At 36.0% G+C, this 979,591-nt stretch overlaps 6 protein-coding genes, 1 long non-coding RNA gene and 3 pseudogenes across 7 annotated transcripts in view; 6 read left to right on the plus strand and 4 right to left on the minus strand.

The window, feature by feature from the left end:
- LOC141508664 (uncharacterized) overlaps positions 1–38,925 on the plus strand; it is a 39,845-nt gene extending 920 nt beyond the window's left edge. The window contains exons 1-5 of the mRNA XM_074217484.1: positions 1–565; positions 4,241–4,324; positions 16,170–16,296; positions 16,951–17,046; positions 34,153–38,925. The exon at positions 1–565 is cut by the window's left edge and continues 920 nt beyond it. Of these exons, the coding sequence (XP_074073585.1) occupies positions 4,292–4,324; positions 16,170–16,296; positions 16,951–17,046; positions 34,153–36,404 (2,508 nt within the window). The 5' untranslated portion in view covers positions 1–565; positions 4,241–4,291 and the 3' untranslated portion in view covers positions 36,405–38,925. The remainder of the gene's footprint in view (positions 566–4,240; positions 4,325–16,169; positions 16,297–16,950; positions 17,047–34,152) is intronic.
- Positions 38,926–100,850: 61,925 nt separating this feature from the next.
- Positions 100,851–102,320, plus strand: LOC141490738 (vomeronasal type-1 receptor 1-like). The gene is given in 2 exon segments (XM_074190951.1): positions 100,851–101,679; positions 101,682–102,320. Coding segments are annotated over 2 exon segments (948 nt in total). The 5' UTR covers positions 100,851–101,198; the 3' UTR covers positions 102,149–102,320.
- A 12,088-nt stretch (positions 102,321–114,408) lies between these two features.
- On the minus strand, positions 114,409–116,852 carry LOC141508053 (UPF0488 protein C8orf33 homolog; annotated as a pseudogene).
- A 19,376-nt stretch (positions 116,853–136,228) lies between these two features.
- LOC141508058 (vomeronasal type-1 receptor 4-like) lies at positions 136,229–137,320 on the plus strand. Its single transcript, XM_074216321.1, has 2 exons — positions 136,229–137,130; positions 137,260–137,320. Exons 1-2 carry the CDS (start codon positions 136,229–136,231, stop codon positions 137,318–137,320), a joined length of 963 nt encoding a protein of 320 aa, XP_074072422.1.
- A 29,293-nt stretch (positions 137,321–166,613) lies between these two features.
- Positions 166,614–167,422, minus strand: LOC141508060 (vomeronasal type-1 receptor 3-like; annotated as a pseudogene).
- A 53,681-nt stretch (positions 167,423–221,103) lies between these two features.
- On the minus strand, positions 221,104–234,203 carry LOC141508665 (NACHT, LRR and PYD domains-containing protein 10-like). The gene is made up of 4 exons (XM_074217485.1): positions 234,088–234,203; positions 231,609–231,912; positions 229,554–229,673; positions 221,104–225,535 (listed from the first exon to the last, which is right to left on the minus strand). Exons 2-4 carry the CDS (start codon positions 231,880–231,882, stop codon positions 224,115–224,117), a joined length of 1,815 nt encoding a protein of 604 aa, XP_074073586.1. The 5' UTR covers positions 231,883–231,912; positions 234,088–234,203; the 3' UTR covers positions 221,104–224,114.
- A 43,194-nt stretch (positions 234,204–277,397) lies between these two features.
- On the minus strand, positions 277,398–897,030 carry LOC141508065 (CUB and sushi domain-containing protein 2). Its single transcript, XM_074216347.1, has 69 exons — positions 896,976–897,030; positions 896,182–896,376; positions 871,915–872,122; positions 712,308–712,420; positions 702,917–702,994; positions 696,179–696,266; positions 695,273–695,397; positions 671,540–671,661; positions 661,705–661,808; positions 655,247–655,359; positions 640,540–640,722; positions 588,425–588,751; positions 585,462–585,656; positions 581,785–581,923; positions 581,115–581,302; positions 579,664–579,852; positions 579,375–579,491; positions 574,375–574,590; positions 572,499–572,687; positions 567,768–567,937; positions 555,811–555,967; positions 552,123–552,314; positions 547,016–547,142; positions 506,613–506,815; positions 501,184–501,375; positions 495,191–495,329; positions 484,357–484,544; positions 470,141–470,335; positions 464,547–464,663; positions 461,466–461,579; positions 459,650–459,745; positions 457,554–457,757; positions 453,327–453,451; positions 439,980–440,076; positions 439,258–439,362; positions 426,597–426,715; positions 425,893–425,962; positions 410,525–410,641; positions 383,597–383,806; positions 378,110–378,298; positions 373,353–373,530; positions 371,865–372,010; positions 362,619–362,699; positions 356,840–356,953; positions 354,870–355,058; positions 353,380–353,526; positions 350,933–351,121; positions 338,915–339,106; positions 338,353–338,547; positions 336,897–337,070; positions 333,005–333,178; positions 332,012–332,185; positions 321,544–321,732; positions 320,829–321,002; positions 318,280–318,462; positions 315,980–316,156; positions 314,437–314,616; positions 313,875–314,048; positions 308,924–309,097; positions 308,527–308,600; positions 307,237–307,348; positions 306,643–306,822; positions 302,903–302,968; positions 298,172–298,333; positions 297,175–297,287; positions 295,704–295,794; positions 290,815–290,953; positions 290,433–290,643; positions 277,398–279,853 (listed from the first exon to the last, which is right to left on the minus strand). Exons 1-68 carry the CDS (start codon positions 897,028–897,030, stop codon positions 290,484–290,486), a joined length of 10,371 nt encoding a protein of 3,456 aa, XP_074072448.1. The 3' UTR covers positions 277,398–279,853; positions 290,433–290,483.
- HMGB4 (high mobility group box 4) lies at positions 770,658–771,454 on the plus strand. The gene has a single exon (XM_074217486.1). It carries the CDS (start codon positions 770,782–770,784, stop codon positions 771,403–771,405), a length of 624 nt encoding a protein of 207 aa, XP_074073587.1. The 5' UTR covers positions 770,658–770,781; the 3' UTR covers positions 771,406–771,454.
- LOC141508669 (uncharacterized) lies at positions 773,973–775,424 on the plus strand. Its single transcript, XR_012474474.1, has 3 exons — positions 773,973–774,018; positions 774,851–774,961; positions 775,250–775,424. It is a non-coding gene; the product is annotated as an uncharacterized LOC141508669 (long non-coding RNA).
- A 68,313-nt stretch (positions 897,031–965,343) lies between the features above and the next one.
- LOC141508069 (ubiquitin-ribosomal protein eS31 fusion protein-like) lies at positions 965,344–965,809 on the plus strand (annotated as a pseudogene).
- The last annotated feature ends 13,782 nt before the right edge of the window (positions 965,810–979,591 follow it).

The raw sequence follows: 979,591 nt of genomic DNA on the forward strand, positions 1-979,591 counted from the left end.
TGATCTCTCTTTCCACCTGGTCGTTTTTCTTTCTTCTTCCATGTCTTTACTACAGAATGTTAAGAATACAATAAGTTTGGATAAAGCTTAGGAGGGAGGCTCACCTGAATTTTGTAGTGAGTGCTAACCCAATGAAATCAAAAATCCTTCAAGTTAATTATATTGAGAGGTTTTGGAATTTTCATTCATTAATATTAGCTGAAGATCTGCAAGCCTTTCAAGAACTATGCGAGATTTGTTTTTTTGCTGGGAACACTGATTTGAGCTATAGGATAAAGGCTCCAGTTAAAATAATCTGATTTTTTGATCCCAGATGATTGATTTGTTGAAACATGATGTTGGTACAGCACAACCCTGGAGAGCAAAAATCTATCTTAGTAGAAATATGTGACCTGAGACCTTTGACCAGAACTTCAGGGCAGAGACTGAGATGAAGGAACAGATCCTGGACTACTTGTGATAGAGTAATTACTACTTATCCTGCTTGGAGAGGCCGAACTTTGCTAAAGCCTGAACAGCAAGGAGGGAATGACAGAGGACTTCTCTGTAGTGCTTGAATTGAAAGGTAAGACATACAGAAGTGTTTGAAGGGAGTTGTGTTAGGGGGAGGGGGAACAATATCTCTCTACTGTATGACAAAGACCTGTGATGGAGTGTGGTCTGTGTGTATTAACCCTGACTCTGTTATTCATATTCTATTTCCTTTTCCTTCCACTTCTCCATCCCCTTCCAAACAAACTGCAAATGTTTGTCTTTCTCAAATCTGCTGATGCTATCTAGGTTCTGAGATGGTCCAGTTTCCTTTCTACTATCTCACTGGTCTTCCAGTGCTGCCCAAGTTGTGAAAGCATTCTTTTTTTTTTTTTCCTTAAGCTCAGATGAGTTTATGGTTTTTCTTTCTTTTAAAAGAAGGAAGTCTATGGGGCAGCTAGATGGCACTATGGATAGAGCATTGACCCTGGAGTCAGGAGTACCTGAGTTCAAATGTGGCCTCAGACACTTAATAATTGGCTGGCTGTGCGGCCTTGGGCAAGCCACTTAACCCATTTATTTGCTTTGCAAAAATCTTTAAAAAAAAAAAAGGAACTCTAAAACCCAAAGCAAAAGCGAAAGATAAAAAAGAAAACAAAAGCTTGTTATCCCAAAAGAGAAAGGAAGGGCATTAAATGCCAAGTGGAAGTAGTGAAAAAACCTGCCTGTGTCTACTGTTAAATTTACAGTCTACTGAAATCCCTGTCTTTTCTCCATGAAATGTGATCTATAGTCACAACTTTTCAGAATAACTTTGTTATTAAAGCAAAATCCACCTTGAGAAAATCTATCAGTTAAAATGAGGAAATTATTTCAGTGAAGATCAACATAATCAGAAGCAAAAGTGACATTGTAGGGGCGGCTAGGTGACGCAGTGGATAAAGCACCGGCCCTGGAGTCAGGAGTACCTGGGTTCAAATCCCGTCTCAAACACTTAAAAATTACCTAGCCGTGTGGCCTTGGGCAAGCCACTTAACCCCATTGCCTTGCAAAAACTTAAAAAAAAAAGAAAGAAAGAAAAAGGTGATACTGTAATTGGAATCTATTACATGACCCTTGAATAGAAAAAGGAGATAGAGAAATTCAGGAAGCAGATAAAACTTAAATCTCATAAGAGACTGATGGAATGGTGATATAGCAGTGATTTGGCTGGATTTATTGGACCTTGCTCTCTACTAATACAGAGCAGCTGATTAATTAGTTGTTTTGAAGATCTTGAAGAAACAAAAAGGGTCATATCTAACCTGATGTGATGGCTACTTTTATGGTTTTTACAATGTATAAAATCCCCTTTGATGCCTGTGCTAGAAGTAGGTATATTAATTCCTTAGAGAACTGAATTGCTTTGATTTTGTTGGTTAATATCCAACCGGAGGCCTTTGAATAGCATCAGAAATAGTTCCCCTCATGCCCAATCTTCTACTGAAGGGGTTTGCTAATTTAGAGTGCTGTATCTATAATACAAAACAAGTGTCTTCACAATAGATGGATGGCCATGTATCCTCCAGTCAGATCATCTCTCCAAACAACTCACCATGACAAACTTATATTAGTTCATACAGAGTTGCCACAGTATAATCAGTGAATATATATCCTTAAACTCCATATATATATCGAATTATGTTTTCTTGTCCTATGTTGTAGGTTTTAGGTTGGTAGGAAAAATTCATCTTATTAATTTACCTAATTAATTTACTCCCAGCAGGGGTGAGCCTTGAAATGGTATAGATGGCAGTGGATTCCTTAATGCTGTCTGTTCCTGCCACACAGTCTTCAGGCCCCAAGGAAAACTTCCCATGGACTTAAAGAATATGAATTTTTCCTTTTGTCTTCTATCTCTAGGTCTCTAAATAGGCTATTCATTCTGCTTTAGTGTTATAATAGGAATCCTGGTAGATAGAGAGTAGTCTTTAGAGCTAGAAAGACTTCTGTTTGAATCTTGTGTCCACTGACTGGAACCTTGGGTCACCCAGGGAAATTCTCCAGGACAGTAAGTTACAGAGCAGATACTTACCTGTACAAATAAAGGGGTTCCTCCCCTGAGAGATCCCACAGAAATCATAGGTCTGGTCCTGTCCTAGGGACAAAAGAAAGGAAAGTCTTTCTGGTATGTAGTTTAGGGAGCTCAGGAATTTAAAATGTTCCTAGCCACAGTAGGGGCTAGATTGCATCCTCCAGCCCAATTTTCAGCTTCTAGTTTTGTTTGTAAAGCCATATGCAGAAGCCAGGGTGAAGAAAACATCACTTTTTAAATGTTTGTACCTTGAGAAATAGCATAGACACTCCTTTGTAAATCCATGTAAATTTGCTATTCCCCCCTTAAATAAGTATTATTTTCACTGATGCTTTCATATATATTTTGACTTGGTTTTCATAAGAGCTTATGAAGCAAAGCAAATATCATCTTTTTTTTTGTGCAGATGTGAAAATTGAGGTTCAGATAAATCAAATAACTTTGTTTAGTGTCTTATGACAAAGCTGTATATTCTTGTTAGCGGTGAGACACTTAATACATTAACACAGTGCAAATTTTCCAACTTCTTGCCTCGATTTTACTCCTTTCCCTGATCCAGAACAATCAAACTTTTTTCTTGACCTATTCCTTAAAGACTAGAGCATGCTCTTCCAAAGTAGCTAAGGCAGATTTTTATATTGTCATTCAGATACACTGGAGGTCCTAGAGTTATCATTTGTTCTCAGTTGTAATATCATTTGCTTTCTTTTTCACAATATCTTGAACCTCCTCCAGCAACTATTATTCACCAGTGGATCTGGAAGTGTCAACATCACATTTGGTTGTCCAGCAGGACTACCTGTTTCATGATGCTATTTTCTTTCATCTTCACCTCTAGTTTGAGTGGCAAACAATTTCATAGAACCCATAGGGACGCAGGTGTATGTTACAGAAATCACTACTCAAAAATCAAAACAGATATCTTGAAAGCAGAAAGGAAATTATTGCATTCTCATGAGAAGGTGGTGCCCTCTTCATCACACTAGTTGAACCAGCCAGGGAGTACGAGAGGGGGTACAGGAAGTTAGGTTTATTTATGTTCTAACACAAACTCCTCCTTCTTAGCCCCCTTCCCCTTAACCTGTAGACTGGCTTCAGCATGCACAATCTATTCACAGAAATCTTCCCCAGCAACAAGAACAAAAAAGAAAATAACAAAAGGTAATTTCATGTGCTTACAAACAAGATCTAGGCAGGGGAGGGTGGAGCGCATAACAATACAAAATATGTTTTTTGTAAGCTTAGCTAGCTGCTGGTGTTTTGTAGAAGAGTTCATTCCAATGGGATAACAATAATGATAAAAACAACAACAACAACAACAACAACAACAATAATAATAATAATAATAATAATAACAGTAATAATACTATCAACCCCTTTGAGGAGGCTTCATCTCATACACAGGTGTTTATTTATTCTCTAAATCCTAATTCTAGATCTGGACTCTGTCCTTTGATGTCCATTAGGAACATTGGAACATCTTTAGTTTCTCTAATATGAATGTTTCTGATCCTCTTGTCATTGATCATAAGAAAGATGGAGGTTCCTGGCTAATATTTGGCCACTTGCTCTAGAGACCATTTAGATTATTTCTCTCTGAGTTTAGAAAATATCATTCTAATGAGTTTGGGAGTTAAAAGGCAAATTTGGATTCTTTCATAATGTTTTTGTTCTCTCCTATCTCTGCTGTCTCAGAACTCTTCCTTTCCCTAAGATAAATCAGAGGAGGAAAAGAAAGAGCTAGAAATGACTTCCGTTCTACTTTCAACTAGATCCCAGGTGAGTCTGTTTTCCTCCCAATACCATCTTATTTATCAGAATATTGACACTTTTCATTATTTTTATATTTTATTTTCCCCCCAATTATATATAATAACAATATTTGGCATCCATTTTCTCTCTGTCCCTTTACCTCTCCTTGAGAAGGCAGTTTGATGTAGATTATACATGTGCAGCAGACTGACACACCTTTTCTTTTGGAGTGTCCAAAAGGCACTGATCATAAGATCTTGGATCTAGAGCTTGAAAAGACCATTTAGATGTGACCATCTAGTCCAACCTCCTCATGTTAGAGTTCCCAAGTTGTTTAGGTGACTTGCCTGGTTTAACATAGGAAGGAACTTTTTGAAATGAGTTGTCAACCCAGATTCTCTGCTCTTTTTCACTGTACTAGAATGCCCAGAGCAACAATTTTTTACTCTACTGCATTCTCCTTTTTAAAAAACCTTTACAAAGAAATCATATATTATTCTATAGGTTCCTTGAAGACTCTAACTCTGGACCTTGGCCCAGATGAAAACCTGGTCTCTACTTATTTCACTTGAAATGGTTTCATTTTACCTTACCTCAGGGCTTTTACTTATTATGACCATTTTTTAATCCTTAAATTATTCCAAGTCATAGATTCAAGGTACTATGTTTTCTGACCTTCTTTGTTCTCTGAACTCAGAGAGCTTAATTAACTGTTCCCTATCTACCTTTTTTCTTCTGTCTCACCAAAGACTAAACTAAACTCTTAAATTTCCCAAGCTGTTCTCTAGCTCCAGCTCCTTGGGCCCAACTCAACCCACTATGATTCTTTTGTCACTTAGTACCCATGTGATCTAGTATAGTACAGTGTCCAGAGTGCTGGATCTGGAGTCAGGAAGACTTGGTTCAAACTTTACTTAATGATATTTATTAACCGTGTGACCCAGCAACTTGCTTCACCTCTGATCTTTGAAAAACATGACAACCTATATCAGATTATTCACTTCCTTGGGGAGGGGGGATGGAGGGGAGGTTGGCAGAAAAAATGTGAAGCCCAAAAGATTGCAAAAGGATGAATGATGAAAACTATCCTTGCATGTTATTGTAAAAAAAAAATAAAAGTTTTGTTAAACAAAGTAAAAGAAAGAAGTAAAGAAGTAAAATTCTTCTCAGCTTTGAAGAATGATAGCCCCCTCCCAGCCCCCTCAATTTTCAGTAAAGGAGAAATGTAGTCTATGAGCTTGACTTCTTTTTCCTGGCAAGTTTCCAGTATTGTGTTAAAAGATGATCAGTGAAAGGGAAATGATGACCAGAATGATTTCACTAAGAAAAATTATACATGCTAACCTTATTTGCTTTTTAACAGTTTCTTGACTGGCAAATGAGGGAAATGGTATATGTAGTTTAACTCTATGAACAGGGCAAGAGTATTGAAATGAGTTCCTCTTGTTATTTTTGGGAAAAGAAGGTGTAGAAATTTGCCTTAATGATAACCTTGTTAGGTGGACTAGAAAGAAATTGAAGAGTTGGACACCAGAAGATCATCATTAAGGCTTCCATGGCAGCCAGGAAGGTTTCCAGTGGGGATTGTTTGTTAAGATCATTTGGCCCCCTGCTGTTAACTTTGTATAATTGTCTTGGACAGAGGTATAGAAGGAATGATTGGCAGATTTGTAGATGACTATTTACATTTGTTTTTAAATCATGATAGGCTATGATGATGTCCTGGGAGGCAGGGGGTGGTGGTGCAGTAGATGGAGTGCTAGACCTGAAATCAGGAACTTACTGCAATGAATTCAAATCTGGAAAATTTGGCCTGAGGGACTTGGCTCTATTAGTTGTGTGAGTGGGCAAGTCACTAGACCCTGTTTACCTCCTTGTAAAATGATCTGGAGAAGGAAATGGGAAGCCACTCCTGTGTCTTTGTCAAAAAACCCCAAATGGAGTCACATAGAGTCAGACACAACTGAAACAACTTAGCAACAACAACAAAGTAATGTTTTCTTTGCAATAAGATAAGCCATAAATGTTAATTCTCCAAAAACCAGCTTCAGAAATAAAAGGAGAGGGAGGTGTGGTTGAACAACTATTTGAAAAGGGCCTGGGGTTTGTAAGAGGATTGAAAACTCCAGGTGATACCATAGTATTATTTTACAACCAAGAAAGCTTGTGTGATCTTAAATTACATGAAGGGTGGTCTACAGACCTTCATTCTAATAGACTAATGGAGTTCTCAGATCTATCTCAGCTTTTAAATTCCTTTAAGTTTAAGTCTCTGAGAGTTTCTTTTTACTCAGTGCTGGAGATTCGCCTGCCTGATATTTGGTTTTTTCCTTTTCTTTTTTCTTCTTAAACATCTCAAGGGAAGGTAAAAGTTTAGCCACTAGCTTTTGCTATTAAGGCCAAAGAATGGAGGTAGGTCTGTTACTATTTGTCACTGGCTGGTGCTTTTGACACCTAGAATATATCAGGAAGCTGTTAGTTTCAAAAACTTGTACATTGGTAGGGATTTCTTCTTGAATCTTGAACTATATCCTGAATCATAAGGATCCTTTATTGTTAGCTGAGTTGACAACCCATGAGGGTTGTACCACATTTAAGACCTGGTGCAAATACTTCTCCCTGGAAGATCAGGTTGTGAAAAAAAGCTAAAGTGGTTACTGGGAAATTGTGTACATGGTGCTTAGGTCAGTTTATTTCACCCTAACTTCTCTCTAGAAGTATTGTCTTATACTTCAAATTGCCTCTGGGACAATTGGACAGCCTACAGAAGTCCTGAACTCCACAAACTGAACTCCTTCTCTTCCCCCTCACACCTACCTTTCTTCCTAGCTTCTATAATAATAGAAATAGTTAGCATTTATATAGCCAAGCAATGTGGGTAAGCACATTACAGTTAATCTCTTTTGGTCTTCTCTCTATCCCTGGGTGGTGGATGCTTTTATTATCTCCAAGGATAAGGAAACTGATACCAACAGAGGTTAAGTGATTTCCCCAGTGTCACCCCACTAGTGAGTATCTGAGGCCATGTTTTAATTTAGGTTCTTTACTGTTGAGGTCATTCAGACTTGCATTCTTGTTTTTGTCTTTATAACTTAGATGTCAGCCTGGAATTCTCACTCACTTTCACATCACTAGATCCAGTCTGTTCTTAAGTCCTGTCACTGATACCTGTTACTTCTGTCATATATGACCCCTTCTCCATACACAGACATCATCCTGGGTAGGCTCTCATCACTTCATACCTGGACTTTTGTAATAGTTTGCTATTGGTTTCTTTGTCTCAATTCTCTCCCCATTCCAGCCTTCCTTCAGCCAGCTATCAAAAGTTCTTCATAAAGCAAAAAGCTGACCATATCACCCTCCTGTTGTGTAAACTCCATTGGTACTTCCTACCTTTCCAGTCTTCTTATACTTCACTCCCCTCCACATACTCTGTAATCCAGTGACACCAGCTTTCTTATTGTTCCTTACTTTCCAACTTCTGATTGTGTTTTCACTAGCTTTTCTCCATGCTGTCCCTCTTCATCTGGCCTTCTCTCTTCTTTATCTTACTTCATCTCAGCTAAACTCCTCCTTCTGCAAGAAACCTTTCCCCCTTTATCTCTGCTGCCTTTCCTTTGAGATTACCACCAAGTTATTCAGTAATATATCATGTTTATGCATAGTTTCTGTAGCTGTAGATTTTGAGCTTCTTCAGAGTAGGAATTTGGTAGCTAGGTGGCATAGAGCACTAGGCTTGGAATCAGGAATTTCAAATCATGAGTTCAAATCTAGACTCAGAAACTTCTAGGTTTGTGAGCCTTGGCATGTCACTTAACTCTGCCTCAGTTCCTTAGATATAAGAGCTGGAGAAGGCTATGGAAATCCACTCCATTATCTTTGTCAAGAAAACCCCAAAATGAGATTATGAAGAATTGGACCAATCTGAACAAAAGCAGCAATGACGTAGTAGGGATTGCCTTTTTTTTAATCCTCAGTACTTAATTTAGTAGCTGGCATATATAGACTTGCTGCTTTGAGACTCTAGATAAGTGAGAAGCTAGTAAGAGCACCCAACTTTCAGAGAGTTTTCATATGAACCATATGAACTACTACTTATTGCTCTGACTGCATTAGCAGATGTGATTTCTGAGCATTCATTAATGATCTTTAAAAAGTTCTGAAAACTGGGGGTAGAGCCAAGATGGCATCAGGAGAAGAGCCTCTCTTAGGTACTCTCTCTTTATAATATTTCAAAACTCATAAAATAACGATTAACTAAATTTTCGAGAGACAAAACCCACAGAGGGATCCAGTGAGGCAATTCTCCAGCCCAAGGTAACCTGGAAAATAATGGAAAGGCTCCACTCCATGGGGTTAGAGGGCTACCCACCAGAGTGAAGGAACTTCAGCCTCCTGGAGGCAGCCTCAGGGAGCCTGGGAGCTGCAACTCAAGTGGCTCATGCCAGCGGGGGCAGTTTCCTGACCTACACCCTGGGGGCACCGGGTACAACTTGGAAGATCAACTGGGGGACCTCTGGCCAGAGCAAGCATGTGAAATCCATCCCTCAGGACACTCAGCAAGCAACCCAAATCTAGAAATGGAGGCAGACAGAGCCGTAAGCAGGATCCCCCAGGCAACTAAGCCTTGAGTGCTCAGCTTACCAAAGGGAAGGGAGTGGAGAGAGACTTCTGAGATTTGTCCTCTGTACCTGGAGCAGGACTCTGGGACTCTGACCACATTCAGATCTAGTTTAGGCCCCCTATAGATCCCCCCCCCCCACCTCAGCCTCTTGGCAGAGGGGTGCACTTGTGGTCATTCACAGACCAGCAGGGAAGACAAGAGCTTCACCCACTGAGATCCTTGTTGGGGGTTGTGTCCCAATAATACTCAAAAGCTTAGGAAGTACCCCAAGACCAGGCTCAGGCTGGGGAAATGAGTAAACAAAAAAGAGGAACACCATTGAGAAATACATTATCTATGATCCCAAGAAGGATCAAAATGCTCAATCTGAAGACGAAGTATTACAAGCTCCTGCATCTAAAGACTGCAAGAAAAACAGAAACTGGGCTCGGGCTATGACAGAACTCAAAAAAGATTTTGAAAAGCAAGTGAGGAAGTGGGAAAAGAAATGAGATACAGGAGAAACATGAAAAAGAAGTCAGCAGCTTAGTCAAGGAGATCCAAAAAACTGCTGAAGAAAATAACATGTTAAAAACCAGCGTAGTTCAAATGAATAAAACTGTTCAAAAAGTTTTGAGGAGAAGAATGCTTTAAAAAGCAGAATTGGCCAGATGGAAAAAGAGATAAGGAAGCTCTCTGAGGAAAACAAATCCTTCAGAAGTAGAATGGAACTAAAGGAAGCTGCTGACTTTATGAGAAGTCAAGGCACAATACTTCAAAACCAAAAGAAGGAACAATTAGAAGATGTGAAACATCTCATTGAAAAAACAACTGATCTGGAAAACAGATTCAGGAAAAAATGATTTAAAAATTATTGGGATACCTGAAAGTCATGATCATGAAAAGAGCCTTGACATCTTTTTTAAAGAACTACAGGAAAATTGTCCAGATATCCTAGAAGCAAAGGGCAAAATAGAAATTGAGAGAATCCACCGATCTTCCCCGGAAAGAGATCCAAAAAACCAACCCCCAGGAATATTATAGCCAAGTTCCAGAACTCCGAAGTCAAAAAGAAAATATTAGAAGCAGCCAGAAGGACACAACTCAAATATCGTGGAGCTGCAGTCAGGATCACACAGGACTTAGCAGCAACTACATTAAGGGTTCATAGGGTTTGGAATATAATATTCCCGAAGGCAAAAGAGCTCAGAATGCAACTGAGAATCAACTCCCCAGCAAAACTGAACATCCTCTTCTAGGGGAAAAGATGGACTTTCAATGAACTAGGGGAATTTCAAATGTTTCTGTTAAAATGGCCAGAGCTGAACAGAAAGTTTGATCTTCAAATACAGGACTCAGGTGAAGCATAGAGAGTGGAGAAGGGTAAAAATATGAGGGACTTAATGTTGACAAACTATATGTATTCTTGCATAGAAAAATGATACTGATAATACTCATAAGAAACTTCTCATTTGATAGATTAGGTAGAAGGAGATTTTATGGATGAAGCACAGGAAGAGAGCTGAATTTGAAGATATTTTGTAAAAATGGAGTTAATGGCTAAAAGGGAAATATAATGGGAGTAAGAGAAAGGAGAGGTGGAATAGGCTAAGATATTTCAGATAATAAGATTTTTTTATTACAATGAACTACTGCAATGATATAGAAGCGGGGAAGGTGAGGGGGAATGAGGGAATATTTGCTTTCATCAGAGGTGGCTCGGAGAGGAAACAGCATATATACTCAATGGAGTAGAGACATCTAGAGTAAAAAGGAGAAACGGGGGATGGGAAGAAGGGGGGGATATGAGTAACGTAGGAGAAGGTAGACCACGGTGGAGAGTGGTCAGATATAACACATTTTTTTTACTTCTTGCAAGGGGATGGGATTGGATGGCCTGTCTGGGACCACAGGCTCAGGTGGTTGCTGGGCCTTAGGGGTGGTATGTGGACTGGGGGGCCTCTTGGCTCCAGGGCTGGTGATCAGGCTTCTGTAGAGCTACCCTACAGCACTCTTAAGAAGAGGGACAGAGTGAAAGGAGAGAGAAAATGTAGTATATGGTAGTGGGGAGGTATGAATGGAGGGAATTGTGATCACCAATGGCAACAGTGGAAAAATATTGAAGTATCTTTTGTGATGGACTTATCATAAAGAATGTGATCCACTCGCGACAGAACTGTTGGTATTGGAACACAGACTAAAGCACATTTATTATTACTATTTTTTTGGGGGGTGTTTACAGGGCAAATGGGGTTAAGTGGCTTGTCCAGGGCTGCACAGCTGGGTGATTATTGGGTGTTTGAGGCCAGATTTGAGCCTGGGTGCTTTGGGCCCCAGGGCTGGTGCTCTGTCCACTGCACCACCTAGCTGCCCCTATAGTTATTATCATTATTATTTGTGTTTTTTTGTGGTTTTTGTAGGGCAGTGGGGTTGGGGTGGCTTGCCCAGGGTCATGCATTTGGGTGATTGTTGGGTGTCTGGGGCCGGATTTGGGCTTGGGCTTGACTCTGGGGCCGGTGCTCTGACCACTGCACTGTTTAGCTTCCCCTGTTATTATTATTGTTATTTTTTTAATTTTAATTTTTTTCTTTATTGCTCATGAGGGTCTATATTTTTTTGGGGGGAAGGGATAATTATGTTTACTCTTAGGAATATTTTAGTAATGTATAAAAACCCATCATTTGTACAAAAATAAAAATTAACATATTTAAAAATAAATAAGCAAAATTAATAAAAGAATAATGAAAATGATGTTGCAACATTAAAATAAGTTATGAAAATTAACAGAAGTACTGTATCACTAGAGAATGTATATCGCAATTTTCAAAAGTAGGAGGATAGGGTTGCCAAGCCATAGGCAAATATCTTTACTTTGATTCCTTGTAAAATAATAGGTTGTATTATTAAGGAAATGAGTATTTAGAAAGAACAAGCATTATTTCATGACCAATAGATAATCCAAAACTCATTTTCTTCCTTCTTCACCTGAAGGTGATAATTATGAGTGCTATGAACAGGGCTTACCTAGGTTTTAGCCACAGAGTTGAGGAAGTCTCTAGGACTAACCTTGTGAATAATGTGGAGAGACGTTACCATACCGGTATGTGAATTCAATGAGACTGATCTCAAAAAGTAGTAATTAATGGATTAATGTGAACTTGAAAGAATCTAGTGTAGTGTGTATCTCTTTATGCCCCCCCCAAGATTATCTATTGATCTTTTGTCTCAAATAGCCTACATTTAACATCCTTATCCATCCCTTGGAGATGAGATTTTTGTTTTTTTCTGTCTTGTCAGATCAGAAGTACACAAAATAGTTTAGATGTGGCTTGCTTATCAGATTTGTGGATGACATCTGTCTTGGGATGGATAGCTAAAATAATGGATAAGTTAGGATCCAAAAGGATCTCTATAATCTATTTTTTTTATTAACTTTATTTAAGGCAAGGGGTTAAGTGACTTGTCCACAGTCACACAGCTAGGTAATTATTAAGTGTCTGAGGTCAGATTTGAACTTAGATCCTCCTGACTCCAGGGCTGGTGCTCCACCCATTGAGCCACCTAGCTTCCTTTATTTTTATTTTTTTTCTTAATTTTATTTTTATTTAAGGCAATGAGGTTAAGTGACTTACCTAAAGCCACACAGCTAGGCAATTAAGTGTCTGAGGCTGGATTTGAACTATAGTCTAGAACATTGGACTTAATCTAGTTGTATAGTCTTGTATTGAAGCATTACAAATGAAGTCACAAGTAAAAGGCGAGGGATACACATTTAGACAGGAATTTTGTGGAAAAAAATCTTGAGGTTGTAGTTACAAGCTTACTATGAATCAGCAATGTGACTAACTAGACCAGCTTTAGGGTAGAATAGCTATGGAGATATTGGATGGCTTCTAGGAAGAAGGAGGTGAAAGTCCTACCAGAGTGCTCTTGTCAGACATTATCTGAGTGCTGTGTTCACTTCTAGGTGTTGTGGCAGCTATTGAGGACATAGAGTAAGGGAATTCAGATAAGGTAGAGGAGGGTCCAGTACAGCCTTGACTTATAGCCACAGCAGGGAGCATCATTTGCATTAAGAACCCAGGAAGCTCATAATCTTTCTGCCCCTGAATCTCTCATCAGTCCTCTTCACTTCTGCTTCTTGATGTGCTAGCCTTAATTTGAGGTTACCATCAATAGAAATCTCCTTTGATAGCTTTTTCACAATTCCCCCGTTTGTTCTAGTTTTCTCACCCTGCTCCCCCCCCCCACACACTTCACTGACACTGCTTTCCCCCAGTCCACATGTATTTGTTTTATGGGTACCTGTGTACCTTGGTTCTAATTATATAAATTTCTAATATGTTCCACTGATGGAATACAGACTGTTCTTGGGTGCAGGAACTCTATTACAACTTTTGTATTTGTGCCTAGAATAAAGAAGACACTTAATGCTTGACAATTGATTGAAGGTGTTGATTTCCTCTACTATTATTATATTTTTCTTATTCTTTCTTATTGTATAACTTTTCTTTCATGAACTTTAACTTAATAAAAACATTTAAAATTTTTTCATTTAAATAATTTTAAAATGTTATTTTTCCTTTCACCATTATGTAATTCTCTTTCATTCTTTTGTAGATTGAAACCCACTTTATATATCCATTATTGTCATTCCTGCTTTTTTGTATTATCCTTGTATTATTTTATACCAATGTTTTAATTTTAATCTTTTTATATTTTTGTAAAAAACAAATTTACTTAGTGTAACCAAAATATTGATTGGTTTTATATCTACCTCTCCCACTGTTCTTTATTGTCCTCTACTTATTTTTTACCCATCTTTCATTACATAAAGATAGTGTCCCCAAAAGCAGTTTTAGAATTTGTTCTCTTTTCTCCCTATACTGTCTCGGATCCCTTTTTATGTGATGATTCACAAATGTATGTCATCAACCTCAGTCATGCTTCTTAAATTCAGTCCCACTTCTCCAACTGTTGTGTAACAATTCCTCCTGGATATCTTGTTGATATTTCTTTTTCTTTTCTTTTCTTTTCTTTTCTTTTCTTTTCTTTTCTTTTCTTTTCTTTTCTTTTCTTTTCTTTTCTTTTCTTTTCTTTTCTTTTCTTTTCTTTTAGGTTTTTGCAAGGCAAACGGGGTTAAGTGGCTTGCCCAAGGCCACACAGCTAGATAATTATTAAGTGTCTGAGACCAGATTTGAACCCAGGTACTCCTGACTCCAGGCCGGTGCTTTATCCACTATGCCACCAAGCTTACCCTATCTTGTTGATATTTCAAACTTAATATATTCAAAATGGAACACATCAATCTACTCCCAAACTTCTTGTCTCTGTACACCAGCATCCTTTCATGCAGGTTTGAACCATCAGTTATTTTGATATTACCTCTCTCAATCTGCTCTCAAGTCTACCACTATAGCTCCCTAATATTTTAATTTCTCTGATCCTATTGCCATGATAAAAGTTTGACCCTCATTATGTCCTGCCTGGAAAGTTATGATAGACTTTCCCCTCTAGAGTATATGTTTCACATAGCTGCCAAAATATTCTTAAGGATTGCTTTCACCTCATGATATAGTACAAATTCTTAGCCTGGCATTTGGGGCCAACCACAATCTGCCTTCACTAGAGCTCCAATCAGGAATCTTTACACCCAAGGCAAGCTGTACAAAGCATGACCTCGGGTGTGGGTGAGGAGCATAGATGGGGGACAAGGCAAAGATTTTGGGACATCGATTTCAGGTTGATGTTGGAGTTCAAGAAACTTATTATCCCTGGCCTGTCAGATTGTAGCTTTCCATTGTAACTTAGTTTCCTTCCCAACTAGAACCCAAACTTTGTTGTTTCTGTTCTGATAAATGACTATGAAAATTGTTGGTATCCTTTAAATTTGACATTCTTATAAAAAACCATTGTCATTCTAACCTAGAGATAGCTCTGAATTCCAGTATAACATAGCTAGCCTAGTTTCATAGTATTCTCCTTTTCTCACTCTACATTTCAGTAAGATTAGACTCCTCTGTCTTCCTTGACTTCTCATGCTCTATTGTTCCATTTGCTTTAGCTGTTCCATATTTCTGGGATATACTTCCTTATCATTTCTGCTTTTCAGGGTTTATTTTAGATGCTATGTCCTTTGTTTAACCTTGCTTGTTTCTTCTAGGTGATGACCATCCTCTCCCTCAAATATTTCTTGAACATTTCCTTTATTTGTCTCTTGTATTTATTATTATGCATACTCTTTCCCCTTTAGTAGAATTGAGCTTGTAAGAGTACAAGACTATTTCTTTGTATATAAATTATAAATCATCATTGAATATGAATCAAATTTGATTTTGGAAGTTTAGAATTAAAGTATGTGACTTCCTTGAACTTTGTGTTGAGAGCTGATTTGTCAGGGAACACTTTATTTTTTTATTTTTTTCCCAATTGATATTTTATTTGTCCAATTACTTGTTATGAAAGTTTTTCAACATTTATCCACATGCATATGCATATCTACAAGTTAAAAAATTTCCTTCTACCCTCTCTTCCCACTCCCCCTCCCCTCAGTGGGACAGTGTGGTGAATATTGCAAATATAATTTGTGTTTAACATGTTTATAGATTGGTCATTTTTTGTGTGAGGCATTAGGACTAAGGGAAAAGAAAGAAAACAATGAGGTAGGAAAGAAAAACAAGAGAAATTTTTAAAAAGTGAATGTAGGGGGAAAAAAAGTGAATGTAGAGTTCATTCAGATTTTTTAGGTTTTTTTATTCTGTTTTGAATTTTCTTCTTCTGGATATGGATAGCGTTGTCTGTAACAGGTTTCCCAGGGTTGTCCTAGCTCTTTAAACTGCTAAGAGGAATTGCATCCATCAAGGTTGATCAACTCACAATGTTGTTAATGTATACAATTTTCTTTTGGTTATGCTCATCAAGGAATACTTTAAAAATTAAAAATAAAAGTACTGGGGCAACTAGGGTGCATAGTAGATAGAGTTCAAATCCGGCCTCAGACACTTAATAGTTACCTAGCTGTGTAATCTTGGGCCAGTCACTTAACTCCATTGCCTTAAATAAATAAAATTAAAAAAAAAAACAATTCCTTACTACAGTGCATAATACAAAGTGATATATACAATGCTGTTTTCTCTAATAAATACTTGATATGGAATATTAAAAACCCTTCAAAGCTGTCAGAACTATGCTCTAGGTATCCTTTCAATTCTGTGTTTCCATATGAATGAGGCATAGTTCTTAGCTGAATCAGTGTGTTTGTTGTTTCAGGAATTAGTGACATTCAAGGATGTGGCTGTGAACTTCACTCGGGAGGAATGGAGGCAACTGGATCCTTCTCAAAGGGACTTGTATAGGGATGTGATGCTGGAGAACTATGGGAACCTTGTGTCCATTGGTAAGGATAGCTTTCCTCTGAGGGAGAGCCTGGCAGTTGGAGCATTTTTACATTCTTACTTCCTCAAAGTCTTTTGGGTAGCTAAAGTGCTTACTTATATTAAAATACTTAGTAATTTTCAAGAATATGTATAGATTGTGGGACATCTAAATCCATTATGGTTGAGAGAGTAATTTCTTCCTCCTATTCTTTAGGTGAAATAGCTTTACTCCACACAACTAAAAATAACTTCACTGTACTTACTTGGAGGTTACACCTTAGCTGCTTTCTGTTTACCAGGCCAACTGGTAGTATTTTTCCAGAATGGATCCTAGTTTCTTGGCACAGAGAAGATGAAATTTCTTTCTGAATCCCAGGCAACTCTGTCTCCTCATACTCTCTGAGAAATAAATAGAGAAGTCTTCAGAAGTTTTTTTTTTGTGTTTTTAGGTTTTTGCAAAACAAATGAGGTTAAGTGGCTTGCCCAAGGCCACACAGCTAGGTAATTATTAAGTGTCTGAGGCCGATTTGAACTCAGGTACCCCTGACTCCTGGTGCTCTGTCCACTGTGCCACCTAGCCTCCTCAAGAAATTTTTAATACTATCCTCATATATACTCTTTTCTCTCTGAGATGGCTGTCTCACAACATTTTCCCACTTCTATCCCATGAGCAGGGCTTCCAGTTTCTAAACCAGATGTGATCTCCCAGTTGGAGAGAGGAAATGCACCATGGATGCCAGAGGAAGAATTCTCAAGAAGCACTCATCGAGGTGAGTGATTGATGATCATGGAGAAGGGAGTAAGCAACTACTCAGTTTGTCTTTCTTGGACGACCACTTTGGAATTTTGGACAGACTTCTTCAAAGGGCCTTAGGCTTATGGGTAAGATCTAGAGCTATATAACATGAATTCCCTTATGTTTTCACTTTGCAGATGCCTATATCCCCCTGTCACATTTCCTTGTCTTAGAAAAAATATTTCTGTTTTTTTTTTGTTTTATTAATTTAAAATCAATGTCTACAAAAACACACTTTTGGAAATATACAGATTAAGAATTATACTTGGCAAATTTCATTATATCATATTTTAAAACTTTTCACCTTTAAAAATATAGGAATAAAAGCTGCCATTTACTTTTGTGTCTACTTCAGAACTGTGTTCTATGTGTTTTTTGGTTGTTGCTTTTATTGAGAATGTATAGAACATATTCCTCTTTGTTTTTTTTGCATTCAGGACTACCCTTATTTTTATACATGGGCAACCTTTTTTCCATTTACACACTTATAGTATGATATACTTAAGCCACTTCTTCCACCATGCATCTTTTCATTGCCTTCTGGATCACTTTGGTTCTTAAGATACTATGGTATTCTAAGACTCACAATATGCCAGAAAAGTCCCCTAGTCCCCTCCCCACCAAATTGATAGAAAAAGATTTTTTTCCCCTTATATAAGGAAGCAACTTGGGAGTCATGAAAGCATGACAGTCCACTTTCATTTGCTTTTTGACCCCATTCATTGTCCTTATTTGCTATATACATATCTGTATATATCTATATCTATATGAAACTGTATGTATAATATACATATATATGTGGATATTAAGATATTTAATACTTCTATGGACTAACCATTCAACTGCTGTACATTATGGTCAATAGGCATTTTTCTACCTCTGGTCTAGTTCCTTATTGATTATTAGGCTATTATCTTTTGAGTAGTCATGGATATCACTGAAGAGACTTTGTAATGTTTTTGAACTTATAATTGAAATACCATCCTATCAACTACAAATAAAAGCATTAGGAGACCTCATTATCTGTAGAGAATCATTTCTCCATTTGGCGCCTGTATGGGACATCCTACATGACAAAGTCATACACTGTAGAACTTGTAGTGTTTGTTATCTACATATCATTGAAGACTGAATTTTCTCTTGGGCTATAGGTTTCTATGTATTCTTCTGCCCTTTCTACTTTACTTTTCCTAAATGTTCCTTTGTCTTAATTGTGGTGTCTTGTACTTCCATTCTTATTGTTATCTCATTCCCTAACTCCTACTCTTGAATTCATTTGACTTAACTTCATTTGTGACCCCATCTTGAACAGTTCAACTATACATTGCCATTTATATTTGAGTCCCTTCCCCCTTGTTTTGTCATCAGTCATATTATCTCAAGTTTGATCCTCAGTTTGTCCTCATCTTTTACCTTCTTCTTCTGTGGAATGCTGGTGGAAAAGGTCACAACAATATCAACTTGATGCTTATACTAAATTTATGCATAATTTCATCAATTATTGCTCTTCAATTGTTTTCCAGTCACAACTCTTTATGACCTCATTTGGGATGTTTTTGGCAAAGATGCTGGAGAGGTTTGCCATTTCCTTCTCTAGTAGGCCCTTAATACTGCTTAAGGAAGTTTTTTAACTTTTCCTTTGTGGGTTATCTATCTCACTTCATTCAGTGACTGTTCATTTACTTTTCTCTCTCAATGCTGTTCCTGAATCCCTTTGCCTCAGCAGATTTGCTTAGAGAATGGAGGACTTCTGTTCCAAGTTCCTTTATCTATATTATTTCATAACTCAAACTTCTAAATCTTCACCTAGTCTCTCATCCTTTGTTGAAATATTTGACAAGGCCTATCCTTCTACTTGTACCTTTGATTCCTGTCCCTTTCTTTAGGGGAACTCTTTATCCTTCATTCTAGCTCTTTTATTTTCAGTCTTCCTCTATACTTCTCTTTTGCCTAGGCATCTTATAAAATCTTTCCCATTCTTGATATAATTTTAATTCTCTCAGTTGTCAAAACTTATTTTTCTGTTCTAACCATAATCACTTTGAACTTTCTGAAACTTTTTGACACTTTTCACCACTTGTGAAATTTTTCTCAATTTTGTGGTCTTTGAAACTGGTTCTTTCCTTTTTCACTGCTTCCAGTCTTACTGTTCCTCACTATCTTTTGCTGAGAATCCCACAGGGCTTTACTTTACTTTTACTTGTCTTTCTGTATTCCCTTCCTCAGTGATCCCATGGATTCAAGTAACATCTCTCAACAGTTGAATCCCAAATCTCCATATCTTGATTTATTTCTTAACCTCTACTCCTATATTTTCATTTATCTTGTGGATAGTCTAGAAGTGAAGATAATTCTCCAGATGTAGTCCAAGTAAGATAGAGTATAATGGGATTGTCAAATCCTTAGGGCTGATTTTTCTTTTTAACTAGCGTAAATGGATATTTTGACCTATTTAATTGAATCTTACTTAGATTTGCTTCAGTGTCATAGCCTGTCGATAACTTTTTGATCCTGACCATATTCCATCATCCCTTCTGGTTTTATTTATTAAGCATATTGTCCATACTGCTATCTAAAACATGTTAAGATTGTTAGACTATGAGTCTATTAAAAAAGAGAAATCAATTGCTTTGCTAAAAATCTAGCTAAACTACATCTCTAACATTCTACTGAAGTATCAATTTACTAATGCTCTTCAAAGAAGTAAAATTAATCTTACATGATGTATTCTTCTTTTATTCATCATATAATTCCTCATCACTGTCAAAACTCCCATTCATTAGCTCATCCTCATCTGTGTTTGATGATGAATCCTGTCTTAGGAGAGGCTCTGAATGCTCTCCTGCCTGTGCTCTGATTTGTGGTTGACTGCGAGGACACATGCTTGCCCATTCTGTTTCATGAACCTGAAGCAGTCACTTTTTCATCAGCAATTCTTCTTGCCTCCTGTTGAACCATATGTGATGTATTCTTGATGACATGATAAACATGCTTCATGTTTGTGAACAGTTCTTCTCTTTTTTGATATTCAGTAACCATCCCTTTAATAATAAATTCCAGAATTTTGCCAAAAATATAATTAAACTTAGTCTCCTGTAGTATTCAATGTAGGATTTTTCAGTTCTTTATTTGGGGGCAAATTGAGACAAAAATTATTCTTCTGCAAATCTTTTACTCTTCTACAGATGTATAGATTCTTTACTCTTCTCTATGAACTTTTCTGTAGTTGTATCTTCAAATTCTTTTAGCACCCTGAGATATTAGAAAACAATCCTTGCCTTCCAAATTATTAGAATGGAGTCCTCATTCTTATGTCAGTCGAGCTGATAATTCTTTAAAAAGCATTTGTTGGAAATTGCCTGCTCAATGCACTTAACTGGGGTCTACTGAACATCATTTATAAACAGAGCTCCTGTCTTTCCTTGTGTGAAAAAGCCAACTTGTTTAGCCACCTCTGTGTAGTGTTAATCCATCACCTCCTAAAAACCCCAGTGCACAGCCAAGCATAGCAGAAGTTTGTGAATGATATTTGTACTTTACCCCCTCCCTGTGACAGTTTTTAAAAACAAGTCTTCCAGTGCTACTCTTTTCCTGTAGACATCTACCAGTAAGAATTATATTAAATCTTCTTTCCATCCAAGATAAGCATAGCTTGGCCAATTAAATTTTGAGACTTATCATCATCCTTCTTGATGGAGGAGATAGAATCTAGGACCTGCTGTAAAGGAAGTTCTTTTCCTTCACCTCAGAGGGCAGGTAATACTCACACTTTTTCATTCTTTCAGATTCCTTTAGTCAAGAGAATAGGTATGAAATCAAGAAGTCAACTTCAAAGATGGCATTTCTAAAGAAATATCATCCAAGGAAAGATGTTCCCTGGGATTCCTTAGTGTAAGAAGCATGGGTGTGTGGGATGCTAGGTTAGAAAAGGAGAAGTACAACCAGGAGCAACAATTCAAACAAGTAACAGTCACTCACAGGAAAACCTTAAATGAACTGAGAATGCACAAATATAATACATTCCAGAAAAGTTTCAGTCCCAAATTCCTCTTTGTTACAAAGCAGACAGATAGGGGCAAAATCCCCCAAATAACAATAATAATAATAATAATGATAATAATAACAACAACAACAACAAAGTAGAGAGATTCTACAGGCAGAAGCCCATGTAAATTTAGTATATTTCAACAGAGATTCAGTTTTTAGACCTAACTACACATAAGTGTTCTTCATAGAAAAGCCTTTGTAAACCTACTAAATATAGAAAGTCTTTAAACTGCTGTATAGATTTTATTCAACTTCATGTAACAAATCATAGAGAAAGTAAATCATATTAATGTAAATAATGTGGAATAGCCTTCAGTTGGAAGGGAACTTTGACTCATCATTGGAGAATTTATACTGAAGAGAAATCTTTTCAGTGTCATGAATGTAGAAGAGCTTTTAGCTGGAGAGGAAACCTTACTGCACATTGGAGAATTCATACTGGAGAGAAACCTTTTCAGTGTCATGAATGTAGGAAAATCTTCAGCTGGAGTGGAAATCTTACTGCACAAAAGAGAAGTCACAGCAGAGAAAAGCCTATTCCGTATAATAAAAGTGAGAAACCCTTCAGCAGTGAGGGAAATCTTACTGAACATCAGAGAATTTATATGGACAAGAAGCCCTTTGAATGTAATGATTGCAGGAAAACTTTCAGCATTAACTCATACCTTTATCAACATTAGAGAATTCACACTGGAGAAAAATCCTTTGAATGTAATGATTATGGGATAAATTTTAGCCATAAGGAAAACCTTACTCAATATCAGAGAATTCCTGTAAAATATATAAACCCTTTGAATGTAAAGAATGTGGGAAGATAAATAGTCACAAATACCCCCCCTTTTTTTAATCATCAGAGAGTTCATGTTGGACAGAAGTCTTTTGTGTATGCATTGAATGTGGAAAAACTTTCAACTGACAAGGGCATCTTATAGGATGTCAAGGTATTCATAAACAAAAAAATTCCTTTAAATGTAATGAATGTGGGAAAGACCTTTAGACAGACAGGAAGCCTTACTGAACATCAGAGAATGCTTGCTGGAGAGAAATCATAGAATGTAATCAGTGTGGGGAAAAAACTTCAATTATAAGGTGTAACCTTATGGAGCACCAGAGGATTCATGCTGGAGAGCAGCCCTTTGAATGTAACCAATGGAAAAAAGCCTTCTGCTAAAGGGCAGATTTAAACATCAGAGACTTAATAGTGAAGAAAAATCTTTTGAGTGCATTGAATGTCAGAAAACTTTTAGGAAAAACATCTTATTTAACATTAGAAAATTCATACTGGAGAGAAACCCTTTGAGTGTATTGAATGTGGGAGAGCATTCACCCAGAAGAAAAGCCTTACTTGACATCAATTCATTTGGGATAATAGCTTTGTAGTTACCAGAGAAACTATAGAGAATTTACACAGAAATCATATAAATTGCAATGCTTTGGGAAAAGCTTTCAGTTACTACTTTATATAAAGTTAATGATGGAGAAAAAAATCATAAAAAGATGTGGTGTTCAATACCATATGCATCCTTTTGAAGCCTCAAAAAATTGAGATTGAAGAAAAATGGTTTTTATGAAATGTTGACAGGGAACCTGTGTTGTGTATGTTATCTCTCATCAAATATCACACTTCATGCAACACATTAACATTGGGAACTTTATAATGCAGAGTAGGTTTAATTTACATTTGTCATTTACAAAATATTGAAAAGTCAAGTTGGCATACTTTTGTCAACAGCTTTGATTTACTTTGTGAGAGAAAAGATGTTTTATACTAAGTGCCCCTCCTTTTGTTAGTACACCTTAGTTGTCCTCAGGTCAAAGTAGGACTCTTGGTAGAAAAGTGCTTTTGATACAGCTGTCATGCTGGTACAAGGTTGAAATCAGGTCTAAACTACCAAATTAAAAAATTCTGTTAAAGACTGAAATATTATATAATTATTTAGCTAGATTAAGGAATTTCTTTCTTTTTAGTTTTCATTCTGGAGAAACTCAACAAAACAATACAAAATGATCTTTCATGAAAATAGAAGCTTTGTTATATTCTATCTGCCAAATTAAAAAAAAAACAATAATTTTAGTAAGTTAGTAACCATGTCCTGCTTCCTTTTATTTCTCTCTCTAAACTCTGTACTTTATGGTTTTTGTTACTGTTTTTGTTTTTGTTGTAGGAAAAGGGCTTTTGAACTATGTTCATATATAAGAACAAACATAACTACTTATTCTGTACTAAAACTGAAACTTAAGACATTATTGCCCTTTGTGAATTGGCACACTCTCTATTGTACTTTGTAACAATGTCACTGTAAAATTTTCCTAATTATTCTTATTTTTACAGCTTCCAAGTCTATTTTTACCCTCTGATAACACAATAGAGATTTAAAACTACTCAATCAACAGATTTAATATAGTATAAACCAGAATATTCAAAACATCTGCATTCTACCACATTCCCAAGTGCTTGCTTGAAGTAGATTAAAATATAGTTGGGAAATATTTAGCAAGATAAATAAAAATGTAATAAAACATAAATAATGTTAATTTGTAGTAGTTTTTTAAAGTAGAAATGCCTGGCAAAAAAGTATCCATTTCTATTTGAATTTGATACTACTGGTATAAGCAACTGTATCCCAATCTAGCTTACAGAATACCTTAGGTGCATTTGTATCACTATAACCACAAACTTTTTGCTACTTAAAACAGGGACTGTTTTTTAACCTTTTCTTTGCATAAGGCATTTAGCACATTGCCTTGCTCACAGCTAGCATATTATAGCTATTAATTATTTCATATCATCAGTTTTTACTTAAATTCATGTACCATATTGTACTTTACATTTTTAAGAAGTATTCTCACAATATTGAGCTTTCTGGCTTTGGCTTCAAAACATTCTCCAGTATAAGGTGGTTCAAGTTTACTTGTAAGTAGTTGACTAGTGTCTTATTATAGTCAGATGTGAAGGTACTTTTTTTAAAGATCCAACCGCATTGTGGGCAAACAGTAGCAATGCCAGCCGTACCTCAATAAACGTTTAAGTACTAATGATATCACATATACTGAACACCTTATAATCCTTTCATTTGATTCTTAACACAATCCTGTATGATAATTATAACTCTAATTTAAATTAAGAAAACTGAGGCAGACAAGTTAAGTAACTTGCTTGGGGTTTCACACAAAGCTAGTAAGTGCCTGAGGCTAACTGGCTGTTTTTAAGTAAATATGCTCCAGATCCATTAATTGCAAAGAAAGATTCCAGATAAATGATACGAAATTTTTAACCTATGGATGATATTCCTTGCATTCAGCAAAAATCCCCCACTTTTGTTTAATCCTATATGGCACAGTGATTCTGTATTCTTGAAGGCCTTAAATATTTCAAGTGTAATACTATTGTCATTGTCATTGTCTGGGGATCAGCATAGTTAAGTCTACAAGAGGTCACCCTTAGGTTCATAAAAGCTTCTAATAGCAATATTGATTTATAGTGCTTTTAAGTGCTTTTTATACATTTTGATTTGCATATATAACTCTGTTGGACAGTGTATTACTGTTCTTTTTTACAGATTTCCCTGCATCATACAACTATTAAATCTCTGAAGCAGGATTGAAACTCAATCTTCGTGATTCTCTGCCTCTACCCAATATAGCCCTATTGTCCTTAGGCTATAGGTAATATAGTCTTTGGCAATACTAACCATAAACCTCAAGGAAAAAAAATAATAAAACACATGTAACAAACAGCTTTCACTTTTGTGAGATCTACTTCTATAGGGATGGTAGTAAAGAGGTTTTAAAGAGAGAAGAAGGTACCAAGAAGCAGTTTTTTATACTATAAATATTTACATATATATATTTTATATAAATATAAATTTTTAATTGATGCTTTGAGTATGAGATAATTATTCTGTGGTTCAAACTTCATTTCATCTTAAATATTTTCTTATAATCTTGATTCCAGTTTAGTTCATATTTTCTTTTGAAAAGAGTATGTTGGGGCAGAGCCCAGATGGCATCAGGAGAAGAGACTCTTAGGTACTCTTGCCATAATATTTCAAAATTCATAAAATTATGACTAACTAAATTTTTGAGAGACAGAACCCACAGAGGATTCCAGTGAGGCAGTTCTCCAGAACAAGGTAACCTGGAAAATAGTGGAAAGGCTCTGCTCCACAGGGTTAGAGGGGCGGCCCACCAGAGTGAAGGAACTTCAGCCTCCCGGAGGCAGACCTGAGGTGCCTGGGAGCTGTGGCTCATGGCAGTGGGGGCAGTTTCCTGACCTACACCCCAGGGAGCACTGGACACAACTTGGAAGATCAGTGGCAATGTGAGAACATGAAGCCCAGCCCTCAGGGCACTCAGCGAGCAGTGGTGGTGGTGGTGGCAGCCCAGATCCAGGAAAAAGAAGCAGGTGGAGCCAGTAAGCAGGAGAACCCCAGGTAACTGAGACTTGAATGCTCAACCTACCAAAAATAGGGGAGTGGAGAGAGACTTGTGAGGTCTGTTCTCTGACCCTGGAACAGGACTCTGGGCCTCTGATCACAATCTAGGCCCCCCCCCCATAGAACAGCAGGCCCCTCGCCCACCTCATCCCCATGGTAGAGGGGTGCGCTTGTGGTCATTCACAGACCAGGAGGGAAGATGAGCTTCACACATTGAGATCTATGTGTGGGAGTGTCCCAATAATACTCAGAAGCTCAGGAAGCACCCCAAAACCAGGCACAGGCTGGGGAAGTAAGTAAATAGAAAATAAAAGAGGAATACCATTGAGAAATACATTGTCTATGATCCCAAGAAAGATCACAATACTCAATCTGAAGATGAGGAAGTACAAGCTCCTGCAACTAAAGACTGCAAGAAAAATGGAAATTGGGCTCAGGCTATGACAGAGTTTTAAAAAGATTTTGAAAATTAAGTAAGGGAGGTAGAAGAAAAATTGGAAAAGAAATGAGAAAGATACAGGAAAAGCATGAAAAAGAAGTCAACAGCTTAGTTAAGGAGTTCCAAAAAAATGCTGAAGAAAATAACATGTTAAAAATCAGCAGAAGTCGGGGCGGCTAGGTGGCGTAGTGGATAAAGCACTGGCCTTGGAGTCAGGAGTTCCTGGGTTCAAATCCGGTCTCAGACACTTAATAATTACCTAGCTGTGTGACCTTGGGCAAACCACTTGACCCCATTTGCCTTGCAAAAACCTAAAAAAACAAACAAACAAAAAAATCAACAGAAGTCAAATGGATAAAACAGTTCACAAAATTATTGAGGAGAATGCTTTAAAAAAACAGAATTGGCCAGATGAAAAAAGAGATAAGAAAGCTCTCTGAGGAAAACAAATCCTTCAGATGTAGAATGGAGCTAAAGGAAGCTGTTGAGTTTACAAGAAGTCAAGACACAATACTTTAACACCAAAAAAATGAAAATTTAGAAGAAAATGTGAAACATCTCATTGAAAAAACAACTTGATATGGAAAACAGATTCAGGAAAAATAATTTAAAAATTATTGGGATACCTGAAAGTCATGATCATGAAAAGAGCCTTGATATCTTTTTTAAAGAATTCCTACAGGAAAATTGTCCAGATATCCTTGAAGTAGAGGGCAAAATAGAAATTGAGAGAATCCACTGCTCTCCCCCTGCAAAAGATCCAAAAACAACCCTCAGAAATAATGTAGCCAAGTTCCAGAACTCCCAAGTCAAAGAGAAAATATTTCAAGCAGCCAGAATGACACAATTCAAATGTGGAGTTGCAGTCAGGATCACACAGGACTTAGTAGCAACTACATTAAGGGCTCGTAGGGTTTGGAATATAATATTCCTGAAGACTGAAGAGCTCAGAATGCAACCGAGAATCAACTCCCCAACAAAACAGAACATCCTCTTCCAGGGGAAAAGATGGACTTTCAATGAACTAGGGGAATTTCAAATGTTTCTGTTAAAATGGCCAAAGCGGAACAGAAAGTTTGATGTTCAAATACAGGACTCAGGTGAAGCAAAGAGAGTGGAGAAGGATAAAATATTAGTGACTTAATCAGAAGGATAAAATATGAGGGACTTAATACTTATGCATGTATTCCTGCATAGAAAAAAATGATACTGATAACACTCATATGAAACTTCTCACTTAATAGAGCAGGTAGAAGGAGCTTTTATAGATGAAGCACAGGAGAGCTGAATTTCAAGATATGTTGTAAAAATCGAGTTAATGGCTAAAAGGGAAATATTGGGAGTAAGAGAAAGGAGAGGTAGAATAGGCTAAGATATTTCATATAACAAGATTTTTAAAAAAGTTACTGCAGTGAGCTATTGCTCATGGAAGGGGGGAAGGTGAGGGGGAACAAGGAAACCTTCGCTCTCATCAGAGGTGGCTCGGAGAGGAAACAGCATATATACTCAATGGGCTATAGACATCTAGCGTAAAAAGGAGAAAAGGTGTTGGGATGTGAGTGATGGAGGAGAGGGTAGACCATAGGTGGTCAGATTGCAAGGGGCTGGGACTAGATGGCCTGTCCAGGGACCACAGGGCGGGGTGGCTGCTGGGCCTAAGGTGTGGTGTGTTGGCTGGGGGCCTCTTGGCCCCAGGGCTGGTGATCAGTCTGCTGCACCACTCAGCTACCCTACGGCACATTTAAGAGGAAGGACAGAGTGAAAGGAGAGAGAAAATATAGTATATGGTAGTGGGGAGGTATGAATGGAGGGAGCAGTGCCAATGGTGGAAAAATATGGAAGTAGCTTTTGTGCTACTTAAGAATGTGACAGACCTGGTGGTACTAGAACACAGACTGAGGCACATTTTTTTTATTTTTTTCTCTTTATTGCTAATGAGGGTCTATATTTTTGGGGGGGAGGGTGTATTATTTTTATTCTTAAGAATATTCAATAATATATAAAAATCATTTGTACAGAAATAAAAAATATAAAATTTGCTTAAATTAACAAAAAAGATAATAGCACATCTATCACACTAATATTCTCAACCACTTTTTGACTCTGACTCAGTGTCAGTAGGAAATCAGTATATTCTTCATTCTTCTCTCATTAGCATTCAGGAATTTCCTTTGAGTTCTACAGCATTCAATTGAATCCTTTATCCCATTCATCCTACCAGTGTTTTCAACACTTCATCAATAATTTTAGTACCTGGCTTATCTTCCTTTCTAAAAAATCCATCTACTGGCATCAGATTCATTAAATTAAATATATTGCTGGACTCATTTTATTTGACCTCCTATATCATAAGTTTGCAGACTAGAATGAAACCATCTTAATCCTTCTAGAGACATCTTCACAGGTGCTTTATCTTACCATCACTTGAGGTTCCTTTAACTCCCAAGATTGTGAATTCCAAAATTTACCTCCAGGACTACAGGATTCAGTCCTTCTGTTTTTTCCTTCACATTGTTATTTTTTGATATACTTTTTGTTCCTTAATCCTCAGTGATCTTCTAGTTCATCTTCTTGAATTTGACTTTTCTTTCCTCCCTTTACAATAGTGCATTGGCATCTACCTTTTGTGACTCTTATTCTTTTATTCATCTATTCCCATAAGTCCCCTGGTTTGCTTCCTATTTTGCCTTATATATTTTTTCTTTACAGGTCCTAAGTCCAAGTGTCAAAAAAAAGCATACAAGCTAACTAGATCTAAAATTTCATGGTTTTGTAACCTTATGTGAATCCTGACTGCTGTAATTTCAGTAATATTAAGTGATTACCAGGTACCAAAACTGAAAGACTCTTAAGGAATTTACATTTTGTGGTTGTTTTACAGGCATTATTTCATATTCATTCTTAAAAAATATATTCTAATTTTTTGTTTTTGCAAAGCAATGGGGTTAAGTGACTTGCCCAAGGTCACACAGCTAGGTAATTATTAAGTAGTTGAGTCTGAATTTGAACTGAGGTTCTCCTGACTCCATCCACTGTGTCACCCAGCTGCTCCCAAATAATCTAAATTGAACTTACATTTAATAAGGTTATTTCCTTATATTTAGAATAGAAAAAGGATTACACATGAAACTGCAGGTCTTTGTTATGTATAACTTGCTTTTCAAATATATAATAAATTTAATGAATTCAAAGCTGTCTTGATTGTGCTTCTTTCTGACCTTTTTTCTTTGCATTTAAAAAAGATGCTTCAAAGGGCCTCTTTTCAGATAATATTCTTTATTCCACATCCAAAGCTTTTCTTCCCTCAAACCTTCAATCTCTTCTCTAATTTCACTTCATCTGCACTTGATTTTGGCCTCCATTTTATTTCTTCACACTTTTACACTATAGAATCTGATCTCTAAGCCTACAGAGGAGCTCACATTCCAACCAAGGATCACACTTGCTTAGAATTGGAGAATTTAATTTAAAAATCTTGAGGATAATGATAGATGATAATAGTTAATCTAATTGGGGCGGCTAGGTGGCACAATGGATAAAGCACCGGCCCTGGAGTCAGGAGTACCTGGGTTCAAATCTGGTCTCAGACACTTAATGATTACCTAGCTGTGTGGCCCTGAGCAAGCCACTTAACCCCATTTGCCTTGCAAAAACCTAAAAAAACAATAGTCAATCAGTCTATAAAAAGAGAAGCAGTAGAGGAAAAGAGTTTAAAGTTTAGAGACCTACTTAATTAAAATCCTCCTAAGCATTGTGAAACTGAAAGGAGTATAACAAATAGACTGATTTAAGAATAGATTTCTCTAAGGAGGATTAAGGATTATTTAATAACTATTAATTTAATAGTTATTAATAATAGTTATTAATAATAATTAATAATTTAATAACTATTATTTGGCAAATCCCTCTTTTGCTCAGTGAATCCAGCATTGCTCCATGACACTAAAGCAAATTTTAAAAGAAATAAGAGCAGCTTGTACTAGAGCAAGTATATTTTAGGCAAGCCAGTTTTGAGAGTACTGATGGATTGATTTTCAAGATACCTAAAAGAGGGGAAGGAAAATCAGACTTTTTGATTACATCAAAATGAAAACAAAATATCAATCCTGATCTGTAAGTCTACTTTTTCATTTAAAATACAGTAATTTTATGAGTTAGCACCATATGAATATAGAGCATCCTTGTTAAATGTTTGAGAAGGAAACAGTCAGGCATTGTAAAAACATTCTGTGTCTTTACCATACAAAATTGACTAAAAGCTATTGAGAATATAAAATTCCATAGTGCTTATAAAACAAGCAAAAGCCCCTTTTTACTGGTTACATTGAAGTACTGCCCTAGAAGCCTTTTCTTTTTCTTTTCCTTTAATCCTTATATAAAAATTATGCTAAATTCTTTCATAGGTATGAGAACAGAGACAAATTTATTCAAAATTCTGATCATTAGTATTAAGTAAAGCATAAAACAAGTAGTAGCTTGTATACCAAAAATGACACTATCTTACACAGACTCCAAGGGCAAGAAGAGTTCCTTATAGATGTCAAGCTTCTCTGGATCCTCTTTTTGCATGTGGTTTTGTGATGATGCCATAAAGTCCATTAATATTTATGTGTCTCCTAAGACAACTGTACAACTCATGTATAAAATGCCCCCTTTTTGGAAAATTTGGGGTTTAAAAACTGGGAGCATCTTATACAGTGGTTGTAGATTTTTTACTTGCAGTTCCCACTTTTTCATGCTTCTTGTCTGTGCTCATTGTTTCACATTTGTTACTGGTATATTAGGTTACATTTTGCCATGTTCTGCCCAGAAATGGCTCAGAAAAGACTTTTGTACAGTGCTGAATTCAAGTTCAAAGTGATACAGTTTGCAAAAGTGAACGGAAATCATGCTGCTGAATGTAAGTTTGGTCCTTCTACAACTGAGAAAACAATCTGAGACTGGCTCAGGGAAGAAGAAACTGTATTGAAAACACCACTGCAGAAGAAGGCCATGAGAGGCAAATCAGCCAAATGTCTTGATTTAGAGAGAAAATTGAAGAGATGTATTGAAAAGCAAAGGACAAGTGGAATTCCTGTGTCCACCAAGATGGTTCAGCAGGAGGCAAGAAGAATTGCTAATGAAAAAGAAATTGATTTCAAAGAAGGACACAATGAGGGCTTCAGCTTCATGAAATGGAATGGACAAGGCATGCATCCATGTACCAGACTTATCCAGAGTGTGCTAGTTGTCAACCACAGACTTTTATCACAGGCAGGATTAGAGCTTCTCCTTGGACAGTGATTTGTCATCAAATACAGATGAGGATGAGCTAATGAATGGGAGTTTTGACAGTGATGAGGAGTTGTGTGAAATTTATGATGAATAAAATGAGTGCAATAACTTATATAATACATTTTTTTTTCAAATTTTGGGCCCCCAAATTAAGGTGTCTCTTATACATGGAAGCATCTTAAACACAGGGAAATATAGTATATTGCACATTTTAAAAAAACAGCACAAATGGATAAAGATGGTCATTTATGATATATACTTTAATAGACACCTCAGTGGTGTTAGTCCATCAATACACATATCTTGGACAGACTTAATTGATGAGAAGAAGAGCAGTCTGGATTGCCTTTGGGAATTTGTAGAAGTATTGTTCGTGATCTCAGACTTCAGCATGGAATAAAGGTACATATTTTTATGGTAGTAGTCTTTTGGTAATACTGTATGACTTCATATAAGTGTCATCCCATGACAATTGATAGGTTCATGGTGGTATAATAAGTAGGATTCAATACATTACCAATAAAGAATTGTATATGAAAAACATTTAATAACTTATTATTTCCTACCAGATACTATGCTAAATAAATAATTTTACAAATACAAAATTAAAGGGAGTCCCTACTGCTAATCAAATTTTTAGTTGGTACGAAATATAACTAACAAACTGATAGCATATAAAGAAACCTTGATTACAATGAGTAGACTCTTAATAAGCTAAAATTCAATAGCTTCACAAATAACTGCCTATTGAACATTTGAAAATGGATATCCCATTTAAACTGAGTATGTTCAAAACAATTCATTATATTTCTTCTCAAACTCTGTCCCTCTTCCAAAATTCAAAACTTAATATTTATATCTAAGGCATCCTCATCTCATTTGTCCAAGTTTATAATCTTAAAGTCATCTTTTTTGCTTCTTTGTCTTATTTATTTTTCATATCCAGGCATTTGCCACATTTTGTTCTACTTCTGTTACATCTAACATCCATTCTTCTTTCTCTACTTAATATGACCACTACCCTCATCACCTATTACCTCACATATTACATTAGTTTTTTAACTTACCTTTGTCTCATTTTCCCTCTCTACTATTTATTCTACATAGAACTGCAAAGCAGATTTTATTTTTCTTATTTTGAACTTAATGGACTCCCAAAGAAAACATTTCCATGTTAAGTGAAGCTGTAAAAGAGGCTCTTTGATGTCTTGAAATTTAGATGTGCAATTTCCCTCTAAAAACAATATATAATAAATTCGTCATATTACTTTCAAAGTTGTTTGTGTTTTTCTTTGCTTTTGTTTTTTTTACTTTTTTTTTGTGGGGCCATGGGGCTAAGTAACTTGCCCTAGGTCATACAGCTAGTAAGTATCAAGTGTCTGAGGCAGAATTTGACTCCAGGGTGGGTGATCTATCTACTGTACCACCCAGCGGCAGCCTATATAGGTGCTTCTGAACTAAGTGCATTCTAAGAATTTTTTCATTGACCTCTTTTTATTTCTTGGCAGCACTGTGCTAGCTTCTCCTTTCCCCTTTACTCCGTCCCTCAAATGAAAATGAAAAAGAAAGAAAAACAGTTCTTATAGTAAATAAGCATAATTAAGCAAAATAACTCTATAAACATTTGCCAAGTACAAAATTGAATATTTCATTCTCCAGAATTGTATACTTCATCCTTGAGTTGATCACTGCTCTGTCAAAGGCTGAGATGTTTAGTCACTGGGCCACTAGAGTTGTTAGACATTTTATTGATAAGAGTTCTTAAGTTTTTCAAAGTTGTTTTTCTTTACAATTGTGTAAACTGTCTAAATTTTTCTGTGTTCACTTTACTTTATCAGTTAATGGAAGTTTACTCAGAAGTCAATGAAACTCCATCATTTCTTGTGGCACTCACTATATTTTATTATATTGAAATATAGTGAGATTTTTTTGTCATTCCTTAATTGATGTGTAAAAGTAGTTTGCAAAGTGCTTTCCTTCAAAAGAAATAACTTCTAAAAATATTTTTATGCATAAGATTATTTTTCTCCCTTTTCTGCTCTCTTTGGGGTATAGGCCTACCTATGGTATCATTTTAAAGATATGTGCACTTTAGAGATTTTGGGAGCATAGCTTCAAATTGTTTTCTAAAATTTCTCAATTAGTTTTCCACCAACAGTGAAGATACTAAGGTATCAGTTTTTCCATAGTCTCTCCAATAATTATTTGTTTTTCTTTTTGGATAATTTTGACCAATCTGAGAAGTAAAACAATTAGAATTGCTTTCATTTTAACTTTTTTTTAAATTTTAGTGATTTGTAATATTTTCTTTCATATAGTTGTTGATAACTTGGGTTTCTTCCTTGGGAACTGATTTCTGTATTCTTTAACCACTTCTAAGAAAATGTTGTAATTATTATATATTTGAATCAGTTCCTTGCATATTTTATTATGTGATATTACTATTAGATATCTAGAATATTAGAAATTAGACCTCTATAGAAATTTCCTATAAAAATTCCCTCCCAGGTGGTATTAAGGTGATGTAGTGGATAGAGTATCAACCCTGGAGTCAGGAGGACCTGAGTTCAAATTTGCAGTCAGACACTTAATAATTGCCTAGCCATGTGATCTTAGGCAAATCACTTAACCCTTGGAAAAGCCTTGCTAAAAAAAAAATCATTTAACTCATTGAACTTTTAATTCTATAACAGTCATGCATGTGTTTAGAATTTATTTTGCTATATGATGAGAGCTTTTTTGGTGATATGAAGTTCTCTTGACTACCTAACTTCCTTTTCTAGGATAATCATCTTTTGTGATGGAAGAAGCAGAATCTAGATTTTTTTTATAAAATAGTTTCTTTCCAGAAGAAATGTTGAAACTGTTTCTTTATCTCTTTCAGATTATCTTACCCTGGAACCTAAGCATGAAACTGAATATTCATTTCCAAAGCATACTAATTATACAAGAATAGCCAAGGAAGGATGCAGAAAAGAAGTCACCTGGAATCCCAAGAGGAGAGAAATTCGGGAATGTGATATCAAATTAGAGAGGCAAGAGAGCAACCAGGAGAACCACTCCAGACAATTAACAAACACTCCTAGAAAAATATCTAGTGACTATAATGCTTTAGTAGGATGTTTCAACCCAGGGTCAGTCCTTATTCAACAGAAAGTTTCTACAGGAAAAAGTCTCCTTAAATATAATAGAATCTCCTTAGGGAAGAAACTTACTAAGTATAATAAATACAGGAAACCCTTTAGTTACCACTCAGATCTTATTCAATTTCGAATTACAAACTCTGTAGACAAATCATATATATGTCATGAATGTGGGAAAGCCTTTGGCCAGAGGAGATATCTTATTGAACATCAGCGAATTCATACAGGTCAGAAGCCTCATAAATGTAATGAATGTGGAAAAGCCTTTATCCAGAGAGGAAATCTTACATCTCATCAAAGAATTCATACAAGAGAAAGGCCCTTTGAATGTAAGGAATGTGGGAAGGCTTTTAGTCAAAGGGGTCACCTTACTGAACATCAGAGAATTCATACTGGAGAGAAACCCTTTGAATGTAAAGAATGTGGAAAAGCCTTCAGCCATAGGGGTCATCTTGCTGAACACCAGAGAATTCATACTGGAGAGAAACCATTTGCATGTAATGAATGTGGGAAAGCTTTTAGCCATAGGACATCCCTTATATATCATCACAGAATTCATACTGGGGAGAAACCCTTTAAATGTAATGAATGTGGGAAAGCTTTCAGTCAGAGGGGAAACCTTACTGAACATCAGAGAATTCATACTAGAGAGAAACCCTTTGAATGTCATGAATGTGGGAAAGCTTTTAGCCACAGGGGTCATCTTACTACACATCAGAGCATTCATACTTCAGAGAAACCTTATCTTTGTAACGAATGTGGGAAAACCTTTAGCCAGCGAGGAAATCTTATTGAACATCAGCGAATTCATACTGGTGAGAAGCCTTTTGAGTGCAATGAATGTGGAAAGACCTTTAGCAGAAGGGGATACCTTCCTGAACATCAAAGAATTCATACTGGAGAGAAACCTTTTCAGTGTAAAGAATGTGGCAAAGCTTTCAGTCACAAAGGAAGTCTTACTGAGCATCAGAGAATCCATACTGGTGAGAAACCATTTCAGTGTAATGAATGTGGAAAAACCTTCATCAAAAATTCACGTCTAGCCCAACATCAGAAAATTCATACTGGAGAGAAACCATTTGAATGTACTGAATGTGGGGCAATGTTCAGCCAAGAAGAGAAACTTATTGAACACCAGAGAAGGCATGCTGGAGAGAAACCTTTTGAATGTAAAGAATGTGGGAAATTCTTTAGTCGGAAAGGATACCTTACTGAACATCAGAGGATTCATGCTGGAGAAAAATCATTTGAATGCAAAGAATGTGGGAAATTCTTTAGTCGGAAGGGTTACCTTACTGAACATCAGCGAATTCATGCTGGAGATAAATCATTTGAATGTAGTGAATGTGGAAAAGCTTTCAGCCAAAGGAAATACCTTACACAGCACCAGAAAATCCATACTGGGGAGAAACCCTTTGAATGTAATGAATGTGGGAAAACCTTTAGACAAAGGGGACACCTCACAGCACATCAGAGCATTCATACTGCAGAGAAGCCCTTTGAATGTAATGTGTGTGGAAAAGCATTCCGGCAGAGAGGAAGCCTTACTGAGCATCAAAGAATGCATGCTGGAGAGAAACCATTTGAATGTAATGAATGTGGGAAAGCATTTAGTCACAGAAGCAGTCTTACTGAACATCAAAGAATCCATGCTGGAGAGAAACCCTTTGAATGTAATAAGTGTGGGAGAGCCTTCACCCACAGGAAATCCTTCATTTACCATCAGAGACTTCATAGTGGAGAAAAACCATTTGAATGTAATGAATGTGGGAAAGCCTTCAGTGACAACTCTTATCTTACCTTACATAAGAGAATTCATACTGGAAAGAAACCCTATAAGTGTAATCATTGTGAGAAAGCTTTTAGCCAGAGAGGAAACCTTACTGAACATCAAAGAATACATACTGGAGAGAAACCCTTTGAATGTAGTGAATGTGGGAAAGCCTTTACCCACAGGAAATCCCTTATTTATCATCAGAGAATCCATGCTTGACTGAAACCCATTGAGTATAGTAACTGTGGGGAAACTTTTAGCCACACCAATATCTTAATTCCTATCTGTGAGAAGCTGTTTGAAAGTAATGATTGTGAAAATCCCATATTTACAAAGGTCAACTTCATGAACATCAGAGGGCTTGTACTATAATCATGGTGATCCCTGAGATATTATTAGAAACTTTATAATATTGAAGAATTCTATATAAGCAATGCATGTAGGAAAACTTCAGTAATAACTGAAGCCTTAGCGCCAGATAACTAATTAAAGGAAAACCATATGAATGTATTTACCTTGAAAAACTTTAGAATAGTTTATCCTTCATCAGATATTATAGAAACTCTATTCAAGATTATCAGTGAAATTGTGGTGTACTGCTTAAATTCTAGATTTGAAGATAGGGAAAACTGAGTTCCAATCATGCCACAGATAGTTACTATGTCTTTGGGCAAGTCAGTTACCTTCTCTCAGCCTCAGTTTCCTCATCTGTAAAACAAAGATAAATGATAGTACATACCTCACAAGATTGTTGTGAGGATGAAATATTTGTAATAAAATAGGGATGCATTATGCATACATGCGTAATGATGCCCTGTCATGTTTTTCTTGGTGGGAGAGTTGGGGGAATACAGACAGTTGCTTTCCATAGGTAAGCATTATGCAACTTTGACTTTCTGTGGGTAGACAGCAGGTTCCCAACCCTAACCATTCATCTCCTCCAGCCACTAAAGTCCCTTTGGCTCTGGGGCTACTAGGGTATAGTTCAAGAAAGAGGGAGAGGTCTGTAGAAAGGTCCACTTATGATAAGCAAGAACTGTCTGTATTAGAGAGTAAAGTTGTCAGAGTTTATCATCATCTCCTATGGACTTAAATATTTTGAGGGAGAAAGATTAAATCTTACTACTTTCCTAGAATACATATTGATGGCTAATGGCTGATTTATATGATTTAGTGCAGCCAATATTTGGGATCCTGAAACACTATATATTTTTTAAATTGTTCCATAAATTCCCTTAAAAGTCATATAATTATCTATATCTTTTATATTCTTTTAAAAATATTCTAGTAATAGTAAAGACATAATCTTAAAGCATATTACATTAGAAAGGAGCATTGATGTTAGACTTAGGGGACCTGGATTCAAATCCCTCTGACTCCTGTGACCTTGGATAAATCAGAACCTCTCTGTGTGGTAGTTTTGGTTTGTTTGTTTCCATCTGTAACTTGAGGTTATTGGACTAGATAGTCTATAAGATCACTTCCTACTCTACATTTGTTATAAACTGTAATATAGAGTTTTCTCAATAAAACTTAAGTTAATGCTATCGAACTAGTACCAAAATGTTCTCTTTACTTTCATTTGCCCCTCAGAATTCTTTCTTTGCATGATTTACCATTCTTGCTGCTTCTGTTGTTTTAATATTAAGGGGAAAAACACTAGATTAGGAGTCAGGAAAAAAAAAAGAATTCAGTTCCAGTCCCATTTCTAACACATCTAAGTGTATGAGCCCACTTTCGCCTCTTTGAGCATTAATAGCCTCATCTTTAAAATGAGAATGATAACTCTCCACATAGTTTTTCTCTGGTACAACATGCTATGGAGATTATCCTAACTTTTCAGTTGGGCAGTGTAATGCAAACCAGTTTCTGACAAGTAATACAAAATTGGAAATCCCTCTTGGCACACTTTATCTTCTCTCTGAGAAATTATATGGCTAAGTATGTGGAGCATCATCTTTGGTAAATTGATGATTAATTTCGTGGTCATAGTTATTTACAAAACACACACACACAAATATAATATAGACTCCAATTCTGCTGTATCCCATTTGGTTCTAAAGTTATGGTGGCAATCATTAAAAAATGTGGCAGAAAATGCTGGCTTGTTTTGCGTCATGCATGCATAAACTTTAACTTTTATTTCTATTAATGTGGAATTATAATTTATTAGGAAATCCCCTTTCATCTCTTCCCCTTCATTTTTTTTTGCATTCCTACTTCCTTTCACTGATGAGACTTTTTCTTGAAAATATCACATCCCTCATCATCTACCAGAATATTCCCTTTTTTCACAGTCTAATTTAGTCTGTCTTACACTTACAGTAGGGTAAATATAATTAATAAGTTTTGCATTCTCTACAATTATTTCCAGGCCATTACTTTCCCATCACTTAGAAATTATTCCTTTGAAGTTCATGGAAATTGTATGACCCTGTCTCAGACATTCGAGCAAACTCGTTTTTATTCAGATAGACCCATACTTAGCAATAATTTCACCATCAGACATGTCTTCATTCCATTTTTAGTACTATTATCATAAACTTCAGTACTCATGTTTCTGAACTTTCACTTTCCTTGGCCATCCTCAGCTCCTATGACCTCTATTTCCATTCTGTTATAGTCACTCATAGAGACTAGTCACATTTTTTTTTGCCTCTTCCTGAAAACTTTTCCATATACAAATGCCTGAACTCTAATTTTCCTTGTTTACAATCTAAAAATCTCAGAGTTGAAAATTTCTTGAAAAGTATTGTCCAATTTATATTTGAGTAACAACTCTTCAGGGATTTTTAATTGATAGGTTTTTTACCTTTTAATATTTTAGATAGCTTTTTCAATTAGTTTCAGTATGTTTTGTGTTGTTATTTGAAACATTAAGTTGAGATGGATTCCCTAGACTTCTTCAGATCACCAAAGAAATCTTATTTCCCTCATTCTCAAATACTTGCAAGTTATCTTCAGCTTGAAGAACTACAGTGCACACAAATCCACTACCTTCTGAAATAGTCTATTCAACACTAATCATTAGAAAGTTTTTCCTTATCATATCTTTAAATATTGTGACTTTCATCCATTGGTCCTAGTTCTGCTTTGTAGAGCCAACTAGTTCTGATATAATACCTCTGCTATTTGAGAAATCTTCAAGTATTTAACCACTAACACATTTCCCCTATATTTCTTCCCAAGTTAGACATTTCCTCATATGGCAAGAACTGAAGACTTTTAATTAAACTCTCTTCTTTAGTTTCAATTTTTAAACTTTATTACATTTTCTTTTTAGGTTTTTGCAAGGCAAATGGGGTTAAGTGGCTTGCCCAAGGCCACACAGCTAGGTAATCATTAAGATTCTGAGGTCGGTTTTGAACTTAGGTACTCCTGACTCCAGGGCCTGTGCTCTATCCACTGCGCCACCTAGTCGCCCCTAAACTTTATTTTAATAAATTTATTTTTTCCAAATATTTGTGAAGATAGTTTTCAGCCTTACTTTTAAAAAAAATTTTTTTTAAGAATTTTTGCAAGGCAAATGGGCTTAAGTGGCTTGCCCAAGGCCACACAGCTAGGTAATCATTAAGATTCTGAGGTCGGTTTTGAACTTAGGTACTCCTGACTCCAGGGCCTGTGCTCTATCCACTGCGCCACCTAGTCGCCCCACAGCATTCCTTTTTCTTCCTCTTCCTTTTCCCTTCCCCTACCCTCTGATGTAGGTTATACATTTACAATCATATTACAAATATTTCCATATTGGTTATTCTTTGAAAGAAAAATCAGAACCAAAGGGAAGAAACATGAGAAGGAAAAAGAACACATTTTTAAAAAATGCATTGGTTCTTCATTCAGATTCCACAGCTCTTTCTTGAATATGAATGGCATTTTTCTTCACAGGCATTTAGAATTGTCTTTGATCATTTGTATTGCTGAGAAGAGCTAAGTCTATCAAAGCTGATCATCACACAATGTTGCTGTTGAAGTACATAATGTTCTCTTAGTTTTGCTCACTTCACACATCAATTCATTTAAGTCCAGATTTTTCTGAAATCTGTCTGCTCATCATGTCCTACAGAACAATAATTTTCAAATATATTTATATACTACAACTTACTCAGGTGGCTTCTGTCAATTCTTATCAATACATTAACTCTGAAGGTGAGTTATTTACTTTTCCTCATCTAAAAAATAGGAATAAAACAGTTACTTTGTTGGGTAGCTGTGAGGGACAAATAAAATATATTTTTGGTAAAACTTAAAGTGCTTTAGTAGTAGGAATCTTTTTTAAAATTACTGACTTCAAGGTATTTTTCTAGTAGTGGGATCCCTGGGTCAAACTACATGGATATTTTAGTCATCTTAATATAATTACAAATTGCTTTTTAGGATGATCAGACACATTGTAAAGATAGTAATATGAAATATTATAGCTGAACCAGTACCCTTAAGAAATTTCTTAGCAAAACACTAAAAAGGCAACAAACTAATGTATAAAATAATAGCCTCTATTGGTCCAAAAACACAGTTTTTCTGAGTAGAAGAGTGCAAAAATGCTGTGTATGGTTTCACTATTTTTGTGCCATTTGGTTTAATTTTTTTTTAATACAACAGTTCTGTATGTGGAGAAGGCATATATGGAGATAAGTGTTATTTTTACAAAACTGAAAAATATCAAACCCACTTGTAATAATTAAAAAGAAAAATTCCCAGCAAAGATATAAATGTAGTATAATAGAAACAGTATAAAAGCAGATGACACAGTGATCAATAAAAGCAAAGGGAAATTCCAATAAGCTTATCCATCCAGGCTAATACTAAAATACAAAATGGAAACCTGTGGGTATTCTGAACAGAAGAGTGGGAGAGGGCAGAAACTAGCTCAATCTCCAATAAACAGGGCCTCCTGAAGCTAATAGTTTTGTACTTTGATCCATAAAACCAACATATCCTTGAAGGCAAGAGTCATGTTTTTGTCTATATCCGGAGGGCTCAGTACAATTGTATCTAACTATTCATAATACCCCAGACTCTTCTATTCACTATTTCCTGTTTGTTCAAGTTCATGTTCATGGTTTCCATGGTACTCTAGCCATCTCATCCTTTCTATCCTCTTTTGCCTTCAATCTTTTCTGAGATTAGGGTCTTTTTAAGAAAGTCCTGTCTTGTTATTAACTTGCTAAAGTATTTAAACTTCATCATTGATATTTGTCCTTCCAGTGTCTGAAATAATTTCTTTTAAGACTTGACCTGGGTAGCTAGGTAGCCTGGTGGATAGGGTTCTGGGCCCAGAGTTAGGAAGACTAATGTTCAAATGAATCCTTAGACATTTATTAACTGTATGATCCTGGGCAAATCACCCTCTTTGCCTTAGTTTCCTTATCTATAAAGTGAGCTGGAAAAGGGAATGGCAAATCATTCTAGCATGCTTGAACAAGAAAATTTGATCTTACTGTCCAAGTGACTCTCCAAGTCTTTTCTAATCCTGCAATTATTAATTCTATGGTGGTCAGTTTTTCTTATAGTCCATTTCTCACAGCCATGCATAACTTCGATTTATATAGACCTTTATTGGTAAGAAGATGTCTTTACTATTTAGCATGCTATCCAGATTAGCCATAGCTTTCCTTCCAAGAAATAAGCATCTTTTTATTTCATGGCTGTAATTGCTGTGTGAAGTGTTCTTTGAACCCAAGAAAAAAAAATCTGACATTACTTCCATTTCTCCCTCTTTTTCCCAGAAAGTAATGAGACCAGTTGCTACAGTCAGTTTGATGCTTTTCCCTATTTTTTTCAATTTAAATCTGAATTTTGCAATAAGAAGTTCACGATCTGAGCCACAGTCAGTTCCAGCTCTTATTTTAACTGATTTATAGAACTTTTCCACCTTTGGTTGCAAAAGATATAATAATTATGATTTTGACTTTAAGCACCTGCTGATGTTCATGTGTAGAGTCATCTTTTAGAATGTTGAAAATGTGTTTCTATGACCAACAAGATATCTTAACAAAACTTCATCTATTCTTCGTCATTTTGTCCACAAAGGCCAAACATGCCCATTATTCCAATTATATTTTGATTCTGTACTTTAGTATTCCAATCCCCTAGGATGAATGTGACATCATTTTTTGGTATTATTTTTGAGATTGGACCCAGAGCTGCTTTTCTCATCTTTTTATTGACTTTTGAGAGCTACACCATTTCTACCAAGGGACTCTTGCCCGCAGTACTATATGAATTGATCACCTGAATTAAACCTACCCATTCTTCTCCATTTAGCGAACTGACAAGATGTGGATATTTAATCTTTCTGTCTCCTATTTGATTATATTCAGCATACTTTTGTTTGTAGACCTTACATTCCAGGTTCCTATATGCAAGATTGATCTTTTAGTATTGGACCTTTCTTTCAAGCACCAAATACACTCACAGCTGAGTGTGAGCTCCTTTTTGCTTTGGTCCATTGACCTCATTCTTTTCCAGAGCTACTTGGAGTGTCTTCTGCTGTTCCCAGTAACCTGTTGAACACCTTACTTGAAGGGTCCATCTTCTGCTGTTGTATCTATTATCATTTTAATACTGTTTCTGGGGTTTTCTAGGCAAAGATACTGGAGTGGTTTGCCATTTCCTTCTCCAATGGATTACCCTTTTTTCAGAACTCTTCACTATTACTTATAACCATGAATAGCTTAACTCAATTTCAATAATCTATACCCCTTCCACCTTGATCCAGGAGAGGAGCTAGCATATAGCAAGTGTTTAATAAATCCTTGTTGACTAAGATTATCAACCTGGGATTTATATTCTTTTTGATTCATCAATAAAGTTTTTTTCCTTTTAATTAAATTTTACTTGAGTACCTTTTATGTGTAGATAGCCCTGTTAGGAATTGCCTCTATCTACACTCAGTCTTCATTATCAGTCCAGGTCATTATGTTGGTGTCACAGAGAAAGCCTATAATTTAATCCTGATACCTTTCATGAGGGGCTGTGCCCTTAAAGCAGACTACAAAAGGTGTTCAAGACACAAAAATGTTAAGAAGCAACGTTCTAAATCTAATTCCCACTAAATCACTTTCCAATTTTCCTAGCAGCTCTTATCAAAAAAGAGAGTTCTTTCCCATGTAATTTATTCTGAGATGATCAAACACTAGGTTACTGTTTTTGTTTATTTCCTTGTTTATCCTGTTTCACTAATTTACTTTTTTATTCTTGACCAGTACCAAATAGTTTTGATAATTTCTAAATATTCTTGTTTAAGAGTAAACAAAATACCCCCTCCCTAAAAAAATATAGACTCGCTTGAGCGATAAAGAGAAAAAAAAGATTAAAAAAAATAGTAATAATAATTGTGGGTATGGCCAGGTGGCGCAATGGACAGAGCATCAGCCCTGGAGCCAGGAGCACCCGAGCCCATATCCAGCCCCATACACCCAATAATCACTCAGCTGTGTGACATGCAAGCCACCCCAACCCCACTGCCCTGCAAAAACCAAAAAAAGAAAAAAAACCCAAAATAAAATAAAATAGTAATAATAGTAGGGGTGGCTGGGTGGCAGACAGAGCATTGGCCCTTGAGCCAGGAACACCTGGGTCCCAATCTGGTCTCAGACACCTAACGATCACCCTGCTATGCAGCCCCAGGCAAGCCACCCAGCTCCATTTGCCCTGCACCCCCACCCAAAAATAATAATAACAAAAAATGTGCTTCAGTCTTTGTTCCAACACCAACAACTTTGTCGTGGGTGGATCATATTCTTTATGATAAGTCCATCACAAAAGTTGCTTCCATATTTTTCCACCGTTGCCATTGCTGATCGCAATTCCTTCCTTTCGTATTTCTCCACTATCATGCACTATATTTTCTCTCTCCTTTCACTCTTGACTCTGCTGTAGGGTAGCTGAGTGGCACAGCAGACATATCCCTGGTCCTGGACCAAGAGGCCCTGAGCTCCCCTACCACCCCTTAGGCCCAGCATCCACGTGGCCCTATGGTCCTGGCCAGGCCTTCCAATCCCAGCCCCTTGCAAGAAGTAAAAGAGAAAATGTGTTATATCTGACCACTCTCCCACCATGGTCCATCCTCTCCTCCATCACTCACATCCCTCCCCTTCCCCCTGTCCCCCCTTCTTACTCCAGATGCCTATACCCCATTGAGTATATATGCTGTTTCCTCTCCTAGCCACCTCTAATGTTTCTGCTTTATAATAAAATGACATTTGATCAATCTTTTCTCCTTTAATTTCTGCTCCCCTCCCCCCCTACTATTTGACATGTTACACTATTTGTTATCCAAAGGGATAAAAAGTTCTAAAAAATAATCACTTCAGTAATTTAATTGGTATGGTACTATCTCTGTAAATTAATTTAAATAATATCATTTTAAAGTATGATATAGCTCAATGATGAGCAATAACTACTCCATATATTTAAGCTTCCCTTTACCTCTGTAAAGTATTATGTACTTATATTGATAAAAATTCTATGGGTGACTTGTTATATCAGCTCAGATATGTATGCATTTTATAAGTTACTTGCAATGTAACAACTTATTTACTTCCTGGTTTTATTGTGATACAGCAATTTTTAAAATTCTTCATGATTTGTTTCATGTCCTATTATCTTGCTGTAGCTAGTAATCATCCCCTTAGTTTCTTATTTTCTAAGTATGCCATCATGGCTTCTGCAAATAGGGATTGTTTTCTATCCTGTTTTACAGTGTTCATACTTCTACTTTTGCTTTATTATATTATTGTTGTAATTAGTATTTCTACTAAATTCACTTGTTGTTATGGTTTATTTTATTTTATCTTCTGAGGTTGACCCATCTAAGATCTCTTATTTCTTATTTTATTATTCATAATTTTTTATATTTTTGTAGGTATTTGTCAATTTCCTTTAAATTCTCAGTTTTGCTGACATACATCTTATTAGTTTATGATTATTATTGATATGACTAGTATCATTAATTGATATTTTTCATTTGTTGCATGAATAATCATAATTTTTAAAATGTATGTGAGAAAAGAAGGTAAGGGTATGATTCTCTAAAGCCAGAATTCAGACTTCTGTTTTTGAAGGTGTAAGCAGTAGATGTTACTATTTGTAGAGGACAGAGTTTGATGACAAAGGACTGTGTTCCAATGGTGATGGAACTAGTTTTCCATTTAGATGGAACTAACTTCTGGCTTGGTTTCTTGGATTGGGCTCAGCATGTGACCTTATCTGATGTCCCTAGTTGTAGTTCTCACTCTCTTGAGTCAGAGGACAGGATCTTGCCTGAGTCATCTATTCTTTTTTTAAAAAAATGTTTTTCATCTTTATGCAAATGTATATTTTTTAAGTTACAAAATTTCCTTCCCCTTCTTCCCACCCCCCCTCCCCTCAGCAGGGAACAGTCAGATTAGCATTGTATATACATATTTTTGATAAACATGTTTATAGATTAGTAGTTTTCAGTAGGGGGAATTAGTATTAAGGGCAAGAGATACATAAGAAATAATTTTTATAAAGTGTTCATCAGGTTCTGAAGGGTTTTTTTGGTTTGTTTTTGTTTTTTTGTTTTGTTTTGTTTTTCCTCTGGAAGGAAGTAACATTGTCTATGACTGATCTAATACAGTTGTCCTATCTTTCTGAAATGCTGAGAGGAGCTGTTTCCATCAAGGTTGTTCACCTCATAATGTTGATTCTCTTGGTTCTGCTTCCTTCTCTCATCATCAGATCCTGTAACTCATTCAGTGCTTCTCTAGAATCTGACTATTTATGGTTTATTATAGAACAATAGTATTCATGTACCATAACTTGTTTAGCCATTCCTTAATTCCCCAATTTCCAATTCTTTGCCACTACCAAAAAGAATTGCTATGAATATCTTGGAACAGGTGGAACTATTCCCATTTTTTTTTATTATCTCTTCCCAGTATAGGCCTAGAATTGGAATTGCTAGGTCAAAGGGAATGAACATTTTTATTGATCTTTGAACATAGTTCCATATTGCTTTGGACCTTTTCACAACTCCACCAGCAATACATCAATGTCCCAATCCTCCCACAACCTCTCCAACATTGATCATTTTCCCTTTTTCTCATCTTTGCCAATCTGATAGGTGTGAGGTGATACCTCATAGTTGTTTTAATTTGCATTTTTTCTAATCAATAATGTTTTGGAGCATTTTTTCATATGATTATATATAGCTTTAATTTCTTCATTTGAAAAGTGCCTGTTCATATCCTTTGACCATTTATCAATTGGTGAATGACTTGTAACCTTATAAATTTGTTGCAATTCTCTATATATTTTAGAAATGAGACATTTATCAGAACTCCTAGTTGTGATGATTATTTTCCAACTTTCTGCTTTCCTTCTAATTTTGGCAGCATTGATTTTATTAGTGCAAAAAATTTTTGATTTAATATAGTCTAAATCATTCATTTTGCAGTTTATAATGTATTCTAATTTTTCTTTGGTCATAAATTTATCCCCTTTCCATAGATCTCATAAATAATTTCTTGGTCTATTAATTTATCTATGGTATCACCTTTTATGTCTAAATACTGTACCCATTTTGACCTTATTTTGGTATGGAGTGTGAGATAAGAGTCTATGCCTAGTTTTTGCCACACTCTGTATGCAATGAAAACTAACATTTAACAGCAATAAAAACCAGTGTATTCTTTAATGAAAACATCACTATTAAAGCAGCTAATGTACAGTTTTAAATAAACAGAAAAAATATGATGTCTGCTTCTATTCTTTTGGACAGAAAATGAAGGGGAAGGGAATGGAGGAGAGTGACTTCATCTGCTGTCCTAGATTCAAGCCAGGGGAAAATTTACTAATGATGGAACAGTTTTCACATCCTGATATCACTATCTTACCTACCTTAGTTGAATGGAGTTGTTGCATATACTGGTGGATCCATGCATAGTGAAGACCTTCTTTGCCTTTGTTGCCTGCTTATTTGTACATCTGTTTTCTCTGCATGCATGAATGAAAAATGTTTTTTAAGTGCTTACTATGTATACAATACTGTCCTAGGCATTGAGAATATAAATAGAAAGGCAAGGCAGTTTCTACTTTTAAGAAACTGATAGACTAATTGGGGAAAAAATATATGTTGGGGGGGTTTCATTTGCAAATCATATAGAAAGAGCTTTTCACCTTTAGGATGCAGGGGCAAAGCAGAGGTGGGTAATGCATCTTTTAAAATATTTTTCCATTAATAAAACCATATTGGTTTCTGAAACTGAACCTTTTGCTAGAGTTCATGCTGCATTCCTATTGTCTTCCAAGATAGTGAAGATTGTAAATACTAGGATACTCAGATAACTTGTGAACACTTCCCTTTCTTCCAGTGGAAATCTAGAGCATTTTATTTCTCCACAAGTTTGGATCCTTGCAAAATCATCTCTTGTACAGTTGATATCTGAAGCTATATCACCTTCGATAGCTCTGGCATGGGTCTGGACATTGATGAGAGTCAGGTATTATAGAAATATTATATGTAAGACTGTGAAACAAACTCTATTCCTTTATTCTTGGATATTCAGACTTTTATAACAAAACTTATCTCAGACATGATAAGTTAGATGAAACCCTACTGCATAACTTCCTGGGTTAAATTTACAGACTTTATACTTTGAAGTCTGTAAACTTCCTTATCAGAAAGCTTCCCAAACACCTTCTGGCACCACAGATGCCTTAGGTCAGAGTTCACTAGTGAGCCAATAAATCCATTTAATGAGCAAGAATACATGCATATCTCTGGTGGCAAAGGTCACCAAAAATATGTGTGAATTACTCTTAAGAGCTGCCCTCAAAAGATTCCCCCTTCTCCGGCATGCTGAAGCTTTAGATGGTATGTTAAGACATTTATATTTTGTCGAGAAAAAAAGACATTTGAAACAAATGGGAATAATATACAATATCAAAGATACCAGGAAGCATGTTCACTAAGAGGTTCAAAAAATGAAAAGGATGAAACCTATTAACAAAGTTAAACAAATTATCAGTATCTGAGTCCATTTCCATTCTAGGTGCCAATGCAATATCATTAACAATTTTATGCAATTGATTCATATCCATAGTTATAGAATCGTTATACTATGTTCCATTCAAATAATTTTTTTATATTATCCCATGGAATAAATGAAGCATTATATTTTAAAGGAATAACACAAATAGCAGAAAATCTCTAATCACATTGCAATTATCCCTTATGTTCATTACAGTAGTTTGTAATGGATTAATTAAATGATAAGGATCTTCATTAATTCTTTCCTGAACCCTTAATGCTCTAGTAACATTTTCTGCTAATTCTTGAATATATTTAGCTTCTATTTTTTCCTTATTCACTACTTGTACAGATGCAGCTATAAAAGTGACTGCTGCAATTGGGCTATAATACTTAATATTCTAAACACAATGCAACCAACACATTTCTTTTGCCTAATTTTCTTTAATATTTTTTCTAAGAACTCATAAGCAGGATATATATATATATATATATATATATATATATATTATATATATAATATATATATATAATATATATATATTATATATATATATATATATATATATAATATATATATATATATACCAGCCTTCTAACTTGGTGGGTATTATAGCAAGTTTTGGTTGTCTTATCATGAAAATAACATCATCATTATCCATCACTCCTTTGCTTACACATCCTCGAGTAGTGCAGTTGTAACAGTTAACATTGTACCCCCTCTTTTTCTCTAGTAATATAGACATTTTTGAAAGATCCTGTCATGAAAGCAATATCTGGTTCTGTGCATGTGTGCGGTCACAGACAATTTCTTTTCTACATAAGATATTTTTTCCAACATCTTATTCCATTGTATATACCTTATCTCATCTATTGCTGCCATAGTCTTCCATATCTCTGAATTAGCTAACCCTATTTCTGGGTATATAATTGGTTTAATATATCCTGGAATACCCCATGAAATAACTCTACCAGGAAAATTATACACTTGTAGCATAATAGAATGATCATAAATTCTTCTATTTGGGGTGTGATAGGCAACCCAGGATGGAAAACATTCATGTTTAAAATCCCAAGCATGTAAATTTAAACAAGGAGGTTCTGTAAGAAATATTTTTTCTACTTTCACTACTTTCTATAAATGGAATTCTTGATATTTCTAAGGACCTAAATGTTTCCATGCTATAAATATTTGTATAAGTTGAATGATTAATTTTAGTTAATTTAACACATGGTTCAACTGTACATGTTTTACAATACCATATAGGTGTCATAGTATTTAGAGTAGAAAAATTATGCCTAACTTCTCTTCTCAGCATTCTCTTCTCAGCATCTCAGCTTCCCCTATTGACAATACAGTTTCAGCAATACTCTGTCACCATTGTATAGTAGTTACCCATGGAGGGTGTTGAACATAAGTCCAATATTCAATTCCTTTTACAGTCCCCAAATTGTTCATAAGTAATGTAAACATCATAAATTGTCCTACAAATCCATGTCATGCTCTCCTTTTGTGTGGTCTGTCTTCTCTTTTCTCTTTCAATTTCTTAAGTGTAAGTTATTCATTTTCTGTATTACCTGATTCACTGGTCTGCATGGTCTGATGTTCCTTTCTGGTATCCAGACAGTTTCTCCATCTGTGGACAAAACAGAAGCATAACCTTGACCCCAGGTTAATAATTGATCAAGTCCTTTTCATTACCCATCCTTAGGGTACTTCCACATGATTATGCCCTTCTTTTTATGTTACATATCCTGATTAAAATATCTTTCTGCAGGTGTTAATTGTTTATCATTCAATGTTAAAAAAATTCATGGTACATAAGGCATGATTTATTCTCCTTTGTTTCTCTTTTGTCCCTATATATTCCTCCTTCTTTTGCACTTCCAGAAATCTTTTAAGCTCTTTATGTTTCTTTTTTACTAAGGCTTGACCAGTGGGGTTATAGGGAATGCCTGTAATATGTTTTATATTGTAATACAGGCAGAATTGTTTAAATGCCATAGAAGCATATCCAGGGCCATTATCTGTTTTTATGGATTTTGGTATCCCTGAAATAGCAAAACAATGGAATGAATGATCAATCTCACCTTGTGTAGCCTCTGAACTTTGTGCTGTTGCTATTGTAAATGACCTAAATGTATCTACAGTAACATGAATAAATTTCATTTTTTCAAAAGGTGCATAATGAGTCACATCCATCTGCCATGATTCATTAGGAACCTGGCCTCTAGGATTCTTAGACTAATCTGAAGAGTTAGGTAAATATGGAATGCATTGTTGACAGGATTTTATTATATTCCTTTCTTGTTCTTTGGTGATTTAAATTCTTTCCTTAGTTAAAAGGCATTCTGATGAAATTTTTTGTGAGACTGCCTAGCTTGCTCTTCTACTAAGCTTATAAGAAGTGGAAGGGTTAATTGATCAGTCCTATGATTACCTTCATATATAGGCCCAGGCAATCCAGTGTGGGAATTTATATGTTCAATAAAAAAGAGATTGTATCTGTTTCTTATAACTTCTTGTAATTCTTTCAAGAGTTGATATAAATATTCATTAGTGCTATGTTTCATAAAAGCCGTTTCTATTTTTTCTGACCTCAAGATAACTATACTTACTGTCTAAAAATATTAAGGGTTTGTGGCTGTTTTGATATAAAAGCAGTTTGTAATTTGTTTTCTATTATTGAATTTATGCTAGGACCTACAGGTCTAGAATAAGGTCAGTCACATTATTTAAAAAATTTGAAAGCTCATAACTTTGGATATTTTCCCTCATTGCTTCTACAAAGCAATCAGTTATTAATTCCAGGCTTTGACATTTTTGCAGCTTATATTGACAAAACTAGATCACGTAACTTTTCAACATCTTGCTCATCAGTATGTTACCCAACTATGGGTCGAATAATTTTCAATTTCTCAATGATTTTTTTCAAAGGGCCTCACATTTATTCAATATTATTAGAAATAATTGCAGTTAAGATATACTTCCCAATCACTTATACATCCTTCTTCTGATTTTACCATTTTGCTTTTTAAAAATTGGACGTTAAATTCTTAACCTACATGAAACATAATGTTTCCATGCTGACATCTCATTTTCTTAAAGTTAACCTTATAACTGAATATCTGTTACACACGAATTTCTTTCACATCTGTTTTATAAACTTACTTTTCTCTTTTTAAAACACTCCAATTTCCTAAAGGAAATAAGATTCTCTATGAATTTAGTTTCATATATATATATGTATATGATTTCAAAAATCCAATGTAAAATTTTTACCATTGCTAGTGTTACAGGATACATATATAATTTCTTCTTCATAAATAACAGATATTAAGTAAGCTACTTTGATTTTCCATATAAATATTCCCTTTAAGAAACACTAGGTGGAAGAGCACAGCTTTTCACAATCTCTCTGGGCCAAAAGACCTTGAGCGATATAATCTGTTAGCAAGGTATTCTTTAATTTTTTTATAACAAATCTTTACAAAGGTGATGGATGACACTTCAATTCATTGTTTGTTATTGTAACACAATTTTAAATTTTTAAAAAAATTGTCAAAATCTGTTCTTATACAAAGTTTACTAATAATGCATTTTAATTTAATATATATTTACTCCCTAAAACTCTGTAATACATAAAAAATTCTTGAGATCAGATGTTTCTAAAAATCCCTTTTTTATGATTGCAATATTTTCTTTATAGTTCTCTTAATATTATAAATTCCAACCTCATATTCAAACTTGCCTCGAATTATTTTCCTTTTCAAAATATAAAAGTTTGCAAATTATTCTTATCTGTAGCAGTGCTATTCTAACTTCTCAGTACTCTAATTTACAAGAGCTTTCTATTCTCACTGACAAAAATGATGTTCTGGGAATTAGAGATTCTGCACATTTTGTGATATCAAGGTATTATGCACTAATTATTTACCTTTACTGCTTATCATTCCTCATACAGCCCCCCAATTTTTTATTTGTTTATTTATTTTTTATATATGAACTAAAGCATATAAGCTATTTTGCATCTGTATAAAAATTATTTCCACCCTTTTTAGAAATTTTAAAGCCTGATTAAGAGCACATAACTCAGAAGTTTGTGCTGACAATAGTTTTGGCATACTCCCAGCCAAGACCACTATGCCCCTATCTATTTTAGTGTATCATTGGTTCTTTTTTGCCTCTGGAGGAGCCATAAAATATTATAATAAAAAACCCAACTTTTTTAGCATGCTAATTAAGACCAATCAAAAATTTATATAATTTTAGAGACAATTTCAATTTCTTTTAAGTCCTTTATAAGTATAATTTGCCAAATCAGTATAGTAATTAAAACTCTGTTAGTCAATCAGATCAGAAAAACAATAGAAAATAAAATAAAAATAATAGAAACCCTTCTCCAAAAACAACAATTTTAAGGAAAATCTTTTTGGTGCCAAATCACGAGTTTTTTTGGGGGAAAAGATCTAATTTTGAAAAGAGAGAATGGAAAGAAGATTGGCCAATCAGAGCACAGAGAACAGCTGGCCTGACCATGCAGAGACAGCTGAGAGCTTCCCTCTGCTTGCATTTTAAAACAAACATGTATAGACACATAAATGGAGTCAGAACATTTAGAACCAGAGAGGCCCCCCCCAAATCCAGGGAAACCTCACCTTGCTCTCACACTAGAGGATTCTCTAAACATTACACAAAGACAAAAGACAACAGGATACCAGATAAACATGCACACTCCAGCCGGAAAACAAAACAAACACCACCAAAGGTGAGAAATCTCCAAGAAACCAGAGGAAAAATGCAGAGAGCATTTCATTTTTCACAATGCATTTTTCCATTCAAAGGTTTTAATATTTAACACTTCATTTTTAACTATAAATAACTATAACTTGAGAAGTCAAACAGTTACTTAAAAATCCCTCAGCCCAATTGGAGTATAGCCAGTCCCCCTTCAGCTTAGAGTAAACCAAATAACTTCTTTTTAAGGGAACAGACCTAAACCTTTTCTGGGAGGGGAGTCTTTTGTTTTTAAATCCTCAATTGTCCCATTATTTTCTGTAATAATCAAATTATGTACTTTAAAATGAACCTGATAATCTTATCTTGCTGAAATTTACTTCTTCTAAACTTTCTTTTTTTAAATTTTTTTAAAGATTTTGAGTTTTCCAATTTTTCCCCTGATCTTACTTCCCTCCCCCCACCCCAAGAGAAGGCAATTTGCCAGTCTTTATATTGTTTCCATGGTATACATTGATCCAAATTGAATGTGATGAGAGAGAAATAATATCCTTAAGGAAGAAACATAAAGTAAAAGAGATAACAAGATCAGGCAATAAGATATCAGTTTTTTTTAAAATTAAAGGTAATAATCCTTTATCCTTGTTCAAACTCCACTATTCTTTCTTTGGATACAGATGGTATTCTCCATTGCAGACAACCCCAAATTGTCCCTGATTGTTGCACTGATGGAATGAGCAAGTCCATCAAGGTTGATCATCATCCCCTTGTTGCTGCTAAGAGTGTACAAGGTTTTTCTAGTTCTGCTCATCTCACTCAGCATCAGTTCATGCAAATCCTTCCAAGCTTCCCTGAATGCCCATCCCTCTTGGTTTCTAATAGAACAATAGTGTTCCATGACATGCATATACCACAGTTTGCTAAGTCATTTCCCAAATGATGGGCATGTACTTGATTTTCACTTCTTTGCCACTACAAACAGGACTGCTATGAATGTTTTAGTACAAGTGATGTTTTTACCCTTTTTCATCATCTCTTCAGGGTATAGACCCAGTAGTGGTATTGCTGGATCAAAGGATATGCACATTTTTGTTGCTCTTTGAGCATAATACCAAATTGCTCTCCAGAAAGGTTAAATGAGTTCATAGCCCCACCAATAATGAAATAGGGTCCCAGATTTCCCAAAACCATTCCAACAAGGATCATTATCCTATCTGGTCATATTGGCTAGTCTGAGAGGTATGAAGTGATACCTCAGAGCTGCTTTAATTTGCATTTCTCTAATAAGTAATGCTTTAGAGCAATTTTTCATATGACTATGAATCACTTTGATTTCCTCATCTGTAAATTGCCTTTGTATATCCTTTGAACATTTGTCAATTGAGGAATGGCTTGTCTTTTTTTTTTTAATAAATTTGACTCAGTTCTCTGTATATTTTAGAGATGAGTCCTTTGTCAGAAACACTAGTCATAAAAATTGTTTCCCAGTTTGCTACATTTCTTTTGATCTTGCTTACAGGGGTTTTGTCTGTGCAAAAGCTTTTTAATGTAATCAAAATCATTTAGTTTGTTTTTAGTGATGTTCTCCATCTCTTCCTTAGTCATAAACTGCTTCCCTTTCCATAGATCTGACAGGTAAACCGGTCCTTGATTCAAAGCTTTCTTAATGTCAAATAGCGTTTCTTTTGTTATTGTTTATTTAAGACATACCTTTATTATCTGCAAATACTCACTGTCACTTTTCTGTTTCTATAACTTCAAATAAATTCACTTTTCAACAATTTTTATCATTTTATCTTATTTCATCAAGTCTTCATGAAACAATTCTATCTCTTAGCTAGTCCTTTTTCTTAATTCCTATTTCAGCTAACTTTCAGGAGCTAGATAAACAAGCTATGAGCAAACAAGCTGTCTGATCTCTCACACCCCTTTGAACTGCCTATTGCAGCCTAGCAAGAAATTGTGCAAAATCATCATTAGCTTCTTGTTTTATTTCTGTGAATGAAGTATTGCATTCTTCCTTTTCAAGCAGTATCAGCCATGCCTATTTTGTGGGAATAGATATTTGCTGATATATTTGTAAGCTATACCTATTTTGTTTATTTACTCCTGCCCATGAACCAGTGATAGCATTTCAAATATTATTCTTAACCCTGCTTTTAGCTTGACTGGTACAATTCTCAAAAAAATCAGTTTTCCATATTAAGTAATCTGGTGTAAGAGCAGTTTTTGCTATTGTAGTCCAGTCTTCTGGGGCTAATATTTGTCTGGCTAATATTTCTATCATAACAACATTCATATGTCCCTTATCTTTGTTAGCGTTTTCTTCTTTAGACCATAAAGGAGCAGAAGGTGGGTTATTAAGGAGGTTATAAAGGAGGAGGTGACATTGGAGGTAAAAGTCACCATTCTTTTTAACTCTTACCTTCCTGCTGAATAGTTTGAACATCTACATCAATTTTTAATATACTCTGAGCCAAAGAAACATCTCTAGGTGGAGTCATACAGATTTTTAAAATATTGCACAATGAAAAGAATCCTAAAGGAAATGCCTTCCAAAATTCCTGTTTAAAGTGTTCACTCATCTGCTTCCCCAGTTTCCCATTTTTCAATACTTAGTACTCCTTCTTCTGGAAACCAAGGATAACGTTTTTGTACATATTCAACAAATTCTTGCAATTATTTTGTTATTATTTACAAGCCTCTTTCTCTAACTATCTGCTTTAGCACTTTCAAATAATGTCCTCTATCCTTAGACTGTCCTTGTCCCATATTAATGCTCTCTGTTTTAGGCTTGATGAAAAATTTAAAAAAAAGTATCTATCCCCAATACCTGCTGTCCTGTAGCACACTCTGTGACCTGCAGAATGTCCAGACAGTATCTTTCCTTTCAAGACTGATTCCCTTCCTGGTGCCTCCTGTTTTGGGTACCAGTTATCATCCATGATAACTCTGGTGTGGGACTATATATTAACAAGAGTCAGGTTGAATAGAGATATTACACGTAAGGCTGTGAAACCAACTCTATTGCTTTATTCTTGGATACTCAGACTTTTATAACAAAACTTATCTCAGACTTGACAGGTTAGATGAAACCCCATGGCATTGCTTCCTGGGTTAAATTTACAGTATTTATCCTTTGAAGTCTGTAAACTTCCTTATCAGAAGACTTTCCAAATACTTTCTGGTGCCACAGATACCTTAGGTCAGAGTTCAATGGTGAACCAACAAATCCATTTAATGATCAAGAATGCATGCCTATCTCTGGTGGCAAAGGTCACCAAAATATATGTAAATCACTCTTAGGAGCTGGCCTTTGACAAAATTATACAATACAACATCACCATTAAACATAATGATGATTAACCCAGATTCACAATAAATGTACATCAACAATAGCCATATGCAGTAACCAAAGCATAATACAAAACATATTTCAACAGACTACTTCAATACCTATAGGTCTAAATTACATGAAAGATGATAAAAAATGCTATCCATCTCCAGACAAAGAATTGATTAAGACTGAATGTAGAATTTTTCAAAATAGAATTTTCTTTTTCTTTCTTTTTTCTTTTCCCCAACATGACTAATTTTGAAACAGTGTTGCATGACTGTATATATAAAATCTATAACAAATTTATTGCCTTCTGAATGAAGGGAGGGAAAATATATCATAATTTAAAAAACTGTTAAAATGTTAACATTTAAGTGTAATTAAAACAATAAAATATTAAGAAATATAAATTGCATGAAGAACATAATAGTTGCATGATACAAAAGTACATATTCACATAACTCAAGCAAATATACCTAACAGTTAGTAAAATATAATAAAAATTCAGGTCTCAGCAAAATGACCATCATATAGCAAATTCTTTTCTTTTTTTCTTTTCTTTTTTTAGGTTTTTGCAAGGCAATGGGGTTAAGTGGCTTGCCCAAGGCCACACAGCTAGGAAATTATTAAGTGTCTGAGGCCGGATTTGAACTTAGGTACTCCTGACCCCAGGGCTGGTGCTCTATCCACTGCACCACCTGGCTGCCCCTCATATAGCAAATTCTTAATAAATGTTTATTTACTGTTTCATTTTAGCAAACCTACAAAATAACTTCATATTCAAACTGTAAAATCAGTTGGATATAACTAGCAGTAAAACTAAGCCTAGCTAACAGACCAATGTTATGTGAAGAATATGTAATCTGATATATATGAAGAATAGCAGCAAAAAGCACCTAATACTAGAATGGATGCATACTTAAAATGTGAAAATTAGCATGTACACCAACAAACATGAAATTGCCTGGAAGGGACATAATGCATATTTAAGCATTAGATTATTGTCTGACTGCACGTGCAAGAATTCATCAATCATTTGGGACTTATAAATTAGACAAGTCACTAGTCTGATAGTTCTAGCAATCCTATGACATTACCTGTCTCCCCTATCTGCCTTTGCTAGTCATTGCTAGGAGATTATTTACTGTAGGGAGTACCTATATACAGATTAGGTGCTACTCAGAAAATGTGTTTTCGTCCTCTTTCATGATTTGGCCTGATTTTTATAGAGTATAAAGAATCTTCTTTATTTCAAATATCTGTTTCTGCACTATTTTCTAATTTAGACAGTCTTTGCATTACTGGTGGGTGTTCCCTTTCACATAGAATATACCAAGCTGAGTGTCTATCAGTTTCAACTTAAATACTATAGAGTCCAACTAACTCACTTATTATCAATAAGTTATTGTAATGCCTTATCTTGACAGAGCTCCCTCCTTTTCCTCCTTCCCTACTCCTATTCTATTCCCTAGTGTCTGAGGCTATATTATAAATAGGCACATTGCTCAGTTTCTCCACTTGATATGGAATAACTTTCTATTGAATTGCCACCTTGCATGTCCTATGAATGCTAATATTTTTTCAACAAAGATGCCACCTTGTTGAAGATAATGAAAATGAACTCTAACATCATGTCATTTTTATCTTTCAGTCTTCTTCTGAACTAGTTACATTTAATTGGCAAACTTCCTTTACCTACTTTCTCAGTGGAGAGATATATTGCTTGTGAGTATCTAATCTCTCCATCATAGAGATTCTAAATCAGAGTTTAGTAGCCCAAACATTTGCAGGTAGTATAAAATCTAGTGACATAATAACTGGTGGAATTGTTTGAATGTACCACGAAGATCAAGTATCACTGATACTTTTGCTCTGATTTCAGTATCCCTAATATGATCATTGGTGTTGGAAAAATCAGTTTGTTTGTAGACTTCTGGCCAAAGTGGTAGAGAAAATACAGGCACAGTTCTAAAGTCTCCTGATCTTCTCTCATAAACAATATGAAACAAACCTCTTAACAGAAATCCAATCGACAAAACCCAGAAAGAAAAGCCATGAGAAGAACATTTACCTCAAGATTTGTCTGCCGATATTGTGGATGAGTCCAGGTGCAGAGGGTGGGCTCTGCTGGGAGCACAGGACTGGGTAAGAGCCTGGGAGCCTCAATGAGCCCAGATTAGCCTGATTAGTGGTAGGGCTGGAGCTTGGGAGCCTGAGGGCCTGAGAACCAGACCCGCTTGATCAGTGGTGGGGCTAGAGCCTGGTTGACCAGGGGCTTGGGTCAACTATGGAGTAGAGGCATTGGTGGTGGCACTGGCCATCTGGAACTTGCTAGCATGGCTGGAGGGAGAGTTCCTATGTAGGAGAGATGCAGACTATGATCCCTGAGCCCCTCTGGTCAGAAAGAACACAGAGTCCACATCTCTATTTCTGCTGAAGCCTCTTCCCAGAACAAACACAATTACAGACTACTTCTGCCCCAGGCACAGGTGTATGAGCAGAAGAACCAGCCCAACTAACAACAGGGAGAGGGATGACCTTACCCCAGTATAAAGCCCATCATTGATTGAAGTCAAAAGTATTTAACAGCTTCAATCACTCCTTTCCAGCTAAGGGAGTAGGGCTCAATCAAGGTCACACACACTCCAGAGAAAGCAACCAGCACCTCCTGCTGGCTGACTGGAGGTATTGCACTCAGTGAGTAAAGCCTCTAAGGATCCCAACACCAAACCTCTGTGAACCAGCCCCTCCCCAACTCAAGGTCTTACCAAAATGAAGAAAGGTCAGCAGAAAGGTGGATTCATAGAAAAATACTTGGAAGGAAAAGATCCTAACTCAGAGAGACCTAGAACTACTGAGGAGAATATGATCTAGTCTCCAGCACAGAAAGACTTCCTTGAAGAAATAAGGAAGGAGTTTAAAAATCAATTGGAAAATCTGGGAGAGACAATGCCTTGTAACAAGAAAACGAGTCATTGGAAAATACAATTGGACAAATGCAAAAAGAAAGTAATTCTCTCAAAACTTCAGTTGGTCAAATGGAAAACTCTTTCAAAAATAGAATCGACCAATTGGAAAAGGAGTTGCAAAAAGTAAATGAAGAAAATTCTTCTCTTAAAAAAAGGAGTCTGTGGAAATTAATGACTTCATGAGACAGCAAGAGCCTATTTAAAAAAAAACAGAAAAAATAGAAGAAAATGTAAAATGCTTCATCAGCAAAACCACTGACCTTGGGAATAGATCGAGAAGGCACAACCTGAGAATTATAGGTCTTCCTGAAAACATTGAAGAAAAAAAAAAGCCCAGATTTAATATTACAGGATTTAGAGATGGAAAATTGCCCTGAAATCATGGAACCAGAGGGCAAAATAGTTTTTGAAAGAATACATTGATCCCCTCCAGAAACAGATCCTAAAATGAAAACACCAAGGAATGTTGTGGCCAAATTACAAAACTATCAGATAAAAGAGAAAATCCTGCAAGCAGCCAGAAAGAAATACTTTAGATACCAAGGAGCCACAGTAATGATTACACAGGACCTGGCTGCATCAACATTAAGGGATCAAAGGGCCTGGAACAAGATATTTTGAAGAGCAAGGGGGCTTGGAATGCAGCCAAGAATCCACTATCCAGCAAAGCTGAGCCTTCTCTTTCAGGGGAAAAGATGGACATTTAACAAAATGGAAGACTTCCAACAATTCCTGATGAAAGAACCAGAGTTAAATAGAAAATTTGGACATCAAACAGGAGGTTCAAGAGACACATAGAAAGGTTAAAAAATGGGAGGGGTGCTAAAGAAAAAAAATCGCTATCCAATAAGATGAAACTGGCTATATTCCAGCATGGGAAAGAGATTCTCATAACTCTTGAGAATTGTAACTCTATCAAAGACAATATACTTAGCCAGAAGTGATGGACACTCATGACTTGGCTATGAGACTGCTACCCAATGGGATAAAACTGGCTACATCCCTACTTGGGAGAAAGACTCTAATAACTCTCAAGAATTATAACTCTATTAGAGAGAATATACTTGGCCAGAAGTGATGAATACTCAGCATTTTCAATGACTTCGAATGACTTAAAAACACTTCCTTCTTAAAAAGGGGGACAGGAAGGAGACAGTAGGAGGGAGGGGATTGAATGGGGTAAATCTCACTACATTAAGAGGTTCAAAATACCTATTGTAATAGAGGGGAAGAAGGGAGAAGAGCAACACCTGAATCTCCAACTCATCAGTCTTGGGTTAAAGTTAACTTATGCACACACTCAGTTAACTTAAAGAACACCTTACCTTTCAAGTATTAAAAGTGGAAAAGGGGAGGAGGGAGAGAGACAGGGAGGGCAAGAAAGGGGGGTAGTAACAGAAGGAAGGCAGGGAGAAAGGGAAAGGGGAAAGAAAGGGGAGGGGGTGGATATAGGAGGATAAAAACACACTGAAAGGGAGGTATTAAGAAACAAAATACTGAGGAATACGGATAAAGGGGAAAAGGGGGGAAATATGAACAGAGGGAAGATAGCATGGAGGGCAAAAAAGAGTAATTATAACTTCAAATGTGAATGGGATAAACTCTCACTTAAAACAAGTGAATAGCAGACTGGATTAAAAATCAGAATCCTATAATATGCTGCTTACAAGCAGTGAGATGCATATAGATTAAAGATAAAAGGTTAGAGCAAAATATATTTTGTTTCAGCCAAAGTGAAAAAAGCAGGTGTAGCAATCCTTATCTCAGATAAAGCAGCTGCAAAAATTGATAGCATTAAAAGAGATAAGGAAGGAAACTATATCCTCCTAAAAGGTACCATAGACAACAAAGTGATTTCAATAACTGAATATGTATGCACCCAATGGGAGAGCATCCAAATTCTTAGAGGAGAAGCTGAAAGAACTACAGGAAGACATAGACAGTAAAACTCTACTAGTTTGAGACCTCAACCTCTCACTCTTAGACTTAGATAAGTCAAATCATAAAATAAGAAAGAAGTCAAGGAGGTAAATAGATTAGGAAAACCTAGATATGATAGACTTATGGAGGAAAATGAATGGGGATAGGAAGGAAAATATCTTTTTTCCTGAAGTAATGGCTCTTACACAAAAATTGCCCATGTATTAGGCCATAAAAACCTAATAATCAATTGCAGAAAGGCAGAAATAGTGAATACATCTTTATCAGATCATAATGCAATAAAAATCATATGCAATATTGGGCCAGGGAGATATAGAACCAAAACTAATTGCAAACTGAATAACCCCATTTTAAAGAATGAGTGGATCAAATAACAAATTATGGAAAGAATTAATCATTTTATCCTAGATAATGATAATAATGAAACAACATACCAAAAACCCATGGGAATCACTCAAAGTGACTGTCTTACATTAATAAATTAGAGAAAAAAAGTCAGTGAACTAAATATGCAACTAAAAATTAATGAAAGAACAAATTACAAACCCCAAATTAAATACCAAATTAGAAATTCTAAAAATTAAAGAAGAAATTAATAAAATCAAAAGCAAGAAAACTATTGAACTAAAAAATAAAACCAAGAGTTGGTTTTATGAAAAAAAACAATAAAATTGATAAACCTATGGTCAATTTCCCCCCCCCCAAAAAGAAAGTAGAAAACCCAATTGCTAATATCATAAATGAAAAAGGGAACTCACCACCAATAAGGAGGAAATTAAAGTAATTTGGGAATTATTTTGCCCAACTCTATGCCAATAAATTTGACAATCTAAGTGAAATGGACAAATAATTACAAAAATATAAGTTGCCTGGGTTAAATGGAAAGGAGATTAAATACTTAAACAACCCTATCTCAGAAAAAGAAATTCAATAAACTATCGTTGAACTCCCTAAGAAAAAATCTCCAGGGCCTGATGGATTCACAAGTGAATTCTACCAAACATTTAATGAACAATTGGTTCCAATTCTATATAAACCCTTTGGAAAAATAGGTGAAGATGGTACTCTACCTATCTCTTTCTATGACACAATATGGTGCTGATACCTAAACCAGGAAGAGTTAAAACAGAGAAAGAAAATTATAGACCTATCTCCCTGATGAATATAGGTACAAAAATCTTAAATAAAATCTTAGCAAAATGATTACAACAAATTGTCACTAGGATAATACATTATGATCAAGCTGGATTTATCCCAGGAATGCAGGGTTGATGCAATATTATGAAAACTGTTAGTATAATTAATTATATCAACAAAAAACCTATCAGAAATCATATGCTTATATCAATAGATGCTGAAAAAGCTTTTGATAATATACAGTACCCATTCCTACTAAAAACACTAGAAAATGTGGGAATAACTTAGAATAATTTAGAATAATTAATAGTATCTATCTGATTATTAATAGTATCTATCTATCTGAAGCCATCAACAAACATTATATTCAACGAAAAGAGGCTAGAGTCATTCCCAATAAGATCAGAGGTGAAACAGGGATGCCCATTATCACCACTATTATTCAATATTGTAGTAGAACTGTTAGCTTCAGCAACAAGAGAAGAAAAAAATTGAAGAAATTAGAATTAGGAAGGAAGAGACAAAGCTTTCACTCTTTGCAGATGACATGATGGTATACCTAGAGAATCCCAAGAAATCATCCAAAAAGCTACTGGAAACAACAACTTTAGCAAAGTTGCAGGATATAAAATACACCCTCATAAATCCTTACCTTTTCTATATATATCTAGCAAGATACAGAAGGAAGAGCTAGAAAGAGAAATCCCATTCAAAGTAAACTCAGACAATATATAATACCTGGGAGTCTATTTGCCAAGGCTTACTCAAAAACTTTTTGAAAACAATTATAAAACACTTCTCACATAAATAAAATCAGATTTAAATAACTGGGTAAACATCAACTGCTCATGGACAGGTCAAGCTTATATAATAACAATTACAATTCTACCAAAACTAAGTTTCCTGTTTAGTGCCCTACCAATCAAAATTCCAAAAGAATTAATGTAGAGTTAGAAAAATTGCTAAGTAAATTCATATGGAGAAATAAAAAGTCAAGAACTTCCAGGGATTCAATGAAAAAAGGTGTGAAAGAAGGTGGCTTAGCCCAACCAGATCTAAAATTATATTAGAAAACATTAATCATCAAAATTGTCTCATATTGGCTAAGAAATAGAGTGGTGGACCAGTGGAATAGACGAGGTGCAATAGCAGGAAATGATTATAGTAATCTGCTGTTTGATAAACCCAAAAGAGTTCAGCTATTGGGATAAAAACTCTCCTTGATACAGACTGCTGGGAAAATTGGAAGTTAGTATGGAAGAAACTTAGATTAGACCAACACCTTACACCCTATACCATTATAAGATCCAAATGGATGCAGGATTTAGACATAAAAATCATTATGAGCAAATTAAAAGATCAAGTAGTTTACCTGTCAGATCTATGGAAATGGAAGCAGTTTATGACTAAGGAAGAGATGGAGAACACCACTAAAAACAAACCAGATGATTTTGATTACATTAAAAAGCTTTTGCACAGACAAAATCCCTGTAACCAAGATCAAAAGAAATGTAGTAAACTGGGAAACAATTTTTACAACTAGTGTTTCTGACAAAGGACTCATCTCTAAAATATACAGAGATCTGAGTCAAATTTATAAAAAAAAAGACAAGCTATTCCTCAATTGACAAATGTTCAAAGGATATGCATAGGCAATTTAGAGATGAGGAGATCAAAGTGATGCATAGTCATATGAAAAATTGGTCTAAATCATTACTTATTAGAGAAATGCAGATGAAAGCAGCTCTGCAGTACCACCTCATGCCTCTCAGACTGACCAATATGACCAGAAGGGACAATGATCATTGCTGGATGGGTTGTGGGAAATCTGGGACACATACGTTGTTGGTGAAGTTGTGAACTCATCCAACCTTTCTGGAGAGCAGTTTGGTATTATGCCCAAAGGGCAACAAAAATGTGCATATCCTTTGATCCAGCAATACCACTCCTGGGTTTTATACCCTGAAGAGATGATGAAAAAGGGTAAAAACATCATTTGTACCAAAATATTCATAGCAGTCCTGTTTGTGGTGGCAAAGAATTGGAAATCAAGTAAATGCCCATCATTTGGGAAATGACTTAGCAAACTTTGGTATATGTATGTCATGGAACATTATTGTTTTATTAGAAACCAGGAGGGATGGACATTCAGGGAAGCCTGGAAGGATTTGCATGAACTGTTGCTGAGTTTGATGAGCAGTACCAGAAACACCTTATACACTCTAACAGCAACATGGAGGTGATGATCAGCCTTGATGGATGTGCTCATTCCATCAGTGCAACAATCAGGGACAATTTGGAGCTGTCTGCGATGGAAAATACCATCTGTATCCAGAGAAAGAACTGTGGAGTTTGAAAAAAGACGAAGGACGATTACCTTTGGGGGAAAAAACTGATATCTTATTGTCTCATCCTGCTATCTCTATTACTTTATGTTTCTTCCTTAAGGATATGATTTCTCATTCATCACATTAAATTTGGATCAATGTATGCCATGGGAAACAACGTAAAGAATGGCAAATTGCCTTCTGTTGGGGGGTGGGAGGAGAGAAGTAAGATTAGGGGTAAAATTGTAAAACTCAAATTAAATAAAGTCTTTTTAAAAAAACCAACTTGTCTTCTAGAGGGTGGAGAAGTATTGTCTTAACCTTTTTAGCAAAGATTGCATCCTTTTTGAGCAGTGTTCTTGCATCATACCTTCCTTTGTGTGATTAGATCCCTTAGGAATTTCTTGCACTGAAAAATATTTTCACAGTATATTATTATTCTCATTTTTATAGCTGAAAGTGAAATGGATTTGTTTCTGAAAATTTTCATGTATTTTCTGTAAGCCTAGGGAAAATTGAATCCATGATGGCGATGAAGAGATATGGAATGTATGTATAATGCTGAACAATGAGAGAAAAATTAACTCAAGAGAAAAAAAGTTATCTCTAAGAACATATGAATTTGATAATAGTTGAGATTTATACAAAGCTTTAATGTTTATTGAATTTTTTACACATGTTACTAATTCTATATTATTTGAAATATCTGACCTTTGAAAACAGGCTACATAGAGAAAACTTAAGGCTCATTAGACTCTAAAATACATAAATCAAAAAACCTGAGTAGTGCAAAGTAGGAGATAATTAGAAAAACTAATTCAGAACTTCTAGATATAGAAATGAAAACATCAATTAAAAGAACCCACATATAATTTATGGGGGGAAAAACTCACTTTAAACTCTAAGGTATGTGGTGGTTGTTTCTATAATTTCAATAACAAATACAAATTTTGTAAGCAACCAAGAGAAGATCTGGTGATTTCAATAATACAATATTATGATAAATTGGACGAATAAAGTAATATGTTCCCAAAGTTTGTGAGCTCCAGTTGCGATCCAAACCTGAACCAAATTATCACTAAAGAATGTTGAACATTCAGTACCACAGAAACATTTGAGTCATTCTTGAAAAAATTTAAAAAGTACATAAAATGTTACTTTTTAAATTTGACTTGTAAACACTCGCAAACAAGCAAAAGAGAAATAAAGGAGTAAAATATTCAAGAAGGAACTAAGTAATAGAAGTAATTTTCTCATGTATAGGGCAACTATCAATCCTCATCATGATATCAATTTTAAAACAAATCCAATCAAATCAAGTCAGTGGTGCCGAATTGAAGTCCAGGAGGATTTTACCCTCAGATAAATCCTGCCAGTTACATCAATCGTGAAGCAGGAGCTCTGGAAGTTTTTCTCCCTTTATCACCTGATGTCTGCTTTGCAGGTCCTTTATTCAGAGACCAAAGACATGTTCAGGAGACATGGAGAGATTTATGCCTTTTTAATGTACAGTCTTAGTGGCAGGAGGCTGCTAGTTCAAGTCTACATATAAATACAACTGCATAACAGGCATTTGCTTATCAGTTTCCCAAGTTCCTAGTCCACTTCTCCTACTGTCCACTCACTGTCCACTATTGCCCTGCAAACAAGCAAGTTCTAACTACAAACTCCTGTCCAAGAAGCAATGCAAGGTCTGACTGCCTCAGCACCTGCTCCTGTCTCCTAGTCTCAACAGTTATGGGGGGCAGAGAACAAAGCCAATTCTGAGACTTACATAATTATCATCACTATAAACAAGGTTGGTTCCATGCCCAATAAGGACTGCACATCCAATCTATATAACCATGTCTCAAGTTGAGACTAAGGGAAATTCATATTCTTCAAATTCACATCAAGGCCAAATAGTTTGTCTTACATCATGTTTATAGGTTTTTGTTTTTATTTTGAAAATAAATATTGAATTAGGAATAAAATAAAGAGCATAGAAAAATCATTAAGAGGTTTAAAAGGACATGGTGGATAAATATTGCTGAAATAATTGAAACATAGCACCCTGGAATCAGCCCCCTTCCCTTCATCCCTTTAAAGGGTAGACAAGAAGATTGAGATGTGTATGTATATTTGATAAAACATGACTAGTGATTAGATAGGAAGAAATGAAGAACAGTGAATAATTGAAAATGTTCTTACCCTGCATATCCAATCAATTGCCCTCATTGCTTGGGCGTCATTGTTTTCTAATGCTATGACACATCCATGTCCCAAGGAGCAGAGTAAAATTTCTCACCTGACTGATTCCTTTTGCTTGTTTGGGTATTCTCATCATTTGGTTCCTAATTACTGAAAGGAGTAATAATTTGCAACTGGGATAAAAGTCCACTTTTGCCTCCCCAGCAGATGGCTAATACTTACTCCTCCTCTGTTTGACATGATAATCACAGCTCCAGGGGAGATGAGCTCAGAAATTGTGTTTTATAACTAGAGGCCGGGCTGCATTTGCATAGACTATGCACACTCACACTCAAACAAGTGTATGCATAAATACAGTTATACATTAGTGGTATAGTGCTCTTCTCTAACCCAGCAGCAGAGACTAGAATGGTGAGTGGGAGATTTTTTATGTTCAAGATTCATAAACTTAATCTTCAAAGGAAAGTGTTTTCTTCAGGAGCTGTAGACTGATCCAAGTTCTCTCCTGGAGCAAGGGAAAATAATCCAGAAAGGGTTCTGAACAGAGATCTCCTTCCAAGATACCATCGATGGCATCCTGATGTCTCTTCTTTCTCCTCTTATTTAGGTAAAGTGTCCTAATTTCCTCCTCCCTCCTGTGAATTACTCTATGCAGGGGTTCTTAACTTGGGGTCATAAACTTGTTTTAAAATATAATTTTCTTTATAAATATAGCTGCATGTATATTATTCATTTTAAGAAGGGGTATCATGAAAAAGTGTTATCCACATTCAGAGAAAAAAAACTATAGAGTCTGAATGCAGGACAAAGCATATTATGTTTGCTTTTTAAAACTTCTTTTGTTTTTTCTTCCTTATTCATGGTTTTTCCCCTTAATTCTAATTCCTCTTTCACAGCAGGTCTAATATGGAAATATGTTAAACACAATTATATATGTACTTTTTCTAGATTGTTCACCACCAAGAGGGTGGGGCAGAAAGGGAGATGGGAGAAAGGATTACAAAAGGATGAATGTTGAAAATTACCATTGCATGTAATTGGAAAAATAAAATAAAATAAAAAAGAAAGGGTACAATGAGTCTTATTAGATTGTCAGATCAGTCCATGACACAAGAAAAGTTAAGTATTACTTCCACAGAGAATTCCTACTCTTTGGTCTCTGCCTTTTTTGTTGTTTGTTTTACTAAAATGCATTGATTTTCACCAAGGTCTCTGTCTTTTTTCTCCCTGCTATGAGATCCTGTGAAATATCCTAATTTTTCTCTCCTCTCTCTGTTCTTCTCTCCTTTGATGACTTTAACTCTCTCCTCTGCATGATTGTATTTCTCTGAGGTCTCTTCTTTCATTTGAGGCAGTGAATAGAGTACAAGACCAGAAGTCAAGAAGACTTGGGGACAAATTTAACATCAGACACTTACTATGTAACCCAGAGCAAGTCACTTCACTTCTATTTGCCTCAGTTTCCTCAATTGTAAAATGAGGAGAAAATAACATTTACCTCATTGTTATGTGTGTATGTATGTGTGGATCAAATGAAATATTTGTAAAATACTTAATTTAGTGTTTGCCATATAATAGACATTTAATAAATGCTTATCTCTTTTACCTTCCCCTTCTCTTATGATACTATGTTCACCTGAGCTTTCCTCTTTCTTCTCCATGTTCCAGATGTTGTATGGTCTGTGCCTCATGGAGCATTTGGGGTAGGGCAGAACAACTTGCTAGGTCAGGCAGTGAATATCTATAGGAAGTGTTTTCTTTGGGCTGAGCTAGTCCTGTACCCACAACAGGCTCAAAAAAAGTATGCGTCCTTATCCTGTGTCATCTACCTCAGGCTACTGGATCCTTGATCAGGAGCCAGAAGGTCATCTAACCCACTCCCTTCATTTTACAGTTGAGGAAACAGGACTAAAAGGATTTCAAAAACCAACTTGCTTAAGTTTATACATGTAGAATTGGGAAAGTCTGGATTTGAATCCAGGTACTCTAACTCTCATTCCAGGATTCTCTTCACTGAATGATGCCAACTCTTTGGTCTGTGATCATTGGTCAATTTGGAAATGGTTTTTCTCAGTTTGATTCCCATTCACAAAGTGAAGGATCTATTATGTTATCCAACCCTTACAAAAGGGAAAACAAAGAGATTATTGTGGAATGACCACATTAGATTGAGCTCAGGATTGAGAAGATGGTCTAAGGCTGAGTTGTGAGTAGGAATATGGAAACCTGGATTCTTATCTTAGTCCCTCACCAAACTCATTGTGACCTTCTACTCACTTCTCTTTATTCTCATGGCAGCCTAATAATATACTAGGCCCAGAAGGAGAAAGATGAATTCAAAAATGACCTTGTACTAGTTGTGTGACCTTAGGAGAATCATTTATTTACACTCTATTTGTCTTAGTTTCTTCAATTATAAAAATGAAGACAATGATAGCATTTGTCTCCTTGGGTGAGGATCAAATGAGATAATATTTATAAGGTGCTTTCCAGAGTTCCTGGCATATTGTAGGCACTTAATAAAGGTTCCCTTCCTCTCTTTCTTCCTATCTTCCTTTTCTTCCCTATTTCCTTCCTTCCTTCCTTCCTTCCTTCCTTCCTTCCTTCCTTCCTTCCTTCCTTCCTTCCTTCCTTCCCTCCCTCCCTGCCTCCCTCCCTCCCTTCCCTCCTTCCCTTCTTTCCTCCCTTCCCTCCCTCCCTTCTTTCCTCCCTTCACTCCCTCTCTCCCTCCCTCCCTTCCTTCCTCCCTCCCTCCCTCCTTCCCTTCATAACTTTACAAAAAAACCTCAAAAAACCCCCATACCCCAAAATGTGCTTTAGCATCTCATTCCAACATCTTTGTCTCATTCCTTTTTTCCTATGTCTTTTCTGCTTTTGCATGTCACAGCTTACCTTTTCTTTTTCCTTCAGAATGAAATTCTATGAATCAAAGAATTAAAGTTTAGAAATTACAGAAATGAAAGAGTATTAATGAAGATAATGAGGTAAAAATTCTTAGAAAAAGAAAAATCCAACAAAATAAAATGAAGGGGAAGAATTGGGAGACTTTGGATTAATCATTTAAATGAGGGGAAAAAATAAGGGGAAAAAGAGGAGAAGAATTAAGTAACTGAATCCAAGAAAAAAATTAAACCAATATATTAGTACAACTCTTAAAAAATAAGGGAAGGGGTTAACAAATGGGTAAGAGATAGAAGTTGAGGTGGAGGAATGTTCTTTTTCCCTTTTATTCCCTTTTTGGGAATAAATCTATATGCACCAGGGGACTCCACAAAAGCAGGAATGGTAATAATACTATGAGATATTAAAAATATATATAATATTCACAGAGACAAGGACATTACTTGATACTTAAAAGAACTATTGACAATGAACCAATTTCATTTTCATACCTTAAAGGATTTAAATTTCATAGTGTACAAATACAGAAAAAGAAAAAAACTACTTAACTTTTGACTCAAACTGGTTGAACTTGGGGCAGGGGGAGGAACGTTGTAGCTAGAGGTTATAAAGGGGAAGTAGGTAGTGTTGCCCACTCCAATCTGTGTAAGTTTGTTGTTGCTGTCCTCTATGGACACATACTGTTTATGTCTTTGTCTTAGGATCATGGAATGATTAATTTAGAGCTGAAAGTGAACTCAGCTCCCTAGGCTCTTCCTTTCCCTTATTTTTCCTAGTCAATTGCTGTCTCAACAGTGTTACTTGAATCATTGATTCACTGATCCAAAATGCCATTTGAACAGGAAGAAGAAAACTTTTATTAATACTTCTCATTTTTCCCTCCCATATCTATGATTTCAATAGTTTAACTGCTCTACTCAGTTACACAGGTCTTGAATAAAATCTTTCTAACTTCAGGGCAAACCCCTTAACTTGCATATTGCTCTCCAAAGTCCCAATAATCCAAGATATAAATTCTCTTTTCTTATTGTTAATAATCATGGTAATAATTACTTCCCTCTTTAGAAACATGTGCATGGGTTCTCTATCTTCATTCCAGCTTTAAATCTGAGTTTTCTCTGTGATCAACTTTCTGTCACCATTGACTTTCCCCTCCAAGGTTTGGGTAGGAAGAGTTGTATGAAGAGACTGATCTTTGGGAGTTCCCCTTTGTTTAGTATCCAGTCTTCAGGCTGCTTATTTTTGGGCTACATTTAGTTTTGCCGATGATTCATTTTTATATACAAATCTTTTGCCCTTACTTTTTCTTATACCTTGAAGTGTGGGATAGTTGGTAAAGATCTGATTGTAGAACAAAAATAATAGTTGACATTTTTGTATCATCTACTATGTATCAGTAACTGTTATAAGAGTTTAACAAATATTATCTCAGTTGAGCCTTACATTTTACAGATGGGGAACTTGAGGCAAACATAAGTTAAGTGACTTATCCAGGATCATAGAGTGTCTGAGGGTCACATTTGAACTCAGGTTTTCCTGGCTCCAGATCTGGTTCTCTCCTCTGTGCTACCTTGCTTCAAATCCTGTCTCTTACATATACTAACTATGTGACCTTGGCAAGGTACTTCATCTCTCAGTTCTCTAGAAAATTCTTCAAGACTATATATCTCAAAGAAAGGGCCAACCTGCATTTGTAGAGAAAGTTTCCTTATAAGGTGGTTAGTTCTCTTTGCTAAAGAAAACAGAGGTCTAACCTCTATATCCCTTTTGGGTTATCATAATTCAATTATTTCTTACCTTTTCAATTTTTTGTTTCTGATGAATAGCCCTGGAAATCCTTTAGATGTGAATCATCTTTTCCTGACCGCTTGCAATATTTTTTCTTTGACATGGGAGACATGGAGCTTTAAAAATCATATCTCTGAGTGAATTAAACTTGTATTTCCTAACTTGGACATTTCCTTAGTGTGGATTCAATTTATCTATATTTTATCCTCTAATCCAAGTACTTTTGGAAAATATTATTGTATGATTTTCTAAAATATGACCTTCAGGGTTTTTTTGGTTTTAAAATGTATTTAAGGGAAACATTTCATTCTTTTTTTTCCTAAAATTTCTTTTTTTCTCTTATTTTTTGGTTGCTGTTGATGTTAGTGACATATTTCTATCTATTTTAAAGTGATGGACAAGGTTGAGATGGGCTTAGATACATTCTCATACTGAACCATCTTGCCAGAAATCATTAATATTATAAAATGTCCTTTTGCTCATGGTGTTTCTCTCTTTTCTCAAATGGTGCCATTTTGCCCATGTAAGCATTTAGCAGATGGCTTGCTCAGCTGTGTTAATATTTTCCAAAAGCAGCATGCTGGGAACAAAGCTAATAAAAATAAAAGGGAAATATATACTGTTGAACATGGATATCAAGAGTTGTATATGTATTCACCCCTTGTCTCCCATGGATTAGGGGATGACCTTGCATATTTCCCAAGTTTGGAAGATCTGAAGTCCCTATATTCATTGGGAGCAGTGTTTATTGACTCCCATAGCAGTGCTTCCAGGACAGAAGCTGTGACAGCTGTAGTTTTCATAAAGGCTTCAGAAAAGGATTGCCACTAGCAAGGATATATGAGCTTGCCCATTAGCCACGTGAATTTTCTATATTTGAACCCATGTTTTCCAGAGACCTTGTATTGACAAGGGGAGAATGTGTCCTTATTTGGGGGACTTATTTATGTAACAACTCTCCTTGCTTGACCTATTTTTATAAATATTTATAAATATTCTATAATTTTAGTTGATAATTAGTGGAAGTTATATTGGTTATAGTTCTAGAAACTCCAACCCTTAAGGTCACCTTTAGAACCCTGAGAGAAATTACAGTTAGACATATTCCGAGAACCCAGCTCTTCAATTCTAGGGAAGGTTGGGATTTTATTGAGGAGGTTTTATAACTTTTTGTCTCTAAAAGCAATCTCACAGCTAAAGTTCCTTGTGATTGTTACTGAATTAAACAAGTAAGGAGTAAGGATTTATCTTTTGCCCCTGAGAAGCTTACTTTCACACATAAAACATATATATACATACATACATATATATATATATATACAAAAATCTATTTATAATAACAAAAGCAAAATAAATGTAGGATAATTGGGAGTGGAGGGGAGGAACTAGCATCTAGGGATTCAAAAAATCTTCAAGTGATCTTGGTCTGATTTGGCTGGAAATTAGGAATTCTATGGAGTATAAGTGATATATAATATACACACATACATCTAAGTGGTTATGCATATATTCATGTAGACATGTGTTTATGTGTGCATGCATAGATACATATAATTGCATATACATGTTGTAGTACATAATGTATGTAATATGGTGCAGTGCATAGAATGCAGGTCTTGGATTCAGTAAGACTTGATTTGAAATTCAATCTCAGTTATTTACTAGTCTGTGTGAGCCTAGGCAAGATCCTTAAATTCTTTCAGTCTCAGTTTCCTTTTTTTATGAAATTAGCAACATAATAATTCCCCCTTCTTTATTGTATCATTGTGAGGATCAAAGGAGATAACTCTGTAAAGTGCTTTCTTTACAAACCGAAAAGCGCTTTATAAATGTTAACAACATATGTCTATATGTGTGTGTGTGTGTGTGTGCGTGTGTGTAAAAATAAATATCTTATTCATATATGTGTATGTGTGTGTGGGGGGGTGTTCAGAGACTAACTGATGGGAAGGCTTGCGGAGCTTTTTTTAGGGTTGGTCACCCACCAGTGGTGTACACCTGTCACCCATCTCTCACCTGTAACTCCAAGTAGCTTTGGTATGTGTAGTGGCCACACCCTAGCAAATTGCCTTAAACCAAGGTGAGGATAACTGACAGGCTACAAATATGAGAGTGAATTATGGGGATGCCTCCCTGAAACATGTGAAGACTTCTCTCAGTAGAGTGAGTGGGGAAGAACAATTAATTCCAAAGGCCATGAAAGCTGCTAAAATAAATTTTGTTCAGATCTTAGAGCTTGGCAAGATATTGAAGATATCACATCCTCGGCTATCACCAGTCATCCTTACTTTTGTTTCACCACCTGACTTTGATGATTCTGAAAGTGAGAACAATGCTAGCAACTTTGTGCACTTAAATATAACCTTTGTAAAGTCCAGGCACCATTCATCATGATGACTTTGGTCTTCTTCAAAAAGAAGGACAAATAACAACAAAATATACTGGAACAATATATAACAGAAGATCTTTCTCTGTGTGTACATGATATAGACATGTATCTATATCATGCCTAAGCAACATACACACATTATGTACTCATATATATGTATATGTGTGTATTTGTGTATATATATATATATGTGTGTGTGTGTGTGTGTGTTTGTGCATGTGTGTGTATTCTTGTGTGTGTATATGTGTGTGTATGTATGGATGCATATATGTATCCCTAATGAGGAAGCAACTTATCCTGCTTCAGGAATCACTTATCTTTGACATTGTTTGAAAAGACCAAACAAAAGTCAATAGATCAAGCATGTTCTTTAGCAAGGGATCACTGCAAAGGCAATCCCTATGCAGGCTTAATGAAATTAATCCTTCCCCTACTAAATCTATTTCATATATACTTATGTTGTGTTGTTGTCCCCTAAAGCTTGTTTATAGCCAACAATAGTAGAGAATCAGGGACAAAAAGCCACCAGGGTAGAGTAATATTACAATTTCTAATTATTTTACAAAAGCAATGGTCCCTGATGTATCTTGAATGTTGATGATTCTGACTTTATGCTTTTTTTGTTAGTATAAAGTCTATTCTCCCTCAGAGTCTTATTATCTATGTCATTTTTTAACTGCAACCCCACACCATGTCTATTCTAGTTTGCTTTTCTCTTCCTTGACTTGAAATACTGCTGCCTCTCTTTTGACATTTTCTATTTTTTTTCCCTCAGGACCATATATGATCATAGATAGAGTTAAAAGGAACTTGGAAAAGAACACAGCTATTTTATTTTGCAGATGAAGAAAATGAGATTCAAGGAGATTGCATGAATTATTTCAGATAACACAGACTGTCAGTTGAAAGATAAGTGACCCAAATCTGATCCAAATCCAATGCTCAAGGGATCTATCTGATTCTCACATTGACAAGGATTAATGCCAATATATGTTAGATTTCATAACCTGGATCATATTCTCTTTTCATATAACTTGCTTCTTTTTGGATCTTGTTTTCTTGGTGCCTTTTAAAAATATTCCATGGTTATTATTTGATAGTCTCACAAGAGGACCTTTTTATTTTAAAAACGTTTGAGGTAAGCAGAATTAAATAGCATAGGGATTTATCTTTCAGCATTTGCAACACTGTGCACCAAAATACTCCCACCTCTGCAACAAGGAAGGGGAAATGTTTCTCAGTATGTTTCCCTTGACTCTGTCTAGACAGGAGATAATGAATATAGAAAATTCATGATTAAAACAGCTACAGCAACAGCAGCAGCAGTAGCAAGCATGAGCGGGACTAAAGTTCCTTTCCTTTATCTTTTCATTTATTCTTCTATCTCTCCTCAGTTCCATAACTATCTTCCATCTCACTACCACTAGTAATGTTTATTCTTCACTCTGGATATCAATAGAGACAAGAAAATCAAATTAAACCATTGATAGTAAAATTGAACACCAGAAATTTTGATCATTTGGGACTGTGTTTATCTTTGGGCAGCCTACTTAAAAGTATGTTAGGTTCAAATTAGGAGTCACATCCTGTTAAAATTATTAGCTTGCTTTAAATCTAGTGGCAAAATAGAAGTTCCTACTTAACTTTGGGAACTTTAACTTAAGTGAAAGTAATATTAGGAATCTCATTACATGCTTATTGTGCCACCATTCTCCCAGTCATCCAGGATCACAACATAGGTATATTATCTTTACCTCTTCAATACCTCTCATCCCTATATTCAATCATTTATCTAGTAATACTGCTTCCACCTTTCCAACATCTCTCGTATAAGAGATCTTCTGTATTCTGACAGAACCACCACCCTGGTGCAGGTTCTCATCACCTCATTACTGGATTTTGGCCATACCCTGTTGATGGGTCTTTTCTTGTCTCTCCCTACTCTAATGCATCTCTCTCTCAATTGATTTTCCAAAGCATAGATTTGATTGTGTTATCATCCCCCATCCAGCATAATCAAGAAGATTCTTATTGCCTTCAAGATCAAATATAATATCCTCTATTCAGTTTTTAAAGCCCTCTATAACCTGACTCCTTCCTACCTTTCCAATCTTTCTATACTTTATTCCCCTCAACATGTTCTGTGATCTAGTGACACTGACCTCATTTTGGTCCCTAGCATATTATATTTCATCCTTTGACTCTGGGCATTTCACAGGAATTCTCTCTGTCATCTACATCTCCATCTCCTGATTTCAAGTCTCCTTTCCACAGGAAGCTTTTCTTAATCTTACTTAATTCCAGTCCCTTTCCTCTGTTGGTTTCTAATTTATCCCATATCCTTTGTTCAGTCTTTCTCTTTTTATCTTTTCCTTTAGACTCTGAGTTCCTTGAAAAGGGGTTTTTGTTTCTGTCTTTGTATTTACTAGTACTTTACACAGAATCTGGTTTTTATTAGGTGCTTAATTAGAACTTTTTGACTTAAATTGAGTTGTCTTGATATGCCTTAAGATTTCAGGGCAGATTTTCTTCCTTGATCTTTCCTTCTTTTGCCACACTTTTTATTTAAAGCACTACTTTTTATTTTTTCCTTTAGTTGGTTCTTTACACTGTTCTAATCCTTTCCAGATCAACTCTTCTTAGGTTGACTCCTTTCAGTTGTTAAATCTTCAAAATCTTTTCCCAGTTCAGAACTAATTCTTGCTTTTACAGATATTTTTCAGATTCTTTATGGCATCTGAACAGATTTTTCTATTGCACCTAATTGAATATCATGAAATGATTTGAGGAGCATTCCAGGTCTTATTCATTCCTATGTCTGATTGATTGAATCAGTTAAGAAGTATTCTTACTTGACAAAGGTAATTCTTTTTAAAATTTATTGTTTTGTATTTTTGGTAGTGTCCAACTCTTTATGAACCCTTTTGTTTTGTTTGTTTTTGGCTTAGATACTGGACTGGTTTGCCATTTCCTTCTCCAGATCATTTTATAGATAAGGAAACTGAATCAAACAGGGTGAAGTGCTTAGCCAATGTAACACAACTAATACCAATTAGACTAGGCACTGTATAAACTCTGCTTCCTTTTTAAAGAATGTACCAATCAATGGACCCACATCCTTACATCATGAAAAAGTTTTCAGTGTTATCAGTGCTATGTGTATTGATGACAGAATGATATCATCTCTTATAATCCTCTGCCAACAAGTTCCTTCATTACTAGTACATTATGTTGCGTCAAAGACCAAATGATGGGCATTATAATTTATTATCTTGCCATAGCAGAATTTAATAATTTATAAAATAGTCCAAAGAAGAGTTTCTAGGCTTTTAGGACAAAAAAGGATTTAAAAAATTTTCATGTCTCCAGTAATTTCCCAATATTAATTTGACAGTTGTAAAGGAGGCATTTTCAGTAGATATTCTGAGTGGGGATGAATGGTGGATGGTGATTGATAATTATATAAGATAACTGTCTTTAACTCCTTCTAAGGAAGATTATCAGTAATACCTTTTATTTCCCCCTATGTCCCACTGACTCTTATTGCTTGCTAACTCTCTAAACATCCAAAAAATGATTACTAGTTACACAGAATTAAGACTTTTTTCCATCTCTCAGACTGGATTTGGGATCCTGGGAAACCCTTCCCTCTTATGCCTTTATACCTTCACCATCCTCACTGGCCCCAAGCTTAGGCCTATAAACTCAATTCTTACATATCTGGATATTGTCAATGACTTAGCGCTTCTCTCCAAGGGGATCCCTCAAATTCTAGCCACTTTGGGGCTAGAAAACTTTCTAGATGGTGTTGAGCACAAACTCCTTTACCTTCACCTAGTTGCCTAAGATGTTTCTTTTTGCAACACCTGCCTACTAAGCGACTTTTAGATTTCCTTCAGTTTTAGGAACTCCATATGGACAGAGTTCAAAACTAGAATTCTGAAGTACATTATCCCCTTCTGTCTCCTCTACTGGATTCTCCATTTTCTGATGCATTATCTTATATTTGTATATATGAAAAACCCAGGGGTCAGAAGAAACACTACTGGAACAAAGGATTTTATATATTATTCTATCCTGTCTCATACCTCAGTTAATGCTTCATTTTAAGTAATCATGGTTTTCCTGCTTGACCTTGTGTGTATTAGAATCATGGACTGAAGAGTGGATCCATGGTTTTTGACTTGTATAGTTATCATTACCAACTTCAGTATATTTACAACACCAGCCTCTCCCCTAAAATCTCCCCTAAAACCAGAGTCACCCAAACCATCTTATTGTTGGTTAGTTTGTCTCTTTTTACTCACTAAGTTCTAACTTTTCATTGTATATGGATTTTTCAAATCCTTTCCTTGGCTTGGGTCTACTTCTGCCTTTTTGATTATATGTTTCCAGGTTGTAGCCCCTTTTTTTGCTGATTGTCATTGTTACCCAAGTCCTTAGGTACTGTTCTACTCTGGAGGAGGATAAAGCTTTCACCTTGACATTGTTCCTAGGTATATGAGATTAATTTTTCTCTTTTTAAAATCTATTTATGATGGATCAGAAGGAAAGAATTTCTAGGAGATCCTTAATTCTGAATATAAAATGGAGATACAGTTATTTAGTCATCCATACCTTTTCTAGAAAAATATTAAGTCTTTTGGAATATATTTCAAGGAATATATGAATGGAGCTTAAGTCATTTAAGAGGCATCTCCTATTACTTTCAACAATGAAATTCTGTGATTCTCAGGTCAACTCTTAGCCAGATTGCTCACTTCTTCAAAATTATGCAAGATAATTCACCCAACTCAGCTCCTTTGAGAGATCTTAAATCTGTTTTTTTTTCAGCTAGGGGATGCAATGAATGAAGCACTGGACCTGGAATCAGTAAAACCTGAGTTCAAATCTGGCCTCAGACACCTACAAATTGTGTGACTCTTAACTGTGTTTGCTTCAGTTTCATCATTTGTAAAATCAGCTGGAGAAAGAAATGGCAAACCACTCCAGTATCTTTACAAAATATACTAGACCCCAAATGGAGTCAGGAAGAGTTGGATATAGCTGAAATATCTGCTAATGACCTGCATATACTTTTTTATGACTTGATTTTATTCTCGTTGACATATCCAGGGATTTTGAAGTTCCTAATTTATAACCATTTCACTCATATTCTCTATTTTGTGTTCTTCATATTGAATAATTGCATGTACCCTTCCCAAATTGGATAAACTAAATATTCTCTCTCTCTCTCTCTCTCTCTCTCTCTCTCTCTCTCTCTCTCTCTCTCTCTCTCTCTCTCCCCCTACTTTCCAGCTTATTCATGCATTTTCTTAATTGTGATCCACAGAAATAAACACAATGCTCATATGACTTCTAAGGCAGTATTTGGAGGAATACCATTTCCCCCAAATGAATCCCCACATGAATCAGCTCAACTGTGCTTGCCTAAGAAGGCTTCCTGGTCTTGCAAGGAGTCATTCACTCGAGCTAAAAGCACTCTCTTCATCCACCTTCCTTTCATTCTCTTCTTCCTTTACTCTTTTCAGTGCTATGTGATTCCCTGGCACTGCTCTATTTTTAGACTGAACTTCTCTTGTCAATGATAAGCTACCTGCACATATTTTTCATTGATTAACATATGTGTATTCTCTCATTTCTTCCTCATTCCAATGATGTTGTTTACATTATTGATCTTTCTTATTCTTACTCTCTTCAATTCAATCCAACCAATATCCAACTTTAAAACTGTGCTCTGTGGAATGTCTTCTTCATAGGTAACAAACAGACATTTATTTAAAGGTTTTTTAATTTCTTGGTCCTTATGTCTTTTAGCTCTTGCCTACTGAGACCTAGGTCCCTCCTGATGACATATCCTCCCTGGACAACTTTTCTAACTCAGCACTGTTTACACTTTTTTGTTTAAAACTCAATTTATTGGTTATGATGGAGGGATTGCTACCTTCTACCTTCTACCACTGTCATGAAGTAACTTCTCTTTCTCTAACTTTCATTCAATCCATAGTTATCACCCAATAAAAATTCTGATGGATATTATTTATCAAACTCCACTCTGCTTTCCTTTTTCTAATGAATTCATTTGTCTGGCTTATGTTTTTACTCTTCTCTCCTATTCTTGCCCTCATCTTAGAAGACTTCAACATATATATTTATATTTCCTTAAACACTCTAACAGTTCTTTAGCTTACTCATTTCATATAAACTAGTCCTTTACCCCATCTTACACACACATAGATAATCACATTCTTGATCTTGCCATCACTCATAAAGGCAAGATTTTCATATCCATGAGTTCTGAACTTCTTTGATTATAAACTGTTTTCTTCACATTATAACTCCAAACCCTATTCTTCATTTTCTCTGTGGCTTCCAATCTCTTGATTCCTAAGTTCTTTCACCAGTCACCATCCTTGCATTTTCATGCCTTCCCCATTTTGACCCCTTCATGCACAACTCATCTTTATGGTGTCTTCTTCTCTTGAGTCTCTTGTTCTCTATTGATAGGAATAAATAATTTTGCCCTACCAAGCTTCAGCAATGCCTTCTGCTGACTTCACTGCTGAGCAAATCTGAAGGAAATAAGAAAACCATGATGTTTGGATCTACTACAAAATTTGTTTGTAAATATTGTCAAATATTTACAAATTTATAGACTGTAACTTTTTAACATAAACTAAGAAACAAAAAAATTCAAAATAAAGCACAGAAAATTATTCATTCACCTTTTTCTTTTCTTTGGAGATGATCTGTCTGTTGAGAACTGATGGAAAATCAATCCATAATAGTAGATTAACCTAACAGAAAGCCCACCCCTTATGGAGAAAATTTTCCACATGGGTTCAGTGACCCATGAGGGGATGGGACTTGAGTACTACCTCCCTCCCCATTACTTCATTTTTAAAGGTGGGGGAAATCAATAATCTTTGGTTATCTGGACAAGAAAAACTACTCTATTATGGCTTGATTTCTCCTTTGTGAGAGAGATTGCCCCAAACTTAAAAGCTAAGAAATAGGCACATAAGTAACTCTTTCTTGGCCAGCTCAGTTTAGCTTCTGTTGACAGTATAAACAGACTCAGTCTCTTTTTGAGGAGAGACAAGAATGTAATTATATTCCTAAACTAGAATGGGATGAGTAGATTTTAAACTAATATAAGGATTATTTTTTAACAGAGAAGGTAATATCACAAATTAATGTTAATGATCAATTATAGATTAAAATTAATTTTCCTTAGAATCTCATCTCATTGGAATTAGCTCAAAGAGGGAATAATTTACATGTTCAGTTTTATATAGAAATCTATCTTATCCTGCTAGGTAGTAGGTGAAGAGAGGGATAAAAGGAGTAGTTTAATAGAAGGGAGAATGGATTGAGGAAGGTAGTAGAAGCAAAAAAACTTTAAGGATGGACAGGGTTTGTGTGTGTGTGTGTGTGTGTGTGTGTGTGTGTGTGTGTGTGTGAGAGAGAGAGGAGAGAGAGAGAGAGAGAGAGAGAGAGAGAGAGAGAGAGAGAGAGATGAATGGGGATAAATAGGATTGAGGAAAATATATATAATCATAACTGAAAAAATGTTTACAGCAAATTCTCTGATAAAGACCTCATTTCTCAAATATATAGAAAATTGAGTCAAATTTATAAGAATACAAGTCATTTTCAAAATGATAAATAGTCAAATGATATAAACAGGCAGTTTTCAGACCAATAAAAGTTATCTATAGTCAAGAAAAAATATTCTACATCATAATTGATTAGTGAAATCTGAGGTACCACCCCATACCTATATGATTGGCTAATATGAGAGAAAAAATGACCAATGTTGAGTCATATGGGATATATTGTGGGTGGAGTTGTGAAATAATTCAACCATTCTGAAGAGCAATTTATTACTGTATCCAAAGGGCTATGAAACCATGTATTCCCCTTTGACACCACTACTAGGGCTATATCCCAAATATATAAAAGAAACACACAAATAAACCCCCCAAAAGAAAAGGAGCTATGTGTACAAAGATATTTATAACAAAGATATCTATAACCACAATATATTAGTGTACCTATCATTTTGAGGTCAGTCCACCAACAACATATTAGTGTGCTTATCATTCCATAACCTTTCCAATATGGACTATTGCCATTTTTACTTTATTGGGGCCAATGTGTAAAGGCAATTTTGATTGGTATTTCTCTTGTTAGCTCTTTTTAGTGATTTGGAGCATTCTTTTGTGTTATGAGTACTTTGCAATCCTCTTTTGAGAACTTTTGTATCACCTGACTTTATCTATTGGAGAATAACTATTACATATACATACAAATGAATATTTCTAAATACACATACAAATTTATATATAAATAAATATGTAAGTACATATATTTATACATGTATATGTTAAATTTTTTTAGTTTGGGAAATTTGATATAAAAGTTCTTTCCCTTCAGCTGATTTCCTTCTTATCCTGAATTGATATTGTCTTTGGAGAAGCTTTTCATTTTTATGTATTAAGCTGTTTGTTTTTTTTAAATTTACCTTTAACTTTTGTTTGTTTTGTTTTTTTGGCAAAATAATTGGGGTTAAGTAATGTGCCCAAAGTCACACAACTAGAAGTGTTAAGTGTCTGAGTTTAGATTTGAACCAGGTTCTTCTGACTCCAGGATCAATGCTCTATCTACTACTCCAACTCACTGCATCCTTTATCTTTGTTTGGCAAAGACTGTATCTTCCATCAGTAGCACATGATTTGCTTATCTTTTCTTTATTTTCCTTCTCCTCCTTCTTCTAGTCTTTTTTTCTTCTTATATAAAATCATTATTATTAAGACTGTGTATCAATTTAGAATGTATTACAGAACATAGTATATTGATCTAAATCTAATGTTTGCCAGAGTACTTTTTGGTTATCACACTAGTTTAATCAAATAGGGAGTTTTCCCCTTGATTAATTTATGATTCCTTCTTCATCAAACACCAATTATTGAATTCCTTTGTTTCTATTTCTTCCTTATCTACTCTTCTATTGTTCTCCATCTCTCTGAATTTGTCTCTGTCTAGTCTCATTGTTTATGACATAGTTTGACATCTATAAACACTATTCTCATTTCATCTTTTTTACATCATTCATCATTACTTCTTTTTTCAAACATTTTTCTTTATAATTTAGATCTTTCGTAGTTTCAAATGAATTTTGCTATTATTTTATCAAAGTCTATAAAGAATTCTCTTAGTAATTTGATATAGCATTTAAAAGTGTAAAGGGTATGCCCAGTTTTTTTTACTGTTTTGGTGTAGTTCCAAATTGTTTTCTAGAATGATTGGATCAGTTCATAACTCCACCAACAGAACATTAGTGTTCCAGTTTTCCCATATTCTATCCAACATTGATCATTTTCCGTTTTTGGTTATTTTAGCCAATCTGATAGATGTGAGGTGATACCTCATAATTGTTTTAATTTGCATTTCTCTAATCAGTAATGATTTGGAGCATTTTTGGTAGATTATAGATACTTTAATTTCTTTATCTGAAAATTACCTATTCAAATTCTTTGACCAATTATCAATTGGAAAATGACTTATCTTCTTATAAATTTGACTCAATTCTCTTTATACCTTAAAAATTAGTACTTTATGGCTGTGGATTGTTTTCCATCTTTCTGCATTCTTTCTAATCTTGGTTGCATTGGTTTAATTTGTGCAAAATATTTTTAATTTAATATGGTTGAAATTATCCATTTTTGTTTCTTCTTTGATCATAAACTTCCCCCCATTCCATAGATCTGACAGACTATTCCTTGTTATTCTTATTGGCTAATGGTATCCCACCCTTTATGTTTAAATCATACACCCATTTCAACTTTATCTTGGTTTAGAGTGTGAGATTTTGATCTCTGCCTAATTCTTTTTCAGTTTTCCCAACAGTATTGTTAAATAGTGAATTCTAATCCCAGAAACTGGAGTCTTTGGGTTTGTCAAATAGTAATTTACTGTAGTTAAGTATTATTGTTTCTTTTGTAACTAATCTATTCCACTGATTCACTTTATTTCTTAGCTAGTACCAGTTTTATGATTACCACTTCATAGTTTTAGATCTACTGCAGCTGTCACTTTCCTCTGTATTTTTAAAGTAATTCCTTTGATTCTTTATCTTTCGTTCCTTCGCCTGAATTTTATTACTATTTTCCTAGTAAATTAGGTTTTTAAGTAGTATGATTGGTATGACACTGAATAATTAATTTAATTTAGATGGAATTGTCATTTTTATTATATTATCTTAGCCTACACATTAGCAATTGCCATTTTTCTAATTGTTTAGATTTTATTTTGTGTGAAAAATATTTTGTAATTATGCTCATATAATTTTTGGGTTTGTCTTGGCAGGTATTTTCCCAAGTATTTTATGTTGTCTATAGTTCCTTTAATTGATATTTCTCATTTTATTTCTTGCTTTTGATTTTTTTCATCATATATAGAAATGATGATGACTTATGTGGGTTTATTTTATATTCTACTTCTTTGCTAAAATTGTTTGTTGTTTCAAGTAATTCTTTATTTGATTTTCTAGGATTTTGGAAGTATACCATCATATACTCTGCAAACAGTACTACTACTAAAGCTCACATATCTAATACAATATTGAATAATAGTATTGATAATGGGCATTCTTGTTTTTGTAATTGAATCTTTACAAGTCTTTGGTGTGCTTCAGTAGGTTGGTCTTTAGATATTTGGAATGATATTGTAATTTATATTTTGTTCATAGCTTTTGTTATTATTGTGTAGAAATGCTATTGATTTTTGAGTTTGTTTTGTCAGCCTTCAAGTTTGCTGAAGCTATTAACTGTCTTAATTCATATCTTTGCTGATTCCCTTGGATTTTCCAAGTATATGATCATATCAACAGCAAATAGGGATAGTTTTATCTTTTTTATTTATTTTTATGCTTTTAGTTTCTCTCTCATTTTGTTCTCTTACCTCCCTTAGTTTCCATTTGATTTTCACTACAAAAAGAACTGCTATATATAACTTCATCAATATAGGGCCTTTTATTCTTTCTTTCATTTCTTTTTTTTTAAGGTTTTTGCAAGGCAAATGGGGTTAAGTGGCTTGCCCAAGGCCACACAGCTAGGTAATTATTAAGTGTCTGAGACCAGATTTGAACTCAGGTACTCCTGACTCCAAGGCTGGCGCTTTATCCACTATGCCACCTAGCTGCCCCTCTTTCATTTCTTTGAGGTAAAAACCTGGTAGTATCTTTAGGGTAAAGAGCAAATGATTTTTATAGCAGAGTTTCTAAGTTTTTCAGAATGACTGTTCTAATTCACAACTCTACCAACAATGAAAATAATGTACCTGTTTCCATCCAGCATTGTCATTTATTATTTTGCTATTATTTAATCAACTTTACCAATCAGATGATTTTGTTACTTTAATTTGAGTTTCTCTAAATATTACCAATTTGGAACATTTGCATCTATCCATTTATAACTTGTGTCTCCTCCTTTGAAAAACTGTCTTTTCATATACTTTCAACATTTATCATTTGGGGAATCAACTTTATTTTTCTATGAATGATTCAATTCCTTATTTATTTTAGATATGAGACCTTAATCAGAATCAGAACAAAGTCATACTACTCCCCCAATTGCCTTCTTTCATTCTGTTTTTAGCAGTTTGCTTAGATTGTTTTAAAAATTTTCAATTTTGTGAAAACAATATTGTGCATTTTATCTTCTATGTTCATTTAAATCTCTTATCTAGTCATTAACTTCATTAATTTCAAACTGCGTTAGTTTATTTTCTGTAAAAAATGATTGTTTTCTTCTTTGTTTATGCTCATTCCCTCAATTATTTTTCCTTGTATTACTGCTAAAAGGTTCATAATATATTTATGATGAAAGCATTTAATATCATGAAATGTGTCACTTTAAAACTAAAAATCACCATCATGTTCTTTTATTTTTATTGAATTTTACATTTTTTTTGCCGAATCTCACTTCCCTCCCCCTAACCTCCACAGAAGGCAATTGTTTCCATGCTATACATTGGACAAAATTGAATGTTTTGAGAGAGAAATCATATCTTAAAGGAAAAAATAAAACATAAGAGAAAGCAAAATTATATAATAAGATAATTTTTTTTTAAATTAGAGGTAATAGTCTTTGGTCTTTGTTTAAATTCCATAATTCTTTCTTTGGATACAGATGGTATTCTCCATTGTACATACCCTAAAATTGTTTCTGATTATTGCACTGATGAAATGAGCAAGTCCATTAAAATTGATCATCAACCCCATGTTGCTTTTATGGTGAACAATGTTCTTCTGCTCTGCTCATCTTAGTCAGCATCAGTTCATGTAAATCATTTCAGGCTTCTCTGAATTCCCATCCCTTCTGGTTTCAGAACAATAGTGTCCCATAATGTACATATGCCAAAATTTGTTCAGCCATTCCCAAATTTATGGATATTCACTCAATTTCTAATTCTTTGCTATCACAAATAGAGCTGTTATGACTATTTTTGTACAAGTGATGTTTTTACTCTTTTCCATGATCTCTTCAAAGGATAAACCCAGTAGAGGTATTGCTGGATCAAAGGGTATGCCTTTGGGCATAATTCCAGATTACTCTCCAGAAAGGCTGTAGATGAGTTCACAGCTCGACCAACAATGTATTAGTGTCCGAGATTTCCCACATCCCTTCCAACATTGATCATTGCCCTTTCAGGTCCTATTGGCCAGTCTGAGAAACAAGGGATGCTTTAATCTGCATTTCTCTAATAATAATAATAATAATAATAATTTAGAGGATTTTTTCATATGACCATGGATCACTTTGATTTCCTCATCTGTAAATTGCCTTTGCATATCCTTTGACAATTTGTCAATTGGGGGAAAGGCTTGTTTTTTTTTTTAAATAAATTTGACTCAGTTCTCTATATATTTTAGAAATGAGTCCTTTGTCAGAAATACTAGTTGTAAAAATTGTTTCCTATTTTATTACATTTTATCTTGGTTACAGTGTTTTTTTGTCTGTGCAAAAACTTTTAAATTTAATGTAATCAAAATTATCTAGTTTGTTTTTAATGATGTTCCCCTTGGTCATAAACTACTTCCCTTTCCATAGATCTGACAGGTAAACTATTCCTTGATCTCCTAGTTTGCTTATAATATTGTCTTTTATTTTTAAATCCTGTACCCATTTTGATCTTATCTTGGTGTAGGGTGTGGGATATTGGTCTAATCCAAGTTTCTGCCATACAAATTTCCAATTTTCCCAACAATTTTTATCCCAGAAACAGGACTCTTTGGCTTTATGAAGCAGCAGAATGTTGTAATCTTTTCCTGCTATCTCTTTTGCACCTAGTCTATTCCACTGATCCACCATTCTGTTTCTTAGCCAATACCAGACAGTTTTGATGACTGATGCTTTATAATGTAATTTTAGATCTGGTAGGGCTAAGGCACTTTCTTTTGCACTTTTTTCATTAAATCCCTGGAAATTCTTGACTTATTTCTCCATATGAATTTACTCTAAGTTTTTATAGCTCATTAAAAGTAATTATTTGGAATTTTGATTCATAGGGCACTAAATAAGTGGTTTAATTTAGGTAGAATTGTCATTTTTATTATATTAGCTTGGCCTATCTGAGAGCACTTGATATTTGCCCAGGTATTTAAATTTGAATTCATTTGTGTGACAAGTGTTTTGTAGTTGTTTTCATAGACTTTCTGAGACTACCATGGCAGGTAGACTCCCAAGTATTTTATATTGTCTGAAATTACTTTGAATGGGATTTCTCTTTCTAGCTCTTTCTGCTGCATCTTGATAGTAATATATAAGAACGCTGATGATTTATGAGGGTTTATTTTACATCCTGTGACTTTGCTAAAGTTGCCGATTGTTTCTAGTAGTTTTTTACATTATTTTTTAGGATTCTCTAGGTATAACATCATGTCATCTGCAAAAAAAATGAGAGTTTTGTTTCTTCCTTCCCAATTCTAATTCCTTTGATTTCTTATTCTTCTCTTATTGCTGAAGCTAACATTTCTAACCTGATATTGAATAGTAGTGATAACAGGCATCACCCTGATCTTACTGGGAATGCCTCTAGGTTATCCCCATTGCATATAATACTTTTTGATGGTTTCAGATAGATACTGCTAATCATTCTAAGTAACAATCCATTTATTCCTAAGTTCTCTAGTGTTTTTAGCAGGAAAGGGTGCTGTATTTTGTCAAAGGATTTGTCAGCATCTTTTGAGATAATCATATGATTTCTCATAAGTTTGTTTTTGATATAGTTACTTATACTAACACTTTTCCTACTATTGAACCAGCCCTGCATTCCTGGGATAAATCCTGCTTGGTCATAGTCTATTATCCTAGTGATAATTTACTTTGCTAAGATTTTAGTTAAGATTTTTGCACCTATATTCAGTAGGAAGATAGCTCAGATATCAGCACCATATTGGTGTCATAGGTTAGGCAGAGTTCTATCTTCACCTATTTTTCAAAGAAGTTTATACAGAATTGGAACCAATTGTTCCTTAAATGTTTGATAATATTTACTTGTGAATCCATCTGGTCCTGGAGATTTTTTCCTATAGAGTTCAATAATGGCTTGTTGAATTTCTTTTTCTCAGATAGGGTTATTTAGATATTTAACTTCCTCTTCATTTAATCTGGGCAACTTATGTTTTTGTAAATATTCATCTATTTTATGTAGATTATGAAATTTATTGGCATAGAGTTGAGCAAAATAATTCTGAATTATTACTTTAATTTCCACCTCATTGGTGGTAAGCTCACCTTTTTTCATTTATGACACTAGCAATTTGATTTTCTTCTTTCTTTTTTTAAATCATATTAACCAGAGGTTTATCAATTTTATTGTTTTTTTTTTCACAAAACCAACACTTGGTTTTATTTGTTAGTTCAATACTTTTCTTGCCTTCAATTTTATTAATTTCTCCTTTAATTTTTTGAATTTCTAATGTGGTATTTAATTGGGGGTATTTAATTTGTTCTTTCTCTAATTTTTTTAGTTGCATGTTTAGTTCATTGATTTCCTCTTTCCTCCAATTTATTCATGCAAAAATTTAAAGATATAATATATCCCCTGTATCCCATAAATTTTGCTATGTTGTTTCATTGTTGTCATTATCTAGGATGAAATAATTAATTCTCTCTATAATTTCTTGTTTGATCACCTCATTCTTTAAAATGAAGTTATTTAGTTTCCAATTAATTTTAGGTATATCTCTCCATGGCCAATTATTGCATATAATTTTTATTGCATTATGTTCTGAGAAGGATGTATTCACTATTTCTGCTTTTCTGCATTTGATTATAAGGTTTTTATGCCCTAGAACATGGTCAATATTTGTATTAGTGCGATGTACTGCAGAAAAAAACAGTATATTCCTTTCTATCCCCATTCAGTTTCCTCCAAAGGTCTATCATGTCTAGGTTTTCTAACAATCTTTTTACCTCAGTCTAAATCTGAGAGTAGGTGGTTGAGGTCTACCATCAGTAGAGTTTTGCTGTCTTATATATTCCTGTAACTCATCTTATTGAATAGCAGTTTTTATTTCTTTTCCATTTTTTTACCTTTTACTGTGTCTCTTGAGTCTGTTTTTTGAAGTCCAAATTTTCTAATAAGTTCTCATCTTTTCATCAGGAAAGGTTGGAAGTCTCCTATTTAGTTGAATGTCCATCTTTTCCTCTGGAAGATAAGGCTCAGTTTTGCTGGATAGTGAGTTCTTGGCTACATTCCAAACTCCCTTGCTCTTCAGAAAGTCACATTCCAGGTCCTTTAATCCCTTAATATTCATACAGCTAGATCCTGTGGCTTTTTGGTATCTAAATTGTTTCTTTCTCGCTACTTGCAGGATTTCCTCTTTTATCTGATAATTCTGGATTTTGCTCACAATATTACTTGGTGTTTTCATTTTGGGATTCATTTCAGGAGGGGATCAATATTTTGCCCTCTTGTTCCATGATATCAGGGCAATTTTCCATCACTAAATCCTGTAAAATTGAGTCCAAGCTTTTTTTCCCTCTTCAATGTTTTTCTCTTCAATTATTCTTAAGTGGTCTCTCCTGGATCTATTATCTAGGTCAGTGGTTTTGCTGGTGAGGTATTTTACATTTTCTTCAATTTTTTCAATTTTTTATTTTTGTTTAAAAGATTCTTGTTGTCTCATGAAGTTATTAGTTTCCATAGATTCAATTCTCTTTTTTAGAGAAGAATTTTTTTCATTTACCTTTTGCAACTCCTTTTCCAATTGGTCAATTCTATTTTTGTAGGAGGTTTCTGCTTGCCTAATTGTGGTTTTGAGAGAATTAGTTTCTTTTTTTGCATTTGTCCATTTGTACTTTCTAACTATTTGTTTTTTTATTGCAAGGTGTTAATTTTCTCTTGAGTTTCTTTTCCTGATTTTTTCAATTGATTTTTAAACTCTTTCCTGATCTCTTCTAAGAAGTCTTTCTGGGCTGGAGACCAATTCATATTCTCCTCAGAAGTTCTAGCTCTCTCTGAGTTAGGATCTTTGATTACAAGGTAGCTTTCAATGGACCCCTACCCACCCCATTCCACTGGCCTTTTTTCATTTTCTTAGGATCTTGTGTTGGGCCAGGGGTTGGTGGGCTGGTTCACAGACCTTTGTTTTTGAAAACCCTAGAGGCTTTGCTCACTGAGCTTAGTAACTCCAAATGGGCTGGCCAGTAGGGGGTGCTGGATGCTTTCTCTGGAGTGTCTGTGAACTTGATTGATTGCCCACTCCCTAGGCCTAGGTGGCTGGGGGGAGCAGCAGGATTTGAATTATCCTTGGACAATGTGGGCTTGGCCCTTGGCCTATTTACTTAATCTTATTATTCACTCAGTACTGAGAGAGATCTGCTTCCCACACTTAAGCCTGGTTGGAGTAGGGATGGGAGGTTATTACTATGTTTGCTCTGGGAAGAGTCCCTTTATCTCACAAGGATGATAAAAAACTGCTAAGAAAGCTGGAAATTAGGGCAGCAGAAATTAAAATTAAGTCATCACTTTGTACTATATTTTATAATGTACTCTAAATGGATACTTGATCTTAATGTTAAGATCATGGCATTAAAATTGATCATAACTTTCCATAGTTATGGATAGATAGATTCTTAATAAAACAAGGGATGGGATAGAAGCAATTAAAAAGATAAAATGGTAACTTTGATTACAAGAAACTGAAAAGCTTTAGCAATAATTAATAATATTATAATTAATAATATGAGAAATGATTGTAAGAATATTGTTATCAAATTTCTCCCGTTAAGAATTGACATCCAATATTTATAAACAACTGACAGTTTATATATATATATGCAAATATATGCTTAGATTATATATTATATAAACATTTCTACATTCTATCTATCTATCTATCTATCTATCTATCTATCTATCTATCTGTCTTGCACCAAACTCATTCCCTAGGGAATAAGTAGACAAATGATATGAACAAACTATTCTCAAAAGGAGAATTGCAAATTATTTGCCTCTATATGAAAAAAGATTTCAAAATCACTAGCAATATTTGAAATACAAATTGAAACAATTTTGAAATTTCACTTTACAAGAAATGAAAAAAGTCTGTATTAGAAGCTATGGTGCAATAATTAGATTGGCACTTTGTTGGTGGAGCTCTGTATCAGAATATCTATTTGGAAAACTAAAAGTTACTTAAATGTTTATACTTATATTCATAGATTTCGTTACTAGGTTTTTAACCTAATGGAAAGGAAGTCATGAATTTACACTGAAAAAAAATTATTGATGGAAGCATTTTTTATATTAACAAAGAATTGATTGTCTTATGTAATGAGTGCTTCATGTGTTCAACTTTTCTAGTACAAAATAGCATTGATGATTCCTATATTGTGCTATAGTCTGAGATCTAGCACTTCCAGCTCCCCTTCATTCTCAATGTCCCCTCCAAAATTTCTTTTGAGAGTGTTGACTTTTTGTTTTTTTGGATGAAATGATTTTTAAACCTAATTTTATAAAATAACCTTTTGATTTTTGATTTGTCTAGCATCAAATATGTAATCCATTAACTTAGTATTGTCATTTTTGAGATTTCAAGGTTATCTCAAGAAACAATTATATTCTTTTATTTCTCTTAAGAGAATATTTAAGTAGTTTGTATATAATTCCTCTCTGTGTGTATGAGTGTGTGTGTGCATGTATATATATGGTGAAGGTATGGCATGTGTTTGTCCATCTGTGATAGTAAATACTCAAGTAATTTTTACACTCAGTAGTTATTCTGCATAGAATGTTTTTATATTTTTCTGGTATTTTTCTTTTTCTTAACATAGAAAATGTTTGAATGTGTTGTGGATTTATTTGATAACCTTTTCACTGGTAATCCTTTCAATTTTAATTGCATCTCCTGCAATTTTAAAATAACAATTTTCTGTAAAAAATTAGTATTTTTTCCTATTGACTGCTTATTTTCTTTTTTGATTTTTGCAAGGCAATGGGATCAAGTGACCTGCCCAAGATTACACAAATGGGTAATCATTAAGTGTCTGAGATTGGATTTCAACTCAGGTCTTCCTGACTCCAGGGCTAGTGCTCTATCCATTGCACCACACAACTATCCCCTGACTGCTTGGTTTCTTAATTACTTTGCTTTGTCTTATTGCCATAGGTAGGATTATTAGAACTATACCAGTGGTAGTGATGACAATGACTCTTCTTTGTCAAAAATTTTTTTACTAACAATAATTGATATTAATGATTTCTGGCAATTCCACAAGATAATTTGCATTCTTTGTTTTAAAGTTTTAACTTATCATAACAAGAAAAAATTATTTATACTTATTGTTTTAGTGACTTTCATGTAAGTAGGTGTTGTAGCATAGGATTCCTGTAAGAATCAAAAATAACATATAGTTTTACAGACTATAAATGCTAACTGTATGATGATGCTCATTTTTATTATCTTATAATTGTCTTATTTTAAAATTAATTTTGCAATAAACAAAATCTATTTTCCCTCTCTTCTGCATCTTCCCTACAACTGAGAAAACTATGTTATAATTGTAACAAATACATATACTTCATCAAAACAATTTTCTACATTTATCAAGTCCAAATAATTTTTTGTCTAATTTTGACAATTGTCTTCTCTCTGAAGGTGGATAAAAAAAATTTTCCATTGGGCCTCTGGAATAAAGCTTGTTAATTTCATTGATCTAAGTTCTTAAGTTCATTTTCATAGAATTTTTATTGCAGCATTTCTTAACCCTTTTTTCTTTATTTTTCTCTCTCTGTATCATTTCATACAAATCTTTCTAGATTTCCAATGAAATAATGTCTTTCAATATTTTTAATCCTAAACTATTTTAGTACAACTATAGGTCAGAATTTGCCCATTTATTCCTAAAATGTTTGAAATTTCCTTCCTTATTATCTAATTCTCACTACAATATAATTATGTAACTTAGTACATTTTCCTTCTTTTTGATCTCTTGATTGATACTGGTAAGACTTTCATCTCATTGGGTGTAGGCTTGCTAATGATATTGTAGGTTAAATGGTATGCCCAGTAAAATAGTTTTTTGAAGAATAATTTCAAATTGTTTTTTCTGAATGTCTGTACCAATTCATAACTCCAAGAGTATTTTAAAATATCTATTTTCCCTGTTCTTTCAGCATTAATATTTTTTGGCCGCTGATAGCAATATGATGGCTATATGATGAAATCTGCATTACTTTAATTAAATTTTTTCTAAATATTATTTATTCAAAATAATTTACCACTTGTAGCTTGTATTCTTCTGAAAACTGTCTTTTCATATCCTTTGATGAGTCATCTCTTGGGAAACCAGTGTTATTCTTATATATTTGAATCCACAATTAGTTTGTGCAGTGGATAGAACACCAGCCCTGGAATCAGGAGGACTGAGTTCAAATCCTGCCTCAGATACTTGATACTTACTAGATGTGTGACTTTTGGCAAGTTAATTAACCCTGATTGTCACATCCAGAGCCATCTCCAGTCATCGTGATTCATATCTGGCCACTGGATCCAGATGACTCTGGAGGAGAAAATGAGATTGTTTAACTTAGCACAGCAACTCCCCACTGAAATCTAATTCACATGGTTGTCATGGCATCATCTCCTTGATGCTGTAGTTTTCTTCAAGAATAAAGTACAAATATCATCATATTTGAATCAATTCTATATATATCTTAAAAATAGGGTCTTTCTTAAAAAGTCTTGCTACAAAGATTTCCCATTCCCCAATTCCCTAAGTTTCCTGCTTGCATTTTAATTTTAACTACATTGATTTTTATTATATGTAAATATCATTGTCTGTTTTAACATTTGTCATCTTCTCAATCCTTCGTTTGGTCGTTGATTTCATGAACTCTACCCAGAACCACTTACAGAAAGGTAATTTCTTCCCTGCTTCTCTAATTTTCCTATGATGAGATATTTTTTGTCTAATTCATGTGATCAGTTGGTGCTTCTCTTAATATATTGTAGAGATGTTGACATTTATTAAGCTGTCACTAGATTGCTTTCCAGTTTATCCAGTTTGTGTTGTTGAATAGTAAGTTTTTACCTCTATGGCTAAGTTTTTTCCTTTTTTTTTCATGTGCACTAAGTTACCATGCTCATTTACTTCTTTAAAATAAATTTTGTACATTTCCTTAAATATTTCCTAATTTTGTGTGGATGTATATGCATGTATATGTATGTTTATGTATATATATATATATATATATATATATATATATATATGTATGTTTAAAAACAATAATTTAAAAACTTTTTTATTTCCAGATTCTTTCCCTCACTCTTGATCTTATTGGAGGATTCAAGTTTACCCTTGTTATAGATCATACTTATTCTCATATTTAGATAGATACTACTTATCATTTTAAAAAAATTGTCTTGCAAAAAAACCAAAAAAAAACCCAACCAACTCCACTGATTCCTATACTTTCTTTGGGTTTTTTTTATTGTATGTTGTATTTTGTCAAAGGCTTTTTCTTTATCTGTTAAAAAAAAACATACTTTTTAATTGTCTTTTATTATCAATTTGGTTAGTATACTGATAGTTTCTCTAATTTGAAACAGTCCTACATATTCTGTGATCTTTGTAACATTATTTTATAATTGAAATATAATTGAAATTTATATTTACAATATTCATTTAGGGAGATTGGTCTATAATTTTCTTTCTCTGTTTTTAATCTTCATAGTTTAAGTATAAAAACCATATTTACCCCATAAAAAGCATTTGGTAACACTCTTTCTTTACTTATTTTTTCAAATAATTTATATAGTGTTAAGGTAAATTATTATTTAAATGTTTAGTAGAATTCATTGTAAATCCATCTAGTCCTAGGGAGCTTTTGGGGGGGGGATTCACTGATGATTTCTTCAATTTCCTTTTCTTTGATAAAGTTATTTATCTCTTTTGTTATTCTGGGCAGTTCATATTTTTTTCTAAATATTCATCCATTTTATTTAGATTGTTAGTTTAACCCATGTATAATTGGGCAAAATAATTCCTGATCATTGATTTAATTTCATCTTTATTGATAGTACATTCACACTTTTATTTTAATATTAATTATTTGATTTTCTTTTTTCTATTTTTTAAAAATCAAATTGACCAATGACTTACCTAGTTGACTATTTTTTTTCATAAAATCAGACCTTAATTTTATTTATTAGTTCAATAGTTTTTATTCAACTTTTGATTGTTAGTTTCTTCTTAGATTTTCAGAATTCTTATTTTGGTGTTTGAGGATTTTAAATTTATTCTTTCTCTACTTTTTTAGTTACATGTGTAATTCATTCATCTGTTCTTTTTCTCTTATAATGATATATATGTATGTATATATATATGTATATATATACATATATATATATATATGGATAAAAGTTTTCTTCTAAGTACTGCTTTGCCTGAATTCTACAAGCTTTGGAATGTTGTTTAATTGTTATAATTCTCTTTTGTGAAATTATTGATTATTTTTAAAATTTGTTCTTGGAGTCATTAATTTATGTGTGATAATTTTCTCATTCTTCCTCCCCTTCCCCCTTTTCCCAAGGTGTGCCTCTTACTCATCTTTCTTTTTTTTTATACATAATCCTGAAATATTTGACACACTCTCATGCTCTTTTTCTATGTATAATCCTTTTAAATGCCCTAATATTGACAATGTTCCTAGAAAATACATGCTTTATCTTCTCATATAGGAAGGTAAACAGTTTAACCTTGAGTCCCTTATGATTTCTTCTTTCATATTTAATTTTTATTCTTCTTAAGTCTTCTAAGTCAAATTTTATTATTCAGCTCTGTTTTTTTCCATTGAGAATATATGAAAGTCCTCTATTTCATTAACTATCCATTTTTTCCCTTGAAGAAATAAATTGTTTTGCTGGGTTAATTATTATTTTTTTGAAAATTATCTTTATTGGATTTTATATTCAGGTTGATTATATTTACTAAAAGTACATTGCATTTTCTTCTATTTTTTCCAATCTTATGGTCTTAATGTATAGCTGCTTGATGTCTAATAATGTCATTAGTTTACACATGTCCATTTGTATTTTTTAAGAATTCATTTTCTTCAGCGAACTTTTGAATTGTCTTTTCTAGTTGATCAATTTCACATTTAGATGAGTTGCCTTCCTTTTGATCATTTATGCTTCTAAAAGTGTTGGTTTCTTTCCCATTTGGCCAATTTTACTTTTCTTATTAATATTTTATTTTTTCCAAAAAGATGTTATGAAAGCTTTTCAATATTCAGCCAAGTACATATGTGTATTTTTAAGTTACAAAATGTACTGCCCCCCCTCCCTTCTCACCCCCCTCCCCTCACTGGCAGACCATCAGGTTAATATTGTGTTAAACATGTTTACAGAGAGTAGCCATTTTGAGTATGAGGAATTAGGATTAAGGAAAGAAATACAAAAGAGATATTTTTAAAAATTGAGTGCAGTGTTCATCAGATTCTGAAGGGGTTTTGTTTTGTTTTTCTTCCTTTGGATGGGGATAACATTGTCCATAGTCAATCTAATAGGATTGTCCTAGCTCTCTGACCTGCTGCAAATATCATGGTCGATCATCTCACTCAGCATCAGATCCTATAATTCATTCCATGCTTCTCTAGAGTCTGACCATTTATGGTTTCTTATAGAACAATAGTATTCCATAATAGTCATGTATATATATATAATATATATATAATATATATATATTATATATATATATACATATCATAACCCATTCAATTATTCCCCAATTGATGGACATCCCCTCAATTTCCAATTCTTTGCCACTACAAAAAGAGCTCTTATGAATATTTTGAAACATATGGAACGTTCCTCATTTTTTATAATTTATTCTGGATATCGTCTAGTATTGTAATTTCTGGGTCAAAGGGAATAATCAGTTTTATTGTTCTTTGGGCATAATTCCATATTGCTCTCCAAAATGGTTAGATCAGTTCACAACTCCACCAGAAATGCATTAATATCCCAGTCCTCCTACACTCCTTCCTGTATAGATTATTTTTTATTGTAACCCAGTTCTTTTGCCTTCTGGAATATCATATTCCAAGCCTTCTTGTTTATAATATGTGGTATGATCTTGTGATTCCATGCTATTAGAATAGTTTCTTTTTGGCAACTTGAAGAATTTTCTGTTTGACCTGGGAGTTCTGGAATTTGACTTTAATATTCCTGAAAGTTTTCATGTTGGGATCTCCTTCAGGTGGTGACCAATAGATTTTTTCAATTTCTATTTTACACTTTGATTATAGCACATTGGGGCAGTTTTCTTTGAACATTTCTTGAAAGATGATGTCTAAGCTTTTTCTTTGGTCATGACTTTCAGGTAGTCCAATAATTTTTAAATGATCTCTTCTAGATCTCTTTCCTGTGTAAGTTTTTTCAATATCTTTCATTTTTCCTTTCGTTTTTTCATTCTTTTGATTTATTTGATTGCTTCTTGATATCTTATAGAATAATTACCTTTCCCTTGATCAATTCTAATTTTTCAAAGAATTTTCTTCAGTGAGTTTTTTGTGTTTTTTTACTCTTTCTTATGACCCCTTCTCCCTTAGGAATAGAAATCAAACTTTTATTGAGGATCCCTATTGCCTTGTGGCCAGAAGTCATAGTGCCCATAAGAGATGCACTCCCTCTTGACTGAAAATATTCTTCTTTACTCTTAAATTATGATATGTGAAGTGAATATAGGCAATGAAGTTGCCAAACAGTTTCTGATCTTGCATCCAGTATAAGGTTAGTCTGTAATCTCTTTCTGAACAGTTACCAAGTGCCCTTATTATCAGTGACTTGAGAGCTCCCAAAACTGCTGTTAAACTTTTGTCACCACCACCTAGTTCCACCATTGGTATTTTATTCATGTGGAGTCCAAACAAGTTTCCTCCCCTTTGTCATAGATTTCTCTTTCTAAACTCCTATGTTGTGTTCAACTGCAAAAATGTCTTACTCTTACTTTTTGTTGACTTTGTAAATCCAGAATTTTATTTAGACATTATATTAAAGTCACTTGGAGGGGAATGGAGGAAGAATTCAGCTGAACTTTCTTTATTTCACCATCTTGGCTCTGCTCAAGTACTTCTTTATGATGTCTTCCCAATTTGTTCCCCTGACAAACTTTTTTATTTCTTGATCATCATCTAAGTTGTTTTGTAGTATACTATAAGATTTCCTATTTCATACCATCTTTCTCAAAATATTCATGATTTTTTAAGGGGAGGTAGGTGGCACAGTAGATAGAGCACTGACCCTGGAGTCAGGAGTACTGAGTTCAAATTTGGCCTCAGACACTTAACAATTACCCAGCTGTGTGGCCTTGAGCAAGCCACTTAACCCCATTTGCCTTGCCAAAAAACCCCACCTTAACAAATATTCATGATTTTTTTTAAACTAGAACTTTTTTCTTCCAGTTGAAATTTCTATTTACTTATCAAAGAACATGAATAAATTCTTTCTTAAATTGATTGGCATGCATGACACTGAATAGCTATTAATTAGTGTTGTCATTTGTATTATTTAACTCAAGCTAACTATATTCAATGAATATTTCTCCACTTATTTGGACCTAATTTATTTAAGGAGAGTATTCTAATTATATTTATATGATACCTGGGTACATCATGATGTATAGGTTGCCATATATTTTATATATTACCTAGCTACTTTGTATTTCTATTTCTTCCTCCTGGGCATTTTGGTAATAGATAGAAATACTGATAATTCATGTGGGTATAGTTCTACAACCTACAAATTTACTCATTTCTAATTATTTCAGTTAAGTTTATAGTTGATTCTCTAGTGTTTTCTAATTATGCCATCTTATTAACTATAAAATGTGATTCTTTTTCTTATTTTCTTATACTATTGCCTCAATTTCTTTTTTTATGGCCTTACTTTTATTTCTGGAAATTCATTTAATAATCATGGTGCCTAGGGCAGCTAGGTGACACAGTGAATAGAGCACTAATCCTGGAGTCTGTAGTACCTGAGTTCAAATCCAGCCTCAGACACTAAATAATTACTTAACTGTGTGACCTTGGGCAAGCCACTTAACCCCATTGCCTTGCAAAAAGTAAAAATAATAATAATAATAATAATAATGGTGCCAGTGAATATCCATGTGTTATTCTTATTTTTTTTGGAAGGTCTTTATTCTTCTCATGCCATAAAATGGTGGCTCTCATTTTCAGATTCATGATACTTAGCATTTAAAGGAAAGAACTATTGATTTTATTTTCATAAAATTCACAATTTTTAAAAAATTTTGACTTTTTACATTTAGAGTATTCTTATAATTGAAGCAATATACCTTTCAAGTATAAACATCTTTCCTTTTATGCTTCAGGTTCCTCTCAACCTCCTCAGTATTGGCCATCCCACTGCACTGTAGCAAACACCCCAACCACCTTAACCACTCTACCAATTAATATGATAGAAAAAGAAAGTCATTCCTTTGTAGCAAATTGAAGTGCTGTTTGTTGGATGATTTGGATTGTGGAGCTTTTCACAAGAAGAAATCCCAATTATTATGCAGTTATAGAATGAAAAATTTTTTTTTCGGTTTTTGCAAGGCAAATGGGGTAAAGTGGCTTGTCCAAGGCCACACAGCTAAGTAATTATTAAGTGTCTGAGGTTGGATTTGAACTCAGGTACTCCTGACTCCAGGGTAGGTGCTCCATCCACTGTGCCACCTAGCTGCCCCTAGAATGAAAATTCTTAGCAGTAGATTGGAATGAGTTAGATGTAGGAAAGTTAGAGTCCTTGGAGTATTCATAGTGTGTGTGATGCAGATGTAGAAACTCACAAACAAACAAACAAACAAACAAATAAATAAATAAATAAACGTATGCATGCATATAGACATAGAGTAACTTGGGTAAAGTACATTCATGGTAGGACAGATAGCTCTTGACAATCCCTTCATTCACTTTCCTAATCTCTTTTTCTGGGCACAGACAAGAGTTAGAATTCACTTGAATGATTTGATAAATCTTCAGTACTCATCTCTTAATGGTTATTGAATTGGTAATGGTAGTAATGATAGTAATGGTGCATATCCTGACTGAAACATCATTTTGTTTATAAGCAGATTGTGGTGAAGAGAACATAGAGCTGGGCCAGGAGTCAGTAAACCCTAAGTTCAATTCAAAATGCTCTCAGACACTTACTAGCTATGTGAGCCTGTGGAAGTCAATCAATCTCTGCCTGTTTCCTCATGTACAATTGGAATAACAATGGCACAAAGCTTGCAGAATTGTGAGGATAAAATGAGATAATATTTATTAAAAAGTACTTAGAACAATTCTTGGAACATAGAACTAAATAAATGAACATTCCTTTCTTTAACCCTGCCCTTTCCTTGATTGAATTTCACCCCTTCTAACACAATCCTTCTTTTTCCTGGGTAAGGAACTGAATTATGAGTGTAGTAACATGCCTGGTTTTGCAATGGAAGATGCACCATATAAAAGTTTCTCATAATAGCCCTTTATGAATGAAGAGCAAGGTTGGATCTAGTAATTTTATAGTTCATAAAATTTTCTCAATAGTACATCTGACATCCTTAAAGTAAGCATTCTCAATATGTTCCTAAGGTATGGAATAAATAGGAATAGAGACTGTGTGTGACATTGAGATTAAATTTCTCATCTTAATGAAGATGATCTACTTTTTGTGTTTTTGTCCAGGTTCTATTGGTTTGCTTGTTTATCTCCTCTAAAGATTCAAGCAATGACTCCTAATGGCATGATACTAAGAATTATCTTCCTCTCTCAGATTGGAATCGGACTCTTAGGGAATTCCTTCCTTCTGTGCTGTTACATCATCACCTTCTTCACTGGTGCCAGACTGAGGCCCATAGACTGGCTTCTTACTCATTTGTCTTTTGTCAATGACTTGGTGCTTCTCTCAAAAGGGATCCCTCAGATAATGATTACTTTGGGGCTCAACAATTTCCTGGATGATGTGGTATGTAAACTTGTGTTTTATTTTCACCGAGTAGGGTGGGGCCTTTGTCTCTGTACCACCTGCCTCTTGAGTGGCTTCCAGGCCATCATCATCTCTACTGGACCATCCAGATGTATACAACTCAAAGCTAGAATTACAAAGTATATAATCTTCTTCTGTCTCTTCAGTTGGACCCTCCATCTACTTATAAATTATAGAGCTTTTGTCTATATAAAAGGATCACAAAGACACAAAAACATCACTGAAATACAGAATTTGGATTTTGCTCAGTAGCTTCTAATTCTACATTTATTGTCCCATCATATTTATATCTATTCATGATTTCCCTTCTTGATGCTATATGTATAGGAATCATGGTCTGCTCCAGTGGCTCCATGATCTCTGTGCTGTGTAGACACCACCAGAGAGTCCACCACATTTATAGTACCAGAATCTCTCCTAGAGCTTCTCCTGAGACCAGAGCCACCCAGACCATCCTGCTACTGGTAATTATATTTTTTTCTTTTTATACTTTCAATTGTATCTTGGTAATGTATATGCATTTTGTAAAGATATCCTCTTGGATGAAAAATTTCAATGTCATCCTGGTTGCCTACTTTCCAGCTTGGAGTCCCTTTGTGCTGATAATCAGTGACTCCCAGATATCTAAGTACTACTTAACTCTTTGGGGTAGATTATGTTCTCCATTCATCCATTCCTCCTTGAGGTATTAGATTTACCCTTTTATTTCCAATCTCCAGTTTTGTGAAAGGACTACCAGGAATCTCTTCATGTTTAACCCTACTCCAATCACTCAACTCAGCCTTCCCTCACCCAACCAACACACATGCATTAATTTTCCAATGAAAGATTTAAAAAATTCTCTAGGAGTTTGGGTGGAATTTGGGGTTCCCTTGATTTAGCTTCTTGATTTCCTCTGGCCACATTGATATCTTCCTCATGACACTATTTGTGTGATCCCGGGTTAGTCTATTAATCTATGTTTACTTCCATAGAGTCCTCAAAGGCAAAAAGAGGATAGTAATATTAGACAGGATTAATTGAGATAACTGAGTTCTTTGTAAAGCACTTAGAGCTATATAAATGCTACTCTTTTTTTGACATGACTTCCTTCTTTTGTGAAAATATCCCCATAACCAGGTCCTCTTGAAGTGGAATCAGGAGTCTTAAAATTTGGTAGATATCCCAAGATCATATAAAACAGCATATCCTGTCATATTTTGACTTAAACTTTATCCCTATGGAGTCATGGGAATGCCATCTACTCAAAATGACTGCCTAGTATCTTTGTTGAATATCTATTTTAAACCATGCCTAAGACAAACTCATTTTACTATATGCTGAATGACCTATGATTGTTTGATTTTTTTTCCTAACACTGAAACAAAATTAACAGGGCACCAGACTGAAACCCATTGAAATAAGCAGTTTGAGACTGAGGTATCTTTTTTCTTTTTTTAAGGACCTCAGGGAGAAGTAATCTGCCCATCTTGCAAGCAATAGCTGTCTGGAATGTCTGTAGAGAATTTTTTAAAAGTATAAATCAACTTAAAGGCACTTTGCTTCTTTATTCATTGTATGCTGGCATTTTTAAATGTTGTCAAGTATTAAATCACCACTCTAGTCATTTTTCTCCATCCCAAATCCTTCTCCTATTTTGTCACTACAAAAAGAGCTCATATGATTATTTCCTTACCTCAGATTCAGTTTCTAGGCTTCTGTTCTCTAGATCAGTAATTCCCCATTGAAACATCATGTCTCAAATTCTTATTTCTAATGAATCTTCAGGGCTTCTCTACAGTTTTCAATGCAATTCCTTCTCTTTATTCATGTCTTCAAATTCAGCAATACTTCTATTGAAAAATCATATTTTCTGTTCTTCTAATCAGTATTCAGGTTTGGTATGTTTTTGGTCTCTGTCTAGCATTTTCCTTATTTGTGTCTATTCCTTTTTCTGTTCCTATTCCATTCAGCCAAGAAGTTTTAAAATCCTTTGTTGTTCCTGGATCTTTGATTTTACTGGAGCTTGTCTGACTTTCCTTCAGTCTAACTAATGGTAAATTATATGGCCTCTCAGAGCTCCTGTGGAAACATAAGATGTTTGGTGATTGTTGAGAATGTGAGATGTAAGGTCTCCAATAGACCTCTCCTAAAAAGTCTTTTTTTTCATTCTTGGGTCTCAGCATGGTTTAGAGGACCAACAAATCCATTTCTACTGTATTTTCCAGATAATTTTAGCACTACAGAAATAGAGTGATTGCTTAAGAATTCCTAGTTAGTAAATGACAGTGTTGGAATTCAAATATTGGCACTGAGGCATCAGATTTATCACTCTGGTAACTGCTGTGTTAACCTAGATTCACAACCCAAGTTGAATCTCCTTTCCACTTGTTCCTGTGATGCCCTGCATTTAGGACCATCTCCCATTGTCCTGATTCATGTCTGGCCACTGGACCTAGATGGTTCTACAGGAGAAAGTGAGGCTGGTGACTTAGCACAGTCCCCCTCATTGAAATTCAATTCATGTGCTTGTCATGGCATCACCTCCCTGATGTTGTGGTTTGTAAATGAAGGACAAAACATTATTATTGGTTTCTTGAAATGACAATGGGATTAAGGAATAAATTATTATTTGAGGAGAACTTGGAAAACAGGTGTTTTTGTATTCCTTTAATTTGAAAGAAATATTTTTTATCATTGATTTAAATATGAAGAAACATAAACATTTCAAAACATTAGCCGGGTAGCAGAGTAGATATAGTACTAGACTTAGAGTCAGAAAAACCTGAATTCAAATCTGGTCTCATCCTCTTTCTTGCTGTATGATCCTAGGCAAATCAGTTCATTTGGTCTCAGTTTCCTCTGCTGCAAATGGGAATAATAATAATAATGATATCTGCTATCTTCCAAGATGGTTGTTAGTATCAGATGAGTTACTATTTGTTAAAGTGCTTAGCACTTTGACACTAGCACCATTTTCTTTGTCTATCTACATATTTATTTATTTTTGGAGATAATTTGGGTTAAGTGATTTGTCCAGGATCACACATCTAGTAAGTCTGGATTTGAACTCAGGGCTTCCAGCCTGGTGCTCTATCGACTGTGCCACGTAGCTGACCTGGTAGGTGCTCTACAAATAGCTAGCATGTAAATGCTAGTAGGTATACAAAAGCTAGTTACTATTACTTTTGCTAGAAAATGGTGTTTCTATTTCATAATTTTGTTGTTTAAAAATATGTTAACTTAAATGTCTTCCATAGAACTTTCCTGCTTGTGTTCCCTTCTGAATTTTGTTATTGTTCACATTTATGTATTTTAATTAATTTACTGATGCTCATCAAAATATGAACTGCATCAGTTCTTAAAAATCTCTGAGTTAGTGAATCGAGGTTTTTATTTAAGGCACAAAATGTATTTCAAATATTCCATCACATTTGTATGACATCATTTTCAGTCATTCAGCATTTGATGGACACACCCAGTTCTCTCCTAAAACAAAAGTGTTATGATTTGTTTTTCTGAATAGAATTACTTATTGTTTTACAGAATAGTTAATTCAATTCAAAACTCAACCAGCAGGGAATTAGTGGACTTCTATTCATACAACTATAGCAATTGACATTTTCCATTTTAGCACATCTTTTCCAAGCTGATAGGTAAAAGGGAGAATCCCAGAATTATATGAATTTCCATTTCTGTATGATTTAATGCATTAAAAATTTCTTAACAGGTTGTCTTTCTTCTTTTGAAAATTCTTTGCCCATACCTTTTAAAATTTCAATCTATTGGTAAAAGACTTTTTTTTATACATTTCTCTGAATTTCCTATATTTGTAATAGAACTTTTATTTCTAATAAAAATAGATTCTTGTACAAAATTATGAATTTTGTATAATCAAAAAACCTTTAATAGCACAGGACCAAGCATTGTGCTAGGTGATCAATGTAACCTTTTGTATTTTAGTCATGGAATTTCTTGTGTAAATAAAGTAAGATTTTGGTTTATAACTAATTTTTCAGAGACTTTTCAGTCATCTTATCAGTTTTTGCAAAACACAGAGTCTTTACCCCATTGGTGTGTGTCTAAGAGTTTGGACATAATGTTAGCCTGTATAATAGCTCTTGTGTACCTCATTATGTTAAATTTTCAGTGCAAGACAGTTTAATAGGATTTCTGTTTTGTGCTCTAGTCTGAGATCTAACACTGCCAGACCCTCTTCATGCTTCAATTTTCCTTACATCATTTCATTTGAGAGAGTTGACTTTTTGTTTTTCTGGGTGACATGCTTTTTTAAATATAAATTTTATAAAGTAACCCTTTGAATTTGTTATTTATCTAACATCAATTATGTAATTCATTAACATAGGTGGTATTTTAATTTTTGAGATAGCCCATTTATCTCAAGAAATGATGTTATTCCTTTATTTCTCTTAAGAGAATATTTAAGTTGTATTATATAATTCCTCTGTGTGTGTATGTATGTGTATATGTGCATGTGCACATGGTGTGCATGTTTGGGGATGAGTATGATATGTGTTCATCTGTCCATCTATCTATATTGAACTCTCTCTCATATAGTGTATACATTCAGTGATTATTCTGAATAGAATGTCTTTTCATATTTTTTCAGGTAATTTTTTCTTTTTGTTAATATAGAAAATTATTGAATGCTTTTATTGATTTCTTTGATAACATCTTCATTGGTTATTGTTTCAATTGATTTTAATTATATCTCTTGCAATTTCTATATAAACAATCATATCTTCTGTAAAAAGTGATTTTTTCTTTGACTACTTAGTTTAATTGCTTTACTTTATCTTATTCTAAAGATAAGATTATTAAAACAGCAACCAAATATAAATTTTTATATGTTTCTCTTTCTCTAATAAGAACTATAAATCCCTCCACTGAATCAACAGCCATGGGACGATGCCAACACCATGGAGAGGAGATTCCCATGTTTAACCTATAACATAGCTAATAAAGCATAATTATCCTGAGTCAGGAGGAGACACTTCTCCTCCTCCTAATGGGTTCCCTGACAATTGTGACATAAAGAAGAAATTCTGAATCAGGGAAGGACTCTGGGACATATGCTGGGACATTTAATAAAAATATTTGTTTAAGACAATGGGGTTGAGTGACTTGCTTAAGGTCATACAACTAAGGCAATTATTAAGTGTCTGATTCAGATTTGAACTCAGGCCTTCCTGACTCTAGGGCCGGTGCTCTATCCCCTTGCCACCTAGCTGTCGCCATGCTGGGACATTTTTTATAAAAGAATGTAGAATTTCATTGGCTCTCATCAATAATTTTATAGTCCTTCATTTAATTCCTATAAATATGGGTCTGAAAATCTCACTTTGGAGTCTGGTTAGCTTGGACCTCTATGCATATGAATAAACTGCAGACCTTTAGGGAATGAAAAGCATGTATGTTTACTTAATTCTGTTCATTCTTCTTTAATACTAAACCCTTGAGGTAAATGCATGTTGGTTTAATTCTGTTTATTCCTCATTAGGGCAAATTCTGAAGGTTAGCACTTGGAGTTTACTTCTTTATTAGAGGCAAACTCATGAAGTTTGTCAATATTGTGCCATGACTTGGACTAACCTAAAGAAATGGAGAATCAGACTTCTCTGTGTCTTACCCTGAGTCACTATGTTGAAAGAAGGAAGTCTATTTTACATTTTTTGCTCTAACTTGGACAATGTTTAGTGGACCATACTTTGGAGTGAAGGTCACGCATTCTTCGCCATGGACAGTGTCTTCTCTAGAGGTACCTATAATTAATTTGTCATGGATCAATAGAAATACTAGCATAATTATATTATGGTATAATTAAAAAAATGAAATGACCCTATATTATCTTTGAAAAATAGCTTGTTGTCTTAGAAAAAAATAATTGCTTATTGTGAACTCACTTTTTCACATGGGAAATTTTGTGCCTTCTATAAATTTAAGAGTTTTTGTAATATGCAGACCTCTAAGTATTTGTTATATTTGATGTATAAATTAGTAATTTAAATAATTTGGTGAACTTTACAAAATTTCAGAGCTCAACATCAGACAGATGATATTCATGTTAATTTCAAAAGCCTTACAGTATCATTTCTTATGAATAGTGATATATTTAAAGACAAGGAAAAATATATTGAGCAAATTTTAAAGGCCTGATAAACAGAAATAAAGGCTGAAATAAGGCTATTTTAATCAGATATGTTCTCTCTGGCTCAGAAAAACAGACTCCTCCCTATCCTAAACACCTTTTGAGAAATGAAAGGTGGTTCTTAGAAACTTTGCTGTAATTAATAATTTATTGCATTTTTAAAACTTTTGGGATTTATTAATGATACTTAAAGATAATTTGCATCAAGTTAGGATTAATAAATTCAAATTTTAGAGATTTATCTTTGCTTTAAGGCTAAATAATTCATAAAGGTTGAATGATCAGTCCTTTAACATTAAGATAAATTTTAAGTTCTTTTTAAGACAGGGAAATACTTTTAGAAAGAAATGTTTGAATTTAACAAAACAAACTTTAACAAAAGTCTTTTGTGTGCTTCATAAAAGGGCTGGAAATTTTTATCTGTAAGCTAACTTATTGCAATATTAAATTGTTATTGATAACATTTATGTCAACCTATAGTGATTAATGAGACTCTGGGTCCCTGAATATTCTTTCTGGAGTTTCATTTTTAGGTTTTCTATGCCCTTGGACCATTCTTACATGGATGCTTTCAGAGAAACAGAATTTTCTTTTGAACAACTCATTTCAGTACCTAAGCAGAAGTTAAATTCATGGCTGACTTTATCACATGTACAAGATTCATTTTCTAAACAATCTCACTTTTTTCAGAGTGGTATGAGTATAATTAGAGCATCTTTGACTCCTAAGTAGTTTACATATATTTCTATACATGTTCAAAATGCACATTAAACACCCAAACTGAAGAAAAATCTGATTCGATTTGGGTGACCTAGATAGATACCTCATAAATTCCTTCTTTTTGCTAACATAACATTTCTATACCCTATTCCTTAGAACAAAAACAATAGGTTATTAACTTTAATCTCATAACTTAATAGATTTACATCTTTGTTTCATGAGATGTTCTCATTGTTTAAAGGAATTCTCAAAGCAATAGTTTAAGTTTATAGCTATTTGAATATGGTTAATAACTGAATATGTTTTACTATAGATAGTATTTTATAAAATCAGTTTTCAATATGCAATTTGGAATTATTTTATTTATAATTTTCAAGGTTTTTTGTTTTTTATTAAACATCTTAAAGCAAAATCATTTTGCAATAGGGACAAAATAAGCTGTGATTTTTCTGTGATAATCTCTTGCTGTTACCATGTGAGATTTAGTCTATACTTATTATCCAGGATATTTGATTCTTGTAAACTGAACTCACCTGAAATTCTGATTATTGGAACTTGCTTTTGATATTATTAACAACTGTTATTCTGAATTTGACTCCAGGTGTGATCATCAAGGAATGCTACTGAGCCAATGATCTATGATGTTAGCAACTCTATGGGAGGGATTTTCTTGGGAAAGGCTGGGAAAACAATGATTAACATGAGCTGAGGTAGGATTCCCCTGACTTAATTTTCCTAATATAGCATTTACAATATCCCAACTGACTGTCTTCTAACCTAGATCAATGCAAATGACCATCTATATTACCTTTACCTAGAATTACCATCAAAATTACCATCAAAATTACCATACTTTCCCTTATGTCCCTATTCTCTTATGACAAATTTCTATTATAATGTCAGATGATCAGTATGAAAATAATATTAAATATGATCTTATAGGGCAATTCTGAAGCACTATATATTCTGAATTACTATAGTAAGATGCAGGTATAAGATTTGTGCCAGTTGGTCTAGAATTCCCTATATTTTAAACAACTAGCTAATTAAGTGTTTAACTTTGACATCTGTTACTAGCTAGCTACATTCCAGTGTAAATTAATATCCTTTAATTTTTCACAATGCTCAGTGATAATTAGGCAAATGATATGAAGACCAGAATATAATTCTACTATTTAGTTAATTATCAAAACTGACTTGATTAACAATGAAATATAAGGTTTGAGGTAGTTTCATTAGCTGACCTGGTTATCAGCAATGTAAATTTAAATTTGCATTAAGAAAAAATTTGTAGAAGTCTTTTAGCAGAAAAGAAAATCTCTACAAGTGACCTGAGTAGGAAAAGACCTGCTCTGATACCACACCCAAACCACAAGACTCCATCAGATATTGCCTGAGGAATGGATCTGAATTTTATTTAGTTGTTTACTTTTTCCATTTTGTACCTTTTAACTGTATGATCTTTGATTTTGTCAAAGTATCATTAGTTTTTTTCCTTTTCCCTTTCACATTGTCTTCCCATAAATGACCTAAGGCTCCAGTCCATGTCTGTTGACTACTCTTGGTTTGGTTTTAGTTTGCTTCAAGCTGTACTATTTCTTCCTCATCAGGCCCCTCACATCCCTATACCTTTTTTCATTGGTCTTCATGGTGCTATTTTGATGAAGAGGAGGGAATGATGAAAAATAATATTTTCCTTCTCTTCCTCTAATAAGAACAAATCTCTGCCACTCCATTGTATCAATGGTCACAGGATGGTATCAACATCATGGAGAGGAAATTCCCATGTTTTATGGAACTCTGTAATATAACTGATGAGGCATAATTATTCTGAGACAAAAAGTCGTGACCTGAAGCAGACATAGTAAAGGAGACTCTGATATATGCTGTGATATCTTTGTGAAAAATGTGGACTTCCATAATTTTATGTTCTTTTGTCTAAATTCTATAAATATGTGTCCCAGAGTCTCACCTTAGGGTCCATTTAGCCAGAACCCCATGCATATGAATAAACCACAAAATTTAGAGAACCAAAAACATATACATGAACCTAATTCCATTTGTTCCACCTTAAGACTAAATTCAAGGCAAATACATGTTGGGTTTAATTCTGTTTGTTCCTTATTAGGGCAAACTCTGGAGGTTAACACATATAGTTTAATTCATTATTGGGGATTCATGGATGTCATCAGTAGTGATGATGATGATGACTATTCTTTGACAAAAAACTTTATTATTTTTATTAGTCAATATTAATGATTTCTAGCAATTTCCCAGACCAGATAATTTGAGCTCTGTTTTAAATACTCTCAGCTTGTCACAAAAAGAAAACTTTCTCTTCGATTAGACCCCTCTTTTTACTTATAGATTATGGAATTTTTCTTTTTATGAAAGCCTTGCAAGGCCATAAGAACATCACTTATAGAGAATTATGTTTTTTGCTCCAGACCACTTAATTCCTCATTTACTTATTTTCTATATATGTTTGTGATTTCCCTTCTTGCTTCTAAATGTATAGGAATTGTGATTTGGGCCAGTGGCTCCATGGTTTTTGTTCTGAACACACTACCAGAAGGTGCAACACATTCATATAGCACCAGACTCTCTCTTAGAATCTCTCTTGAGACCAAAGCCACCCAGACCATCCTTCTGTTGGTCATATTTGTCTCTTTTACTCTCTCAATTCTATCTTGGTATTTTATATGAATTTTGTAAAGGTACACTCTTGGCTGGTGAACTCCTCTACCTTCTTGGTTGCTTGCTTTTCAACTTGTAGTCTCTTTGTGTTGATAATCAGTGACTCCTGAGTCTTGAAGTACATTTTTTAAGAAAGATTTTATTTATTTTGAATTTTACAATTTTTCCCCCATTCTTGCTTCCCTCTCCTCCCACCACAGAAGGCATTCTGTTAGTGTTTACATTGGTTTCATGTTATACATTGATCTCGGTTGAATGTGATGACAGAGAAATCATATCCTTAAGGAAGAAAAATAAAGTTTGTGATAGTAAAATTGCATAATAATATAAAGTTTTTTTTTTCTAACTTGACGGTAATAGTATTTGGTCTTTGTTCAAAGTCCACAATTCTTTCTCTGGATACAGGTGGTATTCTCCATTGCAGATAGCTCAAAATTGTCCCTGGTAGTTGCACTGAAGGGATGAGCAATCCATCAGGGTTGATCATCACCCCCATGTTGCTGTTAGGGTGTACAATGTTTTGCTGGTTCTGCTCATTTCGCTCAGCATCAGTTCATGCAAATCTTTCCAGGCTTCCTTGAATTCCTATCCCTCCTGGTTTCTAACAGAACAATAGTGTTCCGTGATATACATATACGACAGTTTGTTGAGCCATTCCCCAATTGAAGGACATTCACCTAATTTCTAATTTTTTGCCACCACAAACATGGCTGCTATAAATATTTTTGTACAAGTAATGTTTTTACTCTTTTTCATAATCTCTTCAGGGTATAGACCCAGTAGTAGTATTGCTGGGTCAAAGAGTATGCACATTTTTGTTGCCCATTGGTCATAATCCCAAATTGCTCTCCAGAAAGGTTGGATGAGTTCACAGCTCCACCAACAATGTATTAGTGTCCCAGATCACCCTCTATTCATTCTCCCTTGAGATACCAAGTTTGTCCTTTCACCCCAAACTTAGTTTTGTGATAAGATTACTATCTACCAAGGTCCCCCCCACCTTACCACTCATTTTAGCCCTTTACCCATCAACCAGCACATATACATTAGACTAGAATCTTTTTTACTCAGTGAAAGACTGAAAAGTTCTCTCTAGGACATAATGGCTTCTTGAGAGTTAGGGTTCAATATGAGATTCCTTTGATTTAGCTCCCTGATCTCTTCTGACTATATTAATATAAAATGCTTGGTAGTTGTATGATCCTATATTGTAGTACAGGCTAGATGGCATAGTGGATAGGTCACAGTTCTCAGAGTCAGACCTCAGATACTTCCTAGCAAAATGAAAGTGATTTAACCCTGCTTGCATCACAGCGTTATCTGCGGTCATCCTGATTCATATCTGTCTGCTGGATCCAGATGGCTCTGGAGAAGAGAGTGTGGTGACTTAGCACTATATCCCCCTCACTCAAATCCAATTATCATGGCATCAACTCTCTGATGCCATGGACTTCTTCTAGAATGAAGGACAAGCATCAATCTCATAAAGCTATGTTAGCCTCCATTACATTCTTTAAGTTGTCAAAGAAGATAATATTATGATTGCTTTCAGCACTAAATGAGATAATATACATGAAGATTTTTTTAACAAATATTTAATGATATAAAAATGCTAGCTACTATTTTTATTGACAGAAAATCCTTTTTTGGTAAGAACATCCCCATTATTTGTTCACCTACCCCACCCTGAAATGGAGTCACCCTTTCCCATCATTTTTACACAAACCATAGTTTACCCAAATAGTTTAATGGAGGCAAGAGAAGGCTATATGCCCAAAATGACTGCTCAATATCCTTGTTGAACACCTGTTCAAGATATTTTACCATTGTCAAGATAGTAGAAGATACCCTCTTTTGTAGAGCTAAGGTCTAGTAAACAAACTATGTCTTGAGCTTGGCATACCAACAATCCTTTATACTCACTCTTTTTATGATCTTACCCTTGGGCAAAATTATATTATTGTTCTTTTTACTCTGACCAGGTGTTCTCTTAGCTCATACAATCACAAGACAAGCTTGGACAATTTCAAGTCATGAAACTCATTGTGTAGTCATTGGTATATGTATCAAGGTTTAGCTACACTAAATTTGTGTCTAATTTCTCCTTTCTTGCAAACCTTTTCCCCCACTTTGAAATTAAACTTCAGTTTGATTCTCTACTTTGCTGTTCCTTTTGATGACAGCCATCTGCAGGTTAGAAGTAATTTTAGCACAGGTGATACTACATGTAGAATGATTTACAAATGTTTCATTTTTTTCCCCATCACTAAAAGGACATCATCTTGAAACAAGACCACCCATTCTATTTTCCAAGGTAATTGTGACAGGGTGTCATCATGACTCATATATTGATAGAAGTAGAGAAAGGGCAACACAAATCCAGTGGCTAGGGTGGTCAGTGGTCAGATAAATCACAATGAAACCATGTAACCAGAACTTTTCTCATTAAATATGAAACAATAAACAATGAGCAATGGAATGACGTAGTTTTCAATTGCCACAGAACTATTAGTTTAGTGTTTTCTAGACAATTTTGCCAAAGAGTGTAAAAGTGTCAGTTTCATTATTTTTGAAATATTTTTGACCATTCTACTGAAGTCAGGCTATCAGCATAATAAAACAATAAAAACTGAGCTAGTTTAGTTTGCAACTAGAAACAAATTTATAAAGAACCCTGTTTGTAACAAGTGTGGTAGGTAATAAGAGGATGAAATATCTTTCGAAATTTACAAACAATAAAGTTGATTAAAAGATACCATGCTTTTTATTGTCCATGTGTGCTCTCTCTAATTTTTTATTACAAGTTCCAAATACCTTATCACTGTTCAACTTTGATTACAACATATGAAAATTTCATATTAGCAAATTTTTATCATCTATATTTTTATTAAATATTGTATTCCAAATGGATATTAATTAGGAAAACTTCCAATTATATAACTGTCCCTGACTTTTATTAATAGTCTACAATTATTTGAATTTGTTATGGTACAGTTTCTGTCTCCAACCCTTGTGGTACTACTTTTTTTTTTTTTGAAAGTAGAAAGGAGTTCACTGAATGAAGACCTCTCTCCTACTAAAAAGTAGAGGCACCAAGGTAACAAAGAGGTAAAAGTCAAATCAGTCTTTTTCAAGCAGCTTCAGCTGCCTCCGTCTTCACCCTTCAGCCATGGCTCAGGACAGATGGAATTCATGAGTCTTCAAGGAATTCAAGATATGGTAACTACATATCTATTCCACAAGGAGCCTGATGACCCCCACATGTCGAACAAGGGCTTCAGTGACAATGACCACACACCTGAAAAGCAGGTGGTCTGAGTCATCTTGGTCACAGATCTACCTACCAGGTGACTTTCAAAAACCTTTTACTTCCCTCCAGCCCCCTAGAATGGATCGGGGGAATGGCAAAGGCAACTTTTCTGGCAGAAATTAGGGGGATTCCTGGTGGGTAGGGACTAAAAAGTTAAACCTAAATTCTTCCTCTGGAGAAGACACTCATCCGTCCAGGTGGACGATGCCTGCAGATTCGGCTGCTCTTCCTTCGACAGGCAGCACCCGGGCCGATCTAGCCCGGCCTCCATGGTCCTCAGCGCCGCTCCTCCTCCATGCGGGCCCGGTAGTCTCCGAACAGGGAGGGCACCAGCTGGCGCTTCTTGGGCAGCTCGGTGCCATGGCTTCGCAGCGTCCTGACGGCTCGGGCCGCGTGTTCAGCCTGCTTCGGGGTGGCCTTCTGCGTGCACAGGCCCAGCTCCAGCTGCTCCACGGACCAGTCCAGCTCCCTCTGCAGTGGCAGCTGCTCCTCTGGGTCCCCGGGCGCCCCCTCGGCGTCCCGGCTCGGGGCCGGGCGAGCCGGCGGCGGCTTCTTCTTCTTGCCCTTCTTGGCCGCCCTGCAGCCTCGGCCGACTGGCTCCGACTTCTGCTCCGCGCAGGCCGGCCGCGTCCGGCGGAACGCAACTCCCGTGGTACTACTTTTTTAAAAAAAGAATTATTTTTTGTGGTACTACTTTTTTAATGCATTTAAAGAGTAGACTCAAAATAAATAATTATACTGCATTCATTGTAAAGATGAAGACACAAAATATATTTCAATTCTGTCTAGATGACCTTTCAAAGGTTTTTTGGTATTTACAATTGAAAAAATGAAATTAGATAAAAACTTATAAAGTATTATATTTTAAGTGCAACTTTTAGTTTACACATGAAATATTTTCTTGAATTTGAAAGTCTTTAACACTGAATTTTTATTTTAAAAATTAGTTGCTTAAAACAAATCAGAAAAATTTAATATTCATCTATGCTACAACTTAGTAGTTAATCTAACATTTTAAAAAGTTTCGGCTTTATTAAAATTTGCTTGTAAAATGGCATTTTATAAGTCTCTGCCTCTTCCTATGCTTTTTTGTTTTGATTTTCGCTATATTTGTATCTTTTGTTTCATGTGAACGACAGCTTTGTAAAATTAATAAAATATTTATTGAATAACTAAGAGTGAATATAAATTGATTTATCTAAATATACTTTTTCTTGAACATGGAAATGCAATGAATATCATTTTTGACAAAGTCACCGCCTTTTTATATACTAAGTTTTAGATCAATGAGAAAAATTGTAATGATATACTGTGACATATGTAAGTATAAATTTTTTCCCTTAAAGAATACATTAATGTGATTGACAAGTTGGACCCAGGATTCTATTCAAAGTGCCATATACTTGCATCTAAGAATATCATTACACTGTTAGAAATGATGAATATGTATACATACAGAGAAGACCAGATTTAGAATAACAATAACTAACATTTGTATAATACCTTACATTTTGCAAAGAGTTTAACAATTATTTATTCTTTTTATTATCATTATAATTCAAAGTAGTATGTGTTAACATAATCTTTACTTTACAGATGAGAATGCTGAGGAGCATGAAAATGACATACTCAGAGTCACATTGCTAGGAAATGTCTGAGATCAGATTTGAATACTGGACTTTTTAACTTTAAGTCTAGCTTCAGAGTCATCTAGCTGCTTTTTGACATCTAAAAAATTATCTACAAGAATTCATTCAGAATAAGGAAAGTATAGCTAAGAAAACAGCATGGAATAGTCTGAGGCACACCTTTATTTCCAGTCAGGACAAATACCCAAATAATGGCCTCAGGAGTTTTGGGTTGTTTTGTTTTTACTTTTTAGTTTTAGGTGCAGGAGGTGAAGCTCTCAATCTTAGAACTCAAGCCATGGGATATTAGAACTCATGTTTTCCAATTGGTTGTTGTAGGAAGTCCCAGTAAGAGAACTCTGAGAAGCTAGAATTCTGGCATATGCATCTAGGAAAAGAGTTTTGTAGAGCTAATGCTAGTAACTGAGCTAAAAACTGAGCTTAAATTCTCCATGTTCAAGAATTGGAATAGAGTCAGCAGTAGGTGCTTTGTCACATGAAAGGAGGCCAATGTATTTAAAACCTCTTCTTCAGTTGGAACTTCAGTTGGGAATGGATTGACTTCAACTTGAAGCAGTCAATGATTCCTGCACTGATTCATGGTGCTTTGTTAAGAACACCATGGAGGGCAGAGCCAAGATGGTGGCAGGAGAAAAGCCTCTCCTAGGTACTCTTTCCGAAATATTTCAAAAATCTTAAAATTAAGACTCTAATTAAATATTTGAGAAACATAGCCCACAGAAAGATCCAGTGAGGCAATTCTCCAGCCCAAGGTAACATGGAAAGTAGTGGTAACATGGAAAAGCTCTATTCCATGAGGTTAGAGGGGCAGCCCTGCCAGAGTAAAGAAACTTCAGCTTCTCGGGAAAAGCTGCATGGTTCCTGGGAGCCATGGCTTCCAGCAACAGAAGCAGTTTCCTGACCTGCACTCCAGGGAGCAGCAAGCATAACTAGAAAGATCAACAGGGAGACCTCTGGAGTGAGGGCAAAGCTCAAGCCCCCAGCATGGCCACAGCACTCAGCATAGCCCCAGCACTCAGCATAGCCATGGCAGCCCAGATACAGGAAATTGAAGCAGGCCGGTGGAGCTGGCCAGCAGGAACCTCCAGGCAGCTGTGCCCTGAGTGCTCAGCCCACCAAAAGTAAGGTTGTGGAGGGAGACTTCTGAGGTCTGTCCTCTGTCCCTGGAACAGGACTCTAGGGCTCTGACCACATTCAGATCCTGATCACAGTCTAGGCCCCCCATAGAACAGACCCTCCCCCCAGCCCCATGGAAAAAGTCAGAGCCTCACAAACTGAGGTCCTTGTAGGGGTGTCCTGCACCCCCAAACCAGACATAGGCTGGGGAAATGAGTAAATAGAGAAAAAAAGGAACAGGACCATTGACAAATACTTTGTCTATGATCCCATGGAGGATCAAAATACTCGACCTGAAGATTCTACATCTAAAGACTCCAAGAAATATAGAAATTGGGCTCAGGCTATGACAGAGCTCAAAAAAGGTTTTGAAAATCAAGTAATGGGGATAGAAGAAAAATTGAGAAAAGAAGAGAGATGCAGGAAAAACATGAAAATGAGGTCAGCAGCTTAGTTAAGGAGATCCAAAAAATGCTGAAGAAAATAATATGTTAAAAACCAGCTTAGGTAAAATGGATAAAAGAGTTCAAAAAATTATTGAGGAGAAGAATTCTTGACAAAGCAGAACTGGCCAGATGGAAAAGGATATAAGAAAGCTCTCTGAGGAAAATAAATCCTTCAGATGTAGAATGGAGCTAAAGGAAGCTGATTACTTTACAAGAAATCAAGACACAATACTTCAACACTAAAAGAATGAAAAATTAGAAGAAAATGTGAAACATCTCATTAAAGAAACAACTGATCTAGAAAACAGATTTAGGAAAGATAATTTAGAAATTACTGAGACACCCGAAAGTCATGATCAGGTAAAGAGCCTTGACCTCATTTTTAAAGAATTCCTATAGGAAAATTGCCCTGATATCCTAGAAGCAGAGGGCAAAATAGAAATTGAGGGAATCCACCAATCTCCCCCAGAAAGAGATTCAAAGAAATCAACCCCCAGGAATATGATAACCAAGTTCCAGAACTCCCAAGTCAAAGAGAAAGTATTACAATCAGCCAGAAGGACACAATTCAAATATCGTGGAGCTGCAGTCAGGATCACACAGGACTAAGCAACAACTACATTAAGGGCTCATAGGGTTTGGAATATAATATTCCAGAAGGCAAAATATCTTGGAATGCAACATAGAATCAACTCTCCAGCAAAACTGAACATTCTCTTCCAGGGGAAAAGATGGACTTTCAATGAAACAGGGGAATTTCGAATGTTCCTGTTGAAATGACCAGAGCTGAACAGAAAGTGAAGCATAGAGAGTTGAGGAGAAGGGTAAATTATGAAAGACTTAAGGATGATGAACTGTATTTATGCCTGTATGGAAACATGATAGTTAGTATTCATATGAACCTTCTCATTGAATACAGCAGGTAAAAGGAGCTTTTATAGGTGAGGCAAAGAAGGGAGCTGAATTTGAAGATATAATGTATTGTAAAAATGAAAGTGAAATGTACTGGGAGTAAGAGAAATGAAAGTTAGAATATGCTAAGATATTCATATAAAAGATATATGTGTTTTTTACAATGATATGGAAAGGGGAAAGGTAAGGGGGGAATGAGGGAACCTTCACTCTCATCAGAAATGACTGAGAGGAAACAGTATACATACTCAATAGGGTATAGACATCTAGAGTAAAAAGGAGAGAAGGGGGACAGGGGGAAGGAGGTGATGTGGGTGATAGAGGAGAGGGTAGCTCATAGGAGAGAATAGTACAATATAACAAATTTTCTTTTTTACGTTTTGCAAGGGACTAGGATTGGGTGGCCTGCCTGAGACCATGGGGCCAGGTGTTTGCTGGGAATTTGGGGTGGTATGTGGGCTTGGGGTCTCTTGGCCCCAGAGCCAGTGCTTTGTCTGATGTGCCACTCAGCTACCCTATAGCACATTTTAGAAGAGGGACAAAGTTAAAGGAGAGTGAAAATATAATATATGGTAGTGGGGAGGAATGGATGGAGGGAATTACTATCAGCAACAGCAACTGTGAAAAAATAAGGAAGTAACTTCTGTGATGGACTTATGATAAAGAATATGATCCACCCGAGACAGAGCCTATGGTATCAGAACACAGACTGAAATACATTTTTTCTCTTTCTTTTACTTTATTTCTCATGAGGTTCTATATTTTTGTGGGGGAGGGGCTATCATTTTTACTCCTTAACAAGAATATTTTAGTAATTTATAAATAAAATCATATTAACCAAAAAAAAAAGAAAAGAAACCAGGAAGGATGGGAATTCAGGGAAGCATGGAGGGATTTGCATGAAGAGGTGCTGAGCGAGATGAGCAGAATCAGGAGAACGTTGTGCACCCTAACAGCAACATGGGGGTGATCATCATCCTTGATGGACTTGCTCATGCCATCAGTGCAACAATCAGGGACAATTTCAGTCTATCTGCAATGGAGAATACCATCTGTATCCAGAAGAGGGAGTTGTGGAGTTTGAACAAAGACCTTCAATTTAAAAAAAAACATCTCATTATGTTATTTTGCTACCTCTTATACTTTAGTTTTCCTTCCTTAAAGGAAATGATTTCTCTCGCATCACATTCAATGCATACCATGGAAACAATGTAAAGACTAGCAAATTGCCTTCTGTGGTGGGGGGAGGCAAGAGTAGGGCTAAATTTGTAAAACTCAAAATAAAATCTTTCATTTAAAAAACCACCATGGAAGTGTTCAGTCCATCTCTCTAAGATCAAGTCCCTATCACTAATCAAGGTGGCTCCTTTAGGACTAAGCAGTTGAGATGCACCATATGTCTACGGCTCATAAATAACATTCAAAGCATCATAAAACACTTTAGATTGTTATATCTGTTTAAAATTTAATTTCATCTGCCTTATTGAAACAAGAATTCTGAATCTTTCTAAGCTTTGTTTGTACTTTACCTTTTATGGAATTAAATTCTGCCTTCTTTGAAATGGATTAACTATCTTGTTGATAAATCCTTTGTTCTTGTTTTTTCATTTTGCAGCTTCTCAATTTTCTCATCATTTTCATCAAACCAATCTTGATATTTGTTAGTATTCTGACCCAGAATACAGTGCTTTGTACCAAATGCAATTCTGTATACCAAATCTCTGAAAGCCATATGTTCCACTCTTCTTAATTGTGCATTGGTTCGACTTTCCCTCCAACTTTGCAACAAAGTATTCCCACTTAGACCATGAAGAATGAGGGCAATGGACAATAATACACATTTATGAACACAAGTAAGGAAACTTGAGAATGAATTCTAAAAAGTGGAGTTTTTAATTTCTTGTCATCTCATTAATACATGAAGGCCTGAACAGCATATCCAATGGGGTTTTTTTTCCCTGTGATACTAACATCAAAGCAAAGTTTTGCTTATGTAACTTTAGAGAAAGATATGATCCTGGGAAGAAAGAAGCCATGCTGAGAATTCATAGAACATTATAGTTTGAAGGAGAAGCGTCCCAGAATAAATTTAAAGCAATAGTTACTTCAACACTGTCTTTAAGAAATAAATACTTATGAAATACTTTGAAAAATCGTATTTGACAAATAATCAATTAAAAATCTTATTTTGTCAAATATTTCCCAATTTCCAATGCAAATATTTTTAACAATCATTTTTAATGTATTTTTCAGAGGCAGCTAGGTGGTATAGTGGATACAGTACTGGCCCTGGAGTCCAGAGGACCTGGGTTAAAATGTGGACTCAGACACTTAATAATTATCTAGCTGTGTGACCTTGGGCAAGTTACTTAATCTCACTGCATTGCAAAAAACAAAAAGTATTTTTTCACATTACTACAATAGTCTTGTAAAAGTAAACATAACCACTTCAGTTTGTATCCAGAGCTGTCTTTGAGATGGATAGCATTCTTTATTATAAGTTCATCAGAGAAATTGCTTTAATATTTTTCCCACAGTTGTTATTGCTAGCTGTATTTCCCTTTCCCCTACTCCCATTTATTCTATTTTCTCTCCTTTTATCTTGTCCCTCCTCAAAAGTGTGTTGTATATGACTATATCTGACCAATCTCTCCCATGATCTTCCCTCTCTTTTATCACCTACACCCCACTCCCCTCCCCCCTGTCCCTTTTCTCCCATCTCTCTTCTCACCTTTTGTTTTTACTCTAGGGTAAGATAGATTTCTATACCCAGTAGAGTGTGAATCTTATTTCCTATCTAAGCCACTTCTGATGAGAGTGAAGACTTAATTATTCCCCTTTACCTCCCCGCTTCCATTCCCTTGCAAAAGCTCGTTCTTGCCTTTTTTATGTGAAATACCTGAGCCCATTGTGCCTCTTTTCCCCCAGAACATTCCTTTCTCACCCATCAACTCCATTTTTATTACATATTTTACCTTCATATTCAGCTCTCTCTCTCTCTCTCTTGTGCCTTGTCTATATATGTTCCTTCTAACTGTCCTAATAAATAAGATGGTTATTGGTCTGCCTGAAAACCCAGATTACACAAAAGAACCTTGGCATCATTTTCAAGAAATTATCAAAGAAAACTGCTCTGTGGCTAAGTAGAAATTGGAAAAATCCACCAATCACCTCCTAGAAAGAGATCCCCAAATAAAAACTTGCAGGAATGTTATAATCAAATTTCAGAAGTCCTAAGTCAAGGAGAAAATGTTGCAAACTATGAGAAAGAAGCAGTTTAATTAGCATGGAATCTCACTTATCCTGAATGGGAAGATGATACTGATAAATATTTATTAGGACAGTTGGAAGAGTGAGTTATTTCACATAAAAAGGTAAGCAAAAACTTTTTCAGTGGAGTGGAAGAGGGGAAGTTGAGGGAGGGGTTAAGTGAACCTTACTGTCATCATAATTGCCTTTGAGAAGGAATAGCATATACGTTCATTTGGGTGTAGAAATCTATCTTATCATTCAGGAAAGTAGGAGGGGAAATGGAAGGTAGAAAGGGGAGGCCAGTAATAGAAGGGAAGGAAAAATATGGGAGCAGGTAGGCAGAAGCAAAACACTTGAAGAAGGACATGTTGAAAGGAGAGAGAGAAAAATAGAATAAGCAGGAGTGGAGAAGAATATAATTGAGGGAAATACAGTTATCAATAGCAACTATGGGGGGGGGGGATATGTTGAAACAAGTTTCCTTGATAGAGACCTTATTTCTCAAACATAGAAAACTTAGTTAAATTTATGAAAAATAAGAACTATTTTGTAATTGATTAATGATCAAAAGATATGGACATTTTTCTGATGAGGTAATCAATGCTCCCTCTGGCCATATTTAAACATGAAATCTTCTAAGTTTATACTGATTGGAGAGATGCAAATTAGAATAATTCTGAGTTAGTGCCGTATACCTATTAGATTGGCTAATAGGTTAGAAAAGAAAAATGAGAAGTATTGAAGGAAATATAAGGAAAAATATACTGTTGGAGGATTTGTGAAATGATTAAATCATTATGTAGAGCAATTTGGAACTATGACCCAAGAACTATAAAACCATGCATGCCCTTTGACCTAGCACTGCCACTACTATGTTTGTATTTCCAAAGAGATGAAAAGTTGATGGAAAAGGGCCTACATGACCAAGGAAATGTGTGCCAGCTTTTTTCTGTTGACAAGAAATTGGAAATTGAGTGGATAACCATCAGTTGGGAAATGACTAAGTTGTAGTAAATAATTGTGATGGAATGCTATTCTACTATATAGTCTACTATATATTCTATTATAAAAAATGTTGAGCAGGATGCTCTCAGTAAAATCTGGAAAGACTTGCATAAGCAAATACAATGAGAAATGTACTGTATACAAAGTAATAGTAATTTTGTAGGATGATCAGCTGTAAATGACTTCACTTTTCTCAGCAGTACTGTGACACAAGACAATTCTGATTCATAATAAAGAATGCCATTTCAAGCCTCAGAGAATGAGAAATTAGTGTTGGAATACAGATTGAAACATAAGTTTTTTTTACTTAAAAACTCACCAGTAATACTGGACAATGATCAAGTATGATGGACCTAGCTCTTCTTAGCAGTTCAGTGATCAAGGACAATTTTATAAGACTTTTGATGGAAAATATCATCCATATCCACAAAAAAGCAAAACTATGAAGTCTGTATGCAGACAAAAGCATACTATTTTCACTTTTTTAAATCTGTCTTATGTTTTTTCTCTCTCTCATTTTCCCCTTTAGTTCTGATTCTACTTTCACAACTTGATTAATATGGGAAATATTAAGCATGATTGTACATGTATAATCTATATCAGATTAGTCACTGTCATGTGGAGGAAGTAGGAAAGAATGGAGGGAGGTTAAAAAGAATTGGATCTCAACAGATAAATGTTGAAAACTACCTTTACATATAAATGGAAAAAAAAATAAAAATGATATTTACTTAAAAAATAAAACAACTCTAGACAACATAACATTTGGAAGTCTTTCTGTCAAGACAAACCAAGGTACTGTATGAATATAAATAGAAAACACTTTTCACACAAATAAAGTCAGATATAAACAACTGAAAAAATATCAGCTCATGGGTAGGCTGAGCTAATATAATAAAAATGATTATTTTCCCTTAATCTATTTCTTTAGTGTTATGTCAATCAAATTCGTAAAGCATTATTTTAAAGAGTAGGAAAAATAACAAAATTTATCTGAAGAAAATATCAAGAATATTTTTGTAATTAGTTCAAAAAATACAAAGGAAGATGACCTAGCCTTGCCAGAGCTAAAACTATATTATAAAGCAGCATTATCAAATTTAATTGGTTACTGGCTAAGAAATAGAGTGATGAATCAGTGAGATAGGTTAGATTTCCAAGATGCAGTAATAAATACTACACTATTTACTAAAATGCTATATTAATCTTCTGCTTGATAAACCCAAAGAATTCAACTTCAAGGATAGCTACTCACTCTTAGGGAAAAAACCTGCTGGGGAAACCTGGAAAATAGTATGATAGAAATTTAGGCATAGACCAATAACTCACATGTTATACAAAATGTGAAAAAATACTTGCACCCCTCAGTTTTGGATAAGGGAAGTATTCTCCCAGTTTAATAGAGTCCTTATTCACTTTTCATTCCTACCTAGAAGAGTTTTTCTGTAAATGTCTTTTTTATTACTATTAGATAAAATTTGATGAGGCTAGTATTTGCATATATATATATATATATATATATATGTATCATGTCTTCCATTTTTTCATTTCAATATTTCTTTATCTAAACCATGCACTGTGACTTGGGCAAGTATTTAATTATTATGAGAGTCTTTAATTATTAAGGTGTATATGAGAACAATAGGACTAGGACTATCCCTGGTTGTGATCCAAGTCGTATGCTTGGTTAGTAAATTAATTCGTATAATATTGCCATCTGCCATGGCTCCTGCTCACTATCCTTCTCAGTGGTTGAGCAAAATAGCAATCATACTACACAGTGATCATGTATCCCACAAATTAGAGCCAAATCTAAATCTATGCAGTAGGATATTGCACACTCAATGATTGGATGTACTGTAGACTCAAATTACATGAACTCCAATGCTCAAAATTCCAAATAATGCCAAGTCCCTTCTCATGACCTGAAATCTGGACTATTCCAATAGCCTATTACTGGTTTGTCTCCCAGCAACTAGTATTTCCCCGATTTTAATTCATCCTTCACTTCGCTGTGAAAGTGATCTTCCCAAATCTCAGGTCTGACCATGTTACCCCCACCCCAGAAAGTAAAGTTCAGAAGTTTTCTATTACTTCTAGGATTAAATTTAAATTTCATCGTGAGATTCAAGAGTTATTACAATATGCTTCTGCACTTAAAAGTCACTTTAAATTCACCTTACATCATTATCAATTTCTTATTCTCTTTTTTGTCTTTTTTAAAAAAATATTTTATTTTTCAATTCACAGAACAAAACAATTTTTTCCATAACAATGCATTAATAAAGTGGTTGTACATGAAACTGAAAATCTATCATATACAGCTTGCTATTGCCTCAAAATATACAACAAAGTTATGATGTAAATTTATTCCCCACCCTTGTCCTAGGTATGAGCTACCATTAGACACAAATTGTTGCATATGTGTATTTATTCTATACACACTTCTATTTATCACAGGGTCAGGGAACCTCTAACCTGACAGTGACAGAACAAGGAAACTGCAATAAATATAGTATTTTTAGGGGTGAATTAATTAAATTTTTGACCAAATAGAGCCTGGGAATGATGTTATAATTATTCAAATGGCCCTTGACAGAAAAAAGGTTCCTCACCTCTGATTTATCAGTTCTTTTTCTAGATGCAGATAACATCTTTCTTCATATGTACTTTATTTTTAATTTGCTTATTTAAGTCATGACTTAGTCACTCAAATTCTTTCTTAAAAATATTGCTGTTATATGATGTATTGTTATCTTGGGGTTTTGCTTCCTTCACACTTCATCATTTTGCACAAATCTTTCCCTACCTTCCTAAGATCATTAAGCTCATCCTTTCTTATAGCACAACAATGTTCCATCACAACCATACACCACAACTTGTTAAGTTATTCCCCAGGTAATGGGGATTCCTGAAATTTCCTATTCTTTGTCACTAAAAAGAGTTCCTATAAGCATTTCATTTATATTCAAAGTTATGATCATTTTTCCACAGTAACTGAGGTGGGGAGAGCAGAAAGACATCTGTGCTTCTTTTAAGTGAAGTAATTACCAGACTCCCTGACTCATGAGAATAAGAAAAGGCATGGATTTCAATTCACAGGTTACTTCAAAAGTTCACGAGTTTTTACATAAAGTTCACATGTTATAAAAAGTTCACAAGTTACTACAAAAATCTCACAGGCAAAGTTCTTAAACAAGGTAAATAAAGTTTTTAAAGGTAGTGAAATTTAAGCAAAAAGAGACAGCTACAAGCTGAACTGATGGGAACATCAAGAACAGTCAAGGAGGAAACAGAAATATCCACAAGATGGAGAGTGGGCTTAGAGAGAATGGAAGAGTTTGGGGGATCATACTCCTCAAAGCAGACTGCCCTCCAAAAGATGGTGCTCTATTAGGGTATAAACAGTAAAAAAGGGTAATAGAGGCAGGAAAGTTTGCTGTGATTAACAGAAGCTAAAGGAAAGAAAGACTAAAGTGAAGGTAGGAAACCACTGATCCCTAAGCAGAGATGGAAGCTAAAGGAAATAACAAGCTAAGCATAAGATGTCATGAAAGGTTGAACAGTAAAGAAAAAAATATAGGCAAGAATGGCCACAAGGAGAATTATACTTCCCAAGATTAGCATCCCCCAAAGGGGAAACAGTCAGTGAGGAGTAAAAGTGGTTAAAGAAGGGCAAGAGATGTGAAACCTTATTTGGGAGATGATGATCCCACAGAGTTGGGCCCTCCAATGGAAGAGGGGTAACTCATCCAAGGAATGAGTGAGATTTTAAGGAGGAAACTGGGAGTGTAGGGAAATGCAGGGAGATATAGGTGGGGACTCAGGGAACAGAGGATAAGTCATTGAGAGATGTGTTGATGAGGGGCAGTTAGTTCAAAGACTTATTGGGCTAAGACAGGGATCTATTGTTTTGTTGATAGTGATTTTTTTGTCTGGGGCAGGGATTTATTCAGAGTCCTTGAGAGGGAGAGGCAAGATACTTTAATAAAAGTTTATCGATCTCATCTTATGGCACAGTGGATAGAGCACTGGCCTTGGAATCAGGACTGGAGTTAGAATCCAGCCTCTGACACTATTTGTGTAACCTTGGGCAAGTTGCTTAGCTCTGATTGCCTTGCATCCAGAGCCATCTCCAATTGTCCTGATTCATATCTGGCCACTGGACCTAGATAACTCTGGAGGAGAAAGTGAGGCTTGTGACTTAGCCCAGCAACCCTCTCACTCAAATTCAATTCATGTGCTTGACATGGCAACACTGTAATCTTCTTGGAGAATGAAAGACAAACATTAGAACAAAAAGATTAATTATAGAACATATTTCTCTTAGCATTTTACCTACTTCAATCACTATTTGTGAATTTCCTTCTATCTTATTTTTACTCAAACTTTTTTCTTGGTCTTTCTTTTAATCCTATCTATTACTTTATCTTCTCCCCTCACCCTGCCAATCTCCTCTTTACCTACACCTCCAAGAATTTCCTCATCTCTTCTCTCCACACTCTTCAATCCCAATTCACACCTCATCTCCCATTTTCTCTACACACTTTCTCAAATTCCAATACATTCAATCATCTACAAAGTTCCTTGCCCAGACCCTCAGTTTTCTCATCTCTCTACATATTCAGAACTTCTACAGTCTTCCAGATTGTCTCTCCTATTTACTCTTCAGCACAGTTAGGTAGGGTTCCATTTCCTCTACTCCTATCTCCTTCTTCTGTATTAGTTCTTCTTTTCAAGCTCCATTTTCATAATATAATTGTTCCCTTTTACTTTTTTCTACCTTTTTTTTTGTTTTTTAAGAATTACTTTGTGAATTACCAAGTGGTAATTTTAGAATTACCATATCATCCTAATGTGCCTTTCAAACTACCTTAGTAATGAAAATAGTTTTAAAAATATTGGTAACAAAAAAAATGCTGATAACATTTTAAAAGATATAATATGCAATTAATATATGTCTTATAGTTAATTTTTAATATTTTCCTAACTTTTCTTCTGTATCTTTATATTAAATTTTCTGTTGATTTCTGATTGTCAAAATTTTTTTAGTTTGTCAAATATCCATTTCTTTTTTCATTCAGGATTATACTCATCTTTGCTGGGGGTATGTTATTCTTAAACAAAACATCAGCTCTTTTATCTTTCAAAATATATATTACCAGACTTATGGTCTTTTACAGTAGAAGCTACTAGATCTTGTGAAGTTCTGATTCTATTTCTAAAGTATTTAAATTGGGTTTTTCCCTTGTGGCTGACAACATTTTCTCTTTAACATGGGAGTTTTGAAACTTCGCTATGGCATTCCTATGTTTTCCTCCTGGGATCTCTTTCAAGTAGTAAATTGTAGATTTTTTTTTTGTATTTCAGCATTAACCTATTGCTCTGGAACTTCAGGACAGTTTTATTTAATAATTTCTTGTAATATTGTCTCCAGGTTCTTATTTTATCATAACTTTCATGTAGACCAATAATTTTTTTATTTTTTTATTAGTTTTTAAAGATTTTATTTATTTTGAGCTTTACAGTTTTTCCCCTTAATCTTACTTCCCTCCATTCCACCCCCCACCAGATGCAATTTGCCAGTCTTTACATTGTTTCCAGGGTATACATTGATCTAAATTGAATGTGATGAGAGAGAAATCATATCCTTAAGGAAGAAGCATAAAGTATAAGAAAGATAGAAAGGTCAGACAGTAAGATATCAGTTTTTTCCTTAATTTAAGTCAATAGTCCTTGAAGACCAATAATTCTTAGATTGTCTCTCCTTGATCTGTTCTCTAGATCAATTATTTTTTCAAATGTTTGAAATTATCTTCTAGGTTTTTCTAGTTTTACTATATCTTGGTGTCTTAAAATGTCATTCAATTCCACTTGCCCAATTCTGTTTTTCAAGGAATTATTTTTTTCCCTAAAGATTCTAGATGTCTTTTTCCAATTAGTTATATTGCTTTTCATAATTTTCTTGGATTACTTTTATTTTTTTCTTAATTTATCCTAAATCTCTCTTATATGATTTTTGTTTCTTTTTTAAGTTCTTCCAAGAACACTTTTTTTGGGATTTTTAAACATTTGAGAATGCCTTTTTTCCTAAATCTCATTGTCTCCTTAATTTTTATAAATTTTTTATTTAAGGCAACGGGTTTAAGAGTAACTTGTCCAAGGTCATACTATATTAAGTGTCTGAGACTGGATTTGAACTCAGGTCCTCCTGACTCTAAGGCCAGTGCTCTATTTACTGCACCATCTAGCTGCCCCCTCACTGTCTGCTTCCTAATATGAATCCAGATCTGCTTTTACATCAAAATAGCTATCTATGGTCAAATTTTTTCCTTGAATTGCTCATTTTAAATTTTGTTTTATTTTATTTTTAGTACCTTATTATTATTATCAGGTTTTAATCTTGAATTATGGATAATATTGCCCTAAGTTTCAGATCTTCCTTACTGCTATTGATGCAGGGATTATGGGCATAGAGCAATATTGTTATTGGAAATAAATTTTGTAATCTTTTTCTGCACTTGACCTTTACTTTGACCCTGGTCATTCACTCACCCATGGATCAAGTTAGATGCTAGATTATACACCCATAATAATAGTATGTCACATTATACCAAGTAGGGACTCATTTGATAGTTACACTCCAATACAAGATCCAGGTCACTCCAAAATGCCACCCCCTCCCATGGCTCCTGAGTGGGTATTTAAGGAGAAACTGGAGCTTTTCTAACTCTCTCTTTGTATCCTTACTTATTTCACTTATTTATAGCAATCATGGATTCTCTTTGACTTTTTTCATGAATAAAGTTTTTTTTTAATTTTTTATTATTATTTTAACTTTATTTTTTTTAGGTTTTTTTGCAAGGCAATGGGATCAAGTGGCTTGCCCAAGGCCACACAACTAGGTTATTATTAAGTGTCTGAGACCGGATTTGAACCCAGGTACTCCTGACTCCAGGGCCGGTGCTTTATCCACTATGCCACCTAGTCGCCCCTTAACTTTATTTTTTAAAAGGTGTGTTTTGGTCTGTATTCAGATACCAACTGCTCTGTCTTTGGGATGGATAACATTCTTTATCGTAAGTTCATCAGAGATTACTTAAATTTTTTTCAATATTGCTGGCTGTATTTCCTTTCATCCTCTTCTCTAACCTCCACATATTCTATTCTCACTCTCCTTTCATCCTGTCCTTCCTCAAAAGTGTATTATATCTGACCACCCTTTTCCATGAGTTTTTCCTCTCTTCTATCATCTATACCCTTCCCCTCCTCCTCCTGTCCCCTTTCTACTATCCCTTTCTACTCCTATTTTCCTCTAGGGTAAGATAGATTTTTATACCCAATTGAGTGAGTATATTATTTCCTCTCTGAGTCACTTTCTTTTTGTTTCTTTTCTTTCTTTTTTTTTTGCAAGACTATGGAATTAAGTGACTTGTCCAAGGTCACACAGCGAGGTACTTATTAAGTGTCTGAAGTTGGATTTAATTTCTGATCCTCTTGACTCCAAGATCAGCACTAGCTGCCCTCTGAACCACTTTTGAAGAAAGTGAAGGCTGTCATTCCCCATCACCTACCCCCTTTTCTGCTCCATTACCAAAGACAACTTGGAAAGTCAATGGGAAAACTTTGCCACATCAGAATGAGCATGGAGCTTAGCACAGGCCCAGCCCTAGGAGCCAGGAGCAGGCTTCCAGAGCCACCTGTCAGGGGGCCACCCAGTAGTTGCTTCCAAAGCATTCAACCCACAGATAGTAAGGGGTTCAGGGGAGACTGCAGAGGTCTCTGCTATCTCTGAGACAAGACTATGTTGCTTTTGTCATAGTCTGAACCCCAAACTCAGGAAAAAGAGATTTACTGCCATAGTGGAGCAGAGACCTCCCCCCACTTCCTCACATTTCCAGGGCAGAGGAGTATGCTTGTGATCATTCACAGACGGGAGCACAAGCAAAGAGATCAGCAGAACTTCTCATAAAGACCTTAGAGGGATTTAGTATCCTGGGGGTATCCCTGCAAACAGCTGAAAAAAATCCTTAAAAGCTTGGGACAGTGTGTCCTCTACCCTAGAAGCAGAGCCCCACCTTAACAAAGATTTAAAATCAAGTCATAGACTGTGGAAATGAGCAAACAACAGAAGGAAAAAAGAAACCATTAGATAATTACTTTGGTACTATGGAGGATCAAAACACACATTCAGAAGACAACAAAGTCACAGTTTCAGTATTTAATTGCTCCAAGAGAATATGAATTGGACTCAAGCTATAGAAAAGTTCAAAAAAGATTTTGAAAATCAAGTAAGGGAGGTAGAGGACAATTTGAGAAAAGAAATGAGAGTGCTGTGGGAAGATCATGAAAACCAAGTCAACAGCTTGGTGAAAATATACTGAAGAAAATAACATCTTAAAAACCAGTATAGTTTAACTGAAAAAGGCATCAGTATAGGTCAAATGGAAATTCAATGAAAAGGGAACTTTCAAATTTTCCTGATGAAATGACCAGAGCTGAACAGAAGTATAGAAAGGGTAAATGGAGAGGGAAAATTATAAGGGATTTAATGATGTTGAACTGCTTGTATTCCTGCATGGGAAGATGATACTGATAATTCCTATGAATCTTCTTCTTCTTATTATTATTATTATTATTATTAATCAGAAGAAACATATATAGTCCAGGCACAGGAGGGAGCTGAATTTGAAGGTATAAAATATTATAAAGATGCAGTTCATGGGCAGAAAGGAATGTACTGGGAGAAAGGAAAAGGAGAGATAGAATGGGCTAGGTTATTTCACTATTTTAGGAATTCTCTCCTCTTCCCCAAAGTCATGATAAGAATCCCAGTCATACTGTCCCAAAATGTTCTTGTTACACATAGTACTACATTCGACAGGCACGTTCTTGTTCCTTTTTGCCTATAGCCACAATCTGGAATCACTTTTGCTCAACTTGCTTGCACCTGGTTTCTGGAAACATCGGAAGTTTGAAGCTTGCTTCAGTTTCCCCCCTCCAGCCATCTTAGTTGTTCATGAGGTGAAAGTTCCTGAGGCGATGAAGTGATAGTTTATTAAATGAAATTCCTTGAAGCTATAAGTGAAGTGAAAAATTGAAGGGAAATTCTCTGAGGCCTAGTTGGCTACCCAGTGAAGCTGCCCCCAGATCCTACTCCTTGTTGACTCAGTGGAGTCAGTCTGCATTTCACTCCGATCAAACTTCAGCCCTTGGAGGCCCTGTCTTTTCTGAAGTCCTCTCAAGTTATCATAGGAGAACAACTGCTTTACCTTTTCATTTTTGGTGTGCTACATGGTGATTTTCCATCAATTTGTGGAAGAAATTTGGAGAGCCTGGACATTTCTGACTAATTTTCTTCAAACCAATGATACTGTCCTCCAGTGATACTGTCCTCTTTGCTATTCCCCGTTAAGATGCTTCATCTCTCAATTCTTGGTATTTTTATTGTCCCCAAAACATGAAATGCTCTTCCTTTCTGTCTCTGTCTCCTCACTTCTCTAGCTTACTTCAAATTTCAGATAAAATCAAATCTCCTATAGGAAGTTTCTACTTTTTTCCTTTAATTCTAGTCTCCTCTTTCTGTTATTTTAAATTTGATTTATATAAAATTTGCTTATCCCTTATTATTTTCAGATCAAGTTTTATTCTACAAGCTCCTTGAGAAGGAACTGATCTTTGTCTTTATCTCATCAACACTTATTAAGATACAATAGTTCATAGTAAGTACTTAATCATAACTAATAACTAAGTGATCATTATATCCATTCTCTATTTGCTTCTTTTTTCTTTAATTTTCTCATCACTATTTTGTCTCACCTTTTGCCATAAAAACAAGATATTCAATCATACACTATACCCATGAATTCCTTGACCTATTGTCAAGCGCACATAGGCATACTTCAATGCAGGGTGACTCTCTTACTCTTCCTTCGATATTCTTGCATCCATATTTCTGAACACCTCTGGAAAATGACTAGGTTTACCGACAATTTTTATTATCTAATCTCAATTGGTCATTCTAGTTATGCATTAGTTGACTATTTTTCCAAGATTGACTCTTTGTTATGCATCCTACCCAAGGGTATTCTAATTTTTTTCAACTTTTTTCCAAAATTCACCCTCCCTATTAGTAGAAGTATCTATTTCAATGAGAAACCTGAAACCAACTGGAACAAATTTCCTTTTCTCTATCACATCCCATCACTCCAATTTTATATCTCAGTCTAGCATTCTTTATATCATTTCCCTCTTCCCTTTCCCCCTTGAATCCTTTCCCAGTCATTCATATCTTTAACATTGCTATCTTTATCCAATTTATCTAAATTCTCCTTTGTTATTAACATCTATCTTCTAACCACTAAACATGGCTGCTGTTAAAACAAGAGAGAATTTAGATGTGCTTATTCATTTGAAATATGAATATAATTTCTTCTGTTTCAACCTGTTCTCAAATACTTTCCAAGGAACTATTGTTATCTGGTTTGTGTAATTCCATAAGGTTTGCCATACATATGGTACTGTCTATAGATTTAATTTTGGAAAGTATTAAAATCTTTACTATAGGGGCAGCTAGGTGGTGCAGTGGATAAAGCACTGGCCCTGGAGTCATGAGTACCTGGGTTCAAATCTAGCCTCAGACACTTAATAATTACCTAGCTGTGTGGCCTTGGGCAAGCCACTTAACCCCATTGCCTTACCAAAAAAACAAAACCTAAAAAAATCTTTACTATGTTAACTTGTCCTAATCTTGAAAAAAAAGTATACTTCCAATTATTTAGCTTTTTTTTTTGCTTTACTTGTAATATCATCAACCCAACTATTATCCGATTAGGAAATTCCTTCTACCAAAGAAAAGTAATTAATTTTTCTCTACTTTATCATGATCGAGAGCTGACTGAAATGTTAATAATTTTCCTATGCTTACACAGGCAATATGTATCAAAGGAATGACTTGATCTTAGGTCATTTTGACTCCCAAACTAGCCTCCTATCAACTGTACCATATTGTCTTTGTTTTAGTTTGTTAAAAATATTTTTCAGTGAATTTATATACATTCTCTATGTGTCTTAATGTATTAATTCCCAAACATTTAATGCATCCTGATATTATATTTGTATATATTTTCTATATTTTTGTAATTTTTATTGGAGATATAGAGAATTATAGATTGTACAGAATTTCAGAGTTAGAATATGATCCTGGGACAGAGAGAAGACTTCAAAATCCCTGAAGAAACTCCAGTTGAAAATTCATATATTTAAAATGTGCTTGAAGAAGTGCAGTCTTTTTTTCTTAATAGCCTCATGATATAACTCTTACATAGAGCATTTTCCAAAATTTATAAGAAGGAAATTGAGAAGTCAAGTAAATTTTCCCATGCATTGTTCATCCCTAGTAACTTGAAGAGTATATATTCAAACCTATGTTCATCCTATCCACCTTAGTGTCTCTTCTATAAGTAGATTTCAGGAGAAGGGGAGAAGTTTTAAGCATCCTTTTAGGGGATGTGAGACCTGATATTTTTGATAGTTTAGAATCTCCTCTCCACATAAGAACAACTTAGAACATTAAAAAATTTCAAAGTTAATTCTCCACCTGGGAAGAGAGCAAAATCAGAGTCAGCAGTGCAAATATGAGGAATGGTATGAATGAGAAAGAAATTTTTTTGTACCTCGCTTAGACCTCACTTAGATTGCTCAATTAACAAGATAAAGCTAAGGCCACAAACTCAGAGGCCTTGAGTCCTTGGACTCCAGTTTTCTCTGTCTCTTCCTGTCTTGTCTCTTTTTTAAATTTTTTAAAAAAATTTATCATTTTTTTAATTTTAGAAAGGTTTTATTTATTTTGGGTTTTGCAATTTTCCCCCAATCTTGCTTCCCTCCCCACCCCCCCCACAGAAGGCAGTTTGCTAGTCTTTACATCATTCCCATAGTATTCATTGATCTAAGTTGAATGTGATGAGAGAGAAATCATATCCCTAAGAAAGAAACATATATTATGAGACAAGCATATTAAAAAAAGTTGTCTACATAAGACATTTTTTAATATGCTTCTCTCTTAAAACTATAGCAATTCCAAATAACACTGACTGATTGCTTTGTTTTTCTCATTATTTGCAGTCAATTATGAGGATAATTTTCATTAATCAACAGCAATTCTTGGTGATGATTTTCTCATGGGACAAAAGTTAACTTTCATTTGAAACATCTGATTCCTATGTCAAACTGTCAAACTCCTACAGATGACAAAATAATCACAACTCTGGGGAAATTGAGATCATAGAGTCTAGTACCTACATAAAGATCCTTGTTAAACTATCCTCCTAATCACATAATCTGCAAAAACAACATGTACATGCCTGCAGACACACAGATATTTCTGTTAGTTTATTTACTTTGTTTCATAGAACATGTCCTGGCAACTGAGATCAACAAGGTGAGTATCCAAACCTCAGAGACAGGGACTTCAATAAAATTATATTCCTTTAGATTGCTAACCTGATTCTATATTCTTTAGTTGAGAAAAAGGACTCTGGAAGAGTCTCTGAAGAGAATTTATTTCTGGGAATTCAGGGGGATATGGATACATCATCTTTCTTGTAGCATAAATGAAATCGACATCTTTATTTTCCAAGTGTTTTTCATGGGTTTCTATGTGAGTTTGTTTCTGTCTTTCTTATATCTTTTGTCTGGCTCACTCTATCTTCTATCTCATCATACTCCAGAGATGCCCTGAAAAATATCTGTATTCACTTTTCTTTTTGAGAGGTTAAATCCTCTGGTATATCCTTAGTCCCTTTTCTATGATCTCTTAACAGTGTTATTAACCCAGTACTTAACTAAAAATAACTGAAATTGGTTAAGCAATATGCTTGAATTTAAGACAGAAAAAAAGTATTCTTTAAGGGTTAAATACTTAACAAGTCTATTCATGACCTTGGACTGATGACAAATTATGGAACTGTGAAGTCCTCAAGTTGTAGCATCAACTTATTATTCTTCAAATAAATGATTGGTAGATCTTTGGATTGGTCTAACTATTCTTGAAATTCCTGAAGGTGCCCCCCAAATTATTCACTTTTATTTATACCCATTGACCCACCAAACTGAAAACTAAGTGAGTTGCTAAATTGAAGAAAGGTTAAAAAAAAAAAACAAAATCAACTCCTAGATTTATATTTGTGACACAGAACCAAGGTTTTTGTCTCAAGTACCTTCTAATGTATTACTGGGATTATACAATTTAACTATTTCACCAAAGAAGAACCCTCTAAAAATAAAAGACTAAAGTAGACATCAGAAATTTTCCCATCATTGCTAGTCTCTAAATGTTCATCAGGCAGCACTAAAAGATATATTTTCAAAAGATTCTTCTGAATGGGATTATAATTAATGGTGACTGTTGGACATGGGGTATATTTTCCTAATCTCAAAAAATATATTTTGCCTTTTTTATTTCTGAACAGGTTCCATTGATTCTGATTCATTGGTTTTGGCCCTCAAACTATAAGATAATGATTTCTAATGACATAGCCCTGGGGCTCCTTTTTCTTTCTCAGACTGGATTTGGAGCACTGGGAAACTCCTTTCTCCTGGGCCTTTACACTACTACCTTCCTCTTTGGTTTTAGGCTCAGAACCATAGACTTGGCTCTTACTCACCTGGCTTTTGTCAATGACTTGGTACTTCTCTCCAAAGGGATCCCTCAGATAATGATTGCTTTGGGGCTCAACCTTTTCCTAGATGATGTGGGATGTAAGTTTGTGTTTTACCTTCACCGAGTGGCCCGGGGACTTTCTCTTTCTACCACCTGCCTTCTTAGTACTTACCAGGCAATCATCATTAGTCCTAGGAGCTTCAGATGGACAGAACTCAAAGCCAGAGTTCCAAAGTACATTGTCCACTTATGCTTCTTGTGTTGGATTTTTCATCTGCTGATAAATTGTCTTGTTCTTATATATATTAAAGGATCAAAAAGAAGCAAGAACATCACTGAAATACAGAATTTCATTTATTGTTCTGTTATATCTTATGGTTCAGCTAATATTGCACTATATGTATTCACAATTTCTCTTCCTGATATTGCATGTATGGGAATCATGGTCTGGACTAGTGGATATATGCTGTTTATCCTTTACAGACACCACCAGAGAGTCCAGTACATTCATGGCAACAATTTCACAACAAGAGATAGCCCTGAAAATAGAGCCACCCAAACTATCTTGTTACTGGTCATCATGTTTGTCTCCTTTTACTCACTGAATTCTATCTTGGCATTGCTTTCTCATTTTAAGAGGTCATCTCCCTGGCTGGTTCATATATCTGTTTTCCTGACTTCCTGCTTTCCATCTTGCAGCCCTTTTGTTCTAATTTTTTGTGACTCTCAAATCCCCAAGTACTACTTTGCACTCTGGAGAAAGAAAAAACTCCTATTCTGATACAATCCTGATATTCTACAGTTAGATGATAGAATAGATAGACTCACTGGGTAAAAAAAAAAAGTAGATTTCAAATTACAATTTCAAATTCGATTATATAGCACAACTCGTTTAGTCAATCTGCAATTGATGGACATTCCTTTAATTTCTGATTCTTTGTCACAATAAAAAGAACTGCTATAAATATTTGTGTGCCTATATGCCCTTTGCCTTTTGGTTTTTTATCTTCTTTGAATACACACTAGCAGTGGCATTGCTGTATCAAAGAGTATGAATGTTTTTTTAGGCCATTGGGCATAGTTCCAAATTGCTCTCTAGAATAGTTTAATTAATAGTTTAATTCAATTTAACTTCACCAAAATTGAATTAGTCTCAAGTTTCCCACATCCCTTCCAACAATTATTATTTTCCTTTTCATCATGGTAATCAGTTTGGATGGTTGTGAGGTGGTATCTCAGTTATTTTCATTTGCATTTCTCTAATTGATAATGATTTAGAGCATTTTTTTTCATATTTCTATGGATACCTTTGATTACTTCTTTCTGTGTTAAGTTCTTCTGTCTACCAGGGGTTAGAGAGAAAAAAGAAACACACATACACTCAGGTGGGGGGTACTAGCAGGACACTAGCAGAGCCATTTAATAAAAGTATCAAACAGTTCTTATAGAAGAAAACCACAAAATTGGCATACTGGATAAAAACAATGTTGTAACTCTAACTTGCACAGGATGTAGTCTAGCAGGATGTAACTCAGGTCAAGAAGTTCAGGAACAGGACTATCAACAAGTGAAGCCACAAATGATGCAGTTGTGTTATCAAATCAGAGTTCCATGGAAAGTCTTCAGCTTGAGGGTCAGCAGAGCTTAGGTCATTTAGTCATAACTGACTTTCTAATCCAAACTCATTGGAGTAGCTCTCAGCACTTTCCCCTTTTCTGTTTACACAACAAGCTCACAATTGCCCAAAGTGAGTTATACGATTCTGAATTCTGTTGATAGCATATATCGTAGCTTTGGTTACAGAAAAAAAAATATTTTGATTAAATTTGGAAAACAGCAAAGTAGAAACATCAAGAGACTCAATATAAGATGCAACTGTATAATACTCTGGGTTCAATGCCCAAAGAGAGTGGGATGTTGAAACCAATTAATTATCTTATCGGCTGTCTTTTCAGAAATAAAGTCTCACTGGGAGGCTTCTTGACTGTCTTTAGCCAACTTACACAAATTATCAGTACCAAAAGACAGTTTTTAAAATGTGAAACAAAGAGCAAATGATCAATATCATAATTACAACAAAAGCTGAAAACAGAAATAATACCATGTAACCATGTACTAATTACAGATGGAGAAGACAACAAATAATACAATATCTTGCTCAAATCTATATATTTTCCCCCTAACACAAATTATTCATTACAAATGTTTGTAATGCATTAACCAAACGATAAAGATTTTCATAATCTTCTTCTGAGCCTTAAATGCTCTAGTAACATTTTATGACAATTCTTGAGTATATTTTGCTTCCATCTTTTTCTTATTCATCACTTCTTTACATAAACATGCTCAAATAATGCAATTGTAACCGTTAATATTATTTCCCCCACTTTTTCTCAGCAATGATCACAAATTCCTTTATATGGGGGTGTTATACTATTTAAGCCAGAAAAATTATACCTAGTATCTCTTCTTTGATATTTCCAATAGTAAAATAATTTTCAGCTTCCCCATTAAAACAACTTCAGTCATACTTTTCTCTCCATAGTATAGTTTTGATTATAAGTCAAATATTCAGTTCCTTTTGCAGTCCCCAAATTGTTCATGATTAATATAAGCATCACAAGTTGTTCTATAAATCAATTTTGTGCTTTCCTTTTGCATGGTCTGTCCTTTTCCTCTTATGCTTTTTTTTATTGATTTTTTAAATGTGGGTTATTCGTTTTCTGTATTACTTGATCATCTCGTTTGCACTGTCTGATGTTTTTTTTCTGGCATCCAGAGAGATTTTCCATCTGTGGACAAAACAAAAACATACCCTCGACCCCAGGTTAGTAATTAGTCAAGTCCTTTCCAATGTCCATCTTTTCTATCCTTCCACATTACTCTATGAGTACTATTAAGGGTATTTATTATGTTATCTACGGTAATTTTGTAAACAAAGTGTTTTTCAGCCATGGGTTTTATTTTTATCATCCAAAGTCAAATAATTAATGAATACAAAGCTTTATTTGGTTGTCATCTGGTATCTGCTCTCCCATATTCCCCCTTTTCTGTTTATGTGGGAATATTTTTAACAACCTATTATTCCTCTCAATTATAGCTTGATCCATGAGATTATAAGGAATACCTGTAATATGTTTTATACTGTAATATAGACAGAATTGTTTAAATGCCATAGAAGTATATCCTGGGTCATTATCTGTTTTATGGATTATGGTATTTCTGCAAAGCAATAGAATAAATGATCAATCACACCTTGAGTAGCCTCTGAACTTGTTACTGTTGCCATTGTATATGAATTAATGTATCTGCAGTAACATGAATTGATTTCATTTTTCCAAAAGGTGTATGATGAGTCACATCAATCTGCCATAGCTCATTAGAAGTGAGGCCTCTGGGATTCTTAAAATAATTTGGAAGGGTGGGTAAATACCCCTTTATGTACAGGATTTTACTATATATTCCTTACTTGCTTTCTGGTATCAGTAAATCATTTAAAATAAAAAAATATGAGCAGTAGCAAAATTAAAAGGGAAACACAGAAGCAGGAAAGTTCTATGAAAGTCATATTTAAATTAATATACTTTTAGTACAACAAAGTATGTGAAATCAAAGTTCACCATTTCATAGACAATCCTCTTTTCTAGTAATAGGAAGTAAGAATTAGCATTTACATAATACCTACTAGTTTTTATATAACACTTATTTATACAGTACTTACCAGGGCAACCAGATGGCATAGTGGATAGAGCATGAGTCCAAGAGTCAGATGACATGAGTTCAAATTCAATCTCAAAAACCTCAAAAATGGTGTTCTATCCACTGTGCCACCTTGCTCCCTCGATAGATCCAGGATTAACAAAGAATCCTTAAATTTATGACTAAATGGAACAGCGGCAGAGATAGACACAGATGAGGAAAATGATAAATGAAGGTTAAAAAATGTACCTTGACTATTGATTAGAAACAAGAAACTGAGACATGATTTTTCAATGAAGTACAGCTGAATTAGAGAAAGACATGAATAAGAAGGAATTGCATTGGAAGACTATAAAGAAGCCCAGAGACTGAATCTGAGGAAAGGAAGTAAAATAACAGCTGATTAAAAAAGTAATAGCAAAAAAAATAAATAACAAAAAATGAGGAATCCTATAGAAATAGAAGGATTTTATTTGAAGGTGAAATTTAAAAATTCAGTGGAGTAAATTCCACCCCCCCTCCATACATACACACACACACACACACACACACACACACACACACACACACATACCAAAACAAACAGAATAAACCAAGACAATCAATAAGAAGGTAAAAGAACATGAGAAGCAACAAAGTAAAAGAAGGGATTATGAGAAGAAAAGAGACTAGAGTAGGAAAATGAAAAATCTAAAGATAAAAAGAGAAGTTCAAAGTTCAACTGGCAACATAGAACCTCTTCTGATGTCCCCAGAATCTGATGCCTTCCTGGACAGCCTCCCACCAATGAACAACATTTTATATGTTGCATGTAATTTGAATATTCTTGGGTGGAAACATAGTTTTGCTCGGTGTAATATAAGCTTGTTGATGGCACAGATTGTTTCCTCTTGGTTCTTCTATTCCCTCTAATTAACAAAGCATCTGATCCATATGAAACATTTAATGAAGTTTTGTGAAATGAATAATTAAATGTAAATAGAGGGGTTGGGAGGGGAGAATGAGAAGCAGAGTAACAGAGAGGGAGAAGGACAGGAAAGATAAAGGATGACTGAACTCCTTAGGGGGTTCTTACACATAAAGAAAAGAGATTAAAGCAAAAGTCCTACAGGCTAACAGAAAAAGCTGATAAGAAATAAAAATCTTAATGAGCCCAGAGTAGATATATCAGAACTTAAAAGACAAAGAGGAACTAGAGCAAGGAGAGTAACATTTGTGCTGGTACAGGAGGAATAACTAACATCAGAAATCCAGAAAGCTCCTCCACTGTTCCAGTGTATCTTGGATACAGGCTAGGGTGTGTGTGTTTGTGTATGTGTGTGTGTGTGTGTGTGTGTGTGTGTGTCTGTGTCTGTGTCTGTGTGTGTGAATATGTGTGTGCTTGTGTATATCTATGTGCTTGTGCCTGTCTGTGTGTATATAGAGGGAAAAACCTAGATGATCTTCTAAAGGCTTAAATATGATCCTTTCTATTTCCTAGTACTTGTGTCTACACAAGATTGATTTGCTGGAAGAAAACATATTACTCCAAAACTCTATTTTTAGGCTTAGACATAAAGCATCATCATCAGTATGATTTTTACTGATGGCAGAAATAGAAGTTCTATGATCCCTTATTTTTGTATTTGTGAGTACAGTGTATGCCCATTCATGTGAGAGACCAGCATATATTTATTCATAGGATATTTACTGAAACAAGAACTCATCACCCCCAGAAATATGATTATCATGTCTTGTGTAGAAAATATGACAGTCTACCAGGGGAGTCAGAGTTGTCTCATAGAAAATAAACTTTTGGACCAGGTGCAAATTGCTATCAAGAGTGAGAATTCCCCTCAGTAATTACTAAAAGATAATGAGGAAACATAGTCAAGTTGCCAATGTCAACTGGGAGAGAAACTTTCCTGAGTTTTTTGGCATAGGAGAGTCAAATAGTAACACAAACACAGGAAAAATAGAGACAATTGAAACCCAAACAGGGAGAGCCTCAGATTTTGTCTCTATGGCTAAGACTGATCTCAGATTTCCTAAACCCACAAGGTTCCTTTACGGTCTTTCCAGACCCAAGGTTGCTACTCTTACCTTTCATCTAAATATGTTCCTTGGATAAAAATTAACAAATGCCTTCTGCATGTGCTTTTATAAAGAAAAGAGATTCATGACATTCTGCCTTAGTTACTACAAGCCTTCCTAGGTTTCTCTGAAGTTGTCCCTTTTGTCATTTCTGATATTTTATTTTTTATTCTGTCTTTATTTTTAATTTTATTTTTAAATTCTCCCCACCAGCAACATGCAAAAGTAAATTTCAACATATACTTCCAAAAACCTTGAATTCCAAATTCTCTCCCTTCCTCCCAACCCACTCCCTCCATTGAGAAAGTAAGTTGCTTGGTGTAGGTTAAAAATGTGTAGCCATGAAAAATATTACTATGATAGTCAAACACCCACAAAGTAAGAGAAACCTCAAGAAAAAAATGAAGTGAGGGGGTGGAAGTATGCTTCAGTCTGTATTCAGATACCATCAATTCTGCCTTTGGGATGGATAGTACTTTGTATCATAAGTACATCAGAGGGCGGCTAGGTGGTGCAGTGAATAGAGCGCTGGCCTTGGAGTCAGGAGTACCTGGGTTCAAATCCGACCTCAGACACTTAATAATTACCTAGTTGTGTGCCCTTGGGCAAGCCACTTAACCCCATTGCCTTGAAAAATCTAAAAAAAAAGTACATCAAAGAAATTGCTTCAATATTTTTCCATCAGTTATAATTGCTACCTGAATTTGCTTCCATCCTATTTTCTCCCACCCTCATTCTTTTTTCTCTCTTCTTTCACTCTGTTCCCCCTCAAAAGTGCATTGCATCTGACTATTCTCTCCGACAATCTTCCCTCTCTTCTATCACCTATACTCCCTCCCCTTCCCCTATTCCCTTTCTCACATTCCTTTCCTCTTTTATAATCCTCTAAGATAAGATAGATTTCTATACTCAATTGAGTGTGTATGCTATTTCCTCTCTGAGCAACTTCTGATGAGAGTGAAGTCTCATTCATTACCACTTACCTTCCCCCTCTTCCAATATACTGCAAAAGCTTTTCTTGCCTCTTTTCTGTGAAACAGCTATACCTCTCCTTTCCCTTTGTTCTAGTAAATTCCATTCTCTTCTATTACCCCATCTTTATAATGTATTATACCTGCAAATTCAACTCCCCTCCTGTACTTGGTCCCTAAATCCTCCTTCTAACTGCCCTAATAGATGAGAAGGTTCATTTGAGTTATCAGGATCATCCTCCCAAGCAGGAATACAAGCACTTCAATATCATTAAGTTCCTCATGATTTGCCCTTCCCATCCACCTGCTCTATTCTTCACCTGAGTCCTATACTTGAAGATCAAACTTTCCATTTACTTCTGGTCATTTCATCTGGAAAGTTTGAAAGTCTTTCATTGAATGTCCATTTTTTCTCCTGAAAGAGTATGTTCAATTTTGCTGGGTTGTTGATTCTCAGTTCTAATCCAAGCTCTTTCGCCTTCTGGAATTTCATATTCCAAGCTCTATAAGCCCTTAATGTAGAAGCTGCTAAATCTTTAGTTATTCTGACTGAATTCCATAATATTTGAATTGTTTCTTTCTGACTACTTATAATATTTTCTCCCCAACTGGGAATTCTCAAATTTGGCTATAATATTCCTGGTTATAATTGGCTATAATATCATTTTAGGATCTCTTTAAGGAAGTTATCAGTGAATTCTTTCAATTTCTGTTTTTCTCTCTGCTTCTAGGAAATCAGGGCAGTTTTTCTGGAGAATTTCTTGAAAAATGACATACGAATTTATTAACAATGTGATTCTTGTTAAAAATCACTAAATTTCATTAGTCTCAGTTTCACCATCTATAAAATGGTGATACTATTAATGCTTACCTCTCTGGATTGTTTTGAGGATGAAATGGGATAACATTTCAAAATAGCCCATTAATTTTTAAATTATCTCTTCTGGATCTGTTATCTAGAGCAGTCTTTTTGTCATTTCTATACACAAATATCAATTATGTTAACATGCCATTAATGTGTTTAGCAAAAAAAAAGAAAAAGGTATTTTAAATTAAACTTTATCCTGCATGAAATATATCAAAGAAAAATGATTTTCAATAGTTCTCCCTCCCCCCAAGAATTGTCCCATGTTCATAGGGTAGTGGAAAGAACACTGATTTGAGAGCTGGGATTCCTGTATTGGATGCTCTGGCATTTTTACTTTTGGAGTCCTAGGAAAATTAGCTGACCTCTTGAGTCTCAATCCCTTCATCAGGAATTATGAATAAAAATGTGAATTGTTGTGAGTACTCTTCTTCTTGAATCTAAAATTGAAAAGTAGAACTAAATATCTTAAAACTTTCATGGTCATTTCTTGGACACGTCCTCTGAGGGAATGGAAAGGTTGGTTTTATACCCTTCCCAACTTATTGCTAGGATTCATTCTGTGAGGGAATGAGTCCTTAATCCCTAGATGCCCCACTGAAAAGAGAGACTAAGAATGTCCTACACAGATCAATTATCTGGGTTTTTTTGGTTCAAGGCAATGGGGTTAAGTGACTTGTCCAAGGTCACACAACTAGTTAATTATTAAGTGTCTGAGGCCAGATTTGAACTCAAGTATTCTATCAAGTACTCTAGCCACTGCACCACCTAGCTGCCCCCAGATAAATTATCTTTTAACAAATTTTTATGGATGTAATTTGGTGGGTTATTTTGCATCATCATAGTTTTCTCCAGTATCTCTCCCTCCACACCCATACAGCTATCCTACGTAACAAATATTTTAAAAGAAAAAATAGAAAGGAAAGATTCAGCATATCACCTCAATATATTTTAGAAGTATGAAAATATACAAAATGTTTCATTCTCATTGACCTCTCACTTCTGTAGAGGAGGAAAGTTCAACTTTTTTTTTTCATATCGCTTTGGAGTCATATTAGTTTATTGTAATTTAGCACTTATTATTGTTGGGGTTGTTCTCTGCATGTATATTCATGCAATTATTATGTATATTGTTTTTCTTGTCTCTACTTTCTTTACTCTATCAGTTCATAGAGATATTAACTATTTTTAGCAGCAAGGTGGAACAGTGATTAGACTTTGATATCAAGACCTGTGTTCAAATTTGGTCAGAGATATTTATTAACAATGTGATTCTTGTTAAAAAGCACTAAATTTCATTAGTCTCAGTTTCACCATCTATAAAATGGTGATACTATTAATGCTTACCTCTCTGGATTGTTTTGAGGATGAAATGGGATAACATTTCAAAAGCACTTTGCAAAACATGAAGATTATATAAATAAGTATCAGTTATTGTTCTTCTGAACTCATTCTTCTCTGTATTCATCATGGTCATCATTTCTTAAAGTATAATAATGTAGCTAAGTAGCACAATAAATTAAGTCTTGGATGCAGAATCAGTAAAATCTGAGCTCAAAGCCATCTCAGACACTTAATAGTTGTGTAATGCTGCAAAGTTACATAATATCTCTTTGTCTCAGTTTCTTTATCTATAAAATGGTATAATAAAAGCAGATATCTCAAGGAATCGTTAGAAAGATAATTTGAGTTTATTATTTTTGTCCATTGCTTAGCACAGTGCCTGGCAGTTAGCAGGGCCTAATATAAATGTTTAGGGACTCTACTTTTACCTTATTTCTATGATATGTTTAGTCATTCACTTAACAATCAATATTTACTTTGTTTCCAATTCTTTGTTAAATCAGTTAAGTAAAGAGTACTTATATCAAAATTTTGGTGTAAATAAGAACCTTTTTCTTTTCAATGACTTCCTTATGATATTAGCATGGTAGTGAAATCTGAGTCGAAGTGTAAACATTTATGTAACTTTTAGGCAAAATTAGATTGTCTTGCAAAATAGATATACCAATTCTCTTCTCCACTAGCAATGCACCAGTATGCAAGCTTACCATAAACACTCTAATATTAACAATTGCCAATTTTTGTTATCTTTGAGGATTTGTAAGATTTGAAATGAAAACTCAGGGTTGTTTTGATTAGCATATCTCTTTTTGCTAGTGATTTTATTTTATTTAATTGCTAATAGTTTTTTAATTCTACTTTGGAGAACTTTACTCACTCATTTTCTTTGGAATGACTTTTGGAAAGAGAGAGATGGACAGGAAAATAGAATGATGTGCCTCTTTTGTCATCAGTCCATTTTTGCCAGGACATTTGGGAAACTAGCAGATTGAAAATAGAAAAGTCCACAGCAATGATCACACAAATGTTGACACTTCTGATGGCAGCAAGAACAAACTTTCCAGCAGCACCAAACAAACAAATTCCCAAACATCATGAAAATAATGTCTACAGAAATGGCATTCTCCAAGAAAGAGAAACCTACCCTCATTGCTGCCACCTTTAAAACATGCAAGCTAATTTTCAGCTCAGTCATAACAAAGCTACAGTGAGAAGTGGAAAAGTTGTAGAAGGGAAGCAGAAGGTTGGAATTTACAAATTGTGAAGCAAGATGACAATGGAATGATCCAATAGCATTATTTTCAGGTTCCATTTTTCTGGGGAACTGTTCCCTAGTCTTTTTTACCAGTGTGCAGTGGAACTAAAGTGTGATCTGATGAAGGCTTCCCTGCACTTCCTTTTTCATGGGTTGGCAGGACTGTTGGAAGACTTGGAAGAAGTCCTTATGTGTCCCAAGCTCCCATTTGCTTATCTAATAAGGAAGAAGAGGGAACCAGACCAGACTGGGTGGGTGAAGTCAGACATGTGTTCCAGGTGTAGTTCCTTTCCTGTCCATTGTCTTTGTGGGTCCTGCAGGGGAACACTTGGTGCCACTTCTAGGAAAATCCAGGCAGCCATTGTGTATTCTGCTTCTAGAGCCTGCCAGTGACCAGCGGAGATCTATGGAGGGCTTTCTACAGATTCACTCCCTCTTTCACTGCACATTTTCATTTTTTACTTAATTGTGAGCTGGGTGGAAGCCAAGACCATGACTTCCTGCCTGACCAATGCCTTCTTGAGACAGTTCTTGATGTCATGAAAATGTCACTACCAAAAACTCAGTCACCCCTGAACAAAAACACAAAAATTTGAATGTGTCCAAATTATCCACAAAAGCACATTCCCCATGGAAGACATACTTTCAGAAAAGGAAACTCATTGGCATTGGTATTTTGTTGCTATGTTGATCAGTTTTGCTGATTTTGTGTTCCCCTTTCATGAGTCTGATTAAAATGATCGATTATCTGAGCTAACTTTCTGGGAGAAAAACAGGGTAGGGGAAGACAGTGAAATTCTGATGATAAAGAAAACTACACTTCAATAAAATTTATTTTAAAAACACTAAAAAAAGAGACAATACTAAAAGATTAGTGATGGGAAATGCCATTCACTTCCAGAGAAAAAAGGATGTAATCTAAAAGCAGAACAAAGCACAAAATTTTCACTTTTGGAAAATTGTTTTGGTTTTTTTTTTTTTAGGTTTTTGCAAGGCAAACAGGGTTAAATGGCTTGCCCAAGGCCACACAGCTAGGTAATTATTAAGTGTCTGAGGCTAGATTTGAACCCAGGTACTCCTGACTCCAGGGCCAGTGCTCTATCCACTACTCCACCTAGCCTCCCCAATTGGTTTTTTTTTAACTTTTTTTCTTGATTGTTTTCCACTCTTCTTCTGAGTCTTCTTTCACAGCATGATTAATATGGCAACCTTTGTGATATGATTGTATAGATATATACCACATCACATTACTTGCCATATTTGGGGGGGAGGGCATGGAGTTTAACAGTTTGGGGGAAAGGGAAGTTGGTGGTACAGGGTGGGAAGGGTGAAGGGGAGAAAACTTTCCAAAAAGTAATGCTGAAAGCTATGTTTACACAAAACTGGAAACATATATAAATAATAATCCAAAAATAAACAAAATCAAAAGGTTTGGGGCGGCTAGGTGGCGCAATGGATAAAGCACAGGCCCTGGAGTCAGGAGTACCTGAGTTCAAATCTAGCCTCAGACACTTAATAATTACCTAGCTGTGTGGCCTTGGGCAAGCCACTTAACCCCATTTGCCTGGCAAAAACTTAAAAAAAAATCAAAAGGTTTTAAACATCACTTGTTCACCACATAACTACTTTTATTTTTTGGACTTTTCAGTTCTAAGGCAAACAGGGATATCTCCCTCAGCTCCATCAGTTCTCACCACTCCCCCACTCCAAATCCACTTGGATAACGTCCTCTTTTCAGTTTTGGGGGATCTGGCTCAACAGTGAGTAGGGGGGATAGATCTCAAGTGTTTTCCAGACTGACTGGTCTCATTGATTCCCAACTCTACTATAGACACCCTGAACTGTTCTTTTCTTACATCCCCAATCCATTTTGCCAACCTACCACCTATTCTTTAACTTTAAATTTAGCCTTTTCTCCCATGACATAGACATCTCACTACCTTTTTAAAATTTTTTTTTATTTTTGTACAAATGATTTTTTATACATTACTAAAATATTCTTGTTTAAGAGTAAATATAATACCCTGCCAAAAAAATATAGACTCTCATGAGCAAAAAAGTAAAGGAAAGAGAAAAAAATAAAAATAAAAAATAAATTAAAAATATGCTTCCGTCTGTGTTCCAGCACCACCAACTCTGTCATGGGTGGATCACATTTTTTAGGATAAGTCCATCACAAAAGCTACTTCCATATTTTTCCACCATTGCCATTGCTGATCGCAACTCCCTCCATTCATACTTCCCAACTACCATATACTATATTTTCTTTCTCCTTTCACTCTGTCCCACTTCTTGAATGCACTGCAGACTGATCATCATCCCTGCAGTCAAGAGGCCTAGAGCCCACATACTACCCCTAAGGCACAGCAACCACCCATCCAATCCCAGCCCCTTGCAAGAAATAAAAAAGATGTGTTATATCTGGCCACACTCCCCCACAGTCCACCCTTTCCTCCATCATTCATATCCTCCTCTTCCCCCATCCCCCTTCTGTCCTTCTTACTCTAGATGACTATACACCATTGAGTATATGCTGTTTCTTCTCCGAGGCACCTCTGATGAGAGTGAAGGTTCCCTCATTCCCCCTCACCTTCCTCCTTCCATATCATTGTAATAGCTCATTGCAATAAAAAACTTATTATATGAAATATCTTAGCCTATTCCACCTCTTATTTCTCTTACTCCCATTATATTTCCCTTTTAGCCATTGACTCCATTTTTACAATATATTATATCTTCAAATTCAGCTCTCTCCTATGCTTCATCTATAAAAGCTCCTTCTACCTGCTCTATTAAAAGAGAAGTTTCATATGAGTATTATCAGTATCATTTGTTCTATGCAGGAATACATGCAGTTCATCATCATCAAGTCCCTCATCTTTTACCCTTCTCCTCCATTCTCTATGCTTCACCTGAGTCCTGTATTTGAAGATCAAACTTGCTGTTCAGCTCTGGTTGTTTCAACAAAAACAATAGAAATTCCCCTGATTCATTGAAAGTCCATCTTTTCCCCTGGAAGAGGATGTTCAGTTTTTCTAAGTAGTTTATTCTCAGTTGTATTCTCTTTTGTCTTCTGGAATATTATTTTCCTATCAGCCCTTAATGTAGTTGCTGCTAAGTCCTGTGTGATCCTGACTGCAGCTCCACATTTGAATTGTGTCCTTCTGGTTGCTTGTAATATTTTCTCTTTGACTTGGGAGTTCTGGAACTTGGCTATAATATTCCTGGGGTTGTTTTTTTGGATCTCTTTCCGGGTGAGATTGGTGGATTCTCTCAATTTCTATTTTTACCCTCTGCTTCTAGGATATCTGGGCAGTTTTCCTGTAGGAATTATTTAAAAATGAGGTCAAGGCTCTTTTCCTGATCATGAATTTCAGATAGCCCAATAATTTTTAAATCATCTTTCCTGAATCTGTTTTCCAGATCAGTTGTTTTTTCAATGAGATGTTTCACATTTTCTTCTAATTTTTTCCTTCTTTTGGTGTTTAAGTATTATGTCTTTACTTCTCATAAAATCAACAGCTTCCTTTAGCTCCATTCTACATCTGAAGGATTTGTTTTCCTCAGAGAGTTTTCTTATCTCTTTTTTCCATCTGGCTAATTCTGCTTTTTAAAGTATTCTTCTCCTCAATCACTTTTTGAACTGTTTTATCCATTTGACCTATGCTGGTTTTTAACATGTTATTTTCTTCAGCATTTTTTTGGATCTCCTTAACTAAACTGCTGACTTCTTTTTCATGTTTTTCCTGAATCTCTCTCATTTCTTTTCCCAATTTTTTCTATCTCCATTACTTAATTTTCAAAATCTTTTTTGAGCTCTGTCATAGTCTGAGCCCAATTTCCATTTTTCTTGTAGTCTTTAGATGTAGAAGCTTGTACTTCCTCATCTTCAGATTGAGTATTTTGCTCCTTCTTGAGATCATAGACAATGTATTGCTCAGTGGTGTTCCTCTTTTTTCTCTGTTTACTCACATCCCCAGCCTATGCCTGGTTAGGGGTGCTTCCTGAGCTTTTGAGTATTATTGGGACACCCTCCCCACATAAGGACCTCAATGTCTGAAGCTCTGTCTTCCCTCCTGGTCTGTGAATGACCACAAGTTCACCCCTGTTCGATGGGTCTGAGGTGGGGGGGGAGGACCTTGCTGTTCTCTGGGGGCTTAGACTGTGATCAGGCTCTGAATGTGGTCAGAGCCCTGTTCCAAGTACAGAGTACAGATCTCAGAAGCCTCTCCATTCCCCTGCCTTTGGTAGGCTAAGCACTCAAGGCTCAGTTGCCTGAGAGCTCCTGCTTAACTGTTCCACCTGCTTCTGGTTCCTGGATCTGGGCTGCTGTGGCCACCACTGCTTGATGAGTGCCCTGAGGGCTGGGCTTCACTCATTTGCTCTGGCAGAGGTCCTCCTGCTGATCCTCCAGTTTGTGCTTGGTAATCCCCCAGGGTATAGGTCAGGAAACTGCCCCCACTGCCTTGAGCCATGGTTCCCAGACACCCTGAGACTGCATCCAGGAGGCTGAAATTCCTTCACTGTAGCAGGCCACCCCTCTAACCCCGTGGAGCAGAGCCTTTCCATTATTTTCCAAGTTACCTTGGTCTGCAGAACTGCCTCACTGGATCTTTCTGTGTGTTCTGTCTCTTGAAAATTTAGTTAAAGTCATAATTTTATGATTTTTGAAATATTATAGAGAGAGCACCTAAGAGAGGGCTCTTCTCCTGTCACCATCTTGACTCTACCCCCCCATATCACTGACTTTTATGTTGAAATACAAAAGAATTCCAACATTCTGAGTCTCCCTGCATCAAAGATTTATATAGCTTTGTCCATATTATATAAAATGGACTATGAAAATATCAGGAAGGCTTTTGTAGGATTACAAGAAAACAACTGGCAATATGGTTGTTTTCTCCAAACACAACATGCATGAATTTGCAAGGAATTGTGTTTTTTAAAGAGAAAGGATTAGAATAAAGAATAGAAATTTGAAATTGCAGGATTATGGAAATCTAAATCTAAAGAATACTTTCAGCTAAAAATGAAAAGAATATTAAATTAAACAGGTAACCCTGCTCCTTTTCTTATTACTAAAGTACAGATTTACAACCTGATAAATGAGTTACTAAAAGCAGAGAATGCAAGCATACATACACATACATACATATCTACAAATATATAACATATATATATATATATATACATATTTCTATCAACTTTTCTACATATAATGTTCCATTAGATGTTTCAAGTATCTTGTTCACATTTTCAATTGGATATAGCAACAGAAGTATGAATTTTCTTTATAATTCCTAGCAGAATATAGAGGTCCATTGATTATCTCTGCTTAGTTTTCCTGTATAATCTGAATTGAAATACTTTTCTTCCTGCTGTTCAAATCATCATATAGAATAAAGAATAGGAGTATCCTAACCTATAATTTGAATACCTTTGAACTCCTGGATTTTTAGTTATATCAGTGAAAAAGATCTATCTTATTTGTGAAATTAATGTTGTACTTAGATCATGCGAGAAAGGTTTGAAAAAATTCAAGGAACAGATTTGCCAAATGTAGGTTATTTTTTTTAAAGAAGAGATTATGGGGAAAGGGGTGACTAGGTGGCACAGTGGATAGAGCACTGGCCTTGGAGTCAGGACTACCTAGGTTCAAATCTGACTTCAGACACTTAATAATTACCTAGCTATGTGGCCTTGGGCAAGCCACTTAACCCCATTGCCTTGAAAAAATCTAAAAAAAAGAGAGAGATTATGGGGCAGCTAGGTCATGCAGTGGATAGAGCACTGGCTCTGGAGCCAGGAGTACCTGAGTTCAAATTTGACCTCAGACACTTAATAATTACCTAGCTGTGTGTGACCTTGGGCAAGCCACTTAACCCCATCGTCTTGCAAAATCCTAAAAATAAATAGATAGATAGATAGATAGATAGATAGATAAAATAAAGAAGAGATTATTCTTGAGTATATGAAAGTTTTCTTAGAAAGCTATTCTGAGAACAAAGTGCTTGTCTTAGGACTGAGGAAACAATAATTTCATATTTAGGCAAAGTTAATATATCTAATGGTTACAGAAAAATGAGATGGAGTGATCTCATGCCTCATCAAATTAATTTTAAGTTTAGAGAAAATGTGCACTGCCACATCCTGTGTAAAGGGAAAAAGAACAGGGCATTCAGAAGAGTCATGAGTAACAGAGAAAAGTATCTACCATCAGCTTTCTTTTTACTGAACTCCAATAATGTAAATATGAGAACTTGTCTTAAAAGAGATCTACCTATATGATTTGTTTTGGAATTGTTAATGCAGTTTTGGAATCTATTGCAATAGAAATTCCATTGGGTAGATATTTTTTCAGATGTTATAAATTGAAAATGCCCTATAAATTGGAAGAAACCTGGATGATGCAGTCAATGATATATAGAAGAATTAAGGTGCTACCTTATTCACATTCTTGCTAACATTTTCTAGATTATTTCCCCAAATATTCCTCCTTCATATAATAGTCTGTGATTCTGGATAAAAGTTGTACATAGATTATAATAATAAATGTATTAAGTTTCCTTCACTTTTCCTTTTTGACTAGAATTTGAGAGTACTCAATTAGGAAAGGACCTTAGGAATTGCTTCATCTGTTAACCAATTGTATATCTCTATTAATTACCAGGTTCTATCCTATTCTGGGGTTACAAAGACAAAAATAGCTTTAGTTCTTCCTCAGTATAGAGAGAACCAGAGGAGGTGAATTGGAATAGATCTCAGTAGTTATTTAGATTTATAAAGTAATGGCAACTCTTTCTACTATGCCTCTCTTTCTGACTCTTCTTCCTTTTCCCTAGAGATCCCTCAGCACCTAGGACATTCTAACTCTGGAACAGCATCTTCACTCCACCCCAGTTCTTCCATGGTGAGGTCCTCCCAAGAGAGTATTCTGCAAAGGGACCCCAGCTAGCCATCCTTCATTTCTCTCTATTGTTCAATCCAAGATATTCTCCTATTGTTCTATCTTTAAGCACATACCTTCTTTGTCTTTTTAACTTCCTTTTGTGTGGTTTCTCTTATTTGAATGCAAATTTCTTGATGTAGGGACTGAGTTTCCATTTTTACTTGTATTTGTATTTAGTTTAATATGTAGCACATAATAAATATAGTAAGTGCTTAACAATCATATGTTGCCTGCCTACCCAAAAGTGGTTGTTCGGTCTAGGCTTCAACACCTCAGTGGAGAACATCTTCCATTTCCTTTAGGTACCTCTAATTGTGAGAACTATTTTGTTAACTGCAAATATAAAATGATCTCTGAATTGTCTACCAATTTTACTATCTTTTCAGGCTGAACAGATCAAATCTAATCTTTCTATGCATGAGAGCTCTTCCAATACTTTAGCTTGCTATCATGTTTTCCCCTGAATCTTCCTTTTCTTGAGACTAAACATGTCCAAATCCTTCATCTGTTTCTCATATGCCATGAAATCAAAGGCCTTCCCTATCCTCGTTGCTCTCCACAGAACACTTTACAACTGATTAAAATCCTTCTTAAACTGTGGGGTCTTTTCTGAACACCTCCAAATGTGCCAGGACCAGGACAGAGGTCAGTAAAGCTTTCACATTGTGCTTTGGGAATACTGGACATCTGTAATTCAGCTAAAGATAGCATTACCTTTTTCTGTCTTACATATTATACTACTCTTCCATGTAGAATTTGTGGATACATTTACTCTCTTCCTAGGACTCTCCCATTTTATATTGGGATAGTTCATATTTTAGAATCAAGTATGAGACTGGCCATTTATTTATTTGAATCTATTTGATTCAGTCCTGAGTTCTAGCCTCTCAAGATGCTTTTTTTAACTTGTCTCCCAGCTTTATGTGTCATGTAAATTTGATGTCCATTTTAACTATTCCTTTAAGCACACATCCTGATAAAAAGGTGAGACTTCACCAGGTCAGGAACAGCTAGGTGATGCAGTGGATAAGAGTGGACCAGGAGGCTGAAAGACTAGAATTAAAATCTGATATCAGATTATTAGCTCTATGTAACCCTAGACAAGTTCCTTAAACCATGCCTGAAAAAACTGGAGAAGGAAATGGCAAACCCCTCCAGCCCACATCCTAGCCCATGGGGTCATGACGAGTTGGGCATGATTAAATGACTGAGCAACAAAAGAAAAGAGTCAAGCATAGATTCCTGAAGTCCTCCTCTGGACACTTCTTATCCCACTAACATTGGAATTTTGAAAGTTAATCTGTCTCAGACACTTAATAATTACCTAGCTGTGTGGCTTTGGGCAAGCCACTTAATCCCATTTGCCTTGCAAAATCTCTCCCCCCCCCCCCAAAAAAAAGTTAATTTGTGCATCTGGGCAACAACCAATTCTGGTTCCAAGAGATCCTTTTATCCTCTTTCATCTTTTTCCATATTCTCCTCAAAAATAGGTTGAAATCCCTCTGTGGGTTCTGTCTCTCAAAATTTAGTTAGAGTCCTTATTTTATAAGTTTTGAGAGAGAGAACCTAAGAGAGGTTCTTCTCCTGTCACCATCTTGGCTGTGCCCCTTAAGTATTCGTAATGGTTGAGAAAATGTACTACCTCCACCTTATGTTGGATCCACCTCTCCAAAATTTGAGGCATTATTTTAAAATTGATTGGAAGGGAACATTGAGAGAATTCAACTGGGTGGTTTCCCCAATTTACAATATTGCCTTTAATTTCTGTACACAGTTGTTAATGTGTTTTCTTCCACTGTGTATCCCTCATTTTCATGAATGACTTCCTTTAGAACACGTTAGTTTTGTCTTCTTTATATTTCTACTTCTTAGAACAGTGAATGACACATAATAAGTGCTTAATAGGTATTCATTGACTGACGGAATAACCAAATCTTTTTCCTTTGCCCTTGACCTTCTCCTTTTACTTCATTTTGGGTCCTACTTTATCTTATTTTTTTCTTTACTTCATCCTAGGACATTTCTGATTCATTTTCTATTAAAATTTTTATGATCTCTTCCAATGACTTATACTCAAGATGTATTAAATTCCTCATTCCCAAATTCAATCTTTTGTCTTCACAAATCCCAGGTCCCAATAATTTTCTTCCCAATTATTCTTGCCTCTCCAATTCAATTTTTCCTTCTCCTATCCAATTTCTTCAGACTAAGAACAAAATATGACCATCATCATCCCAGGTAATAATGAATTCATTGCTATTTCCCTAGGATTCTTTGCTTATGACCCTAAACCTATGAGATATAAAGTAATTCAAAATTCTTTTATCTATTATATTATGACTATTTTTCTGAATGGATCAATGTCTCATTTTCCCCTCAAGCTAAGCAGTGTAGCTAGCTTGTCCTCCGAGAGACCATATGAAATTATGAATTGTGCATCAATATCCCAGATTCTGGAAGAAAAAATGCTGTGAGTATTGAGTGTCTGTTTCTCTTTCCCTACCTCACCCCTCTCCCCACCAGCTCCAATTGTTTTAGAGAGCTTCTGTATCTTCAGATTGAGAAAAATGGTTGAGTTTTCCTCCTCTTTCATTAAAGGCAGAAATGACTAATGGAAGAGAATACACATATACAATATTCAGGAAAATCAACAAAAAAATTAATGATTCATTTATTTGTATGGTGATTGCTATGATATGCCGCTTTTAACTCCAATACTCCTTCATAGACTTCAATTATTTTCCCTTACCTATTCCATCCTTTCATTCTTTTTCTCCTCTGCCCTGCCCTTCTATTGTCACTTTTTGCCCTTTTAAACAATCTTCCTGTTCCCTTGTTGCTTAATTCCCACACTCTCTTGTTCTTCTTTATTATTACATCCACTCTTTGTTTTTATTCTTCCATGAATTCACATAGGTTTAGTGATTTTTCATAGTAGCTCTCTTGTGTAAAGATGGTGTCCAAAAAAGTGCTAAACAGTGCTGGGAATTTGGAACACATTATTCTATATTCCTACATGATGCTTTTGTGGCCAGCAAATGGCTAGCAAATTAAGGTTGTGAAGCATTTGTTAAACTTGTGTTATGTGTCAGATGCTCTTCTAAGTCCTAAGGAGAGAATAACAACAATAAGAAATTCTAGTTTTAAGGAATTAAAATTCAAATAAGCAAATGCAAAATGAATAAATTGTCCTCCCATTCTGTTTTTATTATATATAAATTTTTCCAATTACATAAATAGTAGTTTCTACCAAGCATTTTTGCAAGGTTTTGAGTTTTACAATTTTTTTCTCCCTCCTTCCCTTTCCTTCCCCCCCCCCAAAAAGAAGGCAATCTGATATAGTCTTTATATTTGTTTTGATACATGAATAGGTCAAAATTGAATGTTTTGAAAGAAGAAACAGATCCATTAGAAAGAAAGAAAACATTAGAGATAGCAAAATTACATAATACATAAGACAATTTTTAAAAATTGAAGATTATAATCTTTGGTCTTCATTTAAACTCCATGGTTCCTTCTCTGGATACAGATGGTATTCTCCATCACACATCTTCTAAAATTGTTGCTGATTATTGCATGATGGAGTAAGCAAGTCCATGTGTTTTTTTATCTTGGTATGTGAGATGCTGGTCTATGCCTAATTTCTACCATACTGCCTTCCAGTTTTCCCAGCATTTTTTTTAACAAGGAGTGAGTTTTTATCCAGAAGCTAGAATATTTGGGTTTATCAAACAGTACTCTACTATAGTCATTACTATTATCTCTTTTGCTCCTACTCTACTCCACTAATCCACAACTCTTTTTCTTATCCAATAATAAACAGTTTTGATGAATGATGACTTATAATATAATTTTAGATCTAGTATGGTTAGGTCACCTTCCATTGCATTTTTCTTCATTATTATTTCCCATGATATTCTTGATTTTTTGTTCCTCCATGTGAATTTAGTTACTACTTTTCCTAGTTCACTAAAGTCATTTTTAGAAGTTTGATTGATGTTGCACCGAATAGGTAATTTAATTTAGAAATGTAATTTTTATTATTTTAGTTCAGTCTGCCCATGAGCAATGGAAATTTGCCCAGTTATTTAGATCTGATTTTGAGTGAAGTGTTTTATAGTTGTTTTCATAAAGTTTCTGAATCTGCCTTGACAGGTAGACTCTCAACTATTTTATGATATCTGAAGTAATTTTAAATGGAATTTCTTTTTCTATCTCTTGCTGCTGTATCTTGTTAATAATTAGAGAAATAGTAAGGATTTATGTGGATTTATTTTATAACCTATAACTTTGCTAAAAGTTGTTAATCATTTTCAGTGGGTTTTAGAAGATTTTTTAGGATTCTCTAAGTATACCATCCTGTCATCTACAAAGAGTGAGAGTTTTGTTTTTTTCCATTAATGATTGTTATTCCTTCCATTTTTCCTCTTATTGCTAAAACTAACATTTCTGTTACAATATTGAATAATTATGGTGATAAAGGTCATCCTTGTTTCATCCCTAATCTGATTGGGAATACTTCTAGATTATTCCCATTGAATATAATGATTATAGATGGTTTCAGATAGAAAATGCTTATCATTTTAAGGAACATTCTATTTATTCCTATGTCCTCTAATGTTTTTAGTAGGAATAGGTGCCATATTATATCAAAAGTATTTTCAACATCTAATGAGATAATCATAAGATAATTCTGTTAGATTTGTTATTGATATGTTCAATTATGCTGATCACTTTCTTAATATTGAAACCCTACATTCCTGGTATGAATCTTGCTTGATCATGGTGTATTATCTTTAGTGACAACTTGCTGGAATAATTTTGATAATATTGTATTTAAAATTTTTGCATCAATATTCATTAAGGAAATTGGTCTATAATTTTCTTTCTCTATTTTGACTTTTCCTGGTTTAGATATAAGCACCATATTTGTGTCATAGAACAAATTTGGCAGACCTCTGTCTTCACCTGTTTTTTCAAATAGTTTACATAGAATTGTAACCAATTATTCATTGAATATTTGGTAGAATTCAACTGTGAATCCATCTTGCCCTGGAGACTTTTACTTAGGGAGTTCATTAATGGCTTATTGAATTTTTTTCTGAGATAGCATTATTTAAGTATTTAATTTCTTCTTTTTAATTGGTAATTTATAATTTTGTAACTATTCATTCATTTCACTTACATTATCAAGTTCATTGCCATTCAGTTTGGCAAAATAATTCCAAATTATTACTTTAATTTTTTCCTCATTAATGGTAAATTCAGCTTCTTCATTTTTGATACTAGTAATTTGGTTTTCTTCTTTCTTTTTTAATCAAACTAACCAAAGGTTTATCTATTTTGTTGTTTTTTTTCATAAAACTAACTCTTACTTTTATTTATTAGTTCAACAGTTTTCTTGTTTCAATTTTATTATTTTCAACTTTAATTTTCAGAATTTCTAACTTGATATTTAATTAGGGATTTTAAATTTGTTCTTTATTTTTTTAGTTGTATGTAAGTTCATTGATCTCTTTATTTTATTCAGGCAAGCATTTAGAGCTATAATATGTCCCCTAACAATTCCTTTGCTGTAACTCCTAAGTTATGAATGTTGCCTCATTATTGTCATTGTCTTGAATGAAATCATTAATTCTTTCATTATTTGTTGTTTGATCTACTCATTTTTAAAAATTAGGTTGTTTAGTTTTTAATTAGTTTTAGGTCTATCTCTCCATGGCCCTTTATTGCATAAAAATGCATTGCATCATTCAATGCATTCAATATTTCTGCCTTTCTGCATTTGATTTTAATGTCATAATATATGGTCAAAGAAAAAAAATGTATATTCCCCTCTATCCCCATTCAATTTCTCTCAGAGTCTATCATCTTGAAGTTTTCTAACATTCTATGCATTTCCTTAACTTCCTTCTTCTTTATTTTTTTTTAGGTTTTTGCAAGGCAATGGGGTTAAGTGGCTTGCCGAAGGCCACACAGCTAGGTAATTATTAAGTGTTTGAGGCCGGATTTGAACCCAGGTACTCCTGACTCCAGGGCTGGTGCTTTATCCACTGCACCACCTAGCTGCCCCCACTACTTCTTTATTTTATGGTTAGATTTATCTAATTCTGAGAAAGGGAGGTTGAGGTCTTCTATGGTAGAGTTTTGCTATCTCTGTTTTCCTATAATTCATTCTCTTCTAAGCATTTGGATGCTATACCATCTGATGTATGCACATTTATTTAATTTTTTTTTTGCAAGGCAATAGGGCTAAGTGACTTGCCCAAGGTCATACAACTAGGTTATTATTAAGTTTCTGAGTAAGGATTTGAACTCAGGTCCTCCTGACTCCAGGACTAGTGTTTTATGCACTGTGCTACCTAGCTGCCCCTGATCACATTTAGTATTTTTTTTTAGGTTTTTGTAAGGCAAACGGGGTTAAGTGGCTTGCCCAAGGCCACACAGCTAGGTAATTATTAAGTGTCTGAGACCGTATTTGAACCCAGGTACTCCTGACTCCAGGGCCGGTGCTTTATCCACTGCACCACCTAGCCGCCCCCTCACATTTAGTATTGAAATTACTTCATTTTCTATGTTACCTTTAAGGAGGATATAGTTTCCTTCCTTATCTCTTTTGATGAGCAGAGCCTGTTTTTGAAACCACTTTGTCTTACATAGGTATTGGGGCTCCTATATTTTTTCTTCAGCTGAAACAAATAACAGAAATTTTAGATAATTTTCCTTAAGTCATCATGTCTAACAGTATCTAAGGCCTTGATCAGATATACAAAAATTGTATACAGACTTCTCCTGACATTTCTCCTAGAGTGTTGGGAATCAAAAACCATACTGACCATTCCTCAATCCTTTCTGAAACCACATTGGCTCTCAGGTAATTGACCAGGTGAAGAATCTGCCTTTTAAGGAGGCCTCTGGCAAGAATCTTGCCAGTTGTATTTAACAGTGTCAGCTTCTTTCATTGCCAGAGCACTATCTTTTCCCTTTCCCTTTTCAGGGATGGAAAATGAAGGTACCCTTAAACTCCTAAGGGATAACCTCCTCTAGAGACTACTTTCAAAAAATCACATTTTGTTCTTTGTTTCTTAAGTTCAAAGGATTTTATAAAAATTGAACTAATTAGAAGATTACAAAAACACAAATTAACAGCTTTGAGGTACTATCTCAACCTCTATTAGATTAACTAACATAACAAAAAAGAAAAATGACAAATGAACGAAAGGATGCAGAATATTGTTATACTGATGGTATACTGATACATTATTTGGTGAAGTTGTGAAATAGTTCACCTATTTTGTGGAACAATTTGGAACTGTTCCAAATAGTAATAAAGCTGAAGATACCCAAAAAACCATTACTAGATTCATATCATGAAGAGATCAAAGAAAAGGAGAAGGAATTATTTTTTAATTTTTATTTATTTAGCTATACAATACTAAAATAATATTTTTGTAAGAATAAACATAATCCCCCCCCCAACAAAAATAGAAAAACCTCAAAAAAATAAAGTGAGTGAAAAAGAAAAAGAAAATTGTACTTCAGTTTGTGATCAGTTGCCATTATTTCTATCTCTTGGATATTTCCCATTCTTTATCATAAGTCTATCAGAGAAGTTGCTTCAATATTTTTTCCCACAGTTGCTATTGCTAATTGTATTTTCCTCCATCCATTCCTCCCCACCCTCATTTATTCTATTTTCTTTCTCTTTTCATTTCCTCCCTCCTAAAAGTGTGTTGTGGGAGAGTTGAGTTCAGCAGACAGACCATTGGCCCTGGAGCCAGGAGGATGGAAGCCCACAGATGCCCAGCAACCACCCAGGCATGTGGACTCAGGCAGGTCACCCAATACCACCACCTTGCAAAAAACAAAAAAGTATGCTGTATCTGATTTCTCTCTTCATCTCCTCTATCACCTACACCACCCCTCCCATCCCCCAACACCTTTCTCCCATCCCAAGAAGGAACTATTTGTAGGAAAATGCTAATTAGTAGCTCTTTTTGCAATGGCAAAAAAAAAAAAATTAGAAATCAAAGTGATGCCCATCAATCGGGAAATGATTGAAAAATTGTAAATAATTGTGATAGAATACTATTGTGCCATAAAAAAATTTAAAAAAGGATGGTTTCAGACAACCTGGGATGATTTACATGAATTGTTACAGAGTGGAATGAACAGGAACAGGAGACATCAATAATTGAAGGCCATAATAATGAGTATTTTTTCTGGGATAAAAAGAGGGTCAAGCAATTTTATGAGGATTTTTGAGCTAACAGGAGTTCTCCACTCCCAATGCCTTTATGTGGAAGGGGTAACTGTACAATTGACATCACATTGCCTGTTTTCTCATGTGGTGGGGTAGGGAAGGTAAAGGAGAATATCTGGAATTCAAATGTTTCAAAAACAATGTTAAAAATATTCATCTGTAATTTTAAAATATTTAATGGAATAAGTAAATATATACACCATATAAAAAGAACCAGAATAGATATAAAGCAGGTAGACAATTAATTACCTTGATTTCAAAAGAGAAAAGATGATGTTTATTTAAAAAAATTGAATATAAGATTTCCACAATAAGAGTTCAAAAATTTTGAAAATAAGAGGAAATAAAGGAGATTACACTAAATTATTTTGCTTACCTTAAAAATATCCTTGATACAATTGGATGAATAGTAATAAAGATAGAAAATATTAAGATTAATAAAAGATAAAATAATTTAAATTATTCAATTGCTAAAAAAACCTTGAGCAAAAAATAAAAATGAGATCTCAACTAGCACAAAAATTTAAGAACCAGATAAAATTAAATTATAATTCTAAGAAAAATTCAGACATAAATTCCAATATTACACAAGCTACTTGAAATAATAAGAAATTATGCCCTTCCAATCTTTTTTATGATCAAAATATTTTCTTGGTAGCCAAATAAGAGCAACAAAGCAAAGAAAATATAGGACAATATTCCTAATACACCTTCGCACACTCAAAGAAGCCTAATAAAATATAGACATGTAGGATTCAAAAAGATGCAGGGTCATTTCATAATAATTAAGACTATAAGAAATCCTATTAATATCATAAATATTATATTTTATAAAGATTATAGAAATTTAGACAAAATATGACAGTAATATCTATTAAATGGTTTAGAATGTATTATGGAAATGGATTTTTCTTTAATATAATAAATGTTATCTGCCAAGATCAAGCATTATATGTAACGGAGAAAACTTGGAGACCTTTTCAATAAAAACAGAGGAAAATAAAAAGTAATGACAATTGCCACTACCATTTAACAAAACACCACAAATCATATTTATATCAATAAAATCAGAAAAATAAATTAAGAAAATAAAGATAGGGGCAGCTAGGTGGCACCATGAATAGAGCACAGGCCCTGGAGTTCAAATCCAACCTCAGACACTTACTAATAACCTAGCTGTGTGGCCTTGGGCAAACCACTTAATCCCATTTGCCTTGCAAAAACCTAAAAGAAAGAAAGAAAGAAAGAAAGAAAGAAAGAAAGAAAGAAAGAAAGAGAAAATATAGACCAAAAGGATAGGAATGTATCACCTTTTTTGATTATAGAGAGGATATTTATGAAAGGATTAGAAGCACTTAGTTCTCAGGGGTAGTAGGAGGTCAGAATCAATGTTTAGAGAATGTCTGTGTGTGTGTGTGTGTGTGTGTGTGTGTGTGTGTGTGTGTGTGTGTATTTATAATTTGAAAACATTGAAAAAATAGTAACATAACAGAAGATTTAGGATTCCAATATAAATCTTCTATCTCCAAATTCAGTATTATGTTGTTCCTGCCTGATACTTATTGATCAATTTCTTTTCTAATAAAAATGAATAATATTGTTAGAGCAGAAATAGCTGAAGCAATCTTCTCTTTCTTCATATTCTCTTCTCTTCCTTTCCTCTTCAATTACCCTTCACCTTCCCTTTACTTTCATCTTTTCTTCTTCTACTCAATATATCTATCCCACTATTCCAACTATCAATGATATAAAAATCCTACCTATGATAAGTGATAAGAATCCAAACCTCCTATGATAGTGAAAAAAGGATCAATAAATTAAGTCATATGTATGTATGTATGTATGTATAGTTAATGGATAGGTTTAAAGAAAACGCTTCCTTTCAAAAGTTGGAATAAAATTATCAGTAGCAACATGTGGGAAGGGAAGAGAAGCTATTGTTCATCCCTTCCTTTTGAAAAGGACACATGATATCATGTATGATGTCTTTACTTGCACAGGAATTGGTTTTAAGTGAGGCAGAGTTGCACAAGGAATCACCCTCACTCTTTTTTCCAGAATCAATGAAGGCCAAGTGCCATGACAGAAGTCAAGAGGTTGGTGATGGACTAGGATACTGTGGATGAGCTTGGTATTTTTGATAACTGCAAGTTCTAAGTTCTCTGCAGTTTCTGTTTCAATTGCCTTCATGCACCTAGAATGTATTTTTCTCATCCATCCATTTTGCCATGAGAATTCTTTATATGCTTGGGATAGGCATTCCCCTAAGTCATCAATGACTGTAAGGTCTGTTGGTTACTCTTAATATTTAGTCTACATGCTAAGATTATTTTACCAAAGTGCCATATTTTCTTGGAGTTGCAAGTGAGAGTTGAGTGACAGGCAGACACCAAAAGTGAAGAAATAAACCTGAAAAAGTCTCAGCAATTCCTTACAACAAAGCTGAACATCTCATATACTTCTCTCTAAAGGGATCCTTCAGACAATGGCTGTTTTTGAGTTCAATTGTATTATTTTTCCCATTTTACACTTAAGGTAATTGAGGTAAACAGAGGTTAAATGATTTACACAGGTCCACACATCTAGAATTGATGCTGCAACTTAGAATTCTTTCTATAATCATTTATTTTTAAGACACTGATCTGAAGATTGAAAAAGTGGGGAAGTAGAAAGGTAGGACACCAGGGAAGGTACCTCTTTATGGCCAAAATAAAATGTTGAAATCTACTGACTAATGAGTTTCTTACCCTCCTCTTTTTAAAAAAGATTTCATTATTACTGATTAAGATTATTTCTAGGACAGTGAGTATGTTCAAGACAGATGATGTTTCTTGCGACAAAATTCTAAATTTCAATGCTTGCTGTTGAAACAAATTTATTTCCAAAATTGATTTACTTAAAAGAATATTTGGAAGTGGATTAAATGACTGGCAAGATATCTCATCAAGGATGTTTCTTGATGGCCAAATTAAAATATTGAAGTCCAATGGGGAGTGAGTTATTTCCACCAGGACTTTTCAAAGAAATTCTGCAGAAACTTCCTCCCCCATAACCCTTATCAATTTTAGACCTAAATTTGAACTTGGCATTAATCAAGACTCCAATGATCATTCATGGTCCTGAATAAAGCCTAACTGAGTTGCTCTCAAACTTCTGGGGCTTTAGCCTGGACCCTGGTGGAAAAAAACAACAGCTGTCTCCCAAGGGTCCTCAGTCACCACTTAGATATCATAGATGCCATCCTCCAATTCACACTCACTCTCATCCCCCATATCCATATTGTCAAGTCTAGTCAATTTTTACTTAGTAACATCTGTCATATGTACCACTCACACCTTTCTGTCCTCTCATACTGCCAGCCAACCTGGTATAGACCACATGCCAGCCATGTATGTTTACATGTATGCATATACATAGACATACATGTGCCTATCAATATATCCATATATTTAAATATGCATGCATGTATGTATGTGTATGAGCATATGTAGTCCTGGTCTGGATTTTGTTTGTATATGCATGTGTGTTGTGAGGGTGTGTATATTTATACATATGGAGAAACAGAGAAAGGAGAGGAGAGGAGAGAGAGAGAGAGAGAGAAAGAGAGAGAGAGAGAGAGAGAGAGAGAGAGAGAGAGAGAGAGAGAAGTACAGAGGAATTTTTTTTTCTATGCCTGAATTACCTCCTTTTCTTCCCCTTTGGTGCTATTAGGAATTGCCTTCCATCATAAGAGTAGAATTGCTTGCTTTTTGCATTACCTCTGAATAAAATTAAAAATAATTCAATAGTTGCTCCTTAATTCACCATAATAAGTTTGATTTGGGATTCTTATCTGACTGACACATTCCCAGTGGAGGTTGTATAGAGAGAGTGACGGAAAGTTTAAGAGTGAAGGAAGAGAGGATGAAGAGAGAGACAACACCAGTCCTACTTGTTCTGCTGGAGTAATATTACCTTTATTTCCCCTTCTTGTTCCTAGTGACAGAATTAGTAGAAAGGAGATTGTTCACTATGTAATTAAAAGGCAAAGTCTACAGATCATTAAAATTTGAGAATATTTTACATGTATATGTAATAATATGTTTTATGGTTACCTATCCCATTGAGAATAAAAAATCACAAATGTGCATAATTTACAAAAATAATTCTGTCTTTTAGCATACTTGAGTCTATGACTGCATTTTAAGTTCATTGTTTTTGTGGACAGAGTTGAATAGTTTATCTCTTCTTCAGTTCTCTGGATTCATGATCAATTATTGCATTGATAAAAGTTTTAAAATCTTTCAAAGTTGCTTTATCTACAATCTCATTTCTTTTTTATTTCTTTTTATTTTGTGCAGAATTGGTTCATAGAAGGTTTTCCAGTTTCCTAGAATACCATTATATTATTTATTGTTTCAAAATGATAATCTATTCTAGTAAAATAATATAATTTTTAGATATTAATGATAGAAACTCCTCCAGTTTCCAATTTGAGACCACTAAGGATGGAGCTTCAGTATATGTTTATTATATAGATATGATCTTTTTCCATCTCTTTGATATATGGATCTAGTATTGGTATAGAGGGGTCAAAGGGTAAGCACATTCAAATCAATTGTGTTGTGGGGAGCAAAGTTGAAAATTTCTATCTAAAATAGCCAGACCAATGTAAGACTGGAAGAGTGCATTATTGTTCCTATTTTTCTGCACCTCATGCAACTTTTCCCCTTTCATTATATTATTCATGGTGAATAGTTGCAGGTGAAACTAATGAATTGTATCAGAACTGTATCATCATCTTTTCTCAGAGTATTAAGCAGTATTTGTGAACTTGGAAGTCATTAACTTATTAGGACAAAGGAGCTAAAGGTTGGAAAGCAGGCAGCTAGGAAGACAGAGATATGAACCAGCCAGGAAGAATATTTCTCATAGTGAATATATACTATTAGGGTAGAATTCAGTGAGTAAAAGGAGACAAATAGGATGAGAAGAAGTGGATTAGTTTGGGTAACTCTGGTCTCAGGGGAAGCTCTAGGTGTGTGGCCATGAATGTATTGAACTTTCTGATGATGTCTGTTCAAGACAAAACCATATATCCACTAGTCACCATCATGTTTCCTATACACCAAATATCAGGAAAGGAGATTATGAAGATATATAGTGCAACATTAAAGGAAACATAATGGAGCAGAGCAGTAAATGTAACCCTTTCTTTTAGTGATATTATTACTTCCTTTTGGGCCTTTCATAAACAAACGAATCACACAATTTGCCAATAGATGGAAGGTCCAGCACAAGAGACAGAATAGAACAATGCATTTGAGGACTCTGGCTTTAAGTTTTACCCAACGGGAGCTTCCAGCACTTAAAGTGATGACTTGGAAATCACTCAAAAAAGACAAGTTTACATCCCATATCATCCAAGAAATTGTTGAGTCCAAATGCAGCCATTGTCTGAGGGATCCCTCCAGAGAGAAGTAACAAGTTATCTACAAAGACCAGGTGGATGAGAAGCAAGTCAACAGCCTTCATTCTGGGTACAATGAAGAAGGTGATGGTTTACAGATCCAGGAGGAAGCAGTTCCCCAGGACCCCAGATCCAATCTGAAACAGAAAAAAAGAGTCCCAAGGTTATGTCATTAGAAATCATTCCCTTTTTGTTAACAGGAGGTATATATAGGTAGAATATATTCCTTGAAATGAAGGTGACACTTCCCATGTCCAATACAATTGTTATCCATTCCCATCCAGAAAATCCTACCAATAATGTCTCTTTTATTACTGGCAGAAGCATTTTTGAGTTGATAGCATGGAAAAGAGAATGTCTAATATATTCTGCACTTCTTTTGCAGAGGGTTCTTCTTTGAAACATTGATTGGATAAGCTCTTTTTTGTGAAAGAGAGAAATTATGAGAATCCTAATAATGCAGGAGATAACAGTTGAAGATAATGATGACAGAAAAAACACTTGGTTGATAATTCAATGTCAGGAACTCTTAAATTCCTGAATCTATCATCATACAAATTTGTACCTTTGAACAGGATTTCTGTCACAGGAACCAAACACTCAGGTCATTATATTTTGTCATCTCCATCTACACAGGACAGAGGAAAAAAAATAATATTTACTTTGTCAGTTTGCTTCTGATGCTATTGTTGTAAAGATATTTCTATCCCTTAGTGTGCACATTATATTTATATTACATAAATGATTAATATTTATATACCATCTAAATATGTATATTTAGATTACACGTGAATTTCTATAAGCTTCTTTCATAGTAGCCAAAATTTTGAAAATATAAAAAAAATTTTCCTTTCGGTGAATGGCTAAACAACTTTGTTATATGATTTTCATAGGATATTATTCCATCATGAGAAATGATATAGAAGTTTCATCAGAAATTTTTGAGTCATATATAATAATGTAGAATAAAATTAGCAGAATTAGGAGAAGAAATTGTACTACTCAATAATAGAGAAAACAACTATGACATACTTTGGAACAGATCAATAAGTAATAAAGTATAAACCTAGAAAACAGAAGGAATAGTTACCTATTATAAAATTGTGAATAATTGTATGTATATGTATATTTATATATATATACATATATACTGTAATTCTTTTCTATTTTATTTCTTCAAAGTATGAATCTAGTAGTTGTATAGCTGATTCAAAGGGCATGCATTTTAAATAATTTTGATGGATAATTCTAAATTAATTTCTAAAATAAACCAATTCACAACTCCACCATTTCTTCATTTTTCCCCCTCTTTTTCCTACAGGATTTGCACACTTGGCATTTTCTTGTTTCATAGTAATAGTCACTCTGATGGGTATGAGGGTGAATCTAAATTACAGTAATTTGTAATTTTCTAACTATTAGTGTATTTTAGATAATTTTGGCATGTGATTGCACATCTTCTGTAGTTTGACCTTTGAAAAACCACTTATCATTTAAATTATCTAATTATTGAGAAATTGATTTGCCTATATATTTGAACTAGTTTTCATGTCATTGATATGAGACTTTTATCAGAGAAACTTGCTGTAAATGTGTCTTTCTTCATTTACTTATTTTGTTTCTAATTTTAAATTTATTAGGTTGGTTTCCCTAAAGTATTTCAATTTTGTACAATACATATGAAACATTTTATCTTGTCATAACCTCTGAAAATTGTTTTTTCATGAACTCTTCAAAAATAGATTGAAAAGATAATTTTCCTTACTCCTCTAATTTGTTTATAATGTAGTTTTTTATATTTAGATTATACATTCACATGGACCCTCTGTGACATATATGCATACCCACATATACAAACATACAAACACATACATGTAAATTTGTGTCTACATATGCATTTTTATAATACTTTAAATACACATCCCACTTTGCATCTAGTCCTCCAACCTCATTTCAACTGCATGGAACAAGTTGCCCCTCCCAAGTTATGTTCATTACCTCTAATCTCATCACCATCCTGCTTATTCTAATGTTTGGATCCCTTCATTCTGCATGTGCTGCTCGTCTGGTTTCAATGTCACATAAGAAGAAACCCACTGGTGTCCTATTCTCCTTTCCTGCCCCCAACAATCTGCTTTGCTATCTCCCATATCTTATGCTGTCTTCCTACCTAAATTAGATTGTAAATATCTTGAGGACAAAAACCTTCTCTTTTGATTAATTGCATTCCCAGTACTTAAATATTGCTTAAAACATAGTAGATGTTTAAAAAAAGTTGATTGGATTAGATTGAATTGGATTGAAATTATTTTGATGCTTTCTTTGATCTAGACCTGATATTTGCCAGATAGATGTCTGATTGTATGAAGGGTTATTATAAAATTGATTCTTTCAAGTACCTTACCTTTGATTTTATTGAACACTTGAATTGTATTATGGTTGTTTGCTTATCTGTTCCATTGATAACTCATCCTCTTTCTAACTCTATCTCTAATCCTCTGTGTCTTTCTACCTCTGTATATCTCTCTCTCTCTCTCTCTCTCTCTCTCTCTCTCTCTCTCTCTCTCTCTCTCTCACCAACACTGTCTCCATCTCTTTGTCTTTCTGTTTCTGTCTTTCTTTGTCTCTGTCTCTGACTATGACTCTGTCTCTTTCTCTTTCTGTCTCTTTGGCTCATTCTATTGTCTCTGTCTCTGACTCTGTCTCTCTTTTTCTTTCTGTCTCTTTGGCTCATTCTATGTCTCCCACTCTTTCTGCTCCTTTCCCTTTCTCTCTTGAATCACTACTGGTTACTGACATATAGAACAATGTGAGATATTGCAATGATCCACTCATTTCTTTTTCTACGCTTTAAAAGTTTTGCCTTTGAGAATATGCAAAAACAATTCTTGGATGAGGAAATCAAAGCTCTCTATAGTCTTATGAAAAGTTGCTCAAAATCATTATTGATTAGAGAAATGCAAATTAAATCATCTCTGAGGTACAACCTCACACCTCTCTGATTGGTCAATATGATAGAAAGAATAATGATCAATGTTGGAGGGGATGTGGGTAATTCTGGGACACTAATGCATTGTTGGTAGAGTTGTGAATTGATCTAACCTTTCTGGATAGCAATTTGGAATTATGCCCAATAAGCAATAAAAATGTGCATACCCTTTGATCCAGCAATACCACTACTGGGTCTGTATCCTAAAGAGATCATGAAAAAGGGTAAAAATCCTACATAGAAAAAAATGTTCATAGAAGCTCTGTTTGTAGTGGCAAAGAATTGAAAATTGAGGGGAGGCCCATCAATTGGGAAATGACTGAACAAATTGTGCTACATGCATATGATGGAACACTATTGTTCTATAAGAAATCATGAGGTACGAGATTTCAGAAAAAAACAGAAAAACTTGCATGAATTGATTCTGGGTGAGATGAGCAGAATCTGAAGATTATTCACTTTAACAACAACATGGGGTGAAGATCAAGCTTGATGGACTTGTTCACTCCATCAGTGCAATAATCAGGGACAATTTTAGGGGATTTATGATGGAGAATACCATCTGCATCCAGAGAAGGAATTGTGGAGTTTTAACGAAGGCCAAAGCTTCTCATCTTTAATTTTTAAAAATTGTCTTATGTAATATGCAATTTTGCTATCTCTAGTGTTTTCTTCCATTCTTTTGGATTTGATTCTTCTCTCACAACACATTGAATTAGATCTATGCTTATCACAGATGCAAATGTAAAGCCTATATCAGATTGCCTTCTGTTGGAGGGGAGGGGGAAAGGGAGAGGGAAGGGAGGAAAGGAGAAAAAATTGTAAAATTCAAAATCTTGAAAAAAATGATTGGTAGTAACTACCAATGTATGTAACTGGAAAACAAATAAAATATTTATATAATAAAAAAAATTACCTTTGAGATTTTTTGGCCTTTTTGCTTTCCCTCTCAGCAGAATGGCTCAGAAAGGTTAACTAATTTAAAAGCAAAGTGAATCATTTTACTTAACAATCATTCAGTGTTTGCATGAACAATTAAAATTTTCCTACTATTAAGATTAATTTCAATTCCAGCAAAGTATTTATAGATGGATATAAAAATTCATATATATATATATTTCATTTTTTGCTTCTTTAGTTATTTTGAATGCAATTTTCTTTTATAGTTATTTTTCATTTCCCCCTTTCTCTGTATTTTTGCCTTTGCAACCAAGATTTAGCTGGTGTCTCAATTTGAAGCTTTCTGCCATCATTCCATCTTCTTCATGCAATGATGACTTCTTCTGATATTGTGAGACTGTATATTCTTAATCCCCTTCTTCATTATAGCTCTTATTCTCATAATTTGCCATCAAAAGACTCACATGAATACTTTGCAAAATTGTGAATATAAATATAGGGTTTTTATATATCATATGTAATTATAATTATATTGAATTTTAATAAGTATATTTTAAATTGAATAAATTATATATAATATGTTAATATATAATAAATAGTATACATTTACATATGACATATGTTTTTCTGTGATTACTGTAAAAATTGGAGGATAATGAAAGAGGATGAGTGAAGGAAGGAGAAAGAAAGGAGTATGTTATTTTTATATATCAAATCAAAGTTTAGAAATGAGGACAAGTTGAGTCCTTTGTTTCAGGATGAGAAGAGACTGAAGAGGAGTGAATGGAGAGGTAAGAGGAAGTATTGAGAAGAGCAAGACAAAAGAGGGAAGCCTTTCTTTAGTAGTGGGGAAGTGTTTCACCAATGAAGGTTCTTATTGGTAGAAAGAGATAGTCTAGGACAGGAGATGGAGAATATGGGGGATTTGTGATTTAAAAGGATCATTTGTCTTTTTCAAACACATTAGATTCTAGTAAAAGTGGTCTACTCGTTGTTTCTTATAGTTTCCCATCTTCTTGTCCTTGCCCAGGCTGATCCACTTGCTCAGAATTCACTCACTTGTAGCTTATAGAATTCTTAAATGTGTGAAAGCCTTAGTTCAAATTCCACCTCCTGTAAAAAACCCTGGCTGATGATGGTATAAGATAAGTCTTTTTCAAGATTCATAATATACTATATAGACATATTTATGTGTGCAAATTTATATATCTATATCAAACATATTGAACCTATATTCAATATATATTTCATATTTACTTAGACTTATATGAGCTGTTTCTTGTAACTATAATGGAAGTTTTCTTAGGTCAGGGGCTGTTTCCTTTGTATTTTTTTATGCCCATTACATTCTATATTAGGCACTAGGAGGTGCACTGCAAGTGCTAACCCTGTAGTCAGAAGGACCTTAGCCCAAATTTGGCCTCAGAAAGTCAAAAGCTGGGTGACCCTGGGCAGGTAATTAAATTGAATGTTTTCTCAGATTGCTCACTTGTAACCTGAACTGGACAAGGAAATTGCAAAACATTCTAGTATTTTTTCCCAAGAAAAACCCAAATGGAGAGATAAAGATAAAGGGTCAGACATGAATAACAAATAACTAACAATAATGATAACATACTATATTTTGGATCAGTTTGGGGCATCTTAGAGGTACTTTTGATTTGAAGGATGAAAGACATTGGAAGAATTTAAGCATATGGAAGAGAGAAAGAGGGACCACGAAAAGGTCCCCCCATTCAGGAAGGAAAAAAAGCCATGTATAGCATTCTAGAGCAGGGTAATAAGCATAAGGATAGAGAATTCACAGAGAATTCACAAGAATTATTTTTGAAGAAAAAAAGAAGTAGAACAATAAAAATAAAGATAGGTATCATAGTTATACACAGAGAAAGAGGAAGAGAAAACTGGGTCAATCTGAGATCTCAGGAGAAAATCCCAAATCCCTTTTCTCTTTTCTTAATTAGAGGTATCCTGAATTAGGTTGAAGACCTGAAGAAACCCATGGACATCCAAATTCCTTCCTCTGAAGACTGAAGGTAAAGATACACTTACCTCACTTACAGGTTACATGTATGTTAGTCTCTGCTTCTGGGAGAGAGAAAAGTTCAGTGAACACAGTAAGCCACATGCTTCCTTTGTACTTGTGTGTTTAGGAGGATAGCCAAAGAAGGATCATTTATAGGAACCAAAGTCTCTGAGCTCAGCTTCCTCAATGCTCTAATTATCATGTCACCTTGTAGGAGACAAGACAGACTGACAGGTTGGTTAGGGCTGTCTCAGATAAAATTAGCTTTTGTCTCAAGTGCAAGTAATTAAAAGGAATTACTAGTGATTAATGAGAATTCCTCTTAGCATTGACTAACAAATGAAATGACAGACCAACATCCTATTGAGTGTCAATTGTAAGAGAAATTTTCTTGAGCTACTGAAGATGTTAGAGTAAGAGTCAGAGGACATGGAAGCACAAAGATCTGAATTTGAGTCCATGACTTTGTCTTGCCCCACAAGCAATTCAGGTGGAGTCCTAGAAAAAGAAAGGTCTTTACTCTACATTCCTGTTTCTGATCTAGTTTTCTTTTCAGATTTAAAATTACTCATGGATTTTGGAATGCCCTTAGATTTTTCTTAGATGAGAAGAGATTCTAGATTTTATCCCCAATTCTTGGGTTCTGACAGCCCTTAAAGACCTTTTCAGAACCCTATTTCAGACCTTTTCCCCTGAAAAAGACATCATTTCCAGAAGTCAGAAAATAGTATCATGGAAAGAACACTCGTCAAAATACCTGAGATGGAATCTTATGTTCTAAAAGTTAGTAGTCAGGTACAAGTACAGACCAGTAACCTGACCTCTCATTTCCACCATTTCTTCACTGATTATGAATTATATCATAAGACTGACAAAAAAGATTTAATAATTCTAAAAGTATAATATAGAAGAGCCATTATTCAAGGTTTTTCAAGTATTTTGAAGTCTTCTAGCCTTAATTTCTCCCTTTTACCATTTGAAATTTCATAAAATTCTTATTTCTTTATAACACCAAATTTGAAGTCTTGAAATTACCTAATGATGCACAAAGATCACTTCTATAAATTTAAGTATTCTCTCAATTTCCATTTCTTTGCCAACCCCAAAAAAAGAGCTGCTATAAATATTTTTGTATTTATGGGGTTTTTTTCCCTTTTTAATAATATCTCCATGATAAAAACCTAGAAGTAGTACTGCTGGATCAAAGAATATGGTCATTTTTAGAACTCTTTGGGTATAGTTCTAAATTACTCTCCAGAATGGTTGGATAAGTTTATAACTGAAGTGCATTAATGTCCCAGTTTTCCAATATTCCCTTCAACATTTTTCATTTTCATTTTCTGTAATATAAGCTAATCCAATAGGTATGAAGTGGTTCCTCAGAGCTGTTTTAATTAGCATTTCACTAATCAGTAATGATTTAGAGCATTTTATATAACAATTGATGACTTTAATTTCTTCATTTGAAAATTGTCTGTTCATATCCTTTGACCAATTTATCAGATGGAGAATGGCATATATTCTTTTTTATGACATTTAGTCTTATAAATTTGACTCATTTCTGTATATATATTTTAGAAATGAGGCCTTTATCAGAAACCCTGGTAATACAAATTGCTTCCTAACTTTCTGCTTTCCTTCTAATCTTGGGTGATTGATTTTTTTGTGTAAAAGCTTTTAAATTTAATGTATTCAAAATTACCAGTTTTTCATTTTATAATGTTCTCTCTATCATGTTTGGTCATAAATTCTTATCATCACCATTGATCTGACAAATAAGTATTTCCTACTCTCCTAATTTGCTTATGGTATCACCATTTATGTATAAATCAAACACCCCTTTTGACTACATTTTTCAGTTTCCCAGCAGTTTCTGACAATTAGTATGTTCTTATACTAGAAGATGAAAGCTTTGGGTTTATCAAATAGCAAATTACTTTAGTTATTTACCATCATGTCTTGTGTACCTAACCTATTCCACTGATCCACCACTCTATTTCTTAGCCAGTAGCAAATAGTTTTGATTACTGCTGCTTTATAATATAGTTTTAGATCTGACAGGAATAGACCACTTTTCTTTGTATTTTTTTATTAGTTCCATTGATATTCTTGACCCATTGTTCCTAAAAGATAAATTTTGTTACTATTTTTTCTAGCTCTGTAAAATAATTTTTTTGGTTTGATTGCTTGTGACACAGAATTGGAAATTTAATTTAGGTAGAATTATTATTGTTATGATTTATTGTTTGATTGACACAGAATTAGAAATGTAATTTAAGTATAATTATTATTTTTATTATATTATCTTGGTATATCCATGAGCAATTGACATTTTTCTAATTGTTGAGATTTGACTTTACTTGTGTGAAAAATGTTTTGCAATTGTACTCATATAGTTTTTGTCTTGAAAGATAGAATATCAAGTATTTTTTTGTTGTCTGAGTTGCTTTTAATGGAATTTATCTATGTATCTCATAGTACTGGACTGTGTTGGTAATATATAGAAATATTGATGATTAATGTGGGTTTATTTATATCCTGCAACTTTGCCAAAGTTTTTCATTTTTTCAAGCAATTTTAGTTGATTTCCTAGGTTTATCTAAGTATGCCCTCATATCATCTGCAAAGAGTAGGAGTTTTGTTTCCTTGTTGCCTATTCTAATTCCTTCAATTTCTTTTTCTTCTAGTATTGCTAAAACTAATAGTTATAATACATCATTGATTGATAATGGTGATAAAAATCATCCCATCCTTCTTTCATTATTGATCTTATTGGGAATGCTTCTAGCTAATCCCCATTAAATATAATGCTTACTGTTGGTTTTAAATAGATGCTGATTAGGATTTTAAGGTAAACTCCATTTAATCCTATACTCTTTAGTGTTTTAACCCGAATGGGTGCTACATTGTGTCTAAAACTTTTTCTTCATTTATGGAGATAATCAAAAGCATAGATATAGTCATTTATGCTGATTGTTTTCCTAATATTGATGCAACCTTGCATTCCTAATATGAATTCCACCTGATCCTAGGGTATTGCCCTATTGACACTTTGCAGTAATCTTTTTGCTAATATTTTATTTAAAATTTTTGAATCAATATTATTTAGGAAGATTGATCTATAATTTTCTTTCTCTGTTTTGACTCTTCCTGATTTAGGTATGAGCACCATATTTGTGTCATAAAAGGAATTTGACTGAACTCTCCCTATTTTTTTTCAAATAGCTTATATAGAATTGGAAGTAATTGTTCCTTAAATGTTTGGTAGAATTCACTTGAGATTTCATCTGACCCTGTAGATTTTTTTCTTAAGAAATTTATGGGTGGGGGGAGGTAGTAAGGCAGGGACTAACCCAAGCTCTCCCCCAAACCACTTCAAAACCCTTTAAACAATGATTCTAAACAAATTCTAAAGTGGCAGAATGGCGGAGCCAAGATAGCAACAAGAGAGGAATGTCTCTTAGAAGCTCTCTCATAAAACTTTGAAACTAAGGACTCTAACTAAACTTTTGAGAGACAGAACCCACAGAGGGACCTAATGAAGCAGTTCTCCTACTCAAGATAACCTGGAAAAGAGCAGAAAGGCTCTGCTCCCCAGGGTCGGAGGGGCTGCTGCCAGAGGGGTGGCCTGTCAGAGCGAAAAAACTTCAGCCCCCTGGAGGCAGCCCCAGGGCACTGGGAGCTGCCAGCTCACAGCAGCCGGGGAGTTTACTGACTTGCGCCCCGGGGAGCAACCAGGAACAAAGTGGGGGAACAGTGGGAGACCTCTGCCAGAGAGAGCACATGAAGCCCAGCCCTCAGGGAACACAGCAACGTGGTCTTTCTTGGTCTTGTGGCAGCCCAGATCCAGGAACAGAAGCAGGTGGAGCCAGTAAGCAGGAGCCCCCAGGGCATGAGCCCATTGAACCTAGGGAGGGGAGTAAAGAGATACCACTGCTGAGCCCTGCCCTTGGAACAGGACTCTGGGGTTCTGACCAAATTCAGATCCTGATCACAGTCTAGGCCCCCCCCATAGAACAGCAGGGGCCCTCCCCACCTCAGCCCTGTAGCAGAGGGAGGCGCATATGGTCATTCACAGAGCAGGAGGGAGGACAGAGCCTCGCATACTGAGACCCTTGTAGGAGTTTCCCAAAAGCTCAGGAAGCACCCCAAAACCAGGCTCAGGCTGGGAAAATGGGCAAGCAGAGAAATAAGAGGAACACCATTGAGAAATATTTTGCATATAAGCCCAAGAAGGATCAAAACACTCAGTCTGAAGATGAGGAAGCACAAGCTCCTGCATCTAAAGACTCCAAGAAAAACATAAATTGGGCTCAGGCTATGACAGAGCTCAAAAAAGACTTTGAAAATCAAATGAGGGAGTTAGGAAAAAACCGGGAAAAGAAAAGAGAGAGATGCAGGAAAAACATGAAAATGAAGTCAGCAGCCTAGTCAAGGAAATCCAAAAAAATGCTGAAGAAAAAGCATGCTAAAAACCAGCTTAGGTCAAATGGATAAAACAGTTCAAAAAGTTATTGAGAAGAATACTTTAAAAAGCAGAATTGGCCAGATGGAAAAAGAGATAAGAAAGCTCTCTGAGGAGAACAAATCCTTCAGACAAAGAATAGAACTCAGGGAGATTGATGAATTTATGAGAAACCAGGACTCATTACTTCCCAAAAAATGAAAAATTAGAAGAAAATGTGAAACATCTCATTGAAAAGAACAACTGATATGGAAAACAGATTTAGGAAAGATAATTTAAAAATTATTAGAATACCTGAAAATCATGATCAGGAAAAGAGCCTTGACATCATTTTCAAAGAATTGCTATAGGAAAATTGCTCTGATATTCTAGAAGCAGAGGGCAAAATAGAAATGGAGAGAATCCACCAATCCCCCCTGAGAAAGAGATCCCAAATCACCAACCCCTGGGAATATTATAGCCAAATTCCAGAACTCCCAAGTCAAAGAGAAAAATATTACAAGCAGTCAGGACACAGTTAAAATATCATGGAGCTACAGTCAGGATCTCACAGGACTTAGCAGCAACTACATTGGAAGCTCGTAGGGCTTGGAATATTATATACTGGAAGGCAAAAGAGCTTAGAATACAACCAAGAATCAACTACCCAACAAGGCTGAATGTCCTCTTCCAGGGAAAAAGATGGACTTTCAATCAACCAGGGGAATTTCAAATGTTCCTGTTAGAATGGCCAGAGCTGAACAGAAGGTTTGATCTTCAGATACAGGACTCAGGTGAAGCATGGAAATTGAAGGGGGGGGGGGGGAATATGAGGGACTTAATGATGATGAACTGCATGTGTTCCTGCATAGAAAAATGACACTGATAATACTCATATGAACCTTCTCAGTTAATAGAGCAGGTAGAGGGAGCTTTTATAGTTGAAGCACAGGAGAAAGCTGAATTTGAAGATAAAATATGGTGTAAAAATGGAGTCAATAGAGAAAAGGGAAATATAATGGGAGAAAGAAAAAGGAGAGGGGTAATAGGCCAAGATATCTCATATAATAAGTTTTTTCTTTATTACAATGAGCTATTGCAATGATATGGAAGTGGGGAAGGCAAGGGGGAATGAGGGAATCTTCGCTCTCATCAGAGGTGGTTAAGAGAGGAAACAGCATATATACTCAATGGGGTATAGACATCTGGAGTAAGAAGAAAAGGGGGGGACAGGGGGAGGGGGGGTGTGAGTGATGGAGGAGAGGATGGACCATGGCAGAAGAGTGGTCAGACATAACACATTTTCCTTTTTATTTCTTGCAAGGGGCTGGTATTGGATGGCCTGTCCAGGACCTTAGGGCCAGGTGGATGCTGGGCCTAAGGGGTGGTAGGAGGGGGTCTGGGCCTCTTAGCCCCAGGACCAGGGATCTGTCTGCTGCACCACTCAGATACCCTACAGCAGAGTCAGAGTGAAAGGAGAAAGAAAATATAGTACATGGTAGTGGAGAAATACGAGAAAGGAAGGAGTTGCGATCAGCAATAGCAATGGTGGAAAAATATGGAAGTAACTTTTGCCATGGACTTACCATAAATAATGTGATCCACCTGCGACAGAGTTGGTGGTGCTGGAACACATTATTATTATTATTATTATTATTATTATTATTATTATTATTATTATTATTATCATTATCATTATCATTATTATTATTATTATTATTTGGGGGGGTGCAGGGCAAATAGGGCTGGGTGGCCTGCCTGGAGCTGCATAGCAGGGTGATCTTTGGGTGTCTGAGGCCAGATTTGGACCCAGGTGCTCCTGGCTCAAAGGCCAATGCTCTGTCCACCACCTAGCCACCCCTACTATTATTACTATTTTATTTTATTTGGGGTCTTTTTTTTTCTTTTTTTTTTGGTTTTTGCAGGGCAGTGGGGTTGGGGTGGCTTGCATGTCACACGGCTGGGTGATTGTTGGGTGTATGGGGCCAGATGTGGGTTTGGATGCTCCTGGCTCCAGGGCTGGGACTCTGTCTATTGTGCCACCTGGTCATACCTACAATTATTACTATTATTTTTTTAATTTTAAATTTTTTCTCTCCCCTTTACTTTATCACTCAAGTGAGTCTATATTTTGTGAGGGGAGGGGGTATTCTGTTTACGCTTAAACAAGAATGTTTTATTAATGTATAAAAAAATTATTTGTACAAAAAAATAAATAAATATTAAAAAACGAAAGTGTCAGAACCCACAAAAAGACTGAGTGAAACAATTTTCCAGCCCAAGACAACTTGGAAGATCTGAGGGAAATGTATGTTGCATCAGGGTAAAAGAGGAGAGCAGAGCATCAGGGGCCATGCTAGATGAAACTAGTCTCAGTAATCTAGGAACAGACCACAAGAAGATTGTATCAATGGCAGTGTGGTTGGTTTCCAGACCTTTCAGTTCAGAATTTACCAAAGGAAAAATTAGAAGGTAAGTAGGAAAAATCTGCTGTACCAGGATATATGTAAAGCATAGTCCAGTACAGACCTCATCGGTGTAGACCAAATCCCAGTAGACCAGAAAGAGTTCTCAGAAGTCATTGAATCAGCAGCAACGGCTGCTTCTGGAGCTCTCAGCACACTGATGTAAAGGAGGTTAGAAGTAGATTATGGGGTTCTCTTTGTTATCTCTGAAGCAGAACTCTTTTTCCTTGCCCATACTCAGACCTGAGTCACAATCTGGGGTGCCAGCTGAAGGAAAAGGAACAAAAGCAAAAAGGAGTTTACTACAAAAGCAGAGTGGGGGGTGGGGGCAGCTAGGTAGTGCAGTGGATACCAGCCCTGGAGTCAGGAGTACCTGAGTTCAAATCTGACCTCAGACACTTAATAATTACCTAGCTGTGTGGCCTTGGGCAAGCCACTAAACCCCATTGCCTTGCAAAAACCTAAAAAAAAAAAGCACAACAAGGACCCTCTCCACAATTCCAGGATAGGAAAAAGTGCTGTTCTTCCACAGTCCAGAGTACAGGTCAGGAGTGTGGTAAAAACCTCTCCTTAGATCATAAGACCTTGGAAGAAGTGAAAACTTGAAGATCCCGAAAAGTATGGCTGAAAACAGTTGCAGCAAAAACCCAAAGCTTGTGATACCTTAGCAACCTTAAACAAGTGATAAAAATCAAATCAGAGGCTAGAGAAATGAACAAAGAACAGGGGGAAAAAAATCTAATCATAGACAGTTACTATGGTCATATGATCAAAATACACACTCAGAAGGAGATAACAGAGTCAAAGCTTATACATCCAAAGCCTCTAAGAAAATATGAATTGATCACAGGCCATGTAAGAGCTCAGAAAGAATTTTGAAAATCAAGTAAGGCCTTCCAAGACAAACCTAGAATCTATATGAAACACAATATAAAGCACTTCTCACTCAAATAATGTCAGATCTAAATAATTAGAAAAATATCAAATGCTCATGATTAGGTTGAGCTAATATAATAAAAATGACAATTCCACCCAAATTAAATTACTTATTCAATGCCATATCAATCAAACTACCAAATAACTATTTTACTGAGTTAGAAAAAATAGAAACAAAATTCATCTGGAGCAGCAAAAGGTCAAGAATAGGGAGCGAACAGATGAAAGAAATGTAAAGGAAGTTGGCCTAGGTCTAAAACTATGTATAAAGATCTAAAATCTATAAAGTGGCAGTCATCAAAACTGTACGGTACTGGTTAATAAATAGAGTAATGGGGGTAGCTAGGTGGCACAGTGGATAGAGCACCAGCCCTGGAGTCAGGAGTACCTGAGTTCAAATCTGGCCTCAGACACTTAATAATTACCTAGCTGTGTGGTCTTGGGCAAGCCACTTAACCTCATTGCCTTGCAAAATCCCTTAAAAATATAGAGTAATGGATCAGTGGATGTGGATAAGTTCAAAAGAAACCAGAGTAAATGACTACAGTAATCTATTATTTGACAAACCCAAAGACATCACCTTCTGATATAACAACTCACTATTTGACAAAAATGGTTGGGAAAACTGGAAAATAGTATGGCAAAAACTAGGCATAGATTCACATTTCATACCCTATACCAAAATAAGGTCAAAATGGGTACAGGATTTAGATATATGGGGTGACACCATAGATAAAATTATAGAACAAGAAATTATCTATGGAAAGGGGATAAATTTATGACAAAGCAAGAAATGGAATACGTTATAAAGTGCAAAATGAATGATTTTGACTATATTAATTTAAAGAGTTTTTGCATTTATGAAATCAATGCTGCCAAAATTAGAAGTAAACCAGAAAACTTGGAAACAATCTTTACAACTAATAGTTCTGTTAAAGGTCCCATTTCTAAAATATATAGAGCACTGTATCAAATTTATAAGGTTACAAGTCATTCCCCAATTGATTAGTGGTCAAAGTATATGAACAGACAGTTTTCAAATGAAGAAATTAAAGCTATATATATAAAATCATATGAAAAAATGGTCCAAATCATTATAGATTAGAGAAATGCAAATTAAAACAAAAATAGGGTATCACCTCACACCTTTGAGATTGACCAAGATGAGGAAAATGGGAAATGATCAATGCTGGAGAGGTTGTGGGAGGATTGGGACATTGATACATGGCTGGTGGAGTTGTGAATCAATCCAACCTTTCTGGAGCATAATATAGAACTATATCTGAAGAGCAATTTCAATTCTGGGTCTATATCCAGAAGAAGTTATAAAAAAGGGGAAAAGTCTTACATGTTCCAAAATATTCATAGCAACTCTTTTTATAGTGGCAAAGAACTGGAAACTGAAGGGATGTCCATTATTTGGAGAAGGCTAAACAAGTTGTTTAAAAGTTGGAATATTATTGTTCTATAAGAAACCATAAATGGTCAGACTCTAGACAAGCATGGGATGACTGATGGGATCTGATGCTGAGCAAAAGGTATAAAACCAGATGAACAATGTACACATTAACAACATTGTGAGATGAACAACTTTGATGGAAGCAGTTCCTCTCAGCAGTTCAGAGAACTAGGACATCTGTATTAGACCTGCTATGGACAATGTTATCACCACCCAGAGGAAGAAAAGCAAAACAAAAGAACACACACACACACACATGCAAACCCGACCAACACTTCAGAATTTGATGAACACTTCATAAAAATTATCTCTTATGTATCTCATTCCCTTAATCCTAATTCCTCATACTAAAAATAACTAATCTGTAAACATGTTTACCAAAAATCTATATGTATAATGCTAACCTGACTGTTTACCACTGAGGGACAATGTGTGGGAAGGGAGGGCAAAAGGAAATTTTGTAACTTAAAAATATATGTGTGCATATCGATGAAAATAAATAAGAAGCAAAAGGAAATCAAGTAAGGGAGATAAAAATAGGGACAAGAAATGAGAGTGATGTGGGAAAATCATGAAAACTGAGTCAGCAGCTTACACAAAAAACACTGAAGAAGATAATATCTCAAAAACCATACTGGGGCATATGGAAAAAGAGACCCAAAAAGTCAATGAGGAGACAACTATTTTAAAATGCATAATTGACCAAATGGAAAAGGAGATACAAAAATGCAATGAACAGAATAATTCCTTAAAATATAGAATAGACCAAAGGGAAGTTGATGACTTTGTGAGAAATCAAGAAACAATAAAACAAAATCAAAAGAATGAAAAACTAGAGGACAGTGTGAAATATCTCATTGGAAAAAATAACTGACATGGAAATAGATTCAGGAGAGATAATTTAAAAATTATTGGACTACTTGAAAGCCACGATAAAAAAAAAAGGAGCTTAGACATTATCTTTCAAGTAATTATTAAGGATAATATAGAAACAGAGGGTAAAATAGAAATTGCTAGAATCCACCAATCATCTCCTGAAAGAGATCCCAAAATGAAAACTGCCAGGAATGTAATAACCAAACTTCAGAACTCCCAGGTCAAGGAGAAAATATTGCAAACATCCAGAAAGAAGCAATTCAAGTATGATGGAACCACAGTCAGGATAACACAAGGTTTAGCAGCTTCTATATTAAGGGATCAAAGGACTTGGGATATGATAATTTGGAAGACAAAAGAGCTTGGATTACAATTAAGAATCAAAACCCAGCAAAACTCTTTCAAGAGAAAAGATGGATATTCAATGAAACAGAAGACTTTCAAACTTTACTGTTAAAAAGAGTAAAGCTAAACAGAAAATCTGATCTTCAAAAATAAGACTCAAGTAAAGCATAAAAAGGTAAATAGGAAAGGTAAATCATAAAGGACTTAATGGGTTGGACTGCTTTTATTCCTACATGGGAAGATGATACTGATAGCTTAAGTTATTTCACATAAAAGAGATAAGAAAAAAGTTTTTGCGGTGGAATGGGAGAAGGGGAAATTGAGAGGGAGTGAATGAATCTTACTCTTATTTTTTTGACTCAGAGAGGGAATAGTATAACATACTCATTAGGTTTAAAAATTTATCTTGCCCTAGAGGAAAGTAGGGGGAAGGGGTGAGGAAAAGTGGAAAATAGGGCCAATTTTATGAGAGGGTACTCAGAAGCAAAATACTTTTGAGGATGGACAGGATGAAAGGAGAGAGAGGAAAAATAAATGGAGTGGGGAGAACAGGATGGAGGGAAATATAGATAGCAATAGTAACTAGGGGAAAAATACTGAAACAAGTTTTTTCTCAAATGAAGAATATTGAGTCAAATTTATAAAAAAAATCAGAGCTATTCCCAAATTGATAAATTATCAAAAGATGGGAACAGTTTTCATATGAGATTATAAATGGTATCTATGGCCATATCTTTTTAAAAAAATGTCCTAACTCACTATTTATTGGAGAAATACAAATTAGAACAATTCTAAGGTACTACCTTGTACCTTTTAGATTGGCTAATAGAACATAAAGAGAAAATTACAAATGTTGGAGGGAATGTAGGGAAAATGAGGATTCAATGAATTGTTGTGAAATGATTGGTGAAATGATTCAACAGTTCTGGAGAGCAAATTGGAACTATTCCCAAAGGACTATAAAAGGACTATAAAAATCATGCCTACCCTTTAACCTAGCAATGCTACTACCAGGTCTATATCCAGAAGAGTTGAAAGAGAGGAAGGATATATATACTTATAACTATATTTATTGCAGCTCTTTTCTGGTGGAATGTAACTGGAAATTGGAAATTAAGGGGATGCCAATCAGTTGGGGTATGGTTGAACAAAATGTGGATTGTGGTTGTGCTGGAATGCTATTCTGTTACAAGGAATTCCTTTTCAGGAAAACCTGAAAAGACTTACATACATGAGCAGATGCAATGAAAAATGAGCAATACATGAAGTAATATTGCAGGATGATCAGCTATGAATGACTGCTTTTCTCAGCAATGTTGTGACCCAGGACAAGTCTGATAAAGAATATTATCCATTCCTAAAGACACAGCCAATGGTGTCTGATTATTGATCAAAGTGTTTCTTTTTACTTTATTTTCTTTGAAATTTCTTTGTGTGTGTGTGTGGGGGGGCTATGTTTGCTTTCACAACATGATTATTATGGTAATTTTTTACATGACTATACATTTTTAACCTATATCAATTAACTTGTTTTCTCATTGAGGGAGTGGTATGGGAAGAAGGAAGAGAATTCAGAACTCAAAGTTTAAAAAATGAATATTAAAACATGTTTTTACATGTAACTGAGGAAAATAAAATAAAATAAAATAAATTGAAAACAGAAACTCATTGATGACTGGTTCAATTTCTTTTTTCTGAAATGATATTATTTAAGGATTTTATATCCTCTTCTGTTAATCTGGACAATTTTTTTAATTCATCATTTCACCCATATTGTCAGTTTCATTGTCATAGAATTGGGCAAAATAATGTCTTTATTTTTTAAATTACATTAACCAAAGGTTTATCTAATTTGTTAGTTTTCTAATAAAACCAATTCTTGATTTTAGTTATTACTTCAAAAAAGTTCCTTACTTTCAATTTTATTAATCTCTCCTTTGATTTTCAGGATTTTTGATGTAGTATTTAATTGCAGATTTTTAATCCATTCTTTTTAGATTTTTTAAATTCATGCCTAATTCATTGATCTCCTCTTTCTCTAGACTTTCCATGTAAGCTTTGAGATATAAATTTTTTTCCTGAGAAATACTTTGACTGCATCCCGTGGTTTTAAGATGTCTCATTTTTGTCATTCTCCTTGATGAATTTATTGTTTCTATGATTTCTTTTGACATTCATTCTTTAAAACTAGGTTATTTACTTTTCAAACGATTTTTAGTCTATCTATGATGCTTTATTACATGTAAATTTTATTGCATCATCTAAAAAGAATGGATTTAAAATGTCTACTTTTCTACATTTGATTGTGAAGATTTTAAGCTCTAATACATGGTCAATTTTTGTTTAACTGCCATGCATCACTGAGGAAAAAGGTATATTCCTTTCTGTCCCTACTCAATATTTTCCAGAGGACTATCATACCCAACTTTTATTTTCTAGTTAGATTTTTCTAATTTTGAATTTCCCTGCTCTCTATTTCTTTTGGTAACTCACTTCACTTCTCCTCTAAGAATTTATATTGCTATACAACTTGGTGTAAATACAGTTAGTTTTGATATTACTTCATTGTCTTTGATATCTTTTAGCAAAATGTAGTTTCTTTCCTTACCTTGTTTAATTATATTTATTTTTTACTTTTTCTGAGATAGGGATTGCTATGCCAGCTTTTTTTTTTTACTTCAGTTGAAGCATAATATATTCTGCTTCTGTCTTTTATCTTTAATCCTTTTGATTCTCTCTGTGAGTTTCTTTTAAACAATAAATTGTAGCATTCTGGTTTTTAATTCAATCTGATATCTGCTTCAGTTTTATGAGAGAGTTCATCCCATTCCCATTTCCATTCACTCTTTACATCCCTCAATCTAATTTTTTCCCAATTTAAACTTTTCTCTTTCCTTTCTCTCCTCACTTGTGTTTTACTTTTGACCACCACCTCCCCCAATTTCCCCTCTCTACTATCAGACCCTTTACTTTTTTTCTCCTTTTCCCCTCCTTCTTCACCCCTTTCTTTTGCCCTCCTTTCTGTCAAACCCTCCTTATTTCTTTCCCATTTCCCTTTCAAGCTCTCTGTAGGATAAGATAAATTTCTTTTTTTATTTAAGTTTTTTTATTTTTAATTTATTTTTATTAAAGATATTATTTGAGTTTTTACAATTTTCCCCCAATCTTACTTCCTCTCCCCCCCCCCCACGGAAAGCAATCTGTCAGTCTTTACTTTGTTTCCATGTTGTACCTTGATCCAAATTGGGTGTGATGAGAAAGAAATCATATCCTTAAAGAAGAGACAAGAAGTCTAAGAAGTGACAAGATCAGACAATAAGATATCTGTTTTTTCCTAAATTAAAGTGAATAGTCCTTGAATTTTGTTCAAACTCCGCAGATGCAGATGGTACTCTCCTTTGCAGACAGCCCAAAATTGTTCCTGATTGTTGCACTGAGTGAATGAGCGAGTTCTTCATGGTTGAACACCACTCCCATGTTGCTGTTAGGGTGTACAGTGTTTTTCTGGTTCTGCTCATCTCACTCAGCATCAGTTGATGCAAATCCCTCCAGGCTTCCCTGAAATCCCGTCCCTCCTGGTTTCTAATAGAACAATAGTGTTCCATGACATACACATACCACAGTTTGCTAAGCCATTCCCCAATTGAAGGACATTTACTTGATTTCCAATTCTTTGCCACCACAAACAGGGCTGCTATAAATATTTTTGTACAAGTAATGTTTTTACCCTTTTTCATCACCTCTTCAGGATATATGCCCAGTAGTGGTATTGCTAGGTCAAAGGGTTTGCACATTTTTGTTGCCCTTTGGGTGTAGTTCCAAATAGCTCTCCAGAGGGTTGGATGAGTTCACAGCTCCACCAACAGTGTAATAGTGTCCCAGATTTGCATTTCTCTAATAATTAATGATTTAAAGCATTTTTTCATATGGCTATGGATTGCTTTCATCTCCTCATTTATAAATTGCCTTTGCATATCCTTTGACCATTAGTCAATTGGGGAATGGCTTTTTGTTTTAAAAATATGACTCAGTTCTCTATATATTTCAGAAATGACTCCTTTGTCAGAATCATGAGTTGTAAAGATTGTTTCCCAATTTACTAAATTTCTTTTGATCTTGGTTACAGTGGTTTTATCTGTGCAAAAGCCTTTTAATTTAATGTAATCAAAATCATCTAATTGGTTTTTGGTGATGTTCTCCAACTCTTTCCTTAGTCATAAATTGCTCCCCTTTCCATAGATCCTACAGGTAAACTAGTCCTTGATCTTCTAATTTGCTTATAGTATTGTTTTTTATGTCTAAATCCTGTAACCATTTGTTTCTTATCTTAGTAAAGGGTGTTAGGTGTTGGTCTAATCTAAGTATCTTCCATACTAGCTTCCAAATATCCAAGCAGTTTTTATCAAAGAGGGAGTTTTTATCCCAATGGCTGGACTCTTTGGGGTTATCAACCAGTAGATTACTATACTCATCTCCTGCTTTTACACCTAGTCTATTCCACTGATCCACCACTCTATTTCTTAGCCAATACCAAACAGTTTTGATGACTGATGCTTTATAATATAATTTTAGATCAGGTAGGGCTAAGTCACCTTCTTTTTGTTTGGTAGAAGTCATTATTGAATCCATCAGGCCCTGGAGATTTTTTCTTAGGGAGTTCAATGATAGCTTGTTGAATTTCTTTTTCTGAGATAGGGTTGTTTAGGTATTTAATCTCTTCTTCATTTAACCTGGGCAACTGAAATTTTTGCAAATATTCATCCATTTCACTTAGATTATCAAATTTATTGGCATAGAGTTGGGAAAAATAATTTTGAATTATTACTTTAATTTCCTCCTCATTGGTGGTAAGTTCACCTTTTGCAATTATGATACTAGCAATTTTGTTTTCTTCTTTTTTTTAATCAAATTGACCAAAGGTTTATCAATTTTATTGGGTTTTTTTCATAATATCAACTTTTAGTTTTATTTATTAATTCAATAGTTTTTTTGCTTTTGATTTTATTAATTTCTCCTTTAATTTTTAGAATTTCTAATTTGGTATTCAATTAGAGATTTTTGATGTGTTCTTTCTCTAATTTTTTTAGTTGCATGTTTAGTTCATTGATTTCCTCTTTCTCCAATTTATTCATGTAAGCATTTAGAGCTATAATATATCCCCTGAGAGTTGCTTTGAATGAATCCCATAGGTTTTGGTATGTTGTTTCATTATTATCATTATCTAGGATAAAATGGTTAATTCTTTCTATAATTTGTTTTTTGGTCCACTCATTTTTTAAAATGAGGTTATTGAGTTTCCAATTTGTTCTGGGTCTGTATCTCCTTGGCCCAGTATTGCATATGACTTTTATTGCATTGTGATCTGGGAAAGATGTATTCACTATTTCTACCTTTCTGCAGTTGATCATTAGGTTTTTATGTCCTAGTACATGGTCAATTTTTGTATAAGTTCCGTGTACTACAGAGAAAAAGGTATATTTCTTTCTATCCCCATTCAGTTTCCTCCATAACTCTACTATATCTAATTTTTCTAACTTTTTTTAACTTCTTTCTTGTTTATTTTATGATTCGATTTCTCTAGATCTGATAGCAGGAGGTTGAGGTCTCCCACTAGTAAAGTTTTGCTGTCTAAGTCTTCCTGTAGTTCTTTCAGTTTCTCCTCTAAGAATTTGGGTGCTGTCCCACTTGGTGCATATATATTCAATATTGAAATGACTTTATTGTCTATGGTACCTTTTAGGAGGATAAAGTTTCCTTCCTTATCTCTTTTAAGGCTATCTATTTTTGCTGCTGCTTTGTCTGAGATAAGGATTGCTACCCCTGCTTTTTTTACTTCAGCTGAAGCAAAATATATTTTGCTCCAAGCTTTTACCTTTACTCTATATGTATCTCTCTGCTTCAAATGAGTTTCTTGTAAGCAGCATATTGTAGGATTCTGATTTTTAATCCACTCTGCTATTTGCTTAAATTTTAAGGGAGAGTTCATCCCATTCACATTCAAGGTAATAATTATTAATTCTTTATTGCCCTCCATACTATCTTCCCTCTGTTTGTATTTTCCCCCTTTTCTCCCCCTTTATCCATATTCCCCAGTATTTTGTTTCTGAATACCACCCCCTTCAGTGTGTTTGCCCTCCTATATCACCCCCTTCCCTTTCTTTCCCCTTTCCCTTTTCCCCCTTTTCCCTTCCCTTCCTTTTGTTATTTCTCCCTTTTTTCCCCCAACCCCCTTCTCTTTCTGCATCCCCCCTCCCCTTTTCCCCCCTTTTAATACTTGAAAGGTTAGATGCTTTATAAGTTAGTGGAGTATGTGTAGGTTGACTTTAAGCCAAGTCTGATGAGAAGAAGATTCAGGTGTTTCTCATCTGCTCCCTTCTTCCCCCTATTACCATAGGTTTTTTGCAGCTCTTTGTGTAATGAGATTTACCTCATTCAATCCCCTCCCTCCTCCCGTCTCTTTCCTGTCCCCCTTTCTAAGGAGGTAGTGTTCTTTAGATCATTCTATCTAAGTCATGGAAAATTCTGAGTGTCTGTCATTTCTAGTTTAGTATATTCGATCAAATAGAGTTAAAATTCTTGAGAGTTATTAGAATCTTTCTCCCAAATGGGGTTAAATCCAGTTACATCTCTTTAGATAACAGTCTCATGGATAGATCATGAATGTCCATCATTTCTGACTAGGTATATTCTCTCTGTTAGATTTACAATTCTCAAGATTTATGAGAGTCTTTTTCCCCATGCTGGAGTATAGTCAGTTTCAACTTACTGGATAGCAGTTTTTTTTTCCTTTTACTGCCCCCCCCTTTTTATTTACTTTTTCATTTGTCTCTTGAACCTCCTGTTTGATATCCAAATTTTCTATTTAGCTCTGGTCTTTTCATCAGGAAATTTTGGAATTCTTCCATTTCTTTAAATGTCCATCTTTTTACCTGGAAGAGAAGGCTCAACTTTGTAGGAAAGTAGATTCTTGACTGCATTCCAAGCTCCCTTGCTCTTTGAAATATCTCATTCCAGGCCCTTTGATCCCTTAATGTTGATGCTGCCAGGTTCTGCATGATCCTTACTGTGGCTCCTTGATATTTAAATTCTTTCTTTCTGGCTGCTTGCAGGATTTTCTCTTTTATCTGATAGTTCTGGAATTTGGCCACAACATTCCTTGGTGTTTTTATTTTAGGATCTTTTTCTGGTGGGTATCGATGTACTCTTTCAATAACTACTTTGCCCTCCGATTCCATCATATCAGGGCAGTTTTCCATCACTAGATCCTGTAATATTAAGTCCAGGCTTTTTTTCTCTTCGATGTTTACAGGAAGTCCTATAATTTTCAGGTTGCCCCTCCTGGATCTATTCTTGAGGTCAGTGGTTTTGTTGTTGAGGTATTTTACATTTTCTTCTATTTTTTTTATTTTTTTATTTTGTTTAACTGACTCTTGTTGTCTCATGGAGTCATTAGTTTCTGTAGACTCCATTCTTTTTTGGGGGGAAGAAGTTTTCTTTATTAACCTTTTGCAACTCCTTTTCCAATTGGTCAATTCTACTTTTGAAAGAACTTTCTATTTGACCAATTGAGGTTTTGAGAGAATTAATTTCTTTTTGTATTTGCCCAATTGAGGATCTGAGAGAATTATTCTCATTTTATATTTGTCCAATTGATGATGTGAGAGATTTATTCAAATTTTGTAATTGTCCAATTGATGATCTGAGAGATTTATTCTCCATTTGTATTTGCCCAATTGTACTTTCTAAGGTTTTGTTTTATTGTTGCAAGGTATTAATTGTCCCCCCCAAATTTTCCAGTTGATTTTTAAACCCTTCCTTATTTCTTCAAGGAAGTCTTTCTGTGCTAATGACCAGATTTTATTTTCCTCAGAGGTTCCAGGTCTTTCTGAGTCAGGGTCTTTCCCTTCTAAGAATTTTTCTATGGATCCACCTTTCCACTGACCCTTCTTCATTTTGCTAAGACCTTGAGTTGGGGGGCTGGTTCACCAGGGCTTGGGATGCTAAAGGCTTTACTCACTGAGTGCAATTTCTCTGTCTGGCCAGTAAGAGGTGTTGGTTGCTTTCTCTGGAGTGTCTGTGAACTTGATTGAGGTCTTCTCCCTTTGCTTGAAGGGAGGGGTTGGAGCTATTGAATTCTTTTGCCTTCAATCAATGGTGGGCTTTACTCTAGCCTGAGGTCATTCCTCTCTCCATTGTCAGCTGGGCTGGTTATTCTGCTCACACCACCTGTGCCTGAGGCAGAAGTAGTCTGCAATTATTTGTTCTGGGAAGAGATCTGAGCTGTAATGGAGGCATGGACTCAGAGTTCCTCTGACCAGAGTAGCCAAGGGATGGTGTCTGCAGCTCTCCTGCGCCAGAACTCTCCCCCCAGCCCTGTCCACAAGCTCCCAGGGGACAGCACCAACACCAGTGCCTCTACTCTCTAGTTGACTCACGCCCCCATGGTCCAGCCCCACCACTGATCCAGTAGGTCCAGCTCTCAGGCCCTCAGACTCCCGGCTCCAATTCAGCTGCTAATCTGGCTGATCGAGGCTGATCCTCCCTCTGAGCCCAGACTCACTGGCCAGAATCTGCTGGGGGAGACAAATCCTGAGGTAGATGTTCTTTCCTGGCTTTTCTTTCTGGGTTTTGTGGGTCAGATTTCTGTTAAGAGGTTTGTTTCATGTTATAGATGGAGAAAGATCAGGAGAACTTTAGAACTGTGCCTGTCTTCTCTCCACCATCTTGGCCAGAAGTCTCTAAGATAAATTTCTAATCTCAACTGAAAAATGTATGTTATTCCCCCTTTGAACCAAATTCGATGAGAGTAAGAATGAATCAATGCTAACCCCTTCCCTTCTTTCCCTCTTCTATAATACTCCTTTGTGACTCTTCATTTGATGTAATTTGTACTAATTTCCTCCCCTTTATTCTTCTCCCAATATAATTTTTCATATTTTTATTGTTCTTTGTAATGTCATCACATTAAAATCAACATATACACACTCTCTAAAGTATCTTCTTACTAACTCTCCTAATATAATCTTCAACTGCTAAAAGTATCATTGTTTTGTGAAGTGATATAAATAGATAAATATTACTGAATAATATTTTTTTCTTTCCTGTTTTCTTTTTTATGCATCTCTTGAGTGCTATATGTAAAGATGTTATTTTCCATTCCCCTCTAGTCTTTTCATCTGGAAAGTTTTAAAGGCTCCTATTTTGTTGAATCTTTTCCCCTGAAAGTATATGCTCAATTTCCTGGATGGTTTTTCTTGGTTGCAGTCCAATGACTTCCTCAATATCATATCCCAGGCCTTTCCACCCTTTAGTGTTGATGCAGTGAAGGCCTATATAATCTTGCCTGTGACTTCTTGGTATTTGAATTGTTTTTTTGGTTTGCTTATTTGCTTTTATAGCTGTTTGCAATATTTTCTCCTTGAGTTGATAATGCTGGAATTTGGCTATAATTATCCTTGTAGTTTTCATTTTGGAATCTCTTCCATGAGGGAATTGGCATATTCTTTCAATGCTTTTTTTCCCATTTTTTCATTCTTTTGATTTTATTTAACAGATTGTTTTCTCCTAGAGTCATTAGCTCCCACTTGCCCAATTTTAATTTTAGGAAATTATTTTCTTCATTTAGCTTTTGTATCTACTTTCCCATGTGTCCAATTTTACTTTTAAGAGTGGGTTTTCTTCAATGGATTTTTTTTATCATTTGGCCAATTCTAATTTTTTAAGTAGTATTTTTCTCCAATCAATTTTGTGTTTCCTTTTCCAAACTGTTGACTTCTTTTCCTAATTATCCTTTCATAACTGTCTTTTATTTTCCCAATTTTATTTCTACTTATTTCTTACCTTATAATTGATTTATAAAATCCTTTTTGAGTTCTTCCAAGATGATTTTTTGAACATGAGACCAATTCATTTTCTACATTGAGGTTTCATATGTAAATATTATGCCATTTTTTTTACTGGGTTCACATTTTGGTCTTTCATGTAGTTTTCTATGGTTATGGATCTTTTGGGAAGTTTTTTTGCTCATTTTTTTTTAATGTAGAAGTCTACTCTTGGGGCACAGGAGGCACAGTACCAAGTTTCTTGTGCTAGGGGCTAGTAGTCTATTTTTCTTGCTAGGGCTTCAGATGCTGATGGCTTACACTGTGAGCTGGGATGTTGGGATTCCCTAGCCTAGTTCTTCCTATTGTGCCAGAATTCTAAGGCATGCAATATGCATTAACAGATGATAAAGTAGGTCTCAGAGACTTTGGTTACCAATCTGTGTCGAGGTTAGAACTTCCTGATGACTTACTTTTCCCACTGTCTGAACTGAACTGTTTATTTCTTTTACCCAAGTGAAATAGACCTTTCTTGAGATTTATCTTAAATTGAAAAATGGTTTTACTTTGTCTTTTGGTGGGTTGTTGTTGCTCCAGAATACTTTTAGAGATTTAATTTATTGTTGTTTCTGAGGGAAAATGGGAAGAATTCAGGCAAGTTTGGATGAATTCAAAGCCCCAACAACAATGTATTAGTGTCCCACATTTCCCATATCCCTTCCAACATTTAACATTGTCCTTTCTGGTAATATTGGCCAATCCGATAGGTATGAGATGGTTAGGTGTCTTTTTTAAACAAAATATTTCGAGTTTAATTGCAATCATCCTGAGCCCACAGTTGCTAAAATTTCTATTATTTAGTCAATGGCTAGGTTTTCTGCTTAATTTAACTTAACATTTATATCTATCTCAAGCTAATTTCAATCTCTAATGTTTGAAGTTAGATTTATTTTATTGTAAATTTTGGGGAATGTGAATTAGAAGGTTATTTTATTGTTTTATTATGGAGAGGAATTGGCAGGGAAAATTGGGGGAAAATGATCATTTTTCTGGACTGTCACTCAGCCTAGATATTCTGCTTTAAGATGCCTATAAGGTTAACGTGTCTCCTAATATAGATTCTCCTTTATATTTTCCTTCTCCTCTATGTCTCCAGTTCTACTTTTGTCCTTTACAAGTTTCTTGAATGTTTTTCTTGCTCCAATATTTCTAGTTATAGACTCTCAGTCTATAGTTATATACTCTCAGTTTCTCCATTTAATTCCTCTTACAAAAATTCCTTGCAGAATGACCAGGTCTCTCACGAAATGGCTTTGATTGAATCAAGGAGATATTATAGCATACTGAGTTTTGGTTGATTAAGTCAATTAAAAAGAAAATTTATATATGTTAAAACTTTCATAAATAAAAAAGAGAAAGCTCATGTCAAATGAAATGGAATATAACTTTTAATAAACCTAGAATATCAACTTTATATTCTTCCCCAACCAAACTAGAAGTCCTGAAAATTTGAAAGATTTACTCTGAAAAAAACATGTAAAATAAATAAATTACTAGCTTATTTGTGTTTTTTGATGGAAAAAACAAAATCCATAGCATCAAAATTAACTGTAAATGAAATTATTAGGAACTGTTGCCTAAGAATCTCATGATTCAAAGAAAAAATTTTCAATAAATATTGCTTCAAAAGTATTTCTGGAATAATAAAATGTTCAGGTTTACAGAACAAAAATAAAGGACTTAAATAATGATTTAGTAAATGAAGTTAAAATTATAAATCAATGCCCTCAGGAAAAAAGAGGACCAGATGGATTTATAAATCAATTCTATCAAACATTTAAAGAGCAATTAGTTCTAATATAAACATGACTTAAAATAGTAAATAAGGGGACTTACAAAAATTTTTTTTCTGATACAAATTAGGTCTTGGTCCTAAATGAAGAAATCAAAAGAGAAAGAAAGCTAAAGATCAATAATTTAGTCATTATTGTTACAAAAATAATCTTAAATAAAATATCAGCAGAGAAGAATAGTAACAAATCACAAAGATTTTATATTATGACCAAGTTATTTTTATACCAGGTTGCTTCAACACTTTAAACTTATTTGACCATAGTAACAAGAACAAAATTATGTTATTCTATCTCTAAATGAAGAAAAATATTTTAAGAAGTTATAATACCCTTTCCTTAAAAAGAAGCACTAGAAAACCTCAGAATAAATGAATCTTTCCATAACAAGGCAAAAAAAAAGGATCTATCTAAAAACTAAGTTTCAGAATTAACTATTAAGGAGATAGAGTTTTTTTAATGAGATCAAGTTTAATGCAAAGTATCATCATAATTATTATTGAGCATAATTATAGAAATGCTAATTCTAGCAATAAGACAAACTATAAATTAATGACATAAATAAAAGGAAAGAAGAAATGAAATTATCAGCTTTTACAGAAGATGATGATTGCTGTCCTTTGTAATTAAAGAAGACCATGAGATCATATGAATGATAGAATAATTTACACATTATATTGGTTTTAATGAAGGGGGTGTTGTGCAAAGCTAACTTTCTCACTGACTCTTCCAGAACAGTCTTCATTTCATCCACTGATCCAGTAGAAAATGGATCTTCTGGTGACTGTCTGCATGCAATGAGACTTGGCCTTTTGGATGGGGTCTTTCCCATGTAATTAAGGAATTACAGCACTACCATAATTCCAGGCAGAGCATCACTATGATAATTTTGTGCTGAAATACTTGCAACAGTGCACTACAGTTGATATGTCTCTTGATGGTCTAATCATCAATATGTTGACTTTTTTTTATAATAGTCTTTTGCCTGTAAGATAAAACTTACCTGTCTCTTGATGTCTAATCATTAGTATGATTGGAGCCCTTGGGAAAGTTCTCTTTTCTTGTCAAAAGCAGAAACACCCTGGAATGGGTTCACCTTGAAAATGGAGTCTGTGCTTTGGAAAGCTTCCCAGTTCTGGTTCTATCTGGTGAGTTCCAGTCTGGAGGAGGTAGTTGTAGAGCTGAGCAGCACAGACCTTTGAGTGTTAAGTTAGTTCTATTCAGCTATTGAAAACTTGTCACCAAATTGTACCATATTGATAAGGAGACCATAATGAGACAGGTTAGTTTTACCTTACTGTTGAAAGACACCCCCCCCAAAAAAAAAACCCCACAGATGATGCAATGGTTTACTCTAGAGAATCACTTAAAAAAAACTAGCTGAAACAACTAACAAATTTTTTAAATTGCAAGATATGAAACCCACATAAATTATCAATATTTCTGAAAATGACTATAAAACCTAGTAGGAAGAGATAGAAAAAGAAATTTTATTTAAAATTGTAAGCTACTTTGGAATCTAGCACCCAAGGAAAACCAAATGTTTTCACATTTGTCTCCTTCCCTCCCTTTCCTCTCCCATCCCCATGTCAAAAAACAATCTAACATAGATTATACTTGTACAACTATGTTCAACATATATCAATATTAATCATGTGAAGGAAGAATCAAATCAAAATGGGAAAAAATGAGAGATACATAATACAAATTTTAAAAATTGAAAATACTAAACTTTGGTTTGCATTCAGACTCCATTGTTCCTTCTCTGGGTGGGGGTGATATTTTCCATCACAAGTCCTTTAGAATTATCCTTGTTTATTATACTGCTGAGATGAGCAAGTCTGTCATAGTTGATCATCACACAATGGTGATGTGTACAATGTTTTTCTGTTTCTGCTCCCTTCACTCAGCATCAGTTCATGCAAGTCTTTCTAGACTTTTCTGAAGTCCCACTCCTCATGATTTCTTACAGAACAATAGTATTCCATCACATTCCTATATCTCAATTTTTAGCCATTCCCCGAATCTAGGCTTGCTCAATCAGCTTCATCAAAAATATGTAAAGTTGAACTGACATATGTGGATGGGATCTTGATGTCCTTATATCTTGCTCCTGCAATACTACAAATGAGTTGTTCTCACATTCTTGTCATTCTTAGGCTGTTTCTCTTAGTCACATGGTGTTTGTCACCATCCAAGAATTAGATGTCTAGGGTTAGAAGATAATTTGGAATTCTGGGTTCTGATGAAAATAATTTGAATTTTACACACCAATGTTATCCGCTATTTATTCTGTATACTTCTATGGCACTCAGATTATGCAGATCTGAGCTCTTTTAGGAAGATGTCTTTTGGAGGGGGCATGGCCCTAATCCTAGGAATATTTTCTAAGAGTGCCTTTCATCTCTCTTATTCCCAAGTGTCAGATTAAGTTTTAATGGGAAATATTCATGACATCACAGTTCCTGTACCAAATAATCTGCATCTGTATAACTTCTTTCTGCCTTCCTATCTCAATAATTCTTTCTTTTTTTTTTTAGGTTTTTTTTTTTTGCAAGGCAATGGGGTTAAGTGACTTGCCTAAGACCACACAGCTAGGTAATTATTAAGTGTCTGAGTTAGGATTTGAACTCAGGTACTCCTGACTCTAGAGCTGGCGCTCTATCCACTGCACCACCTAGCTGCCCCTTCAATAATTCTTTTTCCTTTATACTTATTATCATTTTGCAGTTGAGTCATTTTTTTAGACATGTCTAACTCTTTGTGACCTAATTTGATGGTTTCTTTGTAAAAATACCAGTGGTTTGCTATTTCCTTTCAAGATAAGTAAAATAGATTGATAAGGAAAAAGATATCCTTATGGAAAAGGGGAAAAATCTTCATAAAGAAACTGAGACAAACATGGTTAAGTGACTTGCCCAGGGTCTCAAACAGTTGGTAAATATCTGAGACTAGATTTGAACACAAAGAGATAAGTCTTCCTGACTCTAGGCTTGGGATTCTATCCACTAAGACAACTAGCTGCCCCACTTACTCTCATAGAATCTTCTAATTTGAAGAAAATTCAAAAGTTGTCTGATCCAATCCAAATCTGAGCAAAAATCTTCTTGAAAAAAATATTTTGGGCACTGTGATCTGGTAATTGTATCTCATATGCTTCTACTCAAGACTCTTACTTGAAATGGGGAGCCTCTAATGTCTCTCTGGATTAAGATATTTATTTGTCCTGGGAACAGAATTTTAGCCAGAAAAAAAGCAGAGAATCACTAAGAATTTTCTCTGGGGAAAAAAGTGGGAATTAAAAAATAAAATTGAAATAAAATTGTTCCCCAATTGAGTTAATGGCAAAGTTTTGCTGAACCAGATTTATTCAATCAATGACAATCATATGTAGCTTAAGTGATCACATCTCAGCCTGTTACTTGATTCATTTTTCAAATTCATTTTCCCCAGCCTGAGTTTTAAAATAATGCAGAGGTATGTATTTCTACATAATAAAATTTCAACCTCGTTCATTTATTAATCAAATGGCTATGGAAGCCTGTTTAAGTTTTCCAAATAACCTTTAATTAATGTTTATTAAATAAACTAGCAGAATTTCTTTTATAATAAATAATTAGCTATTCTTTCTCTTACTATAATCAAAGCCAGAAGTCTAATACTTAAAATACACATCAGTGCTAAAACTATACAACTCATTAACAATGTAAGCAATGTTAACAAATAAACTTTATAATATTTCATCTGAGGAAAAAATTGCAGCTAGAGATCCTCCTAAACACTTCTTTCTTTTACCCATTCCCAATATCCAATTCACACAATTGCAACCAGCTTGGATGATTCTCAAAAATCATTTTATTCATCTACCATATAAAAGTTAAACTCAATACTCCCAAAGTTCTTTTCTTCATCCTCATTCTCGTTCATCTCAGATTCCCTCCTACTATTTAACAGTCTATTCTGAATGATAGTTAATCTCATACTCTTTTGAAAGTCAAGAGTTAAAACTCTATTAAATAATTATAAGTAAAATATTATACTAAAATAAATAGTTAAATCTGTTTACCTTAACATAGATTCCTTATAGATTGAATTTATAACTCACATTATTACCACTGAGTCTTGGAGTCATGAGAGATAATCTATAAGACTCTAAAAATATTTTTCTTGATATCTTTTGCTTTTATATCACCAATATCTCCTTTCAAATTCCATCCTAGAAAGCAAGCCTTTATAAGACTTTCTTTAGGGGAGAAAAAATGGAGAGTTCAGCAAAACTAACTGACATATTGCAAAGGTATAATGTATGTAGAACTTCAAATTCTTAGTCTTCAACTTCTGCAAGAGTGCAGATGAGAGGAGGAGGTGGTGGCAAGGTGACAACATGCCTTCTCTATCACATTTTTATGACAAATCTTTGTTAAATGGCACAATTTAATTTTGAAGAATTTATTTTTGGTTATTTTCTTCTTGTCAAAGTCTCTTAAAGATACAGTAATTGTGTTTATAACCCCTCAAATAGAAAATAATGAACCTGTGTAATAAGTAGACTTTATACTTAGGACCTATAATCCCTGTCACTTAAGATGCTGAGACAGGCAGATCTCTTGAGCTATTTAGGTAGGTTTGGGAATCATCTGCCTAGAGATGAGCCATGGAAGACAATGAGCTCGCTAGAAGAGAGAGAAGAGAGAGAATAGAGGGCCACAAAATGAATGGTGTTGAAATATGCACAACGATTTTTCTAAGATCCCTAAAGAACTATTGATCATATAAATGAGAAATTGAAGAAATGAGCCTGCCAGCCTATCCAAATAGGATTTCTCTCTGTCTCTGTGCCTCTGCCTGTCTCTGTCCTCTGTGGCTCTCTGTATTTGTCACTTTGTCTTTTTCTCTTTTTCTTTCTCTCACTCTCTCTGCTTGTTCTTCTTTTCTTTTGCCCTTCCCTTCTGATCCTTTTGTTTTCTGCTTACAATTCTTGTAGTTTCCTAGTAATGTTTCATGTCAACCAAAAGAGAGAAAGCAATAATTCCAAACTATTGCAAAGGTATAGTTTCAAAATGTCTCATGATACTAATGGTCTCTGATATTCATTCCAATATGCCTGAAATTAAGTCTGATTTGTCTCACCTGAATCCCTTCTCGTCTCCTCTCAGCATCTTCAGTTCCTGTCTTTTAGAACTTCAAACCATGTCTTTCCAAAACAGTTTTGAACCTGGGGGTTTTGCCACCACATTCTCTCATTTTTCTCCTCTCTGGAGATTGGTGATAAAACTAGAGAGGACCTTAGAGGTTATCTAAATCAACCTTATTCTTTTACAGGTCTAAGGGCATCAGTCTGAAAAGTATCTGCTCCTTAACTAGTTTGGGCAGGGCCCCTTGTTTCTGTTGACCTCATAAATAGAAGTCATTTTCAGCTAAATCCCTTCCCAGAGGATGACTTTTGTGACTTTGCTTTTTCTTTACCAATGTTTGGGATGATTAGACTATGAAGGAGAGACTAAGCCAGTAAATACTTGATAAACCTCAGTCTTTGGATGTAGATGTCTCTCAGGGAGCAGCCAACATTCCTTGAGTGTCAGAGATGGACCTGAAGACCAACCCATCTACCAATCAGGATTGCATTACAATTGTCAGGGGTGGCCCCAATGATGTACTATTAGGTCAATCAGAAGGAAGACCTAGATTTAAAGGGCTCTGTGATCCTCAATGGGATCTCTGGTAGCTGAGAGAGAACAATGACCTCAATTTCTCAGTTATTGCTAGCCTAAGTAATAAATTGATTACCCATGCTCAGAACTTTGTCTCTTGAAATTTCAAATGACATACTCCTTCCCCTCCTGATGATGTTTGTCCTTCATTCTCAAAGAAAACCATGATATCAAGGAGGTGATGCTATGACAAATACATGAATTGAATTTAAATGAGGGGGTGCTGTGAATAGAGCACTGTCCTTGAAGTAAGGAGGTTGGGAGTTCAAATTCAGACACTTGACACAATCTAGATGTGTGACCTTGGGCAAGTCACTTAACCCTGATTGCCTCACACCCAGGGTCATCTCCAATCATCCTGATTCATATTTGGTCACTGAATTCAGATGTTTATGGAGGAGAAAATGAGACTTGTGACTTAGTGCAGCATTTCTCTCACTCAAATCCTGTTCATGTTCTTTGTCATGGCATCAGCTCCCTGATGGCACAGTCTTCTTCAAGAATGAAAGACAATCACCATTCTTTTATAGGAGAGAAAACTGAGGTAGAGAGATAAAAAGAAATTCTCCAGATTGCACAAGCAATAAGTGGCATCATTGGTTTCTATTCTAGATCTATTCTAGATCTCTGACTCTAAATTTCTGAAGATTCCACCTTTCTAATTTCACTAAGCCCCCTTTTTTTTACTTCCTTGTCTCTTAACCAAAAAAAAAGTGCCTGGGAAGCATCTCATTGCCAACGTAGCAACAATGAGCCAGATGTTCTCTTTCCTTCCTTCTTTATTCTTCAGTTTGTTCCTCTTCCTTCCTCAACACCATCCATCTCACTCTAGCATGAAACTAAACTCAGAACAATGGCAATTGGTGTAGCCTGTAGGCACTAGTGTAACTCATAATAGGAGTGAGGGGATAGTGAGAAATAAGAAATTCTTATTTACAGCACAAGCTTGAAAGAAGGGTAAATCAGGAATGGAAAAGTCATTTACTCTTGGGCTCTCTACACATTCTAACACAAATATTCATGCATATGAACTTCACAGAGACACAAACAAGTTAGAGAAATTAGGGAGTAGACAATCTCAGACTCTGCTTGTCTTTCCTCCTATAGATAGAGACATCAGGACATGATTCTGAGTGGCCTGACCCAGCATCCAACAACATCCTACTTAAAGGGATTTTGCATCTTGTTGAAAGAAGGAACTTGAGACCTTCTATTATATATACTTATGGTATGAAATTAGTCCCTACAGTTCCAACCAGGCAAGCTCTTTGTCCCCAGCATGTTTGTGCTAGGTTCTGGGATTGTTATAAGGCTTTTATAACTTATCTACTATGCTAGAGCAGAATTAAATCAATCAATTAATCAATAGACATAAATCAAACATCTGTAAAATGTGCCAGGCAAAGATTCAGAAAAGAATGTAAAATGAAACAGATTTTTAGTAACTTTCAGACAATATTAGCCTCCCAAAAGTTCATCTTGGTGGAATCAAAAGATAAATTCTCATCAGTTTTCCTGGATGATAACAAAAGCAAATGGTCACTGGAGTGGTCATAGGAAGAATCTCCCTCATTTCAAGAAATGTTATCAACTTCTTGTGTTTTTCTCTTTTATCTGCTGGTTCTAAGTGCTATCTCTAACTGCTCCCCTAAACAAAAGAATAATTGATAGTGGTATGACAATGACATTTTTCTTCCTCTCTCACACTGGAGCTAAATAATGGGAAACTCCTTCCTACTTAAACCTTTATACAAGGATCTTTCTTCCTGAGCCCAGACTGAGGTCTATAAGTTTGCTTCTCATCCAGGTGACCTTTCTTAGTGAGTTGGCATGTCTCGCCAAATGGATTTCTCAAACAAGAGGAAACTCTATAAATCAACATTTTTCTGAATGCTCTGAGATATTTGCTAGTCTTTTGCCTTCACTGAGTAAATAAAGTCCTTTTCTTTGTATTACCTACCTCCTCAATCTCCTCTAGGTCATAACCTAGAAGTTCAGGTTGACCATCCTCAAAAACAGCATCCTAAATTCCCTTTCCTTGTCTTCTTTTGGGCCTTTCATCTACTCAAAAGTTCCATTTTTCTTATATCTATGAAGGGTTCATGAAATAGAAATTACAACATTGAGATAAAAATGTTGCTTCTGGATCCATTTCATTGTATACCTTAGTTTATAACTTAATTCATAACCACCCATTTTGACATTGTGTATGACAGTCATGATCTGGACTGGTGGATATTAGGTGTCAGAACTATATAGAAATCACTGCAAAATTCTTTATATTCATAGCTGGACTTGCACACTTTCCAATCCCAGACCAGTACCACCCAAATGATCAAGCTGCTGTGACAGTTTGTTTATCTTCCTTTGTTTGTTAATTTCCATCTTGGCAATGAATATCTTTTAAAAAGTCATTTTCATAGCTTTGCACACCTTTGACATCTAGTTTATAGCTTTTTTTGTCCTAATTTTCAGAGACTCCCAAATATATAAAAGTTGAGAAATCATTAATCTGAAATAAAATGATCCAGACTAAATACACCAATTTAATTTTTGCAATGTGATAGCTAGGCATATCTTGGAAATTATAGTCTTGTTTCATCTATTACATAATATCCCTTTAATAGTTAGATTGGTATTATATTAAAGTTGTAAATTAACTTTTATAATACTGTCATTATATAGCATAATCCATCAATGATCTGTCAAGTTTTCATTCTTGGTTCCTTTAATTGATTAAACCATGACAAGCCCTCAAGGTCCTAGTTGCCTTTTCCTACATGTACTTAAACTTATCAATATCCTTTCTAATTTGTAGTACCCTAATCTGAAAACCATAAACTTGATATAGCTGGGCAATTATAGAATAAAGTAGGAACATATGTATTTCACAATATGTTTCATGATCACATTAATTTATGTCAGTCATATGACATAAAGTCAGCAGGCACAGGGAAAAAAACATGTTATCTTCAAACCTTTCTCCTTTTGCCCATGAAAGTTTTGGTTTTGATGGGCAGGATTGTGAGGTAGAAGGAATGGTAGAACTGGAATCTAGGGAAACCTGGTTTTGAAACCATCTCTTACCCTCATTAAACGTATATGCTATTTTTAGAATCCAAGTTGGTTGTTCTTATGTATCTCTCTTTCTCTCTATGCAATTCCCTCTTTTTCTTCCTTATTGGGATTGCTCCTCTTTCCAACTGTTAAAATTTCTGAAACTATTCTTGAAATTTCTTCACATCAGATGATCTTCCCCTTAGAAATTTTGACAATGAACTTTTACCAATCATTTTACCAAAACTTTTGAAATAGGTTTTATTAGAATCATGTATTATCCCCACAAATCTCAGTCACACCTTTGTAATCAAAATTGATTTCTAGGGAATTGAGTTTCCCATCTATTACTCCACCTTACTTTGATCCTGTGTTGATTGATTAGATCATGAGTTTTATATTCTAACTTTGCCTAGCTTTTTTTCTTCTTTAAATGTTTGCATTTCTATACTGCCATTCATCTCCCTATTTTCTGTAGTGTATAGATTAGGGAAATAGGTAGTTGAAAGCTACCCTTTTTCCTTTTCATTTTAATGCCCTTTTCATCAGATACAAGACTCCAGGTAAAATCTTTTTTTTAACCAGTTCTTATTAGTTGAGCTAAAACCCAATATTTCAGTCCATCCTTGCATTTGATATCTTCTCAATTTTTTATTCACTTTTAAATTTTGTTTTCTTTTCTGAGATAAACACACATACACAAACACACATGCACACACATATACATACACCCCATGTAGTTTTATGATCTTTAGTTTTTGCCTAAGACTTCATAACAAAGAGCAATGTTTTCAAGATTTATTTGTCAGAATCATTTACATTCCCATGACTCACTAAAGATAGGTAGTAATCATCCACTTTAAAGATCTGAATATCTGTCATATTGCTTAAAAAGGTGCAAGTTGGGTGGCTAGGTTGTGCAGTGGATAGAGCACCAGCCCTGTAGTCAGGAGTACCTGAGTTCAAATCCAGCCTCAGACACTTAATAATTACCTAGATGTGTGGCCTTGGGCAAGCCACTTAACCCCACTGCCTTGCAAAAACCTTTAAAAAAAAGAAAGAAAAGAAAAGAAACAGAAAGATGCAAGTCTTTTCTATTCCTGTCTATCACTTTAACAAATAACCATTATGTGAGTTTTTACCAAGGAGAACTAATCATCTCTTATTCCTCTGACCTTTTTTATATGATCCTTCCAAAACAATCCTTAGAGGACATTCTGATCTTCAAATAGACAATAAAAATGATTATCCTAAAAGCCAGGTCAGAGTAGATTTGACATCTATTCATTAAACTCAGATATGAACTCCTCTATTTGGAACAGATTTTAGAACTTATCTTCATAACTTGACTTCCATCTACCTTTCCAAAGTTCTACCTCTTTCCTGTCCTCCATGTTTTTTTTGATCAAGTCATAATTGCCTTATGTAGTCTTCCTTATAGACAACATTCTATCTCTATCTCCTACCTTCAGGTCTTTGTTCTATATAATTGGTATGATTTCATTGCTAATTTCTGTTGATTATATTAATTAATTTCTTTAAGAATTAACTTTTTTATCCTTAACATTCAGCACAGTTTAGAGTATATAGTAGGCACTTCCAAAATGGTATCTTGCTTGATTAATTGAAACTTTTTCAAGGAGTATAAACTCTCATCTTCTGGAAGAGTCTTATAATTATAAATTAGCTCCCAAGTGTTTAAATATACTTCACATATTCCTCTGGATCACATTTTTCTAGTGTCCAAACTCAGTACAGGCAAGGATTTCCCTCTATATCTTCAGAACATTTTTCTTTTATATTTCTTATTTGGAAACCATCCCCCCCCCCAAAAAAAAGTTTTCTCTCTAGGTAATTGACAGGAGTTCTTCAAAGATCTTTTGCCTTTTTTTCTAAAATGTAAACAAATCTTTTATAAATCATTGAAAACAATTTAATGTAATGACAAATAACATTTGTTTTTATGTTCAGAATATTTATGTTCTTGATAGGAAAACGTGACCAATTCTCCAGAAAAAATTTTCTCCATCTAGTTAACCCTTTCTCATTTTAATAGAAACTTCTCAATTAACAGGTGTATAAAAAAATCTTAAAATTATATGACAAGAGAATCGAAGAAAACCATAAATGTTATCCTACTGAGACCCTCAATTTAAAATACATGAACATAGTCATGACATAAGGAGAATAAGGAACCAAGCCATGATTAGAACTCAAATACTCTAGCACCAAATAGTGCAATTGTTCTAAGCTGTCCACTTCCTTTCCCTTGTCTCTATCACTTCTGTTTCTCTTCAACTTATCTTATTTAAGTAAGGGATAGAGTTTAACATGCCTGGACTCTTATAACCCACTACCACCACTAACCATGTTGCTTTATATATTGGATCAGGAGTCAACAATTTATTCATAGAACACCAAGAACAAATATACACAAAGACATAGACTCATACAGAAAGATAGCTATTAAAAGAGAAAGCAGTTCCTTCAAATAGCATATTAGCTATCAGATTATGTTTATCAAGATTGATATATTTCTAGCATCTTCAACATTAAGAAAACACTCAATGTAATTGAACACATCAATAATAAAACTAACAGAAATCACAGGATTATCTCAAAAGAAGCTGAAAAAGCCTAACAAAATACAATATCCACTCCTATTAAAAAACACTAATGTATAGGAATAAATGGAGTTTTTCTTAAAATAATAAGCAGTACTTACCTAAAACTATCATCATGACTCATTTTAAGACATATTAAATATCCTTTCTCTAAAATCAATTTCTGTTCTTAATCAAAACTTCCAAAATCTTAATTTCTTTCCATTATTTCCTTCAATTTCTGCTCCTTTTACCTTATTTTTGCCCCAAAGGATCACATTACAACAAATCCTGAAACAATGTTTAATTCAATGTAATCATTTCTAAAAAGTTACTTTTTCACTTTTGTTTAATCATGCCACTCTCTGCTCTTTTGAATCAAAAAAAATTAGAAAGATGGTGTCTAAATATATTTATTTGGGAGTTATCCACATAGAGATGGTAGTTGAACCCATGGGAATCACCAAGAAATAAAGAATAGAGAGGAAAGAAAAGAGTCTTTAGCAAAACTCACAGAATTGCAAAATGAATTACTATCCTTCAAAGAAGATTTTTCAGCTAGATAGAAGGTTCTCAGGAATCAATCAAGTTGGTTCTCTTTTCCTGCATCCAACCACGACTTCCAAAGAAAGTATGTCTTACTCTCTTACTGCATAAATTCTCTCCCTCTTTGGTATATCAAGTATTTCTGAAGGGGAAAGACACAAGACAAAAATATCAAGTGGGAGGGAAGTTATTCTTCACAACAGCAAGATGATACAGAGCTGGGATGGTCTTAACAATTGGATATTTGATATTTGTCCTGAATAAACATTACCATGCAGTAAAGTATGTTCATAGAAGTAGCATCAATCAATGGGATGAGAGCTACTCAAATGATTCTACTCCTGGTCAGCATGTATGTCACCTTTTATTCATTAAACTCCATTTTGGCAGCATATTTACACTATAGAAAGTCATATCACAGGATGGTTCACCTATCTCCTTTTCTGGCCTCCTGCTTTTCAGCTTGTAGTCCTTTTGTGCTGATCATCAGTGTTTCCCAAGTCCCTAAGCACTGTTCAGCTCTGGAGGAGGATAAGACCCCCAACTTACACTGTCCTGGAGATATCAGGAAGAATTTCTCTTTGTAGAATCTACCTGTATCAGGGCCTGGGTTAAAATATGTTCTGGTCTTCCCTGGCCAATCCCTTTCCTTTAGTCAATATAGTAAGTTTTAGCTGTTAATAAGATGTCAAAGGAAACCTGAAAGTCATGAACAATTGTCCCAAAGATAAAATGAAGATAATTTATGAGTTGTATCATATATGAACTAAAAAATTAACATCCTAGTAATATATTCCATATAAGTGGAAACTATCTGACACTATCTGTCATAGCTTCTTTTCCAATGATATGTAAATTCCCGATAAAATCTAGACTTCCACCAATTCCTCTGGACCTGCAGAACATGAAAAAGGTGTTGATACTTTGAAATGATTTGAATATGCTCATGATCTAATTCCAAAGTTTCACAGTTGGTCTGTTGCTTTAAAAAGTCCCATAAAACTGAGACCTCAAACTCTTGTTCCCCAAATACTCTTCTATCTCTTTCAGGTCAATCTTGTTGAGTGTGCCCAACTCTGATCAATGGTTATATGAGTGATACTCTCTACCTTTCTACCTCACCATCCTCTTTCCCAACTATGACTACCTTCCTACAGCATCCCATTCACTCTTTCCTGAAACACCATCTGCCTCTGTACCACTTTTTGCATCTTGCTTTTGCCTTTCTGAGTTTTTTGCCCCAGTACACTCTGTGTACAATTATAATTATATGTGATTTTCCTCCCATATCTCTCTGCCAAACATAGCTTTTTTTAATGGTCTTGACTGCCCCTATCTCATAATTTCATAAATTATCAATTCAGATTCTCTCAGAGGGATAAAACTTCTGGTTCATTAATCTGAAATTGAAAACTGAACTTCAATAATTAGTTCAACCTAAAATTTGTGAAATAAGTGGTCTGTATTGTGCTGAAAAATCTGAAATTCCTTCTAATCCCGAGATTTTATGATTTTCCAGGAAGGCTCTCAAACCCTCTGTGCCTGGAATTATTTATCTCTCTAAGCTCTCAACACATTTTTTTTGTTTTTGCAAGGCAATGGGGTTAAGTGACTTATACAAAATCACACAGCTAGGTAATCATTAAGTGTCTGAGGTCACATTTGAATGCAGGTTCTCCTGACTCCAGGGCTGGTGCTCTATTCACTGCTCCACCTAGCTGCCCCACAACACAGAATTTTTGAGAGATTTAAGTCTCTATGTTCTTTAGTGTAAAATATTGATCTCTCACTCACTTAGATTTAGATCTCCCTTCCCCTCACTCCTCAACCCTTCTTTCCCTTCCCCCTCTTTCTCTTTACTCCTCCTCCCCCAAATCCTTCTCCTCCTTCTCTTCCTCCCCCTCCTCCTCTCCTCCTCTCCTTGTCTCCTCCCTTCACTCTTCCTTCCTCCTCCTCCTCCTTCTCCTTCCTTCTTCCTTCCTTCCTTCCTTCCTTCCTTCCTTCCTTCCTTCCTTCCTTCCTTCCTTCCTTCCTTCCTTCCTTCCTTCCTTCTTTCCTTCCTTCCTTCCATTATTATTAAAGTGATCTCTCTCTTCTTAAAGAATAACATTCCATTTTCAATCTTTATTCCAGATGGTTTCTTCTGTCCTCTGCCTCACTGACTTCCTAGTGCCCTTCAAAGCATAACTTAAGTGCCACCCCCGCTGAAAAATATATCTGATATTCTGTGCCCATTTTAGCAGTATTCTCTTTCATTTGAAATTATTTTACATTATTTTAATAGACATTGTACTAATCTGGATACATCTTGTATTCCTCATCCTTAACCCCAGTAAAATGAAAGCTCCACAAACACAGGAATTGAACCTTTCTTTTTCTTTATATTCCCAAGGGCTCACACGGTATTTTGTTAATAGTAGGCATTTATTAAATATTTGTGGAATTAAATTGAATTCAGTTTTGTCATGAACCCTTCTTAACATATACCATAGTTACTAAATTATAGGATGTTAAAGTTTTAAAGGACTTCAGTTGCAATTTTGTCCAACTCATTGGGAAGCAGTTTGATACAATGGAAAGAATACATTAGAATCTCAAGTTCTGGATTCAAATACTACTTTCATGAGGAGAACTAGGGAAACATTGTACATATTAATAGCAACATTGTGTTATGATAAACTATTATGAATTTGCTCTTTTTTTTAGGTTTTTGCAAGGCAAATGGGGTTAAGTGGCTTGCCCAAGGTCACACAGCTAGGTAATTATTTAGTGTCTGAGGTCAGATTTGAACTCAGGTACTCCTGACTCCAGGACTGGTGCTCTATCCACTGCACCACCTAGCCATCCTCTGAATTTGCTCTTCTCAGCAGTACAATAATCATAGACAATTCTAAAGGATTTGTGATGAAAATACCATCCATATCCAGAAAAAAACCTATAAAGTCTGAATGCAGAGCAGATCTCACAATTTTCCATTTTAAAATTATGCTTTATGCTTTATCTTTTATCTTCTCATGTTTTTGCTCCCTTTTCTCCTGATTCATCTTTCATAGCATGACTAATATGGAAATATGTTTAGCAGAATTATTTATGTATAACCTATATCAGATTTCTTGCTGGCAAGGGGAGCAGGGAGGGAAAGGAGGGAGAAAAATGTGGAACTTTAAATTTTTCAAAAAGGTGAATTTTGAAAATTATCTTTGCAAGGAGTTGGAATAATACATAAATAAATCTAAATTTAGAATAAAAAACCAAATATTACCTTCTTCATTTACAATCTCTCTAGGGCTCTGTATTAGTCACTTAACTTTCTCAATGTAAGTGGTTGTGTGTGTTGTGTGAAGGTAGGCAATTGTATATAGATGGATAGATGGACAGATAGCTAGCTAGCAATCTAGACAGATAGATAGATAGATAGATAGATAGATAGATAGATAGACAGACATAATGTAAATGGAAGATAATTCCATAAGAATATGATGAACATGAGAGTGACAAAGAAAAATTTCCTTTATAAGGTGAATTTTGATTCGAATCTTCATGGGGGCCAGAGAAGATAAAAAAACAGAGGTGAAAAAGGAGACTATTCCAGTATGGGGTGGAGAGAGCCAGTAAAAAGACAAGAAACAGAAATTGAGTATCTTGTTGGGGTGGGAGATCAAGGAGAGTGGAATATCTATCTATCTATCTATCTATCTATCTATCTACATATGTATATAAAGTGTGTAAGAAGACTAAAAAGTAGGATGGACTCAAATTGTCAAGGTATTTAAAAACCAAATGGGCCATTTTATATGGAGATTATTGAGTGGAACAGGAAAAGGTCATGATTAGAACTGAGTTTTAGGAAAATCACTTTAGCAGTTGAGTAGAGAATTATATGTCAAAAATTTAATAGGTTAAGTGAAGTGAAAGAGTATTTACAAAAACATAAACTGCCTAGATTAGCAGAAAAGGAAATAGAATATCTAAATAGATATATTTCAGTAAAAGAAATTGAAGAGGCAATAAATGAACTTCTTCAGAGAAAAGCACCAAATGGATTTACAAGTGGACTCTATCAAACATTTACATATCAACTAATCCCAAAATTAAGTAAAAGCATTGGGAAAAACAGGTAAAAGGGGGATACTACCAAATTCCTTTTATGAAACAAATATGATACTGATACCTAAAAAACAGAAACAAAATTATAAAACAATTTCATCTATGAATATGGATGCAAAAATCTTAAATAAAATAATACCTAAAATATGATAATAATATATTGCAAATATTATATACTAATTTTATCAGGAATGTTTTAGCATAAGAGAAACTATCAATATAATAAATTATATAAATGTTTTTAATCATAATTATGTCAATAAATGCAGAAAAACTTGATAAAGTTCAACACCATCAAAAAATATTTGAAAATATTGGTATAAATAAATTTTTCTTAAATTGATAAAAAAGCATTTATCTAAAAGGATCAGAAAGCATTATTTATAATGGGAATAAACTAAAAATCTTCCCAATAAAATCAGATATGAATCAAGCATGTTCACTATCATCATATTATTCAATATTATTTTGGAAATACCAGAAATAGCAATAAATAATGAAAAAAATAGGAGTCAAAATAAGGAATGAGATAATGGAACTATCTTCTTTTGTAAATGATATAATGATATAATTGGAAAATTCCAAAGGCTCTTCTGAAAAGGTAGTTGAAATAATAATCTTAGGAAAGTAACAAGATACAAAATAAATCCACACAAATCATCACATTCCTTTATAGCAAAAATAAAACTTTGTAAGAAGACATAATAAAATATACCACATTTTAAAAAACTCTAGGCAGTATAAAATATATGTGTGTACACCTGCCAAAACTAACCCAGGAACTATCAAAACAAAATTATGAACTAATTTTATACAAATAAAATCAGATGTAAATAATTGGAGAAATGTTAATTGTTCATGTGGAGGTAGGGTCAACAGAATATAAATGACAATTTTATACAAACTAATTTATATGCTCAACACTACTCCAATTAAATTATCATATATATACATATATATATTGCCTAGTCAAATAAAATAATATCAATAAGTAATAGCAAAATTCTTTTTCAAGAATAAAATGTCGAGAATATGAAAGGAAATAGTTTTAAAAAGTAAAGGAAAGAAGCACTGGTACTTTATCAGTATCACATCTTAAACTATGTTATAAGCAATAACTGGCAAAACTATTTGGTACTTGCTAAGAAATAGAAAGATAGTTCAATGGAATAGAGTAGGCATATAATTTACAGCAACAAATAAACAGCCATATTTGACAAGTATAAAGACTTAAAAATTTCATATAAACATTCTTTATTTGGTAAAAAGTATTTAGAAAAGTGGAAAGAAGTATGGTAAAAACTGTGAATAGACAAATATCTTATACTATTTATCAAGATAAGTTTAAATTGGTTACATGGTCCTGATATGAAGAGAGAAATTACAAAGCAAATTTGATGAACATGGAACATATTAGCTATCGGATTTATGGATAGATGAACAATTAATGAAAAAAATAGAGAGTAAAGTTAAGATAATTTCAATTACATTAAATTAAAAAGGTTTTGTACACATAAAGCAATTGTAGTTAAGATCAGAAGAAAAGCAAAAATAGACAGTTTCTCAGATAAAGGTCTCATAATTAAATTATGAAAAAAATAAAAACAATTTATAGTTATAAAAATATTTTAAATCATTGTTGAGCAATGTAAATTAAAACAATCTTGAAACATCATTTTATGCCTACCATATTGTCTAAAATGATAGAAAGAAAAAGTGAAAAATATTGGGAGGGATGTGAAAAAATTTTAGACACATTCACTATTAGGTGGAATTGTGAAGAGTCATCTGCAATTATACCCAAGGAGTTATTAAACTACACAGACCCTTTGACCCAGCAATACCACAAAGATGTTGTTTCCCAAAGATAATTAAAGAAAAGGAAAAGAACCAATAGGTTGTAAAATATTTACAACTGCTTGCTTTGTGGTGACAAAGAATTGGAAATTTCAGGGATACCCATCAATGGGGGAATGACTGAATAAGTTGTGGTATATAATTTGATGAAGTACTACTGAGCTATAAGAAATGATAAATTCAATAAATGAGGAAAAAATGAAAATAGTTTCACATAATAATGAGGCAAAATGAGCAGAACCAAGAGAGCATTGTGTACAGTAATAGTGATATTGTTTTAAGAATGATTTTGAGATAATTCTAAGAGACCTGTGATAAAAAATGGCCATCACAAACAGAGAAAGAACTATGGAGATCAAAGCATATTACTTTCACTTTTAAAAATTTGTTTATCCCTTCTCATATTTGTTTTACCTCTTGTTCTTATTCTTCTTTCCCAATATGATTAATATGGAAATATATTTAACATGATTGTACATGTGTAATCTGTATCAGAATGCTTACTCTTTTCATGGTGGGAGAGGGAAGGGAGGACAAGGAGGGAACATTATTTTTCGGAAATGAATATTTAAGACTACCTCTACAAGTAATTGAAAAATGAAATGTTATTAAGATGAAAAAGAATGGCTTTGAGTAAATAAATTAGTTAGAATATTATAAATACCCAAAAAAACTATAAAGAAGACATGAAGAAAGATATAGTGTGCATCCAGAGAATGAAATAACTAGAATACATATAGAATAATTATTTCACACATATATCTATCTATATGTATATAGACATGTGTGCCTAGATATACATATGCATATATATATATATATGTATGTATGTGTGTATGTATATAATGGTGGGCATATCTTCATTGGGAAGGAAGAGAAAAAGAAAAATAAGGAAAAAAAGAAAATGACATGATAAATTTGCTGGAAATTTGAAAGAAACAGCTAGTTTTATACAATAGATTTTCAGTTTCATATGTAATCAACTTTTTATATGTTATGAAAATACTTGTTTTATTTTATAAAAATGAAAATAAAATGTTTATCTTATTTTATTTTGAGAGGTAGTTATTCTTTTTTATTGAGCAAATTTCTACATTTTATTTATATTTACACATTTACATAAATTTTTATGTTTATTGATATCTTTAAGCAAATTCTAAGAGTTGCTTTAACTGGCATTACTTCTCTCTTACCAGACTGGAATATCATGTAGCAAAGAAAGCTATGGAATTAATTTACCTTTTAAACAACTTCTAAAAAACTGTTAATAGTAATCTTTAACTTGCTTTATAGATGCAAGGCTTTTCCAATAGAAAGGAAAAAGAAATCAAAGATTCATTTGCAGTTTTAAATAATGACAAATCATTAATATGCAAGGACTTCAAAATAAAAGTTTCTATTCAAATGCAAATATTATTAGAGGCTTGTTTAAATATAATAATTCTATAAGATTTAAAAATGTTCTAATAAGTTGTCAAAAAAGTAACTAGTGACTCAAAGTAATGATCTATTTATTTTTACTTTAGAATTAAGGTCCCAGTTCTATCTTTTAAAATTTTTTTTTTATTTAAGGCCATGGGATTAAGTGACTTGCCCAAGATCACACAGCTGGGCAATTATTAAGTGACTGAAGCTGGATTTGAACTCAAGTCCTCCTTATTCCAGGGCTGGTGCTCTATCCACTGCACCACCTAGCTGCTCCCTCAATTCTATCTTAAAAAATGTTTGCAAATTTACAACTTTGATATTATTCTTTTTTAATTTATTTATTTTCACGCTACTACAATAGTCTTGTAAAAGTAAACATAATCCTTCTTCCTTGCTCAAACCTAGAGGAACCTCAAGAAAAATAAAGTGAGAGAAAAAGGAAAAAAGTGTACTGCAGTCTGTCTTTATTTCAGTATTATCAGCTCTTTCTCTCTCTCTCTCTCTGGGATGGATCGTATTCTTTATCAAAAGTTCATCACAGAAGTTGCTTCAATATTTTTTCCTGCAGTTGCTATTGCTAACTATTTCTTCCCACTCCCATTTATTTTATTGTCTCTCTCCTTTCAACCTTCCCCTGCTCAAAAGTATGTTGTATTTGACTAAAGTCTCCCACGATCTTCCTTCCTTATACCTTCATATTTTGTTCCCTCCTTTTCATTGTATATATGTATATATATATATATATATATATATATATATATATATATATAGTCCTTCTAACTGACCTAATAAATGGCAAGGTTCATATGAGTTATCAGTATCTTCTTCCCATGCAGGAACAAATGGAGTTTAACATCATTAAATTCCACATACCTCTACCTCTCTTTGTTTCACCTGAGTCCTATACTTGAAGGTCAAACTTTCTGTTCAGCTTTGGTCACTTCATCAGAAAAGTTTGAAATTCCTCTATTTCATTGAATATCCATCTTTTCACCTTATAAAATATGTTCGGTTTTGTTGGTAGTTGATTCTTGGTAATTGAAGTTAGTTCTTTTGCCTTCCAGAATATCTTATATCAGATCCTAGAAGCTCTTAACATAGACACTGCTAAATCCTGTGTAAACCTTAATGTAGCTTCACAATATTTGAATTGGTTCTTTCTGACTGATTATAATATTTTCTCCTTGATTTGGAAGTTCTATAACTTGGCAAAACTATTCCTGTGAGTTTTTATTTTGGGATCTCTCTCTCTCTCTCAGGAAGTGATTAGAGGATTCCCTCACTTTCTATTTTGCCTTCTCTTCTAGGATATCAGGTCAAGTTTCCTGAAGAATTTCTTGAAAAATGAAGTCTAGGCTCTTTTCCTGGTCATGACTTTCAGGATGCCCAATAATTTTTAAATTATCACTCCAGGATTGGTTTTCCAGATCAATTATTTTCACAATGAGATATTTCACATTTTCTTCTAGTTTTTCATTCTTTTTGTTTTGTGTTATTGCTTCTAGATTTCTCACAAAGCCACCAGCTTCCCTTAGCTCCATTCTATATTTGAAGGAGTTATTTTCTTCATAGAACTTTTTAAATTTTTTCATCTGGTTAATTCTGTTTTTCAGGCATTCTTCTACAAATTGACCTTTTGGATTGCTTTTTCCTTTTGATCTAAACTAGTTTTTAATACACTTTCCTCAGTATTTTTTTTATCTCCTTAACCAAGCAGCTGAATTGGTTTTCATGATTTTCCTGCATCATTCTCATTTCTTTTCCCATTTTTTCCTTTACCTCCTTCACTTGTTTTTCAAAATATTATTTGAGCTCTTCCATAGCCTGATATCGATTCTTATTTTGGGGAGGTTTTGGATATAGAAGTTTTGATTTTTTCACCTTCTGGATGTAAATTTTGATCTTTCATGGGACCAAAGTAATTATCCATAATGAGATTCTTTTTCTTCTGTTGTTTACTCATTTCCCTATCCTATGTCCTGATTTTAACCTACTTCCCTATGGGGAGAACCCAGTTAGTGGACATGCCCTAGATGATGGTCCAGCAAATGAAACTGACTTCTCTGTGACTGTTATGCTTGTTCCCTAATCTCTACATCCTTGTTTCCCCGTCCTACCATCCCCAGCATCAATTCCAAAACCTATCTCTCCTCAAGTTTTCCATGGCACTCCTTTACCTCATATTCTCAGCTAATTAAATAGACTCATATTTCATAAAAATAATTGTCTATTTGTAGAAAATTCCCCTTTCTTCCTTGCTCTTTGAATCACATTGCTCACTTGAGACAGGAGTGAAGGAGAAAGATATCTGAACATAATACACATATACATAGATGCAAAAAGGGTTTGGTAAAGAAATACATTCAACTCAAGAGAAAAAAGACTATTACAAAGAGGGAAGGAATAAGAGGACAGGTAAATTCAGGCAAGGATTAGTCATAAATAAAACAATCTATAAACTTTTAAGTGTGATTGTAAAGATTGATTTAAAAAAAGAATGCAGTATAAAATGAACTTGGAGAGAATGAAAAGGGTTGAGGAAGATAATTTCATCAAACACAGAGTATTGGTGCTAAGAATCCTCTTCTCTCACCATATTCTTCTGCTTTATGAAGAGTAGAAAAGGAACAAGGAGAAGAAAATGCTGAAAATAAAAGAAATACATCAATTTCATAAATGTGAATATGAATTTGATGAACTCATGCATAAAGTGGATTAGGAATCAAAAATCAATATGCTGCTTATAAGAAACACACAAAATTTAAAAAAAATCACAGAGTTTAAATATGGGACTAGAAATGGTAGCAAAAATTTATACTTCAACTGAACTCAGAAAAGAAAGAGTTGTAATTATGATCTCAAGTCAATATCAAAAATTGGCTTGATTAAATGAAATAAACTAAGAAACTATATAGATATAGACACTGAAAGGTACCAAAGAAAATGAATTAAATTAGATATTTAATGGCATATCATCTATATACCGAAAGAAAACTAAATGAGTTTTAGGTAGAAACTCAAAGGTCCAATTTAAGACAAACTTATCTAAAGACAAAATAAATGAGAAAAAAGTTATATATAAATAGAATGTTCGATAATTTAAATATCACTATCCCTTGTGATTATTAAATAGGAATTGGATAAAAATTGAGAATATATATTTTTCTCAGATGTTGCACAGGACTTTCAAAAAAGAAATAATCACTTATCAGGGCATAAAAATTTCACAAACACATATAGAAAAATATAGGAACACTAAACACATTCTTCACTGATCCTAATATAATAAATATTAATTACATAAATGGATTTTGGAAAAGATATAAAAATGAATTGCAGGGGCGGTTAGGTGGCACAGTGGATAGAGCACCGGCCCTGGAGTCAGGCATACCTGAGTTCAAATTCGACCTCAGACACTTAATAATTACCTAGCTGTGTGGCCTTGGGCAAGCCACTTAAGCCCATTTGCCTTGCGAAAACCAAAAAAAAAATGAATTACAAACCAACTAATTTATGCCTAAAGAATACATGAGTCAAAGAACAAATCATAAAGATAACAGATAGTTTCACTGAAAAATAGTGACATTGAAAAAGATGTTAAAATTATTGTAATTCAATGAAACTCTTCATAGGGAGAAATCAAAATCTCTAAACCTTTCTATGGGGAAAAAAGAGAGAAAAAGAGAAAGAATATACCAAGTAGCTTATATGGAACAAAGAAAAATCCTAGGAGAAAAAAATGGACATTTTGATTACAGATTATTAAAAATCATTGGCAAAAACAAAACCAATGCATTGAAAATAAAAAAGTGACTATTAATTTTGGGGACAACTATTTTCTCATATAGGTATGGTTCAAATATATAACCAGAGAATTCTTTAATATATTCATGACCAAATGAAAGGTTAGAATATTAATAAACTTTTAAATGCACAGAACAGATTTAGTGGGGGAAGTGAGAACAGGTTTTGCAACTAAAGTAGCATATGCATATGTTGTGTATGTGTATATATGAACATGTTTATACATATATACACTAATATAGTCATGTAGTAATTGAACTAATGCAGTATATATATGTAGCATATATAAATATATATAACAGCATTCACAGGCTTATACATCCAAATACAGAAATTTTTTAAAGAAAAATGCAGAAAATAATGATATTCATTGTTTCTTATACAATATTCTTTTTTAGACCTTTTTTAATATTGAAATTTTCAGATTTACTAATTCCAATTCCTCTCAGGTATTTTTCTCTGCAGGACAAATATATGACACATCATATAAGAGGAAAAATGGATTCTGATTGGAGAAGAGATTTTCAGAGAATAAAGCAGATCAAGAAAGGGGAAAGGTTACAAGGTGTTAAATGGTGGCTAGGAGGTATCTTTACAATTCCAGTTATATGGGGAAGTCAGCCCTCCATCACATGAATTGACTTCTCAGGTGAGATCAGTATCTTTTTGGTTAAACTGAGATTTTTTCCCTATTCCTTTTTTAAAGATCCCCTTTCCTCTTCCGTCTTCTATCAGCTAAACTAATTTAAATGATTTCCCTGATTACTATTTTATAGCTTGCTTTAAAAAATGCTTGCTCCCTAATGATGATGATTTTTGTGTGCAATAATCATTTAGAGCGGAGAAAGCTAAGCTGACTGAGTCTAGATTAAGAAATTCCCTTTCTTTCAGAGCCATCAAGGAAAGAGACTTCCAAAGTGAACTCCTCTATCCAAAAGAACATTGTATCCTTAGACTGCAAATATCTTATATGCTGTAGAGAGATTCTTCCAAGAAGAAGAGGGAAAGAGTGAGCATCCAGTCATCAGCCTTCTTCTTGCTCCTTCTCAGAGTCTTAGTGGGTTAGCATTATCTAAATAAAAACCCCTTATTCCACATGGGTCACTCTGAATCTCTGTAGCCGAGTCTCAACCTCAGAAATGGTCTCCATATACTTTTACTATTTGTCAGTGCTCTTTTACCTGGTCTGTTTGTGAAATTGGTCTTGCAACCAGAACTGGTTCTGAGTAAACTCTATATCAATGTTAGTGACTATTACTTTAGCAATAATATGCCAAACAACAGCCAAATGAATGCTTATGATGCATGTCTAAACAATTTTTGTTAGAGACAGATCCATGTTCACATCAAATAAAACAAATGTGCCACTTGAACTGTCCATCTTGTTATCTCTCATTTTACTGACATGAATTAGAGGATGTGGATTCAAATCCTGTGTTTACTACCTATGTGACATTGGGTATATTGCTCCACTCTATTTTGCCTCAGTTTCTTTGCTTGTTTTAGGAATTATGTAGCTTCTAATTTATCTACCAGTTCCAAATCTATAATCCTATGTTCTTATAAATGCTGCATAGCTTTTCCCACATCCTTCTTCAAGATATCAATGATTTCAGGGTTTTATTAATATGAGCAATCTGTCCTTAATACAATCACCACTTAATCCTTTATGATTCTTGTCTATGCATTTCCATAAACATTCCATAGGGAAGAGACCCAACATTTTAGAGTTCTTGCTCTTTTAATATTTCATGGTAACAATGCACCACTTAAACTATCTATTATCATTTGCTCAAACTTTAAATGATTGCTAAGAAAGATCCTTGTCCTCCTCCATGAGTCAGGGGGCAGAAACTTCCTGCTTTCAAGAGTTTTGTTTTTCCTTCTGTGTCCCATTAAACTCATTTTAACCTGTGGCATGGCTGATCTATGGGGTATTTCTTAACTGTTGCATCTACCAACAGACTCTGTTAAAGAACTAGTTTGTGGGTCTCTAACAGATCTCTCAACTTTTTGAAGCTTATAAAGTAGATATCTGGTCTATTATATTTCTAATATTCATTCTCCTAAGATCAGCAAAGAATAAACATAGCACAGGTAAAAGAAATGGGCATTGTGTTCAAAGATGCATAATGAGTGGATGGGAAAGAAGTTTCCTCCATCAGTTTTCAACAGTTTTTCCTCCTCAAAGTTTTTCCCTCTTGTTTGCTCACTCTGCCCTGACCTTTGCTCTTTTGTTGTTGACCCACAGGTACAGCAGCCTATAGTGTTATGATTCAACTTTAACTCTCTTGCTTTGCTATTGTGAAAGGAACAAGAAGCTGGGATGTCAGCTCCCACTTTTTTCTTATTTAGCAACTAAGAAAGACCTGCTTACAGTTCCCTTCTCTATGTGGGCCAGGAATCTGGTGACCCAGCTCTTTCTTTTCTTCTTCTCCCTCCTGGGGGACCCTATAGAACTGAGCCTTCCTCCTGTCTATGTTTGCTCCCCTAGAGATGTTCTGACTGCAGCTAAGCCTAATAAAATATTGATGATGATGATAATAATAATAAATAATATCTAGCATTTATACTGTACTTTAAGATCTGTAAAGTGCTTTATGTAAATAACCCACATTAAAAAAATCCACACCAGCATGGTTACTTTTTTTTTATTAATTTGGTGCATTGTATTTTAATGGAGTTTACATTTCACAACAGTTATTCAAGCAACCCTTCTTACAATGCATTTTCCTGAACAGTAGTTAGTCAATTGTTAAGCAAAAGGAGAGATGTGTCCTTCAAATTTATTTTTTATTATTTTTTATTATTATTATTACATCCAAAGATAGTTTCAAGATTCATCCTTTTGTAAGCCTTTGAGTTTCACATTTTTCTTCTACCCTCCCTTCTTTCCCCACTCCCCATGGAAGCCATCAATATGATTTAGAGTGTACATGTATAATCATGTTTAATATATTTTCATATTAGTCATGTTGTGAAAGAATTACATAACTGGGGGGAAAATAGCAAGCCATGATCATTTCTAACCCAGCTCAACTCATATTCTTCAGGACTTTTCCCTATTCCCTTCTCCTCATCCTCCTCCACTTTGATGAGCTGTCTCCATTAGAATGTAAGCTCCTCGAGGGCAAGGCTATCTTTCTTTTTGCTTGTAGCAAATGGACTAGCAATGGACTTGTCTTATGGTAGCCATATAATAGATGACTGGGACAAAAGTAAAATAAATGATAAAAACTCAAAATCAAAATTGCAATATGAGAATTCCTCATTCTGTGGCAACAGTTTGGAGGAGATATAAGGCCCACATAAAAAAGATAAATCTTGCAAGAGGCTCTTATTTGACAGTTTTAATTTATACATTCAAAGACTTTATAGTTAAGAAGACACTCTGGGATGACAGAACAGAATAAATAAACTGAGGCAACAAGGAAAACTTTTAAGCAAAGACCATGACTCAGTTGTGATCACTTGAGTCACAGAAAGAGAAAGAAATAGGTTCAGTGATAGCCACTTAATTTCCTCCTCAACCTTGATGCTTCCAGCTTTGACTCTCCTGTGACTTTTTAAATTTTTATTTTATTTTTATTTTTATTTTATTTTATTTTTTATTTTTTCACTTCCAAAACTTTGCATTCCAAATTCTCTCCCTTCCTCCCATCTCATTCCCTATCATTGAGATAGCAAGTTACTTGATATAGGCTAAAAAATGTGTAATCATGAAAAACATTACTACAATAGCCAAGTTGTAAAAGTAAATAAACCAGGGGTGGCTAGGATGGAGCACCGGCCCTGGAGTCAGGAGTACCTGAGTTCAAATCCAACCTCAGACACTTAATAATTACCTAGCTGTGTGGCCTTGGGCAAGCCACTTAACCCCATTGTCTTGCAAAAAAAAAAGTAAATAAACCCCCTCCCCAACAAAAAAAAAGAGAAACTTCAAGAAAAAATAAATTTTATGACACTTCTTAAGAAATGTGGGAGCCAGTTAGGAGCCTGACTCCTGAACCAAAGCAACACACTATACTTCTCACCAGATTTGGGCTATCTACTGAGACAAAGTAGGATAGCCAATCTTATAGGAGTTTCCTCCCAAGAGTTCAGGACTTTGGGATTCTCAGAAAAAGTAGTCTCATTTTGGTGATAAGGGGAAGTTCTCAAAAAGTTGATGTGTGCTCAAGTGTCTAGGTTCATCAGTGTCAACGTTTATGTCTATACCTATGTCTATGTGTCTGCATATTTGTGTTATATGTGTTCTTCTGTGAAAATATTTGTGAATGTTTTATATACATGTGTGTCTGTGTTCATCACACAGAAACATAAGATTTCAGAGGTGAAAGAGATTTCATTGGACACCTAATACAACTCAAATTTGAACAAGCATCACCTCTTCAATGCACATCATAATTCACCAGCTAGTCTTTCCTTAAAACCTTGAAGTGACCCTTTATTCTTTGGGAAAGCTATAACCATGAGGAAGATCTTCCTTACATTAATCCTAAATTTTCCTCCCTACTGCTTTGACCCATAGTTCCTTGTTCTGCCCTTTGGAGCCCATATGACAAATTTAATCCCTATTCCACATAATAGCATTTCAAGGACCTGAAGACTGCTATGATCTTTCCCTATGCTTCTGTTCTATAGGTCAAATAGCTCTGGCTCCTTTAACCAATTCTCATACAGCATGGATGAAAGTCCTTTATCTTGATTGCCCTTCTCTGAATACTCTCCACTTTATTAAATATCTTACTAAAATAACAGACTCAGCACTGGGTCCAAAGATCCAGATGGGGTCTGCCTAGGGAAGAGTACAATGGAATTGTCACCCCTTTGTTCCTAACATTTATTTAATGGAGTTCAGACTTAAATCAGATTTTTTCATTGCTATAATACACTGGTTGATTCATACTGAGCTTAAAGTCTGATTAAAAAGAAAAACCTTGAATTCTTCCAAATTCTTATCTAACCATGCCTTCTCCATTTTATACTTCTACAGCTTAGGCCCAAGTTCCCCCATCACATATTGTTTTATTGAATTTAGCCCAGTGATATTCTTTTGAATCCCAGCTCTGTCACCCAATGCATTTACTATTCCTCCTACCTTTGTGAAATATACTATGTTTATTATTTGATATGTTTGCATAATTATATCTATCATATGTGTTTCTATCATCTGTCTATCATCTATCTATCTGTCTATACATCCATCTATATATCTATCTAGCTATCATTTATCTGTCATTTACTATTTTTCTATCATCTATCAACCAACTATCTATATATAATTATATATGTATATGTCTTTTTTGTAATAAATCTCTATATAAATAGCTATGCTTATGTATGTCTGTATGTGTGACTGGGTTCTCTGTATGACTATGTTTTCATACATGTGTGTTTATATTTGTGTGCTAATGGAATAGAATACCTACCAGTCGGACTCAGAAGTTGATGAAACATAGGATGGAGTAGCTGTGAGCAAGAATCAGGGTCCTGGATATAGAAAAAGCATATGGCTCTGCTATGGGTGATGAGGGAGCAGATGAGGCCAGACACATTACAATAAAGGGGAACTAAAGGTGCCAAGTCCAAGACTTTTGGTTGTATGTTTAGAACTGAGAAATATAGCTCCAAGTGGTCTACAATAACTTTCAAGAAGTCATTTCAATAGAGGCAGAAATTGGCTTTTGGGGCAATCTTTCTTCCAAGTTTCTACGTATCTGGTGTAAAGCATTTCCCAGTTCATTCACTTTCCTTCTTAACATCTCCACCTCCTTCCTTAGTGGCAGTGAGACTCGGATGTTGAACTTTAATTCCAAATTCTTTTCATTCTCTTTCTTTAGGAGCCCATCGAGAAATTGCACAGTCCCTAATGCCTCTTCTTTCTCTATGAGTTCCTTCAGATTTTGGCTTTTGCTGTCAGAAATATTCTCCTCCAGGAGGTAGAACATGGCATTGAAGAACTCCTGAAAGCTCAGATGTCTGAACCTATATAACATTATGCCACCGAGCCCTTCTTGGGAACTACTGCCATTCAAGACTGAGGAGGTGTCCATGCCATCCAAGCTGTGTCTCCTCAGGTCTCCCTCAGTAAACAGGATCTTCTGCCTCTGAATACCTTCTGTGGCCAAGGAGCACAGCCCTCGCAGGGCCTTGTGCTGAGTGGGCTTGGATAAACTTTTCTTAATTGGCAGAAAAGTGGAAATATAAGCGATATAGATGTCTGTCCTGTTCTTGAGGGCCTTGGAGATAGATTTGCCTTGTTCTAGCCGACGCTTCATCCAGCTGCAAATGATCCAACAAACTAGAGGGGCACAACACTCATCGGAGATAACCTTGTTTGCTTGCACAAAATCAAAGGTCTTCTTTGCCAGGTCCCCATCCTTGAAATATAAGTAAAAATACTCCTTCTTCTGTTTCTGGGAGAAGCCTAATAGCTTGATATGGTGTGGATACCTCAGCCAAGGGCCTAATTTCTCCAGAGCCAGGGATCTGATTGTGATAAGCAGGGTTGACTGGGGGAGCAGCTTCTTTTGGATTAAATCACCCAGGACCACTTGCTCAGATTCTTTTTCCTTGGCTCTACAGTGGAGATCAGAACTTTGTTCAGCAGAAAGGAACTGTAGCTCATCGAGGCCATCCAGAACAAATAGGAGCTTCTCCTGTTGCCTGAGGATGTCAGTAATGGGAGCTTTGTTATTCCCACACAGCACAGTGATGAGATGGTCCACACTGTTTTCCCTCAGAAGGCTTGCCTCTTGACAACCGATGTAGAAGACATAATCAAACCTGCCAGAGTACATGGTGCCAGCTGCCCAACCCTGAAGGACCTTTCTAGCAAGGGTTGACTTCCCAATGCCTGCAGGTCCCTGCAGCACTACAGTCTGAGGAGTGCTGGATGTATTAGTATCAGAATCAAATAGAGTTTCAAGGCTGATGCTACTTGAATTACATCCACTCAGAGGTTCCAGGTGAAGCTGCAGGTACTCTTGACTGGGCCGAAAGGGAGCATCTTCTTCGTCCATGGCCTGTAGCTTTTCTCTCATGTGAGCTATGTAGATATCTCTATAATCTAATCAAGAGACAGAAGTCACCACCTCAGAGTCACTGGAGTAGACTCCCACAAAGCAGAGTTGCTTATCTTGGAGCCATGGAGCCCATGCCCTGAAATGGCCAGAACGCTAGCCCCAGGTCTAGTCCTAACCCCAACTCCATCCCCAATCCCAAACCTTCTTCCTTCCATGTCCTGAAAATGAAACTTAGCTCTACTAATCCTGAGATCCCCTCTGATCAAAATGCAACAGAGCAGATTATATTTATCAGCTAGAGAAGCTAGGCCTCCCTTAACATAGGACATGAACCAGATTGGCCAAAGCCATTCCTTTAATCCACTCTAATCAGAATCTAAGCATGATGTGGATGCTTCACTAAGTTTCAACGAGCTTATTCTTTGTCCAACCCAGTTTAGGGTTTCCCCTTCCATGATTATTAGAGGAGCCCATCACATCTCCAGAAAAAGCCTCAGGCTCAACCATCCACAGTCTTCCTAAGCCTTGACCAATGAGGTTCTGGGAAGAATGCATATATTTTCCTGCTGGCATAGGGAAGTTCTGAGAGAAAGAGAGACAGAGAGACAAAGACAGAGAGAAGCATAATAAGATTATTGCCTTGCTCATAAGATAGTATCATAGATGAGGTCAGCTATTTCAAACCTCTCATTTATAAAATGAGGAATCTGAAGCCCAAGGAGACCAAAGGACTTACCAAATTAATGTGATCAAAAAGCATAGCATGGGGTAAGGAAGTTCTAATTCAGATTCCCTTGACTCCACTGCTATGGCTCTCCACTAAATAATGCTGCTTCATCATCTCCTAGGTTATAACAAAGTAAGTTGCACTAGCTCTACTCATGCTGGAGAAGGCAACAGAGTGGAGTCTAATGCAGAAAAGTCAAAAGTGATCAGTGGAGCAGCTAGGTGGCTCAGTGCATAAAACACCGGCCCTGGAGTCAGGAGTTACCTGAGTTCAAATCCAACCTTAGACACTTAATAATTACCTAGCTGTGTGGACTTGGGCAAGCCACTTAACCCCATTGCCTTGCCAAAAAAATCCAAAGTGATCAGTGGTGGATTGTGAAAGAATTGGTTAAGTTTCAGTTTAAAAAAAGAAAGGCAATTCCAAAATATTCATAGCAGCTCTTTTTGTAGTGGCAAAAGAATTAGAAATTGAGGGGACGTCCATCAATAGGGGAATGACTGAACAAGTTATGTTATATGAATGTTATAGAATACTATTGTTCTATAAGACACCATGATAGGTCAAATTCTAGGGAAGCATGGAACAAATTGCAGGAACAGATGCTGAGCAAAGGGAATTAGAACCAAGATAACATTGTGACTAGAACAACCTTGATGCATTGTAGCTGCTCTCAGCAGTTCAGAGAGCTAGGACAACCCTATTAGACTGGCTATGGACAATGCTATCCTCATCCAGAGGAAGAAAAACAAAACAAAACAAAAAAATCCTTCAGAATCTAAATGAATATATTCACTTTTTAAAAATTTCTCTAATACATTTCCTTTTTTTTATCTTATGGCTTCTTTCTTTTCCCTTAATCCTAATTCCTCATACCAAAAATAACTAATCTGTAAAAATGTTAAACATAAATGTGTGTGTACAGTATTCACCTGACTATTTGCCACTGAGGGGGGGAGGGAGGTAGAAGGAAAATATGTAACTTTAAAGTATGAATATGCACATGAATGAATGTTGAAAAACTTTTGTAACATGTAACTGGAAAAATAAAATATCAATTGGAAAAAAGAAAAAAAGAGAGAGCCAAGACCTGACTTGTTAGGCAGACAAAGAAGGTGATGTAAGAATGGAAGTACAGGATTCTTACAAAATAGTTCAGCCTTTCTTCTTTTGCCAGAAGAAATACTTTCCCAGACAGGGCCTTATCCATATAAAATAGATGTTGGGCTTAGTTTGGCAAGGAAGATGCAAAGTGAGAAATATTATTTCCAGGGAGGAAAGCAGAGGGGGAAAAAAAGCCTTTGACCTATTCCTGGGATTTGCTAGGGCCAGCTTGAACAACTTATCACTACAGATGATTAAATTTTTCAGTATAAATAATTACACTTGAAAAAAATGGTAAATATAACAAATCAGAGATTGATTTATGGTTTTTCTGATTGTTTGGACTTACAAAAGTGATCAAGGAAATATTAATGTAGCAGATTAATCGTAAAAGTATTCTGTGCCCCATCTCAGGGAGGAAAAGGGGAGGGAAGGAGAATTAGAATTTTTGAATTTAACACTCTTCTTTTAAAGTGTTTTAAAAAGGGGCCAGCTAGGTGGTGCAGTAGATAGAGCACCAGCCCTGGAGTCAGGAGTACCTGAGTTCAAATCCAGCCTCAGACACTTAATAATTACCTAGCTCTGTGGTCTTCGGCAAGCCCCTTAACTCCATTGCCTTGCAAAAACTAAAAAACTAAAAAAATAATGTTTAAAAATGTTCTAACATGTATATGGGGAAAAATAATTTTAAAAAAAAAAATGCCCACCAAACAGGGTTGATTTCTCCTGGCAGGGGCATTCCCTTTTAAAAAATTAATATTTTGGGGTGGCTAGGTGGCACAGTGGATAAAGCACCGGCCTTGGAGTCAGGAGTACCTGGGTTCAAATCCGTTCTCAGACACTTAATAATTACCTAGCTGTGTGGCCTTGGGCAAGCCACTTAACCCCATTTGCCTTGCAAAAAAAAAACCCTAAAAAAAATTAATATTTAAAGCATTCAGTTCCTCTGTTACTGATAGAAACTACCGGCCATCAGTTTATTGATTGTTAGTTAACCTAAATAATAAATTGGCTATTAATTTCCCTCTGCAAAGTTTGATGTGCATACTTTGGGGGGGTGAGGGAGAGATTTGGATATTAAATATTTACAAGCCAACTGGTGCAGTGGATAGAGCATCAGTCCTGGAATCAGGAGGACCTGAGTTCAAATTTGGCCTCAGACACTTGCTACTTACTAGCTGTGTGACCTTGGATAAGTCACTTCACTCTGGTTGACTCACATCCAGGGTCATCTCCAGTCACCCTGATTCATATCTGAACACTGGACCTAGATGTCTCCAGAGGAGAAAGTGAGGGTGGTGACTTAGCATAGCACCCCCTCACTCAAATTCAGTTCATGTACATGTCATGGTCTCACTTTCCTGAAGTCATGACCTTCTTCAAGAATGAAGGACAAATATCAAACGTTTACCAGCACTGCCACCCATCACTCTTCTCTCCTAGCATAATTTCTGTAGCTCATTAGAGTATTCCCCTCATCTTCTATCCCTATTGAAACTGAGATTCCCAGTCATCTCCAGTTCTTACTGGTAAATTCTCACGGCTAACTTGCCTGAGTAAGACATTTTTCCACTGAGGAAGCGTTCTGATCTTATGGGTTCTAAATGAGATGTTTCATTTAAGAATAGATTTTCTACCTTTTCCTCCACCTTTTTTCTTGAGTTTGTTTGCCTGGTGCTTCTGAGTTAATTAAATCTAACAGATCCTTGCAAATATCCTAATGCAAAGAGTAAGCCATTTTTTGTCTCTGAAAAGGTTTTCTGAAAAAAAAGCAATATATTGGCCCTTTTTGTCTCTGGTTTATGTATCTATGCTATCAACATTATCTGCGTATCTCCTACCTTTTCATTGTTCCACTTCTCTTGGCTTTGATGACCAGCCAGACACCTACCTCTACTTGCTCATCCTCTTCCACATCTTTCTGAGCTCCTTATCCCTATATATTTCTGCCCCCACCCCATATTAACTTTTTCCTTAGTCCTATTGTCTCCTAATTTAACCCCCCCACACACACTTTGGCCCTTTTCTTATACTTAACTGACTGTGCTGGCACCTTTGAAGTATGATTACCTCTATGGAAACATTCCTATCTGGTCTCAGATTACAAGCTCAGTTGAAAGAAATAATGAATGGTCAGGGTCCAGTCCCAATGAGTGTGGTGATGATTAGAGTATTTCCATTCTGTTGTCCTGGAAAAAGGACTACAACCTAATTTAGGAAATTTAGTTTACCATTGATTGTTGCTTTTCCAAGAGTCTGTGAAACTGGTTTTACTTTTTGTGGTTTTCTGCTTCCATCATTTGGTCCCTGATTATCCTGTACAGTATTTTCTGGTTTGGGGGATTTTATAGCTGCAAAGGAAATATAAAGGTAAGTTATAGACACTTCCAGGTCCCTCCTCAATCCATTTAATCATGGGCATCAAGGGGGAACTATTGATCTGTTTACTGAGGAAATAAATATTCCCAAATATAGGATTTGCTCTTCAACTGACTGTTATGATTTATTTCCTGGGGAGAACTTAGTTGATCACTCTCTAAGAACAGGATCCACTAGCTGAAAAGGGATAGGAAGTAGGTCTCTACTACTTTGATTTAGCAGGGAACCATCAAAGTCAAAATTCCAGGACTAAGGAATGTTGAAAAATTAGGTAGGATGCTGAGAATGAAATGGAATATTTGGGGCAAAACATTAATGTTGAACCAGGGCCTGCATATACATTCATCATCCCTCTCTAACTCCAAAGAATACACAGACACACATGCACACAAACACACACACAAACACACATGTGCACACAAACATTTAATCCTACACAAACCCTCATATACATTAAGATTTATCCTAAGCTTTCCTTGTCTTAAACTCTGATGGGACATAGGGAAAGAAAAGGCAGATATCACATAGCCCAACATGACCCAGGGAGTAGATTAGGAGATTTCTATATATCTTGGAGTTTAAGACACAACAGGAAAAACTCTAGCTTTGTGCTAGAGAGTCAGTAAACTAGGAATTATTAAATACCTATTACGTACTATGTCTTAAGCTGTTGAGTCTATATACTCTGGGAATGGGAGTCAAATTGGGTTAATTATAGCGACAGATTTATATTTGGCATAAAGGTTGATTCTCTAATTGTCCTATCCTATTCTTATGAGGTTGCTAGGTATATAGAAGGGGCAGCTACATGGCTCAATGAGTAGAGACCTAGGCCTGAAGTCAGGAAGATTCATCTTCCTGAATTAAAAGCTGGAAACTTATTGAATGTGTGACATTTAACCCTGTTTGCTTCAATTTCCTCATCTGTAAAATGAGTTGGAGAAGGAAATGACAAACCAGACTTATATTTTTGACAAGAAAACCCTAAATGAAGTCAAGAAGAGTCAGATGTGCCTGAAAAATGATTAAAATAAAGGCTGAAACTTGGCTAAAGGAGACTGAGATTCATATGTATTCTTGTACTCATGTTCATTCCATCCAGGGACTGTTCTGTTTTGTATCCCAAGGACTGCACAAGGTAGGTATTTTACAATGTTTATTGAATTGGACTGCCTCTAGATTTGAAATGTCAATTTTTATTCTTTTCAACTGAGTAATTTTTGGTTAATCACTTAATTTCTCTGAGCCTCAGTTTACTTATCTGTAAGATGTGGAAACTAATTTTGGGCTCAGATATCTTATGTGATTGTGAGGAAAGTGCTTGGGAAACCTGAGGGAAAAAATACACACACATACACACACACACATATATCAAATATGAAGTTTTACTATTTCAGGTTGTGGATAGGTCTCAGGAAAGATAAGTCAAGAAGAATCAGAAAGCTTAACTGGGATAGGATAAGCTCTGCAAAAATAAGAGCAAAAATAGTTGACATGCAAATGGCATTTTTTTTTAAAGTTTGTAGAGTGTTTCATATACTTTTAATCCATCTCATTTTCCTGATGAAGAAACTGAGACTCAGAATGATAATTCATGGTTCCACATCTATTAAATGGAAAAAGCAAAATTTGAATTCAGATATCTTGAGAATGAGTCCTTTGATTTTTCCTTTACACGATTCCCCATTGAACTTTGATTGCCTTTTCAGATGAATTCAAATCAAACCAAGATCTTTGTTTTATAAAGGAGTTAACCAAAGGACAATTAGAATCTCCAATTGAGATATAAGAGTATTTTTGTTGTAGTTGTTTTGTTATTGTTGTTGCTTTTTGCATCTCTAAAGAGAGAAGAATGGAATGGGAACCTTTATTTGAGGGATGAGGCTTCAAGTCAAACCTTGCCTTACCTTTCTCAATGGCTTGCTCCAGCTTCTCAGCTAGGTCTCGATGGTTTATGATTTTAAGAACTTCTTTGGTCACTTCGGCTGCATGGTTTATCCCATAGTGGCCTATCAATAATTCTGCTAAATCAACAGTCTGGGCAGGATGCAGCTGGCCCCGGGGTATGGGACCAAAAGTCTTCAAGGGAGGGTCTTCCAATTGAAATTTGAACTTTTTGAGTTCCTCTTCTATAAGGTCCTCAAGGATTTGCATCAAAACATTTCTCAGTGTGATATCCATGGTTTCTGGTCAGAAATTGACCTGATTGTCCTGGAATTGCCAGAAGGTGGGGGAGAAAGACATAAACCTCTTATAAGAAAAGCAGGATAGATATAGTAAATATATTATTTGTACCTATATAACAGCTACTAGCCCCTAAATTGCATTTTATTTACTTTGTGTATGTTTTGCGTTTACTTCTCTGTGTAAATGTTATTACACATGCACTGCTATTTCATTTTTGGTTTACTTCCTCAGTACCTAATAGAGAGTGCCTGGATTATTGTCTTTAATAAATACTTGTTGAAAGCTATGATATGATGAAATATTATTATATTATAAAAAATGTTAAGCATAATGATTTCAGAAAAACGAAAGACATAAACTGATGCAAAGTGAAGTAAGTAGAATCAGGAAACCATTGTAAATAGTAACTGCTATATTGTCTGATAAAGAATTATGAATGCCTTAGCTATTCTCAACAATACAATGATGCAAGACAATCCCAAAGGATGCATGATGAAGAATAATATCCACCTCCAGAGGAAAAACTAATATTGTCAGAATTCAGACTGAAATATTATTTTCTTTCTTTCTTTCTTTCTTTCTTTCTTTCTTTCTTTCTTTCTTTCTTTCTTTCTTTTTCTTTCTTTCTTTTTTGTTTGTTTGTTTGTTTGTTTGTTTCTTTCTTTCTTTCTTTCTTTCTATCAGAGATGTAGATGTGGTCTGAATGTGACCAGAATGCAGTTGGGATGAGCACCTCCCTCCTTCTGGATTCTATACATTCTATATATCTCTTCCTTGAACTCAGATTCCATTGTCACTTTTATCTGCCCTCACTTGAATTCATTTGAAGCTCAGCTGTTAAAACAGTCAGATCTTTTTAAAATGATCTTCTGTCTTCCTCTGAAATGCTATCCAAATTCAGACTATTCATTCCAAATGGCATTGCCTAGTCAAGCTCATCATCACCCTCTTATAATAATCACAAAAACAAAAACAAAAAAGAATCTCAAAATTGATCTAGGTAATTACAAGAATAATAATAATATCCTAGTTCTGTCATCCTGTGTAAGTAATTTAATCTCTCATTTGTCCTGAGTAAATCTATAAATCATAGACTAGGTATTAGTCTGCATTTATAGAATTATCCTGTCATTTACCAATGAAATTAGAGATCTATTAAAAGGCAAAGGAATGGGAGAGAAAGAGAGAAAAGAAAAGATACTCAAAGAAAAAGAAAAAAGGAAGTCAAAGAAATGGATAGGTTTTGAGGGGGAGATGAGTTGAGTGTTGACATAATAAGTTTGATGATGTTTGTCCTATGTTTTCCCAGAAGGCCACGACATCAGGGGTGATGCCAAGACAAGCACATGAATTGAATTTGAGTGGGGGTGGAGGGCTGTACTTTGTTACCATCCTCATTTTCTCCTCTGGAGTCATCTAGGTCTAGTGGTCAACTATGAATCAGGACAAATGGAAGCAATCAGGGTTAAGTGACTTGCCCACGATCACACAGTTAATAAGTGTCTGTATTCTAAGGCTGGATTCAAACTTCCATCATCCTGACTCCAAGGTCAGTGCTCTATCCACTCCACCACCTAGTTGCCTTACAATAAGTTTATATATCTGTGAGATGACAAAAGTTATCCAGGAGACCATTTGAAATACAGAATCACAACTCAGAGAAAAAATCAAATTGAATAGATTAAGGATTTGTTCATGAAAGGTTGTTCAGTGTAACAAGATCTCTATGATTCTATTAGGAAAATATACTATAAAGTAATTACTGAAAACTTGGTGGCAATATCCCTAAGGTACAGAGTCTTGTCAAAGAAAATGATGAGGCACAAAGTCTTGTGATTGTATTCTGAACAAAGATGAAAAGAAAATGAATGCCTTGATGTTACCTTGTAGTTAAGGGAGAAATAGCAAAGTTTAACAGAGGTGAGGACTCCTAGGCTGTGGGATTGGGCAAATGTCTTTTCTTTCTCCCCAACCCTCCTCTTGTTTTCTGAAAATCCCTAACAATTTCTTCTGTACAGATAGAAGGAATACTCATTCTCAAACAGAAGAATACATGGAATAAAAATCATTATAACTGAAGTCACCCAGCCTCTTTACCATTACCATCCCCATTAGAGATCACCTTCATGAGCAAAGCTAGAGTAGAAAGGCTTAGTTTGTTGGAGAAATAAAGAATGAATGCAGAATAAAGGCACTGACCTCTTTCCTTTAGGTTGTGGCCTGGATGATGAGACCAGAGCCAATTCATCAATCACAGCACCAGTGAATGGGTCTGAGGCAGCAGAGCACATCTTATTTAAGGAGTGGAGGCTGTAAAATTAGCCTATCACCAAATGCTCTTGCTCTGACTTCATCCAATCTGATTGAGCAACTTCTATCCCAAGCATGCAGCAGACTAAGAAGGAAATGACAGAAATATAGAGTAAAAGTGAAAGAAATTCATAGAATAAAGTTAGATTAAAATGTTTAAAATTAAAATATTAAAAATGAATCATACCTCATATCATCTTCTATTTGTATATTGTTTAATGTTTGCAAAATATTTTAGTTACACACATACACATACACCACACACAGACACACACACACACAAACACACACACATCCCTAATGCTGAAAATTCCCTACTTTAATTTCACTAAATTTGTTGAGATGGCATTTCTTTTTTGATAGTCAAGGTTCTAGAAATCTATAATTCATTCTTATTGCTCATGATCAGATTCAGAATAATAGTATCCTTCTTTACTCCATCTTCTTAAAGACAAAATTGTCATTAAGACAAGTTGAAAAAAATTAGTTTTTCTGATTTGAATGAAGACTTCTAGTAGATTTCTGGATAACTGAAATTCCCCATCATAACTATATTTTGTCTCTGTGCTAGCTTTGTGAAGTGGGTCAGAAACTTACCCCAAATGATTTGTTGGTCTGACACACACACACATACAGAACAAGCATATGTTACAGTCTTTTTCAATCATGATATATTACTAAATAGGAGTGCTCTGGTTTGATCAGCACCATTTGGATACAAGTAGGCAAGTCAAAAAACTTGTCTCTGAAATTTGAACCTCATAGATGTAAGTCATCTGCCATTCTGGGTATTTTAACAAAGACAGTATATGGTTAGAAATCCATGAGTCAGGGCTCCTAGGTTGTACAGTGGGTGGAGCACTGGCCCAGGAGTAAGACCAAAGTTCGAATTCAGCCTCAGACACTTAATAATTGCCTAGTTGTGTGACCTTGGGAAAATCACTTAGCCCCATTGCCTTCAATAAAAAAAAAATTAAAAAAAGAAGTCTATGAGTTAGATAAGGAAGCTGACAATATGGTCAGTAACAATATAGCTAACACATAGCATATTGAGGTTGATGAAGTGCCTTACATACATGATCTCACTTAATATTCACAATAACCTTGTGAAGTAGAGGCGAATGTTATGCCTATTTTACTGGTGAATTATGACAGACAGACTAAGGAACTTACCTAGGTTCATACAATTAATAAAAGTCTCAAGTAGAATTTGAACTCAGCTCAACAGTCTACCAACAAGGAAGAAGAGAAGCTGGCAAAGTTTCACAGTATGAATCTCAAATAGAGTGCTCTGATTTGATTCAGTCTGATGATGGTAATAGAACAATAGCCTGGGAACAGCAAAGGGGAGTCAGGATCATGCCAAAAGACTCCCCGATCAATTATTCCCAGAGTCAGGGAAAGTGAGAGTGAAGCAGTAGGCTGCACTGGAAAGAGTTAGAGGAATATCTTCAGGCTTCATGTCAGAAGGTAGAAGAAGCTCTCAAGGAAAAGGTCAAGAGTGTAGGGGAAATGTTTATAATTAAATGGGTAGAGTGGAGTAAAAGGAATTGGTGGTCCTAGAGAATGAGAGGATAAAACTAGATTGAGATTAAAATGTGAGAAGAGGTATTGCAAATAAGGGCTAAAGGGATCTGGGGTCTATTTTCTCAATACCATAGGAAAGAGTCATAACTAGCAATATCTGGTCCTGAGGCAAATGTTTGCAACAGGAGAGGAGAAAGGCAATAAAGAAAGGTTGGGACTTAGGGGGGCAAGGGGATTGAAAGGGGTGGGAAGCATGCCCCTAAAGATTCTTGGGTTTCCAAAATGGTAAAGGAGGAAAATGTACTCTCAGGAAAAAGCTACCACCACTGTCATTGAAGGATTTAGGCAGGCAAGAAAGGAAACACCAATTTGAGGTGAATGATGCTATTTGTATTTTTAAATGATCTACTCTAAAACAGACTCAGTTACTCCCAACCCCAGTTATAGTGATATGTTTGTGTGTACATATGTATATGTTAATGTAGTTTACATAAATTACCTGATTTGAAATGTCAGTGCAGAACTGTCAAAATTTAGATAATGGGGAAGTCTATTGAAATAGGTAAACCTGAAGTACCAGTTAAAATTTTTTTGTTGCTATTATCTTTGAAATTATCATAGATACACCTAAAAACGATGAATCATTCTGGAACAGAGAAAAGAGTGTAGGAACTTAAGAGTCTGGAAGACTTGGGTTTCTCTTCTCAGTCCTCAGTAGCTGAATTCTGGACATTTTTTTTATGCATTTAATTTTCCTCATCTATGAAATGGAACTATTAAGAAATAATGATAATAGTAACAATAACTAACATTTATTTAGTGCTTACTATGTGCAAGCAACATTTTTAAGGGTTTTTTTGGCAAGGCAATGGGGTTAAGTGACTTGTCCAAGGTCACACAGATAGGTAATTTTTAAGTGTCTGAGGCTGGATTTGAACTCAAGTCCTCCTGACTCCAGGACCAGTGCTCCACCTAGCTGCCAGCATGGTAACTTTTAATCTTACTGAGTTGACTTGGACACTGAGAGGTTCAGTGAGAGTCCAGCCCAGGATCACAGAGTTAGAATGTGTCAGAAGTGAGCTTTGAGTTTTCTTGATTCTAAAGAGAGTTCTCTCTAATCAGTATAACCTGTTGCCTCTTAGAAAAATAATTGTATTAAGATGGTGACAGGACCAATTCTGTTAGTTTCTTAAGAATCTGAGGTATTAAGTAATTTTCTACTAACTAAATCAGATTAAAAAAAACTGTCATCCAGGGCCTAAAAGGAAAATTGACCTTATGTCCTTGCCTTCTTTCTCCCCACATTTAATGTTATAAAGAATGGTGTTGGCTATGCCCAAAGGACAATAAAACTGAACATACCATTTATTCAGTCATACCACTGATAGGTCTGCCAAAGAGATCATAATAATGGGGAAAAGATCTACAAGACCAAAAATATTTATATCAGCTCTTTTTGTGGTGGCAAAGATTTGATTATTGGAGAGAAGTCCATCAATTGGGAATGGCTGAACAAACTGTGGTATATGAATGGAATGGAATACTATTATGCTACAAGAAATGATGAGCATATGGATTTCAGAAAAACTTAGAAAGACTTAAATGAAGTGATGCAAAGTGAAATGAGCAGGACCAGAACACTATACACAATAACAGTAACGTTGTGAAATGATCAGATATGATTTAGATCATCTCAGAAATACAACAATCCAAGACAATTCCAATTTTCCATGATAGAATATGCTATCCACATACAGAAAAAGAATATATGGACTCAGTGCTGATCAAAACATGCTATTTTCAATTTCTTTATTTTTTGTTTTTCTTTTGTTCTATTTCTTCTTTCACAGTATAACTAAAATTTAAATATGATTTACATGATTACACATATCAAATCCATATCAAATTACTTCCCATTTAAGAAAGAAGGGAGGGAAGGAAGAAAGAAAGGGAAGAGGGGGGAGAAATATTTGAAACTCAATATTTTGTAAAAATGAATATTAAAAATTGTCTTTACATAAGTTGGAAAATAAAATACTGTTTTAAAAAACTGTTTTAAAAAACTGTTTTCTGGATGTCTATATATTTGAGATAGAAGTTAGAAATGGAGGGCAGGAGTAACATGTAGTTTTGTCTTCTAAATAGAATCCCAAAATGTGGAAGATAAGGTTTTCTATTATACACTGAGCCCCATATAGATCCAATTTGGAAATAATAATGAGTAAAGTTGAGAAAAGAAAATGAATATATTGCATAAGAAATAGGATAGGAAAATACAAATGTTAACATATAAACTCTGAGGATCCTTATCCCAAACTTCCATTCTTATTGATGAGTAGAGTACTGAGAACTTGACTGACTATATCTATCCTAAATCTTTTTAGGAGTTGCCCTAAATAGTTGTCATTAATTTATGACTCTACTGATGTGTTTGTCTTCCTCTAAACCCTCTGAAGTTTCACCATTCAAAATGGGGGAAGTGGGGAGAGGATAGATAGAGAATAAGATCTGACCAAGGCTTCTACTTCCCTCTCCCCACTTCTAAACAAAGGGACTGAACTAGAATTCCATGTTCACACCAATTTCTGGAATTCCTGTCTTTTCATCTTGACTAAGAATTCCTAGATATCTCCAGGGTGTGATTATCAAGATTCTTATACTTTTTCAGAAATTTTTCTGCACTTACTCTGAGGGTTTTTGATGATTGAGATAGTGTTCTCTCCTAGTTAATGTATCAGAATTAATCAGGATTGGTTTAAATTTCCTACTCACATATTTTTTGGTAAAGTTTGAGTATTTTAATATGATTATATATGAACAATGAAATTAAATATATATATATATATATATATATATATATATATATATATATATTATAAATTAAAAGGAAACAAGTGAATGTAAAGGGAATCTCATTTGGAAAGTTATGAGAAGACATGACATGTTCATGAGATTAGCCGTATAGGAACCATGCCTATTGATTTCGTTCAAAGCCTATACTCTCTTTTTCATTCTGTATGATTCTTATCTATGTTCCCCATGCCTAAATCCTCCACAGAGTGCCTAGCCAATATGCTAAGGGCCTTTGCTCTTATCCCTTTACTGTTATGTGGAGCCTAGTAAAGTATTCCAGGTGACTCTCTGCTCTCCCCCATTCTTACTTCATGACCAATGATTTCCTTTTCTCATTCAGCCTATCTATTATGATGCTTTTTATATTGTTTCTCATGAAGAAGTCACCTTTGGTCATAGATCACTAACTAACTATAGTTGCAATCATCTTTATTTTTTATTTTCCTTGGGCTACCTGCAATTTTGACCACTATAGTGTCATCATGTTCCATGATTAGCAACAGTCAGTCACATCGGCATGACCAAGAGGATACTGTTGCAATAGAGGCTTGAGATATGAGGCAGTTCTTGCTTCCAGGGTGCTCATAGGCTTTTGGAGGACACAATATACACATATATAAAATAAACAAAAAGTGATATTTGCAGAGGGGAGAGTATTAGCCACTACAGAATTCAAGGAGACCTCCATGTTGGATCTGAAAGGAAATTAGGAACTCTAAACAGCTGAAATAAGAAATAATTTCAAATACTGATACAGTCAATATAAAAGCACAAAGATAAGAGATTGTCCTCTATCAGGAACACAGTAAGGGTGCCATTTTGACTAGACCCTAGAGTGCTTGAAGAAGAGGGGTAGGTAAGAAGACAGAATATAGACTGGAGTCAGGTTAGAACTAACAACTTGACATCAATAAGTACTGGTCAATATTACCAAAACCCTCATCTAACCAATTCTATTCATATTCAAATCTGAGAGTAGACCAATGTCCATATGCAATGCATGTCCAAATTTTTATTATGATGGATTACAACTACATACTGCCATCTAGTCAATGTGCTTTGGGGTTTTTTACCCAACGTGAATAACTAAGCAAATCTTTTTTGAATGGCTATGGAATTCATTGAAAGATTCCCATAATACATGCAAGGCTAACAGTACCAACAAGGATATATATAATAAGGATATAGCCTCTCTAGATTAAGACCCCACCTTATCTCTATGGGTATAGTAATTTGTGTGGTCTTCTGATAGAGCCACCAAGTTGGAGTGGACTTTCTTTCATGTGGGACTTTTTAATTCTCTTAGGTGCAGGAAGATACATCAAGGGTAGCAAGGACTAATCATGATCCAGAATCAGCTTTGTTGCCTTTTAGAAAAAATGATTCCTTAAATCAGGGAAACATAAGAACCTTGGTTCTGTCATGATGGTGCCAGTAATCAAGAAAATCCCCAGGCCTCAGCAGAAAGGGAGGAGGATAATTGCTAGGAGTGTCAGAAAGAAGAGAAGCCAACTCCCTTCTTGGGAAGAGGAGTGGGGTGTGAATCAGGCTGCAAGCAAATAAAAACCAAAGACTTTTATGGTATACATGCATATATTCCTCTGAAGCCTCCAAAATTCAGAGGGTTAAGATGGTCATATAGATACTATACAATTGCCAAGTGTCTAATCTGAGAAGCTAGATAATTGTCAGGGAGTATCAGTATACTAACTGCCTGAGCCAGTCTGCAGAAATATCATATGTGTGTGTGTGTGTGTGTGTGTGTGTGTGTGTGTACATATATGTGTGTATGATATATAATTATAAATACATGTTTCTGTACACCTGTATGCATATGCACATGTGTGTGCACACACAAACTATGAGATATTATATATAGGTATAATTATTCCATCTGTTTCTTGGTGTTCAATCATTTCAGTCATATTCAACTCATCATGACACCTTTGGATTTTTCTTGGTGAATGCTCTGGAGGTTCACCACTTGCTTCTCCTCTTCATTTAACAGATGAGGAAACTGAGGCAAACAGGGTAAAGTGACTTGCCCAGGGTCACACAGCTACTAAGTGTCTGAGACTGAATTTGAACCTTGGAGGAAGAGATGTCCTGACTCCAAATCTGGGTGTTCCATGTACTGTGCTGCCTGGCTTTATGCGTGTGTGTGTGATGTGTGTGTACATATGTGTGAACATGTGTGTGAACATTTTGTGTGCGCAGATATGCACATAAACATTTATTTGCACACGTGCACATATCCAAACCTGTGTTCGGATATATGCATGCATTTTATAGACATATGTGCACATGCACATTCAACATATGCATAGAGGTATGTGTCTATATGTGCATGTATGTTGTGAGCATTGTATGCATTTACACAGACATATATACAGACAAGTGTATTTATACATGTAAGCTATATCCACATATGCACATATACATACTCATGTGTGTATACACACATCTATTCTGATGCTGTTGCAAGGCCAGGAGACAAGCTAATAATCTCATATACATATATATACATATATATATATATATATATATATATATATATATATGTATGTATGTATGTATGTATATATCTCAAAATTCTTGGTTGTTCCCCCTGCCCTCAATTTCTTGACTCCATCCTTCATTTGGTTATCAAACTGATTTTCCTAAAGTATAGGTAAGACCATATCTCCCCTACCTCCAATCAGTAAACTCAACTGTCTCTCTACTATTTATAGGATCAAATATAAAATTATCCGCTTGACATTTAGGATGCCTATAATCCAGTCCCTTCCCACCTCTCCAATCTCACACATTATTCCATCCCTCATACACTGTGATCAGGCAACACTGATCTGTTCGACTTCCTTTACGTGACACTCTACCTTCCAACTCTAGGAATTTTCTCTCCCTCGTTTTCTCTGCCTCCTGATTTCCCTGGCAGCCTTCAAGGCTCAAGATCAAATTCTGCCTTCTTCAAGAAAGAAGCTTCTCCTCTATCCTTTACCCCCACCCTGACTCCCAGGACCTTCATTCTGAGACTACCTTCCAATTACATTGAATAGATCTTGCATATTCAAAGCTATTTACATGTTACCCCTATTAGAATGAAGGTTTTTTTAGGGCAAAAATTCTTTTGTTTTCTCTGTATCCTCAGTACCTAACATAGTATGTGGTCCATAGTAAACATTTATTGAATTTTATTTTATTTTTTCAATTACATGCAAAGATAGTTTTTAAGTCATCTTTTTGTAAGCATTTGAGTTCCATATTTTTCTACTGTGCCCCTTCCCCATGACAGTGAATAATCTTATTTCAGTTATTCAGGTACATAGTAAACTATTAAGAAATACTTATTGTCTGAAAGACTATCAGACTGCCTTCTGTGGGGGATGGGGGAGGGAAGCAGGATTAGGGGAAAATTTGTAAAATTCAATAAAAATAATAAAAAAAAAAAGAGAAATAAAGAAAAGAAATACTTATTGTCTCCTAACTGGACCTGGGTCCCCTGGAGATCTTAAATAATTCAATGGAAAGTCTTACATATTTCAATCTGCCAAGGTTGAACTCTCTCAGCAGATACTTGGCAGTGAAATTGAGAAACAGTGCCTTCCTCCTACAGAGAGGAAGTGGGTGGGTTGATGGAAGAGCTATGAAAGCATCCCATTGTTCTCTTCAGCCTTTGACTTTTACTTGGTGATTTCCAACTAGTTCTGAATTGGTATGAAGTTTGTCCTGGCAAAGGAGTTTGAGGGAGTGTGAAGGTGGAAGGGACTTGCCCTAATTTTGAAATCTGGTAGTTGGATTCCTGTGAAAAGGTATCAGCCCAGAGGATCTTTCATTGTAAATAGAATGAAGTTTAAAGTCAGAGCCTCTAAGGATTAAGAACCATTTCACTTTTTTCTGGATCGTTGTTTGTACAATTAGCCTCTGTATCTCCCCTGAGCTCCAATTTCATATCATCAGCTGTTTAGTGGGTACTTTAAATTTGTTGTTCCATCCAGATGGATGGACAACTCAATGTCTAAAAGAGAATGGATTGGCTTCACCCAAACGTATCTGTCTTCTGAACTTCCTCCTTTCTTTCACAGACAGCCTCCTTTCTTTACCAGATTCATAACTTCAGCATTATTTTATTAGTTTTAGCTTTGATATCCAATCACAATTGCCAAATCTTGCCATTTTTATCCCAATAAACATCTCTTCCTTCTGGCCCTTCTGTTCATTCACACAATCATCACCTTATTTTGGGTCTTATCATCTCTCAGTTAGATCATTACAATAGATTTTGAACTCATCTCTGGGTCAGAAGCCTATCCCTATTATAATCCATTCTTTTCAGAGCTGCCAATGTCATTTCTTCAAGTGCAGGTCCAACCATATTGCTCCTCTACTCAATAAACAGTGGCTCCAGGCTCAAATCTTAGCACCTCCGTTTAGCTTTTTTTAAATATTTTTTTTAGGTTTTTGCAAGGCAATGAGGTTAAGTGGTTTGCCCAAGGCCACACAGCTAGGCAATTGTTAAGTGTCTGAGGCAGGATTTGAACTCAGGTACTCCTGACTCCAGGGCTGGTGCTCTATCTACAGTGCCACCTAGCCACCCTGTTTTTTAAAATGCTTGAAAAAGAAAAAGAAGAAACAGTTCAGCAAATAATCCATACCTACAAACATATTATATGCATCAATTATTTTGACAAAATTCTGATAAGAATGATTATTAGAGAATTAATATGAGGTTTTTTTTTAAAGTTTGGGTTTTTTTTAATTTGCCTTTCCTCTAGTAATTTCATTGTCATCCATTTTTTTTATGTTTTTGCAACTCAAAGGGGGTTAAGTGGCTTGCCCAAGGCCACACAGCTAGGTAATTAAGTGTCTGAGACCGGATTTGAACCCAGGTACTCCTGACTCCAAAGCTGGTGCTTTATCCACTGCACCACCTAGCAGCCCCTTTAATATGAGTTTAAGTTTGTTTTTGAAACAAATATTTGATTATTTAGGTCTTCATTGATTATACAGGGTATAGGTCTGCTCAAAATTCAGAGATACAGTGATTGAAGTTACATCTGATTGAGAAATCTAAGAAAGCAGTTCCTCATTTTAAATGTGATAAGATATAGAATACTGGAGCAAATAGAGAACATACTATGTCTTTGTGATTTGCATAAGAAAAAGTGGAGAAAGTTTCGGTTAATAACTGTGGAAAATTGTACAGTAGAACTGTCCTATGCTTGTGGGATGAATACAGCTTATTTAGTCATGAGAATTTGGTTATTAATCATTAGTTAAAATAATTTACAGTCTCTACAATCTGAATCTAGAAAGGAAAGTGATAAAATAACAGATTTCAGAAATGAAAAGACCATTACACGCATGCTCTCTCCTCTCTCTTGCTCTCCCTTTCTCTCTTCTGAAGCAGAAGGTATTTATTATTTAATAAATGAGGTTTACTCCCAAGCACATGGGTTTTCCTCACTCACATGACTTCTTGTCAAATGTCAGTGTATGCCTCCACTCTTCTATTGCAAATATTAATATCAGAGTGTGACTTAGGTTTATATAAGAACTGAATTGTACTTTTTATCCCAGTTATGACTTTAAATTGAATAGTTCTGATTCACTGATTATTATTGCTTTTATTTTATTGTTAGATAAATTACAATTAAGTTCTGAATGTGATCATTAGTGGTAATGAGAATAATTACAATAATAGCTAACATTTATATAGCATTTAGTATTTGTCAGGTTCTGTGGTACATGCTTTACAATTTTTATCTCATTTGACATGCTGATTTTTTTTTGTTTTTGTTTTTGCAAGGCAATGGGGTTAAGTGACTTGCCCAAGGTCACACAGCTAGGTAATTAAATGTCTGAGACCAGATCTAAACTTAAGTTCTCCTAACTACAGGGTCAGTGCTCTATCTACTGTGTCCCCTAGATGCCTCTTTTTATCTGATTTGATCCTCACAATAATCTTGGAAATAAAGTGCTATTATTATGCTCATTTTATAAATGAGGAAACTGAGGAAAAGATAGGTTAAGCCCAAAGTCATACAGTTAGTAAATGTCTGAAGCCAGATATGAACTCAGGTCTTCCTTACTCAGACAAGGTGTTTTATCAACTGCATCATCTAACTGCCTGAGAAGTAGCTTATAAGATTACCCTGTGTAACACGAGAGAGTATGAATATAGACACATAGTGGTAATCTTTCTCTGAGAAATCAGATTTTCTCATATGAGAATAGATTGGAGTGATATTAACCTAGAGAGAGGAAGTATGGAGTTCATATCAGAGGCATACCACAGCTTAATACCAATAGCTTTATTCCATTAAATAAGTAGTCAAAGGACCTAAACAAATAGAATTTTTAAAGAAATGCCCATTGTCAACTGGCAATTATCCTTAAATTACTTGTTTTTTTGAGGATTAGGAAGGGGACATAGAAGTTTTCTGGTTTAATCTCCTCACTTTACAGATGAGGAAACTGAGGCTCATAGAAGTAAGTGAATTGCTTGCAAGGGTCATAGTGGTTGTTGTTGTTGTCCAGTCTATGTCCTATCATAGACTTTTACTGTGGGTTATTCTTGGCAAAGATATTGGAGTGATTTGATACTGGGTTGAAATGAATTCCCTTGTCCAGATTAATAGAAGCAAATGTCTCATGATCAAGTCAAGTTCTCATCAAGAGACACTTAAGAAATCTAGCCCAACTCTTCATGTACAGTTATAACTATGTTATGAAAAAGAGTTCCAAATCATTAATAAGAGAAATTCCAATTAAAACAACATTAAAATATCTTGTCCTACCCAGAAAATTTGCAAAGATGTTAAAAGATAAAAATAGCAAATGATTAGAGAAAGTATAAGAAGAAAGACATACACACACATAGTATACATATTTACATAAGTATTATATATATATGTATTTGCACACACAGACACAGACACAGGCACAGACACAAACACACACACACACACACACACACACACACACACACACACACACAAGTTTAGGGTAATCCAGCTCATAAAGCAGGAAACTAGCCAAAGAGTTCTGAATGAAAATGGCTTTCCCTGCCCAGATGCCTTGAGTAAGGCTCATAGCTAATTCAAGTTCTCAAGAGGATAACCTGAAGACTTTTAGCCCACCTCCTCATTAAATGTTCACCAATTGGGGTAGAATTTCACCTTTCAGAGAGTTCCCTTTCAGAAAGTATACATCTGATTTAAGGCATTTTAGAATCTGCTTTGGCATCTTTGGTGATCAAGAGAAACCACTGACCCTCAATACATTAATTATAGGCTACACTAAATAATAAATTGATTATTAATTACCCAGATAAATTGCTTCTCAGGGATTAAATTTGTCCTTACTGGAGCTCTGAGAGGGGTTGTTTATGTTCCAGTTAACACATTACAAACTGAGGAAGTGAGAGCAAGATGCAAAATTATCCTTATTAATTCTACTGAGATACAAGGCCCTCCTGGATCAGTTGTCATTGGGAATAGTTCTCCAGACCTCAATGTGCTGGATTTACATTCATAGATGACCAGGAGGCTGCATCATAGACTTGAGCCTTAGCCTCCTGTATCAGTCATCAGTTCTAATCAAGTAACTTCTCTGATCCTGTTTTTTTCAGATTAATATAAAAACAAAAACAAAAATTGTAGTACATGCCTCACAAATTCTCTGTAAGAATAAAATGAATCAATATGTTTTAAATTCTTTGGAAAGCTTAAATATAAGCTCAAATTGAGGGCAGAAGATTTTTTTTCTTTATCTTTATAACCAGCAGCTAGTATAAATACTAAACATAAACTAGGTACTTTTTTATAGTAACAAAACTGGTATTAAATGGAAGGTAATGAGTCAGAATTCAAAAAAATTTGTCATTTCAAACTATATAGCTATCAGTAACATGATGAAGAAGATAGCTCTTTTCAAATATTTTAAGGGATATCACTTGGAAGAGGGATTCATCTTGTCCTGTATGGTGCCAAACTAGGAGTCATGGGGAGAAGTTATAAAAGAGTACATTTCATTTGATATAAGGGGAAGATATTCTACTAATTGCAGCTATTCCAAAGTGGTATAGAGTGCCAAAGGATAGAATCAGATTTCCATTCCTAGAGGTCGTCAATCAGAGCATATTTTAGTAATTCCTGGAGATATTACAGAGGTTTTTGCTCAAAAAGTGGTTGAACAATACAATCTCTCAAGTGTATTCCAATTCTCAGTATCTTTGTTAGGTTAGGGATGCTCTAAGGATCTTACAAGACTCAGCAATCTTAGGGAGGATAGGAAAGCTTAGAGGCCTAAGAAAGCTCAAGGCACAGGGTTCTGATGGACCTGACCCATCTTCATTCCATCCTCTCATAAAGCCTCACACTTCTTAAAAATATTTTAAAATTATTTAAAGTTTTGAGTTACAAATTCTATCTACCTCCTCTCCCTACCTTCCCCTTTGTTAAGATAGTAAGCAATCAGGTATAGGTTATACATGTGCAATTATGCAAAACATTTCCTTATTAGCCATTTTGTATGAGAAGACCCAAATAAAAAGAAAAAAAATGAAATAAAGGAAGTGAAAAATAGCATGGTTCAGTTTGTATTCAACCAACATCAGTTTTTCCTATGGAGGTAGATAGTATGTTTCATTGTTAGTCATTTGGAATTGTCTTGGATCATTGTATTCCTGAGAATAACTAAGTCATTCACAAGTCCTCACTTAACAATATTGCTATTATTGTATGAAAAATGTCCCCCAGTTTATTGTTTTCATTATAATTTTCCAATGCTCTACCACTCTGCTTCTGAGCCAGTACCTTATTGTTTTCATAATTACTGTTCTATAATACAATTTGAAATATGTTATGGCTAGAACATCTCTTTTATATTTTTAATTGATTCCCTTGATAGAAATGAACTTTTATTTTTCCAGATGAATTTTATTCTCAATAAAATAATTGCTGATAGTTTTATGGGAGTGACCTTGAATTCATTGATTAATTTAGATAGAATGGACATTTTTATCATATTAGCTCAGTCTCCCCATTGGAAATTGATATTTTTCTAATTGTTTATTTGAGTTCATATAGTTTAAAAAATTTTTCTTGACAGGCGGAATTTCAAGTGTTTTATATGGTCTACAGTTATTTTAAATAGAATTTCTCTTTCCATCTCTTGCTGCTGGGTTTTGTTGGTAATAATTAGAAATACTGCTGATTTATATGAGTTTATTTTACATCCTGCAACTTTGCTAAAGTTATTGTTTCAAATAGTTTTTTAGTTGATTCTCTGCAATTCTCTAAGTATAACATCATATCTACAAAGAGTGATAGTTTTCTTTTCTCATTACCTATTCTAATTTCTTCAATTTCTTTTTCTTCTCTTATTGCTAAAGTTAATTCTAGTAAAACTTTGAATAACAGTAGTGATAACATGCATTTTTGTTTCATCCCTTGAACTTATGGGGAAAGCTTCTAGTTTATTTCTATTTCAGATAATTCTTGCTGATGGTTTCTAGATAGATACTGCTTTTCATTTTAAGGAAAGCTCCATTTGTTCCCATGTTTTCTAGTGTTTTTAATAGGAATGATTGTTGTATTTTACAAAAAAGCTTCATCTGTTGAGATAATCAACAGTTTTTTTAACTGATATGATCAATTATGCTGATAGTTTTCTTAATATCGAACCAACTGTACATTCATGGTATAAATTCCACCTGGTCATAGTATATGATCCCTGTGATATATTACTATAATCTCTTTGCTATTATTTAACATTTTACCACCCATATTCCTTAGAGAAACTGGTTTATAATTTTTTTACCTGTTTTGCTCTTCCTGATTTGCGTATCAGCACCATATTTGTGGCATAAAAGGAACTTGATAGGGCTCCTTCTTTGTCTATTTTTTCCAAATAGTTTATATAATATTGGGATTAATTGTTCTTTAAAACATTCACTAGGGGCAGCTAGGTGGCGTAGTGGATAAAGCACCTGCCTTGGAGTCGGGAGTACCTGGGTTCAAACCCAGCCTCAGATACTTAATAATTACCTAGCTGTGTGGCCTTGGGCAAGCCACTTAACCCCATTTGCCTTGCAAAAAAAACTAAAAAAAAAAAACATTCACTGGTGGAAAGGCAGAAGTGTCTTGTCCTTGTTTCCTGATTAGTGTTATCCTAAAACTCTATAGCTGAAAGGGTTTTGAACTACTCAGATTTTTAATTTGGTCAGCTTGGATTTGTCCCCACAATGACACACTCCCTCTATCTTAACTCTTTAAAAGAGAATGTAATGAACTATACTTATAATGCAAGATTAAAACCCAAGATTACTACCCTTATAACCTGAAATATACAGTTACATACATGTATATATGTGAAGGAAAACATCAGCATAGAAAAAAGAAGGGAAAGTTAAGAGATAAAGAGGAGCAAAGTTACTCAACTGAGGAGGCTCCAACACCTGGAAATTTAACTGTCTGGGGAAGTTGAGTCACAATACAGTCTCCAGGGTCTTGATTGGTAAAGTCCCTTTGGCAAAATTTCCTCTCCAAAGGGGGTGTGACTTTCCAAAGCTCACTTTCTCAGACTTCATAGTGCTCACACAGGTGGCACAAATCCAAGAGTTTACAAGATGATTCACGATCTGTGAGTTTCCACCAAAACACCCTCAGATCCTGAGTACAATCCCTTTTGTCTTATGGTCAACACCTAGGATGTGCCAAGTCCCCAGGTGTGGATTCCAAAACAGATTTACTAGGAATATCCCCCAACACTCCCTGCCCCGGAACATGGAACATATTTTGGTCAACATGCTTTGGGTTCAGTGCGCTGGGGAATTTTCTTCTCCTTGGACCATGAAGGTCGATAGGGAAGATCCCAGCTTAACCTTTCACCCTTCAGACTCGAATGTGATCATGGATGTAAAGCATTTTGCAAACACTAATATTTGTAAATGCTAGTTATTGTTTTTTGAGACAAATGAAAAACCTGAGAGTTAGTTTCTGGGTAATTCACAATTTGCTAATTAGGCAGCAAATAATCAATAAATTGATAGTGGGTTCTCTTGGCAACCAAAGATAAAACCAAGGTAAAAAACATCTCTGATTGGTGAGAAAATGGATGAGGGAATGGATATGTTGATGAGTTGGTTGCCTAAAAGTCTTTAGCTTTTCTTTTTGAGAATGTGACTTGAACATAAGACTCAGCAATGAATCTGATCCTTCTCTACCCAGACCACTCTGGTTGCTTTTCTACTTTATAATTTGACTTCTAGATACTAATGGAGGGGTACAATGGCATTCACTTATTTCCTAGGGGCAAAAATTCACCTAGATAAGATTTTGTTTACCAGGTCTTTTATTTGAATGAGGTCGATTGGCCCAAGATTACAGAACATTGTATTTAGAGAATTTGGACAATCTCATCTATCAGCCCTTTCCTTCGGAGACTGATTGATTGATTGATTTATAGGAAATTGTCCCTAAATGAAGGAATAGAAAGGAAAAAATCTCAATTTTAATTGGTTATTGATATAAGATAAAAGTTTTCTTAACATTGTTAATATTGTTGTTGCTGCTGTTTTGTTATTATAATCTATTATTGCTAACTTATAATTATCAGGGTACTAGGTGGTATAATGGAGAGAGGGCCAGGTTTGTTATTAAGAAGACATATCTTCCTGAGTTCAAAATCAGACCAGTCATTTATTAACTGTGTGGTCCTAGTGTCACTTAACCCTCTTTGCCTGAATCTCCTTATCATTAAAATGAGGTGGAGAAGGAAATGGCAACTCACACCACACGCCAGTATTTTTGCCAAGAAAATTCCAAAGAATCAGAGGTGACTGAAAAACAATTATTAGGCCTCTAATCTGGGAATGACTTCATCCCTTGAACTTTCCACAATACTTTATCTAATCTCAAACAAAGTTTGTAAAGCAACACAGGAGTGTGCCAACCCAAGAAGCCCAGGAGGGGAGGAGCATCCTCACACACTTTTAAATTTAATCTATATTATTATGACTTCCTAAAGTCTAAACAATCAACAAAACAATAAGTCAAACCTTGAGTTGTAGTGATTTCCAATTTCTGAAATGTAAGTACTCAACTTGAAAATATAAGTCAGCCCTCAGGAGTCAGCTGCCCCCAGAAAATATGTGGGAGTAGCCCCAACCAGCTGATCACCCTCTGGCCAGGGACAAATGGAGAGTGGCCAGCTTTTTTCTGATTTGACCTTCTAGTTCTCTAATATAGGTCAGCATGAGTGTGAGGGAGGAAGGGAAAAGTGGGAGGGAGGGGTAGAAGAGAGCAAATGAATAAAACCCATACTATGATATATATCATACTTTTTTCCCTCTAGCTCCTCAATTCTGTCCCTCTTGGAATTAAAAACAAAAACAACAACAAAATATTTTTCACTCATTCAATCTTTTATTGCACTAAGGTTTTATATAATCAGAAAACAGCAAACTGGAGAGCTCAGAGGCTTGGGTGACTAATATAGGACCTCCAGAATAAACAATCGATAGATTTGATTACCATATTCTACTTGATTGTTATAATTTTTTACTACTATATCTATTCCTAGAATAGTTATTATTATGCTGAAAATAAATATCACCCTCTCATGGACAAATTCCAAATTGCAACCTTTGTTGCTACATTTTATTTTGCAAAATTAAAAAAAAAAACCATTGTCATGTGCACAGCAAAACAAGTGAAGATCCAAAATATAAAACAATAAATTTTAGTTTTAAGAAAACTTAGATAATAAATAGTAAACATTGTGTTCAAAATTGTCTGTCTTTTCTTTGTTTCCTTGTAGTTCTTTTCTGTTCTTGCTACACTGTTCTTTTTTTCTTCCCACCTCCCCCCCCCAAGAATGGTTATAATTCAGCATGGTTATATACATATATATATTAATATATTTATATTTAGACATAGACATATAGACATATAAACTTATATGCATACTCACATAGACATATACACCCATATATAGACATATATTTATATATAAAATATATATAATACATACACACATATACATATATATATACATATATATGTATATATATATATATGTATATGACATAGAATCAGTGAGATTTTATGCAGCTCCCTGGGGGCTTACTAAATGCTTTAATAAATGAAGCCAAGCTACTGCAGAGCTCTCACTAAAATGGAAAATTTTTTATTGTTTCAATAAAAACTTTTAAAAATCAAGTTGGACAGCCCTGGCATAGAAACATATTTGGTTTACTTTCTCTCCTCTTTTGTAAAAATATCATTAACTGATTATGCATCTCAACTACTCAATGTGGATGGACTACAATAATTAGTCATAGGGACATGATCCTAAAGAAATGGACTGAACACTTCCATAATATTCCAACATCAATCAGTGACAAAGCCTTTGACCAGAAGAAGAGGTTTTGAATGCCATTACAGTCTTTTCATGTGGCAAAGAACCTGGTGCTGATTCTATTCCAGCTGAGATTTATAAGATGAAGGTCCATTGTTTAATCAAAAGTTTACTGAAATTTTCCAGGTTATATGGCATAAAGATATTATCCCCCAGGAAGTCAAGGATGCCTCCATCATCCATCTCTATAAAGGTAAAGGGAATAGATTGTCCTGTGACAATCACAGGGATGTTTCTCTTTTAGTCATTGCTGGCAAGATTCTTGCCAGAATCCTCAATAAGCTGATCCTTCAACCTGGAAGACAGTCACCTCCCTGAGAGCCAGTGTGACTTCAGAATAGGTTGAGGAACGGTGGATATGATGTTTGCTGCCTGACAATTCCAGGACAAATGTAGGAGAACAGAGGTCTGGTAGGTGGTACAGTGGCACAAGCCTTATAGTCAGGAGGACAGGAGTTTGAATCTGGTCACAGACACTTGAAACAGGCTAGTTGTGTGACCTTGGGCAAGTCATTTAACCCTGATGGCCTCACATCCAGGACCATCTCCAATCATCCTGATTATTATCTGACCACTGGACCCAGAAGACTGTAGAGGAGAAAGTGAGGCTGGTGACAACACAGCACCTCCTCACTAAAATACAATTCATGTTCTTGTCATGGCATCACCTCCCTGATATCATGGTCTTCTTTGAGGAAAAAAGGACGAATATCATCATTATCATCATCAAGGCCTTTGATACTGTTAGTTATGAGGGTTTATGGAAAATCATCTCAAAATCAGAAAATCAATACAAGGACATTTTCAATGTCTCTCTTCAGGACATTGGATTTGATTGTGCAGCATGGGAGACACTGGCACAGGACTACCCAACCTGTCATACTCTCCTCAAAGAGGGTGATATGCTCTATGATCAAGGCAGAATTGAAGTGGGTCAAAGGAACTGAGAGATGTGCAAGTTTAGAGAATCCACTTGAGGTGTTCACAGGGACTATTTGTGCCTGACCTTTGGTAGAGCATTCTGACTTCATGTTGGTCTGATCAGTCACAGTCAGAGACACCTTGCAACTTGACTCTAAGATGGTGATGTCATTTTTGGTGGTCTTCAAGAACAACGAAGGACAAGAACCACCTCTAGGACAGAGACTATGTTCAAGCAGATGCCACCCTCTTGTGGAGAAATTCCAAATTGTAACCCTTGTTGAAGCTTAGATTTGTTTCCAAAGGTTTTGAAGTGGATTGAGGAACAGGTGAGGGATCTCAATAACAGTGCTTTCTGGTGGCCAGAATAAAATATTGGAGTCCATTGGTGAGTGAGCTATTTCTCCAAACACCAAAAAAAAACCCCCAAAAAACAAAAAAACCCTACCCCCAAAAACCCAACCTTCTTCAAGCAAACTCCACTAACAACAGTCTGTTCAATTTTAGATCTGAATTTGAATTGGCTTAATCTTGGCTCCAGTGATAATTACTGAGCCTGAATGAAGCCTAGCTGTGCTTCCTTCAAGTTTCTAGGGTTTTACCCTGGATCCTGATGGAAAAGAGCAGCAGCTGTCTCTCAAGGGTCCTCAGTCAAAAGGTTCATGTGGTTTATAAATGGCTTCAGATTTCAGATGTCATCCTCCAATTCTCACTTATTCTCATCACCCATAATTAATCTGTTGCCAAGCTGGTCAATTATAACTTCCTGACATTGGTCATATGTAACACTTACACCTTTTCTTTCCTTTGACACTGCCACCAACTTGGTGTAGGCTCACACCAGGTTTGTGTATGTGTGTATGTGTGTATGTGTGTATGTGTGTATGTATTACATATGGGTGTATATGAATGCATGGCTGTGTGTATAAATGAATATAAGTGTGTATGTGAATATTTGTTGCATGTGTGTGTTTATGAATGTGTAAATGTATGCACATTCATTGTGCATGTTTAAATGTGTGCCTTGTTTATATGTGGTTATACATGTATAAGCATGTATAATCCTGACCTGGCTTGAGAAAAAGAGAGAGACAGCCAGAGAAAGAGAGACAGAGAGAGAGATAGAGTGTGTGCTTTCAGGGGTCTGGACCATAACAATAGCTAACCCACTTGGTTGGTCTCCCTGTCTCAAGTCTTTCCTACTCCAGTCCATCTTCTGTTTGTTCCCTAAAGTACAAGTCTGATTCTCTTATCCACCTTTATTCCTTATTCAATACCTCCTACCTCCCATTCAATAAACTCTCATTGTTTTCTATTACCTCAGGATTAAATATAAAATTTTCTATTTGACATTCAAAGCCTTCACATCCTGACCCCTTTCCTAGTTTTCCAATCTGTACTATACTGGTCAGACCATGTTTTTGGATGGATTTTGAACAGAAGACATCATATATAGAGGACCACAATGATGAAGGGACACATCAAGGATTTGGATAAACAATAGCAATAATCATAATTGTTCATGTTTCTAGGGTGTTTTATAATTGACAATTTGCTTTTCTCACATCTCAATGAGGTATTGGGAATAAATACCTTTATCCTTATTTTATAGATTCAGAAATGAATTTAAAATTTGCATAGAAGATTAAGTTTGAAAAATAGTCCAAATCTAACAACATGATCCTGTTATGGATTTAATTATAGTGTTTGAAAATGTGAGTAGCTAACTTAGACTCGTGTGTGTGTGTGTGTGTGTGTGTGTATAAAATGCATATGTTCATGTTGCTGTTAAATTGAAGTTGTGTTTTATTTTATATATATATTTATGTAGTTTGACAGTGTTTATGATTATTTTTCCTCAGTTTTTATATCCTTCAATTTTATTTCAATTTAAGGTTTATTATGCAATCCAGAACCAGTGTTTAATGAGTTGATTTGTGAGTCTGTTAGAAAATATAAAAGTAAACAAATAAAGCTAATTTTGAAATAAGTACAGCTCATAAATACTGCAATAATGTTTTAAAATATTTCTCAAAATTTGTTTGTCAAACTAACAAGGTATTTTAAAGGATAATATATAAATGTAATTGTATTGTAATTATAAAAACCTTAATATATTGCCCTTTGTTGTATTTATATTCCTGAAAATCATGCACCCTTACATTTACACACTATAATATAAATGTATATACATATATATATGGCCTTATGTGTAAATATTATGTTATAGATAGATAGATTAATAGACTGATTATTTAGATTGAGATGGAGAGAGAGAGAAGTCTTTTTTATCTTTGAGATTTTATGAGCTAAGGATTATGGAGTCTTGGAAAATGATTTCTAAATGAGCTCATCATCATATTCTTGTACCTTGCCCTTTGGGTTGTGACTTCTAGTATCCAGTTTTTTCCTTTGCGCTTTTGTTTATTCCTGTTCCTGGCCTCAGTTCCTCACTTGTAAAATGGGAGGACTTTTCTGACTCTAAATCTATAAATTAGTGATCCTACCACACCATATAATGTACTTTCATTGAGAAAATGACTCATTAACCTGAGTCCTTTCTCCTGTGAGAGTTTAAATTGTAAGAGTTGCAGTTCATCTCTCCTTATTCAGTGTAGAAGGTACTCCTCCACCTAAAGAAAGAACAATTATCAAGATGCTTCTCATCTCAAGGATATAGAGATAAAACAGAAGGAACAGAGAAAGATAATTTTCATTAAGCTCCATGACTTTTGATAAACCCTTTTCTCCTTAGTCACTTCAAGTTCCCTTTGATCCAAACAATGAGATTAAGGATCCAGCTTATGTGTAAATGGTACGAATGAGGAAGAAGTTTATGTCCACCCAAATCAAACTTCTCTTCCTTATCTTCTCCCCTTCCTGCTTCCTTTTTACTTCAGTACTAGGGACAAAATTCTTGTCTTTCCTCCATCCCTGCCTCTGTCTCTGTCTCTCTGTCTCTGTCTCTCTGTCTCTGTCTGTCTGTCTGTCTGTCTATCTGTCTCTCTCTCTCTCTCTCTCTCTCTCTCTCTCTCTCTCTCTACTTTACCTCTAGCTTGAGGAAATAGAACCATTCAAAGAAAGAAAAAGCAGAGTTGGGGGCATCTGCTCCAAAGTCTTCCACAAAATCAATTGAGAAGTTTCTAGCAAAAGTGATGAATCCCATCTTCTTTAGTTTCGTGAAAAAGTTCACAAATACTGATAGTGGTCTTTTCTACTCTCATGGTTGCAAAGCTGTTCATTTCTATAAAGGATAGAATAATGGGGAACCATGATAAATGAAAAACACTGAGAATCAGAGCTTCTGGATAATTAGTAATCAATTTATTAAATAGGTTATCTACTAATTAATACATTGATGATCATTGGAAAATCAAGACAAAAAATTGGAAAATCTAAAAGGCTTAAATATTATTCTAAGTGGAATGCCCCTGAAAAGTTCATCCTGACTGATGGACATTTAATGAGGATGTGGGCTAGAAGTTTCAGCTTCTTCTGCTGAGAACGTGATTTGATCATGAGATTCAGCTGTCTTCAGTTTTATGGAAGGGGGAAGCCATCTCCATTCAGATCACACTTCAAATCACATCCAGATTTCTCCTTTCATGATCTGGGTCATCTTAAATTCCAGTGGAGGGGCAAAAAGACAGGGGATGTCCTACTTTTGACAAGAACTCATCCAGACTGGATTCTGTTTACACTCTAAACAGAAGTTAGGAATCCTGGTTGAGTGAGTTCCTGCCCAGAATTAAAGAGCATATTCCCCAAAGGTTAGAGCAATCTTATCAATCAGTTATATTTTTCAACTTGCTTTTTTTTTAAAACAGGGGATTAAAATGAGGAAATAGGAAAAAAAGCCATAACTCCAATTTAATAATTAGCTATTAATATAGAAAAATAATAACTTCTCTCATCACTTTCTCTGTGGGAGGTAGTAGATAGAAGGCTACTGTTCTGGTGGTTTTTAGAGTAAAAAGCAATCAGTTTCCATACTTTTTCCATTTTTTTCGTCTCTCCCTGATAGGAGCTGGGAAGTTCATATAGCCTTGTACATAAATTGGGCCATCAGGTTCCAAGGTAGCTAATCCATTAATATCCTCTTTTCAAAAATTATCATGTACTTTCTTTTTAAATATATATTATTATTATTATTATTATTATTATTATTATTATTATTATTATTTAGAATTCTATGCCTATGTACACATATACACACACATACATATCATTTTGAGAATAAATTTGCAAATTTGTAGAGATATGCCTACAGATGATTTATGTGCTTAATAACTCTCAACTTATTCTCTTTTCATTTGACATGATTTAATTTATCATTATTAATTTCCTCTTTTTATCTGCATACTTTGATGTTTCTCATTAGATATTTCTCTATTAAGAAAAACTATTTAATTATTAGAATTCAACTTTTAGGCACTTTATTAACTAATGCCAAAAAGTTTGAGTATTAATAATCATAGTTGGAAGAATAGTAGGGAGAATAATAATGTACAAAGTAGGTTTTTCACTCCTCTGTCTCTCAGTCTTTTATATGAGTTTTTCAAATTCATAACCCTCAACACCTTCTTTCTTTTTCCTGGCTAAATATGTCCAAGTCAATGCTTTGTCCTTTGATTAAATTTGAGCCTTTACTTTCTCAATCTTGTTTTATTTCTATCACTAACATTTCTACAACTATGTTAAGTAAAAGTAGGGAAAAGAAACATCTTTGCTTTCTGTACTCCTATATTTTTTGGGGAAAGTTTCAAGTTTGCCCATTGTAAAAAATACTTTCTATGGATTAAAAATTCATATGTTTTATTCTACTAAAAATAACTAACCATTCTTTACCTAAACTTTTTAAGTTTTTGTTTTGTTTTCTTTTGTTTTAGCATCAAAGAGTATGGCTTGCTTAACTATGCCATATCTAATACTATATTATAAAGCAGCAGTCATCAAAATTATGTGGTACTGGTTATGAAATAGAATGTTGGATCAATGGAATAGATTAGGCACATAAGACAGAACAGTAAATGACTACAGTAATCTACTGCTGGATAAACCCAAAGAGTACAGTTTCTGTGTTAAGAATTCAGTCTTTAACAAAAACTTCTCAAAAAACTGGAAAATCATATAGCAGAAACTAGGCATAGATCAACATCTTACACTCTATATGAAGATTAGGTCAAAATGGACAAGAATTAAATAAGTGTTGCCATAAGAAATCAAGCAAATCAATAAGCTGATCCTTCAACCTGGAAGACAGTCACCTCCCTGAGAGCCAGTGTGACTTCAGAATAGGTTGAGGAACGGTGGATATGATGTTTGCTGCCTGACAATTCCAGACAAATGTAGGAGAACAGAGGTCTGGTAGGTGTACAGTGGCACAAGCCTTATAGTCAGGAGGACAGGAGTTTGAATCTGGTCACAGACACTTGAAACAGGCTAGTTGTGTGACCTTGGGCAAGTCATTTAACCCTGATGGGCCTCACATCCAGGACCATCTCCAATCATCCTGATTATTATCTTGCCATAAGAAATCAAGCAAACCTCCCTGATATCATGGTCTTCTTTGAGGAAAAAGGACGAATATCATCATTATCATCATCAAGGCCTTTGATACTGTTAGTTATGAGGGTTTATGGAAAATCATCTCAAAATCAGAAAATCAATACAAGGACATTTTCAATGTCTCTCTTCAGGACATTGGATTTGATTGTGCAGCATGGGAGACACTGGCACAGGACTACCCAACCTGTCATACTCTCCTCAAAGAGGGTGATATGCTCTATGATCAAGGCAGAATTGAAGTGGGTCAAAGGAACTGAGAGATGTGCAAGTTTAGAGAATCCACTTGAGGTGTTCACAGGGACTATTTGTGCCTGACCTTTGGTAGAGCATTCTGACTTCATGTTGGTCTGATCAGTCACAGTCAGAGACACCTTGCAACTTGACTCTAAGATGGTGATGTCATTTTTGGTGGTCTTCAAGAACAACGAAGGACAAGAACCACCTCTAGGACAGAGACTATGTTCAAGCAGATGCCACCCTCTTGTGGAGAAATTCCAATTGTAACCCTTGTTGAAGCTTAGATTTGTTTCCAAAGGTTTTGAAGTGGATTGAGGAACAGGTGAGGGATCTCAATAACAGTGCTTTCTGGTGGCCAGAATAAAATATTGGAGTCCATTGGTGAGTGAGCTATTTCTCCAAACACCAAAAAAAAAACCCCCAAAAAACAAAAAAAAACCCTACCCCAAAAAACCCAACCTTCTTCAAGCAAACTCCACTAACAACAGTCTGTTCAATTTAGATCTGAATTTGAATTGGCTTAATCTTGGCTCCAGTGATAATTACTGAGCCTGAATGAAGCCTAGCTGTGCTTCCTTCAAGTTTCTAGGGTTTTACCCTGGATCCTGATGGAAAAGAGCAGCAGCTGTCTCTCAAGGGTCCTCAGTCAAAAGGTTCATGTGGTTTATAAATGGCTTCAGATTTCAGATGTCATCCTCCAATTCTCACTTATTCTCATCACCCATAATTAATCTGTTGCCAAGCTGGTCAATTATAACTTCCTGACATTGGTCATATGTAACACTTACACCTTTTCTTTCCTTTGACACTGCCACCAACTTAATGTAGGCTCACACCAGGTGTGTGTATGTGTGTATGTGTGTATGTATTACATATGGGTGTATATGAATGCATGGCTGTGTGTATAAATGAATATAAGTGTGTATGTGAATATTTGTTGCATGTGTGTGTTTATGAATGTGTAAATGTATGCACATTCATTGTGCATGTTTAAATGTGTGCCTTGTTTATATGTGGTTATACATGTATGAGCATGTATAATCCTGACCTGGCTTGAGAAAAAGAGAGAGACAGTCAGAGAAAGAGAGACAGAGAGAGAGATAGAGGTGTGTGCTTTCAGGGGTCTGGACCATTACAATAGCTAACCCGCTGGGTTGGTCTCCCTGTCTCAAGTGTTTCCTACTCCAGTCCATCTTCCGTTTGTTCCCTAAAGTACAAGTCTGATTCTCTTATCCACTTTTATTCCTTATTCAATACCTCCTACCTCCCATTCAATAAACTCTCATTGTTTTCTATTACCTCAGGATTAAATATAAAATTTTCTATTTGACATTCAAAGCCTTCACATCCTGACCCCTTTCCTAGTTTTCCAATCTGTACTATACTGGTCAGACCATGTTTTTGGATGGATTTTGAACAGAAGACATCATATATAGAGGACCACAATGATGAAGGGACACATCAAGGATTTGGATAAACAATAGCAATAATCATAATTGTTCATGTTTCTAGGTGTTTTATAATTGACAATTTGCTTTTCTCACATCTCAATGAGGTATTGGGGAATAAATACCTTTATCCTTATTTTATAGATTCAGAAATGAATTTAAAATTTGCATAGAAGATTAAGTTTGAAAAAATAGTCCAAATCTAACAACATGATCCTGTTATGGATTTAATTATAGTGTTTGAAAATGTGAGTAGCTAACTTAGACTCGTGTGTGTGTGTGTGTGTGTGTGTGTGTGTGTGTGTGTGTGTGTATAAAATGCATATGTTCATGTTGCTGTTAAATTGAAGTTGTGTTTTATTTTATATATATATTTATGTAGTTTGACAGTGTTTATGATTATTTTTCCTCAGTTTTTATATCCTTCAATTTTATTTCAATTTAAGGTTTATTATGCAATCCAGAACCAGTGTTTAATGAGTTGATTTGTGAGTCTGTTAGAAAATATAAAAGTAAACAAATAAAGCTGATTTGAAATAAGTACAGCTCATAAATACTGCAATAATGTTTTAAAATATTTCTCAAAAATTTGTTTGTCAAACTAACAAGGTATTTTAAAGGATAATATATAAATGTAATTGTATTGTAATTATAAAAACCTTAATATATTGCCCTTTGTTGTATTTATATTCCTGAAAATCATGCACCCTTACATTTACACACTATAATATAAATGTATATACATATATATATGGCCTTATGTGTAAATATTATGTATAGATAGATAGATTAATAGACTGATTATATTAGATTGAGATGGAGAGAGAGAGAAGTCTTTTTTATCTTTGAGATTTTATGAGCTAAGGATTATGGAGTCTTGGAAAATGATTTCTAAATGAGCTCATCATCATATTCTTGTACCTTGCCCTTTGGGTTGTGACTTCTAGTATCCAGTTTTTTCCTTTGCGCTTTTGTTTATTCCTGTTCCTGGCCTCAGTTCCTCACTTGTAAAATGGGAGGACTTTTCTGACTCTAAATCTATAAATTAGTGATCCTACCACACCATATAATGTACTTTCATTGAGAAAATGACTCATTAACCTGAGTCCTTTCTCCTGTGAGAGTTTAAATTGTTAAGAGTTGCAGTTCATCTCTCCTTATTCAGTGTAGAAGGTACTCCTCCACCTAAAGAAAAGAACAATTATCAAGATGCTTCTATCTCAAGGATATAGAGATAAAACAGAAGGAACAGAGAAAGATAATTTTCATTAAGCTCCATGACTTTTGAAGCAATGAATCTGATCCATCTCTACCCAGACCACTCTGGTTGCTTTTCTACTTTATAATTTGACTTCTAGATACTAATGGAGGGGTACAATGGCATTCACTTATTTCCTAGGGGCAAAAATTCACCTAGATAAGATTTTGTTTACCAGGTCTTTTATTTGAATGAGGTCGATTGGCCCAAGATTACAGAACATTGTATTTAGAGAATTTGGACAATCTCATCTATCAGCCCTTTCCTTCGGAGACTGATTGATTGATTGATTTATAGGAAATTGTCCCTAAATGAAGGAATAGAAAGGAAAAAAAATCTCAATTTTAATTGGTTATTGATATAAGATAAAAAGTTTTCTTAACATTGTTATTATTGTTGTTGCTGCTGTTTTGTTATTATAATCTATTATTGCTAACTTATAATTATCAGGGTACTAGGTGGTATAATGGAGAGAGGGCCAGGTTTGTTATTAAGAAGACATATCTTCCTGAGTTCAAAATCAGACCAGTCATTTATTAACTGTGTGGTCCTAGTGTCACTTAACCCTCTTTGCCTGAATCTCCTTATCATTAAAATGAGGTGGAGAAGGAAATGGCAAACTCACACCACACGCCAGTATTTTTGCCAAGAAAATTCCAAAGAATCAGAGGTGACTGAAAAACAATTATTAGGCCTCTAATCTGGGAATGACTTCATCCCTTGAACTTTCCACAATACTTTATCTAATCTCAAACAAAGTTTGTAAAGCAACACAGGAGTGTGCCAACCCAAGAAGCCCAGGAGGGGAGGAGCATCCTCACACACTTTTAAATTTAATCTATATTATTATGACTTCCTAAAGTCTAAACAATCAACAAAACAATAAGTCAAACCTTGAGTTGTAGTGATTTCCAATTTCTGAAATGTAAGTACTCAACTTGAAAATATAAGTCAGCCCTCAGGAGTCAGCTGCCCCCAGAAAATATGTGGGAGTAGCCCCAACCAGTTGATCACCCTCTGGCCAGGGGCAAATGGAGAGTAGCCAGCTTTTTTCTGATTTGACCTTCTAGTTCTCTAATATAGGTCAGCATGAGTGTGAGGGAGGAAGGGAAAAGTGGGAGGGAGGGGTAGAAGAGAGCAAATGAATAAAACCCATACTATGATATATATCATACTTTTTTCCCTCTAGCTCCTCAATTCTGTCCCTCTTGGAATTAAAAACAAAAACAACAACAAAATATTTTTCACTCATTCAGTCTTTTATTGCACTAAGGTTTTATATAATCAGAAAACAGCAAACTGGAGAGCTCAGAGGCTTGGGTGACTAATATAGGACCTCCAGAATAAACAATCGATAGATTTGATTACCATATTCTACTTGATTGTTATAATTTTTTACTACTATATCTATTCCTAGAATAGTTATTATTATGCTGAAAATAAATATCACCCTCTCATGGACAAATTCCAAATTGCAACCTTTGTTGCTACATTTTATTTTGCAAAATTAAAAAAAAAAACCATTGTCATGTGCACAGCAAAACAAGTGAAGATCCAAATATAAAACAATAAATTTTAGTTTTAAGAAAACTTAGATAATAAATAGTAAACATTGTGTTCAAAATTGTCTGTCTTTTCTTTGTTTCCTTGTAGTTCTTTTCTGTTCTTGCTACACTGTTCTTTTTTTCTTCCCACCTCCCCCCCCCAAGAATGGTTATAATTCAGCATGGTTATATACATATATATATTAATATATTTATATTTAGACATAGACATATAGACATATAAACTTATATGCATACTCACATAGACATATACACCCATATATAGACATATATTTATATATAAAATATATATAATACATACACACATATACATATATATACATATATACATATATATATATATATATATGTATATGACATAGAATCAGTGAGATTTTATGCAGCTCCCTGGGGGCTTACTAAATGCTTTAATAAATGAAGCCAAGCTACTGCAGAGCTCTCACTAAAATGGAAAATTTTTTATTGTTTCAATAAAAACTTTTAAAAATCAAGTTGGACAGCCCTGGCATAGAAACATATTTGGTTTACTTTCTCTCCTCTTTTGTAAAAATATCATTAACTGATTATGCATCTCAACTACTCAGTGTGGATGGACTACAATAATTAGTCATAGGGACATGATCCTAAAGAAATGGACTGAACACTTCCATAATATTCCAACATCAATCAGTGACAAAGCCTTTGACCAGAAGAAGAGGTTTTGAATGCCATTACAGTCTTTTCATGTGGCAAAGAACCTGGTGCTGATTCTATTCCAGCTGAGATTTATAAGATGAAGGTCCATTGTTTAATCAAAAGTTTACTGAAATTTTCCAGGTTATATGGCATAAAGATATTATCCCCCAGGAAGTCAAGGATGCCTCCATCATCCATCTCTATAAAGGTAAAGGGAATAGATTGTCCTGTGACAATCACAGGGATGTTTCTCTTTTAGTCATTGCTGGCAAGATTCTTGCCAGAATCCTCAATAAGCTGATCCTTCAACCTGGAAGACAGTCACCTCCCTGAGAGCCAGTGTGACTTCAGAATAGGTTGAGGAACGGTGGATATGATGTTTGCTGCCTGACAATTCCAGGACAAATGTAGGAGAACAGAGGTCTGGTAGGTGGTACAGTGGCACAAGCCTTATAGTCAGGAGGACAGGAGTTTGAATCTGGTCACAGACACTTGAAACAGGCTAGTTGTGTGACCTTGGGCAAGTCATTTAACCCTGATGGCCTCACATCCAGGACCATCTCCAATCATCCTGATTATTATCTGACCACTGGACCCAGAAGACTCTAGAGGAGAAAGTGAGGCTGGTGACAACACAGCACCTCCTCACTAAAATACAATTCATGTTCTTGTCATGGCATCACCTCCCTGATATCATGGTCTTCTTTGAGGAAAAAAAGGACGAATATCATCATTATCATCATCAAGGCCTTTGATACTGTTAGTTATGAGGGTTTATGGAAAATCATCTCAAAATCAGAAAATCAATACAAGGACATTTTCAATGTCTCTCTTCAGGACATTGGATTTGATTGTGCAGCATGGGAGACACTGGCACAGGACTACCCAACCTGTCATACTCTCCTCAAAGAGGGTGATATGCTCTATGATCAAGGCAGAATTGAAGTGGGTCAAAGGAACTGAGAGATGTGCAAGTTTAGAGAATCCACTTGAGGTGTTCACAGGGACTATTTGTGCCTGACCTTTGGTAGAGCATTCTGACTTCATGTTGGTCTGATCAGTCACAGTCAGAGACACCTTGCAACTTGACTCTAAGATGGTGATGTCATTTTTGGTGGTCTTCAAGAACAACGAAGGACAAGAACCACCTCTAGGACAGAGACTATGTTCAAGCAGATGCCACCCTCTTGTGGAGAAATTCCAAATTGTAACCCTTGTTGAAGCTTAGATTTGTTTCCAAAGGTTTTGAAGTGGATTGAGGAACAGGTGAGGGATCTCAATAACAGTGCTTTCTGGTGGCCAGAATAAAATATTGGAGTCCATTGGTGAGTGAGCTATTTCTCCAAACACCAAAAAAAAACCCCCAAAAAACAAAAAAAAACCCTACCCCAAAAAACCCAACCTTCTTCAAGCAAACTCCACTAACAACAGTCTGTTCAATTTTAGATCTGAATTTGAATTGGCTTAATCTTGGCTCCAGTGATAATTACTGAGCCTGAATGAAGCCTAGCTGTGCTTCCTTCAAGTTTCTAGGGTTTTACCCTGGATCCTGATGGAAAAGAGCAGCAGCTGTCTCTCAAGGGTCCTCAGTCAAAAGGTTCATGTGGTTTATAAATGGCTTCAGATTTCAGATGTCATCCTCCAATTCTCACTTATTCTCATCACCCATAATTAATCTGTTGCCAAGCTGGTCAATTATAACTTCCTGACATTGGTCATATGTAACACTTACACCTTTTCTTTCCTTTGACACTGCCACCAACTTAATGTAGGCTCACACCAGGTGTGTGTATGTGTGTATGTGTGTATGTATTACATATGGGTGTATATGAATGCATGGCTGTGTGTATAAATGAATATAAGTGTGTATGTGAATATTTGTTGCATGTGTGTGTTTATGAATGTGTAAATGTATGCACATTCATTGTGCATGTTTAAATGTGTGCCTTGTTTATATGTGGTTATACATGTATGAGCATGTATAATCCTGACCTGGCTTGAGAAAAAGAGAGAGACAGTCAGAGAAAGAGAGACAGAGAGAGAGATAGAGTGTGTGCTTTCAGGGGTCTGGACCATTACAATAGCTAACCCGCTGGGTTGGTCTCCCTGTCTCAAGTGTTTCCTACTCCAGTCCATCTTCCGTTTGTTCCCTAAAGTACAAGTCTGATTCTCTTATCCACTTTTATTCCTTATTCAATACCTCCTACCTCCCATTCAATAAACTCTCATTGTTTTCTATTACCTCAGGATTAAATATAAAATTTTCTATTTGACATTCAAAGCCTTCACATCCTGACCCCTTTCCTAGTTTTCCAATCTGTACTATACTGGTCAGACCATGTTTTTGGATGGATTTTGAACAGAAGACATCATATATAGAGGACCACAATGATGAAGGGACACATCAAGGATTTGGATAAACAATAGCAATAATCATAATTGTTCATGTTTCTAGGGTGTTTTATAATTGACAATTTGCTTTTCTCACATCTCAATGAGGTATTGGGAATAAATACCTTTATCCTTATTTTATAGATTCAGAAATGAATTTAAAATTTGCATAGAAGATTAAGTTTGAAAAATAGTCCAAATCTAACAACATGATCCTGTTATGGATTTAATTATAGTGTTTGAAAATGTGAGTAGCTAACTTAGACTCGTGTGTGTGTGTGTGTGTGTGTGTGTGTGTGTGTGTGTGTGTGTATAAAATGCATATGTTCATGTTGCTGTTAAATTGAAGTTGTGTTTTATTTTATATATATATTTATGTAGTTTGACAGTGTTTATGATTATTTTTCCTCAGTTTTTATATCCTTCAATTTTATTTCAATTTAAGGTTTATTATGCAATCCAGAACCAGTGTTTAATGAGTTGATTTGTGAGTCTGTTAGAAAATATAAAAGTAAACAAATAAAGCTGATTTTGAAATAAGTACAGCTCATAAATACTGCAATAATGTTTTAAAATATTTCTCAAAATTTGTTTGTCAAACTAACAAGGTATTTTAAAGGATAATATATAAATGTAATTGTATTGTAATTATAAAAACCTTAATATATTGCCCTTTGTTGTATTTATATTCCTGAAAATCATGCACCCTTACATTTACACACTATAATATAAATGTATATACATATATATATGGCCTTATGTGTAAATATTATGTTATAGATAGATAGATTAATAGACTGATTATTTAGATTGAGATGGAGAGAGAGAGAAGTCTTTTTTATCTTTGAGATTTTATGAGCTAAGGATTATGGAGTCTTGGAAAATGATTTCTAAATGAGCTCATCATCATATTCTTGTACCTTGCCCTTTGGGTTGTGACTTCTAGTATCCAGTTTTTTCCTTTGCGCTTTTGTTTATTCCTGTTCCTGGCCTCAGTTCCTCACTTGTAAAATGGGAGGACTTTTCTGACTCTAAATCTATAAATTAGTGATCCTACCACACCATATAATGTACTTTCATTGAGAAAATGACTCATTAACCTGAGTCCTTTCTCCTGTGAGAGTTTAAATTGTAAGAGTTGCAGTTCATCTCTCCTTATTCAGTGTAGAAGGTACTCCTCCACCTAAAGAAAGAACAATTATCAAGATGCTTCTCATCTCAAGGATATAGAGATAAAACAGAAGGAACAGAGAAAGATAATTTTCATTAAGCTCCATGACTTTTGATAAACCCTTTTCTCCTTAGTCACTTCAAGTTCCCTTTGATCCAAACAATGAGATTAAGGATCCAGCTTATGTGTAAATGGTACGAATGAGGAAGAAGTTTATGTCCACCCAAATCAAACTTCTCTTCCTTATCTTCTCCCCTTCCTGCTTCCTTTTTACTTCAGTACTAGGGACAAAATTCTTGTCTTTCCTCCATCCCTGCCTCTGTCTCTGTCTCTCTGTCTCTGTCTCTCTGTCTCTGTCTGTCTGTCTGTCTGTCTGTCTGTCTGTCTATCTGTCTCTCTCTCTCTCTCTCTCTCTCTCTCTCTCTCTCTCTCTCTCTCTCCTTTACCTCTAGCTTGAGGAAATAGAACCATTCAAAGAAAGAAAAAGCAGAGTTGGGGGCATCTGCTCCAAAGTCTTCCACAAAATCAATTGAGAAGTTTCTAGCAAAAGTGATGAATCCCATCTTCTTTAGTTTCATGAAAAAGTTCACAAATACTGATAGTGGTCTTTTCTACTCTCATGGTTGCAAAGCTGTTCATTTCTATAAAGGATAGAATAATGGGGAACCATGATAAATGAAAAACACTGAGAATCAGAGCTTCTGGATAATTAGTAATCAATTTATTAAATAGGTTATCTACTAATTAATACATTGATGATCATTGGAAAATCAAGACAAAAAATTGGAAAATCTAAAAGGCTTAAATATTATTCTAAGTGGAATGACCCTGAAAAGTTCATCCTGACTGATGGACATTTAATGAGGATGTGGGCTAGAAGTTTCAGCTTCTTCTGCTGAGAACGTGATTTGATCATGAGATTCAGCTGTCTTCAGTTTTATGGAAGGGGGAAGCCATCTCCATTCAGATCACACTTCAAATCACATCCAGATTTCTCCTTTCATGATCTGGGTCATCTTAAATTCCAGTGGAGGGGCAAAAAGACAGGGGATGTCCTACTTTTGACAAGAACTCATCCAGACTGGATTCTGTTTACACTCTAAACAGAAGTTAGGAATCCTGGTTGAGTGAGTTCCTGCCCAGAATTAAAGAGCATATTCCCCAAAGGTTAGAGCAATCTTATCAATCAGTTATATTTTTCAACTTGCTTTTTTTTAAAACAGGGGATTAAAATGAGGAAATAGGAAAAAAAGCCATAACTCCAATTTAATAATTAGCTATTAATATAGAAAAATAATAACTTCTCTCATCACTTTCTCTGTGGGAGGTAGTAGATAGAAGGCTACTGTTTTGGTGGTTTTTAGAGTAAAAAGCAATCAGTTTCCATACTTTTTCCATTTTTTTCGTCTCTCCCTGATAGGAGCTGGGAAGTTCATATAGCCTTGTACATAAATTGGGCCATCAGGTTCCAAGGTAGCTAATCCATTAATATCCTCTTTTCAAAAATTATCATGTACTTTCTTTTTAAAATATATTATTATTATTATTATTTAGAATTCTATGTCTATGTACACATATACACACACATACATATCATTTTGAGAATAAATTTGTAGAGATATGCCTACAGATGATTTATGTGCTTAATAACTCTCAACTTATTCTCTTTTCATTTGACATGATTTAATTTATCATTATTAATTTCCTCTTTTTATCTGCATACTTTGATGTTTCTCATTAGATATTTCTCTATTAAGAAAAACTATTTAATTATTAGAATTCAACTTTTAGGCACTTTATTAACTAATGCCAAAAAGTTTGAGTATTAATAATCATAGTTGGAAGAATAGTAGGGAGAATAATAATGTACAAAGTAGGTTTTTCACTCCTCCGTCTCTCAGTCTTTTATATGAGTTTTTCAAATTCATAACCCTCAACACCTTCTTTCTTTTTCCTGGCTAAATATGTCCAAGTCAATGCTTTGTCCTTTGATTAAATTTGAGCCTTTACTTTCTCAATCTTGTTTTATTTCTATCACTAACATTTCTACAACTATGTTAAGTAAAAGTAGGGAAAAGAAACATCTTTGCTTTCTGTACTCCTATATTTTTGGGGAAAGTTTCAAGTTTGCCCATTGTAAAAAATACTTTCTATGGATTAAAAATTCATATGTTTTATTCTACTAAAAATAACTAACCATTCTTTACCTAAACTTTTTAAGTTTTTGTTTTGTTTTCTTTTGTTTTAGCATCAAAGAGTATGGCTTGCTTAACTATGCCATATCTAATACTATATTATAAAGCAGCAGTCATCAAAATTATGTGGTACTGGTTATGAAATAGAATGTTGGATCAATGTAATAGATTAGGCACATAAGACAGAACAGTAAATGACTACAGTAATCTACTGCTGGATAAACCCAAAGAGTACAGTTTCTGTGTTAAGAATTCAGTCTTTAACAAAAACTTCTCAAAAAACTGGAAAATCATATAGCAGAAACTAGGCATAGATCAACATCTTACACTCTATATGAAGATTAGGTCAAAATGGACAAGAATTAAATAAGTGTTGCCATAAGAAATCAAGCAAACAAAGAATAGCTTTCCTGAGAGATCTATGAAGAAGGGAAGAATTTATGACCAAAGAAGAGATAGAGAACATTATGAAATGCAAAAATGTATAATTTTGATTATAGTAAATTAAAAAACAAAAAACCCAATGGAACCAAAATTAGAAAAAAAAGAAGGAAGCTGGGAAATAATTTTCAAAGCCATTGTCTCTGAAAAGTCTCATTTCTCAGATTTATAGAGAACTGAGTCAAATTTATTTATTTTTTCTGAGTCAAATTTATAAGAATTCAAGTCATTTTCCAATTGATGAATGTAAAAACAGAATACAGATTGGATGAGTTCTTGACAAAAGTAGGACTTCCCCTGTCCTTCTACCCCTCCTTTGGAATTTAACATGACCCAGATCATGAAGGAGAAATTTGAATGTGATTTGGAGTGTACTCTGAATGGAGATGGCTTCCCCATCCAGAAAAATGGAGAGAGCTGAATCTCATGATTAAGTCACATTCTCGGAAGAAGTTGAAACTTCTAGCCCATATACTCAATAAATGTCCAACAATAGGGATGAATTTCCACTTCACAGAGGGCATTCCACTTAGAGGAATATTTAAAGTTTTTCAGACTTTCCAGTTCTTTGTCTTTGATTTTCCACTAATCATCAATTTATTAATTACTAACTAAACTAATTAACAAATTGATTACTAATCATCCAGAAGTTCTGCTTCTCAGTGCTTTTCATTTATCATGGTTCCCATTATTCTATCATGAAGAATGAAATCAATAGAACTGTGAAAAATCTATATGAGGTATGTATACATGCATGCATGCATGTATGTATCAAAGGTGGCTTAGTGAATAAATTACTGGATCTGAAGACTGAAGTCAGGAAGATTCAGACTTTTATCAGACACTTATTACATATTCTAGAAGGCAAAAGATATAGGCTGCCAGCTAAGAATTACTTGCTCAGCAAAACTGTTTTTTCCCCCATTGCAGGGGGGGGTAGGGAGGAGTGGAATTTTAATGAAATAGAGAACTTTCAGCCTTTCCATATTATTTATGATCTCCTTTCAGGAAAAAAAACCCTCATATTATGTGTGAATGTAACTAAAAAGCATGTGTTCCATGCCTCTTAGCAAAATAACTCCTTTTTTAATATAAAGAAGCATATAAGTTTCATAATCACATCCAACATAAAAGTTTCAGAATCATATTCAGTGCTTACACCCTTCAGGGCAGAAGTTTCATGTAGATAAACTTAGGTAGTCTCAAAGTATTGCTTGGTCTCACACTATGTGTGCCCCCCAGACAAAGCTCCACTCCCTCCCTGAACACATAACTATATCCTTTGAAAAATTATATAAATGTTTAAAAGAACACTATAAAAAATAAATAACTTTGAAAACTTTAAGTGCTTTGATAAATTCAATGACCATTCATAATTCCAGAAGACCAATTTATTCTTTACAGAGAGGTGATGATTTAGGGAGTAAAAATATATGTCATTTTGAGTGTAGATAATGGGAAAATATGGTTTGTTTAACTATCCATATTTTTCACAAGAATTTTTTTCAGTGGAGTTGGAAGTAGGTGATAGAAAATAGATTTCTGTTCATTTTAAAAAGAGAGGTAGAGGGGGGTGATATAGATGTGAAATGCTGCATATGCTTTCAGATGAAGTCTTTGCATTATTAGTTTAACTTAACTATGTTGCTTTGTTACAAGAAACATCTCATAAAGTAGGAATAATTTGTAACATGTAAAAACAAAACACATTAATAAACTACAAAGGAGCAAAGGAGAGGGAGAGGGAGGGAGAGAGAGAGAAAGAGAATAGGTGGAATAGGATCACAAAACTTCCTGCTCTCTTGGTTTCCCAAGAGGAGAGAAGGAGAAAAAAATCCAAATCTCACCTCTCTTCATCTCTTCTTTTTGTTAACCACTGCGAAAAAGAACAAGTTCAATAGAAATACTAAAGACAATCTATGTCTTGAAACTTCATAGATTTTTTCAAATTCCACGTTCTTAGTAATGATTCTTCTTGCTATGATCGTAATATTTTCTTCTGCTATTCAATGAAGGTGAGAGATTTTCTTTAATGTTTTATTGATGCATTTGTTTTCAGTATTACTATAGTTTCTTCCCATTTTCCTTTTCAGAGAGTCATACATGCAACCTCTATATAACAATATTTTTAAAAGACAAAAGAGGAAAAAAAACCTGAAAAATTTTGAAAACATTGGTGAACACATCCTCATTGATAAAGAATGTTATCTTCTCACATTTCTTCTTTTGAATCATGCTTGTTGCTTATAATTTGCTGATATTCACTTCATTTTTTAATGTTTTATTCTTTTGATTCACATTGTTGAAGTCATTGTGTGGCCAGAAAATGTGATTGGCTGAAGGTTTCAGGGTTTTATACAAACATAAAAGAATTTACTTAAAAGATTAATTCTAACTAGAAGAATTTAGGGACAAAAAAGTTTACACATTGTTGTGATTAGCAAAAGCTAAGGGAGAGAAAGAAGAGGGAGTTGACAGTGGTAGCAGCAGCAGGAACCATGAGGGGATAAACAATAAGGAGAAATAAAGGGACATGAGAGGGTATCTGGGTGTTCACACTCCCAAGAGAGGGCTAGCCTTCCAAAGGAAGATGAGCAACTCAACTGAGTAGAGTTGAGCTTTTAAAAGGGCAGGGAAATGAGATTATTAGGAAAATGTAGATGGAGGGCAGTTAATCAGAGAGCAGAGATGAGGTAATGAAGGATATGTAGACAGGTGTGGCTCAAAGAACAAAGATGATGAGGGGCAGTAGATTAAAGACAATTCTTTCAGTCTATGGTAGGGATCCATTGTTTTGTTGATAGGGCTTGTTTTGTGCCTGGGAGCAGGGATTTACTGCATCCATGCCAAGGTGGGCAAGGTATTTTACTAAAAGTTCATTGATCTCATCTCAAAAGATAGGACAATGGGACCAGGTAAGGTCCCATTGTATAGGTCAATGCTGTTGAACAATGTTATAGAGGTCATTGTTAACAAAAGGACCTTATTCAGTGCAGAGGGAACTGATTAATTATAGAACATGATTTGTTCAAATTCTTGAGATGAAGTCACTGAACTTTACTAAAGTATCTTAGACCTGTCTGGCAAGAACTCTCAATAAATTCCTGTCCCAAGTACAAAATAAAGCCCTATCAACAAAACAATGGCTCCTCACCCAAGCCTGAAAGAATTAAGTCTTTGAATGAACATCCCTCATCTACATTTCCCTAATTATCTCATCTCTGCTCTCTGATTTACTGTCACCATCAGCATATACCTAATTACTTCATCTCATTGCCCCTTTTAAAAGCTCACTCTTCAGATGAGTTGCTTTTTTTCCTTTGGTACTGCAGCCCATTCTAGAGGAGTATGATCCCCCTGTTATAAATGGCTCATAATTATAAAAAAAAACTTAGTCTGGAGTGATTAAATGACTTTTAGTAATGAACTTTTCTATAGAAAAAAGCCATCTCCCCTAGTGGGAGAAAGCCTTACATTGTGATAATATCCTGTCTTATATACAGATTGAAAGGCTTTCTCCTCCCTGAAACATCAGGGTTACAATCTAATTGATATGATAAGCTCCAATTGTCACAGGGGGAGTGTATAGTAATATGTATGGACCTCCTTGGGAAGTGCTTTTGCAGAGGTCCAGGACCCTAGGTCAACTCTCCTAGTTCTGTGATTGATTGGATCTAATTCCTTTGTCTCCCCTTTTATCTTACTCTTATGTACCTGCACAACAGTCACAGACTTTGTCAGGTATATCTTAGACAGTTTCCTCCCTGTTGAAACCAAATACCCTACATTCCTTATACCCTCAATAACCTCTCATGCCCCTCTGTCCTTCTTTATTATTCATCTCCTTATTACTCAAATTGTGGTGAAGCTAGCCTGCTCTTGGGAATTGTGATTCTCCCAGGTATACTCTCATATGCTTATACCTTTCCTTACTGCTCATCCTCTCATAGTAACTTATGTGGTTGTTGATGTGATTGATGGAGTGGCTTCCTGCCTTTAGTTTTCTTTACCTTAGCTTCTGCTAAATTACATATACTACAGCAATACTTAGATAAACCTTTTTTTCATCCCTAACATTTCTTCTAGGTCAGAGTTGATCTTTTAAGTGAATTTTTTCAAGTTTGCTTAAACCCCTGAAACCTTTAACCAGACAGATTTTCCAGCAACATTATTAGACCAAACATAATTTCTGCTAGTCTGCTTTCCAGTTTTCCCAGTATTTTTTTTAACATCAAATAAGTACTTTTTTTTTTTGGCCTAGGTAATTTATTTAATTTTGTCAAACTATGTTATTAAGTTCCATTGCTAATGATTTCAAGATAATAGCTTTGAAACTGCCAGATATGAAGTATATTGTATGCATTCTCCATACTTTGCTATAATTAATATAAGCATAATAATATAAGAAGGGATTCTTAGTCTATGATCAGCTGAGAGACCATTCTTTGAAAGACTTCAAGTAAATATGAAGGAATTCACATAAAAGACCTACTCTTGACCCAGAAGAATTTAGAGACAAAAAAAACTTTAAGTATTACTGAGGACATTAAAGTAACTGGGAAATTGAACAGTAATATAGGCTATATTTCTTGGGAAAATCATTAGAGTTCCATAAGAAAGTCACAAAGGTAAGAGAAAAATTAAGGACAGATGCAAGGGCATTGCAACTGGCTATAAAATAGGAGGAACCAGCAGGGCAACTGGGTTGAATCAGTAAAGCAAGTTCAATATTTTTCAATGATAAGGCCAATGAACTTTAGTAATGTACCTGCCCCCCTGCCAAAGACTAGACAAATCCCTGCCCCCAGGCACTAAACAAATTCCCATTAGCAAAACAATAAATTCCTGCCCTAACCTGAAAGAATTTCTCTTTTAGCTACTACACCTTTACCCATCCCATTGTCTTGCAGAAACCAGTCAAAGACACTAAGTTGACCTCTAAAGATATGTGGCAGTCTGTGTGGCTTACGGTCTATGTGTTACCTGTTCCTTAAACCTTCCTTAGTACTGCCCTTTTCATGTATTTATATATATATTTAGAAATACAATTATTCATCTGAGGGCTGATTTAGTTACATTCAATACATTTTGGAATTTTGCCTCAATACTATTCTCTTTCATATAATTAACTATTATAATAGAAGGCAGTGTTCAAAAGAAAAGCAAACTTTAGAGAAGGAACAGGATAGAGAGAGAGAATAAATAGAAGAGGGGATGGAAATTCACAATTGGTAGTCATGATTGTGAATGTGAATGTGAATGGAATGAACATCATCAAATGGAAACAGATAACAAAATGGATTAGAAACCAGAATGTAATAAGATATTGTTTATCAGAAACATATTTGAAAGAGAGAAGCACACACAGAGTTAAAAAAGGGGGCTAAGTGGAAGCTACAATGCTTATGATTTTAAAAAAGGCAGATTTAGGAATCATGACAAAGCAAAAGTAAAACCAGACAATTAAAAGATAAGTCAGAAAAATTACATCTTGCTAAAAGAAACCATAAACAATGAAATGATGTCACTAAACATACATGCACCGAGTGGCATAGCATCTAAATTTTTTTTAAGTTAAATAGTCACAGAGGGAAATACACAGTAAAACTATCCTTTTTGGAAACCTCAACTTTCACTACTTAGAAGTAAATAAATCTGAGTACAAAATAAAGAATTTAATGAGATGTTTAGAATCTTAGAGAAGTTAAATATGATAGACCTCTGGAGAAAACTGAATGGAAATAGGAAGAAGTATACTCTTTTCTCAGCTGTATATAGCTTCAAAGAATTTATTTGTAGGACATAAATACCTCACAACTAAATGCAGAAAACAGAAATAATAAATGCACCCTTTTCAAACCATAATGCAATAAAAATTACATTCAATGTGGAAACATAGATTAAAAACTAGCTAGAAACTATATAATCCTATCTGAAAGAAGGAATGAGAACAATAATAATTTTTGGGGGAGATAACTTCCTTTGAATGATATAGTAAGAAACTAGAGGACAAGTGGTTAAGCCATGCATGAGTGGAAGGATAGAAAATGGTTGCAAAGAATATAGATGGCTCTTTCAGGGTTGTACTGGAACTTCAAATGCCTTTTGCTGATTGTTAATTGCTAAATACACTTATGCCTTGGAAATAGAAAAACTCTACAATTCAAGACTTGATTTATTGTTTTATTGATTATCTAGACTTAAGAGATAGAGAAAATATTAATGATGGAGATTAAACCTAAAAGTATGTTCTGTACATTTTGTTATTGTTTTCAAAGTGAGCTGCTAAAAATTAGCCAGTGTACCACTTATATTATTAAATTTGACTATAAAAGATAGAGGAAATGGCATGACAGTTTGAAAGGAGATCTTCCTGACACTTAGAGCAGTTTTCTATCCACTACTCCATACTGCTTCACTTTTATTGGTCCTTTTTTTTAAAACAACTTGTTCATTTCAGAATATATCTCTCTTCCTTTTCTTACCCACCAAGTCATAAAGTTATCTCAAAGGGAAAAAAAGTAAAACTATATCAATAAAATTTATCAATTTGACTACAATTGACAGTATTGGGAATATTCCATACCCATAACCACTCATCTAGGTAATTTGGACATTACTTTTAATGCAATTTTAATTAAATTCTTTTTCTTAAACATTATCATTTATCCCCAGTTATCTGCTCATCAATCCATATTATGTTCCTTGGAAAATTTTACATACTTTATTTTTTTATTTTCCATCACTGAATTAATTTCAGCTTATTGAAATCTTGAGAACATAACATTCTTCTTGTGGAAAATTCCAATGCAGAAGTCTTTGTAATTTGCTTTCCCACATCAAGGATAAGCATGAGTATGCCTGACTTTGCCTTTGTTCTTTATCTAAGACATGATCACTTAATCCAAAAGCTACTGTAAATTCTGATTCAGAACTATTTCTTTCCTATTGGTCAAAATCAAATCCAAAGCATTTGTAGATGTTGTTTCTTCCACCTTTGAGGGATTGCATTATCTGGGAAAGGAAAGAATTTGATATCTGCTCTGCTTTTTGCAGAAAGAGAAAAATATAGTGGGTATTCAGATAGTTGGAAGTCTTAACAAAGTATTGTGGTTCATGACAGCTTTCTGCCTACGCTATTTTTATTGATTTTGGATAAATGATGAACTATTTATTAATTTCTTCTAGACCAGTAAGCATCCAACTTCTTCAAGTCCAAAAATCAAGCTTTGCCATTAGCCACAATGAGGTAAAGATGGAGAAAAGGAAATGAGAAAGTGTCACATCTTTAGTATATAATGTGTTTACTTGTTGAGACCTGTTATCCACAGATTATCCACAGATTAGGAATGACTGAGAGATAAAGTGGCATCAGAATTAAATGAGACTCATTCTCACTTCTCTATTAATCTGACCACCATCACCTCCTAATATCCCACCCTAACAGAAAAAGACACAGAATGCAAAAATTTATATTTTATTTGAATTCAAAAAATTTAAAATAGCTTTCAAATTCAGGGAAATACCATATGCCAGGACACCAGGAAGGGGAAAGCCTCATATACAGAGACAGATAAATTAACACATATATACTTCAGACAAGCCAAGAGGGTGTATAGATTACATATTTACAATGCCGGTTATTTTCTGTAAACCATATTTATACATTTTATTACATTTACAAAAAAGAGTTCCACTACTTTTACCTACAATAATGAAAAAAATTTACATTGTTTCTTATTTTTCAACTGTACAAACTTTGTTTCATAAAAATATATCTCTGTACAAAAGAGTTTCTTTTTTTTTTCTTTTTCCTTTTTTAAATTTTTTTTCCATGGGCTGGAGGTGTGCAAGTAGTGAGCTTGGGTGGTGATGAGACAGTCACAAAAAAATCCCCTAAGTTTTTCTTGTCACCTAGGGAGACTCTGGCTGTCTATTTGCAAATGAATGATTTCTCCCCTCTACCCTTCCCCCAGTTTTGAAAGAAAATTCCAAAAATAGGAAAGGGGAGAGGGGAGGACATGAGATTATTTGGAAAGAAGCATGTAGTGGGAGAAGGGGTTGGGGATTAGGAAACAGTACAGCAGTCAAATAACTTTCTGCATTTTCTTCAAAATGAAGAAAAGCAGAAGTATACGTGTGACTGAACTGTTCTTGTCTAATTCCTAGAGCTGCTGTGATGACCCAGTTACTGTGCATTGTCATTAATGGATGTTGTACCTACTGCCAATGTAGAGTTTCCCTTGGCTTTGGTTAATCTCTACATTAGCCTGATGTTAGAGATTTCCAAGAGACTCTCATTGACAAGGCCTGGAGAGGTATCAATGGCATTTCCCAACCCTTATTCACACTACAAGAATTGAACAATGGCTAATCTTCAAACACACAGAATTTAGAAATGACAAAAGCTGCATATTTCTACTTGCTATTTCAAGCTTTAACATGACCCATTCTGGTTGCTGATAAGGATAGTGTTCAATCTCAACTTTAGCCAGAAAGTAAACTTTAGGGTAATACTATGTGCATGTAGGCATACACACACATGCAAACACACATATTCACACTTATGTCTCTGAGCAAAAATTGACCTATCAGAAAATTAGCAATAGGGACCTGTTCAGCTAAGGACTTTTAAAGTAATGAACTTAGCATTAAAAAAAAATCTTTTAATGTCATAAAACAGTGAGCTCAAGACAATTTACAGTTAATTTTACTTTCACTGTTAAATAGATAAAACAGTGAGAATTTTTTCCAAAACCTCTATTAATTAGTTTTAAAAACTGAGAAGCTCTTTATGTAATCCTTTTATGTTAAAAAAAAAAAGTCCCATTAGGCTGAGTTACCCATGCTATTCATGATCCAAATACACACGTGCTTAAACTTTGCCCAACAACATAGGTATTACAATTGTTCCTAACATTGTTTTGTTTCTCAGTTTGTTCTTCTGCTGGGTTTAAACAGATCAAATTTGGAGTCTCCTGGTATACCAGAATTATCTGTTCCTTTGTTCTCTTAGTCCCCTGACTCCTCTTTACTTTCTGGGCCCAGGAGTCTTCCTATTGTTCTTGCCTTCGTGAGCAAAATGCTTCTCTCTCTGAATCTTCTCATTATACTAATCAATTCCATGGTTAAAATCACGATGTCTCCTTAAATTCAATGAATCAGTGATCTCACCGATGTGGGTTTTCTATTTATCAGTGCAGATTGAAACCAATCCTCTTTTTACAGTTATTGTACAATTATCCACATTTTTCCCATAAACATTCCTTAGTAAGCCTTTACTAAATTCCTCCTTCTTAACTCGATTTCTGGCTTTAGTATTTCTTGGCTCACTTTATCTGTTCTTAATCATAGCTCAATATAACATTGTGAATTCATTGGCTTGGTGCAAACAAAACAAGACAATTATTTTTCAATCTCCCTCAGAGTTATCTTCACACTTGATTGACTCCTGACTTCCATTTTATAGATTAGTCAACCCATTTGCACATAGATGACTTTTGCTCATAAATTTTGACAGATAGATATCCATATCTGGGTGTTTGGTTAGGCTGGGGAAGAGTTAAATACTGTTACCTGTGGTAGGATATTTCTAACTTTTGGTACTTGTTTTTCTGGCTGTATCTCTGTGAGATAAAACTGATATAACCCTTCCCTTTACTATATAAGACAATTTCTAAGCACCTTTGGTCAATTCTGCAAGACCCTGAAATTTGGAGGGGTGAGTGTGTATGTGTGTTTGTGTGTGCATATTTGTGTAAGCACCTAATGCTTTGTTCTTTTTTTCCATAAGGGTTCATGACTTTTGCTCTCTCTTTCTTTTCCAAGAAATGGGTCCAAATGCAGGGTTTGATGGGTTGGATCTCCAAGGTGGTGGGGTGGAGGGCTTGCAATTCCAGCTACAGCAGTGGCAGATAAAGACAAGACAGATGATGGTGATGTTGCACACATTGTTAGCTCAAGTCCTGCCCTGTGAAGAACTATAGGTAAGGGTGAGGGAGAAAGAAAAGAAGCAAAAAATAAATTTTGGTAAATAGAGACTTTCCTTTTATACATACAATGTTCAATCATGGTTACCTTGCCCTCACCCTCACTGCAATCTTAACCCCTGCACATTTAGGAGAAAAACACAAATCCACAAGATATTTAAGAAAAAGAGTAAAGGGAATTCAAAATTTTTGCCTAAAGAAATTAAATTTCATTCACAATGTTTAGGTCATTTTCTTAAGCTAGATGCAAGGAAAACTGTGAGATTCCCCCCCCCCCAAAACTCTGTATGTGTATTTATGTGTATATGTGATGTTTAAATATCAGTAAGAGACAGATAAAAAAATCTGATCAATTGGATTTTCCTGGGAGAACCATGGATTTAGAGTGCCAATCATCCAGGTTATTGATCCTTGAAGGAGAAAGTGAGTGTGGTGGTATTCTTGGGGGGCTGGTGGGGAAAAAGCAAGACAGAAGTAAGTGGTGGAAGAAAAATTGTAAGCTGGATTTCAAAAGAATAGGATAATGTATTTTAAGATGGAAGAGGATTTAGTAATCATAGAAGCCAACCCCTTATATGAATAAACTGAGGACTAAAAAGGGGAAGAGAATTGCTCGTGGTGTAATAAGATTAGGATATTAAGATTTTAATCCAGGTATTCTGACTCCAGAGAGAATTGGGGGCAAAAATGAGACATGCAGACCTTCACTGAGGCAGAGTGTAAAGTTTATTAGAAATTCCTTTTTGGGGTAGGAGGGAGTCAAGATACTGTAGAAAAGTCAAGAAGTTGCCTAAATTTCCCCCATTGTCCTCTCTAAATGGATTCTGGAGAGAAAGAACCTACAAAAAGAGGAAGTAAAACAACTTTCCAGCTTGAGATAACATGGAAGGATTTCAAGAAAACAATTCATTAAAAAGCACAATGACTAAATGGAGAAAATAAATAAATAAAGTCACTGAAAAAATGTCTCATTTGAGTAAATGAGAGATGGTGTCAGGCAAGTCAGCTGGAGACGCTTAGCCAAAGAACATATCAGCAGCTGAGGCCATATGGTCTTGGTTCAGCAAGCAATGACTCAGCAGGCCAGCTTTGAGGCCACCAGTACTCGTGCATGAGGCAAATGGTCAATCCCAGAATCCTAGCTCAACAAGTTTGCCTAGGTCCCAGTTCCTGAGGTCCAAGCCCAGAATGCCAATGACTGGCTCCTTACTTCTTGATAGAGTGCCTCCTTTAACCCAAGTACAGAACTCAACTTTAAAAGTGACAAAATAGAATTTTAAAATGACCAAAAGATCCCTGACCATAGAAAGTCACTACGATGACAGGAAAGATTGTAATATAAATTCAGAAAAGAACAACAATGTCATAATTCCTATATGCGAAGCCTAAAAGGGGAATATGAATTTGTTTCAAGTCCAAAAATCTTTTTTGGAAGAACTCAAAGGGATTTTAAAATTCAAGTAAGAAAGGAAGAAGAAAAATTGGGAAAAGAAATGAGATTTATGCAAGAGAGAGTCAACAGTTTGGTAAAGGATAGACAAAAATTGATTGAAGAAAACAATTCCTTAAAAAGCACAATGGCTAAATGGAAAAATAAATAAATAAAGCCTCTGGGGGAAAAAAACAACTTCTTAAAAAAAGCAGAATTGGAAAAATTGTAAAGGAGGTAAAAAAAGTTGACTGAAAAAATAATTTCTTAAAAAAATTAGAACTGGGCAAGAAGAAGTCGATGACACTATGAAACATGACACAGAAGCAATCAAAATCAAAAGAATGGAAAAAAACAGAAAATAAAATGTAAAATACTTTGTTGGAAAGACACCTGACCTTGGAAATATATTTAAGAGAGATAAGTTAAGAATGATTGGACTACCTGAAAGTCATGAGCAAAACAAAACAAAACAAAAAGCCTGAACAGTATCTTTCAAGAAATTATCAAGGAAAAATGACCTGATATCCTAGAATCAGAAGGTAAAATACTCATTGAAAGGAATTCATTGATCACTTTCTAAAAGAGACCTCCCAAAATGAGAATACTGTAGCCAAGTTCTAAAATTATCAGGTTTAAAGAGAAAATACAAGTAGCCAAAAAGAGACAATTCAAATATTATGGAGCCACAATCAGGAATATATGGGATTTAGTAACTTCTACATTAAAGGATCAGATGGCATGGAATATAATATTCTGGAAGAAAGTAAAACTGGCAGCAGCTAGGTGGCATAGTGGATAGAGCACTGGCCCTGGAGTCAGGAGTACCTGAGTTCAAATCTGGCCTCAGACACTTAATAATTACCTAGCTGTGTGGCCTAGCAAATTCTATCATCAAATATAAGACTCAAAAGAAGCATAGAAAAAGTAAAGAAAAAATATATTCCATAAAACTAAATTGTTTACATCCCTATGGGAAGATATTTTTAATTCTTATTATTTCTATTTGGGCAGTTAGAAGGAATATCCAAAGACAGAGGGTATGGTATGAATTGACTTGGATATAATGATAAAAAAAAAATTAAGGGATGGGAAAAAAAGGATTGTATGGGAAAAGAGTAAAGGGAAAGGCAGAATAGGATAAAATATATCACATTAAGAGGTATAATAGATCTATTACAATAAAGTGAAAGATTCCCAGTAGAGGAAGGGGTTGAGCAATGATTGAACCTTAGTCTCATCAAATTCGGCTCAAAGAGGAAATAACATACACATTCAGTTAGCTGTAAACATTTATCTTACCTTTAAGGAAGTAGGAGAAGAAAAGGAGAAAGAAAAAGGAAGAAGGGACTGGTAAAAGAGACTATAGGAGAGGGGTGGAAAGCGGGGGAAAAAGGGAGGTGGACTAATAGAAGGGAGGGAAGATTGAGGAATGTAGTGGTTAGAAGCAAAACACTAGTGAACAGGGACAGGGTGAGAGAAGACAAGGAGAGAGAAAAGTATAAACAAGGGGGAAAATAGGATAGAGAGAAATACACAATAATCATAGCTATAAATGTGAAAAGAATGAACTCTCCCTTAAAAACAAAGTGAATTAAAAACTAGAATCCTACAGTAGGCTGTTTACAAAAAAAAAACACATCTGAAGCACAATAATGGTAAAAGGCTGGAGCAGCATATATTATGATTCAGCTGATATAAAAAAAAAGCAGGGGTAGCAATCCTGATCTCAATAAAAACAAAATCTGAAGTAGATCTAATGAAAAGAGATAAGGAAGCTCAACATCTGGCTAAAAGGTATCATATACAATGAAATAATAACAGTACTAAACATATATGCACCAAGTTGTATATATAGCATGCAAATTCTTGAAGAGAAGTCAAGTTACAGGAAGAAATAGAGAGCAAAGTATACTAATGGGGGACTTCAAGTTCTCTCTTTGGGAACTATGGAGTGCTAACTACAAAAAACAAAAAAGAAGTTAAAATGGTGAATAGATTTTTAGAAAATTTAGACCTCTGGAGAAAACTGAACGGAGATAGAAAGGAATATACCTTTTTCTCAGTGACACATGGCACATACACAAAACTGATCATGTATTAGGACACAAAAACATCAGTCAAATACAGAAAGGCAGAAATGTTAAATCCAACTTTTTTTCAGATCATGATCCAATAAAAATTGTAAGTAATAAAATCCATTGTTAGATGGATTAAAAATTAATTGGAAATTAAATAATCTAATCCTAAAGAAAGAGTGGGTCAAAAAACAAATCAGAGAAAGAATCAGTAATTTTATCCAAGACAACGATAGTAATTAGACAACAAATCAAAACTTATAGCAGGCAGCCAAAGCAGTTTTTATGGGATATTTCATATTACCAAATGCTTACATGAATAAAATAAAGAAAGATGAGATCAATGAATTGGCTATGCAATTTAAAAAGCTAGAAAAAGAACACTTTAAAAAAACTCAATTAAAAACTAAATTAGAAATTATGAAAATCAAAGGAGCTATTAATAAATTTTAAGTAAGAAAACTATTGAACTAATAAATAAAATTAATATCTGGTTTTATAAAAACCCAATAAAATAGATAAAATGTTGGTTAATTCGATTAAAAAAAGGAAACCAAATTATCAATATCAAAAATGAAAAGGATGAATTCATCACCAATGAAGAAAGTAAAGCTGTAATTTGAAGCTATTTTGCCCAATTATATGTCAATAAATCTGACATCTAAGTAAAATGGTTGAATATTTGCAAAAAATATAAATTGACCAGATTAACCGAAAAGGAAATAAAGTATTTAAATAATTCCATTTTGAAAAAAGAAATTAAAGAAGCCATCAATGAACTCCCTCAGAAAAAACATCTCTAGGACCAGATGCACTCTGGATATAAAATGGTAATGGGTTTTAGCTTATATGGGACAAATCTGGGATCCTAGTTCAAGCTGCTTCTTTGACTACAAGATGGAGGAGGAAAATTTGCAACATATAATTTAAAGTTTTGGGTTTTTTTTTTTCAATTAGTCTCTTTCCTCAGGCTTCCTTTTTCTCTCCACCTTGTCTTAAGTCCAGGTCTTGGTCTCTAATCTCATCATGCTTGAAAACAAATAGTCATTACTTCATCCACAAGGTCATAAGGATATTCATTTTATCTAAACTCATTTTATGTGCTTTGTATTTACAATTTAGGAAAGTTAGACAGCACAGTTCCAGAAGTGAGAAAGGCTCCTCTTCCTGGGTTCAAATTCTGCCTCAGATACTTACTTATGGTATGATCAACAATAAATCACTTAACTCTGTTTGCCTCAGTATCCTCAACCATGAAATGAGCTGGGAAAGGAAATGGCAAACACTTCAGTATCTTTGTCAGTAAAGTCTCAATAAGGATCATGAAGAATCAGACACAACTGAAAAATATGACCAAACAACAACAATTTATAACTTGCTTATTGTATCTTACAGTCTAAATGCAAAACGTTTCTGTATTGCTTTGTTTACCAAATTCTATCCTCACAAGATCCATGTAAAATGTATACTTAAAAGCATACATTTATCACTGTAGACTTCTTGTCATTATGCTACTATTAATAAACTTCATGAAATTTTATGTTCATTTATAATGAGGATTTTCCATATATAATTGATTGTAGATGTTCTGCCCATTGCTGTGTTTCCATGTGATAAAATTCATTGATGGTAGTTAAAGGGATTCTATGATGGCAAGGAGTGATAATGCCATTACATGATAAATGGAAACCAATAAATAATGGATGAAAGGTATGTTTGAACCATAAAGATCAAAGGAAGAAAGATAATGATAAAAATTGCCTACTATTTAAAAGAGTAGGGTGTCTGAGGAACCTGATAAGACTCCAAAAGGAGTTCTTTGAGGAAGTCTGTATAAGAAACAAGAACAGGTAAGTGATGATGAACCAAGATAATGGTATAGTCCTTCAAGAACAGCATCAGAAAAACTAAAGCCTAAATTTATTTTGCAAAAATTACTAAAGGTAAAAGGAGTTTAAATATAGATTTTGGTAACCCCCCCCCCCCAAATGGCAGAGATAAATTCACTGGTTTAATAGGATGACAACTGGAGACATAAAGAAATTGGAAATGCATAATTTTTTTTTGCTTTTTTCTCTAGCTGATCAGGAATTTTGAAATTCCCATATCTGATGATAATCTTTTAATCATTCTATCTCTCTCTATGCCTTACTACCCCATTCTTATTTTTAATTCTCAATGTGACTTCTAATCACAACACCACTCAGAATATTCCCAGGCCATCAATCCTGCTGCCTTAGCTCCATTTTCTTCTTTTTCATATCTTCACCGCCCCCCCCCCCCCAGGGAAATAGTTCAATTCTATACTATACTCTTAAGTCTGTCTTTGTCCATGACCAATCACACTTTGCCAAATACATAGCCCTGGATTATTTTCACCACTTGGCTCCTTCACTCTGATTGAATCACTCAGGAAGAAACAGCAGCATGTGTCCACTAGAAATTTATCTTGTCTCATCTTAACCGTGACTTATAGCAACAAGGCAATCTTACACCCCACTAATTGATTCTTTATCCTCTTCACCACCATGGCTATTCTAAATCTCTTTAATCCTCAAACCACCCATGGCTCACCTTTTCATCATTCTCTTTGCTGAAGACATACCTTCACACTTCATTGAAAAAAAATGAGGTCATTTACTAGGAGTTCCCTTTTTATGTCTTTTCTTCCTCTCAAATGCTTCTGACATTCTAATGATTATACTAAACATTTAAATAGTGCTTTTTGGTCAAATGCATCCACTTTTATAGGTTCCTTTACTCCAGTCTCTGATGAAGAAGTGGTCCTTCTTACCAAGACCAACCCTTCCACATGTACCTTAGATCTTATACCCTCCTGTCTTCTCCAGAAGCTTTCCCTCACTGTAAGATTTCTCATCTTCAGTCCCTATCACTTCCCTCCTTGTTACCTACAAATAGATCTCACTCATTCTTAAAAAATTCAAACTTGGTTCTATCATCCTTGCTAACTAACATATTATATCTATCTTTCTTACCATACTCAGTTAAACTCTAAAAAAGTCATCTTCTAAACACTCTGCAATCTGATTTATGAATCATTCAGCTGAAACTACTCTCCTCTCCAAATTTATCTATGATCTCAATTGCCAAATCTAATGCTCAATTTTGATTTTTGCTGATGCTCTACAGCCTTGACATTTTCTTTCTTCTGGGTTTTTGTAATATTATTTTCTCTTGGTTCTCCTTCTATGCATCTAATTGTTCCTTTTCACTTTCCTTAGCTAGATCTTTATCCATGTCCCCCAAAGATCTGCTGGAGGTCCCTTTTCTCTCTATACTCTCTCATGGGTGATCTCATAGGCCCTCATGAGCTCAATTATCATCTCTTTGCATCATCTCTTTCCACATCCCTTTCCAGTCCTAATCATCTACTGCCTAATGAACATTTATTATTGATGATTTGTAGGCATATCAAACTCAGCATGTCCAAAACAGAACTAATTTAGTTTCTCCCAAGTCCCACTCTCTTCCAAGCCCCCCCACCCCAATCATTGAGGGCTCCATTATCCTTGACATCATTCAGGTTTGCAACCTTAGATTCCTTCTGTAGTTTTGTTTTTTTTTTTACTTCTCAGTCCATCTATACAGGCTAAATATACCATTTCTTTTTCTACATTAGTTTTCACTTATACAGTTCACATGCTATTTCTGGCCCTGATCAGCTCTGTCCTAAATTGCTGCATCAGATCTACTCATTGGTTTCCTGGTCTCATTTCACTGGGCTTCCTATACATTCTTTCCTAAAATGTAGGTTGAACCATGTCACCTCCCTACTCAATAAATTATAGGGGCTTCATGTTACCTCTAGGATCAAATAAAAACTCCTATTTAGCATATAAAGTTCTTTACAACAGGTTTCCTTTTTTCTTTCCAATCTTCTTACACATGCAGGTACAGTGGAGTGCTGGGGTTAAAGTTCAAATCCTGCTTCAGATACTTTCCAGTTCTATGACTGAGCAAGTCTCTTTGATCCTCACTCAGACTCAGTTTCTTCAACTGTGAAATAGGGATAATATCAACATCTAACTCATAGACCTGTTACAAGGATCACATGAAATAATGTATGTAAAATGTTTTGCAGAACTTAAAGTATTATACAAATACTTGTGACTATTGCATGTCTAGCCTTCTGTGTACACTATTGTTCAGCTTCTCTCTATCTCCCTTCTACCTGTGTACTTTCAGAATGGCTAATCCTCAGGCCTAGAATTCTCTCCTTTCTTATTCCCATCAGTTCTCCTAAGGAGTCAATTCCTTACCAGAAGAGAGGATGATGATAAGGATAGTGCTATTTTTGCATTTTCTTCATGTCTCTAGCATTTAGCATAGTAAACAACTAATAAATACTTGCTGAGGGGCAGGGATCTTAAGACTGATCTGAATAAAACAAAATGATTCAATGGTAATTGCAACCCAAGAAAAGTGAAGAGTTAGTAAAAGACCGCCTAGCTGCCCGTGATGAGTTCAAGCTCCCTAACTTGGAGGGAATCTATTATAAGGTACTAACAAGCACACAATAACAGTTGTTATTAATTTTTAAGGAATTAAGAAGATTGGAAAGATGTTTCTCATAGAGCATCTGTCTTTCACCTGGTTTTCAGTATTTTTATTCATTACTTAAAGAAAGTCATAGACTAACAGAACTAGGATTCAAAAGAATTGTGATAGTCTAGGATGTTCTAATCAAAAACTGTTATAACAAAGTAAAATTTAATAGGAGTAAATACAAGTCCTATACTTTGAGTAAAAAAATATCAACTGAGAGTTATAAGGTGGTATAAATATAGATAGTAGATCACAAGGAAAAAATCTGAGGGTCATAGTAGACTGCAAGCTCAACATCTGTCAGCAATATAACATGGCAGTCAAATGACAGGTTTTTGCAGCATATCTAAACTCTCAATATAAAACCCTAAAGTTTTTTCTAGACTTAACTAAAGGAAAGAAACTCTAACAATACTTAATTAATTTACATAATGATCTCAAAAATAGTTTTTCTAATCCTTCAGTCATTTTTTCATTTCTATCTGACTCTTTGTGATCCCATTTGGGATTTTCTTGTCCTTTCCCTTCCTAAACTCACTTTACAGATGAACTGAGGCAAGCAGGATTAAGTGACTTGCCCAGGGTAACACAACTACTCTCTGAGGTCCTATTTGAACTCATGAAGATATATCCTCTTGACTTGAAGTCTGATATTCCAAGCACTATGCCATATAACAACAACCAAATTTAGAATGAGAATTATCTCAAGTGTAGTTAAGATCACCAGGATTAGAGTTAAGATTCTATGATCTAGTATCCTTCCTTTCCCTTATTTCCTATGGGATTAAGATATTTGATCAAAACAGAGGAAGTCTCTTTGATTAGTTTGAGATACCAGTAGTCAGTCAAGGGAAACTCTTTGAGAGGAAAGGTCAGAGAAATTGAGTGGTTTTAAGAAAATGATTCTGCAAGGTTGTTTCCCCCAAAACATTCAATAATTATTGTTCTATTAAAATAAATAAAACATTAACCCTAACCTGTGTAACTATGTTACTATAACATTTTCTTTGTTTGAAATGCTTATAAATTTTATTTAAAGTTATTTTGTCTGAGAGCATGAAGGAACACTGTTGATTTGGACATTTCATTCTATAAATCAGAAACATTTGGATTTTGAATAATAAATTAATTAATTTTTAACAATAATTAATTTTTAAATGTTTCTGCAGACTTGTATATACAATGCAGCATATCACACCAAATATTTTTGCCTTTGGAAAATCACATTAAAAGAGGCAGAGCATGTATAACAAGTGACAGAACAGTCTGCTCCTGCTCTTTTCTGCAACATTCAGACTGTAATATTTTAACATTTTAGCTACAACACAGAAGATAAGTTTGATGATGAGGAAGTTGAAAACTATGCTTGATGAGGGCAAGTAAAGGAAATGAGATATCTAAATCAGAAAAGAAAAAAACATAGGAACCAACGAGATTGTCGGTTTCAAATAGTTTTAGTATCATCATAATAAGGAATAATGATAGTCTAGGTTGTCTAAGAAGGCAGAACATCAATAGTGTATTCCCCCCATCTTTGATTATGATCAGGATTACTTGGAACTAAAAAAGCAAACAAAGAGAGGCATATAGGTTTGGGAGACAGGGAGAAATATTCCACATTTTGAAAATGCTATAGGGTTTTTGCCGACAAAAAGATAGGTCACAGAAAATTGAAAAGAAAAATCCTGAGAGGATCTGTTTGCCTTGAGCATGGTGAATTTAACGAGTCCCAGGTTTTCCCTTATAATTTGTGGATAAATCCAAGATGAAAAAATAAAAAACAAAAAAACAAACAAAAAAACAACGAGAAAACAAGTTTTTAAGAAAGTTAAAAGAGAAAGGATATGAGGCACAACAGACTTGACCCTAGCAAAAAGAACTGATTATTAATTTTCTAATTAAGTATTTAATTTGTTCTACAATTAAAACAATGTGCTTGCAATTATGGGCCAGATATAGAAAGGGTCTGTGTCCTACTCAAGGCTGAAGTTGATGTCTGACTTTAGGAGAAAAGAAATGAGAAAACATCAACATTTCCTGAATCTCTTATCATATCCTTGTGAACAAGATGAAGGAACAAACATAAAAAATAAATAGTGGTTAGATGTCTAGAACCATAGAGTAGTCATTAGTAAATGTCAGCCTCATGTTGGGGGTTTCCACTAGACAACCTCAAGTATCTGTTCTGAAATATTTTTTTTATCAACAGTGTGGATTAAGACATAGGTGTTATGTTTACAGTATTTGTAGATTTCATAAAGTTGGGAAGGACAGCTAACAAAGTGTACAAGATCTAGAAGTAGTGTATAGAAATAATTAAAAAGTGCTATATTTAGAATAAAAATAAATTGTATACATCTGTACATATGTTCTGTACCTCTGGATGGGAGGTATTGTCCACATAAAATTATTTATAAGTATGTATATGTGTGTGAGAAGGAACTTAAATCTTCTGAGGTGGGTTCAGAATTCTCCTCCTTCCCCAATGCCCCCTCACCAGCTGCCGCAGACGGCGCTCTCCTTGGCTCAAGCAGCAGCACAGTGCCTGCTATACAGCTGTGCACACTGTGCTGACCGTGAACTCTGCCTCAGGAGCCATGATGTCTGTGGGCTGGAGGTTGCGGTCGTACATAGGGTTTTCAAAGGTGGCCCGGACATTGGTGTTCTCATGGCCAGCATAGCCATTAAATGGGACTTTGGGTCGCCGCCTGTAGGGAAAATAAGACAGGTGGAGGACAGGGACAGAGAAGCAAAAGGACAGAGTCAGATCACCTGCCTAAAGAACCATACCACTGTTCAGACTAATGTGTCTGAGATCTGGCTGGCAGGTGTAGGACTAGTCCCAGATCACCAGCTTTATCTTTCCCCAACCCTCATACCTGTGTTTATAGAGATAGAGCACGAAGCCTGCGATGATGAGACCTATGAAAGGCACGAGGATAGCAGCGGCCACTGAACTGCTGTTGGAAGCCAAGTGACGGCCGATGGACTCGGGGTCTGTTTCAAGCCGGCTGAGGTCTGAAATGGTCAAACCCAAAGTCACAGTCACACTGTCAGTGTGTTTAATTATTTAACCTGGGATAGAGTTGCTAGAAAAATTATTCAGGTACCTGGTATCAGGAAAGAACTGGTTTGTGTTCTGAGAAAGTTCAAGTCCTTGGATAATTACCTACTTTCCTGATCATGGCAACAGAAAAACTCTGAAGAGGTATCCTTCAGAGTTAGGGGACCTCACAAATCTAAGCTAAGGGAGCATACTACAATCAACAAAATTATTGGTCCCTAGCTCTCTTTTGAAAAAGGGCTTTATTTTTCCAGTCCTGAACAAAATAATGAAAGAGAAAATTTGATTTTCTCCTTTATTAGGGTGTCCCTCCCTAGGTCTAGGGACTTACTAGGTTATTCTGATGACACAAGATATATACCCAACCACATTCCCTCTTTCCTCTCCCTTCCCCCCATTCCAGAACATATAAGCAGATTTAAATTCATTCCCTTAGTTGGGAATTGTCCTCACAATTCTATCCTGGATAGCCTTCATCTGAATAGTCAGATCCAGTCTGGGAATGGTGAGGGACAATGGCAATTCACTTCAATAAACATGGAAAACCTACCATGCACACAGCATTGTAGTAGGTACTGGGGGAATATAAAGGCAAAAATAAGAAAGCTGCTATCCTTGGACAGCTTATGTTCTATGGGAAGATACAGATACATAAGGAAGAGTGCTCCACAGCAGAGTGGAGCACTGAGAGCCCTAGAAGAGATGAGCATGGCCTACCAGCAGAAGTCTCAAACAGAGATACTACAGCTCAGGGTTGTACCCATTGTCTTCAGGTTTCAGGTTAAGGTTTGCCTAAAAGCCCTTTCAGTTCTCTTCTAAATCAAGCTTTTTGGCTTTAGGCTTTACTTCTCCAGTAAACAGCTTGGGGTAGATATATATGTAATCAGACCGAAGTCACACTTGAATGAAGACTCCTACAATCACACACACACACACACACACACCCTTCCTGGGAGAGAATAAGGCCCAGAAGTTATAGACTATGCATCTATAGCAGACCTTGTGACACAGTCAAAATTTCCCAGCCTTTGGTGAATTTTTTTGCTTAAGACCTCAGGTACCTTCATAATACAAGCCCAAGGTATGAGTGAGACCTCTCCCAGGGAGACACAAAGTAGGGAGCTGGAGCCAATTCAAACTAGATTGTGAGAGCATACTGTTGTCAGTGTGAACATTGAAATCATGGAAATCAGAATTTGATTTACTGTCTGGCTGATTATTTAGACTTAAGAAAGCCCTGGAGAAAATGAAGACTAAATTTAAAAGAATATTGTGTACACAGTTTTCCCCCTGAAGAACTGATTGCTAATCATTTACCAGAACACTAATGAATTCAACATAGGAAGACATAAAAATTGATATAGGAGGAAAGTTTCACTGTTCTGCAGCTAAGAAGCCCTCTCACTTTCTTCTCTGACAATAAATCTGGCACTATACTTATATAATAAGGACCAATTTAGGAACCAATCAGACCAGATAATTGGTACATCTTTGTTTTTATAAGTTAATAGTATAGGAAATGCTGATGGCTATATTTGTACTATCTTTCATCACCTCCTCTCCTTGATTGTGGTAATAGCTAGAAGGGATATTAGAAATCATCTAGTCCAATTTCCTCATTTTAGCTTAATATTCAACTCAAAACTGCTCTCTAAAAGGTCACCAATGACCTACTAATTACCAAATAAATTGGATTTATTTCAATCATCAGCCTTCTTGATTTTTTTAAAACATGTGCCATTGTCGAGAGTCCCTCTTTCTGGACTTTCTCCTCCATAGACTTCCCAGATCCCTCTCTCCTGGTTCTCTTCTTGCATTTTACACTATGGGATATCCTTTGCTGACTCATCAAGCTGGTTTTCCCATGAGGTTCTGACATCAGCTTTCTCTCCAATCTATACTTTTTCCAGTATGATTCACTTAGTCAACTGTCATTTTAATACAGAAGATTATGAAAACATACTATCTTCTAGGTCCCTTCTAGCTCAGAAATCATAGAAGCCATGGTCAACAGTTTGAATATCCAAAGGAAAGGAACAGTATATGAAAAAAAAATCCCCATCACAACAAATTTGGTTACTGGTCATTTAATCTTTTTTTTATGCCTTCCAGATATTTAGAATTAAATATCCCATAGGAATCTCAAATATTGTCTAAACATATATCCAAAGAAGAACTCTTAATATTTTCCCTTAAACCTATCTCTCCCTCTTCCTTACTACCACATTTCTGTTGACCATCAACCTTTGAGTGACTTAGGTTTCCTGCCTATGACATATGTTCTATTCCTCAGTCTTCCTTGTCCCATATAATCAAATCACTTACTAAGTATAGTTAATTTTAACTCCTCAACATCTCACACATATGTCTACTCACCACTTACGTTACACACTTATGCACTTAAGGTGCTATTATATATTTTATGGTAAAGAAAGTGAGGTTTAGGGAGGTTAAGTAACACAGTGAGTATCGCAGCTAAGATGTAAGCAAATACAAATATTCTGGTTTCATGTCCAATACTCTATCTATTATGTCATGCTGTCTGTCATTGCTACTCCCTAAACGTAGACTTTCATTTCCACTCAGCTGAATGACTGCAATTGCCTCCTAACACTTCTTTCTATCTCCATTCTTCACACTATTTCTGGGTTAATCCAACTCATTCATAGTTCTGATCATAGCATTCTTTTGCAAAACACACACACACACACACACACACACACACACACACACCCAAAACATACAATGAGTCCTTACTGCCTGTTGAATATCCACTGATTAATCAACTAGCATATCTTATATGATAGCACTGAGGACAAAAGGAAACAAAATTAATCCTTGTTCTTGAAGAGCTTACATTTTAGTTGGAGACACTGTATATGTGTCTTTGAGTGACAGGAGAAACTTCTTTGTCGTGGCCTATACACACACACACACACACACACACACACACACACATGCATTGTATTTATATACATAGAGGTGGGTGTGAGAAATGGAAGGAAGCTTATTCAAAATGGGTACAGGGTAGTTCTGGGGTCAAGGAAGTAGAAACTAAAAAGATCAAGAAAGACTTTATAAAGAAATATATTTTGCATGATTATATCTTTATAACCTATGTCAAATTGTATGACTTCTCAATGGGAAGGGAAGGAGGGAGACTTTAGAACTCAAAATTTGAACAAAAAAGAATGTTAAAATTATTTTTACATATAACTGGAAAAAATATTAAATTTTTAAAAGAGGCTTTATATAAAAATCTATAACAATTGAGCTTTTAAAGAACCCAGGGATTTTACAAGTCTGAGGTGAAGAAGGAGGAGGAGGAGGAGGAGGGACCAACCGGAGCACAGGCATGAATTTGGGAGATGCAGTGCTGTGGATGAAGAACAATAATCAGTTCAGTTTAGCTGAATAATAAGAGCAGCTCAGATTTATAGAGTTTTAAAGTCTGTCAAATGCTTGACATGAATGATCATATTTGCTTGTCACAACAACCCTGTGATATATAGATGAAGCTAAGGTGTTCCTCTCTCCTAGCTCAGCAATCTAGTCATTGCTCCACCTGGAGTGAAGGGGAATTCTGTGTCACAAGTACAGAAAGGACATGGGGACCAAGGGATAAAGGTTTTTTTTTTTCCAAACAGAGAACTATAGACTGGATCCTAGAGATGATGGGGAGACAGTAAAATGTAATATGTGAAGTACTGAGCTGAAGTACATCCTATACTATAGGAAAAATAAAGAAAGAATCAAGTTCCAGTTTCCTGGCTTTGCATTCAACACTTTCCATAACCCTACAAATCCCCCTCCCTTCCACTCAATCTTTCCAGTCTTAACTCAGATCACTCCCTTCCATAGATTCCATGTTCCAGTTAACCTGTGCTGAGCATCTTCCTGTCTAATGCTCCTTATTTGTTCCATATGACACAGCTTCACTTCCTTTATTCCTACCCATCCAATAAATCCTGCTTTCTGGTCAATGAGCTTTCCATGAAGCTTTCCCTCAGCTTCAAGTCAGTAAGGTCCACACTCTGCTGGACTTCACATATCACTTGATTATTCTGATATGAGTCAACTGCTGTCCCAATGAACAGTGCTGAACTTGGAGTCAAGAAACCCTAAGTTTGAATGCTACGTGACTATCACAACCTTTCTCAGTCTTAGTATTCTTATCTGTAAAACAGGGAAAATAACAGTTCTTATCTCCCAGGTTGGGCTGTGAGGCTCAAATGAAATAACTTAAAAATCTTAAAGTGCCATATAAGCAATTATTATAATTATAATTATTGTTATTGTTATTATTATTATTTATAATATTCACGTGTGATATCCTCTAGTAAGGCTATGGTTTCCACAAGGACAAGTACCAAAATTTTGTAAATCCTCAAGGAATAAGTATAGTGTTCTTTGTATAGTATGTATTTAATAAATAGTTATTAAACTGAATTAACCGCAGGGTTTCTTCTTCCTGGTTCAGTTCTCTTTCTACAAGTACTTCCATGAATATTTTATCAGGCCATAACAGAGTTAAATGACAAAGAAGTTCCTCCTGTCACTCACAGCATGCATTGCAAGCCTAATTAGTGAGATTTGGAGATAAATGTTGTTCTTGTGAGAGAATCATCGACACAGGAACATACAATTTACTCCTTCACTGATCTATGCTCAAGTGTGGTCACATATTCCTTAAACAAACTTTACCAATTCTCTGAAGGCCAAAATGTCCAAAGTCCTGGCCTCGGACAAAGCCTTGGTACACAAAGGTGCCACCTCCTGAAGACTCTGAAGAGACCTACAACATTGAAGAGGCAAAGGGAAGAGGGGGTGGGGGAAGGGGAGGAAGAGGAGGAGATAAAAAAGAAAAGACAAATGGTCAGAAATGCTTGCTTATTTACTTACACACAAATCCATACAATCTCACTCATTCTTAAAATTTAAATAACTATACAAACATACACAAATGCACAGACACTGGCGTCCATAGTCCATATGAGTTTCCATAAATATGAGAAGAGAGACAGAGAAAGATATAGACACGCCTATGGGCACAGATAGAAGTGGAGATCTAAATGTAGTCACATGGATTTGGTAAACACATTAGAAAAAAGACACTAATTTTTATTGTTCAGTTGTTTCAATCATATCTGATTCTTCATGACCTCATTTTGAATTTTCATGGCAAAGATACTGGGGTGGTATGCCATTTCTTTTTCTAGCTCCTTATATAGATGAGGAAACTGAGATAAAAAAAAGGGTAAAATGACTTGCCCAGAGTCACCATTTAGTGGCTGAGGCCAGGATTGAATCTTCCCGACTGCAGGTCAGTTAGCTTAACCACCTTCTTGTTGTCTGTCCTTTGTTCTCAAAGAAGAGCATGACATCAGGTTACATAGACACTAACATAATCAGGACCAGCTAGGTGGCACAGATAGAGTCAGGAAGACTTAAGAAGGCTAAGGTTAAGAAGGCCCCCATGGTATCTGATGCCTTCCTTTTGTCCCAGCTTGAGCTATTGGCATATGGAACAGAACATTGTGCCTCAAGACTTGGTCAGAAGCCTCAAAAGGGAGGGTTAAGTGATTGAACAGGAACTGTCTTTTAGAGATCTCGTATAATGTGATTTTGTCTACAGATACACTGTTCCACTGCCATATCTTTTTAGCCACACAGATCATCCTACCTTTTAAAATATCTTTATATGAAATAATATATAAACCATGCTATATATTTTCTGTTCTGAGTCCAGGAAAGATTTACTAACTCTTAGCAGGGTTAGCAGGGCAATTAATGAAATGACTTACTGAGGACTCTACAGTAGGACTTTGGTTTCTAGAGATTGGGAGTCAGTGGGTTTTCAATGATTCAGATGAAAGGGACCTTATGGGACCTTATGTCCAATTTTCTCACTTTACAGATGGGGAAATGGAAGGCCCCAGAGAGAAGTGACTTGCCTAGGGTCAGATAAGACTCTAGGTTTGTCAGATTCAAAGCCAGATCTTCCTGTATCCTGGTCCAGAGATCCAATAATGCTATCATGCTGCCTCTTGCAGTTCTTTTCCTCTTTCTCCCAGGAGAAAGTCAAGGGAATCACAAACATGAATGAAGAAGGGATAAATAGGCGAAGGAAAAAAGTTGAGTGAAGGGAAAGTAGGAGCAATGGTACTGGACTTACATGGCCATCTAAAGCCCAAGTGTCATCCTTGAACTGACTCACAGACACATCCTTAGGGCTCAGGATGTGGTAAACCTGGAGGAGCAGATGGAAATCTTCTTTCTTGTAAATACCTGAAAAAAAAATACAGATTGGTCCATCTAAGTAGATGAAAGATTTTGAAATCTGTGCAAATGTATGATTATAATCTTGAGTATGATGGTACAAGGATGTTTATGTGCAAATATAGGTGTGCAAGATGTATGATTGTGTTTATATGGATGGAAATGAATCTGAATAGAATATGAACATTTGCTTGCAAGTATAGATACATGATGTGACTATACATGTTTTAGACAAATCATAGACTGTCTCCTGTTACATCCTTTTGCCTTCTCTGTCCTGTACCCTCTCCTCAGAGAATCCTTCACTTCCTTCAAGAAAGGACTCTAAAATTACCCTCTGCATGAAACCTTTGTTGATCCTGTATTGCTGGAACTCCCCCTTACCAGTATACTTTATAGTGACATGCTGATATATATACATATAAATATACAGACACACATACACACAAACACTACACACACACACCCACACACACACACACACACACACACCCCTTACCCTACTGACAAATACTCATCCCCATAAGAAGCATGTTCACCATATTCAGAAAAATAAACATTAGGACTGAAGTTGATGGGGCATCTAGGTGGTGGGGTAGATAGAGCCCTGGAGTTAGGAGGACCTGCCTCAGACACTTAATAGCCTAGCTATGTGACCTTGGACTAGTCACTTAACCCCATTGTCTTAAATAAATAAAATAAAAAGGTAAAAAAAAGGACTGGAGTTGAGCTTTTCCTCATTGGAATATCTGTATTTCAGTCTAATGTGAATTACTACTGAGACCAAGGCAGGCATTTTCTGGTTCCTGATTCTAAAACTCCAATTAGACATTCATTTCTCACCTCCATTCTCCCACCCCCATCAACTCCATCAAAGGCCACCTCCTCCTTACCTGACATGTGTAGCTCAACCCTATCTTGGTCTATGAGAGTGGCATTGACCTTGCCCGTGGCTGGCTGGAAGCCCATCACCCTCAGTATGGCTGGATGCCTTTTCCCCCTGTACTCATAGGACCCTTTCCACAGGGAGTTCTTGGCAAAAACATCTCCAGGAACTAAAGGTGTCAGTAAAGAGAAGAGATAAGAGGTTTGTATAGTGTAGAGAAGAAATGTAGGTTCAGGTCTACCCTCCCGCCCTCCATATAGTCAGCACACACTAGTTTGGGACTTTCTTTATTGTGGGGAAAACAACTGTCTTCCGGGTCTGGGTACATCAAAGGGGCAACAGAAAGAGGTTCCTCATTCCTTTGACATTTGGAGCTTGGTGGGGAGAGATAAAAAGATGGCATTAATCTTGTCATTTTAACATAATTGATGTGAATGGTCTTTGAAAAAGAAAAAAGAAGTGCTGTTGTGGATGTTGCTGGTTTTATATTCCAGGCAAATTATGTCCCTCATAATGGGGCAGCCTTCCTGGAAAAATGCTGTGGCAGGGATCTCGTAACCATAACATTATTCATATCTACTCAGCACTTCGTGCATTTGTTGTCATAGCTTAGTGATTTAAAAGCATCTGAGTGATTTAAAAAGCACTCGGAATTGCCAATTTCTCAGTGGCAGCCCCAAATAGGATAGATTCCTAGCAGTATATGGAGTAAGTGGCAGGGAACAGATGTGAGGAAGAGGATTATGGGAGCACAGAAAATAGATTTGAAAGAGGAAAAAGACCCAAAGAGTGACCTGCTCAAAGTAATACAGGGAATAAAAATGGTGCAGGCAAGATTTGAACCCAGATCTAAATTCAGTGTGCTTGGATGTGAGCAGAAAGGCCACACAATATGAACTAATTCATATTCTCTTAAGCTTCAAATTCCATTAGGAGAGAAAGTATCTTTTAATAAAATTCTGACTCCTCTAGTATTTAGTCCTATGTTCTTCGATGTTTGTTGAAGGGGGAAAAGAAAACATTTTTTTTTCTCAATTTGCTTCTTTTTTTCTTCCTTTGTAAAGTCTTTAGGAACTGCTAAAGCTCACATTGCTCTCAGGGATCCTAGTCATGGAGGAAACTTCAGAGCCTATCTCATTCACCATCCCTAAACAAGAATTTCCTTAGTAATACTCATGAGAAGTGGTGACCCAGACCCTTAAATTCCAAGAAAATCCATTTCATTTTTGGACAACTGTTTTTTTTTTTTGGAAAAGTACCCCCCCCCCCAAAAAAAAATCAGGTTTAAATTTGCCTTTCTTTAATTTTAACTGATTGTTTTTAGCTCTTCTCTTTTGATAGAACCAGAATAAATCTAACTTCTTTTACATATGCCAGTCCTTCAAATACAGGGATATGGCAATTATTATGCACTCCCTTAATCTTCTCTTCCCTGACTTAAATATCTCTAGTTACTGCAATCAAGATAAAAACTCAAGGTCTTTAATCATCCTAGATGCCTTCATCTGTATATTCTCTAGCTTATCAATAATTTCCCTAAAATATAGTACCCAGAATTGAACATGAAGACAAAGCAGTTAAACTATCCCCCTAAACTTGCATTCTATGCCTCATTGTAGCTAAGATTAGATATATTTCCTTAATTAGGCTAGTGTATCCTATTACTGGCTAATACTGAAGTTCCAAAATTTCCTGTCCCCAAAGAACTTTTTTTACACTAATTGTTGTCCAACAAGACTATTCCAGCTTGACTTTTTAACTTAAATATAGAATTTTATCTTCTTAGATTTGGTCCAATATTCTAGTATTTCAAGAACTCTTTGGATCCTATGACCCTGTGTGTTTGCTTTCCCTCCCAGTTTCATGTCATTTACAAATTTTAAGGGTATCATTATCTCTTTATCTAAATTACTCATTTAAAAAAATTTAAAAAACAGATATCTTGAGAAATTCCATTGGAGACTTCCTGTCATGCTGACAATGAATTTTTAAATTCCTGCATCTGGAATTAGGGATTTTGTCAAATGTTTTGCTAAAAACCAGGTAAATGATTTCTATAACATTCCCTTCATCTACAAATCTAAAAATCACAACACTAAAAGAAATTAAAATCGTCTGACATGACCCATTTTTGATGGAACAAATTCTCTAGTCAAGCTCATTGACCTTTAATTTATAGATTCTATTTCCTTTATTTTCTGAAAATCTGAATAATTTTTATATTTATTCACTCCTGTTCTAGTTCCCCTAAGTTTGCCATACTGTTTCAAATGTTCCACTGATAAGGCACTAAAATCAGATCTGTGAAGTTTTTTTTTTCAGCTCTCTAACATGTACTCCATTGGACCTATGGACAAGATCTTCTCAAATCATTATTCTTTCTATGTACTCCCAGTCTTTCCTTACTTATCTTAGAAACTTCTCATTAGCCTAGTTTGTTTTTTTTTAGTCCAAGGATTACAGCAGAAACAATAGAAATAAGCATTAAGAAGTAGCCCTTGATTTTTGTCAGTTATCCTTTTCTTCTCTTAGCTTAAAAAACTCCAACTTTCTTGTCATTCTTGTCCTCAGATTAATTTGAACTCTCTCACCCTTACTGAACACATTTCTGTTCATCCATAATAATCTGTTTTGGCTTTCATGTACTGTTACATGCATTTTAAAAATGTGAATTAGCTAATAGTTTCTCTAGCATCTTCTTGGTCTCTAAATAATACCCCCTTTTCTTCCTCAGTGAAATGCTGGGGTTTTTGTTTTAGATTTTTTCCCCCCTAAGATTATTCTTGAATGCATCCTATATTTCCTGGGCTGATTTCTATTTTTTGAAGTTAGATCATGTGACCCTATTTAGCCTTTTTATGAACCCTTTGAAATCTATTCTCCTACAATCTAGTATACATGCCAGTTTATGCCTGACTTTCCTCTCCTTGTCATGAATTCAAAGATGGAGTGATTTTATGGCTGCCATTATTTCTACTCCAGCAACTCATCTTGCTTGTTGGCTTCTTCACCTTTTGAAGGATTAATAATCATTAAGGCAAGTTAGGAAATTATTTGCTGCTCTACTCTAGAAGCCTCCATCACTGCATTATTCCATCATGATCATCTTTAATGTCCTCCTCTTCCCAAATTCATCTTCTGCCTCTTTTTTGTGAAGGTTTCTACAGCCTTTTCTGGAGAGTATGTTGTTTCTATCTCTGTACATCTCTTCAAATGCTATTCAACACATTTCTATGCTGTACCATGGATAAATAAACCTTCTCAACAAAAATTTCTACTTGGTTTTTAGGTAACTCATGTCTCTGAATGAAGTATATATTTTTTCAGATTGAATTCCAAGCATGAGTCCTCATCCCATTAATTTTCAATGATGTCTATTTTGACAAATTTGCCTCCCTAGGTTGGGATCTCTAGTTCTCTTTGCTTGTTTTCCATATTCTGGGACTGTATGTATAGACACCAGAAACCATAATCTGTACTGCAGATTCTTTTTTTGCACTGTCTATTAAGCCTAACTTGTCTGACTGACAGCAGCAGTTTTCTCCTTCCTCCCCTCATTTCCTATAGCACTGTTATTATGTACTGTCTATGTAATCTTCTTTGTGTATCATTCAGATTACATCACTCCTCTGATCATTACCTTGAATGGCTCCCCACTGCCTTCAGAATAAACTCCATACATTTCTAAAGTCTGGCTCCAACATAACTTTCCAGTCGGATTTCATTCAGCTTTGCTCCATGTACTTTATGTTTCACCTCAATTAGATCTCTCTGTTCCTCATTCTTATCCTGTCCTCTCCAGTCTGCATCCCATCATATATGCTCCTTATTCCTAGCCAATTGCAACTAAGCCCAATCCTTCTTCTTTTACCTCAAGATCCAGTGTGAATGTCACCTCTTTCACGAAGGATTCCATGAAAATTACAGATGCAAGTGAGCTTTCCTGCCTTATATTTCTCACAGTAGAGCCTTTCCTTTACCCTTATCATAATCTGCTTTATATTTATGTCCATGTCTTGTGTTATATGTATAAATATTTTATAAGTCATATCAGGTCATAAACTTTTTGAGGACAGAGACGATGACCTATTTAGTACTGACACAGGCCTGAGTATACCCACAGGCTCAATAATATTGTTAAACTGAATCTTAAAACAGTAGCCCTGGGTTTGCCAGCTCACTAGGCATATGTTCAAACACCTTCATTAGCTTATAGGATCCATCTGTCAGTTTTAGATTAAGAAATTGCAAGATTGAGTATGGGAAAACAGAAGCAGGAAATAATGTGCTGCATGGACATACAAATGTCCACAGACACTTTTGAGCTACTCAAATACATGTCCAACTATAATGTTATTTTTCCCAGGATAAGCATAATCTGAACAGAGAAGAAGATGCCAGTTGGACTCAAAAGGGATGGAAAGGAATATTTTAAGGTAAGGTTTCTCAAAGGAGAATTGAAGGCAAGGCCTTGATGTCTGAGAAAGATAAATGTCCCATCCAAATTCCATCTATATTTAGGAGACTTCATGGATATTGAATTTGAAGGAAACCAATTTAGAATTCTGCACTCTCCAGTTCTTCTTTGGTTAGCTAGTTAGCTTAATTTGAATAAATTTTAGTTTCCTACTAAAAATTCTATATAAAACTTCTCCACTTAGTAAAATTATTTTCAACTAATGGTCATTAAAATTTTTGAATTGTATTTGATATTGCTATGGTTATAGGTAATACATACCTGAAGCTTTAGTAATGGGTGGCTCCCGGGGAGTGCTAATGGGCCTTCCGCTGGGCCGAACTTCCGCTGAACAAGAAAATCAGGAGAGCATCATGACTTGGTTTTAGTCATTGTGTGTTCTCTTCAGACATAAAACATTATCATCATATATAGGAATATTCCACAATTACCCTCAGTTATTAATTAACATGCTAGAGTCCCATTATCTAAGAATTTCTCCCCAAATCCTTTTTTGACTTATTTACTATTTCTAGCCTATGCTTCTTCTCAGGGTATGTGATCTCTAATTTGCAGTTTAAAATAAGAAAATTTGTTAAATGACCACTTTCTAGCTATAAAGATGAAGGTGGGCATCTTTTTTCAAGTCTATACAAGTAAGAATTATTCCTGTTTTCAAAATCAGGAAACAGAAGATAATTAAATAATTTGCAACTTATGATAATATAAGCCAATGTGTGCTTTATCAATACGTTAAACCCAGTTCTGACAAATGTAAATCCAACTTTTTTCTATTTTACCATTCCTTTCTATGAGTGTATAAAGGTTTATATACTCTTCTCTATCAGCCTTCTTTGACCCAGACTGGGAAGGTCTCATTTTGAACGTACGAAGAATTAGGGAAAATGCTCCACTGATAGGAAAGTCAGATGTCTCTTTATGTGCCTCTTAAGAGGAGATATTACAGCAACAAGAATGGATCTAACTCCTCTCAAACATATGCCCAGAAGTCTTTTCATTTTGTCCTGTCTCTAGAAGTGATCAAATTTCCATCACTTGCTCAGACAAATACTGTTTTTTAATAGGAAAATTTTAGAGATCTTCCAAATCTGTGCCAGTAAAAGCAAAAATGTCTCCCTGAAAATCTTTTGGGAGAAGGGAAATGGCCATTGGGCTCAGATAGTTCCAGGGTTCTTTTATACAGAGATGACAGTCTCAAAGTCACAAAGCAAACTTTGTCTAGGATCAGAGGATTTGGAACTAGAAGAAACTTTATAGATCATTTAGTCCTTTCTCTCTTTTGACAGATGATGGAACTGAGGCTCAAAGAGGGAATCAACATCAAATATCAAATCAATATCAGCATTAAAACTTGTTTTCATTCCAAGTTCTCTGATTCTAAATTCTATCTTCTTTCTACTGGTAGTGGCATATATATAATATTATATAATTATATATATTTACATATGTTATATAATTATATATTTATATATATTATATAATTATATCATAATATAATATTATAATAAATTATATATACATATACACATATATATATACATATACCTATTCACATATATATATATGAAGATATTTCTCACCAGTCAACATAGATTATAAAGAAAAATGTGAAGAATTAGGATTCAGGTTGGCAGCAAAAAAGTCAGTTCTCACTTTTTTTTAGGTTGTTTTTTTTTTTTTTGCAAGGCAAACGGGGTTAAGAACGGATTTGAACCCAGGTATTCCTGACTCCAGGGCCAGTGCTTTATCCACTATGCCACCTAGCTGCCCCCAGTTCTCACTTTTTGTGAGTGCCTAAGAGTCCTGATCAATCAATCGTGCAAGCATTTATTGAGTATTTTTTTAACCACATGCTAGATATCATGTAAGGTGTTAGAATTACAAGTGAAAAAAAATGAAACTTTCCTTCTCATAAGAAATTTACATTCTAATGGCAGAGACACCCTGAACATATGTAAATATGGATAAACTAAAAATAAAGTGAATAAATCAAATATAGTCCAACAAAGTATTTTTTGGAGGGAGAAAACTACAAATGGGATAAATCAACAAAGTCTTCATACAAAAAATATATGTGAACTTCAACTTAAAGAAAGAAATTCTATAAATTGGGGCTGGGGGAATAAGAAGCACTAGAGAAGGCCAGTGCAAAGGAACAGACCCAGGAAATAGAGTGTAGAGTGTTGGAGAAGGAGAGAACGTCTGTTTTGTTGGATCCCAGAATAGAGAGGCATAATATTCAGTGAGACCAGAAAGATATACCGGATTCAAGTTTTATAGGACTTTAAAAGCTAAAAGAGTTTGTCTCTTATCCTATGGTTGAGAGTGAGCCTTTAAATATGTCCAGTAGAAAACTTATACAGACATATATCTGCACTTAAGGAAAAACATTTTGGCTATAATATGTGGGATAGACTAGAGTCAGGGAGAGACTTTAGCCAGAGGGATTAATTAGGAGTCTTCTGTGATAATCCAGGCATGAGATTATGAGGGTCTAAACTACTTCAGTAGCTGTGTGAGTAAAGAGGAGTCAGATGGAAGAGAGAATGTAGAGGCAGAAATAAGATTTGTCAAGAAAGTGAATAAATGGAATGAGTTCAAGAGATTGAGGAGTTGTAACCAAGGTTACAAACCTGGGAGTTTGGAAGGACAGCAGTACCTTTGTTAGAAATTCGGGAGACTGGAAAAGGCAGGGTTTTGGGGTAAAGATAATGAATTCAGTTTTAGGTAGGTTGTGTTTGAGATGTTTCTAGGACATCCATCTTGCAGTCAAATAGATAACTGGTGATGAACTGAAGCTCAGGGGATATACTAGGGTTAAATACATACATGTTTTCATTTGTAAATTTTATTTACATAGAGATAACAGTTAAATCTATCAAAGCTGATGAATCTACCAAGTCAGTCAAGATAAAAACGTCCTCAATTAGCAGAATGGAGTCAAACAAATAGGAATAGAATAGGAGAATAGTGCTATGAAAACCTAAAGAGGAGAATATATCAGGAAGAAGACAGTGGGTGACAGTGTTAAATGCAGCATATAGACCTGAGAAAAGACTTTTAAATTTGACAATTAAGAGATCATTAATAACTCTGGATAGAACAGTTTGAGTTGAGTTGTAATTTTGGAAGCAAGACTTCAAGAGAATGAGAAAAGAGGAAATGGAGGTGTGAACACAAATAGGTTTTTAAAGAGTTTGACAGAAAAAGGGGGAAGAGATTGGGAATCATATCATAAGAAGTTGGTGGGGTCTAGTGAAGGTTTTATAAGAATAGAAGATATCTGGGAAATCCTTCCATTCAGCTTGGAAGTTTCCTTGATGTTGAAGATGTTTTTCTCAGGTCCAGGACTCTGAAACCTCACAATGCAAACCTATCTGGGAATTACTCGGAATATAGTTCCATTGTAACCCACAAAACTAACACACTTCCCAATTTGTCTACATTTCCTTGAAGCATTCCCTTGGTCTCCAAGGCAGATTTGGTAAAAGTATCCTTATGTTACTTCTCTTGAAGCTTCAGGACTGATGAATTTAAAGCTACCATGATCTGGACTGTTGGGTGAACAAAAGTAATGAAAACCCTCAGAGAATTTAAAAATGTGTCTTTTTGACAATAAACTTCAGCTGTCCCCCACCTCAAATCCCCCACCCCAACTCCTCCTACATGCCAGGCCCTGCAGTCCTTGAAGTGATTCTTATGATGGTTAAAGTAATAAAGACTATATTGTTTTCCTGCTACTTGTCCTGACTGCTGCTCCCTGATTCAAAGCTAAAGGAACTGGGGAGGGGGCTCAAAAATGTACCATCTAGAATGCATCTTAGATTCTTATTTCTTAGTCTTATGTCTTACTTCTAAATTTCTGATGCCCAAAGGGTAGAAACATTCTGGAAATGAAAGAATTTTCTCTATCCTTCACATCTACAATTGTTTTCATAATGTGTCCCCCCCAAACATATTCCTTCTGGCAACAGTAGACCATTGGGCATATGTAGGCTCACCCAGGCAGATGGGTGGTTTCCCTGTCCAGCTGCCATCAGCTTTGCAGGTACGGTGTTCAGAGCCACCTTTCAGAGAGAAACCCGACTGGCAGGAATAGATCAGTGTGTAGCCCATGGAGGGCAAATCCAGGGCTCCCACATTGGCATGAGTAGGTGTCTCTGGCTGTTTACAGTGATGTGCTAGAAGAGAGGAAAGACAGTAAAAGGATATGCATTTGATAAAGTCCATGGAGATTACTTTTTCCATGTCCTTGCTTTAAGGTTTTCCTTTCCCAGAAAGGTGAGAATTTCTCTGTATACTAAATTTCTTCAGGAAGGTAATGCCACCTCTTCCCTTGGACATCTGTCCTGATGACAGATGGACTTTACTTGCTACAAGGCAAGGTGGAGCTAATATAGGTATTTGTAAGGAGGTCTAAGACTCTTATACCATGAATATTTTTACTATGGAGTAATGAAGCAGTTGCGATCTCAGGTCCTAAATCATTTGTTAAAAGATTTGAACTTTTGTTAGCTATTATTTTACCATGTCATAGATATATTCTCCCTGGTGTGTAATCAAAGTTTCTTGTGTTATAGTTTAAGGCTACTTACGAACACAGTCTGGTGGGGAGCCACTCCAAGTGAGGTTGGGAAGGCAGGTTCTGGTGGTAGAGCCTTGCAACAAATAACCTTTTTGACAACGGTAAAGCACTAGACTTCCAACCTGGGATAAGAACCAAACCCCTCATTAGCAATCTCCTAAAGGTCTTCTCCTCTCAGGTTCACTACACCCATCATCATTCTTCTATTTGAATCCTCCACTGTCCTTTAAGTAACTGCTCATTATCATCCATCTACCTGTTCCGTCATCCCTCTCCATCTATACTGTGCCCTCATCACTAACCCTCTCTATATATACCACCTATCATCCTCCATTTGTACCCATTATCATCACTTTTATCTATCTCCCATCATCATATTCCATCTGTTCTTTCATTATCAACTTCCTAACCAGGACCCATTATCAATCTTCTCTCTATCCCCTCATCATCATCATCATTATTATCATCTTTTATCTATTGAATCATCATTCTGTCTTTTCAAGATAAACTCTCCCAACTATTATTTATAATCCTCACTATAACTCCTATCATTTATCCTTCATCTGCCCTCCCCTTATCAAATTTTCATATATTACCCATCTTCAACCCTCCATCTGGCATCCCTTCCCTATCACTATACTTTACCTCTTCTCCACTATCCATTCAATTTCTTGACCTTATTATCCAATGTCTATTCAAATTGGTCTAAAAATTGGTCTCCCCCAATTCTATCACAAAAGACTTCTGATAGAAACTACCATCCAAATTCAGAAAAGAAAATATGGAGTTTAAATGCCAATTATCAGTTAAAAGAACAAAGCTTACTATCTTCAATTTTTAAAAGTTGCCTTATGTATTATGTCTTTTTCTTTCTGTTTTCTTCTGTTTGGATTTGATTCTTTCACAATGATTAATATGGATCTATGTTTAGCATGGTTATACATGTGAAGCCCATATTATACTGCTTTCTGTCAGGGGGAGGGGGGAGGGAAGAGAGGGAGGGAGAAAAATGTAAAACTCAAAACCTTTCAAAAATGATTGTTGAAAACTACTGTTGCATGTAGTTGGAAAATAAATAAATTAAATATTTAAATTTTAAAAAAATTGCTCTCCCAAAACAAAACCCCCTTCTCTAGCAGTTTCCAAGCAGATGAAAACTAATTACCTCTAAATCCTAGAGTTCCATCTTTACTTTATGCTGGTTTTGTCCCTGAACAACATCTTTGGTCTTTCACCTTAGTAGTAGCAGATGGAATATGAGAAAGGAATTAATCAATTTAGTATTGATTTTTAGAGTTACCTGGTAGCCTTGGGAGTTGTTCTGCATCCCAAACTGAGGTACACCAGGGTCTGAACACATGGTAAGAGTTGGATCTGGGTTATAAAAATATAGAAACAATTCACCTGGAGAATTTGGAAGAGTTCCTCTTCCCCTTGGCATATTTCAAAGAAATATGTGGAATTATTAACTTCCTCACCTCTTTGACTTCCCTTCTCCCGGTTGATTCTACATTCCTAGTATCACTTTAGCTATGCCTATTTCCTTCTGACTCCAGTCTTCTGGACTAAGGTCCAGAAATGGTCAAAGAAACCCTTGCTTAGGGTTTCATTCCACATCTGTGAGATAATTTTGTCTAAAACTTAAGACTTGTCATTTACCAGAACAGTATGGTTGCCTGTCCTAAACATCCTCTTACCTATGCAGCTGGGCTGGGTACCACTCCATGTCCCATCTGATTGACAGAACCTTCTTGATGAACCCACAAGCACTAGAGGGGGTGGGCAAGAGTATGAAACAGAAGACCGGTAAGAGAATCCCCGGTCCTCTCTCCTCCCATAGGGTGGGACACCAGGATCTCCACAGAATACAGCTAAAGACCAAAGAGAGACAAGAATACTAAAGTTACTCTCTAGAAATTAATAATGATTTTTTTATCCTTCATTTTTAAAGAAGATCACAACATCAGGGAGGTGATAGCATGATAAGCACATGATTTGGATTTTAGTGAGGGGGTGCTGTGCTAAGTCACCAGTCTCACTTTCTCCTCCAGAGCCATCTGGGTCCAGTGGTCAGATATGAATCAGGACAACTGGAGATGGCCCTGGATGTGAGGTAGTCAGGGTTAAATGACTTACCCAAGGTCACATAGCTAGTAAGTGGCAAGTGTCTGAGGCTGGATTTGAACTCCCATCCTCCTGACTCCAAAGTCAGTGCTCTATCCACTGTACCACCCATCTGTCTAGAAGTTAGGTAGCTTAACTGGACTTGAATCTGGAAGACTTGAGTTAAAATCTGACCTTGGACACTTAATAGCTGTGTGACCCTAGGCAAGTCACTTAACCTCTGTTTGCCTTAATCCACTGGAGAAGAAAATGGCAAACCATTCCAGTATCTTTGTCAAGAAAATCTTATGGACAGTGTTGTCATGTTATGGTGTATCCGGGTCACAAAGAGTTGAACATGACTGAATGACTTAAGAACAACAATTCTCTAGAAACCAGATAGCTATTCTAATAGTCTCATGGTAATTTTCTTATAGATTAGCTCTAGACCTCATCCCTGTGATTAGTCTGGGAAGCATCATTAGGCATATGGTCACCTCTAATAGTGCTCATTCTTTCTGCCAATTACTATTCTATTAATTTCCTGTTAATGTCCTGGTTTAGAAGTCCAATATACAGTTTAGTTTTCCATGTTTATCTTTTCCCAGTATTTAATTTTTACAATGTATTTTTAACTAACAAAATCATAGGATATTATCTTAAATAAGAAAGAACTTCACTATGTTAGGAAGATGTCAATTTCCCTACATATATGAATGTAGATACTGGGCTGCTCCATGAACCAAAAAACAAAAGGAAATAAAGAGAATAGTTTTTTTGTTGAATAAAAGTGACCTATCTTTACAATGTCTTTCACTTCTAATACCATGTTCCAAGGTCCCTTCCAGTTCCAGCATTCTATAATTAATCAAAGAGAGTAAATCCCAAGGCTAAGGTAGGAGTTTGATAATAAAAAAATGAATTCTTTGGGAAAATTCAGATATGCTTCTCAGACTGCTCTGGTCAAATGTCATAATTAGTGATCAGTTAGTGATTTCTAGACCTGATCCAAGTTAAATTTAACATTCAACTATATTGGGCAGTCATTTTAAGCATTTTCATTAATTATGTCATAATTGTTTCATTCTTGATGGAGGTAACCTTTTCCCTCTTTCCCCCACAGCAATAAAAATACAAGTACTTCTCATAGAAATGCTATCTAGTGGGGTGGCTAGGTGGCGCAGTGAATAGAGCACCGGCCTTGGAGTCAGGAGTACCTGGGTTCAAATCCGGTCTCAGACACTTAATAATTACCTAGTCTTGTGGCCTTGGGCAAGCCACTTAACCCCATTGCCTTGAAAAATCTAAAAAACAAAAAGTGCTATCTAGACATGATAAATAGCCAGTGACAAACTATATGTATTCATGATTCAAATTATTGCTCATTTAAAGAAAACCATGGTTTCATGCTACTTGTATATTTCATAACTGTAGGACTCTGGGGAAATGGTTTACCTAGAATAGTGAAAAGATCTGGGAAATGGGGCCTACTATCTTAAATATATCCTTATTTTCAGGCTTCCTTCTTTCCCAACACCAAGTTTAGCAGAGGTTTGGGGCTTAATCCCAGATAAAACTTTACTCAAGGCAAAGATGACAAAGGCAAAGAATAGAAAGGACAAAAGGGAAACATTCAAAGTTTTAACAGTACAACCTATTTGTTTAGACAATAACAGAAATTATAGGCCAAAGGGCTCTAGGGAGATCTTCAGGTCCTGCCCTTAAGGAAATTCACAGAATCAAATATGGCCATATGATTTCTTCAAACACCCAACAGTATGAGTATGTAACAGTTCTTAAAAAAGAACCACATTCTTTGTATCTGTTCTAATTCCTTCTATAGTTCTAGACTATAGAAGGGGTAAAATATCTCTGGTTCTCTTTCTCTACATAAACATCTTTAAATGTTTTGCTTTCACAAAGATATTTTTATCCCAATACAGGTAAGATGCTGACTAAGAAGATCATCATACTGAAGCTGGGAGGTAGGAAAGGAGCAAACAACTCTGTTTACCTACTAGATTTTAGGGGTGAGTAAACTATGATCTGTGGACTGATTAATTGTGGTACATACCACCTATTTTATGTATAGTCATTAACTAAGAATAGTTTTTACCTTTTTTTGAATTGAAAAGTTATTTTATTAAAAAGTTAAAAAAATTCTTAGCTTACAAGGTATATAAATAGAGGCAGTGGAACAGATTTGGTCCAAGGGTCATAGTATGCCAACTTCTTTTCAAATATAGGACTCTGTGAATATAGTATTAAATGATAGATCCCAGCAGAGAAAGATTTCTAAAAACTGAATTGAAGGGAACTTTAAAAGCCAACTCACATCTCAACAAAAATTCCTTTTAGGAAGAGAGATAGTCAGTCATCAAGTCTCTGACTGGAGAGCTCCATTCATTACTGAAACAGTTCAATCCACTTTGGAATAGTTCTCATTGTGAAGAAGTTTTCCCCAATATCAAGCTTAAATTTGCCCTTTTGTAAATTAATCTACCCAAATAAGAGTAATACAAATTAAAGCAACTCTGCCTTATAGTCATTAGAGTATAAAAGATGATGTAAACAGATTAAAAAGGAAATATGACATAATATTTGAGAGGATTTTAGAAAACAGGATCATTAGTACACTGCTGTTGAATCTATGAATTTATTATTACAAACTCTTAAGTGTACCAGGCACTGTCCTAGGTGGTTTTCCTCATTGTCTCATTTCATAGTCACAACCACCCTAGGAGGCAAGTGCTATCATTGCCATTTTACAGTTGAGGAAACTGAGGCAAGCAAAGGTTAAGTGACTTGTTCAAGTTATCCTGATTCCAGACCTAATTCTCTATATGCTGTCCCACTTAATTGCCATCAAACCCTAGAAACCAAGAGAATGCCCATCAAGTGGAGAATGGCTGCACAAATTGAGGTTTATGAATGAAATGGAATGCTATGCTACTGTAAGAAAAATACATAGGAGATGGTTTCAGAGAAAGCTGAGAAGACGTTTATGAATTAATGCAGAATGAAATAAACATAACTAGGAAATCAATTTATACAAAAACATCATAAAGAAAAACAACCCCAAAAGATTTCAGCATTCTGGTCAACGTAATGACTCACCAAAATTCCACATGACCAACAATGAAGCTATCTACCTACCTCCTGACAGAAGTGATGGAGTCATGATGCAGAATAAGACATGCATTTTCCAACATGGCCAATATGGGAATTTATTCTCTTTGATTATGTTACAAATGCCCCTATCACCACCCCTGATTGATGGAGGAAGGTGGAAGGAAGAGAAAATAAATGCTAGTTAAAAAGTGAGTGAAATGATTGTATTTCTCTCATATTAATATCTAATTAATATTGGAGATTCAGGGTTTTTTTCTCCTTCCTATTTCTTTATTATCTACTAGGTCAAAGCAGTTTATTAAGGACAGGGCTGATAATGGCTTTGGGTTAATCATTTCCTCAATCTTGGATGAGACCCTACCCAACAGGGACTTAAGTGCTATAGGTGGAGGTATATCCCTTTATCTAGATTGCCTGAGGCTGAGTGGTCTGGGTAGAGGTAAGAGTGACATAATCAAAGTCATAATCCCAGCCCCTCATTATTAGAATTAATCCACTTTTCATTTATAATATTCATTCTTACATTAATTATTAACTGATTCTGCTTGTCAGAAATATTCACTCTTCCAAGGCTATTTAAAACCTCAGGTAGATGACCCAGTGGACAGAGCACTGACCTAGGAGACAGGGGACAAGAGTTCATATCCTGACTCAGACAATGGACATTTACTAGTTGTGTGACTTTGGACAAGTAACTTAAACCTGATTGCCTCACATGCTGGGTCATCTCCAGTCATCCTGGTTCAAATCTGGCCACTGGACCCAGATGACTCTGTAGGAGAAAGTGAGGATGGTGACTTAGCTCAGCCCCGCCCTCACTCAAATCCAATTCATGTGCTTGTCATGGCATCACCTTCCTGATGTCATAGTTTTCTTCAAGAAAAAAAAGGACAAACATCATCATCATTTAAATTCTCAATGGTTCCCCAAATTCATCTTTGATTTATAAGAGAAAGTTAATAACTATCATTGTATAAATTATTTGCTAGCTATAACTAATAAATTATTAATCACCAAGAAATGTCTCTAAGTTTTCATTCACCACAAAATAAAAATAAAATGTAAATTTTAAAAGTTGTTGCATTAATTATTCCTAATCTTGTCTTCTGGGGATAACCATCCCTCTTCTAGTTCTTCAAATAGTTGGAGATAACTATCATATCTCTCCTATGTTTTCTCTAGGCTAAAAATCTTCAGCTCCTTAAGCAGTACTCATCTGACATGATCTCAAAAGCCCTTTACAACCTCATCTTGCCTTGGACACTCTCCAACTCATGATTATCCTTCCAAATTTGTGCCTGGAACAGAATACAGTGGTCTGACCAGGACAGGATTCAATAGGACCATTCCACCCCAAAGGTGGTTGCTTGGATTCTTTTATAGAAGCACAATCCCACTCTGATACCAACTTACGGAAACACTGGGGCAGCTCTCCACTCCAGGAGCCATTGCCTTCACAGGTGAGCACAGCAGGTAGGGAGAGCTGATAGCCTTCTAAGCACGCATATGTCACACTTGAGCCCCACATGAAGTCAGACCCTACAATTTTACCATTAGGAACAGGAGGTGGTGCCTTGCACAAGATAGCTGCAAAGGAAACCAAAGATGTTACATCTTGCTGATTTCCCAAGGGAACTATACTCCATCAAAGCCCATTTACAACATATTGTAACTCTAGTTCTGCCTCCGGAGACTCATGACCTTCGACTTTTAGGGAATCTCTGGTGTTACAGAGAACACAGTTTCCATCTTCAAAGGTCTCCCAGTATAGTGAGATACACAGAGTCCTTAGTCTCAGAGATATAATCAGGTTGGGATGCCCTCCAGCTCAAACCCAGGAAAAAGGCTTCACATTTGCATTCTCCTGCTCCTCCTTTGCTCTCTTCACAGGGGAACAAGCCTCAAGTTAGTATCCTGTCTATCTCTCTCCTCCGCCCCCTCCCTAGCCCACTGTATTTGAGGGCTCAGTTCTCACCTTTGCACACTGGCTTGGTACCATTCCATACTCGGTCTTTTGTGCATCTCAACACAGATGCTCTGTCAGACTCCATCATGTGTCCTGGGACACACTGATAAGTTACTGTCTTGTTGTATGTGAAATCACTGCCTAGTCTGATTCCATTGGCTGGAATTCCAGGATCACCACAGTTTATAACTGAATGGGAGAGATGAAAAAGTGATCATTCCCAGCATCACCTGTCCACTCTTTTTCAGAGTTTGATTTCCATATATACAACCACATGCATTCAAAGAAATATCTACACAGTTCAGACATGTATACAAATGTGTCCAGATATACATGAGAAGGTAAAAGTCCAAATGGCCAGGTGTACACATATGAGACCGCCCAAACTTACACCCAGCTGTACATATAAATTCCTCTAGACACACACGTACTAACAAACCTCATTTGTGTACATCCAACGATGTGTCCAGACATGAAGGACACATATCTGGATGGACACCAAGTTGAGTAAATGTGCACAAGTCCAAAGTACACAGACCCATCTCTAGATGCACACAGACATGGTTTAGATGCACATCCACATAAGGACATTGACTAAAGATACCCACACCCATATTCAGATGGACTTGTGAGCTGGGTGCATACACAGCTCAGCACATATTCACATATCCATATGTATGAATGCACAATGCATACATATATGAATACACACATACAAATATGCATTAGAGGGGGTGGCTAGGTGGCACAGTAGATAGAGTACTGGCCCTGGAGTCAGGAGGACCTGAGTTCAAATTCCCTCTCAAACACTTAATAATTGCCTAGCTATGTGACCTTGGACAAGTCACTTATCCCCATTGCCTTAAATAAATAAAATTTAAAAAACCAAATATGCACTGGATATCTGTATACATGTCTCAATATGTATGTATATAGGGATTGTGAATACATGTGCATGTAGTCCTGTGTAGTTATAGACACATACACACATACATCCATATATACAGCAAACATCCAGAATGCACATACATGTTCAGACACACATATAGGCATATGCATATATATCTCCAGGTATTTGTATATACTGCCTAGACCTACATGGCTACAGGGACAGTTGTCTTCTACAGACATATACTTGCAGATATACATATTCTTGCACACACAGAGAAACACCAAACAGTAAGCACTTGCACTTATGGACACATGCACAAATGCACACATGAACAAGAACATATACATATACACACATATATATCACATACACATGTATAGGTGCACATTTTATAATAAGATATGAACACATACATCTTTTCACATAATATACAAATACTCATGCACACACCCATGTATATCTGCATTACCACATTCTCATGTACATGTCCACATATGGACCTCCACATATATGCATATACCTAAACACCTACCCACATATGGACATGTACTCATACACATGTAGAAATGTGTGTACTCTTGTAAACACAAAGTTATAGACATGGATATAGATAGACCCTGCTGTTTGGTTACAGTCCACTTGTAGTGGTGTAGGGCTCACCTGTGCACTCAGGAGAACTCCCTGTCCAGGTGCCATTGACAGAGCAATGTCGGCTAAGCAGACCAGTCGCATAAAAGCCTTCTCGACAATCATAAATGATTGAACTGGAGAAAACCAGGCCATCATTAAACACAACTCGGGCATTGCTTGGTGTTCCTGGGTTCCCACAAGATAGCACTAGAGTCAAAAGAGCAAAGTGATTCAATAAGTTTCATTCTCCACAGAGTTTAGAACTCTCCAGAGCAATCCAGAAAGAGAGATGAATGGCAGGAACCTCTCTAGCATCACCATTTTAAATCTCAGCATGGACTGATCTGACTAGGAGTGAGATGAGGAGAGATGTCTAACCAGCCTAGACGTGGTTAGTAGAAGAGTGGGAAGGAAAGCTAAGTTCTGTGATGATGCCACTGGTCTGAAATGCTTTGTATAGCAGTGATCATTTACATACATATAGGGTTGCCTGTTAAGTCAGGAATTGCTTGTCTGTGAAAGGTATGGATACACTCCACAAATGTTTCTCAGGTTTCTACTATATGCAAAAAAATGTGCTAGGAGAAGCATAAAGATGAATAAGATATATAACGATGTCAGGGTACATACAACTTAATAAAAATAGATGTAAGTTATGTAGCCATATAACATAGTATCAATCATTGCCCTTTTCACCTATTTTGTTTGTGTTACTTTTCCAAATGGATTGGAAGCTCTCTCTTGGCAATCAATCAGTGAAACAATATTTATTAAGCACTTACTACAGGTTGTTCATATATCAAATATAGTTCTAAGGCTTAATATTTATTAAATAGTTGATTATCTAATTGATTAGAAATGTCAAACTAGATCAAATATATAGTTCCTCCAGTGCAAGAATCTGCTTCTCTGAAAACTGGTTGTTCTCTATGCAGGATATTGTGAGATTTGGATATGGAAAGGACCTCAAATATCACCTACTTCATATATATATATATATATGAAGTAGGTCCTAGAGAGGTGAAGGGCTTGTTCACACAGTAAGTAAGCAGTAAAGCCTAGACTCAAAGTTTAGGTCCTTAGCCTCTCAATCTCGAGCCCTTCCATTATACCATGCTACCTCAAAAGATAGAGGAGGCTACAAATTATTTCTTAAAAGGCCTGACATGCTAATATGAAAATGTTTTGCAAGATTGCACATGTATAACTATATATAATTGTTTGCTTTCTCAGTGAGGGCTGTGGGAAGGAGAGAATTTGGAACTCAAAATCTTAAATACAAATGTGAAAATTATTTTTACCTGTAATTGGGAAAGAATAAAATAGCAAATATTACTTTTTAAAAGCTTATAGTGAAAAAAATTAAAAAGTCTATAGTGTATTCATCAGTCTCAAATTTCTTTCTTCATTTCATTTCTATTATCATTTCTTAGAATTGACAGAATGCTCAAATCTAATGTAAAATATGATGTGTTTTGTGTATATATGGCTGTGCATATATATGTATGTGTATATAATTGTATATATAAACATATATATTTACATACTTCACACAACAGAGTAATTCATACTTTGCTTTTCTACTTTGAAACATCAATCTGACATAGACAAAGTAGTGATATTTGACAGCTTTAATACAATCAATATTCAATTAGCATTTTTTTGTCAATGCTTCTATTACCAAAATGTGCTCTTTCACTATAGGTTTTATTTAGATTCAAAAACAATGCTACCACTAGTCTTCAGATAGTGACCACTTCTTGGTGATGATTTGGTGGGTGCAGTATTTATAGTGCCTGTTTTGAAGTCCTGAGGATCTGAGTTCATCTTCAGTCTTAGATATTTTCTAGTCATGTGAATCTAAGGAAGTCACTTAATTCCTAATTTCCTTGGTTTCTTAATCTGTAAAATGAGAATAATGATACCTCCTTTGTTGTGAGGATCAGATGAGATAAAAATGCTCCTGGGACAAAGGAAGCATAATATCAGTGTTACCAACTGTTAATATTACTACTTCCAATTTTGCCCAAGTGAATAAGGTTGATTGAGTCCAAACATGACAAAGATTCTTAGATGAGGGCATATCATCTCAGACCTCAATAAAGAGCTTGATTCTAGAAAACTTATTTCCCCCCATACAAGGAAAGTTGGTTGAGAGAAAGGAAGAAAAGAGAGGTAAGAGATTTTTCTCTCAGAAACTTTGCCCTATATTCATCTTGCTTTCTTATTTATTGAGCAAAGTTCTGCATTAATTTATCTGGTCAGTTCAGAGAAAGGAAATGAGGGAAGTGGGGCAAAACAGATAATGGGAAGAAAATTTCATGTGCTACCTTCACACTCAGGCTGGGTACCACTCCATGAACCATTGACGTGGCAAGTTCTCTCTGATGACCCTCGGAGCATGTAGCCAGGTTCACAACTGAATCGCATCAGACTTCCAATAACAAACTCATCTCCCAGACGGATACCATGGGGTGGAATGCCTGGATCCCCACAAATGCCCACGCTGCTACCTGTTGGTCAGAATAAAACAAATCCACTGTTTTAATATGGTTTTAGGAATAGAAAATGGTGGGAATGTGAAGTAGGAAAGTTAATTGCTGGGATTATGACTAAAGATATGAAACCAAGCAATTTGGTGGTCCAGAGCATGGCCCTGGAGTCAAGAGGACCTGAGTTCAAATCCAGCCTCAGTCACTTAAAAATTACCTGTGTGACCTTGGACAAGTCACTTTAAAAAAAGCAAACAAACAAAAAAGAAGCCATGTGAACTAGTGAAATATGGAACATTTATAGGATCACTCTGAAGGCAATGGTATTAATTTTCTTAAAAAATTTGGTTCTGTTTAGATGACCTCATATTATTCCAAAAGAATTTCTTCAATGTCTCATGGTTATCTACAGCCTATATCTTCCACAGAAGTCAGGTAAAAATCAGAAAGAAATTCACATGGCTATTTGGTAACTACCTAGCTATTTGTTACACTATAGAAAAAAACTATTAAAAAAAAAGGGCAAGTAAGGAAGAGAACTTCATGAGCATCAAATTGGACTAATCTTTCAAAGGCAAAATGTTGCTTTAGGGACTTCAAAAAATAAAGGTTTTTACATCATTTAGGTAAAGGTTTTAAGATTTTAGGGGTCTTCCTCTAGGACACACTCTGACCAAAAAAATAGTACCTAAAGTCTAACCAAAAGAAGATCTCTTGTTAGAATCTTTCACTAATTCTTAGATAAAGTCAGAGAGTTATCAACCCCTTTTTCTCTTTTCACTTCTAACTCTCAAGTATATTTAACAGCAATTCAGTCGACAGATATTTAGGGTCCTATATAGGTATACTGTCAAGGATAAAGTCCATCCAAAGGTTTAAATTCATGACTGAGGGCAGAAGATGAGAAAAAGACACCATGGAACTTGGGAGTGGGAAGGGTTTGCAGAGGGTACAAATAACTGGTATTTATAATATTTAAAAGTTTGCAAAGTATCTTAAATCCCTTGCCTTCTTTGAGCCTCACAACCACCCTGTGATTTATAGGGTTATTAAAGGTATCCTTATGCTTATTTTGTAGATAAGGAAATGGAGACTTTGAGAAGCTTAGTGACTTGCCCAGGCTTATATAGCTGTTACTCAATATTACAGGCACATCTTGCCAACTAAATCTGGGATTTGATTTATTAAGCTATCTTGTCTTCCTAAAAGTCAAAACAAGAGGTAATTAAGACCTAAAATTTGGGGATAGCAATAGAAATGGAAAGGGATAGCCATGAGATATCTTAGAGATAAAAATGAATAAGATAGACTCATTCTAAATAATGAGAAAACAGTCAGTTTCTCTGAGGTTGTGATCACTGTCAGTGGAAGGAACTTTTGAGAATTGCTATGGCCAAAGAATTTATCCTCCTATAAAATGGGTTGGACAAGATGACTTCTAAGTTACCTTCTAATTCTATATATGTGATCCTGTAAGTATCTGAATTCATGAAGAAGAGTGATTAGACTTATTCTGTTTGCATACAGAAAACAAAAAGGGTTTGAAGGTGCTTAATGGACCAATGGGTGGAAATGAAGGCAGGCAGATTTTAGCAATAATATATTGAAGACTGTTTCTTGTCCCACTTATGACAGAGTGTGAATGAATTTATCAAACTGTTTTCTGGAAGTGGAGTTACAGAGAAGTCAAAGGCACAGCAATAGAAATGAGAATATCTTCCCCAAATTAAAAATAACAAATGGAAAATCCATTGGCATGGCTCTGCCTGAGCTAAAAATGTGTAAAGACAGTGGTATAAACTTACACAGAGCAGGGATTGCTAAACTATACAGAAGCAAATATAAATGAAATATGTGAGCAAAGTCCTTCAAGGAGCTTCATTTCTCACCTCAATGAACTGTAGAATGGCATTAATCTAAGAATGACCTTTAAAATATACTGTATTTCTTCTAGTCAGTTTTTCAAAATTTCTGTTCTATAAAATAAACACTAGGCTTGGCATTCCTGCTAAGCATCCTACCTCCTCCCTTATCCTCCAGTATTTCATATCAAATATCCCACAAAAGACAGGTTAGTTTTGAGGAAGGAAGGAAAGGAAACCATATGGAAAGGAAGGCAAAAATATAATAAGGGGATAAAGGGGTGGGAAGCAGAAACTCTCTGTCTATGGATTGGATACGGACATCTGAGGGAATGAAGTACAACTCTGAACTTTCAAATTCTATAGAAGACCAGAAAATGCTACAAGAAGCAGTACAATCTGGGTGAACCAGGTCTTCTAAATTATTTTATTGGACTTTGGGGGTCCTCCTTCCCTCTGCTTCACCCAAGCTTTATATGAGGTCAATAAAAAGCAACCAATCTTTCACTCTTCCCAGGCTCACACCTGAGCAATGTGGTAGAGAGCCACTCCAGTGTCCATCCAGCTGGCACATGCGGGTGGCATTGCCAATCAAAGTTCTCTTTCCCATGCAGCTGTAACGCACAACTGATCCCACAGTGTAGCTGTCCCCTGAGATCTGGGAATGAGGTGGAGAGCCAGGATGACCACAGGAGACCACTAGAAGAGGTAAAAAAATAAAGAATATAACAACCCTAAAAAACCATGACATTCATAAAGCTTATAGGGACAAATCTAGATTACCCTAAGTAAGGAATATAAAACTCCAGCACATATATGGGGGAAATGTCATTTCAACATATATAACACATATTAGTATATTTTCCTTTTTCCTTGATTGAATGGCCTGAAGTTTTTCATCTATTGATTGTATAACATTTTCCTAGATAATGTACAACCCATGTGAAACTACCATTGGCTCTTATTTTCAACAAGAAAGGGAAGATTATATCCTTCAAATAGGGAAGAGAGACATTACAAAATCTCCGAGATAAAAGGGACCTCAGAAATCATTGAGTCTAACTCAGTCCTGGCCAGGAATCACCTTGACAACATCTCTAATAAATAGTCTCATAGATTTCCTCCAGGGAGAAGGAATTCAGTACCTCCCAAAGGAGCTCATTCCACTTGAAGGTAGTTCTAATTGTTAGAAGGCTTTTTCTTATATTAAGACTAAAACTGAGCTACCTTGTCAACTTACAGAGACACTGGGGGAGAGATCGGTCCCATGTACCATCCCCCTGGCAAGTCAACACATGTGTCCCAAGTAAGTAGTAACCATGGTTGCACTGAAAAGACACTGTAGTTCCAAAGCTGAAACGGTGGGGGCCACTTGACTGGATATGCCGGATGCTATTTTCTTGATGTCCAGGGTCTGTACAGTTGATGACTGCAAACAAATTACAGAGAAGTCAAAGGTATAACAATGGAAATAAGACTATCCTCCCCAAATTAAATATAACAAACGTAAAATCCACTGGCATGGTTCTCCTGAGCTAAAAATGTGTAAAGACAGTGGTATAAAAGTTACACAAAACAGGGATTGCTAAACTGTACAGAAGAATACTAGCAGCTAAAATTTGACTTGGAAAATCACATATTAATATTACCTCTATTCTACTGAATTTTTATTTATTTTGTTAAATATTTCCCAATCGTTTTTAACATGATTCTAAACACATTCAAGAGAGCTGAATGAAAGCTGAAAGCTTGGCTTCCTTCTCACCAATCAGCCTAAGTTTAGACTCCTCTGAGGAAGGAGGTGCCATGCCCCTTGGTGATGGACAACAGGTTGGGGGAGGAGGAGTGTAGGATTAAGGTATTTCTGGAATGAGGTGCTTTGGAAAAGCAGCATACAATAATTTCTTTGATTACTCAGGAAGAGAGATTATGTCTTCAGCTGTTGTACAACTAAATCAGTGAAAGGAAAAGTCTCAAGAGTTGTACTCTCAGGCAATGGGCAAATCAGTCTAATCTGGGGCTAATTTCTTTTCCAATCAGTAATTAAGCTATGTTCCCTAGTTTACCTCTGCTATCCAAGGAGAAAGACAGATGGGGGTCTGGTTTATTATTGTCTTTATATTACCAGGGGGCCCAGTACAATGCTTTATATGTAAGACTTTTTTTTTATTTAAAATTCCTGTTTTTAAGGGGAAAGGAAGAGAAGAAAGATGAGGAAGAAAAAGACAGCGATAAAGAAAGAGAGAGAGAGATAGGATATAGTTCTTTTGATCAAGATATGAACACATGACAATATAGAAGAAGGCCCTCAATACTGTAAGTGCTCAATTTCCTGTTTTGCAAGAACCTTCAAGTATTTCTTGAGACCCCCACCACCCATTTCAATGCTAAACTTGCCTTATAGAAATGAAGACAAGTAACTGTATCACATTATTAATGCCTTAGTTAGGACTACTTTGTATCCTTTTTTTTAACAAAGCTTTTATTTTATTTTTATTTTTCCAATTACATCCAAAGATAATTTTCAACATTCACTCTTTTGAAAGCTTTTGAGTTCAACATTTCCCCTCTACCCTCTTTTACTCCCCACCCCAGTCCCCCAGGGCAGCAAACAATCTGATATGTGTGGTAAATATACAATTATGTTTAACATATTCCTATATTGATCATGCTGTGAGAGAAGAATTAGATCTAAGGGTGAAAAATGAGAAAGAAACAACATAAAAGATGTCTTAAAAAAAGTGAAATAGTATGCTATTGGTATGTATTTACTATAGAAGAGGTAATATGGAGCTCATGACACTTTTTTTCTAAACCTATATATTTCCTACTACTTCTTTCCCCTCCCAGTTGTTCCAGTGTATTTTCCCATACCTTTGAAATGTGGAGAGGTGACTTCTACCATATATATATTGGTTTTTAGTCATCTAGGACAGGGCTGTCCAATCTTAGGCTATCTTAGGGACACATTAAAATAAACTAATTATTCAAGGCCTGCTTCCAGAATAAAAAATACAGTACCCCTAATTTAATAGTTAATTTGTATTCTCACCTTAGTTAAGGAAGAGCTACAAAAAGTCATAGTACTTTTAACTTCTTAGAGAGTGGGTGAACGTGGGTCATCAAAATGACAGGCAAAGGCACAGTAAACACAAAACAACAAAGCAACAATACATCAGTAAAGGTCGGTGCATACTCAGTAGTCTACATTGTAATGGAAATGCACCCACAGATCCACTTGAAAATTCTGAGCAATATGTTCCATCCCATAATACAACTTAAAAATATCAAAGAAAATTAACATCAAGGAGATTATTTATTAGTGATGGAATTAAAAAATCTAATACACATTCCATGCACATTATTATTTTATTTTTTCACTCATGAATAAAAACCCACAGGCGTGTATTTTGGACAAACTTGATCTAGGAACTGGAATGGGTAAAGGAAGAAATTTCTAAGATACTTCATTAGTACAAGGACCATTTAGTGTCCTAAAAAAATAAAATAAAAGGTCTGAAAGAATTAATTTGTTAGGGATGAAAAGCAGCAGCAACAATAATAATAAGAGAACTCTTGTGCGTTTATGCAGGACTTAATTAATTTTATAGGAATTTGATAGTAATTATAGGATTTAAGTTCCCTATTGTTTCCAAAGTGCTTTCTATGTAGGGTGTGATCCAATAACAAGGAAAATAGACAGTTTCTGAACAATGGCAGAAAAAAAGAAGTCAGAAGTGATCAGGGAGTTTGGAATGTTGCAAAAGATCAACTAATGGGGGTGGGGGGGCAGGGGTAAGGGAGAAGGCCCCAATCTTTGCGCCAACCTTAGAGCAGGTGATAAGATGCTACTTCCTGTCACCAAGGAGGGTGAAAAAACTCACCCTGGCAGTAGCACAAAATATGATAAATGAGGACTGCTTTACATCTGTGTTTCTTCTACAAGCAATTGGGAAAATAATTAAGTTCTAGGGAGGGACTCTTGTACTCCTTTCTCACAAAGTTTTTAAATGCATAAAATAAAATTTTATGAATTTTGCATTATAAAGTAAAGGAGTTATACTGAAATACAATAATCAAATTATTAATGAGTGAGAAAGGAAAGAAAATATGAGTTCATGAACTCTAGATTAAAAATCCCTTCTCTAGAGAAACAAATTCCTCTTTAATCTTCAATGTACCTAGAAAAATAAAGCAAGGAAAGAAAAGATTAAAGAGATGTTCAAGGGGTGGCTAGGTGGCGCAGTTGATAGAGCACTGGCCCTGGAGTCAGGAGTACCTGAGTTCAAATCCGGCCTCAGACACTTAATAATTACCTAGCTGTGCGGCCTTGGGCAAGCCACTTAACCCCATTGCCTTGCAAAAACTAAAAAAAACTAAAAATAAAAAAAAAATTTCAAAAGAGATGATCAAGAGAAAAGCAAAAAATAATCAAACAAAAATTCTTTGATTAGGCACAGGATCTGAAACAGTGTTAAGAGGTTGGAAAGTGAAAGAATATGACAAAGAATTCAGAAACAACTCATTTATTGCTTGTTCGGGTTCATATAGTTTAATAATTGTATATCTTGTATATCTCAAATTAGAATCCAGAACTTCTGACCCCTCTTTCCATTACAACATGATAAAGAATTTCTCAGGAGAGAACAGGGTTTTCTACGTAGTAGTGGTCACAGGTTAGAAGTCCTTTGATAAAAAAAAAAGAAAGTCAGACTCTAAGAAGTATTACTTACTGAAATAGATGGAGTGATCAGTGATCAGGGAAGTACTTGGACTCATCCCTTTAGATTTCAAACATTCTTAATTTGTTGCTAGAATATTTGAAAGACAACGCAGCAGCCAAATCACAGTTTCATTTAAGTGCAGCTGACAATGAAAAAACTAATGATATCCATAGAGACTAGTTCCTAAGAAGCATCAAACCTCTGGGATAGAACTAACTTTCCACATAAGATACATTTCCATTTATCTTCTGTAATGCCCCTTTAAAAGACAAATTCTGTATAATGATAACTATACATCCTGTAATAAATACTTCAATGTTTCCTAAGAGCTTTTGCCCTGGAGGCAGCTAACTGGACAAAATGTTTGCTGGTCCTGGAGTCAGGATCATACCAACCAAGGTAATGGTGGCATGATTTGTGGATTATGGTTATTATTATAAGAGGTGCGTTATGCAAAGACATCTTTCTCACTTGCTTTTTCTAGAACTATTATATCCCATGACCTGATTTGGTAGGAAACAGGATTTTGGGTGATAGTCTAGATCCTGTGGGAGTCTCTTGGGCTTTGAATATGGTTTCCTCTCCCATATTAGAGGGACACCTTGGCTTTCTTACAGACCTGGGCAAAGCTCCAGTATGTGGTTTTGGGAAACAGAATGTGATACTACGGCATTTCTAAGCCTGTTCCCCAATGGTCTGATCATCAGTATAATCTTTTTCTCACATATCAGTGAGGCACCATATATATTTCAGCAATACGGTACATCCAAGCCTGACTCATCAGGTTAATCACCAGTATGGCCTTTCCTCTCATACCTTCAGTCATATTCCCCCCAGAACCCAAAGACTTTGGCTTCTCACAAACTGCCCAGTGGTCATGGGAATAATGCAACCAGATTACTAGTTGGCATCATTTATAGTCAGAACTATGGCAGCATCTGATCTTTGATTCTCAAACTTTCACTCTTGATTTTTTTTTTTTAGGTTTTTGCAAGGCAAATGGGGTTAAGGGCTTGCCTAAGGCCACACAGCTAGGTAATTATTAAGTGTCTGAGACTGGATTTGAACCCAGGTACTCCTAACTCCATGGCCGGTGCTTTATCCACTGCGCCACCTAGCCGCCCCCACTCCTGAATGTTCTTCGCAAATGCTTTTACTCTGGTCCAGCTTGTCCTTGGTCCTAGAATTTAACCTTTAGCAGAAGGCTCCTGCCCTCTTAATCATGGTTCCACTTCTACAAATTAACAAAATAGAACCAGGAAGTTAACCGCATTAAAAACCTGGTCTTTGCAGTGTATAGAACACTGGCCCTGGAGTCAGGAGTACCGGAGTTCAAATCTGACCTCAGACACTAAATTACCTAGCTGTGTGGCCTTGGGCAAGCCACTTAACCCCATTTACCTTGCAAAATCCAAAACAAAACAAAACAAAACAAAACAAAAAACTGGTCTCAGATACTTATTAGGGGACCCTGAGTAAGTTACTTAACCAGCTTGCCTTAATCTATTGGTAAAGGAAATGGTAAATCATTCCAATATCCATGTCTAGTATTGATAGCCAATATTCAGGACCAAGAGTCAGACAACAACAAAAACATGCTTCCCTCACAATTATCATATGAAATAGGTAGTGAAAGGATTATCTTTAGCCGCCAGAGGGCAGCTGGTGGAGAGAGTACTGGAAAAGGAGTTCGAATCTGTCCTCAGACACTGCTTAGGTGACCACTCAGGTTCTAAAATGAGGACAGGTATTAACGTTACTTTTATATCTGCTACACGGAAGGTCTGAGAGGTTGAGTGATTTGTTCATTATGACACACTAACAAGTAGGATTTGAAACTAGGTCCTGAAGCCCAAAGTGCAGCAGTGTAGCCATGGAACCATATTCTGCAAAGTGAGTCAGAGAAGGAAATGGTAAATGGCAACTTTCTAAAAGGCCACAAGATGGCGATGCTTCTCCATCGAAATTCTCAGCATCTTCTACCCACACCCAAATCATCCCCACACCCACACTCACACTATCCCCCCCTCCCAACACACACACACCTACCTCTCCGCCTCTACCTCTCACTCTCCTGGTGTCTTTTTGTTGTTACCTAAGCCTTTACCTCTACCACTAGCTCCCCTTTAGTCTCCTCAATATGTATTTTTCTTCCTAAATTGATCAAAATCAGAAAACTGCTACAAATATTTTTAAGACCCTTTCATATGATAGATCCAAGTGAACTGGACCATTGTACCATGACTTTCCCTATTTTAAAAAGACAAAAGCTTATTTTCCTTCTCTATTAGATCCATGGACCTTAGTGTAAAATAGGCAAATCTTTCCTATCTCCAGTCTTCTTCATTCATTTTGTCAACTATTTATTAAGGACTCATATAACAATATGTCTAAGCTGGGCACTGCAGATTCAGAGTTCATCTACAAAAGAGCTAACAAGGGACTATTCAATGCACACAAGAATACCTTCACTGAAGAGGAAGCTTACTACTCCAGGGCATAATCATCATTCTACTTTAGGACAGCTGTAATTATTAGAAAATTGCAATCTGACCCCTCCCCTGAATTCTGACCATTGCACTTAAGTTTCACATTGGTCTCTTCATGGTTAAGCAAAACAAGTCTAATTTCCTTCTCATATAATAGTCCTTTGCATACAGTTATTAAGTCTCATTTATTCATTAAGCATGTATTAGAGAGGAGGGGCTTTCAGTTCAAACAATTACTAACCAATAATGAAAGTGTACTGGTAATAAGACACAACCTCCTGATTCTTTAGGGGGGTTTTTTTTTTAGGTTGTTTTTTTTTTGCAAGGCAAATGGGGTTAAGTGGCTTGCCCGAGGCCACACAGCTAGGTCATTATTAAGTGTCTGAGACTGGATTTGAACCCAGGTACTCCTGACTCCAAGGCCGGTACTTTATCCACTATTATACCTAGGCGCCCCTAAAGGTTTGTTTCTTTTTAGGTTTGTTTTTTTTTTGCAAGCTGATTTTTTAACCAGTATGAGAATTCATCTTAATACATCATCCAATTAATCAGTCATAGACTTCCAAGTAAAAGCCATTGGATCAATTGATATGACTTAGAAAGTAATTTGATGAAACAGGTCCTATAGGGGGCTGTATGAAGTAGATCTTAAAAAGTTTTCTGATTGGCTGAAAGAATGAAAAAAACTAGAGATGGGATCAGCTAGGTGGCATAGTAGATAAAGCACAGGCCTTGGAGTCAGGAGTACCTGGGTTCAAATTCAGTCTCAGATACTTAATAATTACCTGTGGCCTCGGGCAAGCCACTTAACCCCATTTGCCTTGCAAAAAAAAAAAAAAGACTAGAGATGAAAAAGAGTTGCCTGTTTTCACACTGAGGGCCAGGAATCTGCAGCTGAAAGAAAACTAACTTGTATCTTTTTTTTTTTAATATTTATTCTCATTTTGTACAAATAATTTTTTTACATTAATAAAATATTCTTGTTTAAGAGTAAACAAAATAGAAAACTATTAAGGTATAAAGGTTCCATTTATCTGGAATAAATTTTAAAAAATGTCTAGTTTGGGTTGGGCTTGGTCACACCCTGTCGGGCATGTTCAAAATCAAGAGCTATGCTTTGAAGTTTCCAGCCAGGAATAACCTCAGCTTACTTGCCCACCCTCTATTCAGGGAAAATATTTTGAATTGCACAGGACTGGAGGACTTTGGAGGATTTGGGTCTTTCATCAACACCACAGAATACTTCAAATAGCTGTAGCTACAGTATCTGCACTGAGACCAAGGATAGACTGAGCACAATGAGGAAAGGCACATTTAAGACTCTACAGGAACTCCAGAAAAGCTATGTCATGACCTAGAGAAACATCTTGAAAGACCAAGAAGAGGTCTTCCAGGAGCTGTGCCACAAACATGTACTTTTAAGTTCACTTTCCCCTGGACCTTGAATGAAGTGGTAAGAGAGTGGGACTTTGGAGATGCATTATCTCCCCAATATACCACTGGAATGATTCCTTATTTCTAAACTAATATCTTTAAGGTTACCAGTGTAGCCTGAGGTGTCATCTATTATTCATTGTACTTGCTTCATGACCAAATTAACCTCCTTTTCAGTCAAATAACTTGGGCACGAATCATCAGCAATATACTAAATGCTATTTACATTCATTATATGTCCCTTCATTGCCATTTGGGTAGTTCATAATTTGGTTTCCTTGGTGATTGTGGTATTAAATGATTCACAGTTACCACAGCATTACCAGCAGAATATGGTTAATAAAAAGATGGGTTTGTTTTATTCTAGAAAGAAGTTTGTTTAGAAAAGAAGTTAGAAAATGAGGCACAATTTTCTAAATTCACTCTCTTCTTTCCTTTCTCCAGATCTAGTTCACTGCTCATCTTCATAGTTTGTCCAAGATATATATGACTTGAATAAGTTACTCTATAGGCTATATATCAAATATCACAATCTACTTAATAGACATTTTTCATCTAATTTTTTGAGTGAATTATTAGTCCACCTCTATTAAATAAATTTATATCTCTTTTAGAATATTCTGCAGTGTTCTAGGGCTTGAATACATTCAACGCAATGCCAACTGAAATGATTTTGTACAATGATCATTAATATCAAGAAAGATATAAAACAGGAAGACATAAGCTTGTGAAAGGGATTTATCATTGTTATGGAAGCTGTACAGTACAGAGTTCAGAGAGATTAACTATATACAGTGTGATACCCTGAGATCTTCCCATTTATAGTGACAAAGAGAATTGAACATAATTAAAATAACCTTGATATTAGTTCTCAGGGAATTTACTATCCAGTAGGGAAATAAATTAAACAGAAATAATTGTCACATACATTAGAATATGTTAGATAGACTATCACTCTGGAAGGGTCAATTCTAGTAGGTTGATCAGAAGGGATCTCATAGAAATGGTAATATTTCCTAAGCTTTGAAAAATCAGTAAGAAGTCATGATGTGGAGATGGTATTTCAGGTTAACAACCAGCTATAAGGAAGAAAGTAAACAAAAATATAGGGTCGGGGCGGCTAGGTAAAGCAGTGGATAAAGCACAGGCCTTGGAGTCAGGAGTACCTGGGTTCAAATCCAGTCTCAGACACTTAATAATTACCTAGCTGTGTGGCCTTGGGCAAGCCACTTAACCCCATTTGCCTTGCAAAAAAAAAAAACCTAAAAAAAATATAGGGTCAGGAAAACATGGAATGTATTTGATGGACAGAAAGTAGTACAATCCAGTTCAATACCTGTAGCCATTACTGTAGGGGAAAAAAATCATTGAGAAACCATTCCTCACTGTGATAAGCAATTGTGGATCAGCTGCCATCATTAGGCAGATTAATAAAAAGATATTAGTAGTAGCATCACCACCTAGAACACCAGTCCTGCTTCCAGGTAAGCCCTTATAGCCATCATCAAAGGAGGCAGGCCTATAGAAAAGGAGCCAACCAGTCCCAACTGCCAGTCAATGGTCACCTTCCGTATATGCAAGATAGCTTGGTTGAAACATTAAGACACACTGAGGGCAAAACAGGAATCTAGCACATGCCAGGCAAATCACCAGCACCATCTTCACCACCATCTCTCCTCAGACCCCAGTCTCCCCAGTGGGGAGAGAGCATCACTCTGCGCCCAGGATCCTTGGGGATAACTGTTGCCAGCACAGTGTCCTCAGTCATTATCTTGGGGAGCAACACTGAAGGAGACAATGCCTATCAGCTTCTCCTATGGGTGCTAAAAATATGTCTACTAAAAACCCAGAAAATAAAGTTCTTGTCACCAAAGTCCAAGATCCCATCCAATGGTTCAGCATTAGAAAATGATATGATTTTATCAGGAGAAATGACATTTAAGTATGAGGCAATTACTACCTCCTTTGCTGCAATCTTCCATGTTTATTGCCTTTTTTTACCAGAATGTGAGCTCTTTGAGGGCAAGGACTTGTGTTACTTTTTTCTATTTGGACCCTCAGCACCTAGTACAATGTTTTGCCTATGGTAAGTCTTATTTAATAAATGCCTTATTAAAATTAATAAATAAAAGTCATTTATTCATTTTGACTGGAATGTGGAACAAATGAAGAAGGGTGTTATGTGATTTATGACTGGAAAAAAACTAGAGTTTGCACTATCTTTTATAATTTCCTACTGTAGAATCTGTTTTTTATTTGAGCAAGGAAGTTATAACATTATAACACTGCAATAGGAAAATCAATTTAGAAGTAAGTATGTGGGAGAGATGGGTTAAGAGGTTAATAACAGCAAAAAGACCTAGGATGTTAACAGGGGAAAGAAATTATGAGGAAATAGTTGAGAAATATATATTACAGGGACCATATCAGCAAGACAGAGTAATGTACCACAATCTTCTCAAAAGAGTATTAGCAGCAGTTTAGTGTGAAACCAAAACTGTTGAGAATTAAGAAAGAGGGTGATCTCATCCACGGAGGTGTTCAACAAGGCTGTTCTTCACAATCAGAGGATGTAGCTTGGAGAAGAGCCAGGCTCAAATTTCACTTCTGGATTAAGACCATGTCCCTGACAGAAGGATCTCCATCAAATGTACTATCCAGCTTTTTATTAGCCCCAGTAAATTACAAAGAAGGTACTCACTGACAGTGGAAGAGGATGGGCCTCACTGGGTGATCCCTACAAAGTAGAATTCTCAAACCCATAAGAATGGATACATTCATAAGAATGGCTCCCATTTATGCATAACTTTGCAATTTCACAATTTGGACCAATTTTAGAAGATTTTTGAGGGGTGGAGTCACAAGATCAAAGATGTATATCAAGATCCTATGATTGGCAATGATATGAAACATGGTTTGGAGAGTATAGAATCTAAAGGTATAACAACCTTTTTAGAAGGCTAAAATTATGCTGTCATGGAAGACCTTCTTGTTCTTGGGTCTCAGAAATCCAAGAGGAGTCAGAGATGAAGGATGTGTATAGCAAGGTAGGAAGACTTACTTCTGCAGACAGGTAGTGTGTTGCTCCATTGACCGTTGGCTAGGCACTGGGCTCCTGAAGGTCCCTCTGATACATATCCCTCATTGCAAACAAACTTCACCATGTCATTGAGGTTAAATTGACTACCCTGAGTGATACCATTAGCTGGATTGCCTGGATGTCCACAAGTGATAGCTGCAACCAAAATAAAAGAACAGTGACCAGTCTAAGGCTGAAAGCCTAATTTGCACACCCTGATTCCTGAGATATAGTGGAACATTGGAACAGGAAATTAAAATGGGGGCTATGCATATACATATGTGAGGGAGGAACATGGCTAATGATTAGAACCTTTATATACTCTGGGGAAAAGTAAAAAAAATGAGGGCTCATATCCAAGGACAAGGGAAAAATCAACCAATCTTAAGTTGGAAAGTATCTTTGTCAGTCATTATGCCTACAAGCAAAATCAGTCATTGGACAAAAACTGTCTTTTGAGTGCTTCCAGTTTTCTTTTCAAAATCCTCTTTCTTCCCTACCCAGGATGTGTCCCATCTTGGCTAATGTATGATATTGTATTACATGTTAACCAATTACTCAAAGCATGACCTTCTAGGCAGATTTGTACTTTTAAGGTAGATCCTTGTATATCGTAAAGATTTTAATAGCCATAAGAATGAAGCTATAATGGTAGAAACAGGCAATGAAAAGAAAGGTATAAAATGTTTTAAATGTCATGTCTTGTTTTCATATATCTCATTAAAAAGTTAATTGGCTCCAATCTCTGTAGAGTTGTTTCACTTTTCTACTCTTTACCAAAGGGTTGAGTCTAATGAACTGGGTTGGATTTGAACCAAAGACTCTTCTTCAGTGTTCTCAAGAGAAAGACATGTAAGATATATGTCTGACTCCACTCTATTTTCCAGACTGCTTTAAAACTCATTGCCTTTTAAATGCCAACACAGCTTGTCCTTATCTTCCATCACTGCTAGGGAAAGCTATTATCATACTTACGCACACAGAAAGGGGTCTTCCCTGACCAGCGATGGTCCTGTTGGCAGATGCGTACTGACATCCCAATTAGACGAAAACCAGGGTTGCATTGGTATACCACACTGCCTCGATAGCTGTAGTTCTCACCATTGATTTGTCCATTAACGATTAATTCAGGGGTCCCACAGTGTCCAGCTTTGAATGAAACAGAGGGAAGGAAATAACAAAGAACAATTAAACCACATGGGATGAGAGTGCCTAGAAATTCTTAGGAAAATTTTGGATATTCTCTTCCTCTCTGTGTTAGGAGCAGAAAGGGAGGGAAGCTAGAAGAATAAGGAGGGATTTCAATAAACAATAGCTATGTGGTTACCATTAAAACTGAGCGATTAGTCAGTTAGATCCCACATGCTATTCAATCAATTCTGGTCAATAGCTACTTCAGGAGACAATGGAGAAAGATCCTGAAATTCCTAGAATTCCAAAGTGTTATTCCAAATTGCTAGATGACTGAACAAATAACTCGCCCTCTCTTGGCACAATGGGGAAAAGCATTCCTGATCCTCCTTGTTTCACAGAGATCTTCTTCCTTATCACAAACACATCTATATGAGTTCCACTATATTTTTCTAACTCAGTAAGATAATCTAATTGAGATGATGTTACATAAATATATTAGAATAAGGTAAAATTGTCATTTTAAAATTTATGTATGCTTTACCCACCCATTTTTTTTTGCATAAAAGTATTTTATGTTCCTGTTCATACAGTTCCTGTGTCTATTTTGGCAGGTATTCACTCAGGTATTTTATACTATCTAGTTATTTTAAATGATATAAAACAGTATTGAAGAGTATGGCTGACATATAGTATAGTTGTCCTTTTTGATTGAATCTATTTTATTTTTAAGTTTTCTGAGATCATGATCCCTACCTCTGCTTTTTTTATATATAACAAATGCTACTCCTGACTTTTTTTATATTTATATGTCTCTGTTTCTCTCTCTCTCTGTCTCTCTCTCAGCATTTCCAGAAAGATATTGTTGAATTCAAAACTTTAATCTGTTGTCATTTTGCACCCTATGAATAAATTTATCCCCTTCACAATCTAAACTACAATTACTAGTTATGTATTTTCCTCCTTTCAATTTTTCTTCATTATCTTTTTCAACTTATTCTTATCCCTCTTTCCTCTGCTTTACTTCTATCTTGATCTCCTATTCCTTACCTTCCCAGCCCTCCAAAATTCCCTCCCTTATCTTTTCCCTATCCTATCCTTTTACTCTTGTTTCTGAATTTAGAAGACTATTATACCCTTTTAGAGTCATATATTGTTCCCACTTTAACCCATTAGCAATGAGAGTAGGATTTCAGCACTATCAATCTCCCCCTACCACATTCTTTAGTATTTTTCCCTTTTTGTCTTATTTATATAATTGCTCCTTTATATCTCTTCCTACACCATTTTATTTTTTTAGACTCACCCTATCATACTAAAGTCAGCCCATGTCTTAAACAAGATTCTTAAACAAGATTCTTGTTTTAATTATCATTTTCAAGCAATTCACTTATTTTTGTATTATTCTTCCTCCAGATCAGTTGTTTTACTGATTTTTCATGTTTCACATTTTCTTGTTTTTCATTCTTTTGATTTTACTTTATTATTTCTTTGTCATTAGCTTTCTTTTGCCAATTCTAGTTTTCAAAGATTTTCATGTTTTTGATTCCCTATTTCAAGTCAGTTGACTTTCTTTTCATAATTTTCATAATTTTCTTGAATTGCTCTTAAATTTTTTCTAATTTTTTTTGTCTCCTGTATTTGATTTTAAGTCCTTTTTTAAAGTTCTTCAAGGAAATCTTTTTTGTGCTTGGGACCATCTGACATTTCTCTTTGAAAAGGAGTAGCTTTTTTTTTAGCATTATCTTCTCCTGAATATGTACCCCAGATGCTCTCTATCCGCATAGTTGCTATCTATGGTTGAGTTATTTCTTCTTTGTTTACCCACTTCATTTATTTATTTATTCATTCATTCATTCATTCATTTATTAGGTTCCACTTTATTCATTTATTCATTCATTTATCATCATCACCATCATCATTTAGCAGCTATTAGTATGATTAAGTTCTAGTGTCTTGCTGTTATTTCTATTCAGGGGCTCAAACTTGGGAATCTCCTCTTCTCTCCTAAGCAGCAGTCAATCATACAGTCCTACACATGATCTTACTACCTGGAGTTCCTCCTGTGGCTGGAAGCTACAGCTGTCCTCTCTGCTCTGGAGTTGAAACCAGTCTCTATCAAGTGCCCCAGTCAGTAGAATCCCTTACCCCTCTCCCACTGCACTCCTCAGGTGTGTACTATATTCTTTCCAACAGTGGCAGCCCACCTGGAAGCCTCTGGTCAGCACAGCTAAGCATGGCATACCTCAACAATGGAAAATCCTTTAATCTCCTCCTGATCAGTTATCAGACCCCTACACAGTCCATGGGATGAAAGTTTCTAAGGTTGAGACTGCCTCCCAACCTCAGCTGCCCCTAGGTCTTATGATTGTTGCTTCTGCAGAGTTGGCCCATAGGTGTTTGTATTTCACTCAGGTCTAACCTCTGCCCCTGTTGGGGTGGATCTTTCCTGGGGTCTTCTAAAGTTGTCTTAAGAGAAAAACTGCTTTACCCCATATTTATTTCTGCTACTCTGAGGTGATGTTCTGTCTCTTTTTGTGGAGGAAATTTGGAGAGCTCAAAGTTTTCTGACCTACTCCCTCATCTTCCCAGAATTCTCTTCCCTTTCTTTCGCTATGACGCCCAAGGTAGAATTTGGGATTCAGGCCTATATTACCCATGACTATGACACAGAAGGTAAAAATAGAATATTATGGAATTCAATAATCTAGATGCAAGATAAGTTTAATTATGCAGCAGAGATCCATTTTCATTTACCTCCTTGTCCAGTCAAAATGCTGATGCAAATATGGCTAATAAGAAGATCCATCTGTATTACCCCTGATTGTGCAGCTATCATATTTCTGATTCCTTTTTAGTTCATTTTAGGTGATTCTTCTGTCCTTTTCACAACATTATGGAGTTCAGCTTTCCATATGTCTTTAATGGGGAAGGCTAATACCAGCCAAATCCCATTAAACACATCATATGTGTTCTCACCCTGCTGCTGCTAATGATCTCACATCCATCCATCTCTCTCTCTCTCTCTCTCTCTCTGCCCCCCCCTCTCTCCCTCTCCCTCTCCCTCTCCCTCTCCCTCCCTCCCAAACCAGGGAAATAGTCACACAAAGCTCTTCAAAAGAACATTCAAAAAGACTCCTCATATAAATAAAAGATATAAAAAAGGCATGTACAATTGCCATCAATAATTCAAAGACTCATTTCACTTTAGTGAAATACATACAATATAGTGTATATTGAGTTTCCTTAACCTGGAGCTATTTGGCAAAGAAGTACTCTATACAAGTAGGGTTAGATACAAATAGAAACATGCAAGATTAGAAAAACAGAAATTAACATTATCTATGTCATTATTATATTCCTTCACTGAATAGTTTTGTGGGCTTTTTATGAACTGCTGGCCACTGGTACTACAACTCTGCTCTTCATACTTGACATTTATATAGCATTTGGAGACTTACAAAACATTATACATATATTATTTCATTTGATTTTTACAATAATCAGGTGAGATATTGCCTGTAAGTCTTATTATCTCCATTCTCTGAATGAGACTGAAGTTCAAAGGGTTAAGTGATTTGCCTATCATTACACACTGACCAGTAGGAAAATAGGAATATGGATCCAGGTCTTCCTGACCCCAACATAGTCCTCAATTGAACCTGCTTTGCTGCCCTCAGAAAGAAGGAGGAAGGAAGGACAGTCCCTTTGCCTTCAAACTGGGAAGATTACTCACCAAGACACCGGACTTCAGAGCTACTCCAAAGACCATTGGCCATGCACTCCCGCACCCGGGAGCCCACCAGTGTATAGCCTGAATTGCAGGAGAAAATGGCCGTTGCACCATAGACAGAAAGTGTCCCAATCCGATGTCCATTTGGAGGTGTTGGGAGGTCTCCACAGGAGATGACTGAAAAAAAATGCCAAAGGAGCTTTAAAAAGATGGAATTGTTGAGGATGAGGCATAGAAAATTTTCACTTTTTCAGTGAGCTTCAAAGTCATGACCATAAAACAAAACAAACTAACAAACCAATCCAACTTATATTACTTTATATCCAAAAAGACTAGATTCATTTGGGTCTACCCAATCAGGAAGACATCAAATCATCTTCTCTCACACAGCCTAAAATCATTCAATTTTCTACCATCCAAATTATTGTCCCTTTTCAACTCATGTTGTTCAAGTGAAAAAGAAAGATTAAGGGAGGTAATAAGTCAGGAGACATCTCTGTTGGACTTTCCTGCCTCACTGCTTTCTTAGAATGGAGACTGGGAGATCAAGATGGGACCCTAATGCTTGGGGATTTAGCTTTTATCACTTTTATCATTCCCCACAAGGTGTGGGAGACCTTTATTTATTCTTTAACTAGTCTCTTGGCCACTAATATTGTTGTTAAAATTTCTCCAACTTCCTGTTTGTCTTCACTTTTATATTTAAATTTGCTCTTAACTGTCTACTTTGACTTTTTCTTTTCCATTTTGAGAGTTAAGGCTCCAGATATCCTGTCAGTTCTGTGACTGGTAAATTATAATCATTTGCTTTTTTCTTTTTTTTTCCTATTCTACTTTGTTACAGAAATGCTTTACTTCTTAAATTCAGAATAAAATATTTTTTTAAAGGAGGGAAGTCATTCCATTATTGTGGGATTTCATACTTTATACTTTATTCTTTGTCTATCATAAAACAACAGAGGCATCTATGTACTCATCCACTACTATCCCCAAGGGGTCATATTACCTTCTTTCCTTATTCTAGTTGTATATGGAATGGATGATGAAATATAATAAAAGATAGCATTAACTAAAACCAGGAGGGATGGTATTCAATAAATAAGAGATTTCATTAGGAGCCTATGGTTTATTTTCCAATCCTGAGGTCATAAACATAGCAGCAATAATCAGTAGTGACCTCCCTAATCTCTCCCAAGGTCGATTCTTAGTTAGTTGTCAGTGGGAGTACGGTATGTATTACCTATCTGTTCTGTATATAACGTGTTTATACATATTTATTTGCTTGTTTGTCTCCCCAGTTAGAATTTTGAGCTACTTAAGGCCAGGGACTATCTTTTACCTTTTTTTTTTTCATATGCACAGTGATTAGCACTGGTACATAGAAGTTTTTAATGTTCTTGATTAACATCGTTTAACCTTATTTTATCCTCTTCCTTACCCCTCCACTTTTCAGACTTACTCTGACATGTAGGTATCGAATCACCAAGGCTCCACTTGCCATCAGCCTGACAGCGGATGACCCTCTGGCCTGTATAGTAGTAGCCAGGGTCACAGATCAACATCAGCTCTGCATTGAACTGGTACTGGGTCTCATAGGTCAGTCGCCACCGTCCATGTTCCACGCTGATGCTGCTGACATCTGGGCAGCTCACAGCTGTGCAGCCCCAAGTAAAAGAGAAAACACCAGGCATCTGTGTGGTGAAAGATCCTGCCTGGGGCTTAGAAAGCTAGGTTTCTCTACCCTTTCTACCTTTCTACTCACTGTGCAAATTCTCTTTAAAGAACACTTTGGGATCACTCTGGGTCACCAAGCCTAGTCATCTGGAAGGTGCATTCTACTTCTCCCTACTACCTTGTCTATGTTTCTTCCTTCATTAATGATGAGACTTAAAACTTACTGCCTCCAAGGAGACCTTTCCACATCATCTCTATGTGCCCCTGCCCCAAACACACCCAGCCACCACTTTCTTCCTGTGTATCTCCCTTGAGTTCTTAGACACTTAAGAGACTTACTCACTCACCCACACACTGCGGGGGGATGTTGTCATTGCTCCATACTCCAGTCTCCAGACACTCGGCAGTTGCCTCCGTGTTAGGCGACAGGTGCAGGCGAAAACCTTCATTGCAGCTGTACACAGCCTTGGTCCCTACTGTATATTCCTTGCCAAACACAATTCCATTCTTGGGGGCCTTAGGAATTCCACAGGAGAGGGCTGTCCAGGAGAGGGAAAAAATAAACTGCTATGTTGCTGCCAGGCTTAGTCCCTTCCCAGATCTTATCCAGAGGTCAGGGATATATCCCCTAGACCTAAGCTGACCAAAGAAATGAAGCCAAGCTTTGTCTGATGTCTCACTAAAATGGTAAATCAAAATATATTGTCTACTGTTTCAATAAAAATTCTAGACCAGAGGTGTCAAACATGCAGCCTATAGATCATCTGTGGCCTGCAACACTCCTCATTGTGACCAGATCCATCAGATGTAATTGTGAAATATTAACAAAATAAAGAAAAAAATATAATAATGTACAGATAATATTATTATGTGGTTTTCTAAATCAATATGCTGCTCCCAGGAATCCTAATCTACCAGTGAATGACCCCCCATTTATATTTGAATTTGACACCACAGCTCTAGACTGAAAGGGAGGCAGGATTGCCCTGCTGCCTTTGGGTAGAAAGATAGGTAGCATATGTTACTGTGGAACTCTGCTGGAATTTAAGAGGTAATAAAGACTTTGGAGTTCAAAAATAACATTAGGACAAATAAGGCAAAGATCTACTCAAAATAATCCATTCATTCACTTCAGCATTCAACAAATATTGAATATTTATAATAGGCAGGAAAAACACTATATTAGGTCCTAGGGGAGACATAAATATTAAATATAACACATTTTCCTGTCCTTAGACAACTAGTTCAGGGAAAAATTCAAAACAAGACACAAGAAGTACATAAAAATAGCCATGTCTGAGAAAGAAAAGATCTTTTTTAACTAAAGAAGTGGAGATTCGGTTACATGGAAAGAAGTGGTATCAAAGTTGATCTTGATAAATAAACAAAATTTCAATAGAAGGTAATGAAAAATGCGGTCAAGACATAAAGATCAATGTGAGCAAGATATGGAGGTGGGAAAGTTTAAGGAAGGGTCCACCTTCTGTCTTGGTCCTTCCTAACAACCTCAATCTCTTCCCTCCTTTGAAACCATAGATTTCTGTATCAAAAATGTGACACTTATTTCAACAGTCTTGTACAGAAAGTCACCTCATATTGTCCTTCGATATTTCTAACTACCTTCATTGCTATGTGCTATATAATTAAGTACCAAATCTCCATGATCCTCTTTATGAGATGCTTTAGAACAAAGTCAGTTCTCTAAACAATGTCATTTAGAAGGTCCTTTTTAAAGGCCCCTACTTCATGTTTTTCATTTTTTAAAAGTAATTCTCCCCCATTATATTTTAAATGCTCTAAAAGCAGGTCAACAAAGTATCAATTACTAGAATAGATATTATGAGAGCTATTTTTCTGGCCCTAAACATTTCTAGATATTGTTCTATGAAATGTAGTCACTTTAAAATAGATAATTCTATTGTAATCAAACTCTGCCCTGCTTATTTGTGTAAGAGAGGAAACAAAGCAAGAGAGAGGAAAGTAGTGGATGTGGTTCTTGGTTTAGATATTTGGAAGTGTCATAGATTATTTGAATTTTCTATAAATTTTCTATGAGATGCAAGTCTTCCCAGACCTTACTGAGGCAGCCACGGTGAGAAAACGAGATAAGAACCAGGTCACTAAAGATTGTGAAAAATAATGATTTAATAATACTCATATGTTATTTGCATTCTTGCAGTTTGACAATGAGCAACTCTGAATAAACTGGTCTACTTTCTCATTTGATCATAACCTATTTGTATCTAATCTTTGAGGTCTTTATCCATTATCTCCTTACAGGTATCATTTTGCTGGTCACAAATATGCCCACATCTTCCATATTTTAAACACAAACACACACAAACTCTTTCTTAATTCTATCATTTTCTCAAGTTTGCATTCCATCTCTGCTCCCTTTCAAAGTCAATCTTCTATACATCTATACCGTTCTATACTTGTTGTCTCCTTTCTTTCTTACTCCTTGTTCCTCTTAATTGAAACTGCACTATTCAAGGCTATCAAAGAGCTTTCTCTTTTTTAAGAATTCTGAAAATATATCTTCCAAAAAAAAGAATTTTTAACAACAAAGCAATTTACTTAAAAATATAAATTATAAATTTTACATGCTATCTTCAAAACTGCCCTACTGTCCTGCTTCTGTGATTCTTTTCTTTCTCTTGTAAATTTTTAAAAAAATTTTTTTAATTTTTAATTTTTTTAGGTTTTTGCAAAGCAGTGGGGTTAAAGTGGCTTGCCCAAGGCCACATAGCTAGGTAATTATTAAATGTCTGAGGTCAGATTTGAACGCAGTTACTCCTGACTCCAGGGCCGGTGTTCTATCCACTGCACCACCTAGCTACCCCCTCTTCTGTAAAATTTTAAAAAGATGATACAATGGTCTTGTTTAATGGGAGATAACCACTATTGCCCCCTCATCCCACTCACTACCCACTACTCTGCCATTGTCCCTAGAAAAAGGAAAGAAAAATAGTCCTCATAATAAACATAGTCAAGCAAAATAAATTCAATTCAAATGTCCAAAAGTTCAGGTCCCTGTATCTTGTTTCTATTATATATTTATTAGAAAGTAAGTAAAATGCTTTATCATAAGTGTTCTGGAAAAATGGATAGTCACTGCTTTAATCATAGTGGATAAGTTTTTCAGATTTTTCTTCTTTATAATATTTCCTTGTATAAACTGTCCTGGTCCTGGTTCTGTTCACTTCTCTTCATGACAAGTCAAACTACCAGAATTCTCTTACATCATCATTTGAGTCACTTCTTATGGCCAGTACTATAATACTCTATTATATTATATTATATTATATTATATTATATTATATTATATTATATTATATTATATACAACCATTTGTTCAGCCAATTCTCCAGTTGTCTAGGAGACAATTTAAGTTACTCCTTAGATTCTAATTCATATTCTCTTCAGAGTCAAGAAGTTTGTTTTGTGACTATTTCTCTTCCAAAATATCCTGTCTCTTCACCCTTATTTCCATGCTGAATTCCCTATTACCTGTTGTATTTGATTTATTTATACATCCAAATATTATTCTCCCCATCCCTTCTTTGATTGTCTATTTATTCTACACATTCCCAATTATGAAAATAGTAAGTTCCACATCTTCTTTCCTCTTTTAGTGTTTTCCTCCATAACTCTTCTTTCTCCTTCTCAGAGCCTTATAACCTTTGAAAATGGTTAAAAATTAAAAATTCTACAAGGTTTCTTTCTTCTCCATTAAAATGTTAGCATCATATCATTAATACAGTTCGTTTCAATTGCACAAAGATGTTTAGCTTTTTAGATTTCTCTGAACTCTTGTATTTGTATTTCAGATCCCTATATTTAGTTCTGGTTGTTTCATCAGAAATGTTTGCAAGTTCTTTATTCCATTAAAGCTCAACATTTTCCACTGTAGGATTATACTGTGAGAAAAGTTATTCTTGGCTTAAGCCTATTTTGTTTTGCCTTCTAGAACACTGTATTCCAATACCCTTTCCCATTTTGAGTAGATGTTACTATTTGATATGTGATCTTTACTGTAGACCTTTTCCATCTGAACTATTCTTCCTCAATACCTACAGTGCTTTTTAAAAAATTTGATGTGGTAGCTCTTAAGTTAAACTAGAACATTTAGGGGATTTTCTTCTTGTTAATAGTATAAAGTTTCGGGTCTTTTGTGATCCTGACTATAGTTCTTTGGCACTATAACTGCTTGGCTATGAAAATTATGCTTTTGGGATTTCTTTCAGGCAATGATTTTATTTTATTTTATTTATTGCTTTCTAGATCTAACAATTTTCAATTCTGATTACTTTAATTAAACTATTTCTCATAGGGCCCAGGTTTTTTTTTTTAATTCATGACTTTCGGGCAGCTAGGTGGCAAAGTGGATAGAGCACCGGCCCTGGAGTTAGGAGTAACTTGAGTTCAAATCCGACCTCAGACACTTAATAATTACCTAGCTGTGTGGCCTTGGGCAAGCCACTTAACCCCATTTGCCTTACAAAAACCTAAAAAAAAAATTCATGACTTTCAGGGAGTTCCTGATTTCTAAATTTTCTCACTCTCCCCTGTAGTCTAGGTCAGTTGTTTTTAACATCTGATAGCTTAAATTTCCTCTATTTTTCAATCCTTTAATTTTGTTCTGATATTTTTTACTATCTTACAAATCATTGATTTCTGTTTGATCTATTCTAGTTTTCATGGATTAAATTCCTTGGGTAAGGTTTAACCAATTTCTCTCCTAAGCTACTTATTCTCTTTCAAACTTTTTCTTCCTGAACTTTTAGTTCATATTTTATCTCTCGGTTTGATAGTTGATGTATGTAGTCCTTATAAAAATGATTGTTTCCCCTTTGAATCTCATAGTTGTCATAAGATTAGATTTGCAGTAATTTTTGATACTGAATGCTGTTTTTTTCTTATCTAAACTTCCAGATTTAATTTTTGAATTGGGGCTTTCTCTCAGGGCCAGGTTCCACCCCTAGCAGATTTTTGGATGGGTTAGTTGGTCTAATTTGTTTTTACTTTTTGTATCCTGAGTCCTTGTATTGACCTCTTCTTCTTGGTATTTGGCTCTCCTGGATTTTGGGTGTTCATAACCTGAGTTTTTAAGGTATATCAAGGCAAAGTTTTAGGGACCTCAGAACTTCTCTCCTTGAGTTGCCTTGTTCTGAGTATAAGGACATCATTTCTTGTGTTTGTACACAGAACTTTGCACAACACATGTGTCTTTTTTATGGTTCCACTGAAGGTCTAGGGGCTGGGAGATACTAAGAATACACTTTACAATTTATTGCCTATGGGTTTCTGGATCCTTGGTTTTTGGTGTTCTAGGGCAGAAGTCACTTTACTTTCTTACTGAATTTAAAATAAACCTTTTTTGGTTTAGTGTGAAATTTAGGGTTTTACTATATAGTAGATATGGGGAACTGTATGGTCTCTCTTTGGTTCAGACAGAGGAAAATTTATTTTCCTTCACCTATGAACTCTTACTTTCTAATTCTAATGACTTTTTCTAATCCTTCATTTTTCTTTCCCTTTCTGTAGTTTTCTTTTTTTTTTTTTAAGGTTTTTTGCAAGGCAAATGGGGTTAAGTGGCTTGCCCAAGGCTACACAGCTAGGTAATTATTAAGTGTCTGAGGCCAGATTTGAACCCAGGTCCTCCTGACTCCAGGGCCGGGGCTTTACCCACTGTACCACCTAGCCGCCCCTGGCCACCTAGCCACCCCTGCGCCACCTAGCCACCCCTGCTCCACCTAGCTGCCCCTGTAGTTTTCAATACTGCTGAATGCTCCCTTTTTTTCTAGATATCCTTTTCTCCCTGATTCCAAACACAATGGTCTATCCTACTCTACCTTTTGCCTGTGACTTCTCTGACTCAGGCTTCTCTTCTGAATCATCATTTCTATCCCCTATCCTATCTATGATATTTAAAATCCATCATGATTTAACTCCAATTCATCTCTCTGTCTTGACTGTACCTTATTTCTCTTCGCTCACTCGATGTTCTAGACAAATTGCCTATTTGTTGTTCTGTGTTTATGACATTCTATCTCCTACATCCATATCTTTTACAAAGAACCTTCCTCATGCCTGGAGCATTTTCTCTCTTCACATCCACATCATCTTGGAATCCGTTTAATTTCTTTCAAGACTTAAGTTCAACTACAAGCTGCTACTCTAATTTTTTAGTTGGTAGTGTTTTTCCTTGGCACCACCAAGAAATTACATTCCCATTTTATATATTTTTTATTCATTTATCTATGTCCTATATTGCTTCCTCCAACAAAATGGTAGTGGTTGTCCTTCATTCCTGAAGAGGACCAAATGATATCACTTTGTTAGAGTCAAATTACAATGTATCTGACTGAAGCTGATTAGACTTTATATTCTACTACAGGTCAGGCACAAATAGTCCATGTGAAGATTTGTATCAGATTCTCCAAATTTGTGCATCTTGCATTTCTTTTGAGCTACTTCATTTCTGCCTTGCTCATAGAGGCACATCACCTTCTCTAATGACAGTACCATGCTGAGTGGCCTTGTGCTGGTGTTTCCAATGTCATACAATAAATTCCAAAGTTCTTGAGAGAAACTTAACAAAATATGTTCCTTGAAGGTGAGCAAGACATTCTTTTTGTCTGAATCCTAAGGGACCAATATAGAGGCTAGTACACAAAAAGTGCTTAAAAAATGCTTATTTTCTTGAAACGGAACTAAGTTCAATTGCAGAATAGAGCCACAAGGAATCTACAACTTGGTGTACAGCAAAGTTAAATGGTTCATAAAAAGATTAAACTCTTTAGACTGGTTTAACTGGCAATATGGTAGTACAGACACATTAGTGGGCATTGAGAATACACAGACCAAAAAAATGAAATCATCTTAGCTCTGAAGAAATTTACATTTACTGAGACAAATAATATGTGCAGATAAGTAGACACCAAATAATTCCTGTAAGATGATAACTTGGAGACATCAGAAAAGGTATTCTGTAGGAAGCAAAATTTGGATTGAGCCAGGAAGGAAACTAGGGCTTCTATGAGGCAGTGCATTACAGATATGGGAGACCTATGTAAAGAATGGCCCTAAAGAATGGACAACTGCTAATTCCCCTTTCCTCCTTGTATTGATACTTGAAGTCCATTGAACTTAAGATTTCTGAGTATACCATTTTTATCCATGACTTGTCCCCCTGTTTGTTTCATTTTGGGCCTTTAAATTTCCTTGTGATTTTTAAAATACATTGGAATAAATAAATGCTTTATCTAATTCTGTCTTTTGCTAAATTAAGATCCACACCTATTGGTACTTCCCCTAAATTGATTTTTGAATCCCTAATTTCTCCAGTGAAATGAAGTCCTATATCCTCAATTGTCTACTAGAGGACACTATCAAAATAAGTTATCAACATTTCCTGTATGAAACATTAATACTTCTAACTTGACATATTCAAAGCAGAACTTCCCATTTCCATTTCTGTTGATGCAAAATTCCAGTAATTCATATTTATAACTTCAGACATCACTGACTCTTTCATCCTCTATAATCAGTTAGTTACCAAGGCCTACCTATTCTTCCACTTTAGTAGCTCTTATATTCATTCCCTTTACTATACTTATACCACCACTCTAGGGTTCAGGTCTTCCTGGTCTTATCTGGACTAGTATACAAGCCTTCTACTTTATTTTCCTGTTTTCAGTGCCTTTCTTCTCCAATTCATTCTACAAACAGCTTCCAAAAAGATCTCCAGTACCTCCCTGGTTGTTGCCTTTAGAATAATATGAAAACTCCTCTAGCTAATATATGAAGTTTTTCCATGAGCTAATTCCAACCAGATTTCTGTATTTCTATAGTTCATATATATAGATATAGATATAGATATAGATATAGATATAGATATTTAAGGCAACAAGAGTTAAGTGACTTGCCCAAGGTCACATAGCTAGGCAATTATTAAGTGTCTGAAGCCAGATTTGAAATCAGGTACTCTTGATTCCAGGCCTGGTGCTCTATCCACTGTGCTACCTAGCTGCCCCTATATTATTTTTAAAAATAAGTTTTTATTGATATTTTCTGTTTCCTATATCACCATACTACCCCATGTATCCTTCTCCCCAACACTCCCTTCCAGAGAATCATTCAATAGGACAAATGATAAGTTTTTGGAGAGGAAAAAGAATCAGCACAATTTATAGATACATTGAAAAAGTCTGAAAATATGAGCAATGTGTAACAGCTGGAGACTACCTACCTCCACAAAAGAGCAGGTTTGGGGGGGTATCTCTTCATCTTTTCATTTGAGTCCCATTTACTTTTTATAATTTTGTTACATTTATTTTTGTCTTTTTTGGTGCTATTTTCCTTTCTATTTACATGATTATAGTTACCATGTATATTCTTTTTTTCTTTTGCCTAGTTCATTTTGCATTAGTTCATAATGATCTTTTCATGCTTCTCTTACATTTATCTCATTTAATTTCTTACAGTATAATAATAATATATTACATTCACATAACACACTTTGTAGCATCTCCTTTGTTACTAATTCTTGTTATTACAAAAATGTTGTTACAAGTATTTTTTAATTGTTTTGTGTGTGTGTGTGTGTGTGTGTATGTGTCTGTATGTGTATACTTTTTTTTTTATTAATGGCTTCAAAGAGGTTCAAAGAGCATGGACATTCTATTCACATTATTTGTATAATTCTCAATTACTTTTCGAAATGACTGTACTATTTTATAATTCTACCGGTATGCCTATCATCCCACAATCTCTCTATTGTCATTTTCCTCAATTTACAGGTTGTGAAGTGAAACCACAGATTATTGTATTTGTATTTCTCTTATTATTAGTGATTTCAGTGATTATTTCAAGATGTGGATACTTTGCAGTTCTTTTAAGAACTATTTATTCATATCCTTCAACCATATATCAATTATGGAATGGTTATTAATCTTAAATAGTTTTATTAACTATTTGCATATCTAGGATACCAAACCCTTATCAGAGAAATATGATGCAAATTTCCCCTTTGACTACTTCCCTTATCCTAGATGTATTGATGCTGTCTGTGCAGAAGTTTTACAGTTTCAAGCTCCCTCTGCTGCAAACATATTATCATGTTCTTTCATGTATTTAATTTTAGTCTTTTTAAAAGTGGCCCTGTTCTCATTGGCTCTCTTCCCCTCATTCATGATTGCCTCTTCTCATTTAATATCCCTTTCTCTTTAGGGTTTTTTATTGGTTTCTTTTTTTTCTCCTGTTTTTTTTTTCCTGGTTATATATTTCTTCCCTCTCTCATTTCCTCTCAGTCAAGTAGATTCCTCCTTTCTCTCCTCCCCTTTAACTGGTCCTGTTCCTTAGTTTTTAAATTTCAATTGTTATACCCTTTCCAAAAAGGATTTCTCTCACCATAATAATTATCTATCTTCTCATTCTATTTACTTGATCCTCATTTTCTGATTCTATAATTATTTGGTCTCTTTTTTCTCTGTATTCTGCATGCAATTAAACCTTCCAAGGTACACATTTAGGGCTCTCTCCATCTCTGCCTTGGAAAGCTTGACCCATGGATTCCTCTTTTCCATTTTATCTCTCAAAACAATGTAAATTATTTCAGGTATCAGAGAGGATATGGCCATGTAATAGGTTTGTTCCCCTAGCATACAGACCGCCACTGATCTATGCTCTTGTTGACCTTCTTTGCTTTTCTACATAAACCTGGAAATCCCCATCCTGTGTTCATGCTTTCCTCCAAAGGCAATCTTCCTCTAAAGTAATCACCAATGAAAACAGTAGACTTTTAAAGCATCAAAGTATCACCTAGAGAAAAATCATCATTTCTCTTTATCAACCATTTCTACTCCCTCTTCCAAAGTAAGATCTCCTTCAATTATCTCCCCTTTTCAATTCTAGCCCCCCACTCTTCACTCCTCTTTAAGCTTTTTTTTTTTTTTTTTTTTTTTTAAGAATTTTCAAGGCAATGGGGTTAAGTGGCTTGCCCAAGGCCACACAGCTAGGTAATTATTAAGTGTCTGAGGTCAAATTTGAACTCAGGTATTCATGACTCCAAGGCAGTGCTCTATGCACTGCGCCACCTAGCCGTCCATTTAAGCTATTTTCTTTCTGAAACCACAGAAATCATTCTCCCCTTTGCTAGTGCTTGATTTGACCTTGATACACAATTCACTCTATCTCTCTACTCCCCTTTCTCTTTCTAGGTATCCTCCTATATTGTAATTTAGTCTCCCAAAAGAAACACTGACCTTTAGGGCAGACAGTTTCTGTTTATAATACCTCCTTCTTTACTGTTACCTCTGCTGTACTTTTACCTCACCCCTAACTTCCTGTGTACATTTAGAAAGAAATCACTTACTGTTCTCTCTGCTATCACTCTGCTGCTATTATTGTCCTTGTCTGTTCCATTTATTCATTCCTTCTACATTCCTGCTGTTTGGGGTGTTTAGAAGGCAAATAATTTCTTCAGTTCTGATTTTCTTTCTTAAAATGTTTCAAACTTTTCTTTACTATTTTAGGGCTATGGGATTAAGCTTGGCTATGTAGATAGGTCACCTAGGGTTGTACCCTGGGCTCCACTGTTGTTTGGAGTACATTATTCCATTCCTTCATCCTTTTCATAGTGAATGTAGAAGTGACTAGTGTTATCTTGAATGTTCTTTTTTTCTTTTGTTTTGGTTTGTTGAGAATTTGAAATTATTTCTCCTAATGCCTTGTAGAATTTGTCATTTTTAGTTGAATTGTTACATTTAATCACTATAGGTCTTGGCTTTAAAATAATAATTTAATTTTTTTCTGGAGATTATTTGTGAGTGTGTTTAATTGGAATTTTGTTTTCTATATTTAGAAGTTCTGGGCAGCTCTCTTCTATTATTTTCTTCATTATGACATTAAGGTTTTATCCTGTCATTTACTCTGGGAGACTTATGATCCATATTGTCTCTGTGCAAACTGTCTTCAAGTTCAGTATATTTTGCTAGCAGAATGAACATAATTTCTTTTAATGTCTTTTCTTTTCGCTTCTCTTCTTCTAGGTTGTCCACTTCTATATATTTGCTTTTCTAATCTAGTATTCTCTCCTTTGTTTCTTTGGTGAGGTTTTCTATTGAAGACTCAAGTTTTTCCTACTCTGTCCATAATTTTTGCTATGAATGACATAATTCTGGTCTTATAATTTTCATTTCTCAATTACATCACAGGAATAGCATGCTGTGATTGCAGATGTTTCTCAAATTCCACAAGGTTCTCTATCTTAACAATTGTTGAATCATTTCATTTCCCCTTTACATGATATTATAAGAAGCAAAGAATATCAATAAAAACTTATTTAAAAATAAATTCCCAGGACCTGTTCACTTATATGTAGTTATTAAGTTACTTGACTTCTTGGATTATCTGTTTTCTCATTTGTAAAATAAGAAGATTAAACCAAAGATTTTCATGCTTCTATAGTTTCTAACTTCTTTATTCAGTTCAAATCCTATTGTGCTATTATCTTGAGATGTGTTTTTGTGAACTGTCAAAATATCCCTAAGTTTTTAAGACTGATTTTGCTGTGTCTGAGAAATATCCCTGTTAATTATTCTAAGGAAATAGCATAAAGGTATGACTGAGACTGTGGTCTTTGATAGCCCTTGGGCAATCTTCCTGGAATTGGATACAAGGAGTACAAAAGAATGATGATTGGCCCCAGTGACAAGGAGACAGACAGCTAGAGCCCCCGCTTAGGATACTACAAACCATGAACCTTGTATGTGATGGGAATTAGGAATCTAGAGAACTGTTATCTGGCATCTGGTTTGTGTGTGGTCTATAATCTACTTATAAACTTCCCCACTAATAGTGGGGAAGGGGAATGATAGGGAACCTCTCTGCTCCCCAAATGATCAGTTGTTCACTATGCCAATTTACTGAACATTTTACACTGATACATATATGTATGTTGACACATAGAAACATATACATGCTGAAACATACATGCACAGAAATATACCATCTAGCCTCTCCCATCTCCTTCAAAACTCTAAAACGGAGCATTCTCACATTACCTGAGCCCTTTGACACATGAGTTCATTTTTTAGATGCTGATTAGAAGTGTTATCACAAGTCTTGTCAGGATTGTTTTTGAACATATAAGTTAGCACTGATAGGTCCTCTCTGGTGTGTGTATTAATTTTGTCTTCCTAACTAGATAAAGTTACAACTATGTCTTCCATTTCCCTACATTTCCCATAGTATGTGACATAGGATTAAGAATATTCCGGCATTCAGCAAATATTGAACAAAGTTTAAAAAAAACAAATAAGCAATAGAATATTCTGTCTTCCCAAGACCCTTGTTCTCACCTTGACAGAGAGGAATGGCCTCATTCCACATGTAATAGCCCTGGGGGTGCCAGGAACATATTGCCTTGCTGTGTCCAACCAGGCGGTAGCCAGCATTACAACCAAAATGAATTGACCCCCCAGGATGGGTACTAGGCTGGCCTAAAATAGAGCCATGGAGTGGAGGGCTTGGGACACTGCAGTAGGGAGCTGAAGGAGGAGACAAAAAGAGAAAGAAGGGATCTTTGGGACTTAGATAAACTTCAAAAGCTGCTTAGCATTACAGAAGAAAAGAATGCCTCTCATCATCAGGTACAAAGAATTGGTCAGTTTAGTTAAATGAACTAATGGGTCAATTCAATTCAGACAATGAATCTAGTTATGCTGACACAGACAGAGTTACACCCCGTAACACAAATTAATTCATTTCCCAAACAGCCCAGGGCAAACAGCAATTTAAATAGGTTAGTTGCAAAGTTGATTTTTTGGTGAACTCTGGATTCTTATTTGTAATGGGTCTAAGGAAGGAAATAAGGAGAACTAGAATGTGTGAAATTCACAGAAAATTAATAATCTCCCTTGAGTCAATAGCTTTTGTTTTTTTCCCCATCAAAACTTTTCCAAGTTATACTCATGATGCATTTGTGACTCCTACTCAGGGGACATGACCAAAGGGTATGTCCTTCCCCTTCTCCTTCCCTCCTGTCTTGGCCCTTGCCAAGAGAGTCTGAATCAGGGATTAGAAGAGATATAAGGATCATTTCTGATGAGTTGATATGTGGAAGAGGAAAGACACTTGTTCTGGATGGTCCCAAAGGGAAATTATAGAAAAGCAGAACTATGACCAATGAAAGAAAAATCAGAGCTATTCAAAATTTTTGGAATGAACTGCCTTTGAAGGCATTGAATACTCCATATCCCAGGAGGTTTGCAGGGCACAGACTAAATGGCTTGACTATACAGTGAATTCATGATTCAGGTAGGGATTGCATTAAATAGTCCCTACAACCTCTTCCACTTCTGTGATTGAATGATTCCTGGTGGTAATATCTACTGCTCTCCCCAATTTTTTGACTTTGCCTGAGGGTAGCTCTGTTTCCTGTTTAACTTATGAATAGGAATTGTAACATTTACAAACTGAAAGAGACTGTAGAGGTTGATTGGTCCAACTATGACCTGGAAAGAATCTCCTCTACAATATGTCATATTTAAGAGATGACCCTCAGATTTAAAAATACAACTATTAATAGTAAAATCTACATGAACATGCTCATCAACTATTTGTGTTGCTTTTATTAGTTAAAAACTAATTAGCTCAGTCCCTTCTAAATAGGTTCACTGAGACACTGAAGTTTTCTGCTTAATGCAGATACTAGGAATTAAAAAATAAAATAATTTAAAATTATTCTTTGGGAAAATCAATGAAAGCATATGCCTTTTTTGTTTTGTTTTGCTTTTTTGGCCCCTGGATCAGGAATTCACTGCTACAAAGCTATCTTGCTGTCTCTTTTTGGTGGAAGATCTCTCAAGGCTGGAAAGGGATAAAGTGGAACAGAAAAATGAGTCAGCAAAGTGTAGTAGAAAGTTTGATAGATAAGGAAGCAATGAGCTTGGGTACAAATTCAACTTTTTAAAAAAATTATTTCTGTAAGGTTATGGGGTTAAGTGACTTGTCAAGGTCAAATGCAATTTTTTAAGAGTTAGTCACTTTGTGGCCCAAGCATTGACATCTTTGTGCTTCAGTTTTTAAACAAACAAATTGGGGCTAATAACATCACCTATTTTACAATGCTGTGACACTTATGTACAGTAATTATATATTATGTATATATGAAGTGCTATATATATATATATATATATATGTTGGTTCTTTTTTCCCCTTAGGCCTGCTTAAAAGCCTCCCCTTCCCAGATTTGCCTAGGCTATTTTTACCTCACACTTACAAGGGCTTCTGAAAGGCAGACTGGTCTTTAAAATATTAACACTGGGGAGAACTAGGAAGATTCCCTTACCCCATCTTGCAGCCCTAAAATATTTCTCCCATATATAGTTTTCTAAGCTTGAAGTGAAAGCAACAGACAGTGATTTCATTTGTGTTTTTGTTTTTAAGGATTCTATCAAAATTCAAATACATTGTGGACAAAAATATCTTTAGCTATTATCAGATAATTCCTAAAACTATCAATTTATTTTTCTAAACAAAGTCTTGTGAATAAGAGACAGCAAAAAAATTAGGATGGGAAATATCTTTGAATAGGAGATGTGAGGCATCAGAACAGGAGAGACTAGTATCATAATTTCAGGGCTGGAGTCCCATTTCACAAGGTTGAATGGATGAAAGTGAGAATTATTAATTATCCTAGAGGAACTCCTTCAACATTCTAGATATATAACAAAAGGAAGGAGAGTTCAAGGGGAAAAACCAAAGGGTTAATTTCTTGCTCTGGACTCTTTCCTCCTATACTCACCAGCATAGCGAATCTTAAAGCCCTTCCGATTGTAGGCATGGTCTGAGGACCAACGCAGGTACACACTGCTTCCTGAGCTGGTGACAGTTAGGGGTGCTGAATAATTTCCACTTAAGGCTATCAATAATGGACTCTGACCTGATGGACCTGAGGGTAAGAGGGAGACATGTACATAGTAAGTCTGACAGGAGGCATAATGGAGCATCTTGACTAAGGGATTGAATTATCAGAAAGGAGTTGACCACTTCATCTTCCCATCTTTTGAGTTAGGGGCCCTTGTTTTTGTTTTACATCAAATTGTTGGTGGGTCTTCATCTCTGTCATGGTGGGGAAAACCCAACTGCTCTTCTTACCTTGCAAGTCTATTGCAAGGATCAGTTAAAATCAACAATACAAAGTGGTTAGAAAAGTGCAAAACTCAACAAAGCTTATTGTATAGATTGTTATTTAAATGTGAAGCAACATAATCATTGTCACTATATAACTTCTGGTCCATATCATTGTTCAGTATTGCTAGTCATCTTTATGTCTCTTCCTCAACTTATCAGCCTTCTCAGAGTGAGAGAAAGAAGTTCATGTCTCCTGGAAAGACACTTTTTATATACTGTAGAAATGTGAGCTATTTTAGTTATGAATAGTAATAATGGATTGTTTCATAGATTGTCATAGTCAAAAAATTCATCACCTAGTGACCATCCCACTGGTGATGAACCTCTCCATACCTGGCAAGTTGGTCATCAGTTCAGAGATCAGTCTGTCACTGTGATTTTAAAGGGCAATAAAAATAAGTATGATGGGTTTATGTCGGCTTCAACATATTCCATAACATGATATATGTGCTATAATTGGCATAAGAGACATCTTCAAGGTAATATATGATTGAAAAAAGGGACAGGTCAGTGATATAGTGAGATCTGAGAAAAGAAGGAATGTCTTTCAAAGTACTGGTCCACACGAATATTAAAAGGGATGTTTCTAGAACATTGAATAGAACCTTTCTGGACCGTGTATAAATGAAAATGGCTAAGCACAGTTCAGGATAAGAGGCTATATGAATAGGTTATTATTTTCATTATGTAAGAATGAAATTAGAGATATACTGGATTATAATAAGGGGAAGATAGAAGATTCTTATCATGTAGAAATCTTTTAGGACACCTGGTCCAATAATGAGGCACTAATTCACTTGGATAAGATACATGGTTTTAGTGGGACAAACACCTCAGGGAAACATTTATTTTCACAGGGAAATTAGAGAGATAAAGTTGCCTGGAAGAATGTCCTCCCCTACCCCAAATGTCCCTGGAAATGTTCTGAACACTTCTCACTTGTCAAGAATATGGGAACATCTCGAGAGGATGAGATGACAACCTCTTCTGCTCCTATTAATCAGGAACAAGATATTGTCTGAAATCTGGTCCTCCCTCCAAGCTTTGGAAACCTATCACCTTCCTTCATCCCTAGCCCTTAGATATCTTACAGTCACTTACCATCAAAAATCTCAAACTCATCATATTGTTTTTCACTGAGGAAGTACTCCACTGTGAGGGAGACATTATAGCCAGGCTCTACTCTCACCACCCAGGAGCAAGTCTGGAACTGAGGGTAGCTTCCTGGGTAGCTCTGACTGAGAATCACTCCAGTAGAGTCTGTCAAGAGTTCATCCATTGGGCATCGCACTTGGAGAAAGAAAAACAAAATCATTAATAGCTACATATTAATGAATTGTGAACCTTTTGTAAAGTTCCCAAGGAATTAAGGCAAGTATAGGAGCTGGAGGGAGGAGATGGATGTGAGAAGCTCCCAAAAGACTTCCAGTCTCATATTAGACCACAATACTCACTTTAGTAGGGGGACTTAGATTACCCAAACTCTTATTATACCACATACAGTAATCTTTGTATTGATGAACTTCATAACAGCTTTAAAATGGACTTTTCCTATGACCACAGAGTGTACTCTTAGGCCTGTGAAATCATCTGGTCAAAGATAAAGTGGGTCTTATTGCCTGACCTGTGATGTTTGTGATCCTTCTTAAGTGGAGGAAGTTCCCGCACCAATAAAATTATGTATGAAAATAATTTTAGAATTGGAAGGGTTCTCAAGAGTGCATCTGATCCATATCTAGTCTATATGATAAAAGAACCCTTTATACCTGACAAGTGGTCATTGAACTTTTGCTTAAAATCTTCAAGCAAGTGAGGATGTACTTCTCCCAGGGGCAATCCTGTCACAGTAGTGAAATGTGAAGTAAGTACCCATGGAAAAGATTATTACATGGCTTAGGTTTATACTTATTGAATAGTTCTTGCATCACAAAATTTTATCAACAGCCCTGATTATCTGTGTCTTTGGAATGCACTGCATAATTGCTGTTAGCAGATTTTTCTTTCCTAGTGACAACCTTGAAGAAGGCTCATGGGAAATCTCCTAGAAGATGCAAGTCAGCCTAGGGAAACCAGCCTAGGTTAAAAATTGATTTCCTCATAATCCACTAACAGCAGAAGCAAATACTTAAAAGTTTAATAATTTTCAGGTACTCCTGTTCATTGACAATCTCCTACTTCTCCATGTATAAAATCCATGGAACAATATGGAGCCTACCTCTCTTTGAGCCCCTCACTCAGGATGCCAAGACTATAGAGACAACACACTTGGACTTATGCTTGATCCACTATGGGCACTGTTTTTAGGAGGAAATATAGTACTCTGCTTTGAGGAAGGACAAGCAGCAAATATGAATAAAGTAAAAGAAAGCTTAGTAAGTCATGTATGCTTGATTTACAATGAGTTATAAGAAGTTAGGGGTTGGGGACAATTCTTCCTGCAACAGGTTCCTGTGATGACACAGTTATTGTCCTGGCAGTCACTGTTCTAGCTGACAGGCAACATAATCAGCTGCTTTCTACCAGACTCAGTCCTCAAGAAAAGAGAATTACATTTAAAACTATGCCAAAATTAGCTAGCATTCAGAAACTGGGAACTAATAGTCAACTGGCAGCATGTTCTATGATTCTCAGGAAGGAAAGGATGAGACTGCTATGGTCCACACCCCTTTAAATTTAAGGGAACATTATGATCACACCTCTCCATTCACCCACATGGACTAGGAATTTGAGCTAAACAGTCAATTATGATTTTCTGGTTCCTCTTACTCCCATGGAATCTAAAGAAAAGGCAGAATAATCATTGTCTCCATAGGTTTTTAGTTCAAAGTCAGGGTTACTTGATGAAATGTATTTAACTCTCATATAGAAGTAACTATGTAGTCAAAAGGGTGATTGGCAACATGGCTAACATGGCAACATGACTACTGAATAGACAGGGGTTTGGGTTCTAAAGTCTATACTGAGAAACTCTAAACAAAAGCTTGTCATTCAGATTAAACCCTCAAGGCTATCTCAGCACTTCCTCCTACCAAATTCTGAATCTGAGGAATGGAATAATTCTTGGTAGTTACCTTCACAGGTTGGAGGTGGTCCTTCAAACTGAAGATGAGTCCCAAGTTTGCATGTCAGGATTTCACTTCCCACCAGGGAAAAGCCAGGAAGGCATCTGTATCTCACAATGTCCCCTGAGAAAAAGAGAACAAGGCTTCTCTAGAGACAAAGCCAGTGAATTTCCTCATTTCAGTTAATATCTCAAAGAATCTCAAAACTGAAAGTAACTTGAAATCAACCCATACCTGAACAAGATTCCCGATTACAATATCCTTGCCAATTCTCTGCTTCAAGACCCCAAAAGGAAGGGGAATCCACTACTTCCTTAGTTAGCCCATTTCATTTTGCCTCTTTGCACTTTTGTTCCATTGCCTCTGGTGCCAACAGAACATGCATTATTTGTCTTTTACATACCAGCACTTCAAATACTTGAAGATATATAGCATCCTCTCTCTCTCTCTCTCTCTCTCTTTTTGTCTCCAGATTAAACATTCTCATTTCTTCAATTAATCATCATATAACCTATTTTCTAATCCTTTCATTCTCTTGGACATCCTCCTCTGAACTTGTCTTTTCTAAAATGTGACATCCAGAACTGAACATAATATTCCAGACAGAGTATGATAAGAGTGAAGCAGAAGAGGGCTCCCCGCCTTTGTTTTGAATGCTATTTCCTATTAATACCATCAGAGATGGCATGAACTTTATGACTGCATGTTACTCTGCTGATGCATATTGAGGCTGTAATTCAATAAAACTGAGACATTTTTCAGAATAAATATTGTCAGGCTACATCTTCCCAAACTTATACAGCTGATATTCTGTTTTTAAGAATAGGATTTGATATTTATCCCTATCAAATTTAATTTCATTAGTTTTGGCTCATCATATCATCCTCTTAGGGTTATTTTCTATACTATTGGTGTCATTCAATGCGCTAGTTTTATATCACCTGGTACAAGTATAAATTCCATTGCTTGGTATTTAAAGTCCTTCCCTACCTAGCTCTAATCTACTTTGCCAGATTCATTACACCTTATTCTCCTATGTGAACACTACAATTCAACAAATGTTCCTTGTACATGATGGTTCATTTCCTGTCTCTCTGCCTTGGCATTGGCTGTCTCACTTGTGTGGAAATCAAGTGGGATGGAAAATGAATCTCAAAGCCTCTTTCTTACTCCTTAGTTTTCTTCAAGGTTTAGTTTAAACAACACCTTTTGCCATGAAGTCTTTCCTGACTCCCTAAGTTTCTAATTCCTGTATTTCCTAGATCCCACCAAAAATCACCTTTATCTATTTTGAATCTCTATATGTACAGATTCTTTTCTTTGTCTAGGCAATGAGTTGCTTAACAGAAAGGTCTTTTTTTGCTCATTTTTGAATCTTTAGCACCTATCAAATACTAAAGACTTAATATATGCTTATTGAATTACCTAAAAATGAAAAATTCCTTATGTATTCCTTGATACAAGTCATTGACCAAAGTGCTGAATAGCATAGGGTAAAAGTAAGATCCATGTAGCAAGACTCCACTAGAGATTTCCTTCCAAACTAACATTTATCCATTCATAGCTACTCTCTGTTCAACTATTTAGGCAGCCCCCAAAATACCTTTCCATTGTGTCTTAAAGAATAGAACAAGAGATTTATAAAGTGCATTGTGGCAAAAGCATACATAGCAGGGATTGGCAATCTGTGCTAAATCCTAAATCCTATTTTACATCGTTAAAATTTTGTTCTATTTAAGTACTGTTTTAGTTTATTAGAAATGTAAAAACTATTCTTAGCTTTGCAGAACCACCCAAAAATACATGGTGGACTGGATTGGTCCTCTACTCTAGTTTGTCAACCCTCTTATAAAGCATTTCCCTGACAAGGTAAAAGGAAAATGAAATTAGTTCAGTATGACTTGTTTACAATGAAACCCTGCTTCGCTCTGTCATTCCTAGAATGCAGAAATGGCTTCCTAATTGGGCACTCTGTCTCAAATCTCTCCCCACTCCAATCAATCCTTAATATAAGCAATTTTCCTAAAATGCAGGTCTAACAAAATCATTTCCTTACTCAAAAAACTTTAGTCCTCCATACTCCTTGTATCTGTTATAACTTGGTCTAAACCTATCCTTCCACTATTATTAAACATTATTACTTTTCTTAAAAATTACAGTGCAGCCCAATTGGTCTTTTCACATACGAAACTTTAATTCCTGTCCCTGGATTTCCATTGACACCTATGCCTAGAATATATTCTAACCTTAACTCTGCTTCTCTTAAACTCCAGTTTTCTTGATTTAGTTCAAGAATCATCTTCTACTTGAAGTTTTACTACAATGCTACAATGTACTCTCACTTTATTAACACAGCCTCTCTTAATCTCTAACTTCCTTGATGGCTTCTACATGGTTTTTCCTAATTCTCCTAGTCATTCCTACACTGAAAATTCCCATTCCTTCTTCCATTCCCCTCAATCCATTCCCCCCATGCCCATGTTCCACTCCAAAGCTACCCACCTTCTACTGTGTTCTTTGGAATGCCTGTTCCATAGGCAACAAACATTTAAAATCTTTTCTTTTCTCATTTCTTCCATCTTCTGGCTCTTACTGTGATCTGGCTCCCTCCTGATGACACAACCTTCCTGGCCTACCTTTCTAGCACCAGTTAGTTACTTAACCTCTGTTTGCTTTTTAAAACACTATTTTTATAGAAAATATTCTTCCTACTAACTCTGTCCTCTGTCTATACAGTGACCTTCAGTTCCTTGACCCTTTAATTCTCTTCCAAGTCCCTACCCCAGAACAAGTTTTTCTTTTCTCTTTTCCATTCTTGATCCACAGCTCAACTGTACATTTCCCTTTTCTCTTGTACCTTATTTTGTCCTACCAAGCCTCAGTTTTGGATCACTCCCCCCATCTGTTGCCTTCAACTGTGTGATGCTGAATGAAGCTAAAGAAAATGACAAAATCATGTTGACTACCAATTTATGTTACATAATTTGTACTGGCACCACATTGCTGCTAGACAATCCTTCTATATCTCCCTTAGTGATTCATATGGAAAGCAGCTAGGCAGCACAGCTGATAAGAGTACTCAGCTTCAAAGTAGGAAGACCTGAGTTCAAGTGAAGCCTAGATACTAACTAACTGTGTGACCCTGGTCAAGTCATTTAACCTCAGTTTATCTCAGTTTCCTCATCTGTAAAATGGGTTGTTGTAAGGATTAAATGACATAATATTTGTAAAGTACCTGGAATAAGGGCTATAAAACTTTGAGTAATTATTTTGATCATCCCACTCCCTACACTGAATCTTTCAAACTTTTTCATCCTCAAATTTTCCATGACTCCTCCTGACCCAATCCTCTCAGCTCAGAATCTTGTCTCATATTTTACTTAAAAAATTGAGACAGTTCACCAGGAGCCCTTTCATTTCATATCACCCAGATATCTTCTGCCACCATGTTCTACTTCACCCTGGTCTCATATGCTAAGGAAGCCCTTCTCCTTGCCAATGCAAATTCCCTCTCACATACAAGTGATCCTGTGCTTGTTTTCTCCAACAGATTCCCCCTTCCAGGAGGCACACATTCTCTTATTTTCGATTTCTTCCTAACTTCTGGATGCTTCCCTACTGCCTACAAACATTCTCAGCTGTCCCTAAAAAGCCTCCTTTGATCTATTCATTACAATTAGCTATTGTCCCATATCTCTCCTCCCTTTGATGACTAATTTCCTTGAGAGTCATCTATAATAGATTCTTTTACTTTTCCTCTCACTCTTTTTTTCAGCTATCTACAGACTGACTTCTGATTTCATTACCCAACTGAAATTGTTCTCTCTAGAATTACCAATAATTTATTAATTTAGAAATCTAGTAAATTTTCCCCCCAGTCATATACTTTTTTACCTCTGTAGTATTTGACAGTGTCAATCAACTGTTTGTCCTAGTTACTCTCTTTTCTCTAGATTTTTGAGACCCGATTCTTTCCAGGTTCTCCTAACCATCTGATTGTTCCTGATCAGTATCTTTTACTGGATTTTTGTTCATGTCAGGTCCACTGACCTATAGGTGTCCTACAGTTCTGGCCTGGTCCCTCTTCTCCCTCTATTCTAGTTCACTTGGGGGGGGGGGTCTCATCAGCTAACATGGATCCAATGATCATCTTTATGATGATTCTCAAATCTACTAATCATGTCCTAACCTCTCTGTTGACCTCCAGACTTTTATCTCCAGTTGTCTATTGGACTTCTCAGATTGGATGCCTCATGGATATTTTAAACTCAACATATTTAAATCTTATTTTCTCCTGAAAATCCTTCCCTGTTTCTGTCTTTACTAGTTTCACTGAAAGTACCCCCATCTTCCCCATCACCCAGGCTCACAGTCTAGGTGTCATCTTTGACTTCTCACTCTCACCTTGCCTAAATCTGCTGCTCAACCTTCATAGTAGTCCTTGAAACTCCTTTCTTTCCTCTGACACTGCCACCATCCTGGTCCAGACCCTCATCATGTCAAGCCTGAACTATTGCAATAGTTGCTAGTTGATTTCCCTGTCATAAAACTATCTCAACTCCAATCCATCATCCATTCAGTTATGGAAGTAATCTTCCTAAAGCACAGTCTGACTATGTAAGTTCCCTACTGAATAAACTCCAATGATTCCCTATCAAAAATAAAATCATCTTTTTTTTATTCAAAATCCCTAATAATCTGTTCCTCCTTCTCCCACATAATCATACCTTTCGAGTTTTCTCACACCTTATATGCTGTCATGTACTCTTCCAACTAGCTACACTGACCTCTTTGATGTTCCACAAACATCTCAAACCCTCAGTTTTTAGATTTTTCTCTGACTGTCCTCCATGTCTGGAGCAATCTCTTCCTATATTTCTATCTTTTAGCTTCCCTGTCTTCCTTCAAGCATTAGTTAAAATCCCACCATCTATAGGAAGATTTTCTCGGTTTCATTAATTCTAATGCTTTCCCTCTGTTATTTTCACTTCAGCCTGTATTTAGCTCACGTATACATAGTTGTTTTTATTTTTTTACATATTGCCTCCTCCAATAGATCTGAGCTCCTCCTTGAGAGCAGGGGCTATCTTTTGCCTTTCTTTACATCTTCAACAATTAGCACAGTATCTCATACATAGTATGTACTAAATAAAAATTTAATGACCAACTGTCACTTTTGCCTTGTAATCTTTTTTCCCAAAATATATAATAGTGCCAGAAATAGTTAGTGTATAATAAATGTTTGTTGTTTGAATGCTTTCCATTACCTACCCAGCTGAAGTACTCTACCCATCATCTAGGCTTTGAATTCCTTTTATGTAATTGGCGTTTTTTTGATTTATAGCACATTACCTATATATAGATCTTATCTCTCAAGTTCATTCTAAAACTTGAGGATTGGGACTGTGTCTCATTTAATCTTTATAGGAACTGATTTAACATTTATTGTAAAGTGCATTACACATAGGAGGCATTTATAAAAGTTTGCTGAATAAATTAACTCGTTGAATAAAAATGTCCAAATCACAAGAATTTTCAGCAGAAATACTCAGTGTAACCATGCAAAAGACATGCCTCTTGAATACCCTTAAAGAGTTAAAAATCTCCTAAATAAGCAGGCTATTATAGCTTTTCTTCACAGAAAGTGGTCTCTTCTGTAGGAGTTTGCAGTTGGGTGAATTTTGCCAGAAAGTCCCTCCCCTAAGATGCTCTCATTCTAGATGCTCTCGATTTTAATGACTGAGCAAAGTTTCCTTCATTCTGGCTAAAATAGTTCAGTAGATGCTACCTATGTTAAATTCTTCATTTTCAGTGATGACTTCAGCATTAGGAAGGATGGTTGGAGGAGGACACTTGGAGAGCTGATAAGCTGAAAAGGGGGAAAAAACAGCATGTCAGTATATGAAATTACTTTCTGATAAATTTAAGACATTTAAAAAATGAACCTTTGACCTAATAGTTTACTATTTTCTTAGTATTTTATTTTTAACAATAAGTTGTCAGTATATTATAAAAAAATAAACACCTAAATATGAGATGGAGAGAAACAAGTGGTAACCATTATAATTAAAATATCACTCACATACATAGAATTCCTTGTAGAAATAACTCTTCTAGGTTTTGAATCTTTAGTAGACTAGCTAAGGCAATACTTTATTTTTTATTATAATTCTCCAAAATGCAGAAGTTGAGTCTGAGGAATGGACTCTGAATCACCAAAACATGGTGAACATTATCAAACTGATAGACAGATATATGTGGTTATTGGAACATGATGGTTCAATAAGTTTGTAGACCAGCTAATTTATCCATGGCTATGGCTGACACCCCTAACCCCAGCCAACTATCTTATGTATGGAGTTAAAAACAGGAAAGAAAGGGCCAATGACTCTGAACATTCCTCCTTTTGGAGATACAGATACATGCTCCTGACTTAACAATAGTGTGTCAGAAGGATTTTCTTTAAATTTAATTATCTGGATCTGAAGCTATAGAATGTGGGTCTTCCCTAGACTAAATTTACTGTCCTTGTGAGACTGGAAAAGCCTCTTCATTTTTCTGAACTTTGGGTTTCATATATATCTACCTATGTGTAAAAAGGGGATCAGCTAGTGAAGGGGCCTAATTCAGATAATAAAAGTTTATAATATAGAGTTAATGAACTTAAAAATTCTAATAATTGTATTTCAATATAATGGGTTTTCTTTATAAGCCAATAAAGCTTATTTTTGCTTTTAAAACCATGATTCTGAGAAGGTGTTCATAGACTTCACCAAGAGGGTTCGTGATGCCAAAGGGCTTCAGAAATGCTTCCTTGAAGCATATATGTAGATTTGCTCTTCCTGATGTGTCATAGACAAGATATATATTTTGTCTGGGTTCAAACCCACACATGGAGGCTGATGAATGTACTTCCAGCCATGAGTCACTGAGGGGATGGCACTTTAGTGATGAAGTATCTTCTAATTGACTGAGGATCCAGGACTGAGGATTTATAAACATAATTTAAGTAACTAATTTTTGAGATCTTCCCTGATAGATTCTGAGTGAGGAATATTGTTTCAAGTTAGAAGGGATGCCTTTGGGCCCTAGCCTTGCAAGAACTGAGAGATGGACTCATCAGTGGTTATGCCATATTTGGAAGTTAACTTGGTGAGACCAAAGCTATGTAGAAAAGCGAAGTGACCCAGTGCAGAGATAGTCAGAAAGCCTAGGGTTTAAATTCTTTCCTAGCATTTCCTAGGCATGTGACCTCAGGCAAGTCACTCAAACTCTCTTAGCCTCAATTTCTCATCTATAAAATAGTGAAAATAGTAACACTTGTTTCCCAGGGTTTTTGTGAAGACTAAATGAGATAACATGTAAAGCATTTAGCAAACCTAAAGTGTGACATAAATGGTAGCTATCAGAAACTGCAAAATATGACCCTATTCTCCCCAGTGATAGAGGTAACATAAAGGAAAGTACATAGTTGGGAGTAGTAGTGTTGAGAGAAAAGTTTATTGATATTAATTGGTTAAATGGAATTGAGGAATTAGTCATTGGGGAGAATACACATGAATGGAATCTTAACCCAACAAAATTACTGAAAAGACATTCTTAAACCTTCAGGGAGATCTGTAGTATCCTGAAGAGTAAATGCAGTCTTTCTTGCTTTGAACAAATGACTCTAGAGCATTTACACATAGAATTAATTTTTTTTAAAGGTTATGTTCAGATCATTTTCCTGAATTGATTTAAGAATCCAATGCAATCTTGCCCCAAATGTCATTTTTCTCTCTCCCTTTTCATGTTCTGATGGAAATAGACCTGACTCTATACTTCTCTACAAGAAAATAACAGGCTTTTGTGGAATGAAACCAGCAATGAGAATCCTAGTTCTCATTCCCTTTAAGTTTAAACTATTTAATGTAACTAGCTTGCAACAGTCTATACCTAAGGCTTAATGAATTAACTATCAGGGCCAATGAGATGAGACCTCCCCCTTTTGCACTAGAAAATTATAATTGTCTCATGGGGAATAAGGAAATGGGACATTTCTTTTGGTATTTCATTGTCATATTCTTCCTCATTTTGGTTTTTGCAAGAGTGGTGGAGGTGCTACAGGGTCTCAGTAATGCTTGTAGCAATTAAGTCAAGGTTACAGATAAATATAGAAAATAGAATTAAAACTCTGAACTCTGTGTTTCCTAAGTAAAGTTTTGTGTTTCCTAAGTACAATTCTGTGTTTCCTAAGTACAATTTTCCAGATAAGAAGGAGTGGCTCTCAGGTTAACTGTTTTTCTTTATTAACTTTGGGGCTCACTAGACATGCAGCTATCTTTAGGTGAATGTTTAATATGTCCATATGATAATTTGCCATTGCTCCTGGACCTGAGGCTATCTGTCCTGTTCTCCCATTATCATGGACAAATCACTGAGGGATGACTTACCATCAAGTCATATGCATCTTTGCTGCATTATTTATCTTTTACTTAAGTTATCCTCCCATGACTCACCTTACCTCTCTAAAATCAATTGTGAATACACTAGTGTTCATAACTTCCAAGGCTGTTGTTTGCTATAAAACACAAATGCTTTCTAATGTTTCATTAAGATGCTATGAAATAGGTCTATGAGTGAAAAGGCAATTATGAATAAAGGATATGAGGAATTGAAAAAGTAAGTATTAAGAAGTTATTTGTGAAAAACAAGGGCATACTTCTTTTAAAAGCCTTCAAACTTCATCTTAAATACTGTGTTCCTTCCTGAAAACTTCCTCAAATGCTCTGGCTCAAAGACATAGTAATCCTATTAAATAGTTAGCCAAATAGTTTGGCATCTATATTCCCTTTACTTATCATTAAATTAAATGCCACTCAACATGTATTGAGTACCTATGAAATGTAAAGAACCACATTTGTTTCTCATTGTGCATATTGAATTCATAGGATGTCAGCAATTCAAGATAATCTATTCTCTTCCATCCCCAGAAACCTTTTCCCAAGAGTGGAGTCACTAAAGACTTGTTGAATCACACAGGCAGAAACTAAGCAAGAAGACGGTACAGAAGAGAGGGTGTGGAATAAAGAAGTGAATTCATGGGCGGTTGTAAATAATGGTAGTGGTGATAGAAAAGGACCTGACGACAGAGTTGAGGAAAAGGAAGGGCTTGCTTTCTGCATTCCCCTTTAGACTGTTTCTGAACCTCTGTATTCAAAGAACTCAGAATAAGACCATTGTTTTGAAGTCTCCATATTGAAGAATTTTCAGTCTTAATCATTCAATATCCCTAACTTTACCTGCTGGGTGAAAGGGCAATTTGAATTGAGTACCGTTAAGTAATGTCAAGGAAAGACAGAGAGATGTGTTGAAAAGGTAAATTTTTTTAATAGCTAAGATTGTATTCTCAATGTAGTCCCCTTCCTAAAAAGAGGGAGAGTATCAAAGCTTGTCTCTAAATTCATGCTAAATTCTGTTCCTAGGAGCAAGATGAGGACCAGAGACTTTGACTTGGAGCACAACAGCAAATGACCAAGACAGGAGACAAGACAGTTTCCCCACTGGGGCACCTATGTTGAATTTTTCCACTATGGGCTGAGAGGCAAGCTAGCTGATTTACTTCTTTCCATGACCAGGATGTCAAAGAGAAGACCCAAGAGTCAATGATAATGTACTGAAAATTGGGCCAGATCAGAGTTGGACAGTGATTAGTGGAGATTCAGGAATGGAAGTCTGTTAGTGAAAGTGTTTGAGAGATTCCTTGTCTCTGCCTCCCATCAAAGTCACAAGTGCTGTTCTTGGAATGCAAGCTCAGAGCCACATACTTATCTTTCTCTCCATTTTGCCTTTTCTCACTCCCCAATGGAAAAGAGAATGAAGGCAAAGTGATTCAGCCTATTTCTTCTTTCCTTCTCCCATTTATAGCTGCAGAATATGTGATAGTGTTTAGAGCTGTCATCACTTTTCTTTTCTTGGTATGTATGTGACATTGTATTAAAAACTTGAGAGTTATTTGAGTTTGTGCCATTTTTGATTATCTAAATGAGAGAAGTGAAATGGAGGAAGGAGAGAGAACAAACCCCAAATGGAAAAAGATTTAAATTACAGAGCTTTTATAAACTCAATTTGAATTTTCCTAGTGCAAACTAGCCAGAGGTTCGAATCATATACTTAGTTGAGACTAGATAGTATTAAACTAGAAGTAGAACAATTTTGGGTGCTATATGAGATACGAGAAGAGGATATGAGATAAGGAAGGGGCAACCAAGTTATTACTGGTGTTAGGTGAAAGTTATACTTCTGCAAAGAGAAAGGGGTATGAATTGCTGAAAAGGAGTTCTTCCTCTATCCAAGTTAAGGGATTATTGACACCTCACCTTACCTTGTTCACCTAATGGGTTTTACCATCATAGAGGTAGCCAAAACATATCTGTCCAGTATTTTTTTATACAGGTTCACAAGGCCTTTGTACAGAGAAAATAGTACATGGGCTCAGTCCAGGGTTGCCTATAATATAGATCTGCTCCCAAGTGAAAATTCCTTGGACTGAGAAGTGAAGAGAAGGGTAGATCATAGATAAAGATTTCTAGGGACATACAAATTATGGAAATGTACAAACTTATACAAACATATATTCTACACACATGCAATTTAAAAATTGTATACACATACATCCTGGTAGAAACCCAAAGTCTCAGGTTTACTGCATGTTTTACAGTTATCTACTGTTTTTCCCCAATTTACTCACCAATTCATCTATAAGAATAATCTCATTCCTCTGTTACCTATCATTTCCTTCACTTTTACTCAATAGTTATTTACCTGAAATTGAGGCCCACCCATATCTCTCCTCCTGGCATCAGATTTGATTTTCTTCTTATTGTTTGTTTTTCCTTTAGACTTTTTTCTGCCCAGAAGTATTAACAAGGGAGACATCAGCAGGAGTACTTACATGCCAAGGCCTGACTCAGGTTCACACCCAGGTTTCTTTGGTCCTACTCTATACACTAATGGAACTATAAGTAAATCCTGACCAGCACATAATTGGGTGAGAGTATAGAAAAATAAGGGAAGGGCAGGGAAACTATAGAATTCAGATAGCAAAGAGAGCACAAGAAGGATAGGGAAGAGTGAAGAAAAAGGGAAATACAGGAGCAATGACTAGACCAGACTAGGAGTCAGGAAAGATTCGACACTTATCTTGCTATTCCTTGGCACTCCTACCACATGAGATGGATAAGACCTCAGACGGAGAAAAGTCTAAAGAAACTTAGTGTTTTGCCTACCCTACTAACATGCCAACAGCTGTTAAGAAGTCAGGGAGTACATATACAAAAAATATTTATAGCAGCTCTTTTTGTAGTAACAAAGAATTGGAAAATGAGGAGTTGTCCATTAATTGGGGAATGGCTGAACAAGAGTGAAGAGAGCAGAACTAGGAGAACATTGTACACATTAACAGCAATAGTGTGAGATGATCAATTATTATGGACACAATTCCTCTCAGTAGTTCAGTGATCAAGGACAATCCTGAGAGATCTTATATAGAAAATGCCATCCATATACAAAGAAAAAGCTATGGAGTCAATGCAGGGCAAAGCATACTATATTCACTTTCTAAATTTCTTTTATATTTTTGCTTTCTCATCTTCACCCAAGTCCTAATTCTTCTTTCACAAAATGACAATATGGAAATATGTTAAATGTAATTACACATGTATAATCTCTATCAGATTTTTTTCTCTCCATGGAGATGGGAGAAGGAAAAGAGGGAGGAAGAAAAACACATAACTCAAAAGTATGCAAAAGAATGAATGTTGAAAATTTTCTTTTGCATGTAACTGGAAAATAACGACTTACAAAAAATAACAAATTACAAAAAAAGTCACAGAGTATGAGGAATGATTTTGTTTTTAAAGACCACTGGATTTAGAAATTGAAAGGACATTTTCTTTTGCATGGTTAGGGTCTGTAATCAGATTGCAAGGAAATGAAGAATAAGAAATGAAGGCAGTAAGTTAGACAATCAATTATTAACATTTGGCAATAAAAGGAAAGAGAAATAGGGGTCAATAACTCGGTAGAATTGCAAAGTGGAGGGAAGGTCTTTTAAAGGGACAGAACTGGGGATGTCTGTAGTTTCTTGGAGAAAGAAGGTGAACAGAATGAGACTAAAGGTAGGAAAACAAAGAATAGAAGAACCTAGGAGAAAGGACTCTGAGAGGTCCATATAAAGTATTTGACTCAGCTGTGGAATAGGAAGGGGAACTTAAGTGGAAGTCAGGAAATATGACTCTAGACCAGCACTGGATAGATACTTCCACTAACTAGCTTTGTAAAATGTGGGAATGCTACCTTTTTTCTATCAAGAAACTTTTTGGCAGTTATCCTCAAGGAGTTCATCCATTGGGAGGTGCTTCTTGGGATATCAGTGGAATACTTATACTGTCTGTCATTTCTTTCTCTGGACATATGACCAGTCTATTTTTTCCATAATTGATGACATCCTTTATTACAGTTCTTAATAGTTTCTTATTTCTTGTCTGTTAAAGCCTATTCATACCCATGTTTTATCTTTTTATTCTTCGAGTGATATTGTTTTAATTCTTTGAATGTTTACAGTATTTTATGACTCTCATCCATGTAGCCCAGGTAGAATAGTGGTATATAAAAAAAATGAGCCTATTTTTTGGGGGAAAGACAGGAGTCGCTATTTTATTGCACTTAATTTTTTTCATTGTAACGGAAATTAAAAATTTTTTTCATTATAATGGTAATGGCAGCAACTATTTGGTTTTGAAATGAACCATGTATACAACAAACACTACTCATCAGGTATAGACCACAGCTGGGAGATTTAGGCAGTATTAAAAGATATCAACCTATGTTACCCACAACAATGGGCTAATAGCAATAGACTGGTCATGTGTCAAGAGAAATAAATAAAAAAATGACAGACAGTATGAGTGTTCCACTGGTATCCTAGAAAGCACTTAAAAACAAGGGATGAGAAAAAACTTAAGGGAGGAGATGAACAAAAGTAGCATGGGATGACCAATCATATACCGTTGAATGTAACATTTCTCATTAATAAAATCACATTTCCATCTGGGTATAGAAGAATAAGTTTTACACAGACACAAACCTACACACTCACACTCACAAAATACCAACAATGATCCCTGACAACTGCGTGACACTTTAAAGCTTCCAAAATATTTTCCTGCCTGTTTTTTCATTTGATTCCCCTTTCACCATAACTAAACATAAATAAAGTGTGAAGCAAAAATAAAAAAGTGAAGGTGATCTTGCACTGCCTCAATGGAGGCAAAACTTTCAGGAATGAGGAAGTGTTAGTCTCTCTATCATCGATTCTATTTAGACACTCCTGGAGCTTGTGTTCAGTTCTAACAGAAACTATTTAGGAATGACATTGAAGAGCAAGAGAAAAAAACAACCAAGACTGTGAAGTACCCTAAGTCTATGTTATATGAGAATTGGTTGGAAGTAGTGATGTTTAATTAATCTAGAAAAAGTAGATATGTGGGGGTGGTGGAGGGAGGAGGAAGATAATTGTCCTCAATTATTCATCACAGATTGGAGATTAAACTTGGTTTACTTGAACCAGGAAACATCACATTGCTAAGAAGTCCATTTAGGCTGTGTTTTCTTTCTTTCTCTCTCTCTCTCTCTCTCTCTCTCTCTCTCTCTCTCTCTCTCTGTGTGTGTGTGTGTGTATTGGAGATAATGATGGAGGGAAAAGAAAATTAAAAAGACATTTAAAAAATTCTGAATAATTAGGACCTTCCAAAAGAAGGAGGAGTTGTATTAGGAAATACAAGGATTTCCCTCCTTGTAGGTCTTAGAGCAGAACCTTTATGAGTATTTGTTCTGTTTGTTATACTGGACCTTCTTTTTCACATACAGGTTGGACAAGATGGCCACTGAGACTCTTCCAACTTAAAATTCTGTGAAAATAGATAGGAAGAGATAATTGTGCCTATCTGACATCTTAGGAAACAAACTCAAAGGGAGAATTCTTGTCCAAAGTGATCCAGTCAATCAGAGGGTAGAATTGGTGTCTCCTGATTTCAAGTGCACTATCTAATAGACTTATAGAGAAATGCATTCCTGTTATACCCACATGCACACACATATATATGGGTGGTCAAAAAGGGAAGGGAATAAATTTTTATTAAGTAATAGGTACCAAGCTAAGCACTTTACAATTATTATCTAATTTGATCTTCACAGCAATCCTGCAAGAGAGGTACTTTATTACACATTCCAAAGCTGAGAAAACTGAGACTGATAGAATTTAAGTGACTTGCCCACAGTCAAGAAAGTTAGGAAATGTCAGAGGCTGGACATGAACTCAGGTCTTTCTGACTCGCAATATAAGACTCTACCCAATGTGCTCTCTAGGAAGAACTGGGTTAAACGCTCAACAAGAATTATGTTAAACAAATTTACTATTTATCTAGAAGGGTAACACAATTAAGAGAGAGACATAACAATGTACCTAATTAATGATCCTTTAAAAACTTGTACGTTTATGTGTGTCTCTGTATGAGTGTGTATCTGTGATTGTGTGTAAATATTCAAAAAAGCCACAAGAGGGAGCCAAAGCCTGATTAAAAAAAAACAATTAAAAAAATGACTGCCCAGGATTTTCCCATTCTGTCTTACTGCCTAATTACAACTAATAACTCCCTAAATCATCCCTAGGAGGTATATGAAAATATTCGTGGCTTCTGAAGATAGGTTCAAACACTAGAGAACAGTAATGGGTTTGTGGACAGCCATGAGGACAAGGATGGGACCCAGAAGAGCCAATATTTCAATCAATGAGCTAGCCTGGAAGGATATGCTGCCACATACTATGATATAGATTTGAGGTGGTGTACTCATCCCTTAAGGACCCACCAAGTCTTGAATTAGGTAGATGGAACAGTGTGACAAATTCTCTTATGGTCCTTACACATCCCTTGCCCAAATTCAATGACAAAAGTGTTCTGACCCTTGACACCCTGTCCCCAGGGGTGATACTGACCAGAGAAGGCAATGACGAAGATCCCACCCACTGCCGCATCGCTGTGGAATTTGAGCAGGACCTGGTTGGTTGAGCTCTGGGCTATTTTCTTGGCCGAGCTGCGTGTGAAGACTCCCAACTGGGGAGCTGTCTGCTGGGGCCCATCCCTGTCAGCCAGAAAGAAGGCTGTCAGTGTAGTGTAAAGTTGATAAGGGTTGGTCCCATGGGTGCCTCCCAAGAGAGATCTAGAAATAGTTTCAATTCTCTTCCCACGGAACAACATCATTCCCCAAAGTGACTCATGTTGGATTTAGAAGATCCAGTTTCATGAATTTCTTTGAGGCACTAAGTTAATCTCCTTTTTTTTCTAGTTAGGAGAATTCCAGTCTTATCTACATTCATGTGAGCATTCTCTCTTCTTTCTTCATTAATATGTTTCTGTCACTTCCTTTGGCATCTAGATCAAAACAGTTTCTCCAGGAAGCCTTTTTCTCATTGACTTCATCGCACCCAGACCATACCTTGATAATTTATTTTATAGTAACATCTTTGCTACTTATGAGGTTTAGGAGAATATATTGATTGTCTTCCCATTTTTCTGCCATCCTGAAAGGTGCTGAGGATCTCTCTCCTAATCACCCTCTAACTCCCCTCGCTACTTCTCTGACTTTAGAGAGAGAGAGGGAAAACTCAGTTTCTGAGTTTTGTGAAAAGAGCACTGGATAAGGTCAGATCTAGTATCAAATCCCCAATCTGCTCTTTAGTATTTGAGTAGCTATAGCAAGACACCTAATTTGTCTGTATTTCATTTTCCCTACCTAACAAAAGGCAGTCTGCACCTGATGATCTCTAAGATTCCTTCTAGGTCTAGCTTTATCTATGTTCCCCTATCCTCCAAAGCTTCCTTGGTTGATCAGGGGAAGTCAGAAGTTAAACAGAAGTTAAACTCTTCCACAGGAAACTCAATGCTTCAGGGCCCCATTCATTGCAATTTTAAATACAGGACCCTAGGAAGAATAGCAGGGGCTAACAGGATTTTAGAATCAGTTAGGGTTATTTTAGAGGGAGGGGAAGGGAATAGTTAACTACCCTTTTAGGCCCTCCCTCCCTTCCCAGGAAACAAAGGCTCTGACTTTCTGAACAGAATTAAAGATACATTCATCCATTCAGCACCCTTGAAAGCCCAAGAGGTTGATAGCTGCTATTTATGGTTGCCTCTGTTTTTTCTTTGCTAATAGAGACAGATAAACTAGCAATTATTTTTATTTGGCTTTGGGATACACTGACAGGTGTGATGTGTGTGTTTATGTGTTGGTGTTTGTATGTCTGTCTGTCTGTGTGCTGATCTAGAAAGTATTCTCAAACCATTGATAAAATCTTGTAGACCCTAGGTCATGCATATAGACAAGGGAAAGCTAAGCTTGAATGAAATGCTGTCCATAGATCATACCCAAAGCAGATACAGGATTGCCAATAGGATCTTTCTTCCCCACATCTAAAGCCCCTTACCAGATGGTGATGAAGTCATTGTCGGGCTCCATCTGCAGCAGGCTGAAGTTGAAGAGGATGCCATGGCCAGGGGGCACAGTGAGGAGCCAGGTACAATCCTGAGAGTTGGGATACGGGTTAGGGAAGCCAGGGGAGTAGACAGTGCCATTGTACAAGGTGATGTTCCCTCCGCAGGGGACTGTCAGGGTAGGAAACAAACAGAAAGAACTATACTTAGAGATTTTTATCCACCTGGATGGCTCAGATTGCTTTCCATGTGCCTGTCCATCTATCATTTTTCCCAATGCAACTAGATATCCCTTAACATTTTAAGCTCACCTGGTGGTGGGGAAAAGGGATGGGGGGAAAAAGATCCTTGACAGCGATTCATCTAAGAGGCCTCATCCAGGGCAGGTCCCTCATTGTCCCAGTATAGCCCATGCTCATTCCTTCCTTCATGCTGCCCCTCCCACTTGGAATGAGAGGCAGGATGCATGCTAACACAAGAGAGCTGGCCTTGGAATCAGAAGCATGGGTTTGGATTCCCAGCCCCACCACTTACTAGCTGTGTGAACTTGGGCAAGTCATTCCAACTCTCTGAGCCTCAGTTTCCTCATCTGTAAAAAATGAGGATAATAATACCTGCCCTATCTTTCTTACATAGCTGTTGTGAGGGTAATATTTGGTAAATTATAGACCACTAAATAAATGAGAACTATTATTATTCCCTTTATTCTATACCTGTCTTAGCTGTCCTTTAAGAACCAGTACCACCCCATGCGGGGCTGTGCAGTGAGGGGTGGCAGGTGAAGCAGAGCTGACCTTCACTTGTGATTGTAAAATATTGAGTGCATCCACCTGAGGTATTAGCTTAACCTTTTGCAATCAGAGGTGAGGCTCAGTTTTGCCTCACCTGCTTCCTTCTTACCATATGTCTCTGCCCTACAGTCCCTGGGAAGTCTTCTCTGACCAAACAACCCCACAGAGATCCCACTTGTTGGTAGACCTTAACTGGAACATGAGGCACTCTAGACAATCCTAGGAATCATCTTCAGCTTGGGTCTCAGTTCTATTGTAGGCTCCCCTTCAGCAGGGATCTTGTAGAATACAAGTCCTGGGGTAAAAAGAATCTTATAGGTCATCTCATCTACCTCACACCTGAGTAGAAAGCCTGATACAATAACCCAAACAAATCTCCAATTAGGCTCAGCTGGAAGGTTTCCAGTGGCAGGGAACCCATTTACTTATGATAATGTCTAATCATAAAGAAGTTCTTCCCTATACTAAGCTAAAACCTGTTTCTTTATAATTTTCTCCCTTGATCCCAATTCTACTTTTGAGGGTCAAGCAAAAAGTCTAATGTCTATTCTATGTAAAAGTTTTCTTCAAAACTTAAAGATCACTATTGTGTCTTCTCAAAGTTGTCTATTCCTCAGACACACCCATCCTTACGTTTATCAACCACTCTTCTTATAATATAGTTGTGATTTGTCAATGTTAATTCTAAAATAAATCTACAACTAAAGACAAATATTTTGTATGTAATATGAAGAGTAATAACCAGGACCACTATTTCCCTTATTTTAAACATTAAATTTTTATTAATACAGCTGGAGATCATATTAGTGTATGTCATGTCACTGATTCATACTGAATCTACATCTCTTAATTTTTCTTGGAGGAACTGATGTTTAGAATTCCTTCACCTGCATCTATGTGGAAGATTCAGACTTCTGAGTGTAATCTACAAGTTCAGACTCCCTTTTTATGGGTTAAAAATATTCCAGTGATTGGATACCTCAGAGAAGCAGATTTGGTTGGACTTGATATAAGTAAAAACTTATTCAAATATAGTTCTCAAGAAATGGAATGGGAGAAAGGTATGTCTCTGTTAGTGGAAGAGGAAACTCTACCTCAGGTATAAGTTGGAAAAGATGACTTCGGAATGTCATTGCATCTCTCAGATTCAATATCTGTTTTGTAGCTAAGGAAATGAAGGCTCAGAGATTAAATGGCATGCCCATAGTTACAGCTAGTAAGTGGGAGAGCCTAGGTTCACAGCCAATTCTTTTGTATCCAAGTACTATGTTCTTTACACTTCAACTGCCAAAGGCAATGTCTCAGCTTACACTACAAATCACGTGCACTCAGATGTGTTTTGGAAAGGCTCAATAATATGCAGGTTCTTAAATTTTCAATATGTGTATTCTCTGACCCATAAGAGCAGACCCTCTTATAAGATGGAAGCACATCTCCGTATCTTGAGGCCTCCTCTCTACAGGACTCTCCTACTGCACCAAAACCTACACTGTCCCCCAGCTTAGTACCTACAGCTTCTCTCGCCACCAAAAACTCTTGGCTACTGCATCAGCCTCTTATAATACTTTGAAGGGGACAATCACTATGAAATTTTAAATTTTCACTAGGTCCCCAACCACTGTCACTCACTGCCTCACCCTGAATGAATGAGAAAAGTTAACCAGAAATATTGACTCTGTGGTAAAGCTGAACCTGAGGTCTCAGATCATCAGTGACTTACTACTTATAAGAAATGGTTATTTTAATAGCCCTTCTAGCTTTATCCTCTTCTCATGTTCTTTCACCTCTTAAGTAATCATTTGTCAAAATTTGTCATTTCCCACCATATCTCCCATATTCCCCTTCTCTTTCCTTATATGGCCACCAACTTAGTTCAGGCCCATATCACCTCTTACCTGGACTGCGTTCCAATGGATTTCCAATGATCTCCATTTCTTGAGTTTCCACTCCTGTCCCTCACCATCCAACATATCTTCCTGGAAGCTTCTAGAAATACTATACTAAATCCTAGTTCTATCTATTTTACTCCCCTACTAAAAAAAAAATCTCTAATGGCTCCCTATTTCTTTTAGGTCCAGATTAAACATAAACTCTTCTCTTTGGTTTTAAAATTTCTCACAACTTGACCTTAATTATCTTCCTAATCTTGATATAAATTAATTCTCTTTTTACATTCTGCAGTATAGCTAGACTAACCTTCTTGCTGTTTGTAACCAAAATTTTCCATTTCCCATTTCTTGGCCTTTGAACTGGTTGTCTACCATTCTGAAATATATTCCTCCTACTTCTACTTCTTAGAATCCTGATTCCCCTTCTCTCAACTTCTAATTCCTCCACCTTCCAAGTTACCTGGTATTAGCAACAGATTTTATGTGTGCATATACCTATGTGTGTATATATGTAAACACATGTGTATGCACATTGATATATAAATAAATTTCATATATACATATTTCTATTTATTGAACTATGTTATATATAGCTTATATACATGCATGTGTATGTATATGTAATATATATATATATATATACATATACTTACACATTTTATATGTGGTATATAAACACACACATTTTCTCCTCACATAAAATATTTGCCTTATTGTAGGCAAAAATTGTTTCATTTTTATCTTTCTATCCTTAGCAGAAACTTAAATGTTTGTTGATGGATTGACTTTTCCTCATCTTTGGGAAATTCTTTAGCATGACTTCCTACTTACTAGATATTTCCTAGAAGACAGACACACATAGGACATACTTCTTTAGTTTCCCTTGGGTATTAGGAGGTTGGAACAGCAGAATTTCATTCAGTCCACCCAGATTCAATGGACAGGGATTAAATACCAAAAACAAAAACAAAGAGATAGAGGAGAGGGTATAAAATACACCCAAGGAAGTAAATACCACCATGTTTTAAAAGGGGAAGAGTCCTACTAACTTGAGTCATCAAGAAAGGCTTTATGTCAGGGTTGGATTTTAAAAGATGTCAGAGGTTCCATATGAGGACATTATAGAAATGGGGAACCCACCCAGGCACAAGAATGCAGGTGAAAGATTAGATGGTGGCAAAAGGAACATCTTGGATGGAAAGTAATGGATGGAGAGTAATAAGAGAATGTAAAAAGAGGTAGAAACTAGGTTGAGGGTTTTGAATTTTATCTTAAAAACTATGGAGGGCTATTGGCAAGTTTTTAGTAGGGAGGTAACATACTCACATCTGTGTTCTATAAATATCAATTTGGTGGGGCAGCTAGGTGGAACACCAGCCTTGGAGTCAGGAAGACCTGAGTTCAAATTTGACCTCAGACTTAATAATTACCTAGCTGTGTGACTTTGGGCAAGTCACTTAACCCCATTGCCTTGCAAAAACCAAAACAAACAAACAAACAAACAAACAAATAAATATAGATTTGGCTGTGAAGAAAAGACCAAAGGGGAAAGTGTTTGGAGGAAGGATTAAGATGTTATCACAACAGTTCAAGGAAGAGGAAAAGAAGATCTGAACTGAAGTAGAGCCTGTGTAAATAGAGAAAAGGAGGTGGATATGAGAAATTATGTGGAAATAGGGTCAACTAGACTTGGAAAGTGATTGGATCTGAGTTTGAGGAAAAGGGAAGGGTCAGGTTAACTCTAAATTTGTGCACCTGAGTGATGAGAAAGTTGAAGACATCAAAAGAACATACAGCTACACACACATAAAGGGAAAGGCAACTGCAGAACAGGATCTCTGTAATCACGCTTTGACAGTTCTGAAAATGCTACTTTATTTCTTTTCTCTCCTTTCTTGTATTTACTATTTCTGACAAGGAAGTTATGGCTCATCTAAAGGATAAATAAGTCACCACTACTTATGAGTTAAACATATTGGTTATTATTCCTAGAACTTAAGCCATGTTTGTTTCCTTCAACTTGTGTGATGAAGCTCTTTGGCTTTCTCCATTTTACAAATGACACCATACCTTCACACCTGGGTAGAGGGTGATCCCAGTTCCGATTAGTGCCATGCAGGCAGGTAAGTACTGGGTTGCCAATCAACTGATATCCTGGGAGGCATTCAAAGGTCACCGACTGTCCAACATTGTATCCAGCTCCTCTCACAATGCCATTGGCAAAGGGTTCTGGGTCTGGGCACTCTTGGAGCTCATAAGCTGGAAAGGAAAAGGGGAAATTTGTTATTATGAAACTTATCCTGGACTTTATCTTTTGGATGTTAATTCATATAAAAGTAAACTGTCTTCTACTGAGATACCAGTTTATCCCAAACTTTTCACAAAAGGATTTCACTAGACTCAGAATCTCAGAGGAGGAAGGGTCCTCAATGTCAATCTTATCTAACATATATCTGAAAAATAATCTTCTATTCAACATACTTGATAAGTGGTCATTGGACCTCTGCTTGAATTTTCTCAGAGGAAAAACAAATTGCCTCCAATTTTGTTTCTGGAATACTAAAATTGTTAAAGATTTTTTGTTAGTTTGTTTATTTGCTTTTGATTTGTTTTTCTCCTCACATTAAACTTAAACATTCCTTAGTAATTTTTAGTCAGTTTCTAGTTCTGCCCTCAAGACTAAAGCAGAAAAGTCTAATCCCTTTTTTTAGAACTTTCTAAAAGGACTGAGATACTAAGGTCCACCATAAATGAAAATTGAAGTCTTTTGGCTTGGAGATAGTGGAAATCTGTAAAGAAGAGTCCTTATTTTTGGTCTATTTTAGAGTAGTTTTGACTATGAGAAGCAAGATAGACAGAAAACCTTTGATATCTACTATGGTATCTATCTATCTATTTAAATACATACATACATACATACATATATAGGTATAGATATAGATATATACATCTATCTATCTATATCTATATCTATATCTATATATATATATATGTAGTATCTAGAACTATTGTAGATTTATATTTCCCTTTTAGATGAATAGTTCTGAAATCAAAATGTCTGCAATTACCAGAAATTTTTTTTTCTGATATTTAGAGTCATCAAACTGTCAATGTTATGGAGGAAAAAACTAACAAATCAATGAGTCTAAACCCTATGTAACTGATAGTAGACTACCCCAGGGGAAGGCCAATCCAATTCATAAATACTTTTCATTTTACTTCTGGATTTCCTTTACAATCCTCACAATAAACATCAAGGATCAGTGCTTCCTCATTGTTCTACTAAATTAGCAAAGTCCCACCTAGAAAAAGATGAATGAATCATGACTTGCATCCTGCCCCTAGCACAACTATCCCATCAAAGTCAAAGCCAGACATAGTGTAATAAAGATTTATCAACCTATGTCCTTTCCACAGAACAATAAAATGAAATTTTTATCAAATTATTGATATGCTTTGTTGTTAATCTGAATTCTTGTTTTTTTTTTTAGGTTTTTTGCAAGGCAAATGGGATTAAGTGGCTTGCCCAAGGCCACACAGGTAGGTAATTATTAAGTGTCTGAGACTGGATTTGAACCCAGGTACTCCTGACTCCAAGGCCAGTGCTTTATCCACTACTCCACCTAGCCACCCTGAATTCTTGTTCTTTTAGATACATTTGATTTATCCTTTAAAGCTCATTCTGAATGCTTCCTCTTCCAGTAATTCTTCCCTGATTCCCTCAAACAGTATTATTCTTCTTCCCCTAAAACCTAACATTGGGGGCTGCTAGGTGGCACAATGGATATAGCACCGGCCCTGGAATCAGGAGTACCTGAGTTCAAATCTGACCTCAGACACTTAATAATTATCTAGCTTGTGTGGCCTTGGGCAAGCTACTTAACCTCATTTGCCTTGCAAAAACCTAAAAAAAAAAACCCCAAAACCTAACACATAGTACTTGCTAACATTTCCTTAATGTGTTTATCATGTTATTTTGTATTATAATTGCATGTATCATTTGAGGGCAATAGAAGTCTAATCAAATCAACTTCCATGAAAGCAGGGACTATGTATTTCTAAATTCTGTACCTCTCCCAGTGCCTAACATTATGTTCTGCCCATAGCAGAAAAAAAATCATTATTTGATAGAAATGAATATAACTGAACTCACACCAAATGAGAGACACATAAAGGAGAGATTTTTGGTTCACTATAAATGAAAATCTTCTGCAAATCAAAGCTGTTCAGATAAGTAATAAAATTCAAAAGTACCTTAGAGGTCATCTAATCCAAATCTCCCATTTTAAAGATAAATAAACTGAGACCCAAAGAAGAGAAGGAACTTGCCTAAAATCAGTAAACTGCAAGTAGCAAATCTGGGACAAAAGCCTAGGTCCTGGAACTCTAAATCACTATTTTTCTTTCTGTATTAAGCTGTCTTCCAAAGGTCTTCAAGTAAAGGAGAGGTAATTCTTGTTGGCATGTTATAGAGAGGATGAGTTCACTTCCCATGACTTACTTTTCCACTTCAACTTAGCTACACACAAAAATGGACAAACATATTCTTGATTTTGCCATAACCATAAATGTACCACCTCCACTTTCAAGAATTTCAAAATCTCCCTACTGTACAAAATCCATTGATTTTTCACCTCTCCCTCTGCCTTCCTTTAAAAAAAATCCATTCTTTTTCTGTAAGGTGACCTCCAATTCCTTGATCCCTCAGTTGTTTACCCTATACTAATCTCTCTCTTCTTTTGCCCATCTTGAAGACTTGGTGGGCTAATTTCAACTCTACAGTGTTCTCTTCTCTTGAACTCCTTTTCATGTGACTGATTATACATGGCCAAATCTCAGGCTTGGGTCATTCCCGCCATATGTCACCATTCATATGCTTCTGAATGAGGGTGAAAAAAAACCACACAATTGTTCTTACTGGGTCCACTATAAATTTATACTACACAAGCTCAACTGTATCTTCAATGATGCTAGGCAATTCTATTATACTACCCTTATGAGCTCATTCCACAGCAATTGTTGTAAACCTTTTCATCCTTCTTTAAATCTCTCATGCCTTTTCCTTCCTCTACTCTCTCACCTGTGAATCTCACCTCATATTTTACAGAAAAAAGAAACCATTTTATGTGACTTCCCTCTTTATCTCTCTTATCATCTCCTATCACATAGGTGCTTTCTGCCACTTCATCCCTATTTTACATGATAAAGTTGCCTTACAAATCCTTACCAAGTCCATTCCAACCTATCTCCTCCAACAGTTTGCTCCCTCTGTCATTCCCATTTTTTTCATTTATTTTCCATCCCTCTCTGATTAATGACTCATTCCCTATGGTCTATTAACATGCACATAACTCCCCCATCCTGAAAAAAACCTTCACTTGGTCTTTCTATTCCCATTAATTACTGCCCAATATCTCTTTTGTCCACAGTAGCCAAATTCCTTGAAAGTAAGTGCCTCCATTTTCTCTCCTCTCATTCTCTTCCTAACCCTTTAAAAATGACTTTTGACCTTATCATTCCACTGAAACTTCTCTCTCCAAAGTTACTAATGATCAATTAGTGGCCAAATCAAGGACTTTTCTCAATCCTCATTCTCCTTGACCTTTCTGCAGTCTTAAATGCTGTTGATCATTTCCTCTTCCTTGATGCTTTCTTCTATGTTTTTGGGACATCACTTTACTGGTTTTCCTCCTACCTATATGACTAGTTGTTCTCTGTATCCTATGTAGGATTATCCTCCACATCACATCCTCTAAAATGTAGGTAGGTGTTGCTTGGGGTTCTGTGCCCTTTTAATTTCTTCCTCTACATCACATTATTTAATGATCCCATTAGCTCTCATTAATTTAATTACCATCATTATGCTGATGAGTCCCAAATTAGGCAACACCTTCCTCTCCATCCTTCAGACTTGCAAACTAGGAGTCAAAATGGATACCTTGCTCTCATCCCTCATTTCCAAGCTGTGGCCAGTCTGCCGATTTTACCTTTGCAACTTCTCTTGATTCTAACTTGATCTCTTCCTTGACACTTCCACTTCTCTAGAGCAGGTCCTCATCATCATATGTCTCATCATATGTAGTCTTTTGGTGGTCTGCCTGCCTCAAAACTTTTCTTTACTCCCAATTCATTTACCATTCAGCAACTAACATAATTTTCAGAAAATACAGGTCTGATCATGTCAAGGATCAAATACAAAATGATCCTCTGGGCATTCAAAACCCTTCCTAGTCTATCCCTTTCCTCCCTTTCCAGTCTTCTTATACCTTACTCCCCAATAGGGATTCTTCAACTCAGTGACACTATCCTGGATGTTCCATAAATAAGCTACTCCATCTCTCAGCTCTGGGCAATTTTTCTGGTAATCTCCCATGCCTGGAATGCTCTTCCCTCTCTCCTCTGATGACTGACTTCTCTGGTTTCCTTTAAGTTCCAACTAAACTCCCATCTTTCACTGGAAGCCTTCTCCACCCTTTCTTAATACTGTCACATTCTGATGATTATTTTGTATTTATCCTGTATATAGCTTATATCTATATATCTATATCTATATATATATATACATATATATACACATATGTATTTGTTTACATGTGGCCTTTCATATAAGACAATAAACCCCTTGAGGTCAGAGGTTATCTTTTTGACTTTTTTTTTCAATCAGCAAAACATAGCACAGTACCTGGGACATACTGGCTTTGTCATAAATGTTTACTGATTTATTGGACTAGTTGATTTCTGAAATCTCTTTTAGCTCTGAGTGTCTGTGTCTGTGATTTTATGTAGCTTTAAAACCAACTCCAAATAATAAGAAACTGAATATTCCATATATCCCAAACTAATTTTAACTCTTCTTTTGATTGATTCCAAGCTTAGGAGGGGAAAAATTCCCTGGCTACCCCTCCCATCTGTCTCTTGACTCCATGACTTTTCGACTGTGGGCAAGGCCCCAAAGGTGATTGCCCTCACTTCTCTGACACATAACCTTTAACTATTTCCTAAAAGTCTATTTAATTACCATGGGCAGGGAAGTCAAAGTCCTTGCTACATAATTAATTTATGCTACATGATGTTAGGGCACACACAAAGTCTCCCTTCCCTAGCAGCCATCTCAAAGTATTGCCTTTCTTCAATGAGGCCTGACATTTCCACCTTGAGTTTTTTTAATAAGCCAATAATTTTTTTACTTTTCCAGAGTACTTCATGCTTACAAAAAATTTTCACACATAATCCCCGAGACCTCACAGTATTTCTCCATTTGGAAGGCAAGGCAGGAATTATTCCCATTTTATCAATTACAGAATTGAAGAGATGAACTGACTAAAGCACGCAGCTTTTTCCAGTAACAAAATTGGAATAGAACCAAGTTCTTTTGACTATCTTTTTTTTCTTTGTCTCCCCAACCCTCCCTGAATCTTTTCCTTCTTTGATACTCTCCTCTTTTCTCTAAGATGTACTAGTCTACATACAGTTAGTAGGGGAGGAGGATGAGATGGAGAAATGTGAAAGCAGAGGGTAAAGAAGAAGAGATAGAGAAGATTCATTCATTCTCTTTACCTTGATATTCCAGCTTAAATCCTGGACGGTTCTGTGAGTGATCACTGTGAAAATAGACTGTTGTCTCATGGGATGTTGAGAGCAGGGAGCCTGGCAATTCATTCCCACTGAACTTTCCAATCACGTGGCTAGTTTCATAGGGACCATTCCGAATTTCAATGAAGTCATGGTTGGGCTCAGTGGAGAAGTTCAAGAATTGTATATGAGCTCCTAAGAAAAGGAATCATCAGTAGATAAGCCCATGGGCTCTTTAGTTAGTCATTGTTCAAAATCCCCCATCTAAATTCTGTTACCTTTCCCTGATTAAACCAAATGGAATGACCCACAAAAAATATCATGCCCAATGATTACTAGCCTAGATTCTCTCATTCTGTAAGCATCTTGACACTTGCTATATACAACTATATTCTAGTTTTGATGGTTTCTCTCCAGGCTCTCTTGCTTTCCCATCTGATGCTGATAAGATATATTTGCCTGGGGTAATCATCACAACTCTCAGTGCTGTTAAAATTGTATTGGGCAACAGGGACCCAGGGCTCTCAAATACTCCTGCCATCATTTTAGGCAAGGGATGCCTTACTGTGGTGGTACCCTACTCTGTATCTCACATTCACATAGAGCTAGGTTCATGTACTATAGCCTAGAAGCTCCCATAATAGCAGCATACGAACTAGTCAACTAATCCCTTAAGAATTTCCCCAAAGACCTAAGAAATCCTTATCAGAAATTTTATTTCCTTCAACTGGCTAAGGAGTCTGCACCTAAACAAGTACTCTTGTGGACATACCCAATAGACTGACTGTAAAGTTCTCTAAATTTAAATATTCTATGCTTCCATACATTTACTTCTGCTCTCTTTAACCAACTATAGAATCAAGGTCTGGTTTCAAACTACTCCAATCCCAGTGTATGAAAAGGACTATTAGGGAAGCAGCCTGAAACTTCCTTAATATGCATGAGGTGATAATTACTCACACAGTGGGAAGTACAAACCCTCTTCAGTTCAGCATAATGCTGTTAAACATAAAATTCTCATCAGCAGGTAGTGCTCAATCTATTTAAGGTAATTCAACAAATATTAAGTATTGGCTGCAATAGGAGAGGGACTAGAAAAGAAGACATGGACAAATGAGCTCACTTTTGGTAAACATGGAAAGTAGGGAGATAATTTTTAAATGCTTTATGCATTTTTACTTTTAAATCAGCCCATTCCTGATATGACTTCTTATAGCCCAGAAACAGTTAAACAAGGCCAAAAAAAAAAAAAAGAAAGACAAACATCAGATATCTGTAGTTCTTAAATGTATTCATCATTTGTTCTCTGGGGCCAAGATGGATCTTTACTTAAACCATGTTCATTCTTCTTTCAATGTTACTTTGTTTATATTACTATAATCATAAGTGCATATTATTTTCCTAGTTATGCTTATTTCACTCTGAATCAGTTCATATGAGTCTTTCAATGCTTCTCTGAATTTTTATTCATAGTATCTTGGAGTACAATACTATTCCATGACATTTATATGCCACACTTTTTTAAAAAGTCTTTTTGGTTGTAAAAAAAAGTGCTACTCTGATTATTTTGGCTTATATGGAGTTTTTCTTTTTGTCTTTGATCAGTTTGAGGTAAACTGCCTAGTAATGGTTTGTTGGATTGAAAAGTATAAACAATTTAATGACTTTTTTGCCATAATTTCTAGATGTTTTCTAAAGTGGTAGGACTAATGCAGTTTCAAGTGTTTTATTATGTTTGACTTCCCAACATTGACAATTTTCATCTTTTCGACACTTTATATGGTGAAAATTGGACAATAGTCTGCAAAAAGTATATAATATTTGCATTTCTGTCATGGACAAATACCCATTATTCTCAAAGTCCAGACTGACTTCCCTTCTAGATGAGGGGCCTCAAGGAACATCTCTTCAATTTCAGGTTATCAAGGATACTTAGTCACAAAAATACATATAATCACAAAATTTTAAAGTCAGAAGTTATCTAACTCCAAAAGGAATCTTCACTGACATCCCAGACAAGTGGCAATATAACCTCTGACTAAGGATCTCCATTAAGGCAGAACTCACTACATTCTGAAACAGCCAATGCCACTTGTGGCTAAGTTTGTTATAAACTTTTCCTTTCACAATAAATATGTCTGTGTGTGTGTGTGTGTGTGTGTGTGTGTGTGTGTGTGTGTGTGTGTGTTTTCCCCCTTTTCAACCACCATGTATTACTCCAGGTTCAGCCTTCTGTGTCTGATTAGAAAAGTCTAATCTCCTTTTCTGATGAAAGCTCTTCAAATAGTAGAAGATAACTCTTATGCCTTCTCCCTTCTTTTCTCCCTTCTCAGACTTCTTTTACACAAATCATCCTGATTGCATTCCTATGGAAACTATTCATTAAATAGTGTTCCCCAAAATAAAAACAATACTCCAGATGTGATCTGACAGGGGTAGAATACACAGAGATAATTTCTTCATTATGCCTTTCTTAATACAAACTAAATGGAAAAGTCTGGCAGAAATTAGATCTAGACTAAGATCACCCAACAGGAAAAAATTTTGTATCCCTAGATTATTTTTGTATCTTTGGATAGGGGAAGATATTGTGATCAGACAAAGGACAGGAAGAATCAAAGAAGACAAAACACTCAGTTTTGACCATAGTTGAAAAAGTTCACACAAAAGTAATAGAATTATAACAAGATGAAAAAATTTAGCTGGAAAAAATTTTGCAACATGCTTCTCTGATAGAAGTCCATTAAGCAAGATACATAAAGAACAGAATCAAAGACACTGAAATGGAAGTCATGGATACATTTTTTCAGCTTCTATTTATGTATCAGGCACTTTGTTAAGTACTTACAAATATTATCTAATTTGATCCTTAGAACAACCCAGGGAAGTAGGTGCTATTATTTTCCCCATTTTACAGTTAAGAAAAATGAGACAAAAAAATTTTTAAGTGATTTGCTGAAGATCACACATCTAGGAAATACTGATCTGAACTCATGACTTCCTGACTCTAAGCCCAGGGCTCTATCCACCTTGTCACCTAGATGCTTCTTGAAAAATTATCAAAAGCTATGGACAGGAAATTTCTAAACAAAAAAATCCAAACTACCAAGATGAAGAAATGCTTGAAGACATCAATAATTAGAGAAATACATATTAAAACAACTCCAGGGGTCTACCTCATACCTATCCTATTGGTATAGAGTTTGAAAAAAAAATAAGGAAAATGACAATTGTTAAAGGGGTTTCAGAAAGATACACACATTGATACAATATTAGTGGAACGGTGAAATGGTTCAAGCATTCCAGAAAGAAATTTGGAATTATTCAGTCAATGTTATAATACTACTACTTTTAAGTCTATATTCCCAAAAGATCAAAGAAAGAAGAAAATGACCTATATGTTCAAATAAAAATTCAGTAATTTTTATTGTGGTAAAGGAGAACTAAAAATAAAGTGAGTTTCTATCAATTGAGGGAATGATTGAATAAATTATGATATATAAATGTCATGTAATATAAGAAATTACAATAGGAACAATTTCAAAGAAATTCAAGAGGGTTTGGGCGTATTGATACTGAGTGAAGATAGCAGAACAAGGAAAATAACTTATATAGCAATAACAATATTATAAAGAAATACAATTTTGAACAACTTTGATCGGTACAATGACCAACCAAATCTCCAGAAAATATATGAGGAAATATGCTATCTCCTGACAGAGAGGTGATAGACTCCACAGGAAGAATGAAACATAGATTTGATTTCCTTAATTATGCTTATTTGTTTCAGGAATTTTGTTTTTCATTTTTATTGGGAGGAAGGATTGAAATAGTACAGTTTAAGTAGCAATAAAATTTTCCAAAAAAAGAAGAAAAAAATTTCATTAAAGCATTTTGTTTAACTGAAGGAAGTTCGGAAAGAAAAAGACTGGCAGGAGAGGATTGAAAGTGCATGTTCTTTAATTTATTATATACTTTAACAAATCTGTAAGTAACAGAGTTTTGCATTCTCACATGAAATTCCCTTTTTCTACTTTTTTCATTTAAATATATTTTTGTTGTTTATTCAAATTTTTTTAAAAAAGAAACTAACACTGAATTTTTATATCTTTTTTTAAAGTTAGCAGTCATTAAAACAGATTTGTAATCTATATTAGTCTATTTTTCTAATCTATATTGTAAATGGATTTTTTAGATGTTAAGTTCTGAATTTTTTTCAACAGAGATTTTATTTTTTCCAATTACATGTGAAGATAGTTTTCAATATGCATCCTTATTTATTTATTTATTCATTCATTCATTTATTCATTTATTTATTTATTTTAGTTTTTGCTAGGCAGTGGGGCTAAGTGGCTTGCCCAAGGCCACACAGTTAAGTAATTATGTCTGAGGCTGGATTTGAACTCAGGTACTCCTAATTCCAGGGCTGGTGCTCTAGCTGCCCCAATATTCATCCTTTTGCAAGGTTTTGAATTTCCCATTCTTTCATTATTCTCCTTTCTCTCTCCTGTCCCCATGGCAGCAAACAATCTGATATAGGTTGTATGTGTATAACTATGCTAAATTTGTTTCCATATTAGTCATGTTGTGAAAGAAGAATTAGAACTAAGGGAAGAAAAAAAATGAGAAAGAAATAAACAACATAAAAGAAGTTCCAAAAAGTGAACATGGTATGCTATATTCTGCATTCAGACTCCAGAATTGGATGCCATTTTCCATAACAGCTTCCTCAGAAATTCAGTTTTTTAAAAATAGAATATCCTATCTAAGATTTCATTAATTTTTTTTCACTGTCACAAAACAATGATCCATATTAGTTTACAGTTCATTAAAAGCTCCAAGATATTTTTTAATGAAAATGCTAACTGTGCTTTGTTGCACTTTTGAAGATGATTTTTTTAAACTCAAATATAAGGGAGCATCTAGGTGGTGCAGTGGATAGAGCACCAGCCCTGGAGTCAGGAAGACCTGAGTTCAAATCTAGCCTTGGACACTTAATAATTACCTAGCTGTGTGGCCTTGGGCAAGCCACTTAACCCCGTTGTCTTTCAAAAAAACAAAAACAAAAACAAAACTCAAATGTAAAGTTTCAAATGTAAAGCTTCAAATTTGTTTGTATCAAATACCATCTTATTAGATTCAGTCTAATGTTCTAATATGTCTGGGTCCTTTTGGATACTCACTCTATCATGCAGCTTGTTGGTTATTACTCCCTCCTTTGTGTCTAAGACAAACTTGATAAAGATTGTCTTTAAGACCCAGGTAAAAATGATAAACAATACAAGGTCAAGCTTGATTCTTGGTTCTTGTCCTTCGTTATCGAAGAAGACCAAAATGACATCACTATGTTTGAGACAAATTAAAATGTGTTCAACTGTGACTGATCAGACTAATATGAACTCGGAATGGTCTACCACAGGTTAAACACAAATAAGGTATTCTAAACTTATAAATGTCAGGTTTCCTTTGAGCTACTTCAATTCTGTCTTCCTAATAGAGTGCAGTACCTTCAGTGATGAGGGCACACCATGCTGGACAGTTCTGTGCCAGTGTCTCTCATGCTATACAATCAATTCTAAAGTTCTTCAATGAGACCTTAGGGTGTCTCAGTATAGCTTCTTCTGACCCCCTTATGAGCATTTGTCCTGTGTGAGTTCTCTTATCTAACCCATCATAGCTTCATTCTCTATAGTAATGTTGGAATGCTAGGTAGTTTAGCTAAACAAGGGACCTAACATATAGGCATATAACAATGAGATCAGCACACCAGCTCTGTAGACCTTCAGTTTGGTAGTCAGTCCAATACCTCTTCTTTCCCATATTTCCTTTCAGAGCCTCCCAAATATACTGAGCTAGCTCTGGCAATGCATGTGCCAACCTCACTGTCAATGTGTACCTCTTTGGAAAGGACATCGCCAAGGTAAGTGAACTGCCCACAGTACTCAAAACTTTTCCATTTGCTGTAATCAATGGTTCCACCTATGGATGGTATGATGCTGGCTGATGAACATCTGTGTTTTCTTGATGTTAATTGTTAGATATAAATTAGCATAAGCAAGAGAGAATTGATCCATACTTTGTTGCACCTTAGCTTCAAAGGCTTCATAGAGTGCATAATCATCTGTAAATAGCTGTTTTGCTATATGGCCCAGAATAGCAAACATGGCTGTTATGAAATCATCACTGCTAAAAAGCGTGGGAACTAGGTGGTGCAGTGGATAGAGCATAGGTAGGGCAGTGGATAGAGCACCAGCACTGGAGTCAGGAGTACCTGAGTTCAAATTTGGCTTCAGACACTTAACAATTGCCTATCTGTGTGACCTTGGGCAAGTCACTTAACCCCACTGCCTTAAATAAAAAAGAATTAAAGTATGGGAGCAAGGACAAATCTTTATTTTTATTCCAATTGTGACTGGAAAATCTCAAGAACATCATCCGCTATCCAGAACCCATGTACACCATCATGAAATTGATGTATAATACGGATGAACTTCTCTAGGCAACCAAATTTTGACAATTTTTCATAAACCCCCATGACTGACAGTGTCACCAGCCTTGGTCAGATCTACAAATGTTGTACATAGACCTCTGTTCTGTTCCTGGCATTTTTCATGGAGTTGTCTGACAGAAAATACCATATTGATTGCTCCTCACCCTTTCTGAAGCCACTGGTTCTCAGGGAAGTGTCTATCTTTCAGATGAAGGATCAGCCTATTGAGAAGGACTCTGTCAAGAATCTTATCAGCAGTGACTAAAAGAGAAAACCCCTGTGATTGTCACAAGACAATTTTTTTTTACCTTTATAGAGATGGATATTGGAGTCATACTTGAAATCTTGGAGGATAAGAACTTCATGCCAGATAATCTGGAAAATTTCAGTCAATTTTTGAATGAGCAATGGACCCCCCCCCCCACCTTGTGGATCTCAGATGGATTAGAATCAGCACTAGGTACTTTGCTGCTTAAAAGGAGCCTAATGGCATTCAAAACCTTATCTTCAGTTTAATCTTCAACTAGGGATTGACTTCAATTTGAGGTAAATGGCCAATAGCTTCTGCATTGTTTGATGATGGTCTGTTAAGAGCACTATGGAGGTGTTCAGTCTATCTCTCTAGGATAATGTCCCTTTCTTTAACCAATGTGGATCTATCAGCACTTTGTAGTTGAGATGCACCATATGTCTTTGGTCCATAAAACTTTCAGAGCACTACAAAAGCATTTTGGTTTGTTCATCTGGCTTCTTACTGAGCCAAGAGTCCTGCATCTTTCTAAATTTCACTTGTACTTTGCTTTTTATGGAATTAAATGCTGCCTTCTTTGAAATGGATGAACTATCCTGCTGGTAACTCTGTAGAGTTCTTGTTTTTCATTTAGCAGCATTTGTATTTTCCCCATCATTTTCATCAAACCAGTCTTGGTGTTTGCAAGTATTCTGGTCCAGATTAGAAAATTCAATGCTTTACATCAGATCTCTGAAAGATACTCACTCTTTTTCTGTTCCACTGTTGCCAACTATGTGTTGACCCAGTTTTCCCTCTAAGTTAGCAACAAACTATTCCTGCTCAAAGAGACACTTTAATCTCTAGACATTAATTCTTCTAGTATTTTCCTTGGAGCAGCCACTTTGGTTGACTGTGAATATATAGCTTAGGAAGGATAAATCTGTGATCAGTCCAGCACTCTGCACCACAAATTGTCTTTGTCACTCTCACATCCCGTCTGTGTCCTCTCCTTACAATTACATAGTCTAATAGATGCCAATGTTTGCTACAGTGGTGCATCCAACAAGTTTTAGTGCATTTAGGTAAACAGAAGACAGTGTTGGTGATGAGAAGGTTATGAGAGGCACAAGTCTTTAGTAGAAGTTGACCATTGCTGTTGTTGTTTCCAACTCCATTCCTTCCAAGGATTCCTTGCTATGTCTGGTAATCTGAGCCTACTCTAACATTAAAGTCACCCAAGAATTATAAACTTGTTCTCTTTGGATACATTGATGATAAGAGTCTCCAGGTCTTCATAAAACTTTTCTTTAACTTCATTAGTGTTTGTCATAATGGGAGAATAGATGCTGATGAGGGTGGCATGGCGTTTTCCTGGGAAGTGGCAATCTCATTGTCATGAGCCTGTCATTCACGCCTTTGATAGGCATTCAAGAATGTTGACTAAATTAGTTTTGATTGCAAAATCTACCCCAGCTTCACAATGTTCCCTTTCACTGTAGCCACTCCAGAAAAAAACATTTATCCAGCTCCAACTTCGGTAAGCTGGCCTTCATTTGTCAGCCTTGTTTCACTCAGGGCTGCTATTTAGATACCATACTTGCTGAGTTCTCTCACAAGAGCTGTTCATCTTTCAGGTATAGTGATTGGATCTTGTGTTGTCTGTGAGTGTGTGAATGTTCCATGCACCAATGGAGAGTGGAATCTTCTTTGAAGAAGTTTTTGTAGATTTATGTGTGTGTGTGTGTGTGTGTGTGTGTGTGTGTGTGTCTAGACTACATTGTGGGATTCCCTGCATATTGCAGGCCAGGGTTGGGTAAGCAGACAATTTTTAGGGTACCTTTTCTAGCCCATTCCTCTCACTAGGAGGTGAGCAGTGCAATCCTTAAAAGGACTGCTCAGTCACACAGGGGTCTGACAAATCTCACTGCTGCTTTTGGTGGGGAAAGGGTCCTATGGCCCAGGTTGCCTGTGTGCAATATTGTTATTACAGCTCCCAGTGAATCTACATCAGGTGCTTCATCAGTTGCCTGTTGCCACAGGATTTTGAGGAATGGGTATGAGTGATATCTTTTGTTGCACTAAGTCAATCATCTCACAAATTGTTGACTTGACTGGTGAAGGCCAGGCTTATGCCCTGAAGTACTCTACAGGAGATCACCTACCTAGGTGACACTGAACAATTAACTGCCATATTTTTTGAATCTAGACATCCAATCAACTACAAATCTAATAGTTCTATTTACTAAACCCACATCTCTCCATCTTTTCTAGTTCTATTTTTTGCTACAATCTGAGTAAACATTAGTTTGTCCTTTGTTTTCAAAAAAGGACCATGACATCAGGGAGGTAATGGTCATGATAAGCAGGTGAATTGGATTTTGAGGAGATTATGTATGAGATCACCAGCCTCACTTTCTCCTCCTGAGCCATCTGGATCCAGTGGTCAGATATGAATCAGGATGACTGGAGATGGCCCTGGAGGCTAGTAGGAGTCAGGAATCTGAGGATGGATTCAAACTCCCCACCTCCTGAATCTAAGTCCAGTGCTCTATCCACTGGACTACCTAACTGCCATTAATCTACAGTATCTATACCACTTTAGCAACTTTGTTTAAAAAGGAAATAGGGTTAGCTGAACATGACTTGTTTTTTAGAAAATGATGCTACCAATTTGGGATCATTGCTTAATTTTTCTAATATTTATTAAGCATCTTAATGAGTGTTTCTAGATTTTCCCAATGACAATAAAGGAAAGATCATGACTTGTAGTTTGTACTCTATATTCTATCTGGTAGCAGTCTCTCCTCACTTCTTTAAAAGTGGGAGTTGGTGAAGCCATGGAGTGCTGAGTCAAGGGAAAAAAGAGAATGTAGACAGCACAGTATTACATAAAGTTAACATAGGTGGGTTTTTTGTGGGGGGGGATGCAGATTTCTTTTAGAATTCTCAGTAAAGTTGAATTTGCATAATTTTATTTAAAGGAAGAATTGTCTATATACTTTAATTGTCTATATACTTTAATCTGGTTCAAGTTGTATTAGGGAGTTTTGTGGGTCACCTGGCCAGTGAGTCACATGCCTAACATCTCTGGTTTAGAGAATATCTAATCTAAACCCCTCATTTACAAAGGACATACTTCATCTGACTTGGATGACTTGAACTGTTCAAGGATAATAATTTGGACACCATCTTATTATTTCCTTGCATTTATTATCTAGGACCAATGCCCTATTATTCAATTTCATACTATTCTTACCTATCCAAAAGTAATTTTTATTATAAGAGAAAATAAGGAAAATAAGAATTGAACAACTTTGTTTTCTCTCTGTTGTCAGTGATCATCAACATTAACACTTGGCAGCAAGCCTACCACTTCTGGGATTGTCTTTTATCCCCAATATAACTTAAAACAAGCAAAACCTTTTATTGTTGTTGTCCTTAGATTTCTGCCCTGGTCTTAACTCAATCTGAAATTTTGACACACTTTTTATGTTTACCCTATTACCTGTCTTCGTTTATATCTCTTAAACATCACTTTTAAATATCTAAGATCAGTTGATTAGCTCCTTAGATAGGCCCCCACCCCCGTCTCTTCAAGCCAGTCCCATAATATCAAATTATCTTTGCCTCCTGCAAGAGAAAACATTAATATACTTAATTACAGCTTCTTATTTTAATAGTGATGTGGCCTACTACTAGCAAACTCTTTGAATAGCAACTCTGATGTCAAAGGCAATACTTTTAAGAATATATATATATATATATATATATATATATATATATATATATTCGTAAGATATTAGAGTGGAAGATAGTGAAATTATGAGCAGCTTTACCACATAAAACATCAGAAAGCAGTGGGTGGGAGAAACAAATTTACAAAAAGCAAGAAATCTATGCAAACCAGTATTCTAAACATCAAGGGGGAAAACAAGAACAATAACATAAGAATTCATAATTACCCTTATGAAAGTATGAAATGGAAAACAGAAAGATTTCTCAAATAATATTTGAAATCTTTTTTTTTTATATCAAGCTAAATTTGCCTCTTTGCTACTTCCACCCATTACTACTACCTCTAATCTCTGGGACAAACAAAACAAATTGAATTAATTCTAATTTCTCTTTAAAATCTTTCAAAATTTCAAGACAACTATCAAGCCTCCCTGAGTTCACCCTTCTCTAGTTCATTAGGTCTCCAGTTTATAGGATCATAGATTCAGAGCTGTAAAATACCTTAGAAAGCATGGATTTCAATCTCCTTATTTTATACATGAAGCAACTGAAGTCTAGAGAGATTAAAGAACTTTCCCAGCATACTTCACCTGATTTTACTATGATTCTTTACATCTTGGCTACACTCCTCTGGACATTCTTCATCCAGGTTATCAATGATCCATTTTATATTTGGTACCCACAAGTAAACCCAATATTCTTGGTTGGATCATGGTGAGAGGGTGCAGAAGAAATATGATGGATTTATATTCAGAGAATCCAGGCTTGAATCTCAATTCTTGATTTAATTGAAACCTATATGAACTTGGGAGATTTAATCACCTATCTGGGATTTAGTTACTTTTTCTGTAACATTAAAGGATTGAACTAGATGGCATTGAAAGGTTTTCCCCCATATCTAAATGCAGGGTCTTAATTCTTGGAATCTATCCCTTTCAATGTAGTCAAAGGGCACATTAACTCTTCAAGCTACCACATCACACTGTTGACTCATATTGAGCTTTCAGTCCAATGAAATTCTTCTGTTGATTACAAGAGGCACATGAGTCCACCCAGCAAAATGTCACCTTAAGATGATTCCAATGACAAAATATTTCCACTGCATATAACAAAATTATATAATATTCCTTGGAAAACATAGCAAATAATTTTGTTTTTTTGATCTCTTGATGATTAAGTTTAAGAAATCAGTAACAAATATAGGCTAATTCTTCATATGGAGAAGGAAAGAAAAATAGATGAAGTACATCTATTGTTCAGATTGTGTTGGGTAACTTACAAAGCTCATTCATTTATGACATCAGTAATATAAATGGAGAATGAATTGGGCCCAGGTTTAAACAAAAAGAAGAGGGAAGGCTTAACTGGCTTCAGATAATTGAAAATTTCTTGCAAATATCCCACCTAACTTCTTTCAGAAGCAGTTATCATTTTAACATAAATGTTCTTCTATGGTTATTATGTGTCTAAAATATCACTCTAATACAAGCTGGGTTCTTAGTTCTGCACTCACACACACACTCAGGAAATCAGTAACTTAAATTATGCATCATTCAAATAATAGCATAATATCTCATCATCAACTTCACTCCAAAAATTTATTAAGAATAATAATAAGTATGTTTAGAGGGAAATATTTCCACAGTATACTTTCTAAAGAACAAGATTAAATATATAGGTATGCGCTTTTCCATGTGAGTATAGAGACATATCTGAGTGTATGCTTGTATAGTTCTGTGTTGCTCTTTTTAAGCATATACCTGACCTATTCTCTGTAAATAGTTTATTTGGGGTTTTTTTTGCAAGGCAAATGGGGTTAAGTGGCTTGCCCAAGGCCACACAGCTAGGTAATTATTAACTGTCTGAGACCAGATTTGAACCCAGGTACTCCTGACTCCAGGGCCGGTGCTTTCTCCACTACGCCACCTAGCTGCCCCCAAATAGTTTATTTGGATAGATGGATAGATAGATGAAATAGAATCATAGAAATTTAGAAATACAGATATGTAGTGCAGTTGTTTGTATATGTGCATATGTTCACTTTTATTCTTGTATTTGTGGGTAGAGAGTCACACAGAACTATGTATTTGCAGCCATGAATACATGTAAGACTGTGTTGTAGATTCATTTGCCAGACAGTTTTGCCTTTGAGTATTTATACCTTCACTAAAGTACTATTCTGTGGCTCTAAGGGAATTCCAGTGGACGTCTAAAAGTCCAATAAGCTATAAAGTCTTCAGGCGTAGACTTCGAGACAGAATATATATCCTTATCTAAGAATCAGGCAGTGTAAGTCAGAGAGGTTCTTCAAAAGGAAAGCACAAGATTATGAACTCTTCAACTATAACACCTTTCCAAGATGATCTAAATCATGGCAGGGCTGTGATTTTTGCCAGTAATGAAAATAGCTACAATGCTGAAGACCCAGATTCAACTGAAGGACTGAGGTATGACTAAATATTTGTATACTGCAGGTATATGTAATTATTTGTGCTCTCAGCTAGGTATGTTTCATTTATATATAAAAGACACTGCATATGTCTTATAGAAATAGGCACTCTCTCGTGTATGTCTGAACATGAAAGGATCTGTGACTCATACATGCACAAAGATGTCTGAATGTACTTTCTCCTTTGGGTGGACAAATGTGTCTCTGTGTGTGTGTGTGTGTGTGTGTGTGTGTGTGTGTGTGTGTGTGTGTGTGTGTGAAGGAAGAGTTAACCATATTGATTGGTTTCTATGAATGAACATGTATTGATATCTTTTTCACATGATGCATAGAAAAGGATGTTGAAAGGCTGTAAAAGAACAGTTTGCTAAAACCTTCCATGGCTAGAGTGACAAGTCCACTGGATACAAGAGGCATCATGATTTAATATAAGGTTCATTTAAAGCTATAGGAGAGTGACCAGAATGAAAATAGGAAAAAGTGAGCATAATGCTGTCTCATATTTATAGTTTATGTTCTGTCACTAACACAATTTTCAGTAGCTGTTGGTTGATTAGTCCAGCTAAGAGGAAGGCTTGAGTTTGAAAAAATATACTGGAAGAGCTAAGAATCAATTCTACACCCAATTGAAGTATATTAATTCATTTCAAGGAATAAGAATTCAATAATTATCTTTGGTTAGAATTAGAAGAGTGAAGGCAGTAAATAACAAAAAATTCAAAGAGGGTTGGGTGTATTCTTTAAACTATAAGGCAGGAAGCTTAATGGTAGGTTCAGGCAGAATTCTAAAGTAATTCATTAAAGGGAAGTTTTGTGAGCACTTAGGGACTGGCAAGCACGAGAGCCAGCATTGGTTCAGCAATAAAATTTTATGCCAGACTAATTTTAATCCTTTTTTAAAATTCCTGACAAGGTTACTATGCTAGTAAAGGGAGTATAATACACAAGATAGATATAAATTCTAATAGTGAAAATAGGATTTAAACTTTTGGTGGGCAGTCATGGGTTCATGCTTGACTGTGTCCTAAGTAGGATAATGCCAAGCACATAGAAAGTATTTAAAAAGTTTGATTTCTTTTTAATTGATTCAATCAAGCATTGATAAATCCTTTCATGATATTTTTCAATAATGCAAGAAGTTTTTAACTTGGAAAAATAGACAGGTATATTTAGAGCATTGAATGACTAGGACTAATTAATGATTCTTTGATTACTCTTAACCTGGAGGGGGTACAGTGCCCCAAGGGTCTGGCTCTGATCTTTATTTTGTTTGATGATTTTTTATTAGTCACCTGGATTAAAGTTTATATAATATGCTTACCAAAATTTGTTGTTGTTCATCCATTTTTTTCAGTCATTTCTGACTCTGTGACTCCATTTGGGTTTTTTTTTTATTTTTGGCAAAGATAGTACAGTAGTTTGCCATTTCCTTCCCTAATTCATTTTGCTAATGAGAAACTGATGAGCAAAAAAGGGTTAAGCAACTTGGCCAGGGTCACACAGCTAGTAAGTGTCTAAAGTCAGATTTGAACTCACAGAGATGGGTCTTCCTGATTCCAGACCCTGCTCTCTATACACTGCATCATGTAGCTGCCCCAAATTACTTCTATTATCAAATTTACTATTAATTATAAAAAAATTATCAAAACTACTAGTGACTAAAATTGAAAGGGTTGCCTATCATGCTGAATGGCAGAATCAGGATCAAAAAGATTTCAAGAGATTAGAATAATAGGTCTAATCTAATAAAAGTTAACTTTAGTAAAAACTGAGGAAAATGTGAAGAAGCTTAAGGTTTAAAGGATTTCAAGTCAATATAAATCAATATCATGAAAAAGGAACAATACAGCCCAATAGGTGGATCCCTCATAGCAAATTTAAGGAAGGGTCTGGATAAGAGAAGCACAGGATGAAGCTACATGGGTAGATTATGATCTGTCTCATTCAAAGAATCATCTGCATCAATGAAATCACACATTTTTATGAGGAAATAATAACTGACACATAGCACTTTATAGTTTGAAAGTCTTTACATGCATTGGGTTTTTTTTAACTTCAAAACAACTCTGTGAAATAGGTACTTTAAGTATTATTATTCCACTTTTACAGAAGATGACAATGAAGTTTAGGGAAGTTATTACACATCTAATAGGTTGCCACAGGTAGAATCTCAACCCAGGTCTTTCCTCCTCCTAAATCCTGCACTCTTTCCAGCACATACACACTTCTTTAAAATTATCTCCATGTTAGCCATGTTGACTTTGAGATCTCAAAGATGGAAACAATCCAAGTTGCAGATGTAGGAGTGGAAGTCAGGAAATTCTGGGTGAATATAAAGATCTGGGAGTCATTTGTGTAGAGATGACAGTGATCCCCATAGGAAAAGACAAGATTCCCTACCAATAATATAGAGAGTATGAAAAGGGACAAGAACAGTCTTGGGGAAAACCTATTCATAGAACTGATGACTCCACAAAGAAGAGTGAGGAAGTCTAACCAGAAATGCAGAAGCAGATACAGCACTGTTATGTAAGATGAAAGAGTGAGCATCCAAAAGAAACAGTCAATAGATACATTTTTTTCCAGAAAGATTAAAGAGGATGAGAAACAGCCTGAGGATTAAGCAACTGAGAGGTCACTGGTAAGCTTTCAGAGTTTTAGAAACAGGTGTAATATATGGAAGAGTGACTAGATAAGAGTTCTAGACTGAATTGAGAAGACCTGGGTTCATATGTTGGTTCCGATCATCCTTAGTTTCATAGCTATAGAAAAGTACTTAAATTTCTTTAATTCTAGGTTTCCTTACTGTTAAAAAGAGACAATTATACCTGTAACACTTACCTCCCAAGGTTATAGTGCAAATTCAAATGTCATATATCAATTAATATTACCTTAAATGAATTAAAATATATAATGTGAGAACTTCAAGGGACATGAAAGAACTAATTCAAATTCATTATATTATAAATGAGGGAAAGTAATTTCAAATGTTGTTCAAATTAGAATCCAAGTCTCTTGACTCTTGGTCAGAAACAATTTTGCTCAAAGCAAACATTCCTAAAAAGAATATTTCCAAATACAAAGCAGAACATATAAAGATTCTAAATGAAACCATGGATTTCCATTTCATGAAATGGAAGTGTGTATATATATATATATATATGCATATATGTATATAAATATATACATATACAAATATATGTAAATATATACTTAGCATGCTATATTATGCATGTGTATATGTATATCTTTATAGATATCTATTTATAAGCACTTTACTTTCAAAACTGTCTACTTCATCTTTACTTCCTTCTGAACTTCCTTTTGGTTCTCTTCAATGATTTTTTGGGGGAGAGGGAGAGAGAATCAATAGCCAATCATTCTCCTGACTCCTCTTTCACTTCACAATTAACTGAAAGGAGGAAGAAAAACATCCACCAATAGTCAAGGAAAACAACTCTACACAGGGACCTGTCTGAAAAAGCACATTTCTGTATCTCATGTCTATCATCATTCTATAGAGAGATAGGTAACATACTTCATCAAAGGTCCTCTGGAGACATAATCACTACTTTTTTTTTTTAGGTTTTTGCAAGGGAATGGGGTTAAGTGACTTGCCCAAGGCCACATAGCTAGGTAATCATTGAGTGTCTGAGGCTAGATTTGAACTCATGTACTCCTGACTCCAGGTCCAGTGTTCTATCTATTGAGCCATCTAGCCACCCTAATCACTCTTTCATCAGAATTCTTAAGTCTTTCAGAGTTGACTTTTCTTTAAAATGTTGTTTTTCACACACACAAATTTCTATTTGCTTTACTTTGTCAATTCTACCCTGGATTCTCTGAAATTACCTTTTTTTTTTTTTATCATTTCTTATAGTTATACTATTTCATTATATTCACATACCTCAATTTGTCCAGTTATTCCTCAATTCCTCTAAAAGTCACAATCTAAGGCATCCACATAAATTGTAATCCCCATACAAATTCCCTTTGCTAGTTTCCCCTTTAGGATCCAGAAGCTTGTTTTGCTTGTGATTATTCTCTCCCCATATCATCCTCTCATAACTCCACCCCTATTCCTGTATGTTTCCCTGCTGAGTTAAATTCTATAGCAAATTCTTTGAGTGTTTATATGTGTTTGAACATGTTTAATGTTCCTTTTTACATTTCAGATAAAAGTAAGGTTTATATGATAATATTCTCTCTATATGATAATGTTTTCTCTTTTCTATTTCTCATGCTCCTCAATATGAGAAATAACAAGCTCCACACTCTTCTTCCTTTTATCTTCCATTCTCTTTCTCCTCTTTAAGTAAAATCAATCTAATCCCAAGACTTCTGGTTTTCTTAATTAACTTCCTCAAATACCCTTTGAAAATATGACAGTTCTGAAGGGACACTTATTTCTTCTTTCCTTATTAGAACATCAACATCATCATCAAACAGTTCCTTCTAACTACTTCAATAAATTTCTTTTTCTAGGTTTCTCTTGGCTCATATGTTTATATTTCAAAGTTCCTATACTTTTTCATTAGGATTGCTTAAAAGCCCCCCCCCGCCATTTCATTAAAAAACATTTTTTTCTTCTAGGATCATATTTTGCTTTGCAGGATAGGTTGTCCCTGTATCTTTTCCCTTTTGAAATCTTGAATTCAAGATCTTTCTTATGTTTTAAAAGAAGTTGTCTTATAGTGTATGATTCTGAGTATAGTTAGAACTTTCTGGATGTTTGCAGAATGTTTTTTTTTTCTTAGAAACAGGAGCTCTGGTTTTTTGCCTTAACATTTCTGATATTTTACTACTGTGAGTTCTTTTCAAGAGATGATTTATATATTCTGTCTTTCCTTGGTTTTCTTGTTCTTAGAGAGCTGCTAAATTTTATTTATCACTTCCTGAAATGTAGTGACTAAGTTTTTTAAATCAGTTTTCAGAGATTCCAGTGATTCTTATGTTATTTTTTCTGTTTTCCAGGATAGTTTTCTAATATCTTACATGTTCTTTTTTTAAATCTTTTGATTTTGTTCTAATATATATATATATATTTATATATATATATATATATATATATATACATATTGCTGATTCATGGAGTCACAAATTTCTGTTTGATCTATTCCAGTTTATATAAATTATATTTCTTTTTTTTTTTTTTGCAAGGCAAAAAAGGGGTTAAGTGGCTTGGCCAAGGCCATACAGCTCGGTAATTATAAAGTGTTCGAGGCCAGATTTGAACTCAGATACTCCTGACTCCAGGGCCAGTGCTCTATCCACTGCACCACCTAGCAGCCTCATATAAATTATATTTCTTAGAGATTTTATCACATTCTCCTTCTATGCTAATTATTCTCCTCTTCCTAAAGTTTTTACTCAAGGCTTTTAATTTATTTTTATCTCTTACTTTGTTTCTTTATGTAGTTCTTATGGAAAATCCATGTTTTCTGAGTCTTCAGCTTGCAGTTTTTATGGAGTTAGATTTGTAATATTTTTTGATTTAGCATAGTGTTCTCAATGATTTTCTCATATCCCCAATTTTGGCTCCTGAAGTAGGGCTTTAGGCCAGGACCATACTCCACACCTTGACATACTTTTAGATAATGTGATTGGACCATCTCATTCTTGCCTAAATGTCTAGGGTTCTTGTGATGACCTCCTCCTTCTAAGCTTAGGCACCTTTGAATCCCTAAGGTATAGAGCTTCTACATCTCCAGGGTTCTCTCTGGCATCACAGCACAGAATCTCTGGAACTGTGCTATCTTGTTCTGAGCATTGGTCCAGTACAGTGGTAGCTGCTTCCTGCTGCTGTTCCCCAGGTAGAGGGGAAGGTGGGAAAACCCTTCATTCATGCAGTTTCTGAAAATTGAACTTTGCAGTCTGCATGAGTCCAGTTTCTGGTTGCTCTAGCATTCTCATTGCTTAAAGGACTCCTTTCCCATTATCAGTAAGATTCTGGTTAACTTTTTTGAGGGCAGAAAATATCATTTATTGTAGGGTCTCATTGAATTTCTTGATTATTGTTTGGCTTAATGGGAATTTCAGGTTTTTATTGGGGCAGGTAATAGGGAACTAGGCAGCCTGTCTACAGTTAATGAAGGTCTCAGTTCTTGGTGTGCTTTCTATTATTCCGTATCACCTCTCTTAGCATACTGCTAACTTGAATTTTCTAAGACTATGAATTATGCTTCTCTCCTCCCAAGTAAACATGAGGACAGCCCTATTTACAGAAGAGAAAGTATAGTTTACCTGTGTCAGGGAACTTGAAAGGTCAGCCAAGAATAAACTGCTTTTCATCTCCCAGATTAGATCAGGGCAACCTAAATGCAAAGACTGACACTGTTGCTGCAAGAACAATTCCCAGAGGGACAGACCTAAAAGATTTCCTTAAGGACAAGCCTGGGAAGAACAGATGCAAAGGGTGACAGAGTACAAGGGTGCTCAGAAAGATCAGACTCAGAAGATGAGATTGGACATTTTATTGTAGTCCTCTAATTTGATGAATATTAGACATTTTATTTTGCAGAGTATAAAAGAGTCCTAGTACTTTCTATTTGAGTCATTTTTTCATATTTCTCTGTCACCTCTATTTGCTTCGAATGTTTGTCACAAAATACCTGCTTTGTGAATGGCATGTTTGTTTGTTTAAGAGGTTACAGAATTTTAATATTCTCTTTAGTCTTATAGTACATGCCCACAGTCATGGGCCACAAGGGCTCAAATGAAGTTCAGACCCCTTAGAATGACATTTAAGTTTCTTTAAGATCAGTGACTTACCTACTTTCATATATTAATATTCCATTTCATATACATACTATGCTGCAGCAAAGTTGAACTAGTTATGGGACAAGTTCCCTAAACTTGTCCTAGAACTCTCTCTCCTTTTCCATATCTACCTGCTTAAATGTCACCTAACCTTTAAGATCCAGTTTAAATGATACCTCCTCCAAGAAACCTCCCCCCATATCAACAGCAATCAAAAGTTTCTCCCTCCTCACAACACTCACAAAATCTTAGTGGTACTTCATTCATATACTAGCCACAGTTTATTTTAAGTTATAAAGATTTATGCACATCTTGAGAGTAAGATGCCATGCTTTTATTTTCTACATATTCCATACCCTGTTTAACCCAATATTTGTTGAATCCTTATTTAATAAATTTTAATTTAATAATTTAATTTAATTAACTTAAATAAATTTAAAATTTATTAATTTAATAAAATACTTATCTACAATTACTTCCAATTTAGCATTTGTTTGTTTGGGGTTTTCTTTTGGTCTTTTGCAAGGCAGTGGGGTTAAGTGACTTGCCCAAGGTCACACAGCCAGGTAATTATTAATTGTCTGAGGCCGGATTTGAATTCAGGTCCTCTAGACTCCAGGGCCAGTGCTCTATCCACTGCGCCACCTAGCTGCCCCTGCAGTTTAGCATTTATACTGAAAGAAGAAGAATGTTCTGTGAATGAGATCAGGCAGTCCACTTCTTCTGTGTAGTCTTCTCCTAAGACAAGCTAACCCCTTGACCAGCTGAAAGACAAGAAGTCGGTGCACCACCTAGTGAAACAACTGACTGCAGCAAAACTGACCAGCTGCCTATGGCCTTATATTAACAACATAATTAGATTAGTTATATGTGTTTGGATAAAATATTAAAAGAATAGTCAAAAAGTATCCTCAGTTGGGGCAGCTGGGTGGCACAGTGGATTGAGCACTGGCCCTGGAGTCAGGAGGACCCGAGTTCAAATATGATCTCAGACACTTAATTACCTAGCTGTGTGACCTTGGGCAAGTCACTTAACCCCACTGCCCTGCAAAAAAAAAACCCTACAAAAAAGCATCCTCAGTGAAATCCAAGTGATTAAAGATACAGTTTCTATCACTACATATGCATCCAAATTGGACTTGCTGAAATAGACTTTTTTTATATTGCAATAAGCTAACAAGTGCAAACACCCCCCCCCCAAAAGATCTTAGCACTCTCAAAGCTCTTTCTAAAGATCCCTGGATCTACTAGTTCTTCAAAGATGAGAGGAAATTTTTTATTTGTCTTTGTTGGAAGATTTGCCTTTGTTTTTTGTTTTAAATCTTCATCTTCCCTTTTTCCCTTTAAGTTCGTGATAATTAGCAACATAGTTTATCATCTTTTCTGAAGATGAAACCCTTCACAGTATAGTTCTATGTAAAATATTGTGTACCACTGAAAGAAATTCTCATGGATAAAGTGAGGTTGGATAATAAAGAGAATAGAAGGTCAGAATAGTGAACTTGAATCAAGAGGCCTGAATTCAAATCCTGCCTTAGAAATTTATTAGCTATATGATAATATAGTTAAGTCACTGAAAAGTTGCTCATATCACACACACACACATATACACATGCATAATTATATATATAAATTTTACTCAATATGATTAATTTCCTCATATCACACACACATATACAAATATATATTTATATATATAAACATGCATAATTATATATAAATTTTACTCAGTATGATTTAAAATAGTAAGAGCTTCAAACACCTTGGCCTCAATAGTTTGCTTTGTTTCATTCCTTTTAAATATTTTAGTATTTGAAAGAAATTTCTTTTCTCTTTTTTTACCATAAGATAACATTTTTTAAAAATTGAAAGTATTAGTCTTTGGTCTTTTATTCAAACTCCACAGTTCTTTCTCTGGATACAAATGGTATTCTTCATTCTCCATTCCCAACATTGTGCCTAATTGTTGCACTGATGCAATGAGCAAGTCCATTAAGGTTGATCATCACCCGCATGTTGCTATTATGATGTACAATGTTCTTCTCATTCTGCTCATCTTGCTCAGCATCAGTTCATACAAATCCTTCCAGCTTTCCCTGAAATCCCATCCCTCCTGTTTTCTAATAGAACAATAGTGTTCCATCACATGCATATACCAGAGTTTAATAAGTCATTCCCCAATTGGTGGACATTCACTTGATTTCCAATTCTTTGCCATCACAAACAGGGCTGCTATGAATGTTTTTTTTTTTGTACAAGTGATGATTTACCATTTTTCATAATCTCTTCAGGGTATATAGACCCAGTACTGGTATTACCGGACAAAAGGGTATGTACGTTTGGTTTTTTTTTTGCCCTTTAGGTGTAATTCCAAATTGCTCTTTAGAAAGGTTGGATGAGTTCACAGCTCTACCTTTAATGTATGTCCTAGATTTCCCACATCCCTTCCAATATTGATCATTGTCCTCTGAGAGGTGTAAGGTGGTACCTCAGAGATGCTTTAATTTGCATTTCTCTAATAATTAGTGATTTAGAGCAGAATTTTCTTTTCTCTTATGATTAGAGTATTGCATATTAATTTGATTAAATTCCCATTTCTATAATTTCAATAAACTTTTATTAGGCACCTAGTACATAAACAATTCTATGTTTTATATTTGAGGTATAACATTTTTCTAACACTGTCTCTGCTTTTGAGAGTCTTAAAATCTGGGTAGAGGGCAGCTAGGTGGTCCAGTGAATAGAGCACCAGCCCTGGAATCAGGAGGACTTGAGTTCAAATATGACCTCTGACACTTAATAATCAATTAGCTGTGTCACCTTGGGCAAGTCACTTAACCCTGTTGCCTTAAATAAAAAAATTAAAAAACCTGTGTGGAGGAAGGAAGGAAGATAAATATAAAAGTAACTGCAGTACAAGATCGAGAGACATAAGTGCAAAAGACAAGTGTGGGCAAAGTACTATGAATATTTTTAGGAGAGCAAGATCCATTTCTTATCAGTGGGTTGGGGGGTGCTCTTGGACCTCAAAGAAAAAGAACTTTAATGGGTAAAAATAAAGAGAGCATATGTTCCAGGCAAAGGTCATAGCTTGTTTGAACACTCTGGCAGAATATAGTGGATGATAATAAGGAACCATGGGCTAGTTTGGCTAGAACACAGAGTGCATTAATGAAGATTAATGAGGAAACAAAAAGCTAGATAAGTGCTCCGGAGTCAAACTGTGAGGAACTTAAGTAACAGACTAAGGAATCTGTCTTTTTATGTTTCAGCAAAAGGGTCAAAATCTGTAAATTATTAAGATGATTTTGACAGCAGTGTAAAGGTTAGATTAGAAAGGGTAGAAATTAAAACAGGCACACCAATTAGGAAGCTAAGGTGATAAGGGCTTGAACTAGAGTAGTGGCAGTGAGTATAGAAAAAAAGAATAGAAAGAAAAGAATTGATGTAAGCAAAACTGTCATGTAAATATGTAATATTTCCTTTGGGAAGGGGATTGTGATATCAGTCAGCTTGAAGACTGTCTGGTTAACTAGCCAAAAGTATTATGGCTAATAGAGGCTCTGACTTGGTAACTTCAAGAGAGATGCCAGTGGCAGCATGAGTTTTTATGGAATGTGGAAATATATGAGGACTAATAAGAAGGGTGGCTGCATGAAGACCTCTCTTCTAGGGGCAAGATGTTACCTTTATATGGTAGCAGCTATTTTAGCTCAGGAAGCCAAAAACATGGTTCTGGTTTGTAAGTTCAGACCAAGAAGACTGTAGGATAAAAATCCTGGACTCTACAAATCCACTAATTTGTATTCTAAATTCAGTGTTTGATACTGAATTCTCTGAATTTCTAGTGAAAACCTTTTTGAAAACCCTTTTCCCCTCCTGTTGCTGGGTGAGTTAAATTAAGTGAGGAGCAAATAGGTGATTCAATGGATAGAATTCTGGGCTTGATGATCAGAAAGACTCATCTTTGTGATTTCCAATCTGAACTCAGACACTTATTGGCTGTGTCTCTCTGAACAAGTCACTTATCCCTGTTTGCCTTAGTTTCCTCAACTGAAAAACGAATTGAAGAAGGAAATGGAAAACCACTCCATTATCTCTTCCAAGAAAACCCCAGATGGGGTCATAAAGAGTAGGACATGACTGAAATATCAGAAAAACAACAATTATAAGGGGCAGGCGCTGGGAAGGATCTAACTTTGGTGGCAGGGAGAAGACAGGACTGAGCAGGATTATACTTCTACAGTTTTAAGAGGGACATGATAATATGGAAACAGTACTGGAAATACCTTAAATTCCAATCTAGTCTCCAAAACTGACTTGTTCTGAGTCCATAGTTAAGTCATCAACTTCTCAATTTGCTCTTTTGTACAATTAAAGTAATAACACTTGTGTGCTTGTGCTTGAACTATTGGGAAAAAATCAAATGACAGGATTCATGTAAAGTGCTTTGTGAAACTTGGTGCTCTCCATATGCTAGCAATTATTATTGTTTTAGAGGTTCAAACCAGTAATGTTAATGCTAATAGTCACAGAGTATTTGAATTTCATAGTAAGCTTCTGAGTTTGGTACATCCAAACTCCTTTCTTGAGAAGCATTTACCTTCTAGGCTAGAATAAGAGTAAAAGAAGTTGAAGTATCTCTCATTTGAACTTTAACAAGATTTTTGTATGTTGAAAATCATTTCCATTTCAGAAACATTAAAACATGAGGCTAAACTTTGTTCTTATTTGATTTATAGCATATTTAATGTTATAGGATGTACAATTTATAGTATATTTAAATTGGTTCAGTATGACCCAACCCTGAGAAGGAAGGAGGACCAAGGGAGATGTGATCATGTTGGGAACTCTCCAGAGACCCCTCAGAAGTAAGGAGCTAAGAGATTAACCAAATAATCTGACTCATTAGTTTCCATCTAGGTCATTCTAAATCTAACTTTCTGTATTCTAACATCAGGGTATGGGGTTGAAGTGGAGCCGCCTCTCAAATATTCAACTGGTAGAGTACTATGGGCAAAATTTTTAACCCTTTTATTTTACCCAAGCATTCAAAATAATCTACCTTATCTAACTGGGATGTATGTTGCAGGAAATGTAAAGTAATTTTCATATTAGCCCTTGGGAGTAGTCATAATTAGGTAAATTTAATATCACACTGTTGAATTTGTATTTGCTAAGGTATAAATATAGAATTCTGATCCCAAACAAAAGCAAAATCGGGACAATTCTTTTTATAAAGCCAAACCCATTTAACAAGAGTAAGTGTAATTGGATAACTGTTTCTTCTTCTTCCTCTTTCCTGGGACCATTCTCATATTTTCCATCTTCCCACATCTCCCATCTTCTGAGTGTGAGGTTTGAAATAGTTAAAAGACACTCAATTTGCCAGCAGTCAATGTTATGGGAGTGACAGGTAAACTTTTTGAATTTAGAGTCTACAATTTCTTTTGGTTTTACACACTGCTCAAAGTCCCATGAATTATTAATGGAAATAATCAAGTTAGTTTTCTCAAAATCACATCTGCTTATTCTTACCTCCAAATCTTTGTCCAAACCATTCTTTAGCCTATAATGTTTACCCCCCGCTTCTATGCTAACCAAGCTCATATGAATTCTTGACTAGCTCATAGGACTTCTTTCTCTTCTCTGCCTTCCTACAGTAAGTACTATCTGTGCTTTGGTCATATGTCACCTTGTATGCTCCGTTTCACATATATTAGTTATGTTGTCTCCCACATCAGAATGAAAGTTCCTTGGGAACTTGGAATTCTTTTTTTTATTTAGTAAGTTTTTTATCCTTGTTGATTGATTGATATTACAATATCTAAGGAGACTTTTCTTCCCCATGTTTCCCACACAGTAAGCCACCATTAAGGACTTGTTAAAGAATGTGGTACTTAGCTAAATTAATTTGATTCCTGTTCCTTTAGACCCTCAGAGATTTTGGTTGGTTTTACTGAAGTTCCTAGACAAGAAGGAATTACCTGATTCACAGAGAGGTTCCAATATACTGCACTTGGATCTCCTTACTGAACTATAAATTCTATAAGAGCTGGAGCCAAGTCTTCTCCAAACTAGTCTAGCTCCCCTAATGCAAAGACCAATGATCTTCAATAGACCCTTAATCAACATTTATTGAATTCAGTTTATGAGACAAAACTCTTCACTTTATTTCTATTCTACATCTACCACCTTTTTAAACAAGCTTTAACCATCAAAGTGAGTCATTCCTTAGTTTTGGCACAATTTGTATATTTTTCCTTCCATCAGTCAAAGAAATATAACTGATTAGAAACCCTGACTCCCTCTGGGTGAATGAGAGCAATTTTACATAGTGTTCAAGCACTGGATCCTTCCATAGGGAGATGCTGAATCATAAACCAACACAATTTAAGGTTCATCTCAATAGGATAAATGCTATTTTAAATGTATATCTCTGCTACTTTAGATTCCAAGTCTCTTAATTTTAGGTCATTTCTTAATCGTTTCTTGTATTTCTTAAAGCATTTTAACTTTTTTAAAAACACATATATAACTATGATTTCACTTTACCTTGAAAACAATTTTTCATGAGGTTCATGAAATCAGATTCACGAAGTCAGTCCTCTTTCCTATGTAAATATTTATACTCTTTCCAACCCACTGATGATAGTGGATTAGGTGTCCTCAAAAGGAAGGTTCTATGACATACATATACCACAGTTTGCTAATCCCTTTAATTTAGAAAAAAACAGATATCTTATTGTCTGATCTTGTTACCTCTTAGAATTCTTGTCTCTTTTCTAAGGATATGATTTCTCTCCCATCACACCCAATTTGGATCAAGGTACAATATGGAAACAAAGTAAAGAATGACATATTGCTTTCCGTGGGGGGGGGGGGGAAGTAAGATTGGGGGGGGGAAATTGTAAAACTCAAATAATATCTTTAATAAAAATTAATTTAAAAAAAGGAAGGTTTTTTTCAAACTCTCTCAACCTACATAGTTCCTGAGCTTCCATATGGAAATGTATTCCTAATTACAAATTATCTAGCTGATTCAGTTTGGTAGGGGAAATTAGACCTGTTGCTTAGAGACCAAGTTTATTTGATGCTTAACTCAGGACCTACAATAACAGACAAGCAAACATACTTTAAGAGACTTACCAAAAATCACAGAATGATATATTCAGATATGGAACTTAAAACCAGAATTCTTGACACCCTTTCCAGAGGGCACAGACTTCTTGGGGCCATAAGACTTACCAAATCCCACAGGCAGTGTTATCCTCCAGGAGCAATCCATGTTGCTAGGATAGTTTCCTGGAAATCCAGGGCTTAGTATAACCCCTTCCATCTCTTCCACAGTCCCCCCACACTGAGCTGTGAAAATATAATGAGAAGTGTTAGTGGAAATTAGGAACATGTTCTCTAACTATGAGTAGTTTTAGTATAGGCAAGCACTGAATAAATCTGCTAAAGAAGGAACTACCAATGCCAATAAAAGGGGCTAATAGGACCGCCTATGCAGCACTCTGCTATTAGAGAAACTCTCTTGTTACTTCCACTAAAATCTACTTCCTCCAAGAAACCTTCTCGAATTTCATAAAAAAGAACGAGTTATACCCTGTCTTCTTCCTCAGTTATGATCATGGAATTTCCATTACTGCTGTTTCTGATTTCATTGCTCAAGTGTAACAATTACCATAATCTCCTAACACTCAAAAAAGATGAGTTACTCTGAATTGAATTTGACATAAAACCTATGGATCACATGTGCAATGAAAATACATACATTTTAAGATTCTGTCTCAGACTCTATTTCCTGAAAGTCAAATCTGTGTTAAAATTATACTATATTAAAATGATGCACGTAAGTCAAGGTATATAAATAGGCAATTTTTTAAAGACATAACAAATTATCAAAAGTTCTATGAAAAATATTAGAGAAATGCAAACAAAAATGACTGAAGTTACATTTCACACTCAGATTATCAAAATTTATATTAAAAAAAGAAAATAATGATTGTTAGGGTTCAAAGAAAAAAATTCACAATAATAAATGGCTGGAAGAGCCATGAACTTTTCTAGCTATTCTGTACTATTATTGTTACTGAATAAATTAATCCTATTCAGTTCATCTTATAGGAACAATTTATTCACTAATAACAACAGTATAAAAGACCTTTTGTTGCCCAATATGATGATCAACCATGATTCTAGAGGACAGATTATGACATATATAGAAAGCTGTTTTACTTGATACTATGTATTTGTTATAAGAGAATTCTATTTTGTTCATTTTACAATGAACTAGAGAGAGAAGAGAAAATAACATTTTTAATAACTGAAAAAGTTGAACTATATTAAATGATGTACTTAGCAAGGTTCTTAGTACAATTTATCAATTTACTAAATATTTACTGAATAATTATGAAGTATTTATCCCTAATTATGAGTGGAATCATAAAGGGTGGCAAACTTAAGATTTCAATATTGTTATTGAGGAAAAAAAGCAAAATGTGGTCAAATAATTTTTCTGAAATTGTTACTGCATTATATGTATACTTTTAAAAATCCATTATTTAATAAGCACAAGTTATGTTTTCTTTGCTGGCATCTCCATGTCTTAATATATGATCTATCTCCATAACTCTGTGTGTATGTTTTTAGATGTAAATATCAGGATAGGTAAAAATGATGAATTTCAAGTTAGGAACACCTGAGTTCAAATTCAGCTTCAGATACTTCATAGTGGGTATAATTTTGGACAAATCTCTTAACCTCTCTAAGACTCAGTTTCTTCAACTGTAAAATGAGGATAACAATGGTTTCACATGGTTGTTCTAAGTATCTAGCAAATGATTAAAGCATTTTTCAAATCCTAAAGCACTATATAAATGCTAAACTACTATAGGAACATGCAAATAGATAGGCAGAGGGATGAATGGATGGAGCGATGGGGGAATGGATGGGTGGACTGATCATCTTGGATTGATAAAACAAGAATTCTGGGAAGGGAAGATCTATTAATTCAGCCAGTCCTCTAGCACATTTTTCTCCTTTTTCTCTCTTTTTCTATACTTTTCTTATCCTCCCATGACTATTAGGAAATAAACTGGACATTTTGTCTGTGACTATATACTTTGATAGCCATTGCAAAGGCTGTCAGTTAAACTGTATGACCTGGCAGGGGGAATCTTTTATCAATTTAGCTGATTGAGCTATCATGATAAGCCAGTCCTACACTCATTCATTTAGGATGACTTCAAATTAATGAAGGAAACTTGAATATATATTGGTCAAATAAACTATTGTCTAGGGTTGAGTCATTTAGGGATTGTTCAAACTCCAAAAACAGGGAACCCTACTCTTTCTCCATCATTACCCTCACTATGGTTTTCCCAGGAAAATCTTTGTGATGTGTTGAGTCTATAGTTATTTGTAGTTTCTGTTACCTTGGAAGATTTCTAAGTGGAATAATAATAATAATAATAATAATAGCTAAAAATAAAGATTTAAGGGTAAAATACCGCATCCCTAGACTAGAATATTTTGGAGATTAATGAAGTTCTTGAAATACTTCTTCTAACTTTCTGTGAGTTGATCTTAAACTCTCCATTCAAGTAAGCAAAGACTTACTCCCACTTTATATTTTCAGCAAGAAAGATGATTTTAGGAAGAAGGTAAACAAACAAACAAACAAACAAACAAACAAACAAAAACTCTACAAATTATTTTTCATTATTTCATTCGGAGCCAGGTTAGGGTTACTGAGACGAAGTCAGACAAGCAAAGAAAGGAAAATGTTTTCCTGGTCTGTAGAAATATATAGTATTATAAACTTATTAGAGATTAAATTTTTAAGAGAAATATAGTATCTTTGGCATAAACCAAAGTATGGCTTGAATATTTTTATAAATGTTGAAATATTTTACGAAGGAGAATATAAGGTTACCACTATTATTTTTTGGAATGGAGTTAACTGAAAGCAATGGACATTATAATTTGAATTGCTGACAGCTCACGGTCCTGGGAAAACTAAGACTTTGAATGATATTATTTGTGATTGCAAATCTAGATTTGTCTGAATTTAATCCAGGAATAAATTATAATGTAGTCTCATTTAAACTGAGTTTTTTTTCTTTTAAGATAATTGTGATGTTTGACTTCTGATAGGTAGATTAGAACTTAATGGAAAATATACTTACTATTTGGAAAATGGATTTAATATTTGGCATTAAAGTGATATATTTAGAAACTGCTTGAATAAAAATAAAAATATAATTACTCTATACTGGTTTTTTGAATGTGATTAGTATGGGATGCCAAATTCATAGATTAGAAAAGTGATTTCCTGTGTAAATGATTTGAATATGCATTCAACTGAATTGATATTATTTTCTGGCCAAAGTATTTTGGTATATTTTAAAAACCCATTATATTTCTTATTTATTGTTGACTTCAAATTTTTCTTATGATTTTATTTAAAAAATCCTTTTATAAGAAATGTTCATTTAAAAAGTGATACTCAGATTTATGATTCAAAAGTCAAAATTTAATTGGGTACATTTTGCTTAAAATTAGTAATAATTATTTATAATTTGTAAAAGTACCATAGACTTAGAAAATAGTTGAGAAATTATTTGGCAACTTCCAGATTTTAAACCCTCTGGATCTTCAACCTTAACAAGGGCATAAATCTTATTAACTCCATGAAAGAAGTTGTTAAAAAATTGTTATGAATTTCTAAAATAATGAAGTGGCTTAAGGAGAAATTAGGATCTCTCTAAACTGAAATAAAGGGGCTTACAAGTTAATTTTTATAAAGTGATTTTGATCTGATATCTGATTTTTATCTTGGCCATTGCTCATGAAAGTGCACCTAGAATAGTATGTAATAAAATCATATCTTTGAGTCAACTTAGTATCAACAGGTTCCAGTTTTAAGAATTTTATTTTGCTTTAAGAGTTAATTTGCAGGGGGAGGATTCTGGCAAGATGGTAGACTAGATGTCAAAATTCCAAGCTCTCCAGATTTCCTCCACAAACAAGTCAAAGGTTGGATTCATACCCAGGTCCTCCTGACTTCAGGGCTAGTGCTCTAATCTATTTGGTCACCTAGTTGCCTCTAGATGGTGCAGTGTATGGAGCACTGACCTTGGAGTCAGGAGGATGGGAGTTCAAATCCAGTCTCAGAAACTTCACTCTTTCTAGCTGTGTGACCTTGGGCAAGTCACTTAACCCTAAATGCCTCACATCCAGGGCCATCTCCAGTCATCCTGATTCTTATCTTGTCCCTGGACCCAAATGGCTCTGGTGGAGAAATGAGGCTTGTGACTTAGCACAGCATCCCCCTCACTAAAATCTAATTCATGTGTTTGTAGTGATGCCATGGTCTTCTTTAAAAATGAAGGACAAATACCTTTTTAAAGAAGTCATAAAAGCACCTCACAGTGAATATAGGACAGCAAAAATAAACATGAACTGTGGCAGAACAGTTGTTCTCCTGGGACAGTTGGAGATGATCTGAAGAAATATCCTGGACCAAAGTTCAGGAATGAAGTGTAAACAAGAGGGCAAGATAGTGAGTAGAAATAAAGTAGATGAGTGAGGAGGGGTTGTTTTCAGGAAATGCTATAAAAATGAGAGATACACACACACACACACACACACACACACACACATATAAATTTGTATGCATAAATGTATCTGTATTTAGTGTGCATATATATATATATATGGTGTGTATGTGTATGTATGTATATATGTACATTATATATGTATAATGGGTGCATATGTATGCATGTGAATATATCCATGATTAATTTGGGATGTAGCCTCTGCCTCAGCTACAGAAATTTTCACTTCTCAGACAGTGTGGGGAGTCTAGCTTCTCTTATTACTAATAAGTCAAGGTATATAAATAGGCGATTTTTTAAAGGAAGACATACAAACTATCAAAAGTTCTATGAAGAATACTAGAGAAATGGAAACAAAAATAACTGATAAGAGACACCAAACCCTGCTATGCTAATGAGCCATGGTCTTGGGCATAAAAGTGCAGAAGTGGTGAGAGGATGATTCTGGTTGTTAGATACTTAGAAGAGAACTGAGTTCTTGCTCTTGATTCCAGACTAGAGGGAGAACTGACAATTATAGCTACTAGAGGGTTCTCAGGGAGTGAGATCATTTCCATCAAGTGTGCTGAGGTGCCCCAATTATAGTTAAGAGGGAGAAAGGAGTGCAGAAGCTGGGCTCAGGGCAAAGCTCCTGAGACCACAGGCACCATCCTCGACACTGTAGGACTCGGGATGAATAAAATCATAAACTGCTAATTTTTTAAAATGAGAAGGAGATGAGTCAAAACAGAGAAAGTAAATTATAGATCAATTTCCCTAATGAATATTGATGTAAAAAATTTTAAATAAAATATTAGCAAAGTTATTACAGCAAGTTCTCAATAGGAAAATACACTATGATCAGAGAGGATTTATTCCAGGAATGCAGGGTTGGTTAAATATTAGGAAAACTATTATCATAATTGACCATATCAATAACAAACCTAATTATTTCAATAGATGCTGAAAAAGATTTTGACAAAAGACAGCACCCATTCCTATTTAAAATACTAGAGAGCATATAAATAAATGGAGTTTTTCTTAAAGCAATAAACAGTATCTATCTAAAATCATCAACAAACATTATATATAATGGGGAAAAGTTGGAAGAATCCCAATAAGATCAGGGGTGAAACAGGGATGCCCATTATCATCACAATTTTTCAATATTGTATTGAAATGTTAGCTTTAGTAATAAGAGAAGAAAAAGAAATGGAAGGAATTAGAATAGGTAATGAAGAAACAAAAATCTTACTTTTTATAGATAATACATGATATACTTAGAGAATCTTAGAAAATCATTTAAAAAAACCTACTTGAAACAATTAGTAAAATCACAAGATATAAAATAAACCCACATAAAGCATTAGCATCTCTATATATTATAAACAAAGCCCAGCAACAAGAGCTAGAAAGAGAAATTCCATTTAAAGGAACTCTAGAAAACATAAAATACTTGGGAGTTTACCTGCCAAGAGACAAACTACATGAAAATAATTATAAAACACTTTCCCCAAAAATAAAATCATAAGTAAATAATTGGGCAAACATCAATTGCTCATGGATAGGTCAAGCTAATATAAGAAAAATGACAATTCTACCTAAATAATTATTTTCTCAGTGCCATATCAATCAAACTATCAAAAAATTATTTTATTGAGCTAGAAAAAATAGTAACTAAATTCAAATGGAAGAACAAAAGGTCAAGAATATCAAGGGAATTATGGGGGGAAAAGCAAAAGAAGGTGGCCTAACCCTACAGATGTAAAATTATATTATAAATCATTAGCCATCAAAATTATTTGCTATCAGCTAAGAAATAGAATGGTAGGTCAGTGGAATAGCTTAAATAAAAAAGATAGAGTAGCAAATGATTATAGTAATCTGCTGTTTGATAAACCAAAAGACTCTAGCTTCCAGGATAAGAACTTACTCTTTGATTAAAACTGTTGGGAAAACTAGAAGATAGTATGGCAGAAACCTTATTCCAAGATGAGGTTGAAATGGGTATAGGATTTAGACATAAAAGATGATACCATAAGTCAATTAAGAGAACAAGGAATATTTATCTATCAGATATCTGGATAGATGAGCAGTTTATGACCAAAGAAAAGAGAAAGAATTTTTTGGAAATTTAGGAAATAAAAGTGGATAATCTTGATTACATTAAATTGAAAAGCTTTTTGCACAAATAAAACTAATGCTACCAAGAGTAAGTGGATTTCAGTAAGTTGGGAAACAATTTTATAGATAATTTTTCTGAAAGAGGACTCATTTCTAAAATATAGAGTATTTATAGGAATACTTATTACCCAATTAATACATAGTCAAAGAATATGAACAGACAATTTCTCAGATGAAGAAATTAAAACTATCTATAGTCATTTGAAAAAATACTATAAATCATTATTGTTAAGAGAAATACAAATTAAAATATTTCTGAGGTACCATCTCATATCTCTCAGATTGGCCAAAATGACTAGAAAGGAAAATGAACAATGTTGGAGGGGATATGGGAAAACTGGGACACTAATACATTGTTGGTGGAGTTACGAATGGATACAGCCTTTCTGGGGAGCAATTTTGAACTAAGTCCAAAGGGCAATAAAACTTCATATCCTTTGAAACAGCAATATCACTACAAAGTCTCTATCCCAAAAAGATCACAAAAGGGTAAAAATCCCACTATCTTTGTAGAGGCATAGAATTGAAAATTGAGGGGATACCCATCAATTGGGAAATGACTTAACAAATTATATTATATGAATGTGATGGGGTATTGTTGTTCTGTAAGAAGACATGAGGGACTGGGCTTCAGAAAAGCATGGAAAGACTTGCATCAAGTGATGCTACGTGAAATAGCATTATTAGAATAACATTATACACACTAACTGCAACATTGTATGATGATCAACTAAGATAGACTTCTTCATCTCAGCAGTACAATAATCAAGAACTAATCTAAAGAATTTGTGATGGAAAATACCACCCACATGCAAAGAAGAAACTATGGAGGCTGAATGCAGACACAAGCTTACTATTTTCAATTTTAAAAATTGTTTTATGTACTATGTATTTTTCCTTAACATGGTTTTTTCTCCTGTTTTGATTTGATTCTTCTTTTACAACATGATTAATATGGATATATGTTTAACACAGTTATACAGGTATAACCTATATTAGATTGCTTTTTTGTCAGGAGGAAATGGAGGGAAGAGAAAGAGAAAAATGTGAAACTCAAAATCTTACAAAAATGATTTTTGAAAACTTTATTTGTAGGGCGGCTAGGTTGCACAGTGGATAGAGCACCGGCCCTGGAAGTCAGGAGTACCTGAGTTCAAATGTGGCCTCAGACACTTAATAATTACTTAGCTGTGTGGCCTTGGGTAAGCCACTTAACCCTATTTGCCTTGCAAAAACCTAAAAAAAAAGAAGAATCAGACTATCTTTTAGTATCTTGATGTGAGAATATAAGAAATAATAAAAAAAGAAAATTGTCTTGAAGTGTTAAAACAAAAGGGGAAAGTAGAAATAGAAAATATTCACTGATCACCACTTGAAAGAGTATTTGTTTAGGTATATATAAAAGCCTTTGAAATTCAGAAAGAAGTGAGGGGAAGGCTAGGAAGGATACTGAATTAGACAGTAAGGTAATAGGATAAGAGAGTATATAGAAGAGTGTGTAGATCAGTGGGGAGAGGTATACAAAAGAGTGTATAAGGGAGTAAATTAAGGAATAAGAGGGCAAGATAGTGAGTAGAAATAAAGTAGATGAGTGAGGAGGGGTTGTTTTCAGGAAATGCTATAAAAATGAGAGATATACACACACATAAATTTGTGTGTGTAAATGTATCTGTATTTATGTATATATATATATATATATATATGGTATGTTTGTGTATGCATATGTGTATATTATATATGTATAATAGGTGCATATGTATGTATGTGACTATATCCATGATTAATTGTAGTCATCCTAGTGGGAGGGAGAGAAAAAATAAATAGTACATGTTATAAAACAGAAGAAAACCTACAAGGAAGCAAAAAAAAATGAGAGATAATTTTGAATATAATGAGTAATATTTATTATGTATGTTTTCTTAAAATGGAAATTGATTGCTTTATATTATGAATCCTCTCTTATATTTTATTGTATACATGAAAATGGTTTTTTTTCTTATTTTGTATTTAAGTTTGAAATAAAAAACACATCATAAAAAAGAAATCTCAAGGCTTCAATAAACAATGTTTTCCTGGGGTATGAGTGAACTATCATGTTTGGGTATAATTACAGAATGTGATTATTTTCTTAATTTTCACTTATTGATTTTTGTGCTATAAATTTGAACTTGAAAAGATGAATAAGGCTCATATGTATTTATTGTTAACTGTTATTACAACATGACAAAAATAACAATAGCTTTCATGGACCGAGGACATGATTATTGATTTGAAGGAAAATGAGTTTTGATTTCAGGTATGACAGTTTGAATTGTCATTGAGTTATGATCTACTATGTAAAAGAAATGTCAAGTGCTGCTCATTGAGGATACAGCCTGAGAACTATTACAGATGAATATCTGTGCTGGAAAAGTTGAAAGTCAACCTTGCAAATGTAATAGTAGGATTATTCTGATTCAATTTTCCTATTATTCTATTCCCTTTCAGAATGTGAAAATTTTCCCAAATGGTTAATTCTGAACCTGGCTATGATGCCTTTTGTATAATTGGCTATTCTAAAATAAATGTTGCTATGACTCCTAAATAGAATCAGGCAGTGTTAAGGAAGTTACAACTTGTTATATTTATGCAGGTGTCTGCCCTTGAAGGGGCAGTTTGGATAATGTTATAAGCATGTCTCCCCTTCCTGTTAAAGCAAATTTCTATAACAAGGGCAAGGAGATTGGAAGTACATATATACATACATGTATACACATATGTAAATATATGATCCTATTGTTGCAATATTAACTATTTCTGAGTCACTATTATGGAATACAAGTATAAAATAATTCACTGCTTTTAATTTTTCTATTCTCAATTGTATTATATAGTCATATAAGATTATATTCTTATCTCATTCTTTCTGGATGATTTGTGACTAATATTTATCTTCAAGAGGGAATCAGACAATAAGATAAAGTGTGATGATAAAGATGTAAAAGTTGTATGTTATAATAGTTATAAACTTTACTGAGAAAAAAGTAAAAATGATCAGATTGCTTTCTCTAAGAATGCATATACAAATTCTCTATATATATGTATGTACATATATATATATATATATAATTAGCTTTAAATGTTTCTACTAAGAATAACATAATAGGACAAATATAAATTTAGCTTCATAAAGTTTGAACTGGTTTTCACCACATTAATAGGAAAAACAAATTTAGGAAAAGCATTCTTTGGGAATTAAGTCTATTCCAGAATTTCCAAGGGAAAATGTGTTCAAATACTAGATAGCTACATGGAACAGTTAAGATCCTAGATGAAATAAATTGATTAAATATAGTTTAATCTGTAACTTGACTTGTTCGTTTCCTTTGGGACTGTAAAAGATTATGACTGTTTAAATAAATTTGTTCAAATTTTATGACATTAAAGGAAGCATGGGCTTGTAAATTTGTCTTTTTTTTAAAAACTTTTTGTAATATTTGTGACCATGTTTGTTCTTTCAATGTCTGGGAAATCTTCTTGTATTGTTTAGTGATAATAATACACGTCTAAATTTCTATTTACAACCTTGATGCTTACCTAATTTTATCCCTCTGTCAATGAGTTGCTATCAGTCTGGTCCCTATTGCTCCTTAAAGGAATACTATCAAGCTCTGGATGAGCAGTGAAGGAAATGCCTCCATTGATTCAGGTTATTTTAAAATCTTGACCTAATTATCTACTTCTCTAATTGGGCTTTTCCTTGTTTAGGAATGTTGGGCTTGAAAGTTGTTGCATTGTTTGAACTTAACCCTGCATGGCTGAGGAAACAAGATGTGTAACTTAGCAATCAAATTTATTTAAAACTTATTTCAGGATCTATGTTATAGTGACTAGAAATTCAGTCGGATTCAAACATAAATGTAAGGATTTTTTTCCTACCATACATCTCAAACAATTTTTCTGAAAAATGCCTCTGTGCTAGACAATCAGCTACTATTTCCTTGTGTTTTTTTGAATCCTGTATAGTATATAACATACTCAGTGGATTGTGGGTCACTCTTTTTAAGCTCTCCCATCTGCTAGACAACCTAATAAACTTATGTCTAAATTATTCAGTTTGGGGTTTTGTTCTCAGTTAAAAAGACCTCACAGCAATATTGCTGCATCAAAGGGCATGCACAGTTGTATATTGTGCCCTTTGGACATAGTTTCAAATTATTCTATAAAATGGTTGGATTGTTTCACATTTCCAACTGTTTCACATTCCCTCCAGTATTTTTAATTTTGATGTTCTGTCGTTAGCTAATCTGATGGGTGTGAGGTAGTACCTCAGAGTGGTCTTCATTTGTAATTCTCTCATTATTAGTGATTTAGAACATTTTTCATGACTATTGATAGATTTGATTTCTGAAATCTGACTGTTCATATCTATTTACCATTTATTAAATGAGAAGTGATTCATCAATTAACTCTTAAAATAAGGAATTTAGATCAAGCAAAAATATTGATTACCTAACATTCCACTGATACATAAATATGGGACATACTCTCCCACCAATACAAACAGTGTGCTTGGGAACATGATAGAAAAAAAGGGACAGATAGAGGAGCAAGACTGCTTAGAACTCTGGAACTGGGGCTCTTGCATAAAAGACGTTTTCATTTCTTGGAGGCTGGTCCTTACATAATTCACCAATGGGTATATATATACTGATATATATATATATACATACATATATATACATATATATATATATATATATATATATATATATATATATGCTGATATATAGTGACTCTGCTGCTAAGCTAAGCTCTTCTATAGACCCTGATTGCTCTGTTGCTTAATTGGACATCTCTGCAAGGTCCCTTGCTGCTGGATGTCCTTCTCCTCCAGTGGGCTGACCCCTTTGCACTGTGGTGGCCAGCTCCTCTGCCAAGCCATGCCTGTCTACTGCTTGTTTCTACTGATTGAGGATCTGCAGGGCTCTACATCTGTTCCTGAAAGACTTTCCCCCACCATGTACAGAGTTGATAAAGTTTGCAGTGAAGTTGGAAAAAAATGCAGTTTTAGATTTCATTAATAGAACCATATGGAAAACTAGGGAAGTGATGTCTTCATCATTTTTACTGGTCAGTCAAAAACAAGATTTTATATCATTAAAGATATAATTTTGAAGTACATAGAGTACTAAAACTAAGAACCAACATGAATTCATCACCCATCTTTATCTCATTATTCTTATTTTTTTTGACAAGATAATTAAAATCATAATACTACATCATCATATCACAGATAAGGAATTGTGCTAAACATTACACAGATATTCTTATCCATACTTTAATATAAGGAAATTCAGGCAAAATGAATTTCCCAGAATCACCCAGCTATGAGAGTGTCTGGAGCCTCATTTGAACTTGGGTCTTCCTGATTCCAGGTCCAGCATTCTATTCACTACAATATGTAGTTGCCTTGATTTTTATTAAGCATGCGACAAAATATCTGAGTTTACTAGTACATTCAGTTAGATGTATTCAGAACTGATTGAATGACTAAGCCAAGTGTTGCCTCTTTTTTTAAGGACATTTTCTTTTTTTTGAAAGATGGAGATAAAGGATATTCATGTGGGGAAAAACAGTTTAAAATAATTCTAATTCTCTGAGAGAAAGCAGCCTCATTGAGAAATATAATGAGAGGACTTGATTAAAAGCAGGTCAGAGCTAAGAGCAAGAATGGACGGAAAGATACTTTCAGTTCAATAGAAGATTGAATGTGACCATTTAGAGGATTTTGGAGTTAAATGCCGAGAAACTTTGCATCAAAGAATTTTTCTGGGACAATGGAACAATTTATAATAACCATTTCATATAATAGAAATGCAGAGTTAAGTCTTCTCCATCTAACTCCACTGGAATTAGAGTTAAAGAGACCCTGATATAAACCTCCAAAGTCAGAGGATAGCAGCTAAAAGAATAAGTCAAATGAAATAAGACAAGAAAAAACAACATACAGAGTAGAAAAGGCACAGGATCCAGGATAAATACAACAGAGACTAAAGAATAGAGACCGAAGAGGAGCAACTGAACTAAGACCTGAAAAAAAGAATTTAAGAGCCTGAACTGCCCTACTGACTAGTTGAGAGGGGAAGAAAGACTTTGCTGCTATGAGGAGGGGGTAATCTGAAGTCATGAAAAGATGAAAGGTGAAGAACTGGCTGGGTTTGTGACCTTTTCTCTTAGAACCACTACACTCTTAGAGAGGAAAAATTCCCAAGAGATATGACTATATTTTCTTATATGCCTTTTTTGCCTGGAAAGGGAAAAACCTCACAATCCAAAGAGCAGACTTAAATAATTCTTAGGGATTATGGGTTTAAGAGAACTACTTGTTTTTGAACGAGTGCCATGCTGCTATTTGACTAAAAGGGCTGAATACTGTTTCCATAGCCCTAGTGTAGTAGAAAATTGGATTAATATAGCAGGATAGTGGAGAGGTTTAGGGGAGGTACCATCACAACTAGTTGGTAACATGTGGTGCTGACTGTTCCCTAAAGAGATGGAGGACATTAAAACCTGCAAGCCAGAGTTGTATGTTGCCTAGGGAATAGGGTTCCTTTCTCATGCCTCATTATTAGGTTTATGCAAGTTTATGTCCACTCTCCTGCAAATGTCTCTGGTTGTATTGGTGGGCAAACATGATTCAGGTTAATGAGAGAACTCCTTTATCTTTATTATTGCTATTTTTGTTTTCCTTTTTCTTCTTGAACTGAATAAATGTTTCTTATCTGAGTTAATGATGTATCACCATAATAGATTTATGTAAATTGGTAGCACACCATTAGAGATTCATGAGTTGAAGTTATGAGTAGTAAGAGAGTGTATCCTTCTCACAGGATGGTTATTCTTCATACTCTTAAGAGTTGAGTATTAAATATGTGACTGTTTATAGCCACTGCTAGCCCCAAGAAAACTCTCTGGGCTTGCCAATGTGAGTTCAGATTACCATCAGTAGAGACAGAAAAATACATCTACTACAAATTGAGCTAAAATATGTAAACTTGCAAATGGATGAAAGTTGAAAATGATCTTTGCATATAATTGAGGAAAAAATAAAATTAAATGTTTTGATGTCAAATTCAGAGAGGTTTTTAGCAGAATACCCCAATGATTCCTCCTTGGCCTGGTATGTTCAACATTTTCAAAATGACTTGAGTGAAATTATAAATGTTATGCTTGTCAAGCTTGCAGAAGATACTAAGATGAGTAAAGATAGCTAACACCTTAGATGATACAATCAAGAGATGGGACATAGGATGTAAGATGAGATGTAATAAGGATAAAGGCAAATTCAACACTGGGCTTCAAATAATTAATTTCCTTTTTTTTTAGTTTTTGCAAGGCAAGGGGGTTAAGTGGCTTGCCCAAGGCCACATGGCTAGGTAATTATTAAGTGTCTGAGGCTGGATTTAAACTCAGGTACTCCTGACTCCAAGGCCAGTGCTCTATCCACTGCGCCACCTAGCCACCCCCAAATAATTAATTTCACAAATACAGGTTGTACTCTTCCAAGAAGGTGGTTAGACAATAGTTCCTGTTACGTCATTGAGAAATTAGAGAACTTGAAGTTCAAAGCAAGTTCAAGGTAGAACAGAAGTCAAAAAGCTAATGTCAGTCTAGGTTAAAGAGATATGGTGTTCAGAATGAGGAAAGTGATGATTTTATTGTATTCTGCCCTAGTCAAATCACATAAGAAATACAGTAGTTAGTTCTTTGTGTTATTGGGAAGGATAGACACTGACAACCCAGAATGCATTCAAAGAAGAATGATCCACATTTTGGGAGTGGGGTGAAACGAGGGAAAATATGATATATTAAAGGAAGAAAGGATTAGTTAAAAACAATAGCTAATTTTGAAGGGCTAATATGGAAAAGAAACTAAATTTGACTGACTTTTCTCTCAATGGGCACAAAAAAGCAGTTCCTATCAGAGAGTTTCCTAAAAATGCCCAGCATCCACTTCGGAAGTTATTGAGCAGAGGCTGGATGAAGTCCATATTGGAAGATAAGTTGCCATTTTTTTTCACAGTGGTCTTTTTGCTCATGCTCATCATAGGCACAGTGAGATGATCAAGAATCACATAAAATGAGGTTTCCTGTTGCCTTTGGGTTTATAATGAAACCAATGCTGCCAATTCCTTTAATTTATAACAGCAAGGAATTGTGAGTGTTTTCATTTAGCTTCTACTTCTTAGTCTTCTAATTTCACTTTTGGTGAAACTGCCACTATAGTTATAGTTTAGATCCTCTAGCACTGTCACTAACTTTTTGTTAGATAGAGTTAGAAATTACCAAGAGTTGATGTTTGTAGAATATCAGAACTGTGTGATTTTTAGCACACCCTTTTTCATTTTATATTCTCTATCACTGAAACTGTGGATGCAGAAAGAGATTATACAAGATTCAAGGCTAACATCTATTTCTGTCTATATTCATAGATCATCATGGTCAATACCTTAAGCCTTTCCATATTTAATCAGGCTGGTCCTCAGACACCTATACTTATAGACTTGTTAGCTTATTAGGACCTACTTTATCTGTACTCATTTAGAATAACTTGCATATTAGAATGAAGCCTTAGAGTAGGACTCTGGAGCATACCTTCTTTAATTTGGTGATTTTGGATGGATGTTACCAAGATGATTGCACTAAGTGAGGGCCAAAGGTCATAGTCAAAAACTATTGGATTAGAACAAAACAGAAAGAACTGACTTTGAAGTCAACTGATGTTTCATTTGATTCAATTTCCCAGTAAATAACCCATCAGAAATTTAAATATCCAAACTGTCTTACCTATACAGAGTGGAGGTGGGTAATTCCATCGCCGTACAGTCCCTGGCATGCAGGAAATATGAGAGTGGCCCTAGAAGAAGAGAAACATAGACAGAAAGGTTTATTTATAAGCTTCAAATTTAGTCCTGGAAGGAATCTTGAACATCACCTAATCTATCCCTTTCATTTTACAAAAGAAACAGGGCCTTTGTCCAAGATCACAAAGTAGTAAAGCTGAGTTTGGGGTTTTTTTTTTTTTTGGATCACAATATTTTTAAGTCCTACATTCCCATAATTTGGGGTTGCAAAGAGACTAGATGAGTTTTATTTTGGGGATGGGGAGTTTCAAATTAATAAGAAATAGATGAAGGAGATGGTGATTATAATAACCATTACAAAATAATTAACTATTACAAAAGCACACTTCCTTTTTCTGAAGGATTCCCTGGAATGTCCTTCTAAATAGCAAGGTTCCCCGGGGTTTTTAAATGAAGATCTTGTGTTACAAGCAGAATTTTCTGAGCCTAGAAAAGGCAATATTGAGCCCTAAGGAATAAAATTGTAATTAGGGACAGGTGAATAAGAGAGGTAATTTTAGGGTAGATTTACTCAAATTATACTCAATAAACTTATTCTTCCTCTGTAAAAGGTTGGCCCAGTACACATCTCTCATGTAAACTGTAACACTAAGAGGTCTCAGTCTTGGTCATATAACATAGCAATACCTGGAGTGCATATCCGGGCTCACACTGAAAAGAGACCACATCATTCACTAGGTATCGCTCTCCAATCTTCATCCCATTACTAGGTACAGTGGGTTCTGGACAGCTAGACAAGCCCACAGCTAAAAAGAAAGAAAGAAGAGCCCAGTAGGGCCAAGGCCCCAGGGAGAACATTAAGCACGACCAGATTGACTCAGAATGAGTACCTAAATGAAGAGTAATGGACAAAGCTGAGGAAGTAAGAAGATTCTGACCCAAAGGAAAATGTCAATGTTGAGACAGTGCAGACTACTCTCTGCATTCTTAGATTCTAGACCAAAGTCAAGGTTGGCAATCTTTTAAATAATATTCAGTAATCCCCAACTGGATCACTGGAGGAGAGATGGTAGGAACTCTACCATCTGAACTAAAAGATTCCCCTCCCCATCATTTCCAAAGATTTCCATCACTTCCAAGTTAAACTCTTGCCTCTCTCATCAACTTATTCTGTTCCTCTACCTCCTTAATTCACTTTTATTCCCCTGTTCTCCCAGGATATTACTCTCATGGTAAAGGATTGGGAAAGACAAGGTGTAGAGGAATGTAATAAAAGAATAAAAAGGAAAGAAGAAAAACAATAGAGAAATGACTTTACCAGTCCATCAGGAAAAAGTGAACTCTCTTCTCATTACCATTTAAGAGGCCTAGAATGTTCCTGACTTTAATAAAAAAATATTAATTTTATAAAACTTTACTATTTTCTTAAAAGTTATTTTAATTGCATAATAATCCTATAAAATAAGCAAATTAAATATTATTACCTCTATCTTATAAATAAGGAAATTAAGGTTTAAGAGATTAAGTGAATTGCCAAGCTTACAAAGTAAGTGGTAGAACTAGTGAACTCAGGTCATTTGACTGATAGGTTAGAGATGCTGTACCATAACATACTACTCAATTTGTTAAATCTGTATATTTCATTGTTTCATTTCTCCTGAATCCTTTCCATTAGCACAAACCTTTGGTCATAAAATCGATTGTCTTCTACCTTATATATCTTATCAACTTCCTCCTTACATTTCCATTACACTGGAATTTTCTTGGTCATTTAGAAGGTCAAGTCCTAATCACCTAACACACAGGATCACTTTATGCCAGATTCCTAAGCAATCTCCCTACCTTTAATCTTCCTCTCACCTTGCACATATATCATTGTAATATTCACAAGGCACCATTTTTAACAAGACTTCTGTTAAAACCATTTTTAAAAATAGCTTTCTACTGTATCAGAGTTAAAACTGACATCCTTGTATTCAAAGACCAACACTGTCAACAACTGAGACTTCTGGACACATCTATCATACACCAATTCATATTATCTGTTCCAATGAGGATATCTTCTTTATTAACCTTTGAGAACTTAGTGCTCCTAAAATGTAGCTCTCTGTACTGATTAAAAAAACTTCAGGGGTGGCTAGGTGGTGTAGTGGATAAAGCACCGGCCTTGGAGTCAGGAGTACCTGGGTTCAAATCTGGTCCCAGACACTTAATGATTACCTAGCTGTGTGGCCTTGGGCAAGCCACTTAACCCCATTTGCCTTGCAAAACTCTAAAAAAACCCCAAAAAACCCCTTCAAATATGGTTAGACCAGGATGGATAATAGAGGGATTGTTACCTTCTTTATTCATTACACTCTGTCTCTCAATTCAGTCTAGAATAGTATTATTTTTCCAGTCATAATATCACAGCCACTATTAACTCTCATTGAGCTTGCAGGCCACCCAACCCCAGATGTCTTTCATAGAAACTGTTCTCTAGCCATAAGTTCAAAATTTCTGATTTGTGAGATTGAATTTCTTTAACAAAAGTGTCAATTTTTTAATTTTAATCCTTCTGGTTCAAAAGTATCACACATGTGACTCTCTAGGTACAAGACTCTAAAATGCCCAAAACCAGATTAGAATAATTAGGAAATATTTAGCCACATAAACAGAAATACAATAGAACATAAGCAATGTTAAAATATTGTTTTCTAAGTCAATATGCAAGCTACTGTCACATCCTTTTGAGTTTGACACAATTGTTCTAGCCTACAGAAATTTTTTGAATTTTGTCACTCAGAGTTTTAACTATATACTTTCTATCATAGTATCATTTGCACATTTGAAAAGTAATGTTTTCTTAATCCAAGTCATCCTTGTTTTACACTTGAGACATATGCTTTAATTTTACTCCATTTTTTTATTATCTACAAACTTTGATGAAATCAATACATACTATTTATTACATTTGTCTAAGCTACAAGTCTATCACACTGTCAAAAAAGGTAATGAGATAGATCTTGAATGACTTGTTTTCAACAAAGTCATACAGACTAGTGTTCCCTTACCTTTAAAGAAACCTTGATTTGATCCTGACATTCTCTCATGCTATCAACTTAGGTATCTCCTTCCTTTCACAGCCAAACCCTTATATGCTTTGGCACAATTTCCTCACTTTCCAAAGCATTCTCAGTCACAGTAATCTGACTTTTCACCATTTCCCCCTTCCTCTTAACTAAAACTGTCATTGACATCAATGATCTCTTTTTTTAAATTAATTTTTTAAATGTATTTTCTTTTCCCTCTCTCCCTATTGCTTAGTGAAAAGAAAAAAAAAACTTAAAATAAATGTGTATTATCAGGTAAGACAAATTTCTGCATTGGCCATGTCCAAAAAATATAAATCTCATTCTTGATAACCAATGCTCTCTATTCTGCTAAAGTCAGTTATTTTTCTCTGAAGTTTCTAACACTGTTGACCAATCCCTTCTCAAAGACATTTTCCTCCCATGGCTTCCATGACAATGAGTTGTTTTTTTGTGGGGGGGATTCTCTTCCTACATCTATGACCTTCTTTTTCTGAAAAATCATGATCTTTGTACCCAATATATGTAAGTGACTCCCAAAGCTCTTTAGCCTTCTTTCTATACTCTTTCCTTTGGCTAGCTCATCAGATTCATATGGTTAATTGACATCTCTATGCACAAGATTTCCAAATCTATATCCAGAGCTAATCTCTCTCCTGAACTCCAACATCTATTGTTTACTAGAGATCTCTGAATTTCTGCAGGCATCTCAAATACATCATATTCACAATGGAACTCATATTTCTTCTAAAACTTGTCACTCCTCCAAATATCCCTATTTCTGTTGGTGGCACTACCTTCTATTCAGTCACCAAAGCTCTCAAGACTAGAACCATCCTGTTCCCTTTCCCTCAAACTCTTCTTACATACATATATTTCTCTCCACTGAAATAGTCTGTATCATAATTTAGGTCCTTAACACCTGTTTCCTGCCTCTGGTTTCATCTCTTCCCTCTGCAATTGAAACTTCACAAAGAGGTCATATAACAAGTGGTATTCTTAAACCAAAATGTGTGATACCCTACTCTTTCAAAATATCTCCACTGATTTCCTACTGCCTTTAAAATAAAATGCAAACTTCTTAGCTTGTCATTTAAACCCCACCACAATATGATTATCATCCAACTTTTTAAGCAGCAAGATTTGAGTTGACATCTGGCCTCAGACACTTACTAAATGTATGAACCTAGGTAAGTCTCTGCCTTAATTTTCAAATATAAAATGGCGATAATAGCCCCTCTCTCCAAGGGCTGCTATTAGGAAAAATGAGATATTCCCAGAGTGCTTACACAGTGTCTGATAGATTGTAAGTACTTCATAATAATAATAATAACAAATATGATCATATAAATATATTCATAATGATTAATACATTAATTTAATAAAAATCCTTCTTTTCTTCCTTTATTCCTTCCTTTTTCCTGTCTTTTTATCTTCTTTCTTGTAACTTATTACTACTCAGGTTGGTCAATTAAAATATCCTGCTCACTCCTGATTTTGTGTCTTTCCACAAATGATCTCCCATGTTTAGAATGCATGGTATTGTTACATCTTCATAGAATCCTGATATTTCTTCAAAGCACAACTTAGAAGACATTTCTTAAATAAAATTGTTCTTGACCCCAACCATTCTTAGCACTCTCTCTACCTTAATACTATTTTGAATTCATTTCTTGAATTTACTTCTTATTTGCTATAACCTCTTTCCTCCCCTGGGTAGACTATAAACTTTTTTGAGGAAAGGGAACTTTCTTTTTTTGCCTTTATATCTTCAGTACCTAACACAGTGCCTTATATGTCATAGATATTTGTTAAATTTTTGTTGACAGGAACTGAAATACATTGCTTCCATTTTGAAGTACTCACAAACTAGTCATGGAGCAATGCATTCAAGAATTTTGCCAGGAATACAGTAAGCTCACATGTCTAGAGTTTGTAGAGCCCTCTGTGTAACTTGACTTTCTATGCCCTGTGGTCCAACTACATCTTCCTGAAATTTTGCATCTGTTAAATATTTTCAGCAACCTACATTGTACCCCCTCCAGACCTGGCTACCTGTACATATTGAAGTTTGAAATCTGTGTAATTTAGTTTTAAAAAAATAAAGAAGGAGTATATGAAAATGATGATGGAATAGATGGAGTAGAAAGCACACTGAACTGGGAAGAAGATCTGGGTTCTATTAATGGCCCTGCTCCAACTATGCTGAGACCCTGGTAATGTCAGAATTTCAAGCCTTTGGGTCAGCACCTGTAAAATTAAAGGATTGTGTTACATTATCTGTAAGGTCCTTTTCAATTAAAAAAAATTCTATGATTGTATATCTCCTAAAAGGTACTGTGATTGATTCAGATAGTTCTAAAAAGTAAAGTTGCATCCAGTTCATCATCCTTCTTGCCTTTAAGTCATAAATCAAGTCATTTAAGCCTGATTGCCTCACATTCAGGGCTTTCTTCACTATCTGGCTATCTGGCCACTGATTCAGATGGTTCTGTAAGAAAAAGAGAGGCTGATGACTCAGCACAGCATCCTCTCACTCAAATCTAGTTCATGTGCTTGTCAAGGCATCACCTCCCTAATGTCATGATCCTCTTCAAGAACAAAGGACAAAGATATTTTTTATTAAGTCATAAATAAATTAAAATTCCCTTCAACCCTGGTGTCCTGAAGATGAGGAGATGAAATAGTAGAGATAGTCTTTCCAACTTTTTCTTTTCTCAAAAACTTAAAATTGTGTTAAATTGGCTCACAGAATACATCAGTTCATTCAGATGTCATCTAAATCCACAAGGCTGACAGGTGACTCCAGGCAACAGTGATAACACAGCTGTCCCTCTGTCTTTTTTAGTTTTATCCCCTAACCTCTAAACCTTTTTCCAGCCTTGCAGCCCAGGGTCTCTTCTCATCTCTGATTATGGAAATAACACATCTATCCCTGGGATTTTCCTCTAAAAAGAAGTTTGAATAACAAATTATATGCCTGAAAGCCTAACTTTTGGTTGGATTTTTGCCCAAAATCTGAACATTTGAAGTAAGCCCTGGAGCCCTTCAGACATCAGAGATTAACAGTGCAATAAACAACACCTACTGAAAATTAAGACATTCAGTCCCAGCTGTCATCTCAGACCTTCTTCTAGAAGCTGATGACAACTCTGCATGTATGACAGTCAATACTATGAACTCTGTAACAATCAATTTTTAGTAGACTTGTCTTATAACTAGTAAAGAGACTTCAAAAGGGAGAGAAAAAGGTAGAGAGAAAACAGGTACAAGGAAAGAATACTTCAAATGTTTCTCATTCTGAACAAGCTGATTGTAAGTCAGATGATACCACTAAGGGAAGAATAATTTTTAGAATATTCAATTTATCCCTTTTAATGATCTATTTTTATATTCTTTTCACCCCTTTAAACTCAGTTATCATTTTATGTAAGTACAAATAGTAGTCATAACTTGTCTTAGTTTTAATACATTTCAATAACCCCTTGTCCCTACAATTATAGCGAGCTTTCATGTTTTCCTTTAGTAGATTATTCATAATATCTTTGCTGATTATCCTGTGATACCTACCATGATCCTTGACCACCTTATTCAAGTTATATGACTTAAATAACAGATTTAAAAGTATGTAATGAAAAAGTAAATGTATTTCCAACTCCCAAATAATTTAAGATTTACTACAAAGGCAAATCTGAATATCTCTTGTTTCCTTTCTTTTTTGGGTGGATGACAGCTTTCTTTAATATGCACCTAATTTTGCTCCTGAACAACAATCATCACAGTTTTACATCCAAATTTTCTGCAGTCCCCAGATCATCAAGAGAGCCCAAGAGGAGATTTTGTTTTATGCTTTAATTTCTAGTTTCCTTTCTTTCTCTAGAGAGATATTCTTTAGTCTCATTCCAAGGGCTCAGATACAGTGGCCCAGCTTCTAGGTTCCCTCCCTTTTCCAAAATCAAAGCTCTATAGGTTCAAGGTTCTGTCTTGATGATCTTGGCGTTCCATGGCATGAAGAACATATGTCTCCTTTCAGAGTGGGAGAGTTCAGAGCATGACCTTTCCAGGAGAAAGCAGTGACACCAAAGAGCTTCACTCAGATCAGTGGATACTCAGCCTTCTTTGATTTCGAGGCAGACCAGGCTGAGGTCAGGGAAAAAAGCCTGAATTGACACAGCATCACAAAAACAACAGCAAGATAAACAGGAAGCAAAAGTCAGGCTGCTCTGTTCTGAAAAGATAAATAAACACCACAGCTGTGTACAAGAGCTTCCCTCAAGCCATCTTATCCTGGGGGTCAAACTATGAGGTGAACTTCCAGGGGCATGAATCCCTGAGGAAATGATCATAAAAAATCTTCCCCTACCTCTTTCTCAATCCTAGCCCCAATTCACTTCCTTTGGGGGGGGGATCCCTACTTATGTGGTTGATAGGAAAATGACAATGGCTAGGTTGCTATTTGGGTAGAGATGAATTAACAAGGTTCCCCTTCTTCATATGCTAGAAGCTGTGGAATCTGAAATCAATATCGAAAATTTAGTTTTTGACTTTAATTGCCTAGTTGTGTGACCTTGGGTAAGTCACTTAACCCCATTGCCTTAAATAATTATGACTTAGTAAGATGCAAAATGAAAGTGAGCTTGGAGGAGTGAGGATACCTGGTAGACTAATATTTCCCAATGTTTTAAAGATCATAATGCATCAGGAGAGCCATTTCTGCCACCTCTGTTGTCTGTTCATTTATTTATCTATGCTACATTTTCTTTTCTTTAAACATATGAAGATTTTTAAAGGTTGTGATTGATTAAATTAATCAAGCACCCCATCCCACTTGAAATAATTAATATATTCTAGCCCAAATATCTTTATCAAGTAAGAACAATTCTGCTGAATCAATCACTTAATCCAAAGCAGTAAAGTAACATCCAGATCTGTCACCCCTGTGGTTCTATACAACTGTAAGCCAGTTAAGAACAAGTACGTGTCTGGAAAATCAATGCAGCTGGAAAATTAGAGAAGTCATAAACTCTGGTCAAGTCCCTTTTTCTGAGAAAAAATGTGGGGAGGGGGAAGTTGGAAGAGTGAGGGAGGATTGGAGTCTTTTGTTTTCCTCTCCCCTCTCAACCTTGACCAATGAAGTTTGAACTCCTTGTGGGAGGTTCAGCATCCTAGCTCCATTCCAGGAATATCAATGACTAATATCATGAACCCTACTGAGAAAAGGCAATTTCATGTTTCTATGAAGAATCTAGCAGAAAGTTAATTCACATCTATGTAGAATTTCATGATCATCCATGAAAGAAAAATAAACTTCAAATAATCAAGATCTATGAGTTTATCCTTTTTTCTACTTGATCTCTATAAGCCTGAGTTGACTTTCTGCTGAATTCTGATTGTACTTGTGGGAGAATGTGTCACAGACTCTTGTGAGAATTTTTTTTCTATAGTACCTTAGTTAATGACAATTTCTAAAAACTAATTTATCTGACTAGCTCATTGATGTCAAGAATCATCAATGAGTGCATCACATCAATAAAAGTAAGTAAACTATAGTACTAAAGAAAATATTACCTACCTCTTCAGGGTCTCCTGAAATCTTAAGTGTAGAAATAAATAATAAATATCTTTTGGGGAACTAGCCCCTGCCAGCACAAACAGGGTTTTCTGAAGCAGCCCCAGAGATACACACTACATTGTAACACAGAAGAAAAAATAAAGTTGGAATGTGTTATATATTACCAATATTTCTATATGAATCTATCTATATCCTCAGATCCCTAACCTCTGGAGGTTAGACAGTTTTCTTAAGGGCCTTAACAAAATAGGATAATTATTCCCAGTCTCCAAGGCATCCCTTTTGGTAAAGACCCTGACTTCTGTAAACAGAAACCTGCTAGAGGTAGGTTCTACCGAGGATATGTCCCTTTGTCTTTGTTTTTTCTTACCCGTCCCTTACCCCCCAAAGACGAAGTTGTAGGGTGGACCTAAGTACTTGTAGACTGCCTTCTCTTTGAAATGTCCACTAATCAGAGTTGTCCCAATAGGGACAGTTGGAAGGAAGCCACACCTAAGTATAAAAAAAAGCTATTGGCCCACGTACTGGATCTTTTAGCACAAGTGGAGCCATAAGACCCCTCTGTTTTCAGACTGCATTTTCCTGGTAACAAAGAATATCTCAGTAAGAGAAATTGCTTGAATCTGCCCTTTGTTAAATTTTGACTGTTACAACTGTAAAATGGTCCAATTCAGAGTCTGAGAAGTAGTCTCAGAAACCCTATAATTCTGCAGTCTGGGGAAAAGAAGAAATTCAAGAGGAGAATCACTGAACCTTGGGAAAAGACAGACTAATCAGAACTTTGTATAAGTTCTGAATTCGAAGAATAACTGGTCAGTGAAAAGAACCTATCCTCTGCTTTCTGCTGGGGTAGTAGAACTCTCAATTAAGACTTTTTTCCCTCTTTTTCCTCTCTCCTCTTTCCTTTCTTCTTCTTCCCTTCTTCCTCTTCTCCTTCTCCTCTCACCCCCCTCTTCCCAAACTCCCCCAAATTCTTTCCTCCTTATCCAAAACAAGTTCCTTATTCTTTTTCATGATTCTATACCTTCAACAGTGTTCAAAAAGGAATATTAAAGCCTTTAAGTTTGAGACACACAGCTACAGCAGTCAGATTTCATAAAGATGCCACATCTGCATCTCCTAGAATATCTTTTTCAAGTAGGTACAGAGATATCCCTCAGTTCTATAAGGAAAAGAAAATTAAGAACCAATGACTAATCTGAGGTACTCCAATTGGGCTGGAAACAATCATGCTCAAATACAAGTCAGATCTTGGACAAACATTGATTAGTGAGAATTACAAAAAGGGATATAGGCAGGGATTGCCCCACTTGGATTTTTCCAACCCTCTGCCCAAGATTCTAGGAAGAGAGAAGAGTGAGGACTGGGAATTATTAATTGGAATTGCCAAACACCAGGAGGTTAGCATACAGGCAAGAAAAGGAATAAATGAAAGACAAAATAGAATTCATATATAGTAAGAGTCTCAAGAAAAAACAATAAAAATTAAAACCAATTATTTGATCATAAAACCATGTGCCATCAAATTTAAGAAAACTGAATGACAATTTTCATGTGTATTTTTACTGCCAGAGCAAGTCATCAACTAGATCTGGAGCAGAAATTGCAAACCTGATTCCATCAGCTGCCTAATAAAATATAGACAATGGCTCAAAATAACATTTTGAAATGCACAAATACAAAATATTCACCCCCTCCCCTCCAAATCAATTATGCTGAACTGTTTTTCAAAATGTTTTGTTTTGTTTTTAAATTCATGCACCCCAATTTAGGAGTTCTTACCTAGAGAATTTACTAAGCCCCTTTAGATGAAATGGAAAAGGACTGTTTTCTCCTGACTGAATATTCACTTGGCCAAGGCATGGGATGGAGCTTCAATATACTATGAAAAGGAGAACAAGGGACCTAAAATCTTTCCTATAGATTTTTCTCTGGTTTATTGAAGTTGGAAGATTGAGTCAGGGTGACTATAACACTAAATGCCGCTAAGATGGGGTACTTAGAGTGACAGACAGACAGGGTATTTATTAAGCTTTTTTCTGTTTTCACTCTGAGAAATTCTGGGGCTACAAATACAGGCAAAAAATTAGTTTCTATCATCAGATGGATTATATTAGGAAAAAAAAAAGAGGAGCTGGAAAGAGGATAGATGAGGAGGAGAGGAAATCAATGTGGAGAATGACAAGGAAATGAAGCCCAGAGAGTGAGGAGGAGAACAAGAATCAAATTATATTGCCTGGAAGTTTTATGAAAAAGTAGTCCCAGATAAGGGTTCACTAATCAGAAGAGAACTATCTCTCCTTTCACCCTGAGGGAAAGAGAGAAAACTCTTGTGAAACAATAGTCTCTCTCCTACCTGATATCTAAAGAATTTTTACAATTTTAAGACAAATTTTATTGAGACATTTATTATAATGGTCATAGATGATTGTTATGAATGATGTGTATCACCTGGTGGTCATCTCCCCTGCACTAGACAGTCTGCCCTCCTGTTTTAACTAATTAGCTTTCTAATCTAGTCTTAAATTTGTTGCTTTTCTCTTAGTGAATGAGTGTATGTACCCTCTCTCTCTCTCTCTCTCTCTCTCTCTCTATATATATATATATATATATATAAATATATATATATATATATATATATATATATATACCTAAGTAATTATTTTAGAATTGAAAATTCCTTGAATTGAAATATTTAAAATTTGTCTTACATTTGTCAAAAAGTATTAACTTTTTGTATTAATTTCACCTCACGAATTACAAAATGGATTTGAGGATGCTTCACTCTGCTTGTTTCAGTCACCAAAACTGGCAATTACAGATTTATCTGGTATAGCACAAACAGGCACAGATTTGAGTGCAAATATGGGGGTTGTAGTTTTTCTTCTGGCACTAAATTGCCTTAATTTCCTTATATCTAACATAAGTTAGGATTGGATGATATCCATGGCTTTGACCAGCTATAACTGAATTTCTATAAAACAAAACACTGAGTTCCAAATGTTGCTTTCTCGCTCAACTCTGCAGGACTTTCATACAGTTGGAATCAAATGCAAACTCTTCTACCAAATGTGAAATTCTTCTCTCATCCCCTCAACCTCCCAACTCCACACTAAATAAATTCTGCACAACTCGTCAACACAGGACCTGAACCCCTGCCTTTGGAACATAGAAATCCAAAAGAAGTGTGCCCACACCTGGAAATTAGTAGAGTATAAGAGACCTCAAATAAGGTTGGAGGATATCTCTATGCCTTTATACTGACACATAAGGTTCTTGGGAAGATAAAGATTCATTATTTTATGAGGGTGAGAGTCAAACCTAAGCTCAGAGAGATCTGTCAGAAGAGTCTGGATTGTCTGTCATGTATGGGAAGATGGCAATACCTTGATCTTGCCATCATCCACAGATGTACCATCTCCACATTTTGTAATTCCATAATCTCCATATAACCATAACTTAACATTTCACCTCTCCTTCCACCTTCACTAACAAAACCCTGTTCTCCAACCCCAAATTGACCCCCTCTAATTCCATGACCCCTTAATTCTCTTCCAGGTCATCTCCCCTGCACTAGACAGTCTGCCCTCCTTTCCCCTTCTTGACCCTATGAAGAAACAATTCAAGCAATTCTTTTCTCTTGATCTCCTTGCCCCCTATCATACTATCAATTGTGGCTTGCCAAGCTTCAGTCTTGAATTACTCTTACCATCTGCTGCTACCACTCCTCCTGAATGAAGGACTGAGCTCACTCTGAGACTTGACCTTTCCCCAACTGGAGCTCTTAGTTCTACTCTCCAACATCTGCTTATCTCAGACTGTCTAGCAAGCCCGCTGCCTGTTTCTTCAAGTCTACCCTGAAGTCAGTGTCCAGCCGTCCTGCTCATCTAGCCTCAACACTACATGCTTTCACCACTTAATTACTTGATTCAAACTTGACTTAAATCTATAGTTCTCATTCCCTAGAGACTGTGAGCTCCATGAGGACAAGAGTTATAGCTCATGTTTTACTTGACAAAAGCATAAGATTAGTTTTAATATTGGCAGTTTAGAGATTAAACATAAGAGTTTAAAGAAAGGAAGTAAGGAAAAAGGAAGAATGGGAAGGTAGGAAGGAAAAGTGAGGGCTTTTTATTCTTATCCAGAGAAGGAAATGGAGCAAAGGGATAAGTTATTAAGTCCTCTGCCAACCATCCCACATCCTTCAAACTTAGTTGGATAATTACTAATAACAAGGGAAAGTGGAGTTTATGTGCTGTTTAACTAGAAATCAAGTTAAATGCTAATTTCCTCTCGGAATCAAGGATTGCAAAGTAGAGAGAAAACCAGCAAAGGGGTCAGAAAGAACTAGGTTCAAGTCTTGTCTCTAACACAGAAAGGCTGTGTAAACTTGGGTATGAAGACCCTTAGACAATAATCTAAGATTACAAGTTGAGTTATAGGGTCTGATCTGCATTGGGAAAGGAAGTTGCCTTACTGGGAGTTCCCTATAAGCAATGACATCACAAGTCTAATCTCCCTCCACCCCTAAAATCCTAAAATCAAATTCTCTGTGGTCAAGCCTGAAGATCAGGAATGGCATAAGAGAAAAGGAAAACATCCTAGTTAGAACCTAGGCAGGCAGTAAGACATAAAAGGGGCAAAGATCATTGCAACTCCCACCATGCAAAGAGATGGTAGGAAACCTAGGAAGTGGGCTGCTCACTTTTATATTCCAGATGGAAGCCAGCAGCAGACACACTGATATCTGAGTAGAAATGCAGGTAGAGGTGATTGGATGTGCTGTTCAGAAGGGCAGGCACTGTTGTTCCTATGAAAAAAGAGATCCCAAATGTACTTGGGTTAAGCTTTCCTCCCTCCATACCTCCTTTACTATATCCACTGGCTCTTAGACCTTAATCCTAGAACCTTTCTCTAAGCTGCTTGTCAAAGTTTTGTCCTGTTTTCAAGTCCCTCAAAGACTTCCAATTCCCAAAATATTAGGTTGGGAAAAGATTACTGGAAACTTCCCTTTAGCTATCTGAAGAGTATTTGCCTATTTCAACCAGACAGGTACAAATAATGATCCCCAGGTGGATTTATAAAGAGATTGAGGAGTTGAGTTTCCCACCCCTACCAAATTAGGTTTCAACATAATAAGATGAAACCTGCAAGTTTCGCATTAGACAAAATGACAACATGGTAAGTCATTTGAAAAATGTGGAAAATATAGAAATTCAGGATAGGTGACCCTGCTGAAGTTGAATTACTGAGTTAGTTATTATTAATTTATATATCTATATCTATATCTATATCTATATCTATATATATATAATCTTAATTGTTTAGCTTTATAGACTGTGATTAGTTTTGCACTCAATCTAAAGGTTCCTATCAACTTTTAAGATCAGCCCATTCTTCCCTTCCTCCCCCTGAAGGGTCTCTTACCTGAGAAGCTTCCCAGCATGGTCACAGTGTTGTCTGCACCATCAAATACCTCAAGAGAATCCCAATTCTGTTCAGTGACAAAACTGATGACTTGAATCTAGGAAGGTAAAAGGAAAAGCTTTTCATTGCTCCAACCCAAGTTTGATAATCATATACAACAACTCTATTTCCTTAAAAACCATGTAACATTGGTGTTTGATGTTTATGAATTAATAAGATAGTTCATTTCTTCCAGATATTCTGTCAAGAGTTTCATTCTTTTTTACAATATATACACATTCTCTATTTCACAGTACTAAGTCATGATGTAAGTTGTGTGTATATCTTTTGGATACTTATTGTGAATTCCTTTCTGTCACAGTTTTCAATCTGTAAAAGATCCTTTGGAAGAAGGAGTAGGAACCTGATCAAGTAGGAAGATGTGAACACAAATCATCCTTGGGGTGAAAAAAGTTGGTTTACAAAAAGTGGCAAGGAGATTAAATAAGGAATATCTACCTCCAACTATTGGCCTAAAAAATTCCCTTCTCACTGATCAATTAGAGATATATTAACTTTTCTTTGCTAAAGAGTGAAGCAGGTTAGAGTAAGACCTTTCTTTGTCAGAATACTTAGAGGAAATATGGACTGTCTAGGAAGAAATAGATTTCAGCAACTGAAGGCTTGCATCCCAAGAGAGGCAGTATACAATTCTCAGATTTTTTTTTCAAATAGCTCAGAAAGTAGGACTGTGAAACAGATCATTGTCTTCCTACCATCCTGAATTTTCTTTTATAGAAAGATTCAAATGCAATCAACCTGGATCCTGAAACACTTCTAAGGTTTTCAAAACTTTGAGGTTTCCAGTCTAGTTCACTAACCACGAGCCCCAAGTCCATGCTGTCCTCAGTAGCTCCCTCCTACCCCTGTCCTTGAGATTTTGGGTATTGAGGAGTCTAATTTAATCTATACTTGATCATAGAGCAAGGTTCTCTGAAGTTCTTTGTTTATCCAATCGGTTTAAAGGCTCCTGTAAAGCAATCCTCCCAAAGCAATCCATTCTACTTTAGAATAATTCTAACTTAGATAAGTCAGTCCTTATATTAGGCCAAAATCTGCTTCCTTATGATTTGTATCTACCCTTTATTCTTAAGCCCCCTTAAATCCAACAAGTTTAGTACCTCATGAAAGCACTTTGAATATTTGAAGCTTGTTATTATATCACACTCAAATACCTCTCTTCTACAGACTAAACTTCAAGCAAGACTAAAAGATGTTTGGTCTTGAGGCCCCTCCAAATCATAACTTATCAATATTCTTCCTAAAATATGTCACCTATACCTTTACACTATACTCCAGATATGATACAAGAGTAGAGAGGAAAAAGCCTTTTTCCTTTCTCTGTACACTTGTTGTTGTTGTTCAATTATTTCAGTTGTCTACAATATTCTGGGATCCCATTTGGCATTTTCTTGACAAGGATAATGTAATAGCTTGTCACTTACTTCTTCAGTTCATTTTACAAATGAGGAACCCGAGGCAAATAGGGTTAAATGATTTGTTCAGGGTCACATAATTATTAAGTATTTGAGGCTGGATTTGAGCTCATGAAAGTAAGTCTTCCACTTCTGGCCAAGATGACAGAGAGAAGACAGGCATTGTGTCAAGTGCTCCTGGTGTCCTTTCAAACATAACATGAAAGAAACCTCTTAACAGAAACTTGATCAACAAAACCCAGAAAAAGAAGCTAGGAGAAGAACACTACCAACAAGTGCTATCTCAGGGGACCGTGGATGAAAGGGGAGCAGAGACCAGAGGGTGGACACAGGGTCGACAGCTGGGGGAAGCCAGAAGACTGGCCTCAGTCACAGAGGCTTAACCAACTTTAGCCATGGTGTCTTGGGGGCAGGGGAGGTCTGCAAGCCTGGAAATCATCTAGCTCAGTGTGCCACTTGAGCTCCATACTTTTAGCAAAGCATTCTTCCAGGAACAACTGTAGCTGCTTCCCTACCTGCTCAGGCTCAGAGATTGGCTTCCACCCCCAGGGCCAAACCCATTGTTCAAGGTCAATTCAAAACCTGCTGCCCCTCCTCAACTTCCATTCCCTCCAGGACTGGGAGAGGGCCTCAATCACTCCATAGAAAGCAATCAGTGACCTGCTGGCCCTTGGAATTACTAAGGCAAATGATCAAAACCTCTAGGGTTTTCAAAAGTAAACCCTCTGAGAGCCAGCCCTTCCCCCAACACAAGATCCTAGAAAAATGAAGAAAAGTCAGTGAAAAGGGGACCCCATAGAGAAATACTTAGAAGAAAACAGATTCTACCCCAGAGAGAGACCTAGCACTTCTGAGGAGAATATGAATTGGTCTCCAGCCCAGAAAGACTTCTTTGAAGAAATCAGGAAGGAGTTTAAAAATCAATTGGAAAAATTGGAAAAAGAAATTCAAGAGAAAATTAACACATGGCAAGAGAAAATTAACATCTTGTGATAAGAAAAAAAATCCTTGGAAAATACAGTTGGACAAATACAAAATGAGAGTAATTCTCTCAGATCCTCAATTTGGCAAATGCAAAAAGAAAATAATTCTCTCAAATCCTCAATTGGGCAAATGCAAAAAGAAAGTAATTCTCTCAAAACTACACTTGGGCAAATGGAAAACTCCTTCAAAAATAGAATTGACCAATTAGAAAAGGAGTTTCAAAATGTAAATGAAGAAAATTCTTCTCTCTAAAAAAAAGGGTTGGAGATATGGAAATTAAAGACTTTAAGAGTCAACAAGATTCTGTTAAACAAAGCCAAAAGAGTGAAAAAATAGAAGAAAATATACCTCATCAGCAAAACCACTGACTTTGATAACCAATCAAGAAGGGACATGAGAATTATAGGACTTAATATTACAGGATTTAGTGATGGAAAACTTCCCTGATATCAAGGAATCAGAGGACAAAATTGCTATTGAAAGAATACATTGATCCCCTCTGAAAAAGTGATTTTAAAATGAAAACACCAAGAAATGTTGTAGCCAAATTCCAGAACTATCAGATAAAAGAGGAAAATCCTACAAGCAGCCAGAAACAAACAGTTTAAATATCAAGGAGCCACAGTAAGGATTATGCAGGACCTGGCTGCATCAAGATTAAGGGATCTAAGGGCTTGGAATGAGATATTCTGAAGAGCAAGGGAACTTGGAATGCAGTCAAGAATCCACTATCTGGCAAAGTTGAGCCTTCTCTTCCAAGGGAAAAGATGGACATTTAATGAAACGGGAGACTTCCAACAGTTACTGATGAAAAGACAAGAACTAAATAGAAAATCTGGACATCAAACAGGAGGCTCAAGAGACACATGAAAAGGTTAAAAAAGGGTAAAGAAAAAAAACCCCTACTATCCAATAAACTGAAACCAGCTATATCCCTACCTGGGAGAAAGACTGTAATAACTCTCAAGAATTGTAACTCTATTAGAGAGAATATACATAGCCAGAAGTGATGGACACTCACAACTATTCTCAGATAGAATGATTTAAAAACAATACCTGGAGGGGAGTAAGGAGATAGGAGGATAGAGGAGATTGAATAGGGTAAATCACATTACATTGAGAGGTACAAAAGATCTATTGCAATAGAGGGAAAGAAAGGAGGAGGTCAAAACCATCTGAATCTTCTTCTCATCAGATTTGGTTTAAAGTTAACTTACACACACTCAGTTAAGAAACTTATCTTACTTTTCAAATATTAAAAGGGGAAAAGGGAAGGGGGGGATGAGAAGGAAGAGGAAAAAGGGGAACTAATAGAAGGAAGGAGGAATAGGAAAAGGGAAAGGGGAAAGAAAAGGGGGGGTGATATAGGAGGGCAAACACACTGAAAGTGGCAATAGTCAGAAACAAAATACTGGAGAATATGAATAAAGGGAAAAAAGGCGAAAAATACAAACAGAAGGAAGATACCATGGAAGACAATAAAAAGTTAGTAATTGTAACTTTGAATGTGAATGGAATGAACTCTCCCTTAAAATGTAAGTGAATAGCAGAGTAGATTAAAAAACCAGAATCCTACAATATGCTACTTACAAAAAAAAATATATATATATATGTATATATATATATATATATATATATATATACATATATACAGAGAGAGAGAGAGAGAGAGAGAGAGAGAGAGAGAGAGAGAGAGAGAGATTGTAAAAGTAAAAGGTTGGAGCAAAATATATTTGCTTCAGACAAAGCAGCTGCAGCAATAGTATTATTAAAAGAGATAAGGAAGGAAGCTATATCCTCCTAAAAGGTACCATAGACAAAAAAAGTAATTTCAGTACTAAATATGTATTCACCCAATGGAACAGCATCCAGATTCTTAGAGTATAATTTGAAAGAGCTACAGGAAGATACATACAGCAAAACTCTACCAGTGGGAGACCTCAACCTCCCATTCTCAGATTTGGATAAACCAAATCATAAAATAAACAAGAAGAAAGTTAAGGAGGTAAATAGATTGTTAGAAAATTTAGATATGATAGACTTATGGAGGAAATTGAATGGGGATAGAAAGTGATATACTTTTTTTTCCTGCAGTACATGGCACTTACAAAAAAATTGACCATGTACTAGGGCTTAAAAACCTAACAACCAAATGCAGAAAGGCAGAAATAGTGAATACATCTTTCTCAGATCTTAATGCGATAAAAATCATATGCAATATAGGGCCAGGGAAATATACAGACCCAAAACTAATTGGAAACTAAATAACCTTTTTTTAAAAAGAATAAATAGATCAAACAACAAATTATAGAAAGAATTAATTATTTCATCCTAGATAATAACAATAATGAAACAGCATACCAAAACTTACGGGATACACTCAAAGCAACAGTCGGGGATATATTATATCTTTAAATGCTTACATGAATAAATTAGAGAAAGAGGAAATCAATGAACTAAATATGCAACTAAAACAATTAGAAGAAGAATAAATTAAACCCCCCCAATTAAATACCAAATTAGAAATTCTAAAAATCAAAGGAGAAATTAATAAAATTGAAAACAAGAAAACTATTAAACTAATAAATAAAACCAAGAGATAGTTTTATGAAAAAAACCAATAAAATTGATAAACCTCTTGTCAATTTTATTTTAAAAAAAGAAAGAAGAAAACCAAATTGCTAGACTCATAAATGAAAAAGGTGAACTCACCACCAATGAAAAGGAAATTAAATTAATAATTCAGAATTATTTTGCCCAACTCTATGCCAATAAATTTGACAATCTAAGTGAAATGGATGGATATTTACAAAAATATAAGTTGGCCAGATTAAATGAAGAGGAAATTAAATACCTAGATACCTAAATAACCCTATCTCAGAAAAAGAAATTCATCAAGCCATTATTGAATTCCCTAAGAAAAAATATCCAGGGCCAGATGGACTCACAAGTGAATTCTATCGAACATTTAAGGGGCAATTGGTTCCAATTCTATATAAACTCTTTGGAAAAATAGGTGAAGATGGAACTCTACCTAACTCTTTCTATGACACCAATATGGTGCTGATACCTAAACCAGGAAGAGTTAAAAAAGAAAGAAAATTGTAGACCTATTATAGATCTATCTCCCTGATGAATATAGATGTAAAAATCTTAAATAAAATCTTAGCGAAATGACTACAACTAGGATATCTGTCACTATCACTAGGATAATACACTATGACCAAGTCTGGAATGCAGGGTTGTTTCAATATTAGGAAAACAATTAGGATAATTAATCATATCAATAACAAACCTACCAGAAATTATATGATTATATCAATAGATGCTGAAAAAGTTTTTGACAAAATACAGCACCTATCCCTACTAAAAAACCACTAGAAAGTGTAGGAATAAATGGATTATTCCTTTGAATAATAAGCAGTATCTATCTGAAACCATCAACAAGCATTATATGAAATGAGGATAGGCTAGAGGCATTCCCAATAAGATCAGGGATGAAACAAGGATGCCCATTATTGTTACTACTATTCAATATTATATTAGAAATGTTAGCTTCAGCAATAAGAGAAGAAAAAGAAACTGAAGGAATTAGAATTGGAAAGGAAGAGACAAAACTCTCACTCTTTGCAGATGACATGATGGTATACCTAGAGAATCCTAAAAAATCATCTAAGAAACTACTAGAGCTAATTTACAACTTTAGTAAAGTCGCAGGATATAAAATAAACTCACATAAATCCTCAACATTTCTATATATGACTAGCAAGATGCAATAGAAAGAGCTAGGGAGAGAAATCCCATTCAAAGTAACTTCAGACAATATAAAATACCTGGGAGTCTACCTGTCAAGGCAGACTCAGAAATTTTTTGAAAACAATTACAAAACACTTCTCACACAAATAAAATCAGATTTAAATAACTGGGCAAATATCAACTACTCATGGATAGGCCAAGCTAATATAATAAAACTGACAATTCTACCAAAACTAAACTACCTGTTTAGTGCCCTACCAATCAAAATTACAAAAAATTACTTTAATGAGTTAGAAAAAGTTGTAAATAAATTCATATGAAGAAATAAAAAGTCAAGAATTTCCAGGGATTCAATGAAAAAAAAGTGCAAAAGAAGGTGGCTTAGCCTTATCAGATTTTAAATTATATTATAAAGCATCAGTCAACAAAACTGTCTGGTATTGGCTAAGAAATAGAGTGGTGGACCAGTGGAATAGACTAGATCCAACAGCAGGAAATGATTATAGTAATCTGCTGTTTGATAAACCCAGAATCCAGCTATTAGTATAAAAACTCTCTCTTCGATAAAAATTGTTGGAAAAATTGGAAGTTAGTATGGAAGAGCCTTAGATTAGACCAACACCTCAAACCCTATACCAAGATAAGATCAAAATGGATACAGGATTTAGACATAAAAAACAATATTATAAGCAAACTAGAAGATCAAGGAGTAGTTTGCCTGTCAGATCTATGGAAAGGGAAGCTGTTTATGACCAAGGAAGAGATGGAGAACATTGTTAAAACCAAACTAGGTAATTCTGTTTACATTAAGTTAAAAAGCTTCTGTACAAACAAAACCACTGTAACCAAGATCAAAAGAAATGTTGTAAATTGGGAAACAATTTTTGCAACTAGTATTTCTGACAAAGGACTCATTTCTAAAATATACAGAGAACTGAGTCAAATTTTCAAAAAAACAAGCCATTCCCCAAATGACAAATGGTCAAAGGGTATGCAAAGGCAATTTACAGATGAGGAAATTAAAGCGATCCATAGTCATATGAAAATTGCTTTAAATTGTTAATAATTAAAGAAGTGCAAATTAAAGCATCTCTAGGTACCATCTCACACCTCTCAGATTGTCCAATATGATCAGAAAGGACAATGATCAATGTTGGCAGGGATGTGGGAAATCTGGGACACTAATACATTGTTGGTGGAGTTGTGAACTCATCCAACCTTTTTGGAGAACGATTTGGAATTACGCCCAAAAGGCAACAAAAATGTGCATACCCTTTGATCCAACAATACCACTAACTGGGTCTCTATCCTGAAGAGATTATGAAAAAGGATAAAAATATCACTTGTGCAAAAATATTTATAGCAGCCCTGTTTGTGGTAGAAAAGAATTGGAAATTAAGTAAATGTCCTTCAATTAGGGAATACCTTAACAAACTGTGGTATATGTATGTCATGGAATACTATTGTTCTATTAGAAACCAGGATGGATGGGAATTCAGGGAAGCCTGAAGGGATTTGCACGAATTGATACTGAGAGAGATGGGCAGAACCAGAAAAACATTGTACACCCTGACAGCAAAATGGGGGTTGATGATCAACCTTGATGGACTTACTCATTTTATCAATGTAACAATCAGGGACAATTTTGGGCTGTCTGCAATGGAGAATGCCATCTCTATCCAGAGAAAGAACTATGGGGTTTGAACAAAGACCAAAGACTATTATCTTTAATTTAAAAAAATCTGACATCTTATTATATAATTTTGCTATCTCTTATACTGTTTTTTTTTCCTTAAGGATATGATTTCTCTCTCATCACATTCAACTTAGATCAATGCATACCATAGATACAATGTAAAGACTAATAATAGACTGCCTTCTGTGGGGGGTAAGGGGAGGGAAGCAAGATTGGGGGAAAATTGTAAAATTCAAAATAAATAAAATCTTTCTTTCTAAAAAAGAAAAAAAAAAGAAGAAAGTGAGTCTTCCAGACTCCAGGTTGGCACTCTTTTCCACTGTGCCAGCTACCATAAACCTCTTTAAATATAGCCTAAGCTCTTTCAGTTGCCTCAGACTTATAATAACTTTGTAATTCACTAAATTCCTCAGATTGTTTCAGACATATTCTGAAGCCAAAATTCCTCTAATTAGTACTTATGAAGTTGAAAATTTTAAACTAAGATATTTTAAATGTAGCATAAGACTTCATATTTATCCTCATTATAGTTCATTATATTAGAATTAATTCAATCTTTAAACCAGTTTGGATCTTTCTAGATTCTTACTTGGACAATGTTCTCCATCTCTCAGGTTACATGGAAATTTAACAAGCATATATACAAAGTCTTTAAGTCATTGAAAAAATTAGTAAATAACATAGGGCCAAGAATAGATCCCTTTGGGCTTCATTGCAGATCTCACTATAAACTGCAACTAATCAATTACTGTTCATCCTTTGGGTCCCATCCAGTCATTCAATCTCTTCAGAATCCATCTCACTGGACTCCTGACTGACTTGGCCCCATTTCTCCATTTTGTCCCCAAGACAGCATGAGAAAAGATTTGGTTAAATGCTTTGCTAAAATATCAATATACTACAACATTCATTCTTCTAAGAAATCAACTGGTATGAATGGATCTTAATGAAGCCTCTCAATCCCACATTAATTTTGTGATTTGATGGAAAAGAGAAGAAAGGTCTTTGAAGGAAAAGAACGGGATATCACTAACTTTCAAATGAAAATAACAATGTTTGGGCATTATATGTAATAAACTGAAATTAAATATTCCCCTAAATAAGCTTATTGAAGGTATGTATTCAGAAAAAACCCAAAATAAAATAGATTTTTTTGAGGGAGGCTATGGGAAAACTCCCTAAAGTAATATTTTCCTTATGTCTGGTATTGGAAAAAGATCAATGTAGTATTAATAATTCTAGCTTCTAAAATATGTTGATTCAAAATTTCTATTGAATAATGAAAAAACATTATAGGGACACTGCAGCCAGAGCTGGGTGAGTATGTAGCTATGTAGGTAGCATGACCAGTCTTATGTCATGATCAGACTGACCAAATCAATTTAGCAGAACAGAACCTTAATTACAATGAATTCTCATCTCCTACCTTGAACATACTTTGTTGTGGATTTTCTTATAAAGAGTAATTATTCTGGTTTGAGGGAGAAAAACAGTTTGTAGAGGGATTGCCATATATTAGCTACACTTCAATTTGGACTTCTGTGGAGTTTTTACTAGTGGCAATGGTATTTCTTTATATTTGCAGTGCACTTTAAACCATTTGGAAGTGCTGTCACATCTTTAATCTTAATATATTTTCAACACCTTCTTTAAGGTAGGAATTACACTGATGACCTGGAGTATATACAGAGGAGAGTGATAAGACAGTGACAATCAGTAAAAGGAATTTTTGGATTTTTAACATGAAAAAGAAGACTTGCATGAGGGCACAGAATCATCACTAGTTTCAAGTATTTTAAAGCTTGTCATGTAAAAGAAATTAAATGCGTGCTGCTAGATTCCCAGATGGCAGAACTGTGAACAATGACAGAAGCTCTAGAGAAGCAAATTTCAATTCAATGTAAGGAAATTAAATTGACAAAAAAACTATCCACAAGAGGAAAGGATTGATTCAGGAAGTAGTTGGCTTCCCTTGTTATGAAGCAAAGGTGGGATAGTGTTCAATAAAAATTATTGGGAAAATTATGATTTAAGATTAGATAACTCCTGAGACACTTAGTTACTATATTTTTTAAAATGAAAAAGCTGAAACCAAAAATAATTTATAAGTCAGAGAAATAGGTAGGACTAGATTCCAAAGTATCCCTCACTCAGATTATATCTATCTCCTTGATCTTGAGTATGGATGAATCTGTCCCCCAATGTGAACACTTAAGAAACTTTTTGCTTGACTTTGAGATCTTATATACTCTCACCTTTCCAATAAACCAGTCAAATCTCTGCAGCCAATTTCCATGGCTGATCTAGTAGTCCTTAGAGAAAGAAACTTAGAGACTTGCTTCTGATCAGGGAAACCATTTAAATTTGAGTACAAAAAATATAGTTTGGGCTAAAAGAGAGAAACAGAAAATGAGCCGAACCAACAGAACACTGTGAGCAACACTGTGAGATGATTAATTATGATAGTTGTGGCTCTTCTCAGCAGTTCAGTGATCAAGGACAATCCTGCGAGACCTTTAATAGAAAATGCCATCCACATCCACAGAAAAAACTAGGGATTTAAATGCAGAGCAAAACCTACTATGCTCATTTTTAAACCTTCTTCTATATTTTTTCTTTCCTTCTCATGTTTTTCCCTTAAGTCTAATTCATTTTTCATAACATGACTAATATGGAAATGTGTTAAACATGTATAACTTTTACCAGATCATTCACTGCTCTAGAGAGGGGGGAAGGAAGGGAGGGTGGTTGAAAAATGCAGAACTGATAAACTTGCAAATAAATGAATGGTGAGAACTACTTGTGCATGTAATTGGAAAAAAAATAAAGAAAAAAAAACAGAGAGAAAGAGAGACTAAGGTCATTTTGAGCCCAATACTCATACTGAATCATTAAGAAAGAAAAGACTGGAAAATTTTCCTCATGTTAAGTTGAAATTTGCCTTTTTTTTAAAAAACTTCTACCCATTATTCCTAGTTTTAACCTATGCACAAGAAGAACAAAAGTTGATCCTTGCTTGACATGACAACTAGCTTTCAAATACTTTAAACAGTGGCCATACTCCTCCTAACTCTTTTGATTACATCTCACTTCTTTTAGTTGAAGTGCAGACATAAACCTTGCTCAGACAGCAAGTATTTTTCCTATCCTATTCACTGGACAGGATTTTTATAGCTACCAATTCTATCAGTCCTCTACTTGTCTCCCAGATTGTCAATATTTTTTAAAATAAGGTCCTCAACATGGAGAGCAGATTAATAGTAGGAGTATCACATCCTTTGTTTTAGATACCAGATATACGGATATAATTTAAGACTATATGGATCCTCTTGGCTGCTATGTCCCATTGCTGATGTATATTATTTTTGCAGTTTAAAAAAGCCTTCAGGAATTTTTTTACCTAAACTATTGTCTAGCCCTATTTTTCTTATCAGCTAAGAGCTTGTAGGAGAGAAGCAGCCCACTTTAGTATAGTAAATGCTCAATGTGGGGTCAGAGAGTCTTAACTGTGGGACTTCCTATGTACCTGTGTGACCTTGGTTAAGCTTCTGAAACTCTCTGTGTCTCAATTACCTAATCAGTAAAGTGAGAGCCAGGGAACACAACTTGATAATAATTCAGATCATTCCAAAATTGATAAAAAAAATCAATTATTTTGTGATTCTGTACCTTTTTAACCAAGTGTAATACTTTCCATATTCCCTACTATATTTTTCCTTAGAAGAAACAGTCAGTTGTTCAATTTTATTGAGATTTTTATGGATCCCAATTCTATTAATTATCATGTTACATTTTCCCTAAAGTTTTGTATAATATGCAAATTTTGTAAGTATGCTATTTATGCTTTCATTTAAGTAAATTTAAAAAATCAAACAGAACAGATATCCTTTATAGGCAGTCATCTGGTCTCTGGTCGAATATTTCTAGAGACAGATAAGCTCACTCCCTAATAAAGCAACCTATTCCATTTTTTCAAACTAATTTATTGCTAACTGAAGTACTAAGGATTGTCTAGAATAGTATAATTTGCATTTAGCTTCCTGGATTATACCTTTTGTTATCCATATACAAACAACAATAGCCACAATGTCTTTAAGTAATGTTGAGGCAGTCATACTTTTATAGGGGTAGGGAAGAAAAGGGGATAAGCATTTATAGAGCTTATTCTATATGCCAGAAACAATGCTAAGCACTTTTTAAAAATATTATGTCTTTTGTAGAAAATTTATCCACTTCTGATAAGTACAGAGAATTTCTATCTTCAATACAGAATACCCTCCTTAAAACCAGTGAAGCTGTCTTCCTGATATGATCCCGAAGGGCAAGGGTTTCAGGGCTTAAGCCATTCTTAAAATGTTCTTGTTATGAGTTAATATAGCAGTCTCCCTCAAGGTTACTGACCATGCACACAAGAGACACACACTTTAATGTTTTGAAAAGTTAGCTCATCCTTACTGTTTCCTTCTCTGTCTCTGCAATATACCTTCCCCAAGTACCATTGTCATCACATCACTCTCCTACTCAAAGACTTTAATAATTCCCCATTGTCTACAGTAGGATGAAATATAAACTTTAGGCCAACATTCAAAGTCTTAGTCTGACTTTCTAGTTTACTATCACGATTACTCCCTTTCTAACACTGTAGTACTGAGAGACTATTTAGTCTGAACTCCTCCTTATGTGGGCAGCCAGATGGCACAGTGGATAGCATCTAGGTTTGAAGTCAGGAAGATTCAACTTTATGAGTTCAAATTCAACTTCAGATGTTTCCTCCAGTTATGTGATCCTGGATGAGTCACTTAACCCTGTTTGCCCAGAACTGGAGAAAGAAATGGCAAAACATTCCAGTATCTGCAAAGAAATCCCTGAATGGGGGTCATGAAGACACAACCAAACAACTGAACAACAACAACAAAATAGTATCTAAAAGCAGTTAGGTCCATTTCCTGCTCTGGCTACAAAATATAACTACTTTGAGCATAAGTTTTCCCATCACTGTGGTTTTACTCCTCTCAATCTGTTTACTTAGAAAGCCTACAGTAATCTATCTCCATTTTTATTAATATCTTTTTAGTTGAAACTAGATTGAAAACATTGAAAATTCCTGGTTGATCCCAATCATATTTGTTCTTCAAAATTCAATTGAAATTTCATGTTTCCATGAAATATTTCCTGTCAAGCTGATCCAGAGTACTCTTTTCCTTCACTGGACCCCATAAGGCCTTATTATCTGTAATATTCATTTGATCCTTATTTCACATAGCCTTGTATTATTTTTCCATATATTCATGTCCTGTCTTTCCAATGAAACTAGAAGATAAGGACTGTTTCTTATACATTTTCATATTGTCTAACCTGAGAATATGCCAAGAACAGGCATTCAGGAAATGGATATTAATAGAATGATTGACTAACAATGTACTCTGATGATATTACCTGGATGCCAGCCCCTTCTGGGACTGTGATCTTCCATACACAGTTGAGACTGTTCAGGTAGGGTTCTGGGAAGCCAGGAGATAGAATTGTCCCTTTGCGCTCTGTGAGATTTCCTCCACAAGGCACTGCAAGAGGAAAATACCAGTTCTTGTAAGGAATTTGTTCTGTAATATAAAGAGTCCCCAGTCATCCCCATGATTTCATTTGTTCCCATATCAAGGCTCTCTCCAGTCCCTGCAACACTGGACTTTTGATCAAGATTAAGAGGCACAGCTTAGGTAATGGAAACGACAAATCTGCCTGGAGTTATGACCAGTCTAGTGGAAAAAAGTAGGAAAACAATTCACATCCTTGGCTGATATTCCTCCTCTTATCTCTAGATTAAACAATCTATATAGAAGACAAGGAAATGCCTGAGATCATGGATCTCTGCATTACCTATGGATAGACCTTCTTATTCAAAAATGTACCTCCATCCTCTACCCTTCAAGTCTGAGGTCAGTATATAATTTCTTTTTATTTATTGGTAAGAAAGGATATATATATATATATATATATATGTATATATATATACATATATATATATATATATATGTAGATAGATAGAGATCATTAGAGTGATTAATACAGATCTGTGAGTACAGTCCCATATTCCAAAGAAATGTTACCAAGGCCACTATTTTGTCCTATCTAATGTATTAAGGAATAAATTATTCCAAAAAAGTCTGATTTTTGCTTTGCCTCAGTTGGGATGTCTAACTGACTTTGCCTACATAAGATATAGCAACTTGACCCCCAAAATCTTAAGTTCATAAGTGTTTAGACTTATTGTTTAGATAGAATTGACTTTCTGGAAGCAGCTTAAGTGGTTCATTTCCCAAGGTCAGGTGAAGAGGGGGACTAAGAGTGAGGCAGGTTGGTAGCAGTGAGGAAGATCAAAACACTCAAATGCCTTTTTATATTCTTTTTGTATGAATGAGAATGTCTACTAAGCTGATTTGTAGGTATTATCAATGAATTTTGTAGTGAGATCAAACATGAGAGTGCTATGTGTTGAAACTCTGAACCATTTTAACATACTTCTCTTGATCTTATTATCCCCCTGAGCTACTGGCCCATTCATCTTCTTCATTGCCAAATTTCTTCAGTCAGTAGCCTATATACTGCCTCAAAATTCTCATCATCTACCCAAACCTTTCCAATATCTAATAGAGAATACAGCAATCCCTTGCTCAAATCCAATTCACTTAGTTGTCATGGCATCACCTCCCTGATGCCCAAATCTTTAATCCAATTCTCAAAGATTTCTAATGACCTCTTAATTTTTCAATTCAATAACCTTTCTTTATCCTCAAATTACTTCAAGTGTTTGCAGAATTCAAAAGCATTGACTACTCCCTTTCTTATACACACTCTTTTCCCCTTGCTTCTATAACTTTACACTTTTCTATTCTTCTTGTTTCTTCTCTTTCAGTTTTAAAGAATTCCCTTCATATTCCCACATTAAATGTAAACATACCTCAAAGACCTATACTTGGATCTTTTCTTTTCCTTTCTCTTTCCCTTGGCAATCTCATGGTTTCAATTATTATCACTATGTAGAGAATTCCAAATTTTATTTACAATAATGGTTTTTCTGCCAAACTCCAGAATCATCTGTCCAAATGCCTAATGGAAATCTCCACTTGCATATCTCACAAAGAAGTCAAGTTCAAAAAGGCCCAAACCAAATCATCTCCTGCAAATTTACCACCCTGCTGAGCTTGACAATGGCACCATCATTCTTTCTTCTAGGCTTGAAATTTTAGAGGCATCTTTCACTTCCTCTCCTTCATATCTGTTCTCAAGTAAATTGTCAATGCTTTTTGCTTCTATCTTTGCACTATTCCTTGACATATTCATTGTCATCATTTTTCTCATCATTTTCATGGATTATTATAATAACTTCTAAGAAGTATCTTAGCCTCTAATGTCTCCCAATAATAATCCATCCCTCATAGTGATATATGTGTTATTCTTAGCAATGCATAATTTTGATTACATATATTGCTTCATTGCTCAAAATATTAAACTAAATTCAGAAATAGTTATTAAGTATTTGAATGTAAACTAAAATGCTGAGCTGAGGGAGAAACAGAATTCAACTAACATTTCTTTCCCTCATGAATATTGATGTTTATTTAGTGATACACAGCCTACATGCCAATGGATCTGTGATTTCATTATTGTGAAGATTCTCTCATACAATGAAGATCACAACTTATTCTGTATGAACTCTTTTCTATGTTTTTCCAGGTCCCAAGGGTCTTCCCCACTATCTTGATTATCCGTTCCTCTTTCTCTATGTTGTATTTCTCTTTGTTTCATAGGTAGCCATGGTAGGAGGTGTGGAGGGTGGACTTGAGAAAGAGATCAAGTGGCTGGCTTACTGGCAGTCAGCCTCTTTCTATGAAACTAGGATAGTCTTACAAATCTTTCTAGTATGATACAGAACCTGACAGATCTTTGACTTTGTTGACTTGACCTTTAGGAATCCAGGGTCACTTTCTCACTATAAGGGATTAGAGTAAAACTTTGCAGGTACATACCCAAATAATAATAATTATAACATAATTTATGTACAGAAAAAAGTTGCAAACACAGTTCTATGTGAATTCCAAAATGTGGAGAAATGATTATCAATGAAGATAAACAGGAAATGGTTACCCATTGCCAAATAAGTGATGTCAAAACATCTGACATTCAAAGAGCTCTAAAAATCTTCCCAGAACCTACCATTTTCATCTAATCTAGCTAATTCTTAGGATCTATGTTTTTTATTGCAACCTACAATCAAAGCATAAATCTCATCAACTATATTCCTTAAAGCTGTCATGCAAACTCTTCTTGAAAAATCTCATAGAATCAAAGCTCTAGGGCCATAGGGAATCTCAAAGATATCTTTAGAGACTCCACTTTGAACCAAAAGCAGTTCTATTTTTAGAGTTTTCTATAAAGAGTAGAACTCTGCCTTCTTATATAACTTCCTAGTTCTACCTTTCTCCTTTCTTTTACTTACTCACTCTACCAAGAATTCTACTTTCTAAATCACATGAGATACTTGCAACTCCCTGAATTAATCCCCCTAGCCTCTAGCCTTAATATTTTGTTCACAGTTCCCTTTGCTTGGATTGTACTCTTCCTCTCCACTCTCATCTTCACCTATAAACAACTGCAACAATAATGATGATGAAAAAAAGGAAATAAATGCAAAGATAATAATAGAAGCAAGCATTTATAAAGTGTTTTGAGTTTTGGAAAATGCTTGACATTCTTCTTCACAGCAATCTTTAGAGATAAGGCACAACTATTATCCCCACTTTACAATTCAAGGATATGTAGGAATGCAGACCCTGTAATTTGCTGAGCTTAGATTTAAGCCCCAGGTCTTTCTGACCACAAATTCAGTACATTATCAACTATGAAAAGCTAATTGTTTAGTCTTCAAAGTTTAGATCAAATGGCACATCAACCATGAAACCTTCCTTTATGTACCATTTGTTAATGATCTTATATTCTCATCTGCTCTTGTAGATATTTCTTTGTTTTTCTTCTAAGCACTTATAACCCATTTGTATTATAGTTATTTGTGTATTATATTATAGTTATTCCCATCTAGACTAAATATTCTTTGAAGGTAAAGACAATTTTTAAAAAAATTTGTATCTCCCTAAGGAGCTAGACCAATTTAGGTATGAATGTATGAATGAATGAATGAATGAATGAATGAATGAAACAGTTCCAGAAATCCAAAATTTGTATCTCCCTAAGGAGCTAGACCAATTTAGGTATGAATGTATGAATGAATGAATGAATGAATGAGTTCCAGAAATCCAATCTAGTAGTCTTTATTTTGAACTATAGTGGCTTTTGATACTCAATTCTTCATTAATAGTAGAGTTGTGGCAAGATAACACAATCAGAAGAGAATGCAAAATTAATTTTTAGCTATGGTAGGTAATGTTTTACAAATTTGTTTAAGGATTCAGGATCATGACATGGGAAATGATCTCATTAATGGTAATGGACAGGAGATCATTTATTGATCTCTAGAAGAATATAATCCCTACCCAATTTCTTGTACTTTTGCTACCACTTTCAAACTGGAACTTTCATAAGATCTTTTTGAAAACCTGTATCCCACTGACACCTGGTCTCCTCCAGTCCTGTCCATCTCCAAATACTCACCTATACAGGTAGGAACAGAAACATTCCATTGAGCTAGGGCCCCAGGCACTGTAAGGCACTCAATATGACGGGAGCCCTGTAGAGAATATCCAGAGTTGCACTCGAAGTGGACGACAGCCCCTACTGAGAAATCACTTCCAATCCTCCTGCCATATCGGGGTTCAGGCACAGAGCTACACTGGGTGGCACTAGTTCGAGGTACAGCTATATGGGGGAGAGTGATAAAAAGAGAGGCAGTTGACCTCACAATTACTCCAAAAATGAATCTGCCTTATTGTTGGCCAAAACTAAAACCAAGAAGCAGATTGCTTCAAAAACATCTTGTACTTCTACCTGAGATCCATCAGGATCATACCTACCTTGCAAATGAAACAAATGAAATTATACTTTGCTCAAAATTACTTGATTAGTCAGGGGCAAAGAACTCATGTATCCCATTCAATAGTAAGGCAAAAAGGGTGCTGTGGAATACAGAGACAAAAGGATGCTCTTTCATAAAAGGAGAGGAAGTTAAGTCAAGTTCACTGCATAAGCACTTCCTAATGCCATGCTGCAGACAGGAAGAATGAGTCTATCCTTGATTCAGCTTGCCTAAGTGTTAAATAGAAGGTACACAGTAATAGGGTAAGTAAATAACTAAGATGTGCTAAGAGAAAAATTAGTGACATTGCAAGTGGTATTAGAATTCCATGATTTTTCTCTCCTTTTGTCTTCATTATCATGACTATGGCTATTTCTGTGGGTTCAAGGTCTGGTCTGTACTTCTTCAAAGACCAGCAAAAACATACATCAGGAGAAATGAAGAAAGTACTATTGAAGTTTGTCCTAGATCTAACCTAGAAGCCAGAGTTTCCCTACAAGATTATCATAGTCCTTTGATTCCAAGATGTCACAGTTCTCTACCATTTCATAATAGCATGTCAGTATTATTAATTTACCAAAGTAAAGATTAAAACCTATTTAAAGGGAATTTAAGATTATGAAACCAGGTCCTTGATGAATCCAAGACTTTTTCAGGATGACATTGTCTCAGCCTACAACCATTCTATTGGTTCTAATCCCTGATCATTCTTAAATCTGACACTAGGTAGGTAAATCCTGCTCAAATTATTTTGCCCAGAGGTTTAGCCCCAATCTATCACTCTGGTCTCTCCATAAGCCACAAATGCTTATGAATACAAATTCACCCTTTCTTTTTTGTAAATTTACTTGAGCTCTTTTAAAAAGGTCATTTATTTATTTATACAGGGAATCTAAAGCTACTATATATAAATTGTAAAGGAACTCTATAGGGTTTTGGGATATATAGTTAATTGCCGTAAATCCCTCAAAAAAATTGAACATTTCAGGAAAGCAGGGCTGGCACCATGCATGAGCAGATCTTCTCACATGATCAAAGAATCTTTGATTTCCTTGGTAGGAGATTCTTCCCCCTTCCCTCAACCCTTCAAGGCTGGAATTCCAACTCTGAGAGATATTTATGGGTCAAACAATTCAAGTGGGGTCTTTATTTTAAGAATATTTCTGAGGTGTATCTCCAAAAGGCTTCCAAGGCACATTTTATCCAGAATCCTGAAAAATATGTAGCTATGCTACATAGATAGTGAGAAAGCCCCAAAATAGTCCAGTGAATTCTGGTTTCCTGAGCAAAGAGTGATTAAGTTCCTGAGCAAAGTACCAAGGTGACCAACAGCTTGACTAAAAACAGGGATTCTTAATTGTTCTGTGTGTCATGGGTTCCCCTTTTTGAACCCCTTTTCATAAAAATGTATAAAATTACATAGAATTACAAAGAAAACCAACAATTGGGAATCATGGTTGTCAAAAATAGTAAAATGTTCATGGATCTCTGGTTAAGAATTTTCATATAAATCAGCCTCGTGACTAAAGTTCCACATTTTCATCTAAGCCAGAATCACATAAATACTTAAAGATTATGAGGACCTCAAGCTGATAATCCTTATCATTTGTAACAATATAAAATCTAAAGGTGGGACTGCATCTATGGAAAAGGGGTCTTAAGTCTGTGAGTTTTCTACTGACAGACCCAAGTTGGTTCAGCTGGGAGTCAACTGCCTCTTCCTCATCTTACTTACCTTGGTAAACAAAGTGAAATCCTCTAGCTGTTGCTTGGCCTTTGGCACTGAACTTAATCAACACTTGGTTGGAGGTGGCCAGTGGCAGTGATTCTCCTTTAGAAAAAAAAGGGGGGGGTGAGAAGTGAGAGAATAATCCAAGGAGCCTGGATTAACTGACTATAATACATTATAGTTACTAAGATTTCATCTTTTATACTTAAGGTTATCCCTAGTGCCCTGTAAAAACTTGTTACTGGAAAATTGAAGCAGACTAGAAAAATCAGAGAATTGCAAAACTTTGAGGGTATAAGGAATCTTAGAAACTACTCAGTAGCCCAGAGATGTGAAATGAAGTACACAAAAGTTCATATAATTAATAAGTAGTAAAGTCAGACCTCCAACCCAGGTCTTTTGGATGCAAATCTAAGTCTCTGGCTATTGAGGCTAGATACAAAAAAACAAATCTAAAAATACTTTCATATCTACTTTTTTCTCACTGGTACTTATAGCAAATCTGAGGGACAGGTAAGACAGATTGCTATCTCTATTTTATAGAGAAGAAAATTTATCGACGAGATAAGCCAAAGGCTACAGAGTAAAGTATTCCAGTCCCATCAGACTTGGCCATCTCTCAACCAGGTTCCTTTGGGTTTGAGAAGATTAATCAGTACTACCTTGTTTTGCTTGTTTTTGCCCTTTGTTCTTGAAGAAAACCATGACATCAGAAAGGTGACGCCATGCCATTCACATGAATTAGTTTTGGCTGAGGGGGTGTTGTGCAAAGTCATCAATCTCACCTTCTCCTCCAAAGTCATCTAGGTCCAGTGACCAGATATAGATCAAGGTAACTGGAGATGATCTTGATTGTGAGGCAATCAGGGTTATGGGACTTGTCCAAGGTCACACAGCTAATAAGTGTCTGAGACTAGATTTGAACTCAGATCCTCCTGACTTTAGGCTCAGAGCTCTACCTACTGCTAACATTACAGTAATCAATACTACCATTGGTTTTAGAAAGAATGTGTAAATGACTTTACTTAACAAAGCCACAGGACCTATCTGTGGCCACTATTGCCTAATTTATGAGGCAGAAGGATAGAAAGGGAGATAGAGCACCAGTCCTGGAAATGGGAAGATCTGAGTTCAAATCTACAACATGTCAGGCACAATAGTCAATATGAACACCTTGGCGGGGGGGGGGGGGGGTTCCCTAAACATACATATCTCAGTTTCCTTTGAACTGCTTCAATTATGCTTCACTCACATAATCCTGTATCCTCTCTGATGAGGGTGCAGAATGCTGGATGGTCCTGTGCCAGTGTCTCCCATGTTGCACAATCAATTCCAAAGTTCTTATAAGAGACTTTCAAGGCATCCCTGTATGCCTTCTGACCCCACTGTGAACCTTGACAGTTACCTCCCCCCTAAAAAATGTTAACTCATTGAGGACTGGGACTACTACAGTAGTTCTATTTGTTTATATCTCCAGGTTTTAAGATAGTGCTTGGCACAAGACAAACTTACAAACAAATATTTTTCTTTCATTCTTTTATTTATAAAAGACATACTCAAAATTCTGAAAAAAGGTTCAACCCATCAATATTTATAGTTCTGGCACAGTAGCACTGAACTAAGCAAATATTTAATTTCATTTTAAAAATAACATTTAAAAATCTGATAGAAATTCTTTTGTTATATTCCAGAGAAGGGTTCAGCATCAAGGAATAAAGATTGAACTGTATTTTGAATTCCCTTATGTACAAACCTTCACCCTTCCACCTTTTCTTCCCCACTTCAAATGCTTCCCTTCTCTCTCAGATGTATCCTCTCATACCTGTGTGGGAGCCAGAAAGGGAGCTCAGGAGTCTTGAGTGCTGATTGTGTCCATCATGAACTTCCACTACATCATTGAGGGCTGTGTGAAAGAAGGCAAACTGGCCAAATACCACTGCAGAGAAAACAAAGTTCAGGTCAAGCCTAGCATTTGAGAAGAAAGGCATATGTAAGAATTCAGAAAATATTCTCCTCTTCAGGCATCCTATTTCACTCTTTAAAAAAAAAACACACACTTTCTTTACCTCCCAACCCAATTCTTCTAATTGACAAAATTTTTAAAAGTCTTTTAAAAGCATGTTTAGACAAGTAAAACAGATTTCTATTTTAGTCATTCCTAAAATATTTATGTCTCATTTTGCACCCTGCATTTTTTACCTCTTTATCAGGAGATGGCTAGCATGTTTCATTATTAGTCCTCTACAAATCTCCAAATCCAATTTTGGCTCTACTTTTGATTTCATCTCATTCCAACAATCATTGCCTATTCTTTTCTTTAAAATCTTGAATGAGACAGTCTCCAAGATGAAACTCAGATGCAGGTAAATTCCTTTACTTTATATCTTTTTAAGATACATGGCTGTTAAAATATTCATTTGTTTGTAGGAAACCTCCCATAAGCCAGGCACACTGGTTCTCAGTCTTATCTTTTGAAGGACTGAATAGTTTACAAAGTATTTTAGCAGACTGGACCAAAAACCTGGGAAACTGGCACTGGACATAGCTTAACTGACCTGGTCAGTTTCCTCGCCCATTTTCCTTAGGCACAATATGAAGAAAAGAGACAATCAAATCAAACTCTCATCTGTCTTGGACACCAGCTTTATATCCCCAAAAGGAGGTGTTTCAAGGAAAACAAACAAAAAAACCCCACATTATAGGCCATTTAATCCTATGTGGATAGTTGAAAGAATTGGGAAAGCAGAAGATAATAAATTTGAGACTTCTCTAGTTTGAATTATAGGGAAATATATATGTATAGCACCTGCAAACACTGAACGACTTACTAGGAAAAACCCTTGAAACTCTCTAATACTTTGCAAAGTATTCTGTTCAGATAATTGGACAATAATAGTTCAATAATTGTTTGGAAATTCATTTTCATACTGAGCTGAAACAGGAATGGGGAAAGTAGGTCCCAAATAGAGCTAAGGAATTCTGTTCTTTGGTAAATAACCTCTGTGAGCAAATGAAGTAGTTGGTCTAGGACAGCTGGAAACTGCTTAAATGAAAAATTGAACTAGAAAGAGACAACCTTCCAAAGTCTCTCTATTTAATTTGGCTTGTATTTTGCTAAAATTTGCTGAGAGCACACTGATCTATGAATACCTACACATACAACCTAATGATAGCAATATGTTATGGCTCCAATAATGGACTGGATGACCCTAAATGTAATGTCATTTTTAGGACCACTTAAGACAAACTGAATAAACTAAGTCAAACTTAAGACAAACTGAATAAACTAAGTTAAAAGGTGCTTGTAAAATATTCTCAAAATTAAAAAAAATAGTTTAAGAATCACAGGATTATAGAATTAGAAACATATTTATATCCTGGTTCAAACTGTATCCAAACAATAAATGTTCTCCACAGTATCTCAGACAAGTTTTCTCAAGACTCTTCTTAAATACTTTCAATGACATCTAACACACTCCTAAACTGCCCCATTTCAGGACAGGTCTAATTGTTTGTAAGTTCTTCTTCATCCTCTGATTTCTATTCATTTTTCTGCCTAACTTTAGAGATAAAGTCCCTGATGTTTAAAAGCAACAGTTAATGGAATCATGGCCTTTAGAGGCAAAATAGTACTATCATCTATTGTAACCACTTTCATTTTTCACATAAAGGAATTACTGTCCATAGACTCAAAGGATCAAGGAAATATAAGGAAGAAGTAGTAAAGTCAGAATCCATGGCCAGGGACTCTAACTCTAATGCCAGCAATCTTTTTATTTGAGTAGACCATGACTAAGGATATTGCTGGATTATGGAGATAATTATTTCTGTCTCCAAGTGAAGAAGTAATACATCCAATATGATGAATAACTTCTCTCTCCAAATAGAATTGGATTTTGAAAATAGAGACAAATGTAACCTTACAAAAGTTGTAGTATTATGTTTGACCTGGTCCCTGTCTCAAAAGAGTTACTAAGAAAAGGGCAGGCATTATTTGAGAAGATCCTGCTCTTTTTGCTACCTGTATTGTTCTTCAGGGATGTAGCAAAGGGAATCCTGGTTCTTAGAATCAGGTTTAGAGATAGAATAGAACCTTAGAGGTCATCTATTTGAGCCTTCTCATTTGACTAATGAGGAATCTTGGACCAAGAAAAGTTAAGATAATTTGCCCAAGTCATATTAGTAAGTGGCAGAGTTAAGTTTGAACTCAGATCCTCTGTCTTCACTTCCAGTGTTCTTCCCACTGTGCAAATCTGTAGCTGAGAATCTGAATTTGTTCAGTGATTTTTAGACATGGTTGTTCAAGAGGTTTTGTTTGTTCAATTTTCATTTTTTGTTTTTATTTTTGAGCTTAATGCTCCTATTGGTTGGCTTTGCCTAGACTATGCTGTGGAAGATTGGATGGAAGAGAAAGATACCATTCTTAGGAGCTAAACAAGTGGAAAGATAAAATGCATACCCACCCTGAAAAAGTCCTCCACATATCAATCAATACTGGACACATTCCAGAACCAGATGACAGACATCATTCCCATGACTTTGTACTGTGGGGGCAAGAAGACTTTCATTGCACCACACACACACACACATGTGGTGGGGATGCATTCATTTTGGCCATGTTCTATGGGGCATGTATGCTGGCCTTTTTCAGAAAAATGCATGTCCTGTTGAGATAATACCTCCTTATTGGTAGTTTTCATGGCTAAGGGTGTTATGTTAATTAGAACATAAGATCAGACTGGAAGACCCACTCATTTTATGTATTGCAAGAGGAACTGGGGAGAAATATGTCCATGCCTCTTCTGGGATACATCCTATACTTTCTCTCCCTTAGACATTGAGCCAGGACCTTGGATTTTTCTAGCTTTCAGATAAAAGTGAGTAGACTACAAAGAGAACATACCATAGTCCTTTGGAACCACGATAAAATACAGGCAGACTTGTCCACGTGTATAATTTTGTGGGTAATTGGGGGATAAGACAACTCCATCAGAACCTACATATTGGCCCCCACAGGGTGCTGAAAGAAAAAAAGAGAAGCAGATGACCATCAGTTTCCATTCTCCCCATTCCATCATTATGCTCCCTAGTCCCAGCATTCCAGGTAGCATAGGGAACTGATAGATATAGTTAGGAGATTAGAAAGAAGGTATTCTTGTCCAAAAATTATTTCTGTGGTCAAGCCAGAAATTAAGTGTCTTTTAAATATCCCCTTAAGAATGAGAAGAGATCACACTGGCTGGCATGATTTTTATTTCAGTCATGTCAGACTCCTCTTGATCCCTTTTGGAAATTTCTTGACAAAGGTATTAGAGCAGTTTGCTAGGTCCTTCTCCAGCTCATTTAAGAGATATGAAAATTGAGGCAAATAGGGTTAAATGATTTGTCCAAGGTTACATAGCTAGTAAATATGAGGCTGGACTGGAACTCAGGAAGAGATTTCCTAATTCCAAGTCCATTGCTCTAACCACTGTGCCACTTAACTAATCTAGCATGTATTTAAATTATAAAAGAAAAGAAAAATTCTTATCTTTTGTTACCTAGGAAAACTAGGCCCAAGAACCTGGACTACAGAACAAATATGTTTTCATTGGGAAAGAATAGGGGTCCTAACATTCCAAGGATGGCAATAGGGGCCTATTGAGAGTTGGAAAAGTGAAATCATTGTTGATGCTGATGTTGTTGCAGAAGTGAAAGAAATAAAGACAAGTGATTCTGGTCAGTCCCAACACAGGGTTTCCAAGTCAATATTTTTGAGCAAAACAGAATGTTCATACTTGTGTTCATCTCATTGTGCTTATCTGGGAGAAGAAGATCAACCTTCACAAAGCAGCCCATATTCCCCTGAAAAGGAGTGTAGTGGGCCCCAGAAGAAAATTCTGACTGAAGGTCTAACAGCTCCTTCTTGTCATACTGAAGTCCAACCAATATCTAAGTGCTTAACACTTCTCTCTCTCCCCATCATCTGGCCTTCCTTTATTCTACAACTCTGCCAGTTAACTGCCTCTCTTAAAAGGCAGGTTAAATTGTTTATCAATTTAGAAGTGAAGGGAATACACTTTCCCAAAAAAGATAGATAAAAGGGAGAGGAAGGAGGTATGATGATGTTTTTATATCTGTCATTTTCAAAGAAGGCTGTGAATTGGATTTGGATGAGAGGTGTTGTGCTAATTCACCAACCTCACTTTCTCCTTCAGATCCATTTAAGTCCTGTGGTCAGATATGAATCAAGACAACTAGAAATGTTTCTAGATGTGGGGCAATTAGGATTAAGTGACTAGCCCAAGGTCACACAGCTGTTTACTGTAAAGTTTCTGAGATCAGATTTGAACTTCTGTCCTCCTGACTCCAAGGCCAGTGTTCTATCCACTACATCATTTACAAAAAGCAGCAATTCATAACTAGGGATTTGTGTCTTTTTAAAAATATTTTTATAATTATATTCCTTTTTAAAAATTTTTGATAAACATGTTTACAGATTAGTCATTTTTGATATGAGGAATTAGGATTAAGGGAAATAAATACCTAAGAGATAGTTTTTTATAAAGTGTTAATCAGATTCTGAAGGGTTGTTTTGTTTTGATTTGTTTTTCTTCCTCTGGATGGAGATAAGGCCGCCTTCCTTTACAATGTTTTCATCAGTTCTCTTGTTATTCTTGTCCTTTTGTTGAATGAATGAATTCATTTGTTGAATGAATATTTTTTCCTCAGTAAAATAGTTATTTGGTAGCTTGATTTGTTTGACACTGAATAAGTAATTTAAATCGCGTAGAATTGTCATTTTTATTGTATTTGCTCAACCTAACCATGAGCAATTGATATTTTGTCAATTATGGAGATCTCATTTTTTTTTGAGTGAGAAGTGCTTTATAATTGTGTTGACAGAGTTTCTGGGTTTGTCTTGAAAGATAGATTCCCAAGTATTTAATGTTGTCTATAGTTACTTTAAATGAAATTTCTATGTCTATCTTTTGCTCTTGGGTTTTGTTTATATAAATATGTATATATATATATATATATACACATATGAATGCTGATGATTTATGTGTGTTTATTTTACATCCTAATATTTTGCTGAATTTGTTAATTGTTTCAAGGAGTTTTTTTAGATGATTTTCTCGTATTCTCTAAGTATACCATCATATCACCTACAAAGAGTGAGTTTTGCTTCCTCATTGATAATTCTGATTCTTTCAATTTCTTTTTCTTCTCTTATTGCTACAGTCAGCATTTCTAATATTATTATTGAACAGTAATGGTGATAAAGGGCATCCTTGTTTCACCCCTGATTTTACTGGAAATGCTCTGAGTTTATCTCCATTACATATAATACTTGTTGATGGTTTTAGAGAGATACTATTTACTATTTTAAGGAAAACTCCATTTTTTCCCAAACTTTCTAGTGCTTCTTAATAGGAATAGATGTTTTTTTTTGTCAAAGGTGTTTTAAGCATCTATTGAGATATATGATTTCTGTTGGTTTTGCTATTGATATGTTTAATTATGTTGAGTGTTTTCCTAATGTTGAACCATCCCTGCCTACCTGTAAGTCCTGATCATAGTGTATTATCCTAGTAATAACTTGCTGTAGTCTCATTGCTAAAATTTTAATTAAGATTTTTGCATGAATATTCAATAGGGAGATTGGTCTATAATTTTCTTTCCTTGTTTTGGTTCTTCCTGCTTTAGGTATCAATATCATATTGGTATCATAAAAAAAGAATTTGGCAGAATTTATTCTCCTATATTTTAAAAATAGTTTATGTAGAATAGGAATTAATTGTTCTTTAAATGTTTGGTAGAATTCACACTTGTAAATCTATCTGGACCTGGAGACTTTTTTCTTAGGGAGTTTATTGATTGTTTCTTCGATTTCTTTTCCTGTTATGGGATTATTTAAGTATTTTTTTTCCTCTTCTGTCAATCTTGGCAGTTTGTATTTTTGTAAATATTTATCCATTTCACTCAGGTTAACAAATTCATTGGCATACAGTTTGGCAAAGTAGGTCTGAATTATCTCTTTAATTTCTTCCTCATTGGTCATTAGTTCACCCTTTTTGTTATTGATACTAGTAATTTCTTTCTTTTTTCCAAATCAGATTAACCAAAGGTTTTTTATTTTATTGGATTTTTCATAAAACCAGATCTTAGTTTTATTTATGAGATCAATGCTTTTCTTGCTTTCAATTTTATTAATCTCTTCCTTGATTTTCAGAATTTCTAATTTGGTATTTAATTTGGGATCTTTAATTTGTTCTTTTTCTAGCTTTTTTATTTGCAAATCCAATTCATTGATCTCCTCTTTCTCTATTTTATTCACATAGGCATTTAGAGATATAAAGTCTCCCCTCAAAATTACCTTGATTGCATGCATAAATTTTGGTAGGAACTCTCATTAGCATAATTTTTTGGATATAATTATTTATTATTTCTATTATTTGTCATTGATGCACCCATTATTTAGGATCAAGTTATTTAGTTTGCAATTAGTTTTTGGTTTATTTTTCCATGACTCTTTATTACAAGTAATTTTTATTGCATTATGGTCTGAGAAGTGTGTATTTATTATTTCTGTCTTTCGGCATTTTGATTCTAAGGTTTTTGTGCATGGTCAATTTTAGTATAGGTGCCATGTACTGCCAAAAAAAAGCCTACTTTTTCTATTTCCATTAAGTTTTCATATCTAAGTTTTCTAAGATTCTTAACTTCACCTTCTTAATGTCCTTCTTGTTTATTTTGTGGTTAGAGTTATCTGGTCCTGAGAGAGGGAGGTTGAGGTCCCCTATTATTAAAGTTTTGTTGTCTATGTCTCCTTGTAATTCACTCAGCCATTCCTCTTGGAATTTGGATATTATACCACTAGGTGCATACATATTTAGTAATGATATATTACCAATGGTGCCTTTTAAGAAGGTGCAGTTTCCTTATCCTTTTTAATGAGATTGATTTTTGCTTTTACTTTTTCTGAGATCGGGATCATTAACCCTGATTTTTTTACTTCAGCTAAGGCATAATATATGTTGCTCCATCCTTTTACCTTTACCCTGTGTGTATCTCTCTGCTTCAATGCAACATATTATAGGATTCTGTTTTTTAATCCATTCTGCTATCTGCTTCCATTTTATAGGATAGTTCATTCCATTCACATTTTCAGTTAAGATTACTAATTCTGTATTTCCTTCCATGCTATCTTTCTCCTTTTTTATTTTTCTCTTTCCTTTCCTCTTATTCCTCTTCACCAGAGTTTTACTCCCTTTCCACTTTAACTTTTCTTTTAAAATTTAACTTTCAGTTTATTTTAACTTATATCTTCACCTTGCCTTTTATCAATCCCTTCTTCCTTTATCTTTCCCTTTCCCATCCCCTGCTTCCCTGTAGATTAGGATAGAATTATAAATCCAAGTGGAAATGTATTGGGAATGTATTTGGCCCTCTCTTGGCCAAATCTATTGAACTGAATTTACTCAGTATTCATACTCTCCCTTCTTTCCCTCTAAAATTATAAATCTTTGTGCCTCTTCACCTGGTGTTATTTATCTCTCAAGTACTATATTTCAATATAATGGATTATCTCTTTGCTCCACTGGATTTTAGTTTATGCACTTCAAAACATGATTGTGTGAAAAGTTGTCCACACACACACACACACTCTCATTAAGAAGTCCTGACTTCAAAGAAAACTGCACTTAAAAAGAAAGGCTGGTAATAATAGATAGTCAGAGTAGGAAAGTTTCTTTTCCCCTATAAGATATACTGTCTTCAAGGGACCTATTACAATTAAAATAACCTCAAAGAGTCACAGTTTAAAAAAAATCAATTCTTACTTCTATGATTCTAGATTTGAAAGCAGAAGGAATCTTAAAGTTCATCTATTCCACCTTCATTTTAGTGCTGAGGCCCAGAGATTTAAGTGAAAGGTAGTAAAAGCAGAACTAAGATTCTGACACCATATCAAATATCCAACCTTTATGTCTTCTAACACATATCTGAGTTAACTAACTTGACCATAGGTTATTGTTTATTCTTCCTTGTCAGGCTAAAAAACTTATTCAGTTGAGCCACACTTTATCAGATAACATCTTATTTATTCACCAACACCTTATCTTTCTCATACTTTATTTTTAAATCTACTCACTTAGTTATTTGACTACCGACTTAAAAAGCATTAATAGGAAAGGGCCACAGACTGGAGGATGGAGTGATTATAGGAGAGCAGAGAAGACAATCTGTCCAGTACAGTTTTGTAGAGAATTAGCAACCCTATCCTCATGCCTCCGAAAGCTGTCTCAAGTGATTTCTTTGGTCGTGTAGGCCTGGAAGTCATTAATCTCTCCTTTATACAGATACCCTTTCTAAACTGTGCTGCAATTCCACTTAGTTTTCTCCACCTTTGCTTCACAATGCCCTGTCCCTTGATTGTGTCCTCCCATGGTTTCACTCTGGAGCCCACCAGAAAAGTTTCTTCTACTATGCTAATCACATCTGGAGTCATACAACCTGTGCAGATGGGTCTGGGCTTGTTCCATACTGGCTTTCCATCTGCTGCCAGGATGCAGGTCAGTGTGGAGGCACCATCAATCATGTAGCCTCCATTACAGTAGTAAGTGATAGTGGAACCCAACTTCAGGTCTGTTCCAGTTCTTGTTCCATTCTTAATGGAACCAGGATCAAAACATGACTCCCGAGGATTTTCTGAAAAAGAATAAATCATTATTTTCCCATTTACAATGAACCTGACCTTAAGGGAAACAGCTCAGTCTTAGGAGCAGGGAGTTGAGGCTGTGAGATCTCTGGTTTCATGCAAAAACCTTTACTTAGAGTGAAATCCTAGAGCTAACATCACCTCATTCATTCTTCTGCCTCCAGGTAGGGCTTCTAATGATATAACCCAGAATCAAAGGAAGGCTTGGGAAGTTATGCTACAATCACTTCAACTCCCAACTGAAATTTCTAAGACATTCCAGTGTATACAGCCTAGATCACAACAGGGAGGTTGTAGATAAATAAATATTTAAGTGACTACTAGGTGCAAAAGCACAAGGCTAGGAAAACAAAAACTAACCAACATCATAACTGTCTTCAAGGAATAGTGTATAGCTAGATAAGTAAATGCAAAGTAATTTGAAGGGGAAGAAAATCCTAACATCCAGGGGAATCCACAAACAGTGGACAGAGAAGATGGCACCAGGTAGTGCTTTAAAGGACTCCTAGAAAAGTAAGTAACATATTATGGGTATTGGTAATATCCTGGGCAAATATACCTATAGCCTATCTTAATTGAAGTCAAGCAATTTTACTAAGTGCCTACTCTTCAGGTGTTGTATTGGTTGCTAAGAACATAAAAAACAGAAACAAAAACAGGCTCTGCCCTCAGAGCTTACATTCTATTGCAGGGAAACAACTTGTATATAGATAAACAAATAAAAATTGATTTCCAGGAGAAGAGAGAGCACTAACATTCTAGAAAAAGGGCTTTAGTTTAATTTTGATGAAAATCAATTTTTGCCAGAGATGAGGAAGGAAAATATTTCAGGATGAAGAATAACTTGTGTAAATAAAGGCAGAAAAAAGAAATGGAATATTATGCAAAAGGAATGGTAAGTGGGCCAACTGAGATGAAACAGAGGGTATGTGAAAAGGCAATGCAACTTTAGCTTAGAATGCAGAATTGATTTTAAAAGATAAATTCATATTCTAAAAGAATCTAAATGTCAAACAGAAAAGTTTATATTTGATCCTAGAGAAAAATCATTAGCCCCATATTTATTTCCTATGATGGAATTCTGTACTCCTCTTGAACTACACATATAGATGGTCACACCTGTAAGCTTGCTTATTTCTATTCTGTATCCATAAAATATGAAATTCCTTTATCTTACTATTCTTTTTATAAGTTTATCTTTCTCTGTGCTTTATAATTCCTAACTTTGTTATTCTCATCCTTGAGGTGACCTCCAATCCCTCTAATCATTAGCTCTTTTCGAATTCATCACCTCAACTCTGATTACACTATCTTCCTTCCTTATATCTCTTATTTGGGGAACCAGTTCAGTTCTACAATATCCTCTATACTTGAGGCTCTTGTCCTCTTCTCCTATAGATGACCATGCCTATCATCCCCAGGAACAAATGAAAAATTCTCTATTTAGCATTTAAAGTCCTTTCAACATCTTCAATCTTCTTTTATTCTACTCTCTTACACATGCTTTGTGATCCAGTGACAACAGCCTTCTTGCAGTTCATCATACATATTACTCCCTCTTCCAACTCCATGTCTCTTCAATGGCTGTGTACCACATGTCTGGTTATGCTTTCCTTTCTTCTCTCCATCTCTTGGGTTCTCTGGCTTCCTTTAAATTACAGTTCAAATTCTAGCTTCTGCAAGAGTCCTTCTATGTTCATGTTAGAGCTTTCCTTCTGAGATTGCCTGCATTTAAACCCTATATATCTAGAATGTACATGATTATTTGTGTGTTGTCTTCCCATCCAGAATACAAGTTCCTTGAGGAAAGGGACTGGCTTTTGGATTTCTTTATCACATTTTTTCCTTTTTTTTCTTTATTTATCTTTATCCATATGCACATGCATATTTTTAAGTTACAAAATTTCCTTCCACCCTCCCTTCCCAGCCCCCCTCCTTAGAAACAAACAGTCAGATTACCACTGTAAGGACATATTTTGATAAACATGATGATTAGTTATTTTTGGTATGAGGAATTAAGATTTAGGGAAAGAGATCCATAAGAGATAATTATTATAAAGTGTTCATGGGATTCTGAAGGGTTTTTTTTGTATTTTCTTTTGTTTTGTTTTTCTTCCTCTAGATGGAGATAACATTGTCCATAGCTGGTCTAATACAGTTGTCCCAGCTCTCTGAATTTCTGCGAGATGATGCTTCCAGAAAGGTTGTTCATCTCACAATGTTGAAGATGTACACATTGTTTGCTTGATTCTACTCCCTTCACTCAGCATCAGATCCTGTAAGTCATTCCATGCTTCTCTAGAGTTCAACTATTTATGGTTTCTTATAGAATAGTATTCCATAGTATTCATTGATATAACTTGTTTAGCCATTCCCCATCTGATGGACATCCCTTCAATTTCCAATTCTTTGCCACTAAAAGAGTACTGCTATGAATATTTTGGAACATGTAGGACTTTTCCTTTTTTTTTTATAATTACTTCTGGATAGAGACCTAAAATTGGAATTGCTGAGTCAAAGAGTATAAACAATTTTCTTGCTCTCTGAGCATAGTTCCATATTGCTCCCCAGAAAGGTTGGATCCGTTCACAACTCTGCCAGCAATGCATCAATGTTCTAATCCTCCCACAACCTCTCCAACATTGATCAGTTCCCTTTTTTCTTCATCTTGGTCAATCTGATAGGTGTGAGGTGATACCTCAGAATTGTTTTAATTTGTATTTTTCTACTCAATAAAGATTTGGAGCATTTTTTTCATGTGATTATATATAGCTTTACTTTCTTCATTTGAAAATGGTTCATATCTGTTGATCATTTATGAGAATGACTTATGACCTTATAAATTTGAAGCAATTCTCTGTATATTTTGGAAATTAGAACTTTGTCAGAACTCTTAATTGTGGAGGTTGTTTTCCAGTTTTCTGCTTTCCTTCTAATTTTGACAGCGTTGATTTTATTAATGCAAAACTTTTTTTAATTTAAGTCAAAATCATTCATCTTGCAGTTTATGATATGCTCTAATTCTTGCTTGTCATAAATTTATCACCCTTCTATAGATCTAATAGAGCATTTCTTGGTCTATTAATTCATCTACAGTGTTGCTCTTTATGTCTAAATCCTGTACCCTTTTGGACCTTATTTTGGTATAGGGCGTGAGATGTGGATCTATGCCTAGTTTTTTGTCATACTATTTTCTAGTTTTCTCAACAATTTTTGTCAAATAGTGAGTTCATATCTCAGAAGCTGATGACTTTTGGTTTGTCAAATATGAGATTGCCACAGTCATTTACTATGGTTTCTTTTGACCCTATCCTAATCCACTGATTCTTTACTCCATTTCTTAACCAGTACCAGGCAGTTTTGATGACTGCTGCTTTATAGTATAGTTTTAGATCTAGTAGAGCTAGGTCACCTTCCTTTACATTTATTTTCATTGGTTCTCCTGCTATTCTTGCTCTTATGTTGCTCCAGATGAATTTTGTTACTATTTTTTCTAATTCAGTAAAGTAGTTATTTTGTAGTTTTATTGGTATGGCACTGAATAAATAATTCAAATTGGGCAGGATTTTCATTTTTATTATATTGGCTCAACAAAACCATTAGCATTTGACATTTTTCCAATTATTTAGATCTGATTCTATTTGAATGAGAAATGGCTTATAATTGTCTTCACAGAGTTTCTGGGTTTGTCATGGGAGATAGATTCTCAATTATTTAATATTGTCTATAGTTACTTTAAATGGAATTTCTGTTTCTATCTCTTGCTCTTGGGCTTTGTTGATTATATATATATATAAATAATGATGATTTATTTGGGTTTATTTTGTATCCTAATATTTTGCTGAATTTGTTAATTGTTTCAAGGAGTTTTTTTTAGATGTTTTTCTCGGGTTCTCTAAGTATACTATCATTTCATCTACAAAGAGTGAAAGAGTTTTGTTTCCTCATTTCCAATTCCGATTCTTTCAATTTCTTTTTTTCTCTTATTGCTATAGCTAACATTTCTAATTATATTGAATAAAAATGGTGAGAATGGGCATCTTTGTATCACATTTGATTTTATTGGAAATGCTCCAAGTTTATTCCCATTACATATAATATTTGTTGATGGTTTTAGTTAGTACCATTTATTATTTTAAGGAAAACTCCATTTATTACTAAATTTTCCTAGTATTTCTTAATAGGATGGATGTTGAATTTTATCTAAGGTTTTTTCAGCCTCTATTGAGATAATCATATAATTTCTGTTGGTTTTGCTATTGATATGTTTAATTATGTTGAGTGCTTTCTTAATGTTGAACCATCCCTACCTACCTGGTATAAATTCTACTTGATCATGGTGTATTATCCTAGTAATTACTTGCTGAAGTCTCATTGTTAAAATTTTATTTAATATTTCTGCATCAATATTCATTAGGAAGATTGATCTATAGTTTTCTTTCTCTGTTTTGGTTCTTCCTGGTTTAGGTATCAGTACCATGATGGTATCATAAAAGGAGTTTGGCAAAACTCCTTCCTCTCCTGTTTTTAAAAATAGTTTATGTAGAATAGGAACTAATTTTTCCTTAAATGTTTGGTAGTTACTTTAAATGCATCTGGACCTGGAGACTTTTTTCTTAGGGAATTTTTTGATGGTTTCTTTCAATTTTTTTTTTTCTGAAATGGGATTAAGTAATTTATTTCCTCTTCTGTTAATCTGGGCAGTTTGTATTTTTGTAAATTATTCACCCATTTCACTCAAGCTATCTAATTTATTGGCATAGAGTTTGGCAAAGTGGCTCTTAATTAAGTCTCATTGGTGGCTAGTTCACCTTTTTCATTTTTGATACTGGTAATTTGCTTATCTTCTTTCTTTTTAAAATCAGATTGCCCAAAGGTTTGTCTATTTTATAGGCTTTTTCATAAAACCAATTTTTAGTTTTATTTATGAGATCAATGGTTTTCTTGCTTTCAATTTTATTAATCTCTCCCTTGATTTTCAGAATTTCTAATTTGGTATTTAATTTGGGATCTTTAATTTGTTGCTCTTCTAGCTTTTTTTAGTTGCAAATGCAATTCATTCATCTTTTTCTCTATTTTATTCACATAGGCATTTAAAGATATAAAGTATCCCCTTAAAACTGTCTTCTCTGCATCCCATGAATTTTGATATGATGTGTCATTATTATCATTTTCTTGGATATATTGATTATTGCTATTATTTGCTATTTGATTCACCCACTATTTAAGATTAAATAATTTATTTTCCAATCAGTTTTTTGTTTATCTTTCCATGACCTGTTATTACGTGTACTTTTTATTACATTATGGTCTAAGTGTGTATTAATTATTTCTGCCTTTCTGCATTTGATTCTAATGTTTTTGTGTCCTAGGACATGGTCAATTTTGGGATAGGTGCCATGTACTGCCATGAAAAAAGATATATTCTTTTCTATCCCCATTAAGTTTTCTCCAGAGGTCTATCTTTCTAAGTTTTCTAAGATTTCATTCACCTTCTTAACTTCCTTCTTTTTGATTTTGTGGTTAGATTTAACTAGTTCTGAGAGAGGGAGATTGAGGCCACCCATTATTAAAGTTTTGTTGTTTATGTTTCCTTGTAGTTCACTCAGCTTTTCATTTAGGAATTTGAATGCTATACCACTAGGTGCATACATGTTTAGTAAAGATAGAGCTTCATTACCAAGTGGTACTTTTTAAGAAGATGTAGTTTCCTTCTTTATCCTTTTTAATGAGATTGGTTTTTGCTTTTACTTTATCTGAGATCAGGATTGCTACCCCTGATGTTTTTACTTCAGCTGAGGTATAATATATTTTGCTCTTTTTACTTTTTACCTGTGTGTGTCTCTCTGCTCCAAATGTGTTTCTTGTAAACAACATATTGTAGGATTCTGGTTTTTAATCCATTCTGCTATCTAATTCCATTTTATGGGACAGTTCATCTCATTCACATTTTCATTTAAGATTACTAATTCTCTATTTCTCTCCATGCTATCTTTCTCCATTTATATTTTTTCTATTTTCTCTTATTCCTCCTCACCAAAATTTTACTACCTCTACCCTTTGACTTCTTTTAAAAATTTAATTTTCAGTTTATTTGCACTTATACCTTCACCTAGTCCTCCTTCCCTGTAGATTAGGGGAGATCTTTAAACTGAAGTGGGAATGTGTTTTATTCCCACTATAAGCTAAATTTATTGAATAGAATTTACTCAGCATTCACATTCTCCCTTCTTTCCCTCTAAAATTATTAATCTTTGTGACTCTTCCCTTGGTGCTATTTATTGCTTTACTACTATTGATCTGGTATCATCAATCACAGTATTAATATTTGATTGCTTGATAAGCTCATATTGTTATCAAGGTATCATCACTGATTGTTTGCTTTGATTGCTTAATAAGCAGCACTGACTGAAATTGCATCACATTATAATTATAATCATTTTTTTTACCTTACCCCATTTTCAAGTATCTTTCAAGCACACACAATCGCCTCTTGAGTCAACGTATCATCCAAAGTTCTATCATTTCCCCATTTGTGCCTCTCCCCCAGGCCTATTTTCTCTCACACTTTATCCCCCCTCCCCACCCATGGTACTTAACCCCTTGTTAAGGTCTATTCTCTCTCCCACTTTTCCACCCCCCCCTTCTTCTAGGGTACTTAACCCATTGTTAAGTGAAGCATGGGTTAAGTCAAACCCTGATCTAATAAACTTCAAGAATCTTAAATATCTCTAAGTACTGGGAGGCTCTGAAGGTCTCACCAGACAACTTTACAAATGATTGTAAGATAAGGGAGACACTGACTCAGGACCTTGCAGTTTATGATGCCCTCATTAGACAAAGTCCTAAGCTTAGAAGTTAACATCCCTACTTTTATGCAGTGCTTTTTGTCTCAAACATAGTGATTTCATCTTGGACCTCTTCAATGGTAAGATAAGACCCAACTAATCCCATATCCTTTAGGTACATTCTCTTCAATTATATTCTACCCTTTAATTGACCTAAGAGAAATAAAGTTCTAAAGAATTAGAAGTGCTATATCTTCCCTTTTAGGGTTGTATACAATTTGATGGTCTTGAGTCACATTTGTTTTGTTTTGTTTTTTCCTTCCCTATTTACCTTTTCTATGCAATGCTTGAGTCATGTATTTGGCAATTGAAATCTCTGTCCACTTCTGGTCTTTGTGTCAGGAAACTCTGGAAGTCCTCTATTTCATCGAACATCCATCTTTTCCCCAACAATATATGCTGAATTTTTCTGGGTTGTAATCCCAGGTCCTTTGCTCTCTGATATATGCTATTCCAGGTCTTCTGAGCCTTCAGCGTTGAGGCTACTAGGTCCTGTGTGAGGCTAATTGTTCTTCCTTTGTATTTGAATTGTTTTCTTTTTGCTGCTTGCAATATTTTCTCCTTTATTTGAGAGTTCTGAAATTTGGTTATTACAATCCTTTAAGTTTTTTATCCCGGTGTCTCTTTCTGGAGGGGTTCTGTAGATTCTTTCAATGGTTATATTGTTATCTTGTTCTAGTAGATTTGACAGTTTTCCCCGTATAATTTCCTACAGCTTTGTCACATATTGATGTTCCATCATTTCAGTTATGTCTGACTCTTCATGATCCCATTTGTTGTTTTCTTGGATCCTGCATTGGTTTACCATTTTCTTCTCCAGTTCATTTTCCAGATAAGGGAAACGGGGTTAAGTAATTTACCCAGGGTCACATAGCTAATGAGACCAGATGTGAAAGAGGGAGATGACTCTTACTGATTCCAGGTCTGGCACCACCTACCTTCCCATTCTTTGTCACTTAGAAGCATGAATGATAGCAGTATGGAGTATGGATTGGAAAAGGAAAAAAAAGCTGGAAGCAAGGAGACTAGTCCAGAGAAGTGGAAAAAAAGCACAAACCTGGGTATAAAAGTGGAGAGAAGAAACTAGTGCAAGAGATGCTGAGGGGATAGATCAGAAAAATTCAATAACTGACTAGGTGCAAAAGAAAAGGAAAAATAACTTCAGTGACTGGAAGGACCAGTGAGTGGTATCTTTCTAGAAAGGGGGAAGAAACTAGAAAGAGGGGTAAGGTTTCATTTTCTGCATAATGAATTTCAGAAATCTATGTATGGGAAAACCAAATAAATTCCAATAAGAATTTAATAATGAAGAACTGGAGCTCTCAAGAGAGCTAAAGTCTGGAAATGTGATATTAGAAGTTATTTGCAAACAAACAATGACAAATCATTAAACCCATGGGAATTGATGGAATTCTGGTGGAAAGATACAAAACAAAGAAAGGAATTCCCAGAAACCTAGGGTATACCTAAAAATAGAGAGAAAGACATGGATGATGATCTAAGAAAGGAGACTGAAAAAATGCTCAGAAAGGAAAGATTCAGACGGAAGGAAAAACAACTGCCAAGGTCAAGAAGAATAAGATTTTAATTTGACTATAGAACAAAAATGTTTATCAAGAACAATAAAATGAAAAAAGTCTGCAAAGGGAGGTTGGAAACCTATTTTGGAGGGTCATAAATAATAATTATAATAGTTGACATTTGTATAGTACTTTAAGATTCATAAAGCATTTTTGCTAAGATAATATCACTAGACCCTCACTACCACCCAGTGAAGTACAGTGTTCACAGCCTAAATCTAGGTGGTAGCAAGTAAAAAAAGCCATGTCTCCAGACTCTCAGTTCATAGCTCCTCTGTACAGCATTACTTCTTCAAATCCTAAACTAAAGGGTTTATATTTAACTTTAGAAGTAATGGGAAATCATTAAAGTTCTTGAGGAAGAAGTGACATGGTCTAATCATGAAAGAAAACTCCATTATTCTATAAATATCAGTAGCCACAAGACCCATATGCATGAGCATATCTAAGGCAGACTTCATTAGTGATGGAAACCTTTGAAACTGAAGATAAAAATTTTGGAGCGCATTCTACCCCTGGAGTCTATTCTCCAAAAACCAGAGATTTGAAAATTTTAAAGGATTTTAGGAATTATTGAGTCTACCTCTTCACTGTAGGGATGATGAAATTGAGGACCATAAAATAATCATTCCTGTTTGATGTCTGACTGATTGGTTGACCAGAGTGGACTCACACAGCCAGTCAGTTATAAAAATGGAACTAGAACCCAGATCACTAGCCTTGGGTCCACTGATTTTTCCAATAAAAAAAAAAAACTTTTGGGAGAGTACAAAGCAGAGCAACCACTTGAAATCCAATGTCTACTAATTGTTGATATCAAAGCACTGAAAGAATGGTAAATGATTATACCCCAGGCTCCAAAAGTTTCTGCCTCTACTTCTCTATAGGGTATCTTGTTCCCTGATATCTGCAATCAGCCTCCTGACAACATTCAAACCTGAATCTCAAATAGGCTGGTCTCATCCTGCAAAACTAGCAATTTCTTTCTCTTGATAAGTTCCAATTTATCTTTCTATATAATTTGTTTGTACACAGTTGATTGCATGTGATCTCCTCTGTTAGATTGAGCTCCTTGAGAACAGGAACTTATTTTCACCTTTCTATCTCTAGAGCTTAGTACAGTGCCTCACACCTAGCAGGTATTTAATAAATGTTCAATGATTTTCTGACTAAATGCTTTACCCTTGCTGGCCTAGGTATGATTATGTGATTTCTACCTGATAGAAACTCTTACAGAGTTAATTGTGGTCATGTAAAAAACAGTCTATCCACAGCAAAAAGCCATTTCCGACAAACTTTATTCTTCTTTTTCTCTTTGCCACAACAAAGAATCCAATTTCCAGAGGAAAATTCTAGATTGGACAATAGCTCCATTTGATTTTTTTTCCTTGCTCATCTTACCCTTCCCCTTTCTTTGCAAATTATAATTAGGGTTTTGATTAATTCTCAGGTCTGGTAATTTGCAAATTATCTAGAAAAGTGAGATATCATTGAAAATGTCAGGACTGGGAAGGACAGTAAAGAAAAATTCAAGTATTGTTTCTTCTTGTGATTATGTTTTTATCTATTTCATTATAATACCATTACAAAATACTAAGTGATATTTATTTAGTACTTTATGGTCATATGACGCGTTATATAATTTGATTTGATTCTCATAAAAAAGAAGGGAGTTGGATGATTTGAATACAATTATTATCATAAATATTATGGCATAATTTCAGATTCTTCTCCACCCCTTTGTATTAGCTACTTATGAGGCAGATAGTACAAGTATTATTATTCTTTTTTAAAGGAGGAAACAAAAACTCAGAGAAATTAAGATTACCTAGAATCAGACAGTTATTAAAAAGCTCAAACCCAACTCATCTGAAGTTCAATGAATGCTCTTTCCGTTACATCACACTTGTTCTATTTGTTATCTGTTCTAGTTTATCTAGTCGATCTTTGAGATCAGGGATTTTTATTTTTATTTTCAAATTCCTAGAACATAATAAACTTTTTGTCATAAATAGGAACTTAACAAATTCTTACTGAATGAATGTCATATCAATAGACCATATAAATGTGTCCAATTTCTTCATAGACCTAAGCTATTCCTCTGGTGAGATGAAACGATGATGTGTGGTGTGGAAACAGAATTGGACTGAGAGTCAAGAAGTGTGGGTTCTAGGTCAGCCAGGAATTGATTGTGTATCCACTCTGGCCTTCAGTTTTCTCCTCTGTAAAATAAACTTGACTAATATGTTATCATTTTATAATTCTACATTCATAATGGACAGTGGTGATACCTATATTTCCATCAAAGCTTGGAAAAGACATTAACCATTTCTAGGCCACAGCCTACTTGTCTCCCTATAACCCAGAGAATAAGGAAAGTTATATGAGAAAATAAATGGAACTACTTGGTACACCTCAACTTTAACATACGTTTACACATGACTCAACATGTTTTTACATTATTGTAAACATTTTTGCATTCAGATCAACCAATCTTCTGTTCAAGAAACAATTACTAATCTGAAAGGGGATAATAGAATACAGCCACACAGAACTTGTCAAAACCAAAAGCAACATCTTTTTGTGATATTTGGCAAATAAAAAGACAACTCTATTTAGTCTCCATCAATGGAATATGGTTTTTGAATTGTGTCTCCAATAGAGAAGATCACATACAATAAGACATTAAAATTCTGATTCAATTGTCCTTGAAACAGCAAAATAGATGGCCCCAGTCTCTAAAATTGAGGTTCAGAGTTTCTTTGTACAAAAACCATTAGACATGTGACTTATATAAAAGAAATGTTTTCCAGTCACTGAGCCATTGAGATGGATATCTTGTATACCAACTCCACTATTCATATGACCAGGGCATTTTTCTTAACAGTAATGTTTGAACCTCACTGATCTCTTTGTGATTGATTAAATTTTCCCAGGAAAGGTGCAGGATCTCATAATCTCTTGTTCTTTGTTTCCCATGCTTCAACTCTAATTTGTTATGACAGCTTCTACTCCTGACCCCTCAATGATCCATAGTTATTACTTAAGCTATACCTGGTAAGTATTATTTTATTGCCTCCCAAAAGCCAATGAAGGTCTAGACTTGGGGGCCAGGGTCATTCAAAGGACAATACTTTTCTCCTAACGAGATAACTCCTACAACTTTGTCAACATACAAATGTACCACCAGAGGTAACAGCCTATTTGACCTAGGAAATAAGATCCAGAGCAAGAGTCATCCCACCTTTCTCTCCAATTCCATTGTTAGAGAGAGTGAGGTAAATGAAAGAACCTTGGACTCAAGAGTCAAGAGGCTTGGGATCAAGGCCTGCTTCTAACATTTTCAATGGAACCATAGGCAAATTCCTTCACTACTCTGGGCCTCAGTGTCCACAACTGTAAAATGAGGGCAATCATACTTCCATTACTTACCTTTCAAGGCTATTTACTGTAAAGATCAAATTAGATGATATACACGAAGTTCTTTGTACCAATAGAATACTATCTAAAGGAAAGTAATGATGCTGTCTATTTCCTTGAGACTCAGGTTTTTGAAAAAGAGGAGAATAATCTACCCTTTCATTCAATGTACAAGGGAGAGAGAGCCCTGGCTAACAAAAGATTTACTGATTCATTTGAGAAAGAAACAAAAATCTTGTTGCCATTCAAATCTCAAGTGATGCATTGGACATGAACTTCCCAGGGGCAGAGATGTGAGTTATATATATTGGGGGCCTTTACAGGAAGAAAATGAGCCAGTGAGATGGCTGCCAATAAGTAGGTCCAGACTAAAAATCATTCACTCTAATTAGGGAGCAAAACAATGGGACATCAGTACTTGGTTAAAAATATAGTGTGGCATATTAGCAGCTTCCTGGATCTGTTGGCCATAAAATTAGGGAATGTGTCAAACATAACTATACCAAGGAAAGAAAGGTGCTAATCACCTGCTTGATTTTTGTCATTTAGGAAGAAAGAAGTATAATTATGGGCAGTGTCTCTGTACTAGTTTCTCTAGTTCAGATCTTTGAGATCAGGGATTTCTAATTTTATTTTTATATTCCTAGAACATAAAAAATTTTGGCATAAATAGACACTTAATAAATGCTTGCTGAATGAATGTCATATCAACAGACCATATAAATGTGGCCAGCTTCTTCCTAGACATAAGCTATTCCTCTGGTGAGATGAAACTATGATATAAAATGGGAGGAATATGAGATCAAATGAGGAGGACAAGGCCACATCGTGGCCTTTTGTCTAAGAACTGATGTGGAAGGAAAGTTGTCTTGTGTACAGAAGGCACATTCAATGGAAAACAGGATGCAGCTTGGTCCAAACTGGAATAAGAAATAGCAGTACTTATGATGGGGCTAAAAAAAGGAAAAAAATTTAAGAAGTGGATTTCTGCAGGTGATGGTAATAAAAAGGAAAAACAAATCAATTATGAAGCTAAAGAAGATCCAAAAATATTGGACAAGAGCAGGCTCCTGTCGAGAAGAAAAAGCAAGAAGGGAACCTGCATTTTCAGATGACATATATTTAAATGAGTCTCAGGAAGAATGACTGAGAAGGGAAAATTTCTTTCTTCTATGACACAATGACTGTACCTCCACCAAGAGCCCTACCACAACCCCATCCCCATTTTCTTTAGTCTAATGTTTATAGCTGCCCCTCCTAAAATCTGATTTTCTAAGGAAGGGGAAAAAAAGGTCAAGAAAAGTAGAATAACAATTCTAGTGGAGAAGTTTATAGGAATTATAGAAATTTAGGAATGGATAAGAGTGAAAAGGGCAGAAAAAATAAAGGGGAAAAAGAGAAGAAGGAGTTTGAAGGAAATCACAAAAGACTAATAAAATCTACCCAAAAGCAGGGAAGAAATGAAATAGAATCTTGTAATACCAATAACAACAGAATACAAAAAAAAAACCAAGAGAATACATGCAGATGGTAGCTGAACTAAAGAGAAAGGAGAAAAAGCCAAGATCATTGTATTTTTGAGTAATTAGAATGTATTTGTGGTTTGGTTGATGGTAGGGAAACCTAGGGAACCAAGAACATGGAACTCAGAGATATAAAGATTAGAGAAGCAGTGTAATGCTATTGTGACCACCAGTTCAAAGTTATTGCCCCCTGAATGTGCTGGCAGAAGATAGAATGTAGTTCCAAAGTAATCTGATTTGTCTTTTGATTGAGATGGTTTCTCATCTGTCTTCAAGAGGAAGTTCTTTTCTGAACAGAAAGACTCACGTCTAAGAAGTCAAAGGAATTACCCAAGTGCTCCTGTTGCTTTCTTTCCCTGTTTTTGGGAAGGAACACTGCAAACTGGACAGAATTTGGAATGAACTTCGGTAATTAATTGCTTCAGTTCCCTCATATCCATTTTACTGAGGCTGAGGAAGAAGTGACTTGCCTAAGAATACAATTAGTTAGTGGTGGAACCAAATCTCTTAATCCCAGGCTAGGGTTTTTTCCTCTATGACACAATGACTGTACCCCCACCAAGAGCCCCACCACAACCCCATCCCCATTCTCTTTGGTCTAATGTTTATGGCTGCCCCTCCTAAAATCTGGTTCATTTACCTGTGTAATCGATGACGAAGCCCAAATTGCTCACAGATGCATCACTACGGAAGGCCAGGAATAAACTGTTGCTGCTGCTCTCAATGCGCTCTGGGAGCTGAGAGCCATAGAAGCTCCCAATCAGGGGGCTATGGGAGTCCAACCCATCATAGATGTGAAGAAAGTCATAGCCAGGTTCCAAGTTAAAGCTGAGGGAATAAACAAAACCCCCATCACCCACCAGATGTCAAATAAAATATAGGGATTTACAGTTCACAAAGTACATTGGATACATCTTCTCATTTTATCTGTATCAAGGGCCCAATATCTCTTCAGATTTTGGTCCCTGTCTCAGGAGAGAGAGGAAATCTGAAGGTTAGAAACTCTAGAATAGTACAACATTAGAAGAATGCACCATTTCCTATTCATCCTTTTTCTTCCCCCTTGACTCTCCCACTCACTTAGATACAGAAGCCTTTGAGAAGTACACACTCAACCTCCTTCTTCCTAATTAGATCAATAGAGGGGGCTGCATCAACTGACATGGGACACTGAAAAGTCCAGGGCAGATGAGGATGAGCTCCAAATTCTAGAAAACTCATCTGAAGGGAGAGACTCTTCTAGGTAGGAAAGGATTAATGCTACAATGATCTTCAAGTCTCCTCCTGAATTCTCATTCTCTTTGCCATCCTAGCTATTTCTAGTCTCTAGAGATGATCTGGGCTCTGTCCCCAACACATATTCCCTGGTCTCTGTAATTACTGCTCCATCAGCCTGTCTGTTCTGACCAAAAAGTGTGTGTATGGGGGTTTTATATTAATTTTATTTGTAGTTTAGCAAAGACCAACTTAATTTTCTAAGACAATATTTACCAAAAACACAAAGGCAAAGAAATAAATGAGTCCCTAGAGCAGGGGTAGGGGAACCTTTTTTTCTGCCAAGGTTCATTTGGATATTTTTAACATTGTTTATGGGCCATACGAAATTATCAACTTAAAAATGAGCCTGTTATATTCGGTCAAACATTTAATTAATTCACCCCTGAAAAGCACCTATATTTATTGAATTTCAAATTCCACCTATGGTTGCCATGGCAGCACCAGACCAAATGATTTCACAGACCTTATAGGTACTGCAGGTCTAGATATTCACCACCCCTGCTCTAGAGGAAGCTAAAACTCCTGTCATAGGCTCAATTCAGTTTAACAAATATTTATTATTGATATATATATATATATATATATATATATATATATATACATATATATATATATACTAATGATAGGTAATATTTTTTTCATTCTTTTGTTCTTCTCAAAGGATAAGAGAGAGGGTGGTGGGAGGAACTTAATTTGAAATGGAAAGATCTTTAAAAATTGCATTTACAAAAGCATCATTTCTATTATATGTAGAATGTTATATGTAGGCACTGAAGTTTACAGATGAAAATTGAAATAATTTAGACCTCAAAGAATTTAGAAATAAACAGGGGAACCAGAAATCATGTATTAAGAGAACCTGAGCTGAGTCTCAAAGAAAAAGAAAGATTTCAACAATCAAAAATGAGGAAGCAAATATATTTCAGAAACAGGAAAAGGCCTTCACAAATACAAGGATATAAAAGGATGTAAAATTAAATAAAGGAACTGTAGTACAATTTGGATGGAATATAAACAGCATAAAGGAAACTTGTGTGACATAAGGTTAGAAAAATAAGTTAGAGATGGACTCTTGAACACCAGCTGTTTATATTTTTTCTGTCAGACAACAGGAAATCTGTTTTTGAAAATGGAATTGATCTGGTCGAAACTGCATTTAAGAAGGATTACTTTGGCAGCTGTGTGAATATAGGATTAGAGAGGGAAATTATGGGGAGAAAAACTAGTTAAGAATCTATGACAATGATATAGGTGAGATGATTGAGGACATTTGGGGAGTGGCAGTGGAACTGGAAAGAAGGGGACAGTTATGAGAGACTGTGGAGGTAGAATGAATAGGACTTAGCAGTTGCTTGAATGTTGTAGATAAAAGAAAAATAAAATTCAGAGTTATGTGAATGACATAAACCATAGGGAAGTTAGGAAGACTGACAGGTTCATAGAGAAGATGAGGCAATAATTTATATATGTGGTGAATCTGAAGTTACATCAAGATATTCCAGTTGAGACCCAGTTTTCATTGATCAGAAGAGTTTATTGGAAACCCTGTTTTCTTCTCCTCACCCATTAATCTTGTTTATTCATTTATCCCTTTTCTTTCTCTTCCTATTCATATTCCTCTACTTCAGGCCTAAAGGAATAATTTCAAAACTGTATCCCCACTTCTAGCTTTTCATCTCTCTAATTCATTATACACAGCATAGTCAAATTAATCATCTTGTTATATCCACACATCCTCATCCTATCCTACACTCAGTCCAAACACCTTCAAGGACCCTTTATCAAATAACAAAAAAATACCACTCACTAAACCTGGCATTCACTGTCCTCCCCAATTCAAAGCATACCTTTTGAGCTATAATTCTCTTACTCTTCACTTGTCAGTGAAGTGAAGTGACTCCAGCTAACTAGTAATTCATGTTAAGAAAATCTACCAGTAGACTGCAATTTCAATACAAATTAGCAGTGTTAATGTGTTCTTGTATTACATTAAGAGAATAACAGCTTTCAAAAAAGGAGTTGACAGTCCTACTATACTCTGCCCAAGTCAGACTATGACTTTTAGGGATCAAAAAGTTCACTGATAAGCTGGAGAGTGACCAAAGAAGGGTAAACAAGGATGCTGAAAAGATTCAAATTCATTCCATGTGAGAAATGATTGAAATAAAAGATGATGTTTAGCTTATATGAGAGGGCATGATTTATCTATCTCTATGTAATTAAAGGGCATATTCATGTAGAAGAAGAATCTAATTGTATCAGAAAACAGAACTGAAAGTAACATATACAAGGTGAAGAGAAAACAGATTTAGACTCAAACTAATAATTAGAGGTATCCAAAACTGGAGTGGATTTTTTTGGGGAGGTAATTAGTGGGTCTTCTGATATTAGAGATCAAAGTCCAGAGAACCATTTTTCAGGAATGTTGTGATGGGGTTTCTTGATCAGACATTGGTTAGACTCAATATCCATTGAGATCAAGGGACTAGAGCAGATTCAAAGCCTAGAAAGAGTAAAATGTGATAGACCTGTAGAAAGTTCTGTAATTGTAGGTCCTCCTTCTAGCATTTCTGTGTCTGTTATAATAGTACCATCTTCTTTGTAAATGAACATCTATTCTTCAGAATCATCTGTGACTCCTCACATTTCCTTGCTCCCATATATATCAATTAATTGCCAAATTCTATCTTGTTTTCTTTATAATCACTATTCTAGTATAATGTTTTATTTTGTATTGCCCAGTCTACTATGAGAGCTTCTTAATGAATCTCCCTGCCTTTAGACTTTCACCTCTGAAATCCAATCTCTACATACTACTAATCTTCCTAAAACCTCAATTTACACATATCACCTTCTGCTCAAAACCTTTAATGGCATTCCTATGTTGCCAACAATCTAAAGTCTAAACTTTAAACAAGATCCTATGTAATATAGCTCCTACAATAAACTTTTAGTAACACATATAGTCCCTAATCTTAAAGATCTTACTATGAGTTTTTCTAGCTTTATTGTCTGCCCATACCTACAAGTATTCTACACATTAGTCAGACTAAACTACTCTGTATATTTGCACATTTGTGCCTTTCCTAGTGTCACAGCATCATAGTATCTTCAAATTAGAAGGGGTTTTAAGGGCTTCTAGTCAACTCTGGACCAGAGTTGCCTCTGCTAAAGTCAACTCTAGCAGAATTGCCCTTTACAATTTTCCTAACAAATCATCATCCAACCTCCAATGAAGGGAAACGTTTCATTTCCTAGGGCATTCATGTTTATAATAATTTCCTGACTATCCTACCAAAAAATAAAATGAAATAAGTCTGGTATAATCTGTAATGAACTCTCATTGACTTCTCTAGTCATCCCTTATTTTCTAAATAAATATTCATAAAACATTCCTTTAATAATATGTTCTAAAATTTCGTAAGCAATTAAAGTCAATTTCATTGGCATATATTTTTTAGACTCTAATCTTATTTTTCCTTACTTTGAAAATGGTGCTAAACCTTGCCCAAGTCAAGGCTTACAGTATCTCTTTGAGCCTTTATGATCTTTCAAATATGATGATGGTACACTAACTATATCAACAGTTCTTTGAGATATAGTTCACCTCAATGTGATGACTTGAAATTCTTCCTGGGGCTCATTTGGAAGAGGTGCCCAGACCAGTCCACCTTCATTCCCCTGCATTCAGAGTTTTTAGACATCAATACTCTTGTTGGGTACCTTCCTCCATCCTCCTTTATATCTCTTTCCCCTTCCACTTCCCTTTTGTGTAATGTCTTAATAGATTTCAAACTCTTGAGAAAAAGATCTGATACTTTTTTTTGCCTGCATTTGTATCCTGAACACATGACATAATAATTCACATATAGTAAACATTTAATAAATGCTTATTGCCTTGAAATCATTGAAGGCAGCTAGGTATATATTCAGGTATTTATTAAGTAATAATATATGCTATTCTAGGGGTCTGGTGCAGGCAGAGAATCAGAAGAGAGTGGGGCAGCAACAGAAATGCTGATCAGGATAAGTACCTGTTTCTATGGAGTTGAGTAAAAGATCTAAGACACAAGGAAATAACTTCTAGAGTAGTATTTGGCTTATTCTAACTAAGTACTTTAAATGCTTATTGAATTGAACCAAAATATAACATAAGAAAATTAAATTTTGAATTCTGTAAAAAAGGTACAGTGTGTAATGGAGATGCAAAAGAGGGAGAGTATATATTCAATGTGATATCAGGAAAGACTTCTGGCACTTGATTTGAAGAATGAGTAAGATTTTTATCATGTGGAAATGGGGTAAGCAGTGTTTCCTTGGACAGGTGTCTTAACTTAATTTGATTTTATCTATGTTAAGCAAAGTGATCTTCAGAATAAAACAGAAAATGCAAAAATATTTTGAGGAGGAGTTGAAACCAAAAATAAATACCCTTCCTTTTGGATTTCCTAGAATCCTCCCCTTGTCCTATGAACATTGATGCTCATACATTTCTCAGTTCTGGGTTTCTATCACTATTTGCTTTCCCCTTCCTACTTCCAAAATGCTACTCAAGGTGTTTGACTGTTCCTACTACAAATTCATAGTCTGAATTTAAATGGCCCCTACTTTTATCCTTTTCAGATTGACTATTATATTTTGAACAGCGCCTCCTCCAAATCTTCTCTCTCTTTCATTCGCAAGTATCAAATCAGATGATCAGTCTTCCCATTCATAAAATAAAACCATTCAAAATGTATTCTCCCTACTCTACACCTAAAAGTCCCTTTACACCTTCATCTGTCTTTCTCTTAGCTTTATCAAGGTAAACGTCTCTGCTTATGCTTTCTCATCCCTTTGAGAGTTTACTCAGATGATCATTCCTTCCCTCAAATTCATCTTCAAGCTCTATCTTTCCTGCCTAGACGCTTAGACACATAACCAGAATTTTCCTGTTCCTTAAAGCAAAAGCAAAACCAAAACCTTCACTTTCCCCATCTTCCTTTCAAGCTTTTGTCCTTTATCTCTTTTCTCTTTTTGCATCTTGAGGGTGTTACCCTCTCAACAATTTTTTTCCCTTCTTATTTGGAAGTGGTCATTCCTGGTCTCTTTGTCTCATCTCTCTCTTCCCTAAACTTCATGACTGAATGAGTGCTCCCTTAGTCAAACTGTGATTGGGAAAGACTAGCTTTAGAAAGTCAAGGTCTCCCACTGTGTACTAGACCATTTCCAATCATCCTAATCCATATCTGGTCACTGGAACCAGATGACTTCAAAGGAAAAAAAAATGAAGTTAGGGACTGCACAGCAACCCCTCACTTGAATTCAACTGACTTGCATGTAAAGGAATCATCTCCCTAATATCATAATCTTCTTCAAAAATGAAGGATAAACAATAACAACCACCTTTGTAACCAACATTCTATTCTGACTTTCCACCCTACAATTCCACTGAAATTATATTCTCCATTATTTTCAACATTATCTTGTTAAAATCAATACTCTTTTGTGAGTTTGGATCCTTCTTGACCTCTCTTCAGCTCTTGACATTGCTATCCACTCCCTCCACCTGAATATTCACTTCTCTCTTAGCTTCTATTATTGCTCTCCCTTTCTCTTTCTATCTCCTAAACTGGAACCACTAACTTTTCAGTGACTTTTACTAGTTAATTATCCATCTTCCATTCCTAAGTGGACTCCATTCTTTATGCTTTCACCCTTAGCATACAAATCACTCCATATGGGCTCATTAACCATTTCTATACAGACAACTATTTAATCTATACATCTGACCTAAACCTCTTTTTTGTTTTGTTTTGTTTTTTTAGGTTTTGGCAAGGCAAATGGGGTTAAGTGGCTTGCCCAAGGCCACACAGCTAGGTAATTATTAAGTGTCTGAGGCCAGATTTGAACTCAGGTACTCCTGACTCCAGGGCTGGTGTTCTATCCATTGCATCACCTAGCTGCCCCCTCAACCTCTGTTCTAAGATTTAGTTCCACATCATAAATTTTCCATAGGTGTGCACATCTCCATCTTGAACCATTCCTCAAATTCAATGTTTCCAAAATGAAAATTAAAACCTTTACTCCTACCCCTCTTTCAAATGTCACTACTTCTATTTAAGGCATCAGAATCCTCAAATTTTCTCATCACTAATTAGTAATTATCTACTGACAACTCTACCTCCATGCTAGTTCTCATATCTCTAGTCTGAACTAATGAAATAGTCTCTCTTTTACAAGTGCCCTATCCAAACCATCCTTCATTTAGTTGCCAAAAAAAATAAATCTCCCTGGAACACAAGTCTTATCTCAGACAGATAAAGGAATTAGATACTTTATTTTTTTCTAGGAAAAATTCAAAATTCCTCCAGACAAGTCAGTCTTGTCTTTATAAAATTATTATCCCATGTTAAAATTATTATTATGCTAAAGTCATATGGATATAAAGAAAATTATGCTCTCATGGAGCTCTCATTCTAATTGGGAAGAAACAGCTATATTTAGGATAAACTGCAACTACTAAACAGAGAAGAAACACTAGAATTAAGAGAAATCCATATATTAGGATTTAAAATCCTCCACAATTTGGTGTCAAATTATTTATCTAGATGGTTCTTATTTTGTTGTTGTTCAGCTGTTTTCAGTTATGCTTGATTCTTCATTATTGGAGGGTTGGGGAAGTTGGGGTTTTCTTGGCAAAGATATTGGAGTGGTCTGACATTTTTTCATTTTCAGCTCAGTTGAGGAAATTGATGCAAATAGGGTTAAATGACTTGCTCAGAATTACAGAGTTAGTGTCTTACCTTCTTACCTACTTACATAAAAATAGAATTGCAGTTTTATTAAGCTAATATTCAATTTCCTATGGCCAGGTTATGCAACAATCCTTTCTAATACTTGGAATCTGCCTACCAAACTCTGTCTTTTTAAATCTTTACTGGGCTCAAGTTTATATTCTACCTCTTGCATAAAACCTCTGATCTCTCTTATTAGGCAGGAGTTCTTAACATGAAGTTGATGAAGTTACTTGAAAAAAATGACAAATGTATTTTAATATAATTGTCTTCCTTTTTAATCCTATGTATGTTGTGTATTTAAAAACATTATTATGAGACAGCCAGGTAGTGCAGTGGATAGAGCACCAGCCCTTGAGTCAAGAGGACCTGAGTTCAAATCCATCATCAGACACTTGCTAGCTATGTGATCCTGGGCAAGTCACTTATCCATGATTGCCTCCCTCTACTGCTCTTCTCCCTCAAAAAGACAAAAACAAAACATTATTCTGAGAAAGGGTACAAAAGTTTCATTAGAATGCCAAAGGAGTTCAGGTGTATTCTAAAAATTCCATTATAGTTGTCATTGTTGTCTCCTAAATACAATTTCTTGTAATAACTTATCTCTGCATTGGCAGAATCTCTCCAAGGACTCTAAATGCCTTGAAGGAAGGCATGGTTAAGCACAGTGTCTTTCACATGCTGTACACTTGATAGAGATTTATGGAAATAAATTGATAGAATAGTTACTAAATTTGAAATAGTCATGTGGGAAATGAGATAAGAAGTCAATAAAAGCAGAATAGGATTGTTGAGTAGCAGCAAGAGTCCAAATGAGATTAGACACAAAAAATTTATGGTGAAATAAATTTGATTCATTTTTTTGTTGTCAATCAGTTGTTTTGACTTTTATCTGACTCTTCATGACCTCTTTTGAAATTTTCTTGGCAAAGATAATGGAGTGGCTGGCCATTATCTTCTCCAGCTCATTTTACAGATGACAAAACTGAGGCAAATATTTTAAGCTCAGGATCCACAGCAAATAACTGAAGCAGTTCTTTGTTCTCACTTTAACATAGAGTCTTTGATTTTTTTCTTTTTATTCTAATTTTCTATTTTTTCCTTCTATTGCCTCCTAGTCACTTGGGCAGATCATTTTGATACTGATCTTCCCTGATATCTTGCAGGCCAATTTCCAACCTGTGTCACTTCTGACTATCTACCTAGATCAACTCTAGATTGCTAAGTATTGCTAAATGAGAGTCTAAATTATCCTGTCTAACCTCAACTCAGTCATTTTTGCTGTCAAGTAATGATTTTATTCATTTCTCTTAGAAAATTTAGCATGGTATCTGCTGAAAACTTTTTCTGACCTTTTGACTATCCTAATTCCTGGTCCCCCTGCTCTAATGAGAGTATTGAAATAATTTTGTTCTTTCCAACCCCTTTCTGTCTCAAAATCCTCTATAGTTAAACCTACCTTTTCTTTCCTCCCTCAAAGGGTGAAATAGGTCTTTCCTATTTCCAAGATAAATAACACCATTTCTGGGTGGTTGTTGTTGTGTATGTATATTAAAAATCATGTTAAGCATGCTTCGTATTCTTCTATTTATCAGTTCTTTCTCTACAGGAGGGTTGCATCTTCCTTCATAGATCTTTTCTATTTATAATGTTCAAAATAATTTATTCTTCCAATAATATTGTTGCATCTTTGTTATAATCATATGATTTTTGTTCATTTTGTTATTCATTTAATAAATTATGCTAATACTTTTCCTTATATTAAACTGCCCTTTAGTCTACATTCTTGTTGGTCTATCTGCAGTATCTGATACTGTTGATTATGCCCTTTCATGGTGAAATTCTCTTATTTTTTTTCTGTGATATTATAAATTCTTGAGGCAGCTAGCTGGATCAGTGATAGAGTGCTAGGCCTGGATTCAGGAAGACCAGAGGTCAAATCCAACCTCTCAGACACATATCACTTGTGTGATGCTGGATTTAATCTCTGTTTGCCTTAATCCACTGGGGAAAGAAATGGCAAACCACTCTAGAATCTTTGCCAAAAAAAAATCCATAGTCAATATGACCCATGGGGTCACAAAGAGTTAGATATGACTGAACAATTGAGCAATAAAAAAATAAATTCTTAATTTTCCCTCCTTTCTCTATCTGCTTTGCTAGCTCTGCTTCCTTTTCCATTGCCTAAAAATCCTTCTTAATAGTCTTGACCTTGGAGATTTCATCTGCTCTCAAGGTTTCAACTATCACCTCACGAAGTTAATCCCAAATATATATCACCAGCTCTTATGTCCATTTCATTTTAGGCTTACATTCCCAAATATCTACTGGGTATAATCATCTATCTATCCTACCATCATCTCAGAAGTCACCATATCCAAAACAAATTCAATTCTCCTCTATATCCCACTCCCAAAACAAACAAACAAAATCTAAATCTCCCTCTGGGATGACTTTCTTCTGTCCCCAATCACATTGAAACCTTGGACTCACTTTTGACTCCTATCTCCTAGGTGATCCTTTCTTTCCATTAATATATCCTAAAGGTCTCCTAATTAACCTTTTTACCTCCAGTATCTTCTCTACAATATATTCAATACAACCTAGTCATATTGTACTTACTGAAATTCTGTTTTGTACAACTTACCCTACACTTTTACAAATCTTTAATCTCCCCATTGTCTATAGGATACAGTTCAAAATTCTTAACCTAGCCTTCCTAGCAAACTCATCAGCTATGGATTCCCAGACTTCCCTATACTAATCCTTCATTTCATGTAAACTTATTTTTAATTCTTTTCTCACCATTCCCCCCCTCACTCCAATATTTTTGTCTAAGTTTTAGTCCTTTTACAAACTCAGCACAAGTCCTACCTAGGGCATAAAGTTTTTCCTATAACTCTTTGTTTCTGATTTAAGCTCCTCATTTTTTGCTTATTATAAGCTTCTTTAATATAAGCAATAAGATATTGCTACTATCATATATATATGCATATACATACATATGTGTGTGTATGTGTGTGTGTGTGTGTGTGTGTGTGAAAATGCATTATCTCTCCAGCTACACTCTAAGGCCTTTCATATTTTAGAATATACCAATGTCTAATACAGTCCCCTATATACAGCACATACTTAACAAACACTTGTTATTGATGATAATGATGATAGTTTCTGTTCATTTATGATGGAAAAAGAAAGACAAAGAAAAAAGGATTAAAAAGGACAAAGGACAGGGTATCTTTCTAACTGTTCTGTGAGCTTTACATTGAGACCTGCTCCTTGGCCTAATCCAAAGAGGTAGATCAAACTCTCGACTGGATTTGAACAATGGTAAAGGGTACTCTCTTCATTTCCATGAAAATCCCTGCCCTTTTACACCCTGATAAAATAAATAAGATTTTTCAGGGGAAGGATACATACGTGTTAAACACTAGAGCGATGACATAGTCAGGAGAGACGGTCACTTTCCAGTCGCATTCCTTACCCGGAGGATAGGGTTCAGGATAATTTGGAGACAGAATAACACCAGAAGGTCCTGTCAGATCACCACCACAAGGAGCTGGAGGGAAAAAGAAAGGAAGAAGAGTAGTCCTTATCGCTCTCCCAAACATTGTTATATGATACAGGAGAAAGCCATCCTCAGTCAGTCCTTTTAGTTTTTCCTGCACTCATCCCCAAACCCTATGCAATATACTTGCAAGAACTAGAAATTTATTTGTATAATTATAAAAATGTCTATATATGAGTGAAGTGTCTCCCATATTAGAATCTAAGCACCTTGAGGGAATGGATCATTTCATATTTTTCTTTGATCTCTCACTGAAGAAATACACCTAACAAGAGTTTAATAAATGCATAATTAGTCATTCATTCTTTCATTCACTAGAGTAAGCTAAATATCAAGTTCATTTAAAAAACCCTTAAGATTAAATGTTGATTTTCATTTCAACTATCAATGTTCTAGTCCAACATAGGCAAGACTAGTTTATGAACAAAATATCTTCTGAGAGATGATCTTTAAATAGGTTGCTTGGGAATTTGAAACCATTTTCCCATAGATATAAATCAGGGTTCCCTAAGAGGTAGAGATGTACATCTCCATCAGGATATTTCAAGGATGAAGATAGTATGACTAGAGCATATAGAAATGTCCTCCACTCAATGGGGCTTTCATGATATGAAACTTTAAAGGATTTTGCTGTCAGCAAATTATCTGCCTTTATATACAAGCATGCATATCTTGAGACTTAAGAGATCTATTACATTGTTATTTCCCTACAAAATGCTAATGGTAACTCTTATAAATAGTTTTCAATGCTCTTAGACTAGTCGACAAATACTACCTAATCTACAATATGGCTGAACTGTAGCAGTTCTCATATGGGTAAAGTATTTCTTTAAGAGAATTCACTCATGTTTCCAACTCAGAAAGCTAGTGTACATTTCCTATTTTTGAAATCCCTAATATTCACCAAGAGAGGAGAGGAAAATAGGTTTAGATATGTTGAAGAGTATCTCTCAGGGCAAAAGAGACAGATAAAAGCAGAGAAATTCTAGGAGGGGAGAAACAGAGGGAGAAAGATTTCCTGAAACCATGCCAGGAGAGACAAGTCTTTGACTGAGGGGCCAATCACAATCATACTAGACTTATTGCAGCGTCAATCCTTAGAGTTTATGAGATCTTAAGAGGCCTAGTCCAATCTGTGCCTGAAAAGAAATTCATGGGACAGCCACCTGGCACAGTGGATAGAGCACTGGCCCAGGAGTCAGGAACACTTGAGTTCAAATCCAGTCTCAGACACTTTATACTTACTGTGTGACCTTGGGCAAATTACTTAAACCCATTGCCTTGCAAAAGAAAGAAAGAAAGAAAGAAAGAAAGAAAGAAAGAAAGAAAGAAAGAAAGAAAGAAAGAAAGAAAGAAAGAAAGAAAGGAAGGAAGGAAGGAAGGAAGGAAGGAAGGAAGGAAGGAAGAAAGAAAGAAAGAAAGAAAGAAAGAAAGAAAGAAAGAAAGAAAGAAAGAAAGAAAGAAAGAAAGAAAGAAAGAAAGAAATCCCTTCAACAACATCTACAGCAAGTAACTCTTCAGGCTCCACTCAGAGAATCCAATGATAGAAAATTTTGCCAAGGTAATCCATTCACCTTTTAGATAACACTAACTTCATCAAGGGGTTTTTCTTTATATCAAGCAGAAATTTGCACATTTGTAAGAATTACATATAAATAGCTCATAATTAGTTGCTTTATAGTTTAAAAATATTTCATATTTATATAATGCTTTAAGGTTTATACAAATCCTCCTCAAAACAACCTTTGGATGTATATTAGAGTAAATATTATTACCATGTGACAAATATAAAAAAGGAATAATACCTGAATGGGTTAAGGTTTCCTTTTCCTTCATATTTCACTTCCCCATGATCTCCAAAATTAGGTAAGGGATGGTACTAAGTCAAATATTTTAAACTCAGGGTTATCTTCTTAACCTAACACAACTTCTTGAGGGCACAATAGGTGTGTATAAATATGACAGAGTCTATATTAGAACTATATTTTTGAAGATAAGCCAGATTTGAAAGAAAAGGTCTCAAGAATAGCAGTTGCAAGAATATCGTGTATTTTAAATTTAGATTTGTATTTAAATTTAAATTGGTATTTAAATTTAAATTTAAAATCAGTGTAACCTAAACTACCTCCATCTACAGTGATTTCCACCTTGCAACAGGAGAAAGGTTCTTGACCCTTGAGTTTAAAAAGAAGTATAGGAAAAACCCAGAGAAGAGAAAATTCAAAGTCTCTAAGTAAAAATAAGCCTAAGACTTTTTTCTCTTTTTCTGAAATCCTTGATGCCCTGGACAAGTGGGCATCACTGGGACATTTCTTGAAGGCCCCAAATCTTGACTTAGGTGTTATGGCTAAAGAAAGGTTCAGATGGGTCCACAAGGATCATAAGATGGGAGGAGGGAGAAGGGAAAGAGTGATAACTCTTACAGAAGGCAGAAGGAAGTACATACCCAATAGAAACTTAGAAGTCTCAGTGAAATTTTTCTTTGTTCTGTCTAGATGATGAAATGGTTTAACAGGAAAAAAATGAGTGGGAGTGGTGAAACTTGGTTCTAGTCCTGGTTCTGCTTGTGACCAACTCATTCCTTTAAGGGAGCCTAGGCAAATTTAATTTTGAACATGTTGTATGTTTGAGATGTCTGCTGGACATCCAGTCAGAGATGTTTTAAAAGGTAGTTGGATATACAAGTTTGGAAGTCAGAGGATAGTCAGATTTAATGATTTAAGGATAGGATTTAAAAACTTTCAGAATAAAGGTGGTAATTAAATCCAAGGGATCTGATAAGATTATCAAGTGAAGTAGAGATAGAAGAGAAAAGGACCCAAGACAAAACCCTGAAGAACAACTACAGTTAAAGAGCAAGAGAAGCTGGATAAAGACCCTGCAAAGGAGACTGAGAAGGATCAGTCAGGTAGAAGAATCAGGACAGAATAAAGTCCTGAAAACCTAGAGAGCAGAATCAAGGAGGAGGAGTTAAGTAGTAACATAACTGAAACCCATGTTTCTTAATCCAGTGTTTTTCTCTACTATGTTGTACTTACTAGCCTTAAGTCCATAGAAGTCATAGGTCTATAGAAAATGAAAGAATTTTCCATGCCCAAAGCCATTTTCCAAACCAGTGTGAAAAATTGATTAATCATTACATTTACATTTTAATTAGCTCATTTATACATGTTTACTATCTTTATATCATTAGTACAGAGTTGCTTTCTTCCAAATTTGCTGAACAAGAGTAATTTCAGAACTTGTTTGATTGCCCTGAGGACCACTTTCTAGAATTTGGGGAATTCAGTAAATTGTACTAGCTCCCATCAATCATCCTATTCTATTCTACTCTTATTCTATTCCACCAAAGAATTCACCTTTGAATGTCTTCTATTTTATAGAATGAAATTTCACTAAATTTAATTCAAACCAATTTGCCTTGTTTGACTAAAACAAAACAATGTTAAAAAAGCCTAAAAGAATTAAGAGTGGGAATTAAGATTATGAGAATTGACTCTATTTCTCTATTTCTATTGATCTTGATTTGTCTTGAGTTCCTATTTCCAGTTGCCTGATGATTACTTTTACTTAAAAGATGGACTAACATCCAATAAGATATTTGTCCGACATATATTTCAATAAATTTTTTTCCTTACCTTTCTCCACCAAAATTATCTTGCTTCATAAAGCTGTTCCTCCTTCTGACTACCATATCTATCAATGACAATACTACTGACCCAGTTTCTTTGTCTCTTCTCATATTATATGTTCCTGTCTCTCTATTGCCACTGACAGTACAAAGCTCATTATCACCAAACCGAATTACTGAATTAACCCCCAACAAATCTACAATCCCATCCCAGTTTCAAAGAATCCTTTATACTTCTGAAAGCTAAATCTTCAATTAGAACAAATCTGGTCATGCTACTTCCCTACTGAAAAATCTATACTGCCTCCCAAATTAAAACCAACTCCTTTGCCTGACATTTCAGGTCTTCTGCAATTTGACTTCACCTCACATTTCTTATATTTCTCTATTATGTATATACTATGAACTAACCAAATGAGACTGGAGGGGACTTTTCTGTCTACCAGTTATGTTATGCCTTTAGTGTATATTCTATGGCTTGAATAATCTCCCTTTCTTTCTTTTCCAACTGAATTTCTTCTCTTCTAAATCCAACTCAATGTCACCTCTTCCCTGTAACTTTGTCTCATCTTCTTATTAATCTATAGGGTCCACTGAAGTGAGGATTATGGCTTAATTAAACTTTGTATCTTCTTGATGGAATCAGAAGACCTGAATTTGAGCTCCTATTAAACCATTAAGTGGCTACATCATCTTTGATAAGTCATTTTCCTTTTGTGCCTCAAGTTTCTTCATCTCTAAAATTATAGAATTGAACAATCTCATCTGTAAAATTCCTTCGAGATCCAAATAAAAAGCTATTTTCTCAAAATACTAAAAGCAGTGTCTTTTCTGTGTTTTGTGGATTCCATAGGAAATCAATCATCATTACAATACCAGGCTTTTTTATTGCACTATTTTCTTCCAATATAATTCTTTATCTATAATTTATCTTTATCCTGATGTCAACCTTGAGGGGGCAGACAGAAACCAATTACTGCTACATTTTGTACTTTAGGATTCTAAGACCCAAAGGAAGTAGCTATTGGCTGAAGCCACAATCAGATAGAGTATTTGAACTTAAGACTTGAACAGAAAATACTGTTCTACACTCCTACATTACTGCTAAGTATTGTGAATAAAACAGCTATGGAACAGACCCTGGGCAGCCTCAGTTAACTGGGTGAACTGATCTCTAAGCCACCAGAAGAACTCCTGGGCACAAGTGTACATAAAGTCAGTTCTAATGCTACAAAAAAAAGTTTGAGACTCTAGAGAATATCTTTGCTTGTTGCTTTTAACTTCCTTGTTCGTGACTTCTACTTGTTTTTATTTTCCTGTGAATGACTTTTTAACCACCTTGAGGCTACCTTTACTTGGAAAGTATATGAATGTTTTTTATTAAATGAATGGTCTACTTGATCCCTCAGACTAATTATCCTTGGCAGCAGAAGTGCACTAAGGCTTTGCAGGAATTCCTGTAAAGACTAAGATTAGTCTAGAGAACAGATAATAAAGCATACTCTCCCTTCCCCCCAACCCCCTCGCTCAAAAAGAGTTCTGCATACACTGTCAGATGTGTAGTAATTTGGTCAATTATTTTTGTAATTGCATTTCTTTGTTATTAACATTAGGAAAATGTGTTGAAATTCTCACCTTCCTGTCTGTAATTTCCCAGAGTGGGCCCCTTCCAATATTCCAGATCATAATAGACTTACAGAATTAAAGCTGAAATTTGGAGGCTACCAGAACAAAACTGAGGACCAGAGATTTCTCCATAGTCATATTAATAGAGCAGAATTTTGTCCCAGATTCAGAACTTTTCAACATTGCACTGTCTTGGACAGAGAAGCTATTCCAAGCTAAGCTAGCACTCCAAAGACTGACAAGTTCCAGGGGATTTCTATCCAGTGGGGATTTTAAAGGCCTCAACTTGCCCTTCCTTCTGTTCATCTCCCTTCTCACTGCCAGGAAGGATGAAAATAAAACCAGGAAACAAAGAGAAAATTCACAACTGCATGTAAAAAACATCTGATCAGATTTAGTGACTAAGTTGAAGACAGAATAATAGTTAGGAATTTTGTGTAGTTTTCAGTTTTTCAGGCTCTCCTCTCATTCCTTTGTAATTGACAGTTGGCTATCATTTAATTTTGAGGTTTTCTTCATCCTGTTTTTACTAAAGGACTTTGTTAAAGAAATAAAAGAAAGAAATTCAGTCAATCAGCTCTTCTATACCAATGCATGTAGGGGGGTCCGGCTGCCAGAAGAATCTGTTCTCAATCTTCACACAGTTGATTTGGGCCATTCCCTGGAGAGCATAACCAGGGTCACATTGGAACACAATGGAGTCACCCGCTTCCCGGCTATCGCCACTCCGACTCCCATTTTGAGGAACGCCAGGGTCATTACAGGATGTTGCTGTAGATACTGTGGAAGAAAAAGAAAGAATACAATTGGATGTGAACAAGCTCACAGCACCATTATTAGATTACAACATTCACTACCTCATCAGTATCACACCACCACATTACTCAATTGTCATCCAACACTTGCAAAGAAGAGCTTTTAAACAAAATATTAAAGTCTCTTTCCTCATCCTATACACACACACACAAAACAGGTTTGACCCATGATTCTAAAAAGTACTCATTCTTCTTCAAAATATTTATCAATCTCTACCAGATATTCAAATAAGAATTTAAAGAAGATATTTTGAATTTTTTGATGACAGTGATAAACACAAGTCTCTGTTGTTACTTATAATCTAAAGACTGTAGAAAAATTCTTATGTTGAGAAAAATAAGTATATAATCATTGATAATTGAGTTCAATTTTGCTCAATTTCTACTCTCTCAAAATTTATTTATATTTGTGGGAAAAATTAAAGCAATTACAATTCATCTGGCTAGAAAGAACCATTAGATCATTAAATTCAACCCCCTGGTAACTGACTATATGTCATTGTTAAGAAATAAATTATTAATAATTCCTGGAAAACTACAATTGGGAAAGATATGGTGGAAGATAAAAACTAAAGAAGTCATTCTGGTTCTTTTGTAATTTGGCATGATGAAAACTGTCCCACAATAAAAAAAATGAAAATTTTAGACTAGATACAAAAATTTGAACTAAGATGGTATCCATCACAAAGGAGAAAATAGAATATATATGAGAGATTTTGTGGAAGCAGAAAAAAATAAGATTTAGTCACTGATTAGACATGTAGATTGTGAGTGAGGAGTTGAGAATGACACTGAGGTAAAGGAAAGAGTTAAGAGGATAGAAGAATAATTGAAGGAAAAAGATAATGGTTGCTATTTTGGATATGTTAGATTTGAGTGTCTATTAGTTTAAGGTGCCCATCATACATGCAGTTTAAAATGTCTAATGGGCGGTCTGTGATACAAGAGTATAGGTGAAGAGACATACAGATGATATCGAACTCATGGGAGTTAATGAGGTCATCATGTTAGAGAATATAGAGAAAAAAGAGAAGAGGGTCTAGATCAAGGTCCAGAGGGACCTGTAGTGAGAAGTGACAAGGTGAAAGAAACAGTAGATACTGAAAGGCATTCAGATAGTTTAGTGGAGAACCAGCAAAGAGAAGGGTCAAAAAACCCAAAAGGAGTCAATATTCCTCGAGATGGTGATCAACAGTGTCAAAAACTGTTGAAAGGTCAAGGGGAACAAGAATTGGCATTAAGAGCAACTTTAGCTGAATGATGTGGATGGAACCCAGAATGCAAGAGATTTAGAGGAAAGAAGTAGAAGCACTGAGTATAGATGCTTTTTTTTTCAGGAATTTTAACTGGGAAAAGGAAAAGAGTTTCAACATTTTAGGAGGAAGAATAGAATTTAGAGGAGATTTGAGCACACACACACACACACATATAATAAGAAAGGGAGACACTGAAGATTAGAGAAAGGGGAGATGATAGTGGGCATATTTGGAGGAAAACAAGGGAGGGAAATGGGATCAGGGATATATACAAAAGGTTGGCCTTATCAAAGGGATATCTCTTCATCAAAAACTAAAGTGAAGGAAGAAAGAGGTTATCTAGGAGGCATTAAAAGAAAGGGAGAATAGTATGATTAATATGTTATAATGTAATATAATATAATATATAACTAATGATTGGCTTCATTTTTTTTCCTTTGGTAAAGAAGGAAGGGTAGCTGGAGAAGGTGCTTGGAGAGACTAAAAGAAAATGGAGAGACTAAAAGAAAATATATAAAGCATCTGTGGTTATAAAAGGAGGTTCATATAACAGCTCCTAATCAGTCACAAAATACTGAAGAGTGGCAGAACTAATTTGATTTTGCAATATAAGATTTCCCAGTGAAGAGGTTCCTAGGTTATAATGGTAGGATGGAGAAATCCACAGAATTCCAAAAGCTGTGTAACTGGTGGGAAATAGGAGTTGTTATATAAAGGATTCCCAAATATGGCTCCTACATTTCCCATCCCCTGATGAATATTGATTCCTTTGGGGGGTTTTGTGATCCTTTTCTTTGCTAGTTCTCTATTAACTTATCCAAGTGCCCTTTAGTATCTTTACTGCATCTTAAACCTTGTCACTTTTCACTACAGGTTCCTCTGGACTTTGGCCTAGGCCCCCTATAGTCTCAAAGAAGGTTTTGACTTCTCCATCATACCCTTTACAACAAGACCTTCTTTTGCTACCCCATCTATCCATATAAACTATTGTTGCATATTTTTCCCTGCCTTTTCTAGCTAAATTTCTTGAGAAAGTTGTCTACAATTAAGCCCCGCTCCCACCCTGTTTTCTTTCCTCTTAACTCTCTTCTGCTGGCTTCTGAACTCATTATTCAAGTGAAAAGTGCTTTCATTTTTTTACTCTTAATGGACTCATTTATTCTTTTACTTGCATTTTTTTACTCTTAATGGCCTCATTCCGGGGCTTTCTTAGAGTGCCTTGTCATTTCTTTCTCCAACTCATTTTACAAATGAGGAAATTGGGGCTAAGAGAGTTAAGTGACTTGGCCAGAGTCACAGAGCTAGTGTTTGAGCTGTATTTAAATGTAGAGCTTACTGACTCCAGGCTCAGGCCTCTAGTCACTTTACCACCTAACCGCCTCCTCCTCCAAATTTCCCAATTATCTTTTTTTTTTTTTTTTAGGATTTTTGCAAGGCAAATAGGGTTAAGTGGCATGCCCAAGGCTACACAGCTAGGTAATTATTAAGTGTCTTAGGTCACATTTGAACTCAGGCACTCCTGACTCCAGGGCTGGTGCTCTATCCACTGCACCACCTAGCTGCCCCTCTGATTATCTTTTAATTACCAAATCTATAACCTCTCCTTAGCACTAATTCTTTTTGACTTCACTGCAGCCTTTGACAATAGCAATTATACTCTTTTCCTTGATACTTTGTAGTTGTCAGGACACTTGTCTTTGTTGCCCTCTCCCCTCTTCAGTCTACTTTACTGGATATTCAGCTAGGTCATGATAATGTTTTTGTCCTTGAAGAACACCATAACATCAGGGAGATGATGCCATGACAAGCACATGAACTGAATTTGAGTGAGGGGGTGCTGTGCTAAATCACTAGCTCATTTTCTCCTCCAGAGTCATCTGGATCCAGAGACAAATACAAATCTATAGAAAATTGACATGAGATTCAACTAAGCCATATTCTCCCCAAAGCATTCAGAAATGAAGCTGGCATGAGTTAACATAGGAAGGAGAAACAGGGAGAAAATCCTATCCTTATCCTCATAGAGCAAAATGCTTCAGATTTAGATATTAGGCAGACTAATATTAACAAGATGAAAATTCATAAACAGGAAGTTCCACATTTAGAGTTAATCATTATGTGCATATGGAAAAAAACTTTCCTAGAATATAGCTTATTTTAAAAAGACTAGATTTTGATGGGTTGTAAGTCCTATGCATCAAATATGATGCAAATGGTAAAAGAAAAATGTTATTAACACTAAATTAATAGAAGACTAGATCAGGAGAAGCCAATACGACAGAGTAGCAGGAGGAAGTACAGTGAGTTTCCTGACAAATTTCTTCCATCAAGACCTACAAAATGCATAAGATCAAACTCAATCAGGAAATCCAAGAAAAAGTCATAGACATAGCACAGGTAGGCACAGGGGACAAATAGTAGATACTAAGGATGGGATCTGACCAAGAATGGCTACATAGAGCTCATTTGCCCAAGAATAGATTATGCAGCAGGATGAGAGGTCTTAGGCCCACCCCCTAGCACCATAACCTAGTTCATAGAGTGGGTTCAATAGCCAACCTGTTACCTTATTCAATGTCATAAATTTAGAATAGACAGAGGAGGGGCAATGAGTAGTCACAGGCCCTAGGCTATATAAAAAGAGAAGTTCAGAAGCAATATAGGTCCAAAGAGTAGAGCAGAGTTTAGCCCCATCTGAAGCTTTCAAGGAATAACCAGCGACTGTAACAACCCTACTTGTGTGGTAGTGAGTGTGCTTTAAAAAAAAAAAAAAACAAACCTTAGACAACTAAGATCCTAATATGAAAGTAAGACTTATTCATTTTTAATCCTACTGCTATTATTTCCCTCTGTCACTTCCTTACTGTGTTGACTCATAATTATGCCTCTGTCTTCTCATGACCTGAAGGTCCCCTCAATCTGCTGCTATATAGAAAGGAATTAAAGAAAATAAGCATCCAGAGCTCAGCCTTTGAAGGTTAAATGAAAAGCCAAATTGGGGGGGGGTAGGTCTATGCTTTAGGAAGGCAAAAGTAAATATGGAAAACAGATGAATTTATTTTGTAAATAGATAGTGGATAGAAAAACAAATTGAAATCAGAAATGGTTCAAAGTCCCTCCCTTAATACGTATTAGTTAGAATATCTGTGTAAGTCACATAATTCCTATAATACCTTTCCTTGTAAGGTTTAAAGAAGATTGTATAAATAAAGCATTTTTCAAATCATAAAGCATTATATCAAAATTTTATTACTACAGGCCCATACCAGTACCAGAGAGGCAACCTCATTGTTCCATATAAGGATCATTCTCATGTAGATAACCCAGTACATAGAAGACGAGCCTTGGAGTCAAGAACACTCCAGTTTGAATCCTTCCTCCAACACTAGCTAGATATGTTACCCTGGACAAGACAGTCGAGTTCTCTTACTTTCAGCTTCCTCAGGAGAAAAAGTAGACATAGCACTTACCTCTCAGGATTGTTATGAGGTTCAAATGAATGAACACATATAAAGCGCTTTGTAAATCTGAAAGGACCATGTAAATGCTAGCTATTTTTCTTCTTATTCCTGCTTCTATGCTTCATTCATGAACTTTACTTTCACCTAGTATACAATCCATGCTCATGTTCTCCTATTAGAAGTAAAATCTTCAAAAGACCATTCAAATCTTACATCCTCTATTATGTCTTCCCTGATTCCTGTGGCCAATGTGTTCTATCTCTGAATCAACACAGCATCCTGAGAAAGGACCCTCAGTTTATCATTAATCAAAAAAGCTTTGTTCTACTGGCTAATTATTTCAATATGAGTCTTTTCTCAACCCAAGGGCAAAGATGGGCTCTTCTCCAGTCATTCTGGGTAGAATGATATAGAAAGACTGATTAAATGCCTGATAAATGAAATGAAATGAATAGAAAAGAATTTAGAATTGGGAGAGCACTGACCTGAGAATTGAATGGCAAAGCCCTGCTTACTGGTAAAGAAATCAGTGTTGAATTGTAGGACAACAGAGCTGAATGTACTATGGATGTTGCTGGGCAGCATGGGGCCACTCAGTTCCTTTAGGAGGATCCCACTTTCCACAGGTCCATCCCAGATCCGCAGTACATCATGGACCTCTTCAGTGTCAAACACCAGGAAATGGAGCCTGAGGAGAGAAGAGGGTATGGTTCACAAGGACCTTCTCATTTCTGCTGACCAAAGAGCATATACTTGCATGCAAACAAATATTAATTAAGCAATAATATAAAATTCCCGTCCTACTGGAAATTATAAATTAGTATTGAAATAACACCTGAACATAGATAACTATAATATACATTATAGATAATTGAAGTTAATCAGCTAGCATTTATTAAATGCTTATAATGTACTAAGTACATACTGTGCTACCAAAGTGTTATGATCAGCCTTACATAACGTTCCCTACCTTAGTAATGTGGGAACACTTTTATTAAATCAATTAAATGATACCATTAAACAAAGCATGAAAAATCTTAATCAATTTAACAAAATGAAAGTCACTGAATGAAATGAACTGACACAACAGAAGTATATTTGGATTGGCTGAAAAGACTCAGCCACACTAAGTTTTGGATAAAATAAATAGGTCAAGTCAGAGTCCAGGCATTCCACTGTGGAGCTAAGTTAGGGGAGAAACAATCCAGTCAAATTCCTCAAAACAAGTTTTAAAGAGCTAGAAAGGAGAGATGAGACTGCTTTTTTCTCTCTTTTCCATGACCAGAGGATGATCACATTAACTACAAAAGGGCAGAACATTTGTACTTCTCATTATGTCCTAGAAGTGATTAAAAATAGCTATAAGAGTTGGTCATATCTGCACAAGGGGCTAAGGACTAACTACATTCATTGGGTTAAGGGAAGCTTTGGGACTCTAAAGAATACACTATACTTACAGGAACTAAGGTGAGAAAAAGACACCCAGCAGCTTTCCCTTTTGTGACATGAACTCTCCAAGCCTAAACTCAAAATTCCCTGACCTCTATAGACACTTATGGATGAGTGTTCCAGATTTTTTGGGGGGGGGATTGTACCAACTGTTCCAGTCATATCATCTTGGTAAATAACTGTTCTAAAAGCTAATTAATTCTGTCTAGATAATTGATATTGATGGAGCTCGAGTTATAGTCCTAGAACATTCTGTGTCTTCTTGATCTCCTTCCCCCCAGTCTCTCTGTCTCTGTCTCTGTCTGTCTGTTTTTCTCTCTCTCTCTCTCTCTCTCTCTCTCTCTCTTTGGGATTATAAAAGTTCCTTTATGCTTTGTCATCCTACTAGCTTGCACATTTCCTGGAACATGGTAGTCACTTAGTACTTTCTGATCACTGACTGAACTTTTCAGACCTCCCCTAACTGCACCCATATTCCTGCCTCATCCTATAATATATATTCTGATCCACTTCTGTCCTTTTCTCTGTGCTTGAAGGAGGTATACTACCTCTGCTCTTTGAGTTCCAAAGCATGTCAATTATGTCATTCCATACCCCACTGACTGAATACCCCATCTGCAGAAGAAATAATAATGTTCCCAGAGATCAGAGAATCTTTCATCTTTGTCTTTGTTCCCTAGAGATTAGCACAGTGCCTGGCATTTAATCAATGCTTACTGAATTGAATCTCTTGAATTTGCTCAAAGTGGTTTTGGAATACAGTTCCTTGGACTTCCCAGGAAGGAACAAGAGTGCATACAAATAAAACAAAATGAGAGGACAAAGCATTTGCAATGTTGAATTATAAAGCTAAAAACAACAGCTCCTAGCACAAGGAACAGTGGACTGGCAACAAAGGTCCACAGATCCTTTCTCATTGGGGTGGTGGTGGTGATGGTGATAGTGGTGGTGTTTGATGTTGTTAGTGATATTGATAGTGTTGACGTCCTAAAATAAATTTCTCATTGGGGTGGTGGTGATAGTGGTGGTGGTGATGGTGGTAGAGGTATTTGCTGTTGGTGGTGAAGGTGGTGGTAATGTTTGCTGTTTCTTGGTGATGGTAGAAGTGTTTGTTGTTGCTGTTGGGGATGGTGCTTGTTGTTGATAGTGGTGTTTGCTCTTGCTGGTGGTGGTGGTGGTAGTGATAATGGTGTTTGCTGTTGGTGGTGTTTACTGTTTTTGGTAATGGCGGTGCTGGTGTTTGCTGTGGATGGTGATGGTAACAGTGGTGTTGACTGTTGCTATTGTTGTTGATAGTGTTTGTTGTTGGGGGAGATAGTGGTATTTGCTTTTGTTGGTGGTGATGGTGTTGGCTGTTGGGGGTGGTGGTGGTAGTAGTAGCCTTTGCTGTTGCTGTCTGTAGTGGTGGTGGTAGTGATGTTTACTATTGTTATTGCTGGTGGTGGTGGTGATGACGTTTGCTGTTATTGCTTTTCTTTCATTCTCAAAGAAAACCATGACATCAGGGAGGTGATGCCAAGACAAGCTGTGCTAAGTCACCAGACTCACTTTCTCCTCTAGAGAATTCTGGATCCAATGGCCAGATATGAATGAGGACAACGGGAGATGGCCCTGGATGCAGTGGAAGGCCTTGACTTTTTAAAGTTAGGTCTTTCCCAGATCATAGTTTGATTCAGTTAGAAAAGACAGACATGAGGCAAAAAGACCAAGAATGACTACTTTCAAAAAATAATTTTAAAATTGGAGGGAGAGTAAGACCCTTGGGGTATCCCAGTGATTAAAGCAGATGAGAAAGAAAAGTAGATTCCCTGTACTCTATACTCCAAAGAATGATAGAGAGGTCCAGATATCTTCAATTCAATAAGTAAAGAAGAAAAAATCTTTGTTGTGAACAAAGCAGTTCAAAGAGGATTATGCCATCTTTGGTTAGCATATCAGATGTCCTGAACTCTGACACCTTACATGCCCTGAGAGAAAAGGAAGGGTTCAAAAGACTTTTCCAAGGACAGAGACTTCACTGACCTGACACAAATTTGTCACTGCCATATCTCATAGATGTTTTCTTTACCCTAGACTAAACGCAACTTGGCAGGACAAGTATTGCTTAAGACAAACCAAAAGAGGACACAAACAGGTAAAAAGGGAAAAATGCCAGAGATCCAGAGCTGTAGAAGCTCACTAGAGAACAGCAGTTTTCCAATTCTGTCTACTGCTGTCAAGCATGCTTAGGATCACCATCATAGATACCAGCAATAAATTATCTTCTTTGCTGCTTTCACTTGTTGACCTCAGATACCTTCAGATACACACAAACACACCTCACTTTTCCCCCTCCTCATCCTCCTCCTTCTTCTCCCCTTCAAGAACTCCAAATCCCCATAGGTCAAATATAATTGTTTCACTTTTGGGGCACAGAAATATTGACACCAACTGCCTTGTAATTAGGGCCTGAGAGCATGTGCCTTAGGTCTTAATTCTTTTAAGTTATAAAATGTCTGCCCCCAAAGTCTCATTTACTAGTTAATGAATGAATTTCGTGACCTGCAATATTTAGGTCAACTTCAGCCATGCTTTGCTTTACTCTGGCCATCTTCTCACTAGCTTCCCACTTTTGAGTTATATCACTTTTTTCCCTTCTCAGTCTTCAACACATAAGAAACAATAAATGTCTTTTCATCTATGCATCGATTAATTCAAAGGCTCTGTCTCTGAGCCTGGAAACAAGAAGGATCTTCTTTAGTTACAAATAGATAAAAGTTGTACCAGACAAAATGAAAAGAATGTCATCCTCTATATCAATATTCATATATCAGGCAATGTAGCTATTATTCCCATTTGAAATAGAGACTGAAGCTAGGTTAGGTAACTTATTGAAGGGTCTCTTGCTCTCTTTACTCTAGAACTTGTGTGTTTTTTATTGGACTGTGCTAATTCGCTAACCAAATAGATACTCTCAGAAGTCATGGCTAGGTATCCATAAGAGAGAGAGATATACTTGCTTTTTGGTAGGGATATGATAAACCTTCTGCCACTCTCCTGCTTATTTTATTCCTCAAAAAGAAAATCTTATGATTCTGTTTCTCAAGCTCTTTCTTTATTCCATTGTCTTCAAGAGACAAAGGATTCATGGACAATGATTTTGTTTAGGTGAAGTTAGGGAAAGAAGAGAGAAGAAAATGAGCATTAGATATAACATATTTACTTGGGTAAATGCTATAATGTAACCAAAAGAACACTGAACTAGGGGCCTTCAAGGATTAGTTCCATCATTAATTACTATGTCATCTTAGAAAATAGACAACTTTTCTCAGTCTCAATTTCTTCATTTTTTCAGTGGGGACAAAAACACCTAACCCATTCTTATCAACTATGTTTAAGTACACATTGTGGAAGAGATTTCAAACTATATTGGTCAAGGAAATTTTTTATCCAGAAATTTAATAAATCAATTAAATCATAGGTTCAACCCATATTCCTGTCATCAATATGTAGGTATACCTCAAGACTTTGTCCTGAGCTTTCTATATTGTCTATATTCACTCTCACTTAATATTTCGTAACTCCCATCAGATCAATTATTATCTTTATGCATATGATTCCCAAATATGCATATTCACTTTTCTCTTCTATCCTGAATTCTAAGCCTACATTACTTCCTAGATATTTCCACCAAGATGTTCCACCAAAGCATCTCAAACTCATTATGTCTAATAAGGAACTCATTTTTTTACTAAGCTATCTTTTTAAATTTCTTTATTTGGGGGTACAACCAATTACCTAGGCATTGGGGTGGGGGGGTTGCAAGGCAATGGGGTTAAGTGACTTGCCCAAAGTCACACAGCTAGGTAATTATTAAGTGTCTGAGGCCGAATTTGAACTCAGGTCCTCCTGACTCCAGGACTGGTGCTCTATCCATTGCCTCACCTAGCTGTCCCCAGTTACCTAGGTTTTGAACTAGGAGTCAACTCTTTCCTCTCCCTCATTTATCATTTCCAATTGTAAAATCATGTCTATTCTATCTCCACTCACTTTGAAGTCAACATCCTCTTACTTAAAATAATACAATTTTCTCACTGATTTCCCTGTATCCATCCCAACTCTGCCTTCATCAGTGAATCCTCCTTATTTCTATGCCTTTGCACAGATGCTAGATACTTGAAACTCTGTCATTTCTCACTTTTGTCTCATGGAATCTATAGCTTACATCAAGACTCAGCTCAGGACCATTTCTAATCCACTCATCTGTTAGTGCTGTCCCTACAAATTCTTTTATAGTTATTTTATATGGATACTCTATGCTTATCTGTATATATTGTTTTACTTCAATATGATACAAACTTCTCAAGGACAAGAATGGTTTTGTATTTGTTTTTGCATCCTAAGTACAGTTCCTGGAACAATGCAGGGACTTAATATGTGTTTGTTGAAATGAATTTACATTAGAGATTTATTCTAAGGAATAGCTGATTACATATATTTAAATCCTCCAAAAGAGATAAAATCTTAAAAACTACAAGGTATCTCATTCCTTCTTTTCATTCCTTATTTTCTTTGTTTCATGAAAAAGAAAATAGGTTTCCAAATAGAATGGGAAATAATTTTATAAGAAAAAAGCAGAGAACAATGATAGTCTTAGAAATTCTTTGTACTGATTGATGTTTACAAGAGTTAATTCATACATCTGTATTAGAAAAGTCACGAAACTTCCTTGTCCTCTAGCACCCCACTGTCAAGGACTGAAGAGGCTCATCTCATGGATAATTATGTTAATTTTTTCCCCCTCTCCTATCCAAGTATGGATTTTTGAACAGAGCTCATCTTCCATTCATAAAATAGGCCAAGAACCTTAACTAGAAAAGTTCTTTTGATAGAAATCAACACTAAAGAAAAAAGAAACCAAGCAGTTAGTGAAATTATCCTTGATAAGGCTCAAGCAGAAGATACCTTACAGCTAGAGGGGCTCAGACTAGGTAGATCAAAACAACAATGCTGTTCACTCAAGGTAACAGTAAAACTGCTTCTGTTTTCAGCTGCACAAAATCCTGAGCTACTTTGGGTACACAGAAGTTCCAAAAGGAGGATATTCAGTCTGTGCCTCTGCCTTAGAATTGGAATTTGAATAACTAAACAACAAAATTCTCTAAGGATGCTACAGACTATGTCATTAATGGCCATATCTCTAAGGCTGCATGTTGTGCATATGTGGGGGGGAAAAAGATAGAATGCAACCATTAACAATTTTGCATAACAATGAACACACAATACAACTCATATTAACTTTATTTGTGACAGTTGTAAGTACAAGACCACAGCTGTGGCATCTGGACTAGGAAGGAGATGGGATTTTCTCCCTTAAGCTGGTGTGATCCATGTAAATATCCATGCCTTGGCTCATGCTACTCCCTATTCCTAGAATCTGATCTTAAAGGCATCTCCTCCACAAAGTTTATCCTGATCCTCTCTACTGGTAACAGTATTTCTCCTACTTAGCCTTCAAACAGTGGTTTGTTTTGCACATCTCTCATGAATTTACTAAGCTAAGGGTCTTTGTTGAATATGTGTCATATCCCCCTTTTCAATTCTAAATTTTAGGATAGCAAGAGTCTTGTTTTATTGAATTTTACATCTACCTCAGAACTTGGTATTCTCCACACACAATTAAGAAGCTTAGGTTGAATTCCTGGATAGGCAAGCCACAGAAAGGGCAGGCTACAGCATTCCAATAACTTCTGAGAGAGCATGGCTGTGCTGTCCCAAACAAATATATTTTGGGGATTTTTTTCTAGGTCTCTAATAACAAGCAATGAATGTGACAGTCCTGGCAATGAGATGCTTTTGCAAAAAGGAAATTTTTTCAGCTTCTTAGAGATTTGATCACAACACAGGAACTAGTCACCTGGGAAACAACCTCAAGATACAATATCCTATTACCTAAGTATGTGAAAAAAATTAGAGACTTGGCTGATCATGAAGCAAGAAAAAAGTTGTACAAGGTTATCATTGAACAAGAGCAGGAAGAGAAAAAAGTACCTAAGCACACATGTACATACAGACTTGTACATATACAGAGGAATGAATAGACATATGGAACAATATGCATCTAAACAATGCACATGTAAGTGGAATGCTGCACTAGTAAACTTACTCATATATATATATATATATATATATATATGTATATAGAATTATATATACATTAAGTAATATGCCCATAAGAAACTGTACATATATGTCCTTAACTCATGTTTGTGTGTACACTCACCTATGACTGTATCAAAAGCACACATTAGAAAATAATAGCAAAGGATTGAAATTAAATGATGCAAGTGAGAAAGGGAAAATGAAAGTTAACATGGATCTTTTCAATGGAAGGTTGGCTAGGAGGTACAGAGAAGGGGATTCTCTAGTTTCAAGGATAGTTCACTGGGTCAGTAAGACTCTGACCTCTCATATTCCTTAAGTCTACACAAGCCAAAATTCCTTCAGCATCATTTCTGTCCAGAACTGAATGTCTACCTCTGCAGCCTGGCTCTTGGGCTTGATCTCAATTTCCTTATGCCACATCTCCATGATTAGGACCATTTGCCTTATCTCAAATCTCTGCTTACTGCTTGCTGCCAGATTCCACATAGTGCTAGAGCATCTGCCTGGTGCTCCCTACTAGGCTTTTATGATGTCAAATGGATGCCAATCTGGATCTCCTAGTATTGCCTATATCTCAAAACACCTGTCTTACCCCAGTGGTACTATCTAATGTAAGTTCCTATAATTTACAACTTAGTACATCAGTCATTCGCTAACCTCTATCACTGAAAATATGTTATGAGGAAATAATCTCTTATCCCAAGGAAAAAATGTATATGCATCTCTTGTACAATGATTTTCCATATCTTGCTAATTTATAATTTTCTCAGGATGGAGGAAGGGCTCAGTAAAGAATCAATTACTTTGAAGGAGTAAAAGGAATCATATAACTGGGAGTTCACAATAGTCATGTTAATAGGAAGGCATTTTGACCATTAGGAATTGAAGGAAAGAACCCAGGGTAGCACAAGGCCTGAATGAAAAAAGTAAGTAAAATGGTAACTACAGTTATCCCTTTCACAAGCAACTTTCCCCATCATCGTTTTCATATGTCATACATCAGTATAAGAAATTATGGTGATTTTTACAGAAGCCTCAAATGGCATGCTAAGGTCAATCTGTGACCTAGAAAAAGTTGAGAAATTCAGAAATGCAAAAAATTATGTATAATATTGTGTTATATCAATATATTTTTTCTTTTGATACCATAATAATTCATAATTCCTCTCTCTGTACAAAGGAAAAGCCAAAAAAAATCTTTACACTCATTTTCCAGATTGCAGGGGTGCTTCTGTGATGTGGAAGGGTAACTATATGAGAGACAAGAGATGCCCATTGGGTTCTGTGTGTAGTCAAAGCGAGGTTTTAACAAGAGGTAGCTCTAAACCAGTCAAATATATTTGTATTCTGTTATTTTATGACTAGATAAAGGAATATAAACCACTGACACATTTTCTGGTGATTAACAGAGGCAGATATGAACTGGGATGATAGCCATGTCCAAAGATAGTTTCAGGATGCCAAACCTACAAATTCTGCCAATTGATTATAACCTTTAAGGCAATGGGGTTAAGTGGCTTGCCCAAGGCCACACAGCTAGGTAATTATTAAGTGTCTGAGGTCAGATTTGAACTCAGGTACTCCTGACTCCAGGGCTCGGACTCCAGGGCTGGTGCTCTATCCACTGCACCACCTAGCCAACCCACTGAGTATGACTCAGTATTCAATGAAACCATATCTGATATTCAATGAGACTACATCTTAGAAAAAATATTAAACAAAATCTGACACAATCTGACATGTCCCATAGTTGCAAAACCTCAGTTCTATTCCTACTGACCTGATAATAGATATAGATACAGTAGTTCAAAGTACAAAATAATTTGCATATGAGATGATATTTTCAAATAATTTGGACACTATATTTCAAGGAATATTCACTCAAAAGAAAAATAAAGCAGCACTGAACAAAGAGGAAAAAATCCATAGGATTCCAAAAAAGAAAAAAATCCCCCTAAAATTTAACTCACAGAGGATTATTACTACCCAGCTTCACAATTACATAAAGAAGCTATCCTTCAAGCCACAAGAAAGAAGAGAACTAGCATATCAGAAAAAAAAAAAACACCTAATCAGAATCTCACCAAATTTTTTTACAAAACCTAAAGAAGGACAGCAAGGTTGGAAAAGAACATAGAACACACATAAGTTTTAAAAATACAGACTTGGATCCTAGAATGAGCCTTCTAGCAAACTTAATTATTCTGTTTGAAGGTAAAAGACATTTAAAAATCAAAAAGACTTAGAACAATTCATGGATAAAAAAGCCCACATATAAAAAGGTCCTTTGAATCAGAGATACCCAAATCCCAAAGTGATAAGTAGTTAAAATATTTAAAAGAAACAGTGGGTACCTAAAACCTATTAACTTCACAGTTGAAATCTGAGATATAATATTCTATACAATAAATTATAATGAAAAATTCTTGCTCCCTGAAAAGTCTAACTGTAGTGCTTTCCCTTTATCTGAAGGTTACCCAGGTTTCACAAATGGCATGCCAGGGGAGGGCAAAATCTATCTTGTGATTTTTTTCTTTCTTTTTTTATCTTATTTTTTTGGAGGGAGAACAAGGAAAGGTGTGCCAAAATATGATGTCATCAATGCAAGAAATTCTTCTACAAATTAAAAATTTGCATGAGGACCCTCTAGTGTTTAAATGATTTGCCCCCCCCCCCAATCACACAGATATTATTATGTGAAAAATAAGATTTGTAATTATTTCTTTCAGAATCTGGATTCTACCACACAGGAAAAGCTTTGAGTATGCTTCTGGCCAAAGACCATAAATGAAGAAAAGTACAGTATAGTTACATGGAGAGAAGCATATTATCAAAAAGTTAGATGGTAGATGATGACACTTTGGATCAGAGTAAATATAAGCCTCTAATGAAAATATAAGCTTCAAAAGAGAAGGGAAAATATATTAGCTAAAATTTTGAATATTACATCTGAATTTTGGGGAGAAATAGAATGAAAATACAAAAAAATACACAAATCAAATATTATCAAAAAAAATAATTTAAAAGGGGATAGGAAAAGAAGATGATTGTCCAAAAGAAAATTCTTATCTTAAACAAAAGGGGGAAATGAAGAGGCTATATTGGAGAAAATTAAAGAATTATTAGCATAAAATAAAGGGTCATGGGATTAGGTTTGGAGCTATTGAGACACATTGAGCTGTAGAAATATATTTAGGAAGATGTGGCAGTTTACACTCTTTTTCTGATGAAATAAAGAACAGAGAAAAATAGAAAACATTCAATAACAAGTATAATATTGAAAATGAAAAGACTAAATTTGCCATGAAGTACAAAAGACTAATAATATAATCTATAGCTAGAAGAATCTAATCCAATCTATTGTAATCTAATCTAATCTAATCCTTCCAAAGCATCTAATCCAACCCCTTTATTTTATAGCTGAGGAACCTAAGCCTCAGAAATAAAGGATTCTTTGCTCAAGTAGTTAGCTGTAAAGTCAAAATTTGATCCCAGGTCCTCACTTCTTAATTCCAACATCGTTTCCCTTATACTGTGGAGCTCTTCAGAATGAATTAAAAATAGTATCCAATATTGTGTGGTCTAAAAGGAATATATTGAACTGAAAGAGATTTAAAGGCACTAAAACAAGTTATTCTAAAATATATCATACTGCATCTGAAATGATAATAATATCAGAGAAGTTTAATTCAAATCAGAGAACATTAATAAAGGGGGGAAAAGGTTATTATTAAAAACAAGAACTATAAATAAGAATTCAATAATTCTAAATGTATATACACTAAATAAAATAGCAATTAATTTTTTAAAAAACAGAATTCCATTATGAGAATAGTATAAATCAAATACTAATAGATTTCAACAGCTCCATATCTGGTCATGATAAATCAAGCTAAAAAATACATAAAGAATAAATCACAAAATTGAACAGAATAATGAAAAAGTTATATAAAACAAATTTGGAGATACCTCAATGGAAAAAGCAGTAAATTCAATTTATTTCCAAGTATACACAGAACTTAGAAACAAAATAATCAAATACTCTGCGAACTAAAAATATCTTTAGAAATTTTAAAAATGCCACAAAGCATAATCTTAGTCTACAATGCAATATAGTGTAAAAATGACTAAAATATACATTTAGGACCAACACAAATAAAATCATAGAATTTTAAAGTAAGATAATATGTCATAAATTAGAATCTATGAGATTTTTAAATTTTATTTATTTAAATTTCATTTAAGTCAATGGGGTTAAGTAGCTTACCCAAGGTCACACAGCTAGGGAATTATTAAGTGTCTGAGGTCAGATTTGAACTCAGGTCCTCCTGACTCCAGGGCTGGTGCTCTATCCATTGTACCACCTGCCCCCAAATCCATGAGTTTTAGTCCAAACTGCTATCAGAGTGCTGTTTACATATTATTTTTTGCTATTTACATTATCATTACATAATTACATAATAATAAAACATAAAAGGATAAACTAAACAGACTGTACCTAGAGATATTAAAAAAAGAAACAAAGCAAAAAAAGTAATGAAAAGCATTATAAGGAAAATGAGAAAATGAGAAGAGAAATTAATAAAATACAAAGGAATTAAGTGATTTTAAAGGTGCCAAGAGCTTTAAAACCATTAACAAATTTAATCAAAAGAGGAGGAAAAAACTAGACATGAGAAAGAATATAATGATTACAAAAAAGAACTTAAGAAAATTATCAAGTATTATTACTATATGCTAAAGAGCTTAAAACAGATGCAAAAGTATCAATATAAAATACCAATATTAATATAGAATACCCAAATTGACAAAATAGAAAACAAATAGCTTATGGGATGAATTCAAAAGGGGAAACTACACAGGCCATCAAAGACCTACCCCACAAAAAGGCACTTGGAGCTAACAAATTCACTGCTATTTTTTTCAACTGTTTATTTTTTAATGATTTATTTATTTTCATATTACTACAATAATCTTGTTGTGAAAGGAAACTTGAACACTCCTCCCACCCCCAAAATAAGATAGAGAAACCTCAAGAGAAATAAAGTGAGATTAAAAAAAGTGTACTTCAGTGTGTGTTCAGATATCCTCTGCTCTTTCTCTGGGATGGGTTACATTCTTTATCATAAGTCCAACAGAGAAGTTGTTTCAATATTTTTTCCTATAGTTACTACTGTTAACTGTATTTCCCTTTATTCTATTACTATCCACTTCCATTTATTCTATTCTCTCTCTCTCCTTTCATCCTGTTCCTCTTCAGATGCATTATGTACATGACCACTCTCTCCCAGGATCTTCCCTCTCTTCTATCATCTACAATCCCCCTCCCCCATCCCCTTTCTCCCATCCCTTTCCTCTCCTTTTTCCTCTAGGGTAAAATAGATTTCTATACACTATTGCATGTGTATGTTATTTCCTCTCTTAGCCATTTCTGATGAGAATGTAGGCTTACCCATTCCCTCAGCTTCCCTCCTTCCACTCCATTGAAAAGGTTTCTTCTTGACTCTTAAGTGAAATGTTATAACATATTCTATATCTCCTTTCCCCTTTCTCCTTTTTCATCCCTTGACTCCATTTGTCTATATATACTCCTTCTAAGTATTCTTATTAGAGGATTCATATGAGTTATCAGTAACTTCTTCCCATTCAGGAATACATGCAGTGCAGCATCATTATTCCCTTATAATTAGCCCTCTCTATGCTTCAACTGAGTCCTGTACTTAAAGATCAAACTTTCTGTTTAACTCTGGTCATTTCAACAGGAAAGTATGAAAGTTCCCTATTTCATTGAATGCCCATATTTAGCCCTAAAAGAAGATGGTCAGTTTTCCTGGGTAACTGATTCTTGTCTTTTGTCTTCTTATCATATTCCAAGCCCTATGAGCCCTTAATGTAGATGCTGCCAAATCCTGTGTAATACTGACTGTAACTCCACAGGAATTGAATGACTTCAATCTGACTGCTTGTAATTTTTCTCTTTGACTTGGCAGTTTTGGAATTTGGCAATACTATTCCTGGAAGTTTTTTTTTGGGGGGGGGAAATCTCTTTTAGGAAGTGATTGGTAGATTCCCTCAATTTCTATTTTACCCTCTACTTCTAGGATATCAGGGCAATTTTGCTGGATTATTTCATTTAAAATGAAGTCTAGGCTCTTTTCCTGGTCATGACTTTCAGGTAGCCCAATAATTCTTTTTGATTTCTTTAAATTTATTTTTATCCATTTGTACATGCATATTTTCAAGTTACAAAATTTCTTTCCATCCTCCCCTCAGTGGAGAATAGTCAGGTTAGCATTGTACATACATATTTTGATTAATATGATTACAGATTAGTTTTAGTTATTTTTGGTATGAGGAATTAGGATTAAGGGAAAAGATACATAAGAGATAATTTTTGTAAAGTGTTCATCAGATTCTTGGGTTTTTTTATTGTGTATTTTGTTTTGTTTTATTTTTCTTCCTCTGGATGGGGATAATATAGTCCATAACCAGTCTTATACAGTTGTCCTAACTCTCTGAACTGCTGAGAGGAGCTGCTTCCATCAAATTTGTTCATCTCACACTATTGTTGTTGTCGTGTAGATTGCTCTCTTGGTTCTACTCCCTTTGCTCAGTGTCAGATCTCATAAGTCTTTCAATGTTTCTCTAGAGTCTATTTATAGTTTCTTATAGAAGGATAGTATTCCATAGTATTCATGTACCATAACTTGTTTAGCCATTCCTCAACTGATGGGCATACCCTTAATTTCTAATTTTTTGCCACTACGAAAAGAGCTGCTATGAATATTTTGGACTTTTCCCTTTTTTTATAATTTCTTCTGGATATAGACCTAGAATTGGAATTGCTGAGTCAAAGGTTGTTGGATCCATTAACAATTACATCAGCAATACATCACCAATCCTCCAAGAACTTCTCCATTGATCATTTTTCCCTTTTTTTCTCATCTTGGCCAATCTGAGAGGTGTGAGTAGCCCAATAAATTTTTTTTTTAGGATTTTGCAAGGCAAATGGGGTTAAGTGGCTTACCCAAGGCCACACAGCTAGGTAATTATTAAGTGTCTGAGGCCAGTTTTGAACCCAGGTACTTCTGACTCCAGGGCCAGTGCTCTATCCACTGCGCCACCTAGCTGCCCCAATTCTGTTTTTTAAGGCATTCTTCTCTTCAATGACCTTTTGGAATTTTGTTTTTCCATTTGACCTAAATTGGTTTTTAACATGTTATTTTCTCCAGTATTTTTTTCTTCTTCACTGAGCTGCTTACTTGTTTTCATGATTTTCCTGCCTCATTCTCATTTCTCTTTCCAACTTTTTCTCTACCTCCCTTACTTACTTTTCAAAGTCTTTTTTGAGCTCTTTGATAGACTGAGATCAATTCCTAATTTTCTTGGAGGTTTTAGATATGGAAGCTCTGACTTATCTTCTGAAGTGTATATATTGATCCTCCCTGCAAAGTGATTGTACATGGTCAGATTCTTTTTTTTCCTGTTGTTTGCTCATTTCCCCAGCCTATGATCTGATTTTAATGTACTTCCAAAACTTTGGTGGGGGAGGGAGGGTTGGGACACTTCCCCATCCAGAGACCTTAATTCCTCCAATGTCTTATGGGAGACTTTGACTACTCTCCTATCTTTGCTCTGGTCTGTGGAGGACCAAAAGCACTCCCCTTTACCCTGGCACTATGAGGAGGGTTCTTGCTCCTATATGGTAGTATGGGGCTCCAGATTAGACTCTGGATCTGAGTTTGGGCAAAGCAGTAGAGTCCTGTCCCAGGGATAGTGGAAAGAACTCTGTAGTCCTTCCCCACTCCCTTTACCATCTGTAGGCTGAGTGCTTTGGAAGCAGCTGCTAGGAGGCTCCAGAGGTTCCCAGAGCAGGACTGCCCTAAGACCAGTATTGGCCTAGTCATGCTCATTCTGGTGCAATAGAATTCTCCCACCCACTCTCCAGGTCATCCTGGAACCACCTCTGGGCCAAGTAGTCTGGAAACCATGGACCCAGGTGCCCCCAGGAACCCAGACACTCCATGGGCTGTTCCTGGAAGGCTGGAACTGGTTTGCTTTAGCACAGCCTGGGCTGTGGTTCTTTCCAAATCCTGTCCTGCTGGAAAAGACATTTCCCACAGATTATCAAGTTGCCTTGGGATAGAAAATTGTTTCATTGAATCTTTTTGTGAGTTCTGTCTTTCTAGAATTTAGTTAGAGTCATAATTTTACTGCATTTGGAATTTTTTGGGGATGAGCTTCTGGGAATTCCTGTCTCCACAATGCCATCTTGGCTCCCTCTCCTCAAACATTTAAAGAACAAATAATTATGCAGCAATTGCCTCAAAATTTAAAGAAAGATAGGTTATTGAAATTGTTCATATAGCAAATATGTTTTTCATTTTAAAAGCATATAATGACAAAGATTATAAATTAATATTATTATGATAAAAATAGCTAACATTACATAGTGCTTATTATGTGGCAGATACTATGCCAATTCCTCTAAAATTACTATGTCATTTGGGTCTCATGAAAACTCTGGAAGATAGTTGTTATTTTTATCCCCGTTGTTCAGGTGAGAAAACTGAAATAAACAAGTTAAGGGACTTGCCTAAGGTAACACAGCTAGTAAAAATCTGATATAAAATTTGAACTCTGGTCTTCTTGACTCCAGGAGACTTGGCACTCTACTGTGCCACCTAGCCGCCATGGGTAGATAGATAGAAAAATATATACATATTTATGTGTATACATAAGATACATACATATATGTATAAGAAAATCTTGGAAAAGAAAATAACAATAGAACAAGAGTTAATCAAAACCAAGCAGGATTTATATCAGTTATATAATAATTAGTCATTAATTTTAAAAGTTCATATCAATATAACATATCAAAAATAAAAATTAAAATATTAACATAAAAAGGCATTTGATAATATTTGGAAACTACTAATAAAAAGTAATAGAAATAAAATTATTTTCTTTAATGTAATGTTTAATATTCCTATAAGTTATAAAATTTATCTGCATAAAACTATGAGTCAACATTTTATGCAATAGAGAAACTTTAGAAATATTTTCGCTAAAATTCAGAGAATAAAATGAATTTGTAGAACCAAAACCAAAAAAGGAGAGTAGCAGAAAGCAATACAATGAACTCTCCTCAAAAGCTTCTCCAAACAAATCTAGATAACACACCTAATTAGAACCTGGAGGAGGAGGAGAAGAAAACATTTACAGAGTGTCATATAATCCAAGTTTCACAAAGATGACACAGTAAGATCTTCAGACACTGGGAACAGGGTCTGGTCAGAAGAACAATCCAGAGCAGAGAGAGCCCAGACACATAATGGGGCATTGTAAGAATGCTTTCAAATGGGGCGGCTAGGTGGTATAGTGGATAAAGCACCGGCCTTGGAGTCAGGAGTACCTGGGTTCAAATCCGGTCTCAGACACTTAATAATTACCTAGCTGTGTGGCCTTGGGCAAGCCACTTAACCCCATGTGCCTTGCAAAAACCTTAAAAAAAAGATTTAAAAAAAAAAAAAGAATGCTTTCAAGTAACCAGAGACTGGCATCAGTCTCTCTAGTTTTCTCTTGCTGTCTCTCTGTAATTCTTTCTGTATCTGTCTCTCTATCTGTCTTTTTTTCTGTCTCTCTCGGTCTCCCTCTCCGTCTCTCCTTTGCTCTCTCTGAATATTATATTTGTTTCAGTCATCCCGGATCCACTCTATCCCCACAGGCCCTTTGCCTCTTTCAATTGAGAAGATAAGAAAAACAAAATCCATTATATATTGGCTATGTCCAAAATTTTTTTTATCTCATTCAGCATTCTGAGTCCTTCACCTCTTCATCAAGAGGGGAGGATTATGTTTCAACATAAGTCTTTTGGAATCATGATTGGTCATTATGCTATTAGGAAATAAATAAAATAGGATTCCATAACATTTAAATCATAATTTGTTTATCCATTTCTCAATTTATAAGCATACCCTCAGAGTCCCATTCTTTGCCACTTGAAAAAGGAATAAAACATTTTTCTACATCCTTTGAGTTTGTTTTAACATTTATCTCCTCTCCCTGGGTAGTGATCTCCCTGTCATCTTTGGAGAAAATAGTTTACTTAAATGATTTCTGTAAATGCTTTCCATTTTTCTTCTGTTCATAGGGCTTCCTTAACTTTCCTCTTTCAATGTATTAGTATGAATTTACATAGATGAGAATCATTTTTACATGTTGAGTATTATCTCAAACGTTTCTGAACTGATTTCTTTGAACTGTTTATATCTATACTGTGAAATGACACTACTGCTCAATATCTTCCATTATCCTTCATTAGGTTCTACAAATGAGTTGTTAATTAAAACCTGGTGTTGCCCATGGTAGGCAGTTTCTCTCTGGTAATTAAGTGCTGAACCCACTTTCTGTGCTCTTTTGGACTCATTCTAATTTACATTAGTTTAATTCTAGGATAAAATTATAGTAACAAAACTGCAATTTCTGCTGTCTCCCAGTTTTCATTTACAATTACTTGTTTAAAAAAATTGTGGTTAAATTGTTTTAATTATATACCATTACACTCTCATTATTTTTATTTCTTCCTGAGTTTTACTAACTCTGTTCTTATCTCTGGTGAATCAGTGTTCTGACTGTACATAGATAACTAACTCAAGGATTTACTCCCACATGTATAGCCAGTCTTTACCCATGAAATCTAATTTTCTTTTATATGATGGCCACCATATCCCTTAAAAAGAGGTTTAAAAAACCCCAAAGCTGCCCATTCTTGAGAATTCTTTATGTCTTCTTATTGCTTTCTTCAGTTACATATCAAGGTTGTTGTGAGAAAGATCACCTTATAACACACACACACACATGTGCGTGTGTGTGCACGTACACATGTGTGTGTATGTTTGTATATATTATACATGAATACACATATACTACTTTGTAAACCTAAAAATATTTTGTAAATATATATATAATTATGTAATTACATATGTCATTATGTATATATGTATATATTTCATGTGTATAATTATAACTATAATTATAGTAAGAGTCAGTTCTTAACCCTCACTATCAAAGTGGACCAAAATGACATAAGTATACTAGAGACAAGTGACAGTGGCTGATCAGATCAATAGGAACTCAGAATGCTCTACCACAAGTCAGGCACTAATAGATCATGTGAATACCTGGGGTGCATTCTCTTAACTTGAACATCTCATTTCCTTTGGGCTGCTTCAATTCTTCCATACAAAGCACCCTCTCTGATGAAGGCACACCATAATGGACAGTCTTGTGCCAGTGTTTCCCTATCACACAATCAATTCCAAAGTTCTTAAGGAAGGTTTTCAGAGTGTCCTTGCATTACTTTTACCAACACCCCCCCCCCCCTGCACTCACATGGGCACTTGCCCTGTGTGAGTTCTCCATAAAATAGTCATTTTGGCAAGCAGAAGTCTGGCATTCTAACCATGTGGCCAACACATCATAACATCTTAACATTTGAATGCTTGGCAGTTTACCTCAAGAAAGGACTTCTATGTCTGTTATCTTCTCCTGCCAGGTGATCTTCAGAATTTTCCTAGCACAATTTAAAGGGAGGTGATTTACACAACAATGAGGTCAGTACAATGGCTCTGGAGACCTTCAATTTGGTAGTCAAACTAATATCTCTTTTCTCCCACATTGTCCTTCAGAGCCTCCCAAATACCGAGGTTCTCCTCACTTTGGGACGGCCCATCTACCCACTGCCCCACCAAGTTGCCCCGATAAGGGTCTTGTCTAGAGCAATTGTAGTAAAAGTGGCTGGAAGGGAACTGGATTGATATGGGAGTGTATGTAGTGGAAAAAACACTGACCCTCTAAACTCAGAAGGGTGTGTGTGTGTGTGTGTGTGTGTGTGTGTGTATTTCATTATCAATCCCTGGAAAGAACACTGCCAAGTTAAGTGAATTTATCCACAATGCTTAAAATTTCTCCATTTGCTTTAATCAATGGTTCCACAAATGAATAGTGTAGTGTGGGTTGATGAAGGACCTTCATTTACTTGGTGTTAATTTTTAGGCCAAAATTAGCATAAGTAGCAGAGAATCCGTCCATAATTTGTTGTATCTCAGTTTCACAGGCTACACTGAATGTAAAATCATCTGCAAAAAAAAAAAAAAAAAAAAAAAATCATGCACCAACCCTCCCTCCACTTTGGTCTTGGTTTCTGGTCTTTTCAAGTTGAAGAATTTACTAGCTGTCCTTGATGCTGTTTATCCTCAGTGAGGGTGTTTGATGACAAGGTTGAAAACATTATGCTAAAACACATGGGAGTTAAGTTTACAGCTTCAGATATGACAAGAATCTAAAGGTCATCAAGACTCCTCCCTTGCAGATGAGGACCCTAATGTCCAGTGATTTGTCCAGTCACACAAAGTTGTAAAACACAAAGCCGGGATTCAAATTTAGAGAATAGAGTAGCAAAAAGCAGCAACATAGCAGGAGTAGTAGTAATAGGTGAAATTTATATAGTGCTTACTATTTGCCACAATTATTATCTCACTTGATCTTCACAACAACTCTAGGAGGTAGATGTTATTACTCCCATTTTACAGAAGAAGACACTGAGACAAAGAGAAGTTCAGTGATAACCCAGGGACACATAGCTAATAAGTGTCTGAGCTCATATTTGAACTCAGACCTTCCTGACTCCAGACCCAGCATTCTAGCCACAGCACCATTTCACTGCCTCAGATCATTTGATTCCATTTTGGGTATCTTCTGTTAACTTACACAATTTGTCAAAATTGGTAGAAATAGTACCTTAAAATAAGACATGTTAGAGAACTGAAGAAAAAAATAACCAGACATTTGAAATTAGGAAATCAAAATGTTATTATATGTTGGCATGGTACATGGATATATGCCTTAAATTTCAGCAAATATTTAAACTACAGGACCTTGGAGGCATTTTGACACTCATTTTAAAGTAGGCAAAACAAGGACCTCAGAAACATGATTTGCCCAAAGTTACACAGGTAGTAAAAATCAGAGGTGATATTTGTACCTAAACCTTCTGAGTTTAGAGTCAATGGTTTTTTCCACTACATACACTCCCACAACAAACCACTTCCCTTCCAGCCACTTCTATTACAACTGCTCTAGACAAGGCCCTCATCAGGTCAACTTGATGGAACAGTGGGTAGAGGGGTGGTCCTGAAGTGAGGAGGACCAGAGTTTAAATCCATCCTCAGACACTTACTGTATGACTTAGCCCTGAATGCTTAGGATCTAAGGCTATCTCCAGTCATCCTGATTCATATCTGGCCCCTAGACCCAGAGGGCTCAGGAGGAGAAAGTGAGGCTTGTGAATCTGCACAGCACCTCCCTCTCAAATCCATTTCATATGCTTGTCATGTCATCACTTCTCTGATATCATGATCTTCTTACAGAACACAGGTCCAACATCATCATCAGTCAAACTCCTCATGAAACTATTGGTTGGACTACAGCAAGCAACAGTCTGTTAACAGGATTCCCTACCTATAGTTTCGTCTTTCTCTAATTTATCCTCAAGACAATTGCAAAAACAATATTCTTAAATAAACACAAGTTTGACCATATAACTAACTCCCTGTCTTAAAAAGCTTTTGTGACTCCCTATTGACTCTATTATAAAATATTTTTTTCTTAAAGAAGAAAACTGAATGATAGACTTGTTTTAACAGTAGAAGAGAAATTTTATTTACCAAGTAAATGGAAAAAAATTATTGGGGCAGCAGCAATTCAATTTTTTAAGAAAACAATTAAATTCTGTAAAATAATTTAGCACAATAAAATATACATTAGTGAAAATATAGAGGTTATGATATAGATAAAATAATCATAATAAAAATATCACTTATAGCTTACAAAATACTTTATGTACATAATCCTATTTAATTTTCACAATAATTTGATGAGGTAGGCAGGAAAATTATTTTTTCATTGTTGTTGTTTGTCCTTCCATTTTTGAAGAAGTCCATGACATCAGGGAGGTAATGCCATAATATACAAATGAATTGAATTTCAATGGGAGGGGTGAGGAGAGTTTAATCACCAGCCTCACTTTCTCCTCCAAATCATTTGAGTCCAGAGGCAAGATTTGAGGCAAAACAACTGGAGATAGCCCTAGATGCAGCTTTTTAAAGCTAAATTCTTTCCCAGATCTCAGTTTAATTGAAGCTCATTCATTGATTAAGGCTAGGTGAGGGAAAGATTAGCAGAAGTCAAGAATGACCACTTTTACCTAGACAAAAAAAAAAAATCAATCTTGGAGGGAAAGACACTCAGGGTTTCTGGTCAAAACAGAATTTTTACTATTCTCATTTATTTTAAAGATGTAAAAATGAATTAAATTATTTTATCATTTTAAATTTATACTTTAACCTAAAATCATATCCAGTATAACTTATTATTATAAGTTCACAATGCTATTCATTTTTGAATCATAGTGAGTTTTGATCTCATCAAATTCTCTACCAATTAGTGCCTAGGAGAACAGGTAAAACAAAGTAGAAGGTAGGAGATTTCACACCACAAAAGAATATTTTTACTGTCTCTAGCTCACTGAAAAAGGGCAAAATCTCCCTTACTGCTTTCTTTGTATGTCTAAGAGTCAAGAAATCTTGCTTTCAGAGACTAATCTTTCAAATGCATAGTTGGATAACTAATGTCCTGGGCCTATGTGGTTTGACCTAGCTTTAGTGGCTCTACTACAAAAATGATGGACTATGTAAATATAGTAGAAACATGGACAGTATAAAAATGTGAGTCCTTGTTGAGTGATGATAATAAAAGGAGGGACTCTTTATTCAAGGCCAAGGTCAAGAAATTTCTGTGATGTCAGAGGATAGTAAATACTTTTACCTCAGAATCCCTAAGGGTTTCCACATTGAAAATCCTGGTAGTATTATGATAATCAATATGATCTTTTATTTAGATTCTATAGATAGATTGTATCCTGGGAGAAGCTAGGTGTATTTTACTTTGTGCCTCTTTTCATCTCAAGAATGCTGTGTTCCTCAGTATCCTAGACAGTCTTCTCAGTCTCCTCAACAACTTTTTAAAAGGCTATGAGATGGCTGCACTTTCCTTGATGAAACAGTGTTAAACCCTTATATTTTCCATATATGATGATGATAATGATGATGTTTGTCCTTCATCCTCAAAGAAGATCATGATATCAGTCAGGTGATGCCATGAATTAGATTTGAGTGAGGGGATTTTTGCTAAGTCACAAACCTCATTCTGTCCTCCAGAACCATCTGGGTCCAGTGGCTAGATTATATATCAGGTTGACTGTAGATGGCCCTGAATGCGAGGCAACCAGGGTGGATTCAAACTCCCATCCTTCTGATTCCAAGGTCATTGTTCTATCCACTGTGTCACCTAGTTGCCCTATAAAAAGGGGGTAGAAGGAGGGAATTTATTGCCCCTAGTTATACTGGCAAATAGTAACGATAATAATAATAACAATGTTTGTCCTTCATTTTCAAAGAAGACCATGATATCAGGAAGGTGATGCCATGACAAGTACATGAATTGAATTTTAGTGAGGAGGATCCTGTACTAAGTCACAAACTTCACTCTCTCCTCCACAGTCATCTGGCTCCAGTGACCAGATCTGAATCAGGACAATTGGAAAAGACCCTGGATGCGAGTCGATCACAGTTAAGTGATTTGCCCAAGGTTGTACAGGTAATATGAGTCAAGTGTCTGAAGCCAGATTCAAATCCCATCCTTCTGACTCCAAGGCAGTGCTCTATCCACTGTACCACCTAACTGCCCTATAAAATGGGGGTAGGAGGAGAGAATGTACTGTCCCTAATTATTAGTGGCAGATATTAGACAGATGGATTATAAGGTGAAGATAGGGGCCTCAATCTCTCTGAATTGGTTTGCAGAGTATCTCTTTAGGGATAGAATCCAGCATGACCCCAGAGATATGATCTTACCCCCTACTTGAAAGACTCTACAGAAGAATTTGAAAATAAACATGCAAAGATGGCAGTGTGAAGCTTGCATACTCCCAGAGCTTTTCCATACACAAAATTAAATGAAGACTTTACATAGACATTAAAGCTACAGATCCCACCAAAAAAAAAAAAGATCAAAGAAGTTTTTCAACCGTAGACATCATGGAGAATGTTCAATAAAGGTCTGTCTCTTTGGGGGAAAGGGGGAAGTCCAGCTAGGAAAGCCAGCGGGAGACTTTTAACCACAGTGCAGTTGAGGTCCTGGCAGTTAGATAGCAAGTCAGCAGGGAGAATCCCAATGTCAGATAAAATCTGAACCCTGGGAACAAGGGGCAATAGATAGGATTGGTTTAGAACAAACCATTACATAGGCAGAACCTGGACATAAAGAAGGAAACAAACCTCTGCATAGGCAATACCTGGGCTAAAGAGGCAACATCTTGGCCAGTGAAAACCAGGGATCAGATCCTAGCCCCAGAACAAAAAGGTAAGGACTATTATTCTACCTATACCCCAGGAACAGAGTTCAACAATTAAAATGAGCAAAAAAACCTAAAAGAGCACTTAGAAAGCTACTATGCATATAGAGATGATAAAATGCCATCTTAGAAGAAGAAAACAGTAACAAATTACCTACCTGGGAAGTCTCAAAGGAGTCTATGAATTAGACTCAATCCAAAACCTCATAGAAGAACTTAAGAAAGAATTTTAAAAACCAAAGAAGAGAGGAAAAAGAAAAATGGAAAAAAGAAAATTACAAAAAATTTACCAAAGATATCAATTTCTTTAAAAGTAAAAATAGTCAACTGGAAAAAGAATACAACTCTTCAAAAAATGAAATTGACCAACTAGAAAAGTAATACAACTCATCTAAAAAGCAAATCGACCAACTAGAAAGGTAATGCAACACAGCAAATAAGTAAAATTAACTAAATAGAAAAGGAATCACAAAAGCTAACTGAAGAAATTGAAACCCTAAAAATTAGAATTAGACAATAGAAACTCATAAATCTATGCGACAACAAGATTTCATCAAACAAAATCAAAAGGCTGAAAAAAAGTGAAGAAAACATTTTAGGAAAACCAAATGACCTGGAATATAGATACAGGAGAGATAATTTACAAACCATTGATCTACCAGAAAGCCGAGATTAAAAAACACAGTCTGGAAAATATCATTCAGGAATTTATCATGGGAAACTGTCCCAATATATTAGATCAAGAAGACAAAATAGCCCTTGAAATAATATATAGAACACCTCCAGAAAGACATCCTGAATAAAAACTCCAAGGACTGTCTTGCCAAATTCCAGAATTCTCAGACAAAGGAGAAAATACTGCAAGCAGTAAAAAAGAAGCAATTTGAATACAAAGCAAGCACAATCAGAATTATACATGACTTACAAACTTCAACAGTATAAGATCATAGGTCCTGGAATATGATATTTCCAGAAGGCAAAGGAACTTAGATTACAATAAAAAAAATTTATTACCCTGAAAAATTCAACATATTCTGTCAGGGGAAACAATGGATATTCAAAAAAATAGAGGACTTCCAAAATTTCCTGTTAAAAAGACCATAACTAAAGAGAGAATTTGATCTTCAAATAGAAGACTTAAAAGATGCATAAAAAAGGTAAACAGAAAGGTGGGAAAAAAAAGTTAGTCAAGAACATTAAATTGAATCTAACCCGACAAGGGAGGATAATTTTTGTAATTCATGAGAATTATTTTTCCTTTTCAGAGAGTTAAAAGATTAAACAGATTGTGCTTAGAAGATATGGGTGTGGTTGGGTTATTCCTTCATTATTAAAAGAGACTACAGTGACATCATTATGTATTAGTCAAATTACAGTGTGTCTAACTGTGGCTGATCAGAACAATACAAACTCAAAATGCTCTACTTAACTCAGGAGGGATATGAATAGTCCAGGCAAACATCTGAGGTGTTTACTCTAAATTTATGTATCTCATGTTTCCTTTGATCTACTTTACTTCTGCTTTACTCAAAGAGCTCAGCACTTTCTCTGATGAGGGCACCCTATGCTGAGTATTTCTATGCTAGTGTCTCCCATGCCTTACAATCAATTCTAAAGTTATTAGGAGAGACTTGCAGGGTGTTCTGGTACTCACAGTGCTTAGAGGTTCTATACATAATTAAATCAGAAATGACTTTACTAGGTATTTAGAGATTTGTAGTGTAATAGGGGCAGAGGGTGGGACTATACTTATAAAGATTAGACATAAAGAGATTAGGAAGTGATTTTATCATAATACATTCTTTAGTTAATGAGGCTTTTAGTACTATGGTTGGGGTCCTAAAGGAACAGTGGGAGAGAGTATATTCAATGCTTTGCTTGGGGAGGGCTAGAGGGCTATGGCTGAAATGTGATAGAGATGGAGAGAGTATACTTAGAGGGCTTAAACATGAAAACATGAAGAGATTTTGTTTTGCTTGATTCATTTTGCTACGTTGGGAAGGAATATGCTGGGTGGGGAGAGGGATATAAATGGTTCATGAAATATTTTGACTTTGTTCAATGTTTTGGATCATGAGCATATGTGTCCATGGAGGGAACTTGAAAAGATTATAATTTGATGTGATTCATGACTCTTGAGAAGTATGTTTATAATGAGACAGAAGAGGGAAGGATACTTAGTGACTAAAAGGCAATGCTACTTATCAATCAATCAAGTAATCAATCAATCAGCCTTTGAGAATAGTACTTCTATCAGGTCAGATAAAAGAAGTATATTTTGACAAAGACATAAATACAAAACAGGGTTAAAAAGAAGGACTATGCAAGGAGAAGGCTAGACATTAGGGCATAAATAGCACCAGATGAAGAGGCAGAAAGACCTATTACAGAAGAGTGAGAGAAAGAAGGGTGTGAACCCTGAGTAAATCCTATTCAATAGATTTGGCCCAGAAAAGGAAAAACATATTCTCAATTGGGTTTAAAAATCTATCCTATAAAGAAAAGGGAAGAAGGGACTCATGAAAGGGAAAGGGAAAGTATAAGTGAAAGTAAACTCAAAGATACAATTTAAAAGACAAATTAAAGGTAGAAGGAAGCAAAACACTGGTGAAGAGGAATAAGAGAAGAGAATAAATAGGAAAAGATAGCAAGGAGGAAAATTCAGAATTAATAATCTTTTTTTTTATTAGGTTTTTTGCAAGGCAAATGGGATTAAGTGGCTTGCCCAAGGCCACACAGCTAGGTAATTATTAAGTGTCTGAGACCAGATTTGAACCCAGGTACTCCTGACTCCAAGGCCGGTGCTTTATCCACTATGCCACCTAGCCGCCCCCAGAATTAATAATCTTAACTGCAAATGAGCATGGGATGAACTCTCTCATACACTGGAAATGGATAGCAGAATGGATTAAAAACCAATTTTCTTTAATATATTGTTTGGAATAAATACATTTAAGTAGATATATTATGCTTCAGTGGAGGTAAAAAAAAATCAGGGGTGGCACTCCTGATCTCAGACAAAACAAAAGCAAAAATAGATCACATTAAAAGGTATAAGGAAATTAACTACCTTCATCTTCTCAAAAGGAATTATAGGCAATGAAGTTGTATCAGTATTAAATTTATATGAACCTAGTGGAATAGTGTCCAAATTCTTAGGAAAGAAACTGAATGAATTACAAAGAGACATAGACAACAAAACTATAATAGTGAGGAGCTCAACCTCCCATTCTCAGAACTAGATAAATCTAACCACAAAATAAACAAGAAGGAAGTTAAGAAGGTGGATATTGATAGATCTCTGGGGAAAACTGAATGGGGATAGAAAAGAATATAACTTTTTCTCTGTAATACATGGCACCTATACCCAAATTGACTATGTACTAGGGCATAAAAGCAATACAATCAAATGCAGAAAGGAAGAAGCTAAAAAATGCACACTTTTCAGATCAAGATTCAATAAAAATTACAAGAAATAAAGGGCCATGGGGGCGGCTAGGTGGCGTAGTGGATAAAGCACCGGCCCTGGAGTCAGGAGTACCTGGGTTCAAGTCTGGTCTCAGACACTTAATAATTACCTAGTTGTGTGGCCTTGGGCAAGCCACTTAACCCCGTTTGCCTTGCAAAAACAAAAGCAACCTAAAAAAAAAAAAAAACGAAATAAAGGGCCATGGAAAGAAAAACCAAAAATTAATTGGAAACTAAATTACTTAATTTTAAAGAACTAGTACATCAACCAACAAATCACAGATCATTTCATCCAAGAAAATAATAACAATGAGACATCAAACCAAAATTTGTGGAATGCAAAGTAGCTTTTTGGGGAAATTTTATATCTCTAAATGCTTACATGAATAAAATTGAGAAATAAGAGAAAAAGGAATTGGGTATGCAACTAAAAAAATAGAAAAACAACAAATCAAAGATCCCCAATCAAATACCAAATTAGAAACTCTGAAAATTCAAAGGAGATAAAATTGAAAGTAAGAAAACTTCTGATATAATAAAGAAAACTAAGAATTGACTTTATGAGAAAATCAATAAAATATACTAAGCTTTAGTTAATCTGATTAAAAAAAGAAAAAAGAATACCAACTTATCAGTATCAAAAATAAAAAAAGGGTGAACTTATCAGGAATGAAGAAATTAAAGAGATAATTTAGAGTTATTTTGCCCAACTGTATGCCAATAAATTTGATGATCTGAGTGAAATGGATGAATATTTACCTAAATATAAACTAGGGACTTAAAGATTAACAGAAGAAATAAAATATAGAAAAAGGAATAATTTTAAAAACTCCCTAAGAAAAAGTCTCCAGGTCCAGATGGATTTACAAATGAATTCTACCAAACATTTAAGGAACAATTAATTCCTATTCAAATAACTATTTTTAAAAAATAGGCTAAGAAGCAATTATGCCAAATTCCTTTTATGATATCAAATGCTGATATCTAAACCAGAAAGAGTCAAAACAAAGAAAATTATAGACCAATCTCGCTCATGAATATTTAGGCAAAAATTTTAAATAAAATTTTAGCAAAGAGATTACAGCAAGTTATTACTAGGATAATACATCATGATCAGGTAGGATTTATTCCAGGTAGGCAAGGATGGTTCAATATTAGGAAAACCCTCAACATAATTGAACATATCAATAACAAAACCAACAGAAATCATATTATCTCAATAGATTCTGAAAAAGTCTTTGACAAAATACAATATCCTTTCCTTTTTTTATTATATAGAGATTTTATTTGCTTTCCAATTATATATAATAGTAGTTTCTGCCTACCATTATTTGGTAGGGTTTTGAATTTTACACTTTTTCCCCAATCCTCCTATCCCTCCTTCCTCCCCCACCACAGACAGTAATCTAATAATTTTTACATTCTTTTACATTCTTTCCATGGTCAAAATTGAATGTGTTGAGAGAAAAAAAAACATCTTCGAGGAAAAAAATAAAATATTAGAGATAGCAAAACTATGTAGTAAATAAGACAATTTTTAAAAAAAATAAATTGAAGGTGATAATCTTTGAGCAAGTCCATTAAGGTTGATCATCACCCCATATTGCTGTTTGGGTATATACTATTCTTCTGGTTCTGCTTATCTCACTCAGCATTAATTCATGCAAATCTTTCCAGGCAACTCTGAAATCCCATCCTTTCTGGTTTCTAATGGAAAAATAGTGATTCATAACATACATATACCACAATTTGTTCAGCAATTCCCCAATTCATGGACATCCCCTTGATGTCCAATTCTTTGCCACCACAAACAGAGCTTCTATGAATATTTTGTAAAAGTGATGTTTTTACATTTTTTCATGATCTTTTCAGGATATAGACCCAGTAGTGATATTGCTGGATCAAAGGGCATACACATTTTCATTGCCCTTTGTGAATAACTCCATATTGCTCTCCAGAAAGGTTGGATCAACAATATCCATTCCTATTAAAAACTAGAGAGCATAGGAATAAGCAGAGTTTAATAATCAGTATCTATATAAAACCATCAACAAATGTTATTGTACAATGGCGATAAACTAGGAGCATTTCCAATAGGACTGCGGAGAAACGGAGAAACAAGGAAGCCCATTATCTCCATTACTATTCAATATATTATCAGATGTGTTAACTTTAGCAAGAAGAGAAAAAAAAAGAAATTGAAGTAATTAGAATTGGCAATGCAGAAGCAAAACTTCCTCAGATGATATGATGGTATATTTAGGGAATCCTAGAAAATCATCTAAAAAATTACTTAAAACAATTCATAAATTCACTAAAATAGCAGGATATAAAATAAACCTAAAAAAATCATCAGCATTTCTATATGTGAACAACAAAGTCCAAGGGCAAGAGATAGAAAGAGAAATTCCTTTTAAAGTAACTGCAGACCACATTAAATACTTGGGAATCAACCTCCCAAGACAGCTCCACAAACTATATGAACACAAATATAAAATACTTTTCACACAAATAAAGTCAGATGTAAACAATTGGAAAAATGTAAATTACTCATGGTTAGGTTGAGCTAATATAATTAAAAATAACAGTTCTATCCAAATTAAATTACTTATTTAGTGCCATCCAATTCAAACTACCAAATAATTATTTTACTGATTTAGAAAAAATAGCAACAAAATTCATCTGGAGAAACAAAAGGCCAAGAATATCAAGGGAATTGATGGAAAAAAAAATGTAAAGGAAGTTGGCCTAGCTCTACCAAATCTAAAATTATACCATAAAGTGGAAGTCATCGAAATTGCCTGGCACTGGTAAAGAAACAAAGTAATGGACCAATGGATTAGGATAGGTACAAAAGAAATAGTAGTAAATTATTATAGTTATCTATTATTTGACAAACTCAAAGACATTAGCTTCTGGAATAAGAACTGACTATTTGACAAAAATTGTTGGAAAAACTGGAAAATAGGATGGCAAAAAAACTAGGCATAGATTTACATCTCACACCCAATACCAAAATGTCAAAAATGGGTATAGGATTTAGATATAAAGGGTGATACCCTAGACCATTTAACAGGACAAGAAATACTCTGTCAGATCTATGGTAAGGGGAGAAATTTATAACCAAACAAGAAATTAGAGTATATTAACTGTCAAATTGATGATTTAGACTATATTAACTTAAGTTTTTATACTAATAAAACCAATGCTGCCAAGATTAGAAGGAAAACATAAAGCTGGGAAAGAATTTTCACAGGTAGAGGTTCTGATAAAGACCTCATTTTAATAATATATAGAGAACTGAATTCAATTTATAAGGCTCCAAGTCATTCCCAATTGATAAATGGTCAAAGATATGAAAATACAGTTTTCAAAGGAAGAAATTAAAGCTATATCAAATCAAATGAAAAAAACGTTCCAAATCATTACTGATTAGAGAAATGCAAATTAAAACTACTATGAGGTACCACTTCACACCTATCAAACTAAGATGACAAAAAAGGGAAAATGATCAGTATTGGAGAGGTTGTGGGAGATTTGGGACATTAATGCATTGTTAGTGGACTTGTGAACTCGTTCAACCATTCTGAAAAGCAATCTGAATCTATGCCCAAAGAGCAATAAAACTGATCATACCCTTTAATCAAGTGATACCAACATTAGGCCTATATCCACAAGAAACCATTAAAAATGGGAAAAGTCCCACATGTTCCAAAATATACACAGCAGCTCTTTTTTTAATGGGAAAGAATTGGAAATTGAGAAGATGTCTATCAATTGGGGAATGGCTGAACAAGTTATGATACATGAAATATTATTGTTCTATAAGAACCCATAAATGGTCAGATCCTAGAGAAGCATTGAAAGAATTACAGGAACTGATACTGAGCAAAGAGAACATTGTACACATTAACAACAACATTGTGAGTTGATCAACTTTGATGGATGCAGCCCCTCTCACCAATACAGAAAATTGGATAACCCTGGGAGACCTATTAGGAACAATGCCATCAATATTCAGATGAAGAAAACATAACAAAACAAACTCAATCTGAATCTTAATGAATATTATGCTCACTTTAAAAAAAATTCTCTTATGTTTTTCCTTTCTATCCCATGGTATTCTTTCTTTTTTCCCTTAGGCTTAATTCCTCATACAGAAAATAACTAATATGTAAGCATGTTAAACACAAATGTTCAAGTACAGTATTCACTAGATTGTTCACAGCTGAGGGGAGGGGGATAGAAAGGGAAGGTGGAAGAAAATTATGTAACTTATATTCATGTGGATGAATCTTGAAAAACTTTCATGACATATAATTGGAAAAAATAAAATATCAAAAATAAATAAATAAAATCTATATGAAGACCTGTAAAAAATAATAAATAATGCAATTGCATCAAAGAGGAAACACATTAAAGGTAAACACAAGGAAAGACAACAACACAAAGAAAAATTAAATTTTTGGTTCAGTACTAATAAATGAAGAGGCCAGTGAACTGAAGACTACCCAGAAGTCCAGTCCTTTCACTACATAGCCCCTCTTTCTCTTTTTTCTTTCCTTTTCAGAGAAATTGGGTTTCCAGGTCCTATTTCCCAAAAAAATATATCTAATTTTTCAGTATTTTTTTGTTTTTATGCCATCATTTTGTATATATCTCTATCTTTATCATTATCTATATACTTCTCCTTTCCACTCCCCTACCCAGTGACCTCTTGTGACCCAGATTTAAAAGGAAAAAAAAGCATTCAACAAAAACAAACATATCAACGGAGTTTGACATTATATGTAATGTTCCATACCCATAGTTCCTTACCTTTGCAAAGAAAGAAGATGATTAATTTAACGGTTCTGCTCCAGGACCTAACCTGTTCATGTTACTTATATAGAAATCAATTTTGTCTTTCACTTTTTCCCATTTACATTTTTTTAGTCAGGATGTTATAGTTTTCCTGATTCTGCATTCTTCACTCTCACTTCTCAGACTGTATGACTTTCCCATGCTTCTCTGTAAAATTAATTTTGGTATACCTCACAGTAATATTCCATTACATTTATATATTACAGAGTTTATTTAGTCATTTCCCAACTAATGGGCACCTATTTTGTTTCTGTTTTTTTTTGTGCTGCCACAAAATTATTATACATATTTTAGCTAATATGTGATTTCTTTCTGAGTCTAATTTCTTGGATTTTATATGTAATAATGAGATCTCAGTGTGAAAGATCAAGTCACTAAGAAAAAAAGCATAATTCCAAATTGTCTTCCAGATTGGCTAGATCTATTTACCACCATAAATAATTTGAGATTGTCCTGATCTTCATCATTGACTAGCTAAAACCTCTATTACTTTTGCAAATTTCTGGATTTTAATTTTTTTAATTTTCATTTATTTCTCTTACTACTCAGTATATGGAACTAGCTTTCACATGATTTTATTAATTTGCAATTCTTTTGAGAACTGCTTTTTCATATACTTTGACCATCTATTCATTACAGAATGGTTATCTTATATATTTGTATTAACTTCTTATATAAGTAGGATATACTTATCAAAGATTTCTGATGCAAAGTTTGTTTTCTTTTTTACCCTCAACTGGCATTCTCATGAAGACTTCCTTAGAGAAAGGAATAAAAGGCTAACAACATAACAAGTGAAGTTGATTATATCATTAGACAAGAAATGATTGGTTAAGAATCTGATATTTATTTTAGAGAAAAAATAAGTTGACTGATCATTAACTGGTCAAAAGTAATGTCAACATTAACATCAAATAAAATAGAAGAGAAAAATACACTATATCCTATCGTAACAATCCATATTCGACTTAATTGAAAATTTTAAAATAAAAAGATACTGAATGACAAGTACAAACAATTCTTTTTTTTTTAGGTTTTTGCAAGGCAAATGGGGTTAAGTGGCTTGCCCAAGGCCACACAGCTAGGTAATTAAGTGTCTGAGACCAGATTTGAACCCAGGTACTCCTGACTCCAGGGCTGGTGCTTTATCCACTACACCACCTAGCCACCCCAGTACAAACAATTCTTAACAAGACTTAGCTTGTCATAACAAGGATAATGAAATAATGCAGAAATTTCCTCAACCAGTTTGCTACTCTGAGAGATAATGAAGTTAAATTAGTAACATTTTAGATTTCAGGTTAATTTCTATTATATTACAGAAAAAGATAGATGAAGATTACAACAGTCCCATCTTAAAATATTTTGCAAAAGGCAGTGAAAAGAAAAATTAACCTGCTGAAAACTTGGCATAAAAGCCATCTAATACACACAATCCAAAGAGCAGTTGTAAATAAAACTGGCAGGGGAATAGCAAATATAAATTGAAAGGAAGAAATCTGTCAGTATTTCTATATCAATCTGTTCTGATCAGTGGAAACATAACATTTGAATTCGTAGCTTAATACTTAAGTGGACACAGTATAAGATTACTGAAAAGATATTTAGGATGACAAAGGAAGAAAGAGTGGTTGCACAATATGAAGAATGCACATTTTAGAGGTAACAATTTTCAAGATCTCAATGTGAGAAAGATCCTAAAAAACTAAAAAGTTATTCATGTGGCAAAACATCAAAAAAGATATCAGCCAACACCTATTAATATGTTTATTTTTTTTCCCTCAACAGAAGCCTTATGAAAATAGTCTGTGCAAATTTCAAGGATATCCTTAATGGAAATACAAACAGGCACACTGCTGATAATTCTGCTGAGTGGGCCAAAAATTCTCAGTCATATAGTTGACTGAGATGATAAAAATAAAAGATCTTGTGTTTATTGGCATACATAAAAGAATGACTACAGAGCATAATGCAAACTTAAGAGTTTTCTCTTCACTTGAGGTATTTCTTATATAAATGTTTAAGAATCACAGAAAAATCCTTGATAGCTACACAACTGTAACTTTATGCAAGGATACTCTGACTTTCAGGGGCGGCTAGGTGGTGCAGTGGATAAAGTACCGGCCTTGGAGTCAGGAGTACCTGGGTTCAAAACTGGCCTCAGACACTTAATAATTACCTAGCTGTGTGGCCTTGGGCAAGCCACTTAACCCCATTTGCCTTGCAAAAACCTAAAAAACAAACAAAAAAAAACAAAAAAAGGATACTCTGACTTTCAATATTAAGCAAAGCTTAAAAGATCTAAAACTTTTGTCTATGGAGGCTACTTCTTGTATGTAGATGACATTTTGCAGGCTTCATTAAGTTCCAGATCATCTAGAAAATAATCTAGATCAATGATCAAATATTTGATTAAAGGAAACTGATCAAATTTTGCTGAACCTAAAGAACAAGACAGAGACCAAAATTTGTTAAGTTTGTAGATCTTTAATTTCCCAGGGACTGCCTGGGGATTAAGAGTACCCAAATCAGGCAGTACCTGAGTGTTCAGGGGATAGGGTTTTTATAGTGTTTTGAGGGGAGGGGGTTACTGAGAGCAAGCAGGATACAGAAGCAAAGACAGTAGTTAGATATATTTTCTTGTCATACTACTACAAACATATGTAAACATATGGTTCAGTATAGATAGGGGCTAGACAGAGTTGAAAAGGGTCACGGTCTTTGTGTTATGTCTGAACATGTTCCCTGAGATTGAGGGAGTCACAGATTCATGGACTTCCCACAGATTTGAGGGAGTGCAATTTACTATCTGATGGTTCCAGCCACAGCTGGGGAAGGGGTGGCAGTCCTGGGAAGAAGCAGGAATTTTACAGATATAGCAAGATAATTAGGCTCACAAGGGTGCTTTGTGAATCTTAGGCAAATTTTTGGTATATCTGTGACCCCCAGAGTCAAGCATTTGGGTCCTGTAGGATTATTTTCAGATCCAAAGGCGCCTAGCCAAAGTTATATTTCTGAGGTGTTTCTCGGGGTCCAGAAAGTTGTTCAAGGACCCCTTCTATACAGGGCTTACACAAATATTGATATTGTACTTCAATTTTTAATCCATTTATTTCTATATTACAAAAATGAAGTGGATCAAAATACAAATTGCCAATATTATTTTTTGCAACTAGGTGGGGAGTGAATGATTTTTGTATATATACTGTAGACAAGAAGTAAAGATAGACAATGAGATGAACTTAGAATTCAGTAGATAAAGAATAACAAGTGACTATATTTGGAAAAAAATATAGTGCTTTGAGTGATCATACAATTCTCATTGCTGCCAAAGTTCATTTTATCAACATGAATATTTTCCTAATAATGTTGTAGGTACAAATTATGAAACATCATGAAGTATGGAGGGCAAGATATAAGCAGAATGTTTATAGTGATTTACAAATACAGTGATATATATGTAGACATACATGTATATATATATAATATACATGTATGTATATGTTCATGTCAATAAGTAACACCTGTTATTGGGGCAACTAGGTGGGGCAGTGATAGAGCGCTGATCTTGGAGTCAGGAAGACTCATTATCCTGAATTCAAATTTGGCCTCAGACATCCACTAGCTGTGTGACCCTGGGCAAATCACTTAACCCTGTTTATCTCAGTTCCTTATCTGTAAAATGGGCTAGAGAAGGAAATGGCAAACCACTCTAGTATCTTTGTCAAGAAATCCCCAAATGGGGTCACACAGTGTTGATTAAAACTGAAATGACTCAACTGAACTAGTTCAACAGCAGCAACACCTTATTTGCATAAAGGACAATTTGGTCTCCCAAAAAGGAGAAAAGAACTAAAGTCAATCATTTCTATTCTATTTTTCAGGGATAATAAACAATTCCTTGGAGAGTAAAAGAGCTTTAAAAGGAAATAAAAGATAAAAAATAAATAAAATGAAACAAAGGATAAGAGAGAAATACTAATACTAAACAAAAGAGAGAAATACTAACTAATAGAATGTAGTAGAACTTGACATACAGAAGGAGAAGAACCTTGGGAAATTTTGAGTTAATTAAAAAGAGATGCTTTCCATGAAGGAGGAAACTAGATTATTGTAGAAGGGAACAGCTATTTGTATCCAAGAAATTATGATGTGGAACATTAGCCCTATAGTTAAGAAATCCTCAGTCAGGTATTTAATATAAAAAATGAAAAATAGCTGTGACTTCTCTCTCTCTCTACTATGGGGTTCTCTTATTTGTTGGCCTGAACTCTATCACCCAACCCACTGGGGCCAAAAGGTGAGATATTATGCTTCTCTAGATCCAGATCCAATATATAGTAGAGAATTTATTGAAATTTGTCAAATCTAGTGATAGTATCCAATTAGTGAGGAGGTAGAACTGGAGAGGATGCTAGAAGCAAATAGAAGCACAACTACTTTGGAATTAAATAAAATTTAGAGTACTTTTTAGTTCTCTTTTTCCATTTGAATCCTGATCTGGTACCAAAAATATATCTTTCAATTTATTCTGAACTTCTATATTTCTTTTAACTTTTAGTAATTTCTATGCCTTTTACATTTATGGGTTTGTAATGCTTTAATTATTATTGTTTGTTATTATGAATATGCTTTAATTGTATATTCAGAGCCCTGCTGACTCTGGGTGAGATGTCTTATAATAAATAAAATTATTTTCTTTTCATATTTTGAATGTCATTTGGAGTAATTTAAACTAATTCTCATTTGGATGACAGAGTAAGACCTCTGGAGACAACAGTAGCAGCAGTATTTTTGTGAATGCTTTCTCATTGGTCTACCTTCTCCTAAATTAGGCAACAGCTGTTCCTTTAGCTGTTTTTTCCCTATAAATGTGAAAATCTGCAGCTGAGTATCATGAGTGAAGCATCCATTGTCTAAATGAGACTTTTTTTTTTTTCTTGTGCTGCAATAAAGAATATTCAGTAATTGCCGTGGAAACCCTGGAGCCCTCTCCAAGACTCTAATACACCAATAAGGAATGCAAGTTATATCTATTTGTCAAGATACCACAGGGTGTTTTCTCCACTTTTAACATATTTTTTCTACATTTGCAATGTGCAATGGAACAAAAATTTGCCACTCAAGATAATGAGGTTAGCATTAGCCTAATCATCAAACACTCTAAAGACTTTGGCTTTAAATTCAATGATAATACAGAAATGAACTATGAAGAGAATAATTTCATCCTAACTTCATGGAATATTATTTTATTACCACCTTCATTTAAGTGGCAGAGTTCTAACATGTGAACCCTTATGATAGAATTGTCTTCTAAAGTACAGAAAAGGGATCTGTATAGCCACACTTTTAGGCAGGAGCCCATTAGCCTTATCTGGGGCCAGTTTCTTATCAGCAAATGTTCTAATATACTGCTAGTAATATAATTATCTCAGGGTAGTTTTTCATGTCTTACTGGAACTCTATCAATTAATTAACAAATATTTATTAAGTTCTATTATGTTCCAGACCCTGGGCTAGCTGCTACAAATACAAGTTTATTTGTTTTTTTTTAAATCCCCATTTTAAGAATTTTATATTCTAAAAGAAGAAAATAAGCATATATTTATAAATACAGAATTAGTATATAGTGAATAAATACAAACTTATAAAAAGCCATTAAATGCATGATAATTTGAGAGGGAAAGAAGTATCCTATTGAAAATGGTACAGTAGTCAACTGGGTCCATCAAGAAGCTCTGGAACAGTACTTCCTATAATTAACCCCACACTGCCTAGAAAAAGCACCCTGTACCATTCACAGAAACTTCTGTGAATCCCAAAGTCAATCCAGCCAAGTACACTGTCATCTGTGCTATGCTATCTCTACATGTCTTATACCACTGGGATTATGAAGATCTAATACACATTGGGACTTTCTATTATAGTTATGATCTTATTCATGCCAAGCACCATCTGGATGTATCTGGTAGTGATCTGATATTTTAACTTATGAAAATGGTAACAGTGAAGTTTCAGCTTCACTATCACAGCTGGAGAAAAGACAGTATATGACATCAAGGAAAAGTGATCTTATGACAGCCTAGACTTTGAGCAGAGATGGTCACTGCTGCATCCAGCTCTTCTCTATCCTTATAGTCAGTTTATCACCACTGTCAAGGAAGGATTAAAATACCCAGAAGTCTCTTCCTGGATATGAAATCCTGTGGTATCCGGACAACTAGATGTTGCAGTGGATAGAGCACAGGTCCTGGAGTCAGGAAGACCTGAGTTCAAATCTGAATCAGACATTTAATAATTACCTAGCTGTATGACCTTGGGCAAGTCACTTAACTCCATTGCCTTGTTAAAAAAAAGAATGGAAGAAATCCTGTGGTATCCATTAAACTACCTTCAACTCAGTCATGAAGTGTGATGCCTGACATCTCTTAGGATCTGTATGCTAATACCATATTGTTTTGACAGGATACAGAAAGAGATTACAATCCTTACACCATGCCCAGTGAAAATCAAGATCATTTCCTCACCTGAACCCAAGTCCCCTCTCTGAATTAGAGACCTGATAGAGCTTCCCTGTTCACTGATGTGAATCAACAAGCAGGAGAATGACAAATCTGAACCCTCCACTGAACACTAAAAATGCTTTCAAAGTGGAATGGTTTATGGCATGTTTATGGAAGGTTTATGGTTTTTGTCAAATGTTGTAAACATGATAGTTGTCCAAAAATAGAGATGATTTTGAAATGGTTTTATTTATTTATCTGTTTGTTTGTTTGACTCAGGATTTAGAAACAGGGATAGTGAAAGTGATTAACAGTCTAAGTCTACTGGAGACAAATATTCCCAAAGTTCTATAATGCATATTCAAGCCTCTCATTGCTAGTTTGTTTGTTTTTTAAAGTCATTACAAAAGTTGTATGATGAATTGTAAAGCGAATTTCTTGCTTCTATGAAGACTGACAGGTTCTGTAAAAGGTAACTAATTATATAAATCTAAACAAGGGGAGAAGTACTATTGCTTACATGTAAATTATGTACTTATTTTAAAAATATAAAATGTTTTACATCTTCCATACTGATCACTGTTTCCCTTTAGCAAATTCAGCAACTGACTCAATTAACTATGAACAAAATCGTGTACTCAGAAGGCAAAGCAGGATTAACAATTACATGGAATTCTACAGGTAAGACTGGCACAAACTGAAAGTACTATGGTGCGGAGATGCATGTGTATATATAGGTAGCCAGAGAAATTCACAATTCTGGAGACTTTAGGACACTACAATGACTTTTTGGTTGTTCTGTTCTTTGACTACTCATAATATACTTTAAATGTCTCTAAGCAGCTTCCAATGATCCCTGCCCCTGAGGTAGAGATAAAGACCAGCTTATACCCAAAAGTCTTTGAAAAAGCCCAGCATGGCAGTGCCTTCAATGTAAGCTTGATGAGTCTCATTGGATTTTTATTTAGCTTTTCACATACCATACCAGAGCAATTGTGGTATCTGACCTGGTATTCCAATAACAAGTCCCTAGGCTAAATGACTTTGAGGCTTGAATGAACTTTTTATTCTAGCCTATTCATTGTGACTGTTTTTGTTTGGATCATCTAAGACATCTTCTTGAATGATATAACTAACTGTTCTTTACCTACTTTGAAAGTATGAATATTGTTTTTCACAATGTGGCTGAATATAAAACTCATGGCAGAAATTCAATGAAAAATTTCTGATATATTACCAGATTCTTAGGGGTTAAATTCCTTAGCTTCAATGGTGAAAAGCAGCTCCTCTGTTATTCTAGCTAGAGATTGCGTGGGAACATAACTGGGTAGTACAACTCAATTATGTATCATTCATATTTCTTCTAATGTTACCTCAATAAAAAGAAGCTATATTACCATGGAGGCCTTTGACAGGTATCATATTAATAAGTAGTGTCCATGTCACCTTAAGATACTTCCTGATGTATAAAAGGATGCAAAGGCTGTTTTAAAAAGGAACCTCAGTTGTTAGGCTTTATTAAAAGAAGACTTGCTACATTTAAGCACCCTAGCTACATATTGTCCCGGGTAAGTGGTGAGTAGTGTAGCAACTAGTGAAATCAGGGGATAACCAGATGTCACATCTAAGACTCTCTTGATGATTCTTTTTTTTAAATCTGAGTATTTAGATTTCACTCCTTCAATTTCCTAAAGTGCTAATAAACTTGCTTAAACTCATCTCTGTTTTGAGCAGATTGAAAAAGAAGAAAGGTGATAATCACTAGAATTAGTCAGGATATCCCAGTGACATTTGGAGATGCTAGAATACCTTGTAACAACTACAATGATTATAAGATGCAAAAATTCTGAGTAGCATATGAAGCTCTGGTCCTTTTTCCCTGAGGTCAAATTGCAAACTGGTTATCTCATTTAGGATATAAAACAGTCATTATGTAGTAATATCCCTGGAAACCAGGCCATTGCCTGCTTCCATTTTCACTTACCCTATGGTGCACCCTGCATCAGCTTCAATAATCCAAACACAATTGAGATTGTGGTCATAGGGAGCTGGATATCCAGGTGACAGCACTTGTCCAGACAATTCTCCTTTGATAGTCCCTCCACACTCAGCTGAAAGAAATATCAACAGAATAAGAGGCAAAGAAGAAACTTGATACAGAGTAGCTATTATGCAGTCTCTAGAAGAAAACGGTGAAAACAATAATTCCAGGGTATATTGGGGGCCTAAAATAGGAGTAATCTAGCAGGTTAACATTCTCCTTTAATAGTTTGCCTTTTTGTTTTCAAAATGGGGGGAGGCTTAACAGAGAAGAAATGTGCAACCCTTTTGATGTCTTGTCACAAATCACCAAAAACTTGGCATAAACTCAAAGAAATAAGATTTTTTTTTAAATGGGTCCCTTAATTCAGAGATCAGATTTGGAAAAGTCGCCACCACCATGTGTATTCTGTGCTCCAAAATCCTATTGGATTCATACTGTGTTACAAGGTTAAGGCTGGCTTAGATGTGCGGGCAAGAAGACAAGCTATAAGGGACAACAGGCATTAAGAAAAACAGGGAGACAGAAGCAAAGATGAGGATGAGAAGAATGCTGGAAGAAAGGTGAATACAGCTGGAGGGGAAAAGAATCATGAAACTATGGCAGGTTAAAGATAAAAGGTTTCTTAAAAACACCCAACATTATTATTCATTTTATAGCAGAAACAGTCCAAGGTCACACAATTGAAGTTAGAACATAGGTCTAAACTAAATTAACTAAACCCAAGTCTAAACTAAACAAAGTAAAACTAAACTAACAACAAATAATGAAAATACCTACTAAATAATAACTGAAATAGCTAACATTTATACTATACTTTGTTTTGCAAAGCACTTTATCTTATTAGTTCATTTGCTCCTCACAACAACCATGTAAAACAAGTATAACATTACCCTCTACTCCCACCCCATTGTACAGATAAAGAAAATAAGGTTCAGAGAATTTAGGTAAGTTGTCCAAGGTCACACAGGCTAGTGTTCAGAGAAAAATTTAGACCCAGATCTATTTATTGTTCTATGTCATATTTGCCAGAAAATAATCCCTGAACAAATAGTGGAAAACCACTGTTTATAGAGGAATACTATTTTACTTTGAACAATTAAAATCATAAAGTTTTTGTATTTTTTTTTACATGAAGTCCATATTTTAGCTCTCAGTGATTTCTCCCTATTTTTCCTACTTTTGTCATATGGACCAAACAAGCTAATTACTCTTTCATGTGACTCTTTTGAAGACTGAAAGACAGTTATATGTAGCACTTAATCTCTTTTCTATAGGCTAAACATCACCAGTAATTGTGAGGGGAAAAAATCCACATCCAGAAAAAGAACTATGGAATCTGAATGCATTCCAATATTTTCAATTTTTAAAATCTGTTTTAGGTTTTTCCCATCTTATGGTTTTCTCCCCTTTTGTTCAGATTCTTCTTTCACAACATTATCTAATTTGGGTATTTTAATATATTTATACATGAATAACCTTTATCAGATTATTTTGCTATTAAGGGGAAAGGGGAGGAAAATGAGGGAGGCAGAAAAATGTGGAACTCAAAATCTTGCAAAAAAATCAGTGTTGAAAACCTAGTATCACCAGTTTCTTCACTGAAATGACACGATTTCAATAATCTCATTATGCTGATGCCCTTCTTTGGAAGTAATTTAGTTTATCAGTGTGCTTCCTAGTTGTAGTAACCAGAAACAAAGGCTATCCTGCAGGTGTGGTCTGTGTGTGATAAAAATACACTAAACAAAATCTTCAGGGACTGGTCTGAGCAAAAGAATGTTTTTATTCTCTTTTCTTTCTTTTTTTTTGCAAGGCAATGGGGTTAAGTGACTTGCCTAAGGTCACACAGCTAGGTAATTGTTAAGAGTCTGAGGTTGGATTTGAACTCAGGTCCTCCTGATTGCAGGGTCAGTACTCTATCCACTGTGCCACCTAGCTGTTCCTACTCAATTTTCTTGAGAGAAGAGCAGACTCATGATCAAAGAGCTGCATCTAAAGGACAGTTAAGCAAGATTATATAGGTCCTAATGCAGGTCCCCCTCCCTAACCACCCTTTCCTTTAACCCATTGGTTGGGTTTCTGGAGGCACAATCTTATTAGAGGAAAATCTACCCCAGCAACTGGCACAGAGAAAAGAATGAAATGTTTTCATAATAATTTTCCCACCAGATGGTGAGGTAACTTGGGACCTTCATAATTATCTTAATGAAGTAATGTCTGTGGTTAGATTGTCCTCCCAGTCTACAAAAATAATCTTATCATCAAGCAATTGGCCCATGAGCTTCTTTTTTGGAATGCAAGGTCTTTCTAGGAATAGTCCAATAATAATAGGTTTTTTTCTTAATATTTCTTAACCCTGAGAGGACTTCACTAGGAATATTAACCCTATGAGTGTTTTACTGGTAATAGTCCACTCAGGTCTGAACAGGAAACAGTAATTTCTGTGCCTTCGATGGATCTAAATTCACCTTGTCTTGTCTTTGACCTCATTAGCTACCCTGCCCCTTTAGAGAAACTTCTACCTTAAGGCCTCAAATTCTACCTTAATGATGAATTCCTGCCCATAACATTTTTTTCTGGAGGAACTCCAATCATATCTCTCTCCCTCTCTCTCTGACAGTCAGAGTTAAGTCACTTGCCCAGGGTCACACAGCTAGTAAATATCTGAGGCCAGATTTGAACCTTCTACTCCAGAGTTGGTAATCTATTCACTGCACCACTCAGTTCCCCTCAGGCTTCCCTTAACTTACAACTTTACTCTCCAGACTTCTTTGCTTCCTTCTCTTCAGTGCCAACAGTCTTGTTCCTCCCTCACCTCACTTTTCAAGTTTTTTTTTAACTTTTGTCTTCCTCCATTAGAATGTAAACTCTTTGAAAGTAGGCATCTATCTCTATTATATATCTTTATTACCAGGGCTTATTAAGGCAAAGCCTGGCACACCTGAAGTGTTTGCCTCATCACTGTTTTATCACCTATATGGTTCTTTTAATTTCCATGCTGATTAGACTTAGACATCTTTGATCCCTCTTAACTCTTCCATGTCTTGACATCCTGGGGATATTTCAAATTCCAAATTATTTCTGTTGCAAGTAGTGCTATCAGGCTTGCTCAAAATGGGGCCCACCTGTACACAGGATGAGGATTGCACACATGAAGTCTGGCCCCCAAGGTTATGATGAAGTTGTTGGAAACAATTCTCTTCTCATCCCAGGAAATCCTGAGCTTCCTACCTACCACTGGACACTTCTTTGGGTTAAGGAAGCAAAAGTATTGTTGAAAGACATAGATTGTGTGAAGGAATGATACCCTTACAGATATTCTTAACCATATATACACTTCAAAAGAAAATTTGGTCATATTGGCCAATATGAAGTTTGGGAAATGCAGGTCCCCCTCCCTAACCACCCTTTCCTTTAACCCATTGGCTGGGTTTCTGGAGGCACAATCTTATTAGAGGAAAATCTTCAATGCACAGGTGAGTTCTGCTGGACTAGCAGACATTTCCAAAGTGCTTTAAGGTTTACAAAGCATTTTATGTGTATCCTTTCATGAGATAGTGAAGTTCACAGTTTAAAGTGGGGGGATTAGATGAGGGAGGAGCAGCACTGGGGAGGCAAAGGTGGGAGAGGAAAGGGGACAGGAAGGGTAAGGACAGAAACATAGATGGAACTGAAGTTGGAAGAGAAGAGCAAGAAAGGGAAGAGAGGAGCAAGTGGAATCAAAGACACAAGAATCTTTGATTATTTGTGCTCTTCAACATGATCTGGTCCCATTATGATCACAAATAGAGTGCTCATAAGGATATCGATCATAGAGGGTTCCTTAGGCTACAGAAAGATTTGATTTATTATCTTATTTGTCCTTAAAATATTCCCATAAAGGAGGTAGGAAAGGAAATTTGATCTTCATTTTACAGATTGGGAAAATGGAGATCAGAGATGTTTGGCTTATGTCAGAGTGCTTGCAGATTAGTATAGGCACAAATTCAAAGTATTGTGGTGGTAAGGAAACACACATGACCAGAAAGGTTCACAAATCTGGAAGTTGATGGACTCTGAAATGACTTTATTTGGGAATTCTCTCCTTTGACAATCCATTAGAGACCCTCTAAACTTCTCGAAACAACTACTGTGGTCACCTTCCTCTCCTATAAGGTGGAAATAGACTAGAATATTCCCTGAAAACTTAGAACAAGTCAAGCATGGTGGTACCTTCATCAGAAGCTCATTATATCTCCCCTGGGCTTCATCTAGCTTTCCACATGTAACACCAGAAATTTTGTTGCATCTGCCCTGGTACCTCCTTATCAAGTCTCTGAGCTGACTACTTTAGAGAATTAGTGATAAAACTCATACTAGAAACCAAATATCCTGAGACTTCCAACTGGTTCTTTTTCAATTGACTATATAATTTCTTTAACAGTATACCTATTGAGAGGCGGCTAGGTGGTGCAGTAGATAGAGCACCGGCCCCGGAGTCAGGAGTACCTGAGTTCAAAAACAGCCTCAGACACTTAATAATTACCTAACTGTGTGGCCTTGGGCAAGCCACTTAACCCCAATGCCTTGCAAAAACTAAAAAAAAAATAGTATATTTATTGAAATAACATACAAAGGAGACATTAGAAGGAATATGCAAGTGGAAAGCATAAGACTGAAGGTCAGGAGACTAAAATCTGATCTTAAACCTGCCACCTACTAGCTATGTGACTTTAGTTAAACTATTTAACTCATTGAGCCTTCATTTTCCCTCTCTGTCTACTGGGGAGAGGAATACCAGCCCTGCACACCTCTGGCTGGTACAGTAGGGATAAAAACATGAATGAAAGAGTGCTCTGTAAAGTATAAAATACAACAAAGATGTGATATATAATCATTATCAAACTAACATCCTCAGATGGAGAAGCCTTGCTATCAAATCTTGATAGTGACATCTGACTGGAAGTTTATTTTATTATTGTTACAGAAAAAAGGAAATGAGGGTAAAAAGGAGGGCTCACTAAAGAAGATATAAAGGGATAATGAATGGGAAGCATAGCAATCTTACCAATGCATATGGGAAGAGGTCTATCCCAAGCCCTGCGCTCTCCAGTCAGGCACATCAAAACTGAACTGCCTCGTAGAGTGTACCCAGGATCACAGTTGAAGGATACTGAGCTTCCTGCAAAGTGGCCCCCATCATGTACTTTGTAGCCAAATTGGGGGATTCCAGGATCTTCACATTTGATGAGTTCAAAGCCTGGTAGAGAAGACACAATTGTAAAAAAAAAAAAAAATCTGACCCATGTTCAGAAAACTTCAAAGAAATCCCTTACCTACCCTTCCCAATGATGATTAGGACAGATTAGAGGAAGACAGTGATATTTTCATTGATTTCACTCCTGCATTTTCTGAGTAGGGCAAGGAGAGAGCTAAGTAACAAGAGCCTTGAACTTTATAATCAACTAATTGATTCTCATCTTTGTGTCTTTACATATACACTTATCCTCATACAGAATGACTTCTCAACTCTTAAATTCTGGCAAACTACATCTCTAAGCACTTTCAAAAGTCACCTCTTTCTGGAAACTTTCCCTGATTGATGCTACCAAATTCTGATTGTTTCTCTACTTTGCATCTCTTCAAAAATCAGGTACCTTATGCATTATACTAATTTACATCTGCCTTTAAAGAACTAATATTTGAGTGACTCCTCCGCCTAGCTGAGAATTCTTCAAGGGAAGGACTGGGTATTGCAATGATTTTGTATTCATACAAAGTACTCTGTCATTAATAGATATTCAAGAATATGTAGCTGACCATGGTAGGATGGAATATGGGGGGGGGGGGGAATCTTTCTAATGTAACTTCAAAAGCACATTTTACTCAGCTTAGAAAGCAGCTTCTATAGTGAATTAAAAACTGACCTCAGAAGGACTAAGAACTTCGTTCAAGTCTGCCTCTGGCATATCATCCTGGCTATTTTTCTGAGTGACACTTCACCTTTGGTGGCCAGACAAATCTCTAAGATTATAAATTGCAAAGCAAGTACCAATCTGCATTAAGAGAAAGAATTTCCTCACTAAGAGTTCCCTGTACTAATAGAATTAAAAAGTCTGTCACAAAAAATTCTATTTAAATGTGCTTTAAAAGCAAGTTTTATAGAAAATGAAATATTTCTGTTAGGCTCATGCATGTAAATGTATGCTAATTTTATGTAGGCTAATTTTTATGCCTTTTAGAGTCAGAAATAACAGGGTTAATTATAAATATGTAGGCATGTATGCATGCATGTAACCTCATCAACTCCCATGAGTTTAACTATCATCTCTATACAAATAGTGCCTAAATCTATATTTCAAAACTATTCTCTCCCCTAAGCTTCCATCCTGGTATCACCAGTTGCTTACTGGGCATTTCAAAATGAATGTTTTTGAAAATATGTTAAGCTCAACAAGTCTAAAACCAATCTTATTAACTTTTTCCCCAACATCTTCCCCTCGTACACATATCCCTATCTTTCATGGATATTCTTCCAGTATCTTAAGTTCATAATCATAGCTTAAGATACTGGAAGAACATCTGTGACAGATAGACTCCTCATTCTTCCTCACCTAACATATCTAATCATTTACCAGATCTTATAATTTCTGCCTTCACAATGTCTCACATCCAAATTCTTTTATCTACTCACACAACTACCTCTAGGGTAAGGTAATATTATAATTTTTTAATTATTTTACAATAACAATGGTCCCTGGTGTCTCTTGAATGTTGAAAGATCTGGCTTTATTTTTTTTCCCTCAGTGTAAAGTCTATTCACCCCCCAACCTCTTAATAGCTGTATTATTTTCTTCTTATCTGGAATCTCACATAATGTCTATTCTCAATTGCTTTCTCTTAACTTGAGACTACTCTGGAACCCTATTAGCAGTTTCTATTTTTTTCTCAGGATCACATGATCATAGATAGAGACTAAAAGGAACTTGGAGTCTACCTAGTCCAGATCTTTTATTTTACAGGTAAGGAAAGTAAAAGTACAGGGAGATTAAGCAAATTGCCCCAAATCACACAGATAGGCAACTGAAAGAAAAATGACTTGAATTCTGGTCATCTGATTCAAATCCAGAGCTTAACAGATAGACCTCCCTGACAGCTATATTGACAAGGGGCTTATATCAAAATATATTAAAATATAACAGAAACTCCTTTATTTAACTTTGAAAGTCCTCCACAACCTAGCTGCAGTCAGGCTAAATTGATTTCCCTTTGTTCTTTACAGGTTTCACATTGCCTAGAATGTTCTCTCTCCTTACCTCCACTTCATAGAGGCCCTATGGATTCTTATGAATGAAGCCTTTCCTAACCCTGCCAATAACATTATATCTAACTACTTTGTGAATGTTGTTATGTTTACACCTATTATATGCATATGTATGTATATGTATATAGTTTTAAATAGATGTATATAAATATTGTGTGTGTGTATTTATTTGTCCCATTAGAATGTAAATTTATCATGAGGAGAGATTGTTCAGTCTTTTTCCTTGAAATAGCAGTGCCTGAACAATGCTTAGCACAAAGCAGAAAATAAATTGTTTGTTATATAATTGTAGATTAATATAAGTGTCTAGGTAATTATGAATCATAGATTTTGATCTGGAAGAAATGGAAGATTATCTATTGCCAGGGTTCTTAACCTGGGATATAGGAACTTTTAAAATATTTTGATAAATAATTAAATACTTCATCTTTTGTATCCTGCATTTAATAAATATTCTGAGGTGTATATATAGGCTTCACCAAACTGCCAGAGAGGTCCATGACACAAAAAAGCTAAGTACATCCTAAGCTGATCTCATTTTACAAATGAGGAAACTGATGTCAAAAGAGGTTAAGTAATTTGTTCAAAGTAAAGCAGGTAGCAAGTGGCAGAGGGCAGACTGAACAGAGGTTCACTGATTTCAAATCCAATTACAGTACACCCACTCTCTAAGAGTGGGACAAGGCTTGGAACATTTTAGAGAAGGAGCTATAAAAGTCCCTTTTGATTAGAGAAAGGCATTTTGGAAACTACAGTACAACCTGACCTTTCTGTCTACAAAGAGGGGAAAATGTAGAAAAGTATTTTTCACAGGGTTGGCATATGTCATAAGGAAAATACCTCTCATTTGAGTTATTAAAGCTACATAAAAAAGTTACAGGGAAATTTCAGTTCCAAATGTTAAAGAAATTGTATAAAACCCTGACAGTTGTCAGACAACCAAAATATCTGATTAAGTTAAAAATTATCTTTTTAAATCCATAAGCAAAGGAAAATTTAAAACCCATTATAGATTAATGGAATAATTTCAAAAGTAGAAAAGGCAGATATTTTCAAGGTATTATTATGTTTTCAAATCTTTCTATTATTTTTATAGATGTAGGGATTTCATAATAAAGCATTTAAATAAAACTTCTTTTAAACATTTTAAAAAGAAAAAGTAATATAAAAACATAGCATGATATCACATTCAATTAACTACACCTATGAAAAGACAGTTTATATTATAATTAGAGACTGGGAGCCATAATCCACATAGTGGCAGTTTACCTGAATTAAAGGTCTAGTTATTAAAAGGAAATAACCAGTTTTTCAAGCACTAGCCTTAGAAAACCATGATGTTAGAGATAATACTACTATATTTTCTTCACATTTACCAAGGGGGCAAGAACAATATGACTTCAATACCCTCCCAAATACAAAGACGACTTACTGGAAAACTGAAGTTCAAATCCCTTGCTCGTGTTCTCAGAGTCAGTAATAAAATCAAGCCAGAGGCTACTGGATGTGCTGTTTAAACTGAGCCCCAGCATCTCAGAGCGACTGAACACACCCAGCAAACGAGCAGAGTTATTGCTGCCATCATAGACCTGGGCACAGGAAAGACAGGGCCAAACTACTGCATTAGAATTATAGAAGGTATTAACATGAATTTGCTTAAGAGCAGTAAACAATAAAGTCACTGAAAACTTGATGACATTGATTGGAAATGAAAAAGCAACAACAGGATGGAATAAAGTAGAAATAGTGTAATGGAAATGACAGAGAAAGAAGAGATGGCCGGAAGGGGAAGGCAGAGATCATGGCAAGAATCACAGTAGTGGAGAGAGTAGAGAAGAGTTAGCTGAAATTGTAGAGTTTGTAGATGTGGCAGAGAGAGCAGAGGCAGAAGAAAAATAGGTGATCAGGGAAAGGTGACAAAGAGACAAGAGACAGGTAACTGTAAATGTGCCCTGACTGACTAGCTCTAACCCTTATTCTCTTCTTGACTCCAAAGGAAGAATTCATTGTTTGAAAAGCTTTGGCTACTTTGATTGTTTCAATGGGGACTAAATCTTGAAGCATCCCACAATCCCTGCCTCCCACCACCTAAATTCTCTCCTAGTTGACTTTCAGATCTAGAGCTGTAAGGAACCTAAGAGACCATTTAGTCTAAACTCCTCCTTATGTGGGCAGCTGGGTGGCACAGTGGATAGAGCATCAGGCCTGGAGTTAACGTAGACATTTACTAATGTGTGACCCTGGGGTAAGGCACCCAGTTTGCCTCACTTTCCTTATCTGGAAGGAGTCAAGTTCAAATATGACTTTAAACATCTAATATGTACCCCTGGACAAGTCAAGTAACCTTGAACTACCTCAGTTTCCTCAGCTGTAAATGAGGATACTAGCACCCATCTCCTAAAGTTTTAATTAGGATTAAGTAAGATATTTACAAATCTCTTATAGTACCTGGAACATTGCTGGCACTTAACTGCTGTTTCCCTCCTTTCTCAGACTATACCATCTCTTATCCAGCTCATGCTGTCAAAGAAGGGTCATCCTAGGGCACCTACTGCTGAACCCATAGCAATCCAAAAGTCTTGTCCTCACTAAGCACCATTCCTTCTTGTCATTCAAGTGCATGGACACCTTTTCAACCACTTGTTGTCCTCCTATCTCTCACCAGGGAAGGAAGTGCTTACTTTGTTGGATAGGGATAAGGACTTAGACAAGGGAGGAAAGTATAGGTGATAGCAGCCTGAGAAGTCAATATCTGCTACTAGGGATGTGAACTCCCAGGTGGCAGGCTAAGGTAGCTAACCTCTGTCCAGATGCATGCCATCAAAAGGGACAATGGCCAAAGCCTGCTGAAAGGCAGGACCTTCCATTTCCAGCTGTTTTTCCTTCTTGCTTTGTATCTGGCCTCAAGAATTCCACATATAGGCAACTCTAGCTAGAATAGAGACTTAATCTTCAAGGTTTGCAGCTTACCATTTCTTGAAGCTTACCATTCCTTTCCAGCAATTGAAGAAACAATAACATAAGCTGGAGCCAACTGAAAAAAAAAAACTCTCACAATGCTTTGGCAAATATCACAGCTGGCATTTTTGGGTGGATTATGAATATTTTTTCATAGCAAACAATTCCTATGCTTCCATGTGGAGCTGACTACAGGGATATTAGAATAGTCTCTGTTCTACTTTTTATTAAGTAAAGCATTCTAAAGGACAGCATTCTTTAATCAGATAGAGCTGCACTTATGATTTTTCCTCAAGTTTTAGATGTCCTATCTATTTGAAGAATATGGAATGTCAATGACACTTATAATCATAAAACTAAGTACTCCCAAGGCTCAAGGAGACAGACAAAGGTCAACTAGTCCATCATGATATATCCATATTACACAGAAAGGAGTTTATTATTAAAAATCATTCCTTGAGATAATGACAGTCTTAATATTCCTCCTATCCACTCTAATGGATGTGACAAGGCCAGTATCAGGACCAAGAAAGCTAAGTAGCCACCAAAAGTCTGAGTAGGCAGGAAAGAGAAAGAAAAGTTGCAGTTAACAAAGGTCAACAGGGAGATGTTAAAAAAAATCATGCCACAATGGTTTCAAAAATCTGTAATAATTGTTTTATTAATTATAGTTTATAAAGCATTTTACATAAATTTTCTCAGATAATTACAAGAAACCACAAATAATAAAAAAGTCTTCATAACCACTATATGGTTATGGTGGACAAGTATGATTCTCTCCATTTACAGGTAGAAAATTAAGGCTAAGATCTTAACCCCAAATCACACAGTGATATGACACAATGAGAATTGTAATGATAACAGAAACAAAACAAATTCTGACTTAATATGCATTCCCTTTTTACTACATAATCTTGCATTTTCAGGCAGGCAAAATTTACAGAAGCAAAAGGTCCCTGTAAGATCTATGAATTAAAAAGAAGAAAGAGTCACAGCAAGTAAAATGGACAACATTTATTACAGGAAATTAAAATTATTTTGTATGAACAAAACCAATGCAGTTAAAATTAGAAGAAAAGAAGGGAACCAGTAAATTTTTTTAAAAGTTTGTCTGATAAAGACAAACCTAGATAAATTTAGAAATCATAGCTATTCCACAAAGTATAAATGGTCAAAAGATATGAGCAGGAAGTTTTCAAGAAGTCAAAGCTATTAATGGTGACATGAAAAAAATTATCTAAATCACTAATGATCAGAGAAATGCAAATTAAAAAAACTCTGAGTTACCACCCCACACATATCAGATTGGCTGATATGACAGAGAAGAAAAATAGCAAATGTTGTAAAGGTGCATAAGAAGAGTAACATTAATGTATTTTTTTAGTTGTTTTTTACAAGGCAAATGGGGTTAAAAGTGGCTTGCCCAAGGCCACATGGCTAGGTAATTATTAAGTGCCTGAGGACGAATTTGAACTTAGGTACTCCTGACTCCAGGGCTGGTGCTCTATCCACTGAGTCACCTAGCCACCCCTGATGCATTGTTGATAGAGCTGTGAACTCCAAACTCTAAAGAACAATTTGGAACTCCACCAAAAGAGTTATAAAATTGTGCAAAGCTAGGACCTAGCAATTCCACTACTAGGTTTGTATCCCAAAGACATTTTTTTAAAACGGAAAAGAACAAAAATATTTTCAGCAGCCCTTTTTGTGGTTGCAAATAATTAGAACCTGAGGGAATACCCAACAATTGGGGAATAACTGAACAAGCTGTAATATAATAACTTAATGGGATACTACTGGGCTAAAAGAAATGAGGAGAAGGATGGTTTCCGAAAAACCTGTGAAGGCTTAAATGAACTCATACTAAATGAAAAGAGCAGAACCAGAATATTGTATACAGCAAAAGCAATATTGTACTGATGGTCAACCATGAAAGACTAAGGTACTCTGATCAAGAAAATTTCAAAGGACCACTGATGGAAAAAATGCTAACCATCTCCAGAGAGGGAACAGAATGAAAAATACTTTTTACTTTATTTTTCTTGGACTTTTGCCTAACAAGGCTAAAATGGAAATGTATTTTGCATAACCTAATTTGTATAAATTATATTATTTTGCTTGTCTTCTCAAGGGGTGGGGAGAGGGTTAAAAAGAGGAAAAGAATTGATAACTCAACTTTAAAAAAATGTATGTTAAAATAAAGTATATATTTAAAAATATATTTTTGAAAGAAAATTCCTGATATCAGAAAGAAGCAGAAGACCAGAAAATCAAATAGACTTTGAGGGTTGAAGGGAAGAATAGACTTTAATATGAGAAACAAAATGAAGGTGAGCAACGAATCAATAAATAAAAAAGTATTTCCAAAGTGCTTCTTGAGTGTCAGAATTTCAGACAGATAAAGGTCATATAAGTCATAGCAAAATAGAAACAAGAAAAAAACCAGAAATGTAAAGCTTAAATATAAGCTAAGAAATCCTTATGTACAAATTTCTACCAAAGTAAGAACTGGGGCCAAACTATGGTTTAGAGTTTGGCTATAATTAGTAATACAACTGCATCTAAATGGAAACATAAGAAGACTCAGTTCTGATGATATATGGGATTTCAGAGCTTTGGTCTATGTTCTTTTTTCTGTTGTTCAGATTGTAGACTTTGTTTATGAAGACAGGAATATTCTGTAGGAGTATTCAGTATTAAGAGGAAGACAATGTCATGCCCATCAATCCTAGAATTTCTTCCAAATCTCTAATAGCAAAAGTTTAATGCCAGAGGATCTATAATAGCTTGACTATTATCCTGTAATGATAATCTGAATATAATGTATCACATTCCATTTGACTTTGTGCCTACAAAGGGTAGCTCACAAGGGTTGGGTGACAGATGGTAGGGAGAGTCAAGAATGAAAAAGACATATAGATAGAGATAGACATGAAGAAATTCAGAAAGAGATAGGTAGATGCGTAAAGATAAATGAGAGAGAAAGAGACAAAGAAACTGAGACAGATAGACAAGACAGAGACCAAAGCAGAGACAGAGAGAATTTTAAGACAGATAGCAGGCTCCTTCTACATATCCCAAAACAAATGGTCCACAGAAGTATTAGAAAGGTGGACAGAAAGTGCAATTTCATTCACCAAACTCAACAACTCCAGAAAAAAAATGCAGATCATATCAAAAAGAAAGGACTAAACTGAATCACTTCTATACTCAATATTATTACTTCTGACAGAATCTTTGTTTTGCCAGAAATATTACCAAAGGCAATGAAAAAAAATAAAAGACTTAGTATTGTCTTTTGTTATCTTGCTTCTAAAATTCTGGAATTGAAGGTCTGGCTAATCCTTTCTCTACCCTATTTGCAGAGCAATTGATATGTGGGGAGCCATTAGAATCTATTTTTTAAATATCACAACCTTCTTATTCTCTAATTTTCTTTTAATTTTCTAGCCAAGAGGAAATATAAGAGGCATATAGGATAGCAAGATTGCTAGATTATTACATGCCTCTTCTTTATTTCTTTGAGTAGATAAATTCCAAAATAATCTTATGCCAGCTTGGGCTCTTCACTTGATGCATTTTAGGGTTCTTCAGTGGTCTTTATTTTTCCCATTATTACTTTTATAGATTGCTTTGTTTTTGAGCTTATTTGAACAATGTGCATTTTAGTACTGAGTATCTGATAAATATAGTCACTATTTAGAGAGATTGGTGTGTGAGTATGTATAAGTGTACCTGTGCTTTCTCCTTTCACTTCCTCCAATCAATGCCAGAAAAGTCTTTCAAATATAGGTATGTGTCTGGCTACCAAATCACTGATTATAGAATCTGAATTGGAAGGAATTTGATAATGTTTGTCCTTCATTCAAAGAAGACCATGACATCAAGGAGGTGATGCCATAGCATGCAAGTAAATTGAATTTGAGTGAGAGGTTGCTAAGTCAACAACCTCACTTTCTCCTCCAGAGCCATCTGAGTCCAGTAGCCAGATATGAATCATGATTGGAGATAGACCTGGGATGTGAGGCAATCAGGCTTAAGTGGCTTCCTAAGGTCACACAGCTAGTAAATATCGGGGGTTGTACTTGAACTCAGGTCCTTTTGACTTCAGGGTTAGCACTCTATCCACTCTGCCATGGGTAGCTTCTCTATGGAAGGAATCTAGTGCCAAGAAAGCAAGCTAGATCTTGATTATAGTAATATAAATTTTAAAAGAATATGAAAAGTTAATTACATTTATATTAAGTATATTATCATTCTTGGTCCAGAAAGCAGATAACAAAACATACTTCTCTGTTCTTAAGAGAGTTGTGGATGCCAAGGGAATGGAATATGACATGTCAGATACTTGTTTTACTAGCTAGTTTTACTTAACTGGTATTTTTACTATTACCATTAAAGATTTAAGGACAGAGATGTTTCATAAAATGAATATGACAAAATGAATACAAGACAGTAAAAAAGTTAATCACTATAGATCAGTGGTCTTGGCTTTAATTACTGGCAAAATTATAGAATGATAAAGAGTATGATTTGTGAACATCCAAAAAGTGAAGAGATGATCAAAAGGAGACAATACTGCTTCATTAGGAATAAGTCATGCCAAATAGAAATAAATAAGTCAACTAATCAACAAAGATTTTCTGCATCCAAAAAACTTGAATTTTAATTGAGGATATAACATGTTCACAAGTAATTAATATATGGTATAATGACAAGAAAAGGGATTGGGCCTGGAATTTCATAGCTTTAGAAAACAACCCAACAAAGAAATTTCCTTTACATAAGTAAGTCAACACATTCTCTATATTTTTTAGTCTTGGAAATTTGTCTAAGGTCCTATAACCAGCATGTTACGGAGACAGGATTCTGTTCAAATACACACACACACACACACACACACACACACACACACACACAAACGTGCGTGTGTGCATGCATGTGTGTGTGTGTGTGTGTGAATTAGATAAAATAGATATAATCAACAGAAAGAGGGGACTATCATTATTAGAGATTATGAAATGAATCTTGAAGAAAGAGAGATTTTATCTAAAACTTGAAGGAAGGAGGAAAAGAACTCTCAGCATGAGGGACAGCTAATAAAAAATGCATGGAGTCAGAAGATGAGGCAACTTGTATAAAGAACAGCAAAGAGGCCAGCTTCACTGAATCTCAGAACATAAATTGGGGAGAGGAGGAGAGAGAAGGAATAAGGTATTAGGAGACTGGCAAAGTAGAAGGGGTGATGAAAGGTATTGAAGACCAGAGGATATCCCTTTTGATCCTGGGGATGACAGGGAGGCATTGAAGTTGATTGAATGGGGTGGGGAAGAGGGAAGAAAGAAGGGAAAAGAGATAGGACCCTGGATGATATGGTCAGACCTGAGTTTTAGATCAATCTGACAGCTAAATGGAGAGTGGACTGGAGTGAAGAAAGACTCGAGGTAGATTTTTTAACCAGAAGATTTCATCTTATTTTATTTTTTTAGAGTAATCTAGGTGTGAGGTGATTGAAAGCCTAAATCAAAGTGCCAAAGTAGAGAAAGGGTATTTATGGGAAATGTTATAAAAGAATCAATAGGATTTAGCAACAGACTAGATACAAAGACTAAGATTGAAGAGTCAAAGATGATACTGAGGTTATAAACCTGGGTAAGGGCGAAATTAGTGGTACCCTTAACAGTAAGAGGAAAATTAGAAGAGGGAAGGAATTGAGAAGAAAGAGAATGAGTTCAGGTTTGGATGTGATGAATTTAAGACTAATCTATCAATCAATATTTTTAAGTAACTATTACTATGTGCCAGAAAATTGGAAAACAAAAAGAAGCAAAAAATAGTCCTTGTCTACAAATATGGACAAATAGATATATGCAAAGAAAGTTATATGCAGTCTAAAGAAGAAATAACAGAGAGAAGGTATGGGGTTGAGAAAGGCTTCCTGTAATAGATGAAATTTTAGTTGGGACATAAAGGACACCAAAGAGGTCAGAAGTCAGACAAAAGCTGAGAGAGCATTACAGGAATGTAGAACAGTCAGAGAAAATGCCCAGAATGAAGACGAGTGTCTTGCTCATGGAACAGCCTAGAGGCCAGTGTCACTGGATTAAAGAATATGTGTCAAGAAGTAAAGTAACAAAAGACTGGAAAGACAACAAGATTATTAAGGACTGAGAATGCCAAATAGAAAATTTTCTATTTAGCAGCCCTGTTTGTGGTGGCAAAGAATTGGAAATTGAGTGCATGTCCATCAATTGGGGAATGGCTTAATAAACTCAGGTATATGTATGTGATGGAACATTATTGTTCTATTACAAACCAGGAGGGATGGGAATTCAGGGAAGCCTGGAAGGATTTGCATGAACTGATGCTGGGCGAGATGAGCAGAACTGGAAGAACACTGTAGACCCTAACAGCAACATAGAGTGATGATCAACCTTGATGGACTTGCTCATTTCATCAGTGCAACAATCAGACACAATTTTGGTGTATCTGTGATGGAGAATACCATCTGTATCCAGAGAAAGAATTTGGTGTTTGAACAAAGACCAAAGATTATTACCTTTAATTTAAAAAAAAAAGTTATCTTATGTAATTTTGCTATCCCTTTTACTTTATTTTTTCTTCCTTAAGGATATGATTTCTCACTCATCACATTCAACTTAGATCAATGTATACCATGGAAACAATGTAAAGACTAACAGATTGTCTTTTGTGGGGAATGGGGGGAGGGAAGAGAGATTAGGGAAAAATTGTAAAATTCAAAATAAATAAATAAATTTGAAAGAAAAGAAAAGAAAATTTTATACTTGATTCTAGAATCAATAGAGAGCCATAAAAAATAAAAAAACAAAAAAAAAACAAAAACTAAAATAAAAATAAAAAAGTAAAAAAAAATAGAGAGCCATGAGAATTTATTGAGTAGAGGAATGACAATACCAGACCTGCCCTTTAGTGGCTGAATGGATTAGAATCAATTGGAGAAAGATTTCAAGTAGGCAGACCCCAACAGGCTAATGTAATAATTCAGGCATGATGTTTTGAAAACCTGTACTAGAATGTATCCAGTTAGAAATGTCTAATAGGCAGGTGAAGATATGAGAGTAAAAGTTCAAAAACAAAGTTAAGGCTAAATAATTAAGACTAAGAATCAACAGAGGGATGAAAACTGAATCCATGGGAGCTGATGAGCACAGCAGTAAAAAAGAGTAAGCAGATTGCTGGTAAAATTCAATGATTAATCATTGTACCTAATTTAAATCCTGATTTTCTATCTTTTGTGTTAATAATTGATAATCTTTCCCCCTCATTCAGAGAAAAAACTTTGTAAATGAATTTCTTTGAATCTTTTCAGGGCAAGGTTCATCATTAGTGAGAGTGCACATGAAATCATATTTTAAATAATCTTCACAATTTCAAAATTTTTGGCTGATTTGGTCATCAATTTTTTTTGTTTTTTATCTTGAGATGTGACTGACAAAGAACTTGTAGTTGGACTAGATTATAAGTTTCATCTTAAATCTACATTCTATTTGAAACAATCTTTTTATGATAATTGTCTACTTTATGATGATTGCTTTAGTAAAAATTAGATAAAAATGCCAAATTCAACTTAACCAAGTACAGATTAAAATTAAGTACAAATTAAGTACAAGTACAAATTAAAATAGTCACTCCCCCACTTTGGAAAATTTCCATTTTTTCCCCTGGGACAAAATGTATACTTTAATGGCATTTGATATATGGAGCAATAAAAGTTTTAATATGTATTAAACAATAAGTTTACATTCTCTTATATATATATATGTATGTATATACAAAAGATTATCAATAGTCTACATTTTCTGTCTGGCATCCAAAAGAATTGTAATGCATACCTTGTTATATGCATATATAACACTTCAGAGATCATTAGTTGTAGACAGTAATTAATCCAATTTTAGAAAAGCTCCAAACATTCTTTCATGCTATACTTGTAGACAAGATGGAGAAATATGAGTTAGAAAGTAAAGTTAAATGAATTCAGAAGCAACTGACTTATATTAGCCCCCTGTCCTCCCCTTCAAAAAACATATATATAGTCACTGATGTTTCAACATCCATTTGGACGATAGAACATTTCAGGAATCTATTCTTATCCTTGTATTTAGCCTTTATCAATGATCTGGATGTAGGCACTGAAGGTGTATTTATCAAAGTTGTAGATGAACATTACAAGGTATCTCCAGCTATACTATCACAGTCTAATAATAAATAGTGTCTGTTTGAATAGGCCATAACAAAACTATGGAGAATTCATAAGAAAACAAGTAACCCTGAATCAAACAAGGCAGACTGAAGGAAGCAGAATCTAGAAAATAATATAAACAATGACAGCAATAATGTACATGAAATGTATACTAAATTCTGTCTAAATTTGATTAACTACAAAAAACAATCTTGGATCTAGTGCAAAGGAAGAAATCAGACATCTGTCCTCTGAGTAAAGAAGTAGAAAATCGATGAGAAAAGGTAGGCTACTGTTAGATATTTAAGGGCCTTAAATGTCAAGATGTAAGTATTAATATTTAATCCAAAAGGTAAAAGAGAACCATTGATGGTTTTTGAAAGAAGGGTTGATATGATTGAAAAGTTTGATATCTGGATCATAAAAATATTATTCAGAAAATATGTGTAAAGGATGGATTAGAGGGGAGATAGCTTAAGAAAGAGAAAAAACCCCACCAATTAGGTGACTATTACAAACAGTTCAGGTAAAAAAGCAAAGAAAGAGGGCTAGAACTAGAATGGTAGCAAGTGTGTCTTGGGCATTCCCATTTCTATCTAGTGCTCTCTTCACCCCAACTTTATATGAATAAAGTGAATATTAGACAGGAGGATAAAAGTTAGTGACTGATGATTCAAATAAAATAGGAGTTGGACTACCTACTGGTATCTATAGAGTTCATTTCCTGCTGAAATTTAGAAAAAAAACAAGGGAAGGTTTCATAGTCAGATAAGTGGGGGGTCATGTGCAATATGAGGTATAGGAAATGAGGAAACAGTTATATAATGTACATTAGAAGACTAAAGACCCAAGGCTCAGAACTACCTCTTCCATGAAGCTTTTCTTTTAATTTTATCAATAACCTTATCTTTGGGACTGCAAAAGGCCCCTTCCTCACTAATTGATTTAACATTATATAATATCATGTATTATACTTATCTGAGTTTGTATTATTCTCTAACCGATAGGCTCCATGAGGGTAGGAAATTTGTCTTAGCTAAGCTTTATATTCCCCATACATAGTCCAAAGTTCCATATACATTAGATGTCTGATGTTTTGCTCATTTGAACTGCAATCCTTCAAAGTTATATGAATAAGCTGCCAAATTTCCCATAACCAAGAAGAAAAGAGAAGGCTAAGGGAAAATTAGGTACCATTCTGACAAAGAAACTATCTCTTATGTGCAATCCACTTTTAGGACTTTTGCTTATCATCCATTCCCTAACTTGGATATCAATTCTACATTGGTAAAGCCTTGTTCCTGTCACTTCATGCCTGGGTCTTTTTCTTTATCTTTAAAACAAAATGTTTGACTAAATGATCTCTCAGGTGCCTTCCAGCTCTAAAACCATCAGCTGAAATCAGAACTGACTGAAAGAAGTTCATCGAATACCCGGAACCAGCTTTAAATAATTCACTCATGCTAGAAATGACAGCTCTGAGACATCCCCCCCATCTATGCTGTGGAGAATTCACACCAAGAAAGGGGCTATAGTCCCATGGCTATACAGTTGCACTGAAGCATACATAGCCACAACCACCAAAACAAGTGTCTCTTTTCATTGCTCAGAATAGAGAATCTATGGTGACAAATTAATGCACAGTCTATTTAGGTGAAACTCTGGACAATAGGATGAAATACCTCTATTCTTCTAGGGCAAGAGTTCCAAATCTGAAGAGTGCTAATTTAAAAAAAAAATTTGACAAATTGATTTCAATACAACTGGTTTCTTTTGCTATCCTAATTATTTTATTTAATGTTTTTTAAAAACAAAATTTTGAGAAGTCCATAGGCTTCTGCCAGAGGAGTCCACAACACAAGAAGAGTTAAAAACCCCTGCTCTTGAGGGATGTCTGAGGTAGTCACAATTATTTTTATGTGAAATTCCTGTACAGTCAAAAATAGCATCAAAGTCTCACTTCCCTCCTTTTCTAAGCTAAATTCTGTTCACTATAACAACCATTTATGATATTCATGAAGTCATTATGAAGTCTATCAGGACTTAGGGAGAGAAGAAAAAAAATTAAGGGTATCCTTTGCCATGAAGGAGTTTATATTCCATTAAGACAAGAGAAAAACAGAAAAGACTGCAGATAATCCACAAAGAACATAGAAAACTAGAAAATTAAAACTTTAATGAATTCACATATGTACTCTAAGTTTTACCTTGAGAATGTCTCCTTCATAGAGGTCAAATGTCTTAGCTTTAAGCTGAATCCCTTTTCCTGGTTGAGTCTGGATGGAGTAGATACATTCATGATTGTTATTGTAGTTTACAGGAAAGTTGGGGGACAGCAGGATACCTTGAGTCCCCGTGACTGATGACCCACATTCAGCTAGAAATAGACATAGTAATCATAGATGAGTAATTCCCTACTTTGACAGGGAAATATAGAATTCAAAGTATCAAAATACCCAAATATATTTGCACATAATTGGTTAGTCTATCTCCATTCTTCTCTCAAATACCCCCCAACTTGTTTTGAATTAGTAAGTGGTTATTCTATAGATTGCTTTATAGATTTTCACAGTAAAATGCATGATCAAGATGAAGAAGGGGAGGATATATATCTATAATCTCTTTGATTTATAAAGGTTGGGACTTTCATGAGACTATAAAATCAGGAAAGGGATGTAAATGGGGAACACAGTCTTATTGATTATATTATGAATAGCAGAGTTTTTGAAGCTTAAAAGAAAAAAATATTAAGATGTCATTACTGTCTCTTGACCCTCTGCCCAAGGTCTCTGTTCTCTACCATAAACTACCTATTCTGGATTAACATATGGGTTAATGTTTTATTCTTTCAATTAGGGTACCATCCCATCTAAATGGATACTTTATCTGAGTTTATTTCATCTATAGAAACAGGATGTTGGGCTGAAGCATCTAAGAGTTTTCCTTTCAATTCTGATAGTATGGCATTATAAATGCATTTTAACCAAGACATTCTGAAAATATTGCGTAACCACCCAAAAAGGGCAGCCAATCTTGTAAGGGTTATTATTAATATTAATTCAAAAACATACTATGTGAAAAGTTTTATTCTGGGTACCAAGGATCAAAAGATGACCCAATCATTATATTCTCCAAGGAACCTAAAAGAACACATTACATAAATCACAAAGTTCTAAATGATATTCTTAACTATAACTAGATAGAGAGCTCTGAGATTTCTTCTATTTCTGAGATTAATATTTGCAAATTAATATTTACAAAACTATCTTAAACATTAAAAAGTAAACATGTAGAATTGGTTGAACTAAGAAATTATACAAGTCAAAAATAAATACTTTGAATTACCTAAGTTATTCAGAGAAATTAGTGTATTTGGGAATCTATCCACAACTTGTGATGATGATATTCCACTCTCCACCAAAAAGTTAGTTAAGGAGAATAATGCACTGGATAAACCACAGAAATGAACATAAGGTTGTTCTTATATTTTTTTTTGCAAGGCAATGGGGTTAAGTGACTTGCCCAAGGTCACATAGGTAATTGTTAAATGTCTGAGGCCGAATTTGAACTCAGGTCCTCCAGATTCTAGGGCTGGTACTCTGTCCACTGTGTCACCTAGCTGCCACGGCTGTTCTTATTATAAAGCCTTGAGTGCAGATATCAATACTGTGTGCAAAAATGGGATGGTTTAGTTGAAGTTTACATGGTATTCCCCAAATTCTGAGAGATCAGCAGTAGCTCCTTCAGAGGAGTTAAATTAATAGTAACTCTATGACTAGTTAGTTCAACATGTTTATTCTATATTGTATAAGGGAGGTCTTCAAAGAATCATGGCATTTCACTCTTTTATATATTACTCCACTTCAAGCATTCTTCAGTTCAGTCAATCTGGTCTTCTTGTTATTCCCCAAATATGAAATTTTTACTCCCACCTCCATGACTTGACATAGACCTTCATATTTTATATGCATTCCTTCCTCATTTCCACTCTTAGCACTCTTAGCTTTCTTAGTTCAAAGACAACATTCCATATGAACTTCTTCCTGATTCTTCCAGCTTCTGGTGCCCCCTCTGCCACATCTTAACAAATTTCCTTGTATTTATATTGTATAAACTCTAGAAAGAGAATCAGTTTGTTACAGTGGCAAAATCAATGTATTTTGAGTCAGGAAAGCTGAAGTCCATACTAGTTTTGACCCTACTTGTCCTTCTGACACTACCTTTCTGACCTTTGGAAAATCACTCAACTCTCTAAATCTTAATACCCTCATCTCTAAAACTAAAGAATTCAAATCCATGGCCTCTCAGATCCCTACTAGTTCTTAATCTTTAAGATTTCTATTTCCCTCTACAGAATGTAAGCTCCTGGAAACAAGGAACTGTTTAGTGTCTGCCATCTAAAAAGTGTTTAATAAAATATTTATTAATTTATTAACTAAATCATCTCATGAAGTTTAGTGGAATTGGAATCAAAAAACTAATCTAAATTCTTTCTCTGTCACTTGTTACCATGACCATGACATCCACTTGTGGCCTTGGTTTCCTCATCCATAAAGTGAGGTTAGACAGATGACCCCTAAAGTCCTTTCCATATCTATGATTCAACTACCTCATAGAAAGGTTATGAGAATTGAGAGCCGATGTATATGATGCTTAAAATAAACCTATTAAGTACTCCACAGAGCTTCCAACTGCTCACCCCAACTCCCAATTTCTTTCACCTCTTTAGAGTAATGAAACTTTAGTAAAGGCCTTAATCAGGGAACTATATTCTAAGGCTCAGAGGCTAAGAGATAGGGATTTTTATCATAAGTCATTACCAAAAAATCTATATTAAGTATCCACTGCATATTGGATTCTGTTTGGATTTGCCTCCTAAGAATAGGAGGATACAAGATCAAGACTTCTTCCTTCTTCATTTATGAATAGCGGATGTCTACCTTTTAGACATTTGGCCCCATGGCCTGTATTTACTGGGTAAATTTAAAGCTGGGGTAATAATACTTATACAATTCATTTCATGGGGCTATCATGAAGAAAATACTGTGTATTAGATTACAAACTCCAGGGGCTTCATCACTTTAACATTCAGTTCCTGTGTTGTACAAAATAGACACCTAATAATTACTTGTTGAACTAAATTAAATTAAATTAAATCTAATTGAGGTAAATTAAACTAATATAAAAGTGAGAACTTCATTATCACTTTCATCTTATAGTTCTAGAGGATTATCCTCATCTTAAAGTACTCCTCACCTTCACTCTTTGGGGGAAAAAAAGGATTTGCCTTTCACAGAGTAAGGGAACAATATTAGATGATTTCTAAGGTCCCTTCCAACTTTAAATCCTCTGAAATGGATTTGTGACAGTTCTTCTAAGTAAAGCCTCAATGATAAGAATCAGTAGATCACAGGTTTTGAGTTAGAAGGCATTTCTGAGGCTATTTAGTTCAAACTATTATCATTTTTGATAAGGAATGAGGCCTAAAATGGTCAAATGATTTGTTCAAGTAATGTTGGTAGAAAATAGCTAAGAAAGGAACCAGGTCTTTGGATTTCAAGTCCAAACCAGAGCACTTCCTAGTCAGGAAAAAAACCTTTTACTATCTTTATAGACTATAAGCATGAAGGGTTTTCAGACATTTCTTAGATCTACTCATTAGTATTTAGAAGAACAAGAATGAAGAATTGATTCTGATCCCAGAGCTGAATGGGACTGCAAAAGCTTATGTAGAATGGCCAAACAAATGCAGTACATGGATTTAATGAGATACACTACACTGTAAGAAATTAAAAATACAATGAATTCAGAAAACCACAGGAAGACATATGAATTGATGAAGAATGAAGTCACCAGAACTAGGAAAACAATAGATACAATTACTACCACAATATAAATGAGAAGAACACAAACCCCAAACTGAAAGCTATGAAATTAAAATGACTGATCTTGATCCTGCTGAAGAGTTGAAAAAAATGTGTCTTGGGGAACTAAGGGTATGAAATATATATACATACATATATATATATATATATACACATATATATGCCTACTATACATATATACTATATATATATAAATGCCTACTATATTTACTATATATATATGTGCCTACTATACATATATACTATACATGCCTACTATACTACATATATGTATATATATATATACCTACTATTTTTTGGCTAAATTGATTTTTTCTTCTTTCATTTTTACATCTTATTACAATAGATGGCTTATTGAAAAGGGAAAGAGGAAGAACATATATGTACATATATATATATATATATAAATAAAATTGATACAAAACCAGAAGATAATAATATATTTTAAAAAAGAATCATTCAAACAGAGCTTGAATCTTCACCATATGAAAAACAATGTTTTTTAAATCCTCCTATGAATGGCTTATTTTCTTAGTTAAGGGCTATCAAATTTTTAATAATTCCCAAGATCACTAGGTTTTCTTTCTTCTCTAACTCATATTCCTGACTCACCAACTAAAGGTCTTTACCCTCTTTTTTCTGTTTTCTAAAGAAAAGAGCTCCAACATTGCTTTTCTAGGCTTGAAGACTAGTATAAAGGATTATCTTGGACTTCCAATATCTAAATATACTTATATATGACATTTTGTTGCTTTCTTCCTACTTACTCTAGAATTGACCTAGATCTGACATCAACTTCCCTCTCCTATCTCCTTGTTCCTGAGGACAAGAACATATTTTCCTCTCATTTCTGAAAGTCTCTTCTCAGTTAAAGGTTCTGTGTATAGTGAATGATCAGGTTGGGGGAGCCTACTTATACTTATAGGTATCCTGGGAGATCTGGTTGTGGGGGGGATATAAGAAAAAGAAGGGATGTTAACAGATCAAGGGTTGTCTTGCCTATCCTTATTAGAAAATATTAGCCAAACAAAATGAAAGCACATGACCACCTACCAACACACCTTGGCAGAGCCGAACTCCACACCCGACGTCTGCCCCCAAGGCATGTGATTCGGGCTACCCCCTCAAGCCGGTACCCTGGGAAGCAGGAAAAAGTCAAGACATCGCCCACTCCAAACTGCAAGCCTTTTCGGATACTGTATGCTGGAACTTCAGGCTCCTCACAAGGTTCCAAGTCATATTCTAAGGGGGATTAAAAAAGACAAAGACACAAATACACTCAGGAAAAAACCCCAGACATATAGATATAATAAAATGCAGGAAACATTTAAAAACATAAAAAATTAAGAGAAATAGAGGAAATAAAGAACAGGAGATGAATGAGATATGGAAAAGGTTAAGAGGTACAGAAAGATAGTCAAAGAAGGATAGGCAAAAAAAGAAATAAAGGACACATAAAGAGATATACCAACATATAAGTCAAAGACATAGATAAATACAGGGAAAAAAGGTTATAGAAAAATAGACCCAAGGATTCAGAAAATGTAAATATGAAAAGAGGCAGAGACAGAAAGGAGAGAGAGAGAGAGAGAGAGAGAGAGAGAGAGAGAGAGAGAGAGAGAGAGAGAATTAGATAAAGGAAAAAAAAACTCAGGATGTATTTGGGGGTTAATACATGGGATTATCCCCCTATCAGTTTCTTGCATTGTGAGATTGTTAAAGTGTATATTCAACAAATTCATCATCACACATCCCCAACTTGACCCATCTTCCTTCCCATGCCCTCATGCTGTTCTTTCTGTGCTCTCAAGATCCAATTAGCTTCTTAACTCTGAAATATGAAGGACTGATTAGAAGAGAATAAGGAATGGGGGTAGGTTGTATTTTAAAAGAAGAATGTGGAGAAGGAAATATTTAACCCCAAAAATGAAGTTCTAAAGGAGAAATCTCAGGAATGGCAGCAGAAAATAATTGTTTGTTTATTGGATGTTCCCAGTTTCTTTCACATCTCAGCAAGTCCTTAGTCCCCCTCTGCTTATACTTAAGCCTGGCAAAATCACTAATATTATCTCCCAATCTTAGGAAATGGCTTCATTAAATAAAACACTCAAACTACACATGAACATCAAAGGCGAAGGGTCACCAATCCATCTACAATATTAATGGCAAGTGAGTGGTCAGTCTATATTCCTAGTCAAGGTAAGAGTATACCTCCCAACAAGCAATTGATCCATGGTCAAGGAGTCCACTAAGATTAGGTCTCCATTTCTCCAGACAGAAATTTCTCCAATCTACAGGGAAGTCTATAAGTGCCATGTCTCTTTCCCACTTTGCCTCAGGTCAAGGACAGATCCAAGACATCTTACAGCCAACAAGAAAACTTCCCCACCTGAGACTATGGAAGTGAAGATTCAACAAAGTTAAGGGAAGTAATTTCTAAAGTTCTTGTCTAACAACTCTGCTATGCAAGACTGGAGAAATATACAGAATTATATTGTATTACGACTACTCATGAAAAGATGAGGAAGCCAAAAGAAAAAAGAATTTTTAAAAAACTCAACAGATTAATTTTCTCATACCTATTGTTATCAGGGGTTGTTCAATGGAAGATCTGATGACTAAGGGAGAATATGGAATTCCTGTTTTCTAGGGCATGAAAAAAATCTTCAGAAAAATCCAATTGCTAATGTCGAGTAAAAGAACACAGAAAATCCTTAAAGTCTCAAAATGTTACAACACATCCTTGCATGGAAAATCTATGTTGGAATGTTTCTAACCCAAAGGCCTCAGTCACAGAATAATTAAAAGTTTTTTCTTCAGATTTTTAAATGCAATCTTGAAACCGGTTAGAAAAAAAAAAAACTATATGAAAGCAGAAAAAAGTCATTAAAGGGTCCTATCTGACTCCAGGGATCTATAATTCCTTTACCTGAGAAGGTGATGTTAAATCCTTCATATGACATGGAGAAGTCAGAAACAAAGCGAATCTGGGCTGTAAAGTTGCCATAGAGTCCAGCACTTATTGGAGCAGGGAGCCGGGAACCAGTCAGCTGTTTCAGCGGCTGTGTGAAGCTGCCATTCTCAGTGATGAGTAGATAGTCATGGCCACTCTCCAAGTGAAAAGTATGGAAAGTGAAGTAAACACCTGTAAGAAGGAACCAGGGGGACAAGTTGGGAGAGGCCAAGATGGAGAGTCAAAAAAACAGTGAATGGGTCAGACCAAAACCAGATGGGAACCTCAGTCTCCCTGTAAGGGAAGAAGGATTTATATGCACCAAAGGTAAAGATTATTCTGACTTGCAAGTACTTTCAATGTGCACACACAGATCTTCATTATGCACATATGAAGAATCCACTAAAAAATCACCTGCTTTGTTTATTTCCCTCCTACTCTAGGTTCAGGTCCCTGTATCCCTACCATGAACATGCACAATATATTCAAGAAGAATACATTCTTCTGCACAGATAGAGATGAAGATGAATACTCAGTTTAAAATCCCAGGAACTAGGGCTTTATAAATTCATAGTTGAATTAGGCTGTCTTTAGAATAAGCAATAATTCATGACAGTTTATTAAATGGGAATTTTTGTTTCCTAAACTATCTCAATAGCTATTCAATAATGATGCATATTTTTTCTACCCCACCTTTCATATACATAAACACAGACAAACCAGTCACTTGCCATCAGACTTTTCTGAAATGATTAAATTATTCATTCAAAAATTACATAGAATTACTAGAATAAGGTGGTTATTGTTACTCCTTCCATATAGTCTGGTAGGGCTAATTGCTACCAAATGTCAAGAAGCAATCTCTTGTAAAAGCATAAATGTGAAATTCTGCTATGTTCCTATTCTCCTTGCTCCTTATACACTAAGTCTGGGAGGTATGGAGAGTGAAAGGGGGGTAAGGAATCCTAATCAAAGTATAGCAAATGGGCTAATAAATTTCTTACACATTTGGAATGATCTTTAAGTCAAAACCCAGGTCCTAATCAAACTAGAAAATGACTATATGGTTTCTGCTGCCATCTGGCTGGTCCAACATCTACTTGACAACTTTTAATCCCTCATAATATAAAATATAACTACAGAGCAGTTTAATGCTGGTGGAAAGTGCACCAATAACTGAAGAGATCAAGAAAACCTTTATTTCTAGGTCAAACTTGAGGTGGTTCTTGAAAGAATCTAACGATTGTAAGAGGCAAAGGGAAAGAGGCTTAGCTTATGAAAAGGTTTCAGGTTGAATACAGAATATTACAATACATAAAAGAACACCAAATGGTATGGCTAAAAACCTAAAATAGAGAAAGGAATGATAATTTCATATTCTTAGAACAGAATGATAATATGAAATTACATTATGAAGAATTTTAAACAAGTGTTTCTTAGTCATGGCCCTATCTCTAACCAAGAGAGGTTTGAACACCATCTTTTTACTTCTGATGGATGAATGTTCTGCATTATCTTGTTGCAGCAGAGGCCTCAAAATAAGGTAATTCAGGCTCTTAAGGGTTTAAAGGAGTTTAACACTAAATACCCATGAGTGTTTGTGGAGTTAAGAGGAGCGGGGGAAAGACTTAACTATTGTAGAAGGATTAAAAAGAAGAAGAAAAATGAACAAAGGTGGTTTGGGGAGGGAAATTTGAGGACTGGAAGATCACTGGTAGGAAAACAATTTCAGTAACATGGTAGGAGTACAAACCTAACTAGAAAACAAAGAGGGAAGTGTAGACATTTTCAAAAAAGTTTTACAGAGAAGTAGAGGAACAGATAAAATATGATTAAATAGCAGAGAAAATACAAAAGAAAGCTTGGGGAAAACCTAAGATTTTAAGAGCATATAAAAGAGCCAGATTAGAAAAATGTGATTAAGAGACAAGATATGACTGCTATAACAAAGTTCCGGAAGCAGGAGGAAATAAGTCCAAAAGCATAGGTGAAAATAGTAGCTTTTAATATGGAGTAATCAAAGGAAAAAGAAGGGAAGGCAAGAGGTATTCCCAGGTACCAGGTATTGTGCTAGGCCTTATGTATACAAATATAAGCTAAAAAGGAGAGCTCCTACCCTCAAGGAACTTACCTTCCAAAGGGGAAAGACAACACACAAAAGAGAGCAAGTTGGAGGACATGGTATCAAATTTGGAAAAGAGAGGAGTGCCACTAGGAAGAGAATTAAAGTTAGCTGGCCTGAGGCCCTATCCCAAGATCCAGGGGGAATTAGCAAATAAGAGAACTGGGTTGGAATGGACAGAAGATCCAAAGTGAGAAAGCCCTAGACACTGAGAGAGTTTCTGGGTGAAACTATGGCAAAGGCAAGGTATTAAAGTCCAATACTTACAAAAATCTTCAGGAAGGGAAAGGGAAGTTCTGAGGAGTGAAGAAGAGTCTTCAGATGACACTAAAACTCTAGATGACAAAGATGACTATGACTATACATTTGAGGAATAGAGATATAGTTGGGGACATAGCAGAAATACTTTACAATAAGCCTTGTGTAAATGAGATCATAAATCAACAAAAAAGAATAAAACAGTTGTTATTTAGCAAAAAGTACAATTGAAATTATAAGCTATAAAATTATGGTGAGTAAAATCAATTGCATCTCATCACTTTCTCCAGAAACACATAATCACTTAGGAACCAAAGCAGAGGTATCAGATCTTGGGGGTTATAGGAGATAAGAATTTAAAATGTTCAAAAAGTTAAGAGAGGAGGGATTAGTAAAAAAAATCATAGACTCAAACTGGGGCATGAAGGTAAATGAAGTCAGTAGAGTAAATATGATGGAGATTAGGAATGAACCAAAAGGTCAAATATCACAATAAGGATGAAAAATAGCTTTTTTTAATTAAAAAATTATAAAAGTAGAAGTGTGGAAAGATAAAAATTTGTGATAAAAATTCAAAGTTCAAAATCTGAGGACTCAGAAGTAGCAGAAATCCATAAAATACATAATAGCAAAGATATTTCAAACCAGTGTGAAGCAGTTTGAGAATGAGGAATTGGGTAGGTTATCAGATGGAGTCTAACAGTAAAATCAAATACCACAAGGATAAGCCAAATACCAAAGTCAATAAGAAATTTAGTAAAGTAACTTGGAGGTTGACAGGTAACAGAAATGAGTGAATGAATGCATAAAAGGACTACACAGACTTGAAAAGAGATAAAGTTCTTGAGGAATGGTGTTTAGCAAAAGAGTCTGGAAGTTCCATTGTTGGCAAAGATCTTGATTATACATTCTTTTCTCTTTATTATGGGAAGAAGAAACAGACAACAATGAGTATGATTGGAATGGAGATGCTATCATCAGGGCTGAGAAAAATTTCTGTTAAAATGAAGTAAAGAAATGTTGATTCAAAAATCTGTGCTTGATAATATCTACTATAAAATATCCCTTTCAAATTTGCAAAGTTCCTTCCAAATACATCATTTGATAAGAACAAAAACCTTTTGAGGAAGAAGCTATATAGATGAGAAAAATGAAAGGTTAAGTCTCTTGTCCAGGTTCACATAGTTATTTAATGTGACACGAGATTTGAACTCAGGTCTTACTGACTCCAAGTTCAACACTTGTGGATTAGAGGTTTGCAAAGGGAATTTGCTGAGAAAAGAGCAAGTGTTCCATTTGCAATTGAATTCCAAAGGATGTATTTTAATAAGGTTGAATATGTCTTCAAAAATATTTTCCAAAATTTTATAGACAATTCCTAAAATGAAATATCATCTTTGTTCTATGGAGGTCAAATTGTTACTCTGGGAATCAGTCCACTTTAAGCATTTCATTAACTTTATGACCTCTGTCTACCACAAGCTTAAGTTTGTTCATCTACAAAATGGTAAGAAGTCTCCCTGTAACAGACAAAGAGTGAAGGAAAAGGAATAAACTTTCTCCTCATGGTCCCATCAGCACCTTAGACTTATTAACAAGTTAAGCCAAGGAGAGGAGTGCCACTAGGAAGAGAATTAAAGTTAGCTGGCCTTAACAAGTTAAGCCACTTTGAATTAGTAAGGTTATTTACAGGTCTTAATCCCAGGACATTTCTAATCAACAAAAACAATGATAATAGTTCATGTCTCATAAAAGGCCTTTTAAAAGTTTTCAAAGTACATTATACATTATCTCATGTTCTCCTCACAACAACCCCATAAGGAAAAAAGCTATGATTATCTCAGTTTTAGAAGAGAGTCAGAGGCACAGAAAGGGTTAAGAGTCTTCCTCAGGTCATATGGAGAGTATCTCAAGCATGAATTAAAACTGTGTCTTGGTGACCCTAAACTCTCTACTGCATCCACTTCACCTACTTTTTAGGGTATGAGTCACTCCATATGCAATGGTGCCCTGCAGGTCTGAATGTAATTTTAAAATATCATGTCTTGAATGATTTTTGAAATACTCTATTTAATTAAGGATATAATACATTAGAGGGGGAAACAAAAGATTATGTGAAAGAATTTTGGTAGACTTGAAAACTGCTAGAGGACTAAGTCCACCAAATAATACTAGGAAGCTCTTGGAAAGTAAAGAACCTGTGACAGATTATGCCACCTCATTCCAGATTCAGTCAGTTATTGGCATTAAATTAATAAATTCAAAAAAGTATGAATTGCTAGAAAGCAACTGAGATAAGGTGGCTTAAATGAAGGTGGCAACAACTCCAAGGCTCATCCAGTACTACACATATACAAGAAGAGCTCTATGATGATCTGTTTAACCCAGATCTAATGGTGTTCATTTGTTCCCCATAATAGGTACCTGCCAACCCCAGTAATTCTTCCTCATAACACCCAGAAGAGACTAGAAAGACTAGAAGAAGGGATGTAACCCTTGAGGCAGAGGTGCCTCTAAAGGAATGACTATATTTATAATGTAATCATTCTTTAGCAAGGTATTTTGCTAAGAAAATTCAGAAGGCTTTGAGACTCACCTTTGCCATGTGATGTTTCTATCACCCAAGTACAGTTCAGGTTGTTAGGATAAAAATCAGGAAAGCCTGGTGAGAGGATAGTACCGCTGGAACCTTGGATAAAGCCACCACAAAGAGCTGTAGTAACGGGAGAAAGGGGGTCATGAGAGGATGAAAGGATGACGTTGATGTCCTCAGAAACTTCAGACTGACTATATGAGTAGGAACAAAGGACTATAAATCGTCCTCCACTGTCCCTACCCATCACACAGAAGAGAAATGAGAAGATCCACCCTTATTCCCAACTTACCTTCACAGCTAGGGAGGGCTCGGCTCCACTGGAAGTTGGGCTCACACTCCAGTGCCTCACCATCACTTAGAGTGTAACCAGAGTCACAACTAAAGGTCACCAAAGCACCAACATAGAAGTCATTTCCATGACGATGACCATTCACAGGGATTCCAGGATCTAAACAGTGGTCTGACTGTATTGTCACAGCTGGAACAGAGAATCCACAACTAAAAGAAAGGACTCACAAGTGTAGAAAAGAACTCACACCTGGAAACAGTATGTTACAAAAGACTGTCATGGCCTAGCCTCAGAGAGTTTAGCTTTTTAGCCTCATTTGGGATGGGGAGGGTTGAAGATGGGGAAGGCAAAGTAATAGGATGAAAAGGGGGAATAAGAACTATCTTTTCAAGAGTTTCTGCCTATCAAGGTTCCCAACAGTAGGAATGTTTTCAAAGATACACTTGACCACAGAAAACTTCCTTGTCAGCCACATTGTTCCCAAGTGACCTGATCAAAACTCACGAATAAGCATCCAAGAATTTCAAATGCCTTGAGCTATTTCTAAATCAAGAGCAATTAGGAAAGTACAATTATTATCCAGGAAGGAGTAACAGATTCTACTGGTTCATTGCAACACTTCTAGAATTTAGCCAGTCTGTGGATTACCTTCTTTCCCCAATCTGCTTGCCAGGCTGGTCATTTTGATCACAGATATACCAGCTATCTCTACATTATATAATTCCCTTTAATACCCAGGCTAATTGCAGGGTCCAGAAGAAGTGCTGATATAATTATTCTGCACTTTATACCTATCATTCCTAAAGAAAGAAAAATATCTCAAACAGGCAAATAATAAGCAAATACTATGCACTTGTACCCACCCTGTACTCATTTCCTCCTGAGCTCTCAACTCATGGTAGTTTTCTCAGACTTCAGTCATAACACATCATTATTTTCCATCTCTTCAAAGAGCAATTTCTTTTTGCTCTATCTTTTTGCTCAGAGAGTAGAATTGCTTCCTACCAAACTTGCATGTGGATAGGGTAAGACCAAGCAACTGTTCCTCCCAACAATAAGGGACAGAGACCTTCTGATATATCTGTATCTGTACAGAATATACAATAGCTGTTTGAGGTGTGTCATTGAAAGATGGAACACAAAATGATATAGTGGGAGGATAAACAGTACTCGAGACACTGGTTCTAATCCAGGGTTCTGCTATTAATTTACTGGGACCTAAAGTGGATTACGTCCCTCTCTTAGTCGACCTATATGATGGGTTTAGCACAATCAATCTCTGACTTCTATCTATAAGATTCTATGAGTGAATAGTACACTTAGAAAATCATAACAGAATTATGGCACAAAGAAACTGAGATATTGTCTGACTAGCTTTCAGAAAAATAAAGTGCCCTTTCTGTCACCAGCAAGGACAAGATCTTTATTTCCTATACCCTTTCAATACTCACTCTCATATCGGATCTGGAAACCAATGTCTGAATGACTCTTGTCTGTAGAGAAGAGGAGATAGAGGTAGTTACTTGTGCTGATGAGGAATTGGGGAACTTGGGTTCCATGGTAGACTCCTATCAAGGGTGATGAGTATGTACGTCCATCTCGGACCTCCAAAGTATCATAGTTGACCTCTGTTTTAAATCTGCCAGGGAGAGGAAAAAAATCTTATATAAACAATGAACTTATTTAAAATGACAAGTCCTAAGTTAAAAAAGAAGGTTCTTGTTCAAAAAATGATGGGAATAACTTAGCCTCTGAAGCATATTCCAACTCTGCAATTCTGTGATCTCTTTGTGAATTCAGGTTTCTGGAAAGAGGAATAGGTTCAGGAAGGCTAGGTATTTGCATACAGTTAGGATGTTCTTTAGTACAAATTGTTCTGTTGCATTCAAGGTCCAGTTTGGGGCCACTGCAAGGTGTGGGTCAAAAATCTACCATGTTCCTGGGATTCAAAATTCTCTTTTTCAGAATTAGGAGCATTGACAGAAAGATACTTCTCCCCATAGCAAAAAAAAAACAAACAAAAAAAAACCCCCTCATTTTCCCTTTTCTTTTCTCTTCCCCCAAAAGTCCCCTCTTTGCCTTCCCAACCCAATCCCCATGTCAATTTGTGATCATAAGCACCTGTCAAATGTGATTTTGATGGGATATCCTGGCTGAGCTTCAATCACCCACACACAATTCAGTGCATCCTTGTAGAAGCCTGGCCAACCAGGGGAGAGGATAGTACCACTGGGAGATGTCAAGTGACCGCCACAGGGTGCTGTTGAGGGTAGGAAGGGAAAAATATTAATAAAGATCTCAGATTGATTATATGGAAGTAACTTTTGGATGAGAAAATACTTCCAAATCTCTCTATCATATAAATATTTTTATAGTTGGCAGTAATGTTTATTTTTTAAAGAAAATTACAAAGGAATTATATTTTTTCCAAGAAGGGAACATCATTGACTTTGCACAATCACATAATTTGAGATTTCTAAAGGTTAAAAATAAAATAAAAAAACAAATTATGGCTAGCCTTCATTAACTCTTCTCTAAACTATTATATTAGCATTTCAACCTGTCTCCCTACTGCTAGAATTTCTTCTCTCTGATCAATTCTCCACACAGTTGATAAACTAGTAGTCCTAAAGAATAAAAACGATTATGTCACTGCTCTGCTCAAAAAGTTTTTTTGGGTTATATAAAATATATAAATTCTCCCTACATAGTATTTAAAGCCCTTCACAACCTAGATCCACCCTATGTTTCCAGGCTCAGTGGACAATATTCCCTTTAACCCTATATTCCAATTAAACTGGTTTACCTGCTTTTTCCCATATGTGATACTTTATCTCTCTTTTTCATATCTTAGCATTAACTAATCCCAACCCCATGCTTCGAATCCTCTCCCCTATTTCCATATTCATCCCCATTTCATAAAATGACCATCTTTCCTGGTGCTCTCTGTTCCTAGTACCCTCCCCACCAAAATTATATTGTAGATATTTTGTATTTCTGTTCATGTTACCATTTCAATTGTGACTTAATAAATTTGTGATCTGCAGAGAAGTTTGAACCTGACATGAAAGAAAATAGAGATCCCCTAAAGATTATTGAGCAGAGGAGCAGCATGAATAAAGTATCAGTTTAGAAAGCTGAGCACCTGTACAGGATGAACCAAAGGAGAGAAGAGTCTAGAAACCAGAGGATTGTGGTAGTACTCCAGACATCAATTTGTCGGTAGGAGAAGGAATGCAAAGGGATAAGGGAAGAATCAAGACTTGATGATTATCTAGATAAGGGGTTGGTGGAAATGGATGATTCAAAAATGACTCTTCATTGACTAAAAGTGAAATTTTGGAGAAGAAGCTCTCTGTAAAGAAACATGAGGAACTGTGTTCATCACATCACTGCTTTACCTTATTATTATAATAGAAGTAATATGGTACATTGGAATATACTGAATTTAGATATGGAAGGCCTCTATTCAAATCCAATTTGAGATTTGATGCCATTCAAATGCTACTTAATAGAATTGTGACCATGGGCAAGTCATTTATTCTCTTGGGTCTCAGTTTCCTCATCTGTAAATTGAGGGGTTAGTCTAGATGACCATTATGGTCATTTCTAGTCTAAATCTATAACCTACAACCAAACCAGGGCATCTAGGTGGTATATTGGATAGAGTGTCAGGTCTTGAACCAGGAAGACTCATCTCCTTGTGTTCAAGTCTGACTTCAGACACTAGCTGGGTGATCTTGGGAAAATCACTTAACCTTCTTTGCCTTAGTTTTCTCATCTGTAAAATGAGTGGGAGAAGGAAATGACAAAATATTTCAATATCTTTGCCAAGACAATTCCAAATGGGGTCAGGAAGAGTCAGACTGAAAAAACTAAGCAATACAACAAAATGTTAAAACTTTCAGAACTTTCTATAACCTAAAATTATTGAAAATCTTTTGCCTAATATCCAAGGCCTCATTCTTTTTTTTTTTTTTTTACAAAGTCTCATTTTTAATTCCTAACAACTATTCCTTACCTCAGATTTGGACATGCCTCAGTTTCAGCAAGGTCACTCTCCTGTACATAGCTGATTCCATGCTTTTATGATCTATCATATCTTTCTTACTAATTGTTTCAGGCATATAATCTCTTTACTAAGAACTCAGTAAATACTAAATGCCCCATTATGGGGTAAATGGAAAAAAAACATTAGATTGAAAATGGAGAGACCTATGATGCAGTCCTGGCTTTGATATTATCTCTGCACGTATTTACCATCTCAAGTTCATTTTGCTCATCTAAATATTTACAATGTCTATATCGCAGAGATTCAGTGAAGAAATTGCCTGTACACAAATTTGAATTATTTCAGACAGCTCAATGCTTCAGTGAATAAAATTCTGGACTTAGAGTTAGAAAGCCATGAGCTTCAATTCTGCCTTAGATCCTTACTAGCTCTATAACCCTAAAAGAGTCACAATCTTTCTCAGTCTCATATCTTTATCTGTAAAATGAAAATAATAATAATAATAATAACACATACCTCTCAGGTTTGTTGTGAGTTTCAAATGAAAAACTCTATGTGTAGCACTCTGAAAAACTTAAAAAGTTGGATACATGCTAGTGATTCCCTGTTCTTATTTAGCTAATAATTGAACACCTAGAGAGCAGGATTAGGTCTCCTTTGCTATCGCTCCTAGTATAACTGAACAATCCAGAATTCAACAAATCAAGTTAACAAGCTTTTATTAAGTGCCCATTCCTTGTCAGGCACTAGGCTAAGTGCTGAGTATAAAAATTAAGGCAAAAACCAGTCCCTCTTCTCAAGGAGTTCATACTCTAAGAGGAAAGGCAACATGCAAACAGCTATATGCAAATAAAAAATGCTCAGGATAAAGTGGAAATAAACGTTGAGGGAAAGCACTAGCATTAAGGAGAATCAGGAAAGATTTCTTGTTAAAAAAGGTGGGATTTTAGTTGGGACTTGAAAGGAAGCCAGGGTGTTCACTCAATGATCCTTAGTGAAATGAATAATGAAAATGGTAGGTATCTAGATAGGGTAAACAATCTAGAGAAGTCATTCAAACCTACAGTTTTTCAGACTAAAGATTGCAAGAGAAAAGCAGCATGACACCAGGGATCTGAACTTGCTGTTTTAGCTGTGGTCAATGTAGAAGCCCCAGAAAGAGTAACTACCTCTCTCTGTATTATGATTTCTGAAGCACTGGGGAGATATCCTCCATAAAAATAAATAATAAATAAAAATTTGAAAAATTACAAAAAGACTCCAACATCATGATTAACCAAATGTGTAAAATTCCACCATTATCCTAATAACCTATTAGTTTTTATATTTATATAACCCTTTATAACTAGAGAGCACTTACACATCCACTATCTTGTCAGATACCCTTTAGTAGACAAGGGCATCGACATTTACCAAGATAGAATGATTTGACCAAGGTCACAGTTATCAAGTAACAAAGATGGGGGAAAAGCTATCTCTCCTCATTCTACAATCAGGACTGTTTCTACTATATTAAGCTAACTGACCTTAGAGCTTATTCCTTGGGACATAATCTCTTGTTTTAATACATAAACCTCTAGAGAAGTTATACATTCACCATTATAAGCCTCAAGGAGTAATGAATGATTTTAACATGGAGTGGGGGCAGAGAGATCTTTAAAGAGAAGGATATATCACTAAAAATTTGCTGACCAAAATTCTACTCCTGTAGTAATAGGGACGCACCCCTTTCCCAGCTCCCCTCTCCCCACAATGCAAAACCCACCCCTCCTGGAAATGTAGGTACCTTCACACCGAAGCACAGCATTGTTCCAAACCACACTGCCCTCTTTTAAGATGCAAGTTACTGTTTCTGAGCCATGAGTCCCCAGGAAGCCCTCATCACAGAGAAAGGAGATAGAGCTGCCCAACTGGAGGCTGTCACCAAATCGTTTTCCATTCACAGGAACACCAGGGTCAGGGCACTCATTGTGTCGGAATGCTGTGTGAGATGGAGGCTGGTTAGCCTGGGCTGACTCCAGAAATAAAGCCACCACATCACAGTCACCAAGCCCGGACCTCCGCCAATGCCTTCCCCAAAGCCTGCAATGGAGGGGAAGACAAAGTAGCCTTCTTTCCACCTCCCACTCTAAACCTGGGTCCAGCCCAGGAACTAGGTACTTGAACATAGAAAGAGGAATTTTTTTTCTAGAATCTTCTCATTCAAGATCTACTGAATAAGTTATAAGGTCAAATCTATTTCCCACTTCCCAAACCCTCCACAATATTGTGATATCATCTCCAGAGAAGATTAGACACAGTCCTTTGGTTGACAGGAGAAAACCAGACCTTAGTCTAAAGTGATTTGTTCCAGTAACCTCAACCAGGTAAGAATGTTCCTTAAAATAAAAATCTTCCAACATTCCTCATAAGTAAATTACTTTACCTCCCTCCAATCATCCACATTAGTAGTTCTCCAAAAGCAGATACCCACGATCTTTAATAAAGCAAGTTTCCAATGGAAAACTTGTTTTGTGCCTGAATAGTCAGGGTATTTTGAAGAATTTGATTTTTCTTTTTTTCCCAATTCTTGAAATTATGTGGTAAGGAAAGCTCCAGAGTAAGTAGAGAAGTATAAAAACCTGAATTCTATGTCTCAGGTGTTTCAAGTCTGACTCAGGAAATAAAAAATCCAAGGCAAAAAAAAAAATCCAAAACATTAACTGACCATTAACTGGGAGAACTAGTTGTTGGTGGAAATTATGATGAATTCAAAGCCTTGAATAAACATGCAGCTTAGGTGCTTTGGAAAACACTGTCTTTAAAGGAATAATGTTAGTTAATTTTTATTATGAACTATAGTTTTAAAGCCAATGACTCTATTCATACACACACACACACACAATGAAATGAAATATCTGCCCTCAAACCACTGTCAATAATTGTCCCTACCTCACCAGTAGATAAAATCTAGGTCAAACAATTGGGACTCTGAAACTTTAAGTTCAAGTACCATCTCCTATAGGAAGCCTTTTGGGACACCCCAATCTGTTACCTGAAGCTGTTAGTATTCTCTATGAAAATTATGAATTATCTATCATTCATTGGCTGTGTAGCTATGAGTTGATTCAAAGGGTTCTTGTGAAGACCAAATGAGATAATATACAAAAAGTACTTTTATACAAGAAAATGTTATGTGTAATTAAATGAAATCATATGGGTTTTATAAGCATTAAAGCACTATACAATGTCAGCTACCATCATGGTTATTTCAATTATTATCTGAAGCACAGTTAAATGGAAGAGTGAACAGAATAACAACATTGCTCCAGAGTAAAATTAGCACCAAAGGGGAGAAGTTATTGGGAGGGGGAGCTGAAGCTTAATATGAGAAATAACATAGCTATGTAAATAAAAAAAGCTAGTTCTGGAGTCATAAGATGTGAATTAGGGACCTGGCTCTAACATTTATTAGCACTGTGGCTTTCTTTAGTTTCTCTCATCTGAAGTATAGCGTCTGTACAACTGACCTCAAAATATTTCTACAGAGGAAAATAAACCTTAAAGTATTATATAAATATGATGCATTGTCTCTGTCATTATAAGAATTAATTTTCTATCAGTTAGACGTGTCCAATAATGAACAATGCTCACAGGGAAGTGAGCACTGGAATACTGGAAGCATTCAAACAGGTTGGATGGTTGCATGTCATCCAAGTGGTGTTGAAAGGATTCTTACAATGAGTGACAGAATAGATTTGATGTACTATAAAATTCTATGAGTTGTAGGAAGATATATGCATCCAAATGTAGGGGAAATACATACATGCATCCATATCACAGTCACACACAAACACACACACACACACACACATACATACACTTCCAACTATTATCCATTCTTTCTGCTTAAAGTTATTATCCAAAGTACTGATAAACGGGGCTGTGTCCAACACATAGCATGAATATGTTAGCCCAGAAGCTTGAGGCCATCTTTAAGCAGCTGAGACTTTTAGCTAATAATTATTTCCCATCCATCGTTTCTAGCTACCCAAGTAAACTCATCCCTTTCCACACTTCAAATATGCTCAAACTGAAGAATGCTGTTTTGTTTCAATTCATTCTCATATAATAGGATCTCCAGTCACTTATCTTCTTTACTCAGTGCTTATTCCAATGTTAATGTCTCTTCTAAAATGTGGTGCCCAAAACAAAATAAAATATTGTAGATGGAGTCTGACCTGGGCAGAATACAATGGAATTATAACATCATACATTCTGGGCACTGTGTTTCTATTAGTGCATCCTAAAATCAAATAAGCTCTGGCTGCTGTGACATAATGCTGCATTAAACTGAGTTTATGGCTCACTAAAATATTCTGGATCTTTTTTTTAAAACATAAACTGTCCTTTATTCTTTTCTTCAGGAGGTGAGGAGAGGGTATGATCATAAGCTAGTAAACAAGAAAAGTTATCTCAGACCCCTGAAATGGATACTAAATAATATAGACAAGGGCATTTCACTAGCCGGTCAATAGTGCAACAAAAGGAAAGAAGCCTCAATCATCTCAAAACCCCTTGAACCTTCCCTAACTCCATCCTGTGTTCTCTGGCCCCTGGTATAATATTGCAATCTCATTTTTCCACAGAGAGATATTTTTATTATTCTATTTCCACATCTTGCCTACTGGATTTATAGCAAAATTTCTGACCCCCTTCCCCATAGTCCACACCGACAGAAGATGATTAAGTAAAGCTACATTGACTCACTGGTGAAGGTGATGTTAAAGCCTCTCTTCCCTGTTGAATGGTCTGTCTGGAACTCAAGGCGGGCCACATGGCCACTGCTGGTAAGTGAAGAAGGGATCTGGCTTCCTGAGAAGGTGCCCAGAACAGGAGACTCAGCTGTAGCCCCATCTTTGATGGCCAGGAAATCAAACTGGGGTTCCACATCGATATCATTGAAGGCCAGGTGGATGCGGCTCTCAGGTTTGGCAAGGATGAGCCAGACGCAATGCAGATGATTGCCATATTCTTCAGGATAATTTGGGGAAAGGACGACACCAGATGGGCTGGTAAAGTTGAAAAAGCAGGAAACTGAAACAAGAACAGGGCCTCGGGTCAGTTCTCAATTTTTCACAACCACCTTGTATATTCATGCTATATTTTTTTCTTTGTAAAAAAACAGGAACAAAGGATGATGATAAGAGATTCAAAAATATCAGCTCTCCTCTACAGACAGAATTTCAAAACAACTAGTAACTAGTTCTAGTTTCCTATAGGAACTGAATTTTCTAGGAGAGGTTGGGTTGATTTAGGCTAGATTCTGGGCTAGGCTGGAATGAACTGATGACCATCAAAAATGAAAAATAATTCCCTCAGAGAGTCGGTGACTTATCAAAGTTAGAAAAGGGGAAAGGGGGCAGTTAGGTGGCTCAGTGGATAGAGCACTGACCCTGAAAGTCAGGAGGACCTGAGTTCAAATTTGACCTCAGACACTTAATAATTGCCTGGCTGTGTGACCTTGGCAAGTCACTTAACCCCATTGCCTTCAATAAAATAATAAAAAAATTAAACAAAGATGTTAAAAAAGAAAAGGGGTAAGAGATAGAATCATAGATTATGAGAGTTAATAAATGAGAACAACATGACACTTCCTCTTTTTATATCTTTTACCTTTCAGAAACACCTCCCTTTTTACCTAATGGAGTCTGCTGATCTACTACAATGAGACAATGACCAAAGATGTCAGTTGTGATAAAACTTAACTGGTTCCCAGTAAAGTGTGACCAAATGAATGGGCACCTTCTGAGGGAGGAAAGAAAACTTTAAAAGCAACTCTTAGAAGGAATAACCCTGAACCAAAAGTAATATAGCACTCATAGAGAAATTTTAAATATTATTGAGGTAATATTTGAAGTAGATCCCTTCCTGGATAACCTGTTCCACTTATATTTTAACAACTGAATTCTTATATTTCTATGATATATATCTCTAGCAGGGAAAGTTCACTACACAAATCATTTCCTTCATCTCCTCTACATTCATGTGGAAATGGGGGAAGTACATTAGATCAAATCTCTTCCTCTACTTTAGCCAGCTTTAGAGGAAAGGATCACTATTTGGAGTAAATCTATCAGGCAATCACTCCATCAACAAGCATTTACTAAGTCTCATATTAGATTCTAGGGACTATGCTACATACAGGGGACAACAACTTTTAAGAGCTCATATTCTATTGAGGGAGAAAACACATACAAGTATATACAAAATAAAGATAAGGTTATTTGGAGGGTCACTAGCAGCTGAAGATATCTGAAAATGCTTCATGTAGAATGCAGAACTTGACTGGTTTTTAAATGAAACTTAAGGATATTAAGAGAAGGCAATGCCTTTTGTGCATGGAGGACAGCAATGCAAATTTAAGGAAGAGGTTTCAAATAAATTTAACTATGTAAGGAACAGCTAAAAGGGCAGTTGAGCTGGATCAAAGAGTCCATGAAGAGGATATATGAAATGATATATATGATCCAACATGATTTTGTGATTGTATTATGTAATATAACACCATTGTATCATAATATAATATTGCTATAAAGTTAGATTAGAGAAAAGTTGATAATGACTTTAAATACATAAAAGAGTTTGTATGTTGATTCTAGAGATAAGAGAAAGCCACTGGAGTTTTTTTGATTAGAAGTGTGCCAAACAGGCTTTCCCTTTATGAAAATCACTTTAGCAACTCTGTGGTAAATGGTTTGGAAAGAGGAGAGACTTGAGGCCAGAAAACCAATAAGGAGGTTATTACAATAATACAGGTGAAATGTTTCAGGAACTCAGCCAATCAATCAAAATGGTCATGCAAAAGGAGAGAAGGGAACTGATTTGAGAGATGGTTTAGGAGTTGATCATTTATTGAATATGTGAGACAAGGGAGACATGTGACTGGGGTTTTAAACCAGAGTGACTGGGAAAAATGATGGGGCCCTTAAGGGATGCCAAGAAAAGTAGATTTGATGGTAAAGATAATTGGTTCTGTTTTGACCTTGGAGAGTTTGGGATACCTAGGAGCTTTCAATAGGGCACCAATCCCAACATAGGCTCTTGTGGAAAGCAAGAAATCAAGGTTTCCTGAAGGCGGCTACTCAAATATGGAAATAGATGTTCCCAGAGCATTCTTATATAGGCTCTTTGTGGATATTCACAGAAGCAGGACTCCTTTGCTCCTTGAATGAGGCTGCCATATACAAAGGTACACAAACCACAAACCTGTTACTATACACCCACCTTTACACCTTGTGGCCTAGTTTAAAATCATCTCTGCTCTAATTGCCAGTGTCTATTTGTGAAGGACCAAAATATTATATATCATACATCTCTGAGAAGGGGAAACAGTTTTGTTTACTCATTTATCTAGTGTTTAATGATTTCTATATTTTGAGGTCTTTCAGTGGAGGCTAGATACCCTCCCATTAGGAGTGTTATAGAGGCAATTCTTGTTCAGCTATTTGTTGAACTGGATAGCTTCTGAGATTTTATGGATATAGTAATCTAGGCAGTAAAACATTTAAAACAATTCATAATCCTCTCAAAAATAATTTAAAAAATTCTCAGAACATCAGCTACTTACCAAAGTTAGAAGGGGGAAAGGATGAAATCATAGGATGTAAAGACTAGTAAGAATTTTAATGATCATCTCATCTAACTCTCTCATAGTACAGATGACAACAAGGGGGAAAAGGGGAAGGTGAGTTGTCTATGATCACAAAGTTAGAGGTAGAATTTGGGGTTATAAATGAAATCTCTTGACTGTCCTGTCCATCAAAAACAAAATAAGTAGAAGGATCATAATTGAGACAAATCTTAACTTTTAGAAAGAGAAAGGGATTACCATCATGATTATGAACTGATTCTTTTCAATCAAGGAATAACAATAATGTCTGCCTTTAAAGATCTGCCATGAAGAAAAATGCCCAATGTATGCATAATCTCCCCACTCTACAGAGATCACCCTTAATCTCTGCAGCTACCTGGTTCCATTATTACTATGTAAGGGGGTCAGGGAAGAGTCAGGCCAGAAGTTTTCAAAGAATTATAATAGTAATGCTGAAAAAGACAGCTGAGGTCCTCTAGATCAAACCCCTTATTTTACAGAAAAACTGGGAAGAATTTGTCAAACTCACACAATAAATTAGAATAACTGAGACTAAAATTTTGATTTCCAATTTGATATTATAACTCTAATAGCCTACTGGCTCTTACTTCTTCTGCAAAGAGATTTCTTCAATCTACCATGTCATTTAGGTATAACATGCTACCTAGCACTGCCCTACCTAAATGTCTCTGCCCAAATAACATGTGTTCTTTCTCACTTGCCCTTTTCTCCTTTTCTCCCTGCCTTAAGAATCAATGTTGACCCAAAATCCAGTAGAATGTAGACACCTTGAGGGAGGGCAAGAACATTTAGTTTTTCTTTGTATGCATAACAGCTACCATAGTACTAAGTACATGGCAGGAAAGGAATACGAGAACATCCAACATTTGCTCCCTCCATGAATACAGGGGGATGAAAAAGAAGAGGGGGGGAATAAGGGAAATTTTAAGTCAAAAATTGTGACACACATTTTTCAAATAATATTTCACTAGATCCTGACAGTGAGCCTGTGACTTGGGTGATATTATCATTCCCATTTTATGAATGAAAAAACTGAGACAACCACTTGGGGGATTAAGTAATGTGCTTGTGGGTCAGAGGCATTACTTGAACCTAGGAGCCCTAGCCATGAATTCTCTATTCCATACTATCTCTTCCTTAAGAAAAAAATTGGCATTTAATTGCTAGTTAAATTGAAATGAACCCATTACAGTCTCAGGAAGAAGTTGTTTGTGGTATGATCTTGGAATCATAGATTGCTAGCTATTAAAAATCACCTAATTTAGCCTCTTCATTTTACAAACCAGGAAATTGAGGTAGAGAATTGGAATGATTTGTCCAAAGTCACAAAATACTGAGAAAATAGCAGAGATGAAAATCAAATCCTGTGCTCCTCTGACTTCAGATCTAACATTCTTTCTAATACATCAACATTTGAGGGTCATGGAGATTCTTAAATACCTACCTTCCCTAAAAATATTGTAAGAAGAATCAATTTAAATAATTTAAACTATAACAGAGAATTTACATAAGAAAATGAATGGTGCCCCCTTCAGCATGATCTCCTTAGAAATTACATTTCTTCTAATTTGTCCTTGCATAAAGTATATTTCAGCTCTTCTTTGAGAATGCTTTGCAGACTACAGGCTCATCTCTTCTTAAGTATACCTTTTTGACCATAAATGGGATTTCCTGTTTTGATCACTCACTTGAGTCACTAAATCCAAAAGTCAGTGACAGCATTGGGGAATGTCATCCTTGAGAGCTGATACTGTCCTTATTTTGTCTTTTTTTAGCCTCAGCAGATAGAATAAAGCTTCCTACTTAGTAGACACTTAGTCAATGAATAATGACTTTGAACTAAGAGGATATTTTTATATTTGACAATTTACTTATTTATAGCCATGTAGCTTCCTTTAATCTGGATATGTTTTATTTATGTATTTTGGCTATAGTAATAGGCACAAAGTATATGCCTACATGCTTTTTTAAAAATTGATTCACAGAGTATTGGGTCCAAGGTAGGTATGTAACATATCTATATGCTGTGCATCAAATAGGAAGGGGGAGAGGTGAGAGGCAAACATACCTGGAGAAAAAAGATTATAAAACAGGTTTTGAAAGGGGCTTAAAAAATGTCATTTGTCATGGCCCAATTTCTGGGAGGGATTTAGGACCTCAGCATAGCTCACAGTGAGGTCAAGCCAAAGCTACCTTCCAAGGGAAAAAGAAGAATATCATCTAGAATTTCTAGCATCCAATCCAGGAAGAGTTGAAGCCACAGAAAGAATAAAAAATATTTATTACAACCAAAAGAAGACAAGGTTTATTACTCCTTCCACTCCAGATCTACCCCCATACCTTTCACCTATTAAATTCCTACTTACTGTTTAATGACCATCTAATAATTTATTTCCTTCAAAACTTTCCCTAGCCTGCTTTTTTTCATCAATTGAGCCTCACTTTGTTTAAAAATCTCTAATATAATTAACAGGAATTGCTTATGATATGTTGATCTTCATATTTGAATTCATATGAGGGCAAGATAATGTTTTATCTATGCATTTTTCTATAAGAGTGATTGTAGGTTGAAAGAGAAGGATGATGACATGATGTTCAAAAAAATCTGCCACAGGCTTTGAAGTTAAATACCAAAAATCAGCTCTAAAACTGGTTTATCATCATCATAAGAATTAGTTTACAGTCTTCCTACCTAACTACTATGAATGAGGCTGCTTATCTGGCAGTGTAAATTCTCCTGGATTTATTTAATCACAATCTCTGTCTCTTCAGAAACCATCCTATTCTTCATTTCTTATAACATTTCTATAATAATCATATATCACAATTTGTTCAGCCATTATCCAATTGACAACCCCTCAATTTCTAATTCTTTTCCATCACAAAAAGAGCTGCTAAAATATTTTTTGTACAAATAGATCTTTTTTCCCTTTTCTTTGATCTCTTTGGGATACAAACCTAGTAGTGCTATTGCTGGGTTAAAGGATTTTTGCTGTTCAGTCTTTTCAGGTGTGTCCAACTCTTCATTACCCCTTTTGGAATTTTCTTGGCAAAAATACCTAGTGATTGGCTATTTCCTTCTTCAGCTTATTTTATTGATGAGGAAATTGAGGCAATAGGGTTATGTAACTTGTCTAGGGTTACATAGCTAGTAAGTCTGAGGCTGTATTTGAACTGAGGGCTTCCTGACACCAAGGCAAGCACTCTACCTACTGAGATCACCATACTGCCAGGTCTATTGACTATGCAGAGTTTTTTTTAACTCTTTTGATGTAGTTCCAAATTGTTCTCCAGAATAGATGGCATTTACAACTCTACCAATAGTGCTTTAGTGTTTCTATTTTTCCATATCCCTTTAGCATCTGTCAATTTTCTTTGCACTCATGTTAACTAATCTAATAGATGGGAAGTGGAATTTTAGAGTAGTTTTTTTAATTTGCATTTCTCCAATCAAGAGTGATTGAGAGTATTTTTCATTTATAGCTTTGGTTCTTTTTCTGAAAACTATATGTTTATATCCTTTGACCATTTATCATTCAGGGAAGATCTCTTTCTTTTATAATTTAGCTCCATTCTCTATGTATTTGAGAAATGAGACTTTTATCAGATAAATTTGCTATAGATTTTCTCCCCAGTTTCTTGTTTTCCTTCTACTTTTAGTGAATTGGTTTTGTTTCTGAAAAAAAACTTTTAAATTTCATGTAATTAAAATTATCTATTTCATTTCCCATGATCCCTCTCTTTCTTATTTAGTCAAAAATTCTTCTCTTATTCATAGATATGACAGGCAAATTTTTCTATGTTCCCCTAATTTACTTATGATATCTTTCTTTATGTTTAAATAATTTATCTATTTTTGTACCTGATTTTGTTATATGATGTGAGCTGTTAGTCTAAGATTAGATTCAACCAGACCAGTTTTCCAAGCAATTTTTGTCAAGTGATGAGGTCTTTTCCCAAAAGCTTGGATCTTTGGGGAAATACTAAATTACTGTGGTCATTTATTAATGTGTATTGTAAAATTAATTTATTCCACTGATCTACCACTCTGTTTCTTAGCCACTACCAAGACTGTACATCAGATTATTCTGATGATTACTGCTTTGTAATATGGTTTGAAATCTGCTACTGCTGGACTGCCTTCCTTCACATTTTTCATTGATTACCTTTATATTCTTGATCTTTTATTCCTCTAGAGTCTAGATGATTTAGTCATGATTTTTTTCAAGTTCTATAAAATAATTCTTTAACAATTTGATTAAAAAAACAATTTGGTGTGGCAATGAATACATAAATTAACTTGGGTAAAATTGTCATTTTTATCATATTGACTCAGCCTACCCATGAGTAATTAATATTTTCTCCAATTGTTTATAACTGTATTTGTGTGAAATGTTTTATAATTTTGTTCATATGGTACCTAGGTTTGTCTTGGCAGGTATTTTCTAATCTCTTTCAATTGTTTGGGGTAGTATCTACTCATGGAGGGCTTTCTGGAACTTAAGGATTATGAAACTTAAGAATAATAAATAACACAGATACTATCAGAAAATAACCTCTATTGTTCAGTAGGAGAAAACTCAATGAGGAAGAAAAAAAGAGATTCCAGGGATGAATGAAACTTGATTATATATATATATATATATATATATATATATATATATATATATATATAATGAGAAGCCACAAGTTAGTAATTCCAGGTAATCAAGGGGAAATGAATAAATGAATAGGTGGGTGGATGAATGAATGAAAGTATGATCTGTAATGTTTTCTATGTACAAATGTTTTCTATGTATGTAAATATCTTATGAAATTCTGACACTTGGAAAAAAAACCTTCCCCCATATCCACATAGACAAATTTAACTTTTTTTTTCAATATTTGTTATAGTGAAGGTCTCCTAGAGCTCTAAGTACAGGTATATCAATGACTCAAAGTCAGCCTGTATACAAGTCTTAATCCTTCAATCCCAGAATCAAGACCCTGGCATCTTATCTTTCTCTTAACCTTTTCCTTCCCTCCTATTCCCTAAGGAAAATGGCTTGATCTTAAAAGCTTGATAGAAAAGATTTGTTCCATTTGCTACTATGCTGTTGGTCTGCAATACTGGTTCATTGAATCTATCCGAAGTTCCTACCACAGCTTCCCCTTGTGATCTACCTCACTCACTCACTCACCAAGCTAGGAACTTTTCTCTCTTCTAGCTCACAATACAATTCTTTCTTCTTCCATGAAGACTTCCCCAGCTCAACCCATCTAATCCAGATACCTTAAAAATGCTAAAGAACCTTATATACAGGGTAATATTAAGCATTTAATCTAAATTCTATAATTAACATATAGAGAGAAGAGCACTGAACTCATTCTCTTTTTCTCATGTTTTTCCCATGTTTCCCATCTCTCTAATGAGATTGAGAGCTCTAACAAGACAGAGCTTTCACCTTTTCCTTGAGGGTAGCAGATCATAGAAGGAGTGCTTCGCTGACCAAATTATGTTCAAGAATCACCTTCCATTCTCATACACCAAAACAAAAGGACCTTGTTTCTTACATTCTTTAGTGTCTCAAATTTCATATTCTCTTCACTATCTTATTGACATGCACAAATATATTACCCATTGAGGGGACTGTGTACACTAGATTCTATAAGCATGAAAATATGTCTAATACCCCTTATACTAGGATCAAAACCTTCTAGCTCAGGACTGTCTCTAAAGGCACTGAAGGGCACATGGGAACAAAATGTGTCCAGATCTGGTTGAACAATGGAATAGTTTTCTTTCCATCGGTTTCATAATGTTTTAAGATTCTAATTGTTTAGCCCAACTCTTATCTACTTATTCCATCTACCTCACTTTCTCAATCACTTCTCTTCTTCCTTATAAAAGGATTGTAAGCTTTTAATGCTGAGAAAGATAGATTGCTCTTTATCAGTACCATTTCCTTGAAATTACCACTTTTTGTCAAGAGAAACAACTTGTGCTTCCCATTGATCTCACTTTTAGGAAACTTTTTGCAGCACTGGTAAAAATTATGTGAGAAGTCCAGCAAGTCAAGAAAGTGGTTTATTCTTCCCTTGGACTAAGGAATATTATGATCCCAGTTATTTCCCTAATGAGACTTGGCCAATATTAGCTATATGGTTCCAGGCTAGAGTGAGAAAGTGAAAGAAATCACATAGCACCTGACAGTATTACAAGAAAGAAGACATAGAACAAGGAGGAAAAGGGAGAAAAGAAGAAACATTTAGAGGAATGAAGGGAAGATAAAGGGGAGTAAATATGAAGGAAAGGAGATTGAAAGAATGATGAAGTTTGACAGAAAAAGGGATAGAATGAAGAAAGAAATAAAGATGAAGAAATGATGAAAGGGGAATAGAGGATACAGGAGGAAAGGATGAAGAAGAAGAAGAGATTTTTTCAGGATTCTTCTACATTTGAACAACATTTTTCTAAGTCTTTTCACTTTGCCCTCATTCCTTTTTTGCATCCTCTAGGTCAGAGATGTCAAACAGATGGCCCACAGATGGCAAAACACTTGATAGCAGCCTGAACCAGAAGAGAATGTAATTGGGAAATACTTAACAAAATAAATAAAAACATAATACAACAGAGATGATGTTAAAATGTCATTTTTCTAAGACAAAATGATGCTAGCAGGGTTCTTTATGTATAGTTTTAGTGGTCATCTTCTATTTGAGTTTGATATTACTATGTAATGTTTGACTTTTTGTTGTCATTTAGAGAAATATTTCCCCAATTTATTCCACATTGAACATCTTCTAAAATTCAATATATACAATATGCTATTCTCATCCTTGCATCTTTGTGCAGCCTAGGAATTCTCACAAATTTTACAAATTTGGAATAAGTATCTTATAAAATGGCTTATCATCACCAGGCTCTCTTCTTCTGTCCCCCAACCTCAGGGCTCTTCTGCTCCAGCCAGGACTACCCAATCCTCAACTTCCTAACCTCCATGCCTAAATTTTGTTCATGTTATTTCCCTGCTTCTTTATTTTAATCTATTCTTCTTACTAATTTTAGCAAACAGTTCAGGGTCCCTTTCTTCCATCCTATGACCCTCCCTAATTATTCTGTTCACCTTTAGTTGGAGTTATACAATATTGACACTGTTTTCTCCTAGATGCTCTTATGATGCTGATTTTCTCCATCTATAAAATCCCCTGTATGCTTCCTGGAAATACTAAGAAATTAAAAGACTATGGTCATCAATGCACTTAAAATTCTGAATGAAAACAGATACAACTTCTGCAAAGATCTGGATGGTAATAGTATAATCACAGTCCACGCTACCTGTATGTAGGCTGTATCGATCCTTGTAACAGATAGTAGGTAGGAACAGAACACTGAAAAAATGGGGTTTCACAGGCAGAAAGCAAGAAACTAAAGAGAAAAGAACAGAAGAGCAGAAGAATACAGTCCCCATCCTCACCACCCACCCCAGTTAGAGTTACAGATAAACAGAAGCTATCACAAGATCATAAATTTAGAACTGAAAGAGACTTCAGGCGAAAACAAATGTGCTCTCTACATTTTCAAATGAGGAAAGTGGACATAGAAAGGAAAAATGGTTTTGCCTAAGTCGCAATCAATAAGTGTATAATATTTTTAATATTAAATTAATATTTTAGTATTTAATATTAATGTCTTAATCTGTTTTCCTAATTCTAAATCCAGTACTGAGTTTTCTACAATATGCTGTTCAAAGAAATATGATGAAAGCAATTTATTTCTTAGAATATCAGAGTTAGAAGAAATCCCCTAAATGATATATTCCATACCAGAGGGTCCCCTATTTGATATTTTAGGAAAGTTGTCATCAAGTTTTTGGTCAAGGACCATAAAATAGAGAAAATTTTCTCCCTCGTAGGGCAGCCTTAAATGATGGGAGATTTTTTCCTTCTAACTAGCTAGCAGAAATCTTCCTCTAACTTCTACCCTTTGATCTGTGTGCTTGGATCTTTGTGTTCAAGCCATATAAATTGGATACTTCTTCCACAAGAGAACTTTTCAAATATTTAAAGACCACTATCATTTTTCTCACAAGTGTTCTTTCTTTCTGGGCTAATATGTATATTTGGATGAACACCCAAATTGGGATTTCGGAGGGGAGAAGGAAAAAATATACATGGAAGGGACTTGTAGAATGAAAAGAAATGATAATGATGAATTTTGACTCTGAAGAAGAGAAGAAAAAAATGTTCCTCCCTCCTTTTTCTGAATAGGTGGAGATGACTATAGGTATGGAATACTGTATTAGTGTTGTTGAATTTCTTTTCCCCTTCATTACAAGCAATGAATCTAGGTGGGAAAAGCAAAAAGGATAAGTTTTAAATGAAAGTGCTATTAAAAAAAGTTTAATTATTTTTTAAAAAAGGAATTATAATTATCAGAATTAATTGGTGCCTCAAAAAGCACCTAATTGAAATCATACTTGACCAAAGCAGGGTTAATGCTGACTTGTGAGTGAGGAAAAAGGCAATATTGATGCATTCAGATTCTGATCAAGCTTGTGATTGTTTCATTTGGTGTAGCACATTGTTAATGAGGCCATATTCATTGGATTGATTCCATGGAGTGCAGTTCATGCCCCAATCCCTAATCATAGCAAACCATCCCACAAATGTTTACCCCTCATTATAAGCATGACAGAAAAATTTCTAGATAGATAGATAATGCCAAATTGTACTAAGCACTGGAGATACAGAGAAGACTAAAAACAGTCTCTGCTCTCAAGAAGTTCATAAGAAGTTATGGGGGAGAGAACATGTAAATAGCTACAATACAAATGCATAAATTTGGAGAAAAATCTCCAAATTAATTTGACTGTGGCATGGAGAATAGATAGATTGGAGTGAGGAAAGACTTGAGGTAGCAAACTATTTTAATAGTTCAAGTATGACACAAACCAAAGTAATGGAAGGAGAAAGCATGATGCTTATTAAGTTATGAAAGTTGAACTAGTTGAGCTCATTTTTAGCAATTGATAATTGGATATAGTGAGATAAGAAAGAGTGAAGAATTCAAGACATGTAAATTCTGAGTCTGAGAAGATGATACATTGGGAGTGAAATAATGAGTTACATTTTAGACATGCTGATTTAAGGTGTTCATGGGATATTAGTTTGAGACGTCTAATAGACAACTGCAGATGTGATATGGCGGTCAGCAATGAGATTATGGCTGGAAAGTAGATCTGATAATCATCAGTATAGAGAGATAATTGAATACATGAGAACTGAGGAGATCATCTACTAAAATCAGACTGAGGGAGAAGAGAACTGAGGACAGGATACTGTAGGATACTCACACTTAGCAGGTATGAACTGGATAAAAATTCAGAAAAAGAGACTGAGAAGAAGTTAGAGAGGTAAGAGGAGAATCAGGAAAGAAAAGTTTCCCAAAAACATAGAGGAAAGAAAATATTAAGGAGAAAAATGTGCTTGACAATGCCTGCCAGGCAGTCAGTGTTAAGTGACTTGCCCAAGGTCATACAGCTAGTGTCAAGTGTCTGAGGCAAGATCCCAACTTTCATACTCCTGGCTTCAAGGTCAGTGCTCTATCCACTGTACCACCTAGCTGCTCTTTCTGACCTCATCATTTAAGTGAAACTCTGCAGTCTTTATTTTGAACATATCTATAGAAAAATCTTTACTTTCCATTTCACTTCTATGATTCAACCAATCCTACATGGCCCACTTCAAGTAGTGGAAAGATACTACACTTGAACCCTAGTACTAGTCCTTGAAGATGGTGAGAGTTAATGTGTCTTGAGAAAAAGAAAGACAGGAAGCAAAAGTGAGAAAGAACATTCCAGACTGAGAGCTAGTGAAAAGTCAGGGAGTAAAGAAATTCATTGTTGTGTGCAAAGAATTTCAACAAGACTAGCATCCATAGACTGTAGTAGATAAGGAGGGAAACAAAGGGGGGGAAATTAAAATTATGAAGAACTTTAAAAGTCAGAGAATTTCATATTGAAGTTAATAGGGCATCACAGAAATTGATTGAAAAGGGAAGTAAAATGGTAAAATCTGGGCTTTTGGAAAATTACTTTGGCAGCTGCATGAGGGTTGGATTGGGGGTGGGGGACTTGAGACAGGGAGACCAGCCAGGAAGCTATGGCAAAAGTATAGGTTATGAGATGAGGCTCCCTATTGCCTCTGGGAAACAAACTCCTTTGATTGACATTCAAAGTCTTCCTGGCTTCAGGTTACTTTTCTAAGATTACTATACATTATTCCTTTTCATGAACTCTATAATACAGAAAAAATAATTTTCTTTATATTCTTCATGTGGCATTCAATCTCCCTGCTGCAGGCCCTCACATAGGCTGTCCCTCATGCCTGAAACCACTCTAATCTCATTTCTGTCCCTTAAAAGTCCTTTCTTTTTGCAAACACCATCTCATAAAACTATCAAGGTTTTGCCCTATGACCAGAAATTTCCTTGTATATATCTAATATATATTCTGTATAAACCTATATGTGAATAAATTTCCCAAGATCAAATGTACATTTTTTTGATGGCACAAACTTTTTCATTTTTAGCACTTCTTTATCAGATTTTAGTACAGTACTTGACCATAAGAACAAAGTGCTGAAAACAAACATTCCACTATCAGCCTAAGATCCTTAAAGTGCTGCCTTTGTTCTAGTCGTTCTTCTCATAGAGGATAAAATAGTTTCTGATTTCCTATCATAATAAATTCACATTCTTTTGTTGGGATTTGACATTCCTTCCATAATCTCTGCATCATGCCCATTTACTCTTCCTTTGTCAGGTTCTCTTTGAAAAGGGATTTTTTTCAACTAGTCAAAGCCACCTCTCTCTAATTATGTGGAGAGAGGGGGGAAGAGCAAAGTCAAAATGGCATGAAGGCAGGAGATCCCGGCAGCTCTTCCCCATATCACTCCAAATGCCTTTTAATAATAACTAACCAAAAAAATAATAATGACTAACTAAATTCTAGAGTGGCCAAACCCACAGAAAGATTGAGTGAAGCAATTTTCTTGCCCAAGCCAGCTTGGAAGATCCCTAGGTAGGGTCTGTTCTATTGGGGTTGGAAAGGGCTGCAGCATAGCCTGCAATGTTAACAGCTACCAGAGCAAACTACCTCCAGTCATCCAGGAACAGCCTGTGAGGTGCCTGGGTCCCTGGTGGGGGGGGGTACCTGGGTCTGTGGCAGTGGAGTTGGTTTCCAGACCTCTCAGCCCAGGGATTGCCAAGAACAACTTGGGTGGTCATCAGGAAAACTGCCACACCAGAGTTGTCATGGAACTCAGGTCAGTGCAGGCCTCAGTGTAGCCCTGGGAACTAGAACTAGACCTGGGGAGCCATCTGGTAGGCTGCTTCCAGAGACCTAAGTCCATGAATAGTAAGGGGGTCAGGGGAAACTTCACTGGTCTCTGCTATCTCTGAGGTAGGACTCTATTGCTTTGTTCATACTCAGATTCCGGTCTCAGTTTTATTGCCATAGCAGAGCATGATGTTTCTCTTTTGTTCTCAAAGCAGAACATCATCAGGGGTGGTGATGCCATGACAAATACATGAATTGGATTTGAATGGGGGTACTGTTCTGATTCTTCTCACTTTCTCCTCGAGAATCATCTGGGTCCGGTGGCCAGAAATGGATCAGGAAGACTACAGATGGCCCTGGTTGTGAGGCAATCAGGATTAAGTGGCCTGCCCAAATCACACAGTTAGTAAGTGTCAAGTGTTTGAGGCTGGCTTCAAACTCTGGTTCTCCTGACTCCAAGGCCAGTGTTGTATCCACTGTGCCACCTAGACCCTCCTCACTATTCCAGGGCAGAAGGGATTGCTCATGATCATCTACACACCAAAACACAGACCAGGAGAACAGTCAGAGCCTCTCATAATACCTTGAAGGAATTGAGGTTCTTGGGGGAGAGGGTGTACCTGAAAACAGTTGCAAAAACCTTCAAAAGCTTGGGAAAGTGCATTCTCCATCCTGGAAGCAGAGCTCCACCTTAACAAAGAGTTAAATCAAGTCATAGATTTGGGAAATGAGCAAACAACAGAAGAAAAAAAATCTGACCATAGACAATTGCTTTGTTACCCTAGATGATAAAAATACACACTCAGAAGATAACAAAATCAAAGTTTCTGTACCCAAAACCTCTAAGAAAAAAATTGGTCTTAGGCTATGGAAGGGTTCAAAAAAAGATTTTGAAAATCAAGTAAGGGAGGTAGAGGAAAAAGTGGGAAGAGAGATGTGAGTGATGCAGGAAAATCATGAAAATCAAGTCAGTAGCTTGGTGAAGGAGATACAAAAGAAATACTGGAAAAAATAACATCTTAAAAACCAGTTTAGGTCAAATGGATAAAGCAGTCCAAAAGGTCAATGAGGAGAAGAATGCCTTAAAAAGCAGAACTGGCCAAATGGAAAAGAAAATACAAAAACTCTCTGAAGAAAATCATTCCTTCAAATGTAGAATGGAGTTAAGGGAAGATGATGGCTTTGTGAGAAGTCAAGAAACAATAAAACAAAACCAAAAGAAGAAAAACAAAGGAAGAAAATGAGAAATATCTCATCAGAAAAAGAACTAATCCAGAAAACAGGTCCAGGAGACATAATTTAAAAATTATTGGGCTATCTAAAAGTCATGACAGGAAAAGAGACTAGATTTCATTTTTTAAGAAATTATCTAAGAAAATTACCCTGTTATCTTAGAAGCAGAGGGTAAAATAGAAAATGAGGGAATTCACCAATCATCTCCTGAAAGAGATCCCAAAATAAAAACACCCAGAAATATTATAGTCAAATTCCATAACTCCCAATTCAAAGAGAAAAATTACAAGCATCCAAAAGCAAACAATTCAAATATCATGGAGCTACAGTCAGGATTACACAGGATTTAGCAGTATCAACATTAAGGACTCATAGGGCTTGGAATATGATATTCTGGAAGGCAAAAGAACTTGGATTACAACTGAGAATCAACTACCCAGCAAAACTGAACATACTCTTTCAGGGGGGAAAAAAGGATATTCAGTGAAATAGGGGACTTTCAGACTTTCCTGTTGAAATTACCAGAGTTGAACAGAAAGTTTGATCTTCAAGTACAGAACTCAGGTGAAGCATAGAGAGGGTGGACAGGAAGGACTAATTATGAGGGATTTAATAGTGTTGAACTGCTTGTATTCCTGCAAGGGAAGATGATAATGACAACTTATAGGAACTTTCTCATTTATTAGGGCAGTTAGAAGGAGCATACATAGACAAGACACAAGAGGGAACTGAATATGAAGTTGTAATATAAAGTCAGAGTTAATGGGAGAAAGGGAAATGAAGGTTGGAATGGGCTAAGTTATTTTACATAAAAGACAGGGGAAGGAGGGAAGTTGAGGGGGAATAAGTGAACCTTCACTCTCATCAGAAGTGGTTCAGAAAGGAAATAATATACACACTCTATTTGGTATAGAAATCTAAGGGATAGTGAGAAAGGGGACAGGGAGGGAAGGTGGGGCATAGGTAATAGAAGAGAGGGAAGATAGGTACAATACACCTTTGAGGAGGGATAGAGTGAAAGGAGAGAGAGAATAGAATAAATGGGAGTTGGGAGGAATAGGATGGAGGGAAATGCAACTAGTAATATCAACTTCAGGGGAAAAATACTGAAGCAATTTCTCTGATCAACTTAAAATAATGAATGGTATTCATCCCAAAGACAGAGCTGATGGAATCTGAATACAAATTGAAATACCTTTTATTTAACTCTTATTTAATTTTTCTCAAAGTTTCTCTTTCCTTGGGGGGGGTTGTGTTTACATTTGCAACAAGACTATTGTAGTAATGTGAAAAAATAAATTAAAAAAATTATATCCCTCTCAATTCCTTCAGAATCTTTACTATTCCACAATTCATTTACTGTCTTTCACATTATTTCCTTATCCCTTGTCTCTTTCCTTCTACCCACAAACACACCTAGGTTTTCCCCATTCATTTTTTTGTTTATTTTCATCCATATACACATGTATATTTTTAAATCACAAAATTTACTTCCACCCTCCCTTCCCACTCCCCCTCCCTTCATCAGCAGTCAGGTTAGCATTGTCCATATGTATTTTAGTTAAACATGTTTACAGATAGTTATTTTTGGTATGAGGAATTAGGATTAATGGAAAGGGATACATAAAAGGTAATTTTTATAGGTTGTTCTTCAGATTCTGAAGGGTTGTTTTTGAACATGTGTGTGTGTATGTGTATGTGTATGTGTATGTGTTTGTGTTTGTGTGTATGTATGTGTCTGTGTGTATGTTTTGTTTTGTTTTGTTTTTCTTCCTCTGGATGGGGATAACATTGCCCATAACCAGTCTAATACGGTTGTCCTAGCTCTCTGAACTGCTGAGAGGAGCTGCTTCCATCATGGTTGTTCCTCACACAATGTTGTTAATGTGTACATTGTTCTCATGGTTTTACTCCCTTTACTCAGTATCAGATCCTGTAAGTCATTACATGCTTCTCCTAGAGCCCAACCATTTATGGTTTCTTATAGAACAATAATATTCCATAATATTCTTGTACCACAACTATTTTAGCATTCCCCAACTGATGGGCATCCCCTCAATTTCCAATTCTTTTCCTCTACAAAATGAGTTCTTATGAATATTTTGGAACATGTAGGACTTCTTCCCTTTTTATATAATTTCTTCTGGATATAGATCTAGAATAGGAATTGCTGGGTCAAAGGGTATGAACAGTTTCATCGCTCCTTGGGCATAGTTCCATATTGCTCTCCAGGAAGGTTGGATCCATTCATAACTCCACCAGCAATGCATTAATCTCCCATTCCTCCCACAATTTCTCCAACATTGATCATTTTCCCTTTTTCTCAGCTTAGGCATCCTGATAGGTGTGTGTTGATACCTCATTGTTATTTTAATTTGCATTTCTATAATCAATAATGATTTGAAGCATTTTTTCATATGATTATATAAAGCTTTAATTTCTTCATTTGAAAACTGTCTGTTCATAGCCTTTGACCATTGATCAATTGAAGGATGACTTGTAGCATTACAAATTTGATGCAATTCTCTATATATTTTAGAAATGAGACTTTTATCAGAACTCCTAGCTGTGAAGGTTGTTTCCCAGTTTTCTGTTTTCCTTCTAATTATGGCAGCATTGATTTTATCAATGTAAAAACTTTTTAACTTAATATAGTCAAAATCATTCATTTTGCAATTTATTATGTGCTCTAATTCTTATTTGATCATAAATATACCCCCATTCCATAGATCTGTTAGAGAATTTCTTGGTCTATTTAACTGTGGTATCGTTCTTTATGTCTAAATCCTGTATTCATTTTGACTTTATTTTGGCATAGGGTGTGAGATGTGGATCCAGGCCTAGTTTTTGCTATACTATTTTCTAGTTTTCCCAACAATTTTTGTCATATAGTATGTTCTTATCCAGAAGTTGATGTCTTTGGGTTTGTCAAGTAGTAGATTGCTGTAGTCATTTACTGCAGTTTCTTTTGAACCTGTCCTAATCCTAATCCACTGATCCATTATTCTGTTTCTTAACATTACTAGGCAGTTTTGATGACTGCCACTGCACAGTATAATTTAGATCTGGTAGAGCTAGGCCACCTTCCTTTACATTTTTTCATCAGTTTCCTTGCTATTCTTGACCTTTTGCTGCTCCAGAAAAATTTTGTTACTATTTTTTCTAGCTCAGTAAAGTAGGTATTTGGTCATTTGATTGGTATGGCACTGAGTAATATTATTCGGGAAGAATTGTCATTTTTATTACATTAGCTCAACCTAAACATGAGCATTTGACACTTTTCCAATTATTTAGATCTGATATTATTTGGATGAGAAGTGGTTTTTAACTGTGTTCATATGGTTTCTGAGTTTGTCTTAGGAGGCAGACTCCCAAGTATTTAATATAGTCTATAATTATTTTAAATGGAATTTCTCTATCTATCTCTTACTCTTGGGCTTTGTTGTTCATATATAGAAATGTTAATGATTTATGTGTTTATCTTATATCCTCCTACTTTGCTGAATTTATTGTTTCAAGGAGTTTTTAAGATGATATTTTTGTGTTCTCTAAATATACCATCATATCCTCTACAAAGAGTGAAAGCTTTGTTTCCTCATTGCCAATTCTGATTTCTTCAATTTCTTTTTCTTCTCTTTTTGCCATAGCAAGCATTTCTAATACTATATTTAATGTTTCCCCATTCTTTAAAAAACAAAACAAAAATTTGTTTTGGCTTCTCCTCAAGCTACTGTCACTTATCTCTGTTGATTACAAAATGTTAAGGATTGAAATGGACCTCAGTGGCTATCTACACCTATTCATACAGACAAAAAAAAATTTCTTCAACATTCCTGACCAGTATTTGCTCAGCTTCTATTTTAAGACCTCCAAAGAATGAGAATACACCACCTCCCAAAACAATCCATTCTAATTCTGGACAACTTAAATTTTTAAGGAGTTTTTTTCTGATAAGGTGTAGGAAATCTGCTTCTTTAAAATTGAAACTTCTACAAACTACTGGTTTGCCCTCTAAAGCCAAAACAGAACAAGTCTAATCCTAACTACACAAGGGAACACTTTTGATATATGAAGACTGCTCTCATCCCCCGCCCCCGCCCCAACCCAGTCTTCTCTTCTCCAAGATAGCTAAATCTATTTCAGCTAATCCTCATTTCTCAAAGAATTTAAGGGCCATCCTGGTTAGTCTTCTCTAGACATTCACCATTTGGCAGTGTACTGTAACACTTTTAAGTGAACACAAAACTCCATAATAAGGACTAATTACAGTAGACTGCAGAGAGAGAAAGAGAGAACATCAACTTCCTATTCTGGAATCTATACATCTTATTGCAGTCTAACGTCATATTAAGATTTTTTGGCTGGCACATCATCTAGCTAATTTATAATGAATATACAATTTACTAAAACCATTAGATTTTCTTCTCCAGAACAACAGCTGTCTAATCAAATCTCCCTCATGTTATAACAAATTGACTTTTTGTACACAGTACAAGATTTGCATTTAATCTGAATAGAAATCAATCTTATTAAATTCAGCCTATTGCTCTATTATGACAAGACCCCATCGGATCCTGATTCTATCACTCAATCTTTAACCTAAGCCTCCCAGCTTAGTATCATATGAAAAATTGATGAAGATAATATCTGTGGTTGTACTCAGGTCTTTGAATAAAATGTTAAACCACATTGGCCAAGAATGAGCAATAGATCCCTTAATTACTACACTGGAGGACTTCTATCAGTCTCATTGATTTTGAATAATCAATCTATTCTTTTGAGACCAGTCATGCAACTTGTTGTGAATTGATTTGACTGTATGATTGTCTAATCTATATCTTTCCATCTATCTATGTTACTTAATCTTGTTCCCATCTCTGGTAAACTATATTCACAATATTCTTCTTTCTACTAACTTAGTAATACTATCACAAAAGCAACTATGATTAGTCTGACATTACCTATTCTTGATGAAGCCAAGTTGTCTTTCTATAAACACTCTTTCCTCATTTTTTAAAAACTATTTTTAAAGTAATCTATTCTAGGATTTTATCAGAAATCAAAACTCAAGGTCACTGGCTTATCTTACTGTTTTCTTCCTTTCTTTTGTAAATGGAGACATTAGTCCTTCTCTAGCATCATGTTACCTTTCTAGTTTTCCATGATTTTTCATCTAAATTGAAAGTGACTCAGTAGTATTACTCAGTCAGGTCATTCAGGATCTAAAATAAAGGTGATCTGGACCAGGTAACTTGAAATCAAAGGCAGCTAGATGATATCTTTCTGTCTCCTTAAGAATCATGACTACCAACACCTACTCTTTTTTCTTCTGTCTTCTCTAGTGTAAAGTTCTTTATCCTTTGCAGAGAAAACAGAAACAGCAAAAGAATTGGCCTGCTCTGCCTTCTCTATTTCCCATTATCATTCCTACTGCTCTGAGGAAAGACCTGCGTCCTACTTTGAATTTTGTCTATGCAAATATCTTAAAATACACACACACACACACACACACACACACACACACACACACACACATTCATTCCAAGTTTTAGCAATCTATTTTAGCATTACTATATTTATGGAATTGCCCCACCTTTTCCTGTTGTATTCCTATTATTTAGTCATTTCCATCTCTGGTACATTTCTTTTCAAAATCTGAATCAATTTTTTGAATTCTTTGTGGGTACACATCAATATCTTCAAACCAATATTATTTTTTTCTCCTCATTAGAACTGTTTCTCTTCAGAATTTCATTTTTGGGTATTTTCCACACTCCCATTACTATTGTGTCCTGTAGCATTTTATTTCACAATATCACACCTTTGAACCCCTAGAAATCTGCTTTCCCCAGATCCAAGATACATTTCAGACCATAGCCATATTTTCTTTCTTATATCACAAAGTCTAAAATGGGGTCACTTCTTCCTAGATTTCCCTTCATTTCTACCTCAACATCATATCTTTCCTGTTAGTGAGAATCAGATCCAAAGTCTCATTTTCATTGACTGGATCCTTCACCTTTTTTAAATATGAAGTCATCATTAAGTAAGTCAAGAAGTTGTGAACTGATGTGCTTTTAGCAGAGAAAGCTCAAGCAGATGTCTGGATAATTGAAGTTCCCATTTCTATTGTATTAAGCTTCTATGTTAAGATTATGATCTTTTTCAAAAACTTCTCTTTTACTTCCTCTTTCTATTCAGGTGAGTCTGAAGTATACTTTAATGACTTAAAAAATTGTTTTTTCTCCTTTAATATTTTAAAAAACTCTTGACTTCCTTCCTCCCTGAAAGTTCTGTATTCCTTCACATGAATATACTTTCTTAATATATCCCACGATTCTTTTTCTTATCCTTTTTCTTTTAAGTAAAATATATTCATTTTGAATAAAATATATTCATTTTAACTCACCAAGTTTCAATAATACTCAAGTAGTAAAATTTGCCTCTTTTGGCATAAAGAAATCTAGTTCCTCTTCTTTGTTTAAATTTTAGGCATCTATGTATAGGTTGGTTTTACCACAGGTTTCTTTCTTGGATTTTGTCTTCTTTACTTTTTGGGGTATCACATGCTATATTTTTTTTGATGGATGCTCACTATACTATCTAGCTTGGGGGGTATACAGGCTTCCCTTCTAGTTCCAATCTCTTTTATTAGATTTGCAAGACAGTGGTCAAATATATTCTCTTTGGGGTGTGTTGTATCTCTGGCCAGGAATCTGTTAACCTTAATACAAGCCATAATCAAGAAATACAAATCTAATTCTCAGATACTATTTTCTTGGCCAGCTGGTCACTTCCCAAATTAAATTTTCCATTTTGTATCTTTTTTCTTAATTCAGAAAAAATAAGAAATACACATTTTGCCCCCTTAAGATCTTCAATTTCTTATGTAAGACTTCATTATCATTGGTAATAATTTTTAGGTTCCTTGTAGAAATATCATTTATGTACACAATAATCACTAAAAGTAAGAAGTTGCCATCCATTTTTATAAGTACTGGGAGGTTTTCTGTTATTTCTTGGATATATACTCCAGGAGAACAATACAGCTCTCAATTATTGTTATCAAGTCAACAGAGTTGCCTCAGAGTACCTACGCAGTTAAACATCAGACCTCTTCTTTTCTTCTTCAACCATTAACAAGATGAAATGCCTGATTATATCTATGACTTTTCTAAATCATTTTTTTGAAGAGCAAACAGCTTCTTGCAACTCAGAACACAGGATTCTCTCCCATTTAAAAGCATCAAATCTGTCTTTAAACCCTCACTGAACAGGTGTCAGTTTCCTTCCCTTTCATCTCTGAGTTACACTCTCCTAATTTCTACATCCTGTCAGTTGAAAATCTTCTCATCTCCACCACAGAAGCCCTTTTGTCCCCACTGAAGCCTTGCTTCTGTATCTTTTAGAATTACTTTATTCTCCCTTACAACTTGGAGTACTTAAAAAGTGTACTTCTAGGGGGCAGCTAGGCAGCACAGTTAATAGAACACTGGCCCTGGAGTCAGGAGGTCCTGAGTTCAAATCCAACCTCATCTTGGGCAAGTCACTTAACCCCATTGTCTTACAAAAACCTAAAAATAAATAAAGTTTACTTCTAATCCTTTCATCTTCATTTCCAGAACAGACTTCAGACTATCATTAGAACATAGTTAGCAGTAGCTCAATTAGCAAAAATACATATATCATATATTCAGTGTTAAATCACTGCACAATTTCTCCTCCTCTCAACAGTGGTTGAGATTTTTAACTTTGCTTCTTCAAACTATTTGTGTATATTTAGAAACCAATGTTTAGCACCTAGTTGAAACTTTTTAAAGTCTATTATTAATATTTAAAAGTTAAAAAGTTTACCACTAATTTTTAGAAGTTAAAACATTTAACTACTCACCCCCATATGATTTTACCTAATTTGCTTTCCCTCATCTTGCTAATTACCTTCTCCATATCCTTCTTAAGTCTATCTCTAAGTTTTAGCTCCCTAATCTTCCTTCATCTGCCTTAATCCTGCGATATTCTAAACTGTCCTTGCTTTTTTCTTCTTTTATAAACCAGAAGTAGAATCTACACCAGCATCTGGGACTGTACATTTTTCACCTTCTAATTAACTCAATTTCTCTTCAATTTTGCCAAATCTTTCCTCCACAAGCTCATATCATGACCTAGTTAACTAATCCAAACATGAGTAAATTACTACATGATTTTCTTCTCCTAATAAGGCTCATGCCCTTTTCTCATCTCCAACTCCTTCTTCCATAATTTCCCAACCACACACTTCTAAAGGTAAGTATCTCTCAAAGTTTTGTACTAGAAACTCTTCTTTTGCCTTTTCTTAGACATTTCCAGTCACTCTGCTTAGTTCACTTCCCATTTCCACTCACTCTCTGGACTCCACTGGCTTCCTTCTTCTAATTCAGGTACCCATCTCACTCCTTACTTCCCCTTTTCAGCTCCCTATTATGTGCTACTTTATTCTATTATAATTCAAAGTACTTAAGATAGGCACTTGTCTTATTTTCTCCTATTTGTATTCCTAGTATTTATCATAGTGATGTTTGTCCTTCCTGAAGAAGGCCATGACATCACAGAGGTGGTGCCATGACAACCACATGAATTGGATTTGAGTGGGGGGTGCTGTGCTAAGTCATCAGCCTCCTTTTCTCCTCCAGAGCCATCTGGGTCCAGTGGTCAGATATGAATCAGGATGATTGGAGATGGCCCTGAATGTGAAACAATCAGGTTAAATGGCTTGCCCAAAGTCACACATCTAGTAAGTGTCAAGTGTCTAATACTGAATTTGAACTCCCACCTTCCTGACTTCAAGACCAGTGGTCTATCTGCTGGTACATAGGAAGCTTTTTTTTTCAAGGCAAACGGGGTTAAGTGGCTTGCCCAAGGCCAAACAGCTAGGTAATTATTAAGTGTCTGAGACCAGATTTGAACCCAGGTACACCTGACTCCAGGGCCGTGCTTTGTCCACTATGCCACCTAGCCGCCCCTCATAGGAAGCTTTTGATAAATGCTCTACCAATCTATCAATTGATTGATCAACCTTACTGATCTAATTAGCACCTACGTATTTTACTACCTCATTGCAAATTATCCCTAACTCCTCTTTCCTTCTTTTTCCTGTCAATATATCCTAATTTTTCTTCAGAACTCTAGTGCCATATCCTCAATTGTATGCCATCAATATTTCAAATTCAATATGAGAAAAACAATTCATTATCTTCCTCTACCTGTAAACTCATCCATCCTTCAAATTTCCCTGAAGACACCATCATGTTGTTAGTCACCAGGGTTTGCAATCTCAGTTTCATCCATGACTTTTTTCTCTCTCATATCACCAAATCCAAAGAGTTACTAAGTTTGTTCATTTCTACCACTTTTATGCATGTTTTTTTTACTCTTTTTTACTCATATGACCAGAATCCTGGTTTAACCCACTGTCACCTTCATGTGATCATGGCAAAAGCTCCTAATTTAATTTTTAAATTCAAGTTGCCAAATTAATATTTCCCCCCAAAATAGACCTTCCTCTCCCCTAGTCATAAATCTTCAGCTGCTTCTTATTCCTTCTAAGATAAAATATAAACCACTCATCTTGTAACTTAAATCCATTTTCAGTGTGGTGTTTCCCCCCTTCTCCCTTCTCCTAATCCCCTTCTCCCACTCTACTTTCCAGCCAAAATGGTCTACTTGATGGTGCTTGAATAAGCCATTTTGTCTTCTAGCTCTGTGCCTTTGAACACAACTAGTTTACATCCGTTCATGTTAAATGTATTTTGTGATCCTTCAATTTATGCTTTTCATTTCTCAAATTACCTGTGTGTATATTCTCTCCATTCTTCTGAGGAAAAAGTGAGCTCCTAGAAAGCGAGAGTTCTTTTTTCATTGTTATTGTGTAACTAGCATCAAACACAGGACTCTGTATATACCAGCACTTCATATGTGTGACATTGAGGTAAAATACTCAACTTGGAATCAGGAATACCTGTATTTAAATCTTGCTTCTAACACAAGCAGAATCTCAGCTTTCATATCTATAAACCACATGTACAAGAATTGTTATGAAGCTAAAATAATATATTCAGAGTCCTTTTCAAACTCTAGAGAACTACATACAATTAATTATTATCATTTGCTAAGTCAGTATGACATGTTCATGGTCATACAGGTAGCATCAATCAACAAATATTTAAGTACATACTATATACCAGGATCTATGGTAAGCACAAGTAATAAAAAGAGAGGCAAAAATATAATCCTTATCCTCAAGAAGATAACATTTTAACAGACTGTGCAGCATGTAAATATCTATATATACATACAAAATATACAATTATAATATAGTGACAACTATGCACCAAGCACTTTTACAGTATTTTCTTATTTGATCCATATGACAACTCAGAGGAAGGGGCTATTATTTCTATTTTGCAGTTGGGGAAATTGAAACAAACTGGTAAATAAACTTGTCCAATATAAGGTTTTGGAGGTTTGAGTTGGTTGGGCTCAGATATTTCTTACTCTAGGCTCAGAGCTCTATGCACTGCACCCCTTAGCTGTCATATATGCATATATATATATATATATATATATATACATATATATATATATTATATATGTGTGTGTATGTGTGTGTCTCCTAGAAAGCGAGAGTTCTTTTTTCATTGTTATTGTGTAACTAGCATCAAACACATATATATATATATATACATATATATATGTATATATATATATAGTAAATATATAGAAAGTCATCTGAGAGGGAATGCATAAGCAGAAAGATCTACAGCAAAAGGTGAGATTGAAAGAATCCAGGAAAGATAAAAAAGATAAAAGTGAAAAGGAAGAACATTCAGTCATGTACATGCAGTACAATTTCTACAAATGTATAGCTATGGGATATGTATGGTTCTGAGAGAAATAGACCAATGTTTTTGGTTTGTGAATGTTTGGAATAGAGCAAAGAATAAGATTAGCAATGATAAAAAGGGACTAGATTATGAAGAGCTTCAAATACCAAACAAATGAGTTTATAATTGATCCTGGAAGTAAGAGAGTCACTGGAATGTAATGATAATTGACGTGGGGTTGTGGGGGAGGGGGAGACATGCTAAGACCCATGTTTTAAGAAAATCACTCTGGCAATTAAGAGATGATAGACTGGCATAGGGAGAGATGAGGCAGAGAAACTAATTAGAAGGCTATTGCAATGGGCAGCTAAGTGGCGTAGTGGATAAAGCACCAGCCTTGGAGTCAGGAGTACCTGGGTTCAAATCCGGTCTCAGACACTTAATAATTACCTAGCTGTGTGGCTTTGGGCAAGCCACTTAACCCCATTTGCCTTGCAAAAACTTTAAAAAAAAAAGAAGGCTATTGCAATAGTGAGGAAGATCTGTATGGACAAAGTATAAACAACAAGATTTGGCAATAGACTGCTAGATAAGAGTAAGGAGTTGGGATGTGATTGAGGTTGTGAGACTGGTTGAGACTGAAAGGATAGTGATCTCTCAACAATAATATAAGAAGACTGAGAAGAGTAGTGAATATGGGGTGGGGGGGATAAGGATTTCTGTTTTGAACAAGTTGAGTTTGTGATGTCTATTAAATTCAAAGGATCCTACAGGTAGCTTAGTGTGGTTTGGATATTAGGTGAGAGATTAGGGATAGTTTAATAGACTCCAGTGATTATCTGATAAAGATGATGACTGAACCCATGGTAGTTGATGAAATCACTGAAAGAAGTAATATAGAAGGAGAAAAGAAAGAGCCTTGAATGATAACCAAAGTGAATGAACAAGACATGTAAGAATACCTAGGAAAGAACACTGAGAGTCTATAGTAAGACAGGTAGGAGAAGAAAAAGGATGAAACAGCATCATAAAAACCTAGAGGAAAGAGAATATAGGGAAGATGGTGATTGATAGTGTCTGAAGCAGAGAGGTCAAGAAGAATAAAGTTTGAGAAAAGGATATTAATAGATTATTGTTGACTTCAGAAAGATTAATTTCAGTTAAATAATCATGTCAGAAGACAGACTTCTGAGGCTTTACAAGCTGTAAAAGAAGAAAATGTAGAAGAACCAAGTATAGATGGCTTTCTCAAGAGTTAAGCCTTTGCTTTAAAAAAAAGTAGTTATATACAACAATAGCTAGGAGGTATGGTAGGATTAAGGGACCAGTTTTTAAAGATTAGAAAGACATGGCAACAGAGAAAAAGGTAGAAGGTAGAAACTGAAAATTATAAAAAGCAATAATGATTCTGCAAACAATCTGCTAGAGAAGATGGGGTAGGATGAAAAGAGATCAAGAGTACATTTAAAAGAGTTTGCTTAAAAAGAGCAGGGCCATTTCTTCCTGTGAAACAGGGAAGAATACAGTAGAGGAAAATGAATAACATGAAATAAGGAGAGAAGAGGTAGCTCTTGGCAAATGTACTCAGTTTTTTTAAACTTAAAAAGCAAGGTCCTCAGCTCAGAGGGTGCAAGGAGAAGATACAATGAAAGATGCGCAGAGGAAAGAAAAATTCAATGGTTACTGTGGTGCATGGAATAGAAAGTGACTATGAAGTTATAACGTAATGAGAGTCATATTAAAATTTTGTATTATAGATTTGTAGTGGACCAATTCAGCATGGTTTTATACTTTTCTCTAGCTCTGTTCAATAACATGTGAAGAGCAATGAAGGAAGTGATTGGTAGGAGTAAGCCACAGTTGAGGTTTGTCAAATTGTGTTTGGCAAGAACAAAATCATATTTTGGTGCTTTGCCCAGCTGGACAACGTTCACTAATATGAAAAGAACATGCATTCATAAAGCCAGGGACTCCTACAACATCCAGGACATCACCAGAAGTCCTGTTTCTTATTAAATCAGGGTGATGATGTTTCTGGAAAAGGCTTGTCTTAGCACAGCATTCCCCTTACTATAATAAACATAATGTGCAAGTCATGCAGTCATGGTACTCTTCGATTACAAAGGACAACTTACAAGGGGTGTAGATCAGCATAGAGTTGAAATGGTTCATTAAGGGATGAAGACAGAGGGGTGAGGCGGGGAAGAGAGTATATCCAATGATGGTCTAGTAAAGAACTAAGGAGTGGTGGGCATGTCGCAAGGATGAAGATAAAGAAGAGAGAGGTTGCAAGGCAGAAGAACTGATGGAATGATAAAAATTGTGAGCAAATAAAGCAAAGAAGAATTCAGGAAAGATTGAAAGAGAGTAGTAGCTCAGAGATAGGTAGATAGAAGCCACTAACATCTAGCATCTATATTGGATGATAAATGTATATAGCAATAACTTCAAAGGAGATATAGATATCTGATGCTATTAGAGAGTTTAAAAGTGTTAATAGAGAACAATTAGTTCAAGAATATAATTTAAAATTTTAACTACTTGAAAAAGTGGCTAGGCTTATAATGTCCTCTATGGGTATCTAGGTCTCAGTGAAGATGAAAGTTGAAAGGAAAAGTTTTATGCTAAAAGGAAGACTTAATTTTGAAGTAGGCATTATAGAGAGTATAGTAGAAAAAGTCAATGAATCTGATGCAAAATACTATGGGTAGGGTTGAAAGAAGGAGACTTGAAGATAAGAAATAAATGGGAATAACAGATTTCATGGTGACATCTAATTTAAACACTAAAAAAAGACTACAATAGATATAAAGTAAAAAATTTTATTTCTGCAAATAGCATTAAGAGCTTCTAGTTTTTCACTCTAGAATCAGGTAGAATCCTTCCATAATACTGACCTGCACATACTTAAAGATAGTGCTCATTTTCTCATCAATATCTGCTCAAAGTCTTATCCTTAATCACCCCCCAAATGCCAAGATTTACTTACTCCAAGATAGAACATAGAATAGAATGTCTTTTATGGTCTAGTTTGTTACTCAAATTCCATCTAACAAATATCAGAATCCTTGTGCTTAGAATTATATATAAGTAATTTATCTCTGTCAGTATAATTATGTAACAAGAGCATTTTCCAGGAATAAGAGGATGACTCTCATAAATGTATAGAGAGATGAGAGGAAAAGTTGCTTTGATGGTATACTTTGTGGTTGAGTGTAGCTATAATACAGAAGAGTAGAAAGACAGACTGGAGCCAGAATTTGAAACATGCTCAATGCTATCATTATATTTTAGCCTGTCAGAAATGGGGAGTTACAGACATAATGGAAAGAAGACAGAAAGTTGCCTGAGTTCTCCCAAGTTTCCCTCAGAAACAACAGTTTCTACCCTAAAAGAATTTTGGAGTGACAGAATCCACAAAAAGAATGAAAATTTTTTTTCAACTAAAGACAACTTAGGACTTCAGGAAAAGTCTGTCTCACTTGGGTATAAGGGCAACAGCCCAGCACAAGTGGTTTCCTGACAAGTCAGAGGGAGTGTCTCAGCCACAGTACAGATTAGTATCTGAGGCTCCATGGTCCAGATACAGTAGGTCAGCTGTGAGGCTGACACAGCACAGCAGGTAAACTGCCAGTCCTGGAATCCAGGGCACAACAGGCAAGCTGCCAGCTGCAATTGCCCCCAGCACAGAAAACCAAGGATGAAGCCTCTGGTCTCCAGTGAAGGAAACTTGAGACATGCCTCCTGTATTCTGGGAGTAGAGACCAACTTCAAAAAATGACCAAAAAAAAGAGCCCTGACCAGAGAAAACTATTATGGTGACAGGGAAAATCCAAATACATACTTAGAAGAGGGCAACAATATCAAAATGACTATTTGTGAAGCCTCAAAGAAGAATATGAATTAGTTCTTAGAAGAGCTAAAAAAGGATTTTAAAAAACAAGAAAGGTAGAAGGCAAATGGGGAAAATGAGATTATGCAAGAAAATTATGGAAAAAATTAATAGCTTATAATAAAAGCACAAAAAATTATCAGAAGAAAACAATTCCTTTAAAAGTAGAATTGGTCAAATGGAAAAAGAGGTACAAAAGTTAACTAAAGAAAATAATTCCTAAATGATTAGAATTGGGCAAGTAAAAGGTAGTAAGTCTATGAGACATCAAATCAAGTAAAATTTTAAAAAATGAAAAAATTAAAGAAAATGCAAAATACTTCATTGGAAAAAACCTGACCTTGAAAATAAGTCCAGGAGATATAATTTAAGAATTATTGGACTTCCAGAAATTCATAATCAAAAAAGAGCCTGGACAGCACCTTTGAAGAAATTATCAAGGAAAACTGCCCTGATATCCTAGAATCAAAAGGTAAAAGTCATTGAAAGAATCCACTGATCACTTCCTGAAAAAGATTAAAAAATGAAAACGGCAATAAATATTATAGCCAAATTCAAAATCTATCAGATCAAGGAGAAAATATTGCAGTCAGAAAGAAACAATTCAAATATCAAGGAGTCACAGTCATAATTACACAGGACCTAAAAGTTTCTACAAAGATCACAGGGCTTAGAATGTGATATTCTAGAAAGCAAAGGATTTTGTATTACAACCAACAATCAACTACCCAGCAAAATTGAGCATAATATTTCAGGAGAAAAGATTCAAGAAAACTGAGGACTTTCAAACTATGTCAATGAAAAGGCCAGAATTGAACAGAATATTTTATCTTTAAATACAAGTTTAGGCGCAGCTAGGTGGCACAGTGGATAGAGCACCGGCCTTGGAGTCAGGAGTACCTGTGTTCAAATCCGGCCTCAGACACTTAATAATTACCTAGCTGTGTGGCCTTGGGCAAGTCACTTAACCCCCTTGCAAAAAGAAAAAAAAACTAAAAAAAATACAAATTTCAAAAGAAATCTAAAAAAGTAAACAGGAAAGAAAAAAAACACATTATGGCATTCCTATAAATTAAAATGTTTATATCCTTAACATGGGAACTTGATGCTTATAACTCTTAAGAACTGTATCTCTATTAGGCTTGTTAGAAGGAGTATACTTAGTCAGGGGGGTGTGAGTATAAGTTAAAACTCTGATATGATGATAAAACTATTATTAAGGGTTGAAAAAAATGGGTTGTACCAAGAGAAGAGGAAAAGGGAAGGCAGAATGGGGGAAATTATACTATATGAAGAGACAAGAAATATGTATTATAATACAAGGAAAGAAGAGAGGGGATGAACTTTAGTCTCATGAGATTTAGATCAAAGAAGGGATAAGATACATACACAGTTGAGTAAAGAAATCTATCTTACCCTATGGGAAGTAGGAGAGCAAGGGGAAAAGAAAAGAGAGGGATGAGAAAAGTCAGAACAGACTGAAGCAATGGTCAGAAGCAAAATTGGTGAAGAGGACAAGATGAAAGGAAAGAGAGAAGAGAAATATATCTTACCTTATAGGGAAATGGAAGGTGAAAAGGAAAAGAAAAGAGTGGGGAGAGAGAAGAAAGGGCAAATGGAGGAAAGAAAATATAAAGAGGGGAAAATAGGATGAAAGGAAATGTACAATCTATATCAAAACTGTGTATGTCATTAGGAATAACTTCTATTATCAAGAAGTGGGAAATAAGTGGATTTAGAAAAGAATCCTAAAATCTGTTATTTATAAGAAGTAAGTAAAGATAAAAGTAAAGACAAAAAGCTGGAGCAGAATATATTATAGTTCAGCTGAGGTAAAAAAAAGCAGGGGCAGCAATGCTGATGTCAAAGAAAAAACAACAATAGACATTTAAAAGAGATAAGGAAGGAAATCATATCTTAAAGAAATCATGGACAATGAAGTATTATCAATTCTAAACCTATATACCTACCTACATACATACATACATACATATATATATATATATATATATATGTAAAGAGAAATTTAATGAGTTAAAGGAAGAAATAAATAGCAAAATAATACAAGTGGGGCGCCTAAACCCCAGTAAAAACTAGAAAAATAAAACCACAACAGAGGGGCAGAAGGAACAAAAGAAAAAAAAGAAGAGGAGAGGAGGGGAAAGCAGGAGGGGAGGGGAGGGGAAGAGAGAAGAGGGGTGGGGTGAGGGGAGGGGAAGGGAGGGGGAGGGAGGGGAGGAGGAGGAGGAAGAAGGGGAAGGGAGAAAGAAAGGAAAGGAGAAATTAAGTTTGAGTTGTTAGATTTCTGGAGAAAACTGAATGGGGATAGAAAGGAATATATGATTTTGGTGCTAATATAAAAACTGGCAAAAAAACTAACAATAAAATGCATAAAGGCATAAATGTTAAATACATTTTTTAGATCATGATGCAACAAAATTTACATGTAATAAAGGGCCATGGCTACATAGTAAGCATGAATTGGAAACTAAATATCCCAAGGCTAAAGAATGAGTGGGTCCAAGCGTAGAACTAATCGATAATTTCATCAAAAGCAATGACAATACTGAGACAACATAGGGGCGGCTAGGTGGCGCAGTGGATAGAGCACCGGCCATGTAGTCAGGAGTACCTGGGTTCAAATGCGGTCTCAGACACTTAATAATTACCTAGCTGTGTGGCCTTGGGCAAGCCACTTAACCCCATTTGCCATGCAAAAACTAAAAAAAAAAAAAAAAATACTGAGACAACATACCAAAATTTATGGAATGCAGCAAAAGCAGTTCTTAGAGGAAATTTTATAACCCTAAATGTGTACATAAATAAAATAAAGAATAAAGAAGATCAATGAATTGGCACACAAATTAAAAGCTAGAAAAAAGAACAAATTTAAAAAATCTTACAATTAAACACCAAATTAGAAATTCTGAAAATCAAAGGACAAATTTTAAAAATGAAAGTAAGAAAACTATTGAATCAATAAATAAAACCAGTAATTGATTCTATGACAATAGAACAACAATAAAATAGATAAAACTTTGGTTAATTTGATTTTAAAAAAGAAGAAAGAATAAAATCAAATTACCAGTATCAAAAATGATAAGAGTAAATTCACTACAAATGAAAAGGAAATTAAAGCAATAATTCAAAACTATCTTGATCACCTGAATGCCAATAAAATTAATACTCTAGGAGAAATGGATGAATATTTACAAAAATATAAATTTCTCAGATTAATAAAAGAGGAAATAAAATCTTAACCCATTTCAGTAAAAGAAATTAAACAAGACATAATAAATCTTCAGAGCCAGATGGATTTACAAGGGAATTCTACCAAGCATTTAAAAAATAATTAATTCCAATACAATATAGACTATTTGGAAAAAACAGGCAAAGAAGGAATCCTGCCAAATTCCTTTTATGACACCAATATTATGTTAACACCTAAACAATAAAGAGCAAAAACAGAGAAAGAAAATTATAGGCCAATTTCCCTAATAAATATTGATGCACAATGTTAAATAAAATATTAGCAAAGAGATTGCAGCAATTTACCACCAGGATAATACACTATGACGAGGAATTCAGAGTTGCTTCAATTTTAGGAAAACTATCAGCATAATTGACCATAGCAATACTAAAACTAAAAGAAATCATATGATTATATCAGTGGATGCAGAAAAAACTTCTGACAAAATATAGTACCCATTCTTATTAAAAAAAACATTAGAAAGCATAGAAATGAATAGAGTTTTCCTTAAAATAGAAACAGTACCTAACTAAAAACATCAGCAATCATTATCAATAATAGGTATAAGGTAGAAATTTTCCCAATAAGGTCAGGGATGAAAAAAGTTGCCCATTTTCAACACTATTATTCAATATTATACTAATTGTTAGCTTTAGCAATAAGAGAAGAAAAAAATTGAAGAAATTAAAATTGTAAAATGAAGAAATAAATATTTCACTGTTGGTAGATGATATAATGATATATTATAATCCTAGAGAAACAACTAAAATACTACTTGAAATAATTAATAACTTTAGCAAAGTTGCAGTATATATAATAAACCCACACATATCACCTGTATTTATATATATTATTTACAAAGCCCATAAAAATGATAGACAGAGAAATTCCATTTTAAATAATTGTAGACAATATAAAATATTTGGGAGTAAGTGTACACAATCACAAAACACTTCTCACAATTAAAATCAGATCTAAATAACTGGAGAAAAATAATTATTTATGGGAAGGCCAGGACAATAAAATAAAAAATGACAATTCTACCTAAATTAAATTGCCTATTCAGGGACATAACTATAAACCTGCCAAAAATATTTTATAGCACTAAAAAAAAAACATAATTCATGTGGAAAAGCAAAAGGTTAAAATAACAAGGGAATTAATGAAAAAACAAAGCAAAGGTGGCTTACCTTTACCAGATCTAAAATTGTATTATAAAGCAGTAATCATCAAAACTCTTTGGTACTGCATAAGAAATGGAGTGTTTATCAATGGAATAGGCTAGGTACAGAAGACACAGTAATAAATGACTATGATGATCTTTGTCCTTCTTTCTCAAAGAAAACTATGACATCAGGGAAGTGATGCCATGATAAGCATATGAATTGGATTTGAGTGAGGAGGTGCGGTACTGTCACCAGACTCACTTTTTTCTGCAGAGTTATCTGGGCCCAGTAGCCAGATATGAATCAGGATGATTACAGATGACCCTGTATGAGAGGCAATCAGGGTTAGTTGACTTGCCCAAGGTCATACAACTAGCATCAAGTGTCTGAGGCTGGATTCGAACTCATCCCCCTGACTCCAAGGCCAGTGCTCTATCCACTGCACCTAGCTGCCCTAGTAAATGACTATAAATGGATTCTTTGGATTTATCAAACAGGAGATTACTATAAAGATTACTAGTAAATGTAATCTGCTATTTGATAAATCCAAAGAATCCATCTTCTGGCATAAGAATTCACTGTTAGACCAAAAACTTCTAGGAAAACTGCAACACAGTGTGACAGAAACTAGACATAAACCAACATCTCACATCCTATATCAAGTTATGGTCAAAATGGGTACATGATTTAGACATAAGGGGGATACCATAAGAAAATTAGGAGAATAATGAATAGTTTACTTGACAGATCTATAAAAGACAGAAGAATTTAGGAGCAAGGAAGAGTTACAGAATATTATTAATGCAAAATAGATAGTTTTAATATTAAATGTGAAAATTTTTACAGCAAGTGTTTCTAGATAAGGACTTCATTTTTCAAATATAGAGAGAACTGAGTCAAATTTATAAGAATCTAAGTCACTCCCTAAATGATAAATACTTAAAGGATATGGAAGTTTTCAGATAAAGAAATTAAAGCTCTCTATAGTCATATGAAAAATTCTCTAAATTACTATTGATTAGAAAATGTAAATTAAGATAATTCTGAATAACTGTCTCACACCTATCAGATTGGCTGACAGTTTTTTAGGGAATCTTTTCTAGCCCCTTCCTCATATCAGCAGGTGAGCAATGTGAGCCTTAAAAGCACTACTCAGTCACCTAGGGGGCTGCTGAATTCCACTGTCTCTTTCAGTGGGCAAGCAACCCTATGGCCTGGTCAACTTATGTGCAGGATTGTGCCTACAGCTCCCAGTGTCTCTGCACCAGCTGCTTCATCATTCGCCTATTGCTACAGGACCAACTACCAAATTGAAGGTCGACAGAGCCAGAACTGTTGTGCTGACCTCATTGCTGTATAATGAAACCTGGACAGTCTACCAGCACCATGTCAGTAATCTGAATCACTTTAAATTGTCTTAGGAAGATTATGAAGATCACCTGGCAGAAGAAGATACTAGAGACTGAGGTCCTTTCTTCAGCTAAAATAGCAAACATTCCAATTTACTTCAATTCCAGTTACTTCAGAGAGTGCAACTACGATGGGTTGGGCACGTTGTTAGAATGCCAGGCATATGCTTGCCAAAAAAACTATTTTATGGAAAACTCAGCCAGGGCAAGTGCTCACAGTGGGGTCAGAAGAAATGATACCCAGACACCCTGAAGGTCTCATTGAATAACTGATCCAAACATTCTGGAGGGCAATTTGGAATTATGCCCAAAGGACAAACAAACTGTGCATCTAGCATTGATCCAGCAATATTACTACTAGATCTGTATCCCAAAGAGATAATAAAAAGGGAAAAAGACCCAGATATACAAAAAATGTTTATGGCAGTTCTTTATGTTGTGGCAAAGAATTGGAAATTGAGGGGATGCCCCTCATTTAAGAAGTGGCTGAACAAGTTGTATTATATGCTTGTAATGAAATACTATTGTGCTATAAGAAACGATGAGTGGCAGATTTCAGAAAAACTCAGAAAGGCTTATATGAATTGATGTTGAGTGAAGTGATCAGAACCAGAACATTGTATACAGAACCAGCAACATTGTGTGATAATCAACTGTGATTGATTTAGCTATTCTCAGCAATACAATGATCCAAGGCAATTACAAAAGACTCACAATAAAAAAAACTATCACAATAAAAAAATGTCCAGAGAACACATTGTGGAGCCTGAATACAGTTAAAGCATAATATTTTCCCTTTTTGTGTGTGTTTGTGGCTTTTCCTTTTTTTTCTATTTCTTCTTTCACAACCTGACTAATGTTGAAGTATGTTTACTTGATTGCACATGTATAACCTGTATTAGATGATTTGCCATCTTAGGCTAGGGAGATGGAGGGAGGAAAGGAGAAAAAAAATTGCTCTTTTTCCTTTATAGTCTCTGTCCTGGTTATTTCGTTTACTCCCATATGTTGAAAGACGGTTCCAATTTCTATGAGATAGCTCTATTCAAATGTCCTGCCAGCACCTCAAAGACAACATGGCCAAAATAAAGTCTGTCTTCCCTCTCTACAAACCTATTCCTCCTCTCAACTGCCCAGATATGAAACTTCTGAGTCATCTTTGATATCTCTTCAACCTTCTTCTTGCTCAATAAACAGAAAGCTGTTAAATACTGTCAATTCCATTTCCACACTACTGACTTAAATATATCCCCATCTTTTTTCCTTATACTGTCATACTGTCATCTCTGTAATTCAGACCCTCACCATCTCCACCCTAAAATACTGCCAATGGCCTCCTAATTTGTTTCTCTGCTTCTACTCATTCTCATCAACCTCTCTCTGCAGTGATAAAATATGCTTCCTAATATACCAACAAGCAATGTATTAAATTCCTGTTTTGGACCAAGCACTGGGACAGACAAGGAATGATTATGACTCTCTTCTGATTCAAAAAAAAGCAAAAACAAAAAAAAAAACTTTTAGTGGTTCCTTATTTCCATATAAAATGAAATGTAAGCCACTTAGCCTGACAATAAAGGTATATATAATCTGGCTCCAAAACTCTTTCTGACCAAATTTCATGCCACTACTCATTTTTTTCTATAGTCCTTCCAAGTTGTTTTACTAGTTGTTCTCTAAACTAGTCTTGCTCCATCCAACACCTTCATTAGTTTGCACAGGTCATCTCTTGGAAAAAACACTTTCCATCCTGATCCTCTGACACAAATATCTCTCTTTTTTCAGGACTTTTAGGTATCACTTTCTCTAAAAGTCTTCCTTTATACCTATAGCTTACAGTGCACTCTCCACAAATTTTCCTAATATACTTTCTCCAGATCTCTTCTTTGCCAATAGTGTAGTCTGCCTTAAATGATAAATACCAAAAATTTCATGTGTTCAAATTAATGTTAAGCATCTAAGGGCATAAATTAGACTATTTTCCTTTTTGGTTGTCCAATGGAATGTCCCATGTATAAGAAGGGCATAATAAATGCTTTTTTTATTAAGTAAAGGTATGGTTATCAAATGTACATAGATTAAGGGTTAGAAGAGATATCCATCAATGGATAACAGACTTGGGATTCAAAAACAGTATTCAAAGACTAAAATAATGAGTTGAGTCTAAGAATAGGAAATTTAATGAGAATAAATGTTAAATTCTAGCCTTGGGTACAAGAAAATAACACAACAAAGAATCAGAAAAATAGTTCATGGAAGAAAATACTGAGGGCTTTGGTTAATTATAATCTTATAAGATGTGACAGTCAAAAAATGGCAAATTTAGTCTGCAATAATAGAAACACGTTATAGAGAAAAGAAAGTCATAATCCTATTATATGATGTATACAAAGTCTGTATTTGAGATACTCTATTAAATTATGGTTGCCACATTTTGTGAAGGATATTCTCAAGATGGAATATACACAGTGAAAGATAAAAAGACTGAGAAGGAATACAGAACTAGGTGATTAAAAGATAGGGTGAAGATTTGAGAATATTAGATCTAAAGAAGAAAACCTACTCTGATTACATGACAATTGTATTCAAGTAACATGAATTATTATTAATAGAATCTTCGAGCAGAGGATGATGAATGATCATTTAGAAGGGATTGAGATTTCTAATAAGGTAAAGGTTGGACTATGTGATTTTTGAAGTCTTAACAGATCTAATGACCTAGTGTTCTGAATTAAGGAGAAATGATCCCTTTTCTTCTTTTCTTTTTTTTAACTTGACTTTGAAAGTCATGATTAGAAATAATGGGTGGAAATTAGAGAAAGATAGATTTCAGCTCCATATAATGGAAATTTTCCTAAAAATCAGAAATATCAAGAAATATAAATGCTATGCTAGAGTAATCCATTCCCTATTCCAGGAAGTCTTGAAAGAGAGAATGAATGAATGACAACTTTATCAAGTTTATTTTAAAGGAAGTTCTTGCCTTAAGTATGGGTTGACCTAAATAGCTTCCATATAAAGGGTCCTGGATTAGGAAATTTAAAAAAAAGTATCAAATTTCAACTCTGGCCCCTTAATAGTTATAGTTCATCTGAGACTCAGTCACTTCATCTTAAAAATGGAAATAAAAATAACTATAATACCTCACAGTGACAGTGTACAGATCAAATGAAATAATGTACATGAAGCAGTCTGCAAAAATATATAAATATCAGCTACTCTAACTCTTAATCAGACCGGATCTCAGCTACAGATCCAGTAGAAATCAACTTAAGTAACACAAAACAATTTTCTTCATTTTTTGGTAATTATCTGGGAAAGAGTGAACAAAATATTATCTTTCCAGACTCTTGTCTTATTTCCTTTCCTTTGATTCTAAACAGCAGCCAGAGTCCCAATTCTTCAATGTAAAACTGGCTTATAGTTTCATTCTGGGCCAAATGGAGCCCTTGTTGTATTCTAACTATGTATTTATCATGGAAATTTGTGTCTGTGAAAATTCATCTCTAAAGTCTAATTCCCAGATCATGGTTATTCATGGAATATGTGTAGGCTGAGCTATAAGTAAATGTCCTTGGTAGACAATGAAATCCAAAATGAAAAAAGTTTCTTTAGAGGGAAATGTTAATGACTCAGGGGTACCACAGCCTAAAAACGGATAAACAAGGGGAAACATGGTCAAATTTAACCTTGACATAGGAGTCAGGAGGATCTTATTCAACTGTAGGACTAACTGGTAAAAAGATGAGAATAACATTTACCCTTCTCAAACACTAGAGTGTCATATGTAAAAGGGGATCATAGGACAGATGGTATGATTTCTAACTTTTCAAGCATTTGTAGTTTATGGTGGCTGAGAGATTAGGATAAAAGAACAGAAAATCAGGGATGGTTATCAAAATAACCTCTACTAAAAGGAAACAGTACTTTAGGAAAAAAAGATAAATGGGAATTGGAAAATAAAGGAAAAAAAAGAGAAGAAAATTCAAGGCAGGGAACTGCTTCATATGGAAAGATACATAATTGACCATCTACCCAAATGAGCTAACACCAATGACAAATGCATCTGGTTCTCTCTATGCCAACTTATCCTACAGATGAATGGGTTATGAATATAAATTGTGAGCAGGGAAAGGAGAAATGAGTAGTTAAGAAATTAAGAAGAACAGGTTTAATTAAAGCTTTATTTAATATGCCTAAAATTCAGACTCTAGAATTGATCATTATGCTCAAAAATGAAGAAGAATTAGAAAGAGAAATGGATTGCAAATTAGGAGCTTTTTCTCCTTTCCTTCTAGTTTCTATGCAGTATTAAGTATATATATATATACTTTTCTTTCTGAGTCATTTCCAATGAGAATGAAGGTGCCCTCAATCCCCCTCACCTTCCCCCCTTCTGTACCATTGCAAAAGCTATTTCTTGACTCTTTTACATGAAATATTTTAGCATATTCTATCTCTCCTTTCCTTTCTCCCAGTACATTTCCTTTTCATCCATTGACTCCATTTAAAAATATATATTATACCTTCAAATTCAGCTCTCTCCTGTATCTTGACTATAAAAGATCCTTCTAACTGCTCTAATAAATGAGAAGGTTCATATGAATATTATCATCATCATCTTCCCATACAGGAACACATGCAATTCATCATCATTAAATCCCTCATAATTTACCCTTCTCATCCACTCTCTATGCTTCACCTGAGTCCTGTATTTGAAGATCAAGCTTTCTGTTCAGCTCTGGCTGTTTCAGCAGGAATATTTGAAATTCCCATTTCATTGAAAGTTCATCTTTTCCCCTGGAAGAGGATGTTTTATTTGATTCTCAGTTGCACTCCAAGCTCTTTTGCATTCTGGAATATTATATTCTAAGCCCTACAAGCCCTTAATGTAAATACTGCTAAGTCTTGGGTAATCCTGACTGCAGCCCCACAATATTTGAATTGTTTTGTTCTGGCTGCTTGTAATATTTCCTCTTTGACTTGGGAGTGAGTTCTGGAACTTGGCTATAATATTTCTGGGGGTTATTTTTTTGGATCTCTTTCAGTAGGAGATCAGTGAATTCTCTCAATTTCTATTTTGCCCTCTGCTTCTGGAATATCAGGGCAATTTTCCTGTAGAAATTTTTAAAAAATTAAGTCAAGGCTCTTTTCCTGATCATAACGTTCAGGTAGCCCAATAATTTTTAAATTGTCTCTTCTGGATTTGTTTTCCAGATCCGTTGTTTTTTTCAATGAGATATTTCACATTTTCTTCTAGTTTTTCATTCTTTTGATATATGTTTTATTGTTTCTTGATTCATAGCAAAGCCATTAGCTTCCTTTAGCTCTATTCTACAATTGAAGGATTTGTTTTCTTCAGAGAGCTTTTTTATCTCCTTTTCCATCTGGCTAATTCTACTTTTTAAGGTATTTTTCTCCTCATTAATTTTTTGAACTGTTTTTTCCATTTGACCCAAACTGGTTTTTAACACGTTATTTTCTTCAGCATTTTTTTTTATCTCCTTGACTAAGCTGCTGGTTAGAATTTTGTGTTTTTCGTGCATCTCCCTCATTTCTCTTCCCAATTTTTCCTCTACCTCCCTTACTTGATTTTCAAAATCTTTCTTTGAGCTCTGAAGTAACCTGAGACCAACTTATACATTTCTTGGAAGATTTAGATGCAGAAGCTGGAACTTTCTCATCTTCTGATTGTGTTTTGGTCTTCCGTGGGACCAAAGTAATTGTCTATGGTCAGGTTCCTTTTTTCTGTTTAGTCATTTCCCCAGCCTGTGCCTGGTTTGGGGTGCTTCATGAGCTTTTGAATATTATTGGGACACCCCTACAAGGACCTCAGTTCATTCAAGGTCTTACGAAATGCTCTGACTGCTCTCCTGCCTGTGGATGGCAATCCAGACTGCAACCAGGATTTGCATATGGACAAAGCACTAGAGTCATGTCCCAGGGCCAGAGGAGAGACCTCGATAGTCTCCCCCCCACCCCCTTACCTTCTGTGGGCTAAGCACTCTTCAGCAATGTCAGATCTTTAAGGTTCTTTAAGGACTTAAAGATATAGTTCGCCTAGGTCAAGATTTGAAATCTTCAAAGACAGCTGGATAGAGTGACATTTAATAAATGCTAGTTGATTGACTGATGATCTTTTTTACCTTGAGTACCAACCCCTGGTAACTATTATTTTTTGTTCTGTCATCCCCAAGTGATAAGGTCTTTCTCCTTTGCAGAGAAAAAAAGAAACAATAAAAATTGGCCTGCTCTGCCTTCTCTGTCTTCACTTATTATCATTTCTTCTATTCTAAGCATAGATCCTATCAATTCTCTAAAATTCTATTTCCTCCAAAAAGACCAAGTACTAATCTACTATTCAATCATCTGTTCTCTAGCCATAATGAGTTCTTGGAATGGGGTGGGAGGACACGGCTTGAAACATGCTGAAGCAGAAATATCCCTGGGATCATGGGGATTCCTATGGATTTCAGTGTATACACCCTAAAACTAAAACCCAAGAACCAAGGAGTGTCATTCTCCTTTATACTAGGCTCCAAAGCTTAAGTATGCTCCTCAAAAAAAGCCCTATAATTTCCTTAAGAACATATTATGGATTTATCTACTATGAACCTTTCTGAGTCCTTAAACTGCTATCTTCACTTGAAGTTTTGTTTTGTTTTCTCTCGCCACAGAACCGGGGTCCAAAGAAAGAACCAATCTAGTTAAGTACTTCTTACTTATTCTATTGCAAAAGGCTATTACTGTGTTCCTCTCCTCTAGATCAATCTCTTTCCCTCTATAAAGTCATTCTTCACCTAATTACCAAATTAATATTCTAAAGAACAGATTTTCCATGTTATTTATCTGTTCAAAAAGCTCCAGTAGCTTTCTGTTTTGTCCAAGATAATATACTAACCCCTCTTTCTGACATTTGAAGCCCATCACAAATGCTAATAATAAGAGGTTACTACAATAAAGATAGACTAGAAAGGAATTAGAGCAGTTGTTTGGATGATCAACTGTACCTGCCAGGAATGTCATGGGGGAGTTCCTGGATAGAGTGGAAACCTAGGCTAGATTAAGTGAAGTCTCTTCTAACTCTGGGAATGCATTTTAAGTGTCCAAACCACACTGGTATATAGATCATCTTAAATATAGGCTTGACCTTCTAATGTTTCAACATACAGGCAATATTTTTTCAATTAGATATGATTAGGAGTTGGTAAAAGTATTAATAGAATAGTTTCTTATACTTCCTATAGCATCTTCATTTCCTTATCATTTCCTCATGCCTAAAGTAAATTATAATGGAAAGGGAAGAACCAATTATGGGACCAATCAGTCCAAATGAGTGTTTCAATTCATGCTCATGAAAAATTGATGTGATCAAACTTGAGACTCTATTTCTTTATTGCTTCTGTTCCTTTCAATGCTTAATTGTTTGTAAAAATGGACTAACTAGGGGTGGCTGGCCCTGGAGTCAGGAGTACCTGAGTTCAAATCTGGCCTCAGACACTTATTAATTACCTAAGCCACTTAACCCCATTGCCTTACAAAAACCTAAAAAAATGGAGTAAGTATATTTAACTATTATTTTAAAACAGGGTTGCCTATCATCTCTCCTGAGACTTATTTGTCCTTTATGATATAAAGGGATGACTCTTAAGCCTAGAAATTCAGATTAAGTTTTAAAAAATGTGGTATCTAGGTGATGCATTGCACAAAATGTTTGGTCTCAGATAACTTACTTGCTGCATGACCCTGAACAAGTTACTTAACTTCTCTGACTCAGTTTCTTTCTCTAGACAATGGGGATAATAATAGTACCTACCTCATAGGGCTATTGTCAGAATTAAATGAGATAACATAAAATGCTCTGCAAACTGTAAAGTGTTAAATTCTAATTATTATTATTTCTCTCTTCTCCATCCTCACACACATACACACACATACAACACACAAACACACACACATACACACACACATTCACTTCCACAGATTCAATCATGCATCTTCAGACTTTGTACTTTGACTTCCTTATAGTTGAAATATAAGATGGAAGAGCCTACTCTCTGGCTCACCTACTGCTTTTCTCAGTCTAACCTTCTACTCAGCAAAACACAGAAAAAATCCTTTATCTCCCTCCTTTTACTTATACTGTTCTCCATAACTGAAGCTTCCCTCCTTCCTTTTTGAACTTCCCCATTAATTTGAGGATTCTATCTTCCAGTCACCCAGACTGGAAACCTGTGTCATCCTCAACACCTCACTCTCTCTCAACCTATATATCCAATCTGTGACCAACTCTTGTCATTTCTGCCTTCACATCTTTCATATATATATATATATATATATATATATATATATATATATATATATGTATATGTATATATATATATATGTATATATATATAGTCTTTCCTCCAATCACAGAACCATACCTAATTTAGACCTTCATTACCTCTCACCTGGGTGACTATAATAGCTTTCTAATTGGTCTCACTAATCTGGTTTCTCCCATACTTTTCAATCTATCCTCCACTTCAGTTTCAATGGCTCCCTTTTATTCCAAAGATTAAATATAAAGTCTTGTGTTTGGTGTCTAATGTCCTTCAAAATGTTTCTAGTGTTCTGACACTTCACTGTCCTCCACATCTGGATTTTTCATCTAGCTGCAAGAATCGAACTGCTGTTCCCAATATTATAGGCCATCTCTCCCATCTGACTTTTTGTAGTAGGTGCCACCAATGTTTGTGATTCTTTTCTCCTCCCTTATACCAATTGACTTTATGACTTCCTTCACAACACAGATCAATCCTCAGGCCACTTGCTTGTGTCTTTCCTTCAAAGGTTACCTTCTACATCCAGAGAAATGAAGAGCAAAGCATCTATGTTCACTTCTTAAAACATCTTTTATATTGTTTCTTTCTTCCTCATGTTTTTTCCTCTATAGTTCTAATTCTTCTTTTACAATATGACTAAAATGACAATATGTTAAATGTGATTGTACACGTACAACCCATATCAAATACTTCACTACCATGGAGAAGGGGAAGGGAAGGGAGGGCAGTAGAAAACTACGGAATTAAAGACTCACAAAATGATGAATGTTGAAAACTCTCTTTGCATGTAATTGAAAAAATTAAAAATAAATATAAACAAAGGTTACTTTCAATTTATCCTGTTATACTTTATTATTTATCTATTTTCTATATAATATAAATGTATATATTTTTGAATGGGTCTTCCTTTAATGCAAGGGACTATCTTTCTTAATATCCCCAATGAATGTCACAGAGTAAGTACTTAATAAATATTTGTTAGCTAGCTAAATTTTACTGATATTTTGTCTTCTCCCTTTGTCTTTCCTAATAATTTCAAACCTCATATTTCTTCCATCTTTGAAATTATGAACTATTTATCCTTAGCATTAGAAATTTGGCACTTATCCCCAATAGCCTTATTAAACGGACAATCCTTATTTTATTGCTAATCTATATTCCCTAATTTATTAATTTCATGTTGCTTAATTAAGGCATGAGAAACAGGATAGTATATCAGGTCTCAAAAAAGGCACACTGTCTAAGTAATTGTGCTTATATCATTTAATTCTCAGTACTTTGGGAAAATCTCTAAGAAGTCCTTTCTTTGAACAGGGCCTTGATCTTATTGTTGTTGTTGTAGGGGTTTTTTAAATGATTTAATGATTTTTCAATAAAGTAGTGTCATTTACCCAAGTGACCCAAATGAAAGAATTGTCTTTTTTGGGTTCTACCTGCATATCTTGCTAACAGTTCTGTGATTATTGCAGAGTAGAAATTTTTAGCTTACTAAAAACAATCCTCTTTGTTTTATGTCCTAAAAGATGTAGAAAAAGTGGGGTAGGAAATAATATAAAAACTTCATACTTGAATTTCATTAAATGTTAGAAACTAGAAACTATCTACAGAAGTTGTAAAAGTAGGATAGTCAGTTTCAGAGAAGTAGAGTGAAGGTTAAGAGGAAGAATGACTTAACAGCTTTTATTATTTCTTGTGAACATTTCCTTATTCTGACTGTGAGAAATTATACTTTCAACTCCAGAAACTCTACAGTATTGAAGATGAGTGTCAGCTGTTTGGTTGATGGGGGAGATAAAAAGAATATACAGACATCAATAAATTTTTTTAAAGAATCCCACTGAGATCTATACTTTTCCTTATGCTCTAATCAGAAATAATTCTTTGTCCTCCTGATACTTCCCTACTACCTACAAACATGTCCAAATCTGCCTCATCCTAAAACTTAAATCAAACCAAACCAAACCAAACAAACAAAAAGCCTTTGCTGAACCTACCATTTCCTCAAATAATCCCTCTATATCTTTTCTCATTCATGGACTCCAATGTCTTAAAACTTGTAAGGTAATTTCTCAAACTATTAAACTGAGTGTTCTCTTCAAGGTTAATTAATTGCTAAAATTTATAGCCTTTTCTTAATCTTTATCCTTCATTAGTCAGATAGGTGGTGCAGTGGATAGAACCCTGATCTGACTTCACTCTTACTAGTTGTGGGACCTTGGGCCAGTCACTTAGCCCTGATTACCTTGCATCCAGGGCCATCTCCAGTCATCCTGATTCATATCTGGCCACTGGACCCAAATGGCTCTGGAGGAGAAAGTGAGCACAAACACCCCCCTCCATAACTCCATTTCATGTGCTTGTCATGGCATCATCTCCCTGATGTCATGATCTTCTTTGAGTTTGAAGGACAAACATTTTAGGTAATGCAATAGATGCGGCCTCAAATACTTGCTAGCTGTTTGACCTTAGGAAAATCACTTAACCTCTATCTTCCCAAGTTTCCTCAATTGCAAAATGGTAATGATAATGGCAGTCACCTCCCAGGGTTGTTGTGAAGTTCAAATAAGATATTTATGAAGTATTTAGCTCAGTGGCTGACACATAATAGAAGCTTAATAAATACTTGTTTCTTGACTCTGTAGCATTTTACATTGTCTTCTATGTAGTCTCTCTGAGTTTTCAAAGTAATTAAAGATAAAAGTTCATGAAGGATATGAATGGAAAGGAAATAAAATCACAGGAGACAAAAGCTCCCCTCTCCTTGAAGTATGACCAATTTCTGTCTCATTTTCAGGATCATCATTAATCACCCCCATTGTCTTTTCTTTATTTCTTCTTGCTATTTTCATCAGCTTGCATAGGCTCAATTATTTGGGAGTCATCCTGATAATGATTCCCAAATCTACATATGTAGCCTTTATTATTCCCCCAAGTTCCAATTATGTGTCAACAGTTGCTTGTTGTTATCACCTGGAATAACTCTTAAGCATCACAAATTCAATATATTCAAAATAGTACATATTATCTTTCCTGCTAATCCCACCCCTCTTCCAAAATTCTCTATTTATGCCTTAGACAGCACCATCTTTCCAAGTAGAGTTTACAAATTCAGAATAATTTTCTAAGTTTTACTTTTCATCATTTCCCATCACACAATATGCATTCTGTTGCCAAGTTTTATTGGTTGTACATTTTCAACATCTATCAAATCCATTATCTTCTTTCTATAAATATGTTACCATTCTAGTTGAGGCACTCATCATCCTTTGACTTCCTTATTACCATAGCCTCCTGACTTCTAGGCTTTTCCCATTCCAACTCATGATCTAAAGACCTGCAAAATTGATATTCCTAAAGAACAAATCTGAACTATGACACACCTCAGTTCAAGAAATTTCAGTCTCCCCATTTACTCTACAATAAGACAAATTCCTTGTTTGGTATTTAAAGCAACTCACAATCATTGGTCAATTAATTTTTTTCCATATTACTCCTCCTCACACATTCTATATTCTTGCTAAACTGGTATACTTACAGTACTTACAGTGCCCAGTACCCAACAACTCATCTCCTGCCTTTGTATCTTTACACAGGTTGCCTCACAAATCTAGAATGTCTCCTTTATCTTCACTTCTTAGAAAGATAAAAAAAGAATTAAAACAAGAAATCATCTCTATTCTCAATGAGTTTACATTCTTCTATCAGGAGAAATCACAAGTACATATGTTAAGTATATGCAGAATGAATATATCGAAAATTATTGGAAAATTCTATAGAAAATATATAGAAAATAATTATCAAAAAAATTACCAAGTACTTAAACAGAGACTAATTAGAAAAGACATAATTGGGTGGTTCAGTAGATAGAACACTGGGATTGGAGATAGAAGTTCATACATGCCTCAAACTGTGAGCAAGTGAGCAAGTCATTTAATTTCTGTTTACCTTTATCCACTGGTAAAGGATATGGATAACCATCCATATCTTTGCCAAGAAAAGCCCATTGGCTTTATTATGTTTAAAGGAGTCATGAAGAGTCAGACACAATTTAATAAATGAACAACAAAAACGTTAAGATACTAGCAACTGACTTTCTGACCCCCTTCCATTGTTAAGCCTTCTCAACATCCACCAGAAATCACTTTGTACATATTCTAAATTGTAGTATTTGTCTGGTATAATGTACACTCCTGGAGGGTAGAAATTATTTCATTTTTTTTTGCATCCCCAGGGCTTAACATAGAGTCTTGTATAAATGAGTTTAAAAGTCGATTCTTGGAATAAACTGAAGGACCTAAATGCTGCTTAGTGCTTTTTAAAAGCTAATATATCCTTTACAAGAAAGAAATAACATCAGAGCTATATCCACTTGAACCAATGAGAAGTATGAGCAGAAGTACAGCAAGTGATGGAGAAGGTGGCCAGGGATGCTATGTCATCAGAAGGGAAACAGGTCTAAGTAAGAATCAAAAGATAAAATAAGTTGGAAAAGAAAAGACTTAAGATGAATGCAAGCTTGTGACCCACCATGCAAGAATTCCAGTGAGCTCCTTGGAAGGGGTGGATACATTTAGAGTAAGATGTCTGAGAGAAGTAAAATAAGAAAGAAGGTAGTAGGGATGAAGAATGAGTTTGAACAATGACAATTGGGGATTCAGAATCACTGGGCTGCAGGAAAGAATGTGAATAATAATGAGTTCAGGTGGTGAGGAAGGAGAAAATAAGTGTTTTTTCAAAGTTCCAACCAAAAGCCAGACTGTTAATACTTAACAAATATTATCTCATTTGATCCTCAAATCTCCACTTTACTGTTGATGAAATGGACACAAATAGAGTTTAAATGGCTTACCCAAGATTACACAGCTCTTAGGTCGGAATCTGTATTGAAACTCAGGTATCCTTGACTTAAAATTCAGAGCTCTATCCACTGAGCCACCTAGCTGCCTCAAGTGGTAATTTGTATCACTACGAGTTAGCTTTTAATATGAAATTCACCCAGGATATTAAGTAAAGCAGGAGAGGGGTCCAAGTCGAGTTGAGAGTGTCCTTTTCCTACAGGTAGTCCAGACCAGAAGATAAGTGAAGGGAGCAAGAAAAAATGATGTCACTCTGAAAGGGGACAATCTGAACTATCAGGCTGTAAGTAGAAAGAGGCCAGCCCAGGAAACTGGCCAAAAATATCAACTATTAAACATATTAAATGGGGAATTTCAGTATTGATCCAAAACTGAAATTATTATCTTTATGCTGGTAATTCTCAAATCTGCTTTTGCAGCACCAACAGCTTTGTTGCTCTCCAATCTCATATCTCCAATAGCTTATTAGACATCTCAAAATTGATGTCCCATAGATATTTGTATTTTATATGTCCAAAAGTGAATTTATTATCTCCACCCTTCTAAACTTCTATAATAGTGTCAAGGACATCACCATCCTCCTAGTCTCAAAGGCTCACAAGCCCAGGTGTCATCCTCAATCCCTCACCATCTCTCTCCCACCATTCAGTAACTGTTGCCAAGGTCTGTTGATGTTTTGCATGTTAGTGACTCCAAGGTCAGAGATGTTTTGCAACATCTCTGAATCCACCTCTTTCTCTCTAATTCTGCCACCACCCTAGTGCATGCAGGTCTAATCCCTCATGCCTGGACTTTCACAATAACTTGCTAATTGGTCTGCAGAAGTCTCTTCCCATTCATCCCCTTCTTCCATTCAGCCAGCAAAGTGATTTCCCCATGTCCAATCATATCACTCCCCTCTACTCAATTAAACTCTAGTGGTTCTCCATTATCACCAGGATCAAAGTATAAGACCCATTTTGGGGTGTTCAAATCCCTTCAAAACCAATGCCCTGCTTTGCAGTCTTCTTCAACATCCCATTTCCCTATTGTGCTCTGCAATTCAGTGACACTGGCTTCCTTACTATTCCTCAAACAAGATACTGTATCTTCTGAAATCGGACATTTTCCCAATTGACCCCAATGCCTGAAATGACTCCTAATTTCTGCTTCTTAGCTTCCCTGGCTTCCTTCAAAGCCCAACTAAAACCCCACCTGGAAGTCTTTCCCAAATTCTCTCAATTCTAGTGCCTTCCCTCGGTTGATTACTTACTATTTATCTTGTCTATACATAGTTGCTGACATGGTATCTTCCCCTAAACTGTGGATTTCAGAAGGGCTACTTTATGTTTGAATTTGAAGCTGTTCTGTCAAACCTCTGCCTTTTCCTATCTTATCTGACTCTTACTCTAACAGTTAGCCATGATTCACTGTAGAAAGATTATAATTATATAAATATACCTTCAAGAAAGAGGCTATGCCAATTCCCCAAATTTACTAAAACACAGCCATAATATGTGTTTTAGTGTGTGCTGGATTATGCCAAGCCTCCTATGTAGATATTTCTGCCACCTACTAGAATAAGAATGAAAAATCTAAGCCATCCAATGCTAAATCCATGATCATTACACCAATAATCCAACATCATCACTTATGTGCATACCCCATTGAATAAATTACTGTAAGTCCTTGGGGGTCAGCCCAGTCCATTTATGACTTAGCAATCAAGCAGAAGGATGGGTAAAACCAAAGGAAGCAACAAGGTTTGAGGTTGTTTTACACAATCAACATAAAAACTAATGGATGGTATGGTTAAACAGAAATAAAATCACAGAAAAGACAGATTTCATTCTCCCCACAAATGGTTAGCCATGCATCCCCCTCCTTTTGAACATGCCAGCCACAGCAGCCCCCAGCATAATACCATTTGAAGTAGTTGGAAAGGGGAACAGAGTCCCTAATATTTCTGCAACTGAAATACTACATCTTTACAGATGCCTCTGATTCCTCAAGACAGATCCATTACCCAGAAAGATATCCACTGCACCATGACCTTATCCCTTCCCCATAAGAGGTCATTTCAGTAAAGCTGATTCTAATATCCTATTGATCCCATTGAATAAACTTGAAAAAGAAATGTGGTTGTCCATGAAGCCTGAAATGTCTTGACATCTGAAGTACATAACAATTTGTGTAAATATCACATAGCCTCTATCTTTTTTGATTTCCTCAGAATACCAAAGCTACATTTTCTATCATCATGACTGCCCAATATAGCCATCATAGGAGGCATGGGAAAATAAGTAAAAAGAGGGAAAAGCATGCTTTCAAATCAAAAAATTTTCCTTCTACAATATAAGATTTGTCTCTATCAATTCCACCTTAGAAATGATAAACTAAGCTGGCTATAGGCCTAAAGTAGTAATAATTTGATATTAGGTTAATGCTGGCTCAGCATAGTTTCAGTCCTCATGTTGGTAGATGGAGAATTCCATCTTGAAGGGCACCTTTAATAAGGTTTTCCAACAAGGTGTCAAGTATTCTAAAACAGCTTAGGAACCAAAAGTCATAAGCCTCCAATGACAAGACATTGTGGTCTTTACTTGGAGAACTAAAGAATACAGCTTACGTTTTCTTTTTCTTAACTTTCCCTGCCATTCAGTCATTAATGACTCAGAATTTATGCTTTATTCCACAATCACCACCAATGTTCCAAAATAAAGAAACAACTGCCACAAATGACAGCAGAACTGGAGACTGGGGATAAGCTAAGAGGATAAAGAATGAAGAAACAAGTTTGTTAGTAATGTCTACAATGGGTCTTATGGCTGAAGGGTCAGACACAGGATGTTGGCTATTGCAGAACTGTTCCATATCTTACCCATACATTTAAAACCCCAACTTCGCTGGTCACTTACAAACACAGCCTGGCTTCTTAGCTGACCACTGATTATTCTTTTGGCAGGTAATTGCCTTCTGTCCCACCAGCTCAAAGGCAGGCTGGCATTCAAACTTCAGAGTGTCTCCATGTCGAAATCTTGAGCCTTCCCTTTGGCCATAGGCTGGCACACCAGGGTCCCCACAGCTTCCCTGCTCAATCTCTGGAAGACAGAAAAACAAGCAAAGGTAAAATGTGATTAGTTTCCTCAGCTCTCCCTCAGAGAGGGTTCACACTGAATGGCATGCTACATACCTGCTTAGTGGTCACCACTATACACATATACATACAGCCATGATCAAGAATGGAAGCATTATGGACCTGAAGCAGACACCCTGCAATTTTCCAGTTTTATCACAGAATGCAAGGACAGAATAGCGCATTTAGAAGTTTAATGTGATCACCTCTCATTTTTCCTCTGTACTGAGCCAAATCTACTTAGTTACAGAGAAATTGTAACTTTCATTGATGGAGGGAATATCCACACCAAGAAAATTACACATCTCAGATATACTGATTAAGCAGTTGGTAGCCTGGTCTGGAAATTAAGCATCTGTTGGCCAGGAGAGCTTAGTATGACCATAAAAGTAGCTCTGAGGAGTAAGTTTTGGAGTGAGCAGGACGGGTCATTTCCCAGCATAAAGTGAATGAAGGATCAATGTTTTCCAACATGAGGTAGGAGGTCAGAATTTGTTCCTGATTGTATCTCTGGTCTGCCCCCCAAGAAGTGGCTTTTCACTCACAAATGCCTCAATCAGCAATCAGCATCAATTAGCAAATACTTAGCAGCCCAACCCCATGCTCAGCCATACTACAGAGGCATCAGGATGAGAAACTAGCCTTCATCCTTTGAGGCACTTACAGTCTATGTGAAGAGAGAGAATTTATTCTCATGAAGCAATCAGAAACAAAATAAGACAGTATGTAATTAGATGATAAATTTTTGTAAGACAATGCAAAATGTTCAGAGAAGGATGCAAGCAAATAGGCCTGCCACAGACAGGAATTGTTTCATAGAGATGTTGCCCAGAATATTTCCAAAGGAATTCATGGTCTAGGTTTCCAACAAGTCTCATCAATAGTTTGCAGATTTTAGACATGACTGAAGTTGATACCTATTTCAACTTCTCAACTCCTCAACAAGATATATGGAAAAGAACCACTTTTGCTATGGTCCTATAAAAAATGGTTATATATACATATATATATATATATATATATATATATATATATATATATATATATATATATATATATTCTGCTTGGGTAAATGTAAATCCTTGAAGATAAGGACTATTTCACTTTTGACTTTATATATCCAAGATTATTAATTGACTGATTAGACCATAGAAGCTCTGATCAAGCAGAATTCATTGAACTATGTGCCTATCGCCAGATTTTTTTTAATGCTTACAAGGCAGACTAAGACACCTTTGTTATAATACTTTATCTTGTGGTTTTCAGGCCTAGAAAAAGGATTTCATTTCTCAGGATTGGCTCTCCTAAATTCAGGAACTGGCAACCAATGGCTCATGGTCACAAATAGCTCTTAAGTACACATCTGGCATACCTTTAACCAAATTAAAATATCACAGACTCTCAGAGTTGAAAATAATCATTCTGAGATTCTGTGATTTTCTGAAACTCAGAGATAATCTAGCTCAAGTTATATTTGAACAAATCATAACTGTATTATTCACAATTATTATTCATTTCCCCCCTACTTAAATACCTTTTTGTGAGGGAGATCCACTATTCTCAAAGGAGGCCATTAGAATTTCATAATCTCCAATTTTTAAATTACCTTTTTCTTAAAACAAACCAAACTCTATCTTACTTCAATTTTCCTCATTATTTTTAGTCATACCAGTGGGTTCAGGCAGAATAATTAGAATCTACCTTTCACAAGTTAATACTTTGAATATCTGATGATAAGTAGTATTTCCTCCACCTCAAGTATTCTTTTATTTAAACAAGCCATTCACAGCTCTTGTGATCAATACTCGCACAACAGTTCTCAACATTCTGGTCAAACTCTGTTGGTAACACTCAGGTTAGTTAATGTTTTTCCTAATTAAGTCTGCTCCGGTGAGATGACTCATCCCATTGACATACAAATGAATTCTACTATCCAAAATGAATCATTAGTCTCAAAGTGAATATTCTATACCCTCCACAAATAACTTCTGATTATGGGGATACATCACATACATTTGAGTGGATCAGGAGCAAAACTTATTACTGTCTTTGGCTAGTAATAAAATAAAAATATCTGTATAGGATAAGCCCAAGGTTTGGGTAAATTGTATCATGGTCAAAGATTTCATTTGTTAAAGAATTCCAAAAGTCAAGGTGAAATTGTATGGAGGGCAGGACAAAAAATTAGTCTTAGAATTTTGTTGTTTATTGTTACTTGTCATGGGCATTCTAACAGCAAATAGAGATGCACATAGAGATGAGAATGGGGAAGTCAATAAGTTAATATTTATCCCTGCATTTGGATCAGTGACAATATTCAACTATGAATTATATTATTCCAAACAAATCACTGGTAAAGCCACATCATGAGTTGTTTTGAAGGATACAAAACTATGATAAAAAGTATGAGAAATAAAAAAATGTACATTTTTTTAATTGGATATAATTACCAAATAATTCCTTGACTCTAAGTCTTTTGTCAGCTAGAGAGGGTGCTAAACAATTGAAAATAATGGGGCAGCTAGGTGGCACAATGGATAGAGCAGGGGCCCTGGAGTCAGGAAGACCTGAGTTCAAATCCTACCTTAGACATTTAATAGTTGCCTAGCTGTGTGACCTTGGGCAAGTCACTTAACCCCATTGCCTTACATAAAATAATAATTGAAAAAAGAATTGAAAATAACTATTCATTGATACTGAATACATATGTCTCATTGATATAGCAAGGAATCTTTTCACCTACTTAAAAAATACTTCAGTGGACCTGTGAACTCATCACAAGAACACTTCCTTCATTAATGGCAGAAAATTTCTTTTTTGTTTCTTCACATTCTTTGTGCTTCTTGCCCATGGGAACTTTCAGTTTTTACATCTCTTAGTTATTCGTGCCCCAGAAAAAAAAAAAACAGATTGCTATAGAGAATCATCTGCAAAAGCTGACTCTGTCCCTTCTCCTGATTTCCCCCCCTTATCAATATCCTCAAAATGTTTGCAGGTCCTACTCATAAAATTTTTATAGCAATGACAAGTAGTAAATGGGTCAGTACCTTGAGATGAAGTATTGTTTACTTTGTCGATAAGATAATATCATTCATGATATTTTCCATTCTTTGGGAAACTGTCCCATTTACACATATCTTGATAGATCCTTGGATGATTTAATTATTGCATACAAAAATAGGCTCAACTATTCTCCCCAAGTACATTTTTAAGCACCCTAACAAGTTGGATTTTAAATATGGTTGTTACCCCATTATCAATGATGAAAATATAAAGAGGCAAATTATATTAGATACCCTGAGATAAAGTTGTTTTTATCAAACATTTTGTGTCCGAACAATGAATTGCCACAAACCCTTCAATAGTCAAAGTATTCTGGGGAAAAAAAATTAAAAATGAATATTGTTGGAGTTTTGCTCTTCAAGTGCCTTCAGGCTTCAAGTGCTCTGATGAATAATATTTCTTGTTGCCTTTGAATACAAGATTAAATTATATTTAAGCCAACAATTAAATTAAAATTTGTGAATGGCTTTTAGCACCCTTCTAGCTTTTTTTTTTCACATAATTACCTTCACAGAAGGCTGAGGGCTATTTGGTAATTTTGTCTATTCTATATCATTGACTGTGGTCCAATCAACTGTCACTGTGCTCAACTTTCTGGCAAAGATCTTTTCTAAACTCCACAAAAAACCTGAAGTACAAATTCACTACCTAGAAAAGAAATCTAGCCCAATTTTTGAATTTTCTAATTATTCAGAAACTTTTTTCTGTACATCTAGCTAAAATCTGTCTCTTTTCAACTGTCATTTTAGTTTTGTCCTCTGGAGTGAATTAAAACAAATATAATCCTTCTTTCCCATAAAAACCCTTGAAATAGTTGCAGACATCTGCTTTTCTTCCTAGCATGCTAAGATTTTTTTTAAATCTCAATGTTATCATATAACATATCATATAACAAATTCATACAGTTCACAAATATGTCATCTAGAAATTCAATCCAAGTCACTGAGAAAATCATCAATCACTTAATTGTTCCCCCCATCCTCTGCCTGAGAAGAGGTAAGAACCGAAAAATTTCCTTTACCTCCAACATATTCCTTGTTGCTGAGTTTTGTTATAAGGATATTTTGGTATTATTTTTCTGTTTGAAACCCAGAGATTTTATTTTAAAAGAGAAGATAGATTGTATTTTGACTTGAGGGAAATCATGTATGCCATTTTCTGTTATTTGGTTTAATACAATTTCATTTCAAAAAGAGCTCATTTGCCATTTCCCTATCATTTAGGGCTTTAAAGGCCACATCAGGACTCTATCACAATTCATCTCTATTGAATTTGTCATGTCTTCCAGTGTGTGGCCTCTTTTTTCATCCTCATCATCTATGATGAACTTTTCTGTTTTCTCATCTGCTTGTTCCATTCTAATATCAAACTATAAACTTTCTTGATGATACTTTTCTTTCAGAAGAGATCATGTCATTGAGTCTATTTAGAATCTATTGAATAATCTAATGTACTATGAACATACTATGTCTGGTTTCTTAGAAGTACTTTTCACAGAAATTTCCTGGTAAGAAATATACAATTATTGATATGTTTGTTCCTGAACAAAGGCTCAAGGTGTTTTGCTTTATCCTTAGTGTGATAACTTTTTCTTAAATGTGAATAAATGATGAGGAATTATGGCTTACTATCCCTAAGGATAAAACAAAAGTTTCATTTAGACAAATCTGGATATAGCCAACTAGGGATATATTACAGAGTGATATAAAGCTAAGACTGAAAATAGAAATCTGATGGAATCCTCTGTACAGTGACCCTGGTCTACCCCATTTGACCCGAGGAAAGCTCAGGTGAAGACCCTTTCATGACTGAGCCTCTCACACATGATTTGTCTAAACAAATGAGGTCATCTGGATGATTTTAGGTTTTTCTCTTAACCTTTCTGAGACTGAGTTTTCTGACTTGTAAAAATGCAAGGGATAGATTAGATTATATCTAAAATTCTTCTGATTCTAAAATTATATTCTTAGAATTATACCCAGACTCAGGCACTTACTAGCTGTGTGACCCTAGACAAATAACTTAATTTCTATTTGCCTCAGTTTCTTCAAAAGGTAAAATGAAGATTAAAAAATAGGTCCTACCCCTCAGGATTCCTGCAAGGAACAAAGGAGATAACAATTGTAAAGGACTTAGCATAGGAACTGGCAAATAGGAACACTTGATAAATGTTTTTTATTATCATTATCATCATCATCATCATCATCATCATCATCATTATTATTATTATTATTAAAATTATTTGTTGATCACAGAAGCCTTGAATGTAAGAAAAAGGCCCTTAGAATCATTTGTGGCAATTATAACTAGGATCTGAAACAAACTGAGTTCTAAAGACTATTTTATGTTGAGAACCTTAGTACCTATAAACTCTACTTGTCAGATGAAATTTCAGAATTTCAGTTTTTATATCCTAAAAATATTTAGCAAAGTATTTAAGTCATTAGACTAGAGTTGAGTTTCAGTTCTTTGAACTTGGACAAATCATTTGCCCTCTTTGAGTTTTGCTTTCCTTCTCTGTAAAATAAAAATAGTAAGATACGTAGTCCTGTGTTAATAGGATTCTTGTGAAAAGAGTGCTTTATAAATTAACTGCTTTATAAAATGTAAGCTATTATTTTTAAATAGTAGTCTTGTTTAAAATTAGACTGATGACTGAAGTCTAATAGGTAAAAGAGTAGGATCCCAAATACATAGGATACTCATGGTACAAAATGAAATTCTTCAAGAGAAGTCTAAAAATCTAATAAACATACAGTCCCAGAAATGCCCCAATCAATAGATTCATAGAGGAATATTGCGAAGGATTTGTTCTGAAATTTGGTACATACATATAAGACTTTTCACCTTTAGTATTACTTCCTTTTGCCTTCCTCTGGGCTAGTGAGACAGTTCTGACATAGGTAATTTTGTGGATTCCAAATCTTCCCTACCTGTTGGATTTGATCAATGACCTATAATTTTACTGTCCCATAGACCCGAGTACCAGCTCTTTTATTACTCATCTTAGTGACCTTAGACCTCTTGGTCCAGTTTCTCATTTGTAAAATGAGAGAATAGAAGAGATAAACTCTAAAGTTACTTCCAGAAGAGGCTCAAATCAAGATTTATGAACAGGATCCTCTATATCTTTGAATTATTGAAGAAATGGCTCCCAAAGAGACACTCAGAGAAAAAAATATCCTGGAAATTCAGACAGCAAAAATGTTTTCATAATAACGAGCCTCAAATCTCTAAAAAGAGTGACAAGAGATTCATCTAAGTTTTAAAGACAGAGAAGCTAAAAACCATAGAGACTCAGTAAAAAGTAATAGTGGTGATGATGATGGTGGTGGTAGCAACTAGTATTTATAAAATATTCAAGATGTTCAATGCACTTATAAACATTTCATTTCATCCTCACAACAACCATGTATAAAATATATGCTAATTTTACAAATGAGGACACTGAGATAAATAGAAGATCACATAATGACATAGCATTATTTTTTTGTCAGAGATAGAGCTAGAATCCCAGGTCTTTTTCCAAATTCTGAGGATATGCAAGAAAGAGTTCTCTCAAAATGAGAACTAGCAGAATAAAACCTGGAAACAATAGGATCAGTTGCAAATAATAGAGATAATTCTCACATCATCATGCAAGCATAGATAGTAACAAAGATTGGAAGCTATAAAAGGGAAAATTTCAGCTCAAAATAAGAATTGTACAATTAATAGAGCTTTCTGAAATTGGAGAGACTCATTTCCTACTTTTACATAATAATTAATAAACATATCAAGACAACCATTTAGTCTTATTTATTTGATTAAAAAACATTAAGTAATACTTCATTGTGAGATTGCAACCTGAACTTGAAAATTTTGAAATTCAGTTAGAAAAGAAATGAAAAGATTTTATAAGAAAATTCCAGTCTATGAATATGATTTAAAGACTTATATAGGTATGAAAATAGGGTGCTGCTTAGAAAAGACAGAAACCAATCTCTGAATGGTCCAGAAATTTACAAGCACAGTTATATGTAAATTTAACAAATTTCATTTTGTATAATTCTTTATTTAGTTCCAGTGGCTTTGTAAAATGGAAGACTTTTTGATCTATTTTTACTATACTTGGAAAACTTAGATATTATGAAGCATATAAGCTTAATATTTTAATATTTAAAATTATACATACATTAATTTGCATAAGCTGGATGGTCAATTGTAATAGGTGTTGTAGAGGAAAATCTTTACCAAATATGAAGGACTACTTAACTGCTAAGGTTCTTTACAATTCTAAAATTCTGATTCAATAATTTTCATTGCTGCTATCATACTGTGGCCTTCCATCCCTATATATAAAACCTCATCTAATTCTGTTTTGATGTCATCTTCTTTATTTAAAGAAACTCCATACATTTCTATGGAAATAATTCCTAAATTTATATATCTAGTCTTAATTTCTGAATTCTTGTTCTATTTGCTAAGTTGCTGTAAACAGTTCCAACAGAATGTTTCATCACTATTCCAAACTCAGGGTACCCACAACAACAGAATTCACCATCGTTTCCCTTAAAGTCATCTATCTACAAACTTATCTCTTTTTTATTGAGAATATTAATTTAACCAGTCTTGCAATTTAATAAACCAGATCTTTGACTTTTCTCTATCCTTTATAGTCCCTATATCAAATCATTTCCAAATTTTGTTAATTCCACTCTTGACTATGTCATATTTTCTCCACTTAGACTAGTGTAAGAGATTCCTCAATTGGTTCCCCTGATTCCAATTGCTCCCTTTTCCAATACATCCTCCATTATTTCTAAAATAATCAATTTTTAAAACCTGACTTCAACTTACATTTCCAGTTTTTATGTTTCATCCAAACTAAACTACAAGTTGTTTTCTGACATTCTCTATGCATCTATATAAACTATTTCTCAAGGCTTAGAATATATGTCTTCATGTCTAATTTTCTGAATCTTTTGTCTTCCTTTAAAGACTAACTCAGGGACCACCTCTTGTACAAACTTTCTCTGATTTCCTCATCTGATTTTTATCTCTTCCTTTCAAATTACTTTGTGTTTACTATATCATGTACATGGTATATCACTCAATAGAAGCTAAATTCTTTAAGTTACTGAGGTATTTTTTTTTTTGCCTTTTTAATTCAAAGGACCTAACAAAATGACTGGAATAAAGTAAAAATCTTAATAAATACTATTGAATTGAATGAAATGTGTGTAATAGTCTGCCCTGGATGTATTCTCAGAGTTGTACAAAGTGTGAGTTTTGATTTCGTATTAATTATAGACTAAGTTCAAAACACAGATTTAAAACAATGCTATCTTGACAACTATGATATCAAAGCAAATGTGTTCAGATAGTGAGGTTTTAACTATATTTTGGTAATGAGAGAACTGACCCAAAAGTAGAAAAATAGCACTCATTTTTGTTTAACCATATTGTATTTTTATTCATTTATTCTCACAGAAATAAACTGTTGTTTCACCTAGCATATTCTAGTTGTATCATATGTATCTGTGCATGTGAGGTAGCTAGTGGTAGAATACTAGATTGGGGATTAGGTGGATAGGAGTTGGAATCCTACCTCAGAAACTTACTAGTTATGTGACTCTAATAATGTCAGTTAAACCCTATGTGCCCTAACATACCCAACTGTAAAATAGGAATAATATAGCACCTTTTCCACAGGGTTATTTTAGGGATAAAATTAGATCAAAATGCTTTATAAACTTCAGAATGCTGCACAAACACTATTTGTTGCTGTTGCTGTTCCACGATTCTGAACTGTCTTAAAGACTGGGACTTTCACTTACTTATCTTTTTATCTTTTCCTAGCACCTACTACAAGATACTTTATATAAAAGGCATTTGATAAATATTAATTGAACTTGTAGAATTAATATTAAATGTTGATTGATATGACAAATGTCCATCTACTAAAAGATTAAGTATTTTTAGTATCTTTCTTTAGTATTCTCTTCTCTCTACTAAACATTTACCATTCCTCCAATAAATCTTCATATTACATAAATTTAATACTTCTATTAACCTAAACACAAACTTGCTTCTGTAAAAGTCACTCTGTATTAATGGTTCAGCGTGAGCTGAATCAATGAGCTAGTTAACACATATGCTTATGTCTTTTGTAAATATAGCCTGATGTTATGTAGAACTCTACATTTTTGTCACAATATTTCAGTTGAATTAAAATTAATTCATTTTATTAGTTTGGGATCTTATTTCCAGACTGTAAACATCATCTTGGATCCCAATCCTGTCACCCAATATTATAAAGTTAATTACAAAGATACTTATAAATTATCTTTCCCAGTTTCATGACATCTGTAAGTCTGATAAGCCTAACAAATACACTGCTGATAAGTCACTGATAAAAATGAGGTTTAAAAAATAGATAGGGAATTTTTCTTCCTTTAATGTTATTCTGCACCCTGGCCCTGCCTGGGTCTGGCCTGTTCTTCACACTGACTAAGGTGGGTCAAAAGGAACCTCCCCTCCCAAATGTCTTTCTGAAGAAAATAGAGTCCTTTGCTGCTGGGAGGATAGGCCCACCCCCATCTTCTATTTTTCCATCCCTCATGTCTTGATTTTGAATCTGCAAATTTCCTAGGTCAGTGTTAGGAAAAAAAAATCTGCCCTTCTCTTCGAATGTATATACTATCTGCAATTGTCACTATATATCGTTGACATTTTGAAGCTACAGAAAGCTTTGAAAAAGTACATGAGCATATTTTAATAGAATAAAATTAAGAATTAAGTCAATAACTATAGTTTTATAACTATAACTTTTATAGGACTTTGAGATTTACAAATCAACAATTCTGGAAGGTAGGTAATGCAAATATTTTCCAACAATTCTGTGAATTAAATACTCTGACCATGATTATCCTGTTATTGAAAAAGGAAAAAAACTGAAAACACAGGTCTCCTGATTCTAAGTATAAGATTATTTCCACTACCCACTCTCAGAAAATGTGATCTATCACTGAGTGCAGTATATGTCAAAGCACCTCTGTTTCACAAATAAATCAACATCAGAAAGTTTCCCTCAACCCAGAAAAAAATGACTTTAAAGGGAAGCCCAACGAGAAGCATATTTGAAGAGGGAAGAGATTGTATGGGTCTGAAGACTAGAAGGCAGATAAAACAGAGAGGGGACCCACAAAAACTGAGATCCAGGACTATTAGTTATATACTATGTCTTCATATTTGTATAAAATACAAAATCCAGTATATAGTGACTATAATTCAGAAAAACTAAACAGGAGAAAGAAAGGTCCCAAACACTCAGGGCGGTTTAAAGAGGCTGCTATAAGATCACTGCAGTACAGACTTCTGAAGCCCAGGGTAAGAATATCTGAATAGAATATGGTATTGGAAGTGCCTTTCTTATTGAAGAAACTTAAATTCATTCCCTAATATTATAAAGCATTTAGGGAAGACCTGAAAACCATAATTACTTTGGAAACTCAAACCAATTCCTCATTCACTAAAAAAAAAAAATTATCGGTGAAAAAAAGACTTGACCTAACCCTATTTATATTTCAAGGAAACTATCACTATCTATCCTTCATATAATTCTATTAAATAAGCACTATTGACCTTCACACACACACAAATTGTATCACTTCTCATCTCTGTGTCTTTTCACAGGCTGTCCCCATGACTGGAATGTTTATCCTCTTTACCTCCATGTCCAAAAATTCCTAATTTCAAAGCTCAGATCAAATTGATACTTGTCTTAATCTAAACTGTATCAAATTTATTCTGTAGATATCTGTGTGTGTGTGTGTGTGTGTGTGTGTGTGTGTGTGTATACATTTGTTTTCCTGATAAAATATAAGCTTCTAGAACTTAGGTATTATTTTGTTTCTGTATTTACATTCTAAATGCCTAGCATATAATAAATTAATAATAAATGACTAGTGAGTAGCTACTGATGACTTTCAAAATTTCTTATAAATTTTTTGTTTCTTCCTCTTATTTAAGATTTTAAATTCCTGATTTTTTCCCTGTAGTTTGATGCCTATTCTGTGTTAGACACCATATGGTACTAAAAGCATAAAGACAAAAACAAATAAACAAAAAATAGTCCCTACCTCAAGGAGTCTATATTCTCCTGGGGAAAAAACCCTTGGGCAAACTGAAAGCAACTGTGTTTCTATCTTATATTAGAGACAAATAGGAAGGGAACAGGTGGAAACCTACTTTTCTTTTTGGACAGAAAGCTAGATGAGAGAAATTAGAAAGGGGGGTGGCAGTATTCTTAATGCAAGGATTGACAAACCTTGGAATTAAAAAGTAGAAAAAGTGGGGTCAAAGAAAGGTAGTCCAAGATCAACTGTCTGCAAGTATTTAATATTGACAGGAGGATCAGCATGGTACCACAGCCATCCTGTGAACCTTTTCTTCTCCAAAAGAAAACAAAAACAAACAAAAACCATAGATCCTAGGACTCAACTTCCCTGAGCAGTTTGTATACACACACACACACACACACATATATATATATATATATATTTTCCTCCTCTATTCCTCTCTATGTTTCTTTCCCTTATTCTATCCATTTACCTGATTCTTGTTCTCTTTTTCATCTTTGTCTTAAACAGCAGTATATGATATGCTTCACTGTCTTCCATCAGGTCAAATCACTTTTGGATCATCTTATCTTTATCACATAACTGAGACCAACTTGCAACATCCACCACCTGTCTTAGTAGGTTATTTTGGAATCTATAGAAATTCACCCTTAAGTAGTGGTTCCTGAATAGGGTCCTGAAGGAACCAAGAGAATTCAGCAAATGGAAATGGGGAAGAGGGTAAATTTTAAGTGTATAACTGAGAATTAAACAAAGGTATAGAGGTGGGAGAAAGCAAGTACTAAACATGGGGCAGAAAGCGATCTGTTTGCAACATCAAATATATAAGGAAAAGCATTCTGATATAAAGTCGGCAAATCTAGAATGGAACCATGTAGTGGAAAACTTTTAAAGTCAGAATTAGAAGTTTTCCTTTAATTTGTTGGAAAGTGGGAAATACCTGAAAAAACAGAGTATCTGAATAGATAAGTTTTAGAAGTTTTAGGAAGATTATTCAGTGAGTCACACAAAGGCTGACTACAGAAGTATAGGGTAGAGGCAGTAGAATATTTAGCAGAACATTATAGAAGTCTAGTCGAAAAATGATGAAGATGTAATCTAAGATACTACCAGATGAAGTAGGAAAAGAAATTTCTCAGGTACTATCAAAAGAATCTAAAACTGATTGAATGTAGGGAATGATAAAAGATGAACTGAATCTGAGTATATGTACCTGGATGATTGAGAAGATAATAGAGTAATAATATATAGAAAATTTATGTAGGAGGTCTAGATTTGTGGGAAGGATGAAGAATTACATTTAGAACTTAAACTTGAGGATTTGTGGATATCCAGCTATAGCTATTAGCAAACCCTTGGTTTGGAAAGATGGGGCTAGACTTCCAAGGAAAGGTCTAGAGTAAAAACAAAGATATTGTGACTCATCTATAGCATCTCTTAACTCCTTAGTCTCCTTCACTTCAATCGAATGTCAAATTTACTGTTTTTATTCTCTATAATATCTCTCACACTTGAGTCCTCTCCATTCACTATCTCAATCACTGTAAGTTCACACCCTAAGTTATTGCAATAACCTCCTAATCAGTCTCACTTTCTCAATACTCTGTCTTCTCTAATTCATCCTTCACACATCTACCAAAGTGATTTTTTTTAGGTTTTTTTTTTAGGTTTTTTTGCAAGGCAAATGGGGTTAAGTGGCTTGCCCAAGGCCACATGGCTAGGTAATTATTAAGTGTCTGAGACCGGATTTGAACCCAGGTACTCCTGACTCCAGAGCCAGTGCTCTATCCACTGTGCCACCTAGCTGTCCCTAAAATGATTTTTTCTTAAGTCAATATGACCATATCATTACCCTAATAAGTAAACTACGGTGGCTCTCTATTTATTGCCTCTATGATCCAACAATAACTCCTCTGTTTGGTTTTTAAAAAATGCCTTCCCAATGTAGGCTCCAATCTCTGTCCAGTCGCATATATTATTCCCCCTCCTATACTCTGTAATCTATCTAAACTGGTCTTCTCTCTGTTTTTTTATATAGACTATTCCATATCCCATTGCTTTGCACCATCTTTTGTATCTTTTTCTAATATAACTGCTAGTGCTCTCCCCACCAAATTATGATGCATTTAATAATTGTGTATATTTTTATATTTGTTCATCTTCTATACTTAGAGATCTGTTTATTGTTTCCTCCCCCACCCCATCTTGAACATAAAGTCCTTGAAACTAGTTGGGATAGATGGGGTGGGGTAGGAGGAGGAGATAATAACAGTGTCGGGCCCAAAGAAGGGACTTAATAAACATTTTTGATTAATAACTTTATAGTGCCATCCCCCTATGTATGAATTCATTCTTCCTTTACCTAATCCTCAAGGAATTCCTTTCTTTCTTCAGAAATAGCTCTAGTACTAAATTTGAAACCAAATCTTTCCTGATTCCACTAATTACTAATGTCCTCCTTTCCTCACTAACTTATACTATTATTAAAATAAAAATAACACAAATTGTTACTGTAATACAAATATCTTGAATTTATTTTGTACTTATTCTACATATGTATGAACATATAAACATATATATCTATGTGAATATTTATATGTACATACATAGTTTCCCCCAATAGATTGTAAGCTTCCTGATGTTAGGGATTTTTTCATCCTTTGTTTTTGTATCCCTAGTACATAGCACAGGGCTTTGAACTTACTGTCTGTCAATAAACATTTATTAAATGCCTACTATTTTCCAGGCACCAAGAGCTTTTTGATAAAAAGAAATAAAAAACAGTCCTTGGCCCATAGGAATTGCTAATGAATATTTGTTGATTGACTGATGGTTAATTTATATCGAGATGACAACTGCAATCATGGAATTGCCAAATGAGGATAGAGAGAAAAAAAGAGATTCATGGATGAAACTTTAGAGAACACTCATATTTAATGACCAGAGGAAAGATGAAAAGTCAGGAAAGGAAGCAAAGAAGAAATCAGAAAAGAAGAAGAAACATGACAGTGTTTTATCATAAAAGTCAAAGAAAGAGAATTCATCAAAAGAAGATGGTCAATAGTGTCAAATGCCTTAGAGGGTTCAAGGATGATAGTGAAAGAAAAAGATGACTTGATTTTTTAATAAGATTTGGAAACTTAGGCTCAGAGAGTTTCATTAATTTAAATATAAAGGATTCAAACCCAGATTTAGACACAAGTTTCAATGCTTTGACATTACTCTGGAATTTACTTTTCTTTTGGACCTCCCACCAACCACCATTGATCATTCCAACCACAGGGAAACACCTAAATGTATTACCTTCATAGGAAGCTTTGAATCCCAGGGAGCTGCTGCTGCTGTCTGTCTGGAAGAGAAGCCACATTTGATGGTTGGTGCTAACAATCAGGTCTGGGACGCTGTTACCTGTTAATCTGTCAGGAAAGAAAGAGATTGAGAGATATAATCTCCCCACAGTTTTTACTGAAAGACAATTTCATCATAACAAATTACTTCTCAGAGGCTGCACCTTAGTGCCTACCTGCTTAGGGACAATCCTTGTGCTTCTGCCTTCCATAAAATACATTGTTCATGGCTACCCTTGAACTCAAAGTAGAATATGGAATGGATGGGATAGGACCCAAAGAGGAGTAGCACTAGACTTTACATAGCATTTCCCAGGGAATTCTGATGACTTGACTTTTTGACTGTCTACTTAAGTCAAGTGTCTATAACCAAGTATAATGTTTTGATTTGTTCTGAGATGGGCACTATACAATGGGAAAGAACAACAGCAACTTTGTGAGTCAAGGCCAGACCACCATAACAGCAGATTAGATGCAGCTTGTGTTATCACATCAAGGGTTGGAAGCTCTCCTTGCTACCGAGTTATATACAAAGGCATACACAAGCATGCATATGCTCCCCTACTACCACAGACACAAATCCAACTGCAGATTTCTGAAACATGAAAGAACTCTTTCTATTATCCAGTGAAAAATAAAAGTGAAAATTCTACATTTCCAAAGGTAGAAAAGAAGATGGCTGATAAGTAAACAACATCAGATTATTCCCTGAGAGAAACGGATACCTCTCACAAGGATCATGGGGGGGGGGGGGCGAAGAAGTGCTATTCATAAGGAATTTAAATATTAATTATTTCATTCAATAACATTTGTTAAGTGCCTACAAAATATAAGGCACAAAGATTTGATGTACGCTGCTCTCAATGTAAAAATTAATAGGTCCCAATGTATACAAATAGTTATAACAAAACAATAAGCCAATCAATAGTCAAAAATATTTATTGGTGCTGGGTACTATGGAAATACAAAGGAGTGGTCCCAGAGAAAAAATAACTCTTTGAGAAAATTGAAGAAGTAGACATCATTTTCATCTATGAGGATGTGAAGGCAACATAGGGAAGTTAAAACCAAAATTGATGTAAAAGAGAGATTTCAGTAAACAAATGTGAAAAGGGAATCTCCCTTGGTCAACAAGACTTTGATCTATAAAATACACAGAAAGAGGATAATATAGGATGAGAATGAGTGTTATTGAGGAGTGGAATAGTATAAGATAAGACTAGAAAGCTGAGCTAAGATAGTCTATGATAGCCCTTGAATACTGGAATCAAGAATTTCTATTTCATTTAATAGATACTAGGAAACTTAAAAATGATTTTTAAATGCTAATATAAGAGCACTGCATTATGAAAATTACTCAGCAATTTTGAGGGGGAAGACGAAGACTTCAGATATAATGAGTTTTGAGGTGCTGGTGGAAACACTCAGGTTGGAATTTGGTAAATACAGAATAGAGTTTCTGGAATATTACTGCAGCTACTGATTTTGGAATACCATGCATTCAACTGAAAACTGACACCATCAAAGTGCACAGAATCACTAAAAAAGAGAGGGTATATACAGAAGAGAATATATAGCACAGTACCTTAGAGGTTACTCAATTTTTTTTTTTTCTGAAGGGGCAAGAAGTATGGAAGGAGGATGAAGAATTAACAAAATAGTGATTAGGAACTATTGAAAATGCCACAAAAGGGTAAGGAATGATGAGTATAGTAAAAGGGTCACTGAATTTAATAATAAAGAAATCAGCACCCTTAGAGAAGGATTTTTCAGTACAGCATTGAGAACTAATGCCAGATTTTACTGAGTTAAGCAACAAATAGAAGGCAAGAAAGTTAGAAGCTGTGAGTGAAGATGACTTTCTAAAACTTTGAGATGAAAAGAACAAATGAATTATATATAAAGAATGAAAATATATCTCAGAGGCTACTTAATCTAATCACTTCATTTTACATTTGAGGAAACTGAGACCCAGGAGAGGAAATGACTTACCCAGAATTAAATATTTAGTACATAAGCATCAGTTAGGAAGGGCACCCAGGGCTGTTGTTCTTTTTTACACTATCATGATGCCTCCAAAGCAATGAAAAAGAAAATAGTTTGAAGGATTGGCAGTGTCAAGGAAAAATTATTTTCTTTAAGATATGGGATAATTATGGTCTGAGATAGACCAATGGAGAATTGTTTAACCAAATTCAAATAAACTCAAACTGCACATTATACAAAGACTTTTCTTTAGTCCAGAGCAAACAGCCATATACCCTAAAAGGATATCTTAGGCTTCATAAAACAATATGTATAAGTAAATAATGGAAGTATCTATCTAATAACAATATTTTGGATAGCAGGTACTGAAAAACTTCAGAGAAATTTTAGGTCAAATTAAATATTTTTAGAAATTCCTTATTTATAAAGTTTACTTATTTATTTGGTCTTCCTTTTATACCCCAACTGAATATAGGCATTATCTAGCATCAATATCATTTCACAAATTCATCATTATAAATTGAACTCTCCCAGAAAGACACAGTACCCCCACCAGCACCGTTAAACTAATTTTGCTCATTTATATTATTTTTCCTATGGAACATTTAGAAATTGACTTCTCCATCATAAAGTCTGTGATAGAGAAGAAGAGAAAAGCCAGGCAAATTTTAAGAGAGAAGATTTCAAAGTCTCCAGGAAAAAGACTAGGATCCAGTGTACCAATATTTTGAAGGGGAAAATAATCTAAGAAGAAAGAGAAAATCTCAGAAATGAAATTCTGAAGAGACAAGGATGGACAAAAAATTCTACAGAATGAAATGCTGAAGGCACAAGCAGAAATGATTCTCATAAAAAGGGAGCTGCCTAAAAACTTTACTATAAATAAAGAATAGGTGGTTTAAAGAATATAGTCAGAATAGCAAGTTAGCTAAAGATGAATCTATAAAAATGATAAATAATAAAATGAGCCAAAAATCAACAACAAAAATTTTGTTCTATTCTTAATCTATGTTAAGCACCAAAAATAACATTTAAAAGATAGGACTGCTTGTCACTGATGAATTGATTGTGATGAACAATGAGAAGACTGAAGTGACTCAACTCTTACTTTAATCTGTTTTATTTGTCAAGGAAAATTCTTTTCCTCCCAGATCTTTAGATTAGAAAGAACAAATAAAAATGATGAGCAAGGAATGAAAACACAAGATAAGAAGGTAGCAGCAGCTATCTGCCTTCAAAAGATTACAAAGTTCTTAAACTGCAAACTAGAGTATCAAAATTGTTAAACATCTAAGAGAATGGGAAAAATGTGGAAGAACTACAGAAAGGCAGGGGTTGTATTAGTTTCTGTTTTTGTCTCTGTTTAAAGGGAAGCAAGTAGGGTCTAAAACAAAAGATTCTTGAAATTGATGTGGATTCCTGGTGAAATTCTAGAACACATAATACTAAAGAGACAATTTATGAACTCTTAAAAAGGAAGGCACAGCTCATTCAAAGTCAGCAGCAAATACAAATTCCACCAGATTAGTCTCATTCCATTCTAAAATTCAGGGGAAGGATATATTTAGATTTTAGCAAAGCATTTGACAATTCCTTTCATAAAAATATTGTAGATAAGATGATAGATTATAGACCAAAGGATAATATTGTGAAATGAATTTAGATATGATTATATATTTAGATCCATAAAGCAGTCACTGATAGAGTAATGTCAAGTTTGAGGGAGACTGGTAGAAGTTCCCAAAAATGTGTTTTTGGCTCTATTATCTTCAATATTTTAATATATGATCTGTATGAAAGCATAAATGATATGCTTGACATGTTTTCAAATGCCATAAAGCTAGAAGGGATAATTAAACTATTCTATGACATTCAGGATAAATGAAGATCTTGCATGACAAGTTAGAATAAAGGTAAAATCAAATTAAACAAAATTAGAAAGGAATATGTTAAGTCCTACATCTTGATTCAAAAACCAATTTCACAAATAAAGGCTAAAGGGGGTATGATTCTATGCAATTCTTAGAAAAGAGGTTTTTATTGGCCTGAATGCTCAATGTAAGTCAAAATGTGACATGGGAGCTAATAAAATCTATCCTAAACAGTCTTAAGAGTGATATAATATCTAGAACAAAAGTGACATAACATCTAGAACAAAGAATTGTCACAAACAAGCTTAGGCAGGTGCAAGAAGGGAAAAGGGATGTTAGCCTTGAGGAAAAAAAATATTTAGGAGGTGGGGCTTGATAACTGTCAGTAACAACTTTAGGTTTAAATTTGAAAGGTTACAAAGGGGTACATAGAGATTGCATTTATTCTCCTTAACCTGAGAGGGCAAGGGTATAAACAATAATAGAATCTAAAAAACACAAATTTAGACAAGTTAGACTTCAATTACCTCTATTAAACACTGAAATGACTTGGTTCGGTGGTAATTCTCCTCACTGAAAGAAATTAGATACTGAATAAACATTTGGGGTGGGGGCTGTTACATAAGTTTTTGGGCAGGTGCAAGTTGTACTAGTGGACCTCAATAGTTAATTTATGCTTCTGAATCTGGGAATTAATTGTCTCCTTCAACATCAATTCAATTCAATTCAACAAATATTTAGAAAACATCATATGGATGATATGATGCAATGGCCCAGGCAATCAAATATGAAAAATTATATAGTTCCTGCCCTCAAGGAGTTTTTATAGAGTATTTTTTAATAGAAAAAGCTTCAAGAAAGCTGTAGAGATAAAGGTATTTTATTGCTTGGCTTCTACTTTGATTATTTTAGAAAAACTAATGTGACTGTGTCACATAAATGTTATTATTCCTTGTTTTGTGAAAAGGCAAAAGGGGGAAGCATCACTTGGCAATTGAATATAGAAAGATATTTCAGAGTTGTAGATGAGATCTGAATATGTAGAAAGATGTAGAAAGGAAAATGGAATTAAATCAACCTACAGACTTTCAAATTTACAGACTTGCTTGTTATACAACAATAAAAAAGGAGAAAGATCAAGATTCAGTAAGGCATAACAGTTGCTGTATGTATGTTCTCGATAAAGAGAACTCATCATTTAGCTTGAGGAGAAAAGAAGTACTTTAGGAAGCCTGGGATCCAGAGGGCCAACAGAGAGAAAGTAAGGGTAACTCAGTATAAGAGGTATTACTTGAAATGGATAAGGCTTCAGTGATGTAATTTTCATTCATAAATGGCACAAATGTCAGGTTGACCACAGTGCTATTTTTTGGCACCAAAACCCTTAGAATGTAAATAATCAAATAAGAGAGAGTCAATGACAGATCTCAGAAACTGTAATGAGCAGAAGAAACAAGAATTCATAAGAAAGAAGTATATGTGACTTCTTCCAAAAGAGGACCTCCAGTCAGATAGTTGATCTCAATACATTCCAGGTTGGCTTAGCACTCACTTGGAGTCAAGACTCATCTCCTAATACTTAGTAACCTTTGATAACAACTGAAGTGATTGGTGCAAATTTGCCAAGAGTAATCAGATGAGCTTTACCCTAATTTGGTGCCACCTTAGACAAGTCATTGAGACTTGAAACACTACAATTTTATCTAATATGTCAAATGGGCATGGCCCCAAATTTCTACTTCTTCAAGGTGCTTGGGATCATAGAGTTAAGGATTGATTTCTAAGAAAACAGGGAGGGGAGGATGAGGAGAAAAGCCTTGTGTGCCTAAGAAAGAAACTATATAATAGTCTGATCATGGTCTATATCAGCTCTGAGTGCTCATTCTTAGTTAACATTTAAATTTATATTCCACAATGTATAATCCTACAAATAGTGACTCCTCCAGACTGAGTAAAAGAAGATAAAGTCTCAGCATTCTGACATTAACTGATCTTACTGTAAAGCTATATATGCCTTATGAGAAAAGAAATAAGACTCAAGTACATAGATTAAGCAGAAGTCCAAGTCTGGGTTTAGATCTGAACTGGAAAAAGGGAAGAGGTACCACCCTTTCAGTATGAAAATGGAAACATTTAATTATCCAGATATTAAGTAAATTTCAGTTTAAATGAGCAAACATGTCCACATCCAAGTAGGATGGTGCTTTTAATGACATCTGAGAGGTAAAGTCTGCTAATCCAAGAAGAAGAGGAAAATGGAACCAAATTCAGAGAAATACAATAAATCTTTTCTCTTACCACTAAGTAAGAGGATATTCATTTTATTCTAAACTCAGATATTTAACCTTTACTCATAGGCATCAAGGATTCAGTACTTAATAAAACTGAACTGGAGATCAGATCAGTTTTCTCAGCTGGAAAAACTCTTCCATTTCTCAATGAATGATTGGCCTTATTCTGCCTAAATGCATTTCTCCCAGTAATACTGCTCAACACATCTTGTCCCAATGAGTTTTTCTCCTTCTACAAGCTTGGTGGGAAAATAAGTTTTGCTTACACATAGAGAATGGTTTTCTGGTCCCCATCCTGCCCACCATCCCCCACAGTCAGCGTGTCATAGCCTCTTTCCAGGTCAAATTCCTCAAAAGTGAGCTTGATCACCTGTGGGAGAAACACATTCATTAATATCAGAATAGGAACTGTGGCATGAGATTTCTCTGGTTATCATTTTAAAAACAATTTTTAATTCAGCAAAAACTTCCAAGAAAGAAAATGGAAAACATTTTCCTCTTTATACTGTTGGGTAGCTTGTCCCTGTTACCTACAAACAATCCTGAAACCATCCTTTAGATTCTGTTTGGTTTCTTCCTCAGCAAAGGGAAAAAAACTGATCACCATTTTATGTGACATTTCACAAATTTAACTTTAGTACTGTTTTTCTCTGACTTATAGAAAGATTTTCTTCAGATATTTCTTCCCAATCTTGACTTGACCCTGCTCTTCTTAACATCTTTTTTCACTTTCCTTCCACTTAAGTCTAATTAATCAAGGTCTATTGAGTTGCCGGGTAAAGCTAGGGTAGCATGAAGGAGGCCAATTCCCCAAAGCTCATGGAAAAAAGATTTCTTCAGGTGTCATAATGATGTGTTTTTTGATTTGGTACTATCCTCTTTGAAGGTAACTTTGCCAGGATGTGTTGATAATTCTGGGGTTCTTGGAAGTGTAATCCAAAATAAAGTATATAATATCTATTTCTCTATTTTGCTTAGAATATAGTTCTATATTTAACTAGTAGTCCATGAGGGACTTGGCATCCAAAAAGTCATTTTTTCTAATTTTTTTTTCAAAAAGTCATTTTTATCAATTACTTTTTTAATTGATGATTTCATTTTCAATTCCTTTGCCTAATTAGTTTCATCCTTTCCCTGTCTATACAAAGGATCCTAAAATGGTACCATTTAAAAGGCTCCTTCACCCTTTCCAGACCCTTTTATAAGGTTGTATGTCTCCAACAAAGTCTTCCAATTCCCAACTCAAAATGATTATTACTTTTCTGTAGGTCTTCTATGTTTCATTTAAGTCACAGAATAATAGAATATCAATGCTGGAGAACATTTAAATGAAACTCCTACTTGAAACATGAAGCCTCCTTACTAAATTCAAAATGCTCCTGTTGCCTCTGTTTAAATTTCTCCAGGGAGAGGAATTTCAAATATAAACAATGTCTTTTCTTTCTCTTCCAGTATCTTCCACCACAAGCCAAGAACACCTAAGGTGAATGAATTCAGGTTATGATCGCCTTCATTATTTGTTAACAAACACGGAAAATGCACAGAATCTAAAGGTCTAGGTCCAAAAATTACATGACTATGCCCAATAACTCCCCCTATAACATTGCTAACAAATGGTCATCCAGACTCTAAATGAAGACTTCCAACTGAAGGGGAACTCACTAGCTCTCAAGGCGACTTTTGGGTCATGAAGTACATGATGATCAGTTAACAAAAGGATATTTGTGATATTTGGATAAGTATTATAGTCTGCTGAAAAGAAGTATTAGTGCTTTTGTTTTTTAAAGAGAAAGACCCACATAGCTAAAGAGTGAGGCTTTCAATTTTAAAATCAAGGCTACATGTAACACTGCTTTGTTCAAGACGGAGAATGTTAGTTTATCAAAGCACGTTTTCTTAAAGGCTTTTACGTAATAGTGCTTCCATGATTAGAACACTATTATTAATGTGGGAATTTAATGATAAAATAATGTAATTAACACAAAGAACACAGTGCTCTACAGTGGCACACATCATTAAGTGAACCAGTCATTCATGTAAACTGCTTTTTAAAGAGTCTGACCCTAATTAAAGAGCTAATTACATTAGGCAAAACATATACTATCACCTTCATGCAGCACAAGAAACCTCGTGTAATATTTATTTATGAAACTTTTTCTTTTGGTTAAAGCTTAAGTTTTATTTAATGTATTATTAATTAACTGCCCCATAAGGCTATTATGAAGATCAAATGAGATAATTTATATAAGATACATTGCAAACCTTAAACTACTAAATATAAACATCAGCTATCATTATGGAAAAGTAAAATATTGACACATGATGATAAACCAGAATGGCAGTATAGTATAGTAAAAAGAGAGCTAGTCTTGGAGACATAAAGTTCATGTTTCACCTCTGACACATCTTAGTAAAATGATAACTTCTCAGTATCCTTGATAACTCTCTAAGGCTATAAATTGCAAGGTTTGATGCTCTCTGTATTATAATAGATTTTTTCAACCGTATTTCAAATGAGATCAAAATTTTAGTTTAAAAAAAGACTATTTTTTTGAATCAATTAAATAATCACAGAATCCTATTTTAAAACGGATCCCAGGTATTCAAATCATATTGGGATAAAAATTCCCTTTATGAGACATCTAATAAGTAAGATATACAATCTTTGCTTAATGGCTTCAAGTGAAGGGGAATTCAATATTATGGCAGTTTACTTTTGCATAATAACTTTTTAATATTATTTTTATTAAGAATTTAATCATCAATATAATAAGGATATTTCAATATATAAAAATGAGTAAAAAAGAAGACTGAAATGATGAACTTCTGACAACATAGTTTAATGCATACTAAATCTAACATGTTAGTAACACAACTGCTGTTCTTGTCCCCTTCCAAAAATTTTCTCTCTATAGTTAAAAAATATTGTATTGATCTTCACATCACAAATCTTTCATTACCCATTTACTTAAAATTCCCCTTCATACACATGGCATGGAATCCCTTCTTTGTAACAAATAAATGTAGACAAACCAGAAAAAAATAAAAAAACTTTAGTTTTCTTTGAAAATATTTTGAACCACTACTCCATCAAATTTTTGTCAAGAGGTGGGCAGCATGCTTTATCGTCAGATACTACATTTAACAAGGTTTTAAAGTCTATCAGAGTTTTTTTGTGGTCATTATGTGAACTTTTCTTCTGGTTCTACTCATTTTAATATGTATGAGTTTATTCGAGTCTTCCTATGTTTCTGTGAACTGATAGTATTTATCATGTCTTATGTGGTACAATAATGTTCCATTCCATCCATTCATTTGTTCAATCATTTTCTAATTAATTAATGAGCACTCATATTGTTTCCATTTCTTTGCTACAACAAAAAGTGCAGCCATAAACATTTTTGTACATATACTTTTACTCTACTTTTGATTTCTCAAGTATATGTCTAGTAGTAACATTTCTGGGTCAAATGGGATTTTCAGTTTAGTGATTTTTCAGAACAATCTGACTAATTTATAGCTCTAAAAGGGAGAATAAATTTGCTTGTTTGCCCACACTCCCTCCAATAACTGATATTTTCATGACATTTCATTGACAATCTGATTGGTAGAAAATACAACCTGAGAGTTTCATTTCTCTTATTATAGGTTATTTAATCCAATTTTTCCACACGGTGGTTGACAGCTCACATTTCTTCTTTGAAAAGACTGTTTAAATCCTTTAATCATTTATCTACCTGGAATGGCTCTTACTCTTTTATATTTGAGAGTGCTTCATTTTTTTGTTTGTTCACCTCCTATTCCACTCCTATTTAATCTCCAAACCCATCTAAGAGGGGTTAGGTGGCAGAAAGAACCACCAACAACTGGAGTACTTTACCCCCTTACCTTCCTCCTTTGCTTCAGCTGCTTGAGTATGCACAGGCTTGGATGAGGTGGAATTCAACAACTTCCTTCTTTCTGATGAGATGGAGGACAACCAGGACTTACCATGTTCACTCTCACTGACACCTGTGATCCTCTTGTCTAGAGTCTAGACCTCCCTTTCTGTCTGGCTGCTATTCCTTATTTTCTTGCATTGCCACCTTAATTATTTATATTACCTAAGTAACTCAGGGTCTCTGCCATTCACCCCACCCTAAGAATTTCTATGTCTTTCCATTTTCCCTGAATTGATCTTTCTTTGATATATTGTCTCTTCAAATTAGAATGTGAGCTCCTTGAGAGGAAAATCTGTTTTACTTTTCCATTCATATGTCTAGGATTTTGTATAATGCTTTTTGACATAGTAAACAATAAATCATTTTTATATTTAATTCACTCAGTTCTCTCTATCTTACAAATATATTTTTATCAGAGAAATTTGCCACAAAATTTTCATATTCCACATCCCACCTAACTGCTTTCTTCAAATTCTACCTGTATTTATTTTGCTTCAACAAAAGCTTTTAAGTGTTATCTTCTTTTGGTGTTGCCCATTTTATCTTTTATGATCACCTGTATCCTTTAGTTAGTTAAGAAATTTCCTTCCTAGACATAGTTGTGAAAGATATTTCCTTCCCTTTTCTCCAATTATTCTGTGATATGACTTTCATATTTAAGTTATGATCATTCTAATTGTTAAGAAATGACATTATGGATGGAGCACTGGACCTAAAATCAAGAAAATTTGACTTCTGGCCTCAGAAACTTTCTGTGTCTCCTTGGGCAATTCGCTTAACCTTTGTCTGGTTCATTTTATCTGAAAACACAATAGCACCTATCTCTCAAGTTATTGTTAAGATGTTTGTAAAGCATTTTACAACCCTTAAAGTACTATAAAAGACCTATTGATGATAATGATGATGACAACAATTTTTCCTTTAATTCCAGGAAAAATATAATTCTCTGTCACTTATCTATTCTGTCTAGTTCTACCCAATAGGGCTCAAAAAAGCAAAAATAAGAAATAAAAATTCAAATCTGATTAGAAACAAAAAAAATCTTTTAATTTTAAATTGCTTAAAAATTAAGTCACCAGGAATGGTGCCATATAGCTATGATCCCAATTATCTACCAAGCAGATGCTGTCAGATCTCTTGAGCTTAGGACTTCTGTCAATGAGCTTCACCAATCAAATGCACACAACTAAATTCAATATTAACATAGTGAACCTCTTTAGTTTGCCTAAAGAGAGGTGAACTGGACCAGGTCAGAAACAGGGCAGGTAAAAACTTTTATGCTAATAGAAGTAAGATTATGACCATGAGGACACATCAGGCCTGGGCAAGATAAGGAAAACCTGTCTTTCAAAAAAAAAAAAGAAGAAAAAAGAAAGGAAGGAGGGAAGAGATGAGTGGATAAAGAAAAAGAAAATAGGGAAAGCAGAAAGGAAAAAGAAAAATGAAACCCACAAAATTCACTGAACAGGGGAATGAAATGATCATAATCTTATATTAGGAATACTTTTCAATCAGAGGTGAAAAAGACAGACTGAAAAGGATATTAAGAGTGAAAAGGCATCAAGGTCAGTTATTAGTCTATCACAATCACCTAGGAGGTAATAAGGATGTGAACTAAGATAGGTAGCAGCTGTCTTATAAGTAAAAAAGAAAAAGAGAAGGATTTGAAAAATATTCCTGAATTAGAATTAAAAGAGTATGGCAGTCAAAGTTTAATTCTGGACATGTTCATTTTGAAAAGCTAATGGGATGTTCAAGTAGAGATATACTATGCATGGTGAGATATTTGAGTCTTAAGATGGGAGGAGGTTGGTGCTGGAGATTAAGATTTAGGAGTTATCTGTATGGCCAAAGTTATAGGAGTAACTGAATTGTCAAGTAAGTCAATAATAGAGTTAAAGAAGATAAAGAAAAGAACCTCAGGGAACACCTACCTTAAAATGTTGAGAACTGGATTAGAAAAAGAGAAATGATTAGATATATAGGAAAAACAAAACAAAACCAGTAATATATTGTCAATGAAGCCAAGAAAGAAGAGAATATTTAATAAGGAGAAGTGATTAACAGTACCAAACACTGCAGAGATAGAAAGGAGAATGATAAATTTTAAATTGGCCGATCGATTTAAAATCATAGAATCAGACCTAAAAAGGAGCCTCAAAAGTCATACGGTCCAACCTCTCTTTTACATATGAAGAAACACTTAGTGATTAGCAAGTATGAGTGACCTTTAAGAGAACAGTTTCCATACAAAGGTAGGAACTTTTCCATGAGTCTTCAATCTTGTAGAACATGTAGATCAGGTAGAATAAATCTAATAACTCTTATATCTGACTTCTATGCAAATATTTGAAGACATTGATCATATTCTTTCTAATTTTTATCTTACATAAACAGTCATAATTTCTTCCACAGAACTTTTGTTTCTATGGTTATATATTCCTGCACCATCTTGGTGGCCCTCTTCTGGATATAATCCAGTTTGTAAATGACTCTCCAAAAATATGGGACAAGAATAAAGCAACATACTCTCATTATGCTCTTTAAAAAAAGATTGAATATAACAGAAATAAAAATCTCCTTATTATGGATAGCATAAGACTCTTTCTATTAATGCAGCATAAAAGTTCATCTCAAATCACATGACTGACTCAGATTAATATTTCAGTCACTGACATTCTCAGCAAAGTCTAAAAATCTTTCATATGAACCAGTATTTATCTTTACCCCAAATTCAGCACTATATTTACCCCTATTCAATAGAATTTTACTAGAGCTATTTCATTATTCAGGAGGTGAAGTTTGTGTTCATTTCTATTCCATTCTATTAATTGTCACTCTTAGCTTTGCATCTTGTTCAGATTTGATAAGCATGTACTGTCTTCATATAAATCATTGAGAAAATGTTACACACACACACACACACACACACACACACACACACACACACACACACACAGTTATGACCAAAGGCCAACAGTACAATAAATACATCCCTCCAGGGTGACAGGAATACATCAGTCAGCATGCTGTGGGCCCTGTCAATTAGTTCTGGATTCTCCTATGTATATTACCATCATATCTTTATTATCACCTTATTCACAGATAGCAATAAATCATAATGCAAATACAGTATCTAATACTTCCTCCTTCCTTTCCCCTTGTCAGCTCCCCTTTATGCTTTTCCCATTAAAATTCATGATGTCCTAAAATTCTTAATCAAGTTTTAATAGCTTAAAACTGCACTAAGAAGGGAAGGAAAAGGAATAAATATATATATATATATATATATATATATATATATATATATAATATTACCTACTGTGTGCTAACCACTGTGCTAAGGGTTGGGGGGATACAAAAAGTGGTAAACATCACTGCCCTCAAGGAGGTCACAAACAAAAAGAGGGAAATAACAGGCAAAAAAGTTATGTACAAACTATGTAGAGGATAAGTTGGAAATAAAGACAATAGGGAAATGAATTAAGAGTGGTCAGTCATAACACTGAATATGTGGATTTTATCATCCAGTGCAGTTCTCATCCAAATCCTTCTATGAATCATCCAAAGATTTCAATACAAGCCCTGGAAACCTATTTCTGGGTCTGTTTTTTGGGTACCAGTGCTACTCTCAGACTGCCCCTCCAGGTTTCTTTGATATCTGGGCCATTTTCTTGTCTAGACAATCATATTCTTCAAATGTCATTTTGTGAAGTAGCCTACTTATAACCACCATATATATATATAGCTCCATTGCCCTTTGGGAATCTGTTATCTTGATTCTTCTGAGAGTGGATGCTTCATGATGACAGTCATATAGTATAAACAAGAGCAGAGTGGTGCTAAAAGGATATAAATTGGCATAAGGAACAGTTTCAATCTCTGAAAATGCCATAAAACTCCAAAATAAAGTTTAATCTATCTTCAAGAACCAATTGCTTCAGCTAATGAGAATTTTTATTTCTTTTTTTGTTTTGAGAGAAGGGATCCCAATTTCTAATTTATATAAGTGTAAAGAATTAACCAGATGCAGTTTTCCAGTATGGAAACTTCTTTTTCTGGTACAGAAGAGCAAATATTCTATAATTTAAGAGTCTTAGAGAGCTGGCCAGAGCATTGAGAGATCAATGACCTGCCCAGGGTCTCACAGCCAGGCTGTGTCCAAATGAGAACAGATATCTAGGGTTCCCTAACTCCAAGATCAGCCCTCTAAACACTATTACCAGCTGCCTGTTGAATGATTAGATCATAAATTTACAGTTATGAAATTTATGTGTGCAAAATATATGTGTATATATGCATATGTATATATGCGTGCACATATATATTTATGTATATATGTATACACACACACATGCATCACCTCATCTGAATATCACAAACTTTACTAGAGGTTACTAGTACATATGTTATTATCCACACTTTACAAATGAGGACAATGAAACTCAGAGGCTAGACCACTTGACTAGGGTCACAAAGCCAGTGAAACAGTAAAACTAGGGCTCAAACTACCTCTAATTTCAGTGCTTTTTTGCTTTTATATTGCTATTATTGTTATGATTGTTTATTTATGTCTGACTCATTGTGACCCCAGGGACCACACTTTCCATAAGATTTTCTTGGAAAAGATAGTGGAGTGGTTTTCCATTTCTTTCTTTGGTGAATCAAGACAAACAGAAGTTAAGTGACTTGCCCAGGTTCACGTAGCTAGTAGGTGTCTGATGCCAATTTGAGAACAAGTTTTCCTAACTCCATGCCCAGCACAGTATAGATCTAGCTGCCTTGCCTCCACTAGATTATTATAGCCCTTAGAGTTTATGCCATTCAAAGAATACTTCTAGGTATTCAAATCCCTTTAAAAACTATTTGGTTTTGAAGTGACAATTCCCTGATGGCAAGGACCTCTGGGCTCCTTCACAATACAAAGCTAAACACTCAGAAAACCATCAGTAATAGTTCACTTGACTTGAATTCTAGCTCACTCCACAATCATGACAAGAAATCTGACCAAAAAAACAAACAAAACAAAGAAAAAAGCAAAAAAAACAATGGAAATCATACTCAGTCTTTTCTTTCTAGGCACAGGAACCCTCCCTAAGCTCTACCTCCAAAATACCTGGATTAATAGTAAATACCCTTTCCTCATCTCCCAAAACCATTCAGGAAATGTATGGGAAGGGAATAAATTTATTATAACCACAGGTTGTCAAATGTCTAAGCTACTAAATATCTCATAATATTTTATAACCATATGTATGTGCAAGCTAGGAAAACCTCTTTTCCAATATCTGTCCAAAATTACTTCCCTGGGACCCGAGTCCCTGTGTCATTCAAGAAAGAATTAAATCCTCTCATTGGCCATTTTACTTTGGGGCTGAACCCTCACCAAAAACCATTAATAAATAATAAGATATATGGCTAAGTTTTGTGGTACTTCATGATCAGTGTGAAAGTCTGAAACAATTACTTACTGCCTCATGATTAAAAATTTTTGACCTGGGGAATATGGCCCATTTTGTTTACTGCAAGGCCTGCTGTGGTCACCCTCCTTGGTAAATGTAGACAGAAAATCACAGCCAATTTACCTAGTAGAAAAATAAGTTAAACACACACCTAACCCTACTTAACTGGTTTCTCACAAAATTCCCTCAAGAAGAGACTTAGTCAGCCCCTTGCTTCCAGATTACATAGCTAACACCTATCAATTTATTTAAAAACTCCTAGGAAAAGTTAATACCCTTGCAATTTGTAAAATATTTCCCTCAATTTATATTTAATCCAGCTAGAGTTGAATTCCACTTTTCCACTGGCTATAGAGAAGAATTGTTCATATCATCCCAAATGAATGATAAGTGTTCTTGGGGGGGGGGGGGAGAATTCAGGAAAACAATATTCATTCTGGAAATTACCAATTCCTCAGAGGTTCTATATCATTCATCCTCTTGTTTCTGAACATAATCACACCTAAACTATACTGAATTGCTAATATTTTCCCTTTTTTAATTATCATTAAGCCCTTCAAAGAAGATTATACAGCCTATCTCTATTATCTAGCCCTCATAAAATCCTCATAATTAGATCTAAAACGTGATCACCCTGCTCACAGGAAGCTCCCTATTATCTGTAAGGCCACCTGATTTGAGAAGTAAAAGGGCCTTACCTTGGCAGGGTTGATCGCTGTAATAACCCACACACAGTGAGCATTATTGTCATACTGAATGGGGAAGTTAGGGGATGTGATGATGCCTGAAGGGCCACGGAGGTGAGCATCACACATTCGAGCTATAGAGAGGAAACAAAAGAGAGTCATAGGTTAGTGTAAGCCACAGCCCAGTCCCCCTTGCCCAGAAGAGACCCATTACACAGCTACAATCTCACTACAATCTTTCTTGTCTCTTTCCTCAGATAGGATAGATTTATCTTATTGGCATAGTAGTCTATGATCCATGGGAGATGAGGACAAAGAAATTGAATTGGCAGCTGTTCTACCTGCTACTGAAAAAAAAACAAAATTTGAAAACCCAGAAACTAATAAACTATAATTAAACCCTAAATCTTCTACTTATGATGAAATAATTGTCCTCACACTCTTAGACCTCATCCCCAACCTTCCATAGAAACCCCTCCCTTTTTTTTTGAGGGCCTTCTTTTTTCTTCAAGGCTATTCAGAATTATTCATCAGTTGGTGCAACTGACCCTAACTCAAATCACACCAAAATAGTTGGGAAAGGAGGAAACACATTTTTAAGGACCCCCAAATGCATTAGAAAAAAAATAGTGTAACTATTCCTTCCATCTGGATCAGAGAAAGGAAGAGAGGAAAGAGCCACATAAAGTGACCAAATGGTCATAGTCTCTACTCCAGTCTTAGAATGCAAGTCATGAAGCATTCAAACTCTCCAAAGGACTTCAGATATTCACTTCCCTGATCCACTCCCCAGCGCACCTCCGACATGATATATTTATTTGCCAACAGAACAAGAATATTTGATCTTGGAGTAATTTTCAAGAGATGTTACAATAAGAATCCCAGATACTTGAGTCCCTGTTAATCCAACAGGAAAAATTGTTTGTTTCCTTTCCCTTTTCTCCCTTCCTTATCACAAGGTGCCTTGTGATAAATATTGTCAAAGGCCCCAGTGACACACTCCTCTTTGTGCAAGTGATCATCAGGAGCGGTGCGCAGTGTAACCAAAAATACTACTACATATTTATCACTAAAGTCACATTCTGCTCCTTCATACTCACATGATTTTGTTTTCTTGATGTTCAAGATATCTACAACATTGATACAAATATCTAACAGTTCCATTCTCCACTAGCTAAGTGGTCAAAGATATGAAAAGAAAGTTCAAAAGAAGAAATCTGAATAATAAACAATCTGAAGGAATAATGATTGGATGGATACTCTAAACCACTAAAAAGAATGCAAATTTAAAAAACTGAGGTTTCATTTAACACCTCTTAGATTAGCAAAGATGAAAATATCAAATGTTGGCAGGCTTTGGAAAGTAGATACATTCATGCACTGATAGAAGAGCTGTGAATTGGTCCATTCCTGAAAACATTTTAAAATTAAATGTTAAAAAACAGAAAATAATAAAATAATTCCAAGACAGAGATAAAGATCTTACATGATTAAGATAGAAATACTTAAAATAAACCTTTTTGTCTTTCTAAAAAACCTGGAAAGGAAATAGTCACTGCTGACTGGGAAATTGAAGAACAAATCATATTTATAAATGTAATGAAATATTAATGTAGCATAAGAAACTTAAAGAAACTTATATGAACTGATTCAGAACAAAATCAACTTACATAATGTTTACAATATAAAAGAAAAAATTTTGAACTCTAATTTAAGAAATGAATAATCATAATTTTTAAAGAAAGATGAAGCATTTCTCTACCACTAAACAGATAGGTGGTACTTGATAATGATTGAGGGGTGTTATTGGGAAGGGAAGGTGATTTTTTAAGTATCAATAAAACTTTATATTTTTTCAGATAGATTCAATGTTTTCTAAAATCTTAATCTAAAGTAAGTTTGAGTCTTCAATGGTACTACAACCATATTAGAAACATACTTTCACTCATAATTCCATAAACTAAGCAACAGTCAATTCTCATCATAGATCATAGTTTGTTTTCAGATTATCATAGGACTTAAGGGGAAAGGGGAACTTTGAAGCAATTTAGTCCAAACCTCTTCTTTTCAGATAAAAACAAAAAGCCTCAGAGAAATTAGATGACTTGCCTATGGTCTAACATATAGTAACTACTTGGACCAGAACACGGACTCCATATTGAACACTTTCTACTATATTGCTAAGAAACCCCAAGAAACAAAGCAATTCAGAAATCCTCTTGGTATTTCTCCAGTCCCATACTGATATAAATGAACAAGTAAAGACCTCAGGCACATTAAAGCCCTGATCCAAAAGCCAAGGAGTTGACCTGGAAGAACATAGAGGCTAACACTAGAAAGCAGACTGAACACCACAGATTGTACAGGGCACAGTTCTGGTCAATACAACTAGAATGTAGCATGGTATTAATGCATGTATTAGGCATTTCATAAATGCTTGTTGATATGACACAAGTTTCCCTAGTGCTTTAAATCTCCAAGGCTCATCTCTTCAACGATGTTCAAAAACTGAAGAGAAGCCAAGCCTTTTAAAAATACAATTAGTCTTATTCTGATTCTTATAAATACATTAACATAGCTTCAAAAATGGAGGTATTCTTTTGAAGCATAACTAGAGGTATAAAATACCAAGATCTTCATTCTTTATAGATGATCAACACTCAAACTACATACAGAACTTGTGGTTTGCAGGAACTTTATGGCTACATAAATCAGTGACCAAAGTAACACTTCTGCTATCTTGTCACTTTATACACTCCAAAGCACCTGGGAAATCCTGGTATCAAACACTGTATGGGATGGAGTCAGCCTTATATGTGAGCAAAAAGTAGGAGATTGTTTATATGGGGAAAATACCATAGTTTCCAGCAAGGCCTCAAAGATCTACTCCCTCTGAGCTGATATTTATAATTCCAGTGAAAAAAGCTTTATCCCTTTAGTTTATTTTTTCTATGGATTTTTATTGAGATTTTTTTTACATTTTTTCTCAGATTCATTGACCAATGCCTCTCATCAAATGATCCTTTCCTAATTCACATTTAAACAAATTGTCCACCTCTGTGGACCTCCATTAATTATGGTAAAGGAGGAAGGGAAGTGTCTTATCAGAATTTGTCTTTAGGATTAAGATTGATCATAATAATTCACATTGTTTCAATTTTTTTACATGTAACTATTCCCATTTCAATCATTGCAGTTGTATATATTCTTTTCTGAATATGCTAACTTCACATTTTTTGCATCAGTTAATATGAGTCTTTCTACATTTCTCCACATTCATCATATTTATTATTTTTATTGATTTTCAAAGATATTTTTAAGAGAAGCCATTAAGTTCAAATCCCTCATTTCACATATAAATAAACCAAAGCAAAGGGGATTAAATGGCTTGCCTAAGGTCAGAGAGGTATTAAGTTTCTTAAGGAGGATTTAAACTCAAGTCTTTTGGTCTCAAACATCTAGCATTCTCTAGGTTACCCTACCTCACTGCCCCATAGTTCTTATATCATGATAAAATTGGGAAAATTGGACCAGAGAGCCTAGTTAGTGGCATATGTTAGCATCATACTTTTTCTGGTCATTACCCCCATCAATGGGTGTCTATCTTATTTCTAGTTCTTTGTTACCATTTGCTCTGTTAATAAATATTTTGGAATTTATATCATAGAGGTATAAACTTGCCAAAGCCATCTCTAGACCAAAGAGTATAGACCTTTTAGTCAATTTATTTATATAACTCTAAAATCTATCCATCAACTAATAATTATGTAAGTAATTAATGCTAGAAGGTACAGTGAATAGAAAGCCAGTTCTGGAGTCAGAAGGACCTAAGTTCAAATCTGGCCTCAGATATTTGATACTTACTGGCTGTGTGACCTTGGACAAGTCACTTAATCCTGATTACCCCCCACTTCAAGGCTATCTCCAGTAATCCTGATCTATATATGGTCAATGGACCCAGATGACTCTGAAGGAGAAAGTGAGGCTGGTGACTTAGTATAGCACCTTCTCACTCAAATCCAATTCACTTGCTTGTCATAGCATCACCTCATGGTCTTCTTTGAGAATGAAGGACAAAAAGTATCAATATGAACATCATCAATTAATTAATCAAAAACCATTTATTAGGTACTTACTATGTGCTAGGTCTGTACTAAAGTGCCAACACTCCCTGCCCTCAAGGAGGTCACATTCTAATAATGGAACAATATGTCAATAACTAGATAACTATCAGATATACACAGAGAAGAAGGGAAGTAATCTCAAAAGAGAAAGCACTAGTTTCTTGGAAGGACTGGAAAAAGTGTCCTATATGTTAGGATCTGAGCTGAGATTTGGAGGATGCCATGGAAAGAGGAAGAGGTGAGGAGGGAAAGTATATCAGTACTAAGAAAAGCCTAACTTCCTTGGGTTGACCACTTGTTAAAGATACTATAAAGAGAAGTACCTGTTCAGGTATGGGTTTAACTAAATGAAATTGCTCCCTGACATAGTCAAGTTTACAGAAGGTTTCAAAGAGTCACACAGGAAAGGGCAGAAGCCCAGAGGACACCAGATGTTCTGATCTCTTCATTAAATATTTACAGATTCTAGGGATTTTGTAGGTACATAACCTCTTATTGTTAATGTTGTTTCCTATACACAGAGGTAGTTTTACTACACAAACACTTATACCATCTGTATATATTTCTGGGATCCTGGGTTTTAACTCTTTGCCAATCTATTGATTGCCAGCTTATTCTTATCAGGATTTTTTTCAGGATCTTGAAAACTACTTTTTATTGTCTCCCATCAGGCATATATATTATGAAACAATACCCTTTTGGCTGGCACCCAATTTCTTATTTCATCCTTTCTCAAATTTACTCAACACTTAATAAAGAATATGATAGTATTCATATCTATTGCTTGCTTAGGTGGTTAAGTGGAGATTAGCAAGTAATTTGAAAAAAATAGAATTAATATAAACTAGGCTAGTGTTGTTTATGTTCAAGTTTTCATTTAAAGAATCAGAAAGAGTAACTGGCAATCAGATTCAAAATGAAAAATAAAAAAGATAGGTGGTAAATAGAAACAGAAGGCTAGAGAGGATTCAATTTGGAATCAAAAGATAAATACAGGGATGGTATACACAAAGGTTATGAAAATGATAAGAAGGAAGAAAGGAGGTGTTACAAAAACGTAACAGTTTGCTTCATGCAAAGAATCATGTTGTGGCAACATTTTTGGTAGTAACATGCTAATTTCTTTTGTTGCATATTAGTTGAATATTCAGTCCTGTGAGTCCAAGAATGCCCTCCTAGAAAACAAGTGCTAGTTTGGTGGTATAGTCAGCTCCACAACATTCAGATTATGCTATGAGTTTATTCTACAATTATGACTCATAAATATTCCTTTCTCTGTGATAGCCCCCTTTCATCTAATAATAGGCACTAGATTAAGTCTGTTTAACTCGCTGGTTGTAGGACATCTACTATTATTTGTATTTCTACCCAAATATTGTTGTACCTGTTTTAAAGTTTTAGGAATTGAGGTCTTTCTTGAATTAAAATAATTTGATAGTGGTTGGAAAGATAACAAATGTCAAGAGGAAGTTGAAATCTCTTCTTCTGATTCTAAATGTGGGCCTTTTCCCATCTAATCATTCCATAAACCAGAGAAATATGCAAATAAGACTCACTATGAGTGTTAATTTGAGGAAAAACATCTCCTTTATTATCAGTTTGCTAACAGGTCTAATAATGGCCATCACATCCCATTTATGTATAGCTTTGTCTTTCTGAGAGGTACACCCAACTGACCTAGGTAGTGGAAAACTTTCTTTATTAACATCATAAATTTGGAAGTGAAAATGAACTTCAAGTTTAACCCTTCTTAACTGACAGAGGAAAAAATATGCCTTCAATGGGCTGCTTTTTATCTTTATGATGGCCTAAAAGAAGCTAAATCAATAGAAATTACAATTTTTTTAAAAATTAAAGAGAAATGAAAGAAATAAATGAAGAATTAATTAATTAAATGAACAAATAAAAAATGAAACAATGTAAAATAAAACAAAAGCTTCATTCTTACCAGAATGAAGAAAGCTGTGGCAGTTAGCTGGTGCAGTAGATAGACACCAGCCCTGGAGTCAAGAGGACCTAAAATCCAGCCCTCAGACACTTAATAATTACCTAGCTGTGTGACCTTGGGCAAGTCACTTAACCCCATTGCCTTGCCAAAAAAATATTAAAAAAAAGCAACAAACCAACAAACAACTGGACCTACCAGTAAGAAGGATTAATTTGTGATTAACAGATAAGACTGTGCAGGCAGTTCTGGTGGAAGTCATGGTCTAAATACACTTCCCCACCCCACCCCCAGGAATCAATGGGAACAGCAACCCAAATAGTAAGGCCTGAAATCCTTAAGATAACAAACATAGGAGGGTGCAAGTTCACCAGAAGAGTGAAGTAGAAAAATTCTAAGATGAAGGGAGCAATGGAGGGGGAAGAAAGGTACAGAAACAAAAACTAAGGAAAGATTAAAGCATTTCAAATTATGACAATTTTCTGCACATAAAAAATTAAAGAATAGTACTAAATTGCAAGGAGAATATGAGCTTTAAAAAAGAATTTGTAGACAATCCATAAAGTAATTGATAGCTACATGGACACTTCTTAATAAGTCTGAGTAGGACTCAGTTGGACTGAGTAGAATCAAAGAAGTTCAGTCATTTATCCAAGACAACTTAGCTACCTGATGGAAGGACTAGAGCTAACCTTTTTGGAAATCGAGGATGGAATTCTCCTTACTAAAGACATATTTAACATTCATTTTGGGGGGAATAGGTCAGAAGATTCCCTCTTGGGTAAATTAATGAAGTTTTTTTTGTTTTCTTTTAAAGAAAATATTGAACAAAGAAATTAATGAACCATAACAGAAGATAAATGGGGCCAACTATATTTTTCATGCTCAAAACCCCTATCAGGAGAAATTATTGAATAAAGATTATATATTGAATCAAAGTTATAAAGGCTGTTTTTCTTTTGAAAGAAATCTAGGAGGACAATACAATGAAACAGCTGTACCACTGGTTATAATAGCAGATATGTATAAGAGTTTGTAGAAAAAGAAAGTATTATTCCATTATTTATTAGAGACCTGACATTCAATAAAATATTCCCATACAATGGCATTTGTTAGAGTGGATTATTTGGATTGTGACTTTTTTTTAAAAAAGAGAAATCACTAATCAACACAAACAAAAGACCTTCCTGACTCACTTATTTCCCCTGTACTAAACCACTCAACAAAAATTGTGAGGTCAGCAATTCATGAAGTAAATTTTCTATCTCCTCAGGCTAGCTTATCATCCTTTTATTGTTCAGTCCTTTCAGTCCTGCCCTTCCATGAACCCATTTAGGGAAAGATATTGGAATGGTTTACTCTTTCCTTCTCCAGTACATTTTACAGATCAATAACTGAGGTAAACAGTGACTTACCTAGCATCACATAGCTAGTAAATGTGTGAGGCTAAATTTGAACTCAAGAAGATGAGTTTTCCTGACTCTAAGACAAGCACTCTATCCATTGAGCCACCTCACTGCCCTTTCTTTTCATTCTACTCTCCAAGGTCTTCCAGGTAGACAATCACTTTTTTTTTAGGTCATCACTCATAAGTCCAAGGGGCATACTCTACAGAAATATTCTGGATATAATATTTCATTCTATTCCATTCAACAAATAAGTTCCTTTGTTCCAGACTTGTAATTAAATTAGCATTGGAAGGAAGGAAAAGAACATTTTCTAGGTCCTATGTTAAACATTTTACAGATGTTGTTTAATCTGATCTTCACAGAATCCCTGGAAGTAGTATTATTTCTTCAAATGAAGAAATTGAAGCAGACAAAATCTAAGTGACTTGCTGAGGGTCACATAGTTAATATGTCTGAGGCAGGATTTGGACTCAGCTGTTCCTAACTCCAGACCCAAGGCTTTATCTGCTGTGCCACCTAATTGCTTCTATTGGGAGCTCTTAATAAGGAAATTCCTTCTATTAATGAAGATCAATTTTTCTGCATTTTAAAGTCTTAGAGTTCTCTGGGTCACTAAATGGTTAAATGGCTGACCTACAGCCACACACCACTAATATGCTTCAGAGCCAGAACCAGATCTTCTGAGTGATGTCAGAGTGCCATATTACCTCTCTATAAAGGGATACAAAGCACAAAAATGAAAGAGTTCTTGCCTTGAGGAATTTTTTTTATGATATCACATGTATACATTTAAGTAAACAGAAGATAATTTTGGGGGAAAGAGAGCCCAATATCTTGGATAGAGTGAGAAATCAGGAAAGGTCTTATATTAGTAGATGGATATATCTGAGTTGAACCTTTAAGGAATTTCAGGATTCTAAGAGACACTAAATAAGGAGGCAGTGCATCTTATGCATGGAATGCATTACCTCCCTATTTTACAAGTCCAAGGGAAACTTGAAATTTGAACTCAAGAAGATGAGTTTCCTGACTCTAAGTCAAGCACTCTATCCATTGAGCCACCTCACTGCCCTTTCTTTTCATTCTACTTTGTTTTTAATCACATTTTCTTACAGCACTTTCCAAGGTCTTCCAGGTAAACATTCACATTTTTTAGGCTATCACTCTTAAGTTCAAGGGGAACAATCTACAAAAATATTCTGAATGTAATATTTCATTCAACAAATAATGTCCTTTGTTCCAGACTTGTAATTTAGTTAGCATTTACAATTTTAACAAATTATGGAGACAAGAAAAACAGCTAGTAGGCAAATTTGGCTACAGGTATTCCAAAATCTTGGAGCTTTAATAGTGCCTTCTATAAAACCCTATATAGTATATGAAAGAGGGCTGCTCTTTTAATACTAAAGAAGTCCAAAAAGGTAGATGAGGGATAGACTAGTTAGACATTGAAGATTTTAGAGAAATGTAATAAAATAGGCCAGGGTATATTAATTTGAAAATTTTGTGGGAAGGGGAGATTGATCACAGGAGAAAATGCAAAAAGGGACCAATTGGGATGCTGTTAAATAGAAAGAGAGGAGGTGCAGAGACAAGATGGCAGAGAAAAGGCAGGGATTCTGGCACAGCAGACCCACAAAAAGGATAAGGTGAAACAATTTTCCAGCCCATCAATATTTAAAAGTTCTAGAGGAAATTTCTGTGTCACTGGGGTGAGAGGACACTATATTCTATTGCAGGTCATCTCAGTAAATCAACAATAAGCTTTGAAATTGACTGAATCAGTCATAGCATCTGCTACTTCTAAAGCTTTTAGCTCACACATAACAAGGGGGTCAGACAACTGGTCAGAAAAGATTATAGGGGTTCCTTTACTGACCCTGAGTGCAGGGCTCTGTGGCACTGTCCATACAAGGATCTGGAATGCAGTCCTTGGTCACAGTGCCATGATAAGAAGGAGGAGTATTAGCATACCAGAGTTTGCAGTTGCTGAGGGGCTGTTCCTGATCACAGTCCCAGGATGGAAAAAAAGATCTTGTGATCACTCAAAAGAGAATACCTATGAGAATAGTAACACACCTCTTCTTTGATCATAGAACCCTGGAAGAACTGAAAATTTCAGACTGAAAACAGTTGCACAAAATATCTGAAGCCCAGGATACTGCACTCTCAACCCCAAGAACAGAGGTCAACTTTAACATCAACATCAAAATAAAAGTCAAGAAATAGGCTGAAAAAATACAAGCAAACTCAGAAAGAGAGAGAGCAAGACAGAGAGAGAGAGATCTGGGGGAAAAGGATGGGGAGAGAAAAGCACATTAATCATAACTGAAAAAATACAGCAAGTTTTCTCTTATTTCTCAAATATTTTGAGAATTGTGTCAAATTTATAAAATAAGATCTTTTTCCCAATTGAAAAATAGTCAAAGAATAATGAACAGGTGGTTTCAGAAGAAGTAATTAAGGCTATCTATGAAAAAATCTATAAATAAAAATACTCTAAATATCTATTGATTAGAGAAATGCAAATTAAAACATTTCTTTTTTATTAACATTTTATTTGTTTTCCAATTATATACAGTAGTAGTTTCTACCTATCATTTTTGTAAGGTTTTGACAATTTTCTCCCCCCCCTTACCTCCCCTGCCCATAGAAGGCAGTCCGATAGTCTTTACATTGTTTCCATGCTATACACTGATCGAAATTGAATGTGTTATAAGAGTAAGCATAACCCCCCCCCCCAAGAAAATGAGAAACCTCAAGAATAGTGACAGACAGAGAAAGAAAAAAATGTACTTCAGTCTGTGTTCAGATTTCAATGGTTCTGTCTCTGGGGTGAGCTGCTTGCTTTATCATAAGTCCACCAGAGAAGTTGCTTCAATAATGTTCCCATAGTTGCTATAGTTGCTTTTATTAGCTGTACCTCCACTCTATTTCTCCCCACTCTCATTTATTCTATTCTCTCTCTCCTTTCATCATGGCCCTGTTCAAAAGTGTGTTGTATCTGAGTACCCTCTCCCTTGATTTTCCCCTCTCTTCTATCACCTATTCCCCCTTCCTTCCTTCCCCTCATTCCCCCTTATCCCATCTCTTTCCTCTCATTTTTCTCTAGGGTAAGATAGATTTCCTCACCTTATTAAGTGTGTATGTTATTTCCTCTCTGAGCCATTTCTGAGAATGAAGGCTCACTCATTCCCCCTTGCCTTCCCCCTTTCCACTCCATTGATAAAGCTTTTTCTTGACTCTTATGTGAAATTTCTTAGCTTCTTCTTCATCTCCTTTCCCTTCCTCCCAGTACTTTCCTCTATCACCCATTGACTCCATATTTTTACTGTATTATACCATTATATTCCACTCCTTCCTATGTCCTGTCTATATATGCTCCTTCTAACAGCTCTTATAAATGAGAAGGTTCATATGAGTAATCAATATCTTTTTCCCATGCAGGAATACAAACAGTTCTATATCATTAAGTTCCTCACAGTTAGTCCTTCTCTTCCACCCTCTCTATGGTTCACCAGAGTCCTGTACTTGGAGATCAAACTTTCTGTTCAGCTCTGGTTGTTTCATTAGGAAAGTTTGAAAGTCCCCTGTATCATTGAAAGTTCATCTTTGTCCCTGAAAGAAGATGTTCAGTTTTGCTGGGTAGTTGATTCTCAGTTGTAAACCAAGATCTTTTACCTTCCAGAATATCATATTCCAATCCCTACAAACCCTTAATACAAATGTTGCCAGATCCTGTGTAGTACTGACTATGGAGTCTCGGTAGTTGAATTTTTTTTCTTTCTGGCAGCTTTTAGAATTTTCTCTTTGATTTGGGAGTTTGGGAATTTGGATATAATATTCCTGAAAGTTTTTCTTTTGGGATCTCTTTCTGGAGGTGACTAGTGAATTCCCTCAATTTCTATTTTACCCTCTGCTTCTAGGATCTCAGGGCGATTTTGCTGCATTATTTCTTGACAAATGAAGTCTAGGCCCTTTTCCTGATCATGGCTTTCAGATAGCCCAATAATTTTAAATTATTTCTTCTGGATCTGTTTTTGAGGTCAGTTGTTTTTCCAATGAGATATTTCACATTTTCTTCTAATTTTTGACTTTGTTGGAAGAGTTTTATTTCTTCCTGATTTCTTGCAAAGTCATCAGCTTCCTTTAGTTCCACTCTGCATTTGAAGGAGTTATTTTCTTCAGAGAGCTTTTTGATCTCCTTTTCCAGCTATCCAATTCTGCTTTTTAAGGCATTCTTCTCATTTTCCTTTTGTTTTGCTTTTTCCATTAGGCCTAAACTAGTTTTTAACATATTATTTTCTTCACTATTTTTTGTATTTCTTTCACCAAGTTGTTGATTTGGTTTTCATGATTCTTCTGCATTGCTCTCATTTCTCCTCCCAATTTTTCCTCCACCTCCCTTAATTGTTTTCAAAGTCTTTTTTTGAGCTCATCCATAGTCTGAGCCCATTTTCTATTTTTCTTGGAGGCTTTGGATATGGATACTTTGATTTTGTTTTCATCTGAGTATGTGTTTTGATCTTCCATGGGACTAAAGTAATTCTCTATGGTCAGATTCTTCTTTTTCTGTTGTTTACTCATTTCCTCAGCCCAAGACAAATTTACATTTGGGGGGGGCACCCCACTGGGACCTTTATTCCTGCAAGGTCTTAGTAGATGACCACTTCACTTCCCTCTGCCCTGGAGCTGTAAGGAGGAGTCCTGATTGGCTATGTTAGTATGGAAGCCCAAACTGCAACCTAGATCTGAGTGTAGGCAAACAGCAGAATCTTACCCCAAGGGAGAACAGCAAAATTTCTGCAGTCTTCCTTGACCCCCTTACTGTCTGTGGGCTTTGCTCTGGGGGTGCAGGCTGCTTTCTCCAGATTCTCAGTGCACCTGCAAATGGTACTTCCTCACTCTACACTTATTCTGGTGTTGCAGAATTCTCTTCCTGCCTCTTCAAGCTTTTCTGGGGCTGTGCTGCAACTGGGGCTTTTTCCAACTCCTGTTCCTGGTGAAACACACCTTTCTGGCAGAACTTCTAAATTGTCTTGGACTGGGAAAATGTATCACTCAGTCTTTCTGTGGGTTCTGCCCCCTCTAAATTTTGGCTAGAGTCATACTTTGTTAGCTTTTGGAGTTTTGGGGGGAAGGAGTTCCTGGGAAATGCTGCCTACATGCTGCCATCTTGGCTCCACCCAAATAAAATTAAAACATTTCTGAGGTATGATCTCACACCTATCAGATTGGCTTATATGACACAAAGGAAAATGACAAATGTGGGAGACGTGGTGGGATAATCAAGATCCTAATGAACTTTCATAGAACTGATGCTACAATTTTGGAGAATAATTTGGAACTATTCCAAAGAATTATCACACCCTTTGACCCAGAAACTCCAATATTAGAGCTGTATCACAAAGAGATTTTTTTAAAAAAGGAAAAGGTCCTATATATACAAAATATTTCTAGCCATTCTTTATGTTATGGCAAAGAATTGGGAATTGAAGGCATGCTCATCAACTGGCGAATAGCTGAAGAAATTGTGGTAAATGATTGTGATTGATTATTATTGTACTGTAAGAAATGATAAACAGGATGCATTTTTTAAAAAAGCAAAAAACAACCACCTTGAAATACATGAGCTGATGAAAAGTGAAATGAATAGGAGGAGGACATTGTACACTGTGGCAGAAATATTGTATGATGATCTACTCTGAATAACTTATCTATTCTCAGAAACACAATGATTTATGACAACTCTGAAAAACTTAATGGCAAAAAAATGCCATGCAACTTCTGAGAAAGTACTGGTGGAGTATGAATGCTGATTGAAGCATACTTTTTAATTTTTTTTCTTAGTTTTTTGATCTGTTTTCTCCCCAACATTACTAATATAGAAATAAAAGCAATATATAACAAATTGCTTGCCTTCTGATAGGGGAAGGGAAGAGAAGGAAAAATTTTAGTACACAAAACTTAAAAATAATAATTATTTTTACATATAATTGGTAAAATAAAATATTAAATAAAAATAAGAGGAAAGGGACAGAGAAACAAGCATTTATTAAGTTTCTAATATATGTGTGGAACAATGCTAATCTAAAGCGGAATTAAGAATAATAACTAGTATTTACACAGTCTTCTTATCTTTTATACTCCACTATGTATTATACATAAATTGACACTGGCCTCTGTGCTGTTCCTCCCACAAGACACTACTACATCTCCAAACTCCAATATCATCTGCAATATTCTCTCCTTTCATCTCCACCTGGCTTCCTGCAAGACCCAGCTAAAATCTCAGGTGATACAGGAAGTCTTTCCTGGTCCATTTAATTCCAGTGCCTACCCTCTGTTGATTATTTATAATTTATAACATATATATATATATATATATATATATATATATATATATACACATACATATACATATACATACACACATACAAGGTCAACCTCCACTGCATCTCAGGCTGGGTTGAACTTTAATGACTCAAGAAGAGGGTCTGAGGCTGATGAATGTGCAACTCTACTTCACCTAAGTACAGCTGAAGCACAAGTCATGACATTATGACAATATTATGACAATGACAATATTGTCATTGATCTTCTTGGAAATCCAATGATAAACAACAATTATCAAACTAACGTACTAGGTCACCCCTAAACAATAAGCCATTTCCCACTGCCATGTCTGAAATATATCTTTTCATGATTTAATTTCCAAGAAATTCCAAATTTCCTTTAGGAATCATCCCATTAGTCACTCCTATCTTAAGTTTCCGTATCCACCCGGTTGTTTGTTCAATCTCCCTCCAAAGTTAGGTTGTACATATCATACAGAATCAGTCATTGAGGCAGAAACAGTTGGAATGATCCTCATGATTTAACCATGCTCAACCTTTGGTTATTGTGTTCAACCAGCCTGCAGAGGAGGGCTCAATCTCTTTAAGATTTAAATCTCCTACAAACTACTCCCATTTCCAGAGAACTGAAACCATGAAGAAGACATTATAACAAAGAAGTGGAATTCCAAAAGGAATTCTGCAAATTGGAAGAGATTCTTAACCTGACAGAAGACAACTTTCCTCGGAGAATATCTATATCTATGATTGATTACCTCATCTGGCCCTGTTTGAATAGTTAGAATCATATGAGATAGTTGACTGCATGAACCACACATGAAAAACAACCCCACAGCAGCAGTTCTCATCACTCATGTCAAAATAAATAAAAGCTTCTTTTATCTCAACTTTCAGAATAAACTTGGTGCCTTTGACTGTAAAACATCAGGTACAGAATCTACTGCTTCTTCACTGGATATTTCCAACATATCCTCAACAAAATAATTAGGTTTGAGCTTGTCTATAGGATGATAACCCTTATTTTCCAAGAAACTCTAAAATAAAAAACTTTAAAATGTTTAAATGATTTGAAAAATTACTCAGGTAGTACTAAGCAGAAGAGCTAGATCATCCTCTAAATTTGCAATTTCCTTTACCACTTTATCACAGCAAACAAAAGTAACCTAACAAATTATCTGGTCTGGTTTATTACCTGGCTCCAGATTTAAATAAACCTCACTTTCTCTCCTGTTATACAGGAATTCTCCTTCCTACACCCCTTATTTGACTATTCACAACATTTCAGTCTGCCCTAGGTGGGATATGAATCTTTTCTATTGAATATAGGTACAAAAAATAATTTTTAGGATATCTAATCAGGCCAGATGAGAGTATAGTATTTTCTGATGCTAGTAGGGTATTTATAGTGTCTGGAGTAAAATAATATAATATGTATAAACTCTATGGAAAATAGAAATTACAAATCCAAAAAAGAGTCATATTAGCCTAAGATGATGTCTCAAAAAAATTCATGTCATAAAATCATGCAACATATACTACGAGTCATATTTCAAGGAAAATCTCAGCGACAAGCACAAAAATAGTCTTAAAATGAAAATCCCAAGAGTAACTAGTGGATATTCTTTTTTCCTCTGAAAAAAGTTACTGTTTCCATCAAGTTATGTTTTGGATTTGTGAGGAAGGACACAGACCTCAACACTACCTAAAAAACAAGTGATTCATTTATGTAATAGAAATGTAAAAAAGTATCTTTTAACTGGTTGATTTAAAATAATCCCCCCCCCCATAGAAATATTTTTTTCAAAGGCTACATAGAAATTTGTGAGGAAATGGGATGGAAGAAAGAAGAAAGAAGGTGCAGAAAGTCCTCTGATCTAAATTGCTGAGCTGAAAAATAAATGTTGTTTGGAAATATTTTTCATATATAACAAAGTTAATTAAGTCTATTAACTATCTGCTTTGAAATTCAGGCTTAAGGATTTCAGTTTCTGAAGTCCTATTCCACTGATCATGGGGGAAAGATAGGGAGAAAAAGGGAAGGGGGGGATATAGGACACTAAAAATCAAAATTCACAAATTATCTAACAAATAATAAATGTTTTCCCTTCTAACTAAATTACATCCATTTTGGCATACCTCATTATAAAAGAAATTTAAAAGATAAAAAAAATTTAAATAAATACTATATATCTGGTATTGAACTAAGCATTGATGGTATGACGAGCAAGGAACTTAAATTATACTAAGCAAAGAAAACAAGGGTTAGGTGGGAGATGGGATGGAAAGGAAAACAAGGAATGAGGTGACGTAGAGGAGGAGGAGCCATGCCTCACCCCAGAGACATCCCTCTCAAACTGGGCATGCAGAAACAGTAAATGTGCACTTCATTGCATCTGTCTGCGCATGTGCATGTCTGAATGCGTGAACACAGATTGTGAGTGATAGTGAGATCACTATCAGAAGTGAGACAAAGCCCCCCACCTCTGTCTCATTTTACTTACTCCTCCAAAACACCTCTTAGTACTGGGCGGCTAAGGGAAGAGTATAAGATGTTCATTGAGGTAGGAGAAGAAAGATGAAAAGATGAATCAGTCAAACCAAATTTATTAATTTTATGGGCAGAATACAGTAATAGCCAGAGTGAGAATCTGGTGTATAACTACAAAGAAGAATGTTAACTACCTTGAACAAATAAATGTAACTACAAACTAAGTTCCAACTGTCTCCCTTGGTCATCCCAGGCAATATACCTTCTTTGTTTTCTTTCTATATGATATCTCACTTAACCTAGAGGTAGTGTGGGGATCCATTATGCCATTCTCTCCTCATGCCACCAACAACTGGGTCTCCTGAGAAAACACCTCTAAACAACCTAATTAACCCAATTATTCCAATAAATCGACACTAACTAACTAACCAATGTGACAAGGAATCCACTTTCCTTGATGTAACAACATTCTCCCAGAACGTGCGAGTCCCTACAAATGACATTTCAGGGCAGAATAGAGCAGCCTCCTTACATTTGGCATATCTGGAAAAATAATCTGCTTTCCCTACCAATACACAAATACCTCAGGTTATAAGGTTGTGAGCTAAGTTAAGTGCTAAGGATACAAAAAGAGACAAAAGACAGTTTTTGACCTCAAAGAGCTCACAACTGAATATAGAAAATAACAAAAACAACAAAAGAAATACACAAAAAGTATAAATAATATACAAGATAGATAGGAAATAATTAATAAAGGGAAGTTAAGAGGGATTGTGGAAGATTTCCGGTAGAACAGGGAATTTTAGCTGAGATTTACAGGCAGCCAGAGAAGGGGAGAGCATTCCAACAAAGTATAGGGAACAAGCCGAGAGAAAAAGACTGGATTCAAGAGATGGGGTGTTTTGATAAGGAAAAGACAGAAAGCCAATATCACTGAGTCAATAAGTTTGTTTGAGAATAAGGTATTAGAAGATTCGAAAGGAAGGAGGGTTAGGGTTATAAAGGACTTTGAATGCCAAAGTATTTTGTATTTGATCTTAGAGATATTAAGGAACTACTGGAGCTTATTGAGTAGAAGAGTGACATGGTCAGATTTGTTTTAGGAAAATTACTTCAGTGGCTGAATTGAAAGTGGATGAAGTCAGGGAGAGACTTGAGACAGGCAGTTATACCAGCAGGCTACTGCAATAGTCCAGCAATGAGGTGATGAGACCCTGCAATTGAGAGGTGGTACTGTCAGAGGAAAGAAGGGGTTCAGTCAAGATATTTTTACAAAGATGAAAAAGATAGACTTTGGCAATACATTGAATGTGGAGGGGATAAGAAATAGTAAAGAGTTGAGGATGACTCCTAGGTTGGGAACCTGAGGGACTAGGAGGATGGTGTTGCCCTCTACAGTAATAAGGAGGTGGGAATGGGGAAGACTTAGATGAAAATTATGGCTAAATGAAGAATCAGATTAGTCAGCCCAGTAAGGAAATAGCCAGTAAGTTATGAAAAATACTATAAATATGCTCAAAATAAAAAATAGTGGAGAAATAAACAGAACAATATATATATATATAATATATATTCATATGTTTCACTCAAAGAGCTTTCTCACATACTGAAAAAAATATTCACAACCAAGAAATTTTAGAGGCATATATGGAGAATGATTCATTTTTTCAAAGAGTAAGCACTGAACAACATCATGTGCAAACAAAAATAAATTGACCATATCTTAAGAGAAAAGAAATGACTTGCTATTGATATAGCAGTCATTTTCAAAGAAAATATCCCTGGGCAGTCAAGTTATTGGCAAGCTGAAACAAAAATTTAAATAAGTACCAAATTTAAAAGAAGGATAAAAATGAAAAAACACTGTGTACAATAATGGCACCTCAAAATTAAATTAGAATAAACTTGATTCATGTGAAAAAATAGTCCAAAGGAAAGATAATGAATGATTATAACTATTTTAGAAGGATTTAAAGCAATACAAAGTAGACACCATAACAAGGAGGCTTAAAATCGAAGAAACTACATTAGCCACAAGTACTTAATCCTCTTAGAGACATGGAAGCCAAGGATAACAATAGTTTGAAGTGCAAAATATTACAGAGGAAATTGAAAATAAAATTGCCAAGCAATATCACTTCAGTAAAAAGGGAAAAAAAGCACCAGAAGATAAAAAAAAAAAATCAGTGAGGAGCATGGAGTACAATCCAACCAGACCAGGCCATCCCAGGAACATTTGTAAATTAATCATCAAACATAAAGTGATTACTTTACGTTATAATCTAGTTCCTCTCTTCTTTTATAAATCTATTACAATATAGCCTATGACTTCAGTACTCAATTGAAACTGCTTTCTTCTGTAATCTTTTAATTGCCAACCCAAATAGCCTTTTCTCAATATAGAAACTACCACAACGAATAGGCTTCCATAATTGAAGTTAGAAGATCCAAATTCAAATTTTGCCTCTGCCTATTTCTGGAAGTGTGACTTTGGGGAAAGTCTCTTAACAACAGTCTTAGTTAAAAGCACACTACCTTATAGAGAACTACTGTGAAGATCAATATATGCAGGGTGCTATTCTATCCTTGAAGACCTAGTTTATTTTTAGCTATTTATTTTGTAGCTATTATAAATGCTTTTTTTAATTGACTACTACAATTTCATTTCTAGTCCTAACCCTAATTTAATTTCCAACACAGAATTTCTATCACATCTTCTCTTCACACCCTCTCATCTAAGGACTTTTCTTCATACTTCAAAGAAAAAAAATTAGGTCACTCACTAAGAGCTCCCTGTTCTTACCTGCTCCTCATTTCTTATCACTTAGATGTTATATCCTTCACTATATCCTTCACCTCCTCTCACCTGCTTGTGAAAGCAAACCCAGTTACATGAACATGTGATCCCATTCCTCTTCTCAGGAGACTGACCCTCATTCATCTCCATTCTCCCTGTTACTTCCAATTTCACTCTACTGGTTTCTTCCATGCTGCCTTCCATGCTTGCCTATGACTTTCATTTTGAATATAATTAGGTTCCTTTCATGTGACAAGGCACCTGGTGGTAATTCTCTTCAAGCTGAGATTTACAAGTCAGGGCATCCACTACTCAAACAAAAGTTAACTGAAATTTTCTGGGTTATATGGCAAGAAGAGGTTATCTCCAAGAAGTTCAAGGATGTCTCCATTGTTCACCTCTATAAAGGAAGAGGAAATAGGTTCTCCCATGACAAGCACAAATCATTGCTGGCAAGATTCTTTCCAGAGTCCTTAAAAAACTGATCCTTCACCTAGAATATGATCCTCTATTTAAGAGACAAGGTAATTTCAGAAAGTCAGGGAACAATTGACATGGTGCTCACTGCCCTATAACCCAGGAGAAATGCCTAGGATCAGAACAGTGGTCTATATACAATATTTGATGATCTCATCATGACCTTTATACTGTTAGTTGTGAGGACCTGGAGAAGATTATGGTAAAATTTAGTTGTCTGAAGAAATTCATCAGTATTCCACACCAGTTTGATGGTGGTGTGCTTGTACTGGATCTAGATATTGGATAAAGTTCTTGCCTTTTCCCATTCACCACTGGAGTGAAAGAGGGCTTTTCAGCATGATGTTTTCATCAGTGCTGTCAGATGCCTTCAGCAAGGATGAATGGTAAATTATTTAACTTGAAAAGGCTACAAACAAAGACTAAAGTGGAGAGAGAGTTGTTGAATGACTTTTTGCTTGCAGAAGATTGTGTACTCAATGCAGTCTTTGAGGATGAGATGTAACAGAATGTAGTTCAATTCTCTGACACGTGTACTAATTTCAGCCTTACAATTAACACTAAGAGAGCAGAGGTTTTCCAACACCAGTACTGCATCAGTTATAGCAAATGGAGAAAATTTCGGATAAGTTGACTTACCTTGGCAGTATGATTTCCAGAGATGTGCCCATAGATGATAAGGTTGATGCACACTTTGACAGAGCTAGATCAGAGTTCAGGAGGCTCCAAAGTTAAGTGTGGGAGAGAGGTATTAAGTTGCCTACCCAACTGAAGATCTGAACTCATTGTTGTATGCCTCTGAAACATGAACAGTCCACCAGTGTCGTGCCAGGAAAACTGAATTACCTCTATCTGAATTGTCTTAGGAAGATTCTGAAGATCACCTGGCAAGATAAGGTCTTTTCTGAAGCCTTACTACCAGACATTCAAAGTCTACTAGAGAGAGGACAACTCTGATGGGCTGACTACCTTATTTGAATGCCAAACATATATTTACCTCAAAGACTGTTTTATGGAGAATTCACACAAGGGAAGTATTCACACAAAGGTCAAAAGGAGCAATACAAGGACACTCTCAAAGTCTTTCTAAAGAACACTGGAATAAATTGTGAGATATGGTAGGGCATTGACCCAACACCATCCAGCATGGTGTGCCTGCATTAAAAATGGCACTGTGCTCTATGAGCAAAGCAAAATTGTAGTAGCTCAAAACAAACGAGATATGCAAATTTAGGGACATTTCCACACCAAAATGTTTTTTTGGATTATTTGTGCCCATCCTGTGGTAAGCCCTCCAAGCTCTTATTGGTCTGATCAGCAGTCAGACACATTATACCCTACCCTGAAATAGGATGTCATTTTTGTCCACTTTGAGCACAAAGGACAACAACCATCATGCCTTCCCCAGTGTTAAAAAGACAAGCTCATATCTCTTCCCCTTCCCAGTTCAAATCTTTGATAAAATCTATTAATATTTGTCATCACTTTTTCCACTTACTGGATTCTAAACTTTCAGTCATCTGCCTTCCTATTCATCTGAAACTGCTCCTTCCAAAATTACTAATGATCTTTTAATTGCCAAATCTAATGTTTTTCTCATTTCTGATCTTTCTTGTTCTCTCTGTAGTTTCTGAAGCTATCACCCTCCTTGACTATATACTCTCTCCTCCCTATGGTTTTATGATACAATTCTCTCTTGCTCCTTCTCCTACCTGTATGACTGCTTTTTGCTAATCTTGGCTAGATTTTCATCGAAGTAATGCTCACTAATTTGTTTCTCTATCCTTTTATTCTCCATACACACACACACACATATACACACATATATGTGTGTATGTGTATGTATATCTATATGAATATGTGCATATGAATATACTATCCATATATATCCATGGATATATGTATTTATACATATATTTATATCTTGTATTTATATGTGATGGACAGCTAGGTGGAAGTGAAGTGTTCAGTCTAAACTCCTCTTTGTGAGTTTAAATCTGACCTAAGACACTTATTAACTGTGTGACTCTGCACAGTCTGTTTGCCTCATTTCCTCATCTATTAAATGAGCTGGAGAAGGAAATGGCAAACCACTCAAGTAACTTTCCAAGAAAACTCCAAACAAGATTGTGAAGAGTCAAACGTGACTGAAAAGTACTGAAGAACAAAAATTTCCACACACACACACACACACATACACACATACACACACACATATATATATAAATATATATTTTAGAGGAAAGAGAATGAATTTATAATGAATTTATAAATTCATCAATACATCCATTCGAGATATTTAAAAGGTAGTTGGTAGTATAAGACTGAAGCTCAAGAAAATTATCCAGAACTGATTATACAGATCTTGATTTCATTAGCAGAGAGTTGACAGTTGAATCCATGGGAGCTGATATAATGTATGTGTATATATGTTTATATTTTAACATATATATATTTATATATGTACATATATAAATATATATAGATATAGATATATATAGATATATAGATATATATATATATGAAGAGACGATAGGCTGGGAAGTTAGGTTTAGCTGTCACAATGAAGCCAACAAGGATCGAGTTCATAAGGTAAATGAAAAGATGAGGACTGAATTTGATGGCATCAAAGGTTCCTTCCAAGTTTAAATTCATGATCTTATAATCCTAGAAAATATACTATCCTTCAGAGGAGCAAAATACAACCTTAGGAACTCTCTTTAAACAAGGTGTACTCTTGTGCACATGTTAAAATTATACAAGCTCTTAACTTAGATGTATCTGTAGAAAAACTTCCATGCTCCATAATGAGTGATGGCCTTTTAACCAATCTCAAAGCAAGCATAACATAATATAATATAACATTTACACAACATAGAACATGTTTAGCTAAGATGTCTGCCAAAATCAAAAAGGATTTCCATTTCAGAGTTAAAAAAAATAGATTCCTATAGTAGCAAGGTTTTTTTCAAAAATTCCAATTCACCTATAATATCATACAAAACATTGTATCACAGGACACTATCAAGCCTTCTCAAGGAAATACATAGTAATTTGTTTTCCAGTTCAGTTTTTTAAATTTTTGCCAGGAAATGGAGTTAAGTGACTTGTCCAAGGTCACACAGCTAAGGCAGTATTAAGTGTCTGAGGTCAAATTTGAACTCAGGTCCTCCTTATTCCAGGGCTGGTGCTCTATCCACTGTACCACTTTGCTGCCCCTGATGTGTAGTAATTTGATAAAAATTATGTCAATCAACCACACAGAATAAACAGAGAGGAAGAAAATTTTAAAAGATCAGATAACATGAAGTTAGATGGTTAGTCTATTGTTTGCATATAGATCTACAGCTACAAATATAGTTTTCTGAATGGCTGCTACATGTAAATAGGTTTAATTTTAAAATTAGTTTAAATATTACTAATTTAAAAGTATTTTTTAAATAGGATAAAAACAAATCAGACATTTTCACTTTCAGCAAACTGCATTTGGCAAACTGGATCCCAAGTTGCTTAGTTAGCAAAAGTTTCAGTAAACTACCTTTAGCTGACAGTGAATAGACAAAAAATGCAAGCTTCTTGAGGTCAGTAGAGTTTTTTGTTTTCATTTGGGTGGGGGGGTCTTTCTGTCCCTAGTCACAAGTACTATATCTTGCATATTATGATAGATTCATATTACATATTGCTGAATTGAATTGAGAAAGAAAACCATAAGGTTATTGGTCTTGAGAAAGCACAGTGCCTTCTCTCCAGATTTTTTCACCAAATTTGACAGAATGGCATCAGATGCTGAAAGTTAGACCCAAGTTGTTTCTCCTTTCATATGCAAAAAAGGATAAGGAAATTCTCAGAGGAAGAACTGAAAACAAATGAATGATAATCTTCATATTAGAGGATAGAGATCACATTCCACTTTTTCTGGATCCCAAAACAACTGCCTATCTGATCCCAGGCAGGGTTTGGATTCTTTCTACTGTCTAGATAGAGAAAACTGAAGTCTAGTACTCAATGTCACATTGGGAACAAGGAGCTTAAGAGCAAGAGCCAAGATTCTGTGACCTGCCTTCCTGTGTCTGCTTCTTACTATGAAACCCAGCCCCACTTCACCTTATCACCAACCCCTTTGACTTTTCCCTTGCTTCTTCTCCTCACCTCTGCAGACAGGTCGGTGATCACTCCAAGCAGCAAACATGTCACTCACTTTCATGCAGGTGATCCTTTTAGATCCTTGTAGGTCATAGCCCTCATTGCAGGTAAATTGGATGCTTGAACCTAACCTGAAAAGACAGTAAGTTGACATGACATTTGTCTCGCAGGTGAACTGTCTTGCCCACTCCCCATTCTTTGTCTTTCCCAGACACTTTCTTTTTCTTCCTGAATAAAATTCACAGTGAACAATTAAAGACTCTTTCATCTATCAGTCCTGAAATTTTCTATTTCATTTAGACTTCTATAGACCATTCCTTTATATGGATTTTATGGGAATATTTTGGTTGGGGTAAGTTAAAAGTCATCTTGATGAACAAAACAGAAATTGCCAGAAAAGTAAGATTAAATATTGATTACTGCTACTAATAATGGGCAATTCAGCTACAGTGCATTTTAAATGAAAATTGAGGACTCAAGGAGACTCACTCAATAATTGCAAACTTTAGTGGAGGGGAAGGAAGGAGGGAAAGGAGCAGGCCATAATTTTTTTAGATTCATTGTGACCTAGAGTCTCTTCCTACACCTCCAAGCCAAATATAAACTGCAAGAACTCCTTGAACCCCACATTTAATGCAGTGAACTACTCTCTAAATGGGCTCAATATAGTGAACTAAGAGTGACTAAGGAATGGAAAAAAAGTTCAACAGGGATTTAGTAAACATCTTGAACATGACTTTTTTCCTAACTAAAGATAGGAAATGCTAGCCTTTATAAAAGACAGCAACAATTGAATACAATAACAAATTCCATAATCATTTCTTGCATCTGCTCTAGTCACCCCTATTCCCTACTTCCCCAGGTTTACCAGACACCCTGAATGCAAAAAAAAGGAATCCAAATGTAACTTACCTAAAATCTGAGCCTAGTCTTTTGCCCCTTTCTGGAATACCAGGGTCTGGACACATATTATGTCCTTGGGACACACCAACCTGAGTTACTACAAGGCAAAAAACAGTACATACAAAGATAGAAAATCATAGGCAACACTAGTCAGGCAATAGTCTCAGTGTGGGTAGATGCAGTAACAGAAAAGACCTGCTGCTTTGGAGGCAGAGGCATTGTTAGAAGCTGGGGTTGGGGATTGTAGCACTTGCAGACTTTGAGATGTGGGAGACACAGGAGATTTACCTTTAACAAATAAATCTCTTTTGACTCTAATGAAGTTGAGGTTGGAATGTGGCAATTTCATTAGGACACAGAAACAGGTGATCCACATTGTAGAACAGCTACCCAATTTCCTTATTCTATGATAGGGATCAATGATAAAGGATTCTACCTTATACTAAGGGGCAAATGAAAATTATCCCTTAGAAAGTCTTGGGGTAGTAGCCTGTCCCCAAGTCCTGCCATCCCCAGATGGAGGTCCAAATCTATATAAGAGATGGCCCTCAGCCTCAGCCCCCAAACAGACACAAAAATCAAACAAAACAAAGTATAAATATGCATGATTACAAATAATAAAGAAGGTAAGAGATAGCAGCCTGAGATCCTAAAGAAGGCTAATTAGTTTGAATATGGAAATTTCTTCCTGATAAGTTCCCCACCCCAGATATTGTCCACTGTCATGGCTAACTAAATAATACAAGTAATCAGTACCTCTCACATCTGTTAAATGGCACAAGTACAAATGTAAACATGGATGACTCTAACTGGGATGAAGGAAGATTAAACATGATAACTTCAATTTCATATTCCACCAAAATCTCATGCATAGTAATTTTGATCAAAGTGACAACTTTCTCAAACATTTTTCAAAAATGTATTGTGATTTCATTTTCTTCTATAGCCTAGGTAAGGTTAAGATAAAATGGATAGCTAGCTACTGATGCTAGGCCTAAAGAGAGAAAGGCAGAAACACACAGTCTCAGATACCAGTAAGCCCTATTATACTTATTTCATGGCAACCACCATCCCCATTGACCTGATGGAAGGAATCTGTGGCCTTTACATGCCATTGTGTAGAAGGAGGGGCAGAAATACAAGTATTTAAAAGAGAAAAAGATAAAGTTTGGAATCCAGTGACTTGCAGCACCTGGGCAAATTACACCAAGCCATTCTGGAGAGTAAATTCTTCTGAATTTACTTCATTTCAATATACAGTTCAGTTTCATCTTCTTGTAGCCTGTCCTCTTTTCTATGGCAACCAGAAAGTGAAGAGCCCATATGGATCAGCATTTTTCCTAGCTGGTTCTTTGTTACACAAAGTAGCACTGACCTCAATTCATGGCAGCTTTTAAAAGGGGGAATTGGTAGCCACAGTCTGTAGTCAAAGGGTCTTGGCAAATCCAAAATTCAAAGAGCAGATTTTTTTCCAATATATTTGGAGGTCAGAGAAGAAGAAATAAGTATTTAGAGGTGGACATATACAACCAAGAAATGTGAGTCAGGTCAAAGACCTCTCTCTGCTCCCATAGAACTGAGCAGGCAACTTGGGCCTCTGAATATTTATGTGAGGGGAAGATAGCAAACAGGCCAAGGCCACTCCAGAGCTAATTTTCTAATATCCACAGGCCATTACTATCTCAGGAAGGGTGTGGGTAGGGGGGGATTGGGGGAGAGAGACCCAAATGTGTGGAGCAGGATGATAGGGTGTCAATTAGACAGCTGTCCAGATAGACCCTAAGCATTTAAACAGTTTCCTATGATAAGTAATACAAAGACGAACAAGGTGTTTCACTCCCAAGAGATCTATGGAAAAGCCTCTAAAAGGCAAATGCCTCTCTTCTGAAACTACGTGAGGAGCATATGAGCAGTATTAAATAGCCAAGTCTCATGCAGAGCTGAAGCTATCACCAAACACAGGCTGGAGAGTAATGACAAGCAAGGCAAAGACAGTCTAGTAGTGCAGTGAAAGACTGGACAGCTAGCACAAGCATAATGAGACTGGAGATCAAGGGCAGCAATCTTGAGTGCAATCTTATGTAGGCAAGACTGAAGGGCTAGGGGAGGTAATGTGAAGCTAGAATGCCAACAGAGGCAATATGAGTCTGGAGTACAAGTGTAGACCATAAGAAGTTAAAGAGTCAGTGTAGAACATGAGACAGGAATGCTAATGAAGATCATGTAAGGTTGGGGTGTGATTTCAGACAAATTCTAGTTTAAGATCACGTGAGACTGAAGTACTTATGTAGACAATATTTTAAACTCCATGTCAGACAGCAATATATCAGATAAAGATACATGTTTAGAAAAAAAAGGATCTGAATGATCAGAAAAACTTGGAAAAATTGGATCAAATGAATGTTAAGTCAACTAACAAAGGTTATTTTTAGCAACAAGGATTTAGTCTAACTGGGTTATTACCTAGTATCTTATCCTATAGAAAATACAAAAATTTCATAGCTATTAATTTTTCCATTAATTAAGACCAATGATGCAAACTGAAAAGCTATCCTTCTCTCTCTCTCCCCCCTCCCCCATAGAAAATATAGAACTGTCCCTCCCCATGACAAGTTGGATCAAAAACCCTTCACAGCAGTCTCTAGATGTTTCATCTCCCTCTCTTCATATACATTATATATATATACATTATATATATATATATTTGAAATTAAGTTCTCATTCCCACCACAGTGTCCTACACTCTCTATAGATTCATAGAAAGAAATAAAATATTCCAAACAAGAGTATTAAGGTTAAAATGTCATTTAAAATCACAATGGAGGGGAAGGAAAGAGCAAGGAAGAGAGAGAAGACAACCCATTTTGAGAACTGTGTGAATTTGTAGGCATTTTCTAGTTATTAGCTATCTTTATAAACAAATAATTACATCTACTACACATGAGATAATACATATACCTCCAAGTGATATATACAAAAACTGTCATTTTCCTACTATAGTCTAGGAAAAAATTTTCTCCCCCACTTTGCCTTTTTTTTCTGTCACAACCCTTCAATCTCCTCTCTACAAGCCAATCTGATGCCAATCATGTAAGAAATAGGAGATAAGGAAAACCTACCTACAATCCCAAAGTACAATGCCATTTTTAGATCTGAGTGCCCTCCATCATGAGAAAGGCTAAAAACAGATTAAATTTTAGAGACATTTGGTTTCAAACTATCTACAAAAGTACAGAAACTTCTATTCTGGTTCTCCCCTAGCCCAGCTATTTACCAAGATAAGGCAGAAGACAGCTTAGAAGAGACCCCTGTCACAGCAACAGACATGCAAGGATGGAGTAGGGAGGAAAAGGAGAGTGTATATCGTCATACACTTTACCCTCAACTCTGGCTTTTAATAAAATGGCAGGCAGCAGTTTTCCCTTTTACTACTAAACCAAAAAATAAAATTTAGACATAGCAGCCTGGAATCAGACATTCTTCCTATGGTGTTGTCTGCTATTCACCAGTTCTTCTCTTACACAAATATTCAACAAGCTTTTGCACTCCAAAATGAATTTATACAGGTTGCCAGGGTAACCATGAAACTTAAATTTTAATGAACTATTTACACTTTAAATTACAGATGGAGGATCCTTTCTGGGTTTTGTCAGTTACAACTTTACTTCCCCCAATTCTTTGCTTAGTAAGGAAGTAAAAGGAAGAAGGAAATAGGAGGAAGGGAAAGGTGAAGCTTCATGCTATCCTCCCCCGCCCCAAACTCCCCAGGGGTAAGGAACTACTACATCGAGCAGACAGTTCATCATTGTTAAATTTTGACTATAAAGAATTACTCTTTCAAAATAAAAGAAAGGAAAATTTGGCTAGCAGAACTCACAACCTGCCAAAATGAAGGAACCCAAAGTCCAGTTTTCCTCAGTATAAGACAAATATTTGCAAACATCAGAATCTCTGAGGCAACTATATTGTCTATGACTATCAAAGAGACTATCAAAATTTCTGAGAAAAGTGCTCTGGATAGGCTACAAATAAACCACTTGTTTTACAGTAAAAGGTTTCAAGGGTTAGGGTAGAAGAATGGTCTCTCTAGAACATAATTAAGAGAAATAATGTGCTGAACAGGAGACTTACTCCTTTTCAAGGAAAGTTTGAGATATTTTTTCTAAATCACCTCTCAGATTAGCAGAGGATTTTTCACTCTTTTAACATACTTTACATTAATTATTACACTGAACCAGCAGTACCCAATGAGTTATAAAGGGCCAAGACACTACCTCTTTACACATAAAGGAACTGAAGCCTGAAGAGATGAGAATACTTTTCCAAGGTCACACAAATAAAAAACTAAACTAGACAAAGAATTAGAGTCTCAGGAATTCCAACCCACAGCCTTTTTCACTATATTCTTGGCTGCCAGCCCAGTATTTCCATACTTGGGTCACTGAATTTCTTTATTAGCAAGAATCACATCTTATCTAAATTTCTATTTCTCTCAGAATCTGACAGTCTCTGAACACAATAGGTGGTAAATAATTTTTAATTGAATTAAATGACACTATAGTGCATCTTTACAATCCCTAGGAAAGCGCAGATTCTTTGTTTAGCTTTGCTTCAAGCTTGAAATAGCCCAGATTTAAATGTATTAAGAAAGGTAACTAGCAAGACTTAGAGCAGGAAAGCAGTGAGCAGATGCATGGATCTCTAGCTCCTGCCCTTGGTCCAAGAGTACCTACTTTTCTGAATACTTAGCCACAAAGATTTTGCTTTTAAGAGTATTATGTGAATACATGAGAGTGAAAGAAAGAGAAAATGGGGGAAGGGGACTGTTGGGGAAACAACAACAGAAGAGGGAAAAGTAGAATTAGGATAGAAAAAGAGAAATGAAGATATGGAAAGAAGGTAACTATGAGGGTGAGAAAGGGGAAAGAAGGAGAGAAGAGTAATACAGCTGAGAGAAGAGAACAGAAGTAGGTGAAAGAAAGAGGAGAGGCAAAGGGAAATAAAGGGCAAAGTGTTAAAGAGGAAAAGAAAAAGAAACTTTAAAGAGGGGAGGAAGAAGGAAAGAAGTTGAAAGTAGGAGAGGGATGGAGAGAAGAGGGAAAGAAAAAAGTAAAGGGCAGGAGTAGAAAGGGAAGAGAAGATCAGGAAGTGAGAACAGAAGAAAGAATTAGTGAAGCAGAAGGAAGGGAAAGAAAAGAGAGTAAGGGGAAAAAATGAAGGAGAGAAAAATATTGAAGGAAACAGATAAATTCACTGCAGTCTACAGAGAATCAAAAAGTAAATAAGACAAAAGGTCCCAAACATATTATCAGCTCAGCTTTTCAGAGAAAAATTTTTTCCTCTGAGAACTGGAAATCAACATCACAGACCCTCCTAGAATTCAGGCTGAAATTTGTGTGTCCAATTATCTCTCTTTGCTCTTCCTCTGAAGAAGCTCCTTTGCTCAGGTATCCCGTTTTGTTGTTGTCATTTAAGATGATTCTCAGACCATTTTTCAGTGCTGAGATCCTATTCTTTCTTACCTACATAAAGTTATCACCAACCAATGGTGATGCCCAACCACAAAGAAAAGTCTAACTGAGGCATAAATTCAGTATCATCCAATATCGCTTCCTTCCTCCAAGCTATCCAGGTGCTCTCTATCATGCCTTGGCAAAACACAAGAGCTGTAGATAAGAAACATCTCGGGAACTCAAGATGGAGAACTCTAGAACAAGTTCTAAAATCCCCTGCAGACCTCCCTTTCTCGACCAAGAAAGTGATACATTGGATACTTAGTACATAGCCTACATAGAGGCCTTCTCCCCTAGGCAGGGAATGGTCTCATAGCCCTATATGCTAAATGGAAGGTGAAAGGCATGAAGTTTATGGTTCAAATGAGGATACGATACTGACTCTTCACAGTCAGTGGGTATAAAATGAGATAAACCAATCAGTCCTATCCTATCCTACTCTGGGGAGCTATAGGAGATATGGAGGTGAAGAAAAGATGTGTCAAGTTTGGGAAGGAATAATGTGGGCATGCAGGGGTCACAAAGTGGTGAGGAAACATTATCTACCATGCTGAGGATTCCAATTGCTAGAGAGGAATACTAAGAGAAGGTAAGAAAGCATCAGGAAACCTTGGTTGATTTTAAAATGCAAGTGATTAAAATTTTGGAGGGGAAAGGAAAGGAATAGAAGGGGAAGGAGAAGAAAGGAGAGGAGAGAAGAGGAGCGGAGAGGGAGGGGAGGGGAAAGGAGGGGGAGGGGAGAGGAGTGGGGAAAGGAAGGGGAGAGGAGGGAGGGGTAAAGAGAGGGGAGGGAGGGAAGGGGGAGGAGAGGAGAGAGGAAAGGAAAAGAAGAAAAAAGAGAATAGAAAGGAAAATAGAGAAAAGAAAAGAAAAATTCAGAAGCAGAGAAAAAGAAGAGAACATGTAAAAGAGAAAAGAAGGTAGGAGAGGAAACCCAAGGGAGAGAAGGGAAGAAGGGAAAAGTGGAGGGTTAGTCAAGGAAAGAGCAAACTATTCCAAGATATAAATCCCCAGGCCCTTCTTCCCTCAATCCCTCCTAGTGCCATCTCCCAAAGTTAGTATATGTTTGTGAAGAGAGCACAGAATAAAAGGTGATGTAATAATGCAGAAAAATTTTAAAAGGGCATCTTAGCATTCCACCAAAAACCAAAGAGGAGTACCATGGCTCCAGGAAGACCAATATCTACAATTGAAAACACTAGCAGCTCTTGGATCAAGAGGCTAGAGAACTTACAGACAGATGTCTTCTGGTTATTATCTTTGCTGGGCATCAGCTTCACTCCTCGAGATTTCAATTCGATTTGCTTCTTGACTAGAAACAGTGGGGGAAAAAAGAACAGTTTAATTGATTACCAGCTTAGGGGTTGAGAAGCTAGATTATTCTGCAACACTTAGAGAATTTACTTATAAAACAAGAATTTCACAGTAGCATCCATATTTTGCCCTGGGTTGACTTAGGATCTCTTAAACTAGTAGTTCATCAAGGGCAAGGTCTATGACTGAAAATGAGCATTTAGCATAGTATCTTGGTAAGACTGTTAAGACTTGGAATCAAAAGTCATGGATTCCTAACCATTTCATCAATTAGCAGTTTTATGACTATAGGCAAACCATTGAACCTTTCTGAACCTCAGTTTCTTCATCTCTAAAATGGGAATAATAGCAATTATAATACTTTAAGGTACAGACTGAAGATCAAACAAACTAATATATATGATAGACTTTGTCAACCTTTAAACACTTTGATACATATCAGCTTTTAACATAAATTTTATTTAACTTGCTATGCACATTGTCCAGAGATAACAGACTTTAAGTATAGGTAAAGCAGGAAGTCATTTAGTGATGATCTGGAGCCAAAGGGAATAATCCATCTCCTTCACCTACCAGTCCCTGATAATACTGCCCAATTACAGTGTCAAATCTTTGGTTATGATTATTTCCTGGCTCCTATTTTTAAATGCAAATGCCCTACTCCCTCACACCATCAAGCCCTTCAATCTAAGCTTCAGGGAAACAAGAAGGAGTTAAGGCAGGTAAACTTTGGCAGACTGGATGAAATAAAAAATTAACAAGCTGGTCCCCAGGCTACTTCAAAGAGAGGAGTAGTGACCATATAATGACCCATTGTAATCACAGAGTATTCAAAAATGGAAGGGAATAGATCAAAAGTAAAATAAAAAATGCTAACACTAGGTAAAGAGCAATCTTAGAGACTTCTGCCTGGCAAGAGGCAGCAATTATACATCAACAACAAGCATTATGCTAAGCACTAGGGATACAAAATCAAATGAAAAGCAAAAAACAGTCCCTGCTCTAAAAGAGCTTACAATCTAATGGATTGGATAATATACAAATAATTACATACAAACAAGCTACACAGAAGACAAAGTGGAGGTAATTACAGGAAGAACGGCACTGGCATTAATGGGAAACGCTAGGTTGTAGAGGGTGGCATTTTAGCAAGAATTTGAAGGGAATCAGGGAAGTCAGTAAGGTGAGAATGTAAGGAAATAATTCTAGACATAGGGAAGAGCCAGTGAAAATGTGCTAAGTAAATGGATTGTTTGGTTCAAGGAACATCTAGGAAGTCAGCCAGAGTCACTTGATTATATAGTTTGCTGGAAACTGGGAAAAGAGGAAAGTAAGGTGTGAAGAGACTGAAGTTGGAGGGGGCTGGATAGTAAAGAACTTTTAAAATCCAGAGCATTTTATATTTTATCATAGAGGTAATGGAGTCTTTAGACTTAATTGAATAAAAAGATGATATGGTCAGATCCGAGCTTTAGGAAGATTACTTTGACAGTTGAGTGGGCAAAGAACTGGAGTAGGGACAGATATGAGGCAGAGAGATCAATCAAAGGTTTTGCAAAAATCATGTGATCAGGACTTGAACCAAGATAGTGGCAGTGCCTGAGTATGTAAGAGAGTTCATACAAGAGATACTGTGAAGGTAGAATTGATAGAACTTGGCAAGGTATTAGATATGGGTGGTGAGAGAGAATGAAAACACCTAAATGGTAAACCTGGATGAATGGTAGACTAATTGCACTCTTTACAGTAAGATGGAAGTTTGGAAGAGAGAAAAAAATAATGAATTTATTTGCGCTCATGTCCAATTTAGAGTTGTCCAATAGGCAGTTGAACCTAATAGATTAGAGGTAAGGAGAGAGGTCAGGGCTGGTTAAGTATTTTTTTAGAGTAATTAGCCATACCAAACCATACATGAAATCAAGAGTAAGGAATAATCAAAGGCAAAACACAGAGATAGCTGAAAATTCTAACTCTTTTTTAATTGAAATTTTATTTTATTTTTCCAATTACATGTAATTGTAGTTTTTCAATGTTCATTCATTTGCAAATTTATGAGTTCCACATTTTTCTACTACCCTCCCTTCCTTCCCTCCTCCCATGGCAGCAAACAGTCTGGTAAAATTTGTACATGAACATTTGTACTTGTCATAATTACATATTAGTCATTTTGTGAAAGAGGAATTTAAACCAAGAGGAAAGAAAAACCATGAGAAAGGAAGGAAAAACATAAGAGAAGTTTAAAAAAAAAGTGAACATAGTGTGCATTCAGATTCCGTGGCTTTTTTCTCTGGATGTGGATGCATAATCCATAGCAGGTCTCTCAGGGTTGCCTTTGATCTCTGAACTCTAGAGAGGAGCTTCATCCATCACAGCTTATCATCTCACAATGTTGTTAGTGTGTACAATGTTCTCTTGATTCTGCTCCCTTCACTCAGCATCAGATCGCGTAATTCTTTCCATGCTGGAGAATCCTAAATCTTAACCCCTGTTTTTGAATCTCTGTTGCAATTCTAGGATTTCTACCAGCTCAGTTGAAGTATGCACTTTGTCGGTTTCCCCTTAGGAGAATGGGTTTGGGGAGTTTAATTAATCGTATTTGTCTAGGACTTCTGCATTGGTGGATTAGGACAGTTTTATCAACAATGACAAAAAGTATAGCTACCAGCTAGGCTCAATTACTTGTTGGTAATAGAAACATTCTACATTCTCCTGTCAGGAATCGTGACAAAAAAACTGGGCTTTTACCACGTATTACTCAGCTCAAATCTGCTCTATACCTGAAGCAACAACCAAAAAAAAAAACCTAATAAGATGTCTCTTTGGGGGAAAAATACAGACTCTGAATAATTCTGTGACTGAATCATAAAACTCCTTACAGGTTTATTTCTCAGTAAGCTCTGTTCATCTTTACTGAATATATGATGAAATTAGTTCTATCCACACTCAGTCACTTCTCCTTGATATGCATTCAAATCTCCTTGAAAAATGTGTGTTACTTCAGTGAACCCTGATATAGATACATTATCAAATAGAGGTCATTAGGGAAGAACAATTCAAGCAGAGATAGCTACTCTGAAAGCTACGTGTTTTCTGAATAAGGGCTGAACTTGGGGATAGATGAAGCTCAATGCCAACAAGATTTTGATAGGAACACCCAGCCCACAAGGGAAAATTGCAAGGGACCCAATACCTGATACATTCATCTTAGCTAAATATCTACCATAAGGCAAGAGAAAGAGTTCACATCAAGACAGAAAAAGGAAAGCAACTACTGACCAGGACAGAGAATTAAAACCATAATCTTCACCCAAAATGTGTTTTGTTTCTCTAAGGGTATGGTAGGGAAACATCTACTCACAGCTACTCAGATGAAAGGCAGGCTATTCAAGTGCTCCCAGAAGAGAGATCATATAGTAAATGGAACTGAAGATTTTGTTGTCAAAAATGAAGCAAGCAGAGGTGAGGTAAGAGAGCCTCCAGGCCTGAGAGACTGCCTAGGTAAAGGCTCAGAGGAGGGGAATGAACAGTTATGATTAGAGAATCTCTAGCACTGTTAAGTCTCAGTTTTCTCATTTGTAAAATTAGATCTATTCTGCTCATGTGTGAGGGAAAAATTAGATAAGACAAATAAATTACTTATTAAGTTGAATGTTATTGTTATTAAATATAGGAAATAAATAACAGAACAGGGGGTTTGTGGAGATACCTTCATTGAGTTAGTATTCTCCTTTAAGATGAACATAGCTAGACAAAAATAAAAATTCAGGTAGGCAGAGAAGATTGTGTGGGTCCAAATATGACTGAGTTGATTATCCAAGAATCCCAGGTTTTTCCAGTTTCTCAATACTGGAGAAACACCAAGGACCCACCAGAGATGCCTAGGCTCAGACAGGATCTATACCTGAAGCAGCAACTCAAAAAAACCAAATAAACAAAACCCCCTTAGGTTTTTATATACAATGTTTGTTCACATGTCTTCCCAGGATATATCTAAGTGTCTTCTCATAAATTTACCTACAATCCAGTACTTTTTTTATTTTCCCTGAAATATGTGCATCTGGGCCATAAAACTACACACAATGAGGAAGGACAGTTCAAGGATCTATAAAGAAACATGGCCATAATCTACACCATACCTAAGGGAAACTATGATTAAGTTACATATATAGGAGACAAAAGACCTCCAACAACCAGAAGCTCTATTCCTTTGCAAAAGCCCTCTCCACGTGCTCATTTTCTTCTGGAGTCTGTAATGTACTGAGGAAAGAAAGCAACACAGTCTTTTGAGGGGATGTTTGAATAATATTTTAGTTTTTTTCCCCAATTACATATAAAACAATTTTTAACATTCTTTTATAAAATTTTTGAATTCTAAATTCTCTCCCCTCTTTCCTGAGATGGCAAGCAATTTGTCTTTTGTTAAGGTTTGTTCTTACTATAGCATCTTAGAAAAATAGCTCTTTCAAAAAACTGAATTAAGTTCAGCTTACAAACCAGCATGATCAACTTGGGGGAGGGGCTCACTGGGATCTGTTATGAGAAGCACAGTTTGAGAAGGGAATTGATGAACTGGAAAGTATCAAGAGGCATATTGGCCAAACTGGTAAAGAGACTTGAGTCTATGTCATATGAAAATTAATTGAAGGAACGAAGAAGTTTAGCAAGAGGAGAAGACTCATGGAGGATGATGAGGGCCATGATGGCTAGGTTTGAGCATTTGAAAAACTGTTATCTGGAAGATGGATCAAAGAGATTGTTCTGTATGGCCTCAGAGGATATGACCAGAATAATTGATGGAAGTTGCAGAAGCAAATTTATATTTGATAAAACAACAACAACAACAAAGTAGAATTCTCCAAAAGGCACTCACTCTGTCACTCAACAATCATTTAGTAAGAGCCTAGCCTTTGACAGGCTCTTTGCTAAGTCTTGGGTATATGAAGAGAGATAAAGGCAGTCCCTGCCTTCACATTGGAGCTCAAAAGGAGGGGACGCAATGTGCAAACAATTATTTGTGTGTGTGTGTATGTGTGTGTGTATACATACATACACAAAAAATGCATCCCAAGTAAATTGGCAATAATCTCAGAACAACATAATATTAAGAGAAACAGCAATAGTTTTCTAACAAAAAGTAAGATTTAACACATTTTTGGGGTTTTTTTGCAAGGTAGTGGGATTGGATGGCCAGCTGGGACCACACAGATGGGTGGTTTTGGAGTGTCTGGGGTGGGATTTGGGATCAGGTTCTCCTGCTCCAGGGCTGGTGATCTGTCCTCTGCACTATTTGGCTGCCCCATTGCGCACTTCTGAGGAGGGACAAAGGGAAAAGGAGAGAGGAAATAGAATAAATGGGAGTGGGAAGGAATGAATGGAGGGAAATGTAATCAGCAATAGCAAGTGTGGTAAAAAAATATGGAAGCAACTTCTCTGATGGACTTATGATAAAAAATGCAATCCACTCCAGACAAAGAGCTGATGGTATCTGGATACAGATTGAAGTAACAATTTTTATCTCTTTCTTTTGTTTTATTTTTTGTGAGGTTTTTCAACTTTTGTATGGGGGGGGGAATTATGCTTACCCTTACACCAAGACTATTTTAATAATGTGTAAATACATTTTAAAAATGTAAAAATAAAAAAAATTCCAAATTTTTGGAATTCCAAATTCTCTCCCTCCCTTCCACCCCAAGAAGAGATCATCTAAAACACGTGTACTTCCTGAAAATCATTATAACACAAACAAAAAAGCCTTGGATAGCACATTTCCAGGAATAATAAATAAAAGCTACTCAGATCTCTTAAAGATGAAAATAGTAAAAGTCTTCCTGAAAGAACCTCAAAATAAGATTTTTAAGAATGTGAAAACCAAAATTCAGGGTTTCCAGGGTCAAAGAAAAATTCTGCAAATATCCAGAAATAGTATTGAAAAGCATGTTCTAGATTATATAAGACTTGACAACTGCCACAATAAAAGAGAACTTAAAATATATATTCCAAAAGGCAGAAGATAATCAAGAATAGAATAAGAGTTAGAATCAAGAATAACTTATCCAGCAAAATCGTCTACAAAGAGTATATAATTCTCTACAAAGTAGTTTAATTCTCTATAAAGAAAAATCAGATTCTTAAAGGATACAGAGGATTTTCAAGCATTCCTGATGAAAAGATGAGAACTAAGTAAATACTCTGGAATCGAAATGCAAGGAGACAAGAGAAATATATGAAGGAAAACAATTTGATCATTTGAAAGAGACTATGTGAGGATGCTTATAAGTGACAAGTGTCTTCTAATGGATCTAAGGTCTTCAAAGGTCACAGAGAAATTTAAACAATACAGATAGAGGACTTAAAGGGTCACAATGTGATTTTAAAGCTTGAAAAGAAGGAAAGGTGATTTTAAAAAAAGGAGGAAGGAAAAGGAATCCATTCTTCACATAATAAGGGTCCCATGAGATAAGTATAAAAAGCTAGGGTGATCAGATACCCCATGAGCTTCACTTTCTACAGAATCAGAACAAATTAGATGAAACAGATACTCACATAGACACCAATACTTGCATGTGCACACACACACACACACACACACATACACATACATACACACTACACACAGCATGCTGAAGAAATACACTGAATTAAAAAAAGAGAGAAATAGAATAGAAGGGGTCAGGGAGAAAATGAGGAGATTTTAAGAGGAAGGGCAGGGTATGGAAGAAACTAATCACAAACAATACAAATTCCAACCTTGGGGGGAAATAGGAAGTAAGAAGTATGAAGAAAAGTCTCAAAGTAGGATTAAAAATGGGATCAGAACAGGAGCAAAAGAATAGAAATAGGTATCATCTTTTAGGTAGCACAAGCATTAGGTAAATTTCTCTCTTACTGCCTTGTTCTTTACTGTAAAAAGAGAGAGAGGGCCAGGAGTGAAAAAAAAAAAAGAAAAAAGCAATAGTATCCAGGAAAGAACACCATTAAGAAGCTTAACACTGAATATGATGAACCCACCAAGGAGAAGGAAAAAAGATAATGGAATGTAATAGAAAACAATTCAATATATTGGTCACAAGAAACTCACTTGAAACAGAAATTCACACAGAAGTATTGGAGCAGAATTTCCTAAACAGTGGTATTAATCATGATTTCAGACAAGGATGCAGTAAAAACAGAAATGATAAAAAAGAGAATCAAGGAAACTATATTATTATGATTAAAGACACCACAAATACCAAATCCCCATTAATACTTATACATACAATGAATAGTATAGTGTCCAAAAATTAAATTAATTACAGACAGGTATAGACTTAGAAAAAGGCTTTGAATAATTAGAAGTACTAGATTTCTAACAATTACTTCATTGAGAAAGAAGGGAATGTATATATTTCTTAACCATGTCATATATAAATATATACATGTATTGATATCTACATAGGTAGATACTAAGTAACTTAATACTAAAAAATTAGTGAGTCAGAGAACAAATCAAAGAAACAGTGGACAATTGTATTAATTAAAATGACAAAAACAAGAAATAAAGCAAAACTTCTGAACTTTAGCAAAAATTTAGACAAAGACATATTTCTAAAGATTTTCATCAAAAGAAAAAACAAATCAATAAATTCAGATGACTAAAAACTAGAAATGCACCAAATCAAAATCCCTCAACACAAAAAGATAAACAAAATTTGTTAAAAAAAAAAAGTTGAACTAACAAAACTAGAAGCTGCTTTTTGGACAAAAATAAAATAAATGCACTTGATTTTTTAAGAAAAAAAGGAACACCAAATTGTTCATATCCTAAAGGGGAAAGCAGAATTAATGATAAAGAAAAATTAAAGGAATACATAATTATAAATATGTATATTTAACATATATATTAGTGATATGGCATTAAAATTGATGATGGAGCTACAATGGATAAATACAAAATATAAAATATCCTGGTTTAACAAAGAAATCAATTTTTAAACAGTCTATCATAAAAAAGCAACTGAGAAAGCCACAAGTGAACTCCCAAGAGGAAAAAATCCAAAACTAATTGAATTACAAGTGAATTATATAAAATATTTAAAGAATAGTTAATTCCAACATTACATAAACTACAATAATAAAAATGGCACCCTTCCAATTTATTTCTATGATTCATTTATGATATTATGATATTAATAGGGAGAGACAAAATAGAGAAAGAAATTTAAGAGAAAGAAATATACCTAATATTGCCACAAAACATTAAATATTAGCCAACAGACTATTACACCATATTAAAAATCATATACCATGACAATGTTGGTTTTATAACAGGAATTGAGGATTGGTTCAATATAACAAAAACTATAGCCATAATAATTATTAATGTCAAAAATTATAAAAATGTCATGATTAGTTGAATAAATGCTGATAAATTTCAACACATTTCTGTTAAGATACTTAGGAACAGGGGGCAGCTAGGTGGCGCAGTGGATAGAGCACCAGCCCTGGAGTCAGGAGTACCTGAGTTCGAATCCAGCCTCAGACACTTAATAATTGCCTAGCTGTGTAGCCTTGGGCAAGCCACTTAACCCCACTGCCTTAAATAAAAAAAGAAGATACATAGGAACAAAGATGGTAAAGGGTAGCTACCTTAACATCTGTACAAAGACTAGAACACTATAGATTGGAAAAAAGAGGCTTCTTAGTCATGAAACTTTTTCTTTCAAGGATAACAAAACCATTGTCAGAAAAAAAGTCAACTTAAGTATTAAAATGGTAAAAATGATTTAAAAAAGGAAAACAGCAATTTTTAGAGGGACTTTGGGGAAATGGTATATTGGGGAAGCTGTAATTTGATCCAGCTATTCTGGAAATCAGTGTGGAACTGTAACCCTATTACCCCAAAGAGATCACAGAAAAAGGAAAAGGATACAAATGTCCAAAAATATTTAGTGTAATTTCTTTTTAAAGTATCAAAATAAAAAATTAAGGGGGGAGAATGTGCTTAACAATTTTATATTATATGAATGTAATGGAGTATTATTTATTGTGACATAAGAAATATAAAAAATGATCCACTTCAGAGAGACTTGGGGATTTCTGAATGAACATATGAAGAGGGTTTTGAGCAGAATCAGGAGACCAATAGATATAATAAAAAACATTATTAAGAAAAAAATTCTGAAAATTTTAAAAATTCTCACCACAGAATGACACTATTTTATAGGTAGAAAAAGAGGAAAGTCTCCCTTTCACCTGAAAAAAATCCTTGAAAATTTTCTCTGCAAAGAAAAGTAGTATTAGATAGTCCATATAACAAATGATCAATGAATTACCTTGGTACTGGGCGCTGAATCCCTTCAGTCTATGGTTGCCATCAGATGTGAAGTGAAGACGGAGCCAGTTCTTACTGCTGATAACTGGGGGAGGAAGGCTGGCTCCAGTGAACCTAATAAGATATAAGATGCAAAGGATCAATGAATGTGTGCATAGATAATACAATCTTCACTGAGTAACTCATGATGCTAACTAGGACAAATATTCCTCACTTAGGAGATCCGTCACTGAGGCAAAGGATAGCTGAAGGAAGAAACTTGGAAACTACCTTTGTGACATTCCCCTAAGTGATACAGGCCATCATAAGAAATAAAATACCAAAACCACAAACGTGCATAAGAATCTGAGTGTACCCTTATACCACTGGGTCATCACTGGTGCCCAGTGTGCCAACCCCCTATTTTCTCTCACCCCTTCCTGTCATTCTGGACCAAGACAACACTGTTCCTCTCCAAGTACTGAAAGGTCTCCGATACTCAAATGGACTTCTTTTGTAAGTCAATATTTATTTAAGTGACTTATATACGAGTGTTAACTGATGGTTAAATTAAAAATGAACAGCAATCAAAGAGTCCCTATCCCTTAGAAGTTTATATTCTAAATTATAATTTATCATTTCTTTTATATTTTATCTTTCTTTCTCATGGATTCCCCCCCCCCTTAGTTTTAATTCTTCTTTCACAACATTTCCACTAATGTGGAAATTTGTTAAATACAATTCTACATGTACAACCTATTGATTGCTGGCATTTGGAGTCATAAGGGGAGGGAAGTTGGTAGAAAAATGTGGAACTCAAAAATTTGTGACAAATGTTGAAAACTATGGATGTAATGGGGGTGGTGGAACTAACTAAATAAAGGAGTGAATATTATAATTTATCCTCCATACTGTCAGCTGGCTAATATATTGAGAGCACAGTTCTGATCTAATCATTTTCTGACTTTGTGAGAGTCTCTTTATTTCTTTGCTGGTGCTGTTTTCATTAAATTTTAATTCCTCATCTAGTTTTGTTTTGGTTTGGTTTGGCTTTTTGCAAGGCTATTGGGTTAAGTGACTTGCTCAAGGTCACACAGCTAAGTAAGTATTAAGTGTCTGGAGCTGAATTTGAACTCAGGTCCTCTTAATCCCAGGACCAGTGCTCTACTCAATTTGCTGCTTAATTACCCCTACTTTTAGCTTTTGAGAGTTTTCGTACTTTAGGCCCTACCCTAGTTAACCAATAACTAATCCTTCTTTTCTGGATAACCTACTCTTTCAGCTTTAGTAAGCTGGCCTCTTCAATTTCCCCCACATTTCCTTTCCCTCCACAACCCTGATTCTGTTATTCTACCCTCCTCTTGAATATTCATTGCTCTCTTGGTATGTATATCAAAATGTTTTGAAGTGGGTTCTCTTTTCTATATTGCTTAATACTTAAAAAGCTTCTTCTTTGCTTCACTTATCATTGATTTCATGGGCATACTTCCAGTCTCCCCCAAGTAACAATCTGTCATATTTTATAAATTCTCCCTTCCCTCCTCTTCTACATCAAGGCTGAGTAACAAGCAATGCCATCATTAGTTAGATAAAACTAAAAATTTTTAGATAGAAATAATTTCATTAAGAAAAAAATTCTAAGAAAGGGGAAAGGAAGCCAAACTGATGTTAAATAAAAGATACAAGGGAAAAACAGAAGGAGCATACTTGGAACCATACAAAACATGTATCTCTGGACATAAAAGATGAAACCAAAATTTCTGATGTTTAAAAAAAATTCTGGGCTCAATAGAACACTAAGGAGGATTCACAGGTGCCAACATATGAGAGAAATCATGCAAAAAAAATATATTATGGGTGGTAAAATCCTGTAGAAGGATGCAATAACAAGGATATGAAATACATAGTGAGTAGATCTGATCCAGGCAGTTAGGAATGTGTGCTAACCTTTTATTATTATCTATTCAAATGTGATAGACTCATCAAACTCACTATCATGCCATACTTTTGCTGATTCATATAGAAATGAAAAACGTTCATGGACAAAAAAGGTCTACATTTTACTCACTTTGATGTTCTGGGTAAGAAAATAAAAGATCTGAGTGTACAAGTGATATTTGCATTAGTCACTTAAAAATATTTGAAGACCAGGATCTGCTTTTCTATACAATAGCTTACAATAGCATTACAATGGGCACCTCACAGGCCATAATGTGCATCTGATAACCATCAAAATCAGTGAGTTTCAAAGCAGATTTGCTGTACTGCCTTTAAATGATTTAAAAAGAATTTCCTGAAAGGTCAGGTTTGAAAAGGAAATGCATTAGAAGAGGAATATATTAATTCTCAGTGATAATTTTTTTTTTTCCTTTTATCCAGTACCAAATATTTCCTGCCAAATTTGGGCCAAACACAAATTTCACAAGGGGTTAATTAAAGCTGCAGTTTATGTCAATTTCTTCCTATCTTATAAATGAAGCTAAAACAACTAAATAACAAATGCAACTTACAAAAAGACATGTATTTTTTTCAGTAATGTGCTCTCACACTGAAGAGCTAATTCACTGGGGAAATTTTTCTAGGGAGTGAATACATATAACTCAAAAATAGTATTAATGACCTAAGATGTCTAATAAACCTGTGTATACAATACAAATAATAAAGTGATCTTGAAATGTTGACTCAGAAGGATCAACACCAAAGAGGCATTACATTATGGAATGAGACTCAGAACTACTGTATTAAATACAACAATGGAGTACATACCTTTTTATGTAAAAAAGTTTAAAAAGCACATACCTTTTTAAAAAATAGAAAAAGGAAGTAGCTTTATGCTAAACATAAAATGAAACAGGGTGAAAGCAAACAATAAAGCATATGAATGGGAATAAAAAAGTATAAACAAGCTAATACAATGTTACAGTATGTTGTAAACTATCTGGTCAGACAGAGTATTAAGATAATATATTACAAATACATTTACAGATGAAGAAAAGAAGAAACCTAACAGACCTGCCCAAAACCTCTTAAGTAGTAAGCATGATCCTCCAGCTTCAGAACCAGTGTTCTTTCCATCTTAATGGATTTTCTTCACTGGATAACATCAAGCAGAAACTATATGGCCACTTATCAGATATTATAGAATAGAATTACTTTCAAGTATGGATTTCCTTCCAATTTTTAAATTCTATAATTTTTTATGATTTCCCTACCTAGGAAAATAGCATTTTTTTCTGGCATATTTTCTGCATACATCTAGTAACAATGAGTTTATGAACTTTCTCAAGTTTTCTTTATTAATCCCAAGATCATTCCTTCATGACAGTTTGGTTCTTGTCTGTGACTGAAAGTGGGTGGCAGAGGCAAAGATTGACAAAAGGGCAAATTTCCTAGTAATCAGGGCTATCCAGAGGAAGAGGTACTGAACTAGACAGTCTCTTTAGATGCATCATCTTATGATCATTTAATTCCCTATTGACAGCCTATTCTACTTTTGCAGTACTTATTCTAATTTTTAGTAAATTCCCTCTGCCCCCCATTAAATTAAATTTTTTTTTGCTATTCACAACTTCTACCCATTGTTCCTGTTTCTATCCCCTGCATGAAAACAGAACAATCCTAATCCATTTCCCATATAATAATGCTTTCAAAAATGTGAACTAATTATCATTTCCCGCATAAGTATTCTCTTTCTCCTGCTTGAATATTACTTCATCTGAGGTCCTTCAGCTGAGTCTCATATATTTTTTCTACTGAATTTCATCTTATTAGATTCAGTCTATTACCCTTGCTGTTATTCACTCCATTATCCACTGTTAACTATCAATCCCTCCTAGTTCTTTTAATGCAAGGACAATCAGTTTGTATTTTATCCTTGAAGCAAAAGGAAACCACTAAAGATTCTTGAGACTGGTAGTCACATGTATGTAGGAAGATTATTTTGATTGTTGAATTGTGAAAGTTTTTCCCAATTCCTCTCAATTCTATTGCCTCCTCCTTGTAGATAATCTGTAATATAACTTATTTATATATAATCATTTGTTATCTCCATCAAAATGTGACCTCCTTGTGAGCAAAGACTGTCTCTTATCTTTCTTTGTAATCCTAACAGAAATAGAGGGTTTTTTCCTTCATTAAATGACATTAAAGATACATTATCATTTGCTTTGCTGCTCTACCCTAAGGACTACTGGTCCCATTTGAATGTTAGCTCCTGAAAAGTAGGAACTGCTCCCACTTTTCCATTTATAACCCCAAATTACTGCTTGCATGAAATAAGAACTTGGTACATTTTTCATTCATTAATTCATATGAATAGAAAAAGGAGAGAGGGGGTGTATGAATAGAATGCATGTAAGGCAAATTAAGAAGGAAGAACTGATAGGATTCAACAAAAGATCAGATATTGGGGAAAAGAGGATAAGGACAAAGGAAAAATCAAAGATAATTCTGTGGTTGGGAAACTAAGTTACTTGAAGAATGGTGCTATCCTTAATAGAAGTAAAGAAATATGGAAAGATAGTTTTAGGAGGAAAATCATGAATAATATTTTGTATTGTTTTTTCAAATAAGATATTACATGGTCTATATCTAGCAAATAGGTGGTGATGGATAAGAGCTCAGAAAGAAAGAAGTCCAGATATGTATGTGTATGTGTGTGGGTGTGTGTGTATGTGTGTGTGTGTGTGTGTGTGTGTGTGTGTGTGTGTGTATAAATCTGTATATTAAGAACTGATGAGATTGTAAAGAAAGAAAATTCTCCTACAAGTCCCTGTTCCTACTGGTGAGCTCTTCTCAGACACTATTTTGGGGAAAGACCCAGAACAACAATTACTCATTCTCTTAACTTTTCCGTGATATTTCTTTGTAGTTACCTCTATCACTCCTTCCCAAAACCCACTCCTGCTTTTGTGCATGGTTTCCCCCATTAGCATTTAAACTCATTATACTCAAAGGGCTATCAAACAGTGCATTACCTTTGACCAGCAATACCACTATACTTTCTGTTTCCCAAAGAAATGAAAGATAATGGAAAAGGACCTATTTGTAAAAGAAGTTTTCTAGTTAAAGCTCATTTTGTAGTTAAAAAAATTGAAAATTGAGGGGCATCAGTTAGGAAATAGCGAATAAATTGAGGAATATGATTGTGATGAAATACTCTTGTGCTATAATAAATGAGAAACAGGATGATTTCAGAAAAAAAACTGAAAAGTCTTATATGAACTGATGCAAAATAAAGGAAGCAGAACCAGGAGAATATTGTACACATTAATAGCAATATTGTAATGATAATCATCTGTGAAATACTCAGATACTCTGAACAAGAAAATCATTAAGAAAATTCCAAATAACCAATGATGAAAAATACTGTTTCCAGAGGCAGAGCTGCTGAAACTCTTAAGTACAGATTGAAGCCTACTTTTCAGTTTTATTTTTCTTGATTTATTTTGTGTGTTTTCTTTTACAACAAAGCTAGCATAGAAATATGGTTTCTTTGCCTGCACATATAATCACTATTATAATTGCTTGCCTACTCAATTGGGTGGGAAGAAGAAAAGGAAGTACTCAAGTTAAAAAATGTTAAAAAAAATTTACTTGAAATTGAGAAATAGTTAAAATAAATAAAGACATACTGAATGGTGGGGAGAATGCAAGTTCCTTGAAATCAAAGGCTGTCTTTTCCCCTGTATTATTCTCCTCATTGCTATCCTTTTGTATTCAAGGAGTACCAAAATGAAATGATGTTGTCAAAGTGTGCACAACTGTGACTAATCAGATCAATATCCACTTGAAAGGATCTACTACAGGTTGGGCACAAATAGTCCATATGAACATTTGAGATGGAGACATTTCTCATTTTGCACATTTCACATTTCTCTTGAGCTACTACTTTGCTCATAGAGTGTAGTGCTTTCTTTCATGTGGGCACACCATACTGGATAAAACTATGCAAGTGTCTCACATGTCTCACAATTAATTCCAAAGTTTTTCAGAAAGACTTTGAAAGTGTCTTTGCATCATTTCTTATGACCTCTGGGTAAGTGCTTGTCTTATGGAATTCTCTGTAACATAATCTTTTAGGTAAATTTATGTTTGGCATTCAAAAGATGAGGGCAGCCCATCAAAGTTGCAAAGTAGACTTTGAATGCTTGGCAGTTCAGTCTAAGAAAGGACATCCCCATACAGTACCTTATCTTGCTGGGTGATCTTCAAATAATTCAAATGTAAGTAATTCAGTTTCCTTCAATGGTACTGGTAGGTTGTCCAGATTTCACATACAAAGAGTCATATTTTCATTTTGATAGGCAACCTAAAACCTCTTTTCTCTCATACTTTCCTTTGGAGCCTTCCAAACCCTGAACTAGGTCTGGCAATGAGTATATCAACTTCATCATTTTGCATATCCATAGAAAGGATACTATCAAGATAAATGAACTTAGTGATAGCATTCAAAATGTCTCCATTTGAGTAGGTGGGAAAAGTGGGACATTATTACACTGCTGGTGGAGTTGTGATCTGATCCAACCATTCTGGAGAGCAATTTGGAAATATGCCCAAAGGGCTATAAAGCTATGCACACCCTTTGATCCAGCAATACTATTACTGTATCCCAAAGAGTTCATAAGTAAAGGGAAAAGGATTCACATATGCAAAAATATTTATACATACCTATCAGATTGGCCAAGATGAGAAAAAAGGAAAAAATGATCAATGTTGGAGAGGTTGTGGGAGGACTGGAATATTGATGCATTGCACTACCGGTGGAGTTGTGAATGGATCCAACCATTCTGGAGAGCAATATGAAACTATGCAAAGAGTAATAAAAATGTTCATTCCCTTTGACCTAGCAATTCCAATTATAGGGCTATATCCAGAAGAAATAAAAAAATGGGAAAAGTCCCATATATTCCAAAATAGCTCTTTTTGTAGCCCATCAATTGGGGAAATGGCTAAACAAGTTATGATACATGAATACTATGGAATATTATTGTTCTATAAGAAACCATAAATGGTCAGATTCTAGAGAAACATGGAATTGCTTAGAATATCTGATGCTGAGCAAAAGGAGTAGAACAAAGAGAACATTGTACTCATTGACAGCAACATTTTGAGATGATCAACTTTTATGGAAGCAGCTTCTCTCAGTATTTCAGAAAGGTAAGACTGTAGTAGACCAGCTATGGACAATGTTAACCCCATAAAAAAACAAAAGACAAAAGACAACCCTTCAGAATCTGATGAACACTTTATAAAAATTGTGTTTTATGTATCTCTTTCCCATAATCCTAATTCCTTATACCAAAAATGACTAATCTGTAAACATGTTGATCAAAAATATATATGTACAGGGGCAGCTAGGTGGCATAGTGGATAAAGCACCGGCTTTGGAGTCAGGAGTACCTGGGTGGGTGGGAAAGGAAGGTGGAAGGAAATTTTGTAACTTAAAAATATACATGTGCATATGAATGGAAAAAATAGACCAAAAAAATATTTATAGCAGTTCTTTTTGTGGAGGCAAATAATTGGAAATTGAGAGGATGCCCATTAATTGGGGAATGACTGAATAAGTTGTGGTATATGAATGTGATAGAATATTATTGTTCTATAAGAAATCAGAAGCAGACAGATTTCAGAAAAACCTGGAAAGATGTACATGATCTGATGCTGAATGAAGTGAGCAGAACCAGGAGAACATTGTCCGCAGCACCAGCAACATTATGTGATGATCAACTATGATAGACTTAGTTCATTTCAAAGACAATTGCAAAAGACTTGTGATGGAAAATGACATTCACATCCAGATAAACAACTATGGAATCTGAATGCAGACTAAAGAGTACTTCTTTAAAAGTATTCTTGACTTCTTTAAAATATCTTTTTGTTTTCTCATTTGCATATTATTTCCTTTTGTTCTGATTCTTCTTGCATATATAGTATGTTTAATCTAATTTTCCATGTATAATCTATATCAAACTATTTGTTGTCTTGGGGAGGAGGGAGGGAAGAGAAGGAAGAAGAAAATTGTGGAACTCAAATCTTTTTTTTTAACCTTTATATTTTTTATTGATACATCTTATTTTGACATTGAAGACATATCTCAATGAACACTCAGATCAACTCCCAAATAGAACCCCAAAAAACTAGTAAACAAAACTGACCAATAGGAATTGAGAATTATAGTACTTGCTATTTTGCTTTTATGGTTTATAACCTGGGTACAGAAAAGAAGTATGTGCCCTAAACACTTAATAAGTTGGTACCAAGGTTTTTCATTGTACCTGACCTGAGGGGCTTTTGATCATCAATGTTACATTTACACTGTTGTCAGATTATAGGATCATGGAATTAATGACAGAGGATATCTTAGGGGTCATATAGTCTAATTCTCCATTTTACAGTTGAGAAAAGTTAGACCCAGAGAAACTAAGTGATTTGTCTAAGAGCACACAGATAGCAGATTTAACCCAGGTCCCAAAGTCAAATTTACTTCTTTTTCCTTTCCACTATAACACTTTTGCATCATCTTGTTCATTTTATGGTTATGCATACATTCTTTCAATTCTTCATTTTTCATACAATTTCTATATTTTCATTCCTCCATCATATATATATATATAAAACACAACTTTTTTGGCAAGTGAACTTTAATTTATTATTACTATTACTACAATAATTTTGTTATAAGAATAAACATAAACCCCCCCTCCCTCTCAAGAAGATGAGAAACCTCAAGGAAAGAGAGAGAGAGAGAGAGAAAGAGAGAGAGAGAGAATGTATTTTAGTCTGTGTTCAGATTCCAATGGCTCTGTCCCTGTGGTGAGTTGCTTTCTTTATCATAAATCCACCAGAGAAGTTACTCCAATATTTTTCCCACAGTTGCAATTACTAGCTGTACCTCCACTCTATTCCTCTCCACTCTCATTTATTTTATTCTCTCTCTCCTTTCATCCTGGCCCTGTCCAAAAGTGTTTTGTATCTGAGTACCCTCTCCCTTAATCTTCCCTCTCTTCTATCACTATTCCCCCTTCCCTCCCCCATTCCCCCTTATTCCATCCCTTTCTTCTCATTTTTCTCTAGGGTAAGATAGATTTCCTCACCTTATTAAGTGTGTATGTTATTTCCTCTTTGAGCCATCTCTGATGAGAATAAAGCCTCATTCATTCTCCTTTGCCTTCCCCCCTTTCCACTCCATTGAAAAAAGCTTTTCTTAACTCTTATGTGAAATTTCTTAGCTTCTTCTTCATCTCCTCTCCCTTCCTCCCAGTACTTTCCTTTATCATCCATTGACTCCATCATTTTTACTATATTATAACATTAGATTCTGCTCCTTCCTATGTCCTGTCTATATATGCTCCTTCTAACAGCTTTTATAAATGAGAAAGTTCATATGAGTTGTCAATATCTTCTTCCTGTGCAAGAATATAAACAGTTCAATATCATTAAGTTCCTCATAGTTAGTCCTTCTATTCCACCCCCACCCCCCCCATGGTTCACCATAATCCTATACTTAGAGATCAAATGTTCTGTTCAGCTCTGTTGTTTCAATAGGAAAGTTTGAAAGTTCCCTGTTTCGTTGAAAGTCCATCTTTTCCCTTGGAAAAGGATGTTCAGTTTTACTAGGTAGCTGATTCACAGTTGTAAACCAAGATCTTTTGCCTTCTAGAATAACATATTCCAATCCCTATGAGCCCTTAATGTAGATGCTGCCAGATCCTGTGTAATCCTGACTATGGAGCCTTGGTAGTTGAATTGTTTGTTTCTGGCAGCTTTCATAATTTTATCTTTGATTTGGGAGTTTGGGAATTTGTCTATAATATTCCTGGAAGGTTTTCTTTTGGGATCTCTTTCCAGAGGTGACTGGTGAATTCCCTCAATTTCTATTTTACCCTCTGCTTCTAGGATCTCAGGGCAATTTTATTGTATTATTTCTTGACAAATGAAGTCTAGGCCCTTTTCCTGATCATGGTTTTCAGATAGCCCAATAATTTTTAAATTATTTCTTCTGGATCTGTTTTCAAGGTCAGTTGTTTTTCCAATGAGATATTTCACATTTTCTTCTAATTTTTGGCTTTGTTGGAAGTTTTATTTCTTCCTGATTTCTTGCAAAATCATCAGCTTCCTTTAGTTCCATTTCATTTGAAGAAGTTATTTTCTTTAGAGATCTTTTTGATCTCCTTTTCCAGCTATCTAATTCTGCTTTTAAAGGCATTCTTCTACTCATTTGCCTTTTGTTTTGCTTTTTCAATTAGGCCTAAACTTGTTTTTAGCATATTATTTTCTTCAATTTTTTTTGTACTTCTTTTACCAAGTTGTTGATTTGGTTTTCATGATTTTTCTGCATTGCTCTCATTTCTCCTCCCAATTTTTCCTCCACCTCCCTTAATTGCTTTTCAAAGTCTTTTTTGAGCTCATCCATAGTCTGAGCCCATTTTCTATTTCTCTTGGAAGTTTTGGATAGGGAAGTTTCGATTTTGTCATCATCTGAGTATGTGTTTTGATCTTCCATGGGACTAAAGTAATTCTCTATGGTCAGATACTTCTTTTTCTGTTGTTTCCTCATTTCCTCAGCCCAAGACTAATTTACAGAACTTCCAAGGTTTTGGGTTTTTTTTGACACCCCACTGGGACCTTTAGTCCTCCAAACTCTTATGCTCTCTTGCCTGTGCTTTGATATGTAGATGACCACCTCACTTCCCTCTGCCCTGGAGCTGTAAGGGGGCTCCTGCTTGGCTATCTTAGTATGGAAGTCCAAACTGCAACTTGGATCTGAGTGTATGAAAACAGCAGAGTCCTACCCTAAGGAGAGCAGAGAAATGTTTGCAGTCTTCCATGACCCCCTGAAAGACTGTGTGTTTTGCTCTGGTGGTGCAGGCTGCTTTCTCCAGTTCTCACTGCAGGTTCTGCGGCAGGTGCACCCTCACTCCACAATCATTGTGGTGTAGCAGAATTCTTTCCCTTCTCCTTCAAGCTGTTTCAGGGCTATTCTGTGACTGGGGCCCTCCCCAACTCCCCAGTCCTGGTGAAACACACCTTTCCTGTGGAACTTCTAAGTTATCTTGGACTGGGAAAATGTATCATTCAGTCCTTCTGTGGGTTCTGCCCCTCTAAATTTTGGCCAGAGCCATAATTTGTTGACTTTTGGAGTTTGGGGGGGAAGGAGTTCCTGGGAAATGCTGCCTTCACACCAGCATCTTGGCCCCTCGGAACTCAAATCTTACAAAAGTGAAGGTTGAAAACTACCTCAACAATGCAACTGGAACAAAACACACAAAACCAAAGGAAAACAAGATGTCTTCATTTGCTATAACTGATAGTTCCATGTATGGGTGGTTTAGTGCTGGCTAGTAGAGAATCTCTGTTTTCTTGGTTTTGATTGTGAGAAAGTTGATTTAATGAGTTATGACCTCCCCAATTCTTTTTTTCGACAAATATATTTTATTTTACAAATTACCTGTTAAGAAAGATTTTAAATATTCTTATGCATATTTATATGTTACATAATTCCCTTCATTCTCACTTTCCAACCCCTCCCCTCAGGGGCAAACAATCTGCTGAATATTGTACATATAATTTGTATTTAACATGCTTACAGATTAGTCATTTTTGTATGAGGAAGTAGGACTAAGGGGAAAGAAAGAAAACCATGAGACAGGAAGGAAAACATAAGAGAAATTTTTAAAAAGAGAATATAGTTTTCATTCAGATTCTGTAGTTTTTTTTTAAATTTTGTTTTGTTTTATTTTTCTTCCCCTGAATGTGGATAGCATTGTCCATAATAGGTCTCCCAGAGTTGTCCTAACTCTCTGAACTGCTAAGAGCAGCTACATCTATCAGAGTTGAACAACTCACAATGTTGTTAATTTGTAAATATTCTCATGGTCTGCTCCCTTTACTCAGCATCAGTTCCTGTAATTAATTCCATGCTTTTCTAGAACCTGACCATTTATTGTTTCTTATAGAAAAATAGAATTCCATAACAATCATATCCCATAACTTGTTCAATTATTCCCCAAATGATGGACATCTCCTCAATTTCCAATGATTTATTCTGGATATAGCTCTAAAATTGGCATTGTTGCATTAAAGGGTATGATCAGCTTTATTATTCTTTGGGCATAGTTCCATATTGCTCTCCTGAATGGTTGGATGTGTTTACAACTCCACCAATAGGGCATCAATATCTAAATTCTCCCACAGTCTCTCCAACATTGATTGTGTTTTCCTTTTTGCTATCTAAATCAATCTGATATATGTAATATGGTACCTCATAGTTGTTTTAATTTACATTCCTCTAATCAGCAAAGATTTGGACCATGATTTCATAAGATTATATATAGCTTTAATTTCTTCATTTGAAAACTGCCTGTGTATATATTTTGACCACTTATCAACTGGGGAATGGCTTGTAACCTTATGTATTTGATTCAATTCTCTCTATATTTTAGAAATGAGACCTTTAGCAGAACCCTTAACTGTTTTTTTTAGGTTTTTGCAAGGCAAATGGGGTTAACTGGCTTGCCCAAGGCCACACAGCTCGGTAATTATTAAGTGTCTGAGACCGGATTTGAACCCAGGTACTCCTGACTTCAAGGCCGGTACTTTATCCACTATGCCACCTAGCCACCCCCAGAACCCTTAACTGCTAAAAATTGTTTCCTAGTTTTATGTTTTATTTCTAATCTTGGTAGCATTGGTTTTATTAGTGAAAAAACTTTTTAATTTAATGTAGTAAAATTCATCTACTTTGCAATTTATATTGTACTCTATTTCTTGTTTGGGCATAAATTTCACCCCTTTCTATGGATCCAACAGTGTATTTCTTGATCTGTTAATTGGTCTAAGATATTGTCTTTTATGTATAAATCCCATACCCATTTTGACTTTATTTTGTATAGGGTGTCAGATATGAATCTATACCTAGTTTTTACCATACTATTTTCCAGTTTTCACAAAAAGTTTTGTCAAATATAGAGTTCTTATTCCAGAAGCTGATGTCTTTGGGTTTGTCAAATAGTAGATTGCTGTAGTAATTTACTACTTTTCTTTTGAACCTATCCTAATCTACTGGTCCATTACTCTATTTCTTAACCAGTACTAGGCAGTTTTGATGACTGCTGATTTATAGTATAGTTTTAGGTCTCATAGAGCTTCTTTTACATTTTTTCATCCCTTCTCCTGACATCATTGACCTTTTGTTGCTCCTGATGAATTTTTTCTAGTTGTCTAAAATAGTTATTTGGTAGTTTGATTGGTATGGTCTGAATAAGTAATTTAATTTTGGTAGATTTATCATTTTTATGATATTAAGTCAACCTAACCATGAGCAATTGACATTTTTCCAATTGTTTAGAGCTGACTTAATTTGTGTGCAAAGTGTTTTGTAATTGTGTTTTATGAGGGAGTTCATCCCATTCATATTTACAGTTAAGATTACTAAATCTTTATTTCTTTTCATGCTATCTTTCCCCATGGGTAATTTTCTCTTTCCTTTCCTCTTATTCCTCCTCTACCCATGCTTTTCTCCCTTTCCCTGTTAATATTTCTTTTAAATTTTAACTTTCAGTTTACTTTAACTTATATTTTCACCTTCCTTTTATCAGTCCCTTCTTTTCTTTCCCTTCTTTCCCTCTCCATTTCCCTTGTAGGATAGGATAGACTCTTAAACCCAATTGGGAATGTATGTTTTCCACTTTGTACCAAATTTATTGAATTTGACTTACCCAAGTGTTCACATCCTCCTTTTTTTCTGGCTACTGTAATAGGTCTCTCTACTATTATGGGTACCTCTTCACCTGCTATTATTTATCCATTAATACCTAGCCTTCTCCTAGTGTAGTCCTTTGTGTTTTTTTGCTTTAACCCTGACTTGTACTTACATCCTTTTTGTAAAAATTTACTCCTTTTATCTGAACTGATAGAAGTACTGTCAATCAAAATACTATTAAAACACAATCAGAAAAAGATTGATTAATTGCTTGATTGATTGATAAACTCAAGATGCTATCAAAAGTTGAAAGATTGCTTGATAGATTGGTAGGCAACTTTGCCTCATAGTCATAGAGTCCCTTCCCCCTCTTCTATCTCATTAGATATATACTTCTCGGGGCAGCTAGGTGGCATAGTGGATAAAGCACCGGCCTTGGAGTCAGGAGTACCTGGGTTCAAATCCAGTCTCAGACACTTAATAATTACCTAGCTGTATGGCCTTGGGCAAGCCACTTAACCCCATTTGCCTTGCAAAAAACCTAAAAAAAAGGTATATACTTCTCAAAGGTCATGAATTGCATCAAATTGTAATCACTTTATACCTTACCCCCTTTTCAAGGACCCTCCATGGACATACAATCCTCATGAACAAAAATATCATGCAAAACCAAATCATTTCATGAACCATTTGTTAATCCCCCCCTGCCCTGTCAAACATACTTCCTCCAATTGTAGCCAAAGCTTCAAGCAAAGTATATCTCTTCATGATGATTTCATGTCCAGTCCTTCTAAGTATACTCTCTCCCTCCATCTCTATAGTACTCCAATCACAGGCTTTTAGCCCTCCCCAAAGTATACTCCCCCCCCACTCTTCCCCTTTAGCTCCCCAACCATTGTACTTAAACCTTTATTATCTAAACTACTGATTAAGATAAGATCATTTCCTAATCTCTTTATGTCCAACTCTTCTAAGTACCTTCCCACCCCCTCTGCCCCTATGGTACTACAAGCCTGTAAGTTTCTAGTAATGTAAATTGGCTTCTGATTTAATTATATCTACTCTCTAAGTAATCTAAGTACTGGGACACCCTGAAGGTTTCCCTTAAGAACTTTAGCATTTATTGTAAGGCATGGGAGACACTGGCACAGGATCATCCAGCATAGATTGCCCTGATAAGAGAAAAGTGCTGAGGTCTCTGAGAAGGTCAAAGGAAACATGAGGTACACAGTTGGTTGGCTGATTGGCTCTTGTCCTTCATTATCAAAGAAGATCAACATGACATCTCTATGTTTTAGACAAATTATAGTGTGTCTGACTATGACTGATTAGACCAGTTCAATCTCAATGATCTACTATAGTTTCAGCACAAATAGTCAATGTGAACACATTGGGTGGGTACACTAAACTCTCATATGTCACATTTCCTTTGAGCTGCTTAAATTCTGCCTTCCTCATAGAATGCAGCACCCTCACAGATGAGGGCACGCCATGCTGGATGGTCCTGTGCCAGTATCTCCCATGCTGTACAATCAATTCTAAAGTTCTTCACTGAGACTTTCAGGATGTCTCAGTATCACTTCTTCTGACCTTCTTGTAAATGCTTGCTCTTAAGGAGTTCTCCATTAAATAATTTTCTTGACAAGTGCATGTCTGGCATTCTAACAATGTGTCCAGGCTATCATAGTTGCACTTTCTGTGGTAATGTTGGAATGCAAGGCAGTTTAGCTTAAGAAAGAACATCCTTTCTCCTGCCAGGTGATCTTCAGAATTTTCATAAGACTATTTAAATGGAAGTGATTCAGTTTTCTGACATGGTGCTGTTAGTTTCACAGGCATATAATAAGGAGTTCAGCACAACAGCTCTATAGATCTTCAGTTTGGGAGTAAATCTAATACCTCTTCTCTTCCGCTTTAGAAGTTTACCAAATACTGAGCTAACTCAGGCAATGCCTGTGTCAACCTCACTGCCAAGGTAAGTGAATTTGTCCACAGTACTTAAAACTTCTCCATTTGCTTTAAGTGATGGTTCCACGTATGGATGGTATGGTGCTGGCTGATAGAACACCTGGGTTCTCTTGGTGTTAATTGTTAGACCAAAGTTAGCACAAGCAGCAGAGAAATGATCTACATGCACAATCATCTGCAAAAAGATCACACACCAACACTCCCTCCATGTTGGTCTGGGCTTGTAGTCTCTTCAAGTTGAAGTATTTGCTATTGGTGTGGTAGCTAACCTTAAAGCCATGTTCATCCTCAGTGGCATCTCTGCCTTGGTTGAATATAAATGTTTGGCTTAGAGAGGATGAGTCTATGATCAGTCCAGCACTCTGCACCACAGATTACCTTTATCACTCTCAGATCTGTCTGTCTCATCTTACAATCACATAGTCTATTAGATACCAATGTTTGCTACAAGGGTGCATCCAGGAAGTTTTATTGCATTTAGGTAAATGGAAGACAGTGTTTGGGATGAGATCATGAAATGTGCAAGTCTTCAGTAGTAGATGACCATTGCTGTTGCTGATTCCAACTCCATTTCTCCCTAGGACTCCTTGCCATGGCTGGTAATCTGAGCCTACTGTAACATTAAAGTCACCCAGATTTTTTTTGATACATTGATGGATAAGGGCTTCCAGGTCTTCATAATTTTTTTTAACTTTATCAGTGTTCATCATGGTGGGAACATAGGTACTGATGATGGTGGTATGGCATTTTCCTGAAAGTGGCAGTCTCATTGTCATGAGTCTGTGTTTCATTCTTTCTGATAGGCATTCAAGAATGTTTACTAGATAATTTTTGATTGCAAAACCTACCCCACCTTCACCACTCCTCAGTTCCCCTTCATTGGAGCTACTTCAGAAAAACATGTATCCAGCTCCAACTTCAGAAAGCTGCCTTTCATTTGCCAGCCTTGTTTTACTCAGTAATGCTATTTAGATATATCTGCTGAGTTCTCTTGCAACAAGAACTGTTCATCTTTCAGATCTATTGGATCTTATGTGTTTTCTATGAGTGGGTTTATATTTCATGTATCAATGGTAAAAGGAATCTTCTTTGAAGAAATTTTTTAGTTTTTTTTATGTCTCAACTGCACTGTGGGATCCACACCTGCTGTGATAATCAGGACAGGGTTAGGTAAGCAGACAATTTTTATGACACCTTTTCTAGCCCCTTCTTCAAATCAGAAGGTGAGCAGCATGATCCTTAAAAGGGCTGCTCAGTAACTCACGGGGCTACCAAATTTCACTGCTCTTTTCAGTGGGAAAAGGACACTATGGCCTGGGCCACCTGTGTGCAGTGTTGTGACTGCTGCTCCCAATATATCTGCACCGGCTGCTTAGTCACTTGCCTGTCACCACAGGACTTTGAAGAAGAACAGTTATGATTGATGTCTTTTGCTGCATGCATAAATTGTATTTAAGTGAGGTAATGCTGCATAAAGTCATCACCTCACTCTCTCTTCCAAAGTCATCAAGATCCAGCATAACAAGATAAAGACAACTGGTGATGGCTCTAGATGTAGTGGATGACCTTGGTATCTTTGCTGTCTAACCAAGTTTTAAGTGCTCCACAGCACCTGCTTCAGCTGACTTCATGGCCATTGAAACAAATTGTTTTCTTCTGCCCATTCCATGAGTAGATTTCATATGCTTAGGGTGGACACCCACCACTATTCATTGATGAGTTTGATACTCCTTTGGTTATCCTCAACTTGGTTTAGCTCCACCTGCCAAAATGGTTTACCAGGGTGTGGCCACTGTGCATGCTTCAACTTCTTGGAGTCACAGGTGAGAGTTAGGTGGCTCTGGTGGACATCAAAGGTGGAAAGTAGCCATGAAAAGGGCTGGGCATCCCTCACACCAAGGTACTAGTCTTCCTTAACACACCCTATATGCCACATGAGATATATAAGGTGAGAGTAGATGCTCACCTAGACTATTTGTACCCAACCTGTGGTAGAACATTTTGAGTTTGATTGGTCTGATCAGTCAGTTAGATGCATTGTAATTTGTTTCAAACATGTCCATTTGGTCTTCTTCAATAACAAAGGATAATAACCAACTATACCCATAACTTTTAAGTATAATCTCTTCAGCCATGTTCAACCCTTTAACTATCTTAAGAAAAATACAATGCTCCAGAGCTACATGTATTATGTTCCCTTATAGAGTTATATACACTTTAATGTTCTTGACTAACATTGCCCCCCCTCCTCCTCCTTTCAATTTACATTTTGATGCATCTCTTGGGTTTTGTATTTGAAAATTGAATTCTCTGTTCAGTTCTGGTCTTTGCATCAGGAAATTTTGGAAGTCTTTTATTTCATTGAACAACCATCTTTTCCCCTGACAGAATATGCTGAATTTTTCAGGGTAGTAAATTCTTGGTTGTATCCAAGACCCTTTGCCCTCTAAAATATGATATTCCAGGACCTCCTATCCTTTAATGTTTAAGCTGATAAGTGCCATGGAATTCTGATTGTGCTTCCTTTGCATATTAAATTGCTTCTTTTTTGACTGCTTGCAGTATTTTCTCTTATTTGAAAATTCTGTAATTTTGCTATATAGTCCTTGGAGTTTTTATCCTCAGATCTCTTTCTGGAGGTATTCTATGTATTCTTTCAATGACTATTTTGTCTTCTTGATCTAGTATATTTGGACAGTTTTTTTCTGATAATTTCCTGAAAGATATTTGCAAGGCTCTTTTTTGATCTAGGCTTTCTGGTAGAACAATAATTCTTAAATTATCTCTCTTGAATCTATTTTTTCAGGTCGTTTGTTTTTCCTAATTGTACTTTATATTTTCTTAATTTTTTTCAGTCTTTTGACTTTGATTGAATCTTGGTATTTCATAGATTCATTGATTTCTATTTGTTTAATTCTAATTTGGGGGGTTTTATTTTCTTCAGTTAGCTTTTGTACTTCCTTTTCCAGTTAGTTAATTTTACTTTTTGCTGAGCTGCATTCCTTTTCTAGTTGTTCAATTTTATTTTTTGAAGAGTTGCATTCTTTTCCCACTTGGTTATTTTTACTTTTGAAGGAGTTGATTTCTTTGGTCAACTTTTCATAATTTTTCTTCATGACCCTCGTTTCTTTTTTCCATCTTTCTTCTTCTTCTCTATTTTTAAATTATTTTTTAAGCTCTTCTATGAGGTTTTGGATTTGAATCCAATTCATACACTCCTTTGAGATTTCCCATGTAGGTATCTTTTCACTGCTTTCTTCTTCTGAGGTGGTATTTTTTATCATCTTTATCTATATAGTAGCTTTCTAAGGTTAGGGCTCTTTCAGATTTTTTTTTTTTGCTCATTTTGATTGTTTGAACTCTGTTCCTTGGGTATAGGAGGTATAGACACTAGTTTTTTGTGCTGGGACTGGGATCTGATCCTTGGCTTATCATTGGTCAAGATATTATTCATGTAACTCAGGCATTGCCTCTCTGCCAGTGCAGTGATCTGTTTCCAACCCAGTCTCATCATTTGTCCCAGGGTTCCCAGGGTTCAGATTTTGTCTGGGTTGAGACCCTCCTGGCTAGCTTACTATTTAACTGCCTGCTATTTAACTGGACTGCACTGTGCCTAAAAGCCTCCTGCTGACTTTCCAGGTTTCTCACCAAGCTGGGCTTTGCTTTCTCTTCTCCCTCCTCTCTCATCCCCCCCAAGAGACTTCACTGAAGATCCTCAAGAATGTTTGTAATTGAAAACTTATTTCAATCTGTTCTTTTTTTGGTGGAATCTGCAACTTTTATGTGTATGTAGAGGCTTCATTTAGAGTTGTGTACGGGAAAGGTCTGAGAGCATACCAGTTTCCCCTCACTAGCTTGGCTCCACCCAGATAAGTCCCCTCCTGCCTCAAATTCAAATCATTATTAGCAAACTCAGTATGTTTTTATAAGAGGTAGTGATTGTTAGTAATTAGAAATATATACTCATTTAATGATACATATTTAGTCAGTCATCAAATAAGGTGTATAACAATAAGTAATACATTAATCCATACTTTATATAAATTACATAGTCATATAGTCAAATAAGAACATGTTATAATAGACCTCAAACTTCCTTTACTACAAAAATGCTGACACAGATATCTCCATCCTGTTTTACCCAAATTTCATATTCAAACTATGCAAAGGCAGTAGTATGGCACAGAAAGTCTCCCAGTATATTCTTTGAACATACGTTAAGTCATACCATCTCCTCTATCTCCATCATAGCAGTAGCCCAAGTGTACCATCTCTGGTGGCCTTATTTTAGGAGTAGCCATTCATCTTAGGACCCCCTAGTCAGTGAAGGTGTTCTTGCCTTGCCCAACCAATGACCCTGCTGACATTTTATTTTACTTATTCTAGCTTATTCAGGTATGTGCATCATAAGTCAAACAATAAAATTGTTCCATGCATGAGATATAGGGGCCTAAAAAAGTGGGATCCTGAAAGGAGATGGCATCTCAGATCATGCAGAAAGTCTGGGGTTTGCTTCCTTAGAAAGGACCAGGTCCTTTTAATAAAGTGTTTGACTCAGAGTTCTGTTGATTGCTTATGTGGACTTTTCCTACAATTGTCAGGACAAAATGAGCACAAGTAGCTGAGAAACAATTTCTATTTTGTTTCATCTCAACTCACAGACTGTGCTGAGTACACAATCATCTGTAAACAAAAACTGACATACCAACTCACCCTCCACTTGTCTTTGTTTGTAACCTTTTTCAAGTGAAATACATTACCATCAGTGCAGTAGCTGATCTTGATGCTATTTTTGTCCCCTTTGAAGACATCTGACATCACTGAAAACATCATACTAAAAAGCATAGGAGCAAGCATACAGCCCTGCTTCATTCCAATGGTGACTAGGAAAATGAAAAAGCATCACCCATTACCTAGAAGCAGTATCAGCATGCCATATGAAGCAAGTGTAGAACACTGATGAAATTTTCCAGGCAACCAAATTTTGCCATGATCCTTTCAAGCCCTCCCAATTGACCATATCAAAGGCCATTATTAGATTAACAATCATTGTGTACAGACCTCTGTTCTTTTCTTGGCATTCTCCTGGAGTTGTTGGGCAGCAAAGACCTTATCAACTGTTCCTTGGCCCTTTATGAAGTCACACTGCCTTTCAGGAGGAGGATCAACCTATTAAGGACTCTGACAAGAATCTTGCCAGCAATGACTGAGAGAGACAGAGAGAGAGAGAGAGAGAGAGAGAGAGAGAGAGAGAGAGAGAGAGAGAGAGAGATTCCCTTGTGATTGTCACAGGACAACCTATTTTCTTTTTCTTTATAAAGATGGACAACGGGGGCATCCTTGAAGTCCTGGGAAGAATCTCTTCTTGCCATATAGCCCAGAAACTTTCAGTCAGCTTCTATATGAGCAATGGACCCTTTGCCTTCTATAGTTGTGCTAGAAGGGAATCAACACAAGGTGTTTTGCCAGAAAAGGAACATAATGGCATTCTAATCCTCTTCTTCACTTGAAAGTTTGTCTATCAAGGGTATACCTGGGGTATACTGTCAGTGGCTTTAGCACTGATTGAGAAAGGTCTGTTGAGAATAGTAAGGAAGTGATCATCCCATCTCTTCACAATCATATCCTTATCATTAATTCATGTGACTCCATCAACACTGAATAGATGAGATCCATTAAAGTTCTTTGGCCCATAAATAGCCTTCAGGGCATCATAAAAGTGGTTTTGATTGATTCTATCAATGTAAAACTGAATCTCATCTGCCTTCTTACAGAGCCAAGAATTCTCCATCTCTCTAAACTTTGCTTGATGGAATTAAATGCTCCCACCTTAGAAAAAGTTGAACCATTCTACTGGTAAATGCTCTGGAGTTCTTGTTTTTTTTTTAATTTAGTAGCTTTTAAGTATACCCATTATTTTTATCAAACCAGTATTGATGCTCGTAAGTATTATGACCCAGATGAATAAATGTTCTACAATTATTTGAAAGCTAACCATTTATTTGCTTCTCCTTTGTTGTCAATTGGGTGTTGACTCAGCTTTCCCTCCAAGTCAGCAATAAACTGTTCCCCCAAAGAGAAGGACTCTGATGTGTTTGCAACAAGGCTTCTGATAATTGTATTGCCTTGCAGAAACTGTTTTTGTTGAATGTGAAAGGGGTCCAAGTACTTTGTACCATTCATTGCCTTAGTCACTTTCATAGCTTGTCTCTTAGAACTCTCAATTTTGTTATTCTACTCATGGAAAGTAAGAATTTGAAGTAAACAGGAGTTTGGTTGTGTATGGAAAGAAAGCTATAGAATGATAACTTGAAGAAAAGACAGAATCAAGTGAAGGCTTTTTTTTAAGTTTAAAGGTCTACAGAAGAAGTTAATTAGATTTAGTCCCTATTCCAGAGTTCACTGATATGAGATTTTCTCCTTATTGCTGGAAATATATGCCTGCCCTATAGGAAGCACAAAGCAGAATGGTAAAAATGAGCAAACTCCAACCTTGGAACTCTTCAGGCACTGAATGTTGTCAGATACTTCTGACTTCCATATTCAAGAGGGAAAATGGAAAAGGTCACTCCCACTTCAGGTTGCTGAAGGAAAGGAGTCTAGGAAGACATAAGAATAGCTGGCAATGTTCATCAAGTCACTGTCCCCTGCTTGATGCTCTTAGAGATTTCAGTGAGTTTCCCTTGGGCAAGATTCAGATAAGATCTCTTGATTGAGCTGAGTTATCTCACTTCCAATAAGAGAGCTCCTTCATTCTCTCTTGTCTGGCATATATTCTCCTATGTATACCTTCTCTTATCTATACTTTCCTATAATTTTCCTATGAAATGGGTTTCTTTGCTACTCATAATGTGGAATTAATACTTGGTGGGAAAAGGATTAAGCTCTGGATATAGAGCATAGAGTCCCCTTCTCCCCCAGAAATGTCAGAAATCAGAAGTTAAATTTAACCTAATTATACATCCTAAACTAGTAATATTTAAGGGAACAGAGAGATACACAATTCATACCCATGACTACTACTTTTATAGAGGGCAGAGAGGTCTCCTTTCCCAAAATCCTGTCTTCTATCCTAGCAGAAATGAAACTCTTGGAGAAGGGTCAGGGAAGAAGAGGTAAGAATTGTCTATTTTCTTTCCTTTGTGCCAAGTCCAGATCTTGCCTTGGTTTCACTATATTTGGGATCTTCCCTACATTTTAAGGATATACTGAATATTGGAGAGAGGGGGAAACTTTGGAATGAAATAGAAGAGGAAGGGATGCAGGGCATCATTGTAACAGCTGGTCTTACAAGAAGGGCCACCCCATCACCAGTGACTATAGAACAAGCAAAGATAATATAGCAAAGGATTAACTAGAATAGTTTTGAAGCCTGGAAAAAGAGAACTCAAAGCTGGCTAGTTGAGAACTCAGATACATGACCTCCTTTCTTAGTAAAGGAGGAAAAATCTTTTACTACGAGAAGGAATAGAGAGAATGTATTAGAAAAAGCTTTGAAATAACCATTTAGTGAGAACCCCCAAATGATATTTACTAAAAGACCACATACCCTGAGAAAAGAAATTGTGAATATAATGGTAATGCTGACACATCCTAAACTTTGATGTGGAACCCATATTGCTATGCTTAGAGAGATTACAGAAACCAATTACTGTGCTGAACCACATCCCAGCTAAAAGAGTTTATTATAGTTCAAGTCATTTACGTTTTTCTTTTAAAGCTATGAAAAAATACAGTTTTACCACACCACTATGTATAAAGAAAGATGAAGTTTAAAATAGTTATGGATTTCATTCATGACTAGGGTGATAGTTTATGGAGAAAGGCAGAATTGAGGACTGACAAAGAAAAGAGATTAATAGTCTAATCTATGTCTGCATATCACAATTATAAGGAAATTTACCCAAGAGCCAGACTTATATTCAGACAGAAAATACAATAGAATATAGACAAGGATAGTTTAAGGGTATGGAGGTTAGAATCCTGGGATTGGAATATTATCCCCCTTGTTAGCTGTGTGACCTTGAGCAAGTCCCTTAGCCTCAGTTTGTTCATTTGTAAAATTAGGGATAATAGTCATAATGATATTTGTTTCAGGGGATGATAATTAAATCAGACCACTGTGCACAATATGAATCACTGTACAAATGTCTAGCACTATCAATGTTTGGTGTAAAGGACGTACTTAATAAACTTTATTGATTAACTGTTGTTTTTATTATTAAAATCGTGATTTTAGTAACATCTAAATTCCCTCTCAGATCAAAAGTATTTCCCCTCACCCTCTGCCATAGTCCGCCACCACTTGCTGTGGTATAGATGATGTAAAATCCCACTTTACCTGTTTATTCATTTTAAGACAGCATTTGATCCAGTATGATGAAGGTTCTCTTCAGAAAATGTGTTCCCTCTACATATATAAAAATTATACCAGACTTTATAAAGATTAAGTGTATGGATAATGTTATTTGTGAAGATACTGAATTTTCAAATCAAGTGAGGTATTAAACAGGGAGATATCTGTTCCCCTAAGGTATTTGACAATATCAAAGAAGATATTCTCCATACAAAAGGACTTTCTTTTGATATTAATAGCAACAAATGTGTTTTACTCTTCTCACAGCTCTTTCTGGGAACTGTGGGAGAGGAAAAGTTTAAATGACTTCTAGCCCCTGCCCTCTAAGAAGTTACGATCTAGAAGGAAGATAAGACACTGAAACAGATAGTCATAATACATGAAATTATGTGATAAGTGAATTAGAAACTATACAAAACTCACTATATAATGTCTGAGGAGAGGGTTTTCCCAATGGAAGTTGCATTTGCATTGGATGCTAAAAGTGAGGATGATAATGATGATGATGATGATGATGATGATAATGTTTGTCCTTACTTCTCGAAGAAGACCATGACATCAGGGTAGTGATGCCATGACAAGAACATGGATTGGATTTGGAGGGAGGGAGTTGTGGTAAGTCAACAGCCTCACTTTTTCCTGCAGAGCCATCTGGGTCCAGTGGCCATATATCGATTAGGACAACTGGAGATAGCCCTGGATGTGAAACAATCAGAGTTAAATGATTTGCCCAAGATCATACAGCTAGGGGTGGCTAGGTGGCACAGTGAATAGAGCACTGGCCTTGGAAGTCAGGAGTACCTGGGTTCAAATCCGACCTCAGACACTTAATAATTACCCATCCATATGGCCTTGGACAAACCACTTAACCCCATTGCCTTGAAAAATCTAAAAAAAAAAAAAAAAAGATCACCCAGCTAGTGTGCTAGTGTTAAGTAACTGAGGTCAGATTCAAATTCCTTCCTCCTGAATCCAAGGCCACTGCTCTATACATTGTGCCACCTAGCTACCCCTAGAGGGCATTCTAGGCATAGAAAATAGTGTCCACAGTTGGATGGAAGTTAAAGCATAGAGAAAATTGTTCAATCTGATAATAAAAGGAAGCTAAAATCTCAATTCTGATAAACTAAAGACATGGGATCTTGACCAATTTACCTCTCATTTTATGTCTTAGTTTCCTCAATTACTAAATAAGAATTATTTTTTACCAGAGCAACCTTTCTGACTCCTAAAATATAATAATTATTTTTGTCTTATAATTAATACTATGCCAGTATTAATTACCATTGCAATTTCAGTAATACATCTCTGCATGAATGAATAAGAGTGGGTTATCACTTCCTGCAATGTCAGATCTTATTATTAGTTTTGGGTTAAACGCAGAATATTAGAGCTGAAGGGAAGCATGGCAATCATCTATCCAATTCTCTCATTTTACAAATAAAGAAACTGAGTTCAGTTATTACTCCAAATCACATGGCTCATTAATGACAGAACTAAGACTTGAACCTAAGTGTCCAACTCTGTTCATTGATCCTGATACTCTAGTCACTGCCTCTTAGACTTGGCCTAATGAAGACTGAAGTCAAAAAGATGTAAAACATTCAGAATGATGTGGTGCCAAATAGATGAACAATAGAGAAAGAACACTGAAATGTTTTATAGAAGGGATTTTCCTTCAATACAATTAGTTTTGTTTTTTTCATTTAAGTTAATCTGATAGAGCAACATGTAAGAGTTAACATCTGCCATCATATTTAATGGGCAAGAGAATGGGGACAGAAGGATAATTAAAGATAGAATCTAGGAAGAAATATTTCAGTCTCAGTTGACTTGGGTAATAAAGAGATATAATAAAATATAATTCAGTTTTGCTAAAGGCAGATCCATCAGACATTCAGCATTGCTCATTCCTACAAATGGCTTATATGAGCTCTCTTAACAAACTAGCTTCTCTCTCCAACAATTTTAATCCTCAGAACAAAAACTTTGGTTTAGCATTTTATGTCATTGGACATGTTTAGGGTTTACCAGGAGAAAGCCAGCTTTCAGAGCTGTGAGCATCTCTGGGATTCCTCACACAGATCTCTCCCCAGCTCTTTCAATGAGAGAATTGGAGTTTAGCATGACCTAGGGATACTCCTTATTCTTACTCAGTATTAAGTGGTTATTTACCAAGGGCCTGGAGATTTTCCTCAAGGTAATGAGGAAATACCAGAAAAGTGACAGCACAGGGTTTTATAGAAAGAGAATAATTTTTTTTAAATAATCTAGTATTCACTGATTTTTCCAAATAGTTTATAAAGAATTGGAACCAGTTGTTTTTTAAATGTTTGATAGAATTCACTTGTAAATCCATATGGCCCTGGAGATTTTTTTCTTAGGGAGTTCAATAATGGCTTATTGAATTTATTTTTCTGAGATAGGGTTATTTAGGTATTTAATTTCCTCTTCATTTAACCTGAGCAAATTATTTTTTAATATATTCATCCATTTCATTTAGATTATCAAATTTATTGCATAGAGTTGGGCAAAATAATTCCAAATTATTACTTTAATTTCCTCCTCATCGGTGGTGAATTCACCTTTTTCATTTATGATACTAGTAATTTGATTTTCTTCTTTCTTTTTTTTAATCAAATTGACCAGAGGTTTATCAATTTTATTGTTTTTTTCACAAAACCAGCTCTTAGTTTTATTTATTAGTCCAATAGTTTTCTTGCTTTTGATTTTATTAATTTCTCCTTTAATTTTTATAATTTCAAATTTGGCATTTAACTGGGGGTTTTTAATTTGTTCTTTCTCTAAATTCTTAGTTGCATATTTAGTTCATTGATAATCCTCTTTCTCTAATTTATTCATATAAGCATTTAAAGATAAAAAATAACCCCTAACAGCCACCTTGAATGTATCCCATAAGTTTTGGCATGTTGATTCATTATTGTCATTATCTAGGATGAAATAATTAATTCTTTCTATAATTTGTTGTTTGATCCACTCATTCTTTAGAGTGAGGTTATTCAGTTTCCAATTAGTTTTGGTTCTATATCTCCCTGGCCCAATATGATTTTTATTGCATTATGATCTGAGAAAGATGTATTCACTATTTCTGCCTTTCTGCAATTGATTATTTGGTTTTTATGCCCTAACACATGGTCAGTTTTTATGTAAGTGCCATGTACTACAGAAAAGAAAGTATATTCTTTTCTATCCCCCTTCAGTTTCCTCCATAAGTCTGTCATGTCTAGGTTTTCTAATAATCTATTTACCTCCTTAACTTCCTTCTTGTTTATTTTATAGTTAGGTTTATCTAAATCTGAGAATGGGAGGTTGAGGTCTCCCACTAGTAGAGTTTTGCTTTCTGTGTCTTCCTGTAACTCCTTCAGCTTCTCCTCTAAGAATTTCGATGCTGTCCCACTGGGTGCATACATATTTAGTACTGAAATTACTTTATTGTCTATGGTACCTTTTAGGAGGATATAGTTTCCTTCCTTATCTCTTTTAATGCTATTTATTTTTGCAGCTGCTTTGTGTGAGATAAGGATTGCTACCCTTGCTTTTTCACTTCAGCTGAAACAAAATATATTTTACTCCAACCTTTTACCTTTACTCTATATGTATCTCTCTGCTTCAAATGAGTTTCTTGTAAGCAGCACATTGTAGGATTCTGATTTTTAATCCACAATGCTATTCACTCACATTTTAAGGGAGAGTTCGTCCCATTCACATTCCAAGTTATAATTACTAACTCTTTATTGTCCTCCATGTTATCTTCCCTCTGTATTTTTCCCTTTTTCCCCTTTATCCATATTCCTCAGTATTTTGTTTCTGAATACCACCACCTTCAGTATGTTTGCCCTCCTATATCCAACCTCTCCTCTTTTTCCCCCTATTTCATTTGTACCTTCTTCCTTCCCTTCTTCTTTGATTCCCCTTTCCTCCCCCTCCACTTTTCCCCTTTTAACATTTTAAAGGTAAGATGGAACTCTACCTAACTCCTTCTATGACACCAATATGGTGCTGAGACCTAAACCAGGAAGAGTTAAAACAGAGAAAGAAAATTATATACCTATCTCCCTGATGAATATAGATGCAAATATCTTAAATAAAATCTTAACAAATGGCTACAACAAGTTATCACTAGGCTAATTCATTATGACCAAGTAGGATTTATCTCAGGAATGCAGGGTTGGTTCATTATTAAGAAAACTGTCAGTATAATTAATTATATCTATCACAAACCTATCAGAAATCATATGATTATATCAATAGATGCTGAAAAGGCTTTTGACAAAATACAGCACCCATTCATACTAAAAACACTAGAGAGAGTAGCAATAGATTTTTTCTTAGAATAATAAACAGTATCTATCTGAAACCATCAACAAGCATTATATGCAATGGGGAGAGGCTAGAGGCATTCCCAATAAGATCGGGGTGAAACAAGGATGCCCACTATCACCATTACTATATTGTATTAGAAATGTTAGCTTCAGCAATGAGAGAAGAAAAAGAAACTGAAGGAATTAGAATAGGGAAGGAAGAGACAAAGCTCTCACTCTTTGCAGATGACATGATGGTATACCTAGAGAATACCAAAAAAAGTCACCTAAAAACTACTAGAAATAATAAGCAACTTTAGCAAAGTTGCAGGATATAAAATAAACTCTCATAAATCCTCAACATTTCTATATGTGACTAGCAAAATACAGCAAGATACCTGTCAAGGCAGACTCAGAAACTTTTTGAAAACAATTGCAAAACACTCCTCACACAAATAAAAATCAGAATTAAATAACTGGCCAAATAACAACTAACTGCTCATGGATAGGCTGAGTAAATATAATAAAAATGACAATTCTACAAAATTAAAATACTTGTTTAGTGTCCTGCCAATCAAAATTCCAAAAAAATCACTTTAATGAGTGAGAAAAAATTATAAGTAAATTCATATGGAGAAATTAAGAAGTTGAGACTCTCCAGGGATTCCGTGAAAAAAGTGCAAAAGAAGGTGGCTTAGCCTTATCAGATCTAAAATTATATTATAAAGCATTAGTCATCAAAACTGTCTGGTATTGGCTAAGAAATAGAGTGGTGGATCAGTGGCATAGACTAGGTTTATTAGCAAAAACTGATGTAATATAGTAATCTGCTGTTTGATAAACCCAATAAAAACTGCTGGGAAAATTGGAAGTTAATATGTAAGAAACTTGGATTAGACTAACACCTCACACCCTATACCAAGATAAGATCAAGATGGTTACAGGATCTAGACATTAAAATTTTAATGTCTACCAAATGCCTAACAAGATACAATCTATGGGATACTAAGAAGCTTGCTGTCTATCATAGACTGACAAAGGACAAATCTTCATAATATTATCACAAATCAAATTGGTGGTCACAACCACCCAAATATAACATTGACTCAATAAAAACTAAGTACAACCTAGTTAATTAGATGTCACCAGACCAGCTAATTATAATCTCTAAATGACATGGGATGAAAAGTTTTCAAAACTTAGAGAGCTATTAGAGGTCAAATTCATGTGGGATCCTTCCTATTTTTCTGTCTACCACTGAAGTTACACTAGAGATGCTTTCCTTAAATCTATAAAGGATTCTCTATCATGCACTCAAGCTTACAAATAACAGCTATTTTTTCACCTATATAATAGTCAAAAGAATATTAAATGTTAAGAAATTATAGTAGTGACTCATTCCAGGATCATTTCTATATAAACTTTATGATAAAATATAAGAATGCAACAATAATAATAAATTGTGGGCTTCTTAAAGGTAGGAACTGGTTTTATCTTATATTCATAATGCTTAGTGCAGTAACTGGCCCATAATAAGAACTTAATAGCTGCTGACTTGTTGACTAATAAGCTTTGCACTTAGAATTCAAAGTCTCAAGGCTATAAAGAGCAACTCATTATTTACTTGATGATTACTAAACAATCTTTCCCATCCCCCAAAGGGTCATTTACATTTCCTTTCTGATCACAAAGCTTTTGACTTAGCTTGACGCTCATGATTTAGTCATGGTCTACAAATACATAAATAGAGCCAAGCAGAGTGAAAATTCTAGAGTACATAATGTTCACATGGAGAAATGCATAGTTTTTTACCATTTCCTGAAGTAACACTGATCAAAATGCCATTTCTGGTGGCAATGACATGGACCTGAATTGTCATCTTAAACTGCTCCATCATCACATGACTTCATCCTTTGTTTGATGACTCTTTGTTGATAAATCATTGACTGAATTTGTGCAGATGTTGCAAATGAAGGGCTTGTGAATTCAAAAAAGCCCATCTGGTATTACTCAAATTTCCTTAAATTCTGAGCCACTGAATCTCTGTTGGAAGAAGTCAAATAATCATCCCTAAAAAAATGTGCTACTAATCCTCACCTGGGACCTCACAACTATATGGCATGTTTTTTATTCACCTTTTATTGGCTACCATCCTTCCCACAACTACAGTTCTATATTTTCCTTCTTCAGATCATAAATCCCATCTCCATCCTTCTTGATATGAGCTTATGATTTTCACTATTTCACTGAGAAAATGAAGACAATGAGATGACTATGTCATAACTTTCCCTATTCCTCAAAATCTATGCCTTAAAAATTGGATATTGAGGAGATGCTCATCAATTGGGGAATGGATACACAAATTGTGTTATATGTATGTGATGGAACACTATTGTTCTATAACAAATCATGAGAGATGGGATTTCAGAAAAGGCCAGATAGACTTGGGTGAACTGATGTACAGTGAAATGAGCAGAACCAGAAGAACATTATACAAACAACTATGATGGACTTATTTCAGCAGTACAATAATCAAAGGCAATTTTAAAAGACTTGTGCTGGAAAATACTATCCATATCCAGAGGAGGAACCGTGGAGTTTAAAAGAAGACCAAAGCTTATAACTTCAATTTTTAAAAGTTGTTTTATGTATTATGTCATTTTTTTCTCTTTAAAGTTTTTTTCCTCTATTTGGATTTTATTCTTCTCTCACAAGATCAATATGGATCTGTGATTAGCATTGTTATAAATGTTGAGCCTATATTAGATTGCTTTCTGTCAGGGGGAGGGAAAAGGAAAGGAGGGAGGGAGAGAAATCTAAACTCAAAACCTTGCAAAAAAAATGATAGGAAAAAATTTCTCTTGCATGCAGTTGGAAAAACAAATAAATAAAATGTAAAACAAAATTGTCTTTTTGTTTAACCATTCCTGTGTACTTATCACATTCTAGCCTATATTATTTTTATCTGTGCGTATATTCTATATGTCACCACTACCCAAATACTTTCAAGTAGAATTTACATTCTTCTGAACTCAAAGAAATGTAACATTTCTCATTTTTAATTTCAAAATATCTAACTTATTTCTTTTATATAGTAGATACTTGAAAATTTTTAGTTTGTTGAATTTATTCCTTATCATAGCTCCCTTTGTATTAATAATCTTCCTCTGATGTTGCCCCATATAGTTTGAAAATTTGACTTTTTTGCAGCCTGTAAAGAGTTATCCCATTTCTCATCAATGTATCTCATAATCACTAGTCTTATTCTCATGCAACTTTTGAATCTGTCTTTTTAAATATACTCCCTTTCAAGTACTATAACTATACTAAGGCCTTCTGAAAATAGTCCTATCTTCATTTTTAACCTGGAAAATTGTAATTTTGGAAATCATTCCTCTAAAACCAATTGAGTTCAGTTAAATTCAATAAATTTAATAAGGATTTTATAATTTCAAAAAAGAGTCAAGATGGAAGAACAAAGGCAGGGGCTTGCTTAAGTTCTACCAAATTCCCCTCCAAACAACTTTCAAAACAGATTCTTGAAACAGGAGAATCAGCAAAAAAGAACATTTTAACCAAATTTCTATCCAACATAATTTATAAAGTCAACAGGTAAGATATGTTGCATTGAGGTAAGTCCCAGAATTATAGGGCAGGTCTTGGGGTTGACTTCCAAAGAGTTCAACCAACAGAGAGTAAAGAGGCTAGATAATTGTTCAGAAGGAAATTAGAAAAGAGCCCTTTGTTAGCAGGTGTAGGACTCTATTTTATTTCCCATATGAGAATCTAGATCACAACCCTAGGATAAAAAGGAACATTAGAGCTCCCAGCCACAGGGAAACAGGAATTCTGATCAGAGTTCCAAGGCAGAATAAATGCTACTCCTGGTTGCTTCACAGTCCAGCAGAGCAGTGATAATACAACTCCTTAGATCACTTTTAAAAAACTGAAAATTTTCAGGGCCTCAGAATTAGTTCTAAGGAGTTGATGATAAACATGATAAACCTGAAGTTTTAGACAGTGCCCCCTCAATCTCATAAGTCAAACTAAATTTTACCATACAGTTAAAAGGCAAGAAATGCACTTGGGAAATGAGAAAACAGCCAAAAAGAACCTGATCACAGGAAATTTCCTTAATGACAGAGAAAGCACAAATGCAGAAAAGGACAACAATGTCAAAATGACTACATGTAAGCCTCAAAGAAAATTTTGAATAAGTTATAGATCCAAAAAGAATTCCTGGAAGGACTCAAAAAGGGAAATAGGAGGTTCAGGGAAAAAATCAGGGAAAGAAATAAGGGTGATGCAAGAGAAGGGAGGAAGGGAGCAAGGGGACAAGGAAGAAGGGAAGAAGGGAGGGAGGAAGGAAGGAAGGAAGGAAGGAAGGAAGGAAGGAAGGAAGGAAGGAAGGAAGGAGGAAGTAAGGGAGGGAGGAAGGGAGGGAAGGGAGGGAGGGAGGAAGGGAGGAAAAAGGACCTTTATACAATTTAGTATCTCTTTTTGTGCTACAAGTAAGTGGAAATTAAGCAGATACCCATTAATTGGTAAATGGTTGAACAAGTGGTGGTATGTGATAATGATGGAATACTACTGTGCTATAAGAAATGATGAACAGGATATTCTCAGAAAAACCTAGGAAGACTTACAGGAACTGATACAAAATAAAGTGAGCAGAACTAGGAGAACATTGTACACACTAACAGCAATTTTGTATAATAATCAACTGAATGAATTTGTCATTCTCCACAATACAAAGTTCTAAGATAATTCCAAAGGACTTATTTTGAAAAATGTTATCCACCTCTAAAGAAACAACTAATGAAGTCTGTACACTTCTTGTGACCTTCTCAGGTCTTACCCATAAAATTACAAGATTTAAATGTGGAAGAAACTTCTGAAGGCAAGATGAAAGGGAGGGAATAGCATTCATTGAATACTATTTAGAAGTGGATGGAGCACTGGGCCTGGAGTCAGGAAGATCTAAGTTCAAATTCAGTCTCAGACACTTACTATGTGACTTTGAACAAGTCACTTAACCTCTGGTTGCCTTAATTCACCTGAGAAGGAAATGGTAAACCATTCTAGTATCTTTGTCAAGAAAATGCTATGGACATATTGGCATACTGAGATCCATGGACGTGGGATACAGAGAATCAAACATAGCAAAGCAACAACAAAAATTCACTAAGACTGTCATATGCATTATTTCATTTGATCCTCACAATAACTCTGTAAGTTAGGTGCTATTATCATCTTCATTTACAATTGAGTAAACTGAGACCAAGAGGTTAAAGTGACTTGCCCAGGGTCACACATTTAGTAAATGTCTGAGACCAGATTTGAACTCAGGACTTCTTGATTCTAGACCTAGTGTTCTATCTTCTGAGACACAAAGCTTCCTTTTTAAAATCAAGTCTAACTTCCCTGATTTCATAAGCAGCTTTCACCTCTTGTCCTCAAATTTTACAGTTCTAAATCATGCTAGTATGCAAATGTATGTTGGGGTTACCCAGGAGTTTGCACACTCAGACCAAGTTTTTCCTAACCTCCTACCTTTCCAGCATTTTTACACTTAATTCCTCCAAACACAGTTTTTTATGCACTAACTCTTGTCTCCTAACACTTCATCTGGGCATTTTTCTGGCTGTCTTCTGTGCCTGGAATGCCTTCTCTTTTCATCTGTGCCAATTGGCTTCCTTAGCTACCTTGAAGTCCTAACTAAAATCTCATCTTTTCCAGGAAGTCATTCCCAATCTTAATTCCAAGGCCTTCTCTCTGTTAACTATTTTCTATTTATTCTGTATACTACTTGTTGTATTTGTTTATTGTCTCTTCCATACATATATAAGACAGCTAGAAGATATAGTGGATAGAGCACCGATCTTGAAGTTAGGGGTATGAGAGTTTGAATCCAGTCTCAGACACTTGACACTTACTTGTTGTGTGAGCTTGGGCAAATCATTTAACTCTGCCTTGCATCTAGGACCATCAACAGTGTTTCTGATCTATATCTGGTCACTAGATCCAGTTGACTCTGAAGGAAAAAGTGAGGCTGGTGACTTAGCACAGCACCTCTTCATTCAAATTCTATTCATGGGCTTGTCATGGCATCACTTCCCTGACGCCATGGTCTTCTTTGAGAATGAAGGACAAACATCATCATCATTGTCATCGTCCTCTGCTAGATCATAAGCTCTCTGAGGGCAGAGATTGACTTTTGCCTCTTTGTGCATTCCCTGCCCATAGCATAATGGCTAAAATATTAATAATTATTGATTGATTGGTTGACTGTACCTTTGAAAAAGATGTCTCCAAGTTTAGAGCAGCTTTATCAAGCCTCACCCTATTTCTATTGTTTTTGAAAGGTCTCTGATGATAGGCAATAGCTATGCTCATGGAGAAATATCCAATAGACTTTACTCTAAGACTAGAAAAGCAGAAAATTGGAGAGATAAAGTCAGCAAGGTGATATACCTAATCAACTGGACTGGAGTGCTCCAGGCCTCCTGTGTCCTGTGTCCTGGTTCCTCAAGCAATTACTACAAGATATATCTCATTTATCAACAACACTTCCCACCAAACATGAATAAACGAAATATATCCAGCATCAGTTTTAACAGAAGCTGAGCGTTATGAACAGATTTTGGTTTGACACAAGTAAGTGTTCTGAAAATTAGAGATATTGTTGTTAAGTTGTTGGAGTTGTGTCTAACTCTTCATGACCTCAGATGGACATTTTCTTGAAAATAATAGTAGAGTGGTTTACCATTTCTTTCTCTAAGTCATTCTGTGGAGGAGGAAGTTAAGGCTTAAATGATTTTTCCAGGGTCACATAGCTAGTCCATGCCTAAGGTTGAATTTTGAAGTCACTTACCAAAGCCTAAAAATTATTTCTGCCTTTGGGATACACTAAGTCCAGAAACTGAATATAATGTATGGCAGATGAAAGTAATACTTATACTATGATCCCCTTTTATTTCATCCAATTAAATGCTTTATAAATTAATGCCCTTAGGAGAGGTAAATTGATGAGGCATAGAGTCAGGAACATACGATTCGGAGTTGCTTGGGAATGGCAGATTTGATAAGAGTGTAGGGCCTGGAATTAAGATGACTCATCTTCATGGGTTCAAATCTAGCCTTAGGCATTTAATAGTTAGGTAACCCAGGGTAAATCACTTAACTATGTTTCTCTCAGTTTCTTCATCTGAACTGGAGAAGGAAATGGCAAACCATTCCAGTATCTTTACCAGGAAAACCATAAATGGGGTTATGAAAAGTTGAACATGATTGAACTGCAACAAAAGGGACAAACAAATCATGAATTTGAAAAAACACAAACCCATACCCTTAAAAACTCAGCTTAAAAAAAAATCCTGGAACTGTCAACAAAGGGTCAGAACAAAGAGGTTATTTGGTAACCTGTAAGCTGCCTTAATTCTAACAAAGGGCTGACAGACTGATAGAGTGATACCATGCTCTCTGCTCCCTACCTTCTTACAGAGAAAAAATGTGAAGATCATAGAGATTAAGTGAATTGCTCATAGTCACAAGGATAGTATATATATATATATATATGTGTGTGTGTGTGTGTGTGTGTGTGTGTGTGTATATATATATATATGTATCTGATGAAGGATTTGAAACCAAGTCTCAACTCAGAGGCACTCTAACTTGTCACAGATTATATAATGTTCTTTGATTCTTTTTACCTTGAAAATTGAATTCTGATACAGTGAATCTGAAGAGAGAAATCTGATTATAGGCAATCTGTAAGTAGTAAAGCTGACTAGTAAGCAGAAGGCTCTTAAACTGGCTATGAAAAATCTATCAGTAGACACTGAGCAGAAATGTAATAGTGACTGGGAAGACAAAGGTGGAGCCTCCTTCAGACAATGCAATTCTGAGAATCTATCAAAATATAACAGCTATGGGAGGATGCAGGAAAAACTGAAGAATAACTAAGGAAGGTTTTTATATGACTTTCTGGGATCTCACTTATAGCTAAGAACAGCTAAGAAAGACCTGATATCTTTTTTTTTTAGGTTTTTGCAAGGCAAACGGGGTTAAGTGGCTTGCCCAAAGCCACACAGCTAGGTAATTATTAAGTGTCTGAGACCAGACTTGAACCCAGGTACTCCTGACTCCAGGGTCAGTGCTTTATCCACTATGCCACCTAGCCGCCCCAGACCTGATATCTTTTAAATCTAATTCACCAACTTCATGCTGAAGGACTCTGCAAATAAGTAGCTACAATCTAGAACTTGATTATCATCAGGATCTTTTAAATGTGATTTGTTGAACTAAATTTTACTTTTTACATAATTGTGTGTTTTTTAATCACACCTTCAAAAACTATATCAAGTATCACCCAGGACCAGGATTTAATTGCAGACAATGATATAAAGAGGCAAACACATCTCTCCTAAAGTTACGAAAAAAACTCTTTGCGAACTTTAAAGAGTAATTATTATTACTGTTGTTTTTATGACCTATAAAATGAGGTTACTAAATGATCTGTGATATCCAAATTTTGAAATTACATGTTTCTACAATTCAGTTTTCCCTAAGCAATATAATAGCTTTTCTTTTTTTTACAACTCTCCTATTTACAAATACATCAGCAAAAAGGTCATGTTCAGGCACAAAAATCAAAACTGAACTATAGATAGTAAAGCTACAAAGAAGAGCTGTTGGCCCCAAACTACACAATATATCAACTGACAACTAAACCAAAGATTGTGCTAAAGAAAGATCCTGAAAGTGTTTTACATTTTGTCATGTGCATGTTATATGAGACTCTGTGATTTAATCTCTGTTTAGCTGTATAACTGTGTTGCTTTACCTTAAATATTTTCCTTATCTGCTGTAGCAAATTCAAATAGAAACCAGGCCATTAAATCATTGATAAGGATCCTTGTGAGAATCATATAGACTTAGAAAACCACATAGTAGCATTATCTATGGTTTATTATAATTTTATTTATTTTGTTAAATATTTCCCAATTATATTTTAAATCTGGTTCCAGACACACTCAGAAATATTGCAGAGCCCCAGTTGTGCTAGCTGACCAGTGTTGATACCCCTAGGGTTTTTCTGCATATAAATAGACTCATTATTAGGGATTTTACTCATGTTTACTCTCAAAAAAACTAAATGTTGTGATTTCTATGTAGATAAGAATTTTCTTGTTTGAATACTATAAACTAGAAAAATAGAAGGGACAATAAAACAAACTTGACATAACATTAAGTCTCCATAACCCATTCAGAAATAGAATTCTCACTACTCATTTCTAATGTTATGAAAGAATTGATAAACTATTTCTAGATGTAACTGAAAACATTTTAAGAGAAAAAAATATCTGGGGAAAGGGAGTGTGTACAGAACAACCTAATAAGGGGATTTGGCTGACAAAGAAAGTCTTAAAAACTGATAGAATTAATCTCTAACAAAATTTCAGTCACTGTTGGAGGGCAGTGGAGGAAAGACATTGGGAGATAGGAGGAGATTTCTAGTTCTTTTCACAATATCTCTCTCTCTAGAAAAAGCCCTAATGATGGGGAGAGATGCTGCAACCTGTTAGAAAGAGCTAAACACTGAGGTATTGCGGTTTAATAGGTACTGCTTCCAAATTGTGGCTCTGTTTTCATTACTTAGTAGTTTGGTGATCTTAAGCTGTTTTGAACCCAAGGTTTCTCATATGTAAAATGAAAGTGTGGAACTAATCTCTAATATTTGCTGATTCTACTCAAACTCAACATAGGCAAGGACTGTACTTTCACACTGGGAGGTCACATTTAGAAGACTGAGGCATTTCATGTGGGATCATCCCAGAGTTTGTGTTTTGGCAGCTAAGTGGATTCAGGAAACAATGTGTTCATAAGAATGTTATTATCAGTGTGGAAGAGTCAGCCAGGAGGGAAAACTAAGCAGAATGCATTTTGACATTTACCTTCTCCCAGGCTGCTGAAAAACTCAGACAACAGACACCCAGCAAAGATGCAATTTAATGAAGGCTCAAGAAGTAGACTTAACACTAATGAAATCACAGCCTCAGTAATTGCTTATGCCACCGTGTAAATGAGGAATGACTTGAGATATTTACACTGTCTGTCCCCCAGAGACAACCACTCTAATTGTCCTGTTATAAAGAACATAAGCTAAGAATTCCCCCCAGTTCAGTTGTAGAGGCTAACATTCTGGATGGAGATTGGGAAGTAAGTCCTGTCAAAGCAGTATGTCTCAAAGAATGATAAAATAGATTTCCACCCCCCTTGGTCTTCCTGGAACCTTAGTCAACAGCAACTTGGTAACTCAAAAGTTGTTCACCTACAGAACTGATTTACAAGGTTCTTTGGAATGGAAAAGGGGTGGTGGTGGTAATGTACAGTGAGAGAATGACTGACCATCCTTCTCATGCACTGAGAATGAGACAAAAGGAAAAACAGCAGACAGAATTGAGGTCAGAGATTTTAGGAATGAGATTACCTGCATTGACATTTTTACAGGCTTAAAATGCTTTATCTCTCAAGTGAATACAACAAATATAATCCCTATTTCATGGATGAAAAAACTGAGATTCAACGAAGTCAAGTAATTTGATCAGGATCACAAATATAAGTGTCTGAAGAAAGATTCAAACTCAGGTGTCTCAATTTCAAGTCTAGAGGTTTTTCCATTGAACTAGAATGGTCAAAGTTTGTTTTAAAAAATCCTTTTAAAAATATTCAGGGATGCAGAAAAGTATAAGACTCAACCGCATTCTTGAACACTTAGAGAACTTAAGGTCTCCTGGCATAGTGGAGAGTACACCGGACTTGGTTATGCGATTTTTTTAGTTTTAAAAATTTAGTAAAGTCACTTTCCCTCTCTGAACTGGATATTTCTATTTTATAGAATTACTATGAGAAAGAATCAAATGAGATAATATACATATAACCCCAGTCCCAAAGTTCATTGGTATGGGACTCTCTTTCTATTGATAGACATGAAGATCCTTCTATAAGAGGAAAGAGAGCTTCAACTATCACCATTCTCCTTTGGGTCTCATCAGCCTTCCAGTACAGACTGCACATCTACTTTGGATGCTTCTGGCTTCCAGATTCAAAATACAAGAATAAAAGAGGTCAATCCCACTTGAGTTTTCTAAAGGAAAATATGAGAGGACCCAGCAGTCTCCATCATATCCTCATATCCAATTTCTTTTCTTGAAATCCAGTACTCATTCTTTCTTGGTTTAATTGAATTATCTCATTTCCAATGGGAGAGCTCCTTCATTTTATATTGTCTCTATATATTCTCCTTTGTGTACCTTCTCTGCTTTCTGTTTTGCTTTGATTTAGATAAATGAGATTCTTTGCTATTTACAATGTGTTCATTGTGGAATTGGTATTAAATCGAAAAGGGTCAAGGCCTGTATACAGAGTTTGGGATCCTACTTCCCTCCAATAATAATGAGACAAAGCATCAGAAGTTAGATTGAAACTACTTGCATCCCCAAATCTAATCATATTTAAGGGAGAAGATCGATACAATTTTAAACCAGTCCCTGTCCCCACCTCCTCTGAGGAAAACAGAGTGGCTTCTCCTGCTTCCCCTTCTGGAAGGAATAAAAGTCTCCCTTGGGGAAGGTGAGTCTTGAGATGTCTGGCTGCCTCCCTTTAAGCCACACAAATACAGCTCTCTCTCTCTCTCTCTCTCTCTCTCTCTCTCTCTCTCTCTCTCTCTCTCTCTCTCTCTCTCTCTCTCTCCTCCCCACCATGGGAGTCATTTTTCCTAGAAGTGATATCCTTATTACATACATAAACACTGCAATAGTAAAATATTCATTAGTTGTTTTCAACAATAGACATACACATGGGGCAGCTAGGTGTTTCAGGGGATATAGCACTAACCTTAGAGTCAGAAGGTTGGGAATTCCAATCCAATCTCAGACACTTGACACTATCTGTGTGACTTTGGGCAAGTCATTTAACCCTGACTGCCTTTCATGCAGGTCCATCTCCAGTCACCCTGATTTATATCTGGCCCCTAGACCCAGATGACTCTGGAGGAGAAAGTGAGGCTGGTTACTTAGCACATCCCCACCTCACTCAAGTTCAATTCTTGTGTTTGCCTTGACATCACCTTCCATGATATCATGGTCTTCTTTGAAAAGGAAGGACAAACATCATCATAGACATACACATAGAGAAAATACACAATAAAAGGTAATGTGATAAAAAAAAATAAGATGAACCATGTAATTTCATAAGTAGAGTACTCTACCTTGGAAGGTAGAAGAAATTTTAGAATTCATTTAGTTCAATCTTATCATTTTACAAATAAGGAAACTAAGGCACTGAAAGGTTGAGTGACTGACCTATAATCACATAATAACATATATAATAACATAGCCAAGTGGTGGGCTGGACTGAAATTCAAACTACGGTCTTCTGACCCCAAATGCATCATCCCTGCATTCTGTGTTCTGAGATGCCTCTTCATTCTAGGTTTGGAGGGGGAAAGACCCCCACCATATCTGATAGATCCTAACTGGGTGAACAGGGGCAAGTTAGCAACCTTTCAGTGCCCTAAGGCAAGTCTCTAAGACCATAAATTATACTGCCAATGTGCTTAAGTTCTATGAAAGATCAGGAAAAAGAATTGAGCTAGTATAAATTGGTTGGGTATTGTTTTTCATTCTCAAAGAAGATCAAAATGACATCATTATGTTAGAGTTTTACAATGTGACTGATTGTGATTGAGCAGACCAGTTGGAACTCAGAATCTCATATTTCCTTTGATCTGCTTCTTCTCTGCCTTGCTCACAGAACATAGCACCTCTTCTGATGAGATCATGACATGCTGGGTGGTCCTCTGACAATGTCTTCCATTTTGCACAATCAGTTCCAAAGTTCTTAAAAGAGACCTTTAGAATGTCTTTGTATTGCTTTTTCTGCCCCCACAGTAAGCATTTGCTCTTTGTGAGTTCCCGTACAAAAGTCTTTTTGGCAAGCACAAACTTGGCATTTGAACAATATGGTTGACCCATCAGAGTTGCACTCATTAGAGTGGAATCTGAATGCTTGTCAGTTTGTTTAGATAAAGGACCTCAGTGTCTGGTATCTTCTCCTGCCGGGTGATCTTCAAAATCTTCCTAAGACAATTTAAATGGAAGCAATTCAGTTTCCTGACATGGTGCTGGTAGACTGTCCAGGTTTCAAAGGCATACAACAATGAGGTCAACACAACAGCTCTGTAGACCATCAGTTTGGTAATTAGTCTAATACACTACTACTCTCTCCCACACCTTTTTTTCAGAGTATCCCAAATACTGAGCTAGTTCTGGCAATGTGTGTAATCAACCTCATTATCTTTGTCCATCTCCCTGGAAAGGTCACTGCCAAGGTAAGAGAAATTATCCACAGTATTCAGAATTTCTCCATTTGCTGTAACCTATGGTTCTATATATATGGATGGTGTAGTGCTGGCTGATGGAGCACCTGTGTTTCCTTGGTGTTATTATAAGGCCAAAATAAGCAGAGAATTGATCCATACTTTGTTGCTTCTCAACTTCTGAGGCTGAATTGAGGGCACAATCATCTGCTCACAGAAAATCATGCAGTGGAACTCCTTTGGTCTTGGCTTTTAAGAATTGGCCATCAGTGCAGTGGCTGAACTTGAGGCTGTGTTCATCCTCAAGTGAAGGTGTTTGATAACATGACTGAAAACATCATGCTAAAAAGCCTGAGAACACATACACAATTTTGTTTCACTCCATTGGTGACTGGGAAAGAGCTAGAGCATCTTACATTATCCATTACCCAAGCAAGCATGCCATCACGAAACTGATGTATTATACTGCAGACTGGAAGAGGCTTTGAAGTCTAGGAGGGGTTTGAATTTGGCTCTCTATGAATCTACTCTTAAACACCATCTTGCTGATGATCCTAAGAATAGATTCCTCCATTTTTTCAGTCTCTCTTTAGATGTGAAATGGAAGCTGCTATATTTTTTATCCAAGTCTAATATTAAAAATGCAGCATAGTTGCCAGAAGCCTAGGTGATCAATGTGAGCAAATGTGCCTGTTCCAGCAACTCAATAAAGAAAACAAATTACCTGTGTTATCATCTGTTCAGCTAATTGTTAGCTCAAGGGAATCCATAATGAAATATATTAGCTGAATGAATTTTTTTTCTTGATCTGGGAAGAGTAGATAAGTTTTGGGAGTCTCACGTCCATGTTTATCTGGACAAAGAGGATTTAGTCATATGTAATTGTTGCAACTGGAAGTGGCCTGAAGCCCTTGATCATCCTAAAATACCACTTTTATCACATTGTTCCTCTGCTCTGAATTTCCTGACATCTAACAATCTAACTTTTCAACTTATCTTTCAAGAACCCTCTGAAGTCTAGGCTCACCTGCTATTATTTACCTGTATTTCCCACTACTCAACAAATATCTTCTACTCTTTCCAGGCCAATCTCTTACCTCCCCTAATCTTTTATGTTCATTCCTACCTCTACATCTTTCCACTTTGTCCTTCTATTTACCTAAATCTTCACTTATCCCTTAAGGAATCTTGACCTGGGGTCTATAAATGTTTTTATATATACATGCATGTAGACAAATCTCCTCAGTAATTCTGTTCTTTTAAAAATTTTTTTTTAAAAATCAGTGGATTTTTTTGATTGGAATGATATTTAGTATATTTGATCTTTCTTGTACATCTTATCTTGAAACAATAGCTGATTTGCTTATTGTCTTACGTGTATATATTTTTATAATTATCCTTTATATTATCTTCTCTCATTCCTTCATGTATATTTTATATATAATCTATATGTATGTAAATATATATAGATATAAATGTATATATAGATATACATAAGTGTATATACAGACATATATATAGAGAGAGATTTAGATAGAGGCCCACAGACTTCACCAGACAGTGAAAGAGTCTGTGACACAAGTAAGATTCCCCTCTTCAAGGATCATTCCTTACTACTGAACCCTAAGGATCTTCTCTTCTAAATTTCCACAATATTGAAGTCTATGTGACACAATTTAAAACTCAATGATAGCCTTCTAAAAATATTATTTCGTGTGTACTAGTCTTACCCTTTCAACAAGAACATAAACTTCCTTGAAGGCAGGATCCTAAAATCCCCATAACCCAGGACATGGAGTAGATGTATATTGTCAATTTGAATAAAGATTAAGTCAATAAAGAATCTCTGAGTACTGAAGGCAACTCATTAGAAACTCTATCAACAAGTCAATCAGAAAATAAACTAATGTGGTTATCTGCAAAGTATAATTCAAAAGGAGGTATGTCACATCCTGTATATTAAGTCAGATAAAGCACATACTTGAGATTGATTGGCATCCATGAACATTCAAGAAGTAATCAGTGATTTTTTTGATTGGAATGATATTTAGTATATTTGATCTTTCTTGTACATCTTATCTTGAAACAATAGCTGATTTGCTTATTGTCTTATGTGTATATATTTTTATAATTATCCTTTATACTATCTTCTCTCATTCCTTCATGTATATTTTATATATAATCTATATGTATGTAAATATATATAGATATAAATGTATATATAGATATACATAAGTGTATATACAGACATATATAGAGAGAGAGATTTAGATAGAGGCCCACAGACTTCACCAGACAGTGAAAGAGTCTGTGACACAAGTAAGATTCCCCTCTTCAAGGATCATTCCTTACTACTGAACCCTAAGGATCTTCTCTTCTAAATTTCCACAATATTGAAGTCTATGTGACACAATTTAAAACTCAATGATAGCCTTCTAAAAATATTATTTCGTGTGTACTAGTCTTACCCTTTCAACAAGAACATAAACTTCCTTGAAGGCAGGATCCTAAAATCCCCATAACCCAGGACATGGAGTAGATGTATATTGTCAATTTGAATAAAGATTAAGTCAATAAAGAATCTCTGAGTACTGAAGGCAACTCATTAGAAACTCTATCAACAAGTCAATCAGAAAATAAACTAATGTGGTTATCTGCAAAGTATAATTCAAAAGGAGGTATGTCATATCCTATATATTAAGTCAGATAAAGCACATACTTGAGATTGATTGGCATCCATGAACATTCAAGAAGTAATCAGTGATTTTTTTGATTGGAATGCTATTTAGTATATTTGATCTTTCTTGTACATCTTATCTTGAAACAATAGCTGATTTCCTTATTGTCTTATGTGTATATATTTCTATAATTATTCTTTATATTATCTTCTCTCATTCCTTCATGTGTATTTTATATATAATCTATATGTATGTAAATTTATATATAAATGTATATATAGATATACGTAAGTGTATCTACAGACATATATATAGAGATATTTAGATAGATATAAAAACACACACATAAATGCATACACACCTAGAAAAAAACACATAACTACATACTTTAATGTGTAGTTTCCATACTCTGCTGTAAACAGAATGATTGTTGTGTCACAACTGGCCTTTTATTGAAAAGAGGGAATTAAAGGCCAATTTTTCTATTGGCCTGAAGATTGCTGTACCTGTTGGAATTAGACCAAATATGGAGTCAGCATGAGGACAAATTAAGATTGAGACCTATTTGACCTGTAACAAATAAGGTTATGTAACTAGTCAAATCAGTCTACATGTCTTTAGTGAGACTATAAAAAAGGTAAGCAAAAAAACCCGAAAACAACTGATGGAATTCCTTAAACCTGACTTTTGGATAAAAAGGACTGAGACCTTCTGGTTAATTAGACAAGATGATTGCACATCTAACAATCAAATTTCCTCAGGGATAATGGGAGCTCTATAGCTTATGGAATTTATTATACCATTGGATCTTTTTTTTCTTCCTATCTTCATTAACTAATTTAAACCTTCTTCTGTTGAGAGTCTGATCCTCCTTAGCTGTAGGTCCTCAGACAAATTACTAAACACCTTCATCCCCAACCTTATCCCCATTATTACCTCCCCAAAGTAAAGTTATAGTTTCTTTCTCTTCAAAAGGGAGAAGGCCAAAATAGGCATTTTATATATTAACTGGATTATATTTGGATACTTTCTATCCAGAGGAAAACATCTTTTAAACACTCACAGAAGCATATGTCTTCAACTTACTATTTGATGTAGAAGTATGACTATTTTATAGATGAGGCAACTAAATTACTTCATCCTTCCACAGATAAGGAATGAATTTACCTCGAGGATATGGAATTCTATGAAGAAAGATTTTAAATGCTCAAGATGAACTCAAGATTTATTTAGGTCAACCTAACAATTCAATGATCAGCTAAACTAAAGCTAATGGAGACTAGATGTGTGAAACCAGAACCAGGTCACTCCTGGTTAATATCCTCCATTTGTGGAATATAATTCCCCAAAATTTCATGTTTTGAAGGGAAGATTTTGGGGTGTCTGAATCTTCTTTTGCTTTTTACCCTTTCTTCATTTATCTTAGTAAAATCAAATGGCTTGTAGTTGCTGAGACAAATTTGGTTTGCTTGCAGTGCTTTAAATGCTAACACTTTGCATTGATTCTCCAATTTCCCTGTTCCAGATTTCTGTTATGCCACTTCTTCTAAAGCCTGGGAGCTGATCAGCTCACCTCAGTGGGGAGAATATGGGGAGAATAAAGGGTACAATGATATAGATGCAAAATTATGATTATTACGAGACCAGTTAAGAAGAGTTGTCCACACAGTATTTTGTCTTTATGATGTCACAGATTAGTCTACACTATTCCAATATAATATTCCCTTTAGAAAGTAGAACATATAATCTATGCATTAATTCTCTTTACTCAAACTAGCTTCTTCACTTCTTAACTTCCCAGTCTATCAATACCATCAGTTTTCTTAGTCACTGAGAATCAAAAACATAAGTAATGTAATATAGTGAAACAAACAATGGATTTGGCATCAGGAGAGTTCCTGAATTACAACCACACCTCCTACACTTACTAGATATATGAACATAGGAAAAGTACAATGTCACTGAACCAGCTTTTTCATCCTTAAAATGGAGATATATCTACCTCATGTGGTTGCTATGAGAAAAGCATTTTGCACATCTTGCCACATATATGACTTTTCTCTTCCTATCCCCTGCATCTAACCAACAGTTTCTTCCATCATGTATCACCCAAATGTTTCTTTTCATCAATATTGCCACTAAGTCAGTTACTGTCACTAGGCTTTGTCACATACGTCACTCGACATTCTCCCATCCATTTTCCTCTCTCCTTTTCCTTCAAATCCATTTCATCTACTGCTCCACCCAGCTGCCCCTCTTATGTTATCATGAGAAATCAGAAGATATTATATGTAAAGTTCTTTGCAAATCTAAAGGCACTATTTAAAACCATTTGTTTTATTAGTATTTAATCATATTACAAGTCATTTCCATTCTCTAGGTCTGCTCCCCATTTGTAAAATACAGATAATAAAGCCTGCTCTGCTTGCATCACAGGGTTGTTAGGAGGCTCCAGTGAAATAATGTATATAAAGGGTAGGAAATGGACCTGTGATTTCCCTTTAAGGAACTTTTACAAATAAAAGTCATTAATTCTTCTGCCTTATATTTGGCAAAATGCCCTGTGTTAGAGGCAGGATTTGTACTGAGGGTGGTCCTCAGATCTGAGTTCAACTCTATTCATTATTCACTAAGACCTTCCTGACATACCTGAAATACTTTGTAAACTTTATAAAGGACTGCATGAATGTCAGTTATCAGTGTAGTTTTAATATTTTTGGGACTCATCTGTATAAGCACAGAGACAAAATCGAATGGGATCTACTGAAACTGCAAAGTAACCTTCCCTTCTGGATCACATTGGACATAGGGGGGTCTTGATCAAGTACTATGAACTTCAGTTTCTTGCAGCCCCCAGTCTCACAGCTGTCAGGCAGGCTGGTGCTCTCTCTCTCTCTCTCTCTCTCTCTCACACACACACACTCACACACACACACACACACACACACACACACACACACACACACACACACACACATATCTTTGAGGGGTACATTCCTGTCAACCTACTAAACCTTGGCAGTCCAAGTCTTAGAGTGGGATCAAAAACTGGCTTCTATTTCTACTTCTAGCCTGCCTGGACTTTGTGAGTGTGTGGATTGGTGCAGAGAGGAAAGGAAAAGATTGTTGTTTTTAAACTGAGAGGGACATCCAAGGCCAATGTCTTTTTACAAATGAGAAAACTGAGACCCAAAGATCAAATGACTTTGTAAAAGTCATACAACTAGTGTCCCAAATAGGACTTGAACACAGGTTCCATGATTCTTAATCTAACTCTCCACTAGACTCTAGTAGATATGTCTAATTGCACTCACTTTCTATAAGTACTGCTAAGAGTCTCTCTGTGTAAGTGGTTTTCAGTTAGACTGTAAGCTTCATGAAGACAGAGGCTGGAACCTATATTCAGGTCTGTCATTTCTAGTGAAAAGAATTTTGGTCTTGGTGTCCCATCTTCCCTTTCATCTGTGAAACGTAAGAAACTATAATAAACGTATCTTACAGGGCTGGTTATGAGAAACAAAAGAGAATAATATAAAGGTCTTTATAAACCTTAAAAGACTGTATAAATGTCAGTTTTTATTAGTCCTATTTCCATCACATCCTAGCTGTATGACCTGGTGCAATAATAACCATTCACATTTATAACACATTTTAGGGTTTGCAAAGCACTTTCCTTACAACAACCCTGTAAGGGAGGGCAAGTCACTTGACTCTGGTCCTCAATCAATAAGCACTTATTTATTAACTACCCTCTATAGGCAAGTACTGTAAGGATGCAAAAGCAAAAACAAGACACATCTTTTCCTCAAAGGCATTACATTCTGTCAGGGACAACAACATGTATAAATATGTGCAAAATATATTCGAAATTAGAACAGGAGAATGGAGGAGAAGCACCAACAGCTTCATCAGAAGGGAAATTGGGAAAAGTCTGTGTTGAAGACTCTTAAGTCAAACATTGAAAGAACTTTGAGATTCTGAGTTGGAGAGAAACATTCTAAAAGAGAATACATTTTCAGGTACATGGAAGACTAAATTATGAAATTATGACAAACAGTTGACAAGGATTTATTAAACAATTATTATAAACTAATTATTTTATAAAGCATTGAGGATACAATGAAAGGAAAAACTTTTGTCTTCAGAGAGCTTATATTCTAATGGAGGAAACAGTTAATGAAACTGAGGTACATACACATTTTGTTGGTAAATTGTTTGAGTCATCTGACTTTCTGTACCCCATTTAGGGTTTTCTTGGCAAAAATACTAAAGTGACTTGCCCCAGGGTCACACAGTTACTAAGTGCTTGAGGTCAGATGGAAAGTCAGGAAAAATGAGTGATAAGTCTTCCTTCCTGATTCCAAGTCCAGTGCTCTATCAATAGAATGGAATCTCAGAGAGGGAACCAGCAGAATTAAAGAGAAGGTGTGCATGTGTATTGTGGGAAAGGGGAGAAAGCAGGGGACAAGAAAGTGAGATTTTAGCTATGACTTGTAAAAAGCTAGGGAGAGTATGAGGCAGAGTTGAGTCAGGGATGGGCTGATAAAATGTTTAACAACTGGTTCTCCCCCAAAATATATGTACATACTATCCCCCTTCAATGTTTAATCTGCATTATTAACATTTTCTTGGTCACGGATGTGTGACATTTGATAATTTTTATTTTTTTGCAAGGCAATGGGGTGAAGTGGCTTGCCCAAGGCCACACAGCTAGGTAATTATTAGGTGTCTGAGGCTGGATTGAACTCAGGTACTCCTGACTCCAATGTAGTTTAATCATAGAAGAAAAGCAAAATATAAGACAACTTATAAGAAGAGGGCAAGGTTATGAGGAGGTTTGAATTTGACCCTGAAAGTAAAAGGGAAACTCTAGTAGGGGAATAATCCTTACCTATTGAGTAGGGAAACAACATCATTAAAGGCATGGATGAAAAATCAAATAAGAAAACACCTAAAATGTTTTGTTAGCCAGAAATCTCAGGTATTAATTCAAACATGTATCCCACAGACACTAGTACATAAATACATTGGAACAGAACAATCACTTAAAAAATGTTTGCTGAAACAAGATTTGCCCTTCATATTGGGGGTAGGGGGTCATCATCAGCACCCAGATGGCCAGTAATAGTCTTCACCTAACTCACCATGAAATTATCCACAAGATGTATGAAGAGGCTCTGGGAAAGCAGAGGTGTGTCTATTCACTATAGGCCATATTGGAAGACCAAATTCATACTTTTTCTGAGTTTGGCTGATAAAGGTGAGATTCTCCAGTGATGAGAGGTCTCTTCCTTCAGTCATCTGGTGGTTTATTGGTAGGAGGGGTTTTGGACTCCCTAGGTGTGATGTGAACCATGACTCATGGAGTTGAACCAGAGAAGGAAATGTAGACATCAAAACATGTGTGATTGTTGCAAACAGGAGGAGAGGACTAAGAGTGTCTACAATTCAGAAGAGATATCTGCTGTGAAGTAAACAGCAAAGGATAGATAGTGGCTTAAGCTTCTAGAAATACAAAAGGGATTTCACCCCAAACAGGTAGGCAACACTGGGTCTAGACAGAGGTCCCAAAGGATTTAGGTACATAGCTGTAGAACCCAGGAAGTTGAATAGCAACTAAAGTGAGGGGAACATGCTGGGCCAATTGTGTTTAAAGTTGCAAGAATTCAGTGTTGAGAAACAGATGAGCTGAACTAAATCATTCAATTAAACAACAAACATTTATTACCACTAGGGATGTAAATATAAAAACTAAACAGTCCCTGAAGCTTTTGCATCCTACTGATTGATATGAGATGACTATTATTTGAGCCAGGAACATGTTTAAGTTTTAAGGGCCACATGTTCTCAATTTGGTCAAAGCCTTATAAGTTGGGCAGCTCCACAGGCTCTCTTGTCAATCTTCATGAAGTCTACAGGTTAGTGGACTCAGTTCTGACAGAGATCGCTCAGTTCCATCTCTGCCTGCCTTAAGTTTTGTGGATCTTTAAAAGTAGCACAAAATGACTTAGTTAAAATTTGTATTTTTTTCCTTTTTCTCACAATATTAACAATTTTAACTTTTAAGATTGTATTCCTTGCTTTGTTCATTCACTTGTTTGGGGGCTTAGACTGTAACTAAGTTTATAATAAAATACTTTAAAGAGCTTTCTACATAATAAGCAATTTTTAAAACCTTTCTTAATAAGAACTATGGATTCCCAAAAGGATTATGACTCTTTAAATCAGGTGCTTTGGGGGAAAAAAAAACCACATACTCTGTTGGAATTTTATTTAAGTCTGTGAATCTTATCCTCTGTCCCTAATCAGATTTTCCAGATGTGAACAACTTTACTCCAAACTAATGTTTAATATCATTATCCTAAGCATTCTAAATCACACATGTTTTAAGTATTATTTCTGTGGAGGCTTTGGAAAGGAATAAGATAAGAGAGGCAAAAATACACAGATCAGGAAGACTAGAAAAAGTCATTTTATAATTTTATAATTCTTAATCCTAAGAGTTGGAGAATTAAAAATATCTGTGAGCTTGGAAACCTGGTAATAAGACCTTGGATTGAGAACTCCACAGTTCCCCATCCTCTCTCACAGGAAGATTTCCATTTGTGAAAAAGCAAATTTGTTGAGAAAATGACAGCAGAATGGGTAGGATATAAAGACATTCAGGAAGACTAGATCTTATCCTAAGTCAATTTCCTAAACCCTATCCCATCTCCTGATACCACCTATAGTATCCCTAGAGTTTTAGTAACCAAGAAATATCTCTTTTGTTAGAATGAAAGAGAACATGTAGGTTTAAAAAAAAATCAAATTAGAAGACAAAGCAGATCTAGTTTCAAGTCTGGGTTTTTCTGTGATCTTAGACCTGTCAGTCTTTAAGTCTCAGATCCTTGAAATGGAGGTCAAATTGAGATACCAATGTACACAGGACTGTTAAAAGCAAAAATGTTGCAAAAAAAACCCAACAAAACTAAATGTATATGTAATGGGTGTACTTTATATACCTTTGTAACCTGTAAAAAACCAAGCAGCTAGATAGTTCAGTGAATAGAGTTCAAATCTAGCCTCAGACACAACAACTGAGTAACACTAGACAAGTCACATCACCCTGTTTACCTCAATTTCCCCATTTGTAAAAGAAGCTGGAGAAGGAAATGGCAAAACACTCCAGTATCTTTGCCCAAAAACTTCCAAATGGGACCATGAAGAATCTGACATGACTGAAAAAACTGAACAACAAAAACAAAGGCAGGTTGGAGCTAGATTGCATAATATACTATGCAAATGTATGCCATTATAATAATGATTATTAGAGGTTATAATCCTCTAAGCATAAAGGATTTTATTAATAAGAAGGAAATGAGGGAATAATAGATTTCACATGAGAGTGGCAGGGTTTGAATCTCAACTTCACTATTTCTGTGACCTTGTATTTAAAGTCTCTGGGTCACTATTTTCTCATCCATAAAGTGATGGAGGTTGATACCATCATAACTCTTCAGGTTCCTTCCATCTCTTAATTTATGCTCCTAAGAGTCCTATGTCAAATGAATATGACTGAAAGAATTTGGAATATATACTTAAAAGATGAGAATATTTATATATATTTGAAGGGGTTTGATATGAAGAGGAATTTACACTTATTCTGACTCACCAATAGGAAGGCATATTTGGGTTCTGATACACAGAAGAATTATCTAACAGGGATAGCTATAAAACAATTGAATGGGCCACCTCATTAAGATGTGACTTTCTTGTCATTGGATATACTAAAAAGGGACTGCATGTCTATTCATTTATGACATTGTAGAAAGGATTTTTATTCATATATATAACTGGATGAACCCTTTCCACTTTGGGATCCTATGAATATAAATTGGAAATGAGGGGGTTGGGTGCTATTTGAGTTCTTTTAAGGAGAACATGTACCAATGAGGGATGTGTTTTCCAAATATCTGATGCCTGAGTAAGGAAGCAATGTAGCTGGGTCATCTTTTTACAAGCAATTGAAGGTCTCTGAGGAATGAATAATTAAGTAACTTCTTTCCATCTCAAGTCTGAATCTCAAATGTCAAAACATTTGAGAACCTAACATTTGTAACACAAAAGGACTTGTAGGTACTTTGATGTTTCCTCTATACCAGTGAGAGACTAGGGATAATAGATGTATGCCCAGTTAATATTAAAACTAGAATGTGGGGAAAATTTAAAGATAAGGGTAAAGATGGAACTAAAGACTTGAAAAATAAAGGAAGTTAATTCAGTTTAGCAAGCATTTATTAGAATGGAGTAGAAGTAGTATTCATAGAGAAGGCAGATTTTGTCTTCATCTTGGAAAAGGAAGATATTATGAACTACTTGAAAACAGGGACTGTCTTTGGCCTTTCAATCCCTAGCACTTAGCACAGTGCCTTACATATAGTTGTGGTTAGTCCTTCATTCTCATATTCATTTAGGGGGGGAGTTGCAAGGCAATAGAGTTAAATGACTTGCCCAAAGTCACAGAACTAGGTAATTATTAAGAGTCTGAGGTCGGCTTTGAACTCAGGTCCTCCTGACTCCAGTGCCTGTGCTCTATTTACTGTGCCACCTCACTGCCACTTGTCCTTCATTCTCAAAGAAGATCATGATATAGGGGGGCAGTGAAGCTATAACATGTATATGAATTTGATTTGAATGAGGGTTTGCTGTGCAAAATCACCAGCCTCACTTTCTCCTCCAGAGTCATCTGGGGACCAGTGGCCAAATATAGATCAGGATGATTGGAGATGGCCCTGGATGTGGGGCAAGTAACTTACCCATGTCACACAACTAGAAAGTGAGGCCTGATTAGCATTCAAGTTCTCCTAATTCCAGGGCTGGTGCTCTATCCACTGCATGACCTAGCTGCACATTGCACATAGTATTTCTTTTTAGGTTGTTTTGTTTTGTTTTGTTTTGTTTTGTTTTGTTTTGTTTTGTTTTGCAAGGCAAATGGGATTAAGTGGCTTGCCCAAGGCCACACAGCTAGGTAATTATTAAGTGTCTGAGGTCGGATTTGAACTGAGGTCCTCCTGACTCCAGGGTCAGTGCTCTATCCACTGCACCACCTAGCTGCCCCTGCACATAGTATTTTAACAAATGTTTATTCACTGGCTGAGCCCCCTTAAAGTGTCAGAGAACTCTCAAGTCTTATCTTCCCCTATAATGCTATAATGACACATAGTGGATAAGATGGCTGTACTAAGGCCATCTTTCCAGTGTACTAAAGCTATCTTCCCAAGAGCAATAGCAGTAAGCTTGTTAATTTTTGACTTCCTTGGGGAATTCTTCAGTATTTGGCATACTCAGAGAAGAAACACTCCTCACCTTTGCAAATCAGCAACAAGTCTAAGAAGTTGCCTTAGGAACTGCATATAGCTAACACATGTCAGACCTGAGACTTTCCTCTCAAAGTCAGTTTCTAACCACTATACCATTAATGCCCTTAGCAATAAGTTAAACATGAAAAAAAAACCTTACCCTTTCATTCTCACTTTGATTTGTCATGACAGAACTCTGGACACTTGGTAATCCATCCTGGAAGCTTTCACATTAGCGAGGACTGTAAGTGATTCTGAAGAATTACATAAATCTACTGGATTCTTACTTTTTCTTCTGTGCTATTTTCATAGGCATAGAAAGGACTGAAGAGTCAGGAATGCTTCAGTTTGAATCTTGCTTTAGATATTTACCAATGTGACCCTAGACAGGTCACTTAACTAAGTGTTTTTCTCATCTGTAAAATGGGGATAATAAAGACATCTAAGAATTTTTGTGAGTATTGAATGAGCTAATTTCTATAGTGCCAGCTATTATTTCTATAGTGCTAGCTATTATTATCATTATTGTGAGCCATGTGTTTACTGATTAAAATTTTTTCTTAATGTAGTAGAAAAAGTTGCAAATTCATTCCTCTCACTTTTCCTGTATAGGGCCTATAAATATAGTGAGGAAATCTTCCAAATTATATTTAGGTCCTTCATGCCAACATAAAAGTCACATATTTGTATAAACCCAAGAGAATAAGTTTGGCTACCTTAGCATCCACCAAGTCAACCTAACACAATGTCCTCTTTGGAACAGCATTTACAAAGAGAAGCTTATTAGTATGTTTAATACTGGTCATGGGCAGGTTGACTAGTCTGAAAGATTTAAGAATCTGGAGAGAAATACTGTTAAATATCCTTCTCTAAAGAAGAGAAAGAATAGCCCTCTCCTCTTTCCATCCATATACACATTCATCCATATTCATCTATATAGTTATGTATATGACATATGCATAATTTACATATATATGCATATATAATATACTTACACATAGAGGGCTCAATAGCACCAATACACATACATGCACAAGGGCTCAAGAGCAGCTAAGTGATGCAGTGGATTGAGCATCAAACTCATCATCCTGAATTCAAGTCTAGCCTCAGATAATTTCTAGCTGGGTAAACCTGAGAAAGTCATTCAACCCTCTTTACCTCAATTTTCTCATCTATAAAATGAACTGGAGAAGTAAATGACAAACCACTCCAGTATCTTTGCCAAGAAACTGCTATAAGGAGACACAAAGCATCAGACATGAATGAAATGACTAAAACACCATCACAAATATATTTATAGTATCTCTGCCAAGAGGCTTCCCCTTCAAATCACCAGAAACTCCCCTGCCAAGTAAGGCTTTCTTAATATTCTTCTTGTACTCCAAATGGAAGGCTACTATAAACTACAATCTCCTCTTCCATCACCTCTCTCTCTCAGCTTCACTCTAATCATATATAATCACAGAATATTAGACAGTTGATCTAGTTTCATCTGAAAATCCTCATTTTACAAAGAAAACTGAGACTTGACCAAAGGAAAGGGGATTTACAAGACTAAGATTCAAACCAGCTCTTCTACCATTCTAGGAACCTCTCTTCTCTACAAGACATTGCCTCAATTTCCATCTATTTCTTAAGGAAAAACAATAGAAATGAATCCTACAGTCAATAAATAATGGAATCAATGTGCAAATATTTATGTAAATGAATGTTGCTTGATCAAGGGTGGCTCTTATAGGCAGTGTGCTGGCTCCCATGCACTTAAATTTCTCATCCATAAAATAAAGCCCCTTCCCATTCTAAATTTGTGAATCTATATTTTCCCTGATTTCTCAGACTGAAACCATCCCAAGCGAACTAATTTTCTAGATGTAGTTGTCATTATCTTATGCGTCTCCTATCTGTTACCCCAACTCTCAAAATAATTATATTTCTTATTTATATTTTGCTTTAAAATGTAAAATTAAAATTTTAATATTACCTTATTTGATTCTCAAAAGAACCTTAAGAGGTGGGTGCTATTGATCTCCAACCCTAGCCATTCTTCCTTCATATTCTCCACTGCCAGAACTGAACATCGGCTTGCATTTGGTCTGTCTCATTAGATTGTAAGATCCTCAAGGGCAGAGACCATGTTTTGTCTCTTTTTATATTCCCAGAATATATACCTGGTACATAGTGAGCATTTAATAAATCCTGCTTGATTGACTGATCTGAATGAACTTTACAAAGTGGATATCCTGTGGTTATCTCAAAGTAACATGTTCAAAGCCTAACTCATTATCTTTTCTCCCAACTCAAGCTTCTTCTAAACTGTTCTTAAGTAGCACCAATCTGCTAGTAATACAGATTCATAATCTTGGTGTTACCTCTAAGTCCTCACTCTCCACCCATCTCCTTAAATAGTTGCCCATTCATCTTGATTCTACATTCATTGTCACTCATTTGTCCTTCTCTCCACTTATACAGCCACCTTAGTTCAACCCCTCATTATTTTTTTTGCAATTGTTACTTAATAGATAATAGATCATTGCAATAGTTACTTGATCTTCCTGCTTCAAGTCCCTCTCCACTCCATTTTCCACACAGCTAACAAATGTGACATTTCTATCAATACCAATTCTAATATCAATTCAACAATTTTGGTCATTCCATCTCCTGTCCAATAAACTCCAATGATTCTATGTTGTCTCTAGAATCAAATAGAGATGCATTTATTTGGAATTTAACGCCCTTCACAATCCAGCTCCAAACTATCTTTTTTGTTTAGTTGTGTCCAAGTCATTATGACCCCATTTGGGGTTTTCTTGTCAAAGATAATGGAGTGATTTGTCATTTCCTTCTCCAGTTCATTTTATAGATGAGGAAACCGAAGTAAATAATTAAATAATTTGATTTGCCCAGGGTCACAAAACTTGTTTCTGAGATCTGATTTAAGCTCAGGAAGAGAAATTTTCCTGAATCTAGACCTGGTGCATTATCCACTATGCCACCTAGCTGTCCAGCCTACAATTCACAGGTGACTATAATCATTTCTTTCATATACACTATGGGCTAGCCAAATCTTAAGTCTTTTGATCCAGAGGAATCCTGGAGCCCACTTAACCAGATTTCTAAGCACTTACATCTTGGAAATCAGCAAATTTTTTAAATCAGGACTTGATATATTGTTTTGTTGATTATCTAGACTTAAAAAAAATGCTGGAGCAAAGATGACTAGTACAGGTTACATGTAAATGTAATGCACTTTTGTTTATGGAGGTGGAGAGCTGATTATTAAATGGTTACAAGGACACAACACATTGCATTCCTTCTCCCATCTTCCATCTCCCATCCTTTGCACAGATTCTTCCTTCTGCCTAGGCTGCCCATTCTCCTTATCTCTGCCTCTTAGAATCCCTAGTTTCTTTGAAACTCAAACATTACATATTATACCTTCTGTGCCCAATTATTAATGCTTCTCCCACAAAATTACCCTGAATTTATTTTGCATATTCACATATGTGACACATAATATATACTTAACAAATGCTTTGTTGACTTGACTATTGATTATTATTTAATAGAATGTAAGCTTCATAAAAGTGATTGTTTCATGTTTATCTAAGAATGTAAACTTCATGAAAGTGACTGTTTCATGTTGGTCTATATATCTGTAGTGCTAGCATAGTGTCTGGTTTCATAGTAAGCACTTAATGAATGTATGTTTAATCATTATCCTCCATTTTACAGATGAAGAAATCAAGGTTCAGAGTTTTTTAAGTGACTTATCCAGGGTCACATAGAGCTAGTGAGTGTTAGAGGCAGGATTGGGACTCAGATGTTTTTGATCCAAAGTTCAGTATTCCATGAAATACACAGACCAGACATTTTCATTGATTCATGTATTTAATGAAATCTTATTAAGACACACCTCACTACCCAGGATTTTTTTTTAAAAGCTTCCTAAGATAAATGTAAAGTCCACCCAAGGAAATTAGACTTATGGCCCAAATGCTTCAGATTTAAATTACAGTAGTTTATCCTGACAAGAACCAAGGAACAGTTGTCACATACAATTATTTTTAGAGGTACTGTTAAGCCATTCACACATTATGAGCTGCTGTCAAGCAATCAACAAACAGTGAGGGGGGTTGAGGTTTGGGAGTGTGGATGGGTTGTATTTTATCATGACAAAGCTTTTGAGCATTCACTATTCTATATTTGGCTATTTTCAACCCATCTCTAGATTATTGACAGAAAGTCTATTGTTAGTTAGGTAGGCCTCATGGGCAGTTTATCTAAACTGCCAAGTAGATAAAAATATGCCACTAGCCAACATATTTAAAGGGTTTATACAATCCTCAGGTTGCCTTATGTCACTGCTCCCAGGCAGGAAATACAATCTTCCTATTCTAAAACACAGGGTCCCTTTATTGCTCTTAAAAGTCCATGAAAGGAGATGCCCTATCCTATCAAACTATCTCACTTTGATAAACTCTGTCACAATCGCTTTTTTAAACCAATAGGATTTCAGTATTTAAATGACTTACTGTCATTGGTCAAAAGAGCCTGGGGGCTTGGTGTCACAATGCCCTTCCTATGACCAACAATACCAGCACCACTGAATAGGCCAGGCACAGGCTGAGCAGCTCACATACAGAGATATTCACAAAAGGGAAAGGACCTCCTGTTTTCATTAAGGTACAGGAAAAGGTCCTGCTGGAAAAGTTTTCAGAACCAGTAAAATATGATCTTTTGAGAACATGGGCAAGGTTCAAGTTAAGCCCAAAGTGAATTTGTCTTCATATGTCCACTTTTTATTAAACTGCAGGAACAAACACAAGGAACAACAGCCAAATGCTTACATCAATTTCAAAGAATTCTCCAAAAAGTGCTCAGAAAAGTGGAAGACAATCTCTAAGCATGAAAAGTCCAAGTATGAAGCCATAGCCAGATTGGACAAAGCACGCTACCAGAGAGAAATGAAAAATTACATTCCCCCACTGGGAATGAAAAAAAGGAAAAGAAGAAAGAAGGACCCCAAAGCTCCTAAAAGGCCACCCTCATCTTTTTTCCTCTTCAGGCGGGAGAATTATACAAAGATCAAAAGTGACAATCCAAATTGGTCCGTGGTAGAAGTGGCAAAAGTCCTTGGGGAGATATGGTCCAAAAAGTCAGAACAAGAAAAGCAACCTTATGAAGAGAAGGCAGCGCGACTGAGAACCAAGTACCACCAAGAACTCATGGCTTATCAGGTAAATCATGGTCAGGGATATTCAAGGAAGAAAGGGCCAGGGACCTCTGGCCTCCATCAGGACAGAAAGAAATCCAAGTCAGACAAGAGTGAAGACTATGTTCAATCTGATTCAGAAGGCGAGCTGGATTAGATGGGAAAAGACGAGTGATGAAAGAAAAATAAATGCCATCACACCGGTATATGTCTCCTTTCATTCTTGTCTGTGTCCTTACATATTGGTTTTCTATCTTGATTTAGTGTCATTGAACTTTGGGAATAGTTTGGAGGGCAGGAGGAGATGAAAAGAGGATCCAAGAAAAAAAGGATTGAAAGAAAGGTGTTTACTAACCCCCATCCCCCAATCCTATAGTTTTAAAGGAAATTTGGAACTTAAAAAGTTATGATCCACCACAGGGAAAGGTTACTTTTGTTCCTCTTCCATTTCCTTTTAACTTTCCTTTTGAAAATATTTGGAAGATTTCAGCTTACTAAATTGAAATTCCAAGATGATCTGCTTCCTCATCCAAACAGTGTGGTTCAGTGGGTTTTGATCAGGATCTAGTATCTCCAATGCATATTGATGTTTTGTAATTCTTTGGTCTGAGGTCATATTTGAACTCAGGTCCTCCTGAATCCAGGGTCAGTGTTCTATCCACTGTGCCACCTAGCTGCCCTGATTTGTAATTCTAATGCATAATTTTTGCATGACATGTTTCTAGACTCACATCCCACTGTGGACAACTTTGTACTTTAACCCCACCTTTAACAGCGATTTTGAAGATGACTTGATTGAAAAGAAAGGAACCTTTTGGGGAGATTAGACTGCTGCACTTTTATTGGGGTTGTGGAAGACAAAGAATGATATCCTCTAAAAGAAACTGGTCAATTATAGGGTTGTGCTAAAGTTAACATACACATGGGGTTATGTCTGACCTCTAAAGCAGGGAGAGGGTTTTCTTTTGTTTCTCTTCTATTTTCCTTTTAACTTTTCTTTTTTGAAATATTTGGAAGATTTCAATTTAAAATCCCAAAATGACCTGCTTTCTCACCCAGATAATATGTGGTTCTGTGGGTCCTGATCAAGATTCATTGTGTATCTCCAATGCTCAGTGATCCCCTATATTGTTGATGCACAATTTTTGTGTCTCATGTAACTAGACTCACATCCCACAGAGGACAACTTTCTTCTCAAACTCTATCCTAACAGAAGCTTTGGAGACAACTTGACTTAAAAGGGGTCTTTCTGGGAGATTAAATTGGACTCTTATCAGTCAGTATATTACATATATTAGATGATAGAAGAAAAAAGCAATGCAATAAACAAGAAAACTGATCCAATTACAGGGTCACACTATTTAGATGTTCCTTTTTAAAAACTGGTTCATCTACTTGACTCATTTATTTATACCCTTCATATTTATACAGTCCACAAAATTTTGTTTTATTCTTGTGTTTGCCCTCACTTTAGATGACCACTCAATCTCTTTTTATCCAAATGGCTAATTCTTTTCCTCCAAGACCTAGCTCAAAATCCCTCCCACATCTTTGCCTGAGGAACAAGCTTTGGAAGATGGAAAATAGCTAAAAATGTAGAAAATGAGAGATTTAAAAAAAAAGGTATGATGGATCTAGCATTCTGGTGTTATGTAGAAGAGACCATGAACTTAACCACTATGGGAAGAGGAGGTTGAGAAGAGGAGAAACCTTGCCCTGTCTTAAAAAAAGATAGATGATTCCTCTTGAGATTCCTTTCCAGATCTTTTGACATTCTATGATCATGAAGTTCCAGTTATATCAATTTGTCTTCTCAGACTATGTAATATATACCTTGAAAAGGTATTTTTCTGTTTTTATTCCTAGTTTCCCATATTGGTAAAGAATTATTGCTTGTGAAAATGAATTTGAATTATCCCTTCAGCTTGCATTTGGGAGGCTGAAATAGGTAGGTCATGAGACCATGACTAGATTTATTTTTATGATGGAAACTTTACTGGTTTTAAAAAATTGAATACTCAAATGATTAATGGTGAAGGCATGGGTATTTAAACACAGTTAAAACTGTCACTATTTCTCTAGAGGCTCCTGCTAGGGAAATGGAACTTCATTAACATTTGGGTTGCCCTACATTATTTTAGCAGAGCAACACTGAAAAGGATTATGAGTGTACTGGAAGCAGAATTCTGGTGAGTGTCCTTTTTAAGAAAATACAGAGTCAGGGAGAGTGAAATTTAGACCAAGACTAATGGGGAGAATAAAAACCAACCAACTCTAATATGCCTAGTGATTTCCATCTACAGCAGGATATCAAGCTCACAACCCTGATGGTCAGTTGTCAATGACTGTGTCCCAACCTTGCCATCCTTATCTTCTCCACCCCATCCTTCAACCCTGAAAAATTCCACCAAAATTATATAATGTGGGAATGAGAATAGATTCCTTAGTTGGGAATTCAAGAAATCTGAAAACTGAGTTTTGAATTCTACTGATTCTTTTATAAGGATTAGACTCTAGGTCAACTCTCTTAGTTACTAAGCAAGAAGGGTTCATGCTGATTTGAAGAAATCTCAGGTTTTCCCCATATTTGTACTAATAACTCCTGATTTTCAAGGTTCACAACATTGTTTTATGAGGTCATAGGAAGCTAGTAAACCAAGGCACTCTTGCTTGTGGACTATTTCCAGTGCTGCTTTATTTAAAAAAAAAAAACTCCCCTTTTTGATCCCCTTAGGGAGGACGCTGGAAAATAGGCCAGAAATGCAGTCAGGTCATATATTGATAAAAATGTCTTGAATTGGTTTGTGTGACCTTCTGTTTGGGATTTGCTCTGATGTGATGTGTAGCCATTAAGATATATACAGTGTCTTCAAAAGGAAAACTCATTAAATTGATTAAGAAGCTATTTTGTATACTAAGAAGTTGAGTTTCCATTTGTTTCTAGAGCCTCTCTTGATAAAAAAAAAAAATAGGTTCAAAGTTGGAGGTTAGGCATAGAGGTTGTAGCATGCCAAGTTAAAAAATAATTGAAGGAAGATTCTAAATTTGGAGGTAGAATGTAATAATAGGAAAGACGCCCATGTTTACTTCCTAATTTGTTGAAGTTTGACCCATTCTAGGTTTGATTAGCTTATAATTAGAAAGTAAACATTCTATAAATCTTATCTGTTTCTATAGATGTTATTCTATTGGGGAAAATGTGAAATAAAGGGGACTCTATCTCCCCTAAATAGCAAAAAGATTCTTTTGAAGAACCTTGTTTTGAAGAACCTCATAATAATCACTGCGAAGAGCGGTTTATGGTTACAAAGGGCATTATCATCTGTTGCCCACATCAGCTCTGTTAAAGGGTAAAGTTATAGTGTTTAAGTCTTAATTTTATAGATGTGCAGTGTTTGTTGCATCAATGGATTTGAATTAGGGAGACATGTTTGGTTAAAATGACTCTGCAAGTTGTCCCCAAAAGGCAATTAGAAGCACTAGGCAATCTGTAGATTGCAAAGAGTTTGTTTAGTTTTTTGTTTTGTTTTTTAGACTCAAATAGATCATAAAGCTGGAAGAGACCTTAGAAGGTCATCTGATCCAACCTTTTCATTTTACAGATGGGGGAAACTTGAGCTACCATGTTTACATACTGGTATAATGGGAAATACTAACACTGGATTTGATTTCACATTTTTGCAACACTCCTTTTACCTCATTACTATGTGGAGGTAAGAAAGGAGGGGGAAGAGGGTGGAGGGGGGGAAAGGATGATCCTTCTATAATGGAATTTAATTTAAAAAATAAAGATGATGTTTACGTTTATAAAATAAAAGGTACTTTTGTCACCTTATTCTTTTGAAGGAATCAGCAGATGTGGATTTACTCTTCCTTCTCCCATCCCCCACAAAAAAAGAGAAAAAAATTATCTGATCTATGTTTTGTTTTACCATATATGTGCATGTTGCAAAACTGTTTCAGTTTTGCTCCAGTTTGTTCTCTTGTCTTTTTATCCCTAGATCTGACTAGCCCAGTTATCACCTCTGGCACAGTTTCAGGCCTGTCCCACTCTTCGAATTCTCATTCAGAATCCTGGCAAAGATACTGGAGCACTATACTGGTGCCACCTAGCAGCCCATAACTGTAGCATAGTGAGTGCCTGCTGTAATAGTTGCTATTTAATAAAATGATTGTTGAGAGATTCAAATCCCTGTCTTGTTATTTAAGTAAACTATTGCTCCTACTTACTTTGGTCCTTAGATTTTTCATCCATGTAAAATGATGGACCTGAATGAACTGAGTAATATTTTAAATTTTCTTCTAGGTCTAAATCAAATCTTAGGTATACACTGTACTCGTTTTCCATACGAAGAAAATGAGCAATTTTCCACCATGAGAATTGTGACCTTAAAGGCCACAGAAACAATCCAAAATATTTAAATGAATACAGGCATACATTTGAATTATCAAATGAATCCACTATAACAATGCTTCCACAACAGACTCTTAAGATCCAAGATGAAGCACCCCTTGAGAAAGGGACCAACCAAAGAAATGCCCAATTGGGGACTGGGAAGTGGCTAAATAAATTTTATAGCAAATGAAAATGGAATAAACATTTCTGTTCTGTAGCAAATTAAGAACATAATGAACACAAAGGAGCATGAAAAGATTTACATGAACTTTAAGAAAACTATTCAAGGCTTTATAGTGATGTAAATTTAAAAAAGCAAAAAGAAGAGACCAAGAGAGATGGATGTAGGCAAACATAAAAAAATAGTAATAAAATTTTATTTTTATGACTAAGGGAACAATAGTTATAAGGAAAAGGACAGATTAAAGGAAAAGTCTGACTATCCATATTGATTCATACTCTTCCTTTGGAGTTGAAATAGTTCATGTCTCATGTCCTTTCTATCTCCTTCATGGCATAGGACCCTTTTTACTCTTAAGAGTGGCAATGAGCACTAGATAAAAGTATTGGAATTTGAATATTTTGATTCTTATTCCAGTTTTCTAGTGTTAACACCCCAGACAGCATAAAATAACAATAATGATTATACAATTTCTATACCAATATATTTAGATACAAAGTGCTTTCCTTAAACACTATCACTGTTAAAGTCACCCAAATAGTCTGACCTCCATTTACATGTCATACAAACTGGCTCAGTTGAGAGATAGTGATGGTGGGTCAACCCACATCTATTTTTTACTGCCGGAACAGGACTCAAACCTAGGTTACAGATTCACAGATAGGAAAAGAAAGGAACCTTAAAGATTCCATGATCCAATCCTTCTATTTTACAGATGGGGAAACTGAAACTCAGGGTGAAAGTGAGTTTTCTGAAAACATAGAAGTATACATGTTGAGCTTCGAGATTAAATTTTATTCAATTTCCCAACTGTCTATCAGGAACAACTGAATACTCTGCAGAAATCTCAGACTCAGCATGTGTTCCACACTGAACTCATCATCTCCCTCCCAATTTTCTTCTCTCCCTATGAACCTGCCAGTCTTTTTTACCTCACTTCTACTTTTTAATTCTCTACTAGGTAAGCAGATGAGATTAAGCAGGAATGGAAACCCACCCACTTAGAAAAGAACTGGGGAAGAAGATGATAAATGAAAATAATGATGTTTATCCTTCATAATTGAAGATATTGATATTGATTGATTTGAACAATGATGTTTTTTATACTTTTTTATACTGAAGGGAATGTTGTGCAAAGAAATCCTTCTCACTTATCCATACCAGAACCATTCCACCCCCATGGTCTGATCTGATCAGAACTAGGACTACTGGTGATGGTCTGGATGCTGTGTGACTCTCTTGACCTTTGAATTTGGTTTCTCTTCCTCCTGAATCAGCAAGGCACCTCAATCTCCAGTAATGCCAGGCAGAGTGCCAATATGTGATATCTCATGATTGATGGCAACTAAGCACCATGACATTTCAGCAGCATCAGGCTGCAACAGCAAAGCTAATCCAAACCTGTCTTGCAGTATGGTCTTTCCCCCTTAGACCTTTAAACAGCGGGAAAAGGAATGCTTGTTCTATAGATTTATACTGCTCTGCTCTGTATTCTGTATCTTACCATTCATAGGACATTATACTCCTCTGCTGTCAATACAATCCCTAGAGCTTGAACTCACCAGACATACCTGGAACCCTAACACTTTCCAAGAAACAGACCCCTTCCAGGGCAAGCCCATTCCAGGGGGGTCCCTGCCCTTCACAAAGAAAAGAGAATGCTCCCTGGGGGTGTGGGTTCCTACCTGTTTGGGAATCTCTTGGTGCCCATCTCTAACACTGTGGATTAGGTAATCTGAGCCTGACTTCCTTTGGATCTGCTGAAGGTAACAGAGGTCATCACCCATCCCTTGGGAATGGTACTTGCCTATCTTTCAGGACTGACTGACTGACCCCTGTTGACTTCAACTGCTGTTTACATGGGACCCATTTCCACTTCAGAAAAGCTCTCAGGCAAGAAGAAGAGGGACAGATGCTACCATCTCTGAATCCCTAAACCCTAGGCCAATCTGAGATTTTATCTGTTTATTTCATCTTTACAGCTTTATTTACTAAACCTGTAAAGATTTGGTTTGCAGGGCATACTTCTGCTGCCCCAATTCTCTTTTTACAAACGCATTCTTGGCTAGAGGCAAACAATCCATTTTACCTTTTTTACCTTTATTGTCATCCCAGAGGTTAATTAAAAATGAAATGAAACAAAACCATTCTTCCTATACATGGTACTACTCATTATGTAAATTGTATTTCCTCATCTGTCTTCCTTCTTGCCTTAGGATAGGACATTTCATCATGTGGTTGCTCTCACTTGGAATGTTCTGGTCTTCTCCAGTCAAGATATATCCTCCCCAAAATATACCATAATATACAATAATTCCTGTCCCTCTGAAGGTCCCTGGCATTTACCTTTAGCTTACAATTAAGTTCTTGATCATATCCTATTTAAAATCCTCCCATCAAAGATGGAACTAAAGGTCCCCTACTTATGGTAAAGCAATGGAATGGAAACAGTGGGAGTCTACTGATAAAGGAAATCATTGCTACAGAAATTGCAATATATTCATGCAAAATATGAATGAGTTTGTGAAACAGGGGAAGCTTATATGAACTGATGGAGAGACATAAGTAGAAAGTGAGAAAATATGTCCAATAACAAGTATATTAGGAGAAAAGCATTTAAATGGAATTAATTGTTGTGGGTCATCCTAAATGAACAATGTTGTCCCTGGAGGAAAGAAATGAAAGCATGTGTCTGGCTCCCCACTTTCACTGGAGATTGAAATATATATAGGAAGTATGTTGTTATATTGTCAGAAACTGTCAATGTGTCACTTGGTTGTCAGGTGCTAATATACAATAGTGTGCTCTCTCTCTCTCTCTATCTGCCTCTCATCCCTCTTTGCTAAAGGGAAAGTGCTGAGGAGAGGATGATGGAAGTGAATATATATATCATGAAAAAATTTAGGGGTGCTGAATGAGATAAGCTCTGATATTCCATGACTTCAAGGCACCATTATTCATTCACTTCACCCTGTGTACCAGTCAACTTTCTCACCTATGTCACAATCTCTTTGAGGACAAAAACTAGTTTTCCATCTTTTCGTGTTTATCTTGCTCTCAATTCTTTGCATATAGTAGGTGCTTTTAAATAATGCTTATTAAAATAATTAATTAAACACTTTCTGCTCCATTGCCTCCAAGATTTTGTCTGGATCTGGATCACATGCAGAGGGTACTTGACTTTTAAAAACTTGGTGGAATGCATGAATACATGAATATTTGAATCCCTGATTAATGATGAGGTTGTTAGCATGGGAGACGGAATTGTGTCAATACTTTACATTTTACACTGTCTCTGCCGAAATGAACTTCATGATCATTTGGGTCAGTTCCCAAATATTATTTTAACAGAACAACACTGATAGGATATATCACAATGTATTGGCTTTTAGCAATTGTTCTTTCAAGAATATAAAAAGGGAATAATTTAGAAACCTAGAAACCTTTAGCGAAAAGGAAGAAATGTCTAAAGATTTTTCTTTACTGCAGAATGTTATTGCAACTCATTCTGATTCTGTCAGACTATATTACAATAATTACAACTATTAAGGCAGTATGGGGTAGTAGATAGGGTGCTGAGCTTGGAGTCAGGAAGACATGGGTATGAGGCTCACCTCTAACAATAGTGTGTAACTTTGGGTACTTAACCTTCTTTGAGGCAACTTGTTAGATCTTATCTACCAAATCCTCTAGGTTCCAATTTATGTGGAGAAGTCTCACACTGAACCTAATCTATGCTGACAGTCAGACAGTAATAGACAGACATAGATAGCTAGTTAGCTAGATAGCTACATAGATAGATCCAGCGATCTATAGATAGAGATAGAGAGAGACAGACAGACAGACAGACAGATAGATCTCATCCTTTATTGGAAGCCTTCCCCAGCACCTCTTAATTCTGGTAGGTGGTGCTGTGGATAGATCAGTGGCTTTAGGTTCAGGAGGAGGGGAGGTCGAGTCACTTAATGCTGATTGCCCTGCATCCAGAGCCATCTCCAGTTATCCTGATTCATATCTGGCCACTGGACCCAGATGGCTCTGGAGGAGAAACTGAGGCTGGTGACCTAGCACAGGACTCCTCACTCAAAACTAATTCATGTGCTTGTCATGGCATAATCTACCTGATGTCGTGATCTTCCTCAAAAAATGAAGGACAAATCTTAATTCTAGTACCTTTCCTCTGTTAATTATTATTTATCCTGTAAGCCTGCTCTGTATATATTTGTTACACACATCTTCCCATTATGTTGTAAGCTCCTTAGTGCAGAAACTGTCTTTTGACTCTTTTAGTATATTGGACTGGATGTCTCTTTTTTCTTGGATTGAAGATCGCCTTGGAGCCCAAGTAGGATAGTTTGAAAGGACAATGGGTTGGTTATCGAAAAGAAAAGAAAACAAATTTGACCATTCTATCTGAAAGCTATATGTGATTCTATTTAAACAAATCCCAAATATGATATTGGAAAGTCCATTGGAGACTGTCTGTTCCCCATCTGACTCATTTTATTGAGCTGCTCCTACTGCTTACCAGAAGTGTTAAGCCTGGAGAGGTGAGGCAAAGCTCTGCCTCCTCTATTTTCCCTAACTGCAGGTCCTGGGTGCAAAAATACTGTGGATAAAAGGGAAATAAACAAAGCAGTAACTGTCCCTTTGGGGGGATTTTATTCTAAAGGGGGAAGACTGGAAATGGCTCATATTCTAAAAGAAGTTGGAAAGTAATGCTGAGAGGGGGCAGGTGGAAGGGCATGATGGATCTTTCCTGTATTTGTACAATAATTGCATTATTTAGCACTTAACAGATTATATAATTGCTTTGTCAGGTCTTGGGAAGCTGGCCTGCCAAAAGCCTTGTTTATAGATACTTTCAGTTCCACTTCTCTACCTGCATTGCTAAAAAAGGCCATTCTTTGATCATTGGCTTCCTCTGGAGTCATCTAGTGTTATCTAAGAAGGATCTCCTATTGGATGGCCTGTCCGGGACCACAGGGCCAGGTGGTTGCTGGGCCTTAGGGGTGGTATGTGGGCTCGCGGCCTCTTGGTCCCAGGGCTGGTGATCAGTCTGCTGTGCCACTCAGCTACCCTACAGCACATTTAAGAAGAGGGACAGAGTGAAAGGAGAGAGAAAATGTAGTATATGATATTGGGAAAGTACTAATGGAGAGAGTTGCAATCAGCAATGGTAATGATGAAAAAATATGGAAGTAGCTTTTGTGATGGATGTAACAAAAAGATGTGATCCACCCATGACAGACCTGGTGGTGTTGGAACACAGACTGAAGTACATTTATTATTATTATTTTTTTTTATTTCTATTTTTGTTTTTTCTCTTTCCTTTACTTTATTGTTCATGAGGGTCTATATTTTGGGGGGTATTGTGTTTACTCTTAAACAAGAATATTTTAGTATTGTATAAAAATCATTTGTACAAAAAATAAAAATAAATATAGTAAAAAAACATATTATTAAAAAAGAGGGATCTACTATTTCCAAATTTAATTAGCCCAGCACTGGGGGCAGCTCAGTAAGATGAAAGTCAGTTGGGGAATTGACAGACTCTGCTAGGTTTTTCACTAGCATGTTTGGGATTTACTTTAACAGGATAATGTGTAGTTATTAAGATGCAATGATCAAATGTTGTGTTTATGTGTGAGAGTGTGTGTGTGTGTATGTGTGTGTGTGTGTATGTGTTTCCCAATAGCCAAGACCACTGTCCTTTCAAATTGTCTTGCCTGGCTCCAATATCAGATCTCCAATCTAACCTCTTCTCTTGGGAGGAGATTAGTAAAAACAGTGATTGTAAGAGTTGAAACATCCCAGGAGGTACCAGTCTTGTACTGTCATCTGTGGTACAAAGCAGAGAAATAGGAATGGTATCTAGACCTTAGGAACCTTATAATCTGCTCTGTCTAGCTAAACTAAAATGAGGATTAGAATTGAAACTTGTACTCTATGCAACTAAATACATTTCTTTTTATTCTTCTTTGGAGGAAGGAGGTACCAATTTTCTTCTTTGTTTTTTAGTAAAAATTCCTTCAGAAAAACTAACATTAAGATTCATGAATTAATTATAATCTGTTTACATTTCTATACCAGTTTATGATTACAAAGGGGTTTAATATCTCATCTATTTCTTTTTTTTGCCTTTGTATTCCCATTAATTCTTCTTGAATGATTTAAGTAAACTTTCCCTTATCTAATGATGTAAGAAGTATAGGTATTATTGTCCTCATTTAAGAGAGGAGGAAAACTGAGGAACACTATGGTGTATATTGAGGAAGATTTCAGGATTTGGTATGATGAGACATTTGAGATTCAGTTTATGCTTGGCCCCAGAAAACAGAACTAGAAGCAATAGGTGGAAGGTAAAGATTGATAAATAGGGATTAGAAAACTTGAGAGCTATCTCAAAACAGAATGGGTAGCAGCTTCTTACCCCTCTCTGTGGGGTACATATTTATGGGGGTTTCCTTTTTCAGGTTGGATTAGTAGATCACTGAGGCTCCTTCTAATTCTGAGATTTCCATTTTGCAAATTCTGATCCAGATCTATTGTAGTGACTTAAAACAAGTCACTTTATCCCTCCCAGTCTTGGTTTTCCCAAATGAATGGGGTTAGATTAAATGAATATGCAAAAGATCCATAAGGTTTTTCTCATTTCTGACAGTCTATAAATTTATATTCTAGGAATGAGGTCTAGTTGCGACATGGACTGCTTTGTCATCAACAAGCATTTATCATGAACTTACTATTTGCCTAAGCACTTCTAAGTCAGGGGAGGATACAAAGAAAGGTAAAACTTTGCCCTTAAGGCATCTTAAAAGATGATGAGAGCATGCAAATGAACTAAGGTAGTTATAAAATAGATACTGAGTAAGGTGGAAGGTAATCTGGGGGAGAGAAAAAGGAGCAGCAGGAGAGGCCTCCTGAAGAAGGTGAAATTTGAAATGAACATTGAAGAAATCCAGGGAAACTAAGAGATTTGAGGTGAGGGGCCAGGGCAAAATAAGAAAAGAGATGGAGTATTGGGTTCAAGGAGTAGAAAACTGGCTCCTTTAGCTAGAGCATAAAATGTTCAAAGGGAAGTAAAAGGCCTGTCAAAGACTGTGATTATTCTACTTGAAAACTCTGAATTAATTTCCTCATCTATAAAATGAGGGAAGGGTAAAAGTTTTAAGAGGGATAGGGTCTGGTGCCATGATTTTGTTATTAAAGTGAATTCTATCAATGCAAATGTGTATCTTCTCTATAATTCATAGCCGTAATTGCCTGGTGGTTAGTGGGGGTTGAATGGTTTACCTAGCTAATTCTTACAATCAGTGTATGTCCCAGGTAGGACCTGAACCCAGCTCTTCCTCCCTTGTAAGCCAGTTCTCCATCTACTACACTATGTTGATCATCATCATCATCATCATCACTAACATCTGCATTGCTATTTTCAGGTTTGCAGAAGATTTTACATATATTTTCTCATTTGAGCCTGACACACCATCCAATGTAGTTAAGGCAGCAAAGGCAGAATTTTAAAAAATGAGAACTTTGATGCCAGCAGGCCTTGGTATGGTGATGCTGGAATGAGACAGACTCTAGATTTCCAGAGCCTAGTTCTTTTTACCCTATAATCACAGAAAGTTTTTAAGGAGGAAAATACTCTTAAAACCTTGAATTTACAATGTTGGAGAGGTTGTGGGAGGATTGGGACATTGATGCACTGTTGGTAGAGCCAGAGCAATTAAATGATCATACCCTTTGATCCAGCAATACCAATCCTAGGCTTATATCCAACAGAAATTTTAAAAAATGGGAAAAGTCACACATATTCAACAATAGTTAGATTTGTCATGGCAAAGAATTGGAAATTGAGGGGATACTCATCATTGGGAAATGACTGAATAAGTTACGGTATATGAATTATCTGGAGTACTATTGCTCTATAAGAAATCATGAATGGTCAGACTTTAGAGATGCATAGATAGAATTACACAAAACTGATGCTGAGCAAAAGGAACAGAACCAAGAGAACATCGCACACATGACAACTGTGAGTTGAACAACTATCATAGATGCAGTTCCTCTCAGCAGTTTAGAGATCTAGGATAACCCTGAGAGACTTGTTATGGACAACACCATCCTCATCCAGAGGAAAACAAAAAAGACAAAACAAACAAAAACCAGAGAATCTGAATGGATACTATGTTTACTTTTTAAAAAAACTTCTCTTATGTTTTTTCTGTTCTATGGTTTTCTTTCTTTTCCCTTAGTTCTAAACAAAATGACTAATAGGTAAAAAAAGTTAAACACAAATATATACATATATATATATATATATATATATATATATATATATATATATATATACAACTTTTACTAGACTTAGATACTGAGGGGAGGGGGTAGGGAAGGAAGAGTGGCAGAAAAATGTGTTTCATAAATATGCAAGTAGATGATGCTGAAAAACTTCCAAAACATGTAATTGGAAAAAATAAAAAAGTTTTAAAAAATGGATTTAACAAGTCCAAGTCAACAAACAGAAATCATTAAGGCCTTTCCCTTTTGGGATCCTGAAATGAATGATGGAAGATCTAGAGATAAGATATAATTTTAAGATTATTGGACTCTGAGCTGGGACTCAGGTTTCTCTTCAGTTAAATGATCCCTATGTTGATATAAATCTAGGAGTCTGTGACGAGCTAGAAGGGAAGAGAAAAAAGCCATCAATAATCCATTACCTCTCCCCATCTCTGCTCCTATATTCACACATCTTACAAATAAAGAAAATTGTAATTACAGAGGTTAAAGCCACCCAGTTGGAACCTGTGTCCTCCAAATCGCTAATGCTCTTTCCTCTGAGTTATACTCCTACTCTTATAATGCTGTGGGATAGAGAAGGGAAAGTGTGTGTGTGTGTGTGTGTGTGTGTGTGTGTGTGTGTGTGTGTGTGTGTGTAATGGAATAGGAGAGGAAAGCAGGGACTTTGTTTTATTTAATTTTATCATTTTCTAGTTTCAAAAATCACATGGCCAAATTGATTTAATTATAGTGTGGCCAATCACTTTGAGATGACAAACCTTTCCATAAAAAAAATTTATGGGAAAACATGGAGAAAAACTGTACAGGTATTTAAAGGGTGGATGAGTTGCTATCTGCTCCAGTGGAGGGAGTTCCTACATCACAATGCTAGTGAAATGTTTGATCATGTCATCTGAAGAGTTCCTAGGGCTGCTAGCACCATCTGCTGCCAAATATGGAGAACAGCAGGACTAGCTAGCCAAGAGAGGAGAAAAGCTTTCACCCCACACAGGGAAATGGGTGGCTTTCCAACTTAGGTTAAAAAGCTTAAGCAAAGGTTTTTCAACTTCTTTTTGTATCATGACTATCTGATGACCAATCTTTTCTCAGAGTAATTTTTAAAATAATTTAAGAAAATGTTAAGTTTGGGGTAGAAATTATGAAATAAAGCTATATTTTTGTTTCCATATAAGCTCATGGACTCTCTGAAATCTCTTCGTTGGATCACAATTTAAGAACCCCTGCTTATAGGCACCTCTTCCTGGAGAAAAACAAACATTTCTCATACATGATCTCAGAGTACTAGGAGATAGTAACTAGATTTGCCATTTCATTGTTACTGGGAATTTTTACTACAATTTTACTAGTTCAGGCTAAGTACTTTCTAGTCTTAAAGACTTGCCTAGAAGAAAATTTAAATGTTATCCAGAACTATATAACTGCTAATATGTAGTTAAAGTAAGATTTGAACCCTGGTCTTCTTGGCTGGAAGGTCAGTTCTCATCAATCTCTCCTTGTCTATTGGATGCATCTCTATTCTCCAATACCTCCTCTCCTTTGTTTCCTTTACTCAACTCACTAAAACTCTTCATCCCCATTATCCTATATCTCTCCTCCCTTTTTTCATGGCTAAACTCCTGCTATCTATAATTGGTGACCAAGCTCTCTCTCTCTCTCTCTCTCTCTCTCTCTCTCTCTCTCTCTCTCTCTCTCAAACTCTGCGGTCTGGTTTTTTGACCTGAAACTTCTTTCTAAAACTATCAATCAGAAGGTTATTGTAAGAGTCCATATGTGAGGTGATGAGGAAGCAGAGGAAGTGTCAGAGAGCATGTGAGGACACATAGGTTGCAAACCTGAGTGACTGGTAGGATGGTGGAGACCTATATAATAATAGGAAAGTTACGAAGGTAGTTTTAGGGGAAAGAAAATGTTGAATTTGAGATGTCCAATAGGTAGTTGTAGATGTCATCAGAGAACTTAGGGATGGATAGTAGACTTGAGAATCATCACCTATCAAAGGAAATTGTCTAGAGAGAAAAAAGGGTCCAGGTAAGAGCCTTGGAGAACATCATAGCCTTTTCTTAATCACCATCCTTACTGATTTCTTTGCATCCTTTGACACTGTTGATCACCATCTTCCCCTTGATATCTACCCTCTTGTCTCTGAGTGTTTTTGTGATTCTCCTGATTTTTCTCCTACCTGTCTAGAATCTTTCTTCTCAGAATTCTTTCCTGGTTCATCCAAGCAATTCTCACTATCCAGTGTTGGTCCAACCATCAGAGTTTTCTTTCTCACCTCCCCCATATTGTTAACTCCTCCTGTTACTGTCTAGACCAGGGTATCAACATCCTCCCAGACTTGCAAATTAGATGTCCTTGATTCCTCTAACATTCTCATTTACTACAAATTCTTTGAATTTGACTTTTTGCATTATCTCTTACATATGCCTCTTTCTCTCTTCTGACACTCACCTCATATCTAGACTATGACAATAACCTGGTAAATCTTTCTGCCTTAAGTCTCTTGCCCACTCACTCTAGTTCATTTACCAATTGACTCTCAAAGTGATCATCCTAAATATTGCTCTGACAATGCTAATCACTCACTGATAGATCAATTTTGAAACATATATATATAATACACATATATATGTATGCATTTATATTTTGTAATGTGAACTCCTTGAGAGCGGGGATTGCTTTTTTGTCTTTTTTTATCTGCAGTGCTCAACACTATGCCTAGGACACAGCAGGCATTTAATAAATACTTGTTGTTTTGACTTGCTTGACTCTTGCATCCATTTCATCATGCAGCTCCCTATGGGAAACCCTCTAATACTTTAAGGAGAGAAAGACAGGAGTTATTATTTCCATTTCCAAGATTAAATGATCGGTTGCAGGTCACACACCAAGTCACAAGGTGGTGGAGTTGAGGTCTTCTTTCTATCTGATTTTTTTTTTATTATAAGTAAGAGATTTTGTAAAGCCTGTCACATTTCATATGAAACTTGGCCTGTCTCTAATGCTGGAGGGAAATCAAACCATTCCTTTGCTTCGATGAAGTACTGGGATTTACTGTCCCATCTGTATGGTAGAAGGAGGCCAGCCCCATTTTAGGGCACTCTGACTGGTCCAGGAACAGCTTGGCTGGCCCCATCAACTCAGCTGTGTTTGCACTCACACTGGCAAAGGGAGTCCCACTGTGACCATTTGGTTCTTTGGTGACTATTGCTGATAATTACAGATAATAAAAATTTAAAGTACCAAGAAGTCTCCACTTACTGAAGTGTTTACACCAGGGCCACTCAAGTGCCAATAGGTTCCTGATGACTTGGGTTGTTCATGGGAGGGAAATTAAGACCCTGCTGCCAGAACCCAGAGGGGAAGTGCTGTGTGTAGAGCCTTCTGAAGATAAAGTTGCCAATGCCTGTGATAAGTGATATCATAGAGATATCATTTTGTACTGGAAAGGACCTCAAAAGCCATTTAGTCTAATTCTCTCATTCTTCACATGAAGAAATTGAGACCTAGGAAGTGTAATGGCTTTCTCAAGATCTTACAACTTTCTTAAGTAGGAGCTACACCAATGAGTGGTTACTCCCCAACATGCTGGTGATTGGGTTGATATCTGGGCCATTTCAGGTAGTTCTTTTATTTTTAGTGTTACTTTTTTATGTTTAAATTTAATTTTTCCCATTGAAAATATTTTCTTTCTCTTCCTATCACCATTAGAAAAAGAAAGCCCTTATAACAAATAAACATAATCAAGCAAAATAAATTCTCATATTACATGTGCCCTGGTTTGTATCCTGAATCTATAACTTTTTGTTTGATCATCATTTCTCTGAAACTGGGGGCAGCTCTTTTACAATGTCAAACAAATCAATCACGTGGAAAGAAAAGGCCTTAGAGGCAAGATCCAGCATGGTCTATTTCCCTAAACTTCTGCCATGTTATAAGCTGTATCAGTATCTCTTTTCAAGGAGATTGTAGAAAAAAAATTCTACCAATATTTCTACTTTTTCCTTGGTACTGGCTGAAATAAGTGCCCAAGAGGAAGAATAAGACTACCCCTTGTCTCCAAATGTCCCAGAGTACACTATACCTCCCACTAACTTTTCTAGTTCCTACCACCCCAACTCTTACATTCTTTGGCAGCCATAAGGGTTTTATTCCAAATTCTTGTGGTCCTCTCACCCTGGGTGAAAAAAAAATCTTTCTCTATCATACTGCCTTGTTCCTTTCTACCTTTAAATCTGTTTGAGAGTCATGATTTATAATGATGATGGGGGGAGGATGATTATGATTATGGATCAGCATCTTCCTCTTCCTCCTCCTCACCTACCATTTGCTAACCTATATAAACAGGTGACCAATATTTACTTTTCTATAATGTTAAATATTTTAAGTTAATTCCATCTATGAATCATCTTAGTCAATAACTATATTCCTAGATTATAGTAAAAAAATTTCACTGTCTGGTAAGACAATTTCCTATGATTTTTTAGCAAATTTAGTCAGGCAAATCATATAAAGATCCATGTAACTGCAGAATTGATCAATGAGACTTCAGTCCTTAGAACATGAAAATTCACATGGAAGGTTGGTACAAAACCCTCCACATCAGACTACATGGAGGGATCTCTTTCTGTTCTCTTTCTGTTTACTCAATTTGAATGTCTTTTAATCAACTGTAAATTAGTGTATACTAAAACGTTTTAAAAAGACCTCTCTCCCCCTCTGTTTCTCTCTGTATATCTCTCTCTTTGCCTATCTCTATCTCTTTTCTTTCTCTCTTGTGCTACTTCTCAATCTCCTCTCTCCTCTTCTCTCTCCTTTCAGTTCTCTCTCTTTTCCTCTCCATTTCTCTTCTTTCTTTCTCTATCTCTCCATGTCTGTGTCTCCCCATCTCCCCCTCTCCCTATCTCTGTCTCTGTCTGTCTGTCTCTCTCAGATATATATATATATATATATGCATACACACATGCATATATATCATATATTATATATATGATAATTATATTATATATTATATATATGAATGAAGAAAGGAAGAAAGAGGAATACTATTCACCACTGGGGTGGGAAGCAATGTTGGTGATGGCAGCAGCAGCAATATCAGCAATTTCTCGTAAGTATCTTACTTTCCCTCACTATCTGCCATGTGACCAGGAATATATGTTTGTTTCTTTGTGTTGATTCTTTCATGATCTTAGGTGAATAAGCATCCAGGTTGTTACAACCCAAATTAACATCAAAATTTTTTCTCAGCAACCAGAACCAGTAGCAACAAGTCTTGTAAAGAACCATCCCTGCGGAATGATCTATAAGATTGTCCAATAATGAAGTGATCTAACAACTGAGACACCATGTCCTGCAATCAAAGGGGGAGTGACTTACTCATCAGGCTCTGCTACACCTAGAAGAAGGGAACAAAAGACTCCCAAGACCAAGAATCAAAAAGTACCTGCACACAAGTTTTGGAGACAGGGGATGTTTATAGAAATTATTTTGAGTCTACTTTTCATTTGTAGAAGAAAAAGTACACCTTCATGTTTCGAGACATGTTGTTATATTTGGTCCTTCCTATACCTTCTTAATAGATATTCCTTTGAAAAACCTAATTTATGTTCATTAGTTCACTGATATGGGGTAATTATTCTGTTAAATGATATCAGGGTATTCCAGATGAGGATTTATAAGCAATAACACTAGAAGCCCAAAGCCCTCAGGGTTATTTCCAGAACCCTGAGAAGAGAAATGGTTAGCAGTTCAATAGAGACCTAATCTGCTAGTATAATTATATATTGGAGAAATCAACTTGTAATATATGCTACAATAATCAAGAGCTCTCTTATTTTTCATTGTTTTTTGGAGGTAATCCTGGATTTGTTGGTGGAGTATAAGACTTAAGCATTTGTATCAGGCTAGTTAGACTTTGTGTATGTTCCTGGCAATGATCTTATCTGAGGACCAGATTGATTGGGTTTGAAGCAGAGATTTGGCTTATTGCTAGGTAATAATTTTGTGTATGTGTGTTGTGTTGTGTGTAGTATATAGTGGCAAGGAGACTAGCATCTCAAAATCACATGAAGCAACTATGTGTCTTGCTAGAAAAATATTTACATGATAGATTGAGGAAGCTCCTTAAGGACAAATTTTTTTCCTTCATATCTCTTTGACCTAGCCACAATGTCCAAAAGTAGAGTCAAATAAATGGTGATTGTACTGAATTGAATCATAATTGATATTCAGTACACATTACTATATTCAGAACTGTAAACTCAGGGATGGGAACTAAAAGGAAAAATTATATGGCATACATATACTTTGAACTCTTAAGGTTTAATGTCTGAGGATACAGGGCATGCTTAGAAAGAAACAGCAGAAGGAAAAATGAACTAAATGTTGAAAGACGTATCAATATGAAGAGTCAGTGAGTAGTGTGGTTGGTATAGTGTGGTGGAAGAAATAGTGCATCAGAAGCCCACAGAAAATATGAATCCTGTTTCTACTCCTATCATTCATGTGAATATGAAACAAGGCACTTCTTAATTAAGATTTGTCTTTCTTGTCTGTGAAATGGGGATAAGCTGCACGTACTTCCCAGAGGTTGCTATTCTTGGATTAAATGAAATAATACATACTAAGTGCTTTGGAAACTGAAATGCTGTATTAAAGATGGATACTCAGGTTTGAACTACTTGCCTCACAGAGTTTTGAGGAAGTTGTTTTACAAAAGTAGGTCATAAAGCTGTCAAAGTACATATAAGAGTTAGTATTTTAGGTACAAGAGGGAAAAACGAGATTGGAAGAGACAACTGGGAAGGATATTATAGCTGGACCTCTAAATGTAGGTAAGGTTTTTATAATTGACTATGTGTTAGGAGTCAGGTATTGGATTCAAGAGGGTGAAGAGCATGAATATAAGTGTCCAGCTAGGAAAAGGTAGGATTTATTCAAGGAACAATCTTCAAAAATTATGCTACCTGCTGGGGCAGGTGGCACAGTGGATAAGCATACTGGCCCTGGAGTTAGAGGAACTGAGTTCAAATCCTACCTTAGAGACTTAATAATTACCTAGCTGTGTGACCTTGGGCAAGTCACTTAATCCCATTGTCTTGCAAAACCAAAAATTATGTCAACTACTTTAAATATATGCTAATTACATCTCTCTTTTTCTCTCTCCCCTACCCCTCCCACTATTAGAATGGGAAGTTGTGTGAGGGCAGAAATTTCATTCATGGGTCAAACATCACTGTCATTTTCAGATGAAAAAATTAAAGCTATTAAAGCTATATAGTCATATAAAAATAATCTAAATCACTATTGAGTAGATAAATGTAAATTAAAACAACTCTGAGATACCTCTTCACACCTATCAGAACAGGGAAATGTTGGAAATATTGTGGAAAAACTGAGATACTAATGTATTGTTGTTAGAACTGTGAACTGATCCAACCATTCTGGAGACCAATTTGGAACTATGCCCAAGGTATAAAACTGCATGCCCTTTGATATAGCAATACCAATAGGTCAGTATGCTGAGAAGATCATAAAAAAGGACAAGAACCCACCTATACAAAAATATTTGTAGCAGCTCTTTTTGTGGTGGCAAAGAATTGAGAATTGAGGTGAAGCTCATCAATTGGGGAATGGCTGAACAAGTTGTGGTATATGAATGTGATAGACTGGCGTTGCTCTGTAAGATATCATGAACATGCAAATTTCAGAAAAATCTGAAGTTTCATGAACTGATGTTGAGTGAAGTGAGCAGAACCAGGAGAATACTGTATACAATAATAGCAACATTGTGAGATGATTAACTATGATTCATTTGGCTCTTGTCAACAATAAAGTAATCAAAGACAATTTTAAAAGACTTGTGATAGAAAATGTCATCCACATCCAAATCAATAACTACAGAGTTTGAATGGAGATATAAGCATACTATTTTTATTTTTCAATTTTTTCTTTCTTGTGGTTTCCCCTTTTGTTCTGATTCTTCTTTCACAGCATGACAATACAGAGATATGTTTGACATGATTGTTCATTTACTGAATCAAATTGATTGGGGAGGGAAGGAAGGGAGAAATAAAAATTTGAAATTCAAAATCTTACCAAAAATGAATGCTGAGAATTATCTTCACATGTAATTAGAAAAAAAATAGAAAAAAAAAACACTGTCTAGAAAAAGCTTTGACTAAATACCACCATGTCCTGTCATCTATAATAATCTAGATGAGAAGAGATCAGGGTCTGAACGAGAGTATTTGCAGTAGGATGTAGAGAGATAGATTGTGAAGTTGTGAAATATATTGTGGAAATAGCCATGACTGGTCTTGATTACTTGATTTGACATTTGGAATTAGGGAGAAGGAACAATGAAAAATAATAACAAAGTAATAATCTGGGATACTGGGAGAATGATCAACACATTAACAGAAATAGGGAATGGACAGGTTTAAGAGTATAGTGTCAATGTAAGAGTGTTGGATCTGGGTTCAAATACTAGCTCTGTGACTTATGACATGGTGTGACCTTGGACAAATCACACTCATCATTGGGCCTCATTTCTTTATCTGTAAAGGAGAGGGTTGGACTATATGCCCTAAAAGTTTTCTTCCTAAATCTGGGATACTTGAAGTAGACAGATACTAACCTTTGGGAGTGCCTAATCTTAGAGTATTTAGAATCTGGTAATACACTGCACTCATTCATTATACATCTGGCTAGCCAAGAGAGGACCACAGGCATTGTTAATATTTAAAGAAAGGTGTAGGATTATCTTTTAGTGTACTGAGTACCTTTAGGGTATATTCTTCTACAATATTCCTCATCCTTCTTAGTGGACCTTATAGAAAAGCTGGGGAGAAATCATTGTTAAATTTTCAGTGCAGACATTAACACTTTGGGAATTGGCAAATGCTACAAATCAGTTTTGATTTAATGTTTTCTTGATTGCCTAGATGTAAGAAAATTATGGGGGGGGGTGGAGCCAAGATGGCGACAAGAAGGGATTGAGGGTCCCAGTGAGGCATTTCTCTTACTCAAGGTAACCTGGAAAAGAGCAGAAAGGCTCTGCTCCCCAGGATTGGAGAGGTGGCCCACCAGAGGGGTGGCCCGCCAGAGCCAAAGAACCTCAGCTTCCCAGAGGCAGCCCCAGGGTTCTGGGAGTCTCAGCTCACAGCAGCGGGGGAGTCTCCTGAGCTGCACCCTGAGGAGCAATGGGCACAAAGTGGGGGAACAGTGGAGGACCTCTGCCAGGGCAAGCACATGGAGCCCAGCCCTCAGGGCACACAGCTAGCAGCATGGTCTTTCCCCAGCCCTGATCCAGGAAACAGAAGCAGGCAGAGCTGGTAAGCAGGAGCCCCCAGGGCATGAGCCCATTGAGCTGAGGGAGGGGAGTGAAGAGAGACTGCAGAGCTCTGTCCTCTGCCTCTGGAACAGGACTCTGGGGCTCTGACCACATTCAGATCCTGATAGCAGTCTAGGCCCCACCATAGAACAGCAGCCCCCCACCTCAGCCCCACGGCAGAGGGAGGTGCTTATGGTCATTCACAGACCAGGAGGGAGGACAGAGGCTCACACACTGAGACCCTTGTGGGAGTGTCCCAAAAGGTCAAGAAACACCCCAAACCAGGCCCAGGCTAGGAAAATGAGCAAGCAGAGAAACAAAAAGAAGACTATTGAGAAATATTTTGCAAATGAGCCCAAGAAGGACCAAAATACTCAGTCTGAAGATGAGGAAGCACAAGCTCCTGCATCCAAAGACTCCAAGAAAAGCAGAAATTGGGCTCAGGCTATGACAGAGCTCAAAAAAGACTTTGAAAATCAAATGAGGGAGTTGGAAGAAAAACTGGGGGAAAAAAGGAGAGAAATGCAGGAAAAACATGAAAATGAAGTCAGCAGCTTAGTCAAGGAAATCCAAAAAAATGCTGAAGAAAATAGCATGCTAAAAACCAGTTTAGGTCAAATGGATAAAACAGTTCAAAAAGTTATTGAGGAGAAGAATGCTTTAAAAAGCAAAATTGGCCAGATGGAAAAAGAGATAAGAAAACTCTCTGAGGAGAACAAATCCTTCAGACAAAGAATAGAATTCAGGGAGATTGATGAATTTAACAGAAATCAGGAATCAATACTTCAAAACCAAAAAAATGAAAAATTAGAAGAAAATGTGAAATATCTCATTGAAAAAACAACTGATATGGAAAACAGACTTAGGAAAGATAATTTAAAAATTATTGGAATACCTGAAAGTCATGATCAGGAAAAGAGCCTTGACATCAAAGAATTACTACAGAAAAATTGCCCTTATATTCTAGAAGCAGAGGGCAAAATAGAAATGGAGAGAATACACCGATCCCCATGAGAAAGAGATCCCAAAAAACCAACCCCTAGGAATATTATAGTCAAGTTCCAGAACTCCCAAGTAAAAGAGAAAATATTACAAGCAGCCAGAAGGACACAGTTCAAATATTGTGGAGCTGCAGTCAGGATCACGCAGGACTTAGCAGCAGCTACATTGGAAACTCGTAGGGCTTGGAATACAATATACCAGAAGACAAGAGAGCTTAGAATGCAGCCAAGAATGAACTACCCAGCAAGGCTGAATGTCCTCTTCCAGGGAAAAAAGATGGACTTTCAATGAACCAGGGGAATTTCAAATGTTCCTTTTGGAATGGCCAGAGCTGAACAGAAGGTTTGATCTTCAGATACAGGACTCAGGTGAAGCATGGAGATTGGAGGAGAGGGGGGAAATATGAGGGACTTAATGAGGATGAACTGCATGTATTCCTACATAGAAAAATGACACTGATAATACTCATATGAACCTTCTCAGTTAATAGAGCAGGTAGAGAGAGCTTTTATAGTTGAAGCACAGGAGAAAGCTGAATTCAAAGATAAAATATAGTGTAAAAATGGAATCAATAGAAAAAAAGGGAAATGGAATGGGAGAAAGAAAAAGGAGAGGGGGAATAGTCCAAGATATTTCACATAAGATTTTTTTTATTACAATGAGCTATTGCAATGATATGGAAGGGGGAGGCAAGGGGGAATGAGGGAAACTTTGCTCTCATCAGAGATGGCTAGGAGAGGAGACACCAAATATACTCAATGGGGTATAGACATCTGGAGTAAGAAGGAGGGGGGAGCAGGGGGAAGGGGTAGGGATGTGAATAAAGGAAGAGAGGATGGACCATGGGGGGAGAGTGGCCAGATATAACACATTTTCTTTCTTACTTCTTGCAAGGGGCTGGGAATGGAAGGCCTGCCCAGGACCACAGGGCCAGGTGAATTCTGGGCCTAAGGGGTGGTATGGGGGCTTGGGGCTTCTTGGCCCCAGGACCAGGGATCTGTCTGCTGCGCCATTCAGCGACCCTACAACAGAGTCATAGTAAAAGGACAGAGAAAATAGAGTACATGGTAGTGGAGAAATAAGAAAGGAGGGAGTTGCGATCAGCAATGGCAACATTGGAAAAATATGGAAATAACTTTTGTGATGGACTTATCATAAAGAATGAGATCCACCCATGACAGAGTTGTTGGTGTTAGAACAAAGACTCAAGCACATTTTTTTGTTATTATTATTTGGGGGAGGGTGCAGGGCAAGTGGGGCTGAATGGCCTGCCTGGGGCCACATAGCTGGGTGATCTTTGGGTGTCTGGGGCCGGATTTGGACCCAGGTGCTCCTGGCTCAAGGGCCAATGCTCTGTCTGCCACCCAGCCACCCCTACTATTATTACTATTTTATTTTATTTTGGGTCTTTTTTTTCTTTCTTTTTTTTTGGTTTTTGCAGGGCCGTGGGGATCGGGTGGCTTGCATGTCACATGGCTGGGTGATTGTTGGGTTTAAGAGGCTGGATATGGACTCGGGTGCTCGTGGCTCCAGGGCTGGTGCTTCATCCATTGAGCCACCTGGCCATACCTACAATTATTACTATTATTATTTTTTTATTTTAATTTTTTTCTCTCCCCTTTACTTTTTTCGCCCAAACAAGTCTATCTATATTCATGGGGGAGTAGGAATATTTTGTTTACTTGTAAACAAGAATATTTTATTAATGTAAAAAAAACATTTGTACAAAATGAGAATAAAAAATAAATTAAAAAAATTATGGAGAAAATGTGAATAATATAAATTAAATCCAATAGTTTGCCCTATCTAAATTATTCCCCTCTCAGAGACTTGGTTGTTGAACATTTATCAACATACCACTATCTAGCAGTGTTTCAAAGGTTCTGAAGAATCACAGAACCAACTAGACTTATTACCTATTTTTTTCAAGGCATGAACCCTTTATCCCAGACTCATTAATCTTATCTTATTGTATTTTGAATATACCTTGATATCCCACCCCAACAGGTAAGTCCTGTAAAAATCCAAAGAAAGATTTGTCTCTATATAGTAAGGTTATCTAAATGTTCCAATTCTCAGATGACACTGTGCAAGAGAGAAGAGAATGGCTGGACTAAGGGTCAGTTCAGACCCAAGTTCAAATCTTTAATCTGACATTTATTAACTCCTCAGTCCTTCAGGCACCTCCTTAACACTCTAATCTGCAGGGGAAATGAATGGAATTGCCAGAGGATATCCTCACTGGAATTCCTTTAACCCAGGAAATCACAGGTCTGGTGAAAAAAATAGGATGATAAACAACCTTAATACCCATCTCTTAGGGTTGTGAGAATTAAATGAGAAAATATTTGTCAAATGTTTAATAGTCCTTAAAGTACTTTATAAATGGGAGCTATTTGTATTATTCATTGCATAAAGCCCAAGATGCTGTTGAAAAGCCTTCCCTGGTGAAATACACAATGTAAAAATATCAAGTCTAACCATTCACATGGCAGAACTAGGTGGATGAAATATATATATATATATATATTATCTAGATTATTCTTATGATAACAGGCTTATCATTGCATTATCTATCAGTCTTAGAGGTATCAAGATGGGCAAATGTTGAACCAAGAGTCAGGAGAACCTAAGTTCAAATCTGGACTTGGATCCTTACTAGCTATATAATCCTGGGTAAGTCTCTTAATTGGGTTTACCTCAGTTTCCTCATCTGTAAAATAAACTGAAGAAATAAATGGCAAACCACTTTGTATCTTTGCCAAGAAAATCCCCACAGACAATATGGTCCACAGGGTCATAAAGAGTCAGATGTGACTAAATTAATTAAACCACAACAAATGTGCACCCCAATAAATGTGCACCTGATATTCAGGGACCAACATATTCAGGTACCATAGAGGGGCAATTAATTGAACCAAGAATTCATAAGAGGTAAAGTTTTGGTAATATTGCATCTGAAAAATCTGTAGTCATTTCATTGATTTCCCAGATGCTCCTATCTGTTTAAAATCAAAAATCACACATTGATCTTGTGTGACTATGGATCAGAAAACAATGGAGAATTAAATTACAGATAACCATAAAGACAACAAAATTAAGTATTGTTGAGTTTGAAAAGGATATGGTTGTCATATACAACTTGTTCAAGAGTAGTGATGCTTAAGACATTATTGAAGAAATACATAACTGACAAAGTGGATGATCTGGTCATGCAGCAGGAATTGTAGGAACCAGAAGGACAGCCTGGGTGGTATCTGCTGGGACCAGCATATCAGGTCTATGTTTCCCCCACTCCCTCCCCCAGATTTGTGAGAAAACATGGCAAGAAAAAAATGCACAGGGTGAGAAGGAACAAATAGATTGTGATCATGATCCTTCAAAATATCAAAAAAAAAAAGATTATAGAAAAGAACAAAGTCATTACAAAAATATTTCCAAGGGTCCTTAGTTTATATTACCAAGTGAACCTTACTCATCAGTTCTTAAATGAAGACCTTGATGAGCCATGATCATTATCTAGTCTCTCTATCAAAATGTAAATATTTAAGCCCATAAGTAAGAGAAATTTAGGCACTGTCAGCATTTATAATCAAGGCAAATCTCCCTGTTAAATTTCAATCACTCATCATTCCAAAAAATACCAATTAAGAATCCAAATGTTTCAAAGGTATCTTAGTTTACACTAACAAGTTGCTAGTCATGACAATAATAATGTAAAGAGGATTCTAATGAATGAATTTTCAAATCTTTCTCTCCCATCTGATGCTGACCAATCCAAGAGCATTTATCAAAAGTCTTATTAAATGTAAGTCACTGAACTAAGTACTGGCAAGACAAATCTCTCTGTTTCTCTGTCTGTCTCTGTCTCTCTGTATCTCTCTCTGTCTCTGTCTCTTTCTCTATCTCTCTCTGTTTCTGTCTCCCTCTGTCTCTCTCTGTCTCTCTCTCTGTCTCTCCCTGTCTCTCTCTCTCTGTCTTTGTCTCTCTCTCTCTCTGTCTCTCTCTCTCGCTCTCGCTCTCGCTCTCGCTCTCTCACTCTCGCTCAATGAAACAATCTCTCCTCTCAGGGATAGGAGTCATTTATGTAAATTTCAAAGTTTGTCAAGGACTTTACATACATTATCTCACTTGATATTCTCAGCAAACCCGTGAAATACAGGAATTATTCTCCCCTTTTTCACTTATTAGGAAACTGAGACTTAGATTAAGAGCTATATCTAGTCATAAAAATTGTGTGGAATTTATTGACATCTTTTGCAGCATGGTCCCATTTGGCAATCCGGTGAAATTTATGGATCCCTTCTCAGAATATTTTTAAATGCATAAAACAAAGCAATATAATTACAAAGAACATTAATTATATTAATATACAAAATCAAAGTTTTCCAAAATATCAACACAAGACAAGTTAAAACCCTTTAATGAGTGTTAAAATAAGAAAGCCCAGGGCTCTGTCTACTAGAATGCTCTGTTCTCAAGCATTTGTATAAAATATGTGATAAAATACATATGTGATTATGCTTACATGGAAGAGTTGGATAGAGAAAAAATGGAAGGGATGGTATTATTATTCTAAGACTAGAACTTAGAACATTAATAATTATGGCTTTTTCAAACAATATTCTCTTTATTAATGAAAGAACATTTATGTGGGACTAGTTACTACATAAATCTACTTGCTACCCATCAGATCAAATCTTCATTTCTCCACTTGGAACTCAAGGCCTTCCATCAGGGTATTCTTTGACTCTCTCTCTAGTCTCGTGTCCTCCTATTCTCCAACATAGCCTTTCTGTTTCTCACTTTTCCCCACATATTTCAATTAATCAATATTCCTCAATTAGGAAATACTCCTTAAACCCTACTTACAAGTAAGGAAAAACACAGCCTCAGAAGAGAGGAATGGAATAAGCAGAGTCAGATATTGTGCTAAGTACTTTAAAACTATTTTATTTTATCCTCCTAACAATCCTGTGTAGTAAATATTATTATTCCCATTTTACAATTGAGGAAACTGAGGCAGAGGTTAAGGGTCAGGTTTGTTATTAATAATGACCTACAGATCCCTATGGAAGGATTTTTTAAAAATGGAGAACAGTGACTAATTTTTCTCTACTTTCATATACATCAGATGACATTATAATGATTACAAAAGCAAGCAGGCCCTGACTTAGGATTTAGAAGACCAAGAAATGTACTGACAAAATACGAGACAAAATCTCTTTCCCTAGAAATCCTAGAGAATGTCAGTCTCCCAGATATATGAGATAGTCAAAGTTCATTATTTCTCCTTGTTTGCATATGGCAAACACTCAGGAATATTAGGTTGGGTAAAATCTGAGGGGATGAAGTGATGCTTAGGTGAGATTAATGAGGACTGGTATCTGGGAATACCTGGTTGGGGTCCACTATGAGCACATCTGTCCTGGTCTAGAGAAGTGGCCTCCATGTACATATAACACTGTATAAGCTTAGAAAGGAGGTGGGGGTGACTACTATCTTAATTTAGCTCAACTACTCCTAGTTGAAGCCTGACAACCCACTGAGCAGTACTCTTTCTAAGCCAGGTCCTGACTGGATTTCTGGAAAGAGGTTGCGTAATCTAACACAACTCTTTCCACTAGTTTCCCGAAATGATTTCATATTTATTTTGTCTGTGGATATGGATATATAAATATATATATATATATATATATATATATATTCACATGCACATATATTTGTATTTATATTATATATATATACATATATTTGTGTGTATATATGTACATATTTTGCATTTTTATCTATTACATGTTCCACAATGCCTCCAGAGGAGAGACTGCCTTATCATTTTAACAACAATATCTAGTATAGTGTCTGACACACAGTAGGTACCCCTCCATTGTGTTGAATTGTATTCACTCTAGACAATTTCAAGATAATATCCCTTCCCCTGCTTTGTCCTGTCTTTCTTTGTCACCCCCTGTCCTACCCCCAAAACCCTGGCTATTCTCTTTCACAATCAAGAGATTCCCAGTCAGTTCTGCAAAGCTATTGATGCTCAAGATAGCTGTCACATGAGTCTAATGCTTCATATGGTGATTTAATGCTCTGAAACTCACAGGGCCCAGACTTTCTGATTGTTGATGAATGTGAGTTGGCTTCCCAGGGTATGGTTCTGAGAGCACTCATCTTCTTTGTGAAGGTCAAAACATTCTTGGCATGACACAGAATAGATTGAGGTCCCTGTGGTCGATTTATCAAATAGAGCAAATTATTAGCCTTATTGGTATTTCAACATATTATAGTAAGTACTAAAGCAGAGGAGAAAATTCAACCCTGAGAAGATTAAAAAATTGTATATAACTGGTCCAAAAAGAAGGAAAAAAAATTCTAGTTTGGCTAAAATGGGGTCATTTTCTGTTGCTCCTTCCTGAGCAAGCATTTAGAGTAACAGTAATTCAATTCAATTCATGAACATTTATTAAACAAATAAGTAGTGGGTACCTAAAAGTTGCTGGGGGGTTTGTATTTCCAGATAAAAACAAAATGACTATCCCTGCAGTCAAGGCATTCTACATTCTACCATTTAGGAGAAACAACACACAGATAAACAAATACCAAAAAAGTAGAAAATAAATAAAAAGTAATCTTTTTCAATTTTGGTGTATGAGGGAGGAATAGGGGGAATCAGGAAATATCTTCAACAGGTGTTAAGGATTCCAGTAGAGAGAAAAGAGGAAGGAAAGCATGTTTATGTTGGAATGTAGAGTGTAGAAAACAGAAGAGGGTGATATTCCATTAGTCACATTATTAAGGAAATAGCACAGTCCAGGCTGACGTTTTATGTTCTAAACCTACTAGGTAAGTAGATGACATTTTAGCCTTTAAATATAAGTTAATTTGTCAATCACTTACTTTGTGCCAGAAACTCTGTTCAAAGTACAAACACACAGATGGAAAATGATTCTTTATCATCAAGACACTCACAATTTAAGCAGCACATTATACAAAAATAAGTATAACAAATGATAAGATGGGGTAAGAACAAAAGAGAGATAAAATATGCTCTAAAAAATTTGAGTCATTAAGAAGGAAGCAGCATGTAAGATGGGCCTTAATGAAAGAGAAGGAATTTAGAAGGAAGAGTTATAGAGAGAGCTAGACATTTTGAAATGGAATCCACAACTTCACAGAAGAAAGAGAGGGCAGATGAGATCAAGAAAATAGAATGTACATTAGTTTGGACATTTAAGTATATGAAGGGGACTGAAATAATTCAAGAAAATAAAGAATGAAAACTGATTATGATGGGCCATGCTGAAGAGTTGTTATTGCATTCTCTAAGATTCATACTTTGAGGTAATAAGAGATTCACGATTTATAAGCAAAGGAGTGCCATGGTCAGACCTGCTCATTCGAAAGATTATTTTGGCAGTACTGTCAATAATTAATCTGAGGGGGGAAAAGACAAGAAGCAAGCTTAGGATACTCATTATAATTGTCTAGAGAAGAAGTAAGGATGGTGACTATGTCATCCTTGAAGATAAAGGAACAAATGCAAAAGATATAGAGTAGAACCAGTAAGGCTTTGCAATTGATTACGTGTAGCTGATGTGACAAACAGAAAAGTCAAACATGATAATAAAGTTATCAGCTCAGATGACTGAAATCTCATATGATGCTGCCATTAACAAAAACAGAACCATAGGGGTGAGGCATAATTTTTTTGGGGGGGGACAGAAGTTTGGTTTAGGATCTATTAGAAGTCTAAGGAGCCAGTGTAACCTCCAGGTAGACATGCTGATTTGACAGCAGAAAATGTAGAATTGCAGTTCTGAGGAGAAGATAGGACTGAAGGTATAGATGTGGTAATTACCAATAATATAGTAGTCATGGCTGAAGACATTTGAGTAGAGGACATCATGAAGAGATAAAGTACAGAATACGAAGAAAAGAAAGTTCAAGATAGAGTATAAGGACCCATCCATATTCTGTAGGAGAAAGGGCAAATGAATCAAGACCAAAAGACAGACCCCTTAGAGAAAAGTCAGGATATATTGTCTGGAGATAGGAATGTTGACAGTATAAAATATGGGAGAAAGGTCAAGGGGGATGAGAAGCGATGAGAGGCCACTTAATTTTGGAAATTAAAATAACCACTAGCCAGATTGAAGGGTACTGAAAAGCGATTGACTGGAAAGGGGGCATAGTTGAGAACTCTCTAGGAGTTTAATATGAGTTGCTGTGTTTAGCACTCAAAGAGGACCAAAATGACATCACTATGTTGGACTTGAGGTATGCTGTTTCTGATTGTGGTTAATCAGACCATTAGGAGCTTGAAGGCTCCAATATAGGTTCAGCACAAATAGTCCATATGAACATTTAGAATGGAGATGTCTCTAAATTTGCACATCTCACATTTCCTTTGAACTACTGTGTGGAAAATAGAGAAATTTAGTACAGTGAAAAGGGTAGAGAGAGATAGCTCAGTAGCTTGAAGGGATATCAAGTTGATGTGAAAATTTTTATTTATTATAGAGGAGAACTGAGAATCTTTGTAGGCAGAGGGGAAACAGTTGAAGAGAGAGAGAGAGAGAGAGAGAGAGAGAGAGAGAGAGAGAGAGAGAGAGAGAGAGAGAGAGAGAGAAGATGAGAGAGAATTGGAGGAAATGATTTATAGATGAATAGTGACCATGTTCTGGAAGATAAGGTAGGGAATGGAATTGAGGAGACAAGGGAAAGGTCACTTCATCCTCTAAGAATAGAAAGAAGAGGATTGATGAAGATCTAAAGAGACTTTAAGGTAGAGAATAGGGGAGAGGAAATAGTACCTCATAAATGACTTCAGTATTCTCAGTAAAACAGGAACAAGATCAAAATGAGTAAAAGAGCTGCTGTGCAGTGAGTACAGATCCAAATGAAGTTAGATAGCATGAATTTGTAGTGGACCCGTTAGCACTATTACATGATCTTTTGTAGCACCGTTCAGAGACTCAGAAGTTGGAACAGAGATGGTAGCCAGGAGAGTCACCAAAGGATGAATAGGACAAAAAGTGGCAGGATCTGGGTTTAAGGGCAGAGGGCAGTGTTTTATTGAAATAGTTGACTATAGGATCCAGCCTATGAATGGAGGAATGAAACCATAGAATAGGGGTGATGGATATGGATCTGAAATTCTGATCAGGACAAAGAGCAGACAGTGGGAGATGTGGGAGACTGGTCAGAGAAGGGAATGTAAAAACATTGGAGATAGAATTGTTCTACATGCTGGAGGGCTCTACAACTGTCACCATAGGTATCTTAGTAGCGTAAAGGTGGAGGCCTTCTAATTTGTGAAGGTTAATGAAATGATAGGATGGGGAATGTTCAAAGGGTCATCAATGTGAATATAAAAATAACCAAGCATAATGTCAGGGACGGAGATGGAGAAGACTACTGAAGTCATTGAGGGATTATCTTAGGATAATAGATAGAATTTACAATTGGAAGGAACTTTAGAGATTACCTTGGCCTTTAAAACAGATGAGGAATTCTGGACTCAGAGATGGTAAATGAGATTGTCTGCGATCAGAAAAGTAAAAGTTCATTTCTTTTAACCCTTACAGGTGGGCAGAAAGGATAGTTATCTTGCCATGGAAAGAACAACAAAAATAATCATTTATATTTGTTTAATTCCTTATGGTTTGCAAAGTATTTCCATTTGATGGATCTATTTAATCAACTCAGAGAGAAAGAAACTGAGTGGCCTAGAATCCTAGGTTCAGCCCTTGTGTCAATGAAGGGGAGGAAAATGAAAGGGTCCTTCTATGGATTCCCTTAGACTCTCTTTTAGGGAAACAGCCCCACAACCTGGGTCTACAATGAAAATTCTCAGCTGCTCTGTGTAATGGCATACTAGTATTATGCAAATTGAACCTTTTTGAGGCTCATCTGCCAATAATTATATCTGCAAATCCCTCAGGCATTAAAATTGTGGGACTCTGGGAGATTGTATAACTTAAAGGCTTCATAATAATCATAGCAATTCCTTGTATTTACATGACCCCCTCTATACTCAGTACAAAGTACTTTTGAGATATTATAATAACAGCAATAATATCTTGTATTATACTCCGTGTGTTTTCTCCAAGGATCGAAAAGGTCTTCATATGTATTAATTCTTTTGGCCTTAGGAGGTGAATTGGGAAAAAAATTGGCCCTTTCTACTACCTCCAAAGCAGAAGCAAGATGTAGAGAGGTTAAATAACTTCTCCAAGGTCATACTGTATGGCTGCATTCCCATGTAAATTCCTGTCCTGGGAGCTGCAACTGTCATTGGCAGAAAGGAAAGGACTAGGCACATCCTGGCCACATAGGCTTTGACCAGGCTCAATGCATCTGCAATTAGGCTCTGGAAGGGGGCAGTTGTTATATACTTCAAATGTCCAAGCAGGAAGATCACGTTTATTCTCTGACAGGGCCAGACAGCCATGGATATGAGAGAAACTGGTAATTGGGAACTGGCATCTTCCAGAACCCATGGGCTCCTTTGGACTACACGAGGGACCCCTGTTCACCTTCATCAAAGCTGACATGACCATTCCCCCCAGTCACCAAGGTGCAGGGCACCTGTCAACCTTCCCCCTACCCAACCTGCAGACAAATAAAGGGATGGATGGATCTTTGGGAGGGAGTAATTGTCACCTCACCAAGCAGCCATCTGCTCACCCCTTTCGCCTGACAACAGCCACAGCACCAGCAAAAACGGCAGGTGTGGAGGTGTGCAAAGGCTAATTAGATGAGCAGTTTTAACCGATCAGCTTTCCCTTCCAACACGTTTCTCAGCATCACCACTCAGATGGTTTGAAATAAATATTGGGTCCCAATGCTCCCCATTTCAATGAAGCAGATTGTACAGAAGGGCTCAGTATGCAGCCATTACCTACTAACAGAGGGAGAGGGGGTGGATTTTGTGTGTTTTGTTTGTGTCATTGGGTCTCCCAAAACGAGGAAAGCCAAGAGAATTTAAATTTAGCAATAGCCTTTAGGACTGTACCATATAGCCTTTTCCATGAAAAGGAAAAATTCTCCAACATTAGCACTAAGAATCAGTATGATAAAAAAAATAAATTAGCATTCATTCTAACTCTTATGAATAGCTAGTCAGTGCCTATATGAGATACAGGTCAGTACAGTCTCATTGAGTTTTGCTTGCTTGTTTTTGTCAGATACCTCAAAAGAGCAGTGAGGTGGCACAGTGAATAGAGTACTGGTCTGAAATCAGGAAACCCTGGGTGCAAACACAGCTATTGATCCTAGTCAAGTAGCATAATCTTTCTTTCTCCTCTGTAAAATAAGGACAATAATGGTACCTACCGGGGCAGCTAAGTGGTATAGTGGATAGAGTACCAGCCCTGCAGTCAGGAGGACTTGAGTTCAAATCCAGCCATTTACATTTAATAATTACCTAGCTGTGTGATGTTGGATGAGTCATTTAACCCTGCTACCTTGTAAAAAAACAAAAATAATAATAATAAACCAGTGTTGATATGAGGATCAAATGAGATAATTTTTATAAGGCTCTTTGCAAATCTTAAACTGAGATATATAGATGTAGAATTCATTAAAATTATTTTATCATATATATAATATGTAAATGAGGTTTATATATTGTTATAATATATGACATATATAAATGTTAGCTATTATTATGTTTAAGAATGTGGTATCTGTATGAATTTGAACAAATCATTTAACTTCTTGGGCCTCAGTTTCCTCATCTGTAAAATGAGGGAGTTGTAGGTAGTCTCTGAGGTTTCTTCTACCTCTATGGTACTCTGTTACCTGATCATAGGATAATCTTGAAGAAGAGAAACATTTAAAAATTCAATCAAGATTCATTGCAAACTTACCCAGAGGATAAGCAGCAAATAGGAGAATTCTGCCAGACCCATGTGATATATTCCCACAAAGACTAGCCTTTCAACATAAAGGGACCCTCATTACCAGACCAGGCAAGACCAGCCTGCCCCGTGAGGTCAAATAAACTTTTCTTTAGAGCTCCCAGACTTCCCTTTCTGTACCATTTTGTCATCCCAAACTTCATTTTTCAGGTTCCATGCTTGTTTTTTTATGCGATTCTAGAGACATCATAGTTTTGTGGAATGAGGGTTAAATTTGGAATTGGGCACTAGGTTCACATCTTGATTATGCCATTTGCTGCCATAGCTTGATCAAGTCATTTTACCTCTGGGTTTCAGCTGCTTCAGGAGCAAAATGAAAGGGCTAACCTTTGTGACTAAGATTAAGGTCCTTTCTTGCTTTGATCTCTAGCCCCTCCAACAATAGTATAAACTGCTCTCAGGAAGGGATCTGATGAATTCATTCATGCTGAGAATATCAATCACTAACAATGGATATTGACTGAGAATATGAAACAAAACTAAAGAAATGAAACTGTGATATAGAATCCCCAACACAATGAGCTAACATGTATTAGCTGCTATTAAAGATAGGTTAGATAAGGACTCTTCACCCAAGGAATAACTAGGAATAGCTCAAATGACTGATGAATGCTTAAGTGTAGCAGTCTCTGACCCTAAAGTTATTCTACTAACCCCTCATCCAATATTCTTAAGTCTGTGCATTTGTCAGAGGCTCCTTTTGCCTCACTTAGGATAAAATCACATAGCTCCCCAAAATCTGTGGGTCATCCAAAGAGAGCCAGGCTATTGCTTGAGGAGCGCTAATTCCTGAAAACTGCACTGTATGGACCATTTCCTCAAAAATGAAGATGGGAGCCACCAGGTGGCAGTGAGGGGGACTAGAATGTGGATATCTCTTTCCTTTTATGTACAACTGAATATCTCCTGGTGGTTCATAAATGACTCTGTAATAATAAAAAAAGAAAGCCACAATAGCCCTTATTACAGTATCTAGAACTACAACCAGTTGCTCCTATAACAGGATGTGATGAGAGGAATCCCCCATCCTCGTTTTTTGAACTGGGGGCATCCCTACCCCCTCCCATGGAGCTGGGTATGTGTAGTGGCTCCATGGGAATGGACACGTGCTCTGTATCAGCACCAAAGGACTTGTGTTTCGAGATGATGAAACAGTCCCTTATTGGTCCCTGTGTCTGAGGTCTGTGTAAAGATGATTGTAGATTGAGTCAGGAGGAGCTGCCCACTCATCAGGTTATAATAGCTATAGAAAAAGCACTGACTCCCTCTCTCTTTTTGAATGTATGCTGGTAAAGGAGGGCAAAATCCTTCCCCCTCCCCCAAATATACTAGTCCGAGAAAGAAACTGCCTGAGTCTCAAACACACACACACACACACACACACACACACACACACACACAGACAGCACTTTTTCTACAGCTTTTATTGCTCACAGTGGGTGGCTCGGAGTCCAACCATCTTTGACATAACTTTGTTCTCCCCTTTCCCCAGTCAATAAGGGATTATTTTGCCGTCCCATAGCACAAGTCCTATAGTGCTAAACTAGAGCCTATATTAATCCCCAAGAAGCTAGAGCAAATATCCAACTCCACGGGAAGTAGCCCAATCCAGCAAATAATGTGGGGGGGCTCACCCATCACCATGAATACAATCACTTGAGATAATTGTGCTTGTGTCTCTTTTCCTTGAGATTCTGCACTAAAGTAAACTGTAAGATCATGGTCACAGGTGGCCTATCAAAGTTTTCTTTCAATCAATGACTCTTTCCATAATTCACTGCATCTCTAAATGAAGACCACCATCTTCCTTCATTATGCAATTGTTAGTTATGTCGATTGACCCATTCTCCTCCTATTTGCAAGTCAGCAAGTAGCCTTACACCAATTAGCCACAATGAAGGGCACAGAGGGGGTGCTACATAGGGGCATTCTGGTTTTATTTGTGGAGTAACAACAGCTTTTAATAGGTTTATTGGAATTGCCACCAATAAATCATTTTAAGCTTTAATCCTTGCTGACTGCCATAATACTGTGAAATTGGGAAGAAAATGGCTCAAATTAGATATCAGACCAATGAACTTTTTTCCTCTTTCTTCAATCAATAAAAGGCTATTAAAATTTCTCCTGCTTTTTCCTTTAGGCTTGCTGTATAGAAAATGACAGGAGCACATGATATTTCCTGTAGCATATAAATGATAGACCTGACCTAAATGCATTAACCAGTAAAAAGTCAGAAGATAAACAATGAATGGAATATTTGGATATGGGTAAAATAAACAGATATAACATCATGGAGGGAGTAAATTATAGGCCACTAGGACAGATGGAAAAAATGGACAATGAGTTCTTGGTACAGATCACAAAGCTAGCACAGAGTCAACTTATACCAGCAATAAGCAAATTCAATTCTTCCAGAATATTCCTATATATCTTATTTCACTAAAAGTAAAACATTTGATATATTATTGATGACAGTTTCATCTCTCAGAAAATGAAATAAAATAACAAACAACCTTAATCTAAATAAGGAAAACCCGTCTGGGTGAATTAGCTTTGTAGAGAACTTTGGCAGAAAGGGAGTACACGTCATTTTTGAATTAATGATAGATTAGGAGTGGCATACTGGGCATCGATCATCCTATGACGGAAGACTCTTAACAGAAAGAGTTCAAGTGTGTTAAGGGATTCTTTCAAATGATCTCTCCTTAATATTAAGAAGATTCAGGAAAGACAGAACAGCAAGCTTCAAATTTTTGTATATGGAAGAGGGAATAGGTTTGTTCTTTTGGGCCTTCAACTGAAGAATCAGTAACAATGGGTGGGAGTTGGTTTTTTTAAGGCAAATTTGGGGTTGATTTCAGGAAAATTTTCTAATAATTAGAACTATTCAAAAATAGAATTGGCTACCTTAGGAGGTAATAGATTCTTCATTGTACCCTGTCTTGTATGTTACTGGGGGCTCCTTCGAAAAAGAATGTTAAGACTACAAGGCTGCTGAGGTTGCTAATCATTCTGTAAAATTATGAAGACAAATTCTGCAGTTACAATCTTATGCAACCCTGACAAGAAAAAAAGTGGTAGAATTTAAATTAACTGATGTGACTAACCAAGGAACTCTCTTTCCAAGGTTATATTTTAAAAGGACATCTTAAATATAGACAAGTATCAAGGAGAGAGTCGATGTTAGAAAGGCTATGGGGACCTAGGCATGCTAAGATACTATTATATCTTGTAAAAGAATCACAAGGTCAATTACATTCTTCAATTCAGTAATTCTGGAAGTAGGGCTAAATCTCATGAATGTTGTTCAAAAGAAAAAAGACCTATCTATAGAAAAATACTCCTAAACTTTTATTTGCCACACTGAAAAAATTAAAATTGCCTATCTGTTCAACAACTGGGGATGGGGGTATAGCTGAATAAATTTCAGTATATATATTTGCAATATAAAACTGTTCTACCAAAGGCAAAAGCTTTGAAAAATTAAAAAGAAATAGAATTAGAATAGGAAAAAAAAGACTTTTATGAAGTGAAACAAATCGAGGTCAGCAAAATTAGAAAAACAATATACAATTGACTGGGGCTATTAAAAAAAATACCCACTACCAAGAACAACAAATCCTCATATGGAAAAGATACCAGAATGAAAAAAACAGAACAAATAAATTGTTATTGTTAAAATGTATATTGTTATTAGTATATTTTAAAATTAAAATGTAAACCATTCCAATTTTATAGCTTTACTTGGAGTTCAACTATATATTCTACTTGTAGTTGTTGAGAGCATTATTACTTTTATAAAATAAATTAACTAAATAAAAAAGGACACGAGGGAAGCAGGGACTAAGAGCTGAAAGCCAATAAAAAAGAGTAGTATGAATCTCTAAGAATATTGTTGGGAAAAATTAAGCCCATGTAATGAGCTTCCCGCCTTCAGAAGCCTTCAAGTAGAAGCTGCATCTCTTGATGGGAATAGAGTGAATGTGATTCTTTGGGTAGCAGTTAGAGTAGTTGGCCTCTGAGAGACCATTTCATCTGTGAAATTATATGACTGTGTGAAAACACTAAAGGCAAAAGGAGGTTCTTTTAAAAAGTTATCCCTGAAGCAAGAAAAAGAAAAGGGAAAGGTCACTGTTTAGGAAACATGATGCGATTAAGTTCAGATGACATAGAAAAGGCAGGTCTACTCATCTAATATTTTATTTTTGTCTTCTTTGACAGGAAGAATGTTTTTCAAAGCTGAAAGGATAGAACATTCATCCAAGATGGGTGAGGAGATAAGATGTGAATCCCTAGCAGCTTCAAATGAGCTCAAATGTTCAGACTAAAGGAGTTTTCAGATATCACTTCAGAAACAAAACCTGCCATCTTGAGATATCACAGGGAACAGAAGAGGTAGAAATGACCAGAAACCACCAAATATCCTTATTTTCAAAAAAAAGGGAAAAGGGTAGAATCAGAAATCAGTCAGCTTAATACCAATCCCTAGCAAAATTCTTGACCTGACTATTAAACAGTTCATGAGAACACAGAAAACAAGGTAATTATTATGAAGACCTCTTGTAGGGTCATTAATGAATTATGCCAGACTAACCTCATTTCCTTTTTTTCATAGAATTATGAAGACTGATAGAACAGGGTAATAGCAAAGTTATAACATCAAGAGGAAGTCATTTGGCAAAGCTTCTTGAAGGTTCCTTGTGGAAATGGAGAAATAAGGACTGGAATTAGAACTTTTTACCTAGAGTTGATTCCCATCTGGTCAAACAATGGATCCCCAAAGTATTGATGAATGGATCTAAAAGTCACTGTGATATATCATAAGTCTTTGTAATTGCAAAAATAATTCATATTTATGAAACGCTAAAAGGTTTAAAAACTTTCTTCAAAGCAATTTTGTGAGTAGGTGGTCTTAATTATGATTATTTGTTATTCATATTTTTACTAATAATTCTTACTAATTTTACTATTACTAGGTAATGCAGTATCTAGAACATTCAGAAAGATCTGAGTTCAAATTTGACCTCAGACACTGTGTGACCTTAGCCAAATCATTTTACCCCCATTTGCCTCAATTTCCTCATCTTTAAAATGAGGATAATAATACCTCCTACCTCCAGAGTTGTCGTGAAGGTTATGATTATATAGTTTCACATATATTCTTAGAGAAATAAGATGATTTTCTCAGTTAAACAATTATGCAATTAAGTATCAGAGTCAGGATTCAAAATCAGATTTCCTCCGCCTCTAAGTCTGAATCTTAGAGTTATTCCTTTCTTCCTAATGCTGGTGGACCATTCCCATTGGGCAAATGCATTCCAAAGATAATTGGACCTTGCTGTTGGTCCTGTAGCTGGCTCCCTTAGGACCTTCAAGTCTTTCCAACCATTTGATAGCTAAAGTTTCCTACATGTATTATAATACCTCTATTTAAAAATGAGCTTAAGAGAAAGACCTATTTTATTTTTTTTTTAATTTATGGTCCCAAAATTTGGTACATAGTAAGCCCTTTGTAAGTAGTGATTATTCCATTCTTTGCATTTGTAATTCCAGAAAGTAACACAGGTACTTAATAAGTATTTGTTAATTGATTGATAAATGTTAAGATTTTTTTTAATCATTCATTCACTCATTCATTCAAGAGCAAATTCTATCACTAAGTTATAGAATTAGGCCTTGAAACATGTAGGGTTACTTTCTAACTCTAAGATTCTGTAATTATATTTTATGTAACTCTTCTTATTGTCCCACTAACTAGACTCAAGGGCATGGCTTTGTGGTATGGAAAAGCCTAGCAAGCAGTCATTCCTCAGTCCAGGAAAGGAGCAACAGAGCCATGGAAGTAGATCAGTGTTTGACCAGATAGATATTCAAGACTTGTAAGATAGTTGAGGTCTGGGCACAATCTATGTATACTCTTTCTAGGAAATGTTGAACATGGCTGAAGGTCTAATAAACTTGTATGAAATAATAGCAAAAACTAGCTACCAGGTTAGCAAAATTGTTTTCACAAATAGTAACATGTCCAAGTATTGAGCTCAAAACTGTAAGAAAACAGCTAGGAGATTTAAAAAGTGATTTTTAAAAAGTTATGGAATAGCATCAAAAAGTCACAAAGTGCACTTATAATGGCTGTCCTCCATACTTATAACTGGTCTTGGAATTAGGAGGATGCGAGTTGGAATTACAGCTTTGGACACTTGACACTTACTAGTTATGTGGCCTTGGGCAAGTCACTTAACCTTGATTGCCTCACATTCAGGGCCATCTCCAGTCATCCTGATTCATATCTGGTTACTGGACCCAGATTACTTCAGAGGAGAAAGTGTGACTGGTGACTTAGTACAGCACCTGTACTCAAATCACTTGCTTGCCATGGCATCACCTTCCCTGATATCATGGTCTTCTTCGAGAATGAAGGTTAAACATCATCATCTCCCACTTGAACATAAGCTCCTTGGGGGCAGGGATTGTTTCTTCCTTTGATCTGGAACTTAGTACAATTTTTTGCACACAAAACACTTCATAAATGCCTACTGACTGGCACAAACACACTGAAAAAATGAATATTTCGCCTTTATTTTATGATGAGTTGAATTTTGATCATGGAGGCCAATACTGAGCTTAGTCACTATTGATTTTAAGTGAAATTTCTCCCTCTGCCTGTTGTGGCCAAATGAGAAACTCAGTTTACTGAATATCATATCAAAATATGATAATTTGAACACATTACCTTGTAATCCTTTGGGTCCTACCAGAGAGCTGAGGGGCAATAAAACAAGATCATGAATATGGTATTCTAAAAAAAAAATGGCATGAGGTAATGGCCAAAGAATTTACTGCCTTTTAAACTAGGAATCTTATCCCAACACTCCACTATGGAACTCTCCTGCATTACTACCCTGCCAGTTCCACCTCCCCATTGTGTTTCATAGAACAAACCCTGTTAAATTATTACCCTGCCAGTCCTGTCTCCCCATTAGGCTTAGGGAAACACATTTATTTTACTTTCCTGATAGCCTGCCCTTCCCATTGTGATTGGTAGAATATTTCTACATTACTACCATTCTGGTTCTGCTTCCCTGTTCTGTTGGATGAATTGCTATTGTACACCATGCTAGCAACCACTCTCCTCTTGATTATCACAAATGAGAGGCAGTTGTGTTAGTGCTGGTGACAGATAATCGTAGGGTTTTAGCTGTTACCATTTTCTCTCATCTTTTGAGTCTAAAATAATGTATGAAGATATATACATCTCATGGACTTTCCCTTATGGTCACAATATCTGTGAGATGTCAAAAGGAATATATTGCTTTACCAGATTGACTTGCCACTAGAGGCCAAATTATTTTCTTGATTTCACAAAGCAGGGCAGTGACAGAAGCAGGATGTAGACTCAGTATCCTAATCTGTAGTCTAGGACATTTCCACCAATCCCAGTTGTCAATTTGATAGTTCTGTCCAGGATCTATATTTTAAGCATTTGTCAAACATACATATATGCATGTAAATAAATATGAATATATGTATATAGACTCATACATGAAATATTTTCCATTTTTATCTTGGAGGTTTTGACTCTTTGGCATTCATCAGTCTACACAAAGAGAAGAGCCTGCTATAAAAATTTTATGATTATGTGAAAAATTCTGTTCAACTGTGGTATTTAGTCATGCCTTCCCAAAGGGACCTATTTCGAAGGCAGCATACAAACAACATGCTCATTTAGGTTATAAGGAGAAGGTGAAACCCACATTTGGGGTGTGATTTTTGTGCCTCGTTAAGAATTGAACATTTCAGGAGGTCTCCAATATTCTTCCCAGCTGACTGATGAGGGAATTAAAAACAGATGGGCAGAGTTTGCTTTCTCTTTCAAGGCAATGACTTTCTCTGTAGTGAGATATTTCCATTTCAAACATGGAATCTGTTCCACAATGTACTTTTATGTTTTAATCGAATTCTTTTCCTAACATCACAAGAAACAGTGAGAGGAGCTGAGTAAATGGGGGAAGGGGAAGGGGAGAGAAAGACTCCTGGACAACGGACCACATGGGGGAGTATGTGAGCAATCCTAGGGAGAAAAGGGTCTCTTCCTTCCAATATGGACCCATCTGGACTTACATGGTGTTTTTCTGACCTTGTTCTATGTACAGACAGAAAGATGGAGAGTGGACTGGAGATTTCACTGGTAAAGAGAATTCCATCAAGAAGAAACTCCTTCCAGCAATTCAAGTTCCACACCTGATCAGTAATTTATAATCTTGCAGAGTTGTTTGGGATGCAGAGGTTAAGTGACTTGCCCAAGGTGACACAATCAGTATATTTCAGAGGAAGGGATTGGACTCAAAGGTTTTTAGCTCAGAAGTCGGTTCTGAGTTAATTCTCTTGCCCCCAGACTTTGAAAGTCATTGAGGAAATGTCACCGAATTGGAGTTAAAAGATATAAGTGCCCCAGAGTTACTTACTACAATGGTCTTGGAAGCATTGAAAAAGATCATGTCAGGGTTCAATTACACACTTGTCACGGATGTAGCTTGGAGGGGAAACAGAGTAATTAGCATCTGGTCCTTATGTAAGATGTTCTTAATCTAGAGTTTGCAATACCACCTTTTCCTTCTCCTCCTCCTCCTCCTTCTCTTTATTTTCTCTCCTCTTCCTCTTCCCTTTCTTCTTTCTTCCTCTTCTCTTCTGCCTTCTCCTCCTCCTCTTTTTCTCTCTCTTCTTTTTCCCTCTTCTCCTCCTTTCCTCTTCCTCCTTTTTTGAAAACTATTTCAGTATCTCATTTCCTTTATAATCGTATGCATTTAAAAGTATTATTCTGAGGAAAGACCATAGGCTTCACCTGACCAACAAAGGGATCCTTGACATAAAAATTGGTTAAGAAGCCTTACCTTAGGTACTGTTCTCTGTATGTAAAGAATATACACAACATAGGGAAACCCAGAGACACATAGGGGAAAGTCTCTTAAGGAGAGCAGTGGCCCCTAGTCATAGATCTCTGTATTGAAGATGTCTTACCTACCTCTCTCTCTTTTTGGTTTGCTTCTTCCCCTTCTAGGATGGCCATTTTTGGTCCTAAATTATGAGTGATCAATTGATAAAATCAGCCAAGAATCTCTGGATCTACTTGCTTTTTAGCTGTTGTTAATACGTGATCACAGAGTGGATAAGAAGTTAATGCTTCCAGTTGGACTAATGACAGTAAATACTGCCCTGCATTTCTGTGATAACAAAAGAATGAATTTGAATTCAAACCTCAGTGTTTATTAGTTTTGTACCTAGGAGCAAATCACTTTTGATCTTTGAGGTTTAGCTTTCTGTTTTGTAAAATGGAAATCATATTTACACTCCTCATCTTACAGATTGGTTGTGAGAATTATGCTTGTGAAAGAGCTCTAGACAAAATGCTTTATGCATGTAACCTAGGTTTCAACCCTGGATCATTCTGCATAAGACTCTATTAGAAGAAAGAATGAGGATATGAACTTCTGTGACTACATGAGGGGTGGAATTATTGTGAAAACGAGAGACATTCTTTACTTCTGCTTTGAGAAAAATACACCTGTGATTCTAAATTCTCTAGGACCGATTCCAGGGAGGAGAAAGAAAAGTTCTTTTTCAAATATCTAGGGGGAGTTGGGTTTTCAACATGTCCCTGATTTCTAGCTTGACTCTGAGAGACAATGGGAAATTTCTCCATTGCATAAGACTCTCTCTTGATTGAGTGAGATCTAAGCTTGCTCCCTTCTAAATAAAGAACTCATTCATACTTATGCATTTCTTTGTAAATTCTCTAAACTGCAAAACTCCATTTTTCACATGCTATCTATTTGAATAAATAAATTGATTCCTTATTCACTATTTGAGATATTCTTTTAGGTAACAAAGAATTAGAGTCAAGACTGTAGTTTTTAGCTTAGGTAACCAGCTTCCTTTAAGGGATTCCTTGCTTTTGGCCCTAAAAACCATTCCCATATTGTTAGCCAGGTACTCCCTCCTAGAGGAGAACAGAGTGATCAGCTTTGTAGTCTTTTCTCCCATTCTCCATCAATCAAGAATCAAAATCTTTCTCAGCAAGAGATGGGCAAGATTTCAGAATATCTGTCCAAGACTCCCCATAAGTCAAAATAGACAGCCCAAGTGGATATGCACATGAGATATTATTATATTAGCATTATAACCCTTTTTGTTGGAAGAGATGTCCAAGTTCATTCAGACCAACCTAGGTATGGATCTAAGGAGGAACCTATCAAGGATGTGCTGGTAAAATTTTAATAACAACAAACATGACACCTTTAAAGTTTAATCTATATTATTAATATTCCCTCCATTTTATGTCTAGAAATTATCAAAGCAATAAATCAAGCCCTGATTTGCAGTATTTTCTTATTTCCAAGGTGTAAATGAAGCTAGGAGAGACAACATGAACTTAGGTAAGTATATAAAGAAAATAATAGCTACAGATCCATCTGTCTGGCTGTCTATTCATTCATTTTATTGTTGTTGATGGGTTGTTTTGGGGTTTTTTGGTTTGTTTTTGCAAAGCAATGGGGCTAGATGACTTGCCCAAAGACACATAGGTAATTATTTAGTATCTGAGGTCAGATTTGAAGTCAGGTGCTCCTGACTCCAGGGCCAGTACTCTATCCACTGTGCCACCTAGCTGCCCTCTTTTATTCATTTTATACTGAATTTGACAAAACTGAAATAAAACGAGCAAGTTTATGTACATAATAGAAAAGAAAAAGAGAATTGTACAAGAAGCTGCAGTACTCTATTATGCAACTTACTTTTGTTTTTGAGCTTATAACAAATTCAACCTTTAGTTTTCAGATCTGACCTGTGGATATTTCTGAACTTCCTTCTTTTGTCATTTATTCATTAAAAAAAATATATGCTTTAATTGCCTCTTCCTTTCTTCTTCTTCATTCTTCTTCATCATTCTTCTTCTTCATTCTTTTTCTTCATTTCCTTCTTCATCATTCTTCTTTTTTCTTCTTCTCCTCCTCCTCCTTCTTCTCCTTGTCCTTGTCATTCAATTTCTTCTCCTTTTCCTCCTTGTCTTTCTCTTTCTCCTCGTCTTTCTTTTTTTCTCCTTCTCCATCTCCCTCTCCTTCTCCTCTTCCTTTCCTCCTTTTCCTCCTCCTTTTACCTATCTCTATGAATCCACTGTTGAGAGAGAGAGAGAGAGAGAGAGAGAGAGAGAGAGAGAAAGAGAAGCCAAGCCCTTATGACAAATACGCATAGTCAAGCAAAACTCATTCTTATACTGGCTGTGTAGCAAAATCTTTGACTTATTCTTCATCTTGAGTCTTTTGACCTCTCTCTCTAAAACTGTAGAGTACATAGAAGTGCTCCAATTTCAGGTCCAGTCCCTAAAAACTGGATACAAAATAGATATAAGGTGATACTAAAGAGAGGGCAGCAGCAGTTGGGGGATCAGGAAAGTTTCATGTAGAAGGTGGTACTTGAGATGAGAGTCTTAAAGGAAGATAGGAATTCTGTGATATGAAGGTGAAGGTAGAGGACATTCCAGGCATAAAGGACAGCTAGCACAAAGGCATAGGGTCTGGACGGGAGCAGTTTGAATGGATTGTAATGCACGGATGGAATGATGGACACTGACTAAAAAAGTAAGCTATGGCAAAGTTGGACTTATTCTTCTCTAGAAATCACTGAAATAGACAGCTATGGAAGAACAAAAGGGAAAACAAGAAAACAGTACCATAACATGTCTAGCTCACACAAAAGTCATGTTTACTGATTCTGACCCTATTTCGCTAAGAACTGGAAGGGAACTTTTAGAGCTCCCCACTTTTAAAAAAATGTCATAAAACTAATTCAGATCATTTGTGTAAAATGGAGAAACTTGCCCCAAAGAACATAAGCCAAAAATTAATTGGTGGCTGGCAAGCACTGTAGGACCCTGAGCCCAAGAACAATCAATCACCCTGTCCCTTTGGACTCCATTAGCCCACATTTACCAGGAGCAGCACCAGTGATTGCAGATATCATACAGGATCAGATCTCTGATGAACTCACTTGAAGAGCAAGTCTAATTATGAACCTCTGTCTCTTCCACAGATTCCTGTCTCAGTTTAATGAGAATTTCTTTCCCTTTACAATCCTAACCTCCCCGCTTCACAACTAAGTGAAAGACAGATATGAATTTCAGGGGTGAAAACTTCTGGTTCAAACCTAAGAATAAAGAAATGAGAGGGAGGAATGCCTGCTGGGATAGTGCATGGGCCTGCTCCAGAGTTAGAACCAGGTTAGCGTGAGTGGAAGAGGGCATTGAGAATTTTCTGATTAAAAGTCATGTGGCTCAGGCAATTAGGAAAGGGGAACACATAAAGGGACTTCTGGGAAATCAGCAACTCTAATTAAGGTGAGCAATGAACTATTTCCATTCCAGTTGTGAGTTTTCTTATATCAAGTCACTACCCCTTACTGCTCTTCTGTCTAATACTCTTCAGGCTGGACATTGCTAAAGGTCACAGGATTACAACTCTAAATTATATTTAGAGCTGGAAGGGATCTTAGAAGTCTTGGAGTTCAAATTTCCCATTACACTACTGATGAACTCTATGCTGGAAAAGAGGCTCAAGGTGTTTCCCACCCAAATTATAGAAGTTACTTCAAGCCAACTAAGTGGGTAAAGATATTATGATCATGGCTCCTGCTCAAGACTGGGAGAATAATTGCCTTGGCTTGAACCCTATCTGATTCTAAAAGCCTTCACTAAAGGTTCCAATTCTCTGTGACCTCTTCCTTCTCAATCCTCAGTGGGTCAAATCCATAGCAATTTTTTACACAGCCAGGTAAGGACACAGGCCTCTGCTCGGGGCCATGGCTAGAAAGATCACTGGTTTTAGAGTTGGAAGACCTAAGGTCAGATCTCTACTGTGTTACTAATACACTGGATATGGAGTGTGGACTTAGACTTAGGAAGACTGAGGGTTGAACATCACTTCTAATGTGGTCCTAACATGATCATTGGAAAATCAGTTGATCTTTGTGGGTCTCAGCCCCCAGTAAAATGGGGATCATAATATTGGGTACACCTGCTTGATAGTGTAGTTGGGAGGTTTAAATGAGATTAAAGTGTATGCAATGTGCTTGGCAAACAGGAAATGATCACACATCATTGTTAGCTGTTATTACTATTGCATCACTGTTTGACCTTGGGAAAGTAATAGTGAACTCTCTGGGCCTCAGTTTCCTATTCCACAAAAAAGGGGGTTGAACAAAATGACTCTGAGATATTTTTGGGCTCAAAGTCCTTATGTTGCCACTATGAGCTTCAAGATTGGGACCACACCTTTCCCTGTCTCTGTCTCTTTGTCTCTCTGTTTCTGTTTTCCTGTCTCTATTTCAGTGAGTTTGTCTCTGTCTTTCTGTCTCTCTGTTTCTTATTCTGTCTCTCTGTCTTTCTCTTTCTATTCTCCTCTCTCTTTCTGTGTCTCTCTCACTCTCACTGTCATACAAATTAATGTGGTCTGGTCTGTAATCTTGGTAGAATTGCAGTTGGCCAATCAATTTAGCAGCAACTTCCTACTGCTGAATATCCCTTTATAAAATCTTTTGTATAATTATTGTCCCCACTAGGTGTCATGCCCATAAAGGGACACTTATAATCTTCCAGGTTTTTTTTTTTTACCTGTGTGCTATTCTCTAGGCAGAGCCAAGCAGGTATGACTGTTCACAGACCCATCATAATGCTTCCTTAAGTCATTTTTCAGTTCTGTCTAGCTCTTCGTGACCCCATTTGGGGTTCTCTTAGCAAAGATACTGGAGTAGTTTGCCATTTCCTTCTCTGCTCCTTTTACAGACAAGGAACCTGAAATAGCAGACAGGGTTAGTGACTTGCCCAGGGTAACAAAGCTAGTAAATGTCTGAGGGTGAAATCCAAGCTTATGAAAATGAGTCTTCTACCAGGATTGGTGCTCTATCTACTGTGCCACCTAGCTGCCCCCTTACAAAGCTACTGGCACTTAAATTTATTATCCACTCAGACCAAAGGTTGAACACAATAAATCAAATTTAATTTAATTTAATAAACAATTAATAAGAACCTACTACATAGAAATTGCTGTACTAGGTAGGCCTTAAGGACAAAGACAAATAAGTGAAACAGTCTCTGCCTACAAAGAGTTTACATTTTACTGTTGAATTGAACTAAATGGAACTGAACAGAGCTGCACATTTTTCTCTTGGGAGTTAGTATGTGGGTATGATCCATTGTAAACAGCAAAAATCTTAGAGGGACCAGTGCAGGGTAAAGACCCTGTCTTTGGGATTCCAAGAGAAAGAAGAAAGGAAAGTTTTATGTACTCCTCAGTGATGGAGAACATACTGTATATGGAAGAAAGAAGAACTACAGTGCAGTTGAATCTTATGAATAATCCAGAACAGCAGATAATTCAAAAAATAAGTCTTCTTTTCCTTCCAAATGTTTTTATCTGCTTCCTATTTATCTTTCCTGTGGGACAAAATTCAGGTGAATTTGTATCTCCTAAGCATGTACCAGGAGACAGCTTGGCCTAGTAGAAAGAGTTGGTCTCAAAATGAGGGAGACTTGGGTCCAAGTCCTGACTCTCATACATATTATTGATTGTGTGACCTTAATCTCTCAGTAACTATGGTAACTAGATTAGATCTAAGTGAGGCAGAGCTGCACAGTCATCAAACTCCCTTTCTCTTCATTGAAGTCCAATGGTAGAACAAAAGTCAAGAAGACTGGCAATGTCCTGGGATGCAATGGATGTCCTTGGTGTCTTCCATGTCTGACCAAGCTCCACATGTTCCACCACTCCTGCCTCAGCCACCTTTATGTCTATAGGAACACATTCTTCTCATCTGCTGAGGAACATCTTCACGTGGAGAAAACATCACCCTAACTCACCAAATGGGTTTGAGATCTGTAGAGCTAACCTCAACCTCAACCTCGACCAGGACCAAGTTGTAGAAAAGTTACTGATCTGCCTATATTAAGTTATACATACCCACACTCACTCACTCATCCACATATACACCCCATCTGCTGGTGCTGAAGGTGAGGCTGTTGCTTGTCCTTTGCTCTTGAGGAGTGACAAGATATGCAAATGAAATGGATTTAAGTGAGAGAAGGCTGCTTAAAGTTACTGGGACAATTGGAGATGGCCCTGGATACTGTGGGAGACCTTGACCTTTTTAAGCTAAGGTCTTGAACTGGCTGTTTAATTGAGCCAATGCCCATTCAGTGATTAAGGCTAAATAAGAGAGAGGAGCTAGCAGAGTGAGTTGGAGTAGAGGTGGAGACACTACAATGGGACTTTTGCTGAGGATAAAGCATTAATCAAATCCAGTCTTGTGGCTAATTGTCTACTAGAAGCCCTCGGGATCCCAAGGACTCAGTTTTGAGGATTTCTGCCTGAATCCTTGCTCTCACATCAACTAGTTGTGTGACCTTGGACAAATCAATCAACCTCTTGGTCCCTGTTTCCATGTCTATAAAAGGAAGGAGTGAAGTCCCTTCCAATTTTGACATTCCACATTTCTACTTTAGGCCAGGGATGGACTCCAGTAGATGTCAGGACATTAGCAGCCCCTTCCAAACTATACCACTCCCCCATGTTGCAGCGAGATTTTGCACAATTTTTCAAGTCACAGTCCCCAATTGGGATGTTTTCCCAGGGAAAAAGAAACAAATTTAAAGGTTGATGCAAGCATTGGTGCATTATGGTAATTAATACAATTAATTTTGTCTGTGACTATTTATATTTTCTTTTCTCGGTAACCTCAGATACACGGTTTCAGGGCAGAGAAACTCAATCAGACTGTTTTATCACAAAGAAATGAAGCCTGCCAGGCAGGAAAAGGAGATAGGAGTGGGGGAGGGGGTAGGATGCAGGGGGGCTTCCAAATAGCTGGCAACTCTTCCCCAGTATTCCCCCAGAGCACTTAGGCAAAAAAGGAAGTGAATGAAGTTGAGATGTTTGTTCTAACCACACAGGCTACCACTGTGTTTTTTTCCCTGTTGAATTATTTACACACTCTGGTGAACACAACTTATGCAGTTAACAGAGTTTAATGAAGGTAAACAATCTCCTACAAACTATAGCTCTGGTCTCCCCCTCCTGGCTGTCTCATTTTGGGGACAGAACTTGGAATTGTCCTAGTCAGAAGCTATCTGGCCTCTGGAGCATGACAGGACCACAGAGGAGATGTGAATGGTGCATATGGCGTCAGAAGACCTGAGCTTGACTCTGAAACATTCTCTCTGTGTGACTTTGAATTAGTCACAAAACCTCTCTAGGCTCTAGTTTCCTTATCTGTAAAACAAAGAAGCAGTTTGATGACAGAGTAACTACAGTTACTATGGACCTAGGAAGACTGAAGTTCTGGCCTCAGATTTTTTTCTAGCTAGGTGACCCTGGGCAAGTCACTTAGCTACTTCCTCAGTTTCCTTTACTATAAAATGGGGACAATAACATTTACATCCCAGGGTTGTGATTAGGATAAAATGAGATAATCTTTGTATAGCTCTTTGCAAACTTTAAAGTGCTATTTAAATGCTAGATATTATTATTAGCATTATTAGAACAATAAGGTTTATTATTATTTGCTACACATGATGCTGTATGCAGAACAGAGAGAAAGGCTAAATAACAGTCCCCGCTGTCAAGGAGCTCACATTCTTATATGGGAGATAACATAGAAGATATATACAAAGAAATCTGAAAGAGGAAGGTATTAGGACCCTTGGGGGAGACCAGAAAAATCTGTAGATGACCAGTTGTGAGCTGGGTCTTGAGAGAAGCCAAAGAAGCTAAGAGGGAGAGATAAGGAGGCAATGAGGACCATGGAGGTCTCTTCCAACACTTCCAACTAACCCTATGGTACTATTTCATGATCTTCTAATGACCAGGCTCATGGACACAGCCTCATTTTCTTCTTACAAGTACAAATCCAATTCTTTAGTACACTGAAAAATTAAAGATAGCTCTGATTCATCTCTCTCCTTTCTCCATTCTTTACTGGCACCTTTCTTATTTTTAAAATCACAGCCACCAAAACTTCATGCATTCCTTCTCCATCCATCCCTGTCTCTCTCACGGTGGCTTGGATGCTTAAATTTGTGTATTGGAAATGGTCCATGATCTCATGTGACTGGATGAGGACTACAATTACTAAACAATTAGCTACGTATGTCATAGTACTTAGTTGGGGAAATGGTTGGCAACTCAAAGGCATTTATTTAAAAAATCTTGGGAAAGAGCCTGTAATAATACTGTTTACCAAGTCTTTCTGTTAGGACATCAGCAACCTGGAGTGTGTCCAGAGGAAGAAGGACATACAATAGGAGCATTAGCTGAAGGATTTTAGTCTGGAGGTGAGAAGACTTAGAAAAATCAGGATAATGAAAACTAACCTTTATATAGCCTGTTAACTCATTTGAAAAACTTAACAAAAGGTGAAATGAGTTCCTGGGGAGGTAGTTCCTAATGTAAGGAGTGTTCAGGAGGACTGTACCCTCTAGGATGAGGGCTTGCAGACTCCTTTTCAGGACTGCTCATTCATCTTTGGTCTCTACTCTCACCCACCCAGCTCTCACTTGTAACTCCAAGAAGCTTTAGCAGCAGCCACACCCAAGTAAACGTGATTGGCAAACTGGTTAAACCAAGTTCAGGTTAGCTCTACAAATGTCAAACCCATCTGGTGAGTTAAGGTGATGTTTCCTCCATGTGAAGATGTTCCTCAGCAGAATGGGTTGTTGAGAAGAATGTGTTCCTATAACCATAAAGATGGCTGAGGCAGGAGCTGTGGAACATGTGGAGCTTGGTCAGACATGGAAGACACCAAGGACATCCATTGCATCCCAAGACATTGCCAGTCTTCTTGACTTTTGTTCTGCCATTGGATTTCAGTGATTCAGGAAGAGAAAGGGAGTTTGATGACTGTGCAGCTCTGCCTCACTTAGATCTAATTTACTTGCAATTCAAGACTTCATTGATCCTCAGAAATGAAGAATGATCAACAGTCTTCAGGCAAAGACAGAAGGGCCATTTACTGAAGATGTTGTAAAGGAGGTTCATTTCTTAAGGACAGGAAGACTAGATGGCCTCTAAGATCCCTCCTGCACTGAGATTCTGTTTTTCACATTAAGCAATGAAAGCTCTTAGGTCTCTGTAAACTTAAGTGCCTTAAGGAATACATTCTCAACTATTCATTTGTCTTTGTGAATTCATGTATCAGACCGTCACCATTATGCCTTCATAACATTCTTCTTCTCAGGTTACATAAAATTGACTTGGGTCTTTCCTTCTTCCTTTCCCTTCACCTCTCCCCACTTTCTCTCCTGGCACCATCCAGGTTGGTCAGGAGGATGGATAGTAGCTGGGGTGTCATTCCCCCACCTCTTCTCTTTCTAATCATTCTGACATCCAAGCTTTCCAAACTCCCTTGGGACTGCTAATGGGTTGAGTGACATGACTGTTCACACCCCTCAGGGAACTAGAATTTACCACTTACAATATAATGGGTTGGAGGGCCACCACATTCTGAACACTAAGATCTTCTAGACTTTACCATTTGCTTTTTATGCCTCTGAGGTATTTCCATCTGACCTATTAATGGGCCCTAAGGATCTTGGCTTTGCCAATCTCCCCCACTGGAACTGTAGGATTTCTGGAACTTTCTCTCTAGCTGAATTTTCTTCTCTGTGCTATCTTTCAATTAAAGTTATAGATTCTTGAGGGCAGAAACCACCTTGGTTTTCTTCTCTGTATCTCAAATGCCTAGAAGAGCTCTTAACATAACATGGGTTATTTTTATTTATTCATTTATTTTTCTTTTCTTTTTTTTGTTTTTTTAAATGGGTTCTTAATAGATGCTTTTTCATTCATTGACCACTAGCAACATCTCCCCTGCCAAACTGTAGTACAAGATTTCCGTGGTCCCAGGAACCCTGACAGCTGCAGTCATTGAAAGGTTCACATGAGCACCATGCATTGATATTTTGATCTTTATTTGGTACCAACAAAATATGCAGCTTGACTCAGGATGATAAATAAGCAAAAATGCCTTCTTGTAGATTGAATAAATAATCTCAGCTCTCTGTATATCATTTTTCAAATATATGTAGATGTTGTTGTGATTAATAAAAGCACAAATTCATTTTAAAGCTCGACTGAATTCATAATCCCTTGTTGTTAGCATATACTTTTTCCTAGCAATGAATTCTAATAGTATCTCATCTCAATGAGAGGGGGAATTTACATGTTTAAAAGGGGTTCCTTGTCTCCAAAAACCTGTCCTGGAAATTTGCAATTATTGATCTCTACCCCCCTTCTGCCATACAATGATATTTCTCCTCCTTTCTGGTACTCCCTAATAACCACTGCAGAATTGTGATCCCAGGTGTTCTGCAGTGGTAAGAGCTGAGAAAAGAATCAATCAATGATGATGATGGTTATGATGATGATGATGCCTGGGTCTTTCTCTTCTCCATGGGAGCTTCATGCATCCCATCCTACTGGCAACAATACAGTGACTCTAACTCCATGGAGTTTACAGTCCAGTTGAGAGACCCAAGACCTAGTTGTATGAAAAGAAAATATAATATAATGATGATACAAGGCAGCATATTATAATGTGGGTGCTAAATAATACAGCACAAACTAGAAGTGCTTCAGAAGTTTGTAGGAAAGCATGTCTGTAAACCTGTAGTAACACAGAAGCCTTCATGGAAAAATAGGATTTGAAGAGGGTTTTGTGTAGGATTTAGATAAATGAAGGAAAATTGTGTGTGTGTGTGTGTGTGTGTGTGTGTGTGTGTGTGTGTGTGTGTGTGAAATAGAGCCAGAGGACAGAGAGACAAAGACAGAGAGAGAGAAAGGTCTGGGGGAAAACATTTACTACTTTGGGTTCATACAGCAGTGAGGAAGTTCTATTTCTGGGTCTTCATACATTTCAGTTACTAGAATTATACTTTAGTTACTTGAGAATGATTTCATCATCCTAAACTAATCCAAAGAAACCCACCTTTTTTTTTCTTTTTTGAGGCAATCAGGGTTAAGTGACTTGCAGAGGGCTACATAGTTAATGTGTCTGAGGTCAAATTTGAACTCAGTTTCTTCTGACTCCAGGGCTGCTGCTTTATCCACCTTGCTACCTACTATCCCAAATCTATCTTTTTAATCTGACTTTTAAGGTCAGCTCTAATCTCTTCCTTTATGACATTTTCTTGATCACTCCACCTTCCACTCTGCTTCCAGTCCAGAGTCTTCAAAGAGATACAGTGTGGAAGGACCTGGCCATGGGTTCTGTCCATAGTCGGTTATGAATGGGCTGGCATGCAGAGAGAACTCATCACCAAACACTCCCAAGGCACGATTCCACTTTAACTAACACCTGTGTGCTGTGTTCATCCAACAACATGAAAGGAATGACTCATTCCAATCCACATTGTGGGTGGAGGTGCAAAGGAAACTGGAAATGCCCATCCCTTGGGGGACATGGAACACTTCTCAATAGTCACATCATTAACAAGAGAGTCACGGACTAGTAAAGGAGAAAGAGATTTAGGATCTAAGGGTCAGTTTCATGCTTTATTTGGCTGCTTCCTTGACCAAGAAAGCCACTTCAGACTCCTCTGCTTGGTGAGGAGAATCTCATCCATCCCTCTGCCTCAGGGCAGGCTTACAACTAAGCCAACCAAGGAGCTTATGGCTTATAATTTTCAAGGTCCTCTGAGTTTTTGTTTTACAGCTTTCTTTGAATGCCTGTTCTAGTATCCCACAGCATATATGCATACATATATACATACATACATACACACATACACACATACAGGAAAGGAATATTGCCCTAGAATAAAAAACACCATTGCTTAATTTCTAATTCTGCTATTGGGGCAGCTCCGGAGATACAGTGGATAGACCTGAGCCTAAAGCCAGAAAGATTTGAGATCAAATCTGACATCAGATACTTACTAGCTGAGTGACCCTGGGAAAGTCACTTAAGCTCTATATGTCTCAGCTTCCTCTACTGTAAAATGGGAATAACAATGACTCCTACCTCCCAGATTTATTGAGAGGATAAAATGAGATAAGATTTGTAAAGCACTTTGCATAGGGCCTGGCTCATAATAGATACTATATAAATGATGATGATGATGATGAAGCTGATTTTTGCACTGGAAAAAAATCTCCCTTTCCCTTACTTTGTTTCTTTAATTAATTAACTCTCCATTAATTAATTAATTAAATAAATCTTCATTAATATCTGGGAGGAAATGAAGGTCTCCTGTTTGACTTTCTTGCTACTCTCTTAGTACAACACCAGCATCACTGAGCTTTCCTGTTCTTTTAATAAGGTGAGCAGGATGATACAGTGGCCAAAATACTGCATTTAGAGTCTGGAAGGACTGGTTTCAAATCTTCCATCTAATATTTACTAGCAGTATGGCCACTCTGACCTCCAGTTTCTTCATCTGTCCCAGGAGGAATCATTTCTATAGCAACTTTACCTTATAGGGAACTTAGAGAGCTCAGTAGATCTCAGTTGTTATTCTAGTCTGACCAGAGTCACTACTAAGCAGGATGAAGCTCAGTAGCCCAAGGGCTTGGCCATCGATCAGAAACATCAAAGAGATGGGTTTGGTTCAGACTTTTCCATCAGAACACTACGAAACCAGGTGGAAATCGGTAAGATGGCCATCTTGCTACCAAAGCAGACAGAAATCTTCGTCTCATCCCTGCCCAGACATTAAAAAAAGACTACCCAACCCACACAGTCTCTAATCCAAAGTCAGACAATGTTTTTGTCTCTCTGCTGTGTTGTGACATTCTCTTCTTCAGCAATGACATCTTTTAGAGTTCAGCACCTGCCTAAACACCCACAGGGAAAAATTAAAATCATCTGGGCTCTAGGAAAGGCAGAAGGGCTGAAATCTACTGCTTTGTCCCCTGACTGGTGGCAAGAATTGTGTATCAATATTTGACCCATTTGAGCTCCAAAATACAAAATTAAACTGAAAATACACACTCACATACTCAGGGGCACAATTCCTCAGAATCCTAGATTTAGAGCTGGAAGTGACCTCAAAGACTGAGAATGAGAGTTTGAGAACTTTAAGACAGAGATTTGGCCCTTGTGACCCATGCTGCCATGATGAGAGGAATATGTGCAATTACATACTATTTTGAAGTTTGTCTAACACTTTACAAATATTGTCTCTTTTTATGCTTGCAACAACTCTGAGACACAAAGACATTAACCTAAACAGAGTCACACAGATCATGTCTGAGGCAGAATTGGAACTCAAATCTTTCTCACTTGGAAGTCTGGTGTTCAATCTGCTGTACAACATAACAGCCCCCATTTACAGTTAATGTACTTCTTAACTCCCTCAGATTGGCATTTCCCAAGATTTTATTCTTGGTTCTCATTCTCATTCTCCCCAAAGATGACTCTAAAAGTTGTCATTTCAGCCCTAACCTCTGTCCCAAGCTCCCAGTTGCCTTACTGTTCTTCCTACAGGATGATTCACACTGGCCACTCCCATGTGGTCCTTGTTACCTCCAAAGGAAGAGACTCTGTTGTGAAAAGTCAGTGAAAAGAGAGAATATACTGACAGATTGGGGCCTGCTCTCTCAGGAACCTCTAGAATCTTCCCTGAAGGGCTTCAAGGCACAACCTGTTTCATCTTCATCCTTGGGCTCTTTTCCCACCTTCTTCCAGTTTTGCTACTTCCTCTGTGGAGGTGGTGGGGGAGAAGGGGAGTTCATTCTGTGATTCACCAAGTCCTCTGGCCTTTGCTCAAAGCTATATAATGTTGGATAGACCCTAATAGGAAGGTCTTTATTACAACTTATTCCTTTTAAGGAAATAATAGCTCAGATTTGGAATAAGTCAACAGCAGCTGCTTAGGAATTTTTCACTTCAGATGAAAGGTTTTTTTGCTCAAGAATAGAAATGCTCATGCTCTCTTAATTTGCAACCTATTTGTCAGAAGAAGTCTCCTTCCCTGGACAGGAAAACACCAAACTTTTCAAAAAGCTAGAAATTAAAAAAAAAAAACAGAAGCCCAGGGATTTATCTTATCTTTATGCTTAAACAACTCCCCGGACTCCACCTGAAAATTCTCTCACAAAGATCACTGATCACTCCCAATCACAAAATTTTATGGCCTCATTTGCCACTGATCACCCACATTTCTTTCTGGATATTCCCTCTTCTCTTGGCTTCTGTGACACTTCTGAGACTTTCAAGATTCTACCACCTTAATTTAGCCATTCTTTTTCTGATTCCTTCATTGTTTTCTTGTCCCCTTCTTAACTCCCTCAGACTGATGTTTGTCAAGGTTTTATCCTTGGTTCTCATTCTCTCCAAAGATGGCTCTAAAAGTTGCCATTTCAGCCTTAACCTCTGTCCCACACTCCATTTGCCTTATGTAGCATCCTTCAGGATGTCCCACCAAATGCTTCAAATGCTATATGTTCCAAGTCAAATCTAAACCCTAAATTTTCTCCTCCCTCCATGACTGTTTCTTTAAGGGCATCACCATTCATCTATTCTAACCCTGTTTAAATTTTTGGAGTTATTTTGATTCTTTCATTCTCATTTATCTTATCCAAACAGCTCCCAAATTAAGTTGCATTCTAGTTTTACAGTATCAATTGTATTCATCCCCTTGACTCTATTCTTGTTGCCACCAGTCTAAATTGTTGCCATAGTCTATTAAAAATTTATTATTTTTATTTCTCAAGTGATTTTTAAAAAATAATCTTTTCTCTCCTACTACACCCTTACCCACTGAATAAAATTTAAAAACCAAAACCAAAACCCCCAAAATAAATTCCTTGATATACATCTAGAGGTTCCAAGAAAACAACCCCACATTAGCCTGAAATAGCTGTGTAATAGGTCCTCCCTCCCTATCCAATCCATCTTTTACCCTGAGACTAGATGAATTGTCCATATACACAAATCTAATCATGGCACTTCTCTGCATAAAAAGAAAAAAATTTTGGATTAGATTTCACTGGTTATGGAAACTCCAGATAGGAAAACTCTTCACCAAAAGGACATGGAATCTTATTTGCAATTTATGGTCTTTAGTTCCTGAGAGTACTGAGAAAACAAGGAAGATGCTTGTTCCATTACTCTACCAAACTGCCTCAAAGTCCCAATTATCTCCTTATTTCCTGGATGTAACCAAAATTCCTCTGAGTGACAATAAAGACCTGACACACCCTTCCTCCCTTCCTCCCTCACTCCATCCTATCTTTCCAATATTATCTTATGTTTCATCCCTACATATCCCCAATGTTCCAACCAAACTGGTTGCCTCTGATTCTTTAACATGCCCTTCTATATTCTCACTTCTGTGCATTTGCTCACTCTGCTTTCTATGACTGGAATATGCTTCCTTACCCTCTCTCATTCTTGAATTTCTACTTATCTTCTAAAGTCCAACTGAAATAGCATCTCTTTCAAAAAGACTTCCCTTATTCTTTCTTTCAGTAATGTTCATTTTTCCAAGTACATTTTGTTTTACACATTACTAATGAATTAATCATGAATTGCTTTTTATTATAGTTATCAGTGTATATTTTATCCCCTACTAGAACATAAACTCTACTAGGGCAAGGTACTATTTTTATTTGAACTTGATATCTCCCATAGAACTCATAAAGGTGCTCATAATAGATTCTTAAATATTTTCTGGCTGGAATTACACTCACTGTTCTTGCTTCTGAGGTATGAACCAAATTCTGCCTCAGTGGTCCTACATGACACCTGAGAGGTAATCTTTTCTATTCTGGGCTTTCTATGACCTCAGGAAGATTTAAGGGGAAATGTTTGCTTGTCACAGTATGGTAGCTCCTCCTCCTCCAGTCCTCTGGGTTGAGTGAGAAATCAGAAAGAAACAAATTTAAAGGATCCGTATAAGGAGTCTGGTGAGGTTTCTGGAGATCCTAGATTTAAACGAGTCACCCAAGGGGACTTGTTTTTAAAAAAAAAAGGCTAGGAAACAGTGAACTGAGATGGGGCTGGGGTTCTGTAGAGTTGGTATCTCACTCTCACAGTCTCCATCACCCAAAAGCACCACTTGACACTGAGATGTTGATGAGAAAGAGGAGGTGCAAGTTGCCATGGATTCCAAAGACCTTGATTGGTTAGAGAGATTTTCCTTGTAAAATTCAAGAGTGATCCTTGAATAGATGATATAACAAGCATCTAATATCCATATGCAGCAGGTCTTGGAGGACAGATCTTGGACCCAAGTTAAGTGCAACTGCATGACTTCTCCAGGCATTAATGACCTTCTTCTTCAATTATCTTGAGGCTATTTCAGCTATATCTTGTATCAATTTATTGATAACAGTTCTCAGTAGAGTTGAAGTAGCTTGAAGGCAGGAATTTATCTTTCTTTCATATTTGGTACTCATAGTGCTAGGTAACAGCAGATAACAAATAATAATAATAGCTAGTATTTATTTAATGCTTTTATGAAGTGTTTTACAAATATAATCTTACTTCATTCTCACAATCTTGGGAGTTAAGTACTATTATCATTTCCATTTTACACATGAAGAAATTGAAGTAGACAGAGATTACCGAGGGTCACACAGCTAGCAAGGTCTGAGATCACATTTGAATCCAGATCTTTCTGACTCTAGCTCCAGAAGATATCTACTGTGCCACCAATAATTGCTTGCTGATTAATGGACTGAACCTGAAATGACAGCCAAGATATCTTTTATGTCCATTTATAAGAATAGGACTACTACCCATCTCCCTTGGGTGTTCTGCAACAGACATGTCAAGAGGTAGAGGCTTGAACCAGAGGATCTCTAGAAGTCCTATTTTGGCTGAAGAGCTTGGATATTATTTATAAGTACAGTTATCCTTTCCACATCATGACTTTCCATTGTGGTTTTGATATACTAAGGGTCAGCATAAGAAATTAAATGAGAATTTTTTTGGAGTCTTGCCAAAGTTGCAGACGACATGTAAAGACTAACAGATGAAATGCAGCCTTGACCAAAATCTTAACCTAGATTTACTGTAAATACCCCATAAAAGAAAAAGAAGAAATCCATACTTCTTCTCTGGTATGAAGAGAGGGCCAAATAATTTTATGAAGAATTTCCAGATTGTGGGGGCACTGTGCCCCTAATTCCCATGAAGTGGAAAGTATAGCTGTGTACTCACTGCTTTGCCAAATACTTTCCAGCTGTGCCTCCATGTTTTCCCAGCCAGAAAATATCACTTCTTAGGTTTGTCTCCTCAGAGAAAAACCTTGATCAACAAGACACCATTGCTAGAAGGCAGTGCCAACTATCCTAGGGCCCGTTCCTACAATCCCAGCTGGGCTTGGCTGCTACAGCACTCTCCCCATCCATGAATTAACTATCACTATTTGGATAGGAAAGGAGTCTGAACTTCAGGAAGGCCTCATAGCCAACATTGACACTCCTTTTGCATGTCAGAAGTCAAAGAACAAAAAGATGATCCAAAAAATCAACTCTCAAAGTGATGGACGTACTGCTGAGAGTGAGAATAATAGATGTTAGAGATGGTGAAGCCAAAAGACTTCAATTTACAGGTGGATTAGTTGAGGCTCCCTAGTCAAGGCCATACAACTAGTAAGTAGCAGAGCCAAAAATCAAATCCGTCTTTTCATTCCAAGGACAATACTCTTCAAATAGCACTCTAGTACCTTCCCAGATTTTCCTAGGAAAACCAGGTCCTATAATTGTTAAATAAGAAAGGACCCTATTCTAATCTCTTAAGGGGACTGAATTCTCCTCCTGGCTATGCCACTTGACTTTGGAAAATGACTTTTCTCTGAATCTGTTTCCTCCTCTGTAAATCAATAAGGAGGACTATGTTTTCTGATATTCTCAGTTGTATTTTACATCTGAAACTAATTTCTCTTTTTGCTCAATCAACATAGTCTCCATCTAGCCTTAGGCTCTGGTTCAGGCTGCAGGAAATAGAGGGAAATTCAATTAAATTCAAGTCATGTCCTTCCTAGCTTCCCTCTTACTATCAAGACTACTTCCATCTTTCCATTCACCCAGACTCAAAACCTCACCATCACCCTTGACTTCTCTTCACACTCACCCTACATATACAATATGTTGCCAAATTTTGTTCCTAACTTCACAACATTTCTTATACACACCCCCTTCTCCCCACTCTCACAGTCACCACCCAGGTACAGGCCCTCATCACCTCATGCCTGAGATATCACAAAAGCCTGCTGGTTGTTTTGTTTGTGACAAGTCTCTTCACACTCTAATCCAATCTTCACTCAGCTGCCAAAGTAGTTTTTCTAAAACACAGATCCAACCATGAAGTTTCAATGGCTCTATACTACCTCCAGCATCAAGTATGTATAAAATCCTCTGTTTGGCATTCAAAACATTCCATGACCTGGTATCTTCCTACTTAAACCTTACATTTCCCCCATCTCCTCAATATACTCTTCAGTCCAGTTACAATGGCAACCTTGCTGTTCCTCAGAGGTTTCATGGACAGTCTCCCATGCCTGGAAATATCTCTGCCCTCTGCTCTTCTTCTGACTTCACTGGCTTCTTTCAAAACTCAGTTCAAATCTCATCTTCTGCACCAGGGCTTTCCTGACCCACTCCCTATCCCATATCCCCAGCCTTTCCTCTGAGATAACCTGTCATTTATACTGTACTTGAGGGCAGATACCTCATTTTTGCCTTTCATTATATATTTGACATTTAGCAAAGTTCTTGGTACATTTTAAGCATTTAATAAATACTTATTGACTGAATTGTTTATTATATAAATTCATATCTGGTGCTAAGACCACAACGTTGAAAAATAACACAAGCCCTGGCTTCAAGAAGCTTACAAACTAGTAAGGTGATGATGTTATTTGTCCTTCATTCTAGAAGACCATGACATCAAAGGAGGTGATGCCATGACAAGCAAGTGAATTGGATTTGAGTGAGGGAATACTTGGTTATGTCACCAGCCTCATTTTCTCCTCCAGAGTCATCCAGGTCCAGCGGTCAGATATGAATCAAAATGACTGGAGATGGCCTGGGGTGTGAGGCAATCAAGGTTAAGTGACTTGCCCAAAGTCACACAGCTAGTAAGTGAACTCAGGTCCTCTTGACTCTATGGTTGGTGCTCTATCCACTGCAACCGAAGAGAAATGACTCATTTGCCTGTCTCCAGTACCTTTTCTGCTCTATTAAATCCCAGTACAATCTTGGCCAGTCAGAGAGTTTCACTTCTTGATCTATACAGCTCCATATGGGACCCTTAGACTACTTATGAGAACAACTGCCTGGGTACCTGCATCATTTCTACTCTTTGCTCCAGCTGAACAGGTAGACAAGTGAGCTGCTGGGTAGCCCTACTGCTGAGGAGGCTGAAGTGGCATCCTTCTGCCCTGTCCCTGTTCAACACTCCTGCTGCTTCATCCTCTCAGTTGCCTACATCTTAAAGAGACCCTGTTGTCACTGGATTGAATATTCTCTTCTTGGGAGTAATCTGAGAGGCTGAGAAGAGGAGGGGAGTCACTAAGGCAAGAAAGCAAAAGAGAGGGCACACAGTAGGATAAAGAGATGATTCTTTAAAAATGATGACTGCATCTCCTGAGCCAAGAGAGAACACTCAAGCCTTAAAATACCTTGAATATTCATGAAAATGCCCTCAATCAACTAGCAAATAGAATTAATCATATTAATGTGGAAAATCAGATTAGTGAGGAAACAGCATATGAAATCTAATCATGTTTCATTGAATAAAACCAAGGAGGGGAGGTTAAGGACCCCTCATACTGCTCTTTGTTTCAAAATCCACTGTTAATAGCTTCTCCATTAACAATAGTCATTCAGGCTAGATATAGGAGCCTTCAACCATACTGGTCTCCTCACTTTTCCCTAATAGTTTGCATGTACATTTGCCATCCTATTTTTGTTTATTCAACTGCTAAAATTGTTACCCTGATATTTTACTGCCTTGATGAATTATATCCATCCTTCAAGACCTGGATGACTTCCCACTCCTCCATGATACTTTTCATGATGACCTCAGTCCATGGTAATTCACCTTACTCCTATACTATATTAAGATCATCATCATCACTGGAGTGTTGGATCTGACAGGAACTTCAATACTATGTACATTTTAAAAAGTGCTCTCATTCTACAAATTAGGAAATTGAGGCGAGAGATCAAGTGTCTTCTCCAAAGTCAAACAGTAAGCCACAGAGGCAAGGTTTTAACCAAAAGTCAAAATTCCATTCACTACATTTATTGTCTGTCTTGTAATTTGATATGCATGACATTTTATTGTTATTTTTATAGGTATATATGTATGTTCTAGAATGGAAACTGAAAAATGTGAATCGGTGAAAAGAACCCTGGAGAAGGAGAGAAAGGAAATGGGTTCAAGCATTATCTCTGTTCTACCACAGGAAGAAGAATGTAGGATTGACATGAAAATATTAATGTTGTTGTTTGTCTTTCAGTCTCAAAGAAGACCATACATCAGGGAGGTGATGCCATGACATGCAAGTGAATTGGATCTGAGTGAGATGATTCTTTGCAAGGTCACCAGCCTTACTTTCTCCTCCATTACCATCTGGGTCCAACGGTAGACTATAAATCAGGATGTTTGGAGATGGCCCTGGATGTGAGATAATTAAGTGACTTGCCCAGGATTACACAGCTAGTAGGTTTCACTGTTGAAGGACAGATTTGAACTCAGATCTCTCTAACTCGAAGCCCAGAGTTTTATCCATTGAATCACCTAGCTGACTCCTGTTATTATTATTATTACCTCTTTAAAAATTGAATATCATTTAGATGTGGAGTTTCAACAATAATACTGAGTTCATTATTAAAAGATATAACATAATTGCATAATCAGGGTTCATCCTATCTTGCTTTACTGACTGCCACATCACTGACAGCATCACCACAATTCATGTGCATTGCGGGTATCTCACTGATGATGAAATCTGGAATAAGTATCCTCCCAGGGAGCTCTATTTGGAAGGACTTTGCAATGGAAGATAATTTTCCTTTTCTCGTTTCTTTTTTTTCAGAGGCCACAATTAGAAGCAATGAGTGGTAGCCAAAGAGACAAACTTTGCTCTAATATTAGGAAAAAAATTTCATTAAAAAAATAAAACCTTCTTAATATTTTTCCAAACATTGATTTTCATAACAATTAGAAGCATTCAGAAGTGGACCAGGCTGCTTCCTGAGGTAGTAGCTTCTTTTTCTGATTGGATGGAGTGGGGAGGAAAAGATCTTTAAATAAAACTCAATGGATATCCAGTTTTCCGTGAGGTAGAGAAGACTTCTGTTCAAAGTGTGGCTACCTGAGCTAGAAGAGATGCATCCCTTCACTTCCCCAGGACCCTCCTAACTGAGATCCTAGAATTCTGAAACCTATTTTGTGTGCAGAGAGGGGAAAAAAATAACTGTGAAAATACCATTTACAGAAGCAGGAGGATGGTTTCATTTGTATGGCTTACTCAATAGGGAAAGAATTCTGTCAAGCCTATTTCCCTTCTCTGATATATATTCCCTGGCAGTGAGCTTTTGCTGTAACATGTCACTTAACTTAACAAAAAATAAATACTCAAGGCCATGGGGACCTGGAGATTTCAGCATTAAGAATCTGGGCATTTATAAAATGCCATATTAAAAGGTGAACCTCAAGGCTTCCTGTACCACTGGACTGTGAAGCACCCCAGGGGGCCACTACCTGCCTCCCTCTAGAAACAGGTCTGATGGGGATTGGTCTCAGAAGTGTGTACCTTTTTGCATAAGCAAAGAATTAATCCAGAGCCCCAGGCTGAGTACACTAGCTCTAACTCGTAAATATTTGTTCACTGGTTGATTTGTTGACTGGCACCCCAGAGGTTCCTACTCAGAGGTCCCCACTTCCTTCTCAGTTTGGGTTTCTGCATAGGTGACTTTGGGCAAAGCTACTTAACCACTCTATCCACTTCTCTCAGAGTGGGAGCAGCTATTGTCATTCTCCATCTCCTCACTGCCTGGGCTGCAAGAGCTCAGTGGCTTTTATTGTTAAGTCACCTGATCAGAGGGATTTACATATTAATCACGTTTGAAATGCAGTGATTGAAATATGTAGATTTTAGGGATAAAGTCCTTCTCATTAGCAAAACCTGTGAATCAGACTAACTTCATAATCAAGAAAGATCAGGTTAGAGCAGATCACCTGGAATGATTTCCTTTTTCTTAGAAACTTTTCCCCCTTCATTTCAGAATGAATTTTTGTTTTTCCTTTTAAGATCAGTTTTAACCCCAAGACTTGTGTTCTTATGTCATAATCATTTCCAAATCTATCCCATGCCTTCTTCCAGCCAATGAAAATAGCCCAAAAAACATTAAACAAAATCAAATTATAGCAACTAACTGCCTGATTGATAGTTTCTATTTGACAGACTGCAGAATTCTTCATCCAAAACCCTTACTTCTCTACTAAAAACTACTTTCATCCTGTTTCCAGGGTCAAAATTGGCCAACCAGAGTTTCTTGAAGGACAATTTGTGTGCGTGGTAGATAAGGTTTTTTGTTGTATAGTCATATCAGTTGTATCCAACTGTACATGACCCCATTTGGTGTTTCTTGACAAAGATATTGGAGCGACATGGGATTTCTTTTTCAAGTTCATTTTACAGATAAGCAAACTGAAGGGAAAAGGGTTAAGTGATTTGCCTAGGGTCACAAAGCTACTAAGTATTGAGGCTGGATTTTAACTCAGAAAGATGAGTCTTCCTGATGCTAGGTCTAGCACTCTATCCACAATACTACCTAGCTGCCCAGAAAAGACTTTATCAAATCACTAATTCAATCTGGGATCCTATGGTAGAGGGGGATCGGTCATAGTGCATAGGGGACCTGAAGGATGATCCTAGAAAGTGGACACACATCTCTGCTCCCTTAGGAGGCTGTCTTGTACAGCCCATATATGACATTCCATCTCCACCTTCTTGCAGAAATTGAAGTTTCTTCATAATGTTGCATTGTTTATCTTTGTCACTGGATATTCAAGGACAAGCAGGATGCCTCACAGTGTAAGCACTCAAATGGAACACGGTGGCTTGTTCATGGTCACACAGTTAGTATGTGTTACAGAGGTGGTATTTGAATGCAGATCTTCCTGCCTCTCAGAGCAGTACTGTCTCCACTGTACTCTCCTGCCTCCATGCCTCTAACCTGGTCTATCAATACAGCTTCCTAACTGCTGGCTGGATTTCTACCTTACTTGATGACCTTGGATAATTCCAAATGGTTTATTAGCCTTCCCTCTTTCTGTCTGTCAATCAGGAATAATAGCTTTCCCCTGCTCTTCTGAATGCTGATTGCATTCAGATATCCAACAGGTTAATGAGCTTCATCACTGAGGGCTTTGAGATCCTTAGATTGATGAACTATGGACACAGTAGGAAACAGACTTTTGTGACAAACTGCAGCCACTAAATTTCTATCCTAAAAGTGTCAATGCTAAGAACCTTTCTCTACTGCTTCTTGAAATTTACTATAATTTTTACCTTTTAAATAACATTCAATAGCCATGGTTTTTGCAAGCTTGTTTTCAGTTTGTGGGACTGGACAGCAGAAACATGAGTGACTGAAGGTAAACTGATGAGTTTCAGGTCATTTTCTAAAAATTCCTAGGACTTCCTTGCTACAGCCATCTGCTCAGGCATGAAGACTCAACTCATTCAACAAAGAGTTAATACTGCTTCCAGAAATGGCTACTCATTGGTACTTGTGTCCAGAAGAGCTGGAAGTGTGACAGCTAAGACTTGGGTGTGCTCCATTCTGCCCAAACACAATCAGATTATAGACACTGGTCCATTGGGAAAACACTGGGAAGACAAGTCCCTCATCAGCTACACAGGTGATCTATACAACCATCCTCTGAATGGTCAGTGGAGACAGCCCACCTGGGTCTCCCAAATAGTTATCTTCATAATAGGTATTTTGATGTCCTGATAATCCAGCCCATCTCTCCCCAGAGAGACTAAAAACAAGGCTATAGGGAAAAGAGATACAATAGTTAACTCCATAGGAAGCCTATTTTCAACTGTGTCCTGCTTAGTATGAAAAAAACATTGACCATGTGAATCAGAGGTTTTGGGTACGAATCTAATTTTTCTGTTTCATAGTTTAGAGCTTAAAGGGACATTGGTGACCATCTAAGTCAAATCTCCTCATCTTACACAGAAGAAAACTGAGACCCAGACAGCTTATGGCTTCCCCAAATATACATAAGTACCTAGCATCTGAGACTGGAATCAAACCCCAAATCTCTTAGTTTCAAAACAGGTCTCTTTCCATTTGAATACTTCTGCCTCAGGCATGTTAGTTGACCTATGTAGTCCTTAGTTTACTCATCTGTAAGATGAAAAGCTAGGAAATGATGATCTCTAAAGTCCTTTAAAGATTGAAGTTTCTGATTCTATTTTCTAGGGTATCATTCAAATCCTCTTGGAGAGACCATGGAGAGACCACTGAGATAATCTATGCAGATGGCATGGGTACAACCAGAAGAAAAGAAAATGACTAAGAAACTTTTATCTCACAGGATATAGACAGACCTCTTACTTTGGACCCCTAACACAAATGTGCCTTTCTTGTGGGTATCCACTGTATATATTCACAATCATACAGAGTCAAGATCCAAAAAATTTTGGCAGGCTACAACACTGAGCCAAGTTGAATGATTTTTAAAAAATGATAAAGATAAGCACAAAGTCTTCTATATGGGTTCAAAAAGTCAACCTTATAAGTATTAGATTGGGAACTATGGTACAGTTCCTCCAAAAAAGACCTAGGGATTTTAGTGAACTGCAAACTCAATATAAATTGACTGTGTTTGGTAACTAAGGTAATTTAGACTGTCTATATTGAAAGAGAACCTTCTTAAGAATTACAACTGTCCCCATGAGGAATGGATTGACTTGGGAAGGGATGTCAAGATTATTGATCAACTGCAACCTGATCAGCTACAGACTCTGAAGTCCCTTCCAGACAACAGAGACATTGCACCTCTTTTGACCATTAATCCCAAAGGGAGATTAACGGAACACAAGAAGGAGGGAAACAACTATTCAATAAATGTGCCAGACACTGTGCTAAACATAGATTATAAATATTTTATCATTTGATTTTTACAACAATCCTGTTGGGATTTTATAGTTGAGAAATCTAAGGCAGGTAGAGATTAAATGATTTATCCAGGGTTACATAGCTAGTATGTCTAAGGCTGGACTTGAACTCTATTCCTAAAGCCTTGAGAATAGTCATTTGTGTTCCTCAAGGGGAACATGTCCCATACCATGAAGAAGCTGACCTATTTATTCATCTGAAGCAACAACATAAGACCTAAGATAAAAGATACTCCATTCTAATTATTATGAATAAATTCCCTTTCTGTCTACCAGAGTCAGTACAGAAGCAGGGATAAAAGATTGGGAAAGGTCCTGCTTGGAGCTATTGTTCTGAAATCCCTGCCCTGAACTTGCTGGTAGCTCTTGGCTGGTCACTGGTCACAGAGAGAGAGAGAGAGAGAGAGAGAGAGAGAGAGAGAGAGAGAGAGAGAGAGAGAGAGAGAGAGAGAGAGAGTGCGTGTAGGGTATAGGGGGATCTTTGTGTTTCATCCTTGGGTTCTAGTCTCAAGAGAGAGGTCTCCTTGGGAGAGTTGAAGCTCTTGAAAATTGGCATGGAACATGAGACTTAAGGACAGGAGACCTGGGATGAGATCTTTGATTCTAAGACTTCTTGGCTATCTGATTTTGAGTAAGTAGGAGGAGTCCACTTGAAAGCATCTGGGTACTGGGTTTGGTATTAGGGGCCATGGGTCCAAATTCCAATTCTAATACTTGCTCCATGTAGGAGCAACCTTAGGCAAGTCATCTAATCTGTCTAAGCCTAAGTTTCCTATCTTTAAAATAAGAAGGTTGAACTAGAAGACTCTGAAGTCCCTTCTAGATCTAAATATATGATCCTATAAAAATAACTTCAACTCTCTACCTCTGTAGGGTAGAGAAAATCATATTTGCACAACCTTTTCCCCAGGATTGTTGGAAGGAAAGCACACTGAAAATGTCCAAATGCCATAGGAATAAAAATTATGCACCTGTATTTTCTTTCTTTTTTTGTTGTTGTTTTCTTTTATAGGTTTCTACTTATCTGGGGGCTGGAGGGATTTGTTCCCTGGGACTAAAGAGATTGGATGGCAGTTTCCAAGCCAGTAAATTTATCAGTATGGGTAGCCACTAATAAAAGTTGGTCTTGGCTAGGCCTATAGATCCTAAGTGATGACTCTACTTGGATCTGTCAGGAAAAGAAGCAATGGGAAGAAAAGAGATGGGACCTTTGTCAACCTGTAGATATGAGTTTGACTCACCTCAGGTTCTTATAAACATAGCTCTGGAAATATTTTGAAACTCAGGCTCCTCCTCTATAAAATGAAGATAGTAACGGAACCCACTTCACAGGTTTCCATAAGGATTATATGGAACCTCTATATGTAATCCATATGTGTTATAGATATGTTATAGGCATAATAAATATAAATTTTGCAAAATTGAATTAATGTCATCTGGGAAGTAGCTATATGACCCTGGGCATCACTTTGTGTTTCAGTTTCCTCCTTTGTAAAATAGGAACAATAATAGGAACTACCTCATAAGGTTGCTATAGGATTCAGGTAATATAATGTATGAAAAATGCTTTGCCAACCTGAAAGAACCACCTAAAATGTCAGCTAGGTAGGATGGTCATAGTGACTGGTAATGGCTCCCAGCCTAGCTCTCACACCTGCAGATTGCAGGGTGCCTTTCTGAGGGAAATCAACCTTAAGATTTCTCCACCCTCAACTATCCAAAAACAACCAAGCTTTAGTTATAGATACCTGTTTTCTAAGCAACCATCAGTGCCAAACCAGCTCCACCCCCTAACATCCATCTGTAGCACGTCTTTCCTTCCAAGGGAGCCTAGTGGAATCATTATCAGCCTCTAAGGAAAGAAAGCACCACAGATTGAATGAGGAAATCTATTTTCACATCCTGATGAAGATATAGCTGACATGGAAATCATGGATCATGTTAAAGAAAAACACAACCCACATCATTTTCTTTCTTCTTGGATTCAGCGCCTTTAGCGAAGAGGAGCAGGGCTGCGGGCGGTGCTGCTGAATATTATAGATTTTTTAAAAAGGCCTCCTTGTTTAATTGGCCCTTTTAACAAGGAATCCTAATTAATTCCCCAGAGCAGAGAACTTTTACACTGGTGTAATCCAGGCTCCAGCGATGATGGACTAGGTAATTTCCAGATACACAATAATGAATCTTTTCTAGCGGGGGCAGAGTGATCACCAGAGACTTGTCAACTTCCAAATGAAGGTAATTACGGGTGGAAAAAACAGGAAAGTCAAGAGCTGTGGCAGGCCGAACCAGCAGAGAGAGCCTAGGAGAAGGCTCATTTCGCTACATCCTGATAGAGATGGGTAGTGGTGGGGATAAGTGAGAATTTCATTTCAGATCTTGAGATTTTCATAGACTTGTCAAAAAAAAAAATAGAAGATTCTGGAAAAGAAACCCTCCTCCCATCTCCACTGGTCAGAAAGGTAATAAACTTCAGTGGAAAAGTCATTGAGTCTGCAGCCCAGAAATCTGGGTTCCAGTCCTTTGTCAGTTACTGCTAATTATATGACTAACAAAGGTCAGATGGATCAATCAATTAAGAAGTTTTGATTAAACACATCTTTGTGGTAAACACTACAGTTTGTGCTGAGGTTATGAAGAAAAGAATTAACCAATCCTTGCCCTTAAGGAATTTATATTCTATCAGGGGAGACCAAGTTAATTTGGGAATATGGGGCATGGGGAGGCTGTGAGGGAAAGGAAAAGGGACAAATAGCTAGAGTTATTGATGAAAATCCATGAGTTCAGACCCAGATTCCAAAGGAATTCTACCACCCCTCTGTGCTTATGATGAAAGCATTCAAGGCAGCTGGAGTTTGCTCACTCTAGATTAGAATATCCAATTCCCTTTCCCTACTTAACTTTAAATTTATGGGTTTCAGGGAGTTCAAGTACTATTTGTTTTTGGTTTTTTTTGCAAGACAATGGGGTCAAATGACTTACCCAAGGTCACATACTAGTATCAAGTGTCTGAGATTACATTTGAACTCAGATCCTCTTGTCTCCAGGGCTGGTGCTCTATCTACAGTACCACCTAGCTGTCCCCAAGAACTTTTTAAAAATATTTTGATAACTGACTTCTTTTAGTGTAATTAAGCCTATTCTGGGGTCAGGAGGACCTGAGTTCAAATGTGACCTCAGACACATATTAGTTGTTTGACCCTGGGCAGGTCACTTAACCCCTATTGTCTCCAAAAATAATCAAGATATTTGATTTCCTTTGTAATCCTAATTATTTATTCATTTAAAAATATAAATCTGAGAGGGTATCCAGGGGATTTAAGAAACCATCAATAGTTTAAACTAGGACTTTGTATACTAAACTGAATTCTGAGCTGGTCCAACATCATCTTGATAAGAAAGTGGGAAACTGATTTGACCAATTATCGACAATACAGGAAGAAAGCAACAAAGAAAGATTTCAAATTCAGGCCCTCTGACTCAAAGCCAGGGCTTACTCCACTGGATCATACACAACTTAACCTTGAGCCTTTTGACATTCATTCTTCTGTGACATTTATTGGATATCTCCTGTGCTGTGGAAATATGGAATTAAGGTAACTGAGGGTTCATTTTTCAGCTAGGGCAATAAAGGACTCCCACCCTGTACCACCATCATTAACCAATCTAAGGAGACCATGTACTTCTTGAAGACAGTGTCTGCTGTTTATCAAGTTTGTTAGCACCAGTGCTAAAATTATATCTAGAACATATTAAAAAAATGAATAAACACAAACCTGCCATTTTGCTTTTACAGGGGATTGATGTTGTTCAGTTTTATTCAACTCTACATGACCCAATGGACTTTTGTTATGGGGTTTACTTGGCAAAAATACTAGAGTGGTTTTTCATTTCCTTCTCCAATGTGCCCCCCCCCCCCTTTACAGATGAGAGCTGAGGCAAATAAAGGTAAGTGATTTGCCCGGAATTATCCAGCTAACAAGTATCTAAGGATGCATTTGAATTCAGATCTTCATGACTCTATGTCTAGGGCTCTATCCAAGGTACCACCTATGAGCATATCCATTCTCCTTTCTAAGAAAATGACCCAGATAGTGAAAAGTAGAAGAGAACAAGCATATATTAAGTATACTTAATATTTACACTTAATATACAAGTACACTTACTATGGGCCATGCATTATGTTAAATAGTTTATATATATTATCTCATTGGTTCCTCACAGATCCAATAATGGTTGGTGCTATTATTAAATCCTATTTTACAGTTGAGGAAATGGAGACAGGAGTTATGTCTGAAGCAGCATTTGAACTCAGGTCTTCCTGATCAAGATCCAGAACTCTATTCACTGAGCCTGCCAACTGTCTGAAGGCTGCCATATTTCTATGCCTAAAGCCCCAAACCATGTGACTGATAAAGAGGTAGCAAATCACGTTCCTTATATAATTGTAGAAACTGGTTCTCAGAAATAAGTTGATTTTAAATTAGAGTCAACTGCTGAGTCAATTCTGAGCTGCTACCCAAACCCACATTCCTCCTAAATCTCATGTCTTGTTCTACACTCTTAGCAAGAAGAGTGAACTTCCAGGAGTGATTCCATCCAGAATCCTCCATGAGCTAGCTAGCTACCTGGCTATTAGTGAAAATTAGTTTAGTTTAGTTAATTAGTCTCAGTTTAGTTAATCTGGTTTTATTCCAATATTCCCTCATCATCAACCAATGAATTATATGATGGTTACTCTGGATTTTCTTTAGCTGGCTCTACTCACATCCTTGGGAATGAGGATACCAAAGCACATGATAAGGAACACACAGGGTGTAGGTGTTGTAATACCTTATAGTAGAAGGAGAACTCTGACAATAGTGACATAGTCCTGGATAAACCACTTCCTCTTTCTGTGCTCATTTTCATCATCTGTAAATATTGATAATGATGAAGTTTATGTTAGCTAGCATTTTGAGGTTTGCAGAACACATTAAAATATTATCTCATTTTAACTTCACAACAATTCTAGGAGGTAGTTGTAACTGTTATTTCCACTTTACAGTTGAGGAAAGTGGAGCAGACAGAGATTAAGTGACTTGTCTAGGACCACACAGCTAGTAAGCATCTGAGGTTGAATTTGAGCTCCGGTCTTCTTGATTCCAGGACCTCAGGCTCTATCTGTTCTGTAATATGAGAATTTGGACTAAATGATGCCTGGGGTTCCTTCCTGTCATTTTGTGCTTTTGTGATTTCCAATGGTTGAGATGAAGAAGAAATAAGTTTTCTTCAGTTTTAACTAATACAAGGACAAAAGAAGGAGACTCAGATGATTGAAATGCTGGGGAAATGGACCTATTTAAATTCCTCCTGTCCTAAGGTCATTTGACAGACTTCATGATCAATGAACATATTCATATGACAGATGGATTTACGTGACAAAATTGCATGACAGACAGAGGTTAGTCTCTGAAGATGAATCTCTTGGCTCCCTTCATTTATGGATGACTTCCAGAGAAGCCTGGGGACTACAAGGACACTAGAATCGAGGAAACCTAGGGGTAGTTGTGAGAACATTATAGATGAAAACCACCTGGTGTGTGTGCAAAGGGTTGAGAAATATAGGCTGTGTGGGCCAGATGTTTAAGAACAAGTCACTATGCCAAAGCATAGATAGCAGTAGTCATGAGTACTGGATAAGGAGTCCAGGTTTGGAGGCTAAGCAGAATATTTGATTTGACAGTGTACGCCTAATAGAGGAGGGTATGCCCAAATAAATCAATTCAAATCTCCTCTGCCTGTGAATATTTCAGTACCCAGCAGGGACAGAGAATGCTGCCAATCATAGTTAAAACTTATAGGATCAGGAGAAATCAGATGACAAAAGTAATACCAATAATAGCTTTGATAGTTATAATTTAATATTTCAAGATTTTATAAAATATATATTACATATATGTATATGTTATCTTTCTTGAGTCTTTCAAAATCTTCCTTGTGAGATAGCTATTATTGGTATAATATTTCTCCCCATTTTCTAGATGAGTAACACAAAAGTTGAGGACTTTCATCAGTAGTCACCAGAGGTGGGATTCAAAGATATCTATTTGAGCAGATCCTGACATTTAATGGGGGGCACTGGCCAATGGGGGCCCTATTTTAAAAGCTTGAGTAATATGTTCTGCCTGCTTTGAAGTCATGTGGAGGCTTGGTGAGCCTATTTCTGGAAATGAATGCTAGTCTCCCTGCTTCAGAGTGAGAAGTGATCCTCAAGGAGAAGAAAAGTCTTTTCACTAGCTGCTCTTCCAGAAGTCCCTCCCATTTCACCTACTGATCTAGTACAGTTTTCTTGTCCTGAATCTCTACTTTTGCTTTTGATCTTCCCACTCATCTCAGCCCTTGGCTTGCGGTGCCTTACATGCCCATGTATCAACCCAAACCGACTCTTCTCTTTAGATTTGTTCTCCTTACAACTGGGATTCGCCAAATATAGACTAGGGAGGAATTTCTTAACCTGAATGTTTGCCTAATCACCTGGAGGCTTGGTGAAAATCTCAGGGTTCTTTGACCCCCCCCCCCAAACAGAGCTGCTTGCTATACTACAAGCCGCCAGGAGAGGACTCCAGAGACCACCTGGCTTCAATGACCACCTCAGACTTCAAAGGACCTAGAAAAGCTACAAGGAATGTTTGCCAAAAGCAGAAAATGCTAAATTGAGTAGCTAAAGGTAGTAATCCTGGCCCCTGGAGCATTTGGAGCACCTAGATTAGAGGAGGATTGATTTAGAATGGGAAGAGATTTTAGAAGTCAACTAATACAATTCCTTAATTTTATAGATGGGGAAACTGAGGTCTAGAGAAAAAAGTGATTTATCCAAGGTCACATAGTCTAAGGAGAAGAGCTGGGATTCACACCCAAGTCTTTCATAAATAATTCAACATTTTTCATTAGCATTAAATAGATATTTACTAAGTACCTACAATGCACAGACGCTGTATTTATCACTGATACAAATGTGATGACACTACAACACATTTTGAGGAATGTGAAGGACCATCTGTGGTTCCTGGCTCTGTACATGCTTCTACTCCTTCACTATGCCTTATAGGTCCAATATTATCATAATTTTATTTTTATTTTTGGCAAGGAAATGGGGTTAAATGACTTGTCCAAGGTCACACAGCAAAATGATTATTAAGTGTCTGAGGTTGGATTGGAATTCAGATCCTCAGGACTTCAAGGTCAGTGCTCTATCCACTGTGCCACCTAGCTGCACCCCCAATATTGTCTTTATGGCATCCTTCCATTGGGCTGTCCATTAAGTCACTTCTTACCTCAATGACAATAGTCCAAAGGCAGTATGGAAGAAATTCTGATATTCCCCTTGAAGCCAAGATAGCAAACCAGGCAATTCACTGACTCCATTGGAGATAATGGGAAATGCCAGCTTCCAATTGAATCTAAGTCAAGACTTGGTACTTGGAATATTCCTATTCTGATGAATCACTCATAGCAGGTAATAAGTATAGACTTGTTAAATGACTGACTGACTGGATAAATGAATGAATGAATGACCTGCCCACATGCGTCCCGCAATCTGAATACAAATCCTACCTTTGGTGATTGCCCAAACTCCATAGGGCTCTAATTTCTCCCTCTCATACATCAGAAATCTAGTCATTTCTTCATTTCCACAGATTCCCCACAGATGGAAAAGATCCATACACTACCTTTCCCAATTGTCTCACCCATTGTCCTCTTTTCTCTCTTCCCCCACATATCTTTTCTATTCTTTCCCCTCAAAAGACATCTGTTTCTCTGCTGTTTCTCTACACTTCTCCCCACCCTACCTCCCCAAAGCCCTGACCACAGAGCTGCCTTAGCCCAGTTCATCTGCTTATTAAGCTTCCCTGTGAAATCCTGGAAAAGAACCAAAGTGAGGCATCATGTGGCCTAGAGTTTTAGGGATAGTTCCCAGATTTACAAAGACAAGGACCTCAAGAGGTCAATGAGATCACTCCATTTTTACCGACTACATTCTGCTCCCCCCACCCCCCACCCCCACCCCAGGAGCTCATCACCCTGTGATTGTCTGCTCTCAGGTCTCCTTGTGTTTGCAATCGGGAGGCAAGCAGCTCTTTAAGGACTCCTGGGGAGACAAATTGCTAGATAATTGATTCAGCACCAACCCCAGGCTGAGCACTGCCTATTGAGTCCTTGATGAAACCCTCTTTCCTTCCTTTCTTCCTTCCTGGATAACTCACCTTATTATTGCCAAGGTCCTAAGGAGTTCAGACTGGGCAAGGGAGGGGGTCTAGGTGAAAAAAAATGCCACATTATAGACACTGGTGCCCAGATTGAACTTCAAAGTAACACAGCTAGTTCATTTTTACCAGATTAACAATCGTGTGTGTCTCTGTGTGTGTGTGTGTGTGTGTGTGTGTGTGTGTGTGTGAGGGGGATAGAGGTGGAGAAGGAAGAGGATGGGAAAGCAGGGAGGAAGAAACAGGAGCAAACAAACCTTCAGTTTCCTCCCACATACTGTCTTTCTCTATATACACTTGAACTTAATGGATTTCTTAATCAAAGAAAAAAAATAATAAAATCTCAACAGCTAGAAAAAAACTAACCCTATCTCTCCCCACTCCTGTCCTGCACACACTAATCAGGGTCCACAACCCCACATCCTCCACGTGTCACATACAGACACTATCTACACACACAATTCAGACCACATAAACCCCACAATGTAACACTCATCTCCTCCACATGCCCCTCACATGTCACATCCAACACTTCTTCCACACTTCCAAACACACACAACAAATCTTCCACATCTAAATGTGCATATATACACTACATAGAACACATACTTTCACACACACACCCTATGCATACATAACCACACATTCCACATATATCAATCACACATACATGTCACTCCTTTTCTTAACCATCACACAAAAACATATTCTACATGTGAGCCACACAGCAGGGGTACACACTCCACACACACACACACACACACACACACACACACATTGGGATCATACTTTCAGATTTCTCTCTTTGAGACATGATAGACTTGCATTATTCAGATTGTTACTCTGCATTGATGGGCCTCCTCTGTCCAGGGCTGCTCACTGATTAATTTTTAATCAGACTGAGTTTAGCATGTGTAATCAGTGAGAGTCAGGGCTAATTTGCAAACGTCCCTCAAGAAGGTTAGTGCTCCTCATTGAGAGGAATGACTCCGTGGTTTTTCCCTCTGCAATTAGACACAGGAGGTTATGTGCCAGGAGGGGCAGGTGTCCCCTTCACAGGTAGTTTAGAATAATGGAACCCAAAGTGATTTGGACAAGGGAGCTGACACAGACCCTTCTTAATAAACCAAACTTACCACAGGTCTTTAGCTCAGTACTGGATAAATAAAACAATGTAGACACCAAGCCAACTTTACAAACTAGTTGGCCAGCCCACCTCCTAGCTGATTCCAAGATTTCCTATTTACTCACCTGTTATTAACCCTTACTCACTCAAGGGATGGGGACATTTGCAAACCAGCCTTAGGAGACATTCAAGAATAATATAGATCAAAGTTCCTTCTTAATTTCATTCCTTTCAGATCAATTCTTCAAGAGTTTGGCAAGGGGCATCGAGGTGGCACAGTGGATAGAGCACTGGCCCTGGAATCAGGAGAACCCGAGTTCAAATTTGGCCTCAGATATTTACTTACCTAGCTATATGACCTTGGGCAAGTCATTTAACCCCATTAATTTGGGGGGAAAAAAACAAAAAAAAGTTTGGCAAGTTCTCACAGTGGCAGCCCTGAACTACTTAAATGAGCTACAAAGATAAAAACTGAATTGTCCCTGCCAAAGAAACCTCTGTTCTCTTGTGCTGACATATCACACAGAGAAGCAAATTCAAGGTAATCAGAGGAGGGGGCAAGCACTGACAATTTAGAGAGCTGTAAAGTCTTTCTGGAGGAGGTGATGGGTAAGCTGAGCTTTGAATGAATCAAAGGATCTAAGGCAAGGTGAGGACACCTTACAGGCAAGAGGGGCAGCTGAAGCTCTAAAAGTCAGATTGTCAGAGTTGGAAGGACCTCAAAAGATATTCAGTTTAATCTGATGCCAAATATGTGAATCTCTTCTCCTATAATGTTCTTTCACAGATATAGACTTCACAGTCTCATTTCTTGGTAAATGTACTAAAAGATAGTTTGGGTCTTCTATTCATTTATAATTTCCTGCCCCCCCCCCAACTCCTCTACTCCTACTCCCATTCCACACTGGTTCTAGTTGTATACTCTAGGACCTTGCAGAACAATCGCTTGCATGTGAGTTATTAAAATATTTGAAGAGATTCCTCTCTCAATATTCTCTTCTCCAGTTTCTTCACTCTATGCTAATATCTGGTCCCCTCCACATTCACATTACCCTTCCTTCTAGACATGCTTTGGAAAGTAGTAAGTACAATGATCTGCTCTGCCCCTTCTCTTTTCACCAACTCCACCCAATTTCTATTCAACTTCCAAGTTGTTCCCTTTTTTCAGGCGTTCAGACTTTCTCCAGATCTCACTTTTCAAGAAGGTATCCCAGTTGGATCAACTTGAGAATGGAGCATTCTCCCTGGCCTGGCCTGTCTGCATTTGCATCCTCGTTATGATGCTAGGATAATGAATTGACTAATAGAATATTTATAGAGGTTTTTGGTTTTAGCATGTGCCTGTCCAGTTCCAGAAGACTTTGCAATCACATCTCCTCTACCCTCTTCTTTCTACCTAGTCAACCTCAACTCTCAAATCCAGTAGAACCTTCTCTATGAAGCTTTCCCTTATTATCCTGGTCTATCCTCATCTTTCTCTAGGTGATCTCCCAGGAGCCCTTAGCTGTTAGTTAGATTCTCATAGTGGCTTGTAGAACAATTTAACTGTGTCATATTTATATGTCATTTCTCCCCATCTAGACTATGAACTCCTGGGGGATGGGGATCAGTAGTTTTAATTTTCTGAAGCTGACAATTGGGGAACCAGAAGGAGGTGAACAACCTTTCAGGGACTTGACTGACACTGAACCTACTACCTGGCTCCTTATTATTCACAAAGTCCCAGTCTTTTCTGTATTGAAGGGAGGATTTCTTGACAGTGAGAGTGCAGGTATAGATGCAGATGTGTGGCAAGTTAAGGGGAGTTATGCATGTACTACAGATGGGCCCCTATTTGTATGAGTTGCTGACTCTGCAGCAAGAAGCCGTTAACCCAGGGCTATTTTTACCACTATCAGACTTCCACTGACACTAGCATCTATGAGTGCAGTCCTCCCATTTGTCCCTGTTCGCTTTCTAGAGAAGATAATTGGAGAAGTGATGTTATGTGATTTTCAAGCTGGGGTGCTGTTTAGGACCTTGTGCCTCCAAATAGCACACCTGCTGCAATACCCTTTATGTGAATGCATGTACCTTGTTCAGGTCTCCAACTCGGGGAGATTACAGAATATGAGAGCTGGGGGACTTCCATGGTTACCCATGTCAAAGCCTACAAGAAACTCAGAGAGTTCTCATCAGTCAACATACAATGATTAAGCACATAAATTATGCAAGCATTGTGATAATTCTAGGAATACTAACAGACAATATTTAATAATAATAATAAATAGCTAACATTTCTATTTAACATTTAACATTCTAAAGTCCTTACTTTGTATCAGGAACTGGACTAAGCATTTAACAGTTATTATCTCATTACAATGACCCTGGGAGGGAGGTGCTGTTACTTTCCCCATTTTACAAATGAGGAAACCAAGATAGAGAGAAGCTCAATGACTTATCCAGGATGGCATAGCTAGTAATTCTCTGAATCCAGATTTGAACTCAGGTCTTTTTGACTCCAGTCTGGCACCCTATCTACTCTTGTCACCAAGTTGCCCAGTCCTATACATTCTAATAATATAAAAACAGCTGCCTCAAACACAGAGCTTTTTATCCTTCTTACAACATTTGTGAAAAGTGGTCATCTCACTTATGCTTAAAGACTTACAGGGATGGGAAACTCACCACTTCTTATGGCAGTTATCCATTTTTGGAGAGCTCTAATTGTTAGGGAGTTTTTCCTGACATCGAACTTCAGTTAGTTTTTTTGCAACCACAAACCACTGGCTATTGTTCTGCCCTCTGGGGACAAATGGTCCAAGTCTAGTAATTGTTTCCACATGAAAGCTCATCCTAAGCATGAATATGGCTGTCATGTGTCTCCCCTCCCCAATCTTTTTTCCATAGTAAATATTCCTAGTTCCTTGTCGATCATGATTTTCATATATTCTATTTATCCTCATCTGGACAGATGCCATTTTATCAATATCCTTCTTAAACTGTGGGACCCAGAACTAAATCTAATACTCTAGACCAATGTGGTAAATGATGAAAGTAGAGTACATTGAATATCATCCATCACTTCTCTAGAGACTTAGGCCTCTCTTAATGTAGCCCAAGGTCACATTGACTTGATTGGCGACCCTATCATAATGCTAACTCTTAAGAGAGTTTATGGAGTCCACTCAAATCCCTCTATCTTTTCCACAACAACTGCTGTCTATCCATGCTTTCTTCATATTAAATTTGAGAAGCTGATTTCTTTTTGTATTCAAGTGCAAGGCAGTTACATTTATCCCTATTGAATTTTATCTTATTAGATTTGGTTCAATGCTTTCTGGCCTGTCAAGACCCTTTTGGATCCTAACTGTCAACCTGAGATTATATGGTGTGTCCTTGTGCTCCCAAGATAGGAGGAACTTAAGGAGGAGTGTGACACTGGCTTGTGTCTATGAGGATAGGAAGCTTTAGAGATCAGAGGGTCAGGGGCTATTGAAGTTGACCCCAGAGGAGTAGATTAATCAAACTGCTGACTAAAAGTATTCCTCTGAGCTCTCATGTTTTCTGAATTATCAATAAATAGATTTCTTGGGAAATGAGAATTATCTTTCAAGAGAGCAAGGATCATGATTATTCCTTCTTCCAGCACTCCAATAGTTTATAAAATATTGGTGGGATGGAATGAAAGCCTCTGAGAGAGGGGGCTCTCACATGGTCTGGTAGTTCCCCCTGTGCTAGTTATAACCTAGCACATGTTTAACCAAAGTTTTGTGGTGCTAAGGAAAGGATGCAGCAAATGCTAATATTAGTCTTCTGGTTCTTCCTGAATAATCCCTAGTTGCTATTGTCATTTTTTCTTTTCTTTTTATGAACAGGTCAGTCTGGATAGGGAAAAGAAATTATGTTGACATATAGGCTTTCCCTCTCCGCCCTCTTCTTCCCTTCCCCTCAACTCTGAAACTTTCTGGCCACCACCATGCCATAAACTCTAATCCTTTTATATCATTCTGTGGTGGAGTCCGTAATGTTATTTCCAACAATGATAGTTACAGGAGATAGGATTTTTATAGGACTGGTTATTTATGGCCTAGTTACTGATGGATACAGCAGATGCAATTTCACGGATTCGATCTGAAGAGAGGAGCTTCTCAGTGTGGCTTAAAGAGGTGTGTTGTGCAGAGAAAACAAAAAGGGAGTGAGGTATTTTGTGGTCAGAAGAGAGGTCAGTGTGCAAGGCTGGAAGGTGGCCACCAGCAGGTAGACTTTCTGGGGCCCCCATGGTATGTCCAGACTCAATGAAAGTCTTAATGAAACATTAATAGCCTTGACCATCACTCAAACTAGGGAAGACACTAATATGACCTATGGTTCTGAATCTTGGTTGCCTATTCCTGAGGAGTTCATTCTCCCACTAGTAAAAATTGGAGAGGTAAGTAGGAATTAGAACAGGGCAAATGACTGTATTCATCAAAGGAAAGAAGATGGAGTCTATCAAGGAAAGGCTAAAAAACTAATTTGGATTCCTGGAAAAAATGTAGAACATATCCCTGAAAGATTTGTTTATTAGTATTGAGAAACAGAAACTGTGGCCAATGAGAGCTAATATGGGCTCGACAGGGAGAAGACTTGCTAGAGTAAACTCATTCCTTTTTTGACAAGTTGGCTAGTCTGGTCGATCTGGAGCATGCCAAAGATCTATGCACTATGTAGCCTGAATTTAGCAAGTTTTTGACAAAGCCTCTTATGATATCATGAAGAGAGAAATGTGGGCTAGACATGGTATACTTTGGTAGATTTGGAATTAAATAAATGCTTGGAGAGTAGCACTGGAGATTCACAGGGCTTCTTAACCTGGGCATCTTGAACTTGTTCAGAATATTTTGCCAACTGTATTTCAATAAAATTGATTTTTCTTTTAATTCTATGTATTTTATTTTATGTGGACTCTGAGAATGAGTCCATAGAAACACAAGGATAGTAAAAGGGGTCTGTTACACAGTTAAGAATATAGAGGGATACTGCAGAAAGCTTGAAGGCTCATGAGAGCTAATTGTTCAATGTTCAGAGTGAGTATTTGCATGTTAGAAATCTGCAAATAATACAAATAGGGACTAGATTTGTTGCTTTGCTGGTGATTTGGACTTAAGAAAGTAATTATTTACTATTATTTAATCCTATCAACTAGGGTTAAATTTATAGCCTATGTATATCCTTTCCTCTCCTGGAGTCAATTGTTAAATATTCACCAGTACACTTATGGTTAAGAACCATAGAGATTTAGGATCCTTTCTGTTGTCCTGGTCATCACTCTTCACATACCCATTTGCCAGTGTCTTTCCTAAATTGTGATGGCCATAACTGGACACACGACTGCAGAAGTCATCAGAGGACATCAGGATCATCACCCAGACCTCCTCACTCTGAGATGCCTCAACCTTTCCAACTATCCTAACATCATTGCTTCATGGAGTAATCAATTGGCAGTCAGTTGGCAGATATAATGCTACCCATTAATAAAACATTTGCTAAGCACCTACTGTGTACAGTATGGTAAGCTTGGTAATGGAAATGGATGAGGGAGAGGGAAAATAATAAATATTCAGCTTAATGAATTTATAAAGGTTTCTAGTCATAGATGAACTATGTATACTAATGTACATAATGGAAATTGTAAATTTATGAGTGCATAGTTACAATAAAATGCTAGAAAATGAGAAAGAAGCCACTTCCATAGGGTTGAAGGGGATAGATCGGTGAATGCTAGAGAGGGCGATTTTTGAGCCCTTTACCTTAAAGAATAAGCAGAATATGTCATCCAACAAAAATGAGGAGGAAGCATAGAGAATGGTCAGAACAAGAGCAAGCAGATGTGAAAGAATGAAATGGTGAAGAGATAACAAGTAATCTTGTTCACAAGGGGGATTTTGGGTGAAATACTTCTGTAAAGGTAAGTAGGAATCAGTCAATAAATTTTGGTGAAGCACCTACTGAGTCATCTGTGACAACTCATGTCACTAAAGATCATCTAGCCCATCCTTAAGGGAGAATCTATTCAATATTGCCACCAACAATGGTCATTGAGAATTCACCTGAAGACCCTTCACGATGTGAGAACCCTCTAATACTAAGGTAGACTATTGAACTTTTGGAGACTTAATTGTTAGAAAGTTTTTTCCCCCATGAAATTATTACCTGCCTCTCTCCAACTGGCACCCACTTTCTTAATTTTGCACTGAGGGTTCAAACAGGAAAAATAAAAATCTCTAAGTTCAACACCATAAGTCAAATCAACCCTATCTTAGATGCCATGACTTCAAATCTCCCAATCTGGGTTATCCCACTCTAGACAGATTACTTAATTGGGTCTGATAATTCATATGGGGTGTGACCAGAACTGAGAATTGAAGGGACAACATCATCATTTTCATTTTGGAAACTGCTTCTCAATTCACCTTTAGATTATATTAGGTTTGATTCAGCTTCCTGACTTCAAATCTGGCCTGGACATTTACTAGCTGTGTGACTCTGGGCCAGTCATTTAACCCAATTACCTCAGTCCCTCAACTGTAAAATAAACTGGAGAGGGAACTGGCAAACCACTCCAGTATCTTTGCCAAGAAAACCTCAAATAGGGTCACAACGAATTGGACAGGACTGAAACAAAAGAATAATAACAAGGCATACGTGCTCATGTAGTAAGATTGGAGAACATGAATTAGTCAGACAAAAAGAATCTGGCTTATGGCTTGAATAGGCCAAATGAGAAAATCCCATTAGCTCCCAAGGAAGTTTCCTGGTCTCCCAATTTCACAGTGATAGCTCTATGGTATTCTGGATTCTGAAGATATAACGACTTGGAATCTGAGACAAACTTGGTATGATGGAAAGAACATTGACCTGGATTCCAAAGACCTTTCGTTCATGTTTGTTTAATTAAATTCTTAAGAGATTATATCACTCACTTTTTGGCTTATTTCTAATGAACCTGGATTGATCAGGCTTTGACATGACCATGCTTGTTGCATAGATTGTTCAGTTGTTTCAGTTGTATCTGACTCCTTGGGACCCCTCTGGGGATTTTCTTGACAAAGAATCTGGAATGGTTTGTCATTTCTTTTTTTCCAACTCACTTTACAGATGAGGAAAGTAAGAGAAAAAAGATTAAGTCACTTGTCCAGGGTAGCACAACTATTAAGTGTTTGATCTGTATTTGAACTTTGGTCATCTGGACTCCAAGTCTGATGCTTTGTATACTTCACCACCCAGCTACCCCCCCCCCCACAATGGTTACTTCTCCCAAAAGTCCTATTTAAATTTCAAGCCTAGAAAGCTGTTAATGAAATGAATCTTCATTTGTTAACATAGAGGTGGAGGACCCTAGATATGGAATGTGGTATATGCTATCAGACATGGCCATTGTGTCAGTTTTTTAATGTTTTTTCTTTGTTACAGAGAGGATTCTATGTTGAAGGTGGAGTAAGTGGAAATTATGGAAGAAAATAAGAAAAGACAACAATAGATAAAAAAAATTTCTATGTACTCAACCTATCTTGTTGGTATTTCCTTAAGCAACTAGGATTCTGTTTGATGAATATTTTTGCCCTATAGCAGATTGATGGAAGGGCAGGTCCAGGTGAAAGTATCTAAGAGGCAGTGGAGCTAAGTCCTGAGAGCAGAGCTGGAGATTTAGATCTGAGTCATCCATAAATCTGAAGCTATGGAGTAGATGAGAGATGGGAATACCAAAGGAGAGAAGCATAGAAGATCTAAAAGGCAGAATCTTAGGAGTTTAAGGAATGAGGGTGATGATCACAATCATGACTGCGATGGCCATAGTGATAGTAAAATCTAACAGGCCCATTTTGTGAAGTTTTGAAATGATGGTATTGAAAGGAGTTGTTAATGAATGATGGAAACTTGGACACTGAAAAGCAGACAAAGCACTGGTTCTGGAGTCAGAAGGGCTGAGTTCAAATTCTATTTTCAATGCTTGATTGAAGCAAGGAAGAGGTAGCTAAGTGACTCCATGTATAAGGCGCAAGGCTTAGAGTCAGGCAGATCTGAGTTCAAATTTGGTTTTGGACACTTACTAGCTTTATGATCTTAGGCAAGTCATTTAACTTATGTTTGGCTTTTTTCCACTGGAAAAGGAAATGACAAATAATTCCAGTTATAGTTTCTCCTTTGTTCTTTTTTTTTAGTGTTTTTTTTTTGCAAGGCAAATGGGGTCAAGTGGCTTGCCCAAGGCCACACAGCTAGGTTATTATTAAGTGTCTGAGACCAGATTTGAACCCATGTACTCCTGACTCCAGGGCCGGTGCTTTATCCACTGCACCACCTAGCCGCCCCTCTCCTTTGTTCTTGAAGAAGGTCATGACATCAAAGGAGGTGATGTCATGATAAGAATATGAATTGGATTTGATAAAGGGGATGCTGTTCTAAGTCACCAGCCTCACTTTCTCCTCCAGAACCATCTGGGACCAGTGACCAGATATGAATCAGGATGATAGGAGATGACCCTGGGTATGAGACAATCATGGTTAAGTGATTTGCCCAAGGTCTCACAACTAATAAGTGTCAGGTGTCTGAGGTCGGATTCAAACTCTCATCCACCTGATTCCACTCTTTCCACTGCACCACCCAGAACACTTCAATGTCTTTGTCAAGAAAATCCCATGGACAATATTGGTGTGATTCAGGGTCAGGAAGAGTTGAACACGACTAATTAACTCTACTGAACCCAGGGTAGGTGTTATGAAATTCAAATGACATAATGAATATAAAGCATTGTGAATCTTAAAGGATTATATAAATGCCTGTTATGATGATGATGATGATGTCACCAGGCCCTCAGTCTGATGATGACTTCATTTATTAAGCCTTCTACTAAAGTCCTGCTGAGTTCAAACAATGTTTATGGAGAAAAATGGGGATGTTCCAGTAAAAGTTAGATAAACAGGTAGACTGAGGAAAAAATGTATGCATGTACTGTTAAGTATAATCTACATTATTAATATTTTTTCTAAATTTAGACAATAAAAGATACATCAAGCCCTGATTTGTCAAGATTGTCAATTTCTGAGGTATAAATGCTCACACTGAAAATTTAATAATAGTTTCAAAAGCTGGTTAGAGTTGGTACCATCACACTTATGTATTCACCTGGTTGAATTTGATTCAGGAGAAACCTGGTACTTATGAACTGTGTGACTTCAGATATTTTGTCTGAAAAATGATGTGGGTCAAATGGTCTTTGAGATCCCTACTAGCTCTAAATCTATTATCTTGCCTATAATTATACAGGGCAACTCTGGTCAGTTAATCCACAAACATTTATTTTATTTTTTAAAATTTTACTTATTATGTGCCAAATATGTATTAAGCATTGGGAATATATAGAAAAAAAACAGTCCCTACTCAAGGAGCTCAATATTTAGTCATGGCAGAGATAACATGCAAGCAACTCTGTACAAAAGAAAAATCTAAAGGGTAAATTGAAGGTAATCTCAGAGGGAAGACACTCATAGTAGAAGGGAGACTGGTGATGTAACTTGGGGAGTTACTATAATAATAAAGAATTGGCATTTATCTAAGATTTTAAAGTTTGTGAAGCACTTCACATGGTGTTATTTGTTCTTCATTCTCAAAGAGGACTAGTAACAGACAGGGCGATCTCTTGCATACGAATTGGATTTAAGTGAGGCAGACCTGTACAAAGTCATCAGCTTCACTGGCTCTTTAAGAGTCATTGGAGTCAGGGCAGCTAGGTGGTGCAGTGGATAAAACAGGGGCCCTGGAGTCAGGAGTACCTGAGTTCAAATCCAACCTCAGACACTTAATAATTACCTAGCTGTGTGGTCTTGGGCAAGCCACTTAACCCCGTTGCCTTGCCAAAAAAAAACCTAAAGGAAAAAGAGTCATTGCAGCCCATTGGCATGACAAAGGTCAAAATGACTGGTGATGCATTGGATGACATTGACTTATAAATTAAGGTTGTTCCCAGACTTCAGTTTGTCTGAGGAAAGTCCCATCCAATGCTGAGGACTAGGTAAAAATAGAGCAGCATATTCCTGCTCAAATACCTTTATATAAGTTGTCCCCTGAGAAATAGCTAAGTAGTGGCAATGCATACATGAATGATCACTTCCTAAAATCTTGTTCTCAAGTCTTCTAATTTTGCATTCATGCCACTAGAAGATGGCTAAGAAATCAACAAATGACAAATGATAGATTGGGAATGAGTTTTTATTTTTGAAGCATAAGAATTTGCAGGATGGGAATGGTAGAAGGTAGAAGTAGGAAGAACATTCCCCCACTAGAGGATGGCTAAGAATTCAACAAATGAAGAGTGATTGATTGGGAGTAGGAATATCAAGGGATAAGGATTTTCAGGGTAGGAAAGAAGGAAGGTAGGAGGAATGAGAAGAGCATTCTTCAATGTTGTTTTGCATTGACTCACACGGTAGGTGATTTACAAATATTTATTGAATGAAAACATAAATATGCAGTATTACCAAAAACTTCCTCAAGTTTCCAAATGATACTGAACAGACTTCAGAGAGGGAAGATAGTTTCTATTTTTCATCTCATGGGAAACAATGCTTACTTCTTTCCAATTCCATCCCTTGCTCCTCATCCTTAATACTCTTTACAACATATTCTTTGGTCCTTCCAACAATTCTGAGAGGTAAATAGTATAGGTATTACCATTCCAATTTTACTGGTAAAGAAAAAAATCCGGAGACGATGAATGATTTTGCCCGGAGTCACATATCTTTGGAGCCTAGACTTCTGCTGTCTCATACTCAGCTTTCTTCCCCAATGTTCTACTCTTCCTCTAACAATGATGAATATTTACACTGAAAAAGGGATAGACTGTGAAGCAGTCTTCTCCTAGAAATGGGCCCAAGAAAAACTCCAGTGACCTATTGGGAAAAGCATTCCCACTGCTGGTCAATCTGAAGGTAAATGTAGATTGTTCTTTATAGGAAAGAACATTTTCAACCTCTCAGAGCATCGATTTTTACATATCTTTATGAAATATCCATATCTGCAGGAAGGGAGTTAGGAAAAGAGCAAACTAGTAAGAAAGAATATAATTGTGATGGCAGCTTAAGAGTCCTAAATAGAATCAGGAGTTCTGTGATTGAATTCTGGCTTTTTATTTTTAAATAGCTATCCGTGTGACTTTGGACAAATCATTTAACCTCTCTGGGCTTTACTTTTCTCTTCTGTAAGAAAGGAGGTATAATATTATACCTATGCACAAGGATATTATGATTTGTTTATGAATGGGAAGATGCTCTCATATTCAGTCAAGATTATCAAGTTAAAGTTAGTGAACTTTATAGCACAATATAAATGTGAACTGTTATTATTGTTAACCTATCTGTGGTTACTAAATCTCTTTCTTTCCTATGTTCTCTGATGAAAAATTAGGAAAAATAATGTTTACCTTGGCTTTTCAGCAAGGATATTTTGGGCATATAGACTCTTATTGTATCAATTTCTCTACAACAACTGTTCTAAACATCTCTCTTCCCTCAAGTACCTAAAGATACCCCTCCTCCCCCAGATGCATTTGAATAAGTGGATAGCTTAATCTCCTATTTCACTGAGAAGACGGAATGCATTTTTCATGAGCTCCATCAATTTCCTCCTTCATTCCTTAAAATTGCTCTGTATCTCTTTCTCTCAATTCTGATGACACTAGAGGTTGATGTTCCTATAACTTCACTAATGTTAATCCCCTTACTCATCCTTCTATAGATTCCATACTTTTCTTCTGAAATGTTTTCAGTCTTTCTGTTTCTAAACTTCTTTCCATCCATCTACAAATGTGCATGGGTCTTCCCACTTCTATAAAAAGTGTTCTTTTATCCAGTGACTATTCCATTTATCACCTATTATTTTGTTGTTAACTTTTTAAAAAATATTTAAATCTGATACCTCCATTTCCTCAGTACAGTCTGTCTTCTGTATTTATTGTTTTACTGAAATTTTCTTTCCATGGTCATTAATGGCCTATTGTTTAATCATCTTGTTTGACCTCTTTATGCATCAAATGCTAGTGATCACTGTATATTGTTCTATACACACTTTCCCCCTTTAGCTTCAGAGACATTACATGCTCTTAGCTCCCTTTTTACCTATCTTACAGCTTTTACTCTGCCTCTATTATTGTCTATGAAGGATTAGACTTGTTCTTCTTGGCACATAGTGTACCAAACTTGGAGGATTGAATGGAATTGACAGGCAGATTTCTATTTGATTTAAGCAAAACTTCAAAAACAATTAGAACTGTTCAAAAGTCCTGGGAAGTAGTAGTTTTTCCATCCATCCACCCATCCATCCATCCATCCATCCATCCATCCATCCATCCACCCATCAATAATCATTGCACTTATGTACAAGGTAATCCCAAAACAGAAACTTTCAAGCAGGGAACTTGAGTATTCATATATTCACCAGGGGCTTTGAGAGCAGTTTCCCACTCATAAATAGCTCAGATGTAGTCTCTGAGCTAATTCCCAACTATGATTCATACTATTGTTACCTATACCATATAGCCCAACAGGACCATGCCAAGAAGTCTCCTTCATAGTCTCTTGGCATCCAAAGACCTCAGAGTCTGGTCAGTAAAAAGGAAATCAAGGCATTCACAAAAGTGACTAATGAGCTCAGGCTACTTGGTCAGAAGCAGTCAGGAGGTTTGAGAGCAGGTCAGTGGTTTTGGGAGGTGGGACAGGAGAAGGTAGAAGCAAAAAAGAGTCACTTGAGACTAGATTTGTGGATTGAAAGAGAAAGGTGGTACCCTTGACAGTAACAGGGAAGATGGTAAGATGGCAAGATTGTAGTGGTGGATGAGGAAACATAATTTTGCCTCAATACTTTTAATTTTCTGATCTAGATGCACACTATATCTCCTCATTGTAAATTCTACAAGAACAGAACCTTTTTTTCATTTTTGTCTTTGGATCTCTAGTCCCTAACACAATAACTCTCACATAGTAAGGGTTTAATAAATTGTTATGGTTCCCCCAAACCCAAAGGTTTTTTTTCTGACTTAGATTTTCTGTATTCAGCAGACTAACTATTCATTCCTATTGTCCCATCTTCCTGCTGGCATCCCTTTCTTTCTCTCCTTCCCCTTCTCTCAAATAGCCTTTTTCACCCCACATCTGGAAACTGCTATACTTAGAATATTCTAAGCCAAACATCCCTAGCAGAATCATTCTCTGTGATTTTCCTTTCATTCTCCATGATTCTAGGAATGGAAAGCTAATTGGATTCTTCTGAGAAGACACCCTTTGACCATTCCCCTACAACCCCAGGTAAGACTTATGGACTAGTACCTCTTACTCTGAAATTGTTTTGATAAAAGAACTGCCCTGGAAGCATAGACTCAGGAGTGGATTCCTTCAACCTTCTGTGACCTTAAGACCAGTATGACTGAGGCAGTTTGGTGACCTCCCCTGTACAAATAGCATACATTTCTCTTCCTAAGTTGTGTTTGGAGGTACTAGTCTTTGACCAGTTGTGAAGAGATTTATCAGAACTGGGAGGTGCCAGTCCTGATCCTAGTGAATGGAGCTGCTTTTCAATGGCCTTCTCTATTTATTCCCTTACTCTGGTCTTCTTGGACTTCTCCAGCTAGGCCCCATGGCCTTCCTTTAAACACACCAAACAAAAGGGCCTATTGTGTTTCAGCATTGAGAGCTGGCTCATTGAATCTTTCTTTGACTCTGACATAAATGTTTGTTGAATCGATTTGAACTGAAATCCATGCAATATAAGATTGCATGAGGGGATTGGGCAAGGAGATGTGGTTTAAATTTGGGGGCAATGGAGAAAGGGAATGTGGTGAAGGGTCAGTAAAACATCAAGGAAGGAAGGGGCTTAGAGAAATGATTTATCTCAGCAAAGAATCAGCCTGAGGCAGTGGGATTCAGGCTTTCTGCCAGCCTTCCCAGACTCCTCACTCAGCTGAAGGCAATGCAGCTGGAGCTTGACAAACAAAGCACTCAACTCCCTATGCTAAATCATCGGAATCTCACAACCACTGGATAGTAGGTAATACAGGTATTCCCCCTAGTTACAGATGAGGAAACTGAGGTTATGGAGATGTCACTTCAAACACACACATCTGTCTGTCTGTCTGTCTATCTATCTATCTATCTATCTATCTATCTATCTATCTATCTATCTATCTATCTATCTATCTTGGAGATTTAGTTCCTTTCTCCATAAAATGAAGAATTTGGACTATATGATCTCTAAAGTAGTTGCCATTCTCAGAATCTATAATCCAATTTATCTCTGTGGTAGGCCTTGGTGTCCTTGCTTCCAAAATAATGGGGTTTTCATTAGGTAATATTGATAATAGACATTTTTGTCACTATTAAGATTTGTAAAAATAATAATTTTGAGTATTATACCTTTGCAAGGTAGGCATTATGGTAGCTATTACCTCCCCTTTAGAGATGGGAAAATTGAGGCTTAGAGTTTAAAAATGGCTTGTCAATGTTCACACATGTATTAAGGGTCTGAAACAACATGAGAATCTTGGATTATCTTTTTTCAGAAAGGAACAGGATTAGAAAATGATATCAGAGATTTAGGGATTGGTTAAGGAAGCCACCAATGTGCCATCGAATATATTCTGAGAAATGGGAATAATTTCAGTCCATTAGGCAAATGTGGCAGCTTATTATAGCCAAGGGGAAATGAAGATCCAATTTCATCCAATTCATCAAGAATCTACTAAGTATCTAATACAAACTAGGTTTTATTTTATTATCTAGGTATACAAAGACAAATAGAAAAAAAGCAGACCCTACTTTCAAGGATGCTGTATTGGTGAAAGAAGAAGGGGAAGGCAGAACAAAAAAGTAAAAAAAAATGCATCATAATTTGAATAGGAAGAAACATCTAGGAAGAGCCAGTATCAGGGAAGGCCTTCTGGAGGAGGTGTCACAAGAACTGAAAATTGAAGGAACTTCTTTTTGTGTATTGTTGTAAACTCAATTAAGGCAATGGCTGGCAACCTGAGGCTTCCAGCTTGTATTATCAACCATGTGTCTTTACTTATCAAAAGAAAAATCCTGTATCTCAGGAGAATAGGAGAATCCCTTGTTTTGAAGAGGCAAAGGTGAAAAGAGAGTACATTCTAAGAATGGTAAATAGCTTGGACAGAGGCTCAGAGGTCACAGATGAAACCAAGAAGGATTCAAGCCCTATCTCTAACACATATCACTTGTACATTTCCATTTGGCTGAACACATCATTTAACCTCTCAGTGCTTGAACCAAATCTCTGAGACTAAGGTTTAGAGAAGGTATCTATCTGCATTAGAAACCCCCTCCTCTTGAATCCTTAATACTACTTAATACTACCGAAATCATAGGTTTATCCAATCTTTATTTTGTTTAATGCAGAGGTTCTTAATCTTATTTGGGCCATGTATCTCCGGCAGTCTGATTAAGTTTATGGACCCTTTCTCAAAATAATTTTTTTTAAAAAAATTAAAATGTTAAATTATTGAAAATAAGTGTAATATTTTCTTCTATCTTACCCAAATTCATAGATTCCCTTGTAATCTGTCCATGGACTACTGAATCCCAGGCTAAGAATCTCTGACCTAAAGTAATGCAGAAGGAGCCAGGAGGGAGGGGAAGAACATTGTAAGAATAACCATAAGGCATCAAAAATCCATAGTAATATCAAGCAGCTAGTAGGAGCTCATGATATCCTGGTAAACTGAGGCAGCAGACAAACAAGTACCATAAGCCAATACAGAGGAGTAAGTTCCTGAGTATATGCAGAACCATGGTCATATGTCCTAATGATATTATAATGAGGGTATGAACAAACAGAGGCAGGATATTTTCACCCCTTGATTGACACTTGGAGGGAGAGTGGATGATGCTTGTAAGCATCATAGGGATGGGAGGATAGAAACAATAGTGTTAGTGAATGATAAGTTCTGAATTCTGGGAGATTGAAAAATTGTAGCAAGGCTTTGTGTTGTAAACCTGCTCTTTGTAGATGCCAGCTAGAGCTATGTTGGCCAATAAAGCATTTTAATAAACCCACCTTGCCTCTACGTTATCCTTGACCCTGGAAAGCCACAGCAGAGGCCCAGGAGCAACAATTTATTTCAATTAACCTTGAACACCTCTCGTCTCAGCTCAGCTGTTTTCCTTTCATTGTTATGTGCCCAAGAATGTGTGTGTCTGTCAACTAGGAACCTCCCGCCTTTATTCTAACCCAAGAGATGACTTATAAGAAAATGAAATCCATTATCCCAGAGAAAGCAGAATCCTTTTGACATGAAGAATATCTCCATTTATTTTTAAAAAAGTCACTTATGGCTTCTAAAGAAGTCCAACAAATGTAAAATAGCAACCCCCAAAGAAGAGGGACAAGGAGCCCAGAAACTGCCTCAGTGAACACTTAATTTCCCTGTCAAAGAAATAGACATGGCAGGTGATGGCAAAAACACCACCTCTGAGTATAAGTTTATTTGTATCACTTTCATTTTGTCTAACAAGAGGAAAATGTTAGGTTATAAGTAGTGCTGCTTCACAAAACACAAAAAAACAGTAGAGGATAGTAGAGACATAGCTAAGACAAGTTCATCCTGAAAGCATTTATTGACAAAATTAGAAGGTGCAAAAAAGTCATGAGATAGTAGAGATCAACTAGTGTTTTTCCATCACCTATGATGAATTCTCGCCAGCAATGGCAGCAGACTTGCTCCTTTTGGGTTTCACCTCCTCAACACCAAATGCTGAAGAAGTGGTATTTTGGGAAATAAAGTTGGAAAGAAAAGAAAAGAAGTGAGGATGAGCATCATCTGGACTAGGTCCAATTCAGAGATAAGAAAATCATTCTGCAGGCACTCAGGCTGATTTTCAAATGCCTCATGGATAGGAAAAGTACACACACACATACACACACAGACACACCACAAATACCTACACATATATTTGTACTCACACACACACAGACATACACAAACATACAAAAAGGAGAAGATGTGAAACACTGCTTTTATCCCTTCCCCTGCCTTTCACCCAAAGTAATGCAGTACCTACCAGAAAATCTGCTTTTTCATCTCAACAAGAATTTTTGTGAGAATGGTTTCTGCACCCATAGAATATATCCTTGATGAAAGCATGTGATGAGAAATAGGTTTTGGGGATGATGATTTCCTATAGCAGACCAAATTTGTATAGACCCACAATTGAGAAATCCGTATAAAGCAAATATTTGTTGAACATTTGTGCTATTTGTTGAATATATGTGTATATATATACATATATATATATATATATCTTTAAACATTTAAACATAGAACCAAATGCATCCTTGAAGGATCTCTTCAGACAAGATGACTCATACATACATTAAAATCATATGAGATTCCATGACAGAGAGGACTGCCAAGATAACTTTGCTCAATGATCCGCTGGGTATTGATACCAAGCAAGGTGTTAAACAGTGAGATGTATGTTCACCTGAGGCATTCACCCATGTCACAGAAGATGTTCTGCATAAAGTCAAGACAGAAAAAGAATTTCCTATTGAGAGATTCTTCAAACATTATTCTGTATAGGTAGCAATATGCCAGTTGCATCAAATCCTTGTAGCTAGTCAGTAAATAATAACCATTTATTATTTTATTATATAATCATATAACAAACATTATTTTATTATATGACAATATAATTTTATAATATATGATATTATACAACAATATAATTATATAATATCATTAATATATAATTTATTTGTTAGATGATTATTATATTGAGGTATTATGTTGCTAAGTGCTCAGTCCAATATAATTCTGTAAACATTGATTTAGAATCCTGTGTACTGTAAAACAGAGTCCAGGTACTCAAATCCATTTCTCAGTCATCATCTCAACAAATTTAGTTTCTTCCCTGTCCAATCCACTAAATAGTTGCCAAAGAGATATTCCTAAAGCATAGGTCTGACCATATCACTTTGAACTTATTGGCATAATCATGAATAATTTAAATGTATATGATACTGCTATATAAGAGCAAAGTGCTTTATAGGCATTAGAGCATCAGACCCTCATAATAACCTAGTCCAGTGGAAAGAGACTGCTTCAGAGTGAGGAGGACCTGGGTACAGGTCTGTGTGACCTTGCACTGACTGTGTGACCCTGGACAAATTATTGTATGTCTTAACATCCCAGGCAATAATCTAAAGCAGGGGTGGAGAACATCAGATGAAATCATTTGGTTTGTTGAAATCATGGCAACCACAGGTGGGACTAGAAATTCAATAAATCTGGGAGCTTTTTAGGGGTAAATTAATTAAATGCTTGATCAAATATAGCAGGTTAATTTTTAAGTTGATAATTTTGTATGACCTGCAAATGATTTTATAAATATCCAATGGCCCTAAGCAGAAAAGGGGTTCCCCACTCCTGTTCCAAAGCCAAGAAATATATTGGGAAGGCAGTCCAAAACAAATCAAGACAAAAAACCTAAAGCAATTTCAACTCTTTAAAGCAGTCAGGGAAGGTTATGATTGTCCTCATTTTAATGATGAGAAAACAAGTCAGAGAGATCACTTGATTTGCCCATGGAGCCCCCAAATTGAAGAGCATAATGAGAGGGATTTGAACCCAGGTCCAGAAGTCTATGCACCGGGATATGCTGCTTTTGTTCCCAATCCCACCGCCAAACTCAGAATCAGAAAGACTATCCTATCTCAGTCCTGAAGGATCTTGCCCAGAGAGTTTGGGCCCCCTTTCTGAAACCATGAGAAAACAGTGTCTGTTGTGATTCTCAATGCCACAGTTGTTTTTACTTCCCACGAGAGCAGGTGTCTTGTTGATAGATGAGAGGGTGTCCAATTGTCCAAATTTATCTGCCGCTAACAGGACGTGTCATCTTTCTTTTCTACTCCTCAGCACCACATAGAATGGTTCCAAAGGAATGGTCTCCCGAAACCGCTATAATGTATGCTAATAAAAACAGTATACTCATAAACTAGCAGCTTCAGATTTTCAGAGGGGTCCGGGGATCCATAAACCACAGGTAGCAGGCGATCGCTGCTTCCCCATACACATATATCCTTAGCACTCAAAGGTTATTTATCTCTAATTGCTATGCAAGTACAAATTAGTACAACAAATGCACTGTGGCTTGCTGCGGTGGCACCAGCCGTGAATGGTGAGGACTCCTGCGCAGCTCCCTTAACGATTTCCTGTATTTAATTTCTCCCCCACCGAGGCAGCTTAATGGGAGAAGGAACATTCTTTCCCATTTGTTTCACTTCAGAAGTTTGGGCAACTTGTCGAGACTTACCTGAGAAGTGAGAGTCTGCAGGCAGTCAAGCTTGACTCTCAAATAAATAAGGGATCAGGAGAGAGGCAAGAGGGAAAGACTTAAAGTTGAGCTAAAGAGATTCATTGAGGGTTCCTCAACTGGGTGATTTAATGGGCTTGCTCAATCAAACCAAGCCAGATGACCCTGAGGTGACCATTTCCCTAAGAGAGAACTCCTCAGAATGTCTATGTATTGAAGGGTATTAGATTTGGGGGTCAGGAAGGCCTGGGTTCAAATCCCAGCTCAAATACTTAATGGCTGTATGACCCTGGACTAGACACTTAACCTCTTAACTTTGTCTCAGTTTCTTCATCTATAAAATCATTGGTTGGCTTTGGTGATCTGTAAGGTACCTTCCAATTCCAAATCAAGGACTTTAGTTATTCTAAAGGGCAGCAATAATTGAGCAGAGAGGGCTAAACTTACTTCAGAAACTTCTTTATTCTCTGATTCTAGGTAAATCTCTTAACCTCTCTGAGACAGTCTCCTCAAATGCAAAATGGGGGTAATAATTATACCTGTATCGCCTGAGCACATAAATGTTATTTCAATGAAATAATATATCCAGACCTAAAATATTTATCCCTAATGGTGTTTTAAAGATCAAATGAAATTATATATTTACATCATTTTTGGAAACCGTCAAATACTCTATAGGCATTAATTAAATACCACAAATACATCTAGAGCAGCTACCTGGTGGAGAGGTGTGGGTACTGACTTTAAATCAGGAAGATTTGAATTTGAATACTGTATCAGACATCTAGTGCTATGATCCTGGGCAAGTCATTTGACCTCAGTTTCTTCATCTATAAAATGAGAGGGCTGGACTTGATGGATGCTTCAGTCCCTCCATTTCTAAATCTATGATCCTATCACTTAACATGTGCAAAGAATTGTTAGAATTATGTTCTATAACAGGGGCATCAAATTCAACTAGAATCAGGGGCCACTAAACTGTAAATAAGGTCCCTGTAGTTGCATTTTGAGTTAGAAAAACCACATATAAACATTAGTCATGTTCTTTTGTATTTTTATTTAATTTGTTAAATACTTTTCAATGAATTATATTTTAACCACTCTGCAGTGTAACCTGCTGACAGCATGATGGATACCTCTGGTTTCTAGCACTCTGGTCAGAGGACTCTGATTAATATTCTTTTTTTTAAAGCAAAACATTGTATAATTTGCATTTCTAACTTCATTGCTTATGACAATAATGCTACAACTGAATTCTTAGGGCAAAAATGGTATTTCCCACTTTACTATTGAGAAAGTGATGGGAAGACTAATCCTGATAGAAATAAGAGATGTCTAGGAAGAGGGCTCAGATAAGAGTGAGTCCCAGAATTTCAGAAGTGAGTGAACTCCGCCTTCTCAAAACCAAGGTAAGGAAACCTTCAAAATAAGTCATAGCTGTAGAACCAGAAGAAGTCTCAAATGGCACAGAAGCTAATGTCCACAGTTTGCAGATGAGGAAACTTGAAAAGTCAAGGAAACTAAGACTGAAAGAGGTTAAATAACTTTACAGAGCTAGGAAGTGTCTAAGACAACACTTGAACTCAGGTCTTCCTGACTTCAGGTCCAACACTGGACACTGCCACCCCCCCCCCCCAATCTAAGTCCTTCAGAAAGGCAGTGTGAGTTAATGTAAAGAAAGCAAAAGTCTCAGTGCCAGGACCTGAATTTGATTCCTGGCTCAGTTGTTTTCTATCTGGGGACCTTGGGCAAGTCAGCAGTTTTCCTTTGGTTCAGCTTCCTCAATCTGTGAAATGGAAAATTTGAACTAAATAAATTTTAAAGTCCCTTCCAGTTCTAAATTTCTAAACCTATGAATGAATCTCACTGTAGCATACTATGTCTTTAATTCTAGGAACAACCTTTTGGAGGTTGCAACAAAAACCACTTTAGCCCCAAATTCCTGCCAAAAGTGTAAAAGCTAATGGAAAGGGATAATGTATTTTCTGGAGCCTGGGCAAGAGTCCAAATTCTTTTAGGAGAGTTCTTTCCAAGTTCAGTGACTGAAACATTCCTTCCTTCCTTCTTTCTTCCTTCCTTCTTCCTTCCTTCTTTTTTCCCTTCCTTTTTTCCCTTCCCTTTTTTCCTTCCTTCCTTCCTTCCTTCCTGCCTTCCTTCCTTCCCTTCCTCCTTCCTTCTTTTCTTTCTTTCTTTCTTTCTTTCTTTCTTTCTTTCTTTCTTTCTTTCTTTCTTTCTTTCTTTCTTTCTTTCTTTTTCTTTCTTTTTTTTCTTTCTCTCTCTCTCTCTTTCTTTCTATTTTCTTTTCTTCATTTTTTAAAACAAGTTACTCAAGTGGAGACTATCATGAAAATTTTCAGCAAGGACATGCTTCAAATCAGACACCAATCACTGTAAAATTTAACTGGGCTATAAAAAATATGCAGTGATTTCTCATTATCGTGTACTTAGAACACTTTAATAGTATCTCTAACTGCCAGCCGTGACATTTCTCTGAAGGTACAAGTGTTCAGGGGAGACTAGGGATCTGGGCGCAGTAAATTTCCACTGTTAAAAAGTTAACATGGAGGGAAGGGAAAAGGCCCCAAAAACCCCCCATGACCCATCACTCTTACCAAAGCGAGGAGCCTTCCGTCCCAGTGACTTCCAGAAAGTCATAGCCATCCTCCAATTGGAAGTCAATGAAGACCAGGGCAATGGTGTCTCCCAGCTCTGCGAGGATGGTCCATGTGCAGTCAGCATTGTTGCCATACTCAGAGGGGAAGTGCGGGCTGGAGATGATGCCACTCTGGCCCCTCAGTGTCCCACCACAGGCATCATCAGCTGCAAACAAAGAAACAGCACAAGGGTCTGGTAAGCTAACAGAGCATACCTTATCATACACATTGCAAGTTATGGGTCTAGGGTGGAAGTATTTTACACAGTCTTATGAGAAGCATTTTTTATTTTATTTTATAGCTGGTAACTTCCATAAAACATTTTGAAATGCAGTAACCATGCTCGACTCAGCAGGTGCTTGAAGCGTATGATAGAACAGATACACTCTTAGCCTTAACAAACAAGGAGACTTCCTAGATTTGCTTCTAATGAGGCCACTGCAGGTTTAGGAATATGGGATAAAATTAAAAGGATTTTATTGATATGGTTTGGAGGCTGACTCCATGAATAAAGGCAGGGGTGTGTCCCGTGGACCCCTATATTATCAGATGGAAGGACTTTGGTGGTCTCAACCATTATCCCAAACATTTTCTACCAATCCATTTGGTCCCTCCCACCCTGTCCTCTTGGAAAAAAAATTTCCATAAGATCTGCCCAAACAGCTAATATCTCTCGAAGATAAAAAAATGAAATGAGTCTATGTTACTAGGAAGTGAAGCCTAGGAAAAGAAAATGGTGAGTGTACACGTGTATATGTGTGTATGTTGCCATACTTAGATATTACTGTCAAATATCTGAATTTTCTTTTTGGTGGGGAAGAGAAAGTAGACTCAGTAGAACTTGGACTCATAGGTGGAAATTACAAAGGGAAAAATTGAAGTTCAAAGTAAACATTAGAATAGGCTGCCTTGGGAGAACATAGGATGATAGATTCATGACTTTAGAATTGAAAAGAACCTTGAAGATCAACTAGTTCAATCCCTTCATTTTTGCATATTGGGAAACTGAAGTAGAAAAGAATGAAGTAACCAGCCAAAAGTAGTAACAACACAAGTAATAAGTAATAGAGTCAGTATTTGAACCCAGATTTTTCACCTGTTCTTTCTTCTATATCAAACAGATAGCAAACTTCTCTTCCCTGGGGGTATCTAGTCAGGGAGTCAGTGAGCATTTATTGACTACCTACAATGTGCCAGACCCTGTATTAAGCACTAGGGATCCGAAAAGAAGCAAGACAGTTCCTGCCCTCAAGGAGTTTACAATCTAATGGAGAGTCAAGCAGCAAATAAACACATACAAACAAAAGCAAAAACTGGATCAAGGCAACCGTGAAGAAGATTCCCACACTCAGTGGGACTGTTATACTAAATACATCAAAGATGCCTCCCACTCCTGAGAACCTAACCTTAGACTCCACCCCCAGGATCAGGTCTGTCCCTTTATAGTAACAGTCTTGGTGGGCCAACATTGCCCAGAGACAATAGAACTGAATTTGGTGAAATCCCTGTGGAATGTGGAAAAAGGAGGGTGTTTAATTTAAAAACAACAGCAACAATTGGTGCAACTGAAGAGCCCATCTCTGCCTGGAGAGGATGATGGGAATGGGTGCCATGGGAGCAGTAAAAGTCCCCTGACTGGAGAGGAGGACGGGAGTTGGGCGCTGTGGGAGCAGTAAGAGGCCCCTGCCTGGTGAGCACTGCCTGAAGTGTTTCTGCAAAGCTCAGCGACAACCTCTTCTAAAGGATGCTTGTAAAGTGCTTGTTTTCTCTTTACATTTGTTTTGTTGCCACTCCAACCTAGGAGCTGTCAAAAGAAGTCTCATGCATGAAGAGTCACTGCTCCATGCGGAGACTGAGCTCACACAGAGAGGAGGAAAGAGGTGCCTACCCAGTCCCTCACCCTACAAACAGGCTTTGCCTCGTCCCCACTCTACTCAGGACCTTGGCCCAAGATGTCCTCTCTGATTCATACTCTTATTCAGTTCTCTGATTCTCCAAATCATCCCCATCCTTCAAGGTCCACCTCCTTGAAGTGTTCATTGACCCCCCTCAACACACATTGATTTTCCCTTTTGTTGAACTCAACACTTAGGGTCTACCTTATACATTTAAAACTTGCTGTGAATTGTATGATAGCATCTCATGTTTTTTACTGTTATTTAACTCTTGCTGTTGATCCAGAAACATTTAATGTGAATTTCTAACTAGATTATGGTTTCATAAAGGATAGGCATGGTGTGCCTTAGTTGTAGTTAGGAATTCTCATCCTGAAACAAAGTCATTTGCTGCTGGTCTAAGAAAAAAGATAAGTTAACTCAGGGTCAGATGCAACACCTGGTCTCATGGCAGACTGACGATTCCTAATTCTAAAACTTTCTGAAGGAGACAGAGGTTGTGGAGGCAGTATATGGGAGCAGGGAGACCAGGGCAATGTGAGCCTTGAGAGAGAGGTGCCACAATGATAGGAATCTGAGAGTAGTTTAGTCAAAAATATGTGGAGTACAGTAAAGTTAGGACAGTAGGATGGACTTTAGCCATGGTGAAAAAGTTCACCCCAAGAATATTGATGCCATGGGAAATTTCCTAGTTCCAGTTCTGATAGGGTATTATGTTTCCTTGTATCACTGGTGACTTGAACAACAGAAATGACTACCCTCCCAGTCAGTCAGATTTGTAATTCCCAAGTCATCTTTGATTTCTTCTCCCTCATGTCCAAAAGTAATCAGTGCTGACATCTGTTGATTCTGTCCATGAGTACCTCTTGATTCAGTTGTTCCTCTCATCTCCCATTGCTACCACCCTATTTGAGATCCTCAATACCTCTCCCCTAGCCTATGTTAAAAAGCTCTCCATTGATAGCCTTTCTTCTAGTCTCTCACCTCTGTAATCCAGACTAAACACACTGACAGAGTAATCTCTCTGGGAAGCTTAATCACTCAATATTGACTAAGCCCCTACTCTGTTGGCCTCTGGAGTGGGGGTGGGGTATAAAGAAGTCACAAAAATAAATAAAATATAGCCTATGAACCCAAAATACTTATAGTCTAATAATGGAAAGAAGACACATCCAACTATCTATTGAGTTCACTCAGTGGCACAGTGGGTATTTGGATTGGAGAGGTGGATTTGGAACCTCACTGACAAGTCACTTAACCTTTCTCAGTCTTAGTTTATTCATCCATAAAATGGAGATAATAATAGCTACTGCCTGCCTCATAGGGTTCTTGTGAAGATCAAATGGGATAACCTATAGAAAGAGCTTTGAAAATCTTAAAGAATTATATAAATAAATTATAAAAATGCTTACTCTTAAGAAAAAATAGGATATGACAAGATTTATGAGAAGAAAAAAGTGTTTTGAGTTCAAAGAAGGGGGAACTCTTCCAGCTGAGAAAGACAGGGAGACTTCACAGAGGAAATGGCATTTGAGTTAGACCTTGAAGGATTCCAAAAGGCAGAAAGAATGGAAAGATGCTATCAAAAATGGAACATTATGTACAAAGTTATAGGCAAAGGGAACCCTGGGAAATATGTGGAGTTGGTAATTAGTGCATTTTGGCTGAAGCATAGAGTACTTGGAAAGGAGAAGATATAGACAAAACTGGATACAGTTGGACAAGGATGGCCTTGGATAAGGAATTTGTTTTTTGGCGGGCGGGTTTTCCTGGTATATTAAAAGTAGAAAAATTGTTGATTTTTCAAAAGGGGCATGATATGATCAGAGTTATGCCTTAGGAAGATGACTTTGTAGCATGTGTGGGTTAGATTGGAATGGATAAACAGAGAGTCAATTGGGGAGTTTTCATAATCCAGGTAATGGGGACTAGTTCTGAGTTTTATTGTAGATCATGTAGAGAAGAGATGTTGGACATGAAGTATACTATGGAGGGAGTATAGGATTTAGTGACCAATTGGATGTAAGCCCCTTGAGGACAAGGGATTTTTTAATTATTTTGTGTAGCCAACATATAGTACAGTTCATAGCATGTATTAGATTCTTAATAATTGTTTCTTTATTGATGATTAATTGCTCAGATATTAGGAGGGAGAATAAGGTTTTGAATGTGAAGCATTGGATGAAAGGATCATGTCACCAACAGAAGTAGTGAAACAGAAAAAGAAGCATGTTATGCCAATGAAACTCTATTCAAGATATATTGAATTTGTGGCATCACATCAGTGGAACAGGAAAGTGAAGATGTCTTCTATGTAGGTGGAGAGGTGAGTCTGGAGATCACAGTTGAAGAAAGAATTGGGAATATCTCTATAAAGATTACAGAAGAAGCAGCTAAATGGTTCAGAGAATAAAGCACTGGGCCTGAAGTCAGGAAGACCTGAATTTCAAATCTGGTCTAGGATACTTATTAGCTATGTGACTCTGAACAAGTCATTAATCTTGGTTTACCTCATTTTCCTCAACTGTAGAATTGAGACAACAATAGGAGGCATCTCCCACAGTTGTTTTGAGGATAAAATAATAGTTGTAAAGTGCATTGTAAACCTTAAAGCACTACATACATTCTAATTCTTCTCTTCCTCAATCTATTTTGGAGAAGGAAGATAATGATTCTTCTAGGTTATCTCTAAGGTCTATTCAAACTTTGTCTCTCCGTGATTATAATTTGCATAAAGGGTCATCTATACCTATTATCTCTAAGAAACTGTTGAGGTCAGAGCTATATCCACATTTGGGAGTTTCCTAGAAATGTCTCCATTCCTATGCCTGGCCCTCCTCACTTAAATCTAATTCAGATGCAAATCATATTCTCAGTGCTTAGGGTGTACATTGCACATTTAATATTTGCTGCCACTTATATAACTGGTATCTCATATTTTTTCTTGTAATTTAACTCTTGCTATTTATCCATGTTTCAGGTTTTTTTTTAAACAAGGCAATGGGGTTAAGTGACTTGACCATCACACAGCTAGGTAATTATTAAGTGTCTGAGGTTGGATTTGAATTCAGGTCCTCCTGACTCGAGGGCTGGTGCTTTATTCACTGCGCCACCTAGCTGCCTGTTTATATTTAACAGATATCAAACTACGATTGTAGTTTCCTGGCATGTAGTAAATAAAAAAAAACTCTATCTCTATGTATCTATCATCTATCTATCTATCTATCTATCTATCTATCTATCTATCTATCTATCTATCTACGTATCTATCCATGCATCCAATCATCCATGCATCCATCCTGGAACTCCTATTTCAGGTAGTACTGGGGGCCCCACCTTCCATCTAATAGGAAGTTCCTTTTAAGAACAGAGCCCAGGTCAATAATCTCTTCATTTTCAAACTGAATGAACCCCTCTGGACTTCACCATCATGTTCCCAAGCCTCCTTCCCCCAACCCTTTCATTTTCTGGTTCTTTTTGAACACTGTCTTTCCCTACAAGACTGTGAACTCCTTGAGGTATGGTACTATCCCTTGTCATTTTTTAGATCTCTAATACTTAGCATAGTCTCTGACACACAGTAGTTTATTTATCAACTAACTGATTATTCATGCACCCATACATCCATGTATCCATCTATACATTGATCTTTATATTTCCTGAAATACCTAGCACAAAGCTTTCTCTGTTGCAGGTGCTCAGTAAAAGTCTGTCTAATTGAATTAAATTGAATGAGTGGGTGAATGAATGAATATAAAACTATTCAGAGCAGAGAGCTCACTATGTGATCTTAGACATCCTTCCTCATGGGATTATAAATTTTGTACATTGAAATACAAGAACCCCAACACCTTGCCCCAGTTGTTGAAATAGAAAGAGATGAAATTCTAGGAATGACATTCTATGACTTTCCCACCAAGGAAAGCAATAGGGGCGCACATAATGAAAGTGCCCAGTATTGCCAAATTCTTGCTTTTTTTTTTTCCTTTGTGGTACAACAAATTGTTCCTTGGAGTTGGTCAGGGACTGGTTTCTGCTGTCAAACATGCACTTCTATGCAGATACTACTGTGAACTCTCTACTATATAGCATCTACTATATAGCATTTCAAGTGTGAATTATCTAACTAGGTGTCACAGTGGATAGAACACTGACCTTAGAGTCAGGAGGGCTGGAGTTCGAAATCAGTTTCAGACACTTGATACTTACTAGCTGTGTGAACTTGGATAAGTCACTTAACCCTGATTGCCTTGCTTTCAGAGCCATCTCCAATCATCCTGATTCATATTTAACCACTGGACCCAGATGGCTCTGGAGAAGAAAGTGAGAATGGTGATTTAGCACAGCCCCCCTCATTCAAATCCAATTCATGTGTTTGTCATGGCCATCATCTCCCTGATGTTATGGTCTTCTTCAAAATTGATGGATAAACATCACCATCTAGCTAGGTGTTAGCAGTGAATAAAGATTTACAGTTAGAAAGACCTGAATTCTAATCCTGCCTCAGACATTTACTATCACAAAGTCACTCAATCTCTCTCAGTTTAGTTTCATCTTCTATAAAATGGGGATAATAAAAGCAACTACTTCATTGGACTATTTTAAGGATTAAAGGAAATAACATTATAAAACTTTATAATGTTTTATAAATGCTTTATGAAATTTAAAGTCCATATAAATGCTAGCTGACTTATGCATTGATATAAGTGTACTGAAGGTCACAAAGCTAATGTTCCATCATCAATTATAAAAATTAAAGGAGGATAGAAAAAAATCCAAAACTTATGTCAAGTTCACCAAATTAAGGCAACATTTGACTTCATTTCTATGGCAAGTATTATGGAGGATGGAGGAAACTTGATTGGACAGGATGTTTCAAAGGCAAATAAGGAAAAAGGTCAAAAGTCTTAAAATCTTTCTCTAAGAAGAGAGTCATCTATTAGATGCCTTATTGTGTCAAGGTGATCTTGGATTCTTAAAAGTTGGACCAATAGAGTGCTAGCTCAGGCAGGTCCTATTAATGTGGAAAGGCTTCAAATTTAGTCATGGGAACTGGATGATTTTTTTTGTCCAAGGACCAGTGGAAAGGCAAATCATCAGTAAGCTGGGCACTAGGTAGTGGATTCATGTCAAAATATTAAAAAAAGTGAAATTGACTCGCTTACTTCAAAGATATTAAATGGCTATTTCCAAATATAGCAACCATTTCAAAATCATCTATACTCCATCAGATCATAGTCCAGTTAGAGCAGAGGTCAAAATCAATAGCAAGTTAAGGAGAAAGGATACAGATGAGGAGATGTCACATGCTATTATAGCAACTTTGACCTGACTTTTTAAAACAAGCTGTGAATTCTGAAAAATAATAAAAGGCATAATAAAGCTATCAACTTTCACTATTATGATTCCTTAGAAGGTTTTAACCAATGCAAAGCAGTTGGCATCATAGGTAGACCAAAAGACCCTAGAATTCACCTTACCAGCAAATACTTATTCCTCTTGTCAGGCAGACAGATATGAAGGCAATGTGAACACCAGTTTAGATATACTCATTTGCAAATTAGTTCATGAGTGCAAGAATGAAGATTTTAGGCAGTGTCATCTGACAAAAAGAGCAAAAAAGCAGGTAAAGAGGAAATCATGAGAAGACCTTGGCATACGATATGACTAGGCAGCTCATCCTGTGAAAGTCTGTAGATGAAGCCATACATAGATACAAATTATACATATATATGTGTGTGTATATATATATATATATATGTCTATATATATATATATATATATATATATATATATATATATATATATGGTCTGAGAGGGCAAAGAGTGTTTTTCATATTTGTATCATTAATCTTAGCACAGACTGGGGACATAGTGGGCACTTAACAAATGTTTATTGAATTTAATTTATTGAATGAAGTTGGAAGAAAGATATTTGTCGTTGTTTCTACTATGATTTGTGATTAGAATTGATAACAATATATTGATAATGATAATATAATGCTATAAATTTTGCAAAACACATCTTCGACCCTCACAAAAATTCTGTGATGTAGATACTATTATTTTTCTCAATTTATAGATGACGAACCTGAGGCTCAATGAGTGCCCACGGCTACAGCACTAGAGATGAGAATGAATCTAGGCTTCCTAAACTCAAGTACCTCACTCTTACCACTGTCACGTTGCCTTTCTTGGGTTGTGCCACCTCCTGATATGCTAAATGAGGAAGTAGCAATGATACCTAATAAGAATGAATTGTAAAGGGCAGTTGGTCCTTGTCATAGACAAAGAGAAATTCAGGATGGATATGTTACTATTTTAAAAGACACTCAGGTATTGAATTGCAAAATGTCTCAAAGATAAAAGAATTTCAAAAAGAATGGAAAAGATGCGGATAAAAAGGATGCCCACCTCCAAAAGGTAATGAAGTAACCTTCAGGAACTACTAGCTAATATGTTTACTTTCTAATCTCATAAAATGTTTTGAGAAGGTTCTATGTATACAAGGAAGGCGTGCTTGATGAAAACATAGGAAGAGAATGTGTGAGATTTTTCCAACAATTATCCTGTAGAGATCACATCTTTCTGATCATGTAATTGACTTAAAGACATGGGAAATTTAAAATACTGATGTGTCTAATATTTATTGATTTCTAAAAATCAATAGACTTAGAAGAAAAAATGCTTTCTTCTTTGAAGACTTTTTCAAACTTTCTCCTCTACATATGTTAAATTATACAAGATTCTATGACAGATGTGACTATGGAGATAACATTGTTCTACAATCCGCTGAGTACTGACATCAAGTGAAGCATAAAACAAGATGACATATGTTCACCTAGGGTGTTCATCAATGTCATGAAGAATTCCAAAATGAATCCAAACAAGTTTCTAAATAGAAGGAAGGAGAGAAAGAAAACAAATGACTAATAGGAGCTTGAAATGCAAAATAATCTATGTAAGGAAATACCCAGTTGCCCTTGATAGGCAATCCACACTACTCAGTCCATCAATCAACATGCATTCATTAAGTGAATACTCTATTCAAGGAGCTGGGGATACAAAGACTAAAGAGGAAGTATATAAGCTATCAGGAAAGATAGTCTAAATAAGTACAAGATAGATATAAAATAAATGCAAAGTAATATTTCTAAGGGATCCTAGTGTCTGGGGGATCAGGAAAGAACTTTTGTAAAAGATGGTAGCATTTGAGCACTAAAAGAAACTAGGAATTCCAAGAAGAAGAAAAAAAAGTGGAAATGTATACTCTAGTCTTGGCAGACAGCCTATGTAAAGAAAGGTGTGGATTTAGGAGAGAAAGTGTGTTTTTTAGTCATTAAGAGGAATAATGTATAACAATCCTGGAAAGAATTAATTATGCTCATATAAATGTCATGGCAGGTTTCTGTTAATATATACTATCATGAAAGTTTTTCCAGGCTTTTCTGAAGTCTGCCTCTTTATGATTTCTTACAGAACAATGGTATTCTATTACAGCATGGCAGATTTCTGAAAGAACCAAGATAAAGGATTCCTGAATTGACTGTCAGTAATCTTTGAAATGTCATGGAAAATGGAAGAGGTGCTGCAAGATCAGAGCAGGGAAAAATGTCCTGATTTTCCAAAAAGGGAAGAAGGTAAAGACTGCCAACTATAGACCAGTGAACTTTGTTTGAATTCACGAAAGATTATCCAAGAAGACATCATTAAAATGAAGGTTCATGAACAGCTAGAAAAGGAAAGTGGGTTAAATTTTTTTTTTTATTTATTAAGGCAATGAGGATAAGTGAGGAAAGTGGGTTTTTATTAAATCAATTCACACCAGACCAAGCTTATCTTCTTTTTTTGGACAAAGTTTAATGGAAAAATCAGGAAACCATTATACATGTGTATATATATATATATATATATATATATATATATATATATACATATACATATATATATGAAATATAATATGTTATATATTTTTATCCAGAAAACCGATATTTTTTTCCAGAAAATGTATAAGCATAGTTTATCAACATTTTAATGAAGTATGTAAAGAAGTCTTTCATGGAAGTCTTGAAGAAGAAAAGAAAAAGAAAAGAAGTGTTTATTAAACACTTACTATTTATCAGGTACTATACTAAGCACTTCACTTTACAAATACTATCTCAGTTGTTCATCACAACAACCTTGGGAGATTTTTGTTATACAGTCAATTCAGTCATATCTGGCAAAGATACTGGAGTGGTTTGCCATTTCTTCTTCCAGCTCATTTTACAATGAGGCAAACAAGGTTAAATGCCTGGCATTTTAATAAAGTATGTAATGGAGCCTTTCATGGAATTCTTTTGGAAATAAGGAAAAGGGAAACAAGCATTTATTGAGCACTTAGGTTTTATCAGGGGATAGGGGTAGATGGAATGACTGGAAGACGCAAATTCAAATCTGGTCTCGGAAATTTACTAGCTGTGTGACTCTAGGTAAGTCTCTTAATCTTGTTTGCCTCAGTTTCCTATCTATACCAAGAGCTGGAGAAGGAAATGACAAGTCACTCTACTATCTTTGCTAAGAAAACCCCAAATGCCATCAGGAAGAGTCAGACATGACTGAAAAATGACTGACATTTATGAGATCTATGCTAAGTACCTTACAAATATAAGTTCATTTGATCATAACAACAACTTTGGGAGATAGGTAACATTATTATCCCCATGTTATAGTTGAAGAAATTGAAGCAAACACAGGTTAAATGATTTGTCCAAAGGGCAGTTAGGTGACACAGTGAATAGAAAACTATCCCTGGAGTCAAGAGGAGCTGAGTTCAAAACTGGCATCAGACATTTGATAATTACCTATGTGATTTGGGCAAGTAACTTAAACCCATTGTCTTACAAAAATGAATAAACAAATGATTTGCCCAGAGTCACATGGATTTGAACTCAGGTCTTCCTGACTCCAGACCCAGGGTTCTATCCACTATTCCAGCCCCTAAACAAGGTGGGAGAGATGAAGACTAGCCAATAGTGCAGTTAGATGAATTTAGATCTAGACACGAAGTGTAGATATTAATGTTTCAAGGCCAACAAGGAAGGAAGTCTCTAATGGAGTGCTCCCAGTGAACTGTCTTTGATTCTTTGCTATTGAATATTTTTTTTCAGTGACTTGTGTATTTCAATCAAATGATCTACTACTAAACTACTAAAAGTTAGATGGAATAGCTAATGCACTGGATGATGGTGTTCATATCCTGAAAGACCTAACAGATTACAATATGGGCCAAAAAATGTAGAAGAAACCTAATAAGGATAAATTTAAAATTTATAGTGTACTTGGATTCAAAAACTCAATTTCACAAGTGAAGGTGAGGGAACAGTTCATCTGAAAATATCTAGGAATTGTTGCTGAGTCATTTTTAATCACGCTTGACTCTTCATGACAACATTTTGGATTTTCTTGGCAAAGATACTGAGTTGGCATTTCTGTCTTCAGCACATTTTTCCAGATGAGAAAACTGAGTCAAATAGGGTTAAGTGACTTGCCCAGGGCCATACAGCTAGTAAGTGTCTGAGGCTAGGTTTGAACTAAGGAAAATGAGCCTTCCTCCCTCCAGGCCAGGTACTCTATCCACATCCACTGCGACACCCAACTGCCCCATGCTGCAAATTCAGTGTGAGTCATCAGTGCAGCGTGGCAACTAGAAACTTCTAGGATCTTAGGGCACATTAAGAGAGGCATAGAATCTTGAACAGAGAAAGAGATGATTCTGTTTTCTTCTTTGCTGGTTAGACCCCAGCTGGAGCATTGTGTTCAATTCTGGGAGCCAAATTTTAAGAGGGACATTTATAAGCAGGAGACCACATAGAGGTAGACAATTGTCAAAGCAATGAGAATCAGAATATGTCATATGATAATTAACTGAAGGAACTGGAGATATTTAGCCCCAAGATAAAAAACACTTGGAAGGAAGTGATTAGTTGTCTTCAAGTATTTGAAAGACAATCACATGGACGAGAGGTCTGTTTGACCCCAGGAGGCAGAACCAGGAGCAATTTGTGGAATTTGTAGGAAAATAACTGCCTAACATTGAAGAGGTATCCAAAAGTGAAATGGACTTACTTGAGATATCATTGATTCCTCCTCACTGGAAATCGCCAAGTAAAGGCTAGAGGACCAGTTGTTGCATATGGTATAGGGGAATTCTTATTTAGCTATGGTTTCTGGGTTCTTTTGAATTCTCTGATTTTATGAGAACTTCCTTATTGATGAGGAAGTTCTGAAAGTGTCATCTTCTCATCAAAGATAGCAGGTATGGAAATTTCTCAGAAAACTTAATATAATTCTAGAGATTGATTTACCCATTAATACCTGAATAGCAAAGTGGATTAAAAATGAATATTGTCCAGACTATGCCATATTATTGGACAAGTAGTCTGTCAAGTTAGTTCATATATTTGTGAATTTTAAATAATTGCTGCAGATGGACAACAAACTGTACTCAGATTTGGAATAGGGGTTTTGACTAGAAGGTATTTGTGAAATTGTACACTACTAACAATATTTCCAAATTTTGAAAATTATGCCTGCAAGTCATAGAATAGGAGAAGCTAAGAAGAAACAAGGTCACAAAGGAAAATAATAAAGTAATCATTGAATCAGTATTGATTGAGGCAGACTCTGTGCTAAGAGGCAAAGGACAGTCCTTGCTTTCAAGGAGTTCATAACCTAATTGGGAAGACAATACCCAAGCAAAAATTTATAAAATAACTATAAATAGGAAATAATTACGAGAGGAAAGGTATTAGAATTAAGAAGGATTAGGGGAAAAAGTTGGGAATTTAGTTGGGACTTAAAGGAAACCAGGGTGGTCAGAAGGTGGAGATCAAGAGGGAGAGCATTCTAGACATGGCCAGATAAATTCTATTAAGTGTCAGAGGAGAAATTTGAACCCAGATCTCTTCTATGTCCAGGTTCAAGCCACTTTCTATTATGTGGGATGCTAAAAGAACCAGAGGAAGTTTCTGGTAAGCTGGGCTGATACTCTATAGGGTATTTTTATTCTTTTTATAATTTCTAGTTTTAGACAGACATGAGCAAGAATTGTTCAAGATGAGAAGTCATGGAGGTGATACATTCTTTACTGGTGGAAGAAGCAATCACTTGAGATCAGAGATCAAAGTATCTTAAGTATCAAAACAATTGTACAGGAAAATTTTGTAGGAATAATGAAACACAGTGGTATAGTAGAGAGTGCTGAATTTGGAATCCAGAGAACCTAGAATCCAAAATCATCTGTGTGACTTTGTGTCAGTCATTTCCCCTCCAGTTGTAGTTGTGAACCTGTGATGTTTCTGTTTTTCCTGACTCCCTTCATACCAGTGTTGCCCAACCTGACTATCCTACAGGACATAGGATTATAGCTTTGAAGCTGGAGAACTCTCAGAGGTCACCTAGTATTATCCTCTTGCTTTTCAGATGGGGAAACTGAGGCCCTGCAAGGTTAAATGACCTATCAAAGATGGGAACTAAGTCACTGAGTCAGGATTTCAAAGCATATCCCTCTACCTTCACATACAACATACTTTCCACATTATTAGAACACTATTTATAGAGGAAATTGGTAGGGGAAGATAGAAGCTGCTCTCCTTTGCCTCACCTGGTGTGAAATCCTGTTCTGTCTTCACAAGTACATCTGTATTTTTACTCCAGGTAGTGTGTAGTGTGCGGACAGTGTGAGGTTGTGAAGTCTGACATCTCAGACACCCGCTGCTTGTCTCATTTGGATGTGAACAAGCTTTGCCATAAACAGAACCTGTGAGATCAGCAATGGGTCTGAGCCTCTACTATACAAATGGGAGACTTGTAAATGTCAGTTCCCTAAAAGGAGACATTTCTGAGTTAACATCAATGAGGGACCATGCTTCTGTCATGCTGCGTGCCAGAAGGTCTACCAGAAGGCTCATTTACTGCAGGTTACCTTGGTATTAGGTACCTTGACATCAAATGAACTAACACTGATCATCAGCCCACCCTCGGAATAATGTGGACATTAGTCACTTGGATTGGGCGTGATTCAACCAGTGAGGCACTTTTTATAAGGAGGTAGATTCCAAGAAAGGGAATGGAATAGAGTTTTGGTTAGGGATACGGTTCCATTCCAAAGTCATACTTCAGAATATTTTTCTAGGTGAAGCTTTTAAGGGATTATAAATAACTTCCCTGTGCTTCTGACTTTGTTTTCATTTTTCCCATTAACATTTTTCATTATTCTTCCTTTTGTCTAATTAAGGTGGTTCTGATTAAGCATTGTCTCAGATATACTCTGTGAGCCAAGTATCATCAATCACTGACTACTGACCAGTGGCAACTGGTGCTTTAATGAGAAACTCCTTCAAGTAAACTCTCTAACCCAGCAGCAGAGCACACTTACCATCAGATAAAGCTCCCCTCATCAAGAGGGAACTCTTGAAGACAAAGAAAGAACATTCCTATTGGTCCTGAAGAAGAAGGCATTGTTGTTTGTATTTTATTATTCTAAATTTAACAAACCCCAAATAACATAAACATTTTCACCTAAACAAAAGAGTAAAAAAAAAAAGAGACCTATATATATGTAACTGGGAATCTGCACTATGATATATGGTTTATTTCATTTTTTTAAGTATGCAACACATGAAACATGTTACTTTCAGAACTGTCCTGCTTGTCTGTGTTCCTTATTGATTTTCCTTCTGTTGACTTCTGTTTATTTCTTTTTTCCTTCCATTTTGGAAAGCCTCCCCCACTTTTATCTCCTTGTCAAACTCCCCCAAACTGAAATAGGGAAATACAAAATCCATGTAACAAGTATCCAGAGTTAAACAAAACAAATACCCAAACTGACTGTGTCTGAATAATTCCTGTCTCAGTATATATATCTTGAATTCATCATTTCACTCTCAGGTGACAGATTACTTGTTGAAATTATTGTGGTCATAGCATTATCTGAATCTTCTTTAATTGATTATCTTTATAATGTTGTTATAGCATGGCAACATTATAACTTTCATTTTTCATTAATGAATTTCATTAGCACTGATATAGTTCAGGTTCTGTTCATTTTACTTATTCTGTATCAATTTACCAAGTCTTCCCAAATTTATCTGAACCTGTCCCTTTCATCATTTCTTAATGTGTAATAATATTCCATTATATTTAACACAATTTTTTATCCATTCTCCAATTGGTGATTACCATTTCCAGTTCTTTGCTCCTTCTGAATCTTTTCCCTTTTTCTTTGATCTCTTTGGAATGTATGCCTAATAATGAAATCACTGAATCAAATTGTATGAAAAATTTAGTGACTTTTAAAATATAGTTCCAAATTTCTTTTCAACATGGTTAGATCAGTTCACAGCTCTACAAACAGGTATTGGTATGCCTATGGAAAGGGCCTATGATAATGCTCATTCCATGGCATGCCAGACAACCTAACTACCCACCTAGTCAATGGGCCATGATTTTCTATGAGGATAATTCTGATGTGAGTTAATAACCATATCCTTTCATGATGGGTCAAAAACCAAGGTTTTTTTTTTTTCAGAGAAATTAAATCCAAGAATCCTAGATGGGTGGATAAACCAGTTGCAGGAGAAGAGACTTGGAGGTTTTATTATGTATCAGATGCAGCATATTTTGGAGGAACTGACAGCTTGTTTGCCTCAGTTCATTATAATGGTATGAACACTGGATTGAGAGTCAGAGGGTTTTCATCTGTGTGTTCTTGATCAGATTATCACATCTCCCCATGCCTTGACTTTCTTATCTATAAAATGAGAAGTGAAATTAGAAGCTCATTAATGTCTTTTCCAGCTTTCAATCTACATGTGGTCTCTTTTCCCAATGCTTCAATTTTAATTGCTAAAAAAGTCAGGAATGTAGGAGTCCCAGGATTTAACCCTCAGACTCCTTTTTAACTAAGTTACTTCAGTGAGGGCATGAACTGAGACAAGAGATGCATAATCACAGATCTGCCATGATAGAAGGAAACAATCTGAGTACAATTAATGGTACTACTTTTTATTGTAAACCATCTCAGATTTAATTGAATAAAAGACCTCCTCTGTCAGTAGAGTTGGTTGCTAGATTGGCCTTAAAATATACAATGTTGTATACATGAATATTACCTGAACCAGTGGATGAAAAAGACCATGTAGAGATTATAGGAATTTCTAGGTCTAGGGATCTCCCTATGATCTTGGCACTATATAATGATGAATTTCATAATCAGTCATTTCATATATAGATCCCCATACTTGTACTGGGCTACCATTTCTTAAGACTGCCATTTGATTTGGCAGTCTAGTTGCGCTAGATACTTCATGACCCCATGGGGGGTTTTCTTGGAAAAGACATTGAATAGATTCACCATTTCCTTCTCCAATTTATTTTATAGATGAGGAAACTGAGAAAAACAAGGTTAAATGAATTGCCCAGGGTCACACAGCTATTAAGTGTCTGAGGACAGATTTGAATTCATGAAGATGAGTCTTCCTGACTCCAGACCCAGCACTCCATCCATATCATCATCTAATTGCCCATCCGTCCTGGGCTACCATTTCTTAAGATTTTCCCTTGATCCTCAGCCCCAAATCTGCCGTTATCAATCATCAGAGAGTCTGATATTCTTGGATGAATGTAATGTGCCCCCATAGGGTCTCAGCACAAATCATCATCCTAGTTTGGCAGTCATGATTCAATGCCAAGTTTTAGAGAGGCCAGTTGAAGATGTTAGGGAATAAAGCTTATGCTTAATATGGCATATCTCCCACAAACCAATGGACATTAGAAAAGGCATCAATTAGAAAATGACACCAATCAAATCCTGCCATACTAAACTTTATATCTTCACTAAGTGTTGCCCTCTAATCACAGCAATGGAAATGAAGCTAAATTTGGAGTCAGATCTGCCGCTTGCTACCTTTATGAACTTGAGCAAATAACTTTACTCTAGATCTCAGTTTCCTCATCTGTAAAATCAATTAATATGTATTTATTGTCCAGAGTTACACAGTTAAGAGGCCGTGACATCTAATTCCCTCACTTTAATAAGATATTGATGATGATGATGTCTGTCATTGACTAGTATATATCAGGCACTAGAGTAGGCACAAATAAATAAGATAAAATCTGTCCTGGAAGAAGGGAAGCTAGGTGGTATAGTGTATAAAACACTGGCCTTGGAATCAGGAGGATAGAATCCAGCTTCAGACACTTACTACCTGTGGGACCTTGGGCCAGTCACTCAACCCTCATTGCCTCACATCCAGGGCCATCTCCAGTCTTCCTGATTCATATCAGGCCACTGGAGCCAAATGGCTCTGGAGGAGAAAGTGAGACTTGTGATTTAGCACAGCACTCCTTCACTAAAATCGAATTCATGTGCTAATTATGGCGTCATCTCCCCTGATGTCATGGCCTTCTTTGAAAATGAAGAACAAACATCATCATCAACAACATCTTATAAAAGTCAGGGAATGAGATGTCATGGCTTCTTAATTGTGTGACCCTGGACAAGTCACTTATCTTGTTGGTTTTCATTTTCTTGCTCTGAAAAATGAATTGGTTGGACTTGATCAACTCTTAAATTCCATTCCAGTTTCTTTTTTTCCAGGAAACTTCATGAACTTCACAGTTTTCTGTGACTTCAACCCACATTTTCAAACAATGGGTAGAATTGATAAAGAAGCAAATCTAAATTTGATAGGGGAAAAACCTATTTGATAGGAAGGAAAAGCCTTCCTACCCATGTAAAAATGGAGGGATCATTTAATGGGTTCACTTACACTGGAATATTTTAAGCCAAGCCTCGATGACTATTTGCAGGGTATGTTATGGAGATGGGTTTTGCTCAGGTATGAACTGGAATAGGGACTCTCTGAGATTCTTTTCAACACTAAGATACTGTCAAACTGTGATTCTTTTTTAGTGATATGTCACAGACCAGACAAATGTCTGCTTGGACCATTATGAAGGACCCCAGGGATTCATGTTGGCAAGAGACTTCCAGAGAATCCCATACTAACCAGCACACACATCAGAGCCCTACAAGGTTTTGGATGAGAAGAGGGATGGAGAAAGGAAGGACTAAACATTTATTTGTCAGATACCATGCTAAGTATGATCTCAATTGATCCTGATGAAGGATAATCATTGACAGTGATCAGAAAGCTCAACTTTGTCACTTGTGTGTTAGAAATAAATAAGGATGACCCACAGCATCTTTTACTAATATTTCTCCATCTCACTTAGCAGTCAAAATTCCCATAGCAATGATTGGAGCAGGCAGAACTTATATAGGTGGGCATACAGGTAGAAGGCAAGGTCCATGAAATGCTAGTTATAAAAAAAAAAGTGCTACCAGCTTTTTGAGTAGGAATAATGGCAACCAGAGAATTTGGTCTGGAAAATTGGAGAGTAGGTAGGAGTTCCTGAATAGGAGGGGTGCTTCCATCAGAGAATCAGAGAGTCTCAGAGCTGAAAAGGATTTCAGAAGCGATCCATTCTAACCCATACCTAACCAGAAATCTCTCAATTAACCAATCAGTCAATAAGTATTTATTAAGTGTCTACTACGTACCAGGCACTGTCCTACATTCAGGGGAAACAAAGACAAAGATGAAACAATCCTTGCCTTCAAGGAGTTTCCATTCTATTTGGGGAGACAGCATACAGCAAACAATGAATGAATGAATTAATCAGCATTTATTATGCCAATAGTGCTAGGTAGTGGGGATGGAAAAGTTAAAATAATTAGTCCTTGTCCTCAATTCTATTGAGGAGAACAGCATGAACACAAACACATACATGTATCAAACTAACCAGGTAACAATTTCCTGAGAGCATTTTTGACAAGGGTCATTCTGTTTCTACTTAAAAAATTTCACTGATAGGGAACTCATTTGTCTCTCCTAGAAGCTTATTTGACTTTTGAACAGCTCTGATTATTAGAAAATTCTTTCTTAACATGGAGCTGAAAGCTACTTACCTTCCACTCATTGTGCCTACCATAGTTTTGCCCTCTGCAGCTAAGCAAAACAAATCTAATCACTCTCCCAAATGACAGTCCTCCAAATTCATGAAGACAGATATCATGTCTCTTCTAAATCTTGTCTGATCAGTTGAACATTTGTATCAGTGGCTTAAATGAAGGGATAGATGGATAATATGCTCCCCAAGTTTGAGGATGGCTCAAAGCTGGGAGGTAGAGTTAGATGAAAGGACTGTAATCCAAAAAGCTTTCAACAGGCTAGAATGATGAGTTCACTCTAATAAGATGAAATATAATAGAAGTAAACCTCAAGTGTTTTTTAAAGATGCAAAAGAATAGGATGGGAGAGGCGTAAGAAGACAACATATAAAAAGTTTTGTGGATTTTAGTGGATACAAACTCTATAGAAGTCAATAATATGAGGCAGCAGACAAAAAAAAGTTAATTTAATCTGCTGCATTAGCAGAAGTATAATGGATGGAAACTTCTAGATGTCTCAGTGTCCCCTGGGGCACTTGCCTTCAGAGACAGAAATCTGGAGGCAAGCCCAGCTGCCCATGAATTAGAATCTGATCTGATAACTCTTGTCATTTCTTGTTCCACACTGCTGTTAGAGGTTGGGAATCAGATAGAGTTAATAAGGACACAAACTCTACACCTGTATAGTTCCCCCCCCTCCCTGCTACTCCAAACCAAAGAGCTCCAAAGCAAACCTCATAGGACAAAGAACTCTTAGTCACTCACACTCATATACCCCACCTCCTGTGGCAAGGTATACCCATTACAAATATCGTCTCTTCTGTGCTGGTGCTTCTGAAGCTTAGGCAGCTTCTAACCACCCTAATGACCCACAGAACATACTACAGACTTTTGCCTATTTTTTCCATTCCCTCTCTTCCTTCTTTGAGAAATCTTAACCAAAGTCTCCTGTGTATTACTGTGGAGAGTGATTCTGCCCAGACAAGCAGCAATACCCATCTCTGTTCTCTCAGCTCAATCCCATAGCAGTTTGATCTCCAGAAAGAATGAGAAGTGACAAGGGTCCCATGATCTGGTCCTGTCAGACTAAAGCTGTAATACTGTATACAACTCTGAGCACCATATTTTTAGAAGATTATCCAAAGAAGAGAACCCAGGAGAGTGAAAGTTCAGGGGACCATGCTATATAATGATCATTTGAAACTAAAGATACTTACATGAAAAAGAAAAGGATTAGGAACAATTGCTCCATAAGCTTGTCCTAATGTCTTTTTTCTAGAACAAGTGCTTTACAATTATTATGGGGCCACACTCTTATATTTCAGCTGAACTGACTTATTTTACGTTCTCTAATCATCACATTATATCTCTTGCCTCAGTGTCTTGGAAAGGACTCTCTCTCCCCCCTTACTGCACCTCTCCTACATCACCTTGTGTTTATTTTGTATGTGTTTGTGTACTTTTCTACATTGGCTGCTAGATGGTAGAGTGAACAGAGTACTGGGTCTGAAATCAGGAAAATTTATCTTTCTGAGTTCAAATTTCAGTCCAGACACTTAACTTAGCTATGTGATCCTGGGCAAGTAACTTAACTCTGTTTACCTCAGATCCTCAGCTATACAATGAGCTGGAGGGGAAAAAAGGACCCGTTCTGGTTTATTTACCAAGAAAACCCAAAATGGAGTTATGAAGGGTTGGACAAGATTGAAGTGGAGCTTGGCAACTGTATGGTACAGTGACTAGAGCAGTGAGACTGGAGTCAGGGAGATCAGAGTTTAAATCTGGTCTCAGACACTTACTAGTTGTGACCCTGGACAAGACACTTTACCCTGTTTGTCTCAGCTTCCTTGTCTGTAAATGAACTGAAGAAAGAGATTACAAACATTACATATCTTTGCCAAGAAAATTCCAAAAGAATTGAGCACAATTGAAATGAATGAACAACAGCAACACTTATAGATACAAATATTTCTCTGGATAGGATGTAAGCTACTTGAGGATAAGGGATTGTTGAATTTCTTTCTTTGCTTCTCCAGATTCATACCTTAGCATATAGGAGATACAATCAATGCTTGGCAATTAAATGACTGATTGTAACAGGAGATTTCTACTGATTCCCCAGTTGTCAGGGCCCTTGTACTATTCTATAGAAATTAATATGTATTTACTTCTCTATTGAAACATTTTATCATCATTCTGGTAAGTGAATAGAGCATAAAACTTTGAGTCAGGACGCTTGACTTCTATTTTGGATTCTTCCTGGCTGTGTGACCCTGGGCAAATGACTTAACCTTCCTGAGACCAAGTTTACTCTTCTGTAAAATGGGATAATAATTATACTCATTTTTACAGGGCTGTTATAAGACTCAAAAAAGGTATATGGAAAATGTTTTTTTAAACTTCAGAGTTCTTTGAAAATGCCAGTTATTATTATGTTGTTGTCACTTAATCATGAACGACTCGTCATGACCCTGTAGACCATTGCTGTCTGTGGGGTTTTCATGGCAAAGATGCTAGAATAGTTTCCCTTTTCCTTCTCCTATTAGTATAAATGGTACTTAATAAATGCCTGTTGCATTTGAAATTCAGAAGGCCATAGAATTTATAAGGAGTCAGCTTTAGGATGAAAGAATTGTCTCACAATTAGAGCTACATTTCCTTGATAGCTAGTTTATTCCTAATTCCTAGGTTTCTAGTGAAGTTGAACAACCACTCGTCAATGATGTTGTAGAAGGTGCATGTCAAGCAGGTATTGGACTGTATGACCTCAGAATACTCTTCCAGCTCTGAGATACGGATTCCATTAGCCTGAACTTATTAAACACCAACTGCTTTTTTTTTTTAATTAGGAACTAGAGCTCATCACGTTTATCCACAGTTCCTTAGCTTTAGGAATTTTCTCAGATACTCAGGTAACTGGCTTGTAACACTAAACGTTCCTCATTCTTCCCATTCCAATATAGCAGGATGGTGTGCTATTTTTCCAGCTCCATCCCTAGGCAAATCTTGGGTTAGGACCTGTCACAGACTCTGGTCCCATAGCATTGGCAGATATCTTCTGTATCTGAGGAACAGAGGGCAGAGAATTTGGGAACAATGTGGGGCAACTGGGAAGGGCCAGGATAGGTTGGGGGCAGAAATAAAATTGTAATAAGCTACAATCAGTATCCGGGAACCCAGATTATAAAACAGAAAAGCTAGAGGTATGGGTAGGATCTCAAGTAGAATCAAGATGAGGATTTAAAAGAGGGTGAGGGGAGTAGAGAGAAATAAAATTTAGAGTTTGCTGTAGTAATTTGGTGATGAGTAAGAATGTGGACCATATCTTATAAATCTTCCTCGTAGACATAAGCCAAGTTTACTTATACAGGAATCACATCTCAATGTAATAATAGCAACAACAGTTTAAGTAAAACCAAATGACACAGAGATCAGATATGGCAGGGTATGCAACATCTCATATCCATAATTCCTCTATCTCTCCAAAGAATGGAGAATAAAGCATTTATTTCATTTTGCCTTCTCCAGAGTCAAGATTAGTCATTAACATCATCTATCTTTGTTTTTTTATTTATATTATTTTAGTCATTGTGTATATTGTTTTCCCGATTTTGTTCATTTTTAATGCTTCACTTTAGGCAAAGTTTCCTATGTTTTTCTGAATTCTTATTTCCTAAAATACAAGCCAATACACCTTTAAGGCATCAGGATGATGCTATCCATCACAATGGTGCATATGAACAAAACTTTTCCATCTTATTGGTGTTGGCAGTGATGGAACCATAACATTTTATTTTAAGCTTTCTAGGATTATTGCACAGACTGCCTTTGCTTCTACCTTTTCCCTTTTCCCCCAGGCTTGGCTTGTTTTCTTCCTTTAGCTGCACACAATGGCTGATTGGATTCAATCTCTCATCTGATTTAATTTCAGGCCTTTGAATCTGATGTCCCTAGGAGTGGAAGGGAGCAGGTCTCTTTGACACAACCATGGAGGTTGGTCAAGACTGTGCCAAGTTATTTTCTAAAGATTTTGAAGATTTCCTTCCCAAAACAAAATAGAAACCTCAAAGCCCAGCCTCTAGGTGCCCTTAATCAAATTAGTATTTCAGGTGATTCAGGTGAAATATGGTCATATTAAAAGTCCCAACTCCTCTCACAAAGACAGGAATGCCTTATTCAAAAATCCTTTCCTTCAAAACTTCTGCTTAAACATATCCCTTCCCTGGAGAATTGATCACTTCTTTACTCGGGGGCTCTCAACACTGTGGTTTGCTCTATAATCTGTTTGCATTATATTAATTTGTACTAATAGATACATTGCTTTAAGTCGATCTAACAATTCAATTAGGCAAACGTACTAAATTTATTAAAGTCAATACTTATTGGGCAGCTTAGTATAATGTAAAAAGCCCTGGGTTTGGAGACAGAAGACCTGAGTTTGAATTCCATTTCTGCTTCTTATCACAAGTGTAATCTTCAAAGAATCATTTAATATTTCTAGTTTCATATAGCTTTAATTATTTCATTACATTTATGATGTATGATGTGTCCATTATGATTAGGACACTGTTAGCCTCTGAGGATACAAAATCAAAACTAAAACTAAAGCAATTCCAGCTCCAAAGAACTTATTTTCTGCTTGTAGATGATGTACAACATATACACAGATAAGAAAATAAACAACAAAGTAGAGAATAATGGCAACTATCAAACTATCAAAGAAGGTTTCACAGAGGAAGTGACAATCAAAATAGCGATAAGTTACATCATTTCTTGTCTCCCTATTATCTCTACCTGATTCCCAACCTCTAACAGCAGTGCCAAGTAAAATGTCTGGCATATAGTAGACACAATAAATACTTTGGGTTTGACTGTTTGTTGAAAGGAAGAATCTGAAAATTTTGGATGAGAATGGAATTCCTCTTAGGAATAGAAGATGACCTGCAAATGTATGGAGGCAGGAGATGCAATGTCAAGTTCAGAAAATAGTTCAGATTGAAAGTGGCATTTATGAATAGAAGCAATATGACTGGAAAAGTTAAGTTGGAGATCATGGAGAGCTTCAAAATGCTAAGTGAAGGTCTGTATTTTATCTAGAGGCTGTTGAGAGCCCTAGGGAATTTTTGAACAGGGAAGCAAAATGTTTTTGTTTTTGTGTTTGATCTTCTTTGGATGTATATAGAGGTGTGCATATGTTGCACTGCATCCTAAGAAGAAGCATTGGACCCTCTTCCCTTATCCCTTTTCAAAATAGAAAGAGAAAATGAGGCAAGGGAAAAAGGTGAGAATTGCTTTTGATCCCATACACAAAGGTCTATTCAGGCAACCACTTACCTCGGCAGGTGGGCAAAGGAAAATCCCATGTGGCACTATTCTCAGAGCTGGCATGGCAGGTGAGTACTGCATGTCCTTCCAGAAAGAATCCAGTGTTACAGCTGTAGCGGACCTTATCTCCCAGATTGAAAGTTGTACCCTGCTGGATCCCATTAGGGAGTCTTCCTGGGTTTCCACATGTGTGACTGGGGAGAACTGTGAAGAAAAATAAGACATATATCATGCTTAGTCACTATCCTAAGCCTCTCATCCTTTCACTTTCCTCTTATTTTGTCATCAAGGTGTCTCACTAATGACCCTCTCTTCACAGAGGCAACCAATTATTGAAAGTCTGCCCATTGCCTAAAGGCAAACATCCAAACTAAATAAGCCAGCATTCAAGAACCTCAACATCTAACCTTGACTTACTTTTCCAAATTTCCTTCCTTCAACTTAGCTCCAATAAAGTGACCATCTCTGCTTGTCTGGATTCATTTATTGGCTTCTCTGTTTATCCAAATTCTGACTAATCTTCAAGTCCCAGTTAAAAACATATCTCCTCTTGAGGATTCTACCTATAATGATTCCTCCCTCCTCTGACCTTCAGCAGACTCACTCAGGATAGTCATTACAAACTACCATGCATTATAATTTTTCTTTTCACTTATGTACATGTCTTGTTCTTGTCTCCTTAGACAGATTTCAAAATCTGAGGCCTGATGAAGTCTCTGAGTCTGAATTAAGGAAGAGTTCAGTGGCTTGCATGGTTGTCCCTATGGAAGGACAGCGCGTATCTTTTCCTACAAGTCACTCACCTGGGCCTAAACTGATCTGAGACAATTCTGCCTCATTGTAACTGCAGCTACCCATCCCAAATTTCCAGTTTTGTACACTCACATTGTATAATTCTTGCACTGATCACATTTAAGATAACAGTATCTCCCATTGATAAATAATCAAAGGATGTTAACTGGCAGCTTTCAGATAAAATTAAATCTATCTCTAATCATATGAAAAAATGCTCTAAATTGTTATTGATTAGAGAAATGCAATAAATCAAAGGTATCACCTCACACCTATAAAATTGGCTAATATGACAAAAAGGGAAAATGATAAATGTTGGAGGACAATGGGAAAACTGGACACTAATGCACAGTTGGTGGGATTATGAATTGATCCAACCATCCTGGAGAGCAATTTGGAACCATGCCCAAAGGGCTATAAATCTGTGCATAACTTTTGATCCAGCAATATATCTACTAGATCTATTTCCCAAATAGATCATTAAAAAGGGGGAAAGGATCTACATGTACAAAAATTTACAGAAGCTCTTTTTATGCTGGCAAAGAATTTGGAAATTGAAGGAAGGGATGTCCATCAATTTGGTAATGGGTGAAAGAAATGGTATATGAATGTGATGGAGTACTATTATTCTGTAAAAAATCATAAGCATATGGATTTGAGAAAATTTGGAAAGACTTAAATGAACTGATGCTGAGTGAAATGAGCAGATTCAGGAGAACATTGTACACATGAACAGCAACATTGTGTAATGATCAACTATGATGAAATTACCTCCTCTCAGCTATTCATTGAGCAAGGGCAATTCTAAAAAACTTGTGATGGAAAAAGTCATCTACATTCAGAGAAAAAAATCTATGAAGTCTGAATACAGATCAAGATATACATTTTCACTTTTTAAAATTGGTTTTATGTTTTTTTTCTTTCTCTGATTCTTCTTTCACAACATGGAAATTGTTAAACATAATTGTATATATATCTTTACATATAATTGGAAAAAGTAAAATCAAAAAAATAAGACTCTCTCCAGTTTCTGCATCCTTTGTTAAAACAACATTCTAAGAGGGTAAAGCACCATTGAATTTTGTCATTCAGGCAATTTTTAGTCATGTCTACTCTTTATATCTCCATTTGGGTTTTCTTGGCAAAGACACTGTAGTGGTTTGCCATTGCCTTCTCCAGCTCATTTTACAGATAAGGAAAGTGATTTGCCTCATGTGTCACAAATATGTGTATGAAGTCATACTGCACCAGGAAATTGAAGTAAATAAGGTTAAGTGACTTGTCTGGTGTCATATATGTGATATATGTGTCACATTTGTGTCTGAGGCCACACTGTAGCAGAAAAGTGAAGTAAATAAGGTTAAGTGATTTGCCTAATGTCATATATGTGACATATATGTGTCTGAGGCCACACTGTACCACCTAGTTTTGTACCACCTAAGCTTTGGCTTGACAGGGGGTCAAGTAAGATATACAAGTTTCTGTCCTGGAGTTTTGCTGTATCCCAAATACTCCAGAGCCAGAGGTGTGCACACAGATAACACATATTGGGCATTTCCCTCCCAATCTGCCCTCCAAGTCTCCCTATCTAAATTGTAAGCTTGTGAATCTTAAAGAGTATATGACATGATCTTACCTGGGAAGGGAGTATTTATTAGTAGGGAGCTGTATGGTCCCTGACTGTAATTGTTTGCAATTAACCAGGTAAACTAAGCTATTCTGGTGAGTTATATCTTACTGATGCTCAGGAAGGGCCAACACCTTCAACAGGTTGCTAAGGAATGAGACATTGGGAAAAAAAGGAATGAGACATCAGCAAGAATGGGGTGGGGAAATGGGTGAAGAATAACACCCTCAACAACAGCAATATCTGCCAAAACAGATCCTATTTAAATATTAATTCATTTTATTCTCATAATAGGGAAGTAGGTACTATTATCCCCATTTTACAGTGGGAGTAATTTAACCACAGAGAATAAGTAACTAGCCCAGGATCACACAACCAGGAAGTTTCTGGGGTCATATTTGAAGTCAAGTGTTTCTGATTCTGGGTCTCAGGCTCTATTCATTGCATTACACAGTCCTCTTAGAGTAGGCATTGGGAGCTTTTGCAAATCACAGTTACAGGATGGTCTCTCTTCCTCCATGTGTAAGGCTGGATCTACATGGCTAGATAGAAATAAAATCATTGGAACCTGAAATGTCCTTATCCTTTTAGTAGATCATTTCCACTTTTGGAAGTTCATTTAATACATTTGTAAAAGAAAAGAATTGAACTAAGTAGCCCCTAAGATTCCTTCCAATTCTACTTCTCTGATTGTATGAAAAACAAAGCTTCCTATAGATCAGGGGTGAGGAAGCTTTTTTTCTGCCAAGTTCCATTTAGATATTTATAACATCATTCTCAGGCCATACAAAATTATCAACTTAAAAATTAACCTGCTATATTTGGTCAAACATTTAATTAATTCACCCCTAAAACGATCCTAGATTTTTTTCTAAATTTGGAGTCCAACCTGCAGTTGCCATGGCAGCATCAGACCAGATGATTTTGCAAGCCTTCTATGACCTGTAGGCCAGATATTCTCTGCCCCTGCTATAGATGCTCAGTCTGTTGGGTCTGTGGAGCCTATGAGGGGAGGAATAAAGTCCTCTATGGATATCCAGGGATTCTGGTACTGTTTACAGAAAGGATAGTGTTGAGGACTGCTTCTATTGTCAGAGATCTACATTCCCAATTCCTCTTCTCAGAGTTGGACATGACTCCCTCTCCCACAGGTACTTTCTCTCTCTGCCTTTCCTATCTATCACCTTCCATTCTCTTGTTGCCTCACCTTGACTAAAACATTTGGTCCAAGGTGGGGAGGTGGAACAGTGTTAATTCCAGAAGAAAAGGAGTCCAAGGTGAGGGGGAGGGAGAGAATGGGGTAAATGAGCTGAGAATCGGTATAGAACTAACGTTTCATTTTCTGCAACAAGATGCAAAGACCCAATTTAATTAAATTACTAATGTCAAATTTCTAATGAACCTGCTTCAGCTTTGGGGCTTTCTTCCTTGGAAATTAATGGCTGGAACGTCACTATAAATACGAGTCGATCATTTTTAAAAGTCATTCTCTGATGCTTGCTGCTCTTTACTTAATGAATTCTTAACAATCGGACCACTTTGACCCATCTCTTCCTGTGGGACCTAGGTTATGAAAAATGAGTGCCCATCCCCCAGGCTCTTTCACCTTGATATCCCTGGGCAAATTCAGCATCTGGTGGAGACAAGAAAGGCATGGGAAGATGATGCCTGCAAGGAGACAGCTGGATGGTCCTATCTTGAGAGTGACTTTTTCTTTTTTAAACCTGCGGCCTAATTCCCTATTCTGTGCTTTTTAATAATGTCAAGGACAACATTTAAAGTGCAGGCCTTTGTGATATGGACAGCATATAACTTACTGGACCGACGCAAGAGATTAAAGACAGGCTGCTAAAGGAGGCTTTGGAAAAACACAATATTCTCTGATTTTCCCTATGAGCTCCTTGGAGTAGATATTATAACCATTCAGGCTCCCCTATCTATAAAAGCCTCCCTTTGATTGCTTACACAATGAAGAGCAGAATATTTACATCCGACAGTGCATGGAACAATATTGCTAAAGCTTCACCCTACATTGACCAATTCCATCATAGATTAGCTGTGGGGAATTTCATTCCCCCACCTACTCCAAGAGTTCCATTTTTGACAATCAGCACAATAGCCTCTGTGATTGTATGACAATAGATTTTCTCCCTGCCTAGAATACGACAAAGGTTAAATCATCTCCTTTTTGTTTTTTTTTAATTGTAGACTTTATTTCCCATATAGAAATGAAGAGTGGTTTGTCATTTCTGAAAAAGCATGACTGTGATTCTTTTTTTTTCTTTTTTACTTATCTAGCCAAAGGGAAAGTGTGAAGTGGAGAGAGAGTAAAAGAGGATGGTGAAGGACAGTGTCATGGTGGCTGGAGCTTCTATGCTGAAAAAGGGACAAAGAGAGGTAATATAGTTAACTTTCCTCTCTCAGGGCCAAATTGAGCATTTTTTTTAAGGCAGGTCAGATTGAAATATAGAATGGGGTCTTAGAAAGAGAAACAGCAAGAAAGACCCCAGACTTGATCTTCCTAGTGTTCGGGGAAGTAAGGAGCACAGAATTGGTACCATCAAGGACTGACCACCTTCACCTTGAGAGTCAATTGAAGATATGTAATGAATATCTTCTTTTGTTCAAACATCTAGTGAAAACCCACAGGGACAGGTCCTAAAGGGGTCCTTTGGAAAAGTGATTTGATAAGAGAAAGAGTATTCTGGGGACATGGGGCGGGGTTTTTCTAGAATGCCACTACCCTCTTCCCTGAAAAAGAAATATCTAGAGTTATGAGTTGATGGGAGGTATATGATGACCTTTTGCAAGAAGCCTCAATGGAGTATAAAGATAATGAAGTTCACTTGAGCTTTTTTTGCTAGAAAAGAGGGTTTTGGTTTGGTTTTTGGAGCTAGGGGCTTTTTGTCCCTGCACAGGAATTGACTTTTGGTTATGTTGTATTCCCCCTAGACTTTATTTGCAGAATGTTCCAGCCCTGTGTCAGACCACAGGCTTCTCAGATACATACCCCAAACTTCAAAAACAGCTCAGTGGCACCCTTGGGAACATATAATCCCCTTCCATTTCCTTTCTGCCTCCATGCTTGTGAAAATGACTGTTAGGATTCGTAGCAGAGCTAGCTATCCCCCTGCAGAGAAGTTAGTTATCTAGTAGATGAGCATATTTGTTTTTGAGCTAAAATGTCCCCAAAGTAATCAGTGTATATTTCAATTCTGTGTGTTCGATAAATATACACCCCTGTTTTCAAGGAGAAATCTGTGTGTGAGAGAGAGAGAAATGTACTGGGTGCCATCTGCCAAGATACACAGCAGGGAAAAATGCGGGCAAAGCAGAATCCTTAAGAGAGGGCTATTTAAGGCCAGTTTGATCTGGAGCAAGAAGAGCAATACTCTGGTGCATGGAACTGCTCTCAGTGATGAGAGAGGAGACAGAGAAGAGAGAAGAGGGTTTTCTATCGCCTGATTCTAAGCAAAGGCCTGAAATAGTCGATTTGATTTTTCCCTACTGGCTTGTCACAAGATGGGAAAGTCATCATTACTCTACTCATTTGGGCTAAGGCACTGTCTCTAGAAGACTCGGAAAATTGGCATTCTATTGCTTGGGAAGAGGAACACATTGACTTATTTGCAAGTGTCACCCCTTCCTACAGGAGACCTTTCTTGAGTTCATCTCCCTTTTCCAGTTATCAGCACCCTCCTCAATCACAAATGACTAATTTGCTTTGTAAACTTTTTGTGTTTATCTTGTATACATGTGCTTTCCTTAAATCAAAAATAAGTTTCCTGAGAACAGTCTGTTTCTTCTTATCTATGTATCCACAATACTAGCACAGTACCATGTACATAATAGGCACTTCATATATGTTTGTTCAATGAATGAATATAATATTAATTAATTATTAGTTAGGAGAGAACATCCTCTGAGAGGTTGAATATAGAAATAGGTCTGTTTAGATATGGCCAAGGATCCAGAAAGGTCTGGATTGAGGAGGGTGCAACTACTGATAAGAGCAGGTCAGAGAGGATGGGAAATTGAAGAAACAGGAAAAACCAAAGAACAGCATGAACAGTTTCAATTTTCAAGGATGGAGAGGGGAGTTGGAAGGGAACAGGGACAGTTATAAACCATCCTTCCCCTCCTTTACAATCTGGTCCAGAGACTGTCTAGAGACAGCTATAAGCCCCAAGTAGGGGGTATGAGGGGTTATGATATGTTATGTTATATTATATTACACCATTATGGAATACCATATTGTGTTATGTTAAATCACATTATAATAAGTGTTAATTTACAAAATTTTATACAGTCATTTTATATTACTTTGTACCATATTATGTCCTCTCATATCATATCACTTTTGAACCAATGAAACTGAACAGCACATGACTGGAGGTACCTCTTAACTTGGTTGAAGCTTTCCTTTATCCATGACCCCATCTCCTTTCTTGCCTTAGGTCCCTCCCTGATGTTCCAATACTATAGAGCCAGTGAGTTTCAGATTTAAAGAAGGAAATTGAGACCATTTCATTCAACCTCTACCTGAAAAGAAATCCACTTGGCAACATTTTGTATACATCTTTTGGGCCTTTTTCTCAAAATCTCTGGTGATGATGAGAAACCCACCTTCTCTCAAAGTAAGCCATTCCAATTTAGGATAACCCTCAATGTTAGAAAAGTGTTCCTTCCATGGAACATCACTATATCTGCTACTCTTAAAGTTTCTTTTAAAAATATTTATTCTTTATTCTGAACTTATTGAGTGTATGCTCAAAACAAAACATTTTTGTATACAAAATAGAAAAGAAAATAAGGATTATACATGAAAAGGTAAACATCACATATGGCTTCCTTTTAATATGTGTTTAATATGTGTATAATAAACACATATGCCTACATGTATGTGCATACGTGTATTAATAAATTCAACCACAGACTTTCAAAGCTGTTCATTTCTATAACTTCTGTCTATTGTTTTCATTGGATCCAGAGTGAGATATATATGGAGTGGGATGGATCTTAGTTACTTTTTGTATTCATTTCATCTCATCAGTTGCTTAGAAGTCAGACACAGTATATATAGAGAAGTCACCATTGGTCCCAATGAAAGAAAAAGTTTATTTTAGAGCCATCTGGTAGGCCCTCCATAGCTCTTGAGGCACTAGGGAAAGAGAGGTCCTTAAATAAGAGTTAAGATTAAGATACAATTTAATCTTAAGACTCACTTTGCCTTGGCAGGTGGGAATCATTATCTGCTTCTGAGAAGAAAGATGATACTGAGATGGAGAAAGTAAAATGATTATGAGCACAATATGAATTCAAAATCTAAACAAGCAATGATTGAGAAGGGAAGGAAGATGGGGCTTCTGAGTCACTAAAGTGGTACTGTTTTGTGGAAGAGAGAATTGATCCAGGCAGTGTGGTCCAATGGAAAAGTGCAGTGAAGCAAAGATGGGACATTTCAATTCTAGTCTCAGTACCACTGTTTACTGTAACAGAGAAAATGTTCCTTCATTTCTCTGAGCTTTAGGTCTCTTTGTCTGCAAACTGAGGAAAAGAACCCTCCATTTGTTAGGTCACAAAGTTGTGAAGGAAGTACTTTGTAAATTATGAAATGCAATTTAAATGTGATGTATTATTGATATTAAGACTCTACTGCTCCCCAGAGTGTGCCATACCCCAACATCTCCCACCAAGGTACATAAAACCATTTTATAAAGAATGACCAATTATGGAGTACATACAAACTCTTAGACAGATGCATAGTCATACAAACACACACACACACACACAGACACACCACATACACACACATTCATAGCCTTAGGCACACAGACCCACTCACACACTCAGACAGAGATAGATTCATAGGCACACACACAGACATAGATTCACAAATAAAGACCCCCCCACATAGAGCTCCATACTCATAGAAAACTGTATTCATAGGGAGATCCACAAAGATATACTCATAGACACACATACCAAATATAGTCATGTATACAAGCACACCATGAAAAAAGACACTTACTAAACACAAACTAAATGACTTGTAAACAATTTCAGTCTCACATCAATAAAAACAAATTGCAACCTAGAAGAAGAAGATATTAAGCAGATATTCCATGTGGTTCTCTTATTTACTATTTCTTCTTTATTCATGAGAATTTGTTCTTTTTTCCTCTACCAGTCTAGAATTTCTTTGGTTGACCTTTCTGGGAGGAACAGATGCTGAGAAAACTTGGCTCTTGCCAGCCAAATTCACCAGAGACTGCTCCTTACCAGAAAGATAATGCTGGGCATCCTGGAAGATAAAGTGTAGGCCTTGCAGTCAATAGAGTTCAAATCCTTTCTTGGATATAAATTAGCTCTGTGACAGCATGCAGATCACTTAAATTTTCAGACTCAGTTTCTTCATCTGTAAAATGGGAATAATGATAGACTTGCTTCCCAGGATTGTTGGGAAAAGCAAATATGATAATATTTGCAAAACCCTTTGCAAACCTTAAAGCACTATGCAAGTGCTTTGAAGAGATTTCACAAAAGCCCTGTATTAATAATAAATAGTATTTATATTGTCCTTTTAAGGTTTAGAAAGCGCTTTTCAAATAGTAACTAATTTGATCCTTACAACATTCCCTCGTGAAGTAGGTGCCCATTATTATTATTGTCATCATCATCACCATCATCACTCAAACTCAAGACTAGGGCTCAGGACACTGTGCTGCCTAGTTTTCAAGAATGACTTTTTGTATTTTTTGGATGTGGAAACTGAAGTTTAGGAAGGTGAAGTGATTTTTCTCAGATCATGAATCTATTAATATATATAGGCACATTAGTCCATTGTTCTCTTCAATTCTCTTCACAGAAGGAAATGCAACCTGGCAAACTCATTTATGGTGAAGAGGCAATTTGGCAAGTTGAATTAAAGAAGCAAAAAGGGGAAGAGAGTCATCTCCAATGACCAAAGAACCCTTTCTATTGGTCTACTTTAGTCTCCTAATTGCCTGAAGGTCTTAGAATCATATCTTTAGAACTTGAAAAGAGTTTAAAGCAGGGTATCCATGAGAGATATCGGGGGTTCTGTGAGTAGAGATGGGGAAAAATATCACATTTTAATTTTCACAAACTTCTTACTGAACTTTTACATTTCTTTCCATTATGAATGAAAGCTAAAAATCAGAGTAGAACCTATGACTTTGTCACCAATAGAAATCACAGATATTTTCCTATAAACACATTAGTATTGTTCCAGATATCTAGAAAAACTGTTTTTACTTATTACTGCTTTAAAACTAATACTAATTATTAGACACTTTAACTTCCATATATTTTAAATGTAGTCTTGTTATTTAATGCATTAATAAAGAAGCATGTATATTACTAGACCATAATTTTTTTACTATTCCAATAACTATATCTTAATATAATTGGTCTCATTTGTAAATGCATATAATTCATTTTATGCATTTTAATGCATGATTATAAGAAGGTATTAACAGGTTTCACCAGACTACCCTAAGGTTTATGATGCAAAAAAGGTTAAGAACCCACATTTTTGAGATTGTCTAGTTTTTTAAATTTTGTCCCCTTGTTTTACAAATGTGGAAACTGAGGCTCAGAGAGATATGACTTACCCAAGGGCATAGAATTTGAATGAAGGTCTTCTAATGGAAGAACTAGCACTTTCTTCTCTACACTTTAGCCTCAAGAGATTATACACCAAGTGCAAGGGATGAGCATGGCAGGTTAAGTGAGTCACTATGATTGTAGTCAGTGTGATGAGATATGGATTAGTCCAAAGCTCTGAGGTGCTGTTGAGGGGTCCATAGGGTTATAGATAGAGATTAACACAGTTACAGCTGCTGGAGTTTGTATCCTTGACAGACAGGAGAGTATCCTAATTGTGAGCATTCAATACCCGAGATTGCTTTTCAGACAGGTCTTTCTTCTCGGTTCAACCTCTCTTGGTTAGTGACTAAGGATTTAAAGGGATCTTATTGGTTGATTCTTCATAACTCTTGTTGTCTTCCAAGGGTTGGATAGGAAAAATGGTGACAGAGATTCTGACAAGATTGATCTCTTTCCCCACGAATCACAAAGACTTCCCTTTCAATTTCTCTTTAAAGTCCCATTTTTAAATATTAATCATTCTGTCCGTCTGATTAGAGCAAACTTAATATCATAGAAATTTTTGAGACTTTCTGAGAAGTGCTTCAAATTGTCTCCCCTCAAGAAGGAAAGTTCCAGTTGACATACTGAACAAATCTCAATGGATAAATAAAGTAAGTGAATGATGCAAATACAGGAGAGGGCTCCTGGTATGGTTCATTCAGTGAGTTTTTGGTTTTGTTATGGTGGAGAGGAGGAAAAATTTGAGGTGGAGGAAATAACTCCAGGAATGGGTGTGGAGACAAACTAAGCGGTGTGGAAGGAACATAGGAAGGATGCAGCTGAAGTGATCCATATAGGAGTGGGTTCTGGAGGTCACTCCAGTGTTACAGCTGAAAACACATGTGCTCAGCATGTATTTCATCTTCAAGAATGAAAGGGCCAAAATTGTGTGTGTGGGGGGGGAGGTTGAGAGGTTTAATGGCAAGGGACAGTCTGGGCAAAGGGAGAAGTAGACTAAGATTTGTTCCCACTGAGGCACAGGGAGTTGTGAGCTCACTGGGAGCTATCTAACAGAGACTGAAATAAGGATAATCAGCACCTGAAATAAACCTGTCTAGACACTGGGGGCCACTGTTGAGCCAGCCACCTTGCAGTCTCTTCCTAAGACTGAGAAAAGCCAACTACCTTCCTTTTTCTCAGAAAGGTTTCTAGGCTCTGGCCTCTGAGGGGGGTAGATGATCTTCAGAATGACCTTCTCCTGACTACCTGATTTCCAATTTAGAGATTTTCCTGACCTTTTGTCAATGGGAATGGGGATGTGGAGGTTCTGAGAGTGTCTTAGCTCTTGGGGCTCTAGGTGGAGAGTGCTGGTATAAAACTGGAGCTTTTCCCTCTGAAAGAGTGAACATCCCCAAGGACATGCCTGGACCAAACCCTCAGTTCTTCCACCATGGTACCAACCATTGCCTAGATCTCTGGTCGTTCTCTGGTTTGTTTATTTAAATTCTATCTACTCTTTAAAAACGGACCCAAGTTCCTTTCCCCACCTGGGCTGGCCCACAATGATTTTTCTCTTTCTCCTTAATTCTCAAAGCTCTAATAGACTGAAGAACCACAGTTTTATCTTTCATAACCTGCTGTCCTAGAATGTATAGTTAGAATATTAGCTAATTGAGGACAGGCCCTATTTTGCTTCCTTCTTTCACTTCCTCCTTCCTTCCTTCCTTCCTTCCTTCCTTCCTCCCTTCCCTTCTCCCTTCCTCCTTTCCCCATCCCTTCCTTAAACCCTTGACTCTACATTTTACAAATGGTCTGTGGTCTCTAGCTCATTCAGAGAATGAGGATGGTGAGCAACCTGGAGATGATGGCATGCAAGGGCTGGCTGAAAGAACTGAGGATGTTTGACTTGTAGAAAAAAAAATTCCATGAACCTCATTACTATTTTCTAGATATTCAAGAAGTATTTATAAGTAATTAATAATTACTTGTATAATACTTATAACAATAAAATAAGTAATTTATAAGTAATCAATAGCAAATGCTTATTTTCTTTTCCAGGCTTAACTAAGTACTTCCTTCTTTGGGAAGCTTTCCCTTATCCTTCTAGCTACTAATGTTACTCTGTTTCTTCAAATTATCTCACACTTACTTCTCTATGTAAATACTATAACTTCTCTACATTATATTCCTTTCCATTCTTCAGCCTTAACCTCTGACTGCCTACTCTATTCCACTCTTGTTGCCATCCTGGGGTCTTGTCCTTTTGATTGGTGAGTTTTAAACCCCAGACCACCTTGTTGCTCTCTTGCCATCTCCCTTCCATAGTACTGGAAGAGTCTCCTCTCCATTTTCCCCCAACACTTTCCATCTCTTGCCCTGGAAATAATCATCAAATCAATAGTACTATTCCTAAAAAGGACATAAAGATTAATTTTTCTATATCTCTACTCACCAAATCTGTTATTTCTCAGAAAAAAATATTCCTTCATAGTCACCACTTTTATATATATGTTGGCATCCTCTCTTAGAATGTAATCTCCTTGAAGGTAAAGGCTATCTTGCATTTTATAATCTATTTTTTGTACCTCAATTCAATTTTCACTTAGCGAGTTTTATGACTTTCTTTAGCAATGCAAATAGAAACAGGAAATAGAAAAAGAAATAGGATTAGGATTGGAACTTTGCAAAGTAGACATGGTAGAAAGTAAAGGGGAAAGGGGATTTCTAAGTATCGGACAAGCAGCACTGAAAAGACTCAGGAATCCAGGCTAAATGTGGGGCCTAGAAAAATCAAAACTGGAGTGATAAACTGTGGAGGAGTCACATTCATGGCTGGCATGAAAATAAAAAGCAAGTTAAATTTTAGGGAGGAAGTAGGGGATAAGATAGGGGAGCAGGCTGTGGACAGAGAAAAGGAGCCAGGGTAATTTGATGACTGATGAACAATCAAAGTTCGGCATGTCAGATGAGTCATTGAGAGTGGATGCTAAAATCACTTCAACAAAGAAAAAACATGAACCAAGTACTGAAGTCACTAAGGAAGGTGGAAGTGGGTCATGGAGGTGGCAGACAGCAGTGAGGAGGATGAGAAGGGGTGGGTGATATAAGAGAGAGCACACATTTCCAAAGACAAGTTTTTGAGAGGTAGCAGTAAGACAATGAGTGGTGGAGGTGGAAGCAGCCTGAAGGAGGAAGTCAGGAAATAGAGCTCCTTGTCTTGGCTCTGCTATTAATTATCTGTGTAAACTTGGGCTCTTCACCTCTGCAGACCTCAATTTCCTCATGTGTAATACAAATGCATAATATAAGGTCATTGCCATATCTAAGATTTTAAGATTTTATTACTGTGTCAGAAGATGTAAGAAATAAACTGATCCAACCTTCCCCCTCTTTCATTGAACAGGAGATGGGGGAAGGGTGACAATTAGGAAAAAGGGAGACTTTTTTTCGTGAAATAGGGCTTGCAAGGGATGTGATGTCATCAGAGGAAACCTTTTACTTCAATCAATCTATTCACTGCTCCCTATAAATGCCTAATGTTCTCCCAGCCCAGCCAACTAGCATATCATTGTTCTCACCTAAAATGCATTTCTCCTGGGTCATTCCAAAGTCAGAGAAAGGAACTGAAAATTTGAGGGGACCTTAAGGAATGACTTGGCCCAATCCTCTTATCTTACTGATGAAGTCATTGGGCCACCAGAAGTAAACTTGTCTGATCAAGGTCACCCGGCTGATAAGTAGTACAGATAGGACTACTCTTGGGTCCTCTGATATTAAATATAGCATTCTTTTGGTTATACCACAACCAATTCCCTCATTTTATAAATAAGACAACCGAGGTCCAGAGTCCAAAATGACACAACTATGGAAGAGTCTTGGTCTCCTGAATCCCAGGTACAATGTTTTATAGTCCTTGCTCACACATTGTATCCCTGTTTTACCCATTATCACCATCAGTAACTTCATGACACTAAGACAAGTTGGACACAGATGAAAAAATGAACCCTAGGTAGGAATGAGTCTCGCTCTCACAATCATGCCTCAATCAAAATTGCATTTATTTTCACCTTTTTCTTTGCATTACCTAGCCTTTCCTATTCCCAAATTGCTGAGGGATCATTCTCTCTGCTCACTTCTCTTCTGCTACCAGTCTGTGATTCATCCCTTCAAGGATGACTCCAGTAGTGTGCTGGTATTTAACAACTGATTCTTTTTTAAATGCAATATAACACATTTTTAAGTTTTATCTGAATTAATATTTTCTCCATGACTTTTTGGGGTGAGTAGGGGAACTAGGTGGGGTAGTGGATAGTCTGCAAAACTTATCTGCCTGAGTTCAAATCTGAACTAGCTGTGTGACCCTGGACAAGTATTTTTTTTTTTTTTTAGGATTTTGAAAGGCAAATGGGGTTAAGTGGCTTGCCCAAGGCCACAGGGCTAGGTAATTATTAAGTGTCTGAGCTTTAATTTGAACTCAGGTACTCTTGGCTCCAGGGCTGGTGCTCTATCCACTGCGCCACCTAGCCACCCCTGGACAAGTCTTTTAAACCACATTTGCCTTGGTTTCATCATGTACAAAATGAACTAGAGAAGGAAATGGCAAATCACTCTAGTGTCTTTGCCAAGAAAACATCAAACAGGGTCACAGAGTCAGACTTAACTGAAACAACTGAATAGCAACTATCACTTTTTAAAGTTTAGACAATAAACAAAATAGAAAATAACGCCCTGATTTGAATCATTTGCCAATTTCTGAGTGAAAATGCTTACACTGAAAAATTTAACAACTAGCTCTTGTGAGTCAGTATAAGGTAGTTCCAATACTCCTGGGTGCCCACCCCCTTCCCAGAGGTTTTCTTTTTCTAAAATAATTTAATTAAGATAAAGAGAAAAGAAGTAAAATGAAGAATTTAGAGATTTTAGCATTTTCTAGGAATGGAAAGAAAGGATATGTCTATCCTGATATGACCATCATGTCATCATAGAGATCAACAGAGTTTCCTGAGCCCACTCCCATGAAGCTTGCCATGCTAATTTGGCTCTACCATATGGAAGCTGCTACCATCCAAGATGCCCCTAAACAACATTTAATCCAACTGCAACTCGATGTCAGCTTAAAAACTGAGGCTACTCCAAGGTTCAACTAGGACCCACCCCCTTTGTAAATTGAGACCAGATTGACATCTTCTGAGACCAATTAAACTGTTAGAAACAACTCCCAAAGGAATCATTCATTCATTCATTCATTCATACAACAAATATCTATTTATTTTGTAGACACATTTAGAAAACACCTTCTCAATCATATGCCTGGCAAACAGAAGACACTTAATAAATGTTTTTTTCATTATTTAATAGCATGCCAGGATCTGCCCAAGATGTTAAGGATATAAAAACAAAACTGAAACAGCCCCTGCCTTCAAGGAGATTACATTCTGTTTAACTTCACTCAAGGCTCCTCATACTACCTGCAATAATAGACAGTTCCTTCTGACAGGGAGTGAAGAAATCTTTCATAATGGGATTTTTGCAAGGCTTGTACCTACATGCATCCATGGCTTCATTGCCCCCCCCCCACTTATGAAGATTACATGCCTTTCACACCTTGATAGACACCTTATATGAAGTGTTGGAGACAGAGAAAAATTGTCTGCTGGCAGCTAACCTCCTGATGTACTCTTTTCTCAGCTGGCAGCATTCTCTGAGTCATGGGACTCTAGACATATTCCAAGGACCCCAAGATCAACTGAGACAAAATTATGGAAAACTCTTTGAAAGCCTTAAGAAGTGAAATAAATATTGACTATTATTATTTATAGGATCATAGAATTGAAAGGCAAAAGGGATCTTGGAGATCATTAAATCTAAGCCCTTTGTTTACAGATCCATGATTGTAAAGTCTTTCTATCTTGTAGAACAGCAAGAACTTGTTTTTCATTAGCTCAAACTTCTAAAACCTGGGGTCACCCCAACACCATAAGGAAGATTCAGGTAAGAGGCCTGCTATTACTTGTTCTGATTCTCAATTATTTAACTGATAATAATTTCTTATTATTAATTATATATATGTATATATATATACATATATATATATATATATTAGTACTGATAACAACTTAAAAGTTATATATCCAGGGGCAGCTGGGTGATGCTGTGGATAGAGCACTGGAGGACCTGAGTTCAAGTCCTACCTCAGACATTAAATAATTACTTAGCTGTGTGACCTTGGGCAAGCCACTTAACCCCATTGCCTTGCAAAAAATCTCCAAAAACAAACAACAAAAAATAAAGCTATATATCCTTTGAAATTTAGAAAATACTTTATATAGATCCAATTCTTCATGTCCCCTATTTGGGGTTTTCTTGGCAAAGATACTGAAGAGACTTGCTATTTCTTTCTTCAGTTCATTTTACAGATGAAAAAAATTGAAGTAAACAGGAATAAGTGACTTGCCCAGGGTCACACAGTTAGCAGGTGTCAGAAGTGGGGATTTGAACTCAGGAAGATGAGTTTTCCTAGACTCTAATTCTGGTAGTCTATCCACTGCACCACCTAACTACCCCATAGTAAGTGTGGAAGGATTTGCATGAACTGATACTGAGTGAGATGAGCAGAACCAGAAAAACATTGTACACCCTAACAGCAACATGGTGGGGGGGGAATGATCAGCCTTGATGGACTTGCTCATTCCATCAGTGCAATAATCAGGGACAATTATAGGTTGTCTGTGATGGAGAATACCATCTGTATCCAGAGAAAGAATTGTGGAGTTTGAACAAAAACCAAAAACTATTACCTTCAATTTAGGGAAAAAACCCGTTATCTTACTATGTAATTTTGCTATCTCTTATACTTTATTTTTCTTCCTTAAGGAAATGATTTCTCTCCCATCACATTCAACTTAGATCAATGTATACCATGGAAACAATGTAAAGACTAACAGACTTCCTTCTGTGGGGGGTGGGGGGAGGGAGAAAATTAGGGGAAAAATTATAAAACTCAAAATAAAATCTTTCTTTAAAAAAAATAAATGGGAGATGCCCCAGAGGTTATTCCATTTTTCTTTACTGATAAAAAAAAAACCCAAAACAAAAACAAAGCAGCGACTTCCCCTAGAACCTTTCTTGAGCCTGAAAGTGGATCTGGATTCATTTCCCTGATTTCTTGGTGAAGTTAAGCAGTCATTAAACAAGCACTTATTAAATGCCTGCTATGTACTAAGTACTATGATAATTGCTAACAGAAAGAATGCTGCCAACTGACCAGCCTTCAAATTTAACTCTGCTGTTTACAACCTATGTGACTTTGGTCAAGCCGCCTATTCTCTTTGGGTCTCAGTGTTCCCATTGTCAAATAAAGAATGAAATGTCCTTTCAAATCATATCCAGTTGAAAATCTACCATTGAATCAATTTGACTGACTCTGGATTACCAGACTTTAAAATTTGTTTTACTGGACTTTAGTGTTAACACTTGACCAGAACAAGTAACATTTAATCATGATGAACAGTTTCTTGCCAGACACAAAATCACCCTAGTCCCAGTTCAGACACAGCTCTTATGTTTAGTCATTTTCCAATATGCAGGCCCTTTTTGTGCCATTATCATGACCTTTGAAGACGTGCTTGTCTCACTTCAAAAGATGTTCTGTAGCCACCCCTGGTACAGTTGTAGTTTGTCACCTGCCTGGGGATATTATTGCTAAATGTGCCTGTTTCATTACCAAGAGATCTTTCCATGAGCTTTTCTACTGAGCTCATGCTCTCCCTCTCTTCCTCTTTTTCCCTCTCTCTTTTTCTCTTTCTCTCTCCCTCTGTTTCTGTCTCTCTCTGTTTCTGTCTCCCTCTCCCCCTCTCTTTTCCTGTCTCTTCTCTTTTTTCTTTCTCTCATCTTTTTATCTATCTGTTTTTCCTTCTTTCTCTATCATTATCTCCCTTTGTCTCTCTCCAATTCTCTCCTTCTCTAACTCTCACTTCCAATTTTTCTTTTTGTTTGTTTCTGTGTTTAACTATATGTCTGCCTGCCTCTTTCTTTCCTCCTCCTTCCTCCCTTGCTGTATTTCCAATTTGCTTTCATTACTCTGGGTGCTAAGATTGGATTTGCATGTTTCAAGTTTTGGAAAGCCTTCAATCTATTATGATCAGTCCCTACATTATAAATCAAATAATGCCAGGGGTCAGAGAAATGAAGATAAAAATACTAGTGAAGATTCAAAGCCTAAAAAGGAAGGGTCCCTTTAACACCAGGACACTCTGCCCATTCTACTGATAAGAGCTGAAAAGCATGGAAAGGTGGATTAAATCTTCCATTGGTGCAATTCACTCTCCTCCAAGATTTCTCAGCTCTTATTTCTGTCTAGAGTATGGTTCTCTGCCACTGTTCTGACTACAAACCTAGCTCACTGACCACAGATCCATGGATATTAGGCCATTGACAATGTCCTTATCCGTTTCCCATTAACCACTAGGTTCTCCAATCCTCATGAAAAAGTTCCAAATCTAACCTACCTTCTTCATCCTCTTAGTCACTTGATCAGTTGTCTGCTTAAGCCCTGAAGTTACCAGATTCCATCATATCATCACTGTGGTCAAAACACCTTGGCAATCTACTCAGTTGTAATTATTACCACCTATCTATGGTCTTTACCTGAACTGCTTGAGCTTGCAAGCCCCAGGTCCCTATGTTCATCATGTCTGCTCAACCTGCTTTATTTCATTAACTGTATCTGTGTTTAAAGGCAAAGTCATGTCTTCCAGGAAGATGTGGAATTCAATTGGGTATAAGAATGGAGGAATATTTCCCATAGAAACACAGAATCTTAGGTTAGAAGAAACCTCAGGCAATTAGTCCAGCATATACCTTGGCAAGATTCTCCTTTACAATCACTTAATCTCTATTTGAAAGTGTCCAGTGATGAGGAAACTCATTGTACTTTTGAACATGTCTAAGTCACAAAATCAAATAATTGTTATCTAATTGTTAGGAAATTTTGGCCCTTGTATCAAACTCAAATCTTCCCTATAGCTTTCCTTTCTTGCTCTTATTTCAAACCCCTGGAGCTAAATAGAATATATATCTCATCAAATGAAATAACATATACAGCACTCTGCAAACCTTGAAGTGCTATTTAAGTGCTAGCTATTATTATTACCTTTCAAATACTGAGAAAGCTCCATGATATTCCTCCCTCTTTTCTTCTGTATGCTATGCATTCCCATTGCTTTCCAAAAGCATGACCTCCTGTGCTCTCACCATCCTCATCCTTGCATTACCCACCAGTTGTGCTGAGTTTTTTTCTTAAATGGGAATGGACTGTAGTCCAGGGAGGGATGCTAATCTTTTCATCAAAGCCCACTTCTTATTGGACCAGTCACTCTTTTACAACAGATGAGTGAAGGAGTGATCTGGAGCCTCCAACCCTTGACCTTCATGTCACATACTTTGTAAACACCACTATAGTAAATAGAGAAAACAAACAAATCATAAATAGCTGGAAGGCTCAACAGGGACAGAAAAATGACTAACAAAATGGCAGCAAGAGGGGTCTGTTCCCCTAAGGGACCTCTTTCCAACATCAGATATACTTAGCTCAGTGGCAAAAAGAAATGATGCCCCAGTGGGATCGGGCTGTTGAGACAGACCTGCCATGTTCCTGACTGGGGAAGGAAGGGCAAAGCTCTCAGCTCTCCTGGCTCATGCCTCATCACCAAATCAACAGCTAATTTCCAATTCTAAAATTATTTATTGTCAAGGAGCCTGCTTGGGATGGAAAAGGAATCAAAATGAGAAACAGTGTTTGATTTTATTTTGTTATATTTTCCTCCTTGAGGGGGCAGGCTGAAATCTCTGTGACATTTGCCAGAGAATCTTGTTGAGACTTGTAACTAGGCAAAAGCAGTATCAGTATTGTTGTGGCAGGGGAATGTGGGAAACATCAAGGTGTCAGTCTGAAAGAATCATATCTCAAGGTATAATTACTCTGTGTCCTTTCAAGCTGGATCGAAAAATGGAACATTTAGGAGTAGACACCATTTCCATCTAAATTCATTTTGTCATTTAACTCTTGGCCACAATCATCTCTAAAGAGGAATATTGACACTTTTTGGTGAAACCTATCAGTAGGAGCTTAGTTATAGTTATGCTGGCATATGTATGAGATTTATGAATAAATGAATGAGTCATAAGCATATTACTAGTGCAATAGCCATAGAATATGATCCTGGTCTTTCCATATATGAGATCATTTTGAGACTTCTCTTTCCTCATGATATAGATAGGGAGAAAATGTTATTTGTCTCAAAGGTATATAATGAAAAAAACACTTTATAAAATGTAAAGTGATACAGAAATATGAATTAGTAGAGGGCTGATCTTCAAGTAAAGACAAAGTAAGTTCAAGTCCTACCTCTAACACATATGAGTTGTACCTTTAATACTCATGAGTTGTACAATCTGGACAAGTCACTTAACATTTTTTCTCAATTGTATTCAAAAATAGTTTTCAATAATTCATAAATCTGCAAGTTTATGAGCTTCACATTTTTCTACCACCCTCCCTTTCCTCCCCCTACCTTCATGGCATCTAACAATCTGCTAAAAATCATATATGTACAATTGAATTTCATATATTTCCATATTTATCATGTTGTGAAAGAGAAATTAGAGCAAGGGGGAAAAACCATGAAAAATATAAAAGAAAATTTAAGGAGTCATTTACCATATTGATACTCTAATTTGACTCTCCTTGACTATACAGAATCACTCATTCATATGTCAGCCACTAGTCCACTGCCTTCTTTTTATGACTTGAAGTTCAGGGGCATCCATAATTTCTTGTCCATGGTCAAGCAGTAGCAAAATTCGAAACCAGGTCCCTTGATTCTGAAGTCAATGTTGTTTAAAATTACACCATGCTTCAGTTTAGCCCTGCTTTATGAGTCCTTGGGTTTCCATTGTAGGCAGGAATTTCTACTTAGACTTAGCTACAGTCCAAAACCAGCCAGCCTTGAGGATGGGGTTGTTTTGAGAATCAAAGGATATAATGCACTTGGAGCGCTTTGCCAGTCTTAAAGTTCTATATAAATGTCAGCTATTACTATTATCACTTCCCTAAATCAAAGTGTATAAAATGCACCCAGGATGAAGCCAAGGATTGGCTAGGTGTCAAGTGCTTTTTTTTTTTTTTACTGCCAGTGCCTCAGAGATCATGCCCAGATTTCTTTGGCTCGATGACACCTTCAAGGGATTCTGATCCCTTATCCATCCATTCTATCTTCCAGACTTTTGGACCTACTGCCTATGTTAACCAGACCTGTCTCCTCCTTCAAGCCTTGACTCATCTGTCTAAGCTGCTCATCCTGTGTCTACAATCTGCTTTCCATGCTCCAGAGCTGACATCCACTAAAGGGGTTGTCAGAAAAAGTAGAAGAAGAGGGAAATGACAATGTCATTTATAGAAAACATAAGATTTTTGTGCTGGAGCTTCTTGAGAAAAAGAACTACCTTTTACTTTTCTTCATATCCCCAGCACTTAGCTTTGCACAGGATAAGCATTTAATAAATGCTTGCTGACTGATTATCTTTATCATTATTGTCCATACTTATAGAAGAGCAAAATTAGACTTAGAGATGTCAAAGTATCATTAGATCATAGACCTGGATCTGTTAAAAACAAAACAAAACACATACACACAAAAAACCCAAAACCTTAGAAGGACACAGTCCTGAGGTAACACATGGGAGATCAAAGGACTAAAGTATGGGTCTTCCAATTCCAATTCTTACTTCTTAAATTCTATCAGCTTGTTTCCTTCCATGACCCATTAGGTTTGGATCACATGAAATATCCAATTTGGCTTCTGACCAGAATGACATCCTCTTAATGTCTCTGTCCAAGGCTTTCTGTTAACTCTACCCAAGTAACTTAGAATTCAAACAACTCATTCTATTAAATCCAAGGGATATGGACTGTGAGACAAGAATCTACCTGAGAAAGGGGGGATAGAAAATGAGAGAAGACCTTCCATCAAATAAAAAATATATGCAAAAGTCAATTTTCAATGGTGGGACCTGAGACAAAGTGAGGGTCCATTAGGTCTAGATCCCTAAGTTGTTCAGGGGAAAAATGAGAGGAAAGCATATGAAAGTTCCTAAAGCTAATTTACGAAGTATTGCCATGGAAACAACACATAAAAGTCTGTTCTGTTGTTTTGAATTGGGGTTGGAAGATGAAGGGTTTGTGTGTGGGGGGGGGTAGGTGTGAGTGTGTTAGCCATACAGGAATCTTTCATATACCTACAGATATATACTTATAGGTCATATTGGATCTAGACTTATGCCAGGCCATCTGTTGTTAGCTAGGAATCCTTTGGAGGGAGTTTATATGGGAAAAACTCATGGGTTTTGAAAGTGTAGCTCTCCCAAATTTGATGCTAATTCTACTTTAGTAGCTTCAATCTCTTAGGCATTGCAGGGATTAAGTCAGTGCTGTTCTACAAAGTGAAGAGGGAGAGAAAACAGCAAACTGTGCTCCACCCTAATCAAGGTAATCCCCAGACTTCCCTTTCATGTCACCTGAAGACAGGTGATACAAGAGTTAGGATGAGAGAAGAGAAAAATAGAAAGGAGCAGATGCCTTCAGGACTGTATGCAGACTGTTGTGCCTGTTTGGTACTTGATTTCTTCCTTCTCCGGAAGGATTTCACCATCTCCATCAAAGTTCCCACTGTCCTCTGTCCTAATAATTCACACCTAGAGCATTTTCTTCATTTCTGGGTAATACAGTTTAGGAGGAACATTAGCAGACTGCAATAGGTACCAAAGAGGGAAATCAAAATAGTAAAATGACTCATAAGCATGATGTAAATGGAAGGAACTCGAAGCTAGGTGTCAAGAACCCTAATTCCAGACCTGGTCTTGCTATATACAAACTAGTGTGACTGGATAAACTATCACCTCTCTGGATTTCACTTGCTTCCCCTTATAAATAATGATAAAAACACACAGATCTGGAATTAGAAAATTACATCATAAACTGCAAAGCAATAGAGAAATACAACTATTAGAGGAATGGTCCTGGAGTCAGGATCTGCATTCAGATCCTGTCTCTAAATTAAACTGGCTGTGTGACCAAGAAAAAATTATTTTACACCAGTGTTCTGGACAATATGCAGCATTCTCTGTTACCAAATTACAATGAGAGTGGAGGTTTCTCATCAACAGCTTTCTATACTAAGGAAGTCATAAGTTTGGACCAGCATAATACCACTACTGATGAGGAAGAAGATGGTAAGAATATTGATGAGAAAAAGAAAGATGATGGTGGTGACAATAGTGATCATAATGCATCATCATGATTTTGTCAAAATGTGTGGAAGAAAATCCTTGGATCTAGCAGACAGAATTAGGACACATTAGTAGAAGTTACAGGTAGTCAGATTTCTGTTCAACACAAACACTTCCTAATAACTAAATTTTCATGAAAATATGAGTTGAACTACTGGATAGATGGAAAGTTCAAGGAGGTAGGAGACAGAAAATAGGGTCTAATTCATAACATAATATCAAAAGCAGCACTTTTTGTGCTAGTAAAGAATGAGAAACAATGTGATTTCCCATCAGCTCAGGAATGGCTGAAAAATTTGTGCATGAATGTAATGGGGAAAAAAATCTTGGTGCTCTAAGAATCAATGAATCTGGTAAATGCAGAGAAATATGACAAAATTTTATGAATTGATGCAGAGAAAAGAATGCAAACAAACAGTATGGGTTATGCTTATGATAATGTAAATGGAAATCACATTAAAAGGTAAATGAACTCAAATGCATTAAAAAAATCTTGTCTCCAGAGATCACATGGTGAGAGACTTCCAACTTGGTAGACAAGTAGAAGATGGTATATGGAATGTTGGATATACTATAAGCCATGATCACTCTGTCCATTAGATTTGCTTAACTGTTTTCCTGTTATAAGAAAGGGCTCTTTGGGAGTGGGAAGTACATTATAAAATTATTATTATTATAACATAAAATAGAACTAAAAATAAAATTTTAAATTGTGTTATAGATATGTAGATATAGATACGTACACAGGTGTGTGTTTCTGTGTCTGTGTGTGTGTATTTGTGTGTAAATAAAATGTTTTGTCTCATGAGGTAAGTTCCCTGTTAGGATTAACTGGTTAGCACAATGGATAGAGTAATGTGCCTGGAGACAGAAGACATGGGTTCAAATACAGGGTCAGACCCTTATCTGTGTGAGCCAGGAAAAGTTATTTAAACTCTGTTTGCTTCAGTTTCCTCAAATGTACCTACCCCCCTCCCAGTTCTGATAATCATATGAAATGATATTTGTAAATTAGCAGTGTTCTTAAAAACTACTTCCTTCCTTCCTCCCTCCCTCCCTCCCTCCCTCCCTCCCTCCCTTCCTTCCTTCCTTCCTTCCTTCCTTCCTTCCTTCCTTCCTTCCTTCCTTCCTTCCTTCCTTCCTTCCTTCCTTCCTTCCTTCCTTCCTATCATTAGAGGTTTTCAAAGGAAAGCTGAATGACCACTTGTCAGGGATGCTGTAGATTATTCCCTATGACCTAAGAGGCTCCCTCTAGAGCTGAGATTGTGTGACAGCTTATCACATACTGATGTTCTCTTGTTTATACTAAAAGCACAGATCCTCCAGTTTGAGTATCTAGGTATGTGATGTATCTAGTCTTGGTCATCCAGGGTCCCTCCATTTTATTCTCTTCCATACCCAAATTAATGCTACTATCTTCCCAACTTCATTTCCTATACACCTGTGCACTTAGCCCACCTGCTTACAGAGAACACAACCACACTCCTGAATAACAGGTAACAGGTGTTAAGCTGTTTTTTCCCATCCCCCTATCACCACAGGGTGAATTTGTCTTATTTCACACATGTCTATTAGAGTATTCGATCCCTTCAACAATCAAGAATTTTTTATTTTTTTCTTCTAATTCTTCACAGAAAAATAAAGTGGGTCATAAATCCCAAGTCACTGTTTAAAGTTGGTTTTGGTGCATGTTTTTACAATGAGTGATCCATACTTCAATGAGTGTTCATTCATTTATCTCTAGACCACCTCCCTTCCTCAGGTATACAAAACAGATCCATCAGTGGAAGCAATGTGAGGACTGTACAGGGAGCTGGAAATCTATCTAAAAGTATTTTGAAGGAGACTTCAAAGCTTCCTTCAGTCATTCATTCTAGTATACAGGGTGTCCCCAAAGTCTTAGCATGGTATTAAGCTTTAATAGATATTTTTAAAAATAAAATAAAACTGTTCTAAGACTGTGGGGACACCCTGGATAATCATCCCGGAAAGGAGTTCATCGGTTTATAGATTTAGGGCTAGAAGAGATGTCAGAGGTTATCTGGCCTGAACATTTCATTTTACTAGAGAGGAATCTTCCCTTACTTTCCTTAGATGAGAATTCTCTCTCATCTAAAGTCCCTGATGTGATCCCAAGTAAAACATATGATATACCATAATCACCCTTCAAGGTCATTCCCATAATTCTTCAGACCAAATATTTAATTTCTCATGGAGGAACCAATGGACACACTGGGAGAATCATAGAATCTTTGAGTTGGAAGGAACTTCCAAGGTTATCTGGTCTAATTTACTTCATGCAAGGATTCCCTTTATAGCATTCCATCCTCTGCTTGAATACCTCCAGCAACATCCACCGTCTATTGGACATGAAGCCTAGCCTTCATGAACCCCAAAACATACTAACTGTATGATAGTAGGCAAGTCACTTAAACTCTCTAATAATAGCTAATAATAGCACCTATCCTATAGGGCCGTTTCAAGAATCAAATGAGATGATGTAGGCAAAAAGCTCTACAAACCTTAAAGCATTCTTGCTCTAAAAGTGAGCTGCCTTTATTATTAATCTCATGAGACTGACTGTTCTATTGTTGGACAACTCAACAATCCTGCCTTATATTGAACTGATCTATCAACAGTATATGGATAGTTAGAGAGACTGACAGATAGATAGCCCAGACCTGTGATTTAATTTTCTTTTTTTTGTTTTTAGGTTTTTGCAAGGCAAATGGGATTAAGTGGCTTGCCCAAGGCCACACAGCTAGGTAATTATTAAGTGTCTGAGACCGGATTTGAACCCAGGTACTCCTGACTCCAAGGCCAGTGCTTTATCCACTGCGCCAGCTAGCTGCCCCATGATTTAATTTTCATGGGGAAGTCACAGTAAGAAAACTTCCTCTAATGGTGAAAATATATACATATATGTATATCTATACATACCCCCACACACACATATATATATAGCCACATGCATATATTTATATGTTTATAGATACATATATTAAATATGCAAATAGGTAATTCTCTCTATTTGTGTATATTTTATATACATGATTCTATATACATAAACACAAATACACATATTTATTATTGTTCAATTGTTTCTGTTGTGTCTGGCTCTCTGGAGTTTTCATTGCAAAGATACTACAGTAGTTTACCATTTCCTTCTCCAACTCCCTTGAGGAAACTGAGAAAAACGGGGTTAGGTAACTTGTCTAGGGTCACACAGCTAATAAATTTTGAGGCTAAATTTGAACTCAGGGAGATGATACATCCTAACTCCAGGTCTGACACTCTATCAACTAAGCCATTTTGTTGACCCATATACAAATATACCTATATGTGTATATATATCTTTATTTATATAAAAATTTAATTTAGTAACATGGCATAGATGGTAAATTAGTACAATTGACAGAGAACTAACTCTGAATATCTTGATGCAAATTTCACTTCTGATACCTATTACCAGTACAACCTTGGGTAAGTCACTCAAACTCCCTGGACTTACTTCCTTACTTGTAAAATGAGCAAACAAGTCTAGATTAATGGAATAATTTTCCTCACTGAGAGTTTTCTACTCCAATGAAATCACAATTCCAGATCCATATATATCTATATATCTGTAAACATATATATATATGTATGTATTTATATATTTATGTTTCTATATTTTGCTTCCTTAAAATTTCTACCCGTTGGACCTAGTTCTGCCCCCTAGACCCACACAGACAAAGTTTGGTCCCTCTTTATCATGCCAACCTTCATTGGAAGCAGCAATCATATCCCACACTGCCCTTGGCCCCTAGTCTTCTCCTAAAGTTGGGAATTTGCCATCTGTGCCACCATCCTCATGGAACACAGACGCCACCCAAGCATCTCTAATTCCCAAGAGTCCAAATTAAAATTATCCTAAGAAATACATCTTTGAATTTCATTCCATCTGAAGGAAACTGATAAGCAAACAGCTACAGCATGTGGCTTATGTCTAAAGGGGCAAAATGGAATAGAGGGAAACACCCAATTAGTCTGAATGACAAAGAAAAGTCTTTGAACTGTCTGAGTCAATGTCATTTTTTCTTCACTCCTAGGGTTACTGTTTTGTATTTTGAATCTGATTTTTCAGGATAATGGTCTCAACTCTTCACTTCACTTTGTGTAAGTACAATCTCCATGGCAGAAAAGATCCTGAAATTAGGGTGACTGCTAAATTACTAGAATTTATATAGAACTTCAAAGTTTTCAAAGTGCTTTATAAACATAATTTTATTTAATCCACATAACAAACCCATGAGGCAAGTACTAATATTTTACAGATGAGGAAAATGAGGCACATAAAAGTTAAGTGACTTTCTCAGTATTACACAGTCAGTAAATGTATATTTTCTTAGCTAATGTTAAGTAATTGGTTGTGGATTGAAATAGTGAACACTTAATTCCTAGAAAGGGTCAGTATTCTCTACAATGTAAGTTCTGTTTACTCCTTTCCAGTGTTTGTTGTTCAGTCATTTCTGTCATATCTGATTCTTTGTGAATCCATTTTGGGTTTTCTTGTCAAAGATATTGAAGTGGTTTCTCATTTATTTCTCCAATTAATTAGTCAGATGAGGAAACTGAGGCAAACAGAATTAAGTGACTTTCCTAGGATCAAATAGCTAGTAAGTATCTGAGGCCAGACTTGAACTCAAGAGGATGTCTGCCTGACTCCAGGCCCAGTACGTTATCTACTGTGCCACCTTAGCTGCCTCTTTGCAATGTCAGTATCTTTGAAAACCCCTCAAATGTGTTTTCCCTTAGGTATATCCCTAAGTTTTTAGACACACTGTTATTTCAAAGTAAATTTCATCTATGGATGTCTAAGCCATTTATCCAACCACTATTAAAGTGTTTTCAAATCCTTCTATTCTCTGTCAACATTTTTTACCTCTTGTTAGGAAAAGGATCCTTTGCTAAAGTCCCCCTCGGCTGTCTCATTGTATTGGGGAGAGAACCCTGAATTTTCAAAGGTTCTATAGAGGATATTCTAGCAGGGTCTTCACCATGTGAGAAAAGCCCAACCAAGTGTGATCTCCAGCAAATGATCATGACTGAAGTATCTAAAAACTCACCTATTTAAATACAGTCTCATTATTAGAGAATTTTTGTGGTCATAGAAACTTATGAAACTGTCTACTAGGGCCCAAGATTGCAATTAGTTACAGTAGAGGACTGTAAACTGCATACACTTGGAGAAGATCATAGATCATAGCTTTAACGAGGGAAGGTACCCTTCAGGTTCATAGATTCATAGGTTTTATATATATATATATATATTATATATATATATATATTATATATATATATATATATACATATATGAACTTGGAAGAACTTGGTTTTAAATTTCTGAATGCAAATCTAGTGTCTTTCCATTGGACTTAGTGAAAAAATTGAAGTGCAGAAATGATTATTTACACTTGCTAATATTTCAATCCTTTGGGACCTGGTATTCCTGGCAATATCCCTCTGAAGGATGAATACATTTTTTCTATAAAGAATACCTGAGTCTAAGAACCAATGGAGGGACTTTACTGCGATAAACTATCAGTGGCAAGTTAGTTTAAAAAATGGCACAGACATTGAGAAGGAGACATCCTTATCCTTTGTTTGTTTTAGGGTACCATGTCTAAAGGCTGATACAATGAAGTGAAAAAATTCTTCCTGTGTAATTTAGGGGAAAATTGAATGAAGCTAGATCTTATTTATATATGTTCTTGAATTTTGCTCTTATAGTCATTTGGACATATGATGATAAATGAATAAATGAATAAGCACTTACTAAACACTGAGTGTCAAGTAGGTGGCTAAGTGGATAGAGCATTGGGCCTGGAATCAAGAAGATCTGAGTTCAAATCCAGCCTCAGACATTTAATATGTTATATGACCCTGGGCAAGTCACTTAACCTATTTACCTTAATCCATTGGAGAAGGAAATGGCAAACCACTCCAATAAATTTGCCAGGGAAAAAACAAGGATGGAATGGTCCACAAGATCCATGAAGAGTCACACTCAAATGAATGAGTAATAAACAATACATTTTGCTAAGCACTGTGTTAAATACTGGGGACAGAAACAGAAAAAAAATGAGACCATATCTGTTTCCAACATGGCAGAAAAATGACAAAGGTTGCTGGGGAAGGGAAGATGAGTTTGGCCAAGTAAGGAGATGAACACTCACTGGTAAATAGACAAAATAGACAAGCCAATGCTATATGACTCGAGAATCCAAAACTGAGAGTTGGGTGAGTTTTCACCATATAAGCTAGGTATTTGTGGTACAGACATTTTAAGCTAAGACCTTTGGACTCTGCCCTACAAATTATATGACTTTTGCATATTTTTATCTTCTTTCTCTTGATTGTTAGTAAAAGTCTTAGAAACTCATTCCTGTCTGGGAAAATTGAAAAACTAATGGAAGTTGGTGGAGTTGTGAATTGATCCAACCATTCTAGAGAACAATTTGGAACTTTGCCCCAAAGGCTATAAAATGGTACATACCCTTTGACCCAGAAATGCTGTTACCAGGTCTAAATCTTGAGAGAGAAAAAAGGAAAAGGCTCTATATGTACAAAGATATTTATTGCAGTTTTTATTTATGGTGGCAACAAATAGGAAATTGAGGAGATGCCCATCAATTGGGGAATAGCTGAACAAGTTATGGTATATGATTGTGATGGAAGACTATTGTGCTATAAGAAATGACAAGGAGGATGCTTTTAGAAAACCTGAAATGACTTAGAGGAACGGATTCAGAATGAAGTGAGCAGAACCAAAAGAAAAGTGTTCCTAGTAACAGCAATACTATATAATGATAACTGTGAATGACTCAGTAATATAACAATCTAAATCAATTCTGAAGGACTTGTGATGAAAAATGCTATCTCCAGAGAAAAACTGATGGCATCTGAAGGCAGATTGAAACATGCTTTTTTAGTAATATTTATTTTTCTGGGGGTTTTTTGGTGGAGGGGTTGGGGGTTTTCTTCACAAAATAACTAATATGAAAATGGTTTGCATGACTTCACATGCATTACCTATATCAAATTGCTTGTTGTTTCAAGGAGAAGAATGGGAGGGAAGAAGGGAAGGAAAGAATCTGTATCTCAAAATTTTTAAAAATGAATACTGGAGCAGTTAATAGAAGAGTGGTCAGAGTACTAACCCTGGATTCAGGAGGACCTAAGTTCAAAGTAGGCCTCAGATGCTTACTAGTTATGTGACCCTGGACAATTGACTTAACCTTGATTGCTTCCAAAAAAAAAGAATGTTAAATTATTTTATGTGTAATTGTAAAAAAAAATTTTTAAAAAGAAACTCATTTCTGGTTGTGAGAAGGGAGTTCAATATGCCCTGATGTTTTTCAGGAAACAACAGAAGTTTTTGTACACAGGGCAAGGCGCTGGGAGACTGGCTAAGTAGAGTAGAATGAAGATAGGACTCATGTCCATCTCTCCCTCCTGAACTGCCAGTACTGACAATATTTTCTGAAGATTCTAGATTGCAACAGATCCCCTTCCAAGAAAAGCTTACCCTACATGCAAAAATTATTAGTATATCCATACACCCAGTTGCCACAGTAGTAAAATGGCAGGCCTCATTAGTTGACATATGTGGCAGTACTTAAAGACAGAGAAGAAATACATTTTGGCATTCATTATGAGCTCTGCCCCAACCTACTCAGTGTTTTTGTTTCATCCTCTTGCGTTAACGACCAACATAGGTTATTAGACTTCAGGGCTTCTGATTGCCTTCTTCCTGCCTCTATGATAAGATCTATTGACAAACTTCATGACTGTAGATTTATTATCAGCAACCCCAAATATGGCCAAGCTGTTGGATTAATGCCTCAGATCATCACTCCTAGGATAGCCTCATATACCACTGCTTGGATGCCCTGGCTCCACCGTTCCACCAACCTGCAGCCTGTACTGCAGCTAAGCTAGGCCTTGCACTAGTCTGAGCAGCAGAGATGGGGAGCTCCCCATCACTTCATGCTTTTAATTTAAATTTTACTTGATTTAAAAACTTTTTACATTGTCCCTCCTTCCTTTTGTCCTCTCATAGAAAGTCATCCCTAATAATAAAAAGAAAAAGAAAAAAAGTCAGCCAAACTAACCAAGGTATTGGTTGACCAATGACTAAGAGTTGTATCATGCTATATAGTGTCTTAATGCTGTTTGGCTTTCACACTGGCTGACAGAGGTGGTATTTTAGTAATAGAGATTATGTTTCATTGACATAGAATCATAAATTTAAAGTTAAAAGCAACTTCAGAGGCTATTTAGTCCACCCTCCCCCCCATTTTGCAGATGAGAAGGTAGAGGAGGGGAAAGTGATTCAGCCAAGGTGATTCACCTAGGCAGTAATTATGGGATAGTGGGATTTGAACCCAGGTTCATTCCTTAGACAATGCCCTTTACCTCATATAACTTAATTATGCCATAATAGAATCACAAACTTAGAGAGGAAAAGAACCCAGTGGCTATCCCATTATTTTACAAATGAGGAGACTGAGCCTCAGGGAGACTGTACTTATAACAAAAGCCAGAAAGAATATTTAAACCATTTAACAGTTGAGGAAACAGAGATAGATAGAGGTTAAGGGTCATGCCCAGGATCACAAGTGTCTGAGACCAGATTTAAATTGAGGAACATGAGTCCTTCCTTATTCTAGGACTGGCACTCTATCCACTGCTCCACCTACCTGCCTCTAAATGCTCTCCATTTCACTGGGAGAGACAACCATATCCTAAAGGAATCATTTCCATGGTTGAAGAGGTGATGGTCCCTCTTCATTAGTCAGACTTCATCTTGATGACTGTGTTTGATTCTGGGCATCGTGGTTTAGGAAGACCATAAATAAACTGGAGATTGTCCATAATGGTGATATACCTGGAATCTGTGCCATGTGAGGACTGGTTGAAAAATTGGGGATATCTAGCCTGGAGAGGAGAAGACTCAGGAAAAACAAAATAGAGTTCTTTATATAGATAAAGAGTTGTCGATGAAAGAGACATTTGGTTTTTTCCTTGGGGCTCCTGACAGTAAACTAAGCAGTAATGGATGAAGTTGAAGACAGGAAAATGTAATGTAAAGAAGATACTTCCTCATAATTGGGGTGATGCATGAGTGAAATGGGTGCTGTAGGAGGTGGGGGCGCCCCCCTCCTTCAAGACTTTCAAGAACAGATTGGTTGACCATTCATCACATATATTTGTAGAAGAGGTTATTTTTAAGGTTTCTGAGCTACATGGCAAATTAGGTCTTTTCTCACTTGGAAATTCTGCATCTCTATGAGCCTTGAATAGGTTTTGAATAACCATGGAGCTGCAGGATGCAGAGGTAGAGAGATGATCTTTGGAAGTTGTTGATAAACCTCTGACTGTACATCATAGAGCTTGTTTAAGCAGTACAATAGAGGAATAGTCATAGGTACTTAAATGCACATGTAGAGCTGCAGGCTGTTTAATTCTTTTGGACACATTGTTCTGCAGGTTATTTAAAAACTGAATTAAGTAAGAACTAGTTGCAAAGTTATGTGTTTGTGAATAAAGAACCTGATTGGCTGAGAGCATAGGTTTTTCTCTTTGGAATTCTTTATAAAGGAGCCTTTTCTGTAATGGAATGAGGGGACTCTCCTAGCAGGGATGTAAACAAGGGATAAGAAGCAGCATTAGCTGACCCAGAATCACCTATTTGGGGGTTGCAAGAGCTAACAGAAGTTATCCAATATAACCCCCAACTTTTATATAAATTAACCTACTTGACTGGAAATGTCCTCTTCAATACCCTTAACAGGTGGTCCTTAGCTTCTGTCTGAAGACTTCAATGACAGAGAACCCTACTAATTCTCTTATACCAAGGGAAATCAATTCTCTGGTGACTTTTGTGCATGGTAGGGGGTCTTCCACTCCAATGTAATCCTTGTCCTTTATATGTAGAGTGGAAACCACTGAAAAGTAGGGCTGGGGATGGTTAATAAAGAGAAGCAAACTGATTGGTTAGCTTACAATGACTTAAGAAGTCTTCCATTTGAAAAAGCTATTGCCTGGAAGGTCTAGATGTTGGGCAAGGAAAGCAAGTAAAGAATGGAGCACATCAGGAAAAAAAGGGGAAGGGGAAGGTGAATGAAAATACTTTGGAAGAAGAAACATTCAAGACTTATACGCTTGGTTCTACTGTCGAATTACAATCTAGTGCTGCCACTAATGAGACTCACTGTTCAAAATATGCAACCCACACTGATTTTCCTCCCACTGAATGCCTCTGTGAGGCTGGCCTAATTTTAGAGAAAGGGAGATCGCGGGGGAGGAGTGACATAACGATATGATCAATGATTACAGACAACCTTCATTAGCATAAAGGTTCCTTGGAGAGGCTTTGCATTGCAGCAATGTCCCACCCTGTCAACAAGGTAAAATGGAAGGTATTCTGGGCATGGTGTTTCATAGAATTAGAAAATACAAGAACTAGAAGGGATGCCAGAGGTACCTGAACACAACTACTACTTCCTCTGACAAGTCATCCTTCATACTCTGAAGACCTCTAACTTATAGGATACCGGGTCACTTTGGGGTAGTTCTCTTAAGAAGTCATGGCAAGCTGAAGCCTGTCTGTTTAAAACTTCTGTTCATTAATTTTATTTCTCATTCTGGGGCCAAAAATGACAATATCTTTTCCATATTTAACCCCTTTCCATTGAACTAAATCTTTTCTATTTCAGGTTCAACATTCCTTAGTCTTTTCATTACACTCCAAGTGATATAGTTTTTAGTCTTCTCATCATCTTCCCTTCTTTATGGGCCTACACAAAACTTTGCCTTGTCAATATCCTACAGTTCTCTCCTAGAAGTGAAGCCAATACTCCTCACAGGAGTCTAACTAGGGTAGGCATGATATAGTAGGTTGTCACACATCTCATTCTAAACACTGTGCTTCTATGAATAACTAAGATTATATTAGTCTTTTCTTTCTGCCTTGTCACATTATTGTATGACAAGCTCAAACTGAATTTGATGTCTCCAAAAATGTCTAGGTCTTTTATACCCAAATTAACCAAGTCTCCCAAATTTTTATTTGTTGATCTGATGGGTAAGGCTTTACATTTATCCCTTTAAATTTTATCTTTATAACCATGATTAGGCATGGTGAAATTCTTTTGAATCCATTTCTGTTGTTCAACATATTAACTGCTGAATCAAGTCAATGAGATTGAAAATTTGATGAGTATATTATCTATTTCTTCATACATGAACATGAAAATGTTAAAACCTCAAAAGTGTTTAGATGCGAGATTTCTTTCTAAAGAATTGTACCTTAAACTTAAATCACTCTGGCTCTCATTGGCTGACCAACAATAGTCCCTGATTGACTCAGAATGAATGTAAATAGCAATTGGTTCTGTTTTGGCTAGAAACCTGAGGGTCTTTCCCTTTCAGATTGTAGTTATTTTGGGGGGGATTATGGGGGACAAAGTAAAAGAGGTCATTTTTTGCATCATTTCATACCTAACCTTAATCACAGAATGTGCTTTGCCTCAGTCAACTGAACTCATTTAAATCCAATTCACTTGCATGTGGTGGTGTCACCACCCTGATGCCATGGTCCTCTTTGAGAAGGAAGAACAAACACCAATAAAATAAAAAATAAATAAATAATAATAATGATAATAAATAATAAAATAAAATAAAAAATAAAATAAAAACTCAGAAGCAAGTTTTCCTCATGATCCTTAGCTCATTTTGAACTTTAAAAATGACCATATTAATAATAGCATTTAGACAATGCTTTTAGGTTTGCAAAGTGTTTTTCACATGTATCTCACTGGATCCTCTACAACTCTGTGAGGAAAGTGCTGTTATTGGATAATATTTTTTTGTAGATAAGTAAACTGATCATGAGAGAGGTGAAGTGCCATGTGATTACAAAGCTAGTATCTGAGGAACTTGGATCTTCCTGACTCCAAGTATACCATTCTATCCATTAAGCCACCTAATGCCCCTACTTTTCTTAAAAAGAGTAGGATGTATTTTTGTATTCATCAACTATAGCTATCCTTGCTGCAAACAGCTATTCATATATTGTTAAAAATTTAAGTTGATCAATGTGTTTTCTGTGCATCTACCTTGTTAAACAAGTCTGCTTTTTATCTTTACATCCTCAGGATTTCTCTTGTGAGATCTATTCTTTCTAGGCTGACTTCCTTTGTAAAATCTTCTGCCATGGATTTCCACCTGTAACTCTTTGAAATTTGCTTTCTTTCTTACCTCCATTTTAAAATGGAGAGAGCACTTTTCCCGTATGACTTCTATCCCAACAATCATTTCCTCTTTATTGGTGAGAATGAGATACAGAAGAGTCATTTCCTTCATTGGTTTTTCAGCTTTTAAAGGTTAAAATGAACATTAAAGAAGTCAAAAAATTATCGGCTAATCTCATTTTGTCAGAGAGTAAAAGAGAGAGGTTCTAGCAGATGTGCAGATAATTAAAGTCTCCCATCCCCATATCATTCTTTAGTGCCAGGTAATAATCTTTTCCTTTGACTACTCATCTCTTTCTTCTTTCTGTACAGGTGTTCTCTAGTTTAATTTGATGACAATATTAAATCTGTTTCTATTTCCATTAAACTCTCATATTGCTTCCCAGTGTTGGTTCCTGAATTTTCTCATATGAGTAAATCCTTTTTAATATAAAATGCCACTTAATCCCCTTTTAACTATCTTGTTAATGTAACAAAAGTTAATAGCATTCCAGGACTATATTGTAGTAGAAAGACTCCCCTCCCAGATTGCCCCAGATTTCAAATTTGCTTTCTTGCATTTAGAATCTCGTATCATTTTGTTTTTCTCTTCACATAATTTATGAATTTCTGTGTTAACCTCTGTAGTCAATGTTTCACTCCTAGATATTTTCTTAAATTTTATCTCCAGTGAATTTAGAGTTACCCTTCTGATAAGCTTCCTACTGTTCAGTTATTTCTATGGAATCTACCTCAGTGAATATAAGCAGCTAGAGTTCTCCTTTCTTCAATTTAAAACTCTATATATCATATTTTCAAGACTTTAGGCAAATAAATTCTCACTAACCCCTTTGTTAAGTACACTTTGTTTCTGCACTAAATATTATTTCAGTGTTTTAAAGATGTGATCCAGAAATTCAAATCTTCTTCTCAGACACTATCTTTTTAATGAGCTGACCACTGCTGAAATCTGATTTTATTTTCTGAATTCCCTGCCTTGATCATGGTAGCAATAAAATATTTTTTAATTTCTTTTTGAAAACTTTGTAATTGCAAGAAATTCATTAAATATTTCTTTAGCAATATGATGTATATCATGAATCATCAAAAGTTAAAAGTATTGTAAGCTTTGATAAAGCTTCAGAAGTTCTCTGTGCTTTTGATATGTGCAATGGGAGATCAGTAGACCTCTCTATTTGGTTATCAAATCAATAAACAACTGCTTCAGTATTCCTCTTCATGAAACCAATTGTCATTACCTTCTCTCTTTTTTTTCCCTTACTGGATGATGTCTTATTTGATAGTCTCCAATGTATCCACATCATTCTTCCTTGGAGAACAACCAGATGCTTTCTCCTTAGAGGTTCAACTCCCCACTCTTTGGAAAGAACTTTACATCTGTTACTTAATTTCAAATATTCAGTGGTAGGGTTTTTCTTTTTCCTTTTCCCTTCTGTGTCATGTTCTTCTATCTTCCTACTGTTCAAAGTTCTGTTAACTTAAATGCTTTCATGAGAATTGGAGACTATTTCCTCCCTCTTGTTGTAGAAACCTATATATGGGCTAAATTCTGATATTTGGAGGGAAAACCCTTGGGTCTTGATCTAAAATGCAAACCTAATGAGAAATCTTCAAGGTGTGTTTCTGCAATGATTATGAGCTATGAACAGCATCCATTTCAAACAAATGGACCTTCTCTTTGAGAAAAGATTCTAGGACGGGAAGACCTATACATTTTCTACTTCCATTTAGATTGAGAACATAGTCAACATTAAGATTTGGAAAGAAGTACTACTGATTTGAACATATCTATGACATCATGGATATGAAAACACTTTGGGAAGTTCCAACATACTTTGTCAGTAAAAATGTGGCACTTTTTATTAACCCATTCACCAGTTTTGAACAGGGCTAGAAATTGTCCATAAATCAAATGGCATCATGGATACGAAAACACTTTGGGAAATTCCAACATATTTTTTTTTTCAGTAAAATGTGGTACCGTAGCACTTTTTATTAACCCATTCAACAGTTATGACTATAGGGAAACATGTAAGGGTGATCATTTTCTCCAAACTATGAGAGGAATTTTTGCATTTCACATATTGAGGGTTTCTCTGACAGGAATTTTTTCCCAAATATTTTCCTCTCATCCACTTTTAAACCACTAGAAAACAAACAAAGCAATGTCTTTATCAAGCACCTACTCCAAGGTACAGAGAATACAAAGACAAAATGAGGAAAAAGGGAACATGAAGACAATATCAGATGAAAAAACCCTGGAAATTGGATAAATCCCCATCCCCTCCCCCTGCCAGCTCCTGTCCCTCAGAATTGGGTGTATCTTAGGATCTGGGCAGGTCCTTTCCTTTCAATTATACTTGTCTATTAATGTTGGGGGGGGAAGAATTAAATGATCTCCACTTCTAATTCTAATGATGTTATGATTAACTGTGACAGTATAAGAAGTTTTCCATGGCACACTTCAAAATACCCTAGAATATAGGGAAATGCCCTTTGACATACTTCACCCCTTTGTCCAAGTACATGCACAAATTACCAGGGAGAGTGAGTCTCTGCCTTTCCCTCCCATCCCTTCAGGAGCCACTTGTGTATGAACAAAGATCTGGGGCTAAAGGGACTGAGCTTTGGGGAGCCCTGATGGACAGAAGGGGCAGGAATGGGGAGACAGGTGCTTTGTCCCAGCAACATAGCCACAAAGGAATGCTCTGAATTTCAAGGCTCCAGAAGAACACTCCAACTTAGAAAGTAGCCAGAAGGTGCTGGAGGCAGTGAGTTTGGCTGACTTAGTTAGTTGGATGCTCCTGTCTCTTGTTGTTGTTTTTGTTCATTTCTTGAGCTTTTTGCTAAGCCGAAAATACCCTCACATCCTGTCTGCCACTGGTGTGCGTCAGAAGAGAAGGGCCAACTTTCACACCCCTCTATTTGGAGGCTTATTAGCAGCATGGGAAGCCACAATATTGTAAAACACATAGGGGGCTGAGCTTTTCACAGTGGGGGCCCATTTGGAAAGCAACTAATTTCTTCCACAAGGTGCTACATTTTCGGGACACTTCCCTGAGTCCTCAGGGAGGCTGCCCAAAGGAGCTGGGAGTGCCTAATGAGGTCCATTGGCTCCCTAATGGTGAACAGGGAGTCTATTTTGGGAGGCAGGTGAGCAAATCTGTTCCCCAGAGACCTGATCTTGCTTTCCTACCCAGTATCTCAGAGTCCCCGAAGCCATCAAAGCCCTAGCAATAGAAGCAATTCCTACAGGATTTCAAAAACATAACTGGGACACATAATTAAGGACTATCACAAGCCTAGGAGGGAGAACATGGGAAGATGGGATGGTCTGGATAAAGTGTCCTGAAATCAAAACTAACACCAACACCATTACAACCACCATATTATAGATTTTAAACTGGAGCAGAGTGGGGGAGGGAGGGTTAAGATATCCTCATCAAGTCCTTCTCAGTGATAGAGAGAGATATTATAAAGCCCCTTGGAGCTCTGAGGTTTACAGCTCAAATTACTGAAACTTTCACAAGATGCTGTTTTTGCTGATTAGGCATAACTCTTCTGTGTTGTTCCTGTTAACCTTTCTCTAAGAAATCCCACCTACTGATAGATAATAATGATAATTACTATTATTTATCAATAATAATACCATTTATATAGACCTTTATACATTTATTTTCTCACTTGATGTCTAAAATAGAGCTTATTCTTCTTCCTAAGCCTTCCACTCTTCTACAGTAGAGAGTCACAGCATCCTTTCAAGGTATCAGGCTTACAACCTGAGAGTTATCTTGAATTTCTCATTAACTCTCACCATCACCCCCATATCCAAACTGTTTCCAAGACCTGTAGATTTAATCTTTTCTATCACACCCCCCCCTTCTCTCCTCTGACACTGCCACCCCCCTCTATTATAGGGTCTGTTCACCTCCCACCTGGATTATTGCAATAGCCTGCTGGTGGGTCAGTCTGCCTTAAGTCTATTCCCACTCCATTCCATTCTCTATTCAGCCATTAAAGCATTTTTTCCTAAAGTGTAAGTTTGATTATGTCACTTTCCTATTCAATAAACTCCAGTGACTTCCTATTGTTTCCAGCAGCAAATACAAAATGCTCTGTTTGGCATTCAAAGTCCTGTATAACCTAGTCCCCTCCTCCCTTTGCAGTCTTCTTATATTTCACTCTCTAACATATACTCTTCCCTTCAGTCACGCTGGTCTCCTGGCTGTTCCAGTAGCAGGATACTTCATCACTAGCATCTGAGAGTTTACTCTGTCCTGCATGCCTGGAATGTTCTTCTTTATCCATTCTGACTACTGACCTCTCTGACTTCCTTTAAGTTTCAACTAAAGGGGCAGCTAGGTGGTGCAGCAGATAGAGCACTAGACCTGGAGTCAGCAGGACCTGAATTCAAATCTGACCTCAGACACTTAATAATAATTACCTAGCTGTGTGACCTTGGGCAATCACTTAACCCCATTACCTTGCAAAAACAAAAAACAAAAAAAAAGTTCCAACTAAAATCTCAACTTCTACATACAGGAAGTATTCTCTGTTCCCCTTAATTCCCATGCCTTAACTTCCAACCCTGGGTTCAGGAAGACTGGAGTTCAAATTCAGCCTGATATACTTGACACTTACTAACTGTAGTGACCTTGAGCAAGTCCCTTTAGCTTGACTGCCTCCTATCCAGCATCATCTCCAATCACCCTGATCCATATCTGGTCTCCGGACCTAGATGGCTTTGGAGGACAAAGTGAAGTTGGTGGCATAGGCCAGCACCCCCTCATTCAAATCCAATTCATGTGCTTGTCATGGCATCACTTCTCTGATGTCATGGTCTTTTTCAAGAACATAGGATAGGGGCAGCTAGGTGGCACAGTGGATAGAGCACCAGCCCTGGAGTCAGGAGTACCTGAGTTCAAATCTGACCTCAGACACTTAATAATTACCTAGCTGTGTGGCCTTGGGCAAGCCACTTAACCCCATTGCCTTGCAAAAACTAAAAAAAAAAACAAAAAACAAAAAAAAATAGGATAATCATCATCGTCATCAATTATTCTGCTTTATATATATGTTTGCATATTATCTCCCCCCATTAGATTGCAAGCTCCTTGAGGGAAAGGTCTTTTGCCTCTTTTTATATCCTCAGTGCTTAGCACAATGCCTTGAATATAGTAGGTGTCTAATTAATATATATTATTGAACTTTAAAAAATGTGACCCTCACAATAATCATGGGAAATAGGTGCTAGTATTGCTTCCATTTTACAGATGAGGGAAATTAGCCAGAGAGAGGGGCAATGACTTAGGATATTCTCTCTAAGAAAAATAGTCATCCAATTCCAGCACTAACAAAAGGTATGGTTTGTAAAGCTCTAAAGACCCCTGAGTTCTCACTGCCCAGAAAGGGGATTGGGAAGCTGGAAATATCCTCTAAATCAAGATGAGCCCAGCTCTTCTGGCTAGGGGACAAACTCTAAGAAGATTTACTAGAAGGTACTTAGAAAATGAAATGACTTTCTAAAAATTATGACAAATATTGAATCCGAAGAAGAGAAAATGTGCCTCCTGCCCTTCCTTTAAATAGATTGAGGTATCTATGGATATTGCATATTGCATACATACATATATATACACACACAGTATAAGAGTTGGTTATGTGTTGGTTAGTTTTGTTGAATTTCTGTCCCCTCCTCTCTTTCTTCCCTCCTCCCACCCCCATTTGTTACAAGCATTGGCTCTCAGAGTAGGGGAGGCAAAAGGGGTATCTTCTTAAATAAAATTATGTAAATATTTTTTAAAAAATCAATTTGTTTTTGTATTTTTTATAAATCACAAAATAGAATTAGAAAAAGTCTCAGAGGGTATCTAATTCAAATTTTTCTTAACCAAAGCAGGGTTAACACTGACTTGGGATTGAGAAAAGGGAAATACTGCTGCATTTTGGTTATGATCAAGCTATTAATTGGATCATTTAGTGCAGCACATTTTTAATGAAGTCATAGTTATAGGATTGATTCCCATGGAAATCAGTTCATGAACAAATTTTTGATCGTGGCCAGTCATTCTGACAAAGGTCTAGAAAGAGAGGTAAGCCTATATTAAACATTTTCTGTTTCCGGACACTATGCTAAATACTGGGGGTGAAAATATGGGTATGGAAAACAGTCCCTGATTTAAAGGAACCCAAATTTTAAGGGAGGAAGACACCAGATAAAGGGAAATTAGGAAACAAGAGACAAGGGTGAGGATGCAGTAGGGTGTATATATGTAGCCACAATGTTATGGAAATGTGGGAAGTAGCATGGAAACCAGGTTCCTGGCCAAAAGAAGGTAAAAACTTGCCTTTCAAAATCAGTGAAGTTCAAAGTTGCAGTGATTTGCTTGCGGGGGTGGGGTGGGGGTGGAGAGAGCTGAATGAGAGCTGATATGTAAGCACTTTGGGAAAAGTGACCAGATTAGAGAATGGTAATGCAGCCTACTGCCTGCTCCACTGAAATCACTACTCAAAGCATAAACCATGCTGAGGATAAATCACTAGATTACTTTTATATTCAAATGACAATCCAATATTTATTATGTGTAAATACCACCCAAATTATCTCATATGCTAAAGTAGTTCAAAAAGTTAGGGTTTCCCTTTCTCTGGAGATTTGTTGACTTGGCAATTAAAAATACATAAAGAAGCCCTTTCAGCAGTATTTGCTCAGGGTTATAAAACGTAAGAAGTTCAATCAACAATGATTTACTAAGTGACTATTATAGGTACTATACCAAGGTTCTCCATGGAATTGATTTTCTCCTGTTTGATCTTTTTTCTCACCCATGGAATGACTCTTTCTTTTCCTGATGTACTGCTTTTGCCTACTTTGAATCATGGCCATCTGACTGATATGAATCAACTGTCTTGTCAAGCCTAATTTTCATTATATCCCATACATATTTTCTGTCTTACTCTTGCCCCCTAAAGCCTAATGCTACAGTTTGGTAACCAACATTTATAATGCATCATATACACATACACATATAAGAAATGGTAACTAACATCACTATGTTAAGTATAAATAAGAGCATTATGGTGAGCTGACTATAATAAGAAATGTAAATTTTTACATGGGTTAAAAAATTAACATTATAGATATAAGATGGAAAGGGTACAACTAGACAACAAATTGACAAATTTCTTGAGGATTCAGTTGACCATAAGTTGACAATAAACTCAATATGAGTTTTATGTGTGATCTGACTTTCCCCAAAGTCAAAGTAATCTTTTGCTGCTTTAAGATGGACATACTCTCCATAGCTATAGAAATGATACAGCCGCTTCATTCTACTTTGGTCAGAGCACATCTAAAACATTATGTTCAATTCTGGGCACCATATATAAAGAAGGGCATTGATAAGATGGAAAGATTCCAAAGGAAGGCAGCCAGGAGGGGGAATAGATTTGATATACTATCTCAGGATTAGTTAAAGGAACTGATAGTATGTAGCCATAAGAAGGGAAGACTTGGACAGGAGAGCATTTAATAGATGTTAAGTATTTGAAGTGGTTATAAAAGGAAAAGGGATTAGAATTGATCTGCTTTGACCCATAAGAAAATTAGGAGCAATTAATAGAAATTGAAAAAAAAAGTCTAATTCACTCTACATAGGGAAAAATTTCCTAAGAATTAGAGCTATCAAAAAGTATAATGGTTGACTTTGGGAGATAGTGGGTTCCCTCTTACTGGAGGTCTCTGGGGAAATTCTGATTGGTCATTTGCTATAAATCATATAGTAGAAATTCTTGTTGACATATCAGGGACTAAATGGCCACTAAAATTCCTTCTAAATTTGATTTTCAGAGTTCAGTGACACTTGGATGAGATCATTCTTAGTTGTAAGGGTTAAGGAAGACTTCAATAGAGGAGGAAGGATAAGAACAAGGACTTAGCCTTTGGGTTGTTTGAAGAAAAGAAGGTATTCTGCCATCATTATTGATAGCACCATTGTGATCAGATTCTGGTCACCATCATAAGTAAATGTTTGTCAAGAACCTAATGTCTTTTGTCTGCCATTGTACTAAATATTGGGCAATTACCAAGCAGCAAAATTGACTTCTTGTCCTTGATTAACTAAAAGTCTATTAGGGGATATGTACCAAAAAAGATGAGAAACAACATAAATCTGGTGCTCAAATGAGGATACAGATGAGAATTACTGTGGAAGAATAAGGAAGCAATTACTCTTCTTAGGTTGGATTGGGCAGAGCTTCAATGGAAGGAAAAGCAAGATTTAGATGAGTGGAAAAAAAAAGAAATTGCATTACATTGTTCTCAAGTATGGGAAGACTTGGGAGCAGGAATACATGAACCTTGCCTTTGAAACATTAAACTAGTCTAGTTGGATAAAAGTGTTCACATAAGGAGCAGAGAGAGATAAGGCTGGAAATGTTGTATGAGCTAAATAATGGAGAATGTTAGATACCAGGCTAGGAAGCTTGAATTTATTTTGTAGGCAACTGGGAGCCATAAATACTTCTCAGAACGTACATGTGTGTCTTCCAAAGCAGTGTTTAAGAAAGTTAATCTGTCACAAGAGTGACTGATAAACTATTAAGAGATCAGTGAAGACATTATAGCATATCAGAACTATAAAACTTGAGAACTAAGGGAGAGTTTACTGTAACCCTATTCATTTTTCAAATAAAGAAACTGAGGCCAAGAGAAGGCAAGAGACATAACAAAGGTCCTACATTGAGTTATTGGTGCTAACCCAAATTTTCTGCTAGCCTAATGGCCATATTCCTCTATATCAGGTTCAGGGAACTTCCAGTCTTATAAGACCAATGAAATCACTTGGTCTGGTACTGCCATAACAACCAGAAACTAAAAATCAATTGATAAAGATGTGAAAATAATGTAAGGAAATTGTAATGATCTGAGCATGAGGCATGCTTGGCCAAAACCATAAACTGGCTTTGACCGAAAAAGGATTGCAGGATTGCATTAGAGAGTAATAGAAATGAAGGTTAGTAAGCCTGAAGCATTTTCTTAAAATAAGGAAATTCTGTGAAGCAGCATGGCTAAAGAGATGATTTTTGTGATAAGGAAGACCTGAGTTCAAGTCTTGCCACTGACACATACCAATTATGTAACTATGGACTAGTAACCCCACCCTGAGTGCCACAGGTGGTTAAACTCTCTAAGACGTTACATTAGAGATGAGGTGTCCATCTACACAGATGGAGAGTTTCCATATTATTTTTCTCTACTGGTGAAATCTCTTTTATGAATTCTCTCTCTCTCTCTCTCTCTCTCTCTCTCTCTCTCTCTCTCTCTCTCTCTCTGTGTGTGTGTGTGTGTGTGTGTGTGTGTGTGTGTGGAGAGAAGAGGGAAAGGGAAAGAAGAGTGGGAGAGCAGAAGGAGAGGGGAAGAGTGGGGAGGGGAAAGGAGGTGGGAGAAGAGGGGAGGGCTTTAGGGGAGGAAAAGGAAGGGGAGTGGAGAAGGAAGGGGATGAGGGAGGAGAGGGGAGAGAGATCTACAGTAAAGGATGTATGTAAGAAGGGGTTGAGAGCCAAATGGGAGGTGCAAACCCCAGTTTAGGTTAGGGTATGACCTGAATAGATAAACTGAGTCATCTGACTCAGTTCCTTTCTTCTACTTCTTGCCGAAAGTGGCTTCCAGAGCCTAGCTCCACCCTGCAACTTTGGCACCATGCTGTCTTCTGTAGCCCTTAACCTTGGCTCTTCAGATTGAAGGTGCTACTCCTTAGCAACACCTGCCTTGCTGACAGCCTAAGCAATGTCACTGTTGCTGCAATACATCACATTTGTTTGTTTACCTTAAGGGCAGCTTTTAAGTCTTTTTCTGAGTGTGATTTTATTAAAAAACAATCTTTACAATTCCACGAAGTCCAATTACAGTTGTCCCTCTCTGCAAACACTCCCATATATTAAAAGTGCGCATGCGGGTGCAATAGCACACACATTAAAAATGCTCATGGGGAGCTGGTACTTTGAGATATCTTTAGAGTAGGTGCCAAGTACATTCTGTGGGCTGCATGATCCAGTACCAAGCCAGCTGCCTCCAGCCATGCACAGTCATCTCCTGGGACAGGTTATCTATGTTATTGCCTGGAGGTAAGGGATGGACCAGATGTCTTCTCAGGTTCCCTTCCCTATAAGAATCCTTAGGTTCTGTCAGTTGTGCGTTGTCAACTCTGCTTCCCTTCCCCCAAGGGTCCCCCCTCCTCTGATGAGACTCACCAATTAGCCTATTGAGGCAACTACATATGGTTGCTTCTCTTCTAGTCTATATAGGCTGCTTGAGTGTTACATTCATCCCACAGCCTTGGTGGATCCTGGACACAATAAAAAAGCAGGAGTCTCAGGGCAATGAAGGACATGAGGTGAGATGTGCCCAGCTGCTGCTGATAGAGAAGAGACTCATGATGATTTCTGGGTAAGTGACCCGAATATAACTTGAAGCATTGTCTCCCATTACATTCATGAACCCTATACTGTGCTATTAGAGAATGAGGATGTGTGTGTGTGTGTGTGTGTGTGTGTGTGTGTGTGTGTGTACTTAGTATAGACACTGTTCTAAATATTATTTCATTTGATCTTTAAAATAATCCTGAAAGAAAGGCATTATCCCCATTTTAAAGTTGAGTAAACTAAGGAGGAAATTAAGTGACTTGTCCTGGGTCACCCAGCTAGTAATAGGCTAAGATCAGACCTGTATTCAGGTCTTCCTAACTCCAGGGCAAGCACTCTGTCCACTATACCATCCAATTTCCTCAGAGATTTTGAATAACTCTGATTATTAAGAAGATAGTCCTCACTCATTTAAGCAGAATCATGCTTAATCCACTTTCTTCATCTAGGTGGCACAGTGGATAGAGGTCCAGGTCTAGAGTGAGGAAGACCTGAGTTCAAATTTTAGATTTAGATCTTGGAAATTATGTGACCCTGAGCTAGTCACTCTACTATTTTTGCCTCAGTTTCTTCATCTGTAAAATGAGCTGGAAAAGAAAATGGCAACCGCTCCAGTATCCTTGCCAAGAAAACCCCCAAAGAGGTCATAAAGAGATTGAAATAACTGAACATCTTATTTTATGACAGACATTCAAATACTTAACAATAATGATAAGATTTCCCTCCCCCTTCCAAGTCTCCCTTAGACTAAGTATCCCTAGTTCCCTCAGTCATTCCCCTTGACATCAGTTTGTCAATGATCTTCCAAGAAGGAATGTGAAGAACTAGACCCAACCCTCTGGTTGGGATTTGATCAGGACAAAGGACAGCAACTCTATTACATTCAATACTCTGGAGCTCATATTCCATCCACTAAAGGAAGTCATCCTGATTGTGCCTCTCTCTGGACGCAGTTCAGAAGCAAGAAGTAACAGACATTTCTCTTCTTACCATCAGTCCTATTCTCAATCCCACCATGAAGAAGGTGTCCTGATTACTGGGAAGGCTGTTTAGAGATCTGAAGCAGGATTGCTCTTGCTGGATTTGGTTAGTCTCAATCACAATTGTGACCAACAGAATATTGCTGAGGAAATATTCCAATGCATTCTCTCTACCAAATCATGTGTGTAAACAGTTATCTATCCTTTTATCAGTTTCAATGAAATCAATGTTTTAAATTAAAAAAAAACTCCCAGAATGTTGGGGTCTAAAGGGTCTTTTATAAATAGTGTCATAGAATGTCAGAGTTGAAAACAATCTCAGAGGTCAAACAATTCAATCTCTTCATTTAACAGGGCAGAAATCAAGGACCTGGAGATATTACATAATAAGGATAAACACATGTAAAATCTTTATTTTTGCAAAGCACTCTACAAGCACCATTTTATTTGCTTTTCACAGTAACCCTGCAGAGGGTTATTTCAAGAGACATTATCATCCTCATTTTTCAAATAAGGAAACTGAACTCAGAGCAATCAGGTGATTTGTCCATGGTCAAACATCCAGTCTACCTTCCCTCTCATACTTTCCTAAAATGCTCCTGATAAAGGCAAGTGAGAAGGATACTTTACACAGCATACTACTCACTATAATAAATATAATGAACTCATGCTTCCAACCATTTGGTTGGATTGTGTGGTCCTCTGATATTGAAGGACTAGTAGTAAAGTTAGTGATCATAAGACATAAGATTGAACCCATATATTTCTGAATTCTATTGTAATATTCTTTCCACTACCATCTGAAATGTGCTGAAATGACCCACATTGAGTCATTGGAGGAATCAGGACTAATAGATAGTCTTGAAATATTATTCAAGTTTTGGGGCGGCTAGGTGGTGTAGTGGATAAAGCACCGGCCTTGGAGTCAGGAGTACCTGGGTTCAAATCCAATCTCAGACACTTGATAATTACCTAGCTGTGTGGCCTTGGGCAAGCCACTTAACCCCATTTGCCTTGCAAAAAAAGAAATATTATTCAAGTTTCCTGACTCTCTGAGCCAAACTTTGTTGGTCTACATTATTACTAATTCCAGATAACAATGAAGGATTCAAAATCATCTCCACATCACCTCTTAAGGAAAGAGATTGACTCCTATTAGTGGGACTCTTTGGGTTCTTGCTGAGTTCTCTGCACTATGTGGAAGAAATATAAAAAAGAAACTAAGGTCCAGGTCTAGAGACACTTGGAAGAAGGAAAGAGGATCTCTTTTGTTTTCTAGGGACCACCACCAGTACTAGAATGCTGGCTTGCAAACACATGGTCAACTATCCAGAAGATGCATCCAGAGAAGGCAAGTCCAGATATTTGTTTCTACAAGTGGTTCAAGCCAGAGAGAGCCTCTTCTTAGCACTAAGGGTGAAATCCACTGACTGGTCTATACCCATCTCTGGCAGCCCAACTGAGGACAGCTGGCTCATTCTCTGCATGAGGCTGACTCTTCCCCCTTGTAATTAGCCATCTGGAATGGACATAGCAGAATCTTTGGGAGGATCCAGCTGTTTACTTCCCACCCCTAGTCAGAGGGCCTGCAGCCTTGAAGAGTCAGGGGTTGTTCCTAAAACTTGTGTTGGGAGGGTGGTGAAGGAAGTTAATGCTATTTATCATTTCCCATATTCTGTGCTGGGCTCTCCCTGCTGGTTATAGAAGTGATGTTCACATTGATGACAGCCTCTGGGAAGAGGAAGTGCACAGGACCCCAGCATTCCTGCCCTCCAAGCCCAGTGTGAGCTGCAGCTGCTGCAGGCTGCTCTGCTAATAGAGGCATTCTCTCCAGCTCCTTAGTTTGAGGGGAGAACAGACTAATTACACAACCCCCTCAGGTGGAGAGGCAGAAGGAGGTGGTGGTGGGTGGCCTTCCCATTCTGATGGGATTGATTCTTGATTCTTCGTTTCTGGCCATTGTGATCGCTTCCCCTCCTCTAGAACAAAGGTTATACCATGAGACAGGTGTGTGTGTGTGTGTGTGTGTGTGTGTGTGTGTATTTTTGTGTTTATGCATCTCTGTCAGGAGAAGATGAGGTGGAGCATATTTTGCATATTGGTCATCTGCCCAAATATCACAAAAATAACCACTGCTCACATCTGCACAGCAGTGTTCATAGCTCCTTCCAAACCATGATCTAATTGAATTCTCAAAACATCTCTGTAAGTGTGTAGGGTAGGTGGATGGCACTCGCCAGGGAAGAGAAGGCAGAGATAGCTCTGCCCATCCTGCAGATGGAGAAACTAAAGTCCACAAAGTTTGGACCATTTGCCCAATTTCACTCAAAAAATCAGGGCAAGAAAGGAATACAAATTCCCTGAGAATGAGAAGAATCATCTTGCTTTTGTGGTTTTATTCCCAGTACCAGTCACATTGTTAGACACATAATAAATACTTAACAAAGTTTTCCATTCTTTTATTAAAAAAAAGTTAGGGCAAGGATTAGTTCTTAGATATCCCAGTTCCCACCACAAAAGTCTTCTATTACCTTGCTAATTATAAAACTGAACAGTACCTTGGAGTTTTATTTAATCCTATCATCTCCCTTTATAAATGAAGAAACTTAGTCCTAGGTGGATGAAATGAATTTTTGATGCTTATTCCCTTCCCTATCACTTGCTAGAGAGGTGCAAGTTTCCTCCAAGAAAAAAAATAACAAAAAGTCCAAAAGCCCTAGTATTTGGAAAATTTTGCAGTAAAAATTATAGGAATGAGTACAGGGATTTGAATTGTGATTTCACTGGCATAGGGAACACCCAGATGACAAAAGTCCTTTTCTGCAACTTATAGTCCTAGAGAGCTGTTTAGAAGAAGTTATGTGACCTATCCATGATCACACAATCAGCTTTCAACAATTAAATTTATTACTTCTACTGAGATCAATAATATACCATTTCTACAATGCTTCAAAGGTGTTAATAAAAGTATTCTATTTTTTTCTGATGAACAAGCTGAGGTCCCAAGTGTGGGGAATGATGTGCCCAAGGTCACAAAACAGAATGTGCCAGAGGCAAGACATCATTCCTCTCCTCCTCTCCTTCTAACCATGACAATGACTTGTACTTCTCTAATGCTCTTGAAATAGAAAGTGAAGATATTATCCTCTCCATTTTAAAGATATAGGAAGTGATGCCCAGAGAAGGGAAAGTAACTTACATTCACATAGCTGGAAAGTGCCAGAGGGAACACTCAGAGTCAAATATTTCCTGATTCCAAATGCTAAGAAGTCTTCCTATTAAGCCCCAGGAAACTGAAGAAACAGGAAATGGGGACATTGCTTCTATACAAAGACATGAATTCATTTCACTGACTGAAGAATTTTATTTACTTTTTGTTCCCCTCGCCACAGTTTCCCATCACAGTTAATGGGCATATTTGCCCTTTACACTTAACCCAGTGACTGAAATCATGTGTGTCACTCAGGCCTCCGCTGACATCACACTAGGAAGGCCACAGTTTTTTAAATGAAAAGAAAATTCTATTTCCAGATTGTTTCAAAAGTAACCTGGAGGGGCAGCTAGGTGGCACAGTGTATAGAGCACCGGAGTCAGGAGTACCTGACTTCAATCTGGCCTCAGACACTTAATAATTAGCTTTGTGGCCTTGGACAAGCCACTTAACCCCATTAGCCTTGCAAAAAAAGTAACCTGGAGCCAATTGAGGGGTAGTAGGGAAATAATTGTCTGATATGGAGCCTAAAGACTTGGATCATACTCTGACTAGACATAAGAATTGTCAATTTTGAGTTTTCATTTGGTCCTTTGATGAGGGACAGAATTCCAAACAATTTCTATACTAGGGACTAGGGCTAAGCCCAAAGACTTGATTTTGGATATGGTGACTAGGGCATCAATCCTCCAAGAAAGCATGAGTAAGAAGAATAATAAGGAGATCAAAGGGAAATGGAAGAAAGTTGGGCACAAGTCTGACTGGGAGCTATCACTAGTCTAGGCTCTCTTACACAAGAAAACTTGGTATGAAAGTACAATTCGGAGAATGTGTAATCAGGGAAGATTGTTTGGTATCATGTGTGTTTTGAGGGACACCAGGAAAGTCCTATCTAGTTTCCAAATATTTCTCTTATTGATTTTCCCAGCATCCTAGAGTTCCACTATCAAAGACTGAAGGGAGGAATAATACAGTGTATTTATTACATGAAAGAACTCAGATTTTCAAATCAGAGGATGTGGGTTTAAATCCCACCTCTGATAGTACCAATGTGACCTCATACAAGTCATTTAACCTCCATGGGCCTCAGTTTACAAAATTGTAAAATTATACGAATTGAGTTAGTTGGCCTTTAAACTCCTTTCCAGTTCTATGTCTATGTTCTTATAGCAAATTCATTTCTTTGGAAACATAAATAGCTCTGAGAATATATTCTGTATATAGTTTGCTTTAATAACAATATTCACTTTCAGTCTTTCTACCTGTCTGATCATGTCTTTTGGTATCTTTCCGTGGTTCAACATCTCTCAAAAATTCTAATCTTTTTTCTACTGTTTCTATCTTAAACATCTTTCACTCCCATGGTTTCAACTATTACCTCTCTATATATTTACATATATGTTTATGTATACATATCTATCTATCATCTATCTATATATCTATCTTCATCTAGCTGTATATGCCTCCTTGATATAAATATATAGCAATAGCTCTAACTTAGTCCCAGACTAGTTCCAGTCCCTTATTTTGTTTCTTTACTGGGTTCTCTTACCTGGATGTGTTGTCTCCATCTCAAATTCAGGATCTCCAAAACAGAGTTGATCTTCTTCCCAGTAGCTTTTGCTACTCCCTCCTTCTATCCAGTGTCCAGTGAGGATACCACCTTCCACCTAGTCATTCAAGCTTGTACTTGCAGAGCCATCTTTGTCTCCTCTCTCCCCCACCCTATGTATCCAATTAATTCTCAAATCTTGTTGATTTTACCTTCCATCCAGTATCTCTCAATCTCTTCCTTTCTCTCCATTCAAACTGCTACCACGTTAGTTCAAGTCTCCCACATTTCTTAGTTTCCTAAGAGTCAGTATTCATGCTTCTAACTTATACCCTCATCAATCCATTCCCCATTTAGCTGATAATTTTTCAAGGAACCAGTGACTATGATCATTCATCTACTTTAAAAAAACAACATCAGTGAACCCCCATTGATTCTAGGATAAGACACAAATTCTTGAGTCTCCCTTTTAAGACCTTTGACAATGTGACTCCAACTGGAGTTAGGAAAGAGCATGGTGTTTTCTATCTCTGTTGATGCTTAAGATAGATACAATCTAACTTAAATGGTAGAGGGAAGGTTTGAGCCTTGATTTGTGGAAGAAATTCTCAACCACATAGAGTTGTGAGATGACAGAACAAGTAACTGAGATAAATATAGGATAATATTCTTCCTTGGAGGTTTCTGAAAACAGGATGATTTGTTTGGATTGGAGGCAATAGGACTGACTAGTCCCTGGAGGATCTTATCTCCTAGAAAGCAGGCAGGGTTCACTATGGAACGGCAGAGGTGGAATCTTACTCCTTTTACCTACCCTTTTCTGGATTACTTATCTTCCATTTTCCCTAACCACAGAGACCTTTGGTCTTTTGCCAGTGAACTTCTTCCATGTTCTATGTTCACTGCTGTCTTGTCACTCTTTATTTAGGCAATGTTTCATGATTAGAATGTCCCCCTAACCATCCTTCCCTTGTTCTATTCCTGTCTATTCTTCAAGGGCCAGCTCTTGTCCTGCCTCTTCCAAGAAGTCTTCTGGGACTATTTTAATATTTATTGATCTTTGGTTCAATTCAACACCTATCCCATTTCAATCAAACTTCACACATTTAAGAAAATACTATTTGATATAGTTGGTTACCTTTTCAGGTGTGTTTATGTTACTCTGCAATTGAACCTTTAATTCCCTGGGGACACGGACTGAGATTTGGTAAACCCATCCAATTCCTTCTCTTTTAACATGGCAGAAGATGTTTATCGAGTGAAAGACACCTTGTGAGTATAAATACTCCATAAAAGTCCTCAACCTGAATTTCTTTTCTCCCTTCTCCACCTTTAACAAATCTCGATTCACCTTTGATACTAGTGCTAACTTTGATCCTTCGGTCTAATCATTTCCCTTTTTTGAGTTTCAGCTTTCTCCTTTATAAGGTGCCATCTCACCAAGGTGGGGTGAATTCACCCAAATAACACAAATTCCATTCAACAAGCATTCATTAAGTGAATATAAAAGAGAGATTGAACTAGGTTTAGGGAATTCAAAGACTAGAATGAAACATTTTTATCTTCAAGGGTAGGGATGAGACTAAAATCCCTATTTAAGGTTCTGTCCTGTTCCAAAAATTAGATGATTCTCTGATTACAAGTACTGCTTTTTTTCATTCTTCAAAATATAGTATGCAGGGATGACATTTGTATTAAAAGACAGAACTCATCCTTATACCTTTCTGGCCTGTTCAAAAGTTTATGAATCTATAATAACTGTGATCCCCTCCTTATTTGAGAGCCTGGAAGGCACTAGGTTTACTTCATGTCCCCAATCAATATTTTACTTGATAAAGGATTGGGGTGGAGTGGAGATGGGTCAGCCAAATCATACTTGAGCAGCAGGATTTGTTGGTCACTAGTTCTCAAGGTTTCTCTTGGTCTAACCCTGACAGATGGGAAGGAAATGGTCAGAGCTAAATGAGGACTGCACAGTCCCTGTAACTATCCCAAATTACACTCAGGCTCTGAGCCAAGAGGAAGATCAGATCCCCCACCCTTAGGCACTGGTCTCCAAGGGAACCAAACCTAGCAGTCCTTTGCTCAGGCCTGTTTTTCCATCTTAGTCTTCCATGCTGATACACCCATCCATCTGAAACAGAACCTCCAGGGGAGCAAACACTGATTTACAGATCCTTTTGATCCTTTAAGCAGAACCAGAGGGCAAAGGATGGAGAAGAGAAATGAGGAAAACTAGGAAAGAGAAGATAAACAGGCTACTTCACTTGGTGTGTGTCTGTGTCTCATTGTATATCTCAGTGGCTAAATTTTCATATATCCTATCTGTACACATGCATACATATGTGCCTGCATGTTCTCTGCATTATCTCTGAGTCAATATGTATCTGTCTACATATTTTGTGGGTCCTTTGATATGTATTTAATTATCCCCTTGCTGCATGTTTTTGTGTGAGTACATGCCTGTTTGTATATGGTCAGCCTATGCTTACAAGGATTGCATATGTGTTCCTGTGTGTTCCTAATATGCCTGAATGAATGGACATAGATATCACGCAATCACATGCCTAAGGATCCACGTTTCTCTTTTTTTGTTGTTTATCTGCATGAATGTGTATATTCTGGGCATTGGTAGTGACTTGCCTCTCATATTAAGCTCCTGGAATAATAATGCTTCAATGAATAATAAATAATTCATGATAATCATACTACTCAAATCTTCCAAGTCTTTCCTCACCACAGCTGTGAGGGAGGCAGTGCAGGTTATCACCTCTCTTTTCAAGAAGAGGAAAGCTGAGGCTTGGTGACTTCCTCTAAGGTCACTAGGATTCCATTTATCAGAATTTATTAAGCAGCTATTATGCATCAGATGCATGCTAGGTTTGGGGGAAACAAAGACAAGAATGAAAAAATTCCTGGCTTGCAAGGGTAGGGATTGATCCACAGGGCAGCAGTAGCCTAGGTCCCTATGCATCAAGGATATAATTCTAGCCCTCAAAAATTCTAGATTATGAGACAACAGATTAATAGCAGGAACAGGCTGTAGAGACCATCCAGTCTAGTCCCTTCATTTTAAATATAAGAAAACTGATGCCCCAAGAGGGTAAGTGACTTCTTCCAGGTCACCCAGGCAGAATTTGCACTCTGATTTCATAACTCTAATTTCAGTACTTTTCCCATGGCACCATACAGTTTTCCCATAGAAATATCTGCTGAGCATCAGGATGACCATATAAATGATCATTTTCAATGACAAGTTGGACTCTGAAGAGCTTAGAAGCAATGCTCCTAAAGGGCAGCACTCCATGTGGCCTCACAACCAACAGGAGCAAAATAAAAATTCTAACCCCCCTCCATTACACCCCATTAATCTAAAAGCACTTTTTATCCTGTGATAATTCAATTTGTTTATAATTTTGTGAAAACAGATAGGGGTGGGAGGAGGACAGTATTTACCCTGATTGGAAGAGAAAAATGTGGCAGATCTGACAGTTAATAAAAATGGCAATTTTCCCATAGAGGTAAGAGAGGCACTGGGTTTAAAGTCACAGCCCTTGGGTTCAAATCCTGGTCTGATTGCTTTTCAGCTGTCTGACCTTAGGTAAGTCACTTATATTCTCTTGGCTTCAACTTTTTCTTCTGTAAGATAAAGGAATTGAAGTAGTTGTCTCTAAGACCCCTCTCAGAGCTAAATACTATGATAGATGTAGACCTTGACAACACTCTTGTTCTGTACCCACCCCCACCCCAGTCATGTTAGATTTCTTATTGAATGTGATGTATAACCTGTGGTGCTGTACCCATGTGGTATCAGGGGTCACTTTAAAACCTGCAGCTCTAGGGACTGATTTTGGACCCTCTTTCTCTAAAGATTTTGTCACTGCAGACTGAGAAGAAGTGTTAAATCGGCCATAGGGACTTGGGGAACCTGTTAATTCCTTTATAGTGCCTTAGAGGAAGATGGCTCAGGAAACTACTCAGAATAAGCAGACCAATAATTTATCTAAAACAAACGTATTTTCCATAGACTTCTTTTTTTTTAGACATTCAACTAAACTAGGTAATTCCAAGCACTCAGAAGCAGAAGAATGGCAGCAGCTATTTCTAGATCTCTTCCAGATTTTCCAAGTGCTTTCCTCCCAACAACCTTTACCCTGTCAAATAAAAAGTACAATTATTATTGTTTCCATTTTATGGATGAATAAATCAAGATTCAGAGAGAGTACCACACCTTACACAAGGTGACAGGGTTAATAACTATCAGGGACAAAATCTAAACCCATATCTTTTGACATGTAAATCCATGGTGCTTTAACTCAGCTGTCATTGTCTCTCATAGTAACTTCTTAGCACTGGCAGTACCAAGGATAGCACCAAGGATAGTACACTATCTTTTCCCTCTTTGTGCAGAATAGAGGGCTTCTTGAACTCTAACTAGAACTTGGTGCCAGTGGAGCTCTGCCAAACAGTTAAGCTTACAAAAAATTGGATCTCTGGTAAGTATCTCCAACAATAAATAGGATCATCAAATCGTGTGTAGGAACACACATATATTCATATATGTATTTTACATATACATATCTGTACAGGTATCTGAAAATGGTACCCTCACTTTACAGATAAGAGAGCTAAGGTCCAGGAGGTTAATATGCCATAGGAAAATGATCCCAAGTTATCTAGCCTATCTGTTTTGTACCGAGTGTGTGTTATAATTTTTATTAATAGCTTCCATTTGAAAAGTGTTTTAAAGTTCACTAAGCATTTCACTTGTACTTTCTACTTTGACCCTCACAATAATCCTGGTTCAAGTTAGCAGTTTTTATTATCCCAATTTTACAGATGAGGAAATTGAAATCCCAAGAGGTCAAATGACTTGCTTAGAGTCATAGTCCTCTTAGGTATTTGGGGTAATGTTAGAACATAGATCTTCCTAGCTCTAAGCCTATGCATTTTGCCATGCTCTTTGAATGTTACAAAGATTGTAGATATACTAGCAGCTTTTCCAACCCTTATGCCTCTAAATGAATAGCCAGGGGGTATTGTATGTATTTTTCTCCCTCACTGGGTAGCACTAGGATTAGATAGGAAAGTTTGAAGAGCTCAAAGTCACAAGTGACCTTTTTCACCTAAAGATGAGGGCAGCTGAAGATGACAGCTGATAAAAGACACAATCGAGATAATGTTCTTACTGTCCTATCTTCCATGGCACTGAACCATAATCAAGATGGTAACAACAAATATAGGGATGGCTGAAGAGTCACGATTTTCCTTTTATCTGAATTTCATCTCACACTCTCTTAGGGCTCAGGAGAGAAGCAATTTACACTTTCCACAGTGGAGCTGAGCTTCCAAGGGGACCCTTCCCAATCTTGTTTCATAGCACAGGACAGCCAGGTGAACAGAGGGATTTCCATACAGAGAGCAGGAGTAGAGGGAAAAGACAGCCAGGGTGGGGCATGGAAAGAGGATTTGATGATTTACAACTTTCTTTCTAATGATCTAAATCAGGGCTGTTCAAAATATGCCCGTGGGAAGCCTGTGATCCTCAGTGCATTTTTAAGGGCCCACCTGTGAGTTTTAATTTTCACGAGTGAAAAAAGAAAACAATAATTTACATGGAATGTATATTAGATTTTTTAATTTCATCACTTTATGTAATCTCATTGATGTTAATTTTCTTTGGTGTTTTTAGGCAGTATTTACAGACAGAACATATCACATGGAATTTTCAACTGATCTGTGGGATGCATTCTGTATGTATGATACACACTAGTCAGTATGCACCTACCTTTATACAGTTCTGGTGCTTTTTTTTGGAGGGGTTGGGGTTTTTTGGTGTTTGTTATGTTTGACAGAAGGCAGATAGTGACAGAAATCTCAGGAAGAGCTAAACTCATGTGTACAACAGAGATATAAGGACCTATAAGGAGTTAGAACCTAAGAGCAACAGAGGAATAACGCTTTAAAGTTTTTATTTTAAAATACTGGCACCAAATGCAAGAGTGGATAAATCTAACCTACATCAAAAAAATAGCTGGGGAACATTATTCTTTAAGTGCAAAGTTGGTAAGAATGGGTGGGAATTCCCCTTCTCCTCACTCCCCAAAAGTATAAGTCCAGAGGAGGGTCTTAAAGATTCAGAAAACATACTCCTTTCCTCTACCTTCCTTTCCTCAAGAATCCATCAAGACAAGAGGAAGCCTATGTGAGATTTGAAAAGCTGGGCTTATAAACGATTACAGTTGCTGAAGAACTGAGAACTGAGAGAGGAAGACAGATAGACATGTGGCAGCTGGATGACAGGAAGATGGATAATTAATAGGTGAATGGATAAATAGAGGGGTGGGTAGAAGGATAGATGACTGGGTGGATGGTTGGATAGATGGATAGAGATTGGAGTAGATGGATGAAGCATTCCCGTGTCAAGGTTTTCCAAAAAAGTCAGCTCAGAAATTGAATGCTAAAATAAGGAAGAGTTTATTTCCTGTTTTTAATTCACACAGTGGGAAGCTTAAGATCTATCCGGAGACATCCAGAGAACAACAAGAGAAGGCTATAGTTATCAGTGATGTCAGCCAGCCTTGGATATTGGGGTATTTGAGCATGGAGAAGTGGAAAAGGATTCAACCAGGATTTGATTTTCAGTGGAAAGACTGATCCATAGCTGTGTTTTACCCATATTTATAAATTTCATCACTTCTTCACACGTATAGTTGTATGTTTACAAGAGGGCAATTCATGGTTACTGTATTAGGGAAAATAAGTTGAAGCTTCAAACTAGGCAAAATTCCCCTCCTCTCCCCTCCCCCAATAGGGTATTGTTCTGATACTTTTCATATAGGGTTGCTGGCCAATGCCAAACTGGTAAAAATCTACACATTAAAACAGCCCCCATAGTGGGGCATTTGCAAGCCGATAAGGGTCTTGGGTTTTATTGGGAGGAGTGGGCTCTCAGAAATGTGTATATGCTTGGTTTCCCATCTCTGATGTCACTGGCAAGGAAAAGATCATTGAATTGTATGCTGGGAAGTGGTCAATGAGATTCTCTATTTTACAGTCATGAAACCTGTAAGTTTCCAATACCTGGGGCATACATAGGGGCAGCTAGATGGTGCGGTGGATTGAATGCTATCCCTGAAGTCAGGAGGACTTTAGTTCAAATCTGGCCTCAGAAATTTACTAGCTGTGTGATCTTGGGCACACAGGAATCGTCTCACACCCAAGGTCATCTTCAGTTATCCTGATTCATATCTGGACACTGGACCCAGATGGCTCCAGAGAAGACAGTAAGATCAGTGACTTAGCACAATCCCCCCTCACTCAAATCTTGTTTGTCATGGCATCACCTTCCTGATGTTATGATCTTCTTTGAGAACAAAGGACAAACCTCTTCATACATAGGGAAAATTGTGAGTTTCTGTGTGTGTGTGTGTGTGTGTGTGTGTGTGTGTGTGTGTGTGTGTGTGTGTGGTGTAGAGGTAGCCTGCTACAAAAAAGATCAAGCCTCTAAAATCAAAGAGATATTTTGGTTTAGCCTAACTGGGAGAGTAGATGAGTGGGTAGATACATTGATGGATGAATGTGGATGGGTCAGGGGAGGAATAGATGAAGGGGAGACCTGAATGGATGAATGGGTAAAAGAAGAGAGTATATGAAGAAAAAAGAGGGAACTTCACAGACAAAGTATTTTTTTATGTTCAAGGATACTTGCCAAGATTCTACAAACACTAACATTATGGTGTAACACTGTATGATACACATTCATTATTTCTTATCAGGAAACATAGCTGTCAGGCCCCACCTGGCTCACTGGGTGAAGCAGACTATGTCTCTATAGCCCTTTGTAAGTAATTTGCCACTCACTTCTCTATCTCTTTGCTGTACTGATCTACTGCACCCCTCAGGATCTGCTTCCTTAAGGTCCTGATTTTTCCCTCTCAGATTTCTGCATCCCTAGATGAGTAGTTTTCCTCTTTCCATTCCAGTATTGCCCCGTGCCTTCCATACTCATGGCCAGCTACACTTGCTTAGACTTCTCAGACTCAGGTCTTTTTTATGTCTCTTACTTAGATGCTGAAACTTCTAAGGATGTTTAGACTGGAGAAAAAAAAAGACTTAGGGGGAGCATGACAGCTGTCTTTAGTAGTTGACAGGCTATCATATGAGAGGGGGTTTAGATTTGATCTGCATGGCAACAAGGAAAAGAACCAGGAGAAATGGATAAAAGTCACAAAGAGGAAAATTTAGTTTTGATGTTGGAAGTTCCAGAGTAATAGACCTCTCCAAAAGTTGAATGAGATGCCTCATGAGGTAGTGGGCTCCCCATCACTTAAGGAAGTATACAAGCAAAGACTGGATCATTTGTCAATGATATCATGGAGGGCATTATTTTCTTTTCTTTTCAGTTTTAAATTTTCTCCCTCTTCCCTCACTCATTGAGAAGGAAAGATATTCAATGCCCATTATATATATGAAGTCATACAAAGTGTATTTCATGGAGGGGATTCCTGCTCAAACATGTATTGATTATAGATTAGAGTTTCTTAATCCTTTTTGTTGTCATGGTCCTTTTGGCAGTTTGGTAAAACCCAAGGACCTCTTTTCATAATTATAGTTTTAAATGTAAAAAATAAGATATACAGGATTACAAAGGAATTCAAAATTTACTTTTTTAAAAAAGATTCATGCACCCTAGGTTAAGAAACCCTGGTTTCTAAAATCCCTTTTGTCTCTGAGATTCTGTGACTGCTGCCCAGACTCTGACATTGTTTCCTGACTCAAATATTCCATGATTCTTGTCTTTGGACAGACTGATTTTCAACTTACAAGCCCTTTTCCCAGTGGAAGCCAGCTATTATGGGATAGTGAGGAGGGACAATCACAGCTCTGACTGGGAGGTAGGTGTAATTATTTTCACCATTTTATATATGGAAAAATTGAGGCAGACAGAGATCATTCAGTTAGTAAGGGCCTAAGAGAAGACTTGAATTCAGATCTTTTGGACACAAGGTTTGATACTCTCTCTACCACACCACCTAGCTAACTCATGAGTGAGGCTTAGAATCATCAGACGTGAGATCCAAACCCAGGTCTCCCAAATGCAAAACCTTGCTCTTCTCAAGACATCACATAGATATCCCTCGGCTTCTTTGCATCTCCGTTGACTCTTATGTAAAATAAAGGGGATTGGATTCCCTGATAGACAAGGCCCCTTCAGTTCTGAATCCCAAGAAAACCCCCAAGCTCAAATAAGAGGGTGGGTGAATCTCTGACAAAAGGCTATTTCTGTCGAATATTTTGTCAATAAGCACCTTCTAAAAATGAGAGAAAAGTGAGCCATCTATTAATAGTCCCACTGGCAGGAAAAAGAGCTGGTGTGTTGGACAGCCCCTGGGTCTGGACCTCACCAGGTGGGAGATGGGTGGGGGTGGGGTAGTGTGAGGAGATAACAGAGAAAGTGGCCCTATTTAGCCACTGTGAGGAGTTGTCACCTAGCTTTCTCCCACTGCAGAGCAGGCTGGCTCTTAGCTTCTCATCATTGTTGTTTACACCCCCAGTGCCCCTCCATTCTATCTGAATTCCCTTGCAGCTGCCATAGTGAAAAAGAGCCAGGAACCAGGAGCCAGAATTTGCAATAGTGGCAAAAGTGAAAACAAAACTGAGAGAATGCACAATACTAGGTACTAATTGCTATAACATATTAGAATGTACAGTGGTAGGCACTAATTAGCAATTCAACAGATGGTAGGAGTAGGAAGGCCATGCCCTAGTCTATAGAAGGACAGAGACTAGGCTTACCAATGCCTCCTCTGGAAAATGGGAATAGATAGTGTGGCCTGTAGGGCCTCAGGAGACTGGTTTAAGAAAAGCAGAAACCCAGTGAGGGGGTTATGTAGGGGAGCAGAGGGATAGACAATATGGCTTTTAAGCACTGACTCTTTTCCTCTGTGGTTCTGCTATTGTAGAGAACAAAGAAAGCTTGACTCTATTGTGGGGCATCTCATTCACTCTCCCTGATTCAGGTCATTTGTTCCAATGGCACAGAGTCATTTAGTTCCTCAAACACAGAGGGTACATTGGTACCTGTGTTCCCTTCATGCCCACAGACAACAGCAGTCACTGAAAGTTGGGCACTTCACTAACCTTCCATTATTGGTGGATAAACCATTGCACTTATGGTCAGAAGAGACCTGGATTCAAATTCTGATTCTGCTGCTTATTTATGGAGAATTCACATAGGGCAAGCACTCACAAGAGGATCACAAGAAACTATACCCAGATACCCTGAAGTTCTCTCTTAAGAATTTTGGATGGGGGCAGCTAGGTGGCGCAGTGGACAGAGCACTGATCCTAGAGTCAGGAGGACCTGAGTTCAAATATGACCTCAGACACTTAATAATTACCTAGCTGTGTGACCTTGGGCAAGCCACTTAACCCCATTGCCTTGCAACACCCCCCCCCAAAAAAAAACCTTTGGAATTGATTGTGTAGCCTGGGAGACACTGGCACAGGACTGCCTTGCATGGCCTGCCCTCATCAGAGAGGTTGCTGCCCTCTATGAGTGAGGCAGAATTGAAGCAGATCAAAGGAAAGGAGAGACAAGTGAATTTAGAATACCTACCCCAGGTGTTCACATGGACTATTTGTGCTAGATCTGTGCCCATATGGTTTGATCAGCCACAGTTGTGCACACTGTAATTTGCCTCTAACACAGTGATGTCATTTTGGTCTTCTTCAATAAAGAAGGACAAGAACCAACCAACCAGCAGTCTCAGATTCCTTGACTTAACTTGAAATGGGTGCTTAGTTCATAAAACTGGTGTCCTAGTCAAATGAGATCTTGTATGGAATGCCTTTTGTAAAGTTTCAAATGCCATAGACAAGCTGGTTATTACTATCACATTCTTCTCTGGATAGATAACATGTGGAATATTGTGCTCAGATGGTGGGAGACACATTTTAGGTAAAACACTGCTAAGCTGAATAGCCTCTGGATGGTCCTAGATGATCCCTGAGTTCATGAAATGTGAGCCTCAGTGGAAGGAGCTGTGGAAGGAGCTGGGAGGGCAGAATGAGGAACAATGGTAGAAATTGCAAAGAAGCCTATTTAGGCTTGATGTCAGGAAAAACTTGTTAGTGTTTAGAGTTCCTCAAGAGAGGAATTATCTGCTCCACACTTCTCTTTAGAGTTTTCCAAGGTGAGTCTGAATGGTCACTTGTCAAGAATGTAGTAATTGGTATTATTTTTTTTGATATAGGTTGAACTAAATGACCATTTGGGTAGGGACTCTAACTCCAACATTTTGTAAACTTCAAATATTAACTTTGATTATTATTACAAGGCCACATATACTTCTCACCCAAATAGTTCCAATTCCCCACAAGTTTCACTGGCCTTTTCAAAGGCTATAGTTTACATTCTTCCCTCCCCTCCAGCAATTTATGTCTCACTCTGCCTCCAAAATGAATAAGGAGTTAAAAAAATACCTATATTGGCATTTGGGGTTATTCAGAAAGCTTTTCCCGGATAAAAACCTATACCTCAATACAGTTATTTTCTTTTTTCCTTCATTCCTTAAGTCCCTGTGGACTCTTGTACTCTACTGATCAATATTCAAAATATTGGCTAGAATACCCCCCTTCTCACTTCCATCTCTTAGCTTCTGTAACTTCCTTCCAATTTCATCTCACATCCCAACTTCTATAAGAAATCTTTTTAAGTCTCTCCCAGTGCTAATGTCTTTCCTCTGACATTACCTCCCACTTAAAATGTATATGCTACAAATATTATTTGCATATTGTATTCCTCATTAGAAAGAGAGTAATTTGAAGATGGGGACTGCTTTTGCCTTTTTTGTATGCTAGTGCATTGTCCATTAGTAAACACTTAATAATACTTGTTGATTGAAATATGACTGATAAACATAACCTCTGTTTCTCCACAGGACTTGAATCTCTCAGATAACAGAGATACTGACCTCCTTTTGGTTCAGAAAATTAAGTCCTACAGTTCTTTTTCCCATTCTTTCCAATAGGAACTTCTTTGAACCAGATTAGACAATACAGTTCCTCTACAATTGATTATTTGAACCTACATGTAAGATCTTCACATTTGTTCCTGACTGTGAAGATGTCACCACTAGACAAGACTGAGAAGGAAGAAGCTGAATTAGGCATTTTTCAAGGTTTAATTAGCATTCTATTCTAGGCATTGGAATGAATGAAATTACCCTTAGGTCGCTACTAAAGCTCTGAGCTAGATCTAGGGGCAAACTGTTCAATTGTAATCCTGAATTCCTTGTGACATTCTGTTTCTGGCCTTAGCTGATTGACTGACTAGCTAATTGGGGCTACCTAGAAGACAGCTATGGTTTTCAGACAGTCACCCAGAATCAGATAGTCAAGGCAACCAATAAAACAGGCAAGAAGCATGACCTCTGATGTAACAAGTGCCCTCTAAGCAGAAGGCACCTGTCAGGATGAGATGTCTCATGGGCTTTCACTGTGTAATTGGAAATGTAAACTGAGCTATGTGGGTGGAAAAAAGATTTTTGTGGGTCTTTATCTTAAATAGCTGACAGCTAATCATATTGCATTCTTAATCAAAATATTATTCAAGGTAAGAATGCATAGTAATCAGGGACACACAGATAAACACACGGTATATGAGCTCACTTCTGGAAATGGAGATAACGTTAATTAAATAGTCATTTAATTTGAATTAAGATGGATTCACTCCATTTAAGGTGATCAGAGCCTTGCAGGAAACACTCGCTATATGCCATATGTACATTTCAATGTAAGTTTTTTTTTGGCACAGGGTTACCTATGTTATTACAAATCTACCCTGCCCTACCCCTCTGTGCCATCTCTGATCTTATTTCCTGGCTCATTGAGAAATATAGAACCTAAAAAAATGGAAAGGAATTAAGATCCCAGAGAGTTTACCTTTCAACTAGAATATGATTCTCCTCTACAACATCCTTGATAATTAGTCATTCAGGCTCTTTTTGGATACTGCAAGGGACAAGAAACTTACTACTTCTTAAGGCAGTTCATTCCATTTTTAAATAGCTCCAACTATTAAAATGTTTTTCATTATATTGAGACAACATTACCTTCCCAGTAATGACATTAGCCCTACTTCCACCTTCTGGGTTTAAGCATTATACATCTCACTCTTCTTCCACTGAGTAGTCCCTTATGTGACATGATTGCCAATCTTTTCACCACCCTGATGGCCTTCCTCTGGACATGGTTTAGTTTGTTGGTCATAAAAAGTAGTGCCCAGAATACTCAATAGACATTTCTGAAGGCAAAATAGACAACTCCAGACACCTCTGGAGACCACCACATGCATAGGTCTGCACATTAAGACAAAATATCATAAAATCAGAGAGCATCAGATCTGGGAATGAGCCTTAAGGGCTTTAAAAACATTCTTAAGGTGTTCTTAAACTTTTTGGCATCTACAGCTTTTTCAGGCTAATTAAGCCTATAGGCCCTTTTTCAGAAAAAATGTTTTAAATAATTGAAGGAAATGCTCGGTTTTACTTAGAGGTAAGTAAAGAGAAAACTATATTTTTTCCCATCCAAAGTTACAAACCTTCTAAAATTGGTGTTGTAGACTCCAGATTAAAAGTTCCTGATCTAGTTTAAAGTCTTCATTTTATGTTGGCAAAAAAATGACAGACACAGAAGTTCCTAACCTGTATTTTCAGATGATTAAGGAAATGGAGAATAATCTTTATCACCTCCAACTATGGGACTTTGTGAGACATTGACTAAGATTATTATAGAAGTACTTGCAATCAAACTCTGAATTCTATGTTGACCTTTACCCATCCATCAGAGTTGCCAACCTGAGCCTTCAAAGTCACTAAGCTTGATAATGACAATTAAAAAATAAATGTGTTCTTGATAACCATCCCCAAACTTGGAAGTTTTGACTGAAGGAAATAGATCAGAAAGACAATGGAGAAGACAAGCACACATTTCCACAAATACTCAAAAAGAGAAGAGAATATATGCTTTGCACCTCCTCCTCCTCCTCCTCTTGGCACAGATGGTGGGCTATGGGTACAAAATTGCACATATAATGTTAATCTTCCTTGACATATTGATTAGATACACTGAAATGTTTTTTTCAACTTTCTTGTAAAACCTTTCTTATAAGGGGTAGTGCTATGAAAGGAGAGAAAGAAGAAAGAATGTAGATGATGTAAAACATATAGCAATAAAATTTATGTAATTATTTTTTTAAAGAAACAAAATTGGGGTGGAAGTGGACCTAATCTGTAGAGTTCATTGGATATACAAACCAGAGAGATCAGGAAGCAGTTGTTCTAATCCTGATACTTCTCTTCCTGTTAGAGGTGAGAAGGTAGTGAAAACAAAAACGGTCTCAGACTTGGAGCTAGATACAAGCTATCTATCAGAATTATGGGTATTACTACCAAGATGAGTTAAGTTGGAAGCAGAGAAGGATTTGAGGATATCAAAACAAGTTGATTCTGAGAACCATGTCATTTGATGAGATGGAAAGAGGTCAAATTCCTTTTCCAAATCATATTCTTGCTCCTAGTATGCCCCTGATCATTGAAAAAGGGAGCTCTAAACCCATAACTCCTTCCCATAGTTCTTTAAACAGCAGGGTAAAATACCAAGAGCAGGAGGAGATTTACATTTTGGGAAGGGATTATATATAGTTTTCTTATCTTTTTTTGACCTAGATAATAAAATCTATGTGGTCACTGGGTGGATTACCCGTGTAATAATAATAAAAATTAGTGAGGATTATAAATGCAAAGGTAAGACCCTCAAAAGGTAGAAAAGAGAGATAAAGAGCAGAGATGAGAAAATTGCTATTTTAGTAATTTTAGTTCTTATTCAGAATCCTGGGCAAGTAGGGTTTTATTCTTGTCCCACTTTTTCAAATTTGAGACTTGGCTGGGTTTGAGTTACTTGAGAATAGGCATGGAGAAAATCACCTTTAATGGAAATTAATTCATTTAAATTGGCAAAGTTGACAAAAAAGGAAAATGACAAATGCTGGAGGGCATGTGGGAGAACGGGTACATTAATGCTCTGTTACTAAGGCTATGAACTTGTCCTAGTCATTCTGGAAAGCAATTTAGAATTCTGTCCCAAACTATTAAACTCTATAGACCCTTTGACCCAGCAATGTCGTTATTAGGTCTATGTCACAAAAATATAAAAGAAAGAAGGAAAAGACTGAAGTGCACAAAAATATTTTTAGCAACTCTTTGTGATGGCAAAGAATTGGAAACTGAGGGGGGTGTCCATCAATTGGGGAATGGCTGAAGAAGTTATGGTATCTAAATGTAATGAAATGCTACTGTGCTGCTAAAAATGATGGAGAGATTTTCAGAGAAACCTGGAAAGATTTGTATGAACTAATACAGAGTGAGATGAGCAGTATCAGAAGAACAATTTATACAATAACATCAATATTATAAATATAAACATTTTTGAAAGATTTGGAATGTTGATCAATATATTGACATACCACAGTTCCAGAGGACTGGTGATGACAGAGTTGATAAACTCAGAGTGCAGTGTTAGATCACTGGTCAATATGGGAATTTGTTTTACTTGTTTATACACGTTTGGTACAGGGGTTTTGTTTTTCTTGCTTTCTACTAGGGGTTGTGAAGAGAAGAGAGAGGGAGATAAGATTGATCTTCATTTGAAAATAAAATAAAATTTGATTTAAAGATAGTATTTCTTTAAGATGACATCTTATTTCTTATCAGTTTGCAGAAAAGCAGAATGATGAGCCTGGTTCAAGTTGCCACTATCCAAGAAGGACTTGAAATGCCATGCAAGGAAACCCACCAAATACACACCTACCTAACACTATAATCACAAGAGTAATATGTGAGCTTTACACTGCAGTTTACTTAACAAAAAACTTTCTCACAACAACACCATGAATTAGATAGTGAAAACATTATTATTTTTACAAATGAGGAAACTGAGGCACAGATCCATTAAATAACTTCATAATATTTGAGAGGTCAGATTCAGAGGAATCCCAAAGATCAGTTAACCAAGGTCTAGACAGTTCATGCTATTTGAATTTTTAAAACTAATGAAAATAGACAAGATTTAAACCTAGGTCTTTTAACTCTAGATTTATTGTTATCTAACCCAATATAATACAATTAGTAAGTAAAAGTATCTGAAATTGAACCTAAGTACCCTGAATACAAGTCCAATAATCTTTCTATTAAACTACAATGCCCCTCAGTTAAATAAGAGATGTCTTTTGAGTATATATACAACTTTAAAGTAATTTTCTGCTCCCCACCATTGAAACTATAGACATAGATGGTACTTCTAACTCTTTTCTTATTGTCCTCATCAATAGTACATTACTTGAAGCTACTGACAGCTAGAAATGAATTGCATTTACTCATTCAATCAACAAACATTTATTGAAATGATGCTGTGTGTGAGGCCATTCACTGTAGGGGATATAATGATGATGATAACAGTTTATACTTGCATAACACAGTTTGCAAAGCACTTTGCATACATTATCTCATTTGATCCTTATACCATCCCTGGTAGGAAGGCATCTGTGGTGTCTACATCCAAGTGAGAGCTGTGGGGGTAGCCCATCAAAACTGGGAATTAATTTCTCCAGTTCTTGGAGGAATCCGGGTCTATATAAGTGTTGGTTTTTTTGCTCTCTTTTTTTTTTGACTTAACAAAACTCATTCTAAAATATTTCCATCACATCTAATAAGTTCATAAATGATAGCAGTTAGTTTTAAACTGTTTCTAGTTTTAAACCCCTTTTTACTTTTCACAAGAGGGCCCCAACTTGTTTTGGGTCCCATGGAGAGTCCAGAGAAAGGGGACAAGCATAATGTGATGACTGGAGACTACTTTATAGGGAATTGGTAACATTTAGTTTGATGAAGAAATTTCTCAATCATAGTTGGAACTGGGAAGAATTTAGACATAACATTTTTCAAGTATTTTAAAGATTATCTTATGGAAGAAAGACAAGAATTGTTATGGATAGGAAAAGCTCAGCTCAGTGTAAGAAAGAAAAAAAGATTTCTCACTATCAGAGCTGTCCAAAAGTGGCATGGGGTATCTCAGAAAGTAGTGAGTCATTAATCATTAAAGGTCTTCACAAAGTACTCAAATGGCCACTAATCAAGGACATTGTAAAGGAGAGTGGGTCACTTTTTCAGTGGCAACAACTCTCAAATATTGCTCTCACCCTAATGAGGCAAGAATTCCACCTTTTCACTCTTTCAGTTCTGCCATCAATGGGTGGACCCTGCACCACTATGCAGATTTTTGTGAAGACTGATGGGGAAGGCGATCACCCTTGAGGTCAAACCATCGGATAATTTTGAAAATGTCAAGGCCAAGATACAAGATAAGGAAGATATCCCCCGATCAACAGAGACTGATTTTTGTGGGCAAGCAACTGGAAGATGGACGTACTTTGACTACAACATTCAGAGCGAGTCTACCCTTCATTTTGTTCTGAGGCTTTGGGGTGGTGGTGCAAAGAAGAGTAAGAAGTCTTACACCATTACCAAAAAGAACAAACATAAGAGAAAGAAGGTTAAGCTTCCTGTTCTGAAATACTATAAGGTTGATGAGAATGGCAAGATTAGCTGCTGCCTTTGACAGGTATGCCCTTTTGATAAATGTAGTGCTGGAGTCTTTATGGCTAGCTATTTTGACAGACATTATTGTGGCAAGTGTTGTCTAAAATACTGCTTCAACAAACCAGAGCACATATAAATGTATATGTGTTAATAGAAAATTCAACTATTAAAAAAAAGAATCACACATTCTCTACCTGGGAAATAATAATACTTGTACCAACTATCTCCCAGGATTTTGGTTAAGGAAAGGACTTTTTAAATTTTAAAGTCATTTATGGATGGCCATCCTGTATTAGTTATCCTCTTAGCCTTAATTCATTTGCACATCTGATAATATTCCACTTCTGCCTTTTTCCAAGTCCCTAATAAAAAATGGTAAGTTGAGCAGGGTCAAGGAGAGATACCTGTAGAATTTTACAGTAGACCCCCCCTCCAGGGTGGTGTAAGTGTGTGTGTGTGTGTGTGTGTGTGTGTGTGTGTATGTACAATCAAAACTGTGATTACATCATTTGTCTGCCTCAGTTTCCTTATCTATAAAATGGAAATAATAATAGTAGCTACTTCACAATGTCACTATGAGGTCAAAATGAGAAAATCTTTGTAAAAGCACTGCGAAAATTATAGTGCTATAGAAATACTAACTACTAGTAGTTGTAGTAGTAGTGGTAGTAATAGTAGTAGTAGTAGTAGTAGTAGTAGTAGTAGTAGTAGTAACAGCAATAGCAATAGCATCAGTAGTAGCATTTCATTCATGAGAGGAATTTCCAAGGTAGAAACACCCCCCTCTCTGACAGGGAACTGAGGTAGGAAATGTGGTATGATAGAAAAGAGATCAGATTTGGAGTCAGGGTTTCAAATCTCAGTTGTTATTATTTATTTGTGACCTTGGGCAAAATCATTTTAAGTCTCTGAGTTTCCTCATATGTAAAATGAGTTGTTTGGACTAGATGGCCTATGAGGCCCCTTCCAGTTTGAAAACTATGATACTATGAACTATCCATAACTTAGTGAATTAATGGGTTACATGGGGACACTGAGAGATCCAGTGACTTGTCCACAGTCACGTACTGGAAATATGTCAATGAACTTGAATACAAAAGTTGACCCTCTCTCATTTGTATCATAATTTGTTTTCTAAGTTGATACACATCCATTGGTTAACTCTCTTGAGTCTCATCACCTACAAATCCACCAAACTCCACTGGCATCTAGCCGACATTTCTGTATTTATTCTACTAATATACCGAGATGCCTTAAAAAGTTTCTTAAAATCCAATAATGCTCTGCCCTGGTCTGGTAACCCTATCATTAAAGGAAATAAGGCTAGCCATGTCTAGCTCATAGTGGACTTAAACTATTTCCTTCCTACATAGATGATGCCAATACCCCCAATGACTTGTGATCACCTTTCTATTCTTGATCATCTCTAGAGGGTAGAAATACTTTGATTCCAACAAAAGCAAGCAGATGATAAAATGCTCTCTGGCTCTCTGGCTAAGTTTAACTTCCAACATGGTCATGAGAAGTAGGTAAGGCAAGGAAAGGGGACTACTGGTGCATTCATTGAGCAGGAGGTAAGTGTTGGGCCAGAGAGGAACTTTTTTTTTTCAATTTCCCACAGAGCTTGATCTCTCAAATCATCACCCATAATTGGCCCTGGGCTGCCCAAGTGAATCACACATGGCTGAAAATAACATCATCACCAGGCAATTTCATCTGAGGGCACTCAGCTGTCAGACGAGGAATAAGGGGGAATGCTCACTCCATTGGGAAGGTCACAGCAAACGGAAAGGCTGCCAGCCATGTCATGCCACAGTCTATCCTCTGTCACTAACCCTTCTGTGATGGGCAAAATATTTGCTTCTTGTGACCTGGGTAGCTCGGAAAATTTAGGAAAGATGAAGAAGAGTTGTTAATAACACTTACTTATGAAAAAAAGTGGGGCCCCTCTTTGCACAATCTCCTACCTACTACTCAGGAATTTATAATTGCACAATCTCCTACCTACTACTCAGGAATTTATAATTCGGTGTACCTACTAGGGCTACAAAAGCCAAAATGAAAAAGTTCCTATCCCCAAGGAGATTACAATCTATCAAACTTGACTATAATAACCATCATATATAAAAGAATACACACAATACATAGACTCTGAATACAATGTAATTTTGGTGAGTTAAGCAATAGCAGCCAGAGAAATTGTGAAGAGCTTCATGTAACAGGTCGTACTTGAGTTGAGGTTTGAAGAAAACGAAAGATTTTAAGAAATGGAGATGAGGATGAAGAGCATTCTAAGCTTGGGGGACTGACCACATACAGCAAAGGTAAATGGAAGGCCATGTATGAGGAAAACCAAGAAAGTTAGTTTGAATGGACCAAAGGGAAAAATGAGTAAGAAGTCTGAAAAGGTAAGATGGGGACCAGGTTGGAAAAGATTTTAAAACATCAGGGCAGCTAGATGGTATAGTGAATAGAGCAGACACTAGCTGCATGAACCTGGATGAATCACAAACCCAGTTGTCTCCAAAAAAAAGAAAAAAATCAGACATAAGAAGGTCATGGAAAAAAGACTTTCAGAAAGAGTTGGCTTTATATCATGCCTCTGACACATTCTGACTGTATGACCCTGGGAAGTTACTTTACTTCTCTATGCTACAGGCAATGATGTCCATAAGCTACATGTTACTTGCTGATCTACAGTGGTAGGGGAGTTTCTGCACTGGAAATTACTCACATTGCATAAATGAAATCACAATTCTCAATCAATCAACAAACAAATATAGTACTCTAGAAAATACTTCACTGGGAGTTTTCAGGTAATTGAATGATACAGCTCATAAAGATATTTCTGTAAGGATATAGTTAGTACATTACCATGTAATATTGGGCATCATGGTTACCTGTCAATGTGACATAAGTTTCGGAGGGCATTGATCATGTGTTCTCTAAATTTAAATCTCCCTTAGCACTTGGTTAAGTAATTTTCATTCAGTAGAATATAAGCTCCTAGAAGGCAAGGACTATTTCATTTTTATCTATATATTCTTTACATTTATATTTGTCTTTCTATTCCCATTACCTTGTATGATATCTTTATATTCCCAGTGCCTAGCATACCTTGTATATAGTAAGCACATTGAATTTTATTTAACTGAATTAATAACTGTTTGCAGAATGGAATTTAATCAAATTAAATAAAAGAGTTTTGATGTCTTGTGTGTCAACAGTGAAATTAGGGTGCTTAATTTCATGTTAAACAGACTCACATTCTACCATTGATATATGAGAGTCAGTAGGGCGCAGAGTGACCATCTGTCTTTACTTTTATTGCAAGGAATTTGATGACTTTTGGCATCAAAGGAGTTTGAAGTTGATTCTCTTTCCCAGCTCCTGTCCACAATCATTTCTACATCTCACAAGTCATTGTGTTTGAAAGGAATATTTCCGAGATCGAAGAACAGCTTCCCTTTGGTGTAAGTCAATTATGTCACTGTGACTGCCTGAGGGCTCTTTTCAATTGACTTTTCCAGTGAGTAATCAAACTTAATGCCCCAGCCCCTGACTCACTTCAACCACAGGGTCCCCATCCTCATTGGAGGTCACTTAGTTTAGTCATGAAACACCTACAAAGTCTTGAAAAAGTCGCTGTTGGGTAAGGGAATAAAAAGGAATAGGCTACATCTCAAATCTTTCTTACACCATACCTTAACCAATCAGTTACAAAGACAGGTCAGTAACACTGGAGAGATCTGACGAATATAGAAACAATAGAATTTAGTGGTATATTAGATATGGGGAGTAGTGTTAAGAGAGGGTTAGACATAGTCTTTGATTGGAAGCCTGACTGGGAGTCTGGAGGTACTCTCAACAGTAATAGAGGAGTGGAAAAAAAGGGGAGGCTTTGGGAGGCAAAATAATGAGTTCAGGTGATTGGCTATGACTTTTCACTTAGGCATGTTTTAGCTCCCCAATGCCACTATAAGTCCTGAAGGACAGGGATCCTATTCTTCACTTACTTATGAACTTTCTACACTAGAACCTTTTGACCTAGAACAGTAGTATGTAAAAATGGACACTCTATAAGTTCTTGTTGGAATAAAGATGACTTGATTTGTGTCTTAGCAGGCTTATGGTTTAACTAAGGAGACAAAAATAACATCTCAGAGAACAAACATTACAGAAATCACCAGGCAGCCAACCCTTATTTGTTCAGTTCTATCTGACATTTATCCCTTTAAGACCCAACATTTTGTTTTTATTTTAACTTATTTTCTGGAACAACTTTCTAAAATATACTACAGTTCTCTTTTGTTTGGGAAGACAGCATATTGTACTGAATGGAGAGTACAATACCTGGTTTGGAATCAAATCTCATCTCTGATACTTATCAGCTGAGTGACTCCATGCAAGTCACTTAACCTCTCTTTGCCTCATCTGTAAACTGGTGATTTTAATACTTATAATCCTTATTTAATAGAATTGGTTGTAAGGCAATATCTTTGTAGGCTTTAAAACACTATAGGAATATAAGAATTATTATTTCTTGATAGCTTAAGATAATCATTTTTTATAATGTTCTAATATACTTGACTATAATGTAATATGCCATCAGGAGGTTGTTAGCAGGAGGTAGGGGTATGGTTAGCAATGTTTATCCCTATACTGAGGGTGCCTAGGTGGATAGAGTGGGTCTATTTTTTTCATTAGGAGGTCATCTGCTGCTATCAACTTAACTTCCCCACCCCACCCCAGTACTATGTATTATAGCCACCAATGCGGTATAGGTTCTTATCATCTGTCACCTGAACAATTGTTATAACCTAATTTGTCTTCCTGCTTCAACTTTCACCCCACCCTAATCCAATCTCAATTTAACTGATAAAGTGAATTTTCTAAAGCTCAGTCTATTCATCTCACACTCCTACTCAAAAAACTACCTTAGCTTCCAATTCTCTTGCAGATCAAATATAAAATTGTTGAGGTCCTTCACCATTCTGCTTCTACCTATCTCCCAATCTTCTTAGATTTTTCTCCCCTTTAATACTCTAGGTGCAGGAGTCTCAGAAAGCACTCGAAATTCAATAAATCAAGGAGTATTTTAGGAAGGAAACAAACATTTGACCAAAAATTACAAGCAAGTGATGTTATACAAATAGTCCTCCACAAAAAAAAAAAAGATTCTCCACCTCTGCTATGAGCATCCGGCATTAAATTATGACTACATCTTCCAATACCTTTGCATGAGCTATTGCCCAGATTTGGCATGTTCCCCTTCCTCATTGCTTCTCTGGATTCCTTAAATAATCCAACTCAAATGCCACATTTGCACAAAGACTTTTTGGATACTCCCAGCTATTGGAAAGCCTTGCTTTCTTAGATGATATTTCCTCCACTCTATATAATTAATTCTCTATGAGTTGTCTCCCCCATCAAGATGTGAGCTCCTCAATAACAGCAGGGGCCAATTCTTATTTTCTTTGTATGCACACCTTTTAGCAGAGTTCCTATTGTATAACAAATACTTAATAAATGATTATTGTGAGTAAAAATGTGCAACCATCTGCCCCCCCCCCCCAAAAAAAAACACCAATAAATAGACTTTGAAGGAAAGAAGAGACATTTCAAGGCACAGGCTCCAAGAGCCTGGATGGGGGGCAGAGATAAATAATATAAATAAGTTCATAATCATCATCTCTAATTCATTTAAGAATCCTTGACTCAAAATCTACCACCTGCACTTAATGAATTGCTTTGGGATCGAGTTATTTGTTGAATTGAATAGAAAGCACAAATTCTTTCAATGGTCATTCTGATTTTGCTTAGGCCTCTCAGAAGGTATTGTTCTCTTTCTTCAGGGGTCTCAACTGTGGTCAAGATAGTCAAGTTTTCCAGATAGAAGTTTTTAAATGTGTGACAATATTGTGTACATATATGTATATGTGTATAATGTATGATAATAGAATCATGTTCTATTCCACACATATGTATAGTCTTTTCTATTCTAATCCATTCTATTTTGGTCTAGCCAAATTCATCATTACTTGACATCATAAATGTCAATCTACTGAATATTTTGTGTTCCTTTCTTCCACTTATGCCTAAATTAGACTTCTGGTTATTCTCATTGAGTTTTCAGTCTTCTAGTTAGTTGTCTATCAGCTCCATTCTTGAAGTACAGTGGTCCAGTCTTTCTCTGCCATTTTGGAATCATGAATCTGGGCAGTGTCTTTGATATAATGCATTGGATTTACTGTGAATATGTACTTTCCCCCGGGAAAGTGCTAATTTTCAGGTAGGGCAGCCCTGGTCAGGTTCAGAACACTTAGGTCATTCAATCTCAATGAAGTGTCAATGCAATTTGAAAGAAGGCTAGAAGCAATGCAAATTTAATTATATAGTATAATAAATAGATAATAGACAAACAGTTCAAGTCAGAGCTAATGACTCCAATCCTTTTAAATGGCCTAAATGATTCTCCACAGGTGGGCAGGTATAGCTAAAAGCAAAAAGGGAGAAGCTTTGGACCAGAGAATGTCAGAACTAGAAACTTGAGGACCTAATTCCAGCATTTTATAGATGGAAAAACTAAGACCCAGAAATAGCCAGGGAAACATGACATGACATAAATTGCATTTTTAGGTATATGTTTACAAAAGAGTTGTTGATGATGATGACGATGATGATGATGATGATGATGATAATGATGTTTGTCCTTCATTCTTGAAGAAGTTAATGACATCAGGGCAGTGATACCATGACATATACATGAATTGATTTGAGTGAGGAGGTACTAGGGTAATCACCAGTTTCACTTTCTCTTCCAGAGCCATCTGTATGCAGTAGCCAGATATGGATCAGGATGACTGGAGATAACCCTAGATGTGAAGCAATCAGGGTTGGGTGACTTGAAAAAGATGTGGAAGGAAAAGGAGGAGGGAAGAAAGGGAGAGAGTGGGAAAGAAGAGAATTTAGAGCTTCTACTAGCTTGGGGATGGGGATTAGTTTAAATAATGGAGAAAGGTATTGAAGAGATTAATAAGTATTAATTGCTTAATTAGTTGATAATAGATATTAATTACTAAACTTGTATCCCCAGCATCTAACACATTCCCTGACCAGTCCTAGGTGTTTAATAAATACTTGTTAATTGGTTGATTAATAATTAGTAAATCAGGTTATCAGTCTAAATTCATTCATTCATTTAATTCCGGCTATTCACTCAACACACACTTATCAAACGCCTACTGTGTGCATAACATTGAATTTCATAACAAGCGAGGCAGAAAAGATAATTTAGGTGTGATTGCTACCTTCATGGATCTTGAAGCATTGAAAAGACGATGATACAGACCAAACTGAGAAATCACAATATTTTACCACAAGGATCTAGAGTTGTAATTTCAAAAGGTCAGCAAGTCTTTTGAAGAAAGATTTTTAGGAACAGACATGTATTGGTGTCAGCTGTAAAAATGTAGAGGCAGGTATAGACAGTAGGCATTCAGACAAAGAGGCTAAGAAAAGGTATGCAAGTCTTCTGATCTGCATGAACAAAGGTACTCTGGTCTAGTGATAGATGTGGAAGTCAAGTCAACTTCAAGTAAAGTCTCCTCTCTGACATTTATAGACTTTAAGACCAGTAATTGAACTTCTTGGAGCCTTTATTTCTTCATCTGTAAAATGGGGATGACATGCCATTTTGAAAAATTTAGAGTACTATATAAATTCCAATTATCATTATCAATTATTATTACCATTAGCAATATGTGTTATCATGGGACAAGTGTAATTCATAGCTACAAGAAAGCCTTTTAATAGAAATAGCTAACATTTATATTGGGTGGTTAGGTGGTGTCACAGTGCAGAGAGTGCTGGGACTGCAGACAGGAAGACATAACAATCTGAGTTCAGATCTGCTCTCATATACTTACTAGCTGTGTGACTGTTGATAAGTCATTTCACCCTGTTTGCCTCAGTTTTCTCATCTGTAAAATGAGCTAAGAAAAACCCAACGGGTCACAAAGACTTGGACATAATTCAGCATCACAAATTAAAAAAAACATCGATAAATCATGTTCTATAGGCCAGACACTGTGCTAAGCCCTTCGCAAATAGCATCTCATTTGATCCTCACAACAACCCTGTGAGGTAGATACTGCTATTTCTCCAATGAGGAAACTGAGGTAAACAGAGGTTTAAATGACTTGCCCAGAATCTCACACTCAATTAGCAAATGGGATGAATTTGAACTCAGTTATTCCTGACACCAGGCCCAGCACTCTACCTACAACACCACCTAGTTGTCGAATACCATATATTTGAAAGATGCTCACTCAGTTGATATCAGGCTCATCTTCAAGAACTAAAGACAAATAACAGAAAATACCTAGTAAGAAAGAATCAATCACTTCCTAGGGCAGCCCATCCCACTTTTAGACAACTCTGACTCTTCAATTTATCTCTGCAGTTTCCACTCTTGTTCTGCCCTTTTTGGTTAACAGTGCTTGTCCTTCATTCTTGAAGAAGACCATGACATCATGTGAAGGTGATGCCAGGAGAAGTGCATAAATTGAATTATAGTGAAGGGGTGCTATACTAAGTCACCAGTCTCACCTTCTCCTCCAGAACAATCTGTGTTCAGTGGCTAGATTTAGATCAGATCAACTGGAGGCAGAGTTAAGTGACTTGCCCAAAGTCACACAGCTAATAGGTATCAAGTGTCTGAGGCTGGATTTGAACTTCCATCCTCCTGACTCCAAGGTCAGGGCTCTATCCACTGGACCACCTAGCTGCCCTTGGTATACAGTAGGTACTTAATAAATGCATGTTAACTTAAATCAACTTTTGTGGCATATCATATTTCTTCATAACTATTGTGCAGAAGAGAACATAATGGTAGTCTCCTAGGGTCTGACAGTGAAATTATTACCCTCATTCCTAATCCTCAACACTGGAGTCTCTTAAAATACAATCTGAGATCACATGACCTTTTTTGTTGTTGATTCACCTTAAGCTTGTTGTCCACTTAAAAACTATGGATCTTTTTCATGTGAAAAGTCATGATGGCTAAAAAAAAAAAAAAAAAAGAGGGGGCGGCTAGGTGGCATAATGGATAAAGCACCGGCCTTGGAGTCAGGAGTACCTGGGTTCAAATCTGGTCTGAGACACTTAATAATTACCTAGCTGTGTGGCCCTGGGCAAGCCACTTAACCCCCATTTGCCTTGCAAAAACCTAAAAAAAAAAAAAGTCATGATGGGAGTCATCTTTAAGAAAGGACTTATGGGGGCAGCTAGGTAGTGCAGTGAATAGAGCGCTGGCCCTGGAGTCAGGAGTACTTGAGTTCAAATCCCACCTCAGACACACCTAGCTGTGTGGTCTTGGGCAAGCCACTTCACCCCATTGCCTTGCAAAAACTAAAAAAAAAAAAAAAAAAAAAAAAGGTATTTGGCAATCCTAAAAATGAAACTGAAAGGTGGATGACAAAGCCTAGAGTTCCTTGGGGTTCAGTTGGCAGGTCAGAAACCAATGCTTGGAGTCTGAAGGAGAAGTAGAAGGTCAGATAGTAAGGCCTGGGAATCTTCCATAGCGATTCCATGTTCAACCAAGCAGTATCCATAACCATGTCCATTTGTTAGGAGAAGAAAGTGGAGTAGAGTCCCACTCCAGTGGGCAGTTAGGGCTCCACCCACCACTACTGGAAAAGGAGAGTGGGCTAAGGAAGCAGGGGTTGGAGTAGAACAAGATTTCTAGAGAAGTTGGCTGGAGGGTTGGGGCAGAGTCTTCACACTAGATTCCTTCCCTCAGAGGAGGAGAATAGAAGGTCAGAGTCCAATCAAGAGGTTAAAAAGGAGAAGGAATCATTGTTAAGAAAGTTAGGTGAGTAGAGAGCTTTCTTTGGGACCTGAGGATAGGATTTGGGTCTAGAAAACTGGTAGAATGGGTTAGAAAAAAGAAGTCAATATGTAGTGTTTCCTATCCTTATCCTCACCCCCTACCCTCCATAGCATCTGGACCAGGCAGACTGGAAGCTGGGTCAGGGTCGGGGGGGTGCAGTACCACCTAAGCATTTGACCTCTTCTTTGCCCCCAGTGGTACATATGGTTCTGCTTACCCTTTCCCTCAGATTCTACTTGAAGAAACAAACCAGTCATAGCCTTGTTTCACCTGTTGATCTGTGACGTCTCAGAAAAACTCAGAAAAAGTCAACCTTAGCCAACCTGCCTTGCTCAAAGGGAAACAAATGCTGCTAATTAGCTTTTGGGATGTTTCTGGGGACTTGTTGTCTTAGATATGTACCGCCATCGTGTGATAATCACTCGAACCCAATTAAACAGTATTTTTCTTCAGCAAAGTGACACGTCTGACTTCACACTATTGCTGAGATAGGAAGGCTCTGCTCAGACAGATGGTGTTTGAACAGGCAGAAGGTAGAGAGAGCTTCATCCAGAGATGGGGCAGCAGGCAAGTCCGTAGGAACTGCTCTAGGCTGTATTTCAGCAACTTTGATTGAATCAGGTCTGGGCAGGAGGTTTTCTGGGAGAAGATGCATAGAAAGCTTGGAATGGAATTAGGTGGCAGCAGCTGATAATGTTGGAAGTAGGATCTCTGAGGAATGGTAAAAAGAACAGGAATTTGCAAACTCCTTAAGAGTATAGAGTATAGAGTTAATGGTTCCATGCTTTTTTTTTTTCATTTTTATATCCCTAGCTCACAGTGTGGAACATTTGTTCATAGTAGTTACTTAATAAATATTCTTCCATCCAAGATAACTGGGCAGTGGAAAGAAGTCATTACCAGGAAGGGTAACCTAAACCTTTATCTCTCTCCTTTCCTTTTTACCCTCACTCAAGTAGCCTCAGAACCAACCCAGTATGTTTGAGCAGATAGATGCCACCAGTACCTTTACTTCTACCATTTGACTGCTCACAGGATTTGAATGAGTTGGAAACCAATAGTTCTACTCCTTCTGACAAGATGGAGGACCATAAGACCTTACCTCCTAAGGTCCTCCAGGAGTCACCACCATCTGTTCTGTTGTCCCCTAGTGCTGTTATCCTAACTATTTAAATAGCCTAAGGACCTAAGGTCTATCTTGCCACTTGCCTTGCCACACGGTACCCTTAGACTTCTGACTCTTTCCATCTACTCTACAGCTGGATTTTCTTCTGTGTTGTCTCCTTTAATAAGGCTATCAGCTCCTTGAGGGATAGTAGGACTGCATGATTTTCTCATTTGCATCTCCAGCATTTAGCACATTGCTAGGCACATAGTAAGGGCTTAATACTTTTTTCATTTGTTCATTCATTCATTCACTCACTCATTCATTCAGTCAGTCTAATTGTTTATCAGATTCAACAAACTAAGAAGAGGGGGAAACAATAAATGAGCAGAAAACGAGTGAATTCTAAAATAATGATACTCTGTAGGAAGAAAGACTTTTACACAATAAAGAGTAGTGAGCGCTTCCTCATGTCCAGTAAACTCTCTTTCACAGGAAAGCCCTTCTTCAGGTATTTGAATAGCTATAATGCTCTCCTAAGCCTTTTCACCTCCAGACTAAACATCCTCAGATCCTTGTTTGCCATGATTACAGACAGGTACAGTGGTACAGTGGATAGAATGCCCAGACTAGAGCCAGGAAAACTCATCTTCCTGAGTTCCACCTTTGTGACCCGGGCAAGCCATTTCATCTCCTTTGCCTATATTTCCTCATCTGTAAAGTGAACTGGCAAAGGAAATGCTTGCCAAGCAATCCCCCAATGGGGTCACGAAGAGGCAGACATGACTGAAAAGTGACTAAAAACAACTGAATAACTGAATAACAACAGTAACTATGGCATGATTGGCAATGCCGTGGCCATCTGGCCATTTTCCTCTGACCTAGCTCTGGTTTTTCCATGTCTTTCCTTAAAGGTTATTTACTCAGAATTGACCATAGCACTCCAGTTATTGTCTCACCAGGCACAGTAGAACAAAATTATCACCAGTTGGGTGGCAAAGTAGAAAACTGCACTTGAAGTCAGAAAGACCTGAATTCAAATATGACCTCAGAGACTTGTTGCATAATGCTGGGCAGTTCATGTAACATCTGTCTACTTTCCTCTCTTTAAGAATAAAATGAGGATCATCATAGCAACTATTTTACTAGGTTGTTGTGAAGCTCAAATGAAACACTATCTATAATGTGCTTCATACATAGTCTATCTGCCAGTCCTGGATTCCCAGTTATGCTGAATCCTGGCTATCCTCTTTCAAAACTTGTTCTGTTACTGTAACTATCCTGGATTTCTAAAGCCTGTACTTTAAAAGAACTGATATTGCTCAGCAATCAAACTCCAGAGAGTATCATTCATTTAGAATCCACCCCCTTTCTGCTTATTTATCCTTGTAACCCAATTCCTGCTTAGTAGGAATCTATTCCTGATAACTGGTAGCAGACTTCTGACTGCTTCACCCAGAGCATTTTTCTTTCCTGTTCACTACACACAAAGCCTATTCTCCTATCCCCACTCTCTACCCTTGGCTCTGAAAACAGAAATCAATGTCACCATTCTGTTCAGAGAATGTCAATTGATTGCCCTTGGGTTCCACTTACCCATTCTGCAACTTTGCAAATCAAATCACACTCCCCCTAGTCACCACTATCCAGCTTCTGTTATCTCCTATTAAAGCATTACTTCCCAAAGGGCAAGGACTCTCTTTTGTGGGCAATTGTAGGACCAGTCTTTCACATAGGTATATAGTCATAATTTAATTAATTTCTTAAATTTGTTAGTTTATTTGAGAGCACCATATTTCTACTAAAGAATACAATATAATGATTCCCAATTGTTTTTTAGTTGTTAGTCCACACCACTGACTCATACTAGATTTGCTGCATGCCCTCACCACCAAAATCTTGTGCAATTTGTTGTGTAGCTACATCTCCCTACTCTTTAATTTTTCCTGGAGTACATTTAAAAACAAAAACTTTTTGGTAAACTGTTCATAGAGATTAAAAAGTTGTTCTTAGAGGCAAAAAGACTACATTGAGATAATCCTTTTTTAAATGATAAGGTATTTTCTAGCTTAAAAGCTCTGTTATCTCATTAGCCATTATTTTATTTGATCAGAATAACAAGCCTATAGTTGGAAATCATTTTATCTAGGGTGGTGTAGTGGATAGAGCACAGGCCCTGGAGTCAGGATGACCTGAGTTCAAATCCAACCTCAGACACTTAATAATTATCTAGCTGTGTGACCTCGGGCAAGTCATTTAACCCCATTGCCTTGCCGGAAAAAAAACCCCAAAAACAAAACACTGAGTCAAAGACGAACTATTGCCTGGCATTTGCTATTTGGTAACAATGTAAACCATTTGTTTGATATGACAATAAAAAAACCAGAATACCAAAATACTATTATTTTAAAATGTTTGTTTCCATTCATTTTATCTGTATCTTACAGATGGATAAACTGACGTTTGGAGAGGTCTTGCCCAAAGTCATAAAGGTAATATAAGGGAAAACTGAGATTTGAACTTAGGTCTTTTGACTTGAAATTTAACTTTGTTTTCAATTTTTTACTATAAGTTTATTTTGATGGTCTTGGAGTTCATTTATATTCCCTAGGGTTGACAGGAGAGAGTATGAGCAGAAAAGGCAAGCCAGGGCCATAGAATGAATAAATATAAGAAAAAGCATTTTAAAATGCCTATTAAAATGCCACTCAAAAAACTTATGATACCAAAATGAGAGATAGAGAAATAATCCTTGACATTAAAAGTTTAGATTCTAATAGAAGCACACACATTGGGATGTGATAGAGAAGGTTGTTTCCTACTTAAAAGTTACAGAGAGGGTGGCTAGGTGGTGCAGTGGATAGAGCACTGGCCCTGGAGCCAGGAGTACTTGAGTTCAAATTAGGCCTCAGACACTTAGC

Source organism: Macrotis lagotis, chromosome 1, assembly GCF_037893015.1.
Source record: "Macrotis lagotis isolate mMagLag1 chromosome 1, bilby.v1.9.chrom.fasta, whole genome shotgun sequence".
Classification (NCBI taxonomy): Eukaryota; Metazoa; Chordata; class Mammalia; order Peramelemorphia; family Peramelidae; genus Macrotis; species Macrotis lagotis.

Bases quoted from the DNA above. Each gene is read 5' to 3' on its own strand.
- LOC141508058 (XM_074216321.1), top strand. From the start codon at position 136,229: ATGATTTCTAATGACATAGCCCTGGGGCTCCTTTTTCTTTCTCAGACT. The intron at 137,131-137,259 runs AAAGAAAAAACT...ATATAGCACAAC, and splicing joins TACTACTTTGCACTCTGGAG to TCGTTTAGTCAATCTGCAAT.
- HMGB4 (XM_074217486.1), top strand. From the start codon at position 770,782: ATGGGCAAGGTTCAAGTTAAGCCCAAAGTGAATTTGTCTTCATATGTC.
- LOC141508665 (XM_074217485.1), bottom strand. From the start codon at position 231,882: ATGGATATCACACTGAGAAATGTTTTGATGCAAATCCTTGAGGACCTT. The intron at 229,674-231,608 runs GTAAGGCAAGGT...TTTCCTTTGCAG, and splicing joins GGAGCAAGCCATTGAGAAAG to CTATAAAATCCCCCAAACCA. The intron at 225,536-229,553 runs GTAAACTAAATT...TCTCTTGATTAG, and splicing joins TGGAAAAGCAACAATCAATG to ATTATAGAGATATCTACATA.
- LOC141508065 (XM_074216347.1), bottom strand. From the start codon at position 897,030: ATGGGTAGCTGCAGTTACAATGAGGCAGAATTGTCTCAGATCAGTTTA. The intron at 372,011-373,352 runs GTAAGGGGCTTT...TCTGGCTGACAG, and splicing joins AATGACTTCATCACCATCTG to GGATGGGCCCCAGCAGACAG. The intron at 290,644-290,814 runs GTATGAGGGTTG...TTTTCCCTACAG, and splicing joins CTCTATCTCTATAAACACAG to GCGGCGACCCAAAGTCCCAT.